Here is a 1,100,670-nt window from a genome sequence, read left to right as displayed (position 1 = left end):
AAAATGAAACCTTCTGAACACCAAAGAGACACTTTGATCCCTTCACAAACAAAGAATTAGCACGCAGGACCTGAAACACCGTTCTGACCTGCTTCACATGAGACTCCCAATCATCCGAGAAGACCAAAATATCATCCAAGTACACAATCAGGAATTTATCCAGGTACTCTCGGAAGATGTCATGCATAAAGGACTGAAACACTGATGGAGCATTGGCAAGTCCGAATGGCATAACTAGGTATTCAAAATGGCCCTCGGGCGTATTAAATGCAGTTTTCCATTCAGCGCCTCGCTTTATACGCACAAGATTATATGCACCACGAAGATCTATCTTGGTGAACCAACCAGCCCCCTTAATCCGAGCAAACAAATCAGATAACAGCGGCAAGGGGTACTGAAATTTGACCGTGATCTTATTTAGAAGGCGGTAATCTATACAAGGTCTCAGCAAACCATCCTTCTTGGCCACAAAAAAGAACCCCGCTCCCAATGGCGACGATGACGGGTGAATGTGCCCCTTCTCCAAGGACTCCTTCACGTAACTCCGCATAGCGGCGTGCTCAGGTACAGATAAATTAAACAGTCGCCCTTTTGGAAATTTACTGCCAGGAATCAAATCGATAGCACAATCACAATCCCTATGCGGAGGTAGGGCACCGGACTTGGGCTCATCAAATACATCCCGGTAATCAGACAAGAACTCTGGGACCTCAGAAGGGGTGGATGAAGAAATAGACAGGAATGGAACATCACCATGTACCCCCTGGCAACCCCAGCTGGACACAGACATGGATTTCCAATCTAATACTGGATTATGGACCTGTAGCCATGGCAACCCCAACACGACCACATCATGCAGATTATGCAACACCAGAAAGTGAATATCCTCCTGATGTGCAGGAGCCATGAACATGGTCAGCTGGGTCCAATACTGAGGCTTATTCTTGGCCAAAGGCGTAGCATCAATTCCTCTCAGTGGAATAGGACACTGCAAGGGCTCCAAGAAAAACCCACAACGCCTAGCATACTCCAAGTCCATCAAATTCAGGGCAGCGCCTGAATCCACAAATGCCATGACAGAATAGGATGACAAAGAGCAGATCAACGTAACGGACAAAAGAAATTTTGACTGTACTGTACCAATGGTGGCAGACCTAGCGAACCGCTTAGTGCGCCTAGGACAATCGGAGATAGCATGAGTGGAATCACCACAGTAGAAACACAGCCCATTCTGATGTCTGTGTTCTTGCCGTTCAACTCTGGTCAAAGTCCTATCGCACTGCATAGGCTCAGGTTTATGCTCAGATAATACCGCCAAATGGTGCACAGATTTACGCTCACGCAAGCGTCGACCGATCTGAATGGCCAGAGACATAGACTCATTTAGGCCCGCAGGCATAGGAAATCCCACCATGCCATCCTTAAGGGCTTCAGAGAGACCCTTTCTGAAAATAGCTGCGAGCGCACCTTCATTCCATTGAGTGAGCACGGACCACCTTCTAAATTTCTGACAGTAAATCTCAATCTCATCTGGACCCTGACACAGATCCAGCAAATTTTTCTCTGCCTGATCCACCGAATTAGGTTCATCGTACAGCAATCCGAGCGCCAGGAAAAACGCATCAATATTACTTAATGCAGGATCTCCTGGCGCAAGGGAAAATGCCCAGTCTTGAGGGTCGCCACGCAAAAAAGAAATAATAATTCTCACTTGTTGAACTGGGTCACCAGAGGAGCGAGGTTTCAAGGCCAGAAACAGTTTGCAATTATTTTTGAAATTCACAAACTTAGTTCTATCTCCAAAAAACAAATCAGGAATAGGAATTCTTGGTTCCAACATAGAATTCTGAACCACAAAGTCCTGAATATCTTGTACTCTTGCCGTGAGCTGATCCACACATGAAGACAGACCTTTAATGTCCATCGCTACACCTGTGTCCTGAACCACCCAAATGTCTAGGGGAAAAAAAGGCAAAACACAGTGCAGAGAAAAAAAAATGGTCTCAGAACTTCTTTTTTCCCTCTATTGAGAATCATTAGTACTTTGGGCCTCCAGTACTGTTATGATAAGGCAATTCAGTACCACAATGGACATAGAAGCCAGAGCACACACAGTGACCTGACAATAACCCAAAAACATAGAACGAGCTCTGAGACGTGGAAACTCTGCTGACCGCAATCCCTAATCCTCTCCAACACACACTAGAGGCAGCTGTGGATTGCGCCTAACGCTCCCTATGCAACTCGGCACAGCCTGAGAAACTAGCTAGCCTGAAGATAGAAAATAAGCCTACCTTGCCTCAGAGAAATACCCCAAAGGAAAAGGCAGCCCCCACATATAATGACTGTGAGTTAAGATGAAACGACAAACGTAGAGATGAAATAGATTTAGCAAAGTGAGGCCCGACTTTCTGAACAGAGCGAGGATAGGAAAGGTAACTTTGCGGTCAACACAAAACCCTACAAACAACCACGCAAAGGGGGCAAAAAGACCCTCCGTACCGAACTAACGGCACGGAGGTACACCCTCTGCGTCCCAGAGCTTCCAGCAAGCAAGAAAAACAAATACGCAAGCTGGACAGGAAAAAACAGTAAACAAAATAACAAAAGCGGAACTTAGCTATGCAGAGCACCAGGCCACAGGAACGATCCAGGAGGAAGCAAGTCCTATACTAGAACATTGACTGGAGGCCAGGATCAGAGCACCAGGTGGAGTTAAATAGAACAGCACCTAACGACTTCACCAAATCACCTGAGGAAGGAAACTCAGAAGCCGCAGTACCACTCTCCTCCACCAACGGAAGCTCACAGACAGAATCAGCCGAAGTACCACTTGTGACCACAGGAGGGAGCTCTGCCACAGAATTCACAACACTTGTCCCTGACATCCTTATAAAGCTCTTTGGTCTTGCCCATGTTGTAGAGGTTAGAGTCTGACTGATTATTTGAGTCTGTGGACAGGAGTCTTTTATAAAGGTGACTATGTAAAACACCTGTCTTTAATGCAGGTAATGGGTTGATTAGGAGCGTCTAACTAGTCTGTAGGAGTCAGAACTGTTAATGGTTGGTAGGGGATCAAATACTTATTTCTCACTGCAAAATGCAAATAAATTTATATAATTTATACAATGTGATTTTCTGGTTTTTATTTTTGATATTCTATCTTTCAATGTTAAAAAAACTTCCAGGGTCACGGAGCGGTGTTGGAAGAAAACACGCCTGCCAGACGACTTCACTGCTTTCAAACAAGCTACACTTGACTTCAAAACAGCCCTCACCTCTGCTAAACAGACCTATTTCACTAACCTTGTATCTTCACTATCCTACAACCCAAAACAACTGTTCAGCACATTTAACTCTCTCCTCCGCTCACCACTGCCACCTCCAACTCCCTTCATCTCTTCCAAGGACTTTGCCACCTACTTCAAAAACAAGATCTACCAAACAAGGCAAACCTTTACTTGTCCACCACCCCGACCACTCCATATACCAGACCTCTGCCCTTCCCTAATAACCTCCCTCTCCAACATCACTGAAGGAGAACTTACTCGCCTCTTTTCCAAATCACACCTCACCACCTGTGCACTTGACCCCATCCCTTCCCACCTGCTCCCCAACCTCACTAACACGCTCATTCCAGCCCTAACACATTTCTTCAACCTATCGCTCTCTTCTGGTACCTTCCCCTCTGCCTTCAAACATGCCACCATCACATCCATCCTCAAAAAATACTAACATTGACCCAACTGCCATGCCCAGCTATCGCCTCATATCACTGCTCCCGTTTGCTTAAAAACTCCTTGAGCAACATGTCTATGCTCAACTTTCCTCCCACCTCTCATCTAACTCTCTCCTTGACAACCTCCAATCTGGCTTCCGCCCCCACCACTCCACTGAAACGGCCCTGACAAAAATTACTAATGACTTAGTCACAGCCAAAGCTAACAGACAGTTCTCCATCCTCCTCCTTCTTGACCTGTCCTCTGCTTTCGACACAGTCGATCACTGTCTACTGCTACAGATTCTTTCTTCCCTTGGCATCAAAGACCTTGCCCTGTCCTGGATTGCCTCATACCTATCCAACCGCACACTATGCGTTTCCTACTCCCACACTACCTCCTCATCCCGCCCTCTCTCTGTTGGAGTCCCTCAAGGCTCTGTCCTAGAGCCCCTACTTTTTTCCATCTATACCCTTGGCCTAGGACAACTCATAAAGTCCCATGGCTTCCAGTACCACCTGTATGCAGACGACACTCAGATCTACCTCTCTGGCCCCGATGTCACCTCTTTGCTGTCCAGAATCCCGAAGTGTCTGTCAACCATATCCTCCTTCTTCACCTTCCGCTTCTTAAAACTCAATGTAGACAAAACCGAATTCATCATCTTTCCCCACCTCACGTATCCCCCTACCCGATCTATCTATTATGGTAAACAGCATCACGCTCTCTCCCGCACCTGAAATCTGCTGCCTCGGGGTAACTCTCGACTTTGCCCTGTCCTTCAAACCTCACGTCCGAGCTCTTGCCACCTCCTGTCGCCTCCAACTCAAAAATATTGCCAGAATCCGTTCCTTCCTCAGCCCACAATCTACCAAAACTCTTGTGCATGCTCTCATCATCTCCCGCCTGGATTACTGCAAGACTCTCCTCTGTGGCCTCCCAGCTAACTCTCTTGCACTACTCCAGTCTGTCCTCAAATCTGCTGCTTGGCTATTCCACCTCTCTCCTCACTACTCCCCTGCTTCTCCCCTCTGCAAATCCCTCCACTGGCTCCCAATTTCCCAACGAATCCAGTTCAAACTACTAACACTGATCTACAAAGCCATCCACAACCTGTCCCCTCCCTATATGTCTGAACTAATCTCCCAATATCTTCCCTCACGTAATCTTTGATCCTCCCAAGACCTCCTAATCTCCTCCACACTTATTCGTTGCTCACACAACCGCCTCCAAGATTTCTCCCGAATATAGTGACATAGTTAGTAAGGTTGAAGGAAGACTATATGTCCATCTAGTTCAACCCATAGCCTAACCTAACATGCCCTAACATGTTGATCCAAAGGAAGGCAAAAAAAACCCATGTGGCAAAGAGTAAGCTCCACATTGGGGAAAAAAATTCCTTCCCGACTCCACATACGGCAATCAGATTAGTTCCCTGGATCAACGCCCTATCAAGGAATCTAGTATATATAACCTGTAACATTATACTTTTCAAGAAAGGTATCCAGTCCCCTCTTAAATTTAAGTAACGAATCACTCATTACAACATCATACGGCAGAAAGTTCCATAGTCTCACTGCTCTTACAGTAAAGAATCCGCTTCTGTTATTATGCTTAAACCTTCTTTCCTCCAGACATAGAGGATGCCCCCTTGTCCCTGTTTCAGGTCTATGATTAAAAAGATCATCAGAAAGGTCTTTGTACTGTCCCCTCATATATTTATACATTAAAATAAGATCACCCCTTAGTCTTCGTTTTTCCAAACTAAATAGCCCCAAGTGTAATAACCTATCTTGGTATTGCAGACCCCCCAGTCCTCTAATAACCTTGGTCGCTCTTCTCTGCACCCACTCCAGTTCAGCTATGTCTTTCTTATACACCAGAGACCAGAACTCTGCACAGTATTCTAAGTGTGGTCGAACAAGTGACTTGTATAGAGGTAAAATTATGTTCTCCTCATGAGCATCTATGCTTCTTTTAATGCATCCCATTATTTTATTTGCCTTAGTAGCAGCTGCCTGACACTAGCCACTGAATATGAGTTTGTCATCCACCCATAAACGCAGGACTTTTTCATTGACGGTTTTGCCCAGAGTTTTAGAATTAAGCGCATAGTTATACATCTTATTACTTCTACCCAAGTGCATGACCTTATATTTATCCCCATTAAAGCTAATTTGCCATTTATCAGCCCAAGCTTCTAGTTTACATAAATCATCCTGTAATATAAACTTGTCCTCCCCTGTATTGATTACCCTGCAGAGTTTAGTGTCATCTGCAAATACTGAAATTCTACTCTGAATGCCCCTACAAGGTCATTAATAAATATGTTAAAAAGAAGAGGCCCCAATACTGACCCCTGTGGTACCCCACTGCTAACCGCGACCCAGTCCAAGTGTGTTCCATTAATAACCACCCTTTGTTTCCTATCCCTGAGCCAGCTCTCAACCCACTTACACATATTTTCCCCTATCCCCATTATTCTCATTTTATGTATCAACCTTTTGTGTGGCACCGTATCAAAAGCTTTTGAAAGTCCATATACACTACATCTACTGGGTTCCCTTGGTCCAGTCCGGAACTTACCTCTTCATAGAAGCTGATCAAATTAGTCTGACATGAACGGTCCCTAGTAAACCCATGCTGATACTGGGTCATGAGGTTATTCCTCTTCAGATACTCCAGCATAGCATCCCTTAGAATGCCCTCCAGGATTTTACCCACAGTAGAAGTTAAGCTTACTGGCCTATAATTACCAAGTTCAGTTTTTGTCCCCTTTTTGAATATTGGCACCACATTTGCTATATACCAGTCCTGTGGCACAGACCCTGTTATTATGGACTCTTTGAAGATTAAAAATAATGGTCTATCATTGACTATACTTAATTCCTGCAGTACTTGGGGTGTATCCCATCCAGGCCCGGAGATTTGTAAATTTTAGTGATTTTTAGACGCCGCCGTACTTCCTGCTGGGTTAAGCAGGTGACACTTAATGTGGAATTTTTGTTATCAATGATCATATTGTCTGCCATGGGATTTTCTTTTGTAAATACTGATGAAAAAAAGTCATTTAGCATATTGGCTTTTTCCTCATCCTCCTCCACCATTTCACCCAGACTATTTTTAAGGGGGCCAACACTATCATTTTTTAGTTTCTTACTATTTACGTAGTTAAAGAATATTTTGGGATTATTTTTACTCTCTCTGGCAATGAGTCTCTCTGTCTCAATCTTTGCTGCCTTGATTTGTGTTTTACAGACTTTATTTAATTTTCTGTATTTATTTAATGCCTCATCACTACCTACTTCCTTTAATTCTCTAAATGCTTTCTTTTTGTCACTTATTGCGCACCTTACAGCTCTATTTAGCCATATTGGTTTCCTCCTATTCCTAGTATGTTTATTCCCATACGGTATATACTGTGCACAGGTCCTATCCAGGATGCTAATAAATGTCTCCCATTTTCTTTGTCTATTTTTATGTCTCAGGATATCATCCCAGTTAATTGCACCAAGATCATCTCTCATCCGTTGGAAATTTGCCCTCCTGAAGTTTAGTGTCCGTGTAACCCCTCTACTACACATCTTATTAAAGGATACATGAAAACTTATTATTTTGTGATCACTATTCCCCAAGTGACCCCCAACCCTTATATTTGATATGCGGTCTGGTCTGTTGGTTAATATTAGGTCTAGCAGTGCCCCCTTTCTTGTTGGGTCCTGAACCAGTTGTAAAAGGTAATTGTCTCTCATAGTTGTCAAAAACCGATTACCTTTGCTGGAACTGCAGGTTTCTGTTCCCCAATCTATTTTAGGGTAGTTGAAGTCCCCCATAATAATGACTTCTCCTTGAGTCGCAGCTTCATCTATTTTCTTTACGAGGATATTCTCCGTTGCTTCCATTATTTTTGGAGATTTATAACAAACCCCTATCAGTAATTTATTATTTTTCCCCCTCCCCTTATCTCCACCCACAGGGACTCTACATTTTCATTAAATTCACCTATATTATCACGCCGGATGGGTTTTAAGGATGATTTTACATACAGACACACCACTCCCCCTCGCTTATCCATTCGGTCATTTCTGAACAGACTATAACCCTGTAAGTTAACAGCCCAGTCATGGCTCTCATCCAGCCACGTTTCAGATATCCCCATCATGTCATAATTATGCTCTAATTCGTCCATTTTGTTGGCGAGGCTTCTGGCATTAGTACACATACATTTTATGTATCGCTGTGCACCTCTATTCTTTCTTAAATTATTAACTGTTCTAACCCCACCCCCATGCCACCGCCACCCCCATCTTCCTTATTTCTGCCCAGGTCTCTATCTGCACTATCTTCCCCTCCTATAAAATGAATACCCTCCCCCCCAATTCCTAGTTTAAACACTCCTCCAACCTTCTAGCCATTTTCTCCCCCAGCACAGCTGCACCCTCCCCATTGAGGTGCAGCCTGTCCCTAGCGTAGAGCCTGTAGCCAACTGAGAAGTCGGCCCAGTTCTGAAGGAACCCAAACCCCTCCTTCCTGCACCAATTCTTGAGCCACTTATTAACCTCCCTAATCTCCCGTTGCCTCTCTGGCATGGCATGTGGTACAGGTAGTATTTCGGAAAATACCACGTTGGAGGTCCTTGCTTTCAGCTTGCAGCCTAATTCCCTGAAATCATCTTTAAGGACCTTCCACCTACCTCTAACTTTGTCATTTGTGCCAATGTGCACCATTACCGCTGGGTCCTTACCAGCCCCGCCCAGTAATCTGTCCACCCGATCAGCGATGTGTCGGACTCGAGCACCAGGTAGGCAGCACACCGTTCGACGATCCCTGTCTTTGTGACAGATTGCCCTATCTGTTCCCCTAATAATTGAGTCGCCCACTACCAGCACCTGTCTGGCCTGCCCTGCTCTCCTATTTCCCTCCTTACTGCAGAAGTCACTCCTCCGGCTTTCAGAGGACATGCCTGGCTGCAGCAGTGCTACCCCTGTACTGGCACCCCCCTCATCTGCCAACTTAGCAAACTTATTGGGGTGTTCAAGATCAGGACTAGCCTCCCTGGCACTCTTCCCTCTACCCCGCTTCCTAACTGTCACCCAGCTTGCTACTTCACTGTCATGCCGCTCCATCCTACCATCCCCCCCTCATCTATCCCATTGAGCGTCTGCTCGTGAGCAGAAGACTCCTCTCCATATTGTCTATGGATCTCAGTGTTGCCAGCTGCACATTTAGATCCAGAATCTGGGTTTCCAAATGCACAACGTGCTCACATCTCGCACAGCAGTATGCAACCTCGACCGGCTGATCAAGGACTGCATACATGTGGCAAGATGTGCACTGGATGGCATTAACAATAGTGGAGCACATTTCCTAATGGGAATTGCACCAGACAAAAGCTTTAAATAAAAATAAATAAAAAAGTATTGATAAAATACAGACAGCAATTCCTCCCTTGGAAACTCCCTTAATCCAAAGTCACTGAATCACAAGTCACACTTACCACCATTCACACTTACACTCAGCTCGCTCACACTCGCTAAGCTGGAGATTTAAAGATTTTTTTTTTCTTTTTCCCCTCAGCTGCAATCCACCTTGCTGCTCAAAGCACTTCCAAAAAGGACTTGAGTCACAGCCAGCTGCCCCCATCCTCTGGAATTCCATGCCTCAACACGTCCGATTATCCACCACCCTCAGATCCTTCAGACGGAACCTGAAAACCCATCTCTTCAGGAAAGCCTACAGCCAATAATAACCATGCCGCTGCCTCACCGGCACCAGAGCTGCTGCCTCACCGCCGCAAGAGCCGCCACCTCACCACCGCTAGAGCTGCCACCTCAGTACCGCTAGAGCCACCGCCTCACCCCTACCTTCTGTCTCTTCCCCACTATCCCATGGAATGTAAGTCCGCAAGGACAGGGTCCTCTCCCAGTGCCAGTGCCAGTCTGTCACTGTAAACCTGCTTACTGTAATCGATATCTATAACCCTATATGTAACCCCTTCCTCATGTAGAGCACCATGAAATTAATGGTACTATATAAATAAATAATAATAATAATAATAAGTAACCTACCCTTAAAATTATAGACTGTTCATGTCTTTGTCAGTGGGCAAACTTACAAAATCAGCAAGGAATCAAATACTTTTTTCCACCATTGTATTTCATTTCTTTTTCAGAAATCTATTATACTAATATGGCTCTATAGTTTATCATGCGTATCATATCGGTTGTTTCCCAGTGCCAGTTTTTGGTCTAGGAAACAGGTTCTGGCGCATTTTGAAATGTTTTTAATTGTTTTGTGTAGGTTATTGTGTTTGCTACATAATAAAGATTTATATTGTTAAAATTAAGGAAATGCCTTTTGTTAGTGTGTTTTCCGTCTTTTTTAATTACATATGTTTCACACGTGTTTTGGTTAGCACTCCATTAATTTATGGCTGGTGCTTGCTCGCTTGGGTTTTTTGGTAAATTGTAACTGATGCAAAAACTTTGTTTTACAAATAAAAGCTTTTTTAAGTGTGTGACAGCTGCCAAACATAAAAAAAAAATATAAATCTGTTATCACTGTGATTTCACCGCCCCAAAGAATAAAGTCATCTAATCACTTATATCACTTATAATGGCATGAAAAAATAAATAAAACCAATTCTTCACCTGTTGATAATTTGTTCATTATGTCTCCCAAATATCACAGTAAGACTAGGCTCACATTTATCCTGTGCTCTATTCCCAGCACTTACACCGTGGTTCCCGTGTAAATATCTGAGATTCAGACGGAACACCCAGAGGAAGATTCCCTATAATGAGGTAGATGGAGGCACTGTGGATGCTCTCTGGCCTATTATCCAGCGCTGTTTCAGTGTGCACATAAGCGCTCAGGGGCGGATTATAATAGGGTCATTCTGGGCGGTAGCCCAGGGCCCACCGTCATCAGGGCATTACTGCCTTGACAGGCGTATTTGCCCGGTGGGCAGAGGGGGCCCGCATAGGGCCCCGTCTCATCTGCTCACCGGGCCCCTACCGGCGCTGCGGCAGTTTCACCTATTGACGTGCGGGCATGCGCCCGCACGTCAATAGTTAACAACAGGTGCCAGCCAATTGGAGGCTGGCAGCTGAAGTTGGCCGCAGGCGCAGCGCACACATCGCCGGCGTCTGACGTCATTGTCAGTCGCTGGCGAGTGTGCGCTGCTGGAGGGAGCTCGCCACCTGGAGCGCAGGTCAGGTGAGGAGAACTCGTTTTTTTTTTGTTTTTTTTTGCTAACGGCAATCCGGGGGGCCCGGGTGGGCCAGAATGCTGGACATTGTCTGGGGGCAATATGCTGGAGGACACACTGGGGCCGATGACTGCTGGACACACTGGGGGCAATGCTGGAGACACTGGGGCAGATTGCTGGACATACTGGGGCAGGTTGCTGGACACACTGGGGCAGATTGCTGGACACACTGGGGCAATGCTGGACACACTGGGGCAGATTGCTGGACATACTGGGGCAATGCTGGACACACTGGGGCAGATTGCTGGACACACTGTCTGGGGGCAATGCTGGACACACTGGGGCAGATTGATGGACACACTGGGGCAGATTGATGGACACACTGTCTGTGGGCAATGCTGGACACACTGGGGCAGATTGCTGGACACAGTGTCTGGGGGCAATGCTGGGCACACTGGGGCAGATTGCTGGACACACTGTCTGGGGGCAATGCTGGACACACTGGGGCAGATTGCTGGACACACTGTCTGGGGCAATGCTGGACACACTGGGGCAGATTGCTGGACACACTGTCTGGGGACAATGCTGGACATACTGGGGCAGATTGCTGGACACACTGGGCGTAATATGCTGGACACTGGGGCAATATGCTGGACATACTGGGGCAGATTGCTGGACACACTGGGGGTAATATGCTGGACACACTGGGGGTAATATGCTGGACACACTGGGGCAGATTGCTGGACACACTGGGCGTAATATGCTGGACACACTGGGGCAGATTGCTGGACACACTGGGGCAATGCTGGCACACTGGGGCAGATTGCTGGACACACTGTCTGGGGGCAATGCTGGACACACTGGGGCAGATTGCTGGACACACTGGGGGCAATATGCTGGAGTCAGACACTGGGGCAGATTGCTGGACACACTGGGGGCAATGCTGGACACACTGGGGCAGATTGCTGGACACTGGGGCAATATGCTGGACATACTGGGGCAGATTGCTGGACATACTGGGGGTAATATGCTGGACACACTGGGGGTAATATGCTAGACACACTGAGGCAGATTGCTGGACACACTTGGGGCAGAACTGGAGGCATGGGCAGAATGTAGATATGGGGCATGATTGGAGACACGGGGCAGAATGAAAGACATGGGGCAGGATTGGATCATGGGGCAGGATGGATATGATGGAGACAGATGAGGCAGGATGGGGAGATCATATGGGGTAGAATGGATACTCATGAGGGCAGGATGCGAGAACATATTGCTGGAGCCAGGAATGAGATAAACGGGGCCAGGATGGGGAATATTATTACAATAGGGGCTAATTAAGGGATATTATTACTGCAGTGATGTATTTATTTTATTTTTTTAGTATACTGTTTTAAATGGGGGCACAGTCCTTTTACTGTGTAGAGTGACACTATGTCGTCTCTTTTTCTTCATGTGGTGTAATGTAGAAGTTGTGAAAAATTAAGTAATGTGTTCTGCAAGCGGAGCTCGAGATAACTGTGTTATTTCCTGCAGAAACGAGTCCTGGCTGGAAGAAATGATGGCGGTCTGTGCTGGATGAAAGATGAAGGACTTCACCTAGAGACATCACTGGTGAGTCAGTGTTACCTATACACTGACACTATAGACTGTATACTGTATACTATATACAGAGGTCCTGTGTACAATGTCACCTGTGATCACTGTATTACCTATACATTATATACAGAGCTCCTGTGTATAATACCACCAGTGATCTCTCTATTACCTCTACACAGACACTGCATACTAAGTACAGATCTCCTGTGAATACTGGCACTTATGGTGATAGTATTGTGTTTTGTTTTTTTTTATTACTGATCAGTATTGTAGTATTCAGTCACTATGTGGTGGTAATATGTGGTATGGAAATGGTGTTGCGTTATTTGTTCCTTGTATGTGCTATTTTCTCACCAAGTGGTGGTAATATGTGGTCTTGACATGGTGCGGTGGTATTTGTTCCTTGTATGTGATTTTGGTCATTTTAAAAATTGAAAAATAAATCAAAATATACCTAAATAGTATTGCATTTTTTAACAAATATTTAATAGGCTACAGTAGAGTAGGGCCCGGCCATTTTTCTGGAATAATCTGGTTCAGGTATATCATGACCCCCGTCACATGATCGGGGGGCCCACAGTGTCTGAACAGCCCGGGGCCCTGGCTATCCTTAATCCACCCCTGTAAGCGCTGTCAACCACACGATTTTGTTCACCTCGGAAAAGAAGTACATCGCTGAACAGAGGTCAGATGTAGAACAGCAGGGGGCCACATGTGGCTCGCGGTCCCATGAATTGTGGCTCGCGGCTGTCTGCCAGCTTGGTGCATTAGCTGCAGGTCTAGCAAACAGTTATGAAGAGAACATCTCAAAATGGTGAATATTGTGAGCAGCTCTGCACAGAAGAGCAGATTTGGATGCACATATGTTTAGAGATAATTTAAGTATGGTAAGAATGAATTCTGAATATTAATTTATCTTAAGTAATGGCAAACGTGACCGACAGCAGCAGCAGGAAGCTGGCAGCTGACACTGCGCCCTACTGAAGAGGAATGGAAACTCACCTCGATCTCCGATGAACAGTCCCGAGAGTATTCTGGCAACTGTGCTCTGCTTGTGAGCAGTGCATGATGTCCCTGCCATGCGCTGCTTACAAGCATTAATCAACTGCTGGCACCGGAGCAGGACGCTGCAACTGCAAGGGAGCGGAGGAAGGGAATTGTAATTGTTTTTTTTTTAAATCCTTTCTGATGGGGCCATGCATACCAGGACTGGGATGGGGCCAATCAGTCATACCAGGATGCCAGGAAGAAATGAATATTCATTGCCCTCCATGCCCATGGGTGTGGGATACAGTGCATATACATTTCTCTTTAGCAGCGGGCACAGGAGTTAGCTGCAGCTGCCAGCTCCTGCCTCTGTGACCCACTGCTCCTCTGATACCGCTACCCCACCTCCCCACCACAGCCAGAGCCAATATATCCGGACTGTAATACGCACCCCCATTTTCCTCCACATTTTGGAAGGAAAAAAGTGCGTTTTATAGTCCAAAAAATACAGTAATTATTCTTTCTTCACCGCCCAATGGTATAAATTCATGTGAGGCACATGTGGTCAACATGCTCAATGCACCCTTAGATGAATTAATCGAGAAGTGTAGTTTGTAAAAAGATGTCACTTATGGGGGGTTTCTGCTGTTCTGGCATCTCAGAGGCTTTGCCAATGTAACATGGCACCCTCAAACCATTCCAGCAAAATCTGAACTCGAATATGGCGCTTCTTCCGTTTTGAGCTTTGTACTATGCCTCAAAAGAAGTTTTTGACCACATATGGAGCATCGGTGTAACATTTTTGTGGGAAAAATTTATTTTTTCAATTTCACAGTTCAATGTTAAAATTTTTTGTGAAGCACCTGAGGGTTCAAGGTGCTCACCATATGCCTAGATAAATTCCTTGAGGAGTCTAGTTTCCAAAATTGCGTATCTAGTGGGGTTTTTCACTGTTTAGGTACATCAGGGACTCTCCAAACCCAACATGGCATGTGTTAAAGATTCCAGCCAATTTTGCTTTCAAAAAGTCAAATGGCGCCCTTTCACTTTCGAGCTCTGCCATGTGACAAAAAGTAGTTTTCCAACGCATATGGATTATCGGCACAGCAAATGCACAACAAAGCGTATGGTTCAATTTTTCCAGTTACCCATGTGAAAAAAATGTGTAAAGCACTTGAGGGTTCAAAGTGTTCACCACACATGTAGATCAGTTCCTTGAGGGGTGTAGTTTCTAAAATTGGTTCACTTGTGGGAGGTTTCCACTGTTTAGGCACATCAGGGCTCTCCAAATGGCCCTACTTCCCTTCCAAGCCTTGCCGTGCACCCAAACACTAGTTTTCCTCCACATATGGGGTATCGGTGTACTTAGGAGAAATTGCACAACAAACAGTACAGTGCATTTTCTTCTGTTATCTTTGTAAAAATTCTAAATTTTGGGCTATAACAACATTTTTGTGGGAAAAATGTGATTTTTTTTATTTTCACAGTTCTATGTTATAATCTTCTGTGAAGCACCTGGGGGTTCAAGATGCTCAACACACATCTAGATGCATTTCTTGAGATGTCTACTTTCCAAAATGGGGTCACTTGTGAGTGGTTTCCACTGTTTAGGCTCATCAGGGGCTCTCCAACTGCGACATGGCGTCCGCTCTCGATTCAAGCCATTTTTGCACTCAAAAAGTCAAACGGTGCTCCTACCCTTCTGAGCCCTGCTATGTGCCGAATCAATATTTTCCCCCCCACATATGGCATATCTGCGAACTCATTAGCAATTTCAAGTCAAATTATTGTGTTTATTTTATCCTATTACCTTGTGAAAATAAAAAAATTGGGGCTAAAGTAAAATTTTTGTGAAAAAAGGAAAATTTTATTTTTTTTCTACATTGCATTAATTCCTGTGAAGCACCTGAAGGGTTAATAAACTTCTTGAATGTGGTTTTGTGGACTTTGAGGGGTACAGTTTTTAGAATCATGTCACTTTTGGGTATTTTCTGTTATATAAGCCCCCCAATGTCACTTCAAATGTGATGTGGTCCCTAAAAAAAGGTTTTGTAAATTTTATTGGAAAAATGATGTAAATACTTCTATGGCCAAAAATGGCAACAGTATTCTTGGAGTGATACCTTTATTGGCTAACCAGAAAAAATATATTTGCATGCTTTCCTGTCTCTGTCCAGGTCCAGAGAAATGTTTTCCCCCAGGCATGTCCAGTTCATTCCTGGTTGTGTTGGTGTAGATACATCCTTGTTTGTAGTTTCCACATAGTTTCCCCAATATACAGTGGAGAAAATAAACATTTGAAACACTGACAATTTTGCAAGTTTTCCCACCTACAAGGAATGGAGAGGTCTATAATTTTTATTGTAGTTACTAGGGTTGAGCGAAATGGATCGGTCATTTTCATAAATCGCCGATTTTTGGCAAAGTCGGGTTTCATGAAACCCGATCCGATCCTAGCGTGGGATCGGCCATGCGGTACGCGACCTTCGCGCCAAAGTCACGTTTCATATGATGCGTTCAGCGCCATTTCTCAGCCAATGAAGGTGGACGCAGAGTGTGAGCAGCGTGGGCCATCTTAGAGAAGGGCATGGCAGTGATTGGCTTGCTTTCTGCGGCGTCAAAGGGGCTATAAAGGGGCGTGCACGCCGACCGTCCTCTTACTGCTGCTGATCTGAGCATAGGGAGAGGTTGCTGCCGCTTCGTCAGAAGCAGGGATAGCGTTAGGCAGGGTCCATTAACCACAAAACCGCTTGTGCTGTAGCAATTTCCACTGTCCAACACCACTTTTTCCTTGCAGGGACAGTGGAGTTTTTTTTTGGGTGCATCAGCTCTGTAGCTTAGGCTGCCTTATAAGGCTCCCTGATAGCTGCATTGCTGTGTGTACGCCGCTGTGCAAACCAACTGCTTTTTTCAAAGCACAAATCCTGTTGTTCCTTCCTTTCTGCACAGCTATCTTGTTTGTTTGTCCACACTTTTGTGTGCAGCAGTCCTTTTTATTGCTGCCTGCCATACTTTTATGCGATCACTGTAGGGAGATAGTAATTGTAGTACAGTCCTTTATATATATATATATATCTTCAAGCCACTTTCTGCCCCTTAAACTGTGTAGTGTGAAACAGTGGGCCTGTATTTTTTTCTGCACTGTCCCACACCTAAAAAGGGAGATTTATATTGCCAATCAGTGCATCTGTGCCAGTCCAGTCTGTGGTATCGGTCTGTCATTTTGTGCCACTGAAACACTACTGTAAAACTGTGGGCCAGATTTATTCACTAGTCTCCCATCCCCCCAAAAAAGAAGGGGAGATTAATATTGGCAAATCTGTGCATCTGTGCCAGTCCAGTCTGTGGTATCATTCTGTCATTTTGTGCCACTGAAACACATCTGTAAAACTGTGGGCCAGATTTATTCACTAGTCTCCCATCCCAAAAAAAAAGAAGCGTTAAACTAGATGAAATGTGGATTAAATCCGCGCTGCTGCGACAAATAATAGATCCAGATATAATTGTAAGATGTTCGGGTGGTTTATTCAACGCGTTTCGAAGCTCATGGCTTCTTCTTCAGGAAGTTTCCACACAAAGATATGACACGTGGCACTGTTGCCCCAGCTTATATACATTCAGAGTTCAAATAACGGCGCCAAGCAGTCTTCTGGCATGTGACAGACAGTGTCAAAGTTCAAATAAAGCCGTATTATATAAAAATAAGCTATTTTTAACATATACGTAAATCATTAATATCATGATTATAATTGATGAACAATATACTAAAATTTCACTTATTTTTCAGATTCCAGGGTGGAAGGAATAAAAAATAAAAAAATAAAACTGTGTGCGAGATGCCGGGACAAGAACTTGTTTGAGGGTATAAACCATCCCCATTCTGCTCCCTTCACTATCAATGTCGCTACCAGAGGAGTTATTCCTGGTGAACGAAATTGGCTGACACCCTTCTATACCTTATTCATATATATTTGCATTTGTTTATTAAATAATGTATTAAAATGTAAAATTAATAAAGATAAAAATATAGCTATAAAATTCTCCTTTTGGATTTATTTTTTCTTTTATATAAGGTACTAATTATGAAAATTGTGGTGAAATTTTTAAAGTTAATGATAAAATAATCATTATATCCTCACTTGGAATGAACCAAGGAGAATTCCTTCTGTCCTTCTGTGAGCTGAAATTTAAATAAAGTTCCCATAAAAGATCAAGAGAGAAACTAGGAAGCTACAAGCAGATGTATCCTATCAGCCTGTACGATCGCTGTTTAACTACGTTACCATTGTGCTTTTAATCTAATTCATCCTGTTTTAGTGATTTCTTCTGAGTTCAGAGAGATTAGTGTGCCAGATGTGAGTACATTGTGCATTTGGAAGCCCAGATTCTGGATCTAAAGGTGCAGCTGGCAACACTGAGATCCTGTGACAACATGGAAAGGAGTCTTCTACTCACTGAGGAGATGCTCAATGGGATAGATGAGGCGGGGGATGGTAGGATGGAGCTGCAGGACAGTGAAGTAGCAAGCTGGGTGACAGTTAGGGTACAGTCTCACAGTGGCACTTTGGTCGCTACGACGGCACGATCCGTGACGTTCCAGCGATATCCTTACGATCTCGCTGTGTCTGACACGCTACTGCGATCAGGGACCCCGATGAGAATCGTATGTCGTAGCAGATCGTTTGAAACTTTCTTTCGTCGTCAAGTGTCCTGCTGTGGCGGCATGATCGCATCGTGTAACAAAGGTGTGCACGATATTGTATACGATGTGCGCATAGTAACCAACGGCTTCTACATCGCAAACACGTCATGAAATTATCGCTCCAGCATCGTGCATTGTCAAGTGTGACAGCAGTGTACGACGCTGGAGCGATAATGGTGCGATGCTGGAGCGTCACTGATTGTGCCGTCATAGCGACCAAAGTGCCACTGTGAGACGGTACCTTAAGGGTATGTGCACACGTCAGGATTTCTTGTAGAAATTTCCTGAAGAAAACCGGAAATTTTCTGCAAGAAATCCGCTTTTTTTTTTTGCGGTTTTTTTTCCTGTTTTTTTTGCGTTTTTTTTAGCATTTTGCAAGCGAAATTAGCTTGCAGAATGCTAAAGTTTTCCAAGCGATCTGTAGCATCGCTTGGAAAACTGACTGACAGGTTGGTCACACTTGTCAAACATAGTGTTTGACAAGTGTGACCAACTTTTTACTATAGATGCTGCCTATGCAGCATCAATAGTAAAAGATAGAATGTTTAAAAATATTTAAAAAAAAATAAAAAAAATGGTTATACTTACCTGCAAACAGCCGATCTCCTCAGCGGCATCCGTTCCTATAGATGGTGTGTGTGTGCAGGACCTTCGATGACGTCGCGGTCACATAAGCGGTCACATGAGCGGTCACGTGACCAATCACAAGACGGCGACGTCATCGCAGGTCCTTCACACAGAGCATCTATAGGAACGGAAGCGGCAGTGTGCACCGATGAGAGGCGGGAAGACTCCGGGGCCATCAGAGGGTGAGTATATGACTATTTTTTATTTTAATTCTTTTTTTTTACCAATTATATGGTGCCCAGTCCGTGGAGGAGAGTCTCCTCTCCTCCACCCTGGGTACCAACCGCACATAATCTGCTTACTTCCCGCATGATGTGCACAGCCCCATGCGGAAAGTAAGCAGATCAATGCATTCCTAGGTGTGCGGAATCCCCGCAATTCCGCAAATTTAATGAACATGTTGCTTTTTTTTCCGCAATGCGATTTTTTCGCGGAAAAAAATGCAACATTTCCACTAGAAATGCGGAATACACTGTAAATAATAAGAGGTATATGTAAGCGTTTTTTTTCGCGTTTTTATCACGTTTTTATAGCGAAAAATACTGAACGTGTGCACATGGCCTAAATCATAGAGCCGGTGATACACCCGACAAACAGCCTGTGCAAGGTAATTATCTGGTCATGAGCCTGAAAGAAAAAAATCATGTTTGTTTGTGATAAGTTAAGTGGGCTTTATCTGACTGCATTGGAGCCGAGCATAAGTAGGGGGAATGGAGTGAAAGGACTTGACGAGGAGCACAAATAAAGAACGGTTCGTTCCTGAGATCACTTCATCTATTATTCCATAGGTGATAATGAATATAATATATAAACCCTTTGTGTCCCTTAATCCAACATGAATATTTCTTCTGATATATGTTGGCACCAATGACACGGCAAGGAAGGACCTACCGACAATCTGCAAGGACTTTGAAGAGTTGGGGAAGAAAGTAAAGGAACTGGATGCACAGGCAGTTTTTTCTTCTATCCTTCCAGTAGACGGGCATGGCACCAGGAGATGGAACAGGATCCTTGATGCGAACAACTGGCTAAGACAATGGTGCAGACAACAAGGATTCGGATTCCTGGACCACGGTGTGAATTACTTGTACGATGGACTCCTCGCCAGAGACGGACTACACCTCAACAAACCTGGGAAACACACATTCGCCAGAAGACTCGCTACACTCATCAGGAGGGCATTAAACTAGAAGAAGAGGGGACGGGAAGAAAAACATTAGACTCGAACAAAGAAGACCCAGGAAAACATACTCAGAAGGAAGGTAAGAACATTTCTAAAACAATCCTCAGTGAGGAGATTGGAACAAAACAAAATCCTCTAAACTGCATGCTCGCAAACACCAGAAGCCTGACAAACAAGATGGAAGATCTAGAAGCAGAAATATCTACAGGTAACTTTGACATAGTGGGAATAAGCGAGACATTTTTAGATGAAAGCTATGACTGGGCAGTTAACTTACAGGGTTACAGTCTGTTTAGAAAGGATCGTAAAAATCGGAGAGGAGGAGGGGTTTGTCTCTATGTAAAGTCTTGTCTAAAGTCCACTTTAAAGGTACCTTCACACATAGCGACGCTGCAGCGATACCGACAACGATGTCGATCGCTGCAGCGTCGCTGTTTGGTCGCTGGCGAGCTGTCACACAGACAGCTCTCCAGCGACCAACGATCCCGAGGTCTCCGGTAACCAGGGTAAACATCGGGTTACTAAGCGCAGGGCCGCGCTTAGTAACCCGATGTTTGCCATGGTTACCAGCGCAAACGTTAAAAAAAAAAAACACTACATACTTACCTTCTGCTGTCTGTCCCCGGCGCTCTGCTTCTCTGCACTCCTCCTGCACTGGCTGTGAGCACAGCGGCCGGAAAGCAGAGCGGTGACGTCACCGCTCTGCTTTCCGGCTGACCGACGCTCACAGCCAGTGCAGGAGGAGTGCAGAGAAGCAGAGCGCCGGGGACAGACAGCGGTAGGTAAGTATGTAGTGTTTGTTTTTTTTACTTTTACGCTGGTAACCAGGGTAAACATCTGGTTACTAAGCGCGGCCCTGCGCTTAGTAACCCGATGTTTACCCTGGTTACCAGTGAAGACATCGCTGGATCGGTGTCACACACGCCGATCCAGCGATGTCTGCAGGGAGTCCAGCGACAAAATAAAGTTCTGGACTTTCCTCAGCGACTAACGATCTCCCAGCAGGGGCCTGATCGTTGGTCGCTGTCACACACAACGATTTCCTTAACGATATCGTTGCTACGTCACAAAAAGCAACAATATCGTTAACGATATCGTTATGTGTGAAGGTACCTGGGTAAATCTCTGGGTCCGGATGGCATACACCCACGAGTACTAAGAGAACGAAGTAATGTAATAGATAAACCATTATTTCTTATTTTTAGGGACTCTATAGCGACGGGGTCTGTTCCGCAGGACTGGCGCATAGCAAATGGGGTGCCAATATTCAAAAAGGGCTCTAAAAGTGAACCTGGAAATTATAGGCCAGTAAGTCTAACCTCTATTGTTGGTAATATATTTGAAGGGTTTCTGAGGGATGTTATTCTGGATTATCTCAATGAGAATAACTGTTTAACTCCATATCAGCATGGGTTTATGAGAAATCGCTCCTGTCAAACCAATCTAATCAGTTTTTATGAAGAGGTAAGCTATAGGCTGGAGCACGGTGAGTCATTGGACGTGGTATATCTCGATTTTTCCAAAGCGTTTGATACCGTGCCGCACAAGAGGTTGTTACACAAAATGAGAATGCTATGTCTGGGGGAAAATGTGTGTAAATGGGTTAGTAACTGGCTTAGTGATAGTAAGCAGAGGGTGGTTATAAATGGTATAGTCTCTAACTGGGTCCCTGTGACCAGTGGGGTACCGCAGGGGTCGGTATTGGGACCTGTTCTCTTCAACATATTCATTAATGATCTGGTAGAAGGCTTACACAGTAAAATATCTATATTTGCAGATGATACAAAACTATGTAAAGCAGTTAATACAAGAGAAGATAGTATTCTGCTACAGATGGATCTGGATAAGTTGGAAACTTGGGCTGAAAGGTGGCAGATGAGGTTTAACAATGATAAATGTAAGGAATCAATATCACCATTACACACTGAACGGGAAACCACTGGGTAAATCTGACAGGGAGAAGGACTTGGGGATCCTAGTTAATGATAAACTTACCTGGAGCAGCCAGTGCCAGGCAGCAGCTGCCAAGGCAAACAGGATCATGGGGTGCATTAAAAGAGGTCTGGATACACATGATGAGAGCATTATACTGCCTGTGTACAAATCCCTAGCTAGACCGCACATGGTTTACTGTGTCCAGTTTTGGGCACCGGTGCTCAGGAAGGATATAATGGAACTAGAGAGAGTACAAAGGAGGGCAACAAAATTAATAAAGGGGATGGGAGAACTACAATACCCAGATAGATTAGCGAAATTAGGATTATTTAGTCTAGAAAAAAGACGACTGAGGGGCAATCTAATAACCATGTATAAGTATATAAGGGGACAATACAAATATCTCGCTGAGGATCTGTTTATACCAAGGAAGGTGACGGGCACAAGGGGGCATTCTTTGCGTCTGGAGGAGAGAAGGTTTTTCCACCAACATAGAAGAGGATTCTTTACTGTTAGGGCAGTGAGAATCTGGAATTGCTTGCCTGAGGAGGTGGTGATGGCGAACTCAGTCGGGGGGTTCAAGAGAGGCCTGGATGTCTTCCTGGAGCAGAACAATATTGTATCATACAATTATTAGGTTCTGTAGAAGGACGTAGATCTGGGGATTTATTATGATGGAATATAGGCTGAACTGGATGGACAAATTTCTTTTTTCGGCCTTACTATGTTACTATGTTACTATGTAATATTTAAAATTTGTACATTTTCAGTTATTGAAATACAAGCCAACATACCGTATTCCTAGAACTTTTAGGGTTTGATCTCCTTAATTGTTCTGATACTATGTGACTATTGCATCAAAGTTGCTATAAATTTAGATATTAGTGGACTAATAAAGCTAGTGTTTTGATTAATGTTGAAATTTAAAGTGCGTTGTGCTAGGATCTTCACGAGTGCAAACTCCTTATTGTTTAATTTGTCCTTATAATATATATAAATGTGCAATTAATTATAACCCTTTTGATTAATAGATTAATGATACTCTAAATGTTCCTCTACAATTAGGACTAACATTATCTAAATAAAAACTTCAGTGATTTAATTTAGACCCCCTGGTTTCAGGGTGCCTAGCTTATATATCCAGTAGACTTCCTTTCTATTTAGTTTCGTTACTCTATTGGGAACATTTGCTGGAATATGGTCAATAGGACTGATTTTTAATTTGTTAAAAAAAATTTCATGTAGCAAAGTACAGTGTCTTGACAAGCCATGGGCAAGAAAACCTTTTTTAATGTTGTGCCTGTGGGAATTTAGTCTTAAATGCAGAGGTTGTGAGGTTCTCCCCACATATTGTTTGCCACATTGACATTCTATTACATATATGACGAATTCCGAGTTACAATTTAGAAAGTGATTGATCATAAATTTCGCTTTCGTCACAAATGATGTTATACTATCATATTTGTGTTTGATGCTGAAGCAACATAAACAGTTCTTTGAACCGCACTTAAAAATACCTTTTATTGTATTTATGATCTCATTGTTAGATGTATCAGTGTGAGGTTTAAGGCGACTGGGAGCTATCATATTTCTAATTGTAGGGGCTATGCGAAAAGTAATTTTGGGGTTTCTGGGTAAAATTTTACTAAGAATGGGATCATTCATCAAAATATGCCAGTTTTTTTTAAGGATATTTCGTATTTCTTTATGTTCTGAACTGAACTGAGTAATAAAGTTGAGTGTATGTTCTTTGTTGGTTGGGGTTTTTATTTTATTACTTTTAAATGATTTTTGGCTTCTATTCACAGAGTTATTAAAAGCATGTCTAGTTAAAAATGATGGATATTTTTGAGCTGAAAACCTCCTTTCTAATAAAGCTGCTTGTTCCCTAAAATCTTGATCTGTGGTACAATTTTTCCTAATTCTACGGTACTGTTTGTTAGGAATATTATGTGGCCATTTTGAGTAGTGTCCACTATTAAAATGAATATAGCTATTTTTGTCGATCTCCTTAAAACATGTTCTACTACAAATAGAGTCGTCTTTTATATAAAGGGAAGTATCAAGAAAATTAATACAGTTCACATCATGATTTGCAGAAAAGGACAGACCCCAATTATTATTATCAATATATTGGATAAATGAGTTAATATTGCCACTGATTTGCTTCATACCTTTCATCTTGCTCGTCCTGACCGGCCTGGGGGCTCTGGTGAGGGTTCGGTGACCCCTCCTCAAGGGGGAAATACTGTTGTGAATTCTGCTCTTGGGCTCCCTCCGGTGGTTGTTGATGGTAATGCAGTTGTTCCTGAGCAGCAGTCTTGGACAGGTGTTTCTGCTAATTGCAATTCTGACTGGGGTATTTAGCTGTGCAGGACTCATTAGTCCTTGCCAGTAGTCAATGTTCCTTTGGAAGTGTTGGTCCTCTGCCTGGCCTCTCCTGCTTGCTGCCAACTCAGCAAAGATAAGTGTTTGCTTCATTTTTAGACACACGGCTGTGTGTTTATTTTTGTGCTGTTCTTGTTTCTATTTTTGTTCCTGCTAGACTGTGCCTGATGTTTTTCTCAGTCTAGTTGGATTCGCTGGAGTCGCCGATATACTCTCCACATCTTTAATTAGGTGGTGGAGTTTTTGTATTTTTCTGCTGTGGATATTTTGTAGTGTTTTATGCTGACCGCATAGTATCCTGTACTTTCCGTTCCTATCTAGGTAGAAGTGGCCTCCTTTGCTTATCCCTGTTTTCTGCCTGCGTGTGTCTTTTCCTCTCCTACTCACAGTCATTATTTGTGGGGGGCTACCTATCCTTTGGGGATCTTCTCTGAGGCAAGAGAATTTTCCTATTTCCATCTTTAGGGGTATTTAGTCCTTAGGCTGTGTCGAGGTGTCTAGGTCTGGTTAGGCACACCCCACGGCTACTTCTAGTTGCGGTGATAGGATCAGGGTTTGCGGTCAGTATAGTTACCACTGCTCCAGCGAAGGTCATTTCATGCTGCTCCAAGGCCACCTGATCATAACACACCCCCCCAGCTCAAACTGTGCTCTACCACTTGCAAAATTATCTGTCACTGCTCCACCGCTGTTTAGTCTATGCGGTGAAATCCTTCAATGCCTGGCACTGACAATACCAATTTGTTGACATGTATGATGCTACTTAAAATATTCAGTGGCCCTGTCCTACATTTACACCGATAAATACTTTGCGCAAAATAACAATGTCTGAAAGTCATCAGAGGAGCCCACCCCTGTACCTAAGTATGCCACCCTTTTTTTTGTTTGTTTTGTTTTTTTGCGGGACATTAACATCTATGTATTATTTTGGAGTACTAACTGTGTCAGACACTCCTTCCAATTGTCCTCCGCTGACCACACCAATGCTGCCTGTGTACCCCTGGAACCTATTCAAAAAAGTGCATAAAGCCACCCTTTTTTATGTTAGGCCTACTAAGTCTGTCTGCAGTCCCTCCTTCCAATAGTCCTCCGCTGACCACACCAATGCTGCCTGTGTAACCCTGCAAGATAATTGAAACTGCATTGAGCCTCCTTTTGTTATTTTACGCCTACTAAGTCTGTCTGCGGTCCCTCCTTCCAATAGTCCTCCGCTGACCACACCAATGCTGCCTGTGTAACCCTGCAAGATAATTGAAACTGCACTGAGCCTCCTTTTGTTATGTTAGGCCTACTAAGTCTGTCTGCGGTCCCTCCTTCCAATAGTCCTCCGCTGACCACACCAATGCTGCCTGTGTAACCCTGCAAGATAATTGAAACTGCATTGGGCCTACTTTTTTTTTATGTTAGGCCTACTAAGTCTGTCTGCAGTCTCTCCTTCCAATAGTCCTCCACTGACCACACCAATGCTGCCTGTGTACCCCTGCAAGATAATTGAAACTGCATTGAGCCTCCTTTTGTTATGTTAGGCCTCCTAAGTTCGTCTGCGGTCCCTCCTTCCAATAGTCCTCCGCTGACCACACCAATGCTGCCTGTGTAACCCTGCAAGATAATTGAAACTGCATTGAGCCTACTTTTTTATGTTAGGCCTACTAAGTCTGTCTGCGGTCCCTCCTTCCAATAGTCCTCCGCTGACCACACCAATGCTGCCTGTGTAACCCTGCAAGATAATTGAAACTGCATTGAGCCTCCTTTTGTTATGTTAAGCCTACTAAGTCTGTCTGCGGTCCCTCCTTCCAATAGTCCTCCTCTGACCACACCAATGCTGCCTGTGTACCTCTGCAAGATAATTGAAACTGCATTGAGCCTCCTTTGGTATGTTAGGCCTACTAAGTCTGTCTGCGGTCCCTCCTTCCAATAGTCCTCCGCTGACCACACCAATGCTGCCTGTGTAACCCTGCAAGATAATTGAAACTGCATTGAGCCTCCTTTTGTTTTTTTAGGCCTACTAAGTCTGTCTGCGGTCCCTCCTTCCATTAGTCCTCCGCTGACCACACCAATGCTGCCTGTGTACCCCTGCAAGATAATTGAAACTGCATTGAGCCTCCTTTTGTTATTTTAGGCCTACTAAGTCTGTCTGCGGTCCCTCCTTCCCATAGTCCTCCGCTGACCACACCAATGCTGCCTGTGTACCCCTGCAAGATAATTGAAACTGCATTGAGCCTCCTTTTGTTATTTGAGGCCTACTAAGTCTGTCTGCGGTCCCTCCTTCCAATAGTCCTCCACTGACCACACCAATGCTGCCTATGTAACCCTGCAAGATAATTGAAACTGCATTGAGCCTACTTTTTTATGTTAGGCCTACTAAGTCTGTCTGCGGTCCCTCCTTCCAATAGTCCTCCACTGACCACACCAATGCTGCCTGTGTACCCCTGCAAGATAATTGAAACTGCATTGAGCCTCTTTTTGTTATTTTAGGCCTACTAAGTCTGTCTGCGGTCCCTCCTTCCATTAGTCCTCCGCTGACCACACCAATGCTGCCTGTGTACCCCTGCAAGATAATTGAAACTGCATTGAGTCTCCTTTTGTTATTTTAGGCCTACTAAGTCTGTCTGCGGTCCCTCCTTCCAATAGTCCTCCGCTGACCACACCAATGCTGCCTGTGTAACCCTGCAAGATAATTGAAACTGCATTGAGCCTCCTTTGGTATGTTAGGCCTACTAAGTCTGTCTGCGGTCCCTCCTTCCAATAGTCCTCCGCTGACCACACCAATGCTGCCTGTGTACCCCTGCAAGATAATTGAAACTAAATTGAGCCTCCTTTTGTTATTTTAGGCCTACTAAGTCTGTCTGCGGTCCCTCCTTCCAATTGTCCTCCACTGACCACACCAACACTGACCCTGTACCCATGTAACCTTTTTTAAATCAGCATCGAGCCAACTTTGTGGTGTAAGGCCTACTAGCAGTGTTTGGCTGCGCCACTTAATACAGCTGTACTCTTAAAAAAAATGACCTGCAATTATCAGGTTTTCAGCCTATCGGAATTTTAAAACTGCAGTGGGGCTACTAGTTTGGTTAAGGCCTACTCACAGTGTCTGCCCCTCCAAGGTGTTCTCCTGGTTGCCTTTCCTGAGCTTCTATCTTCAGGCTCTTGTTAAATAGTTGTTAAATGGAACAACTGCAGGGGGGCTACTACTTTGTTTGGGGCCTACTAACGGTGTCTGCCGCTTCTTGCTGTTCTCCTGGTTTCCTGTCCTGAACTTCCATTTTCAGGCTCTCGTTAAGTAGTTGTTAATATTACACTGCATTTGGCCTACTAGTTTGGTTATGGCCTACTAACGGTATCTGCCGCTCCTTGCTGTTCTCCTCCACTGAATAAAGCAGTGCCGCCTGTTTACTACTGTTTCCAATTTTTAACTGCATTTAGACTACTTACTGATTTGGGCCTACTCACTGTGTCAGCCTCTCATTACAGTTGTCCTCCACTGAACAAAGCAATGCCGCCTGTTTAGTCCTGTTACCAATTTTGAACTGCTTTTAGCCTACTTTTGTATTTGGGACTATATCTGTGTTTCCTCCTCATCCTGCCCATTGCCCAGCCAGTGCTAGATGACTCTGCTGGTACATTGGCCCAGACCGCTACATTCCCCTTGCATGCTACACAGCCAGATTCTGACCCTGCTGAAAGTGAGGTTCCCCTTCCCGCATACTAAACCACCTAACACGGGGACAAAGAGGAAGGTGCAGATGAAAGTGCAGGTTCCTTCATCAGGTGGGGGGGATACTCGTTGGCGACGTCACTGGCACAGGGCCCCTCATAGTATGCAAAAATGTCGCTGCCGGTGGGAGGCGCCCCCGCCTTGCAAACACACCGCCGTACTTTGAGGGGCCCTGTGCCAGTGCCAATGTGAACAGCAAGGATCACAACACTTGCAAAGTTGAAATACCTACCTCTCCCTGCCCCACTGCCGTGACGTGGTCCACGTTTCCTGGGCCCACTAAATTCTTGACCCAGCCATACCCCCCACAACTTTAGCCAAATGACCCCCAATGTCCAATGCCTAACTATTATTATATGGTAAATTAAGATTGACAAGCTTCAGTACCAAGAATGGATGTTTTTGCCATTAAAATGTGCACTGTAGGTGTTTTCCTGGCCTCCACTCACTGCGACTATGCTTCCCCATTGACTTGCATTGGGTTTCGTGTTTCGGTCGATCCCCGACTTTTCACGATAATCGGCCGATTTCACTCGACTCGACTTTTGAGATAGTCGGGTTTCGCAAAACCCGACTCGACCCTAAAAAAGTAAAAGTCGCTCAACCCTAGTAGTTACACTTCAACTATGAGAGGCAGAATCTTAAAAAAAATCCAGAAGATCATTTTGTATGATTTGTACATAGTTAATTTGCATTTTGTTGCATTAAATAAGTATTTGATAAAATAGAAAAACAGAGCTTAATATTTGGTATAGAAACCTTTGTTTGCAATTACAGAGGTCAGACGTTTCCTGTAGTTCTTGACCAAGTATTGCAGATACTGCAGCAGTGATTTTGGTCCATTTCTCCATACAGATCTTCTAGATTTCAGGGCTGTTGCTGGGCAATATTGAGTTTAAGCTCCCTCCAAAGATTTTCAATTGGCTTCAGGTCTAGAGACTGGCTAGGCCACTCCAGAACCTTGAAATGCTTCTTACAGAGCCAGTCCTTAGTTGCCCTGGCTGTGTTTTGCAAGTCATTGTCATGCCGTGATACATCTTCAATGCTCTTACTGAGGGAAGGAGGTTGTTGGCTAATATCATGCAATACATGACCCCATCCGTTTTCTCTCTAATATGGTGCAGTCGTTCTTTTTTTCTTTTTCTTTTCCTGTTTTCATTCTCACCTTTTTCAAATTCTGTGAAGTGCCTGGAGGTTCAAAGTGTTCACCACACATTTAGGTAAGTTCATTGAGGGGTGTAGTTTCCAAAATGGTGTCACTTGTGGGGTGTTTCCACTGTTTAGGCGTATTAGGAGCTCTCCAAATGTATGTCACAGTGTCCATTAATGTGTCAAGGGGTTACCGTGATAGTGGGGAGCAAGAAGACGGCAGCATCTGATTGCTCCTACTCAAGCACTGAGAATAACAACTTTTTCATTTTACTGTAAATGTGTTTATTTCTTCTGGCAGAACAGGGGTAAATCGGTCATGTAGGAAATCCCTGCGCTCACAGCTGTGCTCGGTTAGCCACTTCTTTTCCCTTTATAATCTGGGCTTTGTTACTAATCCTTGTCAGAGCTAGCTTTATTGCTGCATGGCTAAAGGAGGGAAAAGAGAAGGAGAGTTGAAGGAGTTATCAGTGACTGTTGCTTGGTTTGTATGCATGGTAATTCCTTATCCTTCTCTATATTGGTTTATTCCCCTACCTTCACACCCCAATGCATTCCTCTGTTATATGTGAGTGATTATTGTGTATGCCTGGAGTTTTCTGTTAATCCTTGTTTGTGTTGCCATGTTTGTCGAGTTGGTGTACTACAGTGCACAGTAGCCCCCCTCTTCCCTGGATGGAGGAAGAGAACACATGAAGGGCTAACTTACAAGATAAGCCAAGGGCGGAGGCCCCGGCATCTTTGCCATCTGAAGTATCCTGGGGAGCAGGGGCAGCGAGGGCGCCCCCTTGTGTTTGGGACAGGGAAGGAGCCCCTGGTCACCAGACAGCTGTGTTGTGACATAATGATTCCAATTTTGCATTCAAAAATTCAAATGGCGCTACTTTCCTTCTGAGGCTTGCCGTGCACCCAGTGCGTGTTCCAGCACTTTATCATTTTGATATTCACTGTACTCTCTTGCAGCATCTGACTAATTGCTGGGTCAGGACTTTTTATTGCCTTATGGCCACTTGACCATTCATTGGATATAACACTGTACGTATTGTCTTTACTGTGAGTAGCCACTTTGCTTGTTCTAAGGGTTAAATTATACTTCTACCTGTAATTGTCTTATGGTCACCTGATATTTTTACAATTCTGATACATCTTCTTAGTGCTGTATATGTGTTTCATAGTAAAATCTAATTAGATATGTAACAGACATCTGTCCTGAATACTGAGGTTTTTATTTTCACATTGGGCTCCCTAAGTTATATAATATATCTGTGTACATTCTCCTTTTAATCAAATGGTTTTATGTTTCTGTTTTGTAATACAATAAAAGTTTGATATTACTACTGGACATATACAGTACCTCTAATTCTATGTAGGTTTATGTTGCTATGTAGTAGTGCCCTCTATAGAATTTGTCCTTACAATGGTGTATATTCCATAACAAATTGTGAGGTCATGTGTCTTCTATGACCTCTTATGAGAATGTAAAGTTTGGGGCTTTAGTGGAAAAAAAAAATCTTCATTTTCAGTTCTAATATTCTAAAATCCTGTGAAGCACTTGTTTGTTAAAAATGTTCACCACACTGCTAGACTAGAGGCATAGTTTCCAGAATGAAGTGACTTGCGGAGGTTTATGATGTTTTGGCATCTCAGGGATATGGTGTCCGCAATTTGTAAACAACAATATCCATCACCTATCCATCATTCTGTCCCATCCCGTAATCCATTTCTGGGGGATAAATAGTTTGCAACCTGGACGGTGCCAATATGTGACCATCCAGGCTGAGAACCACTAGTGAATGAGCAGCTGCGAGCATGCCAGTGACCAGCGGTGACATCATTGAGGTTATTGCTGGTCACAGAGGCTGCATTCCCAGCTGGCAAATGAACTATGGTGACCTCTGCACCATAAGAATAATCTCATCGTGCAGAGGCAAGTTCACCGCAGTTCACAGGGAGAATTTCACTCACTCTCAGCCCGGATGGTCGCATCTTAGCACCATCCAGGTTGAAAACTAATTCTCCCCTAGACATGGATTATGGCATAGGACAGAACAATGGACAGGTGAGCGATATTGCTGTTTTTTTATTTATATCTTATTACAGGAGATGAGGGATTCAGTGGAATTAGGCATTAGGTGAGTATAACTGTGTGTTTACTTTTACGTAAAAATGGAAAATTGTGTTTTGTTTCATTTCAAATAAAATACTTTTTCTGGCTGTGTGTTTATTTACCATATAACTACAGGATTAGTAATGGATAGGTGTCTTATAGACGCCTCTCCATTAATAAGCCATGGGCTTGATGTCACCTGACAATACAAAGATGACATCAATCCCACAAATATGAACCCCACTTGCCACTGATACAGGGTAAATGTTAAGAGCTGGGCAATGCCTTAGATTTGCTAGCTAGCCCCTTACCAGCCCGAGAATACCAGCCCCAAGCTGTCTGCTTTAGCTTGGCCGGATGTCAAAAATGGGGGGAATCCTACGCTTTTTTTTATTACTTATTTGAACAATTAAAAAATTTGGCATGGGGACCCCTCTATGCTTGATAATCAGCCTTGCTGAAGCTGACAGATGAGCGTTGCAGCCCCCAGCTGTGAGTTTTGCCTGGCTGGCTATCAAAAATACAGGGGAACCCATGCTGTTTTTTTATTAAATTATTTATTTACAGCGCAGGCGGAAACTGATGAATACTCCCATCAGCTGCTCCTGCTCTCACTGTTATTAGTGGCAACAGGCATCAGCTGATGGGAGCAGTAGCCCATCAGCTGACACCAATAACTGGAAGTAACTTTATACGTCCCATCATAGCTGCGGGCTCACACTGCCATTTGACAGTATGGAAACTGCGGCTATCTGACCAGCGGTGGTGATTTTACAGCCAATCAGAAGACCAGAACACCTGGTGTTAGGCCAGCCAAACTCAAACAGTAACACGGACTTCCTGGTGAAGTCTGCGTTCAATGTCCATGCCCGAACAGTTGGTGTTCGGTATGGACGCCGAACTTTACTGTTCGGGTTCGCCCATTTCTAGTGCTAAGCTTCCTTCAGGTGTTCCCTGTTAAAGGTGATTGCCCAGCTACTTAACTGATCTACTAGTAGCTGCCAGTTGTAGCTTTAACCTCTGTGTGGCTTGTCCTCTGTGTCTTGCTCTGAATTCTCACATTCTGATCTTTTGTTGCTGGATTTGTCTATTGAATACTCGTTTGTATTACCCCTTTTGTCTTGACACACTCTGACCTTGGAATAATTTTGACTCTGGACTGTGACCTGACTATGCCTCCTGTCTTACCCCTTTAAGTAGTGATGGGAAGTGACAGAGGGAAATTGCAGCTCAGCACATAAAGCTGCTCTACATGATACAGGGAATGCACAGTGCACAACTGATGTGAGCACAGCACAGGAGATAGGGTCTGAGATTGATCCTACTCTCCTATGGCCTGTATCTGCTGCATTTACAGTGTCTGTTGTAGTGTAGCAGATTTTTGTCCTTTTGCACAAAACCTTTTGTCCTCTTGCACCTATTCAGTCATTTGTAGAAAGTGAGAGGAGATTTGCAAAAAGGGATATGGCCAACAGACAAATTTTATTTTATGCACGACAAAAACTGGCATAAATTCTTCATTTTCTGGAGCAAAGACGGTCAAAAGATGTGCCAAATTTATTATCAAATTGCAAGACCTCGAGAACTGTGAGCCAGAAATAGATTATATATTGCTTTTGCTGTACCTTAGTTGTAGAAGAGCTCAAAGAGGACAAATAACAAAATATGAAACATAATAAAATGGAACAAGAACAATTTTTAAGTAAAATAACATTTATTAGATACAGTCAGTATACAATGTTCATCATTCTGCTCAATAGGTTGGACAGATGGCATGCTTGGATGGTATGTGCTCGAGTAGGGTTTCACTTCTTGTAATGAAAGAAAAAGAAAACTCAGAACCTCAATATGTAATGCTGTTCAATAGATTTATTTTTCCTAATTCCAAGTGGAAAGATACTATTGGAGTGCCGGGTTCTCCTTTTTCTATCATTCTGTCCAAGCCATTACTTTGTATTTGCATTTCTATTCATAACATATGTATTGAAACTATGAGCAAGTGTGACTAACTGAGTAAATAACTGCAGGGTAGAAACCAAAAGGATGCTATTAACATTACATACTCAGATTTGGTCATAATCAGCAGTACCACTTGGTCAGCATGGCATCGTAGGGGTCAGCACTGGGCCTATGTGATGTAAGATATATACTAAGGATGATCCTGCAGAAATTTTCTGTATAAATATCTGCAGGTAATACTAATCTAAACTTTATTAATTCATTTGAGGGTGTCTGCCAGCTTTTTCCTTTCAAAAATTTTATCATTGTTAGATGGAAAACTGGAAAACTGTGTTAAAAGGAACCTTGTCATGTCCAAAATGCAATTTCCTGCAGATAGCAGGTAGGTAGTGTTACCATTATAACAGACTGCCTTGCTAGACCAGAGGCTGTAGGTAAAACATGAGCTTATATGCTCCCTGCGACCACTTGTGTACTGTAATTGGGGTGGTAATGTGAGCGGTTACAGTCACCGCTCACTACATAGCAAAGCATCTTGAAACTTTGATTGACAGCCTGCTCTGTACACAAACCCTGCAGAGCACAATCTTAATCAAAGTGTATAGTGAACAGTGATTGTATATGCTCCCTGCCTCACCGCTATGACTGGAAGTGAGTGGCTACAGAGAGGATATTTAATTTTACACTGTATGCTCTACATTAGTAATGCAGCCTATCATGATTTTAACGGTATTTAGGACTTTGTGGGGCCTATTATACTCTATGGAGCACTTTTAGGGACCATTATACTGTATGGAGAATTATGGGGGCTATTATACTGTATGGAGCACTTTATGTGTCCATTATACTGTATGTATATATAAAGCGATCATACTGTATGGAGCACTACGTGGGTTATTTTATTATACTGTATGGAGCACTTTTGTGTGGTCATTATACTGTATGGCCACAATGTGGCACAATTATTCTGCATGGATAACTTTTTGTGATCATTATACTGCATGGGACACAATGTGGAGCTATTATTCTGTATGGAACACTTTTTGTGGCCATTATACTGTATGGAGTACTATGTGGGGTCCATTATATTCTATTGAGTACTTTGTGGGGCCATTATACAGTAAGGAGCACCATGTGTGGCCATTATACCGTATGTAGCACTATGTGAGGCCATTATACTGTATGGAGCACTATGTGGGGTCATTAAACTGTATAGAGCACTTTTTGTGGCCATTATACTGTATGGATCACTATGTGGCACCATTATTCTGTGGGGAGAACTTTTTGTGGTCATTATACTGTATGGAGCATCATGTGGCGCCATTATGCTGTATGGAGCACTTTTTGTGGCCATTATACTGTATGGAGCACTAGGTGGCACCATTATTCTGTATGGAGAAATTTTCGTGGCCATTATACGGTATGGAGCACTTTTCGTGGTCATTATACTGTATGGCCACAATGTGGCATAATTATTCTGCATGGAGAACCTTTTGTAATCATTATGCTGTATGGGACACAATGTGGAGCTATTATTCTGTATGGAACACTTTTTGTGGCTATTATACTGTATGGAGTACTATTTGGGGTCCAATATATTCTATTGAGTACTTTGTGGGGCCATTATACTGTAAGCAGCACCATGTCGGGCCATTATACCATATGTAGCAGTATGTGATGCCATTATACTGTATGGAGCACCATGTGGGGCCATTATGCTGTATGGAGCACTTTTTGTGGCCATTATACTATACGGAGCACTAGGTGGCACCATTATTCTGTATGGAAAACTTTTTGTGGCCATTATACTGTATGGAGCACTATGTGGCGCCATTATTCTGTGTGAGAACTTTTTGTGGTCATTATATTGTATGGAGCACTATGTGGGACCATTATTCTGTATGGAGCACTTTTTGTGGCCATTATACTGTATATAGCAAAGAAAGAAAGTCAGACGCACAATCAGCTCCGACACCTGTGCTCCACCTCCAGACAGCTGAGCGTTGTATTTGCCACAACAGAATTGGGTGCTCGTGGAAAACAGAAAAAGATATCTGTAATAGCAAAAATAACAAGAAAACGAGCCCTCACCATCTGTGCAAAAAGTCTTTCCTTTATTGAGGCTTCATGTTAAAAAAGCAGGCTATAGCAGGGAGAACCTGAGGTTCCAAATGACGACGATCGTTTCGCTCTGCTGAGCTTCTACGGATATAACGCATATAAACAGCAAAAAAATCAGTACCACTTACGATCACCTGTGTTATGCTGTCACAGAGAGAAATACATAAATAAATAGAATGGTCTCACCAAATCATGACGATGCCGTTCTATTTATTTATGTATTTCTCTCTGTGACAGCATAACACAGGTGATCGTCAGTGGTTCTGATTTTTTTGCTGTTTATATGCGGTTTTTTGGACAAGTAGCATCTATTGCCATTATGGATTTATGCGTCTGGTTCTCTTGCCTTGCCTAGCTAGATGTCTCTGGGATAGAGGCTGCGGTGGGAGTGCAGTGAACTAGTTTTGTCTTTAGTTTATTTTGTCTCTTGACTTGGTATCAGAATACTGTCTGATTAATAAATTGTTGGTTAATACACATGTTTGTCTTTGTGTGTTGTGTCATGTGTTTATAAACTATTTAGATTAAATGTTATATTTTAGGTCTCCTTTTTTGCTATTCCTCCATATGAAAAAGTTAATTGCTGTATTTGATAAGGAAAAACCTATTCAATTGCACACATTTTTTATAAATATCAGGGTTGGGTCACGACTTTGTCCAAGCTTTTAATTTTGGCCTTCTGTGTATTTAAGTTTGACATCTAGAGGAAAGACAATTTTTGCCACCAAGATTATTCTTTACTGTAACTGCAGTGAGGCTCTAGAACTTGCTACACGAAAATGTGGCCATGTTTAAATTACTGAGAAAGATCTGAACCTTTTCCTGGAAGTAATAATAATATAAATTATACGTACTAGATTCCTGTAGAGGGTTAGACTGGGGGTACAGATTTGAAGAAATCTGATTTTTTTTTACCCTGAACCTTTGAAATGAGGCATGGGTTTGACACACAAGGATTCTGAGGTTACGGTCCACAGAATGGCACATCATTATTACCAGGGAATTGAACGGTTTAGGCGGATCTGGCGGTAGTGAGGAAAAATTGAAGAGGTGGAGCTATGTCTGCCCGTGTGAGAGTCTGGGTGGCGGTAAGGAGCTAGCAAGTTGATGCTAAGAATACTGCTTTCATTGCTTAATATAGAAATAATATGTCCCAGCTCCTTGTTTCTTGCTGCCTCCTGAAACTTATTCAATCTTACATACTCCTTTATGTCTTGATAATTTTTGTAATCACTGTATGTAAATGTGGCCACATCGGTTTGTGACACATCCAAATGGAGATCCTTAAGTTTTCCTTTACAAGCTCCGATTTTAAATAAAAGTTTTATTTTTGCATCTGCAAGTATCATTTGTGCAATTGTCTTTTGCATGCGCTCAATTGCATTTATCATTTGTCCAGAATTATGTACCTGAGAAAATACAGCTTCATTTTTTTTTACACACGTTTTCAACTCAGACTGCCATTTTTCAACTACATTTGTTTCCTCTGTGTGCAGGGAACATTTCACATTTTGGTAAATGCTGGAATATATTTTTAGACCATATTTGACATTAGAACACAGAACATGGGTTTCTGTTGTACGCAGAAGATTTGCATATGGTGTTTTTTCTATTCTGATTCCAAGGCATGTGTCGCAGGGTCCCACAAATAAAGTATCTTCCTCAGAGTTTTCAACTTTTACAAAAAGACCAGACTTCAAAAAGCATTCAATCCAGAATTTGTGACCACATATGAGAGTTATAGGGACCTTTGTAGTACACTGTGTGGGACAGGAAGCCCCACAAAAATTGTTACAGAGATGGCCACAAGGAAAGGTTTTAGGCACCCTACAAGGCTCTCTGCAATCTGATCTAACTGCAATCTTTGAACATGCTAAATCTTGAATGTGTTCACATATAGGAATTGTTTTTGGCACCAATTCCTGACAGATTCCACAAGGCTCACTGCATATTTTCTTACACTTGTGACCATTTTTACAGACAATCTTGAGACATGGCTTTCCACACTGAATTTGTGTATGTTTAGGATCATAAGGGTGGCATCGAAGGGCGCAAACATGCCCACAATCTAAACGATATTCACAAGGTATCAAGCATCCACCTTCCGGGACATTATCAAAATCTTCAGAACATGACAAGTAATTAATGGTGTTTGGATGATTGACACATTGCACCTCAAGTTCTTTCCCAATTTGTCCATTTTCTTCTAGCATATCACTGATTTTTTTCCAGAGAGGAACTCTTGATAGCATCTTAATGTTCCCTATGCAATATAACCCTTTCTTGGCTCTTGATAAAGCAACACATACCCGGTTTGGGATTTTAAGAAAACCAACATTACCAAGCAAGTTACTTCTTACCAGTGAGAGGATGATGATATCATTTTCCTCTCCTTGGTATTTATCAACCACACATACCCTGACACCCTGAAATTGAGCTTTGGGCATCATTTTCTGCAAACAGTGAAGCTGTCCAGAATAAGTAGTGAGTATTGTAATCTGTGAAGGAGAGTAGCCTTGTTGTATGAAATAGAGGCAAAGTGACTTCACAAAACCAGCTTCATGGACATTCTGTCGACTCTTGCCTTCACTGATGTGGTGTTCAGGATGGTCATGATCCACAAAAAAAAGATTTTGGCAAACACCCTATGTGAGATAAGAAATAGGTAGATGTTCTTAAATATTTTAGAAAGAAAATTCTGCATTCGAAAAATGAATTATACATTACTAACAAGTAAGAGGACTGAAATTGAATATGCCACCGTCATATAAAATGTAACACTTTGGTCAACTAAACCCCATTGTTATGTCATGAACTACCCAGCTCTTATGTATCCTACTGATTGCTATAGCTCACTTAGAGCCTGTTGTGATAGGGATACCACCTGATGGTTACCAGATTGGTCGCATTCTTGCCATGTAAATGTCATATTGTCATGCACCGTTATTGCTTAGTAGTATAATGCTTCTTTCAGTTAAGTACTTCTGATTACAATACCATATACTGTAGATACTTATATTGCTATGTGAAGGCGGTGTCATGCGCCATCAAGCTCATGCGCGTTGCTACATATTATGTGTGGCCACTCTATAAGGCAACAGCTGCTTTTTAACTCAGCGATGTCTCCCCGACCCTGACACACCCCTAAAGAAGGAAGGTGAAACGCGTGTTAGGGTGATGGGACATGGTGCTGGTCTTCAGTTTGCAACAGCAATCCCCATTTTAAAGGTAATATCCCTTATTACTATTTACTATGCTGTTTAGTCACTTATTTAATATAGCATGCACATTATGAAAAGGAATATGATAACTAGTGTGTTACACCTGGTTCTGGCCCTGCACCCAGTTCTGGCACTGCCCCAATTCTGGTCCCTCACCCGCTCATGCTATTGAGGCTGCCCCTGTACCTCTGTGAGTTCCCTGTCTGGATCCTTGCTCTCTGTCTGTTCCTAGGTGTCCTGCTGCTGCTTCTCTCTCCCCCACTTCCTGGCACGCTGCCAGCAGGCCTCCAGGGAGAATGCTTAAAACACATGCCTGCTTACCTCCAGTCTTTTAACCCCTTCATGACCCAGCCTATTTTGACCTTAAAGACCTTGCCGTTTTTTGCAATTCTGACCAGTGTCCCTTTATGAGGTAATAACTCAGGAACGCTTCAACGGATCCTAGCGGTTCTGAGATTTTTTTTTGTGACATATTGGGCTTCATGTTAGTGGTAAATTTAGGTCAATAAATTCTGCGTTTATTTGTGATAAAAACGGAAATTTGGTGAAAATTTAGAAAATTTCGCAATTTTCACATTTTGAATTTTTTTTCTGTTAAACCAGAGAGTTATGTGACACAAAATAGTTAATAAATAACATTTCCCACATATATACTTTACATCAGCACAATTTTGGAAACAAAATTTTTTTTTGCTAGGAAGTTATAAGGGTTAAAATTTGACCAGCAATTTCTCATTTTTACAACGAAATTTACAAAACCATTTTTTTTAGGGACCACCTCACATTTGAAGTCAGTTTGAGGGGTCTATATGGCTGAAAATACCCAAAAGTGACACCATTCTAAAAAATGCACCCCTCAAGGTACTCAAAACCACATTCAAAAAGTTTATTAACCCTTCAGGTACTTCACAGCAGCAGAAGCAACATGGAAGGAAAAAATGAACATTTAACTTTTTAGTCACAAAAATTATCTTTTAGCAACAATTTTTTTATTTTCCCAATGGTAAAAGGAGAAACTGAACCACGAAAGTTGTTGTCCAATTTGTCCTGAGTACAATGATACCTCATATGTTGGGGTAAACCATTGTTTAGGCGCACGGCAGGGCTTGGAAGGGAAGGCGCGCCATTTGACTTTTTGAATGAAAAATTGGCTCCACTCTTTAGCGGACACCATGTCTCGTTTGGAGAGCCCCCGTGTGCCTAAAAATTGGAGCTCCCCCACAATTGACCCCATTTTGGAAACTAGACGCCCCAAGGAACTTATCTAGATGCATAGTGAGCACTTTGAACCCCCAGGTGCTTCACAAATTGATCCGTAAAAATGAAAAAGTACTTTTTTTTCACAAAAAAATTTTTTAGCTTCAATTTTTTCATTTTCACATGGGCAATAGGATAAAATGGATCATAAAATTTGTTGGGCAATTTCTCCCGAGTACGCCAATACCTCATATGTGGGGGTAAACCACTGTTTGGGCACACGGCAGGGCTCGGAAGGGAAGGCGCGCCATTTGACTTTTTGAATGGAAAATTAGCTCCAATTGTTAGCGGACACCATGTCGCGTTTGGAGAGCCCATGTGTGCCTAAACATTGGAGCTCCCCCACAAGTGACCCCATTTTGTAAACTAGACCCCCCAAGGAACTTATCTAGATGCATATTGAGCACTTTAAACCCCCAGGTGCTTCACAGAAGTTTATAACGCAGAGCCATGAAAATAAAAAATGATTTTTCTTTCCTCAAAAATGATTTTTTAGCCTGGAATTTCCTATTTTGCCAAGGGTAATAGGAAAAATTTGACCCCAAATTTTCTTGTCCAGTTTGTCCTGAGTACGCTGATACCCCATATGTGGGGGTAAACCACTGTTTGGGCGCACGGCAGGGCTCGGAAGGGAAGGCACGCCATTTGGCTTTTTAAATGGAAAATTAGCTCCAATGATTAGCAGACACCATGTCACGTTTGGAGAGCCCCTGTATGCCTAAACATTGGAGATCCCCCACAAATGACCCCATTTTGGAAACTAGACCCCCAAAGGAACTAATCTAGATGTGTGGTGAGGACTTTAAACCCCCAAGTGCTTCACAGAAGTTTATAACGCAGAGCCATGAAAATAAAAAATAAAAATTATTTTCTCAAAAATGATCTTTTAGCCTGCAATTCTTTATTTTCCCAAGGGTAACAGGAGAAATTTGACCCCAAAAGTTGTTGTCCAGTTTCTCCTGAGTACGCTGATACCCCATATGTGGGGGTAAACCACTGTTTGGGCACATGCCGGGGCTCGGAAGTGAAGTAGTAATGTTTTGAAATGCAGACTTTGATGGAATGCTCTGTGGGCGTCACGTTGCGTTTGCAGAGCCCCTGATGTGGCTAAACAGTAGAAACCCCCCACAAGTGACCCCATTTTGGAAACTAGACCCCGAAAGGAACTTATCTAGATGTGTGGTGAGGACTTTGAACCCCCAAGTGCTTCACAGAAGTTTATAACGCAGAGCCATGAAAATAAAAAATAAAAATTATTTTCTCAAAAATGATCTTTTAGCCTGCAATTCTTTATTTTCCCAAGGGTAACAGGAGAAATTTCACCCCAAAAGTTCTTGTCCAGTTTCTCCTGAGTACGCTGATACCTGATATGTGGGGGTAAACCACTGTTTGGGCACACGCCGGGGCTCGGAAGTGAAGTAGTGATGTTTTGAAAAGCAGACTTTGATGGAATGCTCTGCGGGCGTCACGTTGCGTTTGCAGAGCCCCTGATGTGGCTAAACAGTAGAAACCCCCCACAAGTGACCCCATTTTGGAAACTAGACCCCGAAAGGAACTTATCTAGATGTGTGGTGAGGACTTAGAACCCCCAAGTGCTTCACAGAAGTTTATAATGCAGAGCCGTGAAAATAATAAATACGTTTTCTTTCCTCAAAAATAATTATTTAGCCCAGAATTTTTTATTTTCCCAAGGGTTACAGGAGAAATTGGACCCCAAAAGTTGTTGTCCAGTTTCTCCTGAGTACGCTGATACCCCATGTGTGGGGGTAAACCACTGTTTGGGCACATGTCGGGGCTCAGAAGGGAAGTAGTGACTTTTGAAATGCAGACTTTGATGGAGTGGTCTGCGGGCATCACGTTGCGTTTGCAGAGCCCCTGGTGTGCCTAAACAGTAGAAACCCCCCACAACGTGACCCCATTTTAGAAACTAGACCCCCCAAGGAACTTATCTAGATATGTGGTGAGCACTTTGAACCCCCAAGTGCTTCACAGACGTTTACAACGCAGAGCCGTGAAAATAAAAAATCATTTTTCTTTCCTCACAAATGATGTTTTAGCAAGCATTTTTTAATTTTCCCAAGGGTAACAGGAGAAATTGGACCCCAATAATTGTTGCGCAGTTTATCCTGAGTATGCTGGTACCCCATATGTGGGGGTAAACCACTGTTTGGGCACACGTCGGGGCTCGGAAGTGAGGGAGCACCATTTGACTTTTTGAATACAAGATTGGCTGGAATCAATGGTGGCGCCATGTTGCGTTTGGAGACCCCTGATGTGCCTAAACAGTGGAAACCCCTCAATTCTACCTCCAACACTAACCCCCCCACACCCCTAACCCTATTCCCAACTGTAGCCATAACCCTAATCACAACCCTAACCACAACCCTAATTCCAACCCTAACCCTAAGGCTATGTGCCCACGTTGCGGATTCGTGTGAGATTTTTCCGCACCATTTTTGAAAAATCCGCGGGTAAAAGGCACTGCGTTTTACCTGCGAATTTTCCGCGGATTTCCAGTGCTTTTTGTGCGGATTTCACCTGCAGATTCCTATTGAGGAACAGGTGTAAAACGCTGCGGAATCCGCACAAAGAATTGATATGCTGCGGAAAATACAATGCAGCGTTTCCGCACGGTATTTTCCGCACCATGGGCACAGCGGATTTGGTTTTCCATAGGTTTACATGGTATTGCAAACCTGATGGAACACTGCTGCGAATCCGCAGCGGCCAATCCGCTGCGGATCCGCAGCCAAATCCGCACCGTGTGCACATGGCCTAATTCTAAAGGTACTGTATGTGCACACGCTGCGGAAAACGCTGCGGATCCGCAGCAGTTTCCCATGAGTTTACAGTTCAATGTAAACCTATGGGAAACAAAAAACGCTGTACACATGCTGCGGAAAAACTGCACGGAAACGCAGGGGTTTACATTCCGCAGCATGTCACTTCTTTCTGCGGATTCCGCAGCGGTTTTACAACTGCTCCAATAGAAAATCGCAGTTGTAAAACCGCAGTGAAAGGCGCAGAAAAAACGCGGTAAATCCGCGATAAATCCGCAGTGGTTTAGCACTGCGGATTTATCAAATCCGCAGCGGAAAAATCCGCAGGGGACCAGAATACGTGTGCACATACCGAAACCCTAACCCTAACCCTACCCCTAATACTACCCCTAACCCTACCCCTAACCCTAACCCTAACACTAACCCTACCCCTAACCCTACCCCTAACCCTAGCCCTAACCCTATTCTAACATTAGTGGGAAAAAAAAATTCTTTATTTTTTTATTGTCCCTACCTATGGGGGTGACAAAGGGGGGGGGGTCATTTATTATATTTTTATTTTGATCACTGGGATAGATTATATCTCAGTGATCAAAATGCACTTTGAACGAATCTGCCGGCCGGCAGATTCGGCGGGCGCACTGCGCATGCGCCCGCCATTTTGGAAGATGGTGGCGCCCAGGGAGAAGATGGACGGACCCCGGCAGGATCGGTAAGTATGATGGGGTGGGGGGAGCACGGGGGGGGGGATCGGAGCAAGGGGGTGGGTGGATCGGAACGCGGGAGGGGTGGAACGGAGCACGGGGGGGTGGAACGGAGCACGGGGGGGTGGAACGGAGCACGGGGGGTGGATCGGAGTGCAGGGGGGGTGATTGGAGCACGGGGGGTGATTGGAGCATGGGGGTGAGCGGACAAGAGCACGGGGGGGAGCGGAGCACAGGACGGACGGGAGCGGGGCAGTGTATCGGGCAGATCGGAGGGCTGGGGGGGCGATCAGTGGGGTGGGGGCACATTAGTATTTCCAGCCATGGCCGATGATATTGCAGCATCGGCCATGGCTGGATTGTAATATTTCACCCGTTATAATAGGTGAAATATTACAAATCGCTCTGATTGGCATTTTCACTTTCAACAGCCAATCAGAGCGATCGTAGCCACGGGGGGGTGAAGCCACCCCCCCTGGGCTAAGGTACAACTCCTCCTGTCCCTGCACGCCGGGTGAAATTACAGTTAACCCTTTCACCCGGCCTGCAGGGACGCGATTCTGCCATGACGCATATGCTGCGTCATGGGTCGGAATGGCACCGACTTTCATGACGCAGCGTATGCGTCAAAGGTCGGGAAGGGGTTAAAGGGTCAACGAGCATTTTTTGAAAATTTCAGTTAACCAATGGTAGCGAACTGATTGCTACTTCTGGCCCCTCCGTCATAGGGAGGGTGCCGGAGCAATCAATATATACTCTTGCTATTTCCGGTTCTTTTCCTGTTCTGTCTGTGCTGTTATAGCATTCCGTTTTGCACTCTGCTTATACTGTTTGTTTCCGCAGAATATCAGTGACCAGATGTTCGGCTATCCAAAGATGACACCTGTGCCTTTATACTCAAGTGCCATCCCGTTCCGCCACTCGCCATCTGAACCCCTGGACAAAGCAAAAGGTGCCGGAGCCAGCTTCCTTCCATCTACCCGGAATCTGACTCCCTCCGCCAGAGCCAGCTTCATATCTCATAACTGGTGTCCGCCGGTCAGCTCCACCATATCTGTTATACAGTCATGGCCAAAAGTATTCACACCCCTGCAATTCTGTCAGATTATACTCAGTTTCTTCCTGAAAATGATTGCAAACACAAATTCTTTGGTATTATTATCTTCATTTAATTTGTCTTAAATGAAAAAACACAAAAGAAAATGAAGCAAAAAGCAAAACATTGATCATTTCACACAAAGCTCCAAATATGGGCCAGACAAAAGTATTGGCACCCTCAGACTAATACTTGGTTGCACAACCTTTAGCCAAAATAACTGCGACCAACCGCTTCCGGTAACCATCAATGAGTTTCTTACAATGCTCTGTTGGAATTTTAGACCATTCTTCTTTGGCAAACTGCTCCAGGTCTCCTGATATTTGAAGGGTGCCTTCTCCAAACTGCTATTTTTAGATCTCTCCACAGGTGTTCTATGGTATTCAGGTCTGGACTCATTGCTGGCCACCTTAGAAGTCTCCAGTGCTTTCTCTCAAACCATTTTCTAGTGCTTTTTGAAGTGTGTTTTGGGTCATTGTCCTGCTGGAAGACCCATGACCTCTGAGGGAGAAACAACTTTCTCACACTGGGCCCTACATTATGCAGCAAAATTTGTTGGTAGTCTTCAGACTTCATAATGCCATGCACACGGTCAAGCAGTCCAGTGCCAGAGGCAGCAAAGCAACCCCAAAACATCAGGGAACCTCCAACATGTTTGACTGTAGAGACCGTGTTCTTTTCTTTGAATGCCTCTTTTTTTCTCCTGTAAACTCAATGTTGGTGCCTTTGTCCAAAAAGCTCTACTTTTGTCTCATCTGACGAGAGAACATTCTTCCAAAACGTTTTAGGCTTTTTCAGGTAAGTTTTGGCAAACTCCAGCCTGGCTTTTTTATGTCTCGGGGTAAGATTGAGTTTACAGGAGAAAAAAAAGAGGCATTCAAAGAAAAGAACATGGTCCCTACAGTCAAACATGGCGGAGGTTCCCTGATGTTTTGGGGTTGCTTTGCTGCCTCTGGCACTGGACTGCTTGACCGTGTGCATGGCATTATGAAGTCTGAAGACTACCAACAAATTTTGCTACATAATGTAGGGCCCAGTGTGAGAAAGTTGTTTCTCCCTCAGAGGCCATGGGTCTTCCAGCAGGACAATGACCCAAAACCCACATCAAAAAACACTAGAAAATGGTTTGAGAGAAAGCACTGGAGACTTCTAAGGTGGCCAGCAATGAGTCCAGACCTGAATCCCATAGAACACCTGTGGAGAGATCTAAAAATAGCAGTTTGGAGAAGGCACCCTTCAAATATCAGGGGACCTGGAGCAGTTTGCCAAAGAAGAATGGTCTAAAATTCCAGCAGAGCATTGTAAGCATCTAATTGATGGTTACCGGAAGCGGTTGGTCGCAGTTATTTTGGCTAAAGGACGTGCAACCAAGTATTAGTCTGAGGGTGCCAATACTTTTGTCTGGCCCATATTTGGAGTTTTGTGTGAAATGATCAATGTTTTGCTTTTTGCTTCAGTTTCTTTTGTGTTTTTTCATTTAAGACAAATTAAATGAAGATAATAATACCAAAGAATTTGTGTTTGCAATCATTTTCAGGAAGAAACTGGGTATTATCTGACAGAATTGCAGGGGTGTGAATACTTTTGGCCATGACTGTATCTGTTTACCCGTTTTTCCTTCTGGGACAGCTGCCACATGTCCAGATCTAACTGGAGGTAGCACCTGTGTCCTCCAGGTATTTCCCTCTGGTCCTGTACGAGGGATCTTACCTGGGGCTCTCTAGTTACGCCCCCTTCGGAGCCCCCTGGACCGAGGTCACAAGGTTCCACTCAAAAAATAAAAAACGAATGTGAACTTCATCACCTGTGCATCCGCTTCCATTTGTTACATAGAGATAAATAGGGGTCACCTACTGTTAGGCTGGCATCCCTTTATAGATTGTAAGATTGCAAGCAGGGCCCTCACTCATCCTGTAACTGTTAAAATGTATTACATTGTATTGTTTTTATTGTCTGTACATGTCCCTACTTACCGTAAAGTGTTGCAGAATATGTTGGTGTTATATAAAAAACATTATTATTAAAAAAATGATTATCTTTATGTAAGCATTATATGTGCAAATCATGGACCTTTAGTCCGTTTCCCCTCTTTTTGTGAGGCACCTTTTAGATTGAACTATGTATTATGATATCTATCTAATAAAGTTTGTTATCGTTTTGGACTGTCACGGGGTCCTTCTCCGGTACCGCACAATCAACAGAGCCAGCGAAGAGTGAACAATCCCAAGACCTTTAGATAGGCAAAAATATGAAGGGTCCATATACGATTCACCACACAAAGGATAAAATAGTCCAGAAAACGAATCCAGTTCAGTAACAGAATAAAAGTCCAACAATACAGCAGACAGAGGATAGCATAGTCCATATACTCTTCTTTCTCTTTGAGATGCTGTGAACACATCATCATTCCACACAGGACTGATCTGTGTCTCACCTCCCTGATATTTTAAGTCTCCCTCCTCATTCACAGGTCAGGAGGGGGAAGGTCTCAGGGGCTCATTGTTTCAACAAGCTAGGTCAACATGTCATTAGCATATTAGTAAACAATACAGTGCAGTGGGGGCTGATATCAGATGGCAGCAACAGCCATTCATCAATTAGCAAATAACTCCTTCTACAAGCGAACACCATGAAAATAAGTAAAATAGAAATATACACAAAAATGATACCCACTTAGCATATCACACCATCACATGGACATATTTCACTTCTTTGGCTTGGAGTATCATTTTCTCTTTACCAGCGTTGCAGTGTGAATGCATATCTGCCAACTTTTACAGAAACAAAAGAGGGATATACCATGCGGGACACTATATTTTGGCTACACCCTTACCCGCACCTCTTAGTTACACCCATTTACCATTTTTTTCTACCCTGGAGGGAGGAAATATCAGAGGGGACATGATGGAAGTGAGGGACATTCAGCAGACACTCAGGACAGCAGAGAGTTGGCCCAAATTCAGAATTGTCTCGCTGTATTTGAGATTGTTGGGACCTATGGATTTTTTTTCATTCACTACCTGAAGCTGAATGAAGTCTCAAAATATGACACATATACAATGCCCTGTGTCGACGAGCTCATTAACAGGCTAGAGCCAGCCAGGTATATTAACATATATTAACACTCTGGACTTCACGGAAGGATATTGACAGATTCCTCTATCCAAAGATGCCAAGGAGAAGACAGATTTGACAATGATAGACAGTTGTTTCCAGTATGTCAGGATGCCGTTTGGGTTAAAAGGAGCTCCAGCCACCTATCAGAGAGCCATGGATCGAATCCTAGCTCTCCACAAGAAGTACGCAGCATCCTACTTGGATGATATCGTGGTCTTAAGCCAGGATTGGAGAAGTCATCTAGGCAAAGTCCAGGCAATATTTGATGCTTTAAGGAAGGCAGAGTTTTCCCATTAACCAAAAGAAATGTGCCATGGGGATGGAAGAAGCCAAGTACTTGGGCTATGTAGAAAGAAGAGGCGAGAGTAAACCCCAAGTGAATAAGGTTGACACAATCCAGAATTGGCGAAACCACTCTCACAGAAGCAGGTCAGTACGTTTTTGGGCATTGTCGGCTACTACCATTGGTTCATCCCAAAATTTGCCATAATAGCGGCACCTCTGATAGTTCTCCCTATTGGTTCAAAGCCAGCTATAGCCAAGTGGTCTCAAGAAGCTGAGAGAGCGGCTGAGTTGGAAACTATCTCCATGTGAGAAAATCTATTCCATCATGGAGAAGGAGACTTTAGCCATCAAGTAGGCATTGGACACTAAGATACTACGTATTGGGCAAGAAGTTTAGGTTAGTGTTAAACCATGCCCTGCTGAGGTGGATGTGGGAGAAGAAGGGGAACAAAGCCTGAGTGACCAGGTGATTCTGAGCACTTCCAGATTTTAGCTTCCATGTAGTGCATAGGCCCAGGAAACTACATAGAAATGCTGGTCGAGGGTCCACTGAATGATAGTGGAAGGTGCAATGCCCCCCCACTTGGGAAGAGTGGGAGAATGTAAGTTGGCCGCTGGACATGTCCTCGAGGGGAGCAATGTATCATCAAGGTTGGTAACCACAGTGATGTGAGCCTGGACAAGCAGGCTCCAGCATGTAGAGAGTCAATACTTTGTGCCCAGAGCCAGGTTTAAATGCAGTGAGAGAGATGGATGGGACTGGCTGCTCACATATCCCCACTCCAGGACGTGATATAGGCAGATATGAGGAAGTTCAGCTATATCATTAATGATGCATGTGCAAGGTGAAAAGACCTTGTATCATGACCCACACTGGTAGGTACAGCAGAAGACACAACAAATACCAACAATGGGATGGAAAAAGGGAGAGGAAAGCCCTAACAGTACGGATCAAGGGATGGGGCACCTCTTAACCACAACCTGTGCCTATCCCTATGCTCACTTAACGCCCTATGTGGGTCTTTCCCCTCACAGCCGTCACGTGCCTAGTCCCTGTAACCTCACTATACCCTGGCTACTGCACCAGCCAGGAACGATGCTAGCCTCACCACTACAGATAGTACAGATAGTATAAACACAGAGGGTAGTGAAAAGCATGAGACAGGCAAGGAAAGAGAACAAGAAACGTGGCTCCAGCCTCCGCTGCCATGCTCCACACAGCAAAGGACAAGGAATAAGGAAATGTAACTCCACAGAAGTAGCAGATAAACCACTGGCACCAGGGAGCTCCAAACTCCTAGGCTGGTCTTCATAGAATAACTATTACCAACAGTTAGCTGATGCGTCATGTGACTATTTAAAGAATGGTGGGAGTGGTCACCACCCACATCAGCTGACCAGCAACAAAACAATTTCCAGCAAGAAAACTGACATTAACCCTTGCAGGCCCATAAAGGGAAAAAAGTCATATTTAAATTATAACAGAACCAGAGCTGCCACGAAACTAAAAATTAATTGTGACATCTTGTTTGTGTGGCTCAGTGTCTGCCAGAGGCTGAGTGAAGGTCCATGCTTTATTTATGGACTGTATATTTTCTGTTTTGGTGCTGTTATACCTTTTGTACCCAGAAGAGGCTGTTTTTGTTTGTTAAGCTGGATGGTTTATGGACATTTAATAAACCGGATGTTTCTTTTGAGCCATAAAATTGGACCCCTGTGTGTGCCCAAGAGATGATTGCTTTCACCCCCTAGATTTTAACCCTTTATCTGTCCTTGAGTCTGAAGGGCACAGGGTTAAGCAGGATCTTAAAAATTGTTAGTTTTCTTGATTATTATGAAAAAAGCAAAATATTACCTTCATGTTGTCATATTTATGTACAGATTCATGATTTTCCAGTTTGTCATAAATGTGTGGTGTTAGTAGCTTTGCTATTTCTGGCCTCATTCGATGCTGCGAAAAGAAAAATTAATATAGTTTGACTAATGCATAAAATAGAATACCTTTCAAAAAGTAGGAATATACCAATATAGTAACCTTGTAAAGTAGCAGTTGACGCCCTTGTAAGACTAAAGGCTCACTCACACTTGCGAATAGCTCAAAGACTAATGCAATCCGATAAAAAAAAGCGGATTGCATTTGGACCAGTGTTATTCTATGATTGTGAGCTCATCTGCATTTTTTTTTCCAGCTCCGATTGTGTCAAGATCGGACTGAAGAAAAAGGCAGTATGTGGCGATTGCATGCAAAATTCAGATCATAAGTCTATGGGTGCATGTGAAACATTGCACTGCACTTGGATGTTACCTGAGTGCAGTGCAATTCTCGTGCAGGCTGGCAACAGAGGCGATGGAGAAATTACTTTCTCAGTCTCCTCGGCACCGATTCTCTGATGTGAGAGGATTGGAGCAGAAGAGGAACCAACTGTCATTAGCATATCACCTTCAATGCGCTAGTATCGGATGCCATACGCTAATGTGACTCTGGCCTAAGTGACAAAAAATGTTTCAGAAAAATAAAATCCATGTAAAAAATGTATATAAACCTTTTTACATTATAACTTCTTATTTATGGGAAAAAAAACACACATTGACTTCTCTAAGTTCCAAACTATATTACTAGCTTTTTATTTAGCCTACCCGGTGAACGCCAGAATTACTATTTTTCATTTGTTTTGCACTACAAAAATATAATAAATAGCAAGCATGAAGTCACTCGAGCATAACAATTTTACCTACTAAAACTACCGTAGTTTGTAATGCCAAGTGAAAGCACTTACACACATCAGTCGACAGACAAAGCATTTCCACCAAGTGCCACATCAGCCATGATTAGTTTTCTTTTTATCTAAATATGTTATCAACAAGCTTATGCTCAATTAAACTTGTCATTTTAAGGAGAGCCAATCACAGCTGAGGGGAAAAGCACTTAGATGCTAATTTCAGCCATCGTTGGAGGTGTCAGCATCTATGTTAAGGTGGAAAAGTTCCATCCCCCTTTCTGAAAACTTCTCTAACGTTACTGTATGGATTTGCTGTTTTTATGTGACATAGTTATGTGATTTTACTGTCACTAGTCTGCAAGCAGCTTGATAGCTTATGACAGGGTTAACAACTAGTGGCAGCCCAGGTGGGGAAGAATTATATGGGCACTGTGTACCAGAAGGTAGTCCTGTTAGTCAGTTGCGAGAGAGTTATTGAAGTAATAGGAAGTATTATAGCTACAGGCCACAAGTCAAAGTGTGCTGAGACAGAGAATCAAAAGGGAAAGTGCAGAGTCATGTAACAGAAGCTAGTTTCTATCTAACAGCCGGAGTACAGAGACAAATAATTACAGCGACACACATTGTGACTCATATACAAGGGGATTCTTCATTGACGGTGAGTACCTGCAGTGGCATTAAAAAGAGCTGACGCCGGCGAGATTCCCATAGGTGTGTTGTGGGCTACAGACAATGTGTCAAACCGGTCCTGGACAACTAAGTGAATCTTTATCTGACCTGGAAGGAACACAAATATACTGCACCGTATTGAGGGATACTGAGTGGGTGAAGACATACTTTGCTACGCAGCAAAATGTACTGAAAAATATCATTATGTCGCTTTTTTATATTATTTGCTAGTCCATTAGTGGACTTGCAAAGGTAGCTAGCACTAGGTAGATTTCAACCTGCAATCAGTATTACAGGATATAGTGAAAATCTTGTACTCGTATGGAAAATATGCATATTATACACCTCGTCATGCTACAGCGCAGGCACCGCCACAGGCGCCTGCCCGATGAATGTAAAAAAAATGTAGCCTTCATCAAGATGGTGCCGGCGGCGCCTGCACAGTAGCATCTTTCCAATAGATGCTATTGCGCAGGCGCAACCGGCGTCATCTTGATGGAGCCCAATATTTTATTCTCTTCCAAAATGGCGCCTGCAGCTGCGCCTCTGCAGCAGTGTAAAAGGGGGGACTGGGCTGCTGAAACGCAGGGTCCTGTTCCTGGGGGAACGAGATTGCAGCCACAGTGAGCCAGTAACCAGGGTGAAGGGGGCATGTCCAGTTGGGGTGAGGTAAAAGGGGTGGCGCGGGAACTAGAGGGGTGTCCAGAACACCAGAAGGGTGCAGACCGCAGCTGAGGGGAGCGGCAGGCTGCGGCGTGCAGAGGAAGGGCTGCATCATGAGGGACTCGCCTATACCGGCGGGTGCACAGGGGAGAATGCGATCGACGGAGCATTGCATTTCACATATCCAGGTATTGTCTGACATCCAGAGAGGCGCACGCCGGGCAGAGCATTGCAGTGCAGTCCTTCAGGTGACGGCAGCTATTCAAAGAGGCGCGCACCGAGAGGAACCCTGCAGAGAGCTCTATTCTTTTGCTCCGCAGATATACAGTTAGGTCCATATATATTTGGACAGAGACAATATTTTTCTAATTTTGGTTATAGACATTACCACAATGAATTTTAAACAAAACAATTCAGACGCAGTTGAAGTACAGACTTTCAGCTTTCATTTGAGGGTATCCACATTAAAACTGGAGGAAGGGTTTAGAAGTTTCAGCTCCTTAACATGTGCCATCCTGTTTTTAAAGGGACCAAAAGTAATTGGACAGATTCAATAATTTTAAATAAAATGTTAATTTTTAGTACTTGGTTGAAAGCCCTTTGTTGGCAATGACTGCCTGAAGTCTTGAACTCATGGACATCACCAGACGCTGTGTTTCCTCCTTTTTGATGCTGTGCCAGGCCTACACTGCGGTGGTTTTCAGTTGCTGTTTGTTTGTGGGCCTTTCTATCTGAAGTTTAGTCTTTAACAAGTGAAATGCATGCTCAATTGTGTTGAGATCAGGTGACTGACTAGGCCATTCAAGAATATTCCACTTATTTGCTTTAATAAACTCCCGGGTTGCTTTGGCTTTATGTTTTGGGTCATTGTCCATCTGTAGTATGAAACGACGACCAATCAGTTTGGCTGCATTTTGCTGGATCTGAGCACACAGTATGTCTCTGAATACATCAGAATTCATTCGGCTGCTTCTGTCCTGTGTCACATCATCAATAAACACTAGTGACCCAGTGCCACTGGAAGCCATGCATGCCCAAGCGATCACACTGCCTCCGCCGTGTTTTACAGATGATGTGGTATGCTTTGGATCATGAGCTGTACCACGCCTTCGCCATACTTTTCTCTTTCCATCATACTGGTAGAGGTTGATCTTGGTTTCATCTGTCCAAAGAATGTTCTTCCAGAACTGTGCTGGCTTTTTTAGATGTTTTTTAGCAAAGTCCAGTCTAGCCTTTTTATTCTTGATGCTTATGAGGGGCTTGCACCTTGCAGTGAACCCTCTGTATTTACTTTCATGCAGTCTTCTCTTTATGGTAGATTTGGATATTGATACACCTACCTCCTGGAGAGTGTTGTTCACTTGGTTGGCTGTTGTGAAGGGGTTTCTCTTCACCATGGAGATTATTCTGCGATCATCCACCACTGTTGTCTTCCGTGGGCACCCAAGTCTTTTTGCATTGATGAATTCACCAGTGCTTTCTTTTTTTCTCAAGATGTACCAAATTGTAGATTTTGCCACTCCTAATATTGTAGCAATTTCTCGGATGGGTTTTTTCTGTTTTCGCAGCTTAAGGATGGCTTGTTTCACTTACATGGAGAGCTCCTTTGACCGCATGTTTACTTCACAGCAAAACCTTCCAAATGCAAGCACCACACCTCAAATCAACTCCAGGCCTTTTATCTGCTTAATTGAGAATGACATAAGAAAGGGATTCCCCACACCTGTCCATGAAATAGCCTTGGAGTCAATTGTCCAATTACTTTTGGTCCCTTTAAAAACAGGGTGGCACATGTTAAGGAGCTGAAACTCCTAAACCCTTCATCCAATTTTAATGTGCATACCCTCAAATGAAAGCTGAAAGTCTGAACTTCAACTGCATCTGAATTGTTTTGTTTAAAATTCATTGTGGTAATGTCTATAACCAAAATTAGAAAAATGTTGTCTCTGTCCAAATATATATGGACCTAACTGTATGTAATAGGGGCTCAGCGGGTAAAACCGGAGACCGCTCGCTCCTGCCAGAAGTAGGACCGTGTGCTGGGTGAGGACACCAGCAGATATTACACCAACCGCTGCCAGCTTCCTGCTACCAAGGGGACCTTGAGCGAGTGACAGGCTGTGGAGCCTGATCTGGAGCCAGATATGTGAACTGTTAATCAGAGACTGTTAGTTAAAAAAACGGTTATTCAGTTTAATTTTGTACCCTTTTACCCTGCAATCTCCCTGCGTGGAGTTCCCAACTGTTGACTAATTAAATATAGTCAGCCCCTACTCTGCAGCATTTGTGATACTGCATCCCAGCACCTGCATAATACAGTAGCATCTATCACGTTATGATAGATGCTACTGTGCAGGCGCCACAGGCGTCATCTTGATGGAGCCTAATTTTTTTTCTTATCTTCCAAAATTGCACCGACGGAGACACCTGCTCAGTAGCATCTATCACGTTCTGATAGATGCCACTGCGCAGGCGCTGCTGGCGCCATTTTAATGATGCCTAATTTTTTTCTCTGCTAAAATGGTGTCTACGCAGTAGCATCTATCTATTGTTTGAAAAAAAAATAGAAAAACATTTTCTTAAACAAAACTATATGTCTAAAGAAAATGAAAATATGCATATTATCCACGTTATCATGCTATTACTGAGTTATCAGTGACCTGCCATAAGCCATACATATTAATATCTAAGCAGAGCACCACATGAAGACCCCCCCACAGGCTGCCCTGGGAGCATGAGAATCTCAATAACTGAAAACTACAACTAAAGATTAAACAACCACAAGACGGATTTCATCAGCCAAGGTATCATTTTAATCAGTATAACGGCACCAAGCTGACAGCGTCTGTAGGTTACTCAGCACAATCTTGCTGACAGGTTCACTTTAAAGTCAAAATTGGCTCGCTCACTAAGGGATTCAAGAAAAACTAACAGGACTGTGATAGCCAGAATTCATGCTGGTTGGTAGGTGATCAAATACTTATTTCATGCAATAAAATGAAATTTAATTACCGTATATACTCGAGTATAAGCCGACCCGGGTATAAGCCGAGGCACCTACTTTTGCCACGGAAAACTGGGTAAGCTTATTGACTCAAGTGTAAGCCGGGTATGCATTGTCCCCTCATCCCTGTCCTGTTATGCATGGCCTCCCACTTTCCTGCCCTGGTATGAATGCCTCCCCATCCCTGCCCCTGTCTGCATGCCTCCCCTCTCCCTGTCATTGTATGCATGCCTCCCTCTTCCCTGTCCTGGTATGAGTGCCTCCCCGTCCCTGCCCCTGTATGCATGCCTCCCCCGTTCTGTCCCTGTATGCATGCCTCCCCCGTTCAGTTCCTGTATGCATGCCTCCCCCGTTCTGTCCCTGTATGCATGCCTCCCCCGTTCAGTTCCTGTATGCATGCCTCCCCCGTTCTGTCCCTGTATGCATGCCTCCTTATTCGCTATCCCTGTGTGCATATTTCCTATTGAAAAAAAACATCATACCCACCTATGTGCGGGCCCTGGGTGCTGCCACTGCATCTAGTTCAGTTCAGCGGCGCCTATGGGAGTGGAGATGCGTCCATATTCATCACCATAATGAGAGGTACCACATGACTGCTGAGCACAGGAAGAGCTGCAGGCATGCGCCGGAACGAGGTTCAGTGCCAGCACCAAGGGCGCACAGGTAGGTGAGTATGAAGTGTGCGCCGCCTCCTGGCACCTGCTGCTCTGCAGCCCCCCTCCCCCCTGACTTTCTGTACCGTGACTCATGTGTAAGCTGTGGGGGGCGTTTTCAGCATAAAAGAATGTGCTGAAAAACTCGGCTTGTACACGAGTATATACGGTATGTAAAAGTCATACAATGTGATTTTCTGTTTGTTTGTTTTTTAAGATTTTGTCTCTCACAGTTGAAGTATGCTTACAATACAAATTACAGACCTCTCCATTCTTTGTAGGTGGAAAAATGTACTTGAGCCTTTTTACCTTTTCTATATCATTATATAAGTCTATATATGTTATTTAATATCTTCATATTTGTAAATGTTTTTATATTTCACCATACAATGTCCTGTTTTTTATCTCAATATATTTTTATAATTTCTCCATGGTTTGCAAAGGTACACAACCTACCACAAAAAGTACTTTTACTGCTGTCAAAATTATTTTTTTCAATTTAATACTAACTCATTTTTATTTGATTTTACCTTAATTCGTTTTAAGTTCTTCTAAAATCTAAGTTAGTTGTTTACTATATTTTTCACTGCATCATTGTTATTGCAACTTGTTTTTAGGCATATCCATTTCATTAATGCCGTTCCTACACCCTTGTTGTTTCATCTCTTTTCTCTCTATAATTTAGGTCCTCATAATTAAATTCCAAGATCGTTCATCACTTTTTAAAAGGTTAGATCCTGCACAAACTCTCCACTGAGGCTACTTCTTTCCACTTTGCCTGCTCATCATTATTATCAATGTCATTTCCTTTCCTCTCGATCCTTTCCTATGCACTTTTTACTTATTCTATTACTCCCAATGTTCTAAAACTGTATTTCTTCAATTAAGCACTATACTTTTTCTCCACCATTGTTCCTTTTTCTTATTTTAAATTCTAATCAATTTTCCCTGTTTCTCATTCTGTCTCTTCTCTCCCGCCACTTTTCTTTAGTAAACCTCAAAGCGACACTTCCCAGCCACCCATCCAAACACACTTGACTGTTCACTTCACCTTTATTCCATAGGGGTTATTCTTTTAATTCCCCTCTGATTGAACATTCTATATCCTTTTACTTTTCTTCAATTTTCCACCCTAATTCATCTTACCTCCAGTCCTTAATTAGCTACAACCATTAGCCTCCTAGCCACAGTTTTTTTTCCAATCGGTGACAAGTTCTAATCCTTTTATTCCTATCCAGTGTCTTTTTTCCAATAAGTGACAAATTCTAATCCTTTTGTTCCTATCCACAGTCTTTCTTCCAATAAGTGACAAGTTCTAATCCTTTTGTTCCTATCCAGTCTTTTTTCCAATCGGTTACAATGCACACTCTGCAACTTTGAGATTTTTCACTGTATACATAAAGTCTCTTTTCACACTTTTTCTTTAACCATGATCTGATCATTCTCTTTCCTTGCCTCCTTTTGAATTTTTCTCTTTTTTTTCTTCTCTTTATTGACTATCCCACATTCTCTGTATCTTCACTTTTGTCCTGTCTTTCCACCCTACCCCTTGGGGAGCATTTCTTTTTATTATTGCCATCCCTTTAACCTTTATAAAGCTTGCATTTGCTGTACCTTGCTCATTCTTTTTTCACCTATATAAAGGAGCAGGTTTTGCGCCAAAACACGTTGGCACTAATGAAAACCAGCAGCACAGACCACCTAATGTGATTCTCTCCATTCTGGTAAGTGTAGCTGCACATTGACATTTGTCAATTAACTGCCCTGCATTTCCGCAGCCATAAAGCACACACACCTTGCTGTACCTTATAAACAGGCAATACCTGGACTAAAATATTATCATGCAGTACAAACATAAATATAGTTAATAAAACTAATATTAAACACAGTATCTCCTCTTTAACCATTGAACAACCAAGCAACATAAATTTACGGTGCCTGGTCCTGTGATTTTACCCCATGCATTGTAAATTTATGGTGCATGGTAAAAGCTTCTGCAACCTGATAGGAGCAGGTCCAGTTTCTGCAAGTTCTCCTGGAACACATGTCACAGTTCAGTTTCCTATCTGAATGAATGATCAGTTCAGGAGAAGAAAGAAATGGATTGCTCTAATAAGATTTATTACAACGTTTCTTAATCTCACATATACCATTGATTTATGAGAAATAATAATATGAGGTTACTCTTTCATGTGACCACCTGAGATAGTGTTTTAACTCCCAAAAGAATGAATGGAGTGGCAGTGCGCATGATAGACCTTTGCTCCATTCACACGGGGCTCTTCAGGGACCTGGCTCTCGGGGACAATGGAGATCCCAGCGGTTGGATAGGGAATAACTTACAAACTCGGGAAAACCCTTTTTACTTATTATTCACATCCCATATTTTCACATAGAACTTACTTGATAGTTAAGGCGCACGTATGGTATGCCCATTCTTATCAGCCTCTCAAACATTGAAACTTCCAAATTAAAATTTTTAGCCAGTTCATACACAGTTGTTGCTGGACGGAGCTGCATAGAAATATATATTTAATGATGAATAAAATAATAAATTACATAACATATTATATCATGTTATTACAACTATGAAAGTGTGCGTCTTTTTTAAATATCTGGCATGTAATAGAAACATGTTAACATTTTTAATCTAAGTGATGAAGAGAGGCCAACATTCTCACTGCTGTTCTTCTATGATATTGGGTACCTATTGGGACAGCGAAGATAATGTCAGTAAAGCACTGGAGAATATGATGATGCTAAGCGCAATAAATATTATAGAGACACCTACCTTAACTTAAGTTTTTTTTTTATAAATACAGAAGAAGAGTAAAAAATGATGGTGCCCTATTACGCTAACATTGTTCTGACCTTTCAGGCTGATACTGATTTTCCAAGGCTCCAAACCTTATCACACGCTGCATCATCTACTTGGTGAATTCAGCCTTGTGCAGCCTCCTCCCCTGAAATCTAGTTTGGAAAAGGCTGTAAGGTGAGCACATATCGCACCCACAGCAAGTTTAACTTTATAGATGTTTCTTGACAGCTATAAATTAATCAACAATTTCTACAGTTTTTGCTGCCGTTACTATAAAAAAGCTCACTGCAAGTGCATCCAGGATAGAACTCTCATTTCTTAGGCCGGGTTCACACTGCGTTACAGTAGCCCGTTCAACACATACGTTAAACGGGCTGCTGTAACGCAAGTGCCGACTTTGGCACATCGCTAGTGCAGATAGAGCAGCTGCTAGCTCTATCTGCGCTAGCAGTGACGGACCCGGAAACACTGCAGCCCACATCTCCGGGTATGTTACTCAATGACGGCACATGGCTAGTGCACGCCCATTGTGGGCATGCGCTAGCGATGCGTCTGACATTGCAGTCTATGGCGGCTATAACGGACTACGTTACACCGCGTTTATGTTATGTAACGTAGTCCATCTAACGAACTGCCAGGACGCAGTGTGATCCCGGCCTTAGTTTGAGGATTCATGTGCTACAATCTACACTGAATAGATGCTTTTTTGCAGACACCCATTTTGCAGTGTTTCATTGTGGCATTGATTCAACTGGATGATATTGACCCAAGTCATATAATTGCCAGAAATTAGATGGTTGTACTGAAAAATGCAGAACAGTCTTTTCTACTTTGGCCCAGAAATGTTCTATAGAATTAAGGCCTGTGATGTTTGAGGAAGTAAGAAAAACTGTTTGCCTTCTTGGAAACAGTCCAAGACTACATGAGCTTTGTGGCATGGTGCATTGTTCTACCAAAACTATCTTTCTGCCATTTAGCTAACAGCTACATAAAATAATTAACTTCTTCAGCCACAATGCTTAGGTAAGCCCTATTATCCAATAGATTCATCCACAGGTACCAAAGTATTCAGAATGTGACAGGAAAACATTCCCTGCACCATTATTCCACTGCATCCAGTCTGAACTGTTGACATTTGATAGGAAGGGTTAATTGATACATGCTGCTTCTACTAAATTCCGACCCTCACATCAAGAAATGTGCAACAGGATAGTTTTGACCAGGCAATGTTTTTGCAGTCTGTTTAGAAGTCTTGTCTTTCCTATTTATATATACAGTATAGTCAAAGAATAAGAGAGAAGGGAAATGGATTGAAGGGGCAAATGTCGGACTGTGGGACCCTTTTGTGGGCACGCGGAATTGCTGTACTACTGATGCAGTAAAGGGCAGATAATAATGAGGTCAATTTGGACTGCTGTCCGGAGCCCAAGGCTCTGAGGGAAAATCATACCCAAATTGCTCTCATTATACTCTTTTATGCCAACACTGAGTAGGAAGCAGAACAGAGAAACCATAGCATAATAAGGGACATTAAATGCATGGAGAATAGCTTCTCTCCAAATCCAATTTCCCAGGAAAAAAATGCACAAACAGGTAAATTCGAACTTTGCTTCATCCACTCATTTCCATTGAGGACACATTCAAAGTAATTAAGACAAGTATGACACAAGAGAAGGAAATCCAGATGGAGGCCCAATTGCTGGTGTAGTCAATGATGAAAAAAGCTACCTGTGAAGTACATAATAATATAATATCATAAAGTGGAATGTGAGAGGGATAAACATTAGAAGGTTGGATATTATAAAGATGGGAATGGAAACAAGTGTGGACCTAGTGGGAGTCAGTGAATTGCACTGGATTAGATCTGGAGATTTCAGTTCAGAAGACTACACCAATTATTACTATGGCAATGAGACAAAAATGAGAAAGCATATGTCATTGTGGCCAACAAAAATATTTCAGAATGTGTAAAATGCCAGCAGTACATCAAATTTATGGGTGTGCAACCACATTAGATGGAAATGTGACCATCATCCAAGGATATGCACCAACAGTAGACAAATCAGAGCAAAACACTGAGGACTTCTACGTTCAGGTCCAAGGCACCTGACAAGACTCCCAAGAAAGGACATAGTCTAAATTATGGGCAACTTCAAGGATATGATGGAGGAGTGGTCATCAGACATGGTCTTAGGGAGTGGAATGAAGTGGAGGACCAGCTTGTGCAGGTCTGTCATGAGAACAAACTCAGAGTGAGGCGATTCAATGCTACTTTCATAGAAAAGCCATGAAAGACAAGAACAACTTCTTGAGTGCATGAACCTCGAAGAAGCCACATCAGGAAATGATTTGTCTTTGGTGAAACAAGTGAAGAAGCATTTCTTAGCAACCTAAACAATTACTAAAGACTGTGAATGGAATAAAACTAGTGACAAGCAGAACATCAAGCAGAGACAAAAAATACACATAGGAATTATATGCCAGCAGCAGCATTGACCATCATGAGGAAAGAGGGTGCCAAGAGGAACGAGAACCAGACCTGAAGTGGATTTGGCACCGAGGCAGCTGCTAAACAACAAAGCACCTGGTATTGATGGTATTCTTGCAGAGCTGCTCAAAACAGTTCAAAAAGTGACATTTACAGTACTATGACAGATGATCTGGAAGACCTGCACATAGTCAAATAAGTGGAAAAGATCAGTTTTCATCCCACTGCTGAAGAAAGGTGATACCAGGAACTGTGCCAGCTCAAGAACAATCGCCCTAATCCCCCACATCAGCAATGTGCCTCTAAAGATCATTCAGAAGTGCTTGGGCAACATGCTTAATAGAAAAATGTATGATACCCAGATGCATAAGAAAACCCCACAAGGTTGTCTGTTTCTGAAATAATAACCCTGGCTAGTCTAGCACCTATGATCATTGCTTGTTCGAAGACGCTCTGATCTTGATTTTAAGATCATGAAAATTTGGTCTCGTGTATAAAGTTCCCATGCAGGGTAACTCTGATACTGAAAGAGCAGATATCTTTAATAAAATGGATGTTCAGTATACATTGCCAAACACTGAGAACATTTGCTTTCAGAATTTCTTGTCTAGGTTCTTCAATTGTTTAACTAAACAAATAATGCTATTTTGTAGTGTAGTGCTGTATCAAATGCAAAATTACAGTTAATACACTTGAAAACATACTTGCTGATGGTCTCCAATTAGGATAAGGTGCTGGCATCTACTACTCAGTGTTGTAATAATGTGTGCTTCCAAAACCTCAGCAGCCTCTTCAACAATGACAATTCTTGGTTGAACAACTTGTAGAAGTTTCCTGTATTTCGCTGCACCTATACATTTTTTTTTTCAAAAAGATACACATCAGTTAGCTTATTATTTTGGTCTGCTCTTGAAATACTACTAAGGTACATTCAGTTTTAAATTTAGAAACTAATAAATGGCACAGATTCACTAAAATGTCCTAAAATGTATGAAGAACATGTATCACATAGGAACACACGGGCAGCACGGTGGCGCAGTGGTTAGCACAGCAGCCTTGCAGCGCTGGGGTCCTGGGTTCTAATCCCACCCAGGACAACATCTGCAAAGAGTTTGTATGTTCTCTCCGTGTTTGCGTGGGTTTCCTCCGGGTACTCCGGTTTCCTCCCACATTCCAAAGACATACTGATAGGGAATTTAGATTGTGAGCCCCATCGGGGACAGCAATGATAATGTGTGCAAAATGTAAAGCGCTGCGGAATATGTTAGCGCTATATAAAAATAAAGATTATTATTATTAACACATCAAATTTTTCTGTTATTTGCAAATATTGATAGCCAAAGCAAACCAGGCAAAATTATCTCCCACAGCAAAACTACTGCTACTGTAGTGCCTCTATGAAATGCACAAGAACTTCAACAAGTGCATATTTTTGCATTTTTTTTTGTACTTTTTACTTAGTCCTTCTATGTGACTTTAACTTTTATTTGTTGGATTACATGACCTGCAATGCAGTAGACCTGTCAGTTTTACACTGGCAGAATTCATGAACAGGGTCTAACAGGCCACTGTAGCTAGCAGGCCCAAAGGTCATTATTTGACCTCCGGCTGCTATGACTATGTCACTAGAGATGAGCGAATTTGTTCGGAAAACGATCAGTCAAACATAAATTTAGCACAAATATGGTACAATTGGATTTGTGATTGGAAACATGAGCAAAATTTATAAAATCTTTAATATTCGGTAAAAGTGCGGGCAAATACTTGCGTTGCCGCAAAAGTATTTTCACCACTTTACCAATGAAAATGGTCGTGTATCATGAGCGTTTGGCATGTGTTTGATGAGGGGAGAGGGTTTGCAGAGCTCAGAGGCGCGGTGTGCTCAGGGCCGCATTTAGAGTTTCTGCTGCCCTAGGCACTTTTCGTGCTACCTGCCCCATTGGTGAGTATGATTAATGCAGACACTGTCGGCTGTGACTTCAGCTACTTTCACAGATTTTTACCATTCTCGGCAGATCGGGCAGTTTTTCCGCATCTGCCATGTAACGGATCACTTACGGCAACACTGCGTTCGGCCTCATTCATTCCCTATGGGACTTTCGGACATGTGCAGCACTTGCGGTTTTGCCGTGATCCGGCAAATGCAGTACATGCAACAATGGAGAAAAAAAAAGCTGCTAGCAGTGTTTTTTTGTCTCACCGCACGCAAGTGCTGCACATATCCGCAAGTAGCCATCACTACCTGTCCCTGCACCTTGCTAGCTCATCCCTAACCATCCCTCTCTGACCTAAAACTACACTATAAGGGTATGTGCACACGTTCAGGAATTTTCGCGTTTTTTCGTGATAACGCGATAAAGATGCATACATATGCATCCTATCATTTAGAATGCATTCCACAATTTTTGTGCACATGATGCGTTTTTTTTTCCGCAAAAAAAAAAAGCAGCATGTGCATTAATTTTGCAGATTTTTCACGTTTTTCCCGCTATTTAATGCATTGGGAAAAAATGCGAAAAAAAAAAAAACGCATGCGGATTTCTGGCAGAAATGTCCGGTTTTTGTCAGGAAATTTCTGCAAGAAATCCTGAACGTGTGCACATACCCTAAAGCTTTAGAAAAACAATTTATTAACTGACATATTCCTACGATAATGAGGGCTCCAGGCTACTTGCAAAGACTGGGACGGGCAGTCTCTGGGTCTCCATTCTCTCCTTACAGTATTGTAATATTCAGTCACTATGTGGTGGCAATATGTGGTCTGGTCATGGTGTGGCGGTATTTGTGGCGGTATTTGTAGGTGTATAATGGTTTGTATAGGGGAAAGCCAAGTGAATAGCGGTTTGTATGAGGGAGAGTGGGGTAGATACTGACATGTATGGGGGAAAGCTGAGTGGATACTGACTTGTATGGGGGAAAGCTGCCTTACGCTGTATTTGTTCTGTTCTCCACATTCCATACAAACAGTAACAAATGAAACATGTATAGGTAGCTGAACTGACCAGCTCTTTAGTCTGAAGTGAGCAGCTTGTGATTTACACTGAGCGAAATCAGTGCATTCGCATATAAAAGGCCATAAGTCTCTGCAGCCAGAAGGCCGCAGTGAGCGCTCCTTCCATTCACTCTGCAGGTTGACCCTAGGTCAAGACCCTGCCACAGAACTCCAGCAGCTCCCAGGAGAACGGTAGAGACTAGGTCCTGCTCATGAGCACCCCCAGCCCCCTCTTCCTCCTCTGCCGCTGGCTGCTCCTTGCAGCCACAGCAGTACCTGCTAACCGGAGCCTTTAGGACTAATATGGAGGGAGACGAGGATGGGAGCGGGCTGCTGAACTGTCTGCACTCAGCCATGGCCAGTCGGAGCCCCCTCTTCACTCTGGTAGTGGAAGGGAAGAACTTCAACTTACCGGCCAAGGACATGTAAGTAGCTGCGGTGCCCACAGAGGCGTGGAGCTGCTGTCGGCTGGGGAACACGGGCAGGGAAGGAGCGGGCTGTTTCCGGGGTCAGGCTGCAAAGTTCAGTAATGATTGTTGGTGGGTGGGCAGGCTGAAAAGGACTTAAAAAAAAAACAAAAAAACCCCTTGCTCAGGTGCCGCCCCCTGCATCCTGGCGCCCCTAGGCACGTGCCCTCAAGTGCCTTGAGGCAAATACGGCCCTGGGTGTTCTTGTAAACTGTCTTTTCCCCCCCTAGCTTTACCTCTGCACATTGCGGCTAGCCAATCAGAGCGAAGGAAACACCCTCAATGTCCTCACACAACGGGTTGTGTGATTGACTGCTGAAATCACATGTCCTTCTCCATATAAATAGCAGACATCTTGTTTTAGCACCATGTTGACACTGCAACAGCACAGAGAGGCTGCTCCTAATGCTGGCACTGTTAACAAGATTTTAGCTAGTTAGTTAGGCGGTTGTATATCAGTCAGATAGTGTAGCTAGGTAGTGTCCAGTATGGCTCTTAAATTTACCTTCCATAACTTTTTTTGGCCATTGCTGAGGTCCATAGACAAAGCCAGCAGGGCACATGTCCTACAAGTGTGTTGTGCACTGCTTCTATTGTGCTCCATGCACGAGTATAGCATTCTAATTAATATTTTTTCACTAGCTAAATGTGAAACAGCCTGCTGTATCCCACCTTGTCATTTAAGGCAGTGGTGATATGAAACTGTCTGCAGACCTAAGGCACATTAAAAAAAGATATAATTTTTTCTGTTGCTAAATGTGAAACAGCCTGCTGTATCACACTTTGTCATTTTGTTGGGTTGAAATTATGCTGTAGAGGCCTGATTTAGAGGCCACAAAAAATGATTCTGTTCCTAGTGTCATACAATAGGGCACCTCACTTTAAAATAGTTTGTAGCATCTAGTGTGTTATAGAGGCCTGATCCAAAAGGACACCAAAAAATTCTTGTGTTCCTAGTGTCATATAGTAGGGGACCTGACTTTAAAATTATTTGTAGCATAACTTCTTTGTCATACAGGCCTCATCCACACTCAAACATTTTTTTTTCTGTGACTAACACGATACAGCATGCCATATTTCAACTTGGAATTTACTGTTGCTGAAATTCAGCTGTTTGCAGTGATGGTGCAGAGTTTAAAATCTAATTTTTTGTTGCTAATACTGCGCTCCTACCACACTATCTGAGCAACATGACTGGGAAAAAGTGAGGCCGTGGTGGAAGGGGAACTAGGCTTGGTGTTCAAGGTGTACGTGGGGTAGGTGGTAATGTTTGTGAAAGCACTAGTGAAGCAATGTCTTGCCCTATGCAAAGACAAATGACAACTTCTGTTACTGGACAGGCTACACCACTACTTTTCTTTGGCCTTGTGGATGATACCCAGAAAGAGCATGCACTCGAGTGGATGGCAAGTGCAACTTCAAGTGGACTCTCCTCCTCTTCGTCCACCTCAACATCACACCCAGTACAGTCCACAGATGTGGCACCCAAATTCTCCTTGCTTCCCCCCGCATCCCAACTCTCCAACCGTACAACTGACTGTACGGAACCACAGATGGGTGAGTCTTAAGAGCTGTTCACACATTCTATGCAATGGTCATCAGAAGTGTACACAAAAGCTTTGCAGAGTCAAGAGGAGGAAATGTCCAACACTTTTTTAGCTTGGATCTGGGGCAGGAAAAAGTAGGGTACGAACAACAACCTGACTCTCGTCATCAGACGTTAACCCCTGGGGGAGGTGATCCTGATTAGACTCAGATATCTGAGGCTCACGGGGACTGTACTGTGTTGTCAGGGCAAGAAAAGGAAGAGGGTGACTCCAAGGGAGAGGAATGTGATAACACAGAGGATGATGATGATGAGGTGTTAGATTCCAGTTGGCGTAAACATAGAGGCACACAGCTGAGTAGGTCCTCTGAGGAGGAAGACGAGGAGGTTACATTGTGCCGTACATCGCAGACAAATAGTGATGCAGCTACAACAAGCAATGCATCATCATCTGCCAACGTTGCAAAAAAAAAAACTGAGTCGAGGTAAAAAGTGCAATAATGTCACTACTACGTGTATGAACCACTCAACATGCTTCACTTTGGGAATCCCACAGTGCAAAAATGTGGACCAGCGGACCTCAACAACAATTAGCTGCCCCAACAATCACATCTGCTGCTTCTTCCTCCTGCTCTGTTACCGTGCCAACTATTGAGATGCAGGTCTTCGACCGCAGAGCCTCGGGTTCTTTACCCGCTCCTGTTATGCTGGCTGAGAGCCCGCTGTCAGCTGTAACGGAAGCGGACATGCCTGCTGTTTTTAACTGATCTCAAAGAACGAGCACACCACAAGTTTCTCAATCCACCGTAACATCTTCACCTGCACCTCTCTCATGGTCCAACAGTTTGTCCGGTTCACTGTACTCTGCCCTCTCTCAGCACTGCAGCCAGCCCACCATTCTACAGTTGTGGTCACGTAAAAGACTGTTCCCTCCTATGCATGACAAAGCTAAAAGATTGAACTTCACCATCTCCAATCTGTTGGCCAAGGAAATGCACTTCCGCCTGGTAGGCACAGACGGATTCCGGGAGCTGATGGCTGTCGCAATCCCCCAGTACCAATTGCCCAGTTGCCATTACTTTTCCAAGAAAGCTGTGTCTGCCCTACACCAGCATGTTGCAGACAACATCACCCATTCTATGACTAAATCTCTGTCTGCCAGGGTGCATTTCACCACAGACACTTGGACAAGTAAGCATGGCCAAGGGCGTTACATCTTGCTGACTGCGCAATGGGTGACTCCGGTGGCTGTAGGGACAGGCGCTGCTCCACAAGTCTTGGAATATCCAAGGTTTGCAGGACAAACCTCTACATTTAACACTTCCTCCACTGCTTCTGCCTCCTCTATCTCCTCTAGGGCCTCCACCTGTGCCCTCAACTTCTGCCTTAGCAAGACACACATTCCAACAGTGCAGAGAGAATCCCTACCACCTCTGTACTGCTCAGCAAGGGCTCACCACAATCAGGCAGTATTAAAATTGATATGCCTTAGAGATCGCAGTCATATAGCTGAAGAGTTGTGGACAGCTCTCCAGGCTGAGATTGATCAATGGCTGGCTCCACCGAACCTGCATCTAGGGAAGGCTGTGTCCGATAATGGTGGAAACCTGGTGGCCCTATGATGAGGCAAGCTCACACACATGCCTTGCATGGTCACGTCCTCAACCTGGTGGTACAGCATTTTTTCCGCCACCATCCTGGCCTGGGCGAGCTGCTCCAGATAGCACGTAAGCAATTTGCTCATTTCCCACATTCGCACACCTCTGGTCATTGACTTGCATCGATACAGAAGTTTTTTTCCATGCCAGTTAACAGGTTGATATACAATGTGCCAACATGGTGGAATTCCACTCTGCACATGTTGCAGCGACTGTCGCAGTAGCAACGAGCTCTGACACAGTATGTCATGTTGTATAGCTTGGGCCAATGCAGTACAGACGTGGTGCTTATCACGTTTACAGAGTGGGCACAGATTAATGACTTCTGCACCATTCTACACAGTTTCAAAATGGCTACTAAGATGATCAACGCTGTCATCAGCATCACTATTCCAGTCATCTATATGCTGGAGCAGAGTTTGAGTAGCCTGCGGGAGGAGATGGTGGTCCCACAATTAGAGGAGGAAGCAAGTGTCCTTTGACACTTTTTTTTAGACTAACTCTTGCACCAGCACAACAAGTCCAAGTCTTACACGTGGCGAAAAAATGGAGAGAATGGTGCAGGAGTATCAAGAACTGTATATAAATAAATTAGGGAGGGTTTGCACCCTTTCACATTTTGATCTTCCAAAATGAATAAGTGGCCTGAGCCACTCTCGTGGAATTGATGCCACTTCTGTGATGTAAGGCCCTCATTTGTTTAAATGTGAAGACTCCTGGTTGGGTGTCCATCTTCTGGATTGGGTGTAGTGAAAGACCTGGTGGTCCCTATTACACTATTTCTATGCCCTCATTTGTTTAAATATGAACACTCCTGGTTGGGTGTCCATCTGTTGGATTGGGTGTAGTGGAAGACCTGTCAGTCCTTATTATGCTATGTCTACTCTCGTGAAGTTGATGCCACTTTTGTGGTGTCTGCCAATAATCTTTGGAAATGTGAACACTCCTGGTTGGGTGTCGATCTGTTGGATTAGGTGCAGTGGAAGACCTGTCGGTCCCTATTATACTATTTCTACTCTCGTGAAATTGATGCCACTTCTGTGGTGTAAGGCCCTCCTCATTTGTTTAAATGTGAACACTCCTGGTTGGGTGTCCATCTGCAGGATTGGATGTAGTGGAAGAACTATAGGTCCTTATTATACTATTTCTACTGTGGTGAAATTGATGCCACTTTGATGGTGTCTGACAATAATTTTTGGAAATGTGAACACTAATGGTTGGGTCTCCTTCATGCGTTTTTGCTGTAGCAGTAGGCCTCCGAGACTGTCAGGCCTCCACTTTCTTGGACTCAACTACCCTTGTTACTATTCTTAAATTTTTCTGACAATGGTAGTCTATAAAACTGATATTTGTGCCACCTGAGTGTCGCTCAGCATGAAAGCAGGTCGAGGTGTTGCATGTGGTATCAGGACTCCCAGCAAAGAGGGCCTTCACCGATCCCTCACCCACCTCGTCTTACTGTGAACTTCAATTGAAAGCAGTAAATGCTGTCCCAAACCCCAATACCTCATATCTGGCTGATTGCTGCAGTGCCATGATGCAATTTGTGCTGTGGGTGAATTGAGACCACTTTCCTGGTGTCTGTCCCTCATTTGATGTGTTTTGGCTGCATTTGGAGCTGTTATAAGGTGTTGTGCATGCATTTGTTTTTGTCTCCCATTGACTATAATGGCGTTCGGTTATGTTTGGCGAATGTTCAACAAATTAATCGGCGAATATTGCAAATTCGGCGTTCATAATCTGAACCGAACATTTAAATATTTGCTCATCTCTATATGTCACAGTACATGTGGGTTGAGGCAGGGAGACTAGTTGGCTAGGCTGGTCGCCAGCAGTTTCTAACCACCCCTTGAGAATTACTGACAGGTGTCTCCCTATACACTCATGTGGGGAGACACCTATTAGAGTCTAGATGGCATGTGACCGCATGCTTGCAAATTGCATACTTGTAATCATGTCTCCTCCTCTCCCATCACTGGAGGATCCTCACAGGGCCCGATGCACATGATGCGAGGATTCACAAGTCTGCAGTCACAAATAGTGACTGCAGAGTTGTGTTGTTAAACCGGACAACTCCTTTAAATTCCCAGTGGAGCATCACATGGCATATAAGTCTCTCTACACCAATTTGGAGCACTCCACAAGGAGAAACTTTACACCTTAGTATCTGTCACAAAAAAATAGTCAAGAGATAGAAACATCCACTAATTAGACATTATTAATTATAGTACACAAAATTATATTGATGATCAGACATGTAATAGATATAAAACCAGGAGGACAGTGGGAGACTGTACAGATAGTGACTGTGATTCACCTGTTGTAGTCATTCCTATTATGTCAGTCCGTTGCAGTATATCACAATCCTGCTGGTTCCTCAGTTCAGCCAGCCGATTGATTAGTATTTGGTACTCATCTTCTAGTTTAAAAATGTCTGAGCGAATAGCTTTCAAAACTGTCTGTCTCCACATTCTATAGGAGGAATAAAACATGACTGATGCAATCACACTGAAAGTATAGTTAGCTCTAATTAGGAATATAGTTATGTGTTTGACACTGGTATTTACAAATTGGCTACACAATGAATACAGGAAGCTCTGATTACATGACAAGTCTTATGCTGGCCATACACATTTAATGGATATTGGGCGAACGGTGCTTCTGTCGATCGTTCAGATGACAACCTTCTAAGAAAACTCATCCATACACAGGAGAACTCAATCGGCTGGGCACTCCTGTGTTCTTGTGTTTTTCATCAGAAAGCTGCCAAAAGAAACGTCAATCTCCATCTTTTCTCTGGGAAAGCAATGTGATTGACTTTCTGAAATCAGACATACGCGTTCCACATCTAACCTGAATACAAGTTGGCGGTGCCCCCATACACATTAGACTGTTGGTCGAATCTATCAGTGGGTTCGGTCGACATTAGTCTAATGTGAACGGGGACATTATGGGTAGGTACAAGTTAGCCTTCTGAAATTTAATATTCTGTACTTGCTGTATTAGGAAGAGAGTAATAAACTACATGCCTGGAACGGATCTGCCACATGATGGACACCAACGGACCCCATTTATTTATAATGTGATCTGCCAGAACTTAGACATGATGCCAGTCATTTTACCAGAGAAAAATAACTCAGCATTCTGCACTGTTCCAGTGAATATGTTGAGCACCTTGACAGACACCATCATGAGTTAATGCTGCACTATTTGTTCCAGTAATAATACCATCTGCTTTTAAGACTCCACATTTGGACTTCTAACTATCACAAATGATGTAAAATAACAAATTGTATTGTGGTACTGTGTTAGCCAGAAAAATCGATGTGAATACTTTTCTGCCCAATGATGACAGAAGTATTCTATGAGTGATACCTTTATTGGCTAACCAGAAAATAATATGTTTGCAAGCTTTCAGAGCACAGTGGCTCCTTCTTCAGGCAAGATCTATTTGTAATCCTGCCTGAAGAAGGAGCCACTGTGCTCTGAAAGCTTGCAAACATATTATTTTCTGGTTAGCCAATAAAGGTATCACTCCTAGAATACTTCTGTCATCATTGGGCAGAAAAGTATTCACATCGAACTATTACAAATGGAGTTTTCTAGATATTACCAGAAGTGGAACCTGCTGTGTTACTCCATAAAATTTCCGTGTCTGAAGCGGTTTCGTTGTCGTTACCTGAATCAGAGCACAAAACCATAAATTTTAGGCTATGTTGCCATGATACCCTTTTGTCTCCACCCAAGAACTCAAAACTGGTTTGTAATGATTATTTTGGTGAGAATTGCCACATAATGTTTTATACATTCTTTATTGCAAACATGTTAAGATTTTGCAAAAAAAAAAAAAAAGAAATGCGTATATGGGAAAAAGATACCCAAAAATGCACGGTTCAACAGCGTCTTTTATGACACAGCATGGAGGAGCCTCAAAGTATCTGTCCATGATTACAGAGGCGCTCCCACTATACTGAGCGGTGACTCGCAGAGAGCCATTATACGAAGATTGCAATGTGCTTAAAACTTAATTTTCTCTGTGTTGCCGCACTTCAAGTCAGCCAGCTCCTCAGTGTTTTAACGCTATTTACCTGAAGGATAACTCAATATCTGCTGGTAAATAGCGCTTTTGGTGATATCCCTTTACATCCATTACAATAACTGATTATTAACAATCATTCAGAGGTTACAATGAAAAATTTATTTTCTTCATCCCAACTTATTACATTTTTGAATATTTGATGCATTTGAATGTAAACTGATTGCATTTAGTAAAGTAAAATGCTGTTCAGCCCTGCGTGAAAAAGGTATTGGCTGGGACATGTGCAAAGATGCCAACATTTTGCACAATTTCCAGTTGTGTCAAGATTTTGAGACATTTTAAGCAGTTTTACACCAGAATTCTGATGAAAATTGCTTGATGAATCTGCCCTTATACACTATTATTACTTCAGACAATATACAGACAACACAGCAAATACTCACATACTCTTTGAGAAAGTACGTTGGCGTTACAGAGTCCTCATATTTCGTAACTAATTTTCCCTGTATTATCTATAGTTATTATGGTACATTTGCTGTGCTGTCTGTATATGATTATTTATGTATTAATTCACTTGTAACAATACATTTATACATGGACCTTTCTGCTGCATCTATATTGGTTACTCTTTAAAGGGACACTGTCACCTGAATTTGGAGGGAACAATCTTCAGCCATAGAGGCGGGGTTTTTGATTCACCCTTTCCTTACCTGCTGGCTGCATGCTGGCTGCAATATTGGATTGAAGTTCATTCTCTGTCCTCCATAGTACACGCCTGCGCAAGACAAGATTGCCTTGTGCAGGCATGTACTACGGAGGACAGAGAATGAACTTCAATCCAATATTGCAGCCAGCATGCAGCCAGCGAGTAAGGAAAGGGTGAATCAAAAACCCAAAAACCCCGCCTACATGGCTGAAGATTGTTCCCTCCAAATTCAGGTGACAGTGTCCCTTTAACATTATTGAGGGAAAATACCATTTTTTACTATACCCACTTCCTACACATTTTCGTGTAATTTTCCTGTATAGGACTTTTTTCCCCCTCCTATATGCCTTTTAATAGTTTTCGCTTATACATGGTTTCATTTTTTTGTGTTAATAAAAATGTTTTTTATTCAACATTCCAATGTCTATTCACATAGGATTTATATAATGAAATAGTGAATATTCACACATATAATGTGTATTAATTAAGCTTCTTTGTTACTCTGACGTTTGTATTAGAAATAAGTCGTCCAAACCTGTACATTTCCCAACGCTTATAAATCGGAATAGCACAAATATCTGAGATCTTTTTATATTCCTCTTCACTCATGAAATCCGTTTTTAGCAGCTCTACTTTCATTTTCTGACGGACTTTAATTTCTTTTTCTTTTATCTGAGAGAAAGATAAGATTAATTAGATTTAATTAAAATAAATATAAATTAGAGCACTTACAGTAGTTCAGGGCAGCGGAGTGTAGCCTGTGCAGAAGCTACTTTGGCAATGAGTGCTAGCCAGGACCCAGATTATATAGGAGATGGGAGTGGCTAACAGTGCACAGCTGAGAGCCTTAACTCAGGAAAGCTTCCAGGAGATCTCAACTGAGCAGATTAACCCCTGCATTGCTAAAATCAATTTACACGATTTAATATGAAGATGAAGTGCTTCTAATCAGTGCAGAGGTAGGAGAAATCAAATGCTGTGGTCTTCTGGCTCCTGTCTATCGCTGTAAACCTGTGACACTGTGTGGAGCAATACAGTATATTGTCCTTTAAAGTTCACCATTGTTTTATTAAAATGGTTAGGTCATGAAGTCATCCCCTGTCCTTATTAACCCCTTAGAGACAGAAAAAATTTAGGTCTTTATGACCAAAACCCATTTTTCAAATCTGACTTGTCACTTCATGAGGTAATTGCTTATGGATACAGTTGTGCTCAAAAGTTTCCATACTCCAGCAGAATTTTTGCTTTCTTGGCCTTTTTTGCAGAGAAAATGAATGGCAGCTTTACCACCTGAGAAAATAAAGAACCTCATCCACAACTACCACAAAAGACTTCAAGCTGTCATTGATGTTAGAGGGGGCAATATATGGTATTAAGAATTGGGGTATGTGAACTTTTGATCAATGTTATTTGGATGATTTGGGTTGTGATTATGATTTAAAAAGAGAAAACACAGTAGTTTGACAATAAATGGCTTCAACCAACCACTAACCATGAGTGGAGAAAAAGTTTTGGTGCTATCCTTCATATTCTCTGAAAAATGTCCAAGAAAGCAAAAATTCTGCCAGGGTATGTAAACTTTTGAGCACAACTGTAATTCAGAGATTCTGAGGTTATTTTGTTCCTTACACATCAAAGGTTGTATTCGTGGTACATTGGTATATATGTTTTGCACTTATTTATGAAAATATTTGAAATTAAACATATCACGCAAAAAATGTTAATACTATTTACTATTATTTACCATATCTCTACCATGCATCAGCATAATATTTCAAACTTCGGTTTATTTTGTTAGGATGTTAAAACTTTAGCATCAAATTTTAATTTTTTCAACAAAGTTTACAAAACCTATAAATCTTATGGCTCTACTTACCTTTGAAGAGATTTTAAAGTGCCTGTCCAGGTGCATTTGCCTCGGGTGCAGCCAGCACAGGGGTGCCATTGTTAATCAGCAATGTGTCAGTTATAGCTAATAAGGGCAGACAGTATGGCGATTATAACTACCAATGGTGGGAAGTGTGGCAGTTATAGCTAATAAGGTTGGACAGTGTGGAAGTAATAGTTATAGTTCAGAAGGGCAAAGAGTGGTAGTTATATTTCATAAAGGAGAATGCAATATTTTATAGGAAAGGACAGTGTGTAGGCACGTACCATAAGACAGTGTACGGATCATGTTTTATGGCGGGATCGAAGTGAGATGCAATAAATTATTCAGGCGCACAACATAGGGCAGGCATTTATATTCAGGGACATTATAGTTTTATTTTTAAGGACAACATGTCGGGGTGTGCTGCAGAAAACTGGAGAATATGGAAGTCTGCAGAGATGATCTGCGAATGTGAAAAGTCATCATGTTGTCTGGACAAGATGGAAAAGAAATTAAAGAAAGCGACTCAAATCAAAGAAGGTGTCACCTATAAAGGCATCTGACTGTAAATGTTTATTTGTAATACTGACTACGTCTCATCAGTACTGTGATTCCTGTACACTCCTTGACAGAAGTTATGTCGCTTATTCATGTTATGTAAATAAAAGCTAATAACCTGACGTTAAATTCATCCATTGGTTGTATAATTTATTCTTTTGAAAGCTGAAACCCTCCGAAATGTGGTTTAGGTTAAGAAAATAAACTGGCATCAATGCAGAAATATTGATCAGTTAATGGACACAGAATGGTCAGATTTAGGCAAGACAAAAGCGACATAACTTCTGTCAGGGAGTATATAGTTCGCAGTCAGATGATGGCTGTTAACAGCTCCCATAATCTTCTCATAAAGGAGTTGTTTAAAATAATGAAAATGATGCACACAGGCAGCAATACTTATTCACCCTTCTAGTTTGCAGTCGCTCCAGTGCCATGTCTCCAATGCTTCTATTTACGTTGGCAGTAGATGGCACAACCTGATGCCCTAAATGTCTTTTGCAGCTTATCAGTGGTATATGGCTCAAGACCATGATGCCAGTGCTTGGCTGCAGATGTCACATTGGGCATTTGGGCTGTGACATCTGCAGCCATTGTAAATAGAAGGATCAGGGAATACCACACTAGAGCTGCGAGGAGCTAGAAACATGAGTATTTAAAAGTTTATTAAAGGGATTGTGTGGACTAAAGCAGGGGTCCCCAACTCCAGTCCTCAAGGCCCACCAACATGTCATGTTTTCAGGATTTCCTTAGTCTTGCCCAGGTAATAATTGCATCACCTGTGCAATGCAAAGGAAATCCTGAAAACATGACCTGTTGGTGGGCCTTGAGGACTGGAGTTGGGGACCCCTGGACTAAAGGACTCATTACCTGGAGGCCAGATTCTGTAAAAATAACAAAATAAATCACAACTCACCTTTTGTCACCCTCCTGGATTGAGTGCAGGCCGCCCTGTGGTCTGCACCAAAATTAATTATGTCACCATTCTATCAGTCACCCAACTGCTGCAGCTTGTGACACATGTAATTCTAGTCACCTGACCCCTGCATCCTATCACAAGCTACAGTAGTCCTCTGCCTGGCCATGGTAGAATGGTGACATTATTGCTGCTGGTGCAGACCACAGACCAGTCTGCACTGGATACAGGAGGCTGACTTCAAGGGAATATAATTTAGTTTGTTATTTTTACAAAATCTAACCTCCCATGAGAACATTTTGTCAGACAATCTCTTTAAAGTACATACAGGTCCTTCTAAAAAAATTAGCATATAGTGTTAAATTTCATTATTTACCATAATGTAATGATTACAATTAAACTTTCATATATTATAGATTCATTATCCACCAACTGAAACTTGTCAGGTCTTTTATTGTTTTAATACTGATGATTTTGGCATACAACTCCTGATAACCCAAAAAACCTGTCTCAATAAATTAGCATATTTCACCCATCCAATCAAATAAAAGTGTTTTTTAATAACAAACAAAAAAACCAACAAATAATAATGTTCAGTTATGCACTCAATACTTGGTCGGGAATTCTTTGGCAGAAATGACTGCTTCAATGCGGCGTGGCATGGAGGCAATCAGCCTGTGACACTGCTGAGATGTTATGGAGGCCCAGGATGCTTCAATAGCGGCCTTAAGCTCATCCAGAGTGTTGGGTCTTGCGTCTCTCAACTTTCTCTTCACAATATCCCACAGATTCTCTATGGGGTTCAGGTCAGGAGAGTTGGCAGGCCAATTGAGCACAGTAATACCATGGTCAGTAAACCATTTACCAGTGGTTTTGGCACTGTGAGCAGGTGCCAGGTCGTGCTGAAAAATGAAATCTTCATCTCCATAAAGCATTTCAGCCGATGGAAGCATGAAGTGCTCCAAAATCTCCTGATAGCTAGCTGCATTGACCCTGCCCTTGATGAAACACAGTGGACCAACACCAGCAGCTGACATGGCACACCACACCATCACTGACTGTGGGTACTTGACACTGGACTTCAGGCATTTTGCCATTTCCTTCTCCCCAGTCTTCCTCCAGACTCTGGCACCTTGATTTCCGAATGACATGCAAAATTTGCTTTCATCAGAAAAAAGTACTTGGGACCACTTAGCAACAGTCCAGTGCTGCTTCTCTGTAGCTCAAAAGTGGCTTTACCTGGGGAATGCGGCACCTGTAGCCCATTTCCTGCACACGCCTGTGCACGGTGGCTCTGGATGTTTCCACACCAGACTCAGTCCACTGTTTCCTCAGGTTCCCCAAGGTCTGGAATCGGTCCTTCTCCACAATCTTCCTCAGGGTCCGGTCTCCTCTTCTCGTTGTACAGCGTTTTCTGCCACATTGTTTCCTTCCAACAGACTTACCATTGAGGTGCCTTGATACAGCACTCTGGGAACAGCCTATTTGTTGAGAAATTTCTTTCTGGGTCTTACCCTCTTGCTTGAGGGTGTCAATGATGACATTCTTGACATCTGTCAGGTCGCTAGTCTTACCCATGATGGGGGTTTTGAGTAATGAACCAGGCAGGGAGTTTATAAAAGCCTCAGGTATCTTTTGAATGTGTTTAGAGTTAATTAGTTGATTCAGAAGATTAGGGTAATAGGTCGTTTAGAGAACCTTTTCTTGATATGCTAATTTATTGAGACAGGTTTTTTGGGTTATCAGGAGTTGTATGCCAAAATCATCAGTATTAAAACAATAAAAGACCTGACAAATTTCAGTTGGTGGATAATGAATCTATAATATATGAAAGTTTAATTGTAATCATTACATTATGGTAAATAATGAAATTTAACACTATATGCTAATTTTTTGAGAAGGACCTGTATATTACTGCCTGTGCAGGATTTCAGAGAGCATATTTGAAAAGTCGCCAGTGACTGAGCCACATGGTGGAGTAGTCAGAGAGATGTGACCTAGTGGTTTCTCCTCACCCGCTGCCAATGACTGACAAGTTGACAGTATTCCTGCTTGTGTGTATAGAGAGAAACCTGTCCGTCACTGGCAGCGAGCGGAGAGAAGACTGTGGGTAACACCTGTCTAGTCCAACATACAGCCCGTGCCTGATGCATGCCGCCTGTAGATCACGCAATGTGTATCAGCTGTCAGATTCACTTTTAGTCTATATCATAGGTGGATGCACATTCTCTGAAGGAAATACAACAGAAACAGCTACACCATAGGCATAATTTAATGTATTTATTCACTTATATGTTCACATTTGGTGCCTATAGTGGGAAAAATAAGTATTTGATACACTGCGAATTTTGCAAGTTTTCCCACCTACAAAGAATGGAGAGGTCTGTAATTTTTATCGTAGGTACTAGTGTTAAGCGATACCTTCCGATATTCAAAGGTATCGGTATCGGATGGTATCGGCCGATATCCAAAAAATATCGGATATCGCCGATACCGATACCCGATACCAATGCAAGTCAATGGAACACAAATATCGGAAGGTATCCTGGATGGTTCCCAGGGTCTGAAGGAGAGGAAACTCTCCTTCAGGCCCTGGGATCCATATTCATGTAAAAAATAAAGACTAAAAATAAAAAATATGGATATACTCACCCTTTTGAAGGACCCTGGCTGTCACCGCTGCTAGCGTCTGCCTCCGTCCCTAAGAATGCAGTGAGTGAAGGACCTCCAATGACGTCGCGGTCAGGTGACCGGTCACCTGACCGCTCACGTGACCGTGACGGCATCGAAGGTCCTTCACTCACTGCATTCTTAGGAACGGAGGCAGACGCTAGAAGCGGTGACAGCCAGGGTTCGCCGGAGGGGTGAGTATATCCATATTTTTTATTTTTATTCTTTATTTTTTACATGAATATGGATCCCAGGGCCTGAAGGAGAATCTCCTCTCCTCCAGACCCTTGGAACCATACGCACCGCACATGCCAATTCCGATTTCCGATATCACAAAAATATCGGAACTCGGTATCAGAATTCCGATACAGCAAATATCGGCCGATAACCGATACTTGCAGCATCGGAAGGCTCAACTCTAGTAGGTACACTTCAACACTTCATAGGGGCAGCATGGTGGCTCAATGGTTAGAACTGCAGCGCTGGAGTCCTGGGTTCAAATCCCACCCAGGACAATATCTGCATGGAGTTTGTATGTTCTCCTTGTATTTGCGTCAGTTTCCTCTGGGTTCTCCGGTTTCCTCCCACATTCCAAAGACATACTGATAGGGAATTTAGACTCATTCTAGATATAGATTCTCGACTCATATGCTAAGGATGATTCTGAGAAAGGTCGGAAATCAGCCCAGAACTACATGGGAGGTCCACAGCTGGAATCACAGTCTCAAACATTACCATTAGTAACACACTACGCCGTCATTAATTAAAATTCTGCAGGACATGCAATGTCCCCCTGCTCATGCCAGGACATGTCTAAGCAAGTTTGAAGTTCACCAATGACCATCTGGATGAACCAGAGGAGGCATGGGAGAAGGTCATGTAGTCAGATGAATAGAACTTTTTGGTAACAACTCCACTCAAAATGTTTGGAAGAAGAAAAAGGATGAGTACAACCACAAGAACACCATCCCAACAGTTGAGCACGGTGGGGGAAATATAATATTTTAGGGGTTCTTTTCTGCAAAGAGGACAGTACAACTGCACCATATTGAAGGAGGAATGGATGGATTCATTTATCGTGAGATTTTGGCCATCGACCACCTTCCCTAAATAAGAGCATTGAAGATGGGTTGTGGCTGGGTCTTCCAGTATAACAATGACTCAAAACACACAGCCAGGCAACTAAGGAGTGGCTCCTTGAGAAGCATTTCAAAGTCCTGGAGTGGCATATCCAGTCTCCAGACCTGAACCCAATAGAAAAACTTTGGAGGGAGCTGAAACTCAATGCTGCCCAGTGACATCGCCAAAACCTGACAGATCTGGAGAAGATCTGAATGGAGGAGTGGGTCGAAATTCCTACGGCAATGTGTGCAAAATTAGTGAAAAACTTCAGGAAACGTCTGACCTCTGTAATTGCAAACAAAGGTTTCTGTACCAAATATTAGATTCTTCTATTGTATCAAATACTTATTTCATGCAACAAAATGCTAAATAATTATGTAAATATCAGCCAATGTGATTTTCTGGATTTTTTTACACTCTGTCTCTCCAGTTGAAGTGTATCTACAATAAAACTTACAGACCTCTCCATTCTTTTTAAGTGGGAAAGCTTGCAAAATCGACAGTGTATCAAATACTTATTTTACCCACTGTATGGTCGGCTTCACACTCAGCGTATGCAAATACGGTCTGTATATTACGGCCGTAATACGCTGAAAAGTCCCGAAAATAGTGGTCCGTAGCTCCTCCGTAGGCAGGGTGTGTCACCGTTTTTTGCGCATGGCATCCTCCGTATGTAATCCGTATGGCAGCCGTACTGCGTGTTTTTATCGCAGGCTTGCCAAACCGACATACGCCTATACAAGGGATCCATGTGTTAAAAAAAAAAATAAAAACATATATACTGTCTATATATATATATATATACATGTCAGTAGACACACATATATATATATATATATATATATATATATATTATTCCTTCATACAGCGCGAGATAGCAAAAAGCCGGTAATTCAATTACCGGCTTTTGCTTTCTCCTTCCTAAAACCCGACATGATATGAGACCTGGTTTACATACAGCAAACCATCTCATATCACCATTTTTTTTACATAATCCACACTACTAATGTCAGTAGTGTGTCTATGCAAAATTTGGCCGTTCTAGCTCTTAAAATAAAGGGTTAAATGGCGGAAAAAATTGGCGTGGGCTCCCGTGCAATTTTCTCCGCCAGAGTAGTAAAGCCAGTGACTGAGGGCAGATATTAATAGCCTGGAGAGGGTCCACGGTTATTGGCCCCCCCCGGCTAAAAACATCTGCCCCCAGCCACCCCAGAACAGGCACATCTGGAAGATGCGCCTATTCTGGCACTTGGCCACTCTCTTCCCATTCCCGTGTAGCGGTGGGATATGGGGTAATGAAGGGTTAATGCCACCTTGCTATTGTAAGGTGACATTAAGCCTAATTAATAATGGAGAGGCGTCAATTATGACACCTATCCATTATTAATCCAATTGAATGAAAGGGTTAAAAAAACACACACATTATTAAAAATTATTTTAATGAAATAAAAACAAAGGTTGTTGTAATATTTTATTTAACGCCCAATCCAATCACTGAAGACCCTCGTTCTGGAAAAGAAAAAACATAATAAACCAACAATATACTTACCTTCCGCAGATCTGTAAAGTCCAACGATGTAAATCCTTCTGAAGGGGTTAAAACATTTTGCAGCAAGGAGTTCCGCTAATGCAGGCTGCTCCTTGCTGCAAAACCCCGGGGAATGAAGCTAAATATAGGTCAATGATCTATATTTAGCTTCATTTGCGGTGAGGCGCCCTCTGCTGGCTGTTCATAGATCGTGGGAACTTACCTTGAAAGCTCCCAGGCTTTCTAGGAAAGTTCCCACGATCTATGAACAGCCAGCAGAGGGCGCCTCACCGCAAATGAAGCTAAATATAGATCATTGACCTACTTTACCTTCATTCCCTGGGGTTTTGCAGCGAGGAGCAGCCTGCATTAGCGGAACTCCTTGCTGCAATATGTTTTAACCCCTTCAGAAGGATTTACATCGTTGGACTTTACAGATCTGCGGAAGGTAAGTATATTGTTGGTTTATTATGTTTTTTCTTTTCCAGAACGAGGGTCTTCAGTGATTGGATTGGGCGTTAAATAAAATATTACAACAACCTTTGTTTTTATTTCATTAAAATAATTTTTAATAATGTGTGTGTTTTTTTTTAACCCTTTCATTCAATTGGATTAATAATGGATAGGTGTCATAATTGACGCCTCTCCATTATTAATTAGGCTTAATGTCACCTTACAATAGCAAGGTGGCATTAACCCTTCATTACCCCATATCCCACCGCTACACGGGAATGGGAAGAGAGTGGCCAAGTGCCAGAACAGGCGCATCTTCCAGATGTGCCTGTTCTGGGGTGGCTGGGGGCAGATGTTTTTAGCCAGGGGGGGGCCAATAACCATGGACCCTCTCCAGGCTATTAATATCTGCCCTCAGTCACTGGCTTTACTACTCTGGCGGAGAAAATTGCGCGGGAGCCCACGCCAATTTTTTCCGCCATTTAACCCTTTATTTTAAGAGCTAGAACGGCCAAATTTTGCAGATACACACTACTAACATTAGTAGTGTGGATTATGCAAAAAAAATGGTGATATGAGATGGTTTACTGTATGTAAGCCAGGTCTCATATCATGTCGGGTTTTAGGAAGGAGAAAGCAAAAGCCGGTATTTGAATTACCGGCTTTTTGCTATATCGCGGCTGTATAAAGTAATAATATATATACATATATGTGTCTCACTGACATATATACAGTGGGGCAAAAAAGTATTTAGTCAGTCAGCAATAGTGCAAGTTCCACCACTTAAAAAGATGAGAGGCGTCTGTAATTTACATCATAGGTAGACCTCAACTATGGGAGACAAACTGAGAAAAAAAAATCCAGAAAATCACATTGTCTGTTTTTTTATCATTTTTTTTGCATATTATGGTGGAAAATAAGTATTTGGTCAGAAACAAACAATCAAGATTTCTGGCTCTCACAGACCTGTAACTTCTTCTTTAAGAGTCTCCTCTTTCCTCCACTCATTACCTGTAGTAATGGCACCTGTTTAAACTTGTTATCAGTATAAAAAGACACCTGTGCACACCCTCAAACAGTCTGACTCCAAACTCCATTATGGTGAAGACCAAAGAGCTGTCAAAGGACACCAGAAACAAAATTGTAGCCCTGCACCAGGCTGGGAAGACTGAATCTGCAATAGCCAACCAGCTTGGAGTGAAGAAATCAACAGTGGGAGCAATAATTAGAAAATGGAAGACATACAAGACCACTGATAATCTCCCTCGATCTGGGGCTCCACGCAAAATCCCACCCCATGGGGTCAGAATGATCACAAGAACAGTGAGCAAAAATCCCAGAACCACGCGGGGGGACCTAGTGAATGAACTGCAGAGAGCTGGGACCAATGTAACAAGGCCTACCATAAGTAACACACTACGCCACCATGGACTCAGATCCTGCAGTGCCAGACGTGTCTCACTGCTTAAGCCAGTACATGTCCGGGCCCGTCTGAAGTTTGCTAGAGAGCATTTGGATGATCCAGAGGAGTTTTGGGAGAATGTCCTATGGTCTGATGAAACCAAACTGGAACTGTTTGGTAGAAATACAACTTGTCGTGTTTGGAGGAAAAAGAATACTGAGTTGCATCCATCAAACACCATACCTACTGTAAAGCATGGTGGTGGAAACATCATGCTTTGGGGCTGTTTCTCTGTAAAGGGACCAGGACGACTGATCCGGGTACATGAAAGAATGAATGGGGCCATGTATCGTGAGATTTTGAGTGCAAACCTCCTTCCATCAGCAAGGGCATTGAAGATGAAACGTGGCTGGGTCTTTCAACATGACAATGATCCAAAGCACACCGCCAGGGCAACGAAGGAGTGGCTTCGTAAGAAGGATTTCAAGGTCCTGGAGTGGCCTAGCCAGTCTCCAGATCTCAACCCTATAGAAAACCTTTGGAGGGAGTTGAAAGTCCGTGTTGCCAAGCGAAAAGCCAAAAACATCACTGCTCTTGAGGAGATCTGCATGGAGGAATGGGCCAACATACCAACAACAGTGTGTGGCAACCTTGTGAAGACTTACAGAAAACGTTTGACCTCTGTCATTGCCAACAAAGGATATATTACAAAGTATTGAGATGAAATTTTGTTTCTGACCAAATACTTATTTTCCACCATAATATGCAAATAAAATGTTAAAAAAACAGACAATGTGATTTTCTGGATTTTTTTTTCTCAGTTTGTCTCCCATAGTTGAGGTCTACCTATGATGTAAATTACAGACGCCTCTCATCTTTTTAAGTGGTGGAACTTGCACTATTGCTGACTGACTAAATACTTTTTTGCCCCACTGTATATATATACCTATTCTATGTGTACATATTTATTCTACCTATTCTACTGTAAGCTGTCAGTGTGATTTTACTGTACACCGCACTGAATTACCGGCTTTTCTGTGTAACAGCGCTGCGTATTTCTCGCAAGTCACACTGCTGGTCCGTGTGTAATCCGTATTTTTGGGGCTTCCATAGACTTTCATTGGCGTTTTATTTGCGCAATACGGTGACAAACGCAGCATGCTGCGATTTTCTACGGCCGTAGAAAGCCGTATAATACTGATCAGTAAAATACGGCAGATAGGAGCAGGGGCATAGAGAATAATTGTGCCGTATTTTTTGCGAGTTTTACGGACGTAGTTTCTGCGCTCTTACGTCCGTAAAACTCGCAAGTGTGACGCCGGCCTATATGTTCAGTTGTGGCAAAGTCGTAAAAAGTAGGAGCTAAGAACTGAAGACCCCTAATGATGGCTCTAGAAACGTGGACCTTAAGGGATTAAGAAGGAATGTTTTTTGGTTCTGAATCGGCAACATGTTTTATATGGTTGCTACGATGTTAATAATAACTGATTGCCAAGTTTTTGAGAAGCCAGGATAGCATTGTTAGGCTTCACAAGACAACCTACCTAAAAAAAGCTCATTAATATATTGAGACTTGAAAGACTCCTTTGCTCAATTAAAGAGGCCTTCCAGGGTTTTAAAATTCTAGCAACATGTGATAAAATAAAAAAATAACCCATACTCATTTGTTAAAGGGGTTTTCCACATTCAAACAACTGGTTCCCTAACATATTTGTGGTCCCCCCATGGTGTGAGACTTAATGGAATTATAAACTATAAAAAGTGGTCTTCTAAAAATTGGATGTTTGTAAAAAAAAAACAAAACAGACATTACTCACTCTCGCCAGGTCCAGCGCAGTTTCTCCTACTTTAGTGTCTGTAATATAGCTGCAGCAGTAATGTCATGACTACAGCTCATATCACTGCTGCAACCAATCACTACGTTCTGTGGCTCTGCTGAAGAAGACGTCATGACCCACTGAGCTCAATCACTTCACTTGTAATACAGAATAAATCAATCATAAAACCATTGCTATGGCCTTATCTCCAAATTGTTCTAGGAGTTTTTTTTCTACATGATAAAACCAGGCTGCATGTTGCTCATGCATCAGTGTACAGCCTGTGTGCCTTAAATGTATTACCAATGCCAGCAGCATCATTGTACTTATCTACCATCAAACACATACAGTATAGGACGTCATTGGTCGGCATATGTAAAGAAAGCTGCCAGCAGCGGATCATGATGATCTGAGTGCCCAAGTGTGGCAGAACATTCCTCAGACAATAATTAATAATCTCATTGATAGCATGCAAAGGTATGTAAGTCCATGCATTTTTGTGGGTGTCGCTCATACTCGATACTGAATAAATCAACATGTTTTGAAAACTTTTTTCAATTTTTTCATAATTTACGGTACATGTCTATCTATCCTGTTATTTCCATGATTCCATGTAGTTTGCGACTTGGTGTTGCAATTTCAGTGTTGATGAGTATATAGATTTACAATCCCAATACTAAGCACGCAGTGAGGCTGTGTAAAAATAAAGAAAACAATAATGCAGTGATTTGGAAATCACTTCTAGAAATATTTTATTCACAACAGAACATAGGACACAGATCAGAAGTTGAAAGCTAGACACTTTTCCATTTTATTTAAAAAAATGAATAATTTAACAATTGATGGCAACAACACATTTTCAAAAAGTTGGGAGAGGACTAACAAAATGTTGGAAGGGTCAGTTTTCAACTCACATGATTCTGCATGAAAAGAGCAGTTTAGAGCGGCAGAGACGCAAACATGGTTCGAGGTTCACTAATTTGTGAACAACAGCGTCTAAAGATTGTGAATAACTTTATAAAAATGTTCCTCAACATAAAATTGCATAGGCATTGTAAATCTACCATCTACAGTGAACAGTATGATCTAAGGATTCAGAGATACTTAAGAAATCCATGTGCAAAAAAGGACATGGCCAATGGTCAATAGTGTATGTGTTACACCCCAGGTTCCTGGTTGCCATAGTGGCATTGCTTTCCTCACGGGGAGAGTGATGTCACGCTTGGAAGCGAGGAAGGATCTTCTTTATGAGGTAAACACAAGCATGCAACATGTTCACACTCTAGGCCAGAAGGGGGTGCTCTGATCCAGCTTGTGAGTGGCTCCCCTATATATATATTCTGGTCTGGAGGGAAAGGTTCAGTTAGTTCCTGTTAGAGAGACAGAGGAGAAGGGAGCAAAGGGGCCGTGCAGCCACGAGAAGTGCTGCAGCTCCTAGAAAGAGAGAAAGAGAAAGCCAAATGGATTGTAGAGAGCATGTAGGAAAAGTGAAGCGCAGGAGAGTGAGAACTGGGGAGGATAGCTGAGACTGGGCTACCTCCCTACAGAGCGCAGACACCGGTAGCTGGAAGACAGAAGGTTGTGAGGGACTCCATGGCTCACAGCAGAAACCGACAGGACAGTTGGATTACAAGTCACCTGTCCACACTGACACAAGGAGACACAGTGGCGCATAGAGCCCGGGTCGGGATAGAGACCCTGTAAAAAGACGAGCCACCTGTCATACGGGTTAGGCTAGGTTCACATTGCGTTCGTGCAATCCGTTTAGCGCATACGCTAACAGAATGCACTAACGCAATGTACAAAAAGGGATTGTGTTTAGCGATTCCGCTAGCGCAGATGCTCGATCTGCGCTAGCGAGAACGGACCGAAAAACGCTGCAAGCAGCGTTCGAGGTCCATCATAAAATAACGGGACATCGCTAACGCATGCAAAAAATGGCATACGTTAGCGATGCGTTAGATACATTGCGGTCAATGGGTGCGCTAACGGATCCGTTACATTGCGTTAGTGGCGCTATGTAACGGATCCTGTTAGCGGACTGCCACTAACGCAATGTGAACCCAGCCTTAGTGTTCTACCTACAAGGAGGAAAGAGAGAACACATGAGGATCTTGTGAGAGGCCTAGGGCAGCAAGGAACTACACCACAGTGCTAGAAGGAAGGCTTCTAACTCCACCTTTGAAAAGGGGACTCCCAACTCACTTCCAAGCCGGCCGGATCCTACCTGTACCTGTCATCTGGTGCCCTGGACTGTGGCTGCCTGAATTCATCAGTAAACCAGGTAAAGAGACTGCAAACCTGTGTCCTCCGTTTCCTTGCTACACCACCCACCATCTTTATCTATACACAGGGAGCCCCGGGGACCCAGCTTCACCTGTGGGAAGCCATACCATCACTGCCGCCACAACATCTCCCTAGAGGACCCCTTTAAGCGGCGTCGGTCACCCTGACCAAATACCACAGGTGGCGTCACGAACACAAACTTTATTCATAACTCCTTTAAAGACTTTTCCCTTTTACTTGGGCGCCCAGGGCCACGGACCGGGTCACCACCACTGTGACATCTCCTTTAAGTACTGGACCCGGTACAGAGTACCCCACGGCCCTGTAGGGCTTTCCAGATGCTCGTGATCAACAGGCCCTAAGGTGGCACTATTAAAAACAGGCATGATTCGGGTAATCAAATCGCTTCCAGAAACCATTATATGAATACAGTTTGCTGTTCATTCCACAAATGAAAATTAAAGTTCTATTATGCAAAAAATATCAACACAATCTAAAAGCTCTGCCATCTTCTCTGAGCCAGAGCTCAATTAAAATCGACTTGTGACACTAACATAGTTAGTAAGGCCGAAAAAAGACATTTGTCCATCCAGTTCAGCCTATATTCCATCATAATAAATACCCAGATCTACGTCCTTCTACAGAACCTAATAATTGTATGATACAATATTGTTCTGCTCCAGGAAGACATCCAGGCCTCTCTTGAACCCCTCGACTGTGTTCGCCATCACCACCTCCTCAGGCAAGCAATTCCAGATTCTCACTGCCCTAACAGTAAAGAATCCTCTTCTATGTTGGTGGAAAAACCTTCTCTCCTCCAGACGCAAAGAATGCCCCCTTGTGCCCGTCACCTTCCTTGGTATAAACAGATCCTCAGCGAGATATTTGTATTGTCCCCTTATATACTTATACATGGTTATTAGATCGCCCCTCAGTCGTCTTTTTTCTAGACTAAATAATCCTAATTTCGCTAATCTATCTGGGTATTGTAGTTCTCCCATCCCCTTTATTAATTTTGTTGCCCTCCTTTGTACTCTCTCTAGTTCCATTATATCCTTCCTGAGCACCGGTGCCCAAAACTGGACACAGTACTCCATGTGCGGTCTAACTAGGGATTTGTACAGAGGCAGTAGTCACAACCCACGGACTGGCCATGAGTCAGGGTAGTCAGACGTTCCGGGCTAAATACCAAAAGAGCACGTAGTAAGGCAAGGGAAAATACGAAGTCATAAGTTAGGTCACATTCCAGGGTCAGAATACCAGAGAAGTAACAAACAGGTAATCAGAACACGGTCCAAAGGTCAGAAGCAGAAGATCAGAATTTACAGCACACGGATCTGGTAAACACACACCAGAGAGCACAAGCTTTTGACTGGCAGTGATCTGGACCAGACAGCTTACCTAAATAGCAGGTAATTACCAAGAACAGGTGGCACCTGAGGAAATTTCTGCACCGCCCAGTCACAGATAGGTCAACCGAGCTGTCAATCAAAGCACTGACAGCTCAGCACGCCTCAGAACAGGATAGGATGACAGAGCTGTCCATCACTGAGTCCCAGACACTCTGAGCAGAGGAATCATGACAGTACTGAGACAAAATGGAAAACTGTCCTGCTGTCAGATGAATTCAAATTTTAAATTCTATATGAAAACCCCTAACGCTGTGTCCTGTGAACTCAAGAGGAGAGGGACCAACCAGCTTGTTATCAGCACACAGATAAAAAAAACTTTTATCTCTGATGGGATGGGATTTTATTAGTACCTTTGGAATGGGGCAGCTTACACATCTATCTTGAAGGGCACTATCAAAACTGAGCATTTTATAGAGGGTTTAGAAAAACATTGTCACGATGTAACTCTCACGCTGTGACCATAGGAAAGTTGGGAAAGAAGGACCCTATACTGTCCCTTAATGTAGGGAAGCCCTACCTCTCTATGCTGCTCTCAAAATCCTATGCAGCTCCCACCTTACTCAGGTATAACAAGGGATAACACCGCCTGGACAAACGGGAAAATCAAGGCACAATCAAACAACAGGTATACAGGATAAAATACGAAGGGAAAATGGGTGCACAGTAATGAGGCAGAAAAGCAACACGAAAGAACGGCAAAAAATGGGAAGGAAGAGGTATTCACAACAAAACGCATACAACAATTTCAGGACAACAAGAGCGACACTCCAGACCGCCTTCTCTAATGCAGCCAAGAACAGAATGAAGATTTTATTGCTCGCATGGAGAGAAACCAGACCCAGGTTAAATAGAATAGTGTGATTCCAATAAGCAGCATAGCCAATAGACCACAAGGAACTCTAATCCCTTTCCATGCAACAAGAAATCTGTTAACTCATGAATGACCGTGAAGATTTAAAGCAGACCTTTGTTCAGCTAATCGCCGCAATCTTCTAACCTCCGATGTAAGACAGGTCCTAGCAGAATGTGGCATAATAATGACACATATTCTCCCATTCAGGCAATGTCTGCTTCATTGAATCCATTTCAACAGCATGGTTTTACAAAAGAAGAGTTTGGGTCATGAACCTATCACCAATAGAAAACATTTGGGGCATTATGAAACGAAAAATCCAGAAAAGAAGACCCAATACTTTTGAACGGCTAGAATCCTACATCAGACAAGAATGGGACAACATAACTCCCCCAAAACTCCAGCAATTGGCCACCTCCTTGGTTTACAGATTGTTGTAAAAGGAAGAGGTGATGCTACACAGTTATTTGTTTTAAATGAAATGAAAAATAATTCATTTTCAACATCTGATCTGAGTTCTATGCTCTGCTGTGAAAAAACATGGCTGCAAGAGAGTTCCAAATCATTGCTTCCTTGTTCTCTTTACATTGTAAGAGCTTCTCAGCTTTTTTTTAACTAGGGTTGTACACATATGAATATACAAGAACAGTACATATGTATATACAGTAGATACAGAAAAAAACTACAAAATAAAAAGTTAAGTCTGTGAAATTCATGTTTATGTTCAGTGCTAACTGTGCCAAACTGCTGAACTTACCTTCCAGCGAGGATCATCATTCTGGTGTTCAGAAGTTTGATCAGCTGTTATAGGTTTAGAAGTCGGGTCTTTACTTTTACTTGCTCTTATTTGTGCTAACTCATCACTTATATTGTCACCATCAAGTTGACGCTCAAGTAATGCAATTTCAGGCTCTTTTATAACTTCAATGTTCTCTTCTTTATTTTCGGGGCTCTCACTGTTGTCTGTAGAATCTACCAATTTTTCTAAAAAAAAAATCATAGCTTTATTTTTGCAATTTTGAACACATGGAATTTTCTAAAAATGAAGGATGTAGAAGCTCAATTATATTTGCTTGGTTGCATAATAATTTCTCAATGGAGACATAATGGCATATGTATGATGCCAATATGATGCCTTACCTGTGTATTACACCATGTCCTAACCCGTAGTACTTCAGCATCTCCCCCCAAAATTATTACAATAATGTCCTTTCCTATGTGAGGCTGACATGGTGCAAGATTTTTAGATATATGATTCTAAATTGCTAAGGTTACAGGATATGCAATCACATTGCAGTTTGGTTTTAGTCCACATCAAAAATGTGTAAGATTTGCTTGTACACCAGAAAATGAAATGAGATCTATAGTGCCTTGAAAAATTATTCATGCCCCGTGAACTTTTTTACATTGTTTCATGTTACACGCACAAACTTAAATGCATTTTATTGGAATTTTATGTGCTATATATCAATGCAAAGTACCAAGTATTTGTGAATTGCAAGGGAAATTATATGTAGTTTTCTATCTATTTTGAAAAAACAAATCTAAAAATTGTGATTTGCATTTTTTATTCAGTCCCCTGTAGTCTGATAACCCTAAATAAAATCCTGAGTGACCAGTTGCCTCCAGAAGTGACATAATTGGTAAACTGAGTCCCTCTGTGTGTAATTTATTCTCGGTATAACTACAGCTGTTCTGTGATGGACTCAGAGGTTTGTGTGAGAACATTAGGGATCAAACAGCATCATGAAAACCAAGGAACACACTAGACAGGTCAGGGATAAAGTTATAGAGAAGAGTAAAGCAGGGTTAGATGATAAAAAAATAATAGTCCAAGCTCTAAAGATCTCATGGAGAACTATTCAATCCATCATCCAAAAATGGAAGGAGTATGGCACAACTGCAAACCTTCCAAGACATAGTCGTCCACATAAACTGACTTCCCAAGCAAAGAGAGCACTAATTAGAGAAGCAGCCAAGAGGCCCATGGTCACTCTGGAGGAGCTGCAGAGATCCACATCTCAGGTGGGAGAATATGTCCACAGGGTAAATATTAGTCATATACTCCACAAATCTGGGCTTTATGGAAGAGTGGCAAGAAGAATGCCATTTTTGATAGCAAGCAAGAAGTTCCATTTTTGCAAAAAGTCCTGTAGGGGATACAACTAGCATGTGGAAGAAAGTAATCTTGTCAGATGAGACCAAAGTAGTTAGTTTTGGGCTAAATGCAAAACGCAATTTGTGGCAGAAAACTAACACTGCACATCATCCTAAAAACACTATCCCCACTGTCAAACATGGTGATGGCAGCATCATTCTGTGGAGATGCTTTTCTTCAGCAGGGACAGGAAAGCTGGTGGGAGTTGATGGGAAGATGGATGGAACTCAATATGGGGCAATTCTGGAGGAAATTGAGACTGGGGTGTAGGTTCAGCTTCCAACAGGACAACAACCTTAAACATATTGCCAGAGCTACAATGGAGGGATTAGAATAAATCATATTCATGTGTTTGACTGACCCAGTCAGAGTCCAGACCTAAGGCCCACTAAGACTATGTGGCAAGACCTGAAAATTGTTGTTCCTCTCACATTCCAAAGACATACTGATAGGGAATTTAGATTGTGAGCCCCAGCGGGGACAGTGATGATAATGTGTGCAAAGCGCTGCGGAATATGTTAGCGCTATATAAAAATAAAGATTATTATTATAGATTTCAGCTACGGTTAAGCCAGCAAATGCCCCTTCAGCCAATGTAGCCACTTTTTGATTGTAGAAAACTGTGGAATGATAAATTTTTCCCTAAGATTAAGCCACCTAATAATTGTCCTATGTTGGTGCAATATTGGCACGTGCTGTCACAATTTAGGTCATGTCTCCTTTCTGATAGGCCTTCTTGTCTAGCATTTAGGAAAAAGTGTGTGAAACACAGGCTAAATGTGTATGACAGATTTTGGTGCAAGGTCATTTAAATTTGTGGTACGTTTAAGTTTAGTAAATCTCCATTTTTTTCCTCCTTTCAATGAAATCTTAATCTTAAAACTTTAGCATGTGAAATACCTTTTTCTTTGAAAAGGTTTTCTGTTTTTTCATAGTTGGTGTGATACAGGAGTGATAAACCCAGCCAGTCATATAGGATATAGGATGACCTCTTGAGTTCCTAAAGCAATACAAGATACTCTTAAACATCGTAGAAACATATAAAAGAATATCTTTACATGTCATATGTTATAGCTTAATGCAGATGTAATGATCTGTCTATCAGAGTATATACCGTACTTGTCAAGGACAGCGTCTAGATTACAACACAATATTCATTATGGCAACATTTCAAGAGCTCCAGCAATTTGTGTTATTATTATATATATGGAACATAATTAGAACAGGCTGACAGTAGTTTGCAATGATCCTGTCCAGAATTATGACAGTACAACCTCATCTACAAAAGTCTTCAAGCTGTCACTGATGTTAGAGGGGGCAATACACGGTATTAAGAAATGGGGTATGTGAACTTTTGATCAGGGTCATGTGGATGTTTTGGGTTGTCATTATGATTTAAAAAGAGAAAACACAATAGATTGACAATAAATGGCTTCACCCAACTACTAACCATGAGTGGAGAAAAAGTCTTGGTGTTATCATTCATATTCTCTGAAACAAAGGCCAAGAAAGCAAAAATTCTGCCGAGGTATGTAAAGTTTTGAGCACAACTGTATCTTTATGGTAGCTATTTGTGATGCAAAGCTCAAAATGTTTCCTGTCTTGACAAAAAAAGTCACCTGGTAACACTCTTGCTGTAAACATTAATAGGAGCGCTTAGGGTATGTGCACATGTTGCAGATTTCCTGCGGATCCACAGCATTTTTTTCCGCTCAGAAGAGGTGCAGATCCGCAAGTGATTTACAGTACAATGTAAATCAATGGGGGGAAAAAATGCTGTGCTAATGGTGCGGAAAACTCCGCACTGAAAACGCAGCAGATTAAAAAAAGGACCATGTCAATTTTTTTTGCGGATCTGCAACGTTTCTGCACCCATTGACTTCCATTGATTCAGTCAAATCTGCTGCAAAACTGCCGGATCTGCGGTTTTGCTGTGGAGTTGTGTGCGTGAAACGCTGCAGATCGGGAGGGGGAAGAGTGTGTGGGCAGAGATTGTGTGTGTGCAGAGAAGATGTGCATGTCTGTGTGCGGGTGTTTGTGTGTGTCTGCGGGGCTGTGTGTGTGTGCCTGTGTGCGGAGCTGTGTGGGGATCAGCGGGGGTCTGCGGGGCTGTGTGTGTGTCTGTGTGCGGGGGTCTGCGGGGCTGTGTGTGTGTGTCTGTGTGCGGGGTCTGCGGGGCTTGCGGGGATCGCGGGGCTGTGCGGAGGTCTGCGGGGCTGTGTGTGTCTGTGTGGGTGTGAATGGGTGTGTGCGGGGCTGTGTGTGTGCGGGGCTGTATGTAGGCAGGCATCGTCCGATGGGACTACTAGTCCCATCCGGCTATAACTGCTACAATGGCAGCTAGAATGAAAGAAAGAGCAAAGTCCTTCAACACCAGTAAACTTGAGTATAGATGAATTTTTTATTCAGATACAAGAAAATTTTTAAGAACAATTAAAAATAGGAGATACCAGTAGACCATACATGTGATGGAAAAAATGCAAACGCTGGACATTAGGTAGTATGATTAGATCTAAAATAGGGCGGTGTATATATATATATATATATATATATATATATATATAGGATACACCACATATAAAAGACCACAAACTCAATATAAATCAAAGTGCAGATAAAACTAAGCACAAAATATAAAGTGCATAGTGCAAAAAATGATTAGATTAATTTGTGTGGCTATCATATATCCAAGGGCATAAAACAGTACACATTAAGTAAATACCATTGATAATATAGTACTGTATCAGGCTAAATGACCAATGAGAATGTACACACCATAACTTTGAAGTACCCAAATATTGAGACAAAAAAATATCAGATGTAAAGTATACAAGGTTGTTATAGTTACTCCATATATATATATATATATATATATATATATATATACAGGTCCAGTATGTCCCTTAACGCATGTTTCGATCTTATATCTTCCTCATGCAGGCCAGTCATGCTCATCTGTGTATCCCTATCACTGAGTAGCAGCTTCACATAATGCACAGTGTACACAGGAATTTGCCACTCAGGGGTGTGAGTCAGGTAATACACAGCCTAGAATCTTAGCTCTGCTACATCTACATCAGACAAATCAGGCATTCTATCAAAACTACAGTAAGCAGCCCAGTAGGTGCTATGCCACTGGAATCAGGGTCTCTGTCTCTACATCATACTGCTATCAGGTTTCAAATCAAAAACCTGCTGACAGATTATGTTTAAGAGCATACTGCAAACTGTTTAGTAACTGCATTCAATCATACAATGCTATACACACCTTAGCGCCCAGTTAATTAACGTCATCATCAAATGATGCGCTAACTACCTTAATAGTGATGAGCGAGTGTACTCGTTGCTCGGGTTTTCCTGAGCATGCTCAGGTGGTCTCCGAGTATTTTTTAGTGCTCGGAGATTTCGTTTTTGTTGATGCAGCTGCATGATTTACTGTACAGCTGTTAGCCAGCCTGTGTACATGTGGGGGTTACCTGGTTGCTAGGAACATGTATTCAAGCTGTCTAGCAACTGTAAATCATTCAGGTGCCAAGATGAAAGCTAAATCTCCGAGCAGTCATAAATACTCGGAGACCACCCGAGCATTGAGTATACTCGCTCATCACTATACCTTACCAATGAAAAGGAATTGTGAAACTATTACAAACTGAAAACAAAAAGATGCTCAATGGCGGGTCACCGTTATAAGACCATCAGTGTGCAGAAGCAGGATGAGCGAATGGGCACAGCGATACCTGGTTAGAGATGAAGTTCCGGAACGTTTCATCGTTCATATATGTCTTCATCTCGTATTCTTCCATAACTGTATTATAGGCGCTCTCCATGATCTCTTTTCTGGACAAAATTGTGCGCTTCAGAGTGTCTACTTCTCTCTGCAACTAGGGAATGTTAGGATAAAGGTGAATAGCAAGTGTAATACGATCCTTGGTTATTAAAATGTCATCTTCTAGGACAGACATAACCAAGGTTCAGGCAAAAATCACATAATATTAGTAACCTCGATAGCCTGGTGCTTACTAAACGCTAGACTGATAGGGAGATGTTATTGTCTATTTTTCATGTGGTTTTGTTGCTTTTTTTATTACCAATTTGTCAAGAAACAACTTTGCTTCTAGTCAGGGACTTGCAGCTCTCTGGTGCCCCCCTACCCTGCTGGCCAATAAGGGTATTGACAGAGGATAAAAAAGGGCGCAGATGCTCTAATTTATACCGAGTATTGCGGCACGTGTTGTGACTGGATGTATATATACCACCGGTTCCTGACGGGAACTTATATATACCTCGATCCAGTCACCACCAAGTCCCCCAACACCACATAAATACGAAAACTATGCTGCCACCACCGACCTCTTATATGAGGATCGGACCCATTTGGTAACGTGAATTTGCACATGATTAAAAGGACAATTAGAAAACAAAACCCATAAATATGCAAAGTTAATTATTACTATGGATAACTTTACAACTAGATGGAATAGTGGAAGCCGAACAAAAATATTATGTGCAGCTTACACGATATTTATCTCATAGTTACGTGGGAATGTTTTTTCAGAGCGGTATCTGAACTGTAAAAAAAACGAATGAAACTTTTACACCAGATATACTTGCTGCATATAGACATCTATGAGGTTTATCCTTGGATCTTGTACTTATTATGTATAGCAATACAGAACATGTATTGGATCTGCTATCTGCAACCTTACAAGCCCAGGGATGGTGAGGCAGTAGAAATAATCCAGATACACATCCTGACTTCTCAGCAGCAAAAAGTGGATGACAAGATTTCAACTCTTGCCTGTAAGTTACCACCTCCACTACAACAGTGACATCTATTGGTGGAAGAAAAATATGGCATGTTTATAAAGAAATAACCAGCTTTCCAGGGATTATGCGTAATAAAGCATACACACACATAAAACCTAATAGATATCTATATTTAGCACAAGGTATCTGCCATGTTGACACTTTTAACGTTTTAACTCCAATTTTATGCCCCAAAAATAGCATGTAACTAGTGATGAGCGAGTGTACTCGTTGCTTGGGTGGTCTTCGAGTATTTTTTAGTGCTCGAAGATTTAGTTTTCATCACCACAGCTGAATGATTTACAGCTAGTAGCCAGGCTGAGTACATGTGGGGGTTGCCTGGTTCCACATGTATTCAAGCTGGCTAGTAGCTGTAAATCATTCAGCTGAGGCGATGAAAACTTAATCTCCGAGCACTAACAAATACTCAGAGATCACTCAAGCGTGGTCGGGAAAACCCAAGCAACGAGTATACTCGCTCATCACTACATGTAACCGGTGAAGTAGAGAAAGCCCAGTATGAACATGAAGATCCAAGCACTGTATTGGCAACGCGTTCATTCACAGCCTCCATTTTTGTGACTTTACCACTATTGTTTAATATGGTTTTAAAGTACCTTTAATAAGTGGATTTTATTCCATTCTCCACAGAATGCCATTTTTTCTTATCTAGACCCAGGTGGTGCTCCGCAAGAAGCGGCAGCAGTCCTACAACACTAACTAACTTTCACATCTCAAATAATATTCCCTTGGGGAGCTCACTGATCCTTCCGATTTATCCACAGTATGTTTCAATTTTTATGTTATAGAGTACATCATTTTTTTATTTTTAACGAAAGAATTTGGATATAAAACATTAATGAAAGTATCAAGACTCATCTTACTGTGTCTTCTATGTCTTCCACCTCCTCCTCCTCCTCATCTTCCAGGTCATCAGAATCTGAGAGATCATTGAATTTCCGCCTTAGAAATATCGATGATTTTTTAGACCTTCTCAGAACATTCAAAGAAAACGTCTTCATAAGTTCACTGTTGCTCCTTGATCCGACTCTAACAATTTTGCACTGGCTGGATTTATATATCCCTAAAAAACAAAAATGGTGCTGACTTTTGAATACTGCACCTATGCTATGCACATTATGTTTTCTGTTCCTTGTTTGTTTTTTTTAATAATTTGGTATTGTAGTTGGTTGGTGACATTTCACAATAAAGCTTTTAGGGTCGAGGCTTCTACTCGTTAAATTATTTTCATACCACTTGTTTTACAGAGCCATCATCGGTCATCTGTGCAGCACAGTAATTAGCTGTTAAACACAACGCAAGCGCCATTTCTTAGGTAATAGTGCACAATGGTTGCCCCAATTATAGTGTTCATTCCCAATCATTGTCTGATGTCAACTTGTCCATTGATCAAATGACAAAGACCATTCACTCATATGTCTTTGATTGCATCTTTTAGGCCGGAGTCACACTACAGCGAGATACGGCCGAGTCTCGCAGGTTAAAAACAAGCTCTGGCACCGGCACTCCGGAGTGGATCGTGCGGCTCCATGTATTGCTGTGTGGCCGCACGCTCCGCTCCGGAGTGCCGGTGCCAGAGCTTGGTTTTAACCTGCGAGATTTGGCCGTATCTCGCTGCGTGTGATCCCGGCCTTATGCTGATACTGAAATCATCGGTGTCAGCATAGTGCCTTATGTTAACAAGTGATGTAACATAGTAACATAGTAACATAGTTAGTAAGGCCGAAAAAAGACATTTGTCCATCCAGTTCAGCCTATATTCCATCATAATAAATACCCAGATCTACGTCCTTCTACAGAACCTAATAATTGTATGATACAATATTGTTCTGCTCCAGGAAGACATCCAGGCCTCTCTTGAACCCCTCGACTGAGGGGTATTGTCGGTAGCATATTGCTGTTGTGTTTTTTTTTATTTTAAAATAGCTTCCGCCTGGTGACGTAGTCATTGCCTTGATATATTTATCAGCATTATTTTACCTTCCAGAAATTGATCAAGGGCATGGTTTGTGTAACAGACAATCAGTATCGGATTGCATCCTTGCCTCCAAATCCTTCCATTTTTCAAAAGAGCACGAACAATTTTCAGTCCAACATATGTTTTTCCTATAGGCAAAGGCAGAAGAGTATATAATTAAATAGATCAGAGCAGCGATAACTCAATTTAAACCAAAACAGAAAACTCCCAGCAATATATATATATATAATTAGAAAATGGAGTCAGAAAAACTGTCTTTTTAGTATAAAAGTTGCAACATTTATTCAGTATCAAAATCTATTAAAGTCACCATATAGAATATTATAAAAAAAACACATAGTCATTTAAAGGCAGAAGAGTGTAACTTTAAGTGGGTGTTTGTTATGCTTTGTTATTTTAGACAAATCACAGCTATAAAGGACAAACACGCAACTAGATACAAAGTAGATTATATGCTATATGCCACACTAAAGGGAAAATTACAGACAGTCATACTGTCGAGTATTCTATTAAGAACTGACGGAAGCCAGTAAGCACAAGTATAACACCCCAGGTTCCTGGTTGTTACAGTGTATTGCCTTCCTCATGGGGAAGGTGATGCCATGTGTTGTGAATTCTGCTTTTGAGCTCCCTCTGGTGGTAGTAGATGATAATGCAGTTGTTCCTGGGCTGCAGTCTTGGGCAGGTGTATCTGCTAATTGCAGTTCTGACTGGGGTATTTAGGCTTGCAGGACTCATTAGTCCTTGCCAGTTGTCAATGTTTTTTTGGGATATGATGGATCTCTGTCTGGCTTCTCCTACTTGGCTGCCATTTCAGCAAAGATAAGTGTCTGTTTCTTTTTCTGTGGCACACAGGCTGTGTGCTTGTTTTTGATTATATTCCTGCTCTGAATGTAGGATTCGCTGGAATAGCAGATATATGCTCCTACGTCTTTAGTTAGATGGAGGAAGTTTTTGTATATTCTGCTGTGGATATTTTTGAAGGGTTGTAATACTGACCGCACAGACCTCTGTCCTATCCTATCCTATTTTAGCTAGAGTGGCCTCCTGTGCTAAATCCTGTTTTTCTGCCTGTGTATGTTTTTTCCTCTCCGACTCACCGCCAATATTTGTGGGGGGCTGTCTATCCTTTGGGGTTCTGCTCTGAGGCAAGATAGTATTCATATTTCCATCTTTAGGGGTATTTAGTCCTCCGGCTGTGACGAGGTGTCTAGGATTGGTTAGGTACACTCCACGGCTACTTCTAGTTGCGGTGTTAAGATCAGGATTTGCGGTCAGTATAGTGACCACCTACTCCAGTGAAAGTTTTCATGCTGCTCCAAGGTCATCGGATCATAACAGCCATGCTTGGAAGCGAGGAAGGATCCCTTTAACAAGTATCACAAGCATGTAACATGTTCTTACTCCAGGTCAGAAGGTGGAGATCTCATCCAGTTTGTGGGTGGCTCCCCTATATATATATTCTGGTTGGAGGGAAAGTAGTTAGTGAGTGAGAGGAGTCTGTGTGAGAGTCTGAGAGAGGAAAGCAGGGGTGTGCAGACCGAGTTCTGCAGCTCCTGGAAAAAAGAGAAAGGGACGGAATAAGTTGTAGAGAGCATGAAGGAGGAAAAGAAGCAAAGGAGAGTGAGGAGCTGGAGGAGAGCTGCGATTTGATTCCCTCCAAGCTGAAGCGCAGATACCAGTGACCGGAAGACCGAGGCTGTGTGGGACTGTATGCTCCACAGCAGAAACCAGGGGACAGCTAGATTTCAAGTCACCTGTCCACCATTAACACCCAAAGACAAAGTAGCAGATAGAGCCCGGAATCATCCTGAGAGACCCTGTAAAAAGGCTTGAGTTACCTGTCATGCGGGTTAGTGTCCTACCCTAGAAGACCCCTTTAAGCAGCATTGGTCATCCCTGACCAAATTCCACAGGTGGTGTCATGAACAGTGATGAGCGAGTATACTGGTTGCTCGGGTTTTCCCGAGCATGCTCGGGTGGTCTCCGAGTTTTTGTAACTGCTCGGAGATTAAGTTTTTTGTTGCCTCAGCTGCATGATTTACAGCTGATAGACAGCTTGAATACATGTGGGGATTTCCGAGCAACCGGGCAACCCTCACATGTACTCAGGCTGGCTAGCAGCTGTAAATCATGCAGCTCCGTCAACAAAAACGAAATCTCCGAGCAGTTACAAATTCTCGGAGACTACCCTAGCGTGCTCGGAAAAACCCGAGCAACGAGTACACTCATAACTAGTAACGAACATTCTTTATTTAAAAATCCCTTTAAACACCTTTCTCTTTTATTTGGACTCCGAGGGCCATGGACTGGGTCACTGCTACCGTGACACATCCCTTTAAGTACCGACCCGGTACCGAGTACCTCACGGCCCTGCCGGGCGCTCCAAACTTTGCATCACGAACAGGATGGACTGAGCCAGCAAGCTGGGTTTTGTGCGCCTAAGAGACTGTGATTTGTTGAGAGATTATTGAACTGCTAATTTCCGCCAAAACTGCAGCCGTTATAGCACCATGTGGCGTGCAGGAGGAGAAGGGCATCTTGTTATGTGCAGAGCATGGAGGAACGTCGCAAAAGTTATGGCCACCCCTCATCAATACTACTATGTGAGAGAAGTATGCCCATTAACTAGAGGAGTCCACCTCCTGATCTGGGATGGCAGGAAGAAGAGGAAGAACTGCCCACGAAGGCAGGTGTAGTGGAGTGAAACTGCGGGGTATGACCCTGACCCTGGCGGTGGAAGGTCCAATGGCTAGGCCCGAATCACCCCCACCGCTGTACACACCCGACCAGGGTTTTGGGTCCCTTGGTGAAATGTCACCGTATGCCGAGGGTACCCTGGCCTTAAGTCCGGCTGCAACCCCTGCGCCAGATGACACCATGGTGGGCTCCCAACTGACTCTGCCGATTCTGAGGCCCAGAGGAAAAGGCCATCGACTACACTGGGACCAGGAGATGGTAACTTGGGTCAGATGGCAGCCCCGCTAATTCCAACCTGTGGACCCCAGGTTAACTGTACTGAACCCATGGTGTTTGAGGAGGGACCCGTGGAGGAAGACAAGATAGCGCTCCAAAGAGAAATCCCCATTATAACATGGCGGGAGCATTTGAGACGGCGGGAGAGGCAGAAGAGACAGCAATCCCTGGCTCGGCAGGCATCGTATAAGGAGAGAAACCGTGGCTGAAAAAGCGGTCCAGAAAGGAGACCACTAATGCATTGCAACCCGCCCAAAGCCTACGTTGGGGGTTTAAAACGGGTCCCAGTGCGTCACTGCTGTTGTTGGTGAGAAAGATCTCACCATTTGCTGAATGAGTATGTTATTGATGTGATATTGAAAGACTTGAATATTGTTTGCACTTATAAAGGCTGCACTACCTCAGTTCCTGACAATGTCTTGACTTTGTTGCACTTTACTAGAGCAAGTGCTAGTATTTGATGTTGCTAAAGATAGTATACCTGTAAAGGGTGATCGTCATTTCATATTTAATATTTAGTGTCATAGAAAGTTCTATTTTTGAAAAAGTTATTTTCTACCCTGTATTAAAGTTTTGCAATGTTCAAGGAAACAGCCCCCCATAAAGGGAAGAAAAGTTTTGTACCTGTTGATATGCATATCAAAAATGTTTTGCACGTATCTTTAACCTGTTATTATTTTTTTTTGTTTTCCCGGTCTGGGAGTACTGGATTTAACGGGGGGAGGGTAACAGCCCAGGTTCCTGGTTGTTACATTGCTATTGACTTCCTCTAGGGAGAAGCAAAGGAGAGTGAGAAGCTGGAGGAGAGCTGCGATTGGTTTCCGGCGCAGAGACCAAGGCTGTGTGGGACTGTATACCCAACAGCAGAAACCAGGGGACAGCTAGAATTCAAATCACCTGTCCACCATTAAGGCTATATTCACACTTAGCGGTTTTTACCGCGGAACCGCCGCGATTTTGATGCTGCGGGTCCGCAGCAGTTTCCATAGCGTTTACAGTAACATGTAAACCCTATGGAAACCGCAAACCGCTGTGCACATGCTGCGGGAAAAACCGCGCGGGAACGCAGCGGTTTACAACCCGCAGCATGTCAATCGCTGCGATTCTGCACCCATAGGAATACATTGAACCGCTTACTTCCCGCATGGGGCTGTGCCCACGTTGCGGGAAGTAAGCGGATAATGTGCGGGTGGTACCCGGGGTGGAGGAGAGGAGACTCTCCTCCAGGCCCTGGGAACCATATTTGGGGTTAAAAAATAAAAAATCTGGTTATACTCACCCTCTGATGTCCGGAGCTCCTGGGCGCTGCACGCGGCCGTCCGGTCAGAGTTGCTGTGCGACCAGGACCTGCGGTGACGTCGCGGTCACATGACCGTGACGTCACGAAGGGTCCTTCTCCCACAGCATCTTTGGAACCGGACCGCCGGGTGCAGCGCCCAGGAGATCCGGACATCAGAGGGTGAGTATAACCAATTTTTATTATTTTTAACATTACTATTGATGCTGCATATTGCTGCATATGCAGCATCAATAGTATAGGCGGAAACCCGCAGCGGAAACCGCGGAACAAACCGCGATAAATCTGCAGGGAGAACCGCAGTTGTTTTGCCCTGCAGATTTATCAAATCCGCTGCGGGAGAACCCGCAGGGACCCGACGCAAGGTGTGCACATAGCCTAACACCTGAAGACACAGTAGCAGATAGAGCCCGGAGTCATCCCAAGAGACCCTGTAAAAGGGCTCGAGTTACCTGTCATGCAGGTTAGTGAACTACCAAAAGGGTGACAGCGACATTGTGAGAGGCCTAAGGCAGCAAGAGACTACAATACAGTGCATAGAGGAAGGCTTACAAGCACCTGGTTAGGTGGATTCCTGAATCGCTTCCAAGTCGGCCGGACCATACCAGCACCTGTGATCGGGGACCCTGGACTGTGACTGCCTTACACCAGTAAAGAGGTAAAGAGACTGCAACTCTGTGTCCTCCATTTCTTGCTACCCCATCTACCATCTTTATCTGTACACCGGGAGCCCTGGAGACCCAGCTTCACCTGTGGGAAGCCATACAATCCTTACTGCCATAACATCACCCCAGAAGACCCCTTTAAGCAGCGTTGGTCATCTCTGACCGAATACCACAGGTGGCGTCACAAACATTCTTTATTTAACAATCCCTTTAAAGACCTTTCCCTTTTTTTTGGATGCCCAGGGCTACGGACTGGGTCACTGCCACCATGACACATCCCTTTAAGTACCGGCCCGGTACCAAGTACCCCATGGCCCTGGTGGGCGCTCCACAAGCACCATCAATTGTCAGAGATTGACAGCAGCATCTAAATGGTTAGCAGCGTGCACAGCTCAACTCGTACTGTAGCTGTTAGACTTAGATGCTGGCTACTTAATTTAGCTGGCATCTACAACAGTAAAGCACACAGGTTAGAAGTTTATACCGTTATACTTATCGGAAAATTATTTTAAATGCTATACTAACAGAAATTACCTGTTCCTGGAGGACCTTGAATAATGGACAGCTCACTTGTTAGACTTTTCTGGAATGCTTCAAACTGAGACTCATCAAATCCAAGCTCTTCTTCTGTTGGCCAAGTTTCAAAATCAAGTATATTAAGCTCTGGCTTTGTAGTTTTATTTTTATTAATGTTGCAGTATGTTTCTTCAACTGAAGAGTCTGAGGATGTTTTGTGTTCCAGCTCGCTTAAGGTGAATGACGAGCCATCATTTAATAAATAAGCAGGAGGAGACATCATTGTTTTACAGTGTACAATGTAATTCTGGAATGGAACATCAGATTCTTTCATTTCTTTGAGCCCCTGCAGGGTATGACAATAGGCTTCAAAGTACGCAGTGGTCTCAGCCATCACAAACGGACATTCATTGTCAGCTTCCTTTGCTAGCTGTTGACGACTTTCTTCCTCGAACATCAAGGTTATGATTCCCTGATGGAGATCAGCAACAGTTCTTTCTGCTACAGTAGCAAATAACATGCTATTGAAGTTGTCATTTGACAGACAGACAAGAGAACCATAAAGCAAACGCTGTGAATTTTCCCACATAATATGTTTCAGTTGTTGGGTTGAAAATTTAACCTGATAAACTATGCCTGATTGGACACAAAAAGACTCCAAAATAGATACATTGAAGTATAAGCGTATGTCATTAACATACTCATCACTCTGAGCTCTTAAATATTGAGAAATACCATCTCGTAGTGGACCGATGAAGTCTTCTCTTAATAAAGAAAAGTGAGTGTTAAGGTAGGATGTAACATCGGGATAAGATCCATCTATGATATTTGGGGCCAACCGAGGATTGCCTTTCATACAAATATCATCATGTGTTGGAAACACGGAGACTCCACGAAAGTCATCACCAAGCACAAGTCCCTTTTTTCCGGCTGCATAGATATAATTATCAGCTTTGAGTGTCCCTTCTTGTTTTTTGTCCTGTAAATGCTGTAGAAAAAGATTTAGTGTCTCCATGTTTTGTTTTGTCTTCTCCGAAATGGTAACACTATCCGCTTCCATCTGTCTCACAAGATTTTCAAGGACAGTTTTGATTATAGTTACATCTGCAAAAGAACTAGATGGGAAAATGCTTAGAATCTCAGTCAGCACGGTAAGCAAGTGATCCACCACAGAGCATAAGTCTTCGCTCTGTAGACTACTGCCACACTGCATAATGTAGGAACAGAGGGTGCTCTTTAGAAACAACGAATTGAGGATGTGGCTTAAGATATGGATTAAATTTTGGCAACTTGATCTGCACTCAATGGCTTTACTTAAGACGGCAAGAAGTTTCTTCACCAACTCAGGAGTCATACTTGCTTCATTTACCAGCTCCTTGAGGCCACTACCAGGTGCAGCGAGTTTCAGTATGATCTCAGAAGGTTCACGCATTTCCATTTTGCTGAGTTCCTGAATACCAAGCTTTCTTGTCTTATGTGCTCTGATTTCATTCTTACTCTCTTCCTCGTAGTCTGCAGTGCCGTGAGTTTTAAGCATTGAGTATTTGTTCACTTTGTCTTTATAATTTCCTAAAGAAGGAAGAAGACGAGATAAGATGCATGTTAGTATAGTACAAGTGTAGGTTGTATATACAGTGGGGCAAAAAAGTATTTAGTCAGTCAGCAATAGTGCAAGTTCCACCACTTAAAAAGATGAGAGGCGTCTGTAATTTACATCATAGGTAGACCTCAACTATGGGAGACAAACTGAGAAAAAAAAATCCAGAAAATCACATTGTCTGTTTTTTTATCATTTTATTTGCATATTATGGTGGAAAATAAGTATTTGGTCAGAAACAAACAATCAAGATTTCTGGCTCTCACAGACGTGTAACTTCTTTTTTAAGAGTCTCCTCTTTCCTCCACTCATTACCTGTAGTAATGGCACCTGTTTAAACTTGTTATCAGTATAAAAAGACACCTGTGCACACCCTCAAACAGTCTGACTCCAAACTCCACTATGGTGAAGACCAAAGAGCTGTCAAAGGACACCAGAAACAAAATTGTAGCCCTGCACCAGGCTGGGAAGACTGAATCTGCAATAGCCAACCAGCTTGGAGTGAAGAAATCATCAGTGGAAGCAATAATTAGAAAATGGAAGACATACAAGACCACTGATAATCTCCCTCGATCTGGGGCTCCACGCAAAATCCCACCCCGTGGGGTCAGAATGATCACAAGAACGGTGAGCAAAAATCCCAGAACCACGCGAGGGGACCTAGTGAATGAACTGCAGAGAGCTGGGACCAATGTAACAAGGCCTACCATAAGTAACACACTACGCCATCATGGACTCAGATCCTGCAGTGCCAGACGTGTCCCACTGCTTAAGCCAGTACATGTCCGGGCCCGTCTGAAGTTTGCTAGAGAGCATTTGGATGATCCAGAGGAGTTTTGGGAGAATGTCCTATGGTCTGATGAAACCAAACTGGAACTGTTTGGTAGAAACACAACTTGTCGTGTTTGGAGGAAAAAGAATACTGAGTTGCATCCATCAAACACCATACCTACTGTAAAGCATGGTGGTGGAAACATCATGCTTTGGGGCTGTTTCTCTGCAAAGGGGCCAGGACGACTGATCCAAGTACATGAAAGAATGAATGGGGCCATATATCGTGAGATTTTGAGTGCAAACCTCCTTCCATCAGCAAGGGCATTGAAGATGAAACGTGGCTGGGTCTTTCAACATGACAATGATCCAAAGCACACCGCCAGGGCAACGAAGGAGTGGATTCGTAAGAAGCATTTCAAGGTCCTGGAGTGGCCTAGCCAGTCTCCAGATCTCAACCCTATAGAAAACCTTTGGAGGGAGTTGAAAGTCCGTGTTGCCAAGCGAAAAGCCAAAAACATCACTGCTCTAGAGGAGATCTGCATGGAGGAGTGGGCCAACATACCCACAACAGTGTGTGTCAACCTTGTGAAGACTTACAGAAAACGTTTGACCTCTGTCATTGCCAACAAAGGATATATTACAAAGTATTGAGATGAAATTTTGTTTCTGACCAAATACTTATTTTCCACCATAATATGCAAATAAAATGTTAAAAAAACAGACAATGTGATTTTCTGGATTTTTTTTTCTCAGTTTGTCTCCCATAGTTGAGGTCTACCTATGATGTAAATTACAGACGCCTCTCATCTTTTTAAGTGGTGGAACTTGCACTATTGCTGACTGACTAAATACTTTTTTGCCCCACTGTATATATATATATACTATATAATTGTGCGCCCCAGAGTCCTGGTTCGTTGCAGTAATGTTATTCTTCCACCAGGGGGAGTGATGTTACGTCTGAAGGCAATGAAGGAGATCTTCTGTCCAGGTATCACAACCACAAAACACACTTCACACTCCAGTCCGCCAGGGGGAGCCATGCTTCTATCTATTAGGGCACTCCTCACACTTAGGTAAAACTGGTAGGTTGGTTAGGAAGTCAGACAGAAGCTGACTGGAGGGAGAAGGAGATAGTCAGTGAGTCCCGACCGCGTTTGGCAGAGGCTGGTTGGAGTGGGTTCCACTCATACTGGTTTGTCCTATCCGTCAGCGGGACAGAGAGAAGAGACTTAACATCTACAATAGTTGCAAGGACCTTACCGAGTTGCTCAGCAGGGAGGTACTACAATGCCCAGACACTAGAGGAAGGCTACTGATTTCCACCTGGATAAGGGGGACTCTGGATTTGCCTTCAGACCGGCCGGACTCTGCAACCTTGTGTCCTCGTTATTCACTGCACCTTACATCATCCACCATCCACCATCTACACTCTGGGAAGCCCTGGGGACATACTTCACCTGTGGGAAGGTATACCATCTAGCTGCCATAACATCACCCCAGGGGACCCCTAAGCAGCGCCGGTCACCCTGACCGAATACCACAGGTGGCGTCACAAACTTTATCCCTTTAAAGACCTTTCCCCCATTTTACAACGGACGTTCCCCTAGGGCCACGAACCGGGTCAGCCACCATGACATTCCCACTGAGAACAGAAGAAGGGCCCGGCTCTGAGTACCCCATTGCCCTACTGGGGGGGCGCTCCAACAATTGTCTAAGGGTCACTTCCGTCTTTCTGTCTGTCTTTCTGTCACAGATATTCATTGGTCACGGCCTCTGTCTGTCATGGAAATTCAAGTCGCTGATCAGCGACGGGCACAGTCCGGCGGAAAAATGGCCGCTGCTTACTCCCCGCAGTCACTGCCCGGCGCCCGCTCCATACTCCCCTCCAGTCACCGCTCACACAGGGTTAATGCCGGCGGTAATGGACCGTGTTAAGCCGCAGGTAACGCACTCCGTTACCGCTGCTATTAACCCTGTGTGTCCCCAACTTTTTACTATTGATGCTGCCTATGCGGCATCAATAGTAAAAAGATCTAATGTTAAAAGTAATAAAAAAACAAAAAATCATTATATACTCACCTTCAGACGCCTTTCCCGCTCCTCGCGACGCTCCGGTAACCGCTCCATGCAAGTGGCAGGTATGCGCGAGAAGGACCTGCCATGACGTCACGTTCATGTGACCGACGTCATCACGGGTCCTGCGCTACCAACCCTGGGACCGGAAGCTGCCGAGTGCACCGCACACAGGCGACATGACTACAACGGCTCCCTCGGAAGGTGAGTATATGTTTATTTTTTATTTTTTAACCTGTGACATATGTGGCTGGGCAATATACTACGTAGCTGGGCAATATACTACGTGACTGGCCAATATACTATGTGGCTGTGCAATATACTATGTGGCTGGGCAATATACTACGTGGCTCTGTGCTGTAATCTACGTCGCTGTGCAATATACTACGTGTCTGTGCTGTATACTATGTCACTGGGCAATATACTACGTAACTGGGCAATATACTACGTGGCTGGGCAATATACTATGTGACTGGGCAATATACTACGTGGCTGGGCAATATACTACATGGCTGGGCAATATACTACGTGGCTAGGCAATATACTACGTGACTGGGCAATATACTACGTGACTGGGCAATATACTACGTGGCTGGGCAATATACTATGTGGCTGGGCAATATACGACGTCGCTGGGCAATATACTACGTCGATGGGCAATATAGTACGTGACTGGGCAATATACTACGTGGCTGGGCAATATACTACGTGGCTGGGCAATATACTACGTGGGCTGTGCAATATACTACGTGGACATGCATATTCTAGAATACCCGATGCGTTAGAATCGGGCCACCATCTAATATATATTTATATAGGTTTTGCAATTGTATTATACATTTAGTATGAACTTTTAATATTAAGTAATACCATAGACTGACCACCAGTGATATTCTCATCAACAGTTTCACTACCCAAAACCATTGGAAATGCTAGCATTAAATCCTTTACTACCACTCACTTCTAGTAGGGATGCATAGATCTTATACCAGTTGTATGTGCTACATTCAGTATACGTCTCTTACACCACGTCATAATTTCCAAGTTTATTTTTGAGGGCCTATATGTAATATAGAGTAATTTAGCATAAACATAATTTATTTTTTGCATAACACTATGGTGTGATGATTGACTGTAATCCAACATCAGGCTACATTATTATGGCATATAGATAGTAGAACTCGGCAGCTGGGCCAGTATGTGAGCCCATTGGTTTCCCCACCCCTATGGATTGCCACGGAAGTTGAAAGTTTAAAAAAGGCACTTATGTCAGCCATGCATTTGATCCTCCTAGTCTCACTGGTAATCTAACAGTATCATTAAAAAATACAACATATCGTGCCCCAAAAAAAGCCCTTAAAAGCTATGTCAAGGAAAAACTAAAAAAAATGGCTATTTAAATGGCGTGATGGGAAAAAAACATAAAAATGCAGATTGCTTAAAAAAGAAGTCCCATTAAAATTCTTCTCTTAATATATTGCAGTCATCATATTATATAGCACTGTGTACTTGTAAGCAGGTTGCTGGATGCAGTGACAGACAGAAGGCAGAGCAAGGGTTAATGTGGCACCCCAGGAGTCCAGTTGCCACAGTGGCATTGCCTTCTTCAGAGGGGGTGATGCCATGCCTGGAAGCAAGAGGCATCCCCTTAGCAGGTAATACAGTCAGCATGCAACACCTTTCCTGACTCCAGACCAGAGGGGGAGCTCTAAACTCGGTTTTGAGGGGAACTTCCTTATAAGTTCTGGCCTGGAGGCGGGGTTAGTTAGTGTGTGTGAGGGAGCAGACAGAGAAGGAGGAAGAGGCAAGTGAGGAGAATCTGTGGGACAGGAGCTGCGACTGAGCTCACCCCAGGACTAAGCGAGGAAGATTGGACAACGAAGTCCATGGTTGTGTGGGAACTGCAGGTCCTGCAGCCAAATCTGGAGGACAGGAGATTGCAGGTCTCCTGGCCCCAATGGACACCCGAAGGCACAGCAGCATATGAGAGCCCGGAGTCACAAAGAGGGAGTGACACCTGGAACAGGCTCAAGTTGCCTGCCATGCGGGTAGTGCTTCACTTAGTGGACAGACTGAGAGAAGGACTTGAGGAGAACTAAAACATCAGGCACCCAGAGAACAGCGCAGCAGGGAGTCCTCCAACCCCACCTGGTTAGGAGGATCCTGAGTTGCTTCCAGGCTGCCCGGAACATATGGGGCCAGAGCAAATAAGGCTGCAGCACGATTAGGGTCTCCTGTGGGCGGAAAGATATATGCTAGTAAGGTGGGCTGAAACCCAGTACTCTCTGTGCAGCACGTGCGCTGCACTCACGATCACGAAGCACATAGCACCTCGCTCTCTGCCAGCTACCGGGCATGCTGCAATTCTCTTTCTGTGCTGCAAGCTGCCTGTTCCCGCCAAGACTAAAGCGCTGACAACAGCTGGCGCAATGTTTCTCCAATGAGGTCCTGCAGACCACAGTCCGGCGACAAGGGCAGCAGAGAACAGTCCTGAACTCTGCCCTGGCTCGTAGGCTGTTGTACGGCGCTTAGCTGAACAGGGCTCCCAGCTCTTTCCCTATTAGTGCAAAGGGCTCCAGCACTGTCCCGGCATTGGATCTGCTGCATGTCGTTGTGGCCCAACTGCGCACCCCCGGAGCCCGCACCTTGCCTCTGTTACCACCGGTGGGAAACTGCCCGATGCTGCGTTCGCTTTTAGTTATAACCACGCCCCCAGCATCCGGGTCAAGGAACCTGTCCGGGCCTTTTTGCCTTACCTGGACAACATGGGACGCAGCCTCAGCAGTTCCGGACCCGGTCTGGCATAAGTACCCACAGTCCGGTCTTCCTCATTACATACTTACAATAGCTCATTTTGCCCTTTTATGCAGCTAATTCTCTTTTCCATTAGGTCTATGACTTCATGTGATTAAAACTGACTAGCTGAGTCCTTCTAAGCTCTATGTAGAAACAGGAGGTCAATTTTCTCTGTATGAGTCATGTCACTGCAAAAGTCAATGGCAGGGGGAGTGGAACAGCTGGGTCAGAAGATGAAGAGGGGAATGCCAAATTCTAAATGATAAATGAGCAATTGTAAGTACACAGTGCTATATACAGTGGCATGTAAAAGTTTGGGCACCCATGGTCAAAATTACTGTTATTGTGAACAGTTAAGCAAGTTGAAGATTAAATGATCTCTAAAAGGCCTAAAGGTAAAGATAACACATTTCCTTTGTATTTTAGGCAAAAAAATAAAATATATTGTCATTTTTTACATTTTAAAAATTACAAAAAGGAAAATGGGCCTATGCAAAGGTTTGGGCTCCCTTGGATATTTCTGTGCTAAAATGATTTTGACCAAGGTTTCAGACCTTAATTAGCCTGTTAGAGTTATGGCTTGTTTACTATCATCGTTAGGAAAGGGCAGTTGATGCAAATTTCCCAGCTTTATAAAAACCTAGCCACCTCTAACCTTGTGCCAAAATACAACAGTCATGGGCTATTCTAAGCAGCTGCCTTGCACTCTGAAAATGAAAATGGTGGTGGTCCACAAAGCAGGAGAAGGCTATAAGAAGATACTAAAGCTTTTTCATGTTGCTCTTTTCTCAGTTTGAAATGAAATTAAGAAATGTCAGTTATCAGGAACAGTGGAGGTCCAGAAAGGTCTGGGAAAGCAAGCAAAATTTCAGTGAGACTGCAAAAGACCATCAGAAAGAATTACCAGACTCTGGAGTTGTGGTACATTGTTCTACTTTTCAGAGACACCTGTACAAATATGGCCTTCAGAAGAAAACCTCTCCTGCATCCTCACTATGAAATTCAGCATCAGAAGTATGCAAAAGAACATCTAAACAAACCTGATGCATTTTGAAAACAAATCCTGTGGACCGATGAGGTTGAAATAGTACTCTTTGGCCACAATGATCATAGGTTTGTGTGTAAAAAAAGCACTGAATTTCAGGAAAATATACATGTATCTCTAACCATTAGCTTGAGGGTGGCTCAAATATGCTTTGGGGTTGTTCTGTAGCCACAATGCATGTCTTTGCTTTAACCCTTTGCTCCTTTCCCTCTAATTTGAGCTGGGATACTGTTGGCTGTTACCTGTATGGAGCCTTCTCAGTTCCCTGCTCTGCTGCGCAGCCGTACATGGGTGGTTAGGTCTTTGCTTTGCTGCACGACCATCCGCATGTGCGGTCTCTGGTTGCCGTGTGGAAGCTGTCCTCATGTTGCGAGGTCATTTGCAGCTGGTGCATGACTTTCCACGTAATTCAGTGCGTGCAGTTCCTGCACTGATTGTGCTGTAATGGTTTCTGTTTGTGCTTATGGTGTGCACGGCCACACCTCACCTGCTTTTATCAGGGTTAGGGTGTGTACTTGAAATGCTGTCCCCAGCCAATTGCTGAGAGGCAGCTCCTATGGGCGGGGTCAGAGCTGCTCACAAAGCTCCTGAACTTTTCTATGTGTGTTTGTGCTCCTGCACCTCTCCTGTCTATGTTTTGTGTTATGAACAGGTGATTCAGAACCACAATGGACCTAGTGGTTAAGAGCACACAAAGTGACCTGATAGTTACTAACATAGGACGAGCTCTGAGACGTGGGAACTCTGCTGACCGCAATCCCTAATCCTATCATACCACACTAAAGGTAGCCGTGGAGCACTCCTGACCAAAACCTAGGTGCCTCGGCACAGCCTGAGAAACTAGCTAGCCCTGAAGATAGAAAAATAAGCCTACCTTGCCTCAGAGAAATTCCCCAAAGGAAAAGGCAGCCCCCCACATATAATGACTGTGAGTAAGATGAAAATACAAACACAGAGATGAAATAGATTTTAGCAAAGTGAGGCCCGACTTACTGAATAGACCGAGGATAGGAAAGATAGCTTTGCGGTCAGCACAAAAACCTACAAACAACCACGCAGAGGGGGCAAAAAGACCCTCCGCACTGACTAACGGTACGGAGGTGCTCCCTCTGCGTCTCAGAGCTTCCAGCAAGCAAGAAAAACCAATATAGCAAGCTGGACAAAAAATATAGCAAACAAAAGTAACACAAGCAAAACTTAGCTTATGCAGGGCAGACAGGCCACAAGAACGATCCAGGAGAGAGCAAGACCAATACTGGAACATTGACTGGAGGCCAGGAACAAAGAACTAGGTAGAGTTAAATAGAGCAGCACCTAACGACTTAACCTCGTCACCTGAGGAAGGAAACTCAGAAGCCGCAGCCCCACTCACATCCACCAGAGGAAGCTCATAGACAGAACCAGCCGAAGTACCACTCATGACCACAGGAGGGAGCTTGACCACAGAATTCACAACAGTACCCCCCCTTGAGGAGGGGTCACCGAACCCTCACCAGAGCCCCCAGGCCGACCAGGATGAGCCAAATGAAAGGCACGAACCAGATCGGCAGCATGAAAATCAGAGGCAAAGACCCAGGAATTATCTTCCTGACCATAACCCTTCCACTTAACCAGGTACTGGAGTTTCCGTCTCGAAATACGAGAATCCAAAATCTTCTCCACTATATACTCCAACTCCCCCTCAACCAAAACCGGGGCAGGAGGATCAACGGATGGAACCACAGGTGCCACGTATCTCCGCAACAATGACCTAGGGAATACGTTATGGATGGAAAAAGAAGCTGGAAGGGTCAAACGAAAAGACACAGGATTAAGAACCTCAGAAATCCTATACGGACCAATGAAACGAGGCTTAAACTTAGGAGAGGAAACTTTCATAGGAATATAACGAGATGACAACCAAACCAAATCCCCAACACGAAGTCGGGGACCCACACAGCGCCTGCGCTTAGCGAAACGTTGAGCCTTCTCCTGAGACAATGTCAAATTGTCCACCACATGAGTCCAAATCTGCTGCAACCTATCCACCACAGTATCCACACCAGGACAGTCAGAAGACTCAACCTGCCCTGAAGAGAAACGAGGATGGAAACCAGAATTGCATAAAAACGGCGAAACCAAAGTAGCCGAGCTGGCCCGATTATTAAGGGCGAACTCAGCCAAAGGCAAAAAGGACACCCAATCATCCTGATCGGCAGAAACAAAACATCTCAGATATGTTTCCAAGGTCTGATTAGTTCGTTCAGTCTGGCCATTTGTCTGAGGATGGAAAGCCGAGGAAAAAGACAAATCAATGCCCATCCTAGCACAAAAGGCTCGCCAAAACCTCGAAAGAAACTGGGAACCTCTCTCAGAAACGATGTTCTCCGGAATGCCATGTAAACGAACCACATGCTGGAAGAACAATGGCACCAAATCAGAGGAGGAAGGCAATTTAGACAAGGGTACCAAATGGACCATCTTAGAGAAGCGATCACAAACAACCCAAATGACCGACATTTTTTGAGAGACGGGGAGATCCGAAATAAAATCCATAGAGATATGTGTCCAGGGCCTCTTCGGGACTGGCAAGGCCAAAAGCAACCCAATGGCAGGAGAACAGCAGGGCTTAGCCCGAGCACAAATCCCACAGGACTGCACAAACGAACGTACATCCCGCTACAGAGACGGCCACCAAAAGGATCTAGCCACCAAATCTCTGGTACCAAAGATTCCAGGATGACCAGCCAACACCGAACAATGAACCTCAGAGATAACTCTACTCGTCCATTTATCAGGGACAAACAGTTTCTCTGCTGGGCAACGGTCAGGTCTATTAGCCTGAAATTTTTGCAGCACCCGCCGCAAATCAGGGGAGATGGCAGACAAAATTACCCCCTCTTTGAGAATACCCGCCTGCTCAGACAAACCCGGAGAGTCGGGCACAAAACTCCTAGACAGGGCATCCGCCTTCACATTTTTAGAGCCCAGAAGGTACAAAACCACAAAGTCAAAACGGGAGAAAAACAGCGACCAACGAGCCTGTCTAGGATTCAACCGTTTGGCAGACTCGAGATAAGTCAAGTTCTTGTGATCAGTCAAGACCACCACGCGATGCTTAGCTCCTTCAAGCCAATGACGCCACTCCTCGAATGCCCACTTCATGGCCAGCAACTCTCGATTGCCAACATCATAATTATGCTCAGCAGGCGAAAACTTCCTGGAAAAGAAGGCGCATGGTTTCATCACCGAGCCATCAGAACTTCTTTGCGACAAAACAGCCCCTGCTCCAATCTCAGAAGCATCAACCTCGACCTGGAACGGGAGCGAAACATCTGGTTGGCACAACACAGGGGCAGAAGAAAAACGACGCTTCAACTCTTGAAAAGCTTCCATAGCAGCAGAAGACCGATTGACCACATCAGCACCCTTCTTGGTTAAATCAGTCAACGGTTTAGCAATACTAGAAAAATTATTGATGAAGCGACGATAAAAATTAGCAAAGCCCAGGAACTTTTGCAGACTCTTCAGAGACGTCGGCTGAGTCCAATCATAAATGGCCTGAACTTTAACAGGGTCCATCTCGATAGTAGAAGGGGAAAAAATGAAACCCAAAAATGAAACCTTCTGAACACCAAAGAGACACTTTGACCCCTTCACAAACAAAGAATTCGCACGCAGGACCTGGAACACCATTCTGACCTGCTTCACGTGAGACTCCCAATCATCCGAGAAGACCAAAATATCATCCAAGTATACAATCAGGAATTTATCCAGGTACTCTCGGAAGATGTCATGCATAAAGGACTGAAACACTGATGGAGCATTAGAAAGCCCGAATGGCATAACCAGGTACTCAAAATGGCCCTCGGGCGTATTAAATGCTGTTTTCCATTCATCGCCCTGTTTAATACGCACAAGATTATACGCACCACGAAGATCTATCTTGGTGAACCAACTAGCCCCCTTAACCCGAGCAAACAAATCAGACAGCAGCGGCAAGGGGTACTGAAATTTGACCGTGATTTTATTTAGAAGGCGGTAATCAATACAAGGTCTCAGCGAACCATCCTTCTTGGCCACAAAAAAGAACCCTGCTCCCAATGGCGACGACGACGGGCGAATATGACCCTTCTCCAAGGATTCCTTTACGTAACTCCGCATAGCGGCGTGCTCAGGCACAGACAAATTAAACAGTCGACCTTTAGGAAACTTACTACCAGGAATCAAATCGATAGCACAATCACAATCCCTATGCGGAGGTAGGGCACTGGACTTGGGCTCATCAAATACATCCCGGTAATCCGACAAGAACTCTGGGACCTCAGAAGGGGTAGATGATGAAATAGACAGAAATGGAACATCACCATGTACCCCCTGACAACCCCAGCTGGACACAGACATTGATTTCCAATCCAATACTGGGTTATGGACTTGTAGCCATGGCAACCCCAACACGACCACATCATGCAGATTCTGCAACACCAAAAAGCGAATATCCTCCTGATGCGCAGGAGCCATGCACATGGTCAGCTGGGTCCAGTACTGAGGCTTATTCTTGGCCAAAGGCGTAGCATCAATTCCTCTCAATGGAATAGGATACTGCAAGGGCTCCAAGAAAAACCCACAGCGCCTAGCATACTCCAAGTCCATCAAATTCAGGGCAGCGCCTGAATCCACAAATGCCATGACAGAATAGGATGATAAAGAGCAGATCAAAGTAACGGACAAAAGAAATTTCGACTGTACCGTACCAATGGTGGCAGACCTAGCAAACCGCTTAGTGCGCTTAGGACAATCGGAGATAGCATGAGTGGAATCACCACAGTAAAAACACAGCCCATTCTGACGTCTGTGTTCTTGCCGTTCAGCTCTGGTCAAAGTCCTATCGCACTGCATAGGCTCAGGTCCATGCTCGGATAATACCGCCAAATGGTGCACAGTTTTACGCTCACGCAAGCATCGACCGATCTGAATGGCCAAAGACATAGACTCATTCAGACCAGCAGGCATAGGAAATCCCACCATGACATCCTTAAGGGCTTCAGAGAGACCTTTTCTGAAAATTGCTGCCAGCGCACATTCATTCCATTGAGTGAGCACAGACCACTTCCTAAATTTCTGACAATATATCTCTACCTCATCCTGACCCTGACACAGAGCCAGCAAATTTTTCTCTGCCTGATCCACTGAATTAGGTTCATCATACAGCAATCCGAGCACCAGAAAAAACGCATCAATATTACATAATGCAGGATCTCCTGGCGCAAGGGAAAATGCCCAGTCTTGAGGGTCGCCACATAATAAAGAAATAATGATCTTAACTTGTTGAACTGGGTCACCAGAGGAGCTGGGTTTCAAAGCCAGAAACAGTTTACAATTATTCTTAAAACTCAAAAACTTAGCTCTATCTCCAGAAAACAAATCAGGAATAGGAATTCTTGGTTCTAACATAGAATTCTGAACCACAAAGTCTTGAATATTTTGTACTCTTGCAGTGAGATGATCCATACAAGAAGACAGACCTTTAATGTCCATCAGTACACCTGTGTCCTGAACCACCCAAATGTCTAGGGGAAAAGAAAGACAAAACACAGTACAGAAAAAAAAAATGGTCTCAGAACTTCTCTTTTCCCTCTATTGAGAAGCATTAGTATTTGGGCCTCCAGTCCTGTTATGAACAGGTGATTCAGAACCACAATGGACCTAGTGGTTAAGAGCACACAAAGTGACCTGATAGTTACTAACATAGGACGAGCTCTGAGACGTGGGAACTCTGCTGACCGCAATCCCTAATCCTATACCACACTAAAGGTAGCCGTGGAACGCTCCTGACCAAAACCTAGGCGCCTCGACACAGCCTGAGAAACTAGCTAGCCCTGAAGATAGAAAAATAAGCCTACCTTGCCTCAGAGAAATTCCCCAAAGGAAAAGGCAGCCCCCCACATATAATGACTGTGAGTAAGATGAAAATACAAACACAGAGATGAAATAGATTTTAGCAAAGTGAGGCCCGACTTACTGAATAGACCGAGGATAGGAAAGATAGCTTTGCGGTCAGCACAAAAACCTACAAACAACCACGCAGAGGGGGCAAAAAGACCCTCCGCACTGACTAACGGTACGGAGGTGCTCCCTCTGCGTCTCAGAGCTTCCAGCAAGCAAGAAAAACCAATATAGCAAGCTGGACAGAAAATATAGCAAACAAAAGTAACACAAGCAAAACTTAGCTTATGCAGGGCAGACAGGCCACAAGAACGATCCAGGAGAGAGCAAGACCAATACTGGAACATTGACTGGAGGCCAGGAACAAAGAACTAGGTGGAGTTAAATAGAGCAGCACCTAATGACTTAACCTCGTCACCTGAGGAAGGAAACTCAGAAGCCGCAGCCCCACTCACATCCACCAGAGGAAGCTCATAGACATAACCAGCCGAAGTACCACTCATGACCACAGGAGGGAGCTTGACCACAGAATTCACAACAGTTTTGGTACCAAAGTCCTTGCCTTGATTCCTGTTTTGTCCTGTTCTGGCGCCTGTCCTGGAGGCGGTATATCCAGGCCCGAATAATTGATCCTGTACCTGTCCTGTACTTGAACCTGCCTGAACTGTGTCTGCTGTGATTATGCTCCTGAAATCCCTCTGTATCTGGAGCCTTGCATCCAGTGACTGAGTCGCTAGTAACCGGTGTTTCTGTGCTCTGACTACCATGTGGTGCTAGCCCCGTATGGCCCAGGTCCAGTACGGTGGTGCTTGCACCATCATGCTTGAGTTCCTTCCTAGGTCCGATGCCCGAAGCCTGATGACCGCCTTCGGGAACCTGATGACCGCTGCCTGGAGCTTAGAGCCTGATGACTGGTGGTGCCTGTAGGTCGTGTCGGATGTCCGGAACCAAATGACTCCTGTCTGATATCTGCCGGTGACCCTGGGTCCAGATGTCCTTTCTGTGTCTGATGTCCTGATGTAACTTATGCCCTGGGCTGCCACGCCAGTGTCCCAGCCGACGACCTGGCTGCCACACCAGTGTCCCAAATGTCTATCCGGTATTCCTGATGTCCTGATGCCCTGTCTATGTCCTGATGTCCTTCCTGTGTCTGATGTCCTGATGTAACTGATGCCTTGGGGTGCCTCGCCAGTGTCCCAGCCGACGACCTGGGCTGCCACGTCAGTGTCCCAGATGTCTATCCGGTATTCCTGATGTCCTGATGCCCTGCCTGTGTCCTGATGTCTTTCCTGATGTCCTGATGACCTGCCTGTGTCCTGATGTCCCGCCTATATGCGCCTCGGTGATCTGTTGGTGCCTTGGGGTCCACTGGGTGGTACTCTTCTGGAGGTATAGAATCGGGAGCCTGACATTATTATGTTTTGTTTATGTACTGTGTGACTTTACTTGAGTAAACTTTAATTTCTTTATACCTGAAGTTGTGCGGTGTAATCAAGTCCTACGTGTCTCTTTCCTTGTCCACATGCTCAGCTGCCACAGATCCCCAGTCTTTGCCTTCCCCTAGTTTGGGTAGGCCCGGGTCCCCCTCTGCGGTATAAGGGGTCCATATTGCGTCCCCAGGGGACTCACGCGCAATGCCTTTTGAGGTTGGTCAGCTTGGGGGCGTCTATGAGCTGGGCCGCATCGGCGGCTGCAGCTGACCGTGACAGTCAATAAAAAGCAAAATGGGTCAGTACCAGTCAGGAGCAGATATGCCAAAGACAAGAGACAAAACAACAGGTGAAGGTCCAAGCCAAGTCAAAACCAGTGAGTTAATACACAAAAGGGGAACACAGAGTTGGAAAGGGCAGAGGGGATAAACAGACACGGGTTCAGTAAGCAAACAGCCGGATTGATCAGGGCAAATGGAGTCAGCTACACACGCTGTAGGCAGAAACTTTAACTGACATGGTCTGCAGGACACAGCGGAGGTAAATAGCAAACTTGAGACCAGACTGAGGCTGAGAAAGTTAACCCCTGACATGACCAGATAGGACAAAGGGGAAGACAGGACTCAAAACCCGGTCCGGATCATGACAGAGTGATTCTTTAACATATTATGAGCTTGACATAGTTTAACGGTTACACTAAATAATACGATCTTCACGGTGGAAAATGAAATGCTAGGTGAAATGCTGAGAGACAAAGAAAACCCTATATTAAGGGTCACCAATCTAACCCAAGTAGAGATGCAAAACCAGCTAAATAAGAATAAAATAGATAAATCGCCAGGTCTGAATGGCATACACCCATGAGTACTAAGAGAACTAAGTAATGTAATAGACAAACCATTATTTCTTATATTTAGGGACTCTATAGCAACGGGGTCTGTTCCACAGGACTGGCGCATAGCAAATGTGGTACCAATATTCAAAAAGGCCTCTAAAAGTGAACCTGCAAATTATAGGCCAGTAAGTCTAATCCCTATTGTTGGTAAAATATTTGAAGGGTTTCTGAGGGATGTTATTCTGGATTATCTCAATGAGAATAACTGTTTAACTCCATATCAGCATGGGTTTATGAGGAATCGCTCCTGTCAAACAAATCTAATCAGCTTTTATGAAGAGATAAGATATAGACTGGACCAAGGTGAGTCATTGGACATGGTATATCTTGATTTTTCCAAAAAATTGATACCGTGCCACACAAGAGGTTGGTGCACAAAATGAGAATGCTGGGTCTGGGGGAAAATGTGTGTAAATGGGTAAGTAACTTGCTTAGTGATAGAAAGCAGAGGTTGGTTCTAAATGGTATAGTCTCTAACTGGGTCGCTGTGACCAGTGGGGTACTGCAGGGGTCGGTGTTGGGACCTATTCTCTTCAACATATTTATTAACGATCTGGTAGAAGGTAGAAGGTTTGCACTGTAAAATATCAATATTTGCAGATGATACAAAACAATGTAAATCAGTCAATACAAAAGAAGATAGTATTCTACTACAGATGGATCTGGATAAGTTGGAAACTTGGGCCGAAAGTTGGCAGATGCAGTTTAATAATGATAAATGTAAGGTTATACACATGGGAAGAAGGAAACAATATCACCATTACACACTGAACAGAAAACCACTGGGTAAATATGACAGGGAGAAGGACTTGGGGATCCTAGTTAATGATAAACTTACCTGGAGCAGCCAGTGCCAGACAGTGGCTGCCAAGGCAAACAGGATCATGAGGTGCATTAAAGGAGGTCTGGATACACATGATGAGAGCATTATACTGCCTTTGTGCAAATCTCTGTTTAGACAACACATGGAGTACTGTGTACAGTTTTGGGCACCAGTGCTCAGGAAGGATATAATGGAACTAGAGCAAATACAAAGGCAGGCAACAAAATTAATAAAGGGGATGGGGGAACTACAATACCCAGAAAGATTAGCAATATTAGGATTATTTAGTCTAGAAAAAAGACGACTGAGGGGCGATCTAATAACCATGTAAAAGTATGGGTGGCACGGTGGCGCAGTGGTTAGCACTGCAGCCTTGCATTGCTGGAGTCCTGGGTTCAAACCCCACCAAGGACAACACCTGCAAAGAGTTTGTATGTTCTCTCCGTGTTTGTGTGGGTTTCCTCCAGGCACTGCGGTTTCCTCCCACATTCCAAAGACATACTGATAGGGAATTTAGATTGTGAGTCCCATCGGGGACAGTGATGATAATGTGTGCAAACTGTAAAGCGCTGCGGAATATGTTAGCGCTATATAAAAATAAAGATTATTATTATTATATAAGTGGACAATACACATATCTCTGCGAGGATCTGTTTATACCAAGGAAGGTGACGGTCACACGGGGGCATTCTCTATGTCTGGAGGAGAGAAGGTTTTTCCACCAACATACAAGAAGATTCTTTACTGTTAGGGGAGTGAGAATCTGGAATTCCTTGCTTGAGGAGGTGGTGATGGCGACCTCAGTCGAGGGGTTCAAGAGAGGCCTGGATGTCTTCCTGGAGCGTAACAATATTGTATCTTACAGTGATTACGATCTTTAGAAGGACGTACATCTGGGGATTTATTCTGACAGAATATTTTTTCGCCTTGCTAACTGTTTTGTTTAAGGCTATGTGCACTAATAATCCTTCATCCTATAGTGACCCAGGCTGTAACTTCTGTACTTCTTATAGTTACACAATTGATTAAAAAATATAATCTGTTGTATGTTTAGAAATCTACTTCTGTCAGTGCCAATTCCAATCTAGCACCAGATTCTGCTGCACAATTGTTTCTTTTATTGACCTTAGAATTGCAAATCCACTGCAATCCCTGTAGGAAAATGAGTTAACTCTGTTGATCCCAACTACACAGCAAAGCTAACAGATGAGCTGCAGAAACATATGATATGTAAATTAATACTATATATATAGTTTATACTATAAAGCATAATGAACTACTCTAATTACGTAAGTATACATTTACATTTTATAAGGAGAAATCATGCGATTTCCACATAAGGAGACATTTTGGAACTGCACTTTCAAGTAGCATTTCAGACTTAGTTGTCATGTGTGTGAACATGAGGAATAATACTATTTATTGTCATTTTTTGTGCCCTGCAATGTCACCAGGTTTTGCATCTCCAAGGCTCTCTCTCTTAATTTGCAATTGACTCGGAGCTGGTGGGAGGACACTAGTTACTATGATGTCTCTGCGACACAAAAGAGCACACAGAGATCTTCCTGCTCATCATTATTTAGGTAATACAGGAGCAGCAGAAGTATGGAGGTGATTATGCAGCACTAGAGATCACTGGAGAAGTGAATCCAATTCTGGGATGAGGTTAATGATTTGATGGAAAGTTTAGCACAATCTTTCTGTGTCTCCTTCTGTTTACTCACTCTGTTCCTCATTTCTCATTCCGCATCCATTCTCCATAGACTGTAATAGACTGTTTAACATGGCAAATCCCTGTGCTGGCAGTCCATCTAGCTCAAGTTGAACTGTTTCTTTTTCAGCCTGTCTGATAAGTTCAGGAGGCAGTGGGAAGGGGTAGACGTGTGTTATGATAAGGTAATTCAGTACCACAATGGACATAGAGGTCAAAGCACATACAGTTAAATAAATAGGGCAGCACACTGCAGCGCCAAAACATGTAAACTTGAAAAAACGAGGTTTTTGCATGTACCCATTCAGATGGAGACGTTTATTCTCAGTGAGGTAGGTCAAACTTAGGACCTCGTATAAGAGAGATGCCTTAACGTGGCTACGAGGTACACATAAAATTGGCCATTTTTGTGCGCTAAAAGCTCTCATTTTTCATATTTCTAGTACAGTAATGCAGTTTAAATTTCGTTTTTTCAAGTTTACATGTTTTGGCGCTGCAGTGTGCTGCCCTATTTATTTAACTATATACGAGTTGGCGACTCTGGGTTCAGCACCTGTTCACACTCAGTCTATGTTTGGATGTGCAGGTCAGGTTTTTGAAAAGCACATACAGTGACCTGACAATAACCCAAAAACATAGAACGAGCTCTGAGACGTGGGAACTCTGCTGACCGCAATCCCTAATCCTCTCCTACCACACTAGAGGCAGCCGTGGATTGCGCCTAACGCTCCCTATGCAACTCGGCACAGCCTGAGAAACTAGCTAGCTTGAAGATAGAAAATAAGCCTACCTTGCCTCAGAGAAATACCCCAAAGGAAAAGGCAGCCCCCACATGTAATGACTGTGAGTTAAGATGAAAAGACAAACGTAGAGATGAAATAGATTTAGCAAAGTGAGGCCCGACTTTCTGAACAGAGCGAGGATAGGAAAGGAAACTTTGCGGTCAACACAAAACCCTACAAAAACCACGCAAAGGGGGCAAAAAGACCCTCCGTACCGAACTAACGGCACGGAGGTACACCCTCTGCGTCCCAGAGCTTCCAGCAAGCAGAAAAAAACAAATAGACAAGCTGGACAGAAAAATACAGCAAACAAAATAGCAAAGCAGAACTTAGCTATGCAGAGCAGCAGGCCACAGGAACGATCCAGGAGGAAACAGGTCCAATACTAGAACATTGACTGGAGGCCAGGATCAAGGCACCAGGTGGAGTTAAATAGAGCAGCACCTAACGACTTCACCACATCACCTGAGGAAGGAAACTCAGAAGCCGCAGTACCACTTTCCTCCACCAACGGAAGCTCACAGAGAGAATCAGCCGAAGTACCATTTGTGACCACAGGAGGGAGCTCTGACACAGAATTCACAACAGTACCCCCCCTTGAGGAGGGGTCACCGAACCCTCACCAGAGCCCCCAGGACGACCAGGATGAGCCACATGAAAGGCACGAACAAGATCAGGGGCATGGACATCAGAGGCAAAGACCCAGGAATTATCTTCCTGAGCATAACCCTTCCACTTAACCAGATACTGGAGTTTCTGTCTTGAAACACGAGAATCCAAAATCTTCTCCACAATATACTCCAACTCCCCCTCCACCAAAACCGGGGCAGGAGGATCAACAGATGGAACCATAGGTGCCACGTATCTCCGCAACAATGACCTATGGAATACGTTATGTATGGAAAAAGAATCTGGAAGGGTCAGACGAAAAGACACAGGATTAAGAACCTCAGAAATCCTATACGGACCAATGAAACGAGGTCTAAACTTAGGAGAGAAAACCTTCATAGGAATATGACGAGAAGATAACCAAACCAAATCCCCAACACGAAGTCGGGGACCCACACAGCATCTGCGATTAGCAAAACGTTGAGCCTTCTCCTGGGACAAGGTCAAATTGTCCACTACATGAGTCCAAATCTGCTGCAACCTGTCCACCACAGTATCCACACCAGGACAGTCCGAAGACTCAACCTGCCCTGAAGAGAAACGAGGATGGAACCCAGAGTTGCAGAAAAACGGCGAAACCAAGGTAGCCGAGCTGGCCCGATTATTAAGGGCGAACTCAGCCAAAGGCAAAAAGGACACCCAGTCATCCTGATCAGCAGAAACAAAGCATCTCAGATATGTTTCCAAGGTCTGATTGGTTCGTTCGGTCTGGCCATTAGTCTGAGGATGGAAAGCCGAGGAAAAAGACAAGTCAATGCCCATCCTACCAGAAAAGGCTCGCCAAAACCTCGAAACAAACTGGGAACCTCTGTCAGAAACGATATTCTCTGGAATGCCATGTAAACGAACCACATGCTGGAAGAACAATGGCACCAAATCAGAGGAGGAAGGTAATTTAGACAAGGGTACCAAATGGACCATCTTAGAGAAGCGATCACAGACCACCCAAATGACTGACATCTTTTGAGAGACGGGAAGATCTGAAATAAAATCCATAGAGATATGTGTCCAAGGCCTCTTCGGGACCGGCAAGGGCAAAAGCAACCCACTGGCACGAGAACAGCAGGGCTTAGCCCGAGCACAAATCCCACAGGACTGCACAAAAGAACGCACATCCCGCGACAGAGATGGCCACCAAAAGGATCTAGCCACTAACTCTCTGGTACCAAAGATTCCAGGATGACCAGCCAACACCGAACAATGAACCTCAGAGATAACTTTATTCGTCCACCTATCAGGGACAAACAGCTTCTCCGCTGGGCAACGATCAGGTTTATTAGCCTGAAATTTTTGCAGCACCCGCCGCAAATCAGGGGAGATGGCAGACACAATTACTCCCTCTTTGAGGATACCCGCCGGCTCAGATAAACCCGGAGAGTCGAGCACAAAACTCCTAGACAGAGCATCCGCCTTCACATTTTTAGAGCCCGGAAGGTACGAAATCACAAAGTCAAAACGGGCAAAAAACAGCGACCAACGAGCCTGTCTAGGATTTAACCGCTTGGCAGACTCGAGATAAGTCAAGTTCTTATGATCAGTCAAGACCACCACGCGATGCTTAGCTCCTTCAAGCCAATGACGCCACCCCTCGAATGCCCACTTCATGGCCAGCAATTCTCGATTGCCCACATCATAATTTCGCTCAGCAGGCGAAAACTTCCTGGAAAAGAAGGCGCATGGTTTCATCACCAAGCAATCAGAACTTCTCTGCGACAAAACAGCCCCTGCTCCAATCTCAGAAGCATCAACCTCGACCTGGAATGGAAGCGAAACATCTGGTTGACACAACACAGGGGCAGAAGAAAAACGACGCTTCAACTCTTGAAAAGCTTCCACAGCAGCAGAAGACCAATTGACCACATCAGCACCCTTCTTGGTCAAATCGGTCAATGGTTTAGCAATACTGGAAAAATTGCAGATGAAGCGACGATAAAAATTAGCAAAGCCCAGGAACTTTTGCAGACTTTTCAGAGATGTCGGCTGAGTCCAATCATGGATGGCTTGGACCTTAACAGGGTCCATCTCGATAGTAGAAGGGGAAAAGATGAACCCCAAAAATGAAACCTTCTGAACACCAAAGAGACACTTTGATCCCTTCACAAACAAAGAATTAGCACGCAGGACCTGAAACACCGTTCTGACCTGCTTCACATGAGACTCCCAATCATCCGAGAAGATCGAAATGTCATCCAAGTACACAATCAGGAATTTATCCAGGTACTCTCGGAAGATGTCATGCATAAAGGACTGAAACACTGATGGAGCATTGGCAAGTCCAAATGGCATTACTAGATACTCAAAATGGCCCTCGGGCGTATTAAATGCAGTTTTCCATTCATCGCCTCGCTTAATACGCACAAGATTATACGCACCACGAAGATCTATCTTGGTGAACCAACTAGCCCCCTTAATCCGAGCAAACAAATCAGATAACAACGGCAAGGGGTACTGAAATTTAACCGTGATCTTATTTAGAAGGCGGTAATCTATACAAGGTCTCAGCGAACCATCCTTCTTGGCTACAAAAAAGAACCCTGCTGCCAATGGCGACGATGACGGGCGAATATGCCCCTTCTCCAAGGACTCCTTCACATAACTCCGCATAGCGGCGTGCTCAGGCACAGATAAATTAAACAGTCGACCTTTTGGGAATTTACTACCAGGAATCAAATCGATAGCACAATCACAATCCCTATGCGGAGGTAAGGTATCGGACTTGGGCTCATCAAATACATCCCGGTAATCAGACAAGAACTCTGGAACCTCAGAAGGGGTGGATGACGAAATAGTCAGAAATGGGACATCACCATGTACCCCCTGACAACCCCAGCTGGACACAGACATGGATTTCCAATCTAATACTGGATTATGGACTTGTAGCCATGGCAACCCCAACACGACCACATCATGCAGATTATGCAACACCAGAAAGCGAATAACCTCCTGATGTGCAGGAGCCATGCACATGGTCAGCTGGGTCCAGTACTGAGGCTTATTCTTGGCCAAAGGCGTAGCATCAATTCCTCTCAATGGAATAGGACACTGCAAGGGCTCCAAGAAAAACCCACAACGCCTAGCATACTCCAAGTCCATCAAATTCAGGGCAGCGCCTGAATCCACAAATGCCATGACAGAATACGATGACAAAGAGCAGATCAAGGTAACGGACAGAAGAAATTTTGACTGTACCGTACCAATGGTGGCAGACCTAGCGAACCGCTTAGTGCGCTTAGGACAATCAGAGATAGCATGAGTGGAATCACCACAGTAGAAACACAGCCCATTCAGACGTCTGTGTTCTTGCCGTTCAACTCTGGTCAAAGTCCTATTGCACTGCATAGGCTCAGGTTTAAGCTCAGGTGATACCGCCAAGTGGAGCACAGATTTACGCTCACGCAAGCGTCGACCGATCTGAATGGCCAAAGACATAGCCTCATTCAGACCAGCAGGCATAGGAAATCCCACCATGACATCCTTAAGGGCTTCAGAGAGACCCTTTCTGAAAATAGCTGCGAGCGCACCTTCATTCCGTTGAGTGAGTACGGACCACTTTCTAAATTTCTGACAATATACCTCTATCTCATCCTGACCCTGACACAGAGCCAGCAAATTTTTCTCTGCCTGATCCACTGAATTAGGTTCATCATACAGCAATCCGAGAGCCAGGAAAAACGCATCGATATTACTTAATGCAGGATCTCCTGACGCAAGAGAAAATGCCCAGTCCTGAGGGTCGCCACGTAAAAAAGAAATAATGATCCTAACTTGTTGAACTGGGTCACCAGAGGAGCGAGGTTTCAAAGCTAGAAATAGTTTACAATTATTTTTGAAACTCAGAAATTTAGTTCTATCTCCAAAAAACAAATCAGGAATAGGAATTCTCGGTTCTAACATAGAATTCTGAACCACAAAGTCTTGAATATTTTGTACTCTTGCCGTGAGCTGATCCACACATGAAGACAGACCTTTAATGTCCATCGCTACACCTGTGTCCTGAACCACCCAAATGTCTAGGGGAAAAAAAAGGCAAAACACAGCGCAGAGAAAAAAAAATGGTCTCAGAACTTCTTTTTTCCCTCTATTGAGAATCATTAGTACTTTTGGCCTCCAGTACTGTTATGATAAGGTAATTCAGTACCACAATGGACATAGAGGTCAGAGCACATACAGTGACCTGACAATAACCCAAAAACATAGAACGAGCTCTGAGACGTGGGAACTCTGCTGACCGCAATCCCTAATCCTCTCCAACCACACTAGAGGCAGCCGTGGATTGCGCCTAACGCTCCCTATGCAACTCGGCACAGCCTGAGAAACTAGCTAGCCTGAAGATAGAAAATAAGCCTACCTTGCCTCAGAGAAATACCCCAAAGGAAAAGGCAGCCCCCACATGTAATGACTGTGAGTTAAGATGAAAAGACAAACGTAGAGATGAAATAGATTTAGCAAAGTGAGGCCCGACTTTCTGAACAGAGCGAGGATAGGAAAGGAAACTTTGCGGTCAACACAAAACCCTACAAAAACCACGCAAAGGGGGCAAAAAGACCCTCCGTACCGAACTAACGGCACGGAGGTACACCCTCTGCGTCCCAGAGCTTCCAGCAAGCAGAAAAAAACAAATAGACAAGCTGGACAGAAAAATACAGCAAACAAAATAGCAAAGCAGAACTTAGCTATGCAGAGCAGCAGGCCACAGGAACGATCCAGGAGGAAACAGGTCCAATACTAGAACATTGACTGGAGGCCAGGATCAAGGCACCAGGTGGAGTTAAATAGAGCAGCACCTAACGACTTCACCACATCACCTGAGGAAGGAAACTCAGAAGCCGCAGTACCACTTTCCTCCACCAACGGAAGCTCACAGAGAGAATCAGCCGAAGTACCACTTGTGACCACAGGAGGGAGCTCTGCCACAGAATTCACTACAGACGTGGCTGATCAGTGGAGAAAGGAGCAAATTTCTCTGATAATATACAGTCATGGCCAAAAGTTTTGAGAATGAGACAAATATTAATTTTTCCAAAGTCTACTGCTTCATTTTTTCTAATGGCAATTTGCATATACTCCTGAATGTCAGAGTGATCAGCTTAACAGCAATTACTGCACTTACAAAGTCAATATTTGCCCATAAAATGAACTTTAACCCCCAAAACACATTTCAACATCATTGCAGTCCTGCCTTAAAAGGAGCAGCTAACATCGTTTTAGTGATTGATCCATTAACACAGGTGTGGGTGTTGATGAGGACAGGGCTGGCGATTAATTAGTCATGAATAAGTAAGAATGACATCACTGGACACTTTAAAAGGAGGCTGGTGCTTGGTATCATTGTTTCTCTTCAGTTAACCATGGTTATCTCTAAAGAAACACGTGCAGCCATCATTGCACTGCACAAAAATGGCCTAACAGGGAAGAGTATCGCAGCTACAAAGATTGCACCTCAGTCAACAATCTATCGCATCATCAAGAACTTCAAGGCGAGAGCTTCCATTGTTGTCAAAAAGGCTCCAGGGAGCCCAAGAAAGACCAGCAAGCGCCAGGACCGTATCTTAAAACTGTTTCAGCTGCGGGATCGGACTACCAGCAGTGCCGAGCTTGCTCAGGAATTGCAGCAGGTTGGTGTGAGTGCTTCTGCACGCACTGTGAGGCGGAGACTCTTTGAGCAAGGCCTGGTTTCAAGGAGGGCATCAAAGAAGCCACATCTCTCCAGAAAAAACATCAAGGACCGACTGATATTCTGCAAAAGGAACACGGAGTGGACTGCTGAGGACTGGGGCAAAGTCATTTTCTCTGATGAATCCCCTTTTCGATTGTTTGGGACATCTGGAAAACAGCTTATTCGGAGAAGAAGAGGTGAGCGATACCACCAGTCTTGTCTCATGCCAACCGTAAAGCATCCTGAAACCATTCATGTGTGGGGTTGCTTCTCAGCCAAGGGAATCGGCTCACTCACAGTCTTGCCTAAAAACACAGCCATGAATAAAGAATGGTACCAGAATGTCCTCCAAGAGCAACTTCTCCCAACCGTCCAAGAGCAGTTTGGTGCCCAACAATGCCTTTTCCAGCATGATGGAGCACCTTGCCATAAAGCAAAGGTGATAACTAAATGGCTCATGGAACAAAACATAGAGATTTTGGGTCCATGGCCTGGAAACTCCCCAGATCTTAATCCCATTGAGAACTTGTGGTCAATCATCAAGAGACGGGTGGACAAACAAAAACCAACAAATTCTGGCAAAATGCAAGCATTGATTATGCAAGAATGGACTGCTATCAGTCAGGCTTTGGTCCAGAAGTTGATCGAGAGCATGCCAGGGAGAATTGCAGAGGTCTTGAAGAAGAAGGGTCAACACTGCAAATATTGACTTGCTGCATTAACTCATCCTAACTGTCAATATAACCTATTGGTACTCATAATATGATTGCAATTATATTTCTTTATGTGATATAAACAACAGACAAACAGTAATAAAAACCAGAGGGCAGCAGATCATGTGAAAATATAATTTTGGTGTCATTCTCAAAACTTCTGGCCATGACTGTATATTTCAAAGTTTCATTATATTTACCTATATAATTAAATTTTTTTGAATGTACAATTCCCTTTTAACTAGTGACCATCCAAAGAATTGTAACTGGTTGCATGGAAATCAGTAATCAAATCATTTAAATTACCTCTAGTATATCTGCTATCAAAACCAGTTTTTGAAAAAAATCTTGCTCCTTTGTTTTGTCTTGTAAACCCATATCTTGATTTTTCAGTTTGTTTAGATTCTTCATTATAATGATCTTCTGTAAGAAAAAAAATAGTTAAATTTTGCAGATATGAGTGGAGTTCAACATATGTATTCTCAGTGATATGCTAATCCAGGTACAGCTTTGTTTAGTCTGTCCCTTTTGAAAGGGGAACTAGCTATGTACACTGTGCGCACAATTATTAGGCAAGTATTTTGATCATTGTTAAGCATATTTTCCGACTAGAAGCTGTATAAACTTGAATTCTTATTGGATGAAGCAGATCAGATAATGTGTATTTGTGTAATGGGGAAAAGGGCGGCCTAAGAATATTAACACGCTTTATCAAAGTGTGCAAAAGGGATAAGAAAAGAGATTTAATTGACTCTGGAAAGTAAAAAATTAATGTGACACTAGTCACTACTCACGGACAGGCCATGAGGCAGAAGAGTCAGACGTTCCGGGGTCAATATCGAGAAAGTACATAGATAACCAAGGGAAAAGACAAAGACAGGTCACAGTCCAGGGTCAATAACAAGATATAGCGGAGCAAAAGCAGGATAAGAAAAACGGGTAGACAGCTCAGTTAAGTAGCTATGCGATTACCAGAACACTGAAGACATGCAGAAACTCCATCACACCCCAGTCACAGATTGGACAGCAGAGCTGTCAATCAAGGCACCAGCAGCCCAGCAAGGGCATCACAGAATTGGACAACCAAGCTGTCAGTCTAGACAGACAGCTTAGCAAGACAGGTTGCATACAACAGCATAGCAACCATTCTCTGAGTGGAGAAATCGTGATAATTAACTTCCAAAGATTTGAGAAAAATCAAATGTGAAGCGACCGGGAACTGTCATCTTTCAGTCCTGTCCAGAACAATAACCTCCTTGGAGTTACCAGAAGTACAAGGTGTTCAGTGTTCATAGACATGGCTGAGGTTAGGAGGGCTAAAACTCGACCACAACTGAATAAGACACTTAAATTGAAACATCAAGACTGGGTCAAGAAATATCTGAAGATAGATTTTTCACAATTATTAAGGACTGATGAGATGAGAGTGACTATTGACAGACCAGATGGATGGGCCTGTGGCTGGATCAATGAAGGGCACAGACCTCCACTTCAGCTCAGTCACCAGCAAGGTGGAATTAATAAAGATGAGCTAATGGAATTATTTTGATTTGATTTTAATTTGAAGAAGGGCTTAAAATCAACTCCCAAATCTTGTGCAGGTTTTTAGAAGACACTTTGTTCAAGTGTCTTCTAAAAAGGAAACAGTCTTCATCTTTCAAAGAAAATCATGATTCCTATGCAATACAATGCTCCTGTACATGCATCACAGTACTTCACTGCTTGGCTAGCCAGTAGAGGCCTTAAAGATGAAAGACATGGCCCGCTTCCTCACCTGACCGAAAACTATTAAGAACTTGTTGGCCCTTCTTAAACGGGAGATTTATGGAGAAGGAAAACAGTACTCCTCTCTGAACCGTGTCTGGGAGGCTGTGGTTGGTACTGCCCAAACAGATGATCGTCAACAGATTAAGAAACTGATAGACTCAATGGATGCAAGTTTATGACTGTTATTGAAAGGAAGGATGGCAGTATTGGTCATATCTATATTGGTGATATTTTTTTAATGTATTTTTGTACATTTTGAGCTGTTTGGTTATTATTCTCAGTTTAACAGATTAAAATAAACAATTGAGATAGAAAAATGTATGTTTTTCATTTAGTTGCATAATATTTCTGCACACAGATATTTTCTTACAAGAGGCCAAACTTTTCTTTTACTTTCTAACATATTCAGATTTCAGCTTTATTAACCAATTGGATTGACCGACAGATGTTATATAATTTAATGAATCCTTAAAAATACAAATTGCCTAATAATTGTGCATACTGTGTATGTCAGAGATTAATCCTGTACTGTGGCATGGTTTCCATTTACAACAGAGCATCATCCCTTAACATAATGGTACAGGAAAGATATGTATCTTGGTACTGTGTTAGCCAGTAGATAGAAAAATATTTAGAATTGAGAGTCCTCAGTGGTTGAGACCTTTTAATGGCTAACTGAAAAGACGGTAACAAATTGCAAGCTTTCGAGACTACATACGTCTCTTCATCAAGCAAAGACTAAAAGAAATTCTGAAGAATCACATATTTATGCACAACAGAGAAAAAAAAGGGGGAAAACCATGGATAAGACAGGTGACATGAAGCAGAATTACCATGAGTGATAAACAGTTATGTCCATAAATATTGGGATAAGGATTGTTTTATTGTCCTCTGATTGGGGTCTGGTTCTGTTGTGATGACCCCTCATAGTCTGAGGGGCAAGTTCCTTAGTTGATGTAAAAAGACATAAATCCGTGCGACACATTCATTCCTGCAGTGAGACTTTGACAGTCTCACTGCAAGAATGAACGTGTCGCACGGATTTATGTCTTTTTACATCAACTAAGGAACTTGCCCCGTCACTTCTAATATGGTGTACCTAATTATTTGTACTAAATGTCCAACTGGGGGTCTGTATGTTGGCGAGACAGGGCAGAAACTGAGAACAAGGATGAACTCTCATCGCCATACAATAAGAGAAGTCTTATCAATGGCGTTTTTTCTGTGCTATGTTGTGCATAACTATGTGATTCTTCAGAATTTCTTTTAGTCTTTTCCTGATGAAGAGTCCTGTGTAGTCTCAAAAGCTTGCAAATAGTTACCATCTTTTCAGTTAGCCACTGAGGACTCTCAATTTTAACATAATGCTAATGAGTCATAGTAAATCTGTCATATCTGAACTAGTTTCTCTAAAATGTAAATAATTCTTGTGTAAACATTTCCTATGAATTCTAGACTGTGAAGAAACTGTGTTGTGAACTAAGGGCAGACATATCATTGGTGCAACCTGTGCAGCCGCACAGGGGTCCAAGAGTTAGGCTGGTCCACTTCTACCTCAAAAGCATTTGGAATTGTGAATTATGATGAGCTATTGGACTGGAAAGGACCCATTTACAGTCCTCGCACAGGAACCTATGCTGTCTGCATCCACCACTCTAATAAACTATAGAAAGCAGCATAGAATAGCAACTGAATGAATGGAAATAATGAAAATTGTCTCTTCAGAGAGGAAGAGGACTAGAACTCTAGTGCCACCTATTGGAAGTAGCAATCCTAACAGTCAATGTCGACTCTTTAACGAGCCTTGTCACATGACATAGGATAATAGCCAAACCAGAATCTCAATTTGCAGACACTGTGTTTCGGGGTGCTGCCACTCTTCAGTGCAAAGTGGAGATCTGGTTTGGCTGATTGAGAGGCGTCAGACCGGGATCCAAGTATCGTTTCTCCTTGCGGACAGTGACATGATAAGCATGTCGAGGTGAGAAGACTTAAAGCCGCAATGCTCCTCTGGGAAATGTGCAAATTGTCTCTTCAGAGGCACTAGAGGTGGCACTAGAGTTCTAGTCCTCTTCCTCTCTGAAGAGACAATTTGCATATTTCCCAGAGTGGCTTTAAGTCTCCTCACCTCGACATGCTTATCATGTCACTCTCCGCAAGGAGAAACGATACTTCTTGGATCCTGGAAATAATGAAACATTTCGCAGTGCAGAGCCTTCTCCCCCAGATACCAGGGAGAGGCAATAGAAATGGCTATGGATCTAGGTCTTCAGTTGTACAATAGATCATTTGTTAATAAAGAGGTTCAGGATAATAAACTAATAGGAAATTTATAACTTTAAAAAAAACAGTAATCACCGGAAAATTCCCTGTCACGCCCAAACCAAGATGGTCCCTGCAAGTCTTTAATCATTTTTCCTAGAGTGATGAATTAACCATTGCAGAAAATCACTGGTCAGTAATTGACTGCATCAGTCCCATGCTAATATGGCATGTCATTGCTCCACAAAAGTAAAGAAAGACCAGCCAAGACCAGCTTATTACAATTTTTTAAACTCTTGGACAACCTATTTAAATCTTATGCCCTCTAAGGATGAGATTACTCTGTTGAATCTGTCTAAAATGATACTTATGGGAAAGGCCCCTTTTACAAAATATCACATTTTTTGAAGAAACATTTCCTATATTACCGGTAATTTACATCTAATTGAAAGATATTTTTCTAGTGAACAATCAATAAACTGTGATTAGTGTCAGGAAAAAAGTACCTCTAGTTGTCCTGCTTATATTGTAGCCAAACTGCGAGGAAAACCTTGCTCCTTTGGTTTGTCTGGTAAAATCATATATTGGCTTGTCAGTTTTTTCAGACTCTTCGTACTGCTCCTCTGAAACAGCTATGTAAAATAAATGTTAACGTTTACAAGTGCTAAATGTTTAGTAGACATTCTAAAAGCCTCTCCCAATTACAGTAGATGTCTTAAACTAAAAAAAAAATAAAACTAAATTAGTGCATACTAAGGCATATTGTTGCAAGAAAAAGTAATTGTAACATCTCTACCCACATTTGCTCCAGAGACATCTGGCACTGTCGCAGCTGCCATTGCATTCAACTTGGTGATGGTGGAGACATCATGGCCAATATCACGGGGCGCATTAAGCTCTGTCCAGTCAATGATACTGGCTTGGATGGCATCTGTTATTCCTCAATCAGGCAGAATGAATGTGTGTTCTTCTGTGCAGCAGCTCCTCAGAAATAATCAGTTCCCTGCTTTGGCCATTAGGACAGTAATACACTTAACTTAAACTTTCAGCAGTATGTTGTGATTTTCCAGTTATTGCTTGGTTTTATTCTTATTTTTTGTGGATACACCTATTATTATCTTGATCCTGATCCCAGCAAACCTGACTTTGCTGTCACTGACCACCTGGTATATGACCCAGTTGTCTTCTTGACTTCGTTTTTACTGATAATGAAATGATCAAGCTTCATTTGACAATCATTGTCTTAAACTCGCTCCTACAGCCAGCATCTACTCCATATGCAACCCAGGAAGCCCATAGTAAGTTCAGATTCCTGCATAGGATGGCCAGTGTTCTTAACCTGCTAGACAAAGTGGTAAGCACTATATCTTCCTGCCTAAACACAGACATAGGCAGAGACCTGTCAATCCATGTCAGCCGGCAGGGACCCGCCTGTCCAACTACTGTACAGCGTGGTCTTGGTCCCTGGCAGCTATTAAGGTATGTTATTCTCTGAAACACCACAGCATTTCAGAGTCAAAACATACTTGTCTGAGTTCATAATGCCAGTGCCTGATACATGCTGAACATGGATTGGGCATACAGTTAGGGCCAGAAATATTTGGACAGTGACACAAGTTTTGTTATTTTAGCTGTTTACAAAAACATGTTCAGAAATACAATTATATATATAATATGGGCTGAAAGTGCACACTCCCAGCTGCAATATGATAGTTTCCACATCCAAATCGGAGAAAGGGTTTAGGAATCATAGCTCTGTAATGCATAGCGTCCTCTTTTTCAAGGGACCAAAAGTAATTGGACAATGGACTCTAAGGGCTGCAATTAACTCTGAAGGCGTCTCCCTCGTTAACCTGTAATCAATGAAGTAGTTAAAAGGTCAGGGGTGGATTACAGGTGTGTGGTTTTGCATTTGGAAGCTGTTGCTGTGAGCAGACAACATGCGGTCAAAGGAACTCTCAATTGAGGTGAAGCAGAACATCCTGAGGCTGAAAAAAAAGAAAAAATCCATCAGAGAGATAGCAGACATGCTTGGAGTAGCAAAATCAACAGTTGGGTACATTCTGAGAAAAAAGGAATTGACTGGTGAGCTTGGGAACTCAAAAAGGCCTGGGCGTCCACGGATGACAACAGTGGTGGATGATCGCCGCATACTTAATTTGGTGAAGAAGAACCCATTCACAACATCAACTGAAGTCCAGAACACTCTCAGTGAAGTAGGTGTATCTGTCTCTAAGTCAACAGTAAAGAGAAGACTCCATGACAGTAAATACAAAGGGTTCACATCTAGATGCAAACCATTCATCAATACCAAAAATAGACAGGCCAGAGTTAAATTTGCAGAAAAACACCTCAAGAAGCCAGCTCAGTTCTGGAAAAATATTCTATGGACAGATGAGACAAAGATCAACCTGTACCAGAATGATGGGAAGAAAAAAGTTTGGAGAAGAAAGGGAACGGCACATGATCCAAGGCACACCACATCCTCTGTAAAACATGGTGGAGGCAACGTGATGGCATGGGCATGCATGGCTTTCAATGGCACTGGGTCACTTGTGTTTATTGATGACATAAGAGCAGACAAGAGTAGCTGGATGAATTCTGAAGTGTACCGGGATATACTTTCAGCCCAGATTCAGCCAAATGCTGCAAAGTTGATTGGACGGCGCTTCATAGTACAGATGGACAATGACCCCAAGCATACAGCCAAAGCTACCCAGGAGTTCATGAGTGCCAAAAAGTGGAGCATTCTGCAATGGCCAAGTCAATCTCCAGATCTAAACCCAATTGAGCATGCATTTCACTTGCTCAAATCCAGACTTAAGACGGAAAGACCCACAAACAAGCAAGACCTGAAGGCTGCGGCTGTAAAGGCCTGGCAAAGCATTAAGAAGGAGGAAACCCAGCGTTTGGTGATGTCCATGGGTTCCAGACTTAAGGCAGTGATTGCCTCCAAAGGATTTGCAACAAAATATTGAAAATAAAAATATTTTGTTTGGGTTATGTTTATTTGTCCAATTGCTTTTGACCTCCTAAAATGTGGAGTGTTTGTAAAGAAATGTGTACAATTCCTACATTTTCTATCAGATATTTTTGTTCAACCCTTCAAATTAAACGTTACAATCTGCACTTGAATTCTGTTGTAGAGGTTTCATTTCAAATCCAATGTGGTGGCATGCAGAGCCCAACTCGCGAAAATTGTGTCACTGTCCAAATATTTCTGGCCCTAACTGTATATCAGCTGACAGGTTCACTTTAAGAGAATAACTTTACTATATGGACAGCTAGCAGGCTGTGGTTGGCCAAATCAAGGCCAGGCTGAAATGGGTCAGTATCTTGCAGGACAGCTCTACGTGATGCTCCAGAATTCACCACAACTGACTTATTCTTTGTGACCCTTGGTATCTTCTATGATGACTCTGACTATGTAGCAGTAGCAGAAAGTAAATTAGCAGCTCTACACCAAGGAGATGTACTGCTGAAGAGTTCTGTACTAAAATTTGCATTGGCCCATGGACTTTCAGTGGAATTACTTGGCCCTTTAAAATCAGTTCCATGCTGGACCTTCTGACTACATCAAAGAATTGGTAGTATAGTTTCCTCCTCTAAACTCCCTTGAATCAGCCTTGATTTTAGCAGTCCTTCTGGATAAGCAGCTGTGATTGAAGTGTAGGACTGTGCCTACATCTCTACCTAAGGCTTGTGTAACCACTAATACTGAAATACCCATGCAGACTGAAATTTTTATATGGACAATATCCCCTACAACACCTTATGCTTAATTTTTACTGCCAGTTTGGGCTAACAGACGACCTTTAAAGTGGATGCCCAGTCTAGAATATCAGGTCTGCAGTCACTCCTTGCGAAAATGCAAAAAAGAACATTTCTGTGGGAAAAATGTGATTATTTTTTTATTTTTACGGTTCCTCGTTATAAATTCTGTGAAGTTTCATGGTGCTCACCACACATCTACGCAGATACATTTTTTGAGGGGGTCTAGTTTCCAAAATGGGATAACTTGTGAGGGTTTCCACTGTTAACCCATTTCTGGCATTGGATATACTATTCCGTCCATGTGACCTGGGACTTAATCCCCATGGACGGAATTATACGTCCAATGCGATCAGCCGCGCTCTGTCTTTGGATCAGAGACCCCACGGCATGACAAGGGGTCCTGATCGCTTCCATGGTAACCCGATGTTGTCATAATGACATCAGGGTTACCAGAGCTGAGAGACTTCCTGTCATGCGCAGTGCATCTATATATATAATTGTCTAACGGTCACTTCCGTCTGTCTGTCTGTCCTTCTGTCATGGTTATTCGTTCGCTGATTTATCTCGGCAGCTGCCTGTCATGGCTGCCGCGACCAATCAGCGATGGGCACAGTCCGATTAGTCCCTCCCCTACTGCCCTGCACTCACTGCCCGGCGCCCGCTCCGTAATCCCCTCCACTCACCGCTCACACAGGGTTAATGGCAACGGTAACGGCCTGCGGTGTAACGCGCTCCGTTACCGCTGCTATTAACCCTGTGTGTCCCCAACTATTTACTATTTGCCTATGCAGCATCAATAGTAAAAATAGGTCATGTTAAAAATAATAATAATTAAAAAAAACCTGCTATACTCACCCTCCGCCGCCTTTGCCGCTCCTCGCCACGCTCCCGTGACCGCTCCATTGCAAGCGGCAGCTTCCGGTCCCAGGGCTGGTGTGCGACAAGGACCTGCGTGACGTCACGGTCATGTGACCGCGACGTCATCATAGGTCCTGCTCACACCAGCCCTGGGACCACCGGAAGCTGCCGCTTGCAATGGAGCGGTCCCGGGAGCGTGGCGAGGAGCCGCAAAGGCCGCGGATGGTGAGTATAGCAGGACTTCCAACGGGACTTCAGAAGGTGAGTATATGTTTATTTTTTTTTTAAGTCTCTATACTACGTGGCTCTGTGCTTGGCAATATACTACGTGGCTCTGCTATATACTATGTGGCTGGGCAATATACTACGTGACTGGGCAATATACTACGTGGCTCTGCTATATACTATGTGGCAGGGCAATATACTACGTGACTGGGCAATATACCGTACTATGTGGCTCTGCTATATACTACGTGGCTGGGCAATATACTACGTCACTGGGCAATATACTACGTGGCTGGGAAATATACTACGTGGCTGGGCAATATACTACGTCACTGGGCAATATACTACGTGGCTGGGAAATATACTACGTGGCTGGGCAATATACTACGTGACTGGGCAATATACCACGTGACTGGGCAATATACTACGTGACTGGGCAATATACAATGTAGCTGGGCAATATACTACATGACTGGGCAATATACTATGTGACTGGGCAATATACTACGTGGCTGGGCAATATACTACGTGGGTGGGCAATATACTACGTCGCTGCGCAATATACTACGTGAACATGCATATTCTAGAATACCCGATGCGTTAGAATCGGGCCACCATCTAGTGGTATATAATGAGGTAAGTCTAAAATAGCTTATTCCCCAGTTATTGATGGGCACCATGCCAAATGATTTGCCTAAAAAAGGAAGGAATAGACCATGCTAAAGTGCCAATGTGCATAGATATATAACTGTTTTCTCCAACAGCCTATAAGGCTTGTATAATGATATATACCAGTTAACCCATTTCAAATATGGTCCAACTATATATCCAACTGCCCATGTGCATACTTACAGTATATACAGTGGGGCAAAAAAGTATTTAGTCAGTCAGCAATAGTGCAAGTTCCACCACTTAAAAAGATGAGAGGCGTCTGTAATTTACATCATAGGTAGACCTCAACTATGGGAGACAAACTGAGAAAAAAAAATCCAGAAAATCACATTGTCTGTTTTTTTAACAATTTATTTGCATATTATGGTGGAAAATAAGTATTTGGTCAGAAACAAAAAATCAAGATTTCTGGCTCTCACAGACCTGTAACTTCTTCTTTAAGAGTCTCCTCTTTCCTCCACTCATTACCTGTAGTAATGGCACCTGTTTAATCTTGTTATCAGTATAAAAAGACACCTGTGCACACCCTCAAACAGTCTGACTCCAAACGCCACTATGGTGAAGACCAAAGAGCTGTCAAAGGACACCAGAAACAAAATTGTAGCCCTGCACCAGGCTGGGAAGACTGAATCTGCAATAGCCAACCAGCTTGGAGTGAAGAAATCAACAGTGGGAGCAATAATTAGAAAATGGAAGACATACAAGACCACTGATAATCTCCCTCGATCTGGGGCTCCACGCAAAATCCCACCCCGTGGGGTCAGAATGATCACAAGAACGGTGAGCAAAAATCACAGAACCACGCGGGGGAACCTAGTGAATGAACTGCAGAGAGCTGGGACCAATGTAACAAGGCCTACCATAAGTAACACACTACGCCACCATGGACTCAGATCCTGCAGTGCCAGACGTGTCCCACTGCTTAAGCCAGTACATGTCCGGGCCCGTCTGAAGTTTGCTAGAGAGCATTTGGATGATCCAGAGGAGTTTTGGGAGAATGTCCTATGGTCTGATGAAACCAAACTGGAACTATTTGGTAGAAACACAACTTGTCGTGTTTGGAGGAAAAAGAATACTGAGTTGCATCCATCAAACACCATACCTACTGTAAAGCATGGTGGTGGAAACATCATGCTTTGGGGCTGTTTCTCTGTAAAGGGGCCAGGACGACTGATCCGGGTACATGAAAGAATGAATGGGGCCATGTATCGTGAGATTTTGAGTGCAAACCTCCTTCCATCAGCAAGGGCATTGAAGATGAAACGTGGCTGGGTCTTTCAACATGACAATGATCCAAAGCACACCGCCAGGACAACGAAGGAGTGGCTTCGTAAGAAGCATTTCAAGGTCCTGGAGTGGCCTAGCCAGTCTCAAGATCTCAACCCTATAGAAAACCTTTGGAGGGAGTTGAAAGTCCGTGTTGCCAAGAGAAAAGCCAAAAACATCACTGCTCTAGAGGAGATCTGCATGGAGGAATGGGCCAACATACCAACAACAGTGTGTGGCAACCTTGTGAAGACTTACAGAAAAAGTTTGACCTCTGTCATTGCCAACAAAGGATATATTACAAAGTATTGAGATTAAATTTTTTTTCTGACCAAATACTTATTTTCCACCATAATATGCAAATAAATTGTTAAAAAAACAGACAATGTGATTTTCTGGATTTTTTTTTCTCAGTTTGTCTCCCATAGTTGAGGTCTACCTATGATGTAAATTACAGACGCCTCTCATCTTTTTAAGTGGTGGAACTTGTACTATTGCTGACTGACTAAATACTTTTTTGCCCCACTGTAGATATTAAGTCAAAAGAACTTGCACGGCTTGTATACTCCTATATACCAAGGTTAATCCATTATAATATAGCCAAACCATAAGATACTAAAATACTAATTGGCACCCAAGTTGTAAATACTAATCAAATGGTCAAAAGCAAACCGCAACTCCGGTGTATTCACAAGGTCATAGTTACCTCCTGTGCACTCACACGGAACCAGTTTCTTGCTGTGAATCCCAGCCCCGCAGTGTGTTATGCTTTATTCACAGTGCGGGGCTGGGATTCACAAGCAGGGTGGCCGCACAGGCGCAGTCTGCGAGACTGCCTCTGAGGTCAGACGGGCAGCGCTCACTGCACCTGCCCCAGCCAGAACAAAAGAGCGCAGGCGCCGGATTCGATTTGAAAACAGCGCGGAGGGGGCGGCGCCCCCGAAGAACCTTGAGTGACCGCAGTGTGGCGTGTGCAGCAGGGGGGTTAAGACCTGCCTCCAGGACTAAAGACAGGTAATTTTGAGAAATTATAAAACGCTTTATTTCTGCTTTGACTGCACCACTAACTAAAAGAGCCACCTTGCCAGAGTGCAGCATTACTGCTGCACAAGGTGGCTCTTTTAGTTTCTAACGCCTGGGAAGGGGGGGGGGGGGAGGCGGGGTGACAGAGGCCCTTTAACTGATTAAAACATTTTACCTTTGGCTCTCCAGTTGTTGCTCAGATCTCCTCTAGCAGTTTGATAATTTGTTGGATATTTTGCTTCATCGGATAGTTTCTCGTCAGCATTTTGCTGATCCCCTGAAATACCAATAGTACGAATAAATATTCATGGAATAAATAAAAAAGAAGAAAAAATGGTAATGTTATTATTATTATTAATTTATTTATTTATTTACAGTGGGGCAAAAAAGTATTTAGTCAGTCAGCAATAGTGCAAGTTCCACCACTTAAAAAGATGAGAGGCGTCTGTAATTTACATCATAGGTAGACCTCAACTATGGGAGACAAACTGAGAAAAAAAAATCCAGAAAATCACATTGTCTGTTTTTTTAACATTTTATTTGCATATTATGGTGGAAAATAAGTATTTGGTCAGAAACAAAATTTCATCTCAATACTTTGTAATATATCCTTTGTTGGCAATGACAGAGGTCAAACGTTTTCTGTAAGTCTTCACAAGGTTGCCACACACTGTTGTTGGTATGTTGGCCCATTCCTCCATGCAGATCTCCTCTAGAGCAGTGATGTTTTTGGCTTTTCGCTTGGCAACACGGACTTTCAACTCCCTCCAAAGGTTTTCTATAGGGTTGAGATCTGGAGACTGGCTAGGCCACTCCCTCCAGGACCATGAAATGCTTCTTACGAAGCCACTCCTTCGTTGCCCTGGCGGTGTGCTTTGGATCATTGTCATGTTGAAAGACCCAGCCACGTTTCATCTTCAATGCCCTTGCTGATGGAAGGAGGTTTGCACTCAAAATCTCACGATACATGGCCCCATTCATTCTTTCATGTACCCCGATCAGTCGCCCTGGCCCCTTTGCAGAGAAACAGCCCCAAAGCATGATGTTTCCACCACCATGCTTTACAGTAGGTATGGGGTTTGATGGATGCAACTCAGTATTCTTTTTCCTCCAAACACGACAAGTTGTGTTTCTACCAAACAGTTCCAGTTTGGTTTCATCAGACCATAGGACATTCTCCCAAAACTCCTCTGGATCATCCAAATGCTCTCTAGCAAACTTCAGACGGGCCCGGACATGTACTGGCTTAAGCAGTGGGACACGTCTGGCACTGCAGGATCTGAGTCCATGGTGGTGTAGTGTGTTACTTATGGTAGGCCTTGTTACATTGGTCCCAGCTCCCTGCAGTTCATTCACTAGGTCCCCCCGCGTGGTTCTGGGATTTTTGCTCACCGTTCTTGTGATCATTCTGACCCCACGGGGTGGGATTTTGCGTGGAGCCCCAGATCGAGGGAGATTATCAGTGGTCTTGTATGTCTTCCATTTTCTAATTATTGCTCCCACTGTTGATTTCTTCACTCCAAGCTGGTTGGCTATTGCAGATTCAGTCTTCCCAGCCTGGTGCAGGGCTACAATTTTGTTTCTGGTGTCCTTTGACAGCTCTTTGGTCTTCACCATAGTGGAGTTTGGAGTCAGACTGTTTGAGGGTGTGCACAGGTGTCTTTTTATACTGATAACAAGTTTAAACAGGTGCCATTACTACAGGTAATGAGTGGAGGAAAGAGGAGACTCTTAAAGAAGAAGTTACAGGTCTGTGAGAGACAGAAATCTTGATTGTTTGTTTCTGACCAAATACTTATTTTCCACCATAATATGCAAATAAAATGATAAAAAAACAGACAATGTGATTTTCTGGATTTTTTTTTCTCAGTTTGTCTCCCATAGTTGAGGTCTACCTATGATGTAAATTACAGACGCCTCTCATCTTTTTAAGTGGTGGAACTTGCACTATTGCTGACTGACTAAATACTTTTTTGCCCCACTGTATATAGCACCATTAATTCCATTGTGCTGTACATGAGAAAGGGGTACATACAGGGTAATGTAGGGAAGGGAGAGAAGATTGGAAGCAAGGGAGGGTATTATTAGATTGTGCTATACATTTGTGCTCAAAAGTTTACATACCCCGGCAGAATTTTTGCTTTCTTGGCCTTTTTTTCAGAGAATATGTATGATAACACGAAAACTTTTTCTCCACTCATGGTTAGTGGTTGGGTGAAGCCATTTTTTGTCAAACTACTGTGTTTTCTCTTTTTAATTTTTTAAATCATATTCACAACCCAAAACATCCAAATGACCCTGATCAAAAGTTTACATACCCTGGTGTTTTTGGCCTGACAACATGCACAGAAGTTGACACTAATGGGTTTGACTGGCTACTAGTGATAAGCGAGTATACTCGTTGCTCGGGTTTTCCCGAGCATGCTGGGGTGATCTCTGAGTATTTGTGACTGCTCGGAGATTTTGTTTTTGTTGATGCAGCTGCATGATTTACGGCTGCTAGCCAGCCTGAGTACATGTGGGGGTTGCCTGGTTGCTAGGGAATCCCCACATGTAATCAAGCTGTCTTAACAGTCGCAAATCATGCAGCTGCGGCAAGGAAAACTAAATCTTCGAGCAGTCACAAATACTTGGAGATCACCCGAGCATGCTCAGGAGAATCTAAGGAACGAGTATACTCACTCATCACTACTGGCTACCAAAGGTAACATCCTCACCTGTGACCTGTTTGCTTGTAATCAGTGTGTGTGCATTAACGCTGAGTGAGTTTCTGGGATCCAGACTGACTCTTGCATCTTTCATCCAGCCACTGACATTTCTGGATTTTGAGTCATGGGGAAAGCAAAAGAATTGTCATTGGTTCTACGGGAAAAAGTAGCTGAACTGTATAAGGCTAGTTTCACATTTGCGTTTAAAAACGCAGCGTTTAAAACGCATCCGCAGGTGGTGAAAAAAATGCATGTAAAGGCGTACAAAAGCTGTGTTTTTTAGACGCATGCGTTTTCATATGCGGTAAAAAAAAACGCAGCGTTTTTACACATTTACATGCGTTTTTTACCGCGTTTGCGTTTTTTTAAAAGCATGATGAGAAATTTCACAAGAGAAAAATCAAGATCCAGACACCGCCAATGGGACTACAGAGGGCGTGTGACATGACTCTGTGGACCAAAATATGGAAAAATTGTAGCTCTCAAAATGTGGTAACGCAAAAAATATTTTTGGGAATAAAAAGCATCTTTAGTGTGTGACAGCTGCCAATCATAAAAATCAACTAGAAAACCCACTATAAATAGAAATGGCTAGGGTTAGGGTTTGGATCCCTAGGGTTAGGGTTAGGGTTTGGATCCCTAGGGTTAGGGTTAGGGTTTGGATCCCTTTATCACCTTGATGGGTTAGGGTTAGGGTTTGGATCCCTAGGGTAAGGGTTAGGGTTTGGATCCCTAGGGATAGGGTTTGGATCCCTAGGGTTAGGGTTAGGGTTTGGATCCCTTTATCACCTTGATGGGTTAGGGTTAGGGTTTGGATCCCTTTATCACTTTGATGGGTTAGGGTTAGGGTTTGGATCCCTTTATCACCTTGATGGGTTAGGGTTAGGGTTTGGATCCCTTTATCACCTTGATGGGTTAGGGTTAGGGTTTGGATCCCTTTATCACCTTGATGGGTTAGGGTTAGGGTTTGGATCCCTTTATCACCTTGATGGGTTAGGGTTAGGGTTTGGATCCCTTTATCACCTTGATGGTGGGGGGTGGCTTATCAGTGTGTAGACTTGTTTTTCTCTATTGAAACGCATGCGTTTAAAAACGCAACCAAACGCATGTGCTTAAAAATGCATGCGTTTACATAGACAGCAATACGTTTTTTTGCCACAAAAAAAGCATGCGTTTTTTTGCGGCAAAAAAATGGCTCTAGAAATTATTACATGTTGCATTTCCGCAACAAAACGCAAGCATAGAAACGATGCATGCATCGTCAAACGCGGCAAAACGCATACAAAAAAAACGCATGCATTTTTAATGTTAAATATAGGGGAAAAAAACGCATGCGTTTATATGCGTTAAAACGCAGCGGCAAAAAACGCAAATGTGAAACCAGCCTAAAACAGGAAAGGGATACAAAATATATCCAAGGAATGGATAATGCCAGTCAGCAGCATTCAAACTGTGATTAACAAATGGAATATCAGGGGCTCTGTTAAAAACAAAACCATGGTTAGGTAGACCAACAAAAATTTTGTCCACAACTGCCAGGAAAATTTTTTGGGATGCAAAGAAAAAAAACCAAATGACATCAGCTGAAATACTGGACTTTCCGAAAACTAGCGGTTTGGCTGTTTCAAGATGCACAATAAGGAGGTACTTGCATGGTCGAGTTGCCAGAAGAAAGCCATCACTGCACAAATGCCACAAAGTATCTCGCCTACAATAAGCAAAACAGCACTGAGACAAGCTTCAAAACTTCTGGAACAACGTAATTTGGAGTGATGAAAATAAAATTGAACTTTTTGGCCACAAATATAAACGTTACATTTGGAGAGAGATCAACAAGGCCTATGATGAAAGGAGCACCATTCCTACTGTAAAGCATGGAGGTGGATCGCTGATGTTTTGGGGATGTGTGAGCTATAAAGGCACAGGAAACTTGGTCAAAGTTGAAGGAAAGATTAATGCAGCATGTTATCAGCAAATACTACTGCCCATGGGACGTACTTGTACGTCCCAACATGACAACGATCCAAAACGCAAGGCCAAGTCGACCTGTCATTGGCTACAGCAGAATAAAGTGAAGGTTCTGGAGTGTCTATCTAAGTCTCCTGGCCTCAATATCATTGAGCCACTGTGGGGAGATCTCAAGCTTGCAGTTCATGCTAAACAGCCCAGGAATTTACAGGAACTGGGGGCTTTTTGCCAAGAAGACTGGGCAGCTTTACCATGTGAGAAAATAAAGACCCTCATCCACAACTACCACAAAAGACTGTCATTGATGTGAGAGGGGGCAATACACGGTATTAAGAAATGGCGTTATATAAACTTTCAGTCAGGGTCATTTGGCTGTTTTGGGTTGTCATTATGATATAACAAGAGAAAACACAGTAGTTTGAAAAAAATGGCTTCACCTAACCACTAACCATGAGTGAAGAAAAAGCTTTTGTGTTATCATTCATATTCTCTGAAAAAGGCCAAGAAAGCAAAAATTCTGCCAGGGTATGAAAGTACACAATCTCTTTGCAGCCCTTAAGTTGTGTTTATGCTTTGCTTGCAATAGGTAGAACAATGTACAGTGGGTACGAAAGTATTCAGACCCCTTTACACTCTGCACTCCATCTTGACGGAAAAAAAGCAGAAATGTAGACATTTTTGCAAATTTAATAAAGAAAAACTGAAATATCACATGGTCATAAATATTCAGACTTTTTGCTCAGATACTCATATTTAAGTCACATGCTGTCCATTTCCTTGTGATCCTCCATGAGATGGCTCTACTCCTTCATTGGAGGCGAGCTGTGTTTAATTAAACTGATAGGACTTGATTTGGAAAGGCACACACCTGTCTATTTAAGACCTCACAGCTCACAGTGCATGTCAGACCAAAGGAGAATCATAAGGTCAAAGGAACTGGCCAATGAGATCAGGGACAGAATTGTGGCAAGGCACAGAGCTGGCCCCAGGTGACAACATAATTTCTGCTGTACTCAAGGTTCCTAAGAGCAAAGTTGCCTCCATAATCCTTAAATGGAAGAAGTTTGGGAGCACCAGAAGTCTTCCTAGACCTGGCCGTCAAGCCAAACAGAGCAATCGTGGGAGAAGAGCCTTGGTGAGAGAGGTAAAGAAGAAACCTAAGATCACTGTGGCTGAGCTCCAGAGATGCAGTAGGGAGATGGGAGAAAGTTCCACAAAGTCAACGATCACTGCTGCCCTCCAACAGTCAGGCCTTTATGGCAGAGTGGCCCAATGGAAGTCTCTCCTCAGTGCAAGACATATGAAAGCCCGCATAGAGTTTGCTTAAAAACACAGGAAGGACTCCCAGACTATGAGAAATAAGATTCTCTGGTCTGATAATATGAAGAGAGACCTTTTTAGTGATAATTTTAAGCGGTATGTGTGGAGAAAACCAGGCACTGCTCATCACCTGCCCAATACAATTAAAACAGTGAAACATGGTGTTGGCAGCATCATGCTATTGGGGTGTTTTTCAGTTGCAGGGACAGGTCAACTGTTTGTCATTGAAGGAAACATGAATGCGGCCAAGTACAGAGATATCCTGTATGAAAACCTCTTCCAGAGTGCTGTGGACCTCAGACTTGGTTGAAGGTTCACCTTCCAACAAGACAATGACCCTAAGCACACAGCTAAAATAACAAAGGAGTGGCTTCAGAACAACTCTGTGACCATTCTTGACTGGCCCAGCCAGAGACTTGACCTAAACCCAATTGAGCATCTCTGGAGAGACCTGAAAATTGCTGTCCACCAACATTCACCATCCACCCTAACGGAACTGGAGAGGATCTGCAAGGAAGAATGGCAGAGGGTCCCCAAGTCCAGGTGTGAATAACTTGCTGCATGATTCCCAAGAAGACTTGTGGCTGTACTATCTCAAAAGGGTGCTTCTACTCAATACTGAGCAAAGGGTCTGAATACTTATGACTGCGTGACATTTCAGATTTTCTTTTTAATAAATTTGCAAAAATTACTGCATTTCTGTTTTTTTCAGTCAATATGGGGTGAAGAGTGTACATCAATGAGAAAAAAATGAACTTTTTTTAATTTACCAAATGGCTGTAATGAAACAAAGAGATAAGAATGTAATACTTTCCGTACCCACTGTATAATCACAGCTTTGGGTTACTTACTGATAAATCTTGTGTTAGTAGAGGTTGCTTGGCTTGGGATTGTTGAAAAACACTAGTCTAGGGTATTCTTCCAAAGGCTCATTCACACAGTAGGTTTTCTAGTATGTCACTAACATATTGGGTTCTTACATATAGGTATTTTTTTGCTGACCGATAGTCCTCAAAGAAATGGAGAATTTTGCTATCCTGGTTTATTTTGCCGGTCAAGACTCACCCATTCAAGTTAAAGGGGACAGCATGTGGATGACGTTCATGTTGCATCTATGTACTATGTTTTTCACTTACTGCTTGCTAAGAAAAGCTTGGGTCTGTACCACAGGACTGACGCATAGCAAATGTGGTGTCAATATTAAAAAATGGATGAAAACTGAACCTGGAAATTATGGGCTGCTAAGTTTACCTTCTACTGTGGGTAAAATCTTTCACGTTTTTTTTAAAACACAGTATAATGCAGCCCCCTGCTCACAGTATAATACAGCCCTTCTCCACACACACTGTATAATGCAGCCCCACTTCACACACAGTATAATGCATCTCCGCACACACTATAATGCAGCCCCCCTACACACACAGTATAGTGCAGCTCTCCTATGCACAGTATAGTGCTGCTCCCCCCACACATAGTACAGTGCAACTCCCTCAACACATAGTATAGTGCAGCTACCCCAACACACAGTATAGTGCAGCTCCCCAACACACAGTATAGTGCAGCTCCCCCAACACACAGTATAGTGCAGCTCCCCAAACACACAGTATAGTGCAGCTGCCCCACACACAGTACAGTGCAGCAGGGCCGCCATCAGGGCATTACAGGCATCACTCTAGTATGGGGCCCGGTGATGAGGAGCAAAAAGTGGGGCCCGAGTGAGCACGCTGGCAGCCGGTCTGGTCCGCGCTCTGCTCGGGCCCCCCCTGACATTTTTATTCAGGCTGCGGCTGCGCGGCTGGCACTGTGCCTAAATGAGCCCTGTAGCTATAAGGCGGCCGGGCCCACGGTGCATCATGGGCCGCAAGTTCGTGACGTCACACACGTGGCTGCGCCTACAGACAGCGGAGGAGCAGATGGCAGAGGGAGCAGAAGAGACAGGCGGCAGCGGGGGACCACCGGACGACGAGGGACCCGGCGGAGGACCAGACGGCGGAAGAGAAGAGGCAGGCGGCAGCGGGGGACCGGCGGAGGACCAGACGGCAGAGAAGAGGCAAGCGCCAGCGGGGGACCACCGGAGACACTGGGGGCAGAATGCTGGAGACACTGGGGGCAGAATGCTGGAGACACTGGGGCAGAATGCTGGAGACACAGGGGCAGAATGCTGGAGACACAGGGGCAGAATGCTGGAGACACTGGGGGCAGAATGCTGGAGACACAGGGGTAGAATGCTGGAGACACTGGGGGCAGAATGCTGTAGACACTGGGGGCAGAATGCTGTAGACACTGGGGGCAGAATGCTGGAGACACTGGGGAAGAATGCTGGAGACACTGGGGAAGAATGCTGGAAACACTGGGGCAGAATGCTCAAGACACTGGGGCAGAATGCTGGAGACACTGGGGGCAGAATGCTGGAGAGACTGGGGGCAGAATGCTGGAGAGACTGGGGCAGAATGCTGGAGAGACTGGGGCAGAATGCTGGAGACAGTGGGGCAGAATGCTGGACACAGTGACAGGGGCAGAATGCTGGACACAGTGACAGGGGCAGAATGCTGGACACAGTAACAGGGGCAGTATGCTAGACACAGGGGCAGACTGTGAGACCGGGGGCAGAATGCTGGACATTGGGGCAGAATGCTGGACATTGGTGCAGAATGCGAGACACGGGGCAGAATGGAGATACGGAGCATGATTGGAGACACGGGGCAGGATGAAAGACAAGGGGCATGACTGGAGACAGATGGGGGAGGATTAGAGACAGATGAGGCAGAATGGAGACACAGGGGGCATGATTGGAGACAAGTGGCAGGATTGCAGACATGGGTAGAATGGAGACATGGGGCATGATTGGAGACACTGGGAGCAGAATTGGAGACAGATCGTGCAGGATCATGGGGCAGGATGGATATGATGGAGACAGATGGGGCAGGATGGAGAGATCACATGGGGCGATCATATGGGGCAGGATGGGGAGATCATATGGGGCAGAATGGATACTCATGAGGGCAAGATGGGAGAACATATGGCTGACGCCAGGAATGAGACACACGGTGGCCAGGATGGGGAATATTATTACCATAGGGGCTAATTTAGGGATATTATTACTGCAGTGATGTACCGTATTTATTTTATTTTTTGAGGACATGGTTTTGAATGGGGGGGGGGGGCGGTCCTGTTACTGTGTAGAGTGACACTATGTCGCCTCTTTTTCTGCATGTGGTGTAATGTAGAAGTTGGGAAAAATTAAGTAATGTATTCTACAAGCGGAGCTCGAGATAACTGTGTTATTTCCTGCAGAGAGAAGTCCTGGCTGGATGAAATGATGGCGGTCTGTGCTGGATGAAAGATGAAGGACTTCACCTAGAGACGTCACTGGTGAGTCAGTGTGTTACCTATACACTGACATTATACACTGAATACTATATACAGAGCTCCTGTGTATAATTTAATTAGTGATCACTGTATTATCTGTACACAGACTCTGCATACTAAGTACAGATCTCCTGTGCATAATGGCACTTATGGTGATCGTATGGTGCTTTTTTTAAATTACTGATCAGAATTGTAGTATTCAGTCACTATGTGGTGGTAATATGTGGTCTGGTCATGGTGTAGCGGTATTTGTTCTTTGTATGTGATATTATTCGATCACTGTGGTGGTAATATGTCATCTGGTCATGGTGTAGCGGTATTTGTTCTTTGTATGTGATATTATTCGATCACTGTGGTGGTAATATGTCATCTGGTCATGGTGTAGCGGTATTTGTTCTTTTTATGTGATATTATTTGTCATTTTAAAATTTGAAAAATAAATAAAAATATACCTAAATTGTATTGCATATTTTAACAAATATTTAATAGGTTACAGTAGAGTAGGGCCCGGCCAAAAGTGTCTACCGTGTTATGGTGGCGGCTTAAAAAATCTTTTGGCCAAAACAAAAGCTGCTGGCTATGTATGTGATCTGGTGATGGGAACTGTTAATGTGTGATAGCTGAGAAGTGGAGTTTTTCCAAGAGAGAGAGGTGGTACTGTGAACAGTTCGAGGGGTGGAGCGTGGAGGCGGGGCTGGGGTGGAGCCTGGGCGGAGTCTCAAGGGGGCCCCGAAAATTTTGCCAGTATGGGGCCCCGAAATTTCTAGTGGCAGCTCTGCAGTGCAGTTCCCACCCACACATAGTACAGTGCAGCTCCCCACACACATAGTACAGTGCAGCTCCCCAACACACAGTATAGTGCAGACACACACACTATAGTGCAGACACACACACAGAATAGTGCACACACACACAGTATAGTGCAGACACACACACAGTATAGTGCAGTCACACACACAGTATAGTGTAGACACACACTGTAATGCATACATTCACACTCACACAATACTCACCCCTCCTCTTTGTTCCCCGCGCTGCTCCAAGTTCTGCTCCGGTCCCATTAGCTCCACTGCTGGCACAGCGTGGTGCACGATCAAGTGATGTCATTGCGCACCCGGTGACTCACAAGCAGAGGGGGATGATGGGAGAGGGAGCATCATCGGATGCACTCTCCTCCATCACTGTTTCAACTGTATGAGCATCTATGATGCCGTATGTGGAGTTGGGAAGGATTTTTTTTCCCCCAAATTGAAGCATACTGTTTGCCACATGGTTTTTTTTACCTTCCTCTGGATCAATATGTTAGGGCATGTTAGGTTAGGCTATAGGTTGAACTAGATAGACTTAAAGTCTTCCTTCATACTTAATAACTATGTTACTATGTGATGGGGGGCGATACTGGGCCCCGCTTATGGGCCCCATAGTGGCCATGTGGTGTGCCACTATTAGTGGCATGCCACTGGCTGGGGACCCCTGGAGGAGCAGGGGCCCTAGGCAGCCGCCTGGTCTGCCTGTCCCTAACGACGGCCCTGCTTGGGGCTAAAACAATATTTTAGTGATAAAAATGTAATTTATTCTTTCTTCACAGCTCAGTGGTATTAAATTCTGTGAGGCACATGTGGTGTCAATATGATCACTGCACCACTAGATAAATTAATTGGGGAGTGTAGTTTGTAAAATGAGTTCACATATAGGGGGTTTCTGTTATTCTGGCACCTCATGGGCTCTGCCAATGCGACTTGGCACCCTCAAACCATTCTGACAAAATCTGAACTCCATTATGGCGCCTCTTCCCTTCTAAGCTTTGCACTGTGCCTCAAAAGTAGTATTCCCCCACAATATGGGGCATCGGCGTACTCAGGAGAAATTGCACAACAAACTGTATGGTGCGATTTCCTCTGTTACCCTTATAAAAATGCAAAATTTGGGGCCAAAATAACATTTTTGTGGGGAAAATGTGGTTATTATTTTCACGGCTCAAAATCATAAACTTCTGTGAAGCACCTGGGGGTTCACGGTGCTTACCATGCATCTAAATACATTACTTGAGGGGTCTAGTTTCCAACATGTGGTCAATTTTGGGGGGTTTCCACTGTTTAGGCACATAAGGGGCTCTTCAAATGGGACATGACGCCCACTAATGATTCCAGGAAATTTTACATTCAAAAACTCAAATGATGCTCCGTCCCTTCTGAGCCCTGCCGTGCGCCCAAATAGTAGTTTTTTCCCTCATATGAGATATCGGCGTACTTAGGAGACATTGCACTACAAATTGTATGGTGCAATTTCTCCTGTTACCCTTATGAAAATGAAAAATTTTGTGCTAAATACATATTTGTGGGGAAAATTTGTTTTTTTAAATTTTTACAGCTCAACATTATAAACTTCTGAGAAGCACCTGAGCGTTCAATGTGCTCACCACACAACTAGATCAGTTCCCAAAATGGTTTCACTTGTGGGGGATTTTCACAGTTTAGGCACATCAGTGTTATGAAAGGCAATTCAGTATCACAATGGACATGGAGGTCAGAGCACATACAGTGATCTGACAATAACCCAAAATAATAGAACGAGCTCTGAGACGTGGGAACTCTGCAGACCGCAATTCCTGATCCTCTCCAACACAACTAGAGGCAGCCGTGGATTGCGCCTAACGCTCCCTATACAACTCGGCACAGCCTGAGAAACTATCTAGCCTGAAGATAGAAAAAATAAGCCTACCTTGCCTCAGAGAAATACCCCAAAGGAAAAGGCAGCCCCCCACATATAATGACTGTGAGTAAGATGAAAAGACAAACGTAGGGATGAAATAGATTCAGCAAAGTGAGGCCCGATATTCTAGACAGAACGAGGATAGGAAAGATAACTTTGCGGTCTACACAAAACCCTAAAGAAAACCACGCAAAGGGGCAAAAAGACCCTCCGTACCGAACTAACGGCACGGAGGTACACCCTTTGCGTCCCAGAGCTTCCAGCAAAACAAATAGACAAGCTGGACAGAAAAAATAGCAACAAATAGCAAAGAAGCACTTAGCTATGCAGAGCAGCAGGCCACAGGAATGATCCAGAGAAACACAAGTCCAACACTGGAACATTGACAGGAAGCATGAATCAAAGCATTAGGTGGGGTTAAGTAGAGAAGCACCTAACGACCTCACCAGATCACCTGAGGAAGGAAACTCAGAAGCAGCAGTACCAGTTTCCTCCACAAACGGAAGCTCCCAGAGAGAATCAGCCGAAGTACCACTTGTGACCACAGGAGGGAGAACTGCCACAGAATTCACAACAGTACCCCCCCCCCCTTGAGGAGGGGTCACCGAACCCTCACCAGAGCCCCCAGGCCGACCAGGATGAGCCACATGAAAGGCACGAACAAGATCGGGAGCATGGACATCAGAGGCAAAAACCCAGGAATTATCCTCCTGAGCATAACCCTTCCATTTAACCAGATACTGGAGTTTCCGTCTTGAAACACGAGAATCCAAAATCTTCTCCACAATAAACTCCAATTCCCCCTCCACCAAAACTGGGGCAGGAGGGTCAACAGATGGAACCATAGGTGCCACGTATCTCCGCAACAATGACCTATGGAAGACGTTATGTATGAAAAAAGACTCTGGGAGGGTCAGACGAAAAGACACAGGATTAATAACCTCAGAAATCCTATAAGGACCAATGAAACGAGGTTTAAACTTCGGAGAGGAAACCTTCATAGGAATATGACGAGAAGATAACCAAACCAGATCCCCAACACGAAGTCGGGGACCCACACGGCGTCTGCGATTAGCGAAACGTTGAGCCTTCTCCTGGGACAAGGTCAAATTGTCCACTACATGAGTCCAAATCTGCTGCAACCTGTCCACCACAGTATCCACACCAGGACAGTCCGAAGACTCAACCTGTCCTGAAGAGAAACGAGGATGGAACCCAGAATTGCAGAAAAATGGCGAAACCAAGGTAGCCGAGCTGGCCCGATTATTAAGGGCGAACTCAGCCAAAGGCAAAAAGGACACCCAGTCATCCTGATCGGCAGAAACAAAGCATCTCAGATAGGTTTCCAAGGTCTGATTGGTTCGTTCGGTCTGGCCATTAGTCTGAGGATGAAAAGCCGAGGAAAAAGACAAGTCAATGCCCATCCTACCACAAAAGGCTCGCCAAAACCTTGAAACAAACTGGGAACCTCTATCAGAAACGATATTCTCTGGAATGCCATGCAAACGAACCACATGCTGGAAGAACAATGGCACCAAATCAGAGGAGGAAGGCAACTTGGACAAGGGTACCAGATGGACCATCTTAGAAAAGCGATCACAGACCACCCAAATGACTGACATCTTTTGAGAGACGGGAAGATCTGAAATAAAATCCATAGAGATATGTGTCCAAGGTCTCTTCGGGACCGGCAAGGGCAAAAGCAACCCACTGGCACGAGAACAACAGGGCTTAGCCCGAGCACAAATCCCACAGGACTGCACAAAAGAACGCACATCCCGCGACAGAGATGGCCACCAAAAGGATCTAGCCACTAACTCTCTGGTACCAAAGATTCCAGGATGACCAGCCAACACCGAACAATGAACCTCAGAGATCACTTTATTTGTCCACCTATCCGGGACAAACAGTTTCTCAGCTGGACAACGATCAGGTTTATTAGCCTGAAATTTTTGCAGCACCCGTCGCAAATCAGGGGAGATGGCAGACACAATTACTCCTTCCTTGAGGATACCCGCCGGCTCAGATAAACCCGGAGAGTCGGGCACAAAACTCCTAGACAGAGCATCCGCCTTCACATTTTTAGAGCCCGGAAGGTACGAAATCACAAAGTCAAAACGGGCGAAAAACAGCGACCAACGAGCCTGTCTAGGATTCAAACGCTTAGCAGACTCGAGATAAGTCAGGTTCTTATGATCAGTCAATACCACCACGCGATGCTTAGCTCCTTCAAGCCAATGACGCCACTCCTCGAATGCCCACTTCATGGCCAGCAACTCTCGGTTGCCCACATCATAATTCCGCTCAGCAGGCGAAAACTTCCTGGAAAAAAAAGCGCATGGTTTCATCACTGAACAATCAGAACCTCTCTGCGACAAAACAGCCCCTGCTCCAATCTCAGAAGCATCAACCTCGACCTGGAACGGAAGAGAAACATCAGGTTGACACAACACAGGGGCAGAAGAAAAACGACGCTTCAACTCTTGAAAAGCTTCCACAGCAGCAGAAGACCAATTGACCAAATCAGCACCCTTCTTGGTCAAATCGGTCAATGGTTTGGCAATACTAGAAAAATTGCAGATGAAGCGACGATAAAAATTAGCAAAGCCCAGGAACTTTTGCAGACTTTTCAGAGATGTCGGCTGAGTCCAATCATGGATGGCTTGGACCTTAACAGGATCCATCTCGATAGTAGAAGGGGAAAAGATGAACCTCCAAAAATGAAACCTTCTGCACACCAAAGAGACACTTTGATCCCTTCACAAACAAAGAATTAGCACGCAGGACCTGAAAAACCGTTCTGACCTGTTTCACATGAGACTCCCAATCATCCGAGAAGATCAAAATGTCATCCAAGTACACAATCAGGAATTTATCCAGGTACTCTCGGAAGATGTCATGCATAAAGGACTGAAATACTGATGGAGCATTGGCAAGTCCGAATGGCATCACTAGATACTCAAAATGACCCTCGGGCGTATTAAATGCAGTTTTCCATTCATCGCCTCGCCTGATTCGCACCAGATTATACGCACCACGAAGATCAATCTTGGTGAACCAACTAGCCCCCTTAATCCGAGCAAACAAATCAGATAACAAAGGCAAGGGGTACTGAAATTTAACAGTGATCTTATTAAGAAGGCGATAATCTATACAAGGTCTCAGCGAACCATCCTTTTTGGCTACAAAAAAGAACCCTGCTCCTAATGGCGACGATGACGGGCGAATATGCCCCTTCTCCAGGGATTCCTTCACATAACTGCGCATAGCGGTGTGCTCAGGCATGGATAAATTAAACAGTCGACCTTTTGGGAATTTACCACCAGGAATCAAATTGATAGCACAATCACAATCCCTATGCGGAGGTAGGGCATCGGACTTGGGCTCATCAAATACATCCCGGTAATCAGACAAGAACTCTGGAACCTCAGAAGGGGTGGATGACGAAATTGACAAAAATGGAACATCACCATGTACCCCCTGACAACCCCAGCTGGACACCGACATGGATTTCCAATCCAATACTGGATTATGGGCTTGCAGCCATGGCAACCCCAACACGACCACATCATGCAGATTATGCAACACCAGAAAGCGAATATCCTCCTGATGTGCAGGAGCCATGCACATGGTCAGCTGGGTCCAGTATTGAGGCTTATTCTTGGCCAAAGGCGTAGCATCAATACCTCTCAATGGAATAGGACACTGCAAGGGCTCCAAGAAAACCCACAACGCTTAGCATATTCCAAGTCCATCAAATTCAGAGCAGCGCCTGAATCCACAAACGCCATGACAGAATATGATGATAAAGAGCAGATCAAGGAAACGGACAGAAGAAATTTTGACTGTACCGTACCAATGGTGGCAGACCTAGCGAACCGCTTAGTGCGCTTAGGACAATCAGAGATAGCATGAGTGGAATCACCACAGTAGAAACACAGCCCATTCAGACGTCTGTGTTCTTGCCGTTCAATTCTGGTCAAAGTCCTATCGCACTGCATAGGCCCAGGTTTAAGTTCAGGTAATACCGCCAAATGGTGCACAGATTTACGCTCACGCAAGCGTCGACCGATCTGAATAGCCAAAGACATAGACTCATTCAAACCAGCAGGCATAGGAAATCCCACCATGACATCCTTAAGGGCTTCAGAGAGACCCTTTCTGAACATAGCTGCCAGCGCAGATTCATTCCATTGAGTGAGCACTGACCATTTTCTAAATTTCTGACAATATACCTCTATCTCATCCTGACCCTGACAAAGAGCCAGCAAATTCTTTTCTGCCTGATCCACTGAATTAGGCTCATCGTACAGCAATCCGAGCGCCAGGAAAAATGCATTGATATTACTTAATGCAGGATCTCCTGGCGCAAGAGAAAATGCCCAGTCCTGAGGGTCGCCACGCAAAAAAGAAATAATAATCAAAACCTGTTGAACTGGATCACCAGAGGAACGAGGTTTCAAGGCCAGAAATAACTTACAATTATTTTTGAAACTCAGAAACTTAGTTCTATCTCCAAAAAACAAATCAGGAATAGGAATTCTTGGTTCTAACATAGATTTCTGATCAATAGTGTCTTGAATCTTTTGTACTCTTGCCGAGAGCTGATCCACAAATGAAGACAGACTTCTAATGTCCATCGCTACACCTGTGTACTGAACCACCCAAATGTCTAGGGGAAAAAAAAGACAAAACACAAAGCCAAGAAAAAAAAATGGTCTCAGAACTTCTTTTTTCCCCCTATTGAGAATCATTAGTACTTTTGGCTTCCTGTACTGTTATGAAAGGCAATTCAGTATCACAATGGACATGGAGGTCAGAGCACATACAGTGATCTGACAATAACCCAAAATAATAGAACGAGCTCTGAGACGTGGGAACTCTGCAGACCGCAATTCCTGATCATCTCCAACACAAATAGAGTCAGCCGTGGATTGCGCCTAACGCTCCCTATGCAACTCGGCACAGCCTGAGAAACTAACTAGCCTGAAGATAGAAAAAATAAGCCTACCTTGCCTCAGAGAAATACCCCAAAGGAAAAGGCAGCCCCCCACATATAATGACTGTGAGTAAGATGAAAAGACAAACGTAGGGATGAAATAGATTCAGCAAAGTGAGGCCCGATATTCTAGACAGAACGAGGATAGGAAAGATAACTTTGCGGTCTACACAAAACCCTAAAGAAAACCACGCAAAGGGGCAAAAAGACCCTCCGTACCGAACTAACGGCACGGAGGTACACCCTTTGCGTCCCAGAGCTTCCAGCAAAACAAATAGACAAGCTGGACAGAAAAAATAGCAACAAATAGCAAAGAAGCACTTAGCTATGCAGAGCAGCAGGCCACAGGAATGATCCAGAGAAACACAAGTCCAACACTGGAACATTGACAGGAAGCATGAATCAAAGCATTAGGTGGGGTTAAGTAGAGAAGCACCTAACGACCTCACCAGACACCTGAGGAAGGAAACTCAGAAGCAGCAGTACCAGTTTCCTCCACAAACGGAAGCTCCCAGAGAGAATCAGCCGAAGTACCCCTTGTGACCACAGGAGGGAGCTCTGCCACAGAATTCACAACACATCAGGGTCTCAACAAACTTGACATGGCATCCGCTAATTGTTCCAGCAAATTTTGCATTCAAAAAGTCAAATAGTGCTCTTCCCTTCCAAGCTCTGCCGTGCGCTCAGTGGTTTTTTCCCTCATATGGGTTTCCGGCTTGGTTAGGAGAAATTACCAAATTTTGGGGTCCATTTTCTCCTGTTAAACTTGTTAAAATAAAAAAAACTGGATCTGAAGTCAATTTTTTTGTGAAAGAAAGTTAAATGTCATTTTTTTTTTCATTCCTGTGAAGCACCTAAAGGGTTAATAAACTTCTTGAATGTGGTTTTAAGCGCCTTAAGGGGTGAAGTTTTTAGAATTATTTCAGTTTTGTGTATCTTCTATCATATAGACCACTCAAAGTGACTTCAAATGTAATGTGGTCTCTGAAAAATGATTTTGTAAATTTTGTTGGAAAAATGAAAAATCACTGGTCAACTTTTAACCCTTATAACTTCCTAACTAAAAATAGTTGTCTCCAAAATTGTGCTGATGTAAAGTAGACATGTGAAAAATGTTATTTATTAAGTATTTTATGTGACATATCTCTGTGATTTAAGGGAATGAAAATTCAAAGTTGGAAAACTGCAACAATTTCCAAATTTTTGCCAAATTTAAATTTTTTCACAAATAAATGCAAATCATACAGAAGAAATTTTACCACTATCATGAAGTACAATATGTCACAAAAAACAGCCTCCGAATCAAATCACCAGGATCCGTTAAAGCATTACAGAGTTATTACCTCATAAAGTGACAGTGGTCAGAATTGTAAAAATTGGCCCATCATTAAAGTGCAAACTACCCTTAGGGGTAAAGGCAGTGGCGTAACTTGAAACTCATGGGTCTTGATGCGAAAGCTCCAACAGGGCCTCCAAATATGTTAAATCTATAATAGCAATAGTCTTTTTCTATGGCCAAAAGGACTTTTAGGGCCTTCTTGGCTCCAGGGCCCGGGTGTGATTGCATCCCCTGCACCAGTTCTAGTTACACCCCTGGGTAAAGGGGTTAATGCAAAATTCAATTTTTTATATTTGAAGTGTAAAGGAAATAAGTAAGGTTCTTGCAGATACTTTGCGGCTCATGGTTGAACTCTTAAGCCCCGATTCAACAAGAAAAGCTATTTTCACACTGGTCTTAATGAAGGGGAGTGGTAAAGTGCATCTGATACATTAAGAGGTGCACGTCCCTTGTTCTAATCCCTATCCATTTTTAAGCATAGAGGCTGGTGTAAAAGGGCAAAAAAAAAAATTTAAATTGTTGAGCAAATATTTCATTTGTGACTTTTTAATGCCAGGAAACTGACATAGAAGGAGCGATAAATCCTCTAAATCTAGTGCTCATAGGGGAGGATAAGTCTATAATATTTGAAGACATTAAAGATTATACTTTTATTTTTTTTATATGAAACCTGAACAGTTCTTATTTTCTTTTTTGCTATTTAGCCTAAGCTTTGATTGAAAAAACAAATCACAAAAACTGCACTGAATGAACAAGGCTTAATAGCTATAGTTGTTATTCCATATATTAATATATTTGAGTTACCTGTACTTCGCCAGTTGTCAATTGAGTAGGCATCTGGCAATTCACTCCTATCAGCACTATCTCTTGTCGGACGATACCCATGTTTTTCAAGTCGATTGGTGTTATCAGTTTCGAAATTCTCTACAATAAAGTTGAATATACTCACGTTATACAACATTGTAAGATTATCATTAACAACACTATGAATTATAGATACAGGGGTCTTTTCCAGACTTTAGCTACATTTCTATAATCATTCTTTGTGGCTACAGATTTTGCTTAATGCACACTGTAAGAATTTTGTTATGATGCTTGTTTAAGTGGTTGTCACTTTTCTATGTGATTTGAATAGTTTTTTTTAACTTCCAACTAGCTTATCATCTGCCTCATTAAGGTTTCCATCTAAATCCCAAATACAGAAGATTCAGAAGATGGAACCATTTGCTCTAGTGAGACAAACTAAGTCATTTTGGACTCCATTTAGCCTCTATTCTAGCAGTACCCCATTTTGTGGGGTGGCATGTACAAAACCATTGTCGATCATGTTTCTTGTGAACCCCTATAAAGACAGACACTGCCAGAAAAATGGCCAAATGGAATCCAGGGTGTATAGGTCTGCTTCATTCTACTGAATGAAACAAAATATATTGTTTTTATTCATTTTTTTTTAAAAACAACAACCATCATGTGGTTTAAGTGAAAAGACAACTAGATTCTTCTTGTCAGTATGATTACTAAGGCTACAACTTATTTATAAGAATCGGTTTTAACAATAGGGGAGGAGGTGTTACATTGTATGTTAGGAAAGTGTATATCTCCACAGAGTTCCAAGCTTCAGAGAATGGTAACTCTGTAGAAACTGTTTAGATAAGAATACAAGGAGGAAGAATTGAAAGGACACTATTGTGGATGTTTACTATAGGCCACCTGGACAGATTGATGAATGGATGGATGAACTCTTTTTACATCAGATGTCTTTGTTGTCAAAAAACTATGACATAGTGATCATGGCAGTTTGTTTTAACTATACAGATAATTGTTGGGATTCTCTCTGAGGCAAAAGTAGTGGGTCCGGAAAATTTCTATCTTCTCTTGCTGACAACATTATCTTTCAGAAGGTAGAAGAGAGAACAAGATGATCTGCCATCTTGGTCCTCATTCTTACCAACAGAAAGGAAATGGTTGAGGAAGTAAAGGTGGCTGGGAATTTAGGAGGCAGCGATCATGCTATCCTCAAATTTTGGTTTGCAAGAGGAGGAAGACCTGAGAGGACTCAAGACTTTAAGGTGGGACTTCGGAAAGGCAGATTTTAATGGACTCGGAAAAGGGGTAGGAAAGGTTCAGTGGCTGGATGTTCTAAAGAACAGAAATATCCAAAAAGGGTGGGAGATTTTGATAAATTAAATTCTCACTGCACAATCAGTAGCAATCATGAAAAGAAGGAAGAATATAATGCTGTCTGCAGGGAATGCAAGGCAAGCATTAGAAGCTCTAAAGCCAGTAATAAAGTGAGGGTTGCAAAGGAGACCAAAAGCAATAGAAATGGACTGGGGGGGGGGGGGTGTTGTCAAAAGCAAAGGAAAAGTGAAAGATGCTTGAGGACTTTTACAGGTTGAAAAGAGTGAATTGGTCAAAAATTATTACTATTTTGCATCTGTGTTCTCTAAGAAAGCAATTGTAACATCAACTAATCTTCACTGTGCTATGGAAGGAGCAAAATAATTGACACTATCTATAAGCAGAAAATGGTTAGAGAACACTTAGCTAATTTAAATTAATTTAAATCTCCTGGTTCAAAAGAACTACGTCCTACGGTACTAAATGAGATAGCAGATGAAATTTAGAAACACTGGCCAGAATCTTTGAAAATTCCTGGAGAACAGAAGTCCTAGAAGATTGAAGAAGGGCAAGTGTTATCCTTATTTTCAACAAAAGAAAGAAAATGAAGCCAGAAAATGAGCCTTACTTCTATACCTGTGAAGATCATTCAATAAATTATTGAACAGCATGTATGTAAGTACTTGGATAAGAATACAACAATGGACCAGAGCCAACATGGGTTTGTAGAAAACAAGTCATGACAGACTAATCTAATTTCCATCTATGCTAAAAACCAAGGGTCCATCAAGGGAATGCAGTAGATATAGTATATCTTGACTTCAGCAAAGCATTTGGTAAAGTGTCTCATACTATCCTTATTGAAAAAACAACCAAGTATGGGATTGACAAGGCCACAGATAGGTGGATTCATAACTGTCTCAGTGATCGTACTCAAAGAGTGGTAATAAATGGTTGCACATCCAATTGGAAGAGCATTTCAAGTGGGGTACCAAAAGGCTCTGCCCTGGCCCCAGTGTTGTTCAACATTTTTGTAAATGATCTAGGTAAGGGAACTGAAGGTAAACTAATCAGATTTGCAGACAATGCAAAGCAAAGAGGGATAGCTAACACTAGAGAAGACAGAGAAAATATTTAGAATTATGTAGATAACAATTGAACAATGGGCAGCGACTTATAGAATGGTATTTAACAGAGAGAAAAGCATAATTCTACATCTGGGCGAGAAAATGAAAATTGGGTATACTAATAGATCACATACTGCACATAAGTCAAGAATGTGATGCTACAGCAATAAAAGGCAAACACAGTTCTGGGATGTATTAAGATAAGCATAGAGTTAAAGTAATTATCCCTCTCTCCTCTTCCTTGTTTAGACCTCATCTGGAATACTGTGTCCAGTTCTAGACACCACATTTTAAAACAGACATCAAAAGCTGAAGCAAGTACATAGAAGAGCAACCAGGATGGTAAGCCGACTTCAAACTATGTCCTATAAGGAACGGGTAAAGGATCTGGAAATGTTTAACTTTAAGAAAAAGGAAGGGTAAGAGGAGACTTATTATCTGTCTACACATATCTGAAGGGATTTTAAAGAATAGAGGGATCACCCTTTTTCCCACGTGCTGTCAGACACAGAGTAGGAAAGACAAAACGCAACACGAAGGGATGAAGGCAAGGGAGCCCAACACTAGGAAAGGGGGAGTGGAGACCCCTAGGCAGATCTAAAGTCACCTTTTCTGCCCTAAATTTCCCTATATAGGTTCTGCACCTATCGCCGAGCAGGAACCTAATCCTTGCCTTACCTTGGAAATAATCACCTACTTAGGGAATGACGGGGTCACAACAATTTGATCTCCACTACCACTAATGACAGCTGGGATAGACAAACAAGGGGAACACTTATCTTGCGTAGACTCAGAGATGTAACACAGATATCCTCCTGCAACACCAAAAAGGAAGCTGACTGCTATAGCTCCAAGCCTCAACAGGGGAAATGGAAATATCACCGGCAAGTCCCAGCAGCAGGCTGGGAGTCTCTAAACACCCAAGGCCAGGTGTGTCAATTAGAGCCAGAGAGAGGTTGCCACTGGGTCAAAGAGTCAGAAGGGTTAAGAAGGTGTCTGCAAAGCCAAAGGCAGAGACCTTCTGCTAGATTCAGTGCGACTGTCTGCAACTTCTGACATACCTGTGACACGAGCACCAATGGAATGAAACTGAAAGGAAGAAGATACAGATTAGACATTAGAAAAAAACTTTTTTGACAGTGAGGGTGATCAGTGAGTGAAATAGGCTGCCTTGAGAGGTGGTAAGTTGTCCTTCGATGCACGTCTTCAAACAGAGGCTGGACAGACATGAGATGGTTTAGTGAATCCTAAACCCTGGAGGTCCCTTCCAACTCTAAAATTCTATGATTGTATGATTGTATGATTAGTGATATCAGAATTTCAGCATAGAGGTTATTTATGGTTTGCTACATTTACATGTTAAAAACATTTGCGGCAAAAGCAAAGCTATATCTTTATTATCCCATTGACAGAACCACATGAGGACTTGTTTTCTGTGGAATGACTTGATGTTTTGAATGATGCTATTTTATTTATTTTTTACATATGACTTTTTGGCCACTTTTTTTTTTATTTTTTGTGTCTGCATGATTTTTAAGCTACATTTTTGGTGTATTTTTTATTTATACTTTCGGCAGTGTTCCCTGTATAGGTTTAATAATGTGACAGTTTTATAGCGCAGGTAATTCTGGACAAGGCAATACTAATTATACGATACGATATGATACACTTTATTGATCCCGGGGGGAAATTACAGTATTACAGCAGCAATACAAACAGCAGTACATAAAATATTTGGACACAAATCTTGCACAGGTATACCAACATTACATAACAAATAAATGTGGGTGGTTCAGGTATATAAATCACTGTTAATTGACATTAGTACACCAGCAATCAGTCATTATTGTCTACCACCCTTAGGAAATTATTATACATCCCCATAGCAGTAGGTACAAATGATTTGCTGAATTTCTCCTTCTTGCACCTTAGTAGGATTAGATGGCTGCTGAATGTGCTCTTCTGCTTCAAGAACAGGTCGTATAGTGGGTGTGTATTATTATTCATTACAGCCCTACACTTCTTCTGAATTCTATCCTCCAATACCTCCTCTAAAGAGTCCAGATGGGATGGAGGCCAATAACCACGCTTGCCTTCTTGATACGTTTGTTGAGCTTATTAGCATCAGCTACTCGCACACATACGGTAGCAAAAAGATGGCGCTTGCCACAACGGACTGGTAGAACATTTCCAGCATTTTACTGCACGCATTGAATGACCTGAGCTTCTGAAGAAAGTACAGTTTGCTCATTCCCTTCTTGTAAACCTTTTCTGTATGACACCTCCAATCGAGTTTACTGTCAAGGTGAACAACCAAATATTTGTAGCTCTCAACAATCGCAACCTCCTGGCCAGCAATATAGATCCCTAAGTAATCCTCCTTTTTCTTTCTATAACTCACCACCAACTCCTTGGTTTTCTTTACATTTAGTTCTAGATAGTTAGTCCGGCACCAATCCACAAAGTCAGAAACCACCCTTCTATATTCCTCCTCCCCCCGGCCCCCCACAATGCCACCTACAATCACTGAGTCATCTGAGAATTTTTGGAGGTGACAAAATCTGTTTTGGAGTGGCCATCACAAAGTCCTGATCTCAGTCCTATTGGAAATTTATGGTCAAAGCTGAATAGGCAGGTGCGAGCAAGGCGACCTACAATCCTGGATCAATTACACCAGTTTTGCCAGGAGGAATGGGCCCAAATTCTGACCAACTATTGTGAGAAGCTTGAGGAAGGATATCCCAAACGTTTGATCCACTCCATTCAGTTTAAGGGCAATGGTACCAAATACTAATGAAATGCATGTAAACTTTGGACTTTGCAGTAAGTAATAAAAATACCATAAAACATTCTCTGTCTCTCTCATTGTTCTAGCATTTGGCAAATATTAATAATTATGGTAATCCTAGTTGACCTAAAACGGGAAAGGTTTATTCCGATTTCATGTCAGATATTGAGAAAAACATCCATATGTGTCTTTTTATGTAGTGTATGTAAACTTCTAGTTTCAACTGTATAAAGCAAGTTATTTGTGAAATATATAAGGAAAAACAATCACATAACACTATAGCTTACGATACATAGGAGATCTCATGAGACCTATTAGAATATTTAAACCACGTCAAGTGCAATATTATAAAATGATGTAGTAAATCAGAAAACCTTGAAGTCTCTTTAACCCCTTCATAACTGGAGCTTTTTTCAGTTTTGTGTTTCGTTTTTCGCTCCACTTCTTTCCAGAGCCTTAACTTTTTTATTTTTCCGGCAATATGGCCATGTGAGTGCTTATTTTTTTCGCGACAAGTTGTACTTTTGAATGACGCTATGGGTTTTACCATGTCGTGTAACAGAAAACGGGAAAAAAATTCCAACTGCAGTGAAATTGCAAAAAAAGTGCAATCCCACACTTGTTTTTTGTTTGGCTTTTTTGCTAGGTTCACTAAATGCTAAAACTGACCTGCCATTATGATTTTCCAGGTCATTACGAGTTCATAGACATCTAACATGTCTAGGTTATTTTTTATCTAAGTGGTGAAATAAAATTCCAAAGTTTCAAACAAATTGAGCCATTTTCCGAGACCCATAGCGTTTCCATTTTTCGTGATCTGGGGTCAGGTGAGGGCTTATTTTGTTGCGTGCAAAGCTGACGTTTTTAATTATATCATTTTTGTGCAGACATGATCTTTTGATCGCCCGTTATTGAATTTTAATGCAATGTTGCCGCGAAAAAAGTGTAATTCTGGCGTTTAAATTTTTTTAACGCTATATCGTTTAGCGATTAATCCTTTTTTTTTATAGATCGGGCGAAACTGAATGCAGTGATACCAAATATGTGTAGGTTTGATTTTTTTATTGTTTTATTTTGAATGGGGCAAAAGGGGGGTGATTTGAACTTTTATATTTTTTTATTTTTTTCATATTTTTAAAAACATTTTTTTTAACTTTTCGCATGCTTCAATAGTTTCCATGGGAGGCTACAAGCTGCCACAACTTAATCGGCTCTGCTACTTAGAGGCAATGCTCAGTTCGCCTCTATGTAGCTGAATTGCAGACTTGCTATGAGTGCCGACCACTCTAGGAGACCTCTGGTTGTTATGCCGACACACTGGTGACCCGCAATCATGTGACGCAGGTCCCTGGTGTTCGTATTTCTGGCCGGATGGCCAGAAGCACTTGTTAAATGCCGCTGTCAGAGTTTGACAGCGGCATTTAACTAGTTAATAGCTGTGGGCGGATCGCGATTACACCTGCGGCTATTGCGCTCACATATCCGATGTTCAAAACAGCTGACATGTCCTGGCTTTGATGTGGGCTCACCGCCGGAGCCCACATCAAAGCGGGGGATACTGACATTGGCGTAATAGTACGTCCAATGTCAGTAAGGGGTTAATAATGTCTGTTTAAAGTTATAATTCAATCTAGAAAGAAGAAAAAATAAAAAGAGAAATAAAAAAAGTGAGAGGCAGAAGAAAAAGAGAAGGAAAAAGAAAAAGGAATGTGATGGGATATGTAGACTTAGGACCCAGTCAGATGGCTGTATAAATCGGGCCGACATGAGAACACAGTGCACAGAGGGTGACAACGTTATGTATTTTTATGCAGCCTTCACATTCGGTTCGGGAAAGCTGCTGGCCAGCTCCGTACAAATCAGTTTTAAGAGCATAGATAATTATTTATTGGAGTTTCTAAATATCATCAAACTCTGCCAGGTTGTAGATGGTACCATGCTGACGAACATTTTAGTAACTTTCACATTTTCAAATTTTCAGTAAGCCATTCCCTTTTATTTCAAAGTCCTTTCCATGTTTAAGAAAGAAGGCAGGCGTAAAAAAAACTAATTGTAGTGCCAAAACTTTCTTTGGGACATTTTCATGCAAGGAAGCTGATGTAGAGGGATCGATAAATTCCTAAATGTAGTGCTCATGGGGGAGAATAAGTCTCTAATAGTTGAAGCCATTAAACATGATACAATTTATTTTATATTAATTTTCTTATATTTTTAATCTAGCCTTATCATTAATTAAAAGGAATTGATCAGCAGGTGTTCGCTATGCAATCTGACAGCAGCATTAGCAAGGTACACAAACCCTTATTCTAGCGATATATCACTTAAGGTACTTTCACATTTAGCGACACTGCAGCGATCCAGACAACGATCCCGATCGCTGCAGCGTCGCTGTTTGGTCGCTGGAGAGCTGTCACACAGACAGCTCTCCAGCGACCAAATATGCGAATTCCCCTGGTAACCAAGGTAAACATCGGGTTACTAAGCGCAGGGCCGCGCTTAGTAACCCGATGTTTACCCTGGTTACCAGCGTAAAAGTAAAAATAAACAAACACTACATACTTACCTTCTGTTGTCTGTCCTCCGGCGCTCTGCTTCTCTGCACTGTGTAAGAACAGCGGCCGGAAAGCACAGCGGTGACGTCACCGCTGTGCTCTGCTTTCCGGCTGGCCGGCGCTCACAGGGCGCTCACAGTTCAGAGAAGCACAGCGGGGGACAGACAGCGGAAGGTAAGTATATAGTGTTTTTTTTTTTTTACTTTTACGCTGGTAACCAGGGTAAACATCGGGTTACTAAGCGCGGCCCTGCGCTTAGTAACCCGATGTTTACCCTGGTTACCAGTGAAGACATCGCTGAATCGGCGTCACACACGCCGATTTTGCGATGTCTGCAGGAGGTCCAGCGACGAAATAAAGTTCTGGCCTTCTAGCTCTGACCAACGATGTCACAGCAGGATCCTGATCGCTGCTGCGTGTCAAACTGAACGATATCGCTAGCCAGGACGCTGTAACGTCACGGATCGCTAGTGATATCGTTCAGTGTGAAGGTACCTTTAGTGTGAAGGAAAAATATAATTGTAAGGGAATATATAACAGCAGTAGAGTTACATTTAGTTGACAAAAGAACAAACTGGATTTACCAGTATTGCATAATCTCGGAAACATAGGGGGCCTCCTGGAAGAATATTGAGAGGTGTCAATGGTGACATCTCGGTCTATTGAGCCAAGCTTCAAAGCATGGGTACGTGGTGATTATAACCAAGCTGAATGTTTCTTATGTACTGTATGGAGGAGGTAGCTAGAGATATAGGATATTCTAAATGTAAGTTCTTGGGCCCCTAAATTATCCCATCGTCTAGTCACAAACAGCAATTTTTTAATAATCCAGTACAGGCTGTCCTGGATATATGAGCCCAGGACCAGGCATATAAAGATGGGTGACACAATAGGAAAATTGTTGTCATGTGGGGATCAGCGTCTGCTAATCGTGATCCATAATTAATTTCTCCTTCCCTCAAGGAAACAGAAGTTACCTTTCGATAAAAACGTTGAGGAATTTTTGCTATATCTTTCTTTTCATTTTATAACTGTTTTGCATATTTGTGTGTCATATTATTTTTACCTTTTTTATATTTTTCATTGTAAGCACTGTAAATTTTTATATTAAAACTTAAAGGAAACCTGTCAGTAGTTTTGGCTGATATAAGATGCGGCCACTGCCTTTCAGGGCTTATCTCTACAGCATTCTATAATGCTGTAGATAAGCCCCCGATACCTTCTGAAAGATAAGAAAAATAAGTTTTATTATACTCACCCGGTGGGGGGGAAGTCCGGTTCAATGGGTGTCGCGCGTCTGGGTCTGGCACCTCCCATCTTCTTGCCATGCCATCCTCCTGCTTGCATCATGGCTCCCTGGCATCGCGCTCCTGAGAAGGCATACTTATCTGCCCTGTTGAGGGCTGAGCAAAGTACTGCAGTGCGCAGGCGCTGGGAAAGGTAAGAGAGGCCCAGCACGTGCGCACTGCAGTACTTTACCTGCCTTCAACAGGGCAGATAAGTATGCCTTCTCAGGAGCACGATGCCAGGGAGCCATGATGCAAGCAGAAGGACAGTGGAAGATAGGTGGTGCCAGACCCAGACCTGCGAAACCCATTGGACCGGACCGCATAAGACCACCCCCAGGGTGAGTATAATAAAACTTTTTTTTTCTTATCTTCCAAGTCAGACTGGCTTATCTAATATATTATAGAATACTGGAGATAAGCCTTGAATGGCAGTGACCGTATCTTATATCAGCCAAAACTGCTGACAGGTTTGCTTTAAAATCTTTAATTAATTTGATCCTTGTATGCTCTAAAGGATCCATAGCCTTTCAAACACTTTGTGGCTTTTTTAAATTCTCTGACAGTAAGATATTTTGGGGACTCATCACCCCGTGTGTTTGAGGAGTGGTGGCAGGATGCTAGGTATCTGGGGTGTGTAGACTGTATTGGGGGTGTGATTTATGCTCACTTAAAAGCCTGTAACATCAGATGAGTGCTGGATTGAGTGAGAGGAGATAAATTAACCCTTGCTGTCACACCCACGTCGCCTGCTGGGAAGTGTTTACGTTTATTGTGTGCAGCAGTTATGATGTTCACAGTTTTGCCTCCTGCAGTTCTAGCTCACAGACCACAGCTCAGTCTCTATGTAAATGGCATAGTGACAGAGACCTGCTAATCACTGCTGGAGACATAGTTGGACTAGCAGTTTGAAGTCTGAAATCCTGTAATCATAATGTCTTGCTGATAAAACACTGATTGTATTGAAACAGCAAAATACCACCTAGTAAATGACATATCACTGGACTCAGGCTCTCTTCCTCTACATCGTGGTGTTCTCAGATTATATAGTAAAAACCTGCTGAAAAAATTCCCTTTAAAAGAAAATCCCCAAAACTGCACTGGGTGAACAAAGCTTAATAGCCATAGTTGTTGTTCCATATTTTAATATAATTGCGTTACCTGTACTTCTCCAGTTGTCAATTGAGTAGGCATCTGGCAATTCACTCCTACCCGCGCTATCTCTTGTCGGACGATACCCATGTTTTTCAATTTGTTTGGTATTACCAGTTTCAAAATTATCTACAAATAAGTTGAATATACTCACGTTTTACAACATTGTAAGATTATCATTAACAGCACTTTGATCAGCAGATAAAGGGGTCTTTTCCAGACTTCAGCTAATTTCTGTAATCACGCTTTGTGACTACAGATTGTACATAAAGCGCACTGTCAGGATTCGACTTTGCCTGCTCAAGTGGTTGTCACTTGTGTATGTGAATTGCAGAGTTGTTAAGTTCTGACTAGCTTCTCATCTGTTTCATTAGGGTTTCCATCTAAATCCCAAATACAGAAGATTCAGAAGATGGAACCATTCACTCTAATGAGGAAAATGAAGTCATTTTAGACTCCATTGAGCCTCTGTTCTAGCAGTACCCCCATTTTGTAGGGACAGATGCACAAAACCATGGTCGACCATGTTTCTTGTGATCCCGTAAAAAGACAGACACTGACAGAAAGATGGTCAATTGGAATTCACCGTGACTAGGCCTGTTTCATAATACTGAATTTTTCCATCAAGGTTTAATCTGAATCATGTTTTTGCAGATTTAGCCGTAAACCCTGGCTTAAGTACTCAGCTTAAAGCACAGAATAAATGAGAGGATACTATTATTCTTATTTTTTGTAAAGTAGAATGAACAAATAAACTGCAGATTAGGAGTTGTTTATACTTTGTTTTATATTTTTACTAATTCACTGTGCAGTATAATTGATCCGTCAACGTTATTCTTCAGGTCAACATGGCTACAGCCATAACAACTTTAGTGTTTTTTCCATCTTTTACTCATACAGACTAAATAATATTAGTATAATTATAGTTTTAGTAACTTTCACATTTTCACAATTTTCAGTAAGCCAGTCTCCTTTATTTCTAAGCCCTACCCATGTTTAAGAAAGAATGCAGGCGTTAAAAAAAAAAATTGTTGTGACAAAACGTTCTTTGGGACATTTTCATGCCAGGAAGCTGATGTAGAGGGATCGATAAATTCCTAAATGTAGTGCTCATGGGGAGAATAAGTCTATAATAGTTGAAGACATTAAACATGATGCAATTTCTTTTATATGAATTGTCTTATATTTTTAATCTAGCCTAATCTTTAATTAAAAGGAATTGATCAGCAGGTGTTCGCTATGTAATCTGACAACAGCATTAGCAAGGTACACATTCTAGTGATGTATCACTTAGTGTGAAGGAAAAATATAATTGTAGGGGGAATATATAACAGTAGTAGAGTTACATTTAGTTGACAAAAGAACAAACTGGATTTACCAGTATTTGCAGAACCATAGGGGGTCTCCTGGAAGAATATTGAGAGGTGTCAATGGTGACATCTCAGTCTATTGAGCCAAGCTTCAAAGCATGGCTAGGTGGTGATTATAACCAAGCTGAATGTTTCCTATGTACTGTATGGAGGGGGTAGCTAGAGATACAGGATATTCTAAATGCAAGGTCCTGGGCCCTATATTAGCCCAACGTTCAGTCACAAACAGCAATTTTTAAATAGTCCAATCCAGGCTGTCCTAGAAATATGAGCCCAGGACCAGGCATATAAAGATGGGTGACACAATAGTTAAGTTGTTCAGATGTGGGGATCAGCGTTTACTGTTCGTGAATCCATAATTCATTTCTCCTTTCCTCAAGGAAACAGAAGTTAACTGTAGACGGAAACGTTTAGGTATTTCTGTTATTTCTCTCTTTTTAATTTATAACTGTTTTGCACATTTGTGTGTCATAATATCTTGACCTTTTTATATTTCTTATTGTAAGCACTGTAAATTATAAAGCTTAAAATCTTTAATTAGTCTGATCCTTGTATGCTCTAAAGAATCCATAGCCTTTCAGAGAGTGTATTTTTTATTGCCTGATAGTAACATATTTCAGGGACTCATCACCCCCTGTGTTTGAGGAGTGGTGGCAGAGTGTTACATATCCGGAGTCTCTAGTGTGTATTGGGGGTGAGATTTATGTTCACTTAGTCACCTGTAATTGAGTGAGAGGAGATAAATTAACCCTTGCAGTCACACCCATGTCACCTGCTGGGAAGTGTTTAAGTGACACTTAGTTTACTGTATGCAGTAGTTATGATATTCACAGTTTTTTCTCCTGTATTTCTAGCACACAGAACACAGCTCAGTCTCTATGTAATAGTGACAGAGACCTGCTAATCACTGCTGGAGGCATAGTTGGACTAGCAGTCACAAGGCAGTTTTCCTCTAATGGTAATTTCTTGCTGATAAAACACAGACTGTACTAAAACAGCAAAATACCACCTAGTAAGTGAAATATTACTGGACTCAGGCTCTCTTTTCTCAGATTATATAGTAAAAACCTGCTGAAAAAGTCCCTTTAAAAGAAAATCACTAAAATTGCACTGGGTGAACAAAGCTAAATAGCCATATTTGTTATTCCAGATTTTAATATATTTGCGTTACCTGTACTTCTCCAGTTGTCAATTGAGTAGGCATCTGGCAATTCACTCCTACCCGCGCTATCTCTTGTCGGACGATACCCACGTTTTTCAATTCGTTTGGTATTATCAGCTTCAAAGTTGTCTACAAATAAGTTGAATATACTCACGTTTAACAACATTGCAAGATTATCATTAACAACACTATGATTAGCAGGTAAAGGAGTCTTTTCCAGGTTTCAGCTAAATTTCTGTAATCACTTTTTGTCAACCCCTACAAAGACAGACCGCCAGAAAAATGGCCAAATACTGTAGAATCCAAAGAGACTCAGTCTGCCTCATGTATATATATATATATATATATATATATATATATATATATTTCATATTTAAGAACTTATATATGAAATTTCGTAAGGAGCACTGCCATCAATTGGTTTTACAGCTTGTACGTGACTTGTCATGGAGCGAGGAGTGAGAGCTGGAGAAGCAGGAAGAACGAAATGACATATCATATACTAGCTATGAATATGCAGCCAGAAAGTGGAGAACAAGAGTGAGGGAGAACATCAAACCCCCACACAGACTGTGATAAGCCTTGGTCAGGGGCTAGCTTAAATGAGCAACAAGGTGCAAGCTACCTACGCCCCTGATATCTGTCCAAGCATCCCAGAGGAGGAGCACTCAGCAGCAGACGGTACATCACAGTGAGAACAAAAAGTCTTAAAATAAAAAATAAGTAATATTTCTTTTGACATTTTTTCTCTCCCACTTAGGAGACTTGAACCTGCGATCCTTTAGTATTGCAATATATTGTGAAATTAACGACTTCTTATGGAGCCAAGGCACAGATGGAGGCATAGGGGCCTGCAGTAGGCCACTTACCGCTTTGGTAACCCATCGGCACCCTGCAATTATATTATGGAGGGCATTGGAAGAGAAAATGTGCCTTCCCCTCAGATCACACTACTTAAATGCTGCTTTCAGCGATTGACAAAGTGGTTAAGCAGCAGCAATCAGAAACAGCTCAGATCACTGCTGTTGGAGGCTAGTGCAAAACACAGCCACTATTTACTCCAGAGCTCCAAGTGCAGGTGACATCCAATGTACATGTACAGCAGGTGGTAGGAAGTAGTTGAACTTAAAAATGAAATACTAATAAGAGATAAACATGCCATACAACAAAAGAACGTAAAAACAAATACAAACATAATACACCTGTGACATAAAAGTAAAAGATTAGCAAATTCCCCATTCCTTCCTCCACTGATTTTCCAGGAGGATAATTACAGTAAATCCATCCACTCACAGATTTGAAATACAGCAGGTTCTACCATCTTTAATGACAAAATACCTTTATATCGCCAGCTGTTAATTTTGACAGTATCTGTCAAATTCTCCACATCTGTATTCTCTCTTATTTCCTGATATGTGTGATTTTCTGAAGATGTGTCTGAATCTATAATGCTGGGATGTTCTAAAAGAGAAAAATATTATTATTAGGAAAAGATTAACCCATAGATGTCAATTTTCCGAAGTTGGCATCTGGAGGGCGTAGTAGTTGTCACACCCCTTTTTTATATGCCATGCCCCCTTGATACTCTTTCTCTACTCTCTGCATGTTAAATGTCAACAATGCCTCTGGACCCATCTCCCTGATACCCCAGACCCCCCAAAAAATGCTGCAGAACATGCTCTAGGAGCGATCAGCTATAGATAACTGTGTCTTATCTTCTGCCGATATGAGTCCCGGCTGAAAGAAATGATAGCGGTCTGTGCCAGATAAAGAAGAAAAGTGAAGATGAAAGACTTCAACTGGAGGCATTACTGGTAATTCAGTGTGTTACCTGTACACTTACACTATATACTATATACAGGGCAATTGTGTATAATGTAACTGGTGATCACTGTATTACCTGTACACTATACACAGAGCTCCTGTTGTGAATTCTGCTCTTGGGTTCCCTCCGGTGGTTGTAGGTGGGAATGCAGTTGTCTCTGAGTCACAGTCCTGGCCAGGTGTATCTGATGATCACAATTCGGACTGGGATATTTAAGTGTGCAGGATCCTTTAGCCCTTGCCAGTTGTCAATGTTCCTTGTGAAGTGATGGATCACTTTCTGGCTTCTCCTGCTTGCTGCCAAATTCAGCAAAGATAAGTGTTTGGTTTTTGTATCTGTGGTACACTGCTGTGTGCTTGTTTCTGTTTTATTCCTGCTCTGATAGTAGGATTCACTGGAGTTGCAGATTTGCGCTCCTACATCTATTAGTTAGATGTAGGAAGTTTTTGTAATTTCTGCTGTGGATGTTTTTGAAGGGTTTTATACTGACCGCACAGAACTCTGTCCTATCCTGTCCTATCTAGTTAGTGTGGCCTCCTGTGCTAAATCCTGTTTTCTGCCTGTGTATGTTTTTTCCTCTCCGACTCACCGCCAATATTTGTGGGGGGCTGTCTATCCTTTGGGGATTTTCTCTGAGGCAAGATAGTATTCCTATTTCCATCTTTAGGGGTAATTAGTCCTCCGGCTGTGACGAGGTGTCTAGGTGTGTTAGGTACACTCCACGGCTACTTCTAGTTGCGGTGTTAAGTTCAGGATTGCGGTCAGTACAGTGGCCACCATCATCAGTGAAAGTTCTCATGCAGCTCCAAGGTCACCGGATCATAACAGCTCCTGTGTATAATGTCACTGGTGATCACTGTATTATCTGTACACTATATACAGAGCTCCTGTGTATAATGTCACTGGTGATAATTGTATTAGCTGTACACTATATACAGAGCTCCTGTGTATATTGTCTTTGGTGAGTCAATGTATTACCTTTACACTTACAATATACACTGTATACTATATACAGAGCTCCTGTGTATAGTGTAACTGGTGGTAATAACAGTGTTGTTAGTATTGTAGTTTTTATTAATGATCAGTATTGTATTATTCAGTCACTATGTTGTAATATGCGGTCCGGTTAATATGTGATCCAGTCATGTGTGGTGGTATTTATCTCTATATGTGGTATTATTCGGACACATTGGTCACGGGTATCTCAGCATAAATGTCACAAAACAGTAAAGTGCAGTATGCACTTTACTGTTTTGTGACATTTATGCTGAGATACCTGTGACCAATGGGTACCTGATCCCTCTATTTTGATGTGTTTTATGATTTATTCATCATGTTACTATACGATTGTTAATAACATTTGTACATATTTTATATTCTTGGACATAGTACTCCTTTTTTCTCTCTGGTTAATATTGCATTTAGGAGTGTCCTCGTTAATGAGGTTGCCTATTGATACAAACACTGTGTTTTGTATCGATTTGGCATTTTTGTACAATTAGTGTTCTATTTGGTTCGGATTTATATTCTATAACTATGTGGTGGTAATATGTAGTCAGTCATGGTTTGGTGGTATTTCTCCCTTGTATGTGGAATTATTTGCGCTTTATTTGCTGGTAATATGTGTTATGTTCACGGTGTGAACAGTATGTGCTATTATTCTACAACTATGTGGTGGTAATATGTAGTGCAGTCATGGTGTGGTGGTATTTCTCTCTTGTACAGTATGTGGCATTATTCGGTCACTATGTGGTGGCAATATGTGGTCTGGTCGGCGGTAGTTTTCCCTTGTATGTGGAATTATTTGGTCGCTATATACTGGTAATATCTGGACTGGTCACAGTGGGACGGTATTTCTCCCTTGTATAGCATGTGGTTTTATTCGGTCACTATCTGGATCTGGTGGTAATATATGGTATGGTCACAGTGTGGTGACATTTCTCCATTTATGTGGTATTATTCGGTCACTATTGGTCTGGTCATTGTGTGGTGGTATTTCTCCCTTGTTTGTGGAAAGATATGGTCGCTTTATGCTGGTAATGTGTTGTATGGCTATGATGTAGCGGTATTTCCTCATTGTATGTGGTATTATTCATCTTTGTAATGCTGGTAATATGTAGTCCAGTCATGGTGCGGTGGTATTTCTCCTTTATACGTGGTATTATTGGTCTTAGTATACTGGATTGTGCTGTGTATGATGGTTATTTGGTCTATCTGATATTAATTAGGAGAAGCTTATTTCCTTTACTGATTAAATACTTGTAAGACGATGCACTTACAGGGGTTCTCCAGTGAAAATAAGTAATCACCTCTACACAGGACAAGTGATAACTTAATGATTGGTGGGGGTCCAACCGCTGGGACCAGCAACAATCGGCAGAATATGGAACTTTTATCATGATTAGAGTGGAGTGGCATGTGCGACTTAAGCACTGATACATTCATTTCCCGCACTTGTTTTTTTCTGGAAGCCCCAAAGAGAATGAATGGAGCTGCGGTCAGACATCCCACCTGCCACTCCATTTTAAAATAGGGATGAACGTGTCCTGTCAGGGTTAAAGCTTCCCAATTCTTCTGATAGGTGAGGTTTCCAATGATTGGACCCAAATGTTCAATAAGTTATCACCTATCCTGTAGAGCCAATGGATCAGTTTGTTTTTTACCAAAGAACCCCTTTAATGTAAACTACCATAATTATACATCACAGTTATGGTGGCGCACAGTAGATGTGCAGGAACCGCCTGTGTTTTTCAATTGATGCTCCACTATAACAGGAATAACCGCTAACAGGTATTTGCGTATAGTGTAGGGTGGGCCCCTAGAAACAATTCCTCCTGTGGGCCCCTGACAGTCCGACGCTGATTGTATATCAAAAGGGTGTGTGTAATTATTTATTTATTTTACTCACTTATATAGTGCCATTAATTCCACAGCGCTTTACAGACATTATTGGCACTGTCTCCATTGGGGCTAACAATCTAATTCCCTTTCAGTATGTCTTTGTAGTGTGGGAGGAAACCTACAAAGTCACTGGGAGAACAAACAAGCTACTTGCAGATTGTGTCCTTGGTGGCATTTGAACCCAAGACCCCAGCACTGCAGTGCTAACCACTGAGCCACCATGCTACTGGAACGCCCGCCAGGACCATGGGGTACTCGGTACTGGGTCCGATACTTAAAGGGGATGTCACGGAGGCAGCGACCCGGTTCGTGGCCCTGGGCACCCATGTAAAAGAGAATGTCCTTAAAGGGGTTTTAATTAAAGTTTGTGTTCATGACGCCACCTGTGGTTCTCGGTCAGAGGTGACCGACGCTGCTTAAAGGTCCACTGGGGTGGTGTTATGGCAGATGAGATGGTATAGCTTCCCACAGGTGAAGCTGGGTCCCCAGGGCTCCCGGTGTATAGATGGAGATGGTGGGTAGTGCAGAAAGAAATGGAGGACACAGGTTTGCAGTGTCTTTACTTGGTTTACTGAAGACTTGAGGCAGCCACAGTCCGGGGCACCAGATCACAGGTACAGGCAGGGTCCGGCCAGCTTGGAAGCGAGTTCAGAGTCCCCTTTACCAGGTGGAGTTAGAAGCCTTCCCACTAGCCCTGTGGTGTAGTCCCTTGCTGCCTGTGGCTTCTGTCAAGGTCCTCACTGTTTTCTCTGTCCTCCTTAAAGGTGGGACACTAACCCATATGACGGGTGGCTTGAGCCTTTTTCTAGGGTCTCTATCACGACCTGGGCTCTATGTGGAGTGCCCTGCCAGGGCAGCGGGGTACTCGGTACCGGGTCCGGTCAGCTATTAAAGGGGATGTCACAGTGGCTGCGACCCGGTCCGTGACCCTGGGCGTCCAATTAAAGGGGAAACGTCTTTTAAGGGGAATTGTCGTAAAGTCTGTCAAGATGCCACCTGTGGTGTTCGGTCAATAGTGGGACCGACGCTGCATTAAGGGGTCCTCTGGGGATATTGTCGCAGCAATGATGGTAACGCTTCCCACAGGTGAAGCGGGGTCCCCAGAGGTCCTAAGGTGTAAGGTATAATGGTGTATGCCAGGCAATAAGTAAAGGACACAAGTTGTAAGTCTTTACCTGGTTTACTGTAGTTGGCAGGCCACAGTCCAGGGTACCAGGCACGGGTGGTGTTGGTACGTCCGGCTCAGAGGCAATGGGAGAATCTCCTTCCCAGTTGAGGTCCATGAGCCTTTCCAACTAGCGCTTGCTGTATATGAAGTACCTGCTGCCTGAAGCTTCCTGCAGAGTCCTCTATTCCCCCTTTCCTGAGACAGGTACCAGCATGATGGGCAGCTTGAGCCGTTTTACAGAGACTCTATCATACCCCGGGCTCTTCATGTGCTGCTGCGTCTCAGGCATTGTGTGGGCTAATTACATACAGTTCTCGGCCCTCTGGTTCTGCTCTGTGTCTTAGAGTCCCACAAAAACGTTGGGCTCCCGGTACCCGGCTACTGTGCTCTGGCTCTGAGGGTGTCCTTCCACTGTTCCCCTCTGAGCCCTTTCTCTCTCCTCTGCTCCTTTACTCTGTAGCTCCACCACATATAACAACTCTTCAGGTTCTCTCACTCCTTCCAGAGGCTGCAGCTCCCTCGTGGCTGCCAGGTCTCTCTGTCTGCACTCAGTTCCAGACTTCCTTCAGTCTCCCTGGACCAACTGTCTCTGTCCACTGTCTCTCCCAGACTGGCTAACTCCTCCTCCAGGTCAGGATACATATATATTAGGGAAGCTCCCCTGAATCCGGGTCCTGAGCTCTGCCTCCTGGCCTGGATTTGGAATATGTTGTGTGTGGGTGCCTTACCTGGTAAAGAAAACTCCATTGCCTCTGAGCATTACTTTACCCTCCCCAAAAGGAAAGCAACATCACTGCAGCAACCGGTCACATGGGGTGCTGCATATGTGCCACTGTGTCTCCAGATGTTAGGGTGGACAGGTGATGTGCAGTCCCAGCTGTCCTGCCGGTTTCTGCTGTAAGTCTTGGAGTCCCTCACAACCTCGGTCTTCCGGCTACCGGTGCCTGCGCTCTGTACGGAGGTATCCCAGTCGCAGCTGTCCTCCCCAGTTCTCACTCTCCTGTGCTTCACTTCTCCAACATGCTCTCTACAAATTGTTCGACTTTCTCCTTCTCTAGGAGCTGCAGAACTAATCGCAGATGCATGGCCCGTCTGCTTCCTTCTCCTCTGTCTCTCTGACGGGAACTTTCTCTCAGACTGACTGACTCCTTTCTTGTCTCTGACAGACTGACTAACTTTCCCTCCAGACCAGAATATATATATCACAGCCACCCATAAGCTGGATCAGAGCTCCCCCTTCTGGCCTGGAGTGCGAACATGTTGCATTCTTGTGTGTGCCTGATAGAGGAGATCCTCCCTTGCTTCCAATCGTGACCTCACTCTCCCTGTGAAGAAAGCAATGCTACTGTGACAACCAGGAACCTGGGGTGTCACACTACCGTAAAAAAGTATCATTTAAAGAGGACCTGCCGCAGGATTTTGTAAATTTAAACTAATTACATCCTCCATTTCTCACAGCTCCACTGGTTCTAGAACATATTTTAAAAAAATTCTGTGCCCTTCTGTTGCAAAGTTATGCCTCCTGATAAAAATTTTTTTTTAATCTTTAACCAACTGTGTGTGGCGTGTCCTTTTTCTCCTGTATGACAGCAATTCCTTGATATATTCCTATTTGGATGAAGGGAAAGGTTGTACCTTTGTTACTAGGAAGCATAACTTTGGAACAGATGGGCACAAATAAGAAAACTGTTCCAGAATGAGTGAAAAAGTGGCAATTGGAGGAGGTACTCATATATTTGGAAATTTTAATGTCCCTAAAATATTTTTGTCATGGAAGAAGATAATGGGCTATAGTTAAAAAGAAACAAGAAAAGAGGAGATAGGGGTGAAATTACTTTATATAGGAGTTAGAGATTGATTAATTGAGGTTCAGTAAACAGGTTTCATACAATTCTATTTGTAAAGAGGGAGATGTGGCTGTACTTATTAGTGACTTTCTGATAGGTAGCCAGAAGAGGGCAGCATTGGGTATAATATCAATAAATTACATGACTCAAAGTGCTGTTTACCAAAGGATAGGGATTTTCCCATGAGTCATGTTAGCAGTCAGCTGTATTATTTTTGGGATTTCCCAGTCTGAAAGGGGCAGCTAGTAGCGTGTTATCCCAGAGGAAGGGAGAACTAACACCCTTGAAACAATATTGCGCACAATAAATGAAAGTGGTTGGTCCCTTTCAGAAGCTCTGTTAGCAGTTAAGGCACCACTGCAGTGGTTTTTTTTCAGTGCTGGAGCAGTGCTTTTAATGTAAGCCCCCTGCCCCATCCCCTGTCTTTTACTCATCTTCTGGCGTTTTTCACCTATTTTCGGTGTCGCTCTGGTCTTGTGGCGCCATCTTGTCGGCACAACTTCTGACTGGCTGGAAGTCAGAGGAAACATCACACGCTCTCAGTGCGAGTCTATGAAATCCAGAACGAGGTTCTCATAGACTTGCATTGAGTTGTGTCCTCCGACTCTTTCCAGCAAACATTGGAGTAGCCGACACGTCACAAACCGCCAGAGACCGACGGGAGATAACAGATGAAGACAACGAAAAAGTAAAAAAAAATAAAAAAATACAAGTTTGATTTACCCCAATAAAAATAAAAACATCAGAGCCCAGCGTCACCACCATAGCTAGAGACCAGACTACTCCGGCTTTTCCCAGTGCTGCACCAGGTGACTGACAGGTTCCTTCCAATGTGCACAAGGAGGAACTGAACTAGTCTGGCTCTGATTCCCGCAGCCTGTGGTTTTACCAGCATGAATCAGACGACAGATTCATTTTAAACCTTCTCATTTGAAAAACCATTGTTAGTTTACAGTATTTCTTCAAAGTATATTCTTCAATGTGTATTTTTTCTGATACATTTCAGGAAAAACCAAGCCTAGCTGTAAACATGCCCCTAGGGTCTGATTCTTGCTGCTGAGTTTTTCTTCACAGGATTCTCTGGGGGCTTGTCTTTAGGCCGCTCTTCATTGTTACCCTCTGATCTTCATTGTTACCATGTGATCACTACAAACTTAGACCATAAAAATTATCACTAAATAAAAAGTCTCTAAAACCATATGGAGGATTAAAAATAACAAAAAAAATTGACAAGTCAGTTTGGCGGAACAGCAAGCATAAAATAAAAAAATTGGCCACTTTTGACCTATTGACATGTCCTATTTAAGAACTATCTACAGTATAGAGAAGAACAGTGTGTCATGACAATGATAATTTTTGCCCCACGGAGCCCTGATCTCAACATTATCGATTCTGTCTGGGATTGCATGAAGACGCAGAAGGATTTGCACAAGCCTACATCCACAGAAGATTTGAGGTTGGTTCTTCAACATGTTTGGAAGAGCCTCCCTACTAAGCTCATTCAAAAACTGTTTGCAATGGTACCTACTGTACAAGAAGTTTTGACGGCAAAGCGTGGTAAAAACAAATATTGATTTGATATAGATTTCTCATTTGTTCATTCAATTTGCATTTTGTTAGCTGCTAAAAATATAATATTAATTTCTATTTTGAGAGCATGCTTACTTTGCAGCATTTTTTTCCACAATTGCCTAAAACTATTGCACAGCACTGCATGTCTACTGCAGGAGTGACAAGGCTTGAGTGATATGTGTGCTGCATGTGTGCACTATATAACAATTGACTTGCGTGCTACATAAGTATAATATCTGAGTGTGCGTATAATATGTGAACAGTGCAGCGTGTGTTCTGCACTTGTATAATTTGTGAGCAGTGTGTGCTGCATGTGTGACGCCCCAGGGTCCTGGTCATCACATTGGCATTGCTTTCCTCACGGGGAGAGTGATGTCATGCTTGGAAGCTATGAAGGGTCTCCACAATAACACACAACATGTTCACACTCCAGGCCAGAAGGGGGAGCTCTGAACCCAGATGAAGTGGAACTTCCCTATATTCTGGTCTGGAGGGAAAGAAAGATTACTCAGTCTGTCAGAGGACAGAGGAGAGAGCAGTCAGACATTGAGTGTCAGAAGGACTGAAGGAGCCATGTAGCCAGAGGTGCTACAGCTCCAAAGAAAGAGAATTAAGAAGGAAAGGACAGCTTGTGGAAAGTGTGCAGGAGAGCGAAGCACAGAAGAGTGATACCAGTGGAGCAGAGCAGTGAATTAGCTACGTCCCTGGCTGGCACAAATTACCGGTAGCCGGAAGGCCAAGGTTGTGAGGGACTCTAAGACTTACAGCAGAAACCGGCAGGACAGCTGTCTGCCCAATACCGAGGAGGCACAGTGACACAGGCACAGTGACACATAGAGCCCAAGTCGTGATAGAAAGCCTGTAAAAAGGCTCGAGTCACCTGCCATACGGGTTTGTGTCCCACCTTTATAGAGGACAGAGAGAGGACTCTGAGGACCTTATAAGAAGCCATAGGCAGTAAGGGACTACAACTCTACCGTGCTATCAGGAAGGCTTTTAACTCCACCTGGTAAAGGGGACTCTGAATTCGCTTCCAAGCCGGATGGACCCTGCCTGTACCTGTGATCTGGTGCCCTGGACTGTGGCTGCCTGAATTCTTCAGTAAACCAGGTAAAGAGACTGCAAACCTTTGTCCTCATTCTTTACTGCACCATTCGCCATCTTTCATCTACACACCGGGAGCCCTGGGGACATACTTCACCTGTGGGAAGTTATACCATCTCAGCTGCCATAACATTACCCAAGAGGACCCCTTTAAGCAGCGTCGGTCCCCACTGACCAAATACCACAGGTGGCGTCACGAACACAAATTTTATTCAAAACCCCTTTAAGGACATTCCCTTTAACATGGGCGCCCAGGGCCATGGACCGGGTCGCAGCCACCGTGACATTCCCCTTGCGACCGGACCCGGTACCTGCGGGCGACTCAGCTCCAGTCATGTGCAGTATGCCTCTGAAGCCGGGAAGTGTGCAATCAGTTGCAGAGGTGCGGTGACGGTGCTGAAATGTGCGAGATTTTCAGGAGCTGGCGATGACTTATGCCCCATTTAGTCAAAATACAGCAAACCAGGAGAATACTATACTCGTATAAATGCTTTTTTTAAACCTCATTTTTACAGAAAAACATTAGTGAATGTGCTGTCAACAATCATGGAACTGTGTGCAAGACTAATGATCATCCAGTCACATATCGTGCAGGAGGCGAAAGAGCGCCAGTGGACTTGCTGTATTGTCAATCTGTGCTGGGTATGATTCTACCTATGTAAAAGGGTCCTCACACAGATCATGGTGTTCCTTTCTGAATTGGTGGCAGATTCATCAGGAAGGAAAACACTGCTTGATACCATTTCCTGAATTTACAACTTGCAAATACATATGAAAACAGGTCAGATAATATGCAAAAAAAAAAAATAGATTGCTAAATCTGACCCTTAGGCCAGAGTCACACTTGCGAGTGCAATGCGAGAAACTTGTGCAAGTCTCTCGCCTCAATACCCGGCACTGCCGCAGGCACTCGGGACCGGAGTGTGCGGCAGCATGTATTTCTATGCAGCCGCACACTCCGGTCACTAGTGCCGGCAGCAGTGCTGGGAATTAAGGCGAAATTCTCGCATTGCACTCGCAAGTGTGACCCTGGCCTTAAAGTTAGGCTATGTGCACATGCTGCGGATTTTGCTGTGGATCCGCTGCGGTTCTGCAGCTATGGGTCCGCAGCAGTTTCCCATGCATTTACGGTACAAGTTAAACCTACGGGAAATGCAATCCGTAGTGCCCATACTGCAGAAAACAACTCGCGGAAACGCAGCAGTTTATATTCCGCAGCATGTCAATTCTTTGTGTGGATTCCGCTGTGGTTTACACCTGCTCCTCAATAGGATTCCGCAGGTGTAAAAGCGCAGTGGTATCCGCACTAATTCCGCAATAAATCCGCAGTAATTCCGCAGGAAATCCGCAGGTAAAACGCAGTGCCTTTTACCTGCGGATTTCACAAATCTGCTGCGGAAAAATCCGCAGAGCTCCAAAATACTTGTGCATATACCCTTAATGTTGGTGCATATGGAATGCCCGCCAGGGCCGTGGGGTGCTCGGTACCGGGTCCGGTACTTAAAGGGGATGTGTCATGGAGACGGTGACCCGGTCCGTGGCCCTGGGCGCCCAAGTAAAAGGGAATGTCCTAAAAGGGGTTTTATGAATAAAGTTTGTTTGTGACGGCACCTCTGGTTCTTGGTCAGGGATGACCGACGCTGCTTAAAGGGGTCTACTGGGGTGACGTTATGGCAGCTCTAAGATGGTATGTCTTCCCACAGGGGAAGAAAGATCGCCAGGACTCCTGCTGTATAGATGAAGATGGTGGGTGGTATAGCAAGAAACGGAGGACACAGGTTTGCAGTCTCTTTACCTGGTTTACTGATGAATTCAGGCAGCCACAGTCAAGGGTACTGGATCGCAGGTGTCAATCGTCTGGCCGGCTTGGAAGCAAGTTGGGAGTCCCCCTTACCTGGTGGGGTTAGAAGCCTTCCCTCTAGCGCTGTGGTGTAGTCCCTTGCTGCCTTAAGCCTCTCACAAGGTCCTCATATCTTCTCTCTGTCCTCCAGGTTGATAGGACACTACCCGTACAACAGGTAGCTCGAGCCTTTTTACAGGGTCTCTATCATGACCCGGGCTCTATGCGCTACTGTGTCCTCAGGTGTAAGGGTGGACAGGTGACTTGTAATCCAGCTGTCCTGCTGGTTTCTGCTGTGAGACGTGGAGTCACTCACAACCTCGGTCTTCCGGCTACGCTCAGTACTGAGGTAGCCTCGTCACAGTTAACTCCCCAGTTCTTCACTCTCCTGCACTCCACTTCCCCTACACTCTCACTACAATCTGTTCTTCCTTCTCTTCTGTCTCTTGTCAGGAGCTGCAGCACTTCTTGTGGCTGCACGGCCCCTTCAGTCTTCCTGACTTTCACTGTCTGACTGCTCTCTTCTCTGTCCCTCTGACAGACTGTCTCATCTCACTTTCCCTCCAGACCAGAATACACTGTGTGCAGAATTATTAGGCAAGTTGTATTTTAGAGGATTATTTTTATTATTGATCAACAACTATGTTCTCAATCAACCCAAAAGACTCATAAATATCAAAGCTTAATATTTTTGGAAGTTGGAGTGGGTTTTTTAGATTTGGCTATCTTAGGAGGATATCTGTTTGTGCAGGTAGCTATTACTGTGCAGAATTATTAGGCAACTTAATAAAATCAAATATATTCCCATCTCACTTGTTTATTTTCACCAGGTAAATCAATATAACTGCACAAAATTTAGAAATAAACATTTCTGACATGCAAAAACAAAACCCCCAAAATTAGTGACCAATATAGCCACCTTTCTTTATGATGACACTCAACAGCCTTCCATCCATAGATTCAGTCAGTTGCTTGATCTGTTTACGATCAACATTGCGGCAACAGCCACCACAGCCTCCCAGACACTGTTCCGAGAGGTGGACTGTTTTCCCTCCCTGTAGATCTCACATATTATGAGGGACCACAGGTTCTCTATTGGGTTCAGATCAGGTGAACAAGGGGGCCATGCCATTATTTTTTCTTCTTTGAGACCTTTACTGGCCAGCCACGCTGTGGAGTAGTTGGAGGCATGTGATGGAGCATTGTCCTGCATAAAAAATCATGTTTTTATTGAACGCTTCCGACTTCTTCCTGTACCACTACTTGAAGAAGTTGTCTTCCAGAAACTGGCAGTAGGTCTGGGAGTTGAGCTTCACTCCATCCTCAACCCGAAAAGGTCCCACAAGTTCATCTTTGATGATACCAGCCCATACCAGTACCCCACCTCCAACTTGCTGGTGTCTAAGTCGGAGTGGAGCTCTCTACCCTTTACTGATCCAGCCTCTGGCCCATCAAGAGTCATTCTCATTTCATCAGTCCATAAAACTTTTGAAAAGTCAGTCTGAAGATATTTCTTGGCCAAGTCTTGACGCTTTATCTTATATTTCTTGTTCAAAGGTGGTCGATTTTCAGCCTTCCTTACCTTGGCCATGTCCAGGAGTATCGCACACCTTGTGCTTTTTGTTACTCCAGTAACGTTGCAGCTCTGAAGTATGGCAAAACTGGTGGCAAATGGCATCTTGGCAGCTTCACGCTTGATTTTCCTCAATTCATGGGCAGTTATTTTGCACCTTTTTTACCCAAAACTCTTCTTGCAACCCTGTTGGCTATTTGCCATGATACGCATGATTGTTCGGTGATCACATGTCAAAAGTTTGGCAATTTCAACTGCTGCATCCCTCTGCAAGACATCTCACAATTTTGGACTTTTCAGAGCCCGTCAAATCTCTCTTCTGACCCATTTTGCCAAAGGAAAGGAAGTTGCCTAATAAGTAAGCACACCTTATATAGGGTTTTGATGTCATTAGACAACAACCCCCCTAATTACAGAGATGCACATCACCTAATTTACTTAATTGGTAGTTGGCTCTCAAGCCTGAACAGCTTGAAGTAGGACAACATGTATAAAAAGTATCAAATGATCAAAATACAACTTGCCTAATAATTCTGCACACAGTGTATATATAGGGAAGCCACCCACAAGCTGGATCAGAGCTCCACCTTCTGACCTGGAGTAGGGACATGTTGTATGCTCCTGATTACCTGATAAGAGAGATCCTTCCTCACTTCCAAGCGTGACATCACTCTCCCTGTGAGGAAAGCAATGTCACTGTAACAACCAGGAACCTGGGGTGTTACACATATTTTAATAAATGCTAAATGGCTAATTAATTTCACCCTATTTTATGAAACAGAGCACCTGCCCCAAAAGAGGAATCCGACATAGGAAGCCATACCTATATTAAATTCTCTAATCTAGTCTGCCAAAGTGCTTATCCCATAAGTAGTGTCTTATCAGAGGAGAACAAAAAAAGATATTGAAATTGCAAATACGTCAATTTCAGTTAAATTAGACCTTACCACACACATTGTCTTCTTCCTCTTCCATGATTCCTTGGTTGATGCTTTAGGCTATAATTAAAATGGACAATTGTAGATTTCATTTAAATGCATATTTTAATGGAAGTTCATGCTTTTAGGGTCTAAGTTACGTTGCAACTATCCTCATTCATTTGAATATTGCCCCACTATAGTTCCCTATGTGACAGGGGCATCAGTAGGGGCAAAGAAGAGGACACATAGCTAAAATAACAATTCATGCTATCACTACTAATTGAGGTCTCGAAGGATGGACCCGGTCTGATAATAAATCCATGACATATGCCATATCCTACAATTATGCCGTCAGTTTAGAAGATGTTGAAACCCCTTGAACTTGAGGCAGCACTGACAGAGCTGGCATTATGTAAATACATATTCAGCAATCCTGTGACCACTTTGGATGGCATGACACCAAAAACTAGTGCAAGGCTATTGCAGGTCCAGGTTTTGCTGTTTTTAAATACATCTGTATGGAATTGAGTAGATTCCAGAGAAAAAACTGATAGTCTATTTGTTGTGTTTATCCATGTGCAGCTCCTTAACATCTTAACACCTGGAGGTATTTTCGTATTTGCGTTTTCATTTTTGCTCTCCTCCCCAGAGCCATAACTTTTATATTTTTTGGTCAATATGGCTGTTTGAGGGCTTGATTTTTGTGGGACGAGTTGTACTTTTGAAAGACACTGCTGGTTTTAACATATTATGTACTGGAAAACGGCAACTAAATTCCAAATCCAGTGAAACTGCAAAAAAAAAAAGTGCAATCCCACAGTCGTGTTTTTTTTTTTTTTTAACCATGTTCACTAAATGCTAAAACTGACCTGCTATTATGTTTCTCCAGGTCATTATGAGTTCATAGACACCAAACATGTCCAGGTTCTTTTTTATCTAAATGGGGCAAAAAATTCCAAAGTTTGTTAAAAAAAATTGCGCCATTTTCGTGATTTGGGGCTGGGTGAGGGCTTATTTTTTGTGCATTGAACTGACGTTTTTAATGATACCATTTTGTTGCAGATACGATCTTTTGATCGCCCATTATTGCATTATAATGCAATGTTGCAGTGACCAAAAAAAGCCTTAGACTAGGTTAAGTAAATACAGTCCGTTTTTTACGGCCATAATACAAAGTAATTGTTCCAAAACACTGTTCCGTTTTCAATGCGAGGATGCGATTTTTACGCACAAATTTATCCGTGTGTCATCCGTATGGCATCCGTATGGCTTCCGTACAGCGATTTTTTTCTCGCAGGCTTGCAAAATGGACATATCATGGATCCATCGGCTCAAATATTCTTAAAAACATGTATTCAGAAATATGCCGCGGTGTTCTATAGAAAAGCTGGCAATTCAGCATGGTGTACGGTAAAATCACACTGACAGAATAGAATAGGTAGAATAAATGTGTACACATAGTATAGGTATATATATATGTCAGTGAGACACATATATATATATATATTTATATTTAATTCAGCGCTAGATAGCAGAAATGCCGACAATATCATTGCCGGCTTTTCCTATCTCCTTCACAAACCTGACAGGATATGAGACATGGTTTACATACAGCAAACCATCTCATATCCCTTCTTTTATTACATATTCCTCTTTAGTAATGTAAGAAGTGTCTTTGTGTCGAATTTGGGGTCTCTAGCTATTAAATTAAAGGGTTAAATCCCGGAAAACAATTGGCGTGGGCTCCCGCGCAATTTTCTCCGCCAGAGTGGGAAAGCCAGTGACTGAGGGCAGATATTAATAGCCTCGAAAGGGACCATGGTTATTGGACCCCCCCCCCCCCCCTGGCTAAAAACATCTGCCCCCAGCCACCCCAGAAAAGGCACATCTGGAAGATGCGCCTATTCTGGCACTTGGCCACTCTCTTCCCACTCCACTGTAGCAGTGGGATATGGGGTAATGAAGGGTTAATGCCACCTTGCTATTGTAAGGTGACATTAAGCTAGGATAATAATGGAGAGGTGTCAATTATGACACCTACCCATTATTAATCCAATAGTACGAAATGGTTAATAAAACACACACATTATTAAAAAGTATTTTCATGAAATAAAGACACAGGGTGTTTTAATATTTTATTATACTCTTAATCCACCTGAAGACCCTTGTCACCTGAAACAAAGTTAAAAAAACAAATAACAATATTCCATACCTTCCGTCGTTACAGTCTTGTCCCACGCTGTAAATCCATCTGAAGGGGTTAAATCATTTTACACCCAGGAGCTCTGCTAATGACTCTAAAACTTGGTGAATGAATGGAATGCAGGGGAATGTACTGTAGTTGCCTCGAGTCGCGGTGATGCGCCCTCTGCTGGATGAACTCATATGAACTCGAACCTGGGAAAATATTCTGAAAAGTTCCCAGGCTTGAGTTGATATGAGTTCATCCAGCAGAGGGCGCAACACCGCGACTCGAGGTAACTACAGTACATTCCCCTGCATTCCATTCATTCACCAAGTTTTACAGTCAGGAGCACAGCTGCATTAGCAGAGCTCCTGGGTGTATAATAAAATATTAAAACACCCAGAGTCTTTATTTCATTAAAATACTTTTTAATAATGTGTGTGTGTTTTATTAACCATTTCGTACTATTGGATTAATAATGGATAGGTGTCATAATTGACTCCGCTCCATTATTAACCTGGCTTAATGTCACCTTACAATAGCAAGGTGACATTAACCCTTCATTACCCCATATCCCACTGCTACAGGGGAGTGGGAAGAGAGAGGCTAAGTGCCAGAATAGGCGCATCTTACAGATGTGCCTTTTCTGAGGTGGCTGCGGGCAGATGTTTTTAGCCAGGGGGGCCAATAACCATGGTCCCTTTCCAGGCTATTAATATCTGCCCTCAGTCACTGGCTTTCCCACTCTGGCGGAGAAAATTGCGCTGGAGCCCATGCCATTTTTTTCTGGGATTTAACCCTTTAATTTAATAGCTAGAGACCCCAAATTTGACACAAAGACACATCTTACACTACTAAAGAGGAATATGTAATAATAGAAGGGATATGAGATGGTTTACTGTATGTAAACCATGTCTCATATCCTGTCGGGTTTGTGAAGGAGTTAGGAAAAGCCGGCAATTGAATTACCGGCTTTTCTGCAATCTAGCGCTGAATTAAATATAAATATATATATATGTGTGTCTCACTGACATATATATATATACCTATACTATGTGTACACATTTATTCTACCTATTCTATTCTGTCAGTGTGATTTTACTGTACACCACGCTGAATTGCTGGCTTTTCTATAGAACACCGCGGCATATTTCTCGCAAGTCACATGCATGGTCCGTGTGTAATCCGTAATTTTCTCGACCTCATAGACTTTCATTGGCGTATTTTTTGCGCAATACGCTGACAAACGCAGCATGCTGCGATTTTCTACGCCCACAACATACAGTATATTACGGATGCGTAATATACGGCAGATAGGAGCTGCCCCATAGAGAATCATTGGGCCGTGTGCAATGCGTATTTTCTGGACGTATTTTCTGCGCTCATACGTCCGTAAAACTCGCTAGTGTGACGCCGGCCTAATTCTGTCATTTCAACTTTTTTTCTCGTTATGCCGTTTGGCGATCGGGTTAATTATTTTTTTTATTTTGATTGATCAGGCGATTTTCAACGCGACCATATAACATGTTTGCATGTTTGATTTATTTTTATTGTTTTATTTTGAATGGGGGCAAAGGGGGTGATTTTCACTTTTATATATTTTTAATTTTGTAATATTTTTAAAAAGATTTTTTTTTTTACTTTTTGCGTGCTTCAATAGTTTCCATGGGAGATTAGAAGCTGCACATGTCTGTTCGGCTCTGCTACATACAGGCGATGATCAGATGTAGCAGAATTGCTTACTTGCTATGAGCACTGGCTGGTGCTCATAGCAATCAAGCAGTGATAACCATAGAGATCTGGTGGAGATCTCTGGTTGTTATGCCAACCGATCATGTGATGGGTAAGATTTCCAGAGCGGTTGCCAGAAGCGCATGTTAAATGCCGCTGTCAGAGATTGACAGTGGCATTTATTGCGTTAACAGCCGCGATTTGATCGCAATTCCACCCGCGACTATTAGAGGCACATGTCAACTGTTCAAAGCAGCTGACATGTGCCAGAAAGATGTGGGCTCAGTGCCAAAGCCCACATCAGAGGGAGGGAGTCCAACATCGGCGTACATTTACACCTGATGTTGGAAAGGGGTTAAAGAGAAGCTATCAGCAGGATTGTGCTCAGTAAGGCTAGTTTCACATTAGCATTTGGCAGGGCTGCAGATGAAAGCCTTCTTCCTCTGTGAAGCCCCGCCCACTGCCACGCCTCTTCCTTCATCTGCATGTTTCCTGCTTACCCTATCTTTAACATTGGGTATGCAGGCCATGCTGATGTAGGCGGTTACCTCTGCATGCGTCATTTTGAAGCTGTGCCAACCGCAACAAAATCTAACATGTTGCGTTTGACACAGGTCAGCGCAGCGTCAAGATGACGCATGTGGAGGCATCCGCATACATCCGTATGGCCTGTGTACCTAATATTAAAGATATGGTAAACAAGACGCATGCAGACGTAGCTGAAGGAAGAGGCGCGGCAGTGGGCGGAGCTTCACGGAGGAAGAAGGCTTTCGTCCACAGCCCTGCCGAACGCTAGTGTGAAACTAGCCTAAGCTACAGTGTACTACTGTGTATATGCATGCACTGTAAATAAAGAATAAAAAATTCACATATTTGGTGTCACTGCATTCAGAAATGGCCCATCTATCAAAATGTAAAATTAATTAATCCGATCAGTAAACGGCATTAGTAAAAGAAAAAATCAAAACACCAGAATTAAGTTTTTTTGGTTGCAACATTGTAATGAAATGCAATAATGGGTGATCAAAACATCATATCTACCTAAAATGGCATCAATAAAAAAATTGGAATATTTTTTCACCACTTATGGTAAATAAAAAAGAACCTAGACATGTTTGGTATCTGTGAACTTGTAACGACCTGGAGAATCATAATGGCAGGTCAGTTTTGGCATTTAGTGAACATGTCAAATTAAAAGAAAAACAAAAAAAAAAAAATGTTTTAGCAATTTCAACGCACTTGCATTTTTCCTCATTTTCCAGTGTAGGGTGAAATCAATAGTGTCTTTCAAACGTACAACACTCATACGGCTATGATAACAGAAACATAAAAAAAGTTATGGCTCTAGGATGAAGGGGAGCATAAAATGAAAGCGCAAAAAAGGAAAATTGCAAGGTGGTGAAGGGGTTAAAGACCTGGCTAATAAATTACATAGCACAACTCTGGAGAGGCTGTAGACAAGTGAGTATCAGATATATCATGTTCATAGAGATCTATTAGAAAATACAGGATGAACAGAATATACGGCATATGAGTTGTTTGTTTTACTAATAGAGAGAGAAAAGCGAACAATTTAGAAAAATGAGCTAAAAGCTTATACTAAGTAGCATCCTATCACAGTACTTCTGCAGTGTTCTTCTCACACATACCTCAGAGACCGTCAGCCCTCCGTTACAAGACGCCAAGTGCTCAGAAATGAGGATTGCGCAGCTCTATAACAACACTAGGTGGTTCCCTTGTGCTTTGGTTTCGTTTCCTCATTTCCAATACAGTAGGGTTTCTGAGAATAGAAAACTCTGTTACAGCATGTCAGTCTCTGCAACGAGAAACGATACTTCTTGGATAGCTGACTTTCTGTTTTGAAAGTGGTGATAGCGTTTTATTTTTCTCATCGTCATATGCTGGTAATAGATATTAGTTAATAGTCTGAAATAACCTCAGTGATGTAGTAAAAGAAAATGCATAAACTATTCACATCACAATACCAACATATTGGTGGCGGTGACTCGGTCCATGGCCCTGGATGTCAAAGTTAAAAAGAAGGTCTTTAAAGGGGTTGTTTTGAAAGAAATGAAAGAATGTTCGTGACACCACCAGTGGTATTCGGTCAGGGATGACCGACACTGCTTAAAGGGGTCCACTGGGGATGATGTTATTGCCGCATTGATGGTATGGTTTCAAACAGGTGAAGCTTAGTCCCCAGAGCTCCCGATGTAGTGGGAAAGATGATAGATGGTGTAGTGCCAGAAAGAATTGAAGGACACAAGGTTGCAGTCTCTTTACCTTTTACTGATGAAGTTGCAGTACACATGTTAGAGTCGGTCTTTGGAATCCGGGCAGCATGGAAGCTATTTGGAATAGCCACGTGGGGTTAGAAGCCTTCCTTACTGCGCTGTAATGTGCGTCCTTTGCTTCCTGAGGCTTCTCACAAGGTCCTCTCTCTCTCTGTCCTAGGACAGTACCTGTATGGCAGGCAACACAAGCCTTTTTACAGGTGTTACTATTGTGGCGACTCCGGGCTCTATATGCTGCTGTGCCTTCAGGTTTAGTTGTGGACAGGCAAAAAAATAACGGTAGAAAAGGTGCTCACTAGTGTAATATATAAGAATTAGATCTGTCTCTTTAAGAAAGCGAGGGCGGGAGTTGAGAGTAGTTTCAGTTTCAGTTCTGGCCTGAGGAGGAAATCTTATGCTGCTGTATGTTGTGTGCTGGAGGAAGAAGAGAAGAATAAACTACAGTTAAAGCTTACTCTCTCTTAAATTCCTTACACCATGTGGACATTACAACTGGCGACGAGGATGGGATTGAATCACCTGCTGCTGTGAGTACTGACCCCTGCTTTCCTGCTTCACACGCCAGCGCCACTGAGAGACTCCAACATGGCTGAATACTTGCACATGTTCCCACAGTTTGATATGACTGATGTCACTAATCTCTCTCATAACTGGAGAAAATGGTTAAATCGATTTGAGAATTTCCTGGAAGCAATAGATATAAAAGAGGAGAACAGAAAAAAAGCCGTGTTCCTGCATTGTGCGGGCACAGGAGTCTATGACATATATAGCACATTACCAGCAGCGGAGACAGACACGTACAGCAAATGCTCCAAAGCTCTCACTGACTACTTCAACCCTAAACAAAACATCAGATATGAAAGATACAAGTTCAGGATTGGTAAGCAGCTTCCAGAAGAATCCATAGACACCTATGTCACCCGGCTAAAAGAACTAGCACATGGGTGTGCATTTACTGACGTAGATGATGAAATTCTGAGGCCGGCTTCACACTTGCGAGTTTTACGGACGTAAGAGCGCAGAAACTACGTCCGTAAAACTCGCAAAAAATACGGCACAATTATTCTCTATGCCTCTGCTCCTATCTGCCGTATTTTACTGATCAGTATTATACGGCTTTCTACGGCCGTACAAAATCGCAGCATGCTGCGTTTGTCACCGTACTGCGCAAGAAATACGCCAATGAAAGTCTATGGAAGCGTGAAAAATACGGATTACACACGGACAAGCAGTGTGACTTGCGAGAAATACGCAGCGCTGTTAGAGAGAAAAGCCGGCAATTCAGTGCGGTGTACAGTAAAATCACACTGACAGCTTACAGTAGAATAGGTAGAATAAATGTGTACACATAGAATAGGTGTGTCAGCGTTTTTTGCGCATGGCATCCTCCGTATGTAATCCGTATGGCATCCGTACTGCGTGGTTTTCTCGCAGGCTTGCAAAACCAACATACCGCTATAGAAGTGATCCATGTGTCCCAAAAAGAAAAAAATATATATATATACTGTCTATATATATATATATATATATATATATATATGTCAGTAGACACATATATGTATATATATTAATATTTTTTCCAGCGCTATACAGCTTGAAAGCCGGTAATTCAATTACCGGCTTTTTCCTTCTCCTTCCTAAAACCCGACATGATTTGAGACATGGTTTACATACAGTAAACCATGTCTTCTCTCCATTTTTTTTGCAGATTCCACACTACTAATGTCAGTAGAGTGTATCTGCAAAATTTGGCCGTTCTAGCTCTTAAAATAAAGGGTTAAATGGCGGAAAAAATTGGCGTGGGCTCCCGCGCCATTTTCTCCGCCAGAGTAGTAAAGCCAGTGACTGAGGGCAGATATTAATAGCCTGGAGAGGGTCCATGGTTATTGGCCCCCCCTGGCTAAAAATATCTGCCCCCAGCCACCCCAGAAAAGGCACATCTGTAAGATGCGCCTATTCTGGCACTTGGCCACTCTCTTCCCATTCCCGTGTAGCGGTGGGATATGGGGTAATGAAGGGTTAATGCCACCTTGCTATTGTAAGGTGACATTAAGCCTAATTAATAATGGAGAGGCGTCAATTATGACACCTATCCATTATTAATCCAATTGTAGTAAAGGGTTAAATAAAACACAAACACATTATTTAAAATTATTTTAATGAAATAAAAACAATGGTTGTTTGAGTATTTTATTCTACGCCCAATCCAGTCACTGAAGACCCTCGTTCTGTGAAAGAAATAACATAATAAACCAACAATATACTTACCCTCCGCAGATCTGTAACGTCCAACGATGTAAATCCTTCTGAAGGGGTTAAAACATTTTGCAGCAAGGAGCTTTGCTAATGCAATGCTACTCCTCGCTGCAAAACCCCGGGGAATGAGTCTAAATATAGATCAATGAGCTATATTTAGCTTCATTTGCGGTGAGGCGCCCTCTGCTGGATGTTCATAGATCGTGGGAAATTACCTAGAAAGCCTGGGAGCTTTCTAGGTAATTTCCCACGATCTATGAACATCCAGCAGAGGGCGCCTCACCGCAAATGAAGCTAAATATAGCTCATTGATCTATATTTAGACTCATTCCCCGGGGTTTTGCAGCGAGGAGTAGCATTGCATTAGCAAAGCTCCTTGCTGCAAAATGTTTTAACCCCTTCAGAAGGATTTACATCGTTGGACGTTACAGATCTGCGGAGGGTAAGTATATTGTTGGTTTATTATGTTATTTCTTTCACAGAACGAGGGTCTTCAGTGACTGGATTGGGCGTAGAATAAAATACTCAAACAACCATTGTTTTTATTTCATTAAAATAATTTTAAATAATGTGTTTGTGTTTTATTTAACCCTTTACTACAATTGGATTAATAATGGATAGGTGTCATAATTGACGCCTCTCCATTATTAATTAGGCTTAATGTCACCTTACAATAGCAAGGTGGCATTAACCCTTCATTACCCCATATCCCACCGCTACACGGGAATGGGAAGAGAGTGGCCAAGTGCCAGAATAGGCGCATCTTACAGATGTGCCTTTTCTGGGGTGGCTGGGGGCAGATATTTTTAGCCAGGGGGGGCCAATAACCATGGACCCTCTCCAGGCTATTAATATCTGCCCTCAGTCACTGGCTTTACTACTCTGGCGGAGAAAATGGCGCGGGAGCCCACGCCAATTTTTTCCGCCATTTAACCCTTTATTTTAAGAGCTAGAACGGCCAAATTTTGCAGATACACTCTACTGACATTAGTAGTGTGGAATCTGCAAAAAAAATGGAGAGAAGACATGGTTTACTGTATGTAAACCATGTCTCAAATCATGTCGGGTTTTAGGAAGGAGAAGGAAAAAGCCGGTAATTGAATTACCGGCTTTCAAGCTGTATAGCGCTGGAAAAAATATTAATATATATACATATATGTGTCTACTGACATATATATATATATATATATATATATAGACAGTATATATATATATTTTTTTCTTTTTGGGACACATGGATCACTTCTATAGCGGTATGTTGGTTTTGCAAGCCTGCGAGAAAACCACGCAGTACGGATGCCATACGGATTACATACGGAGGATGCCATGCGCAAAAAACGCTGACACACCCTGCCTACGGAGGAGCTACGGACCACTATTTTCGGGACATTTCAGCGTATTACGGCCGTAATATACGGACCGTATTTTCATACGCTGAGTGTGAAGCCGGCCTAACTCAAGTAATTGTCACCTGCTCGTCTAATACCATAAGGCGTAAAGCTCTGCAGCAGGATCTCTCTCTGCATGATTTACTCAAGATGGCCCGTGCTATAGAGATAGCAGATCATCAGGCAAGTGCAATGGAGAGTGGGGATAATTTACACGTGCATAATCTCAAACATAACAGTGCACAAGGCAAGCAGGCCCCGCAACAGAAGAAATGTTATAGATGTGGACAAGATTTCCCTCACCACATGAACAAATGTCCAGCTATAGGACAAACTTGCAGTAAATGTGGAAAAGGGAACCATTTTGCAGTTGTCTGCAAATCAGCGCCCAACAAGTCTCCTCTGCCAATGACAAAGCCTGCAAATATAAAAATGGTAAATCAGGATATAGGAGAAATGTCTGTGGCTGAGAACTATGTGTTCACAACTTCTGTCACTGGCTCAGTGCAATCTCCATGTATTACACTCACCATCTGCAACACGAATATCACCTTTACCATAGATACAGGAGCTTCGGTGGATATCATAGACAGCAATACTTATGAACAGTTGAAAACAAAGCCAGTCTTACAGCAAGTGCATACTAAAATCTTCCCATATGGATCTAAAACACCTCTAGTTACAATGGGACAATTTGATGCTGAACTTAGCTATAAAGAAAATAGGCAGAAAACCACTTTTCACACATTACAAGGATCAGGAGGCTGTCTTCTCAGCTATCACACTGCCTTGAAGCTAGGACTCATCCAGATTATTCATACCATAACCGACCCTGCGGACCTGGATGTACAAGCCATGGTGAACAGTTTTCCCTCCCTATTTAGTGGATTAGGAAAATTAAAGGACTCTCAAGTGCATCTTCATGTGGATGACAGTGTCCGTCCAGTAGCCCAGGCTCACAGGCGTATTCCATTTCACCTGAGAAAGAAGGTAGAAAAGGAACTCCAATTACTCATGGATGATGATGTAATTGAAACAGTTTCTGGTCCCACTCCGTGGGTCTCTACACTTGTGGTAGTTCCAAAACCAAAGACTCCAGAGCAGGTAAGACTGTGTGTTGACATGCGCCTGCCCAACACTGCTATTCAAAGGGAAAGACACATCTCACCCACAATTGATGACATTATTAATTTGTTAAATGGAGCAACTGTTTTTTCAAAGCTCGACCTCAATAAGGGCTATCATCAATTAGAATTGAGTCCAGAATCCAGATACTTAACAACATTTTCCACCCATGTGGGTCTCAGAAGATACAAAAGATTGACGTTTGGGGTCTGCTCAGCAGCAGAAATTTTTCAAGATACGATAAGGAGCGTCATTCAACATATTCCAAATGCCTTTAATTACAGTGATGACATACTGGTTTTTGGGAAAACTCAAGCTGAACATAATCGTGCTCTACATGCTATCTTTGAATGTCTGCTCTCTGCTGGACTCACTTTAAACAAAGAAAAATGCGAATTTGATAAAAATTCATTGGAGTTCTATGGTCACATTTTCTCGGCGGAAGGAGTACGACCTGATCCCAAGAAAGTGGAATCCATCAGAGCAGCTTCAATTCCACAGGATGCCAGTGAAGTGCGCTCTTTTCTTGGAATGGTAAGTTACTGTGCTAGATATATTCCAAATTTTTCGACAATCAGCACTCCATTAAGGGAACTTACGAAACAAAATTGCGTTTTTCAATGGTCCCAAGACTGTCAGGCCTCTTTTGAAACAATCAAAAATGAACTCTGCTCAACAACCACCATGGCCTATTTTGATCCAGCTCTTCGAACTGAACTGATTGTGGATGCTAGTCCTGTGGGACTGGGTGCAATTTTAGCACAATACAAGGATGACAATCAAAGTCCCCACATCATTTCCTATGCAAGTAAAAGCTTAACAAGCACTGAAAGAAAGTATTCACAACCTGAAAAAGAAAGCTTGGCAGTCGTCTGGGGATGTGAACACTTTCACTTATTTCTCTATGGCGCTCCCTTCACTATTGTCACAGATCATCAAGCTCTCCTTACAATTTTTGGAAATCCCCGAGCTAAAATGCCAGCACGGATTGAACGATGGGGTCTACGTCTACAGGACTATAATTACAAAATTGTTCACAAACCTGGAAAATACAGCAATCTGGCTGATTATCTCTCAAGACATCCCACGAATGATGATTTACCTGTGCATTCCTCCATTGAAGAATACATCCACTTTGTTGCAGCTCACGCTGTGCCAAAAGCACTTTCTGTTGATCAGTTTGTGAATACGACAACAAGTGACAAGACACTCTGTGCCTTAATACAAATTATCCAAAATAGAAGGTGGCATGAAATTCAAAAGAAAAAATTTCCTGAAGATGGGATTGATCTGAAAGAGTTAAAACTATTTTCAAATGTACGTGAGGAATTATCAGTCACTGAAGATCAACTCATCCTTCGTGGTACCAAACTGGTTGTACCTAAGGCCTTGCGCAACCTAGTCATACAGATAGCACACGAAGGTCATCTAGGAATTGTTGGCACAAAAAAGTTACTCAGAGAAAAAGTGTGGTTCCCAAATATGGATAAATTGGTGGAAGAGAAGATTGAACATTGCTCCACTTGTCAATTAATTACTCCATCATCAACTCTAGAGCCATTACAAATGTTTCTGTTACCCACTGCTGTATGGGAGGAAGTGGCAGTCGACATATATGGACCATTACCAAATGGCCAATACATTCTAGTAACAATTGATGAATATTCTAGATACCCTGTCATTTCATTCATCTCTTCAACGTCTGCTAATAGTGTCATACCAGAACTGGACGACATATTCTCTGCATATGGCATTCCAAGAGTGGTCAAAACAGATAATGGACCTCCATTCAATGGACATGTGTTTGCACAGTTTTCTGAATACTTGGGGTTCAGCCACAGAAAAATCACACCTTGCTGGCCGCAAGCTAATGGAATCGTAGAACGTTTCATGCACACCATGGGGAAACGAATCAAGGCAGCTAGCCTGGAGCACATCCCACTGAAACAGTCACTATACAAATTCCTGCGCAATTACCGCAACACGCCACATTCCACCACTAATGCTGCGCCATCTCATCTAATGTTCAGCAGAACTCTTCGTACACGGATCCCTGATGTGACCAGTCATCCCTTACCAAATGACTCTTCAGTGCGATCAACGGATTTCTTTAACAAGCAAGCCATGAAACATTATGCAGACAGAAGGCGACGGGCACAGCCATGTGCCATCAAAAGAGGTGATATGGTTGTTGTGCGTCAAAAATCAACCAACAAAACCTCAGCTGTATATAGTCCTGCAAAATATAATGTTACTGAGAGAAAAGGCAGTATGGTCACGGCTGAGCGAGACGGACACTCCATCACTCGAAATTCCTCACATTTTAAAATCATACCGCAGAACAATGGTAATGAACTCCCACCAGTGGAAGATTTGACACCTGTCGGTGGAGAGGACCAACAAGAGGTGACTGATCCGTCAGCACTGGACACCCCCAATGAACCCAGACATTACCCTACACGGGAAAGAAGGGCTCCATCGAGACTTATTGAAGAGATATAGTTTAAAAAAAGGGGGAATAAGACAATACAGACATATTGTTTTTCATGGACATTTTCGTATTGTTACATTGTCAATATTTGTTTTAGGTTAATATATATATATGTATATAAAAAATAAAAAAAAGGGGATGATGTAATGTATAAGAATTAGATCCGTGTGGACATTACAACTAGGTAAGAGGTGCTCAGGAACAAGTAACAATAATATGAAAAAACTCCGGCACACTGTTTGACACTCGGAAAGTCTCTTATTATTAATATTTATTTCAAAAATAACGGTGAATTTCCATCAAAGATATCATCATATCATCATATTTCAAGAAAATGGTGGGGTTTTTTAAGAATACATCTCTTATATTCTGTATGGACACAATAATCAATCCTTTTAGTCTCAACGTTTCGGCTGTGAAGCCTTTTTCAAGAGAAACAATGTCCTTTTGCAATAGGTAGAGAGCCGGATAGGAAAAACCCACTCAGTATATGATAACCGCCATATAGGTGCTACTGCGACCGCGAGGAAAACAGTCCCACACAGCCTCAGACTTCCGGTGTCCAGTTCCTGTGCTTCAGCATGGAGGGAGCTCAGTCGCAGCTCCCCTCCAGCTCCTCACTTCTCCTGTGCTCCTTCTCCCCTTACACTCTTCTACAGACTGCACTAACTCCTCCTCCAAGCCAGAACATATATAGGGAAGCTCCCATGAAACCGGGTCTAGAGCTTCCCCTTTTGGCCTGGAGTCAGAACATGTTGCATGCATGTGTTACCTCTTAAAGGGATCCTTGTCACTTCCAGGCATGACATCACCCTCCCCGAGAGGAAGGCAATACCACTGTGGTACCCGAACTCCTGGGGTGCCACACATACACCTGCAGTATTTATAACAGATTCACTGTCCTATTAGTAGTTTTGGTGTTCATTTCTCTGCTGCTGCAAGGATTAAAATGCTTAGTTGGACTCCTGGAGTTTCCAGTCTTTGTTGTAACAGCTGTTCTGAGTTTGTTACTCCATGCAGGTTTAAGAACCCACCTCTTAGCTTCTTTCTATGCCAGTGATAGTTTTCCACTTCCTGGCTTGGAATTAATGGAGAAGTTCAGTGATAGTAGCAGGTGTTTGGTTTGTGCCTTTTTCTCTCTTTCCTCTCCCATTTGGTTTGTTCAACTTACTCCTCCCCTGTTTCTCACTCGGTTGTTTTGTGACAATATTAGTGTGATTGCATTTTTCTTTTATCTCTATCTGTTTACTCCTGTCTGTATGGTTTGTGTTATCCTATAACTCTCTGAGTGGGAGAATGAGCAGTTAAGTGTTATTATAGGAGCATAGCAATGTAGGAGACCTTGGTGTCTCTACCATGAGGAGTAATCCAGGGGACAGTAATGACCTAGGGGAGTTGTTTTAGGAGGTTTAGGGTTCGCTGCTCCGAGGCAATACCTATCTGAGCCTAGACTAGCCTTGTTGAATAGGTTCTCTGGAGGTCGGGACAAGTTTGTGGTGTTTAGGGGGCCTGCAAATTGTATGTTAGGCTGTATCCATATTCCACAGATACCAAGCAGCAACAAGTGGAGATAATCAGCTCCCTGCTCCAGGGGGGCCCCCAAGACTGAACATTTTCTATTCCGTTTGGTTCTCAGTCACTCAAGACAGTCAAGGGACTTTTTAGTGCTCTTGGTCTCATTTATTTTGCTCCCGACCATGTCTCTCTGTCTGAATCTAAATTACGTCAACTTCAGCAGGGGGACCAGCCAGCAGAGGAGTTTTGCTACCAGTTCCAAGGACACTATGTGGAATGATCCCATGCTCCGCAGTCATAAAAGATGCATTTGTCCTGTATAACACCCTGTTTCCTTCTAGACTGCCATGTCTTTAGTGATCCTTGTAGACCGTCATTTCAGAGACACTTAGGCTGTGTGCACACGTTGCGGCTTTTTCGCGTTTTTTTCACGGTTTTTCCCGATAAAAACGCTATAAAACCGCAAAAAAACCGCATACAATAAGCATCCCATCATTTAGAATGAATTCCGCATGTTTTGTGCACATGATGCGTTTTTTTCCGTGAAAAACACAGCATATTCATTAATTTTCCGTTTTTTTTGCGGATTTCCCACTCCAAAATGCATTGGGAAGTGTCCGGAAAAAAACGCGGCAAAAACGCATCAAAACCGCGGCAAAAACGTGTCAAAACCGCGGCAAAATAGCGGCAAAAATGCATGCGGTTTTCTTGCGGATTTCTTGCAGAAAATGTCCGGAATTCTCAGGAATTTTCTGCAAGAAATCCTGAATGTGTGCACATAGCCTAAAAGAGACACCCCAATTTTTGGGGAGTCATATGTCTAATTAACCTAGGCATGAGTCCCCTGAGGAACCCATGAAGTAGAGAGAGAGGCGGGGCAATTCATTGCACAGTCCTACCAGCAGTTCAGCACAAAAGGGGAGTGTGTTGTTTTTGAGGGGGGATAGGTCATTTTGCTGGCACCTGCCCATCCATACGTAACTGCAAACAGGTGCCGGAGAACTAAGAAGTCCAGGTTGCATGTAGGTTCGCGACCTGGGTGTACATATTTCCTCAGTTGGTAGGTTGCAATTCTTTCTACAGGCCAAAATCCTTTTGGGAGGAAGAATTGTGTCTACTTCTTCCTTTTGGGGCAGTGGGGTGGTGTTTAATATGGTTTGAAGCGATTTTAGGAGATTTCTGTGGTGAGTTGGTTTGTGCCTTTATCTTTCTGTCCTCTCCCATTTGGTTTGTCCCACCTACACCTCCCCTGTTTCCCACTTGATTGTTTTGTGAGTGTATTTGTATGATTGAAGTTTTCTTTTATCACTGTCTGTTTACACCTGTCTGTCTGGTTTGTATTATCGTATACACTTCTGTCCCATATGTCCCTAGGTGGGGGAAGTGTTATTATAAGAGCATAGCAAGGTACAAAACCCACCAGAAATAATCTGGGGAACAGTAATAGCCTAAGGTTCTGGTATCTCAAGGGACAGGGTAGGTGTCCATTGTCCCTGGCAATAGCATAAGTATAATGCACATATTACACAAAGACAGCATACACATTATACAAATATAGAGCAGACGATACAGAAGCACAGTACACACAGACCCCCAATAAATACAAGCAGACATAGCATAAGTACGGCATTTATGGCACAAAAGCCCAGCGTACACATCACAGAAGCAAAGGGCATACATCAGGCATGGCACACAAGTACAGCGCACACATCATACACATGAAACATGTAGTGTGGGAGTGGGAGACGCTGAATGGGCGGTTGGAAAGGTATGAGGAAATCCAGGATAGGGCGAGGTCTTTGATGCCAGAGGAGGAGAGGATATGTAGTAGGTGGCAGTGATCAACTGTGTCAAAAGCAGGGGACAGGTCTAGGAGGAGGAATATAGAGTATTGTCTGCTAGCTTTGGCTGTAAGAAGGTCCTTAGTAATTTTGGTCAGGGCTGTCTCAGTTGAGTAATGGGGCAGAAATCAGATTATAGATGGTCAAAGAGCAAGTTGGATGAGAGGTGGGAGGAAAGTTCAGCATGGACGTGCTGCTACAGGAGTTTGGAAGCGAATGGGAGCAGCGATATTGGGCGATAGCTGGACATTGCAGTTGGATCGATGGTTGGCTTTTTAAGGATAGGTGTGATTGTGGCATGTTTGAAAGCAGAAGGGAAGGTACCAGAAGTTAGTGATAGGTTGAAGAGGTGGGTTAGGGATGGGATAAGAGTGGCAGTGATGTTGGGGAGGAGGTGGGATGAGATGGGGTCGAGCGCACAGGTGGTGAGGTGCGATTTGGATAGGAGACAATTAAGCTCCCCTTCAGTGATAGGGAGGTTATGAGGTTTGGGCATTGGTCTGGTATACAAAGGGGTTGGGGTGGTTGAACAATGAAGACTTGCCTTGTTTAGTCGATCTTATTTTTAAAGTGTGTGGCAAAATCCTCAGCAGAGATGAGGGAGGTTGGAGAGGGCAGTAGGGGCGGAGGAGGGAGTTAAAAGTTTTGAATAGATGTTTGGGGTTGTAGAATAGGGAAGATACAAGGGTTGTGAAGTAGGCCTGTTTAGCAGAGGTGAGAGCAGATTTGAAAGCGAGTGTTGCCTGTTTAAATGCGATGAAGTAGTCTTGCGAATGTGTTTTCTTCCAACGCTACTCTCCAACCCTTGACACTTGCTGGAGCTATTTAGTGGTGTTATTGTGCCAGGGTTGTCTGTTGATATGTTGCACTCTGCCATGAACGAGAGGGGCAACCGTGTCAGTAGCTGAACCGAGAGTGGCATTGTAGAAAGCAGTAGCACTGTCTGTGTTGTAGAGTGAGGATATGGATGCCAGTGGTAGAACAGAGTCAGAGAGTGTGTGGGTGTCTAGGTGTGTAAGGTTTCTGGGGGGTGCACATGTTGCTGGACATGGGTGACAGGTGAGGAGGACAGGGATGAAAAAGTGAGTAGATGGTGGTCAGATAGAGGGAGAGGGGAAGTGGTGAAGTTAGATAGAGAGCAGAGACAGTTGAAGACCAGGTCTATTGTATGTCCGTCTGTGTGGGTGACTGAGCAGTCCAAAAGATGAAGTAAGGGACAGAAGTTTGGAGGCTGTTGACTGAAGGGTATCAGTGGGGATGTTGAATTCACCCATGATGAGAGTGGGACTGACAGTGGAAAGAAAGTGAAGAATCCAGGTAGAGAATTGGTCAATAAAGGCAGTGGCCGGCCCGGAGGTTGGTATATGATGGCCACTTGGGGGTTGGAGGGAGAGTAGATGCGGACAGAGTGGACTTCAAAAGAGGGGAGGATAAGGGAGGGTAGAGTTGGGATTGGGTTTAAGGTGCAGTTAGATGAAAGGAGAAGACCCACTCCTCCACCATGTCTGTTGCCAGGGTATGGGTGAAATGGAGGCCGCCGTAGCACAGTGCAGCAGGGGAGGCAGTGTCAGAGGGTGTTAGCCATGTTTCTGTGAGGCTGAGGAAGGCAAGCTTGTGAGAGAGAAAAAGGTCATGAATCACATGAAGCTTATTGCAGATTGAGCGGGCATTCCAGAGTGCTCCAGAGAGAGGGAGCAGGGAGGTTGGCGTCAGGGGCACGACATTGAATCCCATTAGATCAACACCTAGGTGGGCTGCACTGCTGGAGTAAATCAATGAGAAATGGTGATGAGAAAAAGGTTTTTGTTTTTTTTACTGGCTCATCCTGAGTTCAAATCCTGTTTCTACTGTACTCCAAACTCCAATCACTCCACTCCTTTCTTTTCAACACTTTTGTCCTTTTTCATCAATTTACTGCAATTTATAATCTTTCATTGCATGTGCCTCTACGTTCAGTAGTGAACACTACAAGTGCGTGCTCACAAAGCGAGAAGACGGCAGACGTCAAAATACAGCTGACGGACCAAGCACTGCTGTCCCCTGGAATCTGCCTAGAGGGGAGATGAAGGGTCATCGAAGGCCATAAATGGTCCGCGGTCCTGAGATTTCCTACCCTTAATATTATTTCTATTTATATGCACGTTTTTTTTCTGTTTTGTTTTTCTTGGTGCATCTAGCTCATCTCTCTAGGTGGCTCTTCTGTTTTATGTCCTCTTTCTCAATCTTATACACATCCTCATCCTGGGTTCTGATCCCATTTCTCCTGCATTAATCTTTTTAAACTTTGTCCTTTATTCATCTATTCATATTTTATTATTTATATGTATTGTTCCTTTTTCTGTATCACATTACCCTCATCTACCTACGTGGCTCCTCTGTTAAAAATCTTTCTGGCTTCTATTCTCTTGCTCATCCCGGCTTCGAATCCCATTTCTCCTACATTTAAATCATCTCTCTTCTACAACTTGTCCTTTATTTGTATCTTATTATTTATATGCATAGTTTCCTTCTTTTCCTCTGTTCCCTTTATCTGATCTGCCTGGGTGCCCCTTTATTAAATATTTCTTTTTCTGGTTTCTATACACTAGCCCATCCTGGATTATTATCACACTCCTACATTCCAATCATTTCTCCTCAACACTTTGTCTTGTATTTACATTTTATAATCAATAAATATGGCCTCCTTTTTTTTCTCTAACTTTAATTATTTTGAAATTGCCAGTTGAACTTCCTTCCCCTTCCCAATTTCCCCATTGATTTAAGTGTTCCTCTGGGTGTTTCATACGTAATTGGCATCCATTTTGGGCCTTTAAAAACCTGTTGTCATGTTTTCCACATTTGTTTTTTCACTTGATAAAGATGCCTGTATGGCGTTGAAACACATTGCGAATAAAAAACTATATTCTCATCATTATTTCTGAAGTGATTTAATCCAGAAGTGCAGCCCACCTACATGTTCATCTAACTGGATCCAATATCTCCTGGAGGAATTATCCACCAACCATGGGGCAGGAGCAGCTTTATTTCTTCATGCCTAGATAGGAGTGGTGCCTGTCACAAATCCATCAGGTGAGCGTAACCAGCACTTTCCTACTCTACCTCTGTAGGGAATTAAACTTTTGTGTGCTGTTTCCCACTTTTAGGTTTATTCAATCTAATTTTTATGATTACTTAATTCATCCATTACTGCCTGTAAAAAGATACATCTTGCAAATGGAGTAGTCTGCCTCAATATTAAATTTCATCCCCATGTGAATGAATTACTTGAAGTTATCAACTCTAAAATGTTTTTGTGAAAGCACCCTTCCTTCCTATCACATTGGGTCGCTGTCTAGCTGCTATACAGTTTGTCTGTAGAACATAGTTCCCAATCGTCCTGATTTGAGGACTCAGTCCTGTCGCCCTGACACATCAGGGATTTTTCCCGACTTCTAATACTCACCTCTCTCTGATTTCAACTTGGCTGCTCCTCTAGGGGCAGGGCCGTATCTCTCTGCTCTGACATAAACTAAATTAACAAGTTTCTTCTCTCAAAGACTCAAATTCACAATCTCATGTTTGCAGGGCGCAGCTCTAGCTATGAGCTACAGTCCACAATTATAAACATAGGAGAATTTGCTAATCTTGAGTTGTATTGCAGGCAGTGACACCAGAAGCAGATTATGCAGATGCATAGAGATACATTGTACATAGCAATGTATCACTAGGTCCCTGTATCCTAGAAGGGAGGAAAATGTCAGATATTTTTTGTTCCTAAAAAGACCTAATAAAAATAATTAAAAAAACTGTTGCAAAAAGGTCATTTTCTCTTTTTTTGGTGCGTCACCCTCAGGACTTGAACTCACAACCTATAATTGCAGACAGCAAATAACACAATGAGCTAGAGTTTGCAGTGATGTCACTGAGAGAATTTTATATACTTGATCTTGCAGGCAGTAACCCACTGTCTTCTGTCCTGCTGGTCAATTTTTATAATGGGTAAAAGTTCTCCATTCTGTGCAGGTTCCAGGTAGGAGCAGATATACCAGTGATGCACCTACATAGCAGAACAGAGATGGAGAATGGTCCATGCCAGCTGGGCTTTGGTGGCTTTAGGGAAATCAGGCCAGTTGTTCGTAGACCAGTCCTCTAGGGGCACACGGGCCCCAGACATAGGGCGATCCTGTAGCTCCGCTGCCTACAATAGAAAATATATCAAATTAGAACAATTGGAGTCAAACAATGATGTCAAGTAAACAAAAACAATTTATTTGTCATAGTAACAACATTAACAATAACCTATAAAATATAGTGATATAAATACAGATAAGCTGGTAATTAAACCAGATATCAAAACTACTGAAGGACACAGGTAAAAAGAAGTCCCTAGAAAACCGCTAGCAGCATAAATCCGACCAGAGAATACAAGTTCTTTGATCAAATAGATCACAAAATGAACACTTGTATGTGCCTTTAAATGCAGCAAGTAAAATGGCTAGTGAAAGATGAATTCTCACCCCTCATGGTCGTAGCGTATCAAGGGACTGGCAGCCCCTACGCGCGTTTCGCGTAGGCTTCTTCGGGGGCCATACTAACGTGTGTCAGCTAGGTATATTTATATAGTGGTAACAGCTGTGCATAATCATCAGACATCATACACGGCGCCTGCTCACGTGACGCGAGTCCCAGATATTGCATCAATACCAAGCTTCCCACATAACTCGAGGCATCAGGGCGTCACACCCCTGGCAACCGTGATCCGTAAGCGTCATGTATCGGGCGCCGGCAACGATGCTCCGGAAAGCAAATGTCACGGGCATGCGCACACGTCCAAAGCTCGGGAACAGGAAGTGAATCAAAGGTGAGTATTAACTGCACTATATTACATCTCCAGATTAGAAGAAGTTGATGCTAGAGAATTATATCAGTGAAATTAGCCATAAAGTGCATGGTGCATATGGATCGCCCCCACGTAAGGGCAATGGGGTACTCAGTACCGGGTCCTTCAGTTCCCTCAGCGAGGATGTCACAGTGGCCCGACCCGGACCGTGGCCCTATGAGGGGTGCCCAATAAAAGGCAGAGTTCGTAGATAATGGTAGTGTTCGTGACGCCACCTGTGGTATTCGGTCAGGGTGGCCGACGCTGCTTAGGGGTCCGCTGGGGTGATGGAATGGCAGCTAGATGATATACCTTCCCACAGGTGAAGTATATCCCCAGGGCTTCCCAGAAGTGTAGATGTTGATGGTGGATGGTGCAAGGTGCGGTGAATAACGAGGACACAATGGGTGCAGTCTCTCTACCTTTACTGAAGGCTTCAGCATCCACAGTCCTGAGTACCGGATGACAGGGTAGGCAGGGTCCGGCCGGTCTGATGGCATTTCCAGAGTCCCCTTATCCAGGTGGAAATCAGTAGCCTTCCCCTTGCGCACAGTAACGTAGTAGGTCCCTACTTGCATTAGCTACCATAAGGTCCTCACTGTTGTTACTTCTCTCTCTCTGTCCCCCAGATGGATAGGACATACCCGTATGACGGTGGTGGCCTGAGGCTATTTTATAGGGACCCTAGTGTCGCCCCTCCTCCGCGTTGCCACCTTGTCTGCTTAGCTGTTTAGGTCAGACAGCCAACTTGGAATCGAGTGCCCTGCTGGTCTCTGAAGTAAAGCGTAGAGTCTATTACTCCCTCGGTGTTCCGTCCACTGGATCTGCGCTCAGATGGAGGCAGCCTGCTTTTAACTGGTCTCCCACTGATGTTTCACTCCTGTTGCTATGACTTCTGTGCAAACTCACTACAGCACACTTTCTTTCTTGTCCTCTCGTTGTCGATCTCATTTCCAGCTTCCTCCCTCCATTCCGCCGTTCAGTGCCGCCGGTACTCCACCCAAGGAAAGGCCCTAAGGTCCGGCCCTCGTGACTCCTGACCGGGTAGCAGTGCAGTCGAGTCTCCCGCAGCCACAGCAGACAACGGAGCGGATGCAGGAGACAGGCGAATCTCCGAGGTACGGCCAGGTCTGGTATCCGCGCAGGGGTAAACTGTGCCACAGTCGATGTCCTCTGCAGAGGGGAAGACCGTAGCCAGCAGTGACGCCAGTCGCGTCCCCCTCTGAGCGTTTCTCCAACAGGAGACCAGCCGTCGGGCCTCGGCCATGGTCGACCTGCTGCCCAGGGGCTGGCTATCGGGCCCCTCTTGCGATGGTGGGCCCAAGTCCTCTTCCTCTGCCGAGGACTCGTGCTGGGCCGGAACGTTCCCACGTGGACGCCTGGGGGTCGCCATGTCAGTCCCTATCTCCTCTTCATTCTTCTCTCACACTCTCTTTCGGGGGCAGCCCTGTCTCCTTGGCCCCTGCCCTCTATAGAGAATCAGGAGGCGGATCTCGGCTGCTGACGGACACGTCCTCAAAACACAATAATATTTGGACTGGGCGGCCATTGTTTTTCGCGCTTCTCAGTTCGTTCACGCCCACAACTCCACGCCCTTCTTCTTCTGCGCTCCTCGTGGCGCGATAACGGCGGCAGTTTTGGCGGGAATTTTTGGCGGTAACTTGCAATACACAGTCCTTTCAGCCGAAACAGTTCAAACGCAATTCTGGCACAGTTCTAAGGCGCACATGACCCGATTCTTCAGGCTTAAGTAGATCCTGTTCGTGACGCCAAGATTTGGATAGCCCCCACGTAAGGGAAATGAGGTACTCGGTACCGGGTCCTTCAGTTCCCTCAGCGAGGACGTCACGGTGGCCCGACCCGGACCGTGGCCCTATGAAGGGTGCCCAATAAAAGGCAGAGTTCGTAGATAATGGTAGTGTTCATGACGCCACCTGTGGTATTCGGTCAGGGTGACCGACGCTGCTTAGGGGTCCGCTGGGGTGATGGAATGGCAGCTAGATGGTACACCTTCCCACCGGGGAAGTATATCCCCAGGGCTTCCCAGAAGTGTATATGTTGATGGTAGATGGTGCAAGGTGCGGTGAATAACGAGGACACAATGGGTGCAGTCTCTCTACCTTTACTGAAGGCTTCAGCATCCACAGTTCAGAGTGCCGGATGACAGGGTAGGCAGGGTCCGGCCGGTCTGATGGCAATTCCAGAGTCCCCTTATCCAGGTGGAAATCAGTAGCCTTCCCCTTGCGCACAGTAACGTAGTAGGTCCCTACGTGCATTAGCTACCATAAGGTCCTCACTGTTGTTACTTCTCTCTCTCTGTCCCTCTGTCTGGATAGGACATACCCGTATGACGGTGGTGGCCTGAGGCTATTTTATAGGGACCCTAGTGTTGCCCCTCCTCCGTGTTGCCACCTTGTCTGCTTAGGTGTTTAGGTCAGACAGCCAACTTGGAATCGACTGCCCTGCTGGTCTCTGAAGTAAAGCGTAGAGTCTATTACTCCCTCAGTGTTCCGGCCACCAGATCTGCGCTCAGATGGAGGCAGCCTGCTTCTAGCTGGTCTCCCACTGATGTTTCACTCCTGTTGCTATGACTTCTGTGCTGACTCACTACAGCACACTTCCTTTCTTGTCCTCTCTTAGGAGGCTGCCGCATGGGTTGCAGGCGCAGCTCCGTGTCCTTCTTTCCCACTGAGCCACTGATGTCCTTTCCTTTTTCCTCTGTCTGCCTGACAGGAATTCCCTGGGCCGAGCCCAGTCTGCTTCTCTCCCTCTCCTTCTCCTTCCAACTCTCTGACTCTGACTGACTAACTTCCTAACCAACCCACCAGTTTTACCCTATGTGAGGAGTGGCCTAGTAGATAGAACCCTTAGCTCCCCCTGGTGGACCGGCGTGTGAAGTGTGTGTGTGGCTGTGATACCTGGCAGGGTGAACTCCTTTGGTGCCATCAGACGTAACATCGCTCCCCCTGGTGGAAGAACGACATTACTGCAACGACCAGGACTCTGGGGCGCTGCACATATATAAAAAGAAATATATATAAATGTATGTAAATTAAATGCTATAAATCGTTTACATAGCAAATACAAAATATCAGTGAAATAAGTTATACATATATAAAAAAACATACATAGTTAAATCATTGAAAATTACTTGTTCCCGGCGATGTACCAGATGATGACAACAAAATTCCTTATTTTTAAACATCAAATACAGATAAAATATATTTAAGAAAAATCCTCTTCCAAATCACCTTCTTTCAATATTCATACTGTTCATAGCTTCAGATAGACCTGAGTTTTTCATACACCATCATTCAGAAGGTTAATGTATCCGAAGTTATGGCAGAAAGAGGCAATTAATCAGGATTTTAACTAGATAGAAACATATATATAAAATATATATTATTATTATTTATTATTATAGTGCCATTTATTCCATGGCGCTTTACATATGAGGAGAGGTATATGAGTCGCCCCGCGGGCAATGGGGTACTCAGTACCGGGTCCTGCTGTTTCACAGGGGATGTCACGGTGGCTGTGACCCGGTCTGTGGCCCTGTGCGCCCATGTAAAAGGGAAAGGTCTTTAAAGGGATACAGTTTATGTTCATGACGCCACCTGTGGTGTTCGGTCAGGGTGACCAACGCTGCTTTAAGGGGTCCTCCTGGGTGATATTATGGCAGCTAGAAGGTATACCTTCCCACAGGTGAAGTATGTCCCCAGGGCTTCCCGGTGTGTAGACGGTGGATGGTGAGAGGCGCAGAGAAGAATGAGGACACAAGGTTGCAGTCTCTTTACCTTTACTGAAGACTTCAGCATCCACAGTCCAGGGCACCAAATCACAGGGTAGGCAGAGTCCGGCCGGTTTGGAGGCAAGTCCAGAGTTTCCTTGTCCAGGTGGAAGTCAGTAGCCTTCCCTTGCGCTGCGGTGGTGTAGCCCCTTACTGCCTATGGCTTCACATAAGGGTCTCACAGATGTGGTGTTTCGCTCTCTCTGTCCCCCATATAGAATAGGACAAAACCCATATGACTGGTGACTTGAGCCTGTATATAGGGTCTCTTAGATAACCCGGCTCTGTAGGTGTCACCGTGCCTCCCGGGTGTACATGCGGACAGGTAACCTGCAATTAGCTGTCCTACCAGTCTCTGAAATAAGGCGTAGAGGTCCTTACTCCCTCGGTGTTCCGGCTACCGGGGTTTTGCGCCTCAGAAGGAGGCAGCCTGAGCGGGGCTGGTCCCCTTCTGGTATCCTCTCCTTTGCTTCGACTTCCTTCACGCTCGCTGCAATACAATTCTGCCTTTCAATGTCTCTTTCTGGGAGCTGCAGCTCTGAGGGCATGCACAGCTCCATTGACCCTCTGTCCTCCTCAGACCACTGTCTGGAACTAACTGAGCTCAGCTCAGCCAGCTACTAACTAACTTTCCCTACAGACTACCAGTTATATATATATATATATATATATATAGAGAGAGTGACCTAATATATAGGAGCAGAAGCTCCCCCTGGTGGCATGGAGTGTGAATATGTGTTGCATGTTTGTGGTACCTGGATGCAATTATCCTTCCTTGCATCCAAACGTAGCATCACTCTCCCCGAGAGGAAAGCAATACCACTGCGACAACCAGGACCCTGGGGTGCCGCATATACATAATAAAAATAAGTACAATAATCTTAAACAATACAAGTCACAACTGGTGCAGGAGGAGAGAGGACCCTGCCCGCGAGGGCTCACAATCTACAAGATTTTAAAATCAAAGCATCAAAAAACAGACACACAGAAATAAAATCCGAATCCAGAGAAAATAAGTCTACAGAAATGAAGTAAAGCTAAGTTGTTCATTTAGTCCATTAGGAACCAGTGTATCCAGGATCGTAATCCACCTACACTCCCTTTGAGATAATAGGCGTTTCAAATCACCCCCTCTAATTCCCATATGGATCTTATCTATACCACAAATTCTAAGATCCTTAGGGTTATAATCATATTTTTCCCGAAAATATGTCTTGGGAATGTTTTTAATACCCTGACATCAGTTTCCTCTTGGGCAGCCATAATATCTCTGACATGTTCACGTATTCGAACGCGAAGCTCACGTGAGGTCAGTCCGATGTAAATCAGGTTACATCTACATTTAGGGTAATAAACCACATATGATGTATTACATGTGATTAGAGTTGAGCGACTTTTACTTTTGTAGGACCGTTTCGGGTTTCGCGAAACCCGACTTTCTCAAAAGTCGAGTCGGGTGAAATCGGCTGATTATTGCAATAAGTCGGGGGCCGACCGAAACACGAAACCCAATGCAAGTCAATGGGGAATCAAAGTCGGCAGTGAGTGGAGGACAGGAAAACACCTACAGTGTCCATTTTAATGCCAAAAACATCAATTCTTATTTCTTAAGCTTGTCAATCTTAATTTACTTTATAATAATAGTTAGGCATTGAAAACAGGGGCTTATTTGGCTAAAGTTGTGGGGGTTAGGGCTGGCTCAAGATTTTCGTGGGCCCAGGAAACGTGGAATACGTCACGGCGGTGGAGCAGGGAGAGGTAAGTATTTCAACTTTGCAAGTGCTGTGATCATGAGCAAGCAGGGGGCCCACTAGTTGGCACTGGCACAGGGCCCCTCATAGTACGGCGGTGTGTTTGACAGCGGGCGGCGCCTCCCACTGCCAGAGACACTTTTGCGTACTATGAGGGACACTGTGCCAGTGCCAACGAGTATGCCTCCCCTGTTATGAACTGGTGATTCAGAAACACAATGGACCTGGTGGTTAAGAGCACACAAAGTGACCTGATAGTTACTAATAACATAGGACAAGCTCTGAGACGTGGGAACTCTGCTGACCGCAATCCCTAATCCTATCACACCACACTAGAGGTAGCCGTGGAGCGCTCCTGACCAGACCTAGGCGCCTCGGACACAGCCTGAGAAACTAGCTAGCCCTGAAGATGGAAAAATAAGCCTACCTTGCCTCAGAGAAATTCCTCAAAGGAAAAGGCAGCCCCCCACATATAATGACTGTGAGTAAAGATGAAAATACAAACACAGAGATGAAATAGGTTTTAGCAAAGTGAGGCCCGACTTACTGAATAGACCGAGGATAGGAAAGATAGCTTTGCGGTCAGCACAAAAACCTACAAACAACCACGCAGAGGGCGCAAAAAGACCCTCCGTACCGACTAACAGCACGGAGGTGCTCCCTCTGCGTCCCAGAGCTTCCAGCAAGCAAGAAAAGCCAATATAGCAAACTGGACAGAAAAAATAGCAAACAAAAGTAACACAAGCAGAACTTAGCTTATGCAGGGCAGACAGCCAAAAGAACGATCCAGGAGAGAGCAAGACCAATACTGGAACATTGACTGGAGGCCAGGAACAAAGAACTAGGTGGAGTTAAATAGAGCAGCACCTAACGACTTAACCTCGTCACCTGAGGAAGGAAACTCAGAAGCCGCAGCCCCACTCACATCCACCAGAGGAAGCTCATAGACAGAACCAGCCAAAGTACCACTCATGACCACAGGAGGGAGCTTGACCACAGAATTCACAACAGTACCTCCCCCTTGAGGAGGGGTCACCGAACCCTCATCAGAGCCCCCAGGCCGACCAGGATGAGCCAAATGAAAGGCACGAACCAGATCGGCAGCATAAACATCAGAGGCAAAGACCCAGGAATTATCTTCCTGACCATAACCCTTCCACTTAACCAGGTACTGGAGTTTCCGTCTCGAAATACGAGAATCCAAAATCTTCTCCACTATATACTCCAACTCCCCCTCAACCAAAACTGGGGCAGGAGGATCAACGGATGGAACCACAGGTGCCACGTATCTCCGCAACAATGACCTATGGAATACATTATGGATAGAAAAAGAAGCTGGAAGGGTCAAACGAAAAGACACAGGATTAAGAACCTCAGAAATCCTATACGGACCAATGAAACGAGGCTTAAACTTAGGAGAGGAAACTTTCATAGGAATATAACGAGACGACAACCAAACCAAATTCCCAACACGAAGTCGGGGACCCACACAGCGCCTGCGGTTAGCGAAACGTTGAGCCTTCTCCTGGGACAATGTCAAATTGTCCACTACATGAGTCCAAATCTGCTGCAACCTATCCACAACAGTATCCACACCAGGACAGTCTGAAGACTCAACCTGCCCTGAAGAGAAACGAGGATGGAAACCAGAATTGCAGAAAAACGGCGAAACCAAAGTAGCCGAGCTGGCCCGATTATTAAGGGCGAACTCAGCCAAAGGCAAAAAGGACACCCAATCATCCTGATCAGTAGAAACAAAACATCTCAGATATGTTTCCAAGGTCTGATTGGTTCGTTCAGTTTGGCCATTTGTCTGAGGATGGAAAGCCGAGGAAAAAGACAAATCAATGCCCATCCTAGCACAAAAGGCTCGCCAAAACCTCGAAACAAACTGGGAACCTCTGTCAGAAACGATGTTCTCTGGAATGCCATGTAAACGAACCACATGCTGGAAAAACAATGGCACCAAATCAGAGGATGAAGGCAATTTAGACAAGGGTACCAAATGGACCATCTTAGAGAAGCGATCACAAATCACCCAAATGACCGACATCTTTTGAGAGACGGGGAGATCCGAAATAAAATCCAAAGAGATATGTGTCCAGGGCCTCTTCGGGACCGGCAAGGGCAAAAGCAACCCACTGGCACGAGAACAGCAGGGCTTAGCCCGAGCACAAATCCCACAGGACTGCACAAACGAACGCACATCCCGCGACAGAGACGGCCACCAAAAGGATCTAGCCACCAAATCTCTGGTACCAAAGATTCCAGGATGACCAGCCAACACCGAACAATGAACCTCAGAGATAACTCTTCTCGTCCATTTATCAGGGACAAACAGTTTGTCCGCTGGGCAACGGTCAGGTCTATTAGCCTGAAACTTTTGCAGCACCCGCCGCAAATCAGGGGAGATGGCAGACAAAATTACCCCCTCTTTGAGAATACCCCCTCAGGCAAACCCGGAGAGTCAGGCACAAAACTCCTAGACAGGGCATCCCGGAAGGTACGAAACCACAAAGTCAAAACGGGAGAAAAACAGCGACCAACGAGCCTGTCTAGGATTCAACCGTTTGGCAGACTCGAGATAAGTCAAGTTCTTGTGATCAGTCAAGACCACCACGCGATGCTTAGCTCCTTCAAGCCAATGACGCCACTCCTCGAATGCCCACTTCATGGCCAGCAACTCTCGATTGCCAACATCATAATTACGCTCAGCAGGCGAAAACTTCCTGGAAAAGAAGGCACATGGTTTCATCACCGAGCCATCAGAACTTCTTTGCGACAAAACAGCCCCTGCTCCAATCTCAGAAGCATCAACCTCGACCTGGAACGGGAGCGAAACATCTGGTTGGCACAACACAGGGGCAGAAGAAAAACGACGCTTCAACTCCTGAAAAGCTTCCGCAGCAGCAGAAGACCAATTGAACACATCAGCACCCTTCTTGGTTAAATCAGTCAATGGTTTGGCAATACTAGAAAAATTATTGATGAAGCGACGATAAAAATTAGCAAAGCCCAGGAACTTTTGCAGACTCTTCAGAGATGTCGGCTGAGTCCAATCATAAATGGCCTGGACTTTAACAGGGTCCATCTCGATAGTAGAAGGGGAAAAAATGAAACCCTAAATGAAACCTTCTGAACACCAAAGAGACACTTTGACCCCTTCACAAAGAATTTGCACGCAGGACCTGGAACACCATTCTAACCTGCTTCACGTGAGACTCCCAATCATCCGAGAAGACCAAAATATCATCCAAGTATACAATCAGGAATTTATCCAGGTACTCTCGGAAGATGTCATGCATAAAGGACTGAAATACTGATGGAGCATTGGAAAGCCCGAATGGCATAACCAGGTATTCAAAATGGCCCTCGGGCGTATTAAATGCTGTTTTCCATTCATCGCCCTGTTTAAGACGCACAAGATTATACGCACCACGAAGATCTATCTTGGTGAACCAACTAGCCCCCTTAATCCGAGCAAACAAATCAGATAGCAGCGGCAAGGGGTACTGAAATTTGATTGTGATTTTATTTAGAAGGCGGTAATCAATACAAGGTCTCAACGAACCATCCTTCTTGGCCACAAAAAAGAACCCTGCTCCCAATGGCTACGACGACGGGCGAATATGACCCTTCTCCAAGGATTCCTTTACGTAACTCCGCATAGCGGCGTGCTCAGGCACAGACAAATTAAACAGTCGACCTTTAGGAAACTTACTACCAGGAATCAAATCGATAGCACAATCACAATCCCTATGCGGAGGTAGGGCACTGGACTTGGGCTCATCAAATACATCCCGGTAATCCGACAAGAACTCTGGGACCTCAGAAGGGGTGGATGATGAAATAGACAGAAATGGAACATCACCATGTACCCCCTGACAACCCCAGCTGGACACAGACATAGACTTCCAATCCAATACTGGGTTATGGACTTGTAGCCATGGCAACCCCAACACGACCACATCATGCAGATTCTGCAACACCAGAAAGCGAATATCCTCCTGATGCGCAGGAGCCATGCACATGGTCAGTTGGGTCCAGTACTGAGGCTTATTCTTGGCCAAAGGCGTAGCATCAATTCCTCTCAGTGGAATTGGATACTGCAAGGGCTCCAAGAAAAACCCACAGCGCCTAGCAAACTCCAAGTCCATCAAATTCAGGGCAGCGCCTGAATCCACAAATGCCATGACAGAATAGGATGACAAAGAGCAGATCAAAGTAACGGACAAAAGAAATTTCGACTGTACCGTACCAATGGTGGCAGACCTAGCGAACCGCTTAGTGCGCTTAGGACAATCGGAAATAGCATGAGTGGAATCACCACAGTAAAAACACAGCCCATTCCGACGTCTGTGTTCTTGCCGTTCAGCTCTGGTCAAAGTCCTATCACATTGCATAGGTTCAGGTTTATACTCAGATAATACCGCCAAATGGTGCACAGTTTTACGCTCACGCAAGCGTCGACCGATCTGAATGGCCAAAGACATAGACTCATTCAGACCAGCAGGCATAGGAAATCCCACCATGACATCCTTAAGGGCTTCAGAGAGACCCTTTCTGAAAATTGCTGCCAGCGCACATTCATTCCATTGAGTGAGCACAGACCACTTCCTAAACTTCTGACAATATATCTCTACCTCATCCTGACCCTGACACAGAGCCAGAAAATTTTTCTCTGCCTGATCCACTGAATTAGGTTCATCATAAAGCAATCCGAGCGCCAGAAAAAATGCATCAATATTACATAATGCAGTATCTCCTGGCGCAAGGGAAAATGCCGAAGTCTTGAGGGTCGCCACGTAATAAAGAAATAATGATCTTAACTTGTTGTACAGGGTCACCAGAGGAGTGGGGTTTCAAAGCCAGAAACAGTTTGCAATTATTTTTGAAATTCAGAAACTTAGCTCTATCTCCAGAAAATAAATCAGGAATAGGAATTCTAGGTTCTAACATAAATTTCTGAACCATAATGTCTTGAATTTTTTGTACTCTAGCAGTGAGATTATCCACACAAGAAGACAGACCTTTAATGTCCATCACTACACCTGTGTCCTGAACCACCCAAATGTCTATTGGAAAAGAAAGACAAAACACAGTGCAGAGAAAAAAAATGGTCTCAGAACTTCTCTTTTCCCTCTATTGAGAAGCATTAGTACTTTGGGCCTCCAGTACTGTTATGAACAGGTGATTCAGAAACACAATGGACCTGGTGGTTAAGAGCACACAAAGTGACCTGATAGTTACTAATAACATAGGACAAGCTCTGGGACGTGGGAACTCTGCTGACCGCAATCCCTAATCCTATCACACCACACTAGAGGTAGCCGTGGAGCGCTCCTGACCAGACCTAGGCGCCTCGGACACAGCCTGAGAAACTAGCTAGCCCTGAAGATAGAAAAATAAGCCTACCTTGCCTCAGAGAAATTCACCAAAGGAAAAGGCAGCCCCCCACATATAATGACTGTGAGTAAAGATGAAAATACAAACACAGATATGAAATAGGTTTTAGCAAAGTGAGGCCCGACTTACTGAATAGACCGAGGATAGGAAAGATAGCTTTGCCGTTAGCACAAAAACCTACAAACAACCACGCAGAGGGCGCAAAAAGACCCTCCGTACCGACTAACGGCACGGAGGTGCTCCCTCTGCGTCCCAGAGCTTCCAGCAAGCAAGAAAAACCAATATAGCAAGCTGGACAGAAAAAATAGCAAACAAAAGTAACACAAGCAGAACTTAGCTTATGCAGGGCAGACAGGCCACAAGAACGATCCAGGAGAGAGCAAGACCAATACTGGAACATTGACTGGAGGCCAGGAACAAAGAACTAGGTGGAGTTAAATAGAGCAGCACCTAACGACTTAACCTCGTCACCTGAGGAAGGAAACTCAGAAGCCGCAGCCCCACTCACATCCACCAGAGGAAGCTCATAGACAGAACCAGCCAAAGTACCACTCATGACCACAGGAGGGAGCTTGACCACAGAATTCACAACACTCCCCCTACCTGATGAAGGAACCTGCACTTTCATTTGCACCTTCCTCTTTGTGCCCGTGTAAGGTGGTATAGTATGCGGGAAGGGGAACCTGACTTTCAGCAGGGTCAGTGTTATGTAGGCAATCCAGTGACACAGTGTGCCAGCAATCAGAGCACATACAGTGATCTGACAATAACCCAAAAACAATAGAACGAGCTCTGAGACGTGGAATCTCTGTAGACCGCAATACCTGAACCTATCCTAAACACAACTAAAGGCAGCTGTGGATTGCGCCTGACACTACCTATGCAACTCGGCACAGCCTGAGGAGCTGACTAGCCTGAAGATAGAAAAACAAGCCTGACTTGCCTCAGAGAAATACCCCAAAGGAAAAGGCAGCCCCCCACATATAATGACTGTTAGCAAGATGAAAAGACAAACGTAGGGATGAAATAGATTCAGCAAAGTGAGGCCCGATATTCTAGATAGAGCGAGGATAGCAAAGAGAACCTTGCAGTCTACAAAAAACCCTAAAGCAAAAAACCACGCAAAGGGGGCAAAAAGACACACCGTGCCGAACTAACGGCACGGCGGTACACCCTTTGCGTCTCAGAGCTACCAGCAAAACGAATTGACAAGCTGGACAGAAAAAGTAGCAACAAAAGCAAAGAAGCACTTATCTAAGCAGAGCAGCAGGCCACAGGAAAGATCCAGAAGCTCAGATCCAACACTGGAACATTGACAAGGAGCAAGGAAGACAGAATCAGGTGGAGTTAAATAACAAAGCAGCCAACGAGCTCACCAGAACACCTGAGGGAGGAAGCTCAGAAGCTGCAGTACCACTTGTGACCACAGGAGTGAATTCAGCCACAGAATTCACAACAGGTCAGATTCTGGCTATGTAGAGTGCAAGGGGAATGTAGTGGTCTGGGTCAATGTACCAGCAGACTTATCTAGCAGCGGCTGGGCAATGGGCAGGATGAGGAGGAAACACAGATATAGGACCAAAATAAAAAAGTAGGCTAAATCCAGTTCAAAATTGGTAACAGGACTAAACAGGCGGCATAGCTTTGTTCAGTGGAGGACAACTGTAATGAGTGGCGCAGTCACAGTTAGTATGCCCAAAATAAAAAAGTAGGCTAAATGCAGTTCAAAATTGGTAACAGGAGTACACAGGCGGCATAGCTTTGTTCAGCGGAGGAGGGCAACTGTTATGAGAGGCTCACACAGACTTAGTAGGCCTAAAATAAAAAGCAGGCTAAATGCAGTTCAAAATAGGTAAGAGGAGTACACAGGTGGCATAGCATTTTTCAGCGAAGGATGACAACTGTTATGAGAGGCTCACACAGTTACTAGGCCCAAGTAAGTAAGTAGGCTAAATGCAGTTCAAAATTGGTAAGACGAGTACACAGGCGGCATAGCTTTGTTCAGCGGAGGAAGACAACTGTTATGAGATGCTCACACAGACTTAGTAGGTCTAAAATAAAAAAAAAGCAGGCTAAATGCAGTTCAAAATAGGTAAGAGCAGTACACAGGCGGCATAGCTTTTTTCAGCGGAGGAGGACAACTGTTATGAGAGGCTCACACAGTTACTAGGCCCAAGTAAGTAAGTAGGCTAAATGCAGTTCAAAATTGGTAAGAGGAGTACACAGGCGGCATAACTTTTTTCAGTGGAGGAGGACAACTATTATGAGAGGCTCACACAGTTACTATGCCCAAGTAAGTAAGTAGGCTAAATGCAGTTCAAAATTGGTAAGAGGCGTACACAGGCGGCATAGCTTTTTTCAGTGGAGGAGGACAACTTTTATGAGAGGCTCACACAGTTACTAGGCCCAAGTAAATAAGTAGGCTAAATGCAGTTCAAAATTGGTAACAGGAGTACACAGGCGGCATAGCTTTTTTCAGCTGAGGAGGACAACTGTTATGAGAGACTCACACAGTTATTAGGCCCAAGTAAGTAAGTAGGCTAAATGCAGTTCAAAATTGGTACTAGGAGTACACAGGCGGCATAGCTTTGTTCAGCGGAGGAGGACAACTGTTATGAGAGGCTCACACAGACTTAGTAGGCCTAAAATAAAAAAGTAGGCTAAATGCAGTTCAAAATTGGTAAGAGGAGTACACAGGCGGCATAGCTTTTTTCAGCGGAGGAGGACAACTGTTATGAGAGGCTCACACAGTTACTAGGCCCAAGTAAGTAAGTAGGCTAAATGCAGTTCAAAATTGGTAAGAGGAGTACACAGGCGACATAGCTTTGTTCAGCGGAGCAGGACAACTGTAATGAGAGGCTGACAGAGTTACTAGACCCAAATAAGTAAGTAGGCTAAATGCAGTTCAAAATTGGTAACAGGAGTACACAGGCGGCATTGCTTTGTTCAGTGTAGGAGGACAACTTATGAGTGACGCAGACAGACTTAGTAGGCCTAAAATAAAAAAGTAGGCTAAATGCAGTTCAAATTGGTAACAGGAGTACACAGGCGGCATAGCTTTGTTCGGCGGAGGAGGACAACTGTTATGAAAGGCTCCCACAGACTTAGTAGGTCTAAAATAAAAAAGTAGGCTAAATGCAGTTCAAAATTGGTAAGAGGAGCACACAGGCGGCATATCTTTGTTCAGCGGAGGAGGACAACTGTTATGAGAGGCTCACACAGACTTAGTAGGCCTAAAATAAAAAAGTAGGCTAAATGCAGCTCAAAATAGGTAAGAGGAGTACACAGGCGGCATAGCTTTTTTCAGCAAAGGAGGACAACTGTTATGAGAGGCTCACACAGTTACTAGGCCCAAGTAAGTAAGTAGGCTAAATGCAGTTCAAAATTGGTAAGAGGAGTACACACGCGGCATAGCTTTTTTCAGCGGAGGAGAACAACTGTTATGAGAGGCTCACACAGTTACTAGGCCAAAGTAAGTAAGTAGGCTAAATGCAGTTCAAAATTGGTAAGAGGAGTACACAGGCGGCATAGCTTTGTTCAGCGGAGGAGGACAACTGTTATGAGAGGCTCACACAGACTTAGTAGGCCTAAAATAAAAAAGTAGGCTAAATGCAGTTCAAAATAGGTAAGAGGAGTACACAGGCGGCATTGCTTTGTTCAGTGGAGGACAACTGTAATAATTGGCTGATACAGTTATTAGGCCAAAATAATAAACTGGGCTAAATGTCAGCCAAAAAAATGTTCATAAATAAACTGGTGGCATAGCTAGGTACAGGGGTGGGCTCCTATGCTGAGTAGTAGACAGTGGTAGTTGGTGCAAAGTATTAACTGGTCTAAATGGAGGCCAGGGCCCCTGTATATTTTTACTATCATCTATCATTTCAACAAATTTGTATTGGCAGTGCCATTGAAGTATTTAACAGCACAGACTACACAGTGGTGGAGCAGGGAGAGGTAAGTATTGCAAGTGGTAGAGCACTGTTCGAGCTGGGGGGGAACACTCTCTCATGGGCGGCGGTACTGGCACAGGGCACCTCATATTACTACGGTGTGTCTGACGTTGGTTGTGCACCACCACCAGAGACATTTCATTGTACTATGAGGGACCCTGTGCCAGAGGTGTATCTAGGGTTTCGGGCACCCAGGGCAAGAATTCATTTTGGCCTTCCCCAAGGACATATGCCCCCCGTCAGCCCCATCATTGCCGTCTCCTCCCCCACCATCCCCATGATTGCCCTCTCCCCATCAGCCCCATCATTGCCCTCTCCTCCACCATCCCCATCATTGCTCTCTCGCCGTCAGCCCCATCATTGCCCTCTCCTCCTCCACCATCCCCATCATTCGCTGATTGGTCTTGGCAGCTGCCTGTCATGGCTGCCGCGACCAATCAGCGACGGGCACAGCCCGATTAGTCCCTCCTCTACTCCCCTGCACTCACTGCCCGGCGCCCGCTCCGTAATCACCTCCACTCGCCGCTCACACAGGGTTAATGGCAGCGGTAACAGGCCGCGGTGTAACGCACTCCGTTACTGCTGCTATTAACCCTGTGTGTCCCCAACTATTTACTATTGATGCTGCCTCTGCAGCATCAATAGTAAAAATATGTCATGTTAAAAATAATAATAAAAAAAAAACCTGCTATACTCACCCTCCGCCGCCTTTCCCGCTCCTCGCCACGCTCTCGGGACCGCTCCATTGCACGTAGTATATTGCCCAGGCATGTAGTATATTGCCCAGCACAGAGCCACGTAGTATAGAGACTTAAAAAAAAAAAAACATATACTCAACTTCCGAAGGCCCGTTGGAAGTCCTGCTATACTCACCATCCGCCGCCTTTCCCGCTCCTCGCCACGCTCTCGGGACCGCTCCATTGCAAGCGGAAGCTTCCGGTCCCAGGGCTGGTGTGCAACAAGGACCTGCCGTGACATCACGGTCATGTGACCGCGACGTCACAGTCATGTGACCGCGACATCATCATAGGTCCTGCTCACACCAGCCCTGGGACCGGAAGCTGCCGCTTGCAATGGAGCGGTCCCGGGAGGGTGGCGAGGAGCGGGAAAGGTACGGATGGTGAGTATAGCAGGACTTCCAACGGGCCTTCGGAAGTTGAGTATATGTTTATTTTTTTTTAAGTCTCTATACTACGTGGCTCTGTGCTGGGCAATATACTACATGCCTGGGCAATATACTACGTGGCTCTGCTATCTACTATGTGGCTGGGCAATATACTACGTGACTGGGCAATATACCATACTACGTGGCTCTGCTATATACTGCGTGGCTGGGCAATATACTACGTCACTGGGCAATATACTATGTGGCTGGGCAATATACTACGTGACTGGGCAATATACTACATGACTGGGCAATATACTACGTAGCCTGGCAATATACTACGTGGCTGGGCAATATACTACGTGACTGGGCAATATACTACGTCGCTGGGCAAAATACTAGACCGGGGGCGGCAGAATGCAGCTGTCGGGGGAGACACTGCGGACTGCCAAATTAGGCGGCCCGACTGCGCCCCCCTGCCGGCTGCGCCTGGGGCACATGCCCCGGCTGCCCCCCCCCCAGATACGCCACTGCCCTGTGCCAGTGCCATTGCTCAAAAGTGGTCACACCCACCTGTCCAGGCAAACGGCACTCGCACGGGTGCTTGCGCCAAGTGGTGACCACAGCCCTCTGGGGGGAGTCAGCCCATTTAGGGAGGTATAAAAATGGCCTATGGTGGACATTCAGCAGCTGCAAATGGAGGAATTGGAGCAGTCAGAAAGAGGAGGCCAAAAGCAAGACATTTTTCAGGCAAGCTACGTGTCAGCAGGGGAAGGTGGGGCAAAATAATTAGAAATCCATGATTGGTTCATTTTAATGAAGGTTAGATCATCAACATTTCGGGTAGCCAGACGAGTCCTTTTTTGGTCAGTATTGAACCAGCAGCACTGAAGACTCTTTCTGATAGCACACTAGCAGCTGGGCAAGCGAGCTCCTGTAATGCATATTCTGCCAATTCAGGCCAGGTGTCTACTTTTGATGCCCAGTAATCAAAGGGGAATGACCTGTGAGGGGAACATTGATAAGGGAGGAAAAATAGTTTGTAACCATACTGGACAAATGCTGTCTCCTGTCACTTTGATTCGATGCAGCAGTACCTGTCATGTCTGCGGTCATTGCGAAATCACTCCACAACCTGGTCATAAAACCCCTCTGTCCAACGCCACTTCTGATTTGTGCACCTCTAAGACCTCTGCCATGTTGCCCCCTACAGCTCGTGTGAGAACCATCACTGCCGCTGTGTGCTGGGAATGCCTGAACCAAACGGTCTACAAGAGTTCTTGTTTGGTAGCCAATATTTGCTCAAGGTTCTCATGTGGCATGATATTTTGTAATTTCCCTTTATATCGTGGATCCAGGAGGCAGGTCAACCAGTAATCGTCATCAGTCATCATTTTTATAATACGGGGGTCCCTTTTTAGGTGTCAGTTCACTGCTTGTGCTTGGTTGAGGAGCACTTTCTTGCAAATCAACATCACTTTTCTCCCGCAAAAAAACTGTACCTGACCTTGCAACGCCACCAGTTTCTATTGCCCCCTTAGAAGCATCCTCCTCCCATAAATATTCATCCCCATCATCCTCCTCCTCCTCCTCTTCGTCCGTCACCTCGTCCAAGAGAGTTCCTAGAGCAGAAAATGGCTGATCGTCATCAAAGCTTCCCTCCTCCTCGGCCACAGACGCCTGCTCCTTAATGTGCGTCAAACTTTGCATCGGCAGACGCATTAGTGGGATGCTCATGCTTATGATGGCATTGTCTGCACTTACCAGCCGTGTGCAGTCCTCAAAACACTGAAGGACTTGACAGAGGTCTTGGAGCTTCGACCACTGCACACCAGACAACTCCATGTCTGCCATCCAACTGCCTGCCCGTGTATGTGTATCCTCCCACAAATACATTGCAGCACGCCTCTGTTCGCACAGCCTCTGAAGCATGTGCAGTGTGGAGTTCCACCTTGTTGCAACGCCGATTATTAGGCGGTGCTGGGGAAGCTTCAGCGATCGCTGATGTTTCAGCATACGGCTGGAGTGTACAGGCGACCGGCGGATGTGCGAGCAAAGTCTTCGCACCTTCAGGAGCAGGGCTGGCAACCCCGGATAATTTTTCAGGAAGCACTGCACCACCAGGTTCAAGGTGTGATCCAGGCAAGGAATGTGTTTCAGTTCTGAAAGGGCTATGGCAGCCATAAAATTCCTTCCGTTATCACTGACTACCTTGCCTGCCTCAAGATGTACACTACCCAGCCATGACTGAGTTTCTTGCCGTAAGTACTCGGCCAGTACTTCCGCGGTGTGTCTGTTGTCGCCCAAACACTTCGTTTCCAACACAGCCTGTTGACGCTTACCACTAGCTGTTCCATAATGTGACACCTCGTGTGCAACACTGGCAGCTGCGGATGGGCAACTGCACGCTGTGGATGAGCTTTCGCTTCTGGAGGCGGAGGAGGAGGAGGGGTGTCGAACGCCTACTGCCAACTGTTCCCTAGTCCGTGGGCTAGGCAGAACAGTCCCAATATGGCTGTCCCCTGTGGACCCTGCATCCACCACATTAACCCAGTGCGCCGTGGTGGACACGTAACGTCCCTGGCCATGCCTACTGGTTCATGCATCAGTTGTGAGGTGCACCTTTCTACTGACTGATTGCCTGAGTACATGGACAATGCGGTCTTTGACATGGTGGTGGAGGGCTGGGATGGCTTTTCTCGCAAAGAAGTGTCAACTGGGTAGGTCATAGCGTGGTACTGCGTAGGCCATCAGGGCTTTGAAAGCTTCGCTTTCAACCAACCGGTAGGGCATCATCTCTAACGAGATTAGTCTAGCAATGTGGGCGTTCAAACCCTGTGTACACGGATGAGAGGATGAGTACTTCCTTTTCCTAACGAGAGTCTCTTGTAGGGTGAGCTGGACTGGAGAGCTGCATATGGTGGAACTAGCGGGGGTGGTGGTGTACATGGCAGATTGAGAGAGGGTTGGTGATGGTATTCTTGATGTTGGCCTACATACAGTGTTTCCTACCAAGAACCTTGTGATTCCCTGACTGCTTTGGCCTTGCGACGATATCTCCACATTTGCTGTTGGTGGTGTCCTAACCGGTGGGCTTACAGTGAGGGAAGCAATGTAACGTTGCTGACTACCTTCATTGTGAGCAGGTGCACCAACAGTACGGGACGTTTGGTAGTTAGTCCAGGCTTGCAAGTGCATGCTGGTTAAATGTCTACGCATGCACGTTGTATTTAAATTTTGGACATTCTTCCCTCTGCTAAAGGTCTTTGAGCATTTCTTACAGATAAATTTACGCGGATCATTCGGATCTTGGTTAAAAAATTCCCACACTGCACTCTTCCTACTATCGAATACCTTTTTAGGCATCGCACACTGTTCTCCTTTCACCGGATGGCCACGCTGTCCTAAAAGTCTTTTTGGTTTTGTCAAACGTTTTTGGCAAGATACGGGCCTGCTAGATGAAAGCTGTTGCTATGTAGATGCCTGCTGCGGATCATCCTCCTCTGCTTCAGAGCTACTGACGGCGGCACCCTGATCCCCCAATGGCTGCCAGTCTGCAGCAACAACTGGGTCATCTATCACCTCCTCTTCAATGTCATGTGCACCTTCCTCTGTGTGAGCGTGTAAGGTGCTATAGCGTTCGGGATGGGGCACCATAGTCTCATCAGGGTCAGATTCTGGCTCAGTACACTGCGAGGGAAATGCAGTGATCTGAGTCAATGGAACAGCATAATAATCTAGCTGTGGCTGTGCATCTGTGCACTCCATGTCCGATTCATCTTGTAATGGGGAGTTAACAATTTCTCTTTCTAACCCTGGCAAGGTATGTGTAATGAGCTCCATGGAGTAAACTGTAGTGTCGCCTGCCACATCATTCACTTTTGCTTTGGGTGAAGGACACAAGGAAGCGACTTGGTCCTGACCAGGAGCATCCACTGACGACTCGCTGCTTTTATATTTGGAACTTTCTGAAGAGGAGGCGAAAGAGCTAGAGGCTGAGTCAGCAAGTAAAGCCAACACTTTTTCCTGCTGCTCCGGCTTTAAAAGCTGTTTTCCTACTCCCAGATAAGGGAGCCTTCGAGGCCTTGTGTAGCCAGACGATGACGCTGGCTCAACACTTCCAGCCTTAGGTGCTATTTTGCTTTTCCCACTACCACCAGATGTTCCACCACCACCACCATCAGTACCAGCTGGCAACGACCACCCACGGCCTCTTCCACCAGATTTCCTCATTTTTGGGGAAAATCTAACCTAAATAACAACCATTATATGTTACTGTAAAACAAGGTAGAAGGTGTATATAAACTTGTTGTCAATTTAAATCTCACCTTTTTTGGGGGGAGACTGTGGAAAAAAACAGGCCCTGTGTATTACGCTACACAATGTAAGTGGCACAACGTGGCTGGCAGATATACGACCAACAGAACTGACGTATAGAAGCTTGTTGGCAATTTAAATCCCACTTTTTGGGGGGGCAGACTGGGGCAAAAAACAGGCCCTGTGTATTACACTACACAATGTAAGTGGCACAACGTGGCTGGCAGATATATACGACAAACAGAACTGACGTATAGAAGCTTGTTGGCAATTTAAATCCCACTTTTTGAGGGGTCAGACTGGGGCAAAAAACAGGCCCTGTGTATTACACTACACAATGTAAGTGGCACAACGTGGCTGGCAGATATATACGACAAACAGAACTGACATATAGAAACTTGTTGGCAATTTAAATCTCACCTTTTTTTGGGGGGGGGAGACTGCAGCAAAAAACAGGCCCTGTGTATTACACTACACAATGTAAGTGGCACAATGTGGCTGGCAGATATACGACCAACAGAACTGACGTATAGAAACTTGCTGGCAATTTAAATCTCACTTTTTTTGGGGGGAGACTGCTGCAAAAAACAGGCCCTGTGTATTACACTACACAATGTAAGTGGCACAACGTGGCTGGCAGATATACGACCAATAGAACTGACGTATAGAAGCTTGTTGGCAATTTAAATCTCACTTTTTTGGGGGGCAGACTGGGGCAAAAAACAGGCCCTGTGTATTACACTACACAATGTAAGTGGCACAACGTGGCTGGCAGATATACGACCAAGAGAACTGACATATAGAAACTTGTTGGCAATTTAAATCTCACTTTTTTGGGGGGGAGACTGCAGCAAAAAACAGGCCCTGTGTATTACACTATACAATGTACGGTAAGTGGCACAATGTGGCTGGCAGATATGCGACAAACAGAACTGACGGATAGAAGCTTGTTGTCAGTTTAAATCTCACTTTTTTGGGGGGGGAGTTTGCAGCAAAAAACAGGCCCTGTGTATTACGCTACACAATGTAAGTGGCACAACGTGGCTGGCAGATATACGACCAACAGAACTGACGTATAGAAGCTTGTTGGCAATTTAAATCCCACTTTTTGGGGGGGCAGACTGGGGCAAAAAAACAGGCCCTGTGTATTACACTACACAATGTAAGTGGCACAACGTGGCTGGCAGATATATACGACAAACAGAACTGACGTATAGAAGCTTGTTGGCAATTTAAATCCCACTTTTTGGGGTGTCAGACTGGGGCAAAAAACAGGCCCTGTGTATTACACTACATAATGTAAGTGGCACAACGTGGCTGGCAGATATACGACCAACAGAACTGACGTATAGAAACTTGTTGGCAATTTAAATCTCACTTTTTTTTGGGGGGGGGGGGGAGACTGCAGCAAAAAACAGGCCCTGTGTATTACACTACACAATGTAAGTGGCACAATGTGGCTGGCAGATATACGACCAACAGAACTGACGTATAGAAACTTGCTGGCAATTTAAATCTCACTTTTTTTTTGGGGGGGGGGGGAGACTGCAGCAAAAAACAGGCCCTGTGTATTACACTACACAATGTAAGTGGCACAATGTGGCTGGCAGATATACGACCAACAGAACTGACGTATAGAAACTTGTTGGCAATTTAAATCTCACTTTTTTTTGGGGGGGGGGGGGAGACTGCAGCAAAAAACAGGCCCTGTGTATTACACTACATAATGTAAGTGGCACAATGTGGCTGGCAGATATACGACAAACAGAACTGACATATAGAAACTTGTTGGCAATTTAAATCTCACTTTTTTTTTGGGGGGGGGGGGAGACTGCAGCAAAAAACAGGCCCTGTGTATTACACTACACAATGTAAGTGGCACAATGTGGCTGGCAGATATACGACCAACAGAACTGACGTATAGAAACTTGCTGGCAATTTAAATCTCACTTTTTTTTGGGGGGGAAGGGGGGGGACTGCGGCAAAAAGCAGGCCCCGTGTATTACACTACACAATGTAACTGGCACAACGTGGCTGGCAGATATATGACCAAGAGAACTGACGTATAGAAACTTGTTGGCAATTTAAATCTCACTTTTTTAGGGGGGAGACTGCAGCAAAAAACAGGCCCTGTGTATTACACTACACAATGTACGGTAAGTGGCACAATGTGGCTGGCAGATATGCGACAAACAGAACTGACGGATAGAAGCTTGTTGTCAGTTTAAATCTCACTTTTTTGGGGGGGAGTTTGCAGCAAAAAACAGGCCCTGTGTATTACACCACACAATGTAAGTGGCACAACGTGGCTGGCAGATATACGACCAATAGAACTGACGTATAGAAGCTTGTTGGCAATTTAAATCTCACTTTTTTGGGGGGGAGACTGCTGCAAAAAACAGGCCCTGTGTATTACACTACACAATGTAACTGGCACAACGTGGCTGGCAGGTATACGACCAAGAGAACTGACGTATAGAAACTTGTTGGCAATTTAAATCTCACTTTTTTGGGGGGGAGACTGCTGCAAAAAACAGGCCCTGTGTATTACACTACACAATGTAAGTGGCACAATGTGGCTGGCAGATATACGACCAACAGAACTGACGTATAGAAACTTGCTGGCAATTTAAATCTCACTTTTTTTGGGGGGGGAGGGGGGGGACTGCGGCAAAAAACAGGCCCCGTGTATTACACTACACAATGTAACTGGCCCAACGTGGTTGGCAGATATACGACCAAGAGAACTGACGTATAGAAACTTGTTGGCAATTTAAATCTCACTTTTTTTGGGGGGGGAGACTGCAGCAAAAAACAGGCCCTGTGTATTACACTATACAATGTACGGTAAGTGGCACAATGTGGCTGGCAGATATACGACAAACAGAACTGACGGATAGAAGCTTGTTGTCAGTTTAAATCTCACTTTTTTTGGAGGGGAGACTGCGGCAAAAAACAGGCCCTGTGTATTACACCACACAATGTAACTGGCACAACGTGGCTGGCAGGTATACGGCCAAGAGAACTGACGTATAGAAACTTGTTGGCAATTTAAATCTCACTTTTTTTGGGGGGAGACTGCTGCAAAAAACAGGCCCTGTGTATTACACTACACAATGTAGGTGGCACAATGTGGCTGGCAGATATACGACAAACAGAACTGACGGATAAAAGCTTGTTGTCAATTTAAATCTCACTTTTTTGGGGGGGAGACTGCAGCAAAAAACAGGCCCTGTGTATTAAACTACACAATGTAAGTGGCAGAACGTGGCTGGCAGATATACGACCAACAGAACTGACATATAGAAACTTGTTGGCAATTTAAATCTCACTTTTTTGGGGGGATGACTGCAGCAAAAAACAGGCCCTGTGTATTACACTACACAAAGTAAGTGGCACAACGTGACTGGCAGATATATTAAAAAATACAAGGGCTGTAGTACAATTTCAATCTCCCTACAATGATCAAAAGGACAAGTATGGCTGCAATAAAAAGGACTGCTGCACACAAAAGTGTGGACAAAGAAACAAGAGAACTGTGCAGAAAGGAGCAACAGGATTTTTGCTTTTAAAAAAGCAGTCGGTTTGCACAGCGGCGGCATACAAACAGCAATGCAGCTGTCATGGAGCCTTATAGGGCAGCCTAATAATCTACAGCGCTGATGCCCCCCCAAAAAAACTCCACTGTCCCTGCAAACAAAAGGTGGTGTTGGACAGTGGAAATCCCTACAGCACAAGCAGTTTCGGGGTTACTCTTCCCTCCATAACTATATCCCTTCTTCTGATGAAGCTGCAGCAACCTCTCCCTATGCTAAGATCGGCAGAAGTAAGATGGCGGTCGGCGTGCATGCCCCTTTATAGCCCCTGTGACACCGCAGAAAGCAAGCCAATCACTGTAATGCCCTTCTCTAAGATGGTGGGGACCGAGACCTATGTCATCACGCTGCCCACACTCTGCATCCACCTTCATTGGATGAGAAATGGCGCTGAAAGCGTCATACGAAACGCGACTTTGGCGCAAAGATCGCCGACCTCATGGCCAATCTCACACTAGGACCGGGTCGGGTTTCACGAAACCCGACTTTGCCAAAAGTCGGCGATTTTTGAAATTGTCCGATCCGTTTCGCTCAACCCTAGTCAAAAGCGAAGATTTTATTGATATTTTCTAAACTGTCCCTAACCTTAACTTCAGAACCAGTCTCGAATGAATAAAGTTAGCAGCAGACCCACAGTCAATCAACGCCAATGTTGATAACACCTGGTTCTTGAAGGATAATACTGTGTTTATCAGTACTTTATCAGAGAAAGAAAAAGGTACCTGGGAGTCTGCCCAGACTCAGACGTTCTCACGTTGGTTTGCTAGTCTGAGGATGAGTTTGGCAATTCTTGAGAAAATGTCCAGAGAGATCACAGTACAGACAGAGTTGAAAATCTTGTCTACGTCTTTTCTCCAAAACACGAAGACTGGCGACTCTAGCCTCCAATGGCTCCGACTTTGGGAAATGGACCTGCTCCGGGAAGAATCAAGGGAAACCTGCTGTTTACCACGTCTCTCATGGATTCTGCGGTCCATTCATATGGTCTGGGTCATGGCCTCCGCCAGAGAACAAGGAGCATCAGGAAGGACCAGAGTATCTTTAAGTCTTTCAGAAAGACCCTTATAGAACTAGAACCTGAGAGCTCAGCTGTGCGACCCCCCTGTGCCAGGTTCATGATTTTAGCCTCAGTGACCTGGATCCTGTCAGGTTCTTCATAAATCAGACCAAATTGTCAAAAAAGGCATAAACAGAAGACTGCGCTGAGGCGTGTGGGGACAAGGAAAATGCCCAGACCTAATGACCCCCTCGCAGTAGGGACATGATTATTCTCACCCGCTGGAACTCATCCCCTGATGATCGGGGCACAGGGTAAAAAACAAGCTACAGCTCTCGCTAAATACCCTAAACTAGTCTTTCTCTCCCAAAAATTTATCAGAGATGGCTATAACAGGTTTGAGAGAGGCCAACCGTACATCAGAGAGTACTGACTTCACAGCCACTGCCAACTATGGAGGGCTATAGGAGATATACATAAAATTAACTATCTGACCTTACAACTGTCATTCATTGGCCAGATCCTGAGTTATCTGCATTAAATTGGTCATCTGGTCACTAAGCGGGTGAACAGGATCCATACTGCAGAAAAGAAAAATGTATGGGCCAGACATAATGTGACTTCTCATGGACAAGCCATGAGCCGGGATAGTCAAGGAGTCCAAGGTCAAAAGCACGCCACTGTACCAGATTGGACAGCTGAGCCATTAGTAACTGCATTCCAGGCACACTGAGGAGTGGAATCGTGACAATGGTTAGATGAATTACACTATTACTAAGCACGTGAAAAATGTGCTAGTACATATATACAGCTTATACATTTTCTGATTAAAAAAATGCTAAGTACCTTATGTTTTCACTGTTTTTACTTTTTTATGTTTTTACTTACTTTATCAGTAATTGATGAACTACCACATCATGTGAACCCAATCTTGTTCTCGTAAGGAACCATTTGTGGCAAGGTTAACTTCTTGGTCCCAAAGACTGCCCCTGTTCAGGCTACATGTGGTTAGATGGTATCACGACATTGACAATATGTGACAAATCAGGAAGACCAGAGTCCAATGTAAAGAGATAAAAATATCTTTACTGTAATTCCTAAACTAAAACTACAACAAACGATAGCATTCGCAATGCTTTTGGTAGAAATCTTCTGTGTCATACAGAGGCTTCTACCTTATGTGTATAAGATATGGCATTTCGATGGTACTGATATCCTTACAGAGTACATCTCAAGCTTTATAAAGCTCCTGCCTTCATTTCTATTATCCACACCTTCAGATGTACTTCCACGTCCCCTTGTGGTTAGAAAAGAAAGTACTATCTTCCCATGCCCTTGTAGCTCACTCCTACGACCTGCATAGGGGTATTTTGTTTCTCACAGCTCTGATTTACTATACTTGCTATACTCCTGTCTGTTTTTGGATACTTTCTTGGTTCACCTTTTTTCTCCGCACTTTGATCATATGAGAAATAGTTGCCAAACGTTTACTCCTATCTCAAACTTGCTAACGTTAATTATTTTGGACTAAACACACTCTCCACTATTGTAGAATTTTCTTCAACAGCAAAGCTTCCTACTCCTTCAGTAACTTTCTTCAATTCCTAACCTAGAGGAACTCCCTTCCTGAGCCCACCTAACCCCTCCCACTAGGGGCTGGCCACTAATAGTTAATCCTGTCCCAGGCTAATTACCTGTTGCAGATACAGATTACCGTATATACTCGAGTATAAGCCGAGATTTTCAGCCCATTTTTTTTGGCTGAAAGTTCCCCTTATACTCAAGTCATACCCGGGGTCGGCAGGTGAGGGGGGGCGGGGGCTGTGTAATTATACTTACCTGCTCCTGGCGCAGTCCCTGGATGTCCCTGCTTCTTCCAGCACTGCAGATTCTTCCTGTACTGAGCGGTCACATGGTACCACTCATTACAGTAATGAATATGCGGCTCCACCTCCCATAGAGGTGGAGCCACATATTCATTACTGTAATGAGTGGTAACTGTGACCGCTCAATACAGGAAGAAGATGCAGCGCTGGAAGAAGCAGGGACTTCACAGTGCCAGCAGTAGGTGAGTTTACAGGGAGGGGAGTGCTGTGCTGCGTGATATTTACCGCTCCTCGTTCCGGTGCGGCTCTGTCTTCATCGTCCTCTGGCTGTGACGCTCAGGTCAGAGGGCGCGGTGACGTAGTCAGTGCGCGCCCTCTGCTGAACGTCAGTGCTGAAGACGGAGCAGGTAAATATTGAAAGCGCCGGGGGTCCTGAGCGAAGAGAGGTGAGTATGTGATTTTTTTTTCTTATCGCAGCAAAAGCATAAGGGGCAAGTGACTGTACGGAGCATCTTATGGGGCCATAACGCTTGTGCAGCACTATATGGGGCAAGTGACTGTACGGAGCATCTTATGGGGACATAACGCTTGTGCAGCACTATAATGGGGCAAGTGACTGTACGGAGCATCTTATGGGGCCATAACGCTTGTGCAGCACTATATGGCGCAAGTGACTGTACGGAGCATCTTATGGGGACATAACGCTGGTGCAGCACTATAATGGGGCAAGTGACTGTACGGAGCATCTTATGGGGCCATAACGCTTGTGCAGCACTATAATGGGGCAAGTGACTGTACGGAGCATCTTATGGGGACATAACGCTTGTGCAGCACTATAATGGGGCAAGTGACTGTACGGAGCATCTTATGGGGGCATAACGCTTGTGCAGCATTGTAATGGGGCAAGTGACTGTACGGAGCATCTTATGGGGCCATAACGCTTGTGCAGCATTATAATGGGGCAAGTGACTGTATGGATCATCTTATGGGGCCATAAGGCTTGTGCAGCATTATATGGGGCAAGTGACTGTATGGAGCATCTTATGGGGCCATAACGTTTGTGCAGCACTATAATGGGGCAAGTGTCTGTATGGAGCATCTTATGGGGCCATAACGCTTGTGCAGCATTATATGGGGCAAGTGACTGTATGGAGCATCTTATGGGGCCATAACGCTTGTGCAGCACTATATGGGGCAAGTGACTGTGCGGAGCATCTTATGGGGCCATAACGCTTGTGCAGCATTATATGGGGCAAGTGACTGTATGGAGCATCTTATGGGGCCATAACGCTTGTGCAGCATTATATGGGGCAAGTGACTGTATGGAGCATCTTATGAGGCCATAACGTTTGGGCAACACTATATAGGGCAAATATCTCTATGTAGCATCTTATGGGGCCCTTATTACCCTTTATGCAGGATTATATGGGGCATATTTTAATATGGAGCATCTAATGGGGCCCATCAAACTTTATGGAGCATTATATGGGGCTCCTGATTCAATATGGATATTCAAAAACACTTAACCTACTGATGTCTCAATTAATTTTACTTTTATTGGTATCTATTTTTATTTTTGAAATTCACCGGTAGCTGCTGCATTTTCCACCCTAGGCTTATACTCGAGTCATTAAGTTTTCCCAGTTTTTTGTGGCAAAATTAGGGGGGGTCGGCTTATACTCGGGTCGGCTTATACTCGAGTATATACGGTATATAAAATCACATATAAACAGGTCATTGTGTTACATTAATACAAATGTTTTCAGAAGTGGGGCCAACAGTTCTTCCACTCCTTTACATTATGATAACACTGAATTAGGGTATTGCTCAGAATACAATTTCCAAACATACCGTAATAGTTACAATTGTGTCAAAGTTAAAATTTACGCCACATTCACACATCAGTAATCAGTATTCTAAATCAGTATTTTTAATGCAAAACCAAAAATTGAACTTGCAATGAGAAATTTTAATAGGAATACTTATAATTATTATGCATTTGTGACAGATTCTGTTAGGGTTAGCTGATCGCATTAAATATAAAATTATGATGAAGTGCGATCACAACCCAGAGTCCACCGTGCACAGATGTAAAACCGCAGCTAGTAAACAATGGCGGAAGTGTGCGGCAAGTGATCTTGAAAACAGACTGGGTTAAATGTCACCCTGTGTGAATTGAAACTAATTACCCAACTCTGTTAGCTTCACAGACGGGTATAGACGGAAATACAGCTGTCCCTACACAGTGTAGCCCAGCTTAATGCCACACCAATGAAAATGGCGCTATGTGAAATTACCTGTTACTTCATAGGTAAACGCAACCCTGTCAGGGGCAAGGAAACAGGTAGTGGACACAACCACAGAGTATGCACACACACGAACTCCTCTCCGGAGGTGCTGGAATTCTAAAGGCTATACACCTGCCCTGAATTCACTCAAACTCCTCTCTGGAGGTGCCGAAATTCTAAAGGCTATGTGCCTCCCCTGAGCCCACGCAGACAAGTCCACACTACTGTAATGTTCCACACACACATGTGACATAAGAGATTTTAGCATGCCAGTGTGCGCTCCAGAGAACCTTTTATACGTTCCATTTAAGTCCAGACAGAGAGAAAGAATGTTGCTCGAGGACCAATCCAGAACTGCCACTTCACCTGAGCAGCTGACGACCGACCACCAATGAGAAGTCGTCTCTTCATGAGCATGCTCAGCAGAGTTATTTCTGGACTTAGCCTCTGCAGCGTCTGTTTGCCGCTGCTTATTGCTGATTACCATAGCCCTAGTCTGAGCAAGAAGCTGAGCCCGACGTCTTTGCTGAGCAGCCCCTACTGTGGCCGGAGCAGAATGGGAGACAGCAGAGGCAGACAAGGCTTGGGATCTACCCCGTACAGTGGGAGAATCCCGGAACCTAACACATTCCTGGTTTTGGCTTACAAACACTGTTGGAAAATGCTGATCAGAAAGCCAGGTTCACACAGCCATATTTTCGGTCCAAGTGTTGTCCTTATAAAAACGGACAACACACGTACAGCACTCAAACCAATGTTATTCAATAGGGCTGCACATTGCAATTCTTTAACATAGGAAACTGTCTTTGGTAACGTTTTAATCCCCGATGATGTAAAAAAAAAGGAATTGATTGCAGATGGATGACAAATGAGGAAAAAACACTGTTCGAGTTTTAAGGGTGAAACTTGGATGATTTTCTTCTACACTTGTGTGAACATAGTGAAATGTATCAGTGAGATTACAGCTTTTTACTATTTTGCATTACTCGAAATTTCAATTTTGAAAGTTGCATCGTCCGTCTTATGCCAGGTTCACACAAGGGTATAAAAAATAGAGTTTCATCCAGAAAACTGGGATGATTTTTTTCTCACTTGTCCTTCCTATGCAATCCCTTTTTAGACATCAGCAGCTATTAATCATTTACAGTTCCCTCTGTTTCAGAATCGCTATACTGTGGCTCCATATGTGATCCAATTTTTTCTGCCCTTTCATAGACTTGAATGGGTGAGTCTTACTGGACATACAGAAGAAAATAGTGCATGCCGACATTTTTTTTTGACAAGCACATTTGGTTCATGGAAATAATAGCTCATCTGCACTGCTCCATTAACAACAATGGTCCGAGAGCTGTCGGTGCTCTGTCCAATTTTTCAATTACAACACTAGGATCGAAAATACGTTTGTGTGAACCTACCCTGACAATTACATAGAGAGATAGATAATTCTAGGTGTGTCTACTTTATGCTATATGTTAGTAAAAACGCATTCATTAGCAATGACTGGGCTGAATAAGACTGGCCGCTAGATGGCGCTCACAATCCTGCTAAAAAAGACTCCAGTTCTCGCCACATGTGGAGCCTGTTCTTGTCATTCACTTTCTTGCTCGCCACCTGAATCGTAAGGAAGTGAGAGAAAGTCGCAAGAACATAAGGGGGACACTGTCACCAGTGATCCTGCACCACAGTGACATTATATGCCAATGATAAAACTTACACAGAGTGTCACAGCTCTCCAGTCACAAAGTGCCCAGAGGTGGAGAGGGCAGCCTGCAGTCCTGGACCCGGCATCACAGTCAACCCTGGATGTATCTCCTCATTTCCTAGGATTGGGACAAGTGTCACTGCCGGGGGTGAGTTCTGTTCCCTTTCCATGTGCAATAAATGGCATGCTGCACATTTCCAGTTTCTTCATAACGTTTTCTTAGATGCTTTGCCCAACTTTATCACGTTTATCGGTAACTTTTACCATGTTTTATACATTTCTTTTCTATAGATTGAACTTTCTATTAGTTATGTTATCTTGCACCTTAAACCGTAACCCTACCAATGCAGGTTGCCCTGATTTTCAACTTTTATTATTATTGTTATTATTATTATTAATACTACTACTACTACTAATAATAATAATAATAGTGCTCTTTTGAAATTATTATATTCAAATAAATCTTTTTTTTTTCTACTTTTTAACTAAGCGAGATAATTTAGCAGTAGGTTACGCCGTTGTTGGTTAAACTGAAGTGTAGTTGTAGTGCTTGAAATAATATGTTGCGGGTTTCGCCATAGAAATGAAATATATTGTCCGTTCAGTTCTAAGTTTTTATGGTCGAATTTAAACAAAATACTGCAATGTTACAATTTTAGTAACAGGCCTGATATCTTTCTGCACACCAATTTTTAGTATTTGCATTTTTTGTTTTTTACATTATATATAGAGAGAGAAATGCAGCAGGTGCTAAGACCGAGCTGCGATTCCTGTCGTTGGCGTGCTCTGATAGTTGATGAAGCCATCTCTTTGAAGTATGTGTTTCGGGAGCCTCTTGTGGGATGCGGTGACACAGTAAATGTTCTGTCAGAGAGCATCACTTTCTGATGGCTCACCCTGTCGCTGTGTCACAGTGCGGGCTTACAGCTTAATCACAACACCACTCTGCGAGATATTCGGTTACACTCCCACTTCTTCGGTCTAGATGCGTCTTTATGCACCTGTTGCTTTTTCTTATCTTGTTTCAGGTTAGACCACTATGATTCCTCCTGGAGAATGCATGTACGCCGGGAGAAAGCGAAGAAAACCCATACAAAAACAGTTAAGCATTCCTTTCTACATTTACTTACATGTATCTCTATATATTGTATTGACGTGTCTAAATAGTAAATTCTTCTGGGCAGAATATAAATAACAACATGACACGACTTTTATATTTTTACCTAGGAAATTCATAGTAAATATAACTTTTCCGATATATAGAATTAATTATATAGAAGCAGACTTTTTTTTTTTTTTTAAAAATTGTTTTAAATGAATATTATAAATAATTGAAACTAGTGTTATAGTCAATCATTGTTGAATATGATATAATTGGGGTACTTTAATGCAAGGTAAGCTCAGGTCACAAGGAATTAAAAGGCACGATGATGTAAATTACACATGTCTAAAATGCATGCCCAAATATTAAATCATTACTTAACCCTAAACTAAAGCCTGCAAATATTGTATGAAGATTTACAATACTTCACACCAGGTGTTTAAATTATATAAATTGTTGAGATTTTTCTTTTTTATGTTTGTCCATCGACTGTCAAAATTGTTACAAAGAATGATTTTATTAGCAGAAGGAAGTATATATATATATATATATATATATATATATACATACAGGATATATACATATATAATAAAGCATAAGAATCCAGGGATTCTATCAATAGGTGGGAGGTGTGACTATCCACGGTCCACCTACCCATGAACTAAACTACATAAACTGTTGGATAATTGATATTAAAAGTTTGCATTGAGCAGTTGTGAATTTGGCTGTAAAATCTAATGCATCAGTATAAATACAGTATTACAGTTCATGGGTTTCGAGCTGTATTTTTCATGCTTATCTTTCATGGAGCTAGTAAACTTTCAGAGCATCATCAAAGCCTACAGATCCATCAAAATGTAACCTCTGAAGCTGAAGGATACAAGCCATTTTTAACAGTTGAAGAATTGCTATATTAACGCTTTAAATATGTCTTCTGGGGTCCATTAAGGTAGGGGTTAAGGTTGGTTCTGATATAAGAATCTGACATTGTAGAAAGTAAGGGCCATTATCAACCAACTAAAAATATGTGTTCCAGATGTCTTCAGCCTTCAGATATGTTTTTAGCTTGAAGTCATTTTTGACAAGTTTAGAGTTAATAAGTGATTAAAACACATATTGCATGAAAGGTCTGATCATTACGATGTGTCAAAATTAATAAATATATGCAGAAATAAATAAATGGTAAAAATAAATAACATTTTAGATTGCTGATTCAAACATTTTCTGGTTTAGACCTATAAAAACTTGCATAAAGCAAATCCAAATAACTTTGGAATACTAACTATGACTGCAAACATTTCAACCAAAAAGTCTCATGTGATATCTTTTCTAGAAAAGCTGTATGAAAGTATGGGTTCTCAAAATTTGAGGAAAGGTTTTTTTTTTAGTTACAACATCTTACAACATACTTCAAAGTTTTCTTGTAAACTCCAGGAAAATGTTTCATCTTGTAGAACTGCTTGGTGTGTTGTATTCAGTGCTTCAATTTTCATATTATTTTCTTAAGTCGACAATTCCTTTAAATGAACTCATATAGTAATTACACCAACATTGTATACCTCATATACAAAACTTTTGGCAATCCGACATTAAACCTGAAATATAATTGTCAAGCGTGTCTAGCAAGGAGAATTCTACTTAAAAAATGTTGCCTGTTTCTGGAAATGATGTGACGGCATTAGTAAGTATAAATATAACTGACTCCATTAGTAAAGCAGCAAACTTAATCCACAACTGCTGAAAAAAAATGTGTTATTTTATCACTCAATAAAATAAACTATTTTATAGTGTTATAACACGGCTACTCCAGTCCGATAAAATAAAAAGAAAAATGACAGCCAAAAAGGTAGTCAGCTTGAACCATCCACGAGCTATACGTTGTAATTAAAGTGGTTTTCACATCTCATAGAGTGATGGAACTGATTGATGGCCGCCCAACTGACAGGACCCCTAATGCTGAATATGAAGGGTATGCCACACTGGTTTACATCTGTTGGTTAGGGACTTTGAGTCAGACCCCCATCAGTCAGAAAGTGATGGCATATTCTATCAATATGCCATCGCTTTCAGAAATGGGGAAAAAACTTTAATTAGTTCCATATTTTACAGCTAATCTAAAAAGAATACTCTTTCTTTGCATACAGTAGGTCTAAAGCTGCAGGGAGGAACATGTTTGTTTAGATATGTCATCCATATGTACGGGCATGTAATAGATCTCTACGTATGTATTAAATCGATAAAGCATATGGAAACACACATTCCTCATTATATAACATTATGACTATATGTTGCAAAGTCACAGAATGTCTGTCATAATATTATTCCAGCTCTGTTTACCCCAAAAAGCATACCCAAGCAATAACATTTCATTGTTAGATGATCTTTGGTACAAATTATGTCAGTATGACCCCTCTACTTTGAAGCTTTAGCCTAGTTGGCTGTGGTGTTTAGAAAATATATATTTCTGCCCACATATTTCCCGTATTATATTGCCTTCATTATAAGAACCTTACATTGTAGGCAGTATAGAGTGAAGAGATTGCCCGCAGTAGTGATCTGGTCATTATTTGCTGTCAAAGCCAAAGCATCTAAAATGCCTGGATACATGCCTTAATCCAGACCCCAAATCCTAAAGCTATTCCAAAGCATAAAATTTAACCCCTAGACCAAACCCCAACATTGAGACCTCAGAGCAGACCCTATAAAAGACAATAAAAAAAGACCCTATAAAAGACAGCAATATTCAAACTCAGATATTTAGGAACTGATTTTTCATGTCCCCACTCCCCTCACTGGCGATTGACAATGTTGGTTTGATGAGCTGGCTCCAAATAATCCAATGCTGCCTATCATCAGTTAAGGAGGTTGGGTCATACAGAAACAGTGAGTGGAATGGTGAACTGATCCTCTTGGCCACACCAAGGGTGCACTGACCACTCTAATTAGCATATTTGATTAAATGTCTATTTCTGCAGAATGGAGGCAGTGGTTAGAAAACTAAAGATGGTATTTTTAAAGGGACTGTATCTCCTGCAAGGCTATGTGCTTATTTTATACTGTCAGTTTGGGCTGACACGCCCTTTAATTCTTTTCCTTACATTTTTTTGTTAATATTTATAGTCAAACCAGGACATGGTCAAGAAAATGGTTTAGCCTCTTCTTGAGTTTTTTTTACCCGATTCTCCAGTTTTGCATCATATGACAAGTTCCAAGTTCAAACGCAAAACTGGATCCCCACAGGGGGAATGCAAGCAAAAGCATTGACAAAGGTCTTCCAATATTCCACAAACAGGATCTGGTTTTGTTTTAACAGCTAAATAGGTGGTTCCAACACAGAGCTAAAAAACGCTATGTACTGTCATTGAGGCTGACAGCTAGTATAAGCGTGCAAGGCCGAATGTAAATGATAAGACACTTGGGCAAGACTTTCCTCTTCTCTCCTCTGGCTGCTCTGCTCAAAATATCCGCCACCTGAAACCTTGTGCATGGCATTGCAGAGTAGTGGTACTAAAGCTAGTGTGCCCAGTCCAGCCAGGATTCTTCATCTCTTTCCTTCATGACTCTCCATTCTTTTCATGCATGGTTCACAACATAGGAGCGATCTACTAAAAACATGCGCACTCGGCTTAAATTTCAACTTGAATGGTATTTGCATCCTCTTGATGCAGTTATAGTTGAGTACAAGGCTCCACCAATGCATCTGAGTGCAACAGGGGAGTTGATGTCTCTAGGTCGCACCTTAGTCCACACACTGCATGGAGCGGAGCAGCTTCATTGGGATGGGGTAGGTGAGATTTTTTTTAATTGTATCAGTCACAACTTGTGAGGGGAAACTGTAGGAGTTTATGCGGGTCTTCGGAGAACCAGCACAGATACGGTGCTGAAAAAATGACTGTACAAATATGGTGCATAAAGTACACCATGCATAATGATGCCATAAAGTGGTATAGTGCTGTACAGTAGTGCAGTAAAGTTGTGATGCTGCAAAGTATTACTGCACAAACATGGTCCTGTGTTGTGGTACTATATAGATGTAGTGCTGGAAAGTGGTACACCACATAGATTATAAAGTGGTACATCACAATTATGCCGATATAAGGTGCAGGCATCGCACCTACATTGTGCTGTAAAGTAGTACAGTATAGAAATGGTGTTGTAAAGTGGCACAATATACATAATGGTTTATGTGATTGTACAATATCGGAATGGTGCTGTAGTTGTACTGTGCAAATATGATGCTGTAAACTGGTACAGTACCTGTATACTGTAAAGTGGGGCTTTTGTGTTAGTAATTGAACAACATTAATCTTTTGTAAATTATGTGAAGATAAAAATCACAATTTTGGAAATGCTAGCTAACTTTCTGGGATTTAGCTAGAAGAGTTTTAAGAGAGTGTCAGTGAAAAGTAATGTCTTGTTTCACCTTCACACGTGTACTTTTACCTACTCACACTCTTAGGACACTGCTATTACTATAAAAGACAATAATAAAGCAATCACAAGAATCCTTAAAATAAACAGCAATTGGGTACTTCAGTTTGGAGAATGCCTGCCAACAGGCTAAAGAAAGTATTACACAATCTGTATAGTTTGTGTTATCCCATATACAGACCAACGAGCTATTATAAACAGGTCTGTATCCTACTATTGTGGTCTAACGACAAAAATAAAAAGGAAAGGTCACGTTGCCTGTACTTTCAGATCAGAAGGAACAACTGCTGATTATTTGCTTCCATTATATGATTTAAAAAAAATTAGAAACATCATTTTTGGAATAAACTCCATTAAAAAAATAGATTAAAAAAGGGACAAATCTGTACTTTTTATAATCTTTCTGAAAATAAACTATACTTGTTTAGAAAGGTAAAATTAGAGCAGTGTCTAGTGTTGATGTATGACTATCTATAAAGTATAACAAATGAAGGCACTTCAATGAGAAATACAAGCAGGATTTTATTGTAGGCAATCCAGAAATCATATAACGTTTCGGTCCCAAAATCTGGACGTTCAGCAGATACGGACTGTTAAGGCGTCCATGTAAAAGGATATATTAGGGTAATGCGACCGTAGTCACTAAGGAGGAGTTGTGTATTTCTCATTGGAGTGCCTTCATTTGTTTTTCTACAGAATGGAACCCTTCTTGAGCACCACCACAGTTCAGGAGCGTCATGTATCGGCTTAACGCTTATCTATAAAATATAGGCATGAAATAAAATACTATTGGAATAGAATTTATAGTATACAAGTTCTTACATTTCAGTTCAGAAATACTTATCTAGTAAACTATACTGTAGATTTTCATATGTACGTACATTCGAGATTTCTGCCGTCTTAGATCTGGAAAGGCTCTTCCCATAAATATGTCATCACATGTAGAAAATCGCAAAACGCGACGAAGTATTTGCCAGTTATCACCTTAATTTGAAATATTTTTCAAAATGATTACACGCAGTAAAATAAACTCCACAGAGCGTTGTGGAAAATTATGTGAAACTCATTTGTCACTCTTACAATAAAGCTTTTTATAATGTCAACATCTAGGTTGCAAGCGCTTTAAGCTTGCCAGATTTACAGGAAACCCAAACCACAAAATCAAATTCAAGACAGCGATAACGATTTTTTTCTATCATTATTGTTTGATATTCAATTTTTACTCATTTTGTAATGACTATTTAACATTTTTTACTCAAAATCAAAAAAAGAAATTTGCATATCAAGACTACATCGTAAAACATATAACACCCACACTTGAGCTAAAAGTTTTGCTATCAGATAAAAGCATATATTATTATGATTATGTATAACTTGCGCTACGCATTGATCACATTTTTCAGAGTAGTGGGAGACTTTTGATTTAAAGGGAACCTGTCACCTCCAGAAATGCTATTTAACCACAGATATGGAGTTAATCTGCAGGTAAAAATCATTTATTAATAATAATAATAATAGTCTTTATTTATATAGCGCCAACATACAGTATTCATACACAAGTCATAAGTAACAACGTTAAAAATAATACAATAATTAAAGCAAAATGACGACCCTGATCGTAAAAGCTTACAATCTACATCAGGTGGGGGGACACAAAGTACACGTGTGTATTTACGATGATGGCCCAGCCATCTTGAGGGATTAGGGGGTAGATATAGGCTGCATGAGCTAGTCACCAGCCAATATTTGTGTGGCTTTTGGGTGCGGTGGAGTTTGAGCGATGGTTATGGTGAGAGAAATAATGAATGGGCTATATATAAAAGAACTTTGATTAGGGAACATGATAGACAGCTTTAAGCAGATGTGTTTTTAGGGAACGCCTAAAACTGTATAAGTTGTTGCAAGTCTTAATTTCTTGAGGTAGAGCATTCCAGAGGATTGGCGCAATTTGTGAGAAGTCTTGGAGCCGGGAGTGTTGATGTTTTCAAATCGGAAAGAGGAGAAGAGAACTGTCTGAGGACTTGAGAACCAAAATTGTTAAATAATATCAACAATCTTAAGGTTACAAGTCCATCTCCGGAAATCTTGATGTTCCTTTGTCCACAGTTCGCAACATATTCAAGAAGTTTTCAACCTCTGGCACTGTAGTTAATCCCCCTTGACATGGACAGCAGGGAAAAATGTAAAGACAGGTTGCTACAAATGATATGATCATGTTAGATTGGTTTACTGGAAGAACAGTTACAGGAAAAAAATAATTTTATTTTTCCCTGAAACTGTTTGCTTCCAGTCATTGTGGCATTACAGGGTCCTGTTACAGTCAACGCTCACTACATAGTGAGGGTGATGAAAAAATACACCTGTATGCAGAGCAGGCTGCCAACCAAAGTGCTGGGGAATGATTACACCTCACTGACTGTACAGTGAGCAGTGACTGTAGCTGCTCTAAGCCCTGCCCCAATAACTGGAAGCAAGTAGCTGCAGAGAGAATAAAACTTCATTTTCACCCTGAAGCCACGATTCCAGTAAGCTTGACAGACATTATTTAAACACTACTCACATATCCATTTTTTAAAATGGATCAGTGTGCCCCATCAAAGAAAATGTAAATGCACATCCGATTCTCATACAGTTTTGCTAATCATGCACAACTATTCAAGTCTATGGGAGTGAGAAAAAAATGTCATGCACACAGAAGCCACACTTATGCAAAAATGACACTATTGTGTGAATATGGCTTTATGTTGGCCTCTGCTGTAAAAAAAGAAAGTGGTCTTCTGTGCTTGTAAATAGCTGTAAGAAGTAGTTTGTTTCATCATGTTAATGTTGAAGCATCTATTTTTCAGTGCATTATGTTAGTTTTTAATTTGTGGCAGTACATGCACTGATTGACTGTCTAGTAGAATTTCTGTACAGTACAGCACAGTAATACAAGTTCTGCACTGCTATCTCTTTGTGCAGGGAAGAGCTGCTCCTTTGGACACTAGGTGAGGATGCCTCTATTTTTTTCTGCTACACTGTGTGTTCGGTACGGAGAGGATGTCAGCTAAGAATACTATTAATGGTGTGATCTTGTTTTATCTATATATAGATATTGGTGTTACCTTTTATTGTAATCCTGTGTGTGATGATGAGATGATTATGTGAAGTGATCTAAAAAAAAAATAGGTAGTGTCTCTCAAATATGAAGCAGAATGGTCACAGTGAAATAAAAAATAGACAATTATTCTTAAAAAGTATCCTTATAGGGGCATTGTCCAGTTGAGACAGCTCAGCAGGCTCCTTACTTTCTGCTGCTAGTGGGGCAAGCACTCCTACTAAGGCTACGTTCACATTAGCGTTCCGCTAATGTGCGTCGCTGTTGCGTCGGCGACGCAGCGGCGACGCAGCGGCGACGCGCCCCTATGTTTAACATGGGGGACGCGTGCATTTTTTTTGTTGCGTTTTCCGACACGTGCGTCGTTTCTGACGCTAGCGTCGGACGCAAGAAAATGCAACAAGTTGCATTTTTCGTGCGTCCGATTTTCGTCAACAAACGACGCACGCGTCGCAAAACGCAGCGTTTTTGCGTGCGTTTGCGCGCGTTTTTTTGTGCGTCGTGCGTTGCGTCGCCGACGCAGCGGCGCGCAACGCTAATGTGAACGTAGCCTAAGTGACAATTCTGGTCAATTTTCATCTAATGAGCTTTGTTCTTATACTGTGAAACATTAATAGTCTGTCAGTCCTTGTCCTGGAGTCTATACAGTTATTACTATATTTGCATAAAGAGATAACAGTGCATTTGGACTGCTGGGGTTGGTGATTTTGCAGAACTGATACCAGATCGGGAGCTGAGACGGAGCAACAAGGAGGTGAGCAGATACTGTAACTGCTGTACAGAATTGAATGGGCTGGAGAAAGGTGTCTGGTGTCTAAGGGGGTACTCCTGAGGTACTCCTCTGCCTGTAGCTAATATGCATGCTCAATCAGGCTTTGGTTATTAATCACCTTGGCAACAAAATGTAAACTAGGGAAGATAAAAGCTCTCATTGCAGGATAATGACAACAGATAAAAAAGCAAGTAAATTAAAAGCTTGATTATGTTCATGTTACGTAACTAAAGTACAGTGTGCAACATAATCAAGAAGTTTTCATGGCACTATATTTAATCTCCCTTGACATGGGCAGCAGAGAGAAATTGAAGAAAGGTTGCAAGACAGGATCATCTGGATGGTGGGTAAACAGCTCCAATCAACCTGTCTTGCAGGCTCAGTGTGCAAACTATCCGTCGACATTTGAATAAAATGAAACGCTATAGCAGGAGACCCAGAAGGACCCTACTACTGACGCAGAGAGACATAAAAAAGCTAGACTGCAATTTGCCAAAATGTATGTAGCTAAGTCAAAATTCTTTTGGTAAAGCTGTTGTGAATTCTGTGGTCAAGCTCCCTCCTGTGGTCATGAGTGGTACTTCGGCTGGTTCTGTCCTTGAGCTTCCTTTGGTGGATGTGAGTGGGGCTGCGGCTTCTGAGTTTCCTTCCTCAGGTATCGAGGTTAAGTCGTTAGGTGCTGCTCTATTTAACTCCACCTAGTTCTTTGTTCCTGGCCTCCAGTCAATGTTCCAGTATTGGTCTTGCTCTCTCCTGGATCGTTCTTGTGGCCTGTCTGCCCTGCATAAGCTAAGTTTTGCTGGTGTTACTTTTGTTTGCTATTTTTGTTGTCCAGCTTGCTATATTGGTTTTTCTTGCTTGCTGGAAGCTCTGAGAGGCAGAGGGAGCACCTCTGTACCGTTAGTCGGTGCGGAGGGTCTTTTTGCGCCCTCTGCGTGGTTGTTTGTAGGTTTTTGTGCTGACCGCAAAGCTATCTTTCCTATCCTCGGTCTATTCAGTAAGTCGGGCCTCACTTTGCTAAAATCTATTTCATCTCTGTGTTTGTGTTTTCATCTTTACTCACAGTCATTATATGTGGGGGGCTGCCTTTTCCTTTGGGGAATTTCTCTGAGGCAAGGTAGGCTTATTTTTCTATCTTCAGGGCTAGCTAGTTTCTCAGGCTGTGCCCGAGGTGCCTAGGTCTGGTCAGGAGCGCTCCACGGCTACCTCTAGTGTGGTATGATAGGATTAGGGATTGCGGTCAGCAGAGTTCCCACGTCTCAGAGCTCGTCCTATGTTAATAGTAACTATCAGGTCACTTGGTGTGCTCTTAACCACTAGGTCCATTGTGGTTCTGAATCACCAGTTCATAACAGTACTGGAGGCCCAAAGTACTAATGCTTCTCAATAGAGGGAAAAGAGAAGTTCTGAGACCATTTTTTTTTCTTTGCACTGTGTTTTGTCTTTCTTTTCCCCTTTACATCAGGGTGGTTCAGAACACAGGTGTAGACATGGACATTCAAGGTCTGTCCTCTTTGATGGATAATCTTGCTATAAGTGTACAGAACATTCAAGATTTAGTGGTTCAGAATCCTATGTTAGAACCAAGAATTCCTATTCCTGAGTTATTTTCTGGAGATAGAGCTAAGTTTCTGAATTTTAAAAATAATTGTAAACTATTTCTGGCTTTGAAACCCCGCTCCTCTGGTGACCCAGTTCAACAAGTAAAGATCATTATTTCTTTATTACGTGGCGACCCTCAGGACTGGACATTTTCCCTTGTGCCAGGAGATCCTGCATTATGTGATACTGATGCGTTTTTTCTGGCGCTCGGGTTGCTTTATGATGAACCTAATTCAGTGGATCAGGCAGAGAAAATCTTGCTGGCTCTGTGTCAGGGTCAGGATGAGGTAGAGATATATTGTCAGAAGTTTAGGAAGTGGTCTGTGCTCACTCAGTGGAATGAATGTGCTCTGGCAGCAATTTTCAGAAAGGGTCTCTCTGAAGCCCTTAAGGATGTCATGGTGGGGTTTCCTATGCCTGCTGGTCTGGATGAGTCTATGTCTTTGGCCATTCAGATCGATCGACGCTTACGTGAGCGTAAAACTGTGCACCATTTGGCGGTATTATCTGAGCATAAACCTGAGCCTATGCAATGTGATAGGACTTTGACCAGAGCTGAACGGCAAGAACACAGACGTCGGAATGGGCTGTGTTTTTACTGTGGTGATTCCACTCATGCTATCTCCGATTGTCCTAAGCGCACTAAGCGTTTCGCTAGGTCTGCCACCACTGGTACGGTACAGTCGAAGTTTCTTTTGTCCGTTACTTTGATCTGCTCGTTGTCATCCTATTCTGTCATGGCATTTGTGGATTCAGGTGCTGCCCTGAATTTGATGGACTTGGAGTTTGCTAGGCGCTGTGGGTTTTTCTTGGAGCCCTTGCAGCATCCTATTCCATTGAGAGGAATTGATGCTACGCCTTTGGCCAAGAATAAGCCTCAGTATTGGACCCAACTGACCATGTGCATGGCTCCTGCGCATCAGGAGGATATTCGCTTTTTGGTGTTGCATAATCTGCATGATGTGGTCGTGTTGGGGTTGCCATGGCTACAAGTCTATAACCCTGTATTGAATTGGAAATCTATGTCTGTGTCCAGCTGGGGTTGTCAGGGGGTACATGGTGATGTTCCATTTCTGTCTATTTCATCATCCACCCCTTCTGAGGTCCCAGAGTTCTTGTCAGATTACCGGGATGTATTTGATGAGCCCAAGTCCAGTGCCCTACCTCCGCATAGGGATTGCGATTGTGCTATCAATTTGATTCCTGGTAGTAAGTTTCCTAAAGGTCGACTGTTTAATTTGTCTGTACCTGAGCACGCCGCTATGCGGAGTTACATAAAGGAATCCTTGGAGAAGGGTCATATTCGCCCGTCGTCGTCGCCATTGGGAGCAGGGTTCTTTTTTGTGGCCAAGAAGGATGGTTCGCTGAGACCTTGTATTGATTACCGCCTTCTAAATAAAATTACAGTCAAATTTCAGTACCCCTTGCCGCTGCTGTCTGATTTGTTTGCTCGGATTAAGGGGGCTAGTTGGTTCACCAAGATAGATCTTCGTGGTGCGTATAATCTTGTGCGTATTAAAAAGGGCGATGAATGGAAAACAGCATTTAATACGCCCGAGGGCCATTTTGAGTACCTAGTTATGCCATTCGGGCTTTCTAATGCTCCATCAGTATTTCAGTCCTTTATGCATGACATCTTCCGAGAGTACCTGGATAAATTCCTGATTGTATACTTGGATTCGAGGAGTGGCGTCATTGGCTTGAAGGAGCTAAGCATCGCGTGGTGGTCTTGACTGATCACAAGAACTTGACTTATCTCGAGTCTGCCAAACGGTTGAATCCTAGACAGGCTCGTTGGTCGCTGTTTTTCTCCCGTTTTGACTTTGTGGTTTCGTACCTTCCGGGCTCTAAAAATGTGAAGGCGGATGCCCTGTCTAGGAGTTTTGTGCCCGACTCTCCGGGTTTGCCTGAGCCGGCGGCTATTCTCAAGGAGGGGGTGATTTTGTCTGCCATCTCCCCTGATTTGCGGCGGGTGCTGCAAAAATTTCAGGCTGATAGACCTGACCGTTGCCCAACGGAGAAACTGTTTGTCCCTGATAAATGGTCGAGTAGAGTTATCTCTGAGGTTCATTGTTCGGTGTTGGCTGGTTATCCTGGAATCTTTGGTACCAGAGATTTGGTGGCTAGATCCTTTTGGTGGCCGTCTCTGTCGCGGGATGTGCGTTCGTTTGTGCAGTCCTGTGGGATTTGTGCTCGGGCTAAGCCCTGCTGTTCTCGTGCCAGTGGGTTGCTTTTACCCTTTCCGGTCCCGAAGAGGCCCTGGACACATATCTCTATGGATTTTATTTCGGATCTCCCCATCTCTCAAAAGATGTCGGTCATTTGGGTGGTTTGTGATCGCTTCTCAAAGATGGTCCATTTGGTATACTTGTCTAAATTGCCCTCCTCCTCTGATTTGGTGCCATTGTTTTTCCAGCATGTGGTTCGTTTACATGGCATTCCGGAGAACATCGTTTCTGACAGAGGTTCCCAGTTTGTTTCGAGGTTTTGGCGAGCCTTTTGTGCTAGGATGGTGATATAGAAAATGCAAAGCACAGCTGAGAGGGGAGGTGCACAGTCAATAGGTGCCCAAACCTTAACGTATAGAAAACAAGTGACTAGCACACTCCTGGAAATTGTGATGCAAAATAAGGGGGTTTATTACATACAAAGTCACAAACGTTTCGGTCAACTCTAGACCTTCATCAGTGTGCTAAGTACATCTTGTAGCGATTTCACTCACTCAGCTGCGAAGGCTGACACTCAGGAGACGTGTTCCTTTAAAGTTCACTGGGTTTATTGCTTCATAAACCATGTGGCAAAACAACAGAAAGCAAAATAGCCTTTGGTTCAGGCAAAGGAAAACAAGTGTCCAGTTCATCCGGCTCAGTCCTGAAGCCGTAACACACCCAGGAGGGTTTCACCTCCACACATATCTCTTGTGTAAAGGATTAGCCAGTCTTATATAGGACTAACCACACCCAGTAATCTATCACATGACTAGCCATGTGGTCTGACATCACCACAGGTCCTGAAACACAAACATATGGTTATATAAAACAACGCAATATTCCGGGCTACATTACAGCAACAAGGCACTTATGTGGCACATACCTCCCATCAACTACACACCCTTTAGCCATGCTACATACCTCCCCCCTCTGCCTAAAGCCGTGGGGCTTGGCACTTTCTCCCACTAAACAAGGGATTCTTGATAGGGCATCCGCATTACCGTGCAGCTTTCCGGCCCGATGTTCCACATGGAAACTGAAGTCCTGCAGGGATAAGAACCAACGGGTGACCCTAGCATTTCTACCCTTCGTTTCCCTCATCCACCTAAGTGGGGCATGGTCGGATATCAGTCTAAATTTACGTCCCAGCAGATAGTACCGTAATGTGTCCACTGCCCATTTTATGGCCAAGCACTCCTTCTCAACGACTGAGTAGTTCTTTTCAGATGAGGACAGCTTCCTACTCAGATAGAGAACAGGATGCTCCTCCCCATGTAGTTCTTGGGAAAGGACTGCTCCCACCCCAACATCTGAGGCATCTGTCTGAAGAATAAACTCTTTCTTGAAGTTTGGGGCCATCAGAACGGGTTGCTTACACAAAGCGTTTTTCATTTCTTGGAAGGCTGACTCTGTTTCTTCGGACCACTTAACCATTACTGGTTTTGTCCCTTTTAGCAGGTCAGTCAGAGGCGCAGCCATCGTGGCGAAGTTTGGGATGAACCTCCTGTAATATCCCACGATTCCCAGGAAGGCTTTAACTTGCTTCTTGGAAACTGGTTTTGGCCACGTTTGAATTGCCTCCACTTTACTGATTTGGGGTTTTATTTCTCCGTGACCCACTATGTATCCAAGGTACTTAGCTTCTTCTTTACCCAAGGCACACTTCTTTGGGTTTATAGTAAATCCGGCCTCTCTTATAGCGTCCAACACCGCTTGGACTTTCTCCAGATGACTCTCCCAGTCCGGGCTAAAGATGACGATATCATCTAGGTACGCAGCAGCGTAGGCCTTATGGGGTGCAAGAACTCTATCCATAGCCCTCTGGAAGGTCGCCGGAGCTCCCTGTAGGCCAAACGGCATCCGGGCATACTGGAAGCATCCATCAGGTGTCGAAAAGGCTGTCTTCTCCTTGGCTTCCTGCGCCATGGGGATCTGCCAATACCCCTTTGTCAGATCCAAGGTGGATATATATCTGGCGTGCCCAAGCCTTTCGATGAGCTCATCAATACGGGGCATGGGATAAGCGTCGAACTTGGAGACCTCATTCAACTTCCGATAGTCGTTGCAAAATCTCCACTCTCCATCAGGTTTTGGGACCAGGACAATTGGGCTTGACCAACCGCTCTTGGATTCCTCAATGACTCCAAGCCTCAACATACGCTCCACTTCCTTGGAGATAACTTCTCGACGAGCCTCAGGAATACGATAAGGTTTCACATTCACCCGCACATGGGGCTCTGTTAGGACCTCGTGCTCTATGACCTTCGTGTATCCTGGCAATTCTGAAAACAGGTCCCTGTTTTTCTGGAGTAACTCCCGGCACTGCTGTTTCTGGGTTTTCGATAGCGTCTCTGCTATAGTAACCGCTCCAACCTCACCTTCTGGGTTGCTTAACAATGACGGAGTAACTGTCGGCTCTCTATCTTGCCATGGCTTGATGAGGTTGACATGGTAAACTTGGAATGGTTTCCGTCTTCCTGGTTGGTGAATTTTATAATTTACCTCACCAAGTTTCTCGACAACCTCATATGGCCCTTGCCATTTGGCCAAGAACTTGCTTTCCACCGTTGGAACTAACACCAGAACTCGGTCTCCCGAATTGAACTGCCTCACTCTTGCAGACCGGTTGTAGACCCTGGCTTGAGCTTCTTGTGCTTGGAGAAGGTGTTCTTTCACGATAGGCATCACCTTTGCAATCCTCTGCTGCATCAGGGCCACATGCTCAATGACGCTTCTGTGGGGCGTGACTTCGGCTTCCCAGGTTTCCTTGGCTATATCCAGGAGTCCTCGTGGATGTCGGCCATATAGAAGCTCAAACGGTGAGAACCCTGTGGAGGCCTGTGGAACTTCACGAATGGAAAACATCAGATAGGGTAAGAGACAATCCCAGTCTCTACCGTCTTTCTCTATAGCTTTTCTCAGCATGCTCTTCAGTGTCTTGTTAAACCTCTCAACAAGACCATCTGACTGGGGATGGTACACCGAGGTCCTCAACTGGGAGATCTGCAGGGCTTTGCATAACTCCCTCATCACCTTGCTCATGAAAGGTGTACCCTGGTCAGTCAGGATCTCCTTTGGCAGACCTGTCCGGGAAAAGACATGGACCAACTCGCGGGCTATGCTCTTTGAGGAAGAATTCCTCAAGGGAATTGCCTCAGGATAGCGTGTGGCATAGTCCAGGATGACTAATATATACTGATGGCCCCGAGCTGATTTAACTAAGGGACCGACCAAGTCCATGGCAATTCTCTCGAACGGTACCTCAATAATGGGCAGTGGCACAAGGGGGTTCCGGAAATGAGGAGTAGGAGCAGTTAGCTGACATGTAGGGCAGGACCTGCAATAGTTCACTATTTCCCGGTGACACCCAGGCCAATAGAACCTCTGCACAACCCGTTCCTGCGTTTTTTCCACCCCTAGGTGTCCACCCAAGATGTGTGAATGGGCCATGTCCAACACTTTCCGTCTATACGGACCCGGCACTATCAACTGCTCTACCAACTCCTCCCTTATCTTCGTGACCCGGTACAACAATTCCCCCCTCAACAGAAAATGGGGAAATCTTTTGTCTGCCCCCGGCTCCTGTACCACCCCGTCAATAACTGTGACATTATTAAAGGCTTCCCTCAGAGTGGGGTCCCTATGTTGGGCAGTCCCAAAATTTTCACCGGTAACCTCTAACTCCAGAATGTTAGATGTAGGGGATACTTCCTCCTCATCCCCAACCAGAACACAAAAAGGAAAGCTGTCTGCCTCTGGGTGTGGCGATACCGTTCCAGGGTTCACTGGTTCCCTGCCAGGGAGCTCAGAACCCTTTCCCCACAAATCCCAAAACAAACAGAAATCCCGGCCAATAATTATAGGGTGCAACAAGTCCTGAACTACGCCGACTATGTGGGATTCAGTGCCACATGCCGTTTCAATGTCCACCCTGGCCATAGGGTAGTCCTTTGCATCACCATGTATGCACCGCACTCCGACCTTCTTTCCTGGGAGCAGATGAAGAGGAAAAGTGGCCCTCACCAGGGTCACTAGGCTCCCCGAGTCTAACAGTGCCGTTACTGCTCGACCGTTCACCTTTACGGGACACGCTTGAGGTCCCTCGTTGGATGGAGAGTTCACACTACAGGCTGGATACGCATAGTATGAACAACGGCGTCCCATGCTGCAGTCCATCTGCTCAGTGGTTTGGGAACAACGGGCAGCTATATGTCCTGGCTTGTGGCACCTCCAACAAATAACATCACCCGTGGGGACCTTGGGCACCACCTCCCCCGCCCTTTGTGACCTTGGACGCACCACCCCTTTTTGGGACTCAGCTGCCCTCTGGGACCCCCAGTACGGCATGGGCTGCCTCCCGAAGGAGCCTTCCAACCCTTGGTATCTCTCAACCAGTCCGATCAGCTCGTCGGCATTCTGGGGATCACCCTGGGCAACCCAAGACTGTATAGGCCTCGGGAGGGAATGGACAAACCGATCCATCATCACCCGTTCTACCATCTGTGCAGGCGCAGAGGTCTCTGGCTGCAGCCATTTCTGGACCAGGTGCAACAGATCAAACATTTGGGAACGAGGTGGTTTGTCCCGGTGATAGCCCCAGGAGTGAACTCGCTGTGCCCTGACAGTCAGTGTCACCCCCAGACGTGCGAGAATCTCGGCTTTCAATTTGTGATACTCTTTGGCATCCTGCAAGGTCAAATCATAGTACGCCTTCTGGGGTTCTCCCGTCAGGTATGGCGCAAGTACCTCTGCCCACTGCTCTGGCGGAAGTTTTTCCCTCTCAGCGACCCTCTCAAACACCGTCAGGAAGGCCTCAACATCATCCCCGGGAGTCATTTTCTGCAATGCACGTCTTACCGTCTTCCGGACGTGGGTGTCATCAGCCAAACCTGGGGTTGGGGCGCTCGCCTTGCCCTGGATGGCGGTTGCCAGAAGCTGCATCTGCTGCTGATGCTCCTGCTGGCTCTGTTGTAACTGCTGCCGTTGCTCCTGCTGACTCTGCCGTTGCTCCTGCTGGCTCTGTTGTATCTGCTGCTGGCTCTGTTGTATCTGCTGCATCAACAGCCTGTTGGTCTCTTGCTGCCTTTGCTCCTGCTGGACCAAGTGTTTCAGCAGGTCCTCCATTTTCTCCGGCAATGCTTGCTGGCTTGCAACAGCCTTGACCCAGGACATTCAAAAATAAACTCACGTCTCCGCTGGGAACGCTGCTCGCAGGTCTCCACCAATTGTAGCGATTTCACTCACTCAGCTGCGAAGGCTGACACTCAGGAGACGTGTTCCTTTAAAGTTCACTGGGTTTATTGCTTCATAAACCATGTGGCAAAACAACAGAAAGCAAAATAGCCTTTGGTTCAGGCAAAGGAAAACAAGTGTCCAGTTCATCCGGCTCAGTCCTGAAGCCGTAACACACCCAGGAGGGTTTCACCTCCACACATATCTCTTGTGTAAAGGATTAGCCAGTCTTATATAGGACTAACCACACCCAGTAATCTATCACATGACTAGCCATGTGGTCTGACATCACCACAGGTCCTGAAACACAAACATATGGTTATATAAAACAACGCAATATTCCGGGCTACATTACAGCAACAAGGCACTTATGTGGCACATACCTCCCATCAACTACACACCCTTTAGCCATGCTACAATCTGTATATATGAATGAGCCCCAAAATTGGAATACAACTAAATTGCATCAATAGGTAATACTGGTAAACTAGAACCAGACAAGGTAGCATGGAAGTGTCCAATGAAAAATTGGGTAGGCCACGAAAAGGAGAAGGAACCTTATTGCTGAAAAGACAAGGATGCCGATCAGCGCACAGACAATACGGATCTCCGCGGTATCCACCGCCAGGAGGAGTGTCCATCCTCAGACAAATGGCCAAACTGAACGAACCAATCAGATCTTGGAAACATATCTGAGATGTTTTGTTTCTGCTGATCAGGATGATTGGGTGTCCTTTTTGCCTTTGGCTGAGTTCGCCCTTAATAATCGGGCCAGCTCGGCTACTTTGGTTTCGCCGTTTTTCTGCAATTCTGGTTTCCATCCTCGTTTCTCTTCAGGGCAGGTTGAGTCTTCGGACTGTCCTGGTGTGGATACTGTGGTGGATAGGTTGCAGCAGATTTGGACTCATGTAGTGGACAATTTGACATTGTCCCAGGAGAAGGCTCAACGTTTCGCTAACCGCAGGCACTGTGTGGGTCCCTGACTTCGTGTTGGGGATTTGGTTTGGTTGTCGTCTCGTTATATTCCTATGAAAGTTTCCTCTCCTAAGTTTAAGCCTCGTTTCATTGGTCCGTATAGGATTTCTGAGGTTCTTAATCCTGTGTCTTTTCGTTTGACCCTTCCAGCTTCTTTTTCCATCCATAATGTATTCCATAGGTCATTGTTGCGGAGATACGTGGCACCTGTGGTTCCATCCGTTGATCCTCCTGCCCCGGTTTTGGTTGAGGGGGAGTTGGAGTATATAGTGGAGAAGATTTTGGATTCTCGTACTTCGAGACGGAAACTCCAGTACCTGGTTAAGTGGAAGGGTTATGGTCAGGAAGATAATTCCTGGGTCTTTGCCTCTGATGTTCATGCTGCCGATCTGGTTCGTGCCTTTCATTTGGCTCATCCTGGTCGGCCTGGGGGCTCTGGTGAGGGTTCGGTGACCTCTCCTCAAGGAGGGGGTACTGTTGTGAATTCAGTGGTCAAGCTCCCTCCTGTGGTCATGAGTGGTACTCCGGCTGGTTCTGTCCTTGAGCTTCCTTTGGTGGATGTGAGTGGGGCTGCGGCTTCTGAGTTTCCTTTCTCAGGTGACGAGGTTAAGTCATTAGGTGCTGCTCTATTTAACTCCACCTAGTTCTTTGTTCCTGGCCTCCAGTCAATGTTCCAGTATTGGTCTTGCTCTCTCCTGGATCGTTCTTGTGGCCTGTCTGCCCTGCATAAGCTAAGTTTTGCTGATGTTACTTTTGTTTGCTATTTTTCTTGTCCAGCTTGCTATATTGGTTTTTCTTGCTTGCTGGAAGCTCTGAGACGCAGAGCGAGCACCTCCGTACCGTTAGTCGGTGCGGAGGGTCTTTTTGCGCCCTCTGCGTGGTTGTTTGTAGGTTTTTGTGCTGACCGCAAAGCTATCTTTCCTATCCTCGGTCTATTCAGTAAGTCGGGCCTCACTTTGCTAAAATCTTTTTCATCTCTGTGTTTGTGTTTTCATCTTTACTCACAGTCATTATATGTGGGGGGCTGCCTTTTCCTTTGGGGAATTTCTCTGAGGCAAGGTAGGCTTATTTTTCTATCTTCAGTTTCTCAGGCTGTGCCCGAGGTGCCTAGGTCTGGTCAGGAGCGCTCCACGGCTACCTCTAGTGTGGTATGATAGGATTAGGGATTGCGGTCAGCAGAGTTCCCACGTCTCAGAGCTCGTCCTATGTTAATAGTAACTATCAGGTCACTTGGTGTGCTCTTAACCACTAGGTCCATTGTGGTTCTGAATCACCAGTTCATAACAGAAAGCATCTTGAGAACAGATGAGACCAAGATAGAACTTTTTGGTAGAGCACCTCATTCTACTGGTTTCCAAAAATGGAATGAGGCCTACAAAGAAAAGAATACAGTACCTAAAGTGAAATATGGTGCAGGTTCAAAGATGTTTTGGGGTAGTTTTGCTGCCTCTGGCACTGGGTGCCTTGACTGTGGGGAAGGCATCATTAAATCTGAAGATTACCAAAGGTCACAATGTAGTACCATTGCCATAAAACTGGACTTGCATCCTAGGTCATAGGTCTTCCAACAGCAAAATGACCTCAAACATACAGTACTTCAAGAATCACACATAAATAGATGGAAACAAAGTGCTGGAGAGTTCTGAAGTGGCCTGCAATGAGTTCGGATCTAAATACCATTGAACAACTGTGGAGAGTTCATAAAAATGCTGTTGGGACAAGTCACCCTTCAAATATGAGAGACCTGGAACAGTGTGCCAGAGAAGAGTGGTCCAAATTTCCATTTGAGTGGTGTAAGAAACTTGTTGATGGTTATAGTGATTGATTGCAGTTTTTTATTTCAAGGGGTGTGCAACCAAATATTAAGTTGAGGTTGTCAACAATTTTGCCAGGCTAATTTTTTTTTTTTTTTTGGGGGGGGGGGGAGTGATATCAAATTTGCCATTTGTTTCTCTTTTTTGGCATTCCAGCACACACAAAGGAAATAAACATGTGCACAACAAAATGTTTAATTGCAATAACTTTCTGGAAGAAATAATTCATTTTCTTGAAAAATAGCAACTGTGACAACACTTTTTACCATTACTGTACCTGTGAGAAAGGTGATAACTTGTTGATTGGTGGGGTTCCGACCATAGGCACCTGCATCCATCCAGAGATGGATGGCAGTGTGCATACTTGACTGTTGCTTCATTCATTCCATATGGGGCAGCAAATGCACTACACTATAACGGGGACAAATGTTCCTCATTGGGCATAATAGTTCCACAGTTACTAATCAGTGCAAGCAGTGGGATACCCACCGATCATTAAGTTATCACCGATCTTCTAGCAAGATAATTATTAAGATAATTTATTTCAAATGGACAACCCATTAAAAAAAAAGTGATGTACATTTATCTATCCGAGTCCGCTACATACATGGCGGGTGCTGATGATCTTAAATACAGACTCTTTTAACTTCTACTTATTGTGGCAATTTAACTCTTCAGCTATAGACTTGGTCCAGTCTATAGCTTACCTCTTCATAAAAACTGAATAGATTGGTTTGACAGGAGCGATTCCTCATAAACCCATGCCGATATGGAAATTGTGACTTTAAGTCCCCTAGTGAAACAAAAAGCATAGCTGCCAATTTGATGGGTCAGTCCCGTTATGTCGGTGCATTGCCCCATACTTTTAATACTCACTTTCTGTCTACGTGGTGTCTTCTCTTCACCAGCTTATAGCGCCTTCTCCTCAGGGGGGCGGTATATCTGTGTACACACTTCCATTAATTAAATTTTCTCCTTTTGATATCTGTCAATGGAACGCACAATTTACAGTATATACCTCTATCTAAAGCTTTGAGCCACAGCAAGCACTAACATCACTCGGAGAATTTTGCATACTTGAAGCTACATTGCAGGCTGTGAACCCAAAGGCAAATTATACTGGTACATAGATATATGTATATATATATATATATATATATATATACAACAGATATATATATCTGTTCATAGCAGTGTATTTTTATGTACTTGTATTCTAGTATTCTAGAGGGAGAATAAAGTCAGATTTTATTTTCTATAAAATTACTAAAAAATATTTATAATACTATTATAAAAATATGATTTTCTTGAGTTCGGGTCTCCTTGAGAATAAAACCCACAATCTCTATCATTGCAGGTAGCAGCTAAAGCTGTGAACCAGAGCTTACACTGCCATCAGTGGGAGAATTTTGTATACGTGAAACTGCATTGCAGGCTCAGAACCCACATGTAGATTATAATGGTACATAGAAAAACATCTGTACATAGCAGTGTTTTTCTATATCCCTGTATTATAGCAGGGAAATAAAAGAATTATTTTTTTCCACCTAGGAAATTACTGAAAATGAAGAAAAACAATAATGTTATTTTGAATGCGCTTTAAAAAAAAAAAAAAAAATTGACATCGCCAATCAGTGAATAATAATATCAGATATATCTGGTGTCCCTGTTATCTTAATAACCTGCACAACCCAGTGATCAGATATTATAGTGATTAGTACATGGTGTAAAAAAATGTCATGAATAATTTATTTTCTCCATTAAACCCATAAAAAATATAATAAACTTGTAATTGCTGAGGTTGTGTTCATATGTAATGCTGTGTTTTTGTACTGCTTTTTTCTGCTAGTTATCTCCAGATGTCTACCACACGATACAATAACAATCTTCTCTGATTGCTGTGGAGTGCCCCATAGGACCGTGGGGTGCTCGGGCAGGGTCTGGTGGTACTTAAAGGGGTGGTCACGGTGGCGGTGACCTGGTCTGTGGCCCTGGGTGTCCAATTAAAGGGGATGAAGTGTAGTGGAAAAATAAAGTCTATGGAGAAATGTTCATGACGCCACTTGTGGTACTCTGCCAAGGATGGCCGATGCTGCTTGAAGGGGACCAATGGGGCTGATGATATTGCAGCAGAGTTGGTACAGCTCCCCACAGGTAGAGCTTAGTCCCCAGGGCAGCCTAAAGAGTGGATGTTGTAAGGTTCTGTTAGTAATGGTGCTGGTGCTCGGCAGGCGTTGCAGGAAATAATTGGAAGGACACAGCAAGATGAAGTATTTGCAGTTTACTCACAGTATTTGTCCTTCAGGTGAGTGGCCAAACAGACTTTCCAGCAACTCAGGGTTTCTGCCAGAACCCCCTTTTTTTTAAGCCTTTCCTGGCTGTCTCTCTATGCTGGTCTCCAATCTTCCTAACCAGCATTGCGCCCACAGCGTCCTAAGCCAGCAACCACGAACCTGGTTGGGCGATGTCCTCTCAGTCCCCTGGGTTCTATTCAGCTGCCTTTTTAGCCAGTTATGGGGGACTGTGGCTGTGGCTCTAACAGACGCCACAATCTCTGGGTTTCTAGTTAAGTTTTGCAGTCCTTACACTAGATCAGGGGCCAGTTCCCCTTTCTGTGACCTGGTCCCTCCAACCTGATGCTGGTCAGCCTGAATGCGGGCCCCACAGGTGGCTTCTGCATTTCCCGTGCCCCTGAGACCCTTTCTTCTCCTTCCTGGAAGCTTCCTTCCTTATCTTTCCTTCCACTCACAGGAGCTGCAGACCCACACATCTGCTCAGCTCTAGCTCTCCTCACACACTCCCCAACTCCTCCCTCCTATCTCCCCTGACAACTCCTCACTCTCCACCCACACCTTCTACCCAATCCCTCTCTGGCCTGGGGAGGTCTGGTGTTGGGTGCAAATGTCAGGATTCTGTGCAGTGTCCCTTCCTTACCAGAGAGTTGGGGTACCTGTTGTGAATTCCGCTCTTGGGCTCCCTCCGGTGGTTGTAAGTGGCACTTTTGTGAGTTCTGCTCTTGGGCTCCCTCTTGTGGTTTCTAGTGGTATGGCTGCTCCTTGGAGATAGCTGTCATCAGCTGCCTCCACTTATCGTCTCTTCTGCTCGGCTATTTAAGTCTGGCTCTATCTTCAGCCAGTGCCACTTGTAAATGGTTCCTGGTTGGATTCACATCTCTTTGGAGTTCCCTGTTATCCTGACCAGTTCAGCTAAGCTAAGTTTTTGCTTGCCCTTTTCTGTTCACAGATTGTGGACTTATCCATTCTGTGCTTTCTATGTTTGTCCAGCTTATCAGTGTGAATTTATTCTGTCTTGCTGGAAGCTCTGGGAGGCAGATTTGACCTCCACACTTTTAGTCAGGTGTGGAGATTTTTTGTAAACTCTGCGTGGATTTTTGTAGTGTTTTATACTGACCGCACAGTATTCCATCCTGTCCTATCTATTTAGTTAGACTGGCCTCCTGTGCTCATCCTGATTTCATTCTGTGTATATCTTTTCCCTCTCCACGCACAGTCATTATTTGTGGGGGGCTAATCTATCCTTTGGGGATTTTCTCTGAGGCAAGATAGCTTTCCTGCTTCTATCTTTAGGGGTAGTTAGCTCTTAGGCTGTGACGAGATGCCTAGGGAGAGTTAGGAGCATTCCACGGCTACTTCTAGTGTTGTGTTAAGCTTAGGGACTGCGGTCAGTACAGTTACCACTTCCTTCAGAGCTCTTTCCATGTTGCTCCTAGACCATCGTATCATAACAGGTACCACGCCTTTGGATGAGATGCAGTACCTCTGTGGCGACTGGATATTCAGGGGCACCACAACTGCTTATTTCTGTGTTTCTTTGATGCCTTTTCCACTTTATTTGATGCGTTTTTGGTGTAAATGCAAAGCAGTGTTTTAGTGCATTTTTAATAGTACAGAAAACCTTTGATTCTGTGCTCATGAATGCTACGGCGTTTTGGATTTCTTTTTACATTTATTTTTATTAGGCTACACATAGATCTCTGTAGCGAAAGAAAGCATAAAAACTGCACAGCATGACAACATACTTAGATACACTGATGGCAGGAGTGCTCATAAAATCACATTTACATTGGTTGAATATTTAATCCGTGTTCAAATCTAATATAAATTATGTGTTTTTTATGCTGCCTTATTTTGCACAGAAATTCTGCTGAGGTTTAACTATCCAAGTAAAGTTGATATGATTTCATGAAACCTGGGTCCACTGTGCGTCTAAAGATGCTATTGAACTATGCGATTTTGTTGTTTTGTCTCTGTACAGGCTTCTACATGGAGCCTAAAAAATATGTAAATACTGCAGTTTATTTTACAAAGAAACGATAAATGAGTGAGGCTTGGTGTATGACATGGGATGGTTAAGCATGATTTGTCCCTCTTTCTCTTCTGCAAAAGGTGTTAAGAAATGAAAAAACACAAATTCTAAGGCTATGTGCATACATTGCGGATTTTGCTGTGGATCCGCAGCAGATTTGATGCTGCGGATTTGCAGCTGTTTTCCATGCATTGTACAGTACCATGTAAACGTATGGAATACAAAATCCGCAATGCACATGCTGCAGAAAAAAATGCAAGGAAACACAGCGTTGTTTTTTCCGCAGCATGTCAATTCTTTGCGCGGATTTTGCAGCTTTTTACACCTGCTCCTCAATAGGAATCCACAGGTGTAAAACCACAGGTGGAATCCACACAAAAACCGCGGTAAATCCGCGGGAAATCTGCAGTGCAGTTTACCTGCAGATTTTGCAAAAACAGTGCGGAAAGATCCGCATACTAATCCGCAATGTGTTGCCATAGCCTTAAAGTTTAAAACATCCTCCTATTCCTATTTGTTAAATAAAAATGGTAAAAAACATATTTGGTATCCCTGAGTCTGTAAAAGTCCTAAAAGAATAAAGTATTATGTAATTTATTTCACGGGTGAGCAATGAAGATTTCAAAATTGATGTTTTTAAATCACTTCTCCTTCTCCCTAAATGGAATAAAAATTTATCAAAAAGTTGTATACACCCTAAAATAGTACCCTTTAAAATTACATCTCATCCTCACATAGCTACGTTGATTAAAAAAGAAAAGAGTAATGTCACGGTAAGATAAACTAAACATTGCTTATTTTAGAAGTACACAAATATATAAAAATACATTAACTTGGTATGGATGTAATTATACTGACCCACAGAATAAAGTGAACATGTCATTTTTAACACACAGTGTTGATACAGGAAAGGTATACATCCTAGTAGCGTGTTAGCCAGTGTATAGAAAAATATTTAAAATTGAGAGTCCTCAGTGGTTGATACCTTTGATACCTTTTAATGGCTAACTGAAAAGATGGTAACAAATTGCAAGCTTTCGAGACTACTCAGGTCTCTTGATCAGGCATAGACTAAAATAAATTCTGAAGAATCACATATGCATGCACAACAAAAACACCATAGATAAGACAGGTGACATGAAGCAGAATTACCATTATGTGAGTGATAAACAGTTATGTCCATAAATATTGGACCAGTTCATAGATAAGGAATGTTTTATTGTCCTCTGATTGGGGTCTGGTTCTGTTATGATGTCCCCACATGGTCTGAGGGGCAACTTCCTTAGTTAATGTAAAAAGACATAAATCCATGCGACACATTCATTCCTGCACTGAGAGTGTCAAAGGTCATCATCAGCTTATATTCTCATACTCTTCTGTCTCCCTGAGATTTGAAGTTACCTTTTAACCCCTTTACCCCCAAGGGTGGTTTGCACGTTATGGACCGGGCCAATTTTTACAATTCTGACCACTGTCCCTTTATGAGGTTATAACTCTAGAATGCTTCAACGGATCCCGGTGATTCTGACATTGTTTTCTCGAGATATATTGTACTTCATGATAGTGGTAAAATTTCTTTGATATTACCTGCGTTTATTTGTGAAAAAAATGGAAATTTGGCGAAAATTATGAAAATTTTGCAATTTTCCAACTTTGAATTTTTATGCAATTAAATCACAGAGATATGTCACACAAAATAATTAATAAGTAACATTTCCCACATGTCTACTTTACATCAGCACAATTTTGGAACCAAAATTTTTTTTTGTTAGGGAGGGTTTTTTTGTTATAAGGGTTAAAAGTTGACCAGCAATTTCTCATTTTTACAACACCATTTTTGGTGCTCAAAACCACATTCAAGAAATTTATTAACCCTTCAGGTGTTTCACAGGAATTTTTGGAATGTTTAAATAAAAATGAACATTTAACTTTTTTTCACAAAAAATGTACTTCAGCTCCAATTTGTTTTATTTTACCAAGGGTAACAGGAGAAAATTGACCCCAAACTTTGTTGTACAATTTGTCCTGAGTATGCCAATACCCGACATGTGGGGGTAAACCACTGTTTTGGCGCATGACAGAGCTCGGAAGCGAAGGAGCGCCATTTGACTTTTCAATGCAAAATTGACAGGAATTGAGATGGGACACCATGTTGCGTTTGGAGAGCCACTGATGTGCCTTAACATTGAAACCCCCCACAAGTGACACCATTTTGGAAAGTAGACCCCTTAAGGAGCTTATCTAGAGGTGTGGTGAGCACTTTGACCCATTAAGTGCTTCACAGAAGTTTATAATGCAGAACCGTAAAAATAAAAAATCGTTTTTTTCACAAAAATTATATTTTCGCCCCCAATTTTTTATTTTCCCAAGGGTAAGAGAAAAAATTGGACCTCAAAAGTTGTTGTACAATTTGTCCAGAGTACGCTGATACCCCATATGTGGGAGTAAACCACTGTTTGGGCGCATGGGAGAGCTCGGAAGGGAAGGAGCGCCGTTTGACTTTTCAATGCAAAATTGACAGGAATTGAGATGGGACACCATGTTGCGTTTGGAGAGCCACTGATGTGCCTAAACATTGAAACCCCCCACAAGTGACACCATTTTGGAAAGTAGACCCCCTAAGGAACTTATCTAGAGGTGTAGTGAGCACTTTGACCCACCAAGTGCTTCACAGACGTTTATAATGCAGAGCTGTAAAAATAAAACAAAAATTTTTTCCCACAAAAGTTATTTTTTAGCCCCCAATTTTGTATTTTCCCGAGGGTAACAGGAGAAATTGGACCCCAAAAGTTGTTGTCCAATTTGTCCTGAGTGCGCTGATACCCCATATGTGGGGGGGAACCACCATTTTGGCACATGGGAGGGATCGGAAGGGAAGGAGCTGCATTTAGAATGCAGACTTAGATGGAATGGTCTGCAGGCGTCATGTTGCATTTGCAGAGCCCCTAATGTACCTAAACAGTAGAAACCCCCACAAGTGACCCCATATTGGAAACTAGACCCCCCAAGGAACTTATCTAGATGTGTTTTGAGAACTTTGAACCCCCAAGTTTATATCGTGAAAATAAAAAATCCTTTTTTCCCACAAAAATTATTTTTTAGCCCCCAGTTTAAAATTTTCCCAAGGGTAACAGGAGAAATTGGACCCCAAAAGTTGTTGTCCAATTTGTCCTGAGAACGCTGATACCCCTCATGTTGTAGTAAACCCCTGTTTGGGCACACGAGAGAGCTCGGAAGGGAAGGAGCACTGTTTTACTTTTTGGCTGGAATTGAGATCGGACGCCATGTCGCGTTTGGAGAGCCCCTGATGTGCCTAAACAGTGGAAACCCCCCAATTATAACTGAAACCCTGTTAGGTCTCGAGTTCCCGCTTCTGCACAGGGGGAATCTCGAGCCATCTCCGCTGCGGTCTCCCATTCTTATCCAGCCGCAGTGGAGTCTGCTCAGCAGGGACGTCGGTCCCAGCGTCTTGCTCAGTCTCACTCTGTACAGAGAGTTACTGCTGCTTCTTCAGCTTCTGCCATTAAAGCCAGTGCTGGTCAGCAGCGAGCGGACTTCTCTGGGACTAAGTCCTTGTCTGAGCATGCCCAGGGCAAGATCTCCCGTTGGAGATCGAGGGTCATGTGCTCAGGCTCTGCAGCACATTCCATTGGTCCTCTTGGCAGGTCTTGGAAGGGCAAAGTTTCTGTGGCCACTTCCTGTGCTGCAACTATATAAACTGCACATGACCGCACGGCCATGCGCTAGTGTACAATTGTTAATGTGTGTATGTTGTGAGTGCAAGTCGTCCTTGGATACCCCTACCCTATTGAATGTCTGTTCGCGGAAGGTGTATGGTTGCTATCTAGCGCCCGACTTATCCTACAGCATGAATCACACATTACAGCGTCCAGTTGCTGTGACCGCCAGTACGGCGCCGTGCACTTCCTCTGTGCTTTCCTTACCCAAGCCTGGGTGGTTAGTGGCGTTCGTCAGTGCGGCACCGCATGCACTCTTGTGCCTTAATATTGTTATTGAGTTTCCTTACACACCCAGTTGCGGTGTTGTGCCAGCAAGGGTCTAATCGGACTTCAATCTTAGTTGGGGTTGAGTTCGCTGACTACTTGCTCGCGCTCTATGTGCGGTACCGCGGTCCTGTGACGCAACAGGATCGCTTCCTGCACGCTGGGTGAAGTTTAACCCACGTGTGTATACTTATGAGTACCGCCATATAGTCCGTCATTACTTGGCAGCAGGTTCCATCTCTGCACGGTGGACCCCGGGCTGCGAACGCACCATACTCTATCTGTCTTATCATTTGGTGCGTTCCGCTAGCCCTAACAAACCCCAATCCAAACACACCCCTAACCCTAATCCCAACGGTAACCCTAACCACACCACTAACCCAGACACACCCCTAACCCTAATCCCAACCCTATTCCCAACCATAAATGTAATCCAAACTCTAACCCTAACTTTAGCCCCAACCCTAACTGTAGCCTTAACCCTAGCCCCAACCCTAGCCCTAACCCTAACCCTAGCCCCAACCCTAACCCTAGCCCTAACCCTAACCCTAGCCCTAACCCTAGCCCTAACCCTAGCCCCAACCCTAGCCCTAACCCTAGCCCTAGCCCTAACCCTAGCCCTAACCCTAAACCTAGCCGTAACCCTAACCCTAACCCTAGCCCTAACCCTAATGGGAGAATGGAAATAAATACATTTTTTACATTTTTTAATTTTTCCCTAACTAAGGGGGTGATGAAGGGGGGTTTGATTTACTTTTATAGCGGGTTTTTTAGCGGATTCTTATGATTGGTAGCCGTCACACACTAAAAGACGCTTTTTATTGCAAAAAATATTTTTTGCGTTACCGCATTTTGAGAGCTATAATTTTTCCATATTTTGGTCCACAGAGTCATGTGAGGTCTTGTTTTTTGCGGGACGAGTTGTCGTTTTTATTGGTAACATTTTCGGGCGCGTGACATTTTTTGATCGCTTTTTATTCTGATTTTTGTGAGGCATAATGACCAAAAACCAGCTATTCATGAATTTCTTTTAGGGGAGGCGTTTATACCGTTCCGCGTTTGGTAAAATGGATAAAGCAGTTTTATTCTTCGGGTCAGTACGATTACAGCGATACCTCATTTATATCATTTTTTTATGTTTTGGCGCTTTTATACGATAAAAACTCTTTTATAGAAAAAATAATTATTTTTGCATCGCTTTATTATGAGGACTATACCTTTTTGGTTTTTTTCTGATGATGCTGTATGGCGGCTCATTTTTTGCAGGACAGGATGATGCTTTCAGTAGTACCATGGTTATTTATATCTGTCTTTTTGATCGCGCGTTATTCCACTTTTTGTTCGGTGGTATGATAATAAAGCGTTGTTTTTTGCCTCGTTTTTTTTTTTTCTTATGGTGTTTACTGAAGGGGTTAACTAGTGATATAGTTTTATAGGTGGGGTCGTACGGACGCGGCGATACTAAATATATGTACTTTTATTGTTTGGTTTTTTATTTAGATAAAGAAATGAATTTATGGGAATAATATATATTTTTTTTTTCATTATTTAGGATTTTTTTTTTTGTTTTTGTTTTACACATGTGGAAATTTTTTTTACATTTTTTTACTTTGTCCCAGGGGGGGACATCACAGATCGGTGATCTGACAGTGTGCACAGCATTCTGTCAGATCACCGATCTGACTTGCAGCACTGCAGGCTTCACAGTGCCTGCTCTGAGCAGGCTCTGTGAAGCCACCTCCCTCCCTGCAGGACCCGGATGCCGTGGCCATCTTGGATCCGGGCCTGGAGCAGGGAGGGAGGAGAGCAGACCCTCTCAGCAACGCGATCACATCACATTGCTGCGGGGGTCTCAGGGAAGCCCGCAGGGAGCCCCCTCCCTGTGCGATGCTTCCCTGTACCGCCGGCACACTGCGATCATGTTTGTTCGCAGTGTGCCGGGGGTTAATGTGCCGGGAGCGGTCCGTGACCGCTCCTGGCACATAGTGCCGGATGTCAGCTGCGATAGTCAGCTGACACCCGGCCGCGATCGGCCGCGCTCCCCCTGTGAGCGCGGCCGATTGCGCTGGACGTACTTTTCCATCCTTGGGAAGTAGGGCCCACCCCCCATGGACGGAATAGTACGTCCATTGGCAGAAAGGGGTTAATACAAGTAATTTCATGTCTATAATGTTATAATTGGGGAGACAAAAATGTATTGCCACAGGTAGATTCATTCTGTGTTCTCTTATTGTATGGCGATGACAGTTGGACATTTAGTACAAATAATTAGGTACACCACATTAGAAGTGACGCAGCTGAAAGTACCTGGTATCTTGTAGTCCTGATGTGAATTGGGGATCTTTATCTTGTCCGTGGTCATTATAAATGGACAGGTTTTACATTTTCTCTGGTTGCAAGGAAAGGTTCCTGCAGCTGTTGGAGAGGACAGGGAGCTTCTGACAATGATACTTCTTAGGGGCTGCCTAAAACACAGTAGTGGGGGGTCTGGAAAAATAGATTGTAAGCAGGCATCTTTCCTTTGTAATGTAGCAAGTGATTCCTTGATATTCTGTTGACTCTTGTAATCTGGTTTTCAATTGTTCTTGCATGGTAAGGTGAACGACCATTTTGAATCAGGGCTACCATTCAAGAACAGTTGAAAATCAGATTACAAGAGCCACCAAAATATCAAGGAATCATCAGCTACATTACAAAGCTAAAGAAGAAAACAATCGAGTGCCTCTAGTGGTCACCTGCAAACCAAATCTGGAGGTGCTAAGGGGAGCTACACAGAAATTACAACCTTTTACAACAAAAAGATGCCCGCTTACAATCCATTTTTACAGACCCCCCACTACTGTGTTTTAGGCAGCCCCCAAATCTAAGAAGTATCATTGTCAAAAGCTCTCTGTCCTCTCCAACAGCTGCAGGAACCTTTCCTTGCAACCTGAAAAAATGTAAAACCTGTCCATTTATAATGACCATGGACAAGTTAAATGTTAGGTGTCAAGTTACCGCCTCTGCAGATCTCGAACCATTTCCGCTGCGGTCTCCCATTCTTCTCCAGCTGCAGTGGAGCCTGCTCAGTGGAGACGTTGGTCCCAGCGTCTGACTCAGGCTGATACTGGGCGACTGGTTACTACTGTTCTTCCAGGCTCTGCCTTTGTAGCCAGCGCTGATCAGCAGCAAGCAGATTTTTCTGGGACTAAGTCCTGCTTTTCCCATACTGGGCATGCCCATGGGACGACCTCCCATTGGAGGTCGGGGGTCACATGCGCAGGTCCTGAAGTGGTTCCTGTTGGACCACTAGGAAGGTCCTTGAGTGCTAAAACTATAAAAGGTTTGCATGGCTGCACGGCCATGCGCTAGTACCAAACCAATGTTAAAGAGCTCAGCGCCAGTGTGGTCATGCTTGTATGTGGTCAGGCCTTGGTTGAAAAAAGCCCCTAGAATACCGGCACCTCTGTTGAGGAGTTGTTTGTCTGCTATTCTACCCGCATGACCACAGTTTTGCTCTGTTTGGGAGCTGTGTTCCTCTGTGAACTTAACAGGGCACAGCATCTTGTTATTCTAGTGAATCTGTGAAGTAACAGAGTTCGCTAATACCGCCATATAGTACCGCCTATTACTTGCAGCAGGTTTCTCTCCTACACGGTGGACCCCTGGTTGCGAACGTACCAACTATCTCATATATATGGATTCGGTGCGTTCCGCCAACCCTAACATTACAGATTCCCAATTCACATCAGTACTACAAGATACCAGGTACTTTCAGCTGCGTCACTTCTAATGTGGTGACGAAATGTCCAACTGGGGGTCTGTATGTAGGGGAGACAGGGCAGAACCTGAGAACAAGGATGAACTCTCATCGCCAAACAATAAGAGAAGTCTTATCGATGGCATTTTTTCTGTGATGTGCTGTGCATAAATATGTGATTCTTCAGAATTTCTATTAGTCTACACCTGATGAAGAGACCTGAGAAGTCTCGAAAGCTTGCAGTTTGTTACCATCTTTTCAGTTAGGCATTAAAAGGTATCAACCACTGAGGACTTTCCATTTTACGATATTTCTATCACACAGTGAACACTGTAGAATGATGGAGGGAATGGAAGAATTATGTTTTCCTCCCATCCACCCAACAAAGAATTTTTTAAATTTTGAAATACATGATATATTATATCAAATAGTGCCATCAAAACATACAAATATAAGGCTTTTGGACGGAATGTATAAAACAACTTAAGGGGTTTCTCACTGGACTAACTTCAATAAACATGCTGAACACCGTATGTGCATATTTATTCAACCCGCATCCACTCACACTGTCCAGTGGGAGTGATATGCTATATTATATACGTGCTTTAGGATTTCTGTATTGCAGTCTTGTACTATTTTTCTTTGTGTTGCTTGTCAAGCTGCTGCAATGCAGGTAGGTGCAGTTTTCACTAGATGGCACCTAAACAGAGCTGACCTGCAGTGCAACAGTGAGGCTACCACAGGTGGTAGCAGAATAGTCAAACAAGCTGGGTCAAATCCTAGATTGTAGCGCAGTACCAAAGGAATAAGCAAACTCGCGGTCAGAGACAAGCCAGGGATCAGTAACGGTCAGGAGCGGATAAGCCAAACGACAACGGACTGAAACAATTCAGGATACAAGCTAAAGGGAAACACTGAGTCAAGACAGGAATAGGGAAAAATAGAACAGCAGGTTCACTTCGAAACCCAACTAAAAAAGTGCTTTGAAATCACTCGAAAGAATTAACATTTGCGACTTCTATGTAAAAATTATTTTCTGTTGTTAAGTTCAGGCTTTTGAACGTCATTTAACTGCTTATGGTTTCCAAAACCGACAAGCTGTTAAAAGAAGCGAACCAACCATTCTTTAGGTGTGTTTCACTTGGAAGACACTTCAAACCAACAATACATTAGGAAGACTAAAAGAGCACGCAAAAGACGCTTGAGCATCTTTTTGAGAATTTGCGAGTGTTTTTGCCAAAAAGTTTGTGTTTTACACATTGCTTATTGGAATTTTAAAAAAGTACGTAAATCAGACTCAAATGCTACCAAAAAGCTGTCAAAAGATGGCCATGAAAGGTTTATGAAATTCCAACAAAAAGTTTACAAACTGCTCAAAGAAACACGATACAAACCTGCTAAAAGATGCTCTGGAAAAATAAATTCTGCAAAAGCTATGGAATTTCTTGATGTGGTTCCCTCTGGAAAACCTCGTAAGCTTTGAATATGTCGAAATAAACCCTACCATGAGTTTGGTCAATACCTAAATTTAGAACTATTGTCCTGCAGATTTTTGCAATGAAATAGTTAATTCTGTATGTATGAAATGATTTGTGAACCAACTGTGGTGTAGCAAAGTGGACATTTAATAGTGAAGGTTTTATCTCTATGACTGTCTTGGTTGTCACTAGGAACAGGTGCACCATGAAGTGAACGTGGGCTACAGTTTTAAGAGCTCTCTTTACTGCTGCTGTAGTAACACTGCTGTGGAAAATAATATCATAGTAAAAGCGCCTCGCATCTTGCCAACGTTTTTATTTTACTTTTTACAAATGGGCACTGATACTTAAATGCACTAAGGCAGCAGTCCAGATAAGCTCCATTTCGCTGAGGAAGAACAATCCACCGACATATGAGAAGAAAAGAGATCATGCCTACAAAACTATAGATAACTCAAATTTGGTGGAACATGCTTAGATCAGACTACCAGTCTATATAGTCGAATTTTTAGGTGACGTTTTAAAGGAAGGTTTTTTATTTTTTTTATTTTGAAAAAATAACAACCACTACTATGAAAATGTGTACTTTGACTATATCAGAGGCTCTCTGTTTGTATACAGTACTTCCCATATTAACTACAAATAGGCTTGGACTGGACCACAGAAGAACAGGTGAAACCCCACCTGTGTCTTTGATTCACTGCTGTGCAGACAAAGGCAACACATGATCATTTAACAAACTTATCAGTATATTATTATATAGAAACAAAAGAAAAATTGTGAACGAGAGCAGTGGCTAACTAGTCTGATGTGCTCCAGTGCAAAATTTAGACCTGGGCCCCTATGTGAATGTTGGTCACATTTATGGGCCCTTATAGTGTGGTAGGTCCTATAAAGACATCTATGTTCACCCCTCATGTAATAATGTTCCCTGTCCTGGCTCCTTCTTGTAGTAATCTCATCCATTCTTGGGCATGTGCTGTAACATTTTCCCCCATCCAGGGCCCATTCCTGCTATAATGTCCTCCATCCTGGTTTAATGTCACACATCATGGTATAATGTACCCCATCATAGTACAATGTCCAGAAATCCTTGTATAATGTCCCCATTCTGGTATAATATCTGCATTCTGGTATAATAAACATAGTAATTAAGGTTGAAGGAAGACTTTAAGTCCATCTAGTTTAACCCATAGCCTAACCTAACATGTTGATCCAGAGGAAGGCAAAAAAAAACCTATGTGGCATATAGTAAGCTCCACTTTGGGGAAAAAAAATCCTTCCCGACTCCACATACGGCAATCAGACTAGTTCCCTGGATCAACACCGTATCAAGGAATCTAGTATATATAACCTGTAACATTGTACTTTTCAAGAAAGGTATCCAATCCCCTCCTAAAGTTAAGTAAAGAATCACTCATTACAACATCATAGGGCAGAGAGTTCCATAGTCTCACTGCTCTTACAGTAAAGGACCCGCGTCTGTTATTATGCCTAAACTTTCTTTCCTCCAGACGTAGAGGATGCCCCCTTGTCCCTGTCTCAGGTCTATGATTAAAAAGTTCATCAGAAAAGTCTATGTACTGTCCCCTCATATAGTTATATATTAAAATAAGATCACCCCTTAGTCTTCGTTTTTCCAAACTAAATAGCCCCAAGTGTAATAACCTACCTTGGTATTGCAGACCCCCAAGTCCTCTAATAACCGTGGTCGCTCTTCTCTGCACCTGCTCTAGTTCAGCTATGTCTTTCTTAAACACCAGAGACCAGAACTGTGTACAGTATTCTAAGTGTGGTCGAACTAGTGATAGTGATAGTGATAAAATTATGTTATCCTTATGTGCATCTATGCCTCTTTTAATGCATCCCAATATTTTATTTCCTTTGTAGCAGCTGCCTGACACTGGCCACTAAATATGAGTTTGTCATCCACCCATACACCCAGGTCTTTTTCATTGACTGTTTTGCCCAGAGTTTTAGAATTAAGCGCAGTTATACATCTTATTACTTCTACCCAAGTGTATGACCTTACATTTACCCCCATTAAAGCTTATTTGCCATTTATCAGCCCAAGTTTCTAGTTTATATAAATCATCCTCTAATATAAAATTGTCCTCCTCTGTATTGATTACCCTGCAGAGTTTAGTGTCATCTGCAATTATTGACATTCTGCTCTGAATGCCCCCTACAAGGTCATTAATAAATATGTTAAAAAGAAGAGGGCCCAATACTGACCCCTGTGGTACCCCACTGCTAACCGCGACCCAGTCCGAGTGTGCTCCATTAATAACCACCCTTTGTTTCCTATCCCTGAGCCAGCTCTTAACCCACTTACACATATTTTCCCCTATCCCCATTATTCTCATTTTATGTATCAACCTTTTGTGTGGCACCATATCAAAAGCTTTTGAAAAGTCCATATACACTACGTCCACTGGGTTCCCTTGGTCCAGTCCGTAACTTACCTCTTCATAGAAGCTGATCAGATTAGTCTGACATGAACGGTCCCTAGTAAACCCGTGCTGATACTGGGTCATGAGGTTATTCCTCTTCAGATACTCCAGTATAGCATCCCTTAGAATGCCCTCCAGTATTTTACCCACAATAGAGGTTAAGCTTACTGGCCTATAATTACCGAGTTCAGTTTTTGTCCCCTTTTTGAATATTGGCACCACATTTGCTATACGCCAGTCCTGTGGTACAGACCCTGTTATTATGGAGTCTTTAAAGATTAAAAATAATGGTCTATCAATGACTGTACTTAATTCCTGCAGTACTCGGGGGTGTATCCCATCCGGGCCCGGAGATTTGTCAATTTTAGTGATTTTTAGACGCCGACGTAGTTCCTGCTGGGATAAGCAGGTGACATTTAATGGGGAATTTTTATCACTAGTCATTTTGTCTGCCATGGGATTTTCTTGTGTAAATACTGATGAAAAAAAGTTATTTAGCATATTGGCTTTTTCCTCATCCTCATCCACCATTTCACCCAGACTATTTTTAAGGGGGCCAACACTATCATTTTTTAGTTTCTTACTATTTACCTAGTTAAAGAATATTTGGGGATTATTTTTACTCTCTCTGGCAATTAGTCTCTCGGTCTCAATCTTTGCTGCCTTGATTTGGTTTTTACAGAATTTATTTAATTTTTTGTATTTATTTAATGCCTCATCACTACCTACCGTATATACTCGAGTATAAGCCGAGATTTTCAGCCCAAAATTTTGAGCTGAAAGTGCCCCTCTCGGCTTAAACTCGAGTCACGGTGGGCGGAAGGGTCGGCGGGTGAAGGGGAGAGGGCGCTGAGGCATACTCACCTAGTCCCGGCGGTCCTAACGCTCCCTCTGCCCGTCACACGGTCTTCGGTGCTGCAGCTCTTCCCCTGTTCAGCGGTCACGTGGGGTGGAGCCGCATATTCATTTCTCTAATCAGCGGTGCCGGTGACCGCTGATAGAGGTAGAGGCTGCGGCACCGAAGACCGTGTGACAGGCAGAGGGAGCGGGATGCCGGGAGCAGGTAAGTATGTAATATTCACCTGTCCGCGTTCCACCCGCCAGGCGCCGCTCTGTCTTCGCGTCCTCTTGCTCTGACTGTTCAGGTCAGAGGGCACGATGATGCATATGGTGTGCGCGGCGCCCTCTGCCTGATCAGTCAGTGCGGACGAGACGCTGGGAGCTGCAAGCAAGAGAGGTGAGTATGGCATTTTTTTTTTATTGCAGCAGCAATGGCACAGCTTTATATGGCACAGCTATGGGACAATAATGAACGGCACAGAGCACTATATGGCAGCTATGGGGCAATAATGAACGGTGTAGAGCACTATATGGCACAGCTATGGGGCAATAATGAACGGCGCAGAGTACTATATGGCAGCTATGGGGCAATAATGAACGGTGCAGAGCACTATATGGCAGCTATGGGGCAATAATGAACGGCGCAGAGCACTATATGGCACAGCTATGGGGCAATAATGAACGGCGCAGAGTACTATATGGCAGCTATGGGGCAATAATGAACGGTACAGAGCACTATATGGCAGCTATGGGGCAATAATGAACGGCGCAGAGCACTATATGGCACAGCTATGGGGCAACAATGAACGGTGCAGAGCACTATATGGCACAGCTATGGGGCAACAATGAACGGTGCAGAGCACTATATGGCACAGCTATGGGGCAACAATGAACGGTGCAGAGCACTATATGGCACAGCAATGGGGCAATAATGAATGGCGCAGAGCACTATATGGCACATCTATGGGGCAATAATGAACGGCGCAGAGCCCTATATGGCACAGCTATGGGGCAATAATGAACGGTGCAGAGCACTATATGGCACAGCTTTCTATGGTACATCTATGGGGAAATAATGAACGGTGCAGAGCACTATATGGCACAGCTATGGGGCTATAATGAACAGTATGGAGCATCTATTTTTATTTTTGAAATTCACCGGTAGCTGCTGCATTTTCCACCCTAGGCTTATACTCGAGTCAATAAGTTTTCCCAGTTTTTTGTGGCAAAATTAGGGGGGTCGGCTTATACTCGGGTCGGCTTATACTCAAGTATATACGGTACTTCCTTTAATTCTCTAAAAGCTTTCATTTTATCATTTATTGCGCCCCTTACAGCTCTATTTAGCCATATTGGTTTCCTCCTATCTCTAGTATGTTTATTCCCATACGGTATATACTGTGCACAGGTCCTATCCAGGATGCTAATAAATGTCTCCCATTTTCTTTGTGTATTTTTATCTCAGGATATCGTCCCAGTTAATTTCACCAAGATCCTCTCTCATCCGTTGGAAATTTGCCCTCCTCAAGTTTAGCGTCCTTGTAACCCCTCTACTACACATCTTATTAAAGGATACATGAAACCTTATTATTTTGTGATCATCACTATTCCCCAAGTGACCCCCAACCCTTATATTTGATATCCGGTCTGGCCTGTTGGTTAATATTAGGTCTAGCAGTGCCCCCCTTCTTGTTGGGTCCTGAACCAGTTGTGAAAGGTAATTGTCTCTCATAGTTGTCAAAAACCAATTACCTTTGCTGGAACTGCAGGTTTCTGTTCCCCAATCTATTTCAGGGTAGTTGAAGTCCCCCATAATAATGACTTCTCCTTGAGTCGCAGCTTCATCTATTTGCTTTACAAGGATATTCTGCATTGCTTCCATTATTTTTGGAGATTTATAACAAACCCCTATTAGTAATTTATTATTTCCCCCCCCCCCTTATCTCCACCCACAGGGACTCTACATTTTCATTAGATTCACCTATATTATCACGCCGTATGGGTTTTAAGGACGATTTTACATATAGACACACCCCTCCCCCTCGCCTATCCATTCGGTCATTTCTGAACAGACTATAACCCTGCATGTTTACAGCCCAGTCATGGCTCTCATCCAGCCATGTTTCAGATATCCCCACCATGTCATAATTATGCTCCAACAACATTAGTTCTAATTCGTCCATTTTGTTGGTAAGGCTTCTGGCATTAGTATAAATGCACTTGATGTTCCTCTCTGTACCTCTATTCTTACTTAAATTATTAATTGTTCTAACCCCACCCCCATGCCACCGCCACCCCCAACTTCCTTATTTGTGCCCAGGTCTCTATCTGCACTATCTTCCCCTCCTATAAAATTAATACACTCCCCCCAATCCCTAGTTTAAACACTCCTTCAACCTTTTAGCTATTTTCTCCCCAACACAGCTGCACCCTCCCCATTGAGGTGCAGCCCGTCCCTAGCATAGAGCCTGTAGCCAACTGAGAAGTCGGCCCAGTTCTGAACCCAAACCCCTCCTTCCTACACCAATTCTTGAGCCACTTATTAACCTCCCTAATCTCCCGTTGCCTCTCTGGTGTGGCACGTGGTACAGGCAGTATTTTGGAAAATACTACGTTGGACTCGAGCGCCAGGTAGGCAGCACACCGTTCGACGATCCCTGCCTTTGTGACAGATTGCCCTATCTGTTCCCCTAATAATTGAGTCCCCCACTACCAGCACCTGTCTGGCCTGCCCTGCTCTCCTATTTCCCTCCTTACTGGAGCAGTCATTCCTCTGGCTTTCAGAGGACATGCCTTGCTGCAGCAGTGCTACCCCTGTACTGGCACCCCCCTCATGTGCCAACTTAGCAAACTTATTGGGGTGTGCCAGATCAGGACTAGCCTCCCTGGCACTCTTCCCTCTACCCGGCCTTCTAACTGTCACCCAGCTTGCTACTTCACTGTCCTGCAGCTCCATCCTACCATCCCCCGCCTCATCTATCCCATTGAGCATCTGCTCAGTAAGCAGAAGACTCCTTTCCATGTTGTCAATGGATCTCAGTGTTGCCAGCTGCACCTTTAGATCCAGAATTTGGGCTTCCAAATGCACAATGTACTTGAAGCGCCCCCAGACACAGGGCCGTGGGGTACTCGGTCCGGGGTTGTCACGGAGGCTAGACCCGGTCCACGACCCTGCTAGGTGGCATCCAATGAAAGGTGATGGTGCGTGGTGCAAGGTGCGAGGAATAACGAGGACACAGGGTTGCAGTCTATTTACCTTTTTACTGAAGGCCTTGGGGTCCGCAATCCAGAGCACTGCTAACAGGGCTGGCTGAGACCGGCCGGTCCAAAGGCACATCCAGAGCTCCCTTTGCAGGTGCGAATCAGTGTCTACCTTCTAGCGCCTGTGTGTTGTAGTCCTTCCCTGCTGAGCACCACGGGATAGTCCTCACAACTGTCATATATGTTCGTTCTCTTCTCCGTCCCCCAGACAATATGGCTAGGATGCAGCCGTATGATAGGTAGGCCTGGAGTTATTCTGGGACCCTAGCGACGCCCCTCTCCCACGATTGCCTCCTATGTCCGTTTAGGTGATTTAAGTCAGACAGCCAACCTGTAATTAACTGTCCTGCCGCTGTTTGAAGTAATGCATGGAGTCTGTTACTTCCTCGGTGCTCCGGCCACCGGCTACGCACCTCAGAAGGATGTTGCTACAGTCTTGGGGACACGACTCCTTCTGGTTCTATCTCCTTCATACTATGATCCTGCTTCTCACTTGTCCACAATATACTTCGCTTCTTGTCCTTCCTTGAGATGCCACCGCAAGGTAGTGCAGGCGCAGCTCCGTACAATCTGTCCTTTCTGCTAGGTACCTGCCAGATTCCCACTTCTGACTGGTCCTCCCTGGAGCTCCCCCAGGCTGCGTTCTGGCTAACTTCCTATCCAACCCCCAGTTTTACCAAAGTGTTAGGAGTGGCCTAATACATAGTGCCTTTTGCTCCTCCTGGTGGCCGGAGTGTGAAGTGTAATGTGTGACTGTGATACCTGGTCAGGTGAACTCTTTTTGTGCAATCGGACATAACATCACTCCCCTTAGCAGCAGAGCGACATTACTGCAACGACCAGGACTCTGGGGCGCTGCATACTCACATCTTGCACAGCAGTATGCACCCTCGACCGGCTGATCAAGGACTGCATACATGTGGCAAGATGTGCACAGGATGACATTAACAATAGGGGAGCACATTTCCTAATGGGGATTGCACCAGACAGAACCGTTAAAATAAAAAAACAAACAAATGCAAAGTAGTAATAAAATACAGACAGCAATTCAGTAATTCCTCCCTTAGAAACTCCTTGAGTCCAAAGTCACTGAATCACAAGTCACACTTACAGCCGTTCACACTTACGCTCAGGTCACACTCGCTAAGCTGAAGATTTAAAAAAAAATTATTTTTCTTTTTCCCCTCAGCAGAAATCCACCTTGCTGTTCAATGAACTTCCAAAAAGGACTTGAGCCCCAAACAGCTGCCCCTTATAAACCCCTAATTATGAGCCCCACCCTAAGTTAAGCCCTTGTGAATATACAGTACAGACCAAAAGTTTGGACACATCTTCTCATTTAAAGATGTTTCTGTATTTTCATGACTATGAAAATTGTAAATTCACATTGAAGGCATCAAAACTATGAATTAACACATGTGGAATTATATACTTAACAAAAAAGTGTGAAACAACTGAAAATATGCCTTATACTCTAGGTTCTTTAAAGTAGCCACCTTTTGCTTTGATGACTGCTTTGAACACTCTTGGCATTCTCTTGATGAGCTTCAAGAGGTAGTCACCGGGAATGGTTTTCACTTCACAGGTGTGCCCTGTCAGGTTTTTTAATAAGTGGGATTTCTTGCCTTATAAATGGGGTTGGGACCATCAGTTGTGTTGTGCAGAAGTCTGGTGGATACACAGCTGATAGTCCTACTGAATAGACTGTTAGAATTTGTATTATGGCAAGAAAAAAGCAGCTAAATAAAGAAAACTGAGTGGCCATCATTACTTTAAGAAATAAAGGTCAGTCAGTCCGAAAAATTGCGAAAACTTTGAAAGTGTCCCCAAGTTCAGTGGAAAAAAACCATCAAGCGCTACAAAGAAACTGGCTCACATGAGGACAGCCCCAGGAAAAGAAGACCAAGAGTCACCTCTGCTTCTGAGGATAAGTTTATCCGAGTCACCAGCCTCAGAAATCGTAGGTTAACAGCAGCTCAGATTAGAGACCAGGTCAATGCCACACAGAGTTCTAGCAGCAGACACATCTCTACAACAACTGTTAAGAGGAGACTTTGTGCAGCAGGCCTTCATGGTAAAATAGCTGCTAGGAAACCACTGCTAAGGACAGGCAACAAGCAGAAGAGACTTGTTTGGGCTACAGAACACAAGGAATGGACATTAGACCAGTGGAAATCTGTGCTTTGGTCTGATGAGTCCAAATTTGAGATCTTTGGTTCCAACCACCGTGTCTTTGTGCGATGCAGAAAAGGTGAACGGATGGACTCTACATGCCTTGTTCCCACCGAGAAGCATGGAGGAGGTGTTATGGTGTGGGGGTGCTTTGCTGGTGACACTGTTGGGGATTTATTCAAAATTGAAGGCATACTGAACCAGCATGGCTACCACAGCATCTTGCAGCGGCATGCTATTCCATCCAGTTTGCGTTTAGTTGGACCATCATTTATTTTTCAACAGGACAATAACCCCAAACACACTTCCAGGCTGTGTAAGGGCTATTTGACCAAGAAGGAGAGTGATGGGGCGCTACGCCAGATGACCTGGCCTCCACAGTCACCAGACCTGAACCCAATCGAGATGGTTTGGGATGAGCTAGACCGCAGAGTGAAGGCAAAAGAGCCAACAAGTGCTAAAAGTCTCTGGGAACTCCTTCAAGATTGTTGGAAGACCATTCCCGGTGACTACCTCTTGAACCTCATCAAGAGAATGCCAAGAGTGTGCAAAGCAGTCATCAAAGCAAAAGGTGGCTACTTTGAAGAACCTAGAATATAAGACATAATTTCAGTTGTTTCACACCTTTTTGTTAAGTTTATAATTCCACATGTGTTAATTCATAGTTTTGATGCCTTCAGTGTGAATGTACAATTTTCATAGTCATCAAAATACAGAAACATCTATAAATGAGAAGGTGTGTCCAAACTTTTGGTCTGTACGGTAGGTACTCCCAATTCAGCAATTCACACCAATTCACACAGGTATTTGTTAAAGGCTTTCCGAATACCTCTTCACTGAATCACAAGTCACACTTACAGCCGTTCACACTTACGCTCAGGTCACACTCAGCTCGTTCACACTCAGCTCGTTCACACTCGCTAAGCTGAAGATTTAAAGATTTTTTTTTCTTTTTCCCCTCAGCAGCAATCCACCTTGTTCAATGCACTTCCCCATTATGGTATATTGTCTCCCATCCTGGGTCCCTTACATTTTTCTTCTGCACATTTTAAAAAGAAATAAATGATTCTGCTCACCTTCCTCTTCTCTCACACCAGACAAAGTCTTTTTCTGTAGCCGCCGCTGGAGCCAACCGCTGACTTTGGCGTACCGTACTGATCAGGCAGCGGCATGTATTGCAGAGCAGAAACCCAGTGGGTCTCTGTGCCACAATACATTTCTACTGAATGTACCTCTGAGAAAACACATCTAAGCAAAATTGGCACCGGCGGACCCCATCCCGCACGAGTCCGGTCACACCCTCTGTGACCACAATCTCTACGACCCTGAATGAGGTTAATGTAAAATTTGCATGTAGTTGAACCGTGGGTCCCCAAAGTAAATGTTAGTGGTGGACCCTTGGCACCCCATTTTTTTTTTTTTTTTGTAAATTCTTTATTTAAAGTAAAGGCAAAGAACAATCGCACAGTTTATATTAGCGTAAATAAATCATGTCCATTACATTAATGGCATTAAACAAACCAAGAGTACCATCCTTTGGGAAGGATAGGAAAGGGGGAGGGGTGGAGAGGGGTAGGAAGGTTAGGGCAAGGGGGTGAGGCTGAGGGGGAAAGACAAGGAGGGAGATGGGGGGAGGGAAGGGAACAATAAACATAACATTTCAAGTACACGTGAAGACATCACTCTAAAGTAGGCTGACCGATATCATGGAGTTTGCGAGGGGGCAGAGACAAGTAAAGAACAATATTAAGGCGCACTGGATCTAAATGATTTCCAGGGGAGCCAATCAGCAACAAAACGTTCATGAGAATATGTTTCCCAACTTGAGAGTTCCTCTAGTCTGTGGATATGGTCAATTTTGTTAAACCACTCACCCATCGTTGGAGGGGTCACGCTCCTCCAATGAAGAGTTATCAAGTGCTTTGCAGCACCAAGCAACAATGGAAGAAGGCCATGCCTCGATGGTCTGAAGTTGTTCGATGGGCACGAGAGAATGGCCTCAGAGGCCAACAAATTGGTTTTGATTAGTTTTAGCTCTTTAAGCGTGGAGTTTATTCCCCCCCAAAAATTTCTAATCTGAGAACATTCCCAAAATATGTGTCCATGGTTTCCTTGGGCGGCTTGGCATCGCCAACATAAGTCTGAGTCTGATAGACCCAGATGGTGGAGCTTTACCGGGGTCATATGCCATCTGGTTAGCACCTTGTATGAGTTTTCCTGTAATAGGATACAACGGGAAAAACCACGGGCAAACCTCAACATCTTGGAGATCTGGTCGTCTGTAAAAATAACATTAAATTCAGATTCCCAGGAGTAAATAAAAGAGGGCTTAGAGTATTGAGGAGGGGTAATAAGTCGGAGTATATACGAGATATTACTTTATATCTAGCTGGTCCTGTTTTGAGCATGAGATCCAACCACGACCAGTTAGACTTGTGTGGGAATTGTTTTCTGAATTGCGTTAGAATACGTATAGTATGGTGTTTTTGAAGGAAGTTTTTTGGAGAGGTTAGAGCATTACTAGGCCAGCTATCATTTTTAAGGGTTTTTCCATCATAAAAGTTAGTAAGAGAGTCCATTGGAAGTTTCGACCATAAGTTATATGAATCCTTAAAGTTAGGATTGACTAGATAGGGGATGACTGCAATAGGGGTTAGTGAAGAAGGAAACGACTCCGGTGGCAATTCATTCAATAGGGAGCGTCTGGTATGCAGAGTTGCTAAGGTTATATCATCCAGACCAAGCGAAGCCCACGGTTTTGAATGTGACCATAAGAGTGGGATCCCCCCATTGCCCAGTAGGGCCATATCTATCAAGTCTAGTGTACCCCTCTCAAAGCCGAGTACGATTCTCAGCCATCTACTTAAGTGTATAGCTTTATAATAGATATAAGGGTCCGGGACTCCCAACCCTCCGCATGAAGTGGGGTATGTTAACAATTTGAAGGGAAGCCTAGCTGGTTTGTTTCTCCATATGAATTTAGATATTAAGGACCTAATTTTTTTGAAGAAAGTAAGGGGGAGACGAATGGGGACCATACTCATGCGGTATAGTAGTATAGGCATCAGGTACGCTTTGAATACGTTGATACGTCCTATCCACGATAAAGTGGGTAAGTTGTAAGATTTCATCAACGTATCTAATTTCTTTAGTAAGGGAGAAAAGTTAGAACTGAACAAGTCCATGGGATCCCTGGTAACCCAGACTCCCAAATATTTTATGGAGGAAGCGGACCAAGAGAAGGGGGTTATTTTACGTAAATTAGATAGCTGAAAGTTTGATAAGGTAATATTGAGAGCCTCCGATTTAGAGTAGTTAATTTTAAAATTTGATAATTTACCAAACTGATTAAGTATATTGAGGATAATAGGGAATGCTTTGAAAGGATTAGTGATGAGGAAAAGCAGATCATCTGCGAATGCTAAAGTTTTTATTTCCATACTACCTATCTGCAATCCCCTGACCTGGACCTCCTGTCTAATTCTCTGAATCAGTGTTTCGATAACTAGTATAAACAAAGAAGGGGACAAGGGGCACCCCTGCCTGGTACCATTACTGATATTAAAAGCGTCTGATAGTATACCGTTCACTCGGACCCTGGCGGTGGGAAGGGAATACAAGGAAAAAACAGCTGTAATAAACTGAGGAGGAAAGCCAAACCGATGCAAGACACTCTCCATGTATCTCCAACTCACTCTATCAAAAGCCTTCTCGGCGTCAGTAGATAAAAGAGTCAGTGGCAGATTCCGCTTTCTAGCATACATTATGGATTGGAGAACTTTAGTTGAATTATCCCTTCCCTCCCTCCCTCGTATAAAACCCGCCTGGTCCGAGCGAATCAGTCTAGGGAGGATGTTACCCAATCTGGTCGCTAGGAGTTTTGCCCAAAGCTTTGTATCTGCATTGAGGAGGGATATCGGTCTGTAGCTAGAGCAAAGATTGGGATCTTTACCCTCCTTTGGCAGTACTGTGATAAAGGCTTCTAAGGCTTGTTTCGGGAGAGATTCTCCTGCCATATAAGAGTTGAATAGTGAAACCAGGTGGGGTAATAGGGATTTTATTAATTTTTTATAGTAGATGATTGGTAGGCCATCAGGGCCTGGGGCTTTCCCGTTGGGAATGTTAGATAGAGTTTCTAAGACCTCCTCAGGAGTGATTGGAGCCACTAAAGATGTAATGTCATCTGTAGACATTGAGGGAAGCCTCAAAGAGGAAAGAAAGGTGTCTATTGCCTCCGAGGCTGTCCCAGGTTCCTCCATGCCCCCCGGTACCTCTAGATTATAAAGGTTTTCATAGAAATGTGTAAATTCCTTGGCAATGTCCTTGGTCTCAGAAATAATTGATCCATTCCTACCCTTTAATTGTGTGATATAGGTTCGTCCACTACGCTTTCTCAAAAGAGACGTCATGAGCTTACTTCCTCTGTTACCGTGGAGGTAGAACCGTTGTTGACTTCTCATATAGATCTTAGCTGAATGTATGTTCAAAAGATCTTTCAAGGATCTTCTGAGTCCAATGAGTTCTGTCTGTGTTTTATCTGTCTGAGAGCGTTTGTGTAACCTTTCTATAGTATTAATCTGATGAAGGATAGACATTACTTCTTTTGACCTTTCCTTTTTTAAATATGAGCCCAGGGCTATAAATTCTCCCCTCAAGACCGCTTTATGTGTCTCCCAGACCAAGGGCATGGAGGTACCCGGGAGACAGTTTTCCCAGAAGAATAGATTGATAGAGGTTGAAAATTTAGTTACATGGGAACTAGAGCCTAGCAGAGTTTCGTTCAGCGTCCAAGTAAATGACGGGAGGGGAAGTGATTTAATAATCATCTCTAGGAAAATCGGGGCATGGTCTGAAAGGGAAATAACATCTATTTTTGCAGATTTCACCAATTGAAGGTGACAAGATTGAGTTAGGAGGTAGTCTAATCTATGATAGTTATTGTGGGGAGAGGCTTGGCACCCCATTTTGACACTGACTGCAATACATATCTATACAATACTGAAAGAGTATAGAGTTTATAAACAGGGGAGGAGGAGCCTGCAGTCACTGTGTGAAATGTGTCTATAACTCAGAAAACCCCTTTAACCCCTTAATCCCATTTGACTTACTATCCCGTCAAGGTGACCTAGGACTTAATTCCCAAGGACGGGATAGTACGTCATAGCGATCGGCAGTGCTCACGGGGGGAGTGCGGCCGATTGCGGCCGGGTGTCAGCTGACTATCGCAGCTGACATCCGGCACTATGTGCTAGGAGTGGTCACAGACTGCCCCCGGCACATTAACCCCCGGCAAGCTGCGATCAAACATGATCGCAGTGTTTAGGGGGCATAGGGAAGCATCACGCAGGGAGGGGGCTCCCTGCGGGATTCCCTGAGACCCTCAGTACAAGGCGATGTGCTCACCTTGTACCGAGCGTCTCCTCCCTGCAGGGCCCGGATCCAAAATGGCCGTGGGGCTGCATCCGGGTCCTGCAGGGAGGTGGCTTACAAGCACCTGCTAGGAGCAGGCGCCGGGAAGCCTCCCTGCTGTGCTGTGTGATCGCTGATCTGACACAGGGCACAGCAAAGTGTCAGATCAGCGATCTGTCACTTTACTGTGATGTCCTCCCCTGGGGCAAAGTAAAAAAAAAATATTTACAGATGTAAAAAAGAAAAAAAGATCCTAAATAAATTAAAAAAAAGAAAATTGTTCCAATAAATACATTTCTTTATCTAAATATAAAAAAAAAATAAAAGTACACATATTTAGTATTGCCGCGTCCATAACAACCCGACCTATAAAACTGTCCCACTAGTTAACCCCTTCAGTGAACACCGTAAAAAATAAAATAAAAAAAGAGGCAAAAAACAACGCTTTATTATCATTTTGCCAAACAAAAAGTGGAATAGCACGCGATCAACAAGACGGATATAAATAACCATGGTACCGCTGAAAACGTTGTCTTGTCCCACAAAGAACGAGCTGCCATGCAGCATCATCAGTGAAAAAATAAAAAGTTATAGTCCTCAGAATAAAGCGACTCAAAAATAATTATTTTTTCTATAAAATAGTTTTTATCATATAAAAGCGCCAAAACATAACAAAAAATATAAATGAGGTATCGCTGTAATCTTACTGACCCGAAGAATAAAACTGCTTTATCCATTTTACCAAACGCGGAACGGTATAAACGCCCCCCCCCCAAAAGAAATTCATGAATAGCTGTTTTTTGGTAATACTGCCTCACAAAAATCGGAATAAAAAGCGATCAAAAATGTCACGTGCCCAAAAATGTTACCAATTAAAACGTCAACTCGTCCTGCAAAAAACAAGACCTCACATGACTCTGTGGACCAAAATATGGAAAAATTAAAGCTCTCAAAATGTGGTAACACAAAAAAAATATGTTTTGCAATAAAAAGCGTCTTTTAGTATGTGACGGCTGCCAGTCATAAATATCCACTAAAAAACCTGCTATAAAAGTAAATAACCCCCCCCCCCTTCATTACCACTTTAGTTAGGGAAAACTATAAAAATTAAAAAAATGTATTTATTTCCATTTTCCCATTAGGGTTAGGGCTAGGGTTAGGGTTAGGGCTAGGGTTAGGGCTAGGGTTAGTGTTAGGGCTAGGTTTAGGGCTGGGGCTAGGGTTAGGGTTAGGGCTGGGGTTGGGGCTAGGGTTAGGGTTTGAATTACATTTACGGTTGGGATTAGGGTTAGGGGTGTGTCAGGGTTAGGGTTGTGGTTAGGGTTATGGTTGGGATTAGGGTTAGAGGTGTGTTTGGGTTAGGGTATCAGTTAGAATTGCGGGTTTCCACTGTTTAGGCACATCAGGGCTCTCCAAACGCGATATGGCGTCCGATCTCAATTCCAGCCAATTCTGAGTTGAAAAAGTTAAACAGTGCTCCTTCCCTTCCGAGTTCTCCCGTGCACCCAAACAGGGTTTTACCCCAACAAATGGGGTATCAGCATACTCAGGACAAATTGGACAACTTCTGGGGTCCAATTTCTCTTGTTACCCTTGGGAAAATAAAAATTTGGGGGGCTAAAAAAAACATTTTTGTAGGAAAAAAATGATTTTTTATTTTCACGGCTCTTCGTTATAAACTGTAGTGAAACACTTGGGGGTTCAAAGTTCTCAAAACACATCTAGATAAGATCCTTGGGGGGTCTAGGTTCCAATATGGTGTCACTTGTGGGGGTTTCTACTGTTTAGGTACATCAGGAGCTCTGCAAATGCAACGTGACGCCTGCAGACCAATCCATCTAAGTCTGCATTCCAAATGGCGCTCCTTCCATTCCGAGCTCTGCCATGCGCCCAAACGATGGTTCCTCCCCACATATGGGGTATCAGCGTTCTCAGGACAAATTGGACAACAACTTTTGGGGACCAATTTCTCCTGTTACCCTTGGGAAAATATAAAACTGGGTGTTAAAGATAATTTTTGTAGGAAAAAAAATGATTTTTTATTTTCACGGCTCTGCATTATTAACAGTAGTGAAACACTTGGGGGTTCAAAGCTCTCACAACACATCTAGATAAGTTCCTTGGGGAGTATAGTTTCTAATATGTGGTCACTTGTGGGGGGTTTCTACTGTTTCGGTACATCAGGGGCTCTGCAAATACAACGTAACGCCTGCAGACCAATCCATCTAAGTCTGCATTCCAAATGGCGCGCCTTCCCTTCTGAGCTCTGCCATGTGCCCAAACAGTGGTTCCCCCCACATATGGGGTATCAGCATACTCAGGACAAATTGAACAACAACTTTTGGGGACCAATTTCTCCTGTTACTCTTGGGAAAATACAAAACTGGGTGTTAAAGATTATTTTTGTGGAAAAAATGATTTTTTATTTTCATGGCTCTGCGTTATTAACTGTAGTGAAACATTTGGGGGTTCAAAGTTCTCACAACACATTTAGATAAGTTCCCTGGGGGGTCTAGTTTACAATATGGGGTCACTTGTTGGGGGGTTCTACTGTTTAGGTACATTAGGGGCTCTGCAAATGCAATGTGACGCCTGCAGACCATTCCATCTAAATCTGCATGCAAAATGGTGCTCCTTCCCTTCCGAGCCCTGCCATGCGCCCAAATGGTGGTTCCCACCACATATGGGGTATCAGCGTACTCAAGACAACAACATTTGCAGTCCAATTTCTCCTGTTACCCTTGGGAAAATACAAAACTGGGGGCTAAAAATTAATTTTGGGGGGAAAAAAAGAATTTTTATTTTCACGGCTCTGCGTTATAAACTGTAGTGAAACACTTGGGGGTTCAAAGCTCTCACAACACATCTAGATAAGATCCTTAGAGGGTCTACTTTCCAAAATGGTGTTGCTTGTGGGGGGTTTCAATGTTTAGGCACATCAGGGGCTCCCCAACGCAACATGGCGTCCCATCTCAATTCCAGCCAATTTTGCATTGAAAAGTCAAATGGCGCTCCTTCCCTTCCAAGCTTTGGCATGCACCCAAACAGTGGTTTACCCCCACATATGGGGTATCAGCGTACTCAGAACAAATTCCACAACAATGTTCAGGGTACAATTTCTTCTAGTAACCTTGGGAAAGTAAAAAATTGGGTCGAAAAGTTCATTTTTGTGAAAAAATATTATTTTTTATTTTTTGGCTCTACATTATAAACCTCTGTGAAGCACTTGGTGGGTTAAAGTGCTCACCACACATCTAGATAAGTTCCTTAGGGGGTCTACTTTCCAAATGGGTGTCACTTGTGGGGGGTTTCCACTGTTTAGGCACATCAGGGGCTCTCCAAATGCAACATGACGTCCCATCTCAATTCCAGCCAATTTTGCATTGAAAAGTCAAATGGCGCTCCTTCCCTTCCGAGCTCTGCCACGTGCCCAAACAGTGGTTTACCCCCACATATTGGGTATTGGGGTACTCAGGACAAATTGTACAACAACTTTTGGGGTCAATTTATTCCTGTTACCCTTGGTAAAATAAAACAAATTGGAGCTGAAGTAAATTTTTTGTGAAAAAAAATTAAATGTTCATTTTTTTTAAACATTCCAAAAATTCCTGTGAAGCATCAGAAGGGTTAATAAACTTCTTGAATGTGGTTTTGAGAAACTTGAGGGGTGCAGTTTTTAGAATGGTGTCACACTTGGTTATTTTCTATCATATAGACCCATCAAAGTGACTTCAAATGTGATGTGGTCCCTAAAAAAAATGGTGTTGTAAAAATGAGAAATTGCTGGTCAACTTTTAACCCTTATAACTCCCTAACAAAAATAAAATTTGTTTCCAAAATTGTGCTGATGTAAAGTAGACATGTGGAAAATGTTACCTATTAAGTATTTTGTGTGTCATATATCTGTGGTTTAAGGGCATAAAAATTCAAAGTTGGAAAATTGCGAAATTTTCAAAATTTTCGCCAAATTTCCATTTTTTTCACAATTAAGTGCAGGTAATAGTAAAGAAATTTTACTGCTATCATGAAGTATAATATGTCTCAAGAAAATAATGTCGGAATCACCTGGATCCGTTGAAGCGTTCCAGAGTTATAACCTCATAAAGGGACAGTGGTCAGAATTGTAAAAATTGGCCCGGTCATTAACGTGCAAACCACCCTCGGCGTTTAAGGAGTTAACTATCTATTCTTCTCTTCACAATTGACTTTGTGGTTTTAGTTTGAAATTACCTATCTATTTTACACTCTAAAATACCATTGGCAGTATAAGAGAAGCAGTAGTCTAAAGCTGGACTGTTACATACTATTGCTGGTCAACAACCGTCTCTCACGACTTTCCAATGTCTTTTCGATGGCCACTGCCAGACAGCTCTGGTGTTAGCATATTTTCGGGAGAACAAAAGGATTAGGTGTTTATATTCAATTTGCTAAACTAGTATTTCTCCCACATCATCTGTTAGGGGAGAGTTATTAGGCCCCCATACACATTAGATTGTCAGTCAATTATTAGCCAACTAAAATCTAATGTGTGTTGGCATTGTAAGACTGTGATGACTCTCTACTGGAATAAATGAATGGCATGATTGGGCAAATCTGGTGATTGCTCATCAGTATATGCCTACACATTCCATTCTGAAGTAGTGGACTACAGGATTCCCAATTAAATAGAGGCTAGTCAAGTATTTGTATTACTTTTTTTTAACCCAGCTATTTATAAACCACCCCATGAGGGTCCGGAATGACTGGAAAGATGCAGAGACCTATTTGCTTTATAGACTACTCATTTACTGATCTGATATTGACAACTTATCCTAACAGTAGGTTATCAATATTAAAAGGAATCTGTCAGCAGGTTTTTGCTATGTAATCTGAAGACAGCAGGAGATAGAGGCTAAAGTTATGTGCACACGATCAGGTTTTTTTGTGTTTTTTTTTGCATTTTTTGTGTGATAAAAACGCTAAAAAACTCGTTAAAAACGCATACATTATGCATCCTATCATTTAGAATGCATTCTGCATGTTTTGTGCACATGATGCATTTTTTCCGCGAAAAAAACGCATTGTGGTAAAAAAAAAGCAGCATGTTCATTAATTTTGCGGATTTTCTGCATTTTTCCCGCTATTCTATGCATTTGGGAAAAACGCACCAAAAACGGGTCAAAAACGCGTCAAAAAACGCATGCGGATTTCTGGCAGAAATGTCCAGTTTTTGTCAGGAAAATTTCTGCAAGAAATCCTGACGTGTGCACATACCCAAAAACACAGAATTCAGGGATGTCTCACTTGTCAAAGTGTTGTTTTTTACTGACTGATTTATCACTAAGAGATTAACATTGCATGGCTACACTAGTCCGGCAATGCCCCCTCCTGTGATAAGCACTTCACTGTCTATGGACTTTGTACATAGATAGCCTGGTGAGGGAGGGGTTAGCTTTCTGAGCTCTGCTTCATTCTAAATCTAAAAGCTCTGATTATGTGAGAATGGCTGCTAGAAGTCCAGAACTTTATTTCATCGTCAGTTCGGCGTGTATCGTCATGTTTTACAGCAAAAGCAACGATGCCAGCAATGTTTTTACATGGAGCTAACGATCAGCGAGAACGATAAGTGAGTCGCCGTTACGTCACTGGATCGCTCCTGCATCGTTCTGCTGTTGCCGTGTTTGACGTCTCTACAGCGACCTAAACAGCGATGCTGCAGCGATCGCCTCGTTGTCTATATCGCTGCAGCGTCGCTGAGTGTGACTGTACCTTAAGTGATACATTGATGGATTCGTTGCCTACATCAGTTTGCTCTCAGATAAGGTAGGAAAAACCTGGTGACAGATTCCATTTAAAGACCAGAAAATTTCCATTTTAGTATTTCAAGTACGTCAAGTTTTGATTATATTTTATTCTTCACTTGAGTAAACATTATAGCGAAAATGATTAGTTTCCCAAAGTTAGCTAATATATCTTTGCAAGATCACCATTGGTATATTTAGAAAAATGCTAAATGTTCAAATATCAATGGGTAAGCAGTCTAGTAATACAGTTGAAAATATTAGTTGATCATTCAGGGAGGATTATATAGTTATAGAGTCTTACCTTGAAAATAAGACAGACACCTCTCTGTTGTGAATTCCGCTCTTGGGCTCCCTCCGGTGGTTGTAAGTGGCACTTTTGTGAGTTCTGCTCTTGGGCTCCCTCTTGTGGTTTCAAGTGGTATGGCTGTTCCTTGGAGTTAGCTGTTTGTGAGTTCTGCTCTTGGGCTCCCTCTTGTGGTTTCAAGTGGTATGGCTGTTCCTTGGAGTTAGCTGTCATCAGCTGCCTCCACTTATCGTCTCTTCTGCTCGGCTATTTAGGCCTGGCTGTTCCTTCAGCCAGTGCCACTTGTAAATTGTTCCTGGTTGGATTCACATCTCTTTGGATTTCCCTGTTATCCTGACCAGTTCAGCAAAGCTAAGTTTTTGCTCGTGCTTTTCTGTTCACAGATTGTGGACTTATCCGTTCAGTGCTTTCTATGTTTGTCCAGCGTTATCAGTATGAATTAATTCTGTCTTGCTGGAAGCTCTGGGAAGCAGATTTACCCTCCACACCTTTAGTCAGGTGTGGAGATTTTTTGTAAACTCTGCGTGGATTTTTGTAGTGTTTTATACTGACCGCACAGTATTCCATCCTGTCCTATCAAGCTAGACTGGCCTCCTGTGCTCATCCTGGTTTCATTCTGTGTATGTCTTTTTCCTCTCCACTCACAGTCATTATTTGTGGGGGGCTAATCTATCCTTTGGGGATTTTCTCTGAGGCAAGATAGTTTTCCTGCTTCTGTCTTTAGGGGTAGTTAGCTCTTAGGCTGTGACGAGATGCCTAGGGAGAGTTAGGAGCATTCCACGGCTACTTCTAGTGTTGTGTTGAGCTTAGGGACTGCGGTCAGTACAGTTACCACTTCCTTCAGAGCTCGTTCCATGTTGCTTCTAGACCACCGCATCATAACAGTACAAGTGGCCAAAAATGAATTAAATGCATCTCAAAAGAAGGAAAAGAAAGTTCTGAACCATTTTTTTTCTGTGCTCTGGTTTGTCTTTTTTTTCCTCTTGATATCTGGGTGGTTCAGGATATATGCTTTGGCATGGATGTTCAGGGTTTGCTTTCTCGTGTGGATCAACTTGCTGCAAGAGTACAGAGTATCCAGGACTATGTTGTCCAGACTCTGGCTTTAGAGCCTAGAATTCCTACTCCTGATTTGTTTTTGGGGACAGATCAAAGTTTTTGAACTTTAAAAATAACCTGCATGATGTTGTTGTACTGGGTTTTCCATGGTTACAGGAACATAATCCGGTGCTAGATTGGAAAACTATGTCGGTGACTAGTTGGGGTTGTCAAGGGGTACATAGTGACGTTCCTTTGATGTCAATTTCCTCTTCCCCCTCTTCTGAGGTCCCTGAGTTTTTGTCGGATTTCCAGGATATATTTGATGAGCCCAAGTCCAGTTCCCTTCCTCCGCACAGGGACTGTGATTGTGCTATTATCTTGATTCCTGGTTGCAAGTTCCCTAAGGGCCGACTTTTCAATTTGTCTGTGCCAGAGCATGCCGCCATGCGGAGTTATGTTAAGGAGTCTTTGGAGAAGGGGCATATTCGGCCTTCTTCGTCACCATTGGGAGCGGGTTTCTTTTTTGTTGCTAAGAAGGATGGCTCCTTGAGACCCTGTATTGATTATCGTCTTCTTAATAAGATCACGGTCAAATTCCAATACCCCTTGCCTTTGCTTACTGATTTGTTTGCTCAGATTAAGGGGGCTAGTTGGTTTAATAAGATTGACCTCCGATGGGCATATAATCTTGTTCGTATTAAACAGGGTGACGAATGGAAAACTGCATTTAATACGCCCGAAGGCAATTTTGAATATCTTGTGATGCCATTTGGGTTCTCTAATGCTCCATCTGTGTTCCAGTCTTTCATGCATGATATTTTCCGCAATTATCTTGATAAATTCATGGTCGTATATTTGGATGATATTTTGATTTTTTCTGATGATTGGGAGTCTCATGTGAAGCAGGTCAGGATGGTGTTCCAGATCCTTCGTGATAATGCTTTGTTTGTGAAGGGGTCTAAGTGCCTATTCGGAGTTCAGAAGGTCTCTTTTTCGGGTTTTATTTTTTCTCCCTCGTCTATAGAAATGGATCCTGTTAAGGTCCAAGCTATTCATGACTGGATCCAACCCACATCTGTGAAGGGCCTTCAAAAATTTTTGGGCTTTGCTAATTTCTATCGCCGTTTCATTGCCAACTTTTCCAGTGTGGTTAAGCCCCTTACTGATTTGACGAAGAAAGGCGCTGATGTGACGAATTGGTCCTCTGAGGCTGTTGAGGCCTTTCAGGAGCTTAAACGCCGATTTACTGCCCCTGTGTTGCGTCAGCCGGATGTTTCCTGTTGTGAATTCTGTGGCAGAGCTCCCTCCTGTGGTCACAGGTGGTACTTCGGCTGATTCTCTCTGTGAGCTTTCATTGGTGGAGGAGAGTGGTACTGCGGCTTCTGAGTTTCCTTCCTCAGGTGATGTGGTGAAGTCGTTAGGTGCTGCTCTATTTAACTCCACCTAGTGCTTTGATCCTGGTCTCCAGTCAATGTTCTAGTATTGGACCTGTTTCCTCCTGGATCGTTCCTGTGGCCTGCTGCTCTGCATAGCTAAGTTCTGCTTTGCTATTTTGTTTGCTGTATTTTCTGTCCAGCTTGTCTATTTGTTTTTTCTGGCTTGCTGGAAGCTCTGGGACGCAGAGGGTGTACCTCCGTGCCGTTAGTTCGGTACGGAGGGTCTTTTTGCCCCCTTTGTGTGGTTTTTGTAGGGTTTTGTGTTGACCGCAAAGTTACCTTTCCTATCCTCCCTCTGTTCAGAAAGTCGGGCCTCACTTTGCTAAATCTATTTCATCTCTACGTTTGTCTTTTCATCTTAACTCACAGTCATTGTATGTGGGGGGCTGCCTTTTCCTTTGGGGTATTTCTCTGAGGCAAGGTAGGCTTATTTTCTATCTTCAGGCTAGCTAGTTTCTCAGGCTGTGCCGAGTTGCATAGGGAGCGTTAGGCGCAATCCACGGCTGCCTCTAGTGTGGTTGGAGAGGATTAGGGATTGCGGTCAGCAGAGTTCCCACGTCTCAGAGCTCGTTCTATGTTTTTGGGTTATTGTCAGGTCACTGTATGTGCTCTGACCTCTATGTCCATTGTGGTACTGAATTACCTTATCATAACAGTACTGGAGGCCCAAAGTACTAATGATTCTCAATAGAGGGAAAAAAGAAGTTCTGAGACCATTTTTTTTTCTCTGCACTGTGTTTTGCCTTTTTTTCCCCTAGACATTTGGGTGGTTCAGGACACAGGTGTAGCGATGGACATTAAAGGTCTGTCTTCATGTGTGGATCAGCTCACGGCAAGAGTACAAGATATTCAAGACTTTGTGGTTCAGAATTCTATGTTAGAACCGAGAATTCCTATTCCTGATTTGTTTTTTGGAGATAGAACTAAATTTCTGAGTTTCAAAAATAATTGTAAACTATTTCTGGCTTTGAAACCTCGCTCCTCTGGTGACCCAGTTCAACAAGTTAGGATCATTATTTCTTTTTTACGTGGCGACCCTCAGGACTGGGCATTTTCTTTTGCGTCAGGAGATCCTGCATTAAGTAATATCGATGCGTTTTTCCTGGCGCTCGGATTGCTGTACGATGAACCTAATTCAGTGGATCAGGCAGAGAAAAATTTGCTGGCTCTGTGTCAGGGTCAGGATGAGATAGAGGTATATTGTCAGAAATTTAGAAAGTGGTCCGTACTCACTCAATGGAATGAAGGTGCGCTCGCAGCTATTTTCAGAAAGGGTCTCTCTGAAGCCCTTAAGGATGTCATGGTGGGATTTCCTATGCCTGCTGGTGTGAATGAGTCTATGTCTTTGGCCATTCAGATCGGTCGACGCTTGCGTGAGCGTAAATCTGTGCACCATTTGGCGGTATTACCTGAGCTTAAACCTGAGCCTATGCAGTGCGATAGGACTTTGACCAGAGTTAAACGGCAAGAACACAGACGTCTGAATGGGCTGTGTTTCTACTGTGGTGATTCCACTCATGCTATCTCTGATTGTCCTAAGCGCACTAAGCGGTTCGCTAGGTCTGCCACCATTGGTACGGTACAGTCAAAATTTCTTCTGTCCGTTACCTTGATCTGCTCTTTGTCATCGTATTCTGTCATGGCTTTTGTGGATTCAGGCGCTGCCCTGAATTTGATGGACTTGGAGTATGCTAGGCGTTGTGGGTTTTTCTTGGAGCCCTTGCAGTATCCTATTCCATTGAGAGGAATTGATGCTACGCCTTTGGCCAAGAATAAGCCTCAGTACTGGACCCAGCTGACCATGTGCATGGCTCCTGCACATCAGGAGGTTATTCGCTTTCTGGTGTTGCATAATCTGCATGATGTGGTCGTGTTGGGGTTGCCATAGCTACAAGTCCATAATCCTGTATTAGATTGGAAATCCATGTCTGTGTCCAGCTGGGGTTGTCAGGGGGTACATGGTGATGTCCCATTTCTGTCAATTTCGTCATCCACCCCTTCTGAGGTTCCAGAGTTCTTGTCTGATTACCGGGATGTATTTGATGAGCCCAAGTCCGATACCCTACCTCCGCATAGGGATTGTGATTGTGCTATCGATTTGATTCCTGGTAGTAAATTCCCAAAAGGTCGACTGTTTAATTTATCTGTGCCTGAGCACGCCGCTATGCGGAGTTATGTGAAGGAGTCCTTGGAGAAGGGGCATATTCGCCCGTCATCGTCGCCATTAGGAGCAGGGTTCTTTTTTGTAGCCAAGAAGGATGGTTCGCTGAGACCTTGTATAGATTACCGCCTTCTAAATAAGATCACGGTTAAATTTCAGTACCCCTTGCCACTGTTATCTGATTTGTTTGCTCGGATTAAGGGGGCTAGTTGGTTCACCAAGATATTAAGCGAGGCGATGAATGGAAAACTGTATTTAATACGCCCGAGGGCCATTTTGAGTATCTAGTAATGCCATTCGGACTTGCCAATGCTCCATCAGTGTTTCAGTTCTTTATGCATGACATCTTCCGAGAGTACCTGGATAAATTCCTGATTGTGTACTTGGATGACATTTTGATCTTCTCGGATGATTGGGAGTCTCATGTGAAGCAGGTCAGAACGGTGTTTCAGGTCCTGCGTGCTAATTCTTTGTTTGTGAAGGGATCAAAGTGTCTCTTTGGTGTTCAGAAGGTTTCATTTTTGGGGTTCATCTTTTCCCCTTCTACTATCGAGATGGACCCTGTTAAGGTCCAAGCCATCCATGATTGGACTCAGCCGACATCTCTGAAAAGTCTGCAAAAGTTCCTGGGCTTTGCTAATTTTTATCGTCGCTTCATCTGCAATTTTTCTAGTATTGGTAAACCATTGACCGATTTGACCAAGAAGGGTGCTGATGTGGTCAATTGGTCTTCTGCTGCTGTGGAAGCTTTTCAAGAGTTGAAGCGTCATTTTTCTTCTGCCCCTGTGTTGTGTCAACCAGATGTTTCGCTTCCATTCCAGGTCGAGGTTGATGCTTCTGAGATTGGAGCAGGGGCTGTTTTGTCGCAGAGAAGTTCTGATTGCTCGGTGATGAAACCATGCGCCTTCTTTTCCAGGAAGTTTTCGCCTGCCGAGCGAAATTATGATGTGGGCAATCGAGAGTTGCTGGCCATGAAGTGGGCATTCGAGGAGTGGCGTCATTGGCTTGAAGGAGCTAAGCATCGCGTGGTGGTCTTGACTGATCATAAGAACTTGACTTATCTCGAGTCTGCCAAGCGGTTGAATCCTAGACAGGCTCGTTGGTCGTTGTTTTTTGCCCGTTTTGACATTGTGGTTTCGTACCTTCCGGGCTCTAAAAATGTGAAGGCGGATGCTCTGTCTAGGAGTTTTGTGCCTGACTCTCCGGGTTTATCTGAGCCGGCGGGTATCCTCAAAGAGGGAGTAATTGTGTCTGCCATCTCCCCTGATTTGCGGCGGGTGCTGCAAAAATTTCAGGCTAATAAACCTGATCGTTGCCCAGCGGAGAAACTGTTTGTCCCTGATAGGTGGACGAATAAAGTTATCTCTGAGGTTCATTGTTCGGTGTTGGCTGGTCATCCTGGAATCTTTGGTACCAGAGAGTTAGTGGCTAGATCCTTTTGGTGGCCATCTCTGTCGCGGGATGTGCGTTCTTTTGTGCAGTCCTGTGGGATTTGTGCTCGGGCTAAGCCCTGCTGTTCGCCAGTGGGTTGCTTTTGCCCTTGCCGGTCCCGAAGAGGCCTTGGACACATATCTCTATGGATTTTATTTCAGATCTTCCCGTCTCCCAAAAGATGTCAGTCATTTGGGTGGTCTGTGATCGCTTCTCTAAGATGGTCCATTTGGTACCCTTGTCTAAATTACCTTCCTCCTCTGATTTGGTGCCATTGTTCTTCCAGCATGTGGTTCGTTTACATGGCATTCCAGAGAATATCGTTTCTGACAGAGGTTCCCAGTTTGTTTCGAGGTTTTGGTGAGCCTTTTGTGGTAGGATGGGTATTGACTTGTCTTTTTCCTCGGCTTTCCATCCCCAGACTAATGGCCAGACCGAACGAACCAATCAGACCTTGGAAACATATCTGAGATGCTTTGTTTCTGCTGATCAGGATGACTGGGTGTCCTTTTTGTCTTTGGCTGAGTTCGCCCTTAATGATCAAGCCAGCTCGGCTACCTTGGTTTCGCCGTTTTTCTGCAACTCTGGGTTCCAGCCTCGTTTCTCTTCAGGGCAGGTTGAGTCTTCGGACTGTCCTGGTGTGGATACTGTGGTGGACAGGTTGCAGCAGATTTGGACTCATGTAGTGGACAATTTGACCTTGTCCCAGGAGAAGGCTCAACGTTTCGCTAATCGCAGACGCTGTGTGGGTCCCCGACTTTGTGTTAGGGATTTGGTTTGGTTATCTTCTCGTCATATTCCTATGAAGGTTTCCTCTCCTAAGTTTAAACCTCGTTTCATTGGTCCGTATAGGATTTCTGAGATTCTTAATCCTGTGTCTTTTCGTCTGACCCTTCCAGATTCTTTTTCCATACATAACGTATTCCATAGGTCATTGTTGCGGAGATACGTGGCACCTATGGTTCCATCTGTTGATCCTCCTGCCCCGGTTTTGGTGGAGGGGGAGTTGGAGTATGTTGTGGAGAAGATTTTGGATTCTCGTGTTTCAAGACGGAAACTCCAGTATCTGGTTAAGTGGAAGGGTTATGCTCAGGAAGATAATTCCTGGGTCTTTGCCTCTGATGTCCATGCTCCCGATCTTGTTCGTGCCTTTAATATGGCTCATCCTGGTCGTCCTGGGGGCTCTGGTGAGGGTTCGGTGACCCCTCCTCAAGGGGGGGGTACTGTTGTGAATTCTGTGGCAGAGCTCCCTCCTGTGGTCACAGGTGGTACTTCGGCTGATTCTCTCTGTGAGCTTTCGTTGGTGGAGGAGAGTGGTACTGCGGCTTCTGAGTTTCCTTCCTCAGGTGATGTGGTGAAGTCGTTAGGTGCTGCTCTATTTAACTCCACCTAGTGCTTTGATCCTGGCCTCCAGTCAATGTTCTAGTATTGGACCTGTTTCCTCCTGGATTGTTCCTGTGGCCTGCTGCTCTGCATAGCTAAGTTCTGCTTTGCTATTTTGTTTGCTGTATTTTCTGTCCAGCTTGTCTATTTGTTTTTTCTGGTTTGCTGGAAGCTCTGGGACGCAGAGGGTGTACCTCCGTGCCGTTAGTTCGGTACGGAGGGTCTTTTTGCCCCCTTTGCGTGGTTTTTGTAGGGTTTTGTGTTGACCGCAAAGTTACCTTTCCTATCCTCGCTCTGTTCAGAAAGTCGGGCCTCACTTTGCTAAATCTATTTCATCTCTACGTTTGTCTTTTCATCTTAACTCACAGTCATTATATGTGGGGGGCTGCCTTTTCCTTTGGGGTATTTCTCTGAGGCAAGGTAGGCTTATTTTCTATCTTCAGGCTAGCTAGTTTCTCAGGCTGTGCCGAGTTGCATAGGGAGCGTTAGGCGCAATCCACGGCTGCCTCTAGTGTGGTTGGAGAGGATTAGGGATTGCGGTCAGCAGAGTTCCCACGTCTCAGAGCTCGTTCTATGTTTTTGGGTTATTGTCAGGTCACTGTATGTGCTCTGACCTCTATGTCCATTGTGGTACTGAATTACCTTATCATAACAGTTTCCCCTCCTTTTCAGGTTGAGGTCGACGCTTCTGAGATTGGGACAGGGGCCGTTTTGTCTCAGAGGGAGTCTGATGGTTCTTTGATGAAACCGTGTACTTTTTTTTCCAGAAAGTTTTCGCAACGCAATTATGATGTCGGCAATTGGGAGTTGTTGGCTATGAAGTGGGCGTTTGAGGAGTGGCGACATTGGCTTGAGGGAGCTAAACACCGCGTTGTGGTCCTGACCGATCATAAGAATCTGATTTACCTCGAGTCGGCCAAGCGGCTGAATCCTAGACAGGCTCGATGGTCCCTGTTTTTCTCCCGTTTTGATTTTGTGGTCTCATATCTTCCGGGATCTAAGAATGTTAAGGCTGATGCCCTCTCTAGGAGTTTTTCGCCTGATTCTCCTGGAGTCCTTGAGCCGGTTGGCATTCTTAAGGAGGGGGTGATTCTTTCTGCTATCTCCCCTGATTTGCGGCGGGTGCTTCAGGAATTTCAGGCTGATAGGCCTGACCGCTGTCCAGTGGGGAAGCTGTTTGTTCCTGATAGATGGACAAGTAAGGTTATTTCTGAGGTTCATTGTTCAGTGTTGGCTGGTCATTCTGGGATTTTTGGTACCAGAGATTTGGTTGCTATGTCCTTTCGGTGGCCTTCCTTGTCGCGCGATGTGCGTGCTTTTGTGCAGTCCTGTGGGACTTGCGCCCGGGCCAAGCCTTGCTGTTCCCGCGCTAGTGGGTTGCTTTTGCCCTTGCCGGTCCCTGAGAGGCCCTGGACGCATATTTCCATGGATTTTATTTCAGATCTTCCTGTTTCCCAGAAGATGTCTGTTATCTGGGTTGTTTGTGACCGGTTCTCTAAAATGGTCCATTTGGTACCTTTGCCTAAGTTGCCTTCCTCCTCAGATCTGGTTCCATTATTTTTTCATCATGTGGTTCGTTTGCATGGCATTCCGGAGAATATTGTCTCTGACAGAGGTTCTCAGTTTGTCTCTAGATTTTGGCGGGCCTTTTGTGCTAGGATGGGCATTGATTTGTCTTTTTCTTCGGCGTTTCATCCTCAGACTAATGGCCAAACTGAGCGAACTAATCAGACCTTGGAGACCTATTTGAGATGCTTTGTGTCTGCTGATCAGGATGATTGGGTGTCTTTCTTGCCGTTGGCCGAGTTTTGCCCTTAATAATCGGGCTAGTTCGGCTACTTTGGTTTCACCTTTCTTTTGTAATTTTGGTTTTCATCCTCGTTTTTCTTCTGGGCAGGTTGAGCCTTCTGATTGTCCTGGTGTTGATTCTGTGGTGGATAGGCTGCAGCAGATTTGGACTCATGTGGTGGACAATTTGACATTGTCTCAGGAAAGGGCTCAACGTTTTGCTAACCGCCGTCGGTGTGTTGGTCCCCGGCTTCGTGTGGGGGATTTGGTTTGGTTGTCTTCTCGTCATGTTCCTATGAAGGTTTCTTCCCCTAAGTTTAAGCCTCGGTTTATTGGTCCTTATAAAATTTCTGAAATTATTAATCCGGTGTCTTTTCGTTTGGCTCTTCCAGCCTCTTTTGCCATTCATAATGTTTTCCATAGATCTTTTTTGCGGAGATATGTGGTGCCCGTTGTTCCCTCGGTTGACCCTCCTGCCCCGGTGTTGGTTGAGGGAGAGTTGGAATATGAGGTTGAGAAGATTTTGGATTCTCGTTTTTCGAGGCGGAGGCTTCAGTATCTTGTCAAGTGGAAGGGTTATGGCCAGGAGGATTATTCTTGGGTTGTTGCATCCAATGTCCATGCCACCGATTTGGTTCGTGCTTTTCATTTGGCTCGTCCTGATCGGCCTGGGGGCTCTGGTGAGGGTTCGGTGACCCCTCCTCAAGGGGGGGTACTGTTGTGAATTCCGCTCTTGGGCTCCCTCCGGTGGTTGTAAGTGGCACTTTTGTGAGTTCTGCTCTTGGGCTCCCTCTTGTGGTTTCAAGTGGTATGGCTGCTCCTTGGAGTTAGCTGTCATCAGCTGCCTCCACTTATTGTCTCTTCTGCTCGGCTATTTAGGCCTGGCTGTTCCTTCAGCCAGTGCCACTTGTAAATGGTTCCTGGTTGGATTCACATCTCTTTGGATTTCCCTGTTATCCTGACCAGTTCAGCAAAGCTAAGTTTTTGCTTGTGCTTTTCTGTTCACAGATTGTGGACTTATCCGTTCAGTGCTTCCTATGTTTGTCCAGCGTTATCAGTATGAATTAATTCTGTCTTGCTGGAAGCTCTGGGAAGCAGATTTACCCTCCACACCTTTAGTCAGGTGTGGAGATTTTTTGTAAACTCTGCGTGGATTTTTGTAGTGTTTTATACTGACCGCACAGTATTCCATCCTGTCCTATCTATCAAGCTAGACTGGCCTCCTGTGCTACATCCTGATTTCATTCTGTGTATGTCTTTTTCCTCTCCACTCACAGTCATTATTTGTGGGGGGCTAATCTATCCTTTGGGGATTTTCTCTGAGGCAAGATAGTTTTCCTGCTTCTGTCTTTAGGGGTAGTTAGCTCTTAGGCTGTGACGAGATGCCTAGGGAGAGTTAGGAGCATTCCACGGCTACTTCTAGTGTTGTGTTGAGCTTAGGGACTGCGGTCAGTACAGTTACCACTTCCTTCAGAGCTCGTTCCATGTTGCTCCTAGACCACCGCATCATAACACCTCTCATGTTCAGCTGTTATGTTTCATCAGCATAAAAGTAATATAGCGCTTACACTGTCAAGAATCTTCTCGACAATCAGCCTTTCTAAACAGGCAGTCCATCACTTTACAAATGTTCTTTGGATAAAATAATTTTGAAGTTTGCTTAAAAATCACTATTTTTAGCAGCACGTCCTATTGTGTAAATAGGAATGCGCTGCTGAATATTTTAATATTGTATGCACACAGATTGAACTGCATTAACGATAATTTAGTTTTCATGAAAATGCAGTCAGCTCGTCTAAACAGGCTACTATATGACCGCCAATCGGCTAACAAGAAGCCAATAGACATTCATTCAATGGCTGCAATCGTGTAATACCCATGCACACTAAATCTGTCCTGGGAAATTATACTCACTTTTGTTTTGTGAAAGAATAAAAATTCATTATTTGAATAATTCTCAGGATAAGGTTACATTCACATATACGTGCAAACGCTACCATCTGTGAGAATTGGACCTCATTTTCTCACGTGTCATCTGTATTGCCTTTGTGTGGCATCCGCGTCACATCTGTTTTTTTTCTCATCCATTTTTTTCACTAATTAAATATTTTTACTCCAAAGTCTATTAAAAGAACCCTTGAAGATCACATATTTTTTTCAGATTTATCACTGAGCAACAAATATGTGAGATATAGAAGCAATCTGAAGCCTGCCAATTTTCATCCATGTTTCACAAATCCCCATAGACCTGAATGGCCAATTCTGATGAAGAAACATGGATCAGGATAGGTCCTTCTATGAGTCTCCATATCTGAGATCCTTGTTCTTCACCCATGTGTATATAGATCCAAGAAACTCTGTGGGGGCGATTCATAAAAGCTTTTTCATCAGTTTTCTGTGAAAAAAAAAAAGCTTTGAAAAGTCGCATTTTTTGTGCAAACACAAAGTTACACAAGAATGCATGTTTTCGCTGTTCTTGCCCCAGTTCAGATAAAGTGGGTAAAGCTGGGGCATGGCAGGGTGTGGTGACCCCCGTTCATCAAATTCATGACATGTTGCTTCATCCACTACACCACAAATGTTACTCCAGCAGGGGTTGAAATAAGATTTGTGGCAAGGCTCACATAGCGGCTCATTCCACCACATGCTTCGATGGATTCATTAAGAGGCAAAAGCCTCTTAATGAATTTGGATCTCCACTCCAGAATGTCCCCTCATCGAGACTGATGAAAGAATTGCAGGTCTTGATAAATAGCCCCCCATGAGTTCCTATTTAGTCCAAGAAAAAGATGGACAGCACAAGGACATGTTACATGGATGTGTGAATATAGCCTGAATCTAACATTATTTTATTTCAGCTCTGACTATTCAAGTATGGTGGTGACATTTTTGAATGCATTGCCTTACCAAACCTTGTGACTTACACAGAAAATGTTTCTGAGGCAAAAGTATTTTCAATCACTGTCAGCCTGATTTATCTGTATAATATTTCAGTGGTACATGTACATACAGACATGGCTACAGATAACGTGAGCTTCACAACGACTTCCTAACACACTCATGATGAAAGTCACATTGCGCTGTTTCTGCCGATTCATAAAGGTCTGTACAAGGATTTCTCAGGAACTCGGGATTGCTAGAGATAATCTCTTCTAGTTGTTGGTGGTTTCCCAAATCATCAACCATCTTTTTGCAAATATGTAGAAAGTACAGAATGTCCCATAGTCCAAACTCATAAAATAATCAGAAACTTTGTTAAAATTGTTTGAAAATCCAACTTTCTACGTAAGAAAATAAAACAATTTTATCTGGTAAATTCCTCTTACGTATTGTACAGAAGTAATTAACTGGGTTTCTAATCTGTAAAGGTCAGAGTATTTGTTCAGTCAAGTGTCTTATTCATTTTTTTCATGTCTGTGTTCTGTCAGCTGGTGAACACAATGCTGTAATTCATTAGGAAACACCATTGAGTGGAATAAAGCACATTAAAGTGTGTTGAGCATCTGTTTAAGGCTGTTTAATGATAGATTATACGATTCTGAAACAGTATTTGTCTGCCTGTGTTGTGCAGTCTTCAGTACTCACTCAATCATAAATATTTAGTTCTCACATGTCCAATAGATGGTAGCAGTGGCAGGGTGAGGCTACTTTCACACTAGCGTCAGTACGGGGCCGTCGCCATGCGTCGGCCCGACGTACCGACGCAAACTGCGAAAAAAAGAACAACGGGGGCAGCGGATGCAGTTTTACAACGCATCCGCTGCCCTATTGTAAGGTCCAGGAGGAGGGGGCGGAATTCCGGCCACGCATGCGCGGTCTGAAATGGTGGACACGATGCACAAAAAAACGTTACATGCAACGTTATTTTGTGCCGACGGTCCGCCAAAACACAACGCATCCATCGCACGACAGATGCGACGTGTGGCCATACGTCGCAATGCGTCGGCTAATATAAGTCTATGGAAAAAAACGCATCCTGTGGGCAAGTTTGCAGGATGCATTTTTTCTCCAAAATGACGCATTGCGACGTACATCACACAACACTAGTGTGAAAGTAGCCTGTGTAGTCTGAGCCCTTGGCCATTAAAGGTTGTCAACTAATCTCTAGAGCTTTTCTATTCTTTATCTTTTTCTAGTGACAGAGCAGTATGGGGCTTTTCTTTGCAGGACTAGCTATAGTTTATATGTTTACCATTTTGGATGCATGTGAATTTTTCAACACTTTTTACACCATCTTTGTGAGATAAGGTGACAAAAAAACAACAATATTCTGAGTGATAAATCTATAGTGTTTATTTGTATGATTTTGGGGTTCAAGTGACTTTTTCATAGCTTTTTATTACTTTTTGGACATAAAATATTCTGGTTATTTTTTATAGCTTTCAGTGTACTCTTTCTATAAATTTGGTCACTCATTACAGAGTCAAGGATACCAAGTGTATAATTTGTTTTATTCTATTTTATTAAAAGAACCTCATTTATGTTTTATATGTTGGCATATTTTAGGGGTCATACCCTTTTTGTTGATGGAGCTGTGTAAGGGCTTGTTATTTGCATGAGACTTTGTAGTTTCTATTACTGGAATTTTGAGGTTTATGTGACTTTTCTAGATTTTTCTAATTTTGTTTTAGTCAAAGTCACCAAACAGCAATTCTGGCTTTGTTATTTTTTTCCTGTGATGTTTAATGAATGGGACAAATAGAATGCTCAATTTATAGTTTGGGTCATTACTAGAGATGACCGAACCGAACATAAAAGTTCAGGGTTTATACTGAACAGTTAGTGTCCGATACTAAACGTTAAAAATTGACTTTTCCTGTTTTATACCACCGAAATGTAAAACAAAGCATATAATACTGTATGGATGAATAATTGAATTCAGGAATAATTTTTGAACTTTTTTTAGAATTTTATCTAATAACATAATGCAAAAATAACCATGTTATACTGTATGGATGACTAAATGAATCCAGAAAAAAATGTTGAACTTTTTGGAGTGTTATATGCCACTGAAATATAAAACAAAATACATAATATTGTGTGGATGCCAAATTCAATCCAGAAAAAAATTTCAAATCTTTTTTGTAGTGTTATATACCATCAAAATGTAACAGAAAGCACTAGTGATGAGCGAGTATACTCATTGCTCGGGTTTTCTCCGAGTATTTGTTAGTGTTCAGAGATTTAGTTTTCATCACCTCAGCTGAATGATTTGCAGCCATTAGCCAGGCTGAGTACACGTGGGGGTTGCCTGGTTGCTAGGGAATCCCCACATGTAATTAAGCTGGCTAGTAGTAAGTCAATCAGCTGCCGAGATGAAAACTAAATTTCCGAACACTAACAAATCCTTGGAGACCACCCGAGCATGCTCGGGAAAACCCAAGCAACGAGTAAACGCTCTCATTACTAGAAAGCATGCAATACTTTATGGGTGAATAATTGAATCCAGAAAATTTTTCAACACTTTTGGAGTGTTAAATTCCACCGAAGTGTAACAGAAAGCACATAATACTCTATGAGTGAGTAATTGAATCCAGAAATCTGTTTCAACACTTTTTTGGAGTGTTGCAGAACACCGATAAGTAACAGAAAACACGTAGTACTCTATGGATTACTAATTGAATCGAGAAAAAAAATTCAACTTTTTTGGCATATTATGTACCACCAAAATTTAACAGAAAGCACGTAATATTCTATGGGTGCGTAATTTAATCCATAAATATTTTTCAACTTTTTTGGAGTGCTATATACTACCGAAATGTAACAGAAAGCACGTAACACTCTATGTGTGAGTAATTGAATCAAAAAATATTTTTCAATGCTTTTTTGGAGTGTTATATAAAACCAAAATGTTGCAGAAAGCACCTAATACTCCATGGATGAGTAATTGAATCTAGAAAAATTTTTCAACGTGTTGGGAGTGTTATATAACACCGAAATGTACCACAAAGCACATAATACTGTATGGATGAAAATATAGTCATTTTTTTACTTAAAAATAATTAATGTGCTCACGTGCCACAGCTATATGTTTTGCAACAGACTGCAAGCCCTGCCTAAGAGACTGAATTCTTCCACTCTCCCTACTCTTGCAACTGTCCCTCTTTAGGTTAAATTCAGAATGTATCTGATACAAACAGCAAAGCACAAGATTAGCGCTTAGGATTGTTAGTGTGAATGCTCAGCATCAGCAATAGTATTAACACTAGAGAACTCAGAGTTAATAAACTGTGCACAAACAGGTCTGGACAAGCGCTCTTTCCCTACAATAAGAACTGTGCATGAGCTGTGCAATGGCATCAGTGAGCCAAGTGTGGCGGTGCGGGTCTTTTCATAACCTCTGATGAAGTAATGCAGCCAACCAATCACAGTAATATCACTACCAAGATGGCTAAGTCCATTACAGGGACTCACAGGCTGTGTAACAGATGTCAAACATGCGGGGATTTGAGTTTCAAATTGAAGCACTAGCTAATGCTCACCAAGTTCAGAGTGCATCTGAGCACCCAGATACTCGAGTGATATCCAAGTATCACAGAGCACGTTCACTCATCCCTATAAATTACCATTTTTCCACTAAAATGTTGCTTTTGCCCCCAATTTTTTATTTTCAAAAGATATGATAGGAGAAAATAAATGGTACAATTTTTTATGTAATTTCTCTTGAGTACCCATATATGGTTAAAATGATTTTTGAGGCACAGTGCAAAGCTCTGAAGGGAAAAGCACCATACTGAATTTTTGATTTGCTGGAATGGTTTGATGGTGCCATGTCACGTTAGTAGAGTCTATGAGGTGCCAGAACAGCAGAACCCCTCCATAAGTGACCCCATGTTACAAATTACACCCCCCATTGAATTCATCTAGGGGTGCAGTGAGCATGTTGACACCATATGTGCTTCACAGAATTTTATACTTTTGGGGGAAAGAATAATTACATATTTACCACTAAAATGTTGTTTTTATAAGAGCTAATAAGAAAAAAAAATGGCCTCTCAATTTATTGTACAATTTCTCCTGAGTGTGCCAATAAAATTAATCGGGAAATACTTTTCAATCACAGAGGAAAGCTCAGAAGGGAGGGAATGCCATATTATTAGTGCAGATTTTGTTATGGTTTGTGGATGGCATGACCCACTGCAAGATCCCCTGAGGTGTCAGAACAGCAGAACCCCTCATAAGTGACCTCATTTTACAAACCACACCTCTCAATATATACATATAAGGATGCAGTCATCATATTGACACCACAAATGTGTCACAGAATTTTATACCGTTGGGTTGTGAAGAAAAAATAATTTTTACCACAAAAATTTAGGTTTTAGCCAAAGATGTTATATTTTCACAAGGGGAAATGGGTAAAAAAAAGCACAAATATTTGTCACACAATTTCTGTTGAACATGGAAATACCCCATATGTGTCTGTACAGTACTGCTTATCTACACAGCGAGAATCGGGAGGGAAGGAGCGCTGTTTGACTCTTGGAGAACAAATTAGCGTAGAACAGTTTGCAAACTCCATATACATAACCCCTAAGTGCCAGAAGAGCAGAATGCCTTCTCTAGTGACCTCATTTTGGAAATTACACCCGAGTATGAATTTATCGACAAATGTAATGACACTTTTAACTCCATGGGTGTTTTTCAAAAACAGGCTTGCCATAACTCGCTGTCCCAAAGGTCATCATGATTGATTGTGGCATTTAGGGGGTAAATGGTGTAGGGCGGTATGGGCACCACTCCTGGCAGTGACAGGTGAGGCTCAGCTTTCACTTAAGCCGAGCACCCGGTGGCGATCATGTGGGCTCTTGCTACTGTGGCCACATGATCGCCATAACATAAACTTATGTTTGCAGGAGTCCCTTCCCAACCATGACGTAAACCTATATCAAATGTTGTAAAGGGGTTGTTCATTTGTGAGAGGGGAATTTTTAAAATTCTTTTTACTAAAATGCATGCAGTTGGGGCTAAAAATAATTTTTGAAACTGAGGTTTTTTTTTAAAAACTTTTATGTGGTCTGTGGTCATAAATTAGCTGAGAGGAATTCAGAAAAAGACAGTTACAAACTCTCAGTCAGATTGTCTAGCTGGCTGACTGACAAAATCTCAATTAACTCTTTCTACAGCCACCAATTAACAATACTACACATAGGCTATAGAAGGCAAACTATGCAAAAATTTTAATGAAAAAAATATTTTTAGCCCCCAGTATATGCACATAATCTTAAAATAAAATCCCCAAGTGTGGACATATAGTTTAAATTATAACTCATGTATTCTTTATGTTCTTCTGTGATAGGAGACCATCATCAGGGAGTGAAAAATCAAATCCTTCCAAAAGACACAGAGATCGACTGAATGCAGAATTAGATCGACTGGCCAGCCTGCTACCTTTTCCTCCAGAAATTATCACAAAGTTGGATAAACTTTCCATACTTCGACTCAGTGTCAGCTATTTACGTGTGAAAAGCTTCTTCCAAGGTAGGTTATAACTGCAGAAGGGCAGATTTTCTATTGTTGATGTCATTATTTTTTTAGTCTTTATATATTTATTTTCTAGTCTTTATTCTTGACTTCTGCACAGTCCTAGACATCTGTTCATTTGTATCTGGAAGTGTTATCTGTGGATTAGTTTATAGATGTATGCAGAATATGAAGTTTGTTCTAGTGGTAAACAGGTTTGCTTTTGTTTCTTAGCCTCTAATGTGTGTGGAGTGACAGAGAGTTGATCCAGAGCTAGAGGAGAAGGCTGAGTGTACATGCAGCCGATTGGTGCTTCACATTATGCTTTTATCTGCTCCTTGGAAAAGGTTGTAGTGAGCTGCTTTATTCAGTTTTTGTGAAGAAACTATTTTTACTGATTAAGTGAGACCATGTTCCTAAAACTAAAAAAGAAATATAAGCTTATAGTAAATACTGATTAAATTTGCAAAGGGCAGAACACAGCGTGCTTGAAGGGTTTCCTATTGTTTTACTTTTGTATAAACCCCTTAAGGGCTCCAGTTCACCCACTTTTTTGGTGTTTTAAAACATTTGATAAAAAGGGCATATTTTTTAAGTGTTTGCCATACGTTTTGATGATCTTTTTATTTGTTTCTCTTAGCAAATGCAAAATTGCAGCCAAAAAAGGAACAAACAAAAAATGCTGTGTATTTAAAGTTTACTATAGCATTAAAAAATATGGAGAGTTGATTTTAATATATAGTACGATGTATGGAATTGCAAACTTGGCATTTATTTGTCACTTGCATATTTTGTTATATCTAAGCTAAACCAATCAATACTACACAGGTTTACTCTACTGTAGCAAGAAACTGTGAGCATTGCCTCCGTTTGTATTTTTCGCCTATTTATGTTGAATATTTTTGAATGTGATATATAATGTCTGGTAAGGATAATTTTGCATACAATGTATTTTTTTTTTTTAAAACCCTACTGCACTTCTTGAGCTAATGCCAAAAGTAAAACCATCAGGAAGGAGACATCTCCTTCTTATATTTTTGATTCCTTATTGCGTTAAATAAAAAACGGATAGCTGACTGATGGCATTCGTCGGTGGCATCCGTCACAGTAATCCTATAAAAAAACTATACTTTTTTTTCTGGGTTTAATATATCACATCATACTGAACACATTGAATTATGTTTGGTTTAGAAACAAGTTAAGGATGGAGACGTGCTCAAGTAGCTTTTTAGCATCTCATTTTTGTATTATTATAGTCAATACATTGATCAACATTTATCAGTTTACGTCAGAATCTTAAACGTAAATCATATCATAACATTATATCTGCTATATATAGTGGTGCTTGAAAGTTTGTGAACCCTTAATAATTTTCCATATTTCTTCATAAATTTGACCTATATCCGATTTTCACACAAATCCAAATCCTAAGAGTAGGTTTGAAGAGCTAAATAAAGCAAATGAGTCTAAAATTTTACACTCAGTCTTTTGCATTCTGGAAAATTATCCAATAATACATTTCTGTGAGTGGTAAAGGAATGTAAACCATTGCTCTCCATGTCTAGTGTGTCCTCCTTGTGCATCATTAGCTGCCTCTAATCGTTTACAGTATGTGTCCATTAGTCCTGCACACTGGTTTGGAGGAATTTTAGCCCAGTCTTCCATACAAAATAGCTTCAACTCTGTTAAATTGGTGGGTTTTCTCCCATGAGCTATTCATTTCATGTCTTTTCATAACATTTCTTTAGGAAACGTTCTCTGGAGATTCAGCTCATACACAGATGACCTGACATTTTACATTACAATTTGCTGATAACATTCAGAATTGATTGTTCTATCAATGATGGAAAAGCTGTCCTGACCCAGATACAAAAAAAACAAGGAAAACTGTCATATTGGTACCACAAATGGTATAATGGATTTTAATGCTGTAATGCATTGCTTTCTTTATCCAAACATATTGATTCATCTGCCCACAAATATTAGCCTCTTGTCTTGTCCAGGTGATGTTTAGCAAACTATAGGCAGGCAGCAATATTCTTTTTGGAGAACTGTAGCTTTTTCCTTGCAATCATGTCATGCACTCCATTGTTGTTTGGTGTAATGGTAGAATCAATAACATTAGCTAATGTGAGAGAGGCCTTTAGTTTCTTAGGGGTTACCTTGGGTTCCATTGTAACCTTGCGGACTATTCTGCTTCTTGCTCTTCAAGGGTTCTTTGTTGATCATCCACCTTTAGCAAAGCTAATAATTGCCTTGAATGTTCTCCATTTGTACACAATCTATCTGACTCTTAATTTGTGGAGTCCAAACTCTTTTGAGATGGTTTTGTAACCTTCCCCACCCTGAAGTCCTCAGAAATCTACTTTGTTCGTGAAGTAATATACTTCCACAAATGTGTTGTGAAGATCAGACTTTGGTAAATCTCTGTTCTTTAAATAAAACAGGACACCCACTCACACCGGATTATAATCTCATTGATTGAAGACTCCATACTCAAATTTCAATTTAAAATTATCTGTGAATACTAAAGGTTTGCACTTTTGCCACTCACAGACATTTGATATTGGATGATGTTTCTCAACAAGAATTAAATAGTCATATTTTTCATTCATTTGTTTGATTTGATTCACATTATCTACCTTAAGGACATTTGAGAAAATCTGATGTAGTTTTCGGGCAGACTTATGCAGAAACATGTACAATTCTGATGGATTCACAAACTTTCAAGCACAACTGTATACTCTTCAGAGAGAAAGACACAACTCATCATGTTGTAAGATCAGACTCCCAGTTTTTTATGGGGGAGTGAGGGAGTTTATACATATAAGGACATGTATTTGCTCATTTAAAGATAAATATTTATTAGAAAAATATTTAGTTGTTGAAACCAGAATGAATACTCCTTTAACAACCTCGAAAAGATTTCTTATATGTAAAATGTAGTTCTTTTTGCAAAAACTGCATTAGAACAACATTGCGTCAGTAAACATTTAATTTGATATATTGCTGTTTACTTATCAGTTAAAACGATACAAGTTAAAATGCCAATTCCTACAGTCAGTGTTGGTCGGCTTTCTCAGTTTTACATGGCAATACAACGAGTTGACGGTTCCTACATGCTGTTCCTAAAGCGCACCCCAAAGCAGCCAGTAAATGTTATATGGTCAACGCAAATGTTCCGCTGATACAAGTAAAAAATAAAGTTGACTTAGTCAAACCAATAAGTATTTGCAACTATCCTGAGTCATGATAAACTTTTATTTTTACTATTTTGATAGCTGTTGTATAATGACCAGTCATCAGAAAAGTAGAAAATTATTTTACAGCAAGAAAATAAAAGAGAGATATTGATTTTATTTGGTCTACATCTAATAAATAGTAATGATTAATGGGGAAAAATAAATGGCCATAAAATGACCCAGCACCAATAACCTTTAATGCACAACCTACCATAGTTTGTTACCAATGTGTTATGCACATTACATTTAAAGGAGCTTGAATAATATACTGTTATAAATCCATAAACATTAACATAAAGTTGGAGATCACTTTAAATCTAAAACAGCTTCCGCTCTTCGGGAAGGCTTTCTGCAAGATATTGAAGTGTGACTGGGAATTTTGGTAAAATTTTGAAAATTTGTGAGGTCAGACACTGATTTGTTGAGAAGTCCTGACTCATCCCAAAGGTTTTTGATGGGGTTGAGGGCAGGATTCTGTGCAGGCTACTTAACTTCTTCCACACTAAGCTAACCCAACAATGCCAATATGGATCTTTCTTTATGCATTGGGCCACAGTCATGAAGGAGCAGAAATGGACCGTCCCAAAATTGTTTGCACAAAGTTGTAAGCATTTGTTCTGAATATCTTGGACATTTAGTACATTAGGACTACAAGATACCAGCTGCGTCACTTCTAATGTGGTGTACCTAATTATTTGTACTAAATGTTCAACTGGGGGTCTGTATGTGGGGGAGACAGGACAGAAACTGAGAACAAGGATGAACTCTCATCGCCATACAATAAGAGAAAAAAGAATGGATCTACCTGTGACAATACATTTTTGTCTCCCAAATCATAACATTATGAACATGAAATTACTTGTATTAAAAGGTAGCTTCAAATATAAGAGAAACAGAAGAGTCTGGGAATATACACTGATGACAACCTTTGACAGTCTTAATGCAGGAATGAATGTGTTGCATGGATTTACAGTATGTCTTTTTACATCAACTAAGGAACTTGCCCCTCAGGCTATGAGGGGTCATCACAACAGAGACCCTTATCAGAGGACAATAAAACATTCCTTATCTAAGAGCTGGCCCAATATTTATGGACGTAACTGTTTATCACCCATGGTAATTCTGCTTCATGTCACCTGGCTTATCCATGGTTTTTTTCCCTTTTTTTTCTTTTCTCTGTGCTATGTTATGCATAAATATGTGATTCTTCAGATTTTGTTTTAGTCTTTGCCTGATGAAGAGACCTGTGTAGTCTCGAAAGCTTGCAATTTGTTACTATCTTTTCAGTTAGCCATTAAAAGGTATCAACCACTGAGGACTCTCAATTCTAAATATTTTTTATGCACTATGTAACTTTGCGCAGTCTGTCACTTTGTGCTGAGTTGCTGTGGTTTCTAAATGCTTCCACTTTTCAATAATACCTCTCACAGTTGATCATAGAAATAATGAAATTCCAGAAACTGACTTGCTGCAACCCATTCTTTCAAAAAAATGTATAAAGGCAGACTACATGGCTAGATGCTTGATATAATATACATTTCAAAAATCCAAGATTATAGGTAAAACCTCCAATCAAATATGATCATTCAGATTCCCCATATAGATTTATGGGAAAATACAGGCAAAAACCAAAATAACGTCTCATTAAAATATAATAATTTATTTAACAAATTAAATAAATTATAAGTTAAATACATTATTATATTTTAATGAGACGTTATTTTTTTTTTGCCTCTATTTTTCCATAAATCAATTTGGGGAATTTGCTTGTTATAATAGACCTGAAGCAATAGGACTGAATTAAAAATCTGAATTAAGTGATTAAGAGGTTTGTCCCAAAACTTTAGTCCATATAGTGCATTTTACTACACAAATTAGACCTTTAATATTTCTTTTTGCATGTCCAAATGCTACTTTAAAAGTATACAATGGTCATGCATGTGTTATATGTGTTATTCATGTAAAATTATATGCATTATAGGCAAGTATGACATTCACTCGACACCTTGGCCATAGTATATTTCTCCGTTTACTTGCTATAAACGTGGCAGGTATATAGCACAGTTGCTGTAAATCTATTTGCATGTCCCATTCCATTGGCCACTATAGTGATCTGTGGCTGCTGCACAGGAGTGTGAGTTATCCCTCTTAAATGGGTTGTCTGGGAATAAGGAAAAAAATAACTAAATGAAATGTTATTATAAATACTTTACTGTATACATTTAATTAGAAAATCACAAATCCTTTTGGCTACAGAGGTTATCACTATAGAATTAAAATGGATGCCGACTTGTTACTCTGACAAAAATCTGTAGTAGAATGTTAGGACAGGTGCCTGTGAGCATGTGAAGTAGGAAGCTCCTCTGGAGTGGCCTGGAGGTAAGGAATACAATGTATAGCCATTCAGACGGTGCTCAGAAGGTTGAGTGGCCTCTCCTTACCTCAGCACTTATGGCACCTCAGCAGTATTAGTGGAGCACATCCCTACATATGAAGGTGTTAGCACCACGCCAGAGTCCTGCTCTGAAAGGCAGGGTGTCCGTGTTAGGGGTCGAGTTCCCGCCTCTGCACAGGGGGAATCTTGAACAATCTCCGCTGTGGTCTCCCATCCTTCTCCAGCCATGGTGGAGTCTGCTCAGCGGAGACGTCAGTCCCAGCATCTGGCTCAGCCTGATGCTGTGCGGATCGTTACTGCTGTCCTTCCAGGCTCAGCCATTGTAGCCAGTACTGGTCAGCGGCGAGCAGACGTCTCTGGGACTAAGTCCTGCTTTTCCCCTTCTGAGCATGCCTGGGATAAGACCTCTCATTGGAGGTCGGGGGTCACATGCTCAGGTACTGTGGCAGCTCCCATTGGTCCTCTAGGAAGGTCCTGAAGTTGCTCAGGTACTGTAGCAGTTCCCATTGGTCCTCTAGGAAGGTCCTGAAGTTGCTGCAGCTATAAAAGGTTCACATGGCCGCACGGCCATGCGCTAGTATCAGCTTATGTTATGAGCTTCAGCTACTCAGTGGTCTTGTCTGCTTGTGGTCAGGGTCCGGCTGAAATAAGCCACTAGAATACCGGCACCTCCGGTGAGGAGTTTATATGGTTAATTCAGGGCTGGCGTAAAGCCCTTAGAATTCCGGCTCCACCGGAGAGGAGGTGTTTGTGTGCTTGCTACTCCCTGACCACTGATTGCTTTTGCTCTGTTAGGCAGCTGTGTTCCCCTGTGACGTTAACAGAGCACAGCGTTTTCCCTTCTGTTCGACTCTGTGAAGTAACAGGGTTCGCTTCTACCGCCATATTATGCCACCATTTCCTAGCAGCAGGTTGGTCTCCTGCATGGTGGACCCCGGGCTGCGAACGCACCATTAATAATATCTAAATATACTCGGTGTGTTCCGCCAGCCCTAACACTCCGGCAGGTCACTTCACTCACCCATGCTGTTGACAGTTCTTCCCTTCCCCATTCTCTGCATGCTTCCAACCGGTCGTCTAGCCTTGTCCTTAGGGCACGTGCACTCCTGCCCTCTTAAAAGGGTCGGCGCATGTACATTCTATTTCCTCCCCAGCCAATAGCAGTGGGACATTTTGTATATATTGCTTCCTCCCCACTGGGGAGGTGCCTGAGCAACCTTCATGTTTTGCAGTCTAAGTTATGTAAGGTTGCATACCTGTCCATGCTGCACTCCAGTGCAAATCTTGCCTGCTGCATTCTGGTGCAAATCCTGCCTGCTGCACTCTGATGCAGATCCTGCCTGCTGCACTCTGATGCAGATCCTGCCTGCTCCACTGTGATGCAGATCCTGCCTGCGGCACCCTGATGAGAACTCTGTCTGCTGCACTCTGATGACAACTCTGTCTGCTGCATTCTAAATCAAACTCTGCCAGCTGCTCCCTCCAGTCTTTCCTCTGGGTCTAGCTGCTGCACATCCGTTGGTCTGTCCTGTAATGGCAGCTTAGTGTCCTGTAATCAGCTACTCAGTGGTCTTGTCTGCTTGTGGTCAGGGTCTGGCTGAAATAAGCCACTAGAATACCAGCACCTACGGTGAGGAGTTTGTATGGTGAATTCAGGGCTGGCGTAAAGCCATTAGAATTCCGGCTTCACCGGAGAGGAGGTGTTTGTGTGCTTGCTACTCCCTGACCACTGATGGCTTTTGCTCTGTTAGGCAGCTGTGTTCCCCTGTGACGTTAACAGAGCACAGCATTTTCCCTTCTGTTCGACTCTGTGAACTAACAGGGTTCGCTTCTACCGCCATATTGTGCCACCATTTCCTAGCAGCAGGCTGGTCTCCTGCATGGTGGACCCCGGGCTGCGAATGCACCAATAATAATATCTAAATATACTCGGTGTGTTCCGCCAGCCCTAACACTCCGGCAGGTCACTTCACTCACCCATGCTGTTGTCAGTTCTTCCCTTCCCCATTCTCTGCATGCTTCCAACCGGTCGTCTAGCCTTGTCCTTAGGGCACGTGCACTCCTGCCCTCTTAAAAGGGTCGGCACATGTACTTTCTATTTCCTCCCCAGCAAATAGCAGTGGGACATTTTGTATATATTGCTTCCTCCCCACTGGGGAGGTGCCTGAGCAACCTTCATGTTTTGCAGTCTAAGTTGTGTAAGGTTGCATACCTGTCCATGCTGCACTCCAGTGCAAATCCTGCCTGCTGCATTCTGGTGCAAATCCTGCCTTCTGCACTCTGATGCAGATCCTGCCTGCTGCACTCTGATGCAGATCCTGTCTGCTGCACTCTGATGACAACTCTGTCTGCTGCATTCTAAATCAAACTCTGCCAGCTGCTCCCTCTGGGTCTAGCTGCTGCACATCCATTGGTCTGTCCTGTAATCGCAGCTTAGTGTCCTGTAATCAGCTACTCAGTGGTCTTGTCTGCTTGTGGTCAGGGTCCGGCTGAAATAAGCCACTAGAATACCGGCACCTATGGTGAGGAGTTTGTATGGTGAATTCAGGGCTGGCGTGAAGCCATTAGAATTCCGGCTTCACCGGAGAAGGTGTTTGTGTGCTTGCTACTCCCTGACCACTGATGGCTTTTGCTCTGTTAGGCAGCTGTGTTCCCCTGTGACGTTAACAGAGCACAGCGTTTTCCCTTCTGTTCGACTCTGTGAACTAACAGGGTTCGCTTCTACCGCCATATTGTGCCACCATTTCCTAACAGCAGGTTGGTCTCCTGCATGGTGGACCCCGGGCTGCGAACGCACCAATAATAATATCTAAATATACTTGGTGTGTTCCGCCAGCCCTAACACTCCGGCAGGTCACTTCACTCACCCATGCTGTTGTCAGTTCTTCCCTTCCCCATTCTCTGCATGCTTCCAACCGGTCGTCTAGCCTTGTCCTTAGGGCACGTGCACTCCTGCCCTCTTAAAAGGGTCGGCGCATGTACATTCTATTTCCTCCCCAGCCAATAGCAGTGGGACATTTTGTATATATTGCTTCCTCCCCACTGGGGAGGTGCCTGAGCAACCTTCATGTTTTGCAGTCTAAGTTGTGTAAGGTTGCATACCTGTCTATGCTGCTCTCCAGTGCAAATCATTCTGGTGCAAATCCTGCCTGCTGCACTCTGATGCAGATCCTGCCTGCTGCACTCTGATGCAGATCCTGCCTGCTCCACTGTGATGCAGATCCTGCCTGCTGCACTCTGATGAGAACTCTGTCTGCTGCACTCTGATGACAACTCTGTCTGCTGCATTCTAAATCAAACTCTGCCAGCTGCTCCCTCCAGTCTTTCCTCTGGGTCCAGCTGCTGCACATCCGTTGGTCTGTCCTGTAATGGCACTTGGCATTCATCTGGAGCCAAGTCTAACTTCACCATCAGAGGCTCTAGTGAACCGTCAGGTGTTCACTTATTCACGCCCCTCCAGGCTCTCCACGGTCCGTGGCACAGTGGTTCCACAAACCACATCTGTGACAGAAGGGAGGATGCTGAGTTTCCTACTGCACATGCTCACAGGCACCTATACTAACTTAGTGAAGCACATCTTCCTACATATTAAAGGAGGATGCTGAGCTTCCTACTGTACAGGTATCTTTCAGTGTAACACGTTCACAGTTGTTTTAATGTACTTTGGTTATTACCCTAGTAGTAATAACTAAATACAGATGCTAATTAAAAGTATATAAGAATGTATTTATAATAGCATTTTCTTTCATTTTTTCTAGTTCAGAGAATCCCTTTAAATGTAGGGTAGTATAGAGAAGTGGTGTGCCAATCTGCGAAAACTATATAAATAATGTGCCTTTTGGCTAATAGTAACTATCACATAATACAGCTGACTCATACTTGTGATTGATGGCTGTCATGTGGGTATATGAATGCACACGCACAACTTGTCAGTCGCAGCTTATATGGAGAGGGGCAGTTTGGGGAGCTGCGTTCCTAAATAGTTTTAATTACAAAATGTGCAAATAGAAATGAAAATCTGTTTCTATACCATACTGCCCTTGCAGTGATTATTTTTGCAGAACCTTTTATATTCAGTGCATTTTTCCATAGTTTTTTCCCCTGCTTTTAGATAGAAAAAAATCCCACCACAATATAAATGTCAAGCATGCTTGAGGATTTCGTGGGGTACTTTAATGCAGATCATATAGAAGCAATTCTAGGAAATGTTTAACAAATACTGTCAACACTTGTGCAAGACCACACAGAGTGACACAGCGGTTTGCTTTAGTTATTCCATTTTTTTTTTGTTGGTTTGCTTTTTATTTCCAGACTGGTAATATTCCCTGCCACTGGCTAAGCAGTCCAGAAATTACAACAATTTTGTGATATATTGCACAAAACTCTAATAAACGTTTTTAATATAAACTCTGATGACTTGAGTACAAATTTGAGAGTGAGAGCACACCATAGAAAAAATAGAATTGGGAATTTATCTTCGTTACTGTAAAAAAAATGGATATATGTGACTTCCACCCTGCCTGCCTATCAGAATGTACTCATGTGTAGTAGAGATGATGACAGTGAAAAGATCACCTCTGTGTATTAACCCCTTAGCGACCGCCGATACGCCTTTTAACGGCGGCCGCTAAGGGTACTTAAACCACAGCGCCGTTAATTAACGGCGCTGTGGAAAAAGTCAATAGCGCCCCCCAGAGGCCGATTTTCTCCGGGGTCTCGGCTGCCGGGGGTAGCCGAGACCCCAGAGAACATGATTCGGGGGGGTTTTAACCCACCCCGCATTTGCGATCGCCGGTAATTAACCATTTACCGGCGATCGCAAAAAAAAACCAAAAAAAAAAACGCGATCTCTTTTTAATTTCTCAGGACAGAGAAAAGGGGTCCCAGGTGGCCCCCCAATACTCACCTATCTCCCCCGATGCTCCTCGTGTCTCCTGGTGGGCGCCGCCATCTTCAAAATGACGGACGCATGCGCAGTGCGCCCGCCGGCCGGCACCGGGAGAATCTTTGGGGTCTCGGCTGCCAGGGGTAGGGTTAGGGGTAGGGTTAGGTTAGGGTTAGGGGTAGGGTTAGGAGTAGGGGTAGGGTTAGGGGTAGGGTTAGGGGTAGGGGTAGGGTTAGGGGTAGGGTTAGGGTTAGGGCTAGGGTTAGGGCTAGGGCTAGGGTTAGGGCTAGGGTTGGGGCTAAATTTAGGGTTAGGGTTGGGGCTAAATTTAGGGTTAGGGTTGGGGCTAAATTTAGGGTTAGGCTTCTTTCACACTTACGTCGGTACGGGGCCGTCGCAATGCGTCGGCCCGACATACCGACGCACGTTGTGAAAATTGTGCACAACGTGGGCAGCAGCTGTAGTTTTTCAACGCATCCGCTGCCCAATCTATGTCCTGGGGAGGAGGGGGCGGAGTTACGGCCACGCATGCGCGGTCAGAAATGGCGGATGCGACGTACAAAAAAACGTTTCATTGAACGTTTTTTTGTGCCGACGGTCCGCCAAAACACAACTGATCCAGTGCACGACGGACGCGACGTGTGGCCATCCGTCACGATCCGTCGGCAATACAAGTCTATGGGCAAAAAACGCATCCTGCGGGCACATTTGCAGGATCCGTTTCTTGTCCAAAACGACGGATTGCGACGGAATGCCAAACGATGCAAGTGTGAAAGTAGCCTTAGGGCTAGGGTTAGGGTTGGGGCTAAAGTTAGGGCTAGGGTTGGGGCTAAAGTTAGGGTTAGAGCTGGGATTAGGGTTAGGGTTTGGATTAGGGTTGGTATTAGGGTTAGGTGTTGTGAATTCTGTGGCAGAGCTCCCTACTGTGGTCACAAGTGGTACTTCGGCTGATTCTCTCTGTGAGCTTCTGTTGGTGGAGGAAAGTGGTATTGCAGCTTCTGAGTTTCCTACCTCAGGTGATGTGGTGAGGTCGTTAGGTACTGCTCTACTTAACTCCACCTAATGCTTTGATCCTGGCTTCCTGTCAATGTTCCAGTGTTGGACTTGTTTTTCCCTGGATCATTCCTGTGGCCTGCTGCTCTGCATAGCTAAGTTCTTCTTTGCTATTTGTTTGCTATTTTTTCTGTCCAGCTTGTCTATTTGTTTTGCTGGAAGCTTTGGGACGCAAAGGGTGTACCTCCGTGCCGTTAGTTCGGTACGGAGGGTCTTTTTGCCCCCTTTGCGTGGTTTTCTTTAGGGTTTTGTGTAGACCGCAAAGTTATCTTTACTATCCTCGCTCTGTTAAGAAAGTCGGGCCTCACTTTGCTGAATCTATTTCATCCCTACGTTTGTCTTTTCATCTTACTCACAGTCATTATATGTGGGGGGCTGCCTTTTCCTTTGGGGTATTTCTCTGAGGCAAGGTAGGCTTATTTTCTATCTTCAGGCTAGTTAGTTTCTCAGGCTGTGCCGAGTTGCATAGGCAGAGTTAGGCGCAATCCACGGCTGCCTCTAGTGTTGTTTGGAGAGGATTAGGGATTGCGGTCTGCAGAATTCCCACGTCTCAGAGCTCGTTCTATGATTTTGGGTTATTGTCAGATCACTGTATGTGCTCTGACCGCTATGTCCATTGTGGTACTGAATTGCCTATCATAACAGTACAGGAAGCCAAAAGTACTAATGATTCTCAATAGAGGGAAAAAAGAAGTTCTGAGACCATTTTTTTTTCTTTGCACTGTGTTTTGCCTTTTTTTTCCCCTAGACATTTGGGTGGTTCAGGACACAGGTGTGGACATGGACATTCAGGGTCTGTGCTCTTCAATGGATAATCTCGTTATAAATGTACAAAAGATTCAAGATTTGGTGGTTCAGAAGCCTATGTTTGAACCAAGAATTCCAATTCCTGATTTGTTTTATGGTGATAGAGTCAAGTTTGTGAATTTCAAAAATAATTGCAAACTGTTTCTGGCCTTGAAACCTCACTCCTCTGGTGACCCAGCTCAACAAGTGAGAATTATTATTTCTTTTTTGCGTGGCGACTCTCAAGACTGGGCATTTTCCCTTGCGCCAGGAGATCCTGCATTAAGTAATATTGATGCGTTTTTCCTGGCGCTCGGATTGCTGTACGATGAGCCTAATTCAGTGGATCAGGCAGAGAAAAAATTGCTGGCTTTGTGTCAGGGTAAGGATGAGATAGAGGTATATTGTCAGAAATTTAGAAAGTGGTCTGTACTCACTCAATGGAATGAAGCTGCGCTCGCAGCGATTTTCAGAAAGGGTCTCTCTGAAGCCCTTAAGGATGTCATGGTGGGATTTCCTATGCCTGCTGGTCTGAATGAATCTATGTCTTTGGCCATTCAGATCGGTCGACGCTTGCGTGAGCGTAAATCTGTGCACCATTTGGCGGTATTACCTGAGATTAAACCTAAGCCTATGCAGTGCGATAGGACTTTGACCAGAGTTGAACGGCAAGAACACAGACGTCTGAATGGTCTGTGTTTCTACTGTGGTGATTCCACTCATGCCATCTCTGATTGTCCTAAGCGCACTAAGCGGTTCGCTAGGTCTGCCACCATTGGTACGGTACAGTCAAAATTTATTCTGTCCGTTACCTTGATCTGCTCTTTGTCATCGTATTCTGTCATGGCATTTGTGGATTCAGGCGCTGCCCTGAATTTGATGGACTTGGAGTATGCTAAGCGTTGTGGGTTTTTCTTGGAGCCCTTGCAGTGTCCTATTCCATTGAGAGGAATTGATGCTACACCTTTGGCCAAGAATAAGCCTCAGTACTGGACCCAGCTGACCATGTGCATGGCTCCTGCACATCAGGAGGATATTCGCTTTCTGGTGTTGCATAATCTGCATGATGTGGTCGTGTTGGGGTTGCCATGGCTACAAGTCATTAATCCAGTATTAGATTGGAAATCCATGTCGGTGTCCAGCTGGGGTTGTCAGGGGGTACATGGTGATGTTCCATTTCTGTCAATTTCGTCATCCACCCCTTCTGAGGTCCCAGAGTTCTTGTCTGATTACCGGGATGTATTTGATGAGCCCAAGTCCGATACCCTACCTCCGCATAGGGATTGTGATTGTGCTATCAATTTGATTCCTGGTAGTAAATTCCCAAAAGGTCGACTGTTTAATTTATCCGTGCCTGAGCACACCGCTATGCGCAGTTATGTGAAGGAATCCCTGGAGAAGGGGCATATTCGCCCGTCATCGTCGCCATTAGGAGCAGGGTTCTTTTTTGTAGCCAAGAAGGTTGGTTCGCTGAGACCTTGTATAGATTACCGCCTTCTTAATAAGATCACGGTTAAATTTCAGTACCCCTTGCCATTGTTATCTGATCTGTTTGCTCGGATTAAGGGGGCTAGTTGGTTCACCAAGATAGATCTTCGTGGTGCGTATAATCTGGTGCGAATTAAGCAAGGCGATGAATGGAAAACTGCATTTAATACGCCCGAGGGTCATTTTGAGTATCTAGTGATGCCATTCGGACTTGCCAATGCTTCATCAGTGTTTCAGTCCTTTATGCATGACATCTTCCGAGAGTACCTGGATAAATTCCTGATTGTGTACTTGGATGACATTTTGATCTTCTCGGATGATTGGGAGTCTCATATGAAGCAGGTCAGAACGGTTTTTCAGGTCCTGCGTGCTAATTCTTTGTTTGTGAAGGGATCAAAGTGTCTCTTTGGTGTGCAGAAGGTTTCATTTTTGGAGTTCATCTTTTCCCCTTCTACTATCGATATGGATCCTGTTAAGGTCCAAGCCATCCATGATTGGACTCAGCCGACATCTCTGAAAAGTCTGCAAAAGTTCCTGGGCTTTGCTAATTTTTATCGTTGCTTCATCTGCAATTTTTCTAGTATTGCTAAACCATTGACCGATTTGACCAAGAAGGGTGCTGATGTAGTCAATTGGTCTTCTGCTGCTGTGGAAGCCTTTCAAGAGTTGAAGCGTCGTTTTTCTTCTGCCCCTGTGTTGTGTCAACCAGATGTTTCTCTTCCATTCCAGGTCGAGGTTGATGCTTCTGAGATTGGATCAGGGGCTGTTTTGTCGCAGAGAGGTTCTGATTGCTCAGTGATGAAACCATGCGCTTATTTTTCCAGGAAGTTTTCGCCTGCTGAGCGAAATTATGATGTGGGCAACCGAGAGTTGCTGGCCATGAAGTGGGCATTCGAGGAGTGGCGTCATTGGCTTGAAGGAGCTAAGCATCGCGTGGTGGTATTGACTGATCATAAGAACTTGACTTATCTCGAGTCTGCCAAGCGGTTGAATCCTAGACAGGCTCGTTGGTCCCTGTTTTTTGCCCGTTTTGACTTTGTGATTTCGTACCTTCCGGGCTCTAAAAATGTGAAGGCGGATGCTCTGTCTAGGAGTTTTGTGCCCGACTCTCCGGGTTTGTCTGAGCCGGCGGGTATCCTCAAGGAGGGAGTAATTGTGTCTGCCATCTCCCCTGATTTGCGGCGGGTGCTGCAAAAATTTCAGGCTAATAAACCTGATCGTTATCCAGCGGAGAAACTGTTTGTCCCTGATAGGTGGACGAATAAAGTTATCTCTGAGGTTCATTGTTCGGTGTTGGCTGGTCATCCTGGAATCTTTGGTACCAGAGAGTTAGTGGCTAGATCCTTTTGGTGGCCATCTCTGTCGCGGGATGTGCGTACTTTTGTGCAGTCCTGTGGGATTTGTGCTCGGGCTAAGCCCTGCTGTTCTCGTGCCAGTGGGTTGCTTTTGCCCTTGCCGGTCCCGAAGAGACCTTGGACACATATCTCTATGGATTTTATTTCAGATCTTCCCGTTTCTCAAAAGATGTCAGTCATTTGGGTGGTCTGTGATCGCTTTTCTAAGATGGTCCATCTGGTACCCTTGTCTAAATTGCCTTCCTCCTCTGATTTGGTGCCATTGTTCTTCCAGCATGTGGTTCGTTTAAATGGTATTCCAGAGAATATCGTTTCTGACAGAGGTTCCCAGTTTGTTTCGAGGTTTTGGCGAGCCTTTTGTGGTAGGATGGGCATTGACTTGTCTTTTTCCTCGGCTTTCCATCCTCAGACTAATGGCCAGACCGAACGAACCAATCAGACCTTGGAAACATATCTGAGATGTTTTGTTTCTGCTGATCAGGATGACTGGGTGTCCTTTTTGCCTTTGGCTGAGTTCGCCCTTAATAACCGGGCCAGCTCGGCTACCTTGGTTTCGCCATTTTTCTGCAACTCTGGGTTCCATCCTCGTTTCTCTTCAGGACAGGTTGAGTCTTCGGACTGTCCTGGTGTGGATACTGTGGTGGACAGGTTGCAGCAGATTTGGACTCATGTAGTGGACAATTTGACCTTGTCCCAGGAGAGGGCTCAACGTTTTGCTAATCGCAGACGCTGTGTGGGTCCCCGACTTCGTGTTGGGGATCTGGTTTGTTATCTTCTCGTCATATTCCTATGAAGGTTTCCTCTCCTAAGTTTAAACCTCGTTTCATTGGTCCGTATAGGATTTCTGAGGTTCTTAATCCTGTGTCTTTTCGTCTGACCCTTCCAGATTCCTTTTCCATACATAATGTATTCCATAGGTTATTGTTGCGGAGATACGTGGCACCTATGGTTCCATCTGTTGACCCTCCTGCCCCGGTTTTGGTGGAGGGGGAGTTGGAGTATATTGTGGAGAAGATTTTGGATTCTCGTGTTTCAAGACGGAAACTCCAGTATCTGGTTAAGTGGAAGGGTTATGGTCAGGAAGATAATTCCTGGGTCTTTGCCTCTGATGTCCATGCTCCCGATCTTGTTCGTGCCTTTCATGTGGCTCATCCTGGTCGGCCTGGGGGCTCTGGTGAGGGTTCGGTGACCCCTCCTCAAGGGGGGGGTACTGTTGTGAATTCTGTGGCAGAGCTCCCTCCTGTGGTCACAAGTGGTACTTCGGCTGATTCTCTCTGTGAGCTTCTGTTGGTGGAGGAAAGTGGTATTGCGGCTTCTGAGTTTCCTACCTCAGGTGATGTGGTGAGGTCGTTAGGTACTGCTCTACTTAACTCCACCTAATGCTTTGATCCTGGCTTCCTGTCAATGTTCCAGTGTTGGACTTGTTTTTCCCTGGATCATTCCTGTGGCCTGCTGCTCTGCATAGCTAAGTTCTTCTTTGCTATTTGTTTGCTATTTTTTCTGTCCAGCTTGTCTATTTGTTTTGCTGGAAGCTCTGGGACGCAAAGGGTGTACCTCCGTGCCGTTAGTTCGGTACGGAGGGTCTTTTTGCCCCCTTTGCGTGGTTTTCTTTAGGGTTTTGTGTAGACCGCAAAGTTATCTTTCCTATCCTCGCTCTGTTAAGAAAGTCGGGCCTCACTTTGCTGAATCTATTTCATCCCTACGTTTGTCTTTTCATCTTACTCACAGTCATTATATGTGGGGGGCTGCCTTTTCCTTTGGGGTATTTCTCTGAGGCAAGGTAGGCTTATTTTCTATCTTCAGGCTAGTTAGTTTCTCAGGCTGTGCCGAGTTGCATAGGCAGAGTTAGGCGCAATCCACGGCTGCCTCTAGTGTTGTTTGGAGAGGATTAGGGATTGCGGTCTGCAGAGTTCCCACGTCTCAGAGCTCGTTCTATGATTTTGGGTTATTGTCAGATCACTGTATGTGCTCTGACCGCTATGTCCATTGTGGTACTGAATTGCCTATCATAACAGTTAGGGTTGGCATTAGGGTTACGCTTGGGATTAGGGTTAGGTTTGGGATTAGGGTTAAGGTTAGGGTTGTGATTAGGGGTGTATTGGGATTAGGGTTAGGTTTGAGGTTAGGGTTGAGATAAGGATTAGGGGTGTGTTGGATTTAGGGTTTTGATTAGGGTTATGGTTAGGGTTGACATTAGGGTTGTTTTGGGGTAAGGGTTGTGATTATGGTTAGGGTTAGTGATTAGGATTATGGATCAGGTTGGGATTAGGGTTAGGGGTGTGTTGGGGTTAGGGTTGGAGCTAGAATTGGGGGGTTTCCACTGTTTAGGTACATCAGGGGGTCACCAAATACGACAGCCAATTTTGCGCTCAAAAAGTCAAATGGTGCTCCCTCCCTTCTGAGCTCTGCCGTGCGCCCAAACAGTGGGTTACCCCCACATATGGGGCATCAGCGTACTCGGGATAAATTGGACAACAACTTCTGGGGTCCAATGTCTCTTGTTACCCTTGTGAAAATAAAAACTTGGGGGCTACAATATCTTTTTTTTGAAAAAAAAAAATATTTTTTATTTTCACGACTCTGCATTCTAAACTTCTGTGAAGCACTTGGGCATTCAAAGTTCACACCACACATCTAGATAAGTTCCTTGAGGGGTCTAGTTTCCAAAATGGGGTCACTTGTGGGGGGTTACTACAGTTTAGGTACATCAGGGGCTCTGCAATCGCAACATAATGCCCACAGACCATTCTATCAAAGTCTGCATTCCAAAAAGGCGCTCCTTCCCTTCCGAGCTCTGCCGTGCGCCCAAACAGTGGTTTACCCCCACATTTGGCGCATCAGCGAACTCGGGATAAATTGGACAACAACTATTGCAGTCCAATTTCTCCTGTTACCCTTGTGAAAATAAAAACTTGGGGGCTACAATATCTTTTTTGTGAAAAAAAAAAATATTTTTTATTTTCACGACTCTGCATTCTAAACTTCTGTGAAGCACTTGGGCATTCAAAGTTCTCACCACACATCTAGATAAGTTCCTTGGGGGGTCTAGTTTTCAAAATGGGGTCACTTGTGGAGGGTTTCTACTGGTTAGGTACATCAGGGGCTCTGCAAACGCAACATAATACCCGCAGACCATTCTATCAAAGTCTGCATTCCAAAACGGCGCTCCTTCCTTCCGAGCTCTGCCGTGTGCCCAAACAGTGGTTTACCCCCACATATGGGGTACAAGCATACTCAGGACAAATTGGACAACAACTTTTGGGGTCCAATTTCTCTTGTTACCCTTGTGAAAATAAAAACTTGGGGGCTAAAAAAATCTTTTTTGTGGAAAAAAAAAATATTTTTTATTTTCACGGCTCTGCATTATAAACTTCTGTGAAGCACTTGGGCATTCAAGGTTCTCACCACACATCTAGATAAGTTCCATGGGGGGTCTAGTTTCCAAAATGGGGTCACTTGTGGGGGATTTCTACTGTTTAGGCACATCAGGGACTCTCCAAACGCGACATGGCGTCCGATCTCAATTCCAGCCAATTCTACATTGAAAAAGTAAAACGGCACTCTTTCTCTTCCAAGCTCTGCGGCGCGCCCAAACAGTGGTTTACCCCCACATATTGTGTATCGACGTACTCAGGAGAAATTGCACAACAACTTTAGTGGTCAAATTTCTCCTGTTACCCTTGTGAAAATAAAAATTTGTGGGCAAAAAGATCATTTTTGTAGAAAAAATGCAATTTTTTTTTTCACGGCTCTACGTTATAAACTTCTGTGAAGCACATGGGGGTTCAAAGTGCTCGCCACACATCTAGATAAGTTCCTTAAGGGGTCTAGTTTCCAAAATGGTGTCACTTGTGGGGGGTTTCCACTGTTTAGGCACATCAGGGGCTCTCCAAACGCGACATGGCGTCCAATGTCAATTCCAGCCAATTCTACATTGAAAAAGTAAAACGGCACTCCTTCTCTTCCAAGCTCTGCGGTGCGCCCTAACAGTGGTTTACCCCCACATATTGGGTATCAGCGTACTCAGGAGAAATTGCACAACAACTTTTGTGGTCTAATTTCTCCTGTTACCCTTGTGAAAATAAAAATTTGTGGGCAAAAATATAATTTTTGTAGAAAAAATGCGATTTTTTTTTTCACGGCTCTACATTATAAACTTCTGTGAAGCACATGGGGGTTCAAAGTGCTCACCACACATCTAGATATGTTCCTTAAGGGGTCTAGTTTCCAAAATGGTGTCACTTGTGGGGAGTTTCCACTGTTTAGGCACATCAGGGGCTCTCTAAACGTGACATGGCGTCCGATCTCAATTCCAGCCAATTCTGCATTGAAAAAGTCAAACGGCGCTCCTTCACTTCTAAGTTCTGCGGTGCGCCCAAAATGTGGTTTACCCCCACATATGGGGTATTGGCGTATTCAGGAGAAATTGCATAACAAAATTTATGGTTACATTTCTGTTTTTACACTTGTGAAAATAAAAAAAATGGTTCTGAATTAAGATGTTTGCAAAAAAAAGTTAAATGTTCATTTTTTCCTTCCACATTGTTTCAGTTCCTGTGAAGCACGTAAAAGGTTAATAAACTTCTTGAATGTGGTTTTGAGAACCTTGAGGGGTGTAGTTTTTAGAATGGTGTCACACTTCATTATTTTCTATCATATAGACCCCTCAAAATGACTTCAAATGTGATGTGGTCCCTAAAAAAAAATGGTGTTGTAAAAATGAGAAATTGCTGGTCAACTTTTAACCCTTATAACTCCCTAACAAAAAAAATTTTGTTTCCAAAATTGTGCTGATGTAAAGTAGACATGTGGGAAATGTTATTTATTAACTATTTTTCGTGACATATCTCTCTGATTTAAGGGCATAAAAATACAAAGTTTGAAAATTGCAAAATTTTAAAAATTTTCGCCATATTTCCGTTTTTTTCATAAATAATCGCAAGTAATATCGAAGAAATGTTACCACTAACATGAAGTACAATATGTCACGAAAAAACAATCTCAGAATCAGCGGGATCCGTTGAAGCGTTCCAGAGTTATAACCTCATAAAGTGACAGTGGTCAGAATTGCAAAAATTGGCCTGGTCATTAAGTACCAAATTGGCTCTGTCACTAAGGGGTTAAATCTGAGGATAAGCTGGTGCTGGAGATTGTTCTTATAATCACAACAGTCAAAGGAGAAGCAAGGCGCTGACTCCTCCTTAATGGGAACCTGAACAAAGTCAATAGCAAAGTACTGGAGGAGAGATATGTGTCACCGAGGTTGTTAGCTTTAGTGATATGAACCTAGGAAAATGCCCCAGGACACTAATGCTGAGAGGGGTTAATTGGCCATGTTAAGGCAAGGTGAACGTTTTTATTTTTGTACCTGAGCGGGCGGATCCCTGCGGTAACACGGACTGTGCCATATGTTATGTTTTTTTGTTTTCCTATTAGGCCAGAAAGGCCATGTTTAGTTTGTTAACTCTGCACTCATTTATGCAGTGCATTTAATACACCAGTGGAAGATTTAAAGAGACAGTGTCCCTGTGTCTATATCTCTATGTGCAGCCGAATGAGCTGATCTACCATACTGTATAGATATCAGAACTTGCTCTTTTGGAATACAGAACATGGCAGTCAAAAGGTCCACAGAACAATCTCCTGCAACAGCTTATCCCCCAAGTTAGCGAGACTCAGGTGCTGACGCTTTTACTGCCATCATCAGTACTCCAAATGAGTGCATTCTGATACCAATGCATGTAAAGGGAGGCAAATAGAAATGCATTGCTTTTGGAAGCTACTTATATGCATTGTTTTTACAGTAATGTAGGCAAATCCAAAAAAAAGTAAGTAATTTTCAAAGTCTCATGTTCTTGCTGGACAAAATTATTTAAAAAAATGAAAGTTTAAGTTTAGATACTCTTTACACTTGTTTTGTTCAATAATATTTCTCATGACCTACAGGTGACTGAATTGAGAAACCATGAAAATAATAAAAAATAAGTGGCATATTTAAAGAGCGAGCCTCACGGCACTTTCCTTGTTGGGGCCACATCTCTTTTGTCTTAAGATAGAATAGCACTTTAGGATGATATTCAGGCTATTTCACTACACAAAATCTGAAGAGTCACATATTTATGCACAAGAGGAATATGATCCTCAGATCATTTGGGGCATCACAATCATTGACCAAATCTCAGTCACAGGACAATAATATTTTCATACTCCTTATCTATGAACTGCTCCAGTATTTACGGCCAAAACTGTTTTCTCCCTGTCCCACATTTTTAGTTTTGCTTCACATCACTTGTCTTCTCCATTTCATTATTCCTGTGTCCTGTTTTGCATAAATGTCACTCTTTGGATTTTGTGTTATTCTATGCCTGATGAAGTGACCCTAGTAGTCTCAAAAGCTTGCAATTAGTTACCATCTTTTCAGTTAGCCATTAAAAGGTATGAACCACTGAGGACTTTAATGAGCATATTGGATTAAACCCTTAACGTCCAATGGCGGGAAGAGTCCGATGAGCCCGCACCTTTTCTGACACATGACAGCTAATCTAATCAGCTGACATGTGCCCCTAACAGCCGGGGGTGGAATCGCGATCTACCCGCGGTTGTTAACATGTTAAACTCTGACTGCGGCATTTAAAATGCACGAGCAGGAAGCGCGTCATTACCTCCTCTCATCGGCACCCTTGTCACATGACCGTATCGCCGTGTTCAGAATTGCCCAATCTATAAATATATAAACATAATTAATCCGATTTGTAAATGGCGTCGTGAGAAAAAAATTTGAAATGCCAGAATTATGTTTTTTGGTCGCTGTCACATCGCAGTAAAATGCAATAACGAGCGACCAAAAAATCATATACACACCAATATCATATCAATAAAAACATCAGATTGGCGTGCAAAAAATAAGTCCTCACCCGGCCCCAGATCCCGAAAAATGGAGACGCTATGGGTCTTGGAAAATGGCGACTTTTTTTTTTTTTTTTACAAACGTTGGAATTTTTTTTCATCACTTAAATAAAAAAAAAACCTAGATATGCTTGGTGTCTGTGAACTCATAATGACTTGGAGAATCATATTTGCAGGTGAGTTTTAGCATTTAGTGTACATGGTAAAAAAAAAAAAAAATAAATAACAATTGTGGAATTGCACTTTTATCACAATATCACCGCATTTGGATTTGTTTTCCCATTTTCCAGTACATGATATGGTAATATCAATGGGGCCATTCAAAATTAAAACTCGTCCCGCAAAAAACAAGCCCTCACATGGCCATATTGACAGAAAAATAAAAAAGTTATGGCCATTGGAACAAGGGGAGCAAAAAGTGAAAAAGCAAAAATGGAAATACCCCTGGTCCGTAAGGGGTTAAAGATGGTTTTCAGCACAACAGACGGTCAAATTACTAAATAAAATACATGTAATTTATTATGGTTAAGTCTCTTACTTGGGTATGTGTTTATTAGTTTAACATGCGTTTTGCGCCTTTTGTGAAAGGTATTAAAACATTAGAAGTCAGAACCCCAAAACTACCTCTTAATTTTCAAGGTGCTTATATTAAAGGACAATATTTTTCACAAAGAACAGTATCTTCGAACACAACACAACATAACATTTTTTTCTTGCACATTCGTATCTCTTTTTTCATTTCTTTTTCCCCTCTGGGAATTCAGTTTCAAAGAGCTGAATGGGTGGTTCTCTTTTTTACCTGCTAAATCTACAATTTGCAGCAGCACACTGTTTCTCCTCAGTGCTGCACAACCCTTCACCTGTTCTCCTGTGTACTCTTGAGATGCACCGCCTCTCTGAGTTCATCTGCTGTAATCTGTCTGCCATCGATCAATTACAAACAAGGACAATACAACTACTCAAAATATGTGTATCTGAATGAGGCATATAGAGTTACACACAGGTGAGCATTTTTGGTCAGTATATCATTATTGGCAGCCAAACGCAGGAGTGGGTTGTCTACACAAAAAATACAGTTGTGAATTTTCCTATTACAGGTTTTATATTTGTGTATTCAAATCCTGATTTTAGCTTAAAAGAACTGATGTGAAACACTCACCAAATTCTAATGTGGGAATAAGGCCAGTCACATCAGCAATTCGTGGACATGACCCTTATTACATATGGGTGCCTGTTACTAAATGCACTAGTATGGTCTGTAAAATGGACAACAATACTGTATGCTGCAGAAAATCATTCATGTGCACTAGCACATAATCTATAAGTGGTCCGTTACCTTTCCGTGTTCGGAACATTGTGCAAACAAATAGCACACGGTTGTCTGGATGAGCCCTAACAGGTTTATTTCAAGGCTTATTAAATATAATTTTATATATTGTGGAAAAAAAGGGTTCTGTTAGTGAAGACATATACAGTGGTCTGAAAAAAATATTCACCTCCTTGGCATTTCTCATGTTTTACTACCTCACAACCTGTAATTTCGCTGTTGTTTCAGGGTTTACATCAGTTCATGTAAAGAAAATACCTACAACTGTGAACATTTAGTTTTCTTTTTTTTATGAAGCAAACAACGAATGAGACAAAATACCTGAAAAATTTTAGTGTGCATAACTATTCACACCCTTAAAGTCAAGTACTTTGTAGAGCCTCCTTTTGTGGCAATTACAGCTCTAAGTAGCTTCGGATAAGTCTCTGTGAGTTTTCCACATCTTGCCGCTGGGATTTTTGTCCATTCCTCAAGCCAAAACTGCTCCAGCTCCTTCAAGTTAGATGGTTTCCTCTGGTGAACAGCAATCTTCAAGTCTGATCATAGATTTTCAACTGGATTATGGTCTGGGCTATTACGATGCCACTCCAAAACATTTAAACGTTTCCCCTTATACCATTCGAGTGTGGCTTTAACTTTGGGTCATTGTCTTGTTGGAAGGTGAACCTACATCACAGTCTCAAATCACTTACAGACTGAAACAGTTTTGCTCAAGCATACTGTATTTCACACCATCCATCTCCCCCTCCACTCTGTCCATTTTCCCTGTCCCTGCTGCTGAAAAACAACCCCACAACATGATGCTTCCATCACCATGTTTCACTGTGGGCATGGTGTTCTTGCAGTGATGAGCTGTGTTGATTTGGTGCCATACAGAGCATTTATCATGATGGCCAAAATGTTACATTTTGGTCTCATCTGACCACAGAACCTTCCTCCGTACATTTGGGCAGTCCACCACATGTCTTTGGCAAACTCATTACAAGCTTTACAATTTTTGTGTGTAAGTAAAGGCTTTCTTAAGCCCAGTCTTCCTTAATGGCCACCTCTATGGAGTGTGTTTCTTATTGTGTTCATATAGACACATACTCCAGTCTCTGCTTGGGAACTCTGAAGCTCCTTTAGGGTTACCTTTGGTCTCTGTGCTGCTCTCTGATTAATGTTCTGTTTTCCCAGGCTGAGAGTTTTGGTGGGTGGCCGTCTCTTGGGAGGTTTGCTGTGGTACCATGTTCTTTCCATTTGATGATATTGGATTTGATGGTGCTCTGTGGGATCATCAGAGATAGGGATATTCTTTTTAGAAAACAACACTGACTTGTATTTTTCAACAACTTTGTCCCTGACTTGTTTGGAGATTTCCTTGGTCTTCATGGTGTTTAGTAAGTGGTTCCTCTTGCTTAAATGTGTTGCAGCCTCTGTGGCCTTTCAGAAAAGGTGTGCATATCCTAACAGACCATCTGACACTTAGATTGCACACATGTGGACTTCCTTTCACTAAGCATGTGACTTATAAAGGTAAATGCTTGCATCAGAAATTTTTAAGGGCTTCATCGCAAAAGGGGTGATTACTTATACACTTGCCGATTTTTAGCAATTTGATTCCATAAATTTATGTCTATATTTTTCTCACTTCACTTGCCCAACTTAGATTATTTAGTGTTGATGCATCTCACACAAATTGAATTGCAAAAATATTTAAATACAGGTTATAATGTAACAAATTTTATAATATTTTTTTATAATAATTTTGTTTAACTTTTTACATTATATATTTTGCAACTACATTATACTACTACATCTATCTGCACTCCTACAACATTTTTAGTACAGTAATGAGCTTGTATAGATAGATTTTGTATCTTTTTTTATTCACGGGGACCAATTATAGTTTACCGAATAGTGAATGTAACCTACTATTTCACCAATTTGGCATATTATCCAGCTCTATTCAGGTGTCGCAGCGGAGCTAAGCAAAGTATACATGTGGAACTGTGAAGGATCATATTTTTACTATATGATATACCACAGGAGGAGAGGTTCGTTTTCAATGAAAGATAAATAGAGCTAGCGGGGCAAATTGGTAGTAATATGTGCTAAATGGTAAAGTTTTCACAGTGAGTTGTATTGGCACAACCCTAACCCTAACCCTAAATGTAGAACATTATAAGACTACATTACAAGTTGCAGGATGAACTTTTAAAGAGGTATTTACAAATTTGGAATTTATTCCCTAGCCATGAAAAAGGGAATAATTTCCCAATTTCTGGGGGTCTGATTGCTGTGATGTCCCATGTGAATGGAAACATGGCCGATCATGCTCAGTGCTGCTCGATTCATTGCTACAGGGACCGCTGTAGATAGCCGAGCGCTACACCCGGCTGGTCTTCGGCACTCTCATAACAATAAATAGAGCTGCAGAGCCCACAATCGATCATTGCTACACAAATAGAGGGCTTGTCACAGCCATGGTTCTTGGAATTGATGTCGGTCCCAGCAGTAAGGTAAGGGATAACTTCCATTGATAGGGATAACTTCCAAGCTTGATAATGCCCCTTAAAGCCATAGTTCCTTTCTGGTCCATTATAGCTACAGCATATGTTCACACATCTGCCACGTTGTATAATTTTTAGAAAGCTTTATATTTAGATCTTTGTTTATAAAATGTCTCCAGCTTTTGGAAATAATTTTAGGTGATGAAAATTACCAAATTGAAAAAAAAGCATTTCCTGTACACTCGTATAGTGAGTCATATCCCGTGAAAAGAGCACAGGAAAGATACCAGCACTAGTGAGATGTTTTGAAAACCTGTCTGGCTGCTATGGTAGCAATTCTGATTTTATGTCAGGGCTTCTTGCAAAGCTTGCAGCTTCATGTGGACACAGATATATGTTTTATAGATGACGTGCCTTGGTCTAGTCATCTACCTTACTTATGTAACAACTCATACTATGATTTGTACTTTTAAGGTTCTTTTTTTCCTCCTTCGTGTTACCTAAAGCAATTAAGAATTCAAAGACTGCCTCACATTTAAATATTATATTCATTTAACCCCTTAAGGACGAAGCCCAGTTTAATTTTTGCATTTTTGTTTTTTCCTCCTCTTTTTCAAATATCTTTAGCTTTTTTTATTTTTCAGCCAACATAGTCGATCGAGGGCTTGTTTTTGTGACTGATAAGTTGTAGTTTGCTTGACAACATTCATTTAACACATAAATTGATGGAGCCCTCTCCAAAAACCCTGACACATTCCGTCATGGAATGTTTAGGGGTTAATAGAAGAGAGGAGCATAGCGTTTAAAACTTGAATTCACTGACTTTGCAACATTTTCCCACTGAATTTGGTTTACATGGATCTCAACACTGGAAAAGGTGGGGGACAGGGGAAGAGAGACCACAAGAATAATACATTTTGTTTCAATATGAACTGTCTAATTCACTTATCCAGTGAATCTGGAGATGGAATCCAGCTGTCATACATACTACCAGGCCTGCGCCTGACTGTGCTCCACTGGGAACCACTGACCCCCAATGACCCAGCAGTGGTATATAGACCACCACTTGATAAACTTGAATATGATGCCATAGTTGCTGGGATTATGGGGAATCCTGCTCAGCCACACAAAACGACATTTGCCTGCTCTCTGATGCTTCATGAATGTGTGAAGTGGTGCTGGGCAAGGTTTTTTTTTCAAGTCACAAACCGACTCTCAAAGTGTTCGATTTCTTGTGGAACTGCAAATTTCAGGAAATTCGACTCAAACTCAATCCATAGTTTATTGATTCACTCATGTCTAGTTAATAGCTGATAAAAATGAACATTGTTGGCCTTTTATATTGTGCTAAAACATAATCCCATAAATAGTTACGATATGTACCAATTTAGTATGGCGCCACATTGTGTTTAAAGTGTATAGCAGTGTGTGCATCCACCTGAAGTGTGAAGCACTGGTGAGCTTAGTCTCTCTCTCCACAACTAGTTGTTTGTACAGTGCTCTTGTAATGTGCTGCTGCAGTGCAGTATAGAGCAATCTCCACCAGGGGGTGCTGGATAAGGAAAGGAGACTGCACACACAGCGCAGCAACACTGAGCAACAACACAGGTGTCACAGGTAATGAAAGGGACATGAAACAAGCCAAGGTCATACACGGAGATAGCAGCGCGGTACAGAAGGGGCGAGCAGAGAATCGTCGGGGACAAGCAAGACGTCAGAACCTAGCGGGAACGTGGTAACCAAAACATGAGACGGAGACGGAGTCGGAGTACAGGCCAGAGGTCAGAACAAGTCATAAACGGGTGTAGGCAGTCAGAGGCAAACAGGAACACAATAACAGGGATCAGGTCAGGAGCTCAAACCGTGCAGCATGAACTATAGCTGACACTGGCCCAATGGCTGCAGAGGACTTAAATAGCTCAGCCAGCTCCAGGGTGAGGCAAAGAGGATTAACTCCCACATGACCAGTCCAGAGACAAGAGAGCTGAACATAATCTCAGAACTGGATCATGACAGTACCCCCCTCTCAATAGGGGGCCACTGGACCCCCAGGCTTCTCTGGATAACGAGCATGAAAGGCCCGGACCAGCCGATCTGCATGGACCAAACGCGCTGGCACCCACGACCGGTCCTCAGGACCGTAACCCCTCCAATGGACCAAGTACTGCAGTGAACGGCGGAGCATACGAGAATCCACCACCCGTTCCACCTCATACTCGGTCTGGCCATCAACCACAACAGGCGGAGGGTGCGCGGGAGACTCACCTGAGGAAGGCACTGATGGCTTCAGAAGCGCCTTATGGAATACATTGGGGATCCGCAACGACGGAGGCAAGCATAGACGGAAGGACACAGGATTAACCACCTCCAAAATTTCATAAGGGCCAATAAACTTGGGACCCAGCTTAGCAGAGGGAATCCTCAATCTAATATTCTTAGTGGATAACCATACCTTATCCCCCAGCTGGTAAGTCGGCCCCACAGAACATCGTTTATCGGCAAAAAATTTATACTTGCCCTGAGCCTCCCCAATGTTTCTCTGAACCTCCCTCCAGATCTTTCCTAACCGCAGAAAGGCTGAATCAGCCCCTGGACACCCCGAATCCAGCCGGGAAAACTCACCAAAGTGAGGGTGAAACCCATAGTTGCAAAAGAACGGGGACGTACCAGTGGACTGATTGACACGATTATTAAGAGCAAATTCCGCCATGGGTAACGCAGAGCACCAATCATCCTGTCTGGACATAGCAAGACATCGCAATATCTGCTCCAAAGACTGATTGGTCCTCTCAGTCTGACCGTTGGTCTCGGGATGGTAGGCCGAAGAAAAGGACAGACTGATACCCAGCCTTTTACAAAAAGCCCTCCAAAATTTTGCCACAAATTGCACTCCTCTATCAGACACCACACTGACAGGCACACCATGCAATCGGACCACATGCTCCATGAATAGTTTTGATAGTGTCTCAGCATTAGGGAGACCCGCTAAAGGTACAAAATGTGCCTGCTTACTGAACCTATCAACAACTACCCAGATAACGGTTTTGCCATGAGAGTGGGGAAGATCAGTGATAAAATCCATGGACAGGTGAGTCCACGGTCTATCTGGAATTGGCAGTGGTACCAATTCCCCGGCCGGCCGGTTACGGGAGGTTTTAGCGTGAGCACAAGTTTCACAGGAAGACACAAACCCAATGACGTCAGAAGCCAACGAAGGCCACCAAAACAGCCTAGTGATGGCATTACGTGTGGCCGAGATTCCAGGATGCCCACTAAGAGCCGAGTCATGGAACTCCCGAAGCACCCTTAACCGATGCTGGACAGGTACAAAGAGCTTATCATTGGGTACGGACGAGGGAGCAAGAGATTGGGCTTCACGAATCTCTCGCTCCAATACTGATGACACCGCAGCCACCACCACTCCGCGCTGGAGAATGGAGGAAGGAGGTTCAGGTGGTGAAACTGGGTCCAAATTACGAGATAAGGCATCAGCCTTCACATTCTTGGACCCTGGTCTGAAAGTAATAGAAAACTGAAATCGGGAAAAGAAAAGTGACCACCTAGCTTGTCTCGGGGTCAACCGTTTGGCAGATTCGATGTAAGACAGATTCTTGTGATCAGTAATGACAGTAATATGATGGGCAGCTCCCTCCAAAAAATGCCTCCATTCTTCAAATGCTAATTTAATGGCCAACAGCTCCCGATTACCCACATCATAATTCCTCTCAGCAGAGGAAAATTTTCTTGAAAAGAAGGCACAAGGTCTTAAGTTAGTCAACGTGGTGGGCCCTTGGGATAACACAGCCCCTACTCCCACCTCCGAGGCGTCCACCTCTACGATAAATGGTTTAGACAAATCTGGTTGAACCAGTACAGAAGCAGTCATGAAACAATTCTTCAAAGAAGAAAATGCCCCCAAAGCTGCAGTTGACCAGTTTTTGAGATCTGCCCCCTTACGAGTTAAATCTGTGAGGGGTTTGACCACCTGAGAAAACCCCTTAATGAATTTTCTATAATAATTAGCGAAACCCAGAAAACGCTGAAGACCCTTGAGATCTCTGGGTTGCACCCAATCCACAATAGCCTGTACCTTCCTAGGGTCCATACGAAACCCCTTAGCGGACAAAATGACCCCTAAAAAGGCTAATTCCTGAGCAAAAAATGAACATTTCTATGGTTTAGCAAATAGTGAGTTCTACCTAAGCCTCAGAAGAACTGCACGGAGGTGGTCCATGTGACTCTGTTTGTCGGAAGAATATATGAGGATGTCATCCAAATAAATTACCATAAAACGCCCAATAAAATCTGAGAAAACATGATTCATGAAATTCTGAAACACAGCTGGTGCGTTAGTCAGGCCAAAGGGCATAACCAAATTCTCAAACAAACCTTCAGAGGTGAGAAAAGCAGTTTTCCATTCATCCCCCTCCCGCATACGGATGAGATTGTATGCCCCCCTGAGGTCCAACTTAGAGAACCACCTGGCCCCCGACAAATGGTTATACAAATCGGGGATAAGTGGGAGAGGATAAGTATTTCTTATGGTGATTTTATTAAGTTCTCGAAAATCGAGGCATGGGCGTAAACCATCATCCTTTTTCTTCACGAAAAAGAACCCCGCAGCCACAGGAGAGACAGATGGCCGAATGTGCCCTTTGCGGAGACTACCGGAGATATACTCCTTCATGGCAGCCCGCTCAGGGGCAGAGAGATTGTACAGACGGGCTTTGGGCAATTTGGCACCAGGAACAAGATCAACAGCACAATCGAATGGGCGGTGTGGTGGCAGAACCTCAGCCTCCTTTTCAGAGAACACATCCTCAAAGTCCTTCAGGTACTCCGGAATACCCTCCAGACTGACGGATGACACAGATACAGAAGCAAGACATTTCTTAGAACAATTGGGACCGCATTTAACAATGTCCCGGGATTCCCAGTTTATAACAGGATTATGTGATTGCAACCAGGGAAGCCCCAACACCAGTCCCGCAGGCAGATTGTCCATAACAAAACATGAAATACATTCTTGGTGTAAAGCACTCACTTTAAGGAGAAACTCTTCAGAAATCATTTTGATGACATTCTTAGCCAGTGGTGTTTTGTCAATGGCAACAACATGAATAGGAGTCTCCAGCCTAACTGTCCCTAACTTACACCTGGACACCAAGTCAGAGTTAATAAAGTTCATGGACGACCCGCTATCCACGAAGGCAGAAGTGGACACGGAGCCACTCCCACAACAAAGTTCCACTTCCAACAAAATTTTTGAAAATGCCAAAAAAGGTACCTGAGAGTCGGGGTGACTACCACGACAATCACCCAGACTCAGCCGCTTGTAGGTTGGTGGACAGGAGGAGCAGTCTTTTTTCCAATGTCCAGGATCTCCACAGTAGAAACACAACTTTGCTTCAAACCGTCGTCTTCTCTCCTTCTCCTTGAGATTGGCGACTCCCACCTCCATAGGTTCAGATGGGGATGAAACAGGACCAGCAGGAAAAAACGGACCTTTACGCTGTGCAATACCTCTCTCCCTCAGCCTCCGATCCATGCGGATAGCCTGAGTCATGGTCTCCTCCAATGAGCTGGGAGGTGGATGAAAGGCCAGAGCGTCCTTCAGGTAATCCGCCAGTCCACTCCTGAACAGACATCTAAGCACAGAGTCATCCCAGGACATCTCAGTGGACCATCGGCGGAACTCAGAGCTGTACCACTCGGCTGAGCGCTCCCCCTGAACCAGACCCATAATAGTGTCCTCTGCCAACCTGACACGGTCCGGTTCGTCATAGATAAGTCCTAGGGCCTCAAAGAACCTATCTACTGACATGCGTTCAGGAGCAGTGAGGGGCAGTGAGAAAGCCCAAGACTGAGGACCCTGCCTAAGTAAGGAAATAATAACCCCTACCCGCTGAGTCTCATTCCCAGACGATAGAGGTCTAAGGGAAAACAATAACTTACAGCTTTCCCTGAACAGGTGAAATTTATCTTTTTCACCAGAAAAAGTGTCAGGAAGCTGAACCAAGGGTTCGGCAGAATGCAAAGCAACATCTACAGACTCACCAGGTTGACTAACAGCAAGGGGGGTGGTTCCCTGCATGGTCAGAACAGTCTCTGTCAGTTCTTTTTGTAAGAGAGCATGAGACGTGACAAGGGCCCGATGTTCCACCAAAAAATCCAGCACCATCTGTGTCAAACTGGACACTTGATCCACCAGGTTGCAAAGCGGATCCATGACCAGAGAAAAAAAAATGACAAAATCCCCTTTAAATGTTGGGTCAGCTATAATGTAATGTGCTGCTGCAGTGCAGTATAGAGCAATCTCCACCAGGAGGTGCTGGATAAGGAAAGGAGGCTGCACACACAGCGCAGCAACACTGAGCAACAACACAGGTGTCACAGGTAATGAAAGGGACATGAAACAAGCCAAGGCCATTGTGACGGGGTGTACGGCAGAGCAAGAAGGGACAACAGGCCGAGGGATGATTCCACAGATTTATTATCAAGAACGCTGGAACAACACATGCAGGTAGATCTACAGAGTCCACAATTAGTCCAACGGAACAGGTTCGGGGCACCTCCCGATAATCCTTGTGCCAGGTAACAAAGCAATAGTCCACACGAGTCCAAGGGATCCCAAAACAATCTCACGAACGACGAGATATGTCCTCAGCTCAAGTCTCGCCCCGTTCGCTTCTGCAGTCCCAGATGGACATGGGGTCTTGCCTCAGCTAAGAATCCCCACTCCTTCTCCTTCAAGGATCAACTCACATCTGATCTCAAAATAAGAATGGATTGTCTGAGCTCCTGGGATCCGCCCATGAAGGGGTAGGGCTTACACCTTCTATTCAATGGTTGGGTCCACCAGAAGATTCTAGACTGGTGGGCTCCAGGCAGTCTATGTAATATGTACATTTGACTTGCCACCTGGAAGAATGGCTATTCCTCCACTAGTGATGTTGACAAAGCTTAATTACATTAGAGCTTAGGGCTGCAAGTATTGGGGGAAGGAGACATATTGTTACAGGTGAACTCCCAGCACAAGACAATACATAAATTACAGCTAATAGAAACCAGAGAACAGTTACATACATCAAATGGCATATTATTCAAATACAGGACAGGGCAAAAGTACATATCATGACAATCCCTTCCCCTCCTAATTTGTGTACGTACCAGGGACCTCTACAGGTCGCTGGTTAAGTACACACAGGCAGAGCGTAACTTACATGTGGCTTCATGCAGCCACAAATTGGCATCTTAGCTCTCCCACATCATTGCCCTGGAGAACATCTGCAGGCAGACCACCCATCACCCCAACCACACATCGCCTGACCCCAAAACCAAAGTTCAGATCCACAGTGGCTGTGGGAATAGTCCTCCATTGTCCACCAGCCAGTTCAATGACAATCCCAGGTCCTCGATGGATTGCCTCAGGCCGAACCACTTGGGGATCAGCCAGTGTGAGGAAAGCCCCTGAGTCACAAAATCCAATAAGTCTCTGTCCATCCAGCACGACCTCCTGCAAGTGCTTACCTCGATGTGCAGAAGTCGTCATAGCTGCAGGTCGCACACCATAAACTCCTAGTGGTGCAACATGGGTGGGTGAGGCACAAGGCCAGTCCTCACGTAGTGGTGACACGTCATCCTCCATGGCACTTGGCTGTACATAATTAATAATATGACTGGGTACAGGATCAATCCTCATTTGAACAGCTGGGCAGGAGGCTTGCAGATGCCCCGGCTGTCCACATCGATAGCATCTGTGCTGGGTCTCACTCCATCCAAGGCGTCCTCTTGGGCGAGGGGTAAGGGAACCTGGAGGCCGGCCCCCACCTCAAGGTGCTGTAGGGTTTTGAGGAAGACTCCTCCATGGGCTGGCTGGGCATGAGGCCTGCAGATGCCCCAGATGCCCACAGCCATAACACCTGCGCTCTGCTATTTCCTCTCCTCGTCGTATTACAGAAAATGCAGTAGAAGCAACTGGAGGCACATTTACACGGGTATCAGCATGAGGTGATGGCTTAGAGGAACGGGGAACAATGGGGACAGAAGAACAGGGGGCCACCGGTGTTGTGGAGCTGGTAGGCCTCTCTCCATCCTCCAACAGAACCCTCCACTGAGGCTTGATGGTGAGAGCCTCATCAGCTAGAGCTGCAGCTTCCTCCACAGTGGCTGGTCTCCTCTCACGCACCCATTCCCGGATCTCAGCAGGGCACTTGAAGTAAAACTGCTCTTTTAGGATAACCTGGAGGAAGGTCTCCCAGGTTAAGGCCTCCTCTGCCTCCAGCCAGCGATGACATATTTGTTTGAGTCTGTGGGCATACATCTTGAAAGACACTTCCTCATCACAGGCTAAAGTACGGAACTGAGTCCTGTAAGTGTCTGGGGTAACAGCATAATGTTCTAGAATAGTCCGTTTAATCTCCGCATACTCACAGTTCCCCTTAGGGTCCATAGCTCTATAGGCTGCGGCAGCTCCACCCTCTAAGAGCCCCACCAGATGTCGGACTCGGTCCCTTTCCGGGACTTCCATTAATTGACACTGATGCTCAAAGTCCTGGAAGAAGCCCTCAATGTCGCCTGCAGCCTCATTAAAGGGCTTAAAGTCTTTGCGGGACACTCTGGGGAGTTCCCTCATGGTGGGTGCTGGGGTTACAGTCTGTCTGGAGCTTCTAGCTGCTTCCAAAGCGATCTGCCTCTCCAGCAATGCCATCTCCTGAGCTCTGTGAATAGCCTCCCTCTCCTCGGCTCTGTGAATGGCCTCCCTCTCCTGAGCTCTGTGAATGGCCTCCCTCTTATCGTCTATGGTGGCCTCTTCTCCCAGCAATGCCAACTCCTCCTCGTACCAGACAACCCACTGACTTTTTTGGGTATTTACCTCCGGCTGCAGTCTTTCCTCCATTTGCTGTGAGGGTCCTTCCTCAGCGTCATCTTGCAGGCTACTCCTTCCAAAGCCTCAAAAAGCTGCTCCTTGGAGAGTCCCTTAAAACGGACTCCTACTTCACGGGCCTTTGATTGTAGGCTCCCCAAAGTCCAGTTCTTGTACTCTGCAGTGTTGGTTCCCGATGTTGGGCCATTGTCCTCCATTCCTTCTGCTCTGATCCCACTGCTTGCCACCAGTTTGTGACGGGGTGTACGGTAGAGCAAGAAGGGACAACAGGCCGAGGGATGATTCCACAGATTTATTATCAAGAACGCTGGAACAACACATGCAGGTAGATCTACAGAGTCCACAATTAGTCCAACGGAACAGGTTAGGGGCACCTCCCGATAATCCTTGTGCCAGGTAACAAAGCAATAGTCCACACGAGTCCAAGGGATCCCAAAAGAATCTCACGAACGACGAGATATGTCCTCAGCTCAAGTCTCGCCCCGTTCGCTTCCGCAGTCCCAGATGGACATGGGGTCTTGCCTCAGCTAAGAATCCCCACTCCTTCTCCTTCAAGGATCAACTCACATCTGATCTCAAAATAAGAATGGATTGTCTGAGCTCCTGGGATCCGCCCATGAAGGGGTAGGGGTTACACCTTCTATTCAATGGTTGGGTCCACCAGAAGATTCTAGACTGGTGGGCTCCAGGCAGTCTATGTAATATGTACATTTGACTAGCCACCTGCTGTGAGGAAGAATGGCTATTCCTCCACTAGTGATGTTGACAAAGCTTAATTACATTAGAGCTTAGGGCTGCAAGTATTGGGGGAAGGAGACATATTGTTACAGGTGAACTCCCAGCACAAGACAATACATAAATTACAGCTAATAGAAACCAGAGAACAGTTACATACATCAAATGGCATATTATTCAAATACAGGACAGGGCAAAAGTACATATCATGAGTCATACACGGAGATAGCAGCGCGGTACAGAAGGGGCGAGCAGAGAATCGTCGGGGACAAGCAAGACGTCAGAACCTAGCGGGAACGTGGTAACCAAAACGTGAGACGGAGACGGAGTCGGAGTACAAGCCAGAGGTCAGAACAAGTCATAAACGGGTGTAGGCAGTCAGAGGCAAACAGGAACACAATAACAGGGATCAGGTCAGGAGCTCAAACCGTGCAGCATGAACTATAGCTGACACTGGCCCAATGGCTGCCGAGGACTTAAATAGCTCAGCCAGCTCCAGGGTGAGGCAAAGAGGATTAACTCCCACATGACCAGTCCAGAGACAAGAGAGCTGAACATAATCTCAGAACTGGATCATGACAGTTCTATTGTTCACTATAGAGAAGCCGATAGAAACAACTATCCGGCTACTGCGCAGGCGCTGGTGGAACCATCTTGGAGGAGAAAAATGTTTTTCTTCTCCAGCAAGAGGACGCCATTTTCAAATTGATTTTTTTTTCCTCGCTCAATTAAATAAGCAAAAGGGATTAAGTTCATAGTAAGCATGAGATTATGCTGCAGAAGTTTTTTTTTCATTCAGTATGTGCTGGTATTCATTAAGCAAACTAGGGGCAGGTCAGTGAGGGATCAGTAACCTGTCAGCAGTCTGCATTATGAATATCTAATCAGAGCACCACATACACCAACCCCGCCTTAGGGCACGAGCAGATCATTAACACAAAACTGAAAATAAAGATTAAGAAACAACCACAAGAAGGATTTAATCACCCAAGGTATCATTTTATTCAGTATACAGTAGGTATGGAAAGTATTCAGAGCCCTTTAAATTTTTCACTCTTTGTTTCATTGCAGCCATTTGGTAAATTCAAAAAAGTTCAATATTTCTCATTAATGTACACTCTGCACCCCATCTTGACTGAAAAAAAGAAATGTAGAAATTTATGCATATTTATTAAAAAAGAAAAACTGAAATATCACATAGTCATAAGTATTCAGACCCTTTGCTCAGTAATGAGTAGAAGCACCCCTTTGAGCTAGTACAGCCATGAGTCTTCTTGGGAATGATGCAACAAGTTTTTCACACCTGGATTTGAGGTTCCTCTGCCATTCATCCTTCCAGATCCTCTCCAGTTCCATCAGGTTGGATGGTGAACGTTGGTGGGCAGCCATTTTCAGATCTCTCCAGAGATGCTCAATTGGGTTTAGGTCAGGGCTCTCACTGGGCCAGTCAAGAATGGTCACAGAGTTGTCCTGAAGCCACTCCTTTGTTATTTTAGCTGTGTGCTTAGGGTCATTGATTTGTTGGAAGGTGAAATTCAGCCAAGTCTGAGGTCCAGAGCACTCTGGAAGAGGTTTTCATCCAGGATATCTCTGTACTTGGTGGCATTCATGTTTCCTTCAATGGCAACAAGTTGTCCTGTCCCTGCAGCTGAAAAACACCCTCATAACATGATGCTGTCACTACCATGTTTCACTGTTGGGATTGCATTGGGCAGTTGATGAGCAGTGCCTGGTTTTCTCCACACATACCACTTAGAATTATCATCAAAAAGGTCTATCTTTGTCTCATCAGACCAGAGAATCTTATTTCTCATAGTCTGGGAGTCCTTCATGTGTTTTTTTTAGCAAACTCTATGTGGGCTTTCATATGTCTTGCACTGAGGAGAGGCTTCCGTCGGACCACTCTGCCATAAAGGCCAGACTGGTGGAGGGCTGCAGTGATAGTTGACTTTGTGGAACTTTCTCCCATCTCCCTACTGCATCTCTGGAGCTCAGCCACAGTGACCTTGGGGTTCTTCTTTACCTCTCTCACCAAGGCTCTTCTCCCACTATTGCTCAGTTGGCTGGATGGCCACGTCTAGGAAGACTTCTGGTGGTCCCAAACTTTTTCCATTTAAGGATTATGGAGGTCACTGTGCTCTTAGAAACTTTGAGTATGGCAGAAATTCTTTTGTAACCTTGGCCAGATCTGTGCCTTGCCACATTTCTGTCTCTGAGCTCCTAGGCCAGTTCCTTTGACCTCATTATTCTCATTTGGTCTGACATGCACTGTGAGCTGTGAGGTCTTATATAGACAGGTGTGTGCTTTTCCAAAGGAAGTCCTATCAGTTTAATTAAACACAGCTGGACTCAAATGAAGGAGTAGAACCATCTCAAGGAAGAACACAAGAAAATGGACAGCATGTGACTTAAATATGAGTGTCTGAGCAAAGGGTCTTAATACTTATGACCATGTGATTTTTTTTTAGTCAAGATGGGGTGCAGAGTATACATTAATGAGAAAAAAATGAACTTTTTTAAATTTATCAAATAACTGCAATGAAACAAAGAGTGAAAAATTTAAAGGGGTCTGAATACTTTCCGTACCCCCTGTAACGGCACCGACCTGACTCTGTGTGTGTAGGTTACTATGCACAATCCTGCTGACAGGTTCCTTTTAAAGCAGCTATTAACAGCTTTTGGAAGACTTTTGAACTGAAAGTTATTCGTACGAATAATGTAACCCATCATGACCAATTATCATTTCTGTGCTTCATTTTTTTTTCTCTCATTCTTAAAAGGATGGTCTGATACTTAAAATGTCCTTTCTAAATATCTATTTTTACACCCTAAGCACTTTTGTATTTAGCTTTATTATAAAATACCCTACATTCATCTCTATCCTGTTAATCTCTAATTTTTTTACTTTACTTGCTGTGACGTTTCTTTTGAGAGGAGTCACAGGAGGCTGGGGCTGCACTCACTTCACTGCAAAATCTATCACCTCTCCTGAAATAGGATGCTGTCAGGAGACAGTGCTCCAATTACTTACTATAGTCTATTTAATGACTATAGTCTAGTTAATGATAAACTTACCTGGAGCAGCCAGTGCCAGGCAGCAGCTGCCAAGGCAAACAGGATCATGGGGTGCATTAAAAGAGGTCTGGATACACATGATGAGAGCATTATACTGCCTCTGTACAAATCCCTAGTTAGACCGCACATGGAGTACTGTGTCCAGTTTTGGGCACCGGTGCTCAGGAAGGATATAATGGAACTAGAGAGAGTACAAAGGAGGGCAACAAAATTAATAAAGGGGATGGGAGAACTACAATACCCAGAAAGATTAGCGAAATTAGGATTATTTAGTCTAGAAAAAAGACGACTGAGGGGCGATCTAATAACCATGTATAAGTATATAAGGGGACAATACAAATATCTCGCTGAGGATCTGTTTATACCAAGGAAGGTGACGGGCACAAGGGGGCATTCTTTGCGTCTGGAGGAGAGAAGGTTTTTCCACCAACATAGAAGAGGATTCTTTACTGTTAGGGCAGTGAGAATTTGGAATTGCTTGCCTGAGGAGGTGGTGATGGCGAACTCAGTCGAGGGGTTCAAGAGAGGCCTGGATGTCTTCCTGGAGCAGAACAATATTGTATCATACAATTAGGTTCTGTAGAAGGACGTAGATCTGGGGATTTATTATGATGGAATATAGGCTGAACTGGATGGACAAATGTCTTTTTTCGGCCTTACTAACTATGTTACTATGTTACTATGTTAATTGGTACTCCATGTGGTATGTCCTGAATCCATCATGGTAATAGATGCTGTGCTGGAACTGAGTGCAGCGCCGGCACTCTGCTTCTGTCCCCAATGCCACAGCTTCTAACTATGAAACAAGTCATCTAGGGGCAGAAGTTGAAGCAGTGTGAGTGACATGAACTCTGGCTCTGATGATTAGATTGAGGGCAGTGACAGAAGTTTACAGTAGGTTTAATCTGCAGGTTAATAGCATTCTGAAGCTGCCTGGCATCCACACTGAGACCCCCGCTGTCTAACTTTATTCCTCCTGGCAGCCTTGGGCTTTCAGTCACAGGGGTGCAGTCACTGCTCGTCGCATAGTGAGCAGCAACTGTAACCACACCCCGGCAATGACTGACAGTGGGCTCAGTATGATAGCCATTTTTTTTACATGATACCTTCCCTTTAAAGTTCTGCTCATTTCAAATATGCTTAGATTTATTTTCAGAACTGGAAAAGGGGATGATTTAAACTTTTAGAGTAGGTGAACACAAGAGGTCCAATTCATGAATTTGTTTTCACCAAAATTCTGGTGTAAAACACGTTCAAATGTAGCAAAATGCTGTCTCCAGAATAAAAAACGTAGCTGATCATGTGGAGGCACCTGGTGTTGGACCACCACCGATCTTCCCATGATGGCCTATTCTGTAGATTGATCATCAATACAGTATGACTGGCTGCGTTCATGCCTCTTAATGAATTAGGTGCTTCTGAAAAGTGGCATGTGCCTCGCCACAAATTTTACTCCCATCAGGGACTGAAGTATGATTTCTGGCACAAAGAATGCCACAGCTCATCATGAATTAGACAAGTTGGTGTTGCCATGCCCCATCAAGCCTCAATCTGTCCATTTTGGCAGATCTGGGTAAAACAGTCATAAATATACTAAAAAAATGCACTTTTTTTGCACAACTCCACATTGAGCAAGCAAAAATTTAATTTTGCAAATTTTTAAAAAATTTTGTGCCAGACTTCTGACTTAATCACTTTGATGAATCAGAGCCTTTTTCTTTATCTGATGTAAGCTAATTCTGGATGAGCAGTGTCTATATTTTCTGCTTGTAAAGATAAATATACTCTTGCACTGAAATGAAAATTGTAGCGCATTTCTGAAATGTGATAGTTGACGCACTTTGGAATCACATTCAAAATCCAGCCTGACATAATAATTTCTGTAGATACATTGTACCAAGCTATATCAGATTATATCTGGTAGTGTTTATCTGTAACCTAGAACAATGCATTAATCTCTAAAGGATTCCTTAAGAACACTGATGTTGCAAGCTAATCTTCCCCAGTCCCCATCTGTTATTTTCAAAAGGCTAAGAAATCAAATAAAACGCATATAGCGACATAAAAATATTACAGTGTAGAGCAGTTGTATAATCAGTTGCCATAAGAAAGAACATTTTCTCAATTGTGGTTTGCTAAATTATGTAATTAAAAACAATGGCACATCATCTTCTGTAAGACGCCCCTATTACAATACAATAATGTTTGTAAAGAAAGATCCAATGAATACATCTGCTCTTATTAGCAGAGTGACAGCAGATGAAGTGTGAACCATATGTTATCCATCATAGCACGTAGAAAACGCAAATCAAGTGTTACCCTTTTCCGTTTAGTTTTATCATACTTTCTCAATACGAAGCTGATCATGATGGATCGCTAAATGCATACGAGTTTATATAATGAAAAAATAAAGGCCAAGTACAGTAGACCTTTGACAATTAAAATGTGTGTCATTCTTATTACAGCATGCATTGGTTTTTTTACTGAATGAATGGAGTAAATTTGACGTTCTTACCATATTTGCTACATTTACAATTTCAAGATCCTACTAGAAAAATACCAAGTTTACGATGTGACAGACATGAGGTTTCAGAGCAGTTAAAGTGGTGCCAAATTTGTTAAATGTTGTGCAACATACAAAAAACTTACAGAACGATGTACAAAGATGTACATCAAAGATTGTGAAATTGAAGACATTATTGGTGCATCAGCCTCCATGTATAAGTATTTATATACATTTCACATTCTTATGTGTAATGCTTCTTTATAATAAAGGTTTTGTTATAAGCCTCATGTACATGGTCACATTATAGATCCACGTGGTACACATTTCTAATACTGCATTCATGGACCTTTTGTGCCTATGATTTATATTGAAGCACATAGCTTTTTATTCTAGTCTAAATTTTTCTGCATGTCATATGGTTGTGGTGATTCTAGGGGAGAATATGGTACAACACTGAGGATCATAGAGAAGGGACAGCGTTACTGTCATGCATGGTTCATTCACATGACAATGCTCTGTGCTCGGGTTCATATGAGGAAAGCGCACAGTTTGATGGTTCTTTGACATTGCCGTTCATAGAAATGACTAGAATAGTTCATGAGACATTATTATCATCCATTTAAGTCAAAGAATCCATAATGGGTAAAAAAAAATAAATAAAAAGAATTATAAAGTACATGAGAACATTCAGACTGTCTTAGCTGACAATTTTCTAAACCTCATGCCGACTGAGTACATTTTGACAGTTCTTGTTGGTCAATCTCTCAATAGAACATAAATGAAATGAAGTACATGGAAGTCTTAAAGTTAATGGAGATGCGTAATCATTAATTTTAATAAAAAGTAGCAAAATAAAAGTTTTTTTTATCTTCTATAGATCTAAGTATTTTAAATAGGTAGTTATAGCCTTGCAGCTGTTAAATGGAATGGGACATATGGAGAACCTGGTCTGATCGGCAAGCACCATGTTATAATGCAGAGGGGACTGAGAATACCAATGTACTGTAAACTTCTGCGTAAAAAGATTCAGTATATCTACTGTACGTGAATGAAATCCCTGCTATTTCAGTAGTTGGCAGTCTGGTGGGCCGCCATCATCAGTGACTGACTGCTATCTTTGAATAAATACTTATACAGGGAAGGCGGATAATCATTGAGTGCCATAGCCTACTGGACTCCTAAATCCAAAATGATTAAAGGGCATCGATCAGTAGAATCAAAGCTCCTAAGCCATCTATATAGGCATGTAGGTTATAGGAAGCTGAATAAAATGGTACCTTGATATCTGAAATCCGATGTCTTATTCCAGAGATATACATGTTTTTCATATATGTAAATGAACTGATCAGGACAATAGGCAGTACATTGGTCATTTACATATAAGAAAAACATTGGATTTCTCTGTAATAAGACATCAAATCGCAAATATCAAGGTATGATTTTATTCAGCTTCCTGTGACCCACATGCCCATATGAATGGCTAGGAGGGTTGATTTTGCTGACAGATTCCCTTTAAGGATTTCAATCAGTACATTACAAGTTATACTGAATCTTTTTCCACAAATCTATATATAGAACTCTGCTCAGCATATTCTGCTGTATAACATGGTGCCCATAGATTGGACAACATTTTCATGGTGGTATATCCTTTCAAAATAAAAACTGCTCTTGTGAAGACAATCATGGACCCATTCTATACAATAATATTGGTGGATCGTACTGCTTACATTAGCTTTTATTCACCCTGCTAACTGTTGAGCCATGTAGTTAATTTTCTGAATTGTTACAGGAATATTTTCATCCTGCACATAAAAAACAGCCACTATTGCACAAAGTTATATATATGTGGATGATGGTGCCAAGAAGTATGAATGAGTAAAAGGATAGATAAAAGATAATGTGAAATCATTTAATGTTCTCCAACTGATAGAATTGTCTCTTGAAACACTTATTCTTTCGCTCTTTGTGGTACTTATGCTTTTACATACAGAACTGAAATGTTCATACATTTCTGTGGTTGGACTTTGAGACTCTGAGAGAAGTGAGATTCATTTTTCTGCTACGCTTTGGTGACCACCTAGGAATTTTAAATAAGCAAGCACTGAAATTGGCCCACACCTCCCTTTTCTTCTACGATATGTTCAAATAATGTCCTGTTGTGGACTAAAGAAATGCAGAAATAGGAAGGTCCCAGAATTCAACCCATTTAAATATGAAATTAAAAAGTAAGAAAAGTCTTGAATAGGTACCTTGTATAGTTGTGCAAGCAATTATACTTTTCAAAGTATTTCTGCAGCTTAGAATACTTTAGCGTTATTTTTGTGGAGTAGCTAATAATTATCTGATGTCATAATTCATAATGTTAACCAGCCAACCAGGTGAAGGAGCATGCTAAGCAGTCAGTTTGTTGAATGACAGCTCAGTCATCCAATCTGGAGCAGGGATGTGCTGAGCTGTCAGTGCTTTAACAGCTCAGCCATCCAATCAGAGACTGGGAGGTGCTGGGTCTCTTGCAGGTGCTCCCTTTTTCTAATTAATTCCATGCTACTTAGCTCAGCTCTTTGCTAATCGTAGCATTTGCTCGGTGTTGCTTCTTGGCTGTTTTTCTGTGCTCTGTTCGTTGATCTACTACTGCTTGACTTTTGACCTTGCTTTGACTACCTGCTTGCTCAGCCCCTTTGCTCTGATCTGCTATTCTCCTGGTATTCTGACTTCAGACCATGACCTGACTTTGCCATTATCTCTGTCCTTTTGCTGATTATGTGCTCTCTTGGTGTCTGATTCAGGAACGTTTGACTATCCAGCCTCAGGGATTCTCTGTGAACAGTGACTAGCCTTACATCTGAATTGAATGAAATTGACTGACTATTCTCCTGTACTTGAGTATTGAAAAGTATTACAGGTAGTCAGAATTAGTCTACTGTATTAAGGGGAATGTATCACCAGGTTTTACTACTTAATCTGAGAGAGTCTCTTACCTCCTCCTCAGAGCAGGCCCCGGGAAGCCTCCAGGAGTGCATGTCAGAGCGCTACACTATAACATGAAACCCCCCCGGGGCAATGTTATAGTGTAAAAAAAAAAATATTCACATGTGTAAAAAAAATTTTAAAAAAAATTCCTAAAAAAAAATATATATATATTGTTCCTATAAATATATTTCTTTATCTAAATATAAAAAACCCAAAACAATAAAAGTGCACATATTTAGAATCGCCGCGTCCGTAACGACCCGACCTATAAAACTCTCCACTAGTTAACCCCTTCAGTTAACACCGTAAAAAAAAAAAAAGAGGCAAAAAAAAACGCTTTATTATCATACCGCCAAACAAAAGGTGGATTAACACGCGATCAAAAAGACGGATATAAATAACCATGGTACGGCACAAAAAACGTCATCTTGTCCCGCAAAAAATTAGCCACCATACAGCATCATCAGCGAAAAAATAAAAAAGTTATAGTCCTCAGAATAAAGCGATGCAAAAATAATTATTTTTTCTATAAAATAGTTTTTGTCGTATAAAAGCGCCAAAACATAAAAAAAGATATAAATGAGGTATTGCTGTAATCGTACTGACCCGAACAATAAAACTGCTTTATCCATTTTACCAAATGCGGAACGGTATCAACGCCTCCCCCAAAAGAAATTCATGAATAGCTGGTATTTGGTCATTCTGCCTCACAAAAATCAGAATAAAAAGCGATCAAAAAATGTCACGTGCCCAAAAATGTTACCAATAAAAATGTCAACTCGTCCCGCATAAAACAAGATGTCACATGACTCTGTGGACCAAAATATGGAAAAATTATGGCTCTCACAATGTGGTAACGCAAAAAATATTTTTTGCAATAAAAAGCGTCTTTCAGTGTGTGACAGCTGCCAATCATAAAAATCCGCTAAAAAAACGCTATGAAAGTAAATCAAACCCCCCTTCATCACCCCCTTAGTTAGGGAAAAATTAAAAAAATGTACTTATTTCCATTTTCCCATTAGAGTTAGGGTTAGGGCTAGGGTTAGGGTTAGGGCTAGGGTTAGGGCTAGGGTTAGGGCTAGAATTAGGGCTAGGGTTAGGGCTAGGGTTAAGGCTACATTTAGGGTTGGGGCTAAAGTTAGGGTTAGGGTTTGGATTACATTTATGGTTGGGAATAGCGTTGGGATTAGGGTTAGGGGTGTGTCAAGGTTAGGGGTGTGGTTAGGGTTACCATTGGGATTAGGGTTAGGGATGTGTTTGGATTAGGGTTTCAGTTATAATTGGGGGTTTCCACTGTTTAGGCACATCAGGGGCTCTCCAAACGCAACATGGCATCCGATCTCAATTCCAGCCAATTCTGCGCTGAAAAAGTAAAACAGTGCTCCTTCCCTTCCGAGCTCTGCCATGCGCTCAAATGGTGGTTGCCCCCCACATATGGGGTATCAGCGTACTCAGAACACATTGGACAACAACTTTTGGGGTCCAATTTATCCTGTTACCCTTGAGAAAATACAAAACTGGGGGCTAAAAAATAATTTTTGTGGGAAAAAAAAGTTTTTTCATTTTCACGGCTCTGCGTTATAAACTGTAGTGAAACACTTGGGGGTTCACAGTTCTCACAACACATCTAGATAAGTTCCTTGGGGGGTCTAGTTTCCAATATGGGGTCACTTGTGGGGGATTTCTACTGTTTAGGTGCATTAGGGGCTCTGCAAATGCAATGTGATGCCTGCAGACTAATCCATCTAAGTCTGCACTCCAAATGACGCTCCTTCCCTTCCGAGCTTTGCCATGCGCTCAAACGGTGGTTCCCCCCACATATAGGGTATCAGCATACTCAGCACAAATTGGACAACAAATTTTGGGGTCCAATTTCTTCTGTTACCCTGGAGAAAAAACAACTGGGGGCAAAAAAATAATTTTTGTGGAAAAAAAAAGATTTTTTATTTTCACGGCTCTGCGTTATAAAATGTAGTGAAACACTTGGGGGTTCAAAGTTCTCACAACACATCTAGATAAGTTCCTTGGGGGATCTAGTTTCCAATATGGGGTCACTTGTGGAGGGTTTCTACTGTTTAGGTACATTAGGGGCTCTGCAAACGCAATGTGATGCCTGCAGACTAATCCATCTAAGTCTGCATTCCAAATAACGCTCCTTCCCTTCCGAGCTCTGCCATGCGCTCAAATGGTGGTTCCCCCCCACATATGGGGTATCAGTGTACTCAGGACAAATTGGACAACAACTTTTGGCATCCAATTTCAACTGTTACCCTTGGAAAAATACAAAACTGGGGGTTAAAAAATAATTTTTGTGGAAAAAAAAAGATTTTTTATTTTCAACGGCTCTGCGTTATAAACTGTAGTGAAACACTCGGGGGTTGAAAGCTCTCACAACACATCTAGATGAGTTCCTCATGGGGTCTACTTTCCAAAATGGTGTCACTTGTGGGGGGTTTCAATGTTTAGGCACATTAGTGGCTCTCCAAACACAACATGGCGTCCCATCTCAATTCCTGTCAATTTTGCATTGAAAAGTCAAACGGCGCTCCTTCCTTTCCGAGCTCTCCCATGCGCCCAAACAGTGGTTTACCCCCACATATGGGGTATCAGCGTACTCAGAACAAATTGTACAACAAATTTGGGGTCCAATTTCTTCTCTTACCCTTGGGAAAATAAAACATTGGGGGCGAAAAGATCACTTTTGTGATTTTTTATTTTTGGGCTCTGAATTATAAACTTCTGTGAATCACTTAATGGGTCAAAGTGCTCACCACACATGTAGATAAGTTCCTTAGGGGATCTACTTTCCAAAATGGTGTCAATTGTGGGGGGTTTCAATGTTTAGGCACATCAGGGGCTCTCCAAACGCAGCATGGCGTCCCATCTCAATTCCAGTCAATTTTGCATTGAAAAGTCAAATGGTGCTCCTTAGCTTCCGAGCTCTGCCATGCACCCAAACAGTGTTTTACCCCCACATATGGGGTATCAGAGTACTCAGGACAAATTGTACAACAACTTTTGGGGTCCATTTTCTCCTTTTACCCTTGGTAAAATAAAACAAACTGGAGCTGAAGTAACGATGCGGAAAAAAAAATGCTACAGGCTGCGTCCTACGCTGGTTGCCGCATCGTCAAAACGACGCATGCAGCAGCATTCGCATATAACCGCACGACCTGCGTACCTAATGTTAAAGATAGGTACACAGGCCGCATGCAGAAGTAGGCTAGCGGTGGAGGTGCGGCCGAGGGTGGGGCTTCACGGAGGAAGTCCGCAGCCCGCCGCAAATCAGTTAAACGCTAATGTGAAACCGGCCTTATAACCTCATAAAGGGACAGTGGTCAGAATTGTAAAAATTGGCCTGGTCATTAACGTGCAAACCATGGTAAAGGGGTTAATACCATTACCCCGAATACCAACGAACCAGTGCTATCGGGAAGAGCGAAGCAAAGCACCAGAAATAGTGAATCTAATGTGATTTGACAATTCTGGGGTGGCTGAGGGTAGTTATTTTCAGGCTGGGAAGGGCCCAATAAACATGAATCTTCCTAGCTTAACAATATCAGGCCACAACTGCCTGCTTTATCTTTACTGGTTATCAAAAATAGGCGAACCCCACGTCTTTTATTTCATTTATTTATTAGCTTAATACAAATACAGTAAATTACACACACAATACACTAATTAGATATCTCACGAATATCTATCTAACGTTCTACCCTATATCTATCTATCTACATGTTAAAGTTTAGTCTAAACTACTGAAGTTGTGAACAGTTAAGCAAGTTGAAGATTAAATGATCTCTAAAAAGTCTAAAGTTAAAGTTGAAACTTTTTTTGTGTTTTAGGAAAAAATTTATATATTTTCTTCTTTTACATTTTAAAAATCACAAAAAGGAAAATGGGGTGATTCAAAAGTTTGGGCACTCTGCATGTTTAGTACCTAGTTTCACCCCCTTTTGAAACTGCCACAGCTTGTAAATGCTTCTTGTAGCCAGTCAAGAGTCTTTCAATTCTTGTTTGAGGGATTTTCATCCATTTTTCTTTGGAAAATTCTTCCAATTCTATGAGATTCCTGGGTCATCTTGCATGCACTGCTATCTTGAGGTCTAGCCACAGATTGTCAATAATATTCAGATCAGGAGACTGTGAGGGCCATGATCAAACCTTCAGCTTGTGCCTTTTGAGATAGTTTCTTGTGGATTTTGAAGTGTGTTCAGGATCATTATCCATTTGCAGAAGGCATCCTCTTTTCAACTTCAGGGTTTTTACAGATGATGTTATGCTTGCATCAAGAATTTAACTATTTTATCAAATGTTGTCCATATATAAAAAGGCTGGCACTTCATACCAATTACACAAACGCAAATTTGGACTTACATACCATCAGCAGCCAATGAAGAGACCCAGAAGGTGAAATATTGAATCAATTTTTATTTGATACATTGAAAGAATCCATAGAGAAATCAATAAAAAAGCAGAGTGTCCAGAAGGGGGAAGTGTGTGTTAGGAGTCGAGTTCCCGCCGCTGCACAGGGGGAATCTCGAGCCATGTCTGCTGCGGTCTCCCATTCTACATCAGCAGCAGTGGAGCCTGCTCAGTGGAGACGTCGGACCCAGTGTCTCACTCAGTCTGATACTGTGCAAAGGTTTACTGCTGCCTTTCCAGGCTCTGCTGTTGTAGCCTGCACTGATCAGCGGCGAGCAGGCTTTTCTGGGACTAAGTCCTGCTTTGCACACACTGAGCATGCCCAAGTTAAGACCTCTCATTGGAGGTCAGGGGTCACATGCTCAGGTACTGCAACAGCCATCATTGGTCCTCTAGGAAGGTCCTGAAGTTGCTCAGGTACTGTAGCAACTTCCATTGGTTCGCTAGGAAGGTCCTGAAGCTGCTGCAGCTATAAAAGGTTTGCATGGCCGCACGGCCATGCGCTAGTATCACCTCATGTCATGAGCTTGTTATTTGTGGTTGCGCCTGTATGTGTGTCCTGTATGTGTGTGTTCAGGGACCTGGCTGAAATAAGCCCCTAGAATACCGGCACCTCTGGTGAGAAGTTTGCCTGTATGTATTCAGGGACCTTGCTGAAATAAGCCTGTAGAATACCGGCACCTCCGGTGAGAAGTGTTTGTGTGCTTTTCTGGGTGCGTGACCACTGACTGCCATCAGCTCAGCAGTTAGCTGTATTCTCCTGTGACACTAACAGGGCACAGCAACTTATTTCTAGCAACTCTGTGGAGTTAACAGAGTTCGCTTATACTGCCATATAGCACCGCCATTTGCCAGCAGCAGGTTCCTCTCCTGTACGGTGGACCTCGGGTTGCGAACGCACCTATTTATACATATATATACTCGGTGCGTTCCACCAACCCTAACATAATACTAGCGCAAGGGTCTGGCTAGTAAATGGCGGACAAACAGCAATCCTTGTGGTACATCCAGCAGCTGGAGGGTAGGTTGGCGGCTCTCGAGCGCACAACCTCAGCTGTGCATGTTACCGCAGTTGCTGTTCAGGCTGCTGGCATGGCTGCAGCAACCTTGTCCACGGCCACCCCTGTTTCGACTCTCTCTCCTCCCGCTGCCAGAAAAAATTTCTGGTGATAGTAAATCTTGTAGGGATTTTATGAGCCAGTGCTCTATACATCTCGAGCTCCTGGCCACATGTTTCCCCACAGAGCGGGCAAAGGTGGGATTTATTATGTCTCTCCTGTCGGACAGGGCGTTGGTGTGGGCTACGCCGCTGTGGGAGCGTGGCGATCATGTGGTGCAGAGTGCTCTGATGTTCCTGAGCACTCTGAAACAGGTCGTTTTAGGGCCTCAAGTCACCCATGATACAGCGCTCCAACTGTTGGCATTGACTCAGGGCTCTCCTTGGACAGCCATTTTGCCATCCACTTCTGCACCTTAGCATCTGAGCTGAAGTGGTCGGATAAAGCCCTTATCCCTATATTTTGGAGGGGGCTGGCTGACCACATGAATGATGCTCTGGCCTCAAGGGAGATTCCTGCCACACTGGAGGAGTTAATAGCTGTGTCTACTCTTATTGACCTCCGTTTTCACGAGCGGAGGTTAGAGCGGGCCCAGTTTAGGCAGAGTTTTCGGCTGGCTCCCACCTTCGCCAAACCTTTGGAATCTCCGGTCCAGGTCCCTGAGTCACATGGGGCCATGGAAGTGTCACGAGCGGGATCTAAGTCCTGGACCACTCCTGCACTCAAGGTCTGCCATGTTTGCCAGCAGTCAGGACATCTTGCCACCAGATGTTCACAGCGGTCGAGGAAACGTCAGCGTCTAGTGGTAGTAGGTGGAGGTACACTAGGCATGGCGATGTTTGCATTCAAATTGTCCTTTAAGGGGACAATTACAATAGGCTCATTCACTCACTCGGTAGAGCTCTGCGTGGATTCTGGGGCGGAGGGCAATTTTATGTCTTCTGCCTTCGCCCAACGTCACACAATACCACTGGTAATGCTAGCTCAACCAGTAACTGTACGAGTGGTGAATGGGTCGACACTGCCCTCACAGATAACACAACAGACCATCCCTTTCACTCTGTCCTTGTCACCATCTCATCAGGAGATTATATCTCTGCTCGTCATTGATGAGATCTTGTTGGGGATGCCTTGGCTACTGTATCACTCTCCTCATATTGAGTGGTCCACAGGCAGAATTTTAGGATGGGGTGAATCTTGTGTGGGGTAGATGTCAGAGGGAAAGTGTTCAGGTTGTTACATCTGAGGTACCCGCAGATTTATCCTCTCTCCCCAAGCAATATTGGCCCAATGCGGACGTGTTCTCCAAAAGGGCTGCGGAGACCCTTCCGCCTCACCGCCCCTATGACTGTCCTATTGACCTCTTGCCTGGCGCTGAGCCTCCTCGGGGTCGAGTCTATCCGCTGTCTCTCCCAGAGGCATAGGCAATGTCACAGTATATCCGAGAGAATCTGACAAGAGGATTCATTAGAAAGTCAGTGTCACCTGCAGGGGCTGGGTTCTTCTTCGTACAGAAGAAGAGTGGAGAACTGCGTCCATGCATTGACTACAGGGGTCTTAACGCCATCATCGTTAAGAATAAGTACCCACTACCCCTGATATCTGAGCTTTTTGATAGGCTACGGGGAGCAAGGGTATTTACTAAATTAGATCTGTGGGGTGTTTACAGCCTGATTCGCATCCGTAAGGGGGACGAGTGGAAGATAGCTTTTAACACCAGGGATGGGCACTATGAATATCTGGTGATGTCCTTCGGGCTCTGTAATGCCCCAGCCGTTTTCCAAGACTTTGTAAACAACATCTTCCGGGATATGCTTTCTACCTCGGTCGCAGTTTATCTGGATGATATTCTCATATACTCTCCAGATATAGACTCCCATCGGAGAGATGTTTGCAAGGTTTTCGACCTCCTACGGGCAAATTCCATCTATGCCAAGTTGGAGAAGTGTGCGGCCCTGCGCTTAGTAACCCTATGTTTACCCTGGTTACCCGGGGACTTCGGCATCATTGGTCGCTGGAGAGCTGTCTGTGTGACAGCTCTCCAGCAACCACACAACGACTTACCAATGATCACGGCCAGGTCGTATCGCTGGTCGTGATCGTTGGTAAATCGTTAAGTGTAATGGTCCCTTAAGAAATCCTTCTTTTGTTCACGAAAGATCTGTCTAGGAAAACCTGGACCTAATTGGTCAGATCCTTTTGCCACAGTCCTTAGAATAGTTTCCCATTGAAAGGGAGTCATTTCAACAATAAGGTACAAGGGTGTCTTCAGGAGCTGACCATAGGTCACAACAACCAGACAGACAGTGAAGAATAACAAATCCAGAAGGATAATGGGGCAGCATCCGTTAAGTCTGTAGGTCAAAATGGACATAATAATTGGTGACAAATTCACGGGACAAGACGAAAGGCAGAGTTGATGGAGAAAACACAGGTTAATTACTGGCAGGCTGAAAAACATTCCAACAGGCTAGAGACAGCATCCAAAGATGGCAGCTTCTACTCAAGCAAAGGTCAGGAGGCCCTTGTCTGATTAAATAGGTTGTCAATGATGGTTATCATCACAGAAGCATGGCTTGAATTGACAGAGAGGTATGCCACAGCAAAGGAAAATATATAATACAAAATTGTTCCACTGTAGGAACTAGTAGTATCTTGATCTTAATATTTGTATGTATAAGGCCAAATAAAGACAGCACAAATATTTAGAATATGAAGTTGTAAAAGTAAACTAAAGATAATGTTGTGTGTACAGAATGTAAGGGGAAAAGCAGTGTGTTTTACAATGCTGTTATGTTCTGGCTTCTATGAGCACGTCTGCTTCCAGACTGTAGACCCCACAAACATAAGTGTAGGCAGTGTTGATAGAATGATGCTGTCTTGTCAGCCAGAGTACAATTTGCAAAGTGCTATAATTAAACAGCTACTATCCTAGAAACATTTCAGCGCAGATATCTCATCTCTCGAGATCTTGGTCCAGAGATCACCATCTGTGCATGCGGTGTTCCCGGAGTCCACCGCACACGCACAGGGAACCGTGGAATTACCGGGGCTCTGGCCTGTCGCAAAATGTCGGCAGATACCCGGGCAGAGCTAGACACCCACGCAGCACTGCTGGGCACCAGAGACACCAGCAGCACCAGCCAGCAACCATCGGGCACCCAGAGACACCCGACAGCAGCTCTGGACCAGCACAAGCCCCGGCACCATCACACCGCAGATCGGAGCCTCCCCCGATCCTAGCCTGCAGCCTGCAGCACCACCCCACTCCTACCTCCTCCAGCAGCGACCCTGGGACCCCACTTTACCACACCAACCACCCCTGGTAAGCAATAAGACGCATGGATTATAAGAAGCACCACCATTTTATAAAAAAATATTTTTTTCTGATTTTTCTCCTCAAAATTTGTGGTGCGTCTTATAATCTGAAGTAATAGCAAAATACTTGGCACTCAGACTTAACTTAATCAGATACAGTGATGTAATAGTGTCCACGGTAAGTAACAGAAAGAAACGTTTCGGTCCTATAGCCGGACCTTCATCAGTCACAATATTTGATAGTGAACGGAAGTTAGTGGACCCAAAGGATTGTGGGTTTCCATTAAGGTCATATATATCAGGTCGCACTGACTTGTGGACGGATACTGCGTCCTCCACTTCCCAGGACACGCAGGCTCCATTCCACAGAAGGCAATACCGCCGGATTTGGCCATCCCCCTGAGACACTGGCTGTGTCCACCTATATATATTACCTTAATGAAAACCGACTGATGAAGGTCCGGCTATAGGACCGAAAAGTTTCTTCTGTTACTTACCATGGACACCATTAAATCACTGTATCTGATTAAGTTAAGTCTGAGAGCCGAGTTTTTTGCTATTATTCATGGTATTGGAATTTACTCTGGCACCTCTCCAATGGCTGTGCACATGTCTATACTGTTATAATCTGGAGTGTCTTTTAATCTGAAAAATACGGTAATTTCACTCAAAACCCCCAAAATGGGCATGACAAAATTGTTATCACATTTGCAAAATTGTGGGTAAACAACTTTGTCTCAAGCATGTGATGCTCATTCCAGCTCACCAGTGGTAAGTAACAGGAGTGGGCAATATGAAAATCATATCTGACACTAGATAAAAAGGGGGAAGCTGACTCAATCTTTGCATTGTGTGGCTGCATGTGCCACAGTAAACATCATAAAGAGGACGGTATGAGAACTTGTGAACCAAAATTGTTGAACAATATCAACAATCTCAAGGAAAAGAACACAGTACCTACAGTCAAAAATGGTGGAGGTTCAAATATGTTTTGGGGTAGTTTTGCTGCCTTTGACACTGGGTGCCTTGACTGTGTCAAAGCACCATGAAATCTGAAGACTAGCAAATAATTTTGGGTCATAATGTAGTGCCCTGTGTCAGAAAGCTGGGTTTGCATTCTGGATCATGGGAAGCATCCATAAATGGACGGAAACAAGGAACTGGAGATTTCTGAAGTGGCCAGCAATGAGTCCGGATCTAAATCCTATTAAACACCTGTGGAGAGATCTTAAAATTGCTGTTAGGAGAAGGCTTCCTTCAAATATGAGAGACCAGGAGCAGTTTGCAAAAGAAGAATGGTCCAAAATTCCAGTTGAGAGGTGTAAGAAGCTTGTTGATGGTAATAGGAAGTGATTGTTTGTAGTTATTTATTCGAAAAGTTGTGTAACCAAATATTGAGGGTGCCAAAAATTTAGTCTGTCCCATCTTGGGGGGTTTGTGTGAAATTATCTCCAATTTGAATTTTTTCCTCTTTTTTTGTTTTGCTCCAATACACACAAAGGAAAAACATTTGTATAGCAAAACATGTGTGTAATAATTTTCTGGAACAATTTCAACACTTTCGGCCATCACTATATGTCTGAATACAGTTTTTTGCATTCCAGTCACACACATTCAGAGGAATACACTGTATGAGTGTGAATTTACCCTTATAAAGTTTGTTGGTAGTATAGAAAAATGGAAGGTTGCATAATTTAGTGCTACTAAATATTAAAGGGTGTTAAAAAGTCTTAAACGTATCAAGTGTTTCCCTGATTACTATATATGTGATTATAACAAAGCCATGCAATCAGCCTATAAATCAAAGGTTAACTATGAACTATATAATGCTAAACAAATAGACAAGATAGGAAAACATCTGCTTGGGTTGTCTGCCATAAACTGGAGTAATGACATCTGCAGAGCAAAATAGGACAGAAATGAATCAGCAGTAACATTGTTCAAGCAAGTTACCTGTAAGAAGAACCTAATGCAAAAGGCATATGGAGTGCCAATGAAGTCAGAGATAGACAGCGTCAGTTAAACTACAGCGATTGACCAAAGCTCACTGATGGAGGCTCAGCTTCTGCTGATGAAAATTTATATCATAGGTCTTTAAGGGGTTAAACTGCAATCACTGCAGTGTGGCTTGAAAAAGTGATATAATCCACAGTGAGTAAATTCAAACTCTGCAGATTTTAATGCGAAAATTTCTGCAAGATATTTGATGGTATTTACATATTGCTGGCAGTAAGGTAACTCTGTTGACAATTATTTTAATATATACTTACCTTGTAATGTTTTCAAATCCTGCTCCATCCAGATGTGTTTGGATCCCAGAATTCCAAGCGGCGGAAGGTCACTGACCTCCATATTGGGACACCCAAATGATGGGTGTCTCAATATGGAAACTGCTGGTGCTACTAGCCTCTTGCGTGGTACCACCAGCGGAACACCGTCGTGAACAAGCCGCCACCAGGATCAGCCGAATGATTCACTGACCGCCGCCATCTTTGTACACTAGGAGCGCATGCGCAGTATTAATGTGACCGCCGCTATCAATTGGCTGATCCCAGCGGCAGATGCATGAAGTGTCTACAGCCAGAGGAAGCCGGTCACATTAAAGGGGTTTTCCCACGAACGAAAATTCATTTTAAAAATTGTCTGTGTCTGATCGTGCATGAGAGCACATGAGGTACAGAGGTCAAAGAGATGACATGAGAGGAGGAGACAGCAGATGGGGGAGAGAGACAGAGCACAGGGGGGAGACAGCTCAAACGGGACAGCGCATGAGGGGAGAACACTGCACAGGAAGGAGAAAGACAGCAGACAATGGCAATAGCATATGGGGTAGACATGTCAAAGAAGAGAGCACAGAAGTCAGCACATGGGGAAAGAGAGAGTGGATAGGTGGGTGAGCACATGGAGGGGAGAGCTTCTCAATGCTGCAAAGCCTGCCCCCATCGTGACGTTACCGCCTTCCCGATGTGATAGCATCGGCCCTCCATCCAGTTACATCATAATCTTCATGTTGCAATGAATATTTGATTCCTTTCATCAAAAACAGCCAGCTCTTTTGGATCCCAAATCGATCCTTATTAAATATGTGTTCACACATAGGTCACTCAACACATATTTATGGTGAAATTATCCCAATGCCAATGCTGTCAAAACCCACCCACTCCTGCACTTAATCTCAGAAGATTTTTCAGAATTTTCAGTTGGGTGCTCAGCGTTTCGGACGCATTAGCAGTTAGATAGTGTAATTCACGGGTCTCCAGCTTGAACTCATAGGCATAAAGTCATGGCCAAAAATGTTGGCACCCTTGAAATTGTTCCAGAAAATAAAGTATTTCTTCCAGAAAATTATTGCAATTATGCCTTTTGTTAAACACGCTTTTTTCCTTTGTGTGTGTTGGAACAACACATAAAAGCAAACGAAAGAGGCAAATTGGTCATATATTCAATCAAAACCCCCAAAATGGGCAGAACAAAATTGTTGACACTCTCAAATTAATATTTGATTGCACACCATTTGGAATAAATAACTGCAATAGTTTCCTATCACAATCAAAAAGCTTCTTACACCGCTCAAATAGAATTTTGGACCACTATTCTTTTGAAAACAGCTCCAAGTCTCTCAAATTGAAAGGGTGCCTTCTCCCAACAGCAAGATCTCTCCACAGGTGTTCAATAGGATTTAGATATGGACTCATTGCTGACCACTTTAGAATTCTCCAGTGCTTTGTTTCCATCCATATCTGGATGCTTCTTAAAGTATGTTTGTAGCCATTGCTCTGTTGGAAGGCCCATGACCTAGGACGCAAACCCAACTTTTTAACACTGTACACTAGCTTGCGATACAAAATATAGTGGGGGAAAAATTATTTAGTCAGCCACCAATTGTGCAAGTTCTCCCACTTAAAAATATGAGAGAGGCCTGTAATTGACATCATAGTAACATAGTAACATAGTAACATAGTTAGTAAGGCCGAAAAAAGACATTTGTCCATCCAGTTCAGCCTATATTCCATCATAATAAATACCCAGATCTACGTCCTTCTACAGAACCTAATAATTGTATGATACAATATTGTTCTGCTCCAGGAAGATATCCAGGCCTCTCTTGAACCCCTCGACTGAGTTCGCCATCACCACCTCCTCAGGCAAGCAATTCCAGATTCTCACTGCCCTAACAGTAAAGAATCCTCTTCTATGTTGGTGGAAAAACCTTCTCTCCTCCAGACGCAAAGAATGCCCCCTTGTGCCCGTCACCTTCCTTGGTATAAACAGATCCTCAGCGAGATATTTGTATTGTCCCCTTATATACTTATACATGGTTATTAAATCGCCCCTCAGTCGTCTTTTTTCTAGACTAAATAATCCTAATTTCGCTAATCTATCTGGGTATTGTAGTTCTCCCATCCCCTTTATTAATTTTGTTGCCCTCCTTTGTACTCTCTCTAGTTCCATTATATCCTTCCTGAGCACCGGTGCCCAAAACTGGACACAGTACTCCATGTGCGGTCTAACTAGGGATTTGTACAGAGGCAGTATAATGCTCTCATCATGTGTATCCAGACCTCTTTTAATGCACCCCATGATCCTGTTTGCCTTGGCAGCTGCTGCCTGGCACTGGCTGCTCCAGGTAAGTTTATCATTAGCTAGGATCCCCAAGTCCTTCTCCCTGTCAGATTTACCCAGTGGTTTCCCGTTCAGTGTGTAATGGTGATATTGATTCCCTCTTCCCATGTGTATAACCTTACATTTATCATTGTTAAACCTCATCTGCCACCTTTCAGCCCAAGTTTCCAACTTATCCAGATCCATCTGTAGCAGAATACTATCTTCTCTTGTATTAACTGCTTTACATAGTTTTGTATCATCTGCAAATATCGATATTTTACTGTGTAAACCTTCTACCAGATCATTAATGAATATGTTGAAGAGAACAGGTCCCAATACTGACCCCTGCGGTACCCCACTGGTCACAGCGACCCAGTTAGAGACTATACCATTTATAACCACCCTCTGCTTTCTATCACTAAGCCAGTTACTAACCCATTTACACACATTTTCCCCCAGACCAGCATTCTCATTTTGTGTACCAACCTCTTGTGCGGCACGGTATCAAACGCTTTGGAAAAATCGAGATATACCACGTCCAATGACTCACCGTGGTCCAGTCTATAGCTTACCTCTTCATAAAAACTGATTAGATTGGTTTGACAGGAGCGATTTCTCATAAACCCATGCTGATATGGAGTTAAACAGTTATTCTCATTGAGATAATCCAGAATAACATCCCTCAGAAACCCTTCAAATATTTTACCAACAATAGAGGTTAGACTTACTGGCCTATAATTTCCAGGTTCACTTTTAGAGCCCTTTTTGAATATTGGCACCACATTTGCTATGCGCCAGTCCTGCGGAACAGACCCTGTCGCTATAGAGTCACTAAAAATAAGAAATAATGGTTTATCTATTACATTACTTAGTTCTCTTAGTACTCGTGGGTGTATGCCATCCGGACCCGGAGATTTATCTATTTTAATCTTATTTAGCCGGTTTCGCACCTCTTCTTGGGTTAGATTGGTGACCCTTAATATAGGGTTTTCATTGTTTCTTGGGATTTCACCTAGCATTTCATTTTCCACCGTGAATACCGTGGAGAAGAAGGTGTTTAATATGTTAGCTTTTTCCTCGTCATCTACAACCATTCTTTCCTCACTATTTTTTAAGGGGCCTACATTTTCAGTTTTTATTCTTTTACTATTGATATAGTTGAAGAACAGTTTGGGATTAGTTTTACTCTCCTTAGCAATGTGCTTCTCTGTTTCCTTTTTGGCAGCTTTAATTAGTTTTTTAGATAAAGTATTTTTCTCCCTATAGTTTTTTTGAGCTTCAATGGTGCCATCCTGCTTTAGTAGTGCAAATGCTTTCTTTTTACTGTTAATTGCCTGTCTTACTTCTTTGTTTAGCCACATTGGGTTTTTCCTATTTCTAGTCCTTTTATTCCCACAAGGTATAAACCGCTTACACTGCCTATTTAGGATGTTCTTAAACATTTCCCATTTATTATCTGTATTCTCATTTCTGAGGATATTGTCCCAGTCTACCAGATTAAGGGCATCTCTAAGCTGTTCAAACTTTGCCTTCCTAAAGTTCAATGTTTTTGTGACTCCCTGACAAGTCCCCCTAGTGAAAGACAGGTGAAACTGCACAATATTGTGGTCGCTATTTCCTAAATGCCCAACCACCTGCAGATTTGTTATTCTGTCAGGTCTATTAGATAGTATTAGGTCTAAAAGTGCTGCTCCTCTGGTTGGATTCTGCACCAATTGTGAAAGATAATTTTTCTTGGTTATTAGCAGAAACCTGTTGCCTTTATGGGTTTCACAGGTTTCTGTTTCCCAGTTAATATCCGGGTAGTTAAAGTCCCCCATAACTAGGACCTCATTATGGGTTGCAGCTTCATCTATCTGCTTTAGAAGTAGACTTTCCATGGTTTCTGTTATATTTGGGGGTTTGTAACAGACCCCAATGAGAATTTTGTTACCATTTTTCCCTCCATGAATTTCGACCCATATGGACTCGACATCCTCATTCCCTTCGCTAATATCCTCCCTTAAAGTGGACTTTAGACAAGACTTTACATAGAGACAAACCCCTCCTCCTCTCCGATTTTTACGATCCTTTCTAAACAGACTGTAACCCTGTAAGTTAACTGCCCAGTCATAGCTTTCATCTAACCATGTCTCGGTTATTCCCACTATGTCAAAGTTACCTGTAGATATTTCTGCTTCTAGTTCTTCCATCTTGTTTGTCAGGCTTCTGGCGTTTGCGAGCATGCAGTTTAGAGGATTTTGTTTTGTTCCAATCTCCTCACTGTGGATTGTTTTAGAAATGTTCTTACCTCCCTTCTGAGTATGTTTTCCTGGGTCGTCTTTGTTCGAGTCTAATGTTTTTCTTCCCGTCCCCTCTTCTTCTAGTTTAACGCCCTCCTGATGAGTGTAGCGAGTCTTCTGGCGAATGTGTGTTTCCCAGGTTTGTTGAGGTGTAGTCCGTCTCTGGCGAGGAGTCCATCATACCAGTAATTCACACCGTGGTCCAGGAATCCAAATCCTTGTTGTCTGCACCATCGTCTTAGCCAGTTGTTTGCATCAAGGATCCTGTTCCATCTCCTGGTGCCATGCCCGTCTACTGGAAGGATAGAAGAAAAAACTACCTGTGCATCCAGTTCCTTTACTTTCTTCCCCAACTCTTCAAAGTCCTTGCAGATTGTCGGTAGGTCCTTCCTTGCCGTGTCATTGGTGCCAACATGTATCAGAAGAAATGGGTGGACGTCCTTGGAGCTGAAGAGCTTTGGTATCCTATCGGTCACATCCTTGATCATCGCACCTGGAAGGCAGCATACTTCTCTTGCAGTTATGTCCGGTCTGCAGATGGCTGCTTCGGTGCCTCTCAGTAGTGAGTCTCCCACCACCACCACTCTTCGTTGCTTCTTGGCTGTACTTTTTGCTGTCACTTGTTGCTGTGTGCCCTTTTCTTTTTTGCTTGCTGGTATTGCTTCATTCTTAGGTGTGCCATCTTCATCCTCTACAAAGATTTGATATCGGTTCTTCAGTTGTGTGGTTGGTGATTTCTCCATGGTCTTCTTGCTTCTTTTGGTCACATGCTTCCACTCATCTGCTTTTGGAGGTTCTCTGATACTTTTTGCACCTTCTGTGACCAGTAGAGATGCTTCTGTTCTGTCTAGAAAGTCTTCATTCTCTTTGATGAGTTTCAAAGTTGCTATTCTTTCTTCCAGACCCCGCACCTTTTCTTCTAAAAGGGCCACTAGTCTACACTTCTGACAGGTGAAATTGGATTCTTCTTCTGGTCGATCTGTGAACATGTAGCACATGCTGCAGCTCACCATGTAGGTTGTCACATCTGCCATGTTGCTCCTAGATCCTGCTGACTTGCTGTGTGTTTTCCTTCTTGTGTAATCTACTCAGCCAAGCTCTCTTGCAATAATGTCCTACAGGCAAAAATTTGCGCGCCGTAAGGCGCTCGGTTTGGTGATGCTTTCGAAGCAGCTGGTCCCGGCTGTACCCAACGATCTTCTAGCTTAGGGAGACTTCGCTTCTCCCAGAAGGCACCTGGAATATGCAAATTAGCCTCCTGAAGCTTGAATCCCTGGTTTGGTGATGCTTTCGAAGCAGCTGGTCCCGGCTGTACCCAACGATCTTCTAGCTTAGGGAGACTTCGCTTCTCCCAGAAGGCACCTGGAATATGCAAATTAGCCTCCTGAAGCTTGAATCCCTGGTTTGGTGATGCTTTCGAAGCAGCTGGTCCCGGCTGTACCCAACGATCTTCTAGCTTAGGGAGACTTCGCTTCTCCCAGAAGGCACCTGGAATATGCAAATTAGCCTCCTGAAGCTTGAATCCCTGGTTTATACAATTCTCCTAACTCCTAACATTATCCAAGAATCACTTATGGTTCATTATAGGATGCATTATTTCTGCAAACTTATAGGTTGGCATAGTTTTAGCATGCTTCCACTTAGGTTATAGGCGCTAAAGGGTGTCAACTCTATTTTCCCTGTAGGCCACAAATCCTACTGACAAAGTGAGTAATGCTCTATGGGCTCTCCTCACACTGGCCAGTCCCCATCCCGTCTACTGCAAACCGTGTACCATTCTTCAGTGTCGGAAGTAACGGTCCTGTTCACTTGTGCCTCCAGATCATCATAGTGGATGTCTACTTATGGATGGTGGCCCACACTCTGTCTTCAGGGCTTGACTAGCGACTGTTGACTATCAGACAGTGACAGATAAGGACTGAGTCTTTGGTCTTCACTGACGTAATCTGGATCCTAGGCCTAGACTGGCGTCATCCAGATATCATTCACTGGCTCACAATGTCCCACGTGGCTTGTTCTCCAAGTTCATTCTGGTGACTCCGTGGCGTTCTTCTGGACCTGCTGGTTTCACTTGTTGGTGTCAATAAAAAATTTACTTCCTGCTTTATATATATGTATATATATATATATATATATATATATATATATACACAGCGGCACATGTACATGAATCAAGGCCATGTGAAAACACAGACAAATATTCAATATGAATTATACTTCTCAAAAATATTTTTCATAAAAATGTTTTCAAAAAATTTTTTTTCAGAAAACTTACAGTTATAGATGAAATGAAGATTCTTAGCACATAAATTGGCCAATTCATGTGTGCCTATCAACCACGGCAAGGTGATCTCCCTCTGATGGGTCCTACACTACCATACATGCCACTTTTGGGCCACCAGCCTACAACTCTGGACAAAACATGTCACTTCGGGCTAAACCTACAATTTATGGGCAGGTAGAGTAGATTACCACCACCTGCAAGGTCAATGGGAGGAGTGCACGATCAGTGGAGATGCAGCCGCATCCATACATCAAATAGAGAAAAAAACCAACCAGCACTCCTAATGTGAACACGTGCAAGCTGCAAGCTGCATCATATAGATAAACAGAAACACAGCAGCACATGTACATGAATCTAGGCCATGTGAAAACACAGACAAATATTCAATATGAATTATACTTTTCAAAAATATTTTTCATAAAAAAAATTTCACATTTTTTTTTCATAAAACTTACAGTTATAGATGAAATGAAGATTCTTAGCGCATAAATTGGCCAATTCATGTGTGCCCATCAACCACGGCAAGGTGATCTCCGTCTGATGGGTCCTACACTACCATACATGCCACTTTTGGGCCACCAGCCTACAACTCTGGACAAAACATGTCACTTCGGGCTAAACCTACAATTTATGGGCAGGTAGAGAAGATTACCACCACCTGCAAGGTCAATGGGAGGAGTGCACGATCAGTGGAGATGCAGCTGCATCCATACATCAAATAGAGAAAAAAAACAACCAGTACTCCTAATGTGAACATGTGCACTTCTGTAGAGTGTTAGCTCTTATGGTCAGCAGTTTCCTCTCTCTCTTTCTCGTATGTAGGATGTGGGATCTTATCTTCAACACAGTTCTCCCTCTCTTGTACAGTGTCAGATCTTACAACACTGGTATAGAATGATTTTGGTGCCAACAATGTCTGAATAGTTTTATATAAGCTTATGAAGCAGATTAAGGATATGACTTTAGTTTTGCCAGATTGGCTCTAGTTTCTGAGATTTAATAGTTAATTAATTACATTAGAATTTTGTCTTCAAACATTCACTTTTACAGCATTGTAAGCCTACAAATTGAGATACAAAGTAATTATATGGGATATTTCAATTACTAAGACACTGTTAAAGAGTCAAAAGACCAAAAGATACTGTCTTTGTTATCATGCATAAGTCACATTGGGGAAATGGATTATTTTCATAGATGAATTATCTCAAAAACTAGAACCAATTCAACAAAAGTAATGGGATTTTTTTATTCAGCACCCTCAAAATACCCTAAGTCCATTCAAAAAACCTTTGCACCTGAAGAAAAATTATTTTTGTAGACCTGTTTAATACGTAGGGTCCTCTCTCTCTTCTGTAGAGTATAAGCTCTTATGATCACCTGTATCATCCCTCTCTCTGATGTAGTGTGTAAGCTCTTACAGTCAGCGGGGTTTTCGCTCTCTGATGTAGTGTGTAAGCTCTTATGGTCAGCGGGGTTCTCGCTCTCCTCTATAGAGTGTAAGCCTTTATGATCAGCAGGGTCCTCTCTCTCTTCTGCAGAGCGTAAGCTCTTATGAACACCAGGCTCCTCCCTCTCTCTCCTGTAGTGTGTAAGCTCTTACTGTCAGCGGGGTTCTCGCTCTCCTCTATAGAGTGTAAGCCTTTATGATCAGCAGGCTCCTCCCTCTCTCTCCTGTAGAGCGCAAGCTCTTATGAACACCAGGCTCCTCCCTCTCTCTCCTGTAGAGCGCAAGCTCTTATGAACACCAGGCTCCTCTCTCTCTCTCCTGTAGAGTGTAAGCTCTTATGGTCAATGGGGTTCTTGCTCTCTTCAATAGAGTGTAAGCCTTTATGATCAGCAGGGTCCTCTCTCTCTTCTTTAGAGCGTAAGCTCTTATGAACACCAGGCTCCTCCCTCTCTCTCCTGTAGAGTGTAAGCTCTTATGGTCAATGGGGTTCTTGCTCTCTTCAATAGAGTGTAAGCCTTTATGATCAGCAGGGTCCTCTCTCTCTTCTGTAGTGCGTAAGCTCTTATGAACACCAGGCTCCTCCCTCTCTCTCCTGTAGAGCGCAAGCTCTTATGAACACCAGGCTCCTCCCTCTCTCTCCTGTAGAGTGTAAGCTCTTATGGTCAATGGGGTTCTTGCTTTCTTCAATAGAGTGTAAGCCTTTATGATCAGCAGGGTCCTCTCTCTCTCTTCTTTAGAGCGTAAGCTCTTATGAACACCAGGCTCCTCCCTCTCTTATGGTCAGTGGTTTTTTTCTTTCGTATTCCCCATGTATTTTCCAAGCCATTAAAAGTTTTCCACTGTTGATGTTCACATAAATTTATTTGGCACAATTTCAATTTGTTTGGGAAAATTTGTCAGCAAATTTGAACTTCTCAAGAATTGCTCTTTCTTGTCCCAGTTACTAATAGTAGGCCTTTAATGAGAGTTTATGCGAGCAACTGTATTTACTTCACAGCTGAGTAGCAAAGAAGATCAGAGGAATTTGAGTCAAAAATAGGCACTGTCCCTCAAAAGACAGGCACCTGGGAGTTATGTCGTATAAGACTGAATTCTAATCCTGTTGCTTTTAACCTTGCCCTGATCAGGCAAGTTTCCATTTTTGCTCTTTTGCTTTTTCATACACTTCTTCCAAGAGCCATAAAATGTAATATTTTTCTGTTGACAGCGCCAAATGATGGCTTGTTTTCTTGCAGAGGTTCATAACTTGTATTCCTCTGTGCTACTTAGATACTTAGATATATGCTTGTGGTATTAGCCCCAAAATGGATATTGATAGCAATTCACACCAACTGCAATGAGTTCAGCAGGTTACCAGAATGGAAATAAGACACAAAGTGTGCACAAGGAAAAAGTAATGAGTGCAGTATAAATTGGTGCGTGTTAACAAGTTACCCACTGGTTAGTAGTATGTCAATACCAATAGGTCATAGACAGGTGAATATAAACCACATTAAATGATTTGTATCTAACGATTGGATATAATCAGCCAGGCTTATAAACACATACTTATGGCCATATGTGGTAGTATCAAACAACTCACTTCATACATCTATAAACAGTATCATTACACAACACTATATAAACGATTAGTGTATACTTTGTAGCCAGTTTGTCAATGTATAACATGCACAAATACTTTACAATTGATTGATTGCATACATAAAAGACACAGGTTCAAAGAGCTGGCGGTAATAGGTGGCTCAAATCCAAAATATATATAGACGGGTCCATATGTAAGTCTATATTATCCAATCCCATGTTGCCACTGAGCATAAGGAAATAAGGTCCACGTCCAAATAGAATAGATACCTTGAGTTGCCGATAGCAATCCGTGCTGTGTGTCCTCAGTAGTTGGAAAAAGTCCAAGACGATCCAGGAAGATAGTGGCAAAGCTAGAATCAGGGAGTTGTGGCCGGTGACTCACCTGATGCAGTGAGGCCGTGTGTGAGAGCAGTCAGCGTGTGACGTCACTGTGTAGATCGTGCATGGTGATCTGCTAACACAGCCATCATCTGCCTACAATTATGGAGCAACAGCTCTACAACCTGCATCAAAGACGTGTGCCCAAAATATGATGTATCAGTTTGAACAATCAAACAAATCGTTTTGTAAAAATCTATTTTTAATCAAAATTGAAACACAGGCTACTAGTATTTTTTGCTTTAATTGAGATCATTTGAAATAATTTGATATTTCCCAAAAAATCATCACAAATTATAAAACAACGAAAATAAATTTAAAGGGACTCTGTCACCTGAATTTGGCGGGACTGGTTTTGGGTCATATGGGCGGAGTTTTCGGGTGTTTGATTCACCCTTTCCTTACCCGCTGGCTGCATGCTGGCTGCAATATTGGATTGAAGTTCATTCTCTGTCCTCCATAGTAAACGCCTGCGCAAAGCAATCTTGCCTTGTGCAGGCGTGTACTATGGAGGACAGAGAATGAACTTCAATCCAATATTGCAGCCAGCATGCAGCCAGCGGGTAAGGAAAGGGTGAATCAAACACCCGAAAACTCCGCCCATATGACCCAAAACCAGTCCCGCCAAATTCAGGTGACAGGTTCCCTTTAAGTAATGTTTCCTTATAATGAATTGTCTGGTGAAGTCCATTGAATTTAATCTTAATGATATCAGTTGCAAAAGGAGGTAAGGTCAAAAACTTATTTTCACACACCATGATAATGCTCTTTAAGGGGGTTATCTGTTTAGAAAAAATGTTAAAGCATGAATGTGCTTAAAATAAAAAAAATGGGGGCATACTCATCTTCCAGCACCCCAAGGATCCAGTGCAGAGAAGTCCAGAGTTCTGCTACTGCTCTGGAAACGATATTGGAATGTGTCTGATGACATGATCTACTAGTCACCTGAATGCCAAGGCAGACATATCATTGGTGCAACCTGTGCAGCCGCACAGGGGCCCAATAGCTAAGGGGTCCCATTATTGGACTGTAAAGGGCCATAAGTTATTCTTGCACAAGGGCCCTTTTTTGACTATGTCCGCTAGTGCTGACTGCTGCGGGCAAAAACAGCCTACAACAGTCATCTGACCTCCGAATGGAGAGGGCTTCAATTCTGAAGTTCCCTGACCAGGATCTGGTTAAGCACTGGAAAGAGAGTGTACTACTGTTTTTTTTTAGATATATGTCGGACAACTCCTTTAAGTGCAGAATTAGCATAATACATAAACTAGAGTTGAATGTCCTCAAGCATTCCAAGATGTTCACATTATTATATTTTCCATACTTTAGTTTAACTATCCGAAGCATCACATCCCAAAATTATTCTCAAATGTGATATATATCAAAGAAATGAAACTTGTAAGTGAAGAAGGAAATAGAAATCAAAGCAAACAGACAATGGGCCTTAGGGCTATGTAGTGCTTCTTTCTGCCATGCATCTGGTAACAATGGTTCATTGAAAATATAGAAAGATTGTTCCTTGTGGCTTAGTCCTTTGGAACTGCACATACATAATGCTATATTTCCTCTTGTAGCTCATGATGTTCCAGACATCATCGTCATCAGCTCTGTTTACAATTGAAATATACACTGTGTGCAGAATTATTAGGAAAGTTGTATTTTAGAGGATTATTTTTATTATTGATCAACAACTATGTTCTCAATCAACCCAAATGACTCATAAATATCAAAGCTTAATATTTTTGGAAGTTGCAGTGTTTTTTTTAGGCTATCTTAGGAGGATATCTGTTTGTGCAGGTAACTATTACTGTGCAGAATAATTAGGCAACTTAATAAAAACCAAATGTATTCCCATCTCACTTGTTTATTTTCACCAGGTAAACCAATATAACTGCACAAAATTTAGAAATAAACATTTATGACATGCAAAAACAAACCCCCCAAAAAATTAGTGACCAATATAGCCACCTTTCTTTATGATGACACTCAGCAGCCTTCCATCCATAGGTTCTGTCAGTTGCTTGATCTGTTTACGATCAACATTGCGTGCAGCAGCCACCACAGCCTCCCAGACACTGTTCCGAGAGGTGGACTGTTTTCCCTCCCTGTAGATATCACATTTTATGAGGGACCACAGGTTCTCTATGGGGTTCAGATCAGGTGAACAAGGGGGCCATGTCATTATTTTTTCTAATTTGAGACCTTTACTGGCCACCCATGCTGTGGGGTAGTTGGAGGCATGTGATGGAGCATTGTCCTGCATGAAAATCATATTTTTCTTAAACGATACCGACTTCTTCCTGTTTCACTGCTTGAAGAAGTTGTCTTCCAGAAACTGGCAGTAGGTCTGGGAGTTGAGCTTCACTCCATCCTCAACCCGAAAAGGTCCCACAAGTTCATCTTTGATGATACCAACCCATACCAGTACCCCACCTCCACCTTGCTGGCGTCGGAGTGGAGCTCTCTGCCCTTTACTGATCCAGCCTCTGGCCCATCCATCTGGCCCATCAAGAGTCACTCTCATTTCATCAGTCCATAAAACCTTTGAAAAGTCAGTCTGAAGATATTTCTTGGTCCAGTCTTGATGTTTTATCTTATGTTTATTGTTCAAAGGTGGTCATTTTCAGCCTTCCTTACCTTGGCCTTGTCCCTGAGTATCGCACATCTTGTGCTTTTTGTTACTCCAGTAACGTTGCAGCTCTGAAATATGGCAAAACTGGTAGCAAATGGCATCTTGGCAGCTTCACGCTTGATTTTCCTCCATTCATGTGCAGTTATTTTGCGCTTTTTTGCCCAACACGCTTCTTGAGACCCTGTTGGCTATTTGCCATGAAGCGCTTGATTGTTTGGTGATCACGCTTCAAAAGTTTGGCAATTTCAAGACTGCTGCATCCCTTTGCAAGACATCTCACAATTTTGGGCTTTCCAGAGCCCGTCAAATCTCTCTTCTGACCCATTTTGCTAAAGGAAAGGAAGTTGCCTAATATTAAGCACACCTTATATAGGGTTTTGATGTCATTAGACAGCACCTCTCCTCATTACAGAGAGTCATATCACCTGATTTACTTAATTGGTAGTTGGCTCTCAAGCCTGAACAGCTTGGAGTAGGACAACATGTATAAAGAGTATCATGTGATCAAAATACAACTTGCCTAATAATTCTGCACACAGTGTAATGTAAAATATATTATATGCTGTTGAAATACAAATAATCAGTATCCGTAAATGCTGAGCAAAATAATGCCCAAGATGTATCTATATAGAGTTACTCAGGAAATACACTTAAAGACATTGTCCACTGTCCTGATTCAGTTACTAGTTATGCTATAAAAGCTTAATGATAATGCTCCTAAATATCTCCATATACCTTTTCTGTCAAGTTTAATGTTATTTTATGCTTTTCTGCTTTGATTCTTGTGCTCTGGCATTAGCCAACACTTCCTCTTCAAAGGATTTTTGTAGATTTTCACAAAAAGTCTTTGTAAGGTTCTTGATATGGTCAATGTTTGACCCGTGGATCTGCGGCAGCTGATGTTTATATGCCCTATCAAAGGGGCACAAGGTGATCAGTTTTCTGAATAACAGATTCTGAATAACAGATTCTAAAATTGTCGGGTAAGACCCTATGTGCGCTTCTTCTCTCCTATAGTTTTTCTGTTTGAACACTTTCTCTTCACAATTCATTGCTTTCCTCTGACTACATCTCCTATCATTCATTGAGTTGGGCTGCAAGCCAGCAGTGAGCACAGACTTGTAACTTCAACCAAACCCCTCTTCATCCCCCTTCGGCAACACACAAATCATCAGCATGATTTCTTGTATTGGACACTGCAGAGAATAGAAGTAATGCACAAAGTACCAGAACAGCAGGCCTGACAATAAAGATTATGCCCTACCCCCACTTCACTGACAGATATATAGATGGATAGATAGATAGACAGAATAGATCAATTGAATGGGGAGAGAGATATGAATGAATTCATCTAATACAGGGAATACAGCAGGGAGTATATACATTATGCCGGGTATACAACAGTGTGTGCACATGTATATACACCCTGCTGTATTCTTACAGATATAAAGGGGGCTGAGTCTCAAGGGAGAGCCCTGTCTGCCGCAGCATAAACTGCTTGAGGTCTGCTGAATAGAGATCCGCCCACCCACTAAGCAAACTGCCCACCTACATGGCAAGCGAAGCCCACCCATCAGTTTTCAGAGCCCGGAACGGGTGGGGGATAATCTGAGGTGACAGGAAGCCAGGAGATTCTCAGTCAGGATCATGTGGCCAGAAGTGCAGCTCAGGTCACAGCAGGATGTGGATAACCAAAGGATTTAGTGGAGTGCTCATTAGTGATGAGTGAGTGTGCTTGTTACTCGAGATTTCCGAGCATGCTCGGGTGTTCTCTGAGTATTTTGGGCGTGCTCAGAAATTATGTTTGAGTTGCTGCAGCTGCATGGTTTGTGGCTGTTAAACAACCTGAACACATGCAGTGATTGCCTGTTTGTTAGGGAATCCCCACATGTATTCAAAAATCATGCAGCTGCGGCGACACAAACATAATCTACGAGCATGTCCAAAATACTTGGAGAACACCTGAGCATGCTCTGAAATTTCGAGCAACAAGCATACTCACTAGTGCTCATCTATGGCTATTACTTTACATGAAAGGGACATATAAAGTGGTAGCCAACTCCTTTAATTAATAATCTGTGTATTTGGACACCTCTATATCCCTCGATTGCAGATGTTCAGGAAAACATGTTGAATATCAACATTGGATATGAACTACCGCTAGCAGTATCTTAAGAAAAGTCTGAAGTATAATACATTATAAGTAGGCAGTGGGCACATACTAAATGAGTTTTTTCTGTTAATCCAGAGCTATGGATATTACATGTGATAGACATCACTGTAGACATTATAATGAAATGATGCTTTTGATTACATGAATGGCTGTCTGGCTCTGATGGCCTCTCATTCATGAGTACACATTTCAGTTTGAAAGCTTATTTCTTTCCTAGAAATAATTTCTTTTCTGTTTCTCATTAGACAAGGTGCCGAGTTCCTCGTGTATGTACAAAATGTTAGATGGATGAGCTGTCATAATCGCTGATTTGATCCATAATACTTCTGACTCCACTATGTATCTTTCTCTTTCTGCAAATCATCATAGAATTATGGTTCAAAATGTATTATCCAGCAGATATAAAGACATGGCAAATACAATACATAATACGAAATAATGATCAAAAAGGAATATCCCCAGATAGAAGAGGTATTTACAACTAGAGAAAACCGTATAACATTTTATGAAGAATGTAATTGTGTAACCAGGACCAATAACCCAGAAAGAGAATTAGGGAGGGAGGGTCCCAGGGGGGAAACTGGAGGACCAATAATCCAGAAAGAGAATTAGAGAGGGAGGGTCCCAGGGGGAAAACTGGAGGACCAATAATCCAGAAAGAGAATTAGAGAGGGAGGGTCCCAGGGGGGAAACTGGAGGACCAATAACCCAGAAAGAGAATTAGAGAGGGAGGGTCCCAGGGGGGAAACTGGAGGACCAATAATCCAGAAAGAGAATTAGAGAGGGAGGGTCCCAGGGGGAAAACTGGAGGACCAATAATCCAGAAAGAGAATTAGAGAGGGAGGGTCCCAGGGGGGAAACTGGAGGACCAATAACCCAGAAAGAGAATTAGAGAGGGAGGGTCCCAGGGGGGAAACTGGAGGACCAATAATCCAGAAAGAGAATTAGAGAGGGAGGGTCCCAGGGGGGAAACTGGATGGGGAAGAAAGAGAGGAAAGGAAAATTTTGAAATGAAAGAGTTTTTTAATGAAATTCACAGAAACAGTGTATTATTATTATTTATTTATATAGCACCATTAATTCCATGGTGCTGTACATGAGAAAGGGGTTACATACAGAGTTATAGATATCGTTTACAGTAAACAAATTTACAATGACAGACTGGTACAGAGGGGAGAAGACCCTGTCCTTGCGGACTTACATTCTACGGGATAATGAGGACGATCAAAGAACTGGAGCCCTCGAGGTAGCCCATGCGAAACACGTGTCAAGGTTGCACACATGTGGTATTTGAACAGGAAGTTAGGGGTAAGCAACAGCTCTCTGACTATACATTGTTTCTTTGAATTTGCATACCAACTCTTTACTATATCACCTATTGAGCATTGTTTTTTTCCTGTACTATGTTTACAAGTATGGGACTTATATATGTACTCACATTAAGCTTATCTGCTGCTTTTGCCCCTTCATATATCGTGCATTTTACCATGATGTTATTAGCTTGTCTTCACCTTTGATTCAGATTTTATTAATATTTTGTCTATTAATTTATCTCTTTGTATTCCAGTAAAATTTGTAATTTTATATAGTTGGAAGAAGTATGGCCCATTGTTCTTGTAGGATCTATATTTGACATTTAGAGTCTGTGTCCCTTATATATTTGGGTTATACTGCATGATCTATGACCTTTCATTCTAAGGTTTACTTGACTTTTCCATTCCAGATGATACTGATTGATGAGGTTTAACAATGATAAATGTAAGGTTATACACATGGGAAGAAGGAATCAATGTCACCATTACACACTGAATGGGAAACCACTGGGTAAATCTGACAGGGAGAAGGACTTGGGGATCCTAGTTAATGATAAACTTACCTGGAGCAGCCAGTGCCAGGCAGCAGCTGCCAAGGCAAACAGGATCATGGGGTGCATTAAAAGAGGTCTGGATACACATGATGAGAGCATTATACTGCCTCTGTACAAATCCCTAGTTAGACCACACATGGAGTACTGTGTCCAGTTTTGGGCACCGGTGCTCAGGAAGGATATAATGGAACTAGAGAGAGTACAAAGGAGGGCAACAAAATTAATAAAGGGGATGGGAGAACTACAATACCCAGATAGATTAGCGAAATTAGGATTATTTAGTCTAGAAAAAAGATGACTGAGGGGCGATCTAATAACCATGTATAAGTATATAAGGGGACAATACAAATATCTCGCTGAGGATCTGTTTATACCAAGGAAGGTGACGGGCACAAGGGGGCATTCTTTGCGTCTGGAGGAGAGAAGGTTTTTCCACCAACATAGAAGAGGATTCTTTACTGTTAGGGCAGTGAGAATCTGGAATTGCTTGCCTGAGGAGGTGGTGATGGCGAACTCAGTCGAGGGGTTCAAGAGAGGCCTGGATGTCTTCCTGGAGCAGAACAATATTGTATCATACAATTAGGTTCTGTAGAAGGACGTAGATCTGGGGATTTATTATGATGGAATATAGGCTGAACTGGATGGACAAATGTCTTTTTTCGGCCTTACTAACTATGTTACTATGTTACTATGATTGGATAAGGGAGACAAGCCCATAGGCAAGAGACACTAAATCGGATAGCATAGAGAACTGTAAAATTGTGACGTCTCAAAGAGAGTGAGCTCACAATACACCGGGTTTAAGAAACCCAGAAAATGAATCAAGCTACTGAGTTGGCCATATAGCATCTGCGATCCCCTAGAGTTGTTCTGGAAAAATAAGTAGTCAAGGAGCATATTGCAGTGCCCTGTAATAAAATGTCATGCCTGATGGACTTCCATGGCAGAAAGGCCAAAGAGATTTGTTCTGCTCATGAATGCTGGCAGATAGGGTTTATAAAAAATAGAGTTAGAAGACCTGGAAATTTTGAAAGTACCGGTTGGGGTCTTTAGTATTGAACATTCACAGGATCTCCAGAGGAAGGGGATTCTAGCAAGGTGGGAAGGTCTGTCTATCTTATTTAACCACAACATGATATTTTGTTCTTGGGGTGAATATCAGATTGTTGGCATCTGATTTCCATATGCATTTGAAGAGATCCTGATTGTCTTATATTCATTGATTTGATTAATTATCTTATGAAGTAGCTGTTTACCATACATGGATGAATGCAGGGATGTATCTGCCATGAGGTGAGATGAGAATCTTTCCTCAGACAGAACTCTACAGTGTCTTTGAGGGGCCATAGGCCATCACTGATTGGTGGTAGCTTTATCGCCCAGGGAACATTGTCAGACACATTGCACAGCAGTTTCACCTTCATTGGACATTCCACATATCTCCTGCACTGCCTGCCACTGGTGAGCGGAGCAGAGGAATTCCAGTAGCCCCATCCGTTAAAAGGCTAATTGCCATTCCCACTTCTAGGCATACCCCTCAAACAGTGGGTAAGCAACTCTGCAGTAAAACTGTAATGTCAGCCCTCCAAGATCAGAAGAAAGAGGCAGAAGTATCCAGAAGTGGAAAGAGATGGCAATAACAGAAGTGGAGAAAGCACAGTAGTTGGATAGGAAGGCGAGGTGGATGAAAACAAAGGAGCAAGAGGGATGTGCATAAGACCTGATGGCCCACAAAATGAAGGGCATAATGTGGGAGTTGGAAACAAAAGAATTACTCCATGATAAGCAAACGCACGGTTAAATGTATGGCACAATATACTGTAATGGTGGATGAGTATTAGTATTATGATTAAAACTGTACAGTGGGGGGTATTATTTTTGTGACTATATTACGTGGGTATTACTTTTTCACCTGCCAATGTATATTAGATGGGTATTACATTTATACTACCATGTGACAAGTATTGACTCTATAGATCCATGGTTTTATCTAACACTAACCACACCATAGTTCCAGTCACAAACTTATAGCCCACCTAGTATGCTGCACTAGTATACTGTACCAGTTACTAAAGTAATACCCATTCAATATACATCTAATATACAGTGTGAGACACAAACGTAATATCCACCTAATATACAGTACCAGTCATTTAACAATACAAAAGTTCATGCAGAGCAAAGCAAATACTGAAGCTCACTATGTCTGAGTTTAAAGGGTGTGGTGGGCAAAGGATAACTTGGAAGCATTTTTTTATGTACAGTCATGGCCAAAAGTATTGACACCCCTGCAATTCTGTCAGATAATACTCAGCTTCTTCCTGAAAATGATTAAAATGATTGCAAACACAAATTATTTGGTATTATTATCTTCATTTAATTTGTCTTAAATGAAAAAACACAAAAGAAAATGAAGCAAAAAGCAAAACATTGATCATTTCACACAAAACTCCAAAAATGGGCCAGACAAAAGTATTGGCACCCTCAGCCTAATACTTGGTTGCAAAACCTTTAGCCAAAATAACTGCGACCGTCACTTCCAGTAACCATCAATGAGTTTCTTACAATGCTCTGCTGGAATTTTAGACCATTCTTCTTTGGCAAACTGCTCCAGGTCCCTGATATTTGAAGGGCGCCTTCTCCAATCTGCAATTTTAAGATCTCTCCACACGTGTTCTATGGGATTCAGGTCTGGACTCATTGCTGGCCACCTTAGAAGTCTCCAGTGCTTTCTCTCAAGCCATTTTCTAGTGCTTTTTGAAGTGTATTTTGGGCCATTGTCCTGCTGGAAGATCCATGACCTCTGAGGGAGACCCAGCTTTCTCACACTGGGCCCTACATTATGCTGCAAAATTTGTTGGTAGTCTTCAGACTTCCTAATGCCATGCACACGGTCAAGCAGTACAGTGCCAGAGGCCGCAAAGCAACCCCAAAACATCAGGGAACCTCCGCCATGTTTGACTGTAGGGACCGTGTTCTTTTCTTTGAATGCCTCTTTTTTTCTCCTGTAAACTCTATGTTGATGCCTTTGCCCAAAAAGCTCTACTTTTCTCTCATCTGACCAGAGACCATTTTTCCAAAACATTTTAGTCTTTTTCAGGTAAGTTTTGGCAAACTCCAGCCTGGCTTTTTTATGTCTCGGGGTAAGAAGTGGGGTCTTCCTGGGTCTCCTACCATACAGTCCCTTTTCATTCAGACGCCGAAGGATAGTACGGGTTGACACTGTTGTACCCTCAGACTGCATGGCAGCTTGAACTTGTTTGGATGTTAGTTGAGGTTCTTTATCCAACATTCGCTCAATCTTGCTTTGAAATCTCTTGTCAATTTTTCTTTTCCGTCCACATCTAGGGAGGTTAGCCACAGTGCCATGAGCTTTAAACTTCTTGATGACACTGCGCACGGTAGACACAGGAACATTCAGGTCTTTGGAGATGGACTTGTAGCCTTGAGATTGCTCATGCTTCCTCACAATTTGGTTTCTCAAGTCCTCAGACAGTTCTTTGGTCTTCTTTCTTTTCTCCATGCTCAATGTGGTACACACAAGGACACAGGACAGAGGTTGAGTCAACTTTAATCCATGTCAACTGGCTGCAAGTGTGATTTAGTTGTTGCCAACACCTGTTAGGTGCCACAGGTAAGTTACAGGTGCTGTTAATTACACAGGTAAGTTACAGGTGCTGTTAATTACACAAATTAGAGAAGCATCACATGATTTTTCGAACAGTGCCAATACTTTTGTCCACCCCCTTTTTTATGTTTGGTGTGGAATTATATCCAATTTGGCTTTAGGACAATTCTTTTTGTGTTTTTTTCATTTAAGACAAATTAAATGAAGATAAAAATACCAAATAATTTGTGTTTGCAATTATTTTCCAGGAAGAAAATGAGTATTATCTGACAGAATTGCAGGGGTGTCAATACTTTTGGCCATGACTGTATATATTCACTGCTGTTATATAGTTATGTATATGACTTATTCTCTGCTAGTATACATTTCTGCTAAGGGACTATACAGTTGTAGTATATGGCTATGTATAAGATATGCTATTTATTTAGTGCAGCCATATATTTTTAGATACAGATTATTTACTGATTTACTTGCGGGGGAGGGGCATCATTTGAGTTTTCGCCTCACCCAACAGAAAAGTTGGAATCGGTGCTAACGTATGACTTCAGAATAGTCATGATACTATTTGAATATTCTCAATTTTATCACTATATCTTGTATATATAAACATGGTTCTTTTTATTGTCATTGTTTACTATGCATTGGATGAAGAATGCAAATGGCATAAGGGTGTCAATTATTTGTATAAGCCATACAGCGTTAGAATACACGGGCCACTCCCACAACATTCCAGTGTTATATATGGCACTCCGTCTAAATTATCTGTTGCTTGAATAAATCCATGTGTATTTCGAATAATGGTGGTCTTAGGCATACAACTTGGTTTTAGATCATGGCCTCTTCCATACAACTTTCATGCCAGTTACTGTTATAACAATCCATAAACCAATGGAGCCCTGTCTATGATTACCCCCTATGGCAGAATTTCTGTCTTTGAGGCAGTGAGATTTGACACATATTCCTTGAAACGGATTCAAGGATTCCACGTTGTGAACCACCTGGAATCTAATGTTTAATTAAAGGCCCTCTAATTATTAAAGAGCATTCACTGCCTTCACCCATATTGAAAATCTCCATATTCTAGGGATAATCTGATGAGAAGCTAAAACAAATTATGACAAAAAAATCTTTCTTGAATTTAAGAAATAGGTCCAGAAAACATAGACAAAAGAGTTGGGTGTTGTGTAGGTAATTATACAGAGAAAATATATAGTTCCATAGAGGTCTAACACCTTGACAGCGCCACAAAAATGTAGCATTGACCAAATAGTACTAGAGCACATCCTGCATATATCTGAAAAAGATGGATATATTCTATATAATTTAACCCCTTGATGACCAATGACGGACATAGCACGTCATGTCAGTTTCAGCAAAATGAGGTGCTATGCCTGTCATGACTTTGAACTATCACTGCGTGTCAACACGCAGTGAAACGTCCAGGCCAACAGCTGTCACTGACAGCTGAGAGACACGGGAAGAGGTGGAGGGACCCATACCATCGGTCCTCACACTCAGGGTGCTGTGATCGGTCAGTCAATCTGACTCACCGATCACAGCATGATCTCGCAGGAGGTGCTGAAATATTTTTGCAATTTTCAAACTTTTAATTCTTATGACTTTTCACCAGAAAGTTATGTCGCAAAAAAGTTTTGCTAGGAAATTATAAGGGTTAAAATTTGCCAGCAATTTCTCATTTTTCCCCAAAAAATTACAAAACCATTTTTTTTAGGGACCACATCACATTTGATGTGACTATGAGGGGTCTATATGATAGAAAGTACCAAAAAGTGACACCATTCTAAATACTGCACCCAACAAGGTGCTCAAACCACATTCAAGAAGATGATTAACTCTTCAGGTGCTTCACAGGATTTTTTGGAATGTGGAAAAAAAAGAACATTTAACTTTTTTTACAAATAATTTATTTAGACAAATTTTATAAATTTTCCCAAAGGTAACAGGAAAAATGGACACCAAAATTTATTGTGCAATTTGTCCTGAGCATACTGATACCCCATATGTGGGGGAAAACCACTGTTTGGGCACGTGGCAGAGCTCGGAAGGGAAGGAGCACTATTTGACTTTTTCAATGCAAAATTGGTAGGAATAATTAGCGGTTGCCATCATTGGTCAACCTAGCCTCTCTGCTGCCTAAGGCGAACTGCAAAATGGTGACCCCCCATCGTAAAATCAGTACAAATAAATCTGGTTTACTTTTTACTAGCCTAACCTGACGCACATGTACAATACATACACTTTTAAATAGGAATATATTTAGGAAATAGGATTTTTTAAGCCTCCACCACGACAAGGTAGACTCTTTTGGCACAGCTCTACTCTACTCTAACGTATTAAACATTTGTTAAAATATCCAATACAATTTAGGTATATTTTTATTTTTCAATTTTTAAAATGATCAATAATATCACATACAGGGGACAAATACCACTGCACCATGACCAAACCATATATTACCACCACATAGTGACCTATATTACCACATACAAAGCAACAAAAACCACCACACTATGTCCAGACAACATATTTACACCACATAGAGACCTATAAAACCATATACAAGGAACAAATACCACCACATCATGTTCAGACACCATATTACCACCTCAGTGACCAATTAATACCACATACAAGTAACAAATACCACCACACCATGACCAGACCACATATTACCACCACATACAAGGAACAAATAATGCCACACCATAGCCAGACAACATATTACCACCACATTGTGACTGAATACTACAATACTGATCATTAACACAAAAAAACACAATACTAATATCACCTTAAGTGCCATTATACACAGGAGATCTGTACTTAGTATGCAGTGTCTGTGTACAGGTAATACAGTGATCACCGGTGACATTATACACAGGAGCTCTGTCTATAGTGTCAGTGTACAGGTAATATAGTGATCACCAGTGACATTATGCACAGGAGCTCTGTCTATAGTGTCAGTGTACAGGTAATATAGTGATCACCAGTGACATTATGCACAGGAGCTCTGTATATAGTGTCAGTGTACAGGTAATAGAGTGATCACCAGTGACATTATACACAGGAGCTCTGTATACAGTGCAAGTGTACAGGTAATGCTGTGATCACTGGTGACATTATACACAGGAGCTCTGTATATAATGTATAGGCAATTCAGTGATCACCGGAGACATTATAAACTGGACCGCTGTATATAGTATGCAGTGTATAGTGTGCGTGCATATGTAATACACTAACTCACCAGTGACATCTCTAGGTGAAGTCCTTCATCTTCGCTTTTAATCTTCATCCAGCACAGACCGCCATCACGTCTTCCAGCCAGGGCTCATCTCTGCAGGAAATAACAAAAGTTCTCTAGAGCACCGCTTAAAAAAACACATTACTTAATTTTATCCCAAATTCTAAACTACACCAGATGAAGAAAAAATGCGACAGTGTTGCTCTGCACATTAACAGGACCGCCTCCTCCATTTAAAACAGTACCCTCAAAAAAGGTGCATATTAAAACTTATCCTTTATTACGTAAAATTGTAAAAAGCCAAATTAGTCAAACAAAAACAAAGGGGTACCACAGTGAAGGAAGTGCCCTATAACCAATGAACAGAAAAAGGGGGGGGGAGGAAGAACAGAGAGAGAGAAAGTAAGAACAGAGAGAGAAAGAAAGAGGGGAAATAAAGAACAGAGAGAGAAAGGAAGAATAGACAGAACGAAAGAGGGGAAAGAAAGAAAGAACAGAGAGAGAAAGAAAGAGGGGAAAGAAAGAAAGAACAGAAAGAGAAAGAAAGAACAGAGATAGAAAGGAAGAATAAAGAGAGAAAGAAAGAGGGGAAAGAAAGAAAGAACAGAGAGAAAGAAAGAACAGAGAGAGAGAAAGGAAGAACAGAGAGAAAGAAAGAGGGGAAAGAAAAAGAAAGAGCGAAAGAAAGAACACCACTTGTGCCTCACAGAATTTTATACCATTGAGCGGTGAAGAAATAATAAATGACATTTTTTACCACTAAAATGTTGTTTTAGCCCCAAATTTTAAATTTTTCTTAAGGCTAATAGGATTTTTTTTTACAACAAACTGAGGTCTATTTTTTCCTGAGTGCGCTAATACCCTGCATGTAACATCAGGAAATATTTTTCAGGCACAGTGCAAAGCTCAGAAGCGATGGCGCGCCATGCTATAGTGCAGCCTTTGTGCATGAAAATTCACTGGGACGTATCCATACTTCCCAGGTCAATAAGTACCAGGTCACTGGGATGTATAGATATGCTTCAGTTGGGAAAGAGTTAAATCAGTGTTTCATAGAACTTTAAAGTAGTTGTCTTTTTTCACCTATACTTGCCTACAGGATCAGTGATATTAAAAAAAAAATAAACTGATGTCTACTTATCCCCTCCTCTACCCCTCCCTTCAAGGTCCAGCATTGTTCCCTTTAAGAGCTATGTCATAAAAAATGTAAATTACTGTCTTTTTACCTTTCTGGGAAACTGTCCCAACCACATAAAAAATTGCATAGAAGCACGTTGCCGTTTTGGATGTTTCCTGAACATGAGGGGTTAATAAACATAAGGGAATAATTGGGTTACAGGGCTGTAGGAAGGGCAGACAAAAATATTTATAAATACCACAATAAAAGCCATTGCAAAAGCTGGGTTGCGTGACTCTTTGTTTAAAAGTCTAATTTAGGAAAAAAAAAGCCCTCAGGGCATCATTTGTAATGCAGAAGAAAGGATGATAAATTCCATTGTGGTCACATGTTTATTATCATAAATAGCAATATTAAGTAATAGCAATGAAAAACATTCCATCACTGAAACACACGGCCCATCCAACTGGCCTTGTGCAAAGCACAAACGGGAGATTCCAGCGTTCAGTCTCACTGTGATTTGTAAACTGGATGGATCGTTGTAAACATTGGCAGATTTGCTCATTTTTCAAGAAACCTTTTAATTCAATTACAATACTAAGACTATAAGGCCTTGTGCACACACTGTTCATTATATTCAGATGCAATGTTATTCAAATTATTGCTGTAACAATAGTTATATTGTCCTGTGCGCCATAGAAATGTGATATCAAAGGACATATTGCAATTAGGGTAGGAACACGTTGAATCTGATGTTTTTGTTTGTTTGGGGTCATCTCAAACTGCGTTGCACAATGTATTAAACAAAAAAACATGCATCTGTATGACTACAAAGTTGCAGCGAAGGATGATCTAATCTTTTAAAATTGAAATTCACAGAGTTCGGAAAAAAATTCCCAATAATTTGAACTGCAGTCAATCTATTTGCTGCAGATTGCAATACTGCAAAGTCTCTAACTGCCCTGAAAATGTGTATAATAATCTGGAGCATCCTAGGTCTGTAGCCAACCTCTTTCAAGCTCTTTAATACATGCCCAACCTTAGTAATGTTAAAGTATTCTCCCCAAAAAGACAGTAACCTAATTAAATAACACATACTTACTTTGCAGGGCAGCTCAGTGGCTAGCAAATTCTGCAAGCAGTTTGTATCTTCTCCCTGTGTTTGCGTGGGATTCCTCTGGAATACCAATAGGGGATTTAGATTGAGGACAGTGATGACAATGTCTCTAAAGTGTTGTGGAATTGAGTGCATTTGGAAGTGCATTTGAACAGCAAGGTGGATTGCTGTTAAGGGAACTAGAGAAAAAAAAATCTATAAATCTTCAGCATAGCGAGTGTGAGCGAGCTGAGTGTGGCCTGAGCGTAAGTGTGAACGGCGGTAAGTGTGACTTGTGATTCAGTGAAGAGGTGTTTGGAAAGCCTTTAACAGATACCTGTGTGAATTGGTGTGAGTTCCTGAATTGGGAGTAGCTATATTCATAAGGGGTTAACTTAGGGTGGGGGCTCATAATTAAGGGTTTATAAGGGGCAGCTGTTTGGGGCTCAAGTCCTTTTTGGAAGTGCATTTGAACAGCAAGGTGGATTGCTGTTAAGGGGAACTAGAGAAAAAAAAATCTATAAATCTTCAGCATAGCGAGTGTGAGCGAGCTGAGTGTGGCCTGAGCGCAAGTGTGAACGGCGGTAAGGATGACTTGTGATTCAGTGAAGAGGTATTTGGAAAGCCTTTAACAGATACCTGTGTGAATTGGTGTGAGTTCTTGAATTGGGAGTAGCTATATTCATAAGGGGTTAACTTAGGTTGGGGGCTCATAGTTAAGGGTTTATAAGGGGGTGGCGGTGGCATGGGGGGTGGGGTCAGAACAGTTAATAACTTAAGAAAGAATAGAGGTACAGAGAGGAACCTCAAGTGCATGTATACTAATGCCAGAAGCCTCGCCAACAAAATGGACGAATTAGAACTAATGTTGGAGCATAATTATGACATGGTGGGGATATCTGAAACATGGCTGGACAAGAGCCATGACTGGGCTGTTAACTTGCAGGGCTATAGCCTGTTCAGAAATGACCGAACGGATAAGCGAGGGGGAGGGGTGTGTCTATGTGTAAAATTGTCTTTAAAACCCATCCGGTGTGATAATATAGGTGAATTTAATGAAAATGTAGAGTCCCTGTGGGTGGAGATAAGGGGAGGGGGAAAAAATAATAAATTACTGATAGGGTTTGTTATAAATCTCCAAAAATAATGGAAGCAATGCAGACTATCCTCGTAAAGCAAATAGATGAAGCTGTGACTCAAGGAGAAGTCATTATTATGGGGGACTTCAACTACCCTGAAATAGATTGGGGAACAGAAACCTGCAGTTCCAGCAAAGGTAGTCGGTTTTTGACAACTATGAGAGACAATTACCTTTCACAACTGGTTCAGGACCCAACAATGAGGGGGGCACTGCTAGACCTAATATTAACCAACAGGCCAGACCTCATATCAGATATAAGGGTTGGGGTCACTTGGGAAATAGCGATCACAAAATAATAAGTTTTCATGTATCCTTTAAAAAGATGTGTAATAGTGGGGTTACAAGGACACTAAACTTTAGGAGGGTAAATTTCCAACGGATGAGAGAGGATCTTGGTGCAATAAACTGGGACGATATCCTGAGACACAAAAATACACAAAGACAATGGGAGACATTTATTAACATCCTGGATAGGACCTGTGCACAGTGTATACTGTATGGGAATAAACATACTAGGAATAGGAGGAAACCAATATGGCTAAATAGAGCTGTAAGAGGCGCAATAAGTGACAAAAAGAAAGCATTTAGAGAATTAAAGGAAGTAGGTAGTGATGAGGCATTAAATAAATACAAAAAATTAAATAAATTCTGTAAAAAGCAAATCAAGGCAGCAAAGATTGAGACAGAGAGACTCATTGCCAGAGAGAGTAAAAATAATCCTAAAATATTCTTTAACTACATAAATAGTAAGAAACTAAAAAATGATAGTGTTGGCCCCCTTAAAAATAGTCTGGGTGAAATGGTGGATGAGGATGAGGAAAAAGCCAATATGCTAAATGACTTTTTTTCATCAGTATTTACACAAGAAAATCCCATGGCAGACAAAATGACTAGTGATAAAAATTCCCAATTAAATGTCACCTGCTTAACCCAGCAGGAAGTGCGGCGGCGTCTAAAAATCACTAAAATTGACAAACCTCCAGGCCCGGATGGGATACACACCCGAGTACTGCAGGAATTAAGTACAGTCATTGATAGACCATTATTTTTAATCTTTAAAGACTCCATAATAACAGGGTCTGTAACACAGGACTGGCGTATAGCAAATTTGGTGCCAATATTCAAAAAGGGGACAAAAACTGAACTCGGAAATTATAGGCCAGTAAGCTTAACCTCTACTGTGGGTAAAATCCTGGAGGGCATTCTAAGGGATGCTATACTGGAGTATCTGACGAGGAATAACCTCATGACCCAGTATCAGCACGGGTTTACTAGGGACCGTTCATGTCAGACTAATTTGATCAGTTTCTATGAAGAGGTAAGTTCCGGATTGGACCAAGGGAACACAGTGGATGTAGTGTATATGGACTTTTCAAAAGCTTTTGATACGGTGCCTCACAAAAGGTTGATACATAAAATGAGAATAATGGGGACAGGGGAAAATATGTGCAAGTGGGTTGAGAGCTGGCTCAGGGATAGGAAACAAAGGGTGGTTATTAATGGAGCACACTCGGACTGGGTCACGGTTAGCAGTGGGGTACCACAGGGATCAGTATTGGGCCCTCTTCTTTTTAACATATTTATTAATGACCTTGTAGGGGGCATTCAGAGTAGAATTTCAATATTTGCAGATGACACTAAACTCTGCAGGGTAATCAATACAGAGGAGGACAATTTTATATTACAGGATGATTTATGTAAACTAGAAGCTTGGGCTGATAAATGGCAAATGAGCTTTAATGGGGATAAATGTAAAGTCATGCACTTGGGAAGAAGTAATAAGATGTATAATTATGTGCTTAATTCTAAAACTCTGGGCAAAACTGTCAATGAAAAAGACCTGGGTGTATGGGTGGATGACAAACTCATATTCAGTGGCCAGTGTCAGGCAGCTGCTACAAAGGCAAATAAAATAATGGGATGCATTAAAAGAGGCATAGATGCTCATGAGGAGAACATAATTTTACCTCTATACAACTCACTAGTTCGACCACACTTAGAATACTGTGCACAGTTCTGGTCTCCGGTGTATAAGAAAGACATAGCTGAACTAGAGCGGGTGCAGAGAAGAGCGACCAAGGTTATTACTTGGGGGTCTGCAATACCAAGATAGGTTATTACACCTAAGGCTATTTAGTTTGGAAAAATGAAGACTAAGGGGTGATCTTATTTTAATGCATAAATATATGAGGGGACAGTACAAAGACCTTTCTGATGATCTTTTTAATCATAGACCTGAAACAGGGACAAGGGGGCATCCTCTGCGTTTGGAGGAAAAAAGGTTTAAGCATAATAACAGACGCGGATTCTTTACTGTAAGAGCAGTGAGGCTATGGAACTCTCTGCCGTATGATGTTGCAATGAGTGATTCATTACTTAAATTTAAGAGGGGACTGGATACCGTTCTGGAAAAGTATAATGTTACAGGGTATATATATTAGATTCCTTAATAGGGCGTTGATCCAGGGAACTAGTCTGATTGCCGTATGTGGAGTCGGGAAGGAATTTTTTTCCCCAATGTGGAGCTTACTCTTTGCCACATGGGTTTTTTTTGCCTTCCTCTGGATCAACATGTTAGGGCATGTTAGGTTAGGCTGTGGGTTGAACTAGATGGACTTATAGTCTTCCTTCAACCTTAATAACTATGTAACTATGTAAATATTAAAATAAAAAACAGTCTAAAAATTATCCTTTTTAATCTGACTCAAACTGACAATATCGCTGTCAGAGGTAACATCATCTGGCTGTTACTGAGACTAACGATGTGCCATGTATTCCATAATGCAATCTGCTTCCTACCCACTAATGTGCCTAAAATACCAGTGATAGCTATGGAAAAGTCTACAGGTATGGAAGTAAAATATGAATTACTCTTGTAACTGGGCATACTGTATTTACCACTCAGGATTGTGGCAGCGCTAAGCCACAGTCTAGTTGGACATTGATAGGCCAAATTCACACTGATTGCACACAGACACATTATAGTCTATGTGTGGGTACACACATAATTTTTTTGTAGGTTGATTGTCTTCAAAAGAAAGGAGCTACTTGTCCAATTAACAGACCAAACTCATACAATTTGTGATGTGAGCAGGCAATACATGGATAACATCCATTTGGCCTAATTATGAATAGTTTCCTTGGTTAATTACAACATTTTACAAAGAGAATTCCAAGTCATGCATTTTCTGCATAATTTTAATTTACAAAACGATTTTCTACTAAATAACAGTTACTTTTAGGAACATGAGTAAATTAGCAGTTAAATTGCAAATCAAATATTAATTATATTTCCACTCAGATGCGCTCAAGGTTTCTGACATCAAAATGGATTAATATTGAAGCATGGAAAACTTCAGTATTGAAAGTCCAAATTGGTAATTCTAGAAAAATGCTACTGAAGCATTCTATTTGTTCTGCTCTTGGTCTAGAACATGAACCTCAAACCCCGTCCTCCTGGCCCACAACAGATCATGGTTTCAGGATTTCCTTAGTAAGGAACAGGGCAGAGAACCTATGGCCGTTTCCGATGCCTTGCTAAAGATTCCAACACCTGTGAAATGCTAAGGAAATCCTGAAATCCTGATCTGTTGAGGGGCCGCGAGGACTGGAGTTTGGGAAACACTGGTCTAGTACGTAGCTACATTCATAGTACTGTTTTTATACACTGATAGTTTTTATTTTCAAGTTGATAAACTGCCCATACGTTATGGGTTTTATCTGATCATATTACTGGTATGTAGAGTTGAGCGACCTTGACCTTTTTAGAGTCGAGCCGGGTTTCGCGAAACCCGACTATCTCAAAAGTCGGGTCGAGTGAAATCGGCCGATTATGACGTAAAGTCGGGATCGACCGAAACACGAAACCCAATGCAAGTCAATGGGGCAGCATAGTCGGCAGTGAGTGGGGGCCAGGAAAACACCTAGAGTGCCCATTTTAATGTCAAAACCATCCATTCTTCTTAATGAAGCTTGTCAAGCGTAATTTACCTTATAATAATTGGAAGGCATTTGAAATTGGGGGTCATTTGGCTAAAGTTGTGTGGGGTAGGGCTGGTTCAAGTAATTAGTGGGCCCAGGAAATCTGGACCACGTCACGGCAGTGGAGCAGGGAGAGGTAAGTATTTCAACTTTGCAAGTGCTGTGATCCTGAGCAAGCAGGGGGGGCCCACTTGTTGGCATTGGCACTGGCACAGGGCCCCTCAAAGTACAGCGGTGTGTTTGCACGGCGGGGGCGCCTCCCACCGGCAGCAACACTTTTGCGTACTATGAGAGGCCCTGTGCCAGTGACGTCGCCAACTAGTATTCCTCCCCCCACCTGATGAAGGAACCTGCACTTTCATCTGCACCTTCCTCTTTGTCCCCGTGTAAGGTGGTATGGTATGCGGGAAGAGCAACCTGACTTTCAGCAGGGTCACAATGTTGTTGTGTAGCATGCACGGGGAATGTTGCGTTATGGGTCAATGTACCAGCAGACTCATCTATCACTGGCTGGGCAATGGGCACGATGAAGTGGAAACACAGATATAGGCCCAAAGAATAAAGTGGGCTAAATGCAGTTCAAAATTGGTAACACAGGAATAACCAGGGGGCATTGCAGTGGAGGACAACTGGAATGAGAGGCTGACACAGAGAGTAGGGCCAAATCAGTAAGTAGTCGAAATGCAGTTCAAAATTGGCAACCGTAGTAAACAGGCGGCACAGCTTTGTTCAGTGGAGGAGAACAGCAAGGAGTGGCAGACACCGATAGTAGGCCCCAACCCAACTAGTAGGCCAAATACAGTCTAACATTAACAACTACTTAACGAGAGCCTGAAAATGCAATTTCAGGACAGGAAACCAGGAGAACAGCAAGGAGTGGCAGACACCGATAGTAGGCCCCAAACCAACTAGTACGCCAAATGCAGTTGTTCCATTTAACCACAATTTAATGAGAGCCTGAAGATAGAAGCTCAGGAAAGGCAACCTGGGGAACACCTTGGAGTGTAACACACCATCTCTCTCCACCCCATACCCATTTTGTAGGCCTAATGCAGTGTACTTTTCTACAACTACTAAACGAGAGTCGGAAGACCGAAGCAATCGCAAGGAAACCTGGGGAACACCTTGGAGTGTACCACACCATCTCAGGACAACACTCGGTGGATGCCATATGTGTGTTTTCAATTTAAAAAACCTTTCAGTTAACTACTTGCAGGAGAAAGTAATTGTAGCTGGTGGCCATTTTTAGTACTGTACCAGATTTTAGTTGTGTGTTTGTTTTTAATGTTAAAATGTCTGCATTTGATATCTCACCAGTATTTTCTTTTTTATAAGCAAAATACTTTTTTTTTTTTTTTATGATGTTGGTTCAAGGGGTACACGGGCAGCAGTAGACAGGTCAGTGGAGGCCTAGTGGAAGGAGGGACCGCAGACAGGCTTCGAAGCCCTAACATAATAAATTGGGCTGCCTGTAGGCAATTTAAAATTGGTTCCAGGGGAACACGGGCAGCAGTAGACAGGTCAGTGGAGGCCTAGAGGAAGGAGGGACCGCAGATGCGCCAATGTTTCCCCCATACCAAATTTGTAGGCCTAATGCAGTGTAGTTTCCAACAACTACTAAACGAGAGCCGGAATATCGAAGCTCAGGAAAGGCAACCTGGGGAACACCTTGGAGTGTAACACACCCTCTCTCTACACCCCATACCCAATTTGAAGGCCTAATGCAGTGTAGTTTCCAAGAACTACTAAACGAGAGCCGGAAGATCGAAGCTCAGGAAAGGCAACCTGGGGAACACCTTGGAGTGTAACACACCCTCTCTCTACACCCCATACCCAATTTGAAGGCCTAATGCAGCGTAGTTTCCAACAACTACTAAACGAGAGCCGGAAGATCGAAGCTCAGGAAAGGCAACCTGGGGAACACCTTGGAGTGTAACAAACCCTCTCTCTACACCCCATACCCAATTTGTAGGCCTAATGCAGCGTAGTTTCCGACAACTACTAAACGAGAGCATGAAGATCGAAGCTCAGGAAAGGCAACCTGGGGAACACCTTGGAGTGTAACACACCCTCTCTCTACACCCCATACCCAATTTGAAGGCCTAATGCAGTGTAGTTTCCAAGAACTACTAAACGAGAGCCGGAAGATCGAAGCTCAGGAAAGGCAACCTGGGGAACACCTTGGAGTGGAACACACCATCTCTCTACACCCCATACCCAATTTGAAGGCCTAATGCAGCGTAGTTTCCAACAACTACTAAACGAGAGCCGGAAGATCGAAGCTCAGGAAAGGCAACCTGGGGAACACCTTGGAGTGTAACACAACGTCTCTCTACACCACGGAAGGGCTGATTCTTAGGAAGGAAGGCTGTTGGAAATAAGCATTGCGCGTCCGAGGGTGATTATATTCTTATTAGGTATATACTCACCCTCGGACGCGCCCTGCTTCTTTATTTGGAATGAATGTTTATTTGCAATGTGGTGTTGACTTTCTCTATTATTTTGGTAATTAATGATTTTATTATTTTCATTGTTTTGCATCTTCTCGGCAATAATATAAAGAAGACGCGACAGGACAACACTCGGTGGATGCCATATGTGTGTTTTCAATTTAAAAAACCTTTCAGTTAACTACTTGCAGGAGAAAGTAATTGTAGCTGGTGGCCATTTTTAGTACTGTACCAGATTTTAGTTGTGTGTTTGTTTTTAATGTTAAAATGTCTGCATTTGATATCTCTCCAGTATTTTCTTTTTTGTAAGCAAAATACTTATTTTTATATTTTCTGATGTTGGTTCCAGGGGTACACGGGCAGCAGTGCCCTGGTCAGTGTAGTAGTAGTTGAAAGAATGGACCGCAGACAGGCATCGATGGCCTAAAATAAAAAAATTGGGCTGGCTGTAGGCAATTTTAAATTGGTTCCAGGGGTACACGGGCAGCAGTGGTGTGGTCAGTGGAGGCCTAGTGGAAGGAGTGACCGCAGACAGGCATCGAAGGCCTAAAATAATAACACATGGCTGTAGGCAATTTTAAATTGGTTCCAGGGGTACACGGGCAGCAGTGACCTGGTCAGTGTAGTAGTAGTTGAAAGAATGGACCGCAGACAGGCATCGAAGGCCTAAAATAAAAAAATTGGGCTGGCTGTAGGCAATTTTAAATTGGTTCCAGGGGTACACGGGCAGCAGTGGTGTGGTCAGTGGAGGCCTAGTGGAAGGAGTGACCGCAGACAGGCATCGAAGGCCTAAAATAATAACACATGGCTGTAGGCAATTTTAAATTGGTTCCAGGGGTACACGGGCAGCAGTGACCTGGTCAGTGTAGTAGTAGTTGAAAGAATGGACCGCAGACAGGCATCGAAGGCCTAAAATAAAAAAATTGGGCTGGCTGTAGGCAATTTTAAATTGGTTCCAGGGGTACACGGGCAGCAGTGGTGTGGTCAGTGGAGGCCTAGTGGAAGGAGTGACCGCAGACAGGCATCGAAGGCCTAAAATAATAACACATGGCTGTAGGCAATTTTAAATTGGTTCCACGGGTACACGGGCAGCAGTGACCTGGTCAGTGTAGTAGTAGTTGAAAGAATGGACCGCAGACAGGCATCGAAGGCCTAAAATAAAAAAATTGGGCTGGCTGTAGGCAATTTTAAATTGGTTCCAGGGGTACACGGGCAGCAGTGGTGTGGTCAGTGGAGGCCTAGTGGAAGGAGTGACCGCAGACAGGCATCGAAGGCCTAAAATAATAACACATGGCTGTAGGCAATTTTAAATTGGTTCCAGGGGTACACGGGCAGCAGTGCCCTGGTCAGTGTAGTAGTAGTTGAAAGAATGGACCGCAGACAGGCATCGAAGGCCTAAAATAATAACACATGGCTGTAGGCAATTTTAAATTGGTTCCAGGGGTACACGGACAGCAGTGGTGTGGTCAGTGGAGGCCTAGTGGAAGGAGTGACCGCAGACAGGCATCGAAGGCCTAAAATAATAACACATGGCTGTAGGCAATTTTAAATTGGTTCCAGGGGTACACGGGCAGCAGTGCCCTGGTCAGTGTAGTAGTAGTTGAAAGAATGGACAGCAGACAGGCATCGAAGGCCTAAAATAATAACACATGGCTGTAGGCAATTTTAAATTGGTTCCAGGGGTACACGGACAGCAGTGGTGTGGTCAGTGGAGGCCTAGTGGAAGGAGTGACCGCAGACAGGCATCGAAGGCCTAAAATAATAACACATGGCTGTAGGCAATTTTAAATTGGTTCCAGGGGTACACGGGCAGCAGTGGTGTGGTCAGTGGAGGCCTAGTGGAAGGAGTGACCGCAGACAGGCATCGAAGGCCTAAAATAATAACACATGGCTGTAGGCAATTTTAAATTGGTTCCAGGGGTACACGGGCAGCAGTGCCCTGGTCAGTGTAGTAGTAGTTGAAAGAATGGACCGCAGACAGGCATCGAAGGCCTAAAATAAAAAAATTGGGCTGGCTGTAGGCAATTTTAAATTGGTTCCAGGGATACACGGGCAGCAGTGGTGTGGTCAGTGGAGGCCTAGTGGAAGGAGTGACCGCAGACAGGCATCGAAGGCCTAAAATAATAACACATGGCTGTAGGCAATTTTAAATTGGTTCCAGGGGTACACGGGCAGCAGTGGTGTGGTCAGTGGAGGCCTAGTGGAAGGAGTGACCGCAGACAGGCATCGAAGGCCTAAAATAATAACACATGGCTGTAGGCAATTTTAAATTGGTTCCAGGGGTACACGGGCAGCAGTGACCTGTTCAGTGTAGTAGTAGTTGAAAGAATGGACTGCAGACAGGCATCGAAGGCCTAAAATAAAAAAATTGGGCTGGCTGAAGGCAATTTTAAATTGGTTCCAGGGGTACACGGGCAGCAGTGGTGTGGTCAGTGGAGGCCTAGTGGAAGGAGTGACCGCAGACAGGCATCGAAGGCCTAAAATAATAACACATGGCTGTAGGCAATTTTAAATTGGTTCCAGGGGTACACGGGCAGCAGTGGTGTGGTCAGTGGAGGCCTAGTGGAAGGAGTGACCACAGACAGGCATCGAAGGCCTAACATAACAAAAATGTCAATACAATGGTATTGTCAGTGGCAGGCATTGAAGGATGTCAGCGCATAGACTAAACATTGGTGGAGCTGTGAGATAATTTTGCAAGTGGTAGAGCACTGTTTGAGCTGGGGTGGGGGGAAACTGTCTTGTGGCCGGCGGTACAGGCCCAGGGCCCCTCATATTACAACGGTGTGTCTGACGCTGGGTGCGCACCACCACCGCCAGAGACACTTTATTGTACTAGGAGGGACCCAGTGGCAGTGCCATCGACCAAAAGCGGGCTCACCCACCTCTTCAGACAAACTGCACTCTCACGGGTGCTGTCGCCAAGTGTCGATACCACGGCCCCGTGTGGGGAGTTTGGCCATTTAGTGAGGTGTAAACATGTCGTATGCTGGACAATCAGGTGCTGAAAATTACGAGATTGGAAAAGGCATTCAGAATAGTCCACAGGCAAGACCTTTTCATAGGAAAGCTAGGTGTCAGCCGGGCAAGGTGGGGCAAAAGATTTCGAAATCCAGTTGTGGTTCATTTTAATGAAGGTTAGATCATCTACATTTTGGGTAGCCAGACGAGTCCTTTTTTCTGTTAGTATTGAACCTGCAGCACTGAATACTCTTTCTGATAGGACACTAGCTGCCGGGCAAGCAAGCTCCTGCAATGCATATTCTGCCAATTCTGGCCAGGTGTCTAATTTTGATGCCCAGTAATCAAATGGGAATGACGGTTGAGGGAGAACATCGATAAGGGATGAAAAATAGTTTGTAACCATACTGGACAAATGTTGTCTCCTGTCACTTTGAATTGATGCTGCAGTACCTGTCCTGTCTGCGGTCATAGCAAAATCACTCCACAACCTGGTCAGAAAACCCCTCTGGCCAACGCCACTTCTGATTTCTGCCCCTCTAACTCCTCTGGTCTGCTGGCCCCTGCAGCTCGTGTGAGAACGATCACGGGCGCTGTGTGCAGGGAATGCCAGAAGCAAACGGTCAACAAGAGTTGATTGTTTGGTTGCTAATATTAGTTCCAAGTTCTCATGTGGCATTATATTTTGCAATTTGCCTTTATAGCGAGGATCAAGGAGGCAGGCCAACCAGTAATCGTCATCATTCATCATTTTAGTTATGCGTGTGTCCCTTTTGAGGATACGTAAGGCATAATCCGCCATGTGGGCCAAAGTTCCAGTTCTCAAATCTGCGGTTGTGCTTGGTTGAGGGGCAGTTTCAGGCAAATCCACGTCACTTGTGTCCCTCAAAAAACCAGAACCCGGCCTTGCCGCGCCACCAATTTCCAGTGGCCCCGGAAAAGCTTCCTCATTAAAAATATAATCATCCCCATCATCCTCCTCGTCCTCCTCCTCCTCTTCGCCCGCTACCTCGTCCTGTACACTGCCCTGGCCAGACAATGGCTGACTGTCATCAAGGCTTTCCTCTTCCTCAGCTGCAGACGCCTGATCCTTTATGTGCGTCAAACTTTGCATCAGCAGACGCATTAGGGGGATGCTCATGCTTATTATGGCGTTGTCTGCACTAACCAGCCGTGTGCATTCCTCAAAACACTGAAGGACTTGACACATGTCTTGAATCTTCGACCACTGCACACCTGACAACTCCATGTCTGCCATCCTACTGCCTGCCCGTGTATGTGTATCCTCCCACAAAAACATAACAGCCCGCCTCTGTTCACACAGTCTCTGAAGCATGTGCAGTGTTGAGTTCCACCTTGTTGCAACGTCTATGATTAGGCGATGCTGGGGAAGGTTCAAAGAACGCTGATAGGTCTGCATACGGCTGGAGTGTACGGGCGAACGGCGGATATGTGAGCAAAGTCCACGCACTTTGAGGAGCAGGTCGGATAACCCCGGATAACTTTTCAGGAAGCACTGCACCACCAGGTTTAAGGTGTGAGCCAGGCAAGGAATGTGTTTCAGTTGGGAAAGGGAGATGGCAGCCATGAAATTCCTTCCGTTATCACTCACTACCTTGCCTGCCTCAAGATCTACAGTGCCCAGCCACGACTGCGTTTCTTTCTGCAAGAACTCGGACAGAACTTCCGTGGTGTGTCTGTTGTCGCCTAAACACTTCATAGCCAATACAGCCTGCTGACGTTTGCCAGTAGCTGCCCCATAATGGGAGACCTGGTGTGCAACAGTGGCAGCTGCGGATGGAGTGGTTGTGCGACTGCGGTCTGTGGACGAGCTCTCGCTTCTGCAGGAGGACGAAGAGGAGGAGGAGGGGGTGCGAACGGCTACAGCCAATTGTTTCCTAGACCGTGGGCTAGGCAGAACTGTCCCAAACTTGCTGTCCCCTGTGGACCCTGCATCCACCACATTTAACCAGTGTGCCGTGATGGACACGTAACGTCCCTGGCCATGCCTACTGGTCCATGCATCTGTTGTCAGGTGCACCTTTGTGCTCACAGATTGCCTGAGTGCATGGACGATGCGCTCTTTAACATGCTGGTGGAGGGCTGGGATGGCTTTTCTGGAAAAAAAGTGTCGACTGGGTAGCTCGTAGCGTGGTACAGCGTAGTCCATCAGGGCTTTGAAAGCTTCGCTTTCAACTAACCGGTAGGGCATCATCTCTAACGAGATTAGTCTAGCTATGTGTGCGTTCAAACCCTGTGTACGCGGATGCGAGGCTAAGTACTTCCTTTTTCTAACCATAGTCTCATGTAGGGTGAGCTGGGCTGGAGAGCTGGAGATCGTGGAACTAGCGGGGGTGCCGGTGGACATGGCAGACTGAGAGACGGTGGGAGATGGTATTGTTGCCACCGGTGCCCTAGATGCAGTGTTTCCTACTACGAAACTGGTGATTCCCTGACCCTGACGGCTTTGGCCTGGCAAAGAAACCTGCACAGATACTGCAGGTGGTGCGGAAAATGGTGGCCCTACACTGCCGGAAGGGATGTTGCGTTGCTGACTAGCTTCATTGGCCGAGGGTGCTACAACCTTAAGGGACGTTTAGTAGTTAGTCCAGGCTTGCAAATGCATGGTGGTTAAATGTCTATGCATGCAACTTGTATTGAGACTTTTCAGATTCTGTCCTCTGCTTAAGGTAGTTGAACATTTTTGACAGATGACTTTGCGCTGATCAATTGGATGTTGTTTAAAAAAATGCCAGACTGCACTCTTTCTAGCATCGGATACCTTTTCAGGCATTGCAGACTGAGCTTTAACCGGATGGCCACGCTGTCCTCCAACAGGTTTCAGCTTTGCCACGCGTTTTGGGCAAGATACGGGCCCGGCAGATGGAACCTGTTGCGATGTTGATGCCTGCTGCGGCCCCTCCTCCTCCGCTTCAGAACTGCTGCCGCCTGCACCCTGTTCCCCCAATGGCTGCCAATCGGGGTCAAGAACTGGGTCATCTATTACCTCTTCTTGTAGCTCGTGTGCAACTTCGTCTGTGTCACCGTGGCGGTCGGTGGTATAGCGTTCGTGATGGGGCAACATAGTCTCATCAGGGTCTGATTCTTGATCAGCACCCTGCGATGGCAATGTTGTGGTCTGAGTCAAAGGACCAGGATAGTAGTCTGGCTGTGGCTGTGCATCAGTGCACTCCATGTCAGATTCAACTTGTAATGGGCATGGACTGTTAACTGCTTCACTTTCTAAGCCAGGGACGGTATGTGTAAAGAGCTCCATGGAGTAACCCGTTGTGTCGCCTGCTGCATTCTTCTCTGTTGTTGTTTTTGCTGAAGAGGACAAGGAAGCGACTTGTCCCTGACCGTGAACATCCACTAACGACGCGCTGCTTTGACATTTACCAGTTTCACGAGAGGAGGCAAAAGAGCTAGAGGCTGAGTCAGCAAGATAAGCCAAAACTTGCTCTTGCTGCTCCGGCTTTAAAAGCGGTTTTCCTACTCCCAGAAAAGGGAGCGTTCGAGGCCTTGTGTAGCCAGACGACAAACCTGGCTCCACAGCTCCAGACTTAGGTGCAATATTTTTTTTCCCACGACCAGCTGATGCTCCACCACTACCACTACCCTCATTACCAGCTGACAATGAACGCCCCCGGCCACGACCTCTTCCACCAGACTTCCTCATTGTTTTAAAAACGTTACCAAACGAACGGTATTTGTTGCTGTCACACAACTTACACGGTGAGCTATAACTTCAGTATGATTTAGCTACCCCTTTACAGGTGGGTGAGACCACAACGAAAATCAGCCACAATGTTACACACTCTGTTGTTGTTGGCAACAAATGAGATGGCACACACGCAGGACTGTCACTGAAGCGCAAATGTAAATATTTATCTCCCACTGATTTGTGTTTGTTTTTTTTAAAAGGGAGACTTCAGAAAAAAAAAAATTAAAAAAAAATTATTTTTTACAGAAGAATTTATAAAACAAATAAAATGAAATGATTGTTTCAGGGAGAATTTAGGAAAAAAAAAAAAAAAAAAGGCTTTGTAGGGCCCACTGAGTGAGAGAGGACGCACACAGGAGTCAGGAGTGGCACACAAGCCCAGAGGCCAATATTAATCTCCCACCGATTGATTTAGTTATTTTTTTTGGTAGATTTTGGAACCCAAATCAAGCAAAAAAATTAATAGGCTTTCTATGGCCCACAATTGGGGAGAGAGAGAAAGATGGCACACCCAGGAGTCAAGACTGGCACACAAGCAGAAGGGGCAATATGAATCTCCCACAGATTTTTTTTTTTTTTTTTTTTTCAGGGAGACTTGAGAGAAAAAAAAATACAAAAAAAATGATTTTTTTCAGGAATAATTTAGAAACCAAAGAAAATAAAATGATTGTTTCAGGGAGAATTTAGAAAACAAATAAAACAAAAAATAGGCTTTCTAGGGCCTACTGAGTGACAGATGACGCACACAGGAGTCAGGAGTGGCACACAAGCCCAGAGGCCAATATTAATCTCCCACTGATTGATTTAGTGATTTTTTTTGGTAGATTTTGGAACCCAAATCAAGCAAAAAAATTAATAGGCTTTCTATGGCCCACAATTGGGGAGAGAGAGAGAGATGGCACACCCAGGAGTCAAGACTGGCACACAAGCAGAAGGGGCAATATGAATCTCCCACAGATTTTTATTTTTTTTTTTTTCAGGGAGACTTGAGAGAAAAAAAAATACCAAAAAAATGATTTTTTTTCAGGAATAATTTAGAAACCAAAGAAAATAAAATGATTGTTTCAGGGAGAATTTAGAAAACAAATAAAACAAAAAATAGGCTTTCTAGGGCCCACTGAGTGACAGATGACGCACACAGAAGTCAGGAGTGGCACACAAGCCCAGAGGCCAATATTAATCTCCCACCGATTGATTTAGTCATTTTTTTTGGTAGATTTTGGAACCCAAATCAAGCAAAAAAATTAATAGGCTTTCTATGGCCCACAATTGGGGAGAGAGAGAGAGATGGCACACCCAGGAGTCAAGACTGGCACACAAGCAGAAGGGGCAATATGAATCTCCCACAGATTTTTTTTTTTTTTTTTTTTTTTTCAGGGAGACTTGAGAGAAAAAAAAATACAAAAAAAATGATTTTTTTTCAGGAATAATTTAGAAACCAAAGAAAATAAAATGATTGTTTCAGGGAGAATTTAGAAAACAAATAAAACAAAAAATAGGCTTTCTAGGGCCCACTGAGTGACAGATGACGCACACAGGAGTCAGGAGTGGCACACAAGCCCAGAGGCCAATATTAATCTCCCACTGATTGATTTAGTGATTTTTTTCAGGTAGATTTTGGAACCCAAATCAAGCAAAAAAATTAATAGGCTTTCTATGGCCCACTATTTGTGAGAGAGATGGCACGCTCAGGACTGGCACACAAGCCCAGAGGCCAATATTAATCTCCCATTTTTTTTTTTTTCCAGGGAAAATTTATAAACCCAATAAAAAAAATAATAATAAATAGGCTTTCTATGGCCCACTATCTGAGAAAGAGAGATGGCACCCTTAGGACTGGCACACAAGCCCAAAGCCCAATATTAATCTCCCACTGATTGATTTAATGATTTTTTCAGGTAGAATTTAGAACCCAAATCAAGCAAAAAAATTAATAGGCTTTCTATGGCCCACTGAGTGAGAGATGGCACACACAGGAGTAAGGAGTGGCACACAAGCCCTGAGGCCAATATTTTTCTCCCACTGATTGATTGATTGATTTTTTCAGGTAGAATTAGGAACCCAAATCAACCCAAAAAATAAATAGGCTTTCTATGGCCCACTATTTGTGAGAGAGATGGCACGCTCAGGACTGGCACACAAGCCCAGAGGCCAATATTAATCTCCCACTTTTTTTTTTTTTCCAGGGAAAATTTATAAACCCAATAAAAAAAATAATAATAAATAGGCTTTCTATGGCCCACTATCTGAGAGAGAGAGATGGCACGCTTAGGACTGGCACACAAGCCCAAAGGCCAATATTAATCTCCCACTGATTGATTTATTGATTTTTTCAGGTAGAATTTAGAACCCAAATCAAGCAAAAAAATTAATAGGCTTTCTATGGCCCACTGAGTGAGAGATGGCACACACAGGAGTAAGGAGTGGCACACAAGCCCTGAGGCCAATATTTTTCTCCCACTGATTGATGTTGTGATTTTTTCTGGTAGATTTTGGAACCCAAATCAAGCAAAAAAATAAATAGGCTTTCTATGGCCCACTGAGTGAGAGATGACACAGACAGAGATGGCACTCTAGCAGAAATGTCAATCTTAATCTCCCACAAAAAAAAAAAAAAAAAAAAAGGAACTGTCCTTCAATTACTATCTCCCTGCAGTAATCTCAGCCAGGTATGGCAGGCAGCAATAAGGAGTGGACTGATGCACAAATTAAATAAAAAGTGTGGACAAACAAACAAGATAGCTGTGCAGAAAGGAAGGAACAAGAGGATTTGTGCTTTGAAAAAAGCAGTTGGTTTGCACAGCGGCGTACACACAGCAATGCAGCTATCAGGGAGCCTTCTAGGGCAGCCCAATGAGCTACAGCGCTGAGGAAAAAAAAAAAAAAAAAGGAGCTTCCACTGTCCCTGCACACCGAAGGTGGTGTTGGGCAGTGGAAATCGCTACAGCACAAGCGGTTTTGTGGTTAATGGACCCTGCCTAACGCTATCCCTGCTTCTGACGAAGCGGCAGCAACCTCTCCCTAAGCTCAGATCAGCAGCAGTAACATGGCGGTCGGCGGGAACTCCCCTTTATAGCCCCTGTGACGCCGCAGACAGCAAGCCAATCACTGCAATGCCCTTCTCTAAGATGGTGGGGACCAGGACCTATGTCATCACGCTGCCCACACTCTGCGTTTACCTTCATTGGCTGAGAAATGGCGCTTTTCGCGTCATTGAAACGCGACTTTGGCGCGAAAGTCGCGTACCGCATGGCCGACCACGCACAGGGGTCGGATCGGGTTTCATGAAACTCGACTTCGCCAAAAGTCGGCGACTTTTGAAAATGTTCGACCCGTTTCGCTCAACCCTACTGGTATGTAATGCATATGTAGGCTTTCCCTAACAACTGTATATGACTAGTACACAAACTAATTAAGTAGTGTATAGATTTCTTTACAATTTTTATAGGCTCCAAAATTTAGGGTGTAATATTAGGGGAATCAAATTTTGGAACACTTGAATATTGTAAGAATTAGAATGTAATTCTAATGTAGAAAATGTACTGGCTGAATTATCATCTAGATTATATTGGGACAAGCTATTAAAAAATGTGTTTGTCTTTGATACACAAGTGGCTTTCGGGGTTAAGGTACTATATAAGACTAAAGATCTGTTATTTTTTAAAATTTACAGTATTTGTGCTTCTAAAGACAGAAAATCATGGCTAAAATTTTATTTCTACAACGTGCTTAAGTTTCTAGCTTAATTTAAAGAACTTTCGGGGGAAATGTTTGTAATTTGCTGTAATTATTGTTTCATACTAACATAACTTGCTTGTAGAAAAGGATATAAAAATGCAATAGATTTACATGTTAAATGCTCCACTATTCACAGATATTGAAGCATATTATTGTAAAAAAAAAGCTGTTCTGCAAAGTATCCAGAAAGAAAGTTACAGATGTGTATGTGATAGAAGGCAGTGCGCTACTCTCCAAGAACCACTACATACGATATTTAGTCTTAGTTTTCCACACCGATTTTTGTCTATAGAGCACCTTTTGTAGAAATGTATGCCGGGTATTTCTATCGTGACAGACAACAGATGTGTTTCCAATGTGCCAAATTTCTGTAGAATTGGGGAGCCGCTCATGGAAGATCACATTGACACTTAATCAGGTTTGATGACATCAGATTTTCACAGCAGGTGAGCCTTGGATGAATTATTTCACCCAATGGACACATTCTGGATAAATTTACAAGTGCCAAAGAGTGTAAACAATGTGATATTAATGTTAGAGTAGTTACAGTGGTTAAGGGTGACGACTGCTTTACATTGTCTGTCACTTTTTGTTTCAAGTTGCTCAAATACATAATATTTTTCCCTGCCAAACAGCTATAGTAGTGATACAATTTATTTCATGTCAGGCACCCAACACTCTCAGATTGAGTTAACTCTTTAGCAACTGTCACAGGACTGCAAATATAGCTCCACATCTGCTTTCTGAAATATTGTAGCTCATTTGGGCTCCTTTGGATGGTTATTGGCTTCACAAGTTTGACACAACTCTATGTTTTGATTCAAACCTTCATTTGTCATTAAGACATTTCTTGCTGCTTCTACACCCTCACCAAAATGTAATTAAGAAATGGTAGTTAACAGGAACAGTGGAGATCAAGAAGACCAAGCAAAATTTCAGTGAGAACTGCTAATAATATTGCTAGAAAGGTAAATCAGAACCGCTGCTTGACTGCAAAAGACCTTCAGAAACATTTAGCAGATTCTGGAGCTGTGGTACATTGTTCTACTGTTCTGAGACCCCTGCACAACTATGGCCTTCATGGAATAGTCATCAGAAGAAAACATCTCTGCCTCCTCACCATAAAATTCTGCGTCTGAAGTATGGAAAGAGCATCTAAACAAGCCTGATGAATTTTGGACAAAGATAAAGTTATCATAGAACTCTTTGGCCACAATAATCAAAGTTATGTATGGAGAAAAAAGGGCACCGAAATTCAGGAGAAAAACATTGCGCTAACCATTAATCATGGGTGTGGATGAATTATGCTTTGGGGTTGTGTTGCAGCCAACGGAACAGGGAACATTTTACAGGGAGAGGGAAGAATGGATTCAAAGAAATTTCAACAAATTCTTGATGTAAACATAACACCATCTGTAAAAAAGACGAAATTGATAAAATGATGGCTTGTACAAATAGATAATGCTTGTAAACACACATCAAAATCCACAATAGACTACCTTGAAAGGTGCAAGCTGAAGGTTTTACAATGACCCTCACAGTCCCCTGATCTGAGCATCATTGAATATCTATGGCTAGACCTCAAAATAGCAGTGCATGCAATATGTCCCAGGAATCTCGCAGGGCTAAACTGTCTCAGTCTCGCTGACCAATTGTAGACCCTTGCCCGTGCCTCCTGGGCTATCAATTTGCTTATGGTACACAGATGTCCTGAGTTGGGTAATCTGGAAGGCCTTACATAACTTTCTCATTGCCTTGTACATGAATGGTGTTCCTTGGTTCTTCAGATTCTCCTTTGACAGTCCCGTCCAGGAGAAAATATGGATGCTCTCAGACTATACTCCTGGCTGAGGATTTCCTCAGGTATTTCACCTCTGGGTACCGTGTTGCATAGTCCATGACCACCAAGATGTATTGGTGGCCTATGGCAGACTTAAATAGGGGTCCTACAAGTTCCATGGCAATCTGGTCAAATAGGAGCTCTATAATGGGTAACAGAACTAGGGGACTGCTGAGGTGGGAGCAATTAACTGATTTATAGGACAGGATCGACAATAATTAACACTCTCCCGGTGACATCCAGGCCAGTAAAACCCTCTCTTGGGTTTTATCGACGCCCATATGCCCCCCCCATCTTTGTTGGTGATGACAGCTTCAAGATGCCTCCTGTATGCAGAAACTATTTGCATGCATTGCACAGGTGTGATTTCAATCCATTCTTCCATACAAAAACTCTTCAGATACTGAAGGTTCCGTGTGCTTAGATTGATTGATTAGATCCTTCCTTAAAGTTTATATTGGATTCAAGTCAAGTGATTGGCTAGGCCATTCTAGCAGCTTTATTTTATTTCTATGAAACCAATTGAGAGCTTCAAGAATGTCTTTTTTTTTGTCATTCATACTTCCTTCAATGGTATGAAGTTTGCCAGTGCCGTATGCTGATAAACAACCCTACATTGATGTCAACTCCAAACTTCACAGTTGATATGCTGTTTTTTGAGGTAATAAGCAGTGCCTTTTGGTCTGTATTATGGCATCCAAAGAGTTCAATTTTAGTCTCATCTAACCAGGCTATATTCTCCCAGTATTTCACATGCTTGTCTAAATGTTGTTGAGCAAACTTTAAAATGCGCTTGAACATGCTTTTGATTCAGCTATGGAGTCTTGCGTGGTGAGAATGCATTTAGGCCATGAAGTTGAGTGCATTACTTATTGTTTTCTTTAAAACAATTGTCTTTCTGTAGCTATCCACAGGTGGTGCTTAACTATAGGACAACTCTTTTGATAATTCCTTTCACTCCTCTGTCTGAAATCTTGCGGGGAGCACCTGGTCGTAGCCGGTTTATGGTAAAATGATGATCTTTCCACTTCCGAATTATGGCCCCAACAGTGCTCACTGAAATCTTTCAGTAGTTTAGAAATTCTTTTGCAACCAATGTCTTGAAAGGGTTAATATTATTGTAAAAAAAAGCTAAACAAAGTTTGACCAGACAAGTTGTTCATTGGTTTCCAGTCCAAAATGGCTAGCTCTTTGTCCTGATATATGGAGTGTCCTAGCGTATAATACAAATTTCATATAACCTACACCCTATTTACTATACTGTGTTTACAGCAATGCGTATATAGGTTACAGCATTCAGCATTCATATTTTTCTCATCATGTTTCTAAGAGTTGACTTCATAGGATTACATGTACTTTTCATCTTCCATTAGAATGATTATTGTTTAGATGTAAAGAAAATACACAAAAATACCTTGGTTACAAACCTCAAAATAACCATGACAAAGAAAGCATTTCCGACTTTGTACTTTTAATTCTTTGTTTGCTCCATCATGATGGCATATGTTTTTGCAGAACAGTTGAGATGTAAACCAGCAGCACAATGCAAAGCACTTAAAGAGAATATGTCCTCAGAAAATGACCTGTTGTTTAAAACAGGTTTTTGTGTTACTTGTGTATGAGGAAAGTCTATCACAATCAGTATAAAGATGAGGGCCAACCAAACACCAGAATTTTAGAATGTTACGGCCTATGGTTAGGAGGTCAGTGCACACATCTCATTCCACATGTGAATAGAAAAAAAGCCTAAATTGTATTGAGTTGTACTACTGCACTAGTGTTGAAGTGCAATGAACATGTGAGTCTCTCAACTCTGTGAATAGTAATCCAAGGATAGGGAGGCTGTTATGATAGTGTAGAACTCACTCAGCAAAATAGGTAACACTCTAAAAACTGCAATATGCAAATTGCCTCTTCAGAGAAAAAGAGGACTTAAATTCTATAGTGCCATCTGTTGGAAGTAGCGATCCTACAAGTCACAATCAATTCTTTAATGGGTTGTTCAATATGACTTAGGATAAAAGCCAAATCAGTATCTCAATTCGCAGACACGGTGTTTCGGGCTGTTGGCCCTGGTCAGTGCGAAGCATGAGAACTAATTTGGCTAGATGAGAGGCTCTGGACTGGGGTCTAAGGGGCAAAGTTTCTCCTTATGGAGAGTGACATACCAGCTCTGGCTTGTCAAGGTTTGGAGCAGGGCTGCAACTAGAAATTTTGGGGCCCCATACTGGCAAAATTTTCGGGGCCCCCTTGAGACTTCGCCCAGGCTTCACCCCTCGAACTGTCCACAGCCCCACCGCTCTCTCTTGGAAAAACTCCACTTCTCACTAGTGTTGAGCGATACCTTCCAATATCGGGAAATATCGGGATCGGATTGGATCGGCCGATATTCAAAAAATATCGGGTGTCGCCGATACCGATACCGGAAACCAATGCAAGTCAATGGGACACAAATATCAGAATGAAAATAAACCCTTTCATTCCTTGCACATCCAGTTCCGGAGGGAGGAAGAGTGTGGGCGGTGCGTGGGTGGAGACTGCGTGTCTGTGTGGGACCGTGAGGGGTCTGTGCGGGCCTGCCGGGGGTCTGTACGGGCCTCTCGGGGATCTGTGCGGCCTGCCGGGGGTCTGTGCGGTCTGCCGGTGGTCTGTGCAGCCTTCCGGGGTTCTGTACGGGCCTCTCGGGGGTCTGTGCAGCCTGCCGGGGGTCTGTGCGGCCTGCCGGGGGTCTGTATGGGCCTCTCGGGGTCTTTGTGCTTGTGTGCAGGCATCGTCCGATGGGACTACAAGTCCCATCAGGCTATGCCTGCTACAATGACAGTGATTGACACATTAGCCAATGATGGGACAGTAGTAGTCCCATCATCCGGCTAATGTGTTGAATGTAAAAAAAAAAAACACAAGCATGCATACAGCATACTACATACATACAACATACTACATACATGCTACATACATACAACATACATACAACATGCATACAACATACATACATACAACATACATACAACATACTACATACATACAACATGCATACAACATACATACAACATACATACATACATACAACATACTACATACATTCTACATACATACAACATACATACATGCATACTACATACATACTGCATACTACATACATACTACATACATACATACAACATACTACATAGAGTAGTAGTCCCATCATCTGGCTAATGTGTTGAATGTAAAAAAAACAAACACAAGCATACATACTACATACAACATACTACATACATACTACATACATACTACATACTACATACATACTACATACTACATACATACAGCATACTACATACATACTACATACTACATACATACAACATACTACATACATGCTACATAAATACAACATACATACAACATACATACAGCATACATACATACAACATACATACAACATACTACATACATACTATATACATACTACATACATACTACATTCGCCCAGATCCCGCCCACCATTCCTAGGAGTAAGAAGCACTGAACATGAGCTCCTGAATTTCCATCACTTTATACCTTGTAATGAGTCAACTGTAAGACAAAACCTGGAAAAACTCAACTCCGTGGAACATAAAAGTGATCTGGACCGAACTGGACTTTACATTTTATGAAAAAAGGAAGAATTGGAGGATTTAAAGGACAAAACAAGAATCTCCTGGAGGACACAGACTGGAAGCAGCCGGCATCATACATCTGACATCCTGATACCTGGACCTATAGAAGGTAGGAGAATTCTTTAACTACAACACAACCTATAGACTTGCTACAAATTAATCTTCTTAGAAACAAGGATTATAATTAACATATAACTACAAAATGGAAAACACAAATTTAGAACATGTAAATGAACAAAGCCCAGAGCCAGAGACACAGGAATGCTGGGGGCCAGATCAGGAGATAACACAGGGGGGCAATAAATCCAAGATGGACTACGTTAGAGAGAATCCAGAGACTCTTTATGCAGATTTCACAAAGAAAGAACCAAAAAGAAAAACCAACGTATTATTCTATACAGACCATCCCTCAGCCTGGCGCACTGCGCTGTGCAAACGATATAAACATGTATCTAAAACCAACGATAAAGGTGTCCAGCAGATTAAAATTACCAGCCAAGCAGAGGACACCAATGCGCTCACCATACTCCTATACAAAACTGGCACAGTCATGGCGCAGGGCACGGAGGAGATTCTGCAGCAATTTGAAAATTGTTTCTCCGATATCAAAGAGCAGGCACAAACCTATAAAGGACTACAAGCCCCAGCAGCTACCTCTAATGCTCACATAGGGATTCCCAGACAGAGCCGCCTAACCCCCGACACTTCACACCTCTCGCCCGATAACATCAGAGACTTCTTATCTCAACTAGAAAGAGACTTGGTCCAACTGAAATTTGAATGTGAAAGAAACTCACAAAGCAACGCAAATTACCAAGCAGCAAATGACACAGCCACACAGAAAATAAGGGCCGAAATGTGTGAAATGAAGTGTAAATACAAGGCAGCACTACAGGAAATGGGGGAACTGAAAAAGGACAATGATCAACTCCGAAAGGAGATTAGAGAATTAAAAGCCCATAACCCTGGACATCTGAACCAGCAGGGGGCAACGAAAACATGCCAGAGAGCAGACAATATGGCCACCACTGAACCCCATCAGCAGCACCGTAGCCCACCCAAGACATCACAAAGTCCTGATACTGTCCTAATAATGGACTCAAATCCTGAAACCAGAGAGATGGAAGAGAGAACAGAACCAGCCACCAGCAAAGCCAGCACCACAGACCCTCGTCAGCAGCACCGTAGCCCACCCAAGACATCACAAAGTCCTGATACTGTCCTAATAATGGACTCAAATCCTGAAACCAGAGAGATGGAAGAGAGAACAGAACCAGCCACCAGCAAAGCCAGCACCACAGACCCTCGTCAGCAGCACCGTAGCCCACCCAAGACATCACAAAGTCCTGATATTGTCCTAATAATGGACTCAAATGGGAAGTACCTAAATACACAGCGGCTATTCCCAGGAAAACAGGTCCGTACAATCCGCTGTGCAAGTATTGAACAGGTGACAGAGGTCATCAGTAGACCACGGTTTACCAACCCAAAGCACATTATTATACACACGGGTACAAACAATCTGCCAGACCAGCAGATCGCAGAACAACTGATCAACCTGGCAAAGATGGCAAACCTACAATTCCGGGACAGTAAAATCATTCTGTCATCGCTGCTTCCAAGAAAGGACATACCCAGGCAAACCACCCAAGCCATCAATGCAGAACTGACTGAAAAGATCAAGACTGTGCCAAGCGTGACCCTGGCACAACACCTCTCCATAAACAACAGTCACCTGCACGATGATAAACACCTCAACAAACAAGGGGTCAGCCTCCTGGCCAAAGAGCTGAAGGACATCGTGCTAAACAGAGACCCCGGGCCTGGATTCAACAGTGGCCATAATCACACTGAAAGACCCCCGAGAACGATAAAGCAGAAAACCCCAAGGCTACCTCCTGGAGCTGGAAACAAAGCTCTTCACCCAGTGTCAGACCATCGGAGGTGGAGACCTCCACCGAGGACACCACCAAGCCCACACAGATACATGCAGAGCAGAGATAGGGATGAGATAATAAACCTGCTCAATGCACTGCGCAGAATAATAATGTGACCGGATGGAACCAAGCACCACTATAAAACTGTCAGAAATCCAGTTTGTCCCACACAGCCATACTCATTACAAGGTATATACACACAAACCACACAGAAGAATGTCTTCACTTACAATCAGCAGCTGGAATATCCAGGGTCTCAACGCCTCAACCTTTGGATCTAAAACAAAGGACCCTGATTTTATACAAAGTATGAAAAATATAGACATTCAGATCCTCCTGGAAACATGGACCAGAGCCGAAAACGAATCCCTGGTGCCTATTGGATACAAGGAATTCTTGGTCCATGCCCAGAAAAATAAAAACATCAAACAGGGCCGGGGCTCAGGAGGAGTAGCGATCTGGTATAAAGAGGAGCTCCATCAGTACATCAAACCGGTGAAGAAAGGAGGCAGCCACATATGGATCAGAATCAGCAGCTCCATCCTCACCTGTCAGTCTGATGTCCACCTCTGTGCCACCTATATCCCACCGCCAGAGTCCCCCTACTTCAATCCAGACTGCTTCGAAATCTTACAAAGAGAAGCCGCCCATTATCAGGCCCTGGGCAAAGTTCTCATCTTTGGAGACCTCAATGCAAGAACAGGGAGAGAGAGAGACTTCCTGACCACGGATGGAAACATCTACATACTTGGAGCAGAGAATGACGGCCAAGACCCTGTACACACTGAGAGAAACAGCTATGACAGTACAGTCAACAAAAGTGGCAGAAAGCTCCTGAACGTATGTAAAAGTTTAGGACTTCATATCCTTAATGGACGATGCAAGGGTGACTCCTTAGGAAGGTATACACTAAACTCCCATGTAGGGAGGAGTGTAGTTGACTACGCCATTACAGACCTGAACCTGGCAGATGTCAGCGCCTTCATAGTCACCCCACAAACGCACCTGTCAGACCACAGCCAACTTCTTCTGTACATGAAATCTACAGAGAAACCATCCACTCAGAAGCCACAGCAGAGCGGCCTCTTCACCCGGCCTCCATCCTATAAATGGTCCAAAATGTCGGCACTAAGATATAAAGAAGCTTCCAGCAGACCTGAAATACAGCGGATGCTCCACCACTTCTACAACCTTGAGTACATGCCAAACCCAGAGGGAGTGAACCAAGCAGCAAAGGACCTCAACAATATATTCTACGCAATGGCCAGACTGTCCGACCTTAAAAAAGTCGACTACAAGAGACCAAAAGAAACACAGGTCAATGGCTGGTTTGACAGAGAATGTAAAGCTGTACGGAAGACCCTGAGAACAGCCTCCAACAAGAAACACAGAGACCCCAACCACCTGGGTCTGAGGGAAGCCTATGACTCCATACAAAAGCAGTACAAAACCATCCTCAGGAGGAAGAAGCAGAGTTACATCTCTACGAAGCTTAATCAACTCCAAGACGCCCTCCAAGACCACTCCTTCTGGGAACTATGGAACCACATGGACACCAAAGACAAGAACAACAACAACCATATCCAAAATGGCAACCTCTGGCTCCAATACTTCAGAGACCTCTATAAAGACATTCCAAAGGAAGGACTAAGCCAAGAACAGGAAAACATAATGGCGAAACTAAAAGCAATGGAGGAAAAAATCAAAAACTTCCAAAACCCGGTGGATACACCTATAACACTACAGGAAGTAACCGAGAGACTCTCCTCCATAAGAAGTAGAAAAGCCGGTGGCCTAGATGGAATCCTACCAGAAATGCTGAAGTACAGCCCACCAGAAATACAGGCTGCAATGGTTAAACTCTTCAATATTGTACTGAGTGCCGGCTACTTCCCTCGTACCTGGAACCAAGGCCTCATCACACCCATCCACAAGAGTGGGGACAGGTATGACCCAGCCAACTACAGAGGCATATGCGTCAGCAGCAACCTGGGAAAACTGTTCAACAGTATCCTGAACAAGAGGATCCTCACCTTCCTCACCGAGCACAACGTCCTCAACAAGAGCCAAGCAGGGTTCATGCCGAACCACCGCACCACTGACCACATCTATACTCTGCACAGCCTCATTCAGAGACACGTCTACAATACAAAGAATGGGAAGATATACGCCTGCTTTGTGGACTTTAAAAAGGCCTTTGATTCAGTGTGGCACCCGGGCTTATTCCTGAAACTGCTGGAGAGTGGAATAGGAGGAAAGACCTACGATGTCATCAAAAGCTCCTACACCGAGAGCAGCTGCAGCGTGAGTGTGAGCGGCAAAAGAACGGCTTTTTTCCAGCAGAGCCGCGGAGTAAGACAAGGCTGCAGCCTAAGCCCAACGCTCTTCAACATCTACATCAACGAGCTGGCTACCGCCCTGGAATCCTCCTCAGCACCAGGACTCACCCTCCACGACGCTCAGGTGAAATTCCTGCTGTATGCAGATGACCTGCTGCTGCTGTCACCAACCGAGAAAGGCCTCCAGGACAACCTGAAAATCCTAGAGAAATTCAGCTCCACCTGGGCCCTACCGGTCAACCTAAAGAAAACCAACACCATGGTGTTCCAGAGGAGAAAGAGAAGATCAGACCAACACCCATCATTTATCCTCAACAACTGCGACCTCACAGGAACGGACAAATATACCTACCTGGGCCTAGAGATTCACCGGTCAGGGAACTTCAAACAAGCCATAGAGACCCTGAAAGACAAGGCCTGCAAAACCTTCTATGCCATCCGAAGGACACTCTACCATCTGAAGCCACCAGTGAGGGTCTGGCTAAAAATCTTCGACTCCATCATCGCCCCAATCCTCCTGTATGGCAGCGAAGTCTGGGGTCCTCACACCTACCCAGACTGGTCAAAGTGGGACTCCAGTCCAACAGAAATATTCCACCTGGAATTCTGCAAGCACCTTCTCCAGGTCCATCGGAGCACCTCCAACAGTGCTTGTCGGGCCGAGCTGGGCAGATTCCCTCTACACCTGACAGTTCTAAAGAGGGCGCTGTCATTCCGGGCTCACCTGCATAGGAGCAATCCAAGCTCCCATCACCATAAAGCCCTGATACATGTTAGGTGAAACAGAAAAACCAGAACCCCCGGAACAGCCCAGCCAAACCCAACCGGACCAGAACACCAATCACAACAACCTGACAAAAGCCGGAATTAGGAAGATGGCAGATGAAGGCCAGGAGAGGTATGTCAGTGACTGGAAGAATGATATCATCAGCTCACAGAAACTGACCATGTACCGGAGCCTACAGAGAGACTACAGACTGGCCCCATATCTGGAGAAACTCCCGGACCCCAGAGACCGCCAGATCCTGAGCCGATATAGACTCAGCGCCCACAGTCTGGCCATCGAATGTGGCCGACACAGGCAGAGCTACAAGCCCAGGGAGGAAAGACTGTGCCAACACTGTGATCAGGAGGCCATAGAGGACGAAACCCACTTCCTGCTACACTGCTCCAAATACTCAGCAGTGAGGGACACTCACTTCAGGAGACTCTCACATCTCTTCCCAGACTTCATCACCATGAAGGAGGAAGAGAAAACATATATCTTGCTGGGAGAAGAAGAGAGAGCGGTGGAGATAGCAGCGCGGTATGTGAGCGAATGCCATAGACTGCGAGAAAGAGAACTATGATGCCATGGACTATAGCCCCCAACCTGGATCTGCCCCATCCACCTCCCCTATGCCATGGACTATAGCCCCCACAATGGACCTGCCCCATCCACCTCCCCTATGCCATGGACTATAGCCCCCAACCTGAACCTGCCCCATCCACCTCCCCTATGCCATGGACTATAGCCCCCAACCTGAACCTGCCCCATCCACCTCCCCTATGCCATGGACTATAGCCCCCAACCTGGATCTGCCCCATCCACCTCCCCTATGCCATGGACTATAGCCCCCACAATGGACCTGCCCCATCCACCTCCCCTATGCCATGGACTATAGCCCCCAACCTGAACCTGCCCCATCCACCTCCCCTATGCCATGGACTATAGCCCCCAACCTGAACCTGCCCCATCCACCTCCCCTATGCCATGGACTATAGCCCCCAACCTGGATCTGCCCCATCCACCTCCCCTATGCCATGGACTATAGCCCCCACCCTGGATCTGCCCCATCCACCTCCCCTATGCCATGGACTATAGCCCCCAACCTGGATCTGCCCCATCCACCTCCCCCCACAGCTCCTACCCAACATCCCCTCAGTCCCTATCCCTATTGCCTCTATACACTTGCTTTGGCAAAACTGATGTGTATTTGGTCCTGCCAATAAAGCTTCTTTGAATCTTGAATCTTGAATCTACATTCATACAACATACATACATACTACATACATACTACATACATACATACAACATACTACATACATACTACATACATGCATACAACATACATACAACATACCACATACATACAACATACATACTATATACTACATACATACATACAACACACTACATACATACTATATACATACATACAACATACATACAACATACTACATACATACTACTTACATACATACAACATACATACAACATACCACATACATACCACATACATACCACATACATACCACATACATACAACATACATACAATATACATACTACATACATATTACATACATACATACATACAACATGCTACATACATTCTACATACATACAACATACATACATGCATACTAAATACATACTACATACATACTACATACATACTACATACATACATACATACAACATACTACATACATTCTACATACATACAACATACATACATGCATACATACATACTACATACATACATACTACATACATACAACATACATACACCATACATACTACATACATACATACAACATACTACATACATACTACATACATACTACATACATACTACATACATACTACATACATACTACATACATACTACATGCAATACATTCATACATTACATACAATACATACATATAGACATACAGTACATATAACATAGACTACATACTCACAGTCACTTTGTTCCCCGAAGCCAGTGTCATCTGTAAAAAATATTAAAATAACAAACGACCAATATAGTCCCTGATCCGCAGAAATTCACGAGTGTCCCACAACGATCTCCCGTGGAGAACGGCAGCATCAGCTGATGCGACCGCTCTCTAGGGGCTCCAGGAATACAATGACGGGAGGAAGGTATCCTTCCGCACTGTATTCCTCCGCCGCTGTAAAACAATAGTCCCTAGTCTCACTTATGGCCTTGCTGTGTGAGAAATTTCCCACGCAGCAATTGCCATAGTGATCCCACTTGGAGAACAGGAACACTAGGACAGGTGCGGGCATCAGGCAGGACTGGCAGAAGAGCACGGCTGAAACTCAGACGAGTAGGCTGGCACGGCTGAGACACAGGGCTGGCAGAGACACGGCAGAGAACACTGGGCTGGCAGGTATGGCAGAGAACACAGGGCTGGTTGGTGTGGTGTATGAAGGAAAAGGTAGGGACCTATTCACACAGGAGGTGCAGGTATGGATACATAGTATGAAGAAACAGGTAGGGACCTGTTCACACTGGAGGTTCAGGTAAGAAAACAAGCAGAAAGGAATAAAGTATGAAGGAACAGGTTGGGACCTGTTCACACAGGAGATGCAGGTACGGAAACAAGCCAGAAGGAAAGGAGAATGAAGGAACAGGATGGGACCTGTTCACACAGGAGATGCAGGTAGGAGCGGAAGAGCAGCAAGAGATAGCGTAGCAACAATAGCTAAGCAGAGCAGAACCACACATGAATGTGGAGAGGAGCTGCAGCAAGAGATTACTGCAACAGCAGAAGCTAAGCAGAGCTGAACCACAAGGAATGCATAGAAGAGCTGCAGCAAGAGGTTTCTGCAGAAGCTAAGCAGAGCGGAACCACAAGGAATGCGGAGAGGAGCTGCAGCAAAAGATTACTGCAGCAACGGGAGCGGAGAAGAGTAGAACGGAGCAGAACCGCAGGAGTGCGGAGCAGAGGTAAAACCACAAAGGTACAGAGCAGGCAGAGCCACAAAAGTGTGGAGTGTAAGCAGACTGAGAACACAAGGAAAGACACAGCAGGGAAGGAAGCCACAGACAAGGAGACCGAGATAAGACTAAAGGTACCTTCACACATAACGATATTGTTAACGATATCGTTGCTATTTGTGACGTAGCAACGATATCGTTAATGAAATCGTTATGTGTGACAGCGACCAACGATCAGGCCCCTGCTGGGAGATCGTTGGTCGCTGAATAAAGTCCAGAACTTTATTTCGTCGCTGGATCTCCCGCGGACATCGCTGGATCGGCGTGTGTGACACCGATCCAGCGATGTCTTCACTGGTAACCAGGGTAAATATCGGGTAACTAAGCGCAGGGCCGCGCTTAGTAACCCGATGTTTACCCTGGTTACCATGCTAAAAGTAAAAAAAAACAAACACTACATACTTACCTACCGCTGTCTGTCCTCCAGCGCTGCGCTCTGCTCTCCTCCTGTACTGTCTGTGAGCCGGAAAGCAGAGCGGTGACGTCACCGCTCTGCTTTCCGGCTCCCAGACAGTACAGGAGGAGAGCAGAGAAGCAGAGCGCAGCGCTGGAGGACAGACGGCTATAGGTAAGTATGTAGTGTTTGTTTTTTTTTACTTTTAGCATGGTAACCAGGGTAAACATCGGGTTACTAAGCGCGGCCCTGCGCTTAGTTACCCGATGTTTACCCTGGTTACCGGCATCGTTGGTCGCTGGAGAGCGGTCTGTGTGACAGCTCTCCAGCGACCAAACAGCGACGCTGCAGCGATCCGAATCGTTGTCGGTATCGCTGCAGCGTCGCTAAATGTGAAGGGGCCTTAAGTACAGACAAGGCAATTGAACAAGACACAAGGACAAAGACACAGGGACCAGGATATTCTGCCTCCTGGAGGGCAGACAACCAGATCAAGGCAAGAACACAGCGAAAGACCACTAGAGAGGGAGTAACACAGAGCAAGGCCTGGCAAACTCAGAAGCAAGACACAAACTGAGCTAACACATTGCACAGGCCCAATCCACTGGGTGGAGCTGCACTAAATACTGGAGGCCTCTTGGTAATTGGACAGGAACAGATTAGACATGTGCACCTGATTCCTATAAGAACCAGAGAGTTCAGGCGCCGCCCCCCTATACACACAACCAGGAAGCATGCAGAGGCACAAAATATGGAGCTGGCAAGAAATAGAAACCGCATCATGACCTGGAGCAGTGGGTAAGATAGTGTGAGAGATGAGAGGCCATGCTGTGATGCCAGCAGAGTTGTTACAGTATGTATGTTGTATGTATGTAGTATGTATGTAGTAGGTTGTATGTATGTTGTATGTATGTATGTATGTAGTATGTATGTAGTATGTATGTATGTTGTATGTGTGTAGTATGTATGTAGTATATATGTAGTATGTATGCAGTATGTATGTTGTATGTATATAATATGTATGTAGTATGTATGCTGTATGTATGTAGTTTGTATGTTTGTGTTTTTTTTTACATTCAACACATTAGCCGGATGATGGGACTACTACTGTCCCTCATTGGCTAATGTCAGTCAATGTCATTGCAGCAGGCATAGCCCGATGGGACTTGAAGTCCCATCGGACGATACCTGCACACACACACAACCCACGGCAGGCCCGTACAGACCCCCTGCAAGCCCGCACAGACCCCCGGCAGCCCGCACAGACCCCCGGCAGGCCCGCACAGACCCCCGGCGGGCCGCACAGACCCCTGGCTGGCCCATACAGACCATCAGCAGGGCGCACAGACCCCCAGCAGGGATGTACAGACCCCCGGCAGACCCGCACAGACCCCCAGCAGGCCGCACAGACCCCCGGCAGGTCCGTACAGACCCCCCGCAGTCCCGCACAGACCCCCGGCAGTCCGCACAGACCCTCGGCAGGCCCGCACAGACCCCGGCAGGCCTGCACAGATCCCCGGTGGGCCGCACAAACCCCCGGCAGGCCTGTACAGACCCCCGGCAGGCACGCACAAACCCCCAGCAGGCCCGTACAGATCCCCGGCAGGCCGCACAGACCCCTGGCAGGTGTGTACAGACCCACGGCAGGCCCGCACAGACCCCCACGGTCACACACAGACCCCGCCCACGCACACAGACACGCTGTCTCCGCCCACGCACCGCCCACGCACCGCTCACACTCCATTATAGTGCATCATTGCACTATAGGAACTTCCGATTCTGGCATTCGATATCTTAAAAGTATCAGAACTCAGTATCGGAAATCCGATTCAGCGACTATCGGCCGATACCCGATATTTGTAGTATCGGAATGCTCAACACTACTTCTCACCTATCACACATTAACAGTTCCCATCACCAGATCACACATATAGCCGGCAGCTTTTGTTTTGGCCAAAAGATTTTTTAACCCACCACCACAACACGGTAGACACTTTTGGCTGGGCCTCACTCTGCTGTAACCTATTAAATATTTGTTAAAATATGCAATACAATTTAGGTATATTTTTATTTATTTTTCAATTTTTAAAATGACCAATAATATCACATACAACGAACAAATACCGCAACACCATGTCCAGACCACATATTACCATCACAGTGATCAAATAATAACACATACAAGGGACAAATACCACAACACCGTGACCAGACCACATGTTGCCACCAGTTACCGAATAATATCACATACAAGGTACAAATACCACCGCACCATGACTAGACCACATAATACCACCACAAAGTGACCAAATAGCACAAACAAGGGACAAATCCCGAAATACCATGTCCAGACCACATATTACCATCACATAGTGACTGAATACTACAATACTGATCAGTAATAAAAAAAAATACAATACTATCACCACCACTACACAGGAGATCTGTACTTAGTATGCAGTGCAGGGCAATGTGGGCTACCACCCAGGGCCTGAGGCTTCGAGGAGGCCCATGGCCAGATTGCCATCAGTACAATTTTTTATGTGCCTTCATTGGGGGTGCACATCTATGGATAGGGAGCTTTCCAGAAGCTCCGCTGCCAGCATTATAGAATAGCAGTGCAACTACAGGAAAGCTCCAGTCCACTCTTCTGTGATGTGCCAATGTGATGACGTCATTGTGCCAACATATATGTACTGGCCACAAGAAGAAGTGGGCCCTGGGGACTGAAGCAGAGAGCCGGGGAAACGGGAGCAAGGTGAGTATATGTTTTATTTATATACAGTGCCTTGCAAAAGTATTCAGCCCCCTGGAACTTTTCAACCTTTTCCAACATACAGTATGGACCAAAAGTTTGGACACATCCACACTGAAGGCATCAAAACTATGAATTAACACATGTGGAATTATATACTTAACAAAAAAGTGTGAAACAACTGAAAATATGTCTCATATTCTAGGTTCTTCAAAGTAGCCACCTTTTGCTTGGATGACTGCTTTGCACACTCTTGCCATTCTCTTGATGAGCTTCAAGAGGTAGTCACCGGAAATGGTTTTCACTCCACAGGTGTGCCGTGTCAGGTTTAATAAGTGGGATTTCTTGCCTTATAAATTGGGTTGGGACTATCAGTTGTGTTGAGCAGAAGTCTGGTGGATACACAGCTGATAGTCCTACTGAATAGACTGTTAGAATTTGTATTATGGCAAGAAAAAAGCAGCTAAGTAAAGAAAAACGAGTGGCCATCATTACTTTAAGCTTTGAAAGTGTCCCCAAGTGCAGTTGCAAAAACCAACAAGCTATACAAAGAAACTGGCTCACATGAGGACCGCCCCAGGAAAGGAAGACCAAGAGTCACCTCTGCTTCTGAGGATAAGTTTATCCGAGTCACCAGCCTCAGAAATCGCAGGTTAACAGCAGCTCAGATTAGAGACCAGGTCAATGCCACACAGAGTTCTAGCAGCAGACACATCTCTACAACAACTGTTAAAACGAGACTTTGTGCAGCAGGCCTTCATGGTAAAATAGCTGCTAGGAAAACACTGCTAAGGACAAGCAACAAGCAGAAGAGACTTGTTTGGGTAAAGAACACAAGGAATGGGCATTAGACCAGTGGAAATCTGTGCTTTGGTCTGATGAGTCCAAATTTGAGATCTTTGGTTTCAACCACTGTATCTTTGTGCAATGCAGAAAAGGTGAACGGATGGACTCTACATGCTGGGTTCCCACCATGAAGCATGGAGAAGGAGGTGTGATGGTGTGGGGGTGCTTTGCTGGTGACACTGTTTACTCAAAATTGAGTAAATGGGGATTTACTTAAAATTGAAAACATACTGAACAAGCATGGCTACCATAGCATCTTGCAGCGGCATGCTATTCCATCAGATTTGCGTTTAGTTGGACCATAATTTATTTTTCAACAGGACAATGACCCCAAACACACCTCCAGGCTGTGTAAGGGCTATTTGACCAAGAAGGAGCGTGATGAGGTGCTACGCCAGATGACCTGGCCTCCACAGTCACCAGACCTGAACCCAATCGAGATGGTTTGGGGTGAGCTGGACCGCAGAGTGAAGGCAAAAGGGCCAACAAGTGCTAAGCATCTCTGGGAACTCCTTCAAGATTGTTGGAAGACCATTTCTGGTGACTAGCTCTTGAAGCTCATAAAGAGAATGCCAAGAGTGTGCAAAGCAGTCATCAAAGCAAAAGGTGGCTACTTTGAAAAACCTAGAATATAAGACATATTTTCAGTTGTTTCACACTTTTTTGTTAAGTATATAATTCCATATGTGTTAATTCATAGTTTTTATGCCTTCAGGGTGAATTTACAATTTTCATAGTCATGAAAATACAGAAAAATCTTTAAATGAGATGGTGTGTCCAAATTTTTGGTCTGTACTGTATCATGCTTCAAACATAAAGATACCAAATGTAAATTTTTGGTGAAGAATCAACAACAAGTGGAACGCAATTGGGAAGGTGAATGAAATTTATTGGTTATTTTAAATTTTTGTGGAAATTCAAAAACTGAAAAGTCGGGCGTGCAATATTATTTGGTCCCTTTACTTTCAGTGCTGCAAACTCACTCCAGAAGTTTATTGTGGATCTCTGAATGATCCAATGATGTCCAAAATGACTAATGATGATAAATATAATCCACCTGTGTGTAATCAAGTCTCCGTATAAATGCACCTGCTCTGTGATAGTCTCAGGGTTTTGCTTGAAGCACAGATAGCATCATGAAGACCAAGGAACACAACAGGCAGGTCCGTGATACTGTTTTGGAGAAGTTTAAAGCGAGATTTGGATACAAAATGATTTCCAAAACTTTAAACATCCCAAGGAGCACTGTGCAAGCGATCATATTGAAATGGAAGGAGTATCATATCACTGCAAATCTACCAAGACCTAGCTGTCCCTCTTAACTTTCATCTCAAACAAGGAGAAGACTGATCACAGATGCAGCCAAGAGGCCCATGATCACTCTGGATGAACTGCAGAGATCTACAGCTGAGGTGGGACAGTCTGTCCATAGGACAACAATCAGTCGTACACTGCACAAATCTGGACTTTATGGAAGAGTTGCAAGAAGAAAGCCATTTCTCAAAGATATCCATAAAAAGTGTCGTTTAAAGTTTGCAACAAGCTACCTGGGAGACATACCAAACATGTGGAAGAAGGTGCTCTGGTCAGATGAAGCAAAAATCAAACTTTTTGGCAACAATGCCAAACGATATGTTTGGCGTAAAGGCAACACAGCTCATCACCCTGAACACACCATCCTCACTGTCAAACATGGTGATGGCAGCATCATGGTTTGGGCCTGCTTTTCTTCAGCAGGGACAGGGTAGATGGTTAAAATTGAAGGGAAGATGGATGGTGCCAAATACAGGACCAGTCTTGAAGAAAACCTGTTGGAGTCTGCAAAAGACCTGATACTGGGACGGAGATTTGTCTTCCAACAAGACAATGATTCCAAACATAAAGCAAAATCTACAATGTAATGGTTCACAAATAAACGTAAACAGGTGTTAGAATGACCAAGTCAAAGTCCAGACCTCAATCCAATCGAGAATCTGTGGAAAGAGCTGAAAACTGCTGTTCGCAAACGATCTCCATCAAACCTCACTGAGTTTGAGCTGGATGCCAAGGAAGAATGAGCAAGAATTTCAGTCTCTCGATGTACAAAACTGATAGAGACATACCCCAAGCGACTTGCAGCTGTAATCGCAGCAAAAGGTGGCGCAACAAAGTATTAAGTTAAAGGGGCCGAATAATATGGCACGCCCCACTTTTCAGTTTTTGAATTTCCACAAAAATTTAAAATAACCAATAAATTTAATTCAGCTTCACAATTGTGTTCCACTTGTTGTTGATTCTTCACCAAAAATTTACGTTTGGTATCTTTATGTTTGAAGCATGATATGTAGGAAAAGGTTGAAAAGTTCCAGGGGGCCGAATACTTTCGCAAGGCACTGTATGTATCATTATAAGAACTTGTGTAGTGGGGCAAGATATGTTGCCATGCACACGCAATTGATTGCAAGGGTGCGCCTCTAATTATATGGTAAGTGCTATTTGACCAAGAAGGAGCGTGATGGGGTGCTACGCCAGATGACCTGGCCTCCACAGTCACGGTTTGGGGTGAGCTGGACCGCAGAGTGAAGGCAAAAGGGCCAACAAGTGCTAAGCATCTCTGGGAACTCCTTCAAGATTGTTGGAAGACTATTTCTGGTGACTAGCTCTTGAAGCTCATAAAGAGAATGCCAAGAGTGTGCAAAGCAGTCATCAAAGCAAAAGGTGGCTACTTTGAAAAACCTAGAACCACATGCCCCACATTTGTAAAGGGACTATAGTACATGTGGATGGATAGTATACAAGGAAGGCACACTACAGCAGAAAAAAGTTATAAAAGGCTATACCTACAATGCAACCTAAGTTGCTAAACCGCACAGTGCAATTGTATAGAAGAAGCCATCTTACCCAAATAAGATGGGAATCTCACACAGACATTTAACAACCCCAACGTGCGTTTCGCCTGTTCAGTATGCCATGATTTCTCAAGGGGAGGTGTTATGTGCTCTCAAGCAGGACCTTTAGGTATCCCTGGTACCTGGTTACATGGAGTCCATGTGAGTGGGTTAATCTGCGGCCACAGCGTAACGGCGGATGCGCTCCCGACCAGGTTTTTGTCCTGATGAAGAGGTCCTGCGCTGACCTCGAAAGGCGTTGACTTTGTAAACCTGATAAAATAAAGTTTTCAAGGAAAATATTTGTTGGATATAATTATCAGCAGCACATTCAGTGACACTTCATCCGGATATGTTCATTTTATGTCAAAGACAACATATTATACAGTGATCTTGATACAATAACGCCAAAAGCGCTTTTTCTCTTTATCTGGGAGACCGCAGATTTAGGTACAGATTCATAGGAGGTAAAAGGATGACAACTGTTGATTTGTCTTTTTGCCAGAGGGGAAGAAGGGACCAAAGGCTTAAGAGAGAGTACCCTTATTAAAGTACATAAACTATAAAAAGGGAAAAATTAAAAACATATTTAAACAAACAAAAAAACAAACAAGTTAAAAATCAGCTAAAAATTAAAACATGAGGGTATATAATATATCCCATGACTGTTATATAAAAAGAAAACTGTTATAGAAAGGGAGCAAAATTTAGTGACTCATTTAGATCGTCTGGTATCATAGTAGCCAGTGTGACAATCCATTTGAGTTCACACTGGGCTAGGAGCTGCATGGAATTGACATCCCTTATTCCAGTGTGAATAGCCTCAATGCCCCTAACCATAAATCCCCTGGAGTCACAGTTGTGAACGGCCCTAAATTGCCTGCGGATGGTTTTTAATTCCGGGCAGGTCGGCCACGGTGTTGGCAGCGACACTGTCCCGCACATGCTTCAGCACTTTTAACCTAAGCTCTCTAGATGTAAGCCCCACATTAATAAGTGGGCAACTGCAGGTGGAATAATAAATAACGTTCGTACTACTACAAGATATATGTTCTCTAATCTGAAAATGTTTCCTGCCATCTGCAGAATCAAAGGAGGTGCAGCAGAGAACATTGGTGCAGGTAAGACAGTGACCGCAGGTGTAACAACCCTTAATAGGTCCCCTTGAGCCAAAAGGGTTAACGGCTGGTTCAACATAGTGGCTTCTGACCAATAGGTCATTAAGGTTTTTGGACCTGCATGGGGTCATTAATGGGTAGTCAGCCAGTAAGGGTCCCAAGGAGGGTCAGTGACTCTTTAGAATTGATCTCATATTATCCCACTCATGATTGAACACAGAGATAAAACAGATTTTCTCATCCCTTTTCTCCTTCTTCTTAATCTGATATAGAAGATGATTATGGGGAGAAGACTTTGCCATATTGTACCTACAATGTATACATCTCCTGTTGTAACCCCTTTTCTCTAATCGGGCCTTGAGATCATCCGCCTGTGTTTCAAATCTATCATCTGAGGAGCATATCAGCCTCATCCTCAAGAACTGTCCAACTGGGATGGCCCTGATGGTGGTTTGTCTGTGAGCTGATTTTGCATGAGTCAGAGAATTTACTGATCTACCTTTTAGATATACATCAGTCTGGATGTCCAGTAATTCAATCTTTTGCAAGTTATATCTATAAGTTAGCCTTATATTATAAGGATTAGAATTAAGAACAGTCATAAAATCCCTGACCTGCTGACCCGCTCTGCTCCAAACAAGTAAAACATCATCTATATAATGCAACCTGCACAGCACATGGTCAGCTGCCCCCGCCGCCCCAAATGCCAACCTCTCTCAAAACCTCAGGAAGAGGTTAGCGTACGTGGGTGCACAGGCTGCACACATGACTGTGCCACTACTTAGATGGTAATATTCATCTTTGAAAATAAAAAAAAATGCATCCGAACAAAATGCAGGAGATCGAGGATAAGCTCACACAAAGGACCATCCAGGTTGGAGGCCCCAAGGAAGAAGTGGACTACATTGAGGCCATCGGTATGTTCAATACAGGTGTATAGTGTCTCTACATCAGCCGTGTCTAGTAGAGTCTCCTCTTCCACAAAGACACTGTCAACCCTGTTTAGGATGTCAGTCGTGTTCTTAAAGGGACACTGTCACCTGAATTTGGAGGGAACAATCTTCAGCCATGGAGGCGGGGTTTCGGGGTTTTTGATTCACCCTTTCCTTACCCGCTGGCTGCATGCTGGCTGCAATATTGGATTGAAGTTCATTCTCTGTCCTCCATAGTACATGCCTGCACAAGGCAAGATTGCCTTGTGCAGGCGTGTACTACGGAGGACAGAGAATGAACTTCAATCCAATATTGCAGCCAGCATGAAGCCAGCGGGTAAGGAAAGGGTGAATCAAAAACCCCAAAACCCCGCCTCCATGGCTGAAGATTGTTCCCTCCAAATTCAGGTGACAGTGTCCCTTTAACGTACAATGGCATTATTTTCCACTAATGATTTTAAGTAGAAATCAATGATTTTGTATATTGGGTCACAAAGACCTCCCACGCCAGACACAACCAGACACTCCGGTGGATTGACGATGTCCTTGTGTACTTTAGGAAGAACATAAAATGTGGACACCTTATGGAATTTAATTGTTAATGCAACAAGGACCTTTTTACTGATTATACCTTCATATGCTTTTTGGAGAATCAACTGGAGCTGGGCATAGGAGTAGGTAAACGGGCTGGAGATTAACTTTGAATAGGTATCACCCTCCCTTAACTGGCAAAATGCCTCCTGTTCATATTTTGATGTAGGCCAGATCACAATATTCCCCCCTAGCCGGCTGCCTTAAAAACGACATCTCTCAGGGACTGCAGTTGATGAATAACGTCCCTTTCTTTAGACGTTAAACTATCAAATTGTCACCGTGTAGACAGTTGTTGAAATCTTTAGTTACCAATTTAGTGAGGACTTCCGTGTGGCTAAGGGACAAAGGAGGAACTTTATTGACCTGGGTACAAATAGTCTGGGGGAATCCACCTTGTTGTACAGGTGTTTGTTCTTCAAGTAAATCCTCCAAAGCACGAAGTGCCTCTCTCTCGGCCCCACTCAGGGTGTCCTATCCATGCCCACCCCTGGTAGGTAACATCTTTAGAATAAGTTTACGAGAAAACAGGTAAAAGTCCTTTAGTGCTGAAAAATAACTAAAAGCATTAGTGGAGGAGAAGGTCAGACCCCTACTCAATACATCCAACTGCTCTGCAGAGAGAGTATGGTCTGATAGGTTGATTACCTGTAACCCTGCTTGGGATTTGGTATTTATATTTGGCGGTCTGCCAACTGGCCCTTTCCTAGCACTTTGTCTGATGTTGATCCTTTTGGTTGATGAGACCCCTCACTCTTTACTTCTGCGCAGTTCCTGTTACCAGTGTGTAAGTCATCAAAATATGTAGTAGATTTAATTGATATCGATCGAGACCGTGATGTTGATCCATTCCTATAACAGGGATGTGACCGATCACTCTGATTACTCCACTTATACGTCCTATTGGACTGTTTATCATTTAGGTCCCCTTGGAACTTTTTAGGTTTAGTTTGCTGGATTTCATCAGCCCATTCTTGTAGCTCAGCATCTATATCATTATTACATTTCTTGAGGCCGTCTCCAGACATCTCATGCTTAATAGTGGTCTGCAAGGCTTCTATTTCGACTTCCATCTCCTTGAGTAACTTGGAGCTCATCTCCTTAAGTAACTCCTTTTTCCATATACCCATTTGAGCATTTATTAACAAATTCCTCCCATCTCGCCCTAAAGTTAATGTCATCTAAAGGGAATGAAGGGAAGACCTGCACTCTTAAGCCTCTTGTGATTAACCCCCTCTGAAGGTATATCTCCAGGAATGCATGATTCCACCATGATTCCCAGTTTCTCGTGCTTGACTGGGAGCTATGGCAACTGCCTTGCTTCCGCTCATGCACGTAGGAGTGCTTTTGCCGGGTTCCATGGAAGCGGTGGAGCTGGTCAGGAGTGCATGCACCATTACACTGAGGACTCAAATTTACCAGGGATACATAAAAGACCAGCTTGAGAACACCTAACACTTGAAAAAGTATAGCGTACTACACAGGCAAAACGCACGTTGGGGTTGTTAAATGTCTGTGTGAGCTTACCATCTGTTTTAAACTTGGGTAAGTGTTGTGAATTCTGTGGTCAAGCTCCCTCCTGTGGTCACAAGTGGTACTTCGGCTGATTCTGTCTATGGGCTTCCGTTGGTGGATGTGAGTGGTACTGCGGCTTCTGAGTTTCCTTCCTCAGGTGATGAGGTTAAGTCGTTAGGTGCTGCTCTATTTAACTCCACCTAGTGCTTTGATCCTGGCCTCCAGTCAATGTTCTAGTATTGGTCTTGCTTCCTCCTGGATCGTTCCTGTGGCCTGTCTGCTCAGCATAAGCTAAGTTCTGCTTGTGTTACTTTTGTTTGCTATATTTTCTGTCCAGCTTGCTATTTTGGTTTTTCTTGCTTGCTGGAAGCTCTGAGACGCAGAGGGAGCACCTCCGTACCGTTAGTCGGTGCGGAGGGTCTTTTTGCCCCTCTGCGTGGTTGTTTGTAGGTTTTTGTGTTGACCGCAAAGCTATCTTTCCTATCCTCGGTCTATTCAGTCAGTCGGGCCTCACTTTGCTAAATCTATTTCATCTCTGTGTTTGTATTTTCTTCTTACTCACAGTCATTATATGTGGGGGGCTGCCTTTTCCTTTGGGGAATTTCTCTGAGGCAAGGTAGGCTTATTTTTCTATCTTCAGGCCTAGCTAGTTTCTCAGGCTGTGCCGAGTTGCATAGGGAGCGTTAGGCGCAATCCACAGCTACCTCTAGTGTGGTGTGATAGGATTAGGGATTGCGGTCAGCAGAGTTCCCACGTCTCAGAGCTCGTCCTATGTTTTTTGGTTATTGTCAGGTCACTTTGTGTGCTCTGAACTCCAAGGTCCATTGTGGTTCTGAATTACCTATTCACAACAGTACTGGAGGCCCAAAGTACTATGCTTCTCAATAGAGGGAAAAAAGAAGTTCTGAGACCATTTTTTTTTCTTTGCACTGTGTTTTGCCTTTTTCTTCCCCTAGACATTTGGGTGGTTCAGGACACAGGTGTAGTGATGGACATTAAAGGTCTGTCTTCATGTGTGGATCATCTCACTGCAAGGGTACAAAATATTCAAGACTTTGTGGTGGCTCAGAATTCTATGTTAGAACCAAGAATTCCTATTCCTGAATTGTTTTCTGGAGATAGAGCTAAATTTCTGAGTTTCAAAAATAATTGCAAACTGTTTCTGGCGTTGAAACCTCGCTCCTCTGGTGACCCAGTTCAACAAGTTAAGATCAATATTTCTTTATTACGTGGCGACCCTCAAGACTGGGCATTTTCCCTTGCGCCAGGAGATCCTGCATTATGTAATATTGATGCGTTTTTTTTGGCGCTCGGATTACTGTACGATGAACCTAATTCAGTGGATCAGGCAGAGAAAAATTTGCTGGCTCTGTGTCAGGGTCAGGATGAGATAGAGATTTATTGTCAGAAGTTTAGAAAGTGGTCCGTGCTCACTCAATGGAATGAATGTGCGCTGGCAGCTATTTTCAGAAAGGGTCTCTCTGAAGTCCTTAAGGATGTCATGGTGGGATTTCCTATGCCTGCTGGTCTGAATGAGTCTATGTCTTTGGCCATTCAGACCGGTCGACGCTTGCGTGAGCGTAAATCTGTGCACCATTTGGCGGTATTATCTGAGCATGAACCTGAGCCTATGCAGTGCGATAGGACTTTGACCAGAGCTGAAAGGCAAGAACACAGACGTCAGAATGGGCTGTGTTTCTACTGTGGTGATTCCACTCATGCTATCTCCGATTGTCCTAAGCGCACTAAGCGGTTCGCTAAGTCTGCCACCATTGGTACGGTACAGTCGAAATTTCTTTTGTCCGTTACTTTGATCTGCTCTTTGTCTTCCTATTCTGTCATGGCATTTGTGGATTCAGGCGCTGCCCTGAATTTGATGGACTTGGAGTTTGCTAGGCGCTGTGGGTTTGTCTTGGAGCCCTTGCAGTGTCTTATTCCATTGAGAGGAATTGATGCTACGCCTTTGGCCAAGAATAAGCCTCAGTATTGGACCCAGCTGACCATGTGCATTGCTCCTGCGCACCAGGAGGATATTCGCTTTCTGGTGTTGCATAATCTGCATGATGTGGTCATGTTGGGGTTGCCATGGCTACAAGTCCATAACCCAGTATTAGATTGGAAATCAATGTCTGTGTCCAGCTGGGGTTGTCAGGGGGTACATGGTGATGTTCCATTTCTGTCTATCTCATCATCCACCCCTTCTGAGGTCCCAGAGTTCTTGTCTGATTACCGGGATGTATTCGATGAGCCCAAGTTCAATGCCCTACCTCCGCATAGGGATTGTGATTGTGCTATCGAGTTGATTCCTGGTAGTAAGTTTCCTAAGGGTCGACTGTTTAATTTATCTGTACCTGAGCACGCCGCTATGCGGAGTTACGTAAAAGAATCTTTGGAGAAGGGTCATATTCGCCCGTCGTCATCGCCATTGGGAGCAGGGTTCTTTTTTGTGGCCAAGAAGGATGGCTCGCTGAGACCTTGTATTGATTACCGCCTTCTAAATAAAATCACAGTCAAATTTCAGTACCCCTTGCCGCTGCTATCTGATTTGTTTGCTCGGATTAAGGGGGCTAGTTGGTTCACCAAGATAGATCTTCGTGGTGAATATAATCTTGTGCGTATTAAACGGGGCGATGAATGGAAAACTGCATTTAATACGCCCGAGGGCCATTTTGAGTACCTAGTTATGCCATTCGGACTTGCCAATGCTCCATCAGTATTTCAGTCCTTTATGCATGACATCTTCCGAGAGTACCTGGATAAATTCCTGATTGTATACTTGGATGATATTTTGGTCTTCTCGGATGATTGGGAGTCTCATGTGAAGCAGGTCAGAATGGTGTTCCAGGTCCTGCGTGCTAATTCTTTGTTTGTGAAGGGATCAAAGTGTCTCTTTGGTGTTCAGAAGGTTTCATTTTTGGGGTTCATTTTTTCCCCTTCTACTATCGAGATGGACCCTGTTAAGGTCCAGGCCATTCATGATTGGACTCAGCCGACATCTCTGAAGAGTCTGCAAAAGTTCCTTGGCTTTGCTAATTTTTATCATCGCTTCATCTGTAATTTCTCTAGTATTGCTAAACCATTGACCGATTTGACCAAGAAGGGTGCTGATGTGGTCAATTGGTCTTCTGCTGCTTTGGAAGCTTTTCAAGAGTTAAAGCGTCGTTTTTCTTCTGCCCCTGTGTTGTGTCAACCAGATGTTTCGCTTCCGTTCCAGGTCGAGGTTGATGCTTCTGAAATTGAAGCGGGGGCTGTTTTGTCGCAAAGAGGTTCTGATTGCTCGGTGATGAAGCCATGCGCCTTCTTTTCCAGGAAGTTTTCGCCTGCTGAGCGAAATTATGATGTTGGCAATCGAGAGTTGCTGGCCATGAAGTGGGCATTCGAGGAGTGGCGTCATTGGCTTGAAGGAGCTAAGCATCGCGTGGTGGTCTTGACTGATCACAAGAACTTGACTTATCTCGAGTCTGCCAAACGGTTGAATCCTAGACAGGCTCATTGGTCACTGTTTTTCTCCCGTTTTGACATTGTGGTTTCGAACCTTCCGGGCTCTAAAAATGTGAAGGCGGATGCCCTGTCTAGAAGTTTTGTGCCCGACTCTCCGGGTTTGCCTGAGCCGGCGGGTATCCTCAAAGAGACAGTAATTGTGTCTGCCATCTCCCCTGATTTGCAGCGGGTGCTGCAAAAATTTCAGGCTAATAAACCTGATCGTTGCCCAGCGGAGAAACTGTTTGTCCCTGATAGGTGGACGAATAAAGTTATCTCTGAGGTTCATTGTTCGGTGTTGGCTGGTCATCCTGGAATCTTTGGTACCAGAGATTTAGTTGCTAGATTCTTTTGGTGGCCGTCTCTGTTGCGGGATGTGCGTTCTTTTGTGCAGTCCTGTGGGATTTGTGCTCGGGCTAAGCCCTGCTGTTCTCGTGCCAGTGGGTTGCTTTTGCCCTTGCCGGTCCCGAAGAGGCCTTGGACACATATCTCTATGGATTTTATTTCGGATCTCCCCGTCTCTCAAAAAATGTCGGTCATTTGGGTAGTTTGTGATCGCTTCTCTAAGATGATCCATTTGGTACCCTTGTCTAAATTACCTTCCTCCTCTGATTTGGTGTCATTGTTCTTCCAGCATGTGGTTCGTTTACATGGCATTCCAGAGAACATCGTTTCTGACAGAGGTTCCCAGTTTGTTTCGAGGTTTTGGCGAGCCTTTTGTGCTAGGATGGGCATTGATTTGTCTTTTTCCTCGGCTTTCCATCCTCAGACAAATGGCCAAACTGAACGAACCAATCAGACCTTGGAAACATATCTGAGATGTTTTGTTTCTGCTGATCAGGATGATTGGGTGTCCTTTTTGCCGTTGGCTGAGTTCGCCCTTAATAATCGGGCCAGCTCGGCTACCTTGGTTTCGCCGTTTTTCTGCAATTCTGGGTTCCATCCTCGTTTCTCTTCAGAGCAGGTTGAGTCTTCGGACTGTCCTGGTGTGGATACTGTGGTGGACAGGTTGCAGCGGATTTGGACTCATGTAGTGGACAATTTGACCTTGTCCCAGGAGAAGGCTCAACGTTTCGCTAATCGCAGACGCTGTGTGGGTCCCCGACTTCGTGTTGGGGATTTGGTTTGGTTGTCATCTCGTTATATTCCTATGAAGGTTTCCTCTCCTAAGTTTAAGCCTCGTTTCATTGGTCCGTATAGGATTTCTGAGGTTCTTAATCCTGTGTCTTTTCGTTTGACCCTTCCAGATTCTTTTTCCATCCATAACGTATTCCATAGGTCATTGTTGCGGAGATACGTGGCACCTATGGTTCCATCTGTTGATCCTCCTGCCCCGGTTTTGGTGGAGGGGGAGTTGGAGTATATAGTGGAGAAGATTTTGGATTCTCGTATTTCGAGACGGAAACTCCAGTATCTGGTTAAGTGGAAGGGTTATGGTCAGGAAGATAATTCCTGGGTCTTTGCCTCTGATGTCCATGCTGCCGATCTTGTTCGTGCCTTTCATGTGGCTCATCCTGGTCGGCCTGGGGGCTCTGGTGAGGGTTCGGTGACCCCTCCTCAAGAGGGGGTTACTGTTGTGAATTCTGTGGTCAAGCTCCCTCCTGTGGTCACAAGTGGTACTTCGACTGATTCTGTCTATGGGCTTCCGTTGGTGGATGTGAGTGGTACTGCGGCTTCTGAGTTTCCTTCCTCAGGTGATGAGGTTAAGTCGTTAGGTGCTGCTCTATTTAACTCCACCTAGTGCTTTGATCCTGGCCTCCAGTCAATGTTCTAGTATTGGTCTTGCTTCCTCCTGGATCGTTCCTGTGGCCTGTCTGCTCAGCATAAGCTAAGTTCTGCTTGTGTTACTTTTGTTTGCTATATTTTCTGTCCAGCTTGCTATTTTGGTTTTTCTTGCTTGCTGGAAGCTCTGAGACGCAGAGGGAACACCTCCGTACCGTTAGTCGGTGCGGAGGGTCTTTTTGCCCCTCTGCGTGGTTGTTTGTAGGTTTTTGTGTTGACCGCAAAGCTATCTTTCCTATCCTCGGTCTATTCAGTCAGTCGGGCCTCACTTTGCTAAATCTATTTCATCTCTGTGTTTGTATTTTCTTCTTACTCACAGTCATTATATGTGGGGGGCTGCCTTTTCCTTTGGGGAATTTCTCTGAGGCAAGGTAGGCTTATTTTTCTATCTTCAGGCCTAGCTAGTTTCTCAGGCTGTGCCGAGTTGCATAGGGAGCGTTAGGCGCAATCCACAGCTACCTCTAGTGTGGTGTGATAGGATTAGGGATTGCGGTCAGCAGAGTTCCCACGTCTCAGAGCTCGTCCTATATTTTTTGGTTATTGTCAGGTCACTTTGTGTGCTCTGAACTCCAAGGTCCATTGTGGTTCTGAATTACCTATTCACAACAGTACTGGAGGCCCAAAGTACTATGCTTCTCAATAGAGGGAAAAAAGAAGTTCTGAGACCATTTTTTTTTCTTTGCACTGTGTTTTGCCTTTTTCTTCCCCTAGACATTTGGGTGGTTCAGGACCCAGGTGTAGTGATGGACATTAAAGGTCTGTCTTCATGTGTGGATCATCTCACTGCAAGGGTACAAAATATTCAAGACTTTGTGGTGGCTCAGAATTCTATGTTAGAACCAAGAATTCCTATTCCTGAATTGTTTTCTGGAGATAGAGCTAAATTTCTGAGTTTCAAAAATAATTGCAAACTGTTTCTGGCGTTGAAACCTCGCTCCTCTGGTGACCCAGTTCAACAAGTTAAGATCAATATTTCTTTATTACGTGGCGACCCTCAAGACTGGGCATTTTCCCTTGCGCCAGGAGATCCTGCATTATGTAATATTGATGCGTTTTTTTTTGGCGCTCGGATTACTGTACGATGAACCTAATTCAGTGGATCAGGCAGAGAAAAATTTGCTGGCTCTGTGTCAGGGTCAGGATGAGATAGAGATTTATTGTCAGAAGTTTAGAAAGTGGTCCGTGCTCACTCAATGGAATGAATGTGCGCTGGCAGCTATTTTCAGAAAGGGTCTCTCTGAAGTCCTTAAGGATGTCATGGTGGGATTTCCTATGCCTGCTGGTCTGAATGAGTCTATGTCTTTGGCCATTCAGATCGGTCGACGCTTGCGTGAGCGTAAATCTGTGCACCATTTGGCGGTATTATCTGAGCATGAACCTGAGCCTATGCAGTGCGATAGGACTTTGACCAGAGCTGAAAGGCAAGAACACAGACGTCAGAATGGGCTGTGTTTCTACTGTGGTGATTCCACTCATGCTATCTCCGATTGTCCTAAGCGCACTAAGCGGTTCGCTAAGTCTGCCACCATTGGTACGGTACAGTCGAAATTTCTTTTGTCCGTTACTTTGATCTGCTCTTTGTCTTCCTATTCTGTCATGGCATTTGTGGATTCAGGCGCTGCCCTGAATTTGATGGACTTGGAGTTTGCTAGGCGCTGTGGGTTTGTCTTGGAGCCCTTGCAGTGTCTTATTCCATTGAGAGGAATTGATGCTACGCCTTTGGCCAAGAATAAGCCTCAGTATTGGACCCAGCTGACCATGTGCATGGCTCCTGCGCACCAGGAGGATATTCGCTTTCTGGTGTTGCATAATCTGCATGATGTGGTCATGTTGGGGTTGCCATGGCTACAAGTCCATAACCCAGTATTAGATTGGAAATCAATGTCTGTGTCCAGCTGGGGTTGTCAGGGGGTACATGGTGATGTTCCATTTCTGTCTATCTCATCATCCACCCCTTCTGAGGTCCCAGAGTTCTTGTCTGATTACCGGGATGTATTCGATGAGCCCAAGTTCAATGCCCTATCTCCGCATAGGGATTGTGATTGTGCTATCGAGTTGATTCCTGGTAGTAAGTTTCCTAAGGGTCGACTGTTTAATTTATCTGTACCTGAGCACGCCGCTATGCGGAGTTACGTAAAAGAATCTTTGGAGAAGGGTCATATTCGCCCGTCGTCATCGCCATTGGGAGCAGGGTTCTTTTTTGTGGCCAAGAAGGATGGCTCGCTGAGACCTTGTATTGATTACCGCCTTCTAAATAAAATCACAGTCAAATTTCAGTACCCCTTGCCGCTGCTATCTGATTTGTTTGCTCGGATTAAGGGGGCTAGTTGGTTCACCAAGATAGATCTTCGTGGTGAAAATAATCTTGTGCGTATTAAACGGGGCGATGAATGGAAAACTGCATTTAATACGCCCGAGGGCCATTTTGAGTACCTAGTTATGCCATTCGGACTTGCCAATGCTCCATCAGTATTTCAGTCCTTTATGCATGACATCTTCCGAGAGTACCTGGATAAATTCCTGATTGTATACTTGGATGATATTTTGGTCTTCTCGGATGATTGGGAGTCTCATGTGAAGCAGGTCAGAATGGTGTTCCAGGTCCTGCGTGCTAATTCTTTGTTTGTGAAGGGATCAAAGTGTCTCTTTGGTGTTCAGAAGGTTTCATCTTTGGGGTTCATTTTTTCCCCTTCTACTATCGAGATGGACCCTGTTAAGGTCCAGGCCATTTATGATTGGACTCAGCCGACATCTCTGAAGAGTCTGTAAAAGTTCCTTGGCTTTGCTAATTTTTATCATCGCTTCATCTGTAATTTCTCTAGTATTGCTAAACCATTGACCGATTTGACCAAGAAGGGTGCTGATGTGGTCAATTGGTCTTCTGCTGCTTTGGAAGCTTTTCAAGAGTTAAAGCGTCGTTTTTCTTCTGCCCCTGTGTTGTGTCAACCAGATGTTTCGCTTCCGTTCCAGGTCGAGGTTGATGCTTCTGAAATTGAAGCGGGGGCTGTTTTGTCGCAAAGAGGTTCTGATTGCTCGGTGATGAAGCCATGCGCCTTCTTTTCCAGGAAGTTTTCGCCTGCTGAGCGAAATTATGATGTTGGCAATCGAGAGTTGCTGGCCATGAAGTGGGCATTCGAGGAGTGGCGTCATTGGCTTGAAGGAGCTAAGCATCGCGTGGTGGTCTTGACTGATCACAAGAACTTGACTTATCTCGAGTCTGCCAAACGGTTGTGGTTGTGGTTTCGAACCTTCCGGGCTCTAAAAATGTGAAGGCGGATGCCCTGTCTAGGAGTTTTGTGCCCGACTCTCCGGGTTTGCCTGAGCCGGCGGGTATCCTCAAAGAGACAGTAATTGTGTCTGCCATCTCCCCTGATTTGCAGCGGGTGCTGCAAAAATTTCAGGCTAATAAACCTGATCGTTGCCCAGCGGAGAAACTGTTTGTCCCTTATAGGTGGACGAATAAAGTTATCTCTGAGGTTCATTGTTCGGTGTTGGCTGGTCATCCTGGAATCTTTGGTACCAGAGATTTAGTTGCTAGATTCTTTTGGTGGCCGTCTCTGTTGCGGGATGTGCGTTCTTTTGTGCAGTCCTGTGGGATTTGTGCTCGGGCTAAGCCCTGCTGTTCTCGTGCCAGTGGGTTGCTTTTGCCCTTGCCGGTCCCGAAGAGGCCTTGGACACATATCTCTATGGATTTTATTTCGGATCTCCCCGTCTCTCAAAAAATGTCGGTCATTTGGGTAGTTTGTGATCGCTTCTCTAAGATGATCCATTTGGTACCCTTGTCTAAATTACCTTCCTCCTCTGATTTGGTGTCATTGTTCTTCCAGCATGTGGTTCGTTTACATGGCATTCCAGAGAACATCGTTTCTGACAGAGGTTCCCAGTTTGTTTCGAGGTTTTGGCGAGCCTTTTGTGCTAGGATGGGCATTGATTTGTCTTTTTCCTCGGCTTTCCATCCTCAGACAAATGGCCAAACTGAACGAACCAATCAGACCTTGGAAACATATCTGAGATGTTTTGTTTCTGCTGATCAGGATGATTGGGTGTCCTTTTTGCCGTTGGCTGAGTTCGCCCTTAATAATCGGGCCAGCTCGGCTACCTTGGTTTCGCCGTTTTTCTGCAATTCTGGGTTCCATCCTCGTTTCTCTTCAGAGCAGGTTGAGTCTTCGGACTGTCCTGGTGTGGATACTGTGGTGGACAGGTTGCAGCGGATTTGGACTCATGTAGTGGACAATTTGACCTTGTCCCAGGAGAAGGCTCAACGTTTCGCTAATCGCAGACGCTGTGTGGGTCCCCGACTTCGTGTTGGGGATTTGGTTTGGTTGTCATCTCGTTATATTCCTATGAAGGTTTCCTCTCCTAAGTTTAAGCCTCGTTTCATTGGTCCGTATAGGATTTCTGAGGTTCTTAATCCTGTGTCTTTTCGTTTGACCCTTCCAGATTCTTTTTCCATCCATAACGTATTCCATAGGTCATTGTTGCGGAGATACGTGGCACCTATGGTTCCATCTGTTGATCCTCCTGCCCCGGTTTTGGTGGAGGGGGAGTTGGAGTATATAGTGGAGAAGATTTTGGATTCTCGTATTTCGAGACGGAAACTCCAGTATCTGGTTAAGTGGAAGGGTTATGGTCAGGAAGATAATTCCTGGGTCTTTGCCTCTGATGTCCATGCTGCCGATCTTGTTCGTGCCTTTCATGTGGCTCATCCTGGTCGGCCTGGGGGCTCTGGTGAGGGTTCGGTGACCCCTCCTCAAGAGGGGGTTACTGTTGTGAATTCTGTGGTCAAGCTCCCTCCTGTGGTCACAAGTGGTACTTCGACTGATTCTGTCTATGGGCTTCCGTTGGTGGATGTGAGTGGTACTGCGGCTTCTGAGTTTCCTTCCTCAGGTGATGAGGTTAAGTCGTTAGGTGCTGCTCTATTTAACTCCACCTAGTGCTTTGATCCTGGCCTCCAGTCAATGTTCTAGTATTGGTCTTGCTTTCTCCTGGATCGTTCCTGTGGCCTGTCTGCTCAGCATAAGCTAAGTTCTGCTTGTGTTACTTTTGTTTGCTATATTTTCTGTCCAGCTTGCTATTTTGGTTTTTCTTGCTTGCTGGAAGCTCTGAGACGCAGAGGGAGCACCTCCGTACCGTTAGTCGGTGCGGAGGGTCTTTTTGCCCCTCTGCGTGGTTGTTTGTAGGTTTTTGTGTTGACCGCAAAGCTATCTTTCCTATCCTCGGTCTATTCAGTCAGTCGGGCCTCACTTTGCTAAATCTATTTCATCTCTGTGTTTGTATTTTCTTCTTACTCACAGTCATTATATGTGGGGGGCTGCCTTTTCCTTTGGGGAATTTCTCTGAGGCAAGGTAGGCTTATTTTTCTATCTTCAGGCCTAGCTAGTTTCTCAGGCTGTGCCGAGTTGCATAGGGAGCATTAGGCGCAATCCACAGCTACCTCTAGTGTGGTGTGATAGGATTAGGGATTGCGGTCAGCAGAGTTCCCACGTCTCAGAGCTTGTCCTATGTTTTTTGGTTATTGTCAGGTCACTTTGTGTGCTCTGAACTCCAAGGTCCATTGTGGTTCTGAATTACCTATTCATAACAGGTAAGATGCCTTCTTTTATACAATTGCACTGTGCTTTTTAGCAATTTAGGTTGCAGTGTAGGCATAATGTTTTCTAGCGTTTTTCTGTTGGAGTGTGCCTTCCTTGAATACTATCAATCCACATGTACTATAGTCCCTTTACAAATGTGGGGCATGTGGATACTACATAATTAGAGACACACCCCTGCAATCGATTGCGTGTACATGGCAACATATCTGCCCCACTACACAAGTTCTTATAATGATTCATATGGAGTAAACGTTTATCTACTTTTGGGTATCACTACGGCATGTCCTTCTTTGCACTTTTTTACGTGTTATGTAATTGTCTGTCAATTTTATCAATAAAGATTGTTTGTACTTTTGAAATATACACTCCCTTTTCTCCTTTTTTGCTATGTCATTTTGGAGTGGTTTTTTTGTGTTTAAGTGCTCCCATTTGGTGCCTTGCTCACAACTAATTATGAGACTGAATTTTTGTTTAATAACAATCCAATAATCCAAAATTATTTTAATATCCAATATCAATATTATGAGCAAGGAAAGAATGAAAGTATAACGTACGGGACAAGGTATTTGTCAAGGAAAATGCTTCTCTTCAAACTGACCGTTCCAGGGCTGTTTCCAAATTTAGAAGCTTCACATCCTGAGGAACCACTAAAATATGTCTTTGTAAATAGTTACAGTTAGAAAGCCTTAATAATTTACATGTGTGAGGAAAGAACAAGAGAGCCCGAAGTTTGTGACGCTTAGAAAACAGATGGTCGTTTTATTTCTGACCTTTGGTATCTTCATAAACTCAAGGTCAGCTTCATTCATTCATTTTTAATGTTTTTTTTAACAGATTTTTTTTGTTAATCTAGTAATTATTGTTTCAGTTCCTTTTGTAACAATACTGTATACAACTTATTTTAGACCTCTCCTTTGCTTGCCTCCTATATCTGGAAATTATTTAAGCATGTTGTTGAGTCTATTTAATTTAATTTGCATTTTGGTGGGTTTACTCTAACTTCAGTTTAAAGGGCGACTGTCCTTTCAAATAACTTTTCAGAATTAGCTGTCCCGTGTGTATACATGAGGAATAACATTATTTCTGCCCATAATATTTGTGTTTTGCATTTTCACCGGTGTTCACTTTAACAGGCCCTATCTCTAATTTGTAAGCCACTGGGAGCTGGTGGTAGGAATCAAGTGCTATTATGTATCCTATACCATCACAGCACACAGAGAGGAATTTCTGGAATTCATTTTTTGACAGAAAAGGGTGAGGTAAAAATTGAGAGAAAGCTCAGCACAATCTGTTTATGTTTCCTTCTGCCTGCTTCTTTTCCATGCTCCTCCTTTCTTCTCCCCTCTCCCTCACCTTCTGTCACCTTGCCTGAGTAAGAAAGATTTGAGATATTTTTTCAGAGTGGATGACAAGTTCAGGAGACAGGGGAGCTGATCAGTGGTGAAGGACGCTGATCTATATAAGATCATGGGTAGACCATTACATTGGTGCAACCTGTGAAGCCGCCCAAAGGTCAACGCGTTAAGGAGGTCACTTTCACCTCCAATAAGTGACTTCTGTCAGAGGCACATTATTTGACTGACAGGGGCCCATATGCTTTTCTTGCACATAGGCTTTCATGTGCCTCTGTTTCCACCCCTGAATAAGATATATTACAAATTTTATTAAATTCGTGTATAAGGATGGTGGACAGCTGTAATCGCGTTCCTACCCCTGAAGACACCAATAGCATCAGTGTGATGTAAAGTGTTATGTGAATTGTCTTGCGTATAATGTCAATATTGTGTAATGTAAATTATATGACATTGTGGTGTTTGCCTGAGTAATGTTTAGTATGTATTTGACTATAGGGTGAGGGTAGAGTTAAAGTTTGGGACTAGCCCATAGTGGACAGGCTAGTCTTAAGGAGAGTGACCCCTTCCTGCTAGGAGGGCAGATAGGGTCTGGAGTGAGGAGGGAGCAGTACAGGGTGACCCTAAAGGTACCTTCACACATAACGATATCGTTAACGATATCGTTGCTTTTGGTGACGTTGCAACGATATCGTTAAAGAAATCGCTATGTGTGACAGCGACCAACGATCAGGCCCCTGCTGGGAGATCGTTGGTCGCTGAGGAAAGTCCAGAACTTTATTTCGTCGCTGGACTCCCTGCTGACATCGCTGGATCGGCGTGTGTGACACCGATCCAGCGATGTCTTCACTGGTAACCAGGGTAAACATCAGGTAACTAAGCGCAGGGCCGCGCTTAGTAACCCGATGTTTACCCTGGTTACCATCCTAAAAGTAAAAAAAACAAACACTACATACTTACCTATCGCTGTCTGTCCCCGGCGCTCTGCTCTGCACTCCTCCTGTACTGGCTGTGAGCGTCGGTCAGCCGGAAAGCAGAGCGGTGACGTCACCGCTCTGCTTTCCGGCCGCTGTGCTCACAGCCAGTACAGGAGGAGTGCAGAGAAGCAGAGCGCCGGGGACAGACAGCGGTAGGTAAGTATGTAGTGGTTGTTTTTTTTACTTTTAGGATGGTAACCAGGGTAAACATCGGGTTACTAAGCGTGGCCCTGCGCTTAGTTACCCGATGTTTACCCTGGTTACCGGCATCGTTGGTCGCTGGAGAGCGGTCTGTGTGACAGCTCTCCAGCGACCAAACAGCGACGCTGCAGCGATCCGGATCGTTGTCGGTATCGATGCAGCGTCGCTTAATGTGAAGGGGCCTTAAGTGAGAGGAGACTGAGAAAGAGGGATAGCAAGATCCTGAAGATCAGTAATTAAGAGATACAGAGAAAACTTCTGGAGATGGATCCTAGAAGAAGGCTCCTAGCCACGATACATTTGGCTTGTAGCGATAACAAGCAACAAGCCTAACTAGTACTGAGTGTTTGGGACTAGTGACGGGTCCCCAGTGGTTGTTCCAGGATGTCAGTGGTGGAAGATATAGAATTGGAAACCTCTGAATAAGAAGAGGAGACTTGATAATCAGGACTGTAGCATTAAAGTTGGGTTGTGGTGAAGTAGGGACAAAAAGCAAACATAAATAGCACTGGAGTATTGTACTGAAGAAGGATAATGTGTAGAAAACGTCCATAAGACTTTGTACCTGCTATACATCATATATAACCCTTACAAGGTTGCAGTTTAGTAAAGAGTTTATTTTTAAATGGTGGTCTCCTTCAATGAACTATAAAACATCTAGTTCTGGCAAACCAGCAACTTCGGTTACATGCGGCCTGCATCAGCGTAATACCCTCACAGCACAAGTTCTCACACCCAGCCAGGACCACCACTTTCATGTAACGTGCCGGGGTGCCCCAGATGAGTGCATCGCCCGTGTCTTGCACCACGTTAAATGTCTGTACTGATTTATGCAAACTTTGTTGATAGTACAGTTCCATTTTAAGAATTTTAAAATAGAATCAATACTTCTGCTAACAAACAACCTAATCATAGCTGGATTACTGGAAGGAAAAAATGAATAAATGTAATCTGGAATTAGGAATAATGCTAAATCTGGCTATTAGATTAATTGTGTCTTTTTACCAGTTTTCCCACAATCAGTTTGTCAGTCGTTGCTCTTATTTTACTCCCGCTGCTCCCCTGATTATTTAATTTTTTTTAAATCTGACATATGGTTACATTGATATGGGCCTTTTCATTTAGTGCTATATTTATGGTATTTACCAAGGGGGCATAGTTTACAGGATAATTGTGCAGAGTAGCTTAAAGACACGTCCCCAGAGAATGTTGTGAACCACGACTCTTGGAAAGACCAAACAAATTATCACTAAGTAAACAGTGTTGCAGTATATTTTTAAAAGGAAAAAAAATTTCAAAGGGGTGCAGTAGGAATCAAATGAAAGCAAAAATTTTCTATTCTTGACCTGGCGTTGGGTCCTCTTTAATTTTTAGTTGTTTCTGAGTTAGAGGCTGAAGGCTAACTGCTATGATGCCTCCCATACATTGCACACAGAGAAATGATTCCTGGTCATCATCAGAAAGACATCATACAGCAGTACTGAGCAGCGCAGCTGTGAATTCAGCACCAGGGTGAGATAAATATTAACTAGAAAGTAACAACCAAATGTGTGTGTGTGCAGCTTTCTCCCACTCTGCTTCGACCTCCTCCTTTCACTCTCTTCCCCTTTATACTTTAATCAGCTGCTGTAATCTGACACCTCAGTGACCTGGCATTCCATCTTGTTTTGATTAACCCCTTAGCGACCGCCGATACGCCTTTTAACGGCGGCCGCTAAGGGTACTTAAACCACAGCGCCGTTAATTAACGGCGCTGTGGAAAAAGTGTATAGCGCCCCCCACAGGCCGATTTTCTCCGGGGTCTCGGCTGCCGAGGGTAGCCGAGACCCCAGAGAACATGATTCGGGGGGTTTTTAACCCTCCCCGCATTTGCGATCGCCGGTAATTAACCGTTTACCGGCGATCGCAAAAAAAAAAAGCGATCTCTTTTTAATTTCTCTGTCCTCCGATGTGATCGCACATCGGAGGACAGAGAAAAGGGGTCCCAGGTGGCCCCCCAATACTCACCTAGCTCCCCCGATGCTCCTCGTGTCTCCCGGTGGGCGCCGCCATCTTCAAAATGGCGGGCGCATGCGCAGTGCGCCCGCCGGCTGGCACCGGGAGAATCTTTGGGGTCTCGGCTGCCTGGGGTAGCCGAGACCCCAAAGAGCATGATCGGGGGTCGGTTTTAACGACCCCTGTTTTGCGATCGCCGGTAATTAACTGTTTACCGGCGACCGCAAAAAAAAAAAAAAAAAAAGTAAAGTGTAATTCTCTGTCCTCTGATGTGATCGCACATCAGAGGACAGAGAAATAGGGGGATTCGGGGACCCTAGCATACTCACCTAGGTCCCTGGATCCTCTTGCTGCTCCTCCTGGCCGCTGGCAGAAGAACATGGCGGACGCATGCCCAGTGCGCCCGCCATCTGTCTCCATCTGCCGGCCGGCAGGAGAACAGCGGTTAGGGCTAAAATTAGGGTTAGGGTTAGGGTTAGGGGTAGGGTTAGGGTTAGGGGTAGGGTTAGGGTTAGGGGTAGGGTTAGGGGTAGGGTTAGGGTTAGGGGTAGGGTTAGGGTTAGGGGTAGGGTTAGGGGTAGGGTAGGGTTAGGGTTAGGGGTAGGGTTAGGGGTAGGGTTAGGGTTAGGGGTAGGGTAGGGTTAGGGTTAGGTTAGGGGTAGGGTTAGGGGTAGGGGTAGGGTTAGGGTTAGGGGTAGGGTTAGGGTAGGGGTAGGGTTAGGGCTAGGGTTAGGTTAGGGGTAGGGTTACGGCTAGGGTTAGGTTAGGGGTAGGGTTAGGTTAGGGGTAGGGTTACGGCTAGGGTTAGGTTAGGGGTAGGGTTAGGTTAGGGTTAGGGGTAGGGTTAGGTTAGGGGTAGGGTTGGGGCTAAATTTAGGGTTAGGGTTGGGGCTAAATTTAGGGTTAGGGTTGGGGCTAAATTTAGGGTTAGGCTTCTTTCACACTTACGTCGGTACGGGGCCGTCGCAATGCGTCGGCCCGACATACCGACGCACGTTGTGAAAATTGTGCACAACGTGGGCAGCAGCTGTAGTTTTTCAACGCATCCGCTGCCCAATCTATGTCCTGGGGAGGAGGGGGCGGAGTTACGGCCACGCATGCGCGGTCAGAAATGGCGGATGCGACGTACAAAAAAACGTTTCATTGAACGTTTTTTTTGTGCCGACGCTCCGCCAAAACACAACTGATCCAGTGCACGACGGACGCGACGTGTGGCCATCCGTCACGATCCGTCGGCAATACTATGGGCAAAAAACGCATCCTGCGGGCACATTTGCAGGATCCGTTTCTTGTCCAAAACGACGGATTGCGACGGAATGCCAAACAACGCAAGTGTGAAAGTAGCCTTAGGGCTAGGGTTAGGGTTGGGGCTAAAGTTAGGGCTAGGGTTGGGGCTAAAGTTAGGGTTAGAGCTGGGATTAGGTTTAGGGTTTGGATTAGGGTTGGTATTAGGGTTAGGGTTGGCATTAGGGTTACGCTTGGGATTAGGGTTAGGTTTGGGATTAGGGTTAAGGTTAGGGTTGTGATTAGGGGTGTATTGGGATTAGGGTTAGGTTTGAGGTTAGGGTTGAGATTAGGATTAGGGGTGTGTTGGATTTAGGGTTTTGATTAGGGTTATGGTTAGGGTTGACATTAGGGTTGTTTTGGGGTAAGGGTTGTGATTACGGTTAGGGTTAGTGATTAGGATTATGGATCAGGTTGGGATTAGGGTTAGGGGTTGGAGCTAGAATTGGGGGGTTTCCACTGTTTAGGTACATCAGGGGGTCTCCAAACACGACAGCCAATTTTGCGCTCAAAAAGTCAAATGGTGCTCCCTCCCTTCTGAGCTCTGCCGTGCGCCCAAACAGTGGGTTACCCCCACATATGGGGCATCAGCGTACTCGGGATAAATTGGACAACAACTTCTGGGGTCCAATTTCTCTTGTTACCCTTGTGAAAATAAAAACTTGGGGGCTACAAAATCTTTTTTGTGAAAAAAAAAATATTTTTTATTTTCACGACTCTGCATTCTAAACTTCTGTGAAGCACTTGGGCATTCAAAGTTCTCACCACACATCTAGATAAGTTCCTTGGGGGGTCTAGTTTCCAAAATGGGGTCACTTGTGGGGGGTTACTACAGTTTAGGTATATCAGGGGCTCTGCAATCGCAACATAATGCCCACAGACCATTCTATCAAAGTCTGCATTCCAAAAAGGCGCTCCTTCCCTTCCGAGCTCTGCCGTGCGCCCAAACAGTGGTTTACCCCCACATATGGCACATCAGCATACTCGGGATAAATTGGACAACAACTATTGCAGTCCAATTTCTCCTGTTACCCTTGTGAAAATAAAAACTTGGGGGCTACAAAATCTTTTTTGTGAAAAAAAAAATATTTTTTATTTTCACGACTCTGCATTCTAAACTTCTGTGAAGCACTTGGGCATTCAAAGTTCTCACCACACATCTAGATAAGTTCCTTGGGGGGTCTAGTTTCCAAAATGGGGTCACTTGTGGAGGGTTTCTACTGGTTAGGTACATCAGGGGCTCTGCAAATGCAACATAATACCCGCAGACCATTCTATCAAAGTCTGCATTCCAAAACGGCGCTCCTTCCTTCCGAGCTCTGCCGTGCGCCCAAACAGTGGTTTACCCCCACATATGGGGTACCAGCATACTCAAGAAAAATTGGACAACAACTTTTGGGGTCCAATTTCTCTTGTTACCCTTGTAAAAATAAAAACTTGGGGGCTACAATATCTTTTTTGTGGAAAAAAAAAATATTTTTTATTTTCACGGCTCTGCATTATAAACTTCTGTGAAGCACTTGGGCATTCAAGGTTCTCACCACACATCTAGATAAGTTCCATGGGGGGTCTAGTTTCCAAAATGGGGTCACTTGTGGGGGATTTCTACTGTTTAGGCACATCAGGGGCTCTCCAAACGCGACATGGCGTCCGATCTCAATTCCAGCCAATTCTACATTGAAAAAGTAAAACGGCACTCCTTCTCTTCCAAGCTCTGCGGTGCGCCCTAACAGTGGTTTACCCCCACATATTGGGTATCAGCATACTCAGGAGAAATTGCACAACAACTTTTGTGGTCTAATTTCTCCTGTTACCCTTGTGAAAATAAAAATTTGTGGGCAAAAAGATCATTTTTGTAGAAAAAATGCGATTTTTTTTTTTCACGGCTCTACGTTATAAACTTCTGTGAAGCACATGGGGGTTCAAAGTGCTCGCCACACATCTAGATAAGTTCCTTAAGGGGTCTAGTTTCCAAAATGGTGTCACTTGTGGGGGGTTTCCACTGTTTAGGCACATCAGGGGCTCTCCAAACGCGACATGGCGTCCAATCTCAATTCCAGCCAATTCTACATTGAAAAAGTAAAACGGCGCTCCTTCACTTCCAAGCTCTGCGGTGCGCCCAAACAGTGGTTTACCCTCACATATGGGGTATCGACGTATTCAGGAGAAATCGCACAACAACTTTTGTGGTCTAATTTCTCCTGTTACCCTTGTGAAAATAAGAATTTGTGGGCAAAAAGATCATTTTTGTGTAAACAAAAGCGATTTTTTTATTTTCACGGCTCTACGTTATAAACTTCTGTGAAGCACTTGGGGGTTCAAAGTGCTCGCCACACATCTAGATAAGTTCCTTAAGGGGTCTAGTTTCCAAAATGGTGTCACTTGTGGGGGGTTTCCACTGTTTAGGCACATCAGGGGCTCTCTAAACGTGACATGGCGTCCGATCTCAATTCCAGCCAATTCTGCATTGAAAAAGTCAAACGGCGCTCCTTCACTTCTAAGTTCTGCGGTGCGCCCTAACAGTGGTTTACCCCCACATATGGGGTATTGGCGTATTCAGGAGAAATTGCATAACAAAATTTATGGTTACATTTCTGTTTTTACACTTGTGAAAATAAAAAAAATGGTTCTGAATTAAGATGTTTGCAAAAAAAAGTTAAATGTTCATTTTTTCCTTCCACATTGTTTCAGTTCCTGTGAAGCACGTAAAGGGTTAATAAACTTCTTGAATGTGGTTTTGAGAACCTTGAGGGGTGTAGTTTTTAGAATGGTGTCACACTTCATTATTTTCTATCATATAGACCCCTCAAAATGACTTCAAATGTGATGTGGTCCCTAAAAAAAAATGGTGTTGTAAAAATGAGAAATTGCTGGTCAACTTTTAACCCTTATAACTCCCTAACAAAAAAAAATTTTGTTTCCAAAATTGTGCTGATGTAAAGTAGACATGTGGGAAATGTTATTTATTAACTATTTTTCGTGACATATCTCTCTGATTTAAGGGCATAAAAATACAAAGTTTGAAAATTGCAAAATTTTAAAAATTTTCGCGATATTTCCGTTTTTTTCATAAATAATCGCAAGTAATATCGAAGAAATGTTACCACTCACATGAAGTACAATATGTCATGAAAAAACAATCTCAGAATCAGCGGGATCCGTTGAAGCGTTCCAGAGTTATAACCTCATAAAGTGACAGTGGTCAGAATTGCAAAAATTGGCTCGGTCATTAAGTACCAAATTGGCTCTGTCACTAAGGGGTTAAATTTATTTTATCTGTTCTTCAAAATAAGCAACAAGTACAGGCGACAGAGAAGAGAGGAGGGAGAAGTGGCTTAAAGTGAATAAAAAGCATACTTTTCGGATAAAATGTATTACACAGTTTGATATATTTAATTGCACTATTGATTTATGCACGGTTTGTTAAAACAAGGTGCAGTGTATAATTAAAGTTGTGCTTTGATTTGGTGGCTATGGGCATCAAAAAGTGTCTCCTTTATCATTAGAATCTTGTAGGATTACTGCCATCAACGGATTTCCCCGTGGACCAAAGCAAGTATGCAGACATGGCAGCATGGGACCGCAGCTAATTCTTTCTGTGAGGTAGACAATTTGCTGTTTGTTCTGAAACATGTTTTACCTCACATAAAGAATCAGCTGTGATCCCCATGCCGTCCTGTCTGTTTACTCTCTCTTTTTCTTCTTCCCCCTGCCCAGGAGCTGTGCTATGATCAGACCTTGTCCCTGTACGGTCAGACACGGCCATTACACAGTACACAGCAGGAGCACATTTATAAGATTATCTCAGCACAGGAATATTTTTTTGCACAACTACCGGTAATTGTGGACCTTATTATTATTCCAAGATATATTGATTATTGTGTACTTTGTTTGAGCCTACAGTTCTAAAAAATTAAATAATTGTATCTCAGCATAGATGAAAAAAATATTTTGTTTTACATATTCGTATTCATTAGAGGAGCTTATATATTTTATATTTTTATATATATATATATAAATATATATACTGCGTGTATATATACAGTATATATATATATATATATATATATATATATATATATATATATATACTGTATATATATATTTCTTCACATATGAGTCATTTAAGAAATTTTGGTACAAAAAATAGCACAGAAAATCTCTTCTGCCCTATAGCAGGATTAAAGTCCACGTGTACTATGTTGTCACACTTTCTTTTATCCTTTGTTATGGTATTGCAGAAGGTGTACAGTATGTTATTGGGTGCCATAAAGCAAACATACAAGCCATATTAAAGTACATGGTAATATGGAAATTGTGAATGAGCTGCAGACTACAGAAATATGGATCTCTTACAGCTTTGTGTAAACATTACATCATTTCTTACAAGTTGTATTACAAAAACAGTACAAGTACGCTGCAGGCTGAAATCCCTCACTTGCTCGACGTTCCAGCGTGTTCTACAGGGAATTGAAGCGAGGTAATATTACATTTAGATCTTTTTTTTGTGAAAGCAACATGCACCTAGAATATCATCTGTGTACTTGAGAAATATTGATTTTGACGGTAAGTAACTAAGGGAAAGAGTCGGCAGAGGAAAATGGTCACAACGTTACAATGTTTGTTCACAAACCCCGAAGGAAATTTGGTCATTTCTTTCTTTCTTTCTTTCTTTCTTTCTTTCTTTCTTTCTTTCTTTCTTTCTTTCTTTCTTTCTTTCTTTCTTTTTCTTTCTTTCTTTCCAATTAATTTTCAAAAGGTTTACAGACAACATTATCACTGTCCCCATCGGAGCTCACAATCTAAATTCACTATCGGTATGACTTACTTTGACAAGATTATATGTTAGGTCTCACTCACACCAACATATACATTAGATGAGTGCTAGCTGATGTGTTATCGGACAGCATTCAGTCCAATGTTTTTCTATGGGGCAGTGCCGATCAGTGTTTAGTTTTCTCATCCCGATTCGGCATGAGAAAAACATCGCAGCATCACAGAATTTGCAGCGCAAATCAGAGAGCATGCATCTAATAGCATTAGAGAGTCTACTGTATGCTCGTATGACCCCGGACTTATATTGCAAATCTTCTAGGAAAAAAGTCTCGGTACAACAAATATGGCCACCATTACGACTTCCCAGATTTCCTATAAACTTGTCCAGAAAATATTTCTGTGGAGTAATACAAGTCCATGGTATGGCTCATTAAATGGCTAATTTGCTATTTAGGGTTTCTAGAAAGCTGGGTGACCGCTACATGAAGCCATGTTAGTTTTCACTCACAAATAAGTCATTTGTCCCAACCTAAAAACCGACGCATTTTAGCAGTATTTAATTTGTTTTATTTTAGAGAGAAACAAACTTTAATAAAATATTTTATTTGTTTAGTGTCATCTTAGATACAACTAAAGCCTGTGATAGATGTTTCTGTTAATTATCACTAATCCAGCTCAGGTATCACTGTACAATATATGATGTGTCATCGTATACTATGGTCTACACCCTCATTAATAAGGGAGAAGCGTAAGGCAATATAGTATCTTAACCTTTATGCATCATTTCACTTTGTGTGCTTGCATATCTATACATATACACACACATTATATATATAGATATATATATACTGTATATATGTAGATAGATAGATAGATAGATAGATAGATAGATAGATAGATAGATAGATAGATAGATAGATTAAACATCCCGAAATGACCATGATAAAGGCTATCACTTAGAACCTGTGCAAGAAAGGGGCTCAGATGGACTTAGAGAGTTGATTGACATTTGATATAGATTTCTATAAGCTGTATTCTACCATTCTAATGTAGACATAGTATAAAAATAAATGTGAATATAAACAGTTGATTTTCCTACAGACTTATTTCTCTGTTTTCTAGTAAAGTTGGGTCAATGCTTCTTTAAGACCTTTTTGACCGTCTTGCTATATTATCTCCTTTCAAACCGTTGTAGGCAGAGGATTGCGTGACTGTAAAGGCTTAGCTGCCAGACTGCAGAAGGGTAGTTATGAAAACGATCTCTTCATCAGAGTTGCATCACTCAGCTGATTGGTGAAGTAGAAAAACCATTAATGAGCCAACTCCCCGTAGTATTCGTACCGCGCACTAGGAAGGATTCTACAAGCTGGTGCATTGTACGCACTAAGAATGGGCGCTCTGTCTAAGAAGCAGCAGGCAAATGATAAGCATGTCATCTGCTGAAAGAATTGGCATTTTCCTAGTATGTTTCTGCATGTTTTCTTTTACCTTACTTAAAAAGGGCTTTTAATTATTTTCTGAGCAATTTGCAATATTAAGCCCTGGTAAACTAGCATCTGGCATTGGCACAATTTGCAACAAGAAAAATTGGATCCTTTTGATGGATGCAATCCACATCTATAGGTAGCAAACAAATGCAAAATAAATCATTTTAGTTCAGTCAAGATCCATTTTTCTCAGAACTTTCAGAAGGTGCTCACTTTATATTTGAACTTTTGCATGAGTTTTTGCTGTCTGATGGATATAGAGGGATTACAGATCCGTCTATGTCCATACTGTACCCATATGTCACCTCCTTTTATACAGAGGTACATTTAGTTGTTATTTTTTGTAACTGATTTTTACACAATACAGGAGGGAAAAAAGTATATGAAAGTTTTCTTCCCTGTAAGCAATGCTTCTGGGGTAGATGAAGGTACCTCATCAAAACAGCCACGACCAATCAGCGATGGGCACAGTCCGGCGGAAAAATGGCCGCTCCTTCCTCCCCGCAGCTAGTGCCCGTTCTGTTCTCCCCTCCAGTCAGCGCTCACACAGGGTTAATGGCAGTGTTGACCACGGTGTAACGCACTCGGTTAACGCTGCTATTAACCCTGTGTGACCAACTTTTTACTATTCATGCTGCCTATGCCGCATCAATAGTAAAAAGATCTAATGTTAAAAATAATTTAAAAAATAAAAAATAGTTATATACTCACCGTCTGTCGAATCAGGAACAGGCCTTTCCCGCTCCTCGCGACGCCCCGGTGACCGCTCCATGCATTGCGGTCTCACGAGATGATGACGTGCGGTCTCGCGAGACTGCTATGTCATCATCTCGCAAGACCGCAATGCACTCTTCAGGCCAGAGCGCACGAGGAGCATCGGAAACCGCTTCGATCCGGGGAATGCAATGTACTGCACAAGCTGTGCAATGTACTGCGCGGGCTGTGCAATGTACTGCGCGGGCTGTGCAATATAGTACGCGGGCTGTGCAATGTAGTACGCGGGCTGTGCAATGTACTACATGGGCTGTGCGATATACTACGTGGGCTGTGCAATATACTGCGTGGGCTGTGCTATACACTACGTGGCCTGTGTTATACACTACGTGGCCTGTGTTATACACTACGTAGCCTGTGTTATACACTACGTGGCCTGTGTTATATACTGCGTGCGTGGTACTGCGCGGTCTGTGCAATATACTATGCGGGCTGTGCAATATACTACGTGACTGGCCAATATACTATGTGACTGGGCAGTATACTATGTGGCTGGGCAATATAGTACATGTCTGTGCTGTTTACTACATGGCTCTGTGCTGTATACTACGTGGCTGGGCAATATACTACATGACTGGCCAATATACTACGTGACTGGGCAGTATACTACGTGTCTGTGCTGTATACTACGTGGCTCTGTGCTCTGTACTGTGTGACTGGGCAATATACTACGTGACTTGGCAATATACTATGTGGCTGGGCAATATACTACGTGACTGGGCAATATACTACGTCACTGGGCAATATACTACGTGGCTGGGCAATATACTACGTGGTTGGGCAATATACTACGTGGCTGGGCAGTGTACTACGTGGCTGGGCAATATACTACGTGGCTGGGCAATATACTACGTGGTTGGGCAATATACTACGTGGGCTGTGCGTTATACTAAGTGGACATGCATATTCTAGAATACCCGATGCGTTAGAATCGGGCCACCATCTAATGTATGTATATGTTTAAGGAATGGTGAAAGATGAGAGAAGATAACCACTTTAAAAAGTCTGTGGGGAGCGATAAAGGATCGTTGTGCTTTAGAGCACAGATTCTTAATCGTCTACATTCTATGGGAGCCTCTAAAACCCAAAAAAGTAGATGCCTGGGCTTCACTATTGGTCAAAAAAAATACCTATATTTGGTATTGCTGCATTCATAAATGTCCAGTCTATCAAAATATAAAGTAAATTAATCTGATCTGTAAACGGCGAAACGAGAAAAAAAAATCAAAACTCCAGAATTTGTTTTATGGCTGCCAAAATATCGCAATAAAATGCAGTAAGAGGCAGTCAAAACATCGTATCTACCCAAAAATGGTATCAGTAAAAATATCAGTTCAGGGCGTAAAAAATGAGAACTTACACCTGGGTTTCTGGGTAAATCTCCGAAATATGTGATTCAGATTAACCCTCAGCAGAAGATTCCCTATAGTGAGGCAGATGTAGTCACTGTGGACTCCGTCTGGCCTCTGATCCAGCAGTGTGTTTTTAGGCGTGCATAAAAGCGCGGTCCGCCACAGTTTTTTGCAACTCTTCAAAGAAGGGCAACCCTGAACAGAGGCCAGACGGACTCCAGAGCTGCTCTGCTGCAGAATTATAGTGAATGGTTCTGTTGGGGGTTTCATTTGAATCCCGTCACTCGGAGATTTAGATGGAGACCCCAAAGTAAGTGCTCAGTATAAAACACAGAATAAATGTGATCATAAATGTCATGTAAAATGTTCCCAATAAAAGCTTCAACTCAATCCACAAAAAAAGCAAGTACCTTCTCAGGTCCATCATTTGCTAATGGAAATATAGGGGGCTTCCATGTAACTGGTAGTATGAAGGCTCTGGAAAAGCAAAGTGGTTCCTTGCACCCCGTAAGAAATTCAGCATATTCAGAGCTCCCAAATCCAAATGCCCTCCTCATTTGTGAGCCCAACAGTGTGCTTAAACCACATTTAGCATCCACATGTTTGGCATTTCTGTAAGCGATGAGAGCCCGCCTAATTTATGGGTGTGTGCCTCCAGGAGCAGGAACCGGGCACTACTGCGTAGTGGGCACCACCATGCACTGGACACTTCAACGTACTGAGCACTACAAAGGCATTTTGCAATTTTCAGTCAACATCTACTGCTACTTGTTTCTGGAAAACATCCATGAAGTTAAAATCATCACTACTCACTACACTTGTAGATAAATTCCCAAAAGGGTATAATCTCCAAAATGAGGTCACTTGAGGGGGTGATTCTAGCACTTAGGGGCTCTGTATATGGAGTCTGCAAACTAGTCTAGGAAAATATGCAATCCAAGAGGCAAATAGTGCTCGTCCCTCCCGAGTCTTGCCGAATGGCTAAACAATACTCTACAGCCACATATGGGATATTTTTACATTCAGCAAAACATTCAGCAGGGGGTTCTTATGTACTGGCACCTCAGGGCTTCTGCCAATGTAACATGGCACCCTCAAACTAGTTCAGCATAATCTAAACTCCAATATGGCCCTTCTGAGCTTTGCAGTGTGCCTTAAAAGTAATTTTTGACCACCTATGGGGTATCAGTGTACTCAGGAGAAATTACAGAAATGTTGAGGTCCATTTTGTCCTGCCATCTTTGTGAAAATGAAAAAAATGGGTCTAATACAACATTTTGTGGGAAAAATGATTTATTTTCATTTTAAATGATCAATGTTGTAAAATTCTGTGAATCACCTGTGAGTTCATGATGTTCACCACATGTATAAATAAATTCCTTGAGGGGTCTAGTTTACAAAATGGGGTCACTTGTGGGGGGGTTTCCACTGTTTAGGCACATCAGGGGCTGTCCAAATGTAACATGACACCTGCAGACCATTCCATTAAAGTCTGCATTCCAAAACATGCTGTGTGCCCAAACAGTAGTTTGTCCCTCACATGTGGGGTATCTGGGTACTGATGAAAAATTGTACAACAAATCTTGGGTTTCATGCTCTCCTGTCACCCTTTGAGGGAAAAATGTTATTTTTATCTTCACGGCTCTACGTTATGAGCATCATCAGGTTTAAAGTGCTCGCCACACATCAGGAGCCATTCCTTGGGGGGTCTAATTTCCAAAATGGGGTCACTTGTGGGAGGTTTCCACTGTTTAGACACATCAGGGGCTCTCCAAATGAGACATGGTGTCCATTAATGATTCCAGCAAATTTTGACCTCCAAACATCAAATTTTGCTCCTTCCCTGCCCAGCACTGCCGAGCGCCCAAACAGTACTTTTTACCCACATATGAGGTATCGGCATACTCAGGAGAAATTTCACAACAAATTGTATGGTGCAATTTCTCCTGTTGGGGTTCAATGTGCTGACCACACAACTAGATAAGTTCATTGAGGGGTCTAGTTTCCAAACTGGGGTCACTTGTGGGGTGTTTTCGCTGTTTAGGTACATCAGGGGGCTCTCCAAACGTCACATTGCATCCGCTAATGATTCCATCCAAAAGTCAAATGGCGCTCCTTTCCTTTCAAGCCTTGTCTTGCACCTAAACAGTAGTCTTCCCCCACAAATGGGGTATCGTCTTGCTCAGGAGAAATTGCAGAACAAGTGTTATGGTCCATTTTATCTTGTAACCCTTGTAAAAATGAAAAAAAAAATGGATCTTATTATTTAGCAAGTTAAATAGTCATTTTTTCCTTCCACATTCTGTTGCTTCCTGTGAAGCACCTGAAGGGTTAATAAACTTTTTGAAGGAGTTTTGAGCACCTTGAGGGGTGAAGTTTTTAGAATGGTGTCACTTTTGGGTATTTTCTGTCATATAGTGACAATGTCATTTCAAATATGATGTGGTCCCTAAAAAAATGGTTTTGTAAATTTTTTTGGGAAAAATGGGAAATCGCTGGTCAATTTTACACCTTTCCAACTTCCTACCAACAAAAAATTATCCTTCAAAAATTGGGCAGATGTAAAGTAGACATGTGGGAAATGTTATTTACTAGTTTTTATGACATAACTCACTGATATAAGAGCATAAAAAAACTTGCAAATTTTTCACACAATTTCCGATATTTTCACAAATATACACAAGTCTTATTGAACAAATTTGACTGCTATCATGAAGCACAATATGTCATGCAAAAACATTCTCAGAATCAGTGAGATCCGTTGAAGCATTCCAGAGTTATTACCACATAAAATGACACTGTCAGAATTGTAAAATTCGGCCTGGTCGTGAAGGTGAAAACAGGCTAGGAGAGTGAAGGGGTTCAATGTAGATGATAATAAATAATACTTTATGCAAAGTTACATAATCAGTTTGCATCAGTTGTATATAAAAACTGCAGTGTGAACGGAGTCATGGTACAGAAAAACGCCAATTATGGCCATTTAGCTGCTCAAATACTAACACTTGAGAATTTATCACAGGGTGCAGATAGATTGCTATCTTAGGTCCTGTCACTGACCCTATAGCATACTTTTTGGTAATTCTTGTTTTCATAAAACTACATTCCTGTAGCATCTTTTAGATCTCAACATTGTACTGCCCAACCATATTAGAATTCTTAGCATCAACATATCCTTGTCAGAAATGGGTGAGCCAGCACCGTGTCACCTGGTGACCTGGTAGTACCCGTTTCCAAAGTATATTTAAGCATATCTAAGTATGTCAAATACATGAAGGAAGCTCAGAATATAAAATTGTAAGAAAAAAAGCTCCAGAATTGTTTTTTTTCCATAGGTGTAAACAATCAATTATTAAATTGACTTGTCAAGAAAACTGACAGATCCACTTTAAGAGGAGGCCTGACAAATGCCCCTGAGGCCGCCATCAAAAAACTGCTACAGGAAAAATATTAGGTTCAACAAGATGTAAACTTAGAGGACCTGAAAAAATGAATTGGATTAAAATATAACCATTGTTAAGTTAGACCAGGATCACACACAGCGAGATACGGCCGAGTCTCGCAGGTTAAAACCAAGCTCTGGCACCGGCACTCCGGAGCGGAGCGTGCGGCCGCATAGCAATACATGGAGCTACACGCTCCGCTCTGGAGTGCCGGTGCCAGAGCTTGGTTTTAACCTGCGAGACTCAGCCGTATCTCGCTGTAGTGTGACTCCAGCCTTAGTTTAGGAAAAATTAATAGATTCATGCTTTTTGTTTAAAAGGCAAGTATGCGATATATGCTGTATGCTAGTCATAGTACTTTGAAAGTCCTTCCAATTCTGTATCTCTCTCCGAAATAAAAAAATAGGAGACATGATAAGGTAAATGGTGCGAAATTATGTTTTCTCTACCTATACTTACTTAATATATCATAAATTCAGTACTGTGTTTACCCCAAAATCTTATAAAAAAGTGTCATAAAATGTATGTCTCAACCAGAAATTTGGCAATAAAGGACCTGATTCATGAATGGGTCTTCGCCAGAAATCTGGCCTAAAACACTTTATCAGTTGTAAAAACGTTGCACAACTCAAAGTTGCGAAAAAATGTAGCAGCTTTTGGCATTTTCACACCAGTTTCACCCAGCTCTGCCAAAATGGACAGAGGTGTAATGGGGGGGGAGTGATGTCACATCTCATCTAATTCATGAAGAATTGTGATGTACCTTAAGCCCGAAATCTTACTCCAGTCGCCGACAATCAGTTGACTGGTGGCCTCACACACATTAGATCGTCAGCCAAACATGTCGATATTGGAAGGTTCAGCCGACATTAGCATGTATGGGGACATTAATCCTGAAAATAGTGGGATAAAAGGACATACTAGTCTATGAAATTGCTTCTCAGCCAATGGCCCAATTTCTTTCTCTGAAAATGTAAAAAATGTTTACATCCTAAAGAGTTTATGCACTAGTTTTGTAACAATAAGACTGAAATTCTGCACGATAGTTATTTCTAAATTGCTGCCTATAGCAATATTTTTCCACTGTGATGATGGACATTTTGGTCAACCCTATTATAACTTAATAGGGTTCCAAATTCATTGTCTTTATGGACAGACTAGACTATAAAAATTCTGTCACTGACTAACTATTTTGGAGGCCGATTGTAAAACGAAAAGAATCAATGCACTATTTAGCACCTTGAAATTGTTGAATATTTTATGATATATTGTTTGCGGTAACTGAAAGCTTGAAGCCATGACTTAAACAGCCTCATAACTTTCCACAGTATAAATCCTGCATATTAACATGTGCGGTAGGGATTTACTCTGACATTTATACTTGGCTATTAAGTACAGCTTTAGATTAAAAGTGACGCGCCGGCTTTTCAGGTAGTTCAGGGCACATTTATTTCACACTCTACGAAGTCCATTTTTGGGTTTATAGCATTGTATGTACAGACTTTTGTAGTGTGGCTGGGGGTTTAGGAGGCTCAAATGCCTATAAATAAAATATGTCGATCAGTCAGTATTTTACTGTATATGTCCTTTCTATGGAGCCAGAACTGTACAAAACAAAATTAGTTTTTCTTGTATTTACTATATTTGCAAATTCATCTAACATATCTTGCAATTCTATATACTAGATAAACTCGTAAATATTGGTTTGCAATATATTTAGTGATTTTTGTACACACTGAAAGACCACTTGACCTCCACATTAGTAATTACTGCAAGCTTTGACATTTACTGTTGTAGGCATGAATATTCCCTATAATAACACAATATCAAACTATGAAGAAACCGGAACTTCAGGATTTCAAACATCTAGAACCCACGGCTTAAGCAGTTAGTGGCGCTAATGACGTGATGTCCACTTCACATTTAGCACCTATTTTCTTATCATTGAGTCAAACGTCACGGAAAATCTTGGATAATTTTCTTAGCTTTTTCTTAAAATATGCTAATATTCTTTAGGATTTGTAAGAGAGATGTCTTCTAGCTATGTGCCATGGCATACATATCTGCAGACAGGGTCGGACCGGGGTGCCAAGGGCTCACCATAAGATGCTGCCTTTGTCTGTACATAGTGAGTCAAGTATATAGTGCTAACTATTGCTGAATTAAGAGAGTGGCGGCCCACCGGGAGATTCTCCTGTTCTCCTGTGGCCAGTCCAATCCTGTCTGCAGATGAAGTAAGCTCATTGTTCAAATTTCATTCATAGCTACTGAAACTTGTAACTTGTTACTTTTCTTAGTGTAATAAAACATCTCGAGTACAAGTGCCACTGTCCTATTCCATGTATGCCAACTGTATATGCTATATAACAGGGGTCCTCAACTCCAGGCCTCAAGGGCCGCCAACAGTGCAGGTTTTCAGGATTTTTTTAGTATTGCATCGTTGGTAATGTGATCATCTGCACAGGTGATGATTCCAACCCCTGTGCAATACTAAGGAAATCCTGAAAACCTGCACTGTTGGCGGCCCGCGAGGCCTGGAGTTGGGGACCACTGCTATAGAAAATACACTATATATAAATATTTGTGTGTGTGTGTATATATATATATATATATATATATATATTATAACTCATCTCTGAAGCTTGATGCACTTCTATTTAGTGCATGCACAGAAATTATCATCAAACCTGTAAGTTTTTTTTACATGCTTCAATTCTCCTCTCTCCACCTAATTCTAGTGATAGAATGATATTTCCATGCAACAGCCATAGGAACGTGAAATTGGTCCAGATAATGTGCTATGTACTGTATAAAAATTAATCTTTTAGGGTGATTGACATTGACAACTTTATGGCTACATTTAATTTCTCATTTTCTTGTCTTGAATTAAAACTGTAATGACATTTGTGATCCAGGGAATTGTGGCTGATGGTTCCTGCAGGGAAACCCAGGCTTGCATCACCTGCTGCTTATTAGCAACTACTCCTTACTAGAAGTACATCCCATAGGAACTACAGAAGGAAGGCAATGGCAAGAAGCTAAAATTGCTATTTTAAAAAGGTAGTTGATGGCTGGGCACCCCTAACATGGTGTTAATTAAAAAAATAACGTAGTTTGTGGTAGACTAGAAGCTTATGTGATATCTACTAATATGTTCTATCATCACTACTACACAATCTACATATAGCCTCATGCTCATATGATATATATTTTAAATGTTGGTGCACTAGACCAGATGACCAAGCATTCTCTCCAAAAACAGTTGATTCTAGGGGAGAATATCTCAGTAGAGCACTTAACAGAGCCTTTAAGGCAGCACAAACAACCCTACAGCACTAAGGAGCTACACAACCTCTAACAAATGGGTACTACTATGTGCAAAAGCCCATAAGGCCCTAACGTACATTAGATAGTTGTCAGCTGAACGATCATTCATCCGACAGCTATCTCTCCCGACTATCCCATACCCCTAGCTAGGGCAGGAGATTATCTACTGGAGAACAAGAAGATTGGCCATTGGAAATCTAACAGTTCATATTCTTCTTTCCCGACATCATCTCTAGTGGACAGTTAGGATGCCCCCATCCTATTTGACCGTTTACTGCGAATGGGAGCCTTTAGTGTCTACCTGAGGAAATGTAAATTGGAAGATGCAGCAGGAATAGATATGAAAAATAATTTTTTCTATTATGTTCAACCCTTGAGAAATCAACAATATAAATAAATAAGAAGCAATGATGAAGTTTTCCATATGGAAGTCATGTAATTTGATATAAAAAAAAGTATTTGGAATAATTTCCCTTGCAAAGAAACCTATAAAAGTGTTTAATTGATAATGGGCATATTATGGGCTATTTACAAGCATAAGCAAAGGTAACTTGGTAATGTAACCATAGGTGATGAGCACAAGTGCTCGTAACTCAAGTTTGCCTGGTGCTAAGGTATGCGCAGTGTATCGCTGGTGCTCGAGTGACATGTTCAAGTCCCCACAACTGAATGTTTCACGCCTGTTAGACACTCACAAAACATGCAGAGATTGCCTGACAAACACGGGCAATACCCGCATGTTTTGTGTGTGTTTAGCAGGCGTGAAACATGCGGCTTAAGTGACTCGAACATGTAACTCAAGCACCCATGATACTCGGTAAATACCCAATCACCCGATGCAAACTGCAGTGACAAGCACTTGCGCTCATCAATAGTAACCATGTATTGGTAAGTATGACCTTTTTTCAGTGACACATATACAAGTTATATATATATATATATATATATATATATATATATATATATATAAGCTAAGCTCTGTTCACATCTGCATTGTGGTTTTCAATAAAGATGGAATCCAAAACACAGTGTGGCATCCATCATAAAGTGGCCCCCAATGCCATCTGACTAACCCTATTAACTTATAAAAGGGGCATCATGCTGGAAAGACGCATTTCTATATGTATTGCAGCTCTATTTATTTTTCCAGAATCAACGATTCTCTTTCTGTATTGTATTATGAAAGCTGCATTTCAAAGTTTAATAAAACAATTTCTTATAATTCTTGAGAATTAAATTCTAGATGCAGCACATGCACTATAAACTCAAATAATAATATGGAAAATATGATACATATTTTATCCTATCCTAACCAAATATGTCTTGTCCCAAACTGTGTGATGTTTTGCTTTCACAATCATTAGGTTAGTGGTGCTCCTTGTAGAAATTTTAGCACGGGGCACATACATAGCAATCACGACGGCATGTTTTACATCATCACAGATCACAGTAATGGTTTCCTTTTCTTTCCTTTTTGGAGAAAGCAAATTAAATGAGATTGACGGAATTTCCCCAGGTGACTCTGAAACTCTTTGATAGTGTTATATTTGCTAAAGTGTCTGAAGTCCAAAGACTTTGTTTCCTATTGGAGGTAATAAAACTGAATTTTCTCCTTTCTGTTTCATTCAATCGTACAAGACCTTCTCAGTCCCAAGACGATTTAGAGAGAAACGAATGCCAAAATTGAAAAATAAAATCCAGTCCACCCAATGGAAACAAAAGCTCATTTTATTTTGCCAGATTGAATTGTCCAGCTGTCTGTCTTATGTGAATGAATTTTCTCTATGGCTGTGATCAGCAGTCTTCTGGATGGTGTTTTTGGCTTCTAGTAGATTGCCTTGATATTTAATGGGTGTCCATTAAACACGTATCAGACCCGCTGGCTTATTAACTGTCAGCTCTGGCACAATTTTCCCTTACTAGAGAACACATGCACCTCTTTATATGGCTGGGACCACTTCCAAGAATGTTCTGATTTAAAATTCTTTGCGAATACCTAACCAAATGATGTCAGGGCTGTGCTTTAGATGTCTTATAATACAATTTTATGACTTGAAATTTAAGTGACATGTTCCCAATATTTGCAAATGTGTTGACAAGGATGGCTATACTGTTGTAATTCATGAGGATGGCAAGTGTATATCACCTGTCGTAAGTCACAAAATGACTTGAGGAAAGGCGAATTGATATAAAGCCGCCACGTTCTGTACTGACATGACTGTCTACCCAACCTTTCTCTGCGACCAAGCACTTTACTAGTCTGACACTAACTATAAGCCATACAGCAGGAAATTAACAATTTGATGTAATACTTGGATGGAAAGGTAATGTCTGGGCAAGAAGCTTTCAGACATTTAGGGCTGATTGACATGTTGTGATCACATTTTGCAGCTGCTCTCAAATTTTAATATTTTCCCAATTACAAGACAATAATAAAATGCCCGTACTATGGAGCTAGAGCAGAAGATGCCAAGAGTCTGCAGGTTTGCAGTAGAAATCTCACAATTATGGACTGAACTTCATTTTGTTAGCTTTACACTAGCTAGGGGACTGTGAATTCTACATCCCTTACACCAGTGCGCATCTAACGTAAGACATAATTAACAGCATAAAAGAACGTAAAGAAATTGATTCAAATGGACAGATAAAATTGACCCCATAGCACTAATTAATAACTGGTCCAAATCTAACATGATCCGATTTTTATGGCCGTCTGACTGCACCCTTACGCGCAGTCATAGAGCAGTCAGGCATACCCACTTCATCAAAAAACTTTTTTCAAGGCTAACATAACAAATTATGTACTGCAATATAAAGCACAAATTAATACAACCACAGCATGACCACATGTTGTCACCAGCAAGTAACCGAATAATACCACCATACTGATCATTAATAAAAACCACTGTAATGCCACCAATGTTACCTCATACTATGATTATATTGTGACTCAAGTCCCACACGGATGCTGTGTAGACCATATATGAGATGCAGGTCACTAACACCAGTGGGACTGCATTGGTTTAATAAACTAAGTGGCCCACAGCTGGTATCAGCCCAGCTGTAATTTTCAAGAATTGCCAGATTAACAGTCAGGCCATATTTACCCATTATACTCATGGTGATATCAGCTATGAGATAACTTCCTGATAGCTACAGTCCTGACCACTGAGACCTCCACTGATCCCGAGAACCAGGGGCTCTGAAGAACCCCGTATGAATAGAGTGGTGGTCGATCATGCACACTGTAGCTCAATTGATTCTTATGGGAGTGTCAAAAACCAGTCGAGTATAGCGGTCGGCTATCTTTAGCTGTCACATTGAGAATGTCCCTTTACCAGTACATGACAAGATTTAAAGTATTTGATATGGGCTAATATTTTCAAAGAGGCTTCCTCTCCATTTTCGGAAAGAGGAAAATTAATTTTGTATAAACATTGTACAAATACTTTCATGTGTAAATAATATTGCTTTATACTATTCTGGTTATGGTGACCCATTAGAAAATTCTGTAATTCTTGCTGACAGTATATTCTTAAAGGGAAGCGTTAACAACATTTTTCATGTTGAACTGGACACGCAATGTAATAGTCAATGCAGGAAAAAGAGGTTTGTCTTTTGTTTGTTTTTTCACTTCGACTCTTAGTTGCAGAGATATTAGCAATGAAAGTATTTGGCATTAAGTCTAAGTGGGTGTTCTACTTCTTCACTCTGTATGATGTTGCCCAATCACCATCAGGCAGCAACATGCAGGAGAAAAAGAACATGGCCCCACAATAGCTCAGAGCAAGTTTCTCAGTTAACCCTTTGCTACCCTTTGCATTTAGAAGATAGCAGAGGGAGACCAATAATGTACTCAATTCTCCGATGGCACCTGTGATGGGATCTGATCACATCACGGGAAATCCCATGTTGTCCCAGCAGCTGGAGGTCACATGATGACTTCTGGGTCTGCCTGCTATGGTGGCTTGTTAGACTCAGCCAAGCAGCTGGGTCTAACAAGTGATCTGCATGTGTAAGGGTACCGTCACACAGTGCAATTTTCATCGCTACGACGGTACGATCCGTGACGCTCCAGCGTCGTAGACTGCTGTCACACTTTGCAATCTACGACGCTGGAGCGATAATTTCATGACGTATGTGCGATGTAGAAGCCGTTGGTTACTATGCGTACATCGTATACAATATATGTTACACCATGCGATCATGCCGCCACAGCGGGACACTAGACGACGAAAGAAAGTTTCAAACGATCTGCTACGACGTACGATTCTCAGCGGGGTCCCTGATCGCAGGAGCGTGTCAGACACTGCGATCTCGTAACTATATCGCTCGAACGTCACGAATCGTGCCGTCGTAGCGATCAAAATTGCACTGTGTGACGGTACCCTAACACTGTCAGGTCTCATACAATGCAATACATGTGTATTGTATTGTGTGAGACCAGTGACAGGTAAATAAAAATTGAAGCCCATACAGGAACTAAGTAAAAAAGTTTAAAAAAAGTAAAGAAAAAAAATGTTGTAAAACTATTTTAAAAAAATCACGTAAAAATAAAAAAAAAGAAGAACAAATATTAAACCCATAAATATATTTATGTAAAAACAAAAAAAGTATGGATATTTGATATTGCTGCATCCGGAACGAGCCGACCCACCCATAAAACTGTCACACTTGTTAACTCCTTCAGTGCACACTATGAAAAAAAATACAGCAAAAATCTTTGCTTTTTCATCATGCCGCCAAACAAAAAGTAGAATAAACCGCGATCAAAAAGTCAAATCAAAATAAAAATGGTAGCGATGAAAACAATATCTCGTCCCGCAAAAAACAAGCTGCCACACAGCTCTAACAGCAGAAAAATAAAAAAGGTAAAGCTCTCAGAATAAAGCCATAAAGCCAAGCAAAAACAATTATTTTATCAATAAAATAGTTTTTATTGTGAAAAAACGGCAAAACATAAAAAAATATATAAATGTGGTATCACTGAAATCGTACTCACCCATAGAATAAAACTGCCTTAATAATTTTACCACACATGGAACGGCAATAAAAAAAAAAACAGAAAACAATTCCTGAATTCCTGGTGTTTGATCATTCTTTCTCCCAAAAACCAGAATAGAAAGTGATCAACAAATGTCATGTGCCCAAAAATGGTATCAATAAAAACATCAGCTCGACCCGCAAAAAAAAAGCCCTCACTCACATGACTCTGTTGGACAAAATATGGAAAAATTATAGCTCTCAAAATGCAGTGATGCAAAAACTTGCTTTTGCAATAAAAATCATCTTTTAGTGTGTGACAGCAGCCAAACATAAAAACCTGATATAAATCTGGTATCGGTGTAATCGCATCAACCCCAAGAATAAAGTCGCCTAATCACTTACACCACACAAGAACGGCGTAAAAAATACTGTAAATAAAATCAATTCTTCACCTGCTGTTGATTTTTTTTTCTGCCTTCCAAAGATTGCAGTAAGGCTTGGCGCACATTTATCCTGAACTCTGCACTGAGCGCTTACACCGTGGTTTTTGTGTAAATCTCTGAAATATGTGATTCAGATGGACTCCCCATAGGGAGATTCCCTACAATGAAGCAAGTGGAGGAACTGAGGATGCCATAGGACCTGTGATCCAGCGGTGTCCGTTGTTATGACCTGGTGGTGAGGACTAGAGTTGAGCGACCTTGACCTTTTTAGAGTCGAGCCGGGTTTTGCGAAACCCGACTATGTCCAAAGTCGGGTCGAGTGAAATCGGCCGATTATGACGTAAAGTCGGGATCGACCGAAACACGAAACCCAATGCAAGTCAATGGGGCAGCATAGTCGGCAGTGAGTGGGGGCCAGGAAAACACCTAGAGTGGCCATTTTAATGTCAAAACCATCCATTCTTCTTAATGAAGCTTGTCAAGCGTAATTTACCTTATAATAATTGGAAGGCATTTGAAATTGGGGGTCATTTGGCTAAAGTTGTGGGGGGTAGGGCTGGTTCAAGTAATTAGTGGGCCCAGGAAATCTGGACCACGTCACGGCAGTGGAGCAGGGAGAGGTAAGTATTTCAACTTTGCAAGTGCTGTGAACCTGAGCAAGCAGGGGGGGCCCACTCGTTGGCATTGGCACTGGCACAGGGCCCCTCAAAGTACAGCGGTGTGTTTGCACGGCGGGGGCGCCTCCCACCGGCAGCAACACTTTTGCGTACTATGAGAGGCCCTGTGCCAGTGACGTCGCCAACTAGTATTCCTCCCCCCACCTGATGAAGGAACCTGCACTTTCATCTGCACCTTCCTCTTTGTCCCCGTGTAAGGTGGTATGGTATGCGGGAAGAGCAACCTGACTTTCAGCAGGGTCACAATGTTGTTGTGTAGCGTGCACGGGGAATGTTGCGTTATGGGTCAATGTACCAGCAGACTCATCTATCACTGGCTGGGCAATGGGCACGATGAAGTGGAAACACAGATATAGGCCCAAAGAAGAAAGTGGGCTAAATGCAGTTCAAAATTGGTAACACAGGAATAACCAGGGGGCATTGCAGTGGAGGACAACTGGAATGAGAGGCTGACACAGAGAGTAGGGCCAAATCAGTAAGTAGTCGAAATGCAGTTCAAAATTGGCAACCGTAGTAAACAGGCGGCACAGCTTTGTTCAGTGGAGGAGAACAGCAAGGAGTGGCAGACACCGATAGTAGGCCCCAAACCAACTAGTACGCCAAATGCAGTTGTTCCATTTAACCACAATTTAATGAGAGCCTGAAGATAGAAGCTCAGGAAAGGCAACCTGGGGAACACCTTGGAGTGTAACACACCATCTCTCTCCACCCCATACCCATTTTGTATGGCCTAATGCAGTGTACTTTTCTACAACTACTAAACGAGAGTCGGAAGACCGAAGCAATGGCAAGGAAACCTGGGGAACACCTTAGAGTGTAACACACCCTCTCTCTACACCCCATACCCAATTTGAAGGCCTAATGCAGTGTAGTTTCCAAGAACTACTAAACGAGAGCCGGAAGATCGAAGCTCAGGAAAGGCAACCTGGGGAACACCTTGGAGTGTAACACACCCTCTCGCTACACCCCATACCCAATTTGAAGGCCTAATGCAGCGTAGTTTCCAACAACTACTAAACGAGAGCCGGAAGATCGAAGCTCAGGAAAGGCAACCTGGGGAACACCTTGGAGTGGAACACACCATCTCTCTACACCCCATACCCAATTTGAAGGCCTAATGCAGAGTAGTTTCCAAGAACTACTAAACGAGAGCCGGAAGATCGAAGCTCAGGAAAGGCAACCTGGGGAACACCTTGGAGTGTAACACAACGTCTCTCTACACGACGGAAGGGCTGATTCTTAGGAAGGAAGGCTGTTGGAAATAAGCATTGCGCGTCCGAGGGTGATTATATTCTTATTAGGTATATACTCACCCTCGGACGCGCCCTGCTTCTTTATTTGGAATGAATGTTTATTTGCAATGTGGTGTTGACTTTCTCTATTATTTTGGTAATTAATGATTTTATTATTTTCATTATTTTGCATCTTCTCGGCAATAATATAAAGAAGACGCGACAGGACAACACTCGGTGGATGCCATATGTGTGTTTTCAATTTAAAAAAACTTTCAGTTAACTACTTGCAGGAGAAAGTAATTGTAGCTGGTGGCCATTTTTAGTACTGTACCAGATTAGAGTTGTGTGTTTGTTTTTAATGTTAAAATGTCTGCATTTGATATCTCACCAGTATTTTCTTTTTTATAAGCAAAATACTTATTTTTATATTTTCTGATGTTGGTTCCAGGGGTACACGGCCAGCAGTGCCCTGGTCAGTGTAGTAGTAGTTGAAAGAATGGACCGCAGACAGGCATCGAAGGCCTAAAATAATAACACATGGCTGTAGGCAATTTTAAATTGGTTCCAGGGGTACACGGACAGCAGTGGTGTGGTCAGTGGAGGCCTAGTGGAAGGAGTGACCGCAGACAGGCATCGAAGGCCTAAAATAATAACACATGGCTGTAGGCAATTTTAAATTGGTTCCAGGGGTACACGGACAGCAGTGGTGTGGTCAGTGGAGGCCTAGTGGAAGGAGTGACCGCAGACAGGCATCGAAGGCCTAAAATAATAACACATGGCTGTAGGCAATTTTAAATTGGTTCCAGGGGTACACGGGCAGCAGTGACCTGGTCAGTGTAGTAGTAGTTGAAAGAATGGACCGCAGACAGGCATCGAAGGCCTAAAATAAAAAAATTGGGCTGGCTGTAGGCAATTTTAAATTGGTTCCAGGGGTACACGGGCAGCAGTGACCTGGTCAGTGTAGTAGTAGTTGAAAGAATGGACCGCAGACAGGCATCGAAGGCCTAAAATAAAAAAATTGGGCTGGCTGTAGGCAATTTTAAATTGGTTCCAGGGGTACACGGGCAGCAGTGGTGTGGTCAGTGGAGGCCTAGTGGAAGGAGTGACCGCAGACAGGCATCGAAGGCCTAAAATAATAACACATGGCTGTAGGCAATTTTAAATTGGTTCCAGGGGTACACGGGCAGCAGTGGTGTGGTCAGTGGAGGCCTAGTGGAAGGAGTGACCGCAGACAGGCATCGAAGGCCTAAAATAATAACACATGGCTGTAGGCAATTTTAAATTGGTTCCAGGGGTACACGGGCAGCAGTGACCTGGTCAGTGTAGTAGTAGTTGAAAGAATGGACCGCAGACAGGCATCGAAGGCCTAAAATAAAAAAATTGGGCTGGCTGTAGGCAATTTTAAATTGGTTCCAGGGGTACACGGGCAGCAGTGACCTGGTCAGTGTAGTAGTAGTTGAAAGAATGGACCGCAGACAGGCATCGAAGGCCTAAAATAAAAAAATTGGGCTGGCTGTAGGCAATTTTAAATTGGTTCCAGGGGTACACGGGCAGCAGTGACCTGGTCAGTGTAGTAGTAGTTGAAAGAATGGACCGCAGACAGGCATCGAAGGCCTAACATAACAAACTTGGGCTGGCTGTAGGCACTTTTAAATTGGTTCCAGGGGTACACGGGCAGCAGTGGTCTGGTCAGTGGAAGTCTAGTGGAAGGAGTGACCGCAGACAGGCATCGAAGGCCTAAAATAATAACACATGGCTGTAGGCAATTTTAAATTGGTTCCAGGGGTACACGGACAGCAGTGGTGTGGTCAGTGGAGGCCTAGTGGAAGGAGTGACCGCAGACAGGCATCGAAGGCCTAAAATAATAACACATGGCTGTAGGCAATTTTAAATTGGTTCCAGGGGTACACGGGCAGCAGTGACCTGGTCAGTGTAGTAGTAGTTGAAAGAATGGACCGCAGACAGGCATCGAAGGCCTAAAATAAAAAAATTGGGCTGGCTGTAGGCAATTTTAAATTGGTTCCAGGGGTACACGGGCAGCAGTGACCTGGTCAGTGTAGTAGTAGTTGAAAGAATGGACCGCAGACAGGCATCGAAGGCCTAAAATAAAAAAATTGGGCTGGCTGTAGGCAATTTTAAATTGGTTCCAGGGGTACACGGGCAGCAGTGACCTGGTCAGTGTAGTAGTAGTTGAAAGAATGGACCGCAGACAGGCATCGAAGGCCTAAAATAAAAAAATTGGGCTGGCTGTAGGCAATTTTAAATTGGTTCCAGGGGTACACGGGCAGCAGTGACCTGGTCAGTGTAGTAGTAGTTGAAAGAATGGACCGCAGACAGGCATCGAAGGCCTAAAATAAAAAAATTGGGCTGGCTGTAGGCAATTTTAAATTGGTTCCAGGGGTACACGGGCAGCAGTGGTGTGGTCAGTGGAGGCCTAGTGGAAGGAGTGACCGCAGACAGGCATCGAAGGCCTAAAATAATAACACATGGCTGTAGGCACTTTTAAATTGGTTCCAGGGGTACACGGGCAGCAGTGGTCTGGTCAGTGGAAGTCTAGTGGAAGGAGTGACCGCAGACAGGCTTCGAAGGCCTAACATAACAAAATTGGGCTGGCTGTAGGCACTTTAAATTGGTTCCAGGGGTACATGGGCAGCAGTGTATGGTCAGTGGAAGTCTAGTGGAAGGAGTGACGGCAGACAGTCTTCGAAGGCCTAACATAACAAAATTGGGCTGACTGTAGGCACTTTTAAATTGGTTCCAGGGTAACACGGCCAGCAGTGGCCTGGTCAGTGTAGTAGTTGTAGAAAGAAGGGACCGCAGACAGGCTTCGAAGGCCTAACATAACAAAAATGTCAAAACAATGGTATTGTCAGTGCCAGGCATTGAAGGATGTCAGCGGCTAGACTACACATTGGTGAAGCTGTGAGAGATAATTTTGCTAGTGGTAGAGCACTGTTTGAGCTGGGGGGGGGAACTGTCTTGTGGCCGGCGGTACAGGCACAGGGCCCCTCATATTACAACGGTGTGTCTGACGTTGGGTGCGCACCACCACCGCCAGAGACACTTTATTGTACTATGAGGGACCCAGTGGCAGTGCCGTCGACCAAAAGCGGCCACACCCACCTCTTCAGACAAACAGCACTCTCAAGGGTCCAAGCGCAAAGTGGCGATAGCACGGCCCCGTGTGGGGAGTTTGGCCATTTCGTGAGGTGGAAACATGTCGTATGCTGGACAATCAGGTGAAGAAAATTACGAGATTGGAAAAGTCATTCAGAATAGTCCACAGGCAAGACCTTTTCATAGGAAAGCTAGGTGTCAGCCGGGCAGGGTGGGGCAAAAGATTTTGAAATCCAGTTGTGGTTCATTTTAATGAAGGTTAGATCATCTACATTTTGGGTAGCCAGACGAGTCCTTTTTTCTGTTAGTATTGAACCTGCAGCACTGAATACTCTTTCTGATAGGACACTAGCTGCCGGGCAAGCAAGCTCCTGCAATGCATATTCTGCCAATTCTGGCCAGGTGTCTAATTTGGATGCCCAGTAATCAAATGGGAATGACGGTTGAGGGAGAACGTCGATAAGGGATGAAAAATAGTTTGTAACCATACTGGACAAATGTTGTCTCCTGTCACTTTGAATTGATGCTGCAGTACCTGTCCTGTCTGCGGTCATAGAAAAATCACTCCACAACCTGGTCAGAAAACCCCTCTGGCCAACGCCACTTCTGATTTCTGCCCCTCTAACACCTCTGGTCTGCTGGCCCCTGGAGCTCGTGTGAGAACGATCACGGGCGCTGTGTGCAGGGAATGCCAGAAGCAAACGGTCAACAAGAGTTGATTGTTTTGTTGCTAATATTAGTTCCAAGTTCTCATGTGGCATAATATTTTGCAATTTGCCTTTATAGCGAGGATCAAGGAGGCAGGCCAACCAGTAATCGTCATCGTTCATCATTTTTGTAATGCGTGTGTCCCTTTTGAGGATACGCAAGGCATAATCCGCCATGTGGGCCAAAGTTCCCGTTGTCAAATCTGCGGTTGTGCTTGGTTGAGGGGCAGTTGCAGGCAAATCTACGTCACTTGTGTCCCTCAAAAAACCAGAACCCGGCCTTGCCACGCCACCAATTTCCCGTGCCCCCGGGAAAGCTTCCTCATTAAAAATATACTCATCCCCATCATCCTCCTCATCCTCCACCTCCTCTTCGCCCGGTACCTCGTCATGTACACTGCCCTGAACAGACAATCGCTGACTGTCATCAAGGCTTTCCTCTTCCTCTGGTGCAGACGCCTGATCCTTTATGTGCGTCAAACTTTGCATCAGCAGACGCATTAGGGGGATGCTCATGCTTATTATGGCGTTGTCTGCACTAACCAGCCGTGTGCATTCCTCAAAACACTGAAGGACTTGACACATGTCTTGAATCTTCGACCACTGCACACCTGACAACTCCATGTCTGCCATCCTACTGCCTGCCCGTGTATGTGTATCCTCCCACAAAAACATAACAGCCCGCCTCTGTTCGCACAGTCTCTGAAGCATGTGCAGTGTTGAGTTCCACCTTGTTGCAACGTCTATGATTAGGCGATGCTGGGGAAGGTTCAAAGAACGCTGATAGGTCTGCATACGGCTGGAGTGTACAGGCGAACGGCGGATATGTGCGCAAAGTCCACGCACTTTGAGGAGCAGGTCGGATAACCCCGGATAACTTTTCAGGAAGCACTGCACCACCAGGTTTAAGGTGTGAGCCAGGCAAGGAATGTGTTTCAGTTGGGAAAGGGAGATGGCAGCCATGAAATTCCTTCCGTTATCACTCACTACCTTGCCTGCCTCAAGATCTACAGTGCCCAGCCACGACTGCGTTTCTTGCTGCAAGAACTCGGACAGAACTTCCGCGGTGTGTCTATTGTCGCCCAAACACTTCATAGCCAATACAGCCTGCTGACGTATGCCAGTAGCTGCCCCATAATGGGAGACCTGGTGTGCAACAGTGGCAGGTGCGGATGGAGTGTTTGTGCGACTGCGGTCTGTGGACGAGCTCTTGCTTCTGCAGGAGGACGAGGAGGAGGAGGAGGAGGGGGTGCGAACGGCTACAGACAACTGTTTACTAGACCGTGGGCTAGGCAGAACTGTCCCAAACTTGCTGTCCCCTGTGGACCCTGAATCCACCACATTTACCCAGTGTGCCGTGATGGACACGTAACGTCCCTGGCCATGCCTACTGGTCCATGCATCTGTTGTCAGGTGCACCTTTGTGCTCACAGATTGCCTGAGTGCATGGACGATGCGCTCTTTAACATGCTGGTGGAGGGCTGGGATGGCTTTTCTGGAAAAAAAGTGTCGACTGGGTAGCTCGTAGCGTGGTACAGCGTAGTCCATCAGGTCTTTGAAAGCTTCGCTTTCAACTAACCGGTAGGGCATCATCTCTAACGAGATTAGTCTAGCTATGTGGGCGTTCAAACCCTGTGTACGCGGATGCGAGGCTAAGTATTTCCTTTTTCTAACCATAGTCTCATGTAGGGTGAGCTGGACTGGAGAGCTGGAGATCGTGGAACTAGCGGGGGTGCCGGTGGACATGGCAGACTGAGAGACGGTGGGAGATGGTATTGTTGCCGCCGGTGCCCTAGATGCAGTGTTTCCTACTACGAAACTGGTGATTCCCTGACCCTGACTGCTTTGGCCTGGCAAAGATACCTGCACAGATACAGCAGGTGGTGCGCTAAATGGTGGTCCTACACTGCCGGAAGGGATGTTGCGTTGATGACTAGCTTCATTGGCCGAGGGTGCAACAACCTTAAGGGACGTTTGGTAGTTAGTCCAAGCTTTCAAATGCATGGTGGTTAAATGTCTATGCATGCAACTAGTATTGAGACTTTTCAGATTCTGACCTCTGCTTAAGGAAGTAGAACATTTTTGACAGATGACTTTGCGCTGATCAATTGGATGTTGTTTAAAAAAATGCCAGACTGCACTCTTTCTAGCATCGGATACCTTTTCAGGCATTGCAGACTGAGCTTTAACCGGATGGCCACGCTGTCCTCCACCAGGTTTTGGCTTTGCCACGCGTTTTGGGCAAGATACGGGCCCGGCAGATGGAACCTGTGGCGATGTTGATGCCTGCTGCGGCCCCTCCTCCTCCTCTGCTTCAGAACTGCTGCCGCCTGCACCCTGTTCCCCCAATGGCTGCCAATCGGGGTCAAGAACTGGGTCATCTAATAACTCTTCTTGTACCTCCTGCGCAACTTCGTCTGTGTCACCGTGTCGTTCGGTGGTATAGCGTTCGTGATGGGGCAACATAGTCTCATCAGGGTCTGATTCTTGATCAGCACCCTGCGAGGGCAATGTTGTGGTCTGAGTCAAAGGACCAGCATAGTAGTCTGGCTGTGGCTGTGCGTCAGTGCACTCCATGTCAGATTCAATTTGTAATGGGCATGGACTGTTAACTGCTTCACTTTCTAAGCCAGGGACGGTATGTGTAAAGAGCTCCATGGAGTAACCCGTTGTGTCGCCTGCTGCATTCTTCTCTGTTGTTGTTTTTGCTGAAGAGGACAAGGAAGTGACTTGTCCCTGACCGTGAACATCCACTAACGACGCGCTGCTTTTACTTTTACCAGTTTCACGAGATGAGGCAAAAGAGCTAGAGGCTGAGTCAGCAAGATAAGCCAAAACTTGCTCTTGCTGCTCCGGCTTTAAAAGCGGTTTTCCTAATCCCAGAAAAGGGAGCGTTCGAGGCCTTGTGTAGCCGGACGACGAACCTGGCTCCACAGCTCCAGACTTAGGTGCAATATTTTTTCCCCCACGACCACCTGATGCTCCACCACTACCACTACCCTCATTACCAGCTGACAATGAACGCCCCCGGCCACGACCTCTTCCACTAGACTTCCTCATTGTTTTAAAAACGTAACCAAACTAACGTTATTTGTTGCAGTCACACAACTTACACGGTGAGCTATAACTTCTGTATGATTTAGCTACCCCTTTACAGGTTGGTGAGACCACAGCGAAAATCAGGCCCAATGTTACACACTCTTTTTTTGGTGGCTGCAAATTAGAGAGATGCCCCACACGCAGGACTGTCACTGAAGCACAAATGTTAATATTAATGTCACACTATTATTTTTTTTTTATTTTTATTTTTTTCAGGAACACTTTAGAAACCCCCCAAAAAAAAAAAAATAGATTTTTGCAGGGAGAATTTAGAAAACAAATGTAACAAACTATATGCTTTCTATGGGCCACTGAGTGAGAGATGACGCACACAGGAATCAGGAGTGGCACACAAGCCCAGAGGCCAATATTTTTCTACCAATGATTGATGGAGTTATTTTCTCTGGTAGATTTTGGAACCCAAATCAAGGAAAAAAAATGTAGGCTTTCTATGGACCACAATTGGAGAGAGAGAGAGAGAGAGATGGCACACCCAGGAGTCAAGACTGGCACACAAGCAGAAAGGCCAATATTAATCTCCCACTGTTTTTTTTGGTTGTTTTTTTTTTTTTTTTTTTCAGGGAGACTTTAGAAAAAAAAATAATAAAAAAAATATGATTTTATCAGGAAGAATTTAGAAACCAAATAAAATAAAATGATTTTTTCAGGGAGAATTTAGAAAACAAATAAAACCAAAAATAGGCGTTCTATGGCCCACTGACTGAGAGATGACGCACCCAGGAGTCAAGACTGGCACACAAGCAGAAAGGCCAATATTAATCTCCCACTGTTTTTTTTGGTTGTTTTTTTTTTTTTTTTTTTCAGGGAGACTTTAGAAAAAAAAATAATAAAAAAAATATGATTTTATCAGGAAGAATTTAGAAACCAAATAAAATAAAATGATTTTTTCAGGGAGAATTTAGAAAACAAATAAAACCAAAAATAGGCGTTCTATGGCCCACTGACTGAGAGATGACGCACCCAGGAGTCAAGACTGGCACACAAGCAGAAAGGCCAATATTAATCTCCCACTGTTTTTTTTGGTTGTTTTTTTTTTTTTTTTTTCAGGGAGACTTTAGAAAAAAAAATAATAAAAAAAATATGATTTTATCAGGAAGAATTTAGAAACCAAATAAAATAAAATGATTTTTTCAGGGAGAATTTATAAAACAAATAAAACCAAAAATAGGCGTTCTATGGCCCACTGACTGAGAGATGACGCACCCAGGAGTCAAGACTGGCACACAAGCAGAAAGGCCAATATTAATCTCCCACTGTTTTTTTTTTTTTTTTTCAGGGAGACTTTAGAAAAAAAAATAATAAAAAAAATATGATTTTATCAGGAAGAATTTAGAAACCAAATAAAATAAAATAATTTTTTCAGGGAGAATTTAGAAAACAAATAAAACCAAAAATAGGCGTTCTATGGCCCACTGACTGAGAGATGACGCACACAGGAGTCAGGAGTGGCACACAAACCCAGAGGCCAATATTTTTCTACCAATGATTGATGTAGTTATTTTCTCTGGTAGATTTTAGAACCCAAATCAAGGAAAAAAAATATAGGCTTTCTATGGACCACAATTGGAGAGAGAGAGAGAGAGAGAGAGAGAGAGAGAGAGAGAGAGAGAGAGATGGCACACCCAGGAGTCAAGACTGGCACACAAGCAGAAAGGCCAATATTAATCTCCCACTGTTTTTTTGGTTGTTTTTTTTTTTTTTTTTTTTCAGGGAGACTTTAGAAATAAAAATAATAAAAAAAATATGATTTTATCAGGAAGAATTTAGAAACCAAATAAAATAAAATGATTTTTTCAGGGAGAATTTAGAAAACAAATAAAACCAAAAATATGCGTTCTATGGCCCACTGACTGAGAGAGAGAGAGAGATGGAACGCTTAGTACTGGCACACAAGCCCAAAGGGCAATATTAATCTCCCTTTTTTTTTCCAGGGAGAATTTCTGAAACCCAAAAAAAAAATAAAATAGGCTTTCTATGGCCCACTATTTGTGAGAGAGATGGGACGCTCAGGACTGGCACAGATGGCACGCTCAGGACTGGCACAGAAGCCCAGAGGCCAATATTAATCTCCCTTTTTTTCTGGGAGAATTTATAAAACCAAAAAAATATTTAAATAGGCTTTCTATGGCCCACTATTTGTGAGAGAGATGGCACGCTCAGGACTGGCACAGATGGCACGCTCACAACTGGCACAGAAGCCCAGAGGCCAATATTAATCTCCCTTTTTTTCTGGGAGAATTTATAAAACCAAAAAAATATTTAAATAGGCTTTCTATGGCCCACTATTTGTGAGAGAGATGGCACGCTCAGGACTGGCACAGATGGCACGCTCACAACTGGCACACAAGCCCAGAGGCCAATATTAATCTCCCTTTTTTCAGGGAAAATTTATAAAACCAAAAAAAAAATTAAATAGGCTTTCTATGGCCCACTATTTGTGAGAGAGATGGCACGCTCAGGACTGGCACAGATGGCACGCTCACAACTGGCACACAAGCCCAGAGGCCAATATTAATCTCCCTTTTTTCAGGGAAAATTTATAAAACCAAAAAAAAAATTAAATAGGCTTTCTATGGCCCACTATTTGTGAGAGAGATGGGACGCTCAGGACTGGCACAGATGGCACGCTCAGGACTGGCACAGAAGCCCAGAGGCCAATATTAATCTCCCTTTTTTTCAGGGAGAATTTATAAAACCCAAAAAAAAATAAAATAGGCTTTCTATGGCCCACTATTTGTGAGAGAGATGGCACACTCAGGACTGGCACACAAGCCCAAAGGCCAATATTAATCTCCCACTGTATTTTTATCAGGGAGAATTTATACACCCCACAAAAAAAAATACAGAAAAATGAAAAGGCTTTCTATGGCCCACTATGTGAGAGAGATGGCACACACAGGGATGGCACTCTAGCAGAAATGCCAAATTGCCAATCTTAATCTCCCACCAAAAAAAAAAAAAAAAAAAAAACAGGGAATGTCCTACAATTACTATCTCCCTGCCTGCAGTAATCTCAGCCAGGTATGGCAGGCAGCTACTATCTCCCTGCCTGCAGTAATCTCAGCCAGGTATGGCAGGCAGCAATAAGGAGTGGACTGATGCACAAATGAAATAAAAAGTGTGGACAAACAAAAAAGATAGCTGTGCAGAAAGGAAGGAACAAGAGGATTTGTGCTTTGAAAAAAGCAGTTGGTTTGCACAGCGGCGTACACACAGCAATGCAGCTATCAGGGAGCCTTCTAGGGCAGCCCAATGAGCTACAGCGCTGAGGGGAAAAAAAAAAAAAAAAAAAATTCCACTGTCCCTGCACACCGAGGGTGGTGTTGGACAGTGCAAATCGCTGCAGCACAAGCGGTTTTGTGGTTAATGGACCCTGCCTAACGCTATCCCTGCTTCTGACAAAGCGGCAGCAACCTCTCCCTAAGCTCAGATCAGCAGCAGTAAGATGGCGGTCGGCGGGAACGCCTCTTTATAGCCCCTGTGACGTCGCAGACAGCAAGCCAATCACTGCAATGCCCTTCTCTAAGATGGTGGGGACCAGGACCTATGTCATCACGCTGCCCACACTCTGCGTTTACCTTCATTGGCTGAGAAATGGCGCTTTTCGCGTCATTGAAACGCGACTTTGGCGCGAAAGTCGCGTACCGCATGGCCGACCCCGCACAGGGGTCGGATCGGGTTTCATGAAACCCCGACTTAGCCAAAAGTCGGCGACTTTTGAAAATGTTCGACCCGTTTCGCTCAACCCTAGTGAGGACAACAATGGACCTGGTGGTTAAGAGCACACGGAATGACCTGATAGTTACTAATAATACAGGACAAGCTCTGAGACGTGGGAACTCTGCTGACCACAATCCCTAATCCCATCACACACACTAGAAATAGCCGTGGAGCGCTCCTGACGCTCCCTAGGCGCCTCGTCACAGCCTAAGGAACTAGCTAGCCCTAAAGATAGAAAAATAAAGCCTACCTTGCCTCAGAGAAATTCCCCAAAGGAACAGGCAGCCCCCCACATATAATGACTGTGAGTTAAGATGAAAATTACAAACACAGAGATGAAATAGATTTAGCAAAGTGAGGCCCGACTTACTGAACAGACAGAGGATAGGAAAGGTAACTTTGCGGTCAGCACAAAAAACTACAAAAAGACCACGCAGAGGGCGCAAAAAGACCCTCCGCACCGACTCACGATGCGGAGGCGCTCCCTCTGCGTCCCAGAGCTTCCAGCAAGCAAGACAAAAATCAAAATAGCAAGCTGGACAGAAAAAATAGCAAACAGAGAAAAACAAGCAGGAGCTTAGCTTCTGCTGGGAAGACAGGTCACAAGAACGATCCAGGAGCGAACTAGACCAATACTGGAACATTGACAGGTGGCATGGAGCAATGATCTAGGTGGAGTTAAATAGAGCAGCCAGCTAACGAATTAACCTCGTCACCTGTGGAAGGAACCTCAGAAGCCGCAGCCCCACTCACCACCACCAGAGGAAGCCCATGGACAGAACCAGCCGAAGTACCATTCATGACCACAGGAGAGAGCTTAACAACAGAATTCACAACAGTACCCCACCTTGAGGAGGCTCACCGAACCCTCACCAGAGCCCCCAGGCCGACCAGGACGAGCCAAATGAAAGGCACGAACCAGATCGGCAGCATGAACATCAGAGGCAAAGACCCAGGAATTATCTTCCTGACCATAACCCTTCCACTTGACCAGGTACTGGAGTTTCCGTCTCGAAATACGAGAATCCAAAATCTTCACCACATACTCCAACTCCCCCTCAACCAACACCGGGGCAGGAGGATCAACGGATGGAACCACAGGCGCCATGTATCTCCGCAACAACGACCTATGGAATACATTATGGATGGCAAAAGAAGCTGGAAGGGTCAAACGAAATGACACAGGATTGAGAACCTCAGAAATCTTATACGGACCAATGAAACGAGGCTTAAACTTAGGAGAGGAAACCTTCTTAGGAACATAACGAGACGACAACCAAACCAAATCCCCAACACGAAGTCGGGGACCAGCACAGCGCCGGCGGTTAGCGAAACGTTGAGCCTTCTCCTGGGACAATGTCAAATTGTCCACCACATGAGTCCAAATCTGCTGCAACCTATCCACCATGGTATCTACACCAGGACAGTCCGAAGACTCAACCTGCCCTGAAGAGAAACGAGGATGGAAACCAGAATTGCAGAAGAACGGCGAAACCAAAGTAGCCGAGCTGGCCCGATTATTAAGGGCGAACTCAGCCAAAGGCAAAAAGGACACCCAATCATCCTGATCAGCAGAAACAAAGCATCTCAGATATGTTTCCAAAGTCTGATTAGTACGTTCGGTTTGGCCATTTGTCTGAGGATGGAAAGCCGAGGAAAAAGACAAATCAATGCCCATCCTAGCACAAAAGGATCGCCAAAACCTCGAAACAAACTGGGAACCTCTGTCCGAAACGATGTTCTCTGGAATGCCATGTAAACGAACCACATGCTGGAAAAACAACGGCACCAAATCAGAGGAGGAAGGCAATTTAGACAAGGGTACCAAATGGACCATCTTAGAGAAGCGATCACAAACCACCCAAATGACCGACATCCTTTGAGAGACAGGGAGATCCGAAATAAAATCCATAGAGATATGCGTCCAGGGCCTCTTCAGGAACGGCAAGGGCAAAAGCAACCCACTGGCACGAGAACAGCAGGGCTTAGCCCGAGCACAAGTCCCACAGGACTGCACAAAAGAACGCACATCCCGTGACAAAGAAGGCCACCAAAAGGATCTAGCCACCAAATCTCTGGTACCAAAGATTCCAGGATGACCAGCCAACACCGAACAATGAATCTCAGAGATAACTCTACTAGTCCATTTATCAGGAACAAACAGTTTTTCCGCTGGGCAACGGTCAGGTCTATCAGCCTGAAATTTTTGCAGCACCCGCCACAAATCAGGGGAGATGGCAGACAAAATTACCCCCTCTTTGAGAATACCCGCCGGCTCAGGAACACCCGGAGAGTCGGGCACAAAACTCCTTGACAGGGCATCAGCCTTCACATTCTTAGAGCCCGGAAGGTACGAAACCACAAAATCAAAATGGGAGAAAAATAGCGACCAACGAGCCTGTCTAGGATTCAACCGTTTGGCAGACTCAAGATAAGTCAAATTCTTGTCATCCGTCAAGACCACCACGCGATGCTTGGCTCCTTCAAGCCAATGACGCCACTCCTCGAATGCCCACTTCATGGCCAACAACTCTCGATTGCCAACATCATAATTGAGCTCAGCAGGCGAAAACTTTCTAGAAAAGAAGGCACATGGTTTCATCACCGAGCCATCAGAACTTCTTTGCGACAAAACAGCTCCTGCTCCAATCTCAGAAGCATCAACCTAGACCTGAAACGGGAGCGAAACATCTGGCTGGCACAACACGGGGGCAGAAGAAAAACGATGCTTCAACTCCTGAAAAGCTTCCACAGCCGCAGAAGACCAATTGACCACATCAGCACCCTTCTTGGTCAAATCAGTCAACGGTTTAGCAACACTAGAAAAATTACTGATGAAGCGACGACAAAAATTAGCAAAGCCCAGGAACTTTTGCAGACTCTTCACAGATGTCGGCTGAGTCCAATCATAAATGGCCTGGACTTTAGCAGGGTCCATCTCGATAGTAGAAGGGGAAAAAATGAAACCCAAAAATGAAACCTTCTGAACTCCAAAGAGACACTTAGACCCCTTCACAAACAAAGAATTAGCACGAAGGACCTGGAACACCATTCTGACCTGCTTCACATGAGACTCCCAATCATCCGAGAAGACCAAAATATCATCCAAATATACAATCAGGAATTTATCCAGGTATTCTCGGAAGATGTCATGCATAAAGGACTGAAATACTGATGGAGGATTGGAAAGCCCGAATGGCATAACCAGGTACTCAAAAAGGCCCTCGGGCGTATTAAATGCTGTTTTCCATTCATCGCCCTGTTTAATAAGCACAAGGTTATACGCACCATGAAGATCTATTTTGGTGAACCAACTAGCCCCCTTAATCCGAGCAAATAAATCAGACAGCAGCGGCAAAGGGTACTGAAATTTGACTGTGATCTTATTAAGAAGACGGTAATCAATACAAGGTCTCAAAGAACCATCCTTCTTGGCCACAAAAAAGAACCCTGCTCCCAATGGTGACGACGGCGGGCGAACATGACCCTTCTCCAAGGATTCCTTTATATAACTCCGCATAGCGGCGTGTTCTGGCACAGATAAATTGAACAGTCGGCCCTTAGGAAACTTACTACCAGGAATCAAATTAATAGCACAATCGCAATCCCTATGAGGAGGTAGGGCACTGGATTTGGGCTCATCAAATACATCCCGGTAATCCAACAAAAACTCCGGGACTTCAGAAGGAGTGGAAGGCGAAATTGATAGCAATGGAACATCACCATGTACCCCTTGACAACCCCAGCTGGACACAGACATAGATATCCAATCCAATACTGGATTATGGACCTGTAGCCATGGCAACCCCAAAACGACCACATCATGCAGATTATGCAACACCAAAAAGCGGATATCCTCCTGATGTGCAGGAGCCATGCACATGGTCAATTGGGTCCAGTACTGGGGCTTATTCTTGGCCAAAGGCGTAGCATCAATTCCTCTCAATGGAATAGGATACTGCAAGGGCTCCAAGAAAAAACCACAGCGCCTGGCAAACTCCAAGTCCATCAAATTCAGGGCAGCACCTGAATCCACAAATACCATAACAGAATAGGATGACAAAGAGCAAATCAGAGTAACGGACAAAAGAAATTTCGACTGTACCGTACCAATGGTGGCAGACCCAGCGAAACGCTTAGTGCACTTAGGACAATCGGAGACAGCATGAGTGGAATCATCACAGTAAAAACACAGCCCATTCCGACGTCTGTGTTCTTGCCGTTCAGCTCTGGTCAAAGTCCTATCACATTGCATAGGCTCAGGTCTATGCTCAGATAATACCGCCAAATGGTGCACAACTTTACGCTCACGCAAGCGTTGATCAATCTGAATGGCCAAAGACATAGACTCATTCAGACCAGCAGGCATGGGAAATCCCACCATGACATCCTTAAGGGCTTCAGAGAGACCCTTTCTGAAAATTGCTGCCAGGGCACATTCATTCCACTGAGTAAGCACAGACCACTTCCTAAACCTCTGACAATATATCTCTACCTCATCCTGACCCTGACACAGAGCCAGCAAGGTTTTCTCTGCCTGATCCACTGAATTAGGTTCATCATAAAGCAATCCGAGCGCCAGAAAAAACGCATCAACATCACGCAATGCCGGATCTCCTGGCGCAAGGGGAAATGCCCAGTCTTGAGGGTCGCCACGTAACAAAGAAATAATGACTTTCACTTGTTGAACAGGGTCACCTGAGGAGGGAGGTTTCAAAGCAAGAAACAATTTACAATTATTTTTGAAATTCAGAAACTTAGATCTATTCCCAAAAAAACAAATCAGGAATTGGAATCCTAGGCTCTAACATCGGATTCTGAACCACAAAATCTTGAATGTTTTGTACCCTTGCAGTGAGATTATCCATACAAGAGGACAGACTTTGAATGTCCATATCTACACCTGTATCCTGAACCACCCAGAGGTAAAGGGGAAAAGAGAGACAAAACACACTGCAAAGAAAAAAAAATGGTCTCAGAACTTCTCTTATCCATCTATTGAGATGCATTAGTACTTTAGGCCACCTGTACTGTTATGACCTGGTGGTGAGGACAACAATGGACCTGGTGGTTAAGAGCACACGGAATGACCTGATAGTTACTAATAATACAGGACAAGCTCTGAGACGTGGGAACTCTGCTGACCACAATCCCTAATCCAATCACACACACTAGAAATAGCCGTGGAGCGCTCCTGACGCTCTCTAGGCGCCTCGTCACAACCTAAGGAACTAGCTAGCCCTAAAGATAGAAAAATAAAGCCTACCTTGCCTCAGAGAAATTCCCCAAAGGAACAGGCAGCCCCCCACATATAATGACTGTGAGTTAAGATGAAAATTACAAACACAGAGATGAAATAGATTTAGCAAAGTGAGGCCCGACTTACTGAACAGACAGAGGATAGGAAAGGTAACTTTGCGGTCAGCACAAAAAACTACAAAAAGACCACGCAGAGGGCGCAAAAAGACCCTCCGCACCGACTCACGGTGCGGAGGCGCTCCCTCTGCGTCCCAGAGCTTCCAGCAAGCAAGACAAAAATCAAAATAGCAAGCTGGACAGAAAAAATAGCAAACAGAGAAAAACAAGCAGGAGCTTAGCTTCTGCTGGGAAGACAGGTCACAAGAACGATCCAGGAGCGAACTAGACCAATACTGGAACATTGACAGGTGGCATGGAGCAATGATCTAGGTGGAGTTAAATAGAGCAGCCAGCTAACGAATTAACCTCGTCACCTGTGGAAGGAACCTCAGAAGCCGCAGCCCCACTCACCACCACCAGAGGAAGCCCATGGACAGAACCAGCCGAAGTACCATTCATGACCACAGGAGGGAGCTTAACAACAGAATTCACAACAGTCCGTCTTTTTAAGTCCACCAGTTTTGTTCACCTTTGAAAAGAAGGACACCTCTGAACGGGGGCCAGACGGAGTCCAGTTTAACTCTGCTGCCTCATTATAGTCAATAGATCCCTTGGGGGTCTCATCTGAATCATGTCACACAGAGATTTAGATGGAAGACCCAAAATAAGTGCTCAGCGTAGCGCGCCGGATAAATGTGATCCCTAACGTTATATCAAATGTTCCCAATTGAAGCTTCAACTCAATCCACAAAAAAAGCAAGTCCTTACTCAGGTCCATCATCTGTTAATGGAAATATAGGGGGCTTCAAGGTTACTGCTAGTACAAAGGCTCTGGAAAAGCGAAATGGCTCCTCATCCCCCTAAAAGAAATTCTGCACTCCCAAATTCAAAAGACCCCCTCCCTTCTGAGCCCCAGTGTGTCCAAACCACATATAGCATCCACATGTTTGGCATTTCTGAAGTGATGTGAGCCCACCTAATTTATGGATGCATGTCTCCAGAAGCACAGGCTGGGCATAATGTACTGTTGACTGCAACATACTGGTCACTATAGCGTACTGTTCACTACAATGGCAGTTTGCAATTTTCACTCAGCAACATCCACTGCTGCTTGTTTCTGGAAAACATTTATGGAGTCAAAATCATCACTATACCTGTGGATAAATTCACAAAGGGGTGTAATTTCCAAACTGGTTTCACTTGATGTGTGATTCTGCTTTTCTGGCATTTAGGGGATCTTTATATGGAGTCCAGAAACTATTCTATAATAATTTGTTCTCCAAGAAGCACTCCATCTCTCCTGAGTCCTTAGTGTGGCTAAGCAGTACTGCACAGCCACATATGGGGTATTGCCAATTTCAGCAGAAATTGTGTGACATATTTTGGCACCATTTTTACCCATTTCCCATTGTGAAAATGTAAAACCTGGGACTCAAACAATTTTTTTGTGGTAAAAATGTAATTATTTTTTTTTTACTGCCCAATGGTATAAAATTCTGTGACCCACTTGTGGTGTTAATATGATCACTGCACCCCTAGATGAACTCATTGGGAGGTTTAGTTTGTAAAATGGGGTCACCTATGGGGGATTCTGCTGTTCTGACAACTCAGGGGCTCAGACAATGTGACATTGCTCCCTCAAACCAGTGCAGCAAAATCTGCACTGTAATATGGCGCTCCTTCCCTTTTGAGCTTTGCACTGTGCCTCAAAAGTAGTTTTCGACCATTTATAGGGTATTTACCGTATATACTCGAGTATAAGCTGAGATTTTCAGCCCATTTTTTTAGGCTGAAAGTGCCCCTCTCGGCTTATACTCGAGTCATTTTCCCTGGGAGGGGGTTGGCGGGGGAGGTGGGAGGTGGCTGTTACATACTCACCTGCTCCTGGCGAGGCCCCTGCATCTCCAATGGTCTCCGGGTGCCCGCAGCTCTTCCAGATTTGAGCGCTCACATGGTACCACTCATTATAGTAATGAATATGGACGTGACTCCACTCCCATAGGGGTGGAGCCGCATATTCATTACTGTAATGAGCGGTACCAGTGACCGCTCCAAGCTGGAAGAGTTGCCGCACCCGAGAGTCCATCAGAGAAGCTGCCAGGGACCGCGTTGGGAGCAGGTGAGCATAATGTGGAGGGGGAGCAAGGAGATATTCACCTGTCCTTGTTCCAACGCCAGGTGCCGTCTTCCGTGTCATATGCCTGGGACCCTTAGGTCAGAGGGCGCGATGACGTGGATAGTGCGCGCCCTCTGCCTGAGCGTCAATGCGGAGGACGGGGAAGACACAGAGGCGCCCGGTGGTGGAACGGGAAAAGGTGACTATAGCAAGTGCCGGGGGCCTGAGCGACGAGAGGTGAGTATGTCATTTTTTTTTTAATCGCAGCAACAGCAAATGGGGCATAATAGTCTATGGAGCATCTTATGGGGCCATAATCAGCATTTGTGCAGCATTATATGGGGCAAATATCTCTATGGAGCATCTTATGGGGCCATAATCAGCATTTGTGCAGCATTATATGGGGCAAATGTCTCTATGGAGCATCTTATGGGGCCATAATCAGCATTTGTGCAGCATTATATGGGGCAAATGTCTCTATGGAGCATCTTATGGGGTCATAACATTTGTGCAGCATTACATGGGGCATATTTTAATATGGAGCATCTTATGGGGCCCATCATAAACTTTATGGAGCATTATATGGGGCGTATTTTGTATGGAGCATCTTAGGGGGCCCATCGTGAACTGTATGGAGCATTATATGGAGCTCCTGATTCAATATGGATATTCAAAAACACTTAACCTACTGATGTCTCAATTAGTTATACTTTTATTGGTATCTACTTTTATTTTTGACATTTACCGGTAGCTGCTGCATTTTCCACCCAAGGCATATACTTGAGTCATTAAGCTTTCCCAGTTTTTTGTGGCAAAATTAGGGGTCTCGGCTTAAACTCGGGTCGGCTTATACTGTAGTATATACGGTATGTACTTAGGAAAAATTGCATAACAAATTGTAATGTTCTTTTTCTCCTATTACCCCTTTTGAAAATTGCAAACTTGGGGTCAAAGCAACATTTTAATGGAAAAAATAGTAATATTTCATTTACTACCTGTGGGGGTTTCTGCTGTTTTGGCATGTCAGAGGCACTTCAAATGTGACATGGTATCCGCAACCTATTGTAGCCAAAATAGCTCTCATTCTCTTTCCCGCCCTACCATGCACCCAAGCAGATGTTTTCAACAAATATGGGGTACCTGCATACTTTGGAAAAATTGCACAACAAATTTTGGCTTCCCTTTCCTCTTGTTACCATTGGTAAAATTAAAAAAAAAAATGGGTCTGAAACAAAGTTTTTGTTATGAAATTTGTTTTTTTTAATTTTCATTTCTCAACATTATAAAATTCTGTGAAGAACCTGAGGGTTCAAAGTGCTAACCACACATCTAGATAAAGTCCTTTAGGGTTCTAGTTTTCAAAATGGAGTCATTTTTGAGGGGTTTCTACTGTTTAGGTGCCTCAGGAGCTCTCCAAACGTGACCTTGTGTTGGCTATTGATTCAAGCCAATTTTGTTCTCCAAAAGTCAAATGGCGTTCCTTCCCTACCAAGCACTGTCGTGCACCCAAACAATAGTTTTCCTCCACATATGTGGTATCGGCGTACTCAGGAGAAATTGCACAACAAATTTAGGGGACCATTTTTTCTTGATAACCTTATGAAAATAAAAAAAAATTGAGGCTACCATAACATTTTTGTGTAAAAAATGTGTTTTTTTAATTTTCTCGGCTCAACATTATAAAATTCTGTAAAGCCCTTGAGGTTTCAAGGTGCTCACCACACATCTAGATAAGTCCTTGATGGGTCTAGTTTCCAAAATGGGATTATTTGTGGGGGGTTTCTACTGTTTATGCACAACTTGGAACAACTGATCATGGATACAGAGGTTGCTGAATTTGTCAATATATTGATTCAAATGATTATAAATGGTGTAAGTGGTAATACTGATTGTAATTCCTTTTTCATTTTTTTTTCGCGTGTGTGCTTGTCTTGGACATTTCTTCCTTATATAATTAGTCCCCTTCTTGTAAAGAAGCTAGCAGCGTATGATTGAGTTTTATTGAAGATGGTGCTGCTATTCTGTATAAAAGGCGGTCTACCTGCATTAGGGCCCATGAGCCACCCAGAAGACCTACTCTATTTATTAATAATATAAAAAAATATTATTATTATTATTATTTATTGTTATAGCGCCATTTGTTCCATGGCGCTTTACATGTGAGGAGGGGTATAATAATAAAAACAAGTACAATAATCTTAAACAATACAAGTCATAACTGGTACAGGAGGAGTGAGGACCCTGCCCGCGAAGGCTCACAATCTACAAGGGATGGGTGAGGATACAATAGGCGAGGATAGAGCTGGTCATGCAGCGGTTTGGTCGATCGGTGGTTACTGCAGGTTGTAGGCTTGTCGGAAGAGGTGGGTCTTCAGGTTCTTTTTGAAGGTTTCGATGGTAGGCGAGAGTCTGATGTGTTGTGGTAGAGGGTTCCAGAGTAGGGGTGATACGCGAGAGAAATCTTGTATACGATTGTGGGAAGAGGAGATAAGAGGGGAGTAGAGTAGGAGATCTTGTGAGGATCGAAGGTTGCGTGTAGGTAAGTACCGGGAGACGAGGTCACAGATGTATGGAGGAGACAGGTTGTGGATGGCTTTGTACGTCATGGTTAGGGTTTTGTAGTGGAGTTTCTGGGCAATGGGGAGCCAGTGAAGGGATTGACAGAGGAGAGAGGTTGGGGAATAGCGGGGGGACAGGTGGATTAGTCGGGCAGCAGCGTTTAGAATAGATTGGAGGGGTGCGAGAGTGTTAGAGGGGAGGCCACAGAGCAGGAGGTTGCAGTAGTCAAGGCGAGAGATGATGAGGGCATGGACATTTATTAGGGCATTTGACTGCACTGTGTTATCTATCAGAGTTAAAAGAGAACTTTCATTAATTTTTTTAACTAAATCTATCTATGTTTGTATGCAATGTAGTCTGTATGTGTTAATATATTCACCTATCGCCACCTTCTCTGGGATTCAGCACCTTTGTGCTCCTCTTCTCAGTGACATCATCGCATTCAGACTCTCCAGCTCTCTGTATGTTGTATGTGTGAGCCGAAAGTCTCTTTTACAATGTAATCCTATAAAGCCTCATTCTGAGGCTCCATAGACTCCTGCGAGTCGGAAGAATGATGATGTCACTGAGAAGAGGAGCAGAACAGTGCAGGATCCTGGAGAAGATAGTAATAGTAGTAGTAGTATATTAATACAAACACATTACAATACTTGCATATATAAACAGGTGTAGTAAAAAAAACTTCATGGGAGTGCTTCTTTAAGAAATGGGTAAGAGTCAGAGAGCAAAATGATTAATTCACCATGATGACTTTGTGATACTGGCTAGTAAACCTCAAGTCACAAACTTACATGTGAGAAGATCTTAGGTTTTAAAGCCATCACGTCTTTGATTTTCCTATTTTGTAGACAAAACCCAAGGAAAAAGAACAAAAACTGATCAGTAAATAGTAGTAGTACATGTAAATAACAATAAGACAGTTAATTTGAATTTGTTGAGTAGATCATGTTGCAATGTCAGAATTGTTCAGCTATGCAAATAAGCAAACGAAAGAATCATAATTGGCTTCATATTAATGACATTTAATCTACTAACTTGCAAATGTCTAAGTATGAGTATGACACAACATAATGGGAATATGCTACAACCATAAATTATAATACCACTGTCTTCTATTCAGCTGAAATTGGAGTAAGGCCTATTTACACTAGACAGTAGAGATACTTGTAGGAGAAGTCATTAGCTAAAGGAGTGCTTATAGTTTTCACATGATATTTTGCCATTTCACTGAAATGTTGGAATTTGGCATTATAATTTAAAAGGACATAGTGCCACCTGGTGATCCTGTATGGCAAACAGCAAAGTTATATGTCACTTAGATAAGTTTGATCTACTATTAATGTTTCTGCATTTCTATGCCGAAAACTACATTTTCTATCTTTATTTTTCATTTACTGTATTATATACTATAAATCATGGTGAAAGCTGTAGGTTGTCTCACCCGGCCTCAGTGCACATATAAATATTCATTGACTGATATAAGATCATGTTTCACACAACAGGCATAGATTCAGTGAAGCCTTAGTTTCAGTTATATTGAGAGGGATAAAAGGAGGGATCTCTTAATGCTTCCATAGCCATTCAATAAAAGTAAACGGCCTGCCTATTTCAGTGGGAATCGCCAACCATCTAATGTGTATGGTGGCCACCTGACTTCTGTAGACAGATGAGATCATTGGACAGATGGAGCCGACTGTTGGAATTTCATCAATCTAGCCTTCTTTTTTGGCAAGGAGGTAAGTGGCTATGAGAAGAGTCTCTCATAGAGAGCACAGGAGCACTTGACCAAGCTCAGTGTTCCTGTATAAGATTCAGGAGAAAGAGCAGTCGGCCAAATGATCAATCGTCTGACAGTTACCTAATGTGTATGGGGGCCTTTACTGTGACTGACTTTCAGAAGTACTGAAAAAAGAAGAGCGGTGATAGATAAATAAGGCGGTGTTCACATCATTTTTATGCTTAACATACTTGCCAGCAGTCCTATATGTGCAGAAAAGGGTCAGTGCTTACGTAAGCACCCCCTAAAAGTGGGCGGTCCTCTTTGGGTTTGGGTCTTACTGAGAGCATTGAGATGTTCCTGCCTAGGACTTATGGATTTATGCTTGGTGCATTTTAATGTCCTTTGTGGTTCTTCAGTAATGCTCCATATTACCCATTCTCCTTAGATGCAGTGGCTCAAAACAAGGTATGTAATGGAGAATCCTCAAATTATTATTTTTTTAACAGAAATACCATTGTATGCATAAGTGCATTAGAGGCATTTGGAGATATAGTAGGGCTCTATAGAAGTGAATGGACGCAGTTCAGGTTTTAGGTTTAATGGATTTTATAGCAGTTTGCTAAATATCTAAAAGATAAATTAGAGGAAAACATTGTTTTGTTTTCTTTTAATTCTTCTATATGACGTACATTTTCTGAACTATTTCTTTCCATCATTCTAATCAGAAAATGAAATGATGAGCAATTTCTATTAATGTGTATAATGCTTAATATGTAGTGTATTCTGGCTTTAAACTTTCTCTTTTGAGTATATCCCCATCACATTGCAATTTTCATGCTTGGTAATCTCTATTTAAAGCTCAATAAGATTAATAGTTGTCCATTGCGTGACTGCTGCCATATGTTACAAGACAATATGACCTACGGCAAACAAACACGTATGGTATTCTCTCCATACTGTAAGCAGAGAACATAGGAGACAAGTTCATTATCTTTATGGTTCAAACATAGACATTCTGCATTACTAGACGATGCGTTCAGTGGAGAGGTTTAGTCTCATAACCAAATTTTTAGGAAGTTAAAGATGTTATTTTGATGAAGGCTGCTCACAAGGTGTGGTGATGTGCATAAGTTATTATGTTTTTTAGCACTATCATTTAATAATCTCTTTTTTGAATATTTAAAATAGTCAACGTTTAATGGGTTTGTTCACTCACATCATATTGATATAGGACTAGAGAAAATGGAGTGCTAACATAATGAGTATAAACTACCGTAATACATTTCATTAGTCAAAATTAATAATTAAAAAACTATATATAGAAGGTGTACATCAAGAAGAAAACAAGAAGTGTCACCTGGGGAACAGTCAAAATAATTGGCCTGTCATAGTACAGAGGAATTATATAAGCATAAATGAGTTTACTATTATGAGTCAAGCATATAGAAATCCCTAAGGGTACGTTCCCACTGTCTGGACCCGGCAGCACTTTGGACGCAGCACATGTCTGCTTCTTCAAATCCCATCCACTATGCTGTAACACAGTGCTCCCCAAGTCCGGTCCTCAAGAGCCACCAACAGGTCATGTTTTCAGGATTTCTTTAGTATTGCACAGGTGATGGAATTCTTGCCTGTCCAGGTGACGCAATTATCACCTGTGCAATACTAAGGAAATCCTGAAAACATGACCTGTTGGTGGCTCTTGAGGACCGGACTTGGGGAACACTGCTGTAACATGTGGCCGCTGCGGGTTGGACACTGCGGATGTATGCAGCGCCCAACCCGCAGCATTTACTGACTGTGGGAACATACTCTTACAGTATATCATGTAAATACACCACCTATAAAAAGGTATCTCCACAAGAGAAATATGTATATGAACATCTCAGGTACATCCATATTCTAGTGATCTATTATTCCCAAGAGAAACTATGCGCATGGGTGACTCATATCGGCATATCTAAAGTGCTTGTTAGATCAATGCATATTCCACTGAGGACACAACTTACCCATGTTTAAAGTGCAAGTGCAAATCAATGTTCTCCAGGCATCGCCCTGACATGCTTTCGTGTTCGCTTTCTCTTAATCTACGTATTATTTCTGGAATTTTCTTAATATCATATTGATAACGTATCTATGGAATAGGTCACCATAGTACAATAAGTTTGGCTGTGGTCCTGTATGCACCCAAACTCTACATGAAAGTGTGGATCCTGGCTAGGTGTGTGGACTTGTGCTTTGAGGGCCTTAAGCTCATTTTGTAGGCTTGCCAGGACCAGATGTTCCACAGTTCAATGAGGGAGACCATTATTCAAAAATAAAGTCTTTACAGAATGGTTACTTGGTTAAGGTTATATACAATGCATAGCTGATACAAAGACATATGGACGTTTCCTTTACAGTATGAAGCATTTTTCAAACAGTATCCTTCCTCTGTGGTTTCCTCCTGGGCTAGTGAGGCACACTGTTTCTCCCTACTTTGCTGTAATCCAGCTTTAACGCTACAGTACTGATCAGCAAACCTCCTTACTGTCTCAGTGGTTCTGCATCCTTTTTCTTCTACTACTGGTGTCCTGAAATCCTTGTACTTGGGACCTCCAATAGTCCCACATAGTCAGTCCTGTTTAGGCCTGTTACCTTCTGCATTACAAGCTCTGTGATTCATGACTCAGCATCTTTTCCAAGGACCCTTCTTCAAAAGGCCATTTCATCTCTTTCATCACTTTTTCTTTAAGATCTCACTATCCCTCACCTTTAGTCTCCTCTTATTCAGGGTCACCCTTTCATACAGCGGATCTCACTTCACACTGCAAACCCTATCTGACTACCTAACAGGAAGCAGTCACTATCCCTAACATTAACCCCACACTAGTGGCTAGTCCCAAACATTAACTCTATCATAACTTACATTATTGTCACTACCAATGCAGCAGTCAAAAATCTACATCCCTATACGACCTGTCCTATAACACTGTACCTTACACTTTACATCCTATACTATATATTACTAACATTACTTATCTTATATTACTATACTTAACCATATCACAATACATTACAATTCACATTACCCAATATATACAAAAGACACAAGACATTATCGACAATACAAACCAACACATGATTGGTGTCTTCAGGAGTAGGAACATTGCAGCACAGTCCACCATCCTTACAGTCCAACACCTGACCACCTCCCGTCCCCCGCCATCATCTGTTATTTTCTGCTAAGCACAGCAGAACAGCTCATGTTCTTTTGAATAAGATGTGAACAGCTTGAACTGAGTTGCAAAGCACAACTTTATTTGAAGTGCAGTGGCTACTGCCATGTGCTCCAGAACTGCTCCTATGCTTTTGCTTTCAAAATATTTTATTGAATTTTAACTTTAACCGGGGGGGGGATAGTTTAGGAAGGGGAGGAAGGGAAGGGGTGAGGGGAGGAAGGGAAGGGGTGTGCTCCTATGCTTTTGAACACCACTTCCTATGAATAGGAAATATTCTGCGGCACCTGGCAGCAGCCACTACACATTCAGTGGAATGCAGCAGCAAAGTTAATAGTGTTCACATGTTTCAGACGCTGGAGCATGTAGCAGCTCATCAGTGGGGAGTGCCGACAACCTCTTTATAGGTATCAGAAATTCACTGCAAACACACACCTCCTTAGGACGACCAATTTTATGCTTCATATATTATTCAACTGACGATGATAAACAGGCAAAAATTGTGTAGTGTTAGACTTTCATTGAAGCACTAGATGGAATAATGCATCAAAAAAATTGTACAGAACTATCTGCTTGGAATCTGGTTGGGTAACAAGACTTTTCTCAATTTATTTCTGCAAGACTTGGCAATATAAATATGGTTATCAGTTTTTTTATACACCACCAATCCATTCTTTCCTGAAAACAGTGTCGTAAGTATAGTATACATATCACCCTAATGATCAACTAAGGACAAGGTGAAGAAGAGCCTCATTGTGTATCTGATGTTGTAAATTTCATGCTGTAATCATCCTGTTTTTGTGTAACACCCCAGGGTACTGGTTGTTACAGTGGCATTACTTTCCTCACAGGGAGAGTGATGTCACGCTTGGAAGCGAAGGATGATCTCTTTTATCAGGTAAACAAAATGCACACAACATGTTCACACTCCAGGCCAGAAGGGGGAGCGCTGAACCTGGATTAAGGGGAACTCCCCTATAAATACATTCTGGCTTGGAGGGAAAGAGAGTTTTTCAGACAGTTCGTGCCAGACAGCAGACTGGAGCAGTCTGAGGCAGAGAGACATGTTTGGGGCCGTGCAGCCCGAGTTGCTGCAGCTCCAGGATTGAGAGATACCGAAGGAAGAACAGTGTTAGTGAGCGTGCAGGAGAGTGGAGCACAGGAGAGTGACACCAGGGGAGATTAGCAGCATTTGGGCTACCTCCCTGGCCGAGCGCAGATTCCGGTAGCCGGAAGACTGAGGTTGTGTCAGACTTTAGGAGGCACAGCAGAAACTGGCAGGACAGCTGTATTACATATCACCTGTCTGCCATAATACCCAGGAGGCACAGTGGCACATGGAGCCCAGGTCGTGATAGAGACCCTATAAAAAGGCTCGAGCCACCTGTCATACCGGTTTGTGCCCTAACCTTCATGGAGGACAGAGAGAATTGTGAGGACATTGCCAGAAGCCATAGGCAGTAAGGGACTGCAACATCACCACGCTAATAGGAAGGCTTCTAACTCCACCTGATAAAGGAGACTCTGAATTCACTTCCAAGCCGGCCAGACCCTGCCTGTACCTGTGATCTGGTGCCCTGGACTGTGGTTGCTTGAAGCCTGTGTCCTCCGATCTTTACTGCACCACTCACCATTCTCATCTATACAGAGGGAGCCCTGGGGACCTACTTCACCTGTGGGAAGTTATACCATCTAGCTGCCATAATATCACCCCAGAGGACCCCTTTAAGCTGCGTCGGTCCCCACTGACCGAATACCACAGGTGGCATCACGAACACAAACTTTATTACCACCCCTTTAAAGACTTTTCCCCTTTAATTGGGCGCCCAGGGCCACGGACTTGGTCGCAGCCACCGTGACAACCCCTTTAAGTACCGGACCCGGTACCGAGTACCCCATGGCCATGGCGGGTGACTCATTTGCATAATTCACCATTGATATATAATTTCCTGCCATATCAAAAAAATAAATAATTTATTTGGTTACTTCTGCCTTGTATTCATCTGTGCATTGCATCCTGTCACCTGCTTACATGTTCCTTATGAAATTCCTGTCCACGTGCAAGGAACTTAAAGGGGTATTCCCATCTCCCAGATCCTATCCCAATACTTTATTTAGTAGGTGTAGTAATAGTAATATTAGCAAAAACCTCCAGTTAGAATTGTAGTATAGTTTTTCTGATATGCTATGTCTCTCTTCTCATGTGCAGGCATTGCAGGACCTTAGGTATCCATGGTTATGACCACTAGCAGCTAGCTAACTGTCACTATATCAGTGGTTGTAACCATGGATACCTAAAGTCCTGCAATGCCTGCACATGAGGAAAGGGACATTGCAAATCAGAAAAACTATACTACATTTCTAATTGGAGGTATTTATAAAATATATTATTATCATTATTAGTATTAAACCTACTACATATTGGGATAGAATCTTGGAGATGGGAATACCCCTTTAAGTTCCTTGCGCGTGGACAAGAATTTCATTTTGGAGAGATCTGGAGCGTTTAAGAGCATGACCAGATTTTTGTCATCTATAGCAGATGGGAGATACAGTGAGCTGACAGATTTGTGATTATTTAGGCAATGATTATGTTTATCAAGATATTATTACATCTAGAACCTGAATTTATTGCTTGCTGACATTTATAACAACTCATTTTTTGCTTTTACTGTCACTTACTTTTATTACAGATGCTGGAAGCATAGAAACTAAAACTGCTCAGTGCTCACGTATATCAGATAGGCAAACTGTCCCAAAGCATTGCTTCTAGGTGAGAATAAGGGATCCTTCCCATGTCAGTGATTACTTTTCTATACAAAAACAATCTGAATTTTATCAGTGTTTTTGATCAAAGCATCATTAGAGTTTGGCCCGATCGTCAGTTTTTTCCTTCATTAGTTTTTTTTTCTCAGATGAAACTGACAGCACATGGATTGAAATGGAACATGTCTCTGCGATTTTGTGCAGTCCACTTGATCTGCAAAAATAATAAAAAAACAGAACATGTAACAGAAAAACTGATGTATGAATGAGTCCTAACCTGCCTAACTGTAATACAGTGTAATATGGAGACAATGGAGTGGCACATAAAGGGCATCTTCTTCCCACGATTTGCCAGGTTTTTGTGTATATCTTAAAAAGGCAATTGCTGCCAGTTCAAGGTCTCCATTAGTGTTCCCGTCAAAATTCTGTTTTTCAGGGGTCCTGACAAAATCCCTGTCATAGTACTCTACAGAGATCACTGTATGAATGTGAACCTAGCAAAAACTCTGCACAGCAATTGCACGCACAGCGCTGCCATGGTCATGGGTTCTTCATTATTTAGATTTTTAGGTTTCCTATACATACTACTGGTACCAGAATTTTTTTTTTATTGTGTATGTTTTCAATTTCCAGTATGACTGGATTAATTTAAATATGATATGCAAATATGAAAAAAGGAAATATTGCAAAAAGCACAAAAACATAATTCACATACAGTGGGTACGGAAAGCATTCAGACCCCTTTAAATTTTTCACTCTTTGTTTCATTGCAGCCATTTGGTAAATTCAAAAAAGTTCATGTTTTTTCAAATTAATGTACACTCTGCACCCCATCTTGACTGAAAAAAACAGAAATGTAGTAATATTTGCAAACCTACTTAAAAAGAAAAACTGAAATATCACATGATCATAAGTAGGGTTGAGCGAAACGGATCGTTCATTTTCAAAAGTCGCCGACTTTTGGCAAAGTCGGGTTTCATGAAACCCGACCCCTGTGCGGGGTCGGCCATGCGGTACGCGACTTTCGCGCCAAAGTCGCGTTTCAATGACGCGAAAAGCGCCATTTCTCAGCCAATGAAGGTAAACGCAGAGTGTGGGCAGCGTGATGACATAGGTCCTGGTCCCCACCATCTTAGAGAAGGGCATTGCAGTGATTGGCTTGCTGTCTGCGGCGTCACAGGGGCTATAAAGGGGCGTTCCCGCCGACCGCCATCTTACTGCTGCTGATCTGAGCATAGGCAGAGGTTGCTGCCGCTTCTTCAGAAGCAGGGATAGTGTTAGGCAGGGTCCATTAACCACCAAACCGCTTGTGCTGTAGCGATTTCCACTGTCCAACACCACCTTCGGTGTGCAGGGACAGTGGAAGCTACATTTTTTTTTTTTCTCAGCGATGTAGCTCATTGGGCTGCCCTAGAAGGCTCCCTGATAGCTGCATTGCTGTGTGTACGCCGCTGTGCAAACCAACTGCTTTTTTCAAAGCACAAATCCTGTTGTTCCTTTCTTTCTGCACAGCTATCTTTTTTGTTTGTCCACACTTTTTATTTAATTTGTGCATCAGTCCACTCCTTATTGCTGCCTGCCATACCTGGCTGAGATTAGTGCCGGGAGATAGTAATTGTAGGACAGTCCCTGTTTTTTTTTTTTTTAATTCTCCCTAAAAAAAAAGCTGTGGGAGATTAAGATTGGCATTTCTGCTCGAGTGCCATCCCTGTGTGTGCCATCTCACATAGTGTGCCATAGAAAGCCTAATTTTTTTTCTGTTTTTTTTTGTGGGGGTTTCTAAATTCTCCCTGAAAAAAAAAAAAAACAGTGGGAGATTAATATTGGCCTTTGGGCTTGTGTGCCTGTCCTGAGCGTGCCATCTCTCTCTCAAATAGTGGGCCATAGAAAGCCTATTTATTTTTATTTTTTTGGTTTTATAAATTCTCCCTGAAAAAAAAAAACAGTGGGAGATTAATTTTGGGCTTGTGTGCCTGTCCTGAGCGTGCCATCTCTCTCTCAAATAGTGGGCCATAGAAAGCCTATTTATTTATTTTTTATTGGGTTTATAAATTTTCCCTGAAAAAAAAAAACAGTGGGAGATTAATATTGGCCTTTGGGCTTGTGTGCCTGTCCTGAGCGTGCCATCTCTCTCTCAAATAGTGGGCCATAGAAAGCCTATTTATTTATTTTTTTTTTTGGTTTTATAAATTCTCCCTGAAAAAAAAAACAGTGGGAGATTAATATTGGCCTTTGGGCTTGTGTGCCAGTCTTAAGCGTGCCATCTCTCTCTCAAATAGTGGGCCATAGAAAGCCTATTTATTTTTTTATTTTTTGTTTTATAAATTCTCCCTGAAAAAAAAAACAGTGGGAGATTAATATTGGCCTTTGGGCTTGTGTGCCAGTCCTAAGCGTGCCATCTCTCTCTCAAATAGTGGGCCATAGAAAGCCTATTTTATTTTTTTTTTTGTTTTATAAATTCTCCCTGAAAAAAAAAAACAGTGGGAGATTAATATTGGCCTTTGGGCTTGTGTGCCAGTCCTAAGCGTGCCATCTCTCTCTCAAATAGTGGGCCATAGAAAGCCTATTTTTTTTTATTTTATTGGTTTTATAAATTCTCCCTCAAAAAAAAAAAAAAACAGTGGGAGATTAATATTGGCCTTTGGGCTTGTGTGCCAGTCCTGAGCGTGCCATCTCTCTCTCTCAGATAGTGGGCCATAGAAAGCCTATTAGTTTTTTTTTTTTATTTGGTTTCTAAATTCTCTCTGAAAAAATCACTTTTTTTTATTTGTTTTCTAAATTCTTCTTAAAAAAATCATTTTTTTGGGGGGGTTTCTAAATTCTCCCTGAAAAAATTAAAAAAAACAGTGGGAGATTAATATTTACATTTGTGCTTCAGTGACAGTCCTGCGTGTGTGGCATCTCTCTCATTTGGTGCCACCAAAAACAGAGTGTGTAACATTGTGCCTGATTTTCGTTGCGGTCTCACCCACCTGTAAAGGGGTATCTAAATCATTCTGAAGTTATAGCTCACCGTGTAAGTTGTTTGACAGCAACAAATACCGTTAGTTTGGTTACGTTTTTAAAACAATGAGGAAGTCTGGTGGAAGAGGTCGTGGCCGGGGGCGTTCATTGTCAGCTGGTAATGAGGGTAGTGGTAGTGGTGGAGCATCAGGTGGTCGTGGGAAAAAAAATATTGCACCTAAGTCTGGAGCTGTGGAGCCAGGTTCGTCGTCTGGCTACACAAGGCCTCGAACGCTCCCTTTTCTGGGAGTAGGAAAACCGCTTTTAAAGCCGGAGCAGCAAGAGCAAGTTTTGGCTTATCTTGCTGACTCAGCCTCTAGCTCTTTTGCCTCCTCTTTTGAAACTGGTAAATGTAAAAGCAGCGCGTCGTTAGTGGATGTTCACAGTCAGGGACAAGTCGCTTCCTTGTCCTCTTCAGCAAAAACAACAACAGGGAAGGATGCAGCAGGCGACACAACGGGTTACTCCATGGAGCTCTTTACACATACCGTCCCTGGCTTAGAAAGTGAAGCAGTTAACAGGCCATGCCCATTACAAGTTGAATCTGACATGGAGTGCACTGATGCACAGCCACAGCCAGACTACTATGCTGGTCCTTTGACTCAGACCACAACATTGCCCTCGCAGGGTACTGATCCAGAATCAGACCCTGATGAGACTATGTTGCCCCGTCACGAACGCTCTACCACCGACTTACACGGTGACACAGACGGAGTTGCGCACGAGCTAGAAGAGGAGGTTATAGATGACCCAGTTGTTGACCCCGATTGGCAGCCATTGGGGGAACAGGGTGCAGGCGGCAGTAGTTCTGAAGCGGAGGAGGAGGGGCCGCAGCAGGCATCAACATCGCAACAGGTTCCATCTGCCGGGCCCGTAGATGGGACAAAACGCGTGGCAAAGCTGAAACCTGTTGGAGGACAGCGTGACCATCCGGTTAAAGCTCAGTCTGCAATGCCTGAAAAGGGATCCGATGCTCGAAAGAGTGCAGTCTGGCATTTTTTTAAACAACATCCAATTGATCAGCGCAAAGTCATCTGTCAAAAATGTTCAACTACCTTAAGCAGAGGGCAGAATCTGAAAAGTCTCAATACAAGTTGCATGCATAGACATTTAACCACCATGCATTTGCAAGCCTGGACTAACTACCAAACGTCCCTTAAGGTTGTAGCACCCTCGGCCAATGAAGCTAGCCAGCAACGCAACATCCCTTCCGGCAGTGTAGGGCCACCATTTTCCGCACCACCTGCAGTATCTGTGCAGGTTTCTTTGCCAGGCCAAAGCAGTCAGGGTCAGGGAATCACCAGTTTCGTAGTAGGAAACACTGCATCTAGGGCACCGGCGGCAACAATACCATCTCCCACCGTCTCTCAGTCTGCCATGTCCACCGGCACCCCCGCTAGTTCCACGATCTCCAGCTCTCCAGTCCAGCTCACCCTACATGAGACTCTCGTTAGAAAAAGGAAGTACTCATCCTCGCATCCGCGTACACAGGGTTTGAACGCCCACATAGCTAATCTCGTTAGAGATGATGCCCTACCGGTTAGTTGAAAGCGAAGCTTTCAAAGCCCTGATGGACTACGCTGTACCACGCTACGAGCTACCCAGTCGACACTTCTTTTCCAGAAAAGCCATCCCAGCCCTCCACCAGCATGTTAAAGAGCGCATCGTCCATGCAGTCAGGCAATCTGTGAGCACAAAGGTGCACCTGACAACAGATGAATGGACCAGTAGGCATGGCCAGGGACGTTACGTGTCCATCACGGCACACTGGGTGAATAATGTGGATGCAGGGTCCACAGGGGACAGCAATTTTGGGACAGTTCTGCCTAGCCCACGGTCTAGGAAACAGTTGGCTGTAGCCGTTCGCACCCCCTCCTCCTCCTCCTCGTCTTCCTGCAGAAGCGAGAGCTCGTCCACAGACCGCAGTCGCACAACCACTCCATCCGCAGCTGCCACTGTTGCACACCAGGTCTCCCATTATGGGGCAGCTACTGGCAAACGTCAGCAGGCTGTATTGGCTATGAAGTGTTTGGGCGACAACAGACACACCGCGGAAGTTCTGTCCGAGTTCTTGCAGAAAGAAACGCAGTCGTGGCTGGGCACTGTAGATCTTGAGGCAGGCAAGGTAGTGAGTGATAACGGAAGGAATTTCATGGCTGCCATCTCCCTTTCCCAACTGAAACACATTCCTTGCCTGGCTCACACCTTAAACCTGGTGGTGCAGTGCTTCCTGAAAAGTTATCCGGGGTTATCCGACCTGCTCCTCAAAGTGCGTGGACTTTGCTCACATATCCGCCGTTGGCCCGTACACTCCAGCCGTATGCAGACCTATCAGCGTTATTTGAACCTTCCCCAGCATCGCCTAATCATAGACGTTGCAACAAGGTGGAACTCAACACTGCACATGCTTCAGAGACTGTGCGAACAGAGGCAGGCTGTTATGTTTTTGTGGGAGGATACACATACACGGGCAGGCAGTAGGATGGCAGACATGGAGTTGTCAGGTGTGCTGTGGTTGAAGATACAAGACATGTGTCAAGTCCTTCAGTGTTTTGAGGAATGCACACGGCTGGTTAGTGCAGACAACGCCATAATAAGCATGAGCATCCCCCTAATGCGACTGCTGATGCAAAGTTTGATGCACATAAAGGATCAGGCGTCTGCAGCAGAGGAAGAGGAAAGCCTTGATGACAGTCAGCCATTGTCTGGCCAGGGCAGTGTGCAGGACGAGGTAGCGGGCGAAGAGGAGGAGGAGGACGAGGAGGATGATGGGGATAATTATATTTTTAATGAGGAAGCTTTTCTGGGGCCACTGGAAATTGGTGGCGTGGCAAGGCCGGGTTCTGGTTTTTTGAGGGACACAAGTGACGTAGATTTGCCTGAAACTGCCCCTCAACCAAGCACAACCGCAGATTTGACAACTGGAACTTTGGCCCACATGGCGGATTATGCCTTACGTATCCTCAAAAGGGACACACGCATTACTAAAATGATGAACGATGACGATTACTGGTTGGCCTGCCTCCTTGATCCTCGCTATAAAGGCAAATTGCAAAATATAATGCCACATGAGAACTTGGAACTAATATTAGCAACCAAACAATCAACTCTTGTTGACCGTTTGCTTCTGGCATTCCCAGCTGTGACAAAACACTCTGGGATCGCCTTTGCTGGGGTCAAAGGTCACGTGGTTTGTGCATTGAATCTGAGGCGTACAGCAGGTTTCTGAGCAGGCTGACCTCAGGTCAGATTTATTAACGTGAAAGCAACACAAAAAACAAAACATAAAAATAAATCCTAGCCTGTCCGGCACTAACTAAACAAATACGTTGCTATCTCAACAACTGGGGGGGCTTCTCCCACCCAGCTAACATCACACAGATCTTGAGCAGAGCTCTTCACTCACGTTTGTCTCACACAGGCAGGCAATCTGTGTGCCCCAGGCAGACACTGGAAACACCCAGCTGGTCATCTTTTATTCCTGCAACCATTAACCCATTAGCACCCTGAAGATACTGAGTGGCCTTATTCACATAGGACAAACACCTGGGCGAGATATATCTGCCTCCAACTACCACACCAGCATGAGTCTTACATATCCCCCCCCCCCTTGCTCAGACCACTCCGGTCGAGCAAGAACACTTTTGAAACAGTGCACTCGGGATAGGGCATCGGCGTTCCCCATCTGCACCCCAGGTCGGTGCTCCACCGTAAAAGAGTAAGCCTGCAGGGCAAGGAACCACCGGGTTACCCGACTATTACGGTCCTTGTGGAGGTGCATCCACTTGAGAGGGGCATGGTCTGTGACCAGCCTAAACTTCCTACCAGCCAGGTAATACTTGAGGGAGTCGAGAGCCCATTTAATGGCTAGGCACTCTTTTTCAACCACCGCATACCTCTGCTCATGTACATTCAGTTTCCGACTGAGATAGAGGACCGGGTGTTCGACTCCGTCCCTCACCTGGGAAAGTACAGCTCCGACACCAGTATCAGAGGCATCAGTTTGTACCACAAACTCGCTGCTGAAATCAGGAGTCACTAGTACGGGCTGAGAGCACAAAGCCCGTTTCAGGCTGTGGAAGGCCTCTTCAGCAGCTGAGGTCCATTTTACCATGACGGAACCCTTCCCCTTGGTAAGATCCGTCAAGGGAGTAGCCATGGCTGCAAAATTGGGTATGAACCGGCGATAATAGCCGGAAATCCCCAGGAAAGCCTGCACTTGTTTCTAGTTCACTGGTTGTGGCCAGCCCTGAATTGCCTGTATTTTGTCGATCTGGGGTTTAACCACTCCTCGGCCAATCACGTAGCCCAAGTATCGGGCTTCTTCAAGCCCGATGTGGCATTTCTTGGGGTTTGCCATTAAACCTGCATCTCGCAGGTCATCAATCACCTCTTGTACCTTCTGGAGATGAGTTTCCCAGTCCATGCTGTAAATTACGATGTCATCCAGGTAGGCAGAAGCGTACTGTCTGTGAGGCCTCAAGACTCGATCCATCAATCTCTGGAACATTGCGGGAGCTCCGTGAAGTCCAAACGGCATATAGACATACTGGAACAGACCTTCCGGTGTAGCAAATGCTGTCTTCTCTCTGGCCGCCTTGGCCAGAGGAATCTGCCAGTACCCCTTTGTTAAATCCAGGGTCGTAATGTATCGGGCTTTACCAAGCCGGTCGATCAACTCATCGACCCGGGGCATAGGGTACGCATCAAATTTAGAAACTGCATTCAGTTTCCTAAAGTCATTACAAAATCGGATCCGGTTTAGGTATCAACACAATTGGACTGGACCAGGCGCTGTGTGACTCCTCAATGACTCCTAAGTCCAACATTGCCATCACTTCCCGGGAGACGGCTTCACGGCGGGCTTCCGGAATCCGGTAGGGCTTCACATGAACAGTGACGCCAGGCTCTGTGACAATCTCATGTTTCACCAATTTAGTCCGGCCAGGTTTTTCGGAGAAAAACTGTCGGTTCTGTAACAAAAATTGCTTAACCTCAGATTTTTGTCGTTCTGAGAGAGTCTCAGCAACCTGCACCTCTGGTACAGTAGGTGAACAAACCGGACGGGGCAGATCCGCCGTTAGGGCAGAGCAGTCTTTCCAGAATTTTATCTGATTCACATGATAAATCTGTTCCGGTTTTCTCTTACCCGGCTGGTACACTTTATAGTTCACTTCACCAACTCTTTCTCGGACCTCAAATGGGCCCTGCCATTTCGCCAGGAATTTACTATCCACCGTAGGGATTAGGACCAACACCCTATCGCCTGGTGCAAATGTACGGACCTTAGCGCCTCTATCATAACTTTGCCTCTGGGCTCCCTGGGCCTGTAACATATGGTCCCTAACAATGGGCATGACAGCGGCAATACAATCCTGCATTTGTGTTACATGGTCGATCACCGTTTTAAAGGGAGTGACTTGACCTTCCCAGGTTTCTTTTGCGACGTCCAGCAGTCCCCGGGGACGACGGGCGTACAACAGTTTGAAAGGCGAAAACCCTGTGGAAGACTGGGGAACTTCCCTAATGGCAAACAGCAAATAGGGTAACAAGTAATCCCAGTTCTTCCCATCTTTGTCTATCGCCTTCTGGAGCATCTGTTTTAAGGTTTTGTTGAAGCGCTCAACCAGGCCATCTGTTTGAGGGTGATAGACAGACGTACGCAACGGGTCTATTTGTAAGAGCCTGCAGAGCTCCTTCATTACCCTCGACATAAAGGGAGTCCCCTGGTCGGTGAGTATCTGTTTTGGAATTCCCACCCGACTAAACACTTGTACCAATTCCTTGGCGATCGTCTTGGTAGCTGTGTTACGCAAAGGGACGGCTTCCGGGTAACGAGTGGCATAGTCCATGATGACGAGGATATGTTGGTGCCCACGTGCGGATCGGGGAAGGGGCCCAACCAAATCCATCCCAATTCTCTCAAAAGGGACCCCGATGATAGGAAGGGGTACCAAAGGGCTACGGAACTGAGATTTAGGGGCCGCGATTTGGCACTCTGGACAGGACTCACAATAGTTACGCACATCACAATGTATTCCAGGCCACACAAAACAATGCAATATCCTTTCTGTGGTTTTCTGTACCCCCAGATGTCCCCCCATTATATGTCCGTGGGCCAAATCCAGTACCTTCCGCCGATAAGGTTTGGGTACCACTAACTGTTGCACTGTGTCTTCCCCTTTTTTCTCTACCTGGTAGAGCAAATCATTTTCAAGAACCATATACGGGTACGCTAGCCTAGTGTCAGGTTCTACGGGTACCCCATCTATCATTTTTACATTTTTCCTAGCCGGAGTCAGGGTAGGATCTTTCATTTGCTCGCTGTGGAAGTCATCCACCTGGACTCCCAAATCTGGCAGGCAGGGTGCCGGATGGCTGTCTGCCTCTGCCTCTCGCTGAGGTTCCTCAGTTTCCTCTGTTTCCCCCGCCATGACGGAGAAGGGGTACTGAAGGTTAGATTCACCAACCTCCCCAGCAACATCTTCCTGTGGGGTCTCCTCTAGGGACTCGGGACCTCCAGATGGCATGGGAGAAGATTCACGGGTACAGCTACCGTGAAGGAGCAACTGATTCTCCCACAACTGCCAGAAATAGGGAAAATCCCTGCCCAGGATTACATCCTGTAACAATGCGGGGACGAGTCCCACTTTGTGCTGCACTGACCCATAGGGAGTAGAAATCCATATGACCGCTGTTAAGTACGAGCGGGTGTCACCATGCACACACGTCACAGAAAACTTGTCAGACGGACCAGATGGAAGTGCCACCAGACTAGCTTTCACCAGAGTCACCAAACTTCCAGAGTCTAGTAATGCCACAACATTTTTCCCATCAACAGATAATTCACACAGGTGTTTCACTGTATCATTTTGACCCGCATTCACACTCACTAGCTGTGTAACCAAAGACATGCGTTTTCTAGAGTCTATAACGTCGCACTGCATGGGTTCAGCGGTAACAGGACAGTTCGCAGAAACATGACCCTTCTCATGGCAGCGGAAACACCTAACAGGTCCCCTACTGAGACCACCGTCCAATACTCTTGGTCTCGGAGTGCGAGCAGTCCCGGACTCCTCCCCCACAGTTTTAAGCGATTTTCCTTCACCCGTGGTCCCTGGAACAGTCTTACCGGTTCCACGAGGAGGAGGCACAGACCGGGGGCTGGCGGTGTCGTCGGGAAGTCCTTCTGCCACGGAATAACGCTCGACCAACTCCACAAGTTGATCCGCTGTCGTGGGATTTCCTTGGCTTACCCACCTTTTCAGCGCTGGGGGTAGTACTCTCAGGTACTTGTCCAGGACAACCCGCTGGATTATTTCGGGTATTGTCAGTACCTCGGGTTGCAGCCATTTCTTTGTCAAGTAGATCAGGTCGAACATCTGAGACCGCGCCGGTTTATCTTGCTGGTATGTCCACTGATGTACCTTCTGTGCACGGACAGCCGTCGTCACACCCAGCCGGGCCAGGATCTCAGCTTTCAGCTTCTCAAAGTCCTGAGCGACCTCCGGGTCCAAATCATGGTAAGCTTTTTGGGCCTCGCCGGAGAGAAATGGGGCAATCAAATCGGCCCATCGTGCCTTCGGCCACTTCTCTCTCAATGCCGTCCGCTCAAACGTTGTCAGGTATGCCTCGACGTCATCTTCTGCAGTCAGCTTTTGCCAGTATCGACTCACATGGATCCTTCTGGACTCTGCTTCCGGGTCAGCGTCAGGCATGCTCACCAGGCGCTGCGCCACCTGTTGGAGAAGTTGGCGGTCTGCAACCGTCATGTCCACTAACTTCTTCAGCTGTGCGGCCATCAAGCGATTAGCTTCGTGCTGTGCGGCAGTGGCCTGCTGCTGTACGGCAGTGGACTGTACTAAGGCTTTCACCACGTCTTCCATGCTGTCGCCTGTGCCACGGTATGCCCGCATTCTCCACCACAATGTGACAAAACACTCTGGGATCGCCTTTGCTGGGGTCAAAGGTCACGTGGTTTTTGCATTGAATCTGAGGCGTACAGCAGGTTTCTGAGCAGGCTGACCTCAGGTCAGATTTATTAACGTGAAAGCAACACAAAAAACAAAACATAAAAATAAATCCTAGCCTGTCCGGCACTAACTAAACAAATACGTTGCTATCTCAACAACTGGGGGGCTTCTCCCACCCAGCTAACATCACACAGATCTTGAGCAGAGCTCTTCACTCACGTTTGTCTCACACAGGCAGGCAATCTGTGTGCCCCAGGCAGACACTGGAAACACCCAGCTGGTCATCTTTTATTACTGCAACCATTAACCCATTAGCACCCTGAAGATACTGAGTGGCCTAATTCACATAGGACAAACACCTGGGCAAGATATATCTGCCTCCAACTACCACACCAGCATGAGTCTTACACAGCACACAGCGCCCGTGATCGTTCTCACACGAGCTGCAGGGGCCAGCAGACCAGAGGTGTTAGAGGGGCAGAAATCAGAAGTGGCGTTGGACAGAGGGGTTTTCTGACCAGGTTGTGGAGTGATTTTGCTATGACCGCAGACAGGACAGGTACTGCAGCATCAATTCAAAGTGACAGGAGACAACATTTGTCCAGTATGGTTACTAACTATTTTTCATCCCTTATCGACGTTCTCCCTCAACCGTCATTCCCATTTGATTACTGGGCATCCAAATTAGACACCTGGCCAGAATTGGCAGAATATGCATTGCAGGAGCTTGCTTGCCCGGCAGTTAGTGTCCTATCAGAAAGAGTATTCAGTGCTGCAGGTTCAATATTAACCGAAAAAAGGACTCGTCTGGCTACCCAAAATGTAGATGATCTAACCTTCATTAAAATGAACCACAACTGGATTTCGAAATCTTTTGCCCCACCTTGCCCGGCCGACACCTAGCTTTCCTATGAAAAGGTCTTGCCTGTGGACTATTCTGAATGAGTTTTCCACTCTCGTAATTTGCAGCACCTGATTGTCCAGCATACGACATGTTAACACCTCCCTAAATGGCAAAACTCCCCACACGGGGCCGTGGTATCGCCACTTGGCGCCAGCACCCGTGAGAGTGCTGTTTGTCTGAAGAGGTGGGTGTGCCCGCTTTTGGTCGACGGCACTGCCACTGGGTCCCTCATAGTACAATAAAGTGTCTCTGGCGGTGGTGGTGCGCACCCAACGTCAGACACACTGTTGTAATATGAGGGGCCCTGGGCCTGTACCGCCGGCCACAAGAGAGTTCCCCCCCAGCTCAAAGAGTGCTCTACCACTTGCAAAATTATCTCTCACAGCTCCACCAATGTTTAGTCTATGCGCTGACATCCTTAAATGCCTGGCACTGACAATACCATTGTATTGACATTTTTGTTATGTTAGGCCTTCGAAGCCTGTCTGCGGTCCCTCCTTCCACTAGTCCTCCACTGACCAGACCACTGCTGCCCGTGTACCCCTGGAACCAATTTTAAATTGCCTACAGCCCAATTTTATTATGTTAGGCCTTCGAAGCCTGTCTGTGGTCCCTCCTTCCACTAGGCCTCCACTGACCTGTCTACTGCTGCCCGTGTTCCCCTGGAACCAATTTTAAATTGCCTACAGCCTAATTTTATTATGTTAGGCCTTCGAAGCCTGTCTGCGGTCCCTCCTTCCACTAGGCCTCCACTGACCATTCTACTGCTGCCCGTGTACCCCTGGAACCAATTTTAAATTGCCTACAGCCCAATTTTTTTTATGTTAGGCCTTAGAAGCCTGTCTGCGGTCCCTTCTTTTTACTACTCCTACACTGACCAGACCACTGCTGCCCGTGTACCCCTGGAACCAATTTTAAATTGCCTACAGCCCAATTTTTTTATGTTAGGCCTTCGAAGCCTGTCTGCGGTCCCTTCTTTCTACTACTCCTCCACTGACCAGACCACTGCTGCCCGTGTACCCCTTGAAGCAATTTAAAAGTGCCTACAGCCCAATTTTATTATGTTAGGCCTTCGAAGCCTGTCTGCGGTCCCTTCCTTCCACTAGTCCTCCAGTGACCATTCTACTGCTGCCCGTGTACCCCTGGAACCAATTTTAAATTGCCTACAGCCCAATTTTTTTTATGTTAGGCCTTCGAAGCCTGTCTGCGGTCCCTCCTTCCACTAGGCCTCCACTGATCAGACCACTGCTGCCCATGTACCCCTGGAACCAATTTTAAATTGCCTGCAGCCCAATTTTTTTTATGTTAGGCCTTCGAAGCCTGTCTGCGGTCCCTCCTTCCACTAGGCCTCCACTGACCTGTCTACTGCTGCCCGTGTTCCCCTGGAACCAATTTTAAATTGCCTACAGCCTAATTTTATTATGTTAGGCCTTCGAAGCCTGTCTGCGGTCCCTCCTTCCACTAGGCCTCCACTGACCATTCTACTGCTGCCCGTGTACCCCTAAAACCAATTTTAAATTGCCTACAGCCCAATTTTTTTTTTGTTAGGCCTTAGAAGCCTGTCTGCGGTCCCTTCTTTCTACTACTCCTACATTGACCAGACCACTGCTGTCCGTGTACCCCTGTAACCAATTTTAAATTGCCTACAGCCCAATTTTTTTTATGTTAGGCCTTTGAAGCCTGTCTGCGGTCCCTTCTTTCTACTACTCCTCCACTGACCAGACCACTGCTGCCCGTGTACCCCTTGAAGCAATTTAAAAGTGCCTACAGCCCAATTTTATTATGTTAGGCCTTCGAAGCCTGTCTGCGGTTCCTTCTTTCCACTAGTCCTCCAGTGACCATTCTACTGCTGCCCGTGTACCCCTGGAACCAATTTTAAATTGCCTACAGCCCAATTTTATTATGTTAGGCCTTCGAAGCCTGTCTGCGGTCCCTTCTTTCCACTAGTCCTCCAGTGACCTGGACACTGCCGCCCGTGTACCCCTGGAACCTATTTTAAAGTGCATACAACCTACTTTTTCCTTTATATTATAATTATAAAGACCAGATGGACTATGCTGTAACACGGTAAGAGCTACCCAGTCGTCACTTCTTTTGCGAGAAAAGCCATCCCAACCCTCCACCATCATATAAAAATCCGCATTGTCCATGCGCTAAGGCTATCTAATAGTAGAAAGGTGCACCCGACAACAGATGCATGGACCAGTAGGCATGTCCACGAAAGGTTACATGTCCATTACGGCGTACTGGGTTAATGTTGTGGATGCATGGTCCACAGGGGACAGCCTACTAAGTCTGTCTGCAGTCCCAAATAGAAATTGTCCTCCGCTTACCACACCAATGCTGCCTGTGTACCCCTGGAACATTTTGTAAACTCCATTGACCCAAATTTTTGGTTTAAAGCCTACTACCAGTGTCTGCCGCTCCAAGGTGTTCTCCGGGTTGCCTTTTCTGAGCTTTGATCTTCAGGCACTCGTTTAGTAGTCTTTTTAATCTAACTGCAGTGGGGCTAGTACTTGGGTTTGGGCCTACCACCAGTGTCTGCCGCTCCAAGGTGTTCTCCGGGTTGCCTTTTCTGAGCTTTGATCTTCAGGCTCTCGTTTAGTAGTCTTTTTACTCTAACTGCAGTGGGGCTAGTACTTGGGTTGGGGCCTACCACCAGTGTCTGCCGCTCCAAGGTGTTCTCCGGGTTGCCTTTTCTGAGCTTTGATCTTCAGGCTCTCGTTTAGTAGTCTTTTTAATCTAACTGCAGTGGGGCTAGTACTTGGGTTGGGGCCTACCACCAGTGTCTGCCGCTACAAGGTGTTCTCCGGGTTGCCTTTTCTGAGCTTTGATCTTCAGGCTCTCGTTTAGTAGTCTTTTTAATCTAACTGCAGTAGGGCTAGTACTTGGGTTGGGGCCTACCACCAGTGTCTGCCGCTCCAAGGTGTTCTCCGGGTTGCCTTTTCTGAGCTTTGATCTTCAGGCTCTCGTTTAGTAGTTTTTTAAATCTAACTGCAGTGGGGCTAGTACTTGGTTTGGGGCCTACCACCAGTGTCTGCCGCTCCAAGGTGTTCTCCGGGTTGCCTTTTCTGAGCTTTGATCTTCAGGCTCTCGTTTAGTAGTCTTTTTAATCTAACTGCAGTGGGGCTAGTACTTGGGTTGGGGCCTACCACCAGTGTCTGCTGCTCCAAGGTGTTCTCCAGGTTGCCACATAATCGAAGCTGCATAGAGCCTATTTTGTAATTTTACGCCTACAAAGTCTTTCTACGGTCCCTCCTTCCAATTGTCCTCCACTGACCACAACAATGCAGAACGTGTACCCATGTAACCTTTTTTAAACCAGCGTCGAGCCAACTTTTTGGTTTAAGGCCTACTTGTAGTGTCTGGCTGCGCCACTGAATACAGCTGTCCTCTTTACAAAAAATTACCTACAATTATCTGGTTTTCAGCCTATCGGGATTTTAAAACTGCAGTGGGCCTATTAGTTGGGTTGGGGCCTTCTATCTGTGTCTGCCGCTCCTTGCTGTTCTCTTACAGTGAACAAAGCTGTGCCGCCTGCTTACTACTCTTGCCAATTTTGAACTGCATTTAGACTACTTACAGATTTGGGCCTACTCTCTGTGTCAGCCTCTCATTCCAGTTGTCCTCCACTGAACAAAACAATGCCCCCTGGTTAGTCCTGTTACCAGTTTTGAACTGCATTTAGCCCACTTTATTCTTTGGGCCTTTATCTGTGTTTCCTCCTCATCCTGCCCATTGCCCAGCCAGTGATAGTTGAGTCTGCTGGTACATTGACCCATAACGCAACATTCCCCGTGCACGCTACACTGCAAGATTGTGACCCTGCTGAAAGTCAGGTCCCCCTTCCTGCATACCATACCACCTTACACGGGGACAAAGAGGAAGGTGCAGATGAAGGTGCAGGTTCCTTCATCAGGTGGGGGGAGGAATACTCGTTGGCGACGTCACTGGCACAGGGCCCCTCATAGTACGCCAAAGTGTCGCTACCGGTGGGAGGCGCCCCCGCCGTGCAAACACACCGCTGTACTTTGAAGGGCCCTGTGCCAGTGCCAATGCCAACGAGGAGCCCCCCCCCTGCTTGCTCAGGATCACAGCACTTGTAAAGTTGAAATACTTATCTCTCCCTGCTCCACTGCCGTGACGTGGTCCAGATTTACTGGGCCCACTCAATACTTGAACCGGCCCTACCCCCCACAACTTTAGCCAAATGACCCCCAATTTCCAATGCCTAACTATTATTATAAGGGAAATTAAGATTGACAAGCTTCATTAAGAAGAATGGATGGTTTTGACATTAAAATGGGCACTCTAGGTGTTTTCCTGGCCCCCACTCACTGCCGACTATGCTGCCCCATTAACTTGCATTGGGTTTCATGTTTCAGGCGATCCCGACTTTACGTCATAATCGGCCGATTTCACTCGACCCGACTTTTGAGATAGTCGGGTTTTGCGAAACCCGGCTCAACTCTAAAAAGGTCAAGGTCGCTCAACTCTAATCATAAGTATTCAGACCCTTTGCTCAGTATTGAGTAGAAGCACCTTTTTGAGCTAGTACTGCCATGAGTCTTCTTGGGAATGATGCAACAAGTTTTTCACACCAGGATTTGGGGATCCTCTGCTATCCTTCCTTGCATATCCTCTCCAGTTCCATCAGGTTGGATGGTGATCATTGGTGGACAGCCATTTTCAGGTCTCTCCAGAGATGCTCAAATAAGTTTAGGTCAGGGCTGTGGCTGGGCCAGTCAAGAATGGTCACAGAGTTGTTTTGAAGCCACTCCTTTGTTATTTTAGTTGTGTGCTTAGGGTCATTGTCTTGTTGGAAGATGAACCTTCGGCCAAGTCTGAGGTCCAGAGCACTCTGGAAATGGTTTTCATCCATGATATCTCTGTACTTTGCCGCATTCATGTTTCCTTCAATGGCAATCTGCAGCTGAAAAAAAAACCCATAGCATGATGCTGCCAAAAACATGTTTCACTGTTGGGATTGTATTGGGCAGGTGATGAGCAGTGCCTGGTTTTCTCCACACATACCGCTTAGAATTATCACCAAAAAGGTCTATCTTTGTCTCATCAGATCAGAGAATCTTATTTCTCATAGTCTGGGAGTCCTTCATGTGTTTTTTAGAAAACTCTATGCGGGCTTTCATATGTCTTGCACTGAGGAGAGGCTTCCATTGGGCCACTCTGACTGGTGGAGGGCTGCAGTGATAGTTGACTTTGTGGAACTTTCTCCCATCTTCTTACTACATCTCTGGAGCTCAGCCACAGTGATCTTGGGGTTCTTCTTTACCTTTATCACTAAGGTTCTTCTCCCACGATTGCTTAGTTTGGCTGGACGGCCAGGTCTAGGAAGACTTCTGGTGGTCCCAAACTTCTTCCATTTAAGGATTATGGAGGCCACTGTGCTCTTAGGAACCTTGAGTGCTGCAGAAATTCTGTTGTAAACTTGGCCAGATCTGTGCCTTGCCACAATTCTGTCTCTGAGCTCCTTGGCCAGTTCCTTTGACCTCATAATTCTCATTTGGTCTGACATGCACTGTGAGCTGTGAGGTCTTAAATTGACAGGTGTGTACCTTTCCAAATCAACTCCTATGAGTTTAATTAAACACAGCCAGACTCCAATGAAGGCGTAAAACCATCTCAAGGAGGATCACAAGGAAATGGACAGCATGTGACTTAAAAATGAGTGTCTCTGCAAAGGTCTGAATATTTATGACCATGTGATATTTCAGTTTTTCTTTTTTATTAAATTTGCAAAAATTTCTACATTTCTGTTTTTTCAGTCAAGATGGGATGCAGAGTGTACATTAATGTTAAAAAATGAATTTTTTTGAATTTACCAAATGTCTGCAATGAAACAAAGATTGAAAAATTTAAAGTGGTCAGAATAATTTCCATACCCACTGTAATCCTGGAAAATACATTTACACTGTGCACTGTGGACAACTTCCACAGTCTCAAGTGCAGGATTACTATGTCTTCAGGGATACTAGCTCTGAATCTTCCTGCCTCTGTGACATACTTGCCTATCTACGTACATGTCGTGTGACTGTTTTTTTCTTTGTGCCACACCTAGTTTAATTTCAGGACAATTTATATTTAGTTGCTATACAATCCCAATTGCATGTCTTCAACTCATTATAAAATATTCCACTGTTCTCTTCTTATATCGAGCCTCGACTTGTGACAATGTGTAGTAAATAGAAGCAGCACCACCCAAACGTCTCTGCGGAAATAGGAATCAATGCGGGTCCCGTGAGACTCACTAGATGTAAATCATGAACAGCCCTAGTATAGTTAATGCAGTAATGTTTACTTTGTGAAAGTTTTGGCTAAAAAATTATTTCTGAATATTGATATCAGTAACTATGACTAAGTGTTAAGGGCAACCTGATAGGGTACATCCAGACATTCCATATTTGCTGTGAAATATTTTTATAGAAATTCCAAAGAAAACCACAGAGTGATCTGCATGGGCAAATCCGCACTAAGTGCAGATTGTGCCACTAATTTCTCTGTTGAAAACTAGAGCATCTAAAGTGAAAGAACACTATAGGCACCTACCCTGGCGCTTTCCTGCTCCATTGCCAGGTCTCCTTCTAGTCCTCCTACAGCTGATCCTCAGCCATATTTCAACCCCAGATGATGACTCTGATGGAATATTGATGAGCTGGATCTGATTAATGGCCGCTGATTGCCTGTGGCGATCACCTGTGGCCTAACCCTTAACCCCTTTCTGACATCAGGCACAATAGTACTCCAATGTTGGACTTTCGATGTAGGCTGTGGCGGTGAGACCACATCTTTACGGGGACATGTCAGCTGTTTTGAACAGCAGACATGTGCCCACAATAGCCACGGGTGGAATCGCGATCCACTCGCGGCTATTAACCATTTAAACTCTGACAGCGGCATTTAAATCGCGCTTTTCGCAATCGCACCGGAAATACGCACACCAGTGACCCCCCGTCACATGATCGCGGGTCACTGGTGTGATGGCATGACAACCTGAGGTCTCCTGGAGACCTCTATGGTTGTCAGTGCTGGCTTGCTGTGAGCACCACCCAGTGAGTAAATCTGCTATATAGAGGCGATCTGAACATCACATCTATGTAACAGAGCCGATCGGGTTGTGGCAGCTTCTAGTCCGCTATGGAGACTATTAAAGCATGCCAAAAGTAATGAATGTTTTTAAAATAAATAAAAAATTCAGATCACCCCCCTTTTGCCCCATTCAAAATAAAACAATAATAAAATCAAGCATACATATATTTGGTATCGCCGCTTTCAAAATCTATCAATAATCTATCAATAAAAAAAGGATTAACCTGATCGCTAAACGGCGTAGTGAGAAAAAAAATCAAAATGCTAGAATTACATTTTTTTTCGTCACCGCGACATTGCATGAAAATGCAATAACGGGCGATCAAAAGATCATATCTGCACCAAAATGGTATAATTAAAAACGTCAGCTCGGCACGCAAACAATAAGCCCTCACCTAACCCGAAATCATGAAAAATTGAGACGCTACGGGTATCAGAAAATAGCACTATTTGTTTGTTTGTTTTTTACAAAGTTTGGAATTGTTTTTCACCACTTAGATAAAAAAGAACCTAGACATGTCTGGTGTCTATGACATAATGACCTGGAGAATCATAATAGCAGGTCAGTTTTAGCATTTAGTGAACCTAGTAAAAAAGCCAAACAAAAAACAAGTGTGGGATTGCACATTTTTTTGCAATATCACTGCACTTGGAATTTTTTTCCCGTTTTCTAGTACATGACATGGTAAAACTCAAGCAGAATTTTTGCTTTCTTGGTCTATTTTCTGAGAATATGAAGGGTAACACCAAAACTATTCTCCACTCATGGTTAGTGGTTAGGTGAAGCCATTTATTGTCAATCTACAGTGTTTTCTCTTTTTAAATCATAATGACAACCCAAAACATCCAAATGAACCTGATCAAAAATTCACATACCCCATTTCTTAATACCGTGTATTGCCCCCTCTAACATCAATGACAGCTTGAAGTCTTTTGTGGTACTTGTGGATGGGGTTTTTTATTTTCTCAGATGGTAAAGCTGCCCATTTATCTTTACAAAAAGCCTCCGGTTCCTGTAAATTCCTAGGCTGTCTGGCATAAACTGTGTGCTTGAGGTCTCCCTAGAGTGGCTCAAAGATATTGAGGTCAGTAGACTGAGATGGCCACTCCAGAACCTTCACTTTTTTCTGCTGTAACCAATGACAGGTCGACTTGGCCTTGTGTTTTGGATTGTTGTCATGTTGGAACGTCCAAGTATGTCCCATGTGCAGCTTTCAATTTTGCCTCCAGTATTTGATAATAGCATGCTGCATTCATCTTTCCTTCAAGTTTGACTAAGTTTCCTGTGCCTTTGTAGCTCACACATACCCAAAACATCAGCGATCCACCTCCATGCTTTACAGTAGGAATGGTGTCTGTTGTGAATTCTGTGGCTGAGTTCACTTCTGTGGTCACAAGTGGTATTGCAGTCTCTGGGCTTCCTCCCTCAGGTGTTTTGGTGAGCTCGTTGGCTGCCTTGCTATTTAGCTCCACCTGAGTCTGTCTTCCTTGCTCCTTGTCAATGTTCCAGTGTTGGATCTGAGCTACTGCATCTTTCCTTGGGCCTGCTGCTCTGCTAGATAAGTGCTTCTAGTTTGTTTTCTGTTTTTTCTGTCCAGCTTGTTATTATCTTTTGCTGGAAGCTCTGAGAAGCAAAGGGGTGCACCGCCGTGCTGTTAGTTCGGCACGGTGGGTCTTTTTGCCCCTTTGCGTGGTTTTCGTTTTAGGGTTTTTTGTAGACTGCATAGTTCTCTTTGCTATCCTCGCTCTGTCTAGAATATCGGGCCTCACTTTGCTGAATCTATTTCATTCCTACGTTTGTCTTTTCATCTTGCTGAGCGTAATTATGATGTGGGCAACCGAGAGTTGCTGGCCATGAAGTGGGCATTCGAGGAGTGGCGTCATTGGCTTGAGGGTGCTAAGCATCGCGTGGTGGTTTTGACTGATCATAAGAACCTTACTTATCTTGAGTCTGCCAAGCGCTTGAATCCTAGACAGGCCCGTTGGTCGTTATTTTTTGCTCGTTTTGATTTTGCGATTTCATACCTTCCGGGCTCTAAAAATGTGAAGGCGGATGCTCTGTCTAGGAGTTTTGTGCCCGACTCTCCGGGGTTATCTGAGCCGGCGAGTATCCTCAAGGAAGGAGTCATTGTGTCTGCCATCTCCCCTGATTTGCGGAGAGTGTTGCAGAAATTTCAGGCTAATAAACCTGATCGTTGTCCGGCCGAGAAACTGTTCGTCCCTGATAGGTGGACTAGTAAAGTTATCTCTGAACTTCATTGTTCGGTGCTGGCCGGTCATCCAGGAATCTTTGGTACCAGGGAGTTGGTTGCTAGATCCTTCTGGTGGCCATCTCTGTCACGGGATGTGCGTGCTTTTGTGCAGTCCTGTGGAATTTGTGCTAGGGCTAAGCCCTGCTGTTCACGTGCCAGTGGGTTGCTTTTGCCCTTGCCGGTCCCGAAGAGGCCTTGGACACATATTTCGATGGATTTCATTTCTGACCTTCCCGTTTCTCAAAAGATGTCTGTCATTTGGGTGGTCTGTGATCGCTTTTCTAAAATGGTCCATCTGGTGCCCTTGGTTAAATTGCCTTCCTCCTCTGATTTGGTGCCTTTGTTCTTCCAGCATGTGGTTCATTTACATGGCATTCCTGAGAATATTGTTTCTGACAGAGGTTCCCAGTTTGTCTCGAGGTTCTGGCGAGCCTTTTGTGGTAGGATGGGCATTGACCTATCTTTTTCCTCGGCCTTCCATCCTCAGACTAATGGCCAGACCGAACGAACCAATCAGACCTTGGAAACATATCTGAGATGTTTTGTTTCCGCTGACCAGGATGATTGGGTGTCATTTTTGCCGTTGGCTGAGTTCGCCCTTAATAATCGGGCCAGCTCGGCTACCTTGGTCTCTCCATTTTTCTGCAATTCTGGGTTCCATCCTCGTTTCTCTTCAGGACAGGTTGAGTCTTCGGACTGTCCTGGTGTGGATTATGTGGTGGACAGGTTGCAGCAGATCTGGACTCAGGTAGTGGACAATTTGACCTTGTCCCAGGAGAAGGCTCAGCTTTTCGCTAATCGCAGACGCCGTGTGGGACCCCGACTTCGTGTTGGGGATCTGGTTTGGTTATCTTCTCGTCATATACCTATGAAGGTTTCCTCTCCTAAATTTAAACCTCGTTTTATTGGTCCGTATAGGATTTCTGAGATTCTCAATCCGGTGTCTTTTCGTCTGACCCTCCCAGACTCCTTTTCCATACATAATGTATTCCATAGGTCGTTGTTGAGGAGATACGTGGCACCTATGGTTCCATCTGTGGAGCCTCCTGCCCCTGTTTTGGTGGAGGGGGAATTGGAGTATATTGTGGAGAAGATTTTGGATTCTCGTGTCTCTAGACGGAAACTCCAGTATCTGGTCAAATGGAAGGGTTATGCTCAGGAAGATAATTCCTGGGTTTTGCCTCTGATGTCCATGCCCCAGATCTTGTTCGTGCCTTTCATGTGGCTCATCCTGGTCGGCCTGGGGGTTCTGGTGAGGGTTCGGTGACCCCTCCTCAAGGGGGGGGTACTGTTGTGAATTCTGTGGCTGAGTTCACTTCTGTGGTCACAAGTGGTATTGCAGTCTCTGGGCTTCCTCCCTCAGGTGTTTTGGTGAGCTCGTTGGCTGCCTTGCTATTTAGCTCCACCTGAGTCTGTCTTCCTTGCTCCTTGTCAATGTTCCAGTGTTGGATCTGAGCTACTGCATCTTTCCTTGGGCCTGCTGCTCTGCTAGATAAGTGCTTCTAGTTTGTTTTCTGTTTTTTCTGTCCAGCTTGTTATTATCTTTTGCTGGAAGCTCTGAGAAGCAAAGGGGTGCACCGCCGTGCTGTTAGTTCGGCACGGTGGGTCTTTTTGCCCCTTTGCGTGGTTTTCGTTTTAGGGTTTTTTGTAGACTGCATAGTTCTCTTTGCTATCCTCGCTCTGTCTAGAATATCGGGCCTCACTTTGCTGAATCTATTTCATTCCTACGTTTGTCTTTTCATCTTGCTAACAGTCATTATATGTGGGGGCTGCCTATTCCTTTGGGGTATTTCTCTGAGGTAAGTCAGGCTTGTATTTCTATCTTCAGGCTAGTCAGCTCCTCAGGCAGTGCCGAGTTGCATAGGTAGTTGATAGGCGCAATCCACTGCTGCTTCCAGTTGTGTGAGGATAGATCAGGTACTGCAGTCTACAGAGATTCCACGTCTCAGAGCTCGTCCTATTGTTTTGGGTTATTGCCAGATCTCTGTATGTGCGCTGATTACTGCACGCTGTGTTGCCTGATTGCCAGCCATAACAGGTGTCCCTTTCATCATAGGCCTTGTTGACCTCTCTCCAAATGTAACGTTTATGGTTGTGGCCAAAAAGTTCAATTTTGGTCTCATCACTCCAAATTAACTTGTTCCAGAAGTTTTGAGGCTTGTCTCTGTGCTGTTTTGCGTATTGTAGGGGAAATACTTTGTGGCATTTGAACAGTAATGGCTTTCTTCTGGCAACTTGATAATGCCGCCCATTTTTCTTCAAGTGCCTTCTTATTGTGCATCTTGAAACAGCCACACCACTAGTTTTCAGAGAGTCCTGTATTTCAGCTGATGTTATTTGTGGGTTTTCCTTTGAATCTCGAACAATTTTCGTGGCAGTTGCAGACAATATTTTTGTTGGTCTACCAGACCGTGGTTTTTTTTACAGAGCCCTGATTATCCATTTGTTAATCATAGCTTGAACGCTGCTGACCGGCATTATCAATTGCTTGGATATCTTTTTGTATCCCTTTCCTGTTTTATTCCCATAGATCCGTTGACAATTCTTTTGCTTTCCCCATGACTCACAATTCAGAAACATCAGTAGCTGGATGAAAGATGCAAGAGTCTGTCTGGATCCCACAAACTCACTCAGCTTTTATGCACACACACTGATTACAAGTAAACATGTCACAGGTGAGGATGTTACCTTTAGTAGCCATTCAAACCCATTTGTGTCAACTTCTGTGCATGTTTTCAGGCCAAAATCACCAAACCGGCAATACCCACATGTATTCAAGCTGTCTAGCAGCTGCAAATCATGCAGCAGCGTCGACATAAACTAAATCTCCGAGCACGCCAAAATATTTGGAGACCACCCGAGTATGCTCAGGAAATCTCACATAACGAGTATACTCGCTCATCACTAGTCACCTCCTCTCGTCTTGCGATCTCCGTCCTCCTTCCATACTTCTCGTGGATGATGGGTCCTACATCATCCATACAGTGTCCTCCATCATGCTCATGCTCAGGAGTACTTCTCCCTGCCCTGCTGCACACGCTTTATTTCCAGGTCATCAGCGCTCTTTGGCCTTTCGTGGCACATGTGCACTACAGTAGCTTGCTCTGCCCTCAGCAAGGAAGAGAGAGGTGTGCCTGCACAGGAGCATGAAGGGCACCCTGTGTGGATGACATATTACGTGTCATTGACAAAAAGCAGGGAAGTGGAACACCTGCCTGGGCTGTGAAGTACTCGGTACCGTGTCCAGTCATTATTAAAGGGGTGGTCACGTTGGCAGTGACCTGGTCCTTGGCCCTGGGTACCGAAATAAAAGGCACGGTCTTTAAAGGGGTTTGAATAAAGTCTGTAAAATAGGAAATGTTTGTGACGTAACCTGTGGCACTCGGTCAGGAGTGACTGACGCTGCTTAAAGGGGTCCTCTGGGGGTGATAGTACTGCAGAAAGATGGTATCGCTTCCTACAGGTGAAGCTGGGTCTCCAGGGCTCCCAGTGTGTGTGGCCAGAGTGGTGTGGTGTCAGAAAAAAACAGAGGACACAGGATTACAGTCTCTTTACCTGGTTTACTGGTTGTAGTAAGCCACAGTCCAGGGTTCCAGCAACAGGTGGTGCTGTGGTCTGGCCGGCCTGGAGGCAATGGTGTATCCCTCTCCCAGGTGATGTTTGTAAGCCTTCCTGCTCGCACTCTTATACGAGGTCCTTGCTGCCTGCGGCTCCCTTACAAAGTCCTCTCTCTCCTGTCCTGGGACAGTACCCCATACGGTGGGCAATGAGAGACTTTTTACAGGGCCTCTATCATGACCCGGGCTCTCTGTGTACTGCTGCACCTTTGGGTGTGGGTGCGGACAGACGACATACAATCTTCTGTCCTTCCGGTTCTACTGTGAGACTTGAAGTACAACACAGCCTCGGGCTCCTGGTGCCCGGTTTCTGTGCTCTAGCTTAGAGGGTGCCGGTCACGGTTCCCCTTCAAGCTCCTTTCTTCTCCTTTGCTTCTCCCCTCAAGTGCTCACTATCACTGCAACCCTTCCTGTTCTCTTCCATCCTGGAGCTGCGTGGCTGCATGGCCCCGCTCTCTGCTCTCTCTCCTCCAACTCCCAACTCCAACTGTCTAACTCCTCCTCCAGACCAGAATATATATATCTGGGGAAGCTCCCCTGAATCCGAGTTCAGAGCTCCCCCTTCTGGCCTGGATTCAGAATGTTTTGCATGTACGTGCATTACCTGGTAAAGGAAATCCTCCTTGCCTCCAGGCACGACATCACCCTCCCCGAAGGGAAGGCAACATCACTGTAACAACCAGTTTCCTGGGGTGTTACACTAGCAAGATGGTGATCATAAGAAAAGAGGAGGTGCCGGATCGAGACCAGAGACGCCCATTGGACCGGACCGCAGTGTATATAAGTATAACAAAAGCTATTTATGTGGGATCTGGTAACAGGTTCCCTTTAAGCAATTTTTAACATATGCTGCTTTTCTTTTTCTTTTGAAGTGACTGTAGAGCACGTTTACTAACACTTTGTCCACCAAACGGTACAGCAGTATATAATTTGATTGTAATGGGTGCTGTATTCCTCAAAATATGCCATATGATGAATGCTCTGCAGCTCCTGAGCTACTACAGATCTTTCCAAAAGCACAATTTTTTGGTAAATAAGTTACACTCCAGAGCCTCATCGCATATGCACTAATAAAGGCACTTTATTTTTTTCACCTATTGAAAGAATGCTTCCATTTTTTGGATATTGTCTATATAGACCTGGTTGAGGACTGATTTGAATTTGTACCCTTAAAGGGAACCTGTCACCAGGTTTGGCAGATAAGAGATATGGCCATCACCTTTCAGGGCTGATATACAGCATTCTATAATGCTGTATATCAGCCCCCAACCTGATCTGCAAGAGAAGAAAAATAACTTTTATTATATTCACATGTGGGGCGGTCCAGTCCAATGGGTGTCGCTCTTCTTGGTCTGGCGCCTCCCTTCTTCTTGTGATGCTGCCCTCCTGCTTGCTTCGTGTGGATGCGTCTCCTCGGCACTGTACTGCTGGCGCTCTTCTCTGCCCTGTTGAGGGCACAGTAAAGTACTGAAAAAAGAAAATGAAACTGAGGACTAAGAGCACTATACGTGTTCGAAATGCATCCAGTTATTCAAGACATTCCTTCCTCCAGTATGCACTGGTTTGTCAAGCAGCTTACTTTTTAAATTTGTCCGAATAAAGACTTTTGATTTAATTTCCTGAGCTGGATACCTTCATTTTCATGCACAGAGTAAAGTACTGCAGTGCGCAGGTGCCAGGAAAGGTCAAAGAGCCCCAGCGCATGTGCACTGCAGTACTTTGCTCTGCCCTCGACAGGGCAGAGAAGTACACCTGCACAGGAGCGCGATGCCAGGTAGCCTGTGTGGATGATGCGGGGTTGCGTCATCCACACAAAGCAAGCAGGAGGACGGGGATCGTAACAAGATGGGAGGCACCAGACCAAGACCAGCGATGGCCATCGGACCGGTCGCCCCGCTGGTGATTATAATAAAAGTTATTTTTCTTCTCTTACAGGTCGAGTTGGAGGCTAATATACAGCATTATAGAATGCTGCATATCAGCCATGAAAGGTGATGGCCATATCTCTTATCAGCTAAACCTGGTGACAGGTTCACCAGGGCAGCACGGTGGCGCAGTGGTTAGCACAGCAGCCTTGCAGCGCTGGAGTCCTGGGTTCAAACCCCACCAAGGACAACATCTGCAAAGAGTTTGTATGTTCTCTCCGCGTTTGCGTGGGTTTCCTCCGGGTACTCCGGTTTCCTCCCACATTCCAAAGACATACTGATAGGGAGTTTAGAATGTGAGCCCCAACGGGGACAGTGATGATAATGTGTGCAACTTGTAAAGCGCTGCGGAATATGTTAGCGCTATATAAAAATAAAGATTATTTATTATTATTAAGATAAGATTTTTTTTCTCACTTGTCATCCGTGTACAGTCCAGTTTTCTTCAGCTGCATTTATAAAATCATTTATAGGACCATTTACAGTTTCTTATGTTATAGAATTGCAATGTATCCAATTTTTTTCTCGTTCCCATAGATTTGAATGGGTGATTCTTATCTGATTTCACATGCTGCATTTTTTTTTTATAGATAGATTCTATCAGTAACCTTAATAAAAATGTTGGAAAAAGAGAGATTCTATCGGTGAAAAAATCTGTCATCAGCACTACCTCATTGAATAACTTGTGAAAGTGTGCTATCCGATAAAAAAATTGGATCACACGCGTCTGATTTATACAGTCATGTGCACGATCACTAAGATTGTGTCGGTACTGTTTCTATTTTTCTATATAGATAGCTATTGATAGCAACTGTAATCTGGCAGCTGGACAGGTCGTGGATGGGAGGTATGTGTCCCTAGGTGCCAAACCTCTGTGATGTAGGACAGAGGCAGTCTAAAACACATATAGTGCTGAGAGGTTTTTTTTTATTGGCCCGGATTATGGGTCCGGCTTTTACGAGCAGCTGAAATGCACCTTTTCTGGGGTTGCTGGGGGCAGATGTTTTTAGCCAGGGGGGCAATAACCATGTTCCCTCTCTAGGCTATTAATATCTACCCTCAGTCACTGGCTTTCCCTCTCTGGCACAGAAAATTGGGCTGGAGCCCACGCCATTTTTTCTGTGAAAACATTCTTTTATTAAACCCTTTCTACCATTGGACGTACAATTCCGTCCATGTGACCTGGGCCCTAATTCCCATGGACGGAATAGTACATCACATGCGATCGCGGCTGGGTGTCAGCTGACCGGCACTTTAAGGCACTTTAAGCCTCGGAACACTGCGATCAAACAAGATCGCAGCATTCCGGTTGCATAGAGAAGTATCGCGCAGGGAGTGGGCTCCCTGCGTGCTTCCCTGAGACCCTCAGAACAACGCGATGTGATCGCGTTTTTCTGAGGATCTCCTCCCTGCAGGCTCCCGGATCCAACATGGCCGTGGGGTCCTTCCGGGTCCTGCAGGAAGGTGGCTTCTCAGTGCCTGCTAAGAGCAGGCGCTGGCAAGTCTCCTTCACTGCCTGTCAGATCGCTGATCTGACACAGTTCTGTGCAAAGTGTCAGATCACCGATCTGACTTTATACAGTGATGTCCCACCCTGGGACAATGTAAAAAAGTTTTTTTTTAAATATTATGTTAAGTAAAAATATTTTTCTTTAAATTCCTAAGTAAAGAAAAAAAAATATTGTTCCAATAAATACATTTCTTTATGTAAGTAAAAAAAAACAATAAAAGTATACATATTTAGTATTGCCGCGTCCGTAACGACCTGACCTATAAAACTGTCTCTCTAGTTAACCCCTTCAGTGAACACTGTAAAAAAAAACGAGGCAAAAAACAATGCTTTATCATCATACCGTCGAACAAAAAGTGGAATAACACGCGATCAAAAAGACGGATATAAATAAGCATGGCACCACTGAAAACGTCATCTTCTCCTGCAAAAATTGAGCTGCCACACAGCATCATCTGCAAAAAAATAAAACAGTTATATCCCTCAGAATAAAGCGATGCAAAAATAATCATTTTTTATATAAAATAGTTTTTATTGTATAAAAGCGCCAAAACATAAAAAAAATATAAATGAGGTATCGCTGTAATCGTACTGACCCGAAGAATAAAACTGCTTTATCCATTTTACCAAACGTGGAATGATATAAACGCCCCCCCAAAAAAGAAATTCATAAATTACTGGTTTTTGCTCATTCTGTCTCAAAAAAATCGGAATAAAAAGTGAGCAAAAAATGTCATGTCACCGAAAATGGCACCAATAAAAACGTCAACTCGTCCCGCAAAAAACAAGACCAAAATAAGGAAAAATTATAGCTCTCAAAATGAGGTGATGCAAAAAACATTTTTTGCAATAAAAAGCATCATTTAGTGTGTGACAGCTGCCAAACATAAAAACCCGCTACAAAATCCACTATAAATAGTAAATCAAACCCCCCTTTATCACCCCCTTAGTTAGGGAAAAGTAATAAAATAAAAAATATTTATTTCAATTTTCCCATTAGGGTTAGGGTTGGGGCTAAAGTTAGGGTTAGGGTTGAGGCTATTGTTAGGATTGGGGCTAAAGTTAGGGTTAGGGTTGGGGCTAAAGTTCGGGTTAGGGCTGGGGCTAGAGTTTTGGTTAGGGTTTGGATTACGTTTAAGGTTGGGTTAAAGGTGTTGTTAGGGTTATGGTTAAGGTTCGGATTAGGGTTAAGGGTGTGTTGCGGTTAGGAGTGTGGTTAGGGTTGGGATTAGGGTTAGGGGTGTGTTCGGGTTAGGGGTGTGATTAGGGTTGGGATTAGGGTTAGGGGTGTGATGGGGTTAGGGTTGGAGTTAGAATTGGGGGGTTTCCACTGTTTAGGCAGGTACATCAGGGGCTCTGCAAACGCAACGTGACATCAGCAGACCATTCCATCAAAGTCTGCATTCCAAAACGGCGCTCCTTCCATTCCGAGCTCTGCCACACACCCAAACGGTGGTTCTCCCCATATATGAGGTAGCAGCGTACGCAGGACAAATTGCACAACAACTTTTGTGGTCCAATTTCTCTGGATACCCTTGGGAAAATTAAAAATTGTGGGCTAAAAGATAATTTTTGTGGAAAAAAATGATTTTGTAATTTTCACGGCTCTACATGATAAAGTTTAGTGATACAATTGGGGGTTCAAAGTGCTCAACACACAACTAGATAAGTTCCTTAGGGGGTCTAATTTCCAAAATGGTGTCACATGTGGGGGGTTTCCACTGTTTAGGCATATCAGGGGCTTTCCAAACGCGACATGGCGTCCGATCTCAATTCCAGCCAATTTTGCATTGAAAAGTCAAATGACGCTCCTGCCCTTCCGAGCTCTGCCATGCGCCCAAACAGTGGTTTACCCCCACATATGGGGTAGCAGCGTACTCAGGACAAATTGTACAACAACTTTTAGGGTCCAATTTCTCCTGTTACTTTGGGGAAAATAAAACAAATCTGAAATAATTTTTGGGGGAAAAAAATGTAATGTTAATTAAAAAAAAAAAATTCAGAAAATTACTGTGAAGCACCTGAAGGGTTAATAAACTTCTTAAATGTGGTTTTGAGCACCTTGAGGGGTGCAGTTTTTAGAATGATGTACTTTTGGGTGTTTTCTATCATATAGACCCCTCAAAGTGACTGTTGTAAAAATGTGAAATCGCTGGTCAACTTTTAACCCTTATAACTTCCTAACAAAAAAAATGTTAGTTCCAAAATTGTGGTGATGTAAAGTAGACATGTAGTAAATGTTACTTATTAAGGATTTTTCTGTAACATATCTCTGTACTCAAAGGGCATGAAAGTTTTAAATTGCAAAATTGAGAAATTTTTGCCAAATTTGTTTTTTTTCACAAATAAACGCAAGTAATATCAAAGAAATTTGACCACTATCATGAAGTACAATATGTCACGAGAAAAGAATGTCAGAGTCACTAAGATCCATTGAAGCATTCCAGAGTGATAACCTCATAAAGGGACAGTGGTCAGAATTGTAAAAATTGGCCCAGTCATTATCGTGCAAACCACCCTTGGGGGTAAAGGGGTTAAATACATACAGGTCCCAAATTTTACACACACGTACTACTAACAGTATTAGACATTGACATATATAAATCTAACTGTTCTGCAATGGTTTACTTTATGTAAACCATGTCTCCTATCCTGTCGGCTTCTGCAATGATCTCCCTATGAAATATAAAGATATATATATGTGTGTCACTGATATATATATATATCTATATATATAATTGTCTAAGGGTTTTTCCGTCAGTCTGTATTTCTGTCTGTCTTTCTGTCTGTCTGTCTGTCTGTCCTGGAAATCCCGCCTCTCTGATTGGTCGAGGCCGCCAGGCCTCGACCAATCAGCGACGGGCACAGCATCGACGTAGAAATCCCGCATCTCTGATTGGTTGAGGCCGCCAGGCCTCGACCAATCAGCAACAGGCACAGCGACGATGATGTCATAATGGTTGCCATGGCGACGATTATGTCATAAAGGTTGCCTCGACCAATCAGCGAAGGGCACAGTCTGCCGCGAATTCTGGAATCATCATTGTCCATATACTACGGGGACATGCGGCCTCGACCAATCAGCGACGGGCACAGCATCGACGTAGAAATCCCGCATCTCTGATTGGTTGAGGCCGCCAGGCCTCGACCAATCAGCAACAGGCACAGCGACGATGATGTCATAATGGTTGCCATGGCGACGATTATGTCATAAAGGTTGCCTCGACCAATCAGCGAAGGGCACAGTCTGCCGCGAATTCTGGAATCATCATTGTCCATATACTACGGGGACATGCGGCCTCGACCAATCAGCGACGGGCACAGCATCGACGTAGAAATCCCGCATCTCTGATTGGTTGAGGCCGCCAGGCCTCGACCAATCAGCAACAGGCACAGCGACGATGATGTCATAATGGTTGCCATGGCGACGATTATGTCATAAAGGTTGCCTCGACCAATCAGCGAAGGGCACAGTCTGCCGCGAATTCTGGAATCATCATTGTCCATATACTACGGGGACATGCGGCCTCGACCAATCAGTGACGGGCACAGCGACGATGATGTCATAAAGGACGTAGGCATCCCGCGTCTCTGATTGGTCGAGGCCTCCAGGCCTCGACCAATCAGCAACGGGCACAGCGACGATGATGTCATAAAGGACGTAGAAATCCCACGTTTCTGATTCAGCGACGGGCACAGTATCGACGTAGATGTCATAATGGTTGCCATGGCGACGATGATGTCATAAAGGTTGCCTCGACCAATCAGCGACGGGCACAGTCTGCCTCGAATTCTGGAATCATCATTGTCCATATACTACGGGGACATGCATATTCTAGAATACCCGATGCGTTAGAATCGGGCCACAATCTAGTATATATATATACAGTATATATATATATAGTAAAGCTGCAGTAGCATCGTACGCAGTGAAGAAGCAGTGACCCACAAATTCAAACACAAAAGTCTCTTTTAATGTGTTTCTTCACAGCATTAAAGTCCAATTCACATAAATGCATATAACTTCAGTGGATATTATCAGTGACCAGTTTACACCAGTTCAAAGCAATACATATCACATGGCTTTAGATTTGCGGTCCCTAAACAGGCCAGACTTCCCTTGTCCAGTTTCCCTGGGTGACCGCACGCCATCTCACAGTCTCTACACAGTTCAGGATATCCTCCGGATAGCAGCCGGGCACCATATCCACCGGTTTGCAATCATTGCACATGCTAGTCCTCTTTCGGGTATAGGACATCCACCTCCGGGCACAGGACTGTCCACATCCGACTACTTTGGGTACAGGACATCCACCTCCGGGCACAGGACTGTCCACATCCGAGACCAGTACCATGGACGACATGCATCTCTGTGTATGCTGCGGGTGCCAGGCTATTCAGCTGCCCTGGGTGCTGGCTCTGCTGGCCTCCATGCACTCTGCAGACCAGCACACACCAGACTGACACTGACGTGCACCTCGCACACCTGGCCTGACCTGGCCAGACACCTGACACACCCATACCCCTTACTGCAAGGTTTTTAAACACACCAACCTGTGGCCTCCAGCCACCTGGAAAACCTGGACCGGAGATCCGTGACTCTCATGCACACCTATGGACTTCATCCGTCTGCATGCACATTCTGGGGAGAACAAACAGCACCCCCTAGCTGTATCAGAGGCCACAGCCTCACATATCCTCCCCCCCTGTTCATACTTGTGGGGTTGAACACTTGTTACCCCGTATGGGCACAAGATAATAAGGCATCGGTATGACCCTGTGACATCCCCGCCCAAAACAACATTTTCAGTTTCTCCTGCCAATACCTCTAGGGGGAAGCCTATCGGGATTACACTCTGACCTTAATTTGGCGACCCCTATGGCAGGTATCTCAACATTTTCAGGTTCTACGCCCAAAACAGTACATAAACACATTCTCTGCTGCAACTGCAGCGCCTCTAGCTGCTGCTGCCAGAACTGCAGCTCCTGCTGCGCAGAATTCGTGGACCCGCCAATCCACAGCAAATCTTCGTAACCCCACTGAGTTACCGCCAGAAGCCTTCAATCTTCATGGCCCCGCCGAGCCACAGCAAGATGTCTTGAGAAGAAAAAAAAGAATTTCCAGCCGACTTTGCACAATGCTATGCAGCACGCTTTGGGGTATGCCTCAGTTCACACTGCCCGCATTCTCCACCATATGTAAAGCTGCAGTAGCATCGTACGCAGTGAAGAAGCAGTGACCGACAAATTCAAACACAAAAGTCTCTTTTAATGTGTTTCTTCACAGCATTAAAGTCCAATTCACATAAATGCATATAACTTCAGTGGATATTATCAGTGACCAGTTTACACCAGTTCAAAGCAATACTTATCACATGGCTTTAGATTTGCAGTCCCTAAACAGGCCAGACTTCCCTTGTCCAGTTTCCCTGGGCGACCGCACGCCATCTGACAGTCTCTACACAGTTCAGGATATCCTCTGGATAGCAGCCGGGCACCATATCCACCGGTTTGCAATCATTGCACATGCTAGTCCTCTTTCGGGTATAGGACATCCACCTCCGGGCACAGGACTGTCCACATCCGACTCCTTTGGGTACAGGACATCCACTTCCGGGCACAGGACTGTCGACATCTGAGACCAGTACCATGGACGACTTGCATCTCTGTGTACGCTGCGGGTGCCAGGCTATTCAGCTGCCCTGGGTGCTGGCTCTGCTGGCCTCCATGCACTCTGCAGACCAGCACACACCAGACTCACATGACGTGCACCTCGCACACCTGGCCTGACCTGGCCAGACACCTGACACACCCATACCCCTTACTGCAGGGTTTTTAAACACACCAACCTGTGGCCTTCAGCCACCTGGAAATCCTGGACCGGAGATCCGTGACTCTCATGCACACCTATGGACTTTATCCGTCTGAATGCACATTCTGGAGAGAACAAACAGCGCCCCCTAGCTGTATCAGAGGCCACAGCCTCACAATATATATATATGTATTTCGTGTGTATATATCTATGCTATCTATTCTATTCTTAACATGTCAGTGTGATTTTACTGTACGCCGGACATGAATTGCCCGCTTTTCAAAGGACACCGATATGTAAAAATCAGACAGCACTCGCATAGTGCAAGTACTGTGTGATTTTTTTCTCGCACCCATTGACTTCCATTGGTGACTCTCGTCCAAGATAAGCAGCAAATTGCAGCATGCTGCAATTTTTTCTCAGTCCGATTTGCAAATGAGGTGTCATCTATTGAATAATATTGGTCCGAGTGCAATTTGATTTTTTATCAGATTGCACTCGTCCATTTTCTCGCAAGTGAGTATGAGCCCTTAACCCTTTAACGACCGCCGATATGCCTTCTAACGGCGGCAGTTAAGGGTACTTAAACCACAGCACTGTAATTAATGGCGCTGTGGAAAAAGTGTATAGCGCCCCCCAGTGTCGGAACATTATTCGGGTGGTTTTTACAGACTCCCGAGTTGCGATCGCCGGTAATTAACCATTTACCAGCGGTCACAAAAAAAAACAAAAACAAATTTTTCCATTTAATTTCTCTGTCCTCCAATGTGATAGCACATCAGAGGACAGAGAAATGGAGTCCCCAATCACCCCCAATACTCACCCTGCTCCTTGTGGTTCCCCATGGGCGCCGCCATCTTCTTCCGGCAAGAAATGGTGGGCGCATGCGCAGTGCGCCCGCCAGCCGGCACCCGGCAGATCTTTGGGGTCTCGGCTGCCGGGGATAGTCGAGATCCCAAAGAACATGATCGGGATCGGTTTTTACCTACCCCTGTTTTGTGATCGCCGGAAATTAACCATTTACCGGCGACCACAAAAAAAAATGCAGTGTGTCATTCTCTGTCCTCTGATGTGATCGCACATCAGAGGACAGAGAAATAGGTATTTGGGAACCCTGTTATACTCACCGATGTCCCTGGATCCTCTTGCTTCCTCTCCTGGCCGCCGGCTTCTTGCTTTGGTAAGAAAATGGCGGGCACATGCACAGGGTGCCGCCATGATCTGCCGGCCGGTAGAGGAAGATTCTTCCTCTTGTTTTATTTTGGTCACCGTGAGATCCTATCACAGTGATCAAAATTAAAAAAAATTGTAAATAACCTCCCCTTTATCACCCCCTTAGTTAGGAAAAAATAATAAACTAAAAAAAGTTTGTATTTCTATTTTTCAATTAGGGTTAGGGTAAGGGTAAGGGCTAGGGTTAGGGCTAGGGTTAGTGCTAGGGTTAGGGCTAGGGTTAGGGTTGGGGCTAAAGTTAGGGTTAGTGTTGGGGCTAAAGTTAGGGTTAGGGTTGGGGATAAAGTTAGGGTTCGGGTTGGGGCTAAAGTTAGGGTTAGGGCTAGAGTTGGGGCTAAAGTTAGGGTTAGAGTTGGGATTAGGGTTAGGGTTGGGATTAGGGTTTGGATTAGGGTTAGGGTTGGAATTAGGGTTAGGGTTGGCATTAGGGTTAGGTTTGGGATTAGGGTTAGGTTTGGGATTAGGGTTAAGGTTAGAGTTGGGATTAGGGTTAGGTGTGTATTGGTATTAGGGTTAGGTTTGAGGTTAGGGTTGATATTAGGATTAGGGGTGTGTTAGGCTTAGGTTTTTCATTAGGGTTATGGTTAGGGTTGGAATTAGGGTTAGGCATGTTTTGGGGTTAGGGTTGTGATTAGGGTTATGGTTAGGGTTGTGATTAGGATTATGGATCGGGTGGTGAATAGGGTTAGGGGTGTGTTGGGGTTAGGGTTGGAGTTAGAATTGGGGGGTTTCCACTGTTTAGGTACATCAGGGGGTCTCCAAACACGACAGCCAATTTTGCACTCAAAAAGTCAAATGGTGCTTTCTCCCTTCTGAGCTCTGCCGTGCACGCAAACAGTGGTTTACCCCCACATATGGGGCATCAGCGTACTAAGTACTAGTTGGTCAACAACTTTTGGGATCCAGTTTCTCCTGTTACGCTTGCGAAAATAAAAAAAATTGGGGGCTAAAAAATCAATTTTGTGGAAAAAAAATGATTTTTTATTTTCACGGCTCTGCATCAAACTTCTGTGAAGCACTTTGGAGTTCAAAATGCTCACCACATATCTAGATAAGTTCCTTCAGGGTCTAGTTTCTAAAATGGGGTCACTTGTGTGGGGTTTCTACTGTTTAGGTACATCAGGAGCTCTGCAAATGCAACATGACGCCCGCAGACCATTCCATCAGTCTGCATTTTAAAACGTCACAACTTCCCTTCCGAGCCCCGATGTGTGCCCAAACAGTGGTCCCCCCAACACATGGGGTATCAGCGTACTCAGGACAAATAGGACAACAACTTTTGGGGTCCAATTTCTCCTGTTACCCTTGGGGAAAATAAAATATTGGGGGCTAAATAAATCATTTTTGTGGAAAAAAAAATATTTTTCATTTTCACGACTCTGCATTATAAACTTCTGTGAAGCACTTGGGCATTCAAAGTGCTCACCACACATCTAGATAAGTTCCTTGGGGGGTCTAATGTCCAAAATAAGGTCACTTGTGGGTGGTTTCTACTGTTTAGGTACATCAAGGGCTCTGCAAAACGCAACATAACGCCTGCAGACCATTCTATGAAAGTCTGCATTCCAAAACGGCGCTCTTTCCCTTCCAAGCTCTGCCATGCTGCCAAACAGTGGTCCCCCCCACATACAGGGTATCAGCATACTCAGAATCAATTGCCCAATAAATTTTGGGGTCCAATTTCTCCTGTTACCTTTGTGAAAGTAAAAATGTGGGGGTGAAAAAATCATTTTTGTGGAAAAAATATGATTTTTTTACTTTCATGGCTCTACATTATAAACTTCTGTGAAGCAGTTGGGGGTTCATAGTGCTCACCACACATCTAGATAAGCTCTTTGGGGGGTCTAGTTTCCAAAATAGGGTCACTTGTCGGGGGATTCTACTGTTTAGGCACATCAGGAGCTCTGCAAATGCAAGACCGCAGACCATTCCATCAAAGCCTGCATTTTAAAACGTCACTACTTCCCTTCCGAGACCCGATGTGTGCCCAAACAGCGTACTCAGGACAAACTGGACAACAAATTTTGGCATCCAATTTTTCATGTTACCCTTGAGAAAATAAAAAATTGCGAGCTAAAAAATCATTTTTGAGGAAAAAAAAGGATTTTTTATTTCACGGCTCTACGTTATACATTTCTGTGAAACACTTGGGTGTTCAAAGTGCTCACCATACATCTAGATAAGTTCCTTGATGGGTCTAGTTTCCAAAATGGGGTCACTTGTGGGGGGTTTCCACTGTTTAGGCACATCAGGGGCTCTCCAAACGCGACATGGCGTCTGATCTCAATTCCAGCCAATTTTGCATTGAAAAAGTCAAGCAGAACTCCTTCTCTTCCAAGCTCTGCCATGCGCCCAAACTATGGTTTACCCCCACATATGGGGTATCGGCATATTCAGGACAAATTGCACAACTTTTGAGATCTAATTTCTCCTGTTACCCTTGTGGAAATAAAAACTTGCGGGCGAAAAGATCATTTTTGTAGAAAAAAATGTGATTTTTTATTTTCACGGCTCTATGTTATAAACTTCTGTGAAGCACCTGGGGGTTTAAAGTGCTCACCACACATCTAGAAAGGTTCCTTAAAGGGTCTCATTTCCAAAATGGTGTCACTTGTGGGGGGTTTCTACTGTATAGGCATATGAGAGGCTCTCCAAACGCGACATGGCGTCCGATCTCAATTCCAGCCAATTCTGCAGTGAAAAAGTCAAACGGTGCTCCTTCTCTTCCAAGCCCTGCCGTGCGCCCAAACAGTGGTTTACCCCCACATATGGGGTATTGGCGTACTCAGGACAAATTGCACAACAACTTTCATGGTCTAATTTCTCCTGTTACTAATGCGAAACTAAAAATTTGGGGGTGCAAAGATCATTTTTGTAGAAAAAATGTGATTTTTTTTCACAGCTCTACGTTATAAACTTCTGTGAAGCACCTGGGAGTTTAAAGTGCTCACCACACATCTAGATAAGTTACTTAATGGGTATAGTTTGCAAAATGGTGTCACATCCAAACGCGACATGGCATCTGATCTCAATTCCAGCCAATTCTGCATTGAAAAGGTCAAATGGCACTCCTTCTCTTCCAAGCTCTGCCGTGGCCCAAACAGTGGTTTACCCCCACATATGGGGTATCGGCGTATTCAGGAGAAATTGCACAACCAATTTTGTGGTTCATTTTCTCTTTTTACACTTGTGAAATAAAAAAATTGGTTCTGAAATAAAATGTTTGCAAAAAAAAGTTAAATGTTCATTTTTTCCTTCCACATTGTTTCAGTTCCTGTGAAGCATGTAAAGGGTTAATAAACTTATTGAATGGGGTTTTGAGCACCTTGAGGGGTGTAGTTTTTAGAATGGTGTCAAGTTTGGGTATTTTCTGTCATGTACACCCCTCAAAGTGACTTTAAACATTAGATGGTCCCTAAAAAAATGGTTTTGTAAATTTTGTTGTAAAAATGAGAAATCGCTGGTCAACTTTTAAACCTTTATAACTTCCTAACAAAAAAACATTTTGTGTCCAAAATTGTGCTGATGTAAAGTAGACATGTGGGAAATGTTATTTATTAACTAATTTGTGTGACATATCTTTCCGATTTAAGGGCACAAAAATTCAAAGTTTGAAAATTGCAAAATTATAAAATTTTTCGCCATATTTCCGTTTTTTTCATAAATAATCGCAAGTAATATTGAAGAAATGTACATGAAGTACAATATGTCATGAAAAAAAATCTCAGAATCAGCGGGATCCGTTAAAGCGTTCCAGAGTTATACCCTCATAAAGTGACAGTGGTCAGAATTGTAAAAATTGGCTCAGTCATTAAGTACCAAATTGGCTCTGTCACTAAGGGGTTAAACAGCTGAGCCAGTATGTTATATGGACTGGTTATTTTCCATTTTTTTCTGTGATACCTAATATATATATATAGATATAGATATATATATATATACAGCTCTGGCAAAAATTAAGAGACCATCATATATAGAGCATTAATATATTAATATGGGTCCCATTATATATGCAGCAATATATGGGGCCTATCATATACTGTATGGAGCATTATATTGGGCCAATTATGTATAGAGCAATATATGGGTCCCATCATATATGGAGCAATATATGGAGCCTATCATATACTGTATGGAGCATTATGTGGGCCCATTTTGAGTGGAGCTATTTTGAGCATTATATGGGCCCATTATTCTGCATAGAGAACTACATGGAGTCCATTATACTGAATGGAGCAATATATAGGGTTCATTATTCTGTATTGAGCATTATATGGGGTCCATTCTATATGGAGCCTTATATGGAGCCCAGTCTGTATTGAGCATTATATAGGGCCCATTCCTTATGGATCGTTATATGGGGCCCATTATTCTGTATGGAGCACTATATGGAGTCCATTATACTGAATGGAGCAATATATGGGGTTCATTATTCTGTATGGAGCAATATATGGGGTTCATTATTCTGTATGGAGCACTATGTGGTGCCCATAATACTATATGGAGCAATATATGGGGTTCATTAATTTGTATCAAGCGGTATCTGGCGCCCATAATACTGTACGAAGGACTAGAGTCTGGTTTCTGAGCTATTGTAGAATTTACAATAGATATAACTCATATAATGTAAGAAGTAAGTGAAACATTTGGTAATGTACAATACCTACATTCCTCTGCTGTATCTCATTATGAATCATGGCATGTGTTAAAGGGGCCCACTATACTCTTTCACCTGGGGCCCATGAAAACCTGGATCGGCCCTGTATGCTCCACACTGTGTTCTACTTGTTAGTTTTTGTTTTAATATTTTTTTGTTTGCTTTGTCTTTATTCTGGGATAATTGTAAGCAGACTTTGCTTCCATCACATTTGCACTTTACTCCAGAGATCTCCATTCATTCAGATGAGCACAGTTGTAGATTCCCTGTAGCAGAAGGAAGTGGCTCATAGAGAAATAAAGAGATTGAATCAGTTGTAGATGAAAGATGTGCATAATGCAAGCACCGAGCAGCTGAGAAAATACTACTAGAAAGCTTTGCTGGTTAAATGAAGACACCAAAGTCCGGAATGTGGACAAACCGGTTCCTTTTTATTGTCTAAAACTCTCCGCCATGGAGGCCTTTTTGTTTTCCATAGCTTGATGTATCTGGAACCGCACCCGTTAACTCCTTCCATTCTTTTTTTATTGCTTTTGATTTTTCGTTTTTGAACCGAGATACTTAAAAAGCAAGTTCCGGAGAGCTGATACAATATATAATGAGGAATTAGATTCCATTACACGCGGGCTTAACCTTCACCAAGTGCATTCAGCGCTTGCCAGGAGTCATCAATATTTAACAGCTGTTGTTATTATGAAATTCCTTGCCGGGTAATGTGGCTTCATTGCTTGCACGCAATGGTTTGAACCAGTGCCAGAGCTCTGTCAGGCAGAAGAAGAGATTGACAGAGGGCTGGGTTTGCGTGACAGCGAGGGCTTGGTCAGCCAGCGGCCTGGTCTCCCTCTGGTGTTTCTCTCTAGATGGGATTCCACTATTAGGAAAGAAGGCAGTGTGTGAGAAAAAAAAAAGAAGGAAAAAGAGAAAACCTAGAGGCTGGATTCTAGCAATGCTGTGATGGCTGTGCGCCAGCTCCCGCCCACATATAGAAGATAGCTGTGCTCACATCACGCGAACATGTCAGGGAGGAGGGGGAGAGGGAGAGATGCACTGTACATAGCCTGGAGGAGAAGTGGTGATGTGAATGAGATGGTAACCCTCTGCAATGCCCTGTTATGTATGGAAAACACATTAACCATCCACTCCTAGGGAGGAAATGTGATCCTCACTTAACCCCCTCGCTGCCAGCGGGGCCTTCTGTGGCGAAAAATAAGAACAAAAGACATCGGAGCGCAAGAATTAAGTCATTTTACAATGACTTAAGCATGTGGAACCATTAACTCCTTTCCTGCAGGAGCCTGTAACACATTGACTATATTTCATGTACAGTAGTAGTTCTCAAGATCCAACCAAAAAAAGTGCATTCAGAGAGAACACTGCCGTGCTTAAGGCCAGCTTCACATGTCAGGTTTTTTTTTCCTCATATGTGAAGAACGGTCCGTATTTGGGTCCATTTTGGGACCAAATGTGAATTCTTACAATCCTTGTTGCATTCTTTTTTTACGTATTTAATGAAAAATATTAATACAGTATACAGTAATCGATATCATCCATGTGCAATACATTTTTTTTCCTAAGGCTACTGAATTGTGCGTATGATCAGTAAGATGGATCAAAGTGGGACATGTCTCTGATGTTTTTATTGCTGACAATTAGCCCACTAATATAAGAACATGTGAAAAATCATAATCAGGGTTCGAGCACACTTCCGTGTCAATTGAACGAGTGCTATGCTATTTTATGTGACTTTCTACCTCCAGGAAAATTAGATCCCACTCTGCTCAACCTCTGATTAGCATAATCTGACCAATTTTGTCAGATCTAGAGAAAACTGTCATGTCATATGACCCATAGCTTCATTGTAATGGGTCCATGATATATACGGAAAAATAGCAGATGGCCCACGTAGCAAAAAAACTGATGTGTGATGCATCTATGGAATATTATTTGACCCACAAAAAAGTTTCTTTTTGATTGCTATAATTATCTTGTAAAAGAAATAATAAGTCAATTGTGATAGCACAGAACATACCAATAAAAGGAATATTAATGTTATAAGCGGCGGATACTTCTGAGTCAGACACAGACAGTTAAGGGCCCCTATGCAAGAAGAAAATATTTCTCATCATAGAGCGCCCCCTTATGTATCTTGAACAATCCCCTATTAAGTATCAGCTGTGAAATGTATTAACTCAGACCCTTACATGCAATATAATAATCAATAGGAAGCTACTTTGAGGAAGAAAGTGGGCCTTTTAACATACTGGACCCCTGCACAGGATATACATATGGTATCTGGCACCTATGTTATTTATTAGAATTCTGACTATATCAGCAGGGCTCACTGATGGTAGGTTGGAGATAAGCCGATTCCTGGCAGCTGCCTGCTGTATTTACCTTAAGCTATGTTTTACTAGCAGCTATCTAAGGCTTGTTGCATACAGTGTTCAAGCCTTCTAATATTTAAGCTCCCAAATTATACCATTCATAGAAGGCTGTGACTTATGCCATTATATTGAAGTACAATGACATATGTTGCCCATATAGTCACATTCTAAAAAAAACATATAGTGCACAGTATACATTTTTTGTAGCGGACCTCTACATAGAAAAACACAACTGCACTTTCTTATACAATGAGATTTAAGGTAGGCCAAACTATACCACCGCAATCCGATCTCTGAGGCGTCCATCTGGACCACGAATTCCTTACTGAATTCAGTTGTGATGAAGACCGGCTGCTTACACAGGGTGAACTTTAACTCTTGGAATGCCATCTCCACTTCAGAAGACCAGTTGGCCATCGACGTCTTCATGTCCTTAAGTTCAGTCAGGAGTGCGTCATGGTGAAATTCTGAATAAATCGCTGATAGTGTCCCATAATTCCCAGAAATGCCCGAAATCTGTTTTTTGCAGACTGATTGAGGCCAATTTTGGATTGCCTCTACTTTATTTACCTGCGGCTTTACTTTGCCTCTTCCAAAGATGTAATCCAAGTATTTTGCCTCCTCTTTCAACATGGCATATTTTTTTGTGTTTATGGTAAACCCCACCTTCCTCAGAGCATCTAGTACCACCGGACGTTCTGCAGATGACTTTCCTAATCTGGGTTGAAGATCACAATATCGTCCAGGTAAGCTGCGACTTACTTTTTATGAGGGGCTAGGGTCTGGTCCATAGCCCTCTGGAAGGTAGCTGGGGCTCCTTGCAGCCCAAACAGCATTTTGACATACTGGAAGCAACCGTCAGGTGTAGAGAAGGCCGTCTTCTCCTTGGCAATTTAGGAGAGGAGGATTTACCAGTACCCTTTCATTAGATCCATGGTGGTGATGTATCTGGATGACCCTAGCCACTCAATGAATTCATCAACACGGGGCATCAGATATGCATAGAATCATAGAATTTGGACACCTCATTTAGCTTTATGTAATCATTACAAAAACACCATTCTCCACCAGGCTTCAGCATCAGGACAATGGAGTGGGAGCAACCGCTTCATGACTCCTCGATGATGTCTAGGCTCAACATTCTCCTCACTTTCTTCGAAATCACCTCCCAGTGGGCATCAGGAATCCAATATGGCTTTTGATTCACTGCTCATGAGGTGCCGTCAGGATTTTGTGATCAACAACCTGATTATATAATGGCAACTCCAAAAAAGAAGGTCCCGATTCCACTGAAACAGTTCTTGTCCCTGTTGTCTCTGAGCCGGTGACAGTGTTTCTGCCACTGTGACATCCTTGACCTTGGCTTCAGAATTGGCTCCCAGGTATGTAGCTTCCACTGGTTCCCTGTATTGTCATGTTTTAAGCAGGCTGATGTGGTACACTTGGTATGTCTTTGTTCTCCCTGAATGGTGGACCTTGTAGTTGACATCACTCAGCTTTTCAACCACCTCGTATGGCACCTGTCACTAGGCAAGAAATTTACTTTCAACTGTGGGGATTAACACCAACAATCGGTTTCTACGGCTAAACAGTCTCAGCCTCGGCGACCGATTGCAGACCCTTGCCTTGGCCACTTGTGCTTGAAGAAGACTCTCTTTCATAATCTTCATCACCCTCATGATCCTGTCCTGCATCTGGATGCTCTATGATGCTTTGGTGGGGTGTAACCACTGCCTCCCAGGTCTCCTTTGCAATGTCAAGAAGTCCCCGAGGGTGCCGTCCATATAACAGCTTGAACGGTGAGAACTCCATAGAGACCGGAGGAACTTCCCTAATAAAGAACAGCAGGTACCAGAGTAGGCCATCCCATTCTCAGTCATCCTTTTCCCCGACCTTGTTAAGCATGGACTTCAAGGTCTTATTGAACCTGTCGTAGCTGTTTGGGTTCTGACCCAATGTCAGACATGCCAGATCACCAGTGAGGCCAAATCAGAGGTTACGAGAAACCTGTCCACCAGGCTGTCCATCTGCAGATGGTAAACCGAAGTTCTGAGCTGTGTAATCTGGACAGCCTTATATAACTCTCTTATTACTTTGGACATGAACTGCACTCCTTGGTCCATCATGATCTCATTTGGCATCCAGGAAAAAATATGGACTATCTCTTGGGCTATACTCCTGGGGGAGGAGTTTCTCAGTGGTGCTGCCTCCAGGTACCGTGTTGCACAGACCATGACCTACAGGATATATTGGTGCCCTCTGGCAGACTTAACTAGGGGCCTGACAACTTCCATGGCAATCTGGTCAATTGGAACCTCTATAATGGGTAGCGGAGCTAAGAGACTACGGAAGTGGGAGATGAGAGGAGTTACCTGGCAGGTAGGACAGGATCAGCAATAATTAACAATCTCTCAGTGACACCCAGAGCATTAGAACCTTTGAAGCACCCGCTCTTGGGATTTGTCTACTCTCAGATGCCCACATGAGAATGGGCCAGGTCTAGTACCTTATGCCTATAGGGTCCCATTACTAACAGCTGCTCTAATACTTCCCCTCTCAGTTTAGTGACCTGATATAGCAAAGCCTTATTCACTGTGAAACGTGGAAGCCTAGTGTCGGCCCCTGGCTCTTGGGCAACCCCATTTATCACAGTAACATTGTCCAATGTCCCTTTTACCGTAAGGTCCTCCATTTGAGCAGTCCTAAAATTCCCACCAGAAACTCCTGCCTCTGACTGCAATGGGGATTCTTCATGGTTGGGCTGGGTCCTACCTGAGTAACTTGGCACCCACACCTTTCACCATTAGTCTCAGAAGAAGCTAAAGTCCCGCCCTATTATCACTGGGTGTAACAGGTCTTTCACTTCTCTGACCTAATGGGACTCAGTGCCAAAGTTTGGTTTTATAGTCACTCTAGCTATGGGGTACTCCTTGGTATCCCCAAGAATACAGCGAATGCTGGGGAGGAACTGTTGGGGAAGTGTGGCCCTTACCAGGGTCACCAAACTCCCCAGGTCCATGATTCCAGACAACAGTACCCCATTTATTTTCACGGGCCATGCCTGTGGCCCACACAAAGCTTATAGTCTACACTGCAGACAGGATAGGCATAAAACAAACAGTGTCTCCCTACACTGCAGTCCATCTGTTCGGCGAACATAGGACATTGGACAGCTATGTGGCCCAGACCGTGACATCTCCAACCAGCGGCCTTTGCCTCCGCTCAGTGACTCTTTGGGATCTCCCCCCAGTTGTGGCTCTATTACCCTTCTTTTGAGCATCAAACCCCTTCTGGGTACCCCAGTATGGCGATGCAGCAACGCCCGGTTTCCTTAAAGACTTCTTGACCAACTGGTACCTTTCCACTAGGCCTATCAGGTTGTCCTCTTTCCAGGGGTCCCCTTGGTCTGCACTGACCTAGAAAGGGAGTGGATAAATTTGTCCATGACAACACACTCCACTATTCGGGCTGGGATGGAAGACTTTGGCTGCAACCATTTATGTACCGGATGCAGGAGGTCAAACATTTGGGAACAAGGGGGTTTGTCACCGCAATACGCCCAGTGGTGGACCCTTTGTGCTTTAACAGACAGCCACTCCTGATCATACCAATATCTCCATTTTTATTTTGGCACAGTCCTGTGCATTTTGTAAGGCCAGGTCATAATAAGCTTTTTGGGGCTCTCCAGCTATATAAGCGGGCAGCACCTCCGCCCACTGTTGCAACAGCAGCTTCTCCCGCTTTGCTACCCTTTTAAACACAATCAAAAATACATCAACATCATCATCCGGAGTCATCGTTAGCATGGCTCGTCTTACTGCTGTCATGATCCAGGATGGGGTTTTGACTTTGTCCCGTCCTGGTCAGACAGGGGTTAATTGTTTCGACCTCTCTCTGGCAGAGGGTGGCTATTTAGTTGCCAATTGATCTAGGTCTGCTGTGAGTTATACTCCTGACCTCGGCTGAGTTGGTTGACCTCTTGCGTGCCTGTGCCTTGTGCCTCATATCCTGTTGCTTGTTTGGTTTTGACCCGGTCCATCTCTTCGTTGTGAGTTTGTCTACTGTCTTGGCACTGTGTATTTGCCCGTTCTGGTTTTCTGACCCCTTGGCTACGTCCTGACTACCCTCTGCCTGCTTCTCTTGTACTGCGCTGCTCTCTCTGTGTATGACCCCTTGGCTATGTCCCGACTATCCATTCGGTCTAATCTCTTGATAATCTTCTGCTTCTAGCTCTCAGAGCTTAGGCCACGCCCCCAGCAGTCAGGTGCTTTAGGTCCTATCTGCTCCTGCTTCCTCTGAGAGACCTGTGGCCGGCTCCGCTCCTTGGCAGTCACGTGCTTCAGGTCCTGTTGGTCTGAAGCACGCATCTTTACCACCTTTGTCCCTCTCCACAAGTATCTCTGAGTACAGTCTGCCTTACTCAGGACACGCACACTGGCTTAGTGAGCAAGTGCAGTGCGGTATTCCTGATAACTGCCTTCTAGGAGTATGAGTCTTTATTGAACTTGAGGGAGGGGCTTTCAGCCTTCCAGAAACCGCCTCTCTGAGGAGTTCCATTTGCCGCATAAGCACCTCATGTTGCCATTGCAGGGGTGAAGGGACGTCGAGCAGACCTACAGGACCTCTAGCTACCGGTAATGCTACCTCTATTTTTAAGACTATAACTACCTTGGGCATTATAAACTATCTCTTTCACAGCTATTACAGCATTAATATTGCATCTGATTTATGGGTAGCATGATTTTTTGGAATATACACTGCTTTATGTCTTATTTACTGGTATCTACTCATGAAGGGAAACTGTATGGGGATATTGATCTCATGTAGTTTTACATTGGTCATTAATTGAATTTACAAGGGGTATCCACATTGAGATATAGTTTACATGTATTTCTTTTTACTAGAACAATTTTTGTTATGCTTAAAGGGAACCTGTCACCCCGTTTTTTCAGATTGAGCTATAAATACTGTTAAATAGGGCCTGCGCTGTGCGTTACTATAGTGTATGTAGTGTACCCTGATTCCCCATGTATGCTGAGAAATACATTACCAAAGTCGCCGTTTTCGCCTGTCAATCAGGCTGGTCTGGTCAGGTGGGCGTGTTCACAGCGCTCTTTTCTTCCCCAGCTTTCCGTTGGTGGCGTAGTGGTGTGCGCATGTCCAAGGTCCGAATTCCCTGCGCCCACGTGAAGACACAGCGCGCGATCTGCGCTGTCATCCCTTGCATCGGTGGGGGCGGCCATCTTCCTGGGGCCGCGCGTGCGCAGATGGAATGCTCTGCCGCACGGGGCTTCAGGAAAATGGCCGTGGGATGCCGCGCGTGCGCACAAGAGATCTCGGCGGCCATTTTCCCAAAGCCGAGTTTGCATCTCGGCTTTGGGAAAATGGCTGCCGCGCTGTGTCTTCACGTGGGCGCAGGGAATTCGGACCTTGGACATGCGCACACCACTACGCCACCAACGGAAAGCTGAGGAAGAAAAGAGCGCTGTGAACACGCCCACCTGACCAGACCAGCCTGATTGACAGGCGAAAACGGCGACTTTGGTAATGTATTTCTCAGCATACATGGGGAATCAGGGTACACTACATACACTATAGTAACGCACAGCGCAGGCCCTATTTAACAGTATTTATAGCTCAATCTGAAAAAACGGGGTGACAGGTTCCCTTTAAGATCGGTTTTCAGAACAAGATTTGCATGTTTAGTGGTTACTTGAATCAATTTTGGTGCAATATTACCCTTTTTTCTGCCTGGTGTCCCTTGGTGGTATTTGGCTTTTTATATGGTACTAGATGGTGGCCCGATTCTAACGCATCGGGTATTCTAGAACATGCATGTCCACGTAGTATATTGCCCAGCCCACATAGTATATTGCCCAGCCACGCAGTATATTGCCCAGCCACGTAGTATATTGCCCAGCCACGTAGTATATTGGCCAGCCACATAGTATATTGCCCATTCACGTACTATATTGCCCAGCTACGTAGTATATTGCCTATTGACGTAGTATATTGCCCAGCCATGTAGTATATTGCCCAGTCACGTAGTATATTGCCCAGTCACGTAGTATATTGCCCAGTGATGTAGTATATTGCCCAGCCTCGTAGTATAATGCACAGTGACGTAGTATACCACACAGACACGTAGTATAATGCCCAGTCACGTAGTATATTGCCCAGCCACGTAGTATATTGCCCAGCCATGTATGTAACAGGTTAAAAAAGACTTAAAATAAAAAATAAACATACTCACCTTCTGAAGGGCTCTTGTAGTCCTGGTGCCTGTGTGCGGTACATGCGGTAGCTTCCGGTCCAAGGGTTGGTATGAGCGCAGGACCTGTGATGACGTCGCGGTCACATGAGCATCCTTAGCACCGGAACCTGCCGCTTGCACTGCCGAGGACAGCGCCACGTCGGAGGGTGAGAATAACAGGTTTTTTTTGTAACATTAGATCTTTTTACTATTGATGCTGCATACGTAGCATCAATAGTAAAAACTTGGTCACACAGGGTTAATAGCAGCGGTTACGGAGTGCGGTACCCGCGGCCCGTTACCGCTGGCATTAACCCTGTGTGAGTGGTGAGTGGAGGGGAGTATGCGGGTGCTGGGCACTGACTGCAGGGGAGTAGGGAGGGACTAATCGGACTGTGCCCGTCGCTGATTGGTCGCGGCAGCCATGACAGGCAGCTGGCGAGACCAATCAGCGACGGGGGATTTCCGTTACGGAAGTTGCAGACAGACAGACAGACAGACGGAAGTACCTGTTAGACAATTATATATATAGATTTTTAATTGATATTTAATAAAGTTGAATTTTAAATTAATTTTTATTGGATCTCTTCATATTCCCACAGGTATTATACATATAGGAAGTTTTTGTTGTTGAAGCTTGTTGAAGTACCTTCTACAATTTGGACTTTTTTTATATAATCCCTATGCAAGTTGCCCGCACTTCTATCACCAAGTGTGGTTTATTGGCTCACATGGTTGATCTCAGAGGTTAACACAGGAATGTTTCTAGTTTGAATCTTCCACTGATTTATTAAAAACGTAAATTCAGGTTGATATGTTTTCCATTTATGAAAATAGGAGCAGGAACAAGGTTGCTGAATTGAAAGTGAAAAAGCAATCGCTTTTTGAGAAACCACAAAAAATGTATTCCTTTTGTAAATGCAGATTCAAGTATATTATCATGAACTTTCAATAGGTGTAGAAAAAATGAAGATGGCCCGCTTTCTCAAGTAAAAATTGTCTTTATTTAAACAAAAAAAAATTGAAAACATATACCGTATATACTATAAGCCGAGATTTTCAGCCCACTTTTTTGGGCGGAAAGTCCCCATCTCGGCTTATACTCGAGTCATACCCAGGGGTTGGCAGGTGAGGGGGAGCGGGGGCTGTCTAATTATACTTACCTGCTCCTGTAGAAAAAAAGTAGCAGTAAAAAGATATATAAATATATGAATAATAATGATAATAATAATAATAATAATAATAAATAATAAAAAACACAATGGGCAAAAAATTTTAAAGATATAAAACTATACTTGTGCCCAAGTGTAAAATAGTAAAATAAGAATAAAGGAAGAACCGCTACTTAATAAATGAATGGCAGACCATTCGGTGTATTGAAACAACAAAACCCTATGTACGGAGATCAAATAGGTGTGTGTTGTATATAAATAATATATTGATGCATAATGGCCAGATTAAGAACAAGGTAAGACAAAAAAGTGCAATCTAATAAATGCCTTTATTAAAAATATATATAATGGGCAACAAATGGCAACTAAAGATGTGTGCCTGTAACTGGAGGTATAAAAAATATATACAGCAAAATAGCAATAATTGAACGGACGCAGAGGAGGCTAGGTATGTATGTAGGAAAAAAAAAAATATATATATATATATATATATATATATATAAATAGCAATGATTCAATGGCTAAAACTAGGGGCACTCAGAATTTACAATGGGAGGTACACCCCAAAAAATATATATATATAAAGATGTATAAAAAATGTGCTACACACAAAAGTGAAAAAAATTGCAAGACAACCTTGTTAATAAAAATGAAAAAAATGTGCAAAAATTGCAAATAAAGTGCACAAAAAGGTACACGGAGCCTGTATTGTAGGCAACAATTAATGTGAAGCCTGCTTATAGGCAAAAGGTGGAGAGTGCATGTGGACAGAGAAAATAACGTATGTGGATAATGATACACGTGCCAAGGCACATATACTGATTGCTGAGTGTAATGGACAAAAGCTAAATACCTCCTCCTTTAAGTGGTCCGATCCTCCAGGTACAGCGCACCCCGACACGTGCGAAAATGTTATTTTTTTGGGGGGGTCACTTTTGTGATGCCTTTTTCAGGTAGGTTCTAGGCGGAATATGCTTGTAAAGATGCCTAGTGCACATAACCTAACATTGGTAAGTGCTGTCAGTTTTTTCATGGACAACACTCAGACTGAAAAGATGGTGATGCTAACGTAGCCTTATGCTAAGCTCTGAGGTCATCTTTATAGCCTGTAACACCCGTAAATGGCTGCTGCATTCCCTGTCTCAGCTTTTATTGTGGATCTGATAGTCTCTTCTCATTGGCTATGCTGTATCATCTAATGTGATAGCTGCAAAGAATTATGAAGAAGACCAAGCGTCCATACCTGAGACCATCCCTGGATAATTCAATCTTCGGCAATGTGTAAAATAACATAGGACATTTTTTGGGGGGTGATTTGCTCATGTCAAATGAAAATTGTTTCAATTCAGAATCTGTAAATTTCATCGAATTGGACACAAAGTCAATTTGCATTTAATCGATTTGCTCATTTCTAATATTCATAAAACAAAACAAAATCTGATTTATTAGTGTAAATACATTTCTTGTTCATACATTTCAGAAATAAAACATTTATTTGGTAGCCAAGCAGTCATGTTCCAGGATAGTGTTTTATAATGGCCTACTTTGTGCGCATTAAATCTGGCATGGAAATTTCATTTGTATTTTGTCCACTGATTGTTTCTTCACATAGAGTTTCTATTGGAAGTATCAATTCTATAAGACAATATTGACCCTTTAGAGAGTCCTGCCACTTACAGTAACTCAGGATATAAAGACAAGCTAAAATCCCCACTTGCCTGCAACTGTTTTGGGGGGGGTTGACCCTCATCAGTGCAAAGTTGGAGACTGGTTGAGTTGCAAAGACACCTGTAACAGGGGTTAATAAGGGGTAAAGTTACTTTTTAAGGAAACTGTCAACCTGGGATAGGGGGACTTAAAGAACAAGTAACATGGCATGGCATTTAAGATTTCCTACTCCAGCTTGGCTTTCTCCTTATGGAGAATTTTTTCTCCTTATACCTTCTTTGAATTGTTTCTTGATATCATTCAGCATTTTTGGATGCTATGATTCTTAAAAAAAAACTAGAAATGGCAACTTGTGGTCTAGTCATATGTAGATCACAATGTGAAGGCTGTCAGGGGAAATAAAACTCAGTCAGTCATGGCAGTATGGTTCTTCCTTTTCCATAACAAAAAAAAGATTTCACAGTGAATGATTAGATAGAAATATCTGATTCATTGGGTGGAGTAGGATATTCATATGGGTTTGCCCAAACAGGGGTGGAGGTAAACGGTGTGATTTACACTTCGTATTGTATGCAATCATATGCGCAATAGAAACCATATGTAATGAATACAGCCATCCCCATTTTACATTTCTTACTCTGATAACTTCTCTGAACTTCTTCAGACTATACATAAAGCATGTAGAACCCATCTGCAAGCTGAACAGAGCAGTATAAAGGTTCCTAAATGGATTTGATGATAAAAGTTGAATTAATATGACATTGGCGTTATGTCTTAATTTACACTGTATATTTTTTCACTTTAAAAAGTTGAGTTAGAGGGGGGGTCCTAAAGGTTTGGCTTACTTTAATTTAATAAAAGTTTCTCAATACAAGAGACAGCTTTATCCTAGATGGGGTTATCTAGTTAAATTAAAGCTATAAATGGCTTGTCCATTACTGAACAACCCTTTCTTCGTAGCTCCATCGCACAGAACAAAAGAAAATAAACTTTATTTTCACCTCCCAGACTGATGGTATTTCTGCAATGTCAGTGCTGCAACTTCTGTGACCACTGCAGTCAATTAGCCGCTGCTGATCGTCTGCAGCTTCCACCATTCCATCTTAGTGCACTTCCTCTTGACTCCCAGCAAACATCTGATCACACCATGTCATTAAAAAGTGGTGATTGAAGGCATTTTTAGGAATATCAACCCTTTCCATTATCTTTCGGACATGTACATTTGTCTGATGTCTTTGTGATGTTTCTCAGTTTGAGTCTAATATTTTATTAAAAAAGCTCAAAACATTGAATTTGAAAATAAAAGTTGTAAACCAGCAGGACGCACAGTGTATTATAAGGAAACACTTTTACATCGGCCCTTTAGAAGCTTTTGGCTATTGCACAGTATACAATCTGACTTTACATGCAGATGTCTACTGCTAATTGTATGTATAGGTGCAATGGGCAGAATGACTATCACTGATGAATGCAAACTTGTACCTGACTTTAATATTGTTAATGATTAATTCATTATTTTGGTTTAAACCTCTTCTATTGTCAGACGCAGGGTGTATTATATCTGTTGAAGTAGGAAAGAAGAATTATAAATAATAAAAATTCTCAGAAATTGTGTGTTATTGGAAAGTTTTCTTGTGTTAGAACATTGACCTCATCAAAAGATTCATTTCACTGTCCACTACTAGTCAACCTCTTCTTAACAACTAAAGTGGCCATAATAAAAAAAAAACCCCTATGCTTATGTGACGCCCAGGAGACCGGGATACCCAGCACCGGACCAATGGAGTCTGTCTCTTGAGGGGGATGTCACGGGTGGCTTGACCCGGTGCTGTGGCCTCAGGCAATGCACAGTGTAAGGGGTATCATGAGGGGACAGGCACTTACTTGATCAGCAGCAGGTTCTCCCAGCGGTGACGATCTCGATCCTGGATAGATGGCTATTGTCCAAATGAAAGACTGAGGCACTGAAACGTTTAACCAGTTTACTTTAACATAAAGGGATTTACAACCAGTCCTGTCACCGGAGTCTGTATGGGAACTCTGAGTTACTTTGACCCTGCCGGGGTCTTCGCCTCTTATTGTGCGCAATTTCTGTGTGGCCCTGCTGCTGTATGTGAACTGGCTGCCGGCCCAATCTGTCCCCTCCGGGTCCTGGTTCGACGGGCAACCCGAGTCCTTTTATCGGTTTACCCCCTCTGGGAGTACCGCTGAACTCTGTGTCTGTTGCTGCATCCGACCCTAGTGAAGCTGATATCACCTCACGTTTTTCCGGTTGCTGTATTATATATAATGAATACAGCCACGGATCCGGTATCCGTCTTTGCGCCTGTTCTGGGTAGTGATTAATGCTACCCGGTTCTCACAATGTCCTTTTTCTCTATCCCTCTTCTCCTCAGGCCAGTGATTTAGGCCTGGTCACAGTCACAGGGCTGTTAGAGATTCAACTGTATGACCTCTCACTATCAGCTCCTTGGCCCAACTGCCATTTCTTCTCTCAGACCAGAATGGATCAAGGGGAGTCTCTGGAGCTCCCCCTTCTGGCCGGAGGTGGTAGTGCAGTCTTGCTATTTTAGTATTTGTACTTACTGTCAGTAACTATTTTTGTGGCAAATACCCCTAGGGGTGCCACATTCCCCCTTAGTTAAGAACAGTACTCCGGGACTGTGGAACAATAACATTTTGAAATAACAATTAATATGTACAGAGTCTTAAAAATGAAAAGTTACAAAAACCACTCAAGGAAACAAAAATAGAGTTCTGTAAAAAGTCACTTCAAATAGCGTCCATTAATACAGTTCTATCCTTGAAGGTATTAGGAACGGCACTGTACTTAGTGTCCAGGAATTTAGTTCCATTTTTCCAACGGAGTTATCAATATAAAGTCTAAAGAAAGTTCAAAAAGAGCAAAAAGCAAAGTTCAAAAAGCAGTCTTTCCGGAGCTTTGATTTAGTGCCTCCGGGCTGATAAAAAGTTCAAGAATATGCAATAAGTTCATACAGACAAGTCTCTGTAGGCACTGGGCTTAAACGTTGCAGACTGATAGCAATGACTATACTACATTTTCTGTTTAACTATATACGGCATAACATATATACAATTCACATTATGAGCTTTATAGTTGGTAATCTGCATACCTGGCCGGTAATTGACCCTGGGTACTACGCTGTGATCTACGTAATAGCGGTGTCTCTTCATGTGGTGTACTACTGTCTACTGCGGATGTAGTATCTGCCCGCTCTGCTAAAGATAATTCCACGACTATGGAGTTGGCAAGTCCACCGTGAATGGGATTACTCTGACCAGGAATCTGTTCTTCCTGGCCTGGAACCTCCTGTAGTACGGGGTCAGCCTCTTCCTGTCTTGGGACTTCTGGTATTGGGTTCGGTGTTGGGTAAAAGGCCACCATGGGAACCACTACTGCACCATGGTATGTTAGTAGGGTTTTGGGAAAGTCTCCTATACAGGTGTGATACACTTCCTCTTCTTTTTCCTTTACTGGTTGAACCTGTATGGGTTGAATAACTTCTGGTTCTGGCTGGACAACGTCTGGCTCTTTCAATGCTTCCGGACATAATTTAAGATTGTCTCTTGACACTAGTACAGATGTTAAGCCTCCGTTTTTGCTAATGAGACACATTTTAGGATTATCCACTCTTGTTGGTAAAACTGTGTAGGGTACGGCTTCCCACTGATTGTCCAGTTTATTGGTTCGACGATTTCTCTTGAGCACTTGGTCACCCGGTCTTAATGGGGTCGCTAGAGCATTCTGGTTGAAAGTTCGCTCTTGTCTTTCTCTAGTTTGCTGAAGGCTTCTTTCCACACTCTCTTGCACTTGGCGATACTGCTTTTGCCGTATGATATCCCAATTGGAGTCTTGAACTTCTGCGTCTGGTTTCAGAATTCCCATTTCTAGATCGATTGGTAATTGGCCGGGTCTTGCACGCATAAGGTAAGCTGGGGTGCAGTTGGTGGAGCTCACCGGGACATGATTATACAGATCCACCAAGTCAGGCAATTTCTCTGGCCATTGATTCCTTTCTGTCTCAGGTAAAGTCTTTAGTAGGTCTATTACAATATGGTTCATCTTCTCGCATAAGCCGTTTGTTTGTGGATGATAGGCCGTCGTCCGGATCTTTTTGCAACCATACATATTACAGAATTCTCTGAAGATCTCTGATTCAAAGGCTGTACCTTGGTCGGTGAGAACCTGTTCCGGATATCCATGGGGTCTACAAAAGTACGTTTGGAACGCTTTGGCTGCTGTTTTTGCTGTCAGATCTTTTACGGGTACTACTACCAAGAAACGTGAATAATGGTCCACGATGGTCAAGGCATAGACATAGCCGGACCGGCTTGGTGTCAACTTCACGTGGTCCATGGCTACAAGTTCAAGTGGTTGTTTGGTGATTATGGGCTGCAGTGGTGCTCTTTGGTTCTTTTGATCGTTTCTTCTGAGGTTACACGGGCCACAATTTCTGCACCACTGTTCGATTGATTTTCTCATCCCGACCCAATAAAATCTTTCTCTTAGAAGTACTTCTAACTTTTTCCAACCGAAGTGACCAGCACCATTATGGTAAGCTTCGAGGACCATCTTCACATCTTGTTTAGGCACAATAATCTGCCAAACCAATTCATGTGTTTTCGGATTGGTGTATCTTCTACAGAGCTTCCCTTGATACAGGAACATTTTGCCTCTCTCTTTCCAGAGTTGATGCGTCTCTTCTGGGGCATCCTCATAGGAATATGCACTTTGCTCAGTCAACAGTTCCTTCACCAACTTCACAGCCGGATTGCTGTCTTGGGTGTCAGCCCATCTATGGTGTGCTAACGGATTAAAATTCACCTCTTGTTGTTTCTGATAGGTACTTGACTGATGATGTTTTGCCTTGGGACGATGGAAGGCTGGTAGTTCAATTTCTTCAAGCTCCCCCGTTTCCTCTTCTACATCTCTCAAGTGTGGCATCCGGGATAGGGCATCGGCATTTCCATTCTTGCGACCTGCTCGATACTTGATTATGAAGTTGTAATTAGATAACCGGGCTATCCATCGCTGTTCTAACGCACCTAATTTGGCTGTGTCCAGGTGGGTCAACGGATTGTTGTCAGTATAGACAATAAATTCTGCAGCGGCCAGATAGTGTTTGAAACGCTCCGTCACAGCCCAAACTACTGCCAGTAGTTCCAATTTGAAGGAGCTGTAATTTTCTGAATTTCTTTCAGTAGGCCGGAGCTTTCTACTTGCAAAGGCGATGACTTTCTCCCGACCTTCTTGCTTTTGTGACAGCACCGCTCCTAGTCCCACATTACTGGCATCGGTGTAGAGGATGAAAGGTTTATGGTAATCTGGGTATGCCAGAACCTCTTCTCCGGTTAGTGCCTTCTTTAGTTGTTCAAAGCAGTCTTCCCTTTCGTCGTTCCACTGAAAAGGAGGGTTTCGGTTTGAAGGTTTCTTCGTCTGCCCTACCAAGGTGTCTTGCAAGGGTGCTGCCAACTTGGTAAATCCTTTTATAAATCTGCGATAGTAACCCACCAATCCCAGGAATTGTCTCACTTCTTTTGCGCTGGTAGGTCTTGGCCAATCCCTTATGGCGCTTATTTTCTCGGGATCTGGTGCTACTCCCTCCGAACTCACGATGTGTCCCAGGTACTGTACCTTTGGCTTGAGAAGGTGACATTTGGATGGCTTGACTTTCATGCCATACCTGGATAAGGCTTCGAACACTTCTGCCAGGTCTATTAAGTGTTGTTCGTAAGTCTTTGAGTAGACGATCACATCATCTAGGTACAGGAGGACGGTCTCGAAGTTCTTGTGTCCGAGGCAGCATTCCATCAGCCGCTGGAAGGTACCGGATGCGTTGCAGAGTCCGAACGGCATGCGATTAAATTCACATAGACCCATTGGTGTGGTGAATGCCGTCTTTTCCTTATCTCTCTCAGCCACAGGGACTTGCCAATACCCGCTTGTTAAGTCTAAGGTGGAAAAATAATTAGCAGATTTCAAAGCAGTTAAGGACTCTTCTATCCTAGGCAAGGGATAGGCGTCTTTATGGGTGATGTTATTAATCTTCCGGTAGTCTACGCACATTCTCATGGTTCCGTCCTTTTTTTTGACAATCACTAGAGGGGCCGCCCAGGGGCTACAGCTGTCTCTTATTACCCCGGCCTGTTTCATTTCCCTCAGCATATCTTTTGCACATTGATAGTGAGCGGGCGGTATGGGTCTATATCTTTCTTTTATTGGGGGATGGTCACCTGTGGGGATTGTGTGTTCTACCCCTTCTATCCGTCCGAAGTCCAATGGGTGTTTACTGAAGACTTGTTCATATTCCGTCACTAGCCTATACACCCATTGTTTTTGATGGGTAGGTGTTGAATTTATGCCCACATGTAGCTGTTGGCACCAATCCTCCATTTCTCCATCTGAGCCATTGCCTTCCACCTGACAGGTTGGTTCTAAGGGCTCAATGGTTGTGATGGCATTGTTGTCAACAGTATATAGCTTTGCCATTGTAGCATACCTTGGCAAAGTGACCTCTTCCTCTCCACAGTTCAAAAGTCGTACCGGCACTCGTCCCTGGTGTACCTCGACTATCCCTCGTGCTGTGAGTATATTGGGCCTGCTGTCGGTGTACACTGGTTCTATTAAGGCTTGATAATCTTGTCCCTTAGTACCAATGGCTGCTCTACACCATACCAGCATTTCTGTTTTTGGTGGGATTACAATAGACGTTGGATCACTTACCCTCACACTGCCGATTTCTCCACCTGCAACTTCTACCTGTTGCCTTAACATCAATACTTTTATTTCCCTCCGGAGAACTCTCTGCTGGCAGGATTGGGCAGTTTCAGCAATTTGCTGTAAGACAGAAATGACTTCGGAAAAGCAGTTCTCTAACACATTCATTCCTATCAATACAGTTGGTTCACAGTTCCGCCGGTCAACATCAACAACAATTATACCCTGTTTCTTCAGTTATACTTTACCAATCTTTATGGTCATCTCCCTGAATCCTAGTTTCGGTACCAACTTACCATTACTGGCCCATATATCTAGTTCAACATCAGAGGGCCCTTTATCAATATCTGCATCAGCCCAGTACCTCTTATAAAGGATATACGGTATAGATGAAATCTGGGAACCTGTGTCCAGCAAAGCGTTGAGGGGAATTCCGTCCAGCACGATAGGGATAATGGGTCGTCCTCCGATGTACCTGTCGTGCCAGGGTGTTGGGCCTTGAAAGTTCATTCCTGCGAAGCGGCCCGCATTCCCAGGGGATTCCCGTTTAAATCACAATCTCGTGCAAAGTGGCCCGGCTGCTGGCAACGGCGGCAAATGGGCTGTCCATCCGGTTGGTAGCGGTCGCGGGGTCGTCCTCTCCATGTCGGGTATCTCCGGGGTCTCATCCATGGAACATCCTCTCTACAGTTTGCCAACTCCATCTTGTGTCCTCTCATCTCCTGCATGGTTTTAGCCATTGAAGCAACAACATCAGCTAAAGAGTCAAGCTTTTGTTGAAGAGCCTCATTAGTACTGGGCCCCAGGGGCTTAGCAATGGCCCCAGACATAGCTGATGTCACTGGCACTCCCTGTTGTTGAGGTGCCTCTGCCATGGGTTGCGCAGGATCCTGATCCCGAGGTGCCTCTGCCAGCTGGAGACGTATAGCGCTCTCCTTTAATTGGGCAAATGTCAATTCAGGGTTCTTAAAAACAAGCATGCTCACATGCCCCCGGTGAGAAGGGGTGTAGAGTCCCTCAATAAATTGATCTCTTAGCAGTTTATCCGCTCCGGTGTTAAAAATGGGTTCAGCCAGTGTAAGTGATTTAAGGGCTTCCTGCAGGTTTAAGGCAAAGTCTCTCACGCCCTCATTAGCTTTTTGTTTGCAACTAAAGAATCGTATTTTAGCTTTGCTGCTGGCCGTGGTTTCAAATGTAGCTTTTAATCCAACAAATATGCGTTCAACAGTGCCTTTTAGATCAGCTGCCCATGCTGTGACTTCTCGCTTAGCATGGCCACTTAACTGCATCATCAGGAGACTAACACGCTGAACTTCACCCACAGGGAACATGTCAAAATGGGCCAGCATCTTTTCTCTGAAATCGTCAAGGGTATTAGGCTCACCTTCATACATTGGAAGCCATGGGCCACCCGGGGTATATGGCATCAGCACCGGCATGATGGGCGCCACTCCTTGCACCGCTGCGCTGCCGGACTCTCTATTGACACTCTGTCTTTCAGCTGCATTAGCGTTGCCGAGTGCTGCGGCGTCTCCGTGCTGCGACATACTGTGCCCCCTTAGTTAATCCGGACCCTTCCGGTCCTCCGCTTCCGTCGGGATAGTGTAGATTCGTTCCGCTGTGCAGCAGGATCGATTTTCCCCTTGCTCTGATGTCAGAGCGCTCAGCTTGGTGCCGCCCACAATGACACGCCCCCTGCTGCTCCCACCCACCGCGCTCTGTAATGGCGGATTCTGAAGTTTTTCAGTTAGACTGGGGCTCAGGTGATGGCGTAGCTCAATTAACAGTCTCGTGCCTAACGGTTATGAAGTGATTACCTCAGGGGATGGCGGCCATCTTTACTCCATTATAACCAATGGGAAAAAGTCACTGTCAATAGTTTTCAATGGGGAATGGATTTTTCTTTAATAAAGTCAATTTTCAAGATTTTTCATCCCAGTTTTCACAGTTTTGGGCTCCAATCACGGCACACAATACCCGGTATACGGGCTGGCTAGATCCTGTTCGTGACGCCAATTGTGACGCCCAGGAGACCGGGATACTCAGCACCGGACCAATGGAGTCTGTCTCTTGAGGGGGATGTCACGGGTGGCTTGACCCGGTGCTGTGGCCTCAGGCAATGCACAGTGTAAGGGGTATCATGAGGGGACAGGCACTTACTTGATCAGCAGCAGGTTCTCCCAGCGGTGACGATCTCGATCCTGGATAGATGGCTATTGTCCAAATGAAAGACTGAGGCACTGAAACGTTTAACCAGTTTACTTTAACATAAAGGGATTTACAACCAGTCCTGTCACCGGAGTCTGTATGGGAACTCTGAGTTACTTTGACCCTGCCGGGGTCTTCGCCTCTTATTGTGCGCAATTTCTGTGTGGCCCTGCTGCTGTATGTGAACTGGCTGCCGGCCCAATCTGTCCCCTCCGGGTCCTGGTTCGACGGGCAACCCGAGTCCTTTTATCGGTTTACCCCCTCTGGGAGTACCGCTGAACTCTGTGTCTGTTGCTGCATCCGACCCTAGTGAAGCTGATATCACCTCACGTTTTTCCGGTTGCTGTATTATATATAATGAATACAGCCACGGATCCGGTATCCGTCTTTGCACCTGTTCTGGGTAGTGATTAATGCTACCCGGTTCTCACAATGTCCTTTTTCTCTATCCCTCTTCTCCTCAGGCCGGTGATTTAGGCCTGGTCACAGTCACAGGGCTGTTAGAGATTCAACTGTATGACCTCTCACTATCAGCTCCTTGGCCCAACTGCCATTTCTTCTCTCAGACCAGAATGGATCAAGGGGAGTCTCTGGAGCTCCCCCTTCTGGCCGGAGGTGGTAGTGCAGTCTTGCTATTTTAGTATTTGTACTTACTGTCAGTAACTATTTTTGTGGCAAATACCCCTAGGGGTGCCACACTTACCACCTGGGCCAGTGGCGATTCTCCGATGTTGGCCGTGTGCCTTCCACAATCCCTGATGGCAGCATTTAAAGACTAATATGCAACATTTTAAAACATATTGGAAGGGTCATGCAAGATTTTGTTCAAAAACAGGTCTGTACATAAATCAAAACGGCAGTAAGTAACATCTTTGTAGTTTCATCAAGTTTATCCAACATCGGGTGTCATTTTGATGAACTTTGTGCAAAATCCGCCAATACAAAAGAAAAGACAAAATAAACATTTAAAAATGCAAATCATTTAATTTCTTATGGAAATGCTTGCTAAAGCAGGGTTGAGATGAAAAGTGAATATGTAAGTAACACTATCCTTAAATGAACCCTCAAACGTCTACTTTTAGAACTAACAGCTAAACCACACTGCCTATACCTTTCTCAATATGACATATACAAATGTCATCCATCCTTCTTGCTTTTACAAACCATCTGCCTAGTGGTCTAAAATATAAGCAGTAAATGCATTTTTAAAAAGTGCTCCACCATTGTTTATATAGTAGGTAACTTTACTGTATCTTGTTCTTGTATCTCTCTATGTTGCTTTTACTTTTAAAAGGTTGTCCAGGATTTTACATTGATGGCCATTCCTTAGTATGTGTCATCAATATGTTATCAGTGGGGGTGCGACACCTGACACCCCCATCGATCAGATGTTCCAAGTGCCAGCCATGGCTGGAAGTGCTCAGCTGTGGAGCTGCTCAGCACAGCTCCATCAGTGATTTACTACCTGCTGCTGGGCACTACACATCTGCCCCTATTCAAATCAATAGAGGGCAGTTGTGCAGTATGTGCAGTACTCAGATGTGCAATACCGGCCTCAGCCACTATACCATTGACAGAGCTGAGCTGTGCCGCTGCACCCTTCTGGCCAGTGCCGGGGGTGCTATGGATAGGCCATCAGCCTAAAAGTCCCGGACAACCCCTTATATCGCTGATACTAGTCTGGGATGTCAGCCGATGAGCAGAATGAAGGAATAGCAAAGTATCATGAAACCCATGCTCTAGTCTGGCAGTGAAGAACTTCGATGAGAAACTTTACCTGAAGTCATAACTTCACATTAATTTCCTTCTGTCAAGCAAAAAAAAAATTATATTAATATATTACAATATACTGTACTTCAAACCTGTAGAGAGAAAATCAGAAAATGAGTAAGAAAAATTAACCTAAAAGTAGTAAACATGTCACAAAAAATCAATTTGCATATTAAAAGATATATATATATATCTAATATATAATTGCCTAGAATACTACTTCCTGCAATTTGTGCCAACTTCCGTGGCTTTGTCCGGAGCTAATGTCCGGAGATTAATTGCCTAGAATACTACTTCCTGCAATTTGTGCCAACTTCCGTGGCTTTGTCCGGAGCTAATGTCCGGAGCTAATGTCCGGAGCTAATGTGCGGAGATAGTGTCCGGAGCTAATGTCCGGAGCTAATGTCCGGAGATAAGTGACGTCAACAGTGTCCAGTGTCTGATTGGTTGCCGCCTGCTGCGAGCGACCAATCAGAAACGTGCCGTACTGTGACACACTCCGCCCGCCATTTTGGTGTGATTTTTGAACTTTTACCTCACAGCAAGTTTCTACTGCGTGGAGGCGGGTCCAGTGACGTTGCTCTTCAAGCTCCTGCCGAATTTCGTCAAAAAAATGATAATACCATTTACCAAAACTATATATATTTAGTTGTGAAGTGGTTCAGTGACATTTTCACACCAATTTTGAACTTTTGTTTGGTGTTTTCTCCATATACTGCCTATTATTTTTGTTCTTTCTTACTATTATTTATTAATTGTATTATTCTTACATTTGAATAAATAAAGTATATATGGATTCTAGACTCCCGATTCTTTAGAATCGGACTGCCATCTAGTATATATATAAAGTTGGTGTTTTCTAGTTTTCTATTGCCATTTGCATTAGCAGTAAATCCTGGTTTCACTGCAAATTTAAAACATGAATCATTTTGGAGCATTATAGCATTATTTATTTTTACTGTTGATAATGTAATCTTTATGGACAACTAACAAAATTGTTCATAACATTTATTGAGAGAATTCAGAAAAATCCATACATTCAATAATATACAATGCTATGTATTTAGGGAAATTAAAATTTTTGAAAACCTGATGAACTGAGTTTTCAAAATGAATAATACAAGAAACATATAGGAAGAAAAGAAGATATGCTGTTCCAGCTCATCGATAAAATCTTCAAATTTATTGATCCATATTTCAAATGCCACTCTGAATATGCAGAAAAAGCAATGCATTCCAAACACTATCCGATGTGCTTTATCAAAGCATGCAAAGAAACGTAGTCATAGAAGAACCGTAGGGCTCAGCTCATTAACCCCTTCATGACCTTGGGATTTTTCGTTTTTCCGTGTTCGTTTTTCACTCCCCTCCTTCCCAGAGCCATAACTTTTTTATTTTTCCATCAATTTGGCCATGTGAGGGCTTATTTTTTGCGGGACGATTTGTACTTTTGAACGACATCATTGGTTTTAGCATGTCATGTACTAGAAAACAGGAAAAAAAATTCCAAGTGCGGTGAAATTGCAAAAAAAGTGCAATCCCACACTTGTTTTTTGTTTGGCTTTTTTGCTAGGTTCACTAAATGCTAAAACTGACCAGCCATTATGATTCTCCAGGTCAGTACGAGTTCATAGACACCTAACATGACTAGGTTATTTTTTATCTAAGTGGTGAAAAAAAAATTCCAAACTTTGCTAAAAAAAAAAAAAAAAAAAAAAAATTTTGTGCCATTTTCCGATACTCGTAGCGTCTCCATTTTTCGTGATCTGGGGTCGGGTGAGGGCTTATTTTTTGCGTGCCGAGCTGGCATTTTTAATGATAGCATTTTGGTGCAGATACGTTCTTTTGATCGCCGGTTATTACATTTTAATGCAATGTCGCGGCGACCTAAAAAACGTAATTCTGGCGTTTCAAATTTTTTTCTCGCTACGCCGTTTAGCGATCAGGTTAATGCTTTTTTTAAATTGATAGATTGGGCGATTCTGAGCGCGGCGATACCAAATATGTGTAGATTTGATTTTTTTTTATTCAATTATTTTGATTGGGGCGAAAGGGGGGTGATTTAAACTTTTATATTTTTTTTATTTTTTTCACATTTTTTTTAACTTTTTTTTTTACTTTTGCCATGCTTCAATAGCCTCCATGGGAGGCTAAAAGCAGGCACAACTCGATCGCCTCTGCTACATAGCAGCGATCTGCTGATCGCTGCTATGTAGCAGAAATGGAGGTGTGCTGTGAGCGCAGACCACAGGGTGGTGCTCACAGCCACCGGTGATCAGTAACCATAGAGGTCTCAAGGACCTCTATGGTTACCATCCTGACGCATCGCCGACCCCCGATCATGTGACAGGGGTCGGCGATGACGTCATTTCCGGTCGCCCGGCCAGAAGCGGTAGTTAAATGCCGCTGTCTGCGTTTGATAGCGGCATTTAACTAGTTAATAGGTGCGGGCAGATCGCGATTCTGCCCGCGCCTATTACGGGCACATGTCAGCTGTTCAAAACAGCTGACATGTCCCGGCTTTGATGCGGGCTCACCGCGGAGCCTTGCATCAAAACGGGGCTTCTGACCTCGGACGTACTATCCCGTCCGAGGTCAGAAAGGGGTTAATGACATGTGTGCAGGAGTAAGAAGCGGCAAATTTATTAAGTGGTGTCACTTTTGAAGAATTGGCCAGGTGGGTTTTGTCACGCTCCGTCTATGTTCCGTCTAATTTGGTGTGAAAACAGCAAGAGTTGCAAAATGTTTGTGGAACTTGGAGTTGAGCAAACGTTTTACTGCTTTACAAAGTGGTTTATGCCAGAAATCCGATGACAACACTTTGATGAGTCGGGCCATAGTGTACTAATGGTATGTAATGTGGTAAATTCAATATGAAGATGACCAAAGATGAGTATTTTTAGCGTTTAAGCTCTTAACCACGGCTTCTGAGGAGATCATATATTTCACAATACACTGCAATACTACAATATTGCAGTGTATCGTATAATGCTGAATAGACTTAATAAGCATGTAAAAAAAAAAACATAAAAAAATATGAAATACAAAAGTTAAAATCACTCCCCCTTGTTCCCCATATGTAAAAAAGTTATAGCTGTTGGAAGAAAGGGAGGAAATCGCAAAAGTGGAAAAATTGCCTGATGCTTAAAGGGGTTAAAATACAATGCACCTAAATGAGAAATAAAAATGTATTAGTAACCAAGGAAAAACCTTGAGTAAATTGTAAACTACTTGATATTGTTTTCTTCATCGACAACAGAGTGCCACACCGCAAGAACAGTGTATGGGCAGGTTTTAGATGGTAAATATTAAATGGCCACCCCTGAGCCTACATCACTGACACTAGTTGTGATGTCATAGATGCTTAGCTGATGAAAACATCCATATCACCTGACAGAAATGCAATTATGAACCCCACTAAGCAGCTTACCTGATCGAAACGTTTTAGTGACATCACAGCTGCTTTCCTAACAAAAAAATATTTGTGATATTACACATGCCAACCTGAAGACTAAAACTAATGAAAGTGTTATACAAGGGTTCTTTGATGTATAACTACTAATGTAATTGGAAGTATGGTGGCTCAGTGATAACACAGTACAGTGGCTCAGTGGTTACTGCTGCTGCTTTGCGGCAGCAGTTTCCAAGGTTCAAATTCCACCAAAGACAACATCCTCAAGGAGTTTGTATTTTCTCACCATTTTTATGTGGGTTTCCTCCAAGTACTCCGGTTCCTCCCTCTCTCCAAAGACATAATGATAGGGAATTTGGATTGCTTGCCTCAGTGTGGATAGTGATAATGATGTCTGTGGAATTTGATGGCGCTATGCAATTCAAATAAAAAAGACAGGGTTCTGTTAGTCAAAGACTGTCTGGTTCGTGACGCTCCAATCCATCAGTAATTGTAAGAAGTAAAGTAATCTGTTAAATCTGATATGGTTTAAACATGTATTATTTGTCTTTGTAAGGTAGCAGGTTCCTTGTCATCGGAAGGATACCTGAGCAGCGGTGTGTTTGCCTAAGGCCGGGGACACACTAGACCGTAATACGGACGAGTGCAATGCGATAAAAAATCGCATAGCACTCGTCCCAATGTTAATCAATGGGGCAGCTCCCATCATCCGATATTTTCTCGGCCGTATTCAGGATCCGAGTGAAATCGCAGCATGCTGCGATTGTCAGCGTTTCTCGGCCGAGAATCGCCAATGAAAGTCTATGGGGGTGAGAAAAAATAGCACAGCACACGGACCATCAGTGTGACTTGCGAGAAATTCTCAGGCATTGGGCAGGTGACAGGAAAGGCTCAGCCATTATTTGCTCATTTTGCAAGTGTGTGAGAAAATCTCACCATACGGATGCCATACGGATGTCACACGGATGTCACACGGATCATTTAATGCGAGAAAATCGCATCCTCGCACTGCACACGGATCATTGTTTTGGTAACATTTGTGCGATTCTCGTCCGTCAAAAACGGACCGTTTTTTTATACGTTGTGTGTGTCCCCGGCCTTATTCTAAGGCTAGTTTCCCACATCTGTGTATTGCAGGCAGCATTTGTACCGCGATGCACGTACTGGCTACGGGCCTTCGAACCTGAACTCAATAACCACTTAGACATACAGTATATTTGGTTTAGATCAAGAGACCGGCGGATGGTCCATATGAAGCGATGGCCGGGGGACAACCACGGTGCAGGAAGACTACTGTACACAAGATGAGGTGCAAACAGCAAAGGATAGATTTATTGGGAGACAGGGAATGGAAGGGACAAGGAAGGTGCAAACAGGGGTTTACAATAACAAAAGATAATGCACATGAGTTATCTTGTCTGTAGAATAGCACAGTGCTTCAACAATTACAAACTCAGAGTCTGTATAACAAGCAACCTTACACAACAAAACAACCATCAATGCTACTCTGCATATAACCTCCCTGGCCTTTACTGCGCAGGCCACACGGCTACCGTGCTCTAACTACTGAAGCCTGCACTAGACCCTAACAGGTGCACCAAACAGGAACAAATTCACGGTGATGTTGGGGACACAAGTCCAGTCCCAGGGGGCCCCCGAAGTCCAAAACGGTGGTGCGCACGGATTCCTGTCAGCTCTGCAAAGCGTGGTCTTCTCCTTGCTTCTGGATCCTGGGGATGCTCCTGGAAGCTGTAAGTCCCCTTCTCAGTATCTTCGTGGCTTCACAAACTAGCACAGAACAGCCACCCTTTGCTGTAACCGGGAACGTCTATTTAACAAACGCAGTTCGTCTCAAGCTGTGTAATCTTTCTTGCAGCCAAAGTTCTTTCTTGTGGCAGAACAGCACAAAGTTCTCTCAGTCCTCTCTAGAAACTTCCTCTCTCCACGCTGCTTTCAGCTCCACCCCTGCACACAGCACCGACCAGCTCATAACACCCATAAGAGTAGGGAGGAAAAGCAGAACATACCATCACACCAGACAAGGGGATGCAGCCTCTTAAAGTGATAGCGTGTTTCTTATTGTCCATAACAGCACCACCCTCTTACACATACATCATTGTACAAGTACAAACTTCAAAACACAGATACATATAGCCTAATTCTAAGAATGTAACCTTTCACATCCTTGTCATTCTGAATTTCGATCACCATCTACCACCAAAGTGAAGTAATTGAGCATTTCTGCATCATGCCATAATCAAAGAACATCTCAGACAAAATATCTAAATAAGAATTAGAAAATTTATACCAGGTTTCCTGTATCCAGCAGACACTTTATATAGGTACATAGGAATTCACTACAGCTCTTTCCTATGAAACCATTGACAATAGTATATTGTTATATATCTGCCATATCTGTCACAATAGATGGATTGTTGGGGACAAAACTCTCTAATATGTCATCTAGTATAAACTTCTGCAAGCCTCCTTTAGAAATCTGAGATATATGACCGTATAAGAGTGCTGCATCCATACAACTTAAGAATGGTTTGCGAGAAAAGTCTTAGAGACGGGAGTGGGAGGTTTGGAATATGGAAGATGTTCTTCTTAGATCATTAGTAGGAGAACGTGAGTAGTATGGCAGACAGAGATGAGGCAGATGTCATAGAGCTTTGGGGTGCAAATGACAAACTTATGTTGTATTCTGTAGTGGATGGAACAAGCAGCACAATGACTGTCAGAGGGTGAAGGTAAGGTTCACTCAGCTGGGCAGCCATGGCTGCTTCATTGAGGGTAGATTGGAGAGGGAAAAGTTTTGTGACAGGAAAACTGGTGATCAATAGTGAGTTGCAGTTGCCAAATCAAGGCTGAACCAGAATAACAGTAAGAGTTTTTACATATAAAAAGTAACCGTCTTGCATGGTAAAGAGGCACTGTGTTCATGTTGTAAGTAAAAACAAATTCATAAGTTTTCCCTTGTTGTCAAATATTATTGTAATACTTTTCTGAAATCTTTTGGTAGACATTCCGTCCACGACTTAACACGTTATTAGAGACAAACGCATTGTTTCATCATGACCAGTGATCAATGAACGTGGCATGGTGAAGTACTGGCTCCTAATTCAGAAAGAGGTTCATGCCTTTTAAAGAAGCACTCCTCCCATCAAAATGTTTATCCTCTTAGTATATTGCAGTCATCATATTATATAACACTGTGTACTTACAATTGTTCATTTTGCCTTTCTACCCAGCTAATTCTTCTGTTTTCCATTAGGTCTATCACATCACAAGGCGTAGCTAAGGTTTTGGTTCGGGGGGGGGGGGGGGGGGAGCGAAGCTTCTGAGTGGGCCCTAACTAGGAAACCTTGATTACAACTCGGTGACACCCCCTAATAGTGGAGGAGAACCTCAGCAGATGACCGCGCTGCTACTGAAGATAATCTCTATATAAAGACCAATATTGATATTACTGCCATATGGTCAGTGGTAGTTACCAGCCCTACAGAAGATATAAGAGATCACTGCACAGTTACAGATAATGACTTACCACTGACATCCTTTATGATGGAATCGTTCACTTTTCTCATGTTTTCCATCTGGCCCAGACCGACATGACAACTTCTTCCACCCAGGGCTCGGCTGCAGAGAATACAACAAAGACACGTTTCACTTCTCATATTCCAGCCATCACCATCTATTATGAACCTGCACAAACTCCTCATCCTGCTGATAACACAATACTGAGCCGCTGCTGCCGTATGTGTCCCTATTACTGCACCTGCTGTGTGGTTCTCTGTGCCCTCTAAATTCTAAAGCACCCCTCTATAATATAGTAATGCCGGGCACATGTGCCCTAGAAAACAGTGCCCATATTTTTCCCCCTAGAAAGTAATAATGCCCTGTGTGCCCCTTTGACAGTCACAGTAACCTGAGTTCCCCTATAACAATAAGTGCCCACTTAACATTTAACCCCTCTGTGACCTTAGACGTACTATCCCGTCGAGGTGCCCTGGGCTTATCTGACCCTGGACGGGATAGTACGTCATAGCCGATCAGCCGCGCTCACGGGGGGAGCGCGGCCGATCGTGGCCGGGTGTCAGCTGCTTATCGCAGCTGACATCCGGCACTATGTGCCAGGAGCGGTCACGGACCGCCCCCGGCACATTAACCCCTGGCACACCGCGATCAAAGATGATCGCGATGTGCCGGCGGTGCAGGGAAGCACCGCGCAGGGAGGGGGCTCCCTGCGGGCTTCCCTGAGCCCCCCGCAGCAACGCGATGTGATCGCGTTGCTGCGAGGGTCTCCTCACCTCCCTCCCTGCTCGAGCCCCGGATCCAAGATGGCCGCGGATCCGGGTCCTGCAGGGAGGGAGGTGGCTTCACAGAGCCTGCTCAGAGCAGGCACTGTGAAGGCTGCAGCGCTGCATGTCAGATCAGTGATCTGACAGAGTGCTGTGCAAACTGTCAGATCACTGATCTGTGATGTCCCCCCCTGGGACAAAGTAAAAAAGTTAAAAAAAATTTTTCCAAATGTGTAAAAAAAATTAAAAAAAATATTCCAAAATAATGAAAAAAAAAAAATATATATTATTCCCATAAATACATTTCTTCATCTAAATAAAAAAAAAAACCAATAAAAGTACACATATTTAGTATCGCCGCGTCCGTAACGACCCGACCTATAAAACTGTCCCACTAGTTAACCCCTTCAGTAAACACCGTAAGAAAAAAAAAAAACGAGGCAAAAAACAACGCTTTATTATCATACCGCCGAACAAAAAGTGGAATAACACGCGATCAAAAGGACAGATATAAATAACCATGGTAACGCTGAAAGCGTCATATTGTCCCGCAAAAAAAGAGCCGCCATACAGCATCATCAGCAAAAAAATAAAAAAGTTATAGTCCTGAGAATAAAGCGATGCAAAAATAATTATATTTTCTGTAAAATAGTTTTTATCGTATAAAAGCACCAAACCATAAAAAAATGATATAAATGAGGTATCGCTGTAATCGTACTGACCCGAAGAATAAAACTGATTTATCAATTTTACCAAACGCGGAACGGTATAAACGCCTCCCCCAATAGAAATTCATGAATAGCTGGCTTTTGGTCATTCTTCCTCACAAAAATCGGAATAAAAAGCGATAAAAAAATGTCACGTGCCCAAAAATGTTTTCAATAAAAACGTCAACTCGTCCCGCAAAAAACAAGACCTCACATGACTCTGTGGACCAAAATATGGAAAAATTATAGCTCTCAAAATGTGGTATTGCAAAAAATATTTTTTGCAATAAAAAGGGTCTTTCAGTGTGTGACGGCTGCCAATCATAAAAATCCGCTAAAAAACTCGCTATAAAAGTAAATCAAACCCCCCTTCATCACCCCCTTAGTTAGGGAAAAATAAAAAAAATGTATTTATTTCCATTTTCCCATTAGGGCTAGGGTTAGGGCTAGGGTTAGGGCTAGGGTTAGGGCTAGGGTTAGGGCTAGGGTTAGGGCTAGGGCTAGGGTTAGGGCTAGGGTTAGGGTTAGGGTTAGGGCTAGGGTTAGGGCTAGGGTTAGGGTTAGGGCTAGGGTTAGGGCTAGGGTTAGGGCTAGGGTTAGGGTTAGGGCTAGGGTTAGGGTTAGGGTTAGGGCTAAGGTTAGGGCTAGGGTTAGGGTTAGGGCTAGGGTTAGGGCTAGGGTTAGGGCTAGGGTTAGGGCTAGGGTTAGGGCTAGGGTTAGGGTTAGGGTTGGGGCTACAGTTAGGGTTGGGGCTAAAGTTAGGGTTAGGGTTTAGATTACATTTACAGTTGGGAATAGGGTTGGGATTAGGGTTAGGGGTGTGTCAGGGTTAGAGGTGTGGTTAGGGTTACCGTTGGAATTAGGGTTAGGGGTGTGTTTAGATTAGGGTTTCAGTTATAATTGGGGGGTTTCCACTGTTTCGGCACATCAGGGGCTCTCCAAACATGACATGGCGTCCGATCTCAATTCCAGCCAATTCTGCGTTGAAAAAGTAAAACAGTGCTCCTTCCCTTCCGAGCTCTCCTGTGTGCCCAAACAGGGGTTTACCCTCACATATGGGGTATCAGCGTACTCAGGACAAATTGGACAACAACTTTTGTGGACCAATTTCTCCTGTTACCCTTGGGAAAATACAAAACTGGGGGCTAAAAAATAATTTTTGTGGGAAAACAAAAAGATTTTTTATTTTCACGGCTCTGCGTTATAAACTGTAGTGAAACACTTGGGGGTTCAAAGTTCTCACAACACATCTAGATAAGTTCATTGAGGGGTCTAGTTTCCAATATGGGGTCACTTGTGGGGGGTTTCTACTGTTTAGGTACATTAGGGGCTCTGCAAACGCAATGTGACGCCTGCAGACCAATCCATCTAAGTCTGCATTCCAAATGATGCTCCTTCCCTTCCGAGCCCTCCCATGCGCCCAAACGGTGGTTCCCCCCCACATATCGGGTATCAGCGTACTCAGGACAAATTGGACAACAACATTTAGGGTCCAATTTCTCCTGCTAACCTTGGAAAAATACAAAACTGGGGGCTAAAATATAATTTTTGTGGAAAAAAAAATATTTTTTATTTGCATGGCTCTGCGTTATAAACTGTAGTGAAATACTTGGGGGTTCAAAGCTCTCACAACACATCAAGATGAGTTCCTTAGGGGGTCTACTTTCCAAAATGGTGTCACTTGTGGGGGGTTTCTACTGTTTAGGTACATTAGGGGCTCTGCAAACGCAATGTGACGCCTGCAGACCATTCCATCTAAGTCTGCATTCCAAATGGCGCTCCTTCCCTTCCGAACCCTCCCATGCGCCCAAACGGTGGTTCCCCCCCACATATGGGGTATCAGCGTACTCAGGACAAATTGGACAACAACTTGTGGGGTCCAATTTCTCCTGTTACCCTAGGGAAAATACAAAACTGGGGGCTAAAAAATAATTTTTGTGGGAAAAAAATTTTGTTTTATTTTTATGGCTCTGCATTATAAACTTCTGTGAAGCCCTTGGTGGGTCAAAGTGCTCACCACACATCCAGATAAGTTCCTTAGGGGGTCTACTTTCCAAAATGGTGTCACTTGTGGGGGGTTTCAATGTTTAGGTACATCAGTGGCTCTCCAAACGCAACATGGCGTCCCATCTCAATTCCTGTCAATTTTGCATTGAAAAGTCAAACGGCGCTCCTTCCCTTCCGAGCTCTCCCATGCGCCCAAACAGTGGTTTACTGCCACATATGGGGTATCAGCGTACTCGGGACAAATTGGACAACAACTTTTGAGGTCCAATTTCTTCTCTTACCCTTGGAAAAATAAAAAATTGGGGGCAAAAATATAATTTTTGTGAAAAAATATGATTTTTTATTTTTACGGTTCTGCATTATAAACTTCTGTGAAGCACTTGGTGGGTCAAAGTGCTCACCACACCTCTAGATAAGTTCCTTAGGGGGTCTACTTTCCAAAATGGTGTCACTTGTGGGGGGTTTCAATGTTTAGGCACATCAGTGGCTCTCCAAACGCAACATGGCGTCCCATCTCAATTTCTGTCAATTTTGCATTGAAAAGTCAAACTGCGCTCCTTCCCTTCCGAGCTCTCCCATGCGCCCAAACAGTGGTTTACTGCCACATATGGGGTATCAGCGTACTCAGGACAAATTGGACAACAACTTTTTGGGTCCAATTTCTCCTGTTACCCTTGGTAAAATAAAACAAATTGGAGCTGAAGTAAATTTTTTGTGTAAAAAAGTTAAATGTTCATTTTTATTTAAACATTCCAAAAATTCCTATTAAACACCTGAAGGGTTAATAAACTTCTTGAATGTGGTTTTGAGCACCTTGAGGGGTGCAGTTTTTAGAATGGTGTCACACTTGGGCATTTTCTATCATATAGACCCCTCAAAATGACTTCAAATGAGACGTGGTCCCTAAAAAAAAATGGTGTTGTAAAAATGAGAAATTGCTGGTCAACTTTTAACCCTTATAACTCCCTAACAAAAAAAAATTGGTTCCAAAATTATGCTGATGTAAAGGAGACATGTGGGAAATGTTACTTATTAAGTATTTTGTGTGACATATCTCTGTGATTTAATTGCATAAAAATTCAAAGTTTGAAAATTGCGAAATTTTCAAAATTTTCGCCAAATTTCCGTTTTTTTCACAAATAAACGCAGGTACTATCAAAGAAATTTTACCACTATCATGAAGTACAATATGTCACGAGAAAACAATGTCAGAATCACCAGGATCCGTTGAAGCGTTTCGGAGTTATAACCTCATAAAGGGACAGTGGTCAGAATTGTAAAAATTGGCCTGGTCATTAACGTGCAAACCACCCTTGGGGGTAAAGGGGTTAATAAAGTCCCAAGTCTGCCCACCTGTAAAGCTCCACTATACACAGTATAATGCCCCCTCATTGTATAGTACCACCCACACAGTATACTGACCCCTTAGTAACCTCCAAACTGTTTGATGGCTCCAACACTGTATGATGGTCCCCTCACTGTAATCTCCACACTGTATGATGGTCCCATAGATATCCTCCATATAGTATAATGTGCCAGATAGTCCTCAATATAGCACAAGGCAGCACCCCCATAGGCAGACCCTGTAGTATAAGGCAACACCCATATAGGTACACCCTGCAGTATAAGACAGCACCCCAATAGGCAGACCATGTAGTATAAGGCAGCACCCCCATAGGCAGATCCTGTAGTTTAAGACAGCACCCCTATAGGTAGACCCTGTAATATAAGTCAGCACCACCATAGGCAGATCCTGTAGTATAAGGCAGCACCCCATAGGCAGACCCTGTAGTATAAGGCAGTACCCCCATAGGCAGACCTTGTAGTATAAGGCAGCACCCCCATAGGCAGACCCTGTAGTATAAGACAGTACCCCCATAGGCAGACCCTGTAGTGTAAGGCAGGCCCCATAAAAAAACACAATAAGTACTCACTTCTCTTCCTCCTTGTTCCAGAGGTGCTCCGAGCTCCCGCTCATCTCCTGACAGCGGGCGCCCTCTGCCCCCCCCGGTAGCTACACTACTGCACCACATGATTAAACTGCTGAATCCTTCTAAGCTCTATGTAGAAACAGGAGGTCATTTTTGCTGACACAAGTCATGAGTTACTGGAAAAGTCTATGACCCTGGGGGCAGGGAGCAGAGCAGCTGGGTCAGAAATTGAAGAGGTGGATGAAAAATACAGGGACAATAGACTTCCTGTTTCTACACAGAGCAGAGAAAACAGAATAATTAACTGGGTGAATGGGCAAAATGAGCAATTGTAAGTACACAGTGCTATATAATATGATAACTGCAATATACAGTATTAAGTGCTTATTTAATTAACTAGATGGAGGCCCGAAGGTATGGTAATGTCACAATGGGGGCAGGCTTTGCAGCATTGAGAATCTCTCCCCCATGTGCTCACCCACCTATCCACTCTCTCTTTCCCCATGTGCTGACTTCTCCTGTCTGTGCTTTCTTCTTTGACCTGTCTACCCCATGTGCTATCCCCCTTGTCAGCTGTATTTCTCCTTCCTGTGCTGTGTTCTCCCCTCATGTGCTGTCCCATTTGAGCTGTCTCCCCCCTGTGCTCTGTCTCTCACCCCTGTTCGGCGCTTTCTCTCTCCCCATCTGCTGTCTTCTCCTCCCATGTCATCTCTTTTTTGACCTGTGTACCCATGTGATCTCTCCCTTGTCTGCTCTCTCTCTCTCCACAATTGTGCTGTCTTCTTCCCTCATGTGTTCTCGGTGGCGGTCAGTGAATCATTCGGCTGATTCCGGCGGCGGCATGTTCACGACACTGTTCCGCTGGTGGTACCAAGCAAGAGACTGCATACGGCGCATACAGTATGTGTGTGGTGCGTACGGCGTATACAGTGTGTGTGTGGTGCGTAAGGCATATACAGTGTGTGACATATATACAGTGTGTGTGTGTGTGTGGTGGTGGTGCATACAGCGTATACAGTGAGTGCGTGTGTGTGGTGCGATGGTGTTCCGCTGGTGGTACCGCTCAAGAGGCTGGTACCACCAGCAGTTTCCATATTGAGACACCCATCACTTGGGTGTCCCAATATGGAGGTCGGTGAACTTCCACCGCTTGGAATTCTGGGATCTGGACACATCTGGACTGAACAGGATGTGAACACTTTACAAGGTAAGTATATATATATATATATATATATATATATATAATAGATTAGGCGAAATACACGCATCTCCGTGTGTGCATCGTCACAAATCGGACTCCAGTCCCTGCTGGAATAACATTTGTGACAGAGTGAAAGCCACTTATGAATTTGATGGGCAGCGGTCACAAAGCCCCCATCCTTTCCAAGCTCCACCCACTTTGTCAGTGCTGGGTAAAAATGGCATAAGAATGTCAAAAGTCGCAGAATTTTATAACAGCCTAAAGTTGTGACAAAATTGGGCAACTGTTCAAAGTTTTTTCACCAGATTTCTGATGTAAAAACTTTGATGAATTGGGTCCAAAATTTGTGATCTGTAAAGTAATAAAATTATATTCACCTTCCCCTCTAGGGTTTCGATCTATCTGAACAAGTATTTTAATGGTTACTTCACTGTTCAAGTGTTGCATAACTTGGACACCAAGTCCATTTCTACTGTTATCACTTGTTTGGACTCTGTTTAGGGCCGCATACCATTTTCGGCCATATCTGTTCTTAGTTACTCTCTTCAAATTGAAATTACTTGAGATTTCCGGATCATGAAAACTAATGACATGGAATTTAGACTGTTTTATTCTAAGATAAAGGCCATGAAAGTTAAATGTTTACCCTTGGAAAGGAGAATGTTTGGTTAATATTTACCTTAATTTTCCCATTTTTTAAATCACTGTAAATTTTTAACCAGGATTTCAAATTTTTAACCAGTTTTTTAAAACTGTTTAAAAAAACGTTCACATTGTATTAATGACAGCCAAAACCTACGATATCTGTGGAATTGGCCTATATGAATCTAATATATATGAGGGCCTACCGAGTCTCTCCCAACCGATTATGTGGGTGTAGAAGGAACAAGCATGTCTGATTTTGGACTGCTAGTATATTTGTTCTCCACGAGATAAGCAGCCACCAGAGTAGTCTCTCATAGAGAACACAGGAGCGCTTGACCAAGAGAAGAGCGCTTGACCAAGAGAAGAGCTCTGGTGTATGTGGGAATTGGGAGTGAGAGCTTTTGGTTAAATGATCGTTCGGCTGACAGCTATCTATTGTGTATGGTTGGGGATTTAGAGTAATTTTGCGAACGAGCTGTGATGATGTCCATAGATTTTTAGGGTGGAAATTCATTACATAATAAAGCACTGCATAACTCACATGACCAACCATACAATGTGTACTATATAAATACTTTTCATTTTTGAAGGTGTGAAATCGCAAATTCTAAGCATAAAAAAAGTTCAAACTGAAAATTATTATAAAGAGTTCTACAAATTAGTTATGTTATGTTATTTACCAGCAGATTTCCATGTCCCAGTGCGACTTCCTAAAGAGCCCATTGCTCCAGTCATAAGTATAAAGATATAGCACGCACAAGGCCTCATGACTCATTACGAAATGCAACTTTTGTCACAAATAGTTACAAGATTTTCAAATTTTACTTTTAAAATTGTACATCTTATAAATGGTCGTATCCGAAATATAAAAAACTCTGGGAGCTTCAAATGCACAGCATGATAATTCTGTTAAAGGCTTTAGGATTTGCCAAATCATAAAACCCATATAGCTTCATGCTGTCAGATATGAAAATTGCATGCTGCTCTTTCTATGACCTCTGACTGTAACACTTCACTGCGTCTCTCACACTGATCAGTTCTGTTACTTATAATTTTTTTTTTACTCACCTTGTTTAACAGCAATTGAGGAACAGCACTCCAAGAAGCAACCATGCCAGCCGGTCGGTCACGCAATAAAAGAAGACAACCCATCCGGAGGGATTGCCATGCCAGAAGGAGACTTGCTACTAGAGGTGGGTGATAAAATGCTATCATTTCCTTAACGGCAGTCTATTAATAATTCAAAGACTTCCCTTTGTGTATAGTAGATCTCTCTACTATTACACTTGGCTTGGCAAATCGCTCGTGCCACTGAAAGGGTAAGTCTGTTGCTGTTTAGGAAGATAAGACATGCAATGTTTTCCAACACCATGCTTGTTGTTGTTGTCCCTCACAGAAGAGAAGGCAATTAGAAAACATCTGAAAACGACTTATTCCTTTGAAAGTCTGCATGAAAAAAGTGGAAAACTTCTGTTTCTTTTCTTTGTGTTATACAAAACAAAGAATGCCAGTGCCCTAAATAAAAAGTATGATGTTTTTGTGAAAGGATAAAATTATTAAAATACATACTCCTTCAAAACTCATTTTTCATAAGCAAGAGATACAGAAAATTTAGCACCTGTCACAAAACTTTTTTATATGCCAAAGTACATGATATCAAAGATGGGGCTGTGCCAAGACAAAGTCAAGCAGTATAAATGGTGAAGAGTTCAGTGGATCTCTTAACAAACCTAAATTCTACCCCTCAAAAAAGGGTTAACAAATATAGGAATAAAACATTATGCTTTTTGGATGGCGTTACTTTTAAGTAACTACTAAGACCAGACGCAAAAGTTGTCAGAACTCGAATATATAGGAAGGCCTTCCTGCAGTATGAATACCTTGCTACGCAGTCTTTCTATGCTGTATTATAGTGTGTGCAGCATGAACCGTAAGGACACTTAGGTGATTCTTATCATTGAGACCAAATGTAGAACTTTTGGCCCATCTGGGACAAATAAGTTCTAAAGCATGCGAAAAATGAAGGAACGAAAAAAGAAGGTAGGAAGGTTTTGTATTTTATATATACCACATCCTGAGAGCTAAGGTGTGCCAAGGGAGGTGTACAATGCCTCTCACCACTTGAGACTCCACAAAATAATCTCAGCTTCGCGAAAGGAAAGTATGGAATTGATTACTATCGTACCAGATAACTGAAGAGTGTCTCATAAAAAGATTTATGAGCTGCCAGATTTGGTGGAGTGGTTGAATATTTCTATGGAATTTTGGCTTCTCTGTTTTTTTTGTTGATGACCTATGATTTAGAGGAAGGCTGCGTAGATGGTTTCCTGCCCAAAATACTTTTCAAAGTTTTATCATGAAAGCCACTTGAGATTTAAGGCTTAATATTTCTCAGGAGGCATTTCTGAAATAATGCAATGCCCAATGTAAGCCGCTTCTGGTCACCAAATAAATTAACATGAACGATCCCAATCCAGTCATAAATCCAGCACTGGATGAGGATTAGAGATTATAGTCCAACTATACTCATTGTCTATACATATTTATACTTATCTCTGGTGAATATTTAACAGAGATAATAGGAAGTTAACGATTTACATAACAGGGAATTATACCCATTAATAATGAATTGTACATACTGTATACATATCCAATATATGCATAACTATATGTGACATTTAACAAATATTAATTTTTGCTCTTCTAATGTGAAATTTTAGATTGAAGCTATTATCTGATCCATGCTGCCCGAATCACAGGCAACATTAAATCTTGCAGTTGTGTATGTTTTACTCAAATGCACTTCTGAAAAAGGCTGAGGACTGAGGCTCCAATTCATCAAAGCTTTTACTCCACAAAACTGGGGTAAAACTATTTGAAAAGTCGCAATATTTTTGACCAATGTAGAGTTTCACAAAAATGTTACAACTTTTGCCATTTCCGTTGTTACTTACCAGAGTAACATTTCTGGTAAAGCACATGGAGGAGCATGCCATTCCGAAAATGAGCCTAATTCATTAAGTGGTATGCACCTCTTAACGAATCAAGCTCTTGGTACTATAAAATGGGAATGGTTGGTGATATCAACTTCCTGTTGTGGCATATTAGTATATGGGAGGGGGAAAACTTTTCAAGATGGGTGGTGACCATGGTGGCCATTTTGAAGTTGGTCATTTTGGATCCAACTTTATTTTTTTCAATGGGAAGAGGGTCATGTGACACATCGAACTTATTGAGAATTTCACAAGAAAAACAATGGTGTGCTTGGTTTTAATGTAACTTTATTCTTTCATGAGTTATTTACAAGTTTATGACCACTTATAAAATGTGTTTAAAGTGCTGCCCATTGTGTTGGATTGTCAATGCAACCCTCTTCTCCCACTCTCGACACACTAATAGCAACACCGCAGAAGAAATGCTAGCACAAGCTTCCATTATCCATTGCTTCAGATGCTGCACATCTCGTATCTTCACAGCATAGACAATTCCCTTCAGATGACCCCAAAGATAAAAGTCTAAGGGGGTCAGATCGGAAGACCTTGGTGGGCATTTAACTGGCCCACGACGACCAATCCACTTTCCAGGAAACTGTGAATGTAGGAATGCTCAGCCGTGACAACCAAAATGCGGTGGTGCAACCATCTTGGGTGTTTTTGTTTTTCTTAAGCCATTCAGAGGTGGACTTGCTGTTGTGTTTTGGATAATTATCCTGCTGCATAACCCAAGTGTGCTTCAGCTTGAGGTCAGGAACAGATGGCTGGACATTCTCTTTCATGATTTTTTGGTAGACAGCAGAATTCATGGTTTCATTTACCACAGTAAGGTCCTGAAGCAGCAAAACAGCCCCAGAAATGCTGTGTTACTTCTACACGAGATGTAATGGGACTTACACATTCCAAATCTTTCAACTTTTGCTCATCCGTCCACAGAGTATTCTCTCAAAAGTTTTGGGGATCATCAAGATGTTTTCGAACAAAACTGAGATGAGCCTTTATGTTCTTATTGCTCAGCAGTGGTTTTCATCTTGGAACTTGCAGTCCATTTTTGCTCAGTCTATTTCTTATGCTTGAGTCATGAACAGTAATCTTAACTGATGGAAGTGAGGCCTGCAGTTCTTTGGATGTTGTTGTGGGATCTTTTGTGACCTCATGAGTCACCACTACACCTTTGGGCAATTCTGGGAAGGTGTATAATAACGAGTGGCGCCCAGTATTACCGGGTTGATAATACTGCTGCGAATACAACAATCACCACCTAAGATTGTACAAGTAAACAATTAACCAAGAAGGATATAAACCTATACCAGTATTAGCGCTGATTAAACCCTGATAGAAAAAGACCAGATATGCAATAGTCCGTGAATAAAAAAATTAAATACTAAATAACCACTAAGGTAATATTTCAAATCGCCCCTTCAGAGTTTGCATAAGTCCACCAATGCTTGCTACACAGAAAAAACGACAGGACCGTCTGTGTACTGGTGAAGTTCTTACCCTGATTGAAGGTCTTTGCACTTGAGAAGAATCTTGCTGAAGAGTAAAGTCCAAATATGCGACTAGCGGTCGATAGCTGCCCCGGCCGGTGGCAGCATATCGCTCTTCTAAGCCCCACGTGTAGCGGTGTCTGGACCGGCAGGCATCCTGCCTAATGCGTATGGTGAAGACGGTGCTAGAGTAGGACCTGCGTGCCGTTGTGAGCAGCGTGACCGTGCATGTGACTAGAGGCAAAGTACGGATGGTGGTAGGGACCAAGACAACCGACCTTGTTGTTTTGTTTGGGTCCCTACTGCCATCCGGTCCTGTAGTTTTTTCTGTGTAGCACGCATTGGTGGACTTATGCAAACTCTGAAGGGGCGATTTGAAGAATTATCCTTCTTGGTTAATTCTGGGAAGGTTCCCAACTGTTAGATGTTTTTACCATTTGTAGATAATGGCTCTCACTGTGGTTTTCTGGAGTCCCAAAGCTTGAGAAATGGCTTTATAACCTTTTCCAGACTGATAGATCTCAAGTACCTTGTTTCGCACTTGTTCCAGAATTTCTTTGGATTGCAGCATTATGTCTAATTCTTGAACATCTTTTGGTCTACTTTACTTTGTCAGGCAGGTCCTATTTAAGTGATCTCTAGATTGTAAACAGGCATGGCAGTAATAAACAGGCCTGCATATGGCTAAGGAATTTAAACTCAGCTTCCCAATGATGTGCTAAACCACAGTTCATTCATGTTTTATGGGGTAGGGCAATCACCTTTACATACAGGGCCCTGAAGGTTTGGATTTTTTTCTCTTAAAAATAAAGACCTTCATTTAAAAAAATTGCATTTTGTGCTTGCTTGTGTTATCTTTCTCTAATATTTAAATTGTTTTTGGTGATCTGAAACATTTAAGTGTGACAAACATGCAAAAGAATAGGAAATCAGGAAGGGGCAAACACTTTTTCACACAACTGTATATACTGTAGCTTGATTGCCATTTATGGTTCAGAAAAATGGCAGCCAGTGGCCCCCATTTTGCTGAATCCACACGGTAGTAAAGTACAAAAGATCCACATTTTGGCTAATGGCGATTTTTGTAAAATTCAAGTAGAATTAAATTCCATTCAAAATGTATTCATCCATCTCTCATCTGTCCCTGCATACACAAATAAGGAGACATCTATGGGTCTAGGGAAGTGGAGCAGGAGAAGGCACCGGAGAACAGCCTCTTGCTCTAGCCTGCTGAAGCACATAGTTCCGGGTTAGCTTTACAAAGTACGCCTCACTGTTTCAAAGTAAACCATACCTGACTGCAATACCGCAGTGAGACTCTGATTCATGTTGCCCGTGGTTTTGGCAGATGACAGGTTCTCTTTAATGGTGAAATGAGCATTAAATGTAAAGGGAAGAAGTAACCGCACATGAACAACATCCTCCCATTCATTTTTATACCCTAATGTAAAATGTGACACATAGTCTTGAGCTTGGAAGTTTCCATTTCAGCTAGTTGTATGACGTGAAACTCATACCTGGATGTGCTTTAACTTCATCGAAATGATTTGAGATATTATGAAACAGTTTCAGAATGAATAATAATTCAAAACACTTCTAGCTTTTTAAATGAATGACTACCACTATCAATCTGCAATGCTTGACCATGGAGTGACAGAATATCTGTGATTTTCTAAATAACTGCTCAATGTTTCCAGCAATAGAGCAACTAGATCTTAAAAGTAAAAACAACACATTTTCAGCACAGCATAGCAGATTCTACTGATTGCACAATATGCAGAATATGTTTTCATATATCACTCCATTTCATATTACATAGTCAAGCCAGTTATTTAAGGAAAGAAAGTGTGTAACTCGTTCTTTTATTCCTGTGTGACCAAATATACATTTAACACCCACATACACATTACAATAAAGTCATCCATTACAGAAGAGCAGTCTATCTAATGTGTATGGAGACCTCCGGACTCTCCTCATACATGGGATGTCAGGAAGAGAACTTCTGATCTCCCTGGAGATAAGCCACCACAGAGGTATCTGCCGGTGACTTACTTCCTTCTCCTATACACACATTGATGCTCAGCTAGACCAACCACAGTAAGAATAAGGAGTATTTAGGTCCACTTTACAGATGTATCTGTGTGGTTAATTAAGCACTACTGGATACAGTACAGAACAAAAGTTTGGACACATCTTCTCATTTAAAGATTTTTCTGTATTTTCATGACTATGAAAATTTTACATTCACACTGAAGGCATCAGAACTATGACTATGACCACTCGTTTTTCTTTACGTAGCTGCTTTTTTCTTGCCTTAATACAAATTCTAACAGTCTATTCAGTAGGACTATCAGCTGTGTATCCACCAGACTTCTGCACAACACAACTGATGGTCCCAACCCCATTTATAAGGCAAGAAATCCCACTTATTAAACCTGCCAGGGCACACCTGTGGACTGAAAACCATTCCCTGTGACTACCTCTGGAAGCTCATCAAGAGAATGCCAAGAGTGTGCAAAGCAGTCATCAAAGCAAAAGGTGGCTACTTTGAAGAACCTAGAATATATTACATAATTTCAGTTGTTTAACACTTTTTTGTTAAATATATAATTCCACATGTGTTAATTCATAGTTTTGATGCCTTCAGTTTGAATGTACAATTTTCATAGTCATAAAAATACTGAAAAATCTTTAAATGAGAAGGTGTGTCCAAACTTTTGGTCTGTACTGTATATCGATATATAGGTATGGGCAGCATGGTGGCTGAATGATTTCCACTAATGCCTTGGAGAACTGGAGTATTGAGTTGAAATCCCACCAAGGAAAACATCTTCAAGGAGTTTTTATGTTCTTCTTCCCATACTCCAAAGAAATACTGATAGGAAATCAAGAGATAGCCCCAATTAGGACAGCGATGACAATTTCTGTAAAGCCCTGCAGAATATGATGGTATATGATAAGCTATAATCAGCTATCCGGTGCCACAGCTGCATGTGTCGCGGCTGTGTGACTGTCACATGCATGCCGAGCCTGTGTGTTGTGACTGTCACACAGCCATGACACATGCAGCTGCGGCGCCGGACACCTGATTATCGGGAGCGCTCCAGGTAGCCAGGTTCCAATGCAGCTATTCAGTAAGCTCTATTAGCTTGCTGAATAAGGAGGGAGCTGACGATGTTCGCTCATGTCTAATCCTATCATTAGGATTAGTGATGAGCGAGTGTACTCGTTGCTCGGGTTTTCTCTAGCACGCTCGGGTGATCTCCGAGTATTTGTTAGTGTTCAGCGATTAAGTTTTCATCACCTCAGCTGAATGATTTACAGCTAGTAGCCAACCTGAGTACATGTGGGGGTTTCCTGGTTGCTAGGGAATCCCCACATGTAATCAAACTGTCTAGTGTTAGGACTGGCGGAACGCACCAAGAGAGATGATATAGATGCGTTCGCAGTCCGGGGTCCACCGTGCAGGTGAAACCTGCTGCTAGGAAATGACAGACTATATGGCGGTATCCAAAAGTATACACGCGTGGGTTAAACCTCACCCAGCGTGAAGAAAGCGATCCTGTTGCGTCACAGGACCGCGGTACCGCACATAGAGCGCGAGCAAGTGGTCAGCGAACTTAACCCCAACAGGGATTGTAGTCCGATTAGACCCTTGCTGGCACTACACCGCTACTGGGTGTGTAAGGAAATAAATAATTATAGCACCGAAGTGCGAACTGTGCCGTGCTGGCAGGTACCACAAAGCACCCAGACGTGGGTCAGGAAGCGCACACTGGCGTGTGGCACCGCACTGGCGGTCACAGCAATAGACGCTGATACGTGTGTGACACGTTGAGTGATTAGTCGGGTGCTAGATAGCAGCCATACACCATACGCGAACAGTCATACAATAGGGTAGGGGTATTTAAAGAACGACTTGCACTCACAACAAACACACGTATTAAATTGTACACTAGCGCATGGCCGTGCGGTCATGCGCAGTTTATATAGTTGCAGGACAGGAAGTGGCCACAGAAACTTTGCCCTTCCAAGACCTGCCAAGAGGACCAATAGAATGCGCTGCAGAGTCTGAGCACATGACCCTCGATCTCCAACGGGAGATCTTGCCCTGGGCATGCTCAGTGTGCGCAGACAAGGACTTAGTCCCAGAGAAGTCCACTCGCTGCTGACCAGCACTGACTTTAATGGCAGGAGCTGAAGAAGCAGGAGTAACTCTCTGAACAGAGTGAGACCGAGCAAGACGCTGGGACCGACGTCCCTGCTGAGCAGGCTCCACTGCGGCTGGATAGGAATGGGGGACCGCAGCGGAGACGGCTCGAGATTCCCCCTGTGCAGAAGCGGGAACTCGAGACCTAACATTACCCCCCCTCCTAGGGCCTCGCTACGCTCGAAGGCAGCAATGAGCTGTGGGGCCCGAATGTTTTCAGCAGGCTCCCATGACCTGTTCTCTGGGCCATAACCCTTCCAATCCACCAGATAGAACTTTTTGCCGCGTACCACCTTACACCCCAAAATAGCGTTCACCTCGTAATCGTTCGTAGACGAACCCGATGTCCCGGCAGATGACTCGGAAAACCGGGACATGTATACGGGTTTCAAGAGGGACACATGAAAGGTGTCGGTGATACCCAAGCGAGGAGGAAGAGCCAGGCGGTAGACCACAGGATTAACCTGTTCGAGAACCTTGAAGGGACCCAAGTAGCGAGGAGCAAACTTAGTGGACTCAACTCGCAGCCTGATGTTACGGGCGGAGAGCCACACCAAGTCGCCAGGAGCAAAGGTCGGAGCGGGGCGCCGATGAACATCGGCGGAGGACCTCATTCTCTCCTTGGAAGCCCGAATAGCATCCTGAGTGCGATCCCAAATGTCCCGTGCCTCCACAGCCCAGTCTGCCACCCTGGAATCGGCGGAAGACACGGGCATGGGCACAGGTACCCGCGGATGCTGACCATAGTTAAGGAGGAATGGAGTCTGTCCAGTGGAGTCAGCTACAGCATTGTTAAGAGCAAACTCCGCCCACGGTAGCAAAGATGCCCAGTCATCTTGCTTAGCAGAGACAAAATGTCGCAGATATGTGACCAAGGTCTGGTTGGCTCTCTCCACCAACCCATTCGTCTCGGGATGATATGCCGAAGAGAGATTCAACTCGATACTGAGAAGGCGACAAAGCTCTCTCCAGAACCGAGACGCAAACTGGGGACCCCGGTCACTGACAATTTTGTCTGGCATACCGTGAAGACGGAAGATGTGTTTAACAAACAATGCTGCCAAGGCCCGTGCAGAAGGTAGCCGAGGAAGCGGCACCAAATGCACCATTTTAGAAAAATGGTCGGTGATAACCCAAATGACAGTACAGCCACGTGACTTGGGCAAACCCACCACAAAGTCCATCCCGACCATCTCCCAGGGCCTGTCTGCCACCGGCAGAGGGTATAACAACCCAGCTGGCCGTTGACGGAGAGACTTATTTTTGGCACAAGAGACACATGCCCGAACGTAGTCTCCTACGTCACGAACCATATGTGGCCACCAATACATTCTCGCCAACAACTCAGATGTCCTCTTTGCCCCAAAGTGTCCACCCACTCTGGATGAATGAGCCCACGAGAGAACCTCCGGACGCAAATTGATGGGAACAAAAGTCTTGCCCGGAGGCACAGACTCAAGCGAAACCGGAGCTACGGTTCTCAGACTCTCCGAAGGGACAATGAGCCGAGGCTCGTCCTCCTCCTCCACAGTTGACACCAGGGAGCGAGAGAGAGCGTCAGCACGAATGTTCTTCTCCCCGGCGAGATAATGTAGAGTGAAGTGGAACCGGGAGAAAAACAAGGACCATCTGGCCTGACGAGAATTCAGCCGCTGGGCTGTCTGTAAATAGACCAAATTCTTGTGGTCCGTGAAGACTTGGAATGGGAACTGAGCACCCTCCAAGAGATGTCTCCATTCCGAAAAGGCCAACTTCATTGCCAGCAGCTCCCTATCCCCGATGGAGTAATTTCTCTCCGCTGGTGAGAAGGTCTTTGAGAAGAAGAAGCATGGGTGCTTCCGACCTTGAGCATCCTTTTGATAGAGGACTGCTCCTGCACCAACGGATGAGGCATCCACCTCCATTAGGAATGGCTTATCCACATCGGGACGATGTAAGATGGGAGCGCTAGCAAAGTGGGACTTAATAGAAGTGAAGGCCTTGGAGACCTCTTCGGACCACAATTTAGGATTCGCTCCCTTCTTGGTGAGGGATACCAAGGGAGCTACCAGGGTTGAGAAGTGGGGGATGAACTGACGATAGTAATTTATGAACCCCATAAAGCGCTGCACCGCTTTCAGAGAATGGGGTTCCTGCCAGTCCATCACTGCCTGTAGTTTGGCAGGATCCATAGCCAATCCCTGGGCCGAGATGATGTAGCCCAGGAAAGGTAAAGACTCCTGCTCAAACATACACTTCTCCAACTTGGCATAGAGGGAGTTTGCCCGTAGGAGGTTGAAGACTTTGCAAACATCTCTCCGGTGGGAGTCAATATCTGGAGAGTAGATGAGAATATCATCCAGATAGACTACGACCGAGGTGGAAAGCATATCCCGGAAGATATCATTCACAAAGTCTTGGAAAACGGCTGGGGCATTACAGAGCCCGAAGGGCATAACCAGATATTCATAGTGCCCATCCCTGGTGTTAAAGGCCGTCTTCCATTCGTCCCCCTCACGGATGCGAATCAGGTTGTAAGCACCCCGCAGATCTAATTTAGTAAATACCCTTGCTCCCCAAAGTCTATCGAATAACTCAGATATCAAGGGCAAAGGATACTTATTCTTAACGGTGATGGCGTTAAGACCCCTGTAGTCTATGCATGGGCGCAATTCCCCATTCTTCTTCTGCACGAAGAAGAACCCTGCCCCAGCAGGTGACACTGACTTCCTAATGAATCCTCTTGCCAGATTTTCCTGGATGTACTGTGACATTGCCTCCGTCTCCGGGAGAGATAGCGGATAAACTCGACCCCGGGGAGGCTCAGCACCAGGCAAGAGATCAATAGGACAGTCATAGGGGCGATGAGGCGGAAGGACCTCCGCCGCCTTTTTGGAGAACACGTCTGCATAAGACCAATACTGCTTGGGGAGAGAGGATAGATCTGCGGGTACCTCAGTAGTAGCAACCTGAACGCACTCCCTCTGACATCTACCCCCACAAGATTCACCCCAACCCAGAATTCTGCCTGAGGACCACTCGATATGAGGAGAGTGGTACCGTAGCCAAGGTATTCCCAACAGGACCTCATCAATTCCTTCCGGAATAACGAGCAGAGAAATTATCTCCTGATGAGATGGCGACATGGACAGAGTAAAAGGGATGGTCTGGTGTGTTATCTGTGAGGGCAATGTCGACCCATTCACCACTCGCACCGTTACTGGTTGAGCAAGCATTACCAGGGGTATTGCGTGACATTGGGCGAAGGCAGAAGACATAAAATTGCCCTCCGCCCCAGAATCCACGCAGAGCTCTACTGAGTGGGAGAATGAGCCAATAGTAATTGTCCCCTTAAAGGACAACTTAGAGGCAAACGTCGCCATGTCTAGTGTACCTCCACCTACTACCACTAGACGCTGACGTTTCCTCGACCGCTGAGGACATCTGGTGGCTAGATGTCCTGACTGCTGGCAAACATGACAGACCCTGAGTGCACAAGCGGTCCGGGATTTAGATCCTGCTTGTGACACTTCCCTGGCCTCATGTGGCTCAGAAACCAGGACCGGAGATTCCAGAGGTTTGGCGAAAGTAGGAGCCAGCCGAAACCTCTGCCTACACTGGGCTCGCTCTAACCTCCGCTCGTTAAAACGGAGGTCAATTCGAGTGGAGACAGTTATTAACTCCTCCAGTGTGGCAGGAATCTCCCTAGTGGCCAAAGCGTCCTTTACGTGGTCAGCCAAGCCCCTCCAAAATATGGGGATAAGAGCTTTATCCGACCAATCCAGCTCAGATGCTAAGGTGCGGAATTGGACGGCAAAATGACTGACCAAGGAATCACCCTGAGTTAATGCCAGAAATTGGAGCGCAGTATCATGGGTGACTTGAGGTCCTAAAAAGACCTGTTTCAGAGCGCTCAGAAACAGCGGAGCACTCTGCACCACATGATCGCCACGCTCCCACAGCGGCGTAGCCCATTCCAACGCCCTGTCCGACAATAGAGACAGAATAAATCCCACCTTAGCCCGCTCTGTGGGAAAACGTGCAGCCAGGAGGTCGAGGTGAATAGAGCACTGACTCACAAATCCCCTACAAAACTTGCTATCACCAGAAAATTTTTCTGGCAGCGGGAGGCGAGATAGTGTCGGAACAGGGGTGGCAATGGACATAGTAGCTGCAGCCACGCTGGCAGCCTGTACAGCTACTGCAGTAACATCCACAGCTGAAGTCGCGCTCTCGAGAGCCGCCAACCTACCCTCCAGCTGCTGGATATACCGCAGAGATTGCTGTTTATCTGTCATCACTAGCCAGACCCTGGCGCTAGTGTAATGTTAGGACTGGCGGAACGCACCAAGAGAGATGATATAGATGCGTTCGCAGTCCGGGGTCCACCCTGCAGGTGAAACCTGCTGCTAGGAAATGACAGACTATATGGCGGTATCCAAAAGTATACACGCGTGGGTTAAACCTCACCCAGCGAGAAGAAAGCGATCCTGTTGCGTCACAGGAACGCGGTACCGCACATAGAGCGCGAGCAAGTGGTCAGCGAACTTAACCCCAACAGGGATTGTAGTCCGATTAGACCCTTGCTGGCACTACACCGCTACTGGGTGTGTAAGGAAATAAATAATTATAGCACCGAAGTGCGAACTGTGCCGTGCTGGCAGGTACCACAAAGCACCCAGATGTGGGTCAGGAAGCGCACACTGGCGTGTGGCACCGCACTGGCGGTCACAGCAATAGACGCTGATACGTGTGTGACACGTTGAGTGATTAGTCGGGCGCTAGATAGCAGCCATACACCATACACGAACAGTCATACAATAGGGTAGGGGTATTTAACCCCTTTACCCCCAAGGGTGGTTTGCACGTTAATGACCGGGCCAATTTTTACAATTCTGACCACTGTCCCTTTATGAGGTTATAACTCTGGAACGCTTCAATGGATCCTGGTGATTCTGACATTGTTTTCTCGTGACATATTGTACTTCATGACAATGGTAAAAATTATTTGATAGTACCTGCGTTTATTTGTGAAAAAAACGGAAATTTGGCGAAAATTATGAAAATTTCACAATTTTCCAACTTTGAATTTTTATGCAATTAAATCACAGAGATATGTCACACAAAATACTTAATAAGTAACATTTCCCACATGTCTACTTTACATCAGCACAATTTTGGAACCAAAATTTTTTTTTGTTAGGGAGTTATAAGGGTTAAAAGTTGACCAGCAATTTCTCATTTCTACAACACCATTTTATTTTAGGGACCACATCTCATTTGAAGTCATTTTGAGGGGTCTATATGATAGAAAATACCCAAGTGTGACACCATTCTAAAAACTACACCCCTCAAGGTGCTCAAAACCATATTCAAGAAGTTTATTAACCCTTCTGGTGCTTCACAGGAATTTTTTGAATGTTTAAATAAAAATGAACATTTAACTTTTTTTCACAAAAAATGTAATTCAGCTCCAATTTGTTTTATTTTACCAAGGGTAACAGGAGAAAATGGACCCCAAACATTGTTGTACAATTTGTCCTGAGTATGCCAATACCCCACATGTGGGGGTAAACCACTGTTTGGGCGCATGGCAGAGCTCGGAAGCGAAGGAGTGCCATTTGACTTTTCAATGCAAAATTGACTGGAATTGAGATGGGACGCCATGTTTCGTTTGGAGAGCCCCTGATGTGGCTAAACATTGAAACCCCCCACAAGTGACACCATTTTGGAAAGTAGACCCCCTAAGGAACTTATCTAGAAGTGTGGTGAGCACTTTGACCCAACAAGTGCTTCACAGAAGTTTATAATGTAGAACCAAAAAAATAAAAAATCATATTTTTTCACAAAAATTATCTTTTCGCCCCCAATTTTTTATTTTACCAAGGGTAAGAGAAGAAATTGGACCCCAAAAGTTGTTGTACAATTTGTCCTGAGTACGCTGATAGCCCATATGTGGGGGTAAACCACTGTTTGGGCGGATGGGAGAGCTCGGAAGGGAAGGAGCGCCGTTTGACTTTTCAATGCAAAATTGACAGGAATTGAGATGGGACGTCATGTTGCGTTTGAAGAGCCACTGATGTGCCTAAACATTGAAACCCCCCACAAGTGACACCATTTTGGAAAGTAGACCCCCTAAGGAACTTATCTAGAGGTGTGGTGAGCACTTTGACCCACCAAGTGCTTCACAGAAGTTTTTAATGTAGAACCGTAAAAATAAAAAATCATATTTTTTCACAAAAATGATCTTTTTGCCCCCAATTTTTTATTTTCCCAAGGGTAAGAGAAGAAATTGGACCCCAAAAGTTGTTGTACAATTTGTCCTGAGTACGCGGATACCCCATATGTGGGGGTAAACCACTGTTTGGGTGGATGGGAGAGCTCGGAAGGGAAGGAGCGCCGTTTGACTTTTCAAAGCAAAATTGACAGGAATTGAGATGGGACGCCATGTTGCGTTTGAAGAGCCACTGACGTGCCTAAACATTGAAACCCCCCACAAATGACACCATTTTGGAAAGTAGACCCCCTAAGGAACTTATCTAGAGGTGTGGTGAGCACTTTTACCCACCAAGTGCTTCACAGAAGTTTATAATGCAGAGCCGTAAAAATAAAACAAAATTTTTTTCCCACAAAAATTATTTTTTTAGCCCCCAGTTTTGTATTTTCCTGAGGGTAACAGGAGAAATTGGACCCCAAAATTTGTTGCCCAATTTGTCCTGAGTGCGATGATACACCATATGTGGGGGGAACCACTGTTTGGGCACATGGGAGGGCTCAGAAGGGAAGGAGTGCCATTTGAATGCAGACTTAGATGGAATGGTCTGCAGGCGTCACATTACGTTTGCAGAGCCCCTAATGTACCTAAACAGTAGAAACCCCCCACAAGTGACACCATTTTGGAAAGTAGACCCCCTTAGGAACTTATCTAGATGTGTGCTGAGCGCTTTGACCCACCAAGGGCTTCACAGAAGTTTATAATGGAGAGCCGTAAAAATAAAACAAAAATTTTTTCCCACAAAAATTATTTTTTAGCCCCCAGTTTTGTATTTTCCCGAGGGTAAAAGGAGAAATTCGACCCCACAATTTGTTGTCCAATTTGTCCTGAGTGCGCTGATACCCCATATGTGGGGGGGAACCACTGTTTGGGCGCATGGGAGGGCTCGGAAGGGAAGGAGCTCCATTTGGAATGAGGACTTAGATGGAATGGTCTGCAGGTGTCACATTGCATTTGCAGAGCCCCTAATGTACCTAAACAGTAGAAACCTCCCACAAGTGACACCATTTTGGAAACTAGACCCCCTAAGGAACTCATCTAGATGTGTTGTGATAGCTTTGAACCCCCAAGTGTTTCACTACAGTTTGTAACGCAGAGCCGTGAAAATTAAAAAAAAAAATCTTTCCCCCCAAAATTATTTTTTAGCCCCCAGTTTTGTATTTTCCCGAGGGTAAGAGGAGAAATTCGACCCCAAAAGTTGTTGTCCAATTTGTCCTGAGTATGCGGATACCCCGTATGTTGGGGGAAACCAACGTTTGAGCGCATGGCAGAGCTCGGAAGGGAAGGAGCGCCATTTGGAATGCAGACTTAGATGGAATGGTCTGCAGACGTCACATTGCGTTTGCAGAACCCCTAATGTACCTAAACAGTAGAAACCCCCCACAAGTGACCCCATATTGGAAACTAGACCCCCCAGGGAACTAATCTAGATGTGTTGTGAGAACTTTGAACCCCCAAGTGTTTCACTACAGTTTATAACGCAGAGCCGTGAAAATAAAAAATCTTTTTTTTTCCCACAAAAAATATGTTTTAGCCCCGAGTTTTGTATTTTCCCAAGGGTAGCAGGAGAAATTGGACCCCAAAAGTTGTTGTCCTATTTGTCCTGAGTACGCTGATACCCCATATGTTGGGGTAAACCCCTGTTTGGGCACACGGGAGAGCTCGGAAGGGAAGAAGCACTGTTTTACTTTTTCAACGCAGAATTGGCTGGAATTGAGATCGGACGCCATGTCGCGTTTGGAGAGCCCCTGATGTGCCTAAACAGTGGAAACCCCCCAATTATAACTGAAACCCTAATCCAAACACATCCCTAACCCTAATCCCAACAGTAACCCTAACCACACCTCTAACCCTCACACACCCCTAACCCTAATCCCAACCCTATTCCCAACCGTAAATGTAATCTAAACCCTAACTGTAACTTTAGCCCCAACCCAAACTGTAGCCCTAGCCCTAACCCTAGCCCTAACCCTAATCCTAACCCTAGCCCTAACCCTAGCCCTAACCCTAACCCTAGCCCTAACCCTAACCCAAGCCCTAACCCTAACCCTAGCCCTAACCCTAGCCCTAACCCTAGCCCTAACCCTAGCCCTAGCCCTAACCCTAGCCCTAACCCTAGCCCTAACCCTAGCCCTAACCCTAGCCCTAACCCTAGCCCTAACTCTAACCCTAGCCCTAATGGGAAAATGGAAATAAATACATTTTTTTAATTTTTCCCTAACTAAGGGGGTGATGAAGGGGGGTTTGATTTACTTTTATAGCGGGTTTTTTAGCGGATTTTTATGATTGGCAGCCGTCACACACTGAAAGACGCTTTTTATTGCAAAAAATATTTTTTGCGTTACCACATTTTCAGAGCTATAATTTTTCTATATTCTGGTCCACAGAGTCATGTGAGGTCTTGGTTTTTGCGGGACGAGTTGATGTTTTTATTGGTAACATTTTCGGGCACGTGACATTTTTTGATCGCTTTTTATTCCGATTTTTGTGAGGCAGAATGACCAAAAACCAGCTATTCATGAATTTCTTTTGGGGGAGGCGTTTATACCGTTCCGCGTTTGGTAAAATTGATGAAGCAGTTTTATTCTTCGGGTCAGTACGATTACAGCGACACCTCATTTATATCATTTTTTTATGTTTTGGCGCTTTTATACGATAAAAACTATTTTATAGAAAAAATAATTATTTTTGCATCGCTTTATTCTCAGGACTATAACTTTTTTATTTTTTTGCTGATGATGCTGTATGGCGGCTCGTTTTTTGCGGGACAAGATGACGTTTTCAGCGGTACCATGGTTAGTTATATCTGTCTTTTTGATCGCGTGTTATTCCACTTTTTGTTCGGCGGTATGATAATAAAGCGTTGTTTTTTGCCTCGTTTTTTTTTTTTTTTTTCTTACGGTGTTTACTGAAGGGGTTAACTAGTGGGCCAGTTTTATAGGTCGGGCCGTTACGGACGCGGCGATACTAAATATGTGTACTTTTATTGGTTTTTTTTATTATTTAGATAAAGAAATGTATTTATGGGAATAATATTTTTATTTTTTTTTCATTATTTTGGAATATTTTTTTTTATTTTTTTTTACACATTTGAAATTTTTTTTTTTTACTTTTTTACTTTGTCCCGGGGGGGACATCACAGATCAGTGATCTGACAGTTTGCACAGCACTCTGTCAGATCACTGATCTGATAGGAGTGCAGGCTGCTTCACAGTGCCTGCTCTGAGCAGGCTCTGTGAAGCCACCTCCCTCCCTGCAGGACCCGGATCCGCGGCCATCTTGGATCCGGGGCTGGAGGGAGCAGGGAGGGAGGTGAGACCCTCGCAGCAACGCGATCACATCGCGTTGCTGCGGGGGGCTCAGGGAAGCCCGCAGGGAGCCCCCTCCCTGCGCGGTGCTTCCCTGTACCGCCGGCACATCGCGATCATCTTTGATCGCGGTGTGCCGGGGGTTAATGTGCCGGGGGCGGTCCGTGACCGCTCCTGGCACATAGTGCCGGATGTCAGCTGCGATAAACAGCTGACACCCGGCCGCGATCGGCGGCGCTCCCCCCGTGAGCGCTGCCGATCGCATATGACGTACTATTGCATCCTTGGGAAGTAAAGCCCACCCCACATGGACGCAATAGTACGTCTAATGGCAGAAAGGGGTTAAAGAACGACTTGCACTCACAACAAACACACGTATTAAATTGTACACTAGCGCATGGCCGTGCGGTCATGCGCAGTTTATATAGTTGCAGGACAGGAAGTGGCCACAGAAACTTTGCCCTTCCAAGACCTGCCAAGAGGACCAATAGAATGCGCTGCAGAGTCTGAGCACATGACCCTCGATCTCCAACGGGAGATCTTGCCCTGGGCATGCTCAGTGTGCGCAGACAAGGACTTAGTCCCAGAGAAGTCCACTCGCTGCTGACCAGCACTGACTTTAATGGCAGGAGCTGAAGAAGCAGGAGTAACTCTCTGAACAGAGTGAGACCGAGCAAGACGCTGGGACCGACGTCCCTGCTGAGCAGGCTCCACTGCGGCTGGATAGGAATGGGGGACCGCAGCGGAGACGGCTCGAGATTCCGCCTGTGCACAAGCGGGAACTCGAGACCTAGCATCTAGTAGTCGCAAATCATTCAGCTGCTTCAAGGAATACTCGGAGATCACCCGAGCGTGCTTGGGAAAACCCGAGCAACGAGAACACTCGCTCATCACTAATTAGGACGTTGGGGGCAAATCTTGCAATTACCTGAGTTTTTGGTTCCATGTTAGATGCATGAGGACAAAGGCTTCCTGCTGACAGTGGAGTGGAGGAACATCCTGCTAGGTGAAAGTATTAATAGCATTTCTTCATTGATGTCGTATCCCAATATGCAGTGCATTGATTTCTTTATAGTCTTCAATCACAGAGTGGCTGAAATGTAGAGAATAAAGGAATGGAGCAGTGAATAGAATCATAGACATGTTAGAATTCATCTGGCCGGTAAGAATAGGCTATACGCTAGCTATTTATAGCACTGTAGGGAAGTGCATTAGTACTTTACCTATAGATATGGTTTAAGTAACAGAAATTGATCCTGAAAAGCTCGCCAGTATGAACTCTTAAGAGAATACATTAGAATTATATTACAATATCACCAGTTTGGAAATTAGAAAAACCTGGAAAAGGCTGAGTCTATCCAGTTCAACCGAAAAAAAATGAAAACAGTATTCAAATTTGTGATTAAAGGGAACCTGTCACCTGAATTTGGCGGGACTGGTTTTGGGTCATATGGGCGGAGTTTTTGGGTGTTTGATTCACCCTTTCCTTACCCGCTGGCTGCATGCTGGCTGCAATATTGGATTGAAGTTCATTCTCTGTCCTCCATAGTACACGCCTGCACAAGGCAAGATTGCTTTGCGCAGGCGTGTACTATGGAGGACAGAGAATGAACTTCAATCCAATATTGCAGCCAGCATGCAGCCAGCGGGTAAGGAAAGGGTGAATCAAACACCCGAAAACTCCGCCCATATGACCCAAAACCAGTCCCGCCAAATTCAGGTGACAGAGTCCCTTTAAGTTGTAGATATGAAAGGGATAAAGAAGCGGTACAAACAAAAGATTGGTGGAGCTTGTATGTTCATTTCATTATTATATCAAATGCACCAAAATTTAGGTATTCCCACATTAGACTTGCATGGCATATCCACAGACATTCAGTACCTTGACCAGTAGGGCATGCATTTATTGGACACTTATAGCATATCCCATGAATATGTTATCTCTAAAATCCCAAAATATGCAATTTGAAAATCTTCTGAATTGTCAGTGAGACATAGGAAAATATCAGTGCCAATTCATGAGCTAGGACTAGAGATGAGTAGGTTAGGCAAAATTCTAATTCACTTGGATTTTCCCTAGAAAGTAAATTTCCAGAGAAGTTATTCTCTGTGAATTGAATGTCCCTTATTATGCTTTGGCATCTCTCTCCAGACCGTAGAGCAAAGTAAGCGTAATATGTAAAAAATAATCCTTATAACTCATCTTTCCGCTTACATCTCTGGCCCCTCCGCTCCTCACCCTCACCTCTCTGCTCCTCTCTGTCACCCATGCACATAAGATCATGCCGTCCACTTGGCGTTGTGACCTTGTCAACTTTACTGACTTCACTTGTTTTCACTCACTCTAATGGTGGTGCGATGCTGGAGCATCACGGATCGTGCCGTCGTAGCGACCAAAGTGCCACTGTGAGACGGTACCCAAAGTTATGTTGCAAGGCTCGATATTGACTTTTAGGATTACTACTTCCAATAGTTTGTACTAGAGTTCAAGTCTTCTTCCTCTCTGAAGAGACAATTTACATACAGTATTTACTTTCCAAGGGGAGCATTCAAAGCGTTTATGTCTACTCATACTGGTGTGCCAGACCTTTAGATCCCAGTCTTAAGGTACCGTCACACTAAGCGACGCTGCAGCGATACCGACAACGATGTCGATTGCTGCAGCATCGCTGTTTGGTCGCTGGAGAGCTGTCACACAGACAGCTCTCCAGCGACCAACGATCCTGAAGTCCCCGGGTAACCAGGGTAAACATCGGGTTACTAAGCGCAGGGCCGCGCTTAGTAACCCGATGTTTACCCTGGTTACTGTTGTAAATGTAAAAAAAAAAAAACAATACATACTTACATTCCTGGTGCCTGGTCATGTCCCTCGCCTTCAGCTTCCAGCACTGACTGAGCGCCGGCCGTAAAGTACAGCAGTGACGTCACCGCTGTGCTGTGCTTTACGGCTGGCCGGCGCTCACCAGTCAGTGCGGGAAGCTGAAGGCGACGGACATGACCAGACACCGGGAATGTAAGTATGTAGTGTTTGTTTTTTTACATTTACAACGGTAACCAGGGTAAACATCGGGTTACTAAGCGCGGCCCTGCGCTTAGTAACCCGATATTTACCCTGGTTACCAGTGAAGACATCGCTGAATCGACGTCACACACGCCGATTCAGTGATGTCAGCGGGAGATCCAGCGAGAAAATAAAGTGCTGGACTTTCCACAGCGACCAATGATCTCCCAGCAGGGGCCTGATCGTTGGTTGCTGTCACACATAACGATTTCATTAACGATATCGTTGCTACGTCACAAAAAGCAACGATATCGTTAACGATATCGTTATGTGTGACGGTACCTTTAGCCTCTCACCATGCCAAATCAGATCTCATATTTGGAATTGACAAGGGGTAATACCCTGAAACAACATGTCTGTAAATTGAGATTCTGATTTGATTTTATAGAAAGTCATATTGCAAGGCTCATTAAAGGGTCAATATTGACTTGTAGGATTGCTACTTCCAATAGGTGACATTAGAGTTCAAATCCTCTGAAGAGACAATTTTCAAAGTAAAGTTAGCAGACTTAAAAAAACAGACATACAAGAAATAGCATTAATCTTCAGAGCATTCCAGGATACTGTACCTCCATCTCAATCACAGTTCTACTGTATATAACTGACAGCAAAGCCAAAGAAATGAGCTGGAGCTTAAGTAGGTATACGAGCAATGTGCAAGAACACATTCCCACTGTGGCCATTTCACTGACAAATCCCAAGAAAACTAAGTAATCATATGCTAGGTAGTAAGTAAATAGTAATTGTACATGTAAATAACAAAGGGTACTTACTTAGTTAAAACTATTTTAATCAAAAAAAGTGTAAAAACCATCCCACTGCGACAAGGTGTACCTAATCGGGATGGACCTATCCTGCCTCTAGGAATAAAACCTTTCCTCATGTCAGATCAGGATAGGAACCTGACTGTTTCAGACAGTTTTCCATGGGAAGCTATTTACATGAAATATCTAGCTCAAAAGGCGGGCAACGTCCCTCTTTGTACAAAGTGTAAGAAAACCACATCAAAACCAAAGAAATGAGCCGGAGAACATTTTGTTATATGTGCATATGTAAGAGCAAGTTTTCACTGTGGTAATTTCACAGACAAAATCCAACAAAAATACAAATGTGGAAACAGGAACACATGGGCTACTTGCACAGTGAACAAGTCTGTAAGAACATGTTCACACACCACCAAGAAACCTGAAGACACAAAAGAGAATGGTAAAACCAAAAACACTCAGTTTGAAAAAATGTTTGCAGTAATCCGCAAGTGCTAGTAAAAGATGTAAATAACAGGGTATTTGGTTGATACGTTTTTTGCAAAAAATGTATACTAAGCTGCTCTACCAATCTTCACGGTATACCCATATCAGAGCAGTCCTAACTAATGTATGCAATCCCTATCTGATGTATTTAAAAACCTGATCATCTGTATATTACCTGTGTGAACAGGGTTCAGAGAGGAAAAATCCATGTGTGCATACAGGGCAGAACAGCTTTTGTGCAGCTAGCCCAAGAGGAGTGGTGGAACTCCCCAGTCTTGTAGACACAAGAGAACAATCATGGAAACAGGAACACATGGGCTACTTGCACAGTGAACAAGTCTGTAAGAACATGTTCACACACCACCAAGAAACCTGAAGACACAAAAGAGAATGGTAAAACCAAAAACACTCAGTTTGAAAAAATGTTTGCAGTAATCCGCAAGTGCTAGTAAAAGATGTAAATAACAGGGTATTTGGTTGATACGTTTTTTGCAAAAAATGTATACTAAGCTGCTCTACCAATCTTCACGGTATACCCATATCAGAGCAGTCCTAACTAATGTATGCAATCCCTATCTGATGTATTTAAAAACCTGATCATCTGTATATTACCTGTGTGAACAGGGTTCAGAGAGGAAAAATCCATGTGTGCATACAGGGCAGAACAGCTTTTGTGCAGCTAGCCCAAGAGGAGTGGTGGAACTCCCCAGTCTTGTAGACACAAGAGAACAATCATGGAAACAGGAACACATGGGCTACTTGCACAGTGAATAAGTCTGTAAGAACATGTTCACACACCACCAAGAAACCTGAAGACACAAAAGAGAATGGTAAAACCAAAAACACTCAGTTTGAAAAAATGTTTGCAGTAATCCGCAAGTGCTAGTAAAAGATGTAAATAACAGGGTATTTGGTTGATACGTTTTTTGCAAAAAATGTATACTAAGCTGCTCTACCAATCTTCACGGTATACCCATATCAGAGCAGTCCTAACTAATGTATGCAATCCCTATCTGATGTATTTAAAAACCTGATCTGGTGACCTGGTGGTGTGTGAACATGATCATACAGACTTGTTCACTGTGCAAGTAGCCCATGTGTTCCTGTTTCCATGATTGTTCTCTTGTGTCTACAAGACTGGGGAGTTCCACCACTCCTCTTGGGCTAGCTGCACAAAAGCTGTTCTGCCCTGTATGCACACATGGATTTTTCCTCTCTGAACCCTGTTCACACAGGTAATATACAGATGATCAGGTTTTTAAATACATCAGATAGGGATTGCATACATTAGTTAGGACTGCTCTGATATGGGTATACCGTGAAGATTGGTAGAGCAGCTTAGTATACATTTTTTGCAAAAAACGTATCAACCAAATACCCTGTTATTTACATCTTTTACTAGCACTTGCGGATTACTGCAAACATTTTTTCAAACTGAGTGTTTTTGGTTTTACCATTCTCTTTTGTGTCTTCAGGTTTCTTGGTGGTGTGTGAACATGTTCTTACAGACTTGTTCACTGTGCAAGTAGCCCATGTGTTCCTGTTTCCATGATTGTTCTCTTGTGTCTACAAGACTGGGGAGTTCCACCACTCCTCTTGGGCTAGCTGCACAAAAGCTGTTCTGCCCTGTATGCACACATGGATTTTTCCTCTCTGAACCCTGTTCACACAGGTAATATACAGATGATCAGGTTTTTAAATACATCAGATAGGGATTGCATACATTAGTTAGGACTGCTCTGATATGGGTATACCGTGAAGATTGGTAGAGCAGCTTAGTATACATTTTTTGCAAAAAACGTATCAACCAAATACCCTGTTATTTACATCTTTTACTAGCACTTGCGGATTACTGCAAACATTTTTTCAAACTGAGTGTTTTTGGTTTTACCATTCTCTTTTGTGTCTTCAAAAATACAAATGTGCATATACCCTGTAGTAAGTAAATGGTAATACTACAAGTAAATAACATGGGGTACATAGTTAACACTATTTGGATCAAAAAATTTGTGACTGGGTCACTGGTACAGTGTATGAAGGTAGATATGTGTCACTGCGCATATTAGCATCAGTGTTGGAGGAAAACTATTCTGGTTTTACGTCAAACTAATTGTTGACAGAGTTAAGTTATGTTATGTGCTGAGTTTTAGTGGACCTTCATAGAGCGAGGTCCACCATATCTCCACCTGCAGAGTCCTGACAGGATGTGTGTGATGTCAAGGTCATGTGATCATTACATTGGGTGTCCTGAGTACGCTGATACCCCGTATGTTGGGGGAAACCAACGTTTGAGCGCATGGCAGAGCTTGGAAGGGAAGGAGCGCCATTTGGAATGCAGACTTAGATGGAATGGTCTGCAGACGTCACATTGCGTTTGCAGAACCCCTAATGTACCTAAACAGTAGAAACCCCCCACAAGTGACCCCATATTGGAAACTAGACCCCCCAGGGAACTAATCTAGATGTGTTGTGAGAACTTTGAACCCCCAAGTGTTTCACTACAGTTTATAACGCAGAGCCGTGAAAATAAAAAATCTTTTTTTTTCCCACAAAAAATATGTTTTAGCCCCGAGTTTTGTATTTTCCCAAGGGTAGCAGGATTAATTGGACCCCAAAAGTTGTTGTCCTATTTGTCCTGAGTACGCTGATACCCCATATGTTGGGGTAAACCCCTGTTTGGGCACACGGGAGAGCTCGGAAGGGAAGAAGCACTGTTTTACTTTTTCAACGCAGAATTGGCTGGAATTGAGATCGGACGCCATGTCGCGTTTGGAGAGCCCCTGATGTGCCTAAACAGTGGAAACCCCCCAATTATAACTGAAACCCTAATCCAAACACATCCCTAACCCTAATCCCAACAGTAACCCTAACCACACCTCTAACCCTCACACACCCCTAACCCTAATCCCAACCCTATTCCCAACCGTAAATGTAATCTAAACCCTAACTGTAACTTTAGCCCCAACCCAAACTGTAGCCCTAGCCCTAACCCTAGCCCTAACCCTAATCCTAACCCTAGCCCTAACCCTAGCCCTAACCCTAACCCTAGCCCTAACCCTAACCCTAGCCCTAACCCTAACCCTAGCCCTAACCCTAGCCCTAACCCTAGCCCTAACCCTAGCCCTAGCCCTAACCCTAGCCCTAACCCTAGCCCTAACCCTAGCCCTAACCCTAGCCCTAACCCTAGCCCTAACTCTAACCCTAGCCCTAATGGGAAAATGGAAATAAATACATTTTTTTAATTTTTCCCTAACTAAGGGGGTGATGAAGGGGGGTTTGATTTACTTTTATAGCGGGTTTTTTAGCGGATTTTTATGATTGGCAGCCGTCACACACTGAAAGACGCTTTTTATTGCAAAAAATATTTTTTGCGTTACCACATTTTCAGAGCTATAATTTTTCTATATTCTGGTCCACAGAGTCATGTGAGGTCTTGGTTTTTGCGGGACGAGTTGATGTTTTTATTGGTAACATTTTCGGGCACGTGACATTTTTTGATCGCTTTTTATTCCGATTTTTGTGAGGCAGAATGACCAAAAACCAGCTATTCATGAATTTCTTTTGGGGGAGGCGTTTATACCGTTCCGCGTTTGGTAAAATTGATGAAGCAGTTTTATTCTTCGGGTCAGTACGATTACAGCGACACCTCATTTATATCATTTTTTTATGTTTTGGCGCTTTTATACGATAAAAACTATTTTATAGAAAAAATAATTATTTTTGCATCGCTTTATTCTCAGGACTATAACTTTTTTATTTTTTTGCTGATGATGCTGAATGGTGGCTCGTTTTTTGCGGGACAAGATGACGTTTTCAGCGGTACCATGGTTAGTTATATCTGTCTTTTTGATCGCGTGTTATTCCACTTTTTGTTCGGCGGTATGATAATAAAGCGTTGTTTTTTGCCTCGTTTTTTTTTTTTTTTTTCTTACGGTGTTTACTGAAGGGGTTAACTAGTGGGCCAGTTTTATAGGTCGGGCCGTTACGGACGCGGCGATACTAAATATGTGTACTTTTATTGGTTTTTTTTATTATTTAGATAAAGAAATGTATTTATGGGAATAATATTTTTATTTTTTTTTCATTATTTTGGAATATTTTTTTTTATTTTTTTTTACACATTTGAAATTTTTTTTTTTTACTTTTTTACTTTGTCCCGGGGGGGACATCACAGATCAGTGATCTGACAGTTTGCACAGCACTCTGTCAGATCACTGATCTGATAGGAGTGCAGGCTGCTTCACAGTGCCTGCTCTGAGCAGGCTCTGTGAAGCCACCTCCCTCCCTGCAGGACCCGGATCCGCGGCCATCTTGGATCCGGGGCTGGAGGGAGCAGGGAGGGAGGTGAGACCCTCGCAGCAACGCGATCACATCGCGTTGCTGCGGGGGGCTCAGGGAAGCCCGCAGGGAGCCCCCTCCCTGCGCGGTGCTTCCCTGTACCGCCGGCACATCGCGATCATCTTTGATCGCGGTGTGCCGGGGGTTAATGTGCCGGGGGCGGTCCGTGACCGCTCCTGGCACATAGTGCCGGATGTCAGCTGCGATAAACAGCTGACACCCGGCCGCGATCGGCGGCGCTCCCCCCGTGAGCGCTGCCGATCGCATATGACGTACTATTGCATCCTTGGGAAGTAAAGCCCACCCCACATGGACGCAATAGTACGTCTAATGGCAGAAAGGGGTTAAAGAACGACTTGCACTCACAACAAACACACGTATTAAATTGTACACTAGCGCATGGCCGTGCGGTCATGCGCAGTTTATATAGTTGCAGGACAGGAAGTGGCCACAGAAACTTTGCCCTTCCAAGACCTGCCAAGAGGACCAATAGAATGCGCTGCAGAGTCTGAGCACATGACCCTCGATCTCCAACGGGAGATCTTGCCCTGGGCATGCTCAGTGTGCGCAGACAAGGACTTAGTCCCAGAGAAGTCCACTCGCTGCTGACCAGCACTGACTTTAATGGCAGGAGCTGAAGAAGCAGGAGTAACTCTCTGAACAGAGTGAGACCGAGCAAGACGCTGGGACCGACGTCCCTGCTGAGCAGGCTCCACTGCGGCTGGATAGGAATGGGGGACCGCAGCGGAGACGGCTCGAGATTCCGCCTGTGCACAAGCGGGAACTCGAGACCTAACATCTAGTAGTCGCAAATCATTCAGCTGCTTCAAGGAATACTCGGAGATCACCCGAGCGTGCTTGGGAAAACCCGAGCAACGAGAACACTCGCTCATCACTAATTAGGACGTTGGGGGCAAATCTTGCAATTACCTGAGTTTTTGGTTCCATGTTAGATGCATGAGGACAAAGGCTTCCTGCTGACAGTGGAGTGGAGGAACATCCTGCTAGGTGAAAGTATTAATAGCATTTCTTCATTGATGTCGTATCCCAATATGCAGTGCATTGATTTCTTTATAGTCTTCAATCACAGAGTGGCTGAAATGTAGAGAATAAAGGAATGGAGCAGTGAATAGAATCATAGACATGTTAGAATTTATCTGGCCGGTAAGAATAGGCTATACGCTAGCTATTTATAGCACTGTAGGGAAGTGCATTAGTACTTTACCTATAGATATGGTTTAAGTAACAGAAATTGATCCTGAAAAGCTCGCCAGTATGAACTCTTAAGAGAATACATTAGAATTATATTACAATATCACCAGTTTGGAAATTAGAAAAACCTGGAAAAGGCTGAGTCTATCCAGTTCAACCGAAAAAAAATGAAAACAGTATTCAAATTTGTGATTAAAGGGAACCTGTCACCTGAATTTGGCGGGACTGGTTTTGGGTCATATGGGCGGAGTTTTCGGGTGTTTGATTCACCCTTTCCTTACCCGCTGGCTGCATGCTGGCTGCAATATTGGATTGAAGTTCATTCTCTGTCCTCCATAGTACACGCCTGCACAAGGCAAGATTGCTTTGCGCAGGCGTGTACTATGGAGGACAGAGAATGAACTTCAATCCAATATTGCAGCCAGCATGCAGCCAGCGGGTAAGGAAAGGGTGAATCAAACACCCGAAAACTCCGCCCATATGACCCAAAACCAGTCCCGCCAAATTCAGGTGACAGAGTCCCTTTAAGTTGTAGATATGAAAGGGATAAAGAAGCGGTACAAACAAAAGATTGGTGGAGCTTGTATGTTCATTTCATTATTATATCAAATGCACCAAAATTTAGGTATTCCCACATTAGACTTGCATGGCATATCCACAGACATTCAGTACCTTGACCAGTAGGGCATGCATTTATTGGACACTTATAGCATATCCCATGAATATGTTATCTCTAAAATCCCAAAATATGCAATTTGAAAATCTTCTGAATTGTCAGTGAGACATAGGAAAATATCAGTGCCAATTCATGAGCTAGGACTAGAGATGAGTAGGTTAGGCAAAATTCTAATTCACTTGGATTTTCCCTAGAAAGTAAATTTCCAGAGAAGTTATTCTCTGTGAATTGAATGTCCCTTATTATGCTTTGGCATCTCTCTCCAGACCGTAGAGCAAAGTAAGCGTAATATGTAAAAAATAATCCTTATAACTCATCTTTCCGCTTACATCTCTGGCCCCTCCGCTCCTCACCCTCACCTCTCTGCTCCTCTCTGTCACCCATGCACATAAGATCATGCCGTCCACTTGGCGTTGTGACCTTGTCAACTTTACTGACTTCACTTGTTTTCACTCACTCTTATTTGTAAGAATTGTAAATTATACTCCTATTGAAAGTAACAAGAAGAAAATGACACTAGAGTCTCATGAATAACATAGTAACATAGTTAGTAAGGCCGAAAAAAGACATTTGTCCATCCAGTTCAGCCTATATTCCATCATAATAAATCCCCAGATCTACGTCCTTCTACAGAACCTAATTGTATGATACAATATTGTTCTGCTCCAGGAAGACATCCAGGCCTCTCTTGAACCCCTCGACTGAGTTCGCCATCACCACCTCCTCAGGCAATTCCAGATTCTCACTGCCCTAACAGTAAAGAATCCTCTTCTATGTTGGTGGAAAAACCTTCTCTCCTCCAGACGCAAAGAATGCCCCCTTGTGCCCGTCACCTTCCTTGGTATAAACAGATCCTCAGCGAGATATTTGTATTGTCCCCTTATATACTTATACATGGTTATTAGATCGCCCCTCAGTCGTCTTTTTTCTAGACTAAATAATCCTAATTTCGCTAATCTATCTGGGTATTGTAGTTCTCCCATCCCCTTTATTAATTTTGTTGCCCTCCTTTGTACTCTCTCTAGTTCCATTATATCCTTCCTGAGCACCGGTGCCCAAAACTGGACACAGTACTCCATGTGCGGTCTAACTAGGGAATATGTCTTAAATATGTTAAAGAGCATTTTAATCCAAAATCTTAAACTGGATATACTGTATTTTCTTATGGGCAGAGATTTTGTCACTTATCAGTTTGGTTTTGATAGTCATCTTTGTAAAAATGAACAGCAGGATTCGCAACCATATTGGTTGTAACTTTTGCCGTAGGTTCTCAAAACGCTAGTGACAAATTCTCATTCTGCTATCACATTTCATTAACAAGAAAGTGAAAGCTCACCATTAGTTACTAATATGCTAACTGAAAGGTGAAAGCAACCAATATTACTACACTTTTTTTGCAACTTCCTTTTTTAAATGGCCTCTAAACTGAAAAGAAATGTTTCTAGGTAAAAGAAAGTTGGCTAAGACTCTAACTTACTCTCCTTTCTTCATTTTCTGGTATATGGACATACAAGTAGTTACCTACAAATCATGCCTACTATACAGCCCTTTGTATTTTCTTACAAAGAATCTGATTATTGTTAGCAAGATATGCTACATAAAACTTATTACATTGGATTTTGTAGGATTTTTGCCTAGTACATTGGCTTTTGCATAATCTAATTAATAGAAATAAATATTAAAGGTAACCTGTCTAGTCCCCTACGCCTCCCAAACCGCCGCCATATGTTATATAGCCCTTTTCCACGAATCCTATCATGTCATTGATGTCCCAGTCAAGTGTAGATAAGTATGCAAAAATACATTTATTCCAGTCGCTCTGCATATGCTAGTGACTAACCTCTAGTGTGGTAGGGCACCACTTTAACCTGGAGCAGTCCAGCCTCTGGCACTGTAAGCCACCATAGGTCAGATTTATGGCCTCCTCAATAAAAGCACCTGAAGAATACATTTTTGGATACATTTACACATTAGACTAGGACTTCAAGGATATTGTAGGAATTGCTTGTATGGTAAAATAGGGTAAGATAATGTTAAGGTGGTGTATTGGAAGGTTTGGATGATCTCACCGGTTCCCTTTAATAATTTGTCCTTATACTGTCATGCTTTGTTTTTTTTAAATTTAAGTCAGACACCTAGAAAGTGGTTTTAGGGTGACTTATTATTACACTGATACAATGAAATGTTATTAGTATAGGCTGCGGCTAGATAGAGACTTGTAGGACTATTGAGCAACAGTTAATTGTTATATTATACTGACAACCAACTATGCTTCTCCAGCTTCAATCAAAATTACTCAACCATTGCAAATAAGGCTTGTTAACAAAATGTACATACCTTCTGGTGTTTGCAAAAAAGTAACTAGATAAAAACAATTTATATAGCACAACTGTTAGCCGGAGTATTACCACAGCAGCGCGTGTTACTTCATATAAGCAGCAGAATCCAACGTAAGGCAAACTGTGTTTAATATATGCAGCTTGAACTGGAACAAAATAAGAAAGCTTTGACAGTAACTACCGATATAATCTAGTCCATGTAACACATGTCTCTCTGTGAAGGAAACAGCAGCAGAATGATGCAATCAGTGAGAGTCCTCTGACCTTTTTTTTTTTGTACAAACTTTAACAATCACAGCATAGCTGACAAATGAACACTCATAGACATTCAATGCAGACTACAACAGGAATGGAGTTGTTGCATTTAAACTTATTCCAACACCCCCACTCAACAACTGCTTATCCTGTTAGTCCCATTGCAGTTCTGAATTCTTCAAACTTGGCTCTTGACAATGGCTTTGTCAAAACATCTGCTAACATCTTGTCAGATTCACAGTAAACGAACTTTAGAACTTCACGCTCTACTAAGTCACGCAAATGATGATGTTTAACATCAATGTGCTTTGTTCTTGCACTTATCCTTTCACTGCTGGCGAGCTTGATACATCCTTGGTTGTCCTCATAGATAACAGTTGGTTCAGCTAGTGGTTTGCCGAATTCTTCCAAAAGTTGCTTCAACCAAATTAACTCTTGACTTGCATGAGCAGCTGATGTATATTCTGCTTCTGTAGAAGACAATGCAACTGACACTTGTTTTCTACTGGACCATGAGATTGAAGTGTGTCCTAACTTGAACAAGTAACCACTTGTTGATCTTCGATCACTTGAGTCTCCAGCCCAATCTGCATCTACATATCCTCTGAGAATTAGATCTCCTGATGCAGAAATCTTTAGACTTAACTCTTGGGTTGCCTTAAGATACTGAAGAAGTCTCTTAATTGCATTCCAATCTCTTTGGCGTGGCTTGCTTACACGTCGGCAGAGAATTCCCACTGTGGCTGAGATATCTGGACGGGTTGTGGTTGCTATGTATAGAAGTGCCCCCACTGCTTGTCTGTAACTGTCATTTGTGGGTAGCAGATCTTCTTCTCCTTCCAATTTTAGGTAAGATGGATCCATTGGAGTTGATATGCCTTTGGCTTCTGACATTCCAAACTGGTTTAGAACTGTGGAGATTTTAGAATTTTGATTAAGAAGAAAACTTCCATCTTCCTCTCTCTGGATTTGGATTCCCAAATAGTATGTCACATCTCCAAGGTCCTTGGTCTCGAAATGCTTGTTCAGAATTTGACCTAGTTTTGAAATTTCTCTCTCTTCTTGATGCGCTATTATTACATCATCCACATATAGAATAACATACATCCAATCTTGTGATACACCTTTTGTATACAAACATGGATCCGCTTGAGACCTTTTAAATCCTTCGTCGATTAACACTTTGTTCATCTTAGTGTTCCATGCTCTTGCTGATTGCTTAAGGCCGTAGAGAGATTTTTGCATTCTGCAAACAAGGTTCTCTTTACCCCTTTTAACATAGCCTTCTGGTTGAGTCATGTACAGCTCTTCTTCAATGTCTCCATGTAGAAAGGCTGTTTTGATGTCAAAATGTCTTACTTTCATCTGCTGAACAGCAGCTATGGATAATAAAGTTCTGAATGTAGTTTGCTTGGCAACTGGAGCAAAAGTAGCATCATAATCTTCACCATATTTTTGTGAATATCCTTTTGCGACCAATCTTGCTTTAAAACGGTGAACATTACCTTCGGAGTCATATTTGTTCTTAAAGACCCACTTACATCCAATTGCTTTCTTGCCTTGAGGTAGCTCTGTGAGCTCCCATGTTTTGAGCTTATGAAGGGATTCCATTTCTTCATCAGCAGCTTTTATCCATTTTTGCTTCTTATGAATAGGCAGTTTTTGCATTTCCTGCCATGACTGTGGCTCTTCTTCTGGAATTGATCTGACCATATAAGAAAGGCGTTTAGCTGGAATTCCTTTATTTGATCTTCCTGATCTTCTGATCTCCTGAGGTTGGCTTGGTTCTTCTGTTTCTTTTTCAGTACTTTCAGAGCATATCCAGACTTCAGTATTTTCTTTGAGATTCTCTTCAATGTCTGGAATCACTGACTGAAATTCTTGTTCCTTAGGTTGAATTATTTGCGTAACCTCATGAAATTTGAGCGATACTGAGTTTTCATCAATCACTACATCTCTGCTGATTGTTACTGTGTTGGTCTGTGGGTGCAGGATTCTGTATCCTTTCTGAGTTTCACTGTACCCCACAAGAACTCCTTCCTTTGCATGAGATTCCCACTTAGAACGTTTTTCTTTGGGAACATGCACAAAAGTTTTGCTTCCGAATATCCTGAGATGCTTCAGGTTGGGCTTCTCACAGTTCCATAGCTCATATGGAGTTTTACTTGTAGCTTTACTTGGCAGTCGATTTTGAAGATAGGTAGCAGTCATGATGGCTTCTCCCCAATATGTTGTAGGTAGGTTTCCATCAAATAGCATACTTCTTCCACTTTCACAAAGAGTTCGGTTCTTTCTCTCTGCTGTGCCATTCTGCTCTGGGTTGTATGGAACGGTTGTCTGGAACACGATTCCATTCTTTTTCAGGATGGTTTGCACTTTACCACTTGTATATTCAGTTCCATTATCTGCTCGCAGTACCTTTGGTATTCTTCCAAATTTGTTAAGAACTGCAGCAAGATATTCTTCAAGTTTCTGTGGAACTTCATCTTTACTTTGAAGTAGGTAAGTAACAGTATATCTGGAATAATCATCAATGAATGTGAGAAAATATCTCTTCTTGCTGGGAGTAAGAACACTCATTGGACCACACACATCTGTATGTATCAAATCCAGTATCTGTGCAGATTTAGTAGTGCTTACTTTAGGAAACGATTTTCTGGACATTTTCCCTTTTAGGCAACTTGTGCACTTCATTGTTTGATTACACTGGTTGATTGCAATACCATTTGCAAGTTGAGCTAGTTTCTTTACTGCTTCTGGATCTCTGTGGCCTAGGCGTCTGTGCCACACATGAATACAGTCCTTATGAAAATCTTGTCTAGCACTGTAAACAGTTTCATTGCATTTCAGCTGATAAAGTTCATCTTTGATTTTTCCTTCGGCAAGGGTATGACCCTTCTTTGAAATGATGCATCTGTCATCCTTAAATGTAACTATATTTCCCTGTTGTGCAAGCTTCTTTACAGATAAAAGGTTACTTTCAAGTTTGGGAACATACAGCACGTCTTTAACTGGGATTTTTCTGACTTGTGCTGAGGATTGAACTTGACAATGGAGATAACCATCTCCTATTCCTTCTGATGTCATATAGTGACCATTAGCTAAAATTACCTTTTCAGACTTGCTTTCATCTAGATTAATGAAGAAATCTTTATCACGTGTCATGTGAGCAGTCGCTCCAGAGTCAATACACCAAACATGGTTTGCATATGGGCTTGTGCTGACCCCAAATGCAGTCGCAATACATGCATCTTCCTTCTTTACAGCTGTTTTAACCTTTTGATGACTGTCCTGCTTTTTAAACTGATTCATTCTTGCTTTCCACACTCTGCAGTCTGCTTTAAGGTGACCAGGCTTTTTACAGACAAAACATTCACGAGTTTCCTTTAAATGACTCTGAGCTTTAGAAAAGTACTGTGTCTTTAATGCTGCTTCTGCTTTGCATATATTATTGCTAATAGTCTCTGACTTTCTCTTGTATTCATCTGCAAGTTTCCCTTTCACATATTCTAGTGTGAGTTCATCATCTGGTCTGGCATCTAATGCAGTCACAAGCGTGTCATAACTTTCTGGAAGACCACTTAATAGTAATGCAGCAACATGAAAATCTTTAATTTCTTCACCAATACCCCTTAGGCGCTCCACAATCTCTAGGGTGTTTCTGATATAGTCCTGCATATGCTGGCCATCACTTAATTTAGACTGATACAGCTTTCTCATAAGATATAGCTTATTGCTGAGATTTGACCTTTCATGCACTTTCTGTAATTCTTCCCACATTTTCTTTGCAGTATCACATTTGCATACATGTACAATCTGGTTATCATCTATGCTGAGGGAAATAGTGCTTTGTGCTTTCTGATCAGTCTCTAGCCAATCACCCGGTACTGGGTCAGGCACAGGCTGTTCAATACATTTCCATGTACCCTCTCTTATAAGTAACATCTTTACCTTGAATTTCCAGGAGCTGTAATTGTGATTTGTGAGACTTGGCACTGTGTACTTCACTGCATTCCTTTCTGTAGACATTCTTGTCTCTTGTACCTTTTTTTTTTTTTTTGTTACTGGCCCTTTAAGCTGCGCTGTCCGGTGCTCTGTACACTGCGGTACCTTTGCGTTCCGGTGTCCTTGTATTCCGGGGGTTCCTCTGTGCTGTCTGCGCTTGGCTCGCTGCTTATTCCGGTGACTGGGCTTTTTACCATTTACTTTCCGGTGGCTGGGCCCATAACCTGTTAGCCGGAGTATTACCACAGCAGCGCGTGTTACTTCATATAAGCAGCAGAATCCAACGTAAGGCAAACTGTGTTTAATATATGCAGCTTGAACTGGAACAAAATAAGAAAGCTTTGACAGTAACTACCGATATAATCTAGTCCATGTAACACATGTCTCTCTGTGAAGGAAACAGCAGCAGAATGATGCAATCAGTGAGAGTCCTCTGACCTTTTTTTTTTTGTACAAACTTTAACAATCACAGCATAGCTGACAAATGAACACTCATAGACATTCAATGCAGACTACAACAGGAATGGAGTTGTTGCATTTAAACTTATTCCAACAACAACACAACTAATATATAATATAAGCCTTTGACTGCTTCATCATGCCAAGTCACTTTCGGTGGAAGGAGAAGCAGAATCAAGCTGCAGAGGCAACAGGCAATAAGCAAAGCAGGGAAAGAGAGTGCTGCTGCAAATGAAACAATATACATATTCAGTTAAAAAGGGACTTAATCTAAAGAGGCACTAGTTTATCACAAAATAATGGGTGACACAGAGTGATTTATAAAAAATTCTGCTGCAGACATAACTTCTTTGCTGAACTCATAAAAACAGTTTCTGAGTCTCATGACTCAAAATCTATACAAAATGCTCCAAACCCATTTACAAGTGTGCCATCATCAAATCAAATAGCCTTACAATCATAAATTAAATATCTAAACAATTAACCACCTTCCATTCAGCTATAGTGGATATAAGTTACAGAGTAGACCTTGTAAAGAACAAAATAAATGAGTCACTCAAGCATACAGCATAGTGCGTGAACACGTCTTTGAAAAAAAGTTGTGAAAATGCTCAAAGTAAGTTGGGATCTAAGGGGTATTTTTTCTCCTTATGAAAAGTGACATGGCAGGTCTGGCACACCAGTATGAGGAGGCTTAACTGCCTTGCATGCTCCTGTGGGAAATGAAATATGCAAATGATGTCTTCAGAGTCGAAGAGGACTTGAACTCTAGTGCTGCCCACTACTGGAAGTAACAATCCTAAAAGTAAATATTGACCCTTTAACGAGCCTTGCAATATAACTTAGGATAAAAGCCAAATCAGAAACTCAATTTGCAGGCATGATTTGTCTTTTATCCTAAGGGTACCGTCACACAGTGGCATTTTGATCGCTACGACGGCACGATTCGTGACGTTCCAGCGATATACTTACGATCTCGCTGTGTCTGACACGCTACTGCAATCAGGGACCCCGCTGAGAATCGTACGTCGTAGCAGATCGTTTGAAACTTTCTTTCGTTGTCAAGTGTCCCGCTGTGGTGGCATGATCGCATCGTGTAACAATGGTGTGCACGATATTGTATACGATGTGCGCATAGTAACCAACAGCTTCTACATCGCAAACACGTCATAAAATTATTGCTCCAGCGTCGTGCATTGCGAAGTGTGACCGCAGTCTACGACGCTGGAGCGATAATGGTGCAATGCTGGAGCGTCACGGATCGTGCCGTCGTAGCGACCAAAGTGCCACTGTGAGACGGTACCCAAAGTTATGTTGCAAGGCTCGATATTGACTTTTAGGATTACTACTTCCAATAGTTTGCACTAGAGTTCAAGTCTTCTTCCTCTCTGAAGAGACAATTTACATATTTACTTTCCAAGGGGAGCATTCAAAGCGTTTATGTCTACTCATACTGGTGTGCCAGACCTTTAGATCCCAGTCTTAAGGTACCGTCACACTAAGCGACGCTGCAGCGATACCGACAACGATGTTGATTGCTGCAGCATCGCTGTTTGGTCGCTGGAGAGCTGTCACACAGACAGCTCTCCAGCGACCAACGATCCTGAAGTCCCCGGGTAACCAGGGTAAACATCGGGTTACTAAGCGCAGGGCCACGCTTAGTAACCCGATGTTTACCCTGGTTACTGTTGTAAATGTAAAAAAAAAAAAAACAATACATACTTAAATTCCTGGTGCCTGGTCATGTCCCTCGCCTTCAGCTTCCAGCACTGACTGAGCGCCGGCCGTAAAGTACAGCAGTGACGTCACCGCTGTGCTGTGCTTTACGGCTGGCCGGCGCTCACCAGTCAGTGCGGGAAGCTGAAGGCGAGGGACATGACCAGACACCGGGAATGTAAGTATGTAGTGTTTGTTTTTTTACATTTACAACGGTAACCAGGGTAAACATCGGGTTACTAAGCGCGGCCCTACGCTTAGTAACCCGATATTTACCCTGGTTACCAGTGAAGACATCGCTGAATCGACGTCACACACGCCGATTCAGCGATGTCAGCGGGAGATCCAGCGAGAAAATAAAGTGCTGGACTTTCCACAGCGACCAATGATCTCCCAGCAGGGGCCTGATCGTTGGTCGCTGTCACACATAACGATTTCATTAACGATATCGTTGCTACGTCACAAAAAGCAACGATATCGTTAACGATATCGTTATGTGTGACGGTACCTTTAGCCTCTCACCATGCCAAATCAGATCTCATATTTGGAATTGACAAGGGGTAATACCCTGAAACAACATGTCTGTAAATTGAGATTCTGATTTGGCTTTTATAGAAAGTCATATTGCAAGGCTCATTAAAGGGTCAATATTGACTTGTAGGATTGCTACTTCCAATAGGTGACATTAGAGTTCAAATCCTCTGAAGAGACAATTTTCAAAGTAAAGTTAGCAGACTTAAAAAAACAGACATACAAGAAATAGCATTAATCTTCAGAGCATTCCAGGATACTGTACCTCCATCTCAACCACAGTTCTACTGTATATAGGTGAACTGACAGCAAAGCCAAAGAAATGAGCTGGAGCTTAAGTAGGTATACGAGCAATGTGCAAGAACACATTCCCACTGTGGCCATTTCACTGACAAATCCCAAGAAAACTAAGTAATCATATGCTAGGTAGTAAGTAAATAGTAATTGTACATGTAAATAACAAAGGGTACTTACTTAGTTAAAACTATTTTAATAAAAAAAAGTGTAAAAACCATCCCACTGCGACAAGGTGTACCTAATCGGGATGGACCTATCCTGCCTCTAGGAATAAAACCTTTCCTCATGTCAGATCAGGATAGGAGCCTGACTGTTTCAGACAGTTTTCCATGGGAAGCTATTTACATGAAATATCTAGCTCAAAAGGCGGGCAACGTCCCTCTTTGTACAAAGTGTAAGAAAACCACATCAAAACCAAAGAAATGAGCCGGAGAACATTTTGTTATATGTGCATATGTAAGAGCAAGTTTTCACTGTGGTAATTTCACAGACAAAATCCAACAAAAATACAAATGTGCATATACCCTGTAGTAAGTAAATGGTAATACTACAAGTAAATAACATGGGGTACATAGTTAACACTATTTGGATCAAAAAATTTGTGACTGGGTCACTGGTACAGTGTATGAAGGTAGATATGTGTCACTGCGCATATTAGCATCAGTGTTGGAGGAAAACTATTCTGGTTTTACGTCAAACTAATTGTTGACAGAGTTAAGTTATGTTATGTGCTGAGTTTTAGTGGACCTTCATAGAGCGAGGTCCACCATATCTCCACCTGCAGAGTCCTGACAGGATGTGTGTGATGTCAAGGTCATGTGATCATTACATTGGGTGTTAAATAACTGGCCATGAGAGTGGGGGTGGTGTGTTGGGAGAGGTGGAACTCCCAAGTAGCTCCCAGAGGAGCTTAGGATGCTGTGCATGTTGCCTGCAGTGAAGTCTGCGGGGCAAGGACTCTGTTAAACGTTACCTTTTGTATTGTTTTACCGTTATTAAGTTTATGCTGCCAATAATAAACTAGCAGGTGAACTACTACCAGTACAGTTCCTGTGTCTACCTGGTGAAGCAGCTGAGTGAGTCAACCCCTCACAAAGTGTAAAAGGCATCCCACCACAATAAGGTGTATCCAGTTAGGATGGTCCTATCCTGTCTCTAGTATTAACACCTTACCTTATGTCAGCTGACCTCAATGTAAATAAGGGCAGACTAGGACAGGAGCCCAACTGATTCAGCCACCTGCCCATGGAAAGCTATATAGATGAAATTCCCAGCTCAAAAATGGAGCCAAGCCCTTGTTTGGAAAAAGGTACAAGAATGTACAGCAAAACCAAAGAAATGAACTGAAGCACAACATGCTCTTAAACACTGCACATATATCAACTTATGCCCTGGCTCATATTTTTGTTTTTGCTGTAGTTTGTTGTACTTTGTACTAATTGGGGCTTGACCTCCCTTTTGAATGTCAAAGGCCTAAATAATACATTCTAATAATCCTCAGCAACTCCAAAATGGATATAATTTGCTTTGAGGAAACCAAGTTCACTTTAGGTAATCAAAAGCTACGTATCTCAAATTTCCTCATATCTTCAATCTATGTTCTCCGAATAAAAAAACGGGAGTTGTAACAAATGTCAAAGATATGATGAGCTTGCAACTCACAGATGAATCTGGCAATTACCAAATTCTAAACTTGTTATGTTGTCATTAGGCATAGACAAATTCCCTCTCATATGTCATATTCTATTGGCTTCTAAAATACTTATAGCCACCAAGTGGAGGAACCATCCATCCATCCACCCTACTATCCATTACTAAAATTATTGATAAAACCTCAATTCACAACTCCTTTAATATACATTTGCTATAAAAACAATTCAATTCTTCTGCTACAGAAGTGTGGCATAACTGGGCAGTACTTTTCCTGTCACCTCTAAACCATTATATAGCACACTAGATAGTGGCCCAATTCTAACGCATTGGGTATTCTAGAATATGTATGTAGTTTATTTATGTAGTTTTCAGAATAATGCAATTTTGGCCAGCCGGGCGCTACCAATTAGCGAAGCCTGGTTCAAATTCCGTGCCAATTCGCAGCCGGACTGCTCCTGTGGCTGATTGTTCGCGGCCAGGCGTGACAAATTAGTGAAGCCAGGGCCGGCTCCAGGTTTTTGAGGGCCCCAGGTGAAAGAGTATCGGTGGGCCCCCTCTTTAACACATACCACGATTCATGATGCACAGATACAGCAGAGAAATATACCACAGCCAAGTAGCATATAACACAGCCCACATAGCATATAACACAGCCCACGTAGCATATAGCACAGCCACGTAGCATATAGCACAGGCCACGTAGTATATAGCACAGGCCATGTAGTATATAGCACAGGCCACGTAGTATATAACACAGCCAACATAGCATATAGCACAGCCCACATAGCATATAGCACAGCCACGTAGCATATAACACAGCCACGTAGAATATAGCACAGCCAGGTAGTATATAGCACAGCCACGTAGTATATAGCACAGCCCACGTAGTATATAGCACAGTCCACGCAGTGTATAACACAGCCCACGTAGTATATAGCACAGCCCATGTAGTATATAACACAGCTCACACAGTCCATAACAGCCCATGTAGTATATAACACAGCCCACGTAGTTTATAACACAGGCCACGTAGTATATAACACAGCCCACGTAGTATATAACACAGCCACATAGTATATAGCGCAGCCACGTAGTATATTGCCCAGCCATGTATATTGCACAGCTACGTAGTATATAGCACAGCCCACGTAGTATATAACACAGCTCACACAGTATATAACACATCCACGTAGTATATTGCCCAGCCACGTAATATATTGCACATCTACATAGTATATAGCAAAGCTCGCGTAGTATATATATAGCACAGCTCACGAAGTATATAGCACAGCTCACGCAGTATATAACACAGCCACGTAGTATATTGCCCAGCCACATAATATATTGCACAGCCCACATAGTATATAGCACAGAGATGCAGTATATAACACAGCTCAATATAACACAGCCCGCATAGTATATAGCACAGCGATGTAGTATATAGAACAGCCCACGTAGTATATAGCACAGAGACGTAGTATATAACACAGTTCACGCAGTATATAACACAGCCCACGCAGTATATAACACAGCCCACGTAGTATATAACACAGCCCATGTAGTATATAGCAATGTGGGCACCATATCCCTGTTTAAAAAAAAATTTAAAAAAAATTGTTATATACTCACCTTCCGGCGGCCCTCGGATCCAGGCGAGGCGTTTAGCGATGCTCCTCACGACGCTCCGGTCCCAAGAATGAATTGCGTTCTTACGAGATGATGACATAGCGGTCTCACGAGACCGCTACATCATCATCTCGCGAGACTGCAATGCATGGCCCGGAGCATCGCGAGGAGCGGGAAAGGCGCTGGAAGGTGCATAGGCAGCATCAATAGTGAAAAGTTGGTCACACAGGGTTAATAGCAGCGTTACCGGACTGCGTTACACCGCGGCATAACGCGGTGTAACGCAGCCATTAACCCTGTGCGAGCGCTGACTGGAGGGGAGTATGGAGGGGGCACTGACACAGAGTAGGAAGGGGAAAATTCGCGGCCGGACTGCGCCCGTCGCTGATTGTCGCGGCCAGCCGGCAGCGACCAATCAGCGACTTGGGATTTCTGTGACAGACAGAAAAACAGGCAGACAAACAGACGGAAGTGCCCCTTAGACGATTATATATATAGATATGGGAGCATCTGATTTTAGTGCTCAGAAATTATTCTCATAATTTCTCATTGTTAACAAATCAAAATAATATACCTTTATATCTATGTTAAGTGTAAACTATTGCTCTTTTTGTATTCTTTTATTTCTTTTTTCCTTTCTACCACTCCACTCCCATTAAGAAATAGTTTTATTAATCATAAAATAAATAACAACTATGGGAACAGAAAAGTTTCAAGTTTGCTTCAAAACTTCACAAAACAGAATCCTCAAATTTCTGTGGCTTATTTATATGGATTTCGGAAAATTGGAGATCATTTTTCTTGTGCATTTGGGTCACTAGGGACTTATGGCTTGGAGTTTCGGCCTGGAGTCCTTGAACATTTAGTAAGCGCCATAGTGTACAAACTCAGAGCCTGCTGCCACCAAATCATTTGAAGCCACTCAATTGTTTTTGACCAATTGCCTCCTCAGAAATTTGTTAGCAGCCGATGATAGCTTCCCCTTTTTACCATTTCCAAGTAGTGTAGCCTGTGTTTCCAACTGTATCTCTAGGAACATCCAGTGCCTTTGCTGTTACTTGGTATCTATTACCTTGTAAGTGCAAGGTAATGACCTCTTCTATTATGCTTTTGAACCTTCCTAAGTCATGTGGAAGGCTTGTTAAAGGGTCGACATTGACTTTTAGGCTTGTTACCCCCAGTAGGTAACAGTAGATTTCCAGTTTTAGTCATCTCTAAAGAGGCTAGATGCATTGCCATATTTCTAACATGCCATTAAACCTCACAGTTAAAGGGAACCTGTCACCTGAATTTGGCGGGACTGGTTTTGGGTCATATGGGCGGAGTTTTCGGGTGTTTCATTCACTCTTTCCTTACCTGCTGGCTGCATGCTGGCCGCAATATTGGATTGAAGTTCATTCTCTGTCCTCCGTAGTACACGCCTGCGCAAGGCAATCTTGCCTTGCGCAGGCATGTACTACGGAGGACAAACAATGAACTTCAATCCAATATTTCGGCCAGCATGCAGCCAGCGGGTAAGGAAAGGGTGAATCAAACACCCAAAAACTCCGCCCATATGACCCAAAACCAGTCCTGCCAAATTCAGGTGACAGGTTCCCTTTAACAAACCCCTAGCCAGTCCAGGTATTTGATGTGTTTCATCTCAAGCACACCTGATGCAACCAACTAATGAAGCATGATTTGCAGATGTCTGTACTTATGGAGGATTCTGTTCTGGGGGTTGAAAAAAATTCTGAGACTGAAGTAGCCATTTAAAGTAGCATTTTGTGTTAAAGTTGAAGAAACCACTTTTTATATTAGCTTGATTGAGCTATTATTTAAATGTTCTCATTTAATTGTTGGGGGGGTTGCACACAACAGAACATTTGTCCATTTTGCTAATAATTCTAACTTCCATTCGAGGGTGAATAATATTGATTGCAATTGTAGTCACAACTATATACTGTAAGCCTGTTCTGCAATTTAAAAAAAAGCTTCAGTCAGCGAGCTTTGTGCTACGTGACAAAGTCAGTAATTAAAATGTAGTCTAGTAGTAAGGCTTTCTGAACATCAGGAAAGCTTAATCAATTTTCAAGCAGCCGTACAGAAATAAAATAAAAATCAATGTTCAATATACAAGTTAAAATAACAGTTTTGAGCTCGATGACAGCTTCACTCGACAAGTTTTACATGAATTCTTATGGCAGGAACATCATCTATCCAATTACTTGGTGATTGCACATATTGCTTTGAAAGGGTCGCTTCACATAACAGCTCATATAACGTTCTCCTAAAACTTACATGAATTTCTAAAGTTTTTATTTGCATTTGGTTATTCATTTCTATACCTAGTAGTTTTAGTAACTATGCATCCACAAATCACACAAACGACATAAAAGGCGATGACATTAGGTAAATTACATATTACATCCCCGTGACGTGACATGAGACATTTCACAGAGTTTCACCAAGCCAGATTTTCAATCTGTTGAGTTCTAAAAAATATTTTATAGAAATACTGAAACAGTTATGTAAAGATCTTATGGTGAATGGAATTGGACCTAAATTTTAAAATAGAATAGAAATAAATGTAGGCAGTTCTTTCTGATGTTGAACACTTTTCATTATTTATTATGCATTGTTCCTGAGTTATAGCTGGATTAAAATTCTGCAAGTTTCAGAGCTGAAATTTCCCAAGATTCTATGTGTAAGAATACACATTTGAAATAAAAAAAATTGTTTTCTTCTTTTGTTTTTCATGAAAATATATATCTTCAACCCATTGTGTAAAATTATCCAGAAAAGTGTAAAGGCTATATCACTATCAGGGTTGAACTGGCCCACCAGAGAATCGGAGAATCCTCCGGTGGGCCCTGACTTCAGGAGAGTTCATAGTGCAATCCTTGCAGTTGCTCTTGAGTGGGGGAGAAAGGCGGGCCCTCAGAAATCAAATCCTCTGGGGGCCCAATGTTCTTCAGTCCGACACTGATCGCTATCAGTCACAAGTAAAGGTACCGTCACACTTAGCGACGCTGCAGCGATACCGACAACGATCCGGATCGCTGCAGCGTCGCTGTTTGGTCGCTGGAGAGCTGTCACACAGACAGCTCTCCAGCGACCAACGATCCCGAGGTCCCCGGTAACCAGGGTAAACATCGGGTAACTAAGCGCAGGGCCGCGCTTAGTAACCCGATGTTTACCATGGTTACCAGCGTAAAAAAACAAACAGTACATACTTACATTCAGCTGTCTGTCCCTTGCCGTCTGGTTCCTGCACTGACTGCTGCCGTAAAGTGAAAGTGAAAGCACAGCACAGCAGTGAGTCACACAGCGGTGACTCACCGCTGTGGCTGTGCTCTGCTTTCACTTTACGGCCAGCAGTCAGTGCAGGAACCAGACGGCAAGGGACAGACAGCTGAATGTAAGTATGTACTGTTTGTTTTTTTACGCTGGTAACCAGGGTAAACATCGGGTTACTAAGCGCGGCCCTGCGCTTAGTTACCCGATGTTTACCCTGGTTACCAGTGAAGACATCGCTGAATCGGTGTCACACACGCCGATTCAGCGATGTCTGCGGGGAGTCCAGCGACAAAATAAAGTTCTGGACTTTCTTCCCCGACCAGCGACAGCACAGCAGGGGCCTGATCGCTGCTGCCTGTCACACTGGACGATATCGCTAGCGAGGACGCTGCAACGTCACGGATCGCTAGCGATATCGTCTAGTGTGACAGTACCTTAAAACAAAGGTATCTCAAACATTTGTTTGGCAATCCGAGTAATGTTTTTCCAGTCTTAGTGTGAACAGTGTCCAGGCAATCCAAATAATTATCTGTTTCTACACCATTCTGTAGCTCAACCCTAGAAAGAAGTATCTTGTAAATCTCTCTTTTTAGCAGAGGGTTTATGTGAAGAATGAAGTATTCGTCATATAATGTAGCGTTGCCTTTTAAATTTGGTAGGAATAAAAACTCAGTTACTTTCTTAGTCCTGATGATGCTGTGTACTTACTTTGAAAAATCATCTCAGAACAACTATATCATCTTTTTATAAGGGAACCTGTAACATACGTTACCACCCTTCACTCACATACCATTTATATGACTATGTAGGCCTTTAGAAGAAAAGCCAGTTGATCTCTTTATGATCCCAAGTACTATTCCAGCAGCAAGAAATCGCTTTTTAAGTAGTGACTGGAAGTGCATTGAGGCGAAATGATGCACTTCTAGCTTCTCAGCCTCACGCTCTGTTTCCTATCTAGTAGCACCGTCCCCTGGCTGATTGACAGGTTAGTAGCGGAGTACCTGAGCAAACGACCTGCCAATCAGCCATGGTAAGATGCTGCTAGGCAGGAAATAGGCTGAGAAGCTGGTAGCATTGTGGCGCCCCAATGCTCTTCCAGACACAATGTCAAAACGTGAATTCCCATTGTTAGAGCAGTGCTTTGGGTCTTAAAGGGATTGACTGGCTTACCTTTCCAAGGGTTACACAATTGCAGTAATGGCTTTGGGTGAGGGTAAAGTTTCTGACAGGTTCTTTTTATTGACCAGCTCCAGCTGAAAATGCTAATTTTTCATTTAATTTTTTATTGAAATTTTTCTAGACAACTAAAAGTGTTAAATACTGTGTATATATCCTATATAAAGAAGAAAAAAAGATAGTTGACTGAAGGAGAAAAAAAAATACATACAGTATGAAAAAAGACCACCGAGTCGATACTATAAATGGTGGAAATGGTCAAGATAGACATCCCACGGAGACCAAATCAAGTGAAAATAAAATCACAATTGTTATAAATTTTAGCAGCCAATCATGCCATAGAGAGGAAGTCCACAACCTTGTGGATGAAATCTGGTTGAGAAGGTGTAATTCTATGTTTCCAGAATAATGTAACCAGGCATTTCGACCTTGAAAAAATGTAAACACACCCTGGTGACGTACTTAGAGATAGGCTCGGACTGGCCAGCAGTAGAGCAGGTGAATCCCTCGGTAGGCCCCTGTGCACAAGTGGGGCCTCCCATTCCACAGTTTGAGCAGTCAGATTCACAGTGTACAGAAAAAGGCAACATCTCGTTATTCATTTACAAAACGATCCAGTATATTATTACAGAGAAGCATGGATAAATTTGTGACTGAGGGTCAGGTAGTGTAACTGAATAGTGGGACCCCATTGTGGGCCTTTGGCACATTAGTCTGACAATTCTTAAAGAGATTGCTTGGGGAAAGGTTTAGAAAGTATAATTTAGAGGAAAAGTGAATTAAGACACCCAGTATTTGATAGAGACAAAGTTTGATCATCGACCTGTAAGTATGGTGGAATCATACTCCAGATAAAGAATAACCTGGGTAGTTCTCCCATTTGTGCCCGTAAGAGTGTTTACCTGTAGAATCAATATTGACATGCTATAAATGTCAGAAATGAGACCAGGCCTGTTATACAAATCCTCTTTTTAATAAGAGAAAGGATATCTTTTAAAAAGGATTATAAAGCTGTCTGACATCAATTTTCAAAGTAAGTACACCAGCTCATCAGTTCTCAGCAATCTATTTATGTTGTATGCATCTTGTATTGGGAAATTTGATTACATTGCTTGCACATCTTTAATGTTTGCCCTTCTAAACAAATGAAAGTATGTGCCACACCCAGTGTATGATGCATAAGCTTAGTATCAGAGCTAGAAGAACATTCCCGTAAGAATCCATTGACCCTGAAAATGTTGCTACTTATGTTTTGTGTGATCTGAGGGACTTACACGGCTGTTCACATCAAGGCCTGCTTGTTGGGTTCCTCGTTTAACCGTCAGTAACCATAGCAGCCCATCTCCAGGGAAAGAGCAGACAGCTAGTTTTCCATCATTCCAAAACTAATAAAAAATATCTTTTGGGATTTTTTGTCCATGACTCTGTGCAAAGTGTCTTTGAAGTTATCACTGTTTCATTATAATATTGTGGGAATTGGGAAACTATTAAAATATATGAAAACATAGGAAACCTCTCTGCCCGGACATAGTAATACTTGAGTAAAATATGTCTTATATATGATTGTATTGGGATGTAAAAAGTAAAGGATTTCTGATTCTGACAAATTGGAGCACATAGGATTTTACAAAGTCTTCTGCCAAATGCCAACATTATTCCAGCTACTAAAAGTCGCACTGAGAAAAATATCGGGAAAACAAAATGTACAATTAGATAAGGTTAAATATGGAAGTTTACTACAGATTTTTGTATCATAATTTTTTAACAGATAATTATTTTATTATTTATTTTATTGTATGTTTGACTAAGACCTCCAAAATTAAGTCATTCATGAACAGTACCTTAGGTTTCCATTATGTATTTATTGGCGTATTAATGGATTTAAAACATTGCAACCTAATATCTGTTAAAGTGGTTGTATGATGCTTAAACTGCCCTTCATGAATATCTATTTTTAATGATAACTTTTTCAATTTGCTTTTATACAAGGGACAAATACTGCAACACCATGACCAGACCACATATTACCACCACATTGTGACCGAATAATACCACATGCAAGGAATAAATACCACCACTGTTGTGAATTCCGCTCTTGGGCTCCCTCCGGTGGTTATAAGAGGCACTTTTGTGAGTTCTGCTCTTGGGCTCCCTCTTGTGGTTTCAAGTGGTATGGCTGCTCCTTGGAGTTAGCTGTCATCAGCTGCCTCCACTTATCGTCTCTTCTGCTCTGCTATTTAGGCCTGCCTCTTTCCTTCAGCCAGTGCCACTTGTAAATGGTTCCTGGTTGGATTCACATCTCTTTGGATTTCCCTGTTATCCTGACCAATTCAGCAAAGCTAAGTTTTTGCTTGTTCTTTTCTGTCCATAGATTGTGGACTTATCCGTTCTGTGCTTTCTTTGTTTGTCCAGCTTATCAGTATGAATTAATTCTGTCTTGCTGGAAGCTCTGGGAAGCAGATTTACCCTCCACACCTTTAGTAAGGTGTGGAGATTTTTGTAAACTCTGCGTGGATTTTTTGTTGTGTTTTATACTGACCGCACAGTATTCCATCCTGTCCTATCTATTTAGCTAGACTGGCCTCCTGTGCTCATCCTGGTTTCATTCTGTGTATGTCTTTTCCCTCTCCACTCACAGTCATTATTTGTGGGGGGCTAATCTATCCTTTGGGGATTTTCTCTGAGGCAAGATAGCTTTCCTGCTTCTATCTTTAGGGGTAGTTAGCTCTTAGGCTGTGACGAGATGCCTAGGGAGAGTTAGGAGCATTCCACGGCTACTTCTAGTGTTGTGTTGAGCTTAGGGACTGCGGTCAGTACAGTTACCACGTTCTTCAGAGCTCGTTCCATGTTTCTCCTAAACCACCAGATCATAACACACCACATCATGACCAGATCACATATTACCACCGCATAGTAACTGAATACTACAATCATTCATCTTCACTTTTGCTCTTCATCTGGCGCAGACCACTATCACTTCTTCCAGCCAGGACTTGTCTCTGCAAAAAATAACACAGTCATCTATAACTAATTGCTGCTAGAGCACATTCCCCACTCTCCTCCCCCCTACTTTTACATTACGCCAGATGAAGAAAAAAGTGACATAGGCTAAGTTCACATTAGCGTTTGAGTCCGCAGCTTGGTGCTGCGGACTTCTTTCCTTAAGCTCCGCTTACTTCCACATGCATCATGCTTACCTATTTTTAACATTGGGTACGCAGGGACATGCCTTGTATGCGGATGCATCCGCATGCGGCGTTTTGACGTGCCCACCAAACGCAAGAAAATTCAACATGCAAATGCGAAGCTTAAGGAAAGAAGTCCGCAGCACCATGCTGGGTACTCAAACACTAATGTGAACCCGGCCATAGTGCTGCCCTACACAGTAAAAGGACTTCCTTTTTGTTCTCCCTATGGAAACAATATTGTCAAAAGTAAAATATATTACAGCAGTAATAATGTCTCCTAATTTGCTCCTACAGTAATTATGTCCCCCACTTACCACCATAAAACAATAAGCAATTCCTCACTCTCGCCCCATACAGTAATTATGTTACCTGTCCTGGCCCCTTTCTGTAATTATGTCCCCAATCCTCTGCCCCTTCCTGTAATAATGACCTATATCATGGGCCCTTTCCATAATGTCCCCCATCCTGTGCCAAATATAATATCACATCCTATGCCCCATATGTCTCCTATTGATTCTGTAATTAATTAAAATAAAAAAATTCTTCTTTCTTGTCCGTGGTCCAGCAGCATGCTCTTCCTGCTATATTTGTATCGCGGACACTCTTGTGCATGGCAGTGACGTCATATGCTGGCAACTTGTGCGCCGATAGCTGCCTGGCAGGCGGCTGTTTTAACTATTGCAGTGCAGGAAGGACTTCCTACCCTTTAATATTTCAACTGAATGTGCATCTGATGAAGCACATTCTGTTGAAACTGGTGGGGCAGCCCCTTTACCTGATTTGGGCACTGTTTCCTGCCTGTTTGTGTAACCAGCTGCAATTTTAACAATCAGTTCCCCCGAATCCCACTCCTGCTACCTCCCCTCATTTTCAGTCTCTACTGCCACACTTCTTTTGTCACTACCATCACCTCACTCACTGAAATGAGACATCATCAGGAAACTGTTATGGATGTAGTGTGAATGACAGTAGAGCTGCACCACAGCTTCTGATGCTACTCTAAAACAAATTGTCATCAGGGGGCTAGCATAGAAGAAATGTGAATGATGGTAGCACTGCCCCACAGCTTCTATCATCAACCTGAAATAGATCATCATCAGGGGATAGTGATAGCAGCAGGGTGAGTGACAGTAATCCCGCACTATAGTTTATATCATGAACTTGAAATGAAACCTCAACAGGGGCTGGTGATCAAAGCAGGATGAGTAGCAACAGCGCTGCTCCTGATGACAATCTGTTTCAGGAAAAGGATAGAAGAATTTACTCACACTGCTTCTGTCACCGCACCCTGATGACGTCGCATTTCAGTGAATGAAGTGGCAGCAGTGATGAAGAAGTGTGGCAGTGGGAACTGAAAATGTGGGGCGGAATGGGCAGAAGAAGCTGAGGTCACTCCTCTCTGCCCTGCCTCCATCATCATCACTAAGATTGATTTGGGACATCATCAGGGGCAGTGGTGAAAGAAACTGTGGTAATTGACCCCAGCGCTGATCACTTCCTGTTTCTGGGACCTGATAGAATCTGTGGGAAAATGACTACAGAGCCATCCTCCTGATGACGACCCTCAACAAACATCACAAATATAGATATACATATTTAAAACAGGCATTATATGAATTGGAAAACCCCTTTAAGCTTTTCAAAAATATTTTGTATCTATTATTAATTTAGGGTTCTAGTACTGAGACACCCATCCTTTAATGAGAATCTGTTGGAACAAACCACTTACCCCCAGACTGTTTATTTGGTCATCTTGCCTTCTGAAAGATAATGTCATCCCCACCTTTATGATGCAATCTCTTCCTCCCTTACTGAAAAATCATTTTTAAATGTAATTGTAATTGAGGTTTAGGAGCCTCCCTGGCGCTATTTCCTGACCAACCCCACCTCTCAACTTGCATTTGGTCTGTGGTAATAAATCAGCAGAGAGGAGCTCAAAAAAGACATACAAAAGAGTTAGAAAGTCTCCTGCTGGACAGTCATACTGAGCTCACTGTTAGATTCTCAGTTAACTCGTTCTGCAGCCTGCAATACACAGTGCCACACACAGGCTATAGGATGCAAACGGTGCAAAAATATTTAATGAAACTCAATTATTACTGTGTTACTGTCCCCAAAGGCAGACAACACTTTTAAGCATAAGTTAAATCTGAATTAAAGCAGCGATTTTTCAGCCAGGGAGGAACAGATTGCATAATTAAAGGGATGGATAACTTTACATTTCAGAGAAAAACAGTTTGGGGATTCAGTAGATCAGATAGATTCCCGTGAAAAGCAAACGAGTGTGAAAATAATGACCTATTCAGAAAAAGTATGATGAAATAATAGGTGCTTAATATCACACACATGTTAGTACCATACAAAATGAAGTGCATAACAATTACTTCCCAAATTCCTAATCTACCCGGACCTCAGGGTATTATACATTTATGCATAACTACCCTAAGCCAATATGGATAATGGACACTATTAACCTCTTCACCACACCAGCTACAAGAAGTACTAGATATTAAGCCTTAAGTTATTCTAGATTATCATAGACACTGCAGGAATACTAACACCCTATGTAAGAATGCAGAAATGCATTGCATAAGAATACTGCAGCTGTGGATTAAAGGGGTGGTCACTGGACCCAGAGAGGGTAAGTAAAGCACAGGGTTTTTTCCTAAAGCTAAAGAGGTTGTCCACAACTTTTTCATTGATGACCTATGTCTGATCGGCAGGGGTCCGACACCCGGCACCCCTGTCAGGGTACTACACATCGATTGATTTAACCCCTTCACGCCACGGCCCTTTTTCATTTTTGCGTTTTCGTTTTTCGCTCCCCTCCTTCCCAGAGCCATAACTTTTTTATTTTTCTTTCAATATGGTCACGTGAGGGCTTATTTTTTGCGGGACGAGTTGTACTTTTGAACAACACCATTGTTTTTACCATGTCTTGTATTAGAACACGGGAAAAAAAATCCAAGTGTGGTGAAATTGCAAAAAAAGTGCAATCCCACACTTCTTTTTTTGTTTGGCTTTTTTGCTAGGTTCACTAAATGCTAAAACTGACCTGATATTATGATTCTCCAGGTCATTACGAGTTCATAGACACCTAACATGTCTAGGTTATTTTTTATGAGGGCTTATTTTTTGCGTGCCGAGCTGACGTTTTTAACGATACCACTTTTATGTAGATACATTTTTTTGAGCGCCCGTTATTGCATTTTAATGCAATATCGCGGCGACCAAAAAAACTTAATTTTGGCATTTCAATTTTTTTCTCGCTACGCTGTTTAAGTGATCAGGGTAATGCTTTTTTTTATTGATAGATCGGACGATTCTGAATGCGGCGATACCAAATATGTGAAGGTTTGATTGTTTTATTTTGGATGGGGCGAAAGGGGGGTGATTTAAACTTTTATATTTTTTTTATTTTTTTCATATTTTTAAAAACTTTTTTTAACTATTGCCATGCTTCAATAGCGTCCATGGGAGGCTAGAAGCTGGCACCACTCGATCGGCTCAGCTACATAGCAGCGATAATCAGATCGCTGCTATGTAGCTGAAATGCAGGCTAGCTATGAGCGCCGACCACAGGGGGCGCTCACAGCAGGCCGGCATCAGTAACCATAGAGGTCTCAAGGACCTCTATGGTTACCATCCTGACGCATCGCCGATCCCCGATTAAGTGACGGCGGTCGGCGATGTGCTCATTTCCGGCTGCGTGGCCGGAAGCGGTAGTTAAATGCCGCTGTCAGTGGCATATAACAGGTTAATAGTGGCGGGTGAATCGCGATTTCACCCGCCGCTATTGCGTGCGTGCACATGTCAGCTGTACAAAACAGCTGACATGTCGTGACTTTGTTTGTGGGCTCACCGCCGGAGCCCACATCAAAGGGGGAGACACAACATGCACCGTACTAGTACGGCGCATGTCGTGAAGGGGTTAAATAGGAGGTGGGTATGTAGTGTAGGGTATGTGGGTATGAGTACCAAACACCGGCCGCCATCAGAAGATGCGAGTGCTTACGTCAGGCGGCTGCCACCGACACCAATAACAACTGATCAGTGGGGGTGTCGGGCCCCGGCTGATGAGACAATGATGACCTATCCGAGGGATAGGTCATCAATGCTAAAGTAGTGGATAATTAAGTATGCAGGAAAAAGTTTAATGAAAGGAACCATCCATTTCAACTAAAGGACTTTTTAAAGTCACCAACCATATTGAAATATCAGTAAGTGCGATCATCCAGACTTTGTGGACGGGTAACCATTGGTAATAAAAATACATCTTATTTTTTGGAACTGTAAAGGTTTCCACGGAAGAGTTAACAGTAAAACACATAGTTTAGTTTATCACGGTTCATAAGGTTAACAAGGAAATATTACCGAAGTGCCGAGGGACCCACATGCCTTAGATTGTAAACCTAATTGTACTGAGTGTAAGAGCAGGTGCAGGTCTTCGTGACTATTCATAATTGGATATACATACTAAATGCAAATGTAATCCAAGACTTAAAAGCCAAATGTTTGTTCCTATTTGCACATTTAGAAGTTAAAGGAATTGTTTAATATGGCACATGAGAAACGGATGGAAAAAAGAAGCGCCTGGTCTTATTTTGTTCGATTTGTTAGGATGCCATAATCACTTTACTTCTGTTCTCCTTATCAAAATGAGTATGTGATTAAAAGTGTTGGCAGTGTTTTTATCCCTTAGCAAATTGTTATATTGAGGCACAATCTGAAATGGTGTTCTCCATAAATGAATATAAGGAACGTCAGGTCCAATTACTGCTTCCAAGCACTCTGCGTAGACCCACCGCACACTGTGTCAGCTCTTATTTCACAAATCTTGAGTTGGGCTACAGATGTAAGCGGGAAACAATGAACAGATGTAGAAGGACTGAAGACTGCGGACGGAATAACAGGAAGGGTAATAGTAAAACTGTCCCGCAATAGGAAGCAAGGTTAGGAGCAAAGATACAGTCAGGAAAGATAAGATTAGAATTTGGAATCTTTGGTCCACAATCTTGTACTTTAACGGAATGTTTGTTTCATCATTGACTTTGTGGTATTTTAAATGTAGTTAAGCATTATGGGGCATTGTAATATCTTTGCATTCTCAAAATATTAGATATGTGAGTCAATGTATTAGCTTTTTTACATGCTGTATTGTGTGTTTCCTCAATATGTATCTTCCCAAAAACAAATCAAAAAAAATAATCAATTTCGACATTTTGAAAAATTTGTTCCTCTGCTCCTTTTCCCTTTTAGCAAAATATAGCATGTGGAGAAAACACTGCCTGGCAATTAGATGTTGAGGATAAGAAAATTGTTTTGCTCCTATACAAATGACTTGTTAAATCAATGAAATATTGGCCACAATTCATCATTTGAGTGAAATTTTGTGACTTTCAAAAAAAAAAAAGTCTTAATTGATGAATTAGGTGAAAACATTGGAAAAACACAGGTGAACACATATATAATAGACTTTAAAAAAGATGCAAGTAGAATAATGAATTAGGCACAAACAATAAAAGCAACAAAATACATAAAATTAGACAAAAATAGGTTTAATGAGGAATCAGGCAACTGTATACAAAACAGTACTATTCTTGATAGATGTTATATCACAATAGACAAAGGGGTTTAGGTGGGCACTATGAAAAATAACACCTATAGGAATAATACACAGGAAAGGGTGTATAAATGTATACCGGGAAGAAAAAGACAAACAAGATACTGGCACAATGTTAACTTTGACTATGCAATCAACAAAAATTGACCAACAAGGAAAAAACATTAAAAGCGCAAGAAAAGCCATGAAACTTCCATTTTATCCATTTTATCATATGATGAAACTAAAAACTGAAAATGGACCAACACCGAGGACTATTAAGCAAGTAATTCCCCACACTATCATATAGCATCCAGGAATATAAGATGAGATAGCCATAGTTTTCTGGAATACAGGTAAAGATCACATAAGAGCAGGGGAAACAAAGGTCCCCAAGCGTATCGCTGGTATTAATCAGCTTCCTCCGGGGTTAAAAAAAATATTTTACCCCTGAGTAGGCTGGTCAATGCCAGTGATAGTTTATAATGCTATATCCATTGGATGTGATTATCTCATGTTATGTTCATTGGATGTTCTATATTAGTGTGGGGATTTAGTTGTTTAATAGTCCACATTTTTTATATCACATGGGAGGTTAGTTTACCATTTTTAATTTTATCATATGCTAAAATGGAAATTTCTTGCTTTGTTAATGTTTTTAATGAGTTTTTTCCTTGTTCAATTTTCTTTGTATAATGAAAGTTTAATTATTGGATGTTTTAGGATTTTTGTGGCTATATCTTCTTTGACTCTTTCTTCCATGTATTATCACAAGTCACTTGCACAAGATTTTGAGTAATGGGATATTTTTTTGATTATTGATGTCATATGGAATTAGGATTGAATTCTTTTCACTTTATAGAAAACATCAAAGGGGTTGGACTTCATCCTGATCCACATTGTCGGATATAGGTGTCAATTTTCAGCCCACATTTGACTACCATTGATGTATACCTAAAAAAAAAATTATTTGAAAGATAAATTCAAGGCTCTCATTGAGTGCTGGTACCACGTATTTCAGATACTATGCATTCATCGTAACAATGTTTGGATAATAAAAAGCTTTTAGAAAAGTAATTCAATCTCCAGTCATTCTTATGATACTGCAACATTCCCTTTATGTCGCCATTTCAGTTGTACGTTAGATCACAACTTGGCATTAATGTTTTCAGTCTTCATTAGGGCAGTGATTATAATCCCTTTCATATTTACTTTCACTGCTCATTAGATCCTGAGACATCCCTAATGGAAACATTACTTACATTCCACTGACATCCACCATCCATTGTATGAGCTCATAATTCTGCTTTGTCTAGGAAAGTGGCACAAGTTATGGTTTTGATTCCACTCTTCTAATTTACAGGATTAAAGCTAAAATCTACAGCCATATACAATATCATAAATAATAGTCAAAGTGGATCTAGAAATAAATCTCTTTTTTAATAGTTGAAGTCAATTATTCATCAATGGAATACTGCCATAAGAAAGATAAGCAGAAAGATTGGCCAAAGTAATGAGTTAATGAATCGTGCATGTTTCTACATCCTTATCACATTTTCATGATGAGTCCTTTTTATAAATGATAAATGATATTTGTTTCTATCATTTCTAGTAATAATAGCAGAGATTCTAAATTATTTCTATTACATATCATACTGCTTCGTGTGAGTAGTATGAGAACCAATTTAATGCAAACAAAAAAGATTAATAAATGAATAAAAATAAAATGATGTCATTTAATATAATATGCTAATAAAAAGGTACACATACCACTTACACTTAGGATATAGGTCGCTAGACACGTGACGCATTTGTTCCACTCATATGCTAGACACATACTGTACATGTGCCACTCACACACTGGACACTCGTTGGAAAAAACCACATAGGACACATACAAGACTGACATAGAGGACGTAGGCCAAACACTTGCCATATACAAACTGGAAACTTGCTACACACGTGCCACGTTCCCATAGGTCATGAGTCCCATAAAGGCACCCACATGTTATATGCATGCCTTCTTCATACCGTGACCTACCCAAAGTCTCGTAGATTAGAGAGCCGTCACCTTGTCCATCTTCAGACTCATAGTCTTGTAGGATTCCTTCTGAATACAAACCTGGACATAAGCAGCAGTGAATTTAACTTAAAAATTAAAGTTGGCCAAATCCATCAAGCTCAGTAGGATAATTCGACCATCTGATGAGCATTGTGGCCTCTGCACTCTCCCCTGACAGAGAATAAGTGAAGGAATGGGCAGTGTAAATATAAATGCTCAAGTCTTAGTGAAAATAAATTACTCCCAAAAATAAGCCACCACCATTTCCTTCTCCTCATTGAAAACACATGAACGCTCATTTATATTTTTGGCAAAGCTGGAAATATAAAATGTGTGTGTGTGGACCTCTTTATTGTTAGACTTAGTCATATTGCACGACTCGTTAAAGGGTTGATTGTGACTTGTAGGATCGCTACTTCCAACAGGTGGCGCTATAGACTTAAGTCCTCTTTTTCTCAGAAGAGGCAATTTGCATATTTAATTTCCCAGAGGAGCATTGCACGGCGAATAAGCCTCCTTACCTTGACAAGCCAGCTGGTATGTCACTCTCCATAAAGAGAAATGCTACCCCTTAGACCCCAGTCCAGAGCCTCTCACCTAGCCAAATTAGTTCTCATGCTTCACACTGACGAGGGCCAACAGCCCGAAACACCGTGTCTACGAATTGAGATACTGATTTGGCTTTTATCCTAAGTCATATTGCACGACTCCTTAAAGGGTTGATTGTGACTTGTAGGATCGCTACTTCCAACAGGTGGCGCTATAGAGTTAAGTCCTCTTTTTCCCAGAAGAGGCAATTTGCATTGTTAGACTTAGTGATGGATATGGTAGTTCTTCATGTAGAAGGACAACCTAATCTCATAGATCATAATCCTTGGTCATTGTAAGAGTCGGCTTCATGATATTTTCTTTGGATTCATGTGTCATACAAGTTTCTTTTCATTCAAAAATCGACTGTTACAATAGTTCAGATTCTCCGCGCTTCGCTGCCTCTTAAACCGCGTGTGACTCAGTTTTGTTGCTGACCACACAACTGTTATCTCCAGTATGGAGAATGAGCTAAGTGTCCCACAAAAAGTGAAGAATATTCTAAAATGTATTTGTTTTTCATAAAGAGAGAAATGAGAATATGAGCATTGTATGATTATCGTGTGAATCATCTCATACTGTCAAGAGTTGGATATAATTGTTTGTGAATGAAAAGCAGAAGACGTTAGATGGAGAAGTGAAATTAAACTACAGACCAGAGTGAACTGATTTATACCATTGGAAAAAAGAAATAACAACATACCAAGGCATTCAGTATTTTAATATCTGATGTGTTGTACAATTGCTTTGTCATTTTTATCTAATCAATAGCAATGCTCCAAGTGGAACATTTTTGATGTTTCTATTGCTACGGCTTTATTAGGATTATATTAGCCAATTCTAAAACACTCTCCCATTATGGCTGGTGTTAAACTCATGTATTTAACTACTAATAACAGCCCTATTGGCATGTCTCACCTCAAATGGAAAGTTAAATAAAGTATTCATGAGTGGGTCCAGACCCTACATTTGCTAGTTCCATATATAGTAAATCTCCAAAATAGTAAAACATCAGTCTATGCGTAAAAATATATTATTTATTTAATAAAAAAAAAACTTTAGAAAAAAGAACTACCTAAGAGGACATTGTGATCTGTTTCAAAGTCCCTAAAGACTTCTTTATCAGGTGTTAAAGATCCACATCTTTATCCACATCTGATGCTTAAAAGGTTCTTTTTAAATATCTATTTTTATACCCTACTTTTGTAATTTGCTTTGTTATGAAATTCTCTATAGTTCTCCCTATCCTGCTAATCCCAATATAATTTTGTTTTACTTCACTTCCTTTAACGTTTCGTTTCAGTGGATTTTCAAACCGGACTTCATAGGAAGCTAGAACTGTACTCACTTCTGCATAGCATCTTTCACCCCTCCTGGAAAAAGACATAATCAGGTGGTGGTGCTGCTGTCACTACATCTTTTTTCATCGTTGAACTCTGAAGAAGCCTTGAATCCATGGCACTGACCTAATCTGTGGGAGTAGTGACTGAGGCACTCTGCTTCTGTCTCCACTGCCATATCAGAGGAGGCAACGTGCCAACTCCTCGGTCACTTTTCTAACAGCTTTTATCTGTGCTATGGATTCAAGACCTTTTTATACTGCAAAGATGAAAGAAACAGTGATAGGTAACCACAGTGCCACCCAGTAATGGCGTCCTCTTCTAGGAGGGGAGATAGATGCTGTGGAGAAGTGAGTGCAGCCCCAGCCTCCTGTGATGTCCTGTTTGAGACTCCTCTCAAATGAAATGTTACAGGAAGTGAAGAAAAAAACACATTTAGGGATTATCAGAATAGGAAGAACCGTAGGGTATTTTATAATAAAAGAGTAGTATATTTTGTAATAAAGCAAAGTGTGAAGGAGTAAAAATAGGTATTTATAAAGGACATTTTACGTATTGGACCACTGCTTTAATCTCATCTCTCACCCACAAAAAATATATTACGGTTGCCCCATTTTCATATATGAAGTGGATGTGGCAAATAAAGGTTTCGTTAATACCCTTGACTTCTAAATATTAGTTTATGATTATAGAATTAGTAGAATGCAATAAGTACTGTGTGAAGAAATTATTATGTGTACAACTTTAAAATTGATGACCATTTAACTAAACAGAAGGCAACAAACTATAAAACAATAAGATCAAAATTCTATAATAATTGTAATCAATGTCAAAACGTGGAACTAATGTTATAATTTGCAATTTGTGAACCAATAGCCGTTTGTTGGGTGTATGAGACTTTAGTAGGTTTATTTTGTTTCCAAATAAGACAATTTCTGCTCAGTGGAAAGCTTCCATTAATAGGTAGTGGACAATTTCTTTGCTGACTCCCTTGTTATTGAATGTCCTCCAGATGTGTCTTATTAAAGCTGTGTTCTGTCAGTTCAAGAGTCTTTGGCTCTTCTTGATCCTCCAGAAGCCATAAATGTCCATATTGCCTGTAATAATTAGCAGCCTGAATGTTGTCAATTAGATGTCAGGAAATAACACTACTCACTGTTAATTAACCTGTGCCTCTCCTTTCTTCCTTAGTCACTGAATGGATTTGCTCTTGTTGTGAGTACAGAAGGGATGATATTCTACGCTTCGTCAACTATACTAGATTACCTGGGCTTCCACCAAGTAAGTGAACTTCTCCTAATCCATTAGTAAATTGATGGACGTATCTATTAGGATGTTGCTACTGGAACTAGTACATTTTAATACTTCAATCATTTCTGGTTTTACTAAAGAAAAATGTTCTGTCTTTTAAATAAGGCTTCTGACAGTGTAATGGGCAGAAATGTGACTTAATCACCGTCTAAAAAAACCTAGAGATTTATTTGCTTCTAAGTGAGGATCTAATTTTCAAGCTCCCCGCACATTACATTGCACTCATTACACTATCCATGCAAATTACTAAAATTTACCGCGTATAGGTCTCCTGAATTGGAGCTGAGCTGCAGTACCTGATAATGGCCACACCGCAGTGTATGGCACTGTGGTACTTCCAGTTATCAGCTAATTGTTGGGGGTGCTGGGCTTCAGACCCCCACCAATCTGATATTGATGACCTCTACTGGGCATTTAGAAAGAATTTCCAATAAGTCTGTTTTGCTTCATGTGTTTTTTCTAATTTTTCCTGATCCAAATAAAACACAGAATGTTATTGTATTATGTCAAGTAATATTTTGGGTCAAAACTCTTTATGAAGGATATGTATCGGAGAGAGTGTTAAGTGACAGGAATGGCGTCCCATGGACACGAGTAATATGATGCAGTAATGTGATACCTCTCTTCGATGCATCCTCCCCTGATACATATGCCTGATGAAGAGTTTTGACCTGAAAAGTTGACAAAAACAAATAGAATCATGTGGGGTTTTTTTTATTTGGATCTGAGGGAAAAACATTTGAGACAAAACCAGAACTTTTGGAGTGTTGTTCTTTCTTCAGTAGTACTTGTACTATTGAGCCAAAAGAGGTGTGCTGCCTGGATCCCTGATTGTGGTTGACCATCCTGTGTATAGGTCATATCTTAGCCCTGGATAACCCCTTGAAATGACCACATGGGGCGGTCACATTAAGACACCTAGCAATATACTGCATACAACGGATGCTTTCTTTTTATACCTCTACAGAAAGTACCATTCCCTAGGCTAGGCAACTTTGGTGAAATATTTATTCTATTAATTCTCTAACATTTTATCCTGGAAATATCACATATTACATTTTTTATTTCTAAATTCAATAAAAATGTGAAATTACAATGTACAAACTATGGAAAATATCTAGCCCAGGCCTATATTTCTTTATTAAATATTTTAAAATATGAATCTCGCCTAGAGATTGGGTTGGCCACCTAAAATTCTCTAAAAAATAATCAAATATTGGAAGCCACATTTACCCCTTTAAGAAAACAATTTAATCCATGATGAGCTGAGAAAATGTCTTACCAGTTGGGAAGGGTTTTTGGCAAAAACACCCTATTCACATGCCCTGTAGAGTGCTAGGCCCTAGGAGTTTCCAAAAATACTGAGAAAGTGTAAAATGCCTTTGGCAACCTGCAGATATGTTTGGATTACCGTAATATATGCTTGTGTGTTGGCTTATTTTGTGTTTTAAAATAAAATACATATTTTCCCAGAGATTAATGTACATTTTTATGACAAAAGCATTCCATCTCTCCCTTATGGCTATAGACATTTGTGCCCAACACTGATGGAATACAAGATCCAACTACCATTAATATTACTAGTAAGATGCATCCGAAGATGTATTACAGAATTGAAAAAGAAATCCCTACTTTTATGCGGAATAATCTGCAATCAGCCTCTTCTTTGGTAGACAAATCTAATTTATGGTATCAACAGTTCCTTAGATGATCTGTCTGCAATTGGACGTTTCTGTAAGAAAACATGACCAGTAAAAGCCACGTAATCAGATGGTCAGGTGAAAATTTGGGCGATTTAGACTATTTTTTATCTAATCTGTGTATAATGACCTGTAGTTGCTTTACAACAATTAATTTGGCAATGGAAATGCACTAGATTATCCCCTGCTTTACCCTGAACCTATATAATTTATGTAAAGGACTTCCAATTATGTTGGATTTTGCTATGGATTTTTCACATCGCAACGAGTAAAATCCACAGCAAAAATTCAGATCAAATGCACAAGGTGATGAGTGTACCGCAATCTCAAAATGCACAGGTATGCACACGTAATGCTATCAGGAAATAATAAGTAACGATAGAAAGACATAATGAGGATAGATGCAGAAAGTAAGGTCTAAGTATAGATGGTGCGAATTGATTCACAGGAGGTGGTCACTTAAGTAATACGTGACCCACCAGATGGGAAGCCATGAGAATTGCCTCCTACCGATCGGCATCCTCAGCTCTTCTTTTGCTTAGCTAATCTGACTCTATATAACATATGATGCCATAACGATAACGCTGCCTCGGGTCGACTAGATGGTAGAGGATCCAGGGATGGCTTCAGGTTAGAGGCAGTTTATGAACATTAAATGAACATTTAACTTTTTTTCACAAAAAATTCACTTCAGCTCCAATTTGTTTTATTTTACCAAGAGTAATAGGAAAAAATTGGACCCCAAAAGTTGTTGTAAATTTTGTTCTGAGTACGCTGATACCCCATATGTGGGGGTAAACCACTGTTTGGGCACATGGCACAGCTCGGAAGGGAAGGAACGTCGTTTGACTTTTCAATGCAAAATTGACTAGAATTGAGATGGGACCCAATGTCGTGTTTGGAGAGCCCCTGATGTGCCTAAACATTGAAACCCCCAACAAGTGGCACCATTTTGGAAACTAGACCCCCTAAGGAACTTATCTAGATAAGTTCAGTCGAGGGGTTCAAGAGAGGCCTGGATGTCTTCCTGGAGCAGAACAATATTGTATCATACAATTATTAGGTTCTGTAGAAGGACGTAGATCTGGGGATTTATATGATGGAATATAGGCTGAACTGGATGGACAAATGTCTTTTTTCGGCCTTACTAACTATGTTACTATGTTACTATGTTAGATGTGTGGTGAGCACTTTGACCAACCAAGTGCTTCACAGAAGATTGTAATGTAGAGCCGTAAAAATAAAAAATCATATTTTTTCACAAAAGTGATTTTCACCCCAATTTTTTTTATTTTCCCAAGGGTAACACAAGAAACTGGACCCCAAAAGTTGTTGTCCAATTTGTTTTGAGTATGCTGATACCCCATATGTGGGGGGGGGGGACCGCAGTTTGGGTGCATGGCAGAGATCGGAAGGGAAGGAGCACTGTTTTACTTTTTCAATGCAGAATTGGCTGGAATTAAGATCGGACGCCATGTCACATTTGGAGAGCCCCTGATGTGCCTAAACAGTGGAAATCCCCCAATTCTAACTGAAACCCTAACCCAAACACACCCCTAACCTTAATCCCAACCATAACCTTAGCCACACCCCTAACCCTAATCCCAACCGTAAATGTAATCCAAACGCTAACTTTAGCCCCAACCCTAACTTTAGCCCCAACCCTAACCCTAACTTTATCCCTAACCCCAACCCTAACCCTAACCCCAACCCTAACCTTAGCCCCAACCCTAACCCTAACTTTAGCCCCAACCCCAACCTTAGCCCAAACCCTAACCCTAACCCTAATGGTAAAATGGTAATAAATACATTTTTTAAATTTTTATTATTTTTCTAAGGGCGTGATGAAGGGGGGTTTGATTTACTTTTATAGCTAATTTTTTTAGCGGATTTTTATGATTGGTAGCTGTCACACACTAAAAGACACTTTTTATTGCAAAAAATAGTTTTTGCGTCTCCACATTTTGAGAGCTATAATTTTTGCACATTTTGGTCCACAGAGTCATGTGAGGTCTTGTTTTTTGTGGGACGAGTTGTCGTTTTTATTGGTACCATTTTCGGACATGTGACATTTTTTGATTGCTTTTTAGTCCGATTTTTGTGAGGCAGACTGACCAAAAACCAGCTATTCATGAATTTCTTTTGGGGGGGCGCTTATATCATTCGACGTTTGGTAAAATTGATAAAGCAGTTTTATTCTTCGGGTCAGAACGATTATAGTGATACCTCATTTATATTTTTTATGCTTTGGCGCTTTTATACGATAAAAACTATTTTATATAAAAACTAATTATTTTTGCATCGCTTTATTCTGAGGACTATAACTTTTTTATTTTTTCATTGATGACGCTGTATTGTGGCTCGTTTCTCATTTTTTGTGGGACAAAATGACGTTTTCAGCTATATCATGGTTATTTATATCCGTCTTTTTGATCGCGTGTTATTCCACTTTTTGTTTGGCGGTATAATAATAAAGCGTCGGTTTTTTGCCTCGGTTTTTTTTTTTTTACGGTGTTCACTGAAGGGGTTAACTAGTGGGACAGTTTTATAGGTCGGGTCATTACAGACGCGGCGATGCTAACCAAATATGTTTACTTTTATTGTTTTTTTATTTAAAATAGTGTATTTATTGGAACAATATATATTTTTTCTTTATTTAGGATTTTTTTTTTACACATGTAAATATTTTTTTTTTACTTTTGTACATTGCCCCAGGGGGGGACATCACAGTAAATTGACAGATCGCTGATCTGACACTTTGCAGTGCACTGTGTCAGATCAGCGATCTGACAGGCACTGCAGGGAGGCTTCCCAGGATCCAGGCCTGCAGGGAGGAGGAGGTAGGAGACCCTCGGAGCAACGCGATCACATCGCTTTGCTCCAAGGGTCTCAGGGAAGCACGCAGGGAGCCCCCTCCCTGTGCTATGCTTCCCTGTGCCGCCGGAACGCTGCGATCATCTTTGATCGCAGTGTGCTGGGGGTTAATGTGCCTGATGCCAGCTCCGATAGTCAGCTGACACCCGGCCGCGATCGGCCGGGCTCCCCCCATGAGCGCAGCTGATCGCGTTAGACGTACTATCCTGTCGGTGGTCATATGGGCCCATACCACCTCGACGGGATAGTACGTCTAATGTCAGAAAGGGGTTAAGACCTTTACTGACTAGCCAAGCAGTGGTGTTCTTCTGTGCATTTCCACTTGATTTTGAGTTCATCTTCAACACACAAAAATGTCAAATTAGCTAATTTTTAATAATACCAGCCCTTAGCTTTACCTGATCCAGCCACGGGCTCATTCATCTGGTCTGTCATGAGGCACTGTCATCTTATCAGTCCAAAAAGCCTTTGAAAAATTGCCCAGTCAATTCAACTTCTGTGTATTGTTTAGTGGTAGTTGGGTTTCATGCTCCCTTACCTCGGCCATGTCTCTTAGCACTGAACGCCTTGTACTTCTGGGCCCTACAGGGAGGCTGCAGCCCTGGAATATGACAGCACTGGGGGGTAATGGGTTCCTTGTTGCTTCATGCTTGATTCTTCTCAAATCTTTGGCAGTTAATGTGAGTCTTTTTTTCTCAACATGTTCTGCAATCCTGTTCAGTATTTGCAGCAAAACTTTTGATGGTTTGTGATCACACCCCAATATCTCAGCAATTTGTAGAGTGCTGCATCCTCCTGTAAAACTTTTAGCAATTTTTGACTTTTCAGAGTCAGTTAGATCTCTTTTTTGGCCCATTTTGACACAGGTAAACAAGTTGCCTAATAATTCTGCACACCTTTATAAAGGAGTTGTATCCTTAGGCTGCACCCTCTCTCATTACACAATTACACATCACCTGATCTGTTCACAATACTCACTTGCCTAATAATTCTGCATACAATGTAAAAGGCTGAATAAGCCCAACAAGCTTGGACTGGCCCACAGGAGAACAGGAAAATCCTCTGATGGGCCCCTGTGCAAGAGTTGGCCACCACTCTCTTATATGAGCAGTACTTAGCACATTATACTTAAATCAATATGTACAAAGGTGGCATTAACAATTCATTTAACAATCTATCCAGTTCATTGTTATATAAACTTGAGATTGAAGATAATGTCACATTTACATGTAGCTGAAAAGTGGGGCCATGGAGTTGGTTACTGGTAGCCCCTTGGCACCCCTGTCCTATACTGAAGCCCACTATACCTAAACATATTATTTAAGACGTCAATAACAGAGGTTATGCCTATAATAAAGTACTTAGTCCCAAGTGATGAATTAGACTAAAGGTACCGTCACACATAACGATTTCTTTAACGATATCGTTGCTTTTTGTGACGCAGCAACGATATTGTTAACTAAATCGTTATGTGTGACAGTGACCAATGATCAGGCCCCTGCTGGGAGATTGTTGGTCACTGGGAATGATCAGGACCTTTTTTTTGGTCGCTGATCACCCGCTGTCATCGCTGAATCGGCGTGTGTGACGCCGATCCAGCGATGTGTTCACTGGTAACCAGGGTAAATATCGGGTTACTAAGCACAGGGCCGTGCTTAGTAACCCGATATTTACCCTGGTTACCATTGTAAAAGTAAAAAAAAAACAGTACATACTCACATTCCGGTGTCTGTCATGTCCCCCGCCTACAGCTTCCCGCACTGACTGTGAGCGCCGGCCGTAAAGCACAGCGGTGACGTCACCGCTGTGCTCTGCTTTACGGCCGGCCGGCGCTGACACAGTCAGTGCGGGAAGCTGACGGCAGGGGACGTGACAGACACCAGAATGTGAGTATGTACTGTTTTTTTTTTTTTTTACATTTACAATGGTAACCAGGGTAAACATTGGGTTACTAAGCGCGGCCCTGCGCTTAGTAACCCGATGTTTACCCTGGTTACCCGGGGACTTCGGCATCGTTGGTCGCTGGAGAGCTGTCTGTGTGACAGCTCTCCAGCGACCACACAATGACTTACCAACGATCACGGCCAGGTCGTATCGCTGGTCGTGATCGTTGGTAAATCATTTAGTGTAACGGTACCTTAAGGAGAGGGTCAAATGACCATATATTCTATCACCTGAGTGTATCGGGCCAATTATGCAAATCACACTCTGATCACACTCTGATCAGAGTTTGATAAGAGTGTGATTATAGTGAGAACCAATTCTCTTGCATAAGGAGAAGATAGAGAAAAAAATTCTCCATTGTTTCCTTTCTGAGAATCCATTGAAATCGGACTGAAATCGTGGGCACCATGTCAATTGTTTAGTCAGGTAGGCTGACAGATCTATAGGGACCTGTTAGGGTCAGCCTAGAACACTATTTAATTTTTCCTCCCTCACCTGCAATTTTCCTTGATTGTTTTTGCTAAAGGGTGGTTTGTAGATTAACTAACAATTTTAAGCATATCTATTAAAAGTTACACTTGTTTTTTTTCTTTAGATCTTTTTTCTGATGTTGATCTCCACATTAATTATCTAGACTAGAATTTTCCAGTTGCAGTCGTAGTGAAGCAGAGCTGGATATGTTGAAAGGCTCACAGGTACAATGTAGCATAGCAAGTTATACACAATGTCAGACGAAGTTAGCCAAAAGATGTAGTAAAGTTGGATAAGAAGGCACTTTGAGGCAGTGTTACAGAGGTGAGCTTGTCAGAAGGTACATTGCAGCAGTATATCAGAGCGGAGTATGTCTGGAAGTACACTGAGGCAGTATAGCAGAGCTGAGTATGTGTGGAAGTACACTGAGGCAGTATAGCAGAGCTGAGTATGTCTGGAGGCACAATTCAGCAGTATAACAGAGCTGAGTATGTCTGGAAGCACACTGAGGCAGTATAACAGAGCTGAGTTTGTCTGGAGGCACAATGCAGCAGTATAGCAGAGCTGAGTATGTCTCGAGTAGTGTTGAGCCACCCCCTTAGTGTTCGAGTTCGGTTCGGTTCGTCAAACTGGGGAGTGTTCAACAAATGTTCGTCGAACGTTCGACAAACACCGTCAAACCCCATTGAAACCAATGGAAGGCAAACACAAACATATACAAACACATAGAAAACACAGAAAACACCTTTAACCCCTTCACCCCGAAGCCTGTTTTCACCTAAGTGACAGGGCCAATTTTTACAATTCTGACCATTGTCACTTTATGAGGTAATAACTCTGAAACGCTTCAACGGACCCTGGTGATTCTGACATTGTTTTCTCGTGACATATTGTACTTCATGATAGTGGTAAAATTTCTTTGATATTACCTGCGTTTATTTGTGAAAAAAATGGAAATTTGGCAAAAATTTTGAAAATTTTGCAATTTTCAAACTTTGAATTTTTATACCCTTGCATTAGAGACTCATATCGCACAAATTAGTTAATAAATAACATTTCCCACATGTCTACTTTACATCAGCAACATTTTGGAACCAATTTTTTTTTCGTTAGGGAGTTATAAGGGTTAAAAGTTAAACAGCGATTTCTCATTTCTTCAACAACTTTTATAAAACCATTTTTTGTAGGGACCACATCATATTTGAAGTCACTTTGAGAGGCTTATAGGATTTAAAATACCCAAAAGTGACACCATTCTAAAAACTACACCCCCCGAGGTACTCAAAACCACATTCAAGAAGTTTATTAACCCTTCCGGTGCTTCACAGGAATTAACGGAATGTGGAAGGAAAAAAATAACATTTAACTTTTTTTTCCACATAATGATCTTTTAGCAACATTTTTTTTATTTTCACAAGGGTAAAAGAAGAAAATGGACCACTAAAGTTGTTGTCCAATTCCTTCTGAATACACTGATACCCCATATGTGGGAGAAAACCACTGGCTGGGCGCACGGCAGGGCTCGGAAGGGAAGGAGCGCCGTTTGACTATTTCAAACCAAAATTGGCTGGAATTGAGATTGGACACCATGTCCCGTTTGGAGAGCCCCTGATGTACCTAAACAGTGGAAAACCGCCACAAGTGACCCCATTTTGAAAACTAGACCCTTCAAGGAACTTATCTAGCTATGTGGCGAGCACTTTGAACCCCCAGGTGCTTCACAGAAATTTAGAACGTAGAGGTGTGAAAATAAAAAATCAAATTTTTTCGCCAAAAATGATCTTTTAGCAACAATTTTTCTTATCTTCACAAGTGTAAAAGGAGAAAATGGACCACTAAAGTTGTTGATCAATTTATCCTGAATACACGGATACCCCATATGTGGGGGAAAACCACTGTTTGGGCGCACGGCAGGGCTCAGAAGGGAAGGAGTGCCATTTGACTTTTTCAAACCAAAATTGGCTGGAATTGAGATGGACACCATGTTGCGTTTGGAGAGCCCCTGATGTACCTAAACAGTGGAAAACCACCATAAGTGACCCCATTTTGGAAACTAGACCCTTCAAGGAACTTATCTAGCTAAGTGATGAGCACTGTGAACCTCCAAGTGCCTCACCAAAAATTATAACGATGAGTCGTAAAAAAAATAGAACACATTTTTTCCACAAAAATGATCTTTTAGCTATGATTTTTTTGTTTTCCCAAGGGTTATAGGACAAAATAGAAAGAAAAAGATGTTGTGCAATTTTTCACGAGTACGCCGATACCCCATATGTGGGGAAAAACCACTGTTTGGGCGCATGGCAGAGCTCGGAAGGGAAGGAGCACCATTTGGAATGCAGACTTAGATGGATTGGTCTGCAGGCGTCACGTTGCATTTGCAGAGCCCCTGATGTACCTAAACAGTGGAAATCCTCCACAAGTAACCCCATTTTGAAAACTGGATCTCCCAAGGAATTTATTTAGATATGTGGTGAGCACCGTAAACCTCCAAGTGCCTCACTCCACAAGTGACACCATTTTGAAAACTGGACCTCCCAAGGAATTTATTTAGATATGTGGTGAGCACCGTAAACCTCTAAGTGCCTCACTCCACAAGTGACACCATTTTGAAAACTGGACCTCCCAAGGAATTTATTTAGATATGTGGTGAGCACCGTAAACCTCCAAGTGCCTCACTCCACAAGTGACACCATTTTGAAAACTGGACCTCCCAAGGAATTTATTTAGATATGTGGTGAGCACCGTAAACCTCCAAGTGCCTCACTCCACAAGTGACCCCATTTTGAAAACTGGACCTCCCAAGGAATTTATTTAGATATGTGGTGAGCACCGTAAACCTCCAAGTGCCTCACTCCACAAGTGACCCCATGTTGGAAACTACACAGTGTGTTGTGTCAACAGGGTATAAACTAATTTTTATTAATTTGTGTGGTATGCTTTGAAGCAATCCTTAATGCAAAGGCCAGGTTTCTCAGGGCAGGTTTCACAATGGTAAATTGTGTCCTTTCGGATTCCCCTTTTGGAACATACTCTGCACCGTTTTTGTGATTGTCCTGTCCTCGCTGTTTGGGGAACCTGTCCTGGGAAATGTTGACCTTGGACAATACGGGCACTATCAGATTCAGAAGTACTGGGACCCTCACCTCCCTGAGTGCCAAACATTAGGGCCTTGATGACTACCTCCTGAAACTGAAGGAAGGTCCCCGTATTGCCTGCAGATCGGGACAGCACAAAAGCATTGTACAGTGCCATCTGTACAATGTGCACGGCCAATTTTTTGTACCATACGTAAGCTTTTCGCATGGCACTGTATGGTTGGAGGACCTGATCTGAGAGATCCACACCCCCCATGTACCGATTGTAATCCAGGATACAATCTGGCTTTGGGACTTGTGTTGTGGTCCCACGAACAGTGACAAGGGTGCTGTTGTCACGGTGTATGGTGGTCAGGATAAGGACATCCCTTTTGTCCTTATACTTGACCACCAGCATGTTGTCGCTGCATTTGGCTCTGCTTTCCCCTTTTCTCAGCATTTGCCCAATTAGCGGCTTAGGGAGGCCTCGCTGATTTTTTCGCACGGTGCCACATGCAGCTGTACCTCTGGCAGAGAGGGCCTTGAAGAGTGGGATGCTGGTGTAAAAGTTGTCAATGTAGAGGTGATAACCCTTATCCAGCAGTGGGTGCAGCAATTCCCACACAATTTTTCCACTCACCCCCAGGATGGGGGGGCATTCAGGGGGGTTAATCTGGGTGTCCTTACCCTCGTAGACCCTAAATCTGTGGGTGTACCCTGAGGTACTCTCGCACAGTTTGTACAGCTTTATTCCGTACCTTGACCTCTTACTGGGCAGGTACTGTCGGAATTTTAGCCTCCCTTTGAAATGAACGAGAGATTCATCAATAGCGATGTCCCTCTGGGGTGTGTATGCCTCAGCAAATTTTCTGCTGAAGTGTTCAATCACTGGCCGAATTTTATATAGACAATCAAAGTTTGGATCGTCTGGGGAGGACACTGTGCATTATCACTGAAATGCAAAATTTTTTGCATCCCTTCAAATCATGTCCTTTTCATGGCCATGCGGAATACCGGTGTTCTGTAGAGAATGTCAGTACTCCAGTATTGCCGAAGCTTTGGCTTTTTGATTAGGCCCATATGCAGCACAATTCCCCAAAATGTCATAATCTCTGGGGCGTGGCTATGTAGCCGGAGAAGAAGGACGCACTGAGTGAGAGCTCCATAAATCCTGATTCCATCCTGCCACATATATCTAATCCCCGCAAACAGAACCGACAGGGGCTGAGACCCCACACTTAGAGGAACCTTGTGAGCCCTCCGGACGGCTGCCGTAGTGATCTGAGGCGGCGGGAGCTGCAGGGACAGAGAGGCCGGGAGGACCCACGTGCAGTGGCGGCCATCTTCGGTGCGCGCGCTCCAGGACACAGAACGCGGCGCCGTCTCCTGCTGAAGCCGGGCTCTCTTCTCGTCGGGGCGAACGGAGGCAGGATCGCAGCGGTGAGAGCGGTGCTTGTGCACGGAGGTTGGGAGACCTGAGGGGGACAGCGGTGCCCACGGGAGTGACGGACGTTAGCATAGCACGCTCCCTAACAGCAAAGGGAGCAGTGCCTCATATACCTGCGGTGCTGCTTGGAAGGAGAACACGCAAATAAGGAACTGGGGGGGTGGTGCGGTGTGTGCCCTGAAATATTGGGCCCTGTGCCTCCCCTGTCATATAGCCGCTTCGTTTAGCAGCACCATAAAACTGGGAATTAACCCCTTTCCTGCTGACCTCCCTGTGCGCGGACTGAGAGCCCGTTCAGTTATATAGAGCCTGTGTGAGCATCTGAACAACCACCCTGCGACCCTCATTATTACTGTCTGTCAGCCCTGTGGCCCCCTTTGACGTACAGTATAACATTATACAGGACCTGAAGCTAGAGCTTGGTTTATCTGCAATCACAACCAGGATTACTTTGTGGAGTTTCTCTGCTTGCCCACCATGCAACACTCTAAGGGAGCAGGGGCGGCTGATAAACTGAGGAAATTTGCCAGAGATGATTCCTCGGACAATGTGCGCACTCTCAGAAATAATCCTGCACCTACCCAGCGTAAGAGCCGTCCTTCTGATAGCAACGAGGAGGGAGAACAAGACGAGCTGACTCTTAAACAAGCATCCGAACAGTTAATGCAGGCTATCTCCCTCACTAGATCATCTCTTACGGAAAAAATAGAGGATGTACATACTGAGGTGGGTCGTTTGCGACATGACATGCAGGCTATGAGGGGGCGTATTTCGGAGGTAGAAACAAGAGTGTCACATATAGAAGATACTATTACTCCCATGGAAGCTAAACTGACAAAAGCTGCTGGTTCCGTAAACGCATGGAAACAAAAGGCGGATGATTTGGAAAACAGACTGCGTCGCAATAATATTCGAATTATTGGTCTCCCGGAGAGATCGGAGGGTCAGCAGCCTGAGCAATTCCTGGAAGATTGGCTTAAGTCCACTCTGGGAGATGGATTCTCCTCAACATTCTCAGTGGAAAGAGCCCATAGGGTCCCAACGAGGCCTCTGCCCCCTGGGACTCCACCTCGACCATTTCTGGCACGCCTCCTTAATTGCAGAGACAGAGATGCTATTCTTCGCTTGGCAAGGCAGAAGGGCCCCATTAAACTCAACAATTCCATCATATCGATTTTTCCGGATTTCTCCATGGAGCTCCAGAAACAGCGGGCACGATTTATGGAAGTCAAAAAGCTACTTCGAGACAAGAATATAATTTATTCCATGCTCTATCCAGCCCGGCTCCGCATTGTCCATGATGGATCCTCTTCATTTTTTACAGACCCAGCAGAAGTGGCCGAATGGTTGCGGTCTCACGGAGGGTCCAAAGCCCAAAAAAGCTCCTAATTTGGGTTCTTTATCAAATGGCAATATAAATAGAGCTCTTTGCATAGGTGCGAAAGAAGTCAACAATACCGGACACTGAATTCAGTGAGGGTATCCCCGTTTCTATTTGACTGTGGGAGTATGGAAGCATGCTCCTCTATTGTTCAAGTTATGTTGGGTTTGAGTTTATGCACTAGTTCTGACTGTTTGATGTATATGGTTGCCGCCAATATTGATTTTTTTTATTTTTTGCTCTGTGGGGTGTCTCTGGATCACGCCCGTATAATATTGTTGACATATATTATTTTTCTCTTTTTATATAAATATGGGATCTGAAATTATATATATGACCTGGAACATACGGGGTATTAAGACTCCTCGGAAGAAAGTTAAAGTATTTTCACAGATCAAAAAACACAATCCTCATGTCGTGGCATTGATGGAGACACACCTGACTAGGGATACGGTTCGATGTATACAAAAGCCATGGGTACAGTGGTCGCTCCATGCATTCCATACTAGCTATTCAAGAGGGGTCTCCTTATTGATACACAGGGGGGTTAGGTGGGAGGCGAGGGAGGCACGGCGGGATCCGGAAGGCCGCTTTGTTTTTGTACATGCAGTTCTCAATTCATGTGAATATGTGATACTTTGTGTTTATAATCCTCCCCCTGCTAGTATGTCGGTTCTCCGCATGGCATTAGGTTTCTCCTTAAAATATCCAGATGCCAATGTTATCTGTATGGGTGACTTCAACCTAGTAATGGACCATTCTAGGGACAGAGTGAGGTTGGATAACACAGTATCCGGGGAGTCTTTGCCTCAATCGCCCTCCCAGCTGGCGCTATTTATGGATGGCAGCGGTTGGTTGGACTTGTGGAGAATGAGTCATCCAGAGGATAGAGGGTATACCTGCCACTCATCCACTAAACAATCTTTATCTCGTATAGATTATATATTTGGATCTAGTGGCGTGGCACTGCAGGTGGATACTATTGAACATGGTAACAGGGGGATCTCGGACCACAGTCCAGTAATTCTTAAACTTAAACATGGTCAATCCAATAACAATAGATCCTGGAAATTAAACCCTTTTTGGTTGAAATTGATAGATTCAAGTGACAGGACAGTCGAACAATTAAATAGTTTTATTTTAGCACATCCAGAACCCCAGAATCTTGGTTTATTTTGGGACACCCTGAAGGCATATTTAAGGGGATGCTTGTCCTCTACAATCTCTTACATTAAAAGGGTGACGGCGGGGGAGGATGACGAGATGGAGCAACGATTAAAGGATTCAGAGGCTACATATATAGCAAATCAGACCAGCAGTAACAGGGCTGAGTGGCTCACCTCCCAGAGATTATATGCCCAACATATAGACGTTAAATCGAAACGTAAATTATTCTTTACTCGCCAGTCCTATTTTGAGCTGGGGAACCAGGCCAGTACGCTCTTGGCTTTCTTAGTGCGCCAACACAATACATCCAACACAATATTACAAATCCGTATGCCTGATGGTACAATAGTGTCCTCTACTGATGAGGTACTTCAAGGTTTTCACGATTATTATAATTTGTTATATAAATCTGGTAGCGGTTTTGATACTAATGAATGTTTGGATTATTTATCGGAGATAACGTTTCCCTCGTTGAGCCCATCCCAACAGGCCTTTATGGATGCGGAGTTTACTTTGGAGGAAGTGGAGCAGGCTATGGCGGACATGGCTACAGGGAAGGCCCCAGGTCCTGATGGGTTCCCCATTGAGCTATATAGGAAATACAGGGACAAGTTGGCACCACTTCTATTGAAGGTACTCGGGGGAATATGGAGGGGAGAGTCTGTTCCTGAAACGTTTTATGATGCCAATATTATAGTACTCAGGAAAGAAGGGAAGGATCCTCTCGATTGTGGATCGTACCGACCTATATCCCTGGTGAACGTAGATTACAAGATTTTTACTAAAATTCTGGCTACCAGACTGAATACAATTATATTAGATCTCATACACCCAGATCAAACAGGCTTTATGCCTGGGAAAAGTACTTCCATCAATATTAGACGGGTCCAATCGGTTATTCAATATAGCTCTTTGGAGCCAGATAATAAGTGGGCATTGGCATCGCTGGATGCAGCCAAAGCTTTTGACTCCCTCGAGTGGTCCTTTCTGTTTGCATGTTTGCGGAAGTATGGTTTTGGGGACAGATTTCTGAAAGGGATAGGAACAATATATACGAAACCTAGGGCGCGTATGATAGTGAATGGCTCAATATCCGAGCCTTTTTCTTTACATAGAGGGACTCGCCAGGGGTGCCCTCTCTCCCCTGCTCTATTTGCATTGGCAATAGAGGCTCTGGCAATACAGATGAGATCCTCCAGTGACATCAAGGGGATACACATTGCAGATCGGGTAGATATTATTGGCCTCTATGCTGATGATATGGTGGTATTTATGGATCAAACAGAGGATACGCTACCAAAAGTAATAACAATTATAGACAAATTTAGCAAATTCTCTGGTCTTTATATAAATTGGGATAAGTCTGCCCTGATGCCTCTTTCTCATACCCCAATGTTGCGTCTCGGGACTCTCTCGGCGTTACCCATTGTCTCTAATTTCAAATATCTAGGAATACATATGTCTCAACATAGTAGATTTGATTTACAATTTAACATTTACCCATTAATTGATCTGGTAAAATCTAAATTTAATACTTGGGATAAACTCCCTCTCTCTGTAGCTGGCCGCATTAATTTGATCAAAATGATACTGCTTCCCAAGTTGAACTACTGCCTTCAACATAGTGCTGTCCCAATACCTAAATCCCTCTTTGCGACTCTAAATTCCCTAACCACGTCCTTTATATGGGGGAAAAGTAGGCCTAAACTTAGGTTATCTACTCTACAAAGACCGAGACGGGGGGGAGGAGCGGCTTTGCCAGACTTCTACTTATATTATCTAGCCGGGCAGGTTAAAATGATAAATAAGTGGATGCCCAATAATTCTAGTCCTCTTCCTAATTCAGAGAGTCATTTGCTTTACTCTGCTAGGATCGATTGTCCACTGGGGTTTTTGGAGATGGAGAGGGTTGGTGTTCCCCGTTTGCTTCCTTTGCTTCGGTTGGCAAGATCAATATGGAGTCAAATAAAAAAAATAACTAAATTTGTTGATATAGTGGCTGAAATGCCACTGTGGAATAACAGTTATCTCCCGGGATTGTTGGGCCACCCATCCACAGAATTTTGGATATCACATGGTGTTCTCTCAGTGGGAAATGTACACAACCAGGGTTTTTTTTATCTCCTTTGAACAATTACAAAATACTTATAACATCCCAAGGTCCCAATTTTTCCGCTATCTGCAATTGAGATCAGCCTTTCAATCACACATGCGAAATGTGGGTACGGGTCGAGCCATTTCATCTCTTCCACTGATAGGTATTCTCAATTCACAAGGCCCTCAAGGACTTATCTCCTCCTTATACACTTATCTATTATCCATAGGAGAGGGGTCTACTATAGATTCTATTAAGAAAAGGTGGGAGGGGCTTCTTCCGGATACGTTGGGGGAAGAATGGGAAGACATTTTGGAATCTCCAACTAAGGTTTCCCCATCAATTAACAATAGAATGACTCAGCTGTACATAATATATCAATCCTATTTGACCCCGACTCGTCTTTTCAAGATGGGACGTCTCCATTCGTCAGATTGTCTGAGATGTCACTTAAGTGATGCGGATTTTATTCATATGATATGGAGATGTCCCATTATCTCTCATTATTGGAAAGAGGTGACAACATTGTTGACATCCTTGCTGTTGATCCCTGTCCCACTTGAGCCATTGACCTGCTTATTTGGGGTGTGGGATGCAGGAATTTGGGACCACCACACTGGGATTTTTTTGCGAGAGACACTGTTCCTGGCGCGAAAAGTACTGGCGCTGAGATGGATGGGTGGTTCTTGCCCATCTCTTAGAGTTTGGGTGGATTTAGTGAACTCAATTATCCCATATGAGCGGACACTATATCAGAATAGAGGATGTCCAGATAAATTTGAGAAAATATGGGGTAAATGGAACTCCTCTCATCTTACTCTATAACCTATAATACTCTAATATATACATGGGAGGTGAGGCCTGTGGTTTTGGAGACATTACTTACGGGGTGAAATCTATACGGAATTTTCTTTTGGCGGCGTTTTCTTTTAGTTCTTTTCGTTCTTTTAGTAGTTGAGGTAGTTAAGGTTTTACAATAAGTTACTTGTGATTGACATGCACTGTTTATTACTTTTGTAATACTATGCATTGTAACGATTCACATTGTATGTCATAATGGATAATGATGGAATCAAATGCAAATGTGTGTATTGTATGATTTATTCTGCAATTAATAAACGAATTTAAAAAAAAAAATGTCATAATCTCTGCTGCATTTACGGGGGTCCATCTGGCATAAGATGACGTGGGATTTTGGGTGAAAAATTGTTGGGCATACAGGTTCGTCTGGGCCACCATAATATTTATTATTTCATCACTGAAAAAGAATTTGAAGAAGTCAATTTCAGTGAGGCCAGTCGTGTCAAACTGGATTCCTGAGCTGCTGCTGAAATCCGGAATGACGGGCTGAAAATTTTCCGGGGGTGCAATCCATACGGGATCGATTGCTGCAGGAGTTGCCTGGGTCCTACGGCGCTTTGTTGGGGGTCCTTCCTCACCAGATGAGGAGGAGGATGAGGAGGAGGAGAAAGAATAGAAGAATGTGGGATCTTCCTCACAGGCTGTATCCGTGTCGGACGCAAAGATGGCGTAAGCCTCCTCTGGTGAATAGCGCCTTGTTGACGAATGGGCCATTTTTTTTTCCCAAACCCTGGGGATGTGTGTGTAAGTGGTGCTTTTACACGTGTAATGTGTGGGGCTTGTGTATAGGGTACTCTTTATTAAAACCAATCAGAGAGAAAAAACAAGTAGTGAGAAAAAATGTAGAAGAAACAAGAAAAAAAGATGAAAAGAAAAATCAATGTAAAAAAATAAGTTTGTATAAAAAAAAGTATAAATTTACCCTACGCAACTAAATCTCTTTTTTGCAAAAGAAAAAACGAACGCCACTAACAGTGTGACGTACGCTCCCCTAATGAACGCGCTAAAAATTAGGCGACGCAACTAATTCTTTTTACAAAAAAAAACGAACGCCACTAACAGTGTGACGTACGCTCCCCTAATGAACGCGCTAAAAATTAGACGACGCAACTAATTATTCTTTTTACAAAAGAAAAGCGAACGCCACTAACAGTGTGACGTACGCTCCCCTAATGAACGCGCTAAAAATTAGACGACGCAACTAATTATTCTTTTTACAAAAGAAAAGCGAACGCCACTAACAGTGTGACGTACGCTCCCCTAATGAACGCGCTAAAAATTAGACGACGCAACTAATTATTCTTTTTACAAAAGAAAAGCGAACGCCACTAACAGTGTGACGTACGCTCCCCTAATGAACGCGCTAAAAATTAGACGACGCAACTAATTATTCTTTTTACAAAAGAAAAGCGAACGCCACTAACAGTGTGACGTACGCTCCCCTAATGAACGCGCTAAAAATTAGACGACGCAACTAATTATTCTTTTTACAAAAGAAAAGCGAACGCCACTAACAGTGTGACGTACGCTCCCCTAATGAACGCGCTAAAAATTAGACGACGCAACTAATTATTCTTTTTACAAAAGAAAAGCAAACGCCACTAACAGTGTGACGTACGCTCCCCTAATGAACGCGCTAAAAATTAGACGACGCAACTAATTATTCTTTTTACAAAAGAAAAGCGAACGCCACTAACAGTGTGACGTACGCTCCCCTAATGAACGCGCTAAAAATTAGACGACGCAACTAATTATTCTTTTTACAAAAGAAAAGCGAACGCCACTAACAGTGTGACGTACGCTCCCCTAATGAACGCGCTAAAAATTAGACGACGCAACTAATTATTCTTTTTACAAAAGAAAAGCGAACGCCACTAACAGTGTGACGTACGCTCCCCTAATGAACGCGCTAAAAATTAGACGACGCAACTAATTATTCTTTTTACAAAAGAAAAGCGAACGCCACTAACAGTGTGACGTACGCTCCCCTAATGAACGCGCTAAAAATTAGACGACGCAACTAATTATTCTTTTTTCAAAAGAAAAGCGAACGCCACTAACAGTGTGACGTACGCTCCCCTAATGCACTAGAGATTATCCGGCGATATGTGAAAAAAGCAAAACTAAATCAGTCTATTTGGAAAAATCCGACAGAATCCCACCAATGTAATAGGAACACAGCTATAGTAGGAATTAAAACATAACCTTTATTAGGTACGAAGTAAAATACTCAAAAACAACAAATAATGTCACCCCAAAACAAACGAAAATATAATGGTATTAAATGATGTAACCTGTCAGGTAAGACATCACTTATGAGTGATACCAATATAGACTAATAGTGAGGACAGTCATGATAAATTGTAAAATATACTGCCCCACATTCTCAAGATACCTCTAGTGAATGACAAAAGCACGTAAATGCAAAAAATGTTCAGCCAGGTAACCTTGTGTGTATAGGTATTGGCAGGTATCAGAAAAATAAATGCGCGGGAGGGGGGTAAAACAAATACGGTAGAAATCATATACAGTACCAATATTTAAAACAGGAATGATCTCACCAATTGCCGTGACTCAGGTCAGTGTAGCCCATGGTTCGCTGAGAAGGAAAAATCCATGAAGCAGCGATGTAAGGAGACAATACCCTGTCGATCCCTAAGAGGGCTAACCAAAAGCCTATATCCCCAAACTCCCGCCCTTACAAGGGCAGTCCACAGCTACCCCTGAACAAACATCATGCCCTGCACTCTCCCTGTAAGAATGTCCCGACGCGTTTCTTCGCAGGCCGTATCATCAGGGGACTTGCCTGCCTGGGAGCTAAAGTGCACGAGTGCTATGATAGAGGACAAAGGAACCTGCCACCCTCCATGTTACTCTGAGGAGACTCCCAGGCAGGCAAGTCCCCTGATGATACGGCCTGCGAAGAAACGCGTCGGGACATTCTTACAGGGAGAGTGCAGGGCATGATTTTTGTTCAGGGGTAGCTGTGGACTGCCCTTGTAAGGGCGGGAGTTTGGGGATATAGGCTTTTGGTTAGCCCTCTTAGGGATCGACAGGGTATTGTCTCCTTACATCGCTGCTTCATGGATTTTTCCTTCTCAGCGAACCATGGGCTACACTGACCTGAGTCACGGCAATTGGTGAGATCATTCCTGTTTTAAATATTGGTACTGTATATGATTTCTACCGTATTTGTTTTACCCCCCTCCCGCGCATTTATTTTTCTGATACCTGCCAATACCTATACACACAAGGTTACCTGGCTGAACATTTTTTGCATTTACGTGCTTTTGTCATTCACTAGAGGTATCTTGAGAATGTGGGGCAGTATATTTTACAATTTATCATGACTGTCCTCACTATTAGTCTATATTGGTATCACTCATAAGTGATGTCTTACCTGACAGGTTACATCATTTAATACCATTATATTTTCGTTTGTTTTGGGGTGACATTATTTGTTGTTTTTGAGTATTTTACTTCGTACCTAATAAAGATTATCCGGCGATAGCAGATTTTTTTATGCACAAGACGCTACCTCTCTACCTATAAAACTACTCAGTACGATTTTTTTTTTCTAAAAGATGATCGGTCGTCACTAACGCTGTTGACGCCGGCTACACTAACACGCTACCACTAAACTACTCTGTACAATTTTTTTTTCTCTAAAAAAAAAAGACCGGTCGTCACGAACGCTGTGACACCAGCTAATCTACGTCTAAGACTACACTGTACTAACTACTATTATATTTTTGTAAAAAAAAAAAATCGGACGTTGCTTAGACTGCGAAGTCCGTTACACTAACTAGCTAAAAAATAAAAGTCCTGTAGCGCAGTCTCTGATCAGCAGCGATACTGATCAAAGAGCTGCGGACACAGGAAGAGCACGAATGCTCTGCGCGGGATGCCGCGCACAGGAAAAAAAGCGCAAAAAAGTGCGCAAAAAATTGAATTGGAGGGGGGTACTGGAACAGGGATGGAGGGACGTCACCAAACACTGACGCCGGCTACGCTACCTTGTTACGTCTAAAACTACACTGTACTAAGTACAATTTTTTTTCTAAAAAAAAAAAACGGACGTCGCTTAGACTGCAATGTCCGCTACGCTAACTAACTAACTAAAAAAAAAAAGTCCTGTGGCGCAGTCTCTGATCAGCAGCGATACTGATCAGAGCGCTGCGGACACAGGAAGAGCACGAATGCTCTGCGCGGGACGCCACGCACAGGAAAAAAAGCGCAAAAAAGTGCGCAAAAAATTTCAATTGGAGGGTGGGGGAGGGAGGGGGTACTGGAACAGGGATGGGGGGATGGGAAAGGGGTGGGGGAGGTGCTGCTGCTGCTGTGATCACAGGCCTCACACAGCAGGCAGATGGCAGCAGAGAGCACACAGCACGGAGCACAAGCTGGAGCAGGAGATCAGCACAGGAGGTAGGAGATCGCAGGGAGGATCGCACTGGCCACCAATGGATTCTCTATCTCAGGTGACACAGAGGGGTTTAGACCACCGCTCTGCACGCCAAATCTGAGAGAAAGATGGCGTGCAGGGCGGTGATCGGTATTTTAAATTAACCTCTTTGGCGCTGATTGGCTAGAAGCTATTGTTCAGCCAATCAGCGCCATAGGGGTTAATCAGGTGAGGTGACGTGTGAATCACCCCACCTACTGTGATGGCTGTGATTGCTGCAACGTCACACAGCATCAATCACAGCCTGTCACATGCTTTTTTTTTTTGAAACTTTATTGTCATGTCGCTGTGATTGGCTGGTCAGAATTGACCAGCCAATCACAGCGATCGCTGATGCGGGGGGGGGGGGGGGGGGCTGTGCAGGCACCCGGGGCTGCGTGCAGGGATTGTCTGCTGTCAGGAACTGCAGACATCGGAACCCGATCACCGCGCGATGCCTGGAAAATGGCGGCGCCGTACTAGTACGGCGGCTGGCACAAATGCAGTGCCGGCAGCGCAGTACTAGTACGGCGCATGGCGCGAAGGGGTTAAAGGTGTCCAAAAGCTGACAAACTGCTCAGAAGACACAACAAACACATGGAAAAGTCACAACTACATATAGTCATGCAAAAAGAAAAGAGGTGGAGGAGTAAAAGGAGGAGGAGACACAGATATAGGCATGTCATGGCCTTCTAAAATCAAGAAAGGCTGGAGTAAAAATCTAAAATCACCCTACTAACACCCAGACGTCGTGACAAAAAAAATTAAAAAAGAAATATCTTTAGGTAGAATGGCGGCGGGTCCATTCAGAACACTTTCCTTAGAAGACGAAGTGGTCTCCCCATTGGGAGTTGTGCCAAAAAAGTATCCCAATACATTCAGATTAATCCACCATTTGTCATATTCAAGGGGCAGGTCAGTAAACGACAACATCGACGCGGAACCAAGTACAGTACTATGTACTGTACCTCCTTTGACGAGGCAATCAGGCAGGTCAAGAAGTTGGGAAGGGCACCCTAATGGCCAAAACAGACATTGAGGGGGCGTTCCGGTTACTACCTGTGCCTCCGAATAGTGTCCTCCCATTGGGCTGCTTCTGTGAAGGAGCATGCTGCATAGATCACTGTTTGCCCATGGGGTGCTTCCTCGAATGGGTCGTCATGGACGTTTCTAAGGCGGCACATATTATCAATTACCTCGACGACTTCTTATGCCTGGGCCCAAAAGATGCGCCACAGTGTGAAAACACGCGGTAGTCCACCTGTGAGAAGGAGAGAGCTGGAGGGAGAGTGGACACCCCAGAGCCGAGGGGTTAGATTGAAAAAGGAAGAAGGTGGTGTAGCTTGCTTCATGGGTGGGGTACTCTGCTGAGTAGCAGAAACTGCTAATAGGCCCAAAGTATTGCCTGGGCTAGATGCAGCTAAAAATTAGTAATTAGATAAACAGGCGGTGCAGCTTGCTTCATGGGTGGGGTACTCTGCTGAGTAGCAGAAATTGCTACTAGGCCCAAAAGGATTTCCTGGGCTAGATGCCGTTTAAAATAGTACTTAGTTAAACAGGCGGTGTGGCTTGCTTCATGGGTGGGGTACTCTGCTGAGTAGCAAAAAATTCTACTAGGCCCAAAAAGGATTTCCTGGGCTAGATGCCGTTAAAAAATAGTAATTAGGTAAACAGGCAGTGAAGCTTGCTTCATGGGTGGGGTACCCTGCTGAGTAGCACAAAATTCTACTAGGCCCAAAAAGGATTTCCTGGGCTAGATGCCGTTAAAAAATAGTAATTAGGTAAACAGGCAGTGAAGCTTGCTTCATGGGTGGGGTACCCTGCTGAGTAGCACAAAATTCTACTAGGCCCAAAAGAATTTCCTGGGCTAGATGCCATTAAAAAATAGTACTTAGGTAAACAGGCGGTGTGGCTTACTTCATGGGTGGGGTACTCTGCTGAGTTGCAGAAATTGCTACTAGGCCCAAAAGGATTTCCTGGTTTAGATGCCATTAAAAATAGTACTTAGGTAAGCAGGCGGTGTAGCTTGCTTCATGGGTGGGGTACTATGCTGAGTAGCACAAAATTCTACTAGGCCCAAAAGGATTTCCTGGGCTAGATGCCGTTAAAAAATAGTACTTAGGTAAACAGGCGGGGTAGCTTGCTTCATGGGTGGGGTACTCTGCTGAGTAGCAGAAATTGCTACTAGGCCCAAAAGGATTTCCTGGGCTAGATGCAGTTAAAACTTAGTACTTAGATAAACAGGCGGTGTAGCTTGCTTCATGGGTGGGGTACTCTGCTGAGTAGCACAAAATGCTACTAGGCCCAAAAGGATTTCCTGGGCTAGATGCAGTTAAAAATTAGTAATTAGATAAACAGGCGGTGTAGCTTGCTTCATGGGTGGGGTACTCTGCTGTGTAACACAAAATGCTACTAGGCCCAAAAGGATTTCCTGGGCTAGATGCAGTTAAAAAATAGTACTTAGGTAAACAGGCAGTGTAGCTTGCTTCATGGGTGGGGTACCCTGCTGAGTAGCACAAAATTCTACTAGGCCCAAAAGGATTTCCTGGGCTAGATGCCGTTAAAAAATAGTACTTAGGTAAACAGGCGGTGTAGCTTACTTCATGGGTGGGGTACTCTGCTGAGTAGCAGAAACTGCTACTAGGCCCAAAAGGATTTCCTGGGCTAGATGCCGTTAAAAATAGTACTTAGGTAAACAGGCGGTTTAGCTTGCTTCATGGGTGGGGTACTCTGCTGAGTAGTACAAAATTCTACTAGGCCCAAAAGGATTTCCTGGGCTAGATGCTGTTAACAAATAGTACTTAGGTAAACAGGCGGGGTAGCTTGCTTCATGGGTGGGGTACTCTGCTGAGTTGCAGAAATTGCTACTAGGCCCAAAAGGATTTCCTGGGCTAGATGCAGTTAAAAATTAGTACTTAGATAAACAGGCGGTGTAGCTTGCTTCATGGGTGGGGTACTCTGCTGAGTAGCACAAAATGCTACTAGGCCCAAAAGGATTTCCTGGGCTAGATGCCGTTAAAAAATAGTACTTAGGTAAACAGGCGGGGTAGCTTGCTTCATGGGTGGGGTACTCTGCTGAGTTGCAGAAATTGCTACTAGACCCAAAGGGATTTCCTGGGCTAGATGCAGTTAAAAATTAGTACTTAGATAAACAGGCAATGTAGCTTGCTTCATGGTTGGGGTACTCTGCTGAGTAGCACAAAATGCTACTAGGCCCAAAAGGATTTCCTGGGCTAGATGCAGTTAAAAATTAGTAATTAGATAAACAGGTGGTGTAGCTTTCTTCATGGGAGGGGTACTCTGCTGAGTAACACAAAATGCTACTAGGCCCAAAAGGATTTCCTTGGCTAGATGCAGTTAAAAAATAGTACTTAGGTAAACAGGCAGTGTAGCTTGCTTCATGGGTGGGGTACTCTGCTCAGTAGCACAAAATGCTACTAGGCCCAAAAGGATTTCCTGTGCTAGATGCAGTTAAAAATTAGTACTTAGATAAACAGGCGGTGTAGCTTGCTTCATGGGTGGGGTACTCTGCTGAGTAGCACAAAATGCTACTAGGCCCAAAAGGATTTCCTGGGCTAGATGCTGTTAAAAAATAGCAATTAGATAAACAGGCGGTGTAGCTTGCTTCATGGGAGGGGTACTCTGCTGAGTAACACAAAATGCTACTAGGCCCAAAAGGATTTCCTTGGCTAGATGCAGTTAAAAAATAGTACTTAGGTAAACAGGCAGTGTAGGTTGCTTCATGGGTGGGGTACTCTGCTGAGTAGCACAAAATGCTACTAGGCCCAAAAGAATTTCCTGGGCTAGATGCAGTTAAAAAATAGTACTTAGGTAAACAGGCAGTGTAGCTTGCTTCATGGGTGGGGTACTCTGCTGAGTAGCACAAAATGCTACTAGGCCCAAAAGGATGTCCTGGGCTAGATGCGGTTAAAAATTATTACTTAGATAAACAGGCGGAGGGTGGGTGGGCTACTCTGGTGACTAGCAGACACTGAAGCTATGGAGCAGACCTCTGAATCCCAGGCCATAGTATGAGTAAACAACTCTGCAGACGACCCCACCCACCTCGAATTGACAATGGCAACGTCATATAAAACACAGCAAGGGTCAAGTTCCACCGTCATGGCATCGATGTTAACTTGGAGATACTCTTGTACCATCCTCTCTAGGCGTTGTCTGTGCATCAGACTTCTTGTCTCCTGTGGCCTTGCAAAGGATGGCCTAAAAAAATCTTGAAACGATTGGAAAAAATTGCTGTTACTACCAGATACGATGTTACTGTTACGTTTTGAGTGATGACTTGATAGTCCCACGGTTGGCAAGTTAGAACTCAGAGATTCACTATGTGCACCACTGGTGTTTTGTGGAAAAGCAGATGTAAGATTCTGTAACAGTCTCTGCTGATACTCCTGCATGCGTGAATCCCTTTCTATGGCAGGAATTATTTCGCAAAATTTACTTTTGTACCGGGGATCTAAGAGTGTGGCAATCCAGTAGTTGGCACTACTTCGGATTCTGACAATCCGAGGGTCATGTTGCAGGTAGTGCAGCAAGAAGGCACTCATGTGTCTTGCGCATCCAGGAGGACCAAGTCCTTGCTGTCTTGGTGGCGGCGAGGTGAGAATCATGCTTCCTTCCTCTGCCCTCTCCCCCCAACCTCGCACAACAGAAATTTGATCAAGGTCTCCCTCATTTGATGAGGCTTCCATGCCCAGCGCCAGTTCGTCCTCCACTTCTTTCTCACCTCCTGCGCCTTCCTCAACAGTTTGGCTGCTACCATGCGCCCTCTGTAATCCCTCTCCCCCAGCCTCCAATGCCAGCCGCCTTGGTGTTGCTGACCGTCTGGACCTTGGAGATATTATCCCTTCCGCATGCGACTCCTCCTGTTCCTCCTCCTCCTCTTGTTCCCTCACCTGGCTCCGAATACTGTTTAAGGTGTGCTCCAGCATGTAAATCACCGGAATAGTCATACTGATAATGGCATCGTCAGCACTAAACATCTTTGTCGCTATTTCAAAACTGTGCAGAAGGGTGCATAGGTCCCTGATCTGAGACCACTCCTGCAGCGTGATTTGCCCCACCTCTGGATCTCGTTGGCCCAGGCTATACGTCATAACGTATTGCACCAGGGCTCGTCGATGCTGCCACAGTCGCTGCAACATGTGCAGAGTTGAATTCCACGGTGTGGGCACATCGCATTTTAGTCAGTGAACTGGCAGGCCCAACAACTTCTGTAGAGATGTAAGTCGTTGAGCTGCGGGATGAGAATGGCGGAAGTGAGCACACAGCGACCGTGCCCTCTGCAAAAGCCCATCTAGTTCGGGATAGTTGAAAATTGCTGGACAACTAGGTTCAAAACGTGAGCCATACATGGCACGTGTGTGACATTGCCCTGGTGAAGGGCCGCACCCAGGTTTGCAGCATTGTCGCACACGGCCTTCCCTGGCTGCAGGTTGAGTGGAGACAACCATTGAAGGAACTCGGTCTCCAGAGCTGACCACAACTCCTCAGCTGTGTGACTCACATTATCAAGACATTTCAATGTAAACACCGCCTGATGCCGTTGAGCCCTGGTGACAGCATAGTAAGGAGGTGTGCACAATTCCTTCTGCGCAGTTAGAATGCGGGTGGCATTACCAGACAGGCTTTGGGTGCAGGTGGAGGACCGAGAGGAGGTTGAGGAGGCAGAAGCAGTGGAGGAACTTCTAGATACAGAGGATCGACGAGCAACTCGTGGGGACGGCAAGACTTGGACAGCAGCCATTTCTCCTGATGTCACCATAGTTACCCAGTGCCCAGTCACCGACATGTAACGCCCCTGTCCATGTCTACTCGTCCTAGTGTCTGTGGTGAAATGCACCCTGTCACACATACAGTTTCTCAAGGAAGCGGTGATGTTGTGTGCAATATGCTGGTGTAGCGCAGGCACAGCTTTCTTTGAGAAGTAGTGCCAAATGGGCATCTGGTACTGGGGCACTGAAACCGACATAAGGTCTCGAAAATCCTCTGTGTCCACCAGGCGGAAGGACAGCATTTCTGTAGACAACAGCTTGCAGATGCTGAAATTCAACCTCTTAGCTTTGTCATGGCTAGGAGGAAATGGTCTTTTTCTTGTCCACATCTGAGGGACTGAGGGCTGGCTGCCGTGCTTAGATGGAGTTGAGTAGGGTGTCCCCGGCAAACTGCTGGTCTGTAAGGAAGGTGCAGGCGGAGATGTTGTGTTGCCTTGATCAAAATGTGGTCTTGATGTCGGAGAGCACTCAACAACAGCGGGTGTTTCCACTTGCAAATGTACTGACGACCTGCCAATCACACTGGATGTTGCGGGTATAGAGGTGGAAGGTCTGCGTCCAAAACCATGTGCGACTGCTGTCCCCACAGTCACAGAGGATGAAGAGGATGTGGATGCACTTGATGGGTCAGACTGTGGTTGACCCGGCCCACTAGGCTGCATTGTAGCACAGTGAGCTTCCCACTGCAACTTATGCCTCATATCCATGTGACGGTTCATGTATGAAGTACTCAAGCTAGTCATTTTTTGGCCTCTACTGAGATTTTGGTGACAAATCTTATAGACAACATGAGTTGGGTCATCCTTTGCAATATCAAAAAATGTCCAGGCTATGCAAGGCTTAGAGCCCATGCGACCTGAAGAGCCACCACGACTTCTGCTCAGAGGCACAGTTTTGGTTGAGGATGCAGTTGTTAAGTAAATAGGGCAGCACACTGCAGCGCCAAAACATGCACACTTGAAAACACGAAATTTGAACTGCATTACTGCACTAGAAATATGAAAAATGAGAGCTTTTAGCGCATAAAAATGGCCAATTTTATGTGTACCTCGTAGCCACTTTACAGCATCTCTCTTATACGAGGTCCTACGCTTGACCTACCTCGCTGAGAATAAACGTCTCCATCTGAATGGGTACATGTGAAACCTCTTCTTGGACTCAAATTCTCTCTCTCTGTAAAGGGGTATTGGACCTACTATAATTAAAACACCTGAAGCTAGGAGGCGGGGAGTGCTGTTATGGCTGGCAATCAGGCAACACAGCGTGCAGTAATCAGCGCACATACAGAGATCTGGCAATAACCAAAAACAATAGGACGAGCTCTGAGACGTGGAATCTCTGTAGACTGCAGTACCTGATCTATCCTCACACAACTATAAGCAGCAGTGGATTGCGCCTATCACTACCTATGCAACTCGGCACTGCCTGAGGAGCTGACTAGCCTGAAGATAGAAATACAAGCCTGACTTACCTCAGAGAAATACCCCAAAGGAATAGGCAGCCCCCCACATATAATGACTGTTAGCAAGATGAAAAGACAAACGTAGGAATGAAATAGATTCAGCAAAGTGAGGCCCGATATTCTAGACAGAGCGAGGATAGCAAAGAGAACTATGCAGTCTACAAAAAACCCTAAAACGAAAACCACGCAAAGGGGCAAAAAGACCCACCGTGCCGAACTAACAGCACGGCGGTGCACCCCTTTGCTTCTCAGAGCTTCCAGCAAAAGTTAATAGCAAGCTGGACAGAAAAAACAGAAAACAAACTAGAAGCACTTATCTAGCAGAGCAGCAGGCCCAAGGAAAGATGCAGTAGCTCAGATCCAACACTGGAACATTGACAAGGAGCAAGGAAGACAGACTCAGGTGGAGCTAAATAGCAAGGCAGCCAACGAGCTCACCAAAACACCTGAGGGAGGAAGCCCAGAGACTGCAATACCACTTGTGACCACAGAAGTGAATTCAGCCACAGAATTCACAACAGTACCCCCCCCTTGAGGAGGGGTCACCGAACCCTCACCAGAACCCCCAGGCCGACCAGGATGAGCCACATGAAAGGCACGAACAAGATCTGGGGCATGGACATCAGAGGCAAAAACCCAGGAATTATCTTCCTGAGCATAACCCTTCCATTTGACCAGATACTGGAGTTTCCGTCTAGAGACACGAGAATCCAAAATCTTCTCCACAATATACTCCAATTCCCCCTCCACCAAAACAGGGGCAGGAGGCTCCACAGATGGAACCATAGGTGCCACGTATCTCCTCAACAACGACCTATGGAATACATTATGTATGGAAAAGGAGTCTGGGAGGATCAGACGAAAAGACACCGGATTGAGAATCTCAGAAATCCTATACGGACCAATAAAACGAGGTTTAAATTTAGGAGAGGAAACCTTCATAGGAATATGACGAGAAGATAACCAAACCAGATCCCCAACACGAAGTCGGGGTCCCACACGGCGTCTGCGATTAGCGAAAAGCTGAGCCTTCTCCTGGGACAAGGTCAAATTGTCCACTACCTGAGTCCAGATCTGCTGCAACCTGTCCACCACAGAATCCACACCAGGACAGTCCGAAGACTCAACCTGTCCTGAAGAGAAACGAGGATGGAACCCAGAATTGCAGAAAAATGGAGAGACCAAGGTAGCCGAGCTGGCCCGATTATTAAGGGCGAACTCAGCCAACGGCAAAAATGACACCCAATCATCCTGGTCAGCGGAAACAAAACATCTCAGATATGTTTCCAAGGTCTGATTGGTTCGTTCGGTCTGGCCATTAGTCTGAGGATGGAAGGCCGAGGAGAAAGATAGGTCAATGCCCATCCTACCACAAAAGGCTCGCCAGAACCTCGAGACAAACTGGGAACCTCTGTCAGAAACAATATTCTCAGGAATGCCATGTAAACGAACCACATGCTGGAAGAACAAAGGCACCAAATCAGAGGAGGAAGGCAATTTAACCAAAGGCACCAGATGGACCATTTTAGAAAAGCGATCACAGACCACCCAAATGACCGACATTTTTTGAGAAACGGGAAGGTCAGAAATGAAATCCATCGAAATATGTGTCCAAGGCCTCTTCGGGACCGGCAAGGGCAAAAGCAACCCACTGGCACGTGAACAGCAGGGCTTAGCCCTAGCACAAATTCCACAGGACTGCACAAAAGCACGCACATCCCGCGACAGAGATGGCCACCAGAAGGATCTAGCAACCAACTCCCTGGTACCAAAGATTCCTGGATGACCGGCCAGCACCGAACAATAAAGTTCAGAGATAACTTTACTAGTCCACCTATCAGGGACGAACAGTTTCTCGGCCGGACAACGATCAGGTTTATTAGCCTGAAATTTCTGCAACACTCTCCGCAAATCAGGGGAGATGGCAGACACAATGACTCCTTCCTTGAGGATACTCGCCGGCTCAGATAACCCCGGAGAGTCGGGCACAAAACTCCTAGACAGAGCATCCGCCTTCACATTTTTAGAGCCCGGAAGGTATGAAATCACAAAATCAAAACGAGCAAAAAATAACGACCAACGGGCCTGTCTAGGATTCAAGCGCTTGGCAGACTCAAGATAAGTAAGGTTCTTATGATCAGTCAAAACCACCACGCGATGCTTAGCACCCTCAAGCCAATGACGCCACTCCTCGAATGCCCACTTCATGGCCAGCAACTCTCGGTTGCCCACATCATAATTACGCTCAGCAGCAGAAAATTTCCTGGAAAAGAAAGCACATGGTTTGAACACTGAGCAACCAGAACCTCTCTGTGACAAAACCGCCCCTGCACCAATCTCAGAAGCATCAACCTCGACCTGGAACGGAAGAGAAACATCAGGTTGACACAACACAGGGGCACAGCAAAAACGACGCTTCAACTCCTGAAAAGCTTCCACGGCAGCAGAAGACCAATTAACCAAATCAGCACCCTTCTTGGTCAAATCGGTCAATGGTCTGGCAATGCTAGAAAAATTACAGATGAAGCGACGATAAAAATTAGCAAAGCCCAGGAATTTCTGCAGACTTTTTAGAGATGTCGGCTGAGTCCAATCCTGGATGGCCTGAACCTTAACCGGATCCATCTCGATAGTAGAAGGGGAAAAGATGAACCCCAAAAATGAAACTTTCTGCACACCGAAGAGACACTTTGATCCCTTCACGAACAAGGAATTAGCACGCAGTACCTGGAAAACCATTCTGACTTGCTTCACATGAGACTCCCAATCATCTGAGAAGATCAAAATGTCATCCAAGTAAACAATCAAGAATTTATCCAGATACTCACGGAAAATGTCATGCATAAAAGACTGAAAAACAGATGGAGCATTGGCAAGTCCGAACGGCATCACCAGATACTCAAAATGACCCTCGGGCGTATTAAATGCCGTTTTCCATTCATCTCCCTGCCTGATTCTCACCAGATTATACGCACCACGAAGATCAATCTTAGTAAACCAACTAGCCCCCTTAATCCGAGCAAACAAGTCAGAAATCAATGGCAAGGGATACTGAAACTTAACAGTGATCTTATTAAGAAGGCGGTAATCAATACACGGTCTTAGCGAACCATCCTTCTTGGCTACAAAAAAGAACCCTGCTCCCAATGGTGACGACGATGGGCGAATATGTCCCTTCTCCAGGGACTCTTTCACATAACTGCGCATAGCGGTGTGTTCAGGTACGGACAAATTAAATAAACGACCCTTAGGGAATTTACTACCAGGAATCAAATCGATAGCACAATCACAATTCCTATGCGGAGGTAGGGCATCAGACTTGGACTCTTCAAATACATCCTGAAAGTCCGACAAGAACTCTGGGATGTCAGAAGGAATGGATGACGAAATAGACAAAAATGGAACATCACCATGTACTCCCTGACAACCCCAGCTGGTTACCGACATAGAGTTCCAATCCAATACTGGATTATGGGTTTGTAGCCATGGCAACCCCAACACGACCACATCATGCAAATTATGCAGTACCAGAAAGCGAATAACTTCCTGATGTGCAGGAGCAATGCACATGGTCAGCTGGGCCCAGTACTGAGGCTTATTCTTGGCCAAAGGTGTAGCATCAATTCCTCTCAACGGAATAGGACACCGCAAAGGCTCCAAGAAAAATCCACAACGTTTAGCATAATCCAAATCCATCAGATTCAGGGCAGCGCCTGAATCCACAAACGCCATGACAGAATACGATGACAAAGAGCACATTAAGGTAATGGACAAAAGGAATTTGGACTGTACAGTACCAATAACGGCAGAGCTATCGAACCGCCTAGTGCGTTTAGGACAATTAGAAATAGCATGAGTAGAATCACCACAGTAGAAACACAGCCTGTTCAGACGTCTGTGTTCTTGCCGTTCTACTTTAGTCATAGTCCTGTCGCACTGCATAGGCTCAGGTTTACTCTCAGACAATACCGCCAGATGGTGCACAGATTTACGCTCGCGCAAGCGTCGACCGATCTGAATGGCCAAGGACATAGACTCATTCAAACCAGCAGGCATAGGAAATCCCACCATTACATCCTTAAGAGCTTCAGAGAGACCCTTTCTGAACAAAGCCGCTAGTGCAGATTCATTCCACAGAGTGAGTACTGACCACTTCCTAAATTTCTGACAATATACTTCTACATCATCCTGACCCTGGCATAAAGCCAGCAGATTTTTCTCAGCCTGATCCACTGAATTAGGCTCATCGTAAAGCAATCCCAGCGCCTGGAAAAATGCATCAACATTACTCAATGCAGAATCTCCTGGTGCAAGAGAAAACGCCCAGTCCTGTGGGTCGCCGCGCAAAAAAGAAATAATAATCAAAACCTGTTGAATAGGATTACCAGAAGAATGAGGTTTCAAGGCCAAAAATAGCTTACAATTATTTCTGAAGCTCAGGAATTTAGTTCTGTCACCAAAAAACAAATCAGGAATCGGAATTCTTGGTTCTAGCATCGATTTCTGATCAATAGTATCTTGAATCTTTTGTACATTTACAACGAGATTATCCATTGAGGAGCACAGAGCCTGAATATCCATGTCCACAGCTGTGTCCTGAAGCACTCTAATGTCTAGGGGAAAAAAAAAGACTGAAGACAGAGCTAAGAAAAAAAAATGCTGTCAGGATTTCTTTTTTCCCTATATTGGGAATCATTGGTGTGGCTCCTTGTACTGTTATGGCTGGCAATCAGGCAACACAGCGTGCAGTAATCAGCGCACATACAGAGATCTGGCAATAACCAAAAACAATAGGACGAGCTCTGAGACGTGGAATCTCTGTAGACTGCAGTACCTGATCTATCCTCACACAACTATAAGCAGCAGTGGATTCCGCCTATCACTACCTATGCAACTCGGCACTGCCTGAGGAGCTGACTAGCCTGAAGATAGAAATACAAGCCTGACTTACCTCAGAGAAATACCCCAAAGGAATAGGCAGCCCCCCACATATAATGACTGTTAGCAAGATGAAAAGACAAACGTAGGAATGAAATAGATTCAGCAAAGTGAGGCCCGATATTCTAGACAGAGCGAGGATAGCAAAGAGAACTATGCAGTCTACAAAAAACCCTAAAACGAAAACCACGCAAAGGGGCAAAAAGACCCACCGTGCCGAACTAACAGCACGGCGGTGCACCCCTTTGCTTCTCAGAGCTTCCAGCAAAAGTTAATAGCAAGCTGGACAGAAAAAACAGAAAACAAACTAGAAGCACTTATCTAGCAGAGCAGCAGGCCCAAGGAAAGATGCAGTAGCTCAGATCCAACACTGGAACATTGACAAGGAGCAAGGAAGACAGACTCAGGTGGAGCTAAATAGCAAGGCAGCCAACGAGCTCACCAAAACACCTGAGGGAGGAAGCCCAGAGACTGCAATACCACTTGTGACCACAGAAGTGAATTCAGCCACAGAATTCACAACAGAGTGCACGATCAGAAGACTAGAGAATACATTTCAAAAACCTGACCTGCATATCCAAACATAGACTGAGTGTGAACAGGTGCTGAACCCAGAGTCGCCAACTCGTATATAGTTAAGTAAATAGGGCAGCACACTGCAGCGCCAAAACATGCAAACTTGAAAACACGAAATTTGAACTGCATTACTGCACTAGAAATATGAAAAATGAGAGCTTTTAGCGCATAAAAATGGCCAATTTTATGTGTACCTCGTAGCCACTTTACGGCATCTCTCTTATACGAGGTCCTACGCTTGACCTACCTCGCTGAGAATAAACGTCTCCATCTGAATGGGTACATGTGAAACCTCTTCTTGGACTCAAATTCTCTCTCTCTGTGGAGGGGTATTGGACCCACTATAATTAAAACACCTGAAGCTAGGAGGCGGGGAGTGCACGATCAGAAGGCTAGAGAATACATTTCAAAAACCTGACCTGCACATCCAAACATAGACTGAGTGTGAACAGGTGCTGAACCCAGAGTCGCCAACTCGTATATAGTTAAGTAAATAGGGCAGCACACTGCAGCGCCAAAACATGCAAACTTGAAAACACGAAATTTGAACTGCATTACTGCACTAGAAATATGAAAAATGAGAGCTTTTAGCGCATAAAAATGGCCAATTTTATGTGTACCTCGTAGCCACTTTACGGCATCTCTCTTATACGAGGTCCTACGCTTGACCTACCTCGCTGAGAATAAACGTCTCCATCTGAATGGGTTCATGTGAAACCTCTTCTTGGACTCAAATTCTCTCTCTCTGTAAAGGGGTATTGGACCTACTATAATTAAAACACCTGAAGCTAGGAGGCGGGGAGTGCACGATCAGAAGGCTAGAGAATACATTTCAAAAACCTGACCTGCACATCCAAACATAGACTGAGTGTGAACAGGTGCTGAACCCAGAGTCGCCAACTCGTATATAGTTAAGTAAATAGGGCAGCACACTGCAGCGCCAAAACATGCAAACTTGAAAACATGAAATTTGAACTGCATTACTGCACTAGAAATATGAAAAATGAGAGCTTTTAGCGCATAAAAATGGCCAATTTTATGTGTGCCTCGTAGCCACTTTACGGCATCTCTCTTATACGAGGTCCTACGCTTGACCTACCTCGCTGAGAATAAACGTCTCCATCTGAATGGGTACATGTGAAACCTCTTCTTGGACTCAAATTCTCTCTCTCTGTGGAGGGGTATTGGACCTACTATAATTAAAACACCTGAAGCTAGGAGGCGGGGAGTGCACGATCAGAAGGCTAGAGAATACATTGCCCTATTTACTTAACTATATACGAGTTGGCGACTCTGGGTTCAGCACCTGTTCACACTCAGTCTATGTTTGGATGTGCAGGTCAGGTTTTTGTGCCCTATTTACTTAACTATATACGAGTTGGCGACTCTGGGTTCAGCACCTGTTCACACTCAGTCTATGTTTGGATGTGCAGGTCAGGTTTTTGAAAATGCCCTATTTACTTAACTATATACGAGTTGGCGACTCTGGGCTCAGCACCTGTTCACACTCAGTCTATGTTTGGATGTGCAGGTCAGGTTTTTGAAATTGCCCTATTTACTTAACTATATACGAGTTGGCGACTCTGGGTTCAGCACCTGTTCACACTCTGTCTATGTTTGGATGTGCAGGTCAGGTTTTTGAAAAGCTCTCATTTTTCATATTTCTAGTGCAGTAATGCAGTTCAAATTTCGTGTTTTCAAGTTTGCATGTTTTGGCGCTGCAGTGTGCTGCCCTATTTACTTAACTATATACGAGTTGGCGACTCTGGGTTCAGCACCTGTTCACACTCAGTCTATGTTTGGATGTGCAGGTCAGGTTTTTGAAATGTATTCTCTAGCCTTCTGATCGTGCACTCCCCGCCTCCTAGCTTCAGGTGTTTTAATTATAGTAGGTCCAATACCCCTCCACAGAGAGAGAGAATTTGAGTCCAAGAAGAGGTTTCACATGTACCCATTCAGATGGAGACGTTTATTCTCAGCGAGGTAGGTCAAGCGTAGGACCTCGTATAAGAGAGATGCCGTAAAGTGGCTACGAGGTACACATAAAATTGGCCATTTTTATGCGCTAAAAGCTCTCATTTTTCATATTTCTAGTGCAGTAATGCAGTTCAAATTTCGTGTTTTCAAGTTTGCATGTTTTGGCACTGCAGTGTGCTGCCCTATTTACTTAACTATATACGAGTTGGCGACTCTGGGTTCAGCACCTGTTCACACTCAGTCTATGTTTGGATGTGCAGGTCAGGTTTTTGAAATGTATTCTCTAGCCTTCTGATCGTGCACTCCCCGCCTCCTAGCTTCAGGTGTTTTAATTATAGTAGGTCCAATACCCCTCCACAGAGAGAGAGAATTTGAGTCCAAGAAGAGGTTTCACATGTACCCATTCAGATGGAGACGTTTATTATCAGCGAGGTAGGTCAAGCGTAGGACCTCGTATAAGAGAGATGCCGTAAAGTGGCTACGAGGTACACATAAAATTGGCCATTTTTATGCGCTAAAAGCTCTCATTTTTCATATTTCTAGTGCAGTAATGCAGTTCAAATTTCGTGTTTTCAAGTTTGCATGTTTTGGCGCTGCAGTGTGCTGCCCTATTTACTTAACTATATACGAGTTGGCGACTCTGGGTTCAGCACCTGTTCACACTCAGTCTATGTTTGGATGTTCAGGTCAGGTTTTTGAAATGAGGATGCAGTTGTTGACGTGCTTCCAGTACTCTGTCTCTGTCCAGGAAGACGCAACCTAACCTCGTCATCAGACTCATCACTAGCATACTCCTCCACTTCCTCTGCTGACCTCATGGACTGGCAGACTGGGGGTTGACAGTAAGTGGGGTCTACAACCTCGTCATCATCATCCTGTGTGTTCTCACACCCGTCGTCCTCAGAGCCAACCTCTTCCTGCCCTGACCGAAAAGTTAAGTTTTCGTTCCAATCAGGTATCCCAGTCTCATAATCATCTTCCTCATTGTCTCCACCAACAGGAGTTACAATTTGGGAACGAGGGTCTACATTATGCTCAGAACCATCTTCATCTGGGTCTGGATCCGACTCACAAAGATTCTGGGCATCAGTGCAGATCATTTCCTCGTCTGGATTCACAGAAGCTCTTGAGCAGACCTCTGATTCCCAGGCTATAGCATGAGTAAACAGCTCTGCAGACTCAACCATCTGTGTTACCCCATACTCAGACGGGCGGCTGGAGACTTGGGAGCTGTGCGGAAGCAAGTGCGATTGGGGTGACAACTCTGAGGACTGAATTAGTTGTGATGTTGAAGTTGACATGGAGGAGAGCCCACTTGAACGAGCACTTGATATCCGTTCAAGCACCTGCTGTTTTTGTGCCCCATCTGGAATTTTTGGCGATGCACGTAGCGATGGTCGTAAGAAAGGGATCATATCAGATTGTCCACGAAAAGAAGTAGATATCTTACTTTGGCTGGAAGATGGTCTTTCTTCTGCAGATGTTACTGTTGCTTTACCACCTACCCCACGGACACAACCTTTTTTTCCCTTTCCAACACGCCTATTCCACTTTCCACCAGCAGCAGGCCTTTTGTCACTCATTTTGGTGCTTAACTAATTGGCAACTCTGTATCTGTAGTTGTTGGAACAAAAACCGATGGATGAAAACCGAGCAGAACTGAGTGGCCAAACTGTGGTACTAGGCCCAAAAGGATTTACTTGGTTAGATGCAGTAAAAATTTAGATACACAGGAGGTGTAGCTAGCTTCACAGGCGGGCTACTCCGCTGACGTCCAGACACTGCTACTAAGCCCAAAAAGATTTACTGGGTTAGATGCAGTAAAAATGAAGATACACAGCCGTGCAGACACTGCTCCTAGGCCCAAAACAATTTACTGGGTTAGATGCAGTAAAAATTTAGATACACAGGCAGTGTAGCTAACTTCATAGGTGGGCTACTCTGCTGACATGCAGACACTGCTACTAAGCCCAAAACGATTTCCTGGGTTAGATGCAGTAAAAATTTATATACACAGGCGGTGTAGCTAGCTTCACAGGCGGGCTATTCTGCTGACGTGCAGACACTGCTACTAAGCCCAAAAAGATTTACTGGGTTAGATGCAGTAAAAATTTAGATACACAGGCATGCAGACACTGCTCCTAGGCCCAAAACAATGAACTGGGTTAGAGGCAGTAAAAATTTAGATACACAGGAGGTGTAGTTAGCTTCACAGGGGGGCTACTCCGCTGACGTGCAGACACTGGTCCTAGGCCCAAAACAATTTACTGGGTTAGATGCAGTAAAAATTTAGATACACAGGCGGTGTAGCTAGCTTCACAGGCGGGCTACTCAGATGACTACCAGACAATGCTGCTAAGCCCAAAAAGATTTCCTGGGTTAGAGGCAGTAAAAATTTAGATACACATGCGGTGTAGCTAGCTTCACAGGCGGGCTACTCAGATGACTATCAGACAATGCTACTAGCCCAAAAGGACTGGCTGAGCTAGATTACACCAAATGCTGTGACAAACACTTGCACAGCACTGTCACAGACCTGCCTGGCAAAAAGTGCTAGGAACTGATGTAACTTAGCCTGAAAAGGGCTGATATTACAACTAGTCCCGACTCCCGACTCCCTAAACCTATCTCTCTGAAAATTCGCTCCCAAAAAAGACTCAGTCTGTATAGCGCCCACAGCAGCAGCGGTGCCGTCTAACACTAAGCTGCACCAGTGAGGAAATGGTGGCGACGGGGCAAATGGCTGGTTCTTATAGGGCAAGGACATGTGACATACACAGCCAATGACACATGCCCTTGCTTGTGTGCATCACATTTTCATTGCTGTGTGTGTGTGTGCACTGCTGATAGGCTGAGAGACTGCACTGGCCCACTGTAAATGCGGGGAAAAAAAATGGAGATCGGCATTGTTTCAGCAGCACAAATTTATCCCCCGCCCATTATACACTGAAACAGTCTATTAACAGTGATAAACAGTTTTAATGTGCAAATCAAGCTAGGCTTTTGGTGAACGTTATCGAACAGAAACTCGAACAGCCGAATTTTAAGCAAATTGTTCGAGATTGACGAACGACTTGAACACCGCCCAAAACAGCTTGAATTTGAAATTGAACAGTTCGACTCAAACACCGCTCATCTCTAGTCTTGAGGCACACTATAGCAGTGTGAGTATTATTTGCATGGAATGATGTGGTGCCAAGAACGATAATCTTTTGTGCAAACAAATGTAGGGAAGATGGCAATCAGTAAGTATTACACTTAAGGTACCTTCACACATAACGATATTGTTAACGATATCGTTGCTTTTTGTGACGTAGCAACGATATCGTTAATAAAATCGTTATGTGTGACAGCGACCAACGATCAGGCCCCTGCTGGGAGATCGTTGGTCGCTGAAGAAAGTCCAGAACTTTATTTCGTCGCTGGATCTCCCGTGGACATCGCTGGATCGGCGTGTGTGACACCGATCCAGCGATGTCTTCACTGGTAACCAGGGTAAACATCGGGTAACTAAGCGCAGGGCCGCGCTTAGTTACCCGATGTTTACCCTGGTTACCTTCCTAAAAGTAAAAAAAACAAACAGTACATACTTACCTACCGCTGTCTGTCCCCCAGCGCTGTGCTCTGCTCTCCTCCTGTACTGCCTGTGAGTGTCGGTCAGCCGGAAAGCAGAGCGGTGACGTCACCGCTCTGCTTTCCGGCCGCTGTGCTCACAGCCAGTACAGGAGGAGTGCAGAGCACAGCGCTGGAGGACAGACAGCGTTAGGTAAGTATGTACTGTTTGTTTTTTTACTTTTAGGAAGGTAACCAGGGTAAACATCGGGTTGCTAAGCGCGGCCCTGCGCTTAGTTACCCGATGTTTACCCTGGTTACCGGCATCGTTGGTCGCTGGAGAGCGGTCTGTCTGACAGCTCTCCAGCGACCAAACAGCGACGCTGCAGCGATCCGGATCGTTGTCGGTATCGCTGCAGCGTCGCTAAGTGTGACGGTACCTTTACACGCCATTACATACATAGTCAGGACAGATTGCAGAATAAGTATTTTGATGAGTCTTCTTCTTTACTAAAGATACATTGTATAAAACATCCAAGGGAAGAAGGAAAGTTAAGTAATAAAAAAATAGATCACATATAATTTTTGGACTGAGAGAATATTTGTAAACAAGTGCTGCTATTTTCATAGGTCCTTTCCTAGAAGTGTACTTTTTTTTAATGTAAAGGCTTTCTGTGAGCCCACCATCCACCAGCTACCATACAGCGGCTAGTGGGACATGCCATGTCCCTTCTTTATGGTGGTTGACATGTTCAAAATGTCATTACTCAGGCTTATTAGGATAAAGAACTATTTGTGGCAACACTGCACCTGACAGAAATTGGAAAAGATGTGTTACCATCAAAATCTCTCAGTAGTGAAACTTCTCTCACTTCAAGAGTGTTGGTATAGACTTGGATGTTGATGGCGTACTGTTGGAGTGGGTTATAGTAAGAGCCAGAGCAATATGACTCTGTGTGCTTTATTGGAGTTGTTTTCAGGGCCTGTTGATCAAGAGCGAGCCCTGAAGCTTGTGGAGCTGTGGTGTTCCAGCTCTGTGTTCTGTTTGTATCTGGCTGCAGTAGGAGCCAGTTTCTTGGAGTTTCTTGGAATCCCGGGTGTTGGGCAACCAACAGTCTGGTATTCATGACTGGTCCTGGGAATGGGATATTGATGTTGAGGTACTGGAAAAAACCTTGAAATGATCCAGTCCAAAAATATATATATTAAAAGTTTTCACATTTTTGTGAGCAGGTTGCGGGATGCAGTAACGGATAGGAGGCAGAGCAAGGGTTAAGATAAACCTTACTGTAACAAGGGTATACTCCACACAGGGAGGAAGGAGGATAGAGGGAGGTAGTCTTAACACTTGCAATATACTGAGGGGGTAATTAGGACGGAGGGTATAATGAATGTTCAATAATAGTAAACTTATCGGTCCGACGACTTCAGAGTGAAGAGCCTCAAATGCACGTGGAGGTGCTGACACGGTCAGCACGTGGTGGATGAGTAGCAGGCCTATAAGCCTCGATGAAACGGCTCCTGGTGGTGAAGATAAGTCCTCGATGTCTGTCGTGGGGTCCTGAGTAGCAGAGAGAAGGGAAGTCCTTGGCACTCCCGGGGCTGGAAAGGGCCCGGGATAAAAAAGCGGGTGAGGGAGGCTAAAGTTCTGGATAAATCACCCAGTTTCTTTTAGGCGGCACGCGCGCGTTATACGGTGGCCCACAACGTGGAGTAACTTGAGCCGTGGAGGCCAACGGGCGGAAAACGGTTCTCCGATTGCAGTCTTTGTAGGGAGCCGCAAGGACAATGTAGCGTGGTCCTGCGCTGTCATGGTGCGCAAAGGATGAAGCACCTGGATTCCCCTGTTGTACATGCATCTTCCTGCCAAGTCCGTCTGCCATTTTGTGCTCTCTGCCCTTTTTATCCTCAATCCACCCTCTGCCATCAAGTGCAAAGGTGACAGCCCCGATAGTTCCAGCCTCGGCGCGAACAAGGTACCCCCGATCCAGGCTCTCTTCTTACATTTTTAATATACATTATATGCATTTGATAATTTTGGGATATGTCTCTAATGAAATGATATAGTATAGACTAACACGGCACTCTATAGTAAAAGTGTTGTTGGTGCTCAAGTCAGGTATCCAACCCGTCAAAATATAATAATAAACTTGGCACTCAGTATTTGAACAAAAAAGAGCTTCCTTTTATTTGTGCATCCAGACAAAAATGGTTATGAACGTTTTCGGTCCATCACAGGACTTTCATCAGAACATTCTTTAACATGAACTGGATGTGAAGGGGTGCTCTGTAAGCGGTCATGAGCGTCCAAATTATAGGGACCTGCTGCAAGGGGTATGTACTGTAGACCAGCTGGGCATCATAAGCCAAGGACAGCACAAGATGTAAAGGCAAAACTATTGCAAAAAGAACCGCGCTGTATCTCAGTGTGCGAGTGCGCCGTGCAGCAAGGAGGAATGCTCATGACCGCTTACAGAGCACCCCTTCACATCCAGTTCATGTTAAAGAATGTTCTGATGAAGGTCCTGTGAGGGACCGAAAACTTTCATAACCATTTTTGTCTGGATGCACAAATAAAAGGAAGCTCTTTTTTGTTCAAATACTGAGTGCCAAGTTTATTATTATATCTAATGAAATGATATACAGGGAAAAAAACAATCAATCAAGGCCATTAGGATCTCAAAGAAAGCATGTAACAGCATTCACACTTAAAACCTTAAAATTCATTTTAACTTTAAAGCTTTACAAAAGAATAACATCTATAGTAAATTAGCAATGTTTAAAGAGTGATTACCAAGAGGTTGCAAGTCTTATGGTGGAGAGCGAGCAATGGACACAACAGAAAAGGGACAAATGAGATTAGACTGCAGAAGAAAAAAAGCTTGGCCCGATTCATCAAGGTTTGCCAGGTGTACCAGTTTTCTACAACAAAACACCATGAAATATCACAAAAAAATTTGAACTAGATCTTTTGTCATTTTTATGCCAGTCCCAGGCCAACTTGACCAAAGAAGACCTAGTTTGGGTGGGACAGGATGTTGGAAAGCCCGCTCTGCAAATTCATCAAAATTTACCCCACTTTGGTGGCTTAAATGACTCCAGAAATGTACGCCAGTCTGGAGTAACATTTCTGTTGTGCACATCTTTATTAATTGGGTGATTCTTATGCCAGTGGTGCCTCGATTAGGAGGGAAGAGGGAGTTAATAATATTAATTTTTCATTATAATTGTGCAGATGAAAAACTGATAGATTTGAAAAAGTGAATTGTAATTGTACTAGGGCTAATAATATGTTATGTCGCTGTATTCTCTTTGTCTTGCCACTGAAATGCAACATATCATTGGAATCAGTGAAGATGTCTGACATTAGATGCCGTATATACAAATCCTATACAAATGTCTTAAATATCTGACAAGAATAGACTGGTTGTTATTTGTTCCTGCTTGACCGTAACAATATGCAATGTGATTGTAACACTGGGATGAGGCGTTGAGTGAGGGGATCGTGGCATAATTCGGCCACGCACTTTGAACATTGTACTGGAGCTGAGCAGTTTCTTCCACCATTCATGTTCACCTTTTTATGTCTGTTAATAAGAAAGTCTTTCTGAAGGCCACGGGCCCGATTTATTAATGCATTTGCACCTTTTTTGTCTAGATATTTGTGTTTTTCACCTGTTTTTAATTTTCACCCTATTATTCTTTTAATTTGCACCTTTTTTAAAGACTATATTCTATGTCTTCACCTGCGTTTCTTTATGTTCCTCATAGAGGGCAATATTTGAGGTTTACAGATATTTTCATCTGATTCATCAATTCAAGTAATTGTTATGTATACCTGAAATCTTTGCGATGTTTTAGCTAAAAATACAACATTTTGAACTAAAAATTAGCAAAATATGTTAAAGACAAAAATAACTTGTTATGCGCAAAATTCATCTACCTCTTGCACCATTTTGAAGAATTTGGTAGAAAAAATCGCCATGAATAAATACCACAAAAGAAAAGAGAGGGAAAATGACTACAAAAGAATGCAAGTAATAAAATGGGCCCTAAATCTACTACAAAGCAGATCAAGCTGCATGATTGCGCTGCAGATGCTGCCTTCAGAGAACAAAAACATTGAGTTTTTTTCCAGTGCAGAATTCTTCTAGAGAAATATAATTACAAAAACTTGTCCAAAATAGTGTACTTCTCTGGTTAATTTTTTTTCTTCTTTTTTTTAAACATAATTATTGGAATTTTTCTTAGCACTCAGATGTTTTAAAATGCTTACGTTCAACCATGTGAATATGTATACGGATAAGCTTAGATCCATCTGCTGCTGACTTCAATGATAAAAATGTATACTCCAACTACACATTATTCTGAAAAGTGTAATCATTTGTGATTTTCAATAATGCAATGCGAACCTATATAAAATGTGCCATAAGGTTTGTATACCTGCAAAATAAACCACTATAGTTATAATATGCTACATGCCTTCATAAGCTTTCTGTATTAACAGATAAATGTATAGGTTTGTCATAGGTGTTACCAAAATGAAAATGGTGCAATAAAAGGGGGTTTGTAATTAATAAGAAAAATAAGTATTGTACATAGGATGACTAACCAAACACAATGAGTGTCCTTCTTCAAGTATATGGTAAACTCCGTTATTTGGCTGAAAATAATCACTGGGGTTATTATAGGGACACAAATAGCTGTTCAGCCAGAATTGTTCCCAAATGCATTATAAAAACAATGCAAATCAGTTGCCAGACCCGGCCGCCACATGGCAAGCTGCGGGATGACAACTTACAGATGTATTGAACATCTCAGAAAACAGTACATTTTCATGGATTTATACTGCTTTTAAGTACAGTAAGGCTCTGTTCACATCTATGCTAGAGCCTCCATCACACAGAAAAAATAGAGCTGTTGGCAGAACTACTTGTACCGTCAAAACCAAGTGCAGTTCAGCAGAACAGTGTAGACTCCATTATAGGATCATAGGGGCTGTTAGCTCTGCTACAGATCCAGCATAGCATTGAGGTTTAAAGCTGTGTGCACACGTTGCGGTTTTTTCGTGGTTTTTTCGCGTTTTTTCCCGATAAAAATGCTATAAAACCGCAAAAGAAACGCATACAATAAGCATCCCATCATTTAGAATGAATTCCGCATGTTTTGTGCACATGATGCGTTTTTTTCCACGAAATTTTCTGGTTTTTTTGCGGATTTCCCACTCCAAAATGCATTTGGAAGTGTCCGGAAAAGACAGCGGCAAAAACGTGTCAAAACCGCGGCAAAAAATGCGGCAAAACCGCGGCAAAATCACGGCAAAAACGCATGCGGATTTCTTGCGGATTTCTTGCAGAAAATGTCCGGAATTCTCAGGAATTTTCTGCAAGAAATCCTGAACGTGTGCACATAGCCTTATGGGTAGGAAACTGCAACACAGATGTGAACAGAGCCTAAAAGAGGCTGCTTTTCCATGTGGTTCCCAAGAACCAAAAGACATTAGTGTCAGACCACGCTTTGATCAGCAAGTGTCACTTATATAATGGGTCTAGACTTGCTGACCGAAGTACACAAGGACAAGGATTACAGAGTTTCCTACAACTAAGACCCCTATCCAGTGAACAGTTTTTATCTACAATTGGTGAGAAACATTAGCACCAAGCATTAAGTTTCATTATATCGCCAACCAGGGCCGGCATTATGGGGAACACAAATTGGGTAATTGCTCATGGCCTCCAATCCTCCAATGGCCTCCATCCAGTGGCATGCCGCTAATAGCGGCAGACCAAGAGGCCGCTATGGAGCCATGATTTCGGGAGGCTGTAGTCACCTCCGGTATTGGGCACTGTCCCCCCACCCGCGATCGTAAATTCCACTGTACAGTTAAAAACAATCATGAAGGAGGGAAACCATCCACTCCCTCCCACATCATTCTCCCTCAGAGTCTGATGACTCAGCTAATGGGCGAGATTACGTCACTTCATCGCATCATGCTGTGTTTGGTAGTGGAGCTGCTGAGGAGACGTGCTAATGAGAAATGGGGAGATATAAGTATGTTTTTTTTTTTAAATCAATGAGTACATTGTGGTGACCATAATACTGTATGGAGGGCTATGGGGTGTGCATTAAACTGTATGGAGGACTATGGGGGTGCATTATACTATATGGAGAACTATGGGGTGTGCATTATACTGTATGGAGAACTATGGGGTGTGCATTAAACTGTATGAAGGACTATGAGGTGTGAATTATACTGTATGGAGGGCTATGGGGGGTGCATTTTTCTATATGGAGAACTATGGGGTGTGCATTATACTGTATGGAGAACTATGGGGTGTGCATTATACTGTATGGAGGACTTTGGGATTTAATTATACTATATGGGAGGCACTGTGGAGCTCATTATACTCTTTGGAGAGCTTTTATGGGGCCCATTATATTTTTATGGAGAGCTGTATGGGACCATTATAATATTTGGAGGGCTATGTGGAGGCGATTATAATATTTGAAGGGCCATTATAAAGTTTGGATGGCAATGTGGTGGCCATAATAATGTTTGAAGAGCTACTTGGGGGCCATTATGCTATATGGAGGGCTATATGGGGGCCAGTAAATTGTGTGTAAGTAATTATAAGGTTTGTGTGGGGTCCATGATACTGTGTGGAGGGCTGTGTGAGGGCCATTATACTGTTTGTAGGGCTGTGTGGAGTCCAATTATACTGTTTGAAGGGCTGTGTGGGACTCATTATACTATGTATCTGTATGTACAGTATGTTCTCAATCCATGCATGTGTTATGTATGTGCTCCGTCCATGCATGTGTCGGTATGTATGTGCCCCATCCATGAAAAGAAAAAGGAATTCCAGCTCAACGAAGCGGTGAAAAGTAAAAACTAAATACTTTATTCACTTCATATAAGAAGCAGAGGATAAAACATCAGCACAATATAGGTAAAAAGCACTATCTACGCATTTCAGGTGACGCAGCACCCTTAATCATGATATCTCCATCCATGCATGTGGAGCGCCCACCAGGGCCTAGGGGTATTCAGAACCGGGTCCTGTCATCATTAAAGAGGTGGTCACGGTGGCAGTGACCCTTTCCATGGCCCTGGGCGTCCAAGTAAAAGGTAAGGTCTTTAAAGGGGTTTTTAGAAATAAGAATGTTCATGACGCCACCTGTGGTATTCGGTCAGAGGTGACCGATGGTGCTTAAAGGGGTCCTTTGGGGAGTGATGGCACTGCAGCAAGGATGGTATGGCTTCTCACAGGTGAAGCTGGGTCCCCAGGGCTCCCGGTGTATTTTGCAGAGATAGTGTGGTGCCAGAAATAATCAGATGACACAAGGTTGCAGTCTCTTTACCTTTTTACTGGTGATTCACGGCCATAGTCCAGGGTACCGGTAACAGGTGTTGGTGAGGTCCGGTCTGCCTGGAAGCGATTATGGATCCCCCTTTCCAGGTGAGGTTGTAAGCCTTTTTTCTTGCGCTGTAAGGTGAGTACCTTGCTGCCTAAGGCTCCACACAATGTCCTCTCTTTCCCTGTCCAAAGACAGTACCTGCATGGTAAGCAACACGAGCCTTTTTACAGGTGTCTCTAAGATGGCTCCGGGCTCTGTATGTTGCTGTACCTTCGGGTGAGGGTGTGCACAGACGACGTGAAGTCTTCTGCCCTCCGGTTCTGCTATGGGACATACAGTTCCACACAGCCTCGGGTTCCCAGTGCCCGGTTCCTACCCTTCAGCCTGGAAGGAGCTCAGTCGCAGCTTCCTTCCAGCTCCTTAATTCTCCTGTGCTTATTCCCTCTGGTATATTCTACAGATACAATGCTGTCTGCTTCTCCTCTCTAGCCTGGAGCTGCAGCACTACGTGGCTGCACGGCCCCAGCTCCTCTCTCACTTCTCTCCTTCAACTGTGTGCTCCTTCTCCGTCCTCAGACTCAACTCACTAACTTCTCCTCCTCCAAGCCAGAATATATCTCTAGGGAAGCTCCCATGAAACCGGGTTCCGAGCTCCTCCTTCTGGCCGGGAATCAGAACATGTTTCATGTATGTACCTCCTGTTAAATGGATCCTCCTCGCTTCCAGGCATGGCATCACCCTTCCCGAAAGGAAGAAAACACCACTGTAACAACTGGCTTCCTGGGGTGTTACACATGTGTCACCAGTGTCACCATGTATGTGCTCTGTGTATGCACGCATCTGTGTGTATGTTCTTTATGTATATGTATGTGCTATGTGTATATACATGTGTGTTTAACATACAATTTGTCTATATGTGTGTGTCAAATACTGTGTGTGTTTAGCATCCACATGTATAAAGACCGGTAGCACAGTCCATAGGTGTAAATATCAGCAAAAATCCAACGAACTAGCAAAATGCTTCCTATTTTCAGTGTTCTCAGCAGCACAGTGCCCAGTACAAGTTGCAGATATGCTGCTGATAACATGATATAATACTGTATGGGGACAGATTGATCTTTTAGTGAATGCTCTGTACCCGTCATTCTTCCTCAGTTGGTGTAAAGAGGCCAAGAAACAAGCATCAAAAGACTTCAACATTGTCAATCGCGCTCATTTAACAGCCTGTACTCAGCGCATCTAAATGCAATGTAAATGTTTTTGTGTGATTATGCAATATGTGAGCAATTGGAGCCCACTTTGAACTTTTGCCCAGAGCCCCACTTTGTCTAAAATCGGCCCTGTCTCCACCATAGAGGAAATCAAGCAATATGTAAGGCAGCCAGGGTGGTAGTCGTGGCAACGGGCTTAAGTGTTCCCACATCCTGGTGCCCCACAGATAAAACCCAATATCCCTTCTGCTGCGGGCGCAGCAGTACACTCACGTTTACCATCAGAGTCCCCTCAGCTTCTGTCACTCTGGCTCTGCGTTCGGGAGCTCCACAAATCACTTCAGAGCAAGGTCTATTTCCAATTGCTTAACTTTACTGAACAGCAATGCATCCATCACACAGGCAGCACAATTCACAAAAAGCAACATTTCCTGACCTTTCACTGCCTTCTGAGCAGCCTCAGCTCTTTCTCTCTTCCTGCAGCCCCTGTCTCACTTCTGGACAATCTTTGTCCCATCCGTGCTCCAGGCCCACCAGCTTCCTACCAGTCCCAGGTCCGGCTTTAGTGGGCACAGGTGCCAGGTTTGCCATCTCAGCTCCACCTGCCCTGGTCATAGACCCCAGATCCTCTTTTGGTTGGTCTCTGTTCCTGCTGATGACCACCCACACGACTCCCAGCCTGGGGCCCTTCCTGCCATAGCAGTTCTATCTCCACAGCTGTAGAACTGTCCAATCTCACTGCTGCATGCACCTTGTCCTGGGCAAGGCAGCCCGGCCTCTGCTCTCTAATGAAGAAGTGCCTGTCCTGTATCCCTTGCTCTGCACTGCCTTATAGCTCCTCCCAACTGCTAAACCCCTATGCTAACTGTCTATTCTATCTTATTCTATGATGCCCCCACTATTCTAATCCCCCTACAGTCCTATACTACCTAATATCCTATCCTATCCCTAATTCTATACAGAACACATATTAAAGACATCCACATTACAGTACATCAGACATGACAAATACATTTACATTAATGAACATCAAGGTGCCACACGTGATATATGTGTACAGTGTCCAAGGGAGGGAAGGCACATGATGAACCAGGTCACCTCCTTACAAATATACAGTTCTCATTAAAAAAAAGCACTCCTCCCATCAAAATTTGTATTCTCTTAATATGTTGCAATCATGATATATAGTACTGTGTACTTTGTTATATAACGATTTAAATTTATTAAGAGGGTAAAAAAGCGGTCTGTCCAGTGGCTTGGCTATCATAGTTATAGGGGGCCCTTGTTTGTCCTACTACCCTAGGATGTTGCCATAAAACTAGTAACCACACTAGGTAATTCGGGCAAATGATTTGGTGCTATGAAGCAAAACTTATTTGCTAGTGTTTTGGATAGCCCAATTTAAAAGGAACAGCATCTTGGTCCCTAATTTCCCCACAAACTAGGTGCAAAGGGAACATTGCATACTATCCTAACCTCGAATGGCTGAAGTTTTACAGGACCCATCAGCCTAGACTCCTTGAAAAGGCATTCGGTTTACCCAGTGAACTCTTTTAAAGCTCTGTACACCGCCCTTATTATTTAATGGGATCCATAATGCAGATAATGGATCCCACTGACCAAAAGTGCATTCAAATCAGGTTTCAGTTTTTTTTTCACCAGGCAGAACAGCACAAAAACCTACACTATATTACAACTAAACTATAGCAGGAGTGTGAACAAGGCCTTACTGTCGGCAGACTCCATGGCTGATCACTGACATGTTTTGTTTGTTTGCTCGCCATCATTTTGATAGATTGTCCCTTTGCATGGTTGAATATCTGACCCTTTCTCCATCTGTTCACAATTAATATTATTATTAGGGGAACCATGTTCTTTTTCTGCACAGGGCCAGAGGCTAATGTGCTTTTTTTCCTGCTCTTTCATGCCTTCCAGCGATTTGCTTTGATATTAATATTTCAGCACAAGCTTCCTTCCACTACACCCAGCCTTTGCTACGTACACACACTTTTCCTCTAGCCCATTGACACCAGCACACATTCGCAGCAATGTCGTGCATGTCAGCATGTATTGTTCTTTATAGTTCAAAAGATATTTTATTCAGACATTACTGCACATTATTCAACCGCTTCCACTGGTTTACTTGTTTGGATTAAAAGGAACTTTCCATCACTTTTTTATTTGTGGCCTTTGAAATGTTCCAAAAATATTAGTGTCTTAAAAAAAGCTATAATCTCCTCTGCAAACAATAGAAATGTGTCCAATGCTACTTGTCTGTAGTGAGTCTCACTGATGGAAGACAGACTTGCTCATTAGCCAACTTATTTCCATGCCTGCAAAGTGCAGTCTCCGCTCATGTGGAGTCCTCTCGTCATGTCGTTTTTACAGGGATCTATAGTTAGCCTTCCGACTGGAGCGCCCCATCAGTACAGGACATATGTGATGTCTGATGTGGTGCCAGTCTGCCCATAGTTATGTCCAAATGTTCTTTTGAAGTGTCTTCCATAATGTGAAGCTGCCTTTTCATTATACGTACAGTGATCCCTCGAGTTACAATATTAATTTGTTCCGGAATGAACAAATTCAGTAACTTAAACCATAACTTTAGTAACTGGCTCTAAAGTTCCCAAAATAGTCAACCCAAAATAAGAAAAAAGGGATGAACTAATTATTTGTAGAAATTGGAGAGTTGGATACATTGTTGTATTTGTTCCTGTTTTTGTTGCGATTTCGGTGTTTTGAGCCTTTTTCTGGTTTGCTCCAAATTCATCTTTCCATTTGCACCTTTATTAAAGTCTGTTTTAATACATATATTTGTATATGTGCCTGTTTGGTTTTTTTTTTTTTTTCATTTTTTTTAGTTTGCCACTGTGGTCCTAGGGTTTTCAGATGTTTACAGCTGATTCATCATTAGTGACGTCTTAAAAAGTCACCAAATTTCTCCCAAATATACTCCAGTCCCCACCCCCTGAGTGAGCTATATAAACCAGAAATTTTGGAGCAATTTTTGTGACCTTTTGAAAAACAAGCAACTTTTTTATCTAAGAAGTTGCATTAATGAAGATTTCATTTTATGAGGGCTCCTACGGCCCTAATAAAAAGTTGTTTTTTCCAAGGGACAGTCAGCCAGGAAGTTTAGTACTACATGGCGGCTATTGATGAATGTCTATTTAATACAGGAAAGATTAATGTTCACCAGAATGGGCAATAATCATATATATATGTATATATGGAGACCCAATAATTAACTATCCATGTATCTTAATTCTGTTTCACTTGTACTTAACCAAACCCTTGGACTTAGCATTAAGCTGCATGCCCACAATCCACTACATGTGATTGCACCCTATTGGTTGATTTTTTTAATTTCAATATTACTTTTAAAATTAATAGGCATATTAATATAATTGAAACTTAAGATAATTAATTTGTTAATGTGCATTTTTCAAATCAGGAAAGGTGTCTCTACATATTTTTTTAACATTTGTGTACAGAAATGTAAGAATTTTGCAAGGAATGTAAGTGAAATATGAATTGATCATATCACCTTACATGCTTTGCTGTACTGAAATTCATTTTAAATTATCATAGTGAATATAATTCTTAGAGGTGAGCAAATATTTTGAAATTTGAATTTGCCATGGTTTTCCAGCAAATGTCATTAGCAGCAAATTAATTTGGGGAAAATTTAAAGTACAACATAGGGTCCAGTTGCATTAAAAAGATGAGTATAACACTAGGTTTCTTAAACTTTATATAACCACTTGCAAGCTCTTTTATACAGTCAAAGTGAGGATCCTCAGAACATACAGTGGGGAAAAGAAGTATTTACCATCTGAGAAAATAAAGAACCTCATCCACAACTACCACAAAAGACTTCAAGCTGTCATTGATGTTAGAGGGGGCAATACACGGTATTAAGAAATGGGGTATGTAAACTTTTGATCAGGGTCATTTGGATGTTTTGGCTTGTGATTATGATTTAAAAAGAGAAAACACAGTAGTTTGACAATAAATGGCTTCACCCAACCACTAACCATGAGTAGAGAAAATGTTTTGGTGTTATCATCCATATGCTCTGAATAAAGGCCAAGAAATCAAAAATTCTGCCAGGGTATGTAAACTTTTCAGCACAACTGTATATGCATTGAGGAGTAAGTGAAGGACGTGAATAAGCGTCACTTGGTGTTCTAACTTAGTGTCCAACCAATGAGGTATCAACACCTGGGCCACTTGCAGTAGTGCATTGTCACCATTCAATACATAAACCCACTGGGCCATAAAGGACATGTTCCATCCCTAGCCGTAATTGTTGCTGTCAGTAGTGTAATGCACTGGGCGGTACAATAATTCCAAAGAGCAACCCATGGTTTATGCCATGTGGAAGTACAAAGCAGAGACTGCTATATTTGGTAATGGTGGCTAGGTATCCTCCATCAAGGTTGAAAGCATGCTATCATTTTGCAAACGGCAGTAAAATCCATTTGGTACAGCAGTGACTACGGTGAATTTGGACACGAGGGAGCTGAGTTTCCACTCAAATGGATGACTGGATGCATATTGATGTTTACTGAATGCATAACTGGCAATGCAATGGATGAAGAGGAGTAACGATGGAAAACAGTGGATGATAATGATGGTGATGATGACAATATCCAGACACTACTTCAAGATGTGGCCTCACTACCAAACATATGATCATGAGGCAAATCGGAGGACAACTTGAGCCTTGCTCATATATTTGGTTAGTGTGAAGCCAGTCACTTCTCATGGCCAAGCTGTGAGTCAGAGTGGTCATGGAATCCAAAGTCAGAAGTCAGGAGGGTACATCATTAACAGAAGGAAGAGACAAAAGCGTAGTCAGGTAACTTTCCAAGGTCAGAGTACCGGGAGGATAATGGATTGGAGCTGAAAGGGTTAAATAGGCAGATTGTCATGATCCAGTTTTGGATTTGTGGCAGCTCTGGTTCCACTCAGTTTAAAACTATTTTCCTTTTGGAACAGTTTTCCCCACTGGCTATCTAATGTTACTGCAGTGCTGCTGGGTCAGCTGATGCAGGTGGTGACCACTCACACCATCATTTAAAAGGTCACCTGATGCATCAGCTGACTGTTGGTGATACAGTTTATTTCTGTAGACCAACCTAGCAGGAGCAGCTATCTGGTGTCAGCCATGTCTGGTGATTGGAGTCCATTTGCTGTTGTTATTTGCAGTGTAGAGCTTAGCAGCGGTCTTCATGAGCTAAGTATGGGGGTTTTTTACCTTTCCCTCTGGTGCTTGTCACTTCCCCTGTATGTATTATCTGCAGAGGGGAGGCTAGTGCTCCTTGCCGGCCAGTGCACTAGCCAGGGCAGTAATAGGTGGGGACGAGGTATCCTCACAGCTGCGGGGGGAAGGTTCAGGTTTGAGCTCAGGTGGTGACCATCCCCCATTCCCTACGGGTAGGGCCTTCCTCTCACCTTTTCCATCCTGTTGTTTGTGAGTTGTGCCGTCCATTGGCCGACCACCCGTTGGGTCGGGTCACACCATGACACAGATGGTCAGAACGATGTTCAAGGTCAGGCAACAAATCAAGCATACAGAACCCAAGGCACAGAAAAGCACAAACCTCACAAGCTGAATGTACGTCTAACAGAGTTATGGGAGACACAGCTCATTGAAGAAGCATGGCAATTACTTGAAATAATGAACACCTGGAGACAGCCAACACTTCACAGTTTCAGATTGGATAGTCGAGTTGTCAATCAACACACTGACAGCTCAGCACACCCCAGTACCAGATTGGATGGCCAAGCTGTCAAAGTACTGGCAGCTTCAGCACACCCCTATAGCAGATTGGACAACCGAGCTGTCTATAACTGCATCCCAGACACACTGAGGGGTGGAACCGTGACAGTATCCCCTCTTCTAGCCAGGCCAACGAACCCCCAGGCTTTCCAGTAAATCTTAGATGGAAGGCCCTGACTAACTGATCGGAATTCATTTCTCGAAAAATGACCCAGAATCTCTCCTCTGGTCCATATCCCCTCCAGTGGATGAGGTACTGGAGGAAATTACGGATCCTCTAAGAATCCACAACCCTCTGAACGTCATACTCCAGGCCACTGTTTACTGAAAGTGGAGGCGGGGATGAGTGAGACAATGTCTAAGGGACATACTCCTTCAATAGGGATTTATGGAATACGTTAGAGACGCGAAGGGATGGAGGAAGCTTTAATCTAAATAACACACGATTGACCACCTCTAGGATCTCATTTGGACCAATAAACTTTGGATCCAACTTCGCCGATGCACTTTAAATTTAAAGTTCCCAGAAGACAACCAAACCTTATCCATAATCTCAAAAACAGGACCCACCGAACGTCTTCCTTCGGCCTTTCATTTTTGGGGAATCTGGGCAGTCCCAATATTCTTTTGAACCTCCCACCAGACATCCCCAAGTTTCTGAATGGCAACCTCCACCCCAGGGCATTCAGAACTAATCCTAGAAAATTCACCAAAATGGGGATGAAAACCTTAATTACCTAAGAGCGGTGAGGTTCTGGTAGATTGATTTACTTTAACTGTTAAAAACAAACTCAGCGAGAGGTAAAAATGAAGACCAGTCCTCTTGTCGTGCTGCCACAAAGCACCCTAAAATTTGTTCCAAAGATTGATTTGTCATCTCAATCTGACCATTGGTTTCAGGGTGATAGGCAGATGAAAATAACAAGTCAATCCCTAGTTTATAGCAAAAAGCTCTCCAAAATTTAGAGACAAATTGTACTCCCCTATCACAACAAATCTTCCAATGCAATCAGAGAAAATATAATTCACAACATTTTGAAACGCAGCAGGTTCCAAGTCTAGGGAGAAAATTAGAATGTCATTGAGGTAAATCACAACAAATCTTCCAATGCAATCAGAGAAAATATCATTCATAAATTTTTGAAACACAGCAGGTGCATTGGATAATCCAAAGGGCATGACAAGGTTTTCAAAAAGACCCTCAGATGTTAAAAATGCCGTTTTCCACTCATCACCCTTCCGGATGCGTATCAAACTGTTAAGCCCCTCTAAGATCAAGTTTAGAAAACACCCTGGCCACCAGAAGCTGATTATATACTGTAGGTCGAGGATGAGTGGAAGTGGGTAAGTATTTTTAACTGTGATCTTGTTTATTTCTCAGAAATCAAGGCAAGGACGGAGACCTGCATGTTTTTTTTAACAAAGAAAAATCCAGCAGTTAAAGGGGAGGAGAAAGGACGGATATGACCCTTCCGTAAACTTTCATTAACATATTCTTTCATGGCGGTCCATTCAGGCCCCGACAAATTGTAAAGGTGAGCTTTTGGCAACTTGGTGCTAGGAATAAGATCAATAGGACAATCATAGGGACAATTGGGGAGGTAGTATCTCCATCTCTTTTTCTGAGAACACATCTCCGAAATCCTCCAGGTATCCTGGAAGACCCTGCAGACTAGTGGAGCATATTTGTACATTTTTTGAACATTTCTTGTAACAATTAGTACTCCATTTCACAATCTCCTTCTTATACCAATCAATAACTGGATTGTGAATCTGCAACCATGGAAACCCCAGTACCAATCCAGCAGGTAAATTATCCAACACCAAATAGGAGAGGGATTCATAGTGGAGTGATCCTACTTGGAGAGTGAAATCCACCGTTGCTCTCTTGAACAAATTGTGAGCTAACAGTGTCTTGTCAAGGGCGATGACTTGAATGGGTCTTTCTAAATTACATGTCCCTAACCCTAACTTCAGAAACAGTCCCGAATCAATAAAGCACCAATACATCAATAAATCAGCAGACCACAGTCAATGAACGCCAATGTTGATAATACCTGGTTCTTGAAGGAAATCATTGTATTTATCAGTACTTTATCAGAGGAAGAAAAAGGTATCTGGGAGTCTGGGTGACCTCCTCAACCGTCACCCAGACTCAGATGTTCTCCTGATGCTATGATAGCTTGAGGAAGATTTGGGCAATTCATAAGAAAATGACCAGAGAGACCACAGTATAGACACAGTTCGAGATCTTGTCACCATCTTCTCTCCACAACACGAAGACTGGCATCTCTAACCTCGGGTACAAGTTTCACCATTGCACAATGTGCAAAGGTTTCAAAAACTACAAAACAATACCCACGTGGGTTATACATACTGTAGATGAACACTAGATACTTGTTGAAGAAGGAGGAGGAGGATTTGATTTCCTGAACAAAATAGTTTTGGATGGTAAGGGATGGACTTTAAGACAGCTTCCAAAAGAAACCTTTTTTCCTGCATTTACATAACGCTGCTGTCATCCGTAGGGCTTACAAAGTCAGAGGAAATCCAGCCCTTGTTCAAATTTAGAAGAGTTAGCCTATCTACATTTTCCATTGACAGCCGTGTGTGCCTATCCGTTATGATTCCACCTGCCGAACTGAAAACCCACACAGACAACACACTCACAGCAGGGCATGGCAGTACCTCCATGGCATACAAGGAGCTAGATGGGCAGCTTGGGCAACCAATAGATAAAGGGCACTGAAGAATCAGGAAGGACACTGGTAGGGTCACTTAAGTAGTGTTTCACCATATTGGTCACGTTCTCCCTCCTAGTCATAGTTACATCCACAGATAGCTCTTGCTGATGTGACCATGTTATGAAAATGGTCCAGTAGGTGGACATTTCCCCTCCCCACTTAGTTGCACCTGTTGTTTGTGGCCTTCCCCTGTAATTTTTGTGGGTGAAAAGAGCCGATACCTGTGCCACCAGCATTGTCTGAGGGTAATCTTTTGAGCAAGTCTTCCACTATGGCCCTGTGGCATGTATGCACTGAAAAATACAAGTCTGCAACTCCGACATTAGACATTAGAGAAGCAAATTTCTCCTTTTACCTGGGTCAAGAAAGATGCACAGCCAGTATTTCATGGAGGATAAAAAGTCTTTCATGCGATGGTCTTGGGAAAGGCATCTGGACATGAACTCTGCCATATGTGGCAGACTACAAAGAGTCAAACGTTCAGTGTCCTTACCAGAAAGAACAGTAACCATTTTATCCTCCTCACAATGCATAACCTGCTCCTCCTCTTCTTCAGGCCATCCATGCTAGACAGGCATGAAGCTAGAATTGGGAACCCCTTCTGTAGCGTAGAGTAAAAACTCCTGTTCCTCCTCATCCTCCTCCTCCTGTTCCTCATCATCACACAATTTGAGAATATGCTGTGCGGCTGGGCTGTGTGTTATCAGCCACTGTAACATCTTGCTCTAGAGCCACATTCTCGGCATTCAAAGCTTCCTTTTTCATATGCTGCAGCAAACATTTTAATAGACAAAAAACCACCAGTACACAGGCAGAGATACTTACCTGTCCAAGGCCTCCAAACAATTGCACTAACCAAGGTGCAGCGGACCCAAATAAAGATGGCAAATACACAGGTGCAATAATACCGATAAGGCAGCCAGCCTACAATCAGGAATTGGCCGCTTGATACACCTGTGCAAACAAATAATCTGTATGTGGCATATTCACACAGAAATGCAGAGCATATGGCTCAAAGCCTATTATTAATGACGCCATATAGTGGGCTAACCATTGCTGACTGTAATGCATCCTGTGAGAACAGATGCCACAGTTTACAGAGCCATCTAGGGCCCAGCTGCACCATGAAAAGATATAAAGTGTACAAAATCATAGCAATGTATGCAAGGCATTGGTTGATATTATGGCCACAATACTTAAGCCGGCAACCCACATCAAGGGTCCTTACATATTCTAGACAAAAAAACACCAGTAAACCATTAAACTATTTTAATAGACAGAGCAGCGGGATGGTTACGCTCATAATCGCACCATCAGCACTCAACATCTTGGTACAGTACTCAAAGTTTTGAAGAACCTTACATAGGTCAGCGATCCACACCTACTCAGCAGTTGTTATGTGGACGGCTGAGAGACATTGATAAGCTGGAATTCAGAGTGTGGCCTCTGCTACTCACTAAGCCTTGCCAACATTAAGAAGGTTGAATTCCAGCATGTTGGGCAGGTCACAAATCAGTCAGTGACAAGGCAAATTAAAGCGCTGCTGCACCGAAGCTAGATGGGTGAAAGCCTGAGATGACTTTCAGAAAAGTGTGCTGACATGGCGTACCTTGGTAAGAAGGTCAGGCATGTCAGGATATGTTTTTTTTTTAAAAAGCTGTACAACCAAGATCAGCATTTGGGCCCTACATGGAACATGTACCAGCTTGTCGAGTTTTAAGGCTGCCACCAAATTGTTGTGGATAGGCCGGGGTCACACTTAACATATGGAAAATCAGTCCGAATCTCCCTGCCGAGATTTGCAAGAGTGTTCTCCAAATGGTTATCCATGTGTAATGCGTTTCCAATGTGATGATGCGATTTTCTCGCACCTATATATCCGTATGACATCCATATAACATGCTTTACATTTCTCACTTATCTTCCCATTGAATTTAATGGCTCAATGGGTTGAAATGAGGAAAATGTGTGTGCATTTCTCTCAAACCAGATGAATAGTCCATGTGGTGTCCGTTTTTTTCGCACCCATAGGCTTGCATCGGCTGCAATTTTACACGCACGTCGAATACGCCTGAGAAAAAATAGGGTGATGTGAGCTGCCCCCTAGATTAACACTGGTGCAAGTGCTATGCAATGTTTTCTCACATAGCACTCATCCACATTCTACGATAGTGTGACCCGGCCATACATTGCAGTTCTTAAAATAGGAAACTGTTTTTGGTTGTGTAAATTTTATTCATTACTGATGTATAAAACAAATGACATATGACTGACAATACAGAGGTGTAAAAGCAGTGTTCAGTTGTCAGCAGATTTTACAAGAATTTTGAAATGTCATGCTCAGAGGTGATAGGTTTTATGCCACTTGGTTTATGATGATACAAAGTAGAGGTTCATTGTAAATAACAAAGGAAAGGATCCAATTTAGTTTGTATTGATAGAAAGCTTTCTTCTTAATGGTCCTCTTGTAAGGCAGAGAACCAGGCCGTGGTTACCTGTCCTGTGCCGGGTCCGGAACTGTCGGGGCTGTCTACTCTGTTGTCCGGAGGAAAGAGTAAGAGACCGGACAGACCTTTGCACTCGGAAGATGGGGGTGTGGCTAAGCGGCAGCGCACAGAAGCAGTAAGTCTTGGCGGGAACAGGCAGCACACAACACAGAGAGAGGAGTGCTCCATCCCTGGAGCACCGGGACCGCGCCGGCCCACGTCTGTGTACTCCCGCCGTCACCAGCAGGGATTCCAGAGAGAGAAGTGCAGTGTGCCCAGTAACTGGCAGAGAGCAAGATGCCATGCGCTTTGTAACCGTGAGTACAGCGCACGTGCCGCAAAGTAAAAAAAACGGGTACTGGACAGATGTTTGCGGCCCACTTTACCAGTAAATACCTGCCCGCTCACGTTGGACCCTGATAGTACTGGGGCCTTGTTTGTTCCAGCCTCATATACTTATGGACTAGGGGCTCAGCCAGCGTCGGACTGGAGCACCTTGGGCCCACCAGAGAAAATCATTGTTGGGGCCCACTATGTAGCTACATAGAAATTGATACAAGACCACCAATTGTGCGGTAAAAAGCGCTAATATCAGGGTATAATATATGGTAGTTCACGTCTTAATAATGTAGCAAGGGTTGGGGTAGCCCCCTCACAGAATATAATGTAGCCCCCTCATAAAATATAATGCAGTCCCTTCTCATAGAATATAATGCAGCACCCCACAAAATATAATGCAACCCTCTCAGGTATGACGCAGTCCCCACCATAGAATATAATGTAGCACCCCATAGGGTATAATGCAGCCCCCTCATATAGTATAATGCCACCCACCACCATATAATGTAGTCCCCTGAGAGAATGCAGTTCCACCACAGAATATAATGCAGCCCCCCCATAGAGTATACTGTAGCCCCCTCATATAGTATGATGTAGCCCCCATAATATTATGTAGTCCCCTGAGAGAATAATGCAGCCCCACCACAGAATATAATGCAGCCCCCCATAGAGTATACTGTAACCCCTCATATAGTATGATGTAGCCCCCCATAATATAATATAGTACCTTGAGTATAATGCAGTCCCCCCACAGAATATAATGTAGCCCCCCAGGGCCGTATTTAGAGTTTCTGCTGCCCTAGGCACTTTTAGCACTGCCTCCCCCATTGGTGAGTATGACACTATCGGCAGTGACTTTAGCAAGAATCGCTGATGTGAAAGTCGCCTTTTGCAGCAGATCCAGCAGTTTTTCTGCATCTGCCGTGTAACGGATCACTTACAGCAACACTGCGTTCGGCCTCATTCATTCCCTATGGGATTTGCGGCACTTGCCGTGATCTGGCAAATGTGGTACCATACCTCCCAACTTTTGAAGGGAAGGAGGTATTAAGTTTGCGGCGCGCGTAGTGCGCCGCGGCAAAATTTAGGCCACGCCTCTGACCAGACCCATTTCACAACTAGTCACACCCATATCCACGTCCCAACCGCAGCCATTTAGCACTGCTGATCACACTGTTTCATATACAATAATTATAGGCAAACAAAAATATGGCCACACAGTGCTCCATACTGTATAATGGCCACACATGATGCTCCATACTGTATAATGGCCACACATGATGCTCCATACTGTATAATGGCCACACATGATGCTCCATACTGTATAATGGCCACACATGATGCTCCATACTGTATAATGGCCACACATGATGCTCCATACTGTATAATGGCCACACATGATGCTCCATACTGTATAATGGCCACACATGACGCTCTATACTGTATAATGACCACACATGATGCTCCATACTGTATAATGGCCAAACATGATGCTCAATACTGTATAACCGCCACACATGATGCTCAATACTGTATAACGGCCACCACACATGATGCTCCATACTGTATAATGGCCACACATGATGCTGCATACTGTATAATGACCGCACATGATGCTCCATACTGTATAACGGCCACACATGATGCTCCATACTGTATAATGGCCACACATGATGTGCCATACTGTATAATGTCCATTGGCCACACATGATGCTCCATACTGTATAACGGCCACACATGATGCTCCATACTGTATAATGGCCACACATGATGCTCCATACTGTATAATGGCCACACATGATGCTCCATACTGTATAATGGCCACACATGATGCTCCATACTGTATAATGTCCATTGGCCACACATGATGCTCCATACTGTATAACGGCCACACACGATGCTCAATACTGTATAATGACCCCCCTCCTGTATGCATGGCTCATCTCCCTCCTATCCCATATACATAGCTCATATTACCCCCTCCTGTATGCATGACTCATATCTCCCCATGTATGCATGGCTCATATTCCCCCCCCACCTATGCATGGCTCATATCCCCCCCCTGTATGCATGGCTCATATCCCCCCCCCCTGTATGCATGGCTTATATTCCCCCCTGTATGCATGGCTCATAGTCCGCCCCTGTATGCATGGCTCATAGTCCCCCCTGCATGGCTCATATTCCCCCCTGCATGGCTTATATTCCCCCCTGTACGGCTCATATTCCCCCCTGCATGGCTCATATTCCCCCCTGCATGGCTCATAGTCCCCCCTGCATGGCTCATATTCCCACCTGCGTGGCTCATATTCCCCCCTGCATGGCTCATATGCCCCCCTGCATGGCTCATATTCCCCCCTGCATGGCGGCTTATCTCTCCGCACCCGCTCCCGCTCCTGCTCGGCGCGCTGGCTTATGTCCTCCTTTATCCCCCCCGTCCCTCCGTCCCTCATACTCACCTGTCCCAGTGCACGGCTGTGCCGACATCCCTCGCGCTCTGTCCCGACTCCAGGCGGCGGCGCCGGCGCAGCCCCTTCTTCCTGCTTGAGCGGTCATGTGACACCGTCATTAAGATCATGAATATGGGCATATTCATGATCTTAATGAGCGGTGTCACGTGACAGCTTGTTCAGGACGAGCTGCAGTGCAGACGCCGAGACCATCGCTGGAGCAGGCAGGGTGAGTATTCAAGGCGGGCGGCGGCGGCGGGGGAGGGGGCCCTGGAGCAGGGGGAGGGGGCTCTGGAGCAGGGGGAGGCCCTGGAGCGGGGGGAGGCCTTGCCAGCAGGTGTCAGTGCCAGGGCCCACCGGAGGATCCTCCGGTTCCCCGGTGGGCCAGTCCGAGCCTGGGCTCAGCGGAAGGTGCCAGAGACCAACCACTGCCGCCAGAAGACGAACCTTTGTTATTGGACGGGCACTGCGCCAAGTAGTATCTGCAGTCTGAGGAACTTTTGACACGATAAGTGTACAAAAAGAACTGCCGTTACCGTGTTCATTAACTCTGCATATCCTTTGCAGTTGGACTGTTTATTCCCTTGTTTAACCCTTCATCTCCCTGCGAGGAGTTAACTTCCTGTTCAATTAAAACGGTAAAAAAAGTTGTTAACCCTTGCTCTGCCTCCTGTCTGTCACTGCATCCGGACCCAGCTCCCACTCTCATGGAAAGAGTAGCTTTGGGACAAGTGTGTATAGCATTTAGGCATTTGCTGACAGATCCAGGTTCCGTAAATGATAAAAACACCAAAAATATCACTTTATGATCACAACAGGGGTGACCTTGCAAAAGTTCAGGATGAAAACTGAATAATTGCTGTAATTAAAGTAAGTAGGAAAATTAAGGCGGCCTACTGACATATACGTGTCACCTGATGTAACGGGTGACGCATAACTGGAGTTTTTACATTGTCCTGTCTGTGCCATGTGTTTTGTTCATGGGCTTGTTTTACAAGGGCATGTGTTCAGGCCCATTGCGTGCCTGGGATCTGGAAAATATGGGAAGGTTAAATATTTGAAAAGGCATCTGTCATTCACGACAAAAAGCACAGACCAGGACTGGAAAAATGTGAGGTTGTGGATTGTGTATTTAGATTTGGACCAGAAATTCTTTTGTTCCCTGCAGGGCACAAACAGTGTGTTGTTTTCTGTTGTATTCTGTTAGTATACATGATTAGGAAGGGAAAAATGCCTCCTTCACTGACATACCAATCTACTGAGAAGCAGAACACAAAAACTAATTGCAGAGAATGAGATCCAATATTAGGTTAAACTCCAGTTTGCAATGCAAACTATGAGTATTTCAAGGGGTTGTCCGATGAAAACAAGTTAACTTGTTGATCAGTAGAGTCCGACTGCTTGGACCAGCCCATTCAGCGGCATGGGCCCCACTTTTCCCAAATGGCATGGAGCAGCAGTGTGTATGCTCGATCACTACTCCATTCACTCCCTACGAGCTGCAGAGTGCTACGCTTCACTTTTTCTGCCAGTCCCATACAGTATACATAAAAAGGAGCCAACCTTCTCATCTATTTTGTATTTGAGATAAAAGTGACCCATTGGGGATAAAAAATTTCCTGTTCTCCCAATCAGTGTGGGTACCAATATGAAAGTTATCACCTATCAAGCACATAGAAAACCTTTCAGTCATTGGTAAATCAGCACAGTGCCTTAAAGGGAATCTGTCAGCAGGTTTTTGCCATATAATCTGAGGGCAGCATAATGTAGCAGCTGAGACACAGATTTTAGGGATGTATCACCTATTAGTCTGTGTGCTGTTGTTTCCATACAATGAATCTTTTATCAGCAGGCGATTATCACTGCCCTGACCACAAGTGCACAAGAGCCCTGGTCCGTCCACGCCCCCCTCCTCTGATAAGCAGTTTACTGACAATAGACAATGTACATACAAAGTCTTGTGTGGGCGGGGTTAGCTTTTGAGCTCTGCTACAAGCTACATGTAAAAACTCTGATTGTATCACAACTGCTGCACCTGGTCAACTAACTGATACATCGCTGGAATCAGGGTCTGTTTTCCTACATTATGATGCTCACAGATGAGGTAGCGAAACCCCGCTGATAGTTTCCCTTTAAGTCTAGCATTATCTCCCTGGGAAGTTCAGATTCCTTTTCTTTTAAAGGAAAGGTACCGTGATTTAAGTTTTTGCATTAATAATTATTGATTATATAATCACATACGAGGAGAGAGACCAGGCACAGGGGGATAGAGAGCACACATGGGGAGAGAGACCATTCACAGGGAGATGGAGATAGAGAGTACACATGGGGAAAGAGACCAGGCACAGGGGGATGGGGATAGAGCGCACATGGGGAGGGAGACAAGTCACAAGCGGATAGAGAGCACGCATGGTGAGAGAGACCAGGCACAGGGGCATAGAGAGCACACATGGGGAGAGTGACCAGGCACAGGGAGATGGGGAGAGAGACCAGGCACAGGGCGATGAGGAGAGACCAGGCACAGGGGATGGAGAGCGCACATGGGGAGAGAGATCAGACACAGGTGATGGAGAGCAAGCATGGGGAGAGAGACCATTCAAAGGGAGATGGGGATAGAGAGTACACACGGGGGAAGAGACCAGGCACAGGGGGATGGGGATAGAGAGCACACATGGGGAGGGAGACAAGTCACAAGCGGATAGAGAGCACACATTGTGAGAGAGACCAGGCACAGGGGGATAAAGAGCACACATGGGGAGAGAGACCAGGCACAGGGGGCAGGGGAAAGAGACCAAGCACATGGGATGGAGAGCACACATGGGGAGAGAAACCAGGCACAAAGGGATGGAGACAGCACAAATAGGGAGAGAGACAGGGCCCATATTTACTGCAGTGCTGTAATGTGAGCTAGTTGTACACTAGGTTTTTGTCAAGTTTCAGTAGCTGCTCCCTCTAGTGTTTAAAAGTGGAAATATCAAAACTTTTAAAATTGTTTTTCAGATTTTACTAAATTATAAACAAATGATAATATTTTTTAAGAAAATGTAAACATAAATTCTTTACATTTTTTCTATTGCTGAAAAAAATTTTTTTTGATGGCACCTTCCATACTGACACAGATGTGGTTTTGTAGTCTGGTAGTAAGAGGCAGAGCAGCACATATAACTTTAGCGCAGCCAGGTCTTTCTGCACTGTCTTTTCTCAGAGGCTGATCATTTGCATAGAAAGTGAAAAATCAGTGCACTTTTCCTCACTAGCTAGTTTATATTTTGACTTCAACCATGTAAATTACACACTCTGAAATTCACAAGAATCACCAGTCTGTTAGGAGTCGAGTTTCCTCTGCTGCACAGGGGGAATCTCGATCCGTCTCCGCTGCAGTCTCCCATTCTCCTCCAGCCGCAGTGGAGTCTGCTCAGCAGGGACGTCAATCCCAGCATCTCGCTCAGTCTGACTCTGTGCGAAGAGTTGCTGCTGCTTCTCCAGTCTCTGCCATTAAAGCCAGTACTGGTCAGCAGCGAGCGGACTTCTCTGGGACTAAGTCCTTATCTGCACACACTGAGCATGCCCAGGGCAAGATCTCCCGTTGGAGATCGAGGGTCATGTGCTCAGGCTCTGCAGCACATTCCATTGGTCCTCTTGGCAGGTCTTGGAAGGGCAAAAGTTCTGTAGCCACTTCCTGTGCTGCAACTATATAAACTGCGCATGACCGCACGGCCATGCGCTAGTATTGTCTCATAATGTTATATGTGTGTGTGCAGATGGATGTATGTCGATGGATGAAAGCTCCTAAATATCCCTCCCTAGAGTTGTTGTCTGCTCGCGGATGTTGGTAGCTATCTAGCGCCCGACTAATCATCTGCACGATACACACATTACAGCGTCCTCTTGCTGTGTTCGCCTGTACGGCGCCGTGCGCTTGCCTTGCGCTTTCCATACCCAAGCCTGTGTGGTTGGTGGCATCCGTCAGTGCGGCATTGCTCGCACTCCTGTGCATTTATATATCTATATTTAGTTTCCTTTCACACCCAGTTGCGGTGTAGTGCCAGCGAGGGTCTAATCGGACTTCAATCCCTGTTGGGGTTAAGTACACTGACTACTCGCTCGCGCTTTAGGTGCGGTACCGCGATCCTGTGACACAACAGGATTGCTCCCTTCACGCTGGGTGAGGTTGAACCCACGTGTATATACTTTAGTGTACCGCCATATAGTCTGTATTTACTAGCAGCAGGTTTTCACCTGCACGGTGGACCCCGAACTGCGAACGCATCTATATCACCTTTCTTGGTGCGTTCCGCCGGTCCTAACATAATACTAGCGCCAGGGTCTGGCTAGTAAATGATGGACGATCAGCGTTCACAGCGGTACATCCAGCAGCTGGAGGGAAGGTTGGCGGCTCTTGAGCGTTCAACCTCAGCTGTGGATGTCACTGCTGTCGCTGTTCAGGCTACTAGTGTTGCTGCAGCCACCTTGTCCACTGCCGCTCCTGTTCCGACTCTAACTCGCCTCCCGCTTCCAGAGAAATTCTCTGGTGACTGTAAGTCTTGTAGGGGTTTCGTGAGTCAGTGCTCTATCCATCTCGAGCTTCTGGCCTCTCGTTTCCCTACAGAGCGGGCTAAGGTGGGATTTATAGTGTCTCTTCTGTCGGACAGAGCGTTGCATTGGGCTACGCCGCTATGGGAGCGTGGCGATCATGTGGTGCAGAGTGCTCCGTTGTTTCTGAGCACTCTGAAACAGGTCTTTGTGGGACCTCGTGTCACCCATGATACGGCGCTCCAATTGTTGGCATTGACTCAGGGCTCGTCCTTGGTCAGTCATTTTGCCGTCCACTTCCGCACCTTAGCATCTGAGCTGGAGTGGTCGGATAAAGCCCTCATTCCAATATTTTGGAGGGGGCTGGCTGACCACGTTAAGGACGCCCTGGCCACTAGGGAGATTCCTGCCACACTGGAGGAATTAAAAACTCTATCCACTCGTATTGATCTCCGTTTTCACGAGCGGAGGTTAGAGCGAGCCGAGTGTAGGCAGAGGTTTCGGCTGGCTCCCACCTTCGCCAAACCTTTGGAATCTCCAGACCAGGCTCCTGAGCCCCATGAGCCTGTGGTAGAGTCTCCAGCAGGATCTAAGTCCCGGACCGCTCGTGCACTCCAGATTTGTCATCTTTGCCAACAGTCTGGACATCTTGCCTCCAGATGTCTCCAGCGGTCGAGGAAACGTCAGCGTCTAGTGGTAGTTGGTGGAGGTGCACTAGACACGGCGACGTTTGCCTCCAAATTGTCCTTTAAGGGGACAATAACATTGGGCTCATCCTCTCACTCGGTAGAACTCTGCGTGGATTCTGGGGCGGAGGGCAATTTTATGTCTTCAGCCTTCGCCCAACGTCACGCAATTCCTCTGGTCATGCCATCTCAACCAGTAACGGTACGAGTGGTGAATGGGTCGACACTGCCCACACAGATTACACATCAAACTATCCCTTTTACTCTGTCCATGTCACCATCTCATCAGGAGATTATATCTCTACTCGTCATTCCTGAGGGAATTGATGAGGTTCTCTTGGGGATACCTTGGTTACGGTACCACTCTCCTCACATCGAGTGGTCCTCAGGCAGAATTCTGGGATGGGGTGAATCTTGTGGGAACAGGTGTCATCCAGAGTGCGTTCAGGTTACTACTACAGAGGTACCCGCAGATCTCTCCTCTCTCCCCAAGCAATATTGGTCTTATGCAGACGTGTTCTCCAAAAAGGCAGCGGAGACTCTTCCGCCCCATCGCCCCTATGACTGTCCTATTGATCTCTTGCCTGGTGCTGAGCCTCCCCGGGGTCGAGTCTATCCATTATCTCTCCCGGAAACGGAGGCAATGTCTCAGTACATACAAGAGAATTTGGCAAGAGGGTTCATTAGGAAGTCAGTGTCACCTGCTGGGGCAGGGTTCTTTTTCGTGCAGAAGAAGAATGGAGAACTACGCCCATGCATAGACTACAGGGGTCTTAATGCTATCACAGTTAAGAACAAGTACCCTTTGCCGTTGATATCTGAGCTTTTCGATAGACTTCGGGGAGCTAGAGTCTTTACTAAACTAGATCTGCGGGGCGCTTATAACCTGATTCGTGAGGGGGACGAGTGGAAAACGGCATTTAACACCAGAGATGGGCACTATGAGTATCTGGTGATGCCCTTCGGGCTCTGTAATGCACCAGCCGTTTTCCAAGACTTTGTCAACGATATCTTCCGGGATATGCTTTCCACCTCGGTTGTAGTCTATCTGAATGATATTCTCATCTTTTCTCCAGATATTGACTCCCACCGGAGAGATGTTGGCAGAGACTTCGATCTCCTACGGGCAAACTCTCTTTATGCAAAGTTGGAGAAGTGTGTGTTTGAGCAGGAGTCCTTACCTTTCCTGGGCTATATCATCTCCGCCCAGGGATTGGCTATGGATCCTGCCAAACTACAGGCTGTGATGGACTGGCAAGAGCCCCATTCTCTTAAAGCGGTGCAGCGCTTTATGGGGTTCATAAACTATTACCACCAGTTCATTCCCCACTTCTCAACTCTGGTAGCTCCCTTGGTAGCCCTCACCAAGAAGGGAGCGAATCCCAAATTGTGGTCGGAAGAGGTCTCCAAGGCCTTCACTTCTATTAAGTCCCACTTTGCTAGCGCTCCCATCTTACATCGTCCCGATGTGGATAAGCCATTCCTAATGGAGGTGGATGCCTCGTCCGTTGGTGCTGGAGCAGTCCTCTACCAAAAGGATGCTCAAGGTCGGAAGCATCCATGCTTCTTCTTCTCTAAGACCTTCACGCCAGCGGAGAGGAACTACTCCATCGGGGACAGGGAGTTGCTAGCAATGAAGTTGGCCTTTTCGGAGTGGAGACACCTTCTGGAAGGTGCGCGGTTTCCCTTCCAAGTTTACACGGACCACAAAAATTTGGTCTATTTGCAGACAGCCCAGCGGCTAAATTCTCGCCAGGCCAGATGGTCCCTGTTCTTCTCCCGGTTCCACTTTTCTCTTCATTATCTCGCCGGGGAGAAGAATTTCCGTGCTGATGCTCTCTCTCGCTCCCTTATGTCAATTGAGGAGGAGGAAGAGGAGCCTCGGCTTATTGTCCCTTCCGAGAGCCTGAGAACCGTGGCGCCGGTTTCGCTAGAGTCTGTGCCTCCGGGCAAGACTTTTGTGCCCATTAATTTGCGACCGGAGGTTCTCTCTTGGGCTCATTCGTCCAGGGTGGGTGGACACTTTGGGACAAAGAGGACATCTGAGCTACTGGCGAGGACGTACTGGTGGCCGCATATGGTCCGGAATGTCAGGGATTATGTTCTGGCGTGTGTCTCCTGCGCCAAAAATAAATCTCCGCGTCAAAGGCCAGCTGGTTTGCTCTACCCCTTGCCGGTGGCAGATAGGCCCTGGGAGATGGTCGGGATGGACTTTGTTGTGGGTTTGCCCAAGTCTCGCGGCTGTACCATCATTTGGGTCATCACCGATCATTTCTCAAAAATGGTGCATTTGGTGCCGCTACCACGGTTACCTTCTGCACGGGCCTTGGCAGCGTTGTTCATTAGACATATCTTCCGCCTGCATGGTATGCCAGACAAAATTGTCAGTGACCGGGGTCCCCAGTTTGCGTCTCGGTTCTGGAGAGAGCTCTGTCGTCTTCTCAGTATTGAGTTGAATCTCTCTTCCGCTTATCATCCCGAGACGAATGGGTTGGTAGAGAGGGCCAACCAGACCTTGGTCACATACCTGCGACATTTTGTTTCTGCCAGGCAGGATGACTGGGCATCCTTGCTATCATGGGCAGAGTTTGCACTGAACAACGCCGTAGCCGATTCCACTGGACAAACCCCATTCCTCCTCAACTATGGTCAGCATCCACGGGTACCTGTGCCTATGCCCGTGTCTTCCGCCGACTCCAGGGTGGCAGACTGGGCTGTGGAGGCACGGGATATTTGGGACCGCACTCAGGATGCCATTCGGGCCTCCAAGGAGAGAATGAGGTCCTCCGCCGATGCTCATCGGCGCCCCGCTCCGACCTTTGCTCCTGGCGACTTGGTGTGGCTCTCCGCCCGTAACATCAGGCTGCGAGTTGAGTCCACTAAATTTGCTCCTCGCTACTTGGGCCCATTCAAGGTCCTCGAGCAGGTTAATCCTGTGGTCTATCGTTTGGCCCTTCCGCCACGCCTGGGTATCACCGACACCTTTCATGTGTCCCTCTTGAAACCCGTGTATATGTCCCGGTTCTCCGAGTCATCTGCTGGGACATCGGGTTCGTCTTCGGATGATTATGAGGTGAACGCTATTTTGGGGTGCAAGGTGGTGCGTGGTAAAAAATTTTATTTGGTGGACTGGAAGGGTTATGGCCCCGAGGACAGGTCCTGGGAGCCTGTTGAGCACATTCGGGCTCCGCAGCTCATTGCTGCCTTCAAACGTAGCGAGGCCCAAGGAGGGGGGGGGTAATGTTAGGAGTCGAGTTTCCTCTGCTGCACAGGGGGAATCTCGATCCGTCTCCGCTGCGGTCTCCCATTCTCCTCCAGCCGCAGTGGAGTCTGCTCAGCAGGGACGTCGATCCCAGCGTCTCGCCCAGTCTGACTCTGTGAGAAGAGTTACTGCTGCTTCTCCAGCTTCTGCTGCTTCTCCAGCTTCTGCCTTTAAAGCCAATACTGGTCAGCAGCGAGCGGACTTCTCTGGGACTAAGTCCTTATCTGCACACACTGAGCATGCCCAGGGCAAGATCTCCCGTTGGAGATCGAGGGTCATGTGCTCAGGCTCTGCGGCACATTCCATTGGTCCTCTTGGCAGGTCTTGGAAGGGCAAAAGTTCTGTAGCCACTTCCTGTGCTGCAACTATATAAACTGCGCATGACCGCACGGCCATGCGCTAGTATTGTCTCATAATGTTATATGTGTGTGTGTAGATGAATGTATGTCGATGGATGAAAGCTCCTAAATATCCCTCCCTAGAGTTGTTGTCTGCTCGCGGATGTTGGTAGCTATCTAGCGCCCGACTAATCATCTGCACGATACACACATTACAGCGTCCTCTTGCTGTGTCCGCCTGTACGGCGCCGTGCGCTTGCCTTGCGCTTTCCATACCCAAGCCTGTGTGGTTGGTGGCGTCCGTCAGTGCGGCATTGCTCGCACTCCTGTGCATTTATATATCTATATTTAGTTTCCTTTCACACCCAGTTGCGGTGTAGTGCCAGCGAGGGTCTAATCGGACTTCAATCCCTGTTGGGGTTAAGTACGCTGACTACTCGCTCGCGCTTTAGGTGCAGTACCGCGATCCTGTGACACAACAGGATTGCTCCCTTCACGCTGGGTGAGGTTGAACCCACGTGTATATACTTTAGTGTACCGCCATATAGTCTGTATTTACTAGCAGCAGGTTTTCACCTGCACGGTGGACCCCGGACTGCGAACGCATCTATATCACCTTTCTTGGTGCGTTCCGCCGGTCCTAACAACCGGTCTCTTTTAACCACATCCTTACAGAGCTAAGTTGGAAACCATTAATGCCGTCACTATTTTTATCCTTGGGACATAAGATCAGGTATTGGATCTGGATTTATTATTTTACAAGTCTTACTAAAATGTAAAGCTGATTCCTGTCGGCAGAGGTTGGGGGAAGGAAGTACCTGGAATCAGACTTTGCTCTAATGTCTTAGGCCGGCGTCACACTAGCGTCTATTACGGATGCAAGAGAGGTGCTGAAAATATGGATTGCATACGGTACAATGCTTCTCTATGCCCCAGCTCCTATCAGCCGTATTTTACTGATCCGTATTATACGCTGTTCTACGGCTGTAGAAAATCGCAGCATTCTGCGTTTGTCACCGTATTGCACAAAAATACGCCAATGAAAGTCTATGGGGGCGAGAAAAATACGGATTACACACGGACCAGCAGTGTGACTTGCGAGAAATACGCAGCGGTGTTCTAGCGAAAAGCCGGCAATTCAGGGCGGTGTATAGTAAAATCACACTGACAGGTTAGAATAGAATAGCTAAAATAAATGTGTACACATAGAATAGGTATATATATATACGTCATTGAGACACATATATATATATATATATATATTAATATTTCATACAGCGCTAGATAGCTTTAACGCCGGTAATTCAATTGCCGGCTTTTGCTATCTCCTTCCTAAACCTGACATGATATGAGACCTGGTTTACATACAGTAAACCATCTCATATCCCCATTTTCTTTTCATAATCCACACTACTAACGTTAGTAGTGTGTATGTGCAGCACAGCTGCATTATAGCAGAGCTCCTGGCTGTAAAATGTTTTAACCCCTTCAGATGGATTTACAACGTGGAACAGATCGACGGAAGGTATGAGATATTGTTGGTTTATTATTTTTACTTTGTTACAGGTCGAGGGTCTTCAGGTGGATTGAGAGTGGAATAAAATATTACAACAACCTGTGTGTTTATTTCATTAAAATACTTTGCAATATTGTGTGTGTGTTTTTTTAACCATTTCATGCTATTGGATTAATAATGGATAGGTGTCATAATTGATGCCTCGCCATTATTAATCTGGCTTAATGTCACCTTACAATAGCAAGGTGGCATTAACCCTTCATTACCCCATATCCCACCGCTACACGGGAATGGGAAGAGAGTGGCCAAGTGCCGGAATAGGCGCATCTTCCAGATGTGCCTTTTCTGGGGTGGCTGGGGACAGATGTTTTTAGCCAGGGGGGGGGGCAATAACCATGGACCTTCTCCAGGCTATTAATATCTGCCCTCAGTCACTGGCTTTACTACTCTGGCAGAGAAAATTGCGCGGGAACCCACGCCAATTTCTTCCACCATTTAACCCTTTAATTTAATAGAGCGGCCAAATTTTGTACATACATACTACTAACATTAGTAGTGTGGAATATGCAAAAAAAAAGGGGGCAATGAGATGGTTTACTGTATGTAAACCATGTCTCATATCATGTCGGGTTTAGGAAGGAGATCGCAAAAGCCGGCAATTGAATTACTGGCTTTAAAGCTATCTCGCACTGGATGAAATATTAATATATATATATATATGTGTCTCACTGATATATATATATATATATATACTGTCTATATATATATATATATGTAGACAGTATATATGTTGTTACGATTTTTTGAGAACATGGATCCATTGTATGTCTGTATGTCGGTTTTGCAAGCCTGCGAGAAAATCTCGCAGTACGGATGCCATACGGATTACATACGGAGGATGCCATGCGCAAAATTCGCTGACACACCCTGCCTACTGCCTACGGAGGAGATACGGACCACTATTTTGGGGACTTTTCTGCGTATTACGGCCGTAAATTATGGACCGTATTTTTATACGCTGAGTGTGACGCTGGCCTTACTGTGTAGATTTACTAACAAAAATTGGGGGCTGTGTGGCTCTAGATGCTTTTCCAGACAATTAAACGTATGATTTATTTTGGCCCTACAAAGTTGTTTACTCGGTTGTTACACGGCACATGTGCATTTAGAGGACACATTTATTGTGACTTTGACCATGAATAATTCCTTGAATGCTCAGCAGTTTCAGGGTTTCTTGTCTAATAAATAATAAAGCTGTTTTTATGAGAAATCTGTCAATATTACAGATGGCGTGCTTATAAAATGTGGGAAATAACCCAGTAGGTGGTAACACTTTATACGAGCCGGAGTCCCTCTGCTTTTTATTTATTTAATTTTTGCATGTCTAAATAGACTGGCTGCTTCTTCATTTATATGTTTTCTTGTGGTAGAATTGCATTCTCTAATAGTCGTGCATTTACAGCATTACCAGAGCTTAGTATAAAATACTGCTGAAATCCTACAAGTTGCAGTGAAACTTCATTTTATAGTCTGATCATCTATGAAAGCTACATATAAAGTGGGCCAACCTTGTAAATACCTATTTTCCTCTAACACTAATGCCCCCGCATACACATTAGACTAACGTCGTCAATTCTGTCTATGATATATGATGATTGGTGTTTGAAGGTAAAAGTGGCCCCCTTACCTACTGCACCCCTGTGCAGAAGCAGAAGTTGCACCAATGATATGTCCGCCCATGGGCCAACAATCTAATGTATATTGGAACCACGGACAGTTGGTTGTCAGGGAGTTAAGAATCCAGCATGTCTGATTTTGGGCTGACGATCCTTGTGCTCCCCTTAGAGATATCTGGCCACAGCTCTCTCATAGAGAACGCAAGGAGCATTGAGTGAAATGAGCACTCCTATGTATTGGAGGAATGGCAAAGATACAAGCTGGTCGAAGAGTCAGCCAAACCATTGCTTGGCTGATGGCCATCCAAGGTGTTTAGGGATGCCTCAGTAGAGAATGTCTTAAAGCCTTTATCATAAGGCTGGTTCTGCTGGTTCAGTGCCTGTACTGAAATTGTTGAGTAATTGACATTTTTGGGAGTGGGGATAGTGATAAACTACTGTCAATTTAAACTTATAGAACTCTTTATTCCTCAGTTAGTTTTCACATTTTAGTTATGGAAAGTGATAATGTCAGTTAAGTACAAAAACATGGTGTAACATGGTAGTAGAAGTAGCAGTAAAAGTAGTAGTTGTAGGAGGAGGACTAATGGTAGTAATGGTAGTAGTTAGTAGTAGTAAAAGTAATAGTAGTAGTAGTGGTAGTAGTTAGTAGTAGGAGGAGTAGTTAGTAGTAGTAGGAGAAGTAGTAGTATTGGCATATTTCTTGCAGACTTTCAGCCAATTGAGGGATATTTCACGTTTCTTCTGTAATATTTGTAACCTACTTCATCCACACCATTATTAGCTTTTGCATTTATCTTTCTTGTAGTGAATGGTCTCCTGCTGCTTCATTATGACACTATAACAGGTCCTGTAGTTAGTGAATTGGACAATGACAGATTGTTTAAAGCTTTTGAGATATGTAGAAAAATAATACAGACAAAAGTGTTTTTGCTCTAATCTGAGTTTTCCGTACGTGTTTGAAAAGCTCAAAATTTGTACATTTTCTTCATCTTTACTCATATATAGTTCTAAGCCTATAACTGGACAGCTAATGTAATGTCATTTTTATGTAGGTATTACAATAGAATCTAAAGTCTGTATTATTCAATATATTGCCTTAAAGTGGATCGACATACAATGACAGCATGGAATCTCAGATCTTTTCATCTTTAGATTTTATTTCTATCAATCCCATGGATTTTTTGTACGGTATGGTTTCACTTTTTTTGTTTTCTTGTGTTTTTCCCTGTGTATTTTCCATCACTATATAAATGTGTTCTATCACTTACAGATGCTTTTCCTTTCTGTAAGATGGTCCTGCTACTTTCAGTTGTCACCTAATACCATTACGTTAGCTCTATAATATAGAGCGGGTGAAAGCTACATTTCAATTTCCGCATTCATGTCCAAAGCAGGGGATGTGTTTCAGATACCAGGCAGTGGAAATGTGCCATAAACAATAAGTTCTCGGTGTATTAGTGATATAGTGTAGCAGTTATGTAGGAACTGGGTTTTAAGTAATGATTTCCAAATGTTTGGAAGTTAAAGCTGTGGAGATGTTGAATCCACAAGCAAAGTTCTAACTCATGTCAGTTCTACTTCCATCATCCAAGGCCCAAGACTTTTATCCTGATGATGATTGGAACAATAATTAAATCATTTCTTATGCGTTCCAGCTCATGTTCTCCCTGGTGTTTTAATGCTCTTAGAATTGTACCAATAATAAGATAATTTATATTTGTCACTTTGTCGGTATGTTATGTGCTGGAGTATAAAAGTGGTTGCCTGTCATAACAATTGCAAATTAAATCTAGAAAATGTATTACATTATGTTTTAACACTTTTAACTCTTTCTTAGTTTTTGCAAAATTCAAACATCAGTTCAAGGCTGATGTTGCATGGGGACATTTCTTACTTACTGAATGCCAGAAACTTTTTATACTCCTGTGTCAAGGAAAATTAGTGATGACATTATACTACTGTAGCATTGCAGCTACTGTGAGGCAGAATTAAAAAAAAAAAAACTGGAAGCAGAAAACTTTACGTTCGGCAATATTTTGGGCTTTTTAATAAGCCTCAATTTACAGACCAAATTGGATCACAGTTTTGACCAATAATTTAATAGGAGATCAATCCAACAATAGTTCACAGTTATCTCCTCTATACCTATAAAACCATAACTTTATTCAACTTATAACAAATGATGTAATTTTTCGCTTGTTAGCAGTTTTCCATATTTTAATATGTTTAAATACATTTTTGATAATTTTTATTCCTGGAGCTGGATTTTTCTTTCCATGTGCAGAGATTAAACCTACCTGTTTAATCTCTGCCGTACTCCCTGCCACCATAGGGCCCTATAGGGTGAGCAGGGAAAGCCGTCGTTGAGCGCGGGCGCCAGTGCGCAGGTATTAGGGTGTTAGGTAGATACATATAGGCCAGTATAGGGGCAGGCACTCCCCCTGGTGTTTTCATCACTTTGTATGATGTCATTTGTATATTGTGTATCATTTAGTTTTGCTATATGTTGAATAAAGTTATGGTTTTATAGGTATAGAGGAGATAACTGTGAACTAAGCTACAGACCCAACTTGTTTGAGGTTCTAGATAGTATACCTTCATCTCATAAGTAGGAAACCTATTCTGTTTAGTTTTCGATATAAAGTAAAGCTGGTTGTTGGCATTTTCTAATGAATTTTCTCTGTTCTGTCCTTCGTAATGTGCCGACCAAACTCAGATACATCCTTCCCAAGTGCTAATTTCCCCCCAAAATACACTGTTCACTAAACATATCATAATGTGCTAGTAGCCTTAGTCAATAACCAATAAATATCTTTAGATCTATGATTAAAGAGTAGCGATCACTGTAATGTTTAATTCATGTATCAAAAAGTACACATGAAAACAAGCAACTTTGTAATATGTCTTATCAGAGAAATCTGCTTCTTTCTCCTCCTCGGTTGATATTTCACTTTGAATTCATGAGAAAAACCGGTAAAAGCTGTATTCACTAAAAACAGATATGGAGACACGGAGGGGTCAGTGAACGCCCAGGTCCACTAGCCGAAACCACGCGGACCAGGGATTGTCCCACCGTATGCATGCTCTCCTTTTAACATGGGCATAACACTACTCGGCCAACAAAGGGTGAGGGGAAAACAGTGTGGCAATACTTTATTGACCCACAAAACAGACAGGTAACATGTAGAACAGTCCCAGCAAAGTACCCCAATATGGTGCACATTACAGAGTCTCACCCTTTTGCTGACTGGCTGGGATAGTCACATACTTCAGAGCTTTCATGGTAGACTACATCACCTGTGGCACGCACACAGAGAGAAGGTAATGACATGCTTAGGAAAATTCCATTCCATTCACTTACAAGGTCAGTTGACTGGAGGGTCACAGCCTGGCTTCATCTTCTAGCGGCGACTACCCCACCTGTGGCACACACAGATAGGAGGTGACGAAAAGCTTAGAAAGATGACAGTCCATTGAGGAGCAAGGCCAGTTGACCGCAGTGTCACAACCTGGCTTCTCCAAACATCTCCATGAACCCAGGTAACAGGCGGGTCCCAATCCTGGTTTTCTCCAAACATATCCATGGATTTACGATGGTCAATGGCGCAGATCTGTATTCTTTCAGCCGGGGCCGTGGTCTTGCATCCTGTAGAATGACGAATCTGTGTCCCTTGTGATGGAGCCATAATGTCGTGGATGCTGTCCTGTCTCTGGTCCTTTGGATCTCTAGATGTCTTGGCTGAATCTCATAGTCTCTTTCAGAGGCATTTAACCTCTTTTTATGGTTAATAAGTGTCCTTCAATCCAACAGTCACAAATAAGGGAAAGAATGTTGATGACTAATGATGGCTGCGTGTGCTCGTTACTCAAGATTTCCAAGCATGCTCAGGTGTTCTCAGAGTATCTTGGGCGTGCTCGTAGATTATGCTTGTGTTGCTGCAGCTGCTAGACAGCCTGAATACATGTGGGGATTCCCTAACAAACAGGCAAACCATGCATGTGTTCAGGTTGTCTAACAGCTGCAAATCATGCAGCTGCAGCCACACAATCATAATTTACGAGTACGCCCAAGATACTCGGAGAACACCTGAGCATGCTTGGAAATCTCGAGTAATGAGCACACACGCTCATCACTAGTGACAACCAATTTGCATTGTTTGATTATGTCATCTATTTGTATAGTTTGTCCTACTCTGTTTTTTAAGTCAACAAGCTAGCTGTCTTGGACAATGTGTAATTAGTATATCAACAAACATCACTAGTTATCCAGGATAGCAGCACTGTATGTTACATTAAATGTCAACTTGCAAAGCAATATTACAGGCTTACACAAGCAAAAGTCTTTTTTCTTGACTAACCAGAAAAAAACACATAAATTGAAAAGTCAACATATAGACAGCAGTGTATTCTTTGTGGCTTGCTAAAAATAGACGTCTGGATAATTAAGATATAATGTTGTGCCCTCATAACAGACATTCAGATTACTGAGATAGGAGATGACAGGTGGTGCTTTTAAAATTATATGGAAAGGGTATTGGGTATTACCCAAGAGTACTGGGAATTACCTAATGATGTGGGACAAACAAGCATACAATTCTCCTATCCCAGGTGGTCAGCATATTGGCTACTAGTACCAAAAGAAAAGGGCTCCTTTTAATTATGTACATCCATGCTCTTATCAGTGTCTGCAATAAAAGGGTTCTGGCTACTTTTTAGGTATTGTGCCCTCTTCATACCCATCAACCTGCCTTAGCTTGGTCGAGCTTTACAAGCCTCTCATTAAGTGTCTACACCACCAAAACTTACAACTTTAATCATGTCAAAATATCACGTTTAATTTACATGATAGTGATTATTTAAAGGGACTTGTCACCTGATTTTGGCGGGCCCTGTGTTCAGTCCGATGGGCGGTGTTTTCTGTTGTTTCATTGACCCCTTCCTTTCCCGCTGGCCGCACTATTTTCTTGAATGTGAGTTGGTTACCTCGGTATTACACGTGTGTGCAAGGCAATCTTGCCTTGCGCACGCACAGTATGCTTTGCCCAACTGCGGGCAAAGCCAAAAGCATTAGTGCGCATGCGCCGCCGCACTATGAAGTATTTCGCTGCGGATCCAAAGTTCACGTCAAACGCTAATAAGAACTATCTGAGGTGGTGCCGGATGTTGGACACCCATTGTACTGATTTTGATTACCTAAACATTTGTCATCAATATTACATGCCCAGATATCCCCTTTATATTATCAGTCGAAGTTTTGGGAAAACACATAATTAACATACAATCATTAGTGAACCCTTCTAACAAGATTATCCAAAGCAGGCAACCTTCATTCTTAAGGTACCGTCACACTCAGCAACTTTACAACGAGAACGACAACGATCCGTGACGTTGCAGCGTCCTGGATAGCGATCTCGTTGTGTTTGACACGTAGCAGCGATCTGGATCCCGCTGTGCCATCGCTGGTCGGAGCTAGAAGTCCAGAACTTTATTTGGTCATCAGGTCGGCGTGTATCGTCATGTTTGACATCAAAAGCAACGATGCCAGCAATGTTTTACATGGAGCTAACAACCAGCGAGAACGATAAGTACGTCACTGGATCGCTCCTGCATCGTTCTGGAGTAATTGTGTTTGAAGTCTCTACAGCGACCTAAACAGCGCCGCTCCAGCGATCGGCTCGTTGTCTATATCGGCTCGTTGTCTATATCGCTGCAGCGTTGCTGAGTGTGACGGTACCTTTAGCCTTTTTTGCTGATTACCATTTGTTTTCTATAATACCTGTTGCAATGTGTATTATTTATCTGTAAGCCAGTTGACAAAATATAGGATTAAACTAGTTGGCAATTGAAAATGGATTATCTGATTCAGTTTCTTTACAATTTGATATTTCAGACTGACGTCATGCATCAAAATGTCTATGATTACATCCATGTGGATGATCGGCAGGAATTCTGCAGGCAGCTTCACTGGGCCATGAATCCCCAACAGATGGTGCTTGCACAGGAGTCTCAAACAGAAACAGGTTGGTTTATTAGACACTGAAAAGCGTTAATGTTGGTAGCATTTGGTAGCATTTTTCATGGTATTGAATTTTCATAAAGTATTGCTACTTAACTTGCAATTTTTACTTGTATCCAGTATCTGCTCTTTCTGGATAAGTAGTCAGGATCTATCAATTCTTCCTCAATATCAGAATCTCAGTCAGAGATCCTTTGTAATGCCAAGTTCATTGAGAGAGAATGGTAATCATTAGCAAGCCTAATACTGGTGACAGACTAATACCTAAAGGGAGAAAGAGGAAGCCATGATGATTAGCTAAAAGTCAGATTGCAGGAGCATGATGCCGAGACAATATTGGGGACAAAAACAACAAAAAATCAGGCAGAAAACTGTCATAAAGGAAAATCAATTATGTGACATTATGTGCTCAGCAATTAGGAGCCTCATGGACCAGTGGCAGCAGGAAGAAAGCGCAAATGAATAGTGCACACACCAAGGATATGACAATGAAAAAGGCTTTATTAGGAACAAGAAGTGCCAAAACCATGAAAAACATACAAACATGAAACGACTGAGATTTGAACACAGTGGACAGGCGTAATGGGGAAAATAACCCATAGATGAAAATATGAGAAAGACTCCAATTTAAATAAAAGAATATAAAGTGTACATATTGAGTAAGTATGTAAAATAAAGCTCTCATGTGCAAACTTGCAATTATATAGCGTTACTAGTATGATGCAAGATCAGCAATAATAAATAAATAACCAAAGCACTGCAGTAAAGTGCAGATTGTATGACCAACCACCAGGAGAGATACACAGTGCAGTAGATTATGCCTTATACATTCCCATATTGCAATGGTTAAGAGAGTTATAAATAATAAAATTGAATAGCAGCATGTCTAATAAACATACTTACCCCAATGTGAAGTCAGATTGTGCCTGTCAGACCCAATTCGTGTCACTAACCCATGTAGCTTCGTCAGGGGAAGTCAGAGTATTGTCAGTCATGTTGGGTATAAATACAAATAAGTGCACCTACTAATGTTCCGATGATCGCCAACACCTGTGGGCGGCGTTCACTGGACATATGCAGGAACAATTCCAGTCAGGGCATAGGCGCATAAAGGTGACGTGAGTGCCACATAAACCGGAAATGGGTATGTGCATTCCATCAACCGGAAGTAGCTGGCACAGGTGAGATAGGATATGTTGCAACTCTGAGAGAGTAAAAGGTACACTGGCGCAGAAGAAGCAACATGAGAGATGGACCTAAGAGCAATGTATATCAGCAATGGTCGAGTAGGGTATTGAATGCAATAAGGGAGAAGAAGAAAATATTATAGATGTACAATGATATTGCAAGGCAAGTAGGTACACAGAAAACAGAAGGCATATTATTGTATCATGACCAAAATAAAAACAAAAAAGTGAAGCATTATTGAATAAGGTGTATATGCACAATAAAAGTAAAATTGGTAGAAGCGGAATAGTAAAATGCTATTAGAAAGTCCAAATTCTTGTCAACCGATGGAAGTAATGTCAACATAGACACCATAAAGCCGCAAAAACCCTGTAAAAGGGCAACCTCCCTATCAAAGTAAAAATGCCTACTAATTGCCCCCTTAAAAGACTCAGCGCTGGACCCATTGATGGAGAATTAAGAACAGGTTTTCTTTTTAATAACAAGCCGTTCCAGGGAACTGAGAGTCGACAGCCCCTTTTAAGCATCTTAAGTGCCCCCTTAAAAATTAATAATTCCACCTATGTGCTGATCTTCACAAAAAGAATAAAGTATACCCGTCAAGAAACTGAGTCCTCTTCTCACATGCACACATCAAGAGGGCCAGCACATGCACACCAATGCAAACACAATGAGGCGCTAATGTAGTTTGTGGTGCAAAGGAAAAAAGCATGACAGGGAACCTTACGCTCTCTGCTCTACCACAGGCTCCAACTGTATCGGCATCATGTTGACTTTGATGCAGTTCTTTCTCTGAGATTTGAGGTACCTGGCCAGAAGTCCGTTGTATATCAGTTGGCCAAGATCTTCGGAGGTAGTGACATCACTGCTATTTGCTTTTTTTATATTTTTTTATTTTGAAATTTTGTGCCCCTAAGAATTTTGTGCCCATGGAAAAAACCCCATGTATCTCCTACAGTGATGCAGTGTATTAAGACCATTCTTTTTCCAATAATGCTTTTATTAAACTTTTTTGACAATACAGATATAAAATTTAGATAAAACACACACAAAAAAAAAAAAAAAAAAAGGGGGAATACAATTTGCACATTCTTGTATCAATCAGTAAGGGATGCAGACACTGGAACACATGAACAACTATTGGAACAGTTATTGAAGTTTTGCAATGGTTTGTCAGAAAAACAGAAGCTTACAAACTTAAAGAACACAGCAACTGGCAATGGTGTAATTACCAAAGCCTCTAGCTTTTATCGGGAGAGAGTTTGTGGGAACAAGGCAAAGGTAAGGTCAAAACTCAGGAAAATGTAAACACAAAGAAGTTCATCACTACATGGACGTCTTCAACAGACTCATGGCTATCTTAACAATCAATGGGCCCAAAGAATGATGTGCCCCATGCCTGCACGCTGTTAATGCTGCTGTCAGAGTTTGACAGCAGCATTTAATAGGTTAACAGTTGGTTGTTAGAGGTAGGCCCTAGCTGTTACACCCAGCCATTGCTTGCTTGGTATAGGGCAGGCTCACAACATGAGCCTGCTCCATACACCTTCTTGCGTAATACATGCACAGCAGATGTCGGTAAGGGTTTAAAGGTTGCAGCAGTGCTGGGTTAGTGCAGAGAGCGAGATCTTTCACTAACAACCGGGATGTCACATTTTCACAGCAAAGAGGAACCTCGAGGCTCTGCACGCCAGGATCCAACAATTTGGAAGTTCAGACCCAACTTTGGTTAGAAAAAGGGTAGCCCCAGACTGGTGGTAGATATACCCATGTGGAACAACTACAGTATAACATGAATAAATAATATATATAGTAAGCGAAAGCAATAGCATTGGTAACATAGACATATCTACATCTGACAGCTATCGGCTTGGTAATGCCACCAATACTTGTGCATACTTTTGATGCTGTCAGGACTAAATGCCACAAATGGGGCTACCCATGTGGGGGTGGCTGATGGGCAAATTGGGCTGCACGTAAGGTTAGATAATTGTAATATGTTTCAAAATTAACATTTTGTGGTTTTAGCTATGGCGTGAAACATAAAAACAAGTCATCTTAAAAAAAAAGTCTTCACCTCAAGATGTACCTGGCACACTGCCACAGAGTTGTCAAACTCTTAGCAGACAAATAGCGTTGAACACTTCAGCTCTGAACCTCTATTAGTTGTTTGTGGTAGATTTATAGTCATCCACCGCAGTAATAATGAAAGGTGTACTGAAACTCAGATTGGTTTCATTCACTTACTAGTCTTAGGTGAAATGGCACGGCATGGCATTTAATGGCCCACTTAAGTGTTCTTAATAGAGGATTAGTCACAGATAAAGATCTTCACATTTCATGTTCTCCTCTTCTATTTCAATCAGAAGAAAATAGTAAGACAATCCAAGTGTCAGTGGCCTTTAATGTTTGATGTGATGGATTGGTCTTCCAGGCATTGTAAACCACGAGAACGGATCATTTGTGGCAGCAGTTATATAGACAGTTAGTGCCAGCATCAGGATAATTAAGCTTATTGGTCCAATACTGGCAGGCCTTTGCTAATAAAATGATCCCAGTGCTGCTCAGGTTTCATGTCTTTTTGGATTCAGAAATATATATTTTCCCCCAGAGGCACATTTTTGTTAATAAACCAACCACAAACATAAAATGCAAAAAAATCCTTTTACATTACTGATGTGAGACATAGTCAGAGTTCTACGCGTATCATTTTCTTTTGTTGTGTCTCTAAATGGGAGTAAAGAACAAATATCCTTTGACGACTAGAAGGTGTTAGGTTAAAGCGATCCTCTACCCTTGGACTATAGTGTGACGTTTCATCACATATACTCACACTACCTAGTGTCATCTGTTTTCTTGCCGCTACCTCTTTTGATCAGATTAGCGTTCTATTCTTCACGCTTCCAAGATGGCATGAGGAGTACTGATCTATGCAGCTGTCATGTGCCCACAACAGTTAACTAGTTAAATGCCGCTGTCAATCTCTGACAGCGGCATTTAACTCGCGCTTACAGGAAGCGCATTGCTAATCCCGCTGATAGGTCGGCATGACAACTAGAAGTCGGCAGCAGACCTCGATGGTTGTCATTGCAAGATTGTTATAAGCGCCATGGCTCACATGGCCATATTGACGGAAAAATAATAAAAGTTATGGCTCTGGGAAGAAGGGGAGTGAAAAAGGAAAATGCAAAAACTGAAATACCTCAGGTAATTAAGGGGTTAAGAATATCCTCCATTATTTAATAATGACCCCTGTCTAGTAATAATGTCCCCCATCCTGGGTCCTTCAATTTAATAATGTTCCTTCTTCCTTGCACTCTCCTCAAACAAAAAAACAATTATTCATACCTTTCTTCGCTTGCATGGTGAGCGGTACTCTTCCCCCACGACAGCTAGCGGAGGGGGGTGGGTGGAATATAGCAGTGATGTCATGCACCGCCTGCAACATGAACGCAGCCTCTGATAGGCTGGCAACCACTGTAGATATTGTGATGCAGGGGGCTGGTTAATCTCTGCACCGCAACACATAATAACTAGTGATGAGCGAGTAAACTCATTGCTCGGGTGTTCCCCAGCATGCTCGGGTGGTCTCCGAGTATTTCGGCGTGCTCTGGGATTTAGTTTGTCGACGCAGCTGCATGATTTGTGGATGCTAGACAGCTTGAATACATGTGGGGATTGCCTAACAAACAGCACGCCAAAATACTCAGAGACCACCCGAGTATGCCCGGGAAAACCCGAGCAACGAGTATACTCGCTCATCACTAATAATAACTGAATTACATCCAAGGATGCACATTTAGTTGAAAACTGGCACTGGTAGGCCCCCTTACTTTACAAACCCCGTCATGGTCGCAGCCTATGCAACTGCAACTGTTACAATCCTAGTGGTAAGTTTAAATCAGAACTTCCCCTTACCTATTCCACTGCACAGGGAAGAAAGGAGAGGTGTGGTGTAGACTTACTGCTGCACTCCCCATGCCGTCTTGGAAGCAGGAGGAGCAGAACACCATGAGTGGAGGAGAGGAAACAGTGGGAGATAAAAGGAGGGCTCCAGGTAAGGTGACTAAACATGAGAAATGTAAAGTCACTTTTCAGTCCCAGGGTGGAGGGTTGTTTTAAAGTTTCAATATTTCAAGGTTTCAATATATTAATAATTAGGACACTGATAAAACATAAAGGCCTTTGCATTGAATTGAGCAAGGCTGAGCATACTAGTTAGAATGTGGCCTAAACTATGCAAATCACATCCCTGCAGTCAGTGACCACCCAGACTCACACTTAACCCCAAAGAATCCTGATGGTTTGTGGTGTAACATAGAGTGACTGTGTAAGGAGGAAGACCAGGCTGTGGGTACCTGCTTGAAGGGTCCGGAACTGTTGAGGCTTTTTCTGAGGGGAAGAAATGAGGGACCAGACCAACCTCTTCACCCATGTAGGAGGGGCGTGATAAAAGCAAAAGCGCGCACAGTGAGGGGCAGTTTGGCGCGAACCAGCAGGGTAGGCAGTGTGCTTTATCCCCAGCGGGATCTTCTGCAGTGGAGGAGCATAAAGGACACGATAAGTCTAACAACGGGACCATTATTGTTCTGCACTTGATATTCCTATTATCTACCCTATAACCATTTCTCTCCCTGCGAGGAGTTAACACCCTGTTTGATTAAACTGTTAAATCTGTTAACCCTAGCTCTACCTTCTGTCTGTCACTGCATCCCGCAACCTGCTTACCCTTGGCGCAGTCGGCAGGATGCAGTCCACAAGCACAGAGGTGACAGACCAAGCGGCCACGGGTGTCCCAAGGGCCAGCTTGCCACTGGGGGCCATGCTCAGCAACCTCCCAAAGTTTACAGGGAGCAATTCATTGCTATGGTATTGGTCCGAGCGGGTTAAAGGCATGCTAAGGATGCACCCCATGACCCCCACTATGCAGGCAGAGATTGCTGTGATGGCCCTGTACGGGGAAGCTAGATGCTCTGTCAAATTTTGGCCCCCACATGAGCGGAACACTTTCATCAAAGTATTGCAGATCTTGGAAGAGATGCATGGGGACCCCACGGATGTCGGTAAATTGCGGATGCGTTTGTTTAGCCATGTCCAAAGGGAGGGGGAGTCATATGAGTCCACAATCAATGAGTTTAACACATGTAATAATAGTGAAATACATAAAATGCTTTACAACGGAAGACAATTTGTATTAAAAAATATAAGGTGAAAATACAATAAAAATTTAGGATATTTTGCATCTACAAGTTCAGGCAAAAAATGAGCAGTCAGGCCACTGAAGTTTAATGGTGTGATACTTTAGTAACCTTTATAAAAATCCTTCGAAGAGCACAGTTTTGTTAGCCCAGATACACAGCAAAAAAAAAAAAATATATATATATATATAGTATGTGTGTTCTGTATACCCATGCATAGTCTGTGCGAGTGCAATGTAGTGAGCTGTATTGCTTGTCTGGAAGTATTTGATGTAAGCAGTTTATTTGATTCGATGGTTGATTTATACGAAGATAAAAAAAAACTAGACTACAATATGGTTTTGCTGCTAATAAATACTATTTATAATACATCCATAGTACAACTGATTGGGCATCGGACATCTAGAGGATATGTCCTATGAAAATGCTAAGTGTTGAAAAATGAGGCTAATTTGTACTTTGGTAATCCTCATCCTTTGAAACATTTGCTATTAATTCAGGATTTTCACATTTTTATATTAGTACGTTCGTATCCCAAGGGAAAAGGGTTTAAAAATATCTGGATTTGGAAAATGCATTGAAACTAGGGGAAGATTTGGCAGCACCGAAAGTAAAACACCCCACATACTCTATGCAAAATAGTCCTTGGGATCAGCGCCCAGGTAGCATGAACACATCTGGTAATAAGGTGTATAGGACATGAAATATGGCAGCGAGACAGGCAGCCATACAGCAACGCTGGACGCATTCATCTGACACCAGCAAAACACATGCAGTGTGAAGTGTTTGCATTACTGTCTAAGAAATGGTCTGGATCAACCTCACGTAGCAGAAAGGATGCCGGAATCTATCAAAATGAACACATTGGGCATTTTTCCCAGAGCAGCACAGACCTGGATGTTAGATGATGTTACTTCTTCTCTACCATACAGGTTACACACAAACAATGTAAGAATTAGGATACTGAAGTTAATGTAATGTTAAGCTCCGACGTTGGAGGGTGAAAACATATGGACAGGATAAGATTCACTTGACTCATTGTTTTAGTCGTCATATTTATTATTTACCTATTATATGTTCATTGTGGTTTTATTCTGCCAATGTGTTATGCTACGTTATTCCATGTTACTACATAGACACAGACTCCTCTACAGTAAGGAGCAAAGGTTTGGCAAGGAGGCCATCACGTTGTCCAGTCAGGAACTACTAACTGCTAAAAAGCAGTGACACCTATGCTAGAACACACTAGAAGCACTTATTACAGATGTCTTCAGGATAAGCCGTCATGTGTACATGAGGAATAACACTATGTTGCCTCAGAGGCATGAGTAGGGGTTCAGCTCAGGGGGCACCGAACATCTAAATGGGCCCCTAACCAGGTAACCATATTTAAAACAAGGGGGCACACCCTTATCTTGGGTATGACACCTCAGCTGATGACAATGCTGTTACTAAAATCTCTAATTACCACCATGCGGTGACCATATAGTGGTGGACACTAGTGATGAGTGAGTGTACTCGTTGTTCGGGTTTTCCTGAGCACGCTCGGGTGGTTTCCGAGTATTTGCAACTGCTCGGAGATTTAGTTTTTGTTGACGCAGCTGCATGATTTACGGCTGCTATCCAGCCTGAGTACATGTGGGGGTTGCCTAGTTGCTAGGGAGTGCCCACATGTATTCAAGCTGTCTATCAGCTGTAAATCATGCAGCTGCAGCAAGGAAAACTAAATCTCCGAGCACTAAAAAATACTCGGAGATCACCCGAATGTGCTCGGGAAACCCCGAGCAACGAGTATATTCACTCACCACTAGTGGACACCAGTCCTACAGAATTTACTAAGAGATTAAAGTACAGTTATACAGTATATGCTTATAGCTGCCGTTCTTTCTGATGGAGTAGTTCACTTTTTAATTTTTTTCCATCTGGATGAGACCATCATGACGACTTCATCCGGCCACGACTTGTCTGCAGAGAATACAGAAATGACACATTTGAGTTTTCACATTTCCAGCACCGTCACCATCTATTCCCAACCTGCACAAACTCCTCATCCTACTGTTACCCCAATGCTGAGCCGCTGCTGCTGTATGTGTCCCTGTTACTGGACCAGTGTGGTACAAAACAGTCTCTTAGTGCTCCACACAATGATTCCCACCACTGTACCCCTTACGAAGTAAAATGCCTCCTTTAGGCCTTTTAGATGGTAAAGTTGCTACCTAGAACACATTAAAGCCCTGTGCAAGTGCCTTAGAAAACAGTGCCCATATATTGCCCCATAGAAAGTAATAATGCCCTATGTGTGCCCCATTGATGGTCACAATACCATGAGTGCCTCTATAACATTAATAGTTATTAAGTGCCCACACAGTATAATACCCAAAAGCCCCCTGTACATAGTACAATGACCTCCACAGTAGTCCTCACATAGTATTACGCATCCAATGCCCATTTATACACAGTATAAGGGCCCCATACTATATGATGCCCCGCATAGATTCCTATACACAGTATAAAGTCCCCGCACAAGTTGTCACAGTACATTAGCCCCACTATACCAAGCAAAGTGCCCCCATAGCCCACCATGCACAGTATAATGCCATCAGTCAACCTATAAATAGTATGATGCCAAGACAGCTCTTCCCTCATAATGCCCTCATATTGTATTCTAGGCATCACACTAGCCTTCACAGAGTATAATGCTCCCCACACTGTATGATAGATACCCACACTAGACATCACACAGTATAATGCTCCCAAAGTCCCGCTATGCACAGTAAAATTCCCACATAGCCACCATATACACGGTATAATGCCCCCCACAGTGTATGATGGCCCCCATGGCTTCTTATTCACAGTATACTGCCCCTGCACTGTATTTCAACCACTCACACTAATCCTCACACAGTATAATGCCCCCTAGCTCCGCTATTTATAGCATAATGTCCCAAACACTGTATGATGCCCCAAGAGTCCTCGACAAGTACTATAAAAATATAAATAATATTCATACACTCACTTAACCCAGGTTCCTACAGTAGCTAATCCATGAGCAGACAGCGACAAGATGCAAGAAGACCTCTGTGACTATCTGATCACGCAGGGACTCTGACATCCTGTGCCACTATCCTGAAATAATGTCCTCCGTCCTGGCCCCTATCTTGTAATAATGTCCTCCGTCCTGGCCCCTATCTTGTAATAATGTCCTCCGTCCTGGCCCCTATCTTGTAATAATGTCCTCCGTCCTGGCCCCTATCTTGTAATAATGTCCTCCGTCCTGGCCCCTATCTTGTAATAATGTCCTCCATCCTGGCCCCTATCTTGTAATAATGTCCTCCGTCCTGGCCCCTATCTTGTAATAATGTCCTCCGTACTGGCCCCTATCTTGTAATAATGTCCTCCGTACTGGCCCCTATCTTGTAATAATGTCCTCCGTCCTGGCCCCTGTCTTGTAATAATGTCCACTGTCCTGGCCCCTATCTTGTAATAATGTCCTCCGTCCTGGCCCCTGTCTTGTAATAACGTCCTCCGTCCTGGCCCCTATCTTGTAATAATGTCCACTGTCCTGGCCCCTATCTTATAATAATGTCCTCTGTCCTGGCCCCTCTCTTGTAATAACGTCCTCCGTCCTGGTCCCTATCTTGTAATAATGTCCTCCGTCCAGGCCCCTATCTTGTAATAATGTCCTCCGTCCTGGCCCCTGTCTTGTAATAACGTCCTCCGTCCTGGCCCCTATCTTGTAATAATGTCCACTGTCCTGGCCCCTATCTTATAATAATGTCCTCTGTCCCGGCCCCTCTCTTGTAATAATGTCCTCCGTCCTGGTCCCTATCTTGTAATAATGTCCTCCGTCCTGGCCCCTATCTTGTAATAATGTCCTCCGTCCTGGCCCCTATCTTGTAATAATGTCATCCGTCCTGGCCCCTATCTTGTAATAATGTCCTCCGTCCTGGCCCCTATCCTGTAATAATGTCCACTGTCCTGGCCCCTATCTTGCAATAATGTCCACTGTCCTGGCCCCTATCTTGTAATAATGTCCATTGTCCTGGCCCCTATCTTGTAATAATGTCCTCCGTCCTGGCCCCTATCTTGTAATAATGTCCTCCGTCCTGGCCCCTATCCTGTAATAATGTCCACTGTCCTGGCCCCTATCCTGAAATAATGTCCACTGTCCTGACCCCTATCCTGTAATAATGTCCACTGTCCTGACCCCTATCCTGTAATAATGTCCACTGTCCTGGCGCTCATTCTTCTTACCTGTCCTGCTCCCACGGCAAGCAGTATCTTCGCCCTCCCTCATAGCCAGCGCAGAGCGGCGGACAGCACATGGTTACCGGTGACGTGCTGGCGACATCTGCTGCTGGCCTTGGATTGGGCAATGGCCCGCTGTATAGTGACTGCAGTGCAGGAAGTCAGAGGACATATATACTTCACCTGAAGCCGCACTGGCGTCTGCGAGTCCCCCGACTCCATGGGTCCTCTGCGATCACGATCATTACACCCTTGGTACACACATACTGTAAAAAGGAACAAGTATTAATCTTACCCTTAGTATTCTTCACCAGAGGATGGATAATAACTCATTTCTGAATAATAAAATGATTGGTCGCCATTTACCAATCCAACCTATACAATGAAAAAGAAAGTTCAGTTTAACATGTGATGGTTCAAGAAACTTTTAAGTATATGTTCTAGAAAAGATGTGCATTGTCATACATTTTTACTATGTTCTATGAAGAGCTGAAGAATTTTTCATTTCAGCAGCTACTTAACGTCACAAAACGTATCAGTCAACACTGAAGCACAGCTTTTGTTAGCGTGCTGATTTATCGGCTATTACTGCCCATTCCAGTCTATTCTAGAATACAATTTAAGTCTGTAAGAAATATGTAATACTATATTAAAGGGACTCTGTCACCAGGTTTCTGCTACTCCATCTGGGAGTAACACAATATAGGCACAGAGACCCTGATTTCAGCTATGTATTACTTACTTTACTGGTTGCAAACATGTGTTATTTGCTGCAGATCTTCCAGTGCTCTAATGCTGAGCCCTGTATAACCCCGCCCACACCACTGATTGGCAGCTGTGTACACTGTGCATAAGCAAAGCTGCCAATCAGTGGAGGGGGTGTGGTTGGACTATCTGGCAGCAGACCAAGTAGTCCTCCAGTAATAAATTTCCTTCTGATAAAACAGGCATTTTATAAAAATGACACGAAGCAGCCCAGTAAGTGGCACATCATAGAAATCAGGGTCTCTGCCCCTATATTATGCTGCTCTCAGATTAGGTAGCAAAAACTGGTGACAGATCCCCTTTAAAAAATGCTGAAATATAGAAAGTCTTATATAAAATGTTGGTGCTTTAGTTCTCGCTAGTATGATTGGATCGTTTGGTTCTGGCTTCATTTCCTCAATCCTGAATTGCTAAATTCACTTTCACATACTTTGAGGAGTTAGTTGAGTGCATGAGCCCAATTGCATGGCTTGTCCTCTTTCTGACTCTTGTGAATATTGTGGCCAGCGCGTCCATACTGAAAGCCTAGCTGTAAGCCATAGACGGCCCCGTGTTTATACTGTATATACAATGCACAGCTGGGAATGGATTTCACATACACTGGAACAGAAAACAGATGTTAATATGCCGCTTGCTGCAGACGTATACTTTCCCATATATTTCGCTTATTTTCGCTGAGTGAGGGAAGCCATCCTCTGGACAGTGTATATTATCATTGCTATTGATGGGACCTTTAAATCAAGTGTCCAACTCTTCATGTACGGAACAGAAATGACGTCTCAAGCACTTCTTACAGTTCTTATGTTTTCACAATGCAGGAGAAGATGTCTTCCTGAAGAAGTTATATAAAGCGCAAGAGTCCAACTCCAGCAATTCGGAATACTCCTCGTTCCTAAACCGCTGCTTTATCTGCCGTGTGCGCTGCCTATTGGACAGCACTTCTGGATTCCTGGTGAGCCGGGTCGGGAATAGAAGGGCTAGAGGAAATGAAGAAATGACTCCCATGTAGCATATTTATAAAATGATACCCACACAGAGCATGTATGATATATAGAAATATCCGTAAAAGTGTGACCTGACATCCTGCGCTCTCCGTACATGTGACCTTAGGCACAGAACAAATATTAGTAATACTCAGCGTCCAAGACGTGGGCTGTGTTCATACTCCTTGAACTTCTGCTATAGAAACCTTAAGTACACAAGTTTTACTATAGGCAGGAATCAGTACCTCTACTCATCCCCCTGACGGTTCACACCTTGCATGGATTCAGCCACACAAACACATCTCCCTAATATTGTTATCCCTGCTACATTTCACAAATGCAGGAGAACAATACATCAGCCCTGTATGAGAATCCCCTTAATGCCTCATTTACGGAGGAAGGATCATGCTGTCATACATGATGAAGTTTATATGGACTTGAACCGATCATTAAAAGCTTAAACAATGTTACTAACACATAATAAGTCATCCTTAATTGAAATCTGCATCGTTTGCTTAAAGGGAAAGTATATGGTAATTGGTCTATCTAAATGACAGTTTGTCACAATGGCATACAAGGCTGACTTTATCTGTGTAAGGCCCCTTTCACACATCGTTTATTTGCCATCAGTCACAATCCGTTGGCTTGACGGATCGACGGATCCGTCGCAGATTGTGAAAAACTGATGCAACGGATCTGGTTTTTGGACAGACCCGACTAGCGGATCTGGCTAATTGGATCGGAGCATGCTCAGTTAAAATCCGTCACCAGATTCCGTCATTTGACGGATCCGGCGCCATAGGCTTCCATTCCAGCAAATGACGGACGGCGATGGATCCATTTTTTCAACGTACACAAAAACGTTACTTTGTCCGTTGTCTCTGGCCGCCGGACAAACAATTTTTGACGGATGAAACGTGAGGCCATCGCAATCCATCGCTAATCCAAGTCCATGAGAAAAAAACGGATCCTGCGGCACCAGTCGCCGGATCCGTTTTTTTTTTTCAAAATTCGACGGATTGCGACTGATGGCAAAAAACTGATGTGTGAAAGGGGCCTAATCTTTATAGACAACTAATAGACTCTATTATTTGATTTTTTGCTACCTAATCTGAGAGCAGCATAATATAAATGCAGAGACCCTGATTCCTGCAATGTGCCACTTACTGGGCTGCTTAGTGTAGTTTTTAGAAAAATCACTGTTTTATCAGCAGGGCATTTTCACTGGAGGACTACTTGGCCGGCTGCAAGGCCACGCCCCCTCCACTGATTGGCAGCTTTCTGCCTATGCACTGTGTATACAGAAAGCTGCCAATCAGTGGTGTGGGTGGGGAAATACAGAGACCTAGTAGATCTGCAATGGATATTCAAACCTACAGCAGGCAGTTCAGTAAGTGAAACATCACTTGAATCAAGGTCTCTGTCCCTACATCATGCTGCTCTCCTGCGGGGCAGTAAAAACCTGGTGACAGATTCTCTGTTTAATTAAAAGTTACCTCGATCCAAAATGTTAAATTTCGATAATATATTTTAAACTTTGGTTTTCTTGTATGAACATTTTATTTTTTTCCATCAGAGATTCTTGAGCAGAGAATATGCAATAGTAATCTGGCAGAGCCGTATAGCAGCAGTCAGTGTAAATCAATGTAGGTCGCTCCGCAGTGATTATGATAAGTGACATAAAGATCTAGATATATGGTGGAGAATTCGATCCACCATACATTTTCTGTTGTGGTCAAGGTGTGACTCTCATACTAATCCGACATGTATTCTGTGCTGCCACTCTGCCCAGCAATGTATCACACTGTGGTTAGCAGCATTTATAGCTCTGAAGAAATCCTATTTACAAGGTGAATGACATTAGCTGCCCATATTGGTGAAGAACGTCTCCATTTCCTGCAGCCTTATCACTAACAAACGCCGAAAAGAGCTGTGACTGCAGGTAACCCCACCACCCCACCACCCCAAATGGCACACAGCAACTTGGATCTGAAAAGTTAGTTGTTTGATGGAACCTTCCTGTGTGTCCATGCCATAATCACCAATAATAGTATTTCTCTGAGTCCTTGGCCAAGTGGACGGCAATCGCATGTAGTGATGGCAAGTCGGCTGTAGTGGTGCCCAGCAAACCTCAATGATAGCAATATGAAAAATCCCATGATCAGTAGTAAAGCTGAGGCACTTACCTATCTGTAGATGTCTGTATTGCCAAGCATCATGGATCAGAACCACAAGAGAATCATTCTTCCCTCCCTCAGGCCTACTGTAGACTTGCCCAGACGCATGCTTTTCTTATATTTTTCTTTAGCCTTGGGAAATCATGCATCTATGGACGCAAGATGGCCATAGGACAGTTTCGAAAACTACTCCTATAAAGCTGCTTGTCGATATTTGGAAATAACAAGACAATTTATATGCTATAGGGTTTTGTACTAACTCAGCTGTGGTTGCGTTAAGCACAGGAAGCAGTTTCAGTAAAATGTCCAGGCTGGTTTACTAGAACTTCATAAACCACTCAGCATAAGCATATAAAAGAACAGCTTTTAAGGCACAAAGTGATAAAAAGCCCAGAAAATAACCGGTCCATTTAGTAAAGTGGATTCACCCACTCACTCGGGTCAGTGTCCTTCAGCAAACACACTGGAGGCCTCCTCACAGACACTGAATGGGATATTTGGCCTCCATTTTATCTAACAAACCACACCCCCGGGGTGGGGATATGTGAGCAGTCATTCCCACCCATCTCTTTGTTGCACGCAAAACCCAGCCCTGATATGCCCTATTAACTCTCTCAGCACCATGCGTGCTGGAGCATGCTTTACTGGGCTTACATCACCGAAACGACCAAATTCAATGATACATATCTTCCCTCAAGGACCTGTCCGGCGGCCATCTTACAATGCCGTTATATTGCATAGCTACTATTATGTTAAATTGGGTGCAAAAAAATGAATCAGGGCATCCTCCATATCACAGTTATGTACCTGTAACTCGGTGACTATCACGGGTTGTGAAAATAGATATTGGTTGCCTTAAGTCAGGTTAACTGTGGATCCAATAAAAAGCAGGTTATCATTCAAGAGACAATCCCTTTAATAAGGCATTATTGTGCGCTGTGGGGATTCGCCGGTTTCGGACCCGGGACCGGAGTGTATGTATGACTTATACATACTCCCGGCCAGTGGGCGCAGCCTCTGTACACAGGGAAGGATTCCTGCCCGTAGTTACCATACGGAGAGAATCACATGTAATATTCATTTATGTCGTTTGTTGAAAGTACAGTTCCCATTCATAACGAACTTATAGGCGCAATTCCAGGCTTTCGCCCAATAAAAGTATCGGGTCACATTTTTGCTGAACCTTGTATCAAAAATACATGGTTAATTATGTGGATTAGTATATTCAGTTTTAGAAAGAAAGCAACAGTAAAATACTAAAATCCCACACTGTATATTGTACATTGTAATGCTAAACTTGCAAACCGTGTTTACTTTCCATGTATCTTCATAAGAAACAAAAAAAAACATACTTTCCATGTGAGTAATAAGAACGTGCTCCGCTCTGGCATGGATCTTGCTCCATAATAAACAAGCATTTCATGTGGTTTAGAAAGGCAAATGGTGTGCCTCGAACTAACATTCATGGTATACGCCAGCCAGGCCTAATTCCAGGTCCATGGCGGAGCGGGTGAATGTGCCCGTATCAGTTAGCCACCACCAATAAGCAGCTGGTAAATGGTTTATAGAAAGTATCAATGGAGACCTCTGTCCAGACAAAAAGGGAACATATCGCCCCTAAATTCTGCCTCCAATCTATCAGTTCCCATGCACGTGGGTGATGTTCCTTTCTCCGCACTTACACTATGTGCTACCTTTTGCCAATTCGACATCTTTCTATAGACATAAAACTAAATATGTGAATGATTAGAAACCACTCCTTCCAATATTTTTGGGGGGAATTCTGAGGGAGTCCTCAATTATCTACTGTCTCCTAATTGTATCAAGCATGAATGTATGAAACCTTTAGATTCCAATATGATCGCTTTATTTACTTTCTAAATACCATTAATGGGAATGTAAAATATGCAAAGTCTCCCCCCATAGGGGAACATTATGCAATAGCCCCACCTACTGGTCAAGTAAGGTAACAAATGGGAAAGGCGAGTATGTTGTGCATATGGGACTGCTATAATGTGCATTTCGGGGGCTCAATATTTCTGTACATTTCTAATAGTATATACCCAACTGAATACATGCTGAAGACACGGTAGTATGCATAGAGCAGAAAATGAGGTTTTGATTAAGTTTCACATCCTTTTGTTACTAACCTGTTCCCTGGTAATATCTTTTATGTGGTGCAGACAATGCAGTTTGAAGGTAAGCTGAAGTTCCTCTCTGGACAGAAGAAGAAGGCATCTCCAGGAACAAGTGTCCCACCACAGATGGCATTGTTCTGCATAGTCGTGCCACTTCTGCTTCCCCCTATCACAGAGATGAAAATGAAGAGCGTGCTTATGAGGACACAGAAAAAACCTGGTGCGCCTTCCAACACCGGAAACACGTAAATCACATTATTTTTATCCAATATAATAATCATTAATAAAGTATTTTGCTCTATATTTTTTTAATGGAACCGTCCGTGTCCCCAAATGCTATTAACCTGCAGATATATGGTCAGTCTGTCACCGCTCCATGAAAGCCTCTATGCCTGAGAATCGGCAGCTCCTGAGAAGAATAAAGTTCATTTTCTCCAGGTAGCCGCGCATTCAGTAAGGCACATCGACAGCATTGTAGCGCTAGTACCCTGCAGATTCATCCTATATCTCCAGGGTTGTGTCCGGGAACGTGTATTAACAAAACAGAACACATGGCCGTGTAGTCGAGAAATACAAGTTCATGCATACCTTCATGGCCCCAAAGCTATGTTCCAACACAGAGAAAACGCCTTTACAAAATATATGTGTCACACTCCTATTCCAGGCTCTGGGCCCTGCTCCTTACACCACTGCTCGCTGATGTTTCTTGGGGCCACTTGCAAAGCCCAACGTGGAGCGCAAGGCAGTCCAGCGGGCAGGGGTGTAAGGAGTCCAGACCCCGGGACTGGTGTGTAACAGTACACAAATGGGCCTGGGAGTGCACCGGGGAGGACTGAGGCTCAGCGGGCTGAGCATCCGGAGTATTTCCCACCTAGCACCATCCTCCTCTGTTGTATTTGCCTTTTTGGGCCGCCGCTACATTATATGCATTGCTTCTAGAATTTTCTGTTGCGTTCATATCTGGGATGGCATGTTCAGTACATGATGCATTTGCCCACATATGGAAAAGTATGCCGACCCAAGCATGAATGGAGCATGAGCGAGATTTTACACGCAATACCCATAGAGAGGGCCGTCCAACAGAGGAGGGTTTGCTCGATGAGGAATACTGCAATGCGTCACTGGCCCCCGATGAACTTCCAGGCTCAAGTGCGTACATTTTCTAAACAGAAAGTTTGGGGCCAGTCAGAAATGCATCAATGTTTTAACTCAGGAAGCGTTCCGAAATCAATGTTTTATGGAATAACCATGATTTTTAATCACAGCTTTCATGCGTCTTGGCATGCTTTCCACCAGTCTTTCACACTGCTTCTGGGGCAAAAATGTAAGCAGTTCTTCTTTGTTTGACGGCTTGTGACTATCCATCATCCTCTTGATTACATTCCAGAGGTTTTCAATGGGGTTCAGGTCTGGAGATTGGGCTGCCCATGACAGGGTTTGATGTGGTGGGCTCTTAATTTTTGCCAGAGCTGTATATATATTCCATATATACATTGCATTGCATATATTGCTTTTCCAAAAGACTGATACAGATCTTTTGGAAATGCATTTCATGTGATGATTTGATGCCTAGTGTTCTCTTGTATCATTGAGATACTCCTATAATGGTTTTGTAGGTGTAATTCTACACACCTACTCAGTATTGTGGGTATGGATACGTGCGTCTGTCTAATTGTGGTTTCAGTGCTTTTAATGTTGATTTGAATAAAGGTTAACTTTTAGAGTGTGCACCCATTTTTTTTCTTCTTCTATAGTATAGGCGATCAAAAAAATCACAGGATCAAGTCCCCCGAGGGGACTAATAACTAAGTTTATAAAGTAATTTGAGTATAAAATTTTATATATATATATATATATATATATATATATATATATATATATATACATATATATATATATATATATATATATATATATATATAAATTTTATTTTTTTTTACATTTAATTATTAGTCTCCTTGGGGGACTTGAAGCTGTGATTTCTTGATCGCCTATACAATAGAACAAGTGGGTGAACACTCTAAAGCTTAACCTTTACTCAAATGAACATTAAAAACAATGAAGCCACAATTACAGACACACGTATCCATACCCACAATACTGAGTGGGTGTGGAGAATTGCACCTACAAAACCACTAGACGCGTGTCTTCATGATACAAGAGAACACTAGACATTAAATGAAATGCATTTCCAGAAGACCTGTATTAGTCACCCTACTACACATACAGTAATCACTAAAGGGAATGAATAACCACATTAATAGATATAAAAATAGTCATTCTTGTAGCTGAATGGCATAGAGGTAACTTGCATCTCTATTACCACTTATGTTGTACCATTATAAGGTAGTCCAGTTTGTGATGGGGTGTGTGACAGAGCCGGCAGGAACAGCAGGCTGGTGGACAATTCAAAAACCTACATTATGACTGGGAGACTATTACATCAAACATAGATAGGATTCCTTAGAGTCTGCAATATGGCCGCACAAAAGGAAAAAATCAGAGGGCGCCCCTCAGTAATCCGATGCCAAGGAAAATGCAACAACAGTCCATAGACCAGTTCCTCAAATCCAGCATTATGGACAAGACATGGCAATCACATGTGGCAACTGATCTCCCATTTCTAATAGTCCATACACTGGCACCGGGACCTGGCTACAAAAACAGCTCCTAGCTCTTCACAGGTCTCAACACCAACTAACAGACCAAACATGTGGCTTATTGTTCTACTTCTCTTGGAGTCAGCCCCCTGGATGTGAAGAAGTGTTTACACCCACACCCTTAAACATCAGGTACATTTATCTTGGAGGGAAAGAATGTCCCAGAAGGCCAGTCTCCAGCCAGTCTGAAAACTTGGGTATCATCAAGCCCCCTGCAGAGAGGAGCAAAGACACACATGCCCCCTACCAGATGCAGGACAGGACATGCTAATTGTCATGCTGCTACAGTGCAGTACAGCGCATCCTCCACCAGGGGGAGTTTGAGAGGGAAGTGAGACTGCACACTCAGAGCAGCAGCACAGATGCCACCAAGTGGCGAGAGAGTGGTCAGACAAGCTGAATCAAAGCACGAGATAGCACAACAGAACAAAAGGATTAGACAAGATGGATAGTCAGGACGTAGGTAAAGATCAGTAAACCAGAATGGGCAATATACGGTACAATAGGGACAAACAGTAACAGAGTCAATAGCCAAGCCAGGAGGCAGAAGTGCATCCAAATACGAGCCAAGTCCAAAACCAGAGAATCAAGCCAAAAAACAGAGAAACACTGGGAAAGGGGCAGACAGAAGGAGTCAACAGACACAGGGCAAGTCAGGGATTACAACAGGACAGATCAAGAGCTACCAGAGTCAGGTTCACACACCGAAGGCAGAACTATAGCTGACACTGCCAGCAGGATACCTCGGAGCCAAATAGCACACGTGAACCCAGAATGAGGCAGAGCAAAGTAAACCCTTGACATGATCCACCTGGAAAAAAGGGCATACAGGATTAAACCCTGGAACGGATCATGACACTAATGTAGGAATGATTATAGTATAGTCCATGAAAACAGACTGGGGGTGACAATGTGTTACAACCCCTTCCCCCCTCAACTTGTGTACAGACAGGGGACCTCAACAGGTCACTTGTCAAGTACATGTACATGGCTGACATGACTCAGGGCTCCTCCTGTGTAGACAATCCATCAGCATTTTAGTGTTGGTTTCCTCTTCTATATAATATTGTAAAGTTATAGGGTTGAAGTGCCGGGCTCCATTTAACATCCTCTTTGGATTAAACTCTGCTTCCTGAACCCACAAATTGACATTGTAGATCTCTCACATCATTTTCTAGGAGAATATCTGCAGGCAGGCCACACTTCACCCCACCCACGCATTGCTTAACCCCCAAAGCCAAAGTCAAAATCAACCCTTGCTTTTGGGATATTCCTCCATTGGCCAACAGCTAATTCAATGGTAATCCCAGGTCATTGCTGTATCACCTCTGGCTGAACCACTCTGGGATCGGCTGTAGCAGGAAATGCCCCAGAGTCACAAAAACCAAGAACATTCTGACCATCCAGCACAGCCTCCTGTAAGTGCTTTCTTTGATGATTAGAGGAACTTGTGGCTTGGTATCTCACCCCATAAAACCCTAATGATCAAACGGGTTCCTGAGTCATTTGGCAAGTTAACTGAGTGGTGACACCTCTTCCTCCATTGTAGTTTGCTGTAGATAATTAATAGCCGATTTGGTGCAGGGTCATTCCTCAATCGACCATGAGGACAGGTGTTTTATAGATGCCCAGGCTGCCCACATCGGTAAAAATTGTGCTGTGTGGCACCACTTCCCATTTGCATTTTGGAGAAGGAGGTAAGGGAACTTGGAAGCTGATATCTATATGAAAGTGCATGAGATAGTTGTTGGGGTTGAGGACGACTCCTCCACTAGATAGCTAGGCATGTGACCTGCAGATGCCTGGGATGTCCACAACCATAAAATCATCTCTCTACTACTTTCTCAACTTATCGCATTCCAGAGTATGAGGTAGGACTAACTGCAATGTGATTCACTAATGCGTTGGGGAACACTCGCTTGGCACGGGATTTAAGCACTCAGGAACGGTTTTTCCACGTAAACAGTCTTATTCGGTTTATTAGACATCATAAACCATAACCATAACACAAGCAGTTCATTACAGTTCATTATATACATCAACAGAGCACTTTAACCACCGACAGTCTGTTCCAGTGGCAGATACGTCTCTGCCCGTAACCCCTTGTTATCTGGAGTTACCTTAGAGGCGCTCCGGCTCCACACACTGACTCCTGCAAGTCCTAGTTCACAGGGGGGAAACTGCCGCACTTTGATCACCGTCCTTGTGACCAGCGCGCCTTGGATACTCCAGACCTGCAGTAGGAACTGTAGCTTCCCCAACACAGAAGCCGTCACAGGCTCTGTAGATGCAGCCTCTCTGTGTGCTTTCAGGAAGTCCATTCACAGGCACTTAAAACACACAGGCCATCAGTCCATGGTCTCACCAGGTGCTTGCAGGACTCCAGTCCACTCCAGGACAATCCAACACCCTGACCATTCCAGGACTCACTCTCACCAGGTGCTTGCAGGACTCCAGTCCATCCCAGGACAATCCAACACCCTGAGCAGCCAGGTCCACGGTCTTTCTAAGTGCTTCCAGGATGTCTCCTTCTCCCAGGAGACTCCAACACAGACCTGACCTTGCACATGGACCATACAGATCCAAACACTCTCCTACTCCTACTGTGACCAAACCCTGGTCACATTATGTACCTTGCAACCACACCCACAGGTGAGGTATGGATCACATGGGCTGGTCACGTGATACTGACATCACTGCAGGTCCTCAAAACACCCACACCTCCCACAGGAAAAAAAGGGGTACAGTGAGCACCCTCACCCAGTGGTGAGGTATGTGGGTAACCATTCCCTCCCATCTCTCATAGCTACCCGCAACCAGGACTCAGATTCACTAAACAACATGTTAGTGCCCATGTGCACCAAAGACCAAATGCTTCGGGTGGCATTGCAGGGAGCAGCTCCCCATATCAAGGGAGGCTTACAGTGCAGAAGACCTCCTCCTCTGCGACACATACCGGCCCTTCACCACAATGCCGGACACTGTCTCAATATCCCCAATACGCCTCCATGCGTGTCCTGGGGAGCACATACAGCGCCCTGTTGTGAATTCTGTTGTCGGGCTCCCTCCTGTGGTCATGAATGGTACTTCGGCTGGTTCTGTCCATGGACTTCCTCTGGTGGGTGTTTCTGAGTTTCACAGGTGACTAGGTTAATTCGTTAGCTGCTGGTCTATTTAACTCCACTTAGATCTTTGCTCTATGCCACCTGTCAATGTTCCAGTATTGGTCTAGTTCACTCCTGGATCGTTCTTGTGACCTGTCTTCCCATCAGAAGCTAAGTTCCAGCTTGTATTTCTTTGGTTTTCTATTTTTCTGTCCAGCTTGCTATTTAATTTGTTGTCTTGCTTGCTGGAAGCTCTGGGACGCAGAGGGAGCGCCTCCGCACCGTGAGTCGGTGCGGAGGGTCTTTTTGCGCCCTCTGCGTGGTCTTTTGGTAGGTTTTTGTGCTGACCGCAAAGTAACCTTTCCTATCCTCGGTCTGTTCAGTAAGTCGGGCCTCACTTTGCTAAATCTATTTCATCTCTGTGTTTGTATTTTCATCTTTACTCACAGTCATTATATGTGGGGGGCTGCCTTTTCCTTTGGGGAATTTCTCTGAGGCAAGGTAGGCTTTATTTTTCTATCTTCAGGGCTTGCTAGTTTCTTAGGCTGTGCCGAGTTGCATAGGGAGCGTTAGGCGCAATCCACGGCTATTTCTAGTGTGTTTGATAGGTTTAGGGATTGCGGTCAGCAGAGTTCCCACGTCCCAGAGCTCGTCCTTATTATCAGTAACTATCAGGTCATTCCGTGTGCTCTTAACCACCAGGTCCATTATTGTCCTGACCACCAGGTCATAACAGCGCCCCCTATCTGTAACAGGGGTCACTCATCACATGGTCTAGTGGGGCAGTGAACATTTTGGGACTGAAGGACAATGGGCCTCCGGTGGTCGGATGCTGGTAGTCTTTTCTCCATCCACCAGTAGCATTTTCCACTGAGGCTTGATGGTGAGAACCTCATCAGCTAAAGCAGCAGCTTGTTCAACTGTTGCGGATTTTCTCTGAAGCACCCATTCCCTGATCTCAGTAGGGCATTTGACAAAGAACTGTTCTTTTAGGATGACCTGGATGATGGTCTCTCGAGTTGAGGCCCCCTCTCCCTCCAGCCAGCAATGGCACGCCTGTTTGATCCGTCTTTTGGTAGGTTTTTGTGCTGACCGCAAAGTAACCTTTCCTATCCTCGGTCTGTTCAGTAAATCGGGCCTCACTTTGCTAAATCTATTTCATCTCTGTGTTTGTATTTTCATCTTTACTCACAGTCATTATATGTGGGGGGCTGCCTTTTCCTTTGGGGAATTTCTCTGAGGCAAGGTAGGCTTTATTTTTCTATCTTCAGGGCTTGCTAGTTTCTTAGGCTGTGCCGAGTTGCATAGGGCATTTGACAAAGAACTGTTCTTTTAGGATGACCTGGATGATGGTCTCTCGAGTTGAGGCCCCCTCTCCCTCCAGCCAGCAATGGCACGCCTGTTTGATCCTATGGCCATACATTTTAACAGAGCCTTCCCTGTTACAGGCTAAAAAGCGGAACTGAGTCCTGTATGTGTCTGGAGTTACTGCATAATTTTCCAGATTGGTTTCTTAAAGGGAACCTGTCACCCCGAAAATCGCGGGTGAGGTAATCCCACCGGCATCAGGGGCTTATCTGCAGCATTCTGTAATGCTGTAGATAAGCCCCCGATGTTACCTGAAAAAGGAGAAAAAGACGTTAGATTATACTCACCCAGGGGCGGTCCCGCTGCTGGTCAGGTCGGATGGGCGTCTCTGGTCCGCTGCGGTGCCTCCTATCTTCTTTCCATGACGTCCTCTTCTGATCTTCAGCCACGGCTCCGGCGCAGGCGTACTTTGTTCTGCCCTGTTGAGGGCAGACAAAGTACTGCAGTGCGCAGGCGCCGGGCCTCTGACCTTTCCGGCGCCTGCGCACTGCAGTACTATCTTCTGCCCTCAAGAGGGCAGAGCAAAGTACGCCTGCGCCGGAGCCGTGGCTGAAGATCAGAAGAGGACGTCATGGAAAGAAGATAGGAGGCACCGCAGCGGACCAGAGACGCCCATCCGACCTGACCAGCAGCGGGACCACCCCTGGGTGAGTATAATCTAACGTCTTTTTCTCCTTTTTCAGGTAACATCGGGGGCTTATCTACAGCATTACAGAATGCTGCAGATAAGCCCCTGATGCCGGTGGGATTACCTCACCCGCGATTTTCGGGGTGACAGGTTCCCTTTAATGTTCTCATACTTGCAGTTTCACCTAGGGTCCATAGCTTGATGTGCTTCCGCAGCTCCACCCTCTATGAGCCCCACCAGTTGTTTGACCCACTCCATTTCTGGAACTTCCATTTACTGACATTGGTGTTTAAAGTCTTGGAAGAATCCCACAATGTCCCCTGATGCCTCAATAAACAGCTTAAAGTCCTATTGTGACACTCTTGGAGATTTCTTCATGGTGGGCGTTGTGGTGAATGTCTGCTTGGAGCTTCCAGCTGCTTCCACAGCGAGTTCATGAGCTGTTTGAATGCCCTCCCATTTATCTTCTATGGTGGCTTCATCCCCAATCAATGCAACCTCCTTCTCATATCATACAACCCACTGAATTTTCAGGGCATTTACCTCCAGATCATGTCTTTCCTCCAATTGCTCTAGGAATCCCTCTCGAGTGCCATCTTGAAGGCTAATCGTTCCAAAATCTCAATTAGTTTATCTTTGGACAGTTCTTTGTAACTGATCAATAATTTACAAGCCTTTATTTGTAGGTTCTCCACAGTCCAATTCCTGTATTTTTAGATACTGGTTCCATTTGTTGCCGGGCTGCTGTTCTCCATTCCCCCTACTCTGATGTCTCCACTGCCAACCAGTTTGTGATGGGGCAGGTCATAGAGTAGACAGGGATAGCAGACCGGTAAACAATCCAAAGGACCTTTATTGGGTTTGGGAAAATATAACACCAAACATAGATTCCCCAGTGTCTGTAATGTGGCCATACAAAAGGAACAAATCCGGGAGCACCACCCAGTAATCCAATGCCAAAGAAAATGCAACAACAGTTGCTCAAATCCAGCAGGGTAGGCAAGACATCACTATGCCACTTGGCAAGCTTCAATCTTCAATCTCAAATAGTCCATACACTGGCATCAAGACCTGGCCGTAGCAACAGATCCTAGAGCATCACACATAACAAGGGAAGGTTTTAGTTTGGGGGCACCCCTACTAGGAATTGGTAATAAAGGTAATGTAATAAAGGTTAAGTTTTAGGGTTCAGCCATATTTTCCAGTTCTGTGGCATTTGAGCTAACCCTAGAGTGGAGTTTACTCAAGCTACTGATACTATTATTTGAATCAATCACTTAGATACTGCAGTACTGAAGTCTAATGCAGAATTATTTGCCTCCCATAAAGCCTGGCCACAGACAGGGCTTCAAAAGAATAAAACCATGGCAGCTATTGAAGCCTACAGTGGCCCCCTCCTTCTGCCATAGTACATAGATTCTGGAGTCCTGGCCTCAATGTTGGAGGCTTTTAAATCCTGCTTTTACACTGAACAACAGTATTTAAGGGGTTAATATGTTGTGATCTGAGCTTGCTCTGATGGTAGCAGTTACACTCAGGTGCAGGCTATGTAACAAAACCAGGACTGTATGGAACCCCTTGTACAGCTGTGCTCAAAAGTTTACATACCAAAGCAGAATTCTTGCTTTCTTTGCCTTTTTTCAGAGAATATGAATGAAAACACTTAAACTTTTTCTCCACTCATACTACTGTATTTTCTCTTTTTAAATCAGTGACAACTCAAAACATCCAAATGACCCTGATCAAAAGTTCACATACCCCATTTCTTAATACCATGTATTGCCCCCCTCTAACATCAATGACAGCTTGAAGTCTTTTGTTGTAGTTGTGGATGAGGTTCTTTATTTTCTCAGATAGTAAAGCTGTCCCCTCTTCTTGGCAAAAAGGCTCCAGTTCCTGTAAATTCCAGGGCTGTCTAGCATGAATTTCGCATTTGAGATCCCCACAGAGTGGCTGAAAGATTTTGAGGTCAGCAGACTGAGATGGCCACTCCAGAACCTTCACTTTGTTCTGCTGTAGCCAATGACAGGCCGACTTGTGTTTTGGATTGATTTCATGTTGGAACGTCCAAGTGCGTCCCATGCGCAGCTTCAGGGCTGATGAGTGCAAATTTGCCCCCAGTATTTGCTGATAACATGCTGCATTCATCTTTCCTTCAACTTTGACCAAGTTTCCTGTGCCTTTGTAGCTCACACATCCCCAAAACATCAGCGATCCACCTCTCTGTTTTACAGTAGGAATAGTATTTCTTTCATCATAGGCCTTGTTGACCTCTCTCCAAATGTAACATTTATGGTTGTGGCAAAAAGTTAAATTTTGGTCTCATCATTCCAAATTACCTTGTTCCAGAAGTTTTGAGGCTTGTGTCTGTTCTGTTTTTTGTATTGTAGGTGAGATACTTTGTGGCATTTATGGAGTAATAGCTTTCTTCTGGTGACTCAACTGGATCGCCCCCAGACACAGGGCCACGGGTTCTCGGTACCGGGCCTCTCTGGTTCGGTTCTGAGGCTGTCACGGTGGCTAGACCCGGTCCGCGACCCTGCTAAGGGGCGTCCAATGAAGGTGGTAGTACAGTCTGTCAGGGGTTCGTGACGCCACCTGTGGTGTTCGGTCAGGGTGACCAATGCTGCTGTGGGGTCAACTGGGGTGATGGAATGGCAGCTGGATGGTGTAACTTCCCACAGGTGAAGTATGTCCCCAGAGCTTCCCAGTAAGGTGGATGGTGATGGTGTGAGGTGCAGGCAATAACGAGAACACAGGGTTGCAGTCTCTTTACCTCTTTACTGTAGGCTTCAGGATCCTCAATCCAGAGAACGTTTAACAGGGCTATCAGAGACCGGCCGGTCCGATGGGCACATCCAGAGTTTCCTTCGCAGATGGAAATCGTTGCCTACCACTAGCACCTGTGTGTTGTAGTCCTACCCTGCTGAGCATTCGGAATAGTCCTCACAACTAGAGTTGAGCGACCTTGACCTTTTTAGAGTCGAGCCGGGTTTTGCGAAACCCGACTATGTCCAAAGTCGGGTCGAGTGAAATCGGCCGATTATGACGTAAAGTCGGGATCGACCGAAACACGAAACCCAATGCAAGTCAATGGGGCAGCATAGTCGGCAGTGAGTGGGGGCCAGGAAAACACCTAGAGTGGCCATTTTAATGTCAAAACCATCCATTCTTCTTAATGAAGCTTGTCAAGCGTAATTTACCTTATAATAATTGGAAGGCATTTGAAATTGGGGGTCATTTGGCTAAAGTTGTGGGGGGTAGGGCTGGTTCAAGTAATTAGTGGGCCCAGGAAATCTGGACCACGTCACGGCAGTGGAGCAGGGAGAGGTAAGTATTTCAACTTTGCAAGTGCTGTGAACCTGAGCAAGCAGGGGGGGCCCACTCGTTGGCATTGGCACTGGCACAGGGCCCCTCAAAGTACAGCGGTGTGTTTGCACGGCGGGGGCGCCTCCCACCGGCAGCAACACTTTTGCGTACTATGAGAGGCCCTGTGCCAGTGACGTCGCCAACTAGTATTCCTCCCCCCACCTGATGAAGGAACCTGCACTTTCATCTGCACCTTCCTCTTTGTCCCCGTGTAAGGTGGTATGGTATGCGGGAAGAGCAACCTGACTTTCAGCAGGGTCACAATGTTGTTGTGTAGCGTGCACGGGGAATGTTGCGTTATGGGTCAATGTACCAGCAGACTCATCTATCACTGGCTGGGCAATGGGCACGATGAAGTGGAAACACAGATATAGGCCCAAAGAAGAAAGTGGGCTAAATGCAGTTCAAAATTGGTAACACAGGAATAACCAGGGGGCATTGCAGTGGAGGACAACTGGAATGAGAGGCTGACACAGAGAGTAGGGCCAAATCAGTAAGTAGTCGAAATGCAGTTCAAAATTGGCAACCGTAGTAAACAGGCGGCACAGCTTTGTTCAGTGGAGGAGAACAGCAAGGAGTGGCAGACACCGATAGTAGGCCCCAAACCAACTAGTACGCCAAATGCAGTTGTTCCATTTAACCACAATTTAATGAGAGCCTGAAGATAGAAGCTCAGGAAAGGCAACCTGGGGAACACCTTGGAGTGTAACACACCATCTCTCTCCACCCCATACCCATTTTGTATGGCCTAATGCAGTGTACTTTTCTACAACTACTAAACGAGAGTCGGAAGACCGAAGCAATGGCAAGGAAACCTGGGGAACACCTTAGAGTGTAACACACCCTCTCTCTACACCCCATACCCAATTTGAAGGCCTAATGCAGTGTAGTTTCCAAGAACTACTAAACGAGAGCCGGAAGATCGAAGCTCAGGAAAGGCAACCTGGGGAACACCTTGGAGTGTAACACACCCTCTCGCTACACCCCATACCCAATTTGAAGGCCTAATGCAGCGTAGTTTCCAACAACTACTAAACGAGAGCCGGAAGATCGAAGCTCAGGAAAGGCAACCTGGGGAACACCTTGGAGTGGAACACACCATCTCTCTACACCCCATACCCAATTTGAAGGCCTAATGCAGAGTAGTTTCCAAGAACTACTAAACGAGAGCCGGAAGATCGAAGCTCAGGAAAGGCAACCTGGGGAACACCTTGGAGTGTAACACAACGTCTCTCTACACGACGGAAGGGCTGATTCTTAGGAAGGAAGGCTGTTGGAAATAAGCATTGCGCGTCCGAGGGTGATTATATTCTTATTAGGTATATACTCACCCTCGGACGCGCCCTGCTTCTTTATTTGGAATGAATGTTTATTTGCAATGTGGTGTTGACTTTCTCTATTATTTTGGTAATTAATGATTTTATTATTTTCATTATTTTGCATCTTCTCGGCAATAATATAAAGAAGACGCGACAGGACAACACTCGGTGGATGCCATATGTGTGTTTTCAATTTAAAAAAACTTTCAGTTAACTACTTGCAGGAGAAAGTAATTGTAGCTGGTGGCCATTTTTAGTACTGTACCAGATTAGAGTTGTGTGTTTGTTTTTAATGTTAAAATGTCTGCATTTGATATCTCACCAGTATTTTCTTTTTTATAAGCAAAATACTTATTTTTATATTTTCTGATGTTGGTTCCAGGGGTACACGGCCAGCAGTGCCCTGGTCAGTGTAGTAGTAGTTGAAAGAATGGACCGCAGACAGGCATCGAAGGCCTAAAATAATAACACATGGCTGTAGGCAATTTTAAATTGGTTCCAGGGGTACACGGACAGCAGTGGTGTGGTCAGTGGAGGCCTAGTGGAAGGAGTGACCGCAGACAGGCATCGAAGGCCTAAAATAATAACACATGGCTGTAGGCAATTTTAAATTGGTTCCAGGGGTACACGGACAGCAGTGGTGTGGTCAGTGGAGGCCTAGTGGAAGGAGTGACCGCAGACAGGCATCGAAGGCCTAAAATAATAACACATGGCTGTAGGCAATTTTAAATTGGTTCCAGGGGTACACGGGCAGCAGTGACCTGGTCAGTGTAGTAGTAGTTGAAAGAATGGACCGCAGACAGGCATCGAAGGCCTAAAATAAAAAAATTGGGCTGGCTGTAGGCAATTTTAAATTGGTTCCAGGGGTACACGGGCAGCAGTGACCTGGTCAGTGTAGTAGTAGTTGAAAGAATGGACCGCAGACAGGCATCGAAGGCCTAAAATAAAAAAATTGGGCTGGCTGTAGGCAATTTTAAATTGGTTCCAGGGGTACACGGGCAGCAGTGGTGTGGTCAGTGGAGGCCTAGTGGAAGGAGTGACCGCAGACAGGCATCGAAGGCCTAAAATAATAACACATGGCTGTAGGCAATTTTAAATTGGTTCCAGGGGTACACGGGCAGCAGTGGTGTGGTCAGTGGAGGCCTAGTGGAAGGAGTGACCGCAGACAGGCATCGAAGGCCTAAAATAATAACACATGGCTGTAGGCAATTTTAAATTGGTTCCAGGGGTACACGGGCAGCAGTGACCTGGTCAGTGTAGTAGTAGTTGAAAGAATGGACCGCAGACAGGCATCGAAGGCCTAAAATAAAAAAATTGGGCTGGCTGTAGGCAATTTTAAATTGGTTCCAGGGGTACACGGGCAGCAGTGACCTGGTCAGTGTAGTAGTAGTTGAAAGAATGGACCGCAGACAGGCATCGAAGGCCTAAAATAAAAAAATTGGGCTGGCTGTAGGCAATTTTAAATTGGTTCCAGGGGTACACGGGCAGCAGTGACCTGGTCAGTGTAGTAGTAGTTGAAAGAATGGACCGCAGACAGGCATCGAAGGCCTAACATAACAAACTTGGGCTGGCTGTAGGCACTTTTAAATTGGTTCCAGGGGTACACGGGCAGCAGTGGTCTGGTCAGTGGAAGTCTAGTGGAAGGAGTGACCGCAGACAGGCATCGAAGGCCTAAAATAATAACACATGGCTGTAGGCAATTTTAAATTGGTTCCAGGGGTACACGGACAGCAGTGGTGTGGTCAGTGGAGGCCTAGTGGAAGGAGTGACCGCAGACAGGCATCGAAGGCCTAAAATAATAACACATGGCTGTAGGCAATTTTAAATTGGTTCCAGGGGTACACGGGCAGCAGTGACCTGGTCAGTGTAGTAGTAGTTGAAAGAATGGACCGCAGACAGGCATCGAAGGCCTAAAATAAAAAAATTGGGCTGGCTGTAGGCAATTTTAAATTGGTTCCAGGGGTACACGGGCAGCAGTGACCTGGTCAGTGTAGTAGTAGTTGAAAGAATGGACCGCAGACAGGCATCGAAGGCCTAAAATAAAAAAATTGGGCTGGCTGTAGGCAATTTTAAATTGGTTCCAGGGGTACACGGGCAGCAGTGACCTGGTCAGTGTAGTAGTAGTTGAAAGAATGGACCGCAGACAGGCATCGAAGGCCTAAAATAAAAAAATTGGGCTGGCTGTAGGCAATTTTAAATTGGTTCCAGGGGTACACGGGCAGCAGTGACCTGGTCAGTGTAGTAGTAGTTGAAAGAATGGACCGCAGACAGGCATCGAAGGCCTAAAATAAAAAAATTGGGCTGGCTGTAGGCAATTTTAAATTGGTTCCAGGGGTACACGGGCAGCAGTGGTGTGGTCAGTGGAGGCCTAGTGGAAGGAGTGACCGCAGACAGGCATCGAAGGCCTAAAATAATAACACATGGCTGTAGGCACTTTTAAATTGGTTCCAGGGGTACACGGGCAGCAGTGGTCTGGTCAGTGGAAGTCTAGTGGAAGGAGTGACCGCAGACAGGCTTCGAAGGCCTAACATAACAAAATTGGGCTGGCTGTAGGCACTTTAAATTGGTTCCAGGGGTACATGGGCAGCAGTGTATGGTCAGTGGAAGTCTAGTGGAAGGAGTGACGGCAGACAGTCTTCGAAGGCCTAACATAACAAAATTGGGCTGACTGTAGGCACTTTTAAATTGGTTCCAGGGTAACACGGCCAGCAGTGGCCTGGTCAGTGTAGTAGTTGTAGAAAGAAGGGACCGCAGACAGGCTTCGAAGGCCTAACATAACAAAAATGTCAAAACAATGGTATTGTCAGTGCCAGGCATTGAAGGATGTCAGCGGCTAGACTACACATTGGTGAAGCTGTGAGAGATAATTTTGCTAGTGGTAGAGCACTGTTTGAGCTGGGGGGGGGAACTGTCTTGTGGCCGGCGGTACAGGCACAGGGCCCCTCATATTACAACGGTGTGTCTGACGTTGGGTGCGCACCACCACCGCCAGAGACACTTTATTGTACTATGAGGGACCCAGTGGCAGTGCCGTCGACCAAAAGCGGCCACACCCACCTCTTCAGACAAACAGCACTCTCAAGGGTCCAAGCGCAAAGTGGCGATAGCACGGCCCCGTGTGGGGAGTTTGGCCATTTCGTGAGGTGGAAACATGTCGTATGCTGGACAATCAGGTGAAGAAAATTACGAGATTGGAAAAGTCATTCAGAATAGTCCACAGGCAAGACCTTTTCATAGGAAAGCTAGGTGTCAGCCGGGCAGGGTGGGGCAAAAGATTTTGAAATCCAGTTGTGGTTCATTTTAATGAAGGTTAGATCATCTACATTTTGGGTAGCCAGACGAGTCCTTTTTTCTGTTAGTATTGAACCTGCAGCACTGAATACTCTTTCTGATAGGACACTAGCTGCCGGGCAAGCAAGCTCCTGCAATGCATATTCTGCCAATTCTGGCCAGGTGTCTAATTTGGATGCCCAGTAATCAAATGGGAATGACGGTTGAGGGAGAACGTCGATAAGGGATGAAAAATAGTTTGTAACCATACTGGACAAATGTTGTCTCCTGTCACTTTGAATTGATGCTGCAGTACCTGTCCTGTCTGCGGTCATAGAAAAATCACTCCACAACCTGGTCAGAAAACCCCTCTGGCCAACGCCACTTCTGATTTCTGCCCCTCTAACACCTCTGGTCTGCTGGCCCCTGGAGCTCGTGTGAGAACGATCACGGGCGCTGTGTGCAGGGAATGCCAGAAGCAAACGGTCAACAAGAGTTGATTGTTTTGTTGCTAATATTAGTTCCAAGTTCTCATGTGGCATAATATTTTGCAATTTGCCTTTATAGCGAGGATCAAGGAGGCAGGCCAACCAGTAATCGTCATCGTTCATCATTTTTGTAATGCGTGTGTCCCTTTTGAGGATACGCAAGGCATAATCCGCCATGTGGGCCAAAGTTCCCGTTGTCAAATCTGCGGTTGTGCTTGGTTGAGGGGCAGTTGCAGGCAAATCTACGTCACTTGTGTCCCTCAAAAAACCAGAACCCGGCCTTGCCACGCCACCAATTTCCCGTGCCCCCGGGAAAGCTTCCTCATTAAAAATATACTCATCCCCATCATCCTCCTCATCCTCCACCTCCTCTTCGCCCGGTACCTCGTCATGTACACTGCCCTGAACAGACAATCGCTGACTGTCATCAAGGCTTTCCTCTTCCTCTGGTGCAGACGCCTGATCCTTTATGTGCGTCAAACTTTGCATCAGCAGACGCATTAGGGGGATGCTCATGCTTATTATGGCGTTGTCTGCACTAACCAGCCGTGTGCATTCCTCAAAACACTGAAGGACTTGACACATGTCTTGAATCTTCGACCACTGCACACCTGACAACTCCATGTCTGCCATCCTACTGCCTGCCCGTGTATGTGTATCCTCCCACAAAAACATAACAGCCCGCCTCTGTTCGCACAGTCTCTGAAGCATGTGCAGTGTTGAGTTCCACCTTGTTGCAACGTCTATGATTAGGCGATGCTGGGGAAGGTTCAAAGAACGCTGATAGGTCTGCATACGGCTGGAGTGTACAGGCGAACGGCGGATATGTGCGCAAAGTCCACGCACTTTGAGGAGCAGGTCGGATAACCCCGGATAACTTTTCAGGAAGCACTGCACCACCAGGTTTAAGGTGTGAGCCAGGCAAGGAATGTGTTTCAGTTGGGAAAGGGAGATGGCAGCCATGAAATTCCTTCCGTTATCACTCACTACCTTGCCTGCCTCAAGATCTACAGTGCCCAGCCACGACTGCGTTTCTTGCTGCAAGAACTCGGACAGAACTTCCGCGGTGTGTCTATTGTCGCCCAAACACTTCATAGCCAATACAGCCTGCTGACGTATGCCAGTAGCTGCCCCATAATGGGAGACCTGGTGTGCAACAGTGGCAGGTGCGGATGGAGTGTTTGTGCGACTGCGGTCTGTGGACGAGCTCTTGCTTCTGCAGGAGGACGAGGAGGAGGAGGAGGAGGGGGTGCGAACGGCTACAGACAACTGTTTACTAGACCGTGGGCTAGGCAGAACTGTCCCAAACTTGCTGTCCCCTGTGGACCCTGAATCCACCACATTTACCCAGTGTGCCGTGATGGACACGTAACGTCCCTGGCCATGCCTACTGGTCCATGCATCTGTTGTCAGGTGCACCTTTGTGCTCACAGATTGCCTGAGTGCATGGACGATGCGCTCTTTAACATGCTGGTGGAGGGCTGGGATGGCTTTTCTGGAAAAAAAGTGTCGACTGGGTAGCTCGTAGCGTGGTACAGCGTAGTCCATCAGGTCTTTGAAAGCTTCGCTTTCAACTAACCGGTAGGGCATCATCTCTAACGAGATTAGTCTAGCTATGTGGGCGTTCAAACCCTGTGTACGCGGATGCGAGGCTAAGTATTTCCTTTTTCTAACCATAGTCTCATGTAGGGTGAGCTGGACTGGAGAGCTGGAGATCGTGGAACTAGCGGGGGTGCCGGTGGACATGGCAGACTGAGAGACGGTGGGAGATGGTATTGTTGCCGCCGGTGCCCTAGATGCAGTGTTTCCTACTACGAAACTGGTGATTCCCTGACCCTGACTGCTTTGGCCTGGCAAAGATACCTGCACAGATACAGCAGGTGGTGCGCTAAATGGTGGTCCTACACTGCCGGAAGGGATGTTGCGTTGATGACTAGCTTCATTGGCCGAGGGTGCAACAACCTTAAGGGACGTTTGGTAGTTAGTCCAAGCTTTCAAATGCATGGTGGTTAAATGTCTATGCATGCAACTAGTATTGAGACTTTTCAGATTCTGACCTCTGCTTAAGGAAGTAGAACATTTTTGACAGATGACTTTGCGCTGATCAATTGGATGTTGTTTAAAAAAATGCCAGACTGCACTCTTTCTAGCATCGGATACCTTTTCAGGCATTGCAGACTGAGCTTTAACCGGATGGCCACGCTGTCCTCCACCAGGTTTTGGCTTTGCCACGCGTTTTGGGCAAGATACGGGCCCGGCAGATGGAACCTGTGGCGATGTTGATGCCTGCTGCGGCCCCTCCTCCTCCTCTGCTTCAGAACTGCTGCCGCCTGCACCCTGTTCCCCCAATGGCTGCCAATCGGGGTCAAGAACTGGGTCATCTAATAACTCTTCTTGTACCTCCTGCGCAACTTCGTCTGTGTCACCGTGTCGTTCGGTGGTATAGCGTTCGTGATGGGGCAACATAGTCTCATCAGGGTCTGATTCTTGATCAGCACCCTGCGAGGGCAATGTTGTGGTCTGAGTCAAAGGACCAGCATAGTAGTCTGGCTGTGGCTGTGCGTCAGTGCACTCCATGTCAGATTCAATTTGTAATGGGCATGGACTGTTAACTGCTTCACTTTCTAAGCCAGGGACGGTATGTGTAAAGAGCTCCATGGAGTAACCCGTTGTGTCGCCTGCTGCATTCTTCTCTGTTGTTGTTTTTGCTGAAGAGGACAAGGAAGTGACTTGTCCCTGACCGTGAACATCCACTAACGACGCGCTGCTTTTACTTTTACCAGTTTCACGAGATGAGGCAAAAGAGCTAGAGGCTGAGTCAGCAAGATAAGCCAAAACTTGCTCTTGCTGCTCCGGCTTTAAAAGCGGTTTTCCTAATCCCAGAAAAGGGAGCGTTCGAGGCCTTGTGTAGCCGGACGACGAACCTGGCTCCACAGCTCCAGACTTAGGTGCAATATTTTTTCCCCCACGACCACCTGATGCTCCACCACTACCACTACCCTCATTACCAGCTGACAATGAACGCCCCCGGCCACGACCTCTTCCACTAGACTTCCTCATTGTTTTAAAAACGTAACCAAACTAACGTTATTTGTTGCAGTCACACAACTTACACGGTGAGCTATAACTTCTGTATGATTTAGCTACCCCTTTACAGGTTGGTGAGACCACAGCGAAAATCAGGCCCAATGTTACACACTCTTTTTTTGGTGGCTGCAAATTAGAGAGATGCCCCACACGCAGGACTGTCACTGAAGCACAAATGTTAATATTAATGTCACACTATTATTTTTTTTTTATTTTTATTTTTTTCAGGAACACTTTAGAAACCCCCCAAAAAAAAAAAAATAGATTTTTGCAGGGAGAATTTAGAAAACAAATGTAACAAACTATATGCTTTCTATGGGCCACTGAGTGAGAGATGACGCACACAGGAATCAGGAGTGGCACACAAGCCCAGAGGCCAATATTTTTCTACCAATGATTGATGGAGTTATTTTCTCTGGTAGATTTTGGAACCCAAATCAAGGAAAAAAAATGTAGGCTTTCTATGGACCACAATTGGAGAGAGAGAGAGAGAGAGATGGCACACCCAGGAGTCAAGACTGGCACACAAGCAGAAAGGCCAATATTAATCTCCCACTGTTTTTTTTGGTTGTTTTTTTTTTTTTTTTTTTCAGGGAGACTTTAGAAAAAAAAATAATAAAAAAAATATGATTTTATCAGGAAGAATTTAGAAACCAAATAAAATAAAATGATTTTTTCAGGGAGAATTTAGAAAACAAATAAAACCAAAAATAGGCGTTCTATGGCCCACTGACTGAGAGATGACGCACCCAGGAGTCAAGACTGGCACACAAGCAGAAAGGCCAATATTAATCTCCCACTGTTTTTTTTGGTTGTTTTTTTTTTTTTTTTTTTCAGGGAGACTTTAGAAAAAAAAATAATAAAAAAAATATGATTTTATCAGGAAGAATTTAGAAACCAAATAAAATAAAATGATTTTTTCAGGGAGAATTTAGAAAACAAATAAAACCAAAAATAGGCGTTCTATGGCCCACTGACTGAGAGATGACGCACCCAGGAGTCAAGACTGGCACACAAGCAGAAAGGCCAATATTAATCTCCCACTGTTTTTTTTGGTTGTTTTTTTTTTTTTTTTTTCAGGGAGACTTTAGAAAAAAAAATAATAAAAAAAATATGATTTTATCAGGAAGAATTTAGAAACCAAATAAAATAAAATGATTTTTTCAGGGAGAATTTATAAAACAAATAAAACCAAAAATAGGCGTTCTATGGCCCACTGACTGAGAGATGACGCACCCAGGAGTCAAGACTGGCACACAAGCAGAAAGGCCAATATTAATCTCCCACTGTTTTTTTTTTTTTTTTTCAGGGAGACTTTAGAAAAAAAAATAATAAAAAAAATATGATTTTATCAGGAAGAATTTAGAAACCAAATAAAATAAAATAATTTTTTCAGGGAGAATTTAGAAAACAAATAAAACCAAAAATAGGCGTTCTATGGCCCACTGACTGAGAGATGACGCACACAGGAGTCAGGAGTGGCACACAAACCCAGAGGCCAATATTTTTCTACCAATGATTGATGTAGTTATTTTCTCTGGTAGATTTTAGAACCCAAATCAAGGAAAAAAAATATAGGCTTTCTATGGACCACAATTGGAGAGAGAGAGAGAGAGAGAGAGAGAGAGAGAGAGAGAGAGAGAGATGGCACACCCAGGAGTCAAGACTGGCACACAAGCAGAAAGGCCAATATTAATCTCCCACTGTTTTTTTGGTTGTTTTTTTTTTTTTTTTTTTTCAGGGAGACTTTAGAAATAAAAATAATAAAAAAAATATGATTTTATCAGGAAGAATTTAGAAACCAAATAAAATAAAATGATTTTTTCAGGGAGAATTTAGAAAACAAATAAAACCAAAAATATGCGTTCTATGGCCCACTGACTGAGAGAGAGAGAGAGATGGAACGCTTAGTACTGGCACACAAGCCCAAAGGGCAATATTAATCTCCCTTTTTTTTTCCAGGGAGAATTTCTGAAACCCAAAAAAAAAATAAAATAGGCTTTCTATGGCCCACTATTTGTGAGAGAGATGGGACGCTCAGGACTGGCACAGATGGCACGCTCAGGACTGGCACAGAAGCCCAGAGGCCAATATTAATCTCCCTTTTTTTCTGGGAGAATTTATAAAACCAAAAAAATATTTAAATAGGCTTTCTATGGCCCACTATTTGTGAGAGAGATGGCACGCTCAGGACTGGCACAGATGGCACGCTCACAACTGGCACAGAAGCCCAGAGGCCAATATTAATCTCCCTTTTTTTCTGGGAGAATTTATAAAACCAAAAAAATATTTAAATAGGCTTTCTATGGCCCACTATTTGTGAGAGAGATGGCACGCTCAGGACTGGCACAGATGGCACGCTCACAACTGGCACACAAGCCCAGAGGCCAATATTAATCTCCCTTTTTTCAGGGAAAATTTATAAAACCAAAAAAAAAATTAAATAGGCTTTCTATGGCCCACTATTTGTGAGAGAGATGGCACGCTCAGGACTGGCACAGATGGCACGCTCACAACTGGCACACAAGCCCAGAGGCCAATATTAATCTCCCTTTTTTCAGGGAAAATTTATAAAACCAAAAAAAAAATTAAATAGGCTTTCTATGGCCCACTATTTGTGAGAGAGATGGGACGCTCAGGACTGGCACAGATGGCACGCTCAGGACTGGCACAGAAGCCCAGAGGCCAATATTAATCTCCCTTTTTTTCAGGGAGAATTTATAAAACCCAAAAAAAAATAAAATAGGCTTTCTATGGCCCACTATTTGTGAGAGAGATGGCACACTCAGGACTGGCACACAAGCCCAAAGGCCAATATTAATCTCCCACTGTATTTTTATCAGGGAGAATTTATACACCCCACAAAAAAAAATACAGAAAAATGAAAAGGCTTTCTATGGCCCACTATGTGAGAGAGATGGCACACACAGGGATGGCACTCTAGCAGAAATGCCAAATTGCCAATCTTAATCTCCCACCAAAAAAAAAAAAAAAAAAAAAACAGGGAATGTCCTACAATTACTATCTCCCTGCCTGCAGTAATCTCAGCCAGGTATGGCAGGCAGCTACTATCTCCCTGCCTGCAGTAATCTCAGCCAGGTATGGCAGGCAGCAATAAGGAGTGGACTGATGCACAAATGAAATAAAAAGTGTGGACAAACAAAAAAGATAGCTGTGCAGAAAGGAAGGAACAAGAGGATTTGTGCTTTGAAAAAAGCAGTTGGTTTGCACAGCGGCGTACACACAGCAATGCAGCTATCAGGGAGCCTTCTAGGGCAGCCCAATGAGCTACAGCGCTGAGGGGAAAAAAAAAAAAAAAAAAAATTCCACTGTCCCTGCACACCGAGGGTGGTGTTGGACAGTGCAAATCGCTGCAGCACAAGCGGTTTTGTGGTTAATGGACCCTGCCTAACGCTATCCCTGCTTCTGACAAAGCGGCAGCAACCTCTCCCTAAGCTCAGATCAGCAGCAGTAAGATGGCGGTCGGCGGGAACGCCTCTTTATAGCCCCTGTGACGTCGCAGACAGCAAGCCAATCACTGCAATGCCCTTCTCTAAGATGGTGGGGACCAGGACCTATGTCATCACGCTGCCCACACTCTGCGTTTACCTTCATTGGCTGAGAAATGGCGCTTTTCGCGTCATTGAAACGCGACTTTGGCGCGAAAGTCGCGTACCGCATGGCCGACCCCGCACAGGGGTCGGATCGGGTTTCATGAAACCCCGACTTAGCCAAAAGTCGGCGACTTTTGAAAATGTTCGACCCGTTTCGCTCAACCCTACTCACAACTGCTGTTCTCGTTCGTTCGTTCTCTACAGCTCTCTCTCTCTTCAGTTCCAGATGTTACTAGTTTCTCGTCCCCCAGTATGTTTTGGCTAGGACGCACCCGTATGACAGGAAGGCTTGGAGGTCTTCCGGGATCCTAGAGACGCCCCTCTCCCAATGTTGCCCCCTATGTCTTCTTAGGAAATTTAAGGTAGACAGCCAACCTATAATTGACTGTCCGGCGGAGTTTGAAGTAAGGCTTGAAGTCAGTTACTCCTGCGGTGTTCCGGCCACCGACTACGCGCCTCAGTAAGATGTTGCCTCTCTCTATCGGCACGACTCTTACTGGCTCTCCTTTGTGCTTGATCTCGTTTACACTGTTCCACAATATCCTTCCCTTCATTTCTCTCTCCTGGATACCGCCGCAGGGTGTGCAGGCGCGGTTCCGTTACGTTCTGTTCGCTAGGCACCTGCCAGGTTCCCACGCCTGACAGGGACCCCCCTGTGCCTTCTCCCTGCAACACCCCCTGCCACGGAATGTTGCCTAGTTCCAACCCAGTCAGCTTCTGACTAACTTCCTCCCCAGCCCCTAGTTTTACCAGTGTGGGGAGTGGCCCAATAAATAAAGCCTTTTTCTCACCCTAGTGGCCGGAGTGTGAAGTGTAATGTGTTCTGGTGATACCTGGTCAGGAGAACTCCTTAGTGCCATCAGACATACCGCCACTCTCCTTAGCGGCAGAGTGCCATACTGCAACGACCAGGTCTCTGGGGCGCTGCACTCCCCCCCTCCCCCCCGGTTAAATCCAGTACTCCTGGACTGGGAAGAAGAACAACAATATAATACAGCAAAAGACATACAAAAGGTGCTTCCCTTTATGGGAGGTAAGGACACTTGAACGTTACAAACAAAAAACAGGATTAAATATTTTTAAATAACGTTTTGACTATAAATAACTCTCAGTACCCAGCCGGGTATTCTACCAAGTGCAAACTTTTGAACAATAAGTTAACTTTTCCTTTAACGCTGAACCCACTAAAGACCTACTATAAAATGCTATATAAATAACTCAACTTTTCTTTCCGTTCTAACTTCACCAATGCAGGACCGCCTAGCTCCTTGGCTGGGCCTACTGTCATTGTGCCGACCATCTTTCTACATCTCTCAGGAGGACTCTCTCTCTAACCCCTACGCGTTCACTTTCAAGCTTTCCTGTCCTCAGTCTCTGTCAACATTATCAAACTTTCTAAATTTTTTAACATTATTAACGTTTCAACTTTTATTAAGGCAATCGCATAAACATTCCCTTTAAGAGGGATCCAAGTCTCTAGTGCAGATTCTCTCTCTGTCTGCAAGTCCACTGCAAGCAAGACCTTCTTCATCATGTCTTCGCAAAGTCTTCTTTTGCTTGTAAAACCAATAGGGAGCACCTTTAAGAAGGTGCAAACTATATACAAAGCAGTTCTGAACCATTCACCGTCCATGATCCGGCAGTCTTTAAAACAATGATGAACTTTGTGCAACAGTGGAAAAAGAAATAGAAAACAATAGGGATCCCGGGTAAACAAAGGGATCCCTAGAAGTTAACCCTGGACGGGCTTAAGGTAGCAGCAGGAAACAGTTAACTATATACTATTTTCAGGCCTTCGAGGTTTATTTCCTCGGCGTTAGTGGCTGTGACAACTCCACCGGCAGCAGTGGGCGGGGCTACCCTGCCGGGTACTCGCGGGCACTCGGTGTCGTCACAGGAGATCCCGGGCTCCAGACAGGGGTCTGTGTGGCGATTGTCCTGGACCTCGCAACAACCGAGGCGCCAACCACTCCCGAGGTCGAGCTCTCCGCCACCACCGTAGTAACAGTATCCACAGTGCAAGTGGTGGTTTTCACAACAGTGCATGTAGGGGTCACCACCGTGGTCTTGGTGACGGTCGTGGTCCGATCACAAGGGGGCACCCTCGCTATGGGGGACGGCTTCTCCGCCGCTTTGGTCGATGATGTCATGGGGGCTGGTCGCTTGCGCACATTCAGGGCGAACCAACCCCTCTCCCCGAAATACCGGGTGTAGGTAACTTCGTCCCCCTTGTACAGATCCCGGTCCGGGTGGCCTTCTTTAAGATGGGACTCTACATCCCTCCGGTTTACAAAAACCTTGGAATATAGGTCCGGCTCCTTGATGAAGCCCCATCCTCCACGGAGCCGGAACTGAACAACAGTGCCCTGCCTGCGCAGGGCCTGGTGGGTGGTACGGTCCTTGCGGGCCCGGTCCTTTACTTCAAGGTCTCGCCGGTAGTGGGCTTCTCGCTGGGCCTGGTGCTGTCTCTCCGTCTCCTCCCACCGCCGATCCAGCTGGGCCTGGTACTGCTCCCAGCTAAGGGCCTCCACCATCTCTCCCTCCTGTGTCTGCACCCCGGGGAACCCCATGATGTTCGACCCCGGGTTCACCCAGCGGCACACCGTACGTTCTGCATAGACCTCGCCTGGCATGGTAAGCGGCGAGATCGGGGCCTTGAGGAAGTGCTCCATGCCCGTGGGTTGGTCCCATTGTGGAAGGCGCTGGAGTTTATGGGTCCCAGGGAGAGGGGGTGCCGCGACCGGGCCTATCAGCAGGTCCTCCGCGGCCGGGGTGGGATCGGCGGACTCACCGGTCGATGCGGCTTCCTCCTGTGCGACCGACTCCAACGATGGTGAAGGTTCCAGAATCAGGAGCTCCTCTGCGGGTACCTCTTTGCACGAGGCCGCGGTCTCAAGCCGCCACTGGAGAAGCTGCTCCACAAGATCCTCCATCTCGCCCTGTAGAAGACCGGTCCCAGATGTAAGGCCCTGGCCGTGATGCTCATCCGGGTAGCTGGGGGAGCCCTCTGCTTCGACCCCGCAGTCTGGGTCTGAGCGGTCAGCCATGGCGTCCTCCACGTGGGTCGCTTCCTGGTCTCTTTCCCGCTCTCTCCTTCGTGGGCAGTTTCGTTTCTTGTTCCTCCGCCCCCATTGAGGATCAGGAGGCGGATCTCTGCTGCTGACGGACACGTCCTCAAGGTGCAGAAATATTTAGACTGGGCGGCCATTATCTTTCGCGCTCTCCAGCTTACTCACGCCCACTTCCACGCCCTTCTTCTCTTGCGCCCCTCGTGGCAATGCAATGGCGGCAGTTTTGGCGGGACCTGTCTTCCCATCAGAAGCTAAGTTCCAGCTTGTATTTCTTTGGTTTTCTATTTTTCTGTCCAGCTTGCTATTTAATTTGTTGTCTTGCTTGCTGGAAGCTCTGGGACGCAGAGGGAGCGCCTCCGCACCGTGAGTCGGTGCGGAGGGTCTTTTTGCGCCCTCTGCGTGGTCTTTTGGTAGGTTTTTGTGCTGACCGCAAAGTAACCTTTCCTATCCTCGGTCTGTTCAGTAAGTCGGGCCTCACTTTGCTAAATCTATTTCATCTCTGTGTTTGTATTTTCATCTTTACTCACAGTCATTATATGTGGGGGGCTGCCTTTTCCTTTGGGGAATTTCTCTGAGGCAAGGTAGGCTTTATTTTTCTATCTTCAGGGCTTGCTAGTTTCTTAGGCTGTGCCGAGTTGCATAGGGAGCGTTAGGCGCAATCCACGGCTATTTCTAGTGTGTTTGATAGGTTTAGGGATTGCGGTCAGCAGAGTTCCCACGTCCCAGAGCTCGTCCTTATTATCAGTAACTATCAGGTCATTCCGTGTGCTCTTAACCACCAGGTCCATTATTGTCCTGACCACCAGGTCATAACAGCGCCCCCTATCTGTAACAGGGGTCACTCATCACATGGTCTAGTGGGGCAGTGAACATTTTGGGACTGAAGGACAATGGGCCTCCGGTGGTCGGATGCTGGTAGTCTTTTCTCCATCCACCAGTAGCATTTTCCACTGAGGCTTGATGGTGAGAACCTCATCAGCTAAAGCAGCAGCTTGTTCAACTGTTGCGGATTTTCTCTGAAGCACCCATTCCCTGATCTCAGTAGGGCATTTGACAAAGAACTGTTCTTTTAGGATGACCTGGATGATGGTCTCTCGAGTTGAGGCCCCCTCTCCCTCCAGCCAGCAATGGCACGCCTGTTTGATCCTATGGCCATACATTTTAACAGAGCCTTCCCTGTTACAGGCTAAAAAGTGGAACTGAGTCCTGTATGTGTCTGGAGTTACTGCATAATTTTCCAGATTGGTTTCTTAAAGGGAACCTGTCACCCCGAAAATCGCGGGTGAGGTAATCCCACCGGCATCAGGGGCTTATCTGCAGCATTCTGTAATGCTGTAGATAAGCCCCCGATGTTACCTGAAAAAGGAGAAAAAGACGTTAGATTATACTCACCCAGGGGCGGTCCCGCTGCTGGTCAGGTCGGATGGGCGTCTCTGGTCCGCTGCGGTGCCTCCTATCTTCTTTCCATGACGTCCTCTTCTGATCTTCAGCCACGGCTCCGGCGCAGGCGTACTTTGTTCTGCCCTGTTGAGGGCAGACAAAGTACTGCAGTGCGCAGGCGCCGGGCCTCTGACCTTTCCGGCGCCTGCGCACTGCAGTACTATCCTCTGCCCTCAAGAGGGCAGAGCAAAGTACGCCTGCGCCGGAGCCGTGGCTGAAGATCAGAAGAGGACGTCATGGAAAGAAGATAGGAGGCACCGCAGCGGACCAGAGACGCCCATCCGACCTGACCAGCAGCGGGACCACCCCTGGGTGAGTATAATCTAACGTCTTTTTCTCCTTTTTCAGGTAACATCGGGGGCTTATCTACAGCATTTCAGAATGCTGCAGATAAGCCCCTGATGCCGGTGGGATTACCTCACCCGCGATTTTCGGGGTGACAGGTTCCCTTTAATGTTCTCATACTTGCAGTTTCACCTAGGGTCCATAGCTTGATGTGCTTCCGCAGCTCCACCCTCTATGAGCCCCACCAGTTGTTTGACCCACTCCATTTCTGGAACTTCCATTTACTGACATTGGTGTTTAAAGTCTTGGAAGAATCCCACAATGTCCCCTGATGCCTCAATAAACAGCTTAAAGTCCTATTGTGACACTCTTGGAGATTTCTTCATGGTGGGCGTTGTGGTGAATGCCTGCTTGGAGCTTCCAGCTGCTTCCCAGCGAGTTCATGAGCTGTTTGAATGCCCTCCCATTTATCTTCTATGGTGGCTTCATCCCCAATCAATGCAACCTCCTTCTCATATCATACAACCCACTGAATTTTCAGGGCATTTACCTCCAGATCATGTCTTTCCTCCAATTGCTCTAGGAATCCCTCTCGAGTGCCATCTTGAAGGCTAATCGTTCCAAAATCTCAATTAGTTTATCTTTGGACAGTTCTTTGTAACTGATCAATAATTTACAAGCCTTTATTTGTAGGTTCTCCACAGTCCAATTCCTGTATTTTTAGATACTGGTTCCATTTGTTGCCGGGCTGCTGTTCTCCATTCCCCCTACTCTGATGTCTCCACTGCCAACCAGTTTGTGATGGGGCAGGTCATAGAGTAGACAGGGATAGCAGACCGGTAAACAATCCAAAGGACCTTTATTGGGTTTGGGAAAATATAACACCAAACATAGATTCCCCAGTGTCTGTAATGTGGCCATACAAAAGGAACAAATCCGGGAGCACCACCCAGTAATCCAATGCCAAAGAAAATGCAACAACAGTTGCTCAAATCCAGCAGGGTAGGCAAGACTATGCCACTTGGCAAGCTTCAATCTTCAATCTCAAATAGTCCATACACTGGCATCAAGACCTGGCCGTAGCAACAGATCCTAGAGCATCACACATAACAAGGGAAGGTTTTAGTTTGGGGGCACCCCTACTAGGAATTGGTAATAAAGGTAATGTAATAAAGGTTAAGTTTTAGGGTTCAGCCATATTTTCCAGTTCTGTGGCATTTGAGCTAACCCTAGAGTGGAGTTTACTCAAGCTACTGATACTATTATTTGAATCAATCACTTAGATACTGCAGTACTGAAGTCTAATGCAGAATTATTTGCCTCCCATAAAGCCTGGCCACAGACAGGGCTTCAAAAGAATAAAACCATGGCAGCTATTGAAGCCTACAGTGGCCCCCTCCTTCTGCCATAGTACATAGATTCTGGAGTCCTGGCCTCAATGTTGGAGGCTTTTAAATCCTGCTTTTACACTGAACAACAGTATTTAAGGGGTTAATATGTTGTGATCTGAGCTTGCTCTGATGGTAGCAGTTACACTCAGGTGCAGGCTATGTAACAAAACCAGGACTGTATGGAACCCCTTGTACAGCTGTGCTCAAAAGTTTACATACCAAAGCAGAATTCTTGCTTTCTTTGCCTTTTTTCAGAGAATATGAATGAAAACACTTAAACTTTTTCTCCACTCATACTACTGTATTTTCTCTTTTTAAATCAGTGACAACTCAAAACATCCAAATGACCCTGATCAAAAGTTCACATACCCCATTTCTTAATACCATGCATTGCCCGCCTCTAACATCAATGACAGCTTGAAGTCTTTTGTTGTAGTTGTGGATGAGGTTCTTTATTTTCTCAGATAGTAAAGCTGTCCCCTCTTCTTGGCAAAAAGGCTCCAGTTCCTGTAAATTCCAGGGCTGTCTAGCATGAATTTCGCATTTGAGATCCCCACAGAGTGGCTGAAAGATTTTGAGGTCAGCAGACTGAGATGGCCACTCCAGAACCTTCACTTTGTTCTGCTGTAGCCAATGACAGGCCGACTTGTGTTTTGGATTGATTTCATGTTGGAACGTCCAAGTGCGTCCCATGCGCAGCTTCAGGGCTGATGAGTGCAAATTTGCCCCCAGTATTTGCTGATAACATGCTGCATTCATCTTTCCTTCAACTTTGACCAAGTTTCCTGTGCCTTTGTAGCTCACACATCCCCAAAACATCAGCGATCCACCTCTCTGTTTTACAGTAGGAATAGTATTTCTTTCATCATAGGCCTTGTTGACCTCTCTCCAAATGTAACATTTATGGTTGTGGCAAAAAGTTAAATTTTGGTCTCATCATTCCAAATTACCTTGTTCCAGAAGTTTTGAGGCTTGTGTCTGTTCTGTTTTTTGTATTGTAGGTGAGATACTTTGTGGCATTTATGGAGTAATAGCTTTCTTCTGGTGACTCAACTGGATCGCCCCCAGACACAGGGCCACGGGTTCTCGGTACCGGGCCTCTCTGGTTCGGTTCTGAGGCTGTCACGGTGGCTAGACCCGGTCCGCGACCCTGCTAAGGGGCGTCCAATGAAGGTGGTAGTACAGTCTGTCAGGGGTTCGTGACGCCACCTGTGGTGTTCGGTCAGGGTGACCAATGCTGCTGTGGGGTCAACTGGGGTGATGGAATGGCAGCTGGATGGTGTAACTTCCCACAGGTGAAGTATGTCCCCAGAGCTTCCCAGTAAGGTGGATGGTGATGGTGTGAGGTGCAGGCAATAACGAGAACACAGGGTTGCAGTCTCTTTACCTCTTTACTGTAGACTTCAGGATCCTCAATCCAGAGAACGTTTAACAGGGCTATCAGAGACCGGCCGGTCCGATGGGCACATCCAGAGTTTCCTTCGCAGATGGAAATCGTTGCCTACCACTAGCACCTGTGTGTTGTAGTCCTACCCTGCTGAGCATTCGGAATAGTCCTCACAACTGCTGTTCTCGTTCGTTCGTTCTCTACAGCTCTCTCTCTCTTCAGTTCCAGATGTTACTAGTTTCTCGTCCCCCAGTATGTTTTGGCTAGGACGCACCCGTATGACAGGAAGGCTTGGAGGTCTTCCGGGATCCTAGAGACGCCCCTCTCCCAATGTTGCCCCCTATGTCTTCTTAGGAAATTTAAGGTAGACAGCCAACCTATAATTGACTGTCCGGCGGAGTTTGAAGTAAGGCTTGAAGTCAGTTACTCCTGCGGTGTTCCGGCCACCGACTACGCGCCTCAGTAAGATGTTGCCTCTCTCTATCGGCACGACTCTTACTGGCTCTCCTTTGTGCTTGATGTCGTTTACACTGTTCCACAATATCCTTCCCTTCATTTCTCTCTCCTGGATACCGCCGCAGGGTGTGCAGGCGCGGTTCCGTTACGTTCTGTTCGCTAGGCACCTGCCAGGTTCCCACGCCTGACAGGGACCCCCCTGTGCCTTCTCCCTGCAACACCCCCTGCCACGGAATGTTGCCTGGTTCCAACCCAGTCAGCTTCTGACTAACTTCCTCCCCAGCCCCTAGTTTTACCAGTGTGGGGAGTGGCCCAATAAATAAAGCCTTTTTCTCACCCTAGTGGCCGGAGTGTGAAGTGTAATGTGTTCTGGGGATACCTGGTCAGGAGAACTCCTTAGTGCCATCAGACATACCGCCACTCTCCTTAGCGGCAGAGTGCCATACTGCAACGACCAGGTCTCTGGGGCGCTGCACTCCCCCCCTCCCCCCCGGTTAAATCCAGTACTCCTGGACTGGGAAGAAGAACAACAATATAATACAGCAAAAGACATACAAAAGGTGCTTCCCTTTATGGGAGGTAAGGACACTTGAACGTTACAAACAAAAAACAGGATTAAATATTTTTAAATAACGTTTTGACTATAAATAACTCTCAGTACCCAGCCGGGTATTCTACCAAGTGCAAACTTTTGAACAATAAGTTAACTTTTCCTTTAACGCTGAACCCACTAAAGACCTACTATAAAATGCTATATAAATAACTCAACTTTTCTTTCCGTTCTAACTTCACCAATGCAGGACCGCCTAGCTCCTTGGCTGGGCCTACTGTCATTGTGCCGACCATCTTTCTACATCTCTCAGGAGGACTCTCTCTCTAACCCCTACGGGTTCACTTTCAAGCTTTCCTGTCCTCAGTCTCTGTCAACATTATCAAACTTTCTAAATTTTTTAACATTATTAACGTTTCAACTTTTATTAAGGCAATCGCGTAAACATTCCCTTTAAGAGGGATCCAAGTCTCTAGTGCAGATTCTCTCTCTGTCTGCAAGTCCACTGCAAGCAAGACCTTCTTCATCATGTCTTCGCAAAGTCTTCTTTTGCTTGTAAAACCAATAGGGAGCACCTTTAAGAAGGTGCAAACTATATACAAAGCAGTTCTGAACCATTCACCGTCCATGATCCGGCAGTCTTTAAAACAATGATGAACTTTGTGCAACAGTGGAAAAAGAAATAGAAAACAATAGGGATCCCGGGTAAACAAAGGGATCCCTAGAAGTTAACCCTGGACGGGCTTAAGGTAGCAGCAGGAAACAGTTAACTATATACAATTTTCAGGCCTTCGAGGTTTATTTCCTCGGCGTTAGTGGCTGTGACAACTCCACCAGCAGTGGGCGGGGCCACCCTGCCGGGTACTCGCGGGCACTCGGTGTGGTCACAGGAGATCCCGGGCTCCAGACAGGGGTCTGTGTGGCGATTGTCCTGGACCTCGCAACAACCGAGGCGCCAACCACTCCCGAGGTCGAGCTCTCCGCCACCACCGTAGTAACAGTATCCACAGTGCAAGTGGTGGTTTTCACAACAGTGCATGTAGGGGTCACCACCGTGGTCTTGGTGACGGTCGTGGTCCGATCACAAGGGGGCACCCTCGCTATGGGGGACGGCTTCTCCGCCGCTTTGGTCGATGATGTCATGGGGGCTGGTCGCTTGCGCACATTCAGGGCGAACCAACCCCTCTCCCCGAAATGCCGGGTGTAGGTAACTTCGTCCCCCTTGTACAGATCCCGGTCCGGGTGGCCTTCTTTAAGATGGGACTCTACATCCCTCCGGTTTACAAAAACCTTGGAATATAGGTCCGGCTCCTTGATGAAGCCCCATCCTCCACGGAGCCGGAACTGAACAACAGTGCCCTGCCTGCGCAGGGCCTGGTGGGTGGTACGGTCCTTGCGGGCCCGGTCCTTTACTTCAAGGTCTCGCCGGTAGTGGGCTTCTCGCTGGGCCTGGTGCTGTCTCTCCGTCTCCTCCCACCGCCGATCCAGCTGGGCCTGGTACTGCTCCCAGCTAAGGGCCTCCACCATCTCTCCCTCCTGTGTCTGCACCCCGGGGAACCCCATGATGTTCGACCCCGGGTTCACCCAGCGGCACACCGTACGTTCTGCATAGACCTCGCCTGGCATGGTAAGCGGCGAGATCGGGGCCTTGAGGAAGTGCTCCATGCCCGTGGGTTGGTCCCATTGTGGAAGGCGCTGGAGTTTATGGGTCCCAGGGAGAGGGGGTGCCGCGACCGGGCCTATCAGCAGGTCCTCCGCGGCCGGGGTGGGATCGGCGGACTCACCGGTCGATGCGGCTTCCTCCTGTGCGACCGACTCCAACGATGGTGAAGGTTCCAGAATCAGGAGCTCCTCTGCGGGTACCTCTTTGCACGAGGCCGCGGTCTCAAGCCGCCACTGGAGAAGCTGCTCCACAAGATCCTCCATCTCACCCTGTAGAAGACCGGTCCCAGATGTAAGGCCCTGGCCGTGATGCTCATCCGGGTAGCTGGGGGAGCCCTCTGCTTCGACCCCGCAGTCTGGGTCTGAGCGGTCAGCCATGGCGTCCTCCACGTGGGTCGCTTCCTGGTCTCTTTCCCGCTCTCTCCTTCGTGGGCAGTTTCGTTTCTTGTTCCTCCGCCCCCATTGAGGATCAGGAGGCGGATCTCTGCTGCTGACGGACACGTCCTCAAGGTGCAGAAATATTTAGACTGGGCGGCCATTATCTTTCGCGCTCTCCAGCTTACTCACGCCCACTTCCACGCCCTTCTTCTCTTGCGCCCCTCGTGGCAATGCAATGGCGGCAGTTTTGGCGGGACCTGTCTTCCCATCAGAAGCTAAGTTCCAGCTTGTATTTCTTTGGTTTTCTATTTTTCTGTCCAGCTTGCTATTTAATTTGTTGTCTTGCTTGCTGGAAGCTCTGGGACGCAGAGGGAGCGCCTCCGCACCGTGAGTCGGTGCGGAGGGTCTTTTTGCGCCCTCTGCGTGGTCTTTTGGTAGGTTTTTGTGCTGACCGCAAAGTAACCTTTCCTATCCTCGGTCTGTTCAGTAAGTCGGGCCTCACTTTGCTAAATCTATTTCATCTCTGTGTTTGTATTTTCATCTTTACTCACAGTCATTATATGTGGGCGGCTGCCTTTTCCTTTGGGGAATTTCTCTGAGGCAAGGTAGGCTTTATTTTTCTATCTTCAGGGCTTGCTAGTTTCTTAGGCTGTGCCGAGTTGCATAGGGAGCGTTAGGCGCAATCCACGGCTATTTCTAGTGTGTTTGATAGGTTTAGGGATTGCGGTCAGCAGAGTTCCCACGTCCCAGAGCTCGTCCTTATTATCAGTAACTATCAGGTCATTCCGTGTGCTCTTAACCACCAGGTCCATTATTGTCCTGACCACCAGGTCATAACAGCGCCCCCTATCTGTAACAGGGGTCACTCATCACATGGTCTAGTGGGGCAGTGAACATTTTGGGACTGAAGGACAATGGGCCTCCGGTGGTCGGATGCTGGTAGTCTTTTCTCCATCCACCAGTAGCATTTTCCACTGAGGCTTGATGGTGAGAACCTCATCAGCTAAAGCAGCAGCTTGTTCAACTGTTGCGGATTTTCTCTGAAGCACCCATTCCCTGATCTCAGTAGGGCATTTGACAAAGAACTGTTCTTTTAGGATGACCTGGATGATGGTCTCTCGAGTTGAGGCCCCCTCTCCCTCCAGCCAGCAATGGCACGCCTGTTTGATCCTATGGCCATACATTTTAACAGAGCCTTCCCTGTTACAGGCTAAAAAGTGGAACTGAGTCCTGTATGTGTCTGGAGTTACTGCATAATTTTCCAGATTGGTTTCTTAAAGGGAACCTGTCACCCCGAAAATCGCGGGTGAGGTAATCCCACCGGCATCAGGGGCTTATCTGCAGCATTCTGTAATGCTGTAGATAAGCCCCCGATGTTACCTGAAAAAGGAGAAAAAGACGTTAGATTATACTCACCCAGGGGCGGTCCCGCTGCTGGTCAGGTCGGATGGGCGTCTCTGGTCCGCTGCGGTGCCTCCTATCTTCTTTCCATGACGTCCTCTTCTGATCTTCAGCCACGGCTCCGGCGCAGGCGTACTTTGTTCTGCCCTGTTGAGGGCAGACAAAGTACTGCAGTGCGCAGGCGCCGGGCCTCTGACCTTTCCGGCGCCTGCGCACTGCAGTACTATCCTCTGCCCTCAAGAGGGCAGAGCAAAGTACGCCTGCGCCGGAGCCGTGGCTGAAGATCAGAAGAGGACGTCATGGAAAGAAGATAGGAGGCACCGCAGCGGACCAGAGACGCCCATCCGACCTGACCAGCAGCGGGACCACCCCTGGGTGAGTATAATCTAACGTCTTTTTCTCCTTTTTCAGGTAACATCGGGGGCTTATCTACAGCATTACAGAATGCTGCAGATAAGCCCCTGATGCCGGTGGGATTACCTCACCCGCGATTTTCGGGGTGACAGGTTCCCTTTAATGTTCTCATACTTGCAGTTTCACCTAGGGTCCATAGCTTGATGTGCTTCCGCAGCTCCACCCTCTATGAGCCCCACCAGTTGTTTGACCCACTCCATTTCTGGAACTTCCATTTACTGACATTGGTGTTTAAAGTCTTGGAAGAATCCCACAATGTCCCCTGATGCCTCAATAAACAGCTTAAAGTCCTATTGTGACACTCTTGGAGATTTCTTCATGGTGGGCGTTGTGGTGAATGCCTGCTTGGAGCTTCCAGCTGCTTCCCAGCGAGTTCATGAGCTGTTTGAATGCCCTCCCATTTATCTTCTATGGTGGCTTCATCCCCAATCAATGCAACCTCCTTCTCATATCATACAACCCACTGAATTTTCAGGGCATTTACCTCCAGATCATGTCTTTCCTCCAATTGCTCTAGGAATCCCTCTCGAGTGCCATCTTGAAGGCTAATCGTTCCAAAATCTCAATTAGTTTATCTTTGGACAGTTCTTTGTAACTGATCAATAATTTACAAGCCTTTATTTGTAGGTTCTCCACAGTCCAATTCCTGTATTTTTAGATACTGGTTCCATTTGTTGCCGGGCTGCTGTTCTCCATTCCCCCTACTCTGATGTCTCCACTGCCAACCAGTTTGTGATGGGGCAGGTCATAGAGTAGACAGGGATAGCAGACCGGTAAACAATCCAAAGGACCTTTATTGGGTTTGGGAAAATATAACACCAAACATAGATTCCCCAGTGTCTGTAATGTGGCCATACAAAAGGAACAAATCCGGGAGCACCACCCAGTAATCCAATGCCAAAGAAAATGCAACAACAGTTGCTCAAATCCAGCAGGGTAGGCAAGACTATGCCACTTGGCAAGCTTCAATCTTCAATCTCAAATAGTCCATACACTGGCATCAAGACCTGGCCGTAGCAACAGATCCTAGAGCATCACACATAACAAGGGAAGGTTTTAGTTTGGGGGCACCCCTACTAGGAATTGGTAATAAAGGTAATGTAATAAAGGTTAAGTTTTAGGGTTCAGCCATATTTTCCAGTTCTGTGGCATTTGAGCTAACCCTAGAGTGGAGTTTACTCAAGCTACTGATACTATTATTTGAATCAATCACTTAGATACTGCAGTACTGAAGTCTAATGCAGAATTATTTGCCTCCCATAAAGCCTGGCCACAGACAGGGCTTCAAAAGAATAAAACCATGGCAGCTATTGAAGCCTACAGTGGCCCCCTCCTTCTGCCATAGTACATAGATTCTGGAGTCCTGGCCTCAATGTTGGAGGCTTTTAAATCCTGCTTTTACACTGAACAACAGTATTTAAGGGGTTAATATGTTGTGATCTGAGCTTGCTCTGATGGTAGCAGTTACACTCAGGTGCAGGCTATGTAACAAAACCAGGACTGTATGGAACCCCTTGTACAGCTGTGCTCAAAAGTTTACATACCAAAGCAGAATTCTTGCTTTCTTTGCCTTTTTTCAGAGAATATGAATGAAAACACTTAAACTTTTTCTCCACTCATACTACTGTATTTTCTCTTTTTAAATCAGTGACAACTCAAAACATCCAAATGACCCTGATCAAAAGTTCACATACCCCATTTCTTAATACCATGCATTGCCCGCCTCTAACATCAATGACAGCTTGAAGTCTTTTGTTGTAGTTGTGGATGAGGTTCTTTATTTTCTCAGATAGTAAAGCTGTCCCCTCTTCTTGGCAAAAAGGCTCCAGTTCCTGTAAATTCCAGGGCTGTCTAGCATGAATTTCGCATTTGAGATCCCCACAGAGTGGCTGAAAGATTTTGAGGTCAGCAGACTGAGATGGCCACTCCAGAACCTTCACTTTGTTCTGCTGTAGCCAATGACAGGCCGACTTGTGTTTTGGATTGATTTCATGTTGGAACGTCCAAGTGCGTCCCATGCGCAGCTTCAGGGCTGATGAGTGCAAATTTGCCCCCAGTATTTGCTGATAACATGCTGCATTCATCTTTCCTTCAACTTTGACCAAGTTTCCTGTGCCTTTGTAGCTCACACATCCCCAAAACATCAGCGATCCACCTCTCTGTTTTACAGTAGGAATAGTATTTCTTTCATCATAGGCCTTGTTGACCTCTCTCCAAATGTAACATTTATGGTTGTGGCAAAAAGTTAAATTTTGGTCTCATCATTCCAAATTACCTTGTTCCAGAAGTTTTGAGGCTTGTGTCTGTTCTGTTTTTTGTATTGTAGGTGAGATACTTTGTGGCATTTATGGAGTAATAGCTTTCTTCTGGTGACTCAACTGGATCGCCCCCAGACACAGGGCCACGGGTTCTCGGTACCGGGCCTCTCTGGTTCGGTTCTGAGGCTGTCACGGTGGCTAGACCCGGTCCGCGACCCTGCTAAGGGGCGTCCAATGAAGGTGGTAGTACAGTCTGTCAGGGGTTCGTGACGCCACCTGTGGTGTTCGGTCAGGGTGACCAATGCTGCTGTGGGGTCAACTGGGGTGATGGAATGGCAGCTGGATGGTGTAACTTCCCACAGGTGAAGTATGTCCCCAGAGCTTCCCAGTAAGGTGGATGGTGATGGTGTGAGGTGCAGGCAATAACGAGAACACAGGGTTGCAGTCTCTTTACCTCTTTACTGTAGACTTCAGGATCCTCAATCCAGAGAACGTTTAACAGGGCTATCAGAGACCGGCCGGTCCGATGGGCACATCCAGAGTTTCCTTCGCAGATGGAAATCGTTGCCTACCACTAGCACCTGTGTGTTGTAGTCCTACCCTGCTGAGCATTCGGAATAGTCCTCACAACTGCTGTTCTCGTTCGTTCGTTCTCTACAGCTCTCTCTCTCTTCAGTTCCAGATGTTACTAGTTTCTCGTCCCCCAGTATGTTTTGGCTAGGACGCACCCGTATGACAGGAAGGCTTGGAGGTCTTCCGGGATCCTAGAGACGCCCCTCTCCCAATGTTGCCCCCTATGTCTTCTTAGGAAATTTAAGGTAGACAGCCAACCTATAATTGACTGTCCGGCGGAGTTTGAAGTAAGGCTTGAAGTCAGTTACTCCTGCGGTGTTCCGGCCACCGACTACGCGCCTCAGTAAGATGTTGCCTCTCTCTATCGGCACGACTCTTACTGGCTCTCCTTTGTGCTTGATCTCGTTTACACTGTTCCACAATATCCTTCCCTTCATTTCTCTCTCCTGGATACCGCCGCAGGGTGTGCAGGCGCGGTTCCGTTACGTTCTGTTCGCTAGGCACCTGCCAGGTTCCCACGCCTGACAGGGACCCCCCTGTGCCTTCTCCCTGCAACACCCCCTGCCACGGAATGTTGCCTGGTTCCAACCCAGTCAGCTTCTGACTAACTTCCTCCCCAGCCCCTAGTTTTACCAGTGTGGGGAGTGGCCCAATAAATAAAGCCTTTTTCTCACCCTAGTGGCCGGAGTGTGAAGTGTAATGTGTTCTGGGGATACCTGGTCAGGAGAACTCCTTAGTGCCATCAGACATACCGCCACTCTCCTTAGCGGCAGAGTGCCATACTGCAACGACCAGGTCTCTGGGGCGCTGCACTCCCCCCCTCCCCCCCGGTTAAATCCAGTACTCCTGGACTGGGAAGAAGAACAACAATATAATACAGCAAAAGACATACAAAAGGTGCTTCCCTTTATGGGAGGTAAGGACACTTGAACGTTACAAACAAAAAACAGGATTAAATATTTTTAAATAACGTTTTGACTATAAATAACTCTCAGTACCCAGCCGGGTATTCTACCAAGTGCAAACTTTTGAACAATAAGTTAACTTTTCCTTTAACGCTGAACCCACTAAAGACCTACTATAAAATGCTATATAAATAACTCAACTTTTCTTTCCGTTCTAACTTCACCAATGCAGGACCGCCTAGCTCCTTGGCTGGGCCTACTGTCATTGTGCCGACCATCTTTCTACATCTCTCAGGAGGACTCTCTCTCTAACCCCTACGGGTTCACTTTCAAGCTTTCCTGTCCTCAGTCTCTGTCAACATTATCAAACTTTCTAAATTTTTTAACATTATTAACGTTTCAACTTTTATTAAGGCAATCGCGTAAACATTCCCTTTAAGAGGGATCCAAGTCTCTAGTGCAGATTCTCTCTCTGTCTGCAAGTCCACTGCAAGCAAGACCTTCTTCATCATGTCTTCGCAAAGTCTTCTTTTGCTTGTAAAACCAATAGGGAGCACCTTTAAGAAGGTGCAAACTATATACAAAGCAGTTCTGAACCATTCACCGTCCATGATCCGGCAGTCTTTAAAACAATGATGAACTTTGTGCAACAGTGGAAAAAGAAATAGAAAACAATAGGGATCCCGGGTAAACAAAGGGATCCCTAGAAGTTAACCCTGGACGGGCTTAAGGTAGCAGCAGGAAACAGTTAACTATATACAATTTTCAGGCCTTCGAGGTTTATTTCCTCGGCGTTAGTGGCTGTGACAACTCCACCAGCAGTGGGCGGGGCCACCCTGCCGGGTACTCGCGGGCACTCGGTGTGGTCACAGGAGATCCCGGGCTCCAGACAGGGGTCTGTGTGGCGATTGTCCTGGACCTCGCAACAACCGAGGCGCCAACCACTCCCGAGGTCGAGCTCTCCGCCACCACCGTAGTAACAGTATCCACAGTGCAAGTGGTGGTTTTCACAACAGTGCATGTAGGGGTCACCACCGTGGTCTTGGTGACGGTCGTGGTCCGATCACAAGGGGGCACCCTCGCTATGGGGGACGGCTTCTCCGCCGCTTTGGTCGATGATGTCATGGGGGCTGGTCGCTTGCGCACATTCAGGGCGAACCAACCCCTCTCCCCGAAATGCCGGGTGTAGGTAACTTCGTCCCCCTTGTACAGATCCCGGTCCGGGTGGCCTTCTTTAAGATGGGACTCTACATCCCTCCGGTTTACAAAAACCTTGGAATATAGGTCCGGCTCCTTGATGAAGCCCCATCCTCCACGGAGCCGGAACTGAACAACAGTGCCCTGCCTGCGCAGGGCCTGGTGGGTGGTACGGTCCTTGCGGGCCCGGTCCTTTACTTCAAGGTCTCGCCGGTAGTGGGCTTCTCGCTGGGCCTGGTGCTGTCTCTCCGTCTCCTCCCACCGCCGATCCAGCTGGGCCTGGTACTGCTCCCAGCTAAGGGCCTCCACCATCTCTCCCTCCTGTGTCTGCACCCCGGGGAACCCCATGATGTTCGACCCCGGGTTCACCCAGCGGCACACCGTACGTTCTGCATAGACCTCGCCTGGCATGGTAAGCGGCGAGATCGGGGCCTTGAGGAAGTGCTCCATGCCCGTGGGTTGGTCCCATTGTGGAAGGCGCTGGAGTTTATGGGTCCCAGGGAGAGGGGGTGCCGCGACCGGGCCTATCAGCAGGTCCTCCGCGGCCGGGGTGGGATCGGCGGACTCACCGGTCGATGCGGCTTCCTCCTGTGCGACCGACTCCAACGATGGTGAAGGTTCCAGAATCAGGAGCTCCTCTGCGGGTACCTCTTTGCACGAGGCCGCGGTCTCAAGCCGCCACTGGAGAAGCTGCTCCACAAGATCCTCCATCTCACCCTGTAGAAGACCGGTCCCAGATGTAAGGCCCTGGCCGTGATGCTCATCCGGGTAGCTGGGGGAGCCCTCTGCTTCGACCCCGCAGTCTGGGTCTGAGCGGTCAGCCATGGCGTCCTCCACGTGGGTCGCTTCCTGGTCTCTTTCCCGCTCTCTCCTTCGTGGGCAGTTTCGTTTCTTGTTCCTCCGCCCCCATTGAGGATCAGGAGGCGGATCTCTGCTGCTGACGGACACGTCCTCAAGGTGCAGAAATATTTAGACTGGGCGGCCATTATCTTTCGCGCTCTCCAGCTTACTCACGCCCACTTCCACGCCCTTCTTCTCTTGCGCCCCTCGTGGCAATGCAATGGCGGCAGTTTTGGCGGGATCCTTGCGGTAAATAGCAATACACAGTCCTTGCAATAAATCACAGTCCAACACGTTTCAATCACAGTTCTAAGGCACACATGACCCAATTCTTCAGGCTTAAGTACGATCCTGTTCGTGACGCCAAGTTGGATCACCCCCAGACACAGGGCCACGGGTTCTCGGTACCGGGCCTCTCTGATTCGGTTCTGAGGCTGTCACGGTGGCTAAGGGGCATCCAATGAAGGTGGTAGTACAGTCTGTAAGGGGTTCGTGACGCCACCTGTGGTGTTCGGTCAGGGTGACCAACGCTGCTGTGGGGTCCACTGGGGTGATGGAATGGCAGCTGGATGGTGTAACTTCCCACAGGTGAAGTGTGTCCCCAGGGCTTCCCAGTAAGATGGATGGTGATGGTGTGAGGTGCAGGCAATAACGAGAACACAGGGTTGCAGTCTCTTTACCTCTTTACTGTAGACTTCAGGATCCTCAATCCAGAGCACGTTTAACAGGGCTATCAGAGACCGGCCGGTCCGATGGGCACATCCAGAGTTTCCTTCGCAGATGGAAATCGTTGCCTACCACTAGCGCCTGTGTGTTGTAGTCCTACCCTGCTGAGCATTCGGAATAGTCCCCACAACTGCTGTTCTTGTTCATTCTCTACAGCTCTCTCTCTCTTCAGTTCCAGATGTTACTAGTTTCTCGTCCCCCAGTATGTTTTGGCTAGGACGCACCCGTATGACGGGAAGGCTTGGAGGTCTTCCGGGACCCTAGAGACGCCCCTCTCCCAATGTTGCCCCCTATGTCTTCTTAGGAAATTTAAGGTAGACAGCCAACCTATAATTGACTGTCCGGCGGAGTTTGAAGTCAGGCTTGAAGTCAGTTACTCCTGCGGTGTTCCGGCCACCGACTACATGCCTCAGTAAGATGTTGCCTCTCTCTATCGGCACGACTCTTACTGGCTCTCCTTTGTGCTTGATCTCGTTTACACTGTTCCACAATATCCTTCCCTTCGTGTCTCTCTCCTGGATACCGCCGCAGGGTGTGCAGGCGCGGTTCCGTTCTGTTCTTTTCTGTTCGCTGGGCACCTGCCAGGTTCCCACGCCTGCCAGGGACCCCCCTGTGCCTTCTCCCTGCAACACCCCCTGCCACGGGATGTTGCCTGGTTCCAACCCAGTCAGCTTCTGACTAACTTCCTCCCCAGCCCCTAGTTTTACCAGTGTGAGGAGTGGCCCAATAAATAAAGCCTTTTTCTCCCCCTAGTGGCCAGAGTGTGAAGTGTAATGTGTTCTGGTGATACCTGGTCAGGAGAACTCCTTAGTGCCATCAGACGTACTGCCACTCTCCTTAGCGACAGAGTGCCGTACTGCAACGACCAGGGCTCTGGGGCGCTGCACAACCATGCAGCCCATGTTTCTTCAAGTGCCTCCTTATTGTTCATCTTGAAACAGCCACATCGCTAGTTTTCAGAGAGTCCTGTATTTCAGCTGATGTTATTTGCGAGTTTTTCTTTGAATCCCGAAAAATTTTCCTAGCAGTTGTGGATGACATCTTTGTTAGTCTACCTGACCGTGGTTTTGTTTTTACAGAGCCCCTGGTTTTCCATTTGTTAATCACAGTCTGATCCCTGCTGACTGGCAATATCAATTCCTTGGATATATTTTTGTATCCTTTTCCTGTTTTATGCAGTTCAACACAATCCAGAAACATCAGTGGCTGGATGAAAGATGCAAGAGTCTGACTGGATCCCAGAAATTCACTCATCTTTTATGCACACACTGATAACAAGCAAACTGGTCACAGGTGAGGATGTTACCTTTAGTAGCCATTCAAACCCATCTGTGTCAGCTTGTGCATGTTATCAGGCCAAAATCACCAGGGTATGTAAACTTTTGATCAGGATCATTTGGATATTTTGGATTTTCATCATGATTTAAAAAGAGAAAACACAGTAGTTTGACAATAAATGGCTTCACCCAGCCACTAACCATGCGTGGAGAAAAAGTTTTGGTGTTTACATTCATATTCTCTGAAAAAAGGCCAAGAAAACAAAAATTCTGCTTGGGTATGTAAACATTTGAGCACAACTGTATGTAGCGATGGCACACTTCCATTGGCAGTCACCATTGGATTAAAGTTAACCTGACACATCGAATAACACTATTAAAGGGGTTTTCCAGTCTAAAATGACTGCAGACTTGTGAATTCTCACATTGCAAGCGGTCATGTGACCATAAGTATGTATATGCATACTTCCGGACAGAATATGACTACACTGTTTCCGACACACTCAATGGAAGTGTATTGCCGAGGCTAAAAACATTCTAGTCAGATTTTGGCCGGGAGTATGCATATTATGGTCACATGACCGCCATTTCCTGCACTTACCCCAGAGAATTCTCACAGCGCACAGAGTGCCCTACAGTGGGTACGGAAAGTATTCAGACGCCTTTAAATTTTTCACTCTTTGTTTCATTGCAGCCTTGTGGTAAATTCAAAAAAGTTAATTTTTTTTCATTAATGTACACTCTGAGGGGACGTGGCCTGGCACTTGATGTGAGCGGACAGCTCCTGCGAACCCTCCGCTACATTTCTTCATTTATCCTTCTCAAAGTCACTCCAGACTGCCGATAACGATCTGTGCCAGTGGCAGTGGGGAGCGGAGGCAGACCCCGTCACGTGGTGCTTTGGTGACCCACAGCCATGGTGAGGAGATGACAGGAGCATGCGAGGGCGGGAGCTGGGAGCCAGGCTGAAGGTGGCGCCGAGAGCGTGGAGGCAGCGGAGGAGGCAGACATGGAAAATGCCTCATATGCACAGAGGCTGGAGATAGTGGCTAAATTGGAAAGTTTGCAACACTGGAAGGAGCAGCAAAGGCGATGGCTGAAGGGGGAGAGGGGGAGACCGGGGAAAAGGAGAAAGAAGAAGACTCAGAGGCTGATAATTGTTCAGGGAAGAGTTTTATTGCATATGGAGTGCTGCAAGATATTTTCAGGGGTCGGGAACTTGCAAATGTAGGATTGTATGATGGGTGATAGAATTAAAATCCTTAGTTGGAATGTAAGAGGACGGTCAGAAGGAACACAAAGAACGGCGATCATGGAATATGCTAGGAAGAGGAGACCGGATGTTCTATGCCTCCAGGAGACTCATTTACTACAGGAAAAGGTGGAGGTGTTGAAGAGGAGATGGATTGGGAGAGCATATCATTCCACGTATTCTTTATATGCTAGAGGGGTTTCTTTATTATTAGGAGCGTATACGCCATTTGAAGAAATTGAAAGCCATGTTGATAGTGAAGGACAATATATTTTTGTTATTTGTAAAATTTATGGGCAATCATTATGTATAGTAGCTATGTACATACCACCGCCATATAGCGGGAAAAAGTTATGTGAGGTTATGGAATTATGTAAGCGGGGTTTGGGACTGCCATTACTGATCATTGGTGATTTCAATAATGTTATAGATGAGGGGTGGGATAGACATAAACAGAGTGCAGGTAAAAGTATTAGGAAATTGATGGCTTTTGGGAATGATATTAAAGAGATTGGAATGATGGACCTGTGGAGAGTGAGAAATGAGAATGTGGTGTGCTACTCTTGTTATTCTGTGACGCATAGGTCTCTCTCACAAATAGATATGGCGTTGGGGAATGAGCTAATGACACAACTGGTCTGTGGAGTGGAATACCTCCCATGGGTGATTTCGGACCATAAACCTATAGAATTGTCTATTAGACGGATAGGGGGGAAGATTGGGAAGGGAGTTGGGTGGAAGTTGAATCCGGTATGGCTGGAATATATTAATATGAATAGTATAAGGGAAGAATTGGAGGAGTATTGGCAGATTAATGAAGGGAGTACAGACAATCAGGTGGTGTGGGAGGCTATGAAAGCGGTGCCAAGGGGTCTCTTGTTTCGAGAGATTTCCAGGTGTAGGTCGAAATCTAAGCTAGAAGACAGGGAAATAATAGAAAGCTTGGAGAGGGTGGAGAGGGATATGGTACTAAACCCGTCAGCAGAAAATCAGAGTAGGCTTAGGGATGCACAGAGCTAAACCACAGAAACAAACAGTGCAATAGTCCAGATATAGATAAATCATGCAAAAGTTTATTTAAATATAAATATTTGGACAAAAAACATGTGCAAAAGAGTGGGTTAAAAGTGACAACAGGAAACATGGAGCACTGGGAGCAGGGCAGCAATCCCTAGTATAGAGCAAATGCATGGTACTGTGTATATCCTTCACAAACAGATTTAATACATGACAGGTTCCCTGTCAGTGGCAGTATAAGAATAAAATATATCAGACCGGGAACACAAGAAAAAATTGTCAACCATATTAGATAGAAACATACCAGAAGTGGAACAGGGGAAATCGCGATGTCTCCCACCCACTCCGACGCGCGTTTCCGTGTAATCCTTCAAGGAGCGTGCCATGACCAGACCAAGAAGATATTTATAGCTGCCGTAGATAAAAATCCGACCAATCCGCCCCACTCACCACATAACCGTGTCATGCTTGCCGGCGCCGGAAAATATGGCCCCATATAATCCAACACAGGACAGCGGGCCGGAACTGTATGAGGGAACCAGAATACAGATGGCGCATGTGTGGAAGTGTTGCGGCCGCCATATTAATTAAGGGCAAAAAGATGGGCAATGCTGCAGTTATACATAAGTATATTAATTAAGGAGCATCCATTGTTCGTGCGTCTAAATGTAGCATTCTAGCAAAAGGCATGCGATAGAGGAATATATAAGAAAAATCATAACACTATGGGCCACAAAATTACTTAGATCGCTGTGCTGTGGACAATAGTAAATGGTATAATAATCTCATCGCAAATATATAGGCAGTTCGATAGCCATAAGACAACACATGTAGTAAGATGGAACATGTCAAATGAATACAGAGTATACAGCTATACATCTGAAAATGTGTACATCTAGCCCGATATACAATACTAGCTATTGAACCCGTTCTACGCCCGGGTGGCGAGCATTTATATTGGTATATGGTCTCCATCCTGTCATGTGCTGCTCCATCTTGCGTCCCCATCCTGTCTTGTGCTGCACCCATCCTGCGTCCCCATCCTGTCATGTGCTGCACCCATCCTGCGTCCCCATCCTGTCATGTGCTGCACCCATCCTGCGCCCCCATCCTGTCATGTGCTGCACCCATCCTGCGTCCCCATCCTGTCATGTGCTGCACCCATCCTGCGTCCCCATCCTGGTATGTACTGCACCCATCCTGCGTCCCCATCCTGCGTCCCCATCCTGTCATGTGCTGCACCCATCCTGCGTCCCCATCCTGTCATGTGCTGCACCCATCCTGCGTCCCCATCCTGTCATGTGCTGCACCCATCCTGCGCCCCCATCCTGTCATGTGCTGCACCCATCCTGTGTCCCCATCCTGGTATGTGCTGCACCCATCCTGCGTCCCCATCCTGCGTCCCCATCCTGTCATGTGCTGCACCCATCCTGCGTCCCCATCCTGGTATGTGCTGCACCCATCCTGCGTCCCCATCCTGCGCCCCCATCCTGTCATGTGCTGCACCCATCCTGCATCCCCATCCTGTCATGTGCTGCACCCATCCTGCGCCCCCATCCTGTCATGTGCTGCACCCATCCTGCGTCCCCATCCTGGTATGTGCTGCACCCATCCTGCGTCCCCATCCTGCGTCCCATTCCTGTCATGTACTGCACCCATCCTGCGTCCCCATCCTGGTATGTGCTGCACCCATCCTGCGTCCCCATCCTGCGCCCCCATCCTGTCATGTGCTGCACCCATCCTGCGTCCCCATCCTGTCATGTGCTGCACCCATCCTGCGTCCCCATCCTGTCATGTGCTGCACCCATCCTGCGCCCCCATCCTGTCATGTGCTGCACCCATCCTGCGTCCCCATCCTGGTATGTGCTGTACCCATCCTGCGTCCCCAACCTGTCATGTGCTGCACCCATCCTGCGTCCCCATCCTGTCATGTGCTGCACCCATCCTGCGCCCCCATCCTGTCATATGCTGCACCCATCCTGCGTCCCCATCCTGCGTCCCCATCCTGTCATGTGCTGCACCCATCCTGCGTCCCCATCCTGGTATGTGCTGCACCCATCCTGCGTCCCCATCCTGTCATGTGCTGCACCCATCCTGCGTCCCCATCCTGTCATGTCCTGCACCCATCCTGCGTCCCCATCCTGGTATGTGCTGCACCCATCCTGCGTCCCCATCCTGTCATGTGCTGCACCCATCCTGCGTCCCCATCCTGTCATGTGCTGCACCCATCCTGCGTCCCCATCCTGGTATGTGCTGCACCCATCCTGCGTCCCCATCGTGTCATGTGCTGCACCCATCCGGGGGCCTGAGCAGGCGGGGACATCGGCGCGCTGTGGGGGTCAGGTGCCAGTATCGCCGCCAGCTCAGGCCCCCCAGCACTTACTATATTCACCTGTCCTGCGTTCCACAGCTGGGCGCCGCCATCTTCCCGGTCTCCTGGCTGTGACTGTTCAGTCAGAGGGCGGCGCCGGCGCGCATTAAGCGCGTCATCGCGCCCTCTGAACTGAAGGTTCGCTGTGACCAGTGGGGTACCGCAGGGGTCAGTATTGGGACCAGTTCTCTTCAACATATTCATTAATGATCTGGTAGAAGGTTTACACAGTAAAATATCGATATTTGCAGATGATACAAAACTATGTAAAGCAGTTAATACAAGAGAAGATAGTATTCTGCTACAGATGGATCTGGATAAGTTGGAAACTTGGGCTGAAAGGTGGCAGATGAGGTTTAACAATGATAAATGTAAGGTTATACACATGGGAAGAAGGAATCAATATCACCATTACACACTGAATGGGAAACCACTGGGTAAATCTGACAGGGAGAAGGACTTGGGGATCCTAGTTAATGATAAACTTACCTGGAGCAGCCAGTGCCAGGCAGCAGCTGCCAAGGCAAACAGGATCATGGGGTGCATTAAAAGAGGTCTGGATACACATGATGAGAGCATTATACTGCCTCTGTACAAATCCCTAGTTAGACCGCACATGGAGTACTGTGTCCAGTTTTGGGCACCGGTGCTCAGGAAGGATATAATGGAACTAGAGAGAGTACAAAGGAGGGCAACAAAATTAATAAAGGGGATGGGAGAACTACAATACCCAGATAGATTAGCGAAATTAGGATTATTTAGTCTAGAAAAAAGACGACTGAGGGGCGATCTAATAACCATGTATAAGTATATAAGGGGACAATACAAATATCTCGCTGAGGATCTGTTTATACCAAGGAAGGTGACGGGCACAAGGGGGCATTCTTTGCGTCTGGAGGAGAGAAGGTTTTTCCACCAACATAGAAGAGGATTCTTTACTGTTAGGGCAGTGAGAATCTGGAATTGCTTGCCTGAGGAGGTGGTGATGGCGAACTTAGTCGAGGGGTTCAAGAGAGGCCTGGATGTCTTCCTGGAGCAGAACAATATTGTATCATACAATTATTAGGTTCTGTAGAAGGACGTAGATCTGGGGATTTATTATGATGGAATATAGGCTGAACTGGATGGACAAATGTCTTTTTTCGGCCTTACTAACTATGTTACTATGTTATGTTACTATGAAGGTCACAGGCCGAAGACCGGGAAGATGGCGGCGCTCAGCGGTGGAACGCAGGACAGGTGAATATGGCCGATACTCACCCTCCTGGCGGTCCCTGCTTCTCTGTTGGAGATCGCGGTGTGCGTTCAGTGTGAACGCATACCGCGATCTCCCGGGAGCGTCACTCTGTGAGGCCCAGACTGCGCCGGCGCTTGCGCCGGCGCAGTCTATAAAGGCTTCGGACAGAGTGACGCTCCCAGCGTTATATTATAGATATCAAGCGAAACCACTAATTAAAACAAAACAGTGAAAATAGAAAATAAATAAAGCAACCAAAACCTTATGAAAAAGACAAAACAGTCCCATTTTATTGATCTAGTAGATGGTGGCCCGATTCTAATGCATCGGGTATTCTAGAATATGCATGTCCACGTAGTATATTGTCCAGCGACGTAGTATATTGCCCAGCCACGTAGTATATTGCCCAGCCATGTAGTATATTGCCCAGTCACGTAGTATATTGCCCAGCCACATAGTATATAGCACAGCCCACGTAGTATATTGCCCATCCACGTAGTATATTGCCCAGCGACAGAGTCTATTGTCCAGCCACACAGTATATTGCCCAGTCACGTAGTATATAGCAGAGCCACGTAGTATATTGCCCAGGCACGTAGTATATTGCACAGCGACGGAGTATACAGCACAGAGCCACGTAGTATATTGCCCAGCCACATAGTATATAGCACAGCCCACGTAGTATGGTATATTGCCCAGCCATGTAGTATATTACCCAGCCACATAGTATATAGCAGAGCCACGTAGTATATTGCCCAGCCACGTAGTATATTGCCCAGCGACGGAGTATATTGTCCAGCCACATAGTATATTGCCCAGTCACGTAGTATATAGCAGAGCCACGTAGTATATTGCCCAGGCACGTAGTATATTGCACAGCGACGGAGTATACAGCACAGAGACACGTAGTATAGAGAGTTAAAAAACTAAATAAACATATACTCACCTTCTGAAGGCCAGTTGAAGTCCTGCTATACTTACCATCCGTCGCCTTTCCCGCTACTCGCCACGCTCCCGGGACCGCTCCATTGCAAGCGGCAGCTTGCAGTCCTAGGGCTGGTGTGAGCAGGACCTATGATGATGTCGCGGTCACATGACCGTGATGTCACAGCAGGTCCTTGTCGCACACCAGCCCTGGGACGGGACCTTTCCGGAAGCTGCCGCTTGCAATGGAGCGGTCCCGGGAGCGTGGCGAGGAGCGAGAAAGGCGGCGGAGGGTGAGTATAGCAGGTTTGTTTGTTTTTTTATTATTTTTAACATGACATATTTTTACTATTGATGCTGCATAGGCAGCATCAATAGTAAATAGTTGGGGACACACAGGGTTAATAGCAGTGGTAACGGAGTGCGTTACACCGCGGGCCGTTACTGCTGCCATTAACCCTGTGAGCGGTGAGCGGAGGGGATTACGGAGCGGGCGCCGGGCAGTGAGTGCAGGGGAGTAGGGGAGGGACTAATCGGACTGTGCCCGTCGCTGATTGGTCGCGGCAGTCATGACAGGCAGCTGCCGAGACCAATCAGCGAACGAATAACCGTGACAGAAGGACAGACAGACAGACAGACGGAAGTGACCCTTAGACATTTATGCATATAGATTATATTTTTCTTGAAGAATATTTTTTGGGGGTTTATATTTATAATTAATATTTATTAATTATATACAGTGAGGCAAAAAAGTATTTAGTCAGTCAGCAATAGTGCAAGTTCCACCACTTAAAAAGATGAGAGGCGTCTGTAATTTACATCATAGGTAGACCTCAACTATGGGAGACAAACTGAGAAAAAAAAATCCAGAAAATCACATTGTCTGTTTTTTTTATCATTTTTTTTGCATATTATGGTGGAAAATAAGTATTTGGTCAGAAACAAACAATCAAGATTTCTGGCTCTCACAGACCTGTAACTTCTTCTTTAAGAGTCTCCTGTTTCCTCCACTCATTACCTGTAGTAATGGCACCTGTTTAATCTTGTTATCAGTATAAAAAGACACCTGTGCACACGCTCAAACAGTCTAACTCCAAACTCCACTATGGTGAAGACCAAAGAGCTGTCAAAGGACACCAGAAACAAAATTGTAGCCCTGCACAAGGCTGGGAAGACTGAATCTGCAATAGCCAACCAGCTTGGAGTGAAGAAATCAACAGTGGGAGCAATAATTAGAAAATGGAAGACATACAAGACCACTGATAATATCCCTCGATCTGGGGCTCCACGCAAAATCCCACCCCGTGGGGTCAGAATGATCACAAGAACGGTGAGCAAAAATCCCAGAACCACGCGGGGGGACCTAGTGAATGAACTGCAGATAGCTGGGACCAATGTAACAAGGCCTACCATAAGTAACACACTATGTCACCATGGACTCAGATCCTGCAGTGCCAAACGTGTCCCACTGCTTAAGCCAGTACATGTCCAGGCCCGTCTGAAGTTTGCTAGAGAGCATTTGGATGATCCAGAGGAGTTTTGGGAGAATGTCCTATGGTCTGATGAAACCAAACTGGAACTGTTTGGTAGAAACACAACTTGTCGTGTTTGGAGGAAAAAGAATACTGAGTTGCATCCATCAAACACCATACCTACTGTGAAGCATAGTGGTGGAAACATCATGCTTTGGGGCTGTTTCTCTGCAAAGGGGCCAGGACGACTGATCCGGGTACATGAAAGAATGAATGGGGCCATTTATCGTGAGATTTTGAGTGCAAACCTCCTTCCATCAGCAAGGGCATTGAAGATGAAACGTGGCTGGGTCTTTCAACATGACAATGATCCAAAGCACACCGCCAGGGCAACGAAGGAGTGGCTTCGTAAGAAGCATTTCAAGGTCCTGGAGTGGCCTAGCCAGTCTCCAGATCTCAACCCTATAGAAAACCTTTGGAGGGAGTTGAAAGTCCGTGTTGCCAAGCGAAAAGCCAAAAACATCACTGCTCTAGGGGAGATCTGCATGGAGGAATGGGCCAACATACCAACAACAGTGTGTGGCAACCTTGTGAAGACTTACAGAAAACATTTGACCTCTGTCATTGCCAACAAAGGATATTTTACAAAGTATTGAGATGAAATTTTGTTTCTGACCAAATACTTATTTTCCACCATAATATGCAAATAAAATGTTAAAAAAACAGACAATGTGATTTTCTGGATTTTTTTTTCTCAGTTTGTCTCCCATAGTTGAGGTCTACCTATGATGTAAATTACAGACGCCTCTCATCTTTTTAAGTGGTGGAACTTGCACTATTGCTGACTGACTAAATACTTTTTTGCCCCACTGTATTTTATCAGATATTTTTTGGTATTTCTTTTCTATATAGGATTCCATGTTGGTTATGGGACTGCGTATATATATATATATGCGATGAGATTATTATGCCATTTACTATTGTCCACAGCACAGCGATCTAAGTAATTTTGTGGCCCATAGTATTATGATTTTTGTCATATATTCCTCTATCGCATGCCTTTTGCTAGAATGCTACATTTAGACGCACGAACAATGGATGCTCCTTAATTAATATACTTATGTATAACTGCAACGTTGCCCATCTTTTTGCCCTTAATCAATATGGCCGCCACTACACTTCCGCAGATGCGATGTCTGTATTCTGGCTCCCTCATCCACTTCCGGCCCGCTGTCCTGTGTTGGATTACATGGGCCCATGTTTTCCGCCGCCGGCAAGCATGACGCGGTTACGTGGTGAGTGGGGAGGATTGGTCGGATTTTTATCTACGGCAGCTATGTCTTCTTGGTCTGGTCATGGCACGCCCCCTGAAGAAGGATTACTCCGAAACGCGCGTCGGAGTGGGTGGGAGACATCGCGATTTCCCCTGTTCCGCTTCTGGTATGTTTCTATCTAATATGGTTGATAATTTTTTCTTGTGTTCCCGGTCTGATATATTTTATTCTTATACTGCCACTGACAGGGAACCTGTCATGTATTAAATCTGTTTGTGAAGGATATACACAGTACCATGCATTTGCTCTATACTAGGGATTGCTGCCCTGCTCCCAGTGCTCCATGTTTCCTGTTGTCACTTTTAACCCACTCTTTTGCACATGTTCTTTGTCCAAATATTTATATTTAAATAAACTTTTGCATGATTTATCTACCGTATATCTGGACTGTTGCACTTTTTGTTTCTGTGGTTTAGCTTTTTGCAATATCGGTGTGTCTCACACTGCTCCATATACAGGCTTGACTTATTTAGATGGATTATTTTCCGTCAGATACAATGATTAGATTGTTTTACAATTGCCTGTGGTGTTTTCCTTGCCTTTATGGGTGCACAGGAAGAGGTTAATATGGTATATTTGAGGAAAGCAGAGAGGAGGGCCTTCCAAAAAACGCAATTTTATGATGAAGGTGAAAAAGTGGGTTATCTGTTGTCAGTGGGGGTAGCGGCGCAGGGGGGCTCATCTTATGTATATAAATTGAAGACTGATGAGGGAATGGAGCTGGGGGACACAGAGAGTATCTTGGGGGAATTTAGACGATTCTATAATCAGTTATATTCTTCGGGATCGGCGGACTGGGTTTTCTTAAGGAACCAGGGCTCCCAAGTATTAAAGAAAGTGATCGGAGGAGATTGGAGGTGCCCATAACAAAAGAAAAGATTGAAAAAGCTATTATATCTAAGAAAAATAATAAGGCCCCAGGGGCAGATGGTATCCCAAGTGAAATTTACAAACAATTAATTGAGATGGTAACACCCAGATTGCTAAAGGTTTTTAAAGAGGCTCTTCAGGAGGGTGAATTACTGGCGTCCATGAGGGAGGCAGTGGTGGTGGTCATTCCGAAAGAGGGAAGAGATCCAGGGTTGGCGGAATCTTATAGCCCATCTCGTCGCTGACGGTGGATGTAAAGATTTTAGCTAAAGTTCTAGCAAGCCGTTTGGCAAGTGTGGTTCAGGATCTTGTTCATCCTGACCAATCCGGATTTATGCCAAAGAAGTCTACGGCGATTAATTTGCGTAGACTTTTTCTGAATTTGCAGCTGCCGTCGGACAACAGGGGTAGTACTGTTGTGGTGTCATTGGACGCACATAAAGCGTTTGATAGGGGTGAGTGGCAGTATCTTTAAAGGGTGTTGGACCTCTTTGGTTTCGGGCCGACCCTTATATTGTGGATACGGTTGCTATATACTTCCCCGACCGCTAGGGTCAGAGTTAATGGGCAAATGTCTGGGAGTTTTGCTCTTCATAGGGGGACTAGGCAGCGGTCTCTGCTACTTTTTGCTTTGGCGGTGGAGCCCTTAGCGCAGACAAATAGTAGGATGGCCTCGGTTAAAGGTTTTAGATATGGCATGGTAGAAGAAAAAGTATCCTTGTATGCAGATGATGTGTTGCTTTTTTGGAGGATTCCGGAGAGTCGTTGTTGAGAGCAATGGATACTATTAAAACATTTGGGTCTATATCAGGATTAGAAATTAACTGGCAAAAACCCACTGTCCTGGCTGTAGATGATTGTGTTGTTGATTTGCCAGTGTCTGGGGAGGGTAGTAGGTTGGCAGTGGTGCGACAGTTTAAATACCTGGGCATTCAGGTGGCACTTCTGATTTCAAGCTATGTAGATTTGAATCTGATTCCACTGCTGAGTAAGTTGAGGAGTAATGTAGGGGCGTGGTGTAAACTGTATCTTTCAGTAGCGGGAAGAATTAATTTAAGATGATTTTGATGGCCCAACTGCTGTACATCTTGCACAATGCCCCTATATGGTTCCCTAAGCGGTGGTTTCGTACTATCAACTCTATATTTAGGGATTTTGTGTAGGGGAAAAGCAGCCGAGGACTTGAGATATTGCAGAGGCCCAAGGATGGAGGGGGGATTGGCACTTCCGAACCCTTGGATTTACTACTTAGCTGCTCAGGGCCAACAGATGAGGGGGTGGAGGGATGTGTCTGGGACGGGTTCAATACAAAGGGTCTTGGTCCAGGTGATGGGGTGGGATCCCTTAGTTCAGGGGTTGGCAGGTAGTTTTAAGAAGATGGGTTTGATGTATCCTACTTTGGCGCTGATAAAGTCTGGGAGGCAATTAGAAAGATTAGAGGTTTGGAACATTTGACAAATTTTTTCCCGATATGGCAAAAGGAGACTCTACCGGAATTTGTTAAAATGGGAGAATTTAAAAATTGGATGAGATTGGGAATACAGTTACGTGGTTCAGGTACAGGACACACAGGGACTGGTGCACTTTGTAAAGTTGCAGAAGGATTATGGGCTACCGGAGGTCTGCAGGTTTCAATATGGGCAGTTTAGGCATGCTTATGTTATGCACATGTGGAAAAAAGGGAATCCAGCTCCAAGAGATAAAATCACTTAACTTTCATAGTATTCATTTAAAATAGAAATAGACTATAGGACATACAAAAACTGTATATACCAGAAGGAATGTGCCTGTGTAAACTGTACGCGTTTTGAACACACAAGTGCTCTTAGTCTCAGTCTTTTGTTATACAGAGCAAGACGATGAATATGAAGATTCACAAGGATATATTGATTGATTATGTCTGCGCAGAAGGGGGAACAAAAGGGGTAGTGTCGGGCATTTATAAGGATCTAATGCATACTTTTTAAAATAATTATCCTATTAGAGCACAGGGGAAATGGGAGGAGTAGTTGGGAAGGATAGAGGAAGATAAATGGGAAGTGATTATGGAATATATACCCCAATTATCACTGAGTGAACCGGGCAAACTCTCGCAGATATATGTACTCCATAGAGTATATAGGACTCCTGAATGGCTGTATAGGGCAGGTCTGAGACAGACTTCTGAGTGTCCTCGGTGCCGGGTGGAGGGGGCTGGAATTCTCCATATGTTATGGCAGTGTCCATATCTGAAATCATATTGGACAGCAGTGCTTAATGCCATAGGAGGAGCGTATGGTTGTAGGATTGAGAGGGATCCTGTGGTGTGTATTCTGGGATATGTGGAGGAGGTCCAGGTATAATAATAAGTATAAGGTGGCAATAGCTAGATTACTATATATTGCGCGGAAATGAATCACCAGATACTGGATAAATGTAGATCCGCCAACGTTGAGGGAATTTTTCAGACAGTCAATGTTAGGGCTAGCGGAACGCACCAAATGATAAGACAGATAGAGTATGGTGCGTTCGCAGCCCGGGGTCCACCGTGCAGAGATGGAACCTGCTGCCAAGTAATGACGGACTATATGGCGGTACTCATAAGTATACACACGTGGGTTAAACTTCACCCAGCGTGAAGGAAGCGATCCTGTTGCGTCACAGGACCGCGGTACCGCACATAGAGCGCAAACTCAACCCCAACTAGGATTGAAGTCCGATTAGACCCTTGCTGGCACAACACCGCAACTGGGTGTGTAAGGAAACTCAATAACTATATTAAGGCACAAGAGTGCATGCGGTGCCGCACTGACGAACGCCACTAACCACCCAGGCTTGGGTAAGGAAAGCACAGAGGAAGTGCACGGCGCCGTACTGGCGGTCACAGCAACTGGACGCTGTAATGTGTGATTCGTGCTGTAGGATAAGTCGGGCGCTAGATAGCAACCATACACCTTCCGCGAACAGACATTCAATAGGGTAGGGGTATCCAAGGACAACTTGCACTCACAACATACACACATTAACAATTGTACACTAGCGCATGGCCGTGCGGTCATGCGCAGTTTATATAGTTGCAGCACAGGAAGTGGCCACAGAAACTTTGCCCTTCCAAGACCTGCCAAGAGGACCAATGGAATGTGCTGCAGAGCCTGAGCACATGACCCTCGATCTCCAACGGGAGATCTTGCCCTGGGCATGCTCAGTGTGTGCAGACAAGGACTTAGTCCCAGAGAAGTCCGCTCGCTGCTGACCAGCACTGGCTTTAAAGGCAGAAGCTGAAGAAGCAGCAGTAACTCTCTGTACAGAGTGAGACTGAGCAAGACGCTGGGACCGACGTCCTTGCTGAGCAGACTCCACTGTGGCTGGACAAGAATGGGAGACCGCAGCGGAGATGGCTGGAGATTCCCCCTGTGCAGAAGCGGGAACTCGAGACCTAACATTACCCCCCCTCCTAGGGCCCCCCCCTCCTTGGGCCTCACTACGCTCGAAGGCAGCTGTGGGGCCCGAATGTTTTCAGCAGGCTCCCATGACCTGTCCTCTGGGCCATAACCCTTCCAATCCACCAGATAGAACTTTTTGCCGCGTACCACCTTTCACCCCAAAATAGCGTTCACCTCGTAATCGTCCGTAGACGAACCCGATGTCCTGGCAGATGACTCGGAAAACCGGGACATGTATACGGGTTTCAAGAGGGACACATGAAAGGTGCCGGTGATACCCAAGCGTGGAGGAAGAGCCAAACGGAAGACCATAGGATTAACCCGTTCGAGAACCTTGAAGGGACCCAAGTAGCGGGGAGCAAACTTAGTGGACTCAACTCGCAGCCTGATGTTACGGGCAGAGAGCCACACCAAGTCGCCAGGAGCAAAGGTCGGAGCGGGGCGCCGATGAACATCGGCGGAGGACCTCATTCTCTCCTTGGAGGCCCGAATGGCATCCTGCGTGCGGTCCCAAATGTCCCGTGCCTCCACAGCCCAGTCTGCCACCCTGGAGTCAGCAGAAGACACAGGCATGGGCACAGGAACACGCGCATGCTGGCCGTAATTTAGGAGGAATGGAGTCTGACCGGTGGAGTTGGCTACGGCATTGTTAAGTGCAAACTCTGTACTATAAAGAAAGAAGAAAAGAGAAGCGCAAAGAGGTGCACACTGAGCCAATGTAATCAATATAAACAAATCTTTATTGAGACTTTATTGGTCTCAATAAAGATTTGTTCATATTGATTACATTGGCTCAGTGTGCACCTCTTTGCGCTTCTCTTTTCTTCTTTCTTTATAGTACAGTATTTATAAGCGCATTGGTAGCACCGGGCATATATGGTGAGAAATATTTAGGTGGTGCCCGCTCGACTTTCTTTTTCTGCCTAAGTGCAAACTCTGCCCACGGTAGCAAGGATGCCCAGTCATCCTGCCTGGCAGAAACAAAATGTCGTAAATATGTGACCAAGGTCTGGTTGGCCCTCTCTACCAACCCATTCGTCTCGGGATGATATGTCGAAGAGAGATTCAACTCAATACTGAGTAGACAACAAAGCTCTCTCCAGAATCGAGATGCAAACTGGGGACCCCGGTCACTAACAATTTTGTCTGGCATACCGTGTAGGCGAAAGATATGCTTGACGAACAAGACAGCCAACGCCCGTGCAGAAGGTAGCCGTGGAAGAGGCACCAAGTGCACCATTTTGGAAAAATGGTCGGTGATCACCCAGATAATGGTGCAGTTACGAGACTTGGGTAAGCCCACCACAAAGTCCATCCCGACCATCTCCCAGGGCCTGTCCGCCACCGGCAGAGGATAAAGCAGACCAGCTGGCCGTTGCCGAGGAGTCTTGTTCTTGGCGCAAGAGACACACGCCCGAACATACTCTGCGACATCACGAGCCATATGCGGCCACCAGTATGTCCTCGCCAGTAACTCAGATGTCCTTTTGGTACCAAAATGTCCACCCACCCTGGACGAGTGTGCCCAAGAGAGAACCTCCGGTCGCAAACTGGATGGAACAAAAGTCTTGCCCGGGGGCACAGACTCTAGTGAAACCGGGGCCACAGTTCTCAAGCTCTCGGTGGGGAAAATAAGCCGAGGCTCCTCCTCCTCCTCCGCAGATGACACAACGGAGCGAGAGAGAGCGTCGGCCCGAATGTTCTTCTCCCCAGAAAGAAAATGGAGGGTGAAATGAAATCGGGAGAAGAATAAGGACCATCTGGCCTGGCGAGAATTCAACCGCTGGGCTGTCTGCAGGAACACCAAATTTTTATGGTCTGTGAAGACTTGGAAGGGAAAACGTGCTCCCTCCAAGAGATGTCTCCACTCCGAGAAAGCCAACTTCATGGCTAGCAACTCCCTTTCCCCGATGGAATAATTCCTCTCTGCTGGTGAGAAGGTCTTGGAGAAAAAGAAGCAAGGATGCTTCCGACCTTGAGCATCCTTTTGGAAGAGGACTGCTCCAGCACCAACAGAAGAGGCATCCACCTCCATGATAAATGGCTTATCAACATCGGGGCGATGTAGGATGGGAGCGCTAGCGAAGTGTGACTTTATAGAGTTAAAGGCCTTGGAGACCTCCTCAGACCACAATTTGGGATTCGCCCCCTTCTTGGTGAGGGCAACCAAGGGGGCTACCAAAGTTGAGAAGTGCGGGATGAACTGGCGATAATAATTAATGAACCCCATAAAGCGCTGCACCGCTTTAAGAGAATGGGGTTCCTGCCAGTCCATCACAGCCTGTAGTTTGGCAGGATCCATAGCCAATCCCTGGGCAGAGATGATGTAGCCTAGGAAAGGTAAGGACTCCTGCTCAAACATACACTTCTCCAACTTGGCATAGAGGGAGTTTGCCCGTAGGAGGTCGAAGACTTTGCAAACATCCCTCCGGTGGGAGTCAATATCTGGAGAATAGATGAGAATATCATCCAGATAGACTACGACCGAGGTGGAAAGCATATCCCGGAAGATATCGTTCACAAAGTCTTGGAAAACGGCTGGGGCATTACAGAGCCCGAAGGGCATCACCAGATATTCATAGTGCCCATCCCTGGTGTTAAAAGCCGTCTTCCATTCGTCCCCCTCACAGATGCGAATCAGGTTGTAAGCACCCCGCAGATCTAGTTTAGTAAATACCCTTGCTCCCCGAAGCCTATCGAAGAGCTCAGATATCAAGGGCAAAGGATACTTATTTTTAACGGTGATGGCATTAAGACCCCTGTAGTCTATGCATGGACGCAATTCCCCATTCTTCTTCTGCACGAAGAAGAACCCTGCCCCAGCAGGTGACACTGACTTCCTAATGAATCCTCTTGCCAGATTTTCCTGGATGTACTGTGACATTGCCTCCGTCTCCGGGAGAGATAGCGGATAGACTCGACCCCGGGGAGGCTCAGCACCAGGCAAGAGATCAATAGGACAGTCATAGGGGCGATGGGGCGGAAGGATCTCCGCCACCTTTTTGGAGAACACGTCTGCATAAGACCAATACTGCTTGGGGAGAGAGGAAAGATCTGCGGGTACCTCTGTAGAAGCAATGTGAACACACTCCCTCTGACACCTACCCCCACAAGATTCACCCCATCCCAGGATTCTGCCAGAGGACCACTCGATATGAGGAGAGTGGTACCGTAGCCAAGGTATTCCCAACAGGACCTCATCAATTCCCTCAGGAATGACGAGCAGCGATATAATCTCCTGATGAGATGGCGACATGGACAGAGTAAAAGGGATGGTCTGGTGTGTTATCTGTGAGGGCAGTGTCGACCCATTCACCACTCGTATTGTTACTGGTTGAGCTAGCATAACCAGGGGTATTGCGTGACGTTGGGCGAAGGCAGAAGACATAAAATTGCCCTCCGCCCCAGAATCCACGCAGAGCTCTACCGAGTGGGAGAATGAGCCTATAGTAATTGTCCCCTTAAAGGACAATTTAGAGGCAAACGTCGCCGTGTCTAGTGTACCTCCACCTACTACCACTAGACGCTGACGTTTCCTCGACCGCTGAGAACATCTGGTGGCTAGATGTCCTGACTGCTGGCAAACATGACAGACCTTGAGTGCACAAGCGGTCCGGGACTTAGATCCCGCTTGTGACACTTCCCTGGCCTCATGTGACTCAGGAACCAGGACCGGAGATTCCAGAGGTTTGGCGAAGGTAGGAGCCAGCCGAAACCTCTGCCTACACTGGGCTCGCTCTAACCTCCGCTCGTTAAAACGGAGGTCAATTCGAGTGGAGACAGTTATTAACTCCTCCAGTGTGGCAGGAATCTCCCTAGTGGCCAGAGCGTCCTTAACGTGGTCAGCCAGGCCCCTCCAAAATATGGGGATACGAGCTTTATCCGACCAATCCAGCTCAGAAGCTAAAGTGCGGAATTGGACGGCAAAATGACTGACCAAGGACTCACCCTGAGTTAATGCCAGCAGTTGGAGCGCAGTATCATGGGTGACTTGAGGTCCCAAAAAGACCTGTTTCAGAGTGCTCAGAAACAGCGGAGCACTCTGCACCACATGATCGCCACGCTCCCACAGCGGCGTAGCCCATTCCAACGCCCTGTCCGACAAGAGACACACTATAAATCCCACCTTAGCCCGCTCTGTGGGAAAACGTGCAGCCAGGAGCTCGAGGTTAATAGAGCACTGACTCACAAATCCCCTACAAAATTTGCTATCACCAGAAAATTTTTCTGGCAGCGGGAGGCGAGAAAATGTCGGAGCAGGGGTGGCAATGGACAGGGTTGCTGCAGCCACGCTAGCAGCCTGTACAGCAACTGCGGTAACATCCACAGCTGAGGTTGCGCTCTCAAGAGCCGCCAACCTACCCTCCAGCTGCTGGATATACCGCAAGGATTGCTGTTTGTCCGTCATTACTAGCCAGACCCTGGCGCTAGTGTAATGTTAGGGCTAGCGGAACGCACCAAATGATAAGACAGATAGAGTATGGTGCGTTCGCAGCCCGGGGTCCACCGTGCAGAGATGGAACCTGCTGCCAAGTAATGACGGACTATATGGCGGTACTCATAAGTATACACACGTGGGTTAAACTTCACCGAGCGTGAAGGAAGCGATCCTGTTGCGTCACAGGACCGCGGTACCGCACATAGAGCGCGAGCAAGTAGTCAGCGAACTCAACCCCAACTAGGAATGAAGTCCGATTAGACCCTTGCTGGCACAACACCGCAACTGGGTGTGTAAGGAAACTCAATAACTATATTAAGGCACAAGAGTGCATGCGGTGCCGCACTGACGAACGCCACTAACCACCCAGGCTTGGGTAAGGAAAGCACAGAGGAAGTGCACGGCGCCGTACTGGCGGTCACAGCAACTGGACGCTGTAATGTGTGATTCGTGCTGTAGGATAAGTCGGGCGCTAGATAGCAACCATACACCTTCCGCGAACAGACATTCAATAGGGTAGGGGTATCCAAGGACGACTTGCACTCACAACATACACACATTAACTATTGTACACTAGCGCATGGCCGTGCGGTCATGCGCAGTTTATATAGTTGCAGCACAGGAAGTGGCCACAGAAACTTTGCCCTTCCAAGACCTGCCAAGAGGACCAATGGAATGTGCTGCAGAGCCTGAGCACATGACCCTCGATCTCCAACGGGAGATCTTGCCCTGGGCATGCTCAGTGTGTGCAGACAAGGACTTAGTCCCAGAGAAGTCCGCTCGCTGCTGACCAGCACTGGCTTTAAAGGCAGAAGCTGAAGAAACAGCAGTAACTCTCTGTACAGAGTGAGACTGAGCAAGACGCTGGGACCGACGTCCTTGCTGAGCAGACTCCACTGTGGCTGGACAAGAATGGGAGACCGCAGCGGAGATGGCTGGAGATTCCCCCTGTGCAGAAGCGGGAACTCGAGACCTAACAGTCTGACTTTATTGTAAATATGGAAAAAAACATTTATGTTAAAAGAAAAGGGATAAGAACATTTGAGACAATGTGGGCACCTTGGGTGGAGAGAAGATGACACTGAATGTAGGTTATACCATGCATCATTTGCTGCTCTTGTATGTAATGGGGGGAGGTGGAGGGGAAGGGAGGGAATTTCTGAAACTAATGACCTTGTTAATGTTGTTATCATTGCAATTTTTTATTGCTTTGTACCTTGAATTTGGTTAAATAAAAATGTATCTGATTTAAAAAAAATGTACACTCTGCACCCCATCTTGACTGAAAAAAAGACAGAAATGTAGAAATTCTTGCAAATTTATTAAAAAAGAAAAACTGAAATATCACATGGTCATAAGTATTCAGACACTTTGCTCACTCATATTTAAGTCACATGCTGTCCATTTCCTTGTGATCCTCCTTGAGATTGTTCTACTCCTTGATTGGAGTCCAGTTTGGTTTAATTAAACTGATAGGACTGGATTTGGAAAGGCACACACCTGTCTATATAAGACCTCACAGGTCACTGTGCATGTCAGACCAAATGAGAATCATGACAGAATTGTTGTAGCAAGGCACAGATCCGGCCAAGATTACAACAGAATTTCTGCAGTACTCAAGGTTCCTAAGAGCACAGTGGCCTCCATAATCCTTAAATGGAAGAAGTTAGGGACCACCAGAAGTTTTTCTAGACCTGGCCATCAAGCCAAACTGAGCAATCGTGAAAGAAGAGCCTTGGTGAGAGAGGTAAAGAAGAACCCCAAGATCACTTTGACTGAGTTCCACAGATGCAGTAGGGAGATGGGAGAAAGTTCCGCAAAGTCAACTATCACTGCAGCCCTCCATCAGTCGGGCCTTTATGGCAGAGTGGCCCGACAGAAGCCTCTCCTCAGTGCAAGACATATGAAAGCCTGCATAGAGTTTGCTAAAAAAAAAACACATGAAGAACTCCCAGACTATGAGAAATAAGATTCTCAGGTCTCACGAGATGAAGATAGACCTTTTTGGTGATAATTCTAAGCGGTATGTGTGGAGAAAACCAGGCACTGCTCTTCATCTGCCCGACACAATCCCAACAGTGAAACATGTGGTGGCATCATCATTCTATGGGGGTGTTTTGCAGCTGTAAGGACAGGATGACTGGTTGCCATTGATGGAAACATGAATGTGGCCAAGTACAGAGATATCCTGGATGAAAACCTTTTCCAAACTGCTCTGGATCTCAGACTCACCTTCCAACAAGACAATGACCCTAAGCACACAGCTAAAATAACAAAGGAGTGGCTTCAGAACAACTCTGTGACCATTCTTGACTGGTCCAGCCAGAGCCCTGACCAAAACCCAATTGAGCATCTCTGGAGAGACCTGAAAATGGCTGTCCACCAACGTTCACCATCCAACCTGATGGAACTGGAGAGGATCTGGAAGGAAGGATGGCAGAGGATCCCCAAATCCAGGTGTGAAAAACTTGTTGCATCATTCCCAAGAAGACTCATGGCTGTACAAGCTCAAAAGGGTGCTTCTACTCAATACTGAGCAAAGGGTCTGAATACTTGTGACCATGTGATATTTCAGTTTTTCTTTTTGAATAATTTTGCAAAAATGTCTACATTTCTGTTTTTTGCAGTCTAGATGGAGTGCAGTGTACATTAATGAGAAAAAAAATGTTTTTTTTTTAATTTACCAAATGGCTGCAATGGAACAAAGAGTGAAAAATTTTAAGGGGTCTGAATACTTTCCACACCCACTGTATGTGAGGATTCACATCACCCAGCTTTCCACACAGACTTTCCTCTGCTTCTAGCATTCTCATGGTATGCTTTTCAGCTAACCCCAGCTTACCCTGTGTTATTTATGACCTTGTTTACTCAGGCCTGATTGTATGCATCTGGTTCTCTCTTAATTCTCTGACCAAGATGAGCAGAGATCACTCCCCTCTGCTTCACACCTGAACGCACTAAAGGTACCGTCACACTAGACGATATCGCTAGCGATCCGTGACGTTGCAGCGTCCTCGCTAGCGATATCGTCCAGTGTGACAGGCAGCAGCGATCAGGCCCCTGCTGTGCTGTCGCTGGTTGGGGAAGAAAGTCCAGAACTTTATTTGGTCGCTGGACTCCCCGCAGACATCGCTGAATTGGCGTGTGTGACACCGATTCAGCGATGTCTTCACTGGTAACCAGGGTAAACATCGGGTAACTAAGCGCAGGGCCGCGCTTAGTAACCCGATGTTTACCCTGGTTACCATCCTAAAAATAAAAAAAAAACACTACATACTTACCTACCGCTGTCTGTCCTCCAGCGCTGTGCTCTGCACTCCTCCTGTACTGGCTGTGAGCGTCGGGCAGCCGGAAAGCAGAGCGGTGACGTCACCGCTCTGCTTTCCGGCCGCTGTGCTCACAGCCAGTACAGGAGGAGTGCAGAGCACAGCGCTGGAGGACAGACAGCGGTAGGTAAGTATGTAGTGTTTGCTTTTTTTTACTTTTAGGATGGTAACCAGGGTAAACATCGGGTTACTAAGCGCGGCCCTGCGCTTAGTTACCCGATGTTTACCCTGGTTACCAGCATCGTTGGTCGCTGGAGAGCTGTCTGTGTGACAGCTCTCCAGCGACCAAACAGCGACGCTGCAGCGATCCGGATCGTTGTCGGTATCGCTGCAGCGTCGCTAAGTGTGACGGTACCTTTAGTTTGCCATATATTGCATAGACTTCAGTCTGCTGTGTGATCCCTTAGAAGTGTGTCCTTAAAAGTGTGGATTACAGTAGAATTAAAACCTGAATTGAACCTGAAGGGAACTGAAGGTAACTGGCAAGTCACGGTAAACAATGTTTCTGTTTGTTTTCACTTTCACCCCTATAATCCTTCACTTTCTGCTAACTCCCCTGATCCCTACACCAAGTAAGGAACTGTTCATCTCCTCTTCAATCCTCCCCATCCACCTCACCTCCTCCTACAAACTGTTCCTTAACATACAATCCTCTGTCTTCAAGCACAGACAGCCCCCTCATGCCCTCTCCTGCTCCCACCTGCTAACACTTTCTCTGCTCCTTCTTACTGCTGGTGATATCTCTCCAAATCCTGGTCCTCCTCACCATATTCCCACAATCATTTCTACCTCCCATCCACGCTCTAGCACAAACTTCCGTAACCTCTCTAACCTTATACCCATTTGCCCAGCCCCCGCTTCCCTAGTCCCACTAACAGGAGCTCTGTGGAACGCCCGCTCTGTCTGCAACAAGCTCTCCTACATCCATGATCTCTTTGTTACTACCAAACTTTCCTTCCTCGCCATCACCGAAACCTGGCTCACCCCTTCTGACTCAGTCTCCCCTGCTGCACTCTCTTACGGTGGCTTCCACCTTTCCCACACACCCCGCCCCAGCAGCAAACATGGCGGAGGAGTTGGTTTTCTCCTGTCAGATAACTGCTCCTTCACCCCAATCCCACTGCCACCCTCTGTTACCCTCCCTTCCTTTGAGGTGCACTCTGTGCGCATCTATGCCCCCACCAACCTCCAACTGGCTGTCATTTACCGCCCCCCAGGGCCAGCCACCATCTTCTTTGACCACTTCACCACCTGGCTACTTCATTTCCTTTCTGCGGACATCCCCACTATCATCATGGGCGACTTCAACATCCCCATTGACACTTCCCTCTCAGCTGCCACTAAACTTCTATCTCTCACTTCCTCCTTCGGCCTCACTCAGTGGTCTTCTGCAGCCACTCACAAAGACGGTCACACACTGGACCTCATCTTCACCCGCCTCTGCTCTCTATCTAACCTCTCTAACTCACCTCTTCCACTCTCTGACCACAACTTTCTCACATTCTCATCTCTCTCCACTCCATGTCTACAATCCCCACCCCACAAACTTTCACACCCTCGCAGAAATATTAAACATCTTGACCTACATTCATTCTCTGAATCCCTCCTCCCCCTCACAGGCATAAGTTCCATACACAATGCGGATGACGCTGCTGCTCTATATAACACCACAATAGCTGTAGCTTTGGAATCTGCTGCCCCACTTACACATACCAAAGCTCGCAAAATCAACAGACAGCCCTGGCACACCAGCCTGACTAAAGAACTGAGGCGAGCTTCCAGGGCTGCTGAGCGCAGATGGAAAAGATCCCACTCCAACGAGCACTTCATCGCATTCAAACAGTCCCTCACTACTTTCAAGACCACACTCGCCACAGCTAAACAAACCTACTTCTCATCTCTCATATCCTCTCTCTCTCACAACCCTAAACAGTTATTCAACACCTTCAATTCTCTCCTCTGTCCCCCAGCACCTCCTCCCTCCCCACTTATCTCTGCTGAAGACTTTGCCTCATTTTTCAAGCAGAAGATTGATAGCATTAGAGACAGTTTTGGTCAACAACCCCCAGAGCCCTTCCTCCCGATTTCCCAGCCCTCCACCTCCAAAACCAACTTCTCCACCATTACATAAGATCAACTCTCCACTCTACTCTCAAGATCACATCTCACCACCTGTGCACTTGACCCACTCCCATCCCACCTCATCCCAAACCTCACCACAATCTTCATCCCAACCCTAACCCATCTCTTCAACCTATCACTAACAATTGGTGTTTTCCCCTCAAGCTTTAAACATGCCTCCATCACACCTATCCTCAAAAAGCCCTCTCTTGACCCATCCTCTGTATCTAGCTATCGCCCTATATCACTTCTCCCCTATGCCTCAAAACTACTGGAACAACACGTCTACCTTGAACTGTCCTCCCATCTCTCTTCTTGCTCCCTCTTTGACCGCCTACAATCTGGCTTCCGGTCACACCATTCCACCGAAACTGCCCTAACTAAAGTCACCACTGACCTCTTAACCGCCAAGAGCAAGCGACACTACTCTGTCCTCCTCCTCGACCTGTCGGCTGCCTTTGACACAGTGGACCATTCCCTATTATTACAGACCCTCTCATCCCTTGGCATCGCAGACTTGGCCCTATCCTGGATCTCATCATACCTAACAGACCGGACATTCAGCGTCTCCCACTCACACACCACCTCCTCACCTCGCCCCCTATCTGTCGGAGTCCCACAAGGTTCAGTCCTTGGGCCCTTGCTCTTCTCCATTTACACCTTCGGCCTGGGACAGCTCATAGAATCTCATGGCTTTCAGTATCACCTCTATGCTGACGACACACAGATCTACATCTCTGGACCAGATATCGCCTCCCTTCTAACCAGAATCCCTCAATGTCTGTCCACTATTTCATCCTTCTTCTCCGCTAGATTTCTGAAACTTAACATGGACAAAACAGAATTCATCATCTTTCCCCCATCTCACGCGACCCCCCCAACGAACCTATCCATTACAGTAAATGGCTGCCCACTCTCCCCAGTCCCACAAGCTCGCTGCCTCGGGGTAATCCTTGACGCTGATCTCTCCTTCAAACCGCATATCCAAGCCCTTTCCACTTCCTGCCGACTTCAACTCAAAAATATTTCACGAATCCGTTCATTCCTCAACCATGAATCTGCAAAAACCCTAGTCCATGCCCTCATCATCTCTCGCCTTGACTACTGCAACCTCCTGCTCTGTGGCCTCCCCTCTAACACTCTCGCACCCCTCCAATCTATTCTAAACTCTGCTGCCCGACTAATCCACCTGTCCCCCCGCTATTCCCCGGCCTCTCCCCTCTGTCAATCCCTTCACTGGCTCCCCATTGCCCAGAGACTCCACTACAAAACCCTAACCATGACGTACAAAGCCATCCACAACCTGTCTCCTCCATACATCTGTGACCTTGTCTCCCGGTACTTATCTACCCGCAACCTCCGATCCTCACAAGATCTCCTACTCTACTCCCCTCTTATCTCCTCTTCCCACAATCGTATACAAGATTTCTCTCGCGTATCACCCCTACTCTGGAACCCTCTACCATAACACATCAGACTCTCGCCTACCATCAAAACCTTCAAAAAGAACTTGAAGACCCACCTCTTCAGACAAGCCTACAACCTGCAGTTACCACCGATCGACCAAACCGCTGCATGACCATCTCTACCCTCACCTACTGTATTCTCACCCATCCCTTGTAGATTGTGAGCCTTCGCGGGCAGGGTCCTCATTCCTCCTGTACCAGTTATGACTTGTATTGTTTAAGATTATTGTACTTGTTTTCATTATGTATACCCCTCCTCACATGTAAAGCGCCATGGAATAAATGGCGCTATAACAATAAATAATAATAATAATAATAATAATTCACAAGTCTGGGATCTCATAGAGTGACTGCAGACTTGTCGTCTTAAACTGGACAAACCATTTAAACTGCAGATATTGTATATGTTAAAGGGAACATGTCGCCAGGTTTCCCATATAAAGTACAGCCAGCACCTGTGAACCCTCTGTTACAGCATACTAGAATGCTGTATATATATCACTAATCTGCTCTGCAAGGCACAAAGAATTGCTTTTATTATACTCACAGATGGCAAGGTCCGGTCCGATGGGCATCTCTAGTCACGATCCAGTACCTCCTGTATTTTTACTATTGTCTTGCTCCTTTCTTGCTTTGTGTGGATCACGCGTCCTACTTCATCCACACAGTGTCCCTTGTCATGCTTCTGACGTACTTCTTTCTGCACTGCGGAGGGCAGAGCAAAGTACTGTAGTGCGCATGCACCAGGAAGACCAAAGAGCGCCAGTGACACGTAGGTTAAAGTTGGCGGATGTACACTATAGTGCTTTGCTCTGCCCTCGGCAGAAGCGTGATGGGTACTCTGTGTGGATAACTTAGGATCAAGACCAGAGACACCCATCAAACTGGACCACGCTGTCTGTAAGTATAATAAAAGCTATTTTTTGCACCTTGAAGGACAGATTTGGGACATAGATACAGCATACAGGTGCTGGTCATATATTATATGGGGAAATCCTGTAGACAAATTCTCTTTAATCTCCAGTTAGAAACAAGCCCGGCCACCATACTGAATGCAAATTAACCTTTTTCCTCCTGGGAGGCGCCATCTTTCTGTCCTGCAGGCGTGATGGTGTGCCTACAGTCACTGCCCAGTACATAGTGACAGTGCTGTAAGCACACATCAGCACTCTGACAGCCGACTCTGCAGTGCTGTGAGCTGGGACTGTAGCTGTGTAAGCAGGTTGAGGGATGCAGTGACAGACAGAAGGCAGAGCAAGGGTTAACAAATATAACAATTTTAATTTTAACAGGGGTTAACTCCTCGCATGGAGGTGCAGAGTTAAAGTGGGGAGAATAACGGTCCATTTGAAAGGATATGTAGAGTTAAGGAACAATAAATCAGATAACGGCAGTTCTTGTGAATGCTGCGGGGGAGTGAATAGCACCAACAACGGATGACGCGGTACTGGTACAAGAACGTTCAGCTGGTAACGGTGGTCCGTCTTCTGGCAGCAGCGGTCGGTCTCCGGTACCTTCCGCTGAGCCCCTATTCCATGAGTATATGCGGCCGGAGCAAACAAGGCCACAGCATGATCAGGGTCTCCCGTGGGCGAGAAGGTATATGCTGGTGACGGGATGATCTCTTAAAATGAGATCTAAATGATTGCCTGTACCTGATCAAATATAAGCTGAGTGCTAGCTTAGAGGCAAAGAATGTATCAGATACACAGAGACAGATACACACTTCCTCTCTCAGCAAAGGCTTACACACAACTGAACTTTATTTTCAGGAAAAAAGACCATGCTACAGACAGGAAATGGGGGTCGCACAACTTCTGAACAGCTAGTGTCACTCTATGATTGGTCCATTCCAACTTCACTTCCATATATGGTATTCAGCCCAATGTCCAGTGACTTCTTCACATTCCAAAAATTCCTTCCAGGATGCTGCTCAGGATGCCATCTGGCTACACCATATCTGAACTAGCTTATGTAAGGTTTAGTAATTGATTTCATGAGCCATTCTCTCCTTCACACTGGTAAGGTGGGCTAAAAACATCTGTCCAGTACCCGGTCTCTCTTTGCTGCACGTGCGCTGTACTCGCGGTCACGACGCACATGGCACCTCTCTGTCAACTACCGGGCGCACCGCACCCTTCTCTGTGCTGCGTGCTTCCTGTTCCCGCCATGTCTGAAGTGCCTGAGGTCCTGCAGACCACGGTCCGACGACGAGGGCAGCAGCGAACAGTCCTGAACTCTGCCCTGGCTCTTAGGCTGGCGTGCGGCTCTTTCCTTATTACTGCGGTGGAATCCAGCAGCGTCCTGGCATCGTTGCGGCACGGCTGCGCACCCCTTGGAGCCTGCTGCGCGCGCATTTTGCCTCTGTCACCGCCTGCGAGAAACTGCCCAACACTGCGCGCACTTTTACTTATAACCCCAGCTTCCAGGTCAGGGAACCGGTCCGGGCCTTTTTGCCTTCCCCCGGACAACATGGGACGCAGCCTCAGCAGTTCCGGACTCGGTCTGGCATAGGTACCCGCAGTCCGGCCTGTCTACTTACAGCTGCACAAGCACGCCTGCAGGACTGAAACCCGGGGGCTTCGAGAAGAGTAAAGTTATTTTTTTCCATGGAGTTATGTTTTCAGTACGTTGGCCGGGCACCTTTCTAACGTTAATAACCTGCATATTAACCCTATATAGTTAATAGCAACTAATTACAGCTTGAGCAGAACACAAAATGAAAACTGTGCTGTGGTTACTTTTGCATCAGATTTACTTTTAGGTGCCATAAATTTGCCCAAATGTTTTCAAAATGTTTTACATTAAAAGGAATCCATCAGAAGGTTTTTGCTATGTAATCTGACAGCAGCATTAGGTGGGGACAGAGACTTTGATTCCTGTGATGTGTCACTTAGTTTACTGGTTGCAGCAGTTGTGATATAATCACAGTTTTCTCTGCTGCAGATCTAGTAGAGCTGAGCTCTTGAGCTGTGTATAAACCCCACACCACCGCTCTCTATGTACACTGTAGAGAGACAGACAGCTGCTAATCAGTGCTGGGGGCACCCTTGGATTAGGAGGCATGAGGCCAATTGTCCTGTAGTGATAATCTCCTGTTGATAAATCACTGATCATATTGGAAGAGCAAAACACAGCCCAGTAAGTGACACATCACTGTAATCAGGGTCTCTGCTCCAACACTATCGTGCTCTCAGATTACATAGCAAAAACCTGGTGACAGATTCCCTTTAGAAAAAATAAACTTTCTCCGAGTATTTTCTGTATTGAAATTGCAAGTGTACTTGTGATCTTTACAACATATAAAATTAATTGAAATTGATTGACATAAATACCAGTCTGTTGCAGTTTGCAGGAATTGATAGACTACCCCCAGAAAGCAGGAAGACTGAAGAGTCTTTTATTTACATATGGTGCCTTATATCGGCCTCCAGCAGTACAATGTGGCCATTATTATTTGCCCTTGTGTTAGGGTTTTTCATGCCATAAAAGGGTACTCTGGAGGAAAGTAACCAAATGTGACTCCTACCATTGATGAATTTGGCTACTGTAATTCATGTATGGCTGTTGGCCAGTCTTTCAAATTCTACAATGCACAGCTACCTGAGCTTCATAAAGTTAGTCCTGTTGCATTTAGCTGATGACTGTCAAAATTCAATATAGAAAGGGGTTAGTCGTGCTGAAACAACTTCTTTAAAGGGAAACTGTCGGCAGGTTTTTGCTACCCCATAATGTAGGCAAAGAGTCCCTAACTCCACAAATGTATCACTTAGTACTGGGTGCAGCAATTCTAACACATAATTTATTAGATTTAGCACTGCAGCAGAGCTGAGAAAGCTAACCCCGCCCACATCAGGCTCTCTGTATACGTTGTCTATAGACAGTAAGGTGCCTATCACAGGAGGGGCGGAGTCAGACCAGAGCTCATTCACAGAAATGATGACCTCTCCCGGCGCCTGCGCACTGCAGTACTTTGCTCTGCCCTCAACAGAGCCTGTGCCGGAGCCGCGGCAGGAAAACAAGAAGAGGATGTCATCATATCAAGCTAGGAGGCGCGGGCTGTGACACCCATCGGATCGGACCGCAGCGGGACCGCTCCTGGGAGAGTATAATATAACCTGTTTTTCTTACCTTTCAGGATACATCGGGGGCTTATCTACGGCATTACAGAATGCATTACAGAATGCTGTAGATAAGCCCCTGATGCTGGTGGCCTTAGCTCATATACGATTTTTGGGGTGACAGATTCCCTTTGATCACAAGGTGATTAAAGCTTCAGTCTAAGTGAACAGCACACTGTCTGACATGTGACACATCTTTGAATTCAGTTTTAACTCCTACCTCATGCTGTCCTCTGTTTACATAGTAAAACCCTCTGACAGATTCCCTTTAAACTCTCTGCTCTCTGCTGACTCTGTCCCAGTCTACATAACAAAGCTGATCATTAAGCTGTTGGTGCAGATACATTGAAAGGGAGGGTAATCACTACAGTTCTTGCCAGCTTCAACTAATGCCTAGATGTATGTAAGGAGTGTAGTTTGAGGTGTCGATTAACATAAAAAAAACTTTTGTGCAAAAAAGCTTCAGGACACTGGAAATTATAGTCAAAAGCTTCAGGACACTGGAAATTATAGTCAAAAGGAGAAAGTGAGTCATATTATTTGTAATGCCCGGTAGCAGAATATACCTGGGCTTACTCAGCAAGGGAACATCCTGTGCTACATACCATAGTATGGTCTTGGGTGTCAGTCTTTTGCATCTCATCCCTTAAATGGTTTTCTTCTTCCCTACAGAGGAAAAGTGTTCCCCAGTACTGATGTGGAGAGTAATGGAAGGAACGACCACCAGGGGGCGTGCTTTCCCAATATGTTACACAACACGGAGAGCCAAATAAAACGTATGTAGTAACCATTAGTTGTGTGATACAATATTGTTAGATAATGGAAAGCTAAATCAATATTATTCAAGCCTTTTTTTCGGTAATTTTTTTAAATCTACATTTTCTAAAAGTAGTATATATTCAAAGATAAGATAATCATCAATTTAAGTGTTTTTTTTTATAAGTGACATATGGTTGGGTTGTTATGTTTCACAGGGTAATCCATGCATTAATAAGAATTTTAATTTTTTACACAAAAGCTACTACATAATCTTTATGGTTAGAGAAGTCAGCATTGTTACTAAGAATGCCCGACCCACTGGCTATTGCCCTTCATTTACAGAGGAGATCTTTTTAATCATTACATTACTAATAACTGAATTGCCGGTACTTTTTTCATAAGTAAACTATAGTAGCGTCCTGTAGTATGTTGCCTTTCAATAAAATATATGATTATTTGTTATTTCTAAGTATTCTTAGTCATGTGAATTCTGCTGATATCTGAATTAGCTGTTTTCTGCAAATTACGTAAAGTTATTGCCAGCCAATGGTCTTAGATTCTGCAGGGCGCTAGGTTTTGCACGTGACATGCGCTCCCGCACAGTTGTAGCCTCACGTGTCTCTTAGACCTGCAGCAAATGGTCCGTTCACACCCGCCAGCACTACATGACCGCCGATCAGCTACTCACTCATAAGTGGTTATTTCATAGCCTGTTTGCCAGTCATATCGCCCGTCAGATGCACAATGAACCATCCATAACAGATCGGTGGGTATAGGCTGCTTGTCTTACACAGAATTATGCCCTGCCAAGAATGAGGATCTTTAGGGCAAATCCAAAGCTCATCTTACTTTGAAAATGAAAGTGTATTCCTACTGACAAAAGCCATGACTGTAGTAAGTCCATATTATTAATACATGATTGTACAGGACACTGTATTCTGATAAATAGCTGCCTCCTATGGTTTGCACAGGCTCAGGAATTGTCACCCAATCACAAATGCCAGATCTGTAGGTAATATACTAGTATTATTAATTATTACATAATCACTTCTTTCTTTACGGCTAAACAAGTATCATGACAGCTTTAGGGATCTGTGTAAGCTAGAAGTAATACATAATATACCACATTTAAACTCTTATTTTTTTTTACCAACAGTAATGAATGCCGGTGACAGTGGAATTTCATTACTAAAAGTGCGAACAAATGAAGACCAGTGGGTGTGGGTGGAGGCAAACTCTCCAATACTGTACAGAAATGGTTGCTCAGATTACGTAGTTGTCCCACAACAAGCCCAGAGGTAAGGAATCCGCAACATAATATAAAATATTGTGTGTATACACATTATGACTCATCAAACCAAATGTAACCTGTTTCAGCAAGCCAGATAAATGTCGCTGAGTGGTCTTTCACTTCTTCGAAACACATCAGTAAAGACACACAACCAAAAATTGTGTTAAAATCACTACTTCTTGAAGACAGACATGCGATTCAGTGGCAAACAACATCAACCTCCATGTTCACCGAAGGTTTGGATCGCTCCCCTGCATCAGCATTGTTGGGTGCCACTTGTGGCTGCATTTTAATTTTCCATGCTAAGACATCTGCCCACCTGTGCAATGTTTCAGGGTTATGCTTCCTCCTTCAACATGGTGAAAGTTGATGTTTTTTGCACCTGAATTGTACTGTATATTCAATATATATATATATATATATATATTTTTTTTTTTTTTTACTATATATTACAACTTGCAAGGATGGCTTTAGGTATAAACAGGGCCTTAATGATAAAGCCACAGTGGGACTCATACTTCAACTAATTACATTCACCAGGTATAGTATACAGCAAAAATACAACAAATTAGTTTTTCCTTCTTGTTTTGCTTTTATAATTGTTCAGTAAATTATTGTTGCTCTAATATCATATTTATTAATATATGGCAGGTACTATGCTCTATTCATGAGTAAAAATTGTTCAATACCAGCTTGAATTAGTTCCAATAGAGAGAAATATGACAGATTTTGAACAGGACTGCCTATTCCTATGTTTTGATCATTAACATACTCAATTTTAAAGTGGTATTCTCAAGTTGTTGTTTTTTGGAGCGGCTCATTGCACTGCAGTCTCCTTACAGTCTTCTTACAGTCTCTTTACTTCCCAGTTGCTTGTGGGAGCAGGACTTCCTTCTTGAGTGACAGGTGTAATGAGTAGCTTCATTCTGCTACTACACATTAATTGTCTATCTTGGTTTGCTTCATACTGTAATCACTATACCCACACATAGGCATAAAAGAGCCATTCAACAAGCATAGAGGCCCCGTCACACATAGCGACGCTGCAGCGATACCGACAACGATCCGGATCGCTGCAGCGTCGCTGTTTGGTCGCTGGAGAGCTGTCACACAGACAGCTCTCCAGCGACCAACGATCCCGAGGTCCCCGGTAACCAGGGTAAACATCGGGTAACTAAGCGCAGGGCCGCGCTTAGTAACCCGATGTTTACCCTGGTTACCATCGTTAAAGTAAAAAAAACAAACGCTACATACTTACCTACCGCTGTCTGTCCCCGGCGCTCTGCTTCTCTGGTCTGGCTGTGAGCACAGCGGCCGGAAAGCAGAGCGGTGACGTCACCGCTCTGCTTTCCGGCTGCCCGCCGCTCACAGCCAGACCAGAGAAGCAGAGCGCCGGGGACAGACAGCGGTAGGTAAGTATGTAGCGTTTGTTTTTTTTTACTTTAACGATGGTAACCAGGGTAAACATCGGGTTACTAAGGGCCCTGCGCTTAGTTACCCGATGTTTACCCTGGTTACCAGCGAAGACATCGCTGAATCGGCGTCACACACGCCGATTCAGCGATGTCAGCGGGACCTCAACGATCAAAAAATGGCCCAGGCCATTCCGACACGACCAGCGATCTCACAGCAGGGGCCTGATCGCTGGTACGTGTCACACATAGCGAGATCGCTACTGAGATCGCTGTTGCGTCACAAAACTTGTGACTCAGCAGCGATCTCGCTAGCGATCTCGCTATGTGTGACGGGGCCTTAGGTATCAGGAAAGTGAGAGCCGTTATACGGAAAACTGCTTTGGAAACTGCCAATGCTATGTGCTGTGAGATTGCAATTGTACATGACTCATAAAGAGCTCTGTTAAGGAGCTGAGAGGGAGGGGTAGGTAGATAAGCAACAAACTGCTGTATTGAAATCAATGGGCTAGAGAGAGTTGACTGGGATATTAGGAGTCAACTCATGTCCTGGAATGTAACTACTGGACATTCTGGCTAAGTTCAGTGGCCGAGCTTCATGGAAACAAGCTGTACACTATATAAGATAAAAGCTCTCATTGCAGAAGAATGACAGCAGAAAGAAAAGCAAGTCAATTGCAAACTTACTTATTTTCATGCTGTCTAACTAATTCAATTTAATAACATGAGAATACCCCTTTAAGTTAACTGTAATCTTTTAAATCGTTATTTCTTTTAATGTTATACATTGGATTAATTTCAGGGATGAAGAGGTCCCAAAAAAACAGACTATGCTTGGTATGAAAGGAAATAGAGAAGTTCCTCTATGTAACAGTTCAAGTGAATCACCAGCACTATTGAAGCAACATCTAACATGGGGAAAACATGAGAAAGAAGATATGAAGATGAAGTTTCAGACAAACAAGACCGACTCTTTTTTACAGGAGGAAAACTACTTACCTAAGCATTTTTCGAGCATGCAGAATCACTGTAACGCCAGCAATGTCGGGTCCAGGTCAGGACCCCAGTTGATGGGCTCATTTGCAAATAGATCAGGGAGGCCCTTCTACAACATGGACCAAAACCATCCTGGAGTGCACCTGACAGGGCGACCCCATCGTGGAGGTGTTGACAATTTCCAGGTATATCATGCTCTGCAGCAGCATTCTGTAGACTCTTACCCTACAGATAATATTAAAATGGAAAATAATTTTGTGACTCCAGATGTCCTATATGACTCAGGTTTTCCTTTGAACATCCCCATCAAAACTGAAAATGACTCAGATTCTGAAGGCAGATCTGAACATTATCTTAAGCCCCATGGTCATGGATGGGTGAGTGAAAATAATGTCGTAAAAAGAACTTTGATGGACTACCCTCAGTCACTACATCTGAAGACTGAATTGAACCTCAACGAGCAAAACTTTTGCCTGAAACCAAAGCATCTTATGCATTCTTCACACAGAGGACACTGTTTTGTTCCAGCTGCACATATGAACCATATAAACACAAGTCGGCCTTTTAAAGGTCTGTACAATAAGGATCCAACTCAATTTTATCCCCAGAAGTCCAACTACTTGGACAGCGTACTGAGCCAACAGGGGGCAGATTGCTTAACTAATCCACTTTACGCAACAGATGGTAAGAATCAGGGCGATCAATCTTATAAGCTGCAATCTGAGTTCAAAGCTCACAGTATGGTTCAGAATATCAAACGTGAGCCCCTGGATTCACCTCCATGGGCTGAGAGTGATCAGGAATCGATACCAGCACTCTACCAAAAAAACACACTGATGGGTTTTTTACCTGGCCAAATGCCACAGAATACAGCTGAATTTGCATACATTCAATAAGTTTTGCATTTCTTCTTAGAATTTTAGATAAAATAATATATTGCACTATTTTGACATAAGGTCTCTTTTTATATGTAAAGCTTACACTGTGGTAAAAGTGCGGTCGGTGCTTAAAAAGCCTTATGTATCGGGCAGACATTTTGAAAACTGCTCATTTCTCAAGAAATGCAACTATTTTTCCTTGTTTTACCACTAATGAAAAAAGTTTTTTGCTTCTGTAGAAAATAATTTTATTTTATGAGATACTCACACTTTTTCTATGTTTTTATAACTCTTTGGACTATGTGGCATTCCCTTAAAGGGTGTGTTGTTTTTTAGAAAGTCCTTTTTGTTGAATGAAGGATGACAGTATTAACAATTTGAGATACACACTGATAACTTGCCTTGACGAATATTGGACTGAATGTATTTGATTGGCACCTTAACAATATGAAAACCGAAAGACGCAAGGCCCCCAAAAAACATGTTTTTGCTCTAGACAACTATACACTCTGATAATTGCTTAGCTTTTTCCTTTTTTTAAGACATTGTATTTATAGAAAACTGCCAGGCATTTATTCTGATGTTAAAATTACAAAATGTCACTGATTCTGATTGAAAAGCAAGAAATGCAGCCATGAAGAGTAAAACAATAAAATAAACATTATGTTTGCGTTATGATATGTTTACTACTACACAAAAGTTGAAATTCTTTGAAAACTGAAAGTCTATACACATGTTGGAAAAGTTCTTGTTTTGTTCATTTGCTCAGTGATTTTAAAGAGGACCTGTCAACTCTCCTGAAATGTCCTTTTTAGTACAACCCCAATTCCAAAAAGTTGGTACATTGTGTAAAATCATGTAAAAACACAAGAATGCAATGATTTGAAAATCTCTTATAGTTATATTTTATTCACAACAGAACACATTTCAGAAGTTGAAAGTAAGACATTCTTCCATTTGATTTGAAAAAATCAAATCATTTTGATGATAGTAACACATCTCTAAAAAGTTAGGATAGGGTTAACAAAAGGCTGGAAAAGTAAGTTGATACTAAGATAAATATTGCAGGGACCCCACTCTTTGGCAGTGCTTGAGGTAGACACATTCAGCAGGTTATCAAAAAAATAATATTTATTTACGTTCATAAATCTTCAATGAAAACAAACAACCTTTCTTCGGCAAAACAGTATGACTCAAAGTAAACAGGTACACGTCTTGGCATCACAGTCTCAAACTCACCCATGTAGAGCAAAGTACTGTTAGACAGTTCCTCAGAACAAACTGCTTCAGTATCTCCCAGGTCTTTTCCTCCTTCCACACACAGACCCTGAATGACACAGCTGGACAGGAAGTGGAGTTATGGGAACAGCCAGTCCCACCCAGCTCTAGTGGTCGTTCCTAAAAGCCAGACCCAAAATCTATGTCCAATAATAAAACCTCTCAGTACTATCTGTGCTGGAGCCTACTTCTCCGTGTATTACATAACTGAGGCAAGCCACCACGGTGACACGTACCTCCCATCTATGACTTGTACAGCTGCAATGTTACATACCCCCTCTGCCCAAATCCAGCAGGCAATGTACCCTTGAGAGGGCATCCGTATTCTTGTGTTGTTTCCAGGGCCTATGTTCAACCTGAAAGCTAAAATCTTGAAGGGCCAGGAACCACCATGCATTGTTCCCCACTTATTGTCTTCCTCACCTGGGACTCGTTACTTTGACTTAGGGAAGGTGCGGTTTACCTGCCACGGACAACCTTTCCTAGGAGTTCCATCTGCTGCTGGTGTTGCTGCTGTTGCTGTTGTAATTGGTGTAGCTGTAGCTGGAACGGCTGAATAAGGAGTTTGTTAGTCCCCTGCTATCAATAGTGAGCAATACATAGAGGTTTTAGAACAACATATGCTCCAATCAAGACGATGGACCCACTTGGATGAACACGTAGGTCATCTGCGCTGCTGGAGTACCGTATATACTCGAGTATAAGCCGACCCAAGTATAAGCCGAGACCCTTAATTTTGCCACAAAAAACTGGGAAAACTTAATGACTCAAGTATAAGCCTATGGTGGGAAATGCAGCAGCTACTGGTAAATTTCAAAAATAAAAATAGATACCAATAAAAGTAAAATTAATTGAGACATCAGTAGGTTAAATGTTTTTGAATATCAATATTGAATCAGGAGCCCCATATAATGCTCTATACAGTTCATGATGGGCTCCATACAAAAATATGCCCCATATAATGCTGCACAAAGGTTAATGATGGCCCATACGATGCTCCAAACAAAGATATGCTTCATATAATGAGGTATAAAGGTTAATGATGGCCCCATAAGATGCTCCATATTAAAATATGCCACATATAATGCTCCATAAAGATTAATGATGGCCCCATAAGATGCTCCATAGAAAAATATGCCCCATATAATGCTGCACAAAGGTTAATGATAGCCCCATAAGATGCTCGATATTAAAATATGCCCCATATAATGCTCCGTAAAGTTCATGATGGGCCCCATAAGATGCTCCATACAAAAATATGCCCAATATAATGCTGCATAAAGGTTAATGATGGCCCCATAAGATGCTCCATATTAAAATATGCCCCATATAATGCTCCATAAAGATTAATGATGGCCCCATAAGATGCTCCATAGAAAAATATGCCCCATATAACGCTGCACAAAAGTTAATGATGACCCCATAAGATGCTCGATATTAAAATATGTCCCATATAATGCTCCGTAAAGTTCATGATGGGCCCCATAAGATGCTCCATACAAAAATATGCCCCATATAATACTGCACAAAGGTTAATAATGGCCCCATAAGATGCTCCATAAAATAATATGCCCCATATGCTGCTCCATAAAGGTTGATGGCCCCATAAGATGCTCTATAGAATAATATGCCCCATATGCTGCTGCTATGATTAAAAAAAATGACATACTCACCTCTCATCGCTGGGCGCCAGGTGCCGGTGTCCTGAGCAGGCAGGGACACTAGCGCGCTATGGGGGCCAGGTGCCGGTGTTGCCGCTGGCTCAGGCCCCAGACACTTGCGATATTCACCTGTCCCTGTTCCACTGCTGTGCGCCACTGTATCTTCCGGGTCTCTGCAGTGACTGTTCAGGCAAAGGGCGCGCACTAAACACGTCATCGTGCCCTCTGACTTGAACGTCACAGCCAGATAACGAGGAAGACAGGTACTTGCATGACGGGCAGCTTGAGCCTTTTTACAGGGACTCTATCATGCCCCGGGCTCATCAGGTGCTGCTCCATCTCAGGTATGGTGTGGGCCAATTACATACAGTTCTCGGCCCTCCTGATCTGCTCTATGTCTTAGAGTCCCACAAAAGCCTCGGGCTCCCGGTTCCCGGCTACTGTGCTCTGAGGGTGTCCTTCCACTGTTCCCCTCTGAGCCCTTTCTCTCTCTTCTGCTCCTTTCCTCTGTAGCGCCACCACATACAACCCTTCAAGTTCTCTCACTCCTTCCAGAGGCTGCAGCTCCCTCGTGGCTGCTCAGCCTGTCTGCACTCAGTTCCAGACTTCCTTCTACCTCAGTGTCTCTGAACAACTCCCTAGCTCCTCCTCCAGGTCAGGATACATATAGCTTGGGGAAGCTCCCCTGAATCCGGGTCCTGAGCTCCCCCTCCTGGCCTGAATTTGGAATATGTTGTGTGTGGGTGTCTTACCTGGTGAAGAGAACTCCATTGCCTCTGGGCATGATGTTACTCTCCCCGAATGGAAAGCAACATCACTGCAGCAACCGGTCACCTGGGGTGCATGGGCAATTTGCTGTTGCACCTTCCAAGATGTTTTTCTTGTAGAACATTGTCAGTAGCTTTATACATTTTAACCAAGTTTAGCAGCTGTTTTGTAAAATCCTGATAGGTAAGGAAGGGATATACTTGTTTGGCATGACTGTCTGCTACCTGTGCAGGGGACAACTTATCTAGTTGCAGCTTTTTTACTTACAAAGTGGATAAGGTCATACATTTGTGACTGTGCAGGTAGGTATTCAACAAAAGTTCAGTTGTGTACATGCCGAGAATGGACATTCATACTAACACTCAGATCACCATAAATCTCACCTTTTAGCTTGGAGTAATCTTCAGCATGCTTCTCATTTAGGTCTATATAATAATCTTTATTTTTATATAGCGCTAACATATTCTGCAGCGCTTTACAGGTTGCACACATTGTCATCGCTGCCCCTGATGGGGCTCACAATCTAAATTACCTATCAGTATGTCTTTGGAATGTGGGAGGAAACCGGAGAACCCAGAGGAAACCCACACAACCTCGGGGAGAACATACTCCTTGTAGATGTTGTCCTTGGTGGGGTTTGAACCCAGGACTCCAGCGCTGCAAGGCTGCAGTAATAACCACTGAGCCACCGTGCCGTATAGAAAATCCTTTTGCGGTTCTCTAGTTAGGAAAGGCTCCACCACTTCTGACCACTTTACACTAGTAACTTTTCTAGCTCTGCTACTCACTGAAACACTACAAATTAGGCCTAGTCATTATCTATGGGGGTCTCAACTTGTGTTGGTATTTTATATTGTAACTATGCTTAATTTGCTGATGTTCCTTTTAGGTGTTTGTTGGCTTTAACTTTGTCCTTCTCATTACTTGCTGAGCTGTGATGGCTTCCTGCAGTGTCATGATTGTGATTGGTAGTCAGCTGGAGGCTAGCATTAGCCTAAAGCCACTGTTTACGCCCGTTCATCTGTTTTGTCTTTAAATTAGTGTGTGTGTCTTTTTAAATCTGCATACACTTACAACAGCACTCTGCAATAAATGGAATCTGTCAGCAGGCTTTTGTTGTGCAATCCGAGAGCAGAATAATATGAGGACAGTGACCCTAATTCTAGGGATTACCACCTACTGGGCTGTGTGTTGTTTGCCAAAACATTGTTTTATTAGCATGATATTATCACTAGAGAACCACTGATTAGCAGCTTTCTGTCAATACACAGTGTACACAGAAGCTCTACATTCAGAGAACTGCTAGATCTGCAGCAGAGAAACCAGAGATTTTATCACAACTGCTGCACTCAGTAAACTAAGTCAGGGGTCCCCAACTCCAGTCCTCAAGGCCCACCAACATGTCATGTTTTCAGGATTTCCTTAGTCTTGCCCAGGTAATAATTGCATCACCTGTGCAATGCAAAGGAAATCCTGAAAACATGACCTGTTGGTGGGCCTTGAGGACTGGAGTTGGGGACCCCTGAACTAAGTGATAACTGGCTGGAATCAGGGACTCTGCCCCTACATCATGGCGCTCTCAGATGGAGTGGAAAAAACGTGGTGACAAATTCCCTTTAATAAATACATGAATTCCATTATTGATAAACAAGTAAATGGATGCCCACTGGACTAGTCACGAGTCACGACTCATTTCAATATGCCAAGATTCGGGGGGTGGGGGGGGGGGGTTGGTGGAATAGAAACATTACTTTATCACAGAAAAGATCAGGGACACAACTCCAAGTTATGGTGTGCGCCCCTAATGACACAATGTCCATGAAACATATTGGGCATTAATATTATAGTGATGTGGTGAAAATTGTAATTTTCTGTTTAATTTCTGGAAACCACAAAAATCTATGCTCCAGATGCCAAATTGGAGTGATTTTCCTCATATTATTATGTACAAAAATGAAAGATTATTGAGCTAAGCTACATATTATTGGAAAATAAATATTTTTTTCTTTTTCATGGCCAAAGCCTAATAAATATTGTAGGGGGTTCAATCTGGTAGGCATTAGGTCTTAGGTCTCGGGTAGCATTCACACAGGCAATGCAGTTTTGGTCCAAACACATGCAGTTTTTATTGCTTTCCACAGGTTGCACAGCACCACAACAAACTCATTACCATAAATCCCTAGACTTGTCCAGAACTGAACAGAACACACACTGGCTACTCATACAGGGCATAATAATAATTGCAAGTCAAATTTATGTATGAGATAGCCAAGATGATTGACTATAAAATTATGGTAGTTTAACCCCTTTACCCCCAAGGGTGGTTTGCACGTTATGGACCGGGCCAATTTTTACAATTCTGACCACTGTCCCTTTATGAGGTTATAACTCTGGAACGCTTCAACGGATCCAAGTGATTCTGACACTGTTTTCTCGTGACATATTGTACTTCATGATAGTTTTAAAATTTCTTTGATATTACCTGCGTTTATTTGTGAAAAAAATAGAAATTTGGCGAAAATTTTGAAAATTTCGCAATTTTCCAACTTTGAATTTTTATGCAATTAATTCACAGAGATATGTCACACAAAATACTTAATAAGTAACATTTCCCACATGTCTACTTTACATCAGCACAATTTTGGAACCAAAATTTTTTTTGTTAGGGAGTTATAAGGGTTAAAAGTTGACCAGCAATTTCTCATTTTTCCAACACCATTTTATTTTAGGGACCACATCTCATTTGAAGTAATTTTGAGGGGTCAATATGATAAAAAATACCCAAGTGTGACACCATTCTAATAACTGCACCCCTCAAGGTGCTCAAAACCACATTCAAGAAGTTTATTAACCCTTGAGATGTTTCACAGGAATTTTTGGAATGTTTAAATAAAAATGAACATTTAACTTTTTTTCACAAAAAATGTACTTCAGCTCCAATTTGTTTTATTTTACCAAGGGTAACAGGAGAAAATGGACCCCAAACGTTGTTGTACAATTTGTCCTGATTACGCCGATACCCCATAAGTGGAGGTAAACCACTGTTTGGGCGCATGACAGAGCTTGGAAGCGAAGGAGCGCCATTTGACTTTTCAATGCAAAATTGACTGGAATTGAGATGGGACACCATGTTGCGTTTGGAGAGCCACTGATGTGCCTAAACATTGAAACCCCCCACAAGTGACACCATTTTGGAAAGTAGACCCCGTAAGGAACTTATCTAGAGGTGTGGTGAGCACTTTGACCCACCAAGTGCTTTACAGAAGTTTATAATGCAGAACGTTAAAAATAAAAAATCATTTTTTTTCACAAAAAATATTTTTCGCCCCAATTTTTTATTTTCCCAAGGGTAAGAGAAGAAATTGGACCCCAAAAGTTGTTGTACAATTTGTCCTGAGTACGCTGATACCCCATATGTGGGGTAAACCACTGTTTGGGCGCATGGGAGAGCTCGGAAGGGAAGGAGCGCCGTTTGACTTTTCAATGCAAAATTGACAGGAATTGAGATGGGACGCCATGTTGCGTTTGGAGAGCCACTGATGTGCCTAAACATTGAAACCCCCCACAAGTGACACCATTTTGGAAAGTAGACCCCGTAAGGAACTTATCTAGAGGTGTGGTGAGCACTTTGACCCACCAAGTGCTTTACAGAAGTTTATAATGCAGAACCGTAAAAATAAAAAATCATTTTTTTTTCACAAAAATTATCTTTTCGCCCCCGATTTTTTATTTTCCCAATGGTAAGAGAAGAAATTGGACCACAAAAGTTGTTGTACAATTTGTCCTGAGTACGCTGATACCCCATATGTGGGAGTAAACCACTGTTTGGGCGCATGGGAGAGCTCGGAAGGGAAGGAGTGCCGTTTGACTTTTCAATGCAAAATTGACTGGAATTGAGATGGGACGCCATGTTGCGTTTGGAGAGCCACTGATGTGCCTAAACATTGAAACCCCCCACAAGTGACACCATTTTGGAAAGTAGACCCCCTAAGGAACTTATCTAGAGGTGTGGTGAGCACTTTGACCCACCAAGTGCTTTACAGAAGTTTATAATGCAGAACGGTAAAAATAAAAAAAATCATTTTTTTTCACAAAAATTATTTTTCGCCCCAATTTTTTATTTTCCCAAGGGTAACAGAAGAAATTGGACCCCAAAAGTTGTTGTACAATTTGTCCTGAGTACGCTGATACCCCATATGTGGGGGTAAACCACTGTTTGGGCGCATGGGAGAGCTCGGAAGGGAAGGAGCGCCGTTTGACTTTTCAATGCAAAATTGACAGGAATTGAGATGGGACACCATGTTGCGTTTGGAGAGCCACTGATGTGCCTAAACATTGAAACCCCCACAAGTGACACCATTTTGGAAAGTAGACCCCCTAAGGAACTTATCTAGATGTGTGGTGAGCACTTTGACCCACCAAGGGCTTCACAGAAGTTTATAATGCAGAGTCGTAAAAATAAAACAAAACATTTTTCCCAGAAAAATTATTTGTTAGCCCCCAGTTTTGTATTTTTCCGAGGGTAACAGGAGAAATTGGACCAAAAACGTTGTTGTCCAATTTGTCCTGAGTGCGCTGATACCCTATATGTGGGGGGGAACCACCGTTTGGGCGCATGGGAGGGCTCGGAAGGGAAGGAGCGCCATCTGGAATGCAGACTTAGATGGAATGGTCTGCAGGCGTCACATTGCGTTTGCAGAGCCCCTAATGTACCTAAACAGTAGAAACCCCCCACAAGTGACCCCATGTTGGAAACTAGACCCCCCAAGGAACTTATCTAGATGTGTTGTGAGAACTTTGAGCCCCCAAGTGTTTCACTACAGTTTATAACGCAGAGCCGTGAAAATAAAAAATAAAAAATTCCCCCAAAAATTATTTTTTAGCCCCCAGTTTTGTATTTTTCCGAGGGTAACAGGAGAAATTGGACCACAAAAGTTGTTGTCCAATTTGTCCTGAGTGCGCTGATACCCTATATGTGGGGGGGAACCACCGTTTGGGCGCATGGGAGGGCTCGGAAGGGAAGGAGCGCCATTTGGAATGCAGACTTAGATGGAATGGTCTGCAGGCGTCACATTGCGTTTGCAGAGCCCCTAATGTACCTAAACAGTAGAAACCCCCCACAAGTGACCCCATATTGGAAACTAGACCCCCCAAGGAACTCATCTAGATGTGTTGTGAGAACTTTGAGCCCCCAAGTGTTTCACTACAGTTTATAATGCAGAGCCGTGAAAATAAAAAATCGTTTTTTTCCCACAAAAATTATTTTTTAGCCCCCAGTTTTGTATTTTCCCAAGGGTAACAGGAGAAATTGGAATCCAAAAGTTGTTGTCCAATTTGTCCTGAGTACGCTGATACCCCATGTGTTGGGGTAAACCCCTGTTTGGTTGCACAGGGGAGCTCGGAAGGGAAGGAGCACTGTTTTACTTTTTCAACGCAGAATTGGCTGGAATTGAGATCGGACGCCATGTCGCGTTTGGAGAGCCCTAAATGTGCCTAAACAGTGGAAACCCCCCAATTATAACTGAAACCCTAGTCCAAACACACCCCTAACCATAACCACACCTCTAACCTAGACACACCCCTAACCCTAATCCCAACCCTATTCCCAACCGTAAATGTAATCCAAACCCTAACTGTAACTTTAGCCCCAACCCTAACTTTAGCCCCAACCCTAACTGTAGCCTTAACTCTAGCCCCAACCCTAACCCTAGCCCTAACCCTAGCCCTAACCCTAGCCATAACCCTAACCCTAATAGGAAAATGAAAATAAATACATTTTTTTAAAATTTTTCACTAAATAAGGGGGTGATGAAGGGGGGTTTGATTTACTTTTATAGGGGGTTTTTTAGCGGATTTTTATGATTGGCAGCTGTCACACACTGGAAGACGCTTTTTATTGCAAAAAATATTTTTTGCGTTACCACATTTTGAGAGCTATAATTTTTCCATATTTGAGTCCACAGAGTCATGTGAGGTCTTGTTTTTTGCGGGACGAGTTGACGTTTTTATTGGTACCATTTTCGGGCATGTGACATTTTTTGATCGCTTTTTATTCCGATTTTTGTGAGGCAGAATGACCAAAAACCAGCTATTCATGAATTTCTTTTGGGGGAGGCGTTTATTCCATTCCGCATTTGGTAAAATTGATAAAGCAGTTTTATTCTTCGGGTCAGTACGATTACAGCGATACCTCATTTATATCATTTTTTATGTTTTGGCGCTTTTATACGATAAAAACTATTTTATAGAAAAAATAATTATTTTTGCATCGCTTTATTCTGAGGACTATAACTTTTTTATTTTTTTGCTGACGTTGCTGTATGGCGGCTCGTTTTTGTGGGACAAGATGACGCTTTCAGCGGTACCATGGTTATTTATATCTGTCTTTTTGATCGCGTGTTATTCCATTTTTTGTTCGGCGGTATGATAATAAAGCGTTGTTTTTTGACTCGTTTTTTTTTTTTCTTACGGTGTTTACTGAAGGGGTTAACTAGTGGGACAGTTTTATAGGTTGGGTCGTTACGGATGCAGCGATACTAAATATATGTACTTTTATTGTTTGTTTTTTTATTTAAAGAAATGTATTCATGGGAATATTTTTTTTTTCATTATTTAGGTTTTTTTTTTTTTTTTTTTTTTTTTTACACATGTGGAATTTTTTTTTTTAACCTTTTTACTTTGCCCCAGGGGGGGACATCACAGATCGTTGATCTGACAGTTTGCACAGCACTCTGTCAGATCACCGATCTGTCCGAGAGCTATGCAGGCTTACCAAGTGCCTGCTCTGAGCAGGCACTTGGTAAGTCACCTCCCTCCCTGCAGGACCCGGATGCCGCGGCCATCTTGGATCTGGGCCTGCTACAGGGAGGGAGGTAAGGAGACCCTTGCAGCAACGTGATCACATCGCGTTGCTGCGGGGGGCTCAGGGAAGCGAGCAGGGAGCCCCCTCCCTGCGCGACGCTTCCCCATACCGCCGGCACACCGCGATCATGTTTGATCGTGGTGTGCAGGGGGTTAATGTGCCGGGGGCGGTCCATTACCATTCCTGGCACATAGCGCCGGATGTCAGCTGCGATATGCAGCTGACACCCGGCCGCGATCGGCCGCGCTTCCCCCGTGAGCGTGGCCGATCGCCCTGGACGTACTATTCCGTCCATGGGAATTAAGGCCCACCCCACATGGACGGAATAGTACATCGGATGGCAGAAAGGGGTAAATGATCGAAGTAGTAGTGGAGATATGGAGCCTGAAAGTCAAAAGTTCAAAACATTGTTACCCTTTCGCTCATCAGTGTACACTGCAGGATGGGCTGTATCTAAAGGGCACAAGAAAACTAATATACTGCAGGGTTAAGTTAAATGGAGTGATCAGGGCCGGCTCCAGGTTTTTGAGGGCCCTGGGCGAAAGAGTCTCAGTGGGCCCCCCCCTTTAACACATACCCCGATTCATGATCGCATATAAACACAGCCATGTAGTATATAACACTGTCCACGTAGTATATAGCAGCCCACGTAGCATATAGCAGCCCACGTAGCATATAGCAGCCCATGTAGTATATAGCAGCGCAGCCCACGTAGTATATAGCAGTGCAGCCCACGTAGTATATAGCAGCGCAGCCCACGTAGTATATAGCAGCGCAGCCCACGTAGTATATAGCAGCGCAGCCCACATAGTATATAGCAGCGCAGCCCACATAGTATATAGCAGCGCAGCCCACGTAGTATATAGCAGCGCAGCCCACGTAGTATATATCAGCGCAGCCCACGTAGTATATAACAGCGCAGCCCACGTAGTATATAGCAGCGCAGCCCACGTAGTATATAGCAGCGCAGCCCACGTAGTATATAGCAGCGCAGCCCACGTAGTATATAGCAGTGCCACTCACTCAGGCACTAGAAGGAGTAGGAGCTCCTCCTGAATCTGCCTCATAACTTCAGCAGCACTGCAGCCAGCCAGGGGCGGAGATCAGAGCAGAGAACGTGCTCTCTCCGCCCACAAACAATGTCACACTGGCTGCCTTCTCTTAACCCCTATGTGTGCCTGCCTGGCTGCACTGACTGAGTGAGAAGATGCTTGTGTCAGAGCTGGCACATAGGGGTTAAGAGAACGCAGCCAGCAGTGACTTTGTGGGCGGAGATGCCGGAGAGAGCAGTTATCTCTTGTTCTGCTCTCCCAGCTGTATCTATGACAGCTAAGTGGGCCCCCCTCTCTCCCCAGGGCCCCGGCATTTGCCCGCTGTGCCGGGTGCTGACGCCGGCCCTGGGAGTGATATACTGCAAAACTGGATCTATATAGGAGGCTGAAAGGAGTGATGTACTGCAGGACATGGCTATGCATAAGGGATGAACAGAGTGATAAACCATGATGGGTCCGTGTATAGGGAAAGGATGAGGCAGTTTATAAAGGCGCTGAAAGTACAGTAGTTATACACTGCAGGATTAGGATGAAAGGAGTGACATACTGAAGGTTGGTGCTACAGTACATACAGAGGGGAAAATAAGTATTTGATACACTGACAATTTTGGAAGTTTTCCCACCTACAAAGAATGGAGAGGTCTGTAATCTATATTGTAGGTACACTTCAACTGTGAGCGACAGAATCTTTAAAAAAATCCAAAAAATCACATTGTATGATTTTTACATAATTAATTAGCATTTTATTGCATGAAATGAGAAATTGATACAATAGAAAAAACAGAACCTAATATTTGGCACAGAGACCTTTGTTTGCAATTACAGAGGTCAGACATTTCCTGGAGTTCTTATCCAAGTTTGCAGATACTGCAGCAGGGATTTTGGCCCACTCCTCCATACAGATCTTCTCCAGGTCTTTCAGGGTTCGGGGCTGTCGCTGAGAAACATTGAGTTTCAGCTCCCTCCAAAGATTTTCTATTGGGTTCAGGTCTGGAGACTGGCTAGGCCACTCCAGGACCTTGAAATGCTTCTTATGGAGCCATTCCTTAGTTGTCCTGGTTGTGTGTTTTGGGCAATTGTCATGCTGGAAGACCAAGCCACATTCCCACATCAAATGCTCTTACTGAGGGAATTAGGTTGTTAGTCAAAATCTCGCAATACATGACCCCATCCATTCTCCCTTCAATACTGTGCAGTCATCCTGTCCCCTTTGTAGAAAGCACCCCCAAAGTATGATGTTTCCCTCATGATACTTCACGGCTGGGACTATTCTTGGGGTTGTATTCATTCTTCTTCTTCCTCCAAACACAGTGGAGTTGATACAAAAAAGTTCTATTTTGGTCACATGACCTTCTACCATACCTCCTCTGGATCATCTAGATGGTCATTAGCGACCTTCAAACAGGCCTGGACATGTGCTGGCATGAGCTGGGAGACCTTGCATGCCCTGCAGGATTTTAATCCATGATGGCATAGCATGTTACTAATGGTAATGTTTGAGACTGTGGTCCCAGCTCTCTTCAGGTCATTGACCATGTCCTCCCGTATAGTTCTGGGCTGATTCCTGACCTTTCTCGGATTCATATCTTTACCCCATGAGGCGAGACCTTGCATGGAGCCCCAGACCGAGTTATCTTGTGTTTCTTCCGTTTTCCAATTGTTGCCGTCTCACCAAGCTGCTTACGTATTGTCTTGTAGAACATTCCAGCCATGTGCAGGTCTGCAATTTTGTCCCTGCTGTCCTTAGACAGCCCTTTCGTCTTGGCCATGGTGGAACGCTTGAAGTGTGATTGAGTGTGTGGACAGGTGCAATTAATACAGGTAATGAGTGTAAAGTAGGAGGGCTTCTTAACGAAAAACTAACAGGTCTGTGAGAGCCAGAATTCTTGCTAGTTGGTAGGTGACGAATACTTATTTCATGGAATAAAATGGAAATGAATTATGTAAAAATCATACAATGTAATTTTCTGGAGTTTTTTTTAGATTCTGTCTCTCACAGTTGAAATGTAACTACAATAAAATTACAGACCTCTCCATTCTTTGTAGGTGGGAAAAACTGCAAAATCAGCAGTGTATCAAATACTTATTTTCCCCACTGTATACTGCAAAATGGGGCTGTGTCTAGAAGGGTTGAAAGGAATTATATAATTATATACTGGAAGATGGTACTGCATACGGGCTGGATACAGTGATATACTGCAGAATAGTGCCGAGTACAGAGGGGCTGAAAAATGTGATCTACAGCAGATAGAGACGGTATATAGAGGAGGCTGAAAGAAGTGATATACTGCAGCATGTATGTGTATATAAGGGCATGAAAGGAGTGATCAACTGCTGGAGGAGGCTGTATACAGAAGAGCTAAAAAGTGATATAATGCAGAATGGGTACAAAAGAACATAAAGGAGTGCTATATTGCAAGATGAGGCTGCGTATAAAGGGGTGAAAGGAGTGATATACTGCAGGATGGAGAAACATATACTGGAGCTAAGAGGAGCAATGTACTGCAGGATCGGACTGTGCATAGGGAGCTAAAATTAGTGATATACGCAGGATGGGGCTGAGTATAAGGCCACATTCAGTATGTGGTCAGGATTTTACATCAGTATTTGTAAGCCAAAACCAGGAGTGGGTGATAAATGCAGAAGTGGTGCATATGTTTCTATTATACTTTTCCTCTGATTGTTCCACTCCTGGTTTTGGCTTACAAATACTAATGTAAAATACTGACAAAATAGTGATGGTGTGACCGTAGCCTAAAGGGCTGAAACAAGTGATATATTGTAGGAAGAGGCTGTGTATAGAGGGGCTAAAAACTCATATATTGCTGAATGGGGTTGTGTATAGGGAGATGAAAGGAGTGATATACCGAATAATGGTGCTATTTGACACAGTGGACCATTCCCTACTATTACAGACCCTCTCATCTCTTGGCATCACTGACTTGGCCCTATCTTGGATTTCACCTCCTCACCTCGCCCCCTATCGGTCGGAGTCCCACAAGGGTCAGTCCTAGGGCCCCTGCTCTTCTCCATCTATACCTTTGGCCTCGGACAGCTCATAAAGTCCCATGGCTTTCAGTATCATCTCTATGCCGACGACACACAGATCTACATCTCTGGACCAGATATCACCTCCCTACTAACCAGAATCCCTCAATGTCTGTCTGCTATTTCATCCTTCTTCTCCATTATCCCCGTTATTCCACGTTCTCCTGTAAGTTTCCTGCACATGTTCTGATTAAAGGCATATAATTTTGAAGGACCGGTGAGTGCACTTTCTTTTATCTTTTTTTTGCTGGATATGCGATGTTCTGACTTAGTGCACCCAGTGTCCTCTCGGCATTTCAGACCCAGCAGCGGCACACAGCAGTGGTTCTCTGAGGTTCTATGTTTTAATGTGGGAGCAGTGCCGTGTTTTTCTTTTTGTATCTTTTTCTCCATTAGATTTCTAAAACTTAATATAAACAAAACAGAATTCATTATCTTTCCCCCATCTCACTCGACTCCCCCAACAGACCTATCCATTAAAGTAAATTACTGCCCACTCTCCCCAGTCCAAGCTCGCTGCCTCGGTGTAATCCTTGACCCTGATCTCTCCTTCAAACCACATATCCAAGCCCTTTCCACTTCCCGACGACTTCAACTCAAAAATATTCCCCGGATCTGTACACTCCTAAACCAAGAATCTGCAAAAACCCTAGTCCGTGCCCTCATCTCCCGCCTTGACTACTGTAACCTCCTGCTCTGTGGCCTCCCCTCTAACACTCTCGCACCCCTCCAATCTATTCTAAACTCTGCTGCCCTAATCCACCTGTCCCCCCGCTATTCCCCGGCCTCTCCCCTCTGTCAATCCCTGCACTGGCTCCCCATTGCCCAGAGGCTCCAGTTCAAAACCCTAAATATGGCATACAAAGCCATCCACAACCTGTCTCCTCCATACATCTGTGATTTCGTCTCCCGCTACTTACCTGTACGCAACCTCCGATCCTCAAAAGATCTCCTTCTCTACTCCCCTCTTATCTTCTCTTCCCACAATCGCATACAAGATTTCTCCCACGCATCCCCCCTACTCTGGAACTCTTTACCCCAACACATCAGACTCTCGCCTACTGTGGAAACCTTCAAAAAGAACCTGAAGACCCACCTCTTACGACAAGCCTACAACCTGCAGTAACCACTGATCGACCAAACCACTGCACGACCAGCTCTATCCTCACCTACTGTATCCTCACCCATCCCTTGTAGATTGTGAGCCCTCGCGGGCAGGGTCCTCTCTCCTCCTGTACCAGTTATGACTTGTATTGTTTAAGATTATTGTACTTGTTTTTATTATGCATACCCCTCCTCACATGTAAAGCGCCATGGAATAAATGGCGCTATAATAATAATATGTATATGGGTTAAGGAGTGATGACCTGCAGGATAGCGCTGAAGAACGTGGTTTACCGAAGGATGGGGTGGTGTATAGAGGGATGAAAGGATTATTACACTGCAGGATGGGGCCAAGTATAGAAGGGCTGAAATGAGTGATATACTGCAAAATGGGGCCCTGTATAGGGAACTGATAATAGAGATTATCTGCCAGGATAGGATTGTGTATAGGAACTGAGGGGATGTAGTGAAGGATGTCACAATGGTGACTCACAGGCCTTCTAGCACCGCTCTGGTCACCATGTGGTTTTTCCTCGCATCTACATTGCTGCACCTGAATGTGGCTTCCATCTAGCCTTAAAGGGAGTCTGTCACCCCAAAAATCATATCGCTGCGGTCCGGGTCTGATGGGCGTCGCAATCTGGGTCCAGCGCCTCCTATCTTCATCAGATGATGTCCTCTTCTTGTCTTCTTGCAGTGGCTCCAGCGCAGGCGTACTTTGTCTGCCCTGATGAGGGCAAAGTACTGCAGTGCGTAGGCGCTGGGAAAGGTCAGAGAGCCTCAGCGCCTGTGCACTGCAGTACTTTGCTCTGCCCTCAACAGGGCAAATCAGTACGCCTGCGCCGGAGCAGCTGCATGAAGATGACATCATCTGATGAAGATAGGAGGTGCTGGACCCAGATCGCGACACCCATTGGACCCGGACCGCAGCAGGACCGCCACTGGGTGAGTATAATATACCGTAACCTTTATTCTCATCTTTCATGTTACATCGGTAGGCTTATCTACAGCATTACAGAATGCTGTAGATAAGCCCCTGATGCCGGTGAGCTTAGCTCAGATACGATTTTTGGGGTGACAGATTCCCTTTAAAGGGGTGTGGCCGGTCTCTCCAGGAATTTAACCCCGCTGTGTCCTGCACAGATTAGCTTCCCCTGCCTATTCCGTGCCAGCAGGGTATAAATCAGGCAGCTCCACTTACCAGTCCCTACCCGAAAGTTGGTATTTCATCTTCTAGTGTCCTGTTTGTGTTTGCTTGTATTGATTCTCCATTATTGACCCAGCTTGCCTACCCGTGCTCTATGACATAGCTTTGGCTGTGCCCCTCCGGTAACGCTCTGGCAGTGCCCCTCCGGCAACGCTCCGGCAGTGCCCCTCCGGTAACGCTCCGGCCGTGGCCCTCCGGCAACGATCCGGCAGTGCCCCTCCGGCAGTGCCCCTCCGGCAACGCTGCGGCAGTGCCCCTCCGGTAACGCTTCGGCCGTGCCCCTCCGGCAACGCTTCGGCAGTGCCCCTCCGGTAACGCTTCGGCCGTGCCCCTCCGGTAACGCTCCGGCCGTGCCCCTCCGGTAACGCTCTGGCCGTGCCCCTCCGGTAACGCTCCGGCCGTGCCCCTCCGGCAACGCTTCGGCAGTGCCCCTCTGGTAACGCTGCGGCCGTGCCCCTCCGGTAACGCTCCGGCCGTGCCCCTCCGGTAACGCTCCGGCCGTGCCCCTCCGGCAACGCTTCGGCAGTGCCCCTCTGGTAACGCTGCGGCAGTGCCCCTCCGGTAACGCTCCGGCCGTGCCCCTCCGGTAACGCTCCGGCCGTGCCCCTCCGGCAACGCTCCGGCAGTGCCCCTCCGGCAACGCTCCGGCCGTGCCCCTCCGATATGTAGATGGAGCTGGTCGGACTGGTGCAAACATGACAAAAGTCGAATTCTGAGAAATCTGTTGACCCGGGGCTGCATGTCATTTTTATTTTATGAAAAGCGATAAGAAACATATTTATTAACAGAAAAGAATAATTCTGCATTTGTTACACAGCCGGCCCTGTAGAAAGAAATAACGATAGATACAAGTTTATTGTTTTAGTTCATGTTACATTTCTGATGTCTATTCCCTTATAAAATTGAACAACACCACAAACCATTGTGATCCCAGGGTCCTCAGGGCAGAATCCCCTCCAGCCAGCCCGTTCTGTAGAGGGGGCTACAATGGAGGGGCTACGAGCAGCTCCAGGAATCTCCTCACCTCCGGAGGCGCGGCACACACAGGGCCACCTCACAGGAGCAGCTCCGGGACACACGACCTCCTGTCAGTCACACACATGGCCGCCTCCTCCATGTCATCCCCAGAAACTCCCTGAGCGCTGCAGCCTTACAGTCCCACCAATCACAGCAGGTGTGACACGGAGCAGCACAGTGCGCAACTGAGATAAGAGCGCTGATAAGCCAGTGTCCGTTTGGTGGGCGGGCCCAGACAGCAGGGAAGTGTATTGCTGTGATACCATATCAGCTTCCGGTAGTGGCCGTCACAAGACACAGCTGCGGGGACGCTGGGTATGAAGTGCTTCATTGTGCCCATGGCGCCGTGTGACTGGCAGCATACGTCCACAGCGGTCTGCTGCACTGACATACCGGGGGCACGGGGCGGGCAGTGCTGCTTCTCAGGCCCATAGGAGGAGGGCAGGCCGCGGCTCATTCCACAGCTGCGGCCAGGAGTGGCATGGACTGTGTGTATGATACGTTCTGGAACAGCTGGTGGAGGTGGCTCTCAGGCACAGCCAGGGGATAACATAGGGCACGTGAGAGCAGAGCTGTGTCCTGCCCTGTATAGTGTGGAAGAAAGTCCTCTATGAAATAGTACGGTATGTGTGATGCCCGTGTATTACTGGAGTGATCATGTGTGCTGCCCGTGTATTACTGGAGTGATCATGTGTGATGCCCGTGTATTACCGGAGTGATCATGTGTGCTGCCCGTGTATTACCGGAGTGATCATGTGTGATGCCCGTGTATTACCGGAGTGATCATGTGTGATGCCCGTGTATTACCGGAGTGATCATGTGTGATGCCCGTGTATTACCGGAGTGATCATGTGTGATGTCCGTGTATTACCGGAGTGATCATGTGTGATGCCCGTGTATTACCGGAGTGATCATGTGTGATGTCCGTGTATTACTGGAGTGATCATGTGTGATGCCCGTGTATTACCGGAGTGATCATGTGTGATGTCCGTGTATTACTGGAGTGATCATGTGTGATGCCCGTGTATTACTGGAGTGATCATGTGTGATGCCCGTGTATTACTGGAGTGATGTGTGATGCCCGTGTATTACCGGAGTGATCATGTGTGATGTCCGTGTATTACCGGAGTGATCATGTGTGATGCCCGTGTATTACTGGAGTGATCATGTGTGCTGCCCGTGTATTACTGGAGTGATCATGTGTGATGCCCGTGTATTACCGGAGTGATCATGTGTGCTGCCCGTGTATTACCGGAGTGATCATGTGTGATGCCCGTGTATTACCGGAGTGATCATGTGTGATGCCCGTGTATTACCGGAGTGATCATGTGTGATGCCCGTGTATTACCGGAGTGATCATGTGTGATGCCCGTGTATTACCGGAGTGATCATGTGTGATGCCCGTGTATTACCGGAGTGATCATGTGTGATGCCCGTGTATTACCGGAGTGATCATGTGTGATGCCCGTGTATTACCGGAGTGATCATGTGTGATGCCCGTGTATTACCGGAGTGATCATGTGTGATGCCCGTGTATTACCGGAGTGATCATGTGTGATGCCCGTGTATTACCGGAGTGATCATGTGTGATGCCCGTGTATTACCGGAGTGATCATGTGTGATGTCCGTGTATTACTGGAGTGATCATGTGTGATGCCCGTGTATTACTGGAGTGATCATGTGTGATGCCCGTGTATTACCGGAGTGATCATGTGTGATGCCCGTGTATTACCGGAGTGATCATGTGTGATGCCCGTGTATTACTGGAGTGATCATGTGTGATGCCCGTGTATTACTGGAGTGATCATGTGTGATGTCCGTGTATTACTGGAGTGATCATGTGTGATGCCCGTGTATTACTGGAGTGATCATGTGTGATGCCCGTGTATTACTGGAGTGATGTGTGATGCCCGTGTATTACCGGAGTGATCATGTGTGATGTCCGTGTATTACCGGAGTGATCATGTGTGATGTCCGTGTATTACTGGAGTGATCATGTGTGCTGCCCGTGTATTACTGGAGTGATCATGTGTGATGCCCGTGTATTACCGGAGTGATCATGTGTGCTGCCCGTGTATTACCGGAGTGATCATGTGTGATGCCCGTGTATTACCGGAGTGATCATGTGTGATGCCCGTGTATTACCGGAGTGATCATGTGTGATGCCCGTGTATTACCGGAGTGATCATGTGTGATGTCCGTGTATTACCGGAGTGATCATGTGTGATGCCCGTGTATTACCGGAGTGATCATGTGTGATGTCCGTGTATTACTGGAGTGATCATGTGTGATGCCCGTGTATTACCGGAGTGATCATGTGTGATGTCCGTGTATTACTGGAGTGATCATGTGTGATGCCCGTGTATTACTGGAGTGATCATGTGTGATGCCCGTGTATTACTGGAGTGATGTGTGATGCCCGTGTATTACCGGAGTGATCATGTGTGATGTCCGTGTATTACCGGAGTGATCATGTGTGATGCCCGTGTATTACTGGAGTGATCATGTGTGCTGCCCGTGTATTACTGGAGTGATCATGTGTGATGCCCGTGTATTACCGGAGTGATCATGTGTGCTGCCCGTGTATTACCGGAGTGATCATGTGTGATGCCCGTGTATTACCGGAGTGATCATGTGTGATGCCCGTGTATTACCGGAGTGATCATGTGTGATGCCCGTGTATTACCGGAGTGATCATGTGTGATGCCCGTGTATTACCGGAGTGATCATGTGTGATGCCCGTGTATTACCGGAGTGATCATGTGTGATGCCCGTGTATTACCGGAGTGATCATGTGTGATGCCCGTGTATTACCGGAGTGATCATGTGTGATGCCCGTGTATTACCGGAGTGATCATGTGTGATGCCCGTGTATTACCGGAGTGATCATGTGTGATGCCCGTGTATTACCGGAGTGATCATGTGTGATGCCCGTGTATTACCGGAGTGATCATGTGTGATGTCCGTGTATTACTGGAGTGATCATGTGTGATGCCCGTGTATTACTGGAGTGATCATGTGTGATGCCCGTGTATTACCGGAGTGATCATGTGTGATGCCCGTGTATTACTGGAGTGATCATGTGTGATGCCCGTGTATTACTGGAGTGATCATGTGTGATGCCCGTGTATTACTGGAGTGATCATGTGTGATGTCCGTGTATTACTGGAGTGATCATGTGTGATGCCCGTGTATTACCGGAGTGATCATGTGTGATGCCCGTGTATTACCGGAGTGATGTGTGATGTCCGTGTATTACTGGAGTGATCATGTGTGATGCCCGTGTATTACTGGAGTGATGTGTGATGCCCGTGTATTACTGGAGTGATCATGTGTGATGCCCGTGTATTACTGGAGTGATGTGTGATGCCCGTGTATTACCGGAGTGATCATGTGTGATGCCCGTGTATTACTGGAGTGATGTGTGATGCCCGTGTATTACTGGAGTGATCATGTGTGATGCCCGTGTATTACTGGAGTGATGTGTGATGCCCGTGTATTACCGGAGTGATCATGTGTGATGTCCGTGTATTACCGGAGTGATCATGTGTGATGCCCGTGTATTACTGGAGTGATCATGTGTGATGCCCGTGTATTACTGGAGTGATCATGTGTGATGCCCGTGTATTACTGGAGTGATCATGTGTGATGCCCGTGTATTACTGGAGTGATCATGTGTGATGCCCGTGTATTACCGGAGTGATCATGTGTGATGCCCGTGTATTACTGGAGTGATCATGTGTGATGCCCGTGTATTACCGGAGTGATCATGTGTGATGTCCGTGTATTACTGGAGTGATCATGTGTGATGTCCGTGTATTACCGGAGTGATCATGTGTGATGTCCGTGTATTACTGGAGTGATCATGTGTGATGTCCGTGTATTACTGGAGTGATCATGTGTGATGCCCGTGTATTACCGGAGTGATCATGTGTGCTGCCCGTGTATTACCGGAGTGATCATGTGTGATGTCCGTGTATTACTGGAGTGATCATGTGTGATGTCCGTGTATTACTGGAGTGATCATGTGTGATGCCCGTGTATTACCGGAGTGATCATGTGTGATGCCCGTGTATTACCGGAGTGATCATGTGTGATGCCCGTGTATTACCGGAGTGATCATGTGTGATGCCCGTGTATTACCGGAGTGATCATGTGTGATGCGCGTGTATTACCGGAGTGATCATGTGTGATGTCCGTGTATTACTGGAGTGATCATGTGTGATGTCCGTGTATTACCGGAGTGATCATGTGTGATGTCCGTGTATTACTGGAGTGATCATGTGTGATGTCCGTGTATTACTGGAGTGATCATGTGTGATGCCCGTGTATTACCGGAGTGATCATGTGTGCTGCCCGTGTATTACCGGAGTGATCATGTGTGATGTCCGTGTATTACTGGAGTGATCATGTGTGATGTCCGTGTATTACTGGAGTGATCATGTGTGATGCCCGTGTATTACCGGAGTGATCATGTGTGATGCCCGTGTATTACCGGAGTGATCATGTGTGATGCCCGTGTATTACCGGAGTGATCATGTGTGATGCCCGTGTATTACCGGAGTGATCATGTGTGATGCCCGTGTATTACCGGAGTGATCATGTGTGATGCCCGTGTATTACCGGAGTGATCATGTGTGATGCCCGTGTATTACTGGAGTGATGTGTGATGCCCGTGTATTACTGGAGTGATGTGTGATGCCCGTGTATTACCGGAGTGATCATGTGTGATGCCCGTGTATTACTGGAGTGATCATGTGTGATGCCCGTGTATTACTGGAGTGATGTGTGATGCCCGTGTATTACTGGAGTGATCATGTGTGATGTCCGTGTATTACCGGAGTGATCATGTTTGATGCCTGCTGCCCGTGTATTACTGGAGTGATGTGTGATGCCCGTGTATTACTGGAGTGATCATGTGTGATGTCCGTGTATTACTGGAGTGATCATGTGTGATGCCCGTGTATTACTGGAGTGATCATGTGTGATGTCCGTGTATTACTGGAGTGATCATGTGTGATGCCCGTGTATTACCGGAGTGATCATGTGTGATGTCCGTGTATTACCGGAGTGATCATGTGTGATGTCCGTGTATTACCGGAGTGATCATGTGTGATGTCCGTGTATTACCGGAGTGATCATGTGTGATGCCCGTGTATTACTGGAGTGATCATGTGTGATGTCCGTGTATTACTGGAGTGATCATGTGTGATGCCCGTGTATTACTGGAGTGATCATGTGTGATGTCCGTGTATTACTGGAGTGATCATGTGTGATGTCCGTGTATTACCGGAGTGATCATGTGCGATGCCCGTGTATTACTGGAGTGATCATGTGCGCTGCCCGTGTATTACCGGAGTGATCATGTGTGATGCCCGTGTATTACTGGAGTGATCATGTGTGATGCCCGTGTATTACTGGAGTGATCATGTGCGCTGCCCGTGTATTACCGGAGTGATCATGTGTGATGCCTGCTGCCCGTGTATTACTGGAGTGATGTGTGATGCCTGTGTATTACTGGAGTGATCATGTGTGATGCCCGTGTATTACTGGAGTGATCATGTGTGATGCCCGTGTATTACTGGAGTGATCATGTGTGATGTGCGCTGTCGTGTCTAAAGCACGGTGTGACTAATAGTAAAAAATAACTTTTAATAAATATACACTAAAAAGTTGGTATAACCAACTACATACGAACATAGAAGACTCAACAAGGAAAAAAGAATTCCCAATATGAGGGAATAATACAGAATTCAAATCCCCGAGAACTATGAATTCACATATTTGTGTCAGTCTCCAAAGGGAAAGGAGCCGGAGCACATTATACACTCCTAAAATGGCAGTACAAAAAGGCAAACAAATATCACACATCTGCTGTGAATGTTGCAGATCACATGTTACCTGTCCCCACCTGTCACATGAGAATGCAGTGGGTACGATCAGAAACAATAATAATTGGAACGGGCTCACCTCATATTGTCCTATTATTGTGGGTGAAACCTATTATGAATCCAGCATCCGGAAAGGTGGTCCTGCAATTCTGGCCACGCTTCTTACCCATCCACGCCGTTTCAACAGATTTGTAAAACCCCAAAAAACAGAAACATATTTATTCCCTACGCGTTTCGTGATAGTTCACTCATCAGGGGAAAATAAAGCTATCACGAAACGCGTAGGGAAATATGTTTCTGTTTTTTGGGGTTTTACAAATCTGTTGAAACGGCGTGTAGTTGGGGTAGTCAGAATTTGGACCCACCGGTCACGTGAACCCAATGGATAAGTTTGGGAAAACAGGATTGGAACCCACCGGTCACCTGGCTCAATGGAGATGTGCGGAGAAGCCGGGATGTGACCCTCCAGTCAACTGTCCTTGTACTTGAATAAAGTGTCAGCTTCCTAAGTTTGTCATTACCTCCTCGCTGTGCGCGCCAAAGTTGGGGTAGTCAACCCTGGAAGATCTGAAGTCACAGCTGCTCTTATCTCGGCTAGTCTGCGGACGGGTGAGACTCTATCTGCACCATAGCTGGGTATTTTGCTGGGACTGTTCTACATGTTATTTGCCTGTTTTGTGGTTCAATTAATTATTGCCACACAGATTTGTAAAACCCCAAAAAACAGAAACATATTTCCCTACGCGTTTCGTGATAGTTCACTCATCAGGGGAAAATAAAGCTATCACGAAACGCGTAGGGAAATATGTTTCTGTTTTTTGGGGTTTTACAAATCTGTTGAAACGGCGTGGATGGGTAAGAAGCGTGGCCAGAATTGCAGGACCACCTTTCCGGATGCTGGATTCATAATAGGTTTCACCCACAATAATAGGACAATATGAGGTGAGCCCGTTCCAATTATTATTGTTTCTGATCGTACCCACTGCATTCTCATGTGACAGGTGGGGACAGGTAACATGTGATCTGCAACATTCACAGCAGATGTGTGATATTTGTTTGCCTTTTTGTACTGCCATTTTAGGAGTGTATAATGTGCTCCGGCTCCTTTCCCTTTGGAGACTGACACAAATATGTGAATTCATAGTTCTCGGGGATTTGAATTCTGTATTATTCCCTCATATTGGGAATTCTTTTTTCCTTGTTGAGTCTTCTATGTTCGTATGCAGTTGGTTAGACCAACTTTTTAGTGTATATTTATTAAAAGTTATTTTTTACTATTAGTCACACCGTGCTTTAGACATTATATCAGACTGGTGCATTCCACATTTTTGATTAGTGATGTGTGATGCCCGTGTATTACCGGAGTGATCATGTGTGATGCGTGCTGTTTGTGTATTACCGGAGTGATCATGTGTGATGCCGGAGTGATCATGTGTGATGCCCGTGTGATGCCCGTGTGTTGCCGGAGTGATCATGTGTGATGCGCGCTGTTTGTGTATTACCGGAGTGATCATGTGTGATGCCTGCTGTCCGTGTATTACTGGAGTGATCATGTGTGATGCCCGTGTATTACCGGAGTGATCATGTGTGATGTGCGCTGTCCGTGTATTACTGGAGTGATCATGTGTGATGTGCGCTGTCCGTGTATTACCGGAGTAATCATGTGTGATGCCCGTGTATTACTGGAGTGATCATGTGTGATGTCTGCTGCCCGTGTATTACTGGAGTGATAATGTGTGATGCCCGTGTATTACTGGAGTGATCATGTGTGATGCCCGTGTATTACTGTAGTGATCATGTGTGATGTCTGCTGCCCGTGTATTACCGGAGTGATCATGTGTGATGCCTGCTGCCCGTGTATTACCGGAGTGATCATGTGTGATGCCCGTGTATTACTGGAGTGATCATGTGTGATGTCTGCTGCCCGTGTATTACCGGAGTGATCATGTGTGATGCCCGTGTATTACCGGAGTGATCATGTGTGATGCCCGTGTATTACCGGAGTGATCATGTGTGATGCCCGTGTATTACCGGAGTGATCATGTGTGATGCCCGTGTATTACTGGAGTGATCATGTGTGATGCCTGTGTGTTGCCGGAGTGATCATGTGTGATGCCCGTGTGTTGCCGGAGTGATCATGTGTGATGCCCGTGTGTTGCCGGAGTGATCATGTGTGATGCCCGTGTGTTGCCGGAGTGATCATGTGTGATGCCCGTGTGTTGCCGGAGTGATCATGTGTGATGCCCGTGTGTTGCCGGAGTGATCATGTGTGATGCCCGTGTGTTGCCGGAGTGATCATGTGTGATGCCGGAGTGATCATGTGTGATGCCCGTGTGATGCCCGTGTGTTGCCGGAGTGATCATGTGTGATGCCCGTGTGTTGCCGGAGTGATCATGTGTGATGCCTGCTGTCCGTGTATTACCAGTGTGATGCCTGCTGTCCGTGTATTACCGGAGTGATCATGTGTGATGCCTGCTGTCCGTGTATTACAGGAGTGATGCCTGCTGTCCGTGTATTACAGGAGTGATGCCTGCTGTCCGTGTATTACAGGAGTGATGCCTGCTGTCCGTGTATTACAGGAGTGATGCCTGCTGTCCGTGTATTACAGGAGTGATGCCTGCTGTCCGTGTATTACAGGAGTGATGCCTGCTGCCCGTGTATTAACGGAGTGATCATGTGTGATGCCTGCTGTCCGTGTATTACAGGAGTGATGCCTGCTGCCCGTGTATTAACGGAGTGATCATGTGTGATGCCTGCTGTCCGTGTATTACAGGAGTGATGCCTGCTGTCCGTGTATTACAGGAGTGATGCCTGCTGTCCGTGTATTACAGGAGTGATGCCTGCTGTCCGTGTATTACAGGAGTGATGCCTGCTGTCTGTGTGTCGGGTATTGAGGCGAGAGACTCGCATTGCACTCACAAGTGTGACCCCGGCCCTACTCTCGCCCTACCTTCACCCAGATTAACCACTGGAGGGTCTTGCTGGCCTTTGGGGTATTCCATGCACATGTCGTGTTGTCAGTGTTAGTGTGTACAGCTCCTTATAGTATTTTTAAGAATTTTTCTATGAAAGCATTTTGAAATCCCGTTGGAACATACTTCTAGAAGACATGAATTTGTTTCTATGTCATTATTTACTAAGCTCAGTATGGAGGAGCCAGACAGGGAGGCGGTGGCCACGGCTGTGCAGCGGGTGGCTGGGATGCTGCAGAGACCGGATCAGCTGGATAAAGTGGAGCAATATCGGAGGAGAGAAGCTCGTAAGAAAGCGTCTGTTGAGGCCAGGCTAAAGGTGAACTCTACTTGTGTGGATTGTTTTTTCCTTTATTTACTTTTCTCTCGATTCTCCTTGGTTCAGTTCATCAGGTCATGGGGTTTGTTGGTAGAAAAAAACGGACTGTAGGCTGCCAAATTGTTGAAAACACATACTGAACGCAACAATAGATATATTTCCAACTATACAAGGTGATATATTGGATCTCCTGTGGGCTGAGTGATGTACAGCTCTGGCAAAAAGTAAGAGCCCACCACATTAAAACCCTGTCATGACAGTCTGAACTGTCAAACTAAGAACCCCCCGCACACTTATATCTTATTTTCTTACACTTAAAGGCTTTGCCTAGGTGTCAAAAGCATAACTGCTAGCACAAATCTAATTTAAAAAAAACACATATGACCATATTAGAACCAATGCTTCCACGGTCGCCCACTATCTGTTTTGCATGTTATGCCACATCAGGACATGACCACAATTTTTTTTTTTATGGATTTCCTTTCCCCCTGCAGTCATTAGTATTACCACTGAAGCAAAAGGTGAGAATTGTGGTTTTGTTCCTCATTTTATCACATTTTGCTGGTATCCTAATTTATTATTTCTCAAGTATGACAAGGCATGCTAACCCCTGCAGACTGGTAGAGATCCAGGAGCCAGACCATTACTGTTCTCCATGACATTTCATGCCCTGTCATATATTAGAGTTAATAAAATGGTGTAGGTATCTGTGTTGACACAGCATTTTATCTTTAACCAGACGTCTATTTTCAGTAAGCCAGGAGGAATAGACTGTTATCTGTATGTTGATTTTTGAATTGATGTGTTTTGTTCTTTGGTTGGTCAAGAAACCACATACTTTTGTTCTTATAAGCATGTAATATTGACATTTGTTGATGTTTGTTGTAACATATTGTGCTATTATTCTGGATAACAGAGACTCAGGGTAATTGAACAATGATGTTTGCTGATATGTTGACTACGCATTGTGCAGGCCAACTAGCATGTTGACTTGCAAAACATAGTTTTTACTCCTATGTAAATTGATTAAATTTCAGTGTGAGTTAATCTCCTCACATCTCCCACTGGATGCTGGCTTGAAGAACAACAGTTGTGAGCTATGTAAGTGGGATATGCCTCTAACAATACACATCCAGACAGCCAAGAAATTCAGAGAACCAGAGATTCTGTAAAAAAAACAACCATGAACGCTCTACAAGACAGCAGCCAAGAGATCATTGCTCCATCACGAGGGACACAGATTTTACATTCTACAGGATGCCAACTTTGGGGACCACGGCCCTAGTTGAAAGTAGTTGGGGTAGTCAGAATTTGGAACCACCGGTCACGTGAACCCAATGGATAAGTTTGGGAAAACAGGATTGGAACCCACCGGTCACCTGGCTCAATGGAGATGTGCGGAGAAGCCGGGATGTGACCCTCCAGTCAACTGTCCTTGTACTTGAATAAAGTGTCAGCTTCCTAAGTTTGTCATTACCTCCTCGCTGTGCGCGCCAAAGTTGGGGTAGTCAACCCTGGAAGATCTGAAGTCACAGCTGCTCTTATCTCGGCTAGTCTGCGGACGGGTGAGACTCTATCTGCACCATAGCTGGGTATTTTGCTGGGACTGTTCTACATGTTATTTGCCTGTTTTGTGGTTCAATTAATTATTGCCACACTGTTTTACTTTCATTCTGTGCAGTCAGAGTAGTATTGCACCCAGGGTAAAAAAGAGAGCAGGTGTTTAAAGGGATGATCCTTGGTCCATGCGATTTTTGGCTAATGGACTAGGGCACCCACTGACCCCTCGTTTCTCCACAGTATTTTTTAACCCCCTTATATATATTTTCCCGACCAATGCAGTATATATACGTCACGGAAATCTCCCGCCACAGGAGGCTGCGCGCGGGCATTCGCCGCTGGGTGTAGGCTGATTCTGACACTGCTCCCGACACGTTAACTTTAGTGATGAGCAAATATACTTTTTACTCGAGATTTCCCGAGCACGCTCGGGTGACCTCTGAGTATTTTTTAGTGCTCGGAGATTTAGTTTTCAATGCCTCAGCTGAATGATTTACAGCTATTAGCCAGGCTAAGTACATGTGGGGGTTGCCTGGTTGCTAGGGAATTCCCACATGTAATCAAGCTGGCTAATAGCTGTAAATCATTCAGCTGCGGCGAAAAAAAACTAAATCTCCGAGCACTAAAAAATACTCGGACACCCGAGCGTGCTCGGGAAATCTCGAGTAACGAGTATATTCGCTCATCACTAGTTATCTTGCTAAATGCTGGGGTCGATATCGATCGCAGCATTTAGCAGGTGTGCAGAGGGAGGGAGCTTCCTATGCTCTCCGACTGGGGCCCTCACGATGTCATCACAAGGTGCCAATCGTTGCCATGGTGACCCGATGTCTTTATGATTCAAGATGAGCGAATTTGAACGGGTCAGGGCTTGTCTGGCAAGCTATAGCGTTTACCATATAAGCTGCAGAGGGAACCCGGCTTCCTGGATCGCTCCGGCTGATCAACTGTTCGGCTCCACAGCTGCATGTGTCCGGGCTGTGTGACAGTTACGACACATGCATGGGTAGCCTGTCTGTTGGGCTCGCATCGGAGCTGAACAGCTGATCAGCCGGAGCCTGTCTGGGTAGAGAACGTGGAGGCTGCAGGGCTTCATGATTCCGGAGCCTCCGTTACATTGAGCAAATAACATCTAGTACCAGACCAATGTATTGTTCCCTCCAGCCATATGTTAATGTAGCCCAAGGAGAATCTCTGAACAGTCGGAGGGCCCAACTACATTTACACTGGGGTCACAGGAGTAGTGCAGCATCTACTGGTAGATGAGTTGCTGACAAACAGCCTAGGAGCAGGGTTAGGGTACCACTGGGCCAATGTCGTAACCTGAAGCCAAGGACCCGCTTCCACTGCGTCAGCCGAGAGGGAACAGAGCGATCTCAACATGCCGTCTAATACACCGCCAGGGTTGCGTAATGTACAAAATACAATGCCTGTTGCCATGAAGAAATGTGACCTGGGGAGGTAAATTACATCAGGGAGGAGGTCCAGGGATTTCAGGATACTGGGTCTTCCATAACTCTGTTCAGCCCAGATATTGTTCCCTCAGATACCATTTACCAGGCTGCCAAGTTGCCATATTGCAGGCTGGGGGTCAGAGCTCTGGGGATGAGCTCAATTATGTGGGCAATTTACCGACCGATGTATGGGAGAAGGAGCTGGAGGAATTGTAACATCAAGCTGAAAAAACGCGGGGGGAGCAGTGCCACACCATTCGCCTTGATCAGCTTCCAGGATCTGTGGCATGTGTAGGACGCTGTGCTTGGACGCAATGGATACAAGTTTTGTTTTCATCTGGTTCATGAACAGTTTTCCAGGTCAAACCGGGTATCGGGGAGGACATGGAGAACCCTTGTCTCTGCGAAATGAATACAAAATCCTCATATCTGGGCTTCCCCCATCAGAGAGTTGGCAGGATCTGAAGGATCATATGAGAGAAGCTGGAGATTTCTGCTATGCTGATATATACCAGGATGGACTGGGGGTTGAGGAGTTTATTCACAAGAAAGATATAGAATATGCTTTGAATTAACTGGATGATAACAAAGTTTCTTTCTCATGAAGGTGAAACCTTGCATCCATCTCTGTCCTGAAAAAAAAATGCCGATGTACTGTCCCGATAAGTGAAAAAAGGTGGACAGTCAATCTCATGAACTATAACCCGTAACCCAGCGCTGACCGTACTGAAAAAGTGGGAGAGGAGTGTGAGGAGCTGGCCACAGACTAAAGACTATTGGACCAATGCACATAGAGCAGAGTCCACAGAATGCCAAGGAATTCAGACTTTTCCAGGACCGAGCACTGGTTATGTCGATCTTACTGTTGGATTTTATTAGAGATTTGCTTGCTCACACAAATCTCTCCTGGAATATGTTCGGGCACAGGAATCTGTTTTCATTCGATGATCGTAAGCAGAGGAAGACATGCGGGCTGGATCTTAAGGCCCCTTCACATTAAGCGACGCTGCAGCGATACCGACAACGATCCGGATCGCTGCAGCGTCGCTGTTTGGTCGCTGGAGAGCTGTCACACAGACCGCTCTCCAGCGACCAACGATGCCGGTAACCAGGGTAAACATCGGGTAACTAAGCGCAGGGCCGCGCTTAGTAACCCGATGTTTACCCTGGTTACCATGCTAAAAGTAAAAAAAAACAAACAGTACATACTTACCTACAGCCGTCCGTCCTCCAGCGCTGCGCTCTGCTTCTCTGCTCTCCTCCTGTACTGTCTGTGAGCCGGAAAGCAGAGCGGTGACGTCACCGCTCTGCTTTCCGGCTCACAGACAGTACAGGAGGAGAGCAGAGCACAGCGCTGGAGGACAGACGGCTGTAGGTAAGTATGTACTGTTTGTTTTTTTTTACTTTTAGCATGGTAACCAGGGTAAACATCGGGTTACTAAGCGCGGCCCTGCGCTTAGTTACCCGATGTTTACCCTGGTTACCAGTGAAGACATCGCTGGATCGGTGTCACACTCGCCGATCCAGCGATGTCCGCGGGAGATCCAGCGACGAAATAAAGTTCTGGACTTTATTCAGCGACCAACGATCTCCCAGCAGGGGCCTGATCGTTGGTCGCTGTCACACATAACGATTTCATTAACGATATCGTTGCTACGTCACAAATAGCAACGATATCGTTAACAATATCGTTGTGTGTGAAGGTACCTTTATGTATACATAAGGCCAGATAGGAGATTGCTTTACCTTTACCAATCCTTTAATTACTCTGATCTGTGTTTCAGTGGCCTCAATTAAGCCATTGTTTTCCCAGTCACTAGTCCCATTGTGTGAATGGGGGTATTGGACCCAGAGGTGCCCTCACAACAGGGGGTCCCACATGCAGTCCCAGGTGATGGGGTTCGGCCACAGGAAAATACCTCCACCAATGCACAGTTAGCATTGGGGGGTGGGGTGGTCTCCCGAAGGAGCAGATTTTGGTATTTAGGGCACTGGCAAGGAAATGGAGGGGTTGTTGCTAGCTGGAACTGGATACATTCGTGGTATCTCATCTGGATTTGAGGAACTATCCTAAAGACTGTTGTTGCTGGTTGGAGCTGGATGCACATGTTACGGTCATGGTGTCTATTGTCTACAGAAGCACGGACTGTGACTACAGATATACTGGCGGGTGATACGAAAGCTGCCAACCAAAAGTTGGGTGAGAGTGGGTATCGCCTGGCACAGGGCAGTGAAACTACTGGCCCCGGGGTGGAGATCTTGTGGACTGGGGACATTGCATTGTGGCCATCTACCTGGATCTGCTCTAAGACCATGTACTTTAAGGAATTAAAAAAAAAAAAAAGTTGCATTGTTAACCTGCCTAGTTGATTATTACAACCCACAACCTCAGATCTTCATATATGTAATCAGAATCAAGTAGTCCAGATGGCAACAATGCAGATGACTACGTATCAACCTCGGCATCTGCTGTGAGCTTGCTAAAACAGCCTTTGATGGCAGAAAAGCTGAGCTAGATGGCTCACAGACACCCGATAGGTCTGTGCCTGCATGCCAGGCGGCTCAGTGCTGATTACCGTACAGGTAGAGAGAGCCTTAAAAACTATCCCGGGCTGACAGGTGCATGGAATGGATTCTTGGGATTCTAATTAGGAGGCACACAATGTGCTGACAGCAGTTTAATATCCAGAAACTTCCTGATAAGATCCCCTTAAGGCGTGAGCTTTATGGATGTGATCTGTAATGTTCTACTTTTTTTTTTTTTTTTCAGGCAGCCATCCAGTCCCAACTTGACGGTGTGAGAACAGGTTTGAGCCAACTTCACAATGCCCTAAATGATGTAAAAGACATCCAGCAGTCATTGGGAACCCTCAGTAAAGACTGGAGGCAGAGTATAAATACTATTGAAAGCCTAAAAGATGTGAAGGACGCTGTTGTCCAGCACAGCCAGCTCGCCGCAGCCGTGGAGAATCTCAAGAACATTTTCTCTGGTAATTAGGTTATGAATGTATGAATATGCTTTTCTACAGGTTTGTTTTACCTGCTGCAGCAACCGATTCCAACCTCACTATACTCCATATCTGACCACTGTGATGCCCACTAATCTCTGGAATTACGGGGCACAGTGGTATATATAAAAATATACAGAGCTTCCAATAAAAAAAATGTAAAAAGTTGAAAATAAATGTGCAAAACTTTTATGAAATAGCAGAAATACTTAAACATTTCTATCTACAGTTATCTTCTGTTTCCTTGAGGGAAGGAGAAATTAATTATGGATCACAATCAGCAAACCCTGATGCCCACATGTGAACACCTTCTTATTGTGTCACCCATCTTTTATATGCCTGGTCCTTGGCTCATATTTCCAGGACGGCCTTGGACAATTTATAAATTGCATCTTGTGACTGGATGGTGGTCTAATTTAGGGGCCAGGACCTTGCATTTCAAATATCCTGTTTTTCTAAGTACCCCCACATATAGTACATGGGAAATATTCAGGATGTTTTATAATCCTCATCTACCCACACTTGGCTTGGCTCACTTGACACCTCTCAGCATTCGTCCAGGAGACCCCCTATGGTTCAGAGTTCTGCAATACTGGTAAATCCAGTTTGTCCTTTTTAATAACTAAATGTAAAGGTACCGTCACACTGAACGATATCGTTAACGATATAGTTGCTTTTTGTGACGTAGCAACGATATCGTTAACGAAATCGTTGTGTGTGTGACAGCGACCAACGATCAGGCCCCTGCTGGGAGATCGTTGGTCGCTGGGGAAAGTAAAGAACTTTATTTTGTCGCTTGATCTCCCGCTGACATCGCTGGATCGGCGTGTGTGACGCCGATCCAGCGATGTCTTCACTGGTAACCAGGGTAAATATCGGGTTACTAAGCGCAGGGCCGCGCTTAGTAACCCGATGTTTACCCTGGTTACCAGCGTAAAAGTAAAAAAAAAAAACACTACATACTTACCTTCCGCTGTCTGTCCCCGGCGCTGTGCTTCTCTGCAGTCTGCACTGTGAGCGCCGGCCAGCCGGAAAGCAGAGCACAGCGGTGACGTCACCGCTGTGCTTTCCGGCCGCTGTGCTTACACAGTGCAGAGGAGAGCACAGCACCGGAGGACAGACCGCGGAAGGTAAGTATGTAGTGTTTTTTTTTTTTTTTTTTACTTTTACGCTGGTAACCAGGGTAAACATCGGGTTACTAAGCGCAGCCCTGCGTTAGTAACCCGATGTTTACCCTGGTTACCCGGGGACCTTGGGATCGTTGGTCACTGGAGAGCTGTCTGTGTGACAGCTCTCCAGCGACCAAACAGCGACGCTGCAGCGATCGGCATCGTTGTCGTAACGGTACCTTAATGCTTAATGTGTAACGGTACCTTAATGCTACTGCTGATATATATTCCCCCTATAATTATATTTTCCTTCACAGAGGTGTATTATTTTGGACATTTAAATGATTTTTCATAACCAAGTGCACAGTTGATTTTTAAAATTATACATTGTGGTTATCTGTATTGGTATATATATATATTTTTTATTCTGGCATATATTACCAGTACAGTATACCTAAAAACATGTTGTACATGGCAATGAGTATCTGTTTTTCTTCTGTTATTTTACAGTACCAGAAATTGTAAAAGAGACACAAGATCTCATTGTGCAAGGGCGACTATTGGAAGCACATCGAAAATTGATGGACCTGGAATGTTCTCGTGATGACCTGATGTACGAACAATACCGGATGGACAGCAAAAATACCCATGACATGAACTTGATTCAGAATTACTTTGGGGAGGTTCAGCATCTTTCTGATGAGCTGGCAAAACAGCTGTGGATGGTGATACAAAGATCCATAACCACTGTTCGTAAGGATCCTACTTTGGTTGTCTCAGTTGTACGCATCATAGAACGGGAGGAGAAAATAGACCGTCGCATGATGGACAGGAAAAAACAGACTGGTTTCATTCCTCCGGGAAGACCTAAGAAGTGGAAGGAAATGATGTTTGTGGTTCTGGAGAAAACTATTGGAACCCGAATAGAAGGCAGTCAGGCAGACACACGAGAGTCTGATAAAATGTGGTTGGTCCGCCATTTGGAAATTATCCGCCGATATGTGCTGGATGATCTTGTAGTAGTTAAAAACCTTATGGTGCAATGTTTTCCAGTGACCTACAATATATTCAATAAGGTGTTAGAATTGTATCACCAAGCTTTGTCTTCACGGATCCAGGAGTTGGCGTCAGAAGATCTTGAAGCTAATGAGATTGTCAGCCTCCTCACTTGGGTTTTGAACACCTACAATAGGTAATGCTTCAGGCTTCCACATCTTTTCAGCTCTGGTAACTACACTTAATGAATGATAATGCCTCTTTATCCAAAGTTTCAGTGATAAATGTCTAGTCTTGCCATATAATCTATGGGACATGGACAGCTGGAGGCTGCATTTGTGCGCTCTGTCGCATTGTGTATTCAATATTGGTTTCCATAGTAAAATCACTGCTGCAGATCAGCTCATCCCATGTTTCTGATTTCATATAGATTTAATATAGAGGCTAAAATATCGCTGCATTCCCGCCCAGATGAGTGAGGTCTTACAATGCATAATGACCTGGATATAACCTATGTGATCACATAGTATCTGCAGATCCATCACTCATAATGTGCAGGATCTGGTATTGGGGATGAAGGAGAACATTACTGGGCTATGAATGTTGGGGAAGATTTTGCAGGTCATGACTAGGGTATTAGAAGATCAGCCTGCTCATTCTCGGGATGCTTAAACCATCCACCTAGCCATATGAAGGCTTGTTGTTTTTTTTTTTTTTGCTCGACGAGTTCGGTTATGTGATGTACTGGAAAGCTGAGAAAAAAAATCCCCCTCCCAATTTTTATTTTATTTACCATAGCTTTTTTTTATACTGTAAATCTGACCTGGTTAATGATTCTCCAGATCAGCAACATTTGGCAGATGCCAAATATGCTTTTTTTTTCTAAGGGATCCTGTCATGTATAAAAAAAAGCCTATTAACCTGCAGATATGGGGTTAATCTACAGGTTAATATTGTTCTGAATATGCCTTGTGCTCACACTGAGAGCCCTGCTGCCAGGAGGAAATGTACTTGATTCCTCCCAGCAGCCCGCTGGCGGCTTCAGTCACCACTCCGTAAATGGTGAGCAGCAGCTGAAACCGACACTGACAGCAGCAGGCTCTGATGCTGAGATTAACCTGGTAAATGCCACTGTCATTTTTATCACTCGGATTCCACCCGGCGAGGAACTGCAGCACAACCGTATTTAAATAAATGGAGTCTTGCTGTAATTCTCTGAACATCTGCCGGCGGGGAGCGCTGCTGGACACTTGTGGCTAGGTTATACATGTTCTAGCAAAACATCTTTTAAGTCCTTGCTACAGTCACTCTATGATGCCTAATATAAAGGGATGTCAAGCTGGTTTAAATCAGGTTTGATTGGAGTTTGCTCCAGTCTCCCACACAGCCATGTTATGTTTGGCGTCAGGTCTGGTTTCTGAACAGTATGGTGATTGTGAAGGGTGAAAAAGGGGAAAGGATCACACTATAGAAATCGATACTCTGTAGAGCAGAGGTGTCAAACTGCATTCCTCGAGGGCTGCAAACAGGTCATGTTTTCAGGATTTCATTGCATTGCACAGGTGATAATTTAATCACCTGCAGAGAATGATTTCAGCACCTTGTGCAATGCTAAGGAAATCTTGAAAACACGCATGGTTTGCGGCCCTCGAGGAATGCAGTTTGACACCCCTGCTGTAGAGCATAGTGCAGATTTTTGTATCCTGGAGCTCACCCTTATACCCAGTATTAAAAGGGTTTACAAAATAAATAACTTGTTGATCGATAGGGGTCGGACCACTTGAGCCAGCACCGATGAGCAGAACCAGGAACCTTTATCCCCGATAGAACGGAGCCGCAGTGCACATGCTTAACCACTGCTAAATTACTTAAATGGGCAACGCATGTAATTTGAATGGGGTGGAGATCCCAATTTCCACTCCATCTTGTAACGGAGAAAAAGTCCTTTACCTACTGATCGATGTGTGACCCAGCAGTCAGACCACAGGGATCAGTAACTTATCCTGTGGATAGGTGATAACTTTTTTCATTGGACAACTCTTTTAGTATGGTACACCAGTTTTGCTTGGAGTGATCCTGAAGTTTTGTTCCCACACAACACTTTAGTTGATGAAATCTCCATGTCTTTCATCTGAAGTATTTCTGCAGCGTCTGCATGGATTTCTGCAATCCCAAGTCAAATGACCAGCATGGTCCTAAAACTTCCTGCTACCTTTTTGCTACATCTGAATATATCATTAAGGAAAAAAGAAACACTGTGGATCCCACTTTGCACGGGTAGTAGGACAGCTAAAGTAATGAAGTCCACATAGAGCGTGTAGATGGGCATCCCCCCCATTGTATGACTCGGGAGTATATAAGCCTTGGCTGGCTCCTACATAGAGCGTGTAGATGGGCAATCCCCCCCATTGTATGACTCGGGAGTATATAAGCCTTGGCTGGCTCCTACATAGAGCGTGTAGATGGGCATCCCCCCATTGTATGACTCGGGAGTATATAAGCCTTGGCTGGCTCCTACATAGAGCGTGTAGATGGGCATCCCCCCATTGTATGACTCGGGAGTATATAAGCCTTGGCTGGCTCCTACATAGAGCGTGTAGATGGGCATCCCCCCCATTGTATGACTCGGGAGTATATAAGCCTTGGCTGGCTCCTACATAGAGCGTGTAGATGGGCATCCCCCCCATTGTATGACTCGGGAGTATATAAGCCTTGGCTGGCTCCTACATAGAGCGTGTAGATGGGCATCCCCCCCATTGTATGACTCGGGAGTATATAAGCCTTGGCTGGCTCCTACATAGAGCGTGTAGATGGGCATCCCCCCCATTGTATGACTCGGGAGTATATAAGCCTTGGCTGGCTCCTACATAGAGCGTGTAGATGGGCATCCTCCCCATTGTATGACTCTGAGTATATAAGCCTTGGCTGGCTCCTGTCAGTAGTCTTTGAGCTGTATTTGTCTTTTTTCTTCTCACCTAAAGAAAAAAAGCTTCATTCTTTTCTGTCATAGTTCAGAAATGATGGGAAATGTGGACCTTATCCCAGAAGTAGACGTGAAGACCATGAAACCCCTTCTTTCTCAAGACGTTGTGGACCAGCTTCTCCATAAATACATGGCGACTCTCCAAGTAAGATATTCTTTTTTTTTTTTTCACCATAACGTGTCTTGTGTTTGGAAGTCATTGGGCCCCCCTTTATCAAAGCTGACTAAAAGAAATACCACTTTGGTTGCCACATCAACCAATTGACTCTCCCACGACGAAAATGTAATCATTCCTGACAGACGATGACTATATCTGCTGCTTCTGACATGTTTAAATGCTAAAGTCAGATCAACAGCAATATTTAAACGTGTGATCCGAGTAGCATACAGTTACATCCATATATAAGCCCCCCACTTGGTCATGGGGTCCTGTGACAGCTGCCAGCTGGTGTCTGCTGAAAGCCTCGTCCCTGTCATGACTATGCTGCTGTGAAGACCAGCCTGTGGCCTGTTATATATAGTAAACCATGATTTGTCCTATATACTGCAGTATTAAAGTATATAATATAAACAGACTATCTCCGGTTCAAGTCTCTTTAGCCCTTCGGTGACTTTGATTTGTGCTCGCATACATCAAAATATAAAGTAACCTGATTGTTAAACAGCGTACCAAGAAAAAAAAAATCAAAACACCAGAATTACGCATTTTTGTCTGCTGCAGTGTTGCAATAAGAGGTGAACAACACATCACATGCACCCCAAAATTGTATCAGTAGAAACGTCAGCTCAGGGCATAAAAAATAAGCAATCGCACAGCCCCCATCTTGAAAAATGAAAATGTTATAGGTCTTCAAAAATAGCAACATAAGCAAAAAAGGTTGTGGTTTTTTTGTGGTTTTTTTTTGCAATTTTTCGAATTTCTTTTCACCACTTAAGAAAAGAAAAGCAAAATCCTGCATATTTGGTATGTGTAATCGTACTGACTTGGAGAGTCATATTGCTGGGTCAATTTCACCATATTGTGAACTTGGTAAATTAAAAAAAAAAAAAAAAGTGAAATTGCACTTTTTGCAATTTCAACGCACTTGAATTTTTTCCCCAGTTTCCAGTGCATCAAATGATAAAAAGAATGAAGTAAAAAGATAGAGTGAAAAAAAAAAAAAGTTATAAAATATAAATAAGTAGAAAAATTCACATCGTCTCCCCCTTTTCCATCATTACAATTTAAAGAAAGAAAAATAAAAAAATAAACATTTTGGTATTGTTGCACTTGTAAAAGTCTGGTCTTTCAAAATGTTAAATATTTTAACCCAATTTAGTAAATGCCATAAAAAGAAACAATCAAAATGCCAGAATTTTTTTTTTTTATTTATTTTGGTTGGGAGCAACTAAAACACAATATGCAGTAAGAAGCAAATAAAATTTAAATGATGTCTATTCTGAAATAATATCCATGAAAGTGACACCTCGCCATGCAGAACCAACAAGCCTTTACAGATCCCCATCAAAATAAATCTGTGTGAATCTGCAAATAATGACACAAGTGAAAAATAAGTTATGGGTCTTGAAAGAACGGGATGGAAAACATGAAAGCACAAACATTTTACTTTGCCAGACCCAGAAGAAATTGACATTAAAAATAATCTAGTGTATGTTTTATTCAGGTGTCCCAAATACTACAGGTTGAAGGCTAAGGACACATTTTGTGTGTATTAGATATTTCATCTACACCCCCACCCAGCTCCAAGGAAAGTACTAACTACATTGGTTTGATGAGGATGAAGGGATAGAAGACTAATATTTTTAATACACAGTGGCTGGCGAAATCATTCACCCCCTCAGCACTTTTTTGTGTTTTGCTAACTCACAACTTTGAAATTCAGTGTTTTGTTTTTTTTTTGAAGGTTTGCATCAGTTTATGTAAAGAACCTGCCCTACAACTGTGAACATTTAGTTTTCTTTTTATTGTGAAGCAAGCAACCAATAGGACAAAATAACCAAAAACTTCAGTGTGCATAACTATTCTCACCCTTCCCCCAACTCCAGTCCTCAAGAGCACCCAACAGGTCATGCATTCAGGATTTCCTTAGTATAGCACAGGCGATGGAATTATTATCTGCACAGGTGATGCAATAATCACCTGGGCAATACTGAAATCCTGAAAACATTTCCAAGGTAAACCTGGCCTGTTGGGGAACACTGTTGTAGGGCCCAATTGTGGCAATTACAGCTGCAATTCGCCTTAGATAAGTCTGAGTTTTCCACATGTTGCCACTGGGATTTTTGTCCATTCCTCAAGGTAAAACTGATGCCGCTCCTTCAAGTGAGATGGTTTCCTTTGGTGAACAGCAATCTTCAAGTCTGACCACGGATTTTCAATTGGTTTAATGTCTGAGCTTTTACTAAGCCGCTCCAAAATATTAACAAGTTTCCCCTTAGACCACTTGAGTGTTGCTTTAGCAGTATGCTTTGGGTCATTGTCTTGCTGGAAGGTGAACCTCCGTACCAGTCTCAAATCACAGACATACTGAAACAGGTTTTGCTCAAGAATATTCCTGTATTTCTCACTATCCATCTTCCCTTTGACTCAGACCATTTTCCCTGTGCCTGCTGTCAAAAAGCATCTCCACAGCATGATGCTGCCACCACGTTTCACTGTGGGGATTGTGTTCTTGGGGTGTTGAGCCATTGTGCTATCCGAGCATGCTTTGGTGTTGTCAGAGTATGGGTATGTGCACACGTATTTTGGAGCTCTGCGGATTTGTGAAATCGCAGGTAAAAGGCACTGCGTTTTACCTGTGGAATTACTGCGGATTTATTGCGGAATTAGTGTGGATTCCACTGCGGTTTTACTCCTGCGGATTCCTATTATGGAGCAGGTGTAAACCGCAGCGGAATCCGCACAAAGAATTGACATGCTGTGGAATGTAAACCGCTGCGTTTCCGCACGGTTGTTTCTGCAGCATGGGCACTGCAGATTGCGTTTCCCATAGGTTTACATTGTACTGTAAAGGCATGGAAAACTGCTGCGGATCCGCAGCGTGTGCACATAGACTATCTCGGGTATGCTTGAGTAATATGTTTGAGTCCCTGTGGCTACATGATTTGCAGTTGTTTGGCAATCCCGCATGTGTAGCAGCTTTCTAACGGCTGTGAATCATGCAGCTGTGGACTCTAATATATTACTCGAGCATGCCTGAGATACAGGGATAACACCCGAGCATGCTCGGATACCACGATATCGGAGCACGTTCACTCATCACTAGTGATGTGTTGGTTTGGCGCCAGACATAGCATTTACCTTGGTGGCCTCATCTTATATGACCACGACACCTTCGTCCACACATTTGGGGAGTCTCCCACATGTCTTTTGGCAAACTCAACACGAGCCTTACAAATTTTGTGTGCAAGTAAGTTTTTTTTTTTTTTATGCCCACTCGCCACCTGTATGGAGTATATGGCTTATTTGGGCCGTATAGACAGATACGCCAGTCTTTGCTTGGGAACTCTGCAGCTCCTTCAGGGTTACCTTTAGGGCTCATACTTGCGTGAAACTCGGATGAGTCTCGCAGAGCAATACCCGGCGCTGCTGCCGGCACTCAGATCGGAGCGTACGGCCACATAGGAATACATGCAGCCGCACGCTCCGCTCCTCTGTGCCAGGTATTGCCGTGCGAGACTCGTCCGAGTTTTGCGCAAGTGAGTATGAGCCCTTAGTCTCTGTGCTGCCTCTCTGATTAATGCCCTTCTTCCCCGGGCTGAGAGTATTGCTGGGCGGCCCTTTCTTGGCGGGTTTGTTGTGGTACCATGTTCTTTCTATTTGATGGAGCTCTGGGGATCAACAGAGATTGGGGGTATTTTTTATAACCCAACCTTGACTTGACTTATACTTCTCAACAACTTTGTCCCTCATTTGGTTAGTGGTGCCTCTTGCTTAATGGTGTTGCAGCCTCTGTGGCCTTTCAGAACAGGTCTGTATATACTGACAGACCATGTGACACATGCCAATTATTAGTTATTTGATCTCATAAATGTAATTTATGCCTATATTTTTCTCACTTCACCGACTCAGACTATTTAGTGCTGATGAATCACACGTATATTAGATTACAAAAATATTTAAACACAGGTTATAATGTAACAAAATAGGTAATAAGTCAAGGGGGTGAATACTTTTGCAAGCCACTATATATTGCAACATTAAACATTGCATCAATCAATATGTTGAACTGGAACAACTATTATCAATATAATTTTGTGTACGTGATATTTCCATCCCAGACTGGATCGTAGTGATTGACGGTCTCAGGAGCAGACCACATTTCTCTGTGCTTTGAGCAGATCATCACTTGACCCATGTATTTTATCAGATTCTGACTGGGTCTTCGGACCCACCCAGTGCAGATCAATAGACTAATAATGCCAAATGTGTGCAGTAGTTCTAGCAGTATGACTTACAAGGGTGCGAACAACATCTCCCCAGGGGCAGAAGGTGTTATACGTCTGCTAGACAGCGCAATATTCGGCGACCATGCACCTTCTATGGACCCACGCTGACAGCTATTCCTCCTTCCACAGGAGAAATCTACACGTTGTTTGGCCCACAATAACGCACATACTGTGTCTAGGTCATTATCTGTAGGCATCGTGATGGATTTAACAACTTGTTTGCTTTATGATTCTCTTTAAAGCTAAGACATAAGAAAATATGTAATTTTATTTGTTTGTTTTTTTAAGTCAAATATCATTGGATGGTTGAGAAAAGCTTTAGAGACAGACAAAAAGGACTGGGATAAAGATAGAGAACCTGAAGCAGATCAAGATGGATATTACCAGACCACACTGCCAGCCATCGTGTTTCAGGTAACTGACTACGGCTGCACGTCCCTCATGTTGCCGGATTTTATCATTGTCTGTCAGTGTCTGCAGCGCTAACACTGCACTCAGCGGCTCTGCAGCGCTAACACTGAGCTCAGCGGCTCTGCCTGATTTCACTGAAGAAGCCTCAGATCTCACAGGCACAACGGATACTGGGAGCAGTGGTGGAGACTGGACCCAGGAAGGGCGAGTAAAGCACGATATTATATGGGCACAATATCTGGGCAATTCTAGGTGTCTAATTGGCTCTGGGAACATTTGATTCCATTTTGAGGCTCCTGTACGTCTGCACTGCTCATGTGAACCAATAAGTACATCTACATGGTCTGTCCTGACTTGTTTTACATGACTGTAATAGTGATTTATAGGAATTTAGCTGTTGGCTTTATACTGGTTGCATGAATTTGGCTGAAACTGTTACATGCCAGTATGACATGCCATCACTGCAGCAGTTTAAATGGTTAAAGCGGGCAGTGTAAAGGGGCGATCATGTGCATTGTTATTTTGTGCTGTGAAGAGCTACCTTAACATTGTCTTCAGAAACTGGAAAATCCCCTTAATAGTCCATGAAAAGATATTTATCACTTTTTGACCATCACAATAAATGTCTGATCGCTTGGACCCCATGATCTTGAGAAGGAGGGATGCGTTCATTCGTCCATCCTGATTGGGGTTGGTGTTGCATGGTATGGCATGGTTGTGTATGTGTGATAAATATCTCTTTTGGCAATCTTTATCAGTCTTCTAGACCTCAGTTGAGTGGCTTCGATCAAAAGCATGACATGACTGCAGTGAGCAGTAACGGAGGTCCGGGACCTTCCTTATTGTGATTGGTGGGAGTCCCATGGTGATTAGATGATAAATGCTGTTCATTGTAAAACGTTTTACTATATCCTGACCTCCACTTGTTGCATTGGACTTTTAGTTGTAGAGGGAATTACTAGGCCTCGTCATACTATTCTGCACTTTGGAGTCTGCATTGTGAGGCCCAGACCACGATTACATAGTTTTGGGTGATTTACCATTCTTTGTGGCATAAATCACTAATTAAATGAAATCAGGAAGATAGAAAATAGCTTGTCACTTACCCATATTGTACCGAATGCTATCTGCCACAGTTAACAACTTTATTTTCTGCTTTAGATGTTTGAGCAAAATTTACAAGTAGCAGCTCAGATAAGTGAAGACCTGAAGAAGAAGGTTTTACACTTGTGCCTGCAACAAATGAATGCATTCCTCAACAGGTATCCAGTATACGTTACTCATATACCATGGTGCTAATGCTGCCTTACCTTTATGTTGTAGTGTTTAACCCCTTTCTGCCAGCTGACGGAATAGTACGTCAGCTGGTAGATCCCCTGCTTTGAGGTGGGCTCTGGCGGTGAGCCCACCTCAAAGCCGCGACATGTCAGCTGTTTTGTACAGCTGATATGTGCGCGCAATGAGCACGAGCAGAATCGTGATCCGCCCGCGCCCATTAACTAGTTAAATGCCGCCGTCAATCGCTGACAGCGGCATTTAACTAGCGCTCCCGGCCGCGCGTCCGGTAGTGCTCGCACTGCTGACCCCCGTCACATGATCGGGGGTCAGCAGTGCATTGCCATAACAACCAGAGGTTGAGAGACTACGCTCCAGTTTTTGTTTTCACTTGGGTGACTGATTTTTGTTTTTTATGTTGCTTAAAAATATTAAAAGTTACGTTTTATAATATCCACTTATGCTTTATTACTCCAACCCACGCCAGAGCAAATAAGAGTTGATTGTGGGGGTGCCGGATGTGAGACCCCCAGCAATCTGTTACTAATGACCTATTGTATAGGTATGTTATCAATACCTGTGCCCAGAGAACCCCTTCAAATTACCATTACTATAAACAAATTGCCCAAATTTCAGTACACTATAATGTCTGTTTAAACTTCACTTTCAAAAGTTCCTTTTTAATGAGTTCCTGTTTGCTACTCGTTTCATAGTGTTTAAGGTTGAAGGTAGATTATAGGATAAACTTGATGGACTTATGTCTAACATGTTGATCCAGAGGAAGGCAAAACCCCATGAGCCATATGCTCATTGACCCATGTTAGATGAAAAGTTCCTTCTCGACACCACATACGGCAATCAGATTGGTTCTCTGGATCAACACCTGTTAATATTATATTTTTCTATAAAGGCATCCAGGCCTTTTTGAACTTTTGTAGTGAATAAACCTTAACAACATCACGTGGTAAAGCCTTCTATAGTCTCACCGCTTTACAGTAAAGAATCGTCAGTGATGATAATAATTAAACCTTCTTTTCTTTAGATGTAGGATGCCCCCTGGTCACCGTTGCAGACCTAGGTGTAAAAATAAATCATTTGTTATCTCTGCGTTGTCCCTTTTATATAGTTGTACATTGTAGTACAATCACCCCTAAGCCTTCATTTTTCTGACCCGAATAACCCCAAGTTTGATAACCCGTCCTGGTGTTGCAGGTCACCTATTTTTGTAACATGGTTGCTCTTCTCTGCACCCGCTCTAGTTCAGCAATGTCCTTCTAATACACAGGTGACAAAACACCAGAATTTAACAGGGACAAGTTAGGCAATGTTTCAGACCATTCCTGATCGATCTCTCTATTAACTTACCAGCCCATGCTCCCAAAGCACAATCCATGCGGTCCAACCCATGCGGTCAGTCTCCATGGTCATTACATGCCTCCCAACTGAAACCCCATTACTAGTTACATTACCATTAGTTCTGGGAAGTGTACAAGCTAACATCATTGACAAATTAACTAATGAGTAATGTTGGTGTGAATCGATTCTCATGACCCGGTCAATCAGCCAGGGCGATAATCTCCCTTAATCACCACCCCTGTAATGTGATTTATGCACAGATGCCCGAAAGGGGAACCGCCAGCCTTGAATACAGTGTGACTTCATACTCTGCAAATCCACATCCTTTACCTTTAAATCACTAGCAAAGGTAGTAATGCAGCTCCCACGATGATGATCTCCATTGTGATCACATGCTAGGTAGCTGTGGTGGGGTTCCACCTAGCCTCCGCAAACACCATGGATAGTTCAGCCTTCGACAGTTTGTTCTTTGTCTGTGAGCTGTAAATGGTATTGTGGTGCAGTTGGCATCTGACAAGTGGCGGGTATGTAAGACTGCAAGTGAACACACTATTCTTAAGGTTGATGATTGAAAGCTGGAAAAATGGGTGTGAGCGACTTTGACAAGTGCACAGTTTGAGCGGTTTAGATCCTCAGCAATTTATCATCTATGCTAAGAATAGATGATACCTTGATGAGAATACTAGGTGTGATAACTTGATGATAATAATAGGTGATAACTTGCTGAGTTGGGACTAACCTCTTATTGATAGATACTGATTTGGCATAAAAATTCCCTAGATCTGAATTTGATCGGTCATTTGTGGGCTGTTCTGCCAGATACCACCAGACACCTAGAAGTCTTGAGAGGTTGATGCCTTATCCAGACAAATCTGTTTTTGCCTCATGAAGGAGCCCTACACAATATTAGGCAGTGGGTGTCGTTGTTATGGCTGACCAGTGTTTGTTCCCATACAATCAGGATCAGACTTGGTAACTAACCTTGTTCTATAGTTTTCCTAACACTTGACAGATTGCAGACAGCTGGACAAACATGTCATACAATTTGTTTAATAACACAGCATGAAAATGTGTGATCACCGTTTGTCTTCATTTGTATTAAAATGGGTACAGTGAGCGTTTGTAATAGTTCCATACAGAACTATTGTGTAGCATGTCTACGTGCCAAAGGAGGAGCAATTTACTAATTTGTCTGTGATTGCAGGTACAGCGAAGAAACACAGCTCTATAAAGAAGAACACTTAAAGAACCGACAGCGTCCTGTATGCTATGTACAGTATATGATCGCTGTCATTAATAATTGCCAGACCTTTAAGTAAGTCTGTGTTGCATCTACTTGAAGCAATTCAGTTTTGAAAATACTCTAAAAGGAAAACAGTCATTTATTTCCCATCTGTTACCATGAATTCTGAAAAAGCCCCCTTCGTAAAGCTCTGTAACCCTAACCATACAATTTGGGCCAACAAAAGGATCAAATTCTTAAAGGGAAGGTACCGCGTTGTAGATCATTAATAAAAGTAATGTAGCATAGCATGCTGTTATAACCAAGTTTTGATTGCATTTGAAACATATTTCGTGTGTTAAGAGTTTAAAGAAGGCACTGGGGGCTGACATCTTGCTTTCACAGTAGCAGCACAACACTTTGTGTCATAATACGGCACCCCATGGTCATAGGGTTGGAGTCAGTCTGTTATCTCCTATCTATTGTAATAGAACTGTCACTGCTGTGAACTGGGCACACCTGGGGGCTGCACAAATCACAGTAGTGGGAGTGTTCTTCTGCCATTTTCGTGTAGCCTTTGAATCTGCTAACCTAAGCAGTACTGCTTCCAGCAGAACAGATCCTAGATTGAAGACTGAGGGGAGTAAAATGCAGGACAAAAGTACAGGCAGAATAGCAGAGAAATCAAGCAGGAGCAGTGTACCATTAGCATTATATTGGAACAGGAGCTGTCAGCTGCTTGGCAGGAGTTGTGATTCATCCCTCAGTAAGATAAGGAGCTGCAGGCCTACAGTGAACTTGTGGAGGGGGGTGAGAGAATCATGTAATCTGGGTGAGAGAGACTGATGGGAGAGACAGAGACAGTAACTGCTGGTGATGGCAGATCACAGGGCAGTCACCCACAAAATAGCGCTGCCCCAGGGATACTAGACCACCCAAAAGGGCAGGGAAATGGTGATGTCAGCAGTTACCAGCTTTACTGTTAGCAGAAAAATTTGGGGCAGTAAGTCTTACTATAGCTGCTTGAGGTCTAAAACGGAAAATGCTCCCCCTAGTGGTAAATATATATTTGTAAGAAAATATCTATTTTTCATATAGAAATGTTTGCAAACAGTGGAAACATTGCATTAATACATTTTAATTACTATTTTAATTTCACAAAAAACAAACTACAAGAAAAATGGTGGCACCTTCCCTTTAAGAACAAAGCATGGAAAGCTTTCCTAAAGGTACTATAGTATGGCTCTTCGAATGTGTCCTAAGGAATGATACAAAAATGTCATATTAGGAAGGTTTTACTTGTAGGCTGCATTTACACATGCAACCATTTTTGATGTGATCTACTTTAGGACAGAAAAACTGCAAGTCAAGAAATTAAGGGATATTTGTCTGTCTTTGTTACATATTTATGGCCTTGGCTATAAAAATAACAAAAACTCTTAACCCCTTAACGACCACCGATATGCTTTTTAATGGCGGCAATTAAGGGTACTTAAACTACAGCGCAGCTTTTTAACGGCGCTGAGTTCTAGTGTATAGTGCCCCCCAGCGTCGGAATTTCACTGGGGTCTCGTGTACTGGGGTAGCTGAGACCCCAAAGAACATGACTCGGGTCGGTTTTTACCAACGCCAGTGTTGCAATCGCTGTTAACGATATAACGGCGACCACAAAAAAAATCTGATTTTACATTTAATTTCTCTTCTGATATGATCGCACATCAGAGGAGAGAGAAATAGGGTCCTCTGATCACCCCCTCTGGTAGCTCTGGTGTCCTTCCATGCCCCCCGTGAAGTCCTCGGGACCGCCGGCGTTGTCTTCCAGGAGAAAATGGTGGGCACATGCTCAATGCGCTCGCCGAAATCTGCCGGCCGGCACCCGGTAATAATAGGAGATTTTTTTCCTATTGGTTCATTTTGATCACTGTGATGGGGTCTATCACAGTGATCAAAATAAAAAAAAATTGTAAGTCAAACCCCCTTTATCACCCCCTTATTTAGGGAAAAATAGTAAAATTAAAAAAATGTATTTATTTCCATTTTTTCCATTAGGGATAGAGTTGGGCTAAAGTGGGTTGGAGTTAGAATTGGGGGGTTTCCACTGTTTAGGTACATCGGGGGTCTCCAAAAGAGACATGGTGCCACCATTGATTGCAGCCAATTTTGCGTTCAAAAAGTCAAACGGTGCTCCCTCCCTTCTGAGCTCTGCCATGTACCCAAACAGTGGCTTTCCCCCATATATGGGGTATCGGTGTACTCAGGAGAAATTGCACAACAAAATTTATGGTCCATTATCTCCTGATACCCTTGTGAAAATAATAAAAAAAATGGCTCCAAAGTAAATTTTTTGTGAAAAGTAAAATGTTCATTTTTTCCTACCACATTGCTTTAGTTCTCATGAAGCAAGTGAAGGGTTAGTAAACTTCTTGATGTGGTTTTGAGCACCTTGACGGGTGCAGTTTTTAGAATGGTGCCACTTTTGAGTATTTTCTGTGATATTGTGCGCAATTCTCCAGGAGTGAGCAGGCAGTTGTGTAACGCAGGTATGAGATTTGCATACTCCCGGCCACTTTCCGACTAGATGGGCACGGCCTCGATTAATTAAAGTGTATTGCACGAGGCCGTACACATCTAGCCATAATGTGTTCGGAGGTATGGAAATCGCGTACTGGCGGTCACACACCTGCTTGCTCACAGAGAATCCTGACAATGCATACTGCATTACATAGAGTACCTGCAGAAGTGAGCCCAAGCCTGGATAACCCCTTTTAAATAAGGCACATGTCTAGAAATGACAATCATAATGTGTAAACGCTATTATCCTGCATATAAGGGTGTAATCTGCAGGTTAATAGCGTTCTATAGCTGTGCAGCCGCACTGACAGCTCGGCTACAGTCAGCGCTCCGTACATAGCGAGCCGCGGGTGTAAGCATGTCCTGATACTTTGACAGCTTGCTTTGCAGTGCGTCGGTACATACCTGGCTACACTGCTCCCATCTGCCGCTTCCCATGTACTGAGCAGTGACTGAATGTGAGATGCTGCCGGTAGGAATAAAGTTAATTTCTTCCCATTGCTGGGCTGTCGGTGTAGCAGCTGAATGGCTTTCTAAGGGTACGTGCAGACAATCAGTAAGAGCTGCGGGTTGGACGCTGTGTACTTGTGCAGGGTCAAAACTGCAGCAGCCAGATGATACAGCATAGTAGATGGGATTTCAAGAAATCCCATGTTTACTATGTGTTCAGACACCCGTGGATCACCTGCTGACACTGACATGTGGCGCGTCTTTCAGGACCACAGCAGGTCAATTTGTCTTGCGGTGACGCGAGCCTCCATAACAGCAATTACATCAGTAGAATGTATTGGACGCTGTTAATCCACACGGTTCCCTGAACACATGCGGATTCACCTGCGTTCAATAGCCAGCAACATCCAAAGTGCTGCAACATCCGGATCACACAGAAAGATAGATAAATACCAAGCCCAAGGTTTAGTAATAAACGTAATAAAATGGTACATAAAGAGTGTTCAGCTGCATAGAAATGCATGTAGCCACACACGCTGGTCCCTAGTGCCAGCGGCAGTGACCTGTATTGATGCTAGAGACTCGTGCGAGTTTCTCACAAGTGTGACCCCAGCCTTAAACGCAATATCTGTTTAATTTATACAAAAAAGTAAGAAAACAATGGTGTGGGCTCCCGTGTAATTATCTGCATCAGAGATGTAAAGCCAGCAACTAGGAGCTGATGTTTATAGCCTGGGAAGGGGTTAATACCCATGGACCTGTATATTTAGCCTTTACTGGCTATTAAAATAAGGGGGCCCCCCCCCCAAAGAAAAACAATGTGGGGTCCCCCTATAATTAATAGCCAGAAAAGGCTATGCAGACAGCTGCGGGCTGATATTCATAGCCTAGGAAGGGACCATTGATATTGGCCCCCACCAGCTACAAACACCAACACTCAGCCGCCCCAGAAATGCCCTGTAGCAGTGGCATATGGTGTAATAGGGGGTTAATGTCACGTTTTGAATTGTAAGGTGACATCAAGCTGACTTAGTAATGGAGAGGCGTCAATAAGATACCTATCCATTACTAATCCTATAGTTGTCAATGGGTTAAAAAAGCACATACATGCAGAATAAGGTATTTTAATTAAATAAAACTCCACACAGTTTTGTCGTCTTTATTTTTCTGCCAATCCATGCGATGCCCTCGATCTCCTGGGGAAAAAAAGAAAAAATAATAAACCAACACAAATACTCCCTGGTCCGATGCATTCCATTTAATAAAGCGTGTCCCACGACGATCTCCCCTATAGAGCTGTCACATCAGGAGATGTGACCGCTATATAGGCCTCCAGTAACACACTGACAGGAGACAATGGCTTCTGCAATGTTGTCACTAAGGGTTCAATGGCCTCTCACTTTATGGCACTGCTGCGTGAGAATTTTCCCATGCAGCGGTGCTGCAAGTGACAGTATGAACTAAACTGTACTCACAGCAGCGGACGGATACATTGTGGAAGGATACCTTCCGTCATTGTATCTCGGAGCCCCTGGAGAGCGGTTGCATCTGCTGATGTGACAGCTCTCCACGGGAGATCGTCGTGGGTCACTCGTTATTAAATGGATTACATTGGATCAGGGAGTATACTGTTGGCTTATTATTTTTAATGTTTTTTACTGGTGATCGAGGGAGTCGGGGATTAGCTGTATGGTAAGCATGTACTGTATATCTTTTTTTTTTTTTTTTTTACACTTAAACACAGTAGCCGGATGATGGGACAGTAGTAGTCCCATCGGACGATGCATGTATATGTAGATGCAGCGTTTCTCGCAGGCAAATCCGCAGATCTTTTTAAATCTGCAGTTTTGCTGCGGATTGGCCTGACACAATGGAAGTCAATGGATGCAGAAACGTTGCAGATCCGCAAAAAGAATTGACATGCTGTGGGGGAAAAAAAGCTGCAAATCCGCTCGTTTTTTTTCTGCAGCATGTGCACACCAAATGTCAATTTCACATTGACTAACATTGCTTGTGCACTACACTGCGGATTTAATGCAAATCCATGCATCCAGAAAAACGCTGCAGATCCGCATCTAAAGGTACCGTCACATTAAGCGACGCTGCAGCGATATAGGCAACGATGCCGATCGCTGCAGCGTCGCTGGAGAGCTGTCACACAGACAGCTCTCCAGCGACCAACGATGCCGAAGTCCCCTGGTAACCAGGGTAAACATCGGGTTACGAAGCGCAGGGCCGCGCTTAGTAACCCAATGTTTACCCTGGTTACCATTGTAAATGTAAAAAAAACAAACAGTACATACTTACATTCCGGTGTCTGTCCCGTGCCGTCAGTTTCCCTGCACTATGTCAGCGCCGGTCGGCCGTAAAGCAGAGCGGTGACGTCACCGCTGTGCTCTGCTTTATGGCCGGCCGGCGCTCACAGTCAGTGCGGGAAGCTGAGGCCGGGGGACAGACACAGGAATGTAAGTATGTACTGTTTTTTTTTTTTTTTACATTTACAATGGTAACCAGGGTAAACATCGGGTTACTAAGCGCGGCCCTCTATTTGTCAGTAACCAGCTGCTTAAAATGATAACAAAAAAATCCACTGGCGTCATTCAGCTGCTCTCAGCCATGTGTCTCTTATGGCTGCGGGTAACTGCGGCCTTCATGTGACAATGACATGGCTACACGGGGCTCAGAGTGGAAGAACGGTGCCAGTGAAGGAAGTAGAAGTGTGCGTTATTATTACATGATATTTTCCAGTTATACGTTTTTGGCCTCCAATAGCCAGTAGTGGGTTACAATAATAAAATGGGATGTTATGTACCCTCCCCAATTCCATGGCCACCTCTCTGCCTGTGCTGTGGTCTCTGGTTACTGAGCGCAGCAGACATCACCTCCATAGCCATTGAGCTCAGCGACGCCGCTCCATGTACCCCGCATGAGCTGTTGAGCTCTGTGATTGGCAGCAGCATGATGTGAGCTGTAGTAAATAGAGATCAGCGCAGTGGTGAAATGGTAGAGCTAAATTTGGGGGGAGTAACATATTTTATTATTTTAATCCAGCGCTGGAGATTAAATGCTAGAAACTTATAACTGCAAAACATCATGAAAGGAGTTGTCCGGCCTATTAATTACAAGTCTGCAGACACTCTGTGACAGAATAAATCAGGCCGGTCATATACATGTACCGTAATTAAAACCATACTTTCAAAAACAATAAAATATTGAGCTGAATCATCCCGTATATACGGTGAAGCTTCTGGGCTACGGATTTGTACACGTTACCAAGAATTAAGGAAGAGCTGCTAAGTTTAATTCTGCAATCTCTATTTCTGTATAGCGTAATACAGCCATTATATTCTGTTTTTGTAGAGAGTCGATTGTAAGCCTGAAAAGAAAATACTTAAGCAGTGAAGAAGATTTCATGGCGTCTGGCTCTACAAATATGGACTCCATACTGGACAACATTGCCAATGAAGGCTGCAGGAGTCTCCTAGATGAAGTATTCATGGACTTGGAGGTGGGCACGAGACTGTCGTGTTAGCTTGGGAGTGATTCAACCTTTAATACCTAATACAACTCTAATGCCAGCTTTAGAATAGGCAGAATATAGTTGGTAACAATTGTCTTTTACACTCAGATCATTAGTTTAAAGGATAAATGACAAGTCCTAAATGACCAGACACTCTTTAGGCTGCATTTACAAGGGGCGCCCTCCACTCCAAGGAGTTAGGCACATCTTACAAATGTTGTAGGCCTCAGCAGTAATGTACTCCAGTCGTGGACTGGAGTACATTTCTTGCACTATCCAGATCACTGCTTACTGTTGTAGATTTCATGTGATGGCCATTATAAACTGTGACCTCTGTAATCATCATCATTAATAAATAATGATCTTATTCTTTAGCCTCATCTGAATGACCTGATGACTAGAAAATGGCTTGCTGGCTCTAATTCTGTGGACACTATATGTGTCACCATAGAAGACTATTTTAACGACTTTGCAAGGATTAAAACCCATTACAAGCAGGTATGTGTAACGAAGATCTGGTAAGTGTTTGTTTTATGTAGCCTCCAAAGTGCATTGTAACGTCTCAGAAAACATCAATAACGTTATCTTGTTCTGTTTTCCCAGAAAATGACCATTAAAGCCCACAAAAAAGTAGTGACAGAATATATCAAAGCAATCATGCAGAGACGGATTTGCTTCAAGAATGCAGAAGAACGCAAGGAGGGTGCAGAGCGCATGATTAAGGAAGCGGAGCAGTTTAAGTTTCTGTTTAAGCGTCTTACATCTGTAAGTGTCTCAATACCATTACATGCATGAGAGAACGCAATCACACTCCAGAAAGGGTATATTGTGCCATCTCCAGTATTGTGAGGGCTGCGACATGCCCTGCCAGGGTCAGTAAGGGACAGCATTATTATTATTAGTAGAGTTGATGATGCATTAGCGCATGTGCAGGTTGGGATGTCTGTGTTCAGCGCTGTTCACTAAACCACAGTCTTTGTGTGTAGGGATTTGGTGAAGAGACGGATGGACTCTGTGATACCATCATTGATATTGCCGAGGTTATAAAGCTCACAGACCCTTCACTTCTGTATTTGGAAGTCTCCACTTTGGTGACTCGATACCCGGATCTCAGGTGATTTCCCAGAATCGCTTGCTCGTGTCCCTTTCGTGTTGCTATGAAATGAATGAAGTTTAACTTTTCCCTTTTTTTGTCTGGCAGGGATGATCACATAGCTGCTCTACTTGCAATGAGAGGTGACGCCAGCAGGGAGATGAAGCAGACAATAATAGAAACCGTGGATCAGAATCAGAGTCAGAGGCAACAGGGTCAAAACTACACCCCAATATTTAAAGATATAATCGTGCCCAGCATGCCAACATTGACTGTGCCCAAACTTCTAAAGTAGTAATTACGTGCCCCTAGGTTCCACTTTATAAACAAGTCTTCATTCCTCAGTCTCCTGTCTGGTGGTTACGAACACCCATTGGTGTATTTTACAGCAGTGGAAACGTGCATGTTTTCTGACACCTAAAGTACCACTCCAACATTTTGTTATTTCGCTGTCCATTAGAGCTCAGTCATGTATGTTTAGTGCATGTATTGAAATGCCGTCATTGACGTCTGCTGTTTCCAGCACCACTCTGGTCCTCTCCTGGATCATGTGTTATGCTATAGTAAGCCGGGTAGTCACATGCTCTGTGACCGGAAGTCACTTTCTCAATGTAAGTCGGAGTCTCATATTGGGTAAGGATTGGAACTAAAGCATTAAGATGTGAGCTGGACAGTCAGGACGGCACTCGCATGATGCAGAGGAAGGAACAGTACAGTGCTGGAAATGGCAGAAGGTGGCAGTTAGTATCTTACTGCATGCACTGTACATACATGATGGCTAACAGATGGTGACAATAAAAAAAAGAGACTTTAAAGACAAAAAGTGTTTCCCAAAAGTGCGCCCATATCTGAGCTGATGATCGTTTTTTGGCCCGATAAATGAATGGAGCAGTACAGCCACGTTGCTAGATTACCCTAGCATTATTACAATGCATTCACTATAGATATGTAGTCAGTTATCCCAAGCAGATCTCTAAGATACAGTAATAATCTCTCCTACATTGAGTTATCTGTATGCCCAGTCCAATCTGATGAATATGAGGTGCAAGGCTTGGGAGCACTCTGGTGTATTGAATGTGACTCCCAGCTATTGCATCCAAGGAAAATAAAAATACAAAAACTTTTACTGTAAATAAATGTTTTCCTCATTATCCATAACCTGTTGTTTTTATTCAGAACTATTTCTTATCTACAGCTTTATCCTGCATGTAAAGTAAACCACAAGCAAATACCTTATTACCCACTGAAATCCAAATAAAAACCTTGATAATACCAGGCATGAAACCCACTCCTAGTAGGGGCATGATGCTGATCTGGAACAGATAAATACTAGTAGTATTCTGGAGCTCCGTGGGTCTCTGGTTTAAGAGGATTTTTTGTTTTTGTTGGATTCTATTTAAGACTTACTGGAAAAATATTGTGGCGCACTCCATAATAAGCTATATGTACTGAATTGTTTAAGCCTAGAAGCTCCTGCCAAAGACTAGGCCTTTAAAACTTCACCATATACTGTAAATGACTATCCCATATGTCGTGTCCACGGAGATCTTAACATAAACCTTATGTAAAAGACATATTGTAATCCCAGACTTAAAGGTACAATACAGAACTGCTGAGCAATGTCGTCTCGCACAAGAGCAGAAGTCGAAACCTTTATTTACAATTTATATACTTCTACCAACAAAAAGACAGACGTGTGAATGGCCATAATCGCCTACTAGGCTTCATTGATGGTAAATCAAAGGAACTTCAGAATTAAAGGGGTTGTCTGCTACTAGGACAACCCCTTCTCATACCTCACACAAAAAAAGCCTGTACTCGCCTCGTGTGCCAGCGCCGTTCCCATGGTGTTGGCACTTGTGTTCTCTTGCCGACACCAGCATAGGAGGCAAGTATAGGCTTTTTTTATTTTGTCAGGGCCAAGCATGGGGTAATGGACAAGGAGTTGTCCAAGTAGTGGCCAACTTCATAAGTATGGATGATGCATTGTAGGATGCACAACAAGAGCTGAATGAAGCAGAATGGCTGACGGCTCCTTTTTACCAGTCCTGAAACACTCCAATGATGAAATGGGTGTTTAGCACTAGCAATTCAATCTGTTACTTAGGATGTATCTGAAAAACAATGTCAGATTTCCCATTTAGAGAGGGAGCACTTTCCTTCCCTCACATGGCATGCTAGAAGTCAGAGTTCTGGAGTTTGCAAAAAGCACCATAATCTCAAGGTTCGGACATCTGCTGAAGCTCTGATTTAATTGTCTTTTATATATGGATTAGACTTCACGTGTGGGAGGAATTGCTTTTTAAAGAGAAAAATCATTAAAAAAAAAACCTGTTTACAGTAGCTATCTATGACCCATGTTATCGGAACTAGAGATGGCCACCAGTCCTGGACTATGACTTAATGTTTTTATTGCAGTAGTTTATAGAGGTGGGGGGCAGTATTGTGCAAATTGTACATTTTCTGATTTTAGTTAGTAAACAGCAACTTTTTGTGCACGTGTTGTGCGTTCGGTGTCGGCACTTTCCTTGTTCGTTTTGCATGTATTAACATTAGCAAATGTCTAAAAATATATTTAGAAAACTGCAATAAATTTTAACTAGGAAACTACTGCACGTTCGGATTGTCATTTGGTGCCACTTTATCAACCAGCTAACACTTATTTCTTGTGTTTTTAGGACACGTGTATATTTTAGTTTCCATAAGCTGTTATATTGATTTGACACCTTCATCTAAACTTGCAGTATAAATATGCTATTCAAAAATTTTTGGTGTTTTTTTATTGGGCAAAATGAAAATACCGATCATAATTATTTATGTAGCTATTAAATTGTTTCTGATCATTAGTTTTGCTGCCAAGAAGAAACTGTTTGAACATGTAACAATAAAATCCATGTAGCAAAATTCTATTTTTTTATACTTCATAAATTAAGGTTTCCTTTAAATACAAAATATAATAGTCAAGCTCCACTTTGCGCAAAATCCATGTTATTTAATCAGGTGCATTAATATCCCTCTTATAAGATAAATAGTCCAGTGACCAGCATGATATATACAAATCTTCCCTCCTAAACAAAATCGAAAAATATCAAATCTTCAAATTCCCTGAGTTTTCCGGAGTATTTTCTACTATGTTTGTTGCACTATTTATAAAAGTATTTTCAGGCTACAACAAAAAGACTTGGAAGTGAAAACCGCATAAATAGTGAAGAACATAAAGATATTATTGGAATTTTCTTACTAGAGACATTAACGATTATCAGAAACGGAACAAACTGTACATAAAATGAGGGTCAAGCACAAAATAGATGAGGATCATATAGAAAAACGTGCTATAAAGACCAGTAAAAGAAGTGTAATGGAAAAAAAAAACAAAACTGTATTAGAAATACCGGTAATTAGAAAGTGATAGTGTGTGTGTGTGTATCTAGATAATAATAAACAGCTGCGTCCGGTAATGGCGCACATTACAATAAAAAAGTACACTGAACCCCTGAAATAATAGGCTCATAAAGAAGTAATATTGCAAAAATGCCCACAAAGATTCCTTTAAAAAAAAAAAAAAAAAAAAAAAACTCAAATTCAAGTATACAAGTTAAAAGCAGCACCTTAATAGTACATAATGGATAGCATATATCAATTCTAAATAATGATACAGAGGTGAAGACATACCAGTGTATAATATAAATAAACTATAAGGTGCTAAAGTGCATAAGACAGGTAAAAGGCCATGATTATAAGCACAATGTGCTATTAGGAAAGATAAGGTGCATGATCAAAGAGGATCAGGGACCTGGCAGCACGTTTACTCTTTAGGTAAAACATACCCTTCTACTTCCTGATGCTCTTTGATCATGCACCTTATCTTCCCTACTAGCACATTGTGCTTATAATCATGGCCATTTACCTGTCTTGTGCACTCTAGCACCTTATTATTTATTTATATTATACGCTGGTATGTCTTCACCTCTGTGTCATCTTAATATATACTTACATTGTAATGTCTAAACATCCTGTTCCGTCCAGATGTGTCCGGATCCCAGAATTCCAAGCGGCGCAAGTTCACCGACCTCCATATTGGGACACCCAAGTGATGGGTGTCTCAATATGGAAACTGCTGGTGGTACCAGCCTCTTGCGTGGTACCACCAGCGGAACACCATCGCACCACACACACTGTATACACCGTACGCAGCCTCTTGCACGGTACCACCAGCAGAACACTGTCGCGAACAGTACACTGCGCCACCGGGATCAGCCGAATGATTCACTGACCCCCACCATCTTTGCACAGGAGGAGCGCATGCAGTTTTAACCCCTTAACCCCCAAGAGTGGTTTGCATATTAATGACCAGGCCAATTTTTACCATTCTGACCACTGTCCCTTTTATGAGGTTATAACTCTGGAACGCTTCAACAGATCCCGGTGATTCTGACACTGTTTTCTTGTGACATATTCTACTTCATGATAGAGGTAAAATTTCTTTAATATGACTTGTTAGTTTGTGAAAAAAAAAAGGAAATTTGGCAAAAATTTTAGAAAATTTTGCAATTTTCCAACTTTGAATTTTCATGCCCTTAAATCACAGAGCTATGTCACACAAAATACTTCATAAGTAACATTTCCTACATGTCTACTTTACATCAGCACAATTTTGGAACCAAATTTTTTGTTTGTTTGTTAGGAAGTTATAAGGGTTAAAAGGTGACCAGCGATTTCTCATTTTTACAACACCATTTTTTTTTTTTTTTTTTTAGGGACCACATCACATTTGAAGTCACTTTGAGGGATCTATATGATAGAAAATACCCAAAAGTGACACCATTCTAAAAACTGTACCCCTCAAGGTGCTCAAAACCAAATTCAAGAAGTTTATTAACCCTTCAGGTGCATCACAGGAATTTTTGGATTGTTTAAAAAAAAAACAGGTAACAGGAGAAATTGGACCCTAAAAGTTGTTGTACAATTTGTCCTGAGTATGCAGAAACCCCATATGTGGGGGTAGACTACTGTTTGGGCGCATGGCAGAGCTCGGAAGGGAAGGCGCGCCGTTTGACTTTTCAATGCAAAATTAGCTGGACGCCATGTCGCGTTTAGAGAGCCCCTGATGTGCCTAAACAGTGGAATCCCCCCACAAGTGACACCATTTTGGATACTAGACCCCCCCAAGGAATTTATCTAGATGTGTGGTGAGAACTTTGAACCCCCAAGTGCTTCACAGAAGTTTATAATGTAGAGCCGTAAAAATAAAAAATCATTTTTTTCAAAACGATCTTTTCGCCTCAAATTTTTTATTTTCACAAGGGTAACAGGAGAAATTGGACCCCAAAAGTTGTTGTACAATTTGTCCTGAGTACGCTGATACCCCATATGTGGATGTGGAAGAAAACTGTTCGGGCACATGTCGGGCTTGGAAGGGAAGTAGTGGTGTTTTGGAATGCAAACTTTGATGGAAAGGTCTGCGGGCGTCATGTTGCATTTGCAGAGCTCCTGATGTGCCTAAACAGTAGAAACCCCCCCACAAGTGACCCCATTTTGGAAACTAGAACCCCACGGGACTTATCTAGATGTTGTGAGAACTTTGAACGCCCAAGTGTTTCACTAAAGCCTATAACGCAAAGCCATGAAAATAAAAAATAAAAATTTCCCCAAAAATGATTTTTTTAGCCCAAATTTTATTTTCCCAAAGGTAACAGGAGAAATTGGACCACAAAAGTTGTCCAATTTGTCCTTGAGTACACTGATACCACATACGTGGGGGAAACCACTGTTTGGGCGCACAGCAGAGCTCGGAAGGGAAGGAGCACAGTTTTACTTTTTCAACAGAATTGGTTGGAATTGAGATCGGATGCCATGTCGCGTTTGGAGAGCCCTGATATGCCTAAACAGTGGAACCCCCCCCCCCCCCAATTCTAACTCCAACACACCCCTAATCCCAACTGTAAACAATCCAAACCCTAACCCCATCTGTAGCCCCAACCCTATCTTTAACCCTAATGGGAAAATGGAAATAAATACATTTTTCTTTATTTTATTATTTTTCCCTAAGGGGGAGATAAAGTGTTTGATGTTTGGCAGCTGTCACACACTAAGACGCTTTTTATTGCATCACCAGATTTTGATAGCTATAATTTATCCTTTTTTTGGCCCACAGTGTCATGTGAGGTCTTGTTTTTTGCGGGACGAGGTGACATTTTTATTGGTACAATTTTCGGGTACATGACTTTTTTTGATCGCTTTTTATTATGACTTTTGGGAGGCAGAATAAACAAAAAACAGCAATTCATTAATTTCTATTGGGTGGGGCGTTTATACTGTTCTGCTTGTAAAATTGATAAAGCAGTTTTATTCTTCAGGTTAGTACAATTACAGCGATACCTTATTTATATTTTTTTGTTTTGGCACTTTTATACAATAAAAACTATTTTACATTAAAAATAATAATTTTTGCATTGCTTTTCTGAGGGCTACTGTATATACTCGAGTATAAGCTGACCCCCTAATTTTGCCACAAAAAACTGGGAAAACTTAATGACTCGAGTATAAGCCTAGGCTGGAAAATGCAGCAGCTACTGGTAAATGTCAAAAATAAAAATAGATACCAATAAAAGTAAAATTAATTGAGACATCAGTAGGTTAAATGTTTTTGAATATCCATATTGAATCAGGAGCCCCATATAATGCTCCATACAGTTCATGATGGCCCCATAAGATGCTCCATACAAAATAAGCCCCATATAATGCTTCATACAGTTAATGATGGGCCCCATAAGATGCTCCATACAAAATAAGCCCCATATAATGCTCCATAAAGTTTATGGGCTCCATAAGATGCTCCATATTAAAATATGCCCCATATAATGCTGCACAAATGTTGATTATGGCCCCATAAAATGCTCCATACAGACATTTGCCCCATACAATGCTGCACAAATGCTGATTATGGCCCCATAAGATGTTCCATAGAGATATTTGCCTCATATAATGCTGCACATGGCCCCATACAGATGTTTGCCCCATATAATGCTGCACATGGCCCCATACAGATATTTGCCCCATATAATGCTGCACATGGCCCCATACAGATATTTGCCCCATATAACGCTGCACATGGCCCCATAAGATGCTCCATACAGATAATTGCCCCATATAATGCTGCACAGGGCCCCATAAGATGCTCCATACAGATAATTGCTCCCATATAACGCTGCACATGGCCCCATAAGATGTTCCATACAGACATTTGCCCCATATGCTGTTGCTGCGATTAAAAAAAATAAAAAATCACTCCCCTCTCAGGCCCCTGGCACTTGCGATATTCACCTGCTCCCCGTTCCACCGCCGACTGCCGCTGTGTCTTCCCCGTCCTCTGCACTGACGTTCAGGCAGAGGGAGGCGCGCACTAATCGCGTCATCGCGCCCTCTGACCGGAGCGTCAGTGCAGAGGACATGGAAGACGCAGCGGCACCGACAGTGGAACGGGGAGCAGGTGAATATCCCGCACTGCGTTATACTCACCTGCTCCTGGCGCGGGTCCCTGCACGTCTGTTCCCCGGTGTCGGCAGCTTCTTCCTGTAGTGAACGGTCACATGGTACCGCTCATTACAGTAATGATATGGGAGTCCATATTCATTACTATAATGAGAGCGGTATCATGTGACTGCTCACTACAGGAAGAAGCTGTCAACGCCCGGAGAAGCAGGGACCGCGCCAGGAGCAGGTGAGTATGATTACACAGCTGCCGCTCCCCCTCCCCTGCCGACCCCTGGGTATGACTCCAGTATAAGCCGAGAGGGGCACTTTAAGCCGAAAAAAAATGGGCTGAAATTCTCGGCTTATACTTGAGTATATATGGTATATCTTTTTTAGTTTTCTGGTGATGACGCCGTATGGCGGCTCGTTTTTTGCGGGACAAGATGACGTTTTCACCGATACGGTTTATTTATATCCGTCTTTTTTTATTGCATGTTATTCCACTTTTTATTCGGTGGTATGATGATAAAGCATTGTTTTTTGCCTTGTTTTTTATTTTATTTTTTTACGGTGTTCACTGAAGGGGTTAACTAGTGGGACAGTTTTATAGGTCGGGTCGTTACGAATGTGGCGATACTAAATGTGCACTTTTGTTTGTTTTTTTAATCTTATATATAATTGCCTAGAATACTACTTCCTGCAATTTGTGCCAACTTCCGTGGCTTTGTCCGGAGCTAATGTCCGGAACTAATGTCCGGAGCTAATGTCCGGAGATAAGTGACGTCAACAGTGTCCAGTGTCTGATTGGTTGCCGCCTGCTGCGAGCGACCAATCAGAAACGTGCCGTACTGTGACACACTCCGCCCGCCATTTTGGTGTGATTTTTGAATTTTTACCTCACAGCAAGTTTCTACTGCGTGGAGGCGGGCCCAGTGACGTTGCTCTTCAAGCTCCTGCCGAATTTCAAGTATATATGGATTCTAGACTCCCGATTCTTTAGAATCGGGCTGCCATCTAGTTTACATATATGTATTTTTTGGAAAAACATTTTCTTTTTTAAATATTTTAACACGTTAATTTTTTTTTTTTTTTCACTTCTTTACATTGTCCAGAGTGGGACATGATTAAAGTCAGAGCACTGATCGGCGATCTGACAGGCATTGAAGGAGGCTTGCCGGCGCCTGCTCTTAGCAGGCACTGACAAGCCACCTCCCTGCAGGACCCTAGGGCCATCTTGGATCCGGGTGCCTGCAGGGAGGAGACCCTTGGAACAATGCGATCACGTTGTGTTGTTCTGAGGGTACCAGGGAAGCACGCAGGGAGCCCCTCCCTGCGCGATGCTTCCCTATGCCACCGGAATGCTGCAATCTTGTTTGCTCACAGTGTTCCGGGGGTTAAAGTGCCGGAAGCGGTCTGTGACCACTCCTGGCACATAGTGCCGTGTCAGCTGTGATAATCAGCTGACACCCGGCTGCGATCGGCCGCGCTCCCCCCGTGAGCGTGGCGATTATGTATGACGTACTATTTCGTCCATGGGAATTAAGTCCCAGGTCACATGGACAAGATAGTACGTCCGATGGCACAAAGGGGTTAATGTGACCGCCGCTATCTGTCTGCACAATGATGGCAGCAGTCTGATTTACTGCACCTGTGCGAATTCCACGCAGGCGCAGTGAATCATTTGGCTGATCCCGGCAGCAGATGTGTGATGTGTCTACAGGTAGAGGAAGCCGGTCACACGAATGAAAGTTCATTTTAAAGAGAACCTGTCACCCCCAAAATCGAGGGTGATATAAGCCCACCGGCATCAGGGGCTTATCTACAGCATTCTGTAATGCTGTAGATAAGCCCCCCGATGTATCCTAAAAGATGAGAAAAAGGTTAGATTATACTCACGCGGGCGGTCCGATCCAGTGGGCGTCGCAGTCCGGTCCGGGGCCTCCCATCTTCATAGGATGATGTCCTCTTCTGGTCTTCACTCTCCGGCGCAGGTGTACTTTTGTCTGCCCTGTTGAGGGCAGAGCAAAGTACTGCACTGCGCAGTCGCCGAGAAAGGTCAGAGAGGCCCGGCGCCTGCGCACTACAGTACTTTGCCCTCAACAGGGCAGACAAAGTACGACTGTGCAGGAGACGCAGCGTGAAGACCAGAAGAGGACGTCATCGTAAGAAGATGGGAGGCGCCAGACCGGACTGCGACACCCATCGGACGGGACCGTGACGCCCCTGGGTGAGTATAATCTAACCTCCTTTTGTTATCTTTTAGGATACATTGGGGGCTTATCTACAGCATTCCAGAATGCTGTACATAAGCCCCTGATGCCGGTGTGCTTAGCTCATCTTCCATTTTGGGGGTGACAGGTTCCCTTTAATGTCTGTGTTTGACTGTGTACGGAGCATATCACATCTCCTGGGCAGGGGAGACAATACGGACATTACAGTAGGGGATCACAGAGGGAGCACTTAAACAACAGACTATAACTCCAAGTAAATCACACTTTTGTGAAATCAAACTGTCCACTTAGGAAGCAACATTGTTTGACGATCGATTTCACATGCTGTTGTGCAAATGGAATAAAAAGCAGATGGAAATTATTGCCAATCATCAGGACACACTCAATAAAGGAGTGGTTCTGCAGGTGGGGACCACAGACCACATCCCAGTACCAATGCTTTCTGGCTTATGTTTTAGTCACTTTTGCATGTTGGTTGTGCTTTCGCACTTGTGGTAGCAGGAGACGGACTCTACAATCCACACAAGTGGCTCAGGTAGTGCAGCTCATCCAGGTTGGCACATCAATGCGAGCTGTTGCAAGAAGGTTTGCTGTGTCTGTCAGCGTAGTATCCACAGGCTGGAGGTGCTACCAGGAGATGTGGAGGGAGCCCGTAGGAGGGGCAACAACCCAGCAGCAGAATCGTTGCCTCAGCCTTTGTGCAAGGAGGAACAGGAGGAGCACTGCCAGAGCCCTGCAAAATTACCTCCAGAAGGCCACAAATGTGCATGTGTCTGCACAAACGGTTAGATACCGACTCCATGAGGATGGTCTGAGTGCCCGACGTCCACAGATGGGGGTTGTGCTCAAAGTCCAACACTGTGCAGGATGCTTGGCATCTGCCACAGAACACCAGGATTGGCAAATTCGCCACTGGCGCCCTGTGCTCTTCACAGATGAAAGCAAGGTCAAGCTGAGCACATGTGACAGAGTCTGGAGATGCTGTGAAGAGCGATCTGCCTGCAACATCCTTCAGCAAGACCGGTTGGCAGTGGGTCAGTAATGGTGTGGGGTGGCATTTCTTTGGAGGGGCCACACAACCCTCCATGTGCTCAAAAGAGGTAGCCTGACTGCCATTAGATACCGAGATGAGATCCTCAGACCCCTTGTGACACCATATGCTGGTGTGCTTGACGCTGGGTTCCTCCTAATGCAGGACAATGCCAGACCTCATGTGGCTGGAGTGTGTCAGTAGTTCCTGCAAGACGAGGGCATTGAAGCTATGGACTGGCCCGCCCATTCCCCAGACCTGAATCCGATTTAACACATCTGGGACATCATGTCTCGCACCAATGTCACGTTACACCACAGACTGTCAAGGAGTTGGCAGATGCTTTAGTCCGGGTCTGGGAGATGATCCCTCAGGAGACCATCAGCCACCTCATCAGGAGCGTGTCCAGGCGTTGTAGGTAGGTCATACAGGTACGTGGTAGCCACACACTACTGAGCATCATTTCCTTGTCTTGAGGCATTTCTATTGAAGTTGGATCAGCCTGTAACTTCATTTTCCACTTTGATTTTGAGCATCATTCCAACTCCAGACCTCTGTGGGATATTAGTTGTGATTTATGTTGATAATTTTTAGGTTTTATTGTTCAACACATTCCACTATGTAATGAATAAAGATTTACAACTAGAATATTTCATTCAGTGATATCTAGGATTTGGGATTTTAGTGTTCCCTTTATTTTTTTGAGCAGTGTATTTCACTGACTGTTTTTAAACAATATTTTACCTCACAAAATGTATCCTCTGCGATCTCCTGCTGTAATGTCAGTATGGTCTTTGAGGGGAGATCACAGCACAGGAAGGAGAGACAGCAGATAAGGGGGATAGCACATGGGGTAGACAGGTCAAAGAAGAGACAGGAGAAGTCAGCACATGGGGAAAGAGAGTGGAAAGGTGGGTGAGCACATTGAGGGGAGAGTTTCTCAACACTGCAAAGCCTGCCCCCATCGTGACATTACCGCCTCCATGTAGTAATTTATAATTGATATATGCTATGCATGTACTATTAGGGTATGTGCACACGTTCAGGTTTGTTCGCGATAGAAACGCATACATTATGCATCCTATCATTTAGAATGCATTCTGCATGTTTTGTGCACATGATGCGTTTTTTCCGCGAAAAAAACGCATTGCGGTTAAAAAAAAGCAGCATGTTCATTAGTTTTGCGGATTTTCTACGTTTTTCCCGCTATTCTATGCATTTGGAAAGAACGCACAAAAAAGTGTCAAAAACGCATGAAAAACGTGAAAAAAACGCATGCGGATTTCAGGCAGATATGTCCGGTTTTTGTCAGGAAAATTTCTGCAAGAAATCCTGACGTGTGCATATACCCTTAACCCCTTTACCCCCAAGGGTGGTTTGCACGTTAATGACCGGGCCAATTTTTACAATTCTGACCACTGTCCCTTTATGAGGTTATAACTCTGGAACGCTTCAATGGATCCTGGTGATTCTGACATTGTTTTCTCGTGACATATTGTACTTCATGACAATGGTAAAAATTATTTGATAGTACCTGCGTTTATTTGTGAAAAAAACGGAAATTTGGCGAAAATTATGAAAATTTCGCAATTTTCCAACTTTGAATTTTTATGCAATTAAATCACAGAGATATGTCACACAAAATACTTAATAAGTAACATTTCCCACATGTCTACTTTACATCAGCACAATTTTGGAACCAAAATTTTTTTTTGTTAGGGAGTTATAAGGGTTAAAAGTTGACCAGCAATTTCTCATTTCTACAACACCATTTTATTTTAGGGACCACATCTCATTTGAAGTCATTTTGAGGGGTCTATATGATAGAAAATACCCAAGTGTGACACCATTCTAAAAACTACACCCCTCAAGGTGCTCAAAACCATATTCAAAAAGTTTATTAACCCTTCTGGTGCTTCACAGGAATTTTTTGAATGTTTAAATAAAAATGAACATTTAACTTTTTTTCACAAAAAATTTAATTCAGCTCCAATTTGTTTTATTTTACCAAGGGTAACAGGAGAAAATGGACCCCAAACATTGTTGTACAATTTGTCCTGAGTATGCCAATACCCCACATGTGGGGGTAAACCACTGTTTGGGCGCATGGCAGAGCTCGGAAGCGAAGGAGTGCCATTTGACTTTTCAATGCAAAATTGACTGGAATTGAGATGGGACGCCATGTTTCGTTTGGAGAGCCCCTGATGTGGCTAAACATTGAAACCCCCCACAAGTGACACCATTTTGGAAAGTAGACCCCCTAAGGAACTTATCTAGAGGTGTGGTGAGCACTTTGACCCAACAAGTGCTTCACAGAAGTTTATAATGTAGAACCGTAAAAATAAAAAATCATATTTTTTCACAAAAATTATCTTTTCGCCCCCAATTTTTTATTTTCCCAAGGGTAAGAGAAGAAATTGGACCCCAAAAGTTGTTGTACAATTTGTCCTGAGTACGCTGATAGCCCATATATGGGGGTAAACCACTGTTTGGGCGGATGGGAGAGCTCGGAAGGGAAGGAGCGCCGTTTGACTTTTCAATGCAAAATTGACAGGAATTGAGATGGGACGTCATGTTGCGTTTGAAGAGCCACTGATGTGCCTAAACATTGAAACCCCCCACAAGTGACACCATTTTGGAAAGTAGACCCCCTAAGGAACTTATCTAGAGGTGTGGTGAGCACTTTGACCCACCAAGTGCTTCACAGAAGTTTATAATGCAGAGCCGTAAAAATAAAGCTAAATTTTTTTCCCACAAAAATTATTTTTTTAGCCCCGTTTTGTATTTTCCTGAGGGTAACAGGAGAAATTGGACCCCAAAATTTGTTGCCCAATTTGTCCTGACTGCGATGATACACCATATGTGGGGGGAACCACTGTTTGGGCACATGGGAGGGCTCAGAAGGGAAGGAGTGCCATTTGAATGCAGACTTAGATGGAATGGTCTGCAGGTGTCACATTGCGTTTGCAGAGCCCCTAATGTACCTAAACAGTAGAAACCCCCCACAAGTGACACCATTTTGGAAAGTAGACCCCCTTAGGAACTTATCTAGATGTGTGCTGAGCGCTTTGACCCACCAAGGGCTTCACAGAAGTTTATAATGGAGAGCCGTAAAAATAAAACAAAAATTTTTTCCCACAAAATTTTTTTTTTTTTTGGCGCTTTTATACGATAAAAACTATTTTATAGAAAAAATAATTATTTTTGCATCGCTTTATTCTCAGGACTATAACTTTTTTATTTTTTTGCTGATGATGCTGTATGGCAGCTCGTTTTTTGCGGGACAAGATGACATTTTCAGCGGTACCATGGTTAGTTATATCTGTCTTTTTGATCGCGTGTTATTCCACTTTTTGTTCGGCGGTATGATAATAAAGCGTTGTTTTTTGCCTCGTTTTTTTTTTTTTTTTTTTTCTTATGGTGTTTACTGAAGGGGTTAACTAGTGGGCCAGTTTTATAGGTCGGGCCGTTACGCACGCGGCGATACTAAATATGTGTACTTTTATTGTTTTGTTTTTTTTTATTTAGATAAAGAAATGTATTTATGGGAATAATATTTTTATTTTTTTTTTCATTATTTTGGAATATTTTTTTTTATACATTTGAAATTTTTTTTTTTTACTTTGTCCCAGGGGGGGACATCACAGATCAGTGATCTGACAGTTTGCACAGCACTCTGTCAGATCACTGATCTGACATGCAGCGCTGCAGCCTTCACAGTGCCTGCTCTGAGCAGGCTCTGTGAAGCCACCTCCCTCCCTGCAGGACCCGGATCCGCGGCCATCTTGGATCCGGGGCTGGAGGGAGCAGGGAGGGAGGTGAGACCCTCGCAGCAACGCGATCACATCGCGTTGCTGCGGGAGGCTCAGGGAAGCCCGCAGGGAGCCCCCTCCCTGCGCGGTGCTTCCCTGTACCGCCGGCACATCGCGATCATCTTTGATCGCGGTGTGCCGGGGGTTAATGTGCCGGGGGCGGTCCGTGACCGCTCCTGGCACATAGTGCCGGATGTCAGCTGCGATAAACAGCTGACACCCGGCCGCGATCGGCGGCGCTCCCCCCGTGAGCGCTGCCGATCGCATATGACGTACTATTGCGTCCTTGGGAAGTAAAGCCCACCCCACATGGACGCAATAGTACGTCTAATGGCAGAAAGGGGTTAAGGTGCTGCTATTACTTTTATACTTGATTTTGATTGTTTTTTTTTTAAAGGAATCATCTTGTGGGCATTTTTGCAATATTACTATATGAGCCTATTATTTCAGGGGCTCGATGTACTTTTTTTAATGTAACGAGCGCCATTACCTGACTAGAATCCATATATACTTGAAATTCGGCAGGAGCTTGAAGAGCAACGTCACTGGGCCCGCCTCCACGCAGTAGAAACTTGCTGTGAGGTAAAAATTCAAAAATCACACCAAAATGGCAGGCGGAGTGGGTCACAGTACGGCACATTTCTGATTGGTCGCTCGCAGCAGGCGGCAACCAATCAGACACTGGACACTGTTGACGTCACTTATCTCCGGACATTAGCTCCGGACATTAGCTCCGGACATTAGCTCCGGACAGGAAGTTGGCACAAATTGCAGGAAGTAGTATTCTAGGCAATTATATATAAGATATACACACACATCTATCTTTTACTGGTTTTTATTGCACGTTTTTCTATATGTTCCTACAGACATTAATGGTAGAGTTGGTCCAAATCGATTTGCAGGACCTCATCCATGAGCCACTGGACAGGAACCCTGAGAACCAATGCCCACCTGATGTCCTCTGTGGCTAAGAATGGAGGATTTAGTAGGTAAACGTGTGCACAGCTTCAACATGTGGTGCCCAGGTAGGTTCCAACACCTTAATCATATGTAATAAAACCTGGCACTCAACTTAATATGCAAGCGGTTTATTATTTCCAGCAACAAAAACATTTCGGTCATCAATTTGACCTTCATCAGTTACTGTAAACATAATGTAATAACACTCAGTATAACGAAAATAATATACATAAAAGAAAAAACGAAATAAATAAAGTATATACAGAACTAGACTTCCAGTACATAAATAGTATGGCATGGTGATAGGACTATTGCAAAAAACAGTACAGAACCAACCGATCTTGGCACAATATTGGTAAGGAGAAAGGGAGAGTGGCTAAGTAGTGGAAGAGGAGTCACGTACCGTGTTATAGATGGTTGTGAGAATAACATGCCAGTGTAAGCAGGTAGTAATTAACTCCTGCAATAGAGGGTTAAACGTTTATAAGTGAAGGGCCAAATGGCGTGGTATCGTATACATAGAGTTAGAGACATACCCCTAGTTTCTGCAGAGAAGTGGTATGCATTGACATGAGAACAGCCTGGTAGATGGAGAGCAAAAGTGGTTAAGTATAGGTACCTACCTGTAAAATAAAATCCAGGTGGAGGCATGGGGGTGTCTTAACGCATGTGTGGCGCTGTAGACGCGGTGTCCACCACTTGTCTAGCGCCCAGTGTGCAGCCGCATGTGTTATATGTGCTGGGAAGGCGGCAGGAAGAGAGCGGGTATCGCCGACCGGAAGTGGGCAGGTCCGGCATCGAGCGGTGTTGCCTGGGAAAGGGGATGACATCACCAATATGGTGGTGTATTCCAGGGGGCGGCGCTTGTGTTTCACCCCTAGCAAGTGCCGTGCAATTGCATAGGAAATGTGATGTGTGTCAAATTGAGTGCCTATATGGAAAGCGCTGTATGAGGCTGCTATGGAAATGTTATATGGAATCTGGCAGGACCCCAAAGAAAAGGAAAAAAGAGAGAAACAGTAATGCCATTACTTTATTGAATACGTGCAGGAGAATTAAGGTGAGCCGTCACAGTATAGTGAGTGCCCATAGAAGGTTTTGATCCGGGGATCAGTAAAGGCGACTCTAAAGGAATAGAGAAGACATCATTAGAAATCAGGCATTATACATTACAGAATAACTATATCACTTTAAAGGGACTCTGTCACCTGAATTTGGAGGGAACAATCTTCAGCCACAGGGGCGGAGTTTTTGGGTGTTTGATTCACCCTTTCCTTACCCACTGGCTGCAATATTGGATTGAAGTTCATTCTCTGTCCTCCATAGTACATGCCTGCACAAGGCAATCGGGTGAATCAAACACCCGAAAACCCCGCCCCTATGGCTGAAAATTGTTCCCTCGAAATTCAGGTGACAGAGTCCCTTTAAATAAAGGCAAGTAGATCATAATCCCTGTTTAACCCCTTGGGAGTCAGGGTCTCCAGGGTATGGATCCAGAAGGCTTCCCGTTTTTTTAGGAGTGAGATCCTATCACCCCACCCTTCCCCCCCGTCGTTGTGGGGAGATTGAGTCAATCACCTGGTATTTCAATTGTGAGATGGTGTGTCCATGTGTCAAAAAATGATGGGGAATTGGTAAAAGCAGATTATTACAACGGATTGTGGATTTATGTTTGGATATTCTATCTCGTACCAATTGCGTAGTCTCCCCAATGTATAGTAAACCACATGGGCATTTAATTAGGTAGATGACAAAGGATGACTCACACGTGTAGTGTTCTTTAATCTGGAAACTTTTGCCTGTATGGGGATGTTGGAAAAAATTACCCTTTTGTACGTTACCACATTGCGCACAATGTAGGCAAGGGAACGTACCCATTCTGGGTTGTGATTAAAATCTGGATTTTTTGGATTGTGTGGAACCGATGTCCGCCTTCACCAAGTTATCCCTAAGGTTTTGTGGTCTTTTGAAACATGGGAGAAACGGGAGTTTGAACTCTGGGACGTTGGGATATGCCGTAGTGAGTAGGGGCCAATGTTCCCTAATGTTCTTATGAAGGATGGAGGTGAACGGATGGTAGACATGCACGAATGGAATACGTCCACTGTGATTCCCATCACGAGTGCGAGGATCTAATTGTTCAGAACTCTTGTAGGGTAACCGCGACGGCGAAACTTGGTTGTCATGTCCTGTAGACGTTGGTTCCGTATTTTATTATCAGAAACAATGCGATTAACGCGTTGATATTGGGATCTAGGTATGGAGCGTTTGACCGCTGGGGGGTGAAAGCTCTGGTAGTGTAAGATGCTGTTGCGGTCAGTGGGTTTTATATGAAGGTCAGTGGTTAGATGACCCTCCTCGTTTTTCAGGACAACTGTGTCAAGGAAACTGACCGATCTAGCATCTTGGGTCATTGTGAACTGTATGCCCAGCCATGCCCTATTCAGAAATACAAAGAATGATTCAAGGGATTCCAACGTGCCCCCCTCTAGGCAAAAAACGTCATCTATATAGCGTGTCCAATATAGGACGTTTGAAATGAATAGGGGGTGTTTATAGATAATTGACTCCTCAAAGTGAGCCATATAGGCGTTAGCATAGGGGGGCGCTACATTGGACCCCATAGCGGTACCACGGGTCTGAAGAAAGAACTGGTCCTGGAAAGGAAAATAATTATTAAACAGGACCAGAGAGAGAAGGTTCACACATAGATTAATTTGGTTTGTATCCATACCGGCTGATGTCAGGAGGTGATGGACCGAGTTAATGCCCTCGATATGGGGAATTGAGGTGTAGAGGTCTTGAACATCCATTGTGACCAGGATGGTATGGGGTGGTATAGTCCCTATAGTCCGAATCCTATTCAGGAATGCCCCTGTATCTAACAGAAATGATGGGGTGGACTGAAACCTTCAAAAAGAACCTGAAGACTCATCTCTTCCGACAAGCCTACAGCCTGCAGTGATCCTCAAACTACTGAACAGCCGCACAGCCAGCTCTTCCCTCTCCTAGTGTATCCTCACCCACCCCCTGCAGACTGTGAGCCCTCGCGGGCAGGGTCCTCCCTCCTTATGTACTCGTGTGCCTTGTTATCTGCTCATGTTTAATGTATTTGTCTATATTTGCCCCGTATTCACATGTAAAGCGCCATGGAATAAATGGCGCTATAAAAATGTATAATAATAATAATAATAATGAGCGTAAGGATTTTTTCTAAAAAGATGGAAATTGGGGACAGGATGGATTCTGTCGAGGCCACTATGGGTCTCCCAGGGGGATTCTGTAGATTCTTGTGAATCTTTGGTAGGGTATAGAAAACCGGTATAACCGGATTTCTTTTAGTTAAGGACTCCACAGTTTTGGAGTCCAGAATCCCAAGTTTGGAGTTTTTTTGTAGGATTGCCTCTATTTTACCTTGAATATCCTTGGTGGGGTCCCTGGCAAGTTTCATCTTGTAGTTGTTGTAACATTTCTGTTAGATAATTGGATTTGTCCATGACTACCAGGGCTCCCCCCTTAGCGGCTGGTTTGATTATAAGGTTCCCATCCTCCCGAAGGGTCCTGAGGGCCTGATTTTCAATTGCAGATAGATTAGCAGGAAAAAAGAGTCTCCCCTTCTCGATGTCATTACGTATATCGAGAAAAAATTTCTGTATAAAATTTATAAAGGTCTCCACCGCGTGTGACCCTTGGGGTGGACGAAAATTACTTTTATTACGTAACCCTAATTGGGTAATAGACAGAGGGTTGGGGGGTACATTAGTGCAAGGGAGTGGAGAAGGTACAGTAGAAAAATGGACTTTCAATCTGAGAAGACGAAAGAAGCATTGTAGGTCCATTTCCAATTGGAATGTCTGACATTTATAGGAGGGGCAAAAAGAGAGACCTTTTTGTAACACACTTAATTCAGCAATCCCCAGAGACCTAGAAGAAATGTTTGCCACCAATGATTCCGTACCATGGAGCGCGTGACTCTCATCCTGTCCGGGTTGTTGTCTCTGCTTCCGCACCCGTATCGTTTTCTTCGTGGAAAGCGGCGTTTTGGTCCTAAAAAAGAAGCCTGGCTGGAAGGTGCGTCCCGTTCCACATCGGATCCTGAGGTGGAGAAGTCCGTTGAGGATCATTGATTGCGGGAGAATGGACCTCTTGTAGTAGAGTTACCCTGCCATCAGTAGACTTGATTTTGTTCGTAGTCAATGGTATCTCTGGAGAACTTACTTCTTTTTCGGTTTTCTGTGTCTCTTTTATGTTGGTCCACTCGGGTCTTGATCTGCGTTTTGAGTGCGTTGAGCTCCTCGGTTGTACCCGCTGTTGTCAGTTGTGCTTCGATATTTCTGATATCCGCTGCGTTGGTCTTAATCTTCTTATGGAGGAACTCCACCGTGAGGGTCATCAAATCAAAGGAACATTTATTTAGTATTTGTACGTATTTTGAACAATAATCAGGATTATCATGAAACAGTGTGGGACGTAGAGCAACCCTAAGCCCCCTGGGTATTCTTTTAACCCTAAGGTACTCTGATAGGGTGGCGCAGTGAAGCTCTATATTGACCTGGTGTCGGAGTGCTCTTTCTAAATCACGACCACGTATCTCATGCGGTGGACTTTTAAGGAAATCACAAGAGAATGTTGATTGTGCCAAGATACTGGAAGATTCTTCTGTGTTGTAAGAGAAGGTAGCTGAGGACATAGCCATCGGAGGCGTGCAACCACGTAGAGGAAATACAATTTTAGTAATTAAACATGTGCACAGCTTCAACATGTGGTGCCCAGGTAGGTTCCAACACCTTAATCATATGTAATAAAACCTGGCACTCAACTTAATATGCAAGCGGTTTATTATTTCCAGCAACAAAAACGTTTCGGTCATCAATTTGACCTTCATCAGTTACTGTAAACATAATGTAATAACACTCAGTATAACGAAAATAATATACATAAAAGAAAATAGTCCTATCACCATGCCATACTATTTATGTACTGGAAGTCTAGTTCTGTATATACTTTATTTATTTCCTTTTTTACATTATGTTTACAGTAACTGATGAAGGTCAAACCGCTTGCATATTAAGTTGAGTGCCAGGTTTTATTACATAAGAATGGAGGATGACTTGGCTATTGCAATTCACACCGAGAAAATGCTGCCCGATGTCAAGTACAGGACACCAGATTCTCCAAATCCAACAGGAGCCATGCATTTCTTCTAATGACTTCCATGTTGTCACTTAAAGGGAACCTGTCACCTGAATTTGGCGGGACTGGTTTTGGGTCATATGGGCGGAGTTTTCGGGTGTTTGATTCACCCTTTCCTTACCCGCTGGCTGCATGCTGGCTGCAATATTGGATTGAAGTTCATTCTCTGTCCTCCATAGTACACGCCTGCACAAGGCAAGATTGCTTTGCGCAGGCGTGTACTATGGAGGACAGAGAATGAACTTCAATCCAATATTGCAGCCAGCATGCAGCCAGCGGGTAAGGAAAGGGTGAATCAAACACCCGAAAACTCCGCCCATATGACCCAAAACCAGTCCCGCCAAATTCAGGTGACAGAGTCCCTTTAAAATACCGTCTTAGCTCATCACCAGTGCTGAGAGGGCTCATAGGACATTCAGAACTGCAACTCTCCATGGCTGGTCCCTGCTCCATGTCACTTTGGTGATTTTCGATGGCGCATTACAGATCTCCAGTCTGATCTGAAGGGAACTGTGACGCAGATGAAATGAGAGCCTGTGGGTGGCCATACACCATCATTAGCTCCCAATACAGGTGCACACACTTTCAGCGACAGGGTGCATGCATTTTCACCTAGGAGAGGGGAATACACTGCTGCCAGAGGCCTCTGTTAACCTATCTTGAGACCTTAGGAAAGGCTGCACATTTCATACACAGATACTTGGGACAGTCCAAGTAAAATTGGCGGGTCTGGCCAGCATGTCTGTGCATGGACACTATGGTAGCATTTATTGTCCCTTGATCCCACAGCACTCCCCGTCCATTAACCTGTTTAAAGGTCAATCCTGGTTTCTGTACTCGTGAGATATTAGCTTTCTTATTGAGGGGTATTTTTGAGGTGTATAAGTAAAACAGTCACTTATTAACCAAATTCCTGAAGGAAAATGCCCCAATAAAGCATAATCTACCGATGAATGGGGAAGTACAGCCTAGAAAATCTTCAGGAGTATCACTCCCGTTTATGTTTCCCCTTTTCACCTTGAACATTGTATCTGATGATAATTTGGGCTAGAACATAACTATTTATGATGAGGAAGGCCAGCCCAGCCAGCCAGACAAATAGAAATGTATTTAGTCCTTCAAATTCCAGAAAGTAGGCTGGAGCGAGCCATATTGCCTGCAAGACAAAGGAAGTCAATGTTAGGCTCTGTAGGACAGATTCTAGTACAATGTTACAAGACGTAGCTTGGTGTAGTTGGTTGTACAAGATTTTATGTAAGTGGGTGGATAGCATGATTAAAGGGTATTATGAAAGGTCACTAGAGTAAGTCGTAACTTCATGATCTGTAGGTGTCTGAAATCTTGGACCCTCGCTCATCTGCAGAATGAAAGACCGAGGTCCCCTTGATATTTCTTCTGTCAAGGAGAGCTCTTGCCACCCCCCACTGTGCAAGGAACCTCATCATCGGTGCATTTATATTGATGGGTCTCTTAGCTCTCAGCAGATTACTGGAGGTGTGCAGAGCAAGGGAAATGAAGAACCTCAAACTCAGGACTTCCAGTCCCAGCCACCGGACCCCACTGAACAGCAAGTGTCATATCTTAGTGACTTTGTAGCAAAAACACCTTTCATTCTTCACTAGTATTGGAGTTTACGAGATCCGATCCTACGACAGCATGGGGGGGGGGAAAAACTTCCAAAATGGAAAAATACAGTACAGTTTTCCTTCTCTCAGCTGTGATCTCTTTACTTGGAATCCAGTGAACCAAGCTCTTTGCTTGTGGCTGTTTAACCCATTCTCAACCGTGCACATTTTTATTTTTGCCACTTACCTCATTTTTTCTTTTTTTTTATAGACCTCTTAAACTTTTTTTAGTTTTCCATCCACGAATACATATGTAGGATAATTTTTTGCGGAATGAGCTGCACTTTCAAATGCCACTATTCACTATACCATATAATGTGCTGATATGGGAATACAAAGTCCCAGTGAGTTTAAATGGTAAAAAGAACTCCTGCAATGCTGCCATTTTTTTTTTAATTTGGGGCACTAATCATATGTTGATTACTTTTTTTTATTGCATTTGGGTGGGGAGGGGGTGAAGTGCAGTGATCAAAAAAGGACAGTTCTGGCTTTTCTTTTTTTCTCTACGGCATTTTCTGTCTGGTTAAATGTTATATTTTGATAGATCAGACTTTTATGAACACAGCAATAATTTGTATATATATATTTTTTTTTTATTTCTGAACTGGACAAAAGGGGAGATTGTATATTTAGTTTTAATATTTTTAAAACCATTAACTTTTGCTATATTTTGTCCCCCCATCCCCTTTGCAATATAAAATTTCTATTATTTCATCCCATATTCTATGTACTACAATACAATAATATTGCAGTGAATAGAACTAATGACCTCCTATGAAGCCCAGGCTGTGGATGGGCTTCAGGGGGGTACAAAGTTGCTGGCAATGGGGATCTTCAGTAGACTCTTAACTGCCATGGCACTCAATCACAGAGGGTCTCTCCGCATTGGACCAGATGCGGTCGCTCCAATTATTACTGTTGGAGACAGGAGCCGGAATTATAACATGGACGGCACCCACCATGTATGAAGCCAGTGCAGCTCCTGACGTGACGCACATGTATGTTTAATGTTAAGGGGTGATTAAAGGAATGTCATGATTTACATATATGTAAAGCAAAATTAGACGTTATGTACGTTGCTTCTTTAAGTTAAAATGAATCTGTCAGCAGGTTTTTGCTGTGTAATCTGGATACAGCATGTTGTAGGGGTTAAAGCACAGATTTTAGTGATGCCTCTCTTAACAAGCTCACTGCTTTTGGTTACCTGCAATGATAGTTTTAGCACCAGGAGCTTATCATTGCTGGGACGCAATGCCCCCTCCTGTGAGAAGTACCTCACTGTTTATCGACAATGTGTGTGTAATATATATAGAGAGAGAGAGAGAGAGAGAGAGAGACTGGTGAGGGTGGGGTTAGCTTTCTCAGCTCTGCTGCATTGCTAAATCTAAAAGCTCTGATTGTGTGATTAACCCCTGCACCCAGTAATCTAAGTGATACATCATTGGATTCAGCTTCTCTTTGCCTACATCAGGCTGATCTCAGATGAGGTAGCAAAAAACCTGTGACAAATTCCCTATAAGAAATTTCACCCATATGGAAAACTCAAAACATTCAGGCACTGTTATACCAAAATTATATTACCTGTGCACCAAACCATATAATAAGAAGAAATGTGCTCCGCTGCCAAGATATCTTCACACCAGGCATAACCAATGGCAAAAGGCAAAGATACCATAGAAAATACTAAACAAAATAAAGAAAAATCTCCTTTATAAATTATAATATGAACTGCTTTAATAGGACAAAATAGTAAAGTCAAAGGATGTCAATCAAAGAAAAAACACCAACACCATGAGGATTTCTGAAAAGTGTAACACATACATCTCTTAATGTAACTGCTGCCTATTAGAGTGAATCTGGCAGTAGGATCACCCCTCTTAAGCCGTCTATATGGACATGTAGGTCAAAGGAAGCTGAATAAAGTGATACCTTGATATCTGAAATCTACTGTCCTATTCCAGAGAAATCCACATTTTTCTTATATATAAATGATCTCTTCCAGGTTATGGGCCATGACACTGATCTGCATGAGAATCTGCCTCCAGAGTTTATTTTACATGAAAGGGAGTTATCAGTAATGTAATGGCTGCTCTGTGATCTCACTGCAGAGCTGTGTGTGATTATACCTGACACATCTGCAGGATCCTCTCAGCTTCCAGCTCACAGACAGGGTTGCAATATTGGTACAATACAGCAGAACTCAGAGAAGAGCAAAAGATGAGTTTGCAAAAGATAATGTTCAGCTTTTCTGTTCTGTGTTAGGCTACGTTCACATTGGCGTTCCGCCAATGTGCGTCGCTGTTGCGCCGGCGACGCAGCGGCGACGCGCCCCTATGTTTAACATAGGGGACGCGTGCGTTGTTTTGGTGGCGTTTTTCGCCACGTGCGTCGTTCCCGACGCTAGCGTCGGACACAAGAAAACGCTACATTGTAGCATTTTCTGTGCGTCCGATTTTCGTCAAAAACGACGCACGCGTCGCAAAACGCGCGCGTTTTTGCGCGCGTTTGCGCGCGTTTTTACGTGCGTCGCGCGTTGCGTCGCCGACGCAGGGCGGCGCAACGCTAGTGTGAACCTAGCCTTAGTTACTTGTCTCACACTGGTAACTCCCCCTTCATGTAAAATGAGCTCTGGAGGCAGATTCTCATGCAGATCAGTGTCCGGCCCATAGCCTGGAAGAGGTCATATACAGCTCTGGCAAAAATTAAGAGACCACTGCAAAATGTTCAGTTTGTCTGATTTTTCTCTTTATTTGTATATTTTTAAGTAAAATGTAAATTGTTCTTTTATTCTATAAACTACTGACAACATGTCTCTGAATTTCCAAGCAATAAATTTTGTATTTATTTTCTGAAAATGAGAAATGGTCAAAATTCCCCAAAAAATGCATTGTTTGCAGACCTCAAATAATGCAAAAAAAAAGTTCATCATCATTTAGAAACAACAATACTAATGTTTTAACTCCGTACGAGTTCAGAGATCAATATTTTGTGGAATAACCATGATTTTTAATCACAGCTTTCATACGTCTTGGCATGCTTTCCACCAGTCTTTCACACTGCTTTTGGGTGACCTTATGCCGCTCCTGGTACAAAAATGTAAGCAGTTCTTTGTTTGATGGCTTGTGACTATTCATCTTCCTCTTGATTACATTCCAGAGGTTTTCAATGGGGTTTGTGTCTGGAGATTGGGCTGCCCATGACCAGGATTTGATGTGGTGGTCCTTCATCTACACCTTGATTGACCTAGCTGTGTGGCATGGAGCATTGTCCTGCTGGAAACAACAGTCCTCAGAGTTGGGGAACATTGCCTGAGCAGAAGTAATCAACTGATTTTCCAGGATGACCTTGTATGCGGCTTGATTCATACGTCCTTCTGCCCAATTCCAGCCTTGCTGAAGCATCCCCAGATCAACACCTGGTCATCTAATGGTTAGACTGAGACCTGGAGAGGCGTACAAGCCACAGTGTCTTGCACCGACTGTGAAATTTGGTGGAGGATCGGTGATGATCCGGGGATGCTTCAGCAAGGCTGGAATTGGGCAGTATGAAGGACGTATGAATCAAGCCGCACACAAGGTCATCCTGGAAAAACAGTTGATTCCTTCTGCTCAGGCAATGTTCCCCAACTCTGAGGATTGGTTTTTCCAGCAGGACAATGCACCATGCCACACAGCTAGGTCAATCAACATGTGGATGAAGGACCACCACATCAAATCCCTGTCATGGGCAGCCCAATCTCCAGAACTGAACCCCACTGAAAACCTCTGGAATGTAATCAAGAGGAAGATGGATAGTCACAAGCCATCAAACAAAGAACTGCTTACATTTTTGTACCAGGAGTGGCATAAGTTCACCCAAAAGCAGTGTGGGACTGCTAAGAAGCTGTAAAAAAAATCATGGTTATTGAACAAAATATTGATTTCTGAACTCTTTCTGAGTTAAAACATTAGTATTGTTGTTTCTAAATGAATATGAACTTGAGTTTTTTTGCATTATTTGAGGTCTGTCAGCAATGAATTTTTTTGTTATTTTGACCATTTCACATTTTCAGAAAATAAATACAAAATGTATTGCTTGGAACTTCGGAGACATGTCAATAGTTTATAGAATAAAAGAACAATTTACATTTTACTCAAAATTATACCTAGAAAAAGAGAAAAATCAGAATCAGACAAACTGAAAATTTTGCAGTGGTCTCTTTAATTTTTGCCAGAGCTGTATGTATAAAAAAACAACAAAAACAAAACATGGATTGTCTGGAATCAGGCATCGGATCACAGATATCAAGGTATCATTTTATTCCACTTCCTATGACCTATATACCCATATAGACAACTTAGGAAGGTTGATTCTACTAACAGTTTCCCTTTAAACATTAACCCTGACCTGCAGGGAATTCCATTAAGGAATATTCCCATCTCATAAAGTGATGCTAGGATATGCTATCACTATATGCTCGGTGAGGGTCTGAAGTTTTCGATGTCACCAATCTCTAATAATGAAGAGGCAAGGGATACTGTAGCATTGCTCAATTCAAGTAAATGGAGCTGGCTGCCGTTCTCTGCACAGCTGGGTGACCAAGAGCAACGTAGTAAGGGGCCACAGAGTTTCATGATCAGGATTGTGGGGTTCCAGAGGTCAAACACCCACTAATCATAAACTCATGGTGTACCCAACTATGTGCCATTATTTTATGAGTTGGGAATGTCCCTTTTAATGGTGTGACATCTTGGAAGTTGTAAGGGTTAAGATGCATCTCCACAGCCATGGTCTTAATAGTGAGCCACATTCCATCACACTTCGGTCCGCCATGACTTCTCCTTACCTGAGATGTGCAAACTTTATTGAAGCTAACAAAGACTGCGGTGTGCAGGAAGCAGCAGAAGGGCAGGTCTCTATAGTAGGCAGCGGATATTAGGGTTAGCAGCAGTATCTGAGGGAGAAAGGCCACAAGGCCCAGGACAAAGCTCCAGTCACTTTCCGCAGTAAGGTAAAGCATGTAGAAGTATGGTGAGAAATTGTGCCTAATATCTCTCCTGGTCAAATGGTAGAGGTACGTGTGCTCCAAGAAATCCCAGCCATAGCTGCCAAAAACATAAGACATAGGTTAACTTGCCGGAAAATGTGCCACGTTTGGTACAAATGTTGCATCTAGGGGCACTTTTAGTAATCCAGTGTAATGCCGTAAATGTCTAAACAGTCTTGAAATGGACCAAATTTATCACATTGGGTCATACTGTAAGGTACATCTGCTGCACTGTGTAGACAATCTAATATAAAGTCTATTAGTTGCAAAATTGGGATCCAAAAAAATTGATCTAAAAGTAGGATAACCAAGAAGGGGTGTTAAATTAAATTTTCCATTTACCAAGTAGCATGACCCACTGTGCTCAATTTTAAGACTACCTACACCGTGTGCAGAATTATTAGGCAAGTTGTATTTTGATCACATGATACTTTTTATACATGTTGTCCTACTCCAAGCTGTTCAGGCTTGAGAGCCATTAATATCTGCCCTCAGTCACTGGCTTTACTACTCTGGCGGAGAAAATTGCGCTGGAGCCCACGCCAATTTTTTCCGCCATTTAACCCTTTATTTTAATAGCTAGAACGGCCAAATTTTGCATATACACACTACTAACATTAGTAGTGTGGAATATGCAAAAAAAATGGGGATATGAGATGGTTTACTGTATGTAAACCATGTCTCATATCATGTCGGGTTTAGGAAGGAGATAGCAAAAGCCGGTAATTGAATTACCGGCTTTAAAGCTATCTAGCGCTGTATGAAGTAATAATATATATACATATATGTGTCTATTGAGATATATATATATATATATACAGTATATAGTTTTGTTTTGTTTTTTTACACATGGATCCCTTGTATAGCCGTATGTCGGTTTTGCAAGCCTGCGAGAAAAACACGCAGTATGGATACCATACGGATTACATACGGAGGATGCCATGCGCAAAAAACGCTGAAACACCCTGCCTACGTAGGAGCTACGGACCACTATTTTGGGGACTTTTCTGCGTATTACGGCCGTAATATACGGACCGTATTGTCTTACGCTGAGTGTGACTCCAGCCTGACTCTTGATGGGCCAGAGGCTGGATCAGTAAAGGGCAGGGAGCTCCACTCCGACTCAGACACCAGCAAGGTGGAGGTGGGGTCCTGGTATGGGCTGCTATCATCTAAGATGAACTTGTGGGACCTTTTTAGGTTGAGGATGGAGTGAAGCTCAACTCCCAGACCTACTGCCAGTTTCTGGAAGACAACTTCAAGCAGTGGTACAGGAAGAAGTCGGAATCGTTCAATAAAAACATCATTTTCATGCAGGACAATGCTCCATCAGATGCCTCCAACTTCTCCACAGCGTGGCTGGCCAGTAAAGGTGTCAAAGAAGAAAGAAATAATGACATGGCCCCCTTGTTCACCTGATCTGAACCCCATAGAGAACCTGTGGTCCCTCATAAAATGTGAGATCTACAGGGAGGGAAAACAGTCCACCTCTCGGAACAGTGTCTGGGAGGCTGTGGTGGCTGCTGCCGCAATGTTGATCGTAAACAGATCAAGCAACTGACAGAATCTATGGATGGAAGGCTGTTGAGTGTCATCATCAAGACAGATGGCTATATTGGTCACTAATTTTGGGGGGTTTTGTTTTTGCATGTCAGATATGTTTATTTCTAAATTTTGTGCAGTTATATTGGTTTACCTGGTGAAAATAAATAAGTGAGATGGGAATATATTTGTTTTTTTATTAAGCTACCTAATAATTCTGCACAGTAATAGTTGCCTGCACAAACAGATATCTTCCTAAGATGGCCAAATCTAAAAACCACTCCAACTTCCAAAAATATTAAGCTTTGATATTTATGAGTCTTTTGGGTTGATTGAGAACATAGTTGTTGATCAATAATAAAAATAATCCTCTAAAATACAACTTGCCTAATAATTCTGCACACAGTGTAGACTGCGTTTATGCTGTCTACATATCGAATTAGTAAATCTGTTGCACTCTATTTTAACCTAATAAAAAGAATAACTTACCTACAGTAAAAGACCAAACTTAGTGTAAATAAGGTAAAACTGGATCCAATTCCAAAGGTTAGGGTATCCCAATTGAGGAGCCTCAGGAAGAGATCCCAGGAATTTTTAAACAATTTCAAAACTGGTCCACCAGATACGTGTGACTTGTTACCCTTTGTTCTTGGTGTTAGTAGTGACAATGCAATAGGCAGTAGGTACGTCACGGGGTAGATCTTCATGTGTACTGAGAGACCGTAGAGAAGTGCAGCCTTCACCAAGTGACGCTTCTTCACGTAATACAGGGTTGCTAAGACCAGAACTGCCAAGACTGATTCTGCATTCCCCCTGCTGGACACGGCCATAGGCAATGGGTTAAAGAGCCAGAAGGCACTGTACTTGCTAGCAGTGTGGCCACCCAGGCCTTCGAGTGTGAGGAGTCTGTGGATTAGGAATGCTGCCATTAAATCGCAGCACACAAACAAGAACTTCCCATAAACTTCTGTGAGATAGATGTTTGGTGTTAACATCCAAGCAAGTAATGGCGTGTAACGGTATGTTGCTCTCTCATAAGGAGAAGATCCCTGAAATAGGAAAAAAAAACTAAATAATATTCAGTGCTAACGTCCTGCAGTATTACTTTTCTTTTTACCATGTCCTGCAGGTTGGACCATTGACAGATCTCCTGTGTAAACCTCCACATTCGTCTGCACTACCAAGCTTTCATAGGTCACCAGAGCGTACAGTCTCCATTCCTTCCTCCAGATACTATTTGCTTCTTTGGGGTTTCATGTGTGGTCAGCAGTTTCCATTTGTATTTGTTGTTTTGAGGGTGAAAGGAACAAGAATGTGCCCATAAAGAGGTATTATTTCTTACATAAGTCAATGTTTAAGGCCTCAAACATTTTTGGTATCCTTTTGTATCATCCTTCTTAGTTTTCTTTACATCATAGCCAAAACTAGAATGGATCCAATCAGAAGAAGGTTATAAAAATGTTACTGTGTGAATGCAGCCTAAACGTTAAAATCATGGAGAGAGTCATGGCATGTAACTGCTTGTAGGAAATTCAAATAAAAGGGTTGTCCACTAGAAAGACAGCACCTTCTTGATCTAAAGGTTTGGCCCCAATAAAATAAAAAAGCCTATACTCACCTCCTGTGATGGCATTCACTCACCCGGGGCTTTCGTGTGGTGTTATTAGACGTGAGCCCGACGTCCGATCACCGCTGGCGTCACTGGCCCCACCTTACAAATTGGACATGAACAGGAAGTCAGAGATCAGCTGCAGCCCGGACTTCACCTTCATGTTCAATTCGTATGCAGGCGAGGACAGTGACGCCAGCGGTGATTGGGCGCCGGGCTCACGTCTCATAGCACCACACGAAAGTCCCGGGTGAGCGAGTGCTGACACTGCTGGAACGGCGCCGACACGGGAGGTAAGTATAATCTTTTTTATTTTATCGGGGCCAAACATTTAGATGAAGAATGGGTTATCCTAGTAGTGGATAACCCCTTTAACGTCCCTTATCATGCTCTAGGGTCTCTCCAGTGCCCCAGAACATAATTAACAATGTGTAAAAAAAATAAAAAAATAAAAATTATATATATATATATATATATATATATATATACACACATATACAGTGGGGCAAAAAAGTATTTAGTCAGTCAGCAATAGTGCAAGTTCCACCACTTAAAAAGATGAGAGGCGTCTGTAATTTATATCATAGGTAGACCTCAACTATGGGAGACAAACTGAGAAAAAAAATCCAGAAAATCACATTGTCTGTTTTTTTAACATTTTATTTGCATATTATGGTGGAAAATAAGTATTTGGTCAGAAACAAATAATCAAGATTTCTGGCTCTCACAGACCTGTAACTTCTTCTTTAAGAGTCTTTCCTCCACTCGTTACCTGTAGTAATGGCACCTGTTTAAACTTGTTATCAGTATAAAAAGACACCTGTGCACACCCTCAAACAGTCTGACTCCAAACTCCACTATGGTGAAGACCAAAGAGCTGTCAAAGGACACCAGAAACAAAATTGTAGCCCTGCACCAGGCTGGGAAGACTGAATATGCAATAGCCAACCAGCTTGGAGTGAAAAAATCAACAGTGGGAGCAATAATTAGAAAATTATTATTATTATTATTTATTGTTATAGCGCCATTTATTCCATGGCGCTTTACATGTGAGGAGGGGTATACATAATAAAAACAAGTACAATAATCTTAAACAATACAAGTCATAACTGGTACAGGAGGAATGAGGACCCTGCCCGCGAAGGCTCACAATCTACAAGGGATGGGTGAGAATACAGTAGGTGAGGGTAGAGCTGGTCATGCAGCGGTTTGGTCGATCGGTGGTAACTGCAGGTTGTAGGCTTGTCTGAAGAGGTGGGTCTTCAGGTTCTTTTTGAAGGTTTCGATGGTAGGCGAGAGTCTGATGTGTTGTGGTAGAGGGTTCCAGAGTAGGGGTGATACGCGAGAGAAATCTTGTATACGATTGTGGGAAGAGGAGATAAGGGGGGAGTAGAGTAGGAGATCTTGTGAGGATCGGAGGTTGCGGGTAGGTAAGTACCGGGAGACGAGGTCGCAGATGTATGGAGGAGACAGGTTGTGGATGGCTTTGTACGTCATGGTTAGGGTTTTGTAGTGGAGTCTCTGGGCAATGGGGAGCCAGTGAAGGGATTGACAGAGGGGAGAGGCCGGGGAATAGCGGGGGGACAGGTGGATTAGTCGGGCAGCAGCGTTTAGAATAGATTGGAGGGGTGCGAGAGTGTTAGAGGGGAGGCCACAGAGCAGGAGGTTGCAGTAGTCAAGGCGAGAGATGATGAGGGCATGGACTAGGGTTTTTGCAGATTTATGGTTGAGGAATGAACGGATTCGTGAAATATTTTTGAGTTGAAGTCGGCAGGAAGTGTAAAGGGCTTGGATATGGGGTTTGAAGGAGAGATCAGCGTCAAGGATTACCCCGAGGCAGCGAGCTTGTGGGACTGGGGAGAGTGGGCAGCCATTTACTGTAATGGATAGGTTCGTTGGGGGAAGACATACAAGACCACTGATAATCTCCCTCGATCTGGGGCTCCACGCAAAATCCCACCCCGTGGGGTCAGAATGATCACAAGAACGGTGAGCAAAAATCCCAGAACCACGCGGGGGGACCTAGTGAATGAACTGCAGAGAGCTGGGACCAATGTAACAAGGCCTACTATAAGTAACACACTACGCCACCATGGACTCAGATCCTGCAGTGCCAGACGTGTCCCACTGCTTAAGCCAGTACATGTCCGGGCCCGTCTGAAGTTTGCTAGAGAGCATTTGGATGATCCAGAGGAGTTTTGGGAGAATGTCCTATGGTCTGATGAAACCAAACTGGAACTGTTTGGTAGAAACACAACTTGTCGTGTTTGGAGGAAAAAGAATACTGAGTTGCATCCATCAAACACCATCCCATAGTTTGTAAGCTTGCGAGCAGGGCCCTCACTCCTCCTGGTATCTGTTTTGAACTGTATTTCTGTTATGCTGTAATGTCTATTGTCTGTACAAGTCCCCTCTATAATTTGTAAAGCGCTGCGGAATATGTTGGCGCTATATAAATAAAAATTATTATTATATTATTATTATTATACCTACTGTAAAGCATGGTGGTGGAAACATCATGCTTTGGGGCCGTTTCTCTGCAAAGGGGCCAGGACGACTGATCCGGGTACATGAAAGAATGAATGGGGCCATGTATCGTGAGATTTTGAGTGCAAACCTCCTTCCATCAGCAAGGGCATTGAAGATGAAAAGTGGCTGGGTCTTTCAACATGACAATGATCCAAAGCACACCGCCAGGGCAACGAAGGAGTGGCTTCGTAAGAAGCATTTCAAGGTCCTGGAGTGGCCTAGCCAGTCTCCAGATCTCAACCCTATAGAAAACCTTTGGAGGGAGTTGAAAGTCCGTGTTGCCAAGCGAAAAGCCAAAACATCACTGCTCTAGAGGAGATCTGCATGGAGGAATGGGCCAACATACCAACAACAGTGTGTGGCAACCTTGTGAAGACTTACAGAAAACGTTTGACCTCTGTCATTGCCAACAAAGGATATATTACAAAGTATTGAGATGAAATTTTGTTTCTGACCAAATACTTATTTTCCACCATAATATGCAAATAAAATGTTAAAAAAACAGGCAATGTGATTTTCTGGATTTTTTTTTCTCAGTTTGTCTACCATAGTTGAGGTCTACCTATGATGTAAATTACAGACGCCTCTCATCTTTTTAAGTGGTGGAACTTGCACTATTGCTGACTGACTAAATACTTTTTTGCCCCACTGTGTGTATATATATATATATATATATATATATATATATATATATATACATATATATATATATATCTCGTTATAATCACCTCACCTTTCTGCTTCTGCTACTCATAGTTACATGTCTGGTCTTCGCTATATCTCCAAATCCCCCTCTATTCGCGATGGAATCTTCATGTCTCCCGCACTGTGCCTTGGTGCCCGAGAAGGTTCTACAAAAGATCACTGTGTACACCATGACACCGACAAATTCCCTGGTGCATGTGCATAACCCTCTAAGGCACAGTAAACCCAAAACATTCTGGCACAGTGGGGAGACACAAAGATTCCAACACGAGCGGTGGGGAATCTGAAGATGTGGCGGAGGGGCCAGAGATGTCATTGGTGAGTATAATGATTTTTGAAATGACAAAAAACTGACTGACACATCCAGAATAGTGTGAATAGGTGCATACCAGGAGTAGCTACCTCCATATACAATATACAAAAAAAGGTTTGCACTCTATCAGGCTAAAGCATGTCAATGTGAAATATATGAATATCAATATGGCTTTTGAATATTAGGAAAAAAATTAGATGCTTTGCATAAAATTTGGCCAAATTATATCTGCCCATCAACCAACGTCAAGGTGGTCTCAAAGACTGATGGGTCCCTACGTATGTGAATAACTCTCTTAGGCTGATGTCTCAATTCCTGGGTGAATGTGGACACCTCTCTCAGCAATGCCTGCATTTATGGATAGACATCAGCCTAAGAGAGGTATTCACACAAGTACGGACCCACCAGTCTTTGAGACCACCTTGACGTTGGTTGATGGGCAGATATAATTTGGCCAAATTTTATGCAAAGTGTCTCATTTTTTCCTAATATTCAAAAGCCATATTGCTATTTATATTTCATATATTTCACATTGACATGCTTTAGCATGATAGAGTGCAACTGTTTTTGTATATAATGCTTTTTCATCTTTTGTAACCTTTGGATGGCACATTATGGCAGCAAGCAGGGTGGATAAAAATCAATGTTTTTTTTTAAAAAAATCAAAAAAATCGGATTTTTTTTATTTAAATCGGATTTTTTTCAATAAACTGCTTTTTGAAAAAAAATATTTTACCATCCAAAGGTTCTTCCATCATGAGATAAAGCTGAGTTGTTTAACTCAGTAGAATAAAGGCTGTATATGTGTAACATTCACAATGCCATGCTCTTCCAGAGGTTTCTGTAGGATTAGTGGGCAGTTTCTCTCCTATATTATCACAGACGCTCGCTTTACTTACGCAGTTCTCAAAACTGAATTTGACTCCGCAGAGGTCCCAGCCTCTTCTTCACGGCAAAAATGTTACAACATGAACAGAGTTGAGAAAAAGACCTTAATGAGTCATCTTCATCACTGCACTTCTCATGATGTTGCCTCATTCGCGCCACCAGGCCTTGCATCTCTTTGTTGCATCGTTTGCATTTTGCACGCATGCCTGCCTTACCGATAGGCGAAGGAGCTTCATTAAAATATTCCCAAACTGGGTCTCTTTTACGGCCTGCTTCCATTATAAGGAAATGATGTAATAAACCTCAGATCGTACACACAAACAGATCCAGACTTGTCTGTCTGTGGCTATGCTGCAGTATTGTGCTCAAAGTTTCACTTTCATTTTCTTGTCTGCTTGCCCTTCCTCCTCCTCACACTTAGATTCACATTCTTCTTGTGTTGTGCAGATCTATTCCACTCCAAACAATCAGAAACATATTGTCTAACTTCTTGGACTTGGCACTGAAGGGGTTGATTCTGTATTCATAGGTTTGTAGAACAATAGGATTAAGGTCTTTTTCTCAACTCTGTTCATGTTGTAACATTTTTGCCGTGAAGAAGAGGCTGGGACCTCTGCGGAGTCAAATTCAGTTAGGTAGAAACTTTGATTTAAATTACTGATTTAAATCAAGCCTTACTGACTAGTGATTTAAATCGTGATTTAAATCAGTTAGATTTAAATCAAATCCACCCTGGCAGCAAGCGATCGCCATTTTGCTGAATTCTCACGAAAGCAAATTACAAAAAAATATTTGTTTTGGTGAATGTGAATCTTTGTAAAATTTGAGTTGAATTCAATTCCCCTTGAATATATTCACTCACTCTTGAAACTACTGCAAAATATTTCAGAGCTTATTTTTTACCCCAAGGTCATCTATGGAGAGTTAGAATACCTGCTGACATTCATTTCATATCTAACCAAGACCATTTTTTGTGATAAAGTCTTGACATGTAATATAGCTATACAGTGGGGAAAATAAGTATTTAATACATTGCCAATTTTGCAAGTTTTCCCACCTACAGAGAATGGAGAAGTCTGTAATTTTTATCGTAGGCACACTTCAATTGTGAGACAATTTAAAAATTAAAAAAAACAGACAATCACATTGCATGAATTTTACATAATTAAATTGCATTTTATTGTATGAAGTATTTGATCACCTACCGATCAGCAAGAATTCTGTCCCTCACAAACTTGTTAGTTTTTCTTTAAGAAGCCCTCCTACTCTGCACTCATTACCTGTATTAATTGCACTTGTTTGAACTCATTACCTGTATAAAAGACACCTGTCCACACAATCAATCACACTCCAACCTCTTCATCATGGCCAAGACCATAGAGCTGTATAAGGACAGCAGGGACAAAATTGTAGACCAGCACAAGGCTGGGAAGGGCTACAGGACAATAGGCAAGCAGCTTCTTGAGAAGGCTCCATGCAAGATCTTGCCTTGTGGGGTAAGGATGATTCTGAGAAAGGTCAGAAATCAGCCCAGAACTATATAGGAGGCCCTAGTCAATGACCTGAAGAGAGCTGGGACCACAGTCTCAAACATTACCGTTAGTAACACTACGCCATCATGTATTAAAATCCTGTAGGACACATAAGGTCCCCTTGCTCACACCAGCACATGTCCAGCCCCGTTTGAAGTTCGCCAGTGACCATCTAGATCAGTGTTTCCCAAACTCCAGTCCTCACAGACCCCACGGGTCATGTTTTCAGGATTTCCTTAGTATTGTGCAAGTAGTGGAAGTATCATCAAGGCATCAGGAATTGTCTCACCTGTGCAACATTATGGAAATCCTGAAAACATGACCCGTGGGGTCCGTGAGGACTGGAGTTGGGAAACACTGATCTAGATGATCCAGAGGAGGCATGGGAGAAGTTCATGTGATCAGATGAGCCCAAAATAGAACTTTTTGGTATCAACGCCACTCGCTGTGTTTGGAGGAAGAGGGATGAGTACAACCCCAAGAACACTGTCCCAACCCCTTTCTGAAAAGTCTCTTGCAAATTATAACCTTTCGGGTACAGTGCTCATATCTTCTATCTATATAGCAGACATTTTTAGACAGTTTTCATCAGAAGCATTGATTTTAGCCCAGGCTGCAGCAGATTCCAGAGCGGCCCGGAGGCCGGTGTTACCTGAGTGATAAATCGTGCTGCATCCGTGAAGACGTGGTAATCAATATCCGTGTATTTCACCAACATTGTACGGTCCTGGTAGACTCCATAAGTGATAAGGACTATTCTTACAAGGAACGCGCTTGAAAACAGGAATGGGAGCGTTAATAAACAGTTCTGAGGTCTTTCCTGGAACGCTGCTTTCTTCTCCATTGTTATATCTTTATTGGCCAAGTGATAACAGGAATCCACCCAGGACAGTTGTGAGGGCACTATGCATAAGGCGCAAACTGCACATGGCCCCGGGGTTATTCTGGATGTGGACGGTTTCACTTGCAGTCAAAAAATCCTGTTTCTAAAAAAAATAAAAATAAGAGAAGTTTATTATTTATCATCACTAAATGAAAAACCATAATAAATCATTAAGGAGTGGCTAAACGGTTTTCCTTTTTTTAAGAAGTTTGTCCAGAATGGAAAGTGATGAAACTTTTCAAATCATTTTATTAGAGAATTTGTCTTCATTTCTGTAAAAACGACTGCATTTCAATGCTGTTCCCTGGTCAGTTTACCTGCCTTCGGCTGCACTGATATCAGAACGTACTCATGTGGAGCACAGCTGATGGCAGTGAAAGGGTGGGCACCTGCGGCTGCAGGAGATTGTTCTAATAAGGGCACAGTCAGATGGCTGCATAAATCAGACCACAATGCTCAGACGGGCAGTGGCTCTCCCGACAGCTACATAGAACTATATGAAGCTGTCACACTTGGGCCGGAGAGCTGCGGCCAGTCCATGCCCTACAGTACTATTTCTACAGCCATCTGACTGCACCCATAGCCCCACACTCAGAGAAGTGCTGACTCACTGCCATCAGCTGTACTCCAAATGAGTATGTTCTGGTATCAATGCAGCTGAAGGCAGGTAAATAGATTGGGAAAAAGCGGGGGTTCGGAAGTCACTTAAAAGCATTTTTTTTCTCTTTACAGTAATGAAAACAATTTCCCTAATAAAGTAATTTGAAAAGTTCCATAACTTTTCATGATGGACTGTCTAGGAAGGATGGCACATGGATATCTCTGGTACCGTTTTTTTTCGGTACCGGAAATATCAGGACGTGTAAAACCGGCCTAAGGCCAGTCTCACACGTCCAGATAATTCCGGTACCGAAAAAATCTGTACCGGAGTTATCCATGTCCGTGTGTCCGTGAGCTCACGTAGGCCATCCGTGTGGCACACGTGTGCCGCCCGTGTGCCGACTGGGTACCACACGGAGCGTGCAGGAGACAGCGCTAGAGATAAGCGCTGTCCCCTGCATCTGGTGCTGAAGCCGCCATTCATATCTTCTCTCTAGCAGCGTTCGCTGGAAAGAAGATATGAAAAATCCTTTTTTTTTTTTCTTGTTTTAAATAGAGATCCATGTCCCCACCCCCTGTGCGCCCGCCCGCTGGTAATAAAATACTCACCCGGCTCCCTCGCAGCGTCCTGTCCTCGCCGCACCTTCTCCTGTATGAGCGGTCACATGGTGCCGCCCATTATGGTCATTAATATGCGGCTCCACCCCTATGGGAGGTGGAGCCGCATATTCATGACTGTAATCGGCGGCACCACGTGACCGCTCATAGAGGAGAAGCTGGCGCTGAGAGGACGCTGCGAGGGAGCCGGGTGAGTATTTTATTACCGGCGGGCGCACAGGTTGTGGGAGGGGGGTGGGGACATAGATCTTTATTTAAAACAAGAAAAAAAAAAAAGGATTTTTCATATCTTCTATCCAGCGAACGCTGCTGGAGAGAAGATATGAATGGCGGCTTCAGCACCACGTGGGGGGGACAGCGCTTACAGTAGCGCTGTCTCCTGCACGGCACACGGACTGCACACGGACAGCGTCCATGTGCGGTACGTGTTTTACACGGACCCATTGACTTTAATGGGTCCGTGTAATCCGTGCGCTCCCACGAACACTGACATGTCTCCGTGTTTTGCACACGGACACACGGTCCGTGAAAACACGCTGACATGTGCAGAGACACATTGATTTCAATGTGTCTACGTGAGTCAGTGTCTCCGGTACGTGAGGAAACTGTCACCTCACGTACGGAGCCACTGACGTGTGAAACTGGCCTGACACAGTATCTGCTACCTAGATGTGATTCCAACAAATCTCAGCTCTACACTGCACAACATTTCTGTGCAGAAATTACCATGCGGCGTGGATGTTAAAATCTAGTGTAAATTCTATTCAGTCAATTTAACCTTTACTGATAGGAATGTTCCCCATTAAATACACTGCAAACATATTCAAAGAGTATTTTAAAGGGAATCTGTCACCCCCTGGATGCTTTTAAAGGGAACCTGTCACCCCGTTTTTTGAGATTGAGCTATAAATACTGTTAAATAGGGCCTGCGCTGTGTGTTCCTATAGTGTATGTAGTGTACCCCGATTCCCCACCTATGCTGAGAAATAACTTACCAAAGTCGCCGTTTTCGCCTGTCAATCAGGCTGGTCAGGTCGGGAGGGCGTGGTGACATCGCTGGTTCTTCCTCAGCTTTACGTTGGTGGCGTAGTGGCGTAGTGGTGAACAAGCAGCGCGCGATCTGCGCTGTCATCCCTTTCGTCGGTGGGGGCGGCCATCTTCCTGGGGCCGCGCGTGCGCAGATCGAGTGCTCTGCTGCACGGGGCTTCAGGAAAATGGCCGCGGGATGCCGCGCGTGCGCATTAGAGATCGCGGCGGCCATTTTCCCAAAGCCGAGATGCAAACTCGGCTTTGGGAAAATGGCCGCCGCGATCTCTAATGCGCACGCGCGGCATCCCGCGGCCATTTTCCTGAAGCCCCGTGCAGCAGAGCACTCGATCTGCGCACGCGCGGCCCCAGGAAGATGGCCGCCCCCACCGATGCAAGGGATTACAGCGCAGATCGCGCGCTGCTTGTTCACCACTATGCCACTACGCCACCAACGTAAAGCTGAGGAAGAACCAGCGATGTCACCACGCCCTCCCGACCTGACCAGCCTGATTGACAGGCGAAAACGGCGACTTTGGTAAGTTATTTCTCAGCATAGGTGGGGAATCGGGGTACACTACATACACTATAGGAACACACAGCGCAGGCCCTATTTAACAGTATTTATAGCTCAATCTCAAAAAACGGGGTGACAGGTTCCCTTTAAGCTATTACTATGGGCATACAGGTGATACAATTGGTAAAATAGTCCTACCTGTATGCCCATAGTAATAGCTTAAAAGCATCCCGGGGGTGACAGATTGCCTTTAAGTGAATTCTTGAACAGAATTTGCGCAAAACCCTACACACAACTTTGTGATTATACATTTTAGTTTATTTTTCTATCACAAAACTGCAGTACAATTAACTCTTTTAAGGCCACGTTCACAAGTTCAGTATTCGGTCAGTATTTTACATCAGTATGTGTAAGCCAAAACCAGGAGTGGGTGATAAATACAGAAGTGGTGACGTGTTTCTATTATACTTTTCCTCTGATTCTTCCTTACCTGGTTTTGGCTTCTAAATACTGATGTAAAATACTGACCAAATACTGAACGTGTGACCGTGGCCTGAAGGGAGCAAAGAGACTCAGACATTTGTGGTTTATTCACTGTCATTTTTTCCTAGACAGCTTCCATAAAGGGCTTGTTTACTTTGCAGAATGAATTACACACTGAGCCGAGTGTGAGAATTTCTGCCTGTGATGGCGGTAACCTTAATGACGCCACTGCCGGTCACACACAGCCGCATTTTCACGCTCAACTCATTGTTTTCTGGCTGGCGTGGTGAGCGCTGGCATCACTGATGTCACCCTTCACTATACCATCTGGATGTGGCGGAGTTGGGGATCATCGTTGAACATGAGCATTGTGGATTATAAGCGGATAGGTGAGGATCCCTTTGATGTTTGGTTTAATTAATGGGTAAAAGAGGGTCAGGGAGTGTTCATTTCAATTAAAGGACTCTACTCTGTGTGTGTCTTTATCCAGTTTGACTATGGGGTTAATAATGGGGGTGTAAACAGCTGACATCAACCCCACTACTATTACCCTACTTGCCCTCCACCATGACAAGTGGGAAGAGCAGAGGCTAAGAGCCAGAATAGGCGCATTTAATGGATGCGCCATTTCTGGGGCGGCTGAGGGCTGATGTTGTCAGTCTGCGATGGGGCCACTATCCATGGCCGTGTTCCAGCCTATTAATATCAGCCCACAGCTGTCTGTGTAACCTATGCTGGTTAATAACCCCCTCTATAATACTAAGCAAACAGCTGTGAGCTGATAATACCCTGGGATCCTTTATGGCTATTAGCCTCTTCCCAGAATATTAACCCCAGCTGTTGGCTTTCCATTGTTTTTTTTTTTATTATTTATGTATTTACACAGTCGGCGGTGCGGACTCCAGTCTCATCAATGTTGCCTAGTCTCAGTGATCATAGGTAGAGCAGAGCACTCAGCACCTGGCGTACATGTCACACTGTCATCCACGTATCATCGGTGTGCAGAACGTTTATTGGACTGTGCTGCCGGCAAAAAGCGGACACATCAACGTGCTGTGCACACTGACACATGGTCTGTGGAAACACACTGATATGTGGACAGATACAGACCCATAGATTTGAATGGGTCTATGCGCAAGTGTGATGGAGGCCTAAAGCTGGACTCTCAAGTTTGTAAGTTATCCCTATCAATGAGACAGGGCTAAGGTCCTGATTGTCGGGGGTCTGACTACTGGGACCCCTACTGATCCCAAGAACCAGACATCCGAAGATTCCCATGTGAATGGAGCAGTGATGGATCCTGTGCACTGCCACTCCATTCATTCGCTATGGGACGGCTGGAGACAGACAAGTGCTGCTCTCAGGAATGACAGATGAAATGAGAACTGTAATTGGCTGCTATGAGCCCGATGCCTCCAATGATGTGCCCGAGCCCCCGATGATGTGCCTGAGCCCCGATGATGTGCCTGAGCCCCAACGATGTGCCTGAGCCCCAACGATGTGCCTGAGCCCCAACGATGTGCCTGAGCCCCAACGATGTGCCTGAGCCCCAATGATGTGCCTGAGCCCCCAATGATGTGCCTGAGCCCCAATGATGTGCCTGAGCCCCCGATGATGTGCCTGAGCCCCCGATGATGTGCCTGAGCCCCCGATGATGTCTCTGAGCCCCCGATGATGTGCCTGAGCCCCCGATGATGTGCCCGAGCCACCGATGATGTGCCCGAGCCCCGATGATGTGCCTGAGCCCCCAATGATGTGCCTGAGCCCCAATGATGTCTCTGAGCCCCCGATGATGTGCCTGAGCCCCAATGATGTGCCTGAGCCCCAATGATGTGCCTGAGCCCCCGATGATGTGCCTGAGCCCCCGATGATGTGCCTGAGCCCCCGATGATGTGCCTGAGCCCCCGATGATGTCTCTGAGCCCCCGATGATGTGCCTGAGCCCCCGATGATGTGCCCGAGCCACCGATGATGTGCCCGAGCCCCAATGATGTGCCCGAGCCCCGATGATGTGCCTGAGCCCCCAATGATGTGCCTGAGCCCCAATGATGTCTCTGAGCCCCCGATGATGTGTCTGAGCCCCCGATGATGTGCCTGAGCCCCCGATGATGTGCATGAGCCCCCGATGATGTGCCTGAGCCCCCGATGATGTGCCTGAGTCCCCGATGATGTGCCTGAGCCCCCTATGATGTGCCTGAACCTCCGATGATGTGCTTGAGCCCCCGATGATGTGTCTGAGCCCCCCAATGATGTGCCTGAGCCCCAATGATGTGCCTGAGCCCCCAATGATGTACCTGAGCCCCCAATGATGTGCCTGAACCTCCGATGATGTGCCTGAGCCCCCGATGATGTGCCTGAGCCCTCGATGTGCCTGAGCCCTCGATGATGTGCCTGAGCCCCCGATGATGTGCCTGAGCCCCCGATGATGTGCCTGAGCCCCCAATGATGTACCTGAGCCCCCAATGATGTGCCTGAACCTCCAATGATGTGCCTGAGCCCCCGATGATGTGCCTGAGCCCTCGATGATGTGCCTGAGCCCCCGATGATGTGCATGAGCCCCCGATGATGTGTCTGAGCCCCCGATGATGTGTCTGAGCCCCCGATGATGTGCCTGAGCCCCCGATGATGTCTCTGAGCCCCCGATGATGTGTCTGAGCCCCCGATGATGTGTCTGAGCCCCCAATGAAGTGCCTGAGCCCCAATGATGTCTCTGAGCCCCCGATGATGTGCCTCAGCCCCCGATGATGTGTCTGAGCCCCCGATGATGTGTCTGAGCCCCCGATGATGTGTCTGAGCTCCCGATGATGTGCCTGAGCCCCCGATGATGTGTCTGAGCCCCCGATGATGTGCCTGAGCCCCCGATGATGTGCCTGAGCCCCCGATGATGTCTCTGAGCCCCCGATGATGTGTCTGAGCCCCAATGATGTGTCTGAGCCCCAATGATGTCTCTGAGCCCCCGATGATGTGTCTGAGCCCCCGATGATGTGCCTGAGCCCCGATGATGTGTCTGAGCCCCGATGATGTGCCTGAGCCCCCAATGATGTGCCTGAGCCCCCGATGATGTCTCTGAGCCCCCGATGATGTCTCTGAGCCCCCGATGATGTCTCTGAGCCCCCGATGATGTGTCTGAGCCCCAATGATGTCTCTGAGCCCCCAATGATGTGCCTGAGCCCCCGATGATGTGCCTGAGCCCCCGATGATGTGTCTGAGCCCCAATGATGTCTCTGAGCCCCCGATGATGTGTCTGAGCCCCAATGATGTCTCTGAGCCCCCGATGATGTGTCTGAGCCCCAATGATGTCTCTGAGCCCCCGATGATGTGTCTGAGCCCCAATGATGTCTCTGAGCCCCCAATGATGTGCCTGAGCCCCAATGATGTCTCTGAGCCCCCAATGATGTGCCTGAGCCCCCGATGATGTGTCTGAGCCCCAATGATGTCTCTGAGCCCCCAATGATGTGCCTGAGCCCCCGATGATGTGCCTGAGCCCCCGATGATGTGCCTGAGCCCCCGATGATGTCTCTGAGCCCCCGATGATGTCTCTGAGCCCCCGATGATGTGTCTGAGCCCCAATGATGTCTCTGAGCCCCCGATGAAGTGTCTGATCTCCCGATGATGTGCCTGAGCCCCCGATGATGTGCCTGAGCCCCCGATGATGTGCCTGAGCCCCCAATGATGTGTCTGAGCCCCCGATGATGTGCCTGAGCCCCCGATGATGTCTCTGAGCCCCCGATGATGTGTCTGAGCCCCCGATGATGTGTCTGAGCCCCAATGATGTCTCTGAGCCCCCGATGATGTGTCTGAGCCCCCGATGATGTGCCTGAGCCCCGATGATGTGTCTGAGCCCCGATGATGTGCCTGAGCCCCCAATGATGTGCCTGAGCCCCCGATGATGTCTCTGAGCCCCCGATGATGTGTCTGAGCCCCCGATGATGTGTCTGAGCCCCAATGATGTCTCTGAGCCCCCAATGATGTGCCTGAGCCCCCGATGATGTGCCTGAGCCCCCGATGATGTGTCTGAGCCCCAATGATGTCTCTGAGCCCCCGATGATGTGTCTGAGCCCCCGATGATGTCTCTGAGCCCCTGATGATGTGTCTGAGCCCCAATGATGTCTCTGAGCCCCCGATGATGTGTCTGAGCCCCAATGATGTCTCTGAGCCCCCAATGATGTGCCTGAGCCCCAATGATGTCTCTGAGCCCCCAATGATGTGCCTGAGCCCCCGATGATGTGTCTGAGCCCCAATGATGTCTCTGAGCCCCCAATGATGTGCCTGAGCCCCCGATGATGTGCCTGAGCCCCCGATGATGTCTCTGAGCCCCCGATGATGTCTCTGAGCCCCCGATGATGTGTCTGAGCCCCAATGATGTCTCTGAGCCCCCGATGAAGTGTCTGATCTCCCGATGATGTGCCTGAGCCCCCGATGATGTGCCTGAGCCCCCGATGATGTGCCTGAGCCCCCGATGATGTGCCTGAGCCCCCGATGATGTCTCTGAGCCCCCGATGATGTCTCTGAGCCCCCGATGATGTGTCTGAGCCCCAATGATGTCTCTGAGCCCCCGATGAAGTGTCTGATCTCCCGATGTGCCTGAGCCCCCGATGATGTGCCTGAGCCCCCGATGATGTGCCTGAGCCCCCGATGATGTGCCTGAGCCCCCGATGATGTGTCTGAGCCCCCGATGATGTGCCTGAGCCCCCGATGAAGTGTCTGATCTCCCGATGATGTGCCTGAGCCCCCGATGATGTGCCTGAGCCCCCGATGATGTGCCTGAGCCCCCGATGATGTGCCTGAGCCCCCGATGATGTGCCTGAGCCCCCGATGATGTGTCTGAGCCCCCGATGATGTCTCTGAGCCCCCGATGATGTCTCTGAGCCCCCGATGATGTGTCTGAGCCCCCGATGATGTGCCTGAGCCCCCGATGAAGTGTCTGATCTCCCAATGATGTGCCTGAGCCCCCGATGATGTGCCTGAGCCCCCGATGATGTGCCTGAGCCCCCGATGATGTGCCTGAGCCCCCGATGATGTGCCTGAGCCCCCGATGATGTCTCTGAGCCCCCGATGATGTCTCTGAGCCCCCGATGATGTCTCTGAGCCCCCGATGATGTGCCTGAGCCCCCGATGATGTGCCTGAGCCCCCGATGATGTGCCTGAGCCCCCGATGATGTGCCTGAGCCCCCGATGATGTGCCTGAGCCCCCGATGATGTGCCTGAGCCCCCGATGATGTGCCTGAGCCCCCGATGATGTCTCTGAGCCCCCGATGATGTCTCTGAGCCCCCGATGATGTCTCTGAGCCCCCGATGATGTGCCTGAGCCCCCGATGATGTGCCTGAGCCCCCGATGATGTGCCTGAGCCCCCGATGATGTGCCTGAGCCCCAGCTTTCGCCCACGGCCGCACTCACCGCTCAGCCCGACCACATAGCAGCACGGGAGGAATGGAGGCGGGAACCATGGCCGTGGAGAGGGGGAGCCGGGGCGCAGGAGTGGCGGTGACACCTTCCGGGTCGGGCAGACTGGGACTCTACGTACTCGGAGCCAGTGCCTGACACGGAGCGGCAGCCATGGCGTATCAGTACCAGTACCGCGGCCAGGACCAGTCCTTCCTCATGAACGTGTTCCGCAGGTGAGTGCCCGGGCTGCTTCCAGGCTGGCTGCATGTGGTGGCGCGGTGCCCCCTCTGCTGTCTGAGCCGGGGCCGTCACAGGCTGCGGGCACATTACCGGCTCCGTTCACACGAGCGGAGAATAATGTCCGCACGGAATAATGTCCGCAAGCTTCTGGTTTTCCACATCAGCAGTTAATAAGATTTCCCACAGTTCCTGTAAGGACGATGTGTCCGCAGTCCGATGCCGTGCGGGGGGCGCTGTCTGCTGCCTGAACGGACAAGGCTCATTGAAGACACCGAAGAAACAAGCGGTGCGGCCCGAACAAGCAGCCCATGGGCTACATCGGTCCCAGCGGCCAGTCTCCCCTCAGGGGGATGTGGCTGTGTGACCCCGGCCTTATGGTGCTGCCAGGGACTAGGTGCCCGGTCCCAGCGGCCAGTCTCCCCTCTGGAGGATGTGGCTGTGTGACCCCGGCCTTATGGTGCTGCCAGGGACTAGGTGCCCGGTCCCAGCGGCCGGTCTCCCCTCTGGAGGATGTGGCTGTGTGACCCCGGCCTTATGGTGCTGCCAGGGTCTAGGTGCCCGGTCCCAGCGGCCAGTCTCCCCTCTGGAGGATGTGGCTGTGTGACCCCGGCCTTATGGTGCTGCCAGGGACTAGGTGCCCGATCCCAGCGGCCGGTCTCCCCTCTGGAGGATGTGGCTGTGTGACCCCGGCCTTATGGTGCTGCCAGGGTCTAGGTGCCCGGTCCCAGCGGCCAGTCTCCCCTCTGGAGGATGTGGCTGTGTGACCCCGGCCTTATGGTGCTGCCAGGGACTAGGTGCCCGGTCCCAGCGGCCAGTCTCCCCTCTGGAGGATGTGGTTGTGTGACCTCGGCCTTATGGTGCTGCCAGGGACTAGGTGCCCGGTCCCAGCGGCCAGTCTCTCCTCTGGAGGATGTGGCTGTGTGACCCCGGCCTTATGGTGCTGCCAGGGACTAGGTGCCCGATCCCAGCGGCCGGTCTCCCCTCTGGAGGATGTGGCTGTGTGACCCCGGCCTTATGGTGCTGCCAGGGTCTAGGTGCCCGGTCCCAGCGGCCAGTCTCCCCTCTGGAGGATGTGGCTGTGTGACCCCGGCCTTATGGTGCTGCCAGGGACTAGGTGCCCGGTCCCAGCGGCCAGTCTCCCCTCTGGAGGATGTGGTTGTGTGACCTCGGCCTTATGGTGCTGCCAGGGACTAGGTGCCCGGTCCCAGCGGCCAGTCTCTCCTCTGGAGGATGTGGCTGTGTGACCCCGGCCTTATGGTGCTGCCAGGGACTAGGTGCCCGGTCCCAGCGGCCAGTCTCCCCTCTGGAGGATGTGGCTGTGTGACCCCGGCCTTATGGTGCTGCCAGGGACTAGGTGCCCGGTCCCAGCGGCCAGTCTCCCCTCTGGAGGATGTGGTTGTGTGACCTCGGCCTTATGGTGCTGCCAGGGACTAGGTGCCCGGTCCCAGCGGCCAGTCTCCCCTCTGGAGGATGTGGCTGTGTGACCCCGGCCTTATGGTGCTGCCAGGGACTAGGTGCCCGGTCCCAGCGGCCAGTCTCTCCTCTGGAGGATGTGGTTGTGTGACCCCGGCCTTATGGTGCTGCCATGGACTAGGTGCCCGGTCCCAGCGGCCAGTCTCTCCTCTGGAGGATGTGGCTGTGTGACCCCGGCCTTATGGTGCTGCCAGGGACTAGGTGCCCGGTCCCAGCGGCCAGTCTCCCCTCTGGAGGATGTGGCTGTGTGACCCCGGCCTTATGGTGCTGCCAGGGACTAGGTGCCCGGTCCCAGCGGCCAGTCTCTCCTCTGGAGGATGTGGTTGTGTGACCCCGGCCTTATGGTGCTGCCATGGACTAGGTGCCCGGTCCCAGCGGCCAGTCTCTCCTCTGGAGGATGTGGCTGTGTGACCCGGCCTTATGGTGCTGCCAGGGTCTAGGTGCCCGGTCCCAGCGGCCAGTCTCCCCTCTGGAGGATGTGGCTGTGTGACCCCGGCCTTATGGTGCTGCCAGGGTCTAGGTGCCCGGTCCCAGCGGCCGGTCTCTCCTCTGGAGGATGTGGCTGTGTGACCCCGGCCTTATGGTGCTGCCAGGGACTAGGTGCCCGATCCCAGCGGCCGGTCTCTCCTCTGGAGGATGTGGCTGTGTGACCCCGGCCTTATGGTGCTGCCAGGGTCTAGGTGCCCGATCCCAGCGGCCAGTCTCTCCTCTGGAGGATGTGGCTGTGTGACCCCGGCCTTATGGTGCTGCCAGGGACTAGGTGCCCGGTCCCAGCGGCCAGTCTCTCCTCAGGGGGATGTGGCTGTGTGACCCCGGCCTTATGGTGCTGCCAGGGTCTAGGTGCCCGATCCCAGCGGCCAGTCTCTCCTCTGGAGGATGTGGCTGTGTGACCCCGGCCTTATGGTGCTGCCAGGGACTAGGTGCCCGATCCCAGCGGCCGGTCTCTCCTCTGGAGGATGTGGCTGTGTGACCCCGGCCTTATGGTGCTGCCAGGGTCTAGGTGCCCGGTCCCAGCGGCCAGTCTCTCCTCAGGGGGATGTGGCTGTGTGACCCCGGCCTTATGGTGCTGTCAGGGACTAGGTGCCCGGTCCCAGCGGCCAGTCTCTCCTCAGGGGGATGTGGCTGTGTGACCCCGGCCTTATGGTGCTGCCAGGGACTAGGTGCCCGATCCCAGCGGCCAGTCTCCCCTCTGGAGGATGTGGCTGTGTGACCCCGGCCTTATGGTGCTGCCAGGGTCTAGGTGCCCGGTCCCAGCGGCCGGTCTCTCCTCTGGAGGATGTGGCTGTGTGACCCCGGCCTTATGGTGCTGCCAGGGACTAGGTGCCCGATCCCAGCGGCCGGTCTCTCCTCTGGAGGATGTGGCTGTGTGACCCCGGCCTTATGGTGCTGCCAGGGTCTAGGTGCCCGATCCCAGCGGCCGGTCTCTCCTCTGGAGGATGTGGCTGTGTGACCCCGGCCTTATGGTGCTGCCAGGGTCTAGGTGCCCGGTCCCAGCGGCCAGTCTCTCCTCAGGGGGATGTGGCTGTGTGACCCCGGCCTTATGGTGCTGTCAGGGACTAGGTGCCCGGTCCCAGCGGCCAGTCTCTCCTCAGGGGGATGTGGGTGTGTGACCCCGGCCTTATGGTGCTGCCAGGGACTAGGTGCCCGGTCCCAGCGGCCAGTCTCTCCTCAGGGGGATGTGGCTGTGTGACCCCGGCCTTATGGTGCTGCCAGGGACTAGGTGCCCGGTCCCAGCGGCCAGTCTCTCCTCTGGAGGATGTGGCTGTGTGACCCCGGCCTTATGGTGCTGCCAGGGTCTAGGTGCCCGGTCCCAGCGGCCAGTCTCTCCTCTGGAGGATGTGGCTGTGTGACCCCGGCCTTATGGTGCTGCCATGGACTAGGTGCCCGGTCCCAGCGGCCAGTCTCTCCTCAGGGGGATGTGGCTGTGTGACCCCGGCCTTATGGTGCTGTCAGGGACTAGGTGCCCGGTCCCAGCGGCCAGTCTCTCCTCAGGGGGATGTGGGTGTGTGACCCCGGCCTTATGGTGCTGCCAGGGACTAGGTGCCCGGTCCCAGCGGCCAGTCTCTCCTCAGGGGGATGTGGCTGTGTGACCCCGGCCTTATGGTGCTGCCAGGGACTAGGTGCCCGGTCCCAGCGGCCAGTCTCTCCTCTGGAGGATGTGGCTGTGTGACCCCGGCCTTATGGTGCTGCCAGGGACTAGGTGCCCGGTCCCAGCGGCCAGTCTCTCCTCAGGGGCATGTGGCTGTGTGACCCTGGCCTTATGGTGCTGCCAGGGTTTAGGTGCCCGGTCCCAGCGGCCAGTCTCCCCTCTGGAGGATGTGGCTGTGTGACCCGGCCTTATGGTGCTGCCAGGGACTAGGTGCCCGATCCCAGCGGCCAGTCTCTCCTCTGGAGGATGTGGCTGTGTGACCCCGGCCTTATGGTGCTGCCAGGGACTAGGTGCCCGGTCCCAGCAGCCAGTCTCTCCTCTGGAGGATGTGGCTGTGTGACCCCGGCCTTATGGTGCTGCCAGGGACTAGGTGCCCGGTCTCAGCAGCCAGTCTCTCCTCTGGAGGATGTGGCTGTGTGACCCCGGCCTTATGGTGCTGCCAGGGACTAGGTGCCCGGTCCCAGCGGCCAGTCTCTCCTCAGGGGGATGTGGCTGTGTGACCCTGGCCTTATGGTGCTGCCAGGGACTAGGTGCCCGGTCCCAGCGGCCAGTCTCTCCTCTGGAGGATGTGGCTGTGTGACCCCGGCCTTATGGTGCTGCCAGGGACTAGGTGCCCGGTCCCAGCAGCCAGTCTCTCCTCAGGGGGATGTGGCTGTGTGACCCTGGCCTTATGGTGCTGCCAGGGACTAGGTGCCCGGTCCAAGCGGCCAGTCTCTCCTCAGGGGGATGTGGCGGTGTGACCCTGGCCTTATGGTGCTGCCAGGGCTGTGTGACCCTGGCCTTATGGTGCTGCCAGGGTCTAGGTGCCCGGTCCCAGCGGCCAGTCTCCCCTCTGGAGGATGTGGCTGTGTGACCCGGCCTTATGGTGCTGCCAGGGACTAGGTGCCCGGTCCCAGCGGCCAGTCTCCCCTCTGGAGGATGTGGCTGTGTGACCCCGGCCTTATGGTGCTGCCAGGGACTAGGTGCCCGGTCCCAGCGGCCAGTCTCTCCTCTGGAGGATGTGGCTGTGTGACCCCGGCCTTATGGTGCTGCCAGGGACTAGGTGCCCGGTCCCAGCGGCCAGTCTCTCCTCTGGAGGATGTGGCTGTGTGACCCCGGCCTTATGGTGCTGCCAGGGACTAGGTGCCCGGTCCCAGCAGCCAGTCTCTCCTCTGGAGGATGTGGCTGTGTGACCCCGGCCTTATGGTGCTGCCAGGGACTAGGTGCCCGGTCCCAGCGGCCAGTCTCTCCTCAGGGGGATGTGGCTGTGTGACCCGGCCTTATGGTGCTGCCAGGGTCTAGGTGCCCGGTCCCAGCGGCCAGTCTCCCCTCTGGAGGATGTGGCTGTGTGACCCCGGCCTTATGGTGCTGCCAGGGTCTAGGTGCCCGGTCCCAGCGGCCGGTCTCTCCTCTGGAGGATGTGGCTGTGTGACCCCGGCCTTATGGTGCTGCCAGGGACTAGGTGCCCGATCCCAGCGGCCGGTCTCTCCTCTGGAGGATGTGGCTGTGTGACCCCGGCCTTATGGTGCTGCCAGGGTCTAGGTGCCCGATCCCAGCGGCCAGTCTCTCCTCTGGAGGATGTGGCTGTGTGACCCCGGCCTTATGGTGCTGCCAGGGACTAGGTGCCCGGTCCCAGCGGCCAGTCTCTCCTCAGGGGGATGTGGCTGTGTGACCCCGGCCTTATGGTGCTGCCAGGGTCTAGGTGCCCGATCCCAGCGGCCAGTCTCTCCTCTGGAGGATGTGGCTGTGTGACCCCGGCCTTATGGTGCTGCCAGGGACTAGGTGCCCGATCCCAGCGGCCGGTCTCTCCTCTGGAGGATGTGGCTGTGTGACCCCGGCCTTATGGTGCTGCCAGGGTCTAGGTGCCCGGTCCCAGCGGCCAGTCTCTCCTCAGGGGGATGTGGCTGTGTGACCCCGGCCTTATGGTGCTGTCAGGGACTAGGTGCCCGGTCCCAGCGGCCAGTCTCTCCTCAGGGGGATGTGGCTGTGTGACCCCGGCCTTATGGTGCTGCCAGGGACTAGGTGCCCGATCCCAGCGGCCAGTCTCCCCTCTGGAGGATGTGGCTGTGTGACCCCGGCCTTATGGTGCTGCCAGGGTCTAGGTGCCCGGTCCCAGCGGCCGGTCTCTCCTCTGGAGGATGTGGCTGTGTGACCCCGGCCTTATGGTGCTGCCAGGGACTAGGTGCCCGATCCCAGCGGCCGGTCTCTCCTCTGGAGGATGTGGCTGTGTGACCCCGGCCTTATGGTGCTGCCAGGGTCTAGGTGCCCGATCCCAGCGGCCGGTCTCTCCTCTGGAGGATGTGGCTGTGTGACCCCGGCCTTATGGTGCTGCCAGGGTCTAGGTGCCCGGTCCCAGCGGCCAGTCTCTCCTCAGGGGGATGTGGCTGTGTGACCCCGGCCTTATGGTGCTGTCAGGGACTAGGTGCCCGGTCCCAGCGGCCAGTCTCTCCTCAGGGGGATGTGGGTGTGTGACCCCGGCCTTATGGTGCTGCCAGGGACTAGGTGCCCGGTCCCAGCGGCCAGTCTCTCCTCAGGGGGATGTGGCTGTGTGACCCCGGCCTTATGGTGCTGCCAGGGACTAGGTGCCCGGTCCCAGCGGCCAGTCTCTCCTCTGGAGGATGTGGCTGTGTGACCCCGGCCTTATGGTGCTGCCAGGGTCTAGGTGCCCGGTCCCAGCGGCCAGTCTCTCCTCTGGAGGATGTGGCTGTGTGACCCCGGCCTTATGGTGCTGCCATGGACTAGGTGCCCGGTCCCAGCGGCCAGTCTCTCCTCAGGGGGATGTGGCTGTGTGACCCCGGCCTTATGGTGCTGTCAGGGACTAGGTGCCCGGTCCCAGCGGCCAGTCTCTCCTCAGGGGGATGTGGGTGTGTGACCCCGGCCTTATGGTGCTGCCAGGGACTAGGTGCCCGGTCCCAGCGGCCAGTCTCTCCTCAGGGGGATGTGGCTGTGTGACCCCGGCCTTATGGTGCTGCCAGGGACTAGGTGCCCGGTCCCAGCGGCCAGTCTCTCCTCTGGAGGATGTGGCTGTGTGACCCCGGCCTTATGGTGCTGCCAGGGACTAGGTGCCCGGTCCCAGCGGCCAGTCTCTCCTCAGGGGCATGTGGCTGTGTGACCCTGGCCTTATGGTGCTGCCAGGGTTTAGGTGCCCGGTCCCAGCGGCCAGTCTCCCCTCTGGAGGATGTGGCTGTGTGACCCGGCCTTATGGTGCTGCCAGGGACTAGGTGCCCGATCCCAGCGGCCAGTCTCTCCTCTGGAGGATGTGGCTGTGTGACCCCGGCCTTATGGTGCTGCCAGGGACTAGGTGCCCGGTCCCAGCAGCCAGTCTCTCCTCTGGAGGATGTGGCTGTGTGACCCCGGCCTTATGGTGCTGCCAGGGACTAGGTGCCCGGTCTCAGCAGCCAGTCTCTCCTCTGGAGGATGTGGCTGTGTGACCCCGGCCTTATGGTGCTGCCAGGGACTAGGTGCCCGGTCCCAGCGGCCAGTCTCTCCTCAGGGGGATGTGGCTGTGTGACCCTGGCCTTATGGTGCTGCCAGGGACTAGGTGCCCGGTCCCAGCGGCCAGTCTCTCCTCTGGAGGATGTGGCTGTGTGACCCCGGCCTTATGGTGCTGCCAGGGACTAGGTGCCCGGTCCCAGCAGCCAGTCTCTCCTCAGGGGGATGTGGCTGTGTGACCCTGGCCTTATGGTGCTGCCAGGGACTAGGTGCCCGGTCCAAGCGGCCAGTCTCTCCTCAGGGGGATGTGGCGGTGTGACCCTGGCCTTATGGTGCTGCCAGGGCTGTGTGACCCTGGCCTTATGGTGCTGCCAGGGTCTAGGTGCCCGGTCCCAGCGGCCAGTCTCCCCTCTGGAGGATGTGGCTGTGTGACCCGGCCTTATGGTGCTGCCAGGGACTAGGTGCCCGGTCCCAGCGGCCAGTCTCCCCTCTGGAGGATGTGGCTGTGTGACCCCGGCCTTATGGTGCTGCCAGGGACTAGGTGCCCGGTCCCAGCGGCCAGTCTCTCCTCTGGAGGATGTGGCTGTGTGACCCCGGCCTTATGGTGCTGCCAGGGACTAGGTGCCCGGTCCCAGCGGCCAGTCTCTCCTCTGGAGGATGTGGCTGTGTGACCCCGGCCTTATGGTGCTGCCAGGGACTAGGTGCCCGGTCCCAGCAGCCAGTCTCTCCTCTGGAGGATGTGGCTGTGTGACCCCGGCCTTATGGTGCTGCCAGGGACTAGGTGCCCGGTCCCAGCGGCCAGTCTCTCCTCAGGGGGATGTGGCTGTGTGACCCTGGCCTTATGGTGCTGCCAGGGACTAGGTGCCCGGTCCCAGCGGCCAGTCTCTCCTCTGGAGGATGTGGCTGTGTGACCCCGGCCTTATGGTGCTGCCAGGGACTAGGTGCCCGGTCCCAGCAGCCAGTCTCTCCTCAGGGGGATGTGGCTGTGTGACCCTGGCCTTATGGTGCTGCCAGGGACTAGGTGCCCGGTCCAAGCGGCCAGTCTCTCCTCAGGGGGATGTGGCTGTGTGACCCTGGCCTTATGGTGCTGCCAGGGCTGTGTGACCCTGGCCTTATGGTGCTGCCAGGGTCTAGGTGCCCGGTCCCAGCGGCCAGTCTCCCCTCTGGAGGATGTGGCTGTGTGACCCGGCCTTATGGTGCTGCCAGGGACTAGGTGCCCGGTCCCAGCGGCCAGTCTCCCCTCTGGAGGATGTGGCTGTGTGACCCCGGCCTTATGGTGCTGCCAGGGACTAGGTGCCCGGTCCCAGCGGCCAGTCTCTCCTCTGGAGGATGTGGCTGTGTGACCCCGGCCTTATGGTGCTGCCAGGGACTAGGTGCCCGGTCCCAGCGGCCAGTCTCCCCTCTGGAGGATGTGGCTGTGTGACCCCGGCCTTATGGTGCTGCCAGGGTCTAGGTGCCCGGTCCCAGCGGCCAGTCTCTCCTCAGGGGGATGTGGCTGTGTGACCCCGGCCTTATGGTGCTGCCAGGGACTAGGTGCCCGGTCCCAGCGGCCAGTCTCTCCTCAGGGGGATGTGGCTGTGTGACCCCGGCCTTATGGTGCTGCCAGGGACTAGGTGCCCGGTCCCAGCGGCCATTCTCCCCTCTGGAGGATGTGGCTGTGTGACCCCGGCCTTACGGTGCTGCCAGGGACTAGGTGCCCGGTCCCAGCGGCCAGTCTCCCATCTGGAGGATGTGGCTGTGTGACCCCGGCCTTATGGTGCTGCCAGGGACTAGGTGCCCGGTCCCAGTGGCCAGTCTCCCCTCTGGAGGATGTGGCTGTGTGACCCCGGCCTTATAGTGCTGCCAGGGACTAGGTGCCCGGTCCCAGCGGCCAGTCTCTCCTCAGGAGGATGTGGCTGTGTGACCCCGGCCTTAGGGTGCTGCCAGGGACTAGGTGCCTCTGCTCCACACTGTCCTCTGGGAGGGAAGAACTACTATTCAGCACATGCTGATATAAAGGGGAATTTTCAAAAAAGAAAAAGAGGTATCTGCTGCCGCAGTGGCAATTCGTCCATAGATTCTAAACATTGGTGTAATTGGAAGTGCCCTGCAGCCGCTCACCTCCAGACATTGGGCTGTGACCAGTCAGCGGTCCCTACACCCGCGGGGTAACCGTCCCCGACCTCTAACTTACTGGGGACGGGGAAATCGCCTGAAAAGAAGCTGCTCTGGTAAATCCTGTCGGGGACCTGGTCGTGTTGCATTTCGTGCTTTGTGCCAAAAACTGACATGAATGAGCTTCATCTGAGGTTTTTCGATTCCAAGCTGCTCCCCCAGAGCCGTGGTGGCGCTACCAAACTTCTCCGATTACCAGAGTACCCAACTCCCAGATTTTTACCCAACATTAAAGGGAACCTGTCACCCCGTTTTTTCAGATTGAGATAAAAATACTGTTAAATAGGGCCTGCACTGTGCGTTACAATAGTGTATGTAGTGTACCCTGATTCCCCACCTATGCTGCGAAATACATTACCAAAGTCGCCGTTTTCGCCTGTCAATCAGGCTGGTCAGGTGGGCGTGGTGACATCGCTGTTTCTTCCCCAGCTTTCCGTTGGTGGCGTAGTGGTGTGCGCATGTCCAAGTGCCGAATCCACTGCGCGCAGGTGAAGAAAAAGCGCGCGATCTGCGCTGTTACCCTTGTCATCGGTGGGGGCGGCCATCTTCCTGAGGCCGCGCGTGCGCAGATGGAGTGCTCTGCTGCACGGGGCTTCAGGAAAATGGCTGTGGGATGCCGCGCATGCGCAGATGGAGATCGCGGCGGCCATTTTCCCGAAGCCGAGTGTTCATCTCGGCTTCGGGAAAATGGCCGCCGCGATCTCCATCTGCGCACGCGCAGCATCCCGCGGCCATTTTCCTGAAGCCCCGTGCAGCAGAGCACTCCATCTGCGCACGCGCGGCCTCAGGAAGATGGCAAGGGTAATAGCGCAGATCGCGCGCTTTTTCTTCACCTGCGCGCAGTGGATTCGGCATTTGGACATGCGCACACCACTACGCCACCAACGGAAAGCTGGGGAAGAAGCAGCGATGTCACCATGCCCACCTGACCAGCCTGATTGACAGGCGAAAACGGTGACTTTGGTAAGGTATTTCGCAGCATAGGTGGGGAATCAGGGTACACTACATACACTATTGTAACGCACAGCGCAGGCCCTATTTAACAGTATTTTTATCTCAATCTGAAAAAACGGGGTGACAGGTTCCCTTTAAGGGATCACGTCCCCCGTTATTCAGGTGACTGACAGATGGGACGCCATCGCTTCTAGCAGAAATGTCAGGAGTAGCAGTGGGCGTGTTGGGAGAAATAAGGAACATTTATTCCTTTATTTAAGATACAGCTTTTTATTTTTATTCTCACAGTAACAACACTTCTTTTCTTACAAAAACGGGTTTCTTTATTTTTTAACACTTTTTTTTCAATTAACACTAGAAGTCCCAGAGAGGAGTCATTTAACATTTCTACCTTTGGAACCCAGAGACGGGTCAAATGACCTGAAGGATTTTAGCTAACATCCTCTATTCACCGTCTTTTGTTCTGTAATTAAGGCCATTACTGTCGCACCACAGGAGGTTGTTGTTTTCCTTTGAGTTTAGCCATTTAGGGTGCCGTCTCACAGTGGCACTTTGGTCGCTACGACGGCACGATCCGTGACGCTCCAGCATCGCACCATTATCGCTCCAGCGTCGTAGACTGCGTTCACACTTCGCAATGCACGATTCTGGAGCGATAATTTCATGACGTGTTTGCGATGTAGAAGCCGTTGGTTACTATGCGCACATCGTATACAATATAGTGCACACCTTTGTTACACGATGCGATCATGCCGCCACATCGGGACACTTGACGACGAAAGAAAGTTTCAAACGATCTGCTACGACGTACGATTCTCAGCGGGGTCCCTGATCGCAGTAGCGTGTCAGACACAGCGAGATCGTAAGTATATCGCTGGAACGTCACGAATCGTGCCGTCGTAGCGATCAAAATGCCACTGTGTGATGGTACCCTTAGTTTCTAGCTAGTTCTATTTAGTTTATTGCATTTGATAATATAAAGACTATACATATTATATTTAGTTTAGTTTTATTTGAGCAAAAAAGCGCTGAAACAATGAATCATTTTGTATATATTTTAAATAGAGAATTAGACATTTTAGAGCAAGGTACCGCTGTGAGTATTTGTGTCTAAGGCCTCAAGCACATTAGCGAAAAAAAATTGCACGAAAATTGCACAGTTCTGCCCTAGTCCATGAGTTCTGCCCTTGTCCATCAGCCTCATCACTACAGTTTCGGACAGTCTCTCCCCTCTGGGATGACTGGGGTCCTTGCCAAGATATGGGAGGACATTACAGATGTACTTTGATGTACTTGTTATTATTCAAAGATCTGATAATTAAAACGTACTTTGTTCGTGTGAAAACCCCTTTAAGCAGGAACATACCACAGCAGCTTGGGGCCAAGGTACCTGGTTGTGGGTGCCAGTGAGGCAATGTCTGCCAGTTGCAGCTGGAACTAAACTACTTCCAACGTACCCACAAGACGACCGTGGCAGGTATATACATCACACCAGCTATTGATTACAGTCCTGTAGTGCCCCCGTCAGTGTGACCATCAGTGTGCAGTGCTCCACCAGAGCTGTGAAGGATGGTGACCCCAACCACACTCACAGGGTCTGTCATGTCTTCATTCACCTGAGAAGCAAACATGGGGACGGAGTACCTTTCTGGTGTAGAATATTGTAATATGAGAAGAGCAGGTTATGTGTATACGTGGCTGTAACATACCACTGTTCTGACTAAACACAGCCTTGCTGGAGCTCTATGTAGCAGTGGATGATCTCTGCCGTTAGTTCTGGTTCCCACTCGCTCTGGCCACGCACACACGGGTCTACGCTGAGTCATCTCGTCTTGGCCAGTTACTCTCCTCCGTACAAAGAAGGCTTTGAGGCAGCCGGCCGCCCTGGAATGTCACTTTTTCCAGGTGTGTGCTGTACGCTCGGGCACTATTTGTCATGGGCTGTGATGTCACGGATGGAGCTCCGCTCTGCAACACTCAGCTGCTTGTCTGTGGGGAGTCCACCACAAGTTCTATGGTTTCATTTCTAAATCTGCTCCTACTATATTCTCCTCTGGGGCGCGGACTCTGTCATGTTAGGCTATGCGCACACGTTGCAGATTTTGCTGCAGATCCGCCGCTGCAGGTCCACAGCAGTTTCCCATGCGTTTACAGTACATGTTAACCTATGGGAAACAAAATCCGCAGTGCACATGCTGTGGAAAAAAACGCGCGGAAACGCAGCGGTTTACATTCCGCAGCATTTCAATTCTTTGTGCGGATTCCACAGCGGTGTACACCTGCTCCATAATAGGAATCCGCCGGTGTAAAACCACAGGTAAAACGCAGTGCCTTTTACCTGCTGATTTATGAAATCCGCAGCGGAAAAATCCGCGGAGCTCAAAAATCCATGTGCACATAGCCTTATTACTGCTATGACATGCTGTGCTTTTACTTGTGTATTTCATCTTGGTAAGACCCCCTCAGTGCACAGAACAGCAGATGGAATGATTGTTCGGATTAGATCACTGGGGCCTATCACCTGGGGCCTCGTCACACTGTATCGTGTCGTAGGCGCATGGTGGGATGGAGAGTAGAATGGCTGCATCAGACGCTGGAATTTCTCTCCACAGGACCTATTCTTTTCTAACTACATAATTTAGGTCACTGTAGATAAATCTTTATTTTGTACTAGATGGTGGCCCGATTCTAACGCATCGGGTATTTTAGAATATGCATGTCCGCGTAGTATATTGCCCAGCCCGCGTATGTCACAGGTTAAAACATAAAAAATAAACATATACTCACCTTCCGATCCGAGGGCCCCTTGTAGTTCTGTCGCCTGTGCACGGTGCAACTTCCGGTCCCAGGGTGTGATGACGTCGCGGTCACATGACCATGAAGTCATGGCAGGTCCTTGTCGCATACCATCCTTAGCACTGGAACCTGCCGCTTGTATGGAGCGGTCACCGGAGCATCGCGAAAGGTGAGTATATGACTAGATGGTGGCCTGATTCTAACGTATCGGGTATTCTAGAATATGCATGTCCACGTAGTATATTGCCCAGCTACGTAGTATATTGCCCAGTCACGTACTATATTGCCCAGTCACGTACTATATTGCCCAGTCACGTACTATATTGCCCAGTCACGTACTATATTGCCCAGCCACGTAGCATATTGCCCAGCCACGTAGCATATTGCCCAGCCACGTAGCATATTGCCCAGCCACGTAGTATACAGCACAGAGCCACGTAGAATATTGTCCAGCCACGTATGTCACAGGTTAACAAATAAACATACTCATCTTCTGATCCGAGAGCCCCTTGTAGTTATGTCGCCTGTTCGCCAGCTTCCGGTCCCAGGGTGTGATGACGTCGCGGTCACATGACCGTGACGTTATGGAAGATCCTTCTCGCGCAGGACCTGTGATGACGTCGCGGTCACATGACCGTGACGTCATGGAAGGTCCTTGTCCCATACCATCTTTAGCACCGGAGTGTCGCGAGGAGCGGGAAAGGCGCCGGAGGGTGAGGATATGATGATTTTTTATTTTTTTTGTTATTTTTAACATTAGATCTTTTTACTATTGACGCTGCATAGGCAGCATCAATAGTAAAAACTTGTTCATACAGGGTTAATAGCGGCGGTAACGGAGTGAGTTAAGGTACCGTCACACTAAGCGATGCTGCAGCGATACCGACAACAATCCGGATCGCTGCAGCGTCGCTGTTTGGTCGCTGGAGAGCTGTCACACAGACAGCTCTCCAGCGACCAACTATGCCGGTAACCAGGGTAAACATCGGGTTACTAAGCGCGGCCCTGCGCTAAGTAACCCGATGTTTACCCTGGTTACCAGCGAAGACATCGCTGAATCGGCGTCACACACGCCGATTCAGCGATGTCAGCAGAAAGTCCAGCGACGAAATAAAGTTCTGGACTTTCTGCAGCGACCAACGACATCACAGCAGGATTCTGATCGCTGCTGTGTGTCAAACTGAACGATATCGCTAGCCAGGACGCTGCAACGTCACAGATCGCTAGCGATATCGTTTAGTGTGACGGTACCTTTAGACAATTATATAGTAGATGTTAAATCATGTAGTACTCCCAGCTTGTTCTAGTTAGTCACCAGATGTGTTTGCTGTAGATTAGGGGGGCGCTTCTTGGTGACATATTGGGGAGCCAGATGTCAGCGTGTACATGAGCTCTGACTGTCATTCCTGTGATAGTGAGATCACAAGTGTATGAATCACCCAGCCCCACACATAATAGCCTTGTCTATCACACAAGGCTATTCTTCCTCATTCCTCACATTCGCTTTCATGTTGACATCACAAAGACACAGTGCAGCCCATGGTATATTCCTCGCCGTCACCCGACAACTTTCCAGACAAAATGTGTGATCGTACCGAGATACTTAAATATTATAACTTCCAGCGTACACCGCTAGTGTTTGGCGATGCTTATGAGAATGATTGCACTGTAATACAGGAGCCACAGTGTTTGGCGGTCTGTACCTGTCCCCATTGATTACACCTTACTTCTACAGGGTAAAACAGCTGCTGATTGAAGAAAATCAGATAATCCATATAGCAGAGAAGGTCCCCACCCCCATTCCTCACAGAGAATGCAAATTGTTCCTAAATGAATATATATACCGTGTGTATAAAAAATATATATATATATATATATATATATATATATATATATATATATATATATATATATATATATCTATCTATCTAGTCTTTTCCGGCATATAAGACGACCCCCAACTTTTCCAGTTAAAATATAAAATCTTCTCAAAAGTCGGGGGTTGTCTTATATGCCGGGTGTCGTCTTATAGGGTGGGTGCGGAGCAATTTGCGGTCGACGTATATAGTGGGGGGAGTGGTCCCGATGACGAGGTGAAGGAGCTCCTGACCAGGAAGATGTAAGTGAAGCAAACTGTCAGCGTCTGGGATGCCAGGGGTATGCAAATAAGAGAGAGAGCGGTGCTGTGCCTAGAAAAACACTCCTCTTTCACTCATCTGGCTCGCCCTTGTATCCTATTATCTCCTTCTCTGCCTCACTTACACCTTCCCGGTGAGGCGCCCCCTCACCTCGTCATTGGGGTCACTCCCCCCACAATATGCGGCGACCGTAGATTACTCCGCACCTGCCCTATAAGACGACACCTGGCGTATAAGACGATACCTGACTTTTGAGAAGATTTTCAGGGGTTAAAAAGTAGTCTTATACGCCAGAAAATACAGTATATATATATATATATACAGTTAGGGCCAGAAATATTTGGACAGTGACACAATTTTCGCGAGTTGGAAAATGCATGCCACCACATTGGATTTGAAATGAAACCTCTACAACAGAATTCAAGTGCAGATTGTAACATTTAATTTGAAGGGTTGAACAAAAATATCTGATAGAAAATGTAGGAATTGTACACATTTCTTTACAAACACTCCACATTTTAGGAGGTCAAAAGTAATTGGACAAATAAACATAACCCAAACAAAATATTTTTATTTTCAATATTTTGTTGCAAATCCTTTGGAGGCAATCACTGCCTTAAGTCTGGAACCCATGGACATCACCAAACGCTGGGTTTCCTCCTTCTTAATGCTTTGCCAGGCCTTTACAGCCGCAGCCTTCAGGTCTTGCTTGTTTGTGGGTCTTTCCGTCTTCAGTCTGAATTTGAGCAAGTGAAATGCATGCTCAATTGGGTTTAGATCTGGAGATTGACTTGGCCATTGCAGAATGTTCCACTTTTTGGCACCCATGAACTCCTGGGTAGCTTTGGCTGTATGCTTGGGGTCATTGTCCATCTGTACTATGAAGCGCCGTCCAATCAACTTTGCAGCATTTGGCTGAATCTGGGCTGAAAGTATATCCCGGTACACTTCAGAATTCATCCGGCTACTCTTGTCTGCTCTTATGTCATCAATAAACACAAGTGACCCAGTGCCATTGAAAGCCATGCATGCCCATGCCATCACGTTGCCTCCACCATGTTTTACAGAGGATGTGGTGTGCCTTGGATCATGTGCCGTTCCCTTTCTTCTCCAAACTTTTTTCTTCCCATCATTCTGGTACAGGTTGATCTTTGTCTCATCTGTCCATAGAATACTTTTCCAGAACTGAGCTGGCTTCTTGAGGTGTTTTTCTATGCTACAACAGTGTCTGGGAGGTGGACTGTGCTTGTATAATGTGAGACTTTGTATAAGAAACACCAGTACTTTGAAGTGTTTATCTTGTACCATTTTCTTTTGGAACTTCTGAAGTTCCACTAAAAGTCTGTAGAGAAAAGCACAAAGTATCCCATATAGTGCTAATAATTGTTCTTTGTAAGGCTAGAGTCACACTATCATATTTTCTCTTATCTGACAGTCTGTCCGTTTAGCATAAAGGCATCCCATGCACCCATTGTACTTGGCCATGCAAGTCTTTAAAGGTACTGTCACATTAAGCGACGCTGCAGCGATATAGACAACAATGCCGATCGCTGCAGCGTCGCTGTGTGGTCGCTGGAGAGCTGTCACACAGACAGCTCTCCAGCGACCAACGATACCGAAGTCCCCTGGTAACCAGGGTAAACATTGGGTTACTAAGCGCAGGGCCGCGCTTAGTAACCCGATGTTTACCCTGGTTACCATTGTAAATGTAAAAAAAAAAAAACCGTACATACTTACATTCCGGTGAAAATAGAGAAAATGAGCAGATTGACACCAATCTCCAGTTGTTTCTTTATGAATATCTGCCCATGTGAAAGGGCACTTAATCTCACAAACATTAGCCGATTTCATAGAACAAGGGAGAGATGGTCGCCATGAAGCTACCAAGAATCCCTAGTTTCTGGCCGGCGGTATCAGAGAGGAGATACCGGGTGATTCCCTCCTGGCAGACACATAGCAGAACTGTGAGCCTTGGGAGACCCGGCGCAGGAGGACATGAAGTCTTGGCATTGTTCACTGCTTAGTTGTGCTTAACATAGCTGTATTTTGTAAATGCAGTTTGTAATAGTGTTGTAACATGGTTGCCAGGAAGTGGGTTACTGTAAGTTTCCAAAACTGGTGTGTTAACGCCTTCATTATTATATATGCCACTACAATATTTACATTAAAGCACATACCACAACAGAATCAGTGGCACCACAGCTCTAGAGTGGCCGCTGCCAGGTACTGCAGGTCCTCCTCCATGATCTTCATCACCTGACAATTAAAGGGAATCTAACACCCCTGGGATGTGTGACCTATTAATATGGGCATACAGGTGATAGAAATGTTACACTAGTCCTACCTGTATGCCTCATATTAGCGGTCTTGTTATTGAGAAATCATATTTTATTTATACTAATGATTTCTTCCAGGCTCCTGGGCATGCAATGCCTGGAAGAAATCTCTGCCTCCGGACTTCATTTGCGTACCACCCCCCTCCCATCCCCGTGCCCTGTGACATGTAATAGAGGCTCCGTACTCCTGCACCTGTAATAGAGTGATTATACAGTACCTATTCCCCCCTTCTAGGGGCATTGCTTTCAGCGTTCTGATCGGATGCCGGCGAGTCACTTCTGCTTCCATTGCAGTGACTTCCGGCATGCGTTGGATAAGGTGCGTTCCCCACCATGTATACATGGGTGACAGGGGCATCCGAAACTGTGTGGTTCCTAGCTATGCAGGGAGGATGGAAGCGGGGAGAGAACCTGGTCGCCACGCATGGTTGTGCCTGCGCAGAAGAACGCAGACTCTACAACCTTGCCATAAAACATTAAATGCTCAAAATAGACACATAGTATGTGTTAGAACCACACTCTATTAAATGCAAGTGCATTTGTTTCACCTGATTTGCAGGCCACGCAAGCCCGAATGGCAGCTGTCTCCCACCCCAACGCTCTTCGCCTATTCCAGGGGCGTTGGACCACTTTATCAATGTTGCCTTGTGGTGATCTCACTGGTGTCCTTTTGGTGAAAAGAGGCCATGTATTTGATTCAGTTCGTGTCCTTGTAGGGGACCTTGCTCCTTATCTGAGGCATTTCTGTGGGTTACTTTTGCAGTTCCGTGAATCAAAGAAGTCAGCACTGTCAATCAATGAAGCCATGGCTGAGCAGCAGGAAAGCTTCTGGGGATATCACAGCTCCTCTCACCAGGCACCTAATCCACATATGCACCTAAAGAACCACCGAGAGGGTGGCTTCATGGAGGATGCTCAGTTTAACCCACAGCTATCTGCAGACCAGAAAGCCTAGCTGCATTCACTAGAAAGCTCAGGAGGAACGAACAAGCCCTTCACAACATGGACACTGGGCGCCGTTGTATTATAAACCCAGAGTGAGATATATATTTCAGCATGAGATGGATGAGATGCTGAGTTTAGGTGTAGCTCAGAAGTCTCAATGCTGGGGTCTCCCCTTTAGTCCTGATCCCCTGCTTCTAAATGTACCCACCACCTTGAAGAGGGAAAGTTCTAGCCGGATTGTTTTTCCCAATCTCCCAGGGCAGGCGTCTGTCTGGCCTATCACAACAGCACGCAGTGGCAGAGAAATGTGTGGTGTGGATGTGTGGAAAGCCGGTGGGGTGCGCTTAGCGTAATGTCGGGCTATTGTGATAGGTGAGCGTGAAACGCAGAATAACCCTCCGCAGTGCGCGGTGTTTGTAGCGGCCGTCTGCAGTTATATATCCCAAGTAATATCCGATCTTCTTTCCTATCATTTACAGGGTGGACACAGACAACAGCGGCATAATATCGGACAATGAACTGCAGCAAGCTTTATCCAATGGTGAGGAAACATTGCGTGTGATCCTACCATGGACATTATGTAATTTTATGTTTTAAGGATTATTAGATCATTCTGTGAATTCCTTCTGCATCTTTTTAATTTGTTGAAGAAAAATACCCAGGACAAAACCTGTTTCTTTATGCAGAATGAAGTGAGCTGCTCATTTTCTGCACTTTTAGCCATGTTTGGACTTGCAGCCAAGCACTCTGGGCTCACTGACCTGTTGGTTAGAAAATAAGACCATGCCCAAGTTGACACAACGGAGCACTGTGCCTGGAAGAAAAACCTGGCTGTGCTTGGTTCCAAGTGAGGTGGAAGGTTCTGTTTTCCATTACACAGACGTTTTAGTTATGGAAGGAAATAGCTCATCCAAACCAGCCATGATGACGGTGTCCTGATGAAGAGCCCCTTCACTGTGGGTTACTTCATCAGTGTAGCCCTTTGTTTATATATAGACACCCGGCTTACGGTTCACGGGCACCACCATGTAGCCCATCAGTGCAGGAAGAGAATGTTAGGTGCCAAGGATAGGGCCCTGTATAGTGTCCTTATAGTGCTGGATCCCCATGTTACAACCACCATCTTATTTATGAATATTTGCCATTTTTCAACAGCAATAGTGACAAAAATGTTCAACTAATTCATCCATCACTATGAAAATAAATGCCAGGTCATCAGCCTTTCTTGTTCATCAGGCTGGTGAATATTTGTCTTTTTTAATGTATAAATGTTTTTGTTTTGTTCTTAACATGGATCAGATATTCTCTTTAATGAGCTTATCTCCTTTTTTTTCTAAAAGTTGATGTTGAAAGGCTTATTTTTTTCTAATTCACAATTTTTGACTATGAACATTGATTTAATATCTCACCCTCACAATCTCTCAGACGCTTGTTTGTTTAGTAAATTGAAAGCATTAAGCTACTTACTGGTAGCGGCATTTTTCGGAGGCCCATGACAGCACACGAGAGAGGGGATCCGCCCTTCAGGAACAGGAAACCTACAGATACAAAAGGGCGGCACCTCTCCCCATGCATCAGTTGTATTTCAGAGCTTGAGAGGACTACCGCGATTAGTGGTACACAAATATACATTATATACAGTTTATATACAAAACAATCCTATTGTATCGAACTAGATACCACTCGTGAAATCTATCATTATATACACTATAGGAAGTGCTACCCCCACGTGAATAGGGAGGGAACTAAGGGTGCTGTCATGGGCCTCCGAAAAATGCCGCTACCAGTAAGTAGCTTAATGCTTTATTCGGACTCCCATGACAGCACACGAGAGATTTACAGAGATGTAAGCTACCTTAGGGAGGGACTATAGATTGTAGCACCCTTAACCCAAAGGAAAGATCAGAGGAGGACCCCAAATCCAACCGATAGTGTTTAAAGAAAGTGGAAGGGGATGACCATGTGGCCGCCTTACATATCTGCTCCACTGACACTCCAGATCTTTCCGCCCAGGATGACGCCATGGCCCGGGTGGAATGTGCCTTTAGATTCTGCGGAGCTGGCCCCCCACCTGCTGTATAAGCTAGAGAGATAGTTTCCCTAATCCATTTAGCCAGTAAATATTTTGATACTCTAAACCCTTTCTTTGGACCCTGGAAGGAAAGAAGCAGAGCCCCATCTTTCTTCCAATTATCAGTAGCTGAAATATACTGAAGAAGAGATCTCCTGACGTCTAACGTATGAAGCTCCTGCTCTTTAGGATTAAGGTACCTTCACACATAACGATATCGTTAACGATATCGTTGCTATTTGTGACGTAGCAACGATATCGTTAATGAAATCGTTATGTGTGACAGCGACCAACGATCAGGCCCCTGCTGGGAGATCGTTGGTCGCTGAAGAAAGTCCAGAACTTTATTTCGTCGCTGGACTCCCTGGAGACATCGCTGGATCGGCGTGTGTGACACCGATCCAGCGATGTCTTCACTGGTAACCAGGGTAAACATCGGGTAACTAAGCGCAGGGCCGCGCTTAGTAACCCGATGTTTACCCTGGTTACCATGCTAAAAGTAAAAAAAAACAAACACTACATACTTACCAACCGCTGTCTGTCCTCCAGCGCTGTGCTCTGCTTCTCTGCTCTCCTCCTGTACTGGCTGTGAGCCGGAAAGCAGAGCGGTGACGTCACCGCTCTGCTTTCCGGCTCCCAGACAGTACAGGAGGAGAGCAGAGAAGCAGAGCGCAGCGCTGGAGGACAGACGGCTGTAGGTAAGTATCTAGTGTTTGTTTTTTTTTACTTTTAGCATGGTAACCAGGGTAAACATCGGGTTACTAAGCGCGGCCCTGCGCTTAGTTACCCGATGTTTACCCTGGTTACCGGCATCGTTGGTCGCTGGAGAGCGGTCTGTGTGACAGCTCTCCAGCGACCAAACAGCGACGCTGCAGCGATTCGGATCGTTGTCGGTATCGCTGCAGCGTCGCTAAATGTGAAGGGGCCTTTAGAGGGATTAGGAATAAAGGACGGCAAAACTATCTCCTGTGATCTATGGAAACGTGTCGCCACCTTTGGTAGATATGCTGGGTCTGGTCTAAGGACTACTCTGTCTGACAAGATTTCAGTGTATGGAGGAGCTCTGGAAAGCGCTTGTATATCCCCTATCCTGCGAGCTGAGGTTATGGCAATCAGGAAGGCTGTTTTGAGTGTCAACATTTTGATCGAGGCCTCCTGCAGAGGTTCAAAGGGGGGTTTAGTGAGGGAGGACAGAACTAAATTTAAATCCCATGGAACTGTTCTGTCTTTATGCACTGGTGTGGATCTACTAACTGCCTTAATAAACCTTGCTATCCAGTAGTTATTAGCTATATTACAGGAAAACAGGGCACCTAAAGCTGAGACCTGTACTCTAAGGGTACTAGGAGAGAGTTTTAACTCAAACCCCTTTTGTAGGAACTCTAAGATTTGTTGTATTGGCACCCCGTCTTGGATGTTAAATTTTGAACAAGTCAAGAACTTTCTCCAAGTCCTAGAGTAGATTCTCGTAGTTATTTGCTTTCTACTCTTTAGGAGTGTCTCTACTAAGTTTGGAGAGAAGCCTTTCCCCACTAATAGTGACCGTTCAAACTCCATGCCGTCAAATGGAGCCCCGCCACTTGTGGATGGGAGATCGGTCCCTGAGAAAGTAAGTTCGGGATCTCTGGCAGTACCCAGGGGACCGCTACGGACATTGTCTTGAGCCAGGCAAACCAGGTTCTTCTGGGCCAAAAGGGGGCGATAAGGATGACTTTCGCTCGATCCTCCCTGATTTTCCTCACCACTAGAGGTATCAGGTTCAATGGTGGGAAAGCATAGGCCAGTGGAAAATCCCATTTTATCAGAAACGCGTCCACCGCCAGGGGATTCTCCCTGGGATTTAGGGAGCAAAAAAGTTTTACTTTTCTGTTGTTTCTGGTGGCGAATAGATCCACCACTGGTTGACCCCATCTGCGGACGACAAGATTGAAAATGTCCTCGTTGAGAGACCACTCTCCCTGTTTTAACACATTTCGGCTGAGGAAATCTGCTGCCACATTTTCTTTTCCTTTGATGTGAAGAGCTGTCAAAGATAGAAAATTGAGCTCTGCCACCTGGAACAACCGATCCGTGATCTGCATTAAAGTTTCGGAACGAGTTCCCCCTTGCCGGTTTATGTAAGCGACCGCCACTCTGTTGTCCGACAGAATTCTGACGTGCTGGCCCTGCAGATATACGAGGAATTTTTTAACAGCTAATTCAACCGCCAACAACTCTCTTTGATTTGATGAGAATGTTGTGAAGGGTTCCCACTGTCCCTGGACCACCATGTCCCCCATATAGGCTCCCCACCCTGAAGAGCTGGCATCCGTGGTTATCACGTGGGTGACATCCACCATCCAGGGAACCCCTGCTGATAAATTCTGTTTATCTAGCCACCATCTAAGGGAATTCAATGTTATCGGCCTCAACGTCAATTTCCCATTCAATGCGCCTCTTAAGGCTCTGTCATGGAACAGGACTTCTTTTTGCAGGGACCTGGTGTGGAACTGAGCCCACTTAACTGCTGGAATGCAAGATGTGAGTGACCCAAGTAGAGACATTGCTTGTCTAAGTGTCATGGAAGGTGTATTGATTGCTCTTAATACAAAACTCTGAATTTGGTCTATTTTCTCTATAGGGAGGAGACACTGCTGTGTCACTGAATTCAACATTAACCCCAGGAATTTTTGAACATTTAGGGGCTGTAATTTCGATTTTTCAAAGTTTATGATCCAACCCAACCGTTCTAGTTTGGTTTTAGCAATCTCCCATTGTGACAGACAATGATCTACCGAGTTACCTACAATGAGGAAATCGTCTAAGTAGGGGATTATAAGGACATTTGACTCCCTTAAATGCGCCATGACTTCCGCAATTATTTTAGTAAACACCCTAGGTGCCGAGGTGATCCCAAAAGGGAGCGCTCTGAATTGAAAATGTTGAATCCTACCCCCCATTAGTATCGCTACCCTCAGGTATCGTTGGAAATCAGCATGAATGGGTACATGATAGTAGGCATCTTTCAAATCCACTACTACCATGAAACAGTTGTTGAAAAGCATTTTTATTGCCGAATTGATGGACTCCATTTTGAAAGTATGTTTCACCAAAAACTTATTGAGACCCTTAAGATTTATAATGGTCCTGTAAGATTTATCAGGCTTCTGGATTAGGAACAGGGGAGAGTAAAACCCTTTCCCTGCCTGAGAATACGGCACTTCTACCAAAACATTTTTGGAGCAAAGAGTCCTCACTTCCTCTTCTAGGGCGAATTGTTCAGTGGGAGATGAGCGCCAGGGTGTTAAACTAAATTTGTCCTGTGGAATATGAACAAATTCCAGCTTGAGACCATGGGAAACAGTGTCTTTTATCCAAACGCTGTTTGTGATTTTCGACCACTCTGCCGAGAATTGCAATAGTCTCCCTCCCACTGGAATTGCCAGTCATTGGTCTTGTTTTTTATTTTCCGTCTGGTTACGGCGAAACATGAGACCTGTACCTCGTTTTCGCCTATCCTCCCATCTGGGACGATCTCTCCCTGGTGAAAAGGCGCGCTTTCCTCCCCGGTTGAACCTTCTTTTGTTGAAGGGACGACGGTATGGATTGAACAGGTTGGGAAACTTTTTCTTATCATCTCCTGCTTTCTCCAGGAGTTCATCCAGGGTAGGCCCAAATAAATACTCGCCTTTACAAGGGATAGCGCAGAGCTTTGCTTTTGCCTGCATATCCCCCGGCCAGCATTTCAGCCATAGGGCTCTCCTTGCAGCATTAGAAAGTCCTGCTGCTCTAGCTGCCAACTTTACGGAGTCAATTGAGGAGTCTGATAAAAAAGCCGCCCCCTCCTGGATTACAGGTAATGCTGCGAGTATGGAATCTCTAGAGGCCCCTTGCTTTAATTGGGTCTCCAACTGGTCCAGCCAGACCATCATTGACCTTGCCGTGCAGGTTGAAGCTACCGCAGGTCTTAAGGAGCCAGCTGCCATTTCCCAGGTCCCCTTTAGGAAGGTATCCACTTTCCTATCCAGGGGGTCTTTAAGTGTTCCCATATCTTCAAATGGGAGAGAAGATCGTTTAGCTACCTTGGCAATTGCTGCATTCAGCTTTGGTGCTTTCTCCCAGTTACCTACTGCTGGGTCATCAAAAGGGTACCGACGTTTTTGCGCAGGTGGTAAGGAGCCTTTTCTCTCCGGTTTTCTCCACTCCCTATTAATAAGATCTTGTATTTTCTCATTTAAAGGAAACACTCTGCGCTTTTTCTGCTCCAATCCACTGAACATCATTTGTTCTTTGGATAGTTGAGGCTTGGGTTCCGATATACCCATTGTGCCTCTGACCGCCTTTACCAATTTGTCTATTCTTTCTAGGGGTAGGCAAAACCGAGCAGCGTCTTCTTCCGAAGAGGAGGATGATGCTGCTGAATCGTCCGATTCTTCAGACTTGTCCTTTTCCACAGATGAATCAGATGCCCACTCAGTTCTCTGCCTAGAACCTCCTGACTGTGAAAGGTTTTTAAAGGACTCCTTAACCTCCATTCTAATCATCTCTTTGAGACTGGCCGTAATAGAGGAGGATTCTTCGGCTACCTACGGGGATAAGTAAGGTAGACTAGAGTGTAAGATCTACATGCTATACTCCCTCCCCTCCTTCCAGAACCTCACCGTCTGCTGGATACAGGGGTCACATAGTTTTTTAGGGTGTGAGTCAGGCAAGGGAACCCCGCAGATGGCACATTCCCTATGCTTCGCCTTACTGACGTGTTTCCTTCCCTGCATAAAACATATGAGGGGACACTAGTCACTAAGTGAACTTTCTCGAAGGTCACTTACCAGTGGCTGCCCCACACCCAGAAGATACCGAAGTACGAGGGGGATCTTTTCTGGCTGACGCTCCAGACCCCTGTCTGGAGGAGCTTCTGCGGCCAGACCCATCGCTCTTTTTCTCACGATCCTTCTCCATGGATTTCTGAGGCACTTCATCCAGCAGCAGAGGCTGCTGATCCTGAACAGACTCCATCTTCAGTTAGGAGACCAGGAGCAAGGATCGCGCTCCTGGAGCCGATATATAGCCCCTCCTTCGGCCAGCGTAATTATGCCGCGCTTGTAGCCACTTTCCACCCCCCCCCTCGCAGCTGCAGGGGATCAGCCGACACCTGAGGGTGATCGGCGCACATTTACCGGTGGGCGCCGCCATCTTGGAGCCCCTGCGCATGCGCAGAAGCTCAGCGACCCGGAAGTCACCGCCGGCTCCGCCCCCCGACGTCACCCCTAGTCCACAGCGCTTCCTGTCAGCGCTGTGAACAGCGTGGAACGCCGAGACCATGCCGGGAGACTCCGAGGGCGCCCCCACAATGCCGCCGACCCCCCAGAGCCCCCCAGCGCCTCAAGGGAGGAGGACCTTTATACATACCACGCGCGGCTTCCGGAGACAGGACACCCCCTGGCGACCGCTCCACGCTGATCAGACACTGCCGTGCAGCCCTGCCAGAGCCACCGTGTCTGCTTCAGGTACTCCGCACCGGCCGAGGTAGGAGACCCCCTCGCTACCCGAATCGGTCCGGCCGGCCTGGAATCTGCTAGCAATCTTCTTGTAGGATCCAGTCCCTCCAGGAACAGGAAACCAACTGATGCATGGGGAGAGGTGCCGCCCTTTTGTATCTGTAGGTTTCCTGTTCCTGAAGGGCGGATCCCCTCTCTCGTGTGCTGTCATGGGAGTCCGAATAAATATCTGTTTTCTAAAAGGGGTTGTCCAGGCTTCGGACAAGTCTGCAGTCACTGTGATCGTGGAGCTCGGAATCCTTTCAGCGTGTGCATTGCACACTGTTGGGATTCTTTGTGTGGCTTGCGAAAGTGACCCGGTCATTTGACCACAAGTATGCCATTTGCATACTTCTGGCCACATTCCGAATACACGTTCAGCTCACTTCAATTGAGAGAGGCCACGAACGTCTGTTAATTGTATAGTCTAGTCTATACTTTTCTATAATGTGACCGCCAGCTCTCCCCGGCAACACTGGAGAATCCTTACAGCATACAGTGTGCACACTGAAAGGGATTCGTAATTCTGCAGTCACATTTTATTCAAAGATCGGACAACCCCTTTAAAGAAATATACAGTATTGCTAATTATTAGTGGTTTACGAGCAGCAAGTAAAATGACTAATCAAAATAAATGAAGAAGCAATGAGGTAAAACATAAACATCTGACACAGAGGAGGAAAAAAAAATCCAAATTGTCATATAGTATACTATAGTTCAGAGTGCTACTTTCTAATATGAGACTGATCTCTTTGCATGGCAAGATTAAAGGGAGTTTGTAGTAGATGGTGCCATATAAAATCTAGTTCCCTTTTCTGATCACTAACTGAGACCTGTTTATTCCTGGAACATCCCTAATACAAGCGCGCCGGAAATCCACCCATTGGTGACCACTGTCACCTGATCATGGGTCACCGATGGGTTGGCATGACAACCAGAGTTCTCCTGCAACCTCCTATGGTTGTCATTGTCGTATTGCTATGAGCACCGCCCAGTGGTCGGTGCTCATAGCAAGTGAGTAATTCTGCTACATACAGGCGATCTAATCATCGCCTGTATGTAGCAGAGCTGATCAGGTTATGACATTGTCATTCATTTACCATATTATCTATGTATTCGGTGCAGTCTGAACACTAAACTCTTCCTTCTCATTTCAGGTACATGGACACCGTTTAACCCCGTCACTGTCAGAGCGATTATTTGTAAGTTGACGCTCACAAATACTTTTTCTCTTCTCCTCACCCTTTTAAGCTACGTTCACACTAGCGTTCGGCTAGTGTGCGTCGCGCTAGCGTCGGGCGACGCAGCGGCGACGCACGCGTCATGCGCCCCTATGTTTAACATGGGGGACGCATGCGTTTTTGCTTGTTGCGTTTTCCGACACGTGCGTCTTTTTTGACGCTAGCGTCGGACCAAGAAAATGCAACAAGTTGCATTTTTCTTGCCTCCGATTTTCGTCCAAAAACGACGCACGCGTCGAAAAACGCAGCGTTTTTGCGTGCGTTTGCACGCGTTTTTCGGTGCGTTGTGCGTCGCGTCGCCGACGCAGCGGCGCACAACGCTAGTGTGAACGTAGCCTTAGTGCAGCATAGACTTCCAGTGACCCAGGAGGCATACTCCTCAATAGATAACTATGTACAGTATTCCCATAGTAACTACAACACAATCCGGTTTTTCAAGCTCTTGTCAGTAAACTGTTGAATATTGAAGAGTGAATAGGTGTGTCAGTGCATGAAATTGTCGCATGGACATTGTGTGTACTATTTCCAGACCTTAGTGGATAAATTGTTCATTGGCTGGCATTATTAGCAGCAATGTGCATAGAAGCGGAGATCACCATCGTACCGTTCAGTTAGGGTATGTTCCCACGGTCCATAAACGCTGCGGGTGGGATGTTGCGTACATCAGCAGCGTCCAACACACAGCGGCCAGATGTTACTGCGTAGTGGATGGGATTTCAAGAAATCCCATGCCCACTGTGCATCCAGAGACGCCCGCGGCTTCCCTGCAGAGACGGACATGCGGCTCGTCTTTTCAGACCGCAGCTTGTCTATTTATGTTGCGTCTCCGCTGTGTAAATTATCCATTCACTATCATTAGATGTGGTAAAACCGATTATCTTTCTAGTCACATGTGTATTAAGTGCGGGAACGCTCATCTTTTTTCTGCAGTGGAGACTTCCAGCACTTGGAAGGTGCAGTCTCGTCAAATGATAACTATATATTTCCATAGTAACTACAACACAATCCGGTTTTTCAAGCTCTTGCCGGTAAACTGTTGAATATTGAAGTGTGTCAGTACATGAAATAGTTGTGTGGATATTATGTCTGTCCTATTTCCATACCTTAATTGAAAGATTTGACATTAGCTGCCATTAATAGCAGGAATGTGCAGTAGGGAAGATCACCATGGTACATTAACCCCTTTCTGACCTCGGACGGGATAGTACGTCCGAGGTCAGAAGCCCCGCTTTGATGCGGGCTCCGGCGGTGAGCCTGCACCAAAGCCGGGACATGCGCCCGTAATAGGCGCGAGCAGAATCGCGATGTGCCCGCGCCTATTAACTAGTTAAATGCCGCTGTCAAACGCAGACAGCGGCATTTAACTACCGCATCCGGCCAGGCGGCCGGAAATGATGTCATCGCCGACCCCCGTCACATGATCGGAGGTCGGCGATGCTTCTCCATTGTAACCATAGAGGTCCTAGAGACCTCTATGGTTACTGATCGCCGGTAGCTGTGAGCGCCACCCTGTGGTCGGCGCTCACAGCACACCTGCAATTCTGCTACATAGCAGCGAACAGCAGATCGCTGCTATGTAGCAGAGGCGATCGTGCTGTGCCTGCTTCTAGCCTCCCATGGAGGCTATTGAAGCATGGCAAAAGTAAAAAAAAAAAAGTTAAAAAAAATGTGAAAAAAATATAAAAGTTTAAATCACCCCCCTTTCGCCCCAATCAAAATAAATCAATAAAAAAAATCAAATCTATACATATTTGGTATCGCCGCGCTCAGAATCGCCCGATCTATCAATTAAAAAAAAAGCATTAACCTGATCGCTAAACAGCGTAGCGAGAAAAAAAATTACATTTTTTTTTGGTCACCGCGACATTGCATTAAAATGCAATAACGGGCGATCAAAAGAACGTATCTGCACCAAAATGCTATCATTAAAAACGCCAGCTCGGCATGCAAAAAATAAGCCCTCAAACGACCCAAGATCATGAAAAATGGAGACGCTACGAGTATCGGAAAATGGCGCAATTTTTTTTTTTTTTTAGCAAAGTTTGGAATTTTTTTTCACCACTTAGGTAAAAAATAACCTGTCAAAACTAAAAAAAAAAAAAAAAAGTTTTTAAAAATATTAAAAAAAAAACAGGTTCAAATCACCCGCCTTTCGCCCCATTCAAAATAAAACAACAAAAAAATTAAATATACACATATTTGGAATCGCCGCGTTCACAATCGCCCGATCTATCAATATATTAAATGAATTAATCCAATTTGTAAGCGGCATAGTGAGGAAAAAAAATCAAAACTCCAGAATAATTTTTTGCTCGCTGCATGATTGCAATAACGGGCGATCAAAAAATTGTATACACACCACCAGCGCGCAAAAAATAAGCCCTCACCCGGCCTCAGATCCTTAGAGATGCTGCGGGTCTCTTAAAATGGCAACTTTTTTTTTTTTTTTTATATACAAACTATGGATTTTGCTTTTCACCACTTAAATAAAAAAGAACCTAGACATGTTTGGTGTCATTGAACTCGTAATGACCTGGAGAATCATAATGGCAGGTCAGTTTTAGCATTTAGTGAACATGGTAAAAAAAAATAAATCCAAAAAAACTATTGGGGAATTGCACTTTTCTTGCAATTTCACCACATTTGGGGAATCCTTTTCCTTTTTTTCCAGTACGCGATATGGTAAAACTAATGGTGCCATTCAAAAGTACAACTTGTACCACAAAAAACAAGACCCCACACGGCCATATTGATGGAAAAATAAAAAAGTTATGGCCTTGGAAAGAAGGGGAGCAAAAAAATGGAAACGCAAAAACGGAAATACCCCTGGTCCTTAAGGGGTTAATAAGTAAGAAACTACCGCAAAAATAATGCTTGAGGCTCTACAGAGGGAGTCCTAGCAATCCCTGTATTTGTTTTGATCAGCCCTGGCCCAACAGTGCAAGGGATGGAGAGGCAGGGATTGTATGGGCATTGCTGAGGCCGCCACGCATGGCTCCGTTATACAGATTGGAGGCTGGATCGCACGGACAACGTCCCGATGGAGCTCGCCCTCTGTCAGCCCTGTTATAACCAAACACATAAAGAGCTCTAATCTGAGAGGTGACCAGGTGTGCCCACGGTGACGCCGGTATTTACAGGGGAACCAACTCAAGGAAGAGCTTGGATTGTGGCATAAACCGTTGTCACATCGCAGGGAATTATAAGTAGTCTTGGCCAATTTCTGTGTCTTGTTCAGTGGTGGTCGGGTTTCATCCTCCCTTACCTCGGCCATGTCTCTGAACACCTTGTACATCTGGGCCCTACAGGGAGGCTGCAGCCCTGGGATATGACAGCACTGGGGGATAATGGGTTCCTGGTCGCTTCATGTTTGATTCTTCTCAAATCTTTGGCCGTAAATGTTTTTTTTTTTTGTTTTTCTTCAACACCTTTTTTGTGTCCCTGTTGACAATTGTAACAACTTCTGTTTGTTCTGTGCTCACGCCCCATTATTTTAGCAATTTCAGAAGTGCTGCATCCCTCTGTAGGACTTTAAGGCTATGTGCACACGTTCAGGATTTCTTGCAGAAATTTCCTGAGCAAAACATTTTCTACAAGAAATCTGCATGCGTTTTTTACGTGGTTTTTTTACGCGTTTTTTTTGTGCGTTTTTGACGCATTTTTTTCCGGAGGTTCCCAATGCATTAAATAGCGGGAAAAACGCAAAAAATCCGCAAAATTAATGAACATGTGGCGTTTTTTTTTACCACAATGTGTTTTTTTTTCACAAAAAAAAACACGCCTCATGTGCACAAAAATTGCAAAATTCATTCTAAATGATGGGATGCATAATGTATGTGGTTTTATAGCGAAAAAACCACAACGTGTGCACACAGCCAAATACTTATTGACTTTTCCAAGTCTGTTAAATCTTTGGTTTTTTTTGGCCCGTTCTGCCTGAGGACAAGGAGCTGCCTAAGGCCATGTTCACACCATCCTTTTTTTCATGCGGAATCGCCGCGATTTTCCCGCTGCGGGTCCGCAGCTGTTTTCCATGCAGGGTACATTACAATGTACCCTATGGAAAACAGGAACTGCTGTGCCCACATTGCGGAAAATCGCGAAAAAAGCCGCGATGAATAGCCGCGGTAAAAAAGAAGTACCATGTCACTTCTTTTTGCGGAACTGCAGCGGTTCTGCACCCATTGACCTCCATTGTGAGGTCAAACCCGCAGTAAAACCCGCAGATGAAAAATATCTGCGGGTTTTACTGCGGTTTGTGGTGCAGAACCGCTGCAGTGTGGCTGCCCCCCGTACTCCGACGCCCCCCCCCCCCTCCCCCGTGCCCTCAGGGGTACGGTTAGGGTATTTTCAGCCATTTTAACCCTAAAAAACTTCCTAGAAAACACACAGACTCTGCATAGAAAACTGCATCAAAAAACGCACCAAAAAAAGGACCTGCGTTTTCTGCCAAGAGCTGCGGTTTTTAGTCCTGAAAAAAAGGAGGGAAATCAGGAACGTGTGAACATAGCCTAATAATTCTGCAGCTGATTGCAGCCCGGACCGTTTCCCAGACATCTGCTTTCCACAGAGGCCACAAACCTCTTTTTATGGCTGCTGTTCCACGACTCCTGCAGCAGCGACTGCCATCAGATTGACAACAAGCCGGCATGCGTTTCTGTATGCCTCCGACATCTAAAACACCCTATGTAAATGAATGTCTGGCACAGAGGAAACGATACAAAATCCCATACTTGCAAGATCTCCTAGAATGGGATAATGCTATGTTCTAGACTTGATTCGTCAGGCCCAGCGCAGGGCTAGTTATCCTTTCTCATGTCCAGCAATGGGGACTGGTGAGTGCAGGACTTGGTGAAGTTGCAGAGGTGGGACAATTCCCCATTAACCATATGACAATAGGAGACATGACCTTTCTGTAAACCCTTACAGGCCTAGTCCTGCTTTCTTATGAGACTTTGCTGGGGGCCTGAGTTCCAGGTTTTTCCATTTCACTTCTGATTGATATAAGGACAAACTCGTGGAGGAAGCTCGATTCATGGTGCGGGTGTATTTAGTCAGAGGTTGTGTGGACTAGATGACACGGTGTCCTCCTAGCTGTGGATATATTCCTCCAACTTGTAGGCTTAATGAATGATGGCTCTTTGGCATTTGCCAAGTGTGATGTTTTGTACATAGTTTTGTTAATGTCCCTTCAATTTATGTTCCAGCCATGTTTGACCGAGATTACAAAGGCGGTGTGAACTTCGCTGAGTTTACTGGAGTCTGGAAGTATATCACGGATTGGCAGAATATATTTCGGACCTACGACAGAGATAATTCTGGGATGATTGACAAGAATGAATTAAAGCAAGCCTTATCAGGTTTTGGTAAATGTTCATTAACATATATTTCATACATACACTACTTCACATATATATATATATATATATATATATATATATATATATATATATATATATATATATATATATATATATATATATATATATATATATATATATATATATATACATTCCGCACAGATTGGCTACAGGACCATACTGTGAGAAGCCATACTGAGTATCTGGAAGCTATCAACCTACAGTGTGGACCTGTAACCATATATATTTTATTAACATAAACCCTTTAATTAAAGAGAAAAACACTATTAAAATTGTACTTGCAGTATGGGTCACCTTTAGGCTATCTGCACCATATTTACAATGTAGGTAATACAAATTCTATTTACATTCACTTGCATGAAACATAAAAGTAGAACTTTAATTGTAGGGTTATCTTTCCTAGCAAAGCAGCCTCTCATCAGGTTAGTGTCATAAACATTTCTCGACCTTATCAATTATAAAATCACAAGATATATGACTGACTGCGAAAGAGAGGAATTGTGTTTTTAAATACAATGCAGCCATCTGCCTGAGAATGGCATGCCATGTGTGCACATTATACACACACACACACACACACACACACACACACACACACACACACACACACACACACACACACACACACACACACACACACACACACACACACACACACCAAAAGTTTGGAAGTTTGGACACACCTTCTCATCTAAAGATTTTTCTATATTCACTGCACAATTGTGAAGTGAAAACCATTCCCGGTGACTACCTCTTGAAGCTCATCAAGAGAATGCCAAGAGTGTGCAAAGCAGTCATCAAAGCAAAAGGTGGCTACTTTGAAGAACCTAGAATACAAGACATAATTTCAGTTGTTTCACACTTTTTTGTTAAGTATATAATTCCACATGTGTTAATTCATAGTTTTGATGCCTTCAGTGGGAATGTACAATTTTCATAGTCATGAAAATACAGAAAAATCTTTAAATGAGATTTTGCATGTTTGTCACACTGAAATGTCTCAGATCGCCAAACAAATTTAAGTATTAGACAAAGATAACACAAGCAAACACAAAATGCAGTTTTTACATGAAGTTCTTTATTATTAAGGGATAAATTAACTGTGGGTTATCACATCTTTGAGAAGCTGAGTTCACATTCCTTAGCCACACCCAGACCTGATTACTGACACACCTTTTCTCCATCAAGAAATCACTTAACTAGGACCTGCCTGACAAAGCGAGGTAGAGGAAAATATCCTCAAAAGCTAGACATCATACCGCCATCCAAAGAAATTCTGGAAAATTACTCCACTAACACCTGCAGAGCAAGACTATGCCCAGGGTGGATTTATGGTGTGTGAACATGAAGACATGTAGGCCTACAAAATTAATAATAATAATCTTTATTTTTATATAGCACTAACATATTCCGCATCGCACACATTATCATCAAACAATGAACATCCCCTAGGAGCAGCCCTCCAGTGTGGAGACACTGCATATGGCAGCTGATATCTCCGCTTCTAGGACCTCATAAATATGAGTTAATGGAGGGCTGGGATTAAATGCATTCTTACTTGAATGTTCTTCACTGAAATTGTGGTAAATGGGAGACGTTTTAACAAATTGGTGGGCAAGGAATGTTAAAATCTTGTTTTTTTTAGCTCAAATCCTCATATGGTGCAATATATCCTTAAAGCATAAATGCACAACACAACGTTGCTTACTGCTGTTTAATTTTTTTCTCACTGTCACAACAACTTGACTGCGTACTGTTGAGCGTTCGGTATTCAACACCTGTCTGAAAAAATGCTCAGGTGATGTTTCTGACCTCCACCATGCTTTACACTGCAGTTGTTTAGGGTTTGTTTGTTTTTTTTTTACTCTAGTAATCAATTTATTTTTTCTCCCCCCAATATTTTATTTGAAGGTTATCGTTTGACGGATCAGTTTTATGATATCCTGATTAGAAAATTTGACAGACAGAGAAGAGGACAAGTTGCATTTGATGATTTTATTCAGTGCTGTATTATTTTGCAGGTGAGTTACATAAACTGCATTATTCTACATTAGTAATGTTTATCTTGAGTGACATCTGTGGCAGAGGCGTTGCTTGGGGAAAAAAAGGATAGGTGAAAAAGGAATTCCACAGATTTTTCTCACAACTTTTCTTCCAACCATGCATGTATCATTTGGCGCTTTTATATTCCACTGTGGTGCCGGTAAAGCCACTGATAGGGTTTTCTGATCCCATAGAATAATGTCGGTTGTGACTCCCAACTTCTTACTTCAGCAGTGTTTTTTACTTGCTGTGAATTGATCCAGATTTGTTCCTCAGAGCTGTATTCTCTGTTCTGTTGCTTCCTGTCTATTTTACTCACCGTATTTTTCGGACTATAAGACGCACTTTTTCCCAAAAAATTTTGGGGGAAAACAGGAGTGCATCTTATAGTTGGAATGTACCATACTTACAGTTAGCGAGGTGGCAGCAGGAGTTGGGCGATTTCTTCCGGTGGTCAGACGCTGCAGGTTGATGATCTCCCTTCCATCCCGCTGCGGCAGGTTCAGAAGGTTCGACAGTGCTCGGTGGTGCCTGGGGCTCCAGTGACATTTTATGAAAGCCTGGAGCCCCGCACTTCCATTGCCTCGATGTAATGGCCGTGGGATGGAGGTGGCGCATGCACAGATTGAGATCTCTGCCACGAGATCTCGTCCTGAAAATGATGGTGGAGCCCCTGCACCGCCGAACCTGCTGCAGCAGTCTGGGTCATATCATCGCCGGACCACCAAACACCCCCTGTGACTCCGCTCCACCAGTGCAGCTGATCACCCTAGGGTAAGCTGAATTCAGGACTCTAAGATGGACCCCCATTTGACGCATTAATTTTTTTTCCCCCATTTTTCCTTCTGAAAATTTGGGTGCGTCATATAGTCTGAAAAATACAGTACTCATTGACTACTTCATGCAGCGGCTGTGTTTTTTTTTAATTTGATTGATAAACTGGAGATGATTTTGCATGTTGTTTCACCCACAAAACATTGCGGCTGCGTAGTGGCTTCTTTTTTTTTTTTTTTTTGCAATACCCGTGCAGTTTTGTGGGTGCAAATAACTAATCTGTAAAATCGCACACCTTTATGTCAGTCAGGTGAAACCACAGCGGCTGCACGCAACTCCCGTTTATGGCTGTTACATACGACACTCCAGGTGTTATCCCTATAACACATTTAGGCTATGTGCACACGCTGAGGAAAGGTGTGCGGATTTTTCCGCACGGATTTACCACGGTTTTTGTGCGGATTCCACCCGCGGTTTTACACATGCCGATTCCTATTGAGGAGTAGGTGGAATCTGCACAAAGAATTGACATGGTGTGTAATGTAAACCGCTGCATTTCCGCGCGGTATTTTCTGCAGCATGTGCACTGCGGATTTTGTTTTCCATAGGTTCACATGGTACTGTAAACTCATGGGAAACTGCTGCCAACCCGCAGCAAAATCCACAGTGTGTGCACATAGCCTTATAAAGTAACAGACGGAGAAATGGTAGCGATTGCTAGTCCTTCACATGTGCCGAAGGTTGGGATATTGCTGTTGTCTGTCACTATGGAGCAGAAATATGGCCGACAAATTAAAATGCTGAGAATTAGATTAGAACTATGGTTTTTTTTTCTCCAGAAATTTACTGATGTTTTCCGACGCCAAGACACAGACCAAGATGGCTGGATACAAGTATCATATGAACAGTATCTTCACATGGTCTTCGGTGTGATATGATGCCACAAGGAAACGCTGGCCCCGATCACCAGAGACTGAATTGCCAAATCTATAGTTTCATAAGTTACTGCAATGTGGCATGAATTCGGTGCTATGGGTTCACCATCTTCTACATTTTTTCTAACATCTTCTACCGATTCTAAGTTGTATATACAAAGAGCTTATTTTTACTGTTTGTTAGTAATAATATTGATCTAGCCATATTTTTATTTGCACCAAACCAGTAGATAACCCAATGTCTTAAAATGATGTCCGTATATATTGTTTGTATTCTTTTGCATGTAGCTTTAGTGTCATTATGTAACTACACTGTGCCATGAAATACTTTCCTTCTGCCAAATGCCTATGTGCATGAATCTGTAGTAAGCATCGCAGTCTACTGAAATGCATGGTTACTGCCTGCAATCTATAGATGTCTTAGGGCAACCGCCCCAATATAAGTAAGGCCCGAAACAAGGTGTCCACACAAAACCTAGCGCACAGCTTTTACTCCAGTAGAATGTCCAATATCACAGGGAAAAAGCCATTTCATAGCAATATTTTGCACAAAACAGGCAAGTAGTATCATAAGTGTAAATAAGCTTGGCTGGGGACTATGCGTCTCCAAGAGGCCATTCCCCAGAGGCTTCTTCCTTGACTGCCAAGGAGATAACTATGTGCATGTATGAGGAGAGACCTGTAAGATCAGGAGCGTGGGGCGGTGAGAAGTCCTTAGGAACCAGCCATGGAATGATCATCCGAGAAGCACAGTCCCTGGCCGACCTTGCTTAGTACGCTGCAGCATCTCAGAGTCAAACGTACATGGCTACAGTAAAGCTGCCGCCTGTGGTTCGGGCGGAATGAATCTGTTAGATTCCATCTTAAGCTCCATTCTTTTCTTCCATTTGTGACAGAAGCCAAATTCAGAACTATGTACTACTATAGCACGGTGCATTGTGTGAACCCATATAACATTAACAGTTACATGCCTGGACGTGGAGTTGTGTCCATGGCAACCGGTATACAAATGGAGGAAAAGACAGATGACCGCAAACCAGTTAGATAGCCTGTATAGATTTACAAAGGCCTGTTGTATAGCACAGGCATGCCTATCTTTATTAATAAATATATATATATATATATATATATATATATATATATATATATATATATATATATATATATATATATATATATATATATATATATATATATATATATATATATATCTATCACGAGAAATGTAGTGCAGCATGGTACTTTTCACATCTGCCTTTTTTTTTGGTCTAAGGTGTATATGACCATTTTGAGTAAAAACCAGCAACGAGGTATTGCTAAAAATATTGCAATAGTTGTGCTAAAGCACAGTGTGTAATACTGATATACATGTACAACAGCCATGAAGTCATGCATAAGGTAGTATGCCATGAGATGATACATAATGCTTACTTACACAAGTAATACATGTGCCCTTGTACTACTTCCTAAAGGGGGATCCTGAAGTCTCCTTACTAGTTTTATGTGCAAGGGCTCCTGATTTAGTAACAGTTTTGGTGAGCAGCTTCATTCTACTACTATACAATTTATTTTTGGTCAGTGATTGTCTACATTGTTATCGCTGTAATTACATTATCAGTGACTTTGAACCAGCACCTGGCTCAGGAAAGTGAGAGCCATCATTGTGAGAACTGCTGTGCAAACTAGTGGTGCTCTGTGCCAGAATGGTGCTGGGGGATTGTGATTCTACAGGACTGATAAAAGCCATGTCAGGAACTGGTGGGGATGAGCAGCTCAATACTGCTTGGTAATCAATGGACTTGAGAAAGATGACAGGAATGGTATGAGTTAAACGTCTTCTGGAATGTAACTGCTGTGCACACTCGCCTGGGGGCGGGGCAGGTACTGGTGGCTGATCTCTATGGAAACCAGCTTCACACTATGAAAGATAAAAGCACTCATTGCAGGAGAATAAAGGTACCTTCACACATAACGATATCGTTAACGATATCGTTGCTTTTTGTGACGTAGCAATGATATCGTTAAGGAAATCGTTATGTGTGACAGCGACCAACGATCAGGCCCCTGCTGGGAGATCGTTGGTCGCTGAACAAAGTCCAGAACTTTATTTCGTCGCTGGATCTCCCGTGGACATCGCTGGATCGGCGTGTGTGACACCGATCCAGCGATGTCTTCACTGGTAACCAGGGTAAACATTGGGTTACTAAGTGCAGGGCCGCGCTTAGTAACCCGATGTTTACCCTGGTTACCAGCGCAAAAGTAAAAAAAAAAAAACACTACATACTTACCTACCGCGGTCTGTCCCCGGCACTCTGCTCTGCACTCCTCCTGCACTGACTGTGAGCGTCGGTCAGCCGGAAAGCAGAGCGGTGACGTCACCGCTCTGCTTTCCGGCCGCTGTGCTCACAGCCAGTGCAGGAGGAGTGCAGAGAAGCAGAGCGCAGGGGACAGACAGCGGTAGGTAAGTATGTAGTGTTTGTTTTTTTTTTACTTTTACGCTGGTAACCAGGGTAAACATCGGGTTACTAAGCGCGGCCCTGCACTTAGTAACCCGATGTTTACCCTGGTTACCCGGGGACCTCGGGATCGTTGGTCGCTGGAGAGCTGTCTGTGTGACCGCTCTCCAGCGACCAAACAGCGACGCTGCAGCGATCCGGATCGTTGTCGGTATCGCTGCAGCGTCGCTTAATGTGAAGGGGCCTTAACAGCTGACAGAGAGCAAGTAAATTGCAACATGGCTTATTTTTATGCTGTTTAACCTTTAGGCTGGGTTTACATTACGTTTAAGCAGTCCGTTAGACGGACTGCATTACACCGCGGTCCGTTAACGCTGCCATTGAGCCCTATTTCGGGCACATCGCCAACGCATGCCAAAATGGGTGTGCGCTAGCGATGTGCCGTCATTGGGTGACAGACCCTCGGACGCGGGCTGCAGCGTTTCCGGGCCCGTCACCGCTACCTCAGAAAGAGCAACTGCTAGCTCTATCTGATGGCATGTCGGCACTTGCGTTTAACACAGTCCGTTTAACGCATGTGTTGAACGGGCTGCTTTAACGTAATGTGAACCTGGCCTTAGTGCAATTTAATAACATGAGAATACCGATTTCATCAAGAGAACCCTGCCCAGTTGTCTAATCATACCCAGACAGCTTCAGTTCCTTTTACTAGGCTGTGCTATGTAAATGGATGACATGCAATATAAGAAGATGATAGGTTTCTCTTTAAACTGGGCATTTAACATCTACACAATAATTTGGGGATTCTCTGAAGATGTACTCAGTTATTACTCCAAACATTGAGTAGCTAATGTTATTCACACAATTATTTAGACTATAAAGTATATTCAGTCATGAAGAGAGCAGATCTGTGACAAGAACCTGTGTTATGCACTAAATAAAGCACAAATAAGTAAATGCATGGTTTCCTATTTAAAGCAGTTGTAGTAAGTCGGTGAGGACATTGTCACAAGAGGATGCCAGTACATGTGCTAGGGCATGTAGTGGTCTCTAACCAGATTTGGCCTGTCTCTTCTTTTTTTTTGAGTAAATTAGGAAGACAATACCTGACCAATCTCATTTTTTTTCATCTGATCAGGAGGTTGTTTTTTTTGTATTGTTATTTCAGATGTTCTTACAGCCATTCTATGCCATCTAATCCTTCTGAGTGTAAAAAATAATGGCTGGCAAAATTCATAAATGTCTTCCTTGCCATTCACTGTGTATAACCATGTGTTCTGCATGGGGGCATAGGCCATGTCGGACACTAATGGTCTATCGTAGCTGTATGTCTCCACCATCATTGATGAGGTAACGCCTTACTGGAAGTACATTGTTACTGGATCTAGCAAAGAACGGCTGAATTGTGGCTCTATTCCAATCAGGTGTAGATAGACGGGTCGTAAAGTAATTCCTTATGTTTGCCTAAATGCTGCAGACTTCTTTATCCGCTATGTTTACTAGTGTAAGCACTCCGCCTTTGTAACTACAGTATGTTTTAGCTCTTATTAAGGAGTCTACTGACTGAGATGAGTAGTCGCCTATCTGTGTGCAAACCCCTAACACCCAGGGGGGCCATTTCTAATGTCCATCCACATTAAAGGGACTCTTTCACCTGAATTTGGAGGGAACAATCTTCAGCCATAGGGGCGGGGTTTTTGGGTGTTTGATTCACCCTTTCCTTACCCACTGGCTGCATGCTGCCTGCAATATTGGATTGAAGTTCATTCCCTGTCCTCCGTATTACATGCCTGCACAAGGCAAGGAATCAAACACCCAAAAACCCCGCCCCTATGGCTGAAGATTGTTCCCTCCAAATTCAGGTGACAGAGTCCCTTTAACCAACTAAAACAGAAGCACAAAAGGCACAATTTCTATTGTTTTGTTTGTTTTTCTTGTTCATTGTTGGCATATTTTGTTTGTATATTTTTTGGGTGGCAAATGTAATAATTTAAGAGCCATTTTTTCACCGGTTTTTTTCACCGGCTCCCTAGTAATACTAGAATACGTGGAAGCAAGGCTGGTAATGTGTGAGTACTTGTGAAAGTTTGTGCTGTGTGATCCGCCATTGTATGAAATCCTAATGCCTACAACTGCATGTCTGATTCTGTAATGTTATTCTGAAGAAAGCGGTCACTCGTAAACCAAGCAGCCCATATTATGCAAGCAATGAACCATTTTAATAAACTAGAATTCTGCTTATGTTCATTGATTACGTGCCACTTATTGCTTGTGCTGGAAGGCTGCATTTATATGCCCTGTAAGTTCGAAGGGCAGCGCAAACTGCGCATGCCTGAAAAAAAACTTACAGCGCCGGGGCCGCAGCAGAACACATGGGCGACTGCTGCGTGTTGACTTCCTCAAAGTGGTCGCTGTTGCGGCTGCTGCTCCGACTGCGGAAGGTCGTCTGGGAAGCGAGGGACGCACCGCAGTGGTCACTGACAAGGCGGTAAATCCGGGAGCCCCAGTGGGACGTTAATGAAGGCAGAGCCCGGTGCGCAGAGTATTGAGTTGACGGCTGGGAGGCGTTTGTGTCCGGGGGAAAAGACATGCCCCCAGGACAAATTATAAAAAAAATTATTTTAGCGTTGACAGAATGCAGCATTAGTGCTTCACAAGGTGGCTCTTTTAGTTACAAACGCAAGAACTTTCACAAAAGTGAAACAGTAACTTTAGCAGAAATGACAATAGTAAAGCCTATATACGAAACTATGATGGTAAATTTGTTAGTATGAAAACCTTCTGGAAAGACTGGAATTAATTACGACTAACGAAAAAAATCGCATAGGGTTCATTCTTACAGAGTCTATATACCCAGAAAAATTAGTCTAGCTGCAATATAAAATCCAGCCGTTTATTTAAACCTAGCGGCACTCTAGACTGTAGTCTAAATATCCAGAAGGATTCACGGTGTTAAACATTACATTAACATTAGAAGCGGACCGGGGGGTCACAGCAGTGGTGTCTTGAATCTGTTCCGTCCACTTTTATGTGAGCAGTGGTGTAATGTGTGACCCCGCTATGTCCACTATATTACCACTCCCATAGAAGTAGACAGCAGGGTTACACATTGGACCACTGCTCCAATAGAAATGGACGGAGCAGATTCGCACATTACACCACTGATCATGTAAAACTGGACTGAGTAGGGGTCACATATTACATCACTGTTCCCATAGAAGTGAATAGAGTGGTGTCACAGTTACACCACTGCTCCATTAGAAATGTGTAACCCTGTTCTGTCCACGTTAATTAGAGCAGTGGTGTAATAACAGAATAGATAAATAGAATACACAGATGTCCTGTAGATATGTCACAAGCCCTCTACATACTGTATAATAAACTTGCACCCTTTATTGACTTTCATGTGATACTAAAGGATGTTTAGCCTAATAAATAATAGAGCCTCATTCAGAGACCAAAGCACCATAGGCTGTGATTAGTGGTGATGCCAGTAAGTAACTACACCGCTCATCAGAGTCGCCAAGCCTTCTGTACAATGGCCCCATAGTGCATTCTGGTATATGTTACTCCATCCTGGTAAATGGCCCCATCCTAGTATATGGTCCCCATCATGGTATAAGTCCCTTCAATGCAAAAGAAGAATACAAATCTTCTGCTTACCTCCCTTGCACTCTCACGCAGCACTGTCTTCTGTGTACCCTCAACAAGTTGGCGGCGAGCAGTGATGACAGCCTGTACTGTAATATTAACAGGCTGTGATCATCGCTCGCCACCACAGATACTCGCCTTACCCCGGGGCTGTTCCCGAGTTTTGTTTCCCCCCCGGCTTAATACACACAAAGGTTACCAAAAATAGTCAGGACAACACGCAGAGAAACAAAACTCTTTATTGTTTAACTGAAACTTTAAACTGTCACTTTGGGAGTAAAGTTGATTTCAAATGTTGTAGAATTTTACTTTTCTTGCCTTTCTGTTTGCAAAATCGTTGACAGCATCATCAAAGTCTATTTCTTCACTCAGCTGATGTTCAATAGACAGAATGGCCATATTTCCTAAACGCATGGCGCTCATTGTGGATCTTAGGTAATTTTTAATCAGCTTTAACTTTGAAAAACTCCTCTCACAAGTAGCAACACTTACAGCAATAGTAAGAAAAATGCGAAGGAGTATGACAATATTTGGAACTGAGTTCTCTAGACTGTATTTTACAATAAACTGCAACAGTTCAAGTAGACTGTCCTCCTTCCATGTCTCTTTTTTGTCTTGTGTAACAGCAACATAAAGAAAACTTAAGCCTTTTTCTCTCAATGAGGAACTCTTCCTTATTAATATCGTGATCTTGATTTAGCTGGCACTCATACTTCTCGTCCAAAAGGTGTGATGGAGTAAGGAAGGCATATTTTTCAGCAAGAGCATGAAGCTGTTGAAATCTTGTTGTGATTTCCTGGATCACTCTGTCCAACGAAAGGTACATTTCTCTCATCAACTCCGTTTCATATGGCAATGCAGCGTCTTGCGATTCTTCACCTGCCATCCTTTTCTCCTTTCTAGAGCGGCGATCCATATCTATTCCCAAATCTTCACAAATTTCTTTTGCATAAGCTACTGAATGCTTAACTAATTCCTCTCTGTTTTCTGTTAAAAATGCTTTTAATACTCCAAGTTTTATGTCACATTGTTGGATATTTAATCCTTTGGTCTGTAGGTAGACCTGTGTGTCATTAATTTCTTTAAGCACAGATTCCCACAGGCCAAGAAAGCACAGGAAGGAAAAAGATTGTAATGCAACAAGCAACACGCCAGCATCTGACCTGGTAACTCTATTTTCTTCTTCACCAGTTAAATGTTCTACAGCCTGTAAAATTTTGGAGTACCGTATATACTCGAGTATAAGCCGAGATTTTCAGCCCAAATTTTTGGGCTGAAAGTGCCCCTCTCGGCTTATACTCGAGTCACGGTAGCGGTGGGGTCGGCGGGTGAGGGGGAGAGGGCGCTGAGGTATACTTACCTAGTCCCAGCGATCCTGACGCTGTCCCTGCCGTCCCACGGTCTTCTGTGCTGCAGCTTCTTCCCCTCTTCAGCGGTCACGTGGGACCGCTCATTAGAAAAATGAATAGGCGGCTCCACCTCCCATAGGGGTGGAGCCGCCTATTCATTTCTCTAATCAGCGGTGCCGGTGACCGCTGATAGAGAAAGAGCCTGCGGCACCGAAGACAGCTGTGACAGGCAGAGGGAGCGTCAGGATCGCTGGGACTAGTTAAGTATTTTATATTCACCTGTCCGCGTTCCAGCCGCCGGGCGTCGCTCCATCTTCCCGGCGCCTCCATCTTCCCGGCGTCTGCGCTCTGACTGTTCAGGTCAGAGGGCGCGATGACGCATATAGTGTGCGCGGCGCCCTCTGCCTGATCAGTCAGAGCAGAGACGCCGGGAAGATGGAGGCGCCAGGACCGGACGCCGGGAGCTGCAAGCAAGAAAGGTGAGTATGTGTTTTTTTTTGTTTTTTTTATTGCAGCAGCAGCGGCGGCACAGATTTATGTGGAGCATCTATGGGACAAAATGAACGGTGCAGAGCATATATGGGGCACAATGAACGGTGCAGAGCATATATGGGGCACAATGAACGGTGCAGAGCATATATGGGGCACAATGAACGGTGCAGAGCATATATGGGGCACAATGAACGGTGCAGAGCATATATGGGGCACAATGAACGGTGCAGAGCATATATGGGGCACAGCTATGGGACAAAATGAACGGTGCAGAGCATTGTATATGGGGCACAGCTATGGGACAAAATGAACGGTGCAGAGCACAGTATGGGGCACAGCTATGGGGAAATATGAACGGTGCAGAGCACTATATGGCACAGCTATGGGAAAATATGAACGCCGCAGAGCACTATATGGCACAGCTATGGGGAAATAATGATCTATTTTTATTTTTGAAATTCACCGGTAAATGCTGCATTTCCACCCTAGGCTTATACTCGAGTCAATAAGTTTTCCCAGTTTTTTGTGGCAAAATTAGGGGGGTCGGCTTATACTCGGGTCGGCTTATACTCGAGTATATACGGGTAATTTTTTTTCACTGCACTCACAGCATCTCCCCGTGCACTCCACCGAGTTTCTAATACACGCTTGACACTTTGACCAGTGACTGAAATCAGAACATCCCAGTGATGGGTACAGGTCCTTCTCAAAAAATTAGCATATAGTGTTAAATTTCATTATTTACCATAATGTAATGATTACAATTAAACTTTCATATATTATAGATTCATTATCCACCAACTGAAATTTGTCAGGTCTTTTATTCTTTTAATACAGATGATTTTGGCATACAACTCCTAATAACCCAAAAAACCTGTCTCAATAAATTAGCATATTTCACCCATCCAATCAAATAAAAGTGTTTTTTAATAACAAACAAAAAAACCAACAAATAATAATGTTCAGTTATGCACTCAATACTTGGTCAGGAATCCTTTGGCAGAAATGACTGCTTCAATGCGGCGTGGCATGGAGGCAATCAGCCTGTGACACTGCTGAGATGTTATGGAGGCCCAGGATGCTTCAATAGCGGCCTTAAGCTCATCCAGAGTGTTGGGTCTTGCGTCTCTCAACTTTCTCTTCACAATATCCCACAGATTCTCTATGGGGTTCAGGTCAGGAGAGTTGGCAGGCCAATTGAGCACAGTAATACCATGGTCAGTAAACCATTTACCAGTGGTTTTGGCACTGTGAGCAGGTGCCAGGTCGTGCTGAAAAATGAAATCTTCATCTCCATAAAGCATTTCAGCCGATGGAAGCATGAAGTGCTCCAAAATCTCCTGATAGCTAGCTGCATTGACCCTGCCCTTGATGAAACACAGTGGACCAACACCAGCAGCTGACATGGCACCCCACACCATCACTGACTGTGGGTACTTGACACTGGACTTCAGGCATTTTGGCATTTCCTTCTCCCCAGTCTTCCTCCAGACTCTGGCACCTTGATTTCCGAATGACATGCAAAATTTGCTTTCATCAGAAAAAAGTACTTGGGACCACTTAGCAACAGTCCAGTGCTGCTTCTCTGTAGCTCAAAAGTGGCTTTAACCTGGGGAATGCGGCACCTGTAGCCCATTTCCTGCACACGCCTGTGCACGGTGGCTCTGGATGTTTCCACACCAGACTCAGTCCACTGCTTCCTCAGGTTCCCCAAGGTCTGGAATCGGTCCTTCTCCACAATCTTCCTCAGGGTCCGGTCTCCTCTTCTCGTTGTACAGCGTTTTCTGCCACATTGTTTCCTTCCAACAGACTTACCATTGAGGTGCCTTGATACAGCACTCTGGGAACAGCCTATTTGTTGAGAAATTTCTTTCTGGGTCTTACCCTCTTGCTCGAGGGTGTCAATGATGGCCTTCTTGACATCTGTCAGGTCGCTAGTCTTACCCATGATGGGGGTTTTGAGTAATGAACCAGGCAGGGAGTTTATAAAAGCCTCAGGTATCTTTTCCATGTGTTTAGAGTTAATTAGTTGATTCAGAAGATTAGGGTAATAGGTTGTTTAGAGAACCTTTTCTTGATATGCTAATTTATTGAGACAGGTTTTTTGGGTTATCAGGAGTTGTATGCCAAAATCATCAGTATTAAAACAATAAAAGACCTGACAAATTTCAGTTGGTGGATAATGAATCTATAATATATGAAAGTTTAATTGTAATCATTACATTATGGTAAATAATGAAATTTAACACTATATGCTAATTTTTTGAGAAGGACCTGTATAAGAAGAAAAAAATGTGAACAAACGCTCCACAGTTCCAAAAAATGTAACCGAACTCAGTGCAACAGAAGCTGCATGTACACCTGCCAAATTCAGAGAGTGATTTGTACATGCAACAGATTCAGCTTTTTTGTTTATTTCCTTAATGCGTCTCTGAACGCCAGTACGTTGACCAGCCATTACAGCAGCATTATCATATGCTTGTCCTCTACAATTTTGGATGTCAATTCCGTATTTTTCTAATTGTTGCAAAATCACAGTTGAAATACTCTCTGAAGTTTTACATTTTATTTCAATAAAATCAACAAATGATTCCACAACCTTAACATCATTTCCATTGATCATAACGTAGTGTAAAACTTGGCACATTTGATCCTTATGAGAAATATCAGGGGTGCTGTCAAATATCATAGAAAAATACTATTTTTACTTGCTCCACAACTTTGCTTCTTACTTTCCCTCCCAAAATTTCTATAAACTCATTCTGAAATGTAGGAGAGAAATATGATATAGCAAACTTTTTTCCCAACTTGATTTTTAGAATATGTTCACGTAGCACTGGATCATATTTCGCCAACAAATGAACTCATTCTAAAAAAAATTCCCTTATTTCCAGTTGATTCAGGTTCGTAATCAGTCTCATGATGGATTACTTCTCTGTGACCCCATAATGCCAAATTTTGTTTAGCCAGGAATCTAATGATATCCAACAATCTTGAAAGTATCTCCCTCTACTTCTTCACATTATTTTCTACTGCTTCCTGTACTTTTTTATCAATTGTTACGCCACGTTGAAGTCTAATTTCTAACTCCTTCCATTTTGTGAAACATTCTACATGGGCCACACTAGATTCATGGTTGTATACTTTAGGATTAAGTTTCCACCATGTGTTGAATCCATTCACTGAATCAAAATTAGACTGACTTGTTTCTGCATCTGCAAATAGTCTGCAACAAAAGCAGTAAAGGGCTTTTTTGGAAGGAGAGTACAGCAACCATAATCTCAACATTTTTTCATTATTTTAAAAAACCAGTTGCGTGTAAGTTTTCTGTTTTGTCCTTTGATTGATGCACCCTCACGAACCACTTCAGCAAAGTCTGAGTCTAGATGCTGAACCACTGATGCACCTTGACGTACCAGTAAGATCCTTGTATCATCATTAATTTTACTCGGCCAAAGACCAACATCCTTTAAATCAATAGCAGGAATATTTTGATCATCACACTCCTCATTGCTTCTTGAAGTTGAAGGAGCACTTGGGTCAATGTCTTGGTCATCACACTGCTCATTGGTTCCTGAAGTTGAAGGAGCACTTGTGTCTAATGCTGTGAATTTAGGAATCTCCTCAGCAACAGGAGTAGTAGTATCGCGGCTGAGATAGTTTAGTAGTGCACCTTCATTTTTTAGTGCACCTTCATTTTTTTTCAAATCTTCCTCCTTAGCCTTTTTCTTTTTTCTAAACATTGCGCCACTTTCTTTTCTTCGCTTCATTTTATCTAAGCCTAACAAAATAATAAAAAAATAATGAAAGGTCAGACCAGGGTCCGGGCCACCAGGATGGCACTCCTGTAGCCGGCAAAAGAGTGGGACTGGTTGCAGACACTCCAGCATTCCCAGAATGACGTCACTTTCTGCCTAAGTCTGGGTGCTGCTACACACAGTCCCGACCTCCCACCAAATGACCAATCGGCACGGCAGCGGAGTAAGTTGGTAAAGCCTGTACGCTGAATTTGAATTCTCTATGATGCATTTTTTAGAATTAAAAATAATGCAGCAGGAATAAGACCTCAGATGGACAAGTTAAATTCTTTCGCCGGTGAATGTTACCATCACATGATCGGGACTGCAAAAAAAACCAAGTTCCACTTACCTGACCGCGCTCCTGCTCTCTCCACGCAGCTAAAGCGTGCACTCGCCGGCGACTGACAATGACGTCAGACGCCGGCGACATGCACGCTGGGACTAACGTCAGCTGCCAGCCTCAGATTGGCTGGCGGCTGTTAACTATTGACGTGCGGGCGCAGGCCCGCACGTCAATAGCGTTAAACGGCTGCAGCGCTGGCCGCGGCACGGTGACCCACCCCCCGCATTGTGCTGCCCGGGGCGGCCCCCGCACCCTCCTTCCTACGCCACTGCGTATGTGATGTGTGTGTCGTGCTCAGACCAAATGAAAGAGTCAGCCCCCAGTGATTAATGCAAAAGTTAATAAATAAAAAACTAATAAAGTGGTCCATTTTCATTTTGTATAAAAATAATGATTATATAATCTATAATTATTAATACTAAATAAAAAATAAAGGCACCTTCCCTTTAAATATTGGCCTGGTGATATGCAATAGAAATTCTCATTCTCCATTCCATGTGAAGGGGCTGCCCTTGATGACAGACATCTTAGCCAAAGCTGGTAGGTCCATCCCTTCATACAGAAGGAGAAGGTATGGTCATAGAGGAAGGCAGTCCTTGTGGAGGTTACAGTGGAGGGAGAAGTGTTCTATTTGCTTTTTCTCATAAAAAATACCAGATGCCTCTTTCAGGATTATCAACCTGAAAGGTCTAAACAAAAAGCCGCACCCCTTCAAGATGGAATCTATAGAATCCACCATAAAACTGCTGTTTCTGGGTTGTTATATGATCCTTCTGGACTTAAAGGAGGCATGTTATGTTCCGATTCACACAGAGGATAAAAAATTCCTGAGATTGGCTCTAGCCATAGCTGGAAAGATCAGGCATTTCCAGCTCAGGATTCTTCCTTTGGTTTATTGATAGCCCCACAAATTTCTACAAAAGTGATAGCGTACATTATGGCTCAAGGAAAAATGTCAACTTCCAAAGGAAAAGATAGTAAAAGTGTCAGTGGGATTATCGCCATTAGCACCTTATCTATGACCCTCAGGAAGGCCATGTCATTGCTGGGCCTCTGACCTCTTGTATTCCAGCAGTTTCGTGGGCTCAGGTGCACACCAGAAAGCTTCAATGGGACATTCTAACAAGCAAAAAAAGCACTAAAAGGTCATCTGGAAGGAAGAGTACCCCTTTCCACTGTCCATTGGTGGTTCAATACAGAAAATATATCATGAGGAGTTCCTTGAAAAATTCAGTTCAGAATATTATAACCACAGAGTCCAAAAGGTTGGGGAGCGCATTCAGAGGATGGGTGGTCCAAGAAAGGTGGACAAGCGAGGAAAAGATAGCTCTTTTAGATTGGAGAATTCTAAGGGCACTGAAAGATGCGATAGAGAACCTACTCTCAACGATAAAGGCAAGACATGTTCGTATTCTATTAGACAACAGAGTCAGGCCATGTTCACACTTTGCGGTTTTTACCGCGGAACCGCGGCGATTTTGCAGCTGCGGGTCCGCTGCAGTTTCCATTGCGTTTACAGTAACATGTAAACCCTATGCAAACCGCTGTGCACATGCTGCGGGAAAAACCGTGCGGGAACGCAGCGGTTTACAACCCGCAGCATCTCCCTTCTTTGTGCAGAATCGCGGCGGTTCTGCACCCATAGGAATGCATTGATCCGCTTTCTTCCCGCATGGGGCTGTGCCCACCATGCGGGAAGTAAGCGGATAAGGTGCGGGTGGTACCCGGGGTGGAAAAGAGGAGACTCTCCTCCAGGCCCCGGGAACCATATTTGTGTAAAAAAAAAAAAAAAGAATTAAAATAAAAAATAATGATATACTGACCTCTCAGCGCTGCACGCGGCCGTCCGGTCTCAGGTTTGCTATGCGAGCAGGACCTGCGGTGACGTCACGGTCACATGACCGTGACATCACGAAGGTCCTTCTCTTACAGCATCTTTGGAACCGGACCGCCGCCTGCAACGCCGAGGAGATCGGGACGTCAGAGGGTGAGTATATCATTATTTTATTATTTTTAACATTACTATTGATGCTGCATATTGCTGCATATGCAGCATCAATAGTAGGGGTAAAATCCTGCAGCGGAACCCGCAACACAAACCGCGATAAATCTGCAGGGATAACCGCAGCGGGTTTGCCCTGCAGATTTATCAAATCCACTGCGGGAGAACCCGCAGGGACCCGACGCTATGCGTCACAGTGGCATACATCAACCATCAAGGAGGAACTCTGTCAGTTTTGCTGATGGCAGTGGCAAAACATCTTTCAGATAGCGGAAAAAAACATCTCTGTTCATTGACAGCTTTACACAGAGTGAACAACAAAGCAGTCACACTGGGTTTACTAGGGACCGTTCCTGTCAGACTAATCTGATCAGTTTCTATGAAGAGGTAAGTTCTGGACTGAACCAAGGGAACCCAGTGGACGTAGTTGTTGGGGCGGTCTGCAAGTCAGACCCTCAGGGATATTGGATGGCTGCCAAATGTGAGGTTTCTCCGGAGAATGACGGACAGAGACAGGGAAGAATCTGTATCTAACCGCAAGCCTTTAATTCCAGGAAGGACCTTCAGTTACAGTGGGGCAAAAAAGTATTTAGTCAGTCAGCAATAGTGCAAGTTCCACCACTTAAAAAGATGAGAGGCGTCTGTAATTTACATCATAGGTAGACCTCAACTATGGGAGACAAACTGAGAAAAAAAAATCCAGAAAATCACATTGTCTGTTTTTTTTAACAATTTATTTGCATATTATGGTGGAAAATAAGTATTTGGTCACAAACAAACAATCAAGATTTCTGGCTCTCACAGACCTGTAACTTCTTCTTTAAGAGTCTCCTCTTTCCTCCACTCATTACCTGTAGTAATGGCACCTGTTTAAACTTGTTATCAGTATAAAAAGACACCTGTGCACACCCTCAAACAGTCTGACTCCAAACTCCACTATGGTGAAGACCAAAGAGCTGTCAAAGGACACCAGAAACAAAATTGTAGCCCTGCACCAGGCTGGGAAGACTGAATCTGCAATAGCCAACCAGCTTGGAGTGAAGAAATCAACAGTGGGAGCAATAATTAGAAAATGGAAGACATACAAGACCACTGATAATCTCCCTCGATCTGGGGCTCCACGCAAAATCCCACCCCGTGGGGTCAGAATGATCACAAGAACGGTGAGCAAAAATCCCAGAACCAAGCGGGGGGACCTAGTGAATAAACTGCAGAGAGCTGGGACCAATGTAACAAGGCCTACCATAAGTAACACACTACGCCACCATGGACTCAGATCCTGCAGTGCCAGACGTGTCCCACTGCTTAAGCCAGTACATGTCCAGGCCCGTCTGAAGTTTGCTAGAGAGCATTTGGATGATCCAGATGAGTTTTGGGAGAATGTCCTATGGTCTGATGAAACCAAGCTGGAACTGTTTGGTAGAAACACAACTTGTCGTGTTTGGAGGAAAAAGAATACTGAGTTGCATCCATCAAACACCATACCTACTGTAAAGCATGGTGGTGGAAGCATCATGCTTTGGGGCTGTTTCTCTGCAAAGGGGCCAGGACGACTGATCCGGGTACATGAAAGAATGAATGGGGCCATGTATCGTGAGATTTTGAGTGCAAACCTCCTTCCATCAGCAAGGGCATTGAAGATGAAACGTGGCTGGGTCTTTCAACATGACAATGATCCAAAGCACACCGCCAGGGCAACGAAGGAGTGGCTTCGTAAGAAGCATTTCAAGGTCCTGGAGTGGCTTAGCCAGTCTCCAGATCTCAACCCTATAGAAAACCTTTGGAGGGAGTTGAAAGTCCGTGTTGCCAAGCGAAAAGCCAAAAACATCACTGCTCTAGAGGAGATCTGCATGGAGGAATGGGCCAACATACCAACAACAGTGTGTGGCAACCTTGTGAAGACTTACAGAAAACGTTTGACCTCTGTCATTGCCAACAAAGGATATATTACAAAGTATTGAGATGAAATTTTGTTTCTGACCAAATACTTATTTTCAACCATAATATGCAAATAAAATGTTAAAAAATAGACAATGTGATTTTCTGGATTTTTTTTTCTCAGTTTGTCTCCCATAGTTGAGGTCTACCTATGATGTAAATTACAGACGCCTCTCATCTTTTTAAGTGGTGGAACGTACACTATTGCTGACTGACTAAATACTTTTTTGCCCCACTGTATATACACTTTTGAGTAGGCGTATACATCATGTACTGCACAAATCAACTGTTTATTACATATGAGATCATTCTTAAACCATCAGGTGATCGATACTTAAGAAGGTACTTGAGTTCAAGACATAAGTTGTTGGAGGTCCTAAGTCCTATCTAGATTGTCCTCACCCGTAAACAGCTTTAATCAATAGCAGTATCGGTCTGAGTCAGGGAGATCATGCCTGGGCATATTCAGAGTCATATGAATGAATTATGAGAATACATTAAGGTGGTCCCTGATTTCCCTATCAGTCCCCCCTTTTGAGATTAGATATGATTCTTCCCCTAACCCACAGGTGCTGTCACTGGCCTAATGCCAATGTCGGACTTTCTTGTCAATTCTTCTGCCGAATCCCCCATAGGATGGGGAGATCATATCCTATTCTCAATCATAGTATTTCATACATTCATTATTGTGAGTGTTAATTTTTGTGTGCATGTAATTTATAGCATCTTTATTTGTCTGTGGAGTGGTCTACTATGTTTGTCAGCGTTTCCCTAGTATATTTTATAAATCTTTGTTGATTATAGTAAATATAATGTATCCAGTCCACATTTTTCACAACATCAAGTCTAAACGGGGCCACTTTATGATAAGTGTCCCGCTGGCTTGTCTGAGCCGTCTGTCTTCTTTGGGGAAGGGTCGTCAGCATCATCAGGAGCAGGACGATCGCTCTTCTGTTCCAGGATCTTGCAGTGGCTTGCATGGATCCAGGTGGGCTTCCCCTCTAGCTTCACTGATGTGGCTGTGGTGAGGAGGACTTGGAAGGGTCCGTCAAACCTTGGCTCTAGAGGCTTCCTCGTGTGTCTTTTGACCACCACCCAATCTCCAGGTTGGAGAGAGTGGGCTCCTTCTCGGTTCTCTGGGTCTGGAATAGAATCAAACACTTGTTTATGCACGAATGAGAGCCTCTTTTGCAGGCCCTGGACATAGCTGGTGAGGCTGTCACACTGAAGCTGCAGTGTCTGTGGGAAGTAAAGGCCTAATCTCGGTGCTGACCCAAACAAAACCTCAAAGGGGGACACCTTCGTCTTTCTGTTAGGCGTGTACCTGATGGAGAACAGAGCTAAAGGCAAACACTCTGTCCATGGCTTCCCCAATTCCTCACTCGCTTTCTGGATCTTTAACTTAAGTGTACCATTTAGCCGTTCTACTTTGCCGCTAGCTTGTGGTCTGTAGGGGGTATGAAACGCCTGTGTGACCCCTAGCATTTGCATGACATTTTGCATTACCTCTCCAGTGAAGTGGGTACCTCTGTCAGATTCTATGGTTTCAGGCAGTCCGAATCTACAGAAGACTTCTGACATCAATTTCTTTGCAGTGGCTCGTGCAGTAGCTTTTGGCATCGGGAAAGCTTCCGGCCACCCTGAGAAGAGGTCAACACACACAAGACAATATTCATACGTTCCTACCTTGGGAAGCTGTATGAAATCAATCTGCAGTCATTGAAACGGGTAGAGGGGCTTAGGTGTGTGTTTTTGTGGTACCTTCACTACACTGCCTGGATTGTGTTGTGCACATGTGAGACATGCCTGTGTAAACCTAGTAGCAACCATTGTGAAACCAGGTGCGACCCATTGCTTCTCCACCAGAGCACACATGGCATTCTTGGATAGATGCGTTGAACCGTGGGCCGCTTGGGCCATTGCAGGATACAGAGATCTTGGCAGACACACCCGCTGTCCCACCTTCCACAAACCGTCGTGCTCCCGAGCGCCAGCTTTTGACCAGACCTTTGTCTCTTCCCCGGTTGCTTGCCGAGTCAGAGCCTGTAAGATACTCAAGGCCAACTGGTTATACTCAGTGCTTACCATGATCAGTGGGGTGGCCGCAGGGGTCTCGTGCTGCCGTGGCTTCCTTGCAGCTTCCTTGGCCGCTCTGTCTGCTTTTTCATTGCCTCGTGCTTCGTTGGTCGCAAGCCTGGTGTGTGCTTTTACCTTAACTATGGCAACCTCTTTTGGAAGTAGTAGTGCGTCCATTAGCTGCTTGATGAGGTGCCCATGCTTAATAGGAGTACCTGTTGATGTAAGAAAGTCTCTTGCCCTCCATATGGGGCCGTAATCATGTGCGACTCCAAAGCCATACCTGGAGTCTGTGTAAATGGTGTACCGTTTACCTTCAGCCCCTTTAAGCGCTTCAATGAGTGCCGTCAGCTCCGCCTCCTGTGCCGACATATGAGGAGGGAGTGGTTCTGCTTTTACTACCTCATGTTGTGTGACCACTGCATACCCAGTGTAGAACCGGCCATCTTCACCGATGCTCCTTGAACCATCTACAAAAAGCTCAACATCTGGATTAGTGAGAGGTACATCAGAAACATGTGAAAACCCTGCAGTTTCTTGAGCCATAAGTGCCATACAGTCATGTTCATGGTATGCATCAAATAGCTCTTCCTCTGTCAAATGTTGCAAAAACAGTGGTTTTCCTTGGCCTGCCTCCTTTCCCCCCCCCCCCTTTGAATCCACTACATCAATTGGAATGAGAGTAGCTGGGTTCAAAGTCATGCATCTTTTTAGGGTGACATTGGGAGGCATTAAGAGTGCACATTGAAGTCTGAGATGTCTGGCTACGGCAATGTGCTTAGGTTGGACCTGGCTGAGTATGCTGTGTAGATCATGCGGAGTGTAGACAGTGACCTGGTAGTCAAGTACAATCTCTGATGCTTTGTCTAGCAGAAGTGATACGGCTGCTACTGCTCGAACACATGATGGGGCTCCTCTGGCAACAGGATCCAAGCGGGCAGAGTAGTATGCAACAGGCCTGTTTTGCTGACCATGTTTCTGGGCTAGGACCCCTGTAGCATGTCCCTGCATTTCTGTGTATATAGACTTTTCAAAAGCTTTTGATACGGTGCCACACAAAAGATTGATGCATAAAATGAGAATAATGGGGATAGGGGAAAACATGTGTAAGGGTATGTGCATACGTAGAATGGTGCACTGCGGATTTTTCCGCAGCGGATTTGATAAATCTGCATTGGAAAACCGCTGTGGTTTTTACTGCGGATTTAGTGCGTTTTCTATTGCGGATTCCACTGCGGATTTACATCTGCAGTTTTCTATTGGAGCAGATGTAAAAACGCTGCGGATTCCGCACAAAGAATTGACATGCTGCGGAAAATAAAACGCTGCGCTTCCGCGCGTTTTTTTCCGCAGCATGGGCACAGCGTTTTTGGTTTCCCATAGGTTTACATTGTACTGTAAACTCATGGGAAACTGCTGCGGATCCGCAGCTGTGGATCCGCAGCAAAATCCGCATCGTGTGCACATACCCTAAGTGGGGTAAGAGCTGGCTTAGGGATAGGAAACAAAGGGTGGTTATTAATGGAGCACACTCGGACTGGGTCGCGGTTAGCAGTGGGGTACCACAGGGGTCAGTATTGGGCCCTCTTCTTTTTAACATATTTATTAATGACCTTGTAGGGGGCATTCAGAGCAGAATTTCCATATTTGCAGATGACACTAAACTCTGCAGGGTAATCAATACAGAGGAGGACAATTTTATATTACAGGATGATTTATGTAAACTAGAAGCTTGGGCTGATAAATGGCAAATGAGCTTTAATGGGGATAAATGTAAGGTCATGCATTTGGGTAGAAGTAATAAGATGTATAATTATGTGCTTAATTCTAAAACTCTGGGCAAAACCGTCAATGAAAAAGACCTGGGTGTATGGGTGGATGACAAACTCATATCCAGTGGCCAGTGTCAGGCAACTGCTACAAAGGGAAATAAAATAATGGGATGTATTAAAAGAGGCATAGATGCACTTGAGGAGAACATAATTTTACCTCTATACAGGTCACTAGTGCGACCACACTTAGAATACTGTGCACAGTTCTGGTCTCCGGTGTATAAGAAAGACATAGCTGAACTGGAGCGGGTGCAGAGAAGAGCGACCAAGGTTATTAGAGGACTGGGGGGTCTGCAATACCAAGATAGGTTATTACACTTGGGGCTATTTAGTTTGGAAAAAACGAAGGCTAATGGGTGATCTTATTTTAATGTATACAGTCATGGCCAAAAGTATTGACACCCCTGCAATTCTGTCAGATATTACTCATTTTCTTCCTGAAAATGATTGCAAACACAAATTCATTATTATTATTTTCATTTAATTTGTCTTAAATGAAAAAACCCGAAAAGAATTGTCCTAAAGCCAAATTGGATATAATTCCACACCAAACATAAAAAAGGGGGTGGACAAAAGTATTGGCACTGTTCGAAAAATCATGTGATGCTTCTCTAATTTGTGTAATTAACAGCACCTGTAACTTATCTGTGGCACCTAACAGGTGTTGGCAATAACTAAATCACACTTGCAGCCAGTTGACATGGATTAAAGTTGACTCAACCTCTGTACTGTGTCCTTGTGTGTACCACATTGAGCATGGAGAACAGAAAGAAGACCAAAGAACTGTCTGAGGACTTAAGAAACCAAATTGTGAGGAAGCATGAGCAATCTCAAGGCTACAAGTCCATCTCCAAAGACCTAAAGGTTCCTGTGTCTACAGTGTCATCAATAAGTTTAAAGCCCATGGCACTGTGGCTAACCTCCCTAGATGTGGACAGAAAAGAAAAATTGACAAGAGATTTCAACGCAACATTGTGCGGATGTTGGATAAAGAACCTCGACTAACATCCAAACAAGTTCAAGCTGCCCTGCAGTCCGAGGGTACAACAGTGTCAACCCATACTATCCGTCGGCATCTGAATGAAAAGGGACTGTATGGTAGGAGACCCAGGAAGACCCCACTTCTTACCCCGAGACATAAAAAAGGCAGGCTGGAGTTTGCCAAAACTTACCTTAAAAAGCCTAAAAAGTTTTGGAAGAATGTTCTCTGGTCAGATGAGACAAAAGTAGAGCTTTTTGAGCAAAGGTATCAACATAGAGTTTACAGGAGAAAAAAAGAGGCATTCAAAGAAAAGAACACGGGTCCTACAGTCAAACATGGCGGAGGTTCCCTGATGTTTTGGGGTTGCTTTGCTGCCTCTGGCACTGGACTGCTTGACCGTGTGCTTGACATTATGAAGTCTGAAGACTACCAACAAGTTTTGCAGCATAATGTAGGGCTCAGTGTGAGAAAGCTGGGTCTTCCTCAGAGGTCATGGGTCTTCCAGCAGGACAATGACCCAAAACACACTTCAAAAAGCACTAGAAAATGGTTTGAGAGAAAGCACTGGACAATTCTAAGGTGGCCAGCAATGAGTCCAGACCTGAATCCCATAGAACAGGGGTGTCAAACTGCATTCCTAGAGGGCCACAAACCATGCGTGTTTTCAAGATTTCCTTAGCTTTGCACAAGGTGCTGCAATCATTATGTGTGTAGGTGATTAAATTATCACCTGTGCAGTACAAGGAAATCCTGAAAACATGACTTGTTTGCAGCCCTCGAGGAATGCAGTTTGACACCCCTGCCATAGAACACCTGTGGAGAGATCTAAAAATGGCAGTTTGGAGAAGGCACCCTTCAAATATCAGGGACCTGGAGCAGTTTGCCAAAGAAGAATGGTCTAAAATTCCAGCAGAGCATTGTAAGAAACTCATTGATGGTTACCAGAAGCGGTTGGTCGCAGTTATTTTGGCTAACGGTTGTGCAACCAAGTATTAGGCTGAGGGTGCCAATACTTTTGTCTGGCTCATTTTTGGAGTTTTGTGTGAAATGATCAATGTTTTGCTTTTTGCTTCATTCTCTTTTGTGTTCTTTCATTTAAGACAAATTAAATGAAGATAATAATACCAAATAATTTGTGTTTGCAATCATTTTCAGGAAGAAAATGAGTATTATCTGAAAGAATTACAGGGGTGTCAATACTTTTGGCCATGACTGTATATACTTAACAGAAAAGTGTGAAACAACTGAAAATATGTCTTATATTCTAGGTTCTTCAAAGTAGCCACCTTTTGCTTTGATGACTGCTTTGCACACTCTTGGCATTCTCTTGATGAGCTTCAAGAGGTAGTCACCGGAAATGGTCTTCCAACAATGTTGAAGGCGTTCTCAGAGATGCTTAGCACTTGTTGGCCCTTTTGCCTTCACTCTGCGGTCCAGCTCACCCCAAACCATCTCGATTGGGTTCAGGTCTGGTGACTGTGGAGGCCAGGTCATCTGGCGTAGCACTACATCACTCTCCTTCTTGGTCAAATAGCCCTTACACAGCCTGGAGGTGTGTTTGGGGTCATTGTCCTGTTGGAAAATAAATGATGGTCCAACTAAACGCAAACCGGATGGAATAGCATGCCGCTACAAGATGCTGTGGTAGCCATGCTGGTTCAGTATGCCTTCAATTTTGAATAAATCCCCAACAGTGTCACCAGCAAAGCACCCCCACACCATCACACCTCCTCCTCCATGCTTCACGGTGGGAACCAGGCATGTAGAGTCCATCCGTTCACCTTTTCTGCATCACACAAAGACACGGTGGATGGAACCAAAGATCTCAAATTTGAATTCATCAGACCAAAGCACAGATTTCCACTGGTCTAATGTCCATTCCTTGTGTTCATAAGCCCAAACAAGTCTCTTCTGCTTGTTGCCTGTCCTTAGCAGTGGTTTCCTAGCAGCTGTTTTACCATGAAGGCCTGCTGCACAAAGTCTCCTCTTAACGGTTGTTGTAGAGATGTGACTGCTGCTAGAACTCTGTGTGGCATTGACCTGGTCTCTAATCTGAGCTGCTGTTAACCTGCGATTTCTGAGGCTGGTGACTCGGATAAACTTATCCTCAGAAGCAGAGGTCTTCCTTCCCTGGGGCGGTCCTCATGTGAGCCAGTTTCTTTGTAGCGCTTGATGGTTTTTGCCACTGCACTTGGGGACACTTTCAAAGTTTTCCCAATTTTTCGGACTGACCTTCATTTCTTAAAGTAATGATGGCCACTAGTTTTTCTTTACTTAGAATTTGTATTACGGCAAGAAAAAAACAGCTAACAGTCTATTCAGTAGGTCTATCAGCTGTGTATCCACCAGACTTCTGCACAACACAACTGATGGTCCCAGCCCTATTTATAAGGGAAGAAATCCCACTTATTAAACCTTACAGGGCACACCTGTGAAGTGAAAACCATTTCCGGTAACTACCTCTTGAAGCTCATCAAGAGAATGCCAAGAGTGTGCAAAGCAGTCATCAAAGCAAAAGGTGGCTCCTTTGAAGAACCTAGAATATAAGACATATTTTCAGTTGTTTCACACTTTTTTGTTAAGTATATAAATCCATATGCGTTAATTCATAGTTTTGATGCCTTCAGTGTGAATGTACAATTTTCATGTCATGAAAATACAGAAAAAATCTTTAAATGAGAAGGTATGTCCAAACTTTTGGTCTGTACTGTATATTTGTTATTTGGGCAGATATGAGTTCTGTTAAGTACCTTGTACTAGTTCTATGTATGTACTGTTCTGTCCTGTACTATTCTTTGCTGTACTGTATTATTGTGTGTAATACTAGCTCTATTGTTGGACCTTTATCTGTATTTATATGAGGATACATATCCAGTTGTGTACTAAAATATTGAATATTAGGACTTTGTAAGACTCACTGATGTCATTCATCTGATATATATTATATCCTACTATAGCCTTTTTACAGTTGGGGTTGATGTACTTACTCTTGTGTGTATATATATATATATATATATATATATATATATATATATATATATATATATATATATATATATATATATAGATATATATATAGACCTGTTGATATAGTATGTGGTTTTTTCATGATCTATTATGTGCCCATTATATTTATACCGATTTCTGTGCACTATTTCCATCATTGTGTATGCCTGGCCATATATAATGCAGCCTTTTACACTCCTGGCGCTTTACCCACAGTTAATATGGCCACCGGTGTTTGTGTGCTGTTCAGTTGTGCCCTGCCTCTTGCTCCAGCGCCGCCCACTGTCTGACATGTCAGTCACATGGGGCCCCATGTGGTTCTGCGTCAGCGGTTAGGGTCGCGCTGGCGTGGTGGCGGCGCACACTTCCGGATGGGTGAGTTATAAGTAGACACCATCACTCATCACTATAATCATCACTATAATAATTTATTATGATTGCCCCCTTGCTGAGGGAATTTAACTACCTCTAAACCGGCAAAGCAAAGGGAACTGGGATCGCCGCCATGCACATCGTGTATGTGTTTTACTAGGCGCACACGCCCCTTCCCTGTGAGTACGGAATTATAGTGCTCGCGAAACCTAACAAATAGGGGTCTTATGGTTTTACCGATATAAAATCGGTTACATGGACAGTAAATGACGTACACCACAAATTTACATTTACATGTTATGAAGTCTCTTACGGTATGGAAGATCGTGCCCACTTTAAGGGGGTTAGTAATTTTGTGGAGGTGACACATACTGCAACCACCGCATTTAAAATTACCTTGCGGGAGAGATTTTTTCATCCAGCTGCTGGTATCAGCAGACAGCCGGTGTTTTACTACCAAGTCGCCTAAATTCACTGATCGTTTATAGGCAAACCGGGGGATGCAAGGTGTTAAATTGCGAAAATCGGTATCATTTTTAATCACGTGCCAATTTTTGCGGATAGCCGCATGGATGTGATCATCCAGCGGGCTGTGTTTGAACAAAAAAGTAAATATCCCGTTTTCATTGTGGTTATTTAACATGCTATTACTCCCTCTGCTCTTATTTCTGCCTTTTTTCAATAGGTCAGCTTGGGTTAAACTGGCAGCCCGTAGTTCTGCCTGTTGCAGTATGTGATTAGGGTAACCCCTGTTTCTAAAACCCAATTTGAGTTCCTCTAGCTGCTTTTTGTAACCATCCTCGCAGTTGTTAATTTTTCTTAGCCTTACCATCTGGCTATATGGAATGCCGCACTTTGTGTGAACTGGGTGAGCGCTCTGAAAATGTAACACGTTATTAGTTGCCGTTGTTTTTCTATGGACACTGGTTTTTATCGTGCCTTCCTCAATCTCTATTTTTACATCCAGAAATTCTAGCTGTTTATCTCCAAATACCGACGTAAATTTCATATTTTGATTGTTGTTATCGTTTAGAAAACTCACGAAATCATTAAACGTACGTTCACCTCCGTCCCACACTATAAAAAATTCGTCCGCAAAGCGCAGATAGAGGCGTATATGCTTTAACCCTATACCGTCCGATGTCAGCTCCCCTGCTTTGATGCAGGGCTCCGCGGTGAGCCCGCATCAAAGCCGGGACATGTCAGCGGTTTTGAACAGCTGACATGTGCCCGCAATAGCGGCGGGTGAAATCACGATTCACCCGCCGCTATTAACTAGTTAAATGCCGCTGTCAAACGCAGACAGCGGCATTTAACTACCGCATCCGGCCGGGCGGCCGGAAATGACGTCATCGCCGACCCCCGTCACATGATCGGGGGTCGGCGATGCGTAACCTCTATGGTTACTGATCACCGGTGGCTGTGAGCGCCACCCTGTAGTCGGCGCTCACAGCACACCTCCATTTCTGCTACATAGCAGCGATCAGCAGATCGCTGCTATGTAGCAGAGGCGATCGGGTTGTGCCTGCTTCTAGCCTCCCATGGAGGCTATTGAAGCATGGCAAAAGTTAAAAAAAAAAGTTAAAAAAATGTGAAAAAAATATTAAAGTTTAAATCACCCCCCTTTCGCCCCAATCAAAATAAATCAATAAAAAAAAAATCAAATCTACACATATTTGGTATCGCCCGATCTATCAATAAAAAAAAGCATTAACCTGATCGATAAACGGCGTAATGAGAAAAAAAATAGAAACGCCAGAATTACGTTTTTTAGGTCGCCGCGACATTGCATTAAAATGCAATAACGGGCGATCAAAAGCACGTATCTGCACCGAATTGGAATCATTAAAAATGCCAGCTCGGCACGCAAAAAATAAGCCCTCAACCGACCCCAGATCATGAAAAATGGAGACGCTACGAGTATCGGAAAATGGCGCAATTTTTTTTTTTTTTTAGCAAAGTTTGGAATTTTTTTTCACCACTTAGGTAAAACATAACCTAGACATGTTAGGTGTCTATGAACTCGTAATGACCTGGAGAATCATAATGGCAGGTCAGTTTTAGCATTTAGTGAACCTAGCAAAAAAGCCAAGCAAAAAACAAGTGTGGGATTGCACTTTTTTTGCAATTTTACCGCACTTGGAATTTTTTTCCTGTTTTCTAGTACACGACATGGTAAAACCAATGATGTCGTTCAAAAGTACAACTCATCCCACAAAAAATAAGCCCTCACATGGCCAAATTGACGAAAAAATAAAAAAGTTATGGCTCTGGGAAGGAGGGGAGTGAAAAACGAACACGGAAAAACGAAAAAAAAAAACAAGGTCATGAAGGGGTTAAAGTCTTATATGGATTGTAATCGTGTTCCGAGAGGTTTGAGAGTATTTGAAGAAATCTCGCAATTCAAGGAGGATCCCGGTTTTCTGAAAGCATGGGAGCAGATTCATCTTGAGTGTTCCCGAAAGTTGTTACATTTCGTCATTACTCAAAATGAGAAAGACTATAATTTAATCTGTGAACAACTGGAAAAATCTAAACGTGAACTTTCCTCCCGCATAAGTGGTGATAATTTTAAATCTTTTGAGAAGAAGCTAGAGAAGAAATTAATCTTAGTCCAGATGGACACTAAAGAAAAGAAAAAAGAGAAATTTCTCAGAGATAAGCGGGACTTTGAATCAGGACAGATTCCTGAAAAAAAAATTGCACCATTTTCCGATACTCGTAGCGTCTCCATTTTTCTTGATCTGGGGTCGGTTGAGGGCTTATTTTTTGCGTGCCGAGATGACATTTTTAATGATAGCATTTTGGTGCAGATACGTTCTTTTGATCGCCCGTTATTGCATTTTAATGCAATGTCGCGGCGACCTAAAAAACGTAATTCTGGCGTTTCGAATTTTTTTCTCGCTACGCCGTTTAGCGATCAGGTTAATGTTTTTTTTTAGTTGATAGATCGGGCGATTCTGAGCGCGGCGATACCAAATATGTGTAGATTTGATTTTTTTTTTTATTGATTTATTTTGATTGGGGCGAAAGGGGGGTGATTTAAACTTTTATATTTTTTTTTTATTTTTTTCACTTTTTTTTTACTTTTTTTTTTTTTTTTTACTTTTGCCATGCTTCAATAGCCTCCATGGGAGGCTAGAAGCAGGCACAACTCGATCGCCTCTGCTACATAGCAGCGATCTTCTGATCGCTGCTATGTAGCAGAAATGGAGGTGTGCTGTGAGCGCCGACCACAGGGTGGCACTCACAGCCACCGGTGATCAGTAACCATAGAGGTCTCTAGGACCTCTATGGTTACCATCCTGACGCATCACCGATGACGTCATTTCCGGCCGCCCGGCCGGAAGCGGTAGTTAAATGCCGCTGTCTGCGTTTGACAGCGGCATTTAACTAGTTAATAGGTGCGGGCAGATCGCGATTCTGCCAGCGCCTATTACGGGCACATGTCAGCTGTTCAAAACAGCTGACATGTCCCGGCTTTGATGCGGGCTCACCGCGGAGCCCTGCATCAAAGCAGGGGATCTGACCTCGGACGTACTATCCCTTCCAAGGTCAGAAAGGGGTTAAAGACTTTATAGTCCAAAAAAGGCGGATTTCTTTTTCTGCCAGAGTCTAGATTTTAGCTTCCAGAGTCTTGGTGCTGATCAACTCTAATTCATCTTTATGGTTACAATCCTTGAAAAACTCCCCCGCTCCCTCTCTGCCTGCCATAAGGCCATTTACAGCTTCACCGTCATTAGTCAAATCCTCCATTTCATCTGTCAGCATAGTGGAGTGCGGTCTGGTGGAGGCTCACCTTTCGTGCTCAGATCTCTTATGAAGCGGTATGTAAACACAGTCACAAGAAAGAAATCAGTTGACCTGCACTGAGCGAGCTCTCCCGAAATTAGACCCCGACGAAACACTCCACGGAGACCAGACGGAGCAAGATACTTCTGAAGATAGGGAGGTGCATTTGAACAACAAGGTTGATTGCTGTTGAGGGGAACTAGAAAAAAAAAATAAAAATCTATAAATCTTCAGCAGAGCGAGTGTGAGCGAGCTGAGTGTGGCTTGAGCGTAAGTGTGGACGGCGGTAAGTGTGACTTGTGATTCAGTGAAGAGGTATTTGGAAAGCCTTTAACAAATACCTGTGTGAATTGGTGTGAGTTGCTGAATTGGGGGTAGCTATATTCATAAGGGTTAACTTAGGGTGGGGGCTCATAGTTAAGGGTTTATAAGGGGCAGCTGTTTGGGGCTCAAGTCCTTTTTGGAAGTGCATTTGAACAGCAAGGTTGATTGCTGTTGAGGGGAACTAGAAAAAAAAATCTATAAATCTTCAGCAGAGCGAGTGTGAGCGAGCTGAGTGTGGCTTGAGCGTAAGTGTGGACGGCGGTAAGTGTGACTTGTGATTCAGTGAAGAGGTATTTGGAAAGCCTTTAACAAATACCTGTGTGAATTGGTGTGAGTTGCTGAATTGGGGGTAGCTATATTCATAAGGGTTAACTTAGGGTGGGGGCTCATAGTTAAGGGTTTATAAGGGGCAGCTGTTTGGGGCTCAAGTCCTTTTTGGAAGTGCATTTGAACAGCAAGGTTGATTGCTGTTGAGGGGAACTAGAAAAAAAAAATCTATAAATCTTCAGCAGAGCGAGTGTGAGCGAGCTGAGTGTGGCTTGAGCGTAAGTGTGGACGGCGGTAAGTGTGACTTGTGATTCAGTGAAGAGGTATTTGGAAAGCCTTTAACAAATACCTGTGTGAATTGGTGTGAGTTGCTGAATTGGGGGTAGCTATATTCATAAGGGTTAACTTAGGGTGGGGGCTCATAGTTAAGGTGTTCTGTCCTCACTAGCTGAGGCAGGCTCATACGTAGTTATACAGTCAGCTAAACCGCTATACCGGGGTCCAATAAGGAGACTGTGGTTGAGTCTGTGCTTTATTAAACGTAGTGGTATATTGATGCGGTGAAACTGTGAACAATGATATACATAGAATCAGTGCATGGCATAGAACAGATACATAATACACATGATATACATTATGCATAACATTTAGAAAGCTAGTGACTAAACTGGGAGTACAACTGGTTAAACTAAGCTAATATAGAGCAGGAATATCTATAGGAAGCATAAAGACATACCGGCAATGCAATCGCAAGGGGGATGAAGTGAAGCGTCTTTCCTTGAAGGCAAACTGAAGAAAGTGAAAGGAAAAATGGAGGGAAATGGAGGCTGAGCTACCATAATGCATTGCAAAGGAGGAGGAGAATCAGACATGGATAATACAAAAACAAGATTGAACTGCCAACATAACTCTGACCGCTAGAGGGAGCCAAAGCATCACAGATGAATAAAGGCATGAATATATCAATACTGTATACTGAGGAAACTGCAATTATGCAAGCAAATAATCAGGGTAACAATATTAGATGGCGGAGACAGAACACTCCCCGTCTGGCATCAATGGATGTCACAACTTCTTTCTTCCGAAGGCAACAATAGGACCAGTTCAGATACCGGTCTGGAAAATGTCTTAGGTTCATACCCTTTGGTCATCCTTAGCTCAACTTTGCGGACGTTGCCGTCCTTGCTCGGGAACGTTGTGGTAACTAGACCAAGTGGCCACTGCTTCCGGTGAATCTGACAGTCTTTCACAAGAACAAGGTCACCTATGTTCAGATTAGGTTTAGTAGATTGCCACTTCGTCCGTGGCTGCAGGGTAGACAAATATTGTTTGCGCCACCTGTCCCAGAAAGTATTTGCAAGACTTTGTACCTGTCTCCATTGGCGCTTGTAGAGGTCCTTCGTGTCGAATCCTCCTGGAGGGGCACTGGACATTCCTGTTTTCTGGGTAAGTAAAGTAGCTGGAGTCAATAACAAGGGCTCCTCAGGGTCGTTAGGAACTGGAACCAGGGGTCTTGCATTGATTATAGCTGCAGCTTCAGCCATGAAGGTGATTAGGCTTTCGTGGGTAAGCCTCGCTGCTCCTTTAGATTTTTCCATGTCACGAGTTCTGGTGGTCCCGAATGAGCGAGCTATATGAGTCAGGCAGGTAATGGCTCGAGTAAGTGACTTCCAACTTGAGAATCTGTCGAACCTGCAAGATCCAAGCTGGATAACAGAGGTCATTGTATGTAGTGTAGACACCTGAGGGCGGATTTCAGCATCTGAGTCCTCTCCTACTAGTTCAAAGGTGTCTGGAAAACATTCCTCAATGTACAATAGTTTTGGTCCAGAGAGCCACGTTGTGCTTCCTAGTCGACTTGCGTCAACTGCTCTAGTTGCATGATTTGCGGGATTCTGGTCTGTGGGTATGTAATGCCACTGCTGTGGGTGAACTGATCTCCTGATTCGTAGCACTCTGTTATTGACATAAACGTAGAATCGCCTATGATACAATGGGAAAGAGACCTTAATAAGATAATGTCCCCATTGGAGTGGCAAAAGTGCTGCTGCACCCTCTCTAAGGGAAGTCTTCAAACCTCTTTAGTTGAAACATCCATCAAGCTCCTACATAGGACATATTTAGTTCCGAGCAAATTACATGCCATCTACCCAAATCTATCAGATCGGTGTTTCAGGGGGTGTGGAGCTCTGGGAGATCTAAAGCATACGTGGTGGGATTGTCCGGTCGTTTCCACACTCTGGTCAAAGATCAAATCTATTGTAGAGGAGCTTTATGGTGGAACGATTCAGTTAGACGCAACGGTGTTCCTGCTGGGAGCTAGATACCCGGGCTTCTCCAACAAACTCCATATTCTAGTCAATCAGCTGTTCCTCGCCGCTAAGCTACACATTGCAACAAAATGGAAAACAACTACCCTATCTCTTTCCTCAGTAATTGACAAGATGAACACTATCATGTTATGTGAACGAATACAAGCTACAAGAGAGGACTCATGGGAGCCTTACTATCAAATATGGAGACCGTGGATTGAAAGGAACTCTAGCAATAATCTTGACCAAGTCCTAACACTATCTCTATGAGGCCAATCTGGTGTTAAATTGCCTTCCTTTGATTGGGTCCTTATACCCGACCATTGATAGTACTCTGACGCAGTAATAGATCTCTTACCCCCTTCCCCCCCCCCCCTTGTCTTTTTCAACCACCTGTCTTTGTCTCCGTGTTTAACTGTATTGTTTAATTACCATCAAGGTTAATTTAGAATTTGATAATATTCATATATACTCCCCTGCGAGGGATTTTGTTGTGAAACTTTCTTGGTTTTTTGTTGAAAAATAAAAACTTGTTGAAACTAAACGTAGAATCGCCTGGTTTCGTTGTGGATATATCCCAGGACTACTTTGCTGTCTGAGTAGAACTTGGCTTGTGTCAGGTCGATATCCATTTCGGATGCGATGAACTCCGCTAACTCAACGGCTAAGACTGCGGCACAAAGCTCTAACCTGGGTATAGTGTGCTCTGGTTGTGGTGCGAGTTTGGCCTTTCCCATGACGAAACCAATGTGGCACTGACATTTGGAGTCTACAGTTTTGAGGTAGGCAACAGCGGCAATTGCTTTGACAGAAGCATCTGCAAATACGTACAGTCTTTGGCTCTGTATCTCAGTAGATGGCACAGGGGTGTATGGTCTTGGCATATGCAAGTTGGAGAGTGCCGCTGACGAGTTCTTCCACTCTTCCCACTGGATCCTCTTATCAGGTGGCAGAGGTGCATCCCAGTCAGATGTTTCCCTAGTTAAGTCTCTTAGTAGGGCCTTGCCTTGTATAGTAACAGGAGCTGCGAAACCCAAGGGGTCGTACAGACTGTTGATGGTAGACAGGACGCCTCTACGTGTGAAAGGCCTTTCTTCCTGGCTGACCTGAAAGGTGAAAGTGTCTGATTGTAGATTCCAGAGAAGCCCGAGGCTGCGTTGCATTGGTGCGGGGTCTGACCCCAGGTCCAGGTCTCTGAGACCATTACATAGGTCTTGAGAAGGGAACGCTTCCATGAGTTCTTGGCTGTTTGAGGCTATTTTATGAAGCCTAAAGTTCGAGCAGGCGAGCATGTCCTGAGCTCTCCTGAGAAGACTGATGGCAGTCTCATTTGAAGGCATGGCTTTTAGACAGTCGTCGACATAAAAGTCCTTTCCTATGAATTGTCTGACATCTGCTCCGTATTCTGGTTCTCCTTCCTGAGCTGACCTTTTGAGTCCGTAAATGGCGACTGCAGGTGAAGGACTGTTGCCAAAGATGTGCACTCTCATGCGATACTCTGTGACTTCTTTAGTAGGATCATTGTCTCTGTACCAGAAGAATCTTAGGAAGTTCCTGTCTCTCTCTCTCACAAGGAAACAATGGAACATTTGCTGGATGTCAGCGATGAAGGCAATGGAATCCTTACGGAAGCGCATAAGTACACCCAGTAGTTTGTTATTGAGGTCTGGTCCTGTCAGCAGAACGTCATTCAGGGAGACATCATTAAATTTAGCACTGGAATCAAACACGACTGATCTGGCCTGGTTTCTTAGGGTGGTATACTCCGAACATGGGTAGGAACCAGCATTCTTCAGAGTCTTTGAGAGTGGGAGCTAGTTCTGCGTGACGGTTTTCAAAAATCTTTGACATGAAGGAGAAAAGGTGATCTTTCATCTCTGGTTTCTTTTGCAGATTACGAATGAGAGAGGAGAAGCGTTGTAATGCCTGATTTCTGTTGTTCGGTAGACGTGGTCTGTGGGTTTTGAAGGGAAGAGGTGCGACCCAGCTGTTGGTCTCATCTTTAACGAGTCCCTTGTCCATTACCTCTAAGAACAACTTGTCCTCTACCGACATTGCCACTTGGTTGTCCTGCTTAGTTCTCTGGAAGACTGTGCCCCCTAACTTATCCTCATAGCTTCCCGACACTATACTGCTGTCGTGAGTAAAGTCTATTAAATGATCAGGTAGTTGGATGCTGTGTGGCAGTTCCCTGACATGGAACTCATTGTTACAAGGTTGAAACAGAGATGGTCGTCCTTTCTCCAATGTATTTGTCAGCATGCTTGTCACAGAAGATGGGGCGTGCATGCGTCCCAAGCATACGTTGCCAATTATGACCCATCCTAGGTCTAGCCTTTGGGCATAGGGAGCATTGTGGAGTCCGTTGATATGACGTCTCACTTTATGAACCTGTAGGATATCTCTCCCCAACAGCAGAATTATCTGGGCCTGATGGTCGAGTTCCGGTATGAGGTGTGCTATTTGTTTTAAGTGAGCGTGATGGATTGCTACATCTGGCGTAGGGATTTCAGATCTGTTGTCTGGGATCTGGTTACATTCGATGATCGTAGGTAGTGGTAGGCAGAATTGTCCGTCTAAAGACTCGATCTGGTAGTCAGTAGCTTTCCTGCCTGCTGTTGTCACAGTACCTGCACACGTCTTTAAGGAGTAGGGAGTGCTTGGCCCTTTGATGTTGAATAGGTCAAAGAACGTTGACCTAGCCAAGCATCGATTACTTTGATCATCCAAGATAGCATACAGTCTTACAGCTTGGTCTCTATGGCCCTTCGGGTATACTTTGACGAGGCATATTTTTGAACAGGACCTACTGTCTATTGTCCCTTTGCAGACCTCGGTGCATTGTGAAGTGATCTCTGGCGTAGCTGTATCAGTGTTCCTTTCCTCCCCGCCATGCTCACTGTCAGCTGGCGTGTTTTGTGTACTCCATGGAGCTGGGCCAGGGTGTAGAGCTGTGTTATGATCTGTGGTGCCACATTCTGTGCATTTTACACTGACCTTGCAATCCTTGGCGAGATGAGCTGTGGACGAGCAGCACTTGTAGCAGATACCGTTTTCTTTCAGTAAGCTTCTGCGATCTGGCATAGATTTTCCTCTGAAGGCTCTGCATTTCAGGAGAGGATGAGGCTTCTGATGAAGTGGGCACTGCTTGTCAGGGTCCTGCACCTTTGTCTCTGATTGGGAGCAGCCAGCAGACCTGTAATTAGAATCTGAAGAAGAAACATAAGTCTTGTGTACTGCCACAGATGTTCTGCGTGGATTTGCAGGTGGTGATGGTGTGGCATATGGTATTGCAAAGTCAAAGCTGGGATCGTTTCTAATTCTCGCTTGTTGGTGTATGAAGTCTACAAAAACGGAGAAGGGAGGGAATGGAACGCTTTGTTTGTATTTGTACGTGGAACCATGTGTGAGCCACCTCTCCTGTAGATTGTAGGGCAACTTCTGGACTAGAGGGTTAACACCTCTGGCTGTGTCGAGGAATGCAAGTCCCTGTAGGTTGTCCTCGTATTTGGCAACTTGGACTTCCTTTAGCAGGTCTCTAAGTTTCTGGAGAGCTTTGTTAGATATTTTAGGAAAGTCATCGATTCTTTTGAACAAGGCTCTTTCCATTACTTCTGCTGAGCCGTAACACTCATCCAGCCTTTTCCAGATCTCTTTGAGGCCAGTCTCAGGGCGGTTTATATTAATGTCTCTGATCCTTACTGCGTGTTTGACTGACTCTTCTCCCAGGTATTTGACTAACAGGTCTATCTCTTCCCTGTGTTGTAGCCCCAAGTCTCTAATGACATTTTGGAAGGAAGCTTTCCAAGCTCTGTAACCTTCAGCTCGGTCAGTGAATTTCATGAGTCCCTTGGCAACCAGTTCACGTCGTGTGAAGAACTTGGCAAATTCTGTCGTGAACCGGTTGTCAGCAGAGTATACTGGTGATGGGTCGCCCTGATAGTGATGTGAGGTGCGTTCGTACCTGTTAGAGTCCTCATGGTGGCGCCAGCCGGTGTCGTATTGCTTCGGCCTGATGTACGGTGCGTCAGCAGGGTGATCCACGTTGGTTACCTGATGAGGGGCAAGGTAGTCATTAGCAGAGTTGTTTTGCCTCACATTTTCGAGTTTGTTTCTGTGACGACTCTCGCTCACTTCGCTGGAGGTGTCGTATTCTGGTTTTGGTACTGGTTCAGGGTTATAGTTTGGATCAGGAAGGTCATTAACATACTGAGATGTGCGTTGTGGTGAGTCTTGCAGTGGAAACTCCAGACTCGACGTACTGCTTTGGCTATGCAGCTTGGGATTTTGCGCGGCTTCTAGAGATTCTGCTTCGGTGAGGGCTGCGGCAGCTTCCCTTTTTGCTGCTAGGCTTTCTAAGGTGGCATCCACACGTGCCTTCTCTAACTGCGACCTTCTCTTTTGATCGGCTCTCTCTAAGCGCGACCTTCTCTCTTGATCGGCTCTCTCTTCATCTATGCGCGCAATTTGAGTTCCTCTAGCTGCGATAACAAGGATCAAAATATGAAATTTACGTCGGTATTTGGAGATAAACAGCTAGAATTTCTGGATGTAAAAATAGAGATTGAGGAAGGCACGACAAAAACCAGTGTCCATAGAAAAACAACGGCAACTAATAACGTGTTACATTTTCAGAGCGCTCACCCAGTTCACACAAAGTGCGGCATTCCATATAGCCAGATGGTAAGACTAAGAAAAATTAACAACTGCGAGGATGGTTACAAAAAGCAGCTAGAGGAACTCAAATTGCGTTTTAGAAACAGGGGTTACCCTAATCACATACTGCAACAGGCAGAACTACGGGCTGCCAGTTTAACCCAAGCTGACCTATTGAAAAAAGGCAGAAATAAGAGCAGAGGGAGTAATAGCATGTTAAATAATCGCAATGAAAATGGGATATTTACTTTTTTTTTCAAACACAGCCCGCTGGATGATCACATCCATGCGGCTATCCGCAAAAATTGGCACGTGATTAAAAATGATACCGATTTTCGCAATTTAACCACTTGCATCCCCCGGAAACGATCAGTGAATTTAGGCGACTTGGTAGTAAAACACCGGCTGTCTGCTGATACCAGCAGCTGGATGAAAAAATCTCTCCCGCAAGGTAATTTTAAATGCGGTGGTTGCAGTATGTGTCACCTCCACAAAATTACTAACCCCCTTAAAGTGGGCACGATCTTCCATACCGTAAGAGACTTCATAACATGTAAATGTAAATTTGTGGTGTACATTATTTACTGTCCATGTAACCGATTTTATATCGGTAAAACCATAATACCCCTATTTGTTAGGTTTCGCGAGCACTATAATTCCGTACTCACAGGGAAGGGGCGTGTGTGCCTAGTAAAACACATACACGATGTGCATGGCGGCGATCCCAGTTCCCTTTGCTTTGCCGGTTTAGAGGTAGTTAAATTCCCTCAGCAAGGGGGCAATCATAATAAATTATTATTACAACGCGAAGCCCACTGGATCTTAAAAACTGATGCGCAAGGGCCCTGGGGTCTTAATGACAAACTAGACATGGCGGTTTTCATCTAAATCCGTTTGAAAGCTGAGATTGTAGAATGAGTTATGTTGTTTTTACTTATTTTTGATTGCACACATGTGTGATAAGTGGTGTGTCCACTCCTATTAAAGGATATGACATCACTAACAAAACTCACTGGACCCGTTGAAGCGATTGTTAGCGAAAAAGCCATCGTCTGTCTCGTCTCTGCACGCTCCCTCACCGCTCCCTCCTCATGTCTTAGCCTGTCTTGTTCCTAGCTTGGAACGCTGTGCCATGGTCATTAAAGGACTATTATACTGTTGAAGATTACGGGTGAGTGCTGCTTTCATTCATTCCTTCATTTACATATATATATATATATATATATATACAGTGGGGCAAAAAAGTATTTAGTCAGTCAGCAATAGTGCAAGTTCCACCGCTTAAAAAGATGAGAGGCGTCTGTAATTTACATCATAGGTAGACCTCAACTATGGGAGACAAACTGAGAAAAAAAAATCCAGAAAATCACATTGTCTGTTTTTTTTAACATTTTATTTGCATACTATGGTGGAAAAGAAGTATTTGGTCAGAAACAAACAATCAAGATTTCTGGCTCTCACAGACCTGTAACTTCTTCTTTAAGAGTCTCCTCTTTCCTCCACTCATTACCTGTAGTAATGGCACCTGTTTAAACTTGTTATCAGTATAAAAAGACACCTGTGCACACCCTCAAACAGTCTGACTCCAAACTCCACTATGGTGAAGACCAAAGAGCTGTCAAAGGACACCAGAAACAAAATTGTAGCCCTGCACCAGGCTGGGAAGACTGAATCTGCAATAGCCAACCAGCTTGGAGTGAAGAAATCAACAGTGGGAGCAATAATTAGAAAATGGAAGACATACAAGACCACTGATAATCTCCCTCGATCTGGGGCGCCACGCAAAATCCCACCCCGTGGGGTCAGAATGATCACAAGAACGGTGAGCAAAAATCCCAGAACCACGCGGGGGGACCTAGTGAATGAACTGCAGAGAGCTGGGACCAATGTAACAAGGCCTACCATAAGTAACACACTATGCCACCATGGACTCAGATCCTGCAGTGCCAGACGTGTCCCACTGCTTAAGCCAGTACATGTCCGGGCCCGTCTGAAGTTTGCTAGAGAGCATTTGGATGATCCAGAAGAGTTTTGGGAGAATGTCCTATGGTCTGATGAAACCAAACTGGAACTGTTTGGTAGAAACACAACTTGTCGTGTTTGGAAGAAAAAGAATACTGAGTTGCAGCCATCAAACACCATACCTACTGTAAAGCATGGTGGTGGAAACATCATGCTTTGGGGCTGTTTCTCTGCAAAGGGGCCAGGACGACTGATCCGGGTACATGAAAGAATGAATGGGGCCATGTATCGTGAGATTTTGAGTGCAAACCTCCTTCCATCAGCAAGGGCATTGAAGATGAAACGTGGCTGGGTCTTTCAACATGACAATGATCCAAAGCACACCGCCAGGGCAACGAAGGAGTGGCTTCGTAAGAAGCATTTCAAGGTCCTGGAGTGGCCTAGCCAGTCTCCAGATCTCAACCCTATAGAAAACCTTTGGAGGGAGTTGAAAGTCCGTGTTGCCAAGCGAAAAGCCAAAAACATCACTGCTCTAGAGGAGATCTGCATGGAGGAATGGGCCAACATACCAACAACAGTGTGTGGCAACCTTGTGAAGACTTACAGAAAACGTTTGACCTCTCTCATTGCCAACAAAGGATATATTACAAAGTATTGAGATGAAATTTTGTTTCTGACCAAATACTTATTTTCCACCATAATATGCAAATAAAATGTTAAAAAAACAGACAATGTTATTTTCTGGATTTTTTTTTCTCAGTTTGTCTCCCATAGTTGAGGTCTACCTATGATGTAAATTACAGACGCCTCTTATCTTTTTAAGTGGTGGAACTTGCACTATTGCTGACTGACTAAATACTTTTTTGCCCCACTGTATATATATATATATGTATATATATATGTATATGTCATTGAGACACATATATGTATATATATTAATATTTAATACAGCGCTAGATAGCTTTAAAGCCGGTAATTCAATTGCCGGCTTTTGCTGTCTCCTTCCTAAACCCGACATGATATGAGACATGGTTACATACAGTAAACCATCTCATATCCCCATTTTCTCTGATCGCCCATGACGGCACCACGGAGAGAGGGGATCCGCCCACCAAGGACAGGAAACCTACGGATAAAAAGGCGGTACCACTCTCCTGCATCAGTTGGTTTCCTGTCCTTGATGGGAGACCTACGGACTTACCAGTCGTCGTTGGAATTCCGGGGCCAACCAGTCCGATTCAGGCAGCTGGGGTCCCTCTGCCTCGGCTGGGGTGGTGACCCGAGGCACCACCGCTGGGGGCTAGTAGGCCTCAAGGGTGCGTGGAGGAGGTGACAAGGAGTTTGCGGTCACCTCCTCAGGTAAGATGCAGCAGCGGCAACATCCAGGGGGGTCCCTCTGTGGTTGCGGGAGGTGCGGCGTGGCCCTCCCCTAGCACGCGTCAGCCTGCACACTGTAACGCCATCGGGCTTGCAGAGCCGCGCAATAAGGGTCTGCATAGGACCGGGGGTGCCGGTCAGCAGCGCCATATCTGTACTCCGGGCGCCATCTTGGAAAGTCGGCGCATGCCCGGAGCTGCGCTGGTCTCGCGAGACGCCGGGGCGCCGCGGAAGCAACTGCGCAGGCGTCGGCGTTCGGCGCTCCTCGCCGTAGTCTGGACGCTCCATAGATCCCGACATAACGCTTAGGCATTTCTACAAGACGCAGGAGCCGGCGTTTCAGCGCTCCTCGTGCCGGCCGGGCACTACTGCGCAGGCGCAGAAGGAAAGAAAAAAAAAAAGGGAGCGGCGGGAAAGTTTAAATGGGAGGATTTACTTCCCCCCAGTGGCTCTGCAGTATATTGGCAGGAGCCTCAGGAGCAGTCGTGTCAGCGCCAGCGCAGCAAGTGTGTTTTTGCGCAGACCAGCAGCAGCAGTATGAGCGACCCGGCATCTCCCTTGCCTGAATCACCTCCACCTATAGCATCGCCGCAGCAGCAAAAAAGGCGACAGCAGAAAGGTTACCAGGACACCAGCAAAGAACGCCAAAGGTCTCAACACAGCAAGGAGTCCAGCACGGCGTCGGGGAAAAAGCCAGAGGCTGAGAATTCCCAACCGGTATTTATGGGTCCTGGAGGTGGTAAGTTGATCTTCGTGAAAGTTAGAGACAGTAAGATTATTATTTGTCTCTTTTAGGGGAGGAAAAGCGTAGGTAAAACCAAGCACAAAGTCTGTACCATCTGTAAAGAGGATCTTCCACTCGCCTGGGAAAAGCAGCTATGTAATTCCTGCATACAGCAGACGGTATCAGAAAGCCTGCCCGGGTTTGCAACAGATCTTAAAAACCTGATTAAAGAGCAGGTGGAAGACACCTTTAAATCCCTAAAAAGGGGAAAAAAACGGAGAAGGACCAGACACAGGTCCCCGTCCCCAGTCTCTAAATCCGACAGCGATAGTGCGAGTTCGGTATCCTCGGACTCCTCCTCCGCATCTTCGTCATCCACTTCTTCTTCAGGAGATCACAATTGTTTCCCATTAGAGGACACTGATGGCCTCATAAAGGCAGTGAGGAGTACTATGGGGTTAGTAGACTCCCACCCTAAAAAATCAGAACAAGACATTATGTTTGGGGGCTTAGAACAAAAAAAGAGAAGAGCTTTTCCGCTTAATGAAACAATTGCAGCGTTAATCAAAAAGGAATGGAAAAAACCCATGAAAAAGACTCTCCTAACTCCCAAAAGGAAATACCCCTTTGAGGATGAATCCTGCTCCTTTTGGGAAAAAGCCCCCAAATTAGATGTAGCAATAGCGAAAGCATCAAAGAAATTTGCTCTCCCGTTTGAGGACATGGGGGTCCTAAAAGACCCTATGGACAAGAAGGCGGATGCCTTCCTCAAGGGCTCTTGGGAGTCAGCGGGAGGATGCCTGAAACCGGCAGTGGCAGCAGCATGCACATCTCGCTCCCTAATGATCTGGTTGAATCAACTAGAGGGTCAATTAAAGGGGAAAACTTCCCGAGACTTGATGCTGAAGACATTACCCGTAATAAGGGGAGCTGCGGCCTTTCTGGCTGACGCCTCGGCAGACTCTATAAGATTAGCTGCCAGGTCGGCAGTATTTGCTAATGCGGCCAGGCGTGCCCTCTGGCTTAAGAATTGGCCTGGCGATCTACAAACAAAAACAAAATTGTGTACTATCCCCTGCGAAGGGGAGTTTTTGTTCGGTTCCACATTAGATGATATCTTGGAAAAAGCAGGGGACAAGAAAAAGTCCTTTCCCTCTCTAGGTCTCCCCTCTTACCGGAAGCCCTTTCGGAACAAGAGGTTTTTCCGTAAGAACCCTGGAAGAAGCCAGGGAAAGTGGGAGGATAAGAGGAACAAGAACAAGGGGTTCATCTTTAACAAAAACCCCAGCGATACCAAGAAGCCTTCTCAATGAAGGTTCGCCCCAGGTGGGAGGGAGATTATCTCTCTTTCTCCCAGCCTGGAAAAAGATTACCTCCAGTCAATGGATTCTAAACATCATAGAATCAGGTCTGAGGCTGACATTCAAAAAATGCCCCCGTCCCTCTTTTACGATGACATCTATAAGATCTTCGTCAGAAGAACAGCTGGCACTGGAAAACGAGGTCATCTGGCTAGTAAAAAAGGGAGTACTCCTGGAGGTTCCCCCACAAGAAAGAGGGCAAGGGTACTATTCCCCTCTATTCCTGAGGAAGAAACCAGACGGTTCCTTCAGGACCATTATAAATCTAAAAAAACTAAACGATTACTTGGAGGTTCAAGCATTCAAGATGGAAACGATAAAATCATCTATCAAAATGTTGTTTCCCCAATGCTTCATGGTGGTCCTGGACCTAAAGGACGCATATTATCACGTCCCAATACACAAGGATCACCAGAGGTTCCTCAGGATGGCAGTTCACATCAGTGGAGTCCTAAATCACTTCCAATTTTCAGCTCTACCATTTGGCCTTGCCATAGCCCCGAGGGTTTTCACAAAGCTGATAGCAGAGGTAATGGCTCACCTCAGGGAAGAAAATACCCTAATCGTTCCATATCTGGACGATTTCTTGGTGATAGGCTCCTCCCCGCAACATTGCGAGGATCAACTGGTAATAGTGATGCATTCTTTAAAGGAGTTGGGTTGGCTAATAAACATAGAGAAATCCAGGCTAATGCCTTCTCAGGTCCAGGAGTACCTAGGTCTCACTCTAGACTCCAAAAAGATGGAGTGTCGGCTCCCAGAGAACAAGATACAAAAACTAAAAAGTTTAGTATCAAGAACCCAATCTCTCCCCTCCATAACACTCCGTCAGGCCATGTCCCTCTTAGGCTCCATGACCTCTTGCATTCCAGCGGTCCAGTGGGCCCAATTTCATTCAAGAGTCCTTCAATGGCAGATATTATCGGAGCAAATCCATCTAGGAGGGCATTTAGACGGGCAGTTGACTCTATCTCCTCGCACCAATCACTCTCTAACATGGTGGAAATCGCAGGAAAATCTTTCCCAGGGAGTCCCATGGGTAGTTCAGGTCTCGAAAGTCCTGACTACAGACGCAAGCCCTTCAGGGTGGGGGGCCCATCTGGGCGACCTAGTAGCCCAGGGCATTTGGTCTCCATCTCTTGTAAACAAATCCTCCAACATGAAGGAACTCCTTGCAGTAAAATTTGGCCTTCAAGAATTCTTGGGGGTCCTTCACTCTCACCACGTAAGGGTAATGTTGGACAACCGGGTGGTAGTATCTTACCTAAATCACCAGGGGGGTACCCGTTCCAAAAATCTAATGGAAGTGACCGACTCAATCCTGCAAATAGCCGAGAGCAACCTCTTATCCATAACAAGCCTACACATAAGGGGAGTAGACAATTACAAAGCAGACTTCCTCAGCCGGTCCAGCCTAAAACAGGGGGAATGGGAACTAAATCGATCAATATTCACCCAGATCACAGAAAGATGGGGTGTTCCCAAAATAGATCTCTTTGCGAGCCATCTAAACAAAAAAGTAGCCTCCTTTTGCTCCCTATCTCCTCTGGGGAACACAGTAGCTGTGGACGCTTTCCTGATATCTTGGGGTCACCATCTCGTCTACGCCTTCCCTCCTCTTATTCTGATTCCAGCAGTGCTGAGGAAGATTCGGGAGGACGGGGCGCTGGTCATCTTAATTGCCCCGTTCTGGCCGAAGAGACCTTGGTTCTCATGGATGAGGAAGATGTCAATATCCGACCCTTGGGTATTACCAGACCTTCAGGATCTATTGTCGCAGGGCCCAGTCTGTCATCCACGAGTCAAGAACTTGCACTTGACAGCTTGGCTCTTGAAAGGAAATTATTAGAGAGCAGGGGGTTCTCTCCGGGGCTAATCTCAACTCTGTTACAAAGTAGGAAGCCGGTTACGACAAAACAATACGGCAAGGTATGGAAAAAATTTCTGTCTTCTTCAGGTGTAAGAATAGGGAAAGAAATTCCCCTTACTTCCATACTAGAATTCCTACAAAATGGGTTGGAGATGGGGTTAGCCACTAGTACCCTAAAAGTTCATGTGGCAGCTTTGGGAGCCCTATTCAATTTTGACTTAGCTTCAAACAGATGGGTTTCTAGATTTATTAGGGCAGCAGGAAGATCGAGACCTCTTCCAGTAAAAGTTGTTCCTCAATGGGACTTAAACTTGGTCTATAAAGCCCTGACTAGTACTCCATTTGAACCATTACGCGAAGCTTCACTGAAAAATCTATCTCTAAAAACTGCTCTGTTAGTCGCCCTCACTTCTGCCCGTAGGGTTATCGACTTACAGGCTCTCTCAGCTAATCCTCCCTACACACAATTTCTAGAAGATAGAGTCATTTTAAAAACAGACCCAGCATATCTACCGAAAGTGGCTTCTAAATTTCACAGGTCCCAAGAGATATCTCTCCCCTCCTTCTGTCCCAACCCTAAAAATAAGGAGGAACAAACATTACATACACTAGATGTAAAAAGGTGTCTCTCACATTACCTAGAAGCCACTAGAGAGAGTAGGGAGGATCCCTCTCTGTTTGTCTGTTTCCAGGGTCCCCGGAAGGGGAAAAAAGCATCCAAAGCCACCATAGCAAGATGGATCACGGACGCCATCAGTCTCTCATACTCGGCAAGTGGGATGTCCGTTCCCGGGGAGGTTAAGGCTCACTCAACAAGGGCAGTAGCGACTTCCTGGGCGGAGAAGGCCGGAGCTTCCATAGACCAGATATGTAGAGCTGCTACCTGGTCTTCACCATCCACATTCTATAGGCACTATAGATTGGACCTAATCTCCTCTTCAGACCTTACTTTCGGTAAAAGGGTTCTGGAGGCAGTGGTCCCTCCCTGAATGTACTATCTATGCAATTCTCTCCGTGGTGCCGTCATGGGCGATCAGAGAAAAATATAGTTCTTACCGATAACGGTATTTCTCTGAGCCCATGACGGCACCCGTACATTCCCTCCCTTCACTTATGGGTGTGCACATCAAATTAGTGACATAGTCTATTCATAGTCTTTAAACACGCGGTATCTCGTTATAATAAACAGTTAAAATTTACAAATGTTTTAGTAGTCTCCCATCGTTCTCTATGTAAAACAACTGATGCAGGAGAGTGGTACCGCCTTTTTATCCGTAGGTTTCCTGTCCTTGGTGGGCGGATCCCCTCTCTCCGTGGTGCCGTCATGGGCTCAGAGAAATACCGTTATCGGTAAGAACTATATTTTTTTTGCATATTCCACACTACTAATGTTAGTATTGTGTATGTGCAAAATTTGGGCGCTCTAGCTATTAAATTAAAGGGTTAAATGGCGGAAAAAATTGGCGTGGGCTCCCGCGCAATTTTCTCCGCCAAAGTAGTAAAGCCAATGACTGAGGGCAGATATTAATAGCCTGGAGAAGGTCCATGGTTATTGACCCCCCCCCCCGGCTAAAAACATCTGCCCCCAGCCACCCCAGAAAAGGCACATCTGGAAGATGCGCCTATTCTGGCACTTGGCCACTCTCTTCCCATTCCCGTGTAGCTGTGGGATATGGGGTAATGAAGGGTTAATGTCACCTTGCTATTCGAAGGTGACATTAAGCCAGATTAATAATGGAGAGGCGTCAATTATGACGCCTATCCATTATTAATCCAATAGCATGAAATGGTTAAAAAAAAATACACACACACATTATTAAAAAGTATTTTAATGAAATAAACACACAGGTTGTTTTAATATTTTATTGCTCACTCAATCCACCTGAAGACTCTCGCTCTGTAACAAAGGAAAAATAATAAACCAACAATATACATACGTTCCGTTGATCTGTAACGTCCCACGATGTAAATCCATCTGAAGGGGTTAAAATATTTTACAGGCAGGAGCTTTGCTATAATGCAGCTGTGCTCGTGCCTGTAAAACCCCGGGGAATGAAGGTAATGTAGGTCAATGACCCATAGTTACCTTCATTCGCGGTGATGCGCCCTCTGCTGGTTGTCCTCATATGAACTCGAGCGTGGGAACTTTACTGGAAAGCTCCCAGGCTCGAGTTCATATGAGGACAACCAGCAGGGAATGGGAAGAGAGTGGCCAAGTGCCAGAATAGGCGCATCTTCCAGATGCGCCTTTTCTGGGGTGGCTGGGGGCAGATGTTTTTAGCCGGGGAAGGGGGGCAATAACCATGGACCCTCTCCAGGCTATTAATATCTGCCCTCAGTCACTGGCTTTACTACTCTGGTGGAGAAAATTGCGCGGGAGCCCACGCCAATTTTTTCCGCCATTTAACCCTTTAATTTAATAGCTAGAGCGCCCAAATTTTGCACATACACACTACTAACATTAGTAGTGTGGAATATGCAAAAAAAATGGGGATATGAGATGGTTTACTGTATGTAAACCATGTCTCATATCATGTCGGGTTTAGGAAGGAGATACCAAAAGCTGGCAATTGAATTACCGGCTTTCTGCTATATCGCGCTGAAGTAAATATAAATATATATATATGTATATAGATGTGTCTCAATGACATATATATATATATACAGTGGGGCAAAAAAGTATTTAGTCAGTCAGCAATAGTGCAAGTTCCACCACTTAAAAAGATGAGAGGCGTCTGTAATTTACATCATAGGTAGACCTCAACTATGGGAGACAAACTGAGAAAAAAAAATCCAGAAAATCACATTGTCTTTTTTTTAACATTTTATTTGCATATTATGGTGGAAAATAAGTATTTGGTCAGAAACAAAATTTAATCTCAATACTTTGTAATATATCCTTTGTTGGCAATGACAGAGGTCAAACGTTTTCTGTAAGTCTTCACAAGGTTGCCACACACTGTTGTTGGTATGTTGGCCCATTCCTCCATGCAGATCTCCTCTAGAGCAGTGATGTTTTTGGCTTTTCGCTTGGCAACACGGACTTTCAAGTCCCTCCAAAGGTTTTCTATAGGGTTGAGATCTGGAGACTGGCTAGGCCACTCCAGGACCTTGAAATGCTTCTTACGAAGTCACTCCTTCGTTGCCCTGGCGGTGTGCTTTGGATCATTGTCATGTTGAAAGACCCAGCCACGTTTCATCTTCAATGCCCTTGCTGATGGAAGGAGGTTTGCACTCAAAATCTCACGATACATGGCCCCATTCATTCTTTCATGTACCCGGATCAGTCGTCCTGGCCCCTTTGCAGAGAAACAGCCCCAAAGCATGATGTTTCCACCACCATGCTTTACAGTAGGTATGGTGTTTGATGGATGCAACTCAGTATTCTTTTTCCTCCAAACACGACAAGTTGTGTTTCTACCAAACAGTTCCAGTTTGGTTTCATCAGACCATAGGACATTCTCCCAAAACTCCTCTGGATCATCCAAATGCTCTCTAGCAAACTTCAGACGGGCCCGGACATGTACTGGCTTAAGCAGTGGGACACGTCTGGCACTGCAGGATCTGAGTCCATGGTGGCGTAGTGTGTTACTTATGGTAGGCCTTGTTACATTGGTCCCAGCTCTCTGCAGTTCATTCACTAGGTCCCCCCGCGTGGTTCTGGGATTTTTGCTTACCGTTCTTGTGATTATTCTGACCCCACGGGGTGGGATTTTGCGTGGAGCCCCAGATCGAGGGAGATTATCAGTGGTCTTGTATGTCTTCCATTTTCTAATTATTGCTCCCACTGTTGATTTCTTCACTCCAAGCTGGTTGGCTATTGCAGATTCAGTCTTCCCAGCCTGGTGCAGGGCTACAATTTTGTTTCTGGTGTCCTTTGACAGCTCTTTGGTCTTCACCATAGTGGAGTTTGGAGTCAGACTGTTTGAGGGTGTGCACAGGTGTCTTTTTATACTGATAACAAGTTTAAACAGGTGCCATTACTACAGGTAATGAGTGGAGGATAGAGGAGACTCTTAAAGAAGAAGTTACAGGTCTGTGAGAGCCAGAAATCTTAATTGTTTGTTTCTGACCAAATACTTATTTTCCACCATAATATGCAAAAAAAAAATGATAAAAAAACAGACAATGTGATTTTCTGGATTTTTTTTTTCTCAGTTTGTCTCCCATAGTTGAGGTCTACCTATGATGTAAATTACAGACGCCTCTCATCTTTTTAAGTGGTGGAACTTGCACTATTGCTGACTGACTAAATACTTTTTTTGCCCCACTGTATATATATATATATATATATATATATATATAGACAGTATATATATATATATATACTGACAGTATATATGTTTTTATGATTTTTTGAGAACATGGATCCATTGTATGTCCGTATGTCGGTTTTGCAAGCCTGCGAGAAAATCTCGCAGTACGGATGCCATACGGATTACATACGGAGGATGCCATGCGCAAAATACGCTGACACACGCTGCCTACCGAGGAGATACGGACCACTATTTTGGGGACTTTTCTGCGTATTACGGACCGTATTTTTATACGCTGAGTGTGACGCCGGCCTTATATTGTAGACGGCATTCGAATCAAATCGGACTTTGCCCTAGCTTACGTTTTTCCACCACTAGTGCTGATTCCAGCAGTGCTGGGGAAGATCAGACAAGATCAAGAAAGGATAGTATTAATAGAACCAGTCTGGCCCAAATGACATTGGTTCTCGTGGATGAGGTTGATGTTAGTCACCGATCCTTGGGTACTGCCAGAGATCCCAAGTCTCCTTGTCCAAAATCCAGTTTGTCACCCACCAGATAAGGGGTTATCTATTAGCACCCTCAAAGTACAAATGTCAGCCTTAGGGGCTCTATATAATTATGATCTAGCGACTAATACGTGGATAATGAAATTCATAACAGTGTGTAACAAATTAAAATCAGTGCTTAGTCTGAAAGTTCCACATTGGGATTTGAACCTGATACCGGAGCCACTAACCCACTTCCCATTTGAACCAATCAATTCTGTATAAATCAATAAATTAATATTGAATAGATAGAGGTAGGAACCTCAGCACCACAAAAGAAAATGAGACTGTAGAGGTACCGTCACATTTAGCGACGCTGCAGCGATACCGACAACGATGCCGATCGCTGCAGCGTCACTGTGTGGTCGCTGGAGAGCTGTCACACAGACAGCTCTCCAGCGACCAACGATCCCAAAGTCCCCGGGTAACCAGGGTAAACATCGGGTTACTAAGCGTAGGGCCGCGCTTAGTAACCCAATGTTTACCCTGGTTACCAGTGTAAATGTAAAAAAAAAAACACTACATACTTACATTCCTGTCGCGTCCCCCGGCATTCTGCTTCCCTGCACTGTGTAAGTGCTGGCCGTAAAAGCAGAGCGGTGACGTCACCGCTGTAATTGCTTTACGGCTGGCCGGCGCTGACACAGGATGCAGGAGGAGTGCAGGGAAGCAGAACGCCGGGGGGGGACGCCACAGACACCGGAATGTAAGTATGTAGTGTTTTTTTTTTTTTTTACATTTACACTGGTAACCAGGGTAAACATCGGGTTACTAAGCGTGGCCCTGCACTTAGTAACCCGATATTTACCCTGGTTACCAGTGAAGACATCGCTGGATCGGCGTCACACATGCCGATTCAGCGATGTCTGCGGGAGATCCAGCGATGAAATAAAGTTCTGGACTTTCTGCTCCGACCAACGATGTCACAGCAGGATACAGATCGCTGCTGCGTGTCAAACACAACGATATCGCTAGCCAGGACGCTGCAACGTCACGGATCGCTATCGATATCGTTGTGAAGTTGATCAGTGTGACGGTACCTTAGCTCTTGCTGCTGTGTAACTTTATTTTGTTCCAGCAAGGAGTCAAAAACAGATGTGGTCCAATGTTTTTGATTGGGAACAGTCTTTGCGGGTGCAGGTAGGCAAAATCTAGTAGAGCAAATATGTAAATCGTAAGACCTTTTTCATGTCAAGAAGGAACTGTGTGGAGCAGGAGTCGGGAATCAGGAGATGCAGCAAGCAGGGTGTACACTGCAGCAAGACCTACAGTCTCATTTCTTTTGTGGTGCAGAGGTTCCTACCTCTATTAATAGTCTGGACCACAAGTCCTTTCCTTGAGCAAACAATTCTTTTAAAAGGACAGTGTGCCCTTCTTTCTCCATCCAATTTTTATTGAAAACAGTCCTTCTGGTGGCCCTATCATCTGCTAGAAAAGTTAGTGACATTCAGGGCTCATCACGTACAATTCCCTTTATGCAGATAATGTCTGTAAAGCTCTGCAGAATATGTGAGCGCTATATAAAAATAAAGATTATTACTATTACGCAGATCCTGGACGAGGGTTGTCTTAAAGCCAGGCCCAGCTTACCTTCTCAAAGTTGCCACTAGGTTCCATAGAAGTCAGGAGGTCATCCTCCCTTCCTTCTGCACTAATCCCAAGAATTTTAGGGAGGAAAAATTTCACACCTTGGATGTTAGAAAATGTCTGACAAAATATGTCGCAGCAACAGGGCCATGGAGGAACAGTCAGTCATTATTCATCTCCTTCCAGTGTCCTAGGAAGGGGATTGGAGTTTCAACAAGTACTTTAGCCACGTGGATCTAGGAGACCATTAGTTTAGCTTACTCCTCCAGTGATAGGGCAACTCTAAGGGATCTGAAGGCTCAGTCAACTCGGGACATGGCAGCCTCTTGGAAGGAGAAGGCGAACGCGTCTATCGACCAGATATATAAGGCGGCAACATGATCCTCTCCTTCTACATTCTATAAGAACTACAGGCTTAATTTATCTTCCACCACTGATTTATTCCTTGGGAGAAGGTTTCTACAAGTAGTGGTCCCTCGATAAGGTGGATTTAGATCTCTGTAAATCTCTCACGTGGTGCGGTCATGGGTGATAGGGAAAAGACTGAATTACTTAACAGTAATGGGATTTTCCAGAACTCAAGAAAGCACCCTAATATTTCTGTCCCAATCACAGCTAATGTGTGTGCACAGCTTAAAGTGGAGGTCTGATTCACAGGGTGAAAAAAAAAATGTTTGGCTATAATATTTACGTTGTTTTTTGTTAATGGAGGTCCTCTTAATGCTCTTTAACCCAATTGATGCAGAGAAGAGGTTTTGCCCTTTTATTCTGTAGGTATCCTGTCCTTGTTGTGGGCATATCCCCTCTCTCAGGTGTTACAGTCATGGGTTCTGGAAATTCCCCGGATTTTTTTTAATTATAAGATGCACTTTTTTCCAAACAATTTGAAGGGGAAAACACATTTAGTGTCCACATGTTTGGCATTTCTGTAGCGATGAGAGCCCATATCATTTACAGGTGTGTGTCTCCAGAAGCATGAGCTGGGCACTACAATGGCAATTTTCACTCAGCAACAACCACAGCTGCTTGTTTCTGGAGTCAAAATAATCAATACACCTGTAGAAAAATTCCTAAAGGGGTATAAATTCCTAAATAGGGTCACTCGAGGGAGAATTCTAATCCTCTAGTACTTAGGAGCTCTGTATATGGAGGCAAAGAGCGCTCCGTCCCTCCCGCGTCTCGCCATATGGCTAAGTAGTATTGTACAGTCAAATATGGCATATTTCTGCATTCAGAAATTGTGTGACAAATTTTGGTGCTATTTTTACCTATTTCACCGGTTGAAAATGTAAAATCTAGGGCTAAAACAAAATTTTGGTGGTAAAAATGTCATTATTTTTTCTTCACTGCCCAATGGTATAAAATTCTGTGACACACCCGTGGTGTCAATACGATCACTGCACCCTTAGATAAATTCACTGAGAGGTGTAGTTTGTAAAATGGGGTCACTTATGGGGGGTTCTGCTGTTCTAGCAATGACAATGTGACATGGCACCTGCAAACCATAACAGTAAAATCTGCACTATAATAGGGCGCTCCTATCATTCTGAGATTTGCACTGTGCCTCAAAAGTAGCTTTCAACCACATATGGGGTATCTGTGTACTCAGGATAAATGCCACAACAAATTTTGGGGTCCATTTTCTCCTGCTATCTTTGTAAAAATGAAACTTTTTTTTCCCTTTTCGCAGATTCACGTTGTAAAATTTTGAGAAGCGCCTGTGGGTTCAAGGTGCTCACCACACATCTAAATAAATTCCTTGGAGGGTCTAGTTCCCAAAATGGGGTCAATTGTGGGTTTTTTACACTGTTTAGGCACATCAGGGGCTCTCCAAAACCGACATGACACCCGCAGACCATTCCATCAAAATTTGTGTTCCAGTGGCGTGGCCTAGCGAGCAATGTGAGAAGACGTGCGGCTGAGCTCTCCTGCCACAATCTCCCTAAACATTGGTACCTGAGGCGCCGCCGAACGCTGAATTCACTTTTAAGAGTGTGCAGGGACCCGGGGAGCAGCAGTGAGCAGCGTGCGGTCAGGTGGAGAGGAGTCCCACATGAGAATGACGAGCAGGAGACAGAAGGAGCCGGCAGCGTCTGGAAGCTCTCAGGCCCAAGATGGCGCCGAGACTGCAGAGGAGGCGGCAAGGGCGAGCGCGGTATATCTAAGGAAGATGGAGGTGATCGCTCGGCTGGAACGCTTTGCGAGGTCAGAGGTGGCTGCTAATGAGCCACGTTATTAGCCATAGGTAAGTGTTCACACTAGGCAGTCAGCTCAGGTACCCATCCGTTCTGAGATTACCTTGACGATTGGTGGATGGGCTCACAACTTTTGGCCAAATCTTGTGCTAAGAATCTCATGTGTTTTTTCATATATTTCACAAGCCATTATGCTATTCCCATTTCATGTATCGCACATTTCCTTGCTCTAGCACAGATTAATTTTGAGTGCAGCCATTAATCTATTTGCTATATGACTTTTTTGGTTATGCACCAGTTCAGATTAGATTGCTGTTCAGTCAGTTTTTCTATATCTGCTAATGAGCGGTCAGTGGCTGAAGGTGAGAGACCTGAAACAACATATGTCCCTGGGGAACAACAAGAAGGAGGGGGCCAGTCGCAGAGCAGTGGGGAGGAACAGAGATCCCCTGATGTGGCTGCACGTGCTGACCAGCTTGAACAGCCAGACACACTAGACATAGCAGAGCCGACGCTCAAAGATATATTCTCTGTGGTGATGTACAACAAGTCTGCCCTTGCAGCTCTGAACAGTCGTGTGGATGAATTAAAGGGAGAGATGGTTGCTATTAATGCTGCAGTGCGCAAAGTTGAACAGAGAGTGGAAGTGGTGGAAGAACGTGTGGGGAACGCTGAAGACCAGGTTAATGAACTGTTGAAGAGGGAAAAAAAGTATATGCAGCGTATAGCTGAACTGGAATATAAAACTGATGATCTTGAGAACCGCTCCCGCAGGAGCAACCTGAGGATTGTGGGGGGTGCCAGAAAAAGCGGAAGGAAATAACCCTACTGAGTACATTGAGTCATGGCTGAAAAACATTGTAGGAGGGGATGGTCTCACTAAAATGTTTTCCGTTGAAAGGGCACATCGTGTGCCCACTAGACCCCTGCCCCCAGGATCAGCCCCAAAAGTCATCTTGGCTAAAGTTCTGAATTATCGGGACCGGGATACCCTGCTGAGGAAAGCCAGGAACTGTGCGGATCTAACCATAGACGGCAATCGCATCTCTATCTACCCAGATTATTCTGCAGCTGTCCAAAAGCTCCGAATGACGTTTGGAGAAGTCAAAAGGCGACTACGAGACTTGGATTTGCGCTATTCAATGATTTACCCAGCTAAGCTGAGAGTCGCTGCCTTGGATCAGGTGCACTTTTTTCAGAATCCAGAGGAGGCAACACACTGGCTGGATTCTACCACCAAAAATATCAGAGCGGAACGGTCCCATTGAAGCAGACTGAGTGATGGTGAAACAGTGATTACCTGTTATTCAGTTTGAATTTGATAAGTTAATGGTCATCTCTGAGATGACATATTGTTATGATGGTATATGTGGGTTGTGCAACGGACATTGCAGTTTGATAAATGTGGACGGGAGAGTGGTTGGAGCATTGAGCTTGTATTGTTAGGCTGTAAAAACGCCCTCTTAGATCTCAAATAGAGAGGGAGAGTGAATTCTTATCAGCTTAAAGGTACCTTCACACATAACGATATTGTTAACGATATCGTTGCATTTTGTGACGTAGCAATGATATCGTTAATGAAATCGTTATGTGTGACAGCGACCAACGATCAGGCCCCTGCTGGGAGATTGTTGGTCGCTGAACAAAGTCCAGAACTTTATTTCGTCGCTGGATCTCCCGCGGACATCGCTGGATCGGCGTGTGTGACACATCCAGCGATGTCTTCACTGGTAACCAGGGTAAACATCGGGTAACTAAGCGCAGGGCCGCGCTTAGTAACCCGATGTTTACCCTGGTTACCATCCTAAAAGTAAAAAAAGAAACAGTATATACTTACCTACCGCTGTCTGTCCCCGGCGCTGTGCTCTGCTCTCCTCCTGCACTGGCTGTGAGCGTCGGTCAGCCGGAAAGCAGAGCGGTGACGTCACCGCTCTGCTTTCCGGCCGCTGTGCTCACAGCCAGTACAGGAGGAGTGCAGAGAAGCAGAGCGCCGGGGACAGACAGCGGTAGGTAAGTATGTACTGTTTGTTTTTTTTACTTTTAGGATGGTAACCAGGGTAAACATCGGGTTACTAAGCGCGGCCCTGCGCTTAGTTACCCGATGTTTACCCTGGTTACCGGCATCGTTGGTCGCTGGAGAGCGGTCTGTGTGACAGCTCTCCAGCGACCAAACAGCGACGCTGCAGCGATCCGGATCGTTGTCGGTATCGCTGCAGCGTCGCTTAATGTGAAGGGGCCTTAAAAGTTGTGGGAGACAATCAATCTTTTGGGAGGGGGATGGAAGGGAAGGTTGGGAGTTATTTCAGTTGGAAGGTGGGGGGGCGGGAGGGAAGGGCAAAGGGGGGAGGACCGAGACCTCCTTTCTTAATGAGTCAAACGTTTGGTACTGTGATATATCATGGGGGGTAGAATTAAAATTCTAAGCTGGAACGTTAGGGGTCTCGCAAACGTCTCAAAGCGGGCCGCAATTCTACAATATCTGCTGAAACTGAGGCCCTCAGTGATATGCCTTCAAGAAACACACCTGGTAGAAGACAAAGTAGCTATGTTGGTGAGGAAGGCTTATCACTCGACGTACTCAGCCTATGCTAGGGGAGTATCAGTATTAATCCACACTTCTACTCCATATGAAGAAGTGGAGGTTATAATAGACAAAGACGGGCAATATCTGTGTAAAATGTATGTAAGATATTGCATAGATTATTATGTATAGTGTCTTTATATATCCCTCCACCGTTTTCGGGAAAAAAGATACAGGAAATTCTGGACATATCAGGGAAATGGACTGGAGTCCCGTTGCTTGTAATAGGAGACGTGAATAATATTGCAAATGATCATTGGGATAGGGGCAAACATACAGGGAACAGAGAGGAAGGGAATGTAACACCTTTTGGAAACTACATGAGGGAAATTGGATGGATAGACTTGTGGAGAGTTCGAAATATGGAGAACTACACTTACTCGTGCTACTCAGCGACGTATGGTTCCTTGTCTCGCATTGATGTGGCTTTGGGAAATGAAGGGATGGATAACTTGGTACAGGAAGTGGAATATTTGCCCAGAGTTCTATCGGATCATTGTCCTCTGATGGTATCTCTACAATTGGGAGAACAGGGGAGGTTGCCAGGTATGGGATGGAAAATTCACCCCTTTTGGTTACGGTTGCTGGATATGGAAAAGATAGGAGAGGAACTGGGTGAATTCTTTAGGATAAACGAAGGTAGTGCAGAGGGTCATATAGTTTGGGATACTATGAAGGCGTTTTTGAGAGGGATCTTATTCAGAGAAGTATCTCGATTTAAGACTAGGTCTCAAAAACTAGATAAAGCAGTGATGGAGGAATTAAGGGCAGCGGAGGAGGCATTGGGGGCACAGTGTTCCAAAGCTACGCAGACCCGCATGAGAGTGGCCCAGTCGGAGGTTAATAAACTTCACATCCGTAAGGCAGAGAGATTGCGGGCATTTCAGAACGAGGCATTCTATGCGGAGCGTGAGAAAGTGGGGCACCTGCTCTCAGTCGTAGCTTCGGCACAACGGGAATCCTTGCATGTATACGCAATTAAAACAAAGGAAGGTAATGTGGTTACATAAGGTGATCAAATTTTGGACGTATTTAAACAATTTTACAGTGAGCTATACTCCTCTAAGATACATAAAGGTCAAGAGGAGATGAACAGGTATATGAGTGCGATTAAGCTTCCTAGACTAGGTGAGGAGGATAGAGAATGGATGGATAGGCCGATGGCGGCGGAGGAACTGAGGGTGGCACTGGCGTATATGGCGGGTAATAAGGCCCCGGGGGCAGATGGCATTCCGGTAGAGGTGTACAAAATTTTTAATGAAGAAATAATAACTAAATTGGAGAAGGTATTTAATGAGTCGTTGGAGAGGGGAATACTACCTACATCTATGAGAGAGGCCATTGTTGTGGTCATTACTAAAGCTGATAAGGATCCGCTGAATCCGGAGTCCTACAGACCAATCTCACTCCTTACAGCAGATATAAAGATTTTGGCGAAGGCCTTGGCCAACAGACTAACCCATGTGATTGATAAAGTAATCCACCCAGATCAATCTGGATTTATGCCCAACAAATCTACAGCAATCAATTTAAGGAGACTATATTTAACCCCTCTGTGACCTTAGACGTACTATCCCGTCGAGGTGCCCTGGGCTTATCTGACCCTGGACGGGATAGTACGTCATAGCCGATCGGCCGCGCTCACGGGGGGAGCGCGGCCGATCGCGGCCGGGTGTCAGCTGCTTATCGCAGCTGACATCCGGCACTATGTGCCAGGAGCGGTCACGGACCGCCCCCGGCACATTAACCCCTGGCACACCGCGATCAAAGATGATCGCGATGTGCCGGCGGTGCAGGGAAGCACCGCGCAGGGAGGGGGCTCCCTGCGGGCTTCCCTGAGACCCCCGGAGCAACGCGATGTGATCGCGTTGCTGCGAGGGTCTCACCTCCCTCCCTGCTCCCTCCAGCCCCGGATCCAAGATGGCCACGGATCCGGGTCCTGCAGGGAGGGAGGTGGCTTCACAGAGCCTGCTCAGAGCAGGCACTGTGAAGGCTGCAGCGCTGCATGTCAGATCAGTGATCTGACAGAGTGCTGTGCACACTGTCAGATCACTGATCTGTGATGTCCCCCCCTGGGACAAAGTAAAAAAAAAATTTTCCAAGTGTGTAAAAAAAATCTAAAAAAATATTCCAAAATAATGAAAAAAAATAAAAAATATTATTCCCATAAATACATTTCTTCATCTAAATAAAAAAAAAAACAATAAAAGTACACATATTTAGTATCGCCGCGTCCGTAACGACCCGACCTATAAAACTGTCCAACTAGTTAACCCCTTCAGTAAACACCGTAAGAAAAAAAAAAAAAAAAAACGAGGCAAAAAACAACGCTTTATTATCATACCACCGAACAAAAAGTGGAATAACACGCGATCAAAAGGACAGATATAAATAACCATGGTACCACTGAAAGCGTCATATTGTCCCGCAAAAAACGAGCCGCCATACAGCATCATCAGCAAAAAAATAAAAAAGTTATAGTCCTGAGAAAGCGATGCAAAAATAATTATTTTTTCTGTAAAATAGTTTTTATCGTATAAAAGCGCCAAAACATAAAAAAATGATATAAATGAGGAGTCGCTATAATCGTACTGACCCGAAGAATAAAACTTATTTATCAATTTTACCAAACGCGGAACGGTATAAACGCCTCCCCCAATAGAAATTCATGAATAGCTGGTTTTTGGTCATTCTTCCTCACAAAAATCTGAATAAAAAGCGATCAAAAAATGTCACGTGCCCGAAAATGTTTTCAATAAAAACGTCAACTCGTCCCGCAAAAAACAAGACCTCACATGACTCTGTGGACCAAAATATGGAAAAATTATAGCTCTCAAAATGTGGTATTGCAAAAAATATTTTTTGCAATAAAAAGGGTCTTTCAGTGTGTGACGGCTGCCAATCATAAAAATCCGCTAAAAAACTCGCTATATAAGTAAATCAAACCCCCCTTCATCACCCCCTTAGTTAGGGAAAAATAAAAAAAAATGTATTTATTTCCATTTTCCCATTAGGGCTAGGGTTAGGGCTAGGGTTGGGGCTACAGTTAGGGTTAGGGTTAGGGCTAGGGTTAGGGCTAGGGTTAGGGCTAGGGTTAGGGTTAGGGTTGGGGCTACAGTTAGGGTTGGGGCTAAAGTTAGGGTTAGGGTTTAGATTACATTTACAGTTGGGAATAGGGTTGGGATTAGGGTTAGGGGTTTGTCAGGGTTAGAGGTGTGGTTAGGGTTACCGTTGGAATTAGGGTTAGGTGTGTTTAGATTAGGGTTTCAGTTATAATTGGGGGGTTTCCACTGTTTCGGCACATCAGGGGCTCTCCAAACACGACATGGCGTCCGATCTCAATTCCAGCCAATTCTGCGTTGAAAAAGTAAAACAGTGCTCCTTCCCTTCCGAGCTCTCCTGTGTGCCCAAACAGGGGTTTACCCTCACATATGGGGTATCAGCGTACTCAGGACAAAATGGACAACAACTTTTGTGGACCAATTTCTCCTGTTACCCTTGGGAAAATACAAAACTGGGGGCTAAAAAATAATTTTTGTGGGAAAACAAAAAGATTTTTTATTTTCACGGCTCTGCGTTATAAATTGTAGTGAAACACTTGGGGGTTCAAAGTTCTCACAACACATCTAGATTAGTTCATTGAGGGGTCTAGTTTTCAATATGGGGTCACTTGTGGGGGGTTTCTACTGTTTAGGTACATTAGGGGCTCTGCAAACGCAATGTGACGCCTGCAGACCAATCCATCTAAGTCTGCATTCCAAATGATGCTCCTTCCCTTCCGAGCCCTCCCATGCGCCCAAACGGTGGTTCCCCCCCACATATCGGGTATCAGCGTACTCAGGACAAATTGGACAACAACATTTAGGGTCCAATTTCTCCTGCTAACCTTGGAAAAATACAAAACTGGGGGCTAAAATATAATTTTTGTGGAAAAAAATATTTTTTATTTTCACGGCTCTGCGTTATAAACTGTAGTGAAATACTTGGGGGTTCAAAGCTCTCACAACACATCAAGATGAGTTCCTTAGGGGGTCTACTTTCCAAAATGGTGTCACTTGTGGGGGGTTTCTACTGTTTAGGTACATTAGGGGCTCTGCAAACGCAATGTGACGCCTGCAGACCATTCCATCTAAGTTTGCATTCCAAATGGCGCTCCTTCCCTTCCGAGCCCTCCCATGTGCCCAAACGGTGGTTCCCCCCCACATATGGGGTATCAGCGTACTCAGGACAAATTGGACAACAACTTTTGAGGTCCAATTTCTTCTCTTACCCTTGGAAAAATAAAAAATTGGGGGCAAAAATATAATTTTTGTGAAAAAATATGATTTTTTATTTTTACGGTTCTGCATTATAAACTTCTGTGAAGCACTTGGTGGGTCAAAGTGCTCACCACACCTCTAGATAAGTTCCTTAGGGGGTCTACTTTCCAAAATGGTGTCACTTGTGGGGGGTTTCAATGTTTAGGCACATCAGGGGCTCTCCAAACGCAACATGGCGTCCCATCTCAATTCCTGTCAATTTTGCATTGAAAAGTCAAACGGCGCTCCTTCCCTTCCGAGCTCTCCCATGCGCCCAAACAGTGGTTTACTGCCACATATGGGGTATCAACGTACTCAGGACAAATTGGACAACAACTTTTGGGGTCCATTTTCTCCTGTTACCCTTGGTAAAATAAAACAAATTGGAGCTGAAGTAAATTTTTTGTGTAAAAAAGTTAAATGTTCATTTTTATTTAAACATTCCAAAAATTCCTATTAAACACCTGAAGGGTTAATAAACTTCTTGAATGTGGTTTTGAGCACCTTGAGGGGTGCAGTTTTTAGAATGGTGTCACACTTGGGCATTTTCTATCATATAGACCCCTCAAAATGACTTCAAATGAGACGTGGTCCCTAAAAAAAAAAATGGTGTTGTAAAAATGAGAAATTGTTGGTCAACTTTTAACCCTTATAACTCCCTAACAAAAAAAAAAATTCGTTCCAAAATTATGCTGATGTAAAGGAGACATGTGGGAAATGTTACTTATTAAGTATTTTGTGTGACATATCTCTGTGATTTAATTGCATAAAAATTCAAAGTTTGAAAATTGCGAAATTTTCAAAATTTTCGCCAAATTTCCGTTTTTTTCACAAATAAACGCAGGTACTATCAAAGAAATTTTACCACTATCATGAAGTACAATATGTCACGAGAAAACAATGTCAGAATCACCAGGATCCGTAGGATCCGTTGAAGCGTTTCGGAGTTATAACCTCATAAAGGGACAGTGGTCAGAATTGTAAAAATTGGCCTGGTCATTGACGTGCAAACCACCCTTGGGGGTAAAGGGGTTAAATATGCAAATTCCAGCCGAAAATGCTGGAAAGAGAGTGATGTGTCTTTGGATGCCCATAAGGCCTTTGATTGTGTAGAATGGAATTACTTGTGGTCGGTTCTGTTGTGCCTTTGGTTCGGGCCTAAGTTTATATCTTGGATGGGGTTGCTATACTCCTCTCCAATGGCAAAAATTAGAGTAAATAATAAATTATCTGATAGTTTCTCATTGCATAGGGGTACAAGGCAGGGATGCCCATTGTCTCCGTTGCTATTTGCCCTAGCTGTGGAACCCTTGGCCGCTAAAATAAGGGAGGCACGAGAGATAAAAGGATTTGTCTATGGAATGAAGGAGGAGAAGGTGTCTCTGTATGCTGACGATATTTTGTTATTTTTGGGGGACTCAGGGGAGAATCTGGATAACGTGGTGGCATTAATTGAGGAATTTGGGGAATTCTCTGGACTCAAAATAAATTGGGACAAATCGTGCATTATGCCCATTGATGAGGTAGAAAGGGGTACTGAGGAGGTGGAAATGTCAGCAAAATTGAAGGTAGTTTCGAAATTTAAATATTTGGGGATACAAATCACCCTTCCTCTGACGAGGTTTGAAGAACTTAATCTAAGCCCTCTGCTACAAAAAATACGTACCAAAATTTCAGCGTGGAACAAACTACATCTCTCTGTAATTGGAAGAGTGAACCTTTTGAAGATGATTGTGATGCCGCAGTTGTTATATGTACTGCATAATTCTCCAATTTGGATTCCGCAGAGTAGGTTCCATAAAATCAAATTGCTGTTTGGCAAACTAATATAAGGGGGGGGGGGGGGGACTCAAGGTTTAAACAAGAAACTTTGCAGAGGCCAAAGGCGGAAGAGGGCTTGGCGCTCCCTAACCCTTAGGTATATTTTTATCAGCACAATGCCAGCATATTGGAGGATGGGGGGAGGAGATGGTAAAGGGGCAATCGCCCAGTAGTTTGAGATATTTGATGGGAAAATGGCCTCTGGGTGAGAGTTTGGAAGGGGGGCAATTTTTGAAACTGGGTTCTCGGTTTCCTACTGTTCTCCTAATTCACAAGGTATGGCAAAAAGTTAAACAGATTAGGGGTGTCACAGGCCTTACCAAATACTCACCTATATGGGATAATATAAACTTACAAGAATTTAAGCAAATGGAAGGATATGGGCCATGGAGAGAGGCAGGAATTAGAAAGATGGGTCAGCTACTGGGTCAAGGGGGACTTAAGTCATTTGTGGAGTTACAAACAGAATTCCAGTTATCACATTTAAATTGATATCATAAAAGAATTCAGCATGCGTATCGGTCGCAATGTCGGAGAAAACTTATTGAGATCCAGATTGATATCACGCTGGCTTCCATTTTGGAGAACAGCGGGACAAGGGGGGCAATTTCAGAAGTGTATAGAGATTTATTATTCACCTTTCTAGCCAAACATCCCATCAAGTCTAGAGTGAAATGGGAAGCTGAATTGGGAGAGATAAATGATGATAGATGGGAATCTATTTTAGAATATGTGCCTAAGATCTCTATGAGCGAACCTGGGAGGATGTCTCAATTATATGTGATTCATAGAGCTTACAGAACTCCCGATAGACTGTTCAAGATGGGTTTGAGGTCTGATTCCGAGTGTCCACGATGTTCGCAGGAACAGGCAGACATGTTACACATGCTGTGGCATTGCCCTAGATTGTCTGCCTTCTGGACAGTTGTATTGAATTGGTATATAGGTGTGTCATTCCCAGAGACCCTTTGGTCTGTATATTAGGCTATGTGGAAGAAATAGCAGCGGTATCTATGGTTAAACTGGCGATTGCTAGACTGTTATTCATAGCAAGGAAATTGATAGCTCGGTTCTGGATCAGGGAGGAGCCTCCGACTAGACGAGACTTTCTTACGCAGGCGGATCATATAATTTTATTGGAAAAAAATATCTATACTAAGAGAAATAAACTCAATGTATTTCAAAAGATATGGCAGCCATGGATAGAATGGAATTAGAATTGTGGGGAGGATGCATAATGTTATAGATGATGTTCATACTATACAACATTATTTGAATTGGGGAAGGAATATCGGATGGGAATTTGGGAAAGCATTAAAGGGGTCTCGAAGGGGGGGATAGGCAGGGAAAAAGGAGGGGGGGAGTTATGTTCATAAAATTGTGATTGGTAATAGTGACAGGCAATTGTTACCATCCACCTCTCGTGTCTCCCCTTTTCCCCATAGTTTGTAAGCTTGCGAGCAGGGCCCTCATTCCTCTTGGTATCTATTTTGAACTGTGATTTCTGTTATGCTGTAATGTCTATTGTCTGTACAAGTCCCCTCTATAATTTGTAAAGCGCTGCGGAATATGTTGGCGCTATATAAATAAAAATTATTATTATTATTATTATAAAATATATGATTATCTGTGAATAACAGCTTGATGTCATGTGTTATCTGATTTTCCTTAATAAAAATTTATCAGATTAAAAAAAAAAAAATTTGTGTTCCAAAGCGTCACTCCTTCCTTTCTGAGCCCTGCCGTGCGCCCAAACAGTAGTTTTCCTTCACATATTGGGTATCGGTGTACCCAAGAGAAGTTGCACAATAAATTGTAGCATGCATTTTCTCCTTTTACCCTTGTCGAAATGCAAAATTTGGGGTTAACGAACATTTTTGTGGGAAAAATATGATTTTTTTATTTTCACGGCTCTTTGTTATAAACTTCTGTGATGCACCTCGGCATTAAAGCTGCTCACCACACTTCTAGACACATTCTTTGAGGGGTCTAGTTTCTAAAATGGGGTTACTTGTAGGACGGTTTCCACTGTTTAGACATATAAGGGGCTCTACAAAAGCCACATGGCGTCCGCTACTGATTCTAGAAAATTGTGGGTTCAAAAAGTCAAATGGTGCTCCATCCCTTCCCAGCCACGAGCCCACACAGTAGTTTTCCTCCATGTATGGTATATCAGCGTACTCAGGAGAATCTGCACAACAAATTGTAAAGGTGCATTTTCTCCTGTTAATCTTGTAAAAAGAAAAACTTTGGGGCTAAAGTAAAATTGGTAAAAAAAAAAAAAAAAAGTACAATTTTACTTTTTCATTTCATTAAGACGAAACCTGGCACCAGCTTTGTCATATGTCAGCTAAAATTATCACATTACTCAGCGCCTGTGCTGCATTCCACAAATGCACCCCCTATCTCCCTCTGTATACTCCCAAAAACATTTTTAAAGTTCTCCTACACTGTATGGTATTCTGGTCAGTCTGGTGTGATGGGAATGGTTTCTGGCCTCTCCATCCCCCCTCCCGGCTGCTGCTCGATGTCCTCCTTTAATAGATGTGCATGATGCCTCGTCATGCACATTGCTGGGCAAAATCTCATACCTGCGCACAGAAATCACGGCTCGTGCCTTCGCACTGTGCTTTGCCCTACTGCAGGAGCATGCACAGTTATGTTTTTGACTCTGCCCGCAGTAGGGCAAAGCACAGGGTGCAAGCTGTGATTTCTGTGCACAGTCGCAAGATTTTGCCAGGCAATGTGGATGATTCAATGCATCATCCACATCAAAGGAGGATTCTGAGCAGCAGCCGTTGGAGAGGCACAAAACCAAGCCCACTGGATCGGACCGACCTGATTATCATACAGCGCAGGACAACTTAAGTTTTTAGGCAGCTATACAGGGGAAGTCAGGGGGTTATAAAAGCATTTGTGGAATGCAGCACAGGCGCTGAATAAGGTGATAGCTTTATTTCATATATGACAAAACTGGTGCATGTGCATTAAGGTGAAAACAGGCTTGGGGGTAAATGGGTTAATGTGTAGACATTCAATATGCCATAAATGTCACAAAAAAGCAATACCTCTTTGTATAGGTTCACTGTGACAATGTGGTCCTTGGACCAAAAAAGGTTGTGCACCCTCCTGTACTGTAAAGCATTATGAAAATCTCCCCTCTGCCAACATAAACTCCCCTGCTACAGAAAATAAAATTACAGAAGTATATACAGATATACATTTAAAAAAAAGACTGGTTTATTTCAGTAACACGATGTTGGCACGGTTACATTGAAAAAGATGGGCACTTTATTCAATCATCTACTGGTGACATGCGTGCCTGTAAAAGGGGCACAACCTGGCGTTATAAAGTAGCACACTCATAGATGTAGGGGGGATACAAGCAGCCCTTCTTACAGACTGGCACATCGTGGCCCCCACATAGCTTCTCCATTCATCCCCAGATGGAACATTTCCATATTGTAGGTACATTGGGCCACATCAAACAATTCAGCTGAGATAGAACATGTGCCAAGGAGTGAAGACCTTGATTTATAGAATAAATATATTAGGCTTTGATAGAGAATTCTTTAGATCTTGCAACTTCCATCTCGAATAAAGCTCCATTTGCTGGAAGTAGGTACTCTTCTGTTCTTCATATTTACACATCATATGACGAGATGCCCAGGGTTCCTCACAGTGACGGCGGACCATGCTTCAGTGTCCATGTGCACCATTTGTGACAAGATGCTGGTGGTCTTCAGGTTAGAACATAGCTTCTGGTCACTTGTGTCCCAAGTCGGTCTGTTCTCCAGGACAGCGCTGTGCTACCTTTTGTTTGATGCGGAGGCTTTTGGTTTTGCAGACACGGAGGGAGCTAGAAAAGCAGGAAAAGAAGTGAAATGAGAGAAATGGTACAAGACGCTTACTCATACAACAGAACTATACAAAGATTCTGCGGGCTATCTGGCTTTGTGAGATACATGCACAACCTATTTGGGGCCTGCTGGATATTTAACCCTTTAGTGACCACCAATATATCTTTTCACTGACCTGCGTTATAAGAGACTGGCGTCCCCCCAAGGCTGACAATCCAGCATCTGTCGGCTGCACACTATAGCTGACAACTGGCTGCAGCTGACAACTGGCTGCAGCAGCCACGATCAGTGTTGGTACAGAATATAGCCGTTTAACCCCTAAATGATGCGGTCAATGACTACAGCAACAAGATGGTTAACAGAGTGTGGAGGCTGCCTCTAACCCCATCGGCATCCTAAGATCTTGATCGTGTGGTCCTGGTGTTTGCTATGGCAAATAATGGCCTTCGAGTCTGCTGGCTACAGCGGCCTGTTCAGACGTTATAAACATTTTGATTGTAAAAGTAATTTTTTTCATTCCTGTAATGCACTTTGCATTAATTCCTGAAAAGCACCTGAAAGGTTAATAAACTACCTGAAAGCAATTTTTAATATGTTGAGGGGTTTTGTTTTTAAAATGGTATCTCTTTTGGGGGTTTCCAATATAGGACCCCCAAAGTAACTTCAAAACTGAATAGGTCCCTAAAAACATACGTTTTATAAATTTACTCGAAAAAATGACTGCTACATTTTTAAACCTACAATGCTAACAAAATAAAACAACATTTCACAAATGGTGCTAATGTAAAGCAGGCATGATGGAAATGTTACTTAATTTTTTTTGTGGTATGACTATCTGGATTAAAGGGATAATCTTTCAAAGTTTAAAAATTACTAATTTTTGGAAATTCTTGTAAAATGTCTGATTTTTTATAAATAAATGCAGAAAATATCTACATAAATTTACCATTATCATAAAGTACAATGTGTCCCAAAAAAACAATCTCAGAAACAGTGGGATCCGTTGAAGTGTTCCAGAGTTATTACCATGTAAAGTGACACTGGTCAGATTTCAAAAATCTTACCCTGTCAAAGGGATAAGCCCCTCCACAGCCGAGCAAATTAAAGTTTTATTTAAAGAAGCACTCTGGCATTTTTTTCCTTTGCGCATATACTGCTTATTGACCATCAGCTTTCTCACTATGTATTTATTTCATACCACCCCAGTTACATCTAGACATGTCCTGTTATTATGGGAAGTTAGGTCATGTCATCTCCAATATGACACACAGTCCAGTACATGTGTTAATGGGCACACAGCATATCCTCACCGGTGTCATCCCTCCTGCCAACTCTCAGGCTCCTCCACATCCAGCGCCACCCTACTTGACCCTCTGTGTGTCAGCAGATTAAGATATCAGGGAAGATGAATGATACTGTATTTGCTACAGTGTGATTGTTGGCAATATGCAGCAAAGACAACCATAGAGCAGTTCTCCTTTTGCATTATTTTGTTCTTATAAAATGAAAGATGGCAGGGAAGACCGCATAAAACTAAATTGCACATGATACATCGAGACATTGCTATATACATTGCATAGGATACACAGACTGATGTGTCCATAACATAGGATACACAGAGACTGCAACACTTTACAGACATCATCACTTACACTCACACTCTAAATTCCTGATCAGTAGGTCATTAGAGTGCGAGAGGAAAACGGAGAACCAGGAGTAAACCCACATAAACATGAGGAGAACATACAAACTCGTTGCAGATGTTGTCCTTGGTGGGATTTGAACCAGTACGTCAGTGCTGCAAAGCTACAGTGCTAACCATAGAGCCACCATGCTGCCCATGATATAGGTTACACCGAGACTGCTGTATACATCACATAAGATACACTAAAATGAATGTATTCATCACATAGGACAGAGTCTCCAAATATCCTACGTGATGTATACAGCAGTCTCCTTGTATCTTATATGATGCATATACAGAAGTCTATCCTATGAGATGTACAGTGGGTACGGAAAGTAATCAGACCCCTGTAAATTTTTCACTCTTTGTTTCATTAGGTAAATTCAAAAAAGTTCTTTTTTTCCTCATTAATGTACACTCTGCTCCTCATCTTGACTAAAAAAAAACAAATGTAGCAATTTTTGCAAATGTATTCAAAAAGAAAAACTGAAATATCACATGGTCATAACCCTTTGTTCAGTATTGAGTAGAAGCACCCTTTTGAGCTAGTGCAGCCATGAGTCTTCTTGGGAATGATTCAACAAGTTTTTCACACCTGGATTTGGGGATCCTCTGCCATTGTTCCTTGCAGATCCTCTCCAGTTCCGTCAGGTTGGATGGTGAACGTTGGTGGACAGCCATTTTCAGGTCTCTCCAGAGATGCTCAATTGGGTTTAGGTCAGGGCTCTGGCTGGGCCAGTGAAGAATCGTCACAGAGTTGTTCTGAAGCCACTTCCTTTGTTATTTGAGCTGTGTGCTTAGGATCATTGTCTTGTTGGAAGGTCAACCTTCGGCCAAGTCGGAGGTCCACAGCACTCTGGAAGAGGTTTTCATCCAGGATATCTTTGTACTTGGCCACATTCATGTTTCCTTCAATGACAACTAGTCGTCCTGTCCCTGCAGCTGAAAAACACCCCCATAGCATGATGCTGCCACCACCACATTTCACTGTTCAGAGTGTATTAGGCAGGTGATGAGCACTGCCTGGTTTGCTCCACACATACCGCTTAGAATTATCACCAAAAAGGTCTATCTTCATTTCATCAGACCAGAGAATCTTATTTCTCATAGTCTGGGAGTCCTTCATGTGTTTTTTTAGCAAACTATGTGGGCTTTCATATGTCTTGCAATGAGGAGAGGCTTCCGCCGGGCTGCCATAAATGGCCTGACTGGTGGAGTGGTGCAGTGACAGTTGACTTTGTGGAACTTTCTCCCATCTCCCTACTGCATCTTTGGAGCTCAGCCACAGTGATCTTGGGGTTCTCCTTTACCTCTCTCACCAAGGCTTTTCTCCCACGACGGCTAGGTCTAGGAAGACTTCTGGTGGTCCCAAACTTTTTCCATTTAAGGATTATGTAGACCACTGTGCTGTTAGGAACCTTGAGTACTGCAGAAATTCTTTTGTAACCTTGGCCAGATCTGTGCCTTGCCACAATTCTGTCTCTCAGCTCCTTGACCTCATGATTCTCATTTGGTCTGACATACACTGTGAACTGTGAGGTCTTATATAGACAAATTTATATGGAGGGAAAAAGGGAAAAGGGGGAACAAAGTCAGCTCACCAGTCTCTGAATGATCTTCTGTTAGTCCTTGCATGGAGACACCCTGATCAGGGGTGTTGTCTGTAGCAAATGCAGGAAAATAGGGATTTTTGTGTACTCACCGTAAAATCCTTTTCTCCGAGCCATTCACTGGGGAACACAGACCGTGGGTGTATGCTGCTGCCACTAGAAGGCTGACACTAAGTGATACAAAGAAAGTTAGCTCATCCCCTGCAGTATACACCCTCCTGCTGGCTCTCAGCTAACCAGTTCGGTGCAAAAGCAGCAGGAGATCAATAAACAATATATGAGCGTATAACATGTCACATTATATATGAGAGTATAACATGTTAAAGTATAAAACAAGCACAAGCTAATAATAGGGTGGGAGCTGTGTCCCCCAATGAATGGCTCGGAGAAAAGGATTTTACGGTGAGTACACAAAAATCCCTATTTCTCCTATGCCTCATTGGGGGACACAGACCGTGGGACATCCCAAAGCAGTCCCTGGGAGGGAACAACATCAGATCAGGCCCTGTGTAACTGCTACTTACAGGCTTGCAGAGTCCGCCTGTCCAGACTCACATCTGTGGAAAAAGTACTAATAGAGAACCGTGTGCACTACTAAGGAAGGTGCCATAGTAGGATCCCACACCATGAAGTAATACAAAATAAACTAGGCACTCAACTTAAGGATGAATTTTTTGACTTTTAATGTAGTCAAGGCAAAACGTTTCGGCCGCATCTGGCCTTTATCAATTACAAACTATACAGAAGTGTCAAGGATTCGTGGGAATCCTGTGGATTTTTAGTGAGGCACGTCTCGGTATGGTCACTTTCACAAGAGTATGGGGTGTCTAAAGGGGAAAAAACCCCAATGGCAAACAAGCCAGGGGACCTCTATATTAAGGTCCCAAAGATCTAACAGCATGTGATAGGGAAGACCCACATGTGAAGGCTCCCTGCGAGGAAGTCCATATTTGCAGTTTTGTTGCAATAACACGGAAAATTACTGTTCCGCAAACGAGAAAAACCTGACATGGTCAGTGCGGATCTCCCAGGATCACTGGGGCCCTTGCTGCTTCCGAAAAGATGTCGGAAGTAGTGGAGGAGAGGTGAAGGAAACTGGTACCATGGAAGAACCAGAGCATGCACTTCGATGGCTTTTGGACTTGGAGGCTGAACCATGAACTTAGAGTGCATTGGCGTTCAGTGTGGACGCCATTCGACCTACATCTAGAGTGCTCCAGAGAAGACAGATGTGATGGAAGACTTCTGGGTGAAGTTCCCACTCACATGAGGCGGGACCCTGACTGCATCCGCCACCCTGAGTTCTACTCCTGAGATGTGTAGTGCCGAGATCACCAAATGATAGATCGTGGCCCAACAGAGAATGTGAGTTACCTCGGTCATGATGCTTGACCGTGGGTACCTGCTAGATGATTGACGTATGCGACAGACGTGGGATTGTCCGATTGAAACGGATGGGGTGACCCACCAGAAGGCAGTGGACCTGCCGTAGAACTAGCCATTGCAGAAAAATGAGAGGAGCGAAGGAAAACACTTCCATTGTCATCACCAATTTTCCTCAGAACCCTTCTAGCAAATCTAATGGAATGAGGGGATGAGTGAACAAGTGCGCAAGCTCCCTGTTGAAGTGCACGGCCTTGTCTCAAGGGAGAATCACCAACCCGCTGGAAGATTCCAGGATCATCCTCAAAAAAGGATATCTGCTGGGCTGGAAATGAGGAAAAAACTTGTGTAAGTTTAGCTGCCAGCCCAGGAGAGAGGGTATAGCAAGAGATATAGATGACTCAGCGCAGGGCTGGAAGAGCAGCTAGAAAGTCGACCAGATAGGGCAGGACGACCATGCCTCTAGGGTGCAAGAGGAAAGTGACAGCCGCCATAACCCTTGCGAACACTCTGGGTGCAGTAGCAAGGCCGAAGGACAAGGTATTGATTTGAAAATGCTATTCGAGAAAGGGAAAGCGAAGGAATTTTTGAAGAGGGGAAAACAAAGGAATGTGAAGGTAAGCATCCCGAATGTCGGTGGATGCCAGAAACTCCACCTTTTTCCGTTGAAGTAATGGCTGAGCAGAGGAACTCCATCTGAGGAAGGGGGAAGAAGTTTGAGGTTCAGGGTCGGTCTTACTTTTCGGTCCCCATTTTGGAACCAAGATCCCTTAGATCTAGACTGTCCTGGACAACTGATCCACTGCTGGTTGAGTCTATAGGAAAACAAAATAGTTAAGGTCTCTGACCAAGAGACGATTGCTCTAGCAACACATGCGGTGGCTAAGGAAGGGTATAGCGCTGAACTGGAGGCCGCAAGACGGAACGAACTAGATTTGCTATCTGACAGTCCGTTGTATTTTTAATTGATGACCCATCGGGTAGGGATACTGGTAGGTATACCACAGGAGATTCTACCTGGTTAATATGCCAAGTGGCAGAATGCGCGGTTTCATGCAAAAGGTTAGGAAAAAAACGTCTCTTACTATCGCCGCTCTCTTTTGATGGTGCGGAGATAAAAGATGAACCCTCGATCCACCATCCTCTTAACAGGAAAGTGGAGAGGGAACGTCCTCTTTCTCGCATCATCTGCTAAACAGTGGAGATGCAGAGGGTGTGTTTGGACACCAAAAAGGGAGCCTCTGTACATCCACAGAGTTAAGGTCCCTGGGTGGACAGGGCTGGTTGTCCAGCGATAGGCCTGGCTGTAGAAGAGGATACATGGAGGCGACACTCCATGTGCTCGTCTATCAATGGTGTGGGGAGATCAGTGACCTTTAAAAGGACCCGTTGCCCTTAAGAATCAGACCAAGCATGGCATCTCACGACTTAGGTGGGTATACGTGGAGTGGACACCCTGCGTGTTTGCATATTGACTGAAAAAAGGATACCGCAATTGCAGAGGTTTCTGTCAAGTGGATCGCTTATCCGGACGTTACCTGTCAGGGTGAATGGCAAATGCTCTGCAAGGAAGTTTAGTTTCCTCATGATGGACGCTGTGTGATCTAGAGTAGAACCAAAGTCCTCGTCAATCTAGAGATTGGTTGATGATATAAATAGGCGAATCCATCCTTTTCTGAAGTTCTGGTGAGTCCAGAACCAAGGCAATATCCGATCCATATTCAGAGACTTGTTCTCAGCAAACCATTGGTGAGGGATCAGAAAATGAAACTTTCGTTTTCTGGGTGCGTGCATGTTTCTAGACGCCTGTATGTTTCTAGAAAACTTGCGGCTCCTGCTAGCAGACAGCTCGCATGAAGGAAAGGGACATCTATATAGATCCCGCGAGCACTCCGAGCCACAGAGGGTTCACGGAGGGATTCAATCTCTTGTCAGAGAATCCATGGGTTGCAGCAGTGACGAAGTCCACTTAGGGAACTAGGACTGGCCATGTGCCTTTAAGACAAGGGAATATTGGTCATGTGCCCTTAAAACCAGAGAATACTGGTCATGTGCCCTTAAGACCAGGGAATACTGGTCATGTGCCCTTAAGACCAGGGAATACTGGTCATGCGCCCATAAGAAAAGGTAATACTGGTCATGTACCTTTAAGACCAGGAATACTGGTCCTGTGCTTTTAAGACCAGGGAATACGGGTCATGTGCCTTTAAGACCAGGGAATACTGGTCATTTGCCCTTAAGACCAGGAACACTGGTCCTGTGCCTTTAAGACCAGGGATATGGGCCATTGCAGTACTTCCTTACTCGGTTGCAGAGTTGTTGTGCCCCTTTAATGCAAAATTATAGCCCCTGTGTGTGTGTGTGCTGGCAGGGTGGACCAAGATGGCCACCGGGAGTTGTAGAGGTGGTAAAGTCTCGCAGAGAGCGAGAGGCGCAAATTTGGGGGCGGAGCCACAGACGCTATGGTGACTTCCAAAAATAGACCCAAGCCGGGGCCTAAATTTCATCAGCTGGCGTGAGCAATACCAGCGTTGCAGAGGGAAGCGTTCGCTCCCGTGCCAGGGAAGAAGCGCCAGAAAAAGTGGGCGGAGCTGCCTTAGCACGCCATAGTGCGGGCGCGGCTTCCGGGATGCGGCCTACACATCGTCCGAAGCCAGGGGCTAAATTTTTGCAGCCGGTCGCAGCGTTACCTCAGGGAGGTGGGCCACAGGGAAGCTGAGGCTGCCTGTCAGCATGTGAATATCCCACTGCAGAGGCGCATCGCTGACTGGATCCACTCACCATCGATGCGCGTCCCGACATGGAGCCCGTCGCGATGACTGGGTTTCAGCGCCGAGGAAAGCGCACGCACTCTCTTGTTCTGCTGCAGGTGCAGGGATAGAGGGATAAACCTCAATCTATCATCCCTTTGTTCGGGAGGTGGAGAGGAACCGTGCGCCTCCTTGTGCCATCCGCTTTAACCGTGGTGGGACAGTGGGGGCTGCTCGGACGCCAAAGAGAGGGACCTCTGTACATCCACGGAGTTCAAGCACTTGGGTGGACAGGGCCAGTTGTCCGGCTGCAGGCCTGGCTCCAGGAGAGGATACATGGAGGCACTCCATGTGGTCGCCTGCTGCTGGTGTGGGGAGATCGGGACTCGAAGGAACCGTTGCCCCTGAAGTGAGCTCAGGCATGGCTTCCCAAGTCGCAGGAGAGGGTACGGGGAGGAACTCTCCGCGTTCTCGCCTGTTGATGATTCGGGGAAGATCGGAACCTTGAAAGGATCCGTCGCCCCCTTCACTCCGTTAATTAAAAAATAAAAATTTACAGAAAAGGAAAAAATAAAATAAAAACGTTGGAGTCTGAACCAGACCCAAGTGCCTCCTACAGACACTAAGCAAGAACTAGTTAGCTGAGAGCCAGCAGGAGGGTGTATACTGCAGGGGAGAAGCTAACTTTCTTTGTATCACTTAGTGTCAGCCTCCTACTGGCAGCAGCATACACCCACGCTCTGTGTCCCCCAATGAGGCGTAGGAGAAAGAAATCTCCAGCGTGAAACTCCATTTCATTAAAAAGTACAATATTTTATTGATAACAAATTTACACATCCAGCATCAAAATTGGAAAAACATGATGACAATGGGGTCCCTAGTGGAAAATGAGTAAGACCTGAACTGTTGAAACGTGTCGGCTTCAGACCACTATGGACCCCATTGTTATCATGTCTTTCCAATTTGGATGCTAGATTTTTACATTAGATATCAATAAAATATTGGACTTTTTGCTGAAATGGAGTCAAGTCCTATCATTTTAGTTAAACACAGCTGGACTCCAATTAAGGAATAGAACCATCTCAAGGAGGATCACAAGGAAACGGACAGCATGTGACATTAAAGGGAATCTGTCACCTAATTTTGGCCCTATAAACTGTGGCTACCGCTATCAGAGGCTTATCTACAGCATTCTGATAAGATAAGATAAGAAAAACAAGATAGATTATACTCACCCAGGGGCGGTACGGTGCGGTCCGGTCCAGTCCAATGGGCGTCGTGGTCTGGCGCCTCTCATCTTTATGCGACGACGTCCTCTCCTTTGCTTCCTGTCGTGGCTCCTGCGCAGGCGTACTTTATCTCTGACCTTTCCTAGCACCTGCGCACTGCAGTACTTTGCTCTGCCTTCAACAGGGCAGATAAAGTACGCCTGTGCAGGAGCCGCACTGGGACCGCCCCTGGGTGAGTATAATCTAACCTATTTTTCTTATCTTTCAGGTTACATCGGGGGCTTATCTACAGCATTACAGAATGCTGTAGATAAGCCCCTGATGGAGGTGGCTGAAGTATATAGGCCCACAATTAGGTGACAGATTCCCTTTAAATATGATTGCCTGAGCAAATGGTCTAAATACTTATAACTAGTGATGAGCGAGTATACTCGTTGCTCTGTTGTCCTCCGAGTATTTGTTAGTGTTCGGAGATTTAGTTTTCATCACCTCAGCTGAATGATTTATAGCTACTAGCCAGGCTAAGTACATGTGGGGGTTGCCTGCTTGCTAGGGAATCCCCACATGTAATCAGTCTCGCTAGTAGCTGTAAATAATTCAGCTGCCGCGATGAAAACTAAATCTCCGAGCAGTCATAAATACTCAGAGGTCACCTGAGCAACGAGTACACTCGCTCATCACTAATTATAACCATGTGATATTTCAGTTTTTCTCTTTCATTACATTTGCAAAAAATTCTACATTTCTGTTTTTTTTCAGTCAAGATGGGGTGCAGAGTGTACAGTAATGAAAAAAAAATGATTTTTTTGAATTTACCAATTGGCTGCAATGAAACAGTGAAAAATTTAAAGGGGTCTGAATACTTTCTGTACCCACTCTATATAGAGCAACATCCTTGTATCCGATATGATACATATACAAAAATCACAATTATTATAATAAAAGCCAGCTGACCAGAGAGAAAAAATGGTGAGAGGCCTCTAATTGGCTCAGAGGGTGGGAATCAAGAAGGAGCAGTATGGTGGCCTCAGGTAAGCTATTCCCACGGAGAAAAGTCTTGACCTGAGGCTTGAAAGCCAGAATTCTCTCAAACAAAATAGACAAGGCAGGAACCTGGCCCCTGAAGGAACAAAAAGCCATTCCCGACTCCAGGCCAAACTGCACAAAGGTGAGGAGTACCGGCAGGAAGAAGGACATCGGGAACTTCGTTGGTCTCAGACAAGCGAAAATAAGACTTCCAAGTGTGATGGCAGATACACAACGAAAGGGTTTTTGTGAAGTAACCATAGTGTGGATAACTGGATTGAGCAGTTCTGATGCCCACAATATCACAGGTTTAAAACAGCCATGATGTCTAATTGAGCGAACATGAATTCAAATGGCCGAGCGGACCCTGAAAAAGATGTGGACGTGCGGGCAAGTTCACGGTATGTCTGCCAGGAGGTTGATCAAGTCCTCATAACAGGATCTTCGGGGCCTGAGGCGATCAGGATGGCTGGAATCCCGTGACCTAAGCTTCTTGAGACGTCTGTGTAAAATGACCAAAGGTGAAAAAATGTACAGGAGGGCAAACGGTGCCCAAAGGTTTGCCAATGCTTCGACCTCAACCACTAGAGGATCTCAGGACCTGGCCACAAAACAGAGCATCTTGCAGTTTACTCTGGATGACACGAGATTGAAGTTTGTAGTGTTCCATCAAAGATCTCGCTTAAGTGACCATTCTCTTGCGAATAACCCTTTGCAGCTTAAAAAAATCTGTGTCCAAATTGTAACTTCAGGTAAGTGGGTTGATGAGATCAACGGCACTCTGTTTTCTGCCTAATCAAAAATTCTTGCAACCTCTGCCATGGCTGACCAGCTCCAAGTTCCACCCGGGTAGACCCGAAAGTAGGTGCAGCCAAAGAAGAATTGAGAGGCAGATGGCTCCAGTACTTTGTTTGGGAGAAGCCTCTACTGCTAAATCCAAGAGGCCTGAACAAAGAACCAACAGAAAACCGCTCCCCATCCAAGGAGACTTGCATCCGTTGCCAGAATCTGACACTGAACAGGATGGAAGGAGCAACCCGATATTAAAAGTGTCGATATTAATGACCATTCGAGAGACTGACGGACGAGGAATAGAAGATGGACCAGCAGATAGAGGGACAGATCTGACCTATCCCAACAAGACAAAAGGGCATTATGCAAGGGTCTGGAATGAAACAAAGAAAGGAACCACCTCAAGAGTTGCCACCATCTTGCCTAGGGTGCTCATGCAGAGATGGAGAGGGTTTCTCGCTCGACGCCTCAAGGATCAGATTGTTTTAAACAACATCCCCAGAAAATTTAGGCATTGCACCTGGACCAGAGAGGACTTTTACCCTATAATAAGTAAAAACAGAACTAGTACATCAACAGAGTGCTTGATTAACTTGGTTGTTTTTTCCTTGGGGTTTGTCTGTGAAATGGCCGCAGTTTGAACATGCTCTTACACATTGTATGTATACCAACTTATGCTCTGGCCCATTTCTTTGGTTTTCCTGTAGTTTCTTACTTCGTCAAACAGGGACTTGGCTCCCCTTTTTGAGAAAGACATTTCATCTATATGGCTTCCCATGGAAAGGTGACTGAACATTCCAGCACTTGTCCGGCTCTGACCTTTTACACATTGGTGGGATTGCTTTTACATTTTTTATCAAAATAGCGTTAACTAAGTACCCAATGTTATTGACATGTACTATTACTATTTACTTACTATAGTGTACATGCCCATTTTGTTCTTTTTCTTGGGTTTTGCCTGTGAAATGGCAATGGTGTTAACGTGCTCTTACACATTGCATGTTTATCAACTTATTATGCTACGGCTTATTTATTTGATTTCCGAAAAATATGTTGCATGGCAACCGTGAATCTTGTGTCAAAAAACTTTTACCTATCAAGCTTTACCCCTTTGGCTTAGAAAGTAGCTGAGAGCACAGCAAAACATCAGCAGACTGGCATTGTTCTATAGGGCTTGGCCACTTACAAGATGAGGTGACTTGATGTTAAATTTCTCATTTAAAGAGGTTATCCAAGCTTGGGGTGACTGCCTACTTGGGAATCCTCACAGCTTCACAGCTTGCACATGGGTCATGTGATATGCGATTTGCATACGTCCGGGTGCATTCCACCCAACCTCACTCAATACACTTGGACAAGTGCAGAGCAAAGTATTGTAGTGTGCATGTGTTAACACTCTTTCGCCGTTCTCCATGCACGCGCATTAGGCTTCTTTTACACTTACCGGGTTTTTTGTGGCTCGTTTTTGCGGGCTGTATTGGTGCAACTTTCATGGTCTGCTGCAATAACAGACCACAAAAAACTTGCGGATCACCGTTTTTCGGGTTTCCCATACTAAAATCGGAAGTCACGGTGCAACGCAAAAACAAGCTTCCGTTGTTTTTGCAGCCCCACTGATTTTCAATGGGGGCCATATCTGTAAGCCGTGAAAATGATTGAGCAGGCTCGATGTTTTTCACAGCCGTAAATATGGCCCTCATGGCCATACGGCACACCATGGAATTATTGTGTCCCGTTTTTGCGGCCCCATAGAAATCTATTGGGGCCGTAAAACCACGGTAAGTGTTAAAGAAGCCCTACAGAGAAGAAAGAGCGCGATGCCGAGGACACTGTGTGGATGACAAAGAAAGCGTCATTCACACAAAGCAAGAGAGAAGGTGCCAGATCAAGAAAAGTGACACCCATCGGACAGGACCGCCCTTTGTGAGTATAATTAAAGCTATAATTTATTTTATTTAGAGCGCATTGGGGACATATAGACCGCATTCTAGAATGCTGACACATAGGGTTTACATGTGCTGGCTGTACCTTATATGGGAAAACCTGGTGACAGGTTCCCTTTAAGGGACCAGTTTCCGGTGGATTCTATGAGGCGAGCCATCCGTAGAATTCATTCTGCACTTACATGTGTGGTTTGACAGAAAAGCATATTTCTAGGTGCAGGACGTCTAAGGTCTCCTGAGAAGATTACTTTAACCCCGACATCTTTATTGAAAACATGCCCAAAGAACGTAAGTACTTACACTGGTGAGTCCCTGCTTGCTGCGTATTACTAGCACTGCTCTCAAATGAGGAATGAAAATTGTGAATGGTTTCCTGTAAAATCTGTCTTTCTCGACCCTTGAGGAAGAGGAAAAAAAAACAGTCAAGGTAGTTATTAGCTATACTGAGCTTTCATCAGCATCACACAAGCACCAGCATCAGTTGCAAAGAAAGGTCAAATGAATGACATCAGTCACTAAGTCCCGTGGAGACTCCTTTCCCACATTCCTGTGGTCTGGCTTGATAAAGGGTTTATTGGAAACAGACATTACTGAGACTTGTCATTGGAGCTTTAATAATCCTGCATGATATTTGCCTATGATGTCAGTGTGTGCTGTCCTGCTTGGAATAGGGGGTACTCTTTCCACAATAATACGAGAGCATCATAATGTAGATACAGAGAACCTGATTCCTGCGATGGGCCACTTACTGGACTGCCTGCTGTGGTTTTGATAATCTCTAGCTGATAAAACAATGATTTTATGAATAGAGAGCTTGTAAACCTGCAGCCATGTAGTCCTCCATATACATGGGGTCTGTGTAGCCCAGCCCCCACCACTGATTGGCAGCTTTCTGCCTATGCACAGTGTAAACAGAAAACTGCCAATCAGTGGTATTGGCGGGGTTATACAGAGCTCGGCATTTAGAAAACTGCTAGGTCTGCAGTTGATACTGTGCTGTTATTTTTATCAAATCTGCAGCAAGCAACCCAGTAAGTGACACATTGCTGGAATCAGGGTCTCGTTTCTTACATTATGCTGCATGGTGACTGATTCCTTTTAAACTGTCCAGTAATGTTGTTTCCTCCACATTTCATTTTCGCTATGGAGAATACTCACCTTTCCTGCATTGAGTTCAGAAATGGCTGCCAAAATCTGTTTTCTGGAACCATCTGTTTTTATTCCCAATTCCTTCAGGTCACCATCAGTCAGTGTAAGAAAAGCTTCCATGTCCACCTATGGAGAAATCACAATACCTATCACTGTATAATGAATTTCTTCTTACCCTAAAGGAAAGTAATGAGAATGAATCACACAGGTTCCCTGAAGTTATTAAACCTCATGCAATAAGACAGGATTCATTTCCGTGTATAGGAATTGATACGAGCACACATAGAACACACTACATATAATACTGAGCCCAACAAGCACGGGAATGTACCGATCCGAAGGTGGATGTGGGTGGAATATGGGAGTCCTAGAACAGCTACCCAGCCCACTCAGCCAAACACTGGCATGCCTGGAGACCTGCCCAGCTCCCACTACATACATTTCCACAAGGCTGCCCCTTACCATGTGTTCTTAGCAGACCGGAAAGAAGAGTAGACAGTAAGATGCAGAAAGACACATATCCAGCAGGAAGAAAGTAAAAAGAAAATATAAGAAGGATAAGGAGCGGAATATGATATTTATCAACAGCATTACAAGAAAAATGAAGTTTTACTATATACGGTATTCACAATTATCTTAAAAAGATGTATTATTACCCATCACTACATTTTATATATGGGAGACATATGGAGTTCACAAAAACATAGGAAGAACAAACTCCGCGCTGCCCTGGAACAGAACTTGCAGATTATATATAAATAATACATATCTTATAGCTAAAGATTTAACAAAAAAAAAATGTATATATATTTTATTTTTTTGTAAACTCTTTAGCTACGAGTATGAAAGGCGGCGTCACTTCTCTGCCACTGGGATACCCCTTTACCGTCTAGTATGAGGATAACTGGAGGGTGTCCAAGCCCTGGGGCACTCACCAACATGCAGAATGATCCTGTCGATCCTGGCACAATAACCATCCATACAAGATACAACTACGCCAGCCACCCAATACCTTTATAACGGACCATCTCGTTGAGAAGACCACACTGCCAGATTGCCAAAGACCAATTTTCAGTCTATCATACATTATGCATATTGGTTTCGTCCTAGACCTATTTTCCATGCAATTTGGAGTGATCTTCCAAAACAGATATCACTTTATCTTGTTGGACAAAGCCACATCAGATACATTTCACCACCAGATCAATCATCATACATTGCAGACAGTGTTCATGCATTAATGCTCTTTTATAATCAACACAGGAGTCAAATATCTTACTTCTTCTTTCTCAAAAATGAGCTGATACTTCTCCAATGATAACTTCTTCAGGATGGCAGTGAGTTCATCTGCAAATATAAAAAAATAATAGCAGCATATCATCAGGAACCTGATACCGGTATTGGGATTTGGAGTAGTCTTTTTGATGAGTAATATTATAAAACGAATTAACTTCAGCAAAAAATCTGTATCTTTAAGTCAAGAGACCAAAGGGAAAAAATTCTGGCACCAGCATTACACCCAGTTACAGTGAAAAATAGGAACAAACAAAAACCATCCAGGTTATAATAGCGATGTCTAATAGTCTTGTAAAAGATCATGAAAAGTCTGAGGAGAGAGAGAAGCGGCACTCACCACCGGCAATTTCAGTAAAATGCACTTTACTTTGGACACAGGACTGCAGACAAAGACATCAGTGAAATGAGCAGCAGTTGTTTCGCACGAGTACACGCTTCTTCAGGCTCACACAAAGTAAGTACAGAGACCAAGATGTTCAGTAATGGAAGACCTATGTACCTTCATCGGTGATGGTCCCGCTGCTGGAGCCCCCGCTGCTCTTTGAGTGTTTATGAGAAGAGGAAGACGATACAGATGACTCGGCTAGACGCCCTTTTGGCGTGGGTGACGGTGAAGGTGTCAATGTGGGAGACGTGCTCTTAGAGGTAGAGGAAGTGTTGGATGGAGGTCGCTTCACAATTTCAATTTTCTAAGGTAAATGAATAGAAGAGGGAAATATGAGAAATTAGGCCACATAAGGAGACGAGAGGCTTGTCTGGGTCAGTGAGCGAAGTCACCTTTGGTAGATGTCCATTGCTCGTAGGGAGGACAACTGGCTGCTCTGGGCCGGCAGATCCGCTGGTTGTGTTTACCAGACTCTGGGCCACAGTTTCTTTCTGCTTTGACAAAGAGGCCGCTTTTCGTCTTTGGGCTGCTATCTGTGACAAGACGTTATCTGCGCTTCCCCCTTATAAAAAAAAATAAATGGGATTATACATACGAGATATTAGTTGCCATTACATTGAAGCCCTGTAAAGATATGAAAGCAAGCTTAACCAGTGAAATGGGTTGTGTTCTCATTGAATTTGGCATTTTATAAAAATGTAATGAGAAAACAAGATATGGATTACTCTGTCAATTTCAATCAGTAGTTCAGAGGAATTTATGGAATATAATTCTATTACATGGTTGTAATAATGTTTATGATAAAAGTTGTTTGTAAAAGATTACCAGGAAAACATTTCGTTAACCGTTCAAGACTATTTTGTGTTAATGGTTGTTTTCGTGTAAGGAATGCACAGGTTTGTCAAGAATGGCTATGCCGCCTTTTGAACCAGCACTGGCATACTTTTTTACACCATGGAGGAGACGGATTAGGAACACTTTTGCCATATCTGCCTTTTCCATGGAGGAGACGGATTAGGAACACTTTTGCCATATCTGCCTTTTCTATGGGAAGTCTGGCTTTCCCTGAAAGTCCGTTCTCTCCTCCTGTAGCTGCAGCTATTCGGAAATAGTTAAACTACTTGTAAAGTTGAAGAGAACAAAAATATCTGTATATTTTTTATTCTAAATACAGCACTACTCTAATCCAATCAACATATGAGGTATTAATAATACTTTTTATTTCGATAGTGCCAAATTATTCCGCAGCACTTTACAATTTTAGAGGGGACCTGTACAGGCAATAAAGACATTGCAGAATAAGCATAACTCAGATATCAAAAGGAGTGAGAGGCCTGCTCAATCTATGAGGAAATAGGGGATACACGAAAGGTACCGTATTTTTCCGACCATAAGACGCACTTTTTTTCCTCCAAATTTGGGAGGAAAGTGTGGGTGCGTCTTATGGTAGGGATGTAACATGTGTGGAGGGGGGGCAGCGGCTAGTGGGATCGCCCTGGGATCCCACTTTCAGGAGGCAGAAAAATGTCCCTGCTGCCAGGAATCAGCACTGGGGAAACCACATGGTCCCGATGATTAAGTGCAGTGAATATTCATTAACCGCTTCCCCGCCCACCTGTCAGCAGAGCAGTGAGGGGGAGCAGCAAATGAACACTCCGCTTAAGCAGCAGACACACATGGTTTCCCCAGCCTTGGATTCCTGCAGCAGCTGGGGAGATCTGTGTCCAGTGGAGGAGGGGGCAGCAGCAGGGGCCACGGGAGACAGGATCGCCACATACCTGCTTGGGCTGTGCTGGATGCTGGGCATAAGGACCTGTGTGATGTCATGAAGTGGGCGGGCTGGAGCATCACATGACAGCACAGAGCCCTCCCTCTTCTTATGTCATCAGAGGTCCTTCAGACACCACACTAGAATCTGCAAGCTTCCTCTTATAATCTGTGCTGTGGAGAGGCAACAAGAGGGAGAGCTCTGTGTGTGCAGTCATGGGATGCTTTTACCTCACCACAGTGTGGCTGGCTGCCACAATTAAGAGGTTAGTCTTTACAACACACAATAAATCACTCTGCCAATCCTTTGGTGAACTATAACACCCAGCATGCCACAGGATCTGCAGGAGATGCTGGGAGTCATAGTTCTCCCATCGGATTTTAAAGCAGCTCTCCAGATTTATTTTTCAGTTCTGGAGTGGTGCTTTCAATATAAGCCCTGTGCCTCCATTCTTATACTCACCCTCCAGAGTCTTCATATAGTACTTCACAGACACCACACTGGTCCCGCAGCGCCATCATCTACCCGCAGCTTCCAACATAATAACATACTAATATATATAATAACACCACATATAATAGTATGTCATTTATGTTATTAAATATTTTCCCACATTTTTTTGCTTCAAATATGTTTTTCCCTATTTTCCACCTCTAAAACCTGGGTGCGTCTTATAGTCCGATGCGTCTTATAGTCCGAAAAATACGGTAAATGGTAAAATGTGCTGATATTATACGATCCAGCCATAATATACTAATTAGTGTATGCACATAATGCTACATGAACCAGTCATCAGCCAGTGTGTGTACAGTACGGATACAGAGGGCTATTAAGTGCATGGAGGGTGTGAACAGAGTTTTGAAGAAAATTTTGTATGAGTCAAAGAGGGATAGTTAGATAATTGATGTGAGGCGATAGGTCAGTCAAAAGAAATGCATATGTAGGGGACGCTTAAAATTGTGGGTATTGGGAATAATTGAATTGTGTTGGGTAGTGCATTTCAAAGAATTGGCGCAGCTCGCAAGAAGTCTTGGAGATCGGAATGGGAGGTTCGGATTATTGTGGCTGTTAACCTCAGGTCATTAGAAGTACGGAGGGCACAGGTAGGGTGGTCTACGGAGACGAGGGAGGAGATGTAGGGTGTGCTAAACCATGGTTTATGCTGAACCATAAAAAATGGAGCACTTTATGGGCGAGAGTGAGAAGTTATATTGGACTCTGTACCGGATGGGTAACCAGTGTAATGACTGGCAGAGGTTAGACCCATCAGTGTAGCAGTTGGTGAGAAATATGATCCTGGCTGCAGCATTCAGAACGGATTGGAGAGGGCAGAGTGTAGTAAGAGGGAGGCCGATTAGTAAAGAGTTGTAATAGTCCAGGCGAGAATGAATATGAGGTACAGTAAGGCTGTGTGCATACAGTGCGCTTTCAATGCGTTTTCTCTGACCGGAAATGAGCCAAAAACGCTATGGAAACCTTATGCAAGCTAATTAATGACAATCCTGAAGTGCTGTGCACATGATCAGTACATTTCCTTTGAGTATTTGCAGTGCGTTTTTTTCTGCAGCATGTCAATTCTTTGTGCGTTTCTGCAGCGTTTGTCACCCACTAACTTCAATTGAGTCAGTCAAATCTGCAGCAAAAACAGAGGTACAAAAATGTTTGTGGATTTGCTCAGTTTTTGTTTGAGTTTTATACTGGCTTCCTATGGTGTTTCCCACTCTCATCTGTGTGACCGCATAGGAAATGCCGACGCAGTGGTGCTTATTAGCGGCAACGCCACCCCCGGTAAGACCGTCAGTCAGAGCAATGCGGGGTAACGCTGTCAGATGGCAACGTGACCCCGCAGCTGTGACCCAAAGCGGTGACCTGTGGTAAAAAGCTTACCACAGGTCAGCAGGCACTGGCTGATGAGACTACTCCTCCCATCGGGCTACGTCTGCTGGTCACTGATAACAATGACAGCAGGAGCCGCTGATGGGAGACGTAGTCTCATCAGCCGATGCCTGTACTCACAGTTCCAAAAAAAGTAAAATAATAACATGCATATTTAAATAAATAACCCATTATACTCACCTAACACCAAATCCCCGATGCCATTGTCTCCTAGAAATAATGTAAAATAATAAATCACCATATACTCACCTGTCAGCTGTAGTGCACATAATCCCAAATGTCCCACGTCGATCTCACGAGTAGAACAGTCACATCGGAGATGTGACCACTTCACCACGCTGCCGGAGATACACTAACAAGTGTCCCTCAGCGTTTTCAAAATTGCTGTTAGGTAGTTTATTAACACTTCAGGTGCATTTCAGGAATTAATGCAAAGTGCATGACAGGAATGAAGAAATGTACTTTTACAATCCGCCAACTCCTGGACAGTCTGTAGTGCAACGTGACGTTGGTGAATGGTGCGAGACATAATGTCCCAGATGTGTTCATTCGGATTCAGGTCTGGGGATCGGTCGGGCCAGTCCATAGCTTCAATGCCTTCATCTTGCAAGAACTGCTGACACACTTCAGCCACAAGAGGTCTGGCATTGTCCTGCATTAGAGGAACCCAGGGCCAACTGCACCAGCATATGGTCTCACACAAGGGGTCTGTGGATCTCATCTCAGTACCTAATGGCAGTCAGGCTACCTCTGGCGAGCACAGGGAGGGCTGTGCGGCCCTCCAAAGAAATGCCACCCCACACCATTATTGACCCAAACTGGTCATACTGAAGGATGTTGCAGGCAGCAGATTGCTCTCCAAGACGTCTCCAGACAGTGCACATGTCACATGTGCGCAGTGTAAACCTGCTTTCATTAGTGAAGAGCACAGGGCACCAGTGGCGAATTTGCCAATACTGGTGTTCTGTGGCAAAAGCCAAGCGTCCTGCACGCTGTTGGGCTGTGAGCATACCCCCATCTGTGGACATCGGGCACTCAGACCATCGTCATGGAATCAGTTTCTAACTGTTTGTGCACATTTGTGGCCTGCTGGAAGTCATTTTGCAGGGCTCAGCAGTGCTCCTCCTGTTCCTCCTTGTACAAAGGCTGAGGTAGCGGTCCTGCTGCTGGGTTGTTGCCCTCCTACGGTCCCCTGCATGTCTCCTGGTGTACTGGCCTGTCTCCTGGTAGCGCCTCCAGCCTCTGGACACTATGCTGACAGACACAGCAAATCTTCTTGCCACAGCTCGCATTGATGTGCCATCCTGGATGAGTTGCACTACCTGAGCCACTTGTGTGGGTTGTAGAGTCTGTCTCATGCTACCACGAGTGTGAAAGCACAACCAACATTCAACAGTGACCAAAACATTAGCCAGAAAGCATTGGTACTGAGATGTGGTCTGTGGTCCCCACCTGCAGAACCACTCCTTTATTGAGTGTGTCTTGATAATTGCCAATAATTTCCATCTGTTGTCTATTCCATTTGCACAACAGCATGTGAAATTGATTGTCAAACAGTGTTGCTTCCTAAGTGGACAGTTTGATTTCACAGAAATTTGATTTACTTGGAGTTATATTCTGTTTAAGTGTTCCCTTTATTATTTTGAGCTGAGCATTTTTAATTCACATACAAACAAGGATGTCTCAGTGCACTCCTGGTGTGGCCAAGAGCTCGGTGCATCATTATACATGTTCAGGGCAATCCATCGCTTCTGATTTCCCAGACTGAGTACTGTCCCACATGTGTGTGCATGAGAATAGTCAAGAGCACACGGTCAGTGCCAGCATGCATACAGTGTATGTGGGTGCGTTCTCCGTCCTGGCTCTTCTCTGCAGAGAACGCCCACTATGCTAGGACAAATGGAAGTGGTGGAGAACGCGACCACCCACACCCCATGGGCTCTAGTAAAATAAGACTACTTGTTCTTGTATTACCTCCTCTCCCTCCTTCCCTTTCCCTTCTATGTAGCTTCTTTATTCAAGATGTTTTTTGATTATGTATTATGCTTGATTAAAGACGGTTAAAAAATTTCATAAAATTAGAGAAATTAAATAATACATTTGCCTATTCACGGCCCCCTGATTCCTACCGCACCCACTCCACCTTGATTGACACCTGGCTCACTACAGCTAGCATCACATGCGCACAGGATTTGCCTTTTACACAAACTTCTAATGCCCAAACTAAATCAGCTGACTACATGACCGGCTATGTAGTACGGCCATCCTTCCTTACCTGTAGTACTGTTAGCGCCACCAGAAGAATGTGGGGAATGGTTAAAGTTGCCTGAATTTGAAGGCGAAGCGGGGCTTCTTGGCAAGGAAGGAAATTTGACTGTTCTTGGCGCTCTGCTGACTGAGGTCTGAACAGAAAACAGCATCATAGAGAAAACAAACATTTGGACAAAACCCCTAGAACATTTTGTCTTGAATCAATTACTTTTTCTTAAACATTGACTTAGGAAAGTAATAAAGGGTTTCTTACTTGGGAAGTTTCAATTTAAAAGAAGGAAATTTCAGCATTGTATCCCACTGAGACCAATAAAAAAAACATATACAGTGTATAGGGAAAGTATTCAGACCCCTTTACATTTTTCACTGTTTCATTGCAGCCATTTGGTAAATTCAAAATAGTTCATTTTTTCCCCATTCATGTACATTCTGCACCCCATCTTGACTGAAAAAAAAAATGTAAAATTTTTTTTGCAAATTTACTAAAAAGGAAAAACTGAAATCTCACATGGTCATAAGTATTCAGACCCTTTGCTCAGTATTGAGTAGAAGCAACCTTTTGAGCTAGTACCGCCATGAGTCTTCTTGGGAATGATGCAACAAATTTTTCACACCTGGAATTGGGGATCCTCGGCCATTCTTTTTTACAGCTGAAAAAAACCCCCATAGCATGAAACTCCCACCACCATGTTTCACCTGTTAGCCAGCTTGATTACATGTGGGGATTACCTAGCAACCAGGCAACCCCCACATGTACTCAGCCTGGCTAATAGCTGTAAATCATTCCGCTGCCGCGATGAAAACTAAATCTCCGAACACTAACAAATACTCGGAGGTCACTTGAGAGTGCTCGGGAAAACCCGAGCAACGAGTACACTCGCTCATCACTATTTGGGAGTCCTTCATGTGTTTTTTACAAACTCTATAAGGGCTTTCATATGTCTTGCACTGAGAAGAGGCTTCTGTCGGGCCACTCTGCCATAAAGGCCTGACTGGGAGGGCATCAGTGAGTTGACTTAGTGGAACTTTCTCCCACCTACCTACAGCATCTCTGGAGCTCAGCCATACTGATCTTGGCGTTCTTCTTTACCTCGCTCACCAAGGCTCTTCTCCCACGATTGCACAGTTTGGCTGGACGGCCAGGTCTAGGAAGACTTCAGGTGGTCTCAAACGTCATCCATTTAAGGATTATGGAGGCCACTGCGCTCTTAGGAGCCTTGAGTACTGCAGAAATTATTTTGTAACCTTGGCCAGATCTATGTCTTGCCATAATTCTGTCTCTGAGCTCCTTGGCCAGTTCCTTTGACCTCATGATTCTCATTTGGTCTGACATGCACTGTGACCTGTGAGGTCTTATATAGACAGGTGTGTGCCTTTACAAATCAAGTCCTATCAGTTTAATTAAACACAGCTGGACTCCAATGAAGGAGTAGAACCATCTCAAGGAGGATCACAAGGAAATGGACAGCATGTGACTTAAATATGAATGTCTGAGCAAAGGGTCTGAATACTTATGACCATGTGATATTTCAGTTTTTCTTTTTTAATAAATTTGTAAAAAATCTCTACATTTGGTATTTTCAGTCAAGATGGGGTGCAGAGTGTACATTAATGTGTCAAAACTTTTTTGAATTTACCAAATGGCTGCAATGAAACAAAGAGTGAAAAATTTAAAGGGGTCTAAATACTTTCTGTACCTACTGTATGTTAAACATGTTTTTTTTATGTTGGGGCACCTATGGGTGATGGATATTATTATATACGGTAGCATTCATCCCATGTATCTGGTGAAAAATGTCATCAAGAGCCTTTGATGAAATAAATCAGTACCATACTTCGTATGGGCATCAAATGTCCTACTTGAGGATCTGTAACCACCTTTGTTTATAAAAAAAAAAACAAAGAAAAAAAAAACAAATGTGAACACAGCCATAGCTACAACTCTGTGAAAGGAACTAACTTTTCTTTTGCAAGGAAGCTGTGGAGCTGTAAATCTTGGAGGAAACAATTGGATGTTGGACTATTGCTTCATTAACTTATCAATTTTTTGTGTGTCCTCAACTTACAATATCAGAGTTTCCACTGCTGTGACAGCTGGGTTTTGACAGTCGGGCCATTGAAGCTCGAGTCTGCTCCAGTTTCCCATCCTTACTGATCTTGGACCGATCAGAATTCCACAGCTCAAAGTTTGATGGAGGCAAGAAGGGAGGTATCACAGCCTTTAGCTTGTCATTGGGGAGTTTAGCAAAAGGAGCACCATTCTTTAGCTGTAGGACAGAAAGAACATTTGAAGAATTTTACTTTCTAATTTGTATTAAAAAAAAGTTTCACTAATGCTTGTTATATAGGACTATAACACAACCATATTACAGTCACATCATCCGGCCCTCCTATAGTTCAACTGAAATAAACTGACTGGCACCCAAAAAATAGTAAAGTGAATGTATCATCAAATAATTAGATATTGTTTAAATCAGGTAATAAAAAATGTTTTCTTTTTACAAATCTTAAAAAACAACACCACAGTAGTAAATTACTATTTTTTTTATCGACACATAGTTCCTGCTCTTCCAGGAAGAGTTTTCAGCAGACCCCATCTTATCAGAGTCAGGATTACACTGACAGGTAACATCACAGGATCCAGCATTTACAATATATGATGTCACAGCTGACCCTGCTCGCCCTCCCTTCACAATGACCTTTGCATAGGCTGATTAGATACTTCTTTACACAAAATGGCGTCCAGGGCTGACCATTGTGGCAGTGTACACGTTGTTTCCTGAAATAAGAGGAAGCTTTGGAGGTCAGTGTGAAAATTGCAAGATTTCTATTTTTAAAGGAAATCTGTCATCTGACAATTTTAAGCTATTACTATGGGCACACAGGTAATAGAATTGTTAAAATAGTTCTACATGTATGCCTCATGGCTGCGGTGTAGTTGTTGAGAAATTGAGTTTTAAGGTACCTTCACACTCAGCGACGCTGCAGCGATACCGACAACGATGTCGATCTCTGCAGCGTCGCCGTTTGGTCGCTGGAGAGCTGTCACACAGACAGCTCTCCAGCGACCAACGATCCCGAGGTCACCGGGTAACCAGGGTAAACATCGGGTTACTAAGCGCAGGGCCGCGCTTAGTAACCCAATGTTTACCCTGGTTACCAGCGTAAAAGTAAAAAAAACAAACAGTACATACTTACCTACCGCTGTCTGTCCCCGGCGCTCAGCTTCTCTGCACTCCTCCTGCACTGGCTGTGAGCGTCGGTCAGCCGGAAAGCAGAGCGGTGACGTCACCGCTCTGCTTTCCGGCCGCTGTGCTCACAGTCAGTGCAGGAGGAGTGCAGAGAAGCTGAGCGCCGGGGACAGACAGCGGTAGGTAAGTATGTACTGTTTGTTTTTTTTACTTTTACGCTGGTAACCAGGGTAAACATCGGGTTACTAAGCGCGGCCCTGCGCTTAGTAACCCGATGTTTACCCTGGTTACCAGTGAAGACATCGCTGGATCGGTGTCACACGCGCCGATCCAGCGATGTCTGCAGGGAGTCCAGCGACGAAATAAAGTTCTGGACTTTCCTCAGCGACCAACGATCTCCCAGCAGGGGCCTGATCGTTGGTCGCTGTCACACAGAACGATTTCCTTAACGATATCGTTGCTACGTCACAAAAAGCAACGATATCGTTAACGATATCGTTATGTGTGAAGGTACCTTTAATCTGTTATGTTAATGATTTCCTCCAGGCTCTGGGGTGTGAGGTGACTAAGAAATCTTTGCCTCCTGTCTTCATTATCATGCTATTCCACTCCCTCTCGTGCTCTGTAATGTGCAGCTGTGGTGCCGAAATCCCGTGCCCTGCACTCGTGCCATTATCCAAACCTTATCCATCCTTCTGTGGGCAGTGTCTTTATCCTTCTTCTACGCAGGCGCCAGCGAGTAACTGCGCAGTAGCAAGTAGAAATTCCTCAAGACAAGGAAATGATGCTCAGTAGCGTGTGTGGATTCCAGTTGCCTGTGTGACCTCCCTACAACGCCTGGGCACGCTCCTGATGAGGCGTTGGATGTTCTCCTTAGGGCTCTCCTCCCAGATCTGGAATAAAGCATCATTCAACTCCTGGACAGTCGGTGGTGCAACGAGGATGGTGGATGGTGCGAGACATGATGGATGTCTCATATGTGCTCAATAGTATTCACATCTGGGGAATGGGCGGGCCAGTCCATAGCATCAATACCTTCATCATGCAGGAACTGACGACACACTCCAGCCACATGAAGCCTAGCATTGTCATGCATCAGAAGCAACCAAGGACACAGTGCACCTGCATATGGTTTCACAATGGGTGTGAGGATCTCATCCTGGTACCTAATGGTAGTCAGGGTACCTGTTGCTAGCAGATGGAGGGCTGTGCGTCGATCTAAAGAAAAGCTCACCCACACCATTACTGACCCACTGCCAAACCGATCGTGCTGGAGGATTTTGCAGGCAGTAAAACGCTCTACATGGTGTCTCGTCACGTCTGTCACATGTGCCCAGTGTGAACCTGCTCTCATCCTTGAAGAGCACAGGGCGCCAAAGTCGCATTGGCCCATCTTGGTGTTCTCTGGAAAATGCCAATCATCCTGCATGATGTTGGGCTGTAAGCACAACGCCCACTTGTGAACGTCAGGCCCTCATACCATCCTCATGGAGTCTGTTTCTGACAGTTTGAGCAGACACATAGATGTTAGTGGCCTGCTTCAGGTCATTTTGCAGGGCTCTTGCACTGCCCTTCCTGGCACAAAGGTCGAGGTAGTGGTACTGCTGCTGGGTTGTTGCCCTCCTACGGCCCCCTCCACATCTCCTGGTATCTGGTCCACGCTCAAGACACTGTGCTGTCGGACACAGCTACACTTCTTGCCACAACTCGCATTGATGTGTTATCCTGGATGAGCTGCACTACCTGAGCAACTTCTGTGAGTTGTAGACTCCACCACATGCTACTGTACCTCTAGGGGTGAGAGCAATGACAAAATATAAAAGTGACCAAAACAACAGCAAAATAAGGATGGGAACAGTGAAATGGTCTGTGGTCACCCTTGAAGAACCACTCCTTTATAGGGGTTGTCTTGCTATTTGCCTATCATTTCTGCCTCAGTCAGTTCCATTTGAACAACAGCAAGAGAAATTGATTCACAATCAGTGTTGCTTCATAATTGGAAAGGTTGATTTCACAGAACTGTGACTGACTTGGAGTTACATTGTGTTTTTTAAGTGTTCCCTTTTGAACAGTGCATATTTACTTAGCAAATTGGTGACATATTCAATACTTATTGCACCCACTGAGTGTTATAAGAATGAATGAAAGTTTACCATAGTGGCCAGTAGTAAATCATCATTCTCAGTTGTTGTGGTTCCGAGACCTAAAATGAAATACAGATAACAATTTATAATAAATTAAAGCCATTTTTAGTTAGATCCTCAGTTAAAATCATCAAGATTAACTATGTTCACCACAAAATGGTATTGGTATATAGCTTTACAAGGAAAAGTTTCTATGTTTCATAAAAGTAGCTTTAAAGGATAATACATGTAAAAAAAGGACTTCACTATAAAAAAACTAATAGCAAAGTACCAACACACAGGGGAACTGTGGAAACATAAATGGAGCCCATCCAGATGGAGGAGTGGAGGGGGGACACAAGGTTCGAGAGAAATAAGGGTACTAGTAGGTGAAGCTGAGAAAGGTGTTGTAGCATCAGATGTGTAATGTTACTAGATATTCTGAAATTTGACATATTTCTGAGTGCAAAGTATTTTTTTCCTTGCTGATAGACAGTAAAATGAGATTAGTTTGAACATGCAATGAGGAACATTGTGTGTGTTCATGGTCTTCAGTAATGTAAAGGTTTAGAAATGTCTATAATTTATGCGCTTGGACATGTCCGTCCAGAGTTGACAGCCCAAAAACCAAGTGGGGGGACACTTAAGGGTTGAGGCTAGAGTGACCAGTTTCAACTTTTAGGTTTATTTTTAAATTTCAGGAACCTTAGCCTGATTTTCATCCTTAAATGTAGGGAAAATTGGCTTGGGCTGAGATGCGAGTTTAACTTGAGTAGATTGTGGAGATTAAGACACAGATTCATAATTTATGGGGTTTTTCTTTTTTGAAGTCATTATTTATTTTTTGGTATCTTGTGGTACTCAATGGTTTTTGGAGCTAAAATATTTCAAAATTGTTCACAAGATTCGTGAATTTTGTGCAACATTGAAAATGTTCTTTAACCTTTTTAGTGACCTTTTAGCAGAAAAAAAAAAGTTACATGCCTCACAAAATGTCACAAATAAAGCACACAAAAAATGCAGGCAGCCATATCATCACTCCAAGGGGAACAGGAGTACATTTGTGCAAAAATGTTGGCTCTTTTAGAAAAGCTGCAAATGATGAATCAGGTGAAAACAAAACACACGAACACATAAAAAAATGACTAGAAAATGCACAAACCAAAAAAAGATCAGGTGCAAAACACACAAAACAAGGGGCAAAAGCAGTGATGAATTGGCCTTTAAAGGCCCCCACACACGGACTAATTCCAGCCAAACCTATAGATCTCGACCAACTTGTCAGACATTCTAATGTGTATGGGGAAGCCGCCGACTGATGGTCGGGGGAGATGTGATCTGATATGTGCAATCGACATTGTTTTACTGGCCATAAGGCATTGGCTTACATGTCAGTCGGTGGCTCCCGCATAGAGAACACAGGAGCATTGTGTATGGCAGAAAGGACCAGGATTGTTGGAGCATTGTACTACCGACAGCCATCTAAAGTGTATGGCCGCCTTCTGTCTTGAAGGTGGTAATCAATGGCTTCTGAAAGTCTTCCCTTGTCCTGGCATCATCATGCATTCGTTCATTGCTCACTCATTGTTCCATTATAAGGCAAATGTAAGTCTGAAAGGTGCATGTGCATCTCCTTACCACTGTCTTTAGTGGAAGTTGTCCAGGCTGTAGCAGATTCTGGCCTTCGTGGACTGCTGACATCCATCTGGGAAGGAGTTCTCATCATAGAGTCAAGAGATGAACTAGCATTTTCAGTCAAAGGCACAAGGCGGTTGGAGGAGAAACCATGTCGCAGTGTCTGGGTCAGCTTCAAGTTACGGAAACGATTAGACATCCTGTTCCACCATGACTGAAAAATTGAAACACACGTTACAGACGTTGGGGGCTTCATATGGAGAACTGCTAGACAACGTTTAGGATTTCTCCATATATTCTGAAAGATACACTGATCAGCAATAACAATAGGACGCCCGATAACACTGATTATCTCTTCACAATGTTATAACGCCTCTGGGCTCCAAGGCACACGTTTCGCCCTGTTTCTTCAGGGGACTTGGAAGAAGAAGCAGTGCGAAACGTGTGCGTCAGGGCCCGGAGGCTGAATCTTTCCTGCACACTCTCTTAACAGAAGCTGTAACTATCCAAGGTGTATCATTCTTTCACAGGGGGGGTCATCTTCTATGTGTGCTCATTTCTTCCTTCACTATGGTAGGTCTTAAATACTGACCTGACTGCAACATGCACAATTATAATGGAGAGCCCTCTTACCTCTGAGCAGCATTTTATTATGGTGGTCTGGCACCACCTTGTGGGCCACTAGAAACATTACACTTAAATATCTGTTTAGTTGCCTTGTGTTTAGAGATCCCTGGGTTAATATTTAGATACCACTGGCTTGAATATTTTAATACCGTAGATTATTTTTTATATCTGATTTTTGGATGTTATTAGTAACAAAAGGACCTTTTCAATATAAAAAGATTACAAGCAACTGAGATTTATTATGGAAGCACATGCACTTTAATTTTGGACTATTATATGCTATTTTTATGTACAGGTCCTTCTCAAAAAATTAGCATATAGTGTTAAATTTCATTATTTACCATAATGTAATGATTACAATTAAACTTTCATATATTATAGATTCATTATCCACCAACTGAAATTTGTCAGGTCTTTTATTGTTTTAATACTGATGATTTTGGCATACAACTCCTGATAACCCAAAAAACCTGTCTCAATAAATTAGCATATTTCACCCATCCAATCAAATAAAAGTGTTTTTTAATAACAAACAAAAAAACCAACAAATAATAATGTTCAGTTATGCACTCAATACTTGGTCGGGAATCCTTTGGCAGAAATGACTGCTTCAATGCGGCGTGGCATGGAGGCAATCAGCCTGTGACACTGCTGAGATGTTATGGAGGCCCAGGATGCTTCAATAGTGGCCTTAAGCTCATCCAGAGTGTTGGGTCTTGCGTCTCTCAACTTTCTCTTCACAATATCCCACAGATTCTCTATGGGGTTCAGGTCAGGAGAGTTGGCAGGCCAATTGAGCACAGTAATACCATGGTCAGTAAACCATTTACCAGTGGTTTTGGTACTGTGAGCAGGTGCCAGGTCGTGCTGAAAAATGAAATCTTCATCTCCATAAAGCATTTCAGCCGATGGAAGCATGAAGTGCTCCAAAATCTCCTGATAGCTAGCTGCATTGACCCTGCCCTTGATGAAACACAGTGGACCAACACCAGCAGCTGACATGGCACCCCACACCATCACTGACTGTGGGTACTTGACACTGGACTTCAGGCATTTTGGCATTTCCTTCTCCCCAGTCTTCCTCCAGACTCTGGCACCTTGATTTCCGAATGACATGAAAAATTTGCTTTCATCAGAAAAAAGTACTTGGGACCACTTAGCAACAGTCCAGTGCTGCTTCTCTGTAGCTCAAAAGTGGCTTTACCTGGGGAATGCGGCACCTGTAGCCCATTTCCTGCACACGCCTGTGCATGGTGGCTCTGGATGTTTCCACACCAGACTCAGTCCACTGCTTCCACAGGTTCCCCAAGGTCTGGTATCGGTCCTTCTCCACAATCTTCCTCAGGGTCCGGTCTCCTCTTCTCGTTGTACAGCGTTTTCTGCCACATTGTTTCCTTCCAACAGACTTACCATTGAGGTGCCTTGATACAGCACTCTGGGAACAGCCTATTTGTTGAGAAATTTCTTTCTGGGTCTTACCCTCTTGCTTGAGGGTGTCAATGATGGCCTTCTTGACATCTGTCAGGTCGCTAGTCTTACCCATGATGGGGGTTTTGAGTAATGAACCAGGCAGGGAGTTTATAAAAGCCTCAGGTATCTTTTGCATGTGTTTAGAGTTAATTAGTTGATTCAGAAGATTAGGGTAATAGGTCGTTTAGAGAACCTTTTCTTGATATGCTAATTTATTGAGACAGGTTTTTTGGGTTATCAGGAGTTGTATGCCAAAATCATCAGTATTAAAACAATAAAAGACCTGACAAATTTCAGTTGGTGGATAATGAATCTATAATATATGAAAGTTTAATTGTAATCATTACATTATGGTAAATAATGAAATTTAACACTATATGCTAATTTTTTGAGAAGGACCTGTATATTAATTGCTATCCTTGCTGCTATATTTATATACACCCTATGAGAGTTCTTTTCAGCTTCCCTTTTTTCCTAGCACCTTTTTCCTGAATTTTGTTTCTGTTAATTTTTAATTATGTGCTAAGACAATGTATTAATTTTATCTAATCTAACTTGTCATTTGTACATTTTTTTGCTCCTAGGCACCTTACAATTAGGTCCATTTGGCAAATAAATCTTGTTATGCATAATATGATGACTGCAATATGTTAAGAGGATACAAACTTTGATGGGAGTGCTTCTTTATCGAACACGGTGAGGAGCAGGTTTGGCTACCAAGTTTCCCAGGTCTCAGTGCAATCTAAAAGCAAAGTCCTATCCAGGGTGCCCTTACCTTACAACTTAGAGAACATGGCAGGTATCATGCACAGTAGAGTGCAATTGTCCCGTTCAAATTAATAGGACACGTGCACAATACTGGCCCCGTCAAGCATGCACCACAATTTTCGGAGCCAAGAGACACCACTGCACAAACCATTGAAAGTACAGCTCCTTGGTGCCAGACCAGAGGGCACCTTCAGTTCTTGTGAAGCCAGTACTTCAGTAGCCCGGGCCATGCAGACGGGCCTACACAATAGGTTTCACAGAGCGTGTGTGAAAGTATATGTAACTGCTTCTCTGCAGTGCGTGCCGCATTAAGGCTGTGTGCACACGTTGCAGATTTTTCGCTTTTTTCGTGTTTTTTCGCTATAAAAACGCGAAAAAAACGCATACATTATGCATCCCATCATTTAGAATGCATTCCGCAATTTCTGTGCGCATGATGTGTTTTTTCCGTGAAAAAAACGCATCGCGGTAAAAAAACGCAGCATGTTCATTAATTTTGCGGATTTTTTTCAGATTTCCCACTATATTATTGCATTGGAAAAATCCGCAAAAAAAAACGCACCAAAAACGCGGTAAAAACACGCAAAAAAAACGCATGCAGATTTCTTGCAGAAAATATCCTATTTGCTCAGGAAATTTCTGCAAGAAATCCTGAGCATGTGCACATAGCCTAATTATGCTGAGGTTATTGAATAACAATGACCTAGAGGAATTCTTCTAATCTACAACAAGTGGGATTTCTGTGGTCAATAATTAATGAGAGGAGCTCTCCGACAGTGTTATTCACGCCAGTGCTATGAGGAGCTGACGTGTGTTTGTAAAGAGGCAGATTACAATATTAAAGTGAACCCCAACCCCACAAACACCTTCATGAATTCTTTACAAAATATCAACACCTTAATACAATATTGAATGATGAATGATCGCAATGATGGAGGGCTGGGCATTCCAGGTATGAGCCAATCAGAATGGTGGCTTGTTGGAAATCGTCCTGTCTGTATTGACTGCCAGGTCACTGGACCAATAGAAATCCTCATTTCACTGCCAGCGTTCTCACTCCTCCCCAAGGACTCAATGAAGTGGAGCAGCATGTGGGGCACTTGACGGCGCTCCTGTGTATTCAGGTCGGATGAGTGAGTGCTCGTGTATGGAGGGTCGGCTGAGTGAGTGCTCGTGTATGGAGGCTCGGCTGAGTGAGCGCTCCTGTGTATGGAGGCTCGGCTGAGTGAGCGCTCCTGTGTATGGAGGCTCGGCTGAGTGAGTGCTCCTGTGTATTCAGGTTGGCTGAGTGAGCGCTCCTGTGCATGGAGGCTCGGCTGAGTGAGTGCTCCTGTGTATTCAGGTTGGCTGAGTGAGCGCTCCTGTGTATGGAGGCTCGGCTGAGTGAGCGCTCCTTTGTATTCAGGGTCGGCTGAGTGTGCGCTTGTGTATGGAGGGTCGGCTGAGTGAGAGCTCCTCTGTATGGAGGGTCGGCTGAGTGTGGGTTTGTGTATGGAGGGACGGCTGAGTGAGCGCTCCTCTGTACGGAGGCTCGGCTGAGGGAGCGCTCCTGTGTATGGAGGCTCGGCTGAGTGAGCACTTGTGTATGGAGGGTCGGCTGAGTGAGTGCTCCTGTGTATTCAGGTCGGCTGAGTGAGCGCTTGTGTATGGAGGCTCGGCTGAGTGCTCCTATGTATGAGCAGTTGTATCACACAAGGACTGGACCTAAACCAATGTTTCCAGCACAGTCGCGGAATAAACAAAGTAAAGGAATGGGAAAAATGATGGCACTAAGGAAAGGGTTTTCTAAATGATTCAGCCCTTTAATTCAGCGCATTTGACCTAGCCAATCTAAGTTGTACCGTTAATCCAGCCTTGTCATCTGGTGGCAGCAGGATGCTATGTGGCTGCTTGTTCTTGGGGAACAGAGTTTTATTCTTCTGCTTCGCCTTCTCTTTGTCTGCCTGCAAACAGACAGTGGCGAGGAGTCGTACAAGCTCCGTATCTGGAAGAAAAAGACAAAATCATCCAAAAGTCAAATAAAACAGGGGCTGTGAGGGTATCTATGTTCACATACATTTTTATCAGTTTATGTGTTTTTGATTCAATTAAGTGTGTAAACAAAAGACAAGCTGAAAGAATTGCCATGCTGCAGTCTTTAACCCCTTAATGACAGCCAATACACCTTTTAACTGACCTTACATATAAGAGAATAGCCTCCCCATACAGTAAATAATCCAGCAGCTGTCGGTTGAACACTATAGCTGACAACTTTCTGCATCAGCCACGATCAGTGTTTGCACCGTCCAAATCTGTTTAACCCCTTAGATGCTGCTGTAAATAGTGACTACATCGTTATATATGGTTAACAGAGTGTGGGGGCTTCCTCTTTATCCCAATTGGGGTCCTCGGATCATGATCATGTGGTCCTGATGTTTGCCGTGGCAATTCATGACAAAAAAGCGGCCTTACAGTCCGACAGCTCTAGTAATCTGTTCAGAAGTTAGAGACTTTTAGGTGGTAAAAATACACATTTTCATTTCTGTCATGCCACTTTGCATTAATTCCTGTAAAGCCCCTGAAGAGTTAATAAACTACCTGACAGAAGTTTTCGATATGTCAGGGGGTGCTGTTTCTAAAATGGTATCACGTTTGTGGGTTTCCCAATATATGGGACCCCTAAAGTCACTTCAAACATGGATAAGACCCTAAAGAAATACATTTTGTAAATTTCCGTGAAAAAATGAAAAATTGCTGCTACATTTTTAAACCTCCTAAAGTGCTAACAAAATAAAATAACATTTTACAAATGGTGCTGATGTAAAGCCGACATGAGGGAAATGTTAATTATTAATGGTTTGCTGTGGTATGACTATCTGGATTAAAGGGATAATCATTCAAATTTAGAAAATTGCAAATTTTTTAACATTTTTCTCAAATTTTTGAGATTTTTTAAAAATAAACACAAAACTTATTGACCTAAGTTTACCATTATCATAAAGTGTAATGTGTCAGGAAAAAAACAATCTCAAAATCACTGGGATTTGTTGAAGCGTTGCAGAGTTATTACCACATAAAGTGACACTGGTCAGATTTAAAAAATATGGCTCCGTCACTAAGGGGTTAAAAACGCACCACAACTAAAAAAAAAGGCACCGTGTGAATGAAATTTTAGAAAGCTACAGTAAAACATTGCACATTTTTCCCGCATAAAGAAAAACCATAGAAAAAGTGCAGCAAAAAAGTTACATGTGAATGGACCCTTACGAAGAGATCCTCAGTGGTTAATGGGAAACTGCTCTCCCTCTATAACGCGTGGTGTGTGACAGATTGCCCACCAATGTGAATGGTGTAATATAGAAAATCTATTGGTTGGGATGAGAGACTGAAGTACCCTACAAGTCGCATAAAGAGGATTAGCTGGGCATACTTCTATATCTGGAAGTGTAACCAAATCCAGCTTTCCACAGCCCAGAGCGGGATGCCAACTGTTCAGCTGGGCACGACAATGCTCTCTAGATAGGACTACATTCACCTCTACAGTCAGACATTACTTCTAGGAACGGACTATGCAGACCTACTGATGTAGGAGTCCAATATGGCCTACAGTTGGACATCTGAAGTGCAGGCCTGTGAAATACTGCCCCCAACTGGTAGGCTACAGTGACTACAATTTGAGTTCCTTATGTAATTGGGTATTATTTCAATATGAACAGTTGAAAAAAGTTCAATAATTAAAAGTGGCAATACAAATATGTGATCACTTGTACAGTATTAAATGCACAGTTGTAAAGCTGCCAATAATTCGCCCGACCGCATTCTCCCAAGACGTCCCCATAACTCGGATGCCAATGATCACAGCCGAGGATGTTTCTGCTCTGACACTGGTCCTATTTACAGCTCTTTGTGGAAAACACTATAGCTTTGTAGATCCAGTTCAATATATAAAAGTAAAATTCTGGTAATGCCAGGATTACATTGGGTGGGTTAGTACACTTTAGTATCTTTTTAGACTAAGCTGGAAGGTAACTAAAGCCAGGAAGAAAATATGAAGCCTTGAAAGGAAACAAGGACACGTTTCACTATTTTTTTTTACCTTTCTTTTTGCTTTGGTTAAAATAATTGAATCTGAAAGTGCGCGGAGCTGCAAGGTGTACATCTCCCAAAGAGGAATTGGCCAGTCTGCTACTGCTGGGAAAACTGCCCAAACCCACATCTGTACAAAACTGCACGGATTTTGATGCGGGTTTTGAGGTAATAATGGTCTGATGTGGTTTAGGGTAGAAGCAGTGATGCAAAGTCCTGTCTGTATCTCCCCATACAGGGGGTAAAGTCCTGTCTGTATCTCCCCATACAGGGGGTATACCATTATGCTACCTGGGTTAAGAGTACAAAAAAGTCAAACTCAAAATACAAAAACTAAAACCTCACAATAGAGTGAATACCATATACAGTTGTGTGAAAATGACGTTTTTAAATGAAGGTCTTTATTATTAAGGGAAAAAGAAATCAAAACCTACAGGGCCCTGTATGAAAAAGTGATTGTCTACCCCTTTAAAAATAAAATAACTGGTTTATCACATATCACAGAGATCAAATTCTCTAGCCACATGCAGGCCTGATTACTGCCACACCTGTTATCAATCAAGAAATTACTTACTTTGCCTGACAAAGTGAAGTAGACTAAAAGATCCTCAGAAAGCTAGACAACATGCCACGATCCAAATAAATTCTGGAACAAATTATAAATAAAGCAATTGAGAGCTATCAGTCTGGAAAAGGTTATAAAGCCATTTCTAAAGCTTTGGGACTCTAGCAAACCACAGTGAGAGCCATTATCCAAAAGTAGTGAAAACACAGAACAGTAGTGAACCTTCCCAGGAGTGGCCGGCCAACAAAATTTACCCCAAGAGGGCAGCGACAACTCATCCAAGAGGTCACAAAAGATCCCACAACAAAATCCAAAGAACTGCAGGCCTAATTTGCCTCAGTTAAGGTCAGTGTTCATGACTCCACCGTGAGAAAGACTGGGCCAAAATGTCTTGCATGGCAGAGTTCCAAGACCAAAACCATGGCTGAGGAATGAGAACATAAATGGTGGTTTCAGTTTTGTCAGAAAACATCTTGATGATCCCCAATACTTTTTGGAGAATACTCTGTGGACTGACTAGACAAAAGTTGAATGTTTTGGAAGGTGATTGTCCCATTATGTCTGGCGTAGAAGTAATACAGCATTTCAGAAAAGGAACATCATACCAACAATAAAACATGGAGGTGGTAGTGTGATTGTCTGGGGCTGTTTTGCTGCTTCAGGACCTGGAAGACTTGCTGTAGTAAATGGAAACATAAATTCTGCTGTCTACCAAAAAAATCCTGAAGGAGAATGTCTGGCCATCTGTTCGTGATCTCAAGCCGAAACGCCCTTGAGTTATGCAGTAAAGTCCTGATGTAAATCCGATTGAGATGCTGTGGCATAACCTTAAAAAGGCAGTTCATGCTTGGAAACCCTCCAATGTGGCTGAATTACATCAATTCTCCAAAGACAAGTGGGCCAAAATGCCTCTAGAGCAGTGGTCCCCAACTCCAGGCCTCGAGGGCCGCCAACAGTGCAGGTTTTCAGGATTTCCTTAGTATTGCACAGGGGTTAGAATCATCACCTGTGCAGATGATCACATTACCACTGATGCAATACTAAAGAAATCCTGAAAACCTGCACTGTGGGCGGCCCTCGAGGCCTGGAGTTGGGGACCCCTGCTCTAGAGCCTTGAAAAAGACTCATTGCCAGTTATCGCAAATGCTTGATTGCAGTTGTTGCTGCTAAGGGTGGTCCAACCAGTTACAGTTACTAGGTTTAGGGGAAATCACTTTTTCACACAGGAAAGAATAGGAAATTAGGAAGGGAGCAAAAACTTTCACAAACTGTAAATACCTTGTACTTCCTAGCCATAAACGCCCCTTTCCCGTAATCACTAACCCAATCGAAAGGATAAATCTTGGGGGCAGCCAGACGCGCCTGGATGAGCTCTGAGTCCAACTAACATAATCCCTGCTAATCTAAGGGTATAAAGGTCCATCAGTGGCCCAGCACACCTTCTCTCACCCAGTGTTATTGTTGAGCCTGTTTGAGCCCACTTTTGCTCACTCCTGTGTGACCGAGGTTCCGCTGTATTGAGGCCTACCGGGAGGCTTAGAGCCGTGACCTTTAATGAGATATTTTATCCATCTTGGACCCTGTATCATCCGTCTCCACCTGCTGTGGGGCTGGGATTGGCAGCCTAGGATTTTGGTGGAGTGGGATTTTTTGAGGGATAGTCGCCCCTGCAAGTCTGAGCTCGGTGGGGGTAGTACCTGCGTGGTCGCATGCCAAGGTCTGCACAGCCCTTGCTAGATGCACACCATCAGCAAGCTATCCTCCCTCCTCTGGCAGCACAGCAATATAAGAGAAACATTCATTACCTGTGCTGGGAACCTCCTGCCTTCCAAAGACTCTGTGCAGACCCTGGCCAGGTCTCACCTGAAGTTTTCCACCCTCGGTCCCTCAGCAACGGAGGATCCAACAGGGGCAAGCAGATCCCCTCTGTACTATATTACAATAGGGTCTGTTCAGTCTCTCCCTGCCATTCAGACTGCTGCCCATTAGCATTGTTGGGATCTAGGACCTCCTGGCACAGTGAGTGTTAATATTTTTCACTTATATGGTCCTTTGGTATACTTTGCTGACACCTAGTGACCACTCCCTATAACTAAAGACACTGTCTCTCCGTGCCTCCAATACGATACAAACAGTAATAGGAGGATTTATTTGTCAGTTTATCAAGATACCTTATGCCTGAACAAACTAGTCTACCAAACAACAAAATCTCCTATGAGCAGAAATACGGACCCTCATAAAGGCTTAATTACCTTTCCTTCCCACCCTGGTGAACACAATGCATAATATGCTTCCTCCCTGACTTATTTTTCTGGTGCTGAGTAATAACCTCTGGACTATCGGATAAATCACAACCACAACTGCCCTCATGCTGAAGCCTAGCAGAACTGACTCCGCAAATTCTAGCTTTAGAAATCAATCCTCGACTTGTTTTACATCTGCACCTTATGGTTTTTATGCACTTTTTATTGTGGAATTTTCCTTATTGCTTACATGTAGTCAGACTACTGACAACTGTGCCTATAACCCTGTTTATATATTTGCTATCTCCACCAAAACTACCTAGCTGGCATACAGGTGCTTCTCTCAAAATTAGAATATCATCAAAAAGTGAATTTATTTCAGTTCTTCAATACAAAAAGTGAAACTCATATTCTATAGAGTCATTACAGAGTGATCTATTTCAAGTGTTTATTTCTGATAATGTTGATGATTATGGCTTACAGCCAATGAAAACCCAAAAGTCCATTATCTCAGTAAATTAGAATACTTGATAACACCAGCTTGAAAAATGATTTTAAAATCCTAAATGTTGGCCTACTGAAATGTATGTTCAGTAAATGCACTCAATACTTGGTCAGGGCTACTTTTGCATCAATTACTGCATAATGGAAGCCCAGGTTGCTTTGATAGAAGCCTTCAGCTCGTCTGCATTGTTGGGTCTGGTGTCTCTCATCTTCCTGTTGAAAATATTCCATAGATTCTCTATGGGGTTAAAGCCAGGCGAGTTTGCTGACCAAGCACAGTGAGACTGTTGTTTATAAACCAGGTATTGGTACTTTTGGCAGTGTGGACAGGTGCCAGGTCCTGCTGGAGAATGACATTTTGGTCTTGCTAAAACACAGTGGGCCTACACTAGCAAATGACATGACTCCCCAAACCATCGCTGATTGTGGAAAGTTCACACTAGAACTCAAGCAGTTTGGATTGTGTGCCTCTCCACTCTCCCTACAGACTCTGGGACCTTGATTTCCAAATGAAATGCAAAATTTACTTTCATCTGAAAACAACACCTTGGATCACTGAGCAACAGTCCAGTTCTTTTTCTCCTTGGCCCAGGTAAGACGCTTCTGGCATTGTCTATTGGTCATGAGTGGCTTGACACAAAGAATGCAACACTTGTAGCCCATGTCCTGGATACGTCTGTGTGTGGAGGCTTTTGAAGCAATGATTCCAGCAGCAGTCCACTCCTTGTGAATCTCCCCCAAATTTTTGAATGGCCTTTTCTTAACAATCCTTTCATGGCTGCGGTTATCCCAGTTGCTTGTGCATCTTTTTCTAGAACACTTTTTCCTTCCACTCAACTTTCCATTAATATGCTTGGATACAGCACTCTGAATAGTTTATTTAGCACTGACCTTTTGTTGCTTACGCTCCTTGTGGAGTATGTCAATGATTGCCCTCTGGACATATGTCAAGTCAGCATTCTCCCTCATGATTGTGGAACCTACTGAAACAGACTAAGATCTTTTTAAATGCTTAGGAAGCCTTTGCAAGTGTTTTTGTTAATTATTTTAATTTACGGAGATCATGACTTTTGGGTTTTCATTGGCTGTAAGCCATAATAATCAACATTAACAGAAATAAACACTTGAAATAGATCACTCTGTTTGTAATGACTCTATAGAATGAGTTTCACTTTTTGTATTGAAGAACTGAAATAAATTCACTTTTTGATGATATTCTAATTTTGAGAGAAGTATGTATTTCCCAATGCCTTGTATACATTGTTCTGACTTGATCTAGGATCAGACCTATAACATGCTGTATATACTTGTGTATAAGCAGAGTTTTTCAGCACATTTTTTTTGTGCTGAAAATGCCCCCCTCAGCTTATACACGAGTCATTGCCAGCGGGGGAGACGGAGCAGCGGCAGGAGCAGGCGGCTGTGGCACAGTGACAGCTGCAGCTGGCGGCTTCCAGAAGACATCATACTCACCCTCCTCGTGCTGTTGCTGCATCTCCGTCCCTGCATCTCCGTTGTCCCAGCGCCTCTTCCTGTGCTCAGCGGTCACATGGTACCGCTCATTAAGGTAATGAATATGCATGCGTCTCCACTCCTATAGGCATGGAGCGCATGTTCATTACCTTATGAGTGGTACCACATGACAGCTGAGCACAGGAGAGCTGCCGGTGCCGGGACAACGGAGATGCAGTGACGGCGCAAGGAGGGTGAGCCACACACAGCAGGACAGGGACCTGAGGAGCCACGCACAGCAGGACATGGACCGGGGAACCACGCACAGCAGGACAGGGGTCACGGAGAACCAAGCACAGCAGGACAGGGACCTGGAGAGCCACGCACAGCAGGACAGGGACCCGGGGAGCCACGCACAGCAGGACAGGGACCCGGGGAGCTATGCACAGCAGGACAGGGACCCGGGGAGCCATGCACAGTAGGACAGGTACCGGGGAGCCATGCATAACATGACAGTGATTGAGGACAATGCATACCCGGCTTATACTCGAGTCAATAAGCTTACCCAGTTTTCCGTGGCAAAATTAGGTGCCTCGACTTATACTCGTGTTAGCTTATACTCGAGTATATACGGTAATTTTTGTTAGGGTCTGGGATTATAGTGCATAGTGTTATGCTTTTTAACTGTTTTTAACATATTTGAGGTTTGGCTTGTTGTTTAATAAAATATTTTGGATATATATTAGGTGATTACGGTCATTGCATTTTGCTGTTTATCTTCACATACTTTTCATGTATTTTTTGCATAATGTGATCTGTGGATCCATCTACTAAATTTGAGGTTGTGCCCTCTTCATTAGTTTATCTATGCAGAAGAACAGCCACATCAGGGGACTGCCTGAAACAGTAACAGACATCCAATCTACCACAACAGCACTCTTCCAAGAATTATCATCAGGAGTTCCTACAGAGAGCGGAGTAAACATAAACCTGATGGCCCACCCCCCAAGGCATCATCTTCAAGCTTCATTTCTACAAGACAAAAAAGCAACTTCTAATGGCCGCATGGAACTCCACAAGCCTGAAGGGCCAAGGCCATTCCTATGAACTGTCCCCAGAACTGGCCCAAGAACCATTGCTATGAAACCATACCTGGAAATCCTCCACTCCAAAAACATTAAGTACTGCTGGGGATTCCAGTTCAAGCTGATTTTCACCCATCTGGAACTGGTTCATTCAGTCCTCTCTCCTGAAGGCGCCAAACGCTGTCTTACTAAACTATGTCTCCTGGAGCAATCTTGCTCAGTCTCCTGTCTCAACTCCCCCACAACATTACAAGGATGGTCACTCCAGGCCTAGTGACCTGTACATTCCACCTTGAACTTTAGGCTACTTATCTCCATTTTACCACACTTTTAGGATGGATAAGTGACCTAGCTACATTAAGTTACAAACTTTTGGAGATATTTGTTATGCCTTTCGGATTACTTTTATATCTATGACCACTATTTCCTTGTAATATTTGCTTTTACTATGTCGCCTAATGCCTTTAGTTATAATGTTACCCTTATTACACTTGTAGAACCACTATTGGGCTCATTTCAACCTACTGTTACACTTTGTACCAAATGTTCAAAGAGCTAGTTTCCCCCTGGAAGAGCTCACTTCCCTGTCACCCCGCCAAACATCTCTAGCTTCTAGAGTCTGAGATCACACTACCACCCAGTTATTCTCTAGAACCATAAGTGCTGTCCATACAGTTAGTCAAGCTCACGTCTTTGCACTTTCGCTAGATTATAACCCTACAAGTGAACCCAGCCAGTCCCCACCCCCTCAAACTCTCCTCACAGCTACCATAATTCTCACTGCATTGCTTTTTACAAAAAACAGTCATGCCCCTTCAGTTTTACTACACACTACTGCTTGGCACACTGATCAGCCATTTCCGCTACTCACCACGTCTCCTCCCCTTCCCATTCACGCTGTAATCCCTCGTTCAATTGTTTCATGCCTAACGCTCAACCTTTTCGCCTGCCCGAGATGAAGTGAAACAAACTGCTTTACCCGAACAAGTACCACAAATGTGAACTACACCCCACATATAAAGTCTCACTGTACGATGCCACTACCACCAATACCATGCCATTACTTATTTTGTCCCACAATGTGCGGGTCCTTAACTCCCCTCAAACATGCACTAAAGTGTTCCGTTACTACAGATCCCTACAAGCAAACGTGAATTGTTGTCAAGAGACATTTCTCCATAACATCACACTCCAAATTTATGCCACCCTCTCACCCACTTTTCTACACCACTAATGCTTAAAAGAAAACTAACCTGTCTTGTCTTCAAATCACAAGTTACTGACAAGGATAGCCATTATTTACTGGTAACGGACACCACTTTGGACGAACTGGTGAATATTGTTTCTTAGTAAGCCCCGAACGCTCACCAGTCTGCTGTCCTTTCCGGTCTATTGGATCTCATTTCAGAACATGCTCAAGGCTCTGTGTTGCTTTGTGGTGACTCGAATTGCGTACTTAACCCCAAACTTGTGCACTGACCCCCAGCTTCCAGGCCCCCTATCATTCCCAACTTCTGTCGATTGTCTCCCTTCGTTAGCACCTTTCTCTCCATCACTGAATAGACTTACAGAGATAACTGCATCCTACAGTCAAATACTACACCTATTTTCCTTTTGCCTCTTAGTTTTCACTGGAATTCATCATGTATTTGCCCATCAACTGTTAATACCCAATATAACGAACATTTCTATCCTCACCATCTCATGCTCAAACCACACTCCAATCCAGCTGACCTGTTTCTCTCTGCATCCACGACCACGCTCATTTACCTGGGCTCGGAATTACTCCCTGCTTTACTAGCACAGAAATCTCCCAAAGTCTCAGTAAGGCTACGTTCACATTAGCGTTATGCATCTTTGCGTCGGGCAACGCAGCGGCGACGCATGCGTCATGCGCCCCTATATTTAACATGGGGGACACATGCGTTTTTGTGTGCTGCGTTGTGCGACGAATGCGTTTTTTTTGCCGCAAGCGTCGGGCCAAGAAAACGCAACAAGTTGCATTTTTCTTGCGTCCAAATTTCGGCAAAAAATGACGCATGCGTCGCAAAACGCAGAGTTTTTGCGTGCGTTTTGGTGCGTTTTTATTTGCGTTGTGTCGCCGACGCAGCGGCGCACAATGCAAATGTGAACGTAGCCTAACCACCTTGATGGTTACTTCTCTCTGAACCAGCAGTCTGCAGCTTCACCAATTTATCTTAGGGAGGCACAAGAAGAAGTTCTAAGGTGTTTCTGTATGCAAGAAGCTGCTCGCAAGAAAAAAGAAAGAATTGCTAGAAAGGCAAATCTAGAGCAGGGCGTGATAATTAGAGTCCCAGATGAAGAGCTAGCCCTCCCTTCATCATATTGGGACCTTACACACCCACGCACCGAACTAGACCTTTACCTTTCTGAAAATGCAGATTGAGCTCTTCGGTGGTCTCAGCAGCACTTGCCCTCAATAAAAATGCAACTCCGATTGCGCTTGTCGCCTAAAATGTCTCCGAGTACTACACACCCGATACGACTATGCACCAACCCTAGTCTCACATTTAACCCACAACAAACCACCAGTCTGTTTCGACAGCAGCTTGAACAATTGTACAACAATCCTACCCCAAGTAACCTGCAAATGATAGATGTCTCCTCAACACTATTCCTCTTCCAGCCCTCAGCCCCTCCTTGATTAGTCTCCTAAATCATATACCCTACCATAATAGAGACAGCTATTAGTCAATTAGACCTAAATAAAAAACCTTGCCCTCATGGCTTGACAGCCTTTTACTACAGAAAATATGCACCCATTTTTATCCCCCATCTCAATAGCTAGTCCAACTCCCTGAGAGACAGAAAAAAGCCAGAAGCAGCCTCTTTAGCAGCAGCTATATCCATGATTCCCAAACCAAACTGTGACAAAACACTATGGTCAAAGTACAGACCCAAATCGTTAATTAACATAGACCTCAAAATCTTAAAAAAATTCGAGCTCAAATCGCTGAACTCTGGGTTGGAACCCTTGAAATTGTTCCAGAAAATGAAGTATGTCTCCAAGAAAATTATTGCAATTACACATGTTTTGTTATACACATGGTGTTCCAATGCACTCAAAGTAAATAAACCCCCAAAAAACAAAGGAAAAAAGGCAAATTGGACATAATTTCACGCTACACCCCAAAAACGGGCTGGACAAAATTGTTAGCATTTTTCCAAAATTATGGATAAACAAATTTGTTTCAAGCATGTGATGCTCGTTCAAACTCACCTGTGGCAAGTAACAGGTGTGGGCAATGTGAAAATTATACCTGAAACCAGATAAAAAGGGAAGAAGTTGACTCAATCTTTGTATTGTGTATCTGTGTGTGCCACAGTAAGCAAAGAGAACAGAAAGTGGAGAAAAGAACTGTCTGAGGACTTGAGAACCAAAATTGTTGAACAATATCAACAATGTCAAGGTAACAAGTCCATCGCCAGAGATCTTGATGTTCCTTTGCCCATGGTGCAACATAATCAAGAAGTTTACAACCCATGGCACTGTAGCTAATCTCCCTGGATGTGGATGGCAGAGAAAAATTGTTGAAAGGTTGCAAAGCAGGATATTCTGGATTGTGGCTAAGCATCCCCAGTCAAGTTTCAAAGAAATCAAGTCATCCTGTAGGCTCAGGGTGTATCAGTCTGCAAAACAACAGTGATGCAAAATTCCATCTGAGAGATGTAAGAAGCCCGTTGATGGTTATAGGAAGCAATTGATTGAAGTTATTTATGCCTAAGGGTGTGCAACCAAATATTAACTTGAGGGCGTCAACACTTTTGTCCGGCCCATTTTTAGGTTTGTGTGAAATTATGTCCAATTTGCCTTTTTTTTGTTATATTCCAACACACACACAAAGTAACATGTGTATAACAAAACCTGGGGAATTACAATAATTTTCTGGGAGGAATACTTCATTTTCTTGAACAATTTCAAGGTATGCCAACACTTTCGGTCATGATTGTACATAAAGATAAAGTTGGCTTTGTACCCCATAGGCAAGCGTCTGAAAATATACGAAGGGTTTCTCATCTCCTGCATCACTGCAAGCAACGCAATGTGGCAGGCATGCTTTTATCACTTGATATTAAAAGGCCTTCCACTGGGTCTCATGGGACTACTTATTCGCGGTGTTGCGGAAATGGAATTTCGCGGACCAATTTCTCTCATGGGTGTATGCCCTACACAACCATCCCTCAGCTCATGCCCGTTATAATGGTTTCTCTTCAGGATCTTTCCCTATCAAAAGAGACACAAGTCAAGGGTACCCCCTTTCTTCGCTACTTTTTCTACTTGAGATTCAGCCCCTAGCAATTAGCCTACGCCACAACTCACACATCCAATGTATAAAAATGGTGGAATCCCTCACAAACTCTTCATGTTCACAGACAATGTTCTGCTTCTCCTTTCCACCCCTCAAACCTCTGACTGCTCATCTTCAATTCCTGCAAAATATTGAACAACTCTCTAATTAACAGATCAACCACTCAAAATCCCAAGCTATGACCATCTCTCTTCCAGCCTCCACAGTTTCACAGCTTAAAACTAGACTTCCCCTTTGAATGGTCCATTAATCACCTAGGCTATCAAGGTGTTAAAGTAACAGCTGACAGACTCCCTCTTCTGCCAAATTACCTCAAATGTTTGCAAACAATATAGGCTCCAACCCACCCTATGTGATCACACCTTTCGTGCAAAGATGCAGCCTCAAAATCCACACGCCCCAGGTACCATCTGGCTTTTATACTCCCATATAAATAAAGCAACAAATAAAGCAATGTCCTTCCGTTGGGAATCCGACATTGGAACCATCTCAGAATGAGCCCAGATTTGGACCTCCTCCACCAGCGGAATGCTAAACACTTTGATGTTAGAAACAAATAACAAGGTATTAACAAGATGGTATCTAACCCCTGCCAGGGTAGCAAAGTAGTCCCCAACCATTCTTCCAATTGCATTGGCCACATGTACCAAATATGGTGGTTCCGCCTCATAGTTTGCAGGCTCTGGATCAGGGTTACTTTCTCATTCTCTCAGTTACTGACCTTAACATTAATATAGACCCCTGGGGAGCCCTGCTCAATAAATTCCTAACATCCCCAAACACTCTCAAGCCCTAATCTTGTTTATATTTTTGGCAATAAGCAAACCATAACCTCTTCATGGAAAAACTCAGGATTAGACCTAGCTGAAGTGAAAAGACGTCTTCCCTGATGTATGATTAATGAAATACACAGAATATACCAACTGGGCGGAATACACCAACTACACCCCTTTTGCCACTCCGCCTCTTAAAGACAGATAGCGCCCCCGATTCTCCACAAAATACTTTCAGCCTATATGCTTGATAGGTCTCCTCTCTCCTTCTACTCCTCTCCATGCCACGTGTTCTTTCCCCTTACAGATCCTTCATTTATAGGTTTGCATTACTGTTTTACATCATACATTATATCTGTTATATGTACCTAAAATCTTCAATAAAAATGTATTGTTTAAAAAAAAAAATCTCCTAACCTGGGTCATTTAGTAGCATCACTAAGTCAAACGCTGTGTAGCCATTTTTTGCACGCAGGTTCACATCGGCTCCTTGATTTAACAGGTATATCACAATTTCCTTGTTTCTAGGATGATAAAAAAAAATTAATTAAAAGACTACAATTATTGTGTTGCAATTACCGTATATACTTGTGTATGAGCCGAGTTTTTCAGCACATTTTTTGTTGTGTCTGCTGCTAAAGAGAAATGAATTTTCACTGCACTGACACTGAACATTCATTTCTCTTATAGCGCGCACAGTGTCTGCCACAGCCGCCGTCTTCCAGTAGCTGCTGGGCTATCATGGGTGCCAGCTACTTAAGAGTTATGAATATTCACCTCTCTTCACTCCCATAGCCATGGAGAGAGGCGAATATTCATTACCTTAATGAGCAGGGACATGTGATCGCTCGGATCCTAGGAGTTGGGGGCACCGGAACAAGATGCTGCAAGGGTGCGCAGGGAAGGCAAGTAGGATGTTTTTGTTTTTTAATGCTTTTCTCATGGTGGCCATGCATACCAGGATAGGGATGAGGAGACAATGCATAGCCGGCTTATACTTGAGTCAGTAAGTTTTCCCAGTTATTCGTGGCAAAATTAGGTGGCTCGGCTTATACACGAGTATATACAGTAACTTGAATTCATTAAAGGTTTTCCCAAAATGTAATTTTTGGATATTAAATTGTAGAAGAGCAGCTTCCTGTTAGTCCCCTTATAGGGAAATGTCAATAATGTCTCCATGGAACCAATCGAGAAATAAAACGTTTAAAGGAACAGTACCCAACAGCAGTTTCTATGTTCTGCCTATACACATCACAAAGTTTCAGTTTCGACAAAACTTGAACAACAAAAATTAATAGAAAAGCAATATATCTTTCTGCACCTACTTTTTAGACCAAGTGCTTTGAGACACATCAATCACAATGATTGGAGATATGGGAGTTGTGTTTTGGTGCTTATAGTGGTTGTACCACATTGAAATCCCTAGATCTTGGAATAATAAGTTCCACAATGAGATGTGTTAAAAATGTCCCTGTCTTGAGATAATCCCTTACCATAATGTCTGTACACTCTCGTGTCCTCCCCTGCCCAGGAGCTGTGATATGATCAGACCATGTTCCTGTATGGTCAGACACGGCCATTACACAGTACACAGCAGGGGCACATTTATAAGATTATCTCAGCACAGGAATATTTAATACATCTAATAGTGGTAATTATTATTATTTCAAGATCTATCTATTAAAATGAACTTTGCTCATGGGAAACACCCCTTTAAAGAGCTTTTTTTTCCATCTCATTATTTTGTAAAGCATGCAGCAGGCTCAGACTATCATAATCACCTCACTGATCCTTGCTGCTCCCCTTCCGGTCTCTAAGACTATGTGCAGATGGGTTTTAGGAGTTGATCTGTACCAAAAAACACATTGCAAACATCGCCTTAAAATAAAATGCTTGAAAGATTCTTTCTATTCAATTCAATGTCAATCCTCTTTGATGCTCACCTTCAAAGGGAACCTGAAGACCTACCTCTTCCGACAAGCCTACAACCTGCAGTAACCACCAAACCACTGCATGACCAGCTCTACCCTCTCCTACTGTATTCTCACCCATCCCTTGTAGATTGAGAGTCCTCGCGGGCAGGGTCCTCTCTCCTCCTGTACCAGTCAGTCACTTGTATTGTTTAAGATTATTGCTCTTGATTTTTTATGTATACCCCTCCTCACACGTAAAGCGCTATGGAATAAATGGTGCTATACTACTACTACTACTACTACCACGAGTTTTCTACGTTTGTTTTTTGTTTTTTACACTTCAGATTATGAAAAAAGCAACATGGAAGATAAAGGTCATGTTTAGTAGCAAATCTTCATATAATCTCCAATTTCAGTTAATTATGCGCATTAACAATCAGTAAAGAAAAACACATTTGCAGCTACCAGTTGTTGAAACGTCTGCATGCTGGAGGCCATCAGTGGTCTTACCCATGGTAGGTGGCCTGCATCAGGGCGGTCCAGGCATGGACACTGTCCTGCTTGTTTATATCTGCATTTTTATCAACCAGGAGTTGCACCATGTCCAGTTTGCCGTTAACTGCTGCCATCATTAGCGGAGATGCCCCATCAGCATTTACAGCATTGACGTGACTGAGATCCTCATCCACAATCTCTTTAACCAATGAGAGATTTCCTAGAAGATACAATAAGAAGGGTGAATGCATTTTTTTTAACCAAATTATGATGTAACAAGACAAAGGGAGGAAGTGATGAGATGACATACCCACAATGCTATGCCACTTTACATCATTACTAGTAAATCAGTTCTAACAATTCTAAACTGCCTCATGTGCTCATCCTTTTACTTGTGAGAAAAGATCCCACAAAGAAAACCATGACTGTGAAGACTAATGTTGCCCTGAGAAACCTTAACCAGGCGGCTGTCTAATACTAAGCCAACAGGTGGCTGTCTAACACTAAGCCAACAGGCGGCTGTCTAACACTAAGTCAACAGGCGGCTGTCTAACACTAAGCCAACAGGCGGCTGTCTAACACTAAGCCAACAGGCGGCTGTCTAACACTAAGCCAACAGGCGGCTGTCTAACACTAAGCCAACAGGCGGCTGTCTAACACTAAGCCAACAGGCGGCTGTCTAATACTAAGCCAACAGGCGGCTGTCTAACACTAAGCCAACAGGCGGCTGTCTAACACTAAGCCAACAGGCGGCTGTCTAACACTAAGCCAACAGGCGGCTGTCTAACACTAAGCCAACAGGCGGCTGTCTAACACTAAGCCAACAGGCGGCCGTCTAACACTAAGCCAACAGGCGGCCGTCTAACACTAAGCCAAGAGGCGGACGTCTAACACTAAGCCAACAGGCGGCTGTCTAACACTAAGTGAACAGGTGGCTGTCTAACACTAATCCAACAGGCGGCTGTCTAACACTAAGCCAACAGGCGGCTGTCTAACACTAAGCCAACAGGCGGCTGTCTAACACTAAGCCAACAGGCGGCTGTCTAACACTAAGCCAACAGGCGGCTGTCTAACACTAAGCCAACAGGCGGCTGTCTAACACTAAGCCAACAGGCGGCTGTCTAACACTAAGCCAACAGGCGGCCGTCTAACACTAAGCCAACAGGCGGCTGTCTAACACTAAGCCAACAGGCGGCTGTCTAACACTAAGCCAACAGGCGGCTGTCTAATACTAAGCCAACAGGCGACTGTCTAACACTAAGTGAACAGGCGGCTGTATAACACTAAGTGAACAGGCGGCTGTCTAACACTAAAGGTACCTTCACACATAACGATATCGTTAACGATATCGTTGCTTTTTATGACGTAGCAATCATATCGTTAAGGAAATCGTTATGTGTGACAGCGACCAACGATCAGGATCCTGCTGGGAGATCGTTGGTCGCTGCAGAAAGTCCAGAACTTTATTTCATCGCTGGACTTCCCACTGACATCGCTGGATCGGCGTGTGTGACACCGATCCAGCGATGTCTTCACTGGTAACCAGGGTAAACATCGGGTTACTAAGCGCAGGGCCGCGCTTAGTAACCCGATGTTTACCCTGGTTACCAGCGCAAACATTAAAAAAACAAACACTACATACTTACCTTCTGCTGTCTGTCCCCGGCGCTCTGCTTCCTGCACTGGCTGTGAGCGCCGGTCAGCCGGAAAGCACAGTGGTGACGTCACCACTCTGCTTTCCGGCCGCTGTGCTCACAGTCAGTGCGGGAAAGCACAGCGCCGAGGACAGACAGCTGAAGGTAAGTATGTAGTGTTTGTTTTTTTTAACATTTGCGCTGGTAACCATGGTAAACATCGGGTTACTAAGCGCGGCCCTGCGATAAGTAACCCAATGTTTACCCTGGTTACCGGGGACCTCGGGATTGTTGGTCGCTGGAGAGCTGTCTGTGTGACAGCTCTCCAGCAACCAAACAGTGACGCTGCAGCGATCGACATCGTTGTCGGTATCGCTGCAGCGTCGCTCAGTGTGAAGGGGCCTTAAGTGAACAGGCGGCTGTCTAATGCTAAGCGAGTGGGACAAAGGGCAAACAGTCATTGAACAGCTCCTGTCTGGTATTGAATCTGCAGGACTCTGGTAAGGTCATGAAGCCCCCCGGACCCCAGTCTTTCGCAGCAGTGACCACTAGAGGAGAAATGCAGTATTAATCTTAATAATCTTTTTATTTTTATATAGCGCTAACATATTCCACAGCGCTTTACACACATTATCATTGCTGTCCCCGATGGGGCTCACAATCTAATTTCCCTATGAATATGTCTTTGGAATGTGCCCGGAGGAAACCCATGCAAACACGGAGAGAACATACAAACTCTTTGCAGATGTTGTCCTTAGTGGAGTTTGAACCCAGGACTCCAGCGCTGCAAGGCTGCTGTGCTAACCACTGCGCCACCGTGCTGCCCATATTACAGTATTACATTTTGTTCTTCCCAAGTGATGTGCAAGTAGGACAAATATGACAGGACAAAGTCAATGTAATAATTTGGTTTAAAATTGTAAAGCGAACATATATACTTTATAGACAAAAGTATTGGGACACACCTTTTAATCATTTAATTCTGGCGTCTCATTCAGTCCCACTGCCAAAAGAATATAAAATCAGGCCGTAGCCCTGCAGTCTGCTTTACTAGAATTTGTGTAAGCTGAGGTCACACCAGTGTGTATATTATCATCCAAGAGAAATTATGCTGAGTAGAGTGAGCACAATTTCTTGGATGAGAACATAGAATACATAAGTCAACATCTTCTCCGTTCTGTCAGTCCGTGGAACTTGGATGCCATCAGAGTGCAGTCCAATGTTTTATACGGAATAACTAACTTGCAAGGTCAATTGCAATCCGAAATCGACACTACACATGTATACTGCAACTTTCTCCTCACACCGGCTCAGTCTTAAGAGGTTTTGTCGGTTTGCACTTGGGCCGAAAATACAGTCATGTCTGAGCCCAAAGAGTGAGTCATTGTGAAGAGCTCACTGAATTGAGCGCAGTCCTGCAGTAGTATGGCAAGGTTGTAACAAGTCACTTCTTGAATTTTCTTCCTTCCTAAATATCCCAAGAACTACTGGTGGAAGCAATTAGAAACGACAGTAACTCATCCACAAATGATGTAAAGTTACTGAGCGGGGACGCCGAGTGCTGCAGCAAACAGTACGTAGAAGACGCCAAAGCTCTGCTGACTCCGTAAGTGCTGAGATCCAGGCCTCTTCAGCACAAAAACTGTATGTTGGGCAGATCTCCAGGCTGCCTGCTGCCATGGTAACCCATAGGGATCCTGCGACTGTGCTGCGGGGAGCTAGTGCACCCCATTTAAATGCTGCTGTCAGACACTGACAGTGTCACCTAAATAGTTGACAGCAGCAGTCAAAGTGTACCTTATGTAACAGCTCAGATCCCGGGGGTCTGCGCACATGCGGTCCCAGAATGGGTATATATTTACACCTGACACTTCATAGACGGCACAGACTGGAAAACACAAACCTCACTAATATCTGTATAAACAACTTACCCATTTTTACAGCATGAAAAATGTCTGGACGTCGCTTTTCTTCATCTGGAGTAAAAAGAAACAAATCTGGTTAAAGAGATAAAGGTGAGGGGATTTTTGCGGTCGATCACCTTTCTGCTGCTTCTTTATACTGTAGTGTAAGGTAAATATAGGAAAGATACCAAGCAGAACGCACTGACTGGGAATCTGTCAGCAGGTTTTAGCCGAATCCAGCCATGTAGCCCTTAGATTACTGGATTGTGTGGTATACGACTATTGATATTTCCATGGGCTATGCCCCTTTCTCTTTACCTTGCTACTATGGTTTTTTGCATGTTTTGGCTGGCAGGGCTGTTTAGGCTTCTATTGGCTGAGTGTCAGTATATACTGATCTATTGGAATTCCTCTCATTGATATCAAGTACTCCAGATTTGTGGGGGTTTTCTGGACCAGTACAATTCATTACTTGATTGTATTCACTGACAATTTCAGCATTTGATAAATAAAATATATGTTCATAGGGTCAGTTACACTGTGACGTCCTCTATATATCACTATGTGGAGTTTTATTAATTTTATTATTTGTTAATAAGGATTTATTCATTTTTTAATCATAATTCTCTTCATCTTTTTGGGCTATTCATTACTAGGCTACATGTGTTGTGTCTGTGTACACAGTCTATAGACAGTGAGACGCCTATCACAGGAGGGGGCGGAGTCAGACCAGAGCTCAGTCACAGTATGTTGATCACAAGTTAAAGCTCCACAACAGCACACTGTGACATGTGACATCTCCAAATTCAGTATTTAAACCCCAAACCCATGCTGTCCTCAGATTACATAGCAAAAACCTGCTGACAGATTCCCTTTATCAAATCCATCATATTGTTTATACATCCTGTAAAGTGCAGCATTGGAGTTGTTGCTACAGGCAACAGCTCCATGTTTTCCTGGAATCAATTTTTAATAAGTGGAAACGTACCAATTGTTGAAAACTGCATAAATTTTTGATGACAATGGCAATTTGCTCCAATGTATCAGTGATGCATACGGTCATAGACCTGCTGCAACTCAGTGGGCATGTTACATACTTCTACTACTGCTTCATGGCGGCCGTACATGCATCAGTGCTCTGTGCCCAGAAATACCACAGGATTGAAGAGATTTTTAACACATTAATTTTTAATAAACATCTCATATTCTAGGCTGTTTTTATCATTTTTGTCAGTTTTCAAAGCAGAGCACGCACACACTTTCCATTCTCATACTGATTTTGGTCGGTTTTTAGCTAATCAGAGTGGAGCTTACAAAGAACAGCTATAATCCTGAGTCACTTATTTTAGGTCCTTTTTTATTGTTGTTGTGTGAAAATAAAAAATGTTAATAACAGCAATCAAGCTTAAAATGGCTATCCGGCACTGACATGAATGATGTATCCATGGGACAAGTCATCAATGTGAGATCGGTGGGGTCTGACTCTCAGACCCCACGGATCAGAGCCTAAGAGTATGTGCCAGAACACCGCTCTGCACACTGTCCATCAGGTCCTATTCAGAGGAGCGAGAAGTGATCTACAATCCCAGGGATGTCGGCTCACTAGTCCCAGATCTGAGTAGTAGGCCTCATAGGTGCGGTGCAAGATCAAGCGGCAGGACGGTTTCCAAGTATGTAAAAACATAGGATAGTTTATGGAACCCAGAAACCCACGGCCTTCATGTTCCCACCATAAACAGGTTCATGTAGACTTTTCTTCTGAGAATGACGGCGCCGCTCCGCTCCATGCACTGCTTACATCTGGCCGTGGTCACACCAGGTAACAGCGGATCGGTGGGGGTCACCCATTTCAGACTGGTGAAATTATCCATTGGACAGGTCACCAATATGTCAGTCCTGGACAACCTCACCGCATAAATGAGAAATTCTACAACTTTATAACATTCTTTAGTTTTATTTGAAGGTATTAGTTTGTTGCAAGTGAAAGCGGGCCGTGTCACACACAGACGTCATCGCCAGCCCTGGCTTCTCGGATCACTGGCTGCATACAGATCTGCTGCCTCTCAACGCAAGCACAGCAAGACAGCAAAAGATATATGTCAGGGCCACTGACGTATATACCTCGCCATACTGCTTCCCCCTCTCTATAGCAACACCCCCAAGCAATGAAGCTTAGTGGCAAATACTAGCACCAGGGTTTCAACAGAGAGGGGAAGCTGGGACCAGTGAGGGACAAGGATGAAAAGCAGGAGGGTACAATGGCGAGACAGAGGGGAAAAGGTCCTGATGCCTTTGATCAATGCTCCCCAGTTTGGTTTTAAGGTATACCATAAAATATGCCGATAAGCTTATGTACAGCCAAGAGCTTTCTCCACTCACACGCTCTGTTCGTACCAACATGGCATAATATGTGAACTGTAGAAAAATGCCATAAATATTGTGCCTGAACATGTAACTGGAATACGTAGACATAGAAAGAAGGAACACTTGCCCCGTACCGGTCTTAGGTCTGATTGTGGTAATAGAATCCAGATAATCTTTCATGTCCTTGTGTTTTACATTCAAGGCAATCTCAAAAGGTGTTTTATCCAAACTGTTTACGTGGTCAGGGTCAGCACCCCTATCCACCAGCTGCTGGGCCACACTCACACGTCCATGAAGGGCAGCCAACATCAATGGACTCCATCCCGTCCTTACACGATAATTTACGTCGGCTCCAGAGTCCAATAATAAACGGACCACTGCTTCATGAGCATGCTGGGCAGACGTCATCAGGGCTGTAATCTCGGGCATATCCTCTCTGTGGCCTTTACTGGTCACCAGGCTGGCATCAATATGGTCATAATTATCCACAAAAGCTCCACTATCGAGAAGCAGCTTGACCACGCTTGTGTGGCCGCCTCTTGATGCCACCGTCAGGACGCTTGCTCCCAGGCGGTTCTGTGCATTGACATCAGCACCGTTCTCCAGTAGTATAAGTGCAATATTTAAATGTCCTGACCTGAAGAATAAAAGCAGTGAGAAGATGAAATATCAGATAGCGGCTGTCCACATCAGCGTTACCATAACACATGGAAGAATAACAGACAAGTGGACCTTTATAAAAACACACAGCTTTCATTATTCATCCCCAGAATCCACATCAATATATAAGTGCTGGAAAGATCAATTTGGCTCTGTTCTTGCCTTCTAGGCAGACAACCCCCTTTACAAAAGATATATGCCTGAAAAGGGGTATTCCCAGAATCAAAGTTATCCCATATCCATAGGATAACTTACTGATTGCTGTGGGTGCAACAACTGGGACCCTCAGAGATACCGAAAGCAGCCCCCTGGATCCAGGTAATCAGGCTCTACAGTACCCCATCTTGAATGGGGCAGAGGCGTGCATACTAGAGGTCCATTCTCTGATGCGTGAGACCCATAAAGGTGCTCACATGTTCAAAAAATATGCTGTGACAGCAGATAAGGTATAAAATGATAAAAAAAGAAGTACTTTCCAGTAAAAGCCCCCACACCTCCTACACTGCTCCTATGCCGGTCTTTGCCTACAGGATTCCAGCAGTGACTGCCGTCTACAAGTGATAACTGCAGCCAATCACTGGCCTTTGCGCCATACCAAGCTCGCAAGTAAACAGGTAACACTGTAAGCTGCTGGCGCTGGAGGGAATGCTTGTATTATTATTCTAATACATTATCTCCTCATCCTCCAGTTTCCTAAAGTTGGCCTGCCCCTGTAAGCTTTATGCATGTGAGGCAATGGTCACACACAGACTCCTGCACACAGTATTTTACATTACACACTCTATTGCCCCTCGGAGAGGACATAGAAGCAGTAGAGGTTCCTGTATCTCACGGCCCTTTTCTCAGCCTACATGCTCATTCTGTTGCAGATTTGTCACAGATCTCACTGTAAAGGGGTTGCCCAAGGTTGGGATGAAAATCTGCAGTCACTTTGTGTGTCCCTAACAGCGCGCACATCACACACTGTCAGGAATCTCTGGTGCCGACGGTGAGAGCTGGCCGTTACTTGACTGCAAGTATGCGATTTACAGACCTCCACCTACAGTTTACCTGGACGTGTGATGCCTCGATCAAAACTGGTCAAGTCAGCAGGGCCAAGCATGTCTAGTTAGCATGTGACTGCATGCAAATCGCATAATGGCGGTCACATGACTGCACACTCTCACCGCTGGCACCGGAGAATCCTGACAGCGTGCGGCGGTGTGCGCACTGTGGGGGTTCAGCAGCCTGCTTTCTTTCCAAACCTGGACAACCTCTAGTTGTTGCTCTTATTTTATTATATTTTTGCTTTTTATAAATCCGCCATAGTTTCAAAGATACGGGCCTTGTTAGTTAGTGCTCATGTTTATGGTCCTTACCAGGCGGGCAGTGCTCACAGGATTCCTGGTGCATGTCTTTATGCTGCTCTGCACCATTACCTTGGGAGCAATGCCCCCCTTAATAAACACGATAAAAATGGTTTTTGTTTTTTTTTTAAATTTGTGCTAATATCTCTGGACACATATGGTGGATTATACAAAGGATAAGACTCCGTAAAGCAGTAAGAATCAAAAAGGGCAAAAAATGGTGTCTTTGACCTGGTTACAGGTCCTCTAAGTGTAGAAAGGGGTAAAATCCGTATCAGGCAACACATTCAGATGTAGAGGTGGGTATGGTGCGTACCGGGATTTCCAATGAGATCCCAGGTAGATTTTTTTTTTACTTTAAAGGGAACCTGTCACCCCACCAGGGCCTATTAAGGTAAAAGAGCCACCTTCAGCAGCACTAAGGCTGCATTCTCTGAAGATGGCCCTTATGATTAGCATCCCTAGGAACGCTGAAATAATCACTTTTATAAACTCGATTGAGTCAGGGAGGTATGATTTGTCCCTGACTCAAGCGCCTCGCACCAAGTCGCGATCTACTTACATCACTTGATGTAAGTTCCAGGGCAGTGCGCACGGCGCATGCCCGAGAAATAATTGCAGAGCTCAGGCGCAAGACAGAGAGGAGGCGGCGGCGCCCGGGGGGATTATGGACGGCTGCGAGGCACTTGAGTCAGGGAGAAAAAAAATGAACATTTAGCCTTTTTTCACAAATATTTTCTTTTTGTCCCTTTTTTTTGTTTTCACAAGGTTAACAGGAGAAATTGCACCCCAGAATTTGTTGTACATTTCTCCTGAGTACGCCGATAACCAATATTTTGAGGAAAACCACTGTTTGGACGCACTCCGGGGCTCGAAAGCGAAAGCGCGCCATTTGACTTTTTGAATGCAAACTTTGCTGGCATCATTGACACCATGTCGCGTTTGGAGAGCCAGGATGTGCCTAAACAGTGGAAACCCCCCCAAGTGACACCTTTTTGGAAACTACACCCCTCAGGGAACTTATCTAGACGTGTGGTGAGCACCTTGAGCCCACAGGTGCTTCACAGAATTTTGCAAAGGTGATCTATGACAGTGAAAAAATATATATTTTTCCAACAGAAATGTTGTTTTAGCCTCAAATGTTCTCATTTTTACAAGGATAGCAGAAGAAAATGGATCCCAACATTTGTTGTGTAATTTTCCTGAGTACACAGCCCCCCGTATGTGGTGGAAAACCGATTTTGAGGCACAGTGCAAAGCTCAGAAGGGAAGAAGCGCCATATTGGAGTTCAGATTCGCTGGACTGGTTTGAGAGTGCCATGTCACATTATTGGCAGAGCCCCCAAGGTGCCAGAACAACAGAAACTCCCCATAAGACCCCATTTAACAAACTAACCCTCTCAAAGAATTCATATAGAGGTGCAGTGATATTGACACCACAGGTGGGTCACTGAATTTTATATTATTGGGCAGTGAAGGAGAAAAATAATGACAGCTTTACCACCAAACATTTGTTTTGGCCCCAGATTTTACATTTTCACACCGGGAAAAGGGGTAAAAATGGCACTAGACTCAGGAGGGACAGAGCGTGATTTGCCTCCTGGAGCGCAAATGTAGCTAGAATACTTTGTGCACCCCTTATACAGATCCCCCAAGTTTGAAGAGCAGAATCCCCCCTCAAGTGACCCTATTTTGGAAATTATACACCTTTGGGAATTTTTCTACAGATGTAGTGACAATTTGGAAACCATGAGTGTTTTCCAGAAACAAGCAGCAGTGGATGTTGCTGAGTGAAAATTGCAAACTACTATTGTAGTGACGCTGTAGTGACCAGTACGATGTAATGACCAGTACGTTGCAGTGACCAGTACGTTGTAATGACCAGTACATTGTGCCTAGGCCGTACTTCTGGAGACACACACCTGTAAATTAGGTGGGCTCTCATCACTACAGAAATGCCAAACATGTGGGCACTAAATGTGGTTTAGGCACACTGGGATTCAGAAGGGAGGGGGCATTTGGATTTGGGAGCACAGAATTTTCTGAATTTCTTTTGGGAGCAAGGAGCCATTTAGCTTTTCCAGAGCCTTGGTGCTACGTGTAAGTCCCTATATTTCCATTAACAGATGACAGATCTGAGTGGGGACTTTCTGTTTTCATGGATTGAGTTGAAGCTTTTATTGGGAACATTTTACATAACGTTTGGGATCACATTTCTCCATCGCTCTATGCTGAACACTTATATTGGGGTTGGGGGCAGCACGGTGGTGTAGTGGTAGGCACTGTAGCCTTGCAGCGCTGGGGTCCTGGGTTCTAATCCCACCAAGGACAACATCTGCAAGGAGTTTGTATGTTCTCTCCGTGTTTGCGTGGGTTTCTTCCCACATTCCAAAGACATACTGATAGGGAATTTAGATTATGAGCCCCATTGGGGACAGCAATGATAATGTGTGCAAACTGTAAAGCGCTGCGGAATATGTTAGCGCTATATAAAAATAAAGATTATTATTATTCCATCTATTTTCTCTCTGAGTGACGTGACAGATGAAACCCCCGAGGGATGAGGCAGCAGAGTTACTCGTGACTCCGTCTGGCCTCTGTTCCGCAGTGTCCTTTTAAGACGTGCACAAAACTGTGGCAGAGCGCACTTTTATAAATATCTAAATAGACGGACACTGCCGGATCATAGGCCAGACGGCATCCACAATGCCTCCATCTGCCTCATTATAGGGAATCTTCCACTGGGGGTTCCACGGAAACTCCAGTGTAAGCACTCAGAATAGAGCACAGGATAAGTGAGAGTCAAGCCTTTATGCGATCTTTGGGAGGCAGAATGAAAAAAAAAAATCAACAGCATGCGAAGAATTGGTTTTATTTATTTTTTACACGATTCCTCATGCAGTATAAGTTATTAGGCGACTTTATTCTTCGGGTCAGTGCGATTACAGCGATACCAGATTTATATTGGGTTTTTATGTTTAGCTGCTGTCACACACTAAAAAGACGCTCTCTTTTATCAAACAAAGTTATTTGAATTGCCATATTTAGAGAGCCATAATTTTTCCATATTTCATCAGACAGAGTCATGGGAGGGCTTTTTTTTGTTGGCCGAGCTGGCGTTTTAATTGCTACCTTTTTTGGGCAAATTACATTTTTTGATTGCTTGAAATTCCGATTTTTGAGAGGCAAAAAACAAATTCAGGAATTTTTTTTTGCGGGGTGGGGGTGGGGGGGGGGGTTATGCCGTTCCGCATGGGGTAAAATTGATAAGGCAACTTTATTTTTTGGATCAGTGCGATACTCTATTTACATTTTTTTTATGTTTTTACACAACAAAAACTTTAAAATATATATTTTTGCATCTATTTATTCTGAGCGCTAGAACTTATTTTCCGCTGATGGAGCTGCATGACGGCTTGTTTTTTGCATGACGTTTTCAGTGGGACTATTTTTATTTACAACTGTCTTTTTGATCGCCGGTATGATGATAAAGCATTGTTTTTTGACTAGTTTTTTTGTATTTTTTTTTACAGTGTTCACTAAAGGGGTTAACTAATGGGACAGTTTTATAGGGCGGGTCATTACGGACATGCCACTACTAAATAGGTGTACCTTTTTTTGGTTTATTTTTTGTGTTTACATAAATAAATATATATTTTTTAGATTAATATACGGTATATATTTTTTTACCCTGACCGCTGTTCTCATACTCTTAAATGCTTTTGCATTGCAGGGAATTAGATCAGAGCATCGCAGGCAGGGAAGAGGCGTGTAGATCTTGATCTGAGCAGGAGCTTACAGGCCACCGTCCCTGGGTGACTCCGCGGTCATCTTTCCACTCGGGGTCACCATGCAGACCATCGGCACAATGCGATCGCCGATCGGAGCACCCTCCCTCTGTGATGCCCATCGATGTTGCCATTAACAGCGACATCAGAGGGGTTAACCCCTTTACCCCCAAGGGTGGTTTGCACGTTAATGACCGGGCCAATTATTACAATTCTGACCACTGTCAGGTTATAACTCTGGAACGCTTCAATGGATCCCAGTGATTCTGACATTGTTTTCTCATGACATATTGTACTTCATGTTAGTGGCAAAATTTACATGATATTACTTGAGTTTGTAGAAAAAAACAGAAATTTGGTTAAAATTTAGAAAATTTCGCAATTTTCCAACTTTGAATTTTTATGCCCTTAACCCATTCATGACCTTGGGATTTTTCGTTTTTCCGTGTTTGTTTTTCACTCCCCTCCTTCCCAGAGCCATAACTTTTTTATTTTTCCGTGAATTTGGCCATGTGAGGGCTTATTTTTTGCGGGACGAGTTGTACTTTTGAACGACATCATTGATTTTAGCATGTCGTGTACTAGAAAACGGGAAAAAAATTCCAAGTGCGGTGAAATTGCAAAAAAAGTGCAATCCCACACTTGTTTTTTGTTTGGCTTTTTTGCTAGGTTCACTAAATGCTAAAACTGACCTGCAGTTATGATTCTCCAGGTCAGTACGAGTTCATAGACACCAAACATGACTAGGTTATTTTTTATCTAAGTAGTGAAAAAAAATTCCAAACTTTGCTAAAAAAAATAAAAATAAAAATTGCGCCATTTTCCGATACTCGTAGTGTCTCCATTTTTCGTGATCTGGGGTCGGTTGAGGGCTTATTTTTTGCGTGCCGAGATGACGTTTTTAATTATAGCATTTTGGTGCAGATACGTTCTTTTGATCGCCCGTTATTGCATTTTAATGCAATGTCGCAGCGACCAAAAAAAACGTAATTCTGGCGTTTCGAATTTTTTTCTCGCTACGCCGTTTAGCGATCAGGTTAATGCTTTTTTTAAATTGATAGATCGGGCGATTCTGAGCGCGGCGATACCAAATATGTGTAGATTTGATTTTTTTTTATTGATTTATTTTGATTGGGGCGAAAGGGGGTGATTTAAACTTTTATATATTTTAATTTTTTTCACATTTTTTTTACTTTTTTTTTTTTTACTTTTGCCATGCTTCAATAGCCTCTATGGGAGGCTAGAAGCAGGCACAATGCGATCGGCTCTGCTACATAGCAGCGATCTGCTGATCGCTGCTATGTAGCAGAATTGCAGGTGTGCTGTGAGCGCCGACCACAGGGTGGCGCTCACAGCCACTGGTGATCAGTAACCATAGAGGTCTCAAGGACCTCTATGGTTACAATGGAGACGCATCGCCGACCCCCGATCATGTGACGGGGGTCGGCGATGACGTCATTTCCGGCCGCCCGGCCGGATGCGGTAGTTAAATGCCGCTGTCTGCGATTGACAGCGGCATTTAACTAGTTAATAGGTGCGGGCAGATCGCGATTCTGCCCGAGCCTATTACGGGCACATGTCAGCTGTTCAAAACAGCGGACATGTCCCGGCTTTGATGCGGGCTCACCGCGGAGCCCTGCATCAAAGCAGGGGATCTGACCTCGGACGTACTATCCCGTCCGAGGTCAGAAAGGGGTTAAATCACAGAGATATGTCACACAAAATACTTAATAAGTAACATTTACCACATGTCTATTTTACATCAGCACAATCTTGGAACCAAAATTTTTTTTTCTTAGGGAGTTGAGGGTTAAAATTTGACCAGCAATTTCTCATTTTTACAACACCATTTTTTTTTTTTTTTTTTTTTAGGGACCACATCACATTTGAAGTCACTTTGAGGGGTCTATATGATAGAAAATGCCCAAGTGTGACACCATTCTAAAAACTGCACCCCTCAAGGTGCTCAAAACCACATTCAAGAAGTTCATTAACCCTTCAGGTGTTTCACAGGAATTTTTGGAATGTTTAAAAAAAAAACAAAAAAAAAAACATTTAACTTTTTTTTTTTACCAAAAATTTACTTCTGATCCAATTTGTTTTATTTTACAAGGGTAACAGGAGAAATTGGACTCCAATAGTTGTTGCACAATTTGTCCTGAGTACTCCGATACCCCATATGTGGGGGGACACCACTGCTTGGGCGCATGGCAGAGCTCAGAAGGGAAGAAGCACCATTTGACTTTTCAATGCAAAATTGGCTGGAATTGAGAAAGAACGCCATGTCGTGTTTGGAGAGCCCCTGATGTGCCTAAACATTGAAATCCCCCACAAGTGACCCCATTTTGGAAAGCAGACCCCCTAAGGAACTAATCTAGATGTGTGGTGAGCACTTTGAACCCCCAAGTGCTTCACAGAAGTTTATAATGTAGAGCCGTGAAAATTAAAAAATCTTTTTTTTTTTTTTTCACAAAATGATATTTTAGCCCCCAATTTTGTATTTTTCCAAGGGTATCTGGAGAAATTGGACCGCAAAAGTTGTTGCGCAATTTGTCCTGAGTACGCTGATACCCCATATGTGGGAAAAAACTACTGTTTGTGCGCATGGCAGAATGCAGACTGATGGAATGGAACCCCGTAGTTTAATAAAATAGATTATTTTGTTATGGTACTCTGATATGAGTGGGGATATACAGGGGGGTATAGTGCCTTGGTATATGTATTTTTCAGGTTGTATTTGACACACATCTGGCAAGTCTGTCTTTTTAACGTTTATAATAAAGGTTACATATAAAAACTTTATTTGGACTAGTACATCATTATTCCTTAGTGGAATTGGGTTGTTGTGCAATGGATGTGTCCGCCATGACAAAGTGTCCACATGGGGGTCTTTAATTGTTTGTATATGTGTTAAGAATTGGAATCCCCTATAATATGTGGTGGTGTTGTTGGTTTGTTATCGAAGAATGTAGAGCCATGAAAATTAAAAAATCCTTTTTTTTCCCACAAAAATGATATTTAAGCCCCCAATTTTGTATTTTGCCAAGGGTATTTCGAAAAATTGGACCCCAAACGTTGTTGTGCAATTTGTCCTGAGTACGCAGATACCCCATATGTGGGAGAAAACTACTGTTTGGGCGCATGGCAGAGCTCGGAAGGGAAGAAGTGGCGTTTTGGAATGCAGACTTTGATGGTCTGTGGGCGTCATGTTGCATTTGCAGAGCCCTCATGTGCCTAAAACAGTGGCAACCTCCCAATTCTAACCACACCCCTAACCCCAACACACCCCTAACCCTAATCCCAACCCTAACCACACCCCTAACCGGAACACACCCCTAACCCCAACACACCTCTAACCCAAATCCCAACCCTAACCATACCCCTAAACCTGACACACCCCTAACCCCTTACCGTAAACGTAATCCAAACCCTAACCCCAAACCTAACTTTAGCCCCAACCCTAACGGGAAAATGGAAATAAATACATTTTTTTTATTTTCTTATTTTTCCCTAACTAAGGCGGTTATATTGGGGGTGGGGGTGTTTATTTACTATTTATAGTGGGTTTTTATGTTTGGCAGCTATCACACACTAAAAGACGCTCTTTATTGCAAAAAATATTTTTGACATTACCACATTCTGAGAGCTATAATTTTTCCATATTTTGGTCCACAGAGTCATGTGAGGTCTTGTTTTTTGCGGGACGAGTTGACGTTTTTATTGGTACCATTTTTGGGCACATGACATTTTGTGATCGCTTTTTATTCCGATTTTTGTTAGGCAGAATGAACAAAAAAAGCAATTCGTGAATTTCTTTTGGGGGGTTGTATTATACCGTTCCGCGGTTGGTAAAATTGATAAAGCAGTTTTATTCTTCGGGTCAGTACGATTACAGCAATACCTCATTTATATCATTTTTTTATGTTTTGGCGCTTTTATACAATAAAAACTTTTATAGAAAAAATAATTATTTTTGCATCGCTTTATTCTGAGGGCTATAACCGTTTCATTTTTTCGTTGATGACGCTGTATGGTGGCTCTTTTTTTGCGGGACAAGATGAAGTTTTCGGCGGTACAATGTTTATTTATATCCGTCTTTTTGATTGCGTGTTATTCCACTTTTTGTTCAGCGGTATGATGATAAAGAATTGTTTTTTGCCTAGTTTATTTTTTACGGTGTTCACTGAAGGGGTTAACTAGCGGGACAGTTTTATAGGTAGGGTCGTTACGGATGCGGCAATACTAAATATGTGTACTTTAATTGGGTTTCTTTACATAAAGAAATGTATTTATTGTAACAATATATATATTTTTTTTATTTAGGATTTTTTTTGCAAGCCAACTCCCTGCAGGACCCGGAAGGAGCCCTGCGGCCATTTTGGATCTGGGCCTGCAGGGAGGAGGATGGAGGAGACGCTCGGTGCAACGTGATCACATCGCGTTGCTCCGAGGGTTTCAGGGAAGCACACAGGGAGGCCCCTCCCTGCGCGATGCTTCCCTATGCCGCGGAAACGCTGCGATCATGTTTGATCGCAGTGTTTTGGGGGTTAATGTCCGTCCGTGACCGCTCCTGGCATATAGTGCGAGATGTCAGCTGTTATAGTCAGCTGACACCCGGCCGCGATCGGTGGCGCTCCCCCCGTAAGCGCGGCTGAACGCGTTAGATGTACTATCCCGTCGGTGGTCATACAGGCCCACCCCACCTCGACGGGATAGTACATCTAATGTCAGAAAGGGGTTAAACACCCGCGATCAGTCCTAGCACCGAAAGTGGGTGTTGCTGCAGGGTGCCAGCTGTTGTGAATTCTGCTCTTGGGTTCCCTCCAGTGGTTGTAGGTGGGAATGCAGTTGTCTCTGAGTCACAGCACTGGCCAGGTGTATCAGCTAATTGCTGTTCTGACTGGGATATTTAAGTGTGCAGGATTCATTAGCCCTTTCCAGTTGTCAATGTTTCTTTGGAAGTATTGGATCTCTGCCTGGCCTCACCTGCTTAGCTGCCAGTTCAGCAAAGATAAGTGTCCGTTTCTTTTTCTGAAGCACACTTGCTGTGTGCTTATTTTCAGTGCTGATCTTTTGTTTCTATTTGTCCAGCTTAGACTGTGTCTGCTGTTTTTCTCAGTCTGGTTGGATTCTCTGAAGTTGCAGTTATACTCTCCACGTCTTTAGTTAGATGGTGGAGTTTTTGTATTTTCTGCTGTGGATATTTTGGAAGGGTTTTATTACTGACCGCACAGAACTCTGTCCGGTCCTTTTCTATTTAGCTAGAAGTGGCCTCCTTTGCTAAGCCTGTTTTCTGCCTGCGTGTGTCTTTTCCTCTCCAACTCACAGTCAATATTTGTGGGGGGCTGCCTATCCTTTGGGGGTCTACTCTGAGGCAAGATAGTTTTCCTATTTCCATCTTTAGGGGTATTTAGTCCTCAGGCTGTGTCGAGGTGTCTAGGTTTTGTTAGGTACACCCCACGGCTACTTCTAGTTGCGGTGATAGGATCAGGGTTTGCGGTCAGTATAAGTTACCACCTACTCCAGAGAAGGTTTTCATGCTGCTCCAAGGCCACCTGATCATAACAGCCAGCTCTCAGCGCTCAGTGTGAGCCCCCATGATCGTCAGGGAGTATACGTATGGCGGTTTGCGGGAAAGCAGCTCCCAGCCGTACATGTACTGCGGATGTCAGGAAAGGGTAAACACAGATGACACTGATGGAAAACACTGATGACACCTTTTTTTAATTTTCCGATGATGTTCCAAACTGTTCCAGTTTTTTTTTCTTTTGGGCCTGTAACACACTGGTTCCCTGATAGCAGGGTACCGATGGCAGCTTACACATGTGCGCGGCGGCATCATGTAAACGCTACAGTCAGAGAATTGATGGTTAAATTGCTGCAATCGGAGCGAACTCTGGTCACTGCAGTTACAGGTACATGACGACATCTGTCTGGTATAGAGCAGGCTCAGCTCCGGAATCGGCTCCATACCCGTTGCGGCTGAGGTCCAAACTGGTCATAAGAAGTAAACAGACTAAGGCTAGTTTCACACTAGCGTTTTGAGGAGCTGCGGACGTCCTCCGTGAAGCCCCACCCTCGGCCGCTACCTCCGCCAACATCTGTTTTGCAATCGCCGGTAATTAACTGTTTACCGGCGACCGCAAAAAAAAAGTAATGTGCAATTCTCTGTCCTCTGATGTGATCGCACATCAGAGGACAGAGAAATAGGGGGATTCGGGGACCCTGCCATACTTACCGGTGTCCCTGGGTCCTCCTGCTGCTCCTCCTGGCCGCCGGCGTCTTCCTGGTAAAAGAAAATGGCGGGCGCATGCGCAGTGCGCCCGCCATCTGTCGCCATCTGCCGGCTGGCAGGAGAAGAGCAGTTGGGGCTAAAATTAGGGTTAGGGCTAGGGTTAGGGTTGGGGCTAAATTTAGGGTTGAGGCTAAATTTAGGGTTAGGGTTGGGGCTAAATTTAGGGTTAGGGTTGGGGCTAAATTTAGGGTTAGGCTTCTTTCACACTTATGTCGGTACGGGGCCGTCGCAATGCGACGCATATTTACTTACCGACGCACATTGTGAAAATTGTGCACAACGTGGGCAGCGGATGTAGTTTTTCAACGCATCCGCTGCCCAATCTATGTCCTGGGGAGGAGGGGGCGGAGTTACGGCCACGCATGCGCGGTCAGAAATGGCGGACGCGACGTACAAAAAAACGTTACATTGAACGTTTTTTTGTGCCGACGGTCCGCCAAAACACAACTGATCCAGTGCACGACGGACACGACGTGTGGCCATCCGTCATGATCCGTCGGCAATACAAGTCTATGGGCAAAAAACGCATCCTGCGGGCACATTTGCAGGATCCGTTTTTTGTTCAAAACGACGGATTGCGACGGATGCCAAACTACGCAAGTGTGAAAGAAGCCTTAGGGCTAGGGTTAGGGTTGGGGCTAAAGTTAGGGCTAGGGTTGGGGCTAAAGTTAGGGTTAGAGTTGGGATTAGGGTTAGGGTTTGGATTAGGGTTGGTATTAGGGTTAGGGTTGGCATTAGCGTTACGCTTGGGATTAGGGTTAGGTTTGGGATTAGGGTTAAGGTTAGGGTTGTGATTAGGGGTGTATTGGGATTAGGGTTAGGTTTGAGGTTAGGGTTGAGATTAGGATTAGGGGTGTGTTGGATTTAGGGTTTTGATTAGGGTTATGGTTAGGGTTGACATTAGGGTTGTTTTGGGGTAAGGGTTGTGATTATCGTTAGGGTTAGTGATTAGGATTATGGATCGTGTTGGGATTAGGGTTAGGGGTGTGTTGGGGTTAGGGTTGGAGCTAGAATTGGGGGTTTTCCACTGTTTAGGTACATCAGGGGGTCTCCAAACACGACAGCCAATTTTGCGCTCAAAAAGTCAAATGGCGCTCCCTCCCTTCCGAGCTCTGCCGTGCACCCAAACAGTGGGTTACCCCCACATATGGGGCATCGGCGTACTCGGGATAAATTAGACAACTTTTGGGGTCCAATTTCTCCTGTTACCCTTGTGAAAATAAAAACTTGGGGGCTACAAAATCTTTTTTGTGGAAAAAAAAAATATTTTTTATTTTCATGACTCTGACTTCTGTGAAGCACTTTGGCATTCAAAGTTCTCACCACACATCTAGATAAGTTCCATGGGGGGTCTAGTTTCCAAAATGGGGTCACTTGTTGGGGGTTTCTACTGTTTAGGCACATCAGGGGCTCTCCAAACGCGACATGGCGTCCGATCTCAATTCCAGCCAATTCTACATTGAAAAAGTAAAACGGCACTCCTTCTCTTACAAGCTCTGCGGTGCGCCCAAACAGTGATTTACCCCCACATATTGGGTATCGACGTATTCAGGAGAAATCGCACAACAACTTTTGTTGTCTAATTTCTCGTGTTACCCTTGTGAAAATAAGAATTTGTGGGCGAAAAGATCATTTTTGTGTAAACAAATGCGATTTTTTATTTTCACGGCTCTACAATATAAACTTCTGTGAAGCATTTGGGGGTTCAAAGTGCTCACCACACATCTAGATAAGTTCCTTAAGGGGTCAAGTTTCCAAAATGGTGTCACTTGTGGGGTTTCCACTGTTTAGGCACATCAGGGGCTCTCTAAACGTGACATGGCGTCCGATCTCAATTCCAGCCAATTCTGCATTGAAAAAGTCAAACGGCGCTCCTTCACTTCCAAGTTCTGTGGTGCGCCCAAAAAGTGGTTTACCCCCACATATGGGGTATTGGTGTATTCAGGAGAAATTGCATAACAAAATTTATGGTTACATTTATGGTTTTACAATTGTGAACATAAAAAAAAAAGTTAAATGTTCATTTTTTCCTTCCACATGGTTTCAGTTCCTGTGCAGCACGTAAAGGGTTAATAAACTTCTTGAATGTGGTTTTGAGAACCTTGAGGGATGCAGTTTTTAGAATGGTGTCACACTTCGTTATTTTCTATCATACAGACCCCTCAAAATGACTTCAAATGTGATGTGGTCCCTAAAAAAAATGGTGTTGTAAAAATGAGAAATTGCTGGTCAACTTTTAACCCTTATAACTCCCTAACAAAAAATTTTTTTTTTCCAAAATTGTACTGATGTAAAGTAGACATGTGGGAAATGTTATTTATTAATTATTTTTCGTGACATCTCTCTCTGATTTAAGGGCATAAAAATACAAAGTTTGAAAATTGCAAGTAATATCGAAGAAATGTTACCACTAACATGAAGTACAATATGTCACGAAAAAACAATCTCAGAATCAGCGGGATCCGTTGAAGCGTTCCAGAGTTATAACCTCATAAAGTGACAGTGGTCAGAATTGTAAAAATTGGCTCGGTCATTAAGTACCAAATTGGCTCTGTCACTAAGGGGTTAACATTAGGTACGCAGGTCGTGCTGCTGTATGCGGATGCTTCCGCATGTGTCGTTTTGACGATGCGGAGGAAAAAAAAATTGCTACAAGCTGCGTTCTACGCTGGTCGCCGCATAGTCAAAACGACGCATGCGGAAGCATCCGCATACAGCCGCACGACCTGCGTACCTAATGTTAAAGATAGGTGTGCAGGCCGCATACCGTCCGCATGCAGAAGTAGGCGGAGCTAGCGGCCGGGGGTGGGGCTTCACGGAGGAAGTCTGCAGCCGTCCGCAACGCTAATGTGAAATCGGCCTTAGTAATCTTGGAACTTACACACTGGGGCTACTTTAGACTCAGATCTATTCTCCTTCCAGGAACAGGATTTTTGTTTTGTTTTCAAGAAAAACATTTTTGGAAGGAACAATCCCATTAAGAGCACCTCAGTACACAAGTCCACACAAATACAATGGTCGGGGCTAGTCCCTATACAAAGGCATCTCTTCAGATATCAGATCCATTATATAGCCGATTGGTCACCAGAACACAAACTGCACACATTCTTGTATAGATCTTCTAGGCCTGATGAGGCTAGTGTACTTGTTTTGAAAATTCTCATTGAGTGTCCGCAGCAGGAGGCCGATACAGAGGCAAGGATAAAGCCCCGCATTAGCGGGCACATGGGATTGAGCCTCTGTTTGACCACCTCTTGAAGCTCATCAAGAGAATGCCAAAAGTGTGCAAAGCAGTCATCAAAGCAAAAGGTGGCTACTTTGAAGAACTTAGAATATAGTATTTTCAGTTGTTGTGTGGCGCTGTATATGGGGCTCGGTCAGTATTTGGGGTAGGAGTGTGTGGGGTCAGTATTTGGGGTAGGAGTGTGTGGCACTGTATATGGGGCTCGGTCAGTATTTGGGGTAGGAGTGTGTGGGGTCAGTATTTGGGGTAGGAGTGTGTGGCACTGTATATGGGGCTCGGTCAGTATTTGGGGTAGGAGTGTGTGGCAGTGTATATGGGGCTCGGTCAGTATTTGGGGTAGGAGTGTGTGGGGTCAGTATTTGGGGTAGGAGTGTGTGGCACTGTATATGGGGCTCTGTTGTGAATTCTGTGGCTGAGTTCACTTCTGTGGTCACAAGTGGTATTGCAGTCTCTGGGCTTCCTCCCTCAGGTGTTTTGGTGAGCTCGTTGGCTGCCTTGCTATTTAGCTCCACCTGAGTCTGTCTTCCTTGCTCCTTGTCAATGTTCCAGTGTTGGATCTGAGCTACTGCATCTTTCCTTGGGCCTGCTGCTCTGCTAGATAAGTGCTTCTAGTTTGTTTTCTGTTTTTTCTGTCCAGCTTGTTATTATCTTTTGCTGGAAGCTCTGAGAAGCAAAGGGGTGCACCGCCGTGCTGTTAGTTCGGCACGGTGGGTCTTTTTGCCCCTTTGCGTGGTTTTCGTTTTAGGGTTTTTTGTAGACTGCATAGTTCTCTTTGCTATCCTCGCTCTGTCTAGAATATCGGGCCTCACTTTGCTGAATCTATTTCATTCCTACGTTTGTCTTTTCATCTTGCTAACAGTCATTATATGTGGGGGCTGCCTATTCCTTTGGGGTATTTCTCTGAGGTAAGTCAGGCTTGTATTTCTATCTTCAGGCTAGTCAGCTCCTCAGGCAGTGCCGAGTTGCATAGGTAGTTGATAGGCGCAATCCACTGCTGCTTCCAGTTGTGTGAGGATAGATCAGGTACTGCAGTCTACAGAGATTCCACGTCTCAGAGCTCGTCTTATTGTTTTGGGTTATTGCCAGATCTCTGTATGTGCGCTGATTACTGCACGCTGTGTTGCCTGATTGCCAGCCATAACAGTACAAGGAGCCATTCAATGATTTCCAATAGAGGGAAAAAAGAAATCCTGACATCATTTTTTTTTCTTAGCTCTGTCTTCAGTCTTTTTTTTCCCCTAGACATTAGAGTGCTTCAGGACACAGCTGTGGACATGGATATTCAGGCTCTGTGCTCCTCAATGGATAATCTCGTTGTAAATGTACAAAAGATTCAAGATACTATTGATCAGAAATCGATGCTAGAACCAAGAATTCCGATTCCTGATTTGTTTTTTGGTGACAGAACTAAGTTCCTGAGCTTCAGAAATAATTGTAAGCTATTTTTGGCCTTGAAACCTCATTCTTCTGGTAATCCTATTCAACAGGTTTTGATTATTATTTCTTTTTTGCGCGGCGACCCACAGGACTGGGCGTTTTCTCTTGCACCAGGAGATTCTGCATTGAGTAATGTTGATGCATTTTTCCAGGCGCTGGGATTGCTTTACGATGAGCCTAATTCAGTGGATCAAGCTGAGAAAAATCTGCTGGCTTTATGCCAGGGTCAGGATGATGTAGAAGTATATTGTCAGAAATTTAGAAAATGGTCAGTACTCACTCTGTGGAATGAATCTGCACTAGCGGCTTTGTTCAGAAAGGGTCTCTCTGAAGCTCTTAAGGATGTAATGGTGGGATTTCCTATGCCTGCTGGTTTGAATGAGTCTATGTCCTTGGCCATTCAGATCGGTCGTCGCTTGCGCGAGCGTAAATCTGTGCACCATCTGGCGGTATTGTCTGAGAGTAAGCCTGAGCCTATGCAGTGCGACAGGACTATGACTAAAGTAGAACGGCACGAACACAGACGTCTGAACAGACTGTGTTTCTATTGTGGTGATTCTACTCATGCTATTTCTAATTGTCCTAAACGCACTAGGCGGTTCGATAGCTCTGCCGTTATTGGTACTGTACAGTCCAAATTCCTTTTGTCTATTACCTTAATGTGCTCTTTGTCATCATATTCTGTCATGGCGTTTGTGGATTCAGGCGCTGCCCTGAATCTGATGGATTTGGATTATGCTTAACGTTGTGGATTTTTCTTGGAGCCTTTGCGGTGTCCTATTCCGTTGAGAGGAATTGATGCTACACCTCTGGCCAAGAATAAGCCTCAGTACTGGGCCCAGCTGACCATGTGCATGGCTCCTGCACATCAGGAAGTTATTCGCTTTTTGGTACTGCATAATTTGCATGATGTGGTCGTGTTGGGGTTGCCATGGCTACAAACCCATAATCCAGTATTGGATTGGAACTCTATGTCGGTAACCAGCTGGGGTTGTCAGGGAGTACATGGTGATGTTCCATTTTTGTCTATTTCGTCATCCATTCCTTCTGACATCCCAGAGTTCTTGTCGGACTTTCAGGATGTATTTGAAGAGTCCAAGTCTGATGCCCTTCCTCCGCATAGGAATTGTGATTGTGCTATCGATTTGATTCCTGGTAGTAAATTCCCTAAGGGTCGTTTATTTAATTTGTCCGTACCTGAACACACCGCTATGCGCAGTTATGTGAAGGAGTCCCTGGAGAAGGGACATATTCGCCCATCGTCGTCACCATTGGGAGCAGGGTTCTTTTTTGTAGCCAAGAAGGATGGTTCGCTAAGACCGTGTATTGATTACCGCCTTCTTAATAAGATCACTGTTAAGTTTCAGTATCCCTTGCCATTGATTTCTGACTTGTTTGCTCGGATTAAGGGGGCTAGTTGGTTTACTAAGATTGATCTTCGTGGTGCGTATAATCTGGTGAGAATCAGGCAGGGAGATGAATGGAAAACGGCATTTAATACGCCCGAGGGTCATTTTGAGTATCTGGTGATGCCGTTCGGACTTGCCAATGCTCCATCTGTTTTTCAGTCTTTTATGCATGACATTTTCCGTGAGTATCTGGATAAATTCTTGATTGTTTACTTGGATGACATTTTGATCTTCTCAGATGATTGGGAGTCTCATGTGAAGCAAGTCAGAATGGTTTTCCAGGTACTGCGTGCTAATTCCTTGTTCGTGAAGGGATCAAAGTGTCTCTTCGGTGTGCAGAAAGTTTCATTTTTGGGGTTCATCTTTTCCCCTTCTACTATCGAGATGGATCCGGTTAAGGTTCAGGCCATCCAGGATTGGACTCAGCCGACATCTCTAAAAAGTTTGCAGAAATTCCTGGGCTTTGCTAATTTTTATCGTCGCTTCATCTGTAATTTTTCTAGCATTGCCAGACCATTGATCGATTTGACCAAGAAGGGTGCTGATTTGGTTAATTGGTCTTCTGCTGCCGTGGAAGCTTTTCAGGAGTTGAAGCGTCGTTTTTCTTCTGCCCCTGTGTTGTGTCAACCTGATGTTTCTCTTCCGTTCCAGGTCGAGGTTGATGCTTCTGAGATTGGTGCAGGGGCGGTTTTGTCACAGAGAGGTTCTGGTTGCTCAGTGTTCAAACCATGTGCTTTCTTTTCCAGGAAATTTTCTGCTGCTGAGCGTAATTATGATGTGGGCAACCGAGAGTTGCTGGCCATGAAGTGGGCATTCGAGGAGTGGCGTCATTGGCTTGAGGGTGCTAAGCATCGCGTGGTGGTTTTGACTGATCTTAAGAACCTTACTTATCTTGAGTCTGCCAAGCGCTTGAATCCTAGACAGGCCCGTTGGTCGTTATTTTTTGCTCGTTTTGATTTTGTGATTTCATACCTTCCGGGCTCTAAAAATGTGAAGGCGGATGCTCTGTCTAGGAGTTTTGTGCCCGACTCTCCGGGGTTATCTGAGCCGGCGAGTATCCTCAAGGAAGGAGTCATTGTGTCTGCCATCTCCCCTGATTTGCGGAGAGTGTTGCAGAAATTTCAGGCTAATAAACCTGATCGTTGTCCGGCCGAGAAACTGTTCGTCCCTGATAGGTGGACTAGTAAAGTTATCTCTGAACTTCATTGTTCGGTGCTGGCCGGTCATCCAGGAATCTTTGGTACCAGGGAGTTGGTTGCTAGATCCTTCTGGTGGCCATCTCTGTCACGGGATGTGCGTGCTTTTGTGCAGTCCTGTGGAATTTGTGCTAGGGCTAAGCCCTGCTGTTCACGTGCCAGTGGGTTGCTTTTGCCCTTGCCGGTCCCGAAGAGGCCTTGGACACATATTTCGATGGATTTCATTTCTGACCTTCCCGTTTCTCAAAAGATGTCTGTCATTTGGGTGGTCTGTGATCGCTTTTCTAAAATGGTCCATCTGGTGCCCTTGGTTAAATTGCCTTCCTCCTCTGATTTGGTGCCTTTGTTCTTCCAGCATGTGGTTCGTTTACATGGCATTCCTGAGAATATTGTTTCTGACAGAGGTTCCCAGTTTGTCTCGAGGTTCTGGCGAGCCTTTTGTGGTAGGATGGGCATTGACCTATCTTTTTCCTCGGCCTTCCATCCTCAGACTAATGGCCAGACCGAACGAACCAATCAGACCTTGGAAACATATCTGAGATGTTTTGTTTCCGCTGACCAGGATGATTGGGTGTCATTTTTGCCGTTGGCTGAGTTCGCCCTTAATAATCGGGCCAGCTCGGCTACCTTGGTCTCTCCATTTTTCTGCAATTCTGGGTTCCATCCTCGTTTCTCTTCAGGACAGGTTGAGTCTTCGGACTGTCCTGGTGTGGATTATGTGGTGGACAGGTTGCAGCAGATCTGGACTCAGGTAGTGGACAATTTGACCTTGTCCCAGGAGAAGGCTCAGCTTTTCGCTAATCGCAGACGCCGTGTGGGACCCCGACTTCGTGTTGGGGATCTGGTTTGGTTATCTTCTCGTCATATACCTATGAAGGTTTCCTCTCCTAAATTTAAACCTCGTTTTATTGGTCCGTATAGGATTTCTGAGATTCTCAATCCGGTGTCTTTTCGTCTGACCCTCCCAGACTCCTTTTCCATACATAATGTATTCCATAGGTCGTTGTTGAGGAGATACGTGGCACCTATGGTTCCATCTGTGGAGCCTCCTGCCCCTGTTTTGGTGGAGGGGGAATTGGAGTATATTGTGGAGAAGATTTTGGATTCTCGTGTCTCTAGACGGAAACTCCAGTATCTGGTCAAATGGAAGGGTTATGCTCAGGAAGATAATTCCTGGGTTTTTGCCTCTGATGTCCATGCCCCAGATCTTGTTCGTGCCTTTCATGTGGCTCATCCTGGTCGGCCTGGTGGTTCTGGTGAGGGTTCGGTGACCCCTCCTCAAGGGGGGGGTACTGTTGTGAATTCTGTGGCTGAGTTCACTTCTGTGGTCACAAGTGGTATTGCAGTCTCTGGGCTTCCTCCCTCAGGTGTTTTGGTGAGCTCGTTGGCTGCCTTGCTATTTAGCTCCACCTGAGTCTGTCTTCCTTGCTCCTTGTCAATGTTCCAGTGTTGGATCTGAGCTATTGCATCTTTCCTTGGGCCTGCTGCTCTGCTAGATAAGTGCTTCTAGTTTGTTTTCTGTTTTTTCTGTCCAGCTTGTTATTATCTTTTGCTGGAAGCTCTGAGAAGCAAAGGGGTGCACCGCCGTGCTGTTAGTTCGGCACGGTGGGTCTTTTTGCCCCTTTGCGTGGTTTTCGTTTTAGGGTTTTTTGTAGACTGCATAGTTCTCTTTGCTATCCTCGCTCTGTCTAGAATATCGGGCCTCACTTTGCTGAATCTATTTCATTCCTACGTTTGTCTTTTCATCTTGCTAACAGTCATTATATGTGGGGGCTGCCTATTCCTTTGGGGTATTTCTCTGAGGTAAGTCAGGCTTGTATTTCTATCTTCAGGCTAGTCAGCTCCTCAGGCAGTGCCGAGTTGCATAGGTAGTTGATAGGCGCAATCCACTGCTGCTTCCAGTTGTGTGAGGATAGATCAGGTACTGCAGTCTACAGAGATTCCACGTCTCAGAGCTCGTCTTATTGTTTTGGGTTATTGCCAGATCTCTGTATGTGCGCTGATTACTGCACGCTGTGTTGCCTGATTGCCAGCCATAACAGGGCTCGGTCAGTATTTGGGGTAGGAGTGTCTGGCACTGTATATGGGGCTCGGTCAGTATTTGGGGTAGGAGTGTGTGGCACTGTATATGGGGCTCGGTCAGTATTTGGGGTAGGAGTGTGTGGGGTCAGTATTTGGGGTAGGAGTGTGTGGCACTGTATATGGGGCTCGGTCAGTATTTGGGGTAGGAGTGTCTGGCACTGTATATGGGGCTCGGTCAGTATTTGGGGTAGGAGTGTGTGGCACTGTATATGGGGCTCGGTCAGTATTTGGGGTAGGAGTGTGTGGGGTCAGTATTTGGGGTAGGAGTGTGTGGCACTGTATATGGGGCTCGGTCAGTATTTGGGGTAGGAGTGTCTGGCACTGTATATGGGGCTCGGTCAGTATTTTGGGTAGGAGTGTGTGGCACTGTATATGGGGCTCGGTCAGTATTTGGGGTAGGAGTGTGTGGCACTGTATATGGGGTTCGGTCAGTATTTGGGGTAGGAGTGTGTGGCACTGTATATGGGGTTCGGTCAGTATTTGGGGTAGGAGTGTGTGGCGCTGTATATGGGGCTCGGTCAGTATTTGGGGTAGGAGTGTGTGGCACTGTATATGGGGCTCGGTCAGTATTTATGGTAGGAGTGTGTGGCGCTGTATATGGGGCTCGGTCAGTATTTGGGGTAGGAGTGTGTGGCACTGTATATGGGGCTCGGTCAGTATTTATGGTAGGAGTGTCTGGCACTGTATATGGGGCTCGGTCAGTATTTATGGTAGGAGTGTGTGGCGCTGTATATGAGGCTCGGTCAGTATTTGGGGTAGGAGTGTGTGGCACTGTATATGGGGCTCGGTCAGTATTTGGGGTAGGAGTGTGTGGCACTGTATATGGGGCTCGGTCAGTATTTGGGGTCGGAGTGTGTGGCACTGTATATGGGGCTCGGTCAGTATTTATGGTAGGAGTGTCTGGCACTGTACATGGGGCTCGGTCAGTATTTATGGTAGGAGTGTGTGGCGCTGTATATGAGGCTCGGTCAGTATTTGGGGTAGGAGTGTGTGGCACTGTATATGGGGCTCGGTCAGTATTTGGGGTAGGAGTGTGTGGCGCTGTATATGAGGCTCGGTCAGTATTTGGGGTAGGAGTGTGTGGCACTGTATATGGGGCTCGGTCAGTATTTATGGTAGGAGTGTGTGGCGCTGTATATGAGGCTCGGTCAGTATTTGGGGTAGGAGTGTGTGGCACTGTATATGGGGCTCGGTCAGTATTTGGGGTAGGAGTGTGTGGCACTGTATATGGGGCTCGGTCAGTATTTGGGGTAGGAGTGTGTGGCACTGTATATGGGGCTCGGTCAGTATTTATGGTAGGAGTGTCTGGCGCTGTATATGGGGCTCGGTCAGTATTTGGGGTAGGAGTGTCTGGCACTGTATATGAGGCTCGGTCAGTATTTATGGTAGGAGTGTGTGGCGCTGTATATGGGGCTCGGTCAGTATTTGGGGTAGGAGTGTGTGGCACTGTATATGGGGCTCGGTCAGTATTTGGGGTAGGAGTGTGTGGCACTGTATATGGGGCTCGGTCAGTATTTGGGGTAGGAGTGTGTGGCACTGTATATGGGGCTCGGTCAGTATTTATGGTAGGAGTGTGTGGCGCTGTATATGAGGCTCGGTCAGTATTTATGGTAGGAGTGTGTGGCGCTGTATATGGGGCTCGGTCAGTATTTATGGTAGGAGTGTCTGGCACTGTATATGGGGCTCGGTCAGTATTTGGGGTAGGAGTGTGTGGCGCTGTATATGGGGCTCGGTCAGTATTTATGGTAGGAGTGTGTGGCGCTGTATATGAGGCTCGGTCAGTATTTATGGTAGGAGTGTCTGGCGCTGTATATGGGGCTCGGTCAGTATTCGGGGTAGGAGTGTGTGGCACTGTATATGGGGCTCGGTCAGTATTTGGGGTAGGAGTGTGTGGCACTGTATATGGGGCTCGGTCAGTATTTATGGTAGGAGTGTCTGGCACTGTATATGGGGCTCGGTCAGTATTCGGGGTAGGAGTGTGTGGCACTGTATATGGGGCTCGGTCAGTATTTGGGGTAGGAGTGTGTGGCGCTGTATATGGGGCTCGGTCAGTATTTATGGTAGGAGTGTCTGGCACTGTATATGGGGCTCGGTCAGTATTCGGGGTAGGAGTGTGTGGCACTGTATATGGGGCTCGGTCAGTATTTGGGGTAGGAGTGTGTGGCGCTGTATATGGGGCTCGGTCAGTATTTATGGTAGGAGTGTCTGGCACTGTATATGGGGCTCGGTCAGTATTCGGGGTAGGAGTGTGTGGCACTGTATATGGGGCTCGGTCAGTATTTGGGGTAGGAGTGTGTGGCACTGTATATGGGGCTCGGTCAGTATTTGGGGTAGGAGTGTGTGGCACTGTATATGGGGCTCGGTCAGTATTTGGGGTAGGAGTGTGTGGCACTGTATATGGGGCTCGGTTAGTATTTCGGGTAGGAGTGTGTGGCACTGTATATGGGGCTCGGTCAGTATTTGGGGTAGGAGTGTGTGGCGCTGTATATGGGGCTCGGTCAGTATTTGGGGTAGGAGTGTGTGGCACTGTATATGGGGCTCGGTCAGTATTTATAGTAGGAGTGTGTGGCACTGTATATGGGGCTCCGTCAGTATTTGGGGTAGGAGTGTGTGGCGCTGTATATGGGGCTCGGTCAGTATTTGGGGTAGGAGTGTGTGGCACTGTATATGGGGCTCGGTCAGTATTTATGGTAGGAGTGTCTGGCACTGTATATGGGGCTCGGTCAGTATTTATGGTAGGAGTGTGTGGCGCTGTATATGAGGCTCGGTCAGTATTTATGGTAGGAGTGTGTGGCGCTGTATATGGGGCTCGGTCAGTATTTATGGTAGGAGTGTCTGGCACTGTATATGGGGCTCGGTCAGTATTTGGGGTAGGAGTGTGTGGCGCTGTATATGGGGCTCGGTCAGTATTTATGGTAGGAGTGTCTGGCACTGTATATGGGGCTCGGTCAGTATTTATGGTAGGAGTGTGTGGCGCTGTATATGAGGCTCGGTTAGTATTTATGGTAGGAGTGTGTGGCGCTGTATATGGGGCTCGGTCAGTATTTATGGTAGGAGTGTCTGGCACTGTATATGGGGCTCGGTCAGTATTCGGGGTAGGAGTGTGTGGCACTGTATATGGGGCTCGGTCAGTATTTGGGGTAGGAGTGTGTGGCACTGTATATGGGGCTCGGTCAGTATTTGGGGTAGGAGTGTGTGGCACTGTATATGGGGCTCGGTCAGTATTTGGGGTAGGAGTGTGTGGCACTGTATATGGGGCTCGGTTAGTATTTCGGGTAGGCGTGTGTGGCACTGTATATGGGGCTCGGTCAGTATTTGGGGTAGGAGTGTGTGGCGCTGTATATGGGGCTCGGTCAGTATTTGGGGTAGGAGTGTGTGGCACTGTATATGGGGCTCGGTCAGTATTTATAGTAGGAGTGTGTGGCACTGTATATGGGGCTCCGTCAGTATTTGGGGTAGGAGTGTGTGGCGCTGTATATGGGGCTCGGTCAGTATTTGGGGTAGGAGTGTGTGGCGCTGTATATGGGGCTCGGTCAGTATTTGGGGTAGGAGTGTGTGGCACTGTATATGGGGCTCGGTCAGTATTTGGGGTAGGAGTGTGTGGGGTCAGTATTTGGGGTAGGAGTGTGTGGCGCTGTATATGGGGCTCGGTCAGTATTTGGGGTAGGAGTGTGTGGGGTCAGTATTTGGGGTAGGAGTGTGTGGCACTGTATATGGGGCTCGGTCAGTATTTGGGGTAGGAGTGTGTGGGGTCAGTATTTGGGGTAGGAGTGTGTGGCACTGTATATGGGGCTCGGTCAGTATTTGGGGTAGGAGTGTGTGGCACTGTATATGGGGCTCGGTCAGTATTTGGGGTAGGAGTGTCTGGCGCTGTATATGGGGCTCGGTCAGTATTTATGGTAGGAGTGTCTGGCACTGTATATGGGGCTCGGTCAGTATTCGGGGTAGGAGTGTGTGGCACTGTATATGGGGCTCGGTCAGTATTTGGGGTAGGAGTGTGTGGCACTGTATATGGGGCTCGGTTAGTATTTGGGGTAGGAGTGTGTGGCACTGTATATGGGGCTCGGTCAGTATTTGGGGTAGGAGTGTGTGGCACTGTATATGGGGCTCGGTTAGTATTTCGGGTAGGAGTGTGTGGCACTGTATATGGGGCTCGGTCAGTATTTGGGGTAGGAGTGTGTGGCGCTGTATATGGGGCTCGGTCAGTATTTGGGGTAGGAGTGTGTGGCACTGTATATGGGGCTCGGTCAGTATTTATAGTAGGAGTGTGTGGCACTGTATATGGGGCTCCGTCAGTATTTGGGGTAGGAGTGTGTGGCACTGTATATGGGGCTCGGTCAGTATTTGGGGTAGGAGTGTGTGGCACTGTATATGGGGCTCGGTCAGTATTTGGGGTAGGAGTGTGTGGCACTGTATATGGGGCTCGGTCAGTATTTGGGGTAGGAGTGTGTGGCACTGTATATGGGGCTCGGTCAGTATTTGGGGTAGGAGTGTGTGGCACTGTATATGGGGCTCGGTCAGTATTTGGGGTAGGAGTGTGTGGCACTGTATATGGGGCTCGGTCAGTATTCGGGGTAGGAGTGTGTGGCACTGTATATGGGGCTCGGTCAGTATTTGGGGTAGGAGTGTGTGGCACTGTATATGGGGCTCGGTCAGTATTTGGGGTAGGAGTGTGTGGCACTGTATATGGGGCTCGGTCAGTATTTGGGGTGGAAGTTTAAAACTTCCCTAAAAAGCAATTATAGAGATGTGTTTGTGAGCCCACCCTATGTGTACAGGGCTGGAAGTGATGTCCTCCTGACACCTATGGGGTACACTGACTTCCATATAGGGCCATGCTGGGTACAGTAGTGCCCTACAGGGCTGGAAGCGGTGTCCTCCTGACACCTATGGGGTACACTGACTTCCATATAGGGCCATGCTGGGTGCAGTAGTGCCCTACAGGGCTGGAAGCGGTGCCCTCTTGACACCTATGGGGTACACTGACTTCCATATAGGGCCATGCTGGGTGCAGTAGTGCCCCCTCAGTGGTAGGGCGGTGACGTCTGTACCTGGCAGCCTGCATCAGCGGGGTCCAGCCATAATGGTTCCTGCTGTCCACAGAGGCCCCTTTCCTCAGCACAAATCTGACGATAGGCTCATGTCCGCCGCCGGCCGCCAGCTGCAGCCCGGTGTTGCCGTCCTCGTCCGTGGAGTCCACCGGCACCAGAGCCGGGCTGTCCGCGGGAGGCTCCCCGGGGCTGGACGAGTCGGGCTCCAGCAGGCTGCGGGCACTCTCCAGATCCCCATCCTCACAGGCTCGGAGGAGCAGCTGGCACTGAGCCGGGATCGTGCACTCCATGGAGCGGCGGCCGGAGCCTGCCACAGCAGCGTAGGAACGGAGGAAGTAGCGGATCAGCGGTCACCGGGGGCAGAGCCTGGGAGTGCCGGTGGTGTCCAGCTCTCTACACCGCCACCTCCGCTCTGAACACAGATGACGGCGACATTCTTCTGGAGACAGACAACGGGACGTTCCCAGCTATTCCCGGTCCATCTGCCAGCTGCGCATGCGCCTATGGAAGTGTTCCTCGCACTGACCCGTCAGAGACTGGATCCGCTCCTCCAGGTAGTGGCGGAATGTGAGGGGCCGGGAGCCCCCTGATGCCCAGTGTACGGTCACCAGGACGCAAGATACCGAACATAAATCGGATTTCCTTCTGGCCTCTTTTCCACTTGCGAGAAAAACGGATGAGTGCAATCCGATAAAAAATCGGATTGCACTCGGACCAATGTTCTTCAATAGGTGTCTTTTCATTTGCGATTTTTTTTTTCTCAGCCGAAATCGGACTGAGAAAAAAATCGCAGCATACTGCGTATTGGCTGTGATTCTCGGACGAGACTCGCCAATGTAAGTCAATGAGTGCAAGAAAAAAATCGCACAGCACTCGTACCATGCGAGTTCTGTCCGATTTTTACGCACCGGTGTCCTTTGAAAAGCCGGTAATTCAGCACGATGTACAGTAAAATCACTCTGACAGGTTAGAATAGAGTAGGTATGTACACATAGAATAGGTACATATACACTATATATATATGTCAGTGAGACACCTATATATATCTATAATATAAGGCTGGGAGCGTCACTCTGTCCGAAGCCTTTATAGACTGCGCAAGCGCCGGCGTAGTCTGGACCCCACAGAGTGACGCTCCCAGGAGATCGCGGTATGCGTAAGCACTGAACGCACACCGCGATCTCCAACGGAGAGACAGGGATGTGGCAGGAGGGTGAGTATGCTATATTCACCTGTCTGTCCCGTTCCAGCGCTGCGTGCCGCTCCGTCTTCCGGGTCCTCTGCTGTGATGTTCACAGTTCAGAGGGCGCGATGACGCGCTTAATGTGCGCCGCCCTCTGACTGAACAGTCACAGCCAGAGAACCCGGAACACGGAGCGGCACGCAGCACCGGAACGGGACAAACAAGTGAATATAGCAAATGTCGGGGCCTGAGCTAGCGGCGATACCGGCACCTGACCCCCACAGTGCACTGGTGTCCCTGCCTGCTCAGGCCCCCCAGCACTCGGCGCCCAGCGACGATAGGTGAGTATGGTATTTTTTTATATATATATCGCAGCAGCATATGGGGCATAAAATACAATGGAGCATCTTATGGGGGCCATAAACCTTTATGGAGCAGCATACGGGGCATATAGTATGGAGCATCTTATGGGGGCCAAAAACCTTTATGGAGCAGTGTACGGAGTATATACTATGGAGCATCTTATGGGGGCCATAAACCTTTATAGAGCAGTGTACGGGGCATATACTA

The 1,100,670-nt window shown here is 44.2% G+C and overlaps 6 protein-coding genes and 2 long non-coding RNA genes across 10 annotated transcripts; 4 read left to right on the top strand and 4 right to left on the bottom strand.

The window, feature by feature from the left end:
- Positions 1 to 35,669: 35,669 nt before the first annotated feature.
- Positions 35,670 to 194,653, bottom strand: LOC138642403 (NFX1-type zinc finger-containing protein 1-like). Its single transcript, XM_069730529.1, has 22 exons — positions 194,610 to 194,653; positions 189,072 to 189,122; positions 175,633 to 175,755; positions 174,304 to 174,423; positions 171,772 to 171,891; positions 161,541 to 161,660; positions 142,497 to 142,598; positions 135,010 to 135,135; positions 130,781 to 130,897; positions 103,604 to 105,154; positions 98,134 to 98,259; positions 97,017 to 97,216; positions 95,064 to 95,207; positions 92,227 to 92,326; positions 89,922 to 90,152; positions 84,200 to 84,205; positions 72,820 to 72,949; positions 69,857 to 70,011; positions 61,581 to 61,726; positions 57,974 to 58,084; positions 49,717 to 49,812; positions 35,670 to 38,046 (listed from the first exon to the last, which is right to left on the bottom strand). Exons 2-22 carry the CDS (start codon positions 189,097 to 189,099, stop codon positions 36,394 to 36,396), a joined length of 5,505 nt encoding a protein of 1,834 aa, XP_069586630.1. The 5' UTR covers positions 189,100 to 189,122; positions 194,610 to 194,653; the 3' UTR covers positions 35,670 to 36,393.
- Positions 194,654 to 241,363: 46,710 nt separating this feature from the next.
- AHRR (aryl hydrocarbon receptor repressor) lies at positions 241,364 to 817,492 on the top strand. Its single transcript, XM_069730527.1, has 11 exons — positions 241,364 to 241,604; positions 242,485 to 242,557; positions 314,000 to 314,181; positions 583,001 to 583,113; positions 642,019 to 642,108; positions 722,175 to 722,304; positions 734,518 to 734,651; positions 739,043 to 739,242; positions 812,159 to 812,262; positions 813,402 to 813,543; positions 815,751 to 817,492. Exons 2-11 carry the CDS (start codon positions 242,496 to 242,498, stop codon positions 816,838 to 816,840), a joined length of 2,247 nt encoding a protein of 748 aa, XP_069586628.1. The 5' UTR covers positions 241,364 to 241,604; positions 242,485 to 242,495; the 3' UTR covers positions 816,841 to 817,492.
- A 17,547-nt stretch (positions 817,493 to 835,039) lies between these two features.
- Positions 835,040 to 874,067, top strand: EXOC3 (exocyst complex component 3). 2 transcript variants are annotated; one of them, XM_069730525.1, is made up of 13 exons: positions 835,040 to 835,134; positions 843,852 to 844,001; positions 849,786 to 850,005; positions 851,643 to 852,324; positions 855,139 to 855,256; positions 859,849 to 859,974; positions 861,133 to 861,233; positions 863,807 to 863,917; positions 870,206 to 870,353; positions 870,741 to 870,863; positions 870,969 to 871,130; positions 871,352 to 871,479; positions 871,567 to 874,067. In XM_069730525.1, the coding sequence occupies exons 2-13, from the start codon at positions 843,858 to 843,860 to the stop codon at positions 871,751 to 871,753; spliced, it is 2,250 nt and encodes a 749-aa protein (XP_069586626.1). In that variant the 5' UTR covers positions 835,040 to 835,134; positions 843,852 to 843,857; the 3' UTR covers positions 871,754 to 874,067. The 2 variants fall into 2 exon arrangements, with proteins under 2 accessions (XP_069586626.1, XP_069586627.1); XM_069730526.1 differs by having other exon boundaries at positions 835,112 to 835,134; positions 843,857 to 844,001; positions 871,567 to 872,616.
- A 13,009-nt stretch (positions 874,068 to 887,076) lies between these two features.
- LOC138642399 (uncharacterized) lies at positions 887,077 to 892,220 on the bottom strand. The gene is made up of 2 exons (XR_011314041.1): positions 891,183 to 892,220; positions 887,077 to 891,059 (listed from the first exon to the last, which is right to left on the bottom strand). It is a non-coding gene; the product is annotated as an uncharacterized lncRNA (long non-coding RNA).
- Positions 892,221 to 892,463: 243 nt separating this feature from the next.
- PIGM (phosphatidylinositol glycan anchor biosynthesis class M) lies at positions 892,464 to 917,513 on the bottom strand. The gene is made up of 6 exons (XM_069730524.1): positions 917,451 to 917,513; positions 908,579 to 908,912; positions 900,840 to 901,399; positions 898,608 to 898,866; positions 895,364 to 895,465; positions 892,464 to 893,313 (listed from the first exon to the last, which is right to left on the bottom strand). Exons 2-6 carry the CDS (start codon positions 908,768 to 908,770, stop codon positions 893,146 to 893,148), a joined length of 1,281 nt encoding a protein of 426 aa, XP_069586625.1. The 5' UTR covers positions 908,771 to 908,912; positions 917,451 to 917,513; the 3' UTR covers positions 892,464 to 893,145.
- Positions 917,514 to 917,535: 22 nt separating this feature from the next.
- Positions 917,536 to 954,257, top strand: PDCD6 (programmed cell death 6). 2 transcript variants are annotated; one of them, XM_069730523.1, is made up of 6 exons: positions 917,536 to 917,671; positions 936,514 to 936,575; positions 944,779 to 944,823; positions 950,070 to 950,222; positions 952,155 to 952,264; positions 953,900 to 954,257. In XM_069730523.1, the coding sequence occupies exons 1-6, from the start codon at positions 917,610 to 917,612 to the stop codon at positions 953,996 to 953,998; spliced, it is 531 nt and encodes a 176-aa protein (XP_069586624.1). In that variant the 5' UTR covers positions 917,536 to 917,609; the 3' UTR covers positions 953,999 to 954,257. The 2 variants fall into 2 exon arrangements, with proteins under 2 accessions (XP_069586624.1, XP_069586623.1); XM_069730522.1 differs by having other exon boundaries at positions 950,070 to 950,228.
- Positions 954,258 to 956,523: 2,266 nt separating this feature from the next.
- On the top strand, positions 956,524 to 962,605 carry LOC138642397 (uncharacterized). Its single transcript, XR_011314040.1, has 3 exons — positions 956,524 to 960,922; positions 961,195 to 961,268; positions 962,554 to 962,605. It is a non-coding gene; the product is annotated as an uncharacterized lncRNA (long non-coding RNA).
- Positions 962,606 to 1,017,443: 54,838 nt separating this feature from the next.
- ANKS6 (ankyrin repeat and sterile alpha motif domain containing 6) lies at positions 1,017,444 to 1,099,408 on the bottom strand. Its single transcript, XM_069730520.1, has 16 exons — positions 1,098,918 to 1,099,408; positions 1,072,544 to 1,073,046; positions 1,070,073 to 1,070,117; positions 1,066,523 to 1,066,727; positions 1,064,517 to 1,064,623; positions 1,050,923 to 1,051,065; positions 1,046,220 to 1,046,430; positions 1,044,612 to 1,044,661; positions 1,041,334 to 1,041,534; positions 1,039,272 to 1,039,398; positions 1,033,725 to 1,033,894; positions 1,033,447 to 1,033,636; positions 1,032,931 to 1,032,998; positions 1,031,661 to 1,031,777; positions 1,030,803 to 1,030,899; positions 1,017,444 to 1,018,084 (listed from the first exon to the last, which is right to left on the bottom strand). The coding sequence occupies exons 1-16, from the start codon at positions 1,099,205 to 1,099,207 to the stop codon at positions 1,018,035 to 1,018,037; spliced, it is 2,574 nt and encodes an 857-aa protein (XP_069586621.1). The 5' UTR covers positions 1,099,208 to 1,099,408; the 3' UTR covers positions 1,017,444 to 1,018,034.
- Positions 1,099,409 to 1,100,670: the final 1,262 nt, after the last annotated feature.

This window comes from Ranitomeya imitator, chromosome 6, assembly GCF_032444005.1.
Source record: "Ranitomeya imitator isolate aRanImi1 chromosome 6, aRanImi1.pri, whole genome shotgun sequence".
NCBI lineage: Eukaryota > Metazoa > Chordata > Amphibia > Anura > Dendrobatidae > Ranitomeya > Ranitomeya imitator.
Note: the sequence above shows the minus strand (reverse complement) of the source record. Positions and strands in the feature narration are given on the sequence as shown.

Coding starts and splice junctions, on each gene's coding strand:
- EXOC3 (XM_069730525.1), top strand. CDS start 843,858: ATGGAGGAGCCAGACAGGGAGGCGGTGGCCACGGCTGTGCAGCGGGTG. Junction 871,131..871,351: donor TGTTTAAGCGTCTTACATCT/GTAAGTGTCTCA, acceptor CTTTGTGTGTAG/GGATTTGGTGAAGAGACGGA. Junction 871,480..871,566: donor ACTCGATACCCGGATCTCAG/GTGATTTCCCAG, acceptor TTTGTCTGGCAG/GGATGATCACATAGCTGCTC.
- ANKS6 (XM_069730520.1), bottom strand. CDS start 1,099,207: ATGGAGTGCACGATCCCGGCTCAGTGCCAGCTGCTCCTCCGAGCCTGT. Junction 1,073,047..1,098,917: donor CCGCTGATGCAGGCTGCCAG/GTACAGACGTCA, acceptor TTTATTCTTCAG/GTCAGGACATTTAAATATTG. Junction 1,066,728..1,070,072: donor TTTTCATGCTGTAAAAATGG/GTAAGTTGTTTA, acceptor TGTATCTTCTAG/GAAATCTCTCATTGGTTAAA.
- AHRR (XM_069730527.1), top strand. CDS start 242,496: ATGATTCCTCCTGGAGAATGCATGTACGCCGGGAGAAAGCGAAGAAAA. Junction 242,558..313,999: donor AGAAAACCCATACAAAAACA/GTTAAGCATTCC, acceptor CTTCTGTGATAG/GAGACCATCATCAGGGAGTG. Junction 739,243..812,158: donor CCTTCCAACACCGGAAACAC/GTAAATCACATT, acceptor TCTTCCCTACAG/AGGAAAAGTGTTCCCCAGTA.
- PIGM (XM_069730524.1), bottom strand. CDS start 908,770: ATGGAGAAGAAAGCAGCGTTCCAGGAAAGACCTCAGAACTGTTTATTA. Junction 898,867..900,839: donor AGTTTGGTCTTTTACTGTAG/GTAAGTTATTCT, acceptor TGTTTTTGGCAG/CTATGGCTGGGATTTCTTGG. Junction 895,466..898,607: donor ATAAAGTTTGCACATCTCAG/GTAAGGAGAAGT, acceptor TATTTTGTTTAG/TATTTTCTATGGTATCTTTG.
- LOC138642403 (XM_069730529.1), bottom strand. CDS start 189,099: ATGGAAGAGGAAGAAGACAATGTGTGTG. Junction 174,424..175,632: donor TAACAGCTGGCGATATAAAG/GTATTTTGTCAT, acceptor ACTTATTTGTAG/ACAACTTTGAAGCTGATAAT. Junction 98,260..103,603: donor TCAAGGTCCTCCAGGAACAG/GTAATTTCTGTT, acceptor CTTTGCCTATAG/GAAAAACATATGTTGGACTG.
- PDCD6 (XM_069730522.1), top strand. CDS start 917,610: ATGGCGTATCAGTACCAGTACCGCGGCCAGGACCAGTCCTTCCTCATG. Junction 936,576..944,778: donor GCAGCAAGCTTTATCCAATG/GTGAGGAAACAT, acceptor TTCTCATTTCAG/GTACATGGACACCGTTTAAC. Junction 950,229..952,154: donor GCAAGCCTTATCAGGTTTTG/GTAAATGTTCAT, acceptor TTTTATTTGAAG/GTTATCGTTTGACGGATCAG.